General features: G+C 41.4%; 12 protein-coding genes and 7 long non-coding RNA genes across 101 annotated transcripts; 7 read left to right on the plus strand and 12 right to left on the minus strand.

Moving 5' to 3' along the window:
- Window positions 1–10,650: 10,650 nt before the first annotated feature.
- LOC107318262 (uncharacterized) lies at window positions 10,651–108,139 on the minus strand. Of its 2 annotated transcripts, none has more exons than XR_014933324.1 (3): window positions 105,702–105,799; window positions 88,839–88,943; window positions 10,651–10,770 (listed from the first exon to the last, which is right to left on the minus strand). It is a non-coding gene; the product is annotated as an uncharacterized LOC107318262 (long non-coding RNA). The 2 variants fall into 2 exon arrangements; XR_001557243.3 differs by lacking the exon at window positions 10,651–10,770 and adding an exon at window positions 105,997–108,139 and having other exon boundaries at window positions 86,174–88,943; window positions 105,702–105,822.
- PEX5L (peroxisomal biogenesis factor 5 like) lies at window positions 46,422–135,667 on the plus strand. Of its 4 annotated transcripts, XM_015871884.3 has the most exons (15): window positions 46,472–46,926; window positions 95,142–95,207; window positions 96,902–97,006; window positions 110,563–110,674; window positions 113,016–113,225; window positions 114,363–114,492; window positions 114,928–115,024; window positions 120,056–120,151; window positions 124,912–125,028; window positions 125,875–126,018; window positions 126,836–126,906; window positions 127,268–127,465; window positions 128,708–128,873; window positions 129,242–129,399; window positions 129,713–135,667. In XM_015871884.3, exons 1-15 carry the CDS (start codon window positions 46,906–46,908, stop codon window positions 129,915–129,917), a joined length of 1,896 nt encoding a protein of 631 aa, XP_015727370.2. In that variant the 5' UTR covers window positions 46,472–46,905; the 3' UTR covers window positions 129,918–135,667. The 4 variants fall into 4 exon arrangements, with proteins under 4 accessions (XP_085369368.1, XP_015727373.2, XP_015727370.2 ...); XM_015871887.3 differs by lacking the exon at window positions 113,016–113,225 and having other exon boundaries at window positions 46,457–46,926; XM_015871885.3 differs by lacking the exon at window positions 95,142–95,207.
- On the minus strand, window positions 135,116–136,617 carry LOC146758867 (uncharacterized). Its single transcript, XR_014933326.1, has 2 exons — window positions 136,511–136,617; window positions 135,116–135,980 (listed from the first exon to the last, which is right to left on the minus strand). It is a non-coding gene; the product is annotated as an uncharacterized LOC146758867 (long non-coding RNA).
- A 998-nt stretch (window positions 136,618–137,615) lies between these two features.
- Window positions 137,616–177,315, minus strand: USP13 (ubiquitin specific peptidase 13). Of its 2 annotated transcripts, none has more exons than XM_015871517.3 (21): window positions 176,570–177,315; window positions 170,405–170,530; window positions 166,377–166,437; window positions 159,280–159,401; window positions 159,019–159,161; window positions 158,634–158,818; window positions 154,728–154,822; window positions 153,766–153,953; window positions 152,975–153,046; window positions 152,608–152,701; window positions 149,328–149,453; window positions 148,831–148,984; window positions 148,466–148,640; window positions 146,815–146,903; window positions 146,380–146,502; window positions 145,837–145,863; window positions 144,898–145,041; window positions 144,387–144,553; window positions 143,844–144,009; window positions 142,209–142,293; window positions 137,616–141,544 (listed from the first exon to the last, which is right to left on the minus strand). In XM_015871517.3, the coding sequence occupies exons 1-21, from the start codon at window positions 176,720–176,722 to the stop codon at window positions 141,451–141,453; spliced, it is 2,589 nt and encodes an 862-aa protein (XP_015727003.2). In that variant the 5' UTR covers window positions 176,723–177,315; the 3' UTR covers window positions 137,616–141,450. The 2 variants fall into 2 exon arrangements, with proteins under 2 accessions (XP_015727003.2, XP_015727004.2); XM_015871518.3 differs by lacking the exon at window positions 176,570–177,315 and adding an exon at window positions 175,974–176,377.
- Window positions 177,316–177,724: 409 nt separating this feature from the next.
- On the minus strand, window positions 177,725–180,621 carry NDUFB5 (NADH:ubiquinone oxidoreductase subunit B5). The gene is made up of 6 exons (XM_015871529.2): window positions 180,494–180,621; window positions 180,208–180,296; window positions 179,298–179,364; window positions 178,994–179,055; window positions 178,343–178,449; window positions 177,725–177,957 (listed from the first exon to the last, which is right to left on the minus strand). Exons 1-6 carry the CDS (start codon window positions 180,606–180,608, stop codon window positions 177,837–177,839), a joined length of 561 nt encoding a protein of 186 aa, XP_015727015.2. The 5' UTR covers window positions 180,609–180,621; the 3' UTR covers window positions 177,725–177,836.
- Window positions 180,622–180,706: 85 nt separating this feature from the next.
- On the plus strand, window positions 180,707–183,272 carry MRPL47 (mitochondrial ribosomal protein L47). Its single transcript, XM_015871527.2, has 7 exons — window positions 180,707–180,815; window positions 180,892–181,037; window positions 181,392–181,452; window positions 181,699–181,795; window positions 182,085–182,215; window positions 182,498–182,593; window positions 182,995–183,272. The coding sequence occupies exons 1-7, from the start codon at window positions 180,715–180,717 to the stop codon at window positions 183,110–183,112; spliced, it is 750 nt and encodes a 249-aa protein (XP_015727013.2). The 5' UTR covers window positions 180,707–180,714; the 3' UTR covers window positions 183,113–183,272.
- Window positions 183,273–184,119: 847 nt separating this feature from the next.
- Window positions 184,120–193,216, minus strand: ACTL6A (actin like 6A). Its single transcript, XM_015871523.3, has 14 exons — window positions 193,075–193,216; window positions 192,024–192,100; window positions 191,629–191,803; window positions 190,924–191,024; window positions 189,694–189,791; window positions 189,176–189,270; window positions 188,840–188,946; window positions 188,665–188,754; window positions 188,415–188,476; window positions 187,995–188,109; window positions 187,577–187,657; window positions 186,458–186,553; window positions 186,070–186,156; window positions 184,120–185,473 (listed from the first exon to the last, which is right to left on the minus strand). The coding sequence occupies exons 1-14, from the start codon at window positions 193,097–193,099 to the stop codon at window positions 185,393–185,395; spliced, it is 1,290 nt and encodes a 429-aa protein (XP_015727009.1). The 5' UTR covers window positions 193,100–193,216; the 3' UTR covers window positions 184,120–185,392.
- A 187-nt stretch (window positions 193,217–193,403) lies between these two features.
- Window positions 193,404–248,842, plus strand: GNB4 (G protein subunit beta 4). 8 transcript variants are annotated; one of them, XM_085513269.1, is made up of 11 exons: window positions 193,404–193,467; window positions 194,245–194,415; window positions 237,027–237,125; window positions 238,485–238,523; window positions 239,254–239,360; window positions 240,187–240,250; window positions 240,939–241,101; window positions 241,312–241,378; window positions 241,465–241,666; window positions 242,847–243,063; window positions 243,970–248,842. In XM_085513269.1, the coding sequence occupies exons 3-11, from the start codon at window positions 237,069–237,071 to the stop codon at window positions 244,074–244,076; spliced, it is 1,023 nt and encodes a 340-aa protein (XP_085369395.1). In that variant the 5' UTR covers window positions 193,404–193,467; window positions 194,245–194,415; window positions 237,027–237,068; the 3' UTR covers window positions 244,077–248,842. The 8 variants fall into 8 exon arrangements, 7 of the variants coding, with proteins under 7 accessions (XP_085369395.1, XP_032302559.1, XP_085369394.1 ...); XR_014933319.1 differs by lacking the exons at window positions 193,404–193,467; window positions 194,245–194,415 and adding an exon at window positions 224,469–224,555 and having other exon boundaries at window positions 243,970–244,172; window positions 248,476–248,842; XM_085513267.1 differs by lacking the exons at window positions 193,404–193,467; window positions 194,245–194,415 and adding exons at window positions 224,469–224,555; window positions 231,597–231,633.
- LOC146758868 (uncharacterized) lies at window positions 218,859–225,569 on the minus strand. Its single transcript, XR_014933325.1, has 2 exons — window positions 225,446–225,569; window positions 218,859–220,061 (listed from the first exon to the last, which is right to left on the minus strand). It is a non-coding gene; the product is annotated as an uncharacterized LOC146758868 (long non-coding RNA).
- Window positions 248,843–249,004: 162 nt separating the features above from the next.
- On the minus strand, window positions 249,005–266,355 carry MFN1 (mitofusin 1). Of its 2 annotated transcripts, none has more exons than XM_015871520.3 (18): window positions 266,169–266,355; window positions 265,037–265,158; window positions 264,011–264,146; window positions 261,846–262,008; window positions 261,135–261,259; window positions 260,180–260,288; window positions 259,588–259,695; window positions 258,739–258,892; window positions 258,550–258,617; window positions 255,934–256,055; window positions 254,349–254,475; window positions 253,933–254,037; window positions 253,728–253,830; window positions 252,847–253,076; window positions 252,214–252,369; window positions 251,526–251,722; window positions 251,030–251,164; window positions 249,005–250,479 (listed from the first exon to the last, which is right to left on the minus strand). In XM_015871520.3, exons 2-18 carry the CDS (start codon window positions 265,149–265,151, stop codon window positions 250,410–250,412), a joined length of 2,223 nt encoding a protein of 740 aa, XP_015727006.1. In that variant the 5' UTR covers window positions 265,152–265,158; window positions 266,169–266,355; the 3' UTR covers window positions 249,005–250,409. The 2 variants fall into 2 exon arrangements, with proteins under 2 accessions (XP_015727006.1, XP_015727005.1); XM_015871519.3 differs by lacking the exon at window positions 266,169–266,355 and adding an exon at window positions 265,334–265,404.
- A 1,608-nt stretch (window positions 266,356–267,963) lies between these two features.
- ZNF639 (zinc finger protein 639) lies at window positions 267,964–271,548 on the minus strand. Of its 16 annotated transcripts, none has more exons than XM_085513259.1 (6): window positions 271,505–271,548; window positions 270,633–270,729; window positions 270,455–270,522; window positions 269,776–269,883; window positions 269,440–269,574; window positions 267,964–269,186 (listed from the first exon to the last, which is right to left on the minus strand). In XM_085513259.1, exons 3-6 carry the CDS (start codon window positions 270,510–270,512, stop codon window positions 268,039–268,041), a joined length of 1,449 nt encoding a protein of 482 aa, XP_085369385.1. In that variant the 5' UTR covers window positions 270,513–270,522; window positions 270,633–270,729; window positions 271,505–271,548; the 3' UTR covers window positions 267,964–268,038. The 16 variants fall into 16 exon arrangements, with proteins under 16 accessions (XP_085369385.1, XP_032302554.1, XP_015727008.1 ...); XM_032446663.2 differs by having other exon boundaries at window positions 270,455–270,527; XM_015871522.3 differs by having other exon boundaries at window positions 270,633–270,761.
- A 3,443-nt stretch (window positions 271,549–274,991) lies between these two features.
- PIK3CA (phosphatidylinositol-4,5-bisphosphate 3-kinase catalytic subunit alpha) lies at window positions 274,992–308,375 on the minus strand. Of its 6 annotated transcripts, none has more exons than XM_085513239.1 (24): window positions 308,207–308,366; window positions 299,321–299,463; window positions 299,015–299,223; window positions 298,136–298,240; window positions 294,319–294,733; window positions 292,593–292,802; window positions 291,735–291,985; window positions 290,402–290,647; window positions 290,149–290,234; window positions 287,812–287,917; window positions 286,640–286,792; window positions 286,397–286,531; window positions 285,658–285,782; window positions 285,499–285,580; window positions 284,862–285,026; window positions 284,187–284,290; window positions 282,756–282,927; window positions 282,384–282,490; window positions 281,924–282,045; window positions 281,595–281,673; window positions 280,932–281,102; window positions 280,351–280,468; window positions 280,040–280,191; window positions 274,992–279,477 (listed from the first exon to the last, which is right to left on the minus strand). In XM_085513239.1, the coding sequence occupies exons 5-24, from the start codon at window positions 294,668–294,670 to the stop codon at window positions 279,207–279,209; spliced, it is 3,207 nt and encodes a 1,068-aa protein (XP_085369365.1). In that variant the 5' UTR covers window positions 294,671–294,733; window positions 298,136–298,240; window positions 299,015–299,223; window positions 299,321–299,463; window positions 308,207–308,366; the 3' UTR covers window positions 274,992–279,206. The 6 variants fall into 6 exon arrangements, with proteins under 6 accessions (XP_085369365.1, XP_032302551.1, XP_085369363.1 ...); XM_032446660.2 differs by having other exon boundaries at window positions 298,136–298,285; XM_085513237.1 differs by having other exon boundaries at window positions 298,136–298,285; window positions 299,015–299,463; window positions 308,188–308,221.
- Window positions 308,376–308,587: 212 nt separating this feature from the next.
- ZMAT3 (zinc finger matrin-type 3) lies at window positions 308,588–320,583 on the plus strand. 4 transcript variants are annotated; one of them, XR_014933320.1, is made up of 6 exons: window positions 308,588–308,654; window positions 311,202–311,527; window positions 312,637–312,756; window positions 314,479–314,649; window positions 314,758–314,858; window positions 315,709–320,583. XR_014933320.1 is itself a non-coding variant. In XM_015871525.2 (6 exons), exons 2-6 carry the CDS (start codon window positions 311,258–311,260, stop codon window positions 315,918–315,920), a joined length of 870 nt encoding a protein of 289 aa, XP_015727011.1. In that variant the 5' UTR covers window positions 308,588–308,654; window positions 311,202–311,257; the 3' UTR covers window positions 315,921–320,583. The 4 variants fall into 4 exon arrangements, 2 of the variants coding, with proteins under 2 accessions (XP_015727011.1, XP_015727012.1); XM_015871525.2 differs by having other exon boundaries at window positions 314,479–314,645; XM_015871526.2 differs by lacking the exon at window positions 308,588–308,654 and adding an exon at window positions 309,872–310,008 and having other exon boundaries at window positions 314,479–314,645.
- Window positions 320,584–341,583: 21,000 nt separating this feature from the next.
- LOC107318146 (calcium-activated potassium channel subunit beta-2) lies at window positions 341,584–449,549 on the minus strand. 15 transcript variants are annotated; one of them, XM_085513271.1, is made up of 6 exons: window positions 449,529–449,549; window positions 448,997–449,094; window positions 355,058–355,168; window positions 350,272–350,442; window positions 348,619–348,814; window positions 341,584–343,789 (listed from the first exon to the last, which is right to left on the minus strand). In XM_085513271.1, exons 2-6 carry the CDS (start codon window positions 449,032–449,034, stop codon window positions 343,505–343,507), a joined length of 801 nt encoding a protein of 266 aa, XP_085369397.1. In that variant the 5' UTR covers window positions 449,035–449,094; window positions 449,529–449,549; the 3' UTR covers window positions 341,584–343,504. The 15 variants fall into 15 exon arrangements, with proteins under 15 accessions (XP_085369397.1, XP_015727085.1, XP_085369398.1 ...); XM_015871599.3 differs by lacking the exon at window positions 449,529–449,549 and adding an exon at window positions 449,224–449,361; XM_085513272.1 differs by lacking the exons at window positions 355,058–355,168; window positions 449,529–449,549 and adding an exon at window positions 449,224–449,361.
- TBL1XR1 (TBL1X/Y related 1) lies at window positions 351,351–726,561 on the plus strand. 19 transcript variants are annotated; one of them, XM_015871583.2, is made up of 25 exons: window positions 351,351–351,483; window positions 362,700–362,987; window positions 366,344–366,491; window positions 455,123–455,229; window positions 456,275–456,415; window positions 477,612–477,751; window positions 582,656–582,833; window positions 612,329–612,457; window positions 614,657–614,736; window positions 678,494–678,558; window positions 695,810–695,877; window positions 708,892–708,994; window positions 711,431–711,576; window positions 713,065–713,284; window positions 715,269–715,401; window positions 715,602–715,743; window positions 716,022–716,085; window positions 716,187–716,284; window positions 718,047–718,107; window positions 719,261–719,382; window positions 719,806–719,880; window positions 720,993–721,120; window positions 721,314–721,479; window positions 722,279–722,380; window positions 723,454–725,871. In XM_015871583.2, the coding sequence occupies exons 12-25, from the start codon at window positions 708,937–708,939 to the stop codon at window positions 723,478–723,480; spliced, it is 1,542 nt and encodes a 513-aa protein (XP_015727069.1). In that variant the 5' UTR covers window positions 351,351–351,483; window positions 362,700–362,987; window positions 366,344–366,491; window positions 455,123–455,229; window positions 456,275–456,415; window positions 477,612–477,751; window positions 582,656–582,833; window positions 612,329–612,457; window positions 614,657–614,736; window positions 678,494–678,558; window positions 695,810–695,877; window positions 708,892–708,936; the 3' UTR covers window positions 723,481–725,871. The 19 variants fall into 19 exon arrangements, with proteins under 19 accessions (XP_015727069.1, XP_085369375.1, XP_085369376.1 ...); XM_085513249.1 differs by lacking the exon at window positions 695,810–695,877; XM_085513250.1 differs by lacking the exons at window positions 351,351–351,483; window positions 695,810–695,877 and adding an exon at window positions 360,624–360,737.
- A 990-nt stretch (window positions 726,562–727,551) lies between these two features.
- On the plus strand, window positions 727,552–731,471 carry LOC146758869 (uncharacterized). 2 transcript variants are annotated; one of them, XR_014933322.1, is made up of 4 exons: window positions 727,552–729,896; window positions 730,068–730,189; window positions 730,602–730,722; window positions 731,264–731,471. It is a non-coding gene; the product is annotated as an uncharacterized LOC146758869 (long non-coding RNA). The 2 variants fall into 2 exon arrangements; XR_014933323.1 differs by having other exon boundaries at window positions 729,760–729,896; window positions 730,073–730,189.
- A 10,880-nt stretch (window positions 731,472–742,351) lies between these two features.
- Window positions 742,352–892,972, plus strand: LOC107318268 (uncharacterized). Of its 14 annotated transcripts, none has more exons than XR_014933331.1 (11): window positions 742,352–742,608; window positions 776,594–776,725; window positions 828,202–828,298; window positions 840,408–840,495; window positions 841,600–841,689; window positions 846,748–846,863; window positions 852,570–852,629; window positions 855,299–855,352; window positions 857,440–857,575; window positions 858,747–859,095; window positions 860,692–862,658. It is a non-coding gene; the product is annotated as an uncharacterized LOC107318268 (long non-coding RNA). The 14 variants fall into 14 exon arrangements; XR_014933334.1 differs by having other exon boundaries at window positions 860,695–862,658; XR_014933330.1 differs by lacking the exons at window positions 852,570–852,629; window positions 855,299–855,352 and adding an exon at window positions 835,099–835,204.
- On the minus strand, window positions 850,633–866,572 carry LOC107318266 (uncharacterized). Its single transcript, XR_014933346.1, has 4 exons — window positions 866,462–866,572; window positions 860,341–860,403; window positions 856,042–856,250; window positions 850,633–852,344 (listed from the first exon to the last, which is right to left on the minus strand). It is a non-coding gene; the product is annotated as an uncharacterized LOC107318266 (long non-coding RNA).
- LOC146758870 (uncharacterized) lies at window positions 869,881–873,386 on the minus strand. Its single transcript, XR_014933345.1, has 2 exons — window positions 873,249–873,386; window positions 869,881–872,781 (listed from the first exon to the last, which is right to left on the minus strand). It is a non-coding gene; the product is annotated as an uncharacterized LOC146758870 (long non-coding RNA).
- Window positions 892,973–965,977: the final 73,005 nt, after the last annotated feature.

Consider the following 965,977-nt stretch of genomic DNA (forward strand, 5'->3'; position numbering starts at 1 on the left):
ATCAATGCCACCCATTCTTTGGCAGTGGTATGAAGCTGTGGATTAGTTTTCATTTGGTAGAAAACTGCCTGCGTATAACTTCCACCCAATCTGCATGGTTGCATGTGTTATTATTTGCTATCTTGATTTGAGAGGAAGAACACAGGTAGAGGTGCTGGCTGATAAAGTTCCAAGCATCCTCTCTTCCCACAACTGTGAATGGCACGGAGCCTGAGTGTGGATGGGTCCCTTTGTCGGCAGCCCCACATTTGCAGGGTGGAACGAGCCCACGGCTCAGCCAGGCCTTCTCACACATCTGCTGAAAGAAGTACAGACACACAATCTGCAGCATACATAATTCAGGCTGTTTGCAGCTGAGTTTTCACTGACTTCATCGGGGAAGGAAGACAGTGTGTTCCGATGAGTGTATTAAAAGTCTGAAAAGTCTAGAGAAGAGCATAACAAAGGAAGAATCCCACTGAATCTGACAAGCATTCATCCCTTTGCTGACCCTCTGCTGTCTCCACGTGTCAAGGACACTCAGCAAAGGGAGCTGAATTAAACAAAAGGTGTCAATTTAAGGCAAATTAGGTAGATAAGCTCTGCTAACCAGATGGATTTTCATTCAGAAATAAAGGTGGCATAACTTGGTTTCATTAATTCATTTCAAAGTGAATTAAACTAAAGCAAATTGAGGCCATTTAAATTCTGACTGAGTATATGGTTTCACTAATGCATTTCAATTCTAAATTCATTTGGTTAATTTTATTGAACATCCCTGAGTAGATGAGCCAAGGTATAATCCAGCATTAAACATCTGCCTCTGGATTTTTGGATTTATGCATCCTATTCTTTTTCATATTCTTTCTTTTACATATCTACTGTTGCTATTTGAATTTCAAGGGAAGTATCCTATAGAGTACTGTGAGATTTTTTTTTCCTGTTAGAAAGAACCATCTGGAGAGAAACAGCAATATTGCCAACCACTAGCATTAAAATTGTGAGTCAGGCCTGAAAAAAATCATAAGATTTATTTAAAAGTGTGAATTTTTCCCCCACAAATGTGTTTACATTTTTAGTGTGTCTCTGGTATTTTAGATGTACTCCAGCCACATTTGCAAACTGCAGCTAAAGAAAAGTTGGCCTGCCTACATAACCACTGGGCTGCAAAAGCCACCGGATGAATAAAACCAGAAAATATCAGGAATTCCATAATGGAATCCAGAGAATTTAAATTGTGTAAGTCAGGAGCACTGTAACTGTTCATAACAGGGATCAATTAGAATGAGATCAGTGCTGCAAAGGCAGGAAAGTTTGAGTCCTGAACTAGTTTAGTTCCAAATCCAGTGCAGAAATGGACTCTTTTCTCTTTGGAGCTTGTATAAAGCCAAAATCCTGCTTGCTGGAAGAGGATGTCAATGAAATGTAATCTTTGGTTGTTTTATTAAACTCTGGTCACATAACTTTGACCTGCTCCTCAGATGTGTCAAATTTGTCTGTTTGGTGACTCGATGTTCTTCAGAACAGAGAAAATTACTCTCCTAGAATAGAAGTGGTTTTATCAAGTATTTAATTGGAAGTTTTATTTCCAAAACTCGGTTTAGAAACATTATGTTCCTCTTTTAAGTTAGAGGTTATATGAGAGGTGGTGGGTTTATCTTCACTTCATAATAGAAATTTCACAGCATTGGGCATTTTGCAGCCAAACCATCCAAACCAGAGACTCCCTTGAGAGACTTGTGAAAAATACAACAGCTGCTTTGGGCTTGGGGAGTTTCCTCAGAAGAAAACTCTAAAATAAATCAATACAAAGAAGGAATATTTTAACTTTCTGTGGATGTCAATCTCCAAATGCAAAGAGTGGACTATTTCATCAAAGCATGAGTAAGACAGCAGGAACAGCAGCTAAGCTTGGAGTTAGAGCGCACAAAGCTTGTATGGTTTGGATGAAGAAAAGATTCCTGGGATCTCCAGTCTGTAAAGTCTGGGCCTAGTTCCTTAGAAGTGAAGCAGCTCAAATAGAGTTCCACATGCCAGCAGTGAGGATGGATCCAAACCTCCAGAGGAGCCTTCCCATCTTGGGCATTGCAGGGGCGGACAAGTGGAGGGAAGAAATCCTTTCCACTAAGTCTACAGCTTCTGCAAGTATGACAGCATCAAGCCTCAAGCCCACTCATCAGTACAGATGGGTCTGAGAGCAAAGAGATTTTTCTCTCCATCCCTTTTTTTTTGAAATAATATATATATTTTCTAACTTGTGCTCACTGAATGTAGTAGCGGCCCTTTAGTGTTTGGCACAGCATGAGAGCTTTATACTACATACAATACAAGTTGCGTAAGAATAATTATTGGCCTACATGCTGAGATACTTGATGAAGGATGTCTACTTTTTTTCCTTTTTTTTTTTTTTTTTTTTCCAGACATAAATATACCATAAGCAGAGACCATCAATTATAAAGCTGCTCTGTGGAGGAACAGAAATTATTTGAGAAGTAAGAATGATCACTCCATGCAGACCATGTCCCACCAAGTGGCAATTACTTTCCTTTTACGTCATTTAAATCTGTTTCCCCTTTCTGCCAAACCTGAATTTTACTGACTTTTCATAGCAAGCCTCAGTACAGAAGCCTCAGTGAGCTACATATCTGCTCTTCAATGGATGCATATAAAATGAAGAAAAAATTTTTGTGTTGTGTATTTAAAGAAATTATCATAGCCCAGGGTTACGAATGTGCTTTTCTGAATATAAAGGCCAGATCAGAATTTTAAATTAACAAATATATAAACTTTCTTTCCTCCCACTGATCAAGTATCTGTAGACACAGTAGCATTCTTATGCTTCCACCAGACTGTTCTTGATCATTTAGTTCTCTAAGAAACCTTTTAATAAATTACGTGAAGGTAGATGAATTGAAAATTGTACTGAATCAGGATTTACCCAGAGCATTTCAAAGATAGCGTAGATGGGTGTTATTAACAAAAGTGCTGGGCTCTGGCAGATAGCTGTTTACATTTCTCTTTCAGTCATTCCTGGGATATGTCCCCCGAGTCCAGAGGCGCTACTGAAACTTCCTATCTATATGAAAATATTGCCATCTGGGAAAGCATTGAAAAATCCAACCAAACATAAAAGCCAGCAGTGATAATGGCCACTCACACATCAGACTTTGTGATCTCAAAAGGCAAAGTACCTGTGTCCTGACCAAGGCACCATATAGTACCTCTGTAGCTTTTCCTTCTAGTTTTGGACATATAATTGCGTGGTTCCCTGCCATAAGCTGCCAAATGGTGGCACAGGGTGCACTTCAGCAATTGCCATGTTCTGCTGCAGCAAAGAATGAAATAATCCCAGATGGTATTCAAGGATATACCTGCTTATAATGTGACAGTCTTAAATCCATTAAAAAATGTATTGGTTTGTTGGTTCTTTTGGTTGATTTTTTTGGTGTGGTACATCAAACAATTGTGGAGCAAATTCTGCACTCCCTCTTATGTGGGTCGCAGAAGTAGCACCAAACTGAGGAAGTCACCACCACCACTAAAACAGATCAATGGGAAGGAGAAACCTGAGCAGGCAGTTCTCTCAGCAGCCCTGCTCTGTGCAATGTGCTGAAATGGGGAATTGAGAAGTCCATCCCATAAATGCTGTGCCAAAACACAGAATAAATACTAGACCCAAGTTTTGGTTTCTACTTTACTTAGAACACAGCCACAGATTGGTTTAGCAGTTCTCTGAAGAAAAAAGTAAATTATCCATGATGCAATTAAATTGTATCTAGTTTATCATTTTAGATCAAATATTAAGGAATAGCTATTAATTATTATGCGTGTGAGGGAACTGAAGGTGAATGATGCTCCAGAGCTAATTGAAAAGCTTCCTCTAAAGGAAAGGAGACCTGTTTTGATACTTTATTTTGCTAATGAGAAGCAACGTAAAATGACTTCCTAGTTATTATGGTGAAATATGTCATGCATATTCAAAAACTATCTCTGAGGAACTGAAACAATTTAGACGAGATGAGTTACTGAATGCATGAAAGGAATTGAATTCATGATCCAGCTAACGATTAGATAGGCTCAACTGTTAAAAATAATGAGTGAACCGAAAAAAAGTACATTCACATTAACTGCAAACACTGAAAGTTACTGTGAGATTGGAGGCTGAGTGGCAATTTAATTCTATTTCAACTGTTTGCTCTTCATTTGCCTAAAAAAACCTCCCAAAACAACAACAGCAACAACAAAAAGTGCCAATTTATGTCCTTTCTATGTGTAGAATCAGCATTGTTGTTGTACTTCTTCCCTGCTTTTTACTCCAAATGCATACATGTGCCATGAAAATGAGGTTGAGAACAACCTAATTTCCCCTTTTGACAGGGCATAATTGTATAGCCTCTTTCTTTGCTGTTTAACCAAAACTATACAGTACCCACACAGTCAAGAAGATGCAGCTGAACAGAGAGGAAGAGAGCAGGACCTTGCATGAGCATGCTGGGCCAGATGAGTCTGCTGATGGCAGAGGAAGCCATCCATCACTGAGAGAGCACAGTCCATTACGCTTTAGCTCAGGCCCCTGGTACTGGCTGAGGAAGGGTCTGTCCATAAGGAACCCCCAAGGTGGTCAGCAGAAGGCATGATGTACCTCTAGATGCACAAAGGGTGTCCAGCTGAGGATTTTTAACTTCTCTTGCTGATGGGTTTTGACCTTCAGAGCAAGACAGCGAGGACAAGGGTCAGGCAGTCTGACTCATCTTCAAGCTCTATATTAAATCTGTCTCACCCAGGATATCAAATGTCTCTCTGTTTACAGAATTAGTGTCTGGTTTATTATCTCCTAATACAATACTTATGTAATTGGAAGTCTGTATATTTTGATATGATCTCAAGGCAGCGACTAATGCGTGGCCCTGTCACCTCCTTGCTGGGAGTCACTGAGGCTGCAAGTAGGCACCAGTTTACTCCTACACACTCTCAGCTGTATGATTAGGGCCTTATATTCTATTTATCATACACATGCCAAGGAAACACAGGTCAGCAAGAAAAACCTTCACGAGAGAACTGCTGAAAATGTTCTGGCGCACTCAGTATGCTCCTTGTGTGCTTCCTTTGTGGAGGCAGAAGAGAGATGGCAGCACTGATCGAGTTGAAACAAGGAGAAATGGGTAGGAATGAAAGAAGTTTTAAGAAGAACTTAGAAAGGACATTTAGAAGCACCTAGCCCCCAGGTAAAGAACAGCAGAATGCCTTCACTCAAGCTCTCCTAATCAAATTAGACAGATTTGCAGTGTATAGAGTATTTCTTGCTCGTGGAACCAGATAATTGCCCAGTTTTCAACAGCAGTAACCTGCTACTGTGCTGACTATGGCAGTTTAAACATAGAAGTCGCCCACAGTAGCCTCAAGCTCCTAGAAAAGTGGAGAAATTCATTTAGATCCCAATTTACTTTTGTAAGGAAAGCTAAAAAAAAAAATCTCTGTTTTAAAATTAAGTTACCAAGCCAACACTCCATCTCTAAGCTGACACTTCACCTTGCTTGGGTGTCCTGTGAATTGCTATAGCTCAAGCTGATGCAGCTAAAAGAACTTAAAAGAGCCAAAAAAGACAGAAACAGCCATTAATGCAGTCCTTATTAACCATTCCTGACCATGGCAGCTGCCAGTCCTCATGTCTGCCTCTGCTACAATTATCTGCCTCAAGCAATCCGATCCAAATGGATTATTTGGATCCTTCTGTTGCTGTTATACAACAACAGCCTCACCTCTAAGGACAGAAAATATGCAAAGCACTATGACACAAAACAGGACAAACTCACTAAATTACGGATATAATTAATATTTTCTCTGAAATATGTTACATGATAATGTGTATTTTATTCTGTTGCACCAAAATGAACCAAAAGCAGCAAGAATCTAGGCTTACTCCCGAGTGTCAAACTGAACTCAACCCAAAGCCCACTGAATCCAATCCAATTTTGTACCTGAAAACGTACAAAATCTTTAAGTTTTGCTGATCCTTAAGACAATCTCCAGATGTCTTAGTTCCTTTCTTTGCTCAGAAGATTGAATAAACGCTAGGAATGTGTCTGTGAACCAAGTCTGAACTCTTACTGGGAGCACATCAGGAAGACTCAATTCCAGTCATGCTAAATGATTTAATGTTTCATAAATAATGCATAATCACAAAGTTGTAGGGGTTGGAAGGGACCTCTGGAGATCGTCTTGTCCGACCCAAAACAGGCTTATTCTGATTGTTACTGTGGTGAATGCAAACAAAACTATGAGGATTCTTTCCATTTGTGAAAGATGATGTAGTGAAGATGCATCAAGTCCAATCCCAAATGGAAAGCCTGTGCCAGGAACTCTTATGGCAAGATGGTGCAGGCAGAGCAGGTCTGAAGGCAATACAGCTGCTTCAGAAGACAAACTTGGCCTTAATAATTTGGATACCTTCATGTGACTGTACCCCAGGTCTGAACTGTGTCACACTGTACTGCAGTGTTCAGCTTTATCACGTGGAATTCACGCTAAATTCACACTGAGAAAAGATCTTTGATCACTGTCAGATAACACGGTATCTGAGAAAATAAAAGCACTGTCTACTAAAGCAAACTACAATGTAAACTACTATCTCATTAATTCAAATGACCTGGTAGTAATCCAGGTGGATCATTTCATGCTTAATCCTGGAGATCTGGAATAGAGCCCAGCTCATTCACCTGAAGATGCATCATCATCATTATTGCCTTATCAGGCAGGAAAAAAATACACGGGAATGTGTCTTTAGGACAGTACAATAGATATATCTGATTAACAGCCACAAATGGCTGATCTATTGACTGAAAAAGGGCCTTCATCTCCCCAGAGTCAGCTTGCTTTCTTTTTCTTTCCTTTTATTTCACTACTCTCCTTTATGTCTTTTTTTCTGACAGAAAGCTCTAGCCTTATTTCTATGAAGAGCCTCTGTAATCACAAAAAACAAGTAAACATTCAGGAAGAGATATGAGAATTTCAAAATATTAAACCTGCATTTCTCACATTTCTATATTCAGAAAGCTGGTTGTGCATTTTGAAGATTAAATGTTTTAATTGAAAATTTCCTGAGGTTTATAAACAGCTTGTTCGTTCAATCCACATTTCTCTTTTTACCAGCTTTTATTAATATTGGATGGAATAGAATATAACAAGTTTGGAAGTGATGGCCTTGCTAAAGCTCAATTCAGCAGAATGCTGATACTCTCTCGGCTGGTAGAGAAAGTGCAATAAAAATATAAAACCAGGGAGATTTCATTTTGACAGAGGAAGGAAACTGTTTATTAAAATATAGTGCTTTGGGGATCCATTTTTTTTTCCTGAAAGGTGCTCATAACTCAGACTAGTTCATATTACACCCCTAGTGCATAAAAGCTTGTTTGCTCCTGGTAACAAATATTGGAAATATTTTTCAAGAACAATTGCTGCAAGGCAGTCTCTGCATTTTCATCACAGCTGCCTGTGCAGCCTCTGAACTGAAACTGCTGCCCATAAAGTTACTCTGATCAGCACATCATTTTACTTGCAGCTCAGTACAATAGGTGTTAACAGGTTTGTGCAATACAATTTGAGCAGATTAAGAATCAAAATATGATCTCATTAATCTGAGCTATCTCCTACTTTTGGTGGAAAGCAGTTTTGGCTCCTTCCCTAGCAGCTTGCTTGCTTTCTTTTATTTCTTTTCATGTGTTTTTTCTTTTTTCTTTTTTTTTTCCCCCCTTGTGGCTCACTTGAACAAATAAACAGCAGCAAATAAATCTGCATAGGAGAATGAAAAACAACATCAAGACGCAGTATTTTTCACATGCTTTTTGCCCACCTCTTTCCTTCCTGCATAGCAGGAGAATAGCAATCTGGTATTGGCCCCTTTCCTATTTATGAAGATAAAGTAGCCCACATACAGGGAAGTAATGGGGCTCCCTACCGTTCCTTAGTCACTTACATGGAAGAGAAGTTAAAGGCTCATGGCTGAGTGCAGCTCTTACATGACAAAGCACTTTCTGTGTTCATTTGAGCCATTCCTTTCTACTCTCTTCCTAACCCTGCTTGTTTCTCAGCTACCTCAAAGCATAAACCCCATGTCAGTGAGCACTAAGCTCCACCACACCATCTAGAGAATGCCTTTACTGGTGACAACCCACCTTCAGATTCTCTAGTACAGAACATCAAATGTCAGCAGAGATGGATTTGAATTCAAAGTTCAAGACAGAAGCCTTAAAGATTTGTGTTTGGGAATGTGATCCTGAGTCCCCCAGTGCTTTTGAGACAGGTGGGGGAGAAAAAAAGAAGCAAAAAAAGAAAAAAAACCCAGAGGATTTTATCCCACATATAGTTTAGGTATTGTCTTTACAAAGCCATGAGTAAAGAGGTGAATTACTTCACCCTCAGCATTTTGGCATTCAGGTTTATCAGCAGTGGAGTCCTTTTAGTCCTGATAAACATGAAAGTGGTAACTTGAAAACAAAGATGTGGATATTTTGTCCATGGAGCTTCAATACTATGTGAAGTCTTTGCCACAGAAACTAAAAGAGAGGGTACACAGACAAACCATTCAGATGTATTTCATGTAGCCCATCTGGGAAATGAGGATGGGGGCTACTCTTGACTGAAATTCATTGTCTCAGAAGGCTGGTTTCCAATTTAAACTTAAAAAAGGTCACGAGATTCTACAACACAGCAGCAAGAGCCTTGGCCAGAATCCTCCACATCATCACTCCACCCACGTAACACTGGATTTGGCCCTGTGCACTGTCACAGTCAGATTGACTGAAACAACACGTGTTGCCGGAAGGGCTGCACTTGATAAGTTTTAGGGATGAAACTATCAAAATTCTGGAAAAAAAATGGTATGACTTCAGATTAAAAATAAAGATAACACACAGATTTCCTCCGCTTAAATTTCCATAGAGCCCCAAAGATGAATTAGTTTAGAATTTCAATAAACATATTAACAATAAATAATTATCTCTGTTTTAATCTTTCTAAACAGAAACCTACAGAGGTGGCTGTTACTGAACACACCGAACATGATCTGAAAACTCAGATTGGCTGAACTTTTCACAAATACAAACTGAGATACAGAAGCTTAGAGAGAATGAAAGATTTTCCTCCTCCAGATGGTAAGCTGCCTAGGCAGTAATTGATCTTAATCACAGAGTCCTGACATTACTCTCTGCATAGGAAGGGTTCAGCAGTTACTGATGTCTGCAGCTGAACCAATATGGTTCCTATTTTTGGTCATTTTATGGTCCAGTTCCCAGTGTTCCCAGTGAACTTTCAGCAGTGTAGTTATTATCCTCTCTTGTTCTATACTATACTGCTTCGCTTCAGTTGTAGTTGCACTTTGAACTGAACTTCCAAGAATACCATCTATCTTTTCCAAGCCACTGACTGAGCCATCAGTTGGTAGATGTTTATTACCTAATCCTCCAGGTTAGCAGGTTACAGTATCATATTTTCTATTCACTCACATATAGCTACAGCTCTTTGACTTCAAATTTTATGAAGTGGCTTCAGTATTCATGCCAGAAACTGTCCCCACAGTTCAACCCGGTGCATTTAATTCCAGTATCTCTTTAAAGTGAGTATTGATAAACACATTTCTCCCCACATCCCCATCTTTCATAATTGGTTCTCTGAGAGAACCTTTTCCAGTAATCTTAGAGTGACACCAGAAATTTTTTTCATTTTCATTTAAATAACAGCAGCCATACTGGACACACACTCAGACACTTCATAGTCAATAAAGGAGATTCTCCACATTTCTTTATATTCCTCTCCATGTTTCCATGTTACTGCAGCTCACAAAACTTTTAACCTTTGTGTATCTCTTTAATGCTGCAATAGGTCACCCCTAACTTCTGTTTGCTTCTCCCATATTACCTGTGAAAACGTTTACAGACTGAGGACTGTGGTCATGCAAATGCTTGTGTTCTGCATTTCAGACTGCTTCCCCAGCCATGAAATATTAAAGAGCATTCTCTGACAGTACCTTCAGAAATTACCCTTCACATATGAGTGAAAATGGCCCTTTTAACAAACTGCTGGAAGAGATTAAATAATCACAACCAAGTCATGGCACTGCCCATTTCTCACCAGACGAAAGAGATGAAAGTTCTCACACCACCTCAGCATCTCCAGTAAGATCATCTACACTTCAGAAAGAGGAGACTTAAAATATATTCACTTCTGGGGCTTTGTGGACGACTTAAACCAGCTCAAATTCAAGCTGATTATATTTAAAATTAATTCAAATATTCCCAAGGAAGAAATGCTCATATGTACACAGGTATCACAAATACGAAAAGTTCTCTGCCTTTCACAGAATAAATTCTCTAGTTTGAGTTTCACAGATGTTATGGCAAAAGGAAGAGTTAAGTGCATGATGTACTTGAAACATCCACATACTTTATTATATTAAGCATTAGGAAAAAGTATAACTGCACTTCAGGCATCTCTCAAATTAAATACCATGTACAGTCCCTTCATTTGGTTGATACACTCTAATGGCATATTGGGTATAGCCACAGATGTTCTTTGCTGAGTTGTGCTGAAATCAATCTAATTTTGTGAGTTAAATGAGGTATTCTGATTTAAGGTCTTAACTACACAGCAAAACGAAAACATTAAAAGAAGAGAAACCTCTTACCTCTCAGAGTTCTGAAGGATAAGTCAATTTCTCTGTCATGAGTACTGCCTTTTATATCTGTATTTCAAGAGGGCAAATATGAAGTTTACATCCATCAGCTATATGGAAGTTATCTGGAAAACAAGAAAAGATTACATAGACTTATAAGCAACAGTAACTTTAATAATAATTAAGCTCACAAAATATTACTTCAGTATCAGAGGCAAGATAGTAGAGGATCAGCATTAAAGAATGAATAAGGACCCTTAGACTAAGGTTACACTTAGACTTTTCTAAACTGAGTTTAAGTAGCTCAGAGACTTGTTAGGGTGAAATGTCACCACACTCGTGCAAGATCAATGATGTCCTGACTTGACAATGTGCCAAGTTACAAAGCTGTTTCATGGCATATGTGATGTGAGCTTATGGCTTCCATCCAGTTCTCAGTCAACTGATGTCCTCATCTTCCCCTCTGACACAATCCAGGAGCCTCAGATGAGAAATGAATATTAGAGGCAGCTACAACATCCTGTCCTTAAGTAGAGATCCTGGAAAATTTCAGGCAGAAAATTTTTACACTGTTGGAAAAAAAAAAGTTGGAACCTCTTTGGAGACCAAATCTGGTACCTTTAAGTATCAAGAAGTCTATTTTGTTACATGATGTGGAGAGATTCTGTGCCCACACACAATGCAATATTGATCTGAACAAATTTGCCCTAGCAGTGCAAGCATTACAGCTCCATTTGCAGAGTGCTCCCTTGACTCAGGGGAAGATTGGATGAATTCAAACCCCATGCAGCTCTCATGAAGCTGTACTGTTTGCAGGTGCTCACTTAAGCATGTAAGTAGTTTCACAAGCCCAATAAATAGGGGTGGTGGGCAGTTATCATACATGTAAGTCATGTAATATCACTCTTTTCTTCCTGCCTTAAGGACCACTCTATTTCCCAAATGGCCACAGCACCATGCTAAGACAAGTCACTGTTGGCATGAGCTGCATCCTTTTACACCTCAACTACCCAAAAACATCTTTGCTGTATCCTGCCCACTTCACTAGTCCTGCTGTGGGGGCATCTCTAACAGAGCATTTAAGGCCCAAGTAACCCCCTCTTTGAACATGCTGACAAGAGTCTGGTGAAAGTATGACCCTAGATCACATTGAATAGGAGCTGGTTTTCCTTATGAGTTACACAAGCTGATAATATTCTCTATAATTATTATAATAAGTAATTAAGGAAGCTTAACAGTAATGTAAACTAATATTCTTATTAAAACATATTAGTAAGACAGTGATTAAAAATCTCATGACTACAACAGCAGTACAGTCTGTGACTCTAATGGAGACTAAAGTATATTCTGCCCTAGTATGAGTAACAAAGCACTGAAATGCTCTTACCCTAAAGAGCAGAAAAAGCAGCTCAGATTTTAACCTAAGTATGTTTTTAGAAACACATGAGCCAGTAGTACTTGCAGGCAATTGTATCCAATTACAAAAAAGAAAAACTTTCTCAGATAAAGTAATGTCTTCTTACATTACAATTACAGAAGAGGGGTAAAGGTAAAACTTTACATCTGATATAATATTATACCTTATAGAAAGCTGAAGTACATCTTTGCTTACATCATACTATTCATGGCAGAGGCGGGAGACAAACCCAGCTCTTTCTAGAACCAACTCTAGCACGAAGACTGGAAAAAACACATTTTTGCTTTAAAAGGACACACTGCACTATGTTTGGAGGGGGAAAGAAAAGTGATTCTTTGAAGGACTGTTGTTCAATGGCTTGTCATGGGAGCAAAATAATCCAGTGCCTGATGCTGATGTTTTCTTAATGATCAGTGATGTATTCCAATCCCACATGCACCAGAGGTACCACATTATTGCACTGTCTCCCTGCAAGTTGTACAGAGCAGAGTTCAAACATCCTTCACCGCAGCTCTAGTGAAGCAATTTTATCTTTTGACAGAAGTTCTTCAGTGTTAGAGTTCTAAATTTTACATTCATATATACTCTGTATCTTGTCTGTTTGCATTAAAAGAAAATCCTTTTGATCAATGCTCTCACAATGAAACTGCACTCCCCAGCACTGCATTCTCAGTCAACCTGCAGTGTAAATGATATTTAACAGATAAAGAGGCATGCTGTCAAGATCAGCTATGCATGTGCTAGAGCTCAGTTGTCTCTAAGGCAGCAAGGCACAGAAGCCTTTCAGATAACACATTCCTGTCTAGCCTCATCAGTACTACATCCCAGTAAAAGCCACAAAGGCTTCTTTCCTCCTCTGCACTGTCCTGATTCCCTGTACATAAATACCTCATTAGGATAACAGTGATAACGTTGTCACTCACAAACTGGGCGACTGAGACAGAGGAAACCAAGGTTATCTGAGCAAGACTATGCTTTGCTTTAGAGTCACAGGTGGCACTACAAATCAGAAACCCGCTAATTCCAATCCATCACTGGGTAATCACTGCAGGCCCCTGCCATTGTCACCCAAAGGCATGGCAGGGCTTTGTTCGAAAGACGGGTTTACTGGAAATCTTAACAGGGTTTTACTCTGCCACATTAGAATTATTCAGTGAGGAATGGCTTCTTAGCACTTCTGGTCCATCCTCTGACAGGAAACAGAGATATCTGTAAAAGCAGCAGCTGAGGCCTGGGAGCCCTTTTCCAAACATGGGAGATACTTCCATGTTCCCCTTACCCAGGTTTCTGTGAGGACTGGTTATGTTACTGACACAGAAACTTGCCTGAAATTTCAACATTTTCAGATTTAAAATAAAATACGCACCTCTACCTTTGAATTTTCACATTTTCCACTCAGCTACAAAGCTTACTGAAATTGTTGGCAGCCACTATTTGCAATTCAAGTAAAAAGCAATCCAAGCCTGAATGCTGCAATGATGAGTAAACAGAAAATTGCCTTGGTAGACAGAAAGAAAATGTAACCCCACGTAAGAGCTGGAAGTCTCTGCCCTTTGCTCTGCGAGGGCACTACACCACAGGTACTTGTTTATAGATATCATACGATTGTGACTGTGAAGGTCTATGAAGAAAATCAAAAAGCAGAAATACAAATACAAGGAAACAAATTCACTGTGGCTGGCTAGAAAAGGAACATGGGGACAAGTGAGATTGTTACCATTTACTGATCTGACCAGCAAAAGAATAACATTTTTGACAGGACAAGAAATGCAAGGCAGTAACGCTGGCATTTAGCAGCAGAAGCATTCAGATTTACTGCAAACATTCCTGAAAGTTAGTGCACAAAGCACGTCAGCCTGTGAGATTTAATTTGTTTGGGAAGTTCTGCAGCTCCTGGCTTTGACTATAAAGAAATATTTCAAAGCACTGTCTTCTCTAACGCTGTTTCCAGCTGTGTTTAAACAAATCTGATCTCCTTTGTTATCAGCTGCAGCTGTATTTCCTATCTCCTCTGTTTTCTTTTGAAAGCAGTTCACTGTGATAAATTCAAAGAAAATGCTGCTTCATTCCAAAAGGGTTTTATTTCTTCCCCACTCAGATGATCACAGACACATGTCACAAAAAAGAAACAGACTGAAATTACACTTAAGGTGAATAAGTTTAATGCACACAAGTACTCCTGCCCTTAAAAGCACAGTATATCAATGTCAGAGCACTAATCGGCCCTAGTCCTCTCTGCTCATAACTATGATGTATTGGTCTAATGTTGCCTTCTGTAGCATGAAAACAGAGAATACAAGAAAATCCCTATATCAAAACAAGACAGTCCTCACACACAGAGACACCAAAGCCCCCACTGAACAAACAGAATTAGAGAATAAAGGGATGTTGTGATATATTAGGCTGTTTTGGAAAATAGGAGAGGAGAGGAGCAAGTGTATAATTATGTTATGCTCCTCTTGACATCATTCACTCACTTATACATGCTTAAAGAGCAGTTAGTGAAAAGGGTGGTGCAAGGGGGAAGAAAGGGAAAAAGAGGGGCTGTGTAAAAATCAAACCTAAAAATAAAAAGTCTCTGTGATCACAATAGCCTGTTTTTCCAAGATACATCAACAGCTTGGAGAAAAAAAGAGGTGAGATATTCACTCTCTGAACATGAGAACTTATAGCAGGGGACTGGAGTGACAGAGCCCCCAACTTCATTCATGGGTACCTCTGAAATCCTGAATTAAGCTGCTTATTGTCCTAGCACATAATGTGAGCAGCTTCTCAGAGATCAATGTCTTCTCTCCAGATTCCTTCTCACCAGCTGAGGAATCAATCAGCTAAGCTTCAGCAACTGCCAGAGGAGCAAGCAAGGGCACACAGCCCTAATACTAAATTTAAGCAGAGATTACAGCACCTATTCCCCCAACAAGGTGTTTCTGTATCAGATTGTAGAAACTCCCATTCAGAGCTAGAGTCACAAATGCTGCGAAAGAAGAAAAATGAGAGCTCAGCTTGTGTGAAGTGTCACATCTACATAGCACAAGGTTTTTCTCTCAGACCTGGGGAAGAGAGTAAGAAATTCCCCAGAAGCTGAGCTATAAACATGAGGCAGCTTTTGGTAAATACAGTAAAGCCAGAGCACAGCACTGGTCAGGGCTGCTGCTCAGTTATTCACTCCCTCTATCAGGGCTGGGGATCAGCTGCCGTTCTCATGGGCTCAACCTCAGCAGCTGCCATGCACTGACTGCAGTCAGCAATGAACGCAGCTCTGCTCAAGTCCTTCTGCGCTCTGACAGTTTAAGATTTAGATGACCATCTGCATGCTGCACTGCAGGAAGATGCACGCAGGGATGACACCCTTTTTTGTTCTAACACTTCAATCTGTTGTGAGAGTTACTTCTGATTAATTGAGTTAAACAATCTGGTGTGATTTTCTGTTTCTATAAGTTAATGAACATTTCGGTTATCTTACTCATGAACATGGAAATCTAAATGCAGTAGGATTTAGATAAGAAAGAAAAACAGGCAGTAAATTGGGTGCTGGGCTCTACCTACAGCAGTTTTGATCTTACAGCCTTGTCTTTGCAAAGCATGTTTGGATGCAATGTGAGAGGTGCTGCCACCAGCCAGGAGCCTGCCACGTGCAGGGCCACAGTGATGCAGGACCTCCCTCACTGTGCACACAGGGGCTGAGGGTGATGTAGCTCCCTCACCTCCAGGAGCAGCAGACAGCTTTGTGTTTCGCTGCCTATAAGCGAGGGTCAAGTCCGCTAGGGCACTCTTTGCTGCCATGTCAGCAGAGGCCTCCTAATGTCAAATAAGTTTGTGCCATGCATTTTTAACTTTTATTTTCCTTTTTTTTTTATTTAACCAAAGAGGTTTATGTTACGTCTTCCTCTGAATACCAGTGATAATCACATCAAAAGTTGCTGTCAGCTGTTTGAGTAAGACTGATGATACACCACTGACAGTGCTAGAGCCACTCAGTGCTGTTTTGCACAGTTAATATTTCCTCCCTGTGTTCAAAGGCCTCTCTGCATCTACATGTATTTGTTAGAACACAGAAAAACATCTTTCAGGATTGAAATGCATACCTGGAAAAATTAAGGCATGCAATTACACTTCAGCTCGTGTGTGCTGTATTTCATGTCCTATCTAAAATTTTGCCTTCCTACAGGAATCTTCCAATAAAAAGTAGAAGACAGACAGAGCCCTCCTGACAAAGAAAGATTAGAGGAGCCCTAGGGAAGGGAAACAGCTACTCAGAATGATCTGCTGCTTTGTTGTTTCAGTCCCTCCTGCATCACATCGTAGAGAGCAGCAGACAGCACCGGAGGAGGCTGGGTTAGTACACAGTGCTGCCAAACAGCATTCCCTGCCTTGAGTGGGGATTTTAATCAGCAGACAAAGCAAAATGGAGATAAGAACATTCTGGAGCCAAAAAGAAAAAGAAAAAAAAAAAAGAGGGAGAGAGAGAGAGAAAGAAAGGAGGAACAGCTATAGATTAGAAGAGGAGGCAGGAATGACTCGATTCCAGTGATACTGAAACAGTTGGGGATTTTGGTTGCCTGATTCTGCAGTTATAAGAAAAAAAGGTTTGGTGATGAAGGAAAGGACTCAGCTCAGACTGAGGATACTTTTTTTCCCCTGAATTTTAAACTATTTAGAAAAATAATCTATTAAAATTGAAATAAGATAATAAAATAATTCTTCAAATTCCATTCCTTTTGTTAGCTTTTCATCAGCAATGTATGCAAGACTGTAAGATAGCTAATGAAGTTTCAGCCAATTGCAAATTCAAAGCTAACCATAAAGAGGCTACTGTATTTTATATGCTGTATAATCTTTCACTAAGTTTAACATTTTATGGTGCACATTGTGCAGATATGTCTACAAGATAGATTTCAGTTAGAAAAAGAATAACTCTGCAGTCCCAGCATTCAAGGCATGATATCAGTGTACAAAGTTTAAAGAGGAGATAATGTTTACTGTGAACTACTTCTTCCATGTTTGAAGTGGAACATGAAATATTCTGCAGCTAAATGAGAAATGACTCATTTTCAGAACATAAATCAGCGTCTGAACCAAATCAAATTAATTGACAATTGGTATCTCAAGGGGTAGACTGTAATCTCTCAGTCTAAGTGCCTTGTTCATAAATGGAAGTTTGTAAAAGGTGAAAAAAAATAGCAGAACTCTTCCTTGATTGTTAATCTTGCAAAAGCTGCTTCCAGGAAACATATAGCTCCTATGCTAATGAATGCAATAATTCCCAGGGATGCTCAGGGGCTTAGAGCAACCCTACATGAACCTGAATTGCAAATAAATCCATCTCATATTCTGAAATAAAATTAAGTACTCTGTACTAAAATAAAGTCATTGATAGAATGAGAAATGATTTTTAATAAGTGAAGTGTGTTTTCTTTATCCTGAAATGGATTAAGTGTTTGGTTTTCATTTCCATACCATAAGGAAACTTGGATCATCTGGATATTTCCTACAGATCTACAGAATTAACATGGAAAGATCCTATTAAAAGTATTGGGAAAATTATCTGTAGTGGAGCAAGGGTTTTACCCAATATATCAACTATGTATATATATATATATTTGATGTACACACACATAAATTAAAAATATGCCTTTGCAAATACATACCTAAATTACTCCTTTGATTCCAGAAGGATGAGTTCAAAATTACAAAAGTAGAACTAAGATAAGAACATGATCTATTATGTGGATTGCAATTTCCAAAGCAGGAGAATAATATCTGTTGCATGGAGACAGAGCTAAGGAGTTACAGAGGAAACATTTTCTCTCAGTCTCTCTCCCAAGCAGCTGAAACCAGAATCCCATTCTACTGCTCTTTTACAACAGCCACAGCCTTTACCTCCAATGAAAGTTTTGCTGTAACAAAAAGAAAAGGCTGGGGATCGTATTTTATAATGACAGCTCAACAACATTGTCCTCTGGAATATTCTCCTGAAAACCTTTCACCTTTACAGTTAGTTCTACCAAACAATATTTGCTCTACCATCTGCAGTCTAAACAGTCTGAACATTGTCTGACCACACTGCATTTCTACGAGACCTGGTTCAGGAAGATACTTAGCCCTGCTTAAACGCAGGGGTAGTTCCCTTGTAATCATCAAGGTCCTCATATGGCATTGGCTCAAAAATCATAGGATTTTCTGAGGTGAGTATTCAGCCCAAATGGATGTACACTTTCAGGTGGTCCCTTTCCTATTCTGAATTTGACTATCTCCATAATTAACTGCATGTTCATTTTTTAACAATATCTTTATCAGACTAATTATTTCACAGGTTGCTTCAGTCTCAAACTGATACATCTTTAAAGAGGTAATGGTTCAAACCACGACATCCTTCATCTCTCATAAATACCATCTTCTATATTCATATCTACTTTTATAATAAATGCCTCTGGCAAGCAGCATGTCAGTGCCTCCAGGTAGCGATTAAAATATTCCCTGCTGAACCAAGGCACTGGCCTGGCCTCTCCTCAATCCCTTCTCAGCTTTCAGGAATTTAAACTGTTCAGCATCCCAGAGCTCAACACAAAATTAGGACAGTTTTGAGGCTGTTCCTGGTCTGTCCAATAGCTATTATTATGGGGACATTGCCCGAGAAGCTGCCCAAGGCTACAGGAAATACTTTACACAGCATGGCTGGAGTCATGGTAATGCCATACTCCGTATTACCTGGTGAGAGTATCTCAACTTAAATCATAACAGAATTTGGCTATTATTGTTAAGTTATTTCATTATCTCTCCTCTCCATAACTCATAAGACATATTTTCCTTATCCTTAACCCTGGATTTCTATCAAACCATACACAAATATTAAATGTACAGTTATGGCTTCATTGAATTCAATATATTTATTCTCCTTCATTTATGTACTCTATCTGTCTTTGTACCTCTAACTATTCCATCATTTCACTTAATTTGCAAAACACTCTGGGAAAGAACTTACAAGAAAAAGGCAGAGTGCGAGGAATTATATTCTTGTCTTTTACTTTTTTTTTTTTTTCCCCCCCACTGTTTTGGAAATTGGTTTGATATTAGTTCATTGGAAATGAAGCCAGTTTAATTCACTGATTGGCAATTCTCAAGAGAAAGCTTAGGATTTCTGTAGCCAGACCTATTAATCTGGAAGCACCTCCTGTTATTAATGACCACTATGCTAAAAGCAAAGGCAGTTATCAGGAACTGAAGACGTCATTTGGACATGTTTGAAAACATGACTTTCTCCTGAAGTTTCATCTGTTCATTTATTGTTTGCCTTGAAGCTCTCATCAAAGGTAGATGACAGAACTGTCTTTCCAGCTAACTGCCCTCAATCTTTCGGAGTGGTTTATTTATATCATTATTACAATAGCTGGTTGTATTGATATTAATAAGGTTTTCCTTTTGTCTGCATCCATTGTACCTCGTCTGACAGGAATTAAAAGCACACAACTATAGCTTTTCCTTAGTTCCATCATTGCCACTGAGGTCAGTTTTTCAGAAGTAAACAGCATTTAGCAAACACCCAATCTTTTAGACAAAACTGCATTAGACTCTTGGCACGCTAAGAATACAAGGTATTTTAGCTGGCTTTCTTTAACCGAAAATGTTTCTTGATGTTATATTTTACTTATGCTTTTGGGTATGAATCCTTTCAAGGACCGAAGACACACTCTGGGTTTTATTTTAGTATTTGTTAATACCAGATCTGTACATTGGTGATCCATTTCCCGTGGCAAAAGGTACTGAATGTACTTAGCAGCATAGAGGAGGACCTCACCATTTCTTTGTAAGATGGGGAGAAGTGGCTGATTATATATTTTGACAGGTTTTAAGTCTCCCCAGTTTTAGTGGATTTGTTCTGTGACATAGTGAGGCTTGAAAATATGACACAGCTTGAGGGAAGCCATCCACCATGCAGTAATTGCAGTTCTAGCCTTGCTTTATGTTTACACATTATTAACTGACTGCTCATGTAAGAGAAATAATTAGAACTTAGCTAACTATAAATAAGACAGATTTGTTCTTTCTGGAAAATTCCTTAATGCCACTGATTACCCTTGACAGGAAATCTACCATGGCGTGAACCTCTTAAATAAAACCTGCACAATGATCTTTCCATCTGCCTGACTACCATAATTAAAGGCACTGGCAATGCAGTGAATGAACAGCTTTAGGTTTGGTTTTCTCAAGTATCAGTGGCATCAATCATCAATTTGACTGACAGACTCACTTGCCTTCATTTCTCCATTTTCATCTGATTTCCTGCTGGTACAAGGAGGCCCATGGGGGACCTGCAGTTTTGACAGATGCACTCTGCTTTCAGCTGCATCAGCAGAACACTGAATGAGTCAGTAACATCAACACAGAACAGAAGGCAAAGTTTTACTCATTGGCTAAAGAAAAATCTACAGGTTTTTAGTGAAATATATGCCTGGGGAAGACATTTATGAGGACAGAAACCTTTTAATATGAAATGAAAGTATGAATTAGTTCTGGCAGTTTTCAGATGTTATGGCACCACTGTATCACTGGTTCCTAGAGGTGTCATGAATTTACTGTGTCCACTCAGAGGTTTCCTAATGCTCACTGCAGACAGTGGACCTTCACGTTTCATTTCACCCTTCTCACTGTAGTTTTCAAACTACTTCTATCTAGTTTCTATCATTGCTGGGAGAAATAAAAATGAAAATTAAGCACTAACAAGATGTTTTTGTTACAACATTAGTTTTTCCTAAATTCTGAATATCAGTGTTTGCCACTGATTATGTACACTGTATTGCCACCTGTGGTGTATTCCTAAAGACTGGTAGAACTATCCAGATGTAGTAACTGAATAGAAGGTAGAAACAATATATGAAATGTCAATATGAAAATACAGCTCTGGGAAAGGATGATTGCTTGGTTGCCAGCAGTGATGTATGAGGTTGAGACTACACAGATCACATACTGTCTAATAAAAGGCTAAATATAATTGTTTTGGAAAAATGCACTACATCAAGATATGGAATATGAAAGCAAAAATTCTGCAGATAAATTACTCATTTAGAAATGTTGCCGTTTTTACTCACATACAGTCAATATTACAGGGACTTAAGTAAACAACTTTGTCTAAAAATATGCTTGCTTTGACAACTGCAGAGACTAGTCTGTTAGATTAAATATCAGTTCATAATAAATATCTATGAAGCACACATCCTTCTGGAAAGAGAAGTAGTCCCAGGGGTTTAAGTTCTGTACCAGAGCATCATCTAGGAACGTAAGTAAAGGTCCAAAGGGAAGGCATTGCCTCCTGAGGTTGAGCTCGATGCAGAACAACCTTTCCCTGCTGGGACAAGCTGGCTGGAAGAAACCACATGCCAGTGTTGCCAACCCTCCTGCAGATGCCACCAGCTTCTGCTGTCAGTTATCACTGCCAACAGCGTCCCTCCCACAGCCACCAAACAGACAAGTGCAGGCGCTGTAAATGTTATGGGTTGCAAAAGATAGCAGTTCTGATCCTTCCCCAAAACATGCAGCTGAGAACTGGCAAACTGATCTCCAGCCTATAGAAAATCTCACACAGGGAACCTTTTCTATCTGGATGGGACCTCTCATTTACAGAGAGTTTTTAACCTAAATAATGTCATTCGGTGCATAAAACAGAAGGAAAGTGAATATTTAGGCATGCAATAGAGGTTTCATTTTTCTCTCCCCACTTGGCAGATAAGCAACAGCTGACTCAAAAAGATGCTATAGGTAATGGAGCAAGATATTTTTGTATAATGATGTGGAGGAAAATGATCGGTGCAGTTGCTCTCCAGTCTTAGTGCACTTGCTGTCAATTTTCTTTCTCTGCCAGCTGTATGTTCTTCTAGTGAATGAAACAGATAATCTCAAGCAAAGAGCCAATATTCAATTTGGAAACAATAATGAACAAGTTCATTAAGCACTCTCATTGATGTTGTGCTTTCCATCGTGTTTTTGTAGGGTTTCAGGCTGGGTAATGCAAAAGTCAGAATGCAACGGTGTCAGCTATGTCAGAAATTAAACACTGGTTTCCTCCGGGTCACCAAGCTATGTTACTTCTGCCCACAGAGCACCAGGTCCCTCACACGGATGCGGTTCCATAAACAGAAATTATACTTTCATCCTAATTTAGCACTTCAAAACTGATAAACTGCAAACCTGAGGAGAATGAGAAGGAGCGGGAAGCACATAGTAGAAAAAATTCCCAAACCTAGAGCTGAAAGATAAGATTAGAATACGCACATATAGCAGAAAACAGAAATCTTCAGATTTCATGGCAAATCCAAAGGAAACTGTGTGATCCTGCAAGCATCTCCATTTGGATATGTGTCAGAGCTTTCCCACACACGCCTTGTGCTCCTTTCTCAGTTCTGGGAACATCATTCCAAAACCTCCAAGATCTCCCTCCCTCTGCCACTTCCTCTGTTCCTCTGCCAAAGCTGAGATGTGTGCCATGCCCACCAGCCCTCCCTGCTTTCTCCATACAAAGAAGCTGCTCAGTGGGGCTGAGAAGAAGGGCACAGAGACCAGGCTACATGATCAGTTTCTGTTCTGACTTTCCATAGCAGTGTCTGGCCAGGTAGAGCCCGAGCTGCACTTGCTCCTGGAGCTGCAGTCAGCTGCCTGGGCACTGCTCGCTGCCACTGCCCCTGCTCAAGGGAATAATGTCCCCCAGCACCACCAGGAATACTTCCTGAAGGCTCCAGCTGCCACATGAGTTCTCCAGGCTTCTGTAACACCCACGGGAACAACCTGTCTGCAAACAGCCCACCACGTCCTCACGGTGTGCAGCTTTCTTCTTCATGTGCTCTGATCAGGGATTAAATGCTTCTCATGTGAAGTTTCATTGAGCCTCATTTCTGCATGTGAAATCCAGATAGAGTGGCCTGGCTGCCACTGTACCACCTTCTGCTTCCACACACAGACCCACAGAGTCAGTCCCTGCGTGGGGTCTGCAGTTATTGCAGAGTCTTTTCATGCTGCAGTGGGTCAGAAACCCTTTACCCCAATAAACTGAGTCACATCCCAAGAGCAGCAAGATAAAAATGACTGCTATAATTTGAATCAATTAACATGTGAGTTCTAAGCCTTCAGGTTACACCGTGTTCATACTGTCAGTGTTTTGAATGATACTATGCTGACTTGATAATTATTCAATTTATTTCCTTTTATAATGAAAAAGACCCGATAACTGTGCTCAGGGCTTCAACAAAACACTCAGGAGGATGTCAAGACACTTACGTTCTTTGCTGGTATCAGACTAAAACTGTGATCCTAGAGCAGGTTTCTCTACAAACAGAAAATAAAGGACTGTGCAATTAAACACAGTATTGCAGATGAGAGAGGTCTCAGGCTAACCGTGCAATGAAAGAGGTGCAGAGTCTACAGGTAATTTGTGTACTGGAAATCATAGTAGCAGAGATTATTTTACAAATATTAAAGGAAGGAAACTTACAAATTCCTTTTCCACTCTTCTACTTTTCTTCTAAAAGCTATTTTTCCTTGTAAGCAAGTCTGTCACAGATTCTTTTGAAATGAAACTTCACGAATTTCAAAATTAAATGAAGAGTAAAATATGTTACAACCCACACATTCTCCAGGAGCAATACACAAAGCCCAGACTAATTCAAGCAGCACCTACATCACAAATCTTGCAGCTGCCTACTATGTTCAATCAACAATCAAGTGTGGCACCAACCCATTTTCATACATGCGACTCACACCTTCAGAGCCTTCTTAGAAATTACTACTACCTGGTCTCAAGACAGGAGTTTCTCTGTATTAAACAGAGAAATGTTTATATATATATATATAAACCTCCAGGAAAAAAGTTATAAAGCAGTTCTGATTGGACAGTCAGAGAAAATTAAATACTGGAATTTCAGCTGGGAAGCAACAATATTTCACATGTAGCATATTGTGCTTTAGAGACTGGTTTCAGCATGTGGTATAAATTGCAGCTTTGCTACTCTTTGCTGCAGAGAACAAGCACAGGAAGGATTCTGGTTCTGCAGATAACAGTTCAGCCCCACTGTTAAATTCCCTTCACTCACTATTGTAACATCACCAGACTCTTGTATACTTTGGTGTTCTGGGCCTCCTCTGTTAAGCTGGTAATTCAGAACAAAGAATATGTAGGATATAGTTTCAATACCAGGAAATAGAGAAGTCAGTGTTGATGCACACATTTCCAAAGCTGAAAGGACTTCAGTCTAAAGCTATAAATTATTCATCGCATATTCTGACACACTGGGGAAGAGAACTGAATATTCATGAGCCACACTACTGGTGAAGTCCCGATAAATTTGGGAAATGATGAGATTGTGGAAACTTTCCTTACTTTCACTATACCTCCTGGGAAAAGCTGTGCCACGGTGGATCTCATAGACACAAGACATGCAATCAAAGCAGATGATGCTGTGGAAGACACTTGAGCCTTGAATCAGAGTTCCCTTGTTTTTTTTCTTAGAAACAACAAGGGATGCCACAAGTTTGACAACTGTATTGTTCAATCACAGTCACTCATAAATGACACTGCACTCATTAGCTAATCATTTCAGTAGCTGTTTCCACAGTGTATGCATATGCAATAACGTAAACATCTGACTTGTGATTCTCTGTTGCTAAATACCTTCTTCAGTGATTTGCAGCAAGACCGAATGAGTGCAAAGCCTAACTATTCAAACTCAGAGATTCCACCCATTGTGTGTTAATAAAAGTGACTGGCTAATGCCCTTGATGATAAAGAACAACCCCTTCTAAAGGGTCTGACAATTGTATTTCAGTAAGTCAAAGTAACAAGTTCTATAACATCAGTAACAAATTAAAGAGAAATCTGTATCAGTACTAGTCAGGCAGCAGGAAATCAAGCCTGCAATGTTCTTCTTACTTTTTAAAAATGATTTGCTTAAACCAGTTAGAGTTCTTGTCACAGATATGTTCTGGGTATACACACACTCATGCCCACAAGTCTAGTGTCTAAAACTAGAAGCTGTCTGCCTCTATCCCTGCCCTTTCTATATCCTGTCTATGCTGTCAGCAAAAGCTGTTTGATAGCTTTTAATCTGCCTGACACATACTCCTATGATCTGAACAGAAATATTCTGGGTGCACCCTGACTACAGACATGCTGAGCTCTTGTGCTCTTTATAGAGAGAAGATATGACCCCAAAAGGGTTTTGATGCTGCTGAAAGAAGAACAAAAATCAAAGCGGGTGTTGTGTTTAGAGTACCCAGTTGGCTCTTCATTCTTCAGAAATCCTGTTCTCCCAGCAGAGGAGCAGAAAAGCCTCACTGAATGCAACAGTGATAAGGTGTCCAGGTGGGATGGTGGTAACATGCTTCATAAGCCATAGAGGAAAAAATATGGTCTTCTCATTAAATACAGCATGGAGCCAGAGCACATGTGAATCCCACTTCTGACTCTCCTTTGAAGTTTCTGTGTCATCTCGGGCTTCTCCCCTAATTTTATTTTTTTTTTTCCCTTTCCCCTCATTTTGTCCATCTGCCTTGAATTAGAAACAATTCTAAGATGCAGAAAGTCACAACATCTTTCCATATATGTCCTGTTCTTGTCTGGGATATTTCAGAAGGACAACAGCTTTGTCCTCAAAGCTCAATACTTTGGCACTAAGAAATAGTATGAAGATTGCTCAGACTCTGCCTCCACATAACCTCTGTATTCTAACTTTCCCATTGCAATATTATTGCCTTTTTATTTCTCATGATGTGCAATGAGGTATATTTTAGCATTGACAGTTCAGTACCTTTTGGCATAGAGTGCCAAAAGAACACTAAGGATTATTGTGCAAAGCGGCTGATAGCAGGCACTCCTCTATAAATGATTTGGATAAAATTAAATGATGTGAAGAATAAAACTGATGTTAATTGATGGTCATTGCAAGGTTATTTTCAGGAGACTGTTCCCCATGATGTATTTCACTAATGCAAAACAACAGGAGAGCAAGTTAAAGTGACTAAGTGTTTGGATTAGGTTTATTGTGCAGACAATCATTGCTGCCCTAAAAGCCCAGACACCCAATTTCTATGAATGCAAATTGAAAGCAAGTGTTTAGAGCTCCCAAGCTGCCTTTAAAGAGCTCAGTCCCATAAAAGATAATTTCATCTAATGAAAAGATTTTTCAGAGCTCCTTCTCTTTTTTCTTCACTTACGCTCCCAACAACAGTTCCTGTTTTTTCAGAACTGCTGTAAGGCTGCAGTTACTCTCTGGGCAGCAGCAGTACCTCAGCAAGCTGAAACCACCTCTCCTGCCACGCTTCTGGGCACACTGCTACCCCTGTGCCACCTCTGCAATCTGCCGGCTACAGCTGAATATCAGAATCTTCACACACGTGGCTGCTTATTTAACTTTGAAGTTGCTGCTCACTCTATCACATGGAAAAAATGAAACAACAAACCAACAAACTATTAGCATTTTAAGTTGTGTCTTAAGTTAAGCAGTGTTCATTACTAAAGCCACAGATTCTGTTGGGATAAAAGAAAGAGCCACCACACATACACACAAAGCTGCTGAGCTGAACTGTAGCCATAAAGTGAATTACAGCGTATTTTTCACTTATGGCAATCATTTGGCCTTGGACAGCACCTTACAGTCTCTATTAATCAATTCAGTTGCTCACTGATATAACGAAGGAAAATCATCTCCATGTAAACTAGACAAAACATGGAACACAAATGTAAGCCTCGTCTATGAGTCTGGCTTTGGTGACTCAATGCCTTTGGCAGGAACAGCAGCAGGAAGGATTCCTGCCTCTCGTCAGTGCTGCTTTTTCCTCCCCATTGCAGCCTACCCACCTCCTTATTTGTGCCACTTAGTACTAAATCAAGTGCTGAGAGCAGAGCTAGATGTTTCCCAACAACATTTCTAAGATATTCATGAATATTATTAATAATTTGCAGCAGTTTTGCCAGGCAGCAGACAGACAGAGATACAAATACGGCAGATTCAGGATGTGTGAACACAGCAGATCAGCCTTTGCACTCCAACACTGATCATATATGTTGCACAAATAGGTTGTGTTAGAGGTGCAACTTCACATAGCTGTAACCACCTTTAGACTAGCTATGTTAAATTACCCTTTTGCTTCTGTGAGAAATACCCATGATTCAGACATCTTCTTTAGGATGAACTGGATTATGGCCTGAATTCTGCTGCCTGTATTGTCCAGTCATTTTTGGAGTTCATTGCCTCGGATGGATGCACTCACCTGCAGCCCACACTGAACACCCTCTCTGGGATGACACAGCACCACATCGGTGGCAGAGCTGGGAATAGAGCTCCAATTTCCTGACTCTCGCCCTGGTGCCTTTGGTGCTGAATATTGCTTCCTTGCCTTTGGAACTCAGGCAGAACAAATCTGAACTTAGCCCAGGAATACAAAATAAACCATGAGTTTAAAAAAAGTGCACACTGAAGACTTGTGTTTATAACACTGACTTGTGTTTATAACACTGACTTCTCATTAGCACATGCATAATTCTTGCTGACATGTACTGCGATGTGGCATTTCAGACTACTGCATAGGGTATTACATTGCTGAAGGTAGAACACAGAGCCCCATGAACCAGCCTCAGGTGGATTTAAATTACTCTCTGCTCTTTCAAAGTGACAGTTTCTGATCTCCAATTTCCATTGGTTACTAAGCTACTAGCAACAAGCATATTGTGCACAGGGAAACAGTTATTGTATATATCTGGGTCACTAGACAGAGTGTAATGCAACCTGCTTTCAGTGGTAATGCACACTGCACACCTCTACACATTTACTGGCTGCAGCAGCTTAGCTGTACTTACATATTCTGATATTTAGCTTCAGAAAGGCACAAGAGGATGTTGCTGTAGTGAAGTAAATCAGTCCTAAAAATCTGTGGGATTTCACCACATGGATAAGTTCTTGGAAAGCTTCGAGCTATTTGGCATCTCTTAATGTTCCCACTCTTTTTTTGGATATCTCTCTTTGCCTCAGGATACACGGTTCTGTATAAGGAAATGCAGGTGGGACAGTCCTCAGGAGGAAATTACAAATGACAAAAAGCCCCCCTGAGAAGAAAGGAAGTTGCATAAACTAGAGAAGGCTTTGACTGGTATTTTAATGCATGGAAACAAACCAGCTACAAGTATCCATGCCCATTTCACAGCCCTTAAGTCAAGAGAGCAAGAGCAGTACTTTTGCCTACATCTCCAAATGGCAGCACGCACTCATCCAAAGAGATCCTTTAATAGCATGAAAGCGTGAAAAATCAGCTCATACTGCAATTAGTTCTATATAGTTCCAGTAACAGAGGAAATACAGGAGGACGAACAGAGCAAAAACTACGAGCAGTTTTCTTTACATAACAGAACCTTTTCAGTACGACTGTATGGCAAAATAACCTGTTAATTGCTGCAAAGGCTGTGATGATAATCATAGCTTGTTTACAAAATAATGATCCCTCCTTAATCATTCTCTATTTCTCCCATGTTGTACTGCATATTAAAATGTTCTGGGGCTTTTTAAAATAGGATCTTACTTATATAACAGCAGACACATGTGAAGTAAACATGAAATCGGAGCCTTGGCTCTACAGCAATTTGCACAAAGAAATATCTGTATGATTTTTCTATGGCTGCAAGCAATACTGTCTTCACCAAGAAGTTTTTTTTCAATTGATTGTCAAAGTTCAGTAATTTTAATCTAAATAAAAGTCCATAATGCACTGCTCAGAAAGAGTCTCAGCCTTTAATACTGTTGGCTAATCAGTCCTTTCTTAAGAAGATCTGAACTACATGGCTGACTTCAGCTGATCCTTCATTTTAGGAGATAAAAATTCTTTTCATAAACAATTGCATACATTTGTGAGGCTTCTGGTACTGACCTGCAACTGGCTCTGCACTTAACAAGTGCTCCCTGAAAGCCTCTCTGGGCTGGGGCTCAGCTGTGACATCTCTGCATGCATCACATCAAGACAGGATCCTAAGTGATGCTGAAGAGGCCATGAGGGTCCCAGTCCTTACAGATGATAATTTTATAAGGAAGCGTAATAAGCTCAAATGGCAAAATTTAGGGGGTTAACCAGGAAACTGAATGGATTGGGGTGTTCCATCTTCTGGGGTGAGGTCATGGGAACACTGCATCTCTGAATGTGGCAGAGAAAGCACTCAATAAAAGTGTAAGAGAAAAATTCTAGGACTAGAATGCCTAACTTTATATGGAAAATTTGAGAAATTTGTAGAAGATAATTGGCAAGATACTGTAAACAGTAAAAGAAAAGCAAGTAGAAGGAAAAATGGTAAATAAAGCTCAAAGAGAAAGAAATCCTTGTCTTACTTGGGCAATCCAGACCTTGGGCTGAAATTTCAGGGTCAAGTGGGAAAAGAACATCACCAAGATTGTGTCACTGCTCACCTATCCACGGTGGTGATAGCAACCATGACAAGCTGAAAGGCCTCAGAGACTATGAGAGCAGGAAACACTGTCTAAACATAGAATGGGTGATAGACAGGATATCAAGACTGAATATCTAGACATCACTGACAATTGCTTCCTTGATTAGCTCCTCACGACTGACTGGAAGAAAAGCTATTCTTGGCTTGAGTCTGAGCACTGCGTAGCGCTGCCTTCTAATGTCCTTATTGGATCACAAAAATTAAAAAGACAAAATGCCCACCAAGAAAGAACAGCCATGCATCACTGCCCATGAAGTCAAGGAGTTCTCAGTCTGTCAAGTCTGTATCCAGGCCAGGTGAGGTTTCAAACTGAAGAGTAATTCAAAGAATTCTTGTATTTGGTAGCACTTCAGGTTATTTTATCCATACATAACTAGAGAAGCCACAGGAACAGAATCCAGATACTTAAGGTGGATGTGGATATTTCCTTCCATGATCTCAAGATTCATCACATCAAAAGCTTCTAAAATGACAGTTTAGCATAAAAGAAATAACAATCTGTGCTGCTGCACAACTGCTTTCTAGAAATGACAACAGAGAGCTATTACAGAGCTTAACTGACCGCCCAGCCAGCTCACCTTGCTGATCAAGATGTTACCTGTGCAACTGTACTCATTGAAAACATAATTTTCTCTAGAATCAAATATTCCTCTATACACACCGCATGCATAGACACAAAGGTACAAAAACAAGTACAGATTGCAATTCCACGGTGTGATGCAGCTAATTTGAACTTGGATCTTAGTGACTCTCAAAAACCTAATATGTTTTCAAACTACGCTCTTGAGGTTTGATCATCCTCTCATTAGAGGCATTAACGAAATTCTCAGTGATTTTACTGAGAGCTGGGATTTGGTCCTTAGGAAGATAAAAAAAAACTTAAAATTAAATGCTGCAATCTTTTTAAAAGATACTGTCACTATCCATTGATTTTCAGAAATAGCATCTCATAAGCAGTTAGATCATTTGTTATCATAAGAAGTTCTACTGATGCCTCAGGCTTCTATGAGTTTCTTTTTGCTTTATTTTCTTGTCTGGTAGAAAGATAAATGCATGAGGAACAAGGCAGTCTTCAAGTAATTTTCTTCCATTTTAATTTACAGGTTTTTTGTGAGATTGCAGTTGCTCTGTGCAATTTCCAAAACCATAATAATTGGCATACATTAAGAAGGTATGTGCGTACGGTATGTCATTACTACTGTCTCCTGCAAAACTTTTCTTTATATGAGAAGAGATTCAGATTCAGAATTATGGAAAATAATTCCTGTAATACTGTACAGAAATTAATAATACTCAGGACTTATTTTTTCTCTTGAAAACTAATAACTGGGGATTGTTCAGAACTTGTCTAAGTGAAGACCCACTGGAGCCAGACGTCATCCATTTTAACTGCTTTTAGCTATCAATTAGATTTGGTTTTGCACAAATCTCAGAGCAGGTTCTCCCCTTAATGACATTCCCTCTTCTGAAACTTTCTTAGTTTTGAACTGAACAACCATTCTAACTTTTAAGTTGTTTAACCAAACAAGTTCTAATTCAAATGCACAAATATCTTCAGGTATTGGCTTTTAGAAAGCACCTCTACACATTCGTACTTCTCAGAAGAACGTGTAGGAAGCCTTAAAGGTCTGAGATTTTGGAAATCTTGGAGACTCATGATTCCCCTTACCCTGTCTAACTTCATAAGAAAACCTCAAAGATCTGATGTTCTATGCAATGCAAAACTAGATCGACTGAAAGCATTTGGCTTTAATCTTCATTACTTTAGCATCTACTTCATATCTGATTTCCATGCTGCTGAAGTGTAAAAAAAAGAGGAATATAAGAACTTTAGTAAGTACCCATGTAATTAATTTTTGGTCTTTTGGCTAGAACTGTACCAAAGTCACGTATCAATTTTAATTAATTTGCTTTTTTCCTATCTTTTATTACTCATTTCCTCAGCAGGCCAATTATCACTCGACCATGGCAAGCTGGGGACATGGCCACTGAGCTGTGCACCCACCTGTACTCGCCCCTTGTAGAACAAAACCAGAGAAACAGAAGTAAGGCAGCCTCGCACCTCATCACCAAAATCAACTGTACTGTCAACTCTATCAGTTACCATCATATACCTATGAACAGTGTGATTGAGCACCATTCTGTCAAATGGCAACAGCACATTTGGGAGCTGAATGTCCCCAACTCCAGGTGGGAGACGGTGACATCTCAAGTTGTGTGACATAACCAAACATTTCAAGGGCAGTAAGAACAGAAGTAAAATTCTGCCCTGGAGTATTGAAGACAATCTGATGGAAAGATATCTGCCTCCACTCTAAAATGTGATGCCACTGAAGGAATGTGGAACAACCAATTTCTATTCCTCTATAGGTCGATGGCCTCCTTTATTGCTCTGCAAGCACTGCTCCATTAACCAGCTCTGCTCTTTCTCATTCTTATCCTCAGTGAAGAGTTCTGCAGACTCCTGCTAATTGTTGCAAAGATTTTACAGTGCTGAAAATTATTTCTGGATCAGTGCAATTGCCTGTCACTATGAGTAAAGCCATTACCTGGAAGCACTTTGAATGAAACAAAGCAGTTCTCTATCACTGGTGTGGTCTTCTAAGAGGAAAAATAACATAGTATGTGTATGTATTGGCAACATTGTTACAGCTTTTGTTCAGAAACTCGTATGGGAACCTATAGAAAAAAAGAGCATCACTCCTCTGTCAGAAGCTTTCAAAACCATCAGATGTTATGGGGTATCTGCAGCATGGATCACTTTGGGAGTACCAAACAATGATGGAAAATGCTGCTGACATATTCCCTGTCAAGATTTATAGAGTACATTTGCCTAAAAATAATGTGCCACAGTTTGACAGAAAAATGTAATTGTTTCCAATGCCAATCATTTTCTTTGTCTTCTTTCCTTCACCCTTTCTCTCCTCTTCTCTGTGCGTATATAGATGATAGATAGATTTACATCCAGAGATGTCATCCTGCTATACATGGAATGTATGTGTCACCAGCCCTTGAAGATAAATATATGAAGTGCTAGCTGGATGTAGCAGAACAATAAAATGTGCATTGCTAGAAATTTCCTTCTGTCGCAGAAAATGGTAAATAAAAGGATGCATGTGGAGAACACTTGAGATTACTAAGACAAATAGATTAGACGTTACTGATGTAGCAGGCAGCCAGATTCAAACCATTAAGAGCTGGTATGTTATTCTTCTAAAACACAAAAAAATAAGCAGAGAAGACATGGGAGTAACACAAGAAAGTTTACCATAACTGTGTCTGTGCAGCTCTGTGCTGCCTGGGACCACTCACAGGATGGAACTCAGGGCTGGACTGGGAAAAAGAAAGGCAGATTCACCACACTAAAGATATTATCTAAGTACCTTCTTTTTCTCCTGACAGCACTACAATGTGATCTTGAAGATATTTATTACCTACAGTATTATACAGCAGCGTGACAAGAACAAAGGGGTTGACTACTCAAAGAGTGGTGCACTTGGTATACAATGGCAGAATCAGGTCCATCCTTTGGTTATATGAAATATTCACAGGAAAAAAACTGAAAGCTTCAAAATAGGAGCCCCTGAATTTCATTTTGAAGTTGAAATAAAAGATTTCACTTCCATGGGGGAACTTTGATTCTTGTGATGTAAAAAAGAGAAATTTCTCAAAACACAAAAATGGTTTCATTTGGCAACTAAATTTCAGAGTTGCATGCTTTCATTATGAATACAGCTTTAACCTTCACAAATTTCTCATGATTCTACCTTAATTAAGAATGATCTGTTGGTGAAAATTCCACGAGCATTTCTTAGTTACTAAAATAATAGAAAACATAATTACAATACTACTTATCAAAACCATTTGAACTATTCATACGATTTTCTTCTCACCTGCATGCTACCTTAGGATCAACATACCCTAAAATCCTAATGGGAATGTTTATTACTGAGAGCTCTAAGCCAACTTCATGTTTACTGAATGCATTAAATCAGTGAAATGCATTTCATCAAAACAAGAGTAAAAAGAGAAATGCTTCATGACAGTTACATACCTTCATGCCTAAGATCACCATAGAACATATATACTCTTATATCCCTGAGAAATTAATTAATTTTGATGACAGACCGTAAGCAGGCAGAACTCTTAATTTTCTTCTTTCCTTCAAACTTCACTTTACGTTCCCCTCCCCCTTTTTCCCTATTCTCTTCTTTCTAAGTGTTTCTAGCTTTTGCCAGCTCTTACCATATTTCTACATTTTATTAAATCTAAGTTAGCAACAGCCCTTCCTTTAGATATTGAAATTGTAAAGTTGAATGACAAATAATGGATGACAGCTCTTGTTAGGTAATCCTCGTTCTACTGTTGATATTTCTCAATGCTTTTCTTGCTCTCTTTTTACAGCAGGGCTCCTCATGCTTTATTTTTATCATTTATTATTTACCAGGTGCCATGTGCTCCTCGTTCTTCACAAAACAGCAAATGTTCCAGGTCTCTTCCCAGAAAAGTTAATGATTTATAATCAAAAAGATGTGGAATTTTTTAGTTTGAAACCCTCCTGAATTTTAAATAATGGAACAATCAGTAGAAATGTTAACAAATCAACCCATTCCACTGCTGACCAGATAAACCTAGGACACCAAGGTCTCATTCGTTACTGTAAGCTCCCAAACTGTTGCCTTTCCACTATTTCCATTCCATTACTTCAAGACAGTGGAGCTGGTGCTTATAACATAATTTGCTATGCTTCTATGGTGTGCTCATGTGTTTCGACGTTGATCTGTCCTTACAGTAGTTCAGTGAAGCTTGGATATATAACTTCAGAAGTGACTGTGGCATGAAGCTCTGCTGCAAATCATAAAAAACTTTTTCCGTTCTTTTGGGTAAAATTCACTGCTGCATACTGGGTAGCTGGCTTAAAGGAACTATTGGTCTGTAAATAACTTCTAGGTCTATGAATACAACTCCTTTCAATCCACATCCTGCACCCAGAGATTCAACAAAGCCAGGCAACCTTTTCTGCTATTCCCTGATGTATAAATGAAATGCCTGAAAAAGACACAAAGATGCAGAATTTAACTGCTTTCTCATCATTTTTTTTACACCAGCTAACAACCAGTTCAGCCTGTGACAACAGAAGGTAAAACCATTACCAGGCTTCTCAATGCTCTTGTCACTTATGTAAGCATTTCAGGCCTGAGTTTTGTAACTTCCAATAGATGTTACACTACTGAGAAAACAGTAAATATGAAACAATTTTCAGAGTTTAGTACATGCTCAAATTTTTCAACACTAAAAACAGTAAAACAAGTGATTCTTGTTAAATACTGTCATAGCCACAATTACCTAAAATGATAAGCAGAGGTAGCTTGTTTTTCTCTTACCAAATCAACCAGAATAGCTGGGAAAGCACAAGCATTCAGGCATGTGAGTCTTTCTTCACATCTGAAATAGAAGTTAACCTTAAAGCTGAATAAAAGTTATAAGCAAGAAAATCCAGCACGCATTGGGCCTTCTGAGGCAGTCTGAGCCTGTTAATACAGGTGAAAGCTACGATGGTTATCTTCAGAAAGGCAGAGAGAGAAAGGGAATTTGTAAAACATGCTACTATGGCAAGAAGGAAGGAAAGCTACTAATCTCCTATAAACCATTAACTTCTAAGTATCATGCAGTTGTGCCCTTTTTCCTTCTAAAGAAAAATTCCTTCTAAAGCCACTGGTTGTGATCCTCACACTCTCTTCAGTTGTTAAGCTGCACTGATCTACATGCTGCTCCATCACCGACTTACAGAATCCCAATATTATATTTCCCTAATTATTCTCCAACAAAGACCACATGCTGCTCAGTGTCAGCCTTGCTCTGTGACTCTAGCAGTACACTGGAGCACTCTGTGGCAGAACCCCTTGACAATGGGAATTTTCTGCAGTATGCTAGTACAACAGATAAAGCTGAAATAAGGGGAAAAAATATATAGAGAGGGAGTAGTCCAGCTGTGAGAAGGAATTGTTTTGGCTTGTTCAAGACCATGCTCCAAGGCTGGAAGAAATGTCTTGCTTCTTGAAGACAGGATATAGGCTCCTCAATTGTCTTCTTTTTTAGCTAAGAGGTAACATGAGATCTATGACCAACATTGGATTAGTGTATTAACACAATGAGGAGGAACAAACAAACAAACTTGAGTCTGAAGCCTATCTCTGTTCAACTTCTGTTAGGTTCTTAATTGGACCGGGAGAAGTAACTTTGGTTTGAGGTGTGCTTCTTCTGGCAAGCTTTGTATTTAGGGGCATGACAAAACCGGAACCATTTCCCTCTAGCTCAGAAGACTTAGCTAGAGATTAGAAACCCATTATGCTAATCTAAGCACAAGAGATGAACAAAAAAAGGCCTCAGGAGGTAACAATCTAGATTCAACCTGTCTCTGTTCTTCTGTTTACAGTAACCAGGAAGCAGCTAATCATCTTTTATTTCTGGTAACAGCTCAATTCCTACAGGATGGCCAATTGAGAATTGGTGGTAATTACCGGTTGCAGGAAGTGATTGCTGACCTAAAGAAGGCATCAGCAGTACCTAAAATGTTTACTCATTTCTGTGCTACCATAAACACTTCTCTGACTTCCTCTGACAACTGTGGATCATATTTTGAGAACACTGCTTTACAGAAATGACAATGAACCCATCAAGTTTGGAGTTACCAGTACTTCAAAGTTTGACACATGTAACTCTCCTCTGACATTACACACATTCCACTGTCAAATGATGATGATGACCATAACCATCATGTTTGCAGTCTAATTTCATTAATATACACAATGTTTTGCAGTGCTTATAGGAACAAAAAGCAAAACAAACAAGCAAAAAAACAATCACAAACCAACACATTACAGAAATGGAAAGCTGTGCTAATTAGCTGAAATGGAACCTTTACAGAACTGCAGCTCACACTTTGCAAGGACTGTATATACTTTTCAGCTGTAGATTTTTTTATGTCAGAACACATTTGCTTTTATTTACAACCAAAACACATATAAAAGAATACTATGGCAACAGAACTCGCTAAAAAATTGGCTTTTCTTGCCTTAGTTCTTCACATCTGAAATTATACGGCCTCACTGGGGAAGAATAACTCCTATGTTACTTCTTGCCAGAAGGAAGTGCTGTGAAAATTAACATGTAGATTGCACATAGGAATCATGAGTACAGCTTCATAGCTTGACAGCTCACAGTAAAGGCCCAACAGGTTGAAATAGCAATAAAGGACAAGCAGGGGAATCCCTGGAAGTGCTGAGTGAATGGGAAGGAGCTGGAATTAAGGTGGGCAGAAAGCAATTATATAAATTGGAAGACAGCAGAGCTAACAAGTCAGTAATGCAAGAAGGGTGAGATGCAGGTACAGTAGATATTTTGGTTACTATTAACTCCCTTCACAGTTTTTGTAGGGTGATAGCACAATCTGTTATCACAAAAAGAACTGTGAAGTTTTAATTGTACATATTAACACCTCTTTATCCATCCCTGGAGCAAAGTCAATATCATAAAGTCTAAGTGTGTTTTCTGAATCCTTATCAGAAAAACCAGAAAGTGAAATCTAGCTTGACTCATTTTTTGCATGAGCAGTGCTTGAGCAGCAATTTGCTTGCTTTGATTTATGAAGAGGCTGGAACATCAGCATCCCTGAATCAGCTGTTGGAAGGATTTACAGCACATCAGAATGAGTTGCCTTGTGTGTCACAAGAAGCAGATACACACCAAGCAAGGTATGTATCCCTGGCAAACAGGAACAGCAGTCAAGCAGCAATGCAGATTTTGCTGCAAATCACTCCATACTTCAGAGAAGGAAAGCAATGGAGAGAAAGACGGGACCCAAACTTTTCTCCAAGGTGTCTCCATCTATGGGTTTGGTTACAGTGTAAAGCATGATGATAAACAACCCAAGCACAGTGAGTAAACATGAATGTATGACAAAATTAGGGGGTTCTCTAACTTGGGCTTAAAAGATTATTTTTTTGCCCAAATGTTCTACATGCCCTCCAGCTTCCAAAGCAAGCAATTCTTTTGCATCTCATCAGCCAGACATTCCCCAAATTTTGCTGTGACCTTGTCTAACCAAATCTTCCAGCATGTGCTACATATGTCTTGTGAAGCTCCCTATGTTCATCCTTATATCTAAGCAAATGCATATATCTACTACACGTGATATCTTAATCACTGCTTCTTTCTGGAGGAAAGTTTCAACATCTGCTGTGTCTTAATTACAGAATCTCAAGGGATATCAGCCGTCTTTCACATTAGTTAGCAAAGCCTTCCCTATTAGTAATCCTTCAGAGGCCAAATCATTCATCTTAACATTGCTGCAACACAGCAGGTGAAATACAGCACAGCAAAGCAGCACAAGACCTATTTTGCCATCCAAGTCCTTCACTCAGGATTTACTCCCTAAGCCTAAAACACAGGATGTAAATACCCCTCTGCAACAAGATGAATTCCACCTGAATTGGGTGGAGTTGTTCAGTAAGATCAGGCCTTTGGCAGGTATAAGTCATCACAACTTTGTTGTCATGGAGCTTTGAGAATTTATCCCTGCTGAGGATCTGCTTTGGGATTTGCAGCTATTATTGTTGTGTATGTACTGTAGCAGTGAAAGGTTGTCCATCATGATGAAAGTAAGCGTGGCGCAATGGTATGTTTGTATTTATAACACTCGGTGTATTTATATGTGATTGTTGTTCACTACTTTTTCTCTAAGCACATCTGCTCCTGAATCTGAAATCCCCCATTAAGCTGAATTGCCAGTAACAGACTGGATCAGCCAATGCTGGCCCTGTGGCATGTACAGCTAATAGCACACATGCCCTGCTGCCCCAGTGCGCAACAGAGAAAGCAGAACTAGGCAGACTGAGACAGTGACAATTTTAGAGGATCAATGCTACAGCCAGATTACAAGACATAAGTTCCTAAACCAGGTCCTGTGCTCATATGACCAGAGAACATTTTCTGACAAAGTGAGGAAGTGCTTCTTTCTGAAAATGATGCAAAGACATCATTACAGCAAATCAACAACTCACCTTAAGGTGAGCAGAAAGGGAATAATGAAAAATTGTAACGTAACAGGGGTTAGGAATAAAACCTTTTGAAGTATTCTCCTGTTAAAGCTTTCTTTTATTTTCGTTCTCTTGCACAACTTTACAACATAATTTTTATATGGTCTGAAAAAGTGAGTGGGCTTTTACATTTTCCAGATGAGATTTGCAAAAGCACCAAAAAGACCTCACAAAAAATCTCTCCACAACAAACTATGACTTTCTGCACTCTGCACCACTCATACTGACATTGAAAATTAACTCTTCAGAATCCAATGCTTTTATTCTGTTTCTGGCAATGGAGACAGAGTAAGTTACATCATCCCAAAGCCAAAGCCAACACATTTTTCTGAGGTTTTTTGTTCCTTTGTGCATTTGCTTCCCATTAAAACCCTACACTATCACATGGTGATGAAAGAGACTCTAAAATAAACTTGGTTTACCTGACACTGACAAAGTCAGCTTTCAGTCTATCCGTTTGTCAAAAGAGAGTTCAGAGCCCAGTCATGCTCTGTCATCACTCATTTTCACTGGTGTTAAAACCAAGATATTTCCCACATAAGCATAAAACATAATTCTTTTCCTATCTCAGCATGTTAAACACAATTGTTGCTGATAACTGAGAATGCAGAGGCGCTCAAGAAGTGTGGAGGTGTGGCACTGAGGGACATGGTCAGTGGCCATGGTGGGGATGCATTGGGATTGGACTTGGTGATCTTAGAGGTCTTTTCCAACCTAAACAATTCTGTGTTTCTATCTGCTTCCCTTCCTGTGGCATCAATTAACATTGTGTCGGCAACCTGTTCTTGATCTGTGCAATAAGGAATTTTTAACTGGCACAGATCTCTAAGGGCACTGAGGAAAGCACATTCTCCACTGGATACTGGAGGGGTGTGGGACAGGGAAATCTTACATTCAACCAATTATCTACTGTGATCTCCTAAATACATTTTTTGGCACTGTTTCTCCAGATACTGTATTGCTCATCCTGCAAAAGTAAGCCAAATTATTTTTTCATATATATGCTTTTTTGTTGGTTTTTGTTGTTGTTGTTTTACTAATGCATATGGCACTATGGATTCTTTCATAAGTTAGTTTTATTTCCAAACTAAAAACACTATGCCACCTATATATATTTGCCATCAGTATTTTTCAGCTCCTTGAAAGAAATGAGAAACAGAGCACGGCCCAACAATTCCTATGGGATCCCATTAGATAATGATTCCCACTTTCCATATTAAGACTAACAGAAAAGCAATTTTAAGCCCCTTTAATGTGTTGCCCATCTGATTTCTCATTTCTTAATCAAAGGTTGTGTGTAACCATGATAAATGTCCAAATAAATATATTACATCAGCACTACAACATTTATTGACCAAACATCATATGTCAAAAGAAAGTTATTGAGTTAGCCTGGCAAGCTATACTTTCCATAAACCAATGAGAACTGCCATAAATTACATTATTCCTGATTATTACTTCACTAATAATGTCCCATATCAATCTTCCATTATTTTGCCAGGGATTGGCACCAGGCTGAAAGGCCTGTAATTACTAAGCTATCCCATTTAAAATTCTGGCACAGTATTTGCTTCCCCAGTGCTGTAGCAATTAATGAAAAACAACATTAACAGTCCGCAGACATCCTTAAAGGGTTCCTTGAAATCTCCCTCATGATTCCTTCTGGAACCACTGATCACAAAACGTCACAATCTGTAGAGTCGCGGTTTAACAACCTCCAGAGTTAGAGAGGAGCTAGAAGTTATTTCCCAAACTCTAGTTCCACCTGGACCACATGCAGATAACAGCACTTATTCTCAAGATGCTTTTAAATCAATAGTTTAAAAGTAATTCATGAGTGATAAGTGTTTTAGTTTTGTAACTTCTCTGTATTTCAATATCTCTGCAGGGGTTAAGAATATTCATACTTCAACTGAAATCTCTCTACTCAGGTATGCCATTTCTTTCCTAATGAAGAAGATCTATGACACAAAGTATTCGAGTGTTATTTTCATGCAGACTGCACAGAATTTAGCAGCAACACTGAGTATTTCCCTGCCAGGAAACCCCTCATAGAACTGCATGGAGTCATTCCTTAATTGGATGCTTAACTGAGTCCAGTAAATTCTTAAGGTTTGCTGAGCGCAACAAATAGAGGAGTAGCCAATATACTAAGAAGAATATTTTGTCTATATTAGCAGTAACCACAAGTGGACATCACCTAATTAAAGAGCAAGAATTTTCACTTTGAGATCTGAAAAGCATTTTTTTTTTTCTCATGAAGGAATTATCAAAGAAAAACCCCACAAATCATTCTATCACTTAACATCTTGCATGCACTATATGTATGTAGCAGCGCTATATCAACATTTTTAGCAACATTAAACCATTTAAACTAGATTTTCATCAATTAGTTTAAGGCAAGAAAGAAAGCCTACCTCCAATAGCAGCAAGAATGCTAAAATAATTAATCAAACAATTTAAGTATAGTAGGAGGATGAGTCAGCAGCAGCTCAGATTATCCCTGTGCAGGGTAACAGGCACCACAAATAGGCTAAAAAGGTCAGGTATTTCCAATGAGAACTTTATGATATTGTCATAAGCAGTTGAGAAAACCATGATCTACATGAAGTCACTGTTAGATAGATGCATAATTCAACTCAGAAAACAGTTACTGATGATTCACTTCAAACTAGAGGGGTTTCCCAAGTGACATTCCATAGAATGATGCATAATTTGGTATTTTGATAAATGATAGCTAAATGAATAGAAAGCATATTTGTTAGATGCAGTGCAAAGCTAATAAAGCTTGTGAGAACAAGACAAGTATGTGATCAGAATTCATAAAAGACTTGATAAGTGGTTTTGAGAAAGGAGGTTGCAGGCTAGTAAGTACAATGGCAAAATTCCGGTTCAGCAGAGCTTAATCAACTAAAGTAATGAGAGAGATAACCAAGATACAGAAAAGCCAATCTATATGACAAAACCTGAGGATGCTTAGTGAAGAGAAAAATAAGTTGAGGAAGGTGCAATGTTTTTTACAGACATGTACAAAGCAGCTACAAGGAAAACATCTCCACATCTACTTGGCTAATACAAGAAGAGAAAAGGGCATAAATTTCAGTAATGCATATTTATGTGAAGTCAGTAGTGAAACCTTCCACACAGCAGGAGAGTTAAACACTACAGCTGGTTATCCTGGGGGCTGTGGACTTACACACTGAAACTCTGAGAATCCCATAATCAACCTGATACCCTCATGCTGCACTACAATCAAAGTCATTCCAGTGAAGATGCACGATTCCATAGCTCTCATAATTTTTTTTCTGCTTAATAATACAAGTTGATATATACCTGCAGTGCTTGCAGAGATGAGGCCTATATCCATGCATTCTATTTCAGGGGAGTCAAAAGGAAGTTTGGCTTCACTTCAGCAGAAGCACAACAGAGCCCAAACTCAGTAAAATTGAAAAGCTTTGGCTATTTGGCCATTGAAATGAAAAAGTTCTTTGGAATCTTAGAAAGTGCATCTTTCCACTTTCTTCTCATTTCATTATCTCTATAGCAGAAGCCCCTTAATGCATAAGGCATTTCCATGTGGAAAATAGTGTTACACATACACCAAAAGCAATCTCCCTGCAACCAAACAAAAGCTCCTCTGCTAGGAAACCAAATAGGTGTCCAGACAAATTCTTCATTCTGCTGACAGTCTCCAGGCTGGTACTTGCTGTCAGATTACAGGAGAACAGAAGTGGTGTGAGTGCAGCAGCACGAAGAATGGCCTGTTAGTATTCTGCTCAGGGTAGCTACAATCTCATTCTATTTGTTACTGTGACTTGTGGTTTCTACACTGAGTCTTGTTAATTAAATGCTTCATACGCATCATTAACAAAACTTTCAGCTTTTTAAAATTAATTTTGGGTTATGCGTTGCTCAAGTTTGTTATTCATTATAGTACACAAAGCACCTCAAACACCTCCTTTATGTGCCTTCCCTAAAGACGCCTAAATCACGGTAGCGTGTAAAAGCAAAGTGTAAATACACAAATAGAAATAATTAGCACTTCTATCAGTGTGTGGTTGTACCGCTCATACCTTACTGCAATTAGAAGAAAAAGTCTAAATACAGTGTAATTAGAATCTGCCACACCAACAATATTATAAATAAATAAATATATTATTTTTAATGCTATGTTACTAATGAGATTTGAGACTATTAGTGCATTAAATACTGAGCCCAATTTTCATGGGTTTTGCACTTCACTTGACTGTAAGAATAAAGCAGGTTTTTGGGGGGTCTATGTTTGCAGAAAATTAGGCCAATTATTTTCAGTTAGCAATAAAATGCTATTTATGAAAATATTCATTAGTATTAAGGTCAGCAAAGATCTATTTCTTAATAAAATTTGTAGATTAGGTCTCAATGAACCCAACGAGTTTCCACATATATAAATTACTTATCTCCATGGTTACATGAGCTCATAGACTGATGTTTTATTTAAGGTATATGCATCACAACATTAATCTCCTACTGAACAAAGCAGCAAATCTGTGTCTTTATGACCAAACATATGTTCCCATTGGGTGCTGGCAACAGAATCCATTGCCATACATGAGAAATACCAAACGGTTCAGAGAATCTCACAGTGCACAGCAGAGCAGTGGAGACAAAAACCGGTTGTGCACGCACAGAACTGAGTTCCCCAAAGTTCTCTCTTAAAGTTTTGCTTCTGGAGCTGCAGGAACGCAGCATATCACAGGAAACAGCTGCCTCCAATGGCACTGAAAATCACTCTCAATTTCACCCTCTTCCATTGAGCACTTTTCATTGCACACAGCTTATAGCTATGGGAACTTCTCCTTCAGATTAACTGTGTCCCACATTCCGAAAGGTGTCCCTGCTGGAGAAGAGCACTTCAGTAGATGTTTCACACTGAGTATACATTTGCTACATTTCCTACACTAGAACATTCAGGTCTGTGTATGGTTGCGTGGCTTCCCTAACAAAAATTGTGACTTGCCCTTGCTGTGTGGTATCTTGCCATAGAAAACACAGACTCATTCATGTTAGTTTGTTAATGACAAATACTGTGACACTAGTTATTAACCTGGAGCCTATGTGCTTCACCTTTTGTGGTTTCAGAGCTGATGAGATAAAACTATTTCTTAGATGTCCTGGATGAAATAAACATTAGTAAGGCCTAAAAGAATGAAATACCAGCAGCTATCGAAAATCAAAATGCCTCCCAGTGGGAGTTAAATGTCAGCTTCTTGATGGTAATGAGGTAACTACCAGAACCTCCAAAAACACCTTGGGCAGGTCTGTAAATGCTCTCACAATCCCACTGTCATCCCTAGGCTTCCTGATTACCCTCATTGCCCCACATAAGTACTTGAAAACAAATTCTGAGCATTTATTTGTGAAATAAAGGATTTTTATTTGACTTTTAGCAAATTTTCCCCCATCAGTTTAATATTAATTAAAGTCTGTTGAGCCATATGGTGACTCTTCTTTAACAAACATTATGACTTTCATATTTTTCACCATGGTTTTTCCCATTTTTGCCATAACAAACAACAAAGCTTAGAGAGCTCACAGCACACAGATATCACTGGTTCAAGTCTTATTGCAGGCACACAAACTGCTATTAAAGGAACACAACAGAAAAAATGCTTTTCACAGAAACAAATGTTTTTAAAGCATTTTATGCAAGCAAACCCTGCGTAATTAAACATGCCCTATAACAAAACAGACCTTTACGCAGAGCAGAGTCACAAACAGCATGGATGCTGGCATTCACCATTTTCAAAGCTGCAAAGCCCTTATATTACACACCAGAACTGCAAACTAATATTTTCTGCCCCACATCCTGTGGCACATTTTTTATATTTTTATTTATAACTAAGCATTAATTATTATGCATCAGTTTCAGATTAGGAAGAGACAGAGAGAAAAACATGCTTAAGCTTAAGCTTCCTCTGGTGAATATAGCTGGAGCAACAGCAGTTTACAACTGGGGAAGCACGGTGCAACATGTACGTGATTTGCACTGAAGGATATTTAAAGAACAGCTCTTGGAGCAGAAACTGCTGCCATTCAACCAGTGATGCACACCCCCCACTGCTTCCCCACTGCTCTGACTGCTGCTGTGTAACCTATTCCTTGAGTTCCCCGCTGAAAAGAAAGCCAGAAGCTGGATCCACCTGACATTCCTGGGTCCACCTGATCCTGAAAAATGCAGCATCAGTATGCCACTGTATCAACAAATGGAGCAACCAGTGCAGCCACTTCTGCTGAATAAAGAAAAAAAACCTACTTCAAAACACACTATGCTACAAAACCTCACATCTAGCACTGGGTCTTGCCAAATTTTACCAGTGTTTGCCTGGGAGGAAGGATGGAAGGGGGGCAAGAAGGAAAGGAGAAAGGAGGGAAGGAAGGAATCTTCAAAGAAAGCTTGTGAACCAGCTCAATGAGAGCAAAAAGAGTGCAGACACACGATGACTAAAAGCTTGAGAGCCTAACGCCTCTCTGTTTAACAAACAGCAGAGACACCAAGGCTCCAAGTTTATATAGAAGCAGCTAATTTTCATCAACACTTATCTTCTACACTGAGCACAGGGACTTCTCTTTGTAAAATCTATATTCTATATTTTATACCTTAAGTCAAACCACAATAATTCACATCCAATCTTTCCACTGATATGCAGTCAATTTCTGTATTACAAAGTAGCATTTCACAGTAAAATACATCTAATGCATACAGACAATCCCCAGAAACATATTTTAAGCGCATTTGCTCTTAATTGAGGTTTTCAAAGTAGCTTAAGGGATTTAGGTAGAAAAATATTCATTTTGCGTTTCTTTTTTATCATCAACACATGAATAAACTCTCAGGCTGCATGAAAACCTTGGCAAGCTGGATGCACATTCATTGGATGTAAGACAACTGCCTCCTTTGCTATATGAAGGATAAAATGATAAGGTTAAGCAAAAGAAAAGGCTAGATTTTGCTGGTGCCATTCCTGATGACTTTACAAATCCCACCCCTTCCACACACCTTTCCCCCCCTCCCCTCTCCCTTTTTTTTAGTTAAATAGGAACATTTCAGTAAAACTGTGACTATACAGATGTGACAGCTCCAGGAATGAGAAACCTACTTTACACTGCTCTAATGGCAGAAGATGCTTGGGGTTGGTTTGCTGTGGTCACTCTGACGCAATGTAAAAGTTCTGGGGAGTTTTATCAGCAAAACTAGAGAGCTCAGAGCCGAAAAATTACAGCATCCAGCAAATGTCAGGCACTGAATGTTTATTGTGCTACTGAATACAGGTACGTCTACACCCACGTTTTTTAGCACATTGGAAGTTAAAGGTCTGAGGAAAGGGAAAGGAAAAAAGGCTCGATCCAAGGCAAGGTGAGCAGCAGCTTCAGGACGCCGCAGGCCCGATGTGCCAGTTTACATACAAGGTCACCGCGCTGCTCCGGGACACCCAACTCTCCCCGCACCGCAGCAGCAGCGGCACGGGGGAGCGGGGCGGCCGGGAGGGGCGGGGCGCTCCGACTTTTGGTGCTGCTGTCACGCTTACGTTTTGACACGTACACGTATATTTAATTTCAATTTTTTAAAAAAATTTAATATTATTATTTTAAGCGTTATCGCTACTCTTTATATTCCTTGCTGCAGCGGAAGCCCGCAGGCCCCAGCGGGGCTGCAGCTCCCCGGGACCCGCTTCGCTCCGCGGGCTCCGCGCGTCCCCCGGAAGCCGCGCGCTCCCTCTGCGGCCAGAGGGAGGCAGGGAAGGAGGGAGGAAGAGTGAGAGGAGGAGAGGAGAAGAGGAGGAGGGCGGCGGAGGCCGGGGCCGGGCGGGGCGGCGGCAGCATCGGGCCGAGCCCAGGCCCGGCAGCGGGCGGCCCCTCTCCGCCCCGCGGCGCTCCCCGCCCGGCGGCCCCGCAGCCGCCGCCGCCGCGGCCCGGCCCGCCCTGCCCTCCCCCCAGCACCCCGCGAGGAACAGCTCCGTGCAGCTTGCGGCACCGCATTGAAGGGGGAGAGAGGGAGAAGAGACACGAGAGGGAAGGAGGGAAGGAAGCAGCCCGCCTGGTCGGGTTACCGAGAGCAATACGGGAGCTTCCAGGACAAACTGAATCTTTCCCAAAAATAGCTCTTCCAGGGTTAGGCTCTTTTTTCTTTCTTTTTTTTTTTTTTTCCTTTCAGCCGAGCGCACAGGAGAGGTGCCCCCTCCCAGCGTGCACCCGACCCGCCGGCCTGAGGGGCACCCGCAGCACAGCCGGCAGAATGTACCAGGGCCACATGCAGGTAAGAGGCTGCACGCAGCCGGACAGCAGCAGCAGCGCAGGCGGCTCCGCCGGAACGGGTCACTGCGAAGTTTCCGCGGGGTGAGCGGGGGGTGTGGATGGGGATGGCACAGGGCACCGTGCAACAAGTGAGACGGGGCCGAGCGAGGGGGACAGCGCGCCTGGGGGCAGCTCTGCTCAAAGGGGGAGGGCGGCAAAGGGGCGCGCTCAACTTTCTAACTAGATGAAGTTGTGTATTTATTGATGTATAGTGCCTGCTTGTTCACACAGATTCGAGGGAGCATTCCAGGGCAAACGCTGCTATGGCACGCTTTAAGTGACACATGGCTCTTGCCATCTTCTTGATGCATCTCTTCCTGTATGTCAAGTGAAGGACAAACAATAAGGGAAAAGACAGAGCACTTGCTTTGCAAAATCTGCAAAGATTTCATGTCACACTGAAGCTGTTGATTTGCACAATGTGTTGTGTTAAAAGGTGATGGATTTCTATTTCCTCCCTCCCAACGTGGGATGAGGATTGATTTTGCTAAGCCCTGGAATGACTTTGTAGAGTGAATTTCAAACACATGTCTAAGTGACTTAAACATTTGAGGCAGAAATCTTGCCTCCTGCTGCTATTGATCCACAGTGCCATAGCAGACAATGCCTCTCCCAAATAAAAACACACGGGTGCCTTGGACGTGATGACTTTAACCTTGGCTCCTGCTCTCCTTCACATGGCTCTTCCCTGGAAAGCCAAAGCTATTTTGAAGGAGAAGGACATGCCAAAGCAGAGCAAAGGTTTACACAGCTCTCCCAAATTTCTTTCTTTGCTTTCAGACCCAATCTGGGTCTGCACTCACTGTGAGGAATGACAAGATGCTTTTATCATGTACAGTGGCACCGGTGGCGTTTGTCAGTACTGAGGCTGTTTGCAGAGCGCTGCTCTGGTAGGTGTGAGCTGCCCCCTTCTCTTTGGTGCAAGTGCACAGCATTTAAAACCTGCCAGTGGTCATCAGGAACATTCAAGTCAATGTCAAACACAGGAGTGTGGACATAATATGTGTTAAACGAGGATTTGATTCGGCACTCTGACCCAAATGATACCAGTTACTCTTTCATGTTGGTGCTGCCTGATCTCAACAATGATAAATAATGTGTCACAAAGGAGCTTGCCATAGAAGAGCAAATATGTTTTAACAGGAGATGCAATCAATATACATTTTGCTATTTATGATAATAAGATTAAAGCATGCATTGTTTTATGGTAACACAAAAACAATCCTGTTGCAGAAGTTAATGAATTGGATACTGACAAATAAGTATTTATACCCAGAAGAAAGCAGTTCTTTGCTATGGCCAATACACCACAAGGTTTCAACATACAACACTTTTTAAAAGGAAGTGTAATGGAACACTGAGGTCCCTGGCAACCTTGTAAGCTGTCTCCATCATTAAAAGGCCAAATCAAATTTGCAATTAAAAAACAAACAAACAAACAAAAAACAACAGCTCAAAACACCCTTTCATTTTTGTTTTCTTTCAAAATACATTCATAGCTCAAATGTAATCCAACCCTATCCAAATTCACTTTACAACTTAGCTGATTTAAAATGCTATTCAGATCCACTGCACTTGTCTGCTAAAAAATAGGAACTCAGCTGAGCACATAAGCCAAGGTTTTTAATATATTTCTGCCCTAACAGGAAACATCAATCTTCTTCAAAAACCACCTAAAAAAAACTTAAAGCATTAGGAAAAATGTTTGTGTTTACTATATCCTTAATTAGAGCCTTTAAGTGAGTCACAGAAAAGACAATAAAGAGCTAATTAAATTGCAGTGAAATTATCTACTGTAACATTTATTAAACCTCATTAGAATGCAAACTGCCAGTTACCTACAAGCACAGTACCTAACCATTGCTAACCAAAACACAGACACGTCCCAGGCATGACAGGTCCCTTCTGAACACCTCCCAAAAGTTTCTGTAAGACCTTTACTAATGTAAGGAAAACTATTTGCAATTATCTGTCAATGTAAAATGAATGCGAACTATAAAACCATTCAGATTTGAGTGGATTAAGTTAGGCACCTAAGTCAATAATACCTGAACTCGTTAATAACAATAATCTGGGTTATCAAGGCTCTGAGCACTCACAGCTTCCGCTGCTTTTGAATGAAATCCTAACTGAGCACCTAAGCATCAAGTGTTACGTATCCTGTTGAAAAGCATGCAGATACATAAAGGTTGATCCCACACACTTTAAGGCGAAAGTTCTTCTGAATGTACAGTGATCAAATTTAGGATCTGATTTAGAATGCCAGCCGTCATTTCCCTTATTCCTTGTGTTTTGGTCTCAGAAGTAAGGTCTGCAGAAATTACTCCTCAATATAATTAGTTAAAAACTTTACAAAGCCAATATTTTATCAATGACCGGCTGTAACTCAGCTAATTCTTCCAGGTCTTCTAAAAACTGAAAACATTATCAACTATCACAACGTAATGAACATAATTTCCTCAGACTGCAAACCTGCCTCAAACAGGCATCAAGCATTGTGAGCTTCAGTGGAGCATTTCTGAGTTCAGTGAATTCTGCAGGTGTAGGTGAAATATACTTTGTGTACTGCTGAAGTCACCTGAAATGAAGACATTTGAAGCACTATACTGCATCTGGCCATAGTAAGTGCATCTCTTCTTAAATTTTAGTTTGCAGTACGTTGTTTTTTCTCAATCTCGGGAAGATACTTGGCTTATCCTGAGGACCTAGGCTTACATTTTCCACTTACTGTTTTATAAGTCAATCTTCACAATACAGAAACACTATTTCTAAGCTAAAATCCCAGACAGAGGGGGAAAAAAAAACAGAATAAGGCAATAACCTCACAAGAAGGTGTTACTGGCTCAGCCACTGACTCGATATTCCCCGGTACCGTTCTTAAGGGTTATTTTCTGATTCCTTCTGCACTGCATGCTTTCACATAAAAGACCAGGAGAAAAGCAACGGCCTTCCACAGAGGCAAGAAACAGAAACAGGATGCAAGGAAGAACACTGCCATGGGAGCTCCCTCACAGCTATTACTCTATCACAACCATTTCATTTTGGTGTACTGTTTACCAGCCTGTTTGTTTCATGTGGCTGAAGCTTGAGCCTTCATGGCAAGGCTTTTGCATGATAAGAACCCGAGATTAGCTGTGCATACCTCCAGTTACATAAGCAGCCCTACTGAATTCCAGGAAAGTCAGATGTTGACAGGACAAAGGCTGATGGCTACAGGGTCATACCTAAGTTACACTTCAGCAGTTCTAGGGGCCCTCCTGCCTTTTTTGGGATTACACAGATACGTGACTCCAAATCTGAACTGTACAGGTGAAGGAGAGAGTATTTCTTTACTAGGGCACGTTTACCATCTTCTTCAAGGGAACAATAGCAGGCCAGATGGAAGCAGAACATGAGCTGAGTTCATCCCACAGTCACTGCTCTAAAATGTCTATCATTTTAACAACCAACAATAATACATTTAAAATTTTTCACAGTGTATTTTATACTTGGTATCAATCCCTCCCATTGACTTTTATGATAGCTCTACAAATGGATGGAAAGTAAATGACAATCATAGAATTGGATTTTCAGCAGCTTTCAGCTTCTTAGGAAATACAGAAGAAATGCTTTCAAACCTCTTTGCCTTGATGCTGTACACAGTCAGCTTTCTCCAGCACAAATGCTTGAACAGAAGAGGTGCTTTGCCAAATGCTGGCATGGGATTTTATGTGTTATGTTTGGAAATGGCTTTATTTAGATAAAGCAGAAATCTTGACCACACATGGCTATCAGAGTGAGTTCCTTTGGCACGTTTTTGCAAGAACAGACTCAAAGTGATGATGTGTTGGCCAAGTTCCAGATCAGACAGTTAGTCTCCTCAACTTTTAATTGAATATGCAATCAACTTCATGCCCATAATTGTTGGGTTGCATTCTGCGCTGTTAAAGATACTTAATGTTCTACCATTGGCATTTCACATTTAGATGAAGCCAACCATAATGATCACTCACATTTCTGTAAAATCTCATTATTTAAGCCCAAACATGCAGGACTGCAGTAGGTCTATGAAAAAATCACCATGTATGCATGACAATTCTTGCATAATTAAACTTCAGGGGCTCAACACGTTTTATTGCACACAAAAAAGTGTTGATAAATATTTTAGAAGTTATAAAATACATTTTTGCTCTGATTTCCCAACACTTAAGACACAGTTTCCTCACTGGGAAAAGTGGAGCAGAATGTCACAGAATTAGTTGCTGATGCAAGTCCCATCTTTGCTTATTTGGTACCTATTAAAAATACTGTAGCAGCATTGGTTGCACTACTTAAAATAAGTAAAACTCAAGCTATTCATCAATTATGGTTACAAAAATGGAATTGCTCAGCTATGCACTTTGTACATGAATAAAGCAGCCCATAAAAATATGCACAATGTAGAATTGAATTCAATGCTAAATTGAATCTTTGTTCAGCTGTTAAGATCAACAGAAACTTAATGACTTTAAGCTACAAAATTCTACAAGTCTGAGCATGGAGCTGGAATGCCAACTGATCCCTAGCGATGTGGATGAATCATAACTCCCAGCCTTACTGAAATTCCATTATGATAAACTGATGATTTTTCATTATTCAAACGTTTTCTAAAAGTACTTACAATACTATGGCAGTGTTTATGGTGGCAGGTTTTCCATTTTGTTTTGATATTTTCCAATTACTCACTAGTAGCTTTTCAGTTTTTGAAGAGTGTATTATAAACTGCTTATAAATGAAGCAAGCTAAAAATAATGAGTTAGTTTTCATTGAAAGATATTCATACAAAGAGAGCAGGTGATAAACTGCTTTTGGCTAAGAGGCATACCGAAATTATACGAATGCAGAGTATTTGCAGTGCTGGTATGGAAAAGCATTCCTTGAAGCTGCTAGGCAGTCTTACAAGAACCCAGTAGAAAAGCTTACAAAAGGCACATAAGCTCATGGAATTCAGTGTATTTTTGCTGGAAGGGAATTAAGAGGGACTCTTGGAATCAAGAGAAATCCTAAATTGTAAGGGACCCACAAGGATCATTGAGTCCATCTCCTGGTTCCACACAGGACCACTCAAAATCCAAACCCTGTATCTGAGAGCATGTGTCCAGTCACTCCTTGAGCTCCATCAGGCTCAGTGTTGTGACCACATATGTGGGAAGCTTGTTCCACACCCACCATGCTCTCATCAAGAACCTTTTCCCAACGCTCAGCCTGACCCTCCTCTGACACAGCTCCAAGCTGTTCCTTTGAACCTTGCATATTTATCTAAATGATATTCTATTTCAAATATGTAGCTTTCACAAAAGAGGCACTGTTTGCTTTTCTAAAATCCATATTATTCATTTATTTATTTTACAATCTACCACTATTTTCACAATTCATAATAGCATGATGCAGAGGGCAGCTCTTTAGCCTTACAGAAGCCCAGATTTTATCTCTGCTTCCAAGATCTACCTTTGCTGAGACACCCTCCATATATCCATTACTTAGCATGTGTGTTAGGCTTGAATAGTGATTATCATTTATTTATTTACTTATTTTAAACCATGATTTTAAATATTCTAAAATGCACCGGCAGAACTATTATAGCCAAGGTTTGATCATCAGTAGAAAAACACTCCGCTGCATGGAGACTTACACTGGTTTTACTGGAAGAGTTCAGGCAAAATTACTCAAACACTTTAAATTTTTACAATGAAGCTTTAGGTTTCTAAAAACTAAACCACAATCCATTAATGCAGTTTCAATGTATATGCATAGATATTTTTATCTACATTGATATCAACAATTCATAAATCAATGCTGACTGCTGTTAGGCAACGGAAAATCAGCCTGCCCAAGGTTTGTGTTAGCATGTGTCTTAGTAAATATATTTGCTTTGCATACACTGTCTATTTCAGAGAGTCTATTTTGATTACTTTGCCCTATTATTATTTGAAAGCATAAGCTTACACATATTTGAAGGCTAATTAGTTTAATGGGCTCCACTGTTAATAGAGCAAGTAGAGAAAGGCAAGCCAGCAGCCTGAGAATGGAAGCATGTAGATACTGTGCAAGGGAAGAAGGCAAAAAGTTTGACTAGAAGCACACAAGTTAGATCAGAGTGAAATACCCAAATGGGACAAGGTGCATGAAAGCGTGGGAAAGACAAGGGAACTGCATACAGAAACTTACAGTACACTTTAGGAAATGCTGATTCAAATATTCATCATCCGAAAACAATTTGTATTTTTAAAAATATTTAGTTTCTAAGCAAGCTGAGCCTGCAGAAACCTTAAAGAAAAGTTTTCATGTTTAAAGCAGTTCTGCCTGAAGACACCTGACTACTATAATTAGCTACCATTTTTGCAATGGTTAGAAATAAAAATGGTGAAAATACTGGAATATTGTTTAGAATGAAGCTGACAAGTTTGTTTTTCTTACATATCCAGCACAGGAACTATCTCCTAGTTGTCTGCACCATGAAGTTTGCACAATCTATTTCAGAAATAGCTGATACTACAAAACACACAGAAGCAGTTGTCTTCCAAATCAGGTGTCATAACATGTAAACTAGGAGGTGACTTTCTGTAGTGATGCATTTTCATCAATGTCCAATATCATTACTAATAAAATGCCTAAGGACCATAAAGACTGTATTCAGCAAATTCTTCTAGCAGCTTAAAATGATTACAAGCAGTGTAATATCCCATTGCTTTCTTCTCAGGCTTTTGAAACTCTGCGTCACTGGTACATGAGTTTTACTTCCAATGTTTGGTTTTCTTTGTATGCGTAATAAGAAGCAAAGAAAAAATGTACAATATTAAGATTTGACACATATTATACTGGATGGGAAAAAAAAGAAGCCCCTGAATATGATTTTTCAAAAGATTCTACACTGAGTCAACATCTCAGTATTACCTCAGTTCCTCCCTAACAGATTTGATTAAACTTCTGTTGGGTCGGCATAACTGACTTGACAACTTTTTGTAATCATAACTGGGTTTCAAGGTAAAGGAAACTTGACTGACTGATTTCCATGGTCTTTGCATTTGCTATGGCGCATCAAAATAAATTATTAGTGAAGCTGGAGAAAATGAGAAATAGTGGAGAAAACACACATAAGGCAAGAAACCGTTCATGGGGAAATAAGAAATATAGTGCTAAAATCAGACTGAAGAAAGTTTATTAACAAGGTTATTTGTGGATGAGTTTTAGAACTGATGTCTTATAAGCTCATCCACTAACATACTAAAAACAGAAAGATCTTGACTACATTTGTTGATTACTGGAAACATCATCAGTACTGGTGAGCATCAGGTCACTATGCAGAAGGAAATGTAAACTTCAAGTTGGAACAACAGAAACACAGTGAAATTTAACAGCATGATATGCATCGATAACAAACAAACTAAAAATCTACTCTAAGCTGTAAAATACCATTTGGAAAATATTAGAACATACTTGCACATACAGGAGGACTATAAGCCATCAATATACCCATAAGAAAGCAGGTGCACTTCTGGTTTCAGAAGAGTTTTTCTAGAAGAGTCAGGAAAAAGTCAGTGCCAACTTACAATGCCACTAGCAAATTTTCAACTGAGTAAAGCTCTGGCTGAGAAGAGAGGCAGGGAAACATGTCCAAAGTAGAATGATCAAGGTGAAGGGTGTCTTATGAGAAGACACCATAAGATTTTGGCTTATTTTGTTGAGCAAAACGATGGCTCAGCAGGAGCATAATCACAGCATGTAAATGCATCAGGGAGATAAACACCAGACACAGAAAACCTAAATTAGCTAAGGATAAAACTGGCAGAAGAACAAATGGATATTAACCGCCTGTGAATAAATTTAGGTTGGAAATTAGGAGAAGGTTTCTGATCATTAGACCAATCAAGATTTCCAATAGCCTTCCAACTGGAATAGCAGAGGCAGAAGACCTAATTACTTTAAAGATCAAACAATCAATTTGTGAAAGACTTTTTATGACATGCTGCCTATGACAGCAGAAGACAAACTCAATAACCCAACAATATTCTCCTTGTTTTCTGAAAGTTCTCTAACTTCAGCAGAAACAGACCCTGATTCTTGGGTGTGGAGGAGAAGCCTCATTCCACACAAGTCATCAAGGCACAATCCTGAAGTCAGGAGTCAAGAGTTTTAAGGGAGGAGTTTATTGAACATGAAGTTTAGAGAGTCAGGAACTCTCTGAGATAGTAGAACAAATTGGCTTGTACCACTGTGTCCCAGTCTAATCCCAGTTACATCTGACTAATCAATTGTAACACAATCCATTCGATACATTACTTCATAAATGTTGTATGCTCAAAGTCTGTAATAAAAGATGATAATAGAATTACTATTAACAGGATAACACTGCAAGGCCAATGTTGATTTGCTTCACAGAGGCACATTAGCAGGTGATAACAACCTTCAGGAATAAGAGAACATTGCTTGCTTTGGTCAGAAAGTCTTGTACTGATAAATTTTCAAAGCAGCTTTTCAAGGTACAGCATTGTCAAAATGTACGAAGTGAACACAGCAGATCCAGTATGACTAATTCTGAGAGAAGGACAAGAAGCCACTCAGAGCAAAAGGCTTCCGGAGTAGTTAGCAGGTGTTTCACTGTAGCAGAGTCGAAAAAAAAAGCCATGAGAGCCTGCCAACCAGGTAGGAAAGCTGCCACCATTAGAGCGCTTCTACAGACGAAGGAAGGTGGCTAAGGTGTCTGAAATACCACTTTGTTACCAACTGCTTTAACTGTCTACAGAAAGAGAACAGCAGCTTCATAACCAGTACAAATACCAGTCTGACCCCTTAGGCAGAGAAGGGAGGATACGCACATTCACTTCACCCTGTTTCCTAAGCTATGCGAGGAGCCAGTCCCAATAAAGCCTACTGCTAAGTGCCATAGCTTTCACTTTAAATAGTTCTCAGTTTGAAATAAACTTCTTCGTGATTAGACTATGTGGGCTGTAGGCTATTGCTTGTAAAATCCCAGACCAGCTCTCTGGGGATCACCAACCACTCAGAAAAGTTAAGAAGGAAAGATACTCGGATCTCAATTCCCTTGTTTAGGATTCTTGCACATGAGGAGGAAGGAGTCCAATTCTCCCCATATACCACAATACATTTAGAGCTATTACCACTAATGATCATGCTAAAAAATTGCCTGTAGCAGATCTTAGAAATTTAAACAGAATAAAATCACACAGAGATCTTAAGATGAAAGGAACAGATCGGTGCCAGTCACTGAGCTACACCCCTCAGACATCTACAGAGACCCGTTTAGTTTAAGGGACGACACAGATGTAATTAGAAGGGAACCTGATGTGAGATACTAAAAGTATCGACTAAATAATATATACCATGGATTAATAGTGAGAAGCTATTTGGCAATAGAAGAAAGAATCCCTTTTCATCAAATGCTGAAATATAAAAAATGATAAAAACATCCAGAAACCATTAAACCCAATCATTTTCAGATAAAGTTGCATAGATTTTTAGGAAAAAGAGAAAGAACAGAGGGCACTACTGGCTAGGTATTTGTTAATTTTTCATGTGAATTTATTGCATATGTAAGTGATTGAATTAGTAGCACTGACAGGAACCCAGGCACAGTAAAAGCTTCCTGATCCTGACACAGCACTGCTCAAGCCGTACAGTCCTCACCATTAGCAATACGCTTCTGAAGCCCTGAGCCTTTCTCTCAAGCAGAGGCTGCAGAGCACATAGGAGCTGGACTGAGCAAGGTATTGTTTCTGCAGTGTGAATTTGCAGACATCCGTAACAAAGTCTAGGATGAGACCACTACCTTTTTTAGATTAATGACCTCGTTTGGACTCTGATGTCAGGCTCCAGGGAAGAAAGGCCAGTGCAAGCCAGTATCATGCTACCAAGATATTGCAAGGTAAGTTCTGGGGGAAAATGTTAAAAGGATTTTCTATTTTGTGATAGAGACTAAATGCAGACAGGCAGCTTGCATAAAATATATAACATGCAGAAAACAGATTGATTTCCAACCTTTGAGAAAGAAGAACAGTTCCAGACTTTCAGAGGCTGGAAATCCTTGAGTGAAATCCCAATCTTCTGGTCATCACTGAGGGAGATTGCTTCAGAACAGCGAGGCTTTGAGAGCAAAGTAGGGAAATGAAAACTGCGTATCTACTAATTCAAGCATGCAAGTCTACTGCCAGATATAACCATCTAAAAGGAACACAGGTATCACAGATGCTATGAAGTCCTTAGGGAGGCTCAAGATCTTTTGGGAACCCTTCCTTCCCTCCCTGCAATGTATTTCTCTCTTAACCACATCTGTGCTTGGTTCTACATAAAGAATTCATACAGGCAGACAATAAGAGTCAGGGAGTGGTGCAAACAAAACTGCACAAAACGTCAGGGACGGAATGTTATGTGAATTTGGTATGAAAATCTCATAGCCCAGAATAGATACAAATATTTTAAAAATGCATTTCAGATGTATTATGAATGTGCAGAGGGGCTTCCACAGCAAAACATTTCATGGCTGTCTTATAAACTTCATTTCTGTCGAGTCAGATTCTGAGAGCTTGTAAGAATGAAATATGACCTTTTTCTAAGAGTAATACAGCTGGAGATAATGGTGCTACTAATGGAGCAGGATTTTCTTTGGAGTAAGTGTGCCATTAAGCAGCCCTCAGTCACCATTTCCTGTTTATTTCTTATGGTTTCTTCTCTAGAACAAACACACTTGCTTCAATCTAAACTTTTGCTTGTTACACCATTCATCCCCACAAATTCTTTCACTTGGAAAGAGATGTAGAGGGGCAAAAGAACCACTGTTTTCTGATTAACAGTGCTTCATTTAACGTGTTCTTGATAAGTTGAGACAGTCTCTTCTTAGATTTCATCTAGATATTATTTATAATTCATTTGAACAATTTTATTCACTTAGTACAGATACTTCAATATTTTCATTTTTATTGAAAGTTATTGTACTGCTTTAAGCAAGGTATTTTGGTTTGCTGAGTTTCCACATGGTGTTTCCCAAGGGGGACAGAACCAAACACAAAAAAAGCCCAGAATAAATTCTGATCCAATTTAACAACTACTGCAAGAGAAATAAGGAAAAAAAATCAGTCTTGTGGTAGCATAAAATAATGATGTTTTAAAACTAGTTAAGTTTTCACTGGAAGACAAACGTTCTGTGAGCAACTACAGACAAAAGTAGGCAGAAGCTCTCACTGAATGATGAGCCTTGAGCCAATGATACATTTATGAATGGGAATTAAGCTACAAATTAAAAATAGAAATATGCCAAGGTGCACAATTAATAGTAAAACTAATCCATGTAAAGATTTTAAGACCAGATGGATCAACTTTTCTTCTTCTTTTTGACCTGTAACATGATACTGGCTGATGAACTTTACCAACTTACTCAATCTTCAAGATAACACTTTGAATAAGAGCATACACTCAAAAAGCATCTAGTTTAATGTTAAAGACTTAAAGTGATGAGAAATCTCTATCTTCTTGTTCCCAGCAGAGTATTTCAGTTCACTTACAGTGGACAAAATTGGCAGCTGGAATAGCTGGAGGAACAACCCTCCAGGTAGCAGCATTCTTGCTATATATGGCACAAAATGATCTTACAGTGTAAAAGTTTCCATTGCCTTTGGATGAACCAGAATTTCACCTCTGGTCTTGTTGAAGAAAATTATTACAAGCTTTTAAAAAAGGATAGGTCAAGAAACAGAAGGCTGTTTTGCTGAATGAACTTAAAATCAATTTGCTTATTCACCAGATGAAAAAAGAAAGGTAGGAATCATTTCTGCCCAGACTCAGAATGGAGGGGAAAAAAAATAAGAGTCCAAACTTGTCATTAAAGGAAATAGGTTAGCATAAGTCCCAATTTGGGAAGAAAGTTTAACTATAGTTAAAGAATACTAAGCAGACTATAGTTGGAGACAGTCCTTTCATTGAAGGAATTCTAAAAGTCAAAACTAAAGGGAAGCTGAAAAGAAAAAATGGTATTGTTTCTCATTGGACTTGATGATAGTTTATTTTATTTACAGGAACTACTCAATACTGTTAATTCAAAGCTAAATACATGTATCATATTTTTAATGCTGGATTAGGATTGAAGACAAGTAGAAGTCAACAGATCTCACTATAGGGACTAAGTAGCTGAATCAACTTGTTTATGAAACAAAGCCTACTTTTTCATTTAGCACAGTCTCAGTAGACCTGAGGTAGGGCAATTAATCTCTACCTGGATGCTGTCAGATTTACTTAGCTAAAAGAGCTCCTTACCTTGAATTTCTAACATTATGATGAAATTATTTTTCTCTCTCTAGTACTTCATTTATCCAGTAGCAAAGAAGTTGATGCTTCATAATTCACTGACAAGATAATGTTCCTGTACCTTTCCCTTGCAGTTTTATTAACTCAAAACAAAGCTTTAAAATAAGCCTTAATCAAGACATATCACATTACTGTGCTGTGTTTGTACAAATCTGCACATCCTCAGCTGGAAGCATCAACAAGGAAAACCTGGCCAGCAATGCCCAGTTTGTGGAGCTGGATCTGTGTCTGGGACTTTGTCTTACCCTGTGGTCATTGAAAGTTGGCGACTCCATCTGTAGGTTATGGCAAGCAGTTCCGTGGCAGTGCCAAGATGTTGTTAGGTGGAAAGCCATGGGAAAGGCATCTCTTTCTTTTCATAGTTTACTTTATGGGGTTAAATTACACTAAAACTGTTAGAAGTAGTTGCTAAAAGAATAATAATTAAAAGCTCTATCAATAACTACAGCATGCTAGGAATCTTGTTTAACTAAGGCCTATCTCATGAATATCATATATCAGTATTACTTAGATTACGTTTTGGCAGTTCAACAGATCGAGTTGAAATATTCGAGTTGAAAGATACTGAAGAGTTTCCCCAGTAACTAAATGTGATACGTTAATAGCACAGATAGCATCTGAGGTACTTGCAATTCCCCCGTATGTCAGACTTGTTGGATCGTGCCATGCTACCCAATATAACTCAATTAACACTGACTTCATATGTGTTAGCAAGCTGCAGTTGTATTTCAGAAAAAGGAGACCATTTTACTGAGCAATTATACACACTTTTAATTACAGTTAGTCCCCCTTCAGTCCTTCACCTCCCACAAAAAGTAGAATTTAAAGTGTTTTTTGCATGAAGCTATGAGCTGAGGATAATTTGGTACCTAAACTTAACCAATACATTAAGCAGTGGCAATACCATAAAACAACAGACTTCCAATGGCTCCAGGAAAATGGCCTGAACAATTCAACCATGAGACAGAACCTATCGACCCTCGAAATTGCAAATTCTTCATATTTTATTACCTAACACCAACAAAAATACCATGGGCAGGTGCCAAAAAAGACTATGAGTTTTAAAATCATTTAGCAGTAAACTCTGTGCTGCTCTTGCTGGGGGAACTTTCTGGTGCATCAATCTGCACATTAGCGCCCTGTCTATGAGTGGGCAAGGCACAAGAGGCCCAGCAGTTCTGCAGCTTCTTAAAATAAAGCTTTATATACTTTATAATTTCAACAAATTGAAGTACAAGCCTCTTAGATGATTTCCCACCTAATCTAAAATGTGAAATGTATTTAAAAAGAAGAGTTTCTCTGTAAAGCTAGCATTTATGGCCAAAATGAGAGGATAATGGAGCCTTGGGGAATGTAAAACTATTTGTGTAGGATTATGAGAGACTTTTTTTCAACCAATATGCTTCTGAAGAGATTCCGCTCTGTAGCTCTATTTACTTGAAAGTGCTGATTTGACCATGCAACTTCAATTCTCAAATGGTAGATTGAAGAGTAGACTATGCAAATCAACTACAGTCTGATTCCATGCAAGTTTTAGATCATTTATGTATACAAGATACAGGAAAAGAATGGATTTCTTATGCAGATAGTTTGTATAGCTGTTACCTCAGGCAGAAAAAAATGACGGGTCAGACAGTCATTTGAAAGGTCACAGAAAGAGAACGCAAAGCAATTTCCATTCTGACTTCTTATCAGACTTGTAATGAGAAAATATTTAGTGATACCATGAAAATTGGTAGAACTTTAACCTCTCTGTAATAAGAACAGTCTTGTCCCCAGAAAATCAATAGCTGCATCCTCATTACGACCAGTCACTAAGGCTAAAACTGTAAGTGACTTTTGGCAAAATAAAATTTGGGGGTTTTCTTCTATGCATATTTATATATATAAAATCACACACACACAAAAATAAAGGAGATGTGGCATTAATGCAAAGCTAACAGTAAATACCAGAATACCATCAGCAAAGGAACTCTAAAGATTCGCACTCCATTTTAACCGACTTCAATATTTTCTTCTAACCTGAATATGAACCATAGTGCCATGCTTTATATTTACAGGTGTGCTGTTGGCCCTGTAGGTACCAAAGGTCTTCTGTTAGAATTCCAAGATATTTGAAAAGCACCAGGGCTCCCAAGAGTATCACTGCACACATGGTTCACTGTGGCTGTAAATACAGCCTGTTTTCTGAGGTTCTCTATGGCTCAGTTCCTCTCTTTAGAAAAATTATTTAGGGACATTACCCAACCTGCCTTACAGAGATGTATCAAGCAGTTACATTTACTGATGCTTACCAAATGCCTCTAGGTTTTTAGATGAAAACCTCTAGGTTTTTAGATTAAAAGTGAAAGAGTGAAATGAGTCCTGAAATATTGAGAAGCGTTAACTATTACAAAACAGCAGGTTATTATTTTTGAGGCATAGGACAGGAAATCTTGCACCATTAAGAATTCTCCTGTATGTACACAGCATGAAACAAGTTGAGAAAGAACATATATGAATATACTAAGAAGTAATCTGTTTTCCAGCACATCCACAGGGATGTGTGAGTAGACAGCTCAACCTGTTAAGAAGCAGCTCACATCAGCACTTTCTGCTGTATAACCCAGCTACTCCATCTGATTGAGCTTCAGCATCTTTTGCTGGCTGACCGTAGTGAACAAAGAGAGACAGAATGAAAGTTGGGAGAAGACATTAGCTTGAGAAAGCTGTAAAAGGAATCAATCACTTTATCTATTTCTTCTAGATTTGCAGGCACCCACCCGCACAGTACAAAAACCTGCTCATTTTCCATTCATACATGCAAGAAAAATTAATTTGCATGAGACTGTCTTAAAAAATATACATGGGGAGTCTCAATCTAGATTCTGATAAGAAAATCATCATAAAACTTCACCATAGCCAACAGATAGAAAACCTGGATATACAAACATGTGATCACTCCCAAGTTTTTTGGGCACCTTGGATATTAATGAGAAAGATGTGCCCTGTGTATGTTATAAAGACATGCTTTCAGTGCCTTTAACTTCAGTTTCTACCAGCATCTCCATAATGTGTTTGCAAAAAAAAACCACCTAAATCAACACAACAATTTTCTGTTGTCTATGGGAAGTCTATGGCAGATTGGAAATTAAAGCAGAATTTGCATTCCTAAATTTCAGTATTTAAATTGCCTCCCCAGGTGCCTTTGAAATCAGCAGGCTCCCTCCAAGGGCAGTGCAGGCTGTTATATCACCTTCGCAGTTAAGACAAAGTGCTTAACTTAGGTTTACATGAATAGCAATCAGAATCCCACCCAGCAGTGGCACCTTTTTTCTGCATTCAGTTCCTTCCCTCTTGCAAGAGCCAGTGCCTGAAGGAAACATGGCATTTGCAATTCCACTAAGCCCACACCATATGTGTGTGGAGCTGATCTACAGAAAAAATTCCTCCTCCTGCAGTCCCCCACGAAGCAACAACAATTTGTCTGACAAATTCACGCTTTTAGAGAACAACTGGAACAAAGACCAATTTGCAGTCAGCAATTTTAATGAGACAAACAAGTTACATTTCCTACTGCAAATCTTAATACTGACGCCTCCTCCTGAAGCTCCAGAAAAACATAATTGTACCAAAAATCTTTATGAAACTTGTTGTGTCTGCTTTCAGTTTTGCTCACACAATTGAAAACAAATGAATAAATAAAAAATAAAAGACAGACATTGGGAATAATCCTGAGCTGTTTCATTTTGCAAAATCTGTACACTTTTAAAAATAGTACCTCGTGTACTGTTAACAACCTATAAGCAGCTGTCCCAAGCACAAAGTCCAAGTAAGCTAAAAGCTGTTACCTGCAGGTTATGTTCCTGGACACTGGACTGGGATCCTCTGTGCTTTAGTCTGCTGCAATGGTCTTTGCCATGTTTTTGGCTCATGCTAATGGCATTCTTGCAAATAAGTCCCTGACACGATACAGGAGGTTGCAAAGGACACTGAACATTTTCATTGCTGGTCTGGTTGCAGAAGTCCTGGGAGTATGGATGTCAGTTAGCCCCCAGAAAAGCAACAGTACTTGGGTGCCTCTGATTGCTTAGTACAAGTGTAAACACAGATACTAAGGAGCCCTCAACTTCTCCCACTGTACAACACTTGGACATTTATGCAATGTCCAAGCAACATGTACCTGAAAAGAATGACTTGCCTCCAAATAATCACTGCTTGCTCCTGCTTCAAACCACTGCTCTCAGCAGAAGCACGTGCTGGTTTTGTAAGCCCTGATTCCAGCAGGATGGCACTTGATGTGAAGAGAGCACCACAACCACCTAGCGTGATCTCTGGGGTAATACAAACCACGGAATTTGACAGCAATTCCTCATTTAAGTCAAGAGTGTGTTCAGAATACATCTGCTGGAAAGCCAAGCAATGATAAAGACAATAGACAGACAAGCTGCTGCACCCCTTGGTGCGCTCACAGTCAAGCAGGATGCAGCAGTTCACTTCGGATGCACACAGCACATTTTCCGCACTGTTACCTGCTTTGTCTAATTAGTGTTTTTCCTAATTTCATAACCAGCACTAACCATGTGGTAATAATTACTTAGGAAGAAGCTTGTCATAGCAAGGAGAGAGAGAAGGCATTTTGCTTTAAAATCTCCAAATTGGAGATTCGCTAATAGAAATTATATCTTGCACACTATGCAAAAATACACAGAATTATCTGAAAATGAGTAGTCAGCAAAGGGCAGGTAGACTATGCTGATGTCTCTGGGTGATATGTGTGTTTTGCTGCCTTCGCTATTCTCAGCACTTTCTTTTGTCAAAAAAAAATAAAAATGATGCTTTCTGAAAAGGCAATCTGATGCTTGTTGCAAACTTACAACTGAGAATTTGAGGTATTTTTTCTTCAGACTGGAATTCAGGCAGAGCTTAATCCTTGCACATTCCTTATCTGGGAAGAATCAGTATTATGTAAACATCTGAGATTTAAGACAAATTTTTACAAAAGCACATCTCTAATTGACAATAAAAACAGATGATATTTCTCTGTAATTACTTGCATAAATTGTAGCAGTAAGCTGAGGACGCCCGTTCTCCTTCCTTGTTTGCATTAGGTCATCCTTTCTGTGATAAAGCACTTTTCAAACATTTTGTAAGGGTCAACCAATTTTAGATGGTTTCCTGGCAAGACTGAATTTCACTTTTCTGTGATAGATAATCCTAACATCAAGCCAGCTTTCTTCTAAAACAAACAAGCAAGCAATCAGCTGTCCAAGGGTCCAATCTAATTTAACATTGCTGGGAGCATCCCTGCTCTCAATGCTACCCTGCCAAGCTTTCTTCCCTACTGATGGAAGGGGCCGAGCTCTTTAGGTGCCAGCAGCATGAAATAATAGAACTCTATAACTACTCCAGCGTGGATTATGACATCAGATCTATCATTGCAAGCCAGAAAATCCATCAAATCGTAACTTTGTTCCCTCAAACACTCATTTATTACACATCATTGAGCGGCTTATTTAATATTTATGAAAACTCATCATGATGTTTTGCTAGACCTAAGAAGCAATAAGGGCAAAAATGACTTATATCCAAGGAGGCTAAACAGAATCCTAAATACATAGAGGAACATTTGTTTCTACTTTGGACATAAGACCAACTTTAGCTTACAGCTCCTTTTCAGAGTCCCAAGGAGTGATACTTTTGAAAGTCTTCATAAACCTGTACTGACACACAGAGCTCCTAGAACTAGGAGTAATCTTTGCACAACAGAAAAGAACTGGTGAGGTACTGCAGGGAGCAGTGCCATGCAGCAGCTCAGCATGGGCACAAGCTGCTGGAAACAGTCTGAAACAGGTGGGTGCTGCTATCTCCCTTCAGAACATTTCCATTGATCAAAAGCATACAGAGCAGCTCAGATGTACTTGGGCTGTTCTACAGAAGACAAGAGAAAACAAAGGGAAGCCCTTTCCTTTTGTGTTCTGCCCAGTTCCCTTATGAAAGATTTTCTAGATGCAACCAAACACAATCACCTAACTGCAGTTTCTCAATTACAGGTTCCTCTCCAGCACCCTTCACTGGCAGGTTTCTAAATTAGAAGCACAGAACAAACCAAACTGCCTTCCAAATTGGTCTGCGTGGCACAACAATTAAACCCCTCAGATGCTCCACTGCGGCCCCTGCCACCCAGCCCTTACACTATAGGCTCCGCTCTTAGAAAAGTTACCAACACTGTTATTATTTCAGCTCAAACTATTTATCATGCCAGAGGACTGGATCAGAATCTGTGTTATTTGATCATTTGGTTTTGATCAGAATTCACTTTGGGGGAGGCAAAAGATAAAAGAACGGAAATCCACTTTGATCAGAAGTTATTTTGCATAATCTTGATTACAGGACTTCATCACTATTTGCAAACTACAGCAGTGGTATCTGGCTTACACTTTAACATCCTAATTGATACATAAAATAAGCATAAAAATAAAATCCCTTTAACTCTTGAAATTCTAGAGGAGTTTGAGATACTGATAATGTTTTACTAACAATTCCTCCCTTAGAATTATTAATTTTATTACTCCTGTCATGCTCTGTTTAATTGGATAATAACTGCAGAGACATTACTGCCTTGTAAATACATACAAGCACCTACCAGTGTTTATAGTGAGGACTCCACATGCCTTCCTGATTAAACAGGAACGCAATATTTTGAGTGTGCAGCAAAGGGTGACAAGTTGCTTCATAAGCACTAATCACAATGGAATGAGCAGAACAGAAAGTGAATAAATCCTGATATCTGACCATTGAGGATTAAAAGTTGACCACAAAATAGTACAGTGCTTGCTTTAATAGCATGAGGCCTCCTCCCAACTTCCCCTACTGCCACTAGCCACACTCTTTTTCTTTCTTTCCTTGTGTTTGCTAGATCAATGTAGTATTGAAAAAGAGGGATGAATTATCTGAGTACAAAGATCAATAACTTGAGCTTTCCCCTCCTCACACTGTGCTTATATTTATGCCATGACACAATAGGTTCCCAGGTTATGTGCCTGTCAAGAACAGCACACCTTGTTGCTTCCTAACCCGGCAGAATTCACACATGAACAGGAGGTGAAACACAGTGACCACAGCCTTCAGTCAAGCTGCTTATAGGCTTGAGTTGAGTACAGGCTCAACTTGAAGGCAGTTAAACTCTCCATAAAGGAACCACTGACAATTCATGATGCCATTTTGCATGGCTCTGCTCAATGTCTGTACATAAGTCCTTAATGCAAAATGGGAAAACTTACATTTTCCCCCAATAATTTAGTTGCTCATCTCTCAATATCCTTTCCCAGTGACATCATTCTTAGCAGTTGTCTTCCAGAAATATTGCTGCACAGTTCCATAGTCATCTTCTTAAGGTGTTGCACATGCTTGGGAATTTTCCATAAGAGCAGGTCAATGCATTTTTAGATTCCCTTAACTTTAGTTATTGATCTAGGAGGATATGAGGAATAGGCACAAGTGAAGAGAGCTTTATAGAAATGGTATTTTTTATTAGATCAGCTGATACAGCATGAAAAAACAAGCATGTTTTTGAGCATAGGCTGTCTTCTTCAGCAAAATCTAACTCAACACAAGCAATTTCAATTAAATCTTACTATATTGATGGCAATGCTATTAAAAAATGTCTGTGAAACAGGGGAGCTAAATAAAAAGAGATGTAAGGTGAAGGTTTCTTTACCTAATTTGGAAGTCCAACACTCCATGTGAAGCCAAATTAAATGTCTCAATTATAACTATGGGGAAAAAGAGCACAGGATTTCTTCTGACCCACTCTTCTTTCAACCATACATACATAGAGATACTATTGCCAGCATTATTCTGCTCTTACTAGACATGTAAAAGAAACAGTGAAATACCATCATTTTTATAGTCTTGTTCCTCTCCCACAAACGTGGGAGATATCCAAGTATGGATAGTTAGCATGACTGCAACAGCCTGAGAAAGAAAGTGCAGTGAATGAGAGGCTATCATGTAGCTTCCCTGTATCAAGATCTAATGGCAACAGGGCACCTGAAGAGGAGGAGTGGGAACCAAGCAAGGCCAGGGAGAAATTGCTGAGTAGGGAAAAGGCTGGGAAGCAATAAAGACCAACTTCCTCAGTGCTGAGATGACTAAGAAAAACTTAAAAATTGATGAGACTATAGAAAATACCAGCCTGCAATCCCATTAGCAAATAAAGACCGGCCTCCACAGTGATTCCTGGCAATGCTACCAACAGCTTACTATTAGATTTTTCCACACAGCAATACAAGAACTGCAAAAATAAGCAAAACCCTACTTTTTTTTTTTTCTTTTTAAATAAACAGAAGAAAAACAAGTCAGCAGTGTCAGTCAAAATTATCCTAATTAATTTACAGTTAATTAAATGCGAAACTCCTGAAGAACCAGGTGTTTGTTAGATGAACTGCAAACACGTTAAATGCAGCACTAGTTATTGCACCACTGCAATGCTTTTACTCATCTGTATCAAGTACAAGGCTCGGCTTTTTAAATTCTGAGTGTTCCTAAAAGCAGGACACAAAAGCAGCACTTACATGATGAAAGGCTGAAGGCCTTGCAATATCTCTCAAAAGGATCATCCTTAATCACACGAAGCTATGGAAAATACAAAGATGTGGTTGGTAGAAGCCAAGGTCCAACAGAGCATCAAAGCTGACGTTGCTTGAACAGCACGGGAGGAATGTAGAGAAAATGAGAATCAGACTGTTCTATTTTCTTCCCAGGTTTCAGCTTCCAATGTTCACTAATAGAAAATATTTCTATTCAGTATTCATTAAGCAGAAAATGAATGGGGAGAAATGGACTAGCTGATTTTATTCCTATCTCTGGTATTAGTTTGCAAAATCCACAGGCAAGTTATTCATCATCTTGTAATAAGGCACTGCCCTAAAACACAGAAGAAGAAGGTAGCGTATTTCATGTGCCTCTAGAGGCTACTAAGGAAAGAATATCAATATTGCCTCTGGACTCTAAGAAAGAGACTCACTGAGCTCAAACAGGTCTAGTTCTATCTGTGATTACCATGAGACGGTACCAGCAATGGCCACTGTTCCTGGCTCTGCTCTGCACTCAGTGTCATGCATGTACTGCAATTAATGGCACAAGGATTAAAGTTCACTGGCAAGGTAAAAAAAAAAAAAAAAAAAAAAAAGTACTTCTGCATCTTCTCTGCTTTTTTGCTTTTGCTTCCTTTGGCTTTGAATGAGCCCATCTGGAAAACAGGACCAAAATAGTTTTTTATTGTACCTGCAAGTGTTACCGTGGCTCTGCAGCTCAAGCACCCAAGGTCAAATAAAGTGCTACTTAACAGGGAAGGCAGAAGTCATAACTCTATTCACCGCCTTTCATCCTACAGCACCGTGCTATGCTAGTCTAGCTGGCAGGATCTTTAGTAAGTCGATCCAATTGTGTTTTGACATATGCTTTTCAAATCACATAATTAGAAACACGGCTTGTCTCTTCCACGTATCATTTATTTTATTATTACTTTTTTTTCAAATGAAGACAGTTAATATTTTGGCAAGGTTTATCACCATGCGTTAACTTTGCAACAAACATCCAGTCAGGGGAGCAGCAGCACAGAGGTACGGCAGTGCTGAGCAGGGCATTGCCTAATGCAGAAGTATGCTGCTGCCCCCCAGAATCTATAGCTCAAGCTGGGCCACATGCACCTGAGGGAAGAGTGCCTGAAATAGGCCTTCACAGTCATTACAAATAGGAGCCATTTACAAAATCCAGTGCTCAGGGAAGTCTGATGTGTCTTAATTGCCTATTTCTAGGCTAAGGAAACCCTCCATGAGAGTGCTTCTGAAGAATCAGATAGCCAACACTTTGGTTACAAATAGAGGGTTTAAGTCTTAAGTGCTGAGGGTATTTTGGCACCGACAGAGTCTAAGTCCCCCCTTGCCTCAAAACAAAGAAAAATGCATTCCAGCATGTAGCACTCAAGCTCCAGAAGAGAGATAATTCTGTTCTACAGTATCTGAGGAATCTAAACCAAAATTTGCCATCTTCAAGGTGTCCCTAAACCAAGAGATGTAGGACAATCTACTATATTAAGGGCATCTCCATTCCTTCCTGCTGAATTTGCTCCACTGTGCATGGAATTGATTAAATATTCATAGCAACAGTCAGAAAAGCGATAAAAGCAAACTTGGATATAGCCCAGCAGCCATAGCTGTCACGTTGGAAGGGAACAATCACCTGATTTTTAGGCTTTCTTTTGCTACTCATTTGAAAAGAAATAATGAAAAGGTTAGCAAAGCAGGAGTCTGGAAATGAGGGCATTCCCTCTCAATAGCTCTTGGTGTGCAAGTATTGCAGTGGGGTGAGGAAGCTTAAATAACTTAGGAAAGGAGAGATAACATGACAGAAGAATTATTCTAACTGTGGCTTTACTAGGTCCAAAGATTCACCTACCTAGGGAAAGTCATCATGACAAGAGAAAGGCAATGTGTAAAAGAGGACAAATACCATATATAGTATTAAGGAAATCTGGAAAATAACCTGACCTGTGGACTCAATTTTGGGGACTATGTAAAGTGGTCAGGAACAAGGACCACCTGCTGCAAAGCCATGCAACAGGGAGAAGGTCTCACAAACATTCAGAGTCCTCCTGGGTCTGTTCCATGCTTCAAGGAAGGCAAAGCTCTTTCTTCAGTTAACAAGAAAAGAGTTCGGAGCTTTCTAGCACAAACAGCATATGTCACACAACATATGACACACACAATACATATGGGAAAGTACAGAAACAAAGAAAACATGGTAGCATATATAGTCTTGGGCTCTAGACTGAAATGGCAAGAGGTGGGCACTAAAGCTTGGGATTGAAATACAGCGGTGCCAGGGAGAAGAAAAGAATATCCTGCTATACAATGTACTCTAAGTTGTACATTGAACTTTACTACACTATTAATTGCCCCTATCTGTCAGTGTTTTACATTGAAACTGTGGAGTAAAAATCACTTTGGCAATTCAGTCTGCGTAATTAGCTATTTTACATCCTTTCTATTGTAAAATGATCTAGTCTCATTTTATGTCTTGGAAAACCATGTGCTATCAATTTAATGATGTTAATAATTGTGCAATGTTCCAACCACTGTCAATAGATTATGTCATGTACACAGAGCAGCTTATTATCAAGAGAACAGATCTTAGATGCAAATCAGTGAGAATTTAATTATGCTAAAATGGATGCTCTACCATTCACCGAACTATCTATTGGCAACATTCAATAAAACAAATTGAACACAAGTTGTTAGCACATAACTGTCACTTCCTTGGTTGTATAATTTGCATAAGTTATCCCTTCCACGTATACACAGTCCTGCTTCAATAAACAGAATAACAAAATCCCAATTCTTACTGTGGAAAGCATCTTAGAGTAAGCAGCCCTTCTGTATTTAAAAGTAGCCAGATGTGAATCACTCTTCTGGGCTTTGCTGTAGCTTCTACGTCCCAGCAGCATTTAGCTTATAAAGATATCTCAATGTGCATTAAGCTAGGGAAACACCTAGGGATTGCTTATTATTAAAACCCTGTAGATGTTTATTTCCCTATTCATCCTGTTTAGTTTATCTTCATAACCTGAAGACAGTGGTATAAAAGATGAGCTACGTAAATAAGCTGCAACTGAAACTGCATTCTGAAGAAGGATTTGCTTCTTAATGAAAGCTGCAAGAAGCTTCAGGTTCTCTGAACATGCCAGTTTATACCACGCTTTAACCTAGAAAATTAAAACTTTTAAGTTGTCATCTCTTTCTCATGACAGATACAGAAAGTGAGGCACCCCTTGTTGAAGGTGATGGGAGAACTGATAAGCACAAATTACCACACTGTGAAAAGCTGGACCAGATTTTTTATAACAAGCGTGAATGGTCAGGTTTGTGTTAAATATGGAGAACAAATTCATTTCCATATCTTCATGCAGACCATTTCTATTTGCCCCTCCAGTGTTAATGAGTCAGTGCGGCTTCTGCATATTTCTTTTAAAACCTTTCTCTGCCATTCAAGAGTGTCCTAACAGCAGCAAATGTGTGCATGCACACAGCAGACAGCTCTTATAGGTTTGCCTTTTTCTTTCTTCCCTACTATTTTGCTGAAATCAATAGCAAGTATTAAAGTGTATGGAGAAGGCAATTATCTGAGTCAAATCTCCAATGTCAATTGGAGAAAGTCAATAGACAGCATTAACTGGGATTGGATATATGCACATTTTCTCTTTTGTAGCCTAATTATTTTCTCAGCTTCAGTGGAATAACTCTGTCAACTTAAGTCCTCATGGACAACCCTGGATGACCAAAGCTCACCCTGTGTACATTAATAGAATTAATGCAGCAACCTCTGAACTGAAAGCTAATGATGAATTAGAAGGTTGGTGCAGTTTGGTTGTTGTTTTTTGTTTATCAGAATGGATGTATTTCACTGCATTGAATTCAGCTGGCATAGGAGAATGGGCTGCAACAGTGGAAATGTATGTTCTACTGTTTTCTCCAATAAAATGATGTGTAGTCTCAGCAGTTTCTCATCCTCTGGGGAAAACTGCAAAGATTCAGGATATTGTAATCTGCTGTGAATTCAGCATCTGCTCACAATATCCTCAGTAGGAAAAGTTGTTCCTTCATCATTTGCAGACAATTATAACAGAAAGACCTGAAAAACATTCAGAGATCAGGTGTTCAAGAGGAAAACACTTAGAATGAAACGCCGTTCTATTCAGGACCCTTCAGGTTGAACAAAACCATCATGTAAACATAATACTTCATACTTTCATTTCACTTTCACCTGTGCCTCTTCAATTCACTTTGCGAACCACTGAATTAAGTATCAGAACAGTTAGAGAGAAACGTTCTGCAGATTGCAGAAAGGAGACAACCGCAGAGGTCATCACTGAGCACACCGAGCTCTGCATGTCTATCACTGACTACACACAAATATTCCTGCTTTGCACATACAAAGTAAAATTTAAACTTTTGAATACTAACATACTAATTTTCAAAATTAATAAAGACGAGCATATGTGAATGTATTGACCTGCCAGACACAGTAAGATCCAAGGGTGAGTGGAAGTTTCTGTGCACATCTCAGAGAAGATCCAGATCTCCACTCTCCACAGATACAGATAAGCAGCTCCATGTTGAAAGACTAATTAAACTTGCCAAAAGAACCTATAAAATTAAGGACACTACGGGCTTAGATGCATAGACACAGCCACCAGCTTCCTAGCCCAACAGAGAACACGATTCACTCTGTTGCCTGCCCCAAATAGAAAACAACTCAAGTTACTTAAGCTGCCTTCATCTATTGCAGAGAATTTGAGAATTGATGTTAGCAGGGATCTCTAGAGATCATCCTGTGCAATTCCTGTCCAGAGAAGCAGAGCAAATTGTAGGGGTTCGCTTCCACTGGAGTTTCGAGTGTCTCCTAGGATGGAAAGTCCCTAGTACCTCTAGGCAACGTGTTCTAGTATTCAATTAAAGGACAAGTTGGTTTTTGGTTGATACATACTGCACCTTAGAGCATTCCCTTGCTGCTAATTTTCTCCATCTCTGCCCTTCTGCTTCATGTTTTACATACCAGCACTCATGTCTGGTTCACAAGTCTACTACAAGCAAGAGTAGGAGGCTGACAGAAGGAGCAGTCAGAAGAAAGTGGGTAGTGAAGCAGGGGACATTTGTCTTGTTTTTCACTTGCTTGGTGCTGAGCACACACCATTTAAAAAGTCCAGACCAAACACAACATATGAGACACTACAGAGTCAAGTGACTGTAGGATAGGTTTTATAGCAGGGATTAGGTAGAAATTCTTGCGTGGCAGACATGCTGCTATTGCACCTCCAACTTTTGCAGTTTACGTAGATCCTACCATATTTTTAATGTCACTAATTAAAATTAGCCTAACTTCTGTTGTCCGTTTTCAGTGTGATGAATGTGTAAGTATGAATGAGTGTAAAGTTACAGGAAACTGGTTTCTGCTCAACTTTCAGCTAGCTAAATATAAAAGATTTAACAGAGAAGACCTGGTCCCATTTTTGTGTCACACAGTAGCGGTCAAATTTAGATGATAAACTGCATAATCACATAAAATTCCATTGTAAGGGAGGTAAAAACAAGGTTTTAGCTTAAATAACACAAAGGAGCAAATGATTTGGGTACAAAATCTGGTCTAGAATGTCCAGATGATTCAAGAGCCACCCAGACAGCAGGACTACAAAGACAAACATTTTCCTATTGCAAACTGCTAATTTATCCAGTCAACCTTAACTCACACCAGTGCTTTTCCACCTGTGGGCCACAGGCAGGAAAAACTCACTGTTAAGGAAAACTCATGGATCATGTTGAGGAAGACTGAGAAATGTCATTCACAGAAGCAAACTCACAGTGCAGAGGTTCACGCCTCCACTGGAGGTATGCAAGAGACCAATTCAAAACCAGTAACCATGCTTCCCAACTAATAAAACAAGGGCGATTAACTGATTAGAAAGCATGCTCATGCAGTGGAGTGAAATACCCAAATCCTTGCTTATCCATGGAATTGTGTGATTCTCAGTAAATCACTCTGTTCCTGAGAGTCTGCCTGCAAAACAGGGCACACAGATCCTTACCTCTTGAGACCCGTGTGGGAATAGCTACACTGAAGAAGCATGCTTCAAATGGATTACTGTCACTAGAGGGAGGAACAGCTGCTGACTGAATTATTTCAGAAACATTCATAAAAGAAGCTACCTCTAATTATGAGCGGATTATCTGGCTTTACCACACCACAGAAGAAGGAATATTAGAAACAGCATCAGCTGTGTAGGCATTTATGAGACAGCCATGAATAAATGAAAGATTTTTGTGGAAAAAAAATCAGAAAAAAAAAACACAAAAACTGAAAGTATCTCTCAACTGTCATGGATGAGATTAATCATGGGATAGTAATCAGCCTCTATATTTCCCTACATAAACTTTTCTACTAAACCAAATAGCCTACAGGATGCTAGAGAAAAATCAATCAGAAGCTTAAAATGATTTGGGATATGATCAGCCACAGCATAGAAGAGATTTCATATGGTACTTGAAAGGAAGAACGAACTTATGAAGGAATTGTTTCACATACTACATTACATTTACTGCATCCTACAGAACAACATTAAAATGCATCCTGTATCTTTCAACAAATTCAGACACAATAAAAGCTTCTAGCATTTTAAACAGCCAGTATTCCACCACCAATTCTGGGATAGCACGTAGAGGAAAGGTGATGACAACAACTGCAGAAATGGAGACATGTGGGCCTCCTCTTGTGAAGGCTTCCCAAGGTTTAGCCTTGCAAACTGCATGCCCTATCTCTCAAAAATCTCTCTGCATCTTGGGCTGTTTCAGATCACATAATATGGGCTGTTTTTTATAAGTCTTGGAATAACATGACTTTCTCAGATAAAAAATAGGAAGAATATATCTAGATAGATAGATAGATAGATAGATAGACAGATAAACCTACAAAACCAAGAGACTATAAAGAATTTTAAATGAAATATCTGCAAGCTCCCAAGGCTTTTACAGACAATTCTATCACTTCAAAGGGGATGGCAATTTTAATCATTCAGACAGCTCTTACTTTTCCTATGAGTGATTTCTCTTAACATTAGATACGCAAATGAAAATAAGTATCCAGAAGCTGGACATGTGGTCAATCAAAACTCTCAATGAAATCCACAGAAACACTTGATAACACATTTGCTCAAAAATTTTGAAATTCTTATGCATCTCTAACTTATAATGTACTATGAAGATTGAAAAGTTTGCTATCGAGTTGTAACAAATTGCTTCAATCTGATCTACCCAAAAATGTTATTCTTCTGCAGTAGATTGTAAGCTTCACTTTACATTTTAATGTCTACTTTTACACATTAAGTCTCTCTAGAATTTATATTGCCTTTCAGAACTCAAGTCTATCACAAGAAATTGTAATTGATCTAGCGCATTTTCTGTGTGCAATACAGTGCTATTCTAATGTTTCTCGAGCTGCTGAGATAATATCCTTTCAATTTTTATATTAGCAATAAATACCTCCTATAAAATTCAGGCTTACTCTGTGCTGTCCTACACTCCTGTATAACTCGCAACTAAAAGGCAAGCTGCTTTGCTGTATTTCATTAGTAAATACAGCAAATCCTTTGCAATAGATAAGCAGTTTTGCTTGGGATAAAAAGTGCAAAAAATTCCCTTTAAAGGACATGCACTAACTGGTTATACACCTCTTTTTCAAAGGCTGTATCTAGACAAAATTCTGCACAAGCAGACTAGGGCCACTCTAATAGTTGCGTCTTGAAGATAAGAGTGTTCAAAATACATGACTGCCAAAATTTCAGTCTCTTTGAGGTTGGACAACGACAGATGGTAAAGAACATTACAAGAAAGTAAAAGGAAGACCCTTGGAAAGAGGTCATCTCTTACTTATAGCAAGATCATCACCTATAGCAACATCAGATCCTTCTAACATGTCCTTTATCCTAAGATAAAATCAGGTAAATATCCCTATACAAAGTTTCTGGTCTTAGACAGCACAAAAACACCACCAGTATCTCTTATACAATAATAAAGAGATCTGCGGAGTTAAATTTGTTTGGCACAATCTTTCCTCCTAAATGTATTAGCACCATTAGCTTACAAAATTTAGTGATGATTAACACAGCTCTGGAGAGGCCAACACTTAAATGATTTAAGATAAAGGCTTGAACAGATTCTCACAATGCCTGAGGCTTAAATCCTGACACAGAAATACATACGTATGCTTAATGTTTCACCACATCAAATACTATGCAAGATATTTTTCCCTCATAACAGTGCCTCTAGTAAGGTTCAGCTCAAGAAACCCAGAATAGAATATGTAAAGATCCCTTACTCAGCCATCTTCTCCTATCAGCTGTTAAAAAATGGTTTTAGCTCTGATTATATTTCTGAAGTCTTTGCCAGAACCATATTCATCCAACCAAGAAATAGAGTGCCAATGCCACATCCTTACAGGCAGCACACTGCACAGAAGCAGAGTTTTCAAAACACATCTGTAACCCTTCAGTAGGCTGAAACATGTTTACATGAGAACTTGTTCAATAACTGAAGAAAAAGCCTGTAATTGAAAATCAAGGTCTGTTCACACATGATTTCTCAGCAGGAAGAAGGGAGTGAATGCTCAACACATCCCTCATGTCATTTATAATGCAGAGATTCATTATTTACATCAAATACTCACTAGAGAAAAAGGCTTACACTCCAATTCTTATTGTTTTAAGTACATTTTCTTTTCATTTTCTTTTCTTTCTTTTGAAGACTTATTTTAGCTTAATGGCTATGTGAGTGACACTGCTTGGCAAAAAGATTACTCATGATTTGCAGTCTAGCACCAGAAACTGGTTAGTATTAGATCACAGTTAATCATGAGTTTCTAGCAAGGATGCAAATAGAGACCAGTGTCTATATCACAATTAAGATGATGGAAAAGAACATGATGTTCAGCAGAGAAGGCAGAGCCTGCCTGTAGCAGGTACACAAGCAGTGATTAGTTTTATATAATAGCAGTAAGATGCACTGAGCATGGATCTGTCAGAGCATTTGTGATTGCTTATGCCAAACGATGTGCACTGTCACAAACAGTTTATAGCCAAAATGAACCACAATGCAATGAAAACAAAGCGGGAGCAAGTGGCTGGTTTTCTGTTAGAATTTTACATGTTAAAACAAACAAACAAACTGATGTAGATACATCAACACACTGAAATTGTCAGAAAGCACAATCTAAAATTATTCCTCATTTGTGGCCTTCTGACATAATGTAGTTGAAGCACATATTTCTTCAGAACCCTTATTTCTATAGCCAGATTCCATGGTTTAGTCTTCAAAGCCATCCTCTCTAATTCCAACACAAATCATGTAAGAATTTCTCTTCTCAAAACAAAGGCAAACATTCACAACTCCAACAGAAATCTAAAGGTCAGGCATTTACATTTCCCCTAGTTAGTACCTTTTCCAGCTTAAAAAAAAAAGTAATGCAGCCATGCATCTATTCAGCACATTTCTCATTATTATAACATCTTTTACTCTTTAGAAAATAGAGAGTGACATATTCTCTTTTAATGAGAATACTGGTAGAAACTAGTTATTAAACAGATTAAATTTACTCTTAATATCTTAATATAGAAGTAGATTACTTATAATTTTGAAGTGATTGTCTTGCATAACGCTGAGTGTAACATTCCTTTCTGTGAATACACACTAACGAGCCACTGTCCCCTCCACACAAGAGCACTGCTCATACATATCAGTCTCAAAACTTGTCACAGATCAGGCCATCCATTCCTCCATGTGAAAACAAATCAAAGCAGATTAAAAGTAGAGATTAGTATCAGATTATAACACTGCGGTGAAGTGCAATTAGTTTCTGCCATTTTTGCCTACAAACCCCAACTGTTACACCATCAGCAATATTCATAAAATCGATCATGAACAGTTTCAGAGGGAATCCTGCGGGAAGCTCCATCTTGACAGAGCTGTTTTGGCCACTTCCTCAGCCACATGCTCTGCAGCCACATGCTGCATTTTGGAAGTTCACAAGGACCAAATTTCACTCACTCTCTGGCAAAGGAAATTTAATAACTTCTTTGACAAAGGAAACTCTTGAGAAAGTTGGAGGATACATTGGTGTCTTGTAGGAAGAACTTCCAATGGCTTAATTCCAGCCCCATGCTGTGGTGTTCTTTACTTCCTCCACAGAACTAACACAAAGGCTGAATTACAGTATTTGCTGGCAAATAACAGCTAAGTGAACCAGAGTTAGACAGAATGATGGTAAAGAAGTAGCTGCTTTATGCTCCTCTTGCTTGCACACAGGAATGGCCAGCAGAAGGCAAGTCGCCTGCTGGACCAAAGCTTATACCAGCCCACTGGTAACAGAGCAGCGAGATCAATGAGACTGTCTGGCAACAGCACAGATCTCAGCTGGACTCACCAATAGAGGAGCTATATCCAATTCCACTTTCAATGCTTCTATCATCAATTAGACCCAAATCCTGCCTCTGCGTGGATGCAGAAGTCCACCCACAATTGCCTAAGGGAGGATGTAGAATTGTATGTACTTTAAGCTGATTTAAAACATTCCGCAACACAACTACTTTTTCTTTTCTTTTTTTTCTTTTTCTGTCAAAGATGCATTGAGCGTTTGGGAGATAGGAGCTCAAAGGAAGGCAGACTGAAAGTTATGAAGACAGAATTAGGAGGCACGATGCACCTGGCCTTCCTCAGGAAGCAGCAGATTCCCAGGAGAGGCCCCATAACACCTGAGTGCTTTGAAAAGAGCTTGCTGAATTCACAACATGGGTGAAGCCAAGCGGCTTTGCAATGTGATGCGCCAAGAGACCCAATTAGCTTCAGAAGGTCCATAGACACAGACAGGAGGAAAATAAATCTCTTTACATTACTGAACCCTGCTCCAAAATTAACTTTAAGCTTTGTCAATAAACTGTTCTCTTGGAAGGAAAAAAACCCCATTCCTACAGTAGATTTTCAGCTTCAGGATATTTTCAGCTGCTTGATATTGTGATAAACAGCTGCTCCCTGTCACAGCACACATACCACAGCCATGCTGTGCACTGAGAACTCAAAGTCCATTCTAAGAAGAGGACTGTACAGCATAAAACCAAACAGGCTACTACCACAGCTGATTAGTGCTCTGGACATTAGTAATTTAATTCCAGTTTTACTCTTCAGTGTTTGATCATGCGATATACCTTTGTCCTCAGAAAGAACTATTGTGTGCTCTCATCACTCTACCTGACACTTTACAAATGCACTGGGTAAAACAATATTTCCAAATTTTGGAAACAATGCAACTTTTCAGCTGGATCTTCAAATAGATTTACGCCCCAGTGTATGTTTAGAAAAGCATTATGTATAACCTGACTAATTGCAAGTGAGTGCATGTCATTGAAATACAATCGTACAAAAGCTCTAGAACTCCCACATTCATGTTTCTGCAGCTTCTGAATCTTTTTCACGGCTTCTTGAAAATAAGATTCCACTCTGAATTTCACTCACTGCTCTGAGTCTTTTTACTAATTTGAGCTAGAAAAGAAGCTCATTATGCAAGGTAGATCACACATGTTTAAAAGCTTAATTCTCTAGATTACAACTTAACAGAGAATGTGTAAAGTTCAGCTAAAATATCCCTCCAAAACAAGCAAATGAGAAAAAACACCACTGTGCCTCAGAACACAAGAATGCCTATTGGCAGACAGCAACTGGGGCATTTTCTAAGTGCACTGCATGAAGACGCAAAGCTATAGGATCACACAGGTCACACGTGTACAATATATTTCTGGGGCTAAGACAAAACCTTCACTGTTTATTACCAATTTTAACTTTATACCTCAATAGGAAGTCCAATCTCACTTCTACAAACAGCTGAAGTCTGGATGCAGGACAGCTCAGAGCTTTATCAAGTCACAGCAAAGCTTCAGTTGAAAATCAGCTTATGCTACAATGTGCAAAGATTTCACCAATCATTAATATTTTTGGATGACCCTGAACAGATGCCATCCATCCTTTATAATCCCCCTTATTGTGAAAAGCTCTAGGGAACTGGATCACGATCTACCACTACTACACCTAGTTGCATGTGTCTTGTGAGACTATTAAAAGTAACAAGAAGACACACCTTGCTGGATGCCCAACAACACAATTAATCACTGCAAGAAGTAACACAAAGACTGGGTTTTAAAATATGGGTTGTACTAATATATGTTGATAATCTGCATGCTGTCATAACATTATTAAAAACATTATCATGAAACAGATCTATTTTACCTGCCCTCAAACCACATGCATTGCACAAGTAGCAGGCGTATGCTTGTACCACAAGAGCAATGTGCCTGCTGCTATTCAAAGTGGCTGTGAGACAGCTCTGACTTGAGCAGAAGTTTTCCAAAATCCACAAATCTTAATCATTATGCATAAATACTGAAAGCGAACCATGATGAGTTATTATTATGAAGGCACAGCTCCCGAGCTCCACTTGCTGTAGCTATTGATTGCTGCCATGCATTTTAAGCTATGCCACAATTGCTGTGGCAAACTCCTCAGAAAGCTGAGGCTGTCAAATCCAAGGGAGAGAACTGATTCTTACTCCCTCTGAACCTTTAACCACAATAACACAGTAGAAATTCAGAAATAAATCTGCACGATGCACATGAGCACAGAAGCAGAGGAACTTTCCGTGCTGAGTACATGCTTATAGTCTCACTTCATCATGTCTAACACATTTCCCTCCTATAAACCCTTGGCTGAGCTCATCCCACAGCACACTTTGTGAGGGCTGATAATCTCATCAGTCTTTTCTTTCACTTCTGACATATCTCGTTATTTGTGTTCTCCCTTCTCCTGTCTGACCTCAGCAGTTCTCACCTCAACACCTGTCTCCATTCTCTAGAAACAAGTATTTATAAGGCAACTTCATCCCTGATTCGGAACAGCAAGTTGCTGTGAAACTGAAAACAGGACTGTGACTTCTGTCAATATCTATTAAATACATATGCAATGTAAAACTGATACAGAGTACTTACAACCCCGGTTTCCCATGGCTTGCCTGCAGCTGTGCACACTAATGAGGGATGACTTCAGGCTCTTGCATTTCTAAATATTCATGACACGTTTGATTATAATTCCTGATCATTCATACAATATATTCATGAGCTTCAATCGCTGCTTGGAACTACAGTTAGGTCACACTAGAAATTTCAGTTCATACATTATTTTGTACTGGATGAACAGGAATTGTATGCCAATTTTTAATGTTTATTTTTAAAGGATTCTTAATGTTTTTTACTGATTCAGGAATACAACTGATTACAACAAGAGAAGGACAACTTATTTTGGTAAATATAATTCCTGCTTACCGGATTTGCTGAGCACCCCTTATAGCTGGAGAGGGCAATGAGATTGTGAGCATTTACCATCTTACAGGGTCAGACCATCACTACTGCCTCAGTTCCACCAGGTTAATGCTCTAAGGGCAGATAACAAATGCTGGCCTGTGCCGCATCCCCAGCTATTAATAGAGCAATATATTTAGTATATAGATGTGTGAGATTTGGGTTTTATACATGTTGATGGATATACTTAGATGTTAGACAAGCTTTCATCTTTTACATGTACCTATAACTAGAACATCGAATATAGCTTCTGTATTTATAATTGCATTACTCAGACCTTGATGAAAGCAGAGGGGATATGCAAAACTGTCTATTCCTGCTATGAACTACCAACAGGTCAGCTTGAGGAAATAGTTGTAGAACACACCATATTTAGGTTCTCACAGACCTGCAACATAGCAACACCAACAAAGATAGGCAGCAGTGTAAAACCCCGCAATAGGAGTATTTGTTGCATTTTAACCTGGCTTGCTAATTGCTAGCTCTACACTACAAAAGCTATTAACTGTTGGGATTTCCATAATACATATATATTATATAACATATATATACACACATATATAGTCTATAAGTCAATTTTAATTTTTCAATACTTTGTTTCACAGCTTAGATTTCCAGCAACACAGAAGGAAAACAGAGTGTGTTTTTGTTGCCCTTCATTTTCTTCAATCACTTTATGAACAAAGGAAGTAAAATTTTGACTTCTTGTAGTACTAATGGCTGCAGTTTATGTATAGTTTCATCCTTTATTTCACATTACTAACCAAAACGTTTTCCCTCGCAAGTGGTGAGGGACAGCTATTCTTACTATTTACCCTTTGTGCCACATTCCCTTTTCTCTTTCAACCCACCTATCACATGGATGCACTCTTCACCAGTATGCTCCTATATGGCCTCTGGCTTTTGTTCACAATTTTGAACCACTTTTAATTGAATTTTCTACTGCAGAAGAGTTTCCTCGCATCCATCCACCCAGCAGGATGCCAGGAAAAAAAACAAAACATCAAGCACTCAGGGGCTGCTCTGCTCTACTGCAGAGCCAACAGGCACCTTGCAAAGATCTCCTGCTGACTGCTAAGCCTTGCCATCAAATTCAGAGATTCCTTTACATCTCTCTGCTCCTGCTGCTTGTTATTCCACTTGCTGCTGACATCAGGTAGTTCTTACAAAATGCACAATCAAGAAAAGAGAAGCTTTGAAAACTTGTTTTTCTCTTCAGCACTTCATCCCTGAAAACAGTGAAACTAGCCCCAAAAATAAGAAGTGTTAAAGTTGAAAGCTCTGAAACAAAAAAACAAACACTTCTGATTGAATGTATGTCCATCGACTTTAAATGCCCATGTTTCTTTTTCACTGAAAAGGATTGATTGATATGACTGACAGCTGCATGTAATTTCTACAAATGTTGAAACGAACACAGATTTGTGCAGACATGTAACAGCTACAGATCAGCAGCACACATCAAGTGAATGTGCCTTCAAGGTGTAAGTTTGGACAGGGGCAAGTCTCCATTGCCATTTCATTTTAAGACACCCCTATTTATTCATACTATGAATTAAGGTATAAAGCTCAACACAGAACACAAAATTTCATAGCTTACATCACTGAACCACTGTCTGGGACCAAGAAAATAAGATAGTGTCTGTTTTCTGAATAAAATCTTCTCTCCCAAGGAGACTAACACAGCTTGGTACTTCTCTGTTCAAACTGTATAAAGGAGAGAAAGCATTAGAAATACCAGCACTGCGTTCAAGTCATAGGTAATCTTTCAGGGTGCATTTACGTGCTCCCTAGTGAGCATCACTGTGACAGATATAATAACCCCATGACAGCTGCTATATGAGTTTGTCAACAAAAGCTTTGTCACCAAAAGCTTTGTCACATGATTCATGTGCCACAAAACACACTTCCATACTTGTTTTAACATCAAAACCGTGTCACGGAAACATTTAGAAGATGAATCAGTAAGAGAATCTTTTTATAGATCCCTAACGGTGGGGAGCCTGCTGGTTCTAAAGCGCAATTGCCCTGCTGGGAGAGAACAAAAATGTGATCGAGTCAAGACAAAGTTTCTTAGTTGATGCATCATTTAGGGTAAGAAGAATTAACTATGCAAAGACAAGGTGTATTTACCTAGCAAGAAAGAAATAAGCCTCTTAATTTGAGAATTTTTTAACAGTTTTTGACCTTTGTTTTGAAGTGATTTTCTGTGCAAAACTGTCACACACTTACTTTAAGAATAAAACTAAAAATGAAGGAACACCGATTCACGTGAATGCCCAGTCCCCTACAGTAACATGCCACCATTTTCTCTGTAGGCAGATAAACACCTTAAAAGTAATTTTTCCCCATTGCTGAGTACAGGGCCAATAGTTCTGCTTGGGCATGGCTTTATTAAGAGCATTTTATAAGGTATCCCATCTTTCAGTCCAGACAAATGTCTTTGTTCTAAAATAATATTAAATCAAATTAAAAGTCAGGAGAAATGCCAACATGGTACAATAGCTGCTGCACTCTAATCTGTGTTCAGAAGAAGCCTCAGCTGTGCTCTGCTGGCCTGCAGCATAATTCTAACCTGCCAGTATCATTAAAGAGTATTTCACGGGCTGACTGTTTCAAGGTATGATATTCAGTATAACAGGATAGTGGGCAACATATATCAGGCCAAGCCTCAAAAAGTGCAGCAGAAATTCCTTATGTTAGTTCTGATACAATTTCTGACTCATTGAACACGCAGTTCTCAGAGGACAAATTTCAAAGTGTCGATATATTTACAGAGTATATTTTAGAAGAGTAAAGATGAAGGTCAGAGACTCAGCTTACATTACTATTCTGCAGTAGAATATCAATATATGTTTTACTAGGAGAATGTATACAAGTCATAACTTGAAACAGATAGCAAGTGATAATTTGAAACAGAACACTGGTATGACAAAAGGCGCTCTGATACCATTTGGGCTCTACTACAGAGAATTTTAAGGCCAACAGACACAGAAATGTACATTCATAAAATCCTCTCTGCTCAACATCACACCTAACTTGAAGCGTGAACCTGGGAAAGGTAATACTGCAGAATTCCCCAGCAGGTCTAGCAGTGACGCTTGAGCAGGTCATTGAAGTCACGGGGTGTAACAGCATCCTGAACCACTAAAGTGAAGAGGTGACAAAGCAAACAGCAAAATGGCTTCTGTGGGTGCACGGCATGAGCAGCAGCAATTCAGTCTATCAGCTTCATTTTTCTCTGAACTACAGGGACACCTGGACAGTAAACCTTCCCTCAGTCAGGGTCAGCATCAGAGAGCTGAGAACTACACCATGCACTGATATTTTTTCATTATAAATGAATGTATATTTGAGGATAATCCCTGTGAGCTACAAGTGATGTACAAAACAAAGCTTTTTGGTAACTGTTATATATGTGGTTAACTAGGATGAGCACAGACAGTCTTATAGCTTTAAAAGCCAGGAATTACTAGGCATTACTGCATCACATGACTCATGCAACCCCCAAATGTAAAGGTACTTGCTTAATGCTACAGAAAAATCCTACTGAAAACCCTTGCCAAGTTCTCCTTTTCTTAGTTTCTACAGTAATTGTAAAAACTGAAAAGCATCCATCACTTACTGAAGCCTGTAATACTTGTTGTTAGATTAAAATAACTGGCTTGAAGTTGTGAAGGCTGGTCTAAAGAAGTCAGGCGTGGTAATAACAGCACCAGTGTGGGCAGATATGAGACAAACAAAACTGTGTTTTGTTCTTGACCTTTCTCTTGTGCACAGAAAGCCAGTTGTGCATGTAGCCTTTGCTTTACAAGTCAGTAAAGAAACTTCATACTGGCCTTTCACATCACAGCACAAAACACATGTACTGCTCATATTTGCTGTCTGTATTTTGGATCCAAACTTATCCTCAAAAAGCTCACTTCTGCACACAGTTTATGCCTTGTGTCTATTAACAACTCATTTCAGGTTTCCTATGTGTATTCATCTACTTGTGAGAGAAAAGAGGAGTGAAAGAAACAGTTGGTTTTTTTCCAGGATAACACAGGAAATGGTCATTTTTGTAACACAAAATAAGAACAAGTTCTTGGTCTACCTTAACTAAACTTTCTTCAATAACTGGCACTGTTACTGACCCAACAAATTTACTCTATTAATGAAATGAGACAAAATGTGTGAAAAACCGAAGTGTGGTTGATGAGAGGATATTTCAGTTTGGAAAGGAGAGTGCGAAAATAGCTCCAAGCTCTCCTTTTCACTTCACTGATCACGGATCAGCTGCTTGAGTTTATTGGCTGCTAATGATTCCAAGGGCACTTTATGTTAAGGTGTGAAAAGGAAGGGGAACAGAAAATCCTGTCCATGATGTGTACACTCAGCTCAGCCTTTACAGCTCAGCCACGGCTTGGCGGGGTTTCAAATAAGGCAGCTCCTTTGTGGAGCCAGGTAACACCTCCCTGCACAGGGAAACACTGCTGTGTTCTCATTCTGCCAGGAATTCTGCAGGAGGACACAGCACTTGTCCTTCCTCTGACAACACGGAGCTGCACCACGCCAACTCCACAGGCTGCCTCACTCCTGGAAGTCCTCATTCCCTCATCTATGCCTGATGCTCTCTGGCACAGGACCCTCGGGTCCATCACACACATTTCTCAGTCTTCTTTTCTGCTCATGGACATCCAGGGGAAGCAAGGATTTGATTCACATTACACAAATATGCAAGTTTAGTTTCTTAGAGCTTCAGATTTTGGCACTTGTTTGGTATGTTATCCTACCTCCCTCAGTTACTCCACTGGAGCAAACTCTGGGTTGAAGCACACGCCATTGAGCCTCTCACTGCTATCACCATCTGTGACAGCTTCTTTTTTTCCTCAATTATGCTCATTCTATCTGGGCTAAAAAAAAAATCTTCCACTCCTTGCCAGTCTAAGCATATGCCTATATGTTTGTTGCTGATCCAAGTCCACAATACCATCTTTCATACTATTTCACCAGCGTCTTGTTAACATGATATGATGTAAACTTAATGGCAAGAGTCACATTTGGATCAAGTCTTCCTTATTTACAAGGCTTTCAAAGTGAAATAAAGCATTTCAGTGAACACAAAGTTGATAGTATTGCCTGACAGACTGACATTAGCGCTGCCAATAGAAAAGCTATATTCTGCCTAAACCCTCCAGGAGACCAGTGACTTAATGCTGGACAGCACATCAACAGTTTCTTTTCCCCTGCTGGCTCAGCTGCACCCTTCTGAGCAGAACACAAAGCCAAGAAACACAGAGATACCTCCTATTGGAAACATCCTATCTTATCATCCCCACCCCACCTCCTCATCTTGGAAGGGGCTAGATGTCCCCAGACCACCTCCCATGTGTTTGTCAGCTACGCCCTGGCTATAGCACAAATAGCAAACACAAGCAAGATGCTTTCTCTTATTACCTCTCATAACACGGACATTTATTGAGGTGGCCTGCAAGCACTTCATGGCCTTCACTCATCATCACTCTTTAACGTGATCAAGATTTATTTTGATGTTCTGAACTGCTCATTCTAAACGACTGTGTTCTTGTGGAAGGGCATACAAGCAGCGTATAGCACTGGACTACAAGAATAATACAGATTTATTTATTTATTTTTCTTAATAGAACCTCTCAAGAGAAATAACTCTGACAATAGCTGTCACGCTGCTGTCAGACAACTTAACCTCTGCAGCCAGCAGGGATCATGCCCTGAGCTATGGGGAAGATTTAGTTTAGCTTTAACCACATAGGACACACTGGTCCTGCATCTGACGCCCAGCTGAAGAGGCGCAATCCTCTAATTAGTCCTACAACTCATCCAAGGGATTTTCGATGTGCCAGAAGCCAATTCTGAAATACAAGCAGTACCATTTCTACCCCAAAAAAAGCGTTTAAGTGTCACAACAAGCATAACTGATGATTTAACAATTTTCACACCTGCAATCCTAATGAGGAATTTTTGAGCATCCAGAACCTCGCTGTTGAGAAATTTACCATTACCAGCTTCTTCTTACTGCCAGCTTACAGAAAAACAGATGTAAACACCAAGAAACTGCTTTTTTCCTTAATAGATGATTGTTACTATGCAGAAATAAATAAAAGAAGTAACATTTATGACGAATATTACTTCTAACTGCATTACATTAACTTGATACAGGAGAAAATGAGCGCCTGTTTAAGCAGAGAACAAAGCATATCTGGTACTAGTGATGTGTAAGCAGTAAGAAATACAGATATTGCCTTTGGGTCCTTGCAGCACAGACCCAACATTAACCACTGTTGTTGGAGTCAAATGAACTTAAATCCACAGAAGCCAACAAGAAGAATAATACAAAAGATAAATGCCATGGATGTGGCTTATTATGCTAAAAATGATATAGATAGGTGAATGAGCCTTTTACTGCGCAAGAAACAGCTGAACTTCTGATTAGGTCCTAATTACTTTCTTGTTCCTCCATTTATTTATTTTTTTTTCATTTTCATAATTAAATTTCTGCTGCATTAGCAAAGTTCCTTCCCCACAGTAATAGTACACACCAAAGAATTAAGAATATCTTAAGACTATGCTCATAATACCTCAACATTAAGAACTTGTTTCCTGAAGGTTTCTAGACTGTGTGATAAACGAAGAGCTAAATGAAGGGATAGTAGACTAATCCCCTCCAAATGGGCTTACACGATGCTGTTAAGGCTGCTTTTGCAGCATTAACATACTTCAGATGAGATCATTCCAGGGCAGAAACTGTGCACAGAGGCCATCACCAGGTCAGGGACATTAAGTTATCCTGCATTCACACCATTATTCCACTGCCTCTTCTACTACTGCTATTGTCTGATAAATGGCAAATGGCTATTTTTAGGGAAGAAAAATAAAGGGGTAAACATATCCTACTACACTGTATTAAAAATAGAGCTTTATTCTCAACAGTAAGTACACTAAGACTCAGAAGCCTTTGTTACCAAGAACACACAGCACAAGAGAGACAGAATAAAGAATTTGGGGTCAAGGATATAGCCCAAGGCCTCTTTATCACCAAAGTGCTGTAACAGCTCTACTTTAGTTTCCATTTGTTGTAGAAAGGACTCAAATCTTTAAGTACTGGCAGAAAAGTGACATCATAAATTCAAGGGTACCAAATGTTTCTGTTATGGAGGAAATCAAATGTTTATTTTAAAGAAAATGTTAAATGAATCCTGGCAGCATTCAGAACGTTGGCTGGTGAGAACACGGTTATTTCAAGAAATTAAACCTTAGAAAAATAAATTCAATCATAATCACCCTGACCTGTTGATTTCAAACACATCACTCAGTAAGTTCTGTTCTTATTAGTTCATATATACAGGACAAACCATAGGTCTGTTGGAAAGCAACTGCAATCTGCTTCAGAGGAAATCCAGATCATACCCTTATGCCTATTTAACAAAGAGCCAAAGATAAAGCAGAAATGCTAAGCAGAATTAAATCTTCTCGTGTAACACACAAGTCACTATATAGAAGTTAAATGAATGCATGGATTTTGATCACACAACACTTACCCCGGCTTTACAGAACTCAAATCCTGCGATTTTCATCCTCATCTTCAACAAGAGTTAATGCTGATAAGAATAGACTACAAACCGTCTTCTGTGTCCAAGCTTTCTCTGTAAACAAAATCAGAATCAAAATAACAGTTATTTTAGAAGTAGCGCTTGTTCAAAACAGTTCTGAAATGAGGCACCTAGTAAGAGACATCTGCCAAGTCATTCATTTGAATATCTTAATATTCAAAACAGAGTGCGGAATTTTATCTGAATCTCAAAGCAATGGGGCATCAGACCAGTTGTCCTCAATCAACATCAATTTTACCTTTCCTAAATAATAATACCTTTGTTCAAGGTTTTCAGAGGAAAATCATCCCTACAGCAGCATTAAGTAACAGCCTTTTTGTCTTTTCTTCCCCCATCTGATAATATAAAACCCAGAGGAAACAACAGAAAAGCCTCACATCCAGCAGTTTTGATTAAAATTTGTTATACTCTCTACAGTTTTGCCAGCTTCGTTCTTTGCAGAAAACCTCAGTTTCAGGATTTAAACGATCTTAAGTCTCTCACAGAATTGTAACTACCAGATATGATCAGATTAGTATGCATGCAGAGCCTTCTTTTAGCTCTGTAAGAGAGACTTTTTTCTTTTAATTTGCACTGCTTTGCCTCTTTCTCTCATTCTAAATGTCTGCCGAGCCTCTGTCCAAGCTACAGAAATCATACACAAAAATAAGAGTGGGCAAGTGGGACCCAGTTCCGTTCTCAATTATGCAGGTGTACAGTTACAGAATGAATGGATTCATAATGATACCCAACTGGAGGAAGAGTGAAGTGCTTCAGCTTGCAAACACTGGGAAAAATATACATTTATTCTATTTTCCAGGAAGACTGAGCAAAGATTATATCATTTTAACATTAGAGCCCATATCATTAAAAAAAAACAAAAAACAAAAAAAAAAAAAAGAAAAAACACTAAAACCAACCCACACAAAAAATATGACAAACTTGCATCATATTCTAGGCACAGTTCTAGTTATGTATAGTTATGTCTATACACTTTTTGGAGACAGGAGCAGCCTACAGACTTATCTCTCCTCAGTGATCATCCTCTTTATATTCCACAAAAGCTAATTTGAGATTGAAGACAGAAAGCTACAGGGTACTTAGAGATAACACTTTATGCTTTTGCTTTATTAATTGCTAAACTTCAGCTTCTCAGAACATCCCACAAGAGGAACCCTTCCCAACAACAACAGAATTTTGCAGAACTACAAAAACATCTCCAAGCAAAATCTGTTCTAATTGAGAGTCCTAACATCTCTATACATTTGTGAAGCAAAAAAATTAGTGTCCATCTCAAGTTTTGGAGCTCAAGCCATTGTCTGAGGCTAAATGAAAACAGCCATCAGTTTCATTGAGGGCTACCCTACCACTGCACCAAACTTGTTTTTAACCTATAAAGCAATTCACAAAAAACAGGCTCAGGAACAGCTGTCTTGTAATCAGCAATTTGTTCTGACTCATGTTCTATATTCTGAATTTCCTGTGAAGACTATTTTTCACTCCTGGTCTTTGATAAACCTCCAATTTTTCCAACTGAAAATTATCAGGTCTCATATTTAAAATAAATAAATAAATAAATAAAATAAAAAGCACACGTTATTGTTTTTTGAACTACCACTGTTACTCAGTCATTTCGTCAGCTCTGTGTTCTGTCTAGCTGTGGCATTACATTGTGAAGAGCATTAACAGTAACACAGAAGTTCTCCATCAACAGATCACTTCTTGTAGCCCAAGCTCATTTCAGATGAATTAAACAGATGAGCTGTTATTCTGAATTAACATCCTCAGTGTTGGAGGCAGACTGTAAAAGAACTGATATAATTCTGATTTCTACTCCCTAAAACTCAACAAAGTGATTCTTATAGAAAAAAATATGTAAAAGTCAGGTAACTCTGATAGTTTTCAAATCAAATACCAACATATTTACTGGCTGTTTCAAGGCAAAACTTTAACATTTTTTAACTCATGATCCAACTTCTAGCCCTGTAGTTACTCAGAAAGTAAACTGCTTCAGCAGTAGTATTTTCTGTCTCAGGGGAAGAACGTACAGACTGACAGTACAGCCTTTAATCTGACTTCATTGCTGTAGGCTGATAGCCCATGTTCACTGATCACTGTAGGAGATAATGCCATCAAACCCAGGTAGCAGCTTTCAGGGACAAGGAACCCCTAACACATTAGGGACACAGCGACACATTATGTGCTGGAGCAAATTGGTTCACGCATCTTGCATGCAGTATGTGTGTGTTTAAACACTGGTGATGAATACACCTCCCAGTCTGTTTAGCTTGCAAATGATCTGAGCACCTTGAATTCTAGTACTAGAGGGATGCTTGATTCTAACTTAGTACATGCATTAGAGTAACAAAGTAATCCTGTTACTATTCATATGCTATGACTGGGACTAGTGACAAGGAATTCAACCAAGTGAACCCCAATTTAAAATGATTAAATATTTTGCTTTTAAGTCTTTCTGTTGAAGACGACCAAATACATTTAAAATAGCCAGTTAATAAACACAACAATTTCACATTGTTCCTTGATGCAAACTAAGCAGAGAAAAAATAAGTTCTCTAGCTAGCCCCAGAAATTTTTCAAGTTGAACATAATTTTGCAGGCAAAAGACTCATTACTGTAAAATGCAGTTCCAAATCATCAAGAAATCAATCAAATAAACACTAAAGAAAAATGTTTCTACATATTCAAAATGGCCTTAATAAAAGATGATGCTTACAAAGAAAGAAAGAGATGAGAAGCACCTCATGCAGGCCTGCAATCACAAGCAGCTACGTTACATAACCACTTCATAAAAGCACCAGAACCTTAAACAACCTCAGAATATTTAGCTTTGTTCCAGACTTTGCTCTGAATTACAGGGTTTTTGTTTTGTTTTTTTTTTAAACTATTTACAGCTAGACCTACATTGTTCAAATATTAAAAATTGTAATCCTACTGAATAGGTATGTTCCTTATGTATACTTTGAATAAAACTTTTTAACTTAAGTGGAAAAAAAATCCAATCAAGTTCCCTTTTTTTCATTGTATTTTCATCATACTGGCCTGAAGGAATCAGACTAGTTGCGACAAAATGAGTTAATTTGACAGATGTTTGATCAGTTTACAGTCACAGTATCTTTCCGACACATTAAGGACAATAATTAAAGGTTTCTTTAGAGCAAAATGGGTTCTGTGGAACTCCCACTGGAGATGCTTTGGGAGCAGTCCCACCAGGCTTTCAAAATGAGTCTGTAGGCATCAAAATGAAATAACCACTAAAGGAAGCACATGTAATGCAACAGTTACTGATGGACAAAATAAACCAACCAGAAAACCTAACAGTACTATTTTCAATGCAAATGTTTCTAAACCTACAATGCAATTTAACCAGCATTTCCATTTAAATGTCAATAAGGCACAATCCAGTATGGGTAAATGTGAATGTTTGTGCCAATTCCTTTTTATCAGGCATTATCTTTCTTTGTCAATTTTCTTTATATGTAACAATTATATACATACACACATATATATATCCATATAAATATTGAAATCTAAATCATTCCACCAAAATGAGAATGAAAGAAGAGAGGAATCAAAGATAAATCAGTACATATAGAACTCAGCCATCATTAATTTAGCCGCTTTACTGTAAATTATTTGTTGGGTAAGCACTACTATATATTCTTATTATAAAAATGAACAACTTGGTCACGAGTCAGAACAGCTTAGACCACCATGAACAGAAAAGCTGATGCGAGGTTCTAAAGGATGCAAGTACAATATTGGAAGTAGTAGCTCAGGACTTAAGGCTGGTCTGCCCTGATGACAATACTTCCATTTCAGGACATGTATCTCATCCATAAATACACCTGTCAGCTTCACTTTACCTAAAGAAATGATGTCCCCTTTATGTTAGGTGTACCACACTTTGTTAAGAATGTACCAACAGCTTCAATTAAAGGGAGTTTTTTGTTTAAAAATCCATCTTGTAGTGGGTCATAGAATTGCCTCACCATATGGCTTCTCATTATTTTTAATGATGTCTAAGAAGCAGTACATGCTACTAAAAGAAACTCGAGAAAAGCATAGATAATGGCAAGAAAGGCATATGGAGAAAACACGAGCAGATAATCTTGAGAAAATAAAAATAAAAATCTCAAATCACAACACATTCCTAAGTAAAATCAAAAGAACCTTGTGGGCACTATAAGTCTCACGGTACCACTGTCTAGTTGTGCATGCTCATTTTGAGAGGTAAAACTGTTCACACGGCATAATGTTGAAGACATACATGTCCCTTCATTTTTAAATTGCACAAAACACGAGGATTTACAGTGCATAAAACCCATTACAAATAGGCTGCTAAATTGGTACTAAAAGTCAAATATATCAGCTGCCTGGGGAGCTGGACAGCAGCCAAGCATTCCAAATTCAACATATACAGGATCCATATTTGTTCTTCCTCATAAAATAAATGACTACAGCTACTGTAACTTAAAGATACTATTAAGGCATCTTCCATAACGTTTGCTGTTAAAATCTCCCCCCAACATTTTAAGTGGATTCTCATCTTAGCAAATGGGGATAATATTCAGAAGAACATATCAGTACACCAAAATATTCAGGACTGAAAAGTAGAAGGTACAAAATATTCAATTTACTCTCAAGGCAAAAGGCACAGTAAGTCCCAGGACCACTAAAATACCTGTTACAAACCTCTGCAGAAATCTGACTGGATTTCTGAGTGTTCATAGCAAGAATATCACACAGATTCCCAGTCTTCACTTTTTCTAGTCAACTGGGAGTGCTGTGAAGTTCGATCCTTGCTGTGGCCACCTCAGCATCAGACCACGTGAAAACAAAGCTCAAGCAAAATTACTTGAAAGAGTAATTTACGTTCATCAATTATTACATGTTTAAGTCACATTTCTGGAAGACGAACCACTCATTTTATGCCAACATCACCACTGAATTCTACCTTTGTTCCCCAGCCTCTTATTTAAGATAGACTTATCTTTGCATTTTCCAAGCATGGCACCTCTACTATATAAATACGAAACATTTGGCTATTACAGAAGTTTGAAGGAAAAAAAATAAATAAATAAAGCCTACTACATAGAATATTCCCAACATGTCTTTGGTTTCTATAATGTTTCTACACTATGTTGGTCAAAATGGCAATTTGGATGTGGCTTTCCAGAAGGTGAAGAGTATTATGAAGAGTTGCCATGGCCTATATCACAATTGTTTCCATCAACACATTGCAGACAAATAGAAAATGATGAGATTCATTCATTAAGCCATAGCTTAGACAAGAAAATAACTTTACTTGCAAGTCTGCCTTATCAACTGCTTATTTAAAGACCTGGCAAATCTCAAATTGGCTGTTACAGAATTACAGGGTAAGATCTACTATAAACTGCTCTAACAGATAAGTATGTTCAACAAGCCAAAATACTAAAAACAAAAACAAAACAAAAAAGCCTCCACAAAACTGAAAAAGCCCTAATAAATAAGCAATCACAATCACATTTTCTTTTAAAAACAAACAAAAACCTTGCAGTGGTTATTGCTAAAGTTTTGAGTGCTTTGAACATGGTAATAAACATGCTGAAGATCATCATTTCAGCTGGAATTCTAAACAGTAAAAAGGTTGTCCTGGTCACAGATTAACTATCCTTATTCTTTTCCAGTTCTTCTGTCTAATCACCTTATAGGTAAGGACGGAATACAGAAGTATTCACTACAGCAAAGACACCAAACAAAATCTTAGACATCTTACAGCTAAATCCGTCTTTAATTACTAAAATAAACAACTGGACTTAGAAATAGATTGGTCACTTGCTTTATCATAAAAATCTGATAATCTAAGCTACTCTGTAGTCTCTCCCTTTGGTTCCCAGGAAACTGCCTATTAACTTCTACTTTCAGAGCAATGTTTTCCATATCGTAGGCTGAGGAGCCAGAAACACATCAACCAAATTTTGCTCAGTTGTAGTCTTTTTGGAAGGCTAAAGAGATTCAATAAAAAAGCAGTATTAAACCATTTGCTTTAACTTGCTAACATACCACATTCACTCCTAAAAACAGCACAAACATAAGTATTCATCAGGTTATTATTGCACGTTGAGCTATATCCACACTAAATTAATTAAACGGGTCATATATGCTACCAACCATTCCCAAGGTTTTGCAGAGTTATGTTTATGAAAGGTTAACAGCAGGCACTAATACAAGTATCATGACTCTTTTCAGGCAGTAGGTGAAACCTTGAAGAAAAAGTGGCTCTGTCTTCAAAAAAGTGACCTGACCTTTGCTTTGGTGGGTTTTTTACTCTGCAAGAAATAAAAAGCACTGCATGCTTTCCAATGCATCCTTTCTACCTGATAACTGTTTTGGTCTATCACTCCGCACAAAAGGACTAAGTGTTATAAAAATCAAGTAGCATGGTAATAGCGCTAAAGATAGCTCCACATGTCATTCAATAAAGGAGCTTCATGAAATGCATCATATGAGTCATGTACAGAGTAAATACATAACTGGCCAAGAACCTTTGATATGCTTAGTAATTAGAAGCAATTTTCATTGAATTAAATGTATTTAAATTAAATTTAACATGACCTTGCAGTTCTTTGGATATCAAAGGCACCACAACTCCAGCATGCTTTAACTTACTACACTTCTGCTCTGTGAATTTCTTGCAGCATGCAAAGAACTCTCTTTGGGGTAACAGGTTGCGTTGCACAAGCAAGCAAACCTATTAAGGATACGTCAATTAATAAGAACTCTTCTAAAAAACACAACAGTATGTAAAGTTTCTACATGCAATAGATGAAATGTTTCTGAAACACCATATAGTTCAGTATAAGGAAGTTGTTGTGTTTGTGTTTTTTTTCTTTTATACTGGACACTGAATACTTTGCTAGATGAAGTAGTTCGGTTATATGTTATGATAGTAAAGAACCCCTTATGTTAATAGAGATAAGCATTTAAATACATTCAAGTATAGTAGAAAACGCTACTTTTATGGAGTCAGATCCTGCAGTCTTCTCACAGCTAAAACTTCTACTGAAATCAATGGGAGCTTTATAAGTACAACAGTAAGGATGTGCCCGGGGTCACCAGCATAGCACAGTGCTGCTGCTATGCTCAATGCATGATCAGGCATCCTCTGCCACTTCAAGAGTAAGAGAAATAAGAACACAGACACCCATGCAAATTCAAGAAGATAAATACCCTTTTAAAGCAAACAGTACCTCTATAAAGTGTGTGGCAGATAACATTAAGACATTTTATGCTTGGTTAAAATATTAAATTAGATGTGAATATATGTTTTTGACTCTTTGGAATATTTACAGTAGCCAAAGTGCATTTTAAGAAAAGTGTCTAACAAATTACATTAAGTTCAATAATATTTTGGAAGACGTACAGCATCACCTATGACAGCAGAATTTGGCTCCATATATCGTTAGCAAAAACAGACTTTATATTATGAAACTGCTCTTTAAAAACATTATGTTATAATAGCTTTGGGCCCAGCCCTGTAGGTTATTTCCAAATTTAAGAGTTTGCCTCAGTGAAACACAAAGATCTGTGGCTTATTTGCAACATCAGCCTGATCCAACGTTTTAGTGGCAAATAGGTGTTCTGGGGTAACCAAAATTAAATCCAGGAGCTGATCATACAGCTCTTAGTCATTCGAACACCCTACCCTGCAAAACATCCCAATCCTTCAGATTGGCCTGGATTACTCTGGCCAGCCTTGCTGCAGCAAGGCAGCAGGAAATACTTCTGCTGACTTCAGTGGGGCAACTCTAACAAATAACGAGACAATGGCTAGACAACACAGCACTAACTTAGAGGCTCACTGCTGATTTATTGTTCTTTTTGAACAGTGTTTGTGCGTTCCACGTCGACCCAGACCTTGCCTCCTGCAGTGCGCGCCGTCTCGTGTTGCGTTGCGCGGGTGCGCTCGGGCCACTGCTGACTCGCCCTTGTTGGTTTCCCTGTTGTAGGGAAAAGGCTCTAGGGCGGCAGATAAGGCTGTTGCCATGGTGATGAAGGAGATTCCGAGGGATGAGGCTGCAGAGGAAAAGCCCCTCCTCACTATGGCGTCACAGGTGGGCGCAGCGCGGGGCTCAGAGCACACAGCCCTGGCCGGCAGAGCAGGGCTGCGTGTTGCTGTAGCGTGGGGGAGCTGCTTGGGGTCAATAGCTTGGGGTTGAGATGTTCTCACGTTAAAGTTAAACAAAAACATTTTTTTCCCCATTATCTAAACAGATTCTTAGAAAGTTCAGCCACGTACCAGCAAGTTGCCTAAACCCGATTCAAAAATATCAATTTACAAAGCCAGCATTCATGCAACCTCTACTTTTTCATATTCATATTCAGCATATTTATAGAGGAAGAATCACACTACAGTAGTATTTGAAATATCTCAGATGTCATCCCCAGGCTCCCAGTGGCCCAAGGCAGACTATTCCACTCTGTACATCCTGCTTCAATTCCCACTAGTCACTGGGAAGACGTAACTTCAGTGCTCAGAGCACCACACGCTAAGGTGCCAGCAAGCACCAGCTGGGCTCCATACCTGATGGAAGTCAGTGGCTGCAGCACTGCCACACAGCACAGCACTTCCATTTCACTCCAGCAGTAGATTCCATGCCCGTCATGGTGTTCACATCCATGAATGTGTTGAACACCCTGCTCTACTTCTGGCTAACTCTGATGTCTATGAACTGACAGCCCAAAGGAAAAGGATGCTCTCTTTAAGGAGTCATTTCTAATTTTGCCCTTAATTGTTGATGAACAATTAGAAACTAACACAAAATGCTGCCCCTCCTTTCCGAAGTGCAAAGTTTTCATTTCCTTCAACAATGTTTAATGTTGAATGTTTATGCACCATTTGTACTGGTTGTCTGTCAGTCTACTCAGCAATTGTGTGATACGTTTACGAGTGAAATGTATGTCTGTTAGTGTAATTTCTTCCACTAAATGCAAATACCTACTTCCCTGCTATGCACCGAAGGGGTGCAGAAGCCAAAAGGAAGCAGAATCCAGTGAAAAAGTGAGTATTTTCCATAGCCATCTCTGCATCACGTACATGTGATGTACAGCTCCATGACCATGTCGCATACATCATTTATACCCTAACTGTCTGGATGTCATGTTGTTTTGAGATGCTGTCTCCTTAGTATGCCTGTGTAAACCTCTTGTTCAGACCATTCATTCAGAATTACACACTGGTATATTGTGGAATAATTTAACTATCACCATCAGTGTTCATCTGGGCACTTCACGTGATGAAACAGATACGGTTGCCACATACAGTGGGAAATGTGCAAGTTCCAAATTGGCATGTATGTTTGTGTGTGTGTGTGTGTGTGTGTGTGTGTTTCTCCCCTCCGGAATTTCATTACATATTGTCCTGCTTCATCTGTCAGAGTACAGCTAGCTAAGCAACAAAATCTGTAAGCAAAATGCTATGACTGAGCCCAGGTAGAAGAGTATGTGCTTTTAGAAAAGTAGATTCCCCAGAATCTTTGATGAATGGAGAACTGATCATGTCTGACTACAAAATCAGACTGACGAAGAAGCAGAGGGGGATCTCAGACACAAAGAGGAGATGCCAAATCCTTGTTTGAACTGCAAAATAGCGATAACATAGAGAAGTCCCTGAAATCTTATGTTTTCCTCTCTTCCTCTAAAAAAGTTTAAAACCATATCCAACAGAGAACAATTCAGGTACACACATTTCATTAGCTCCCACCTAAACCCCATTTGTAAAATAACCTTATTTGTTGATGAATACTCAGCATGAATTAAATTTTGACAAAGTTCCCAACTTGCAATTTATTTAATATCAGATCTCAAGGCAAATCTTCAGATAAACTGAGAAAGCACCACAAATTCCTGCGGGGTTGTTCTGATATATGGCAACAGGGAATCTGAACAATCATTCCAGCATTAATGAATCTACTACAGTAAGCAGAGGGGCATTCTTGGTAATTGAATAGGCCTTTCAGCACCTATTTTCTGCGATTCTATCTCAATTATTTTCAGTGAAAGTTACTTTATTGCTAAGAAAAGGCATTCAGTAGTTGCCAGAGTTAATACTTTCAAGCATCAAGAGAGAGCTTTCTATACTAATGAGATTTTGTAGAATATAACTCTATACTAAGTTGCTGTCTCTCTTTATCTTTTAAAGATAATTCAGAAGAGACTGGAACAAATGAAAGGAGGCATTTTTGGTATGAATAAATCTAGACAAATGTGAAGCACATTTGTTAAAAGTTCAAAAACTAATGGAAAGTTACGCTGTGAACAAACGTACCGCTAAGCAAAAATAGGATATTAAATTATCTTATGCATAATTTTCTCATTTATAAGACATACACAAGAAAACTGCGCATAGAAGTTTGATTTCAATTCTCAAATGTTTTTGTTAAACCTCTCCATAACTTCTTAGTCAGGAGGAAGAAAAAAAAAGCACACTTCCTAACAACTTTCTAATGACAAATTTAAACCTTAATAGTCCCTGGCAACAAAGTTTGATGGTACAGTCTACCACGAATTCCTAATTTGCTACAGGTCGGTGAACTTCAAAGGAGCTGATTCAATAAAGTACTTTGATCCACATTTAAACTTCAAAATACGATAAGCTGCTTTATTGAGAAGTAAAAAGTGCATGATATAATGCACTGCCAGCCTGATTTTAAACAAATAAACCTCAAAGTGTCATGAGTTATTTGTTACATATTCATCACACCTAATTTAGATTCCTCAACAGAACTCAAATCAGAAAGCTACTGGAAGTGAGAGCCCTTTTAAGGTGATAGAAGTAAATAAGACCTGCAAAAGGGGATTCACATCCAAGATGATACTGGGGCAGATATGCTGTTATTACAAAGTAGACTGGACGTCCATGAAAAACTCTCCAACAGGAAAAAGAAATGCAAATGCTGTACTGAAAGTTATCCCAACTTCTGTTTATAGCTGAAAAATAGGAAGAATCCTACAGTCACCAAGGTTGGAGAAGACCTCCAAGACCATCCAGTCCAGCTGCCTACCTACCAGCAATCCACTAAACACATCTCTTAGTACAACATCTAAATGTTTCTTGAAGACCTCCAGGAATGGTGACCCCACCACCTCCCTGGGCAGCCCATGACAGTGCCTAACAGCTCCTTCATAGTATAAACTTAAAGGAGAGGAGAAGAGCTGTCTGCTTACTGCAAACATTGCTCAGAATAAAACCTTGGTATTGACTACTTACAATTTAGAAAGTTAACCTACAGAATGCTCATTTTAGAATTTGAACTGGAAAGCCGAAGTTGAAAGAGCTGAAATTGCATTATTAGAATAAAACATGCTGAAGTTCAGCTTATCCCATAAAAAGTATAGGCTACGACACAAGCATTCCATACAGAGATGTTTCATCACTATACCTCTATTAATTACATCAGAACCTAAAGATACTCAAATATTTCCAGTACCAACATTCCAGTTGTTCAGGTGCGTTTCCTTCTTGTGTTTGGCCGCTTTCTTATTTGTTTTCCTTAAATCTAATACATAAACTGACAAATTTTTATAGAGGATACAGAATAGAGATACATAAATCACTCTGTTATTAGTAAATTGAGGCATGTATCGAGAGGTCGCTATATGAAATTGCATAACAGCTCTCAATACAGAAGTTAACAGACATATCTGTTCAGAATCAATCACATTTATTCTAAGCCTCTTGGCATTAGACTTGCACTGACTGACACTAAACACTTACTAAATAACATCAGAACAGAAGGGCAAGGAGTTGAAGTGAACGTAATGACTTTCTTTTCTACCTATCGAGCAGAAGTAACTTCATTTTAAGTAATTCGTATACATCAGTGCAAAAAAAATCATCCCAATTTTAGGAAATTTCAGTAGTTAACTCAGGACAACAACAATCACTACATTCCTATCTGCCATCTGAGAACAGTGGCAATTGCTTCAGTGATTTCTGGGGGACTTGATCTGTGATCAAGTTTTTGTATTCCTTTTATGGATTAAAGATATACTAATTAGCAGTGTTTTCTATATATTTCAAACCAGTCTAGATTGATCTATTATTAATAATAATACAAGCACAATAAAGTACAAAACATGTAAATGCATGCTTAGCAGTACAAATATTAATTAAATCTTTACCTCCATGTTAAACATTAGTTAACACTTTGCTTTTAGGGCAGTATGTATAATTTCAGTGGAAATATTCTAATGAGTATAGTAAAGAAAGTTGCCTTCACAGTATGCTTAAGAGTCATAAATTGGCTGCTTGCCTGAAGTTACCCAAGTTTCTCTGTCACAAATTAAATAACATTTTTCCATGAAATAAGTTTTACCACGGGAATTTATAGCGTAATTTCTTTTCATAAAACAAAGTTTATTATGCTGTGTAACATTTTAAAGTGTGCTACAACTCCATAAGCAGAGAAAACTGGACAAAATTGTTTGTAAATAGTGCATTATGCTCACTTAACCTTGCTTTTTCATATCAGTTTTATGAATAGGAATTAATTTCCATAAATTTGTTGATTCTTCATAAATAGTAGGAATAAAAATATAGCATCCTTTAAAGAATTGCAAACCATGTATTTACAAGTGTTCTGTATGCAATTCATTTGTTATTTGGGCAATGAAATTGTTATACTGCTCCAAAAGTTCAAAGAAGTCATAAGATCTTTCAAGCTGCAGCCATTTCAATTTGCAAATAAAACCATTTCAAAGCAAATACATTCCATGACATATGGACAGCCATGGCATAACATACATGTGGACAACCAGGATAACTTAAGAGGAAATGAGGATTTGATTCCTATGCCTGCTCATGGTAAGGCATACAAAAACACGGATTCCATATATGCTACAGAATGACACATGAAAGAAAAAGAAACTTGGCGTGGTTTTAAAATAACTATAGTCTGTATTCAAGGATAAAGCGTAGGTACAGTAACTGATTTGTTTTACACACAGGTCAAGTACCAAAGCAGACACAGGTCATTCTCAACACAGTTGTAGATCAGTAAGAATAGCATGATCTACATCAAAGTGACGCATGATAAGCCATGGTATTTTCGATCCTGCTAACTCTCTGAGTTGCTAATATTATGAAAATCTAGTCTTAAAAAAGCAGGTGTACATGTTTCACCTAACCTGACATTTGATAATGCTTCCTGCTCAGAACAGTGCACAAAGCTGAATGTAATGCACAAAAATTCACAAATTTATCTGTGGATCGCTCGTGATTCACAAAGAATTAGCACACACAGCTCAGTTCAATATACTAGCAGATGTCTTTCCTTTCAGCTAAGGAAAAAACATTACATAATTTCCTACTATTTTGTAAGCAATCATTGTCCCAAGGATACTGTGAGGCTACTAAATACCTGCATTATGAATGAAGCAGGACTTCTCTAGTTTGTCATTTCTTTAAAAGCACTCACAAAGTCAGACTGCTTCTCTAGCTGGAGTTGTCACACAAAGAAATCCCAATGAGTGACACAGGACGAGGCAGCTCACGCTGATAGATCCTATTTGCCCCTTATGGTTACTGTAATGGCACTTCTGTGCCTCCTGCAGAAGAGGTTTCTCTGGGGTTTTCTCAACAGAACACTTCGGGACTCCATAGCCTGCTCATTCTGGACCAACCTGCATTTACTCAGTTGAAGTGTCCAATCTGTTAATCCCTCACTTAACCAGCAGGTCATTTTAGGAGTACAGACTAGACATTACCATAAACTAACATCAACTGAAAACATTTTAAAGGAATATTTTGCAATTTGTTTTCTTTAGGATCTATGTTTAGAGTCTCTAAGCATCTGTGCAAATTAGTTAGTTTTGTCTTCGACCACACCTGTAGAGTGGCTCTCCACTGGGAAGAACTGGAGTATTGGAAAGGGGTGAGGCCAAAATATAAATCACATGGTGACACCACAAAGACATTGCATAAGAGAGGGTACACAGGAACACTAACACTCAGGAAAAGGAAACAGCAAACAGCTTCCCTTACCTTTAAAGTGCACATAGCATGTCAAAATTAATGCAACAGACTTATAGTAACTAACATTTTTATACGAGTAGGAAAGGCCAAACTGTCAGTCACAATCAAAACATGAATACAGCATCTTTTATCCCTTTCCCTCGTGGCTCTAATCCAGCAAGGCAGTAAAGTGCATGCTTAACCTTGAGTTTGGTAGGACACGTGTAAGTGGCTTGATGGACAGAGGCCAAAAAAACAGGAGCCAGATACTATTCCCAAATTTGGCAAGTGCTCCCTGTTAGATTTTTTATCCAAAGACCAGAGGGAAATAGATGGGGAACTGTGAGATATTTAGTCCCACACTGCAGCTACACACCATCATCTCTCTAGGTCAGAACTAAAAAACACAGACAGAATGCTACTGTGACACAGCAAACATGGCAATAGTTTTCACCAGTCAGCACCATTGCTGTGTATGAAGATGCAACAAACGTTATCATTTATCGATTTAGATATCAACCACGATCTTTAAACAACACTGCTTTCATGTGAATTTAAATATCCAATATGGTGTCTATAGTAAACTTCCCACAGCTTCTCAGCCTTCACACAAGCTCTGGGTCATTCTGGGGCATTATGCCCCAGGGAATCGCTGGGCTTCTGTGATTTCAGGTAAGATACTGTCACCTCTGATTCATAGGCCAGCACACACACTTCCTACTACTTAGCAACGGAGTAGCAGTTATCACCTGCCAAGCAAGACTAGTCTTCAGAGAGGCAGCAACACCAAAGTGCTATTTGCAGGAGGGCAAAACAAGCTTGTTTCCATTTTAGAGCTACCCACAATTCATGTTAGGTAGAAGTCAGTTACCCTGTATGCCATGTATATTGATCTGTTCCTGTGAAAACCAAATATGTGGCTGCAATGTCAGTTTTGCTGGGACATAAATTCACACTAGAGTGACATAGAAAAAATTAGTATGACCCTGGCACAAGGATAATGCAAGAAGTCAAGTAGTTATCACACTTACTGTCTGATTGTGAATAAAACTGTGGCTGCTGGTGGTGTAATTTTTCCCTGTGAAATACTTATAGACATGCTAGAAAAGCGGGGGAAGAAAAATCCAGTTTGTGCAATTTCAACTTCTAGCATGAAACTACTGGTTTTGTCAGGATGTCTTTTTCAAGCTTCCCTCTGAGAAAAAGGGGAGGGATCCCATTACTTTTCCTGCCAAGATTGCGATCCGTAGATACAGAACTTCAATTTGTGCTTCACTAAACAACCACCTCAAATTCTAGATCTGGCTCCAGCTTACCAATATTTAGAAATAACTAGTTAATGGAAGAGAATCCACAGAAATTGCTTGTTTCCCCTTAACATTGTGATCACCACTAAAGACTGTGGTGTGCTAAATACATGAAGAGAACTTTCAAGGGCACTATCAAGAAATTGTTGCTACATGTATAAATATATAATAGAAATTATTAGCAATTGAAGTTAACCTCTGGTTAGGTTAAAATCTAAAAGAGCAGTATAGCACTGAAACTATTACATCTAGTTCACTAGTCAACCTAGCCTCACTCAAGTAACAGACAAGTTTCTCTCACATGGAAGTTCCCAAACGCTACTTTTCCTATAGAAATTCCAAACTAAAAGATTCCTGTTTTCTCATATACTGACCATTCATTACTATCCCCTGAGATTTCTAAGACAGATCATTCAAGTTCACAGCCCAATCACACTCCCCAGGACACTGAGAGGGCAAAATCCATCGATACCCACTATCTGCTGCTGAGCTGCGCAGGGAGTTATCCAGTTGCAGTTTGGGGCTTCCTAAATTTATTTGTTGAGCAATAAAAGTGACAAAATTGGTAAAAATCCCATTCAAGTAAACCTGTACAGCTAATTAGAGCTGAGTTTTTAGGTGCCTGTTGAACCAGTCCTACTAAATTAAGCTCTATACAGAATGGGTGAAAAAGCCAAGAGCCCTCAAGAGCCCCCTGAGGGAGGGCCTAAATTAGGCAGACTGCACTCCCTCTGGAGTTGCTTTTCCAGTCATCTCTCTCTCCCTGTTGAACATGGAGGGAAAGCAGGCATTCAATTTAAGAGAACTAGTTCACTATGTGCTCAAAACAAAGGTGCTAATTAGTTGCCTCTGCCTGGCTGGAACCCCACATTTTAGCTCCTAAATCATTTATCTTAAAGACTTGCATTACGTTACGCTCTGTTAATATTAAAGGGGAAAAAAAAAATAAAAAGAAACAAAACATTTATGGTGTACTGCAAACAGGTAAACATCAGAAACATAGAAAAAGAGGATCTAAAAACAGCTGCAGCTGACCCACTGAGCACCAGGTGTGCTCAGCTCCCCTGTGTAAACCTTTCACAGCCCCTTTTCATGCCACAGACCCACTTCCTCCCAGCACAACTTTATTTTTTCCTTTTGCAAAATCAGGCTATTGTCTAGGCATGTCATAAACCTGTTTTCACAACATAAACTGCAAATTGAGAGCAAAGTAAAACCAAAGCCTTCATGGCTGCTGTACTATAGACCACACCTTTTCTCCTGTTTTCTCCATATTTTCTCACCTTTTCTCCATATATCCTGCAGAATATGTTACAATATCACCACCATTAGCACCATCAGAGGCACTTGCATTAAGGCCACACACCAGAGGACCCAGGGATGGGAAATAAGTTTTCACATGAGAGCAGACTGTCACCATAGCAGCAGCTGGGTGCTGGCTGTGCCCACACAGGCCCACAAGGCAGTGCCTCTGAGAATAAAACTTACCAAGCATGGTGCTCCTTTGCAAGGGGAAAAAACACAGCACAGGATGATTGAGGGATGAATGTAGGGCAGAGGAGGAGCTGGACAAGTGACTGGTGGAAGCTGAGACCAGGCCGCATATTTGCTAGAGAGAAGAAGAAAGTCCCCTCATAGTTACATGCCTTTTCAGTGGGGCCACCACTCCCCCTCTTCTAGAGCAATGCCTTCCCTCCAGCTCCTGCACACGTGTATTCTAACGCACCCATGACTTTATAGAGCTTTTTGACCCCAAATCCCTGCCCGTCAGACCAATACATACCTCTCACCGCTGTGGAGCACCCAGAGATGGCCCACCACAAACCGCCACCTCCTTTCCTCACAGCCGCTCCGGGGACAGCACAAAGAGCACAAACCACACCTGAGTACAGAGGAAGGCAAAATCCATCAGTGCACACAGCTGTGAGAAATAAACTGTCCTGGTGGGGGAATGCAGCTGGGGATGAGGTGGCAGGGCACAGAAAATGGAGGTGTGGGGATTCCCATCAGTGCTGCGGTGGAATGTTGCATCTGCAGCCTCTGGTGCAGCGCTAACTGCCTTCTGAGAAGGCCTCTGTGTCTCAGCTCAGTTCTGTACAAAATAGCCCACGCTCTGAATGCATGTGAGGAATGAGGCTGATATTAGCCAGCAAATGATGCTTCTGGCTCCCCTCATGTCCCTCTCAAAGCACCAGAGTTCACAGATATGCTTTTTGGAGCGGGAGAAAAGGCGGGTTTTTCTGTGGTGCTGCTCAGAGCCAGAAGTCGGTCATGTAAAACTATCTGAATTTAGGTGCAGCACTGAGATCCTTCACATTGTCATCGGTTGGAAATGTCATCCTTCACAAATTTTAGACACGCTTCAGCTAAAGGCATGTTTTTAATTAAAATAGATTTTTTGTAAAGAAAAATTAAGTTCTCCGAGACAAGATGAGAATTTATGGTACTCACTGGGCTAAATGAGTGCTCAGAAATCAATAATTTCACAGGCTGAGTCTACCCAGCTTGGCACCTGTACAAACAGCACACAGCTCAGTGCTGTGCAGCACCAGCAGCCTGCTCCTGCTCCCAGCACCATGGGATGCTGGTCGGCTTCCTTCACTGCCTTTGCTTCTCTTGTCTGCAATGTAGAGATAACTCTTCTCAGCTCCATGGCGCTGCCAGGTTTGATTCATGAATGTTTTAAAGCATTCTGAGATACTCACCCTGAAAGGTGCTTGAGAACCATAAATTATTACTTTAATATAGATAATAATTTTCATCTCATGAATGTTTTATAGCACTACTCCAAATTCATGCCTGATATAACTCTAATAGTTGAGCTGAGTGAAAACAGGGATAAATTTGGTACGAGATATGAGGCAGCAAAATGAAATCCAGTGTGTGAGACTGAGGACTTACCAAGGGGCATTGCATACACAGTAATGTCAGAAACCTGATTCTCTGCCCACTTACATACAGCAAAAACATCAGCTCGTGACAGTATTCAACCTTCTGAGGTCTGTTTCATCACAGAACACCTGTTTCACATCAGAAACAGTTTTCTAAAATGTTGCATTGCCATAGATATGTAATTTGTATACACCAAGAATTAGCATACTTGACCCTGTATTTGCTTTCATGTTTCAACCTCAATACTTCAGTTGAAAGCACACTGTTTTTCACAGGAACAATCTTTTTAATAAGGCACTCCTACAACTTTCAGTCCTTAGTCATGAGAGCATAAGAGACAAGACTGGAAGGGATCCTCTGGGTCATGCTCAATGTCTCAAAAGCAATCACATCATAAGCAGCCATGTATATAAAACTTGCTGGAAAAGCTAGGTTTTTTGTCTCACCCTCTAAAACAATACTGTTTATACACATCACTGCTGTGATACTTAGATTCTTTTAATTTCCAGACCAAATCTCTTCATGGCCAGCTTAGATCTCTTCATTCTTGTGCCAGCCTTTTTATAGCTGAAATAGATTTCCTCCGCCAAGGTCATCCAGCCCCTATTCTTTATGTATACAAGAAGAAAAATCATATTCCTACACAGTCCTCATTTTGTTAAGGCTAAACAAGTCAGCTGCTTTTAGTCTCATTGTAAAATACTTTCTTTATCCCTCTGATAATCTGTGGCCCATCTCTGATGAATTTAGTGTACACATTCATGTAGTGAGAGAGTCAGAGAACCTTTTTTTTTTTCCAAATTAAATAAAAACACTGCAAATACATCACAAAGAAGACACAACTAAAATTAAATCTCAGTGTCTGCTTGCAAAGCTGATTATGAAGAAGTAGATGTCACCCTAAATCCTTCAATTCGATGGAAAAAATTTATCAAGGGACTTTGAACAATAATTCTGGTGTTGTACTAATGAGGTCCTGTGGCTGAGCTGGTCTCTTATATATAAACAACATAATAAAGAAATGTGCAAACCAGCTTTGAAAAGGAAAAAACAATAAAAATAAATGGTAGACATCTGCTATTTCACACATCAGTCAAAGCAATGAGAACATGAGATTGGTTTTATTTCATTCTCCTTTTCCTTCACGATTGTGATTCTCAGAATTACTGCTGTTCCTCCCACAGTTTATTCTCAGCTCTGCCAACATGTTTGGGCAGTGAATTGCCTCTGAAGTTGAACTTCAGATTTTCACCAGTGTTGCCAGTGAGTGATCTTGGCTGATCTCTATGATATATGATCCCTATTCATTTCTTCCTTTCCTCATTCTTTCCTACTAAAGAAAATCTGCATGCAACTTAATGGGAAAGATAAGCATTTAAATTGTACACGATGATACGCCCTACTGATATACCTGCATAGATATGGAAAGAGTACTTCACATGAAGTTATTACATATACAGTTATCACTAGTAGCATACAGTCACTCTTCTGTATTCCTTCCTGCCCCCCCCCCCCCCCCACTCCAAGCAATGTCAGACTTTTCCTTACGTTGGTAGCTTATCACAAAATAAAGGCACAGATGACTCAGATGCTTTGACAATCCTCCTGCTGGACGTTATGCTCCCCAGAATATACTGTAAAAGTGCAGCAGCCGTTACTGATGCTTCATCCTAGAATGAAAATACAGAAGTATTTGAACAAATTTTACTTATATCTGGAATTGATCATAAACCTTTAAAATACTGAAATTAGTTTGGTCAAATATTAACCAGGCATCCACCCTTGTCTTTTTCCACCAACAGATCAACAAAGGACAGACAGAAAAATGCATCTATAGAGATGTCCTAAGTCCTCTTAAGTCTTAAATACCATTAGTAGGTAAAAGTATACAGCTAGAGATAACATGGACAAAGCAGAGCCACCTTTAATAGAAATCAAAGTTGTTTAGCTGGTATAAAAGCAATTTCCAATCAAGCTTAAGATTTAGCAAACTTGAGACAGTAACATGATTGTTCAATGCAGATAGTTATAAAAGAGCTGATTAATTTCCCTTATAAGGTTTAGCATGCAGAATTAGAGTTTGAGACAGTATCACTGCCAGATTTCTTAAGTAAGTGCCCACATTTCCACATTCTGCTACACACAGTTGGGCAAGCAATCATTCATCTGTGTCTCATGTTAATCATATAAATAGATATTTCAGTACTAAACCGTAAGATTCTGGGCAAATAGATGAGTGCACAAATTATGCAGCCAGCCAGCCTCAGGTACCAGCTTAAATGTTTGATCTATTAAAATTATGAACTTTTTATTTCAAAAGCCCCAGTATTTCCTCGCTACATCGGAATACAAAAATCAAGTAACTAACAATAGTGAACCTAAGCTGTTTTGCCATAGTAACTTCAGTGGCAGTACCACTACGGTAGCTAAATACTAGTAATTAATAAACATCAAATGAGGATAAAGGAATGCCTTTTTCTTTCAGTTTTTCTCCATAATGGCATCCTCAATTTAAAAGTTCAAATATACATAAGAGAACATTTGGATAACTCAACAACAGGAAAAGAGCAAACAGAAAGGACTGGAGGAGAGGAGAGAGGATTACAGTAAGGCTGAAAGAGCTCCAGATGAAAGTAACAGAGACAGAGAAAACGTATTCATATTATTACAATGAAATCAATGCGGGGCACACCATCAGTTGTCCATCCAGCTCACCTTTGGGCTTGATCTTTCAGAGCATAACTGTAGAGAAGAGATCTTTATTTATGAGACTATTTTACTGCTAATCTTTTAAAATACTTAACACATGGAAAGCCTGTAATATGGAGATTTCTTTTATGTAGTGGTAAACCAATGCGCCCCTTCAATTCCAATACAAAAAGGAAAACTACTCATAAATGCAAACTGTATTATGAGTCTTCACACAGTCAGAACTCATGCAGGAAGTTAATAAATTCACCAGGGACCGTCCACCATCATTCATATGTCCTTGTATTGCAGAGAAGTGTTTTCTGTCTCAGCAAGTTACTGTTTAATGGGCTAATGCATATTGTCTGGATGGAATGTTGTTGAGGAAGTTCTGTGGGGAGGCATGATACCAGTGGGAAAAAACAGACTGCTTCCAAATACTAAAGAGCCCTGCTTAGTCTCCTAGTGATAGAGAAGGCAACTTCACTGACTGGTTTGAAGGAAGCTACATCACACCTTGAATACTTCAGCCCCATAAGCAAGAGTATGCAATAATTGCCGTGGAATCTAATAAAACAGAAATATATATGTATATATATATATATATAATATGTATTTTTAAGTTTGGAGCTATTTGTGCATCTCCTCATTTCAATCTCTTACTCACTAACAATCCAACATATAGCACAGTATTGTACAAAAACGTTTCATTTCTTTAACCACGCAACCCAACACAACGCTCTGTGACCCTGTGTTTTTTTGTTGCTAGCTAGTGAATGAGCAACAAGAAAGCAGACCCCTCCTGAGTCCCTCCATTGATGACTTTCTCTGTGAAACTAAACCAGAAGCTGTTGCAAGGCCTGTAACTTCAAATACTGCAGGTAAACTAATTTCTGTACTATCCCTCAATTGAGATGAAAAAATTGTTTTCATTATTGTGCATTTTGTCAAGTGATTTCATTAAGTCACTTTAAAAGATATGCTATTATTTGCACACAGTTATATACTGGAATTAAAATTGATTGATCTATTATGTGAAAAAACACCAATCATCACTTTTGAGGTCAAATCTGGTGTGATCCAGACAATAAAGTGTGAATCCTGAAAGACTTAAGAGAAATGTAGTGCCCTGCAGAAGTGCTTCTAGAAGTTGGTCATCTTCTATTCAAAGTATTTAAGCTGACTGACTGACAGCATAAAATCAATAGAATTACTGTGTTCTATTGCTATCTTATACAGCGACTCGCCTTGTTAGAAACCATTTAATTAAAATCTATATACGTTCAAATTGTTAAAATGTCTAAATGACTAATTAACAGATGCATGATTATCTCCATATCTAATTGTTATAAGTCTAAAACAGTATATGAGTTCTAATAACAAAATTGGAACACTGAATTAAATGAGCGCTTGTAAATGCTATTTCCTTTTAGGTAGCTAAAGATATTACAGAGATGAAAATAAATGTTTCAGTTTGTTTAAGACTGTTGTTTGTTGTAAAACAAAATATCCTATTTCTGTATTGAGTCCTCTACCTGCCATGAGTATCAGATGTATTTAATAACAAAATCAAAGTTCTTTATTCTATGAAGACTAATGAAATTTGGTGATTTCCTAAGAACAAGCACTACAAGAGACAACACTAATTCGCATGCCAAAAACACCTCCCCTATGAATGATAATGAAGAGGAGCTATTCCTGTCCTTTACATGCTAAAGAATTTCAACTGTTACTCTTCAAATAACTTACAAATGAAAATCTGGCTTACATACAGATATAATCTTCATAAGCTAAAGCAATATATTTTATAATTACATGCAATATTTATCCTGAAAAGGACACACAGCAATGACTGTAGATACAGTTAATAACCATGAACTTACTCTTTTCTGACAAGAGATGCTGGCCAAATTTGAGGCAACAGAGATTGTTTCCAGGAGGAAAAGATTACATTACAGTCTTCTATACAGCCTTTTGCACCTTGTTTCTTTCAGTACAGCAAAACCCTTAACTTTTAGAATCTCAGATCCTTTGCCAGTCATGATTTAGATCCACAGCTCTCTTTTTGTTACGATCATATTCTCCATGCTAGAGCTAGCTCTGTTTGTAGCTTTTCTAGCATAACTTCTTCTTTCTCAACTTTTATATGTATTTTGCATCTCTAACATACACAGCCTTTGGAAAATAGGGTGTCTACTGCCAAATTTTAACACACGGACAAATCAAACATAGCTCTTGTTTTCTCTGGTTCCTTTCCTACCTTAAAAAGATTTGTTATCTTCACAAACTTCACATTTGTTATGACCAGCAACATATTCTAATATTTGTGATAGAATCTGATTGCAATCCCTTTAAATTAATTACAGAAAAACACAGTTTATGCTGTGATTTTTTGAAGAATCTTAAAAAAAGCCAGACTGAACTAACATGAACTTGCCTCTCTAGTTATTAAGCTTTGTCCAGAATCGCTGAGGGTAAAAGGTTAGAACATATTTAACCTTAGAGAATCAAGCAATCATAGAATTATTTGGGTTGGAAAAGACTTTCAAGATCTCCAATTCCAACCATCAACCTTACCTACTGAGTTCCATTACCAAAACATATCCTTTAGTGCCACAAATCAATGGTTGAATTAATCATACATAGTACTAAAAAACTAAGGTGAGTTGTCTTCAAGAACAAAAAAAGTTGTGTTCAATTTTTTTTTTTCAGAAATATGCTTTTTAAGTTATTTTAAATAGTTGTTTAATGAAAATAAGCATAATTCAGCATCTCTGAAAAGGAAATCTCCCAATTAAACATTAGAGAAAGCAGTCCACTCTTCTCTTTTTCCTTACTGGCGTGTGGCACAACAGTAGTGCCCTAAGCAACTTTTATCAGTACATGATAAGTCATAGCATTAAATGAAATCTAATCTAAATGCTCAATTGTACAGGAAACCTTCAAAACAGAAGGAAGTGTAGACTAAGGCTACATTCTTAAGACTCTCAGAGTGAAATCCTTTCTTGCAAATCAGGTTTTTTTGATACTTGACACAGTTAAGCACTTGTAATCACTAGTTATATTTGAATTTGCTAGACAACAGCCTTAGCCTGGAAAGATACATCTGTGTCACATCTAATACATTAAATTATGTTCCGACCAAGAAAAAACAACAGCAACAAAACAAATGCGAGCTATTTGAATTAAAACAACACTGAATTCTAACATTTTGTCTCTAAGTATTATCAACAGGTCTGGATCTCTTGGATCTTAGTGAACCTGCCTTACAAACCCAAAACAAAGCAAAGAAATCAGAGAATCCATCAAGAGGTGAAGGCTTAAAAACTTCAACCCACAGAAAGAAGACAGACAATTCTGACCTTATCAATGTGGATACTGAACAGAAAGTTCAGACTGTCAGAGTTTCAGACAAGTCTTCACTAGATTTAGGTAAGAGTGTAGCTATTGTATCAGTATTACAGAGCCTTGCTTAGCACAAGTTTCACCTCATTAGAAGCACAAAATAGTGAGCAAGATTAGAATTTTTGTCACATTGCAACTGAGGAGGGAGCATCCACTTAACTTTGTGTCAACATTTTGCCGCTTTCAATACACCTGTTAAGCTGTCGGTAAATTTGCAAATCAAGATCTGAGTTTCCAAAAACGAATTTAGTCAGGATCAGTAAAAGGTAGAAAAATCTACAGGGATGTCATGAGAAACTGGTAAGGGACCCACATTAAAGACAGGCTGCACTGAGTGTCCTTTTCAGAACTGCAAGCGTTGCAAAAAAATACACAATATTTCTTTACTACTGTTTCACCATGCATTGTAGAGAAAAAAGTTCCATTCTTGATAAAAACCTTAAACACATTTAAACAAAAAACCCAAACACAATTCAATATCCTGCCAAGCGTGACCTATTGATGAGCTTTGGAAAAGGTGAACTTAATTTAGTTCCGTACAAACTAAATTACTTGCATCACAATTGAGAAATTTGCAAGGTAAATGTAATTTATACCAAGGCAAAAAAGTTTCCATTCATCAGCACAGAAATTCTCTTACAGAACTTTTATCATCAAACGGGAGTTAAACATTTCATTTTTGCAAACCAAGTCCAATGTATAACTGAATCCTATGGTTGCCTGCACAGTCACTTGTAAACGGCAGTCACCTGAAGTTCCATTTCTGCAATCTGAATGCAATACAAAGAAATTAAATATCCCTAACTAAATTTTCATCAGATGTGACACACAAATCATTGGTTTTACATCAAGATTTACACTGACGTTTTGACCGTGATTGCTGTAACACCATCCCAGACACTCTGAAGAAAACAATTCCATCTCAGCTGAAACACGGCTCTAAAAATCATTATTCAGGAAATGTTGCAAATTCCAAATAATTTTTCAGAATTTCTGCAAGAAAGGTGCACAGCATTTGTATACATTGGACCTCAAAATAAACCTTAAAATAATATTTGGTGGCACAATTGGCTTCACAATTTCTTCTGAACTTAACAGAGGATAATTAATTTAAGAAACAGCAGTTTCTCTGAAAGATTCATATCTTCCTTTCTTATCTTTCAGTTGATATTCAGACACAGATTGAGAAATGGGATGATGTCAATTTTCCTGGAGACAGGAGTTGCAAGGTCCATCCTTCTGCTGAACGGACGTCAACATCATCATCTAGAGCTCCATCAAAAGAGCTTTTATGGTACGCATTTTGATTTCCTTCATTTTCTAAGTAAGAATGTTACAATATGGCGCACACACACACACGCATAAAAGCACATAAGCCAGGCTGAAGACTTGTAAAGTCGTGGTTAATTGCTAAAAAGTGACTCATTTTGCTTTGCTATGAAGTGCTAGAGACACCATCTCCCTGCACTATACTATGTTCATACCCATATATGCTCAGTGCTTTACTGGTGAATCAGGCCTGATTCTCTTGCATTAACTATTGTCTGCATGGGACTGAACAACCGAGTAGCAAGAACACCCAGGAGGCTCCAAGCACTTTTGATATCAACCAAGTTCAACAACTCAGTTAACAGAAATAAACTAACTGGACAGCATGGGCTGTAAGCCTGAAACACAAAAGGCAGCGTATTAGTGTACAGTGATGAGTCTGTAAATGTGTTATTTCTAGGTCCACAGAAAATAGATCACAGTCTGAGCTGACTAATGTCAAGAACGCTTTCGACACTGATTCAACATCAGAACTAGAAGTAGCACCTGCAATACAGGTAAGAGAGATTTGGTAGATTTAGTAACATTAAAGAGGCAAGTAAGAATTGTCCCACAGGCTAACTACTCGCATGCTGGAAGAAATATTTAAGGGATATGTTCAGGATCATTAGTTAAAATCCTTATACAGCTGAATCTTCACACAGCTCCCAAATTAATGTTACAAAACCAGCCTAACTACTTCATCATCTCAAGCATTCAGTTTAATACTGCAGGGAACTGTGACCTTCCTTTACAAAAAGACCTCAAAGTACAATTTACAGCAGCATCTTCTTTCCCTTCTTCCAGTTCTGAAATTTGAACTCGTAATTGTCGCTTATCCCTGTAATATAATTTTTTTTCAAGGTCTCTTGGTCAATAAGAAATACAGAAAATTGGGAAATGACAAAGCAATACATGAGGCCAATATTGTTTAGTAGTTTATCTCTACAAGCAGGGGAACAATATGTTCAAAAGGCCTTTTTCCTGCTGGAAAATGAACTCCAACACAGAGGGCTGCAGGTTTGTAGATTTGCCCAGTTCCACCATCATAGGGTAATAATGAACAGGACTTTGTAGAAATTACTGAAAGTTGTATGGCATTATATGTGTATGTATGCATAAGTAGGTATAAACATACATTTATATATGCATCCATTTAGTTCACATTGCCTATTCACCTTCATTCCTACGTTTTATTTCTTAACCAAAAGTTTTTAAATTCAGCTCACGCTACAGGCAAGGGAAAGAGTTTTCATGGGATTCACTTCTAGTTAAAACAATTTTTCTTCTTCCACGGTTATTTTTATGCCTGCACTTGAGAAGCTTTCTGTCAGATGGAAAATCTAGAAATTGATGAAAGTTAATAGCTCCATTTGGAAATGAAAAAATGAGACACCAAATTGCCAAACGCCTTTCCTGAGATCATGCACCACTTTTTGCAGAAAACAGAAAGAGACTCATTTCTGTGTTTTTATTAGAGAAAAAGTCTTCTTTTCTTCCCTGCCATTTTTACATTACGAACAGGATTTCTCCCCCTTGTTAAGCCTAACATTAATTCCAATGCATGATGTCTTCTTTCCATATAATACAGATACACTTTAATGGAAAAGATCTGTTGCATAATATCATCTGTCTTAGATGGACAGCACGTTTTCACAAGCTTTTGCCTTCTCATCTTTAAGAACCCCTAAACACTTTTTCTTGTCTAGTAGATCTAAAGCCCAGGAAGTTTATGTTTAACTTAGGTGGGAGTAAATCAAGTAGATGATTCCAGAATCTAAGTGCTGCAGCTCTCTGAAAAAGCAATGGCAAATTCAGTATATAAAATCTCTGCTTTACACATCAATTTCCTGTTTATCTTCCACTAGAATAACTGCAAGAGCAAGAACTAGCATTTCTCACTTGGTTTAGATTCGATCATCTGCATCTCCATAGTATTTTGTAAAGTGAACAGTATTTTAAAATAAGAGAAGCGTTAAGTTGAACCAGCCAACTTGAAGGACAGGCAGAATATGAAATTCCTATCTGATGCTTCACTTTTCTTTTGCTTCATTATAAGCTGCTTTTTTTTTTTTTTTTTGAACTTGCAATCCCCTCAAGTCATGAAATGCTGACCCAGTAATTAATAATGTAAATAAGTAACCTGAAGTTCTTATTTTGGATACTTCACACAGACATTTAGTACTTTCATTCACTGTCTGCTTATATTTGGACTGCTGAAGTTGTCAGTTCCCAAAAACCAGGCTCATCTGTCTTGATAGAGTTCTTAATCTGCTTGCAAAAGAAATCACATTAGCTCTTTTATCAAAGCATATGTTTTCCATACTTTGTCCTCCATAGATCTTGTCAGTCTCATTTAAAGGGTAACCTTCACATATGCAACAGACGCTGCCTTACCCTAAAGATTTCATCCTGTCAAACTTACTGCCGTTAGCCATCAGCAGTTTCTGAGACAATCATTATCATCACTCATCTTTGACATGTTAGATTTAGTCCCTCAAAATGAAACACTAAGCAACTAGGTTACATTCTCATTAAAATTATACAATCTTCTTAACAAAATCCTGTGTTTACCAGCACTTATGTCATACAAAATCACAAAGGCAAACTTTGAATTAATAAGGAGGAAATGTGTTTGAAGGTTGGGCAGGGCAGCAGCATGGTAGCTGGCACTGGATGTGGGCAACTTCCTTCTTAATATTCTGTTCACAACACATGTTTCCTATTCTTAAACTGCATCGGACTAAGTAAATTTTTTCTTTCTTTTATCTGCCATAATGAAAAGTTCCTTGCTATGGTTCTACTGGTACAGGACACCTTACACTGATGGGTTTTCTGAAGGTTTGTTTTCTCTCTGACAATACCAAAAAGGAGAAGGAGATAAGAAGTTCAAATGTATATGCATGAATTCTGCTGATATTTTAACTCTCAAAATACAATTTAAATCTTGGTCCTCTCAAGGTATGTTAGATATTGTATTCGTCATTCAGAATGCATACACAAAAACCCTTGACACACTAAAAACTACACCTAATGCTACTACTTCAACACTCTTAGACTGAGATGTATCCCAAAGACTGCAGAGCATTAGAAATCTGCAGTTTTGGCTGCAATATTTAGAATGCATAATTTATTCCTCATTTCTTCCAAATAGCTGTGATAAGACTAATGAATGGCCTGGCTCTTTTAGGATATGCCAGTTACTCTAACAAAACTAAGTTACAAGGGACAGATTTAGTTCATTATTTGAAGACCTGCTCAAAAGTTAAGACTATAATTTAAGCCTCTCACCAACAGTTAAGGTCCAACAGCACATAAGCAGACTGCAAGCACAGGAAAGTGTGCACAAATGTACTGGAATGGAAGATTTTGTCCCTGAAGACAGCAGCCAGTGATCAACTACAGCACCTCCGCTGTAGAGTGGTGAGCATATCAAACCACAGTGTATGCAGACTGTCCATACCTCAGACATACCCATTCCACCTTGACCCATAATACACATTTGGCTCCCCTTAGGGATGTGGCTGCAGAGTCCTAGTCCATCACCAGCTGGAGAAGTGAAGTTCTCCAGTGCTGGCACTCCATTTCCATCCCTTCTCTTCCTGCACTAGTGAAAGGCAGCATGCTTGCTACATGCGGGTTTTTTCATTTCTGGATTATCACAAATCAGAACATGACTCTGTATTGTCTATAAGCAAACGCAGCTCACATGGATTTTTCTACTTACTTCTTTCCCCTCTGACTGAGAGCAGAAGGAACTTCTATGCTTCTTTCTTATCCTCTTTCCCTTACCTCTCTACTGCCTTAGCAAGCTCACTCTCCCATTCTACAGTACTAATCAGTCTAAGCATCATGATTTATGGCACTGTCTTTGACCTAAGGAAATTACAGCCACTGGAAAGAAAGGATTCTAAAGCTGATGCAGTCAAACATCTTGCAAGAGTCAACTCATAAATAGTGAAAAGGCGAGGAACATAATTAACGTCTATCAACAGAATTTTGTTCTTTGATCGGATTACAGGTAGCCCTGCTAGGAAGGGGGGTTGGAACTACATGATCCTTGAGGCCCCTTCCAACCCGGGTCATTCTGTGATTCTGTGATTTTGCTATCTGCACGGCTATGTGTTAATGCTATAACCAATTAAAGAGGGAAAGTAAAAGAAACCAAAAAAAGTTAAGATCTGGGGGGAAAAAAAAAGCCTCATAATGATCTGAGATCTTAATCTCTTTATACCATTTAAAAGACAATTAAAACCTAATTAAAGTAATGAGTATCTTTCCACAGAGAAAATAAGGAGTACTAAACAAGCTTTAAACTACTGGAGAAAGGATAAGAGGTAATAGCTGTAAAACTGAAATTAAAAGGAGTAAGAGAAACAAGGAGGTCAATTAAATTTCCAAACAGTGATAAGATTAAGGTCTCCTGATAACTTTAAATTAAATCCAAGCACCTTCCTCAAAGACACGTAATCCAGGCAACCTCCATTTATTCTCGGTAGAACATCACTTTCATCTTAAGGATGTTTAAGTGACAAATGCTGTTATATGACATAGAAACAGACTGAAACAGTTAAATCTTTTGTCTGAAGTTCCATGTATTGTTAAAGAGCACAGGAATTTACAGCTAGACTGCCACAGGTATGTCATCTTTTTCACTAAAAAGACATGAGAATACACAGAAAGTCATAGGTGTTTGACCATGCGTTGCACATCATGTGAACATACAAGGAATGCACTGCATGTTTCATTCCAGTAAGGCACATTCCAACGCTTGCAGACACAGCCCAGTGTGTCTGAAATGAGAAAAATCATTTTTTCCAGCAATGTGGCTTATTGCAAATAAATACTGTAAGCACAGTCATCAGTAATATCATCATGTAAATTAATGCAGTTAGGATCGTGGTCGGGCAAATGGCCGATATGTGTAACCTCTAACAAACACAAGGGAAAAGATTAACAGTCAGAGCTGTCTTTAGCAAGATTAAGCCACTTAGTTGTTTTCTAAGTCATCACTGAATGCTGCTTGTTTTTATACTGTGCCTTTAATGCAAAAAGAATGAATAAAATGTTCTTAATAAAGAAATAAGGGGGAAATGGTTATGCACTTCCAATAGGATTGACAGATATTAAAGCCCAGAACAGAGCACTACTGACTGTAAATTGGATTCATCCCTCCTGTTAAAGTCATAGCAAACCCAGCTCTCCAATGGGCGGAATGCATTGACACAGTCATAACACCGGAGTAGGAACAATTAAGATGAAAGTTAACAAAAGAGCCATCTATTCCTCTGTTAGCCCAGCTCTCTTTCATTGTCTTTTCTTGGCTCTCTTTTGTCTTTAAAGCATCTTGAGGAATAAGAAAACTCTAGGAAAGACAAGTCATTCTGCTTCCAATGAGGAATGATCTCTATACACCATAGGAAAATTCTTATAAGGACACAGCTAGTTTTGCCCAAGAAAAAGGATGTTTAGTGCTCCAAGCAGTTAAGGAAACAGCTCAGAAACTTGGCAGATAGTATCATCTCGTCCTGATTCTTTTGTTTTTTCAGGTGCGATCAACTAAGGAGCAGCGTTGGGGAGGGCCTCTTCTCTCAAGAAATCACTCACTGGAAGAGGAATTTGAAAGAGCAAAGGCAGCTGTAGAGGTATTACCTCATTTATTCTTCATTTTCAGTTAACATTCTACAGATTTCACATTCATTTTGCATCACAGGTAGAGAAGAAAATGTAGAAAGTACTACATTTTTCAAAGCAGAGAAAAGATATGGTTCCTGGAGTTACTCATATATCAGTTACTTTCTTAACAAAATATAAAATCTTAGTTATAAATAGAGATGATGAGAATGAACTTTTCAGAATTGATTCTGCCTTACTATAGCAAATAGGTCAAGAAAATTGCTCATAAATGTAAGCACTTCCAAACTGAAGGTATGAATGAAAGATATTCTTACCCCAGTAACTGAATGTGTGTAGTCACTCAGACACAAACCAACTCATTGTAATGGTGGAAACCAGACTTTAAGTAGGAAAAATAGATGTGTTTTGTGGCTAATAAAAGATCATAAAACATTACTGAATATTTTATAGAGTAAAATAACAGGGAGAATGTATTGTATTAAAAAACCTGCACATTAAAAGGTTATTCTAAGACACCAAAAATTATTAAAATGCTTTAACACAGTCTTGAAAACAGCTATTTCAAATGATCTAATTAAATGTTTAACTATGTAGCCGCTAGTCTGAGCGATTCTTTATACTTAAAATAGAAGCTTGGACCAGGTAGTTAAAATAAAAAGGGGAAGATTCTTCAAGACCTTTCAGTTATTTTCATTTGCATATGAAAAGAGTTGAATTTTCACCTAGGGATAATGAAGTGCTAAGAAATCTAAGGTGATTGAAATAAATTGCAGGCCAGCTCAGAACAATTAGTGCTTACTTGAGAAGAGAACAGATATACTGTTCAAAAATTCCTCTTTTAGGTTTTGGATGTTTCTGTAATACTCTTCAACTGGGAAAGCTCCAAGTGGTAAGATTAGCCAGAAAACGGATCAAGAAAAGGAAGGAAATCTCAGGTTCCTTGTGGTCCGCCTCAAAAAGAATTAATTAACAGTTCAGTAAATGAAGACACCAAACTTTATCCTCCACCCAATTTTCACTTTAGAGCTTTGGGAACGGCTTTAAGATGTCAAATTCTGACATAAATGAAAATCTGTAAGGCAATTCGTTCTTAAGTACATTTAAGGATATCTGTGTCATTGGGGATTCTTTAAAGAATAAAGATGTAAGTAAATTAGGTGGGGTTTTTTTCTTACCAGAGAGGGTCTAAATTCCCTTCTGCTGATCCGGTCCATTTAGACTTGGCTACCTTATCTGTCATTCTGGAAACGAGATTTAAGTTTTGTCACATTCCTTTGATACAAACTTGAGAGAACAAGGAGCCTCACGCCGTAATTTCCAAGCACCACACTGAATCCTTCCAGATAAATAAATGCCAGCATGGGAAATCAGATCCTTTTCATATCTATACATATTATATTTCTATCATAATTATGTTTATTTACATATTATGTTTATAAATTTGTTATATTTATTCTACACCATCCTATTGGAAATGAGTTAGAATTAAAATACACGAAAACAAGGAAGTGGAAAAACTTCCAACAGAGAAACATTTCAGATACAGAAAAAAGCAATTCTGATATTTTGTTATGCCTCATTTCTCCAGTGTAGAGATAAAGCTGCAGATGCCACAGCGTTGTGAGGTTACATAAAGGAAACGTTAAACTGTTCCTCTCCGTATCATTTTATTTACAAGCCAACATAACATGAGACCTTGCTGCATAATGTACTGCTATGAAGCATCAGGACATATTACAGCTAAACTTTGTGACAACAGTAGTTAGTAATAATTAGTATGTGCACAAATTTAATGTACTTTGTCATTCACACTGACGAACATATTGATGCAATAATTCAAAGGAAGAGCAACTGCAAACCTTTGGTTTTTTTATGCACCGGTCAAAAAGGAACACTGCAAATTGAGTACTGGCAATAGGGGAGAGTTCTAACAAAAAAAGATGAAAACATGGAAGTTCATAACTTAGCTGTTCGTATTCCTCCCTGCCATTCTATCATAGGAAGCAAAGAGCCTGGAAATATAATATTTTGCCTCTCATTTGTTTAACTGCTTCAGCATATTTTTAAACACCAAGAGTAAGAATAGCCCCTATGACAAAATGCAGAATATTCTCCATGAAAGGAAAAAGATGGCATGAAACACTTTCCCTACTTGTCATTTCACTCAAATGTTGCAAATTATTTGCAAATATGTTAAAATTGTTCAACTGCTCCAAAAACTTTTGATGTGACCGAAGTAATTTGCCGGCATTAAGGTAGGAAAAACACTGAAATGAAATAATTGGCACCAGTCACATAGCAAATGGAGTTAAAATTAGATCTGAGAGTTTTGAGTCGAAGCCAGATCTTCAGAAGCACTCAATATTAATTTAACCCCCCTGCCACTGAAGTCAATGGAAAACTGCTACTCATAACAGCTAAAATAGACTTAGGTCTTTAATGAGGACTGTGTAATATTTATGATCCTCTTCCTCAAGGACACTGAACTGCTCTGATACTGAAATTGGAGTTTGCCATGGTAATGTTATGGCATTTTATCAGGTGCCAAGATTGAGCACAATCCAGTTGCTCCATGTAACTTTGCCTCGTGTGCCTCAGAAACCACAAGTGCTGGATGCACTGCGGAAGCTGTAGCTGGTGCAAGACCCCTAAGACTGAGCCCTAAGCTCACAGGTCAGCTGCACACAAAGGAAGCGCCCATGCAGCCCAACCATGCAAATCCCTGGTTACAGCTGCTAAATACCAGATGGGTCCTGACCCATGTCCAAGTGGCACATGCCGAGATAAGTGATGTTATTGCATAACTTTCCTCTTACCTCATTTTTCCTCCACTTTGGATTTACTATAAACATCAAGCATGGATACTTAAACACATAGTAATTCATTGGCTTTTTAAGTGCACACAGTAAAATTCTGGGTGGGTAACAAATATCTAATTGAGCAACAGAATTTGAATTTAAGACCTAAAAACACTTCCATCTTTGCTTAAAACACTTAAAGGTGGCTTTATATATGCTGAAGAAATGTGATTTATATGCTTCCAAGTCAGTAGGTTGTGAAAGTGATACTTGTGGGAAGCATACAAGGAAGAAAAAACTATTATAAATATCATATATAGATACATATCATTAGATCTATAACTTAATCTGCTTTGAAAGGCATTAATAATTACTGTATCTATAGTGGTTATATTAACATTAATCTGCAGGAAAGGAAATTTCCACTACCTTACCTCATCTCAAAATTACCTCTAGTAAAAACATGGTCAAGTAATTTTCTTCTTCAGTGCAGTGCAGATCTGCACTGAATGCAAAACAGTTCATGGAGACATTTGTTGAACAGGATAGTTTAAGTGATTCAAGTGCTTCTGCTCATGGTTGATAAAAAAGGGAGCAATCTGAATCATTATCCCAGCCTTTTCAGTTCCTAAATGGACATTTCAGCACAATCTCACAACTATTTCAGTGACTGTATTTCATTCAAATTTGGGATGAAAGCAAATTTTGAAGCCTCAGAAGCTGTTGTGTAACAGAGTTGTCATCTTCTGTTTGCTTCTATTAAAAAGAATGTAATTTTCTCTTTGGGCATGAATGATTCACACTTGTTCCCTAGTCCGCAAAGCAACATAGCAGGTATCTTCACAGATCTGCTAATTGCATAATTCATACAAGTCTGAGCCTCCTGGAAGGAAGTACTGGATATCCAAGGGAGGCGATACAGCAAGAACCAAAAGGAAATGCCTGTTAGATCTGTAGGAAGGGCATGCACGCTGCTGTCGTAAACAGCATTGTGATTTATAGCAATTGCACCTACTGATACTGGCTGTGGGTCCTATTCTTTGCATCCAGACTCAAATATTCTGGCTGCTGACTCATTCTTGATCTGTTAACAGTCTGCATTTTCCTTTTCCTGCGCACCTAAGGAGTAGAGCTGTGGCAGGTCACGCATTCACAGATTAAGATTTTGCAAATCACGCCTGGCTGCAGAACTGTACCAAAGAGCAATCAATCTTACAATAGATTCAGACAAAACTTTGTGAGCAACTTCCTAATGTCTCTAAATAATTTCGCACCTTATCCCCAAATAGTTCTGTCTATACCTCAATAGAATTATTAATTCTCTCTGACATAAACGGAGAAACTGCACTCTGGGTATAGATGGGGCTTGGAACTCGATTATTTTAAATGTCCCTTCAAACTCAAACCCTTCTGTGATCCTAAAAATATTAGGATTTCTTTGCTGTCAAAAGACCCCATTTCTATTAAATATCTTGTCCCCACACTCCCTATGCTTGGTGATTACTCTTACGTAGTAAAAACTATGCTGAATCCATAAAAGTAGGACACTTGTGGGTGTTTTTTTTTAAAGCAACTTCTAACTGTTCTTATTCTTTAGCATGTATACTTAGGGTTTGTATTTCATTTTGGCTGGAAACTAGCACCATTCATTTCCTTCAGATTTTAAAGTAACCATTTACTGTTAGCATCAACAAGACATAGTGTAAATTGCTGCAAATCCTGCTTCAGACAGAACATATGCTGCCTCTGAGATAAAGAGTTTTCTGATGAAGAAATACATTCCAGTATAGGAGATGAAATTTAATTATATGGAATGCCATATTTGTACTGTAGTATTTCAGTCAGCACAATTATTAATAGAATGAATGCTGCTCAGCAAAATTGTCACTTGTTAAAAGAAGTGCAATAAAAGCCTTTCATTTTATTTTAGGATTCTGTTGTTCATTTTTTCTTTTGTCTTTTTTTTCTAGTCAGACACAGAGTTCTGGGATAAAATGCAAGCAGAATGGGAAGAAATGGCTCGCAGGAACTGGATTTCAGAGAACCAGGAAACACCAGGGCAGGTCACCATCTCTACAATTGAGAAGGTAACACCACGAAGTTATTTTCAAACACTGCCCATGAAATCTTTAAATGAGCTTCAGCTGTTCATGGGATCCCAAGGAAACTCTTCTGGGATGTGGAACCTTATTTTACTCAGAACAACTCATCCTCTTTAAATTGGCTGTAAGCAGGATAAGATTTGAGAGAGTACCATCTTGAGAATACATTTAGACTCAAACAGTGTGTGAATTCAGCCAAATGGACTGCAAAGCAAACTGCTGGAGCCTCGGTACTTTTGAAGAAGCCACTCAAGGAAGAGCACCAAATACTAAAAAATCCAGGCAGGCACACAGAAACACTCTTCTTCATCCCCTTCCCTGTATGATTCAATTTGGCATATATTATGTAGCTGATACCAGCATATAGTTTTTACACCGCAGTGGCAACAAGAGAAAAAAGCAAAACTTAAAGAAAAATCCCAAAACAAACAAACAGACAAAGACCCTAAATTCAACTCAGGCACCTGAAACACAATTATTTGTCTTGAAAATTAATTGAAGATGAACATTTCTTCCATAAATTGGCTGTACTGGGGTCATGCTAGGTTCGATTCTGCTGCTACTGCAATGTGAGCTGTTGCCATTATCTTTGACACCCAATGTAAGAACCATTAAGCATAACTTCAGCGATCAAGTAAATATACAGAGAGCACAAATAGAAGCAGTTTTTGTAATTTAAATTTTACAGGGTAGCTCATTTGTTTTTTCCTGGTTAATATATTCATATATTATATATGAAATATATTCATAGAATATACTGAATAATTCAATTTTGTAGTTGCTGTCACTTACTGCAGGGCTCAATGTGGGTCTCTTCATTCTCTTCTCCAGGGATATTATTTCCATACAGAAAATCCTTTCAAAGACTGGCCAGGTGCTTTTGAGGAAGGACTGAAAAAAATGAAAGAAGGTGACCTGCCTGTAACAATCCTGTACCTGGAGGCTGCTATTCTACAGGAGCCCAATGATGCAGAGGTATTCACTCTTGTGCCTCTTGTTGACAAAGGAAAGGGGACATAGCATACAAAGATGGAATGGTTTAATTATTCAAAGCTTTACTAGTCATGACTGACTGAAACAGCTTGAACAATTATGGTGGTTTTGGAATAATATCTGCTCTGAAATAGAGAATGGTGAGCTCTCCATAAGATGGGAATCTATTTTTGAAATTACAGAATTGCCAAATTGTCATTATAAGAGCACTGAAGAGAGGCAATACATGAAATGTTTCACTTCTTTTCCTGGTGTTTTCAACTTATTAAACACTAACATTAAAAACAACAACAACAAAAAATTGATTTAACAAGAATTTTAAGATTTTTCTTAAAAGTGTATAATTTTCCACAACATTAATGAAACCTTAAAACTATTTACAATGTAATTATACAGATCTCTTTGAATCTGTTGACACGGTAAAATAAGCAGCAGTGTTTCAAAAAGCAGAGAATTCCTGTGCCCAAAGAATCCCTTAAACATACAGAACTTAATCATGGTTGTTCAGTGTTTGCTATAGTAGTCTAGCAACACTAAAATGTACAGTAACTCACATTTGAGAAACCAGCATGTGTTTTTACACTGACTAAATACCTTCACATCAACTGATTATAAATATTATCATGCTCAAATGCATTCAGAACTGCACTGATTTGTACTATTGGTCTGTACACTGAAGCAAGAACTGTAATTTCTGCTGAACAGATCTATCTTTATTATTCTTTCGATTGGAAGTGATGCTAGTTGCAACTGTTTGCACTTGGGTCTATATAACAAACTAAGATAATCATTTTTGCAGGCCTGGCAGTTCCTGGGCATAACCCAGGCAGAGAATGAAAATGAGCAAGCAGCCATTGTCGCCCTCCAAAGGTAGATAACTGCTATTTCCTTATTTAAGGGGTGTAATGAGTATTGGGTAATGGAGACCTCAGTATATTTAACCTCATACTTGTCTTGTACCTTGAACTATTTATTTAACTAAGTAAAGCACTGACACAGATGTAGGAATCTTCCCAGTGACAACAGAGGGTTGATTAGATCTATTTTATGAAATAATTCATGAGATGATTCACAAGAAAGTGATTTTTGTCTTAAAAATATTTTTGGAGAGCTAAAAATCATATTAAACTGTTTTATATTTATTTAATATTTTGAAAGAACTCAAGAATTATGATTGCCTAAAAAATAATAAATAAAATAAAACCTCAACATATTTTTATTTTCTGCCTAGGTGCTTGGAACTGCAGCCAAATAACCTAAAAGCTCTGATGGCATTAGCTGTCAGTTATACTAACACAGGCCATCAACAGGAAGCCTACCAAGCTCTACGAAACTGGATAAAGCAAAATCCAAAGTACAAGTATATTGCGAAAAGCAAAAAAGGGTCCCCAGCACTCACCAGGAGAATGTCCAAGACCTCAGATGAAAGGTAAAAGTAGTTAAATCTTACTGGCTGAAATGTAATGACCACTGCAGACCATGGTTTATGCTGTGCCCCTAATGTGTAGAAGTACAGCCTGTTCCCTGTGGTGGAAACCCAGAAACTAAATGTCCATAGAGGCAGGGATAGGAAACAAACAGTACATTCAGACTGAGGACTACATTATTCCATCCATGGAAGTTAACATAAACTGCAAGCAAAAGACATGTTTTGCCTCAAGTCCCACCACTTTGTACTAACCCTATTTACCCTGTCTGCAGCTTCTTTATTCCCACATCCTTGTTCTACTGCTTCCAAATTCACACCAGGCTTGTATCACTCTACATGTGTGTTCTTCCCATTGTTCATCAAATTTCCTATATCCCAACCAAGCCACCAGAATCCAGGAACAGCAGCCATTTTGCCATGGGACATGGCTTCAGTTCACTAAATATATTTGGGAGGTAGCATCTGCTTGTTTAAAACTCATTCTGTTTTTAAACAAAGAAACAGTGCAGTCATTTTATCTGTCTGTAGCCCAGCATACTGTAAAGGGAGTTGGCAACCATTTTAAATTACAAAAGAAATCATGAGTTGGCAGCCTTTCATCATGCTTTCACGAGGCCAATAAATTAATCTCTCTGAAGTTTGAAATTCATAATAAATTCATTAAAGGCATAAACACCATTTATAGAGCCAAAACAATAGTCCTATCTCACTGCATATCATTTTGAAGTCAGGCCTTATGTTTTTCCCTTATCACTAACAAGCCTCAGGTTGACAAGATAAGCTAAAATGTAATGTGCAAGTTCAGCTTAATTTCTAAGTGTGTTGCTCTACTCTGGCCTCATCACCCAGAGCTGACAGTGTGGTTTTATGAAAGCCTACAGCAGATATAGGAGATGGAAATGTTGACATTCATCTTCAGGGGTCTTGGCCAGTCTTTTACAGAACCAAAAATGGCTACTCAATGTACAACTAGAAACCCACCTAATTTCATCTGCTTTAATAAACATCCATGTTTTCTTACTTGGATTCATAGCTTCACTTTGACTTCATTGTAATAGGTAAAACTGTTTGTTTCAGAATGAGTTTGCAGCAGGATCAGGAAGCATGTATCTGCTGTGATTGGGCTGAAGCAGCTTATTTCCAAGTCTACCATTTCTGAAACATCAAGTACAATAATTATGATTTCTAGCTATGCAAAGAACTATAAGATGCTACTTCATGTTATTTTTCACCCTTGTCTAGCTCATTACTTGAAGAAGTAAAGGATTTATACCTGGAGGCTGCTCACCAGAATGGTGACATGATAGACCCTGACTTGCAGACAGGACTTGGAGTTCTTTTCCACCTGAATGGAGAATTTAACAGAGCAATAGATGCATTTAGTGCTGCTTTAACTGTTCGGCCAGAGGTACATTTTATGCTTTTTCATTTTTAAGAATTTAGTTTCACAGTTTTCTCCCTCCCTTCTTGATCAGACCAATATTAATGAGATGCTGCTTCGGTCATTAAAATTTTAACACTTGAAAGAGAAGCGTTAATTATCAGACAGCCCCATTTAGAAGTAGACTTATGTACGTCTGATTTTTAGCTGCATAATGACTAATTGTACTGGTTATTTAAAGCTGCCTATAATCATGAGTCAGAACCTTCCATTCTGTATGAACGAAGAGAGAACATGGTATTGTTATTTCCTGCTGTCCTCCTTACTTTGCAATCAAAGAAGAGCTATTATGCCCCCTATTGACACCTACAGCAGAGAACTCATTTTCTCACCAGGACTACACGTTATGGAACCGTCTTGGAGCAACCCTGGCAAATGGGGATCGAAGCGAAGAAGCCGTTGAGGCCTACACACGTGCTTTAGAAATACAACCTGGCTTCATCAGGTCCAGATACAATTTAGGCATAAGCTGCATCAACTTAGGAGCGTACAGGTAAGTCACATAAAAAAGGATCATATCTACCAAGTGAAAATTCATTTCCTAGATGGAGCTGTTTAAGAAAGAAAAATTAGAATACAGTTTAACTATCTCAGCTTATATATATATATATAATATATACACACTATATTAAAAAGCACTAACAAATGAGTAATATTTTGTTTAAAGAAAACCAAACAAGACTAACACAAAAAGGCCCTTGTGCATTTTACAAAATACACTCAATACTAGAACGGTGTTTCCTAAAGGTTTGCGCTATTTCTTAAGCAAATTACATCACATCTTTCTTCTTTCTTCTTTCCTACAGAGAGGCCGTCAGCAATTTTCTCACTGCTCTCAGTTTGCAAAGGAAGAGCAGGAATCAACAGCAGGTTCCCCATCCTGCTCTATCAGGCAATATTTGGGCAGCACTTCGAATTGCTCTGTCTATGATGGACCAGCCAGAACTATTTCAAGCTGCCAATGTGGGCGATCTAGACATTCTATTAAGAGCTTTTAATCTGGAGCCGTAATACCAAGCATCCACACATTAAGTTACATTAGGAAGCAGAGAACTCTTTTATTACTCATCTCAAAACGACCACAATTTAGAAAAGATCACGGCTGTAGATCAGTAGGGGAATCCTCTCAGATGTTAATCAAAAAAGAAAAGTTCAAAAGCACAAAATATTCTAAATATGCTCAGACTCAAAGGATCCAAATGAGCAGCAGCTGATCTGACAAAGCCCTGAATTAGATGAAGATCTTCATCCCATGCAAGCTCTCTCTCTATATACACACACAGCTATACAAAGAAATACATGAAAAACAAACCTAGATAATTATTATCACACATTAAAATGGCAAACAACACATCCAAGGAACCTGCTTAATACCTCACCACACTATGCCGACATCACTTTGCCGTACAACATGAATTCTTCATCCTTTGCTTTCTCTGAAATATCTTCTCAAGGTCCATCTTTAACATAGCTCTGAAAACAGATGCATGCAAAATGGATGTATTTTGTTTTGAATGTATTTATGAGTCGGCATTCGAGAAAATCTTTGCTTCTGAAGGTACCCCGATTAATTTGGGCCAAGTTTGGTGTAAACCACGTGCGATATTAACAGGAAGACTGTACATGGAGGTCTATGAGATTAGACCATGTATATATTGAAAGGACAGCTGTTGCAAGCAGAAGCAGTAATTTGCACTAGAATTGTTGCTGTTTAAACCAGCTACTCCTGATCGTGGACAGAGAATGTCTGCTTCAAAGGAGCTCGCAGCAGGATCTGTCAGTGTGTACTTATGCACTTTAACCTTTCTTTTTGTAAAATTGTGCTATGAGTTATTTTTATTTTAATTACTAAATACAGAATATACAGGATAGCCTTGTTGGCATAGAGGACCAAATATCATTTCCTGAAATGTGATAAGAGGGTTTTCAAAATTCTTATGTTTAAATGATGCAAATACAATATAAACTGCAATATCTATTAGATTATTCTATAATGCATCAGGTACTACATATGCATGCATGTGCATGCACATATTATGTGTATTATATCATTCAGAACATATTAAGCCACAGAGCACTTTTTCAAATAAAGAGAAGTCTTCATAGGAGCTCATACCTGCAAAGCATGCTCAAGGGAAAGTTTTTGCTGAGAAGTATCCTCTATTTTATGCTTGTATGATCGGGACTGAGATCCAATCCTGCTGTTGTGGCAAACAGTAGTGAGAAGTTTCAGTGACATCTATCACAGCAGGATAAATGCTTAGATAACGTCAGTATTCCTAGCTACTTAAAAATATATACGCGTATCGTTTTAAGTTTTCCCTGCTTGGATGAATGGGGAACAGAATCGAGGGATGGGGCTGCAGTGTTACTCAACAAATGGATTGATTTTGGTACAATGCAAACAGGCTTAGATCAAGATAAACACATCAGTCAAATACAGGAACATAAATATTTCTAAGGGGAGTCATTTTCAGTTATTGGTATTTTTACTACTTCACCAGTATGAGCTGAAGTTTCTTGCAGCTGTCTGTTATTTTGAGAAGCCACTTAAAGGAAAATTCCATCTCAGTGCAATCACTGCACCTAATTACCAGCACAATTGGTTGAAATAATCATTTCTTATAAAAAATAAGAGGCTTACCTCTCATTCATGCCCACAGAATAGAGGTGCTGAAACAGCTACAAGAACTTACTCATAGTGCTCTGTTAATTCATTGTTTATATACATCCCTATTTATTTATCAAGCATATAATGACTTTATTTCTTCTATTTTCTCTAAGGACCAGTTATCAAAGACTGACTAGGAATGACATTTTAGCTAAGCATGCTGCTGTACGCATATCTGCTGACAACAGTTTGCTCTTTGCTTTGACAGCGATGTGTGATGACGGCCCCATACCGATAAGGCAGAGCAGAAGGTGCACTGCAATTGAATCTGGGAGGTGATAAGAGGGAAGGGAGGCAGCTTTGAGAAGAGATCGTAAACCAAAGGCATATGTGCTTAGATTTTGCTTGATGCCCTACCATTACATGAGTCCTTCTAGAAAATCCTCTGTGCTGAAGGATAACCAGGGATTACCCAGAGGAATGAGCTGCTCAAGAAATATATTTTAATACCTTTCAAATAAAAAAACCCTCAAGTCAGAATAACAAGGAACATTTGATATTGATGACAGTTTACTAAAACTCTATTTTTTTTCCTTAGCACATGTATGACTAACACAGAAATTTTGTTAGGAAAACCTGTTGGGCAGCCTCTGTGCCAGACTTCCCTGCGCTCAGCAGCTCTTAGTACTTCTAGGTTCAGTGCTGTATTCTGAGCCTTACTTTCCTCCTTTAAGCCCCCACCACCAAAACACTGTCAGCACAGGACAGGACTCCACGTGGCTCTGGTCTGACCTCCTCATGGTCAGGAGGCTGCAGACTCTGTAATTCCATCCAGCCATGAGGCAGGATAAATAAGGCTGCTGAACAGTAGCAGATTGAGTTTGAGAGTGAGAGACAGGAAATCTGGGTCTTCATCTCATTGCTCCCTGCGAGTTCTTCCAGTCAACATCTCCTCCTATCCCCTACTCATTCAGGTGTACAAGGAAGGAAGGGCAGACAGCCACTGTGCACTGTAGAACTGCATAAAGGCAGAGGAATGCTGTTGTCTCACAGACAGTGTATGTAGGGTCACCCACATAAACTCAGGAGGCAATACAAGAATATGGTTACTCAGATCCAAGTAAGGATGCAGTTTTACTTAAAGACTAGAAGTTGAGCAGAGATAAGAACCTGATACAATCCAGGGTGACAACAGCACAGCACCTCCAAGCTGATGCTAAATTAGTGCTGTGATAAGTTTATCATCACCTCCCACTCCTGCTTCCCCTTCTTGTTACTCCCCTCTTTCTCCAGAGGTAATGCATGACTGCCAGGTAATTGACTGCAAGCTTTTCAGTCATTCCTCTGTCTTATCTATTTCATGCAAGAAGCACTTTCCTAACACAAACTTTTGACTGTCCCTCCCCTCTGCCAAGATTTATGAGTATTCATAACAAGTCTGATCCATGAAGCTGACGAACACTCAAAGTCTGTGGTCTTTGCATGATTAGCTCAAACACAGTCAGCAGATGAGGGCTGCCTTCTGATAGCACTGTACGTGCTGAACAGTCACCAGAACCAAAGGGATTATTTACAGAGCGAGGCTTTACAATGAAAGCAACAGGCTCATTTCTTGCTGATCTTTTTAAACTGTAATGACTCTAAAACCCTTGTTGCAATAGACTGGTTTATGTTTGTTTAAAGTGTGGATTTGATCTCTAGGTAAATACAAACATATCTGTATGTAATGGTATTTTCTTAAGATCTGTTAAATCAGAGCACTTCTGCAACTATCCAAGGGAAGGTTCCAATACTCCTAAACCTCCTATGGCAATATTGCATGCAACTACACCAACAAATAACTGTATTGAAATACTAATATACAGCATGTGGTGCTGCTACCTGAGTATATGTTTAGAGAATGCATGCAGAGGGTGCACACATAGGGTATTTTTAATCTATTAATCAATATCTTCTGTGGGATACTTTAAAAGCGATTTATATCTGCCAAATTCAAGACTGAGTTCAGGTTATTTGGAACAGTTCAAACAAAACAGAGCCCTTTTAAAACCTCAACCTCAGAAATCACCGTAGTGTGGATTCATGTTTAATTGGTGACAGACATCCGCAGCAAGAGTGTCTGCAGACAAGTTCTGGTATCTTCTTCAAAATCAAAAAGTGAGCATGCACAGCCCTCACCTGTCAGCCTTCAGCCTTCACAATCAGCTGAGTGATTGGATTTACACATTTCCCTTATGAGTTTAAACTAGATAGCACTAAACCAGAGAAAGATTCCCACAATCACTGAAGCCACTGTTGTCTTGTGTGCACTTACCATGGCCAGGCTTCCCAAGCTTGTCCGCTAGCTCTGAAGGATGCCTGTCCCTCTGACTGTTCTGGTTTAAACATGTAGATGTAAAACTTCACCACGCTGACAATCTCCTGCATCCACCAATTCCAGCTGCGGATGCCTGACTTGGCTGAAAGCTCAACACAAGTAAATCAATGGGCCAATTTAGAAAACCTGGGCTTGTCCATCAGGTGGGCAGGAGGATCTCAGCAGCACCAACAGATCAGCCAGGTGATCCTACCAACATCTGTAGAGCACAGGCCTCCACGTCAGGAGTAATAACCAATGAATTACCTACAGCCAGAGCCTAAATCATTGCCTGTCAGAGCCCATGGGAATTGGGACTGTCACACAGATTGGCTGTAGGTCCCCCTTGTCTGAACGTGCGTCTGCAAAATGAGACACATTAGTTACTTCACATAATAATCTGCACAGTTAAAGAGATTTCTGGTCAGCAGTGTTGTCAATTTTGCAGTCTGTGCAGCGAATCTATGTTGTAAGTGCTTATAATACAGAGCATTTACAGATAGAAGTGGCAGGCAGAAAAATGCACTGCACATTGTGAAAATAACTGGTGGTTTAGGCCATACGCAATATGGTATTATCTATTATTCAAACCTCATCTAGGCTAGACATCAGATTACTTCAGTATAGTTCTATTTCTATTTCTGGACTACTGAAATGTATCAGAGACAAGAGTACCATGCATGAAGCGACCAGTGATGCTTTGAACAAACCTAAGCAAAAGGATAAACAAGCATGGCCCAGGACCCAGGAAGGTGTCAGAGCCTCAGCCCACAGGCAATAGGTGCTGTGCATGGAGAAAGACAGAAGGAATACTGAGCTGTAACTTTACAAGGAATACTGAGCTGTAACTTTACAAATGCCTGTACATGTGACAGCAAGCTTGCATGGTCAAGACTTAATGTGCTTTGATCTTTTTTTTCCCCTTCCACATCTACAGACTGTCACTCACATTGGCTAGAACTTTAATTTAAACTGCCTTTTTAATATCTGCAATTATTGTAAATTCAGAAAAATCAAAACATTTATAAATATATTTTATATATCAGAGTATAACATATCTAAAGTAAAATAAAACTATATAGTTTTGCATTCTGTGCAGCTGCTTCTATATGCTGTAAACTGTTTGAAAACCTTTGCAATCTTGCATTCTTTTTTTGGCTTTATTTTTAAGCCAACATACAAGAAAGAAGAGACTGTAGGGTTGGCAGATACTTTCACCTGGGCTACCTGAAGAGCTCTGCTGCCGTGCAGACTTGCGTGGTTCACTTCACATTTCCTATTGGTGGGCAAGTGTACGTGCAAGGCATGGCAGCGAGGTGGACGTGGAGGTGGGAGTTCAGCCCTACTCCTGAATGTTTACATTCCGTTACAAAGGTCCATACAGACTCAGACTGAGAATCCGAGTCTGAAAGAAAGTATAGAGTTTTAAAATGTTTCTTATGACAAATAATTCACCTCTCTATTCCCAGTGCATTATCAGCTGTGTACAACATCCAACACAGAACTGTAGTTTACTGATGCTTTAATTTGTTGTTCCCTTGCACTGCTCTTTAAAATAGTTGATTTTTGAAGAAATAAATAGATTATTACGTGCATACTGGATGTGTTAAATTTATTAAGCTCATAATTACTATTTGCAGAGCACCATTTAATGTAGTATTTTTGTACTGTAATGGAAGCATGCCTTCCTTGGGTTCTTTTCCACATAATAAATTGTATTTATTTATCTGTATTTATATCTGTGCAATTTTTAAATATGTTTTAAAAAAATAAAACTTTGTCCGTGGCTTCAAACATTTCCAAATCGCTTCTCAATTTGTGGTGGGTTTTGACTTCAATTACTTGAAACAAAACAAGGGACCTCTTCAAGGGAAACAAAGGATTTTTAATCCAAGGTTTCTTTCCTACTCTTTATGATGTAGCTGTGCTTCTCTGCATAAATGTTAAGCCTAGAAGATGGTTGTTTGTTTTTTTCCTTGCCAGAAGATTTTTAATTAACTCATCAAGTTGCTCTGGACAGTTACTTAATCTTTCAATATGTCAATTATACTTACAACTGGGATTCATAGCAGCCAAGGACTGGACCAACTGGTTTTACATGTATGCCCTGTATGGGGAAAATAGGAAGAAAAAAAGTGAGAAATCCTCCTGAGGATTATGCAACTACACACCTCAAAATAAAAGCAGAAGTAATGTTAAGGCACAGCCCTTCTGGAAGGGAAATAGAACAAACAAGAAGACACCAAAGCCAACTTTAAGTGATGGACAGACTTGCAGAGAAATGGCTTTTTGTGAATGGTTTCGCTTACATCAGAAGACATGTAAGCAAATGCCTCCTGTGGCCTAAGAAGCCTTTCGTTATAGAAGGGAACAGACACTAAAAACTCATCAACTCCTAGGCTGAAAGTAGTTGTGCTCCTGACAATGGTGTGTTTTGCCAGGTGATGTTAAAGTTAGTTTTTGTTGCTCAAATGCACTGACAAAGAGTAAGCAGCAGTGCCCATTAGTTGTGTGCTCTGTGGCACAGACTGGGGGCACAGCACTGCAGTCCTGAAGGCAAAGCAAGAGAGCGCCTGGGAGGAAATTCTGCTAAAAATTAGAAACACCTTTAAGGACACTGACAATACAATCACTTACTGCACACCAGCTGTTGGATACGCACTGTCTCTGGTATGGTTACAGCACTTATCTTTCATCACAGCAATCAGTGCTGTGCTTATCCATGTCAAGCTTGTGGCACACCTAAGAGACACAGAGGTGTTATTTCCCACTCTCATGAGGGGGAGTAGAGCACAGAGGTGGTATTCAGCTGTCAGTTACTCCATATTGCCTTCTCCAAGCAATCTGCAGAAGTCAGCAGGCACAGCGTCTGCATGGTAAGTTACCATGGGAAGTCTGAACAGGGCCCTGAATTCCCTCACCTTGTTCCAGTTGCTGCAAGTGGTAACAGTGTGGTGCAGAGCAGCCTGCCATGCTCACAATGGACATCTGTGAGAAAAGGAACCAACAGATCATTACATTTGGACTTCCAGGGTCAAACCGCCTTTACCTTTCTTGTCATCACTCAGTACTTAACGTGGCCCCGACTTCCACATCACAAAATGCCACTTAAGACCTCTCGCATCTCCTCTGGTCATGGCCCCGTGATCCTGTGAAAAGATGAAAGGGTCACCATCCATCAGTCTCCTTTTTTGGCCTATACCTCTATCTACCAAAGATCCCAGCAGTCACACTGCTATGCAAATTTCTTACGGAAAAGGAATAAAAGAAATTCTGCTTTGTTGATCAGAAGGTCAAATTCCAAAATGAATATGAGGAATTACAGACCAAGATAAGGGTATAATTGAACAGCAGAGACTAGGGTAAAATGATGGCAGAGATCTTGTGGAAGAGTGCTAACTCTTGTGTTCAAACAATGCCAACTGGCTTAAAACGTATAACAAATTAAATTTAGTTTAAATCTTATTTTCTAGTTTTGTCATGTCTCCTATTCACCCAGGACCTGGGGTTTTATTGCTTTTTTGTGTGTGCGCTTCTTTGGAGAAGATCCATTTATTTATCTGTTGCCATCCAGAGAACTGCCACAAGTCACAAGAGATCAACCCCCTAACAAACTCCTGTTCCCTATGCAGGTTTTTAACACACCAAACAGCGCCACAGAGAGAAAGAAAAGAGGCAGCATCTGGTCCACTGCTCTTGAGTTTGGACAGGAGAGAAAGAAAGAATCCACACAGCCACAAGATGTGAGAATATTTCTTTTTTAATTTAAAACAGTTGCAACAACATCATTCACAACCTTTCTCATCTCAAATACTCTCAGAAACATTAACAGTGCTTCAAGCAAACAACTCTGAATGGTGCAAAGTCAACCAGAACGGACACTTCCAGGATACAACAGTAAAACCTCTTAAGAGTGAATAGAAACCAGAAGCTGATCTCAGCCATTAAGGTAGGAAGGGATATAGGAAAAGACTAAAAAGTGACATCCAGTTACATATTTTGCATAGTCTTTCAATGCATGAAAACAGCAAAGATAAAAATGGCTGCTGCCAGGATTGAAAACAAAAGGAATGGAGAAGCTTCTAAAACCATCCAGTGAACTCCAGCTGCATCTGTATTCACAATATGCATGACTCAGTGGAAGCTGCCTGAGATAGAGACACTGCGCTGATTCTGGTTTCAGTTACACCACTGCCAGTCAGAAGCAACGCCACTGAACCCAACAGAATTATAAGTTCAAAATGTCCAGAGACATCTGGACTTGTTTTTAAACCATAGCATTGAATACATTAATTTTTATCTTAATTGTATATCGGCTAGGAAGATTAAAAAGGACTTAGTGTCTACATGTGTTTTGGACACTGGAGATTGTGACTCAGAGTAAGAGCTGTACTGGATCCTGCATGCTGCTAGGAATAAAACTGACTTTCTCTCCTTTCTACTGCCCCAACCTAAACATACCATACAAAAAGGTAAAAATCTATGAATAAATCAGCACTCCTTGCTGCCAAGTCCTGGTTTGCCATAAATCTCAGGTCAGATTGTCTCAAGCAGCTCACAGTGATTGTTCCTCCCCCACGCTTTCCTATGAAGAAGCTCAGCACACCCATCCCTGCAGCAGCCACTGCAGCACCCAGACACACACGGTTTCCACACCAGTCACCACCCAAGCTGTACACACAGACCTGGCCCACCACAATTAACTGCACAGGAATTCTAGCGTGCAAAGCAATCCTGGCCTCATAAATTAGTCTTCTATTCCTTACAGCCTGTTTTTGATTGTGGTTTCTGCATGCTGAGGTTAAAAATGAATACGTGCACCTCTCCCTTATAATACCAGTGATCCAGGTATTCACATCCTGCTCCTCCAAACCGTGATGTTCCTGATACCTATCCCACTACAGAATAGAAACTACTTAATTGTTCGCCTGGAAAAGGAAGGAATTTCCCACTACTTTGGGAAATGAGAGAATACCTCCAACAGCCGAATACCTGAACGTATTATCAAGTACTACATTTCAGCAGGACTGTGAGCCCTTCCCATAAGCTGCTCCCCATGCTTCTGCGCCACTCACTAGGTTAGGAAGGCAGCACACAGGAGTGCTCAAGCTGAAGAGAACTTCAGAAGCTGAGGTGCTACCATTCATCTGCCACAGCCAGATAACAGCTCTCCCCCTTCATCTACCAAATCATTTATCTCTTGCCAGCTTCCTAAAAAGCCCCAGCTTTCAGTGTGCCCCATGTTAACTGAAACCAGTATCAGTCCCACATCCACTTCTGAACCAGGATGCACCAGACAAATCGTTTGCAAGAGTCCAAGCTCCATCCTTAATCCTGTGAGATCAGCCATATTTCCAGTTTAATAATGAACATGGTAACAACTCTGCTGGCTTTTACTTACCCAGGGTCTCTAAATAAAAGGTAATGGCCACCAGCTCTTGGCAGTATAAAAATAGCCCTGTAAGATCTTAAGGCAAAAGGGAAGCTGTTGTGTTGAACATTTTGTGGGACATACCTTCTGTCCTTTTTCACTGCCAGAATGAAAAAGCACAAATATAGATACAAGCATGTTTTGTTCTTTCACTTTAAAAATAAGATGTTTCACTGTGTAATTTGCTGATCCCACTTTGAAACCTGGCATTTTGTGGTGACATACACAAATACAAAACCTTGAAGAAGGATAGAAAAATAATAATTACTGGTAGGTTTGATTTTGTCCAGAATTGGTGCCACAATAACTACAAAGCAGCAGAATCTCATAGGAGCCACTTACTAAGGTTCTTTTGTGTCAATAGGAGCACTTAATGGAGGAAGCTTCCCCAGCAATTAGGCACTAATTCCAACTTGCACAATTACTACACTGGGGTTTCTTTTATCACCTTTTAAGATCAGAAACCAACTCAACATACTTTGTTTCTGTTCTACATGAGGCCATACAACCTGAGGGACAATTCTTCTTCTTCCCCACAATCTAGAAAAAATATGCACAACCAGATTCTTAATTTGGATTCTGTTCTGCAGCTGTTTGAGTTTTGGTACTTACATCTGCAGGCACTACAAAGAAAACAATAGCAGCTCAACAGGTAAGTTGGTTGGTTGTTGTTTTTTCTTTTACCCTTCCCATTTATTATGAAAGCTCAAGTAAAGTGTGTGAGCCAACTCCATCAGTCATCTCTAAGTAGTGTTAATACACATATGAACCTTTGGTAGCCTTCTGGAATCACAAAAAGAATCACATTCACCACTGTATTTCTTTCTAGAATAAATGTTTTAAATTACAGTTTAAAAACCAACATATGTATTCTTGCCTGTGCTGCAAACTGAAAGAACAACAAAAACCAAAAGGGCAGGAAAGGCCAGCCCCTACCTGCCCACTCCTTCATCCCTGCCAGAGATTTAAAAAACCCTTTCTTTGAAGGTATCTGTATAGTAAAACAGATTACTGGCATGTTTGCAAGTTTCAAGACATCTCAAATTATGTATGTATTGCTTTTGTTTTGAAAAGGAGGAGGGAAGGAGAGAAAGGCAAATGAATAAAATCAGCAATTTTACTGAGTTCCCCCCAACTTGTGGATAGAAATCAATAATTAAGCAACCTTTAGCAGAAATAATTGCACTGCAAGTACTTTGTCAGGGAGTTGATTTCAGCTGGGATGTGAGTGATTGACATGCAGTTTTTTCCAGAAATAAGAATGGGACTTTAACTCCTTCATAAGAAAAACAAACACAAACTGATAGGATTACTTTTCCTGAGAATACGCTATTTGATTTTATGGTCAGAAAAACTGCCTCTTTTACCAACTGGTAATCTTAAATCTGATGGACGAACTTGCAAAACGAACAGTCTAGAGATGATGGAGAAACCTACCTCTGTAAAAATAAAATCCTCTCTTTGGCAGAAACGTACAGGGTGCTGACACCTCCATTGATTTCTTAGGCTTATGCATCAAAAAAACAAACCCAAACACTGTAAGACTGAATTCCAACAGTTACAACTGTAGCTGGCTTTTCTCACTGTAATGAAAATAACCTCCAATAAGACATTCTGCTTTGTAGAATACATCCCCTCCCTCCAACTTTTAATATGACGTGATTAATGATTTACTGTGACCTAAGTTGTCTGGAATATGGTTGGAAACAGTGACTCCTAGTTACCAAAGATGCAAATGTGTCTCCATGGTCTTCAACAGATGTGTGGACTGAAGATGCAGGAGTTGGGCTGAAATGGTTTGGTTTTGTCCCATTCTGAAACTTCTGTTTTCTCCAAATACGAGCTGCAAACTCCACCAGTAATCTGCATGGTCTTAAGGTATCCTTTAAAGGTATATAAATTTAAAACAAGGTACTATACATCACCTGATAGAAATTTTCCCTCTAACACTTCAGAAGGCATCAAATAATTGTTTTTAAATTAACTATAAACATCCCATGTTTTCCTTTGCTTTTTGGTAGTCCCAGGGCTAGGGGTCTTCTGTTTTTTGGTTGGTTTTTTTTTTTTCCTTTTTTTTCCTTGGATGCTTTTTTTGGCAGGTTAAAAAGGCTTATGGCTTCTTAAGGCCAGATAATACATTTGAGGCCTAACTTGGTATCCTGTGGTAAAAATAAATGTAGCCCAGGTCTTTGGGAGGTCGTTCTGAGGCACAGACTTTAAGGTCGTTGTAGATCACCCATCTGTAATAAAAACAAGAAGGATTACATTCAGTGTGAATAAAAATCATCGGAAGTTTATCAGGGACTTCTCAGATCCAAACTTGAACGAGCTTCAAACCTGGATTTGAGCACTGTAACAGAAACAAAAGACCAGATAAACAGCTAAGGCAGTTTTACTGGTGATATTAGGAACTTAAAAAGGAAGAAAGTTGTGCAGGGAAACCTGTATTTACAGTTTGAATGAAGGAAAAATAATGAATTTATTATATCAAAAAATAAGAGCCTAAGAAAACCAGAGCCAAGATCAGTACTGCAGTACTACTGGTACTAACACTGGTATCAGCCCATAGACTGACAGGTTTCTTTCAATAAGAAAAAAGAGGAAGTTGAGAGAAGTTCAGATGAATGAAGTCAGGTATAGAACTGATGCTCCAAATCAACAGAGATTTCAAAAACAAGGACAGGACAGACAATGGTACACTTCAACATAAATCTCAACTGTAACAGAAGTTGACTCATCACATCTACAGTCTGCAGCAAAACAGGAAATCTCTTTGGTAAGATTCATCTACATAAAAAAAAATAAATCATCCATGTCATGAATACACCTCCTGCTCTGAGCAGATACATATTTCAAAGAAAACATTTGCTCAGGTTTACATGTGCCCCTCCCAATTCCACTCACCTTCCTTCTTTTTTGAGATGACAAACGTAGTGACCACTCATTGTGGATGTTCCCATGTGGCTGATGAACCCAAGCAGCTCATACCCTGTTTAGCAAATACAAATGAGAGCGTAAGTCTTTTATTGCTAGCTCCGCAATAAGAATATGGGGGAAAAGTTTTTTCCTTTTAATCCCAGAGGAGCACCTGAGCACTCCTAACTCAGACACTGCATCTCTAAATACGGTTTCTGTTAAGACTGCAGCATATGCTTGGTTTAACTAGTGCTGAAATTCACTGTCAAACATCAAAACAATCCAAGCCGAACCCACATAAGTCTCTGCACATACACAGCAGGGCTGTGATCACAGCTCTGGAAAAACAGCAGATTTATTCCAAATTCCCAGAGCACCAGAGAAGTGCTAGATGAGTTAACTCTGCACACAGATGTATGAATGTGATCAAAGATCCCCTGTACATCAAACAAAAAACACAAGTCCCAAATTTCAGTAGCCCATAAAAGAGGACAGGAAAGAAACCTCTTCCTCTAATATAAAGGACTATTTTTGTACTTAGAACCTCTGGAGAACTCATCCCTGGCTCATGTTCCCCACCCATTCGTGCCATTCACCCATATTACCACCAAAAGTAAAAGAGGATTTATTTCAGGATACTGCATGAGGACAGAGGCCTGGATTTTGGTGGAGAGGGTTTTCTGGAGCCATTTTACAGTATCATGTTGTTTATCAGGATTTCTGGCACTTAGTCTATAAAGGCTGAGTACCACGAAAAATAGTTATCCCTATTTTTTTTTCTTTTTTAAAACCTAATGGTAAATGAATGGCTCCCATACCTCCATGAGACTTAAGGCTGGACTTCATAATATTAAAAACAAAGAAATGAATACTCATAACAATGACAACAGAAGAAACAAAATCAAATTGGTTTATAATTTTTCATAAGACCATTACAGTCAAGCTTAGAGGGACAAGTTTAGAACATACAACAGTTATTAGAGTAAGTCACTAAAGACCCTTCAAAAACGGTGTATCTTAGAATCACTGAGCTTTTGCACTCGGTGCTGTTACACTTAAAATCAGTTTTTAAAGCTGTTTCACAGCTTTGACAGCTGTACATTAGCTCCATCTTGTGGTTTATTTAGCAGTAGTATGACTGAGAATCTCAAAGAAAAAAACCACCCAAAATACGACAGTAAAGAAGTATGTGTAGGACACCAATTTTACCTGCCAGGTTAGTATAAGGAACATGGTTGAAAGCACTGTATCAATTCCTCTCTCCAGCAACAAGATTATAGAGCAGAACAGAGACTCAGGTCTGCATCAGCAACGTAATCTCTGGGATGTTCAGCTTTTGAATATCTAAACATTCCAGCCTGTCCGAGTGCAGGTCAGGAAAGACTTTTAGCAACAAGAAATCTGGACTCCAGTTATTCAGAGTCCAGAGAAGTTTACTGAGCAAACAACACCCATAGAACTTAGACCCACAAAAACAAACTCAGACCCAGAAGCAGGAGGAGAAATAAACTGTACAGACCATGTCCAAAAAACATAAGTACTTTCTAAACAGAAGAGCTATATGAATGGTAAAGGTGTGAAATAACAACAAAATAGCCACCTCTAAGATAAAGGAGAACTTACTTCCAGGCCCATCTTTGATCCTGGGTCCCTCTGATCTTGTCTCTGCAAGGATATTTGCATTCGTATGGTTCTCCAAATCCATCATGTTCAAAGCAGGCTCACCATCTTCCTCCTCTAATTCAGGGTGGCTGAAGATCCATTCCAGTGCACGCTCCAAGTTATTGTTCTGTGAGAGAAACAAGCAAAAGACCATCCCTCAATGCACTCTCTAGAATCATTCTACCACTCTCATACTGGTCCTTGAACTAAGTAAGGATCATGTGCAGCAGCACTGAAAACTTGATGATGCATGCATGGTCTTCAGACATTCTAATTGTTTCTCAGCAGATATTTGTCCACATTTAACATTATGTGAAACACCACAAAAGCCACCTTCCCCACTTTAACCCTATCAAGTCATCCTAGACTCCGCTCTAAGAGTGCTATGTGCATCATCCACTAGCTTAATTTTTATACGCATGTTTCACAGGTACCTGAATGCGCATATGTTCACGCAAAGAGCACAGTATCAAATAAAACCCAAATGCTACCAATGGGACTCACTGTTGCCTTCAGAGCTCGAATTGCAAGGCTCCTTTGGAAGCCCATGGAAATGATGATGGAGACCATCTCTTCAGGAGGTTGATTATCCAGTCCAACAGCCCCTAAGCCAGCCATACCACTGGAAGCAGCTCCCCCAAACACAGGTACAACCAATGGCTCAGCAAAGTCTGGAAGAAGCAAACGTTCATCAGTTCTTTATTTTTCCACCCCTGAATTGGAAAGTCAACAATACACATAAGCAGGACTTGAAAAGCAGCCCAGAAATGAACATACAGTTCATTTCACTTGCCTAGCTGGGTTATGGAAAGACTTAAAAACAAGCTGAACACACATATCACAAAATATCTAACTTGACAATGTCACACTGAGCAGGCTCAGTATGGGTCAGACCTCCAGGTTTCCTGGGGTGGGGAAGGGGCCACTGTTTCCCTGTTGCACATTTCAAAATTTCAACTGACTGCCAGAATACACAATCAGAATAGAACTTCACTTACACCTTCCAGTCACTGACCTGGCTCTTCCATATGTGCAATGATCCAGTTGAAAGCCACTTCAGCACCGAGGTTGCCTGTATAGTACACGGCTTTCCGACATGCTTCCAAAGGAAAACCCATCTCTGCCAGTTGCATAACCGAGGACTCATCAATATCTAGAGCTGCAAGAAAGGCTCTTCTAGTATACTAAGTCTAATTTAATCCATTTTGTAGTATTTCTTATTGCTATTCATGGTGCCACATACTGTAATGCATGCTGCCAGGACTGCAGTAAACCACATCCATTAGAAAACAGCCTTGTATAAAGCATTGTAGTATTCATTATGGACTTACTGGTAATCTTTTGTCTCTGCAATCTGCATAGGTCCTTAAATCTTGATGATTTCTTACAGGATTTTATTTGTAAATAAAATCACCACTGAATTTCACAGGATGGAAAAGTTAGATGCAGAGCTAAGCTAGAGGAGGCCTAGCATTCAGCATAGCCAATTATTAACTTAAGGCTAAAGAATCTGCATCTCATACATTTGTGAATATATTTCATGTTTAAAACTAAAATATTCCCTACTTTCTAAAAATAAAGGTATGGGTATAAAAGAGCAGCAACTTTCTTTCTGCAAACAGTTGTACATTTGAAGTTAAAATACCGTAAAACATTGCAGATGACTTAAGACCTTCCAATCTGACAATAATCGTATTTTATTACACACATGCACACCAGATTTCATAAACTAAATGGCTGCAGATAGAGCAGTAGCTCATCAGCTACACTGATGCTACTACAGACTCTGAGGAGTCCTGCACACATGCAAGTGCTGAACAAGTCCAGAAGCCAAACGTTAGTTAACAGAAGCACACAGGCCAAACCTCCAAGCTCCACTATATGTAGAGAAGCCATTCACTGAGCAAATTTATAAGCAATTGTAATATCAGCCTGACAAAAACAGGATACATACACTCCACAAAATGGTTCACCATACGATCTGAAAAAAAAAAAAAAGAAAAATAAAAGGGGGGAAGAAAAATGGAGAAGGAAATAAAATGAAGGATTATATGAAAGCTAAGTATGTTCATATGGGGGGAAAAAAGAAAATCTGTATTTTTTGTTTTCTTTAAATTTTCTTTATGTCACAGAACCATTATGATCATCCTTCTATCCTGGATATTTTGTCTTTAAGAAGACCTGGGACATTTCTCAAACAACTCAGAACAAAGAGCGTCTAGTACTATAAACCAGAAGGCAGCTGACCTAAACCAACTTAAGAAAGAATCTAATCTGTTAGAAAAAAAATTCTGTCATCCGAACACTAAAACTAAGACACTTTATTGAGCAAGAGGATAGATAAAAATGAATAGAACTTGGTAAAGAAGTTAAGGGTCAAAATTAAAACCTCTGGAGAGGTGAAGTGTGACAAAGCACGTATCTGACACAGTTTCAGGTGCTAGGGTGGTTTTTTTTTTTGCTTCATGGAGAACATCAGGAGAGCCAAAGTCAGTACCTTTTGGGTCTTCAGGAATGACAATGGGAGGAGCAATGTTGGGAAGTTCCTCTTCTCCTGGCTGGAGACCCGTGGCTCGAAGGTGGTTGATATCCAGGAAATCTGGCATGTCTATAGAAACATCTGCAGAAGCAGAGAAATGAGTTAAGCTTATGAACCCAGCAAAATTACCTCAGAGAGCAACCAACTCCTTCAGAGAACAGAGTCTGGGTATACAACCCACCAACACCCAATGTAACCCCACAAACACTGGCTTAATTTGACAAAAATAAAAACAAGCAAAACAACAATAAAAATAATTTGCTTAGGATCAATTAATCCTTCGGATACAACTTGGGATTGAAATCAGGTCCTTGTTGTAGAGGAAAGTGCGCATATACCTTATGGATTAACCTCTTTCTCATTCTATCCAAGGTAAGTACAAAAGGCACATACCAAGCTTTTTGGGTATCCAGTCAAGGCCAAAGGTGAACTTCTTTATCTGTACCACCAAGTACTGAGGAAATGAAGCAAAACGAGAAGTCCTAGGAAGCACAAGAAATTCACTCAGAGAAGCAAGGCAACAAAATCAAAAGCAGCACAGATTTCATTACCTCAAGAATACTGAGATAAACAACTCTAGCCTGACTGAAATTAATAATGACAGATTTTATCAGTGTAAGAACTTAAATTTCACAGAAGAGTTTTCAAGTAAAGAAGCAGAATAGCTTTATACATATCTGTATCTTGAATATTATATGTACTTGAATATTATATGTATTCTTCTCCATGTTCCCATGTTCCCCACACTTGCTACCCTTAACATTTGCCTTCCCTTGTATTCTGTTTACACATAACACTCTTTCCTCCACTTCACCTTACTCTGGGTAAAATACAGTCGATATATCATAAATAAGAGGTCTTCCTTCTGTATGATAAATAGTGACTTTCTAAATCCGTTAGCTCAACCTTGTAATTTTAGGAACTTTATAATCTGCATGAGGAAGAATCAAAGTTCCACACTAAACCTGGATCTGTTTAAAAAGACTGGAATCTTCTTCCACCATGGCCACCATTTTAAAAAATAAACCTCCATATATTTCTGCTGCAGTTTCTCTACCACATGTACTTGCCTCCCAGTTTTCAGTACAAGGATGCCAGTGAAACCATTCACTAAGAGAGCAATGAGGCACTGATATGTTAAGTGATCTAAAAATAGAGGGTACCCAGACACAGCAAATCAGTTGCAGAGCCTATTTTTCATCCACTCCTCACTGCTGACATATAAAAATGGAACCTGATAAGGGACAAATTTTTGTTCTCAACAAAAAAATTTGCCTTAAGAACTAGAGTCATCCAACTGCCTTCCTGTTTCATCTCAATGCTCTTTAAGCCCAAGTTCTTTGTTCCTTATTCCACCTAAACATAAACACACAATGTAAGTTTTTTTTGTTTGTTTGCTTTTTACAAGTCTGTCTTGTACCACGGCCCCATACAACTAGCAGCAATTGAAGATGATAGAACCAAGCAAACCCTGTATCATGCAGAGGTGGGTGAGTTGAAACCTGGACACATGCAAAAAAATTTAATAATCAAAACAAAGTTATGAACATAGCACCTCATAAATGCAAATACTTACATCCATGTAAAGAACCTTCACACACAGTAAATAAAACTTTCATTTGTTTTACCCAGTTTTGTCTCACACAATGTCCTCCAGCAATTTTAGTCAAGTGAAGACAAAAAGAGATTAAATGCAGATATGTGTCCAGAGTGTCTCCCAACACACAGTACAGAGCTCTATCACTAGCAAATACATGAAATTTGATTTTAAAATGTGGGTAAACAATTAAATCACAAGATTTTAAAGTTCAAGCTCTTAACTACTGTCTTGCACCATCATCTTTGTGGAGTTTGACAGTTCAGAGCAATTTATTTCTGCTCACTGGGTCAGTGGAACTCGTCAAGCTTGAGCTACACACTGTATTTACAGCCTCAACTAGTGTTATAACCCCAACATCCATTTTAACTTTGCCTTTTTCTCACTGCATCATGCCCAGGTAGATAATACAGAACACAGGTTTTTATTATGCAAGCAGACACTTACTTAACTCCTGCAGATTTTGCTTGAAGGGCACTGCTCCAGAAGTCCTCTACGTTGCTTGGTTCAGAGAAGGCCTGCAAACATGCACTGAATGGGATCTTGGCACGGACAAGTTCTGGTGGAGGTCTCCTTGCAGCTTCTGCTTCTCTCCTTTTCAGCTCATATGCAATTAATTCATCTGAGAAATACACACGACACTGAAAGCTAAATGAACATCATGGTTATGACGTTCCTCATTGTAGTAGTATTTTCAGATGTTTTAGTAATGCAAAAATCTACCAGTAAAGCTTTTGCATGGCTCAACTAGACATGATTCACAGTAAGAAACACACCAAAAGGTCAGTGAACTGACCTGTTGCTTTCTTTACCTTTGTTTGTTGCTGCCTCCATGGCAACAGGTAACTGCATGATATAGTCCACCCTCTCAGTGTAGCGGACTTTTCTGGACTGGCAGCACTGTGTGCGCTCCTCCACCAGGAAACGGAAAACATCACTGGGGTTTTCTGAACCTACAGGATTTCTCTGAAAAAAACATTAATATTCACTGTAACAATCATCCTTAGATAACCAAAGAACCCAAAGACTGCTGCTTGTCTAATGGCAAATGTAGAGACACTGATGCTGCACGTAGATCTGACAGTTCCATTTGTATTCTATTGCATGTAGAACTCTTGCACCCATAGTGAATCCCACTTAAGTAATAAGTCTGAAGTAATAAGAAGGAACAATGAAGGAAAAAATACTTCTAAAACTAAGTACTTCTAAATTGCCATAAAGAGAATATTAAAAAATGCTGAGCCACTCACAAAACAAGTTCAGTCTTAATGCCACTACAGAAAAGAAGCAGTCATGCGGAATTCCTCACCTCTACTAGATTTATAAGATGTAGGAAAAACTCCTGTGCATCTTGTTGTCTATTGGAGGAAAATTCTGCGTGGTCTTTACTTATAAAAGCTTTAAACATCTGTGGAGATATTCCATTTTGTTGAGGCTAGAAATAAACCAAAGAAAGAAAAAACTTTTAAAGAAGTATTTTTGTTCAGTCTTAGATCAAATACCCGCAAATCATTCCACCAGATCTACTTTTGGCTGACTTTGACTTTCATACACTCTATCACTTTTGGAAGCTTTTTTCTTTTCCCCTCCTGAAATTGCTTCAAGATAACACTAGCCACGATACCTTTCAAATAACACTCTCAAAAGAGTCAGAATATTTTGCTCATATTTGCTTTCACTCTCCATAAAATCAAGTAAATTTCAAGAGAGCCCAAGCAAAAGCAGAGCCCTTAGGATATGTTAAAGGTTATTAAATATTCAGTCAAACTCAGTCTTCACTGCAGTTGCTCTCTCAGTCTGGTATAGAGAAAGTAGCATGAAATGAAAGGTACACAAAGCACATGCTAAAACAGGAAAATGTTCATATTGATTTCAACAGGGAAAGGTAGGCAGACCCACTCAAATCAGAAGAACGTTCTCAGTTACATTTCTATCAAGTACTGGCAATTTACCAGCAATGTCATTAGGTGAAGATGCAAGTTAGAGGCTCCAGAGAGAACCTTACTACTGATTTGACAGAGTTGTTACAGCAATTTCTGAATCTTGGGTTATGCATCACTCTTGCAACCTCAATCACATTTCATTTCAGCCCAGATAGGCATAAAATAGCTCAAATTACTGAACAATAGGCTTTTTTTTTTTCAGTGATAAAAGTAAGAATACTGCAAGACGGCACATCTACCTTGAGGTGAAATGCACCATTTGGAATTAAACCTTGCTTCCATCTCTATACTTCTTACTCATCCACTTGAGCATGGAGAAGAGAAACAAGCCAACGTGCAACAGTCTCCAGAAAAGGATCTTGTTCTCTAAACCCTTCCCCCATGAAGGGCAAGAAAAGTAATGGCAGAGCTCTAAACAGAAAATCAAGTCCTAGTTGATGATCATTTAGGCTTTCAACCTGTTTTTAATATTAAAATAGGACCAAGAAAACTTCTGCTGTTCCCAGACAAAGCTCCTGTGGTGAAAAGAAGATTTTAACTCCCGAGAACAACAAATATTTATAGAATATCTGGCATACTTTCCCCATCAACAGTTGCAAAACAGCTCAGCTAAATATAGACTGTGCTGGACCACTGCAGACCTCACATGAATGCTTTCACAGGCAACAACTCCCCAAAACTCTGGATAAATTCCAGCAACCTAGAAAGCTAGAGAACGTCTTTGCAGGTAGGATGCAAAAAAAAAGAACAAAGATAAAACAAACAATTGTAGACACAAGACAGAGGTATTTTTAAATGCTGGGCACCTAAAAAACAGTGTAGTCATATTACGAATGTCAGTACAGCTTTCTAAATGACATATGTACATATGTCAGTATTTCAGGGGAAATATGTGAGGGAGGGAGGTGAGGGAACATCCCCAAATCCACAAGATCTCATTTTCTGTATGTCCAGAGCAATGGAGCAGAAAAAAAATAATATCTATACTTTATTTTTTTCAGCATTCTTCCAAAACATAAAGAACAAAAGGTGTGAAAGCTGCTCCTAAGCTTAGCATATGCTACAATTTGCTTGATAAAGAACTAATACGTGTAACTATAATTCTATTAAATCGAATTTATGAACAAAGCAAGCATTCTTAAATGCCAATAGATGGTTACTCCTACCTGACACAGGTCTGTACTATCTGTCATTAAAGATCAACATCTAATTGCTAAGATTAACCGTCGGGCAAAACAGAGTAATAGGTTTATGGCTGTAGATTTGTTCTAACAGTTCAAGTCCTGAACTTCTAGCACCTAACTTGTTCCTCATATCACAGACACATTTAACAAAGTCAGTCAACTATTATGCAGAATTTAAGTGAGATGTCTGTTAAAATCAGTAGATAAATATTCTACTATTTCTTAGTTACTGTGATTCATTGATAGATTTCAACTTTAAAGGAAATATAAACCACACTTTTTGGTTTCTTCCAAAACAGTATCTACTATGCAAAACAAGTGCTGAACAGACTTGGGGCACTCAAATTATACGAGCCACAGCGTACCAGATGCTCTGTCTGTGTCCAGAATCTTCCCAGCATTCTTATTTGGAAATAAATTCCTATATCAATAACTAATAGAGTCAAAGGTAAATACCTATTTCCACAGATACCACCACCATGGTTCTTTGACAAGCCCACATGACTTCTACTGTCCATAAAAATACAACTTTGTATGGAGCATTTTTCTCTGTAAAGAAAGCTCTACAATACAAGCAGTATCTTCACTATTGGTTATTAGCTGACCTTCTAAATAACCCAGTTGTGAAGACAAATTTAACTCCATATGTTGTTTGGAACCGCAGTGAGAGATGCTGGCAGGGACATTAACACAGTTCAGGCCCAATTTTCCCAGCATCACTCTAAACAAGATTTTTCAAAGTAGATTATTTGAACAGGAAAACAAATCTCAACTTTGATAGATCCACTTGGGTAGATTGCATGGACCAAATAATTAACATTTGGCTCAAGACAAATGCTAATCAAATTGCTGTAGGGAAAGCAGTGACAAATCCATAAGCAGAATCACAATACAAACTGATATCATTCTCACTCTTCAAACGCTGAGGGAAAATTATGCCAACTTGGAAAAATAGAATAAGCTGTTGCTGACATAAAAGCTGCTAACAGCTTTTCATTCACTGAACTGGGAAGAGATACAATGACAAAACAGAATCAAGCAGGACTTGTCTAAGATACGAAGAGCTTCCCCTGGAATCAGGCAGAATATTTCCAAACATCTCAGAAGCAATTTCTTTGGTCTATTACTTTCTGCAATTTAGACTGAGATAAGTAAGCCTTCTCACCCTTGGGACTCCCTAAAATAGCATTTTACCATCCCTCAGAGAAGATAAACGTAAGTCCTATGAATGTTTGCACTCATCACAGGAGCTGCTGAACACCTTAGCAGAACCACTGGTTACTTTAAAGCTTTGCACAAATAGTCCCTGACTAATATATTCCTGACTAGAATCCCGCTCATTCCACCTTGCTAAGCATCTCATGCTGGATCCACCCATGTTCTCCAATGCCCAGCACCTGTTCCCTTTTCTCAGGGTATCACTTGTACCTAGTTACCAGGCTGCACAAACTCAGTCAAATACCTTGTGTTCTTCTTTCATCACCTGTTCAATAAGCTCAGATTTCATGGGTGGTTTAGAATACTGGCCTGAAAGGAGGCCATGTCCCAATTTAGCCCTGTAGGGAAGAAAATGGGAGGGAGTGGGAAACCAACAAAAAAACACATGAGAAAACAAACAAAAAATAGAAGATTTTCTTTCAAGGAAAAATAAGTACATCATCTTCAAGCCCATAATGAAACATTATATAAAATTAATCTGGCAAGTCTTCACGTTCTACCCTGTGCCATGTTTCACTTTCAAGCCCACACAAACATACTTTTCTTCCTTGCCATTAAATTATTCACTCTATTTAAATTGACAAAGTAAGTCACTGAAAAGCGTCACTTACATCTGAGTGTTGAAATCTTGTGTTGGATCAATTGGGGAGTAGTCAAATATTCTCGGAAGGTTTCCCACATACCTGGGCAGCAAGAACAAAGCACAAACATTCAAATACCACATGCAGATAGATACACAGTCCTCAGCAGCAACACAGCCAGAAGCCCCTTCTGTGCCAGCAAGTCAGATTTTATAGCATGCAAATAACTTCATCTAGCCCTGGTGAACACTTCTACTGCTGAAAAAGAGTAGTAAAGAAATTAGGAAGAGGATATTTAAGTTATGGCTAGAAGTTTCTAGCTAAATAGAAAAGATACCACTTTGCTGTTTATCCAGAATTTACATTCTATTCCTTGATCCTGAAACAGCTGCTAGATGGCATTGCTTAAAACCACAGTGAAACAATGCACTTCCTACTCCAGACCAACAGAGCCAAATAAATTCCTAGAGTTTTTTGTTTGTTGACTTTTAATCAGGAACAAAACACATAAAATAATGCTTGTATTGAGTTTCCTCACAGGAACAAAGGCTAATTCCTAACAACAAATGCTGAAGTATGTATTGATGTAGCCGGTTTGTTGAAAACCAAAGCACTTAGTAACATAATATCTGAGTACTACTTCACTCAAACAAGGGTGAAATAATAGGCTACCTGGGTAGAACCACACTGAAAGAACACAAACACCTAAATTCTGCCAGGACCATGTTTTGTTAAAGACTCTAAAATACTGCTCTGCATAGAAAAACAAGACATAGGGGAACCAGGCAACTAGTAGTAAGTGCTAGCTTGGAGCTACTTACGCTCGCTGGAACTCTGGGATGCTGAAAATGGCCTGCATGACAGCATTGAGGTAGCAGCTATTTCCCAGGTTCTTCATGCCGGTATATCCTGGGCCATACATGGGCTTGAGTTTCACGCCAGCTTCCTGAATCACTTCCCATTCAGAGACTCTTGGTTTTATATCATTATCTCTTAGTCCGTTCTCTGTCTGAAGAGAAAAAGGGTTATTTTCTTTGCCTCTTAATTTCTGCAACTATTATACTTGTTGCTGTCATCATCACCAACTTTGTGAACTCTTCTACAAAAGAAGAGACAGATCAGTGGGAAAAGAGAGGTGAATCCCACATGCAGAGGAGGAGGTCAGGGTCAGAAGTGTAGCAGCGTGCTCATCCAATTCATTTCTCAGCTGTTTACTACAGACCATTGGCTCTTTGTATGATTCTCGCTGTGCCTTCAATCTCCACTTCTGTATGGGCTGTGTCCTCAAGACTAAGAATAAATACAACGCACGTTTTCAAGCTTAATTTTCCCATTTATATTGGTTGGGCAGAGCTGCTACTGTAGAACATAGTCCCAGCAAACAAATCAGATGCAAAAATGCAGCTTCAAGAACTCTCTTCTTCATGCAAAAGGAAAAAGCCAAAGTCTGAGATGTTGAAGTCCCAATACCCAGCTCAGCTTTCAATTTGTAGGCACTAATCATTACACCGTCATTTACAGCTAGCGCTACTCCTCCACTTCACAGATAATCTTACAGACTGGTCTGAATACAGTAGGGGAATCCTCCACAATAGCTGAAACTATACATAAGTTCTGCAGATTTTTAAGTAAAAACAGGTTTTTCAGAAGGACCACTGGATAAGAGAAACTTTTTATTCATATATTTGTTCAATATAAGCTACAGACATTGCTCTTCTCCTGTTTCTCTCTACCCCCAACTAGAAAAGTAAACAAGAAACTAAAAAGAAGCTTGATTTCCTACCACTTGCATCTGCAGCATATCAATCCCAAAGTGTGCCAGATGCTTTGCTATATGTGGATCTAAAACCGGCTCCTCTTCATCAAAGGAATAGACATCTACAAAAGCAAAGAGAAACAGATAACATGTTGTATCAAACATTACCCCTTCTCTTTGTTGACCAACATTACATTCTCAGTACAGAAGTGCCTACACAAAATACCTTATTCGTATTCTCCAGGTCTGGTTGAGACACATATAATAGCTAGACCCACACTGCTCGGTAAACATCTTAAATGTTTTCTACACGATCAACTCAACTATTCTCCTTTGAGTAAATTACACACCTTGATAGCATTAAAACATATGAAAATTTGGAGCAATTACAGTACTACACAACAACCCCCCACTGCTCTCCCCCAAAAAGTAAAGAAATATGTAGGAGAAAAGGAAGAACACAGTTGACAGGATTTGAAGGTACATATCTAATCCATGTTGTGAACAGAGCAATAATTTCTGAATTTTTTTGTGGAGCTAGAAGACAATGGCAAACACACCAAAACTATGAGCATGTAACTTGGATGGGACTTGGAAGATTAATCTTATCATGAGGGACAAAGTTTGATGTCATTATTGGGATGTCTTGCTTTACTGTATGAGAACTAAATTCTAGCGCTAAAACAGCTCCTCACGGTCCCTAAAGATTTGGAAGGGCAAAGTTCAAACTGAAGAGGGAAGCAGTATGCCTAATGATACTTTTGTTACGAAGCAAAGTTTAATAAATCCAACAAAGGGACAAAAAGGAGATAAAATCTCATTTTAATGCTTACCAAACAAGACTTTAATGAAGCAGTCTTCACCTACTTAAGCAAATAACAGTAAATCTACAGGCATGACGTAAGGATATGAGTTGTAAGACCCACTACAAAGTCTTGGACAGGTCTTGTCTTTTCTCTTCTCTGCTCTTTTCCCCCATAGTATATACTCCTCTGCTCCAGTCTCTACTCATATCAAAGCCCAGAAAGTCTCTGCCAGTACTCCTCTCAGACAAGTTTCCTTCACATCCTACAGAGTTTTCCAGTGATCTTGCCCCATGTGATCAGATCCAGGTTAAGAGAGAAATCTGAACCCTGAACCAGAAGAAATAAGAAAAATTTGGGAGGACGGAGCAAGAATCCAGACAAAGTCTGTTCACAGCACAGATACCACTTCTAAAGAGTCCTTCTGCTCTCCCCTGGCCTCAACCCATCACCTGCATAAAATTTTAACAAGATTCCTGCTTCCTTGAAGACTGCCAGTGGGAAAACCATGCTGAAATGATAGCTTGAGTGTCAGCCACTATTCTAAGATCTAAATGCAACCTATGGGTTTATCAGTCCTATGAAAAACATTAACTCTCAAACCAAGGAATGGTGTTTTTGAGTCACGCTGCTATCTGCCGTCAGCAGCCATCAGACCCTCTATTAACATTGGTTCTGATGACCCCTCTGGCATGCATGGAGCTGTAGCTGCTCATCTACTGGAATTCCACTGTGTAGTAGCAGGCATGCTCAGAGGACTTGACAGCTCATCCACATATAACATTCCATAGTCTTCTGGTGAGGTCACAGCACAGCCAAAAGATCCTGCAAAGCTCACACACCTATCAGTGAGATTACACATCGGCTAATCTTGGGTGACTGCCTCCAATGCGTTTGCTTTGATTTTGTTTTTCCTCATTTCTGGCAAATGAAGAAAGAGCAGCCATCTGGAATTACTGACCCAGAGCTGCAGGAATGAAACACACAACATTAATCTTCACTCAAGCCCAGCTTGTCTCACAAACATTATTACTTTCTGCTGTGTAGCCAACATAAATTAATGAGAGAGAAAGAGAATCCATTTCAAAGGCAGCAAAGAGCAGCAAATAAAAGAAAGAAGCTGAGAGCACCAAAACACTGGTCTGTAGTCCTTTCCTACATTCTGATCCTCAAGAGTCTGCATAGAAAGCAGCAAATTCTGTTTTTAAAGGAAGAAAAGGAAAGAAGAGGGGAAGACAATAATAAATGAAAAAACACGAAATACCTGAGATAGGTACCACAAAACATTATTAAACAGTGAGTAATCATCATTATTATTCATATTGTGTTAAGAAAAGTGACATTGCTATCTGTACTTCCTTTTCTCTTCCGGCTCAAGATTTATGCCTGTTACAGACATCACTCCTTCCTACATAAGGGATAACAGGCAACGGTCCATGAAGAAAGAAGTTGCACAGGATTCCCCTAAAGAAGTACCCGACAATACCGAGTGGCATCCACAAAGCAACTCATCCAAGTACCTGTTAAAAATAGAACCTCTCACTGCTAAATAACTATTCCAGTCCTCAGAGCATTTTCAAACATGTGACCTCAAGTACTTGAAATCAAACCTAATTGCATTGTGAAGAGAAGTAGTTGTTAGCACAGCTTGCCAAGAAACATTCAACCTAGAGAAGAAAATTTTTGACTTGTGTAACCTGTGCAAGGTCCAATGATGGTGGACAGAATTTTGATTCAATTTCTGACCCGAACCCAGGTCTGCTTGTTGTCAAAACACTATAAACTGAGGGTTATGCCCCATAAATCCCTTCCAGTCTATGCAACACAGATTTCTCAAGAAAAGACAAGGAGCTCTCCTCTGCTCTGTGAATAAGCAGGGTAGGGATAAGCAGAGAACTGGCACCTCCTCTTTTTCATCCTTAGCAGTGTGAAAAAGGATAAAGTTATGTCAGCGGAGGGACCAACACTTATTACTCCTCTACTATTACCTCTTCTCCTCCAGCCCAAGAAAGCAGAAACCAGACAAATTTTTTGTCACAATCAGCTACAGGGCCTCTCTTTCCTGAAGCTCATCTGCCATCCAGCCCTATAGAGAAGTTATGATTACCAATGCAATATAGATCAGAGAGATTAATTGCTGAAAATGAAAAAAAAGAAGGCTGAGGGAGGGAAGTCTTCCCTACAGGGACATTAAGTTAACAGTATCCAAAAGAACGAATATCTGTGTAGAACAGCTGCTGCCCCTCACTCAGAGTGAAAGATGACAGTGTGTCCTTTGTTATCTCAAAGGCCACATGAGAGCAAAAACAGCTGATGGGTGGGAGGCAGAAGTACAACAGCTGTAGGAAACAAATACTAGCGGTAAAGATGCCAAAAAAAGCATTGAAACAAACACTGAAGAGTATTACTTGTTTTGTAGATGCAGGTTGAAACTTACATCCAAGAAAATCCGAACCATCTTCAACCTAAAAACCACGTTCACCCAAGGAAACAGAATCTGGGAGAAAATCAACTTTCCTCAGTGTTTCTGTGGCACATCTGGGTGAATGCGATTAGTCTCCTTACCCTGAAACTGAACAGGACTTAAAGATGAAAAATTCTCAACTGATGTGTATAAATAAATAAATGGAAGGTTGCTATTCCAGTCATTTTTCATCCATATGGTCATCAACACTAGAAAACAAATGCAATCATGCTACCTGATCTTTTTTCCCCTCCTTACAGCTGCAGAAAAAGATCTTCGCTTAACACTTTCCAGCTTCTCATGCTTATACTCCATCTAGTTATCACACACAGCAACACTGCAGAATGTCACACAGAATACGCAAGCAAGATTTATATCCTATATCTATATTTATTTATATCCTACATTATATATTTAAATCCTATAGACTTTTCATTCTCAATGATCTTCAGGCTTTTTACTAATGACCATCACAGCAGCCCCATGAACAAAAACATTAAGTTTGTCATTCTCCTCAAACTGAACAAGATTCACAGACTCACAGTGTTTTCTTTCCATATCAGTCTGTTGAATATTTGCACTGGAGAAAAAAGCCCACATGATAATAGGTTTACACTATTAGCTTCATGCACAAAAGATATCCCATCTAAGAACCCGGGGGCTGACCTGCTCCATCAGGAGTGATGGTTCCCAACTTCACCGCCAGGGGATAACCCGTCTCCTTGTAGTGCTCCAGTGCGTGGCCATTCCCTCCTCTACCATCAAAGAACCACTTCCCACACAACACTGAACCATCTGTCAGGTTTAGCCACAGATTCTCCCGAAGATCACATTTTGAGCACTTCCAACCACTGCAAGAAAAAAAGGAAGAAATTGTAGAAATAAATAAGGCAGGAAGCAGTTCTGCATTCCCAGTTATGGTAGGTCAAACCAGGCACACACATCCAGCTAAGAGTCATGTAAGATAAATGCTGGCTGAGTTACTGCCTTTAGTTTTTTATTCTGGACTTCAATAGATAACCTAGAATGAAGAAAACCTTGCTTCTTTTACCTGGGGGGAATTCTAACGCCGTTGTCTAACTGCACAAGAGATTTGGCATGCTTAGATGCCTGTAGCTCTTCTTCCCAGGAGTCAGGTTCCTGCTTCCTATAGGGTGATTTTGCACTGAGGAGTGCGTCAGAAGCTATTGTCACCTGGAAGACAAAGGAAGATTAAATTCAAAAACCCAACAAGCATCCGACAACAAAAGAGCATCTTGATAGAAACTGAATGAGGGAAAAACTCCTCCCATGCGTGCACATATTCACTAACCAGTGCTGGTAACTCTTCTATGTTTGGTAATGAAATTTCATAGTGATCAGGAAATATAACGAGTTTTGCTTCATCTTCATATTCAAAGTCATCACCGCTCAGATCACCATTTGCCTCTAGATCTGGAAAACAAGACAGGTATCGTTAGACTGTGCCAGGACCATGGTTTCTAAACTGCAGCAGTGGTACCAGTAGAAAGCATTGCCAGCCAGCAGCCTAAAAGCTGGCACTGTCAGTAGTTTCTTCTGGCTAAAAACATCTGTGAAATCCTGTTCTAAGCCAAAATCTGACCTCCAGCAAGAAGATGAGCTGAGGACCAATTCCCATCTCAGTCTGAGCTCCAGCCACATTCATAGTTGACCCGGCCTCTCCCCAAGCAGTGTGTTGTTGTAGACATCTCATTCTGGAAGCAGCTAACAAAATTCTACTCATTTTGGACAAAAGCAGCAGGCAATACTGTTGAGTATTTCACCCAGGATCTTGAAGCACTACACAATGTGAGGTTAGGTCACACTAGCTATGCCTAAATTGCAAAGTAACAACCCATGCTTTTTCTAAATCACAGACCTGGATGAAACATTCTGTGGCTCCTAAAAACAAAACTACTGACTACCTCCTAAATGTGTCAGATTCCAATCCGTGCAGTTTCCTCAGAGAAAATAAAAGCTTTGTCTATGTTCAGACAAGTTAATGAAGCAGCAAAAGCTTCTTGCAGGGTTTGCAGTCACATGCTTCACTCTGCCACCAGAGGGAACCTGAGGATAGATCACATCAGCCAATAGCTGTCATCTCTAGATGCATGTAAAGCCCGATGGTATTTTCTTTTTTACACCAACATTAGAAGTTTTAGCCTTTACCATCCACTGCATAGAAACAGCAATTACATGGCTGCCTCGGCTCAAAATGCAGAACACCTCAGCTCATCTCACAGCTCACATTTGAACTAGGGATCCAGAGAAAAAAAGACTGAGTGTTCTATTAGCAATCATCCTCTGACAGCTAACGATAACACTTACTTAGCCACATCATCCTTTTGTGTGTAAGGGGAAGAAAAAAGTTCCTTTTTGCCTTTTCAGGATTCATACCATTCGCATTACTAGAAAAGTAAACCATGAAGCCTTGTGAGCACAGTATTCTGGGTGTCTGACACACAGGGCAGCATCGCACTTCTTGAAGGATACACACAGCATTATAACAAATTCAGGGGAAAATATTTAACTTGCAATTCTACTTTAAACAGTGATCATGTAAGGCTGGCACAACATATCTACTAACCAAGTACTACAATGATGTTTGGCAACTGTGGCACTGAAGACAGTTTATCAGTGTTCACGTGGGCAGTATCACAAGGGTGGAAATTAATTCCATGGCCACAGACTCAGAACTCTTGAAACAGCAGAGGACCTCAAGCTAATCCCTTATGGTGACAGTTAGGCCCCTTAATGATGTCAAGTTGAAAACTCCCAAATCCATACTCACATTTTCAAATTTTAGATTATAAGCAGAGCCACATTTGCTAAGCTTGGTAAGAAGTTGCAACTTCATCATATTTTCTATATCTACACAAGGGCAAATTTAGCTAAGAAAGCATGTGTTTCTGTATAATAAAACGACTATTGCATTAAAAGACAGTGGGAACCCACACGAAGTGAGGATTACTCCATAGCCACTGGGCATCCCATACAGTTTGCAGGATGTTTCAGATGTAGATTTTAAAACTAGGGCAGAATTTGACAAAGGAACAAGTGTAGCCATGGGAAAGAGAGGCGAGATAAGCCTATTTGCAAAATGAGCATATTTGACCTAAAGTTACCATAATACTAAAGGGACTTAACAGGCTGAACTTTCAGATGCTGTATTTCTCCAGTTCTAAGGCTGCTGCACAACAACCAACCTGTACACCATCTTTTTAAAGTGCTGCTGACTTGGTGGACAACCGCATGACAATGTCCCCCTTCTACCAGGCTAACAGCCTTACCACACTAAGACAGAGCTCCAGTTAAACACTGTGGTCATCAAATCAAAGTGCCCATAGGTCACAACTGTTGTGCTGGGAGGCCAGGACAACAGGGAAAGCAAAATAACAGGTACGCTAAAACAGAAGTGCAACTGACGTTATTTTGAGCAAGCAGCCAGGAGAGTACATTTACTGCAGCTCGCAGGCATCACACTTCAGTGACAGTGAGAAATGCACTGCTGCTGGATTGACTGAAAACAGCAGGTGGAGGTAGAAGACGGTACTGTAAACCAACCTACGGGAGGAGAAGGAGTGGACGTGGCCAGATCAGATTTAGAAGAGTTACCAACTGAATGCACTAATAATAGGGGCGTAAGGACACTCCATGCAGGATCACTAAACAGGATATCCCGTGCATATGGATGTGTGAGTATGAAAGGGGACACAAATGTGAAAATTGAATGAGGATGTTGACTAATGAAGCTGCAACAAAAACAAGCAAAGTGAAACCATCAAAATTTATGTTCTGAACATTTAGCTAGTAGTATTAGCTTCTGTTAATTTAGCCTCACTTCTTCATTTCCGCCTAAAATGGCAGACTATTAAGATTTGAATAGGGCAAGGTATTTGCTCACCATTCTATAGCCAACTCAAGCAACAGGTTCACTCCTGATGTCATCAGCTTCACTTTTACTGATGGTGCAATTTTAAGATTTAAAAACACAATCAGGACATACTGAAATCCTCTTAAATTCCTTTTTTTCTTCCCATTTCATAAGTCTGCATGTAGTCTATAAGTGTTTTCTTACACAAACTTAAACCACTAATGGTTCAAGTCCTCTTCAGAAGCTTTCTAAAATAAAAACATCCAGGGCAGCTGCTATGGGAATAGGGAGAGCTAAGTGGACCTGTGGTTAAACCTAACATAGCCTCTCTTATGAATGGCCTTTACACTTGTAAATCCTACCTGTAAGTATTACCACTGCCATTTGTAGGTGGGTGCCAGGGAGGAGAAGGTCAGCATGTCTGAACATCCTCCCAGACTTCTTAAGTGAAAGTTTTCCTTTCTGATGCTTTCTCTGAGACCAGCTGTATTTCATGGACCCTCCTTCCCACTGAGGCTCCTCTTATCTGCAATTACTGTTCTCACAGACCTGCTGACAGAGCTGTTCATTCGAGTACTTCAAAATGGTTTTAACTGATGGTCTAAGTTATCCCTGACTTTGCTCAAAACAGAGCTCTCGCAAATTGCTGCACTGACAGATACTGTTATGTTAACTGATCTGGAAGAGGACATCTGTCTACAGACAAATTTTATGACAGCCACTCTGCCAGCTCTGTTTAGACTACAGCCCAGTGTCTGACGAGGGCCCAAAGGCACCCAGGAAGAATGCACAGCAAGGCAGAAATGCAGTGATTCCTACCTCAGGGTATGCCTCTTATCTTCTAGATATCTGCCTGGTTTCCCTGCTCATAGCAGAGGCTCACTTCTGATTTATAATCCAAAAGACAATGGAAAACCAAACATAAACTGTTGCTATTCTCATTTCCCACTTGATAACTGAGCTAATATTTGCAGTGAACCATCGTAATGCTGTAACATGTACAGCAATAACCGCAGAGTGGCAACGTCTTTGGCATCAGCAAATGAGGACAAGCCCAAACACAGCAGCCGTGGATGAAGAAATGAAGAAAAAGAGCTTCTTGCCTTCAGAAGACCTCAGATACACAGGGATCTCCAGTGAGATCCCCTCACCTCCACTGCCAACCCTTAAATGAGGTCTGGGAAGGGGGACATTCTGGCTCCAGCCCTCCTGGTCACTCAGAGGTACATTGTCTGCATCTGAGCTGCCCTGAGTTGCCCTGTCTTCCCATCAGATGCTCAATCACTGCTTCAAGCTGTGACTCAGCATTTCTTCTGTACAGTTAAACCACTTTTCATCTTCATATTATTCAACATTTCCTTCTTCTATTGTTTAGTTTTCCAGAGTAACAAACCTAAAAATTAATTGTAATGTGATCTACTGCACAATTTTAAATCAATTACAACATCATTTCCTCATCTTTCAGTCCCATTCCAGACCTCTTATGCTTAAATTAGTTCTTCATAATTAAAACATTATTAAAGGTTTTGCTGATTATTTTTTGCTGTGAGAGTTGGCCCTCCAATACAAGGATCTCCTCTCTTACTCCATTCATCCTTCTGACAAAGATCTTCTACAGAAGACCACAGCACATTTTTGTTAATCAGAATGTTATAATTAATGTGGTGACTGACTCTCCCCAACTACTTTGGCAGACCCATAAGCATTACTTGACTTTACAAAACCAGTGTTTGTTGGTTGGGTTTTTTTGGTCACATTTATATGACTTCCTATTAATTCTGATCCTTTCTTCTTCTAGATGCACTACTTTGAAAACACAACCTAGCAATGATACTTTTCCTAGTCCCACCCTGCTGTCATCTCCCCCCTGCCCCATCTTCAAAACTGATATCATGCTGACCACATTGTGGCCAAATTCCAAATGTAATGAGGTTATACACCAGAGACAACAGTCCAGCAGTTTCTTATCTGAAAGGCTTCTGAAATAATGGAGAGCAGCCATCTCATCCCTTCAATTAATTTTTCCATTTTACAGACTGGGTCTAAAACTTCTTCGTAATAGCCACATATACTGACAGACAGAAAGCATCATCGAACTTGCTACCCTAGATACCAATACAGCAAGGACACTACTTTATGTTCTATGATGTAGACAGTCTGCTTTAAAAATCACCCCAAATCCCCAGACAGCTTGCACTATCTGAGCAAGCAAAGTTACAATATCTGTGGTGCTTAACAATATTTAAACACACTAGATTCAAGGCAGCTCACGTCTTTATGCATAATATCATTATGCCTCCTGAATAAAACAGAGCTCTCACTACTGAGGCCCTCTAGCCTTTTTGAAAAGGAGAAAAAAAACACCAAAAAAACCCCAGTGTGTGGGCACCCACACTTTGCAGTGCATCTTTCCATGCTCAGGGGAAGGTAAAGCCTTCAGTGGACTAACCCAGCCTGTCCATGTTTCTGTGGTATTTGCTGGATAGCAGAGTGAAAATAGAAAGTAATCAATGAGCAACCAAAACATGTTTTCCTAATACTAAGGAGATTGAAAAGGGTTTAATATCTTTAATAGCCTTACATCAAAGAGGCTTTTTAGAAGCAACGCAATAAATGCCAAAACTGGATTGACTTTATCCAGACAGCTTAATTCTTTTTGCTTTCAGGGCATTATTCAGGTAGTTACACCTAGAAACACAGTGATGTTAGAGCTACCATTGAGCACTGCCTACAGCTGCTTCACAGCATAAGCCCTAAACGGCAGCCTATATGTACAGGCTGATAATCGCTTCTTTGGTGCAAGCTTCTGTCAGAGGTGCCCAAGTTCACAACAAGAAAAACAAAGCATGTGTTTAAGATGAGAAGACCGGCAGGTCCAAACAAGTCAGGTAGATGATGAGTTAAAAGAAAAGATATCAAATTTGGTAACCACCTCTACTTACTGTCATGTGCAAAATGTCACTTGCTGACCTCTCTGTGCTTTCATTTTCTAAATGCCCTATGAACAAGTGCAGGGGTAATTCTTTGCTCTTTTAAGTATGGCAATACATATATAAGATCCACTAAACCAAGCAAACAAATACAAAGAATCTGGCTGCATGGAAATAATATCTCAAGGATGACAGCACAGCACAGAGTTGATAACAGTTTAAACCCAAGAAACAGGGCCTGCCAAGAAGACTGTAGAAAAATAGACAAGCCAAGACACAATTTCACAACTACATTATTTCCAGAAGAAGAAAAAAAGTGGCATCTCATGGGCTAAATTCACCTCCAGTGAAAGCACATTGGCCTTCGGAAGTTCACTGGGATTGAGGCAGCTGGAACTGCCGCCCCAGATCTACTCACTGAGAACAAAAAGCTTATGCTCAAGGACAGAATTGAAGGACTCCTCCAACATGGCATACCAGAGACATGATGCCACAAACTGTGTGCCAGCAAACCACAATGACAGGAGCCTGACAAAGTTATACAGAGTATCAGTAAGAATAATGTTTGACTGTGGTTTTACACCTCTTGTTTATGCTTACAGTGCACCACCATTACTGCACTGCAGCTGTTTTTTTGCTAATCATTTTATAACCATCCAGTAATAAACATTATTTGCAAGGTAAAACGTCTGTAGAAGGGAATTAAACTACCATCTACAACTTAAGAGTCCCTTCCTACAAAAGAAGTTTCATTTGTTTATGAATTATATTAAGGCTTTCTTGTTCTTTAAGACCTCCTTTCAAAACTTACTCCAGACATTAACAATAGTAATTTAATCAATCACAACCTGAAAAGGCCTCTTAGGGGCACATTCCACAGATCAAAGCAATTCTAGTGAGGGACCATGCTATTTGTTCCCACTTGGCCATAAGAGCTGGAAACGGTAAGGAAAATGTTTAACCTCTTCATTATCTGAAGGGGGAAACATAGCAATCAGTATTTCCTACTAGTACAAAGAGAATAAATAGAAGAAACAAAAATATCTCACAAGTAGCGGGAGGAAAAAGAATACAGACACTGGATCAAATTCCCCTCATCCGTATTTATGGAGCCCTCAGGTTTTCTGGGTAATATGAATTAATATCAAAGATGAGATGCTTTTGATGAAAGGGATGTGGTAAGAAAATTGTTTATCATGAAGAAATGGGATATATTATTGGACATAATGGAACGAGAATTGGTAAAATATCCTCACAATGTATGAACTGCTGCATTTATTACAGGAGACAACACAACAGTCACTTAAGAGTACCTGTGTAACAACCCCCTAGAAATGTAAATAATCCTTCTCACAAAGTTACAGAGTGGAAAAATGCCACACTGGGGCCAAAACTGCTAAGAATTGCTTATCCAGACCACTTCTAAAAAATTAGAGCCAAAAGAAAGAAAAGAAAACAAAAGAAAGAAAAAGAAAACCACAGCAACAACAGCAACAACAACTTGTCTCAAGAAGCCTCAAAGCCAAAGTCAATGGCAGACAGAACCCAAGTACACATGCAGAGAGGGTCAGGAAAGGACTGTGTGAAAGCAGCTGTTCACAATACCTAAAAATAGCTTAGCATTCCTCCTTTTTGGTAAAGCTCCACCAGATGCCCCTGGTACCTTCTGGAAAGAGAAAGAGACAATTAAAAATCCATCAAGTGAAATAACAGTAAATCAGCAACAACTGCACACCGCTATCATTTCTGGCATGTATGTATTTGTTCATGGTCCTTCTATTAAGCAATGGCCTCATTCAGCAAGAATGTGAGTTTTCTTCACTCACCTCTGACAACAGGACAACCCAGCACTGATACCACCCCTGAGAAAACTGCCATCTAAATCCTTTCTATTTTGAACTGTCAGCAACTAAGCATGTCTCACAGTCATCACAGGTGACTGCTGTTCTATCAACAAGACCAGCTCTTCCAGCACCACCCAGATCTTTCAATGCTAGTTCCTCTCCAGAATGTCTTAAGGAGTAAATCATAGAATCATAAGCTGAATTAGAGAGGGAAAGAAAAAATACATTACCTCTACAAAAGACTAAGCCTTTCAGAACAAATTCTACTGTGATTACTCAACCTTCATAGTAGGGAACAGCAATTTTCTAATGACATCCAGTTTTAAGCACTACTTTCTCAGTTAAAAAATAAAAATAAAAAAATATTCCTTAGACTTCTGGGGACAACTTCTGAGTGGCTAAGGAAACATGTAAGTTAATACTTTTGCATCTTAAGCTGTTTATTAACAGGCACCAGTAAATCAAATCAAACCAGCCTCTGTGGCAATAACGCGAACATGCTGTGTTATGTGGTGCACAATGTTAGTGTAACCAGTGAGGTTGTTAGGTTACTTTTTTTTTTTCCACCATTTACTTTTTAAATAATATAGGGACACAACAGGTGGAAAGAAACCAGCCAAGAACCTGTCAGCTTAGGGAAAGCTCGTGTTTGCCTTCTGTGCCTTGGAAGGTGAAAGGGTCGCATATTTTGGGTGGTTCCCTTCACCATGTAAATAAAAGCTTTGACCAAAGCAAAAGCTTGAGTCATCAACTAGGTCTTATGTATCAAAAGAAATTTTCCCGTTCTTCGAAAGAGAAAGTCCTTGGGTACACTTAAGAACAAAACCTATTATCTATATGCGAGCATTAGGGAAAAGGAATCTGTGATGCAACTCCAGTATTTCAATAAATAAATAAATGAAAAGTAAAAATAAAAGAGAATTTGCTTAATGAAGTTAAAACAAAAGCAGAGCATTTCTTCCTTCAAACTACTGGCATTCAGCAAGAGGAAATAGTCAAGAACCTAAACCTACTTAATAAAAGCAAGATACCGTGTAACCTGGTTACGAAGGTGTAATGAATATATTACACATGTTGTCAGGATCATAGCTTCGGAACTAAGAAAAGCTGTTTCCAATACCAAAAGGCTCAGTTTGAATTCTAATGTCTCTAAGTGGGATGTTGTGAAAAATCACTAAGAATAGAGATTTCAAAGAGGAAGAACTCATGCGGGGTGTTTCAATCACTACCAGTCTAACATGTAATATAGCTTCATTTTTCCAAACTGAAAAAGCTGATTACATCTCAACTGGAATTGCAGATGTTCAATAGTCCTGAAAACCTCAGAACCTGATGGTATCTGAATTTGCTTCCCTACTTGTCTGAAATTATTGGGAATGCTCCCCACTCACAAAGCAATTTGCCTTCTAACAGATGTGATCCCAGCAGGCAGGAATAGCGGTCTCTCAAAAAGAATCTTTAGGTAGTATAACCAATACCTTGAGCTTTAATGTATCACACACCATCAAAAGCCTGGATTAAAAACCAAAACCACAATGCAGCATATGTCAGACACTTCAGGCCTTCACCGGAACAGTTTTATGATGTTCCACATTGCTCAAAGGAAAACACGCATAGCATGTAAGTATCAAACTGTCATGGTAAACAAAATCCATAGCTAACTAAAGAGGAATTCTACTTAAGAGCCAAGTTAGATGACAGTCTTCACCAGTACAAAGTAATCAAATATTGTTTCTGACTACATGACCCAGTGTGCCATCACCTTCACACCGACTCCTCTGCTACGTTATGATTCACAAGGAAAATAACTAGAAACCTCTCAGCTCATTCAACTGAAGGTGTACTTCACACCAGAAGGCTGAGCTGCCATTCAGCAAGACCTGGACAAGCTGGAGAGTTCAGTGGAGGGAAAGGTTATGAGGTTTGACAAGGTCAAGTGTAGAGCCCTACACCTGGGGAGGAATAACTGCATGCATCAGTACAGGTTAGGGGCTGAACTGCTGGAAAGGAGCTCTGTGGAGAAGAGTAGGGCATCTTGGCAGAGAACAGGTTAACCATAAGTCAACAGCATGCCCCTGGGGCCAAGAAGTCCAATGGTATCCCAGGGTGCGTTAAAAAGAGCATGGCCAGTAGATCAAGAGAGGTGACTTTCCCCCTCTGGAGTACCAGGTCCAGTTTCAGGCTCCTCAATTAACGAAACACAAAGAACTTCAATAAAGAGTCCAGCAGAGGACCACAAAGATTATGAGGAGCCTGGGGCATCTTTCACATGAGGAAAGGCTGAGAAACCTGGGACTGCACTGCCTGTAGGAGATTAGGGGGAACCTTACTGACAAATACCTGAAGAGTGGGAGTCGGATGGATGGAGCCAGGTTCTTTTCAGTAGTGCCCAGAAACAGAACGAGGGGAAACAGGTACAAACTGGAACACGAGAAGTTCTACCTGAACGTGAGGAAGAGCTGCTTTACTTTGAGGGGTTACAGAGCACTGGATCAAGATATCCAGAGAGGATGGCTGTCCTTTACAAGTTGTGGAGTCTCCTTCTCTTGAGATATTCAAAACCCACCTGGATGCTCTCCTGCGCAACCTATTCTGAGGAACCTGATTTAGCAGCAGTGTAAAACTAAATGACCTCCAGAGGTCCCTTCCAACTTCTATTATCTGTACGCAATACTGAACAACAGTTATTTATCTCTCCCTTTTGAAGTTCTTCAGCCAAATCTTCACCCAGGAAAGGAATTTTTGAGCCCTTATTTTAATTCCAGTTTGCCTTAACGTAGAAAATTCACAGGTCACATACTAGAAGAAAGTTAAATAGAAGAAATGCTGACAGAGCATCTGCCTACTTGTCTCCAGTCACAGATATCTTAAGAGTGAAAATTTAACTCAGAAGAACTGTTGCTAGAACTAGACTAGGTTTTCAAAAGTTCTGTTAATGCTGCAGAGGAAAATGCAGCTTTCAGCCTCACAAAGTAGGACAGTTCTAAAATATAACAATCATTAATAGTCTTCACATGAAAGACATAGGGCCTCTATGTGTTCAAGAGAGACAGAGTTCACAGGAGAGTGAGCTATAAACAAACCCAGTGCCTTGAATACAGTTCAGGCAGAAGGCATAAGCAGCCCTTTAAAGACAAACCACACAAGAACAGATGTTTTAATGCACTGCTTATCAATTATTATTGATATGTAACGATAGTATAGAAGAACAGCAAGCAGGAAATTTGTGTGCATACATCTACATGTGTGTGGGTGTAGAACTGAACAAGGGCAATGTGTGAGCTCTAGGAACTAGTGTAAATTTAAGATTTACTTCACTGGTCAGATCACGATTAAGGTTCATGATTTAATAGCATAGGAATCTTAAAAGAACTCATGTCATCCTAAGCCAAAACCTCATTAAAAAAAAATCTCAGAAACGTTCAGCCAAACCAATAATTCTACACTTCAAAGGCAGATCTCTAAAAAGCACTTAACACACAACATACATGTAACACATGGAAGAGTACAGTGAAAGAGATCAGTAGAAGTCAGGCAACTACATGCATCTTTGGGCAACAAGCTGCCTTTAAGGGGAGCTTAAACCCAATTTGGGGCTTGTGATTCATCTTAGAACTGGAACTGTATGTTAGTTTGTGATCCAAGCACCTGAATTTAATATCCAGCTCCGCATCTGAACATGTGCATTTCTGTCATCCAAAATTTGGTCTATGTCAAAAATACATTATTGAAACAAGCAAGAGACAGAAGATCTGCCACACTAGTTAGTAGGGAAGCCACAAGTCTCACCTCTATCACACGTCGTTTCAGATGCAAATATACACACTGTCCTGTTTTCCGGTAATGCCTCTCAATGTGTTCCCTTCCAAATCCCAGAAACGTGTTCATGCACACATAGAGACCTCCTTCTGAATCCTAGAAGGAATGACACAAACAGTTACAGCACAGAAGGAACTGGACAGAAAGGACTCAGCAAGCAGAAAAAAGCAAAGAAATGCAAACCCTTCCCACAAGCACTTAAAATGTGATTTTTGTATCACATCACAACTGATTTACATTATGAGCCCCCTAAGAACCTTCCAAGCCATATCACAATCTATAGAAACCCACTGAAACTGGTTATGTTTCAACTACAGATTAGTGATCACCCAAGTTGAAGGTTTGAAAGACCTAAAAAACCTTAATTTGAGTGCTCAATCCATGAAGATTTGTAGGCATAGAAATGTGTAAGGCGTAGAAATAACATAGCACAGACATTTGGTCGAATTCTCGGGTGGGAGGGGGAACATTAGCTTACAAGAATGATATTCCCAAACAGAAGCGTGGCAGGTCTAAACCCCTGGATTCAGAAAACAACTGTTAATCACAATCTTGTCTGAGACAAAACAGATCTCAGGTGATCTTCTAATTCTTAGAAGTGGTTAACAAAGAAGTGGGTAAACGTTTGTGAACATCGTTTTGTATCTGAAAGAGATCCTCTCCATCCATGCAAATAGAGTGCTTGAAGATGAAGGCACTACAAGGGGACTGCAGAGATGTATTCCCAGCACCAATTATAAATGCCAACGTTTCAGTAGCAGCCTGGCAGGAGTCCCACTACCTCTTACCCTCCCAAAAGCTGGGAATTGATGCTGGCTGGTGTCAGGGACTTGTTCCATTGTATAACTGCTGCCAGATCTCTCCTACATCACTCCCACTGCCAGGAGGACTTTCAGTCATCCAGCTCGTTGGCTTCGGGTCAGTTTTTCAAGCCCTCTCTAGCACATATTGTTTTAAATAGGCAGTGCATAACAAAGATTGAACCGTTCCCAAGCACTGTGACCTTCCCTCTATTGTGATCATGTCTGTGCTACTGGATGGTACAGAACATCTCCTGTTAAATTCCTCACGAATAGCATGAACTGAATTAACCCACAGGCATCTTGGAGGGGAAAAAAAAAATAGAAAACAAAAATCAGTATCTCTAGAAGAAAGTTACAGATCACTCCTAAAAATGACACTCGGCTCACACATGCAATTCTGTATGGATGAGAACTGAAACAGCAACACCTGTATCAACAGGACACCACCTGTGAGCACCACACCTGAAGCACTCGGTGCAGCAAACCAAGATGCTCCCTGCTGGCAGCTGCACCTCTCAGCATCCCAGCAGGCAGAACCACCACAGGGGAGCACAAAGCTGCCTGTCCTGCCACATCAGCTGCAGCACAAGTTGCACAGCTCCAGTTCTGTCGAGTGTAACAAGCAGCAGAGAGCCAGTCCGGCAGATCACAGCTGATCCCCAGCACTTTCCCAACCAGCAGCAGGTAAGTACACCTTGTTCTCTTCCAGAAAAGGAAACTGAAAGGCTAATAGTGTAGAACAGTTCTTGCTAATTTAATGCCTGGCACAGAGCTGCTGGGCCCTCATAACCACTGCCGCAAAATTCAGTTTGAATGCATCACTGAACTCTTATCAGTTTCCCACAACCCATTTCCAAGTCCAGTACCTACCACTTCCATAAGGCTTAGAGGAATTTAGACTTCCAGCTGATCCTCACCCACACCTGCACACTATTCATTCCAACATGTCCATTTATATCAAGGCTATTACAGCCTGAAGAACAGCCACCAGTAAATCCCAGTACATCCACAGCGGTGCAGAGAAGCCACAGAGTTGAGGAACAGAACACGAACCAGCAAAGCTAAGACTGCAGGATGGGAGGAAAGATCAGAGAAAGATGAAAGATACTTTGTACCAAGACTTTAGAAAATATCCGTCTCCTCTTAATGTGAAGCTGAACATACAAGCTTTGGCTTTTCAGATTTAGCTTAAGGAAGAACACACAATGAGATCCATTGCTTTGGCTTTACCTACGTCAGCAGCACAAGAAGATGAATTGAGCATTCTAGGACTCAGATCTGTGAGGTGACGCAAGAGTTTGAACAGTAGAGAGTCGAATCTTAACACGTGCCATAAAGTCGTGCATTTAGCAACTTAGATATCCCAGTGATGGTCTCTCTGCACAGCCCTGGGTTACCCCTTCAGCCATCTCAGGTCTGATCTGCATAAACACTACCAGAGATTTTATTTAAAAGCAAACAAAAACCACCATGCAATTTGGAAACCTTGACAGCCAAAACCAACACCTATGTTGGCTGAGTAAAGGAAACAGGTGAAAAAGAAAATCCCACATCTAGTTTTCAAAATATTCATAAAATACAATTATAGTTAAAATGCAATACATTGATTTTAAATTCCACATCCTCAGCTCTCAGGTTTATCTACCTTAAGGCTGTTATAGCTTGGCTGTCTGGTTTTACAGCCTGTGTTCCAAATCCTTTTGAATTATCACCTGTGAAAAAGCCAAGGACGTGCTCTCAGGAAGAAAATCCCATATGTAAGCCAGCCTAAACAAAAATATAAGCTGTTGTCACTCCACAGTTTCAGGAACTTTGTTTACAATTTTGTTTTCTTGGAGACCATTCTCTCTTCTCCTGGAGGGAATCTATGAGACCATGGAACCTGCGCTGACAAGCAGCCTATGACAACAATCTGACACTTGCAGCACATGAGCTAAATGTAGAGCCCGATTAAGTTGGTTGTGGTTACTAACAAAACAGCTATTTCTCCCAGAGAACACAGGCAGACTATTTCCTCTTGGAAAGAAATGGACAGAGTGTTCGAAAGCTGAAAAGGTCACAGCAAAACAGAGGCACCAATGCATAGTGCTGCACAAAGGATGAGATCCTGCTTGGTGCTCAAAGCACTCTCAGCTGATGTAAGAGAAGTTCAGGGCTGGTGAATTTAACCCTACTGAAAACACAACCAGTTCTGGAAGGATCAACATTTTACATAGCTGCAGCACGTAACTCTTTGTAACTGACATATAAAGCTCAGGACCAAGTGATGCATAGACATGGTCTTCCCTTCCCAGCCCAGTCTGAGTACTGCGGCTTGTACTTGCTGCCACTCAGACCTTGATCTCTGCACCCAGGAGGCAATTCAAGAGCAGAGCAGAGTTCTTACCCTGAACAAAAGGGAAAGCAATTGCTCTTATTCTTCCTGTTCTTTGCTGCTAAGCCGGTCAGTCACAGTACACCAGATGCTTCACTAATAGAGAAGGAGATATGCTGTCCACAACAGGGAGAAAAGCACTTAAAAACATTCATTTCTCTTGTTTAAATAACACTTCATGGTTTACACAGATAGGATGAGGAATGAAAGGGTAAGGAATCCACAGCAAAAGAGCTCGAATGTGGCAGCAAGTCCCTTCTTAAGCCTGAAAAACAGCAGGAATGGTGAATTTGGGGTCTGGAAAACACAAATACCAATCCATGAGGAGACAGAGACCAGCACCTCACTCCAAACACACTCACGGCACAGACACCAAGTGCTTTCAAACACTACTGACTCGATCACGTTTTGAACTACTGACCTGCATCCTATTACCCAACTCCGAGCCGCTTCGTTCCCTCACCGAAGTCCAGGGTTTAGCAATTTCAGCTCAGACTGAGATGGCTCAGACAATAACAAACTCATAGAAATGGAATTGGTGTGGTAGATCTACTAACATGGCAAACCTTACAGACTTGGGCACAATGACTGCTGTGCGGCTGTTCACTTTAGACCCACCAGAAGAAGATACTTGCTAATAAGGGGATCAGAGAAGAGAGTAAAATTGCAGCTTAAGTCCCACTGAGTCTCCGTATCTCAAACACAAGGAGTGGAGAGTTTGTTCATTCTTTAGCCTATAAAGTCCGATTCAGGACAGATTGCTCATTCTGCCTCATACACAAAAAAACGGGACCATAAAGAACTATTACAGGCTCTATGCAAAGTGTCTGTTCATCAGTAATCATCACAATTAATCTGGCTGCATCCACAAGGCTCCTGATGTACAATGACAGCTCAATCTGTAATATATTTGGAACAGTGACAGTAACATTCCTAGCATACACATATTGCATCAAGTTCCACAACAGTGTAACTAAATGACAGACCTTTTGTTTCAGGACAGGCTTAAAATGAATAACAGAATTTCAGTACTTAATATTCATCTAAGCGATGTTTAATACCTCATAATGAGGCCGTCTCTCTGCCATGCATCAGTACTACTGACAAGGAAACACGACAAAAACAAACTGCCAACCAACTGAATACAACAGCACATAGAGATGCTGCCAGCAAAACAGCAAGTCCACTTTCAAGTTTGATCTAAAAACATATACTTCACTTTTAGAAGTGAGGAGGACTTCTTACTCCTGGAACTGGAATCTGTCTGCAGAAATCAGTTTGTCTCAGTATATTCAGTCCTCTTATTCATTTCCTCAGTGCCACTCGCAGCACATCAATATAAACACAACATCTGTCCACTTCTCTCAGCCAGCAACCTCAGAGACTTTCTGATTTTCTTCAAGGAATATTGACTACAGGAACACCCAGAAAGGCAGGATTTATTTCTAGGGAGCTACATGAAGCAGTCATTGATATCCATGCGTACTGTAAGCTCTCAAGGACTGCAGTCTCAGTTGTACTGTTGAATAAACAGCAATTGGCTCAGTTTAGTCTTTGGGAATTGTCCTAACACAGCCATTACAGAGTTTGCAAGTCACAGTCATGAAGTCAGCAAGATGCACAAAGGAAGCTGCTGTCAGCAGCAAGGTTTTCCAACAGAGCAGAGCCAAGTTTTCAGTTGCACAAGCGTACACAATCCTGTATCCACACGTACAGGACACAAGCCACCTACTGAACCAGACAGCTTGCTTCTTGTAGCAGCAACCTGTGCCCTTTGCGGGGAATGCTTCAGAGCACCTCCATTTACAACGTGCACAGTCTGCACATACACCTTTCTTACACTCCAGTTTGTGTCTCTTCTCCATCACTCATCTCTCCTTCTGATGTCACTGGTCTAAAACGATCAGAAGTCTCTGAGATGAGAATCCCACTGGAGGGAACCCGAAATCTTACCTTAGATAATAAAAAACAGACGGATGTGTTTTTAACATGGACTGTTTGTGTTAACACCGAAACAAGAATAAACACCTGTGTATCTTCTTTCACAAAGGGCAGACAGCTCCACAGGAGGTGGCTCATCGTGGTTATACAGAGCTGACCTAAGAAAAGAAGTCACTAAGCCACTGCAATACAAAGCACAGCAGGATCAACACCTCCCTTCAGCCAAGGCAACAAGCTGAGCCTTTCCTACACTTTCCTTCTGAATTAAAGAGTTAATTAAAGTTAAAAACAAATGCTAGAAACTTTCAAATCTGCGCTGAAAGACTTAGAAAGCCCCCATTGACCCCTTAGAACTGTCATCCCAACTTCTATAAACCGTAACAAAAGCCAGAAAGTTATTAAGCACATCAACCCTGCTTACCTGAGCAGAAACCCGAAGATAAAGCTACACTACGCTGGTTCACCCCTCCAAAAGGAACCAACAAGACTCGTTAAGCATAGAACGCAATTAGGTCTGATGGGGCAGCTTTAATCAGCCCGCCTGCAGCCAGGGCTGCTGGATGACACTTGAGAGCTGAAGAGCACGGTAAAAATAACCTCCCTACAACGAGGGCTGATGAGCACCAGACAGCTGAGTCACCTTTACAGCCAGTTTCTGATTTTCTGCATTAGAAGGAATTACTGAACAGAGGTGGGGAAAAGAGACGGCAATCTCTGAGGCGCCTTTGGTTGGATATTCCGTACAGTGACCCCAGACCGACGCCATTTGGACATCAACGCCAAGTGCTCGATCACCGCCGGGAAACCTCAGCTTCACGTGGAGCTGAACACAAACCCCGACTCCGTTTATAAAGCAATTCCCGAGCACCTGCTCCTCAAACACATCCCGGCCTCCGCGAGGAGGTCAGGGGGAGCAGGGCCCGGCGCGACCCCCGCGAGGGGCGGCTGAGGGGAGGAGGGGGCGGCAGCAGGTGGAGGAGCAGAGGAGCGGAGGGGCGCGGGCCCCGCTGCACTCACGGGAGAGTCGTAGGAGAAGGCGCACTCCGTCTTGTAGACCCGGTCCCCGGACTTGGGCACGCGGATGGTGGGCATGTAGGGGACCAGCAGCTCGCCCAGGTCCCCGGCCGCCATCTGAGCGTCGCCGCCGCCGAACAGCGCGGCCCGCTGCATGACTCCGGACGGCGGGAGGGACGGAGAGGGCAATGCGGGCGGCGGGGCCGGGGCAGGGCGAGGCGGCGGCGGCGGGAGCCGGGCCCGGGGGAGGAGAGGAGAGGGGGGAGGGAAGAGGCTATTTATAATCCAATGGCAGCGGCACCAGCTGCGGCGGCACCGGGGGGTCCCGGCGGGGGCGGAAGGAGGGGCACAGCGGCACAGCGGTGTCCGCCCGCCCTCAGCCGCCGGGAGGTGCCCGCAGGGGATCGCGCCGCTCGGTGTCACAACGATGGGGCTCCGCTCTGCTGCCCGGAACGCCTCGTGCTCTTCATCGGTCTCTGCCGTGATTGACAAAGCGCAAGCAGCGCTGCGCTAAGAACAGGAGCTAATGTGGGAGATCGATGCGGGCGAAAAGGAGTAGAGGAAGCGCTGACACAAAGTCGATCCCAGTGTCTGTTTGGCGGCGCTCCGAAGCAGGTAACGAGGCGGGCTCCGCTGAACACAGACTGCATAACGCTGCTTCACGTTATTTGCTACGAGTTTTAGCAGTTGGAAACCACGGGATCCGGGGATTGCTGCAGAATTTGGGCTTCTCCGCTTTAAAAAGTGGAAGCGGACAATCCTGGGTCTGACCCTGCAGGACACGCTGCCCTCACCCTCCTGTGGGATTCCCAGCCTCAGGGCTGGCCGTTAGAACCGAAGGGAACACATCCCTCTAGCGGCAGGAGGCTGACAGCTAACAGTAACATCCTCACTACCTCAATGCTTCCCAAAGGCGGCAGAGAGAAATAGGGGGAAAACAACCCCACAAACAGAGCGGTGTAATAGATTCCAGAGGGACCTCGTGTGTAATCTACAGTGAGAACGGCCTGGTTGGAAACAATGCACACAAGTCGTTCATCTCTGTGTTTCTATCTTTAAGAGACATCAGGCATTTCATCTGATTAATACCTTTAGCAGCGATACAAGTTGAACTTCCACACAACTCCTTCCAAGATATCAGAATGGACAAACACTTACTTGTGTTTTTTTAAGTCTTTTATTTCCATCATTAAACAGCAGGATGTGTGCTCCACAGATAAGCCACAATTTGTTGGTATGCATCAGAAACTGCACACTACCTTAAACATGCTCAGTTGTCAGGTGTTGCTTTCATAGAATTATCAACAAGATTTTTATCAGGTGTTTCGTACTGATACCACGGTCCATCTCCCCTCTGTCTCATCAGTCTGCGTGCCTCCTGCTCCATCAGCCTGAAAGGAAGAGATCAGAATTCACACTGATCGTGCCATCTATTGGTTTTGATCAGACTTGTATCAACGTTTAACATCTGGGCAATACTGAGAGCAGCAACGAGTTTAGCATCTACTGTTCATAAATTTTAATGAAACACAGGTAATAAGAAAATACAAAGAGAATGTTATTTTACAAGACTGCCCTTGGATTATTCCAGTGCTGGTACTCAATACCAAGAAGGCAGGTATTACACACACTAACTTCCACTGTGGCATCAGCCAGTGCAGCAAGCAGGCAAGGTCAAGTGATGTATAAGCAAGCAGGTACTCCATGCCAGCATCCAACTAAGAAAATATAAACTATACTGTGTAGCAGCATTTCAAAAAACCTTCACTAACGTACCTCATTTCAGCCTTCTGTGCTTCAACGTGGATGAAAGCCATCTCTTTCTCGTAGTTCTTTTCAGGTGGGTCAAGGAGGTAACGAGCAATCCAGCGACTTATAGGGTGCTGGAAAATAGAAAAGCAGAAATGATTAATGTGATTTCCAAATAGAAATACCATTATATGGCGCGTTCCCAATCCCGAAGACGTGATCAACCTTACGGATGCTGTCATTCAAGCAGTAACAGGAAAGTCAAAAACATGCTCAACTATTTGTAAGATCAGAACATTAAAACAGGAGACACTCAGTTTATTTTCTTTCTTTGAAATAAATTCCTTTAAGCTGCCTCTGTCATCACAGGACAGGACTCCAAGCCTCTAAATGTAGCCAGTAACATTTTCAAGTATTGCTTGCATGCAAAGTCATTTCACTGGGAATAAAAGTCTGAATGAGTTGAAACAGCCATAGTATTACTGCTGAGTTCAGCTGCCTTCTACCAAAACCAAAGTGCTTATAGCAAGAACTCCGAGCTCTCTGACAGTCTGAGCTCTGCTACACCTAGTGGCAGGGATGCATCCATTCTCATTACCAGTCTCCACACGTTTTACTCCTATGACAAGTACTAAGAGGAAAGCTGTTCCTAACACTTTTTTTATGTGCTACACTCACTTTGTAGTATTCCCAGTGCTCTGGAATATAACCTTCAGGAATCTCTGCAAGTTCAGCTTCACCTGATAAAGAAAACAGGGAAGGATCATGTCATATGGTTATTTATTCAAGTACTTCATATTCAGCCTTTCGCATTAAAAACCATAAATCACTAATTCATATGGATGATACCTAATCTCTCAACCTGAGCTACTGAGAAAAACTGGACTTGCATTTCTCAGTGCTTACACAGTACTACCATAGATCCATTTACACATCTGCTAACATGACCATATACTGAGCTTAGTAATGAGAGAACACGCACCGATGAAGATGTTGACGTATGTTATGAATAGTGCCACTGGTATTCCTGTCAGAAATAGATAGAATCTCTGTAAAGGGAACAAAAAGAAGAAAATTCAGCATGAAAAACTCAGATACTTGACAAAAGTTAGTTGCAGTTAGTTTGAAAGCTACATAATACCGACAGTAATTCTTATATTCACACTCATACTTCAGAAAAAAACATAATGCCATTTTGCTGATTGAAACGAGTTAATTAACAAATGAAAATACAAGGACAGTGATGCTGTATCAGTTCATAGGCCCGTTTACATCAGTATTCAACCTCGCAGGGAGGTCAGTGTCTGCAGAAGCAGACAGCAATGCTTCCCCCAGATGATGCCGCAGAACCTGGTGCGGACTGACTTCAGCATTTAGCTGTAATAAGGCACTAATACCAGTGTAATATCATCCAACACAAGTATGGCACTGCTTGCTTTGGTAACACTAACAGAGCAATATCAGGTTGGCTGCTACCCATTATCATGGGCCAAAACCTTGCTTCTCAAGGGCTGAACTCAGGTCATGCTTCCTTAGTCTCAATCTCTCATGTTATTGATAACTGGAGACAAATCCTGCAGGAAAGTAATCTAAAATGCTTTGAAAAGAAGGTCAAACTAAAAAGCAGCTGCCAATAATGCATATACAAGCAAAGACACATGATTTAAGAATGTTAACACAGCATCACCTCAACCACCCATTGCAACCTCTGCCACACGATCCACCGTGGCTCTTTTTACTTGGCCAGGCCCTGGTTTTACAGCACGGGACAATGCACTTTTAGGACTGAAAATTCTTAATGTGTGAACAGCAGCAGCAGAAGTTGTATTGTAGTCACTCTCCAACACACAAAGGGCTGTTATACCGAATAGGTTCAGTCTGCATTTACTCACCAACATATTCAGGAACCGAGTGTCGTAAAAACTCGTTGCCTTGATGATGAACATTCTCTTCCCATGGCCGTGGCTGTATCGCACCGGAGCTGAAGGCAGAACCAAAGCATTGCACGTTAATCCCATCAGCTCTCCTTACGGCCCCGTTCTCCACCCCAGCCGGAGGCCCCGAGCCCACCCGATACACCCCAGCGCCCCGCGGCCTCCCATTCCCGGGTCACCTCCCCAAGGTCACCCCGCACCCAGGTCTCCCCACCCCACATCCCCACATCCACCAAGGCCCTACCGACGGTGCAGGGTAGTCGGCCGGCCCCAACGAGGCAGGGGAGGCGAGCGCTGCCCGCCGCCCGTCGAGCTCCCCAGGCAGCGGCCGCCCGCAGCAGCAGGCTCATGGCCGCCATGGCCGGGACTGGCACGGGGGCGGGGCCGGGGATGGGATTGAAGCTGGGCAGGCGCCATCTTGGCAATCCGGCGCTCTCGTGACGTTATCCGCGGCGCCGGGGGAAGATGGCGGCCGTCACAGTGATGGCCGCCCTGGGTCGGCGCCTCGCGGGCGCAATGCGGCTGTCAGGAGCGCGGCAGGGCCTGGGGGCAGCCGGCCTGCCCGGGTATGTACGGGGAGAGGGAAGGAATTGGGCTGTATGAACCGAACGCTATTTTTTTTTTCCCTATGGAATGTTGCAGCTTCACGCTGAACCTGTGCCGAGAGAACCTGGCACGAGCTGAGCCCCTCCGTCATGTGAGGTCAGTGCAAACCACGCTGCCTCGGAAGGGGCTGGAGGAGTTCTTCGATGACCCGAAAAACTGGGGGGAGAAAACGGTGAAGTCTGGTGAGTTCCGTTCAGTGCTTCAGAACGTCTGTGTGTGTGTGTGTGTGTGTGTGCTCTGTTGTGCTCTGAGGTGTCAGTGTATAACAGAGAGTTACATCACACTGTAAGAGCTTGGCATAGAGCTTCCCCATGTCCCAGCCTTGAACAAACACAAACACACAGTGCATTTTCTATGTACTGACAGATCCCAAACACAGCTGGACACCCACCAGGGTGGCTTTCCAAGATATGGTGTTATTTTAATAAGACAACACTTGTTCTGTAGTCAGCTGAGGCTTCAAAGAGAAGCTGATCTTTTCAGAGTAAGAAAAGTTCATTCTACTCAATTAGTGGTTATTTACGTTTGTTTTTCAGGGGATGCATGGGACATAAAGCAGCTGAGGGCCAAGAGCAGCCAAGACTTGCACAAACTTTGGTAAGTTTTATCAAAGAAGCTTTTATTTAAAAACAGCTCTTTTATGATGTGGCGTTAACCCTTCCAGCCACACACACACACCTTCTTTAAGTGAACCCATCTCCCTCAGCCTCTCCCTGTAGATTGGATGCACCAACCATCTGCTGGCTGGCTCCAGTTGGTCAGTGTGTGCTCCGTCCGGCAGGGCAGCGAGTAACTGCTGATGTATCCAAAAATTATTGTAAAGTACTATATCTTCTGACCTAGGTATGTCCTACTGAAGGAAAAGAACATGCTTTTAACTTTAGAACAAGAATCGAAACGGCAGCAGAAGCCCATGCCAAGTCCAGAACGGTTAGAAAAGGTAACTCTCTACTTCCAGCATCAGTATTAGAGCAGCCAGCTATTCCCTAATAATCACACTTACTTTTTTTCCCCATCTGTTTCTAAAGTACCCATTCTTTCAATGCTAGCACATAAACCCAATCGAGCTGTTTCACTTAGGCCACGATTGTGAAAATACTCGCAATGGAGTTCTTAGTTGATTTTACCTATGCTTTCCTTTGCATTTTGTCAGAGATAACCACTTGAGATTGTTAAGTCATAAGCACTGTATTTTGTTGGTCCATCCTAAAACCATTTCTTATTTCCAGGTAGAAAAGTCTATGAAAAATATTGACCTGGTTGTCAGAGAACGAGAAATTGCTTTGAGACTTCTACAAACTGGCCATGAAAAGCCAGTACCTGGAGAGTGGAGAAATGACTTCCTGGGACGCACCTACTGGTATGGAAAAAAAAGTTTCTCTTTCATACATTTGAAGTTTTCTCACAGTGTCTTTCTTGATGAAAAGATGCACACTATATAGAAAGAAGCCTGTTTGCTGGGTAGCATTCAGGTGCTTCTTAATTTACTTTTCATATGACTGTAACTGTTGCTAAATGATTCCATAGCTAAACTCAACCATTAATTATAACAAGTTCTGTGCTGTACAGAGAATTATCTATCATCATCTCTGAATTCTACTATACTGTACGTTCTACAATCACTTCCATGTGTCTTTAACAGGTATTCGTACAAGGAATGGCCGATACCATGGTACCTGAACAAGAAACACAAAAGAAGGAAATTCTATTACTTACCTCACGTGAACCGCTTCATCAGGTAAAGATTTTCTTTCAGTTGAAAATAACTTTCTGCTCTGTGCCTTATTCCTCCTCCTTCCACTTTGCAAGGAATTTTTCCTTTCAAACAGCTAGTAGGCTGAAAACAGGGCTTTTGTAAATGGCAGTTTGTTCTTCTCATCTTAGTTAAGAGATTTATGTGCCTATGGAGTTGGAATATAAGTCATTTTATATACAGAACAGGCAAGATTCCCCTCTAAGACTGTAATTGCTGTAGAATTCAAAAGCAGAAGACAATAAGGAGTCTGCCTTGCAGGCATATCTGCTTATCTAAAGCAAATTAAACTAAGACTGAAGTCATAGTCAATGGGAGCCTCTATTTGATTAGTGAATTTATGAGGATGTTGCACAGTCTGTTTCTAACCACACTACTTATTTCAGGCTTAGACTTGAAAAATACTTACGTCTAAGGAACAGAAGGCAGAACTTAGCCAAGAAGAAGCAGAAACTCTTAGAAAAAAAGTTTCCTCACCTTGCTGTAAAATCTCAGAGCCTGTAACATCCGGGAGAGCGCTGGAAGCAATTGTCTGAGTGTCTTTGTGACCAGAGCATGGAAGCAAGTTCTGAAACCAGTGAACAACTTGACTGAGCATTCCTCATGGCCTCCATCTTTATTTGATCTCACAATTAGCCTACATTAAATTTGTGATTTGAAATGAGAGCTGCTTCGGTATTTGGTATGTAAATATTGATACTATAAGATACTATAATTGATACTATAAGATACTAAAGGCTACTATAAGAGTGAATCATACATTACTAAGAGTAAAAAGCAGCCAGAGTAGGGGTATTTAGCTGCTTTAGTTTAACAAATGTGTGCTGAAAACAAAGTTTTAGAAGCAGAGCTGAAGCTCACATCCCATTCCTTGTTCCCTGATCTTTACATACGCTCTACGTAACCACATGGGGACAATACACTGTTCATAACTGAGCTCTTCCAATGAGCTTTGAGTCTGGCTCATTAGCAAAACTTAAATATTTTATACAAGCTTTTAAAAATGCAGTCCTTCATACCTACATTTCTAGATACCTCTGACCAATTCAAACATTCAAACCAGAAGGCTGATAGTAGTCTTCTCTGCAATTTAAGTGGAAAGGTAAGGAATCTCTTCCTTACCACTACCATGGTACTGTAGTTTTGTAAAGATACAAAGCAGATAATCACTGAAACTTAAGCGCATGTCACAGAAGGAAAACTTGAAACTTATAATTGATTCATGAAGAAGCAAACAAAGCATCTACTTTTCCTCATTTCAATCAACAAACTGTCAGATCAATTTTAGTATTTCAGTGATGCTACAGTAACTTCTAACACAGTTCTGATCTGCTAAAATCCAAGTCCAGCTGGCATTTCACATTCTACTTGAACACTAACTCAATCAAGTGTTCTCCTTCCAGCATGACAACAGCAGGCGATTTGTCATGCAGTGTAGATGACTTAAGTTTGCCTCATTTTCTGACAGAAATATAGTTTGTCAAATACTTTGAAAATGTAAAGCAAGCAACTTTATCCAAGAGTCAAATGATGTTTATTATGGTATGACAAAAACAGGCTGTTTTGATAAATTATTTTATTGCTCGGAGGTAACGTGAAACTTTTCAACTAGAGTCCCCATCCCTATTTACCCTTGAGGTCTTCTAGGATACTGAAAAGGTAGCAGTACTGTTCACTTAGTTTTACATCAGTTAAATGCTATTTGGTTTTCCACAGCCTCTAAAATAAGGAACAAAATTCCACTGTGCCACAATACAGAACATCATGATGTTGTGAAATAGAGTGAGCTAAACAGCAACACAGAGCTGCAGCTTGATAGCAGATCCTGCTGAAAAAAAAAACAATAAATCCCCCCTACTTTCTCTGCCCAAGCACACACGCCCCATGCTAAATGCAGGCACTTACTGACGATGCCAAGAGTCAGCTAAGGGAGCTAACCCAGCAAAAAACAAATTGTAACTGCTCCTCTAAGTTACAGTTCACTGTAAAATGTAAAGCCACATCCTGAGGTCTATGACTATTCTGCTAGTCTTGGAAAGAATTTGCTGCCTTACATTCCCCGTCTCTAAAAAGCTCTGCTTCTCATCTACATCACTAAGGCATTCTGCAGATTATATACATTCTTAAAAACTAGCTGGAAAACAATAAAGGTTTACTGAAATTGCTCCATAATGGAAAATTAGCAGACCAGTGTCTAATATAACATTCACTAAATGGAATGTAGCACTTTCATCAGAGGGTAGACATTTACACTGAACTGAGTCACCTACAGTAGATTAGTAAATACGAACTCTGACTTTTAAAACAGAAGCGTAACTTTCTCTGCAAGTACTCACAAGGTTGCTCAAATACAGAAGAGCAAGTTTTATTTTTAAGAGAGAAGTAAGAGCAATTTAAGGCCAAAGTACCAGCAAAGGAAGACTAAGATGTGAAAGTAGACAAGAATTTCTTAATAAAATTGTGCAGACATCTGCAAGGTTACGCCTCTCTTAGCTAACCTGTAAAGCTGTTCCCAGGAGAAGATACTAGAGAAAATAGACATTTATACAAAATTATAAAATACTTGTTATATGAATTATTGCTTTACAAAGGACACCAACATCCTTTTTCTATTAGGTACCAATTAGGTCTCTTAAAACTTGTAAGGTCTGTTAAAAATGGAACTTGAATTACGCAAAAAATCCAATATAAACTTTCTACAAAAAAGTCCATCCCATTCCTGAGTATGCTAAAGCTCTAAGTCAGAAGAAGCGCTGAGAAGCAGCAGTTTTCACATTAAAAGATTTAAGGACATTTTCTTTCTACGCATTGTTTCCCTCCTTCTTCATATTCTTGTTTAGAAATCCACATTTGTTGGAAAGTACCCTACAAAAACAAAACAACAAGGCAGAAACATGGAGGTTAGGTGAAACACGCTTCACTTCTCATTAAAGGAAAAACAAGAAAATCTTCAAGTAAAGAAAAAGGATTTGACTCCACATGTTTCATTAGCTTTTTCCTTTGATTTTTTTCTTACTGGTGATTAAAACTCAGATTGAAAGTTGCGGGACCAAAAGCTGATTTCAGTCTGACACTGCTAATGGAATTCCCACAAACCGCTCCAATGCTCAGTAACCTGGACAATCGAGTTCATGCACATGATAAAGAAACATTATCTACACCCTTCACAGTGCACTATCTACACTGTATTTTTAGACACCGCATTTCAAGCCTGCACATTCCCATTTAATATAGAATCACAGAATCACAGAACTGTAGGGGTTGGAAGGGACCTCTAGAGATCATCAAGTCCAACCCCCCTGCCAAAGCAGGTTCCCTACACCAAAGAAGAAGATGGCAAATTACATTCAGATTGATTGGAAAGGTTCAGATAATTATTGCTCCATTAGCATGAACTCTTCAATGCATACTTATATGACATTAAATTCTGCTGCAAAATGTAGTAATGTGGGTTTACTAACCAAAGAAGCCAAAATTGAACCACCAATCCATGAGCTGAACCTCCGCTCCACTGTGGTGTTGTTTGCTATCAATTTCAGACGCATGCTCTGCATAGAAAACGAGGTGAAACAAAAGAAAAACACTCAGATACAAATTGCAGGAGACTGGTCCCCTTTAGTAACACGAGGACAACACAAAGAACTCTGTGTACGTGCTATCATGCTGCTGGAAAAGATCAATCTTATTCAACTTACAACAAAGCTCATCTGCCCTGTATTTAGAATCCAAGAAAAGCTATGCTGCAACAGAAGTATATGATGTTTTTATCTTGTCTCTCAACAGAGACCATTAGTAAATGCAGCAGAAAAGCAAAATGATAAGTAACAGAAATGTGAAGTGTCGTCTTACCGGTGGAGTTTTCTGAGACAGCTCCCTGTTCAATCTGTCTGTGAAACTCTGTATTAGTGTGTTCCCTCCCGCTACAATCACACTGCCATAGAGGCCCTGAAATGAGAATCAGCAACTTATGTTAATTCTGAAATCATTCTGAAAACAACTCACAGAGTAGAAAGGAATGACACACGATTATAGAATCAATAACAACAATAATGTATCACATCATATAAACAATACTGCATCTCACAATAAAATTTATTAATTGTATGAAAAACATCTAATGGGAGCTCAATAATGTACTACATAATGAAAATAGGAGCTGAGATTAACAATCCTAAATGATTTCACAGAATATTTTCTTCAATTAGAAGGTCACCCACATAAACATCCTATATTGAAACTAATGGTTTCCTTTCAGCTCAATCACAGAATCAATTTGGGAACGTCCCATAAAGATCATTGACTCCAGCTCCTGGCTCCAACTGGATGTTCCCATTGCAAAGGAAAAAACTCAGAGCACTCTAAGTTTTCCAACTCACTAATGCTGCACACTGATGTTGAACACAAATTGTGCTCTAGTTCACACAGCCTGACACCCTTGTTAAGGGGAAGTTTTTCAAACAACCCCTCCCCAATGTATTGCATATCAAACTTGAGCCCTTTCAAATTGACACCTGAGAACATAAGAACATTGTTTAAACCAAAAGGCCTTCCTGTAAAACCTCTTGCCTTCCTTTTACTCACACCTACAAGTTCCATTCAATTGGTTATGTTTAAGAAGAATATTTGCCAGGCCCAGAAACCTGAAGATAACACTCAAAGTTATGAAAAGAAAATGGCAATCCAATGCATAATCTGAAACCAACCCAATGTACACGATCCAAGGACAGTCAGAAACAGACATTAACTACTTAGACAGACTGAAACACTGAGTACGAGTCTAATATCCTGATTTAGCATTTTATACAACAAAACAGTAAGCCTATATGTTCCCAGATACATAAAACTTAAGAGCATTATTATGCATTATCATTACCCTAGGAAGTTCATATTCCTTTATCAACCACACTCAAGTAAAAAAATCTAACAGAAATAAATCTATGCCTTCTCCAGGACACATCTGACACTTACCGGCCTGATGTCTATATCACACATCCCAACGCTTGTCGTGACAACGTGACTCACACCCAGCATTGTGTTACCAGATAAACCCTAAAATTAAAATTAGGAATTCACATCGTCACTGCAAACAAAAGAACCCAAAGTACATAAAAGGATATAAAACTCTGAATTAACCTGATTTACTAATGAGAGCAAAACATTCTCACGGAAAGTAAGAAGTACTCTTGTTTTCCCAAGAAAACATGCAGCACTTCTCAGCTCATTCTTGAACGATGTTTCTTCTGTTACTACCCCAACCCTAACAAATCAGTGCAGACCAATGTAACTCATAAGAGAACCACATGATATAAGCACCACACAAAGGGAAGCCAGGTGATAAATCAGTAATTTAAGGCCTCCTAATTATTACATATTATAGTTGTTTTACCTTTACATTAGAAGGGTCAAATAATCCCTCAGGAATTTTGAGACGCTCAGCACCAAAGTCACAGTTATAACCATTGGGGAACTCGTAATGAACCGTTGGCATCTGTGCAGCTACCCTACACGGCATTCAGAAAGCAACACATTAAGGTACAACATAAACAAGATGTTACCCCGGTATAAACCAAAGTTTCAATGGGAATACTGTGATTTATTTAAATGATGCTTTTGATAATATTATGATCTTATGGAACATTACATAAGCCACCACCTAGACATATACTGTTTCTCTACTTAAAGAAATGAACAGATGTTATTTATCTTTGCTTCATCTCTCAATAAAACAAGCCAACAGCAATGAACAGGCAAAGCATTCCATGCACAACTGTTAACTAATTTCACAAGGAGGAAAACAGTGACATACTGTTCATCATAGGTTGAATCTGATACTTGGAGGACAGAAGCTTGGAAGTCCTGAATGACACACTGTGGAGATAAGAATTATATGGTTACAAGAATGTCAGTCAGTAATTCAATAGAACTTACAGAACTGAATTGTTTTGTTTTGTTTTAAATATTTTCTAGTTCTTGAAGAGGAAAACATCGCATGCTTGCAAACAAGACTTTGTTACAAGATGCCCAGGGAGGCTGAGTTGGAGAAGTGACACACTTACATTACACATGTAGTTGTGCCAAGACCTAGTGACCTGGGGTAACTTCTCTTTTCTCTTCCAATTTGCTGGTGACCCCTCACGAACTGCCTCCTGAGGTTGCAGAGGACATAACTGTCAGTTCACCATTTAAGCTCCTTCCCTTCTTTCCCCCCCCTAAGGGAAGTTACTTTCCCACCTTTGAAGCAATCATATATGGAGGAATTATCTCTATATTCATTTCCTGAAACAGTTCTCTGCACTGCATAGTAATGAAGTCTCCTGCTAGTGGTGATTTTACAATACCTAAAAGACAAAAGCAACAACAACCCACCCCACCAAACTTGTAAAGCACTGAAATCAGAATGAACTCTCCCAACACTTACTTATAGAGACATGGTTGGGTGTTTGGTTTTGTTTTGTTTTTCATATTTAAAAGAATAGATATATTTAAAAGCAGTAGTTAAACTATAAAAGCAGAAAGCAAGTTAACTTGACTTTGATACTGCTGTGCTATTACCCATGCAAACTTTACCTTGCTGAAGTACATATCCATCATGCACTGGGATAGCTGTGGTATGTGTTGCTCCGCTATCCAAGATGAGACCTGTAGATCTCCCATTAGCAAAACTAGTCAAAACTATTAAAGAAAATAGTGTAATTTTCCCCTTAAAAAAGTACCATACAATTTAAGCACAATTAGGAACAAGAATGCCAGTGCTTAATTCCTTGGCTCTACAGTCAGGTTTGCTGTTTGCCCAAGCACATCACCTTCCCACAAAGTGTGCAATCCCATCAACAGAACTCTTAGCTTTGGAGAAAGATGACAGTCGAAGTCAATAAATCCAAGACAATACTATCAGTAACCTCAATACGCATCCAACTCATTTAGATTCTAAAGGTGAAAACATGTTAGCACTTGAATAAGGCTACAAATATTCATCTTAAGGCTATAGGAACATCAATGTCTAGTTACAGTATTCAGTAGTTTGGATGACAGCATTTCGGTCCTATAAAAACCACAAAAACCCAGCACAATATTGCAAAGGATACGCTGTTAGAACAGCAGTTTTACACAAGAAAAAAGCAGGGATGTTGTAGTGTTCAAACATCAATTCCGTCAGCTTCTCACGCTTTGCTCTGGTATTCCACTAGAAAAAGAAAATACAAGCAAGTAAATAAGAAGATACACCTATCTTGAGGATTGTTTGAGCATAATAAAAGAAAGCAAACAAAGCAAGGAAGTAATTGGAATTATTTAAGTTGTAATTTCAAATTAAATCAAAATTCTATAGAGAAACAGATTCCTAATAATTTATTTCCTTAGAAACTGTATTGTTCTAATACTACTTCAAAACATTAATATATATCTTCAATATAAGTGCACAGACAGTAAATTTACAGAAAGTAGGCAAAAATCTTGGATTACAGGTCTACTTTAATGCCTTCAGATTTTATGCCCCTCAAGCATAACACTCTAATGTGATAGATAGCAATAACAACAGAGTGGCAAAGCCTGCAGCTACAAATGAGAACCAGCCCAAATAGAGCAGCCATAGACACAGACATGAAGGAAAAAAAAACTACTTATCATTAGAAGCTTCAGGTAAAAGGGATCCCCAACAAAAGACTCTCACTGCCAACCCTTAAATGAGGTCTAGGAAGGGGTTGGTACATTGAATGCATCCCTGGGTTGGCCCTGCCCAGTGACTGAGGTGCTCAATCACTGCTTCAAGCTGTGACTCAGCACTTCCACAACTAAATGACAGAAACTTTGTTCACGTTTTTCTCCAGAAATCTGTGTTCATGCACCTCATTTATGTTACAGGAGCATTTGCTGAAACGAAATTAAAACTCCACTACACGTGTTATTCCCTGTCACGTTAGATGGCAGGCTGATTGCATGCAAAGATGGATTAAGTGTAATATATGAAGACATTCAGACAACTTTTTGCTTTTATTCTGTGCTGTCAAGTGAGGTTATTTTTGATTTTATACTACTTTTTTTTTTTTTTTTTAAATACATGAAATACAGTAACACATAGTAAGTGTGTTCTAATGAAACGCATAGAAATTCTTTCAAATTTGGGCTTTTTTTTGACATTTTTCCTATTGAGAATACTTTCCAGAACCTGCATGATATTTTTAAATGTTACTTCTGTAGTTCAGTTTTAACACTCATAACCTACAAGCCAGTGCTGGGTTTCTCCAAGACTAATGTCTATAGATTCAGCAAGAAGATACTGATAAGTCTCCTCACAATGCAAAGCTCCTTTTACTCACTGGTGCTTCAGACATAAGGACAGGATGCAAACTCGCTTCAGATTTAATATGCATCTTGTAAGTGTGATCCAAAATTGCCTGGAAACTATCCCAGTCTTCAACTGCAACGACATCGAAGCAAGCAGATTAGTTACTTCTAACTTTTGATCTACTTCATAAATCCACATAAAGTTTTCCTGATGTTTTTTTTTTTCCTAAGAGCTCTTCAGACAAAAGCCGTCCTCAGCAGCCCTATACCCCTCCTGCTTTGCCAAATTCTCATCTATATTTTTTTAAGCATCATGACAGCAAATAAGAATTGTTATTATAAATAATAATAAATAAATAAGTTACAATAAAAGTCCACTGACATTTTGTAAATTGAGCCATTCTTATGGCTGATAGCCTCTGTCCATACACGTTACAGGAACAATATTAGGAACTATTTCCAAAAACTTGTTTCTTAATTGTTTTATCAAAGGAGACAGCTAAATTAAAGCCATCAAATAAACAAGAATCTACAAGTCTCCCATTAAGACATAAAAATGCTCATTATCGTATTAAAATATCTTAAGTGAAAGCAGAACCGTTTCTTTACGAGCCTGCTTTCTAAGTCCAAAGGAAAAAACAGTTGACATGGATAGCATCTGTTTACATGAAAGCTATGACTTGTTGCAGCCTAACAATGGTATCTTAAAGACAGCTAAAAAAGACAGAGCACCATACTCATTCCATTTTTTAAAGGTGAAATGGCCTCCATATTTTCCCTTGGGACTCTCAGGGCATTGGTGTCTATGTAGTACGTTGGGCCCCCTTGTTTGCCTTTGTCACCATCTATCTCCATCAGAGTGCTGCCATTGTCTCTTTCTAGCACCACGCCTATAGCTGTTGGAAAATCAACCTGTAAAGCAAAAGGTAAAATACTGATGAAGGTTATTCATTTTGGATGTGGGTTGTTTTGTTGGTTTTTGGTTTTGTTTTTCATTGGTTTGTTTTTTAGGGGGCTAATAAAATTCAGAGTTTTCCTTAAATAATAATAAACAGTATATTCTGGAAGCTTATGACTAATAAACAAGTTCAAGCTCCAATTGTAATCCCACTGAGTTCATAAAGATTCTTACCTTTGGACAGTCTTCGCCTGCATAGCCTGCTCTCACTGTATACGAGCCAATGTCAAAAACAAGAGCCCCAACTTCATCTGCAAAGATTGTTAACAAAGAAGTAGTGAATGGTTATTGTGCTCTACTGCAATCCTGACCTGAACTTATCTCTTGTCTGCTTTGCTTGCCAGAAAACAAACAAACAAACAAAAAAAAGCCCAATATGATAAAGCATCTTTCCTGAGACACAGAGCAATTTCTCTATTCAGAATTCAAGCTAACTGAGAGCCACCAGGAGGTTACAGATAGGCTGTAACCAGGACACTGCAATACCTTTCATTGGCAAAAGAAAAAGGGTAATTTTAACAGACGAGAGCTGCATCTAAACACAGGCTTGCGAAGCGAGTCCACATGAACTTCATGACATTCAACAAGGCCACGTACAAGGTGTTGCACAGGACTTGAGACTCAGACAGCTGGACATGAGCCAGCAGTGTGTGCTTTCAGCCTAGAAAGCCAACAGCATCCTGAGCTGCATCAGGGGAGGGGTGGCCAGCAGAGCAAGGAAGGTGACCATCCCCTTGTGCCCTGCCCTCGCCAAGTCCCATCTGTTGTACCACATTCAGGCCTGTGGCCCCCAGCATAAGAATGAGATGTTGGAGTGAGTCCAGAGGAGGGTCAAGACAATCAAAGGGCTGAAGTACCTCTCCTATGGAGAAAGGGAGCTGGCTTTGCTTAGCTTGGAGAAGGTGCCAGTGACAGTTTGTTGCAGCCTTACAGGGAGCTTATAAACAAGAGGGAAACTGACTTTCTACATGGTTTGACAGTGACAGGACGATGGGGAGTGGTTCCACACTAAAGGAAGAGATTTAGGTCGCATGTTAGGGGGCAATTTTTCAGAGAGGGCAGTGAGGCCCCTAGCACTGCTGTGGGTGCCCCATCCCTGCAGGTGACCCAGACGGGTCGGATGGACCCTGGGCCCGCGGCGGCCTCCTCTCCTCACACACAGAGCGCTGCGGCGGGAGGGAGCCGGGCCTGAGGGAGCTCAACAGTGTCGTTATATCAGACTCACCTCCGCCGTACACACCGCCGCTCATGGCTGCCCGCTGCTCAGCGCTGTACTAACAATAGCACTCGGTCTCTCGCCCCGCCGCCCGGCTCAGCGCAGCTCGCAGGCCCGCGCCTTCCCGCCAATGGCAGCGCCGCCGCCGTCCGCCCACCCGCCCGCACTGCAGAGCGTTACCCAACAGAACGGCTGAGCGGGCACAGCGGCCAATCAGAGAAGGGAGGGAGGAGGGGCTTGCTTATGAGTAGCCAATCATGAGGCGGGAAGTGAGGAGGTTGGTAGAGGAGAGTGAGAGCAAGCAAGTGTGGGTGCAGTGCGCGGGAAGGGCGGTGTGAGGAGAGAGGGGCGGGAGGAGCTGAAGGAGGAGCTGAGGGAGGAGCTGAGGGAGGAGCTCTTGAGGTGGGTGTGCCACAGGATCACAGAATGACCCGGGTTGGAAGGGACCTCAAGGATCATGTAGTTCCAACCCCCTGCCTGGCAGGGCCACCAAACACACACCTTTACTAGATCAGGTTGCCCAGGGCCCCGTCCAACCTGGCCTTGAACACCTCCAAGGACGGGGCATCCACAACCTCCCTGTGCAGCCTGTTCCAGGGCTTCACCACTCTCCTAGTGAAGAACTTCCCCCTAACATCCAACCTAAATCTTCCCTCTTTTAACTTAAAACCATTTCCCCATGTCCTGCTATTATCAGCCCTTTCAAAGAGTTTTATAGGTGTTTGCGTGAGGAAGATCAGCACAAATCTTTCTTTGCCACTAGTTGTACTGTGTAATGTTGGTGTGCTTTGATTTATTTTATGGTGCCCTTTAATGTGTTATAGTGATTTCTAGCACGTGGCAGTAATACCCAAGGTAGAGTTGGTGGAGGAGGATGAATTAATTGCAGTTGGGGAAGGCTGTAAAGCAAAATGGGTGTTAAAACACTGGGGGACGTTTCTTCAGCTTGTGCCTGTACTTGGGCTTTGTTTTCATAGTGGTTCATAACATCCCTGTGGTAACTGATGCTTTGGGGCAGACCCTGCTCTCCCCAAGAGTGGCTTATGATAGCTTTGTGGGTGAGACAGGGGGCCCAGGGGGGTTGGAACTTCATGATCCTTGAGGTCCCTTCCAACCCGGGTCATTCTGTGAGACACCAAGACAGCCGTCTGCTGCTTCATTTATCTGTAACTTTTGCAGCACTTGAGATCTCCCAGTGGTGCCAGCAGAAGAGGCGTGTGGCTGTGCAGCATGGGGAGAGGGCGTTCCTGTGCACGACCAATCTTTCCTGCTCAGCAATTGCCTGGTGCCGATAGTGAGAACTGAATGTATGCTGCAAGTCCTGCTGTTGTCTGGAAGCCTCAGGATTTGGTGAGTGCAAAGATAAGAGACCAAATCTGTGCAAAGAAGCCTGGAGGATCTGGGGAGGGAAGTTCAGGCTGTTAGCTGTCTTAGCCTTGTTTTTTTTTCCCACTGTTTTGCACTTGTGTTGGTAGTTACATCATGCAGCATCGCCACTGTGTTAATAGTATTATACAGTGACTTTGCATTTACTTTACAACAGTGTGGTTGGCCTCTCAAAATTCAATGCAGAGGAGAAATGGAGTCCAGGAATCTTTTTTTTCAGCTTAAAGAGATGTAAATCTAAGATTATTTCATCGAATTTTTGTAGGCTATCCTATCTAGAGTTCTGCCACCACTGTGCATAATGTAACTGAATACCTTTGTTTTATTTCATTATTTTTTGCATGTTTTCCACAGAAACAAGGGTTATAAAGTCAAAGTAAATAGAAGCATTGAATGTATTTTATCTGCCATAGCAGTGCTAGGATGCACTGGAGAGTGGAAGGGAAAAAAGAAAAGAAAAATAACCTATACTAACTATAACCTATACTATATAATAAAAAATAACCTATACTATATGCTATACTATATGCTACTATATGTTACTGAACCTGAAGTGGTTTCTGTGAATCCGAACTAGAAGACTTTGGACCATTTTCCTTGTTCTCAATGTAGTGTTTATTTGCTGAGCCAGCTTAGGTGTGAAGCAGAGTTTGCCTGGAGCTGGTACTGAGATAAGTTTACTGGGCTAAGCCAGCTCTGGCCAGAACCAACTTAAGTGAGCCTGTATGGCTTTTCTGAGATGAGTCCCTTGTGTACCGATATCTCATCGGGCTCAGAGCTGGCAGCACTTACTGTTTCAGGCTTAGAGCTTGGTCTGAAGTTACTTTGGATTCTTGCAGGGTTTATTAGCTTGGCAGCAGGACCAAACCTGTGCTGGCTTAGTACGTCTCATCTGCACAAACAAAGCTACTTTCAGTTGGGTAGTTGGCTCGGTCTGGTAAACAGAAGATCTTTGTATCAGCTGAACCTTACCATTGTGCTGGAGTGTTTTGATTCCTTATGCTTCTTCTCACTGCCAGAATAAAGATTTGACCACAATAGAATGGGGAGAAAGGAGCACAGGTCTCCCATTTCTTGGGCAGGTAATCTGTCTTTAACCTCCGAAGGCTCAAATTACTGTTCCCAGAGTCCCAGGAGGGTGCTGTGTTGCCTCAGTAGTAGATTTAAACTGTGATACCACACAGCTTAGAATAATGGCTTTGTGCAGCCAGAGGTAAGGAATCCAAAAGTCAAAACTTCTTTGTTGTTTTTTTTAAATCAAGAATGCTCAAGAAAGAAAACAGTCTAGCAAGATGGGATGTTGAGTAGAACTAATGTGGGCAAGTCTCAGATGCTTTTAAACTAGTGCATTTAAAAAACTGGATTTGTGCTGCCATTTGACTGCTTCTGCAGGTGATAAGGTTGTAGCATACATTATTTTATAGTATGTGACAATACATAACCCACCTAGAACTGACTGCGCGAATATCTCTATCCTAGTTAGCATCTGATCAGATTTTGCTTTTTGAGGTGCAGACAAGAATAAAAAAACATGAAATGCACAGCTGGAGCAGGTGAGGCCTTTTAAATTGTATCGCTTGGAAGCTGTTTTCAATTGCATTTTTACATATACCTTAAATATGCCCCACACTGTGTACCTAGTGCTTTCACACTCAATAGTAGATGTGCAGACCTAGGTGCTGAAGACACATTTAGCTATTCAAGTCTTGAGGTTGTGTCATATATCCTAAGTGTGGCTGGACTGACTTGGTAGTTGATGGCTTGTCTGAACTACTGGCTCTCAAAGGAAGCCTCCAGTGACTGCAGGTGCAACCACAGTTGGTGGCCTAAATGACTTTCCCTGTCCTGTGTCAAAATGATTGGACTTGCCCCTGTCCAACCTTGTTGGAAAAACTTGTTATCCATTACTCAGGTTTCTCCAGTTAGGGTGGAAATCACCCATTGGACAATTTGGCTGTGTGAACTTGTCTCTCATGAAGCTGTGATCTGAGTTGCAAAGTGTTAGACTGCCATGGTGGAATTGGAATAAAGGTGGAGCAAGAATAAGGAATCACTAGTTTTGAATGCATCTGTGCTAAAGGACAGACTGTGTCCGTCAGTTTCATTGCAACATGGCTGACGCACAATGTCTTGAAATGTTTGCAAGAGTCTGTGATAGCACCTCCTCCTAAGACTCATTGGGAAGCCATGTGCTCTGTCTGCAGCTCTGCACCAGTGTCATCTCCTTCCCTTTCACCATCTGGATTTGCCCTGTTGTGCTGCCCAGTGCGTTCATGTGAGTCAGTCTCATGTGCTGAGTCAAATCAAGTTGATGTGGTTGGGAATGATTAACGAAGATTCGCAACGCTTTATTTAATACTTAAAAGTATTTTATTGGCTTTTAGTTTGTAACTTTTTATGTGAAATATGCCCAGGACACGCTACATTTGTTCTAAAAAAGGTAAGTTTAGTAATACCAAGGAGAAGATTTTTGTGCAGTCTGTGATAATAAATGGAAGGTAGATGAAATATGCCTAGAAATTTAGGCTCAACAGCAAAATGCAATTGTAGAAAAGAATTAGAAGCTTGGATTTGGATGAAGAAGAGGTTTATGGCAATCACAGAGCACGCAGTGGCCATCTATGCAGTGTTGAACTTTGCCTTCTGTGGTTTCTAAACATGCAGTGGTGCTTTCTGTCCTTGTCAGGCAAAAAGTAATAGCAAAGGCAGTGTTGTACCAGGGCTTCACTTTGCTCAAATAAAGATATTTCTGTAAATTTTAACACAGTAGGACATTTGCTAACATGACGTCAGTATTTTTAGTAATTAAAATTTCATTGTTTTCAGCAGGTAAATAAGGTAGATGTAAAAGAGCATTATCATCTTTGGAATATCCTTCCTGTTGATTATTTGTTTTGTGATAAAGTTAACTTTATGATACAATTTCAATGGCTCACTTGGCTGTTTTTTGAAAATCATCATGGTACCAGTAGATTTTTGAAAATAGTAAAAATGAAACCCTTCCTTATGTGAAGCGTTTCACTGATAGCACTGAAAGTACTTTTTAAAGAAGTTAACGTGTTCACTCACCTTGGGGAAAATACTCTGTAACAGCTCATCCAACAAGCTAGTAGTACAGCTGAAGATATGAGTTTCCTTAGATTTTAGCTCATGCCCTGGAATCATGTAAAAATCATTTTAAAGCCATTCTGCGCTCTTCTTCAAGGACCCCTAGACATGCATCTGTCTAAATTTCACTCCAGAAAGTTCTAACTAATTAGACAGAAATATCCTAGCTGCAACTGCTTGCTGCTTAAGTTTGTTTCATTTCAGACTTGAGTTGGTGCCAAGTTTAAATATATCTAATGTGCTTTCTTCAGGTCATCAGAAAATTCAGTTGTCATAGTAAAGCCATTCCCATCCAACCTGTGCATAGTAGCTGAGTGCTTAGAGCAGCTACATCAGTTTGCTCACAGCTTCAGCAATTTGTATTTCATCTCAGAGGAGAATACCCTTTCCTTCAGGTTGCAAGTTGATCTGAGTGCTGAGGCTTTCTGGTGTGCTCTTTGAAAATTGTCTTACGTACATTTAGAAATCAGAGGTTTTGGAATCTAAAGAGGGGTGAGTAAAAGTGTGTCTGATCCTACAGTGTAGTTGGGACTGTACACATAGTGGTGTGGAAGATGCTTTTCTCCAATTTGTTATCCAAAATCCCTTTGTTTTTATTTAATAGTGCAAAGAGAACTGGTGTAGATGTTAGAATATCTCAAAGCAGATTACTTCTTATTACCTTACTTGACATTTTTTCATCTGAGAAAGAATTAGCCACACCTGAATTTCTTTGACTTAAACATCACGGTGTGGTCAAATACTGTGATCATTCTGTGCAAAAATAACATTGTTTTAAATAATTTCATTTATCTGATGTATGTCTGGAGTCAGAAGCTTGTCTGTAGGGGGATTATAGTTATAGATACCACCAAATAAGCCAGCTAATATGTTTATTTCTAATGGCATAAGCATGAGATGTCCTGTATTGTTTGTACAAATGCATTGTTAGGAGAAAATGAGGGTGGGGAGCTAATGTGAGTAATGTCACACAGCAATAAAAAGTGAAAAGAAATTCTGGAAAATACGTCCACTCTTGTCTGACTTCTCCTGTGAGCTGTCTGAGTAGCTAATTTTGACAGAACTGAAAAATAAAAAACACTGCTTGCATTATTAAAATCATCAGCAACCAATTTGCTTCAATTAAAGACTTGAAGATGCTTCCAGTGTTTTGATTAAGAAAAAAAATGAGAAAGTTTCTTATTCATCTCGACAGGCATCTTTGTAAAATGGAAGGTCCCCTGCGCTCCTCTGGAGCAGTGTAATACATCCATGAGCATGGATTCTCAGAACTATCTATAATGCATATAGTGCTTTCTGCTCTCCGTGGCTTTTTTCCCACTCTCTTTACGTCATTTGCCATTTGTGAGGGTTGCCAGGGTAATGACCAATCATCCCTGGAGAGATGCCTGCTAGTAAAGACAACATAGGCTTTCTCTTTTTTGGTATTCTGCAGTATGTATTTGAGAGCTATTCTAACATCAAGATTGCAGAACTTTTATTTAGTTAGTAGGGAGTAAAAGTTGACAGAGCATGAAATAGCAGCTTGCAGCCATTAAGGTAAGTGAGAATTTTTCTTCTCTTTTCTGTTTTATTAACATACTGAATGTCTGAATGCCCTCAAAACACTGAGCATCATTACAGGCTTATTTTAATTTTTTTACTATAGGTGAAACCAACCTTGAAATTATTTATAGCAGAGAGATTTTACCTAATTTGAACATTAAAATCTTAGTAGCGCTGTGTGTACAACAGGTCCAGATTCTATTCTCTTTTTCAACTGTGAATCCAAGCTACTTTCCCACCTATTCATTCACCAAATACATCCAGTCATCCCAAAAATACGTTCAGAAGAATCAATGAAAAAGAAACAAAACCGGTGTGTTGTAATGCAGATTAGACAGCACTACCTTGGTTGCCTCTAAGGCAGCTGGTAATTTGAGTTGTACTGAATACGTGTGTGTGTATGTATACGTTTATTTAAGGAGAGCAGGAAAACTGAAAATTCAGAGCTGAGCCTTATCCTGTAAGATGCTGAGTATGTTCATCTCCAATAAATTTTGCTAATTAAGTAGGCACTTGCAGATTTACAAGGTAACTCTTTGCTTACCTATGGACAGTAAATAATAGAGCCTCCAAATCACAGATTCTTTTTCTAGTCTCATTGCTACCAGTGGAATGTGGTGCTCATAAATGCTTTGCAGGCTGGGATTGAGTTTTGCAATTTTATATTTAAGGGCACATTAAAACAAATTCTCACTGACTTCCAAAGCTTCTACAAAGTATTTGTGTAATCTGAGCTATGACGCACATGAATGAAGGGATTGTGGTGGTGGTTTTTGTTATAAATGAAGCATGTTGAAATGATCTCGAGTCAAATGCATGTGTATTGGTGCAGACACCTGTTTGCTTGCTGCCTTCCTGGGTGTAAGGGACAGTTGAAGGAGTGGTTGTATTTTTCTGTAAAATGGCTAAGGTAAGAGAATTTGGAACAGTAACTCCTCAGAATCTCTGCTTGCTACTTAATGTATTCATACCTACACAGAGCTTCACGTGCTTTATGTCCGGGCAATCTTAGTGTCACAGCGAGCACAACTTAAGACTAACAAGAGAAAGCATGTATGTTTATTTCATTCTGTTTCATGCTTATTACAAAAACATGCAGTGTGAGCTTGACTCATACGGTCCCCAAGTGAAAAATGCATTTAGGGCATTTCATTTAGCACGTAAGTTCAAGCTAGTGAATTCTAGCTGTTACAAAGTGTTCAGATGTGTTTCTGATAGCTTTGTATTATCAAAACAAGTGGAGCACAGCAGTAAGTCTGGATGTGTGTATATGAAGGAGAAGAAAATTGAGAGTAACAATTTTCGTCTGAGATGAAAATGATCTTTTCATCAGGCTGTAAAGAAAACATGTTTATTCAGAATGTAGACCTAGTTGCTCCTTCTTAAAATTGTTACTGGTTGTTTGACATCTCTTTTCTGGATATCACTTTTAAGCAGTTTAAGATGCCTAATACTTACGTGGTTGTAATGGAAGGAAAAATGATCAGTAAGTTGACAGACAGCTTAATATTATCTGTTTATCAGCTTTCCACATGATTCTGCCATATTTTTTTTAGCAATCTTGGGGGGGGAACACGATCTATTTTTGTATTATTCTATGTGGTGGTTTACAACAGAAAAGTAATATGATTACAATTATGTTTTGTGATGAGATTCGGGGGTAAACCTTTCTGGGGAAGATGGTGGGCAGCAGGCCTCAGTGTTTGTCTTTTTTGTGTCTATTTGTTTCTGTTCTCTGTTTCCCTCTCTCTAACTTGGAAATGCACTATGTGCAGAGAATAGCACTTTGAGGCAGTGGGAATGACAGAAGGTGAAAGGAGTAACATCTGTGATGTAAATTACTAACAGTGTGTCTTTCAACAATTGGGGCAAGGTACTTGTGATGCTGAGGAGCTGAGTGATGCAAGAAACAGGCAGTTCTGCAGCAGCAAGTCTAGGAAAGCATGAGGCAAACAGGTTGGGTGTCATGAAGGAAAGCCACGAGAGGAGGTGTAAGTATGTGGTTTTTAGCTGTGCTGGGATTGGAAATGTGGTAAGCTCTGCAAGTGGTAGAGACTCCAGGGAGCAGGATAGGAGGAGATGGTTTCTAGAGCATGTTGATAGAGCTGATGTGCAGGGCTTGGGGAGAAAAGCTGTGGGAAGTAGGCTGGGCACTGAAGCTTGGGATGTGGGGTTTACCCACTGTAGGTGCTGTTGGGTGGTTTGAGCCTTTTAATGCCTTGTCTGTTGCTGGAAACAGCAGAGTGGTGAATTCTAGTCGCTTCTTTCACTTCTGCGTTGTGAAAAAAGAGGAGGAAGAATTAACAGCGCAAATCAATCCACTTTTGAAAAGTCAGGCTTCAAAACAAAAGGGGAAAATATGGGAAATGCTAGGAAGGAGCTGTTTAGAGGAATAGGAAAATAAATTAAGATAGCAAAAGAAAGCAATGCTTATCCTAGAAAAGTTGAGACATACTGAATAAGTGGAAGAACATCTGAAAACATCCAGTAGCCTGAATATCTCATCCCTTGAGAAACAGAAAGCAGGAAAATATATGAAGGTGAACAAATGAGTTTCCAAGCATGGTGTACAGTAATGCAAGCCATTATTCATAATATACTATCACTGCACTGGACAGCTCAGCCTAAATTGTAGCCTTTGCTGCTAGAGGTTTAATTATCCCGAGCTCTGATGGATTCTTTTTTCTTATGGGCATTGACTGTAAATTATGTCATTACTGTTTTTTGGTGTTTTTTTTTTCCTTATGATCAGTCTCTCTTAAAGAAATACTGTGAGGGTTAATTCATGGCTGTAATCATTAATGAGACCATCTGATGGAATGTGTACTCATTTTTTTGTCTAATCCAAGTCCTGCGGTTCTTGTATTTGTTGCTGTTGTTGCATTACCTGGCCCTAATTATCCATTGCTACGAACAAGCTCAGTTCTGTTACTTCTGGGATCTGGCTTCTGGATCGTAGGTCCAAAATTCCGATGTGAAATGTGTGTGTTTCTGGTGTTGGAGAACTAATTGAATTGCATAGACTTATAGTGGCACCAGAAGGCACAGGAAGAATTGCAGTAGAAATTTCTAATTTTTAAATTGCCACTTACTGACGTTTTTGGAGGGAAGTGATGAAATTGTGCTTTATCATCCAAAGCTGCAATCTAGAAACATGCTCTTTGCATAGGCACAATAAAGGCACGCAGGAGGGAGGCTGCTGTTATTTGACTAGGAGTACGCACGGCCAGGAAATCTTTAAATTTAGCGTGTATATATTGGTACTTTCTAAAGTTGCCTTTAAATTGAACCTTAAGGTTTATTTTTGAAGAAGAAATTAGTGAGTGTCTTGTGGCTTAAAACAGAACTGGTTGTCAAATAATGGGCATTTTAATGTGTTTTACTAAAAGATTTCAATTTGTAATTCTAGGCCTGTTTTCAGATGATTTGCTAGAGTTTCATTGCTGGTCAGTAGGCTTTAAGGTTCAGATAGACACGTGCTTTCAAACATAGGATCGCTTATTCCATATATTTACTGTGTAATGGTGGACAAATTCATTTAACAGTTTAGGAGTTGCTTCTTATATATATCCTTACATATAAACAGCTGAGACCTTGGGTCAGTGTGGCCAGAGAGATTATATTACTGCGCTGATGATGATGATGGTTGAGCTGTGAGTGTGCACATAGGATTGAATCTTTGCAAGATTTTATTTACAATTTTATGTAACTTTTGAGTTAAATTCAGGCTCACCATTGCATGATTGGCTTTACTGTGTCAAGCCAGTAAGTCCAAGTGGCCTTAGAACTTCATCCTGCCTTAACGTGCTGCTGATGGATGGCTGCAGCTCAGCTCTGCTGCAGCTGAACAGCTGAACTGAATATGGGTGCTGCAGTCGTGTTGGCTTTTACAGAGCCTTGCATCTGGCAGGTGTTGCCTTATACAAATAGATCTACTCATAGTCAGTATGTAGTAATGTTATGTGAAATGCTATAGAGCCGAGATGCAGCATGATCGAGTGCAGTCCCTGTTGACTTCAGTGGGTGTGTTAGTCAATTAGGGACTGCGGAGTTTAGATCATTGCTTTTGGCTTACATCATTGCAAATATTATTGATGGTTATAATGCTTTCAGGGCTCTTTCAGGCTTTTAGTCCACAAATTGACTGTAACGTTAAAGACTTGCCTGGGGGTAAAAGGAGTACTTACATCCATCTCATCTTTCATTTACTTATTCCTGAGTCTTTCTGCGCTATTCCTTTGGGAGTGCTCATAGGAAATATACAATTTAATGAAGGGGGGGAAGGAAAGTTGTCTCAATATAGCTGTACTCAATGTTTGTTTTTGTGCATTAGACTTATGCCTTCCCTGTTTATTTATTTATTTTTCCAAATATGTAGAATTGCAGATTTTCTTTATCATAGAGAAAATTAAGGCACAGTAAATTTAGAATGAATATTGAAGAAAATTAAGTTTCCCAGCGGCAGGGATGGATACAGTGCTTGAATATTAAAACTAGGCTGTGTGGAGTCATAGGAATCTTATTATAAGGAATGAACTCGTGTCAGCAAGAGGAGGGACTGGGTGGCTTATTTTCTTTTACCTTTCCAATCTGCATGCAGTGTACAACTACTGCACATGCTGTTGCTCAAGCCAGCTCCTGAGTTGCTTCATGTGAGTGAGTAGCACAGACAGGCTTTCCATCACATAATTCTGACAGTTCAGCCTCTGTTCACAGTAGGAATATGGATAGGATAGAAATCTTTTTGCTGGTTCTGTGTTAGCCACTGAAATAGAATACTGTTTCTACCCTTTTCCATTCATGCTTTGAGGAAAAGCAGTGAATGAGCCTCTCCATGTATAGTACATGTAATTGCATATGGTGATTTTTTAATTCAAGAATTGACAATGAAATGTCTAAAAGCCACATATATACTTAAGCAATTGAAAATAAAAGAGGTTAGTAGGGATGGGCAGAAACACTTTTAGGAGATCTGCCATAGAAATCTGTTTGCATTTCAGGTAATATATTCTCATTATAGATCTTCCCAAAGGCATCTGCAGATAGAGATGGGATAAGTCTCACTCATACACGTGTGTATTTTTAGGTCTAATTAGTAAAAGGTGAGAAATGCATCTGCGGGAAAATTGATTCATGTACTGTGACTCCTTATTTAGCTGCGTCTTAGGTGAAGTGAAATTGCACTAAAATAGTCTTCCTATATGAGGCATTTTCTTGCAGTAGAAGGCACAATACATGTTATCTGTCAGGGAAAGAAATGGGCTGTTTAAATTCAGGTAGTGTAGCATCTTCAGGCAGAAGAGCTATTTTTAACTTCAGATGTAGCTTAATTTAGAAGCTGAGCAGTTGAAGTCCCTTTTTTTCCCCTCACTCCTCCAACTGGAGATTTTTTTGATAACGACTGTAGATATCCTTGTGTGAAGATAGTGAATAGAATAAAAAATCCATTATCCTCAGCTTCAAGGTCATGGAAGTACACAGCTAAACAAGGCAGCATTATGGCAATGTTGTCATATGTGTACACACAAGATTAGATTAGATAGATACACTAGTTTGTAAGTGGAAGGACCACTCTGGCTCCTTTTATATCCCTTTATGCAGGATTTTGCCAAGTCTGTATTTTTTGTAGGAAGTGCTACATAGGAAGTGCTACTATAATTGCACATAGTGATGTACAGCACATGGTGAAGAGAGATGGTTTCAGTGGTTTCTAGGGGAGAAATATTTATGAGAAAAGTCAGCACTGTTTGCCCGCACTGAGTTTTTTCTGAACCATCTTCTGTTTACTTTGTAATTTAATCACAAGAACTGAGAAGCTCATCTATTTAAAGGCAGTCAGAATGCAGAATTGAAGACTTGACTTTATGAACTGATTACGGGCTTTTTAATGCATTCACATTCAGAATGTTGGGGGGGGGGAAAGCGCTCTCAATTGGAAGTCCTTTCAAGATGGCTTATTGCAAACAGTCTGTTGCACAGAATTGCACACGATTGCAGGGGTTGTAAGGGGGCTTTAAGACACTGTGGAGTCCAACCCCCTGCTATAGCAGGTACCCTGCAATGCAGTGTGCACAGGTAGGCATCCAGACAGGAATTGGTTCTTGCATTATTGCGTACTCCGTGTCACTCAACAGTCATCTATTGAATTTCAGTAGTGTTTCAGCACAGAATTTATTTCTTGTGGAGTTCTACAGTTTACATCTCCAAGCTCAGCTGAAGGTGATTCTGAAAGCTATTCTGGTTGGATAACAATAACAAAAAGCAAAGAGATGTGTGCCATTATCACAGAAATAATTGGGTTATTAATGAGCTGAGTCTGACATGGAATGGTTGGCTCCATTTCTAAGCGTAGTGACACCTTCACCATTAACTCTTAAATACCCACCTGCTCACACAGCTTCTTAGAGACCCTGAAATTTTGCTTGAATGTTTGACCAATTGTTCACTTACAGAGTAAGTAATGTAGGATTTTTAGGTAGCTACCAAAAAACACAATTATAAGTGAAAGCTTTTGCTGCCATTTCTTCCTTAACTTATGACAGCTAAAATTAGAGGGTTTCATTCTATTGTTTTTATACTCAGAGTGGCATGATGTAAAGTAGTAAGAACATCATAAAACGAGGTAAAAATGCAGACATCTAATCATGGATGTTCAGTGGAGTTGAAAAAGAAATGTCCTCTAAAGCTTGACAATTCCTTAAGTGCCTACGTTGTATAAGTATTCTTTCAATTGAGGTATTTTTTTCTGAGGAATGCTCCTTTCCTTGGCTGCTTCTACATGGAGGGGAATAAGGGAGTAACCATTGAGGTTGTTAGAGCCGCTAAGCTTTGTTAAGGGCTTTTCCTAGTTCTCTACTGGCCAAACAAATCAGAAGAAATGCTAAATTTAGTCTCTGGGAGGTATTTTAGTAGTGCTGTCAGAAAGTCGGACTATGACGCACAGTTTGGATTGGGGATTTGAATTCTTAAAGTCTTCCCTTTAAAAGGATTTTCTTTATAATGAAACAAATGAATTGCAGCAATATTTGCTGAAATGCTTTTGTCTTTGTAGAGAAGATCTGCTTTTATCACATCAAAGGCTTAATCTGAAGGTTGTAGGAAAAAGTAACATTCAGAACAGATTATGCTTTCTTGTTTTGGGTATTTTGGTGTGTTGTCAGGAGACAGGATTCAGTTTGCCTATTAAAGAGGTTTAAAAAAGACTAAAAAACATCTAAAAGGAGTATTGCAGTTGTCAAGAAACAGTTGAAATCTTATGGAATATAGAGTGATATTTTTGTTCTTAAAGAAACACAGGCTATGCTCTAAATTTTCTGAGTCGCTTCATAAAATTTGATCAGCTTGAAGTTATCAGTGTTCATTTGTATCTGCTTTGTTTTCATTCAGTTTTTAGTGAAGAGGAAAGCAACTGTTTGGAGAGCAAATGAGATTTCTGTCTACTTTGTGATTTCTTGCAGAAGTTCCATTTAAATGTCCAGACAGGTTTGTGTCCCAGAAGGGTGAGTGACCAGAGCAGGCATTCAGGTACCACTGTGCAGGGAATGGCAGCAATTCTTATGCAGGAAGATAGCTGGAGAGGATGGCCCCAAAGCCTCATGACTTTTACAGTCTGTGTTTTCACTGACAGGTTTTCATGTGCTTAATGTAGTGGCCGTTCCCTAAGAATTTTATGATAATCTTCATGCTTTAAAAAGTTTAAGCCTTCTATTTCATATTATTTGTTGCTGAGCTTTGTCACTCAGCAAGGAAATGTATTAGTGTTTTCCATGCCTGCAAATCACAGGGTGACACGCAATAGATGAGCTTTTATTAATCACTGTGCTGTCTTCTCAGAAATGGAAATTGATTTTTATCAAAGTGTGACAAATTACAAGAGTTAAATGAATTGATATTAAGGTGAAATGCAGGAGAGTGTAGCAGTCATACCATGTATCTGATTAATTATATAAATGCTGTGCTCTTATGGGGATTTTCGCACATCATTATTCCATGCTACCTGAAGGACATCTTTTATCTTGGAAGAGACTGTCACAGATGAGCTACTAAAAACAGTTGATGTAAAAGCTCCTGCTCACCAAAGGGGGTGAAAGACTGAGTGCTGTTTAGATGTGTAAACAACTAAAAGTCATAGAGCAGGAAAGAGTGTGGTTGAAGCATTTAGTGCACTGATAAAATCTGCTGCTTCTAGCTTCAGCAAAACTTGAGAATGAAACAGAAATAAAGTGTAGAAACACAGGGGAGATGCACAAAGGTAGTTCCTATTGCATAACCTCGCATGCCTGACTTAGGTGCCTAGTTGAGGAAAACTATTTTCCTGGGCTCTTGAGAGGTTTAATGGAGAGGAAGTTCTTCCAGAAAGTAATTCTGAATCCAGATGTATTGCTCCACCTACAGGGGAACCCAGTGCTCTTCAATGACTACATAGAGACCTTTTTGGTTAACTACCTGTCTCCCTTGACCTCCTGAGATATGTATGGAATGTGCGGAGGTAGTAGTGCAGTTCTTATAGGGTCTCTGTGAAGACAGGTTTGTAGGTAGGGATACCAACCTGATATTGACAGTGTTCTTTTCTCATGTGCCATCACCTTGGGAAAATTCAGTTTTCCCTTCAGTTTTCTCTCTGTTTTTTAAGTGACATTCAGATCCCACGTGTAAAGGCTGAACAGTTTGTGTGAAAGAAAAATGTCAGTGGAGGAGAGACCTGTGCAATGGGTTTGTAGTCTGGAGTCAGATAGGTTCGAGGACCATTCTCTTCTAAGTTCTTTCCAAGAAATGGAAGCAGTGAAAAAGCAGTATTGAAAAGAACATACATAAAGTCTGGCTATTCATTCAAATGAATGAAAATTTTAACTGAAAGAGGCTTCAAAAGCATTAAGATTGGAAGTAGATTTCTTCAAGTGTTGATACCAAAAACTTTGCATCCAAGGCCGAGCTTCCAAGGATCTGTTGAATTCTCAGTCCCTCACATCTGACTTGCAGCACTGTTAGCACTTTTATGTTTCTCTGTTGCACTTGTTGTGTTTAATACAAGACACGAAGGCACACTGGTGACAGCTCTATACCAACAGAACTTTGCAGACAGATGCTAAGATTTGATCCTGTTACTCACTGTGTGTTTTACTCACTGCTGTAGCTGGGACTTTAAAATGCAAGCAACACACTTTTTTTTTTCCCCGTATATATTTCCAAATCGTTCTGATTTAATCTCTAATTAATAGAAAATAGTTTATAACCTAACTAGAGATTTTAACATACCTAGGTGAACTTTACATTAACATGTTTTGTCATGAAAAAGAAAGGTTTTCCTCCTTTTGGCTGACATTCCTCACTGATTCTTGCATGAACGTTCATCATACCTACATTAAGTTTATTTTTAAAAGAAACTTCTTCTTCTTATAAGGTGGCCCTTATACATAAAAGTTAAAATTCATCTGATAATATCATCAGGAAGTATGAGTGATACTTAAAATCAAGTTGACATTTTAATTACTGTTGCAGGAAAAAAAAAAACAACACGGTAGTTTACTCAGAAATGATGTTGAGAATTTTACATCAGTCCTATGACAGAATTGAAGGCAAATTCACTGATTCCTTTTTACCACTGTATGATCAGTATTAGGCTTAGGAGCTCTGGAAGAGCGTCTGGATAGGGAGCGAGGAGATAATGGTTTAGGGGTTTTCTGTAGGTATGGTAAAGGGAGAACTAGATGATCTTATAGGTCCTTTCCAACCTTGTGATTCTATGATTCTATGATAAGGGGATCTGAAGGAAAAAAATGTTTGCTGGATGCCAAAAACCATTCTGAAATGCTGTTTCCAGACCAGCTCTCTGATTTTAGTTAGTAAAAAGCAAGTTACATGACTTTGGTATACCGGGACAGAAAATAGTACATAAGGAGCAAAATCAAGGAGCAATTTCATTTTAGCAGGTGGGTTAAATAGGTGTATGTTAATTCTTACCTGTAATTTTGTTTCATTTGTTTGATTTCACATTTTGTTTTAGTGTGAACAGATGCTTTTTCACTGGCAGATTTGGTTACAAGGTTCAGTTGGTTGACCAGGACTTCTCTGGTCTTACAGAGCTCCATAATACAGAGGAGAGAGAAAAAAATTCAGCTAAATATTAGAAAGTGTGAGCAGAGGTACTTCCCAGCAGAAAATTAGGAAATGAAAATCCTCGTGCTTGGCATGGAGTAGCAAAATTACAATGTGTATATTCCCCAGAACCTGAGAAATTAGGAATTGAGAATATAAACATGTTTGTGTGGTATTACAGTTCAGTCTTGGAGATAACAAAAGGAGGAAGCCCAGTTTTTATTTTGGAGTTATTATTTTCTGACACATATAAATAAGGGCAAATGTGTGTTTAAAAACAAACAAACAAAAAAAAAAAAAAAAAAGAGCTACAAGAAAATCAGCGGGGCAAAATCCCAAGGCCAGCTAAAGAAGTGGTTTAAATGTATGAAACAAGACTTGTGCAGCAAACACTGAAACATCTGTAAAAAGCTTCAAAGTAGTAGCAAATACAGCTAAAGGGAAATGCATTTTATAATCCAAGCAAGAAGACTTCTATAGTACTACACTTAACTACCTTTCCAATGTCATTAGTGTATACGGAGGCATAAAGTATCCTCAGTCTTGTGGTCTATAAATGTCATCAATTCAAGGGGAAAATATCCTTGCATTGTTCATGGATGCTTTAGGGTGAAACAAAGTTGTTAGCCCAAGGCCTGAAAATGCATGTTGGTGCTGAGTTCTTCTAATGATAACAGAAATACATGCACATATAAATCTCAATGCACCATGATTATGCTTTTGTATTCTTTCTAGTATTTTCTCAATGTACTTTTTGAAAGAGTAAATAACGAAGCTTAGTTACAAATGTGTTCTTCTCCAGGCATAGCCCTTGGTGAGAAGCATGCAGCCTCATCCCTGGGCCTGCTGCTCTCATTGTGTTGTTTCTGGCCCAAGCATCCCTGTATTCATCTGATGTGGGTGCTCCTGTACCACAGCTTGCAGTAAGGACTTACTTGAGTAAGGCTGCCCTTAGGCAAACCCTTTAAATGCCTTCTTTGATGTCACCTCAGCCTTGGGGACTGTTTGGTATTTCTCATGTGACCCATAAGAGGACGTTCCCTGATAAACACACTGAAATGCATGGACAAGGGAAACACAGCGTGATTCCCCAGGGGATATCAGCTCTGATAGTTGTAAGGGACTTTTTCATCTGGGACTTGAAATGGTCAGACCGTGCTCCCAACCACTAAGGCATGGGTGTGCAACCTTTTGGCTTGTCTGAGCCACGTTGAGGGAAAAGGAATAGTCTTGGACTGCTTATAAAACACACAGTATAGTTAACAAATTACATAGTTAATGCATAGAAGTTGCAAAACTTTTTTATGTTTCAGTAAAAAATATTTATATAAAAGTTAAGAAAAGCTGAAACTAGGAGGTTGGGCACATGTCCCACTTAGATTCAAAGTAATAACCCACAGTAAATTGTTCGTGAATTTGCAGATGCTGGTGGTGAGCCCAGCAGTAGTGAGCAGGATAAAGGGCTGACTGAAGGGGATGCTCAAAAGAAAGTGACTAGACTGGAGAATGACCAGATGGGGCTGGGCTTGGGAGTTGTGTTTGATGTATTTTGCTTAACAGAGAGAAAGAACTATAAACACCTTCATACAATGAGCACCAACTCCTTTTGGGTCTTCTGTATTCAGATGAGCGAACTGTGGCAGGTACAAAGAAGAGCTATCAGGATGAGCGAGGGAATGAAACTCCATCTTGTGAAGGGAAATGAGAAATGCCTCCTACCCAACCAAATGGAGGTTGCTAGGCAGAAGGATCATTAAATATAATGAGAGCAAATATTGATACATGGGTAGGTTTGGTTTCCATGCTCACAGAGCCCTTAGCCTCCCTACTGAGATCACTAACAGAGCGGCCCACTGCTGCCTGCTGGGGTGAGTGGTTGCTGATGGGAGTGAATGGCTGACTGATAGGAAGGCCAGCAGACCTCAGAGCTTTTGCATGTGATGCTCACGAGAGAGTTGCCAGTAAAACCATATTTCCGTCAGAACTGCAAAAAGTGCTTAGCAGTCTTTTAAAAAAAAGACATTAAAAAAAATGTTGCTTGCAGTATCGCTTACAAAAGGAGGAAAAAATCTTTCCTTTGGGATCTGGCTGGAACTCCTGTTTGGCCTTTTGAACTCCGCCCTGGTGGTGTCACAGCCTCCTCTTGCCTGAGCAGATCACTGGGTTCAGCTGCCGTACCCAGCCAGGCCTTGATAGCTCTGTAAGTGTGAGTGCTGGTGACATCATGCTCCCTAGGGTGTCAGCTATTAGCTGCTAAAAATAGCTCCAGGCACACACAGTAGAAAAATCAAATGTCTGTTTCAACCAGGAGTGAATGGGAAGGTAAAGAGCGCTCAGCAGAGGGGCTTTTTGCTTAAATACGAGGGCAGCGGTGTTGTACCACGACCCTGGCAACTGCTGTGGGTGATGCTTCAGGACTGAGAGCTGGGGAAGCCCACAGGGACAAGTTCATCCCTGATGTAATTCCAGCACTGTGATGGTAAGTGAGCTTTTGTGTTTATTTCCCACTGGCTCAGTTATCTTGCATTTTGCAGCTCTTAATGAAAATTAGGCTATGGGATTCACAGCACTAGAGTGATGTCAGTGTTACTGCCAATATAATCACTGCTCTATGCAAGAATGAAACACAAAGCAGTATTAATAGAGTAAAATGAAGCATTCTGAGAAATAACATACAGTGCAAACTATTTACAGGCATAAATGGTGCATCTAGATTCCAAGATGTCTTGCTCAGTATGTGTTTGGAGGCTCTTTGGTGTGAAATTTCTGAGAGTGCCTGTAACATTCAGGCCTTGGTTTTACGGATCTAGGAGCTAAGATGGAGAATTCTGCTCAGTGTTTCTGTGATATTAGCCAGGTGGTTCAGATAAATTGAGCTGCTCCAAGTTAAAATTGATTCTGGTGAAGCACATATAAATGCAGAGGTGACATAACATGAAAGTTAAGATGAAAGTAGGTCTGGGTGTCTCGTGATCTTTGAAAATCACATCCTGGAGTGTTTATACTAATTAGGCCATGATCAGACACGTTTGTCCAGGCTTATCAGTGCTTCTAGCCTGAGCTACTCATAGCAGCCTTTGCTATGCTTCTTACCTTGTCTAAGGTCTGGCTTGATCAGAAACATGAGGGCTGGGGCTCATCTAGCCAAAATGAGCAATTTTCATTCTGAGTTACAAACACATGGGCCTGAAACTCCCTTGGCTAAAGTGTCATCCTTTTCTCACCTGTTTGGAGTCATCTACCTGTGTTGAGTCACAGCCGCCAGAATCTGCTTGTAACTTCAAGTGATCAGGAGAACACCTTGCTCTCCTTCCAGCTATTGTGCCCTGGCCCCCAAAACTGCCTGGTCTGTTTGCAACCAGGACTCAGGCTGAGAACAGAGATCTGCTGAACCTGCAGAGCCCAGCAGTCTCTGCCAACTGCAGCCTTTCCAAGAGGGAACACAGAGCTGGATATGGATGTGGGTTATCAGAGTGGATGCAAGTAAAGCAATGGATCCATTACAGCAACAGATAACAGACTCATAAAGCAACAGATGCATTACTTACCCATTTTGCAAGATTCAATTATGTGAACTTTGTGAAGTATATAATTGTTTATTTATTTTTTTTACTCTGTGTTCATCCCTTAAATGATGATGCCTCTAAAACATATTCCCATCCTTCCATTATTTCATCGTGCTGATTCATCTGTGTTCAAAGTTGTTCAGAGCTGGGATCTGGTTCTGCCATAGTTCTGATGGCAGAATGTTTTTTTTATAGATCTGCTCGGTAACTGTCATGGATAAAAGTGAAGGATCCCTGGGTCCTTTGCTTGCTCAGCGTGACATGCAAAGTAGAAGTTCCTTGCCATTACAAATAGGAGGACAGGGGACCAAAGTATGAATGGTTCTGTAAAATTACATTGTCTCTGTTTTTCATAGGGATTCCAGTGATTGTGACAGTCCCTTTTGTCCTCTAAAAATGAGAATTTACAGCTTTAATGATGTTCCTCTGTCAGATACAGAGTTTTCAATTGTAGTGAATTGGATTTTTAAGGGCATAGATTTTAGTTGCAGCTGTGGTGTTTTGAGTGCAAGCAGACTTGCAGTCTGTTTCTCCAGTCTGCAAAGCAGACAAAGAAAAGAGGATGGAAGAGATTCTCTCTTCAGTAGTGGTGGCAGAAGGGTCAAAATAAAATCATAATAAACTCATAGTGAACTCTTGTGTGCTAGTGTGTTGATTTCTTTTTTAATTGAGGACTAATTTAGGTAGCTACTTAAAAGTAACTGCAGGAGTACTGTCTGAAAGAAACTGAGAATAAGGAGTGGAAGTACAGAGGAGTTTTTACAACATAAAATACATTATTTTCAGCAGACAGTGGACTTCTTGCTTAGCGAGCTTTCCTATCACGTACATTTTCCTTGCTGTATCCCCCAGAAGGCTGAATGCTGCTCTCTCCTGCAGACAATGCAGCAACGCCCTTATTTTGTACTAGCGAAATGCTTCTTCATTCACAAGCTATTTCAGTATTGCAGAGCATCTCGCTGCTCTAGCATGCATTTGGCTGAATGTAAAGTAATTTTATTCATAAAAAGATTGTTTTCTCTTGGCTTGGGTTTGCTATCAGGGATGAAGGCACATGTGATAGCACAAACCACTGTGATCTTCAGGCAGACTTTTTCTCTGCTTAAGGCTTTCACTGATGGCCTCAGTGCTAATAATAATGTCCGTAGAATTAAATATTCTCTGCAAAATAAAATTTCCTTCTGAAATGCTGGCAAAACAGTGCTTGTGTAGCATATGCATTGTGGATCATCTGTGGATGATGGCGCTGTATCCTGCATGTTGTGCTCTCAGGGTTAACCAAAGGTGCTTGCTTATGAAATATTCTGGGCAAGGGAAAGAACTACCTGGGCCTTAGGTCTGACTTTAGCTGAGTATTCAGACCTTTTTGTGTACGAATGGATCTGATGTGTATGGAGAGTGTTTCAGTAGAAACAGGATAGAAAGCTAAGCTGTGTAAATGGCTGGGAATGGATTTAGCACGTTTGTTAGAAAGCCTTGGGAGAGGGGACTTTAAATCATCATAAAAATAGGGGTAAAATTCTTATTAATGTGCCCATGGAAGTATGGAACTTTCAGTTTCACATATCTCAAACTGGACCACACTGCCAACTCAACAGGACATGGGTCAGGAATGTATTTAGATCCAACAGCAGGAGGCTGAGTTTGGGCAGATTCTAACTGGAAATGAGGCAAGTGTATCTGTTACTATGGGTCATTAAGTACTGGCACAACTACAGAACAAATGTGGTATATTCCACATGCATAGTAAATTGATGGCTTTGCTACACAAGTCTCACACGTAATCCAAGTTAACTGATGTTGACAAGGTGAAGGTAGAAACTGCTTAGGGAATAATGTTGACTCTCATGCTGTAAAATGTCAGACTGAAAATTAGTATACTGTCTCTGGCTGGAAAATATGAGCCTACAGCTATGGCTCTGCCCTATCTGTGCACAGCAGGCAGAATAAGAGAAGGGTTTTCTTCTGTTGCATGAGGAGATGTTAATGGCACTGTTTAACTAGAGATTTTCATGCAGTTAGGTAGCATCTCATCTGTGCTCATCACTGAGAATATCTGCCACAAGATTTCTGACTTCAGAAGAAGGGCATCCGCATTAAAAAGAAATCTGAAGATTGTCTAACGTGTGAGTTTGAGAGAATCCTTATCCAGGAAACAGTGTTGTCAGCAGCACTGTTTGAATTAAAGCTGCAGATTGGATCTACTCCTTCATGCTGATCTCAACTTTTATGTAGGGCATAAATTGAATACATTACATTTTCTAACACGCCAGGCCAGCACTCTCTGACGCAGATACTAAAGCTGAAGTAAATAGGAGCTGGCAGTGTTTTCCAGCCTGAAGTGTCAGAGCGCTTGAAATTTCAGGTGCTGAATGTAAATGTAGTAGAGATGTTCTAGTTGAAAGATGTCTAAAAAATACACCCAAAGATATATGTTGAACTGAGAATTCCCTCTGGAATCGGCAATTACTGCTAGCATTGTGCCAACCCAGCAAAGGAACCTTTTGATGTATTTCAAGAAACATGCAAGTTCAGTGTCCTGTAGCAGTGTCTGTAAGCACCAGGCTCTCAGGCAGGAAAAAGAATTAAGGTGTTTTTTTGTTGTCGTTGCTAATCGTTAACTTTGCACTCTTGTGCCTTCCTTCCTCTCTAAGCTTCCTTTTTGTGAAGATGGAACCCAGCAATGCAGTGTTTGCCTATGGGCGTCCTTTTTCCTGTGAACACAGAGAGCCCTGGAGAACAAATAAACTTTTTTAAGTTGCTGATCCTGCACGTTTGCAAATGCAGTGGGAGATTTGGCTCCCATGTAAGGACAGAAGGATCCGGCTCCTAGGGAATAAACTTCAAAGAACATTAAAAGAAAAGCCTTAGCAGGCACTGGGGCTATAAGAACAAAAAGTGCTTCCAAACAGCAGTAAGTGAAAACCACTGGGAGATGTGGAATAGTCTGACAGGAGCAGTAAGAATGATGGTTCTGAGTCAGGCACTGAATCAGGAAAAAAGAAAAGGAAAAAAAAAGAAAGACAATCCAAGTGAATTAAAGCCTCTTATATTCCTGGAAATGAATTATTTCCTTTTTATCAAAAAGGGAAGAAAGACAAAGAGGTTAAGAATGTAATTATACATTGCGGAAAGAGTTATATGGCAATTTCTGTCTCCCAGGCTTGCAGTCAATGTACTAACCAAGCTCTGCCGCGCTGGCTGCCTTTTTGTAGTGAGTCTCAGCAGCTCTGCTTGCGCTGCCTATTTGCTTTTCAGTACTTCCTCTTGGAGGCTTTCTTTTACTTCATGCTCTCAGCAGGCTTTTAGAGGAAGCTCTGGGTATTATTTTGCGTCCAGAATAAACAGCACAGCAGCGTAAGCTTCTATGCATAGGCTCTCTACTTCCCCTGTGAATTTACAAATATTGAAGAGAAACAAAATGATCACAGAAACAGTGTTTTGAGGCAAAACCACTAAAAAACTAGTGCTGAGGACTCCCTTTGCCTGTGAGTTCAAGTGTATCAGTTGCTTAATTTACTATGAGGGCCTTCAGTGCAATACAAAGCCTATGACCCGTCTTCTCCCCTTTCCTATCTCAGACTGAAGATATTTTCATTCTATTCATCTCTGCTTAGATGCAGGGTGTCTGGAGGCTGCTGCAGAGTATCTGTTTTCAATGCACGCCAACGTTTTGCCAGTCATATGTCACGAGGGAACGTCCTCCCATCGGTATGAACTATATGGCCATGAAAGGAGGCGAACAATAACTGCATTGTGTCCTTCAGGAGATGGATGGAAGCTGAGGGAAATATGTTTTTGTGCACTGTACTTTAGGGTCTTGTGTATCAGTTGCACAGTGCTGTTAGATGTGTTTCCTAGTGTTTGTGAATGAAATTAAGTCAAGAGTGTAAGCAAGAAAATGGTATTTATGTGCTTTTTGATGACAGACGTATCGTAAAATGCTACAAAAAGAGCAGCTGAAATTATTCTGTAAGGAACCTGATCACCAATATGGATTTATCAACCAGGATGTTACACAGTTAACTTGATTCTGTCTGATGGACTTACTAAGAACATCCTTTTTGTGGTTTTTCTTGATGGATGGAAGTTGGTTGGAAATAATTATTCTGAGATTCAGTTATTCGTAAAGCTCTATCATTTAGTAATAACAATCTCTGCCTTTAAATGCATTTGGGTTGCTGCACTTAACATTGGCATACCCAGACTCCTGTCCTCTGGTCACAGAAGAGGATCTGTCATTCCTAATTGCCTGGAGAGCAGAAAAGGGCATTTCCTGCAGATTTTCTAGCTCTTGTGGTGTGGTGCCCTGATGTAGATGAGCCCCTGCTACATCGCACAAATCAGTGGGTAAAATTAACCAGAGCCCAGTTAAGATTTCAAAAACAATCCCAGAGGTTTTATGGGGTTGCAAGCTGCTTTATCCTTCATTATACAAAATAAACAATTTATTTCTTGCTACTTCTCTGGAGAGAAGAGTTAGAAGTTGTCCCGTTAGACATGAGAGCTGCCCAGGAGATAGCTAGAAAAAGCAATGTACAAGTGGTGTGGCCAGCTGGAGCTGTGTGTGGCTGTGACTGGTGGTCCCCTGGAACAGAGAGGACAAGGAAGGCAGGGACAGCATGGCCCAGGACAAGCTGCCCAAGACAAAACAAGGTGAAAGAAAGCAAAACAGGAAGGGGAACAGTGGGAAGAATTAGCCTTTATTTTGTGTGCTGGAAAGATCAAACTGCACTGCACTGTTCACATGTTTAGAAATACATTTTGTTTTGGGATCTGTCTCTCCTTATGCCATCAGTTTAACAGACAGTGATGCAAATGGAAGCGTCAACCACTTTGCTGTCTTCTTGTACAGACAAACATTAATGTTGGATGGTTGCTTTTTAGCACAGGAGCGATCCAACAGTGCTAAAATGGCATTTGTTACACTGTGTCGAGGGAACCAGCTATCACTGTAGCCGCATCATCAAATTGCATTACAGCCCTTGGTCTAATGACGTTTGTATAGATCTTCAGCTCTCCACTGTTTCTTGTTCATCACTGTAGTCTGAAGATAATCATGCAGGGACACTATCCCATTTGATGTTCTTTCCATCTACCTTAGCTAATCATCTCTACAATACACACAAGCCAGCATAATCTGACTTCTTTAGTTGATTTTTTTTGTCTTCATTTTCCTTTCTTTTAGCAGAAATGCTTGAGAGATCAATGAGGTTATTGTGCCTGGTGTATTGCTTAATTCCCCAGCTTCCTGTTGTGGTGGGATCTAGCAGGAAACTTGAAGAAATCCAAAGAACGGCCAAATCTCTGCTCATACTCCAGAGTCCTACCCTGCCTGTGGAACAGGGAAGGTTGAACAATGTGTTGCCTTAAAAGATTAAGTATCTTTTAATTACTGTATGTTTTTGTTCCAATGGACGTAATGCTGGGATTCACATTAGCATCGCTGGGTGCTCTTGTTTTCCTTTTCTACTTCAGCAATGCCAAGTAAAAAAAAAGGGAAAAAGAAAAAAAGAAAAAAAAAGATAAATACTCATTAAGAAGGAAATTGGATTGTTTATGATTTTAATCATTGTAACTGCACAATTTGACCAGCTCGCCTAAATTCGGTGTGTTTATTCTTAAGATTCAAAATGTTACATTGATAATTTAAACAATTGCAGGGGATGCACTGTTGTATTGACCTTGCAAGTGTTATTAAACATAGTAAATGCAGTATTTGCTTGCTAAAATTGAAAGGTTAGCGGCTCAGTCTCTTGGTGCTTCATATGGTAATCATTGGGAAAGCAGCTCTTCTTTAATGTAGCTGTCAGGCTGATGGGTTACAGAAGAAACAGATTCCCAGCTATGCAACGGCTAGGAATCAGTAAAAGATCAAATGACCCAGTTTCATCAGACCATCAAAGAGTGAGACTTGAATTCCCCGAATTCAATTCGTTCTTTTTTCTGTTTGCTCACTTAGGCTGGTCCTAACCACAGGTTCATCATAAATTTGTAATTAACTCTTGAGCTATTACTCATTCCAGGATGGCACTGAACATCAAGTAGCTGTCACTTATAAGGCAGCAGAGACTTGAATAGAAATGCAACTGCTTTTTTTTGAGAAATGCTTTGGGTTTATTAAGAACACTTTGACAGGAGATACAATTCTCTGTAAGTGAAGATAGCAACTGATTCTGGCATTTTCCCAATGGGAGCTTTTCCAGGGGTATTTGATGTAAGCAAATATCTCTGAAAATTGGAAGTGGATGCAGTTGGATCTTGTCCGAAGCCTTGTCTGAAAAAGACACTTGCGTGTGTGCCACAGTTTAGATCAGACTGTACAACTTCATTGATTCCTGACCCTGTGGCCTTGTCTGTAACAGCCTCCACTGCTCTGACCCATCTGCGTTTTCAGCATGCTGAGATACCAGGGATCCCCTGCAGAGATGCCCCCGCTCTGCTGCCTGGTATGGGCAGGCACATTGGCCAGGGGGAGAAGCAAGAACCCCAGGAGGAGCAAGGCCTTTCAGTTTTTGAGTTCTTATTCCAAAAGTCTTTTGAGTCAGCAGCTGTGGGCCCTTCTCAGCTCTGGAAGGAATGCCAGATCAGTGCAGTGAGCGAACAAGGTGTGTGTGGGGGTGGCTGCTTCTCTGTCACTTGTGAGAAGCTTTATTCTAAAAAATGCCTCTCTCTGCTGTCATCGTTACCAGTGTAACAGAGATCTGAATGCTCCAGTGAAGCTGGTAATGGTTACGGAGGCTTCCTTGTCCACAGCCTCTGGTCCAGCTAAACCAGCCGAGGTCATTGGTGCCTAGAAGCTGTAAGCCTGTTAGCATAGCCTGATGGATGGTGTGAATGTGCCTGAGCCTCGTTGCTAGCAAAAAACTGTCATGCATAGAAGTTTGGACCAAAGCCCTGTGTATATGGGGAAAATCATTAACACACAATGAGCAGCTATGCAGTTATAATGTGAATTACTTCTTCATTGTAATCTCCAATTTATTTTACAGTGTTTTTACTATTTCTTTTTTACATTCTCTCTTTTTTTATATATATATATTTTTTGGAGTCTCATACTGGCCATTTTCACTTCACTTATATTTAATTCCACCCCTTTGCTCATTAGTTCTGCAGTCTACAAAGTGTTGGCGGTGGTCAGTTTGCTCAGCAGGTGGGCAGGCAACCTGGCTCCTGATCTTGGCTTTGCCCCTTGGCAAACAGGTTCCTCCACTCCATGCCTTTCTTCCCCACAGAATGAAACTCAGAGGTGAAGAACAACTTACTGCATTCAGCTGCATCTACCAGTGCCACTTGCTGAAGGAAAACACAAACAAAAACAAGTATTGTATTCCATATGATCCTTGAAGTATGCACAAGGTAATTAAATTCAGTAAGCCTCTTCGTTTTGCTTTCCTGAATTAGACCTAAACGTTGAGTCATCACTGATGTACACATCCAAACTGCTATAGACATCTTAGCCTTTGAGTTTTAAAGAGTCTGAAATGATCTCGATTCTTCATTTAACAGCTGTGATATGCAAGCAGCGAGTCCTGGTAACTTGCAGAACAGATCTGAGCAAGCACTGTAGACGGTGTCCTTCTCCCTCTCTACCTTTCAGCATTCTTGTATCCTCTACTCTCCTTGCCCAATTTAATTTGTTTAACAGGGTGCAGTACTTTGTTAAGAGCGTAGTCGTATCATTTGATATTATTACATTTGTCTTTTAAAGCTTCTGCAGTTGACAATAGAAGTACTGTAGATTCTCTGACTAGAGCACAGTGCCATGCGTATACATGTGTGTGTGTGTGACATCTGAAGGCTCGCTGCTCTGCAGCCTGTAATTACCAACTGTGTTCAATGGCACAGTACTGCAGTTATGTACAGTAGGGTTCGGCTGTGTCAATGCACTCATTTATTGGTGGTATTGTGTGAGTATGTCTGCTGATAAATATCACACCTGTTATTTTCCAAGGTGCTGGATGATGGGGAATGCAAGAATCTTTCATTATAAATGTGAAAATGAGTTTGATTTGGTTGTGATTGGAAACTAGCTGCTATTTGTAAGAATTTCTGGAGCTCATTAATGAACATGATTGTGCTCCTTCAGCTTCCTGTCTGCTTCTGCAGAAAGGCCAAACAATCTCTGACCAGCCTGAACAAATTAATACTTTAAAACTTCTTACTTCCACACGCCTTTACTCCCCATGTCAGTTACTCAGTGTTGTATTAAAGCTACGTTTCACGGCTGTTCTCCTTTTCTGTTTCCATTCATTCCACTTTACACCTGGACACATTAGTAACATACATTGCACTCTCTGCTTTTTGTAGTAACTGTAAACTCACAAAAAAAGTGACCACCTGTTGCCTGTGTGCAGCAAACTGGGCCTGGTTTGTTCCCTGTAGCACACACTGTATAATCCTTGAGGTATTATGCTGAGTATATGGTCATTTCCAGAGCAGGTCTAGGAAATGCCATTTATAACAGCCACAAGAAGAACTTTTTGGCTGTAAAAAGTAGGAGATATTTCAATCTGAGACTTAAAAAGGGATCTTCATTGTTTCTGCCCCTCCCATCTGTTGTTCTCTGCAGCTGAAAATGGGGCAGAAAGCCAACACCGTGACATTTGAGCAGACAGCAGTTTATGGAAGCGTCTATTACAATTCCACACCCACAGCCTTGGTCGATTGGAGCCTTTTCCCCGGCCATTTCAAGTGAAGTTGCTGCCAGAGCTACAGCTGACTGGGACTTCATCTCGAGGCTGGGATTTGTCGTTCATACTGAGACTTGTTTGTGTATGTTTCTCATGCACATTGTCCTTCCCCTGCTTGCCTGCTCCTCTCCCCATCCAGGAAGAAAACAAAAGTATTTCCAGAATTGGCTGTAAAGTTTTCTCAGCCCTCGTGTGCCGTTGTTACAAGTGGGCTGGACTGTGGGCTCAGAGAAGAGGCAGAAGCATGGGGATTAATGTGAGCTCTGCTTTCTGCCCCTCTCGGTGATCTCAAGCATTTGTGAGATACCTCAGAAATTCCAGGAAACACATGAAACCTGCTGGTGCTCTCACAACTGGTCTTCAAAGGGAACAGTAGCATCTGAGCGGCTTTTCCAGCCCATTTGGTGTATTCTTATGTTTTGGTGTTCTTTTATACTGTGCACTTTCAGTAGTTGAACAATTATCCTGCATCACTGTGTAATCCTGCCTAATAGAGCAATTAAACATTATCAGCAAAACAAGTGAGCTTTCAGGCCCTTGGCTCCCCATAAGGTTTTAAGGAAAAATGAATTGAGCTGGATGAACGGAGTGAATGACTGGATGGGGTTGATCACCATTCTAGTTCCTAGATCTGAAGGGGAAGATGGAAATGCGAGGGGAAAAAAGAGGTGGGTTTGCATATCTCATCTGCATGAATGTGGATTGCAGAAGTGCTGCCCATGATAAACAAAGAACGAGGACAAAACAAAAGACAAGAAGCATTCCTCCTGTGGGAGGGTTCTGATTGAGCCAATGCAAAGAACTCTGATGAAAGGAAAACAATGTTGCTACTGTGGAGGTGTCAAAGTGAATTGCTATGTGAGTACATTAATGTTGAAGTCTAGCAACTTAGTTTTTCTTTAGTTTACTGAAGGCTCCTGTGATTCATTCATGCCAATGAGGGGATTCCCTCCGGATCTTTTTGTCTCTGGGCTACCTGCATTTTTTACCTTGCCTTCTGAAGTATGATTACTTATTGTATGGGATTACTTCTTGTATGTCCTGAAGTGGTTTGGGAAGGAATTAGATAATGGGCTGATGAAAGGTGGGGACTTTCTGGAACATGGAAAGTACCACAATAATAATGAACTCTGCCTTCTTCTGGAACTGAGAAAAGCGTGCATAGACTTTGGTTGTACTTTCAGCCATTTAGATTGTGTACGTGCCTGCCTGCCTTTACATCTTTTGGGCTCAGGCCCTGCCAAGACTGGGGTGTTTTTGAGAAAATACCTCATTGCTTCCTAATAGCAGATCACTGCTCTAGCTCACAGTGTTCATAACAAATCCATGCAGAGGGTGGTGAGGGTGTGCTGGAGCTGCCTGGGCAGAGGTTTTCAGTTAGAGCTGAGTCAGCACAGCATTCAGCAGGTTCCCTTCCTCTGCCTTCCCATCTGGGATGGCTCCAACTCACCAGGCAGGAATCCCAGCAGTGGGGACCTCCAGAAGGATTTAATCTATCAGAAAACGAATTGCTGTGCTGGCTGCATTTACTCATAATTCAAAGAGAGCACGATAGAGAAACTGATCTGGAGATTGATTTTGAGAACTCATCTGGCGCTGTAGCTCAGTATTTCTTGATCACTGCAGAAAAAAACGGATTCTAAAATAATATAAAGTACATTGCTGAACTGGCATAAGAAAATCTCCATTAAGGTATCACTGATTTTGCAGAGTAGGATTCAGCATCTGAAAGCAATGATTAGAAACAAATACGGTCAAAAACTAGTTGTAAAATATTGCCACTAGCAGGACCCACAGCTTCCTTCTGCAAAGACAGAATGGGTGAGAATTTGACAGAAAGAGATAATTCCTTTTATTTGTCTGAGAAAGGAGATTCCTTTTTGCACAGAGCTTTGCTATAAGCCATGGACCATCACAGCTGCAGCAGTGCTGCTCCTGCGAGACGGAGTTCCCTGCTGAGAGCCGTGTCCTGTGTGCTTCGTTTTCCCATCTGCTAAGAAACTTCCCTGTCTCCCAAATGAGTCATGAGGATAAATTATGTAATTTTTTTTTATATATAAAATGTTTTAATTTGCTCCACTGGAAGGGCACAGACTGCTAATTTCATAATATGCCACTACCTAAATACCAGCTGAACGTTTCTGGGGCTTTGTTTATTGCCTGTGATTTTCCAGAGCTGCTCCAAAAGAGAAGATGAGAAACGATATGTCCATTCAGGGACCATATCTTGTCAGCAATCACTGCTCAGAGAGACAGAGATTGAATTAAGAAGAATGTAAGGGAACAAGCTCAGATTAAGGAGGACTGTCTTTGTGCCCATATGCTCCTTTTATGAGGAGATGAGCTACTTCTACAGCATTACAGCGACTGAAACAAGATGATTTTTCCTCCTTGGCTATAGCACAACAAACCCAAACCTGCCCCGTGTTGAATTTTTCCACGTTATCACTCATTAAATGTAAAGTAAACGTATTGCTGAGCGACAGCTGTCCTTTGGTACGTGGGACACAGGTGTGTGGCAGCGGAGGGAAGCAGAACATGGACCTTGTGTCCAAGGCAAAGCTGAGATGTTTGAGTCAGCTCAGGGATGTGCATAATGGCTTTAAACATCAGGGCAGCCTGATGTCACATCAATGGCCACAGGTGTATGAGGGATACGGGGTTTGAATATCCACTTGTACGCATCACAACCACCCTTCTTAGGACCAGGCCCTTCACCAGAGGGTGGTGGGCATGGAACAGGCACAGGGGCAGCGGAGCTCAAGGAGCCTTTGGACACTGCTCCTGGGCGCAGGGTTGGGGTGGTGCAGCGTGGAGCCGGGAGCTGCAGTGCCTTCAACTCGGCATGCTGTGTGTTCTGTGACATGATAGTCCACATCCACAGCCCTGAGCTCCGCCTGGGCCCCCCGCCCCTCTAGGCCACCTCCGGGGTGGCGCTGTGTCTTTAAGCGCTCTGACGTCAGCGAGGCGCCGCCATGGTAACGGCCCGTCACGTTGCCCGTGTCCATGCGGGAGGGGGAGGAGCTCCTCCCGCCGCGACCCAGCGCCATGGAGGCGGCTCGGTGACACCCTGGCGGATCCGCCGCCCGGCCACCAGGTACCGGCCGGCTGAGCACGGCCCGGGGCGGCGGGAGGCCGAGCCCCGGGGATGGGCGGACGGAGCGCGGCCGGTGGGGCGGCGTCGCGCGTCCCTCGGGGCCGTGAGGGCGGCGGCGGGGCGGCCTGAGGGGAGCCCTGAGGGGAGACGCTTGGCCGAGCGGGGTACGGGACGGCGGCGGCCGCAGGGCGCTCTCCGCTTCGGGCGGCGCCGCCCGGGTTCGGCTCGGCCTGCTGTGCCCGCGGGGATGGGCCCCCTCGAGGAAGGGCCGGGGGAAGCCCCTCGGCCGCCCCGGGAGCTGCCCTCGGCCGCCGCGCCCCGCCCCTACCGGGCGGCCCCAAACCGAGGGCGGGGGGAGGATGGGCGGCACCACCCGCCGCAGCGCTGGGGGGAGGAGGCGGCGATCGGCGGGGAGAGCGCAGCCGGGAGGAGCGGGGACACCGAGCTGAGGCGGGCGGCGCCGCCACTGCGGCCCCAACCCGGCCCGCAGCGCCGCGGGCACAAGGTACCGGGCGGAAGGGCCGGGGGTGGGAGCCGAGCCTGGATCCGCAGCGCCGTCACACCCCGCTGGCGGGGCAGGGCGGGGTCCCTGTGCGGAGCGGCGCTCGGAGCGGCTCGGTGTGGGGCGGGGAGGAAAAGCCGTGTCTAACACTTGGTGTCTGGAGCCGCCCGCTCCGCATCGGGGCCCCCAGGGGCTGCGTGGGGGCGGCGGGGAGGCGCCTGATGTCCGGGAGCCGTCCCGGGCTGCCGGCACTACGGGGCACTACGGCTCCATCACCGCCGGCACCAGCTGCGCTCAGGGAATGCGGCACCGCAGCAACAGGCAGCTCCGGGCTGATTATCTACTGCGGGAACAAGGGCACAGTTCTCTCTCTCTCTCCTTTACTTACATTCCCGTTCTGCTGTCTGCCACTTGTTTGGGTTTTTTTCCTACCGGCGCTCTGTGCAATCATCGTGGGATAACGGGGCTGAGGTTGGCGTGCAGTGGCGGAGCCCTGTCTGGAGGTGCTTCGTCTGTAAGAAAAATGCACCGTCATGAGGTGCTGTGGTGACACTCGCGAGGCAGCAGTGCTGCTTTCTACCGTCAGATTTTACTTCTTTTTGCACTATGTGCTTTTTCTGAACGCACTTAGCACTGAGCTGATCTATGCAGCAGCAAAGCTAAAAAGGAGTTGAGGAGAAAACAGCTTGGAGTTCAATCTGTTTATATGTAGTGCACAGGGCTTCCTCTCCTCACCTGCAGTGTTACCACGGGAGGTTTTGGAGTGTCTGCCACAATGCCCCGTGCTTCCCTGATGTGGATATTGCACCTGGGTGTATCTGTAGCTCAAGTAGCTGCTGGGGGGTGTGGTGGGGATATGGGGGTGTGGATGTGCAGTGGAAACCTCACCCAGCGCTCTGACTGTTGGTAGGAATAGGGGGAGGGATGTGGAAGGTGGTCACTGATCCGATAATCACTTGGCAGGTACAGCAGGTAGAACTGTTAGTTACAACCAGGGGAGCTCTGAGGTAATGTTAAGAATAACTTGAAAATGCCACAGAATTTATGAATATAAGATCTTGAAGATAAAATAAGAAATAAAAACAGGAAAAAAAAACCCCAATGCAGTGTGTTGTAAATCTTTCTCAGTTACTGTTTTCTCTGCCTCAGTCATAAATTAAGGCTGTGTTGCTAAGGGCAGCTTTGTTTGATGTATTGTTTCTAATCTCAGGAGTCACGTTAGAAAATCTCATCAGACCGGTAAGAAATTCAGAATCCCTGAGCCTTGTCAGGCAGCTCTTGCTTGTGGTATGTAAGTGCTTATGGGCAGTGATGGTGCTGGGATCCTTCATTGTATTTAATCCTGTCAGAAAATATAAATCCATGGGTTAATGCCTTAGAAGATATGGGCAGTATTGCTAACCCAAATTATTCTCCCCTTTAATTGGATGCAGAGCTGTCACTTCGTCTTCTGGAGTGTGAAGTTAAGTTTGTTGTTGTTGTGTCCTTGTATAAAACTTCTGTGTTTTGTAATCCAGTCTTTTGTAATAGAATTTGTGTGGAAGATACTGAACAGAGCTGAAGCAGACAGTCATGGAAAGCACGAACATACGCTGCTCTCATAAGGTTGTGGTTTGATTATCTGAAGGAGCTCACAGAGCTTTCTAGATAACAAGAGGCACTGCCAGACAAAGCTGCAGCTTCTCAAATTAAAACATCTACTCTTGAGGATTGCTCTGCTGTGCTCGGCAGTGTGCAGACAGTGACGTGTTCCATATTTGAAGAGAGCCTGAAATGAAAGACCAAGAGCTGAACCTCTCAATGTTTGAATGGATCTCAGCTTGGATGCTGTCTGCGATACCCAATGCTCTGATTCGTCTGAATTGCTGTGGTTAGTCTGGAGAACACTATGAAGATGAGCAAGAGTTGACCTGAAGGTTTAATTAAATATATATATGTAGTTGGCCATAGTTATGTCAGTGAAGACAGTCTCACTTCCTTTAAGATGTCTCAGCTTCCCAGTGTGCCAAACGCTGACGTACAGCAAATCCAGTTCTGATTCAGTTACTCTTATGTCTTGCAGTGTTACCATATGAAGGGACTTCATCTGGGAAGGAGAGGGAGAAGTACCCAACAGCAACATTAGTTGGTTTGAAGATAGAATAGGTTTGCCAGTTTCTGGAATCTGTGGTTTTCCCCTCCTCATTATTTACGTTGGATCTTAGACAAATATTAATCATGTGGACCTTCAGTATAAGCCAAGTCTTTGAGTCATGCTGAATGCTGCTGTTCAGAAACACTGTTAAAAGAGCTGAGTAATGGTAGGATTTAAATGATATCTGTATGATTCTCATCTTTACATGAGGAGGGAAACAGCATCCTCAGCCCTGATATTTATTGGATGTGTTTCTCATATGGGGTTGAAGGTGTTGGAGTTGCTTTGTGACTGGTGTGGTATCTTTGGGAAGAGCAGCTGACCTCATTGCTCACTGCTCTGTGCACGAGGGTTCTGCCAGTGAGACTGCATTCCCTGCACTGCTGCCCTGAAGAGCCAGAATTGTGTACATTGGAGGTTGTACCCTGAGGCACTTTGTGCTGGGATGTTCATTTTGAAACCAAGGGATGAAAAAATCACAGAATTTGCTCCTTTGGGGAAGTACTGTGAGTGTTACAGCCAGACGTGTGGAGGCCTCTTGGCACTTGGATGTCGTGATGCCCTGAAGTGAGAGCTGTGCTCCCCTGCCCCATCAGTACTGCTTTTGAGCTCGGGCAGAGCAGGTTGAGGGTAACCTCATGGATAAAGAACCTTTGAATAGCTTTTCTGCTGCCCTCTATTTTTCTTTTCTACCGCACTAATTGCTTCTAATGTAAATGATATGTGTCAATTTCTGTTTGGATCAGAATTGAAATGCAGTTTTTGATGGAGTTGCCCTCATCTGAAGTCATGCATTAAAACTGAAGATGCTTATTCAAAACATTCCAGAATCATAGAATCACAAGGTTAGAAAGGACCTACAAGATCATCCAGTCCAACTGCCTCCCATCACCATTACTACCCACTAAGCTACTAAACCATATCTCCTATATAGTTATAACCATATAATACTGTTAAAACACATTTAGTATTTAAAGTCAATCTAACTGAAATATATTTGATGTGAGTCTCTTAAATGCATTTAAGTACCTCTTGTGGCTGATGCTTGTGGGGCAGGAATCTTCTTTGCAGTTACTCTTTTTAGATTCTTTTAGTACATAGTGCCTGAATGAAGGAAAACAAACCCTACCAATCTAAATCACGCAGAATGAGGTGGTCCGGAAGTAAAGCTCCTGTTTCAGGCACTACAAACACGATTTCAGTCTCCAAGGTACGCAACAGAGAAGGGGAAACTCTTTCATCTAAGAAGCAGCTTAAAAGAGGGAGCTGAATTATTTTTAGTACGGTACAAGACCAATAAAAGCACTTTAAATGACTGAATAACTGTGTGAGCTCTTCAGTGCTGCTCCCCAGATGTTGATAAGCACCTACTTGGGTAGGGCAGGTCGCTGGGACAGGAAGTCATTTGGAACTTCTTTTTTCCTGTCGTCTGTTACGTTTTGTTACAAATGTTGGTAGGCATCAAAAGTAAAATGTATTTAAAGATGCAAGAAAGAAAGGAAAAATGACTTCTGCCAGTGGTGGTAATTCAGAAGCTTGAGCAATTTGCAGCTCGGTCTGTGCAGTAACAGTGCAGCCCTGGTTTGCAGACTTTCCTGGTGACTATGTCAAAAGGATGAACAAAGTGCTGAGATCCTCAGCAAACAGTTGAGTTGTTTGGGGGTTGCAGTGGCGTTGCTAACGTTTGCTTTTTCATCAAGTCTGATAACGTTTTGCATTGTGCTCAGCTTCTGGAGCTGGCAACTTCAGGACATTGAGCTATTTCTACTCATCTTTCAACCACAAATGCTGAAGAAAACTCTAAAATGGTGTGTGTGTGTGTGTGTGTGTGTGTGTGTCCTGAACTTGGAAACAAAGATCTGGAGGAATGATGTCTGCTTCTTGGTGAGGGCTGGAAACAGACAGTGTACTTGACTGGGTGGGTTGTTGTTGACCCAGCTCGCTTTGAGATACGCTGGGAGTGTTGATGAGAGCAGGAGTTTCAGTGGGGTGGGCTGATAACGTCCGGTGGCTGCGTGCTTGGCAAATACATCTTGTCTGTAGCTGTGGGCTTTGTCTCCGCAGGGGAATCCTGCTATTTATAGCCTAATGAATGTCATGCCTTCATAGAAAAAGTCTTACTCTCTCTTATAATTAAAAAGAAAAAAGAAAATCTAACGAAGCCAACTGTAAAAGTGTGTCACTTTTGTAATGATTGTTTTCTGATGGGAATGTTGTGCTTCCTTTTTCTCCTTCCATCCTCTCCTTCTGAAAGCTCCATCCAGGACTGCTTTCCTTCCAACACCCAGTGAGGTAATTTCTAACTTTTGGCAACTGAACTCTATATGTTAACGTTACTTAAATATATTTGTTCTTTTTTTCCTTGCATTTTGAGATAAGATCTCTAAAAATACATCTGGATTTTAAGGCATCATAACAGCATGAAGTGGAATGAGTTGCAAGCTCAATTTACAACTTCCTGTTAGCATAATGCCAGCTTTATGTGGATGGGTTTTTATCTCGTCTGAAAGCTTTCTGCTAGATACAATCAGTGCGTTAAAAATATTCTTTCTAGAAAGACAGACATTACTTTGAGAACTTGGTGATGGTGAAGATAGTAGAGCGGCAGTGATACCCACTGCTTTAGCAGAGCATCTTCCTGAAGCGTTCAGTGTGGTTTGTTTGAAAAGAGGCAGCGCTACATGAGGGACATCAAAAGCAGTTCCCAGCAGGATGAATATCTGAAACTCCATCTTGTCACAAGTGGTGCCTGAGGTGGCTGCGTGATCTCTGCACTCTTAATCCCTTACATGCGTTAGTAAGGAGGAAAACTGGTGCTTGAACAGTTTTCATTTTCCAATATGGTATTTGTAGTCATTCAGTGGTTCTCCAAAACTGAGCTTTTGGTAGATTTTAAGGCCTATGAGAATAAGTGTCTCTTAAAAATACGTATATATATATATATATATATATATATATATGTATATTCATGTATATATATATATTCATGTATATTAAAACCACTGAAGTAGCCTGAACTCTAGACTGGGAGACAACTTATTTTTTGTGGCTTATAATCGCAAGTAATTGCCCAGAAAATGTATTGTGAACCATAAACGAAATTCAAATCAGATTTGAGGGCAACAGCTTTATCTGATATTTGGGTAATCAGTATAAAAAACAAATGCTTATATTCCCTTGTTTTCTTATGAAGTAGTACAGCTGTATGCTGAATGTTACAGCTGCATAATTGTGTGAGCTGCATAATGCCTCGCTGTAGCTGTGGTACCAAGGGAGCGTGTGTGTAGGGCTGAATGGTGAGGAGGAGGGAAGGGTGCAGAAGACTATGTATAGATAAATGCAGATTTCTTTTTTCCAAGCTGATGGATACGTCTGAAAGGAAACAATGTGTTTGTGTAGCTGGTAGTGCTGGGTTTTCTGCTCCTGCAGTGTGTGAGAACACTCTACTCTTGAGATCTGTCAGCCAGAAATTATTTCAGTCAAGCGTACAGTCATCTGTGTGGATCAAGGCTCTTCCCTGCAGACACTATTAGTTTCTCTAAATGTCTGTCTTCACCAACTTTAAGCCTAACGTTTGCTGTGTGCTTAGAGCCTGTTATGTGTACTGTGCCGTCTGCATATGCTTAGAAAACAGGAGGCTGCTGGAGTGGTGCTTTGTGCCTATAGGAACCAGAGCAGACCTTACATCACTTATCGTTATGGCTCTACAGAACCAAAGGGACTGTGCCACTTCAGTCAGCCTCAGTGCGATATCTCTTAAACACATCTCAAATCAGGCTTGTAGAGGTTGGCTTTAGTACAAGTCGCTTCAAAATTACTTTGGATTGTCCTCTTTGCTATGAAAAGTGTGCTGGGCAAGTTGGTAGAACAGCTTCTGGGGATCAGTGAGTGTTTGAGGAGGCAGCTAAAGCAATATCTTGGCTCGCTGATCTGTGTGTGCCCACCTGTTTTCAAGGAGAATATTGGACTGGAACCATCCGTGTCTCGTTACTTTGGTTTACAAGTTTTCACCTCGCTAAGGTCTTTCTTGCCACCACATACACGTTTTGAACTGCAAAACAGTGGCAGCTCATTCAGCAGGGGAAAGTGCTGTGGTCACTGAGCAAAGTTTTCAGTGGCAATCGTGTTGTCCTTTGTGACAACAATAACCTGAATTTCACATGAAGTTCTGGTTACAAGGAATGTGATTTAAAAAAGAAAAAACAACAAGAGAAAGGAAGAAAAATCTTTGCTCATATACTGGAACATTTTGACCTGGAACTGAGCAAAATTAACATAAGATGCAGGAATGTTTCTTGTAGAAGAATCCCTCTTTTGGACTGTGAAATATTCATGACATTTAAAAATTCCTTCTTCCTGTGTTCTTTCAGTCTTTTGCTTAACACTGAATTTCTTGTTTTTCTAGAATCCAGTGTGTTGGCAAAGACGAGCGAGGGGTTTCGGTATGTTTTACAGATGTACTTGGCTTGGACTTTAAAGATGGATTTTAGGAATGAACTCATGCCTCTGAGCTTACCACGCTGATCTAATGATTTCTAATTATTGTGTGTAACACTACTGGCCTACAGTCACTGGGAACTTATTTCACTGCGACGTCTAACCTGTAACTTCCTTTGCCTGTTTTGTGACTGCTGTTAACAACCTCAGTGTTTGTCAGTCTGTTTGTCTTCCATAGAGACCACAATCAACCCAGAAATCAAATGCAGAGACGAATGCAGCGAGCTGCTAGAACCCATCACTGCACGCGTTTGCTTTCTCACGTGCAGGCTGTGCACGCACAGTGTTGGCCGTGCTGATAAAATGGCACTGCTTTACATCCAGCAGCACTTTGTGGTGCTCTCTCACTGCTGCTTCCTCTGCCCTCCCCACGTTCATGACAAACACTGAGGGCTGGTGCTTACTGTGCTGAAGCCTGAAGGTGAGATTTCATGCACATCTTTGATGCTCTGCTAATACATCCAAACAGTTATTGCAGTAAATAGAAGCTCTTTTTTTCATGGCAGGCTTTATTTCAAAGCTCTATTACAATCCCAAGCTATCTGGGTGTGTGCAATAGCAGATCCTTCTGTTCTTTATGATGGGTAGGAGGGCAGGGTGTTTCAGCAGAGGAAGGAAAGCACTGGCCTGGCCCTGTTTGTGCCACACGGCTGCGTGCTGCAGTTGGCACTATGAGAGCTGAGGCTGTCCTGGTGTCCCACTGAGAGCTTGTTTGCTCCTGGGTCTCTTTTGCCACACGTGCCTTCCAGCTGTACGTGAAATGTTGAGCACATATATTCAGCAGTCCCTTAAAATTCAGTATGTTATCTGTTAGAGAAATGGGTATTTAACAAAGTTCTGCTGGTGCCATTCCTCTTAGAGGCGTTGGTTGATTATTTCCTGTTTTTGTACCGAAGCTCTAATGGAGACGTATCGCTTTAAAACACTTCCAAAATGTGCAGAAGTGCAACAATAGTGGTGACCTCAGAGAACAAGGTCACACCCAGGCTCATTTCCTGTTTTGTTCTTGGGGAAACTGGGGCCTGTGAAATGCTGGAGAGCCCAGGGTTACGTGTGTGTGTGCTCTGAAACCCTTCAGGGCAGCTGTTTGCCCCCGGTACAGAACAAAATGGTGAAAACAGAGTCGTACACAACAATTCAGTTACAGTTTCTAAGTTATTTTTTAAATGCTAATGGTATTTTTCTTTAAATTAATCGTTATTCTGCTCCTTTCTGAAAAGCCTGTGGTGTTTCTCCCCAACCAGCGTAAAGTGGCACCTTTCAGAAGTGTGAGTTAAAGCTACAAAAGGGAAGGAGGTGCACAGGGGAGGTTTGGGAGAGAGAAAAAGGAAGAGAAAGATACGAACTGACAGGTTTGAACGGCTTCTGTAGTGTTATTTCAAATGATGCCTGCTTGGATTTAAGTGTCTTTAGTTTATTGATGCAAAAACTCTTTGGAACATTGAGTATCGGGTAGGTGGAAAGCATGTATGGTCTTCTCCATTCATAGCTTCGAGGAGACATGAATGAGCTGAGCTGCGTAGGTCTCCAGTATTGTCACTAGATGAGGAAATATTCTATAGAATGCTTCTTTTGCGCATCCCAGATACAGAAACTATTGCTCTGTGTGCGCTACCAGAGCTCAGCTTTGGAAAGAGAATCCTGCTGTCTGTCACTGCTGTGCATGGGCTGTCAGCAGCGATGGGGGCAGGCAGGCAGGTCGCTGGAGCTGTACAAGTGACTGCAGTGTGTGGAAGCTCAATGAAGCCTGGATTTGTGCGTTACCAGTTTAGCTCACTTGAGAGAGAGCTGCAGTATTTCTTGGTGCCGTTTTCCTATATTTAGCAAAGCGTTATAGTTAGCATTCCTTATGTTTAGCCACCTGTGTGATCGCTAGCAGGGATGATTGCATGGGAGTGAATGGTGAAGCCTTCTGCCTTGCTTTCTGCTGCTGTATGTTTACTGTGTGTGAGATTCTCAGCATATGCACTGATGAAATGGAGAACTGATATGTCTAGTTGAGCGCTTCAGTTCTGAAGGGCTGTTTTTTTGGTACCGAGTACAGTTACTGCTCGAGTGATCCTTTAGTTGGTGCTTTTTAGGCTCCAGGCGGTCAGACTGTTCTTTTTTTGAGTCTCCTTAGTCGACTTATATCTGTTATAAAAATAGCAGTGCTTTGTTGTGGGGAGGATTGCATTTACACTCCTCTGCTCTTTTTTTTCTTTCCCTGTGTATATGGTAATTTTACATGGGAACAAGATAAATGAAGATATTTTTTAAAGAAACCAAATAACTTACGATCCTCATTTGTAAAATGTAATCTCTGGATAGTAATAGCTCTGCTTTGCAGCACCGAAGGCTCCTATCACTCTGTGCCTGACTGTTCAGCCACCTCCCCAGTGTCAGCCACTTCCAGAGCTGCATCGTTCTCTACTCCTGAGTCAGCAGCATTCGGGGCTCCCCCTGGCACGTGGAGCTTCCCTGCTCCCACTCAGGCTGTGCTCACCTGCTGCTCCAGGCGGCTCCTGGCCATGGTACATCATGTCCTTGGGTGCGTTTGGAAAGAGTTTTCGCAGAGAAAAAGCCAACATTTGAGTCAGCGTGCGACAGAGAAAGTACTTTCAAGATGAGAACTTGGGGTAATTTGCCTCTACCTGCCAATAGAACGAAGAATGAAGCCATTAGCAAATGACACGGCTGCTGAGTCAGGATCAGGATGAGGGATAATTTGTCTCTGGAGCACTCAGGCTTGCTGGTGGCTCTTGTGACACGGGGTGTGCTGTGTAATCGTAGTTAATTATTTTGCCTCGGGAGGTGGCAGTTTATTTTGGTATCGCTCAATTCGCTGATCCATATTCTCCGAGGAAACCTGCAGGGAGCAAAGCTGAGCCCGCAGGGACGGAGCTTTTGGGAGGGCAGAGCTGTGCCACGGGGCTGAGCAATAGCAGCTCCTCACTGCTCGCTCCCGTTACTGCTGGCCCTTATGGGAAGCTTGTGATGTCCTTGACCCCATTTCCTGACTGCTCAGCTCTGTTGCAGTGATTTACCCCCTGGCCAGCAGCATTATTAAAAAGTTCCTGCACTTCCTGTTGCTTTTCCCCCCCAGGCCTCTTTGCTGCAGGTACTGCTCACAGACAGTGTGCACGTTGGCAATTGCATTGGAAACAAAGCATCTGGCTTCATCTGATTCGGGTAATGGTCTGCACAAGCAGCTGCATATTAACTATGGCTACTTCTCTTTCTCTCACTTTTGCCATACCACTGTAGTGTCAGAAGCTTCAGAGATACCTGCACACAAATTCTTGCTGTGCTGATTCTGGCACTGGCCGTGTGTTCATGTGGTGGTTTGCCAGCAGCTGCTGTTAGTGCACATCTGGGAAAGGATCCGTGAGAGCTTCCTCCTCGCCCACTCCATTTCCCCCATTTCCTGTGGGCATCTCAAAATAGCGTTAAAAAAAATCCCAAGAGGAAGCATCTTTCTCACAGTTCTGCTAAATACTTTATGGTGAATGGCCGTTCGAGCGTGCGTGCTGTCACGGTGTCATCTGCAGGCAGCCAGCCCAGCAAAGAGGTTGGGATGCACTTCAGTGTGATGGTTACGCTGTGCACTGTGGTGTTTATTTGCTGTAGGACCCCTGTGCTTATCTATAGCTTCACCTCAGAATTAGATGTTCATCTGCTGTGAACTGCAAAAAGAACTTCAAACTGGTTTATCTGAGCTTTCAGTTAATCTGGGTTTTGTAGCCGAGCTGACTTGGAGGCTGTTGTGTTTGGTGAGGTATAGATTGACCTCAAACCACTGCAGCATCCCTGCAGAGCAGTAACGCCAATAACAGCCTTGCGCACTTCAGGACGTACTGATATTGCTAGAGCTTCTCAGCTAAAAGGAATGGGATTTCTTTGTTTGTTAAAGGAAAGGTAGGAAAAGGCATTGTCCTTTCATTGGGATTGATCAGTTAGGATTGATTCCAGAGATGGGTGAACAGGAGGGTCTCTGAAGTTGGGTTGTGTCCATGCATTGCCATGGTACAGCTGTAATGCTGTTTAAGCTGCTGCAGTATCATATAGAAGTGGCATTCGCAATGAGCAGTGCTGATAGTAATGGCATTATAAAGTCCTTAACACCGACTTCATGGCTGAAGTGCACAGTGATCATCAGTGGTCTGTGTGCACCTGTTTTCCCATACACTCACAGTGTTAGCTGTCATTAAAAAGGTGCCCTGACTTCACCTAGATGTGGCTGTTGTTCTGGATGAGGTACTTTTCTGTGGGCTCTAGGGCAAAAAAGGGAAAGCGTTTTAAAGAGGAAAATATGATGCTGTTGGAACTGACGGTGGGACCATATTTCATAGTGGTACAGTTTAGAGGTTCAGTCGAAAAACTGAAGTTAAGGAAAGGAATAGACTAACAAAGAAATACTTCTATTTTACTGCAGCAGGAAGTGTCATACCTCTCAAACGTGTGAACTGTTAAGAAGTCCAGGGGTGGTTGTTGTTCCAGGGGTGGTTGTTGTATTGGTAAGTTACCTGGAAGGAAAATCTTTTGCTGAAGGAGATGGTTGAAGTCTGTGCATGTGAATGGACTCCTGTGTCACTTGGTTGTGTAGCTGTAATGGGGATAAGGGGGAGAGCTGATCTGAGGAAGCTGTTACACAGGCTGAAAAATGTTACGTACAAAGTCTGTATGTTTTTTAAAAATATATCTACAAACTACCCTGAAAGTGTGCTTACATGTGGTCTCACTGCCTTTGCGAACAGTTGCTTTGTGTCCTTGTTGAGGTGAGAACTGCTCTGGGTTGCTGTGGGCTGTACCGGTGTGATGTTTTTACAGATGTCTCTTTGTAGTCTCTTCCTACCATGTAGGTGCTTTTTAAATGAAAACAACATGGCCAAGAAAAAAATACAGAAAACCTCTTTAAGCCATTGTCAATGTTTTAAGGTTTTCGTCATTAATTAAATGAAAACTGCTTTGTGTATTGTATATAAAGATGCTCGATCACAACACTGTTGAGCTTAAAGGCTTTTAAGTAACCACTTCAGTCTCTGCTCTCTGTTGCCATCTTGGGGTGAGGACTGACATTCTGGGAGGTTGTAGGGTGGATGAGAAGAGCAATGCTACAAATACATTCAGTAACGTTTTTTACAGTACTACTGGGTTTTTTATTTGTTTGTTTTCATATTCGAGATTTACTCCATTTAACTGCATTTTTCATTACAGTTGAGGAGTAGAAATAACTTTGGTTTTGTCAGGGTAATTATGCAGTGTACTAAAGGAGTACCTATTTGGAGCTTCCTTAGAAGCAGAACAAATATAGATGCATAGTGATACTGAAACTTATTTCTCCTCCTCCTATTGGCAGGTTTTCTTCACCCGTGGAGTGTGAAATAGAAACTGAAGCAAGATGAGTGAGCTGGAACAGTTACGGCAGGAGGCAGAGCAGCTGCGAAATCAGATCAGAGTAAGAATTGCTAATTCCTTATTTTTCTCTCTTTCAGATAAGTTGCTTTGTTTAGTTCAGATCACGTTCAGAAACCATTTTATGTTGAACACCTTAAAGTGTTTCAGCTAAACAAAACAATTAAACTTGTTTAAAGTCCAGCGTGTTTCTTCCTGTGGATGAAGTCAGTCCTGTGCTAGGGGATTTGCTGCTCTGGTATTTTAAACCCCTCCTGATTCCAGACGTCGACATTTCATAAATATTTCTACAGTTCAGACACTTTAAAACATAAGTTGAGATGACTTAATCCACTCTGAAGCTTGTTTTCTGGGAGGAAGGCTGTGAAGGGTGGTTATAGTAAACACACTCTGAAAATTGTTGAAGTTGTATATCAAACAACTCTTGAGCAAGATCCTTAAGAATTTTAAGATCCCAGTTTGAATGTATTAATTCAGTTCCAAAATGTGTAAGTAAAGGCTTCTGTTCCTTCTCTCAAAGATGATGTTGTCAATAGCACGTAGATGGAACACTTCCTTAGGCAGAGGGGCACACAAATTAACGTTAAACGAGGGCCATCTACCTGTGTTGGATGCCTACCTCTGTAGTTGCAGAACTTGAGCCTTATTTGTAGAAATTACTGGGAACTGGGAAGGCTCTTGTAGTGGAAATGCTGAGTCACAGCCTGAAGCAGTGATTGATCACCTGGTGGGTAGACAGGGCCAACCCAGGGCAGCTCAGGTGTGTGCAGTGCAGCTTCATGACCAGAAGGAGTAGATTCAGGATCCATCCCTTCCCAGACCTCATTTAAAGGTTGGCAGTGGAGACAAAGGTATCTTACTTGAGAACCTCGTCTACCTGAGGCTTTCCAAAGGTTAACAGCTCCTTTCCTTCGTTTCTGTGTCAATGGCTGCCACATTTGGGCTTGTTGTCATTTACTGCAGCCAAAGACTTTGCCACTCTGCTGTTATCACTGTACTTTTAATCACATTAGAGTGTTACAGCTCTTGTGGTTGATCCTTCAATGTTGCTAGAAACCCTACAGCACAAATTGAAGATAAAACTATTTAAATTTAAGACGGTTATTTTAAACCATGTTGTCACACCTGCTGTGGCAAGGGAAGTGAATGCAAGACTTGCTGTTTATGTATAGCATGTGGTTGGTATTTCAGCTGTATATTTCCTTTCCTGGCTGCTCGTTGCCCACCAAGTGAGCACAGGGAAAGGGGCTGGCTTCAAATGCTTATTAAGCACTTACTTTGTAGAAAGAGAGACTCAAAGGTTGCTAGGACATAACTCTCCTTAAGTCCCACATCTCCTGCTCCTCAGCTTGGTGCTCAGTGTTGCATTTTGGATTCAAATTGTTCTGTTCTTTTGTTTCAGGATGCAAGGAAAGCATGTAGTGACACAACACTTGCTCAGGTATGTTCCAAATCTCTGCGTAGGCTGTTTTTTCATATTCAAATAACCCTTGTAGTTTATGGCTGTAACATGCTTTTCTGTTCAGTAACAGGAAGAATAGCAAAACAAGCATTTGGAAATGTACCACATGTTTATATAGTTACTTTGGAATTGTAGGTGAATGAAGTGAAGCAGTTAGAAAGACAATTGTTTATTTTTACCTTCATGCCTGACCAAACAAACAGCCACACAAAAAAAAATCCCAACCAACCAAACCAACAGTCCACTATCTTAGTATGTCCTGATTCCAACTTACCCTCTCAATAGAATGGGTCAGCTGTACTTGCTCTATTTAGGATCTGGGTAAGTGTCTTTTAGCTGTGCTTTGGGAACAAAAATACTTGGCATTTAGACTTTGCCGTGCTTGAAAAAGTAACAACGCAGTAAATATTAGAGGATTTTCTTCCCATTGTTTCAATAGAGAACTTCCAGATTTGGTAATCTGAAGTAGTCTCAGTATTACATAGTGATACCTTCAGAAGCTTATTAAAGCTCCAGTTGTAGTGATTATGATGTTATTCTCTCATAAAACTTCTTTTCCCCAGTGTTGCATGGTTTCAACGCTGATAATCCTTTTGTTCTTATCTGTTGCATGCCAAGATAGCTTTTTTTAAGCAAAGTTTGAGTGTATTTAATTATCATGTATATAAAAATAGTCCTCAGTATCTCAAGGGTTTGTATTTATTTTTAGATCACAACAAGTCTGGACTCAGTGGGTCGAATTCAAATGCGAACGAGGCGTACGCTTAGAGGTCACTTAGCCAAAATTTATGCTATGCACTGGGGATCTGACTCAAGGTTTGTATGATTGGTCTTTTAAACCTGCAACTTGAGGTTTAGAAATAAGACTGTCGACAGCATCGAGCTTTGTGAGAGATGTGGTACAGACTTTGTGCCTTCAGAGGGAGGCCATGAACCATGAATAGGATTTTCTTATTTTGTTTTAGTCATAGTTTGTTTTTGTAAACCCAGTGAGGGCTGCACAGTACTGAGAGAGAAGCACTGAGTGAATGAGGAGGTGCTTTTTACTGCCACAGTCATTTTGCTTTTTTCTTCCATTAGTTTTAACAAAGTTCTTAGACTGTTTAAGCAGAAGGGTTTATGGGCAGGTCTGTTCCTGGAGTGATGGATGTTATGTTTTCCAGGATACTGAGTAATGATGTAACTTGGTGATAACAGAGGTTTTAAGACTTTAAGTGCAAACTTCATTGAAAAAAGGATCTTCATGGGTACAGCAAAGAGAAGTTATAAGGCTTCTAGGAGAGAGCTCTGTCACTCTGCCTTAGAGCAAACAATGTTCACAAAGCTGTTCTGTTCCTCTTTGTGTGCATTTCTTATTCTCTGAGTTATTTTATTTAGTTTATATAGTTGTTTTTTTTTTAAAGGCATGAAACGAGTTTTGTTTTTTGTCCGTTGTAATCATGAGCCCTTTTGGATGCAGGTTTGTTCTCTGGGGTGACATACAGTTCTTTGCAGATTTTCCAACAAACGTCGCACTTAATTAAAGAAGAATGGCAATAGTGAAAGTCTTTCTGATTCACTTGGTAATCATGCATGATGTGTGTCTATTTTGAGATATTGCTTTGTTTTATATTAACTTATTTTACTCTGTGCTTGTATTTAGGCTACTAGTCAGTGCTTCACAAGATGGAAAATTAATTATCTGGGATAGTTATACAACAAATAAGGTATTTATAATCCACGGCAATAATTAATGCATAATTTGTGTGTTTGCAAGTCAAAAATGAAATGTTCAAAAATGAACAGCCTAGCTGTTCATGGGGATACACTGTAGGCTGTGTTTCAAATTAATAGTCCTTGGTGATACAGAATGTCTTTAGCTTTTAGCTGTTTTTATCTGCCTCTGTTTACTTAACTGATTTGGCTTTAGATTGTAGAAATAGACGACGTCAGAATTTAATGCTTTGGCTGTGAGGTTGGATGGGGTGCAGGTGGAGAAGAAGCTGTTACAAGAGGGAAACTTAGGCAGAGTGTGGGGCAGTGATTTGTGGCTGTAAACTGTCCATGGGTCCCATTTTGTAACCTGTCATTCAGAAACAGAACTGCACAAAGAAATCTCACCTGAACAAACAAATCTTGTAGATGTTTAAGTTCAGAATAGCGTTACTATGAAATAATGTTGCACAGGAGTTCTGTATCAAGAACTCAAGAGACATGGTGGTGTTTTTCATCCTGATATGTATGTGAGCATAGGTTGCAGTAAGTTCAAGAAAAAGAAAAAAGATACAAAATTTATGCTGAACAGTCTATTTGACGTGTTTCATCTGCTGTAATCCAAGAATTGTTACGAGTGACTGCAGTAAAGCTTGAAAGCAAAGGTGTGATGTGGCACTGATGAGCTCTGTCTTTCTGAAGATGCACGCCATTCCTCTGAGATCCTCCTGGGTGATGACTTGTGCATATGCACCGTCTGGCAACTACGTGGCCTGTGGTGGATTGGACAACATCTGCTCCATATACAATTTAAAAACCAGAGAGGGCAACGTGAGAGTGAGCCGAGAGCTGCCAGGGCACACAGGTCAGCCATACACTTGTGTCAGCTTCATTTCCTGCTTTTATGTTTTATTGCATCAAGTGAAACGGTCTGGCTTTGAGGTGTATTGTGAACGGTGAAATAGTTTTGTTGGCTTACAAAGTAGCTGTGAGAGAAGTTTAGTGGCTGCTCTTGGATGGTAACCTTCTGCTTAAACTCTCACATCTGACATTTTCATAACTGTTTTGTTTTTAGGGTATTTGTCCTGTTGTCGCTTTTTAGATGACAACCAAATTGTCACGAGCTCAGGAGACACCACCTGGTAAGTTGTTTTTTCCTCTATATTACTTGTTTTTTTTTCTGCCCATAATGAAATGCAGTGTGTTAATGCTGTCACTTTGTCTGCAGTGCTCTGTGGGATATTGAAACTGGTCAGCAGACCACCACATTCACTGGGCATACTGGCGACGTAATGAGTCTCTCTCTAAGTCCAGATATGAGGACTTTTGTTTCGGGTGCCTGCGATGCCTCCTCCAAGCTCTGGGACATCCGGGATGGGATGTGCAGGCAGTCGTTCACAGGGCACGTGTCAGATATCAACGCTGTTTGTGTAAGTGAACATTTGTATTTCTACATGGGAAAGAAGAAGGAGAATAACAGCAATAGGTGCATGGATTTAGCTCGTGATCTATTGTTACCTTCATTTAAAATCAATGACTTAAGGTGGAGACTGTTGAATTATGCATAATGAAGATTGTCTAATAACCTGTGATGCAGCTTGTAACTGAATTACTACTGTTATCTGCGATGCATCGAAGTGGTTTTGGAATAGTTTCAGCAGTGTTTTGTTCAGCCACTGGGACTGTACTTTTTTAAGAAGCAAAGAACTGAGGATGGGAACTTTCTGCAGTGTGACAGAGTGTTAAAACTGAAACAGTAGATAAATACGATGTGCTGAGAGGGAGCAGAATAGCCAGGCATCCTCATCTTAAGCCTTTTCGTTACGTAAAAGCATATGTGGTGTTTTCTATTGGAAATGTGCTGGAAGGCAAAGTTACAAATCAGTGCTTACGTTGGATGTTCATCCTCGGAATAATTTTGTAGTATTTATAAACTGGATTATATTTCCTCTCTGTCATAACACTATGTTCTGATCTGCAAGATACAAGCCCTGATAAATAGGGAATGAAATCTAAGCTGTATCTGTTTTTGATAAACAAGAAAAATTATTAAGGCTGAGAAAATACCAAAGGCATGACCTGTAGAAAAATGCAGCTCCTATACTTAGACCTGAATCCTGAGATGTGTTGAGCTCTTTTCATTCCAATTTCAATCATTATGGCTGTTGTGAGACGGACTTTGATTTGGAGTAGATTTTGGCAATTGAATTGCTTGTTTGCAATCTTCTGTCTTGGCTGAGCCAACCTGGCTGACCATCTTAAGAGGGAACACAGCGTACACATCACATAGGTCCTCCTGGCCCCCAGCCAGGGCACAAGTACATTTTGCTTCATTTCATGGCAGTTAGTTACATCCCTTTTGATGCCTTTTGAGCTGCATGCTGGAGCCTGTCTGTGTAAAAGCGCAGTCATTCAGGTGATACCTGAACTATTCTAGAAGTGTTTAATTGCACAGCTGCACAGGTAGCATGGTTTGCTAACAAGCTGTTTTTGTTCAGTACGTCATTCTGTCTTTGCCTGGTCACCCTGCTAATAATGTTTTTGAAATAATGCATGAGAAATGTTTTTTTTTCTGATGTCAAACACCCGTCTCTCAATTATAACTTCCAGTTTTTCCCCAATGGACATGCATTTGCCACTGGATCGGATGATGCCACTTGCCGACTCTTTGACCTGCGTGCGGATCAGGAATTAATGATGTACTCGCATGACAATATCATCTGTGGAATCACTTCTGTAGCCTTCTCAAAAAGTGGCCGCCTCTTGCTAGCAGGTTACGATGATTTCAACTGCAATGTGTGGGATACTCTGAAAGGAGAGAGAGCAGGTAAGTGCGTGTGACTGCAGCGAGCAGTGGTGGGTATTGGAAATCTGTGCAGGGCTGGTTCACTGTCAGTGCTGCTGCTGATGTAATGAACTCTGCTTGCTTCCTGCCAGCACTGCTTTCTCTTGGAATGATACCTTTCCATTTCGTTGCATTTGGTTGCATCTTCCAGTTGTTTAAGTGCACTGGCCATATTCTGTCTCTGTAAGATGGGTAGTTCTAAAGGTTAAGGAACCACCACCAAAGTTGCATTACGTGTGTGGGAAGTTTATTTTGCTGAAATGTACAGAACGGGGCAATACAAAATGATGCGCTTGCATTGATTCTGGCACCTGTCACAAGTAGTAATGCTTCTGGTGACAGGAAAGTTGTGCTCAGACAGAAGTAGTTTACAGTAGACCTTCTGATTTGAGGACTTTACTTGGCTGCTGTTTGGAGAGAGGGGAGGTGGACTTTCTCACTTGGTATAATAGCTTAAACAGTGAAGCAGTTCTGAACCTTGGCTCTGCAATTCAAAATGACAGTGTATCCTTCTCCCTAAGGGATGCGGGCAGGCTAAATTTTAATGGACACGGATGCGATACTTTGAGAGAGGAGATGAGTGCAAGAAGTGCTACAAGAAAGCAAAAACGATGTGAAGAGGCAGAGTAGTAGTGCTGTAGGAGCGACTGTTAGTCTGACGTGATACATGATGGATTTTACACATTGTTAGTAACCTCGCTGTACTGTTTCCCCATATGGCTGTTGTTGTGATATACAGCTCCTAAAGCTAATGAAAAGGGAGGATGCTTAGACCTCTTGTTAACATATTGAATCAGCCTGATTGAAGACTTAGTCTGGGAGGGCAGAGCAGCAGCTGAAGTCCTTGATGCATCCTGTAAATATTAACGTTCAGTTGTTCTTTTCCAGGTGTCCTTGCTGGCCATGACAACCGTGTCAGCTGTTTAGGTGTTACTGATGATGGCATGGCTGTAGCTACAGGGTCTTGGGACAGTTTTCTCAGAATCTGGAATTAACTGGGAGCCAAACATGTACATTCTCCACTTGAGACCTGGAGAGATCAATGCTGCAGCCTATAGCTGTGAAATAACATTTCTACCTTGTATTTGCAGGTGAAGTTTTTCTATTCACTGATTATTACACAAAAAGGCTTTCTGTAAACTAGAAAAAAAAAATCAAGTGAAGAAACAGGGGAGGGGGGAAGAAATCACTGACTTTTTAAAAGGGGCCAGCACACATCATCATGGTGACCGACAAACTAAGAGCCAGTCTTTTTGTTACGGATGGTTTGGTTAGATCGTCTTTGAAGGGTTTTTGCTTGTGCTCAGTCTGCTAATCCTGTACTTTTTTTTTTGTACATAACAGAATATACACATTATAGCAGCCAATCATGTAACATTTGTCTGTATGTAAAGAAATATGTTTGCATTTTTTAAGGAACTACATTTATAGTTTTGCTTTAACCTGAGGTGTCACTTCTGAGTTTTGTAGTGGATGAACTATAATTGCTGTTTTAAATGTTTTTGTGAATTTACTGTAGATAAAGTGAAGCCGATGGTATGTATGTGTTTTTATAATGGAAGGCATTTGAATTTCTTCTTTTCTTTTAGAGGCCCTGGAGACTCCCAGTTAATACCTACTGCCTTACTCACTCACTTCTTGACCTGCTTGCCTATTTTTAATCGTGGGGGTTCTTCCTTAAGCCAGTGGTTCCTGGTTCATCCTTTGGCAGTGACGCCATCCAAACACCAAGGAGTTAATGCCAGGCAGATTTGCAACAACAGAGGGAAAAAGCAAAATTCCACTTCCAGAAGTATTAGCCTCCTTACTGCGGCTTTCCGCATCTGCTATTCCACCCGGCCCTCGGGTATGGAAACCAAGTGACCTGCACTGCTGATGTTAAGTGGCCGAGTGCTTTTCTTTTTGACAGTTCAGCTCTAGATGGGGTAGTTTGGCCTGTCACAAACTCTAACAGAGTGATTTGGCGCGATAGTCGGTGTGCAGAAAGCAGGGTGTTTGTGGAGCTCGCTCAGTCACCCCAACAAACAGAAATTCCAGGGAACTTTGCTTAGAATCTTAAATATTTAAATGTGCAGTTAATCAACTATAATTCCCCTCCAAACTGGGGGTTTGCCAAAGCATACCACAACCAAAAGTGCTTGTTGTCAGTTATGTGCAGTGTGAATTATAAAAGGAAACGTGTAACTTACAGTGAACCAAATAACCTTACTTACTTGTGTGGCCCTTTAAAACTTTGTGCTATAAAGTTAGTGACTTGCTTGTTCTCCTGTGGTCATGGGTCTGTGCCGTAGTGGCTCATTAGATGCTAATTGTTCTGCAGTTCTCACACTGTAAATAGCCATCTCCTCTTCCTGATTTATTCAGATGTTGGTGTCAGCAGCTTATAAATGACAAGTTCTGGCCAAGTATGGTTGAGTGTAGATAGAAGCAAATCAAGTGAGTGATGCCAACTTGAAACTACCCAGGAGGACTGCTTAACTTCTTGGTGCCTGGCAGCGTGTCTGTGCCTGCAATGGATGTTCCCTTGGGAATCTCAAAGCCTGTGGCATTTGGTGAAAGGGGAAATCGAGTCTATTGGCTTTTCTGATGCGACTTGTCTTAAAAACATATGGATTTTAAACTACCAGGTCGGAAGATAAATGTTCATCTGCCCTCAGCTGAAGTTATGGGGAGTCTGGGTATCCGTGGGTCAGGTACCAAATCTAAGTGCCCAATCTTTTGTAGTACATCAAAACAGAGACGACTCTGTCATGTTTATGACGTTTGTAATCCTAAATTTCAGAACTTCCAAGCTGTGCCTGTGAACTCGCCATGTCTGAATGGCGAAGGTGCCAATAAATGTACCCATCACAGTAAATTCCCTTAAAATTAAAGCAAAGCAGCAGATCTTGTGCTGCACAAGGGTACATTTCCCAGCAGCAGATTGCGGTGTAGGACCAAAACCACACGATATCGTATGTCACAGGAATTCCTCAGCATTTTGCTTTTCCATCTACCTGCAGTAACAGAACTATGATGGAAGACTTGTTGCTCTTTTAAGTGAGCGAGTTGAGATCTCTCGGATTTGGTTCAGTTTTTAGTGGTGCACTTAACTTTTGTTTGTTTTTAACTCACAGCTGCCTTGAGCGAATGCTTCTGGAAATTTGTTACTACAGAATTTTACAAAAATATTGTTTTTCTAAACAGTTTTTTGCCATAGAAGTGCGTTTTGAACCAATTTCCTACCCAACGCTGTTGCGAAGACAGGTGCCATTTTTACATTCTGTTGTTTAAGCTGGTTTCTACTTGTGAAACTCCAGGAACAATTTTACAGATGTATATAACTTTTCTTAGAAGTTTGGGTAGACTGTCAGCGTTGTAATGGCTCTGATGCAGGTATTGCTGCAAACAGCTTCACTGGCATTGGCTGATGAGCCTGTTGCGTTCAGCTGCCAGTAAGGAATGCCAGCTGCTTGCCTGGGAGGTTTCCCAAAGCATCGTTAAAGTCTCTGCCTGTTTGTGCTGTTTGGTAACTGGTTCTTCCAGTGCTGCAGGTCCCACCGTGGCTCCTTTTGTGTTGGTGCACAAGGAAACGTGGAAGGAGCCTCAGCACAACTGTGGAAACAGTATCTGATGCTTCTTGGGGACCTGTAGAAAGCTTTGATAGATCCTGCCAAGGTGACATTCGCTGTTTAATCACTGTCCTGTAGTATCTAAGGCTGAAGGAGAAAACCCAAAGCCTACAGACTTGATGTGATGTGCTGTTGCCATTGTATGAGGGCAAACAAGGAACTTGCACAAGATTGCTCTTCTTATTTTCATGGCTATCGCTGGTGAGCTCTCAATAGAATGGACGTGATTTAATGGTTAAATGCTCAAACTCCCTCTAATATGAGGAAGTTAAGAAAATGAGCCTTTGTACGTTTTACTTAAAAGACGTAATTCCCGGCTTTGCATCTCAAATAAGATTCTGTCTATGGTGCGGTGTAGGCGCAGAAACGCAGCTCGTGCCATTTCCAACTGCTCCACAGCAGCCAACAGTGCAGCAGATTGGGCAGCCCCAGCGGGTACATCTTAAGCTGTCAAAGTTGCCAAACTGCATCGTGGTCTGAGCTTCAGATCCCTTGTGCTATTACAGAAGTGCAGTAGCTAAGATTGTTGAGGCAAAGTTACTCATTCCCAGCCTCTCTTCTCAAATCCTATTGGTTATAGCTTGGAAAGTGGAACTCTGTGCTTTGCGGGGCAAGATTGATTTCATTCAGGTAGTTTTGTTTTTTATGTCAGCATTTTCCAGCGTTGATTCAATGTTGCAATACAGGATACTAATCAGGCCAGGCGAGCACCTAACCTGGGCTTGTTCTGGTGTAGATTCAGACATTATTCATTGGTGGGGATGATGATTGAGATTCTGGAAACCACAAAAGCTTCTAAACGTAAACTTACAGAGTGCTGCAGCGTTGGCCTGTTTTCATCTGTCTGCAGACCCTTTTTTCTTCCAACCATCAGCACCACCTGCCTTGCAAACTGCAGCTGCTCGGCAGTGCCTGGCAGAACGGATGGGTTGAAGCATTGACACCCATCTGTGTATGGAAGCAGAACGTGGATTCGTGGGCTGTCCCCCAGTCTCTGAGAGGGCCTGACCTGGACTTTCCAAAGCTGGATGGATGTAGCAGCTGGTCCTGGCGTGCTTACTTTGTGCATGGGTCGGAAATAGTAACTCTTCAGTTCGTGTCCCACAATGAAGTTGGCGTTACTTTAAGGTAGAATGAAACCATTGTGAAAACATTCCAAGCGTGCTTAGTCGTTCCTCTCTGAGGACACCGTCACCTCCACTAGGTTTAGTGCTGTGCTTTAAGATGTTGGTGAGAATAAGTATTGGCTAATTCAAATAGTTGGTATCAATGGTTGTGTAGCAGAATGACTGATTTTTGAGATAGCGTTTCCTGTAAAAGTAATTAAGCATGGGTTGATGGTGCACTTTGTATACAGTAACCTGGCATGCATGCTGGTAAACTACTTCCTACACTTCAGAGGCACCACAAGCCTTTTTATCCAATTGCTGGTTATGTAAAATACATGCAGAATGTTAATGCAGTGTTGTTATGGTAAATGTGTGAACAGTGTTACTAATTGATATAACTGATAACAGATTACATGTGCCTGACATCCTTATACCACACAGTATGTTTAGGTTTTAACTAATATGGACTTCGGTGGAATAGTCTTAGATATTTCAAGCCTTTGTTTTACTTACACGATGGTGCTCTTCTATTTGTGTTTTTTCTCCTTTTCCTTTGTTTCTTTTTTTTTTTAAAGAAAAAAATAAAAGCATCTGAACACTTGTAGTACATATGACATCCAAAGGAGTCCAAAACTAAAACGCTTCTAACCATTTCCGTTTTAATTTGCCTTCAGTTTCTGGCATTTCTCATCAGCTCGGTTCCTTCTGTCACTTGTTGCTGACTACTTTGGATACCTGCGGTCATGTTACCAATTATGAAGTGATTCTGCACTGCCTTTGGATCGTGTATGTATACAGAAACAGTCTTAAAGCTTTTATTTAAGCTATTGAAGAAACCAGGGACTTGTGCCATTTGTTCTTTAACAGTGCTGTTGTAAAAAGACCTCCCTGTGAAATCACTTGCTATGAACTCTGTTTATAGCTTTTTCTTTTTTTTTTCCCCCCCACAATGGATCTTTTCTTTGTATTTGTACAGTGGCTCAGTGAAAGATGTTGCCATGAGTTGATATTGTAACCAATAAACAAGTGCTTTTAACCAGACGGTGCCACCTGTGGGTGCTCCTTTACAGCTCCACCCCGTGGCCCCTGTCACAGAATGGCTGGGGTTGGAAGGCACCTCAATGATCATCCATCTCCAACCACTGTCCTACAGTGGAAGCAAAGGGTGACTTTTCCTTGTGAAGTAACATTACCACAGGAGAAGAGAGTTATAATTTTTTAATAAATAACTGCAGAACACATGCATGTGAAGTTCCCACCTGGGTACAATCACTGTAGCAGTGCTTCAGATGCACCAACACACCCTGTCACCTCAAACAACACCTGGGCTGTGGCTCATTTCAATATTCACAGTTGTCCTCAGACACCCCCCAGTGCTGCTGCCAGCTCAGAGCTGCACAGTCACAAACCAATACTGTACACAACAGTGCAAACAAACAGCGCTGGTTATTAACAGCACTGCGCTACTATTAGCTTTTAATCTCTCTCCTTTTAGGATAGCCCTTATTTACTGGAATATAAGTAAATCCTTAACTCTGAAGTTTTGAGTATTTCATTAATCTTGTTCATACAGAGCCATAAAAATATATAAATACTCTGAAAAGGTTTTCTCTTCTAAAATAAGTTATTCTTAAAAAGTCTGGTTAGAAAAACGAAGGTGCTCAGTGATTGCAGGTGGCAGCAGCCACGCTGAGGGGCTCTGCAATGCTGGAGGTGAGCAGAGGGGAACCTGTCACAGCTCATAGGGATGGGTGCTACAGCAGAACCGAGGAGCAGGTCAGGATGTTACATGAGGAGATCCCATCAGGCAGCCTCCACCTCTCAGTGCTGGAGCCCGACACCCAAATCTTTCCCTCCAACATGCAGAAATGGGATCCAGACTGACTCAGCCACTCATTTGCTGCCCTTCACCTGAATGAGGCTTCCCGCTGTGCTCACAGAGACAAGTGTCCAGCTTACCAACTATTTATTGTTACTTAAGGCCATCTTGGCTGGAGACGCAGGAGCCAGTGGGGAAACTACAGCCAACCACATCCCAGGAGCGACTGCTCTACAGTTACCACCTTTTGTTTCCTTATCCAAGAACAGGAACATCTTCCCAACCCGATTCCACTTGCTTTCAGAACGCTCAGCACCTCTTGTCCACAATGCTGGGGTTCATCATTCCCTTCCTTAAAACCCCCAAACAAGCACAAATGAAAGGCAGCATCCTCCTCCCCTGGCTCTTCCTGGTCAACTGAGAACGGTACAGACAGCGGTGCTAAGCACCCTCCCTGCATAAACTCCTGGATGCCAGGAAGCCAGACCTGCCCCTCCTAAGCACTAACGAAAATCAAAAGGGATTTGGGTTTTTATTCTCAAGTGCCCAATGAAATTTAGTGTTAAAGACTTTAAACCCCCAATCTGCAAAACAAACATCACACGTCTAAGCGTCCCACAGCAATTCAGTTTGGTTCACTGTCAGAGTCCAAATTAAGCTTTACAATAATTCAATGTAATCAAAATAAGGTTAAAAATATAAATCATTTTATGTGACCCCCCAGGGAGGCGTCAGCTGTAAAATGTGCTGTGTCCTACAAGGGATCACCGGGAAGCGAAGGCTGATGCTTTATTTACTCTTCTGAAGGAAATGCTTTGTAAAGCGATCTAGTTCGTTCTCAAGGTGAATGGCTTTAGTTCTGCAAAACAAACAAAAGCAGAGTATTCACTTCAGTGCAGCACCAGAAGCAAAACTTGTGTTTGGTTTCTACTCCTGAAACCCAAAGCACTGAGAAAACCAGAACTTCTGCTCCGGTCGGAGCCTGGACCTGAGTCCCTCAGCCACCCACTGCTGTGAGTTTCTGTTCCACAAACACCAGCTGCTGCTGGTGGCAAAACCAAAATGGGACTGAAGCGAACGACAAGCTGACAGCTGCTCTAACACTCTCCTGCTCCTTGGGAAGGTGTCACCCCCCACTTTACCTGCGGGAGACAAACGCTCTTACAAAAGCCACCACTCCAACAGAGTGAGGTACAGATTGTCTAAGCATTTCAGGAGCTTTCCTCATTCTCGTGGAAGAAGCCTGCATTTAACTCTTAACCAAGGAGCTGTTTGCTTCTGAGTAAAGGAAAGAGGTGTCAGTGTCTGCCCTGTGTATACCTTGCTTTTAGGCTGCAGGTGACAGCACGCATCCACTCAGGGGTCAGCAGTGCCAGCAATTGGCTGTTGGCAGCCACATGCAGACTCACCTTAGATGCTTGGAGTGGCTCTGTATGTCCTCCAGCTGATCGATTTCTTTGGAAAGACGGGCAATTTCTTCCTCCAGGTTTTTCTGGGTAACATCCACCTGCTGACAGAGCCGGGCAAAGGTAGTGGCCATTTCCCTATAGGAAAAACAAGTCTGTAACCGGAGCTTACAGAATCCCACCACAAAAACAAGACAGGATCAATCTCACGGTGTCACACTGCAACCAAAGCCTCCAGCTGCCAGGGGATCACAGAACACGACTGTTAAAGAGTCCCGAGTCCACAACTCCAGACTCACCCCTGCAGAGGAGATGTCTTACCCTCCCTAAGTACCAGCTTCACACCTACAGTCCACCAACACCAACTGTTGGTACTGAAACACCTTCTCCCTGTAACAACACTACAAACATCCCTCACAACAAACACGGCCTGCAAGAACATTCTGCTGCCTTTCCACACCCACACTGACAAAGGTTCCTTATCTTGTGTGACACTTACTGCTGCACCTGGTGGCTGCAGTTTGCGCTCGTAAGGCTGACGATCATCTGCAGCTTTTCGGTCGCGTAGTTCACAAACTGCTGCTTGAAGGCTCTCTCTTTTGCTTTAGTGGTCCAAGTGAGTCTCTCATAGAGATATAACAACCCGTACATACTTAAGGAGACAGAGATGAGTTTCCAGCCAACCGTTTTCCAAATCTGAAAAGGAAAACTCCTTAGTTTAAATGAGAGTTGTCCTACAGAATGCAATTAGACTATAAGGAAATCTATTTTTTTCCACCTTTTGTTGCTGTTTTTGTCTTCAAGGCCCTTTTACTAGATTAGATTAACAAATATATTATTATAGAGCAACAGAGCTCTATCCAAATGAGCTGGTACCCCAATGGCTTGGAGAACATCCAGGCTACAGGAGGAGGAAGGAAAAAGCAAAGCTCCCACCAGTCCAACAACATGTAGGGCACAATCAAGTCACCCCATAGTTGAGAAACTGAACACAGAACACACCCAGCTACACGCAGCATCATCACAGCAATTTTCTCACTACAATCCGATAACTTGTGCCCAGTGTACCACAAGTGCTCATCCATCCCAGCCATGCTAAGAAGTTACTACATGCTTCACAGTACGGAACCCCAGAAAGGAAAAACAGCCCATCTCTGCCCTCGGTGAGTGCTGCTAATGCTACTTGCCACTCCGCCAACAACGATGATGCTCATAGAGGTCCGTGATGTCAGTGAAGCTAAACTCATTATCAAAGGAACCATGAAATCATCGGGTGATGTGTTCTCTGGAGTTGCAGCAGGAAGGCTGGCAGCAGACGGGGTGGTAGCTAAGGGACGAGGGATCTAGAAGAGTGGAATACAGCAGCCTGAGTCAAAAGCATTACGGAACTACACAGAGATTAGTTTTATTGTCAGCTATTCAGGGTTCCATTCATTTGAAGGGAACTGTTCAGCACAGACATCTGAACAACGTTCCTGGTAAGCAGTGGAGGTTCTGACAGTTCCCTGCCACACAGGGACTAAGTCAGAACGAAGGCTCTGCTCAAAGATCCAAAGGTGACAAATAAAGAACAGAACTTAGGCAACATCTGCAGAAAGCATGGGAAGGATGCTCAGTTCCCTTTTAACCCTGAATAGAATCCAATAAAACAACCCTTACCAAAAATATTTCACAGAGGGACCAGGAGCAAGCGGAGAAACAGCAGAAGCAAATAGGATTTAAAATAAAAACAACTGTAATTAAAAATAAATTAAAAAATTGAATATATTTTCATTAAGGCAAAACAAGGCACTTAAAAGCTCAGCCTCTGAAGCACTCACTTGTAAACTGGGATCTGCCAGTCCCAGAAGGACTCTCTGAGCATGTTTAGGACCCAAGAACCGGTTTACGAGTGAAGTCCATCCCAAGGAGAAGTGGAACACAATGTCCTCCTGAAAATCCGCACAGAGACTGTGACAGTTCAGGTCGTAGCTGAGGTCAAACTTCCTGCATGGGATCAGCAGGTGGAGCTGGTTCTGAGCACCAGAAGGCAACAATGGTTTCAGGTTTTCTAGAAACAGAACCCAATAGTGAGGATGAGTTAACACTGAAAGCCTGGCAGCACATTCCCAAGCAGAATCCTTGCAGTGCTGACCAGCTTTGAGAACTACAAGAACACAAACTGACTTTAAACAAACCCATAGAACAAGAAACCCTCGAGCATTTTAGCAGCCTGGATCCTAACAGAGCAGCCCCTTCACTGCGCTGATAAAACAGCCGCACAAAAGTGACTTGTAGATAAAGCATCACTGCCCAAAAAAGGACACATTAACTTAAAGACCTCCAGCAATAGTAGAAGATAAGGATGACTACAAATCTGTTTTTCCAGCCATTTGGTGGTGCCATACAGAAAAGGCAAGATTACTGAATAAGATAACAAGGCTTCATGTAATTCAATCATCTTGCTCCAAATCTTTTATTACCAGAAACAGAGCAGAGCAGAAGAAATGGATAAGAATTAACATTGCATAGGAAACACTGCTACCAAAAATAAAACCCCTGGCTACTACCAGACTCAGTCCTGAGCCAGGACGGTTCACCCTTACTGCTGTATCATGTAAAAATTACAACACATTCAGAAAGAAAATGATTCCAAAAGCAAATTATCCCAAACTGCCTTCTCTAAACACAAAAAGTCAACATCCTGCCCGTCCCGCATTACCAATGATCTCCTGCTGCGACTGATGCATCGACTCATTGACTTCACTGGAGCAACGATCAGCCAGGTTCTTCCCCAAACCATCTTCTATGTGTTTGTTGAGTTCCTGAAGGTTTATAAAGAAAATCAAAGTTCTGTAATGCTTAAACAAAGCGTCATACGAAACAATAAGTACATCATGAAAATGTAGAAGTTAAAGAAAACTTACTGTCTTATAGAGCTTCAGTACTTGAGGAGAAGGGTGAAAGTCCAAACAAAATTCATCAACTAGAACTGAAAGTCGGCAAATCTCATCAGTCATGGCAGAGGAGACCTGTAAGACAAAGCACAGTGATGCTCCTATCTTCTCCAGACAGAGTGGAAACAGGCTTCTGAACTAACCCAGTTACAACAAATAATTCAGTTACGTGACACTCAGCAAGGAATCTGCTCAAGCTGAAGATTTGCTTTGTCCATCTTCGCAGAGTTTCAGCTCAAACTTTGGTCAGCCCCAGCTTTAACGCTGAGGGTGAAGTCATCTGTAAGAAGTCCATCTATTGCACAACACCCATGTGCTGACAGATTCACTTATTCATCTGCCAAGCTGTGTCACGCACACACTCCTCCCCTCCCTGTGTTACTTACTTTATTTTCTACTTCCTCAGTAACGCGTTTGATTTTTTCCTTAGTATCTTCTGTCAAAATGTTCAGCTGATTTCGAACGAAGTCCAACCTGTCCTTCTGATCTTCTCGCTCTTCTATTGAGAGCACTCTAATGGAGCAGAAAGGAAATCACCATTACCAGCAGGTATTCTCCCATATACGAAGCAAGCTTGTACCATCAGGCATGACCCACTGAGCTTACAGCGTACTGAGCAGCTTAAAAGGCTCCAAAGTGACAGTAGTGGAACAAAGCAGAAGCACTGACTGCCTCAGAACGACTGCAAAGTAGATATAAATTTACAAGTGCACTTAAAGGCTGCATTGATTGCGCACAACTCTAATGACTGGGCTTTGATATATCTTAAGAATGAGCGTTTGGAGTTGGAACTACATAAAGAGGGAGCTGGAATGAGAGGCCTTTAATACTTGGTCTTTCCTGACTATAAAAGAAGAAAAGATAAATCCAATCACTCTGTCCTACTGCTGCTCACCAGCACCATTCAACTGCTCCTTACCAATGACATCAGCCCAATGACCCTGCAGAGCAAATGGGAGGCAGCAGAAACTAACCTTGTCACAACCAGCTCTCTTCAAAGGCATTAGGCCTATCGTTTAAGTAAAACACTTAAAATGCAGAACAGCTGTATCTTGAAGGATCAGCAGTTACATTAAAAGACAATTCAGACTAAGAGGGGTCACTGCACAGGTTTGGGTTGGTCAACAGACAGAAATAAAGAGGTATCAAAATATTTTCCAACAGTTTCACAGCAAGTTTTCATGGCATCTGACAAAGTGAGACAGGTTAATATGTGAACAGGCAGCTTGGCAATGCCGATATGTTTGGGAAGATGAATGTTTGACAGGCATAGCAGAGTCTGTTGGGACATAAAGACACTTCATTAACAGACACAGAGAGGAGGTGGATGCAAGTTCACAATGTACGAGAAAGAAAAGTGGCAGCAGCAAAAGTGGGGAGAAAACATATCCAAATGTCCAAAAACATAGAACTATGAGAGAAGAAATGTGAGTTATTATCACATGCACTAAAAGATATTTTTGTGAGCAAAGAGAGAGTACAGACACTTCAGGATACAACATGAAAAGAACCAGTGGCCCAGACCAAAGAGCTCACATGGGCTTTTCCCACCCCTTGCAGCACTCTTAAGCACTCAAATCAGAGCACTGCAGCCTCCCATAGAGTTGCTCAATGTTACTGTAAACAAACATCTACAGGTACAGCATCAGGCCCAAATGTAACTGCCGAGGTGCTGGATACAATGAGAAAAAACTTTAAAAACAACTGGAAAACCCACAGATTATCTTTGTGACCATAAATCAGTAAGAAGGAAAACAAAATAAACCAAGATCCCTTTGCAGGAGTCACAGAACAAGGGCAAGACTGAGCAGTGCCAGAGAACAGTCGGACTGACACACCAGAGAAATCCTCCATTTCTTACCAATGGAAACAAAAAATGTGCATTTTATGACCCAAGAACCCACCAGCATGGAAACGGCTCCTTAGATGAGCTGGAGAAACCAACACCAACCAGCCCTCCAACACACCTACCTTTTCTCTGCTGCAGCTACGTTTATGGCGTCCATAATGTTTTTCACAGTATCTATTATCTGTTTAGCTCTGATAGTGTGCTGTTCAAACTTGGTTTTCACGGCTGACTGCGAGATACACTCCTGCGAGGAGCCCAAGCCACAACACATTACTGCAATTCCATACCAACACTGTCTGGAATTTCACTGTCAGAAAGCACTTGCTGCTATTAGCATGAACTTAAAGGCATGGGAAACAAAAAGAGAAAATACACAGAAATCAAAAGACAACAGAACTGAAATCTCAAATGAATCTGTAGCAGCAGATCTCTACCTTCGTGTTCACTCACAGTAATGTGCAGAGGTTTGTTGTCTAAAACAAGGAATGGAAACCAAAACCAAACTTGGAGTCTATGTTCGATACATCCAGCTCTTCAGAAAACCCTCCTGACTGTCTATTGGGAGCAGAGACTGTCTAATGGGACCCCTGGCAATACTGCTTCTCTGCTGTCAATATTGACAGTCCAGGCACAAACCAGATAATCAGGAATTAGAAACAAAATTTGCCCAGTGGTCTTTAACATATTGCTGAAGTGTCACATCTATGAGTGCAGAACAAACATTTCTAATCCATCTGCAGTCTTGAATCTTGTACAGCAATTCAGGGTTTACAGACAATTAACTGAAAGATGTATAACTGTTTTAAATGTGGGTAAAAGCAAATCAGTTGTTATTGGTCATAAATTAAGACTTAAGTAACTGTGCACCATGAGGCACGTGGCCGATAAAAGGTGCTGGGGCTCAGTCTGCACTGTGACCACTGTGATCTGCTGTACTCAGGGGGAAGAAAGGAAACAGCTGGATTCCTTAGATCGGATCTGTTTGGTGGTGGTGGTGTTTTGTGGAGGTATTTTTTTTCTTTAATGATTCTGAACAAAGTTTATGTTGCTTTTTAAAAGACCCGTCTACAACCTCAGCATACACTACAAAAACAAATCGCACCTATCCAAAAATAATAGATCAAAACAAAAGGAACAAAATGAATAAAATATATTCCCTGTTCCTCGATGAAGCAGATCTAGAAATCAGCAATGAAAGGCCAGAGTTTCAGAAATATCAGCACATTGTTAGAGCTAGACTAGACACAGAGGAAAGAGTCTTCCCAGCATTAGTATGTGGTAGGTAAAAGGACGACAGTCACTCACAACACAACCAGACAATCCAAGTTAGAGCACTAGGAAAAACACAAAGGTTAATTATACGGCTGGAAAAGGTAAGAGGAGGACAGGAGCATTTTTGCTGTTAGTCTGTAAATTAACATTAGATAATGCTGTTATCTATTGAAACAAAGATAAAAGCTTTCAATGTTCCAGTAACATAACCAAACCTACTGTAAGCCTTCCAGCATAGCCAGACAGTCTTTTGGTGTTAGGGAAGGAAGCAGCTGCAGGGCACTAATTCAGGCTGTGTTATTCATTCTAAATTACAGCCAGAATTATTAGTTTCCAGCTTGAGAATCTCAAACCTGATTCACAGATGTGCCGAGTGTTTGTAACACCAACTAATTTAATAAGTCGCATGTCTGCCAATATGAAAATATCCTACGTTGAATGCCTAACTGTGACTATGAGAGATTTTATAGAAAAAGAAGTGCTTTGGGTACAGCGTGTAGCAAAAATACATGGCAGTAATTGATTTAAAAACTGAATTTCCACTTGTTCCCTACTAGTTGAAGGTTCCCTACTATAAGTCTAAGGACAAAAATGACAAACAAAAATGTGTGTTTGGCTACAAGCAGCAACTCCAGCAAGAAATTTCAAGTTTCACGGACAGATGTGCTGTCTGTATTCTGAACTAATGATTTCAACATCTTGGTCATCTTCCATAACAGTGCAGATAAAGCCTGAACAATCAAAGGCATATCCAAAACCCCAACTGAAGATAACAAATAACAGCTTTAGAGTTATCAAATTCCACAAGATAAATGGATCCTATCACACAGGAACCAACTGATTATTTAGCCAGACCTACTGCTGAAGAACATGTGAACTCAGCTGTGACTACAGCTGGACTGAGGGTGAAGGATGGTTTCAGCAAAGCACCAAGGATGCAAGAAAACTGTTAGTGTTCAAAGCATCGGAACTAAGAGGCAGGTAATGATGATAATTTCAAAACTCTGGCTTTAAAAATGCAAATATTTACATTAGTGAAACACACTGCCTTACTGTTTGAGTGCTGGATTGCAATAATGAATGACAAAGCTACGTGTGCAGAACAAAGTAAGTCTTAAAGTACAGCAGGCATTTTAGCAGCTAATGGTTATTACATGATACAATCATTTCTAAGAGCAGTCTCTTATCATCTATACTACACCAGCATTGAGATCTGAAAACACGAGCTCAGAGCCCAGCTTTGACCCTTTCTTTCACTGAACAACATTCTGTTCTAACAACCTGTTGTTCTAAGAGGCAACTGACGGACAGAGCCAGTAGATAAAGCACAGCTGTCACATGGTTGGAATACCTGACACTCCTCTACTTGTTCACCAAGGTCATGCTCAGTAAAATGAAGCTACACATAAACAAAAGTTACCTTCACATCAGTAAAAGAGGCAGTTAAAAAAGTCCGTCATAAATACCTCAAATATCTGCTCAAAATTTTGGAATTCTTGGAATCTTGTTTGAAACCCTTCAGCAAGTGCTCCGCCTGTGGAACATAACAGGCCATAAGGGAGAGAACAGCAAAACATGACGACTGTCCATATCACTTTTATCAGGTTTTATGATATTTTTTCTGCATTTGAGGGAAGAAAAGAGTTCCTACACACCACTCTCTGGCATTCCTTGGGCCTTCTGTCTCCTGGCACTCAGAACTTCTTTTGCTGAGACAAAAAAGATGCGATTCCTCGCTTCCACAGGATCAATAACTTTGAGCTCATCAACGAGAAAAGTCAGACAGCGCTCCATGTGCTGCCTGCGCACCTGAGGGAAAGGTGGGAAGCTCATGAGAAAAAGGCAGAAACAACTGAGTGCTGCCATCAAATCAAAACATCCGAGCACAAAACAAACCATGCCTGACCATCCTTAGACATCAGATGCCTTCTAATCCTACTGATGCAGCAGCTGCTTTTAAATCACTTAATCAGTCCTAGAAGCGAACATATTTCCTTCTAGAACTGTCTTTATTGTATGTTACCAATCTCAGTCAGGTAGTGAGGTAACTGATCCATTCCCCATATGCAGAGTACTGAGCATTCCAGCAAGCCAGATGCCCTCAGACAAATATGAAGAGCACACTGACAGCTACTCCAACATATTTTAATATGCATAATCTGTGCCCTTGAGCAGCAGAATCACGACAAAACTGAAGTCAAAGAACATTTGAAACATGCTTATTGTGGAAGATAAAAGTTCTAATAAAGCCTTCCACTGCATTACCTGACTGCATATGCTGCAGTAAGAATTGAAGCAGCAAGTTGTTTCCATGCTTGGATCAAACAATCTATCCTTTAACCAGTAAGACAAAGCAGCTGTTTTCATTCTAATAAGTACATCACCTTGGCAATCGACATAGATATACACCTCCATGTGCATAAAAGCAGGCACACACAAATATATCATCATCTCTTTGCATATACAAATACATCTAGCCAAGCAAGAGCCACCAAGTCACTTACATCTTCCATATATTCTGGCTCTGATGCAGAGGCATCCCATCTATTGTTCAAGATGAAGATATTTGGCTTCGAGAGTCGCTCGTTCACTTTATGGAAGAAATGTTTTTCCTAAGAATTAAAACACAAACAGAAAACTTTCCATGCATCTGAAACTGTCCTGCATTCTTCTGTAAGAGATCTGACCATGAACAGGGTTGTTTAAAGATTCATATTCAAAATAATTCATTAGCACAGAAAACCATTAACATCCAGCAAAAAATAATAAATGGCTTCTGATAGTTCCAAAGTCTTAAAACTGATGGCAATGATACATGCCAACAGGGCTGCCTAAAAAGGGGCAGAAGTACAACTAATAAAGCTTCCAAACAGATACTTTAGAAAACATTGCAACAAAAAAATCAGCTCTTCTGTACATCTGTCACGTCATTTACTGCCTTCCTTTTTTGTTACAAAACTGAATCTTACCTGAATTGTTACATTTCCTGCTTGAGTTTCTATGGCTTGAGCACAGGAAAAAAAAAAAAGCCACTGCTGAACGTTCCCATTTTAAACACTAAACAAAGAACTCACAAGAAATCACTGCACGCCATACCGTGTTCATGAGAGTTGATTCAGAATTGGCAACCAAGACAAACACATCAGCATCCAAGCAGAATTTGTCAATCCAGCTGTCCAGCTCTGTAGTCACATCTGTGCCAGGACTGTTGATAACAGAAAACAAATTTATTTATCCAGCTATGGAGTACCCAATTTCTATAAAGTGATGAAAATAGATTGGGATCAATCCTGGCAGAATTGCTCTTCCTCCCCATATCCCAAGTTTTAGATTGTAATCAGAAAGAAGTTATTCATTATGTGTTTTTCCACTAGTAACGGCCTATTTGAAGTTATAAACCTATGCACAGTTTGCATAACGTAACGATTAAAATGAAGCTGGGACTGTAAAGCTGTCAGTTTTTAAAATTAAGTGGGATATAAGCATTAGCTCATGTTTGCAAAACCTCACTTATTTCTGGTACAGACCAGGGGAAGTGTCAGCTCAACACAGAGGCCACATTAATCCACAGTGACAGTTACATTTTCATGGCACTCACTAGTGTGACATGTATGTCCTGCAGCCCTTAAAATAAGCTTTTAGATACAAAGTCCAGGCCGCTCACTCTTCCCTCACGTGATCAGTCTGGAGCATTTAAGGACAAGGAATGAGCAAAGGGTTTCCAGCTGCATTGACCTTGGTCACACTTCCATGCTGTTTGTTTTAAAGGTGTCAAAATGATCAGACAAAATCAAGTCCCTCCTGCAGGACTCACAGGACACCTTTTTGTTCCAACCCCTGCAATGCCAGAATCGGCAGAGCAATGGCAGGCAGCACTATGCACCAAAGAACAAGCTCTGTGCTCTTAGGAGAGAAGGGGGGAAAAAAAAGCACCACTCCATAACTTTGATTGCTTGTGCTTTGATTATCAGGTTGCAGTCAGCAAGTCTCTTTTTTAAACACTGCGGTGGCATATTTACTTGAGGAAGTGTTTATTGCAACAGAAACATACCTGTCCACTAAGACCAAATCGTCCCTCAGCAGTGCACACTTGGACTTGGGCCAGAAGACGTGGACCAGACAACCAGCCTTCAGGTCTTTATCCATGTGAAGAGCATGAGCAAGCTGATTGACGGTCTATCAGAGACATGAAAAGAGGAGACAAACTGCAGCGTGTGCCACAAATGAGTCCACAAAGCAGCCTAATTCAGCTCTTGTGCAGATTGTCAAGAGAGTAACGTTCACTTCTGATGAATATCTGTGCCTTTCTTTTAAAAAGATTTTTTCCCCCATCTTCTTAATACTTGCTACTACTTAAAGAACAAGTTGTGCTTCAAAAACCACACAGGAGCCACAACGTGGTATTCCTCACAGGGCTACATGTGATACTGAGAGCTGTCATGAGTTTGCCTCAAGCTTTAAGGCATCACTCTGAGCAGTTCAAGAAGGTAATTGCCCTAAGGCCAACGAGAGAAATGCTGTTAATCTTTAGCAAGTAACAGAGCTTACTGACAGTCCTACATAACAGATCACTCAACATACTCTATGCTATGCTATGTATGCAATGACACACACCTCAATCATTTTCAGTTTCACCTTCTAGCTTATAAATGATAAATGAGTTATCCTTATACTTTCATTAGACTTCAAACTGTTGTTAAAAGACAGAACCTTTGAGAAAAAGTTGCTGTGAAAAAAGGCTTTGTCCATTCAGGAGCTCTACCTTGACACTCTTCTTCTCATCCGACCCCTCCGTCATGAGGTAGGCCTTATCTCCATCAGTCCCTTCCACGCTGAGAAAGCAGTTAGTTGTATGGCCAATCCCACTAGGAAGTACCTTATCCCACAGCATCGCATTAATGACTGAACTTTTTCCACTGCTTGTTCTAAAGAAAAAGAAAATGAGAGCACTCTGAGCACAGTGTAGCAGCATCAAGCACACCTTCCTTCTGAACTGAATGCACTCCCCTTTAATCATATTAGGCGCACACTATTTTGGGGTGTGAGAGAGCATCAACCTAAAACAAGGCCTCAAATTAATGCAAAGCAATTGCTAAATGCCACCACTCTGTCCCACAGAAAGGGCAGCCTGCTCTCTGCCTTGTGCCAGTGCTGGAATTCCCGGAGAAAAGAACTGATGGAAAAGCTGTGTAATATTTTGGATAGAATTAAGTTTTGATCAGGTAACAACTCAACATTCCTCCCCGCAGCAAAGCTAAGGGACTAATTCCAGGGATGCTGGGGAAGGACACGAGGAAAAGGCTGCATGACAAAGGCAGAAGAGGACAAAATAGTTTCTATGATTGCATTAACAGCGGCTCCTTAAAATGCTTGTGAAATTACCACCTCTGTAACTTAATGCACTGCCTTCAGAAAACATTGGTCTGTAGTCAGGAAGGAAGCAGTGCCCCTGACACAGCCCTCTACAGCACCAGATGTGCTAAAAAGGAGCACTGTACCAATGCTCTGAGATACGCCTGAGTATCGCTGGCTGGGGATTCTCATTACAGCCAACTCCAAATAATTTAATCGACAATAAACTCAATCAATATCTCCAAAGGAAGATGTGAAGCAACATGCAGAAAGACAATCAAATTTATTTCTTGCATGCAATCCTTTTAAAGCAAACGTTGTCTTCAATCATGGCACTTAGACTTGTCCTTATTTTGGACAGAAAAAGCAGCTCAATTAAGCCAGTCTTCTCTCAACTCAATGCAACTGTTCACCACCTCAGCACCTCTACAAGGATGTGAAGTTCTCTGCAATGCCCCATTCTGCAGTAACCCTCACCCGTACAGATTTAACTCTTACACCATAGTGTGAAGCAAGCACGGGCTGTCATTTGTTAACGGAGCTACTTCCTCTAGTAGAAAGTTCAGTATTCATCGTACAGTACTTTACAGATTTATTCAAAATGTCAGAGGGAGAATTCAGGTTAAGGTTTAATTAATCCTCTCCTGCAAAAGCAACATTCACCATGTAGGTGTAGCACAGCTTGTAAATGCATTCGGCTTTTATCATATGAAATGCCAAGGTCCAGATACAAGCAGTTTACTTATCCCAGCACCTTTCATCGTTTCTCTTTAAATAATGGAGCTACTGCTAACAGAGTGAGAATGCAACCACACACAAACACCCAATGCTGTACGTACTTGTTTCAATACCAGTGCATCTTTTTTCCAATTAAAAGACTGATATTCCAGAAAATACATGTCACCATTTAAATAATCCATAACTTTGAAAATGCCATCTAAATATGCAAAATATTTGATACTCAATCTGTAAAAATATCAAACACAGTGAATTGGGATTTTTCCTTGTTAGTGATTCCAAGGCAGCAGAGATTCATATTACATTCAGATTTATCAGCAAGCCATGTAACTTGTTACTGTTTTCCCTAATAAGCACCACACAGACCTATCAAACTAATGGCACAACCAGCACAACGACAGCCTCTAACATTGCCTATTTTTCTTCAGTTGCATATATGTGGAAAGGAACAGCTCTGATTTTGTTTTTCAGTACTTATAGGACACACCAAGAGCAGTTCTTAAAACAGTTCAGTACAACAAACACACCGAACAAACAAAACCATCACGTTAAACAAACAGAACAGCCAGGAGAAAGCAACTAACTGATCTTCCCAAGTCAAACAATGGACCTACACAAAAGAATTATTTGATGTAACCTATCAATAAAAATATGTAACAAGACATACATAATTAACTACACAAATGAAACATGATGGTGTCACAGAAATATTCTGCAGCCATTAGGGTAGGAGTGAACACGTTCAAAGAATAATCACATAACAAAGAACTGATTCTGGTACATATAATTGACAAACATGGATGTTAAGTTCTCAAAGAGATCAAATTCATTCATTACCTGCCAAAAAATGCCACTTTCATGTGTCTCCGTGAAAGCACCTCACCGATGACTGCTAACTTCTTTTTATATGCCTGTATTTCTGCTAATTCATCTTCTGTCGCTACATGTTCAAGCTCCGGGTTCCTGTATGTTGCTACATGTAGAAAAAAATATAGTTATCACATCCAGAATGCACACTGTGGGATACAATATCTACATTATCAATACTTTGTGTGCCAAAGATATGTCTACATTTTAATTATGCAGCAGTAAGAAAGCAAAAATAACTCCCTGATGTCAGCCCATCGTTTGGCAGCTCTACACAGCACTTGGGAAATCACATCACATCACTACAGATGAATCAACAGGCTCACTGCTACAGTTAAAACCTATCTACATCTAAAGAGAATGCACAGATCTCAGAACATGAACCACCCTCCTCAGCACAGCAGGCTGTGCCCAAAGGCTCAATGCCTGGCCCCATTCTTTTTGATACTGCCTCCTTCAGAAACCCAAACGAGGACTGCCATGGATGTGAGAGCTGGGCTGCGCTGCCCTCTGAGCACAGAGCTCAGCAGAGTGATGAGCAACCAACCCGTGTGGCAACGTGCACCTCCATGCTGCTGAAAGCTGTGGTGTCGTAACCATGGGTTCTTTGCATTGCATCTTTATGATCTACTTTCCTATTAGGCAAACAAACCTACTTAACAGGTAGCAGAGCCTGTCTGTGCTTTTTCTCTATGTGTAAGGAACTGAAACTGGGCTGTAAGTGGCTCCAAATCACATGAGGTAGCTCAGCTTCCACCATCACAGAAAGCAGCCAATGCCACACGATGCAGTCAGCTGTTATTAGGCACAATGACCCTAGGTATGGCTGCACAGGATTTCACTTTCCTCAAGCAAAAACACAGTGATGTCTGAAGGCACATTCACACAAGCAGCACAACGATGCTGTATACGATGTATACCATAACACTGCACAATACCACTAACATATTCAGTTCAAAGCAATGGACCAGGCCTCATGTGAAGCCCAAAACTGACCTTCCACGAAAGCAGCCCCCTCAGTGACGTAGTCCAGCAGCTGCTCGAAGATGGCCGTGATGGTCTTTTTCGCCAGCACGAAGTGCTTCAGCGGGGACACGGTGGCTTCAGCCATTATGGAACTATGGGGAAAGTCGCATAAAGTGACCAAAACACGCAGGGAACCCACGTCCGCGGACGAACAGAACGAGGCCAGGCCGCAGCTCCCCGCGGAGCCCTGAAGGACAACGGGACGGACAGAGGGACGGACAGCGCTACAGGCCGCGGACCCCCCTTCCCCCCCGGCCCCGCCGTTACCAGGCAACCGCCGGCGGAGCCTCCGCGCCGCCACCTTGCCGTGCCCCGGCTCCAGGCCGCGGGCTGACATCACATCCGCTTCCTCCTCCTCCCACTGTGACCCCCGGCTCCTCCCGCGGTACCAGAGCGGCGGGCGCCATGTTTAGTGAGGGTCCGCAGGGAGGGGGGGAGCGGCTGCCGCCATCTGCAAGTGGGTCAGAGGGGAAGGAAGGCTGTGAAATGGAGACTGAGGGGAAGTAGGCTCTCTGTGCCCTTCACAACTGTCAGGGTTATGATTTCCTTCCCCAGTCAGCAGGTTATGTGCAGCCACGTCCCAGCGGGGACATTTGTAGGTGAAAGCTGCCTCCAGCTCAGCCCCTCTGTAACCCTGACCTCAGAGCTGGGAGCCCCAAGGAAAGCAGAGGAAGCAGGGCTGGGTGCCCAGCACCGCCTGTAAGCACACACAGCAGCACCCAGCGTCTGAACGTCTGCATGGAACAGCAGGAGAAAAGCACTAAAAAGAACAGTGAAAATCAACCACACTCGGTAAGCATTGGGGAGATAGTAGAGAAGTGGTAGGTCTCTGTGCTGCAGGTTCCTGCAATAAGGAATGGGATTTTAATCTTGTTTTCAAGTCCACAGCTCTTCCATATAAAGGAATTCTCTCATCCAGTAGCCAACCCAGAAGCTGTGGTACTCAATGCGGATCTATAAGCTTTAGGCTTAAATGCCCGAACACAAAGAACCAAAATCCACTTCCCAAAGTGACCCTGCGATTGCGGAGAGCTGCTCGTCACTGCAGCACAGAAACCCTGCAGGTATCAGTGTAATAAAGAGCCAAAATGGAAAGGCTTACCAGCAATCTCCTGCTCACTGCAGCTGATGGCTTGAACCCAGGGCTGATGAAGCACTGCTAAGGTCGGCTTCAGTGTCCTGCAGCACTGGCATGGCCTTTCACCCAGCCCTGCATTCACAGCGACTGCACAGTGCCCTCCCTGGGAACAAGAGGCTGTCCCCACCTTTACGGTCACTCCTTCCAGCACTCCAACTTCTAAACAGCCTCCACTCATGACCTATTTTCCACTACATACCTTGCTTGTTTAGGCACGCTGGTCATGCAGAAATAACCAACTTATTTCTGCTCCCTCTGAGGTGAGATGAGACCAACTGGTCATGAACATTTCCATGTGTAAAATCCTACCTAAGTAAAACCTGAATGTATTTCTTTACTAGGCACAGTGGTGTGTGTTTTAGTTTGGAGTCTGCTTTCATGCCGCTCCTATGGCATATTCTTTTAATCCCCATTTTAGAGATTAGAAATTGATGTAAGTCAATAGGAAGTCAACCTGGAGTCCTGAGTCACCATGAGGAGGGTGGAAGAGAAGCTCCAGCATCTCCTCCTCACTGTTAAGCCCATATGAGCAAGATCAGACTTCCATATACAAAACAATTCTTATTAGTACTCCATAGACTACATTATTGCTCCCATATTAAGCCAGGCAATATGAAATTAGTGATACGACTGCAGACATTGCCATTCCCTATAGAACAAACTAAGAAATATACAGTTAGGATACGAAAGCCCATAAACCCACTATATTCAGCCAACATTTATAGCTATAAAACTTCAGACTAAGTCCCTTGGGAGCTGATAACACCAAGTCTCACCAATCAAGAAATGTTTTATACATTAATTATAGCCTTACAAACTTACAATCAGTACAGAAACTTAAACTCCACCATTTTATGGGTTATTTCATCCTGATAGCTAAGACAGTCTAAATGACCTCCCTTAATTATCCGTTCAGCTATCAGTCACTGAGAAATACATCTATGGCCTGAAGCTTAAAAATTCACTTGGTAGGACTGTAATGCCCAAAGAACACCATCTATCTAATCACAACAGTTGGACTAAATCACTTCTAATTGTTTGGTTTTTTTTGGACTATACCAGTGTTTTGAACCAGGACACAGAAGTTTAACACGTACAGATTTAAAATGACTTTCCTCAAATGATTAGTCCCGGAAAGCTCATTATAAATCTATGGAATTCTGAACTAGGTTCCTTACAGAGGCTTTCTCCAAATGAGGTTGGAGGCATATTTCAGGGCTAAGCTAAGGCTTAGATATGAAAATTACATTGTATATTCTCAGCTGGGTCACTTCACACATCCCCTTAGAACTGCTCCTCAAAACACCACCCAGTCTGCACACAAGCTGTATGTCTCCTTTGTGCTTCAAAACAAAGACAGCAAGTGAAGGTAAATTAAGGAAATAAAAGGGATGTCGGCGGTCCCTGCTAAACGTGTGGATGAAAGCGGTGAGCAGCGCCCTGCTGCTGCGGAGGGTGACACCAGCAGGAGATGCAGCTGAGGTCAGCATAGCATCACTTCAGCATGGAGGGAGAAGCTGGCTTTCTCTTTGTCATTTCAAACTCCCAAGAGCTGCTGTTGGACCTTTCATGTGAAAGTGCAGGATAACCATTGGAATTATCATGACATGCAACTACTCCCACTGTGTCCCCCCCCCAGAATGTGATCCATCACACTGTATGTGTGATTAGACCTACTGAAACTCCGAGGAAAGGAAATTCATAACACCAAGTCATTATACATGCTTTGTTGATGTAAAAAACATTAGAACTGTACAAGTGCTGTTAAAACTGTATTTAATATTGTACTTTTAATTCCAATTCTAACAAGCTTATTGCAAGGGAAAGAAAGTAATCAAGCTGTCTCATGTATCTGAAGATGACTTAGAAGATCTTTTTCGTTTCCAAATCTCATTAAACAATCGGTACATTTATGTGGCAAGTCTGTTGAATGCCTGAAATCCAAATGGGTTTTAAGGTCTTCAATCTGTCCTGTTGAATATTCACAGTATTGACACAAATAAATCCCTTCAGATAAATGAGAGCTTAAATGCTTGCAATACTCCAACATACCTGAAAAGCCCTTTCCACAGTCATCACAAACATGGGGGAATATTTTGGTGTGTTCAATAGCTACGTGCCTGTTGACGTTTGTGTGCAGCCTGCTCCTAAAGCCACACACTTGGCATACGAAGAAGTTCTTGCATTTGTCAAAACTGATCTTGTTGATGAGGCTGTACTGCCCGCGCTCCTTGCTGTGATAGCTGTCGCTCAGCTCTATCAGTCGACACGCGTGTTCGTTCACCACGTGGCTGTGCAGATCTTCTGGATCATTAGTTTCATGCTCACAGAACTGACACAAATACTGCTCGTCACAGCTGTGTTCCTGGAAGTGCAGGTACAACTCGCTGCTGGAGGAGAACTGCATATCACACTGCTCGCACCAATACAGGTGGTCATTGAAGTGAGTGTCCGCTATGTGCTGACTCAGGTTCTCAAATATCACCGTTTTGTAATCGCAGTATTTACAGATGTACGGGTCCTCCTCGTGCAGTTTCACGTGTTCAATGAGCTGCACTTTGCTGGAGAAACTTTCTTTGCAAACTTTACAGACGTGAGTGTCCGCACACGTCTTATGCTTCAGGATCATGTGCTGTTTTAAATCAGAGAAGTACTTGCTGTTAAACTCACAGAGCTCGCATTTGTACAGGCCGCTGCTGTTGGCTCTCAGCAGAGGCCATTTCTGCTGAGCTGTGATATTCAAAGCCTGGTTCTTCTCAAAGATTTTACAGCTTTCAAGAGGGATCTCCTCCAGGTCCTCAGCTTCCAGCTTCTCAGGTGACACAGTCTGTGTTTCTATATCATGGACTTCTACAGCATTAACTTCTGTTGTAGAAATTTCTACAGTTTGAATATCCAGAGGTTTTTCTTCTTCTGTCGGGCTGTCACCGAACAGAGGCGAGTCACACGTGTCTTTGCACACTCCATTATTAGCTGCTTTATCTGTAGGAGCACGTAGATAATAAAGGTCAGTTAAAAAAAGCCCCACAAACAACCCCGCAAAGCAGCTGGGTCCATATTTAGTTGGTTGTAGAAGCTCCTAAGTGCAGAAAGCAGATGCTGTCACCCAGGTACTGGGACTAACACATAAATGATGTAAGCTAAAAAGCCTTGATTTCTTCTGTCAAACCAAGAAAGTAAAATATCTGTTACATTAAACACCAGTATTTGTGGCTTCCAGCAAACTCACACTTACCTTTATCCTTCTTTTTAGGGTCTGTATAGTGCAACCCTGTGTTTGGATGTGACCCACCCCACTGAGAAGTCCCGGCATGCACTGGACTCCCATCATCATCCGTGTCTACACTCTGCACCGGACTGTAGTATCTACCTGCAAAGACAGAAGGATTATTTTTACTTCGTTTGAGGACTTTTTTACTTATTATAATTGAAACATGATTTTCAGTCTGAGGCAAACCAGATCAGAATGATGCTCAGAAGACAACCACTACGTATTCTGTACTATATTTACTTTAACAAATGGGAGCACAATACGAGCATTACACAGCAAGACCCCAGAACTGACTCTTACCTCTGTTTTCAGAATACTTTATGTCTGGTTGTTTCATAGAACAGACGCTGTAGCAGTGGTCAGAAAAAATCCCACTGTTGTCTATGTATTTAGGTGCACCTGAAGAATCTATGTCAGAAAAAAAAAAGAAGAGAGATTGACGCTAACAAACTGCTGTAGCTACATATGATTTAGTATTCACCAAAATTATCACTGGCTACGTCTTCACTTCTTGCTTTGTGAGAGTTCTACCCTGATCTGGTAACATTCCTGTTCTGATCTACAGCTTTCAGCTGCTGCCCTTGTGTTCAGAGCATCACATACTGTTGCTGTCAAACCGCTGCCACAGAAGACAGTGAAAGGAGCACAGCTAATGCAGTGCTGAATGCGTATGGACTGGAATGCCTACAGACCCTTTAATCCCAACATCCAGGGAACTCCTCCCCTTGTGTGTTAGTCGAATCATCTGCACTTCATGGTTTGCCCCAACGTTCCAACATGCAGGAAGTCCAGAACAAACCTGCTCAGATGCATGGACTGAAAGTGGCCTAAGAACAGAAGATGCAGGTGGGTGACCTGCACATTCAGTAGAAGCCATCTGAACCCACCCCTTGTATGTTACTTATTTTCCAGGTGCAAACATTGCAGAGCCATTATTCTGAGACAAATTAAATGAACATAACTGGAGCTCTGTGCTGACCTGAATATCGAGAAGGGTGTAGTGTCTTCCGTTTCCTCTTCTTCGGATGCTCATTCATTTTGAACAGTCTGTGCTAATCATAAAGTGAAAACATTCAATAGGATGAGATACGCTGGGACAGAGGCCTTCAAACAACACTATCGTGCCAGAAATGGAAACAGGAGCGATGGCATCTTACCAGAATCCCACACTGTTCAGCATCAGCACACACAGCAGCTCGGAGGCTGACAGCCGCACAGCTAAACGCAGCAAAGGCAGCAGCACGAGGCCTTCATCTGTGGAGGGACACGTTTAATAGACTTTAATCCTACGATAAAGACAAAACGATCCACCAAACGACCATGTCAGAAACAAACGCATTGTTATTACTGAAGCTACAACACACAACGGGGAGCTGACAGCAGCGCTCGGTTCCGAGTCTCAGCCCGGGCTGCCCTTTGTCTGCTGCTCCCGAAGGGAAACGGAGATGACACCAAATTCACCCGGCCGATGTGTCGGCCCGAATAACGAGCACCGCAAACCGACCCCGGGGCGTTCTACATTATTAGCACACTCACAGGCCCAGATTCGGATTCGAGAGGAGAATCCGCATCTCCACTATCACGTTACCGACGCTGTGGTGAGATGATGAAACAATCGGCACGGAGCACCGCTTTATCGTAACGGGCCGATCTCCGGGCCCTCCCCGAGCCGCGGCCTGGCGGGGCCGGACGGCGGGGACACAGCGGGGACACAGCGGGGACACAGCGGGACACAGCGGGGCAGGAGAGCGGGCCCGGCCAGCAGCCGACACCGGGAGCGTGTGCGGAGCGAGCGTGAGTCACGGCTACGGCCGGAGGGACGCGGCCCGGTGAGGGGGGAGGCGCTGAGCCGCGGCTTCGCGCTTCAAATGGCGCCGGGGAGAGGGATTAAGATGGGGGCGGGCGGGAGAGGAGAGAGGAGAGGCCCCGCGGGACGAACCGGCTGCAGGGAGCAGGGCGACGGCGGGAGTCACGCGGATCCACGGTCTTTCTCTCCCCACCCCGAGCCTCGCCGCCGGGACTCACCCACCTCCTGCTCATTGCCCAGCACGCACCGCAGCCGCCTCCGGACGCGGCGGTCCCCGCGGGGGAAGGGGCGGGGAGAGCGGCCGCCAGCACGGCGCCCTCTGGCGGCACATAGAGGATGGCGCATCCCGGCCCCGCTGCGGGATGTGGGGGCTGCAGGGAGGACCCGCATCCGCCCCGTTATTACACAAGGAGCTGGTTGGGGCGCGGCGCTCAGGGGCGTTTCTTCCGCACTGTGAGGCTGCCGTTATTGTGCCAGGCTTAATGTATAAAATCATACCTTCAGCCGGTGTCTGGTGAGAAAACAGCGCTTTAGGGGCAGCTGGCTCGGTTACAGCCACGCAGGCAGAGCTGTCACCCTATGGTCGTGCACTTTGAGGCAAGCAGCACAACTACAAGCCCATGTGGAAGCAGCCTCCTGGTTTAAACGAGCAGTGCAGGTGATGTTCTATTCAATCTGCTGAAACAAGGATGGGATAAAGCATTCAGTTAACCACACGGCACATGTAAGTTCTACAGAGGCTTCTCTGGGATGGGAGGCAGTTCAGCTTTGACCTCACAAGGTGCAGAGCTGGAATATCTCGTTGTGCAGCCCAGGGGTGACAAATCCAGGTATCAGAACTCCTTGCAGAAGGACTCGTGCTTTCCTTTCTGGAAGGCCCCAACCTGACCCGCGTTTGACAGAGGAAGCAATGGAGCTGCGGGGCATCCCGTTTCAGGGCATCCCATAAGGTTGCACCCAGAGGGCAACAAAAAAACACTGATCAGAGAAAGACTGTGCGTCATTGTACTCTGCCACCTCAGTCAGTTATTGGAGATGTGAGGAGTACAAGAACAGATACAAGTCCAGGTGAAGATCCTCCTCATTCAACATCAGGTTTTGCTGAGAATAGGGTGAAATCTGGGAGTCTCTTTGGAGAGGCTTTGCAGCCATTCTGCTTAAACACCTCCATGCTGCACGCTCTCCTCTCACAGCTTTGAGAACATCTGGACTCAGTTGCTCATTCTGAGTGTCAGTGTGCACAAGAGTGAACTCCACGTGCAATTATGACCTCTCACATAACTATACCCATAAATAAGGCCCATTCCAGTATTTGTCCCCACCTAAATGAACACATATAAGCATTTTCTACCTCCTTTCTTCAAGCCTTTCCAATAAGACCCCCAAATAACCAAATCACCCCTCCGCAACTCGAGCTGCTGTAAATTCTCATTTCAGAACAAGCGTACCAACCATTTTACTTTAATTTAGTTTTTAGTATATACAGGAACACTCAAAAGTGTGATAAAAACCCCAAGTGGTATTTTTTCTTTAATTAACAGCATATGATACAGACGACGGAGATAAATAAAAAGACTTTTTACAGTTCCCCATGAACATGAACTACAATTAAGTGTCACAGGCCAAAGAAGTTTGCTTGTTACTTCAGTAGCACAGCAGAAGGGATTCTTTTCCTTTTAATGTACTGCACGACTTTCTCAGTACAACAACACATGCATCTTACTGCGGATCTTCAACTTGTTTTGGCCCATTATTACTAAAAAATTATTGTTCTCTAGCTATTATACCACAGGACCTGTATTACAGAATGACATACACATCCCGACATCCCCCCACCCCCCATAGTGGTTATTTCAAAGATAACTGTCTTGTTTTAAAAAGGTATTCAGCACTGGTGGGTGTTTTACTCTTTTTTGATGCAGACAGACTGCCACTAGCTTCCATAAAGCAGCATAAGCATCAAGAGAATACATGCTCCTGGGCTCTGTCTATGCAAAATGCCAGCAGAATCCTGGTCAACGGAAGTGACCCCTGATCTCTGCTCAGCACCGGGGTGACCAAACCAGCAGCACTGGGCTCCCCAGTACAAGAGACATGGACATACTGGAGCTGGTCCAGTAAAGAGCCATAAAGACACAGGATACCTAGAGTGAGACTGAGAACTGGGATTGTTTTAGACCAGTGAAGAGAAAGCTCACCGTCACCTTGTCAGTATATACACAGACCTGACAGAGGGGGGTAAAGAAGGAAGGCAAGGCTCTTTTTGGTGCTCTACACAAGGACATTAGGCAATGAAATAGAGGGAATTTCATTCAGACATCAAGAAAAAGCTTTTAGTGTGAATCCTCCTCCGGGGCAGCCTGCTATAGCTGACCCTGCACCAAACAGCACAGTCAGACTGGATGATCTCCAAAGCTCCCTGACAACCTCAGTTCTGTGACAACTCTTGCTATCACGGTGCTGGTAGCAGAGATAGCAATACCTTCAAAACTTCAAGCACAGGAACCTGGGACATTAAGGCTGCAGCCATATGTTGTTCTATTTCAGCATCCTTTTCTCCAGCAGACAAAGGGATTTTGGTAGTGTATGTGGCTATTCAGTTAAAACTTGCAGAGGTGGAATGGGGAAAGGAGAGAAAAGATGATACTCCCAGATGATGAAATTATACATTTACATTCACACACACGAAAGGTGATAAATGTAGACCACAGTGGCTATAAAACAAGAAGAATTAATCTCCTTCCTCCCTCCCTCTCACTCTTGCCCCAAATGAAATAGACAACTTAGGCCAGCCTGGTACAGCTGATAATTTAGACTTTAGAACACTATTACTAAATGCTGGATATGGAGCAAATGCATACAGACCAATGAAACAAAGCAGAATTAGACCACAGCTGTAAACATACATAACTTGGACTTCATGGATGGAACTACAGCAGATGTAAGAGCCTTGGGAGATGGAGCTTCAGCAACACAGTTGTCAAGTTTAACTGGAAGTAATTCTAATACTGGAACAGGCTCCTCATTAAACTGACAGTGTTACACTGAACTAAACTATTTGATAGCTACTGGGGCATTGGCACCAGAACTTCAGGAGTCAAGGTATGTATTTTTTGGCCTTCCTCATGCTGAAAAAAATTTGTGTCGCATACAGAAATGACAGCAAGGACACTTAAGACATTAATGCAAATCAATGGGAAAGCTAACAGAGCACTGCTTAGTCTCTTGCAAATAGTTTAAGTTGTTGTTAGACTGTGGGTATGCCCATCTGAGGGGAGAGGAGTGTTGGAGAAGGAAGGGATGTGGACAGAGGGGCCCCACCTCTGTGCTGCGGTCAGGAAAGCTAACACAGCACATCTTGTACTTTTGAATTCTATCTCGTAAAGCTCAGAAGTTAAGAATGCCGTGCTCTAAATACTGCATTAAGAACAATTGTATTTCTAATGAAATCCGTGTTATATCTGCACATAGTGAAACCAGAATTTCCCAAAGATTAGGGCACCTAAACCTGGTACTATCTGCAAACAGAAAACTCCTATATGCAGTTTGCAGTTGGCTTCCTTCAAGAACACAGATGAAAAACCATCCCACACACCATCAGCTGCAGGGCTGGGTGGTGAGCCACCCACCCATCGTGTCGGACAGAGAGAACCTTACCCTAAACTGAGACAGCTTTTAGCACACACAAAAAGAAACAGATAAAGATTCATTATTTGTACGAAACATATATTACAAAATTAAAATGGAGATTCAACAAACTGCAATGATATCTACAGCTACGTAGTATTGAACAACAAATGAAAGCCAAATAAAACCAACAACAAAAGCGTGGTTCTTCTTTCAAGTAAAACTGAAACAAAAGCAAGAAACCATGGGAACTGAAAAGGGATCTGAGGAAGCAGCAGATGACAGTTCTCTCTGTAACACCACACCGATCCCATTAACTTGTAGTATGTTAAAAATCTGACATCAAAAGAAAAGTCATTTCAGTGGCTTCGTTTTTGTTTTTCAAATGGGCCCAGCCCACATCTGCAACCTGTGCAGACATGCAAAACAGGAGGAACTCACAATTATTGTGTAGAACGGGTGCTGGAACGTGCCAGTTATTAAATGACAAGGAACATGCCAGTTGTTGAATGACAAAGAAAATGCCTTTGAGTTGTCAACCAAGACACGTTACTGACTGCTAAAGGGCTTTCAACATTTTACATGGAAAGGAAAGCTGACAAACCAAACTAACCCTCCAGAAGACCAGCACAGGGTCAGCACGTACAGAGTTCTCTACGAGCTTGGTAATTTCTATATTGCCTTTAATACGCAGGCTTACCTTCTCCGCAAGATACCAAAGCACTGACAATTGTGGTTTTATTTAAATGCCTTCCCTTCCTTCCTCTCCCCTCGTTTATACTGAAGGTATGTCTGAAAAACCTCCACATGCACTCCTTCTGAGCAGGAACTGTGCATAAGTCAAAGGTGCTTTTTGAGCTACCTCCAGGGAAGCAAAGAATGTATATTAAGAAAACCTAATCAGCGGCAACCGGCTTCATTTGTCATTAAATCAAACACAACTCGCTTCACAGTTGATGAGGTTAAAGTGATATTTCACTGATTTCTTCCTAATGCTTTGCAGTAACACGTACAGCCCGGTCTTGGGCTCCTTGCTCCAGCAGCTCTCCTACAAAGTTTTGCAGGAACAAGGTGTTCGGATTTAACTCAAGCCCAAAACAAGCTGCGTAGTGCTTTGTGCATCTGATACTCAGAATGAAGGGAACGCTTTCCAATGTCCATGAAGTGGGAATAGTAAAAGAAAACAAAAACCCCAATTCCAAGCAATCCAAAACAATGTAGAGCTCAGTTACAGGTGCTTTCACAGTCCATAAGCGGATCTTATTTCTGATATTGAGAATAGATGACATCATCCTATTTACATCAACCTAAGTCAATAGAAACTCCATTATCTTTAGTGAATTTATATCAGAGAAACGCGGCATAACAAGGTAAGGTAATTAGTATTAAATGCTTTGAAGCTCAAACCCCTTTTTTTCCCCCCTGAAACACCAGCAGAATGTTTTCCAAATGCCCATCTTGGTTACAGTAGGAACAATAGCTTAACATCCATGATCTTCCCTTTTCTGTTTTAAAACAACTCTAATTTATCCCACATCACAGTACGTCTATCACTACGTTTCCTTTCTTTTATTATTCGATGTCCATATGAACATGCACAGCATATAGATGCAGTAAGTTTTGGAAACAGAGCCTGATTCCTCATACCTTCCTGTTTGTGCAAAAAGGGTGCAAAACACTGTATGCTTGAACTGAAAGACATTTATATCCGTATTTACACAAGTATATGGTTAAGAAGGGGTAAAGTACAAAAGAAGGCGGGCTCATAGGATGCAAGAAATTTGAGTTTATCTTTCCATCCTGGTTGGAAAAGTCCAACCATCCTCATATAAAAAAAGAAGTTAAACATTGTTTCATTAATAGATAAATAATGATAATATAGCACCTAATGTGGCATTTGTGCAACGATTTTACTCTGTTAAATTAAGAGTTATAGCCAACAGGGTTTCAGATTTCGCAAACAAAACTATTTAAACTCATTGGAAAAAAAAAGTCATGTTTTCAAAGAGCTACACCATTAGTGTTGACTGCAAAGTAATCTGTACAAAAGTCATTTTGCTTTAGGAAGTATGACCAAGGTTAGCAGGAGTAAAAATATGAACATGGAAAAATAAAAAGGAATATGTAACAGTCGATAAAGAATAATGGGAAGTCTGTTGCACTACTCCAAAGGGTTTCTTAGAACTAAGGAAATGAAACTTCACATTTCCCACACACTATTCTTGGAACTCCCATAGCTTTCACTAAGTCAGCTTTCCCCCCCACAACATTGTCAAGTATCTACGTGTACAGTAATCAACTGCAAGAGCTTGACTATGAAAGGATCTCCAAAAACCAAAATCCTGGCTTTCCAATCCCCAAAGTCTTTCATAACGTAATTGATTGCACATTTTTAATATATTACAATTTGCTAAATTAAGCCAACCACTCATTACCTCATCAGTACGGCCTGCACAAAGTACAGTTTATTTATATACTTATATTCTAATCTAACACCAGCTGTCAGCATATTTTATATTACATGTGGTATTGCACTTTTTGAGTGGCACCTCGGTGTGTGTTTAGAAGTGAATGAGTTGAAACCCTGAAAGCTCCAGACCTTTGGAATTCACTTCAATTGCTGCCAATCGAGCAAGCTTAAAATGTTAGGGTGAACATCACCCTCAGAATCACGGGTTTCACTGATTAAAAAACAAAAGAAAACAAACAGCCTTTTTAGTAGTTAGAAAAACAGTCCTACCTGAAGTTGTGCATGAGGGCAATCTGACATCCTTTGTACTCTGAACTGCCTCAAAAAAGTGGTGCCAATTTAATTGATTGCACACATCGTAACTGTGTTGGAGGACAACAACTAGATTTACAAATATATATATATATATATATATTACACGCACACAAAACAGACAAAGCTATAAAATGTTTGGTAACTCCACATGCTTTGAGCTAGCCAACATATCTGCTGCATGTTGAACTGCTTATTACTGATCATAATGAAAACCTAAACAGCTATTTCTGATGCATTGGTTACTGGATTAAACAACCACTTCCAGAGCGGAAGAAGAAAGAGGAGAAATGATGGACCCGAAAGTTGAGGGTTTAAACGTACGTTCCTTGAATAGCCAGCAAATCACTTCAGTAATGTGAAGAGTTTTGTCCCAATTTTTATTTATTTTTTAAAGAGTCTTAGGCCAAGTTCACCTCTGGCATTAGTGGGTGTGCCTCCCACCGCTTCAATGGCACTTGTGTCCTCTTTCACCAGGGTTGAATTTGGTCCTATAACTGGTCACCTTCAGTGACATTAAGAGAAATGGGAGCCTTGGACAGATAGAACTGGGCTGCAAAATTAAAAGAGTGAATATTGGATAAATCATGTAAATAAAGAATATATATTAATAATAGTTCCTATTATATAAATAGCCTTTATAAAAAAATAATCTTTCAATAATTTTAATAACGCACCTTTTTTTAGGTTCTTGGAAAAGATGTATGAAAAAAATCTATTCAGTTCAAGTTAGATTAAAGCAAACCTAAGATGAACACTACGACTCTTTGTTGCACTAAACCCAATTCTGACCATTCAGTTTCCAGGTTAGTCAGTTTTGGGGGATGATAAGAAAGTTTTCTTTGTGAAGGTATGAATTGCACCCCTAGAAATACTGAGCAGAAGAAACACCACACTGAATGGGCCTATTTCCTACGGCTTTCCGAAACTGTGCAGATGACAGACTCAGAAATCAAAGGATCATCTAAACCCCATGTATGTTAATGCCTCTGAGCACATTTAAAAGGCACTGTCCTCTCACTATTTTTAGATCTTCGAGCTTAAACTCATTCCCTTCAAACTACACTGCATTTAAATATTAACTACTGCTTGAACTTTCTTTCAATGCTTCTCAGTCCAGCATAGTCTCTGCCTGCTGTACCAGACCTAAGGTAAAATGTGATGGACTCTGTATTCATGCTGGCACTATTTTCTTTTTCCTTTTAATTTATCCTATCAAATGAAAAAAGGAAACATTCTTCCAAAGTTTACCTTTTTGGGCTTAAGGCATAACATGAAGTCACACATCATACTAAAGCTTAATTTTTGAAGTGTACAATTTTAGTGCTATCTGAAACCCTGTTTTACATCGTTTTTCAACAGTTGTCAGAACAGTTTGTCTTTTTTCTTGCCATAAGTTCTAATATCATTCATGGTTTGTGCAATTCCTATGCAACCAGTCTTTGCTGCTAACAGGTATTAACAGTGTAGTACCCATAAAGTGGGTTATTAGTTCTCATTTTCTTCACTTTCATTTCAGTTCAAAGCATGTTGCTTTATTGTGTGGAAGATCCAGTCCATTTTTGTTGTCCAGCCACCATGGTGAGCATCATTCATTTGCTTCATGAAGTACTCAAGAGCTTCCTGCTCAGTTTTGTCCAATGCAAGGGTCTTTCGAATGTATGCAATATCATCAAAGGACTGCAGTTCTGGCATTCCTGAGCCAAGCATCATGGAGAAGAGATTTATGAACAGATTGGCATGCTGCCGAATTGCTAGATAAGCCTTATAACACATCTCTTGAAACCTAGAGGAGATAGAGAAGAAAAACCACAACCACAAAAAACAACACTCAGTATATTGCCTTTTTGGATGCATTTCTTTTTCACCTCTATAAAAAGGTTTTCAAGCAACTATATACAGATAAAAGGTAGACATTTATAGCTTAGCAAAGCCCAACAAATGTTAAGAAAAACATCTTCCTACCCAGATTAGGAGTATGGCTGTAAGACTTAGTAATGGTCTAGCCTCAATTCTCAACTTATGCAAACGTTCAACAACTCTGAGAGTACACAGAGCCATTTTACTATTTGTGCTGACATTTCAGATCATAAAGCAAATTTCCTGATCAACTGCTGCAAGCAGCGCTAGCCTGTTGATCATCAGCAAGAGATTCACTGTCCCACACCTTTAAGAAGTTACTGTTCAGCCTTAGCTACTCTGAATACAGGAGCATTTCCTCTGTTGAGGAAATAGAGTTGAGTGAGAAACATCTTTTTATAAGAAACAATAGTTCTCTTCAGTTAAAAAAAACCGCAGTTTGTGTATTTAATGCTCTGTAATTTAAGTGGTTTCAGAAAGGTACTTACCTTTCAAACTCCCTCGTTTTGGTACATTCTTGGGCTCCTTTACTAATCACTATTAAGAAGTCCTGTGTTAAGACAAAGGGCACACGCTCTCTTTTGTAACCAAATTTCTTCTTCTTGTGGTCAAGGAAGTGGCCAAAGTCAATATGAAACAGCTTTGAAAGACAAAATGTATTTTAAGATTAGTAACTTCTTGCTTAAAGGACGAAATTGTAAAATTGCTCATTCCTCATATTTCAGACTATTTTTTTAAAAAAACACACATCAAATAGAACAGTTCTATTAGACTATGTGCTTGCAAAAATAGATCTTACTTGTCCATCATCTTTCACCATGATGTTACTGTTGTGGCGATCACCAATGCCCAGTATAAAGGTAGCGACACAGTAGCCAGCACAAGAACGTGTAAACAAGTCAATAGCTGCATCATACCTATTGAAAGCAAAGAAAACATATTGCTACAGATACTCTAATAATACAAAATTGTCAATTTATTTATTTAAAAGGTGTAAACCAATTTTACTATTTTCACTCAATGAAATAGTTTCTAGACTTTACTGAAGGAAAAATTTCTGCATACACTGGAAGTATTAGTAGTTACAGTTAAGCACATGGAACAGTAAAAAAGCTATTAAAATGACAGTCTGTGTTCTAAAGACAGGCACAGGCTTTCACTTGGAAGAGCTACAGTTAAGCCATGTCGGCTCAATTCTTCTGCCCTCAACTTGCTTTACTGTTGGGAAGTCACCTAACTATTAAATACAAAGAAAATACAAACAGGACTATTGGGCAAATGAGAGCAGACTATTTCCCACTAAGATGCATTTTAGTTCTCTTGAAGATTCCATCAGAAAGAGGAAGTGAACAAGGAAAACACAGCAACAAGAAATCTCACATTTCTCCTTTGTTCTTGTCCTTGAGCCACTGATGCAACGTATGGCTGTTGAACTGCAGTGCTCCCTTTAAGCCTCCTTTACACTGAATCTGCATGATTGTATGAGAACTTCTCACTACCTCAATGAGTCCCACACAGTCACCAATAGACAAACAACCATAAGGCAACATCCTGCAAGAGAAAGGATTTTAAATAATTTTAAAACATTTTAAGACAGCAAGCAAAAGGCATTGTTTTTATGATCTTTACAAGTGTTGTGTTACTGACTTTAGGACATGAAAGTCTGATTTAATGTTTTACAGGTGTATTGTACGTTGTCATTGGTTTTGTGAACAAAGCATACCAGATGTTAGTAAATGCTACAGATACCATCAGCAGACTACAGGGTGGCTGGTTTGCATGATGTCTGGTAGCCATTCCTGGGATGTAGATCCCTCACAGCAACTTGAATAAGATAAACATTTTTCAAACAGGACTGTTAACTTCACAAAATCTAGTTTAGCTAAGTGAAGGTTATAAAATATCCTCTTAAGTACATACAAGCATTCCTACTTATTGCATTTTACTTACTACCTTTGGGTAGTAGAGGAGTAATCTCTAATAATAAACCAACGCATTAACCATTAGGAACAGATTTGCTTAAGAATAACCTCTAATACTTACCGAAGATCAAGACCTTGATTTTGCCAGATGTTTTCCATAATTCTAATTATCTGAAGTGTCAGCATGTCTTGACGCAAGTCTAGAATAATCAAATAGATAAGACAGCAAGTTCAATTACACAGAATACTGTCGCATCTTATTTCTTTTAGAAATACTTTTGAGTAGTAAAGTCAAATAAGGTTTGTATAGATTCATGCAGGGTTTGTTCTCTAAAGAAAAGAATGGCTTGTAAGGAAGGTGAGAATGAGTATAAACTTGTGGTGGTAATTTTCAAGCTGTTTAAAAATATATGTTAAAACATAACAATGGAATTGTCACATGAACCTTACCATCTCCATTTTTAAAGATTATCTCATTGTTCTGAAATAGCAATTCAGACATAATATCTGGGTTTTCCCAGTTCAACCACAGTGGCCTTTTGGCAGATGACATTATTCTGCACTCCTCAAGCCTATAAACAAAAAAAGAAGATAGATATGAAATAGGGATACTTAGATTCTCATACCTTGTTTCCATAACACTATTATAATTTCCATTCTCTTCAAAATATTTGAACTGTTATCAAATTAATTATGCATAACACAGGTAGCTGAAAATCAACCACTGTTTTCATCTTGAAATGTACGTTAGTAACTGCAGTGCTAATCATTGGCTAACCACAAGTGAAGAGTTAGCTATGCTAATTTTTCCTTTGGCAGTGCATGTTCCTTAGGCTTGGAAAAAGGTCTGCAGTTCCTGCCACCTAACAGGGATGGCAAACTATCATGTTGTTCTCTATTAAATAATTACCGAAGATTTCCCAGTTGATGAGCAGGATTAAGAGGAGAGATAAAGCCTTGTAAAGCATCCATAAAATCTGGACGTCTCATTTGCTCAACAAGAAACTTCATCTGCACCTAAAAAATAATTACATTCAGGTTGTAAGAACACTGACTAAATGTAAATGAAGATTGGTGACTGTTTTGCCACAGGTTACACAATTCAAAGCTATCAACTATGGTTCCATTAGCTTAAGATACAGACAATAGCAGTATGCACACAAAATACTACAGCTTCCAAGATACTACTTATGAATACATTTCTAGTTAATCCAGTAAAATAGTTGTAGTGATTCCTATGACTAAATAGCAAAAGTTTTGATGTGTGGACAGCTTAAAATACCTTCTGGGTCTCATCTTTCTTTTCCTGCTTGAGAATATCTGTGAGGTTAATCAACTTCTCCATCGCCTCCACCTGCCTGCTCAGATGCTTTAGGTACATCCCGCACGCTCGACAATAGGACTCCAGAAGTAAACCAAACCTCTGACTTACAGTTTTATTGTGCATTTCAGACCTACACAGACAGGAAGAACAATTATAGCTTTAAGACAAGACCAATTACAGATGCCAAAAATGAAACTATACCTATAAAATTTCCCTGAAGGCTGCCTATGATTCCTTCCCAGTTAAGTAACTTGCGTTGACCTCCCACAACTCATCTCATTTTGACTTAACTGATCAGCAGGTCTCTTTACCTTTTACAACGAATCCAGCAGTTTTCAGGCTTTTCCTTTTCTCTTGACCCCAGTCCCCTTATTGCTACATCCTGTCCTTCTATAGCCCCTAACTTTGATCAAAATCCATGCTTGCCAAAAAAAAAACAACCACAAACACCCCCAAACAACCAAACTAAACCTCCAGCTTCAAGTTCCAGCTTTCTAAGCAGTTTAGTCTTCTTCTGTCATCTAGCTAATTCCGGGCTAGTTATCTTGTTCTTACCTACTCTCAAACTTTGCATTATTCTAAAATACATCCCCTCAAATAAATTAATCAGCCAAGTTATTCCATTATCCTTGGTCATTATCAAAACAAGGAAAAAACAATAAAGAATCCTTATTTCTATTTCTGCGCCTTATCTTTGGTGTGTCATCTTAAAACAGAATTATTAGATGAGATCTGGATACAACTCAGAATGCCTGAGTTATATTCAGCCTTCTCAACAACAGGAGTTAAAAGAACCCATGTTATACTTAATAAAGAAGAACAGGGGTATTTTGGTAATAAATGTAGCCTTTACTAAAGATTTATGAACCATAATTTTTCAAAGCTTTATCTGGTCTAGTTGCATGGCTTGCTTTAGGCCTCAGCTATTTGTAAACGCATAAACATGCTACAGCCTTCTAAAGACAAGTCTGCAGAGATGGGGAGTTTCATGGATCATTTTCCCATAGATTTCTGGCTTAGTATCAGAAGTAGCTCAGTGTTGGGAAAAAAAATTGCTAGGAAACACTGGTGGGAAGATCTAGAATAGAAATGTATCAAAAGTTGTAAGCAGCGAACAATATAAGAAACTTCCAGCAATATTAGACTCCCCTGTGATTAGAGTAATCACTATTAGAGGAAAAAGTCAAAATGAAGCGGATGATACAGATATTCATCATCAACTAATTTGCTTTTAAAACTGCAAGAAGTTCATTTTATTAGCAAACTACACATTCAAACTCTTAAAATAAAGTTTGCTTTCTGTTTGTCAAGTGCTAATATTGTCCAAAAAAAGAGTATGTTGCTTGTAGGAATCTCATCACTTGCTATTCATTATATTATTATGCTTACTTCAAATGCCAAAAGAAGAAGTGTCCTATCCGTTGATTGGTCAGTGCTTTCTTGAGTAAAAATCTCACGAGGTGATTATCTAAATACTGCTCATATTTCAGAACCTGGTTAAGGACAAGGAGAAAATTTGGAAAAAAAATCAGCTGCTGTTATTATTTCAGTGAACAGCAAATAGATTAAGACAGTTAAACAGAACACAATTCAAGTTTGCTATAAAAATGTTGTTAAAATACTGAGGTCAGGCAGTGCACATGTTAACATTTAAAGACTATCAGCTAACAGAGCACATAGACTGCTTTTATTTCAGAAACTTACCATCTGATGCTTCCCATACTGTTAGCAAACATTTCAGCTTCAGCATGCTTAACATTTAAAAAACGCTTCCGTTTGTGCGTTACCATATGCAAGGCAGCTGAAACAGTTGCTTGTTCCACTTGGTGGAACAGTTCTGCGTCTCAGCAGGATTTTGGCGTTTCATACCAACACCAGAAACCAGAGAACTACAGAAAAGTAACTACATTTAATCTTTCAGAGATCCTCCTAATGTAATTTGCAGTGAAAACAATTCTTGTTACCTTTTCCACCGTGTCTTCACTTTCTTTGTATTTTAAACTTGCATAATTATAAAATAATCAAATGTACATAAGGCATCAAGAATACCAAAATGTTACATACCTGTACTAGCTGGATTAAGTACTGAGACAGTTTGTCATCTGTTAAGTACTTCTCTAGACACCGGACTGCAAAATTTCGCACCATTGGATCTGGATAATTACAATCCAAAAGCTCCATTGCTTGTTCTGGCTTGATTGGAGGCCAGTCTTTTACCAAGCAGTACATCTGTGGACGATAAAGTTCAAGTACATTACACATTCACATTGAAGAGGAAGAGGTTGTAATATACACCCAGTAGAAAGTATAACCACAGGAACTGCTACCGAATATAAACTGTTTACTTGCCATTCCCTTCTGAAAAATAATTTGGTATTAGAGCCAGTTAACTTATTTTATCCACTTTAAAAGAATAACAACAAAATCTCTCATTGAAATAATAATCAGCAACATAACAAGGATTCAAGTAATGCCACCAGAAAAAAGCTAAGACTCAGACTGAGCTCAAGAATGAGAGCTCAAGACATTTCCTGGAACAGGCAAACAGACTGCATACAACAAATACAGAATGATCAACAGCAGCAACTCAAATTATCTGTTTTCAATCAACACGTCGTCAGAACAACTCATGTTATTTTACGAGAAAATATCCAGATTTGAACGCTTCTTCAAAGCTTAAAACTTCATTGACATTTGTTACCTGAGCCACTTCATCTCTAGAATTCCATTTAACAGACAGAAGTAATTTGGGCAGAATTTCTGGGGTATTTACACAGTAGTGTCTGAAAAAGAGAATGAAGGTTGTTTATACAAGATGTCATTTTTGTTTTGTGCATTTGTTTTTGTTTTTTCTCAGTACCTGTGGCTCCAGAGGAAGTCCTTCTCTTGCTCAGTGATTTCAGACAAAGGATCTCGTGTGCATATGGCTCTCAGTTGCTCCTTGTCGCTTTCTCTTAATTCATTGTCTCTAGCTATTCTGGTACTCTGCAGAGAGAAAACGGTCCATTAACCCTCCACACGTCTCATTCTACTGTCATACAATGTAGAAGTATTTTTATACACAGGAACATTTATAAGACACATAATACAGCTTTGTTGCTTCCTCCTATTATAAACGAGGACTTACAAGTTTAAAATAGAGAAATTGAAGACTATGTCTTTGATTTCTATAACTGCTTTTATTCACTGCTGGGACTAAAAGTACATTTGACCAGTCAGCTTTGTAGAGAAATAGTAGTAGTTGGCATGTGACAAACAACAGTGTCCTAGCATGACACAAAATGAAACAGGTCACTTCTATCTCCAGTTTTAAGATTTCTAAGAACTGTTTAAAGGTTTGAAAGAATCAGAATTGAAAACACAAAGTACAGGATGATAAAGCTAGGATAAGTAAAGGTAAAATACTGTAGTAAAGCTTACATAACAAAAATGAGATGAATACATTAAAAACATGCTTACAGTTTGCATGATAAGAGTTTCTCATCTAGGTGTTGGCCAGGAATAGATTAAGATGATCTATCACGAGCATACTGAGAAAAAAAACATGGCAGCAAATAGTTTGATATTTTAGTAGCTATTCTTGGAAAGCAAGTTCTTACCAGTCCCGCATAGCTGTAGTTAAAGCCCAGTTCACGTGAGATAGTCCAATTGGCATGTTCTTCAATCACTGTCATATCTGGAAACTTAACAGGATTGCTAAACCAATCAAATTCCAGCTCTAAACATGGAGTTTCCTACGTAAAGGGAATTTAGATTACTTCTTCTGTTGAATTATACTGATTAGAATATAGCATGTTTTGAATATACATTCCTGAGGAGGCAGTTCACATGCACATACTTACCTTATTTGGATTTGATCCGGTAACACCAATAGGATTCAACAAATCCTCCAGCCCATGGGGTACTGCCCAAAGATTTAAAGCCATTTTCCCAGATACAAGAGTGTCCGTGTAGTCAAACATGTTTATATTTCCCCAAGCCAATGGACAGTGCTCCTTAAAGAGGTTAAAAGGCAATTTTTCAGTTTCAACTTTAAATCATCATGTATATATTTCCAAAAAAGAAACATTAAAAAAAATAATAGGGATTCACCGCAGCTTTAAGTACTTACTAGGTCCCCCTTAACCAAACATTTATAATTTTCACATGTGTAGTAGAGAGATGTTATCAAAACCAAGTAATTCTGATCTATCATAAAATAAACAGCAGGCTGCTTTCGCTACTTTTGAACTCCAGCTAATAGTAAATCTGCAGGTCAAGTAAAAAAAAGATAAAAATTAGGTTAATATCATAGTTTGGTGGTGTTGCTGTCAATATCCCACATCATAACACCACCAAACCATGACAGTTAACAGTGAAAGGAATGCTTACAGTGGACTCCTTTGCTACTTCAAGCAGTTCAGGAAGGGGAAAGACAGAAAATGGACTTCAGGAAACAGTGAAGTACATAACCTTGCTATTACGAATGCCACTTCACTTGGGCAATTGAAGCTGGCAGTGAGCAAACAATTAGAGAAGTATCATTATATCAGAAATTGCTTTGTGTTTCTTTTGGCAACACTTGTTCAGGTCCACTTCTCTTATAAGTCACATATCTAGCACACCACTTCACTGCTGTGGAACCACTGAAATTGATCTGACATCAAATCTCTGATTGTGAGTCACGAGAAAAAACATTTTTATCTAAGAGCAACATGTTACACTTCCAGATTAGCAGAATGAAAGTTATTGAAGTTACTTTTTTCTTATGTACTCAGACCTCAAAACACTACACTGATCTTTCTGACCAGCATCATAGTACTGATATGATGTAGCATTGAATGGGCAAGCTTCTTTATGTGGTTTAAAATAACACTGACAAATGAGTTATACATAAGAAACATCCTTATTTAAATCAGATTCAAATCAAACATTACATTGACTAATTACCAGAACAGCAACAACCAAGTATCTTCCCAAACTTTACTTGAGTAACCTCTGCTTGTTCGTTTACTAAAGCTACGAAGCATTTTACCTCTTTAGCACCCTTCCGGCCTTTAACAGAACAGATAGAAAGGCAGAGCCGAGCAGCACGTGGAAGATCAGTAATGAACATGTCATACGACAGCCATTCATTCCATCTGTAATGTTTAAAAAGCAGATTAAAATCAGGTTAAAAGAGACTGTGCAAGACAACTGCATGCAATCAACTGCTATACTAAAAACAATGTTATAACCCTAAAAATAATAATGTTAATTCCTAAAAGAACAAATTAGAAGATGAAAATGTAACATAGAAATCCAATATTTCTAAAGTCTGGCCACATTTTTTGTGCACGATAATCACTATACAGAAGAGCAATTTTATTTTTGCTAATATACTATGCTTGGTATAATTAGAACTCGATTGCAGAAAAATGCTTTATAACTGCAATTTACAGGGCTAAGCAAGAAAATGATATAGCACAAACCCTTTTCCTAAATTTGAGGGGAATTGTTGAATATATGGATTAGATTCCTCAGCAACAGTGATACAAAATAACACTGTTATAACTGCGTAAAGAAAGGAAAACCAAAATTGCTAGCAGCGATTGGACACTTTCCAAATGCTTGCTTAATTCTACTTGACTCTATTAACTGTGCTGCTTATACACAGTAAGTAAACGCAACAGGAAGCAATTAACAGCTGAAATGCAAGGAACTGCAAAATCACAGCAAACTGAAACATGTTACATTTAAATTACATTTAAATGACTGTGCATTGTATCACTAATTAGAATATAGCCTCATTTAGTTGTGAAAGTAAAGGTTTCCTCAAATCCTTTCTACAGGATGACAGGTTTGCTATCCCACAAGGTTGTAACACATTAGCAAAACAGCACTCCATGGAAGGAAATGAGATTTTTTCCCACTTCAGTTATTCCTTAAGCAACCCAGAGCCTTGTGCACTGTCACTGTTTTTCCTATTTCATTACCTTCTGGTCTCTCCATCATTATGAAGCAGTTTGAACCACAAAAAATAAGTGTTTTCATTCTGCTCTCAGTTCTGTAGTTCTATGATAAGACCACTGAAATAACTCTGCTATCGCTCTATTTACCATAGTAATAAGAGCAGAGATTAGTTCTAGAGGAATATATGTTCAAGAATTCTTTAAGGAGGACTTCTCTCTCAACACGCACAACTGTGCTTTTGAGCTCTTAAATAGTTATTTTCTCAGTTCAAAGCAGCAGCAGCCTCCAAGGACACCGTTAATTTTGTCACGTTTCTGTAGCTATTAAAAGCAGCATTTTACATTAAAATAACTACCCCAAGCCCTTCCCTAAAAATAAAGGAATTGGCAAATAAAACCTAGTTCACTTCTCTTATGAGTTAGTTTTATATAATATGTATCTGTGTGTGATAACATCCATGTTTTCCAGTCATGTCCTTCACCATCTTTCCCACAAGATTTTCCCTCAAAAACAGCTAAGCCTGAATGACAAGTTAAACCATCTGCAGGATGAGCAGGAGGAATAAGCTATTTTTTCTGAAAACTGCATATATAATAACGCCCTCTAATGTTAATATCGAATCATACTTAGTGAAAACACTCAGATACCTCCAAAGACGTGAAGGCAGACAGAAAATGCAAGTCAGGACTTATTTTTGAACACAGATCACACCTAATCCTACCGGATGCTCCTTACTCAGGGTCACAGGCAAAAACTCAATTTCTTTTCAATATTTGTCCTCAGTATGCTTTCATACGCTCATATAAAGCTTCTTTTTGCACATTAATAGCACTTTCAGTTCACGTGATTTATTTTCTTTGACAACATTCACAGCAGGTCAGATCTCCTGAAAACAATCAGCCCAGACCTGGCAGCCCTTTGTACGTTACCAAATGATTCCCATCAGTGCTTCTGCTTTAGCACACGTTCTGCAACCGCACTGGAACAAATCTGTGGATTGCATTACATCACATTGCCTCTTACTGATGTTGGAATCTGAACCTGCAACTGGAACACCAGCTATAGATCCAGAGTAAAAAGCAGAGCTCAACTGCCCAGAGCTATGCTGATTTCATAGCACTAAAGAGCATTTACATAGGAGTTTCAGAGGCAGTCGTGAATGTGTATGTAGAACAGACCTGGTCAATACAGGGACTTTATCAATATACATAACATCACAGGACACAATACTTGTATTTGATGGAATTGAATTAATTTTATTTATAAATACAGGGATATGCAAAAATGTTCTTCAACTGAAGTATTGCCAGAAATTAGATAGATATGCCTGAATAATGCTAAGCAGTACCTTCACTTCTTCAATACTATAATTCATGATCCCCAAAAGTCAGGATCTCCATAGTTTTTCTAGTTATCTTACCTGGGATTAGAGCAAGGTACCCTCTGAGTATTCACATTGTCACATAAAGGTTCTCCTCCATGGTAGATACCTGTTCTAACGTAGATCTGAAAATAACATTAATATTAGTGCTATTCTGGAAACACCACTATAAACAAAGTTTTCATTCCTAACAACATACAGCACGTTTACAAAATATTGCCTTCTCATTTGCATTAAAGAGGGAAGCCATGTGTTGAAAACTACGTATAATGCCATGCAGCATTTGCCTTACTTTGTCAATGTCTCTAATGTTCACATTCACATAGGTTGCACAGAGGATTCTTATTCTAAGAGCACTGTTTATCGTCCAGAGGGATTTGGCTGTAGCTTCTCCATTCATGTAGGGTGTAGCTGTAGAGATACGCCTGGAGTAAGAAGGCATCGTAAAGGTATCCAGTGGCAGCTGGGTATATAGGCTTTCTTTAGCCATCAGCATCAGATTGGGCATGCGACCAAGTATTATACAACTTCTTATGTACTGTAAGAAAACAAAACTGAAACTCAGTATATTTTCTAAGTCTGTGCTCTTGGTAAATCAGTACCTAAAAGTATTCAGAAAATCATAAAAATAAAAACATACTTCAAGAGCTCACATCTGTTCCTTTACGTAAATCCTTCAGTGTTTTTTGTTGCAACATTCAGCAGTTTAAATACATTACTGGGTAGAATGGTATTAGGGATGCTCCTGGAAGCAGGTTAACTATATTTTGCCTTGCTTATTGCTGTTATAATCTACTGTACCAAACTAGTACATGTGCCTCTAATATTCCTAGCCACAGTTAGAAAAAACACAAGGCAACATACAAAACCATTCATTTTCTGTTCAGACACACTTATCAGCTTCACCTCAACACTGATCCTACCAGACTCAAGCCTGTATTCTGTCTGCTCAGGAGTGACTGCTGACAGTATTTTGTCTGGCAACAGTACTACAAAGCATTAGGATGGGTTCAGCTCTGGACTGTAATTAGTAAGCTCTTCTGCGGCACAGAAAGGCATACCAGATACTTCTGAAGAAACCACACTAGATCAAATAGGTTTAGTGTTTGATCTCATGACTGTACAAAATTATTCACATATGCCTGCACTTCTTTCTCAGTTTGCATAATACTAAGTTCCTTCTCCCAATATTCACAATCTCCCACTCCCTGTTCACAAGAAGTTTACTGATGTAATTAACAGTAAGCCAAGAGAGCTTGCTTTTTTTTTTTTTTTTTTTTTTTTTCCCAGCCCTTAATGCAGGAAGGGTGAATATTCACAGAATTAATGGTTGCCTCATAACTAATAACCAATCTAATTTCTTTTTGCATTCCATCAGCTCCATTCAAATGTTACTCATCTCTTGCCATCAGAAATGTAGAACAGTTCTCAGAGAACCTACCACCAATTAATCACTCATGTTAGAGAGGAACTTCTACTGCATTTTTAGAAAGTTTAATGGGTGACGTAAATTCTACTGTAAATTACCTTCCCTGGCCACATATTGAAGCACACACAGCAACAACTACACGCTTGAGTTAGGATTTTTTCAGAGTACTTCAAAATAAATTCACTTTGTTACTCACCTTATACTGGCTCAGTGGATATTTTTCTAGCAAGTATTCATCACAGCCGCACACTTTTAAAATATACTTGCCCTGGTACTCCAACACACAAAGCTTCAGTTGTTCAGATGACAGCAACATACTTCGTGTTTTCTTCCTAATTGCTTCAGCAATAACTTGCTCAGGCACACAGTCGTGATTGATTTTTAAGGTGTACTTCTGCTTATCATTGTTAGGTGAAACTATTACCCATATCACCACTATTATTTGCCCTATAATAGATATGAAATAATGTTAGGTTTACCATTTTCAATGCAAGCAAACCATCACCCCTTCACACCCTAAAGAAATAAAACCACATAGAATTACTACTACACTAGTAGACAAGATTCACAGCCCAATTCAACAGAGCATTGATAACTTCTGCAAGGAACTGGGTTCCCTCAGCTCATTCATAATTCAAGTGTGAATTCAACTTTACTCCTTGAAGTTAAGAATATTATGCATCAAATACTACTGACTATCCACAGACTCATAGAATGACTGGGGTTGGAAGGGACCTTAAGGATCACCAAGCTCCAAACCCACTGCTGCAGAAAGGGCAGTCAACTTCCACATCTAATATTCAGCCTTCAAGAAAACAGCAGTAACTTTTCCATGAAATTACTAGAATAGCAAAAAAAGGAATTTTGAAGTTTTGCTGCTTGCCTTTTGAACCTACATTCTATTAATCAAATTATTCCAAATAACTCAGGGTTATTATATTGCTGCAGTGTATCAAATATACAACACAAATCAGTGATTTGCTTAAGTCACCAGTTGTGCTTTTTTATTTCAATCGCTGAAAAATATTATGCCTACAGTAAATATTTATCTTACCTTTATCTAGTTTATTGTATATATGTTTGGGTAGCTCAGGTGAAGACTCTACATTTGGAGGACAGACGTATAACGCTCTACTGTGTGGAGCATTGGCATCTCGTAGATCTACTGCTTCTTTACAAACATTAAGAATATTTCTTCTGAAATCTTGTACTTCAGGATCCTTAACCATGTCAAACTCACAGATGGGCATGCCAATAGCAAAACCTACAGTGTTGCAGAAGCATGGAAATATAATTACAACTGATAACCAAATTAAACTTAAGATTCCTTCTACCACTGCCAGGAAAAAAAAAAAAAAAAAAGTACATTTAAAGCAAAATATAACCTAAAATATTTGTGTTAAGCCAATGGCTTCCACTTCATATACAAACTGTTTTTTATGTCATCCAAGAACAACACATTAATCACAAAAAAAGTTAGAAACCAGATACATTTTCAGTGAAAATCCTTCAAACCTTAAATTACCACTTTCATTGCTAATAACCCTCAGGGAGAAAAAGAATCAGTAATAAACTTCTTTAAAGTCAGCAAATAAAGTTTTCTGAGTGGATCACAGTAGCTGCGGTGCCTGACTTTCTCTACAACTCTGATAGGATCTCTGATAACTGTTAAAGCCATAATCAGCTTTGCTTTCAACTCAGCATCAGGTCTTCACATTTTTTGTGAACTCCTGTAGCCCCTCAAGAAATAATGAGCTTAACTCTTTGGCAAAGATTTGCATATTCCTCTCAAGGCTTCGGTCTCATATCTAACTCCATTTATTTTCATTAGATTACATTTGTAATTAATGATTCGTGCATGAATGCTCAAATCTGAAAACTTCCCATTTTACCTCCATGCATAGTTAGGTAACCACTGCTCTTCCCAAGTCCCAAACAGGCTATATTTCACAAAAACAAAATAAGTTTACCCATGATGCATTCACAACAATTAGATAATTTAACAATTAGGAGCACCCTAGAACAAGTATTTCCAGTTGACGAGTCCCTACCACTGCAACATCCATCTGTTAGAAACTAAGAGGAAGGCAGTATGCTGCACTAACTGCATTTAGATACTTAACCTAGATACCAAAACACATGCTAGTCTTCCTGTGCCTCCCCAATGGATAATGAAAGTTATGGGCTTCCCCAGAGATAATTCAAAACAATATACTCAGGTGTTTTTATCATGATCCTTCCCACACCTACTATTGCACTGTCTGAAAGGGAGGGGAGGGAGAAAAACACCTTCTTTCTCAGATTTTGCACTGTAAGCAAAACAAAGCAGTACTAAAAACTGTACTACTGCAAATGTAGTTAAATATTTGCAATTAAGTCCTCTTGTACCTTCCCTAAAATATCACTGTTCTGTAAATTTCAAAACAAATCAAGATTTGCTGCTCAAATAAAACAGGTTCAATAAGGTGTTGCTCTGCACTATTATGAAATCCTGCTAACTGGCGACTGCCAAAAACATGCACTACTAATCCATATACAACTGCATGTATGTGCAAATTCACGTGTGAATGAAATCAAGAATAAAATACAAATATAGGCTTATAAATAAACAAATCTAGGCTTAACTATGATCAACATGTTGGGACATTTGATGCAACAATTGACAACTCTGTCAGATACAGCAAAAGGTAACGAATACAACACTTTGATTCTTGTTTTCAGTTTTGAAGAGGAGAAACCAGTTAAGCAGATTAGCAATGTTTAAATACAAGTAATCTCACCTATTTCTCTGTTCAGGATCTTTTCTTCTCTGTTACCTACTGGTTCGATGACTTTTAGGAAAGGTTGAAATAGCCGCAGGTCACAAAGTCTCCGTGTTTCATCAAAAAACTCTTCTCTTTCTGCTTCTTGCGTAACACTTACAAAAATGTAAGAAGATTCATCTTGAAGGAGCTGATAGAGAGGGTATTTCCTTGCTTCTTTAAAGAGTTCATGTTTGATAGTTAGTAATGTGGCCTCACGGAGGCATTCTAGAGTCACTATCATTCCATTTGGGAGAAGACACTCCACAAGGATCCTCGGGGGCATCAAGTGGATGCCCCATAGTTCACCAGATGATGGTCGGGGTGGCATTTTTAAGTCTTTTGATAATTTCGCACTTGAAGTTTTTCAAGCCGTGATTCGAATGAGTTAAACCTATGTAAAAATCAGAGATATAAACATCAGTATTTTAAGCACAAGCATCAGAACAAATTTCAAATAAAAAATTTTCAAACATTCTTACAGGTACAGATATACATCCATGGCTAGAACAGCATTTTGGATTATCTACTGGTTGCTCTTCTGACTGCTCCTGTGCATCAAGACATTTTCACTCAACTACACATCATCTGCAGAGTAGTGAATTACCTCCAAGGTCATCATATATTATGCAGTTCTCAAACAGTGCTTTACTTATGCTTAGCACATAATCTCATTAAATTCAGCATTTCCATTATGAGAAAATTCCTTATGTGAAAAGGCAATATCAGACTTCTAAGGAACAGTCCATTATGCTCCCACCATTATCCAAGTGTCCTGAAAGCATAGGGTTAGGAAACCACTAGGCTACTATTTCAAAAGCCACATACTACGTATGTATACACATGTGTACATAAAATACAATTACGACCCTCCTGTTTTTCAGTACTTCTTTCCTGAAATGATTTCTTCTGAATTATGACCACTATGTGCATTTACTACACTCCAGTCCATAAGTTGCATAAGAACAAGAAGATTTCCCCAAATCCACTGCTTCCTAAGTAACACTCAGCAGGAATAGGGTTTCTTTTTCCTTCCTTCTCCTCCTTTGTAGCTGCAGTTTGGACTTTTGAAATTATCAGCAAAGAATACTAGGGGGACACTGAAGGTTTAGAAAAATGCTTTTCCACTAACACTTCATACATATTTAGAAGGGCTGTACTACTGACTTCTTTTTGAAAAGCAGCTTAAAGAAGCCTATTTTCCTTATCAGTGTAATGGTCTCAGCAAGCAGATACTGAAATGGAAAGTTCTAAGCATGCTCACAGTGTATCCGAAGAGTCAAACTAGGAAAGCTTTCCAATGAAAAGCACTACAAATGAACCCTGACAGAACCATTCAGAGCAACTTGAAAAACCATGAATTACTGCTAACTCAGCCTACAGATCAAAAGAAATATAAAGTTAAGTGTCATCTTATTTATTTCTTTAAATCAAGTAGAGCATAACACCCCCCTTATATAGAATAACATGTAGATAAAAATATTTCTTAATTACAAAGTGAAAACACATCACTGTTAAGGTATATACCATCATTAAAATACCAAGCAAGAATATGCAGCCGTAAGTACTTTTCTGTCCACATAAACAACAACGTAGGTGGACCACAATCAAGTTAAGTGTTGACAACACAGGCTGAGTTTCTACCAGCAGTCTTTTAAGTTTGGTGCCACAACCCTGGTTTGGCCTTTCTGAAGGACTCTGAAGACCATCTTCTCACTGCCCAAGGCAGATGTTCTTCTGCATCATGTTGGCACCCACACTCCCTGAGCCAGCTCCTCGCAGGCTCAGCTGGATTTAAATGGCAAAGAACTACTCACTCTACCTCTCTTGGTTTAGTTTCTGCTATTTGAGCTGCCTTATTGAGAGACCGAGGTGAACACTGGGGTCTATGCTGGGCAGAAAGCATTACTGCAGCAATGCTGAACTAATTCTGCTTCAAAAGCGATGGCTTCATTAGAAGGGAGGGAGGGAAGGTTGGCAATAATTGCCAACAAAGAAATGGAGGCAAAACTGTGAAACACACATATTGAATCCTTCTGTAGATTATATTTTCTAAAGAAATACAAACCCTTGGCTTTTGAAAAGATTCCAACGTGAAGTGCCAACTCATTATCGTTTCTTTTAAAGACTTGAAAATGGGCCAAAAAGGACAGCCCAAAAAAAACCCTACACTGCCTTTAAGAGCAACTGCACCAGAACAGCAGCTTTTGTTTTAAATTGGGCAACAGATGCGCTGGGTCTGTGTGTGTAGTTGCTCTGTGTGCACATTCAGTTGTGCATGTAAGCACGCCTACAGGGTTTGGATATGGAAAGCAAAAACATAAACAGTTTTGAAGTACAGTTGGCAGCTTGCATTGCTGTGTACACTTCCAAATCTGGAAGGCTGCCTGGAATAAAAGGAATCAATTATGTTCTTCGACAGTCAAAGTATAATTTTCATAGAATTCTGGAGAGGTGTTATTTAGATCCAACTAAGGCTACATGCAAGCACTTCAAATGAGCACCACATCACACATGCAATCCAAAAATACCTGAAACCTTGCTCCTGAGCCAAAAGCTTTGTCAGAAAAGAAAAACTTGGTCTGATCTGCAGATGCCTTCGTGGCCTTTTGAACTCATTACCGCCTTCCTGATCTGTTAAGCATGTTCTCTATCGCTAACCTTGCTAAGCTACTAACCTGGCAGATCAAATCTTAAAACTCAATTCAAAAAATAATCAATATACACAGAGGAAGAAAGAAAAATCTCACCAACAGATTTCCCAAGGTACTGATTTCTACTCACTTCAACAGATACACCTATCACACCAATGCTAACTTATATAATCTATTTTCTTATAGGATACAGTCAAGCTATAAAATTTAGTTGAAGGAATTCTAAGACATGAGTCTTCAAAATATGTTTTTGATGAACTCTGGTATGGTAAGGTTTTACCACCTCACAGTACTGAATCACACAGAATCGAGGCAGAACAGTTAAGTGAATTTCATTCTGTTGAATAGTTTACTACGAGTTGCAGGCTACAGTTAGCTTTCTAATGCCTTCTTCATGCCATAAAAGTATGTTAACTCTGAAAACATTCACCAGACTCTGAAGTTTGCTGCTACTACTTCTGAGAATTCCTTCCCCCTGGGGAATGGAGATCAGTGGAGGAAAAAATCAGTAAGAGCTGTACCACACCCCAGTTAACAGAGGCTCCTATCCATAACATGTTCTGTGTTCATAATATATACAACCTTAGCTTGAGACAAATTAACTCCAGTCAAAAACCCCCATATATCTTCCCTGAGCCTACTGCAGCTGTTATAGCCATCCTATCAAATAAAAACCTTGCGCATCTATAGCCCTGTAAGGACACCCTGGCAGTGCTTTTTCCACTGCAAGCATTTTTTCACATAAAACGTTGTCAGAAGACTCTCAAAGAATCTTCTGCTGGTCTCAGTTCTAAGCATTTTGCTAAAAAAGGCTGTTATCCTTCAGTACAAATGGAATTCACATCACAAAAAACTGCAAGTGAGAATAGAGAAGTGACCTCGCATGAACTGCTCTATTAAAAAATCTAGACAACCTTCTTGCTAGGAAGAGAACATTATTTTACATATTAGATGAATTTTCACTGCAGACACTGTCCACAAATATTCCTCTAACTTCACATGGATGACAATATTTGGCTACTAAGTAACATGGTTAACACTATTTTCTTGTCCATTTTGTAAATGTTCTGTGGAATGGTTCTCCAAGGAAAGGAACACCATCTAACATTAACACGTGTTTTGAAAAGCAGATATAAACTCACCATGCAAGTCTGAGGGCCAGTCCAGGGAAACAAATCTAGATCATTTTATTCATTTCAGGAGACTCAATTTGTCATCCACAAGCACCTTCTACTACTCTTCAGACTCTGCAAGGAGGAAATTCTTCAATTACGTACCACCTAACAAAAAAGCTAACAAACACAGAGGGAAGTGAGAAACAAAAATGAACTGTACAGAAACACCACATCAAAGGCATAAAAAATGTGAGGCTTATGCAAAAAGGTACATATTCCACTAGCTGAAAGAGGACTGAATAATTCCGCATTGCTGTGAACATCAGCTAGTGTTTCAAAATCAATTCAGAAGGGCAGACTGAACACTCAGTACCATTTTATAAGTCCATAGCTGAAACTGAATTAATCATTCTGACTTCTACACCTCAAGTGAAGACCACTGGCTTCTCCAATTGCAAGACAAATCTCATTACATGGCTGTCATAAACAGAATGTAGTAATGTTTTATAATAATTTGTAGTATCTTTAGTATCAAAGAGTTGGTTAAAAAGATTGGTATGTAAATTTGATTTCTTTGCCAGTTGGAAGCATCTTCGAGACTTTTATCACTGTCATCTAAGGAAAAAAAGGAATCTGCTCATTAAACAATCCAACCATGTTTATAGGTTCCAATTTACTGCACACTTGTGAGTTTGGTTTAGTTTTTTTCCCCCCTTTGGTTATCTGGCCCCAAAAGCTGGTTTTGGTGGTTGTTTGTTTGTTTGTTTTTCTTAAAGAAAAGCAAGTTGTGTGGCAAAAATAACAGAACATCAAAAACCTACGTTCCATTTCATCCCCCACATTTCAAACTTTCAAGACCAAAATATTTTATTCTCATCTTTTGAGAGCTGCAACTCCAGTGCTTACCATGAAGAAAACTGGGCTGGGCTGCCTAATTTTGCTGCTGTCCCAACCTGCTGCGTGGTGACGGTGTGACTGTGGCTGCCTCCGACGAGATATTTTCAGTGCTGTCCTTTTGTTCTTCCTGCTTGCCAAGCTGGCACTTCTCCAAAATCCAGGAAGACAAAGATGTCTGAAACTCCTCTATGACAACACTGTTACACACAGTAGCAGTGCTGCTTTGTTTATAACAGATAGCAGGAGAAGACTCATGTAATGCAAGTTAATGAGTGCGAATTTCTTACGTATTATTTACGTATGTGAATTTCTTACGTATTATTTTTCTCTTTATCCTTCCACAGAAGAGGCGCAAATACGCAGAATTCCTTATCTGATCACAAACAGCAGCTCAAGGGAAACAACATGCAGAGGGATCTAACAGCCAGAAACACATCTTCCCAGCGTTTTGTTTCCTTCTGAAACAGAGAAACAACAATATCAATGTTAGATGCAGTCACCTACTTCTCTTCCCTCACCCCCAAGCAGTACCACTGCATTGTTCTACACCAAGCTAGAAAAATTAACATTACTGCTACTACCTGTAGAATTACAGTGCAGAAGAAACACAAGATCTTTCTCTCCTGTGAAGAGGAAATCTAAGACTCTGTTTTAGTTTAGTTACGTATGAGAAGAAAGGCTTTATCAGATGTTTCTTTAAAGTTCCCCTGCATGCAGCTATTTTTTCATTTCAGAATCTAAAATCCTTTGGTTCTGGTTGTGGTGACACTGACACTGTGACTATCACCAGTGATGAGATCATCCAGGAAAAAAAGGGAACTCACTACAAAACACTGCTGGGTCATTCTGAGAAATTACTCAGGAATGATAAAGTATCAGATACCAGAAGAAAAAACCCAAAGATGAACAGTTGTTTTTCATTTGTCTGCTTTATAACAAAACCTGCAAGTATTACTCTTTTCTTTTTCCTGTAAGAAAAACAAAACACCTTCATAAATCCTCGGGTTCTGACATCACTTTATTTCCATACCCCCTTGAGCAGCCACGTTGTTTACAGCCTCGCTATCTGGGAGCCATGAAAACAAGATGACGGGAAAGAAGCATTTGCAAGTTGCTGGTGACCTCTGTAACTCCCACCACGATTGTGCTTTCTCCCCAGGGAGCCCGCGACATACCAAAAGCACAGCATTTGTCCTAGAACATTTTCTTCCAGTTTAAGGAAGATTTCTTTCCCTTTGTGAATGAAAGGAAAGCCTGGAATTAAGCCTCTTTTTAGTTCCAAGTCATTCAAGAATTCCATTTCTAGCTTCACCTCAAAGGATCTTGTATTTATAGAGGACTTGCAGTCACACAGCACAGGAAAGAACTACTAAGGCAACGCATCTTCTCTCTACACTTCCTTCATATACTTATTACTCCCTGCTTCAGGGCTGGGGGAGCAGTGGGATGGGAAGGACTCTCCCATCTGAATGCTGGGATCAGGGCTGTGCAGCCAGGGCCAGCTGTGTGCTGGAGCCCAGGGAGCAGTGCTTCTTCTGAGCCATTTAAGTCAAAAGCTGTGAAGTTAGAAAGTAAAAATCACAGCAACAATTCATTTTGTACTAGTAGAAATAAGGTTTTCCTTTATTTACTTGTTCTTTAATAATCTATTTTGTATGGGAGACAAGCACTCCTTACAAGAACTTCAGAGGTGTGCTTTTATTTTGCATTCTCTCTAGCTCTGCTCCTTGCTACAAACACCAAGAGCTTCAATTTCAGTTTCTGCATGCAGAAGTCTTCTCTTTTGGAAATTAGTACAGAACAACATCAAGAGAAGAAGAGAGATTCTTCCATGTAACTAGGCTACATAGTAACAAATGCTAGCACACAGATATATACAAAACTCCACCTTAAGTAACGCTGTTTACTTTCCTTTCTGCTTCTTCCCATCCTCCCACCTTCCCAGGCTATTTGGAACCCAGACAGTAAACAGGATCCGTACAAACAGGAAGTGCTGGCACACAGACAAGGACAAGGATCAGCAGAGTGAGTCCAGGTGCTCCACGCTCCCTCCAGCCCAGCCCTCACCTAACGCCTGCCTGTTAGAAGCAATTCCCTTCGCTGCAGAGAGATGAACCTCCAGTTCTGTTGAAAACGAGCTGCCCATGCCTAGAAGAGCAGGGAAAGTAATACAGTGACAATGGAGGGATTGCAGCCTTCAGACTGCTACACTCGCCCCTCTGCTACAAGCAAAAGCCCAACTCGACAGATTTTGACTTATGACACGTCATATATTATTCACATAACATTTCTCAGAGCCAAGGTTGAAAGCAACTGTAAATAGAGATAAAAGGTTTCTGCTACACTGACAGAATTGCTCCAGACCCTGAATGCAGCTCATGTGTAAAATAAAGAAGTTCTGAGGTGGCAGTCGCACTGTTTCTGCAACTGTGCAGATTTTTGAAGTTAAACATAGGGGAATGAACAGGAGCACAGAAGCTTCTGTTTCATAATCCAAACATAAGATGAGTTTCCTCTTCTACCTTCATTGCTGCAGCCAAGCATTTGCAGAAGCACAGCTTTGGTTTCTATAGACTTCGTAGCTTCCTTTAACAACAAGCACTGTTTGCCAGTAACAAATCAACAGAAGATGGGATGAAGCTTCACTTCTGACAGAGCTTTAACAAAGAACTGTGTGCCTCAGCAAAAGCTGTGGAAGTAGAGGGTTTTTTTGTTGTTGTTTTAAGCTTCTATACTAGAAACAAAACCTCCACACATTTTCCATTGAGGTATTTCCTAACTCTCCTTTTTCAGATTATTTATGGAAAGTTTGTGATGGAGTTCACACAAAAGCACAGCTCCCTGTGTGAGACATCTCAATCCTGCAGCTTAACTTTCTTGCTCTACAAAAGGCAGACAGTAATGTGGTCCTCAGCAAATTGTCCACTACAGACACAGAGCTGTAGTATAACAGCAGGCAAACACATGCAGACTTCTGAGAACCCTGCCCTGCAGAAACTGCTGCCTGTTTGTTCACCAGCTACAAGCACCCCAGGAGAGTACAATGGCTTTTTGAGAATCAGTTAAAAACAGTAAACACTATTGACCAGTTTTGTGTCACAAACAAGTTCATTGGAGAGCAACTAAAATATTTAGCCATAAACCATAGCTCTGCTGATAGGAAAGGAGCAGGAACTTTCTGTAGGGGATTCCTGATGGATCTCTGCTCACCATGTCTGCAAATGGGGACTAGTGGTAGTTACCCACACACCGAGTGGCACAGCAGGACACTGTTTGGCTGCGTAACATTTAACACCAATCCATACTCCTGTAGGGCTTCACCTCTGTCCCTAAAGCTCATAGGTTGCTTAGGTGCATTGCACCTACATGTGTCAGAAGATGGAGGGGGGAGCCTCTATTTGAGGCAACTCTTTCAACAGAATCACTGATTTTGTAAGTACATTTGCTTGCTTTATTTAAGTTGGAAATAAAGCAAAAGTTTCTGTCAAGCCTGAAGGAGCGTGGGTTTATCCTTGTTCCAACTGACAATGATGGCTGAATAGGACTTCTCTCTGCACTTCCAGGTTGAGCTCCAAGGTAACAATTATGATTCCTCAGACAGTAACATATTTGCATTTGTTTGTTTGCTCTTCCTGAACATATGACTCATGTTGACTATGTATGTCATTAGGCCTTGCCTGCTTCACCCTGAATTATAAGAACAGCTATGGTTAACTCCAAACAAAGGGGTCTTCAGCCTGTTTTGATCAAATGTTCATCATTTCCGTACGCATCTGTAAGAAGCATCTGCTTTGCAAACCTTGTGTTCTGCAAATAAGCAAGCACTATTTCAAGCGTGTGCTGCTGAGACACTGTGCTTGTTGTTAGTGCATCTCCTTTTCCTATGCTCCAAGCTGCTACCCACGTTGTTTCTCTAATGAGGTCAGGATACCACCCGTTCATGTTTACTACATCTGAAAGAAACCACTAAAATTTGCCTCAATAGATATGTACAAATAACAGGAACTTTCCTAAGTAGTGACATGAGCTCAGAGGCATTTGAACAGTAAATACCACCAACTTGTCCACAACAATTTCAAGACTTCTCAGCTCTCCTGCTTGGAAGGTCACTTTCATATCCATAACAGATTAAGTGCTTCAAGACTACAGCAAATGTTGCCTATCAGTACAATCGGAACTCTGTTAGAAGGGATACATTACAGAGACAGAACTTCCTCTTAGGAAAAAAAAAAAAGAAAAGCCCAGCAAAGAGTAAACTTGTGTGATGTCCTGTTCTGTCCCAAGGTTTAGTATTCTACATTTAATTCCAGCCCATAAAAAAACACAACAAACCAACAATTAGAGAAGAGGAACCATACTGTAGATGACTTAAATCACGGCTCACACACCAGGACATCCAGGCATTTGAAGCTGTTGTAATGATGGTTACACATCTCAAATCACCTTGCAGTTGCTTGTGATATCATCCTGTCTGCTCATATACAATAAAGCTTCTGGAAAAAAAGGTGGTGAAAGAAGAGTTGAAGAGCTGGATTGCAAAATAATTTGACAACACGCTTAAGCAGAACCTCCAAAGTCAGGAATAGGTTTTGCTCTCCTTCTCATCAGGTAATTTTCTTGCCTCCCAGTTCACATTTACATCCTTTATCCGTCCGTAGCAGTTATGCCATCTTCCTCAACATGTCAAGACATTCCAAGCTGGAGATATCAAAGATCAAGGGAGTTCTGCTGAGCAGTGATAACTACGAGTGCTTCATCCTCCATTTCAGAGCAAGATGAAGAATATAACTTAATTGAATCTTACTAAAAAGCAAACTAATTAAATTTCACCTACTCAATTAAAATGATGATGTCTGCTTTAAATGCTTCATTTTAGCTAATACTGTGTAAAAACAAAACACAAATGGTTAAGGGTATCCTCTACAGCAGCAGCACCTCAACTAGACGCCAAAGGCTTTCCTGGGAAGACCATCCTGGTTTTACAAGTGCTCCTCAGCAGTACCTGACATTGAAATGGAAGACTGCACAGAACTGACAGCAAGAAACACCAGAACAAAATGCAACAGATTAATTGCTTTCTTTCCACCAGTGAAGACTATCTTCACAAGCTGGTAAGCAGAACTGGATGATCAGCATCCACATAAACTTCCCAGAACCCGGTGGAAGCTTTTAGTTCTACTAGAAGCATTTCTACTATTAAAATCCAGCAGTAGGATTTGCTGATTACTATGTTCAGACTGGGAACATAAACACAAAAATGAAGAATAAGTGGCGTGTTTTATACTCTAAGCATTTTAATGACCACAACGTGCTTATTTCAGAGTACTCTTTGGAATGGAAGTATTTACTTCCTTCCCCAAAGGGAGGTTTATCTAGAAACTTCTTAACATAATCAACGTTATTTTATTTTTTTTAAGCCATGCCTGTAGTCAAGAGTCCAGTTAATGCTTTCCAGACTTAATAGAAAGTTGCTTAATGCCACAAGCACCAAAGTTACCCAACAAATCTCCCCACAAAAAGTATTTTTGTAAAATCTGAGAAACAATTTATTATCACTTTGTGCGGTAAAGCAGCTTTCACTCTTTGCTCATTCCTCCTTTCCTTGTGCCTGTACCTGCAGATGTCTTGTGCTTATAGCTTGCCCACAGCTCTGCAGATATCAGCATCATTCTTCTTCTAGAAAGTCAGACTTAATCTTCCAGTTCCTTTTTCTTTCTTTTCTGCTTGAACTTGTAGAGAAACACGTCGTATGTGTTTTATTTTTCACCTCTTTGCCTTAGAAAAGGGTCATAATGTACAGCCAATAATGTGACTCAGCCGTCTCGGTTTCAGAGAACTTTACCGTAAGTCTTGGCCAATTCAGTAAACCCCTTGTATCCAACAAACATGCTTCAGGGTTCGCAATCCTCAAAAGCTCAATTTGTCAGCAGTTATTTAATTGGAAGGTACAAGTAAAATAACTGCCAAATGCATCCTATGTAAAATCCATAAAGATAAAGTTAATGTAAGGAAACCTGTCAAAAAGCAGACTAAAGATTTCTTTGACATACGCCTAACTGGTGAAAAAGCAACAGGGCACAAAAGCAAAGTACATCCAGCCTTAAGTTCTACACTTGACTCAACTGCTCTTAAACTACACTTCAGCAGTTCTAATTTACTGCTGAGTTTGCAACATCCCGGAGAGGTGAAGGCTACACAAGACCTTCATCATCCCCTCTTCAATTTTGTAAAGGTAAGTTGGTTTCTTTGAACTTTGTTTCCACTTTTCTAGAGTTCAGGTACTCAGATGTAACCTCTCTCAAGCAGACCATAAACATTCCCAGAGAGTGTACTTGCTCAGTCATGCCTGCCAAGCGCTTTTATTCCCGGCTTTATTAGCTCTGAGAAAAGTACACTGTTACTAGAGAACAAGTGATTATTTCCACTGTCTCTCACACTTCTTGTTTGAAGTACACAGGGCTTCTACGCTGCCTTTCACAAAGTGAGATCCAAAATTAACTAGGAAAACACCTTCCACGTGTTCTATATAAAATAAAGACACTTGGTTGCAAAACCATTGCTTAGAGATTATAGATTCAACCTCACATAGACCGTACCCTGTCTGCAGCGTTTCCATTTGCGCACAGGTAGAAACACAACATGGAAAACAAACAGTTAGCCCTTCAGAATATTACTTCTGGTTCATATAATATTCCATTTACCATTCAAAAGTATGCTCACAGAATAACTTAAGTTGGAAGGGAGCTCTGGAGGCTATCGGAGCTCATCCAGAACTCAGAACAACTCGCATACGACTGGCGTATGAACAAACACCAAGAGAAACAAATCTGTTCTCTCTGCACCGTTCCCACTTGGATGAGGGTAACAGAAATTTGTAACAATTATTTGCCAGGACACATTCAACTTAGAGTAAAAGAAAAATCCACCCTGTTATACCACAAATACTTTTGTTGCCTCTTGTACTTCTAGTTACAATTTAAGACAAGCATCATCAATTGGAGGAACCTGAGGTCCTAAAACTAATAAAAGCAAAGAACGGGAGACAGGAAAAGACTTAAAAAACAACTCCTACCTTAACTTACACTTCATGCCATCAGCCTGTTCCTTCAGCTGGTGGATGAACAAACACTTCCTCTCTCTAATGCTCCTCCTCTACCTCACTTACACACACAGAACACACGTGGCCCATTTTTCCTCATCAGGGAGATTTATTAAATCTCACATGTTTTCCAATAGTTACAAAATTGTAAGTGATAAAACAAAAGTCAGTTTTATAATGTTTGAAATAATGCAAAGAGGGTTTTAAATTAATATTCCTGCTCTGGTTATAAACCACAAGAGGAAAAAAAAGAACGTTTCCTCTTCAGTATCAAAAATAAATGGAAAGCCTTACTTCCCCATCATCCAGAGCTAACAGATCACGCATCTCTTTCTGAGTGTAATGTTATGGCTATTGATGTTTAAAACTTTATGACATGTGAGCAAGCACAGTATGTATTTAAACACAAGGAACAACTGCAGCTTCAGAAAGAAGTTTGTTCTACACATGATAACACCTTTCAAAGGTATTCATTTCTTCCAGTACCTGGAAAGCTCCTACAGCCTACTTGGTTTTGTGAAGCAACATGATGGTGAAAGTATGAAACTCTTTGCTTTTGCATAAATCCTGTTCCAAATCTTCCATCAACTTCTTACAACAGCTGTCCAGAAGCAACTATTCCCCACTTGTTTCCAGAGAGCAGTTCATTCTGACTGGCACAGAAGCAGTTAACTAGGCATTGAGCTGCTTTATGACTTCCAATAAAGCACAACTGCTTTGTAAACAGCTCGGCTACACCACCTTTTCCAAAGAATACTCCAGAAAAGAAAACAAAGTGAAACCAAAACACTCGGTTTCATTATCAGTGGAAGCAAGCTGTAACAAAAAGCAATACATCGCTGCCATTCAAATGGAATGAGAATTGGAAGCAGCAGAACAGCTAAAACATCTGGGCGTGGGGCTGTGGGCTGGGCTTAGTGCTCTGAAAAACAAGAAACGTTGTCTCCAAGTTGCTAAGAATGGCATCAAGTTCACACCCCTGAAATTCAGGGCACCTGCAAAACTCCAACTGAGCTCCCGAAGCTGCAACGTTTCCTGTCTTAATGACAAAGACAATACATCCCAGATCACAGGCAGACTCGTGTGGTTTCACCAACTCCCCTGCAAACACTGTGAGCTTTGTTGATGTGAGGTTTCACAGTGACATTGTTATAATATGCTTCCAAATCGCTGCTCTGGAAGAGCTTGTTGCTGGAGAACAATGTTACTTATTGTGAATTTTTATGTTCACACCGAGTATTATTTCAGAACAAATTATCCAATGAGTTCCTTACAGTGTGGGAAGCATTAAATCCCATCATCCAGAGGACTGGAATATTCCTGGGCACTCATGTTGTTTATGCATAGTGAGAGCTGGACTTTGATTACTGCACTGCATTATAGCATAGAAGGAACTGAAGCAAAAGCTACGAGAACATCCCTATGAGTTAATCGTGAGAGGAGTTAGTTGTGAGAAGAATAAAGAACAACTCATTTAACGTTGACAAAAGTGATGACAGCACGATGAATTTGGAAACTCACTACAGCTTCAAGCTAAGGATGTACGGGTACAGATAGGTGACAGTCCAGAATTCAGCATTGTCTATTAAAACACTGAGGAATTCAGAGCCCAGAATCAGTCTATCAGCCAGGTTCCCTGCAGTGAGGCCTCAAGCAAAGCCCCGCAGCCCACACTGCCCGCTCCTAAACACGCCCCACGCTGCTCATTGCGGACACGTGGTGTTTACGGGGCGATCGCTGTGCAGCCAAATACTTCAAGCCATCAAAAGGAAAAACAAACCGACTGATGGAAAACACTCCGATCAGCACCAGCAGCTCTTATACTGTAGCAATGCAAGGAACACCCAGAAGAGCAACAAAGCCCCTCATAGCAAACAAGCGCGCTGTTTGCGTTAGGCCACTCAAACTTCCACCAACAGCCTATAAATACCCGATGTCTGCTCAGAAGCCGCCTTCATCATCAGCGACAAACAGACCTCGGGATGGGCACGCACAGCAAAGCCACCACCCAGCAACACAACGCGCTCGGCTCCTCCGCTTCCCGAGCCCCGCAGCCGCATCGTATCGCATCGCATCGCCTCACCCTCGGTCTCCTCCCTCACCTCACACACGCTCGTTCCCCCGCCGGGCCGGGTTCCCACCGCTCCTCGCAGCCCCCGGGCGCCGCCCCGCGGGACCTGGAGCGGCCGGACCGCCTCCTCCCGGCCGACAGCGGAAGCGGCGCCGCAGTGCGAGCACCACCCCCGGGAGAGCGGCAATAACAGGAAGCGGCGGGGCCTGACCCCGGACGGGGAAGTGGAACCGAGGGGGAGAGAAAGGCGGGGGAGGCGAGCAGCGCTCATGCGCCGATGGGAGAAACCGAGAGGGAGGGTCGCGGCGCCATGATGTCACCCAGTGCTGTGCCGCCACCTAGTGTAGGGCCACCGCCGTGTCACGGGACACCGAGCGCTGCGTAGTGCCCGCCCCATCCCGCATCACTTCCTGCAGCTGGGCTCCGCTGTGCCCGGTGCCGGCTTCCTGCGGGCCGGCCTGTGTGTGGTGGCGGCTCCGGTACGTGCGGGCCGCGGGTGGCGGTGCGGGGATGGGGCGGCTCCACACGCTGCGCGGTGCCTTTGTTCTGTGCGTCCTTGCCTGGGTTAAATCATAGATTCCTAACGTAGAGGGCCCCGTCCCTCGGTGCGGGTTGTTTGGACGTTGTTCTGTGCGCTGTGCTCAGTCCTGCAGCGTGACACAGTGCGTTCCGGGTGAAGCTCTGTAGGCTGCGGCCGAAGGGGCTCTGAGGGAAGGATGGAAGAGCTGGGAAACCGACCGGCTGAGGAGGAAACCTCTGCTGTTCTGGGAAGGCAACCCACGGCTTTTTCATCCTTTATATAAATCGGCGTCGCTGTGCTTAATTGCCCCCGTGCGCTTCAAAACTGATTCCTGCCAGAGCGCTGCTTGTCATGTAGACATCTTGCTGTGAGCTGACAATAGCAGGACACGGGGAAATGGTTTTAAGTTGAAAGAGGGAAGATTTAGGTTGGATGTCAGGGGGAAGTTCTTCACTAGGAGAGTGGTGAGGCCCTGGAACAGGCTGCCCAGGGAGGCTGTGGATGCCCCGTCCTTGGAGGTGTTCAAGACCAGGTTGGACGGGGCCCTGGGCAACCTGATGTAGTAAAGGTGTATGTTTGGTGGCCCTGCCAGGCAGGGGGTTGGAACTATGTGATCCTTGAGGTCCCATCCAACCCGGATCATTCTGTGATTCTGTGAGCTCTGTCTGTGGCTGAGGAAGGTCGCAGGGTGTCCCTGCCCACAGTTAAGGCCAAGGCACAGCTCTCTCACGAGAGGTTCTTTACTCATTTACTGTTTTGTGAGCATAATGAATTTTGCAGCTTATTGCGTGAATGGAAATGAGAAGTCTCAGTGTCTGTGAACTTCTGGACAAGTATCTGTAGCGATCAGCAGTGGGATGTTAAAAGGGCACGTAAATAAGATGAAACTCAGTGGTTTTATTTCTTTGGAATGGTGTCTGGAAGGATGAAAACAGTGTAATTAGAGCAGTTGTAGTGATAGATCACCTTTAGAAGAACATCAGAATTATATGTGCAAAGCCAAGAAGTTCTGTTTTTAAATTGCCCATGCAGCTTTAACTTTATCTTCAGAGTACAGTTTACTTTGAGGAACAGCAAATGACCTTATAAATAATGATTTCTCTAGGAGTATTGCTTTATGCTTTTTCCCCCGTGGATGCTGATCCTTTAAGCAGTGTCCTGCCTTGTGCTTGATATCCTAGCCTTGCATATGGAAGATGTGATGCAACGAGCACTCATGCAAAATTAAGCAGATGGGTCCCGATTGCCATTTACTGTAGGTTGCTTTATATTGCTCTCTGAAGTATTCATCTATAATTGACTCTCTTTTTAAGGTAAGAGGCCCATTATGATGCTGAAGTAAAACTCTAAAGTTTAATGTTGTGTTTAGCTACTTGCATAGCTGATGTAAGGTGACTTCAGAGGTCGTTGGTGTGATGTGTGTAACTTGTGGATACAAACTGGTTCCATCATCAACACAACTGAAATTAATTATGCTATCTACAAAGTATTAGTAGCAGAAACTTCTTCCACAGTTCCATTGATGTAGCATAACCCATGTCAGAAGTTGGAGAGAAGCTGGGTGGCAGTGCAGAAGTTGGCCAGCTGATGGCTGGTTTAGCCTTAGCTAAAAGTGATCCACAGACACCCCAGGTAATGCAGCCGTCTACTGCAGTGTAACAGTGAATGGGATTTGTTATGATAAGAAGCTAATAAGATGTTAAAAAAAAGTAGCTGTGCCTCAATACATAATATCACTGCTCTGCATTATTCTGGGAATGTTCATCCCGGGCTTTAGATGTGATTTATAAACTTTAATTAAATAAGCCTCTCAGAACCCATTGTTGGAAATGTAACATTAGTTCTAAGAGCTCAAATTAACTGAGAAATAATAGAATAAAGGTTAATATGGGATAAGCGCTCCATTTTTGTAGAAGGAGAAGGTACGGCAGCTGCATAGGTTATACACAGAAAAGGAACATGGAGAAGTAGCTCAAGGTCATTCCACAAGACTGTGGAGAAGCTTGAGAAATGATTGTGTATGAGATCTACTCATGTAGCATTATGTAGTTATGAACTGTAGTATTTGTTTATGTTTTAGATAGTGATCTTCTTAGGCTTTCAGAAGGGGATGTGGCTAATGGTCATGTCTATCTCATTCCTATTAGCACAGCTTTATTTGCTGTGTATATTGGAGGTCACATCTTCTAGCAGTCATGGAGCAGTGGGGTGTGTATGCTGTGGCAGGGTCTGCTTCTGAGTCAGGTTCTATGAGGAATCTTCATGTGTCGGGAAAGGTGCCCTGGGTTACTAACAGCTGTGTTTCAAGTTACAGTCTGTTTCTTATACCCATATTTCTTTTTATGTCTTGCCATGGCTATCTACCATGCTGCTGTTCTTAAAAGTTGACTTTATACCTGCTTGGAATTGTAAAAAGGCATAAAGCAGAGGCAATAAAGTTGCAGAAGTTGTCCCCTCGGTTGTTAGTGTGACTTGTTTCAGCGTTTCTGTCTTTGTTTTTGTCTAGATTGGAAGAGGACTCCTCATACTTCAGAAATAGTATGCACACAGTCTTCTTGGCCAATGATTCTTCTACAGCAAGCAGGACTTCTTCCTCATCCTGAGAAACCTTCATCTCTTCCTATGTCAGTGGCTACAAGGCCCAGAGCCACCTCACCACTCTCCCCACCAAAATCTCTTGGACTGGGGCCTTCCTTTTATCACGCACAAGACGAAGAGCTTGCAAAGGTGGTGGAGCAGGACCCTATGCTGGAGGAACTATGTAAGCCTCTGTGCTGTAAGCTCTGCAATGTCACTCTGAATTCAGCCCAGCAAGCCCAGGCTCATTACCAGGTAAGCAGAGCAGCAGGGTCTCAGATTCCAGGGCTGCTGCACCTGCATTGGGTTTTGAGTTCTGTGTTGAGGTGGCTACATGCATCGTTTAAGTTAACTCATCTAAAGGTACCTTTGTGACATCTGGTGGACTGGAAGCTGTGTCTAGAACTACTATACACACATGGTTGAATTTTCTGGTCGCTCAGATAAGCTGCAGAGCTTTCTTTTAATGTATTATGACAGGATCAAATGACAAAAATTTTATCATTGCGGGCAGAGAAATCCTACTAAAATGACATGAGTAGAAAGGTAGATGTACATACATTTTCTTTGTTTTATGCGACCTGTTTTCTACTTCTACATTTTTCCCAGTGAAATTCAACTTATGATTCCACAAACATGATTTTTGTAAGGCCCGGACAGGTGTTTTTGCTGGAACTAGCTGTGCCCTTAGGAAAGAAGTCTGCTACCATGTGCTTATCACTGCCTCCTTTCTGAGGCTATACACACCACTGCTTTGCTGGAGGCCATATTTATGCAAACTCTCTGATGTGCTTTGGACAGAATACGGGAACTGTTGAGTCATAGCCTGAACCACTGCTTGAGCACCTGTAGAAAGGACTCAGTCAGCCCTGGGAACATGGGTGAAGTCAATTCAGCTGCATGACCAGAAATGGTGGAGCCTGGCTGCACCTCTCTTAGACCTCATTTAAGGGCTGACTGCCACTGGGGAAGGCTCTCTCTTTGGTTTCTTGCATTATCTCATACTCCCAGCCCTGTGAAAATAAACGTGTGTGCTCAGGCTTATCAAAAAACAGTTAACATTTTATGTTTAAAACACAAAATGCTGTTCTTAAGTGAAATGGAAACAGATTGAAGAACTAATTGTAACCTTACTTGTGTCAGAAAGTTGTTTGAAAATTAGGCTTAATGTACTAACTGGTGAGAATCTGGGAGAGAAGGGGGGTATGCCTGCATCTCTCAAGGCTGGGGTTGCTGTTTTCTGAGTGATGGTTCCTTTACCTGAGTTGCCATCTTCCTGGCCATTTCTTTCTTTTTATCTCTGTCTTGTTTTGCATTCGCTGTAAGATACTGTTACTGGGACAGTGATTGAGTTCTCTTTGCAGGGTAAAAACCATAGTAAGAAACTCCGAAATTACTATGCTGCCAATAGCTGTCCGGCACCCGCCAGGATGAATAATGCAGTTGAGCCTGTGCCACCTCAGGTTGTCTCCCTTCCAGCTCAGGTAAGGCATGGGGTGGTGACTGAGATTGTGATGTTTGCCTACAGCCTAACATCCAATTAGAGTAACTAGGTCTCATGCTTTGAGGATTACTGCAGGAGTTTGGAAAGAATTTTCCTGATGATGACACGGGAAGGTGGTTATGGCCTGTTGTGAGCTGTTTGCTTTCCTTTGAAGAAACAGATAGCAATCTGCTGTTGCAGCAGAATTTTGAAATTGAAATAGTCTATTTCTGCATGGCAAATACTTTGTTTCCTATGTAAGTCTGATGTGCTGCTGATTACGATTATTTAAAGGCAGGTATAAAACAAAATAGCTGTATTTGGATTTAAGCATGAGGGTGTGGATCTGCCCTGCAAAATCACGCCTCCGTTGTGTGAGTGAAGCCTATGTGGAAAAAATGCGTAGGTGCTTCTGCACCCATTGTCCAGGGTTATTATGTAATTCCTCTTGCTCCTTCTGCATTGGTTATTCCTGGGTACAGGGTGAGTGTAGGGATGTGTCACTGTGATTCAAATCCCTTTGTTCTCAGACGTGTTAGAGGCAAAAGAGATAATGTTTGCTTTGTTCTTCTAGACTTCTGATTGTCGTGGGGCTTAGCAGCTAACCTGTGTCTTGTATGTGAAAGTGTGGAGAGCCATAGCTGGGCAGCAGGGATGAAAGTTATGCTTCTCACCTCCAAAAGTTGTAAGCCTCTATCAGTATGAAAGTGGGAAGCATTTGCTCTAAACAGATTGTTACATGTGCTGTCAGAGCCACCAGAGGGAGACTTAACCCTGTGTAAAATGGCTTGTGGCACACAGAACTGAATCAGAGTCTTAAGAGGGCACCGAGTCCTGTCCTTGGTGGTACATAGGTGCTGTACTTGGTGGGGTGTCTGCTGCTTCTTTTGGCAGAGAGAATGGTCCGTGGCAATAAAAAGGCCATTCTGGTGCCATGTGAGGATTTATGTTCTAACTCATGAGTCAAAATTGTGTGTAAGCCTGTAAACTTGCAATTTCCACGGAGACATGAAAGAAACTTTACTTTGCAAGTGCCGCAGTGACATGGCTGTATCAGCCACTGCACAGTTTACAGAGCACTCTTGTCTGGATGATGCACAAACACTGAGGGATCCTCATTGCTGCCCCAGTCAGCATGTTTGTCTGATGATTGTTTCCAATGCTAAAAGCCCGTCATGTGGGGCTGCATCTTTCCTCTGAAATCATGGTCCGGGTTTCCTTGCACCTGAAGGGCAAGTCTAAGAAATTTGGCAGCTGCTGTTATTGCTATTATCTTTCAGTATCATCGGGATACTGTGGAGAGATTGGCTACACTGGAAACATGAGCGAGGAGTGCTGTTACATTTCAGTGAATCTTCCTCAGTGTGAAAGTCATTGGTTGGCTCCCAGGTGTCAGGAATAGAGGTGTTAAATCACTGCTGTGAAGTAATCGAGCCTCTGTGGCTGTTGAGGAAATGCAGAGTGTTTATTCAAATTGTTTTCCATCTGAAGCATGGAATTTATATAGACCTCAAGGAATTGGAAGTGCTTGTGAAAAGCCGAGGCCAAGAAAACTGAGTTTTCCTTGTAAGAGTAGTTGGGGAGGTACTGGAATGTTGTAACCCAGTGTTTTTGTTCCAGTGCTCTTGTCTGACAGAGGTGATACTGGTCTCAGACACTGTGATTCAAGTATTGCAACAATTTAACTTTCTGTTTCGCATTATGTTTCTCCCTTTGCTGCTAGATGGGATCCAGTAAACCAGGTGGCCGAGTGATCTTGGCCACAGAGAATGATTACTGCAAGCTTTGTGATGCCTCATTTAGTTCTCCAGCTGTGGCACAGGCTCACTACCAGGGGAAAAATCATGCCAAACGGCTGCGTCTTGCAGAAGCACAGAATAACTCATTCTCGTAGGTATTGTTCAACTTCACACTCAGGCTGAAAGCATGTGGCAGTATCTCTGGCAGTCTCTTTTGTGAGAAAACTCTGAATTGCAGCTGTTTGTATTTGTTTAATCTTCAGGGATGGATCAGAACAAGGCAAACGGAGGACAAGGAAAGAAGGGAATGAATATAAGATGATGCAGAACAGAAGAAATATGTACGCAGTTCAAAACAGCACAGGTAATCAGAAGTTTGCATCTGTTATCTTGTATTTTTAGAATAGTAATGAATGTTGAGCAGACTTGTTTTTCTTTTGTTTCTGAGCTCTGTTCTAGCAGGGACAGGTTGTTAAAGGAGCTGGTTCCAGCTCTGTTGATTCTTCTTGTCTGCCTATATTTTCCCAGCTGCTAAAGTTACTTTGTTTTGTCAGCCTGCTTGTTATTCTGTTTTCTCAGTTTGTAACTTAATTTACCATCTGCCCTGCCAGTCTGTAAGGCTGCACTAAATGGTGACAATTTTCCTGCTTTATTTTCTTGGCAAGAGACCAGATGCTTTGACACCTACTGTAGCACAGCAACCTGTATGTACACTCCTCTGTCCAGAATGAGAACGTGTGTTAGCCTCCCTCTAAGACCATCTGTTCATAGAACCCTCTCTCAGGTGTTAGATGCTAACTTTTTCTCTTTAACAGGAGAGTGTTTTAGAGCATCCAGTCCTGCATCTGTTTCTCTTTTTCACTTTAAGTTGCATTATGAGCACATATTGGCTGAAGCCCTGCTTCCTGGTGAAGCTTAGTTTAATTTTATCATTTTAGTTGTTACCATTTGGAAAAATCAATGTTTTAAAATTCTATCAATGTCATTTTGGGATGATTTTAAACTGGGTTAGACAGCTTATTGTAATCAAAAGACTGCTCTAATTCTTGAGTTGGGTGATTAAAAAAAAAAAAAGAATTGATTAATCACTTAAATGATCAATTAAAGAAGTTAATCTGTGGCTTCCCTTTGTGCATTTGTTGGACTTGAAGTTGTCAATGAGGTGCCTCAAGCTTTTTAAAATAGATAAATGGACTTTTCTGTTGTTTCCTCAGGTCCCTACTTCAATCCCCGATCTCGTCAGAGGATTCCTCGGGATCTGGCCATGTGTGTCACCCCCAGTGGCCAGTTCTACTGCTCCATGTGCAACGCTGGGGCCAGCGAGGAGATGGAGTTCAGGCAGCATTTAGAAAGCAAGCAACATAAAAGCAAGGTGTCTGAACAGCGGTACAGAAATGAGATGGAGAACTTAGGCTACGTACAATGACGCACCGCCCTTGGTAGTAGTTTGCAAATAGAGCAGCTTGTCTCTCGCCTGCTGTTTGCCACATGCCCTGCTTTGTGCTCCATTTGATAGGAGTATGCTCTTGAGCTATACATGTAACACCTGCAAACTCAATGGTATGGTTAAATTTTTGTTCTATCGTAGTTGGCAGGATGACACTGTGCAGGACATGAAGTGTTTTTGATGTTTGTTTGCTAGTTATCTAAGGCTCTTCATTGTGTTGAGTGGCTGAGGGGACTTCTCCTCAGCCTTCTGCATGAATATGCAAAGCCCAAGAAGTGCTGGAAACTTCTGTGGTTCTACCACGTGGGTGAACCACATGCAAAGCCTGTTCCCCTCTTTGCACGCCACAGAGTAGTGCTCCAGAATGTATCCCTCCAGCAGAGTCAATCTCTGAACAGCTTGTAAAAGAGGGGCAGGAATGGGACCTGTAAATGTGTGAGTTAGGGGTGTACTTGTCCACAAATTGCTAATTGTGGCTCTTGTTACAGCCTACAGTAAATTCTTTTCGTGTGCCTGTAGAAAGGCTGTGCACACCTCTCTACCTTGGAGGGTCTTGCCTCTTACTTCTTTCTCTGTGATGCAGATTTCTCTCTGAGCATCTAACATTAGATATCAGCTGATTAGTCACGTGCAGAAATATTCTTCTACCAAACAGTTAACAATGAAAAAGGGTTCTTGGCATTGTGACCAAGTACTTTTAATGCACTGTGGGTCTAGCTCATCCCTCTGTGTAAGTCTCTGTGGCTTAATGAAGTGAATTGGAAAGCAAACTTGATTCGGTGGGATGTGCTGTGCTCTGATTCCGTGTTAGATAGGGTAGGGTTAAGGATAGGTTGGAAGGAACTGTCAGCTGTAACTTCTTTGCATACTGATGTAGAAGAGAGTGATAGTGCCTGGCCTGCAGCTTTGTTGCTTAGGGAGAGCAGGGCTTACTGGGCCTTGGGAAGTACAAGTTTGTGTATTCCACCTCCACACCATTCCCTGGAAAAAGCCGAAGGGATGTTATGAGAAGAGGTGAAATGAATATTAGATGAACTTTTTTCACCCTCTTTCTTTTCCCATCTCAAACTGGGTTTTATTTGCATTCCTTGATGTGGATTTCACCAATTAGGGACCATAGAAATCTAAGGTTAGGTAGGGTGTAAATGTCAACAGTGATGATTGAGTACAACATTTTGGCCATGCAGAAGTATTCACAAAACTTTCCAAGCATCTTTTTAAATGTCAGCAAAGAGTTTGTGTCTGTTTTAATTTTCCTAAGCAAAAGTGGAAAGGGGATAAAGAGCAGAAGTAGGGCTGGCACTCTTCTACCCATTTAGGTAGATGTGAAGAGCTGTGATTGGAATCTGGCTCACAATGTTTCTGTAACATTAGCTTCAGTGGCAAGTGCAGCATTTAGCTAAGCCCTGTTGGACCTTATTCACCACAACACTGCTACAGCTGTACAGTGGTGGCAGATGCAGAGAGAGGGTATAGGAGGGACTGTGCCTTCTCTCTTACTCCTCTGTAGGTAGACTGAATTAGGTGCAGCTCTGTGAGTTTCAGTAGCATTTTACCAGGGATAAATTTTACCAATGCATGATATTGAAGGTAACCAACCCTGCCTTTTTTCTTTTTGCCATTCTGATCCTGCCTCTTGCATTCCAGAAGGATTATCTGCTTGCCTTAAAAAATGAAAAATGACTAAACAAAAAATCTAGGTAGTTTTTATTGATCTTTTTAGTCCACTTTGGAAAGGCTTGTCTCACTTGGCTGCTCATAAGGGAATGCTTCTTCTCAGAAACTGTGTGTTGTTGTCTCTAGGTATCTGAGCACCAGTTAGCTGTGCAATCTTAGCACTGCTTTCCTGTATCTTGGCAAGTTGAGCTCTTGCAAAGTAGTTGAAAGCATCATTCCAGGCTGATCCTTGCTATGCAGATACAGGCAGGGCAGTGGACATCCTCTTGAATGGGATTCCTCCTTTCTACAAAGCCCTATTAAATATGTCTTGTGCACAGGAATGTATTAGGAGGTATAATGGGCCCAGACTGAAGAGCACTAACTAGGCAGTTCTGACAGGCTGTTTGTTTCTCCTGTGCTATCCAACCAACAGTTCACCTTTGCAACCCTGAAGAGCATTCCCCTTGCAAATATCTCCTGTCAACCTTCTCCCCTCATCCTTCGCTATTAAAGGGCTGGTTTCCTTTTTGCCCATCTTTTGTTTTCCTAGTCTGACACCACTTTGCAGGGCCAGAAGGAGCTGGATCAGCCTTAACCTAAGTATTTCACCAGTATGGTCCATGCTTTGTAGTTAAACATCCTCTTGCTGTAAATTAAAGCACGATATTTCTCACAAGCTGCAATTAGTAGCAGAAAATCAATGCTTTTTAAAGTAACAGCTGGGGGGAGCTGTAGGTACTTATCATGAGGACCAAGAAGGCTTTTTTTGGTCTGCTTCCACATAGCTTACAATCAGCTCTTCACCTCTTTGCTTGGGTTTCTGCTCCCAGCCCAGCAACCTGCTCCTCATTTGGCATTTCCAGTGACTGTTTATGTCCTGTGACTGAGTGACTGCTGGAAGTGTCGAGACTCATTTTGCTCCATGTGACATTACCTCCTGGTACAAATGTGCTATGTCCTGCTCTCCCTTTAGTGCAGGAAACTTGATTACAAATGCCTCGCTATCATCACTAGGGTTCAAGCCAATCCAAACTCATGCTTTCCAGAATGAGAAGCAGGGTGGACTGTGGTTTTATTCTTTTTGTGAAAGCTGTTCTCGAGATTATTGTTCAGAACACGTGCTGTGGGATAGGAAGGATACCATGCAGCTGCAGTAGTATTTTCCATACCCAGCAAATCATTTTCTCCAGTTAATCAAAGCATCAAAATCAAGAAGTAGTACTTCTGTGAAACTGTCACATTGGCCAGTAGGTTAATGATCTTTGCTGCTACAAACAGAATATAAATCAATGTCTTCATATTTATTTTACTGTGCTGACCACTAATTGACTTGTTAGTATTTAAGGCATTACATAGGTTGTTTTTGTTTAAGTAGTAAACTCTACATCGCACTTTGCTTTTGGATCAGAAATGATATTTAATATATTTGTGAAAATGTTTTGCCTCTCACGGATGTGTTGTTTTCTTTCCCTTAATGCAAAAAGCTCCACCCCCCCTAAAAAAACACACACACAAAAAGCCAGCAGTGCAGCCAATGTATTTCTTTGTTTATGACAAGCAAAACTAGGATTTCCTTTCAGCTCTTGCTAAAATGTCCTTATTAGGTTTTCTGGTTTGGTTGTTTTATTTTTCTCTCCAATGATTCCTTTGGTAACTTGAGATTATATTTGCAGGGAATTTTTAAGCATTTCTTTTAAGATGGGGAAGCAAACTGTGGAATCCATGTACTTGCGAGAAGTATGGGAGTGATACTGTTTTGTTTGTGTTTAAGCATTAGTTGTTATTTTGCGTTCTGCACTGATGGGTAAATGCTTTGTAATCTTGCCTACCATTGGTCTATTTTTGACATTTTGCTTTTTTTGGTATTTCTCAAAAGGAATCTGGAAAACTTCTGTGGAGTTGCTTAAGATGTTCATGAGTGCAACAAAATGAGTTTTTTCTATAAAGCTTTTTGTCCTTTTTCCTTTTCTAGATGCTCATTACAGGGTATTAGAAGGGAAAGCTATTACCATGGCATGGATTCATATTTTGGCTTACTAATGCATGAGGTCCTTTTGCTTCATTATTTAAGTAATACTCTCACTGTAACCAACTGAAATTGTGGCCAAGCCTGGAGTAAATGAAATATTCCAGCTAAATATATTGCATTGATTAGGGCCAGGGGAATTATATTGCTAACATTTATGTCTTTTACTTCTATGTTTGGGTTTCAACACTCTTCAGGTTATGAGAGCTTTTTTTGTTGTTGTTGAGGAATGTGTGTCTTACTCCATAAAGATTTGCTCCTGCTCCAGCTAAAGTAGTTTGAAATCCTTGGACTTCAATTGAATAGGAGCAGGCCTTGAAACCTTTCAGGAATTTCATACTGCTGATATTTTCTCATAGATGTGCTTTTTATTTTTAATTTTTTCAGCTGTGTGTGTACAAGGATGCTCTGGATGAGAAAGACATTTATTGCCAATTATGGAAAAACAAACACCAGAGTTTTTAAGGAATTAACAGAGAATGAAAAAGTATCGACTTGATCGACTTGATTTCTTTGAAGTTAGTAGCCAAGCTTCTATTTTCATGAGCTTTTCCTTTACCATCTGCACGAAGTCAGAAGTGAAGATAAAATATACTTTCAAATAAATGTGGTCAAATAGTAGTTCTGGGAATTTTTCCTTTAAACAAAAAGACAACAAAAAACAAGTATTGCAGTTAAAACGTATATCTTTTTATCTGAAATATCTGCATTTTTCTTTTAATAAAATCAGTTTTTCAGTCTGTATTTTGCAGGGGAAGAATGATTTAATTTCCTTCTGCATCTGTCCAGCAGGATCATTTGCAAGTGCTTTGAATGTGTTTCATCTAGAGCCTTCTTGTCAGGTTGGTTTTGTACATTTGTCCTTCTTTCCTTTATGTTCCACTGATCCCCCTGAGGGAATAGTTGATGAAAATGATTTTTTTTTTCTTCAGTCTATAATAAATCATCTTCCTCTTATCATTGTGCAGCCTTAATGTTTGGTTTACTGCTTCTTTTGTTATGATGCCAGACTGTGTATCACTGAATTGACTTTAGCATTGAGTGGGGCTGTATGAGTAATATGTTTTAATACAGTGATAAAGGAGTAGAGCCATTGTAGGGTTTGATACTCTGGGTGATCAGAGCAATTTGAACTGTTACTGAAAGCCAGTAGGGGGCTGAGTTCTCCCTCTGAGCTGTATTGGCTTCAGGAGGAGTTGAGATGGGAACCAAGAAGTATGGGAAGAGCTCTTTTTCGTGCTGTACATGTCCCTGGAGTAGACACCATAAGCTCTGGAACAGCCCCAGGCTGAACCATAGACTTGCAATTCTAACCCCAGAAATGTTGGGATGAGCTGAGCCTGATACATATATTTGCTTTTTTTTTTTTTTTTTTTGCCAGTGTGCTCTTTTGCCCTTTTGTTACTTGAGAGCTCTAGAAGAGCATATGCTTATGCAGCAGAAATGACTTTCCAAACTAAGAACATCCTGAACTAGAGCGTTAACACCAAGAAAATCTGAGGCTTTCCAGGCTGAATTCAGGTGAGAGGAAAAACCTTAGTTATCCTTGGAGCTGTGGTGGTGTGACAATTCTTGTGGCACAGTTCTGAGTCTAGATGCAATTGTCTGAACAGGAATGTGTATGGAAATGTTAAGTCAGCCTGAAACAGAGATTGAGCACCTAGTGGGAAGGCAGGGCCAGCCCAAGGGAGCTCAGGTGCCTGCAGTGTACCTGAGTGATTGGAAGTGGTGAAGCTAGGATGCACCCCTTCCTAGACCTCATTAAAGGATTGGCAGTGGAGGCAAGGCCATCTTGCTGAAGTTCCCTACATAACTGAGGCCTTCCAAAGGTAAGCAGTTTTTTTTCTTTTGTTTCTACATCTGTGACTGCTGCATTTGGACTTGTTATCATTTGCTGCAACCTAGGATTGTGTCACTCTGCTATTATTGCTGTTCTTTCCATCATGCTGTAACATTGCAGCGAGTATCCCTGCGCTCCTATGCCCTCTGTGATTCAGGGCGTGGGGGCACTGCAGTGAGTAGTGACACCATGGTGGGATTATTCTGAGGTTCTGTTTTGTGGGGGTAGGAGCTGCCTGAGTGTTTAGGTGCCTTCTCCTGTTGTAAGAATCAAATACAGGGTGTTTAATGTGTTCTTGTTTATAATTAATAGGGTCATTAAAAAAAAGAAAAAGCTTTATGTTAAATCTGACCTCAGCTCCTCATTGTTTTTTGTTGGACTGTGTTCCTTACAGTTGTAGGAGTGGATGAGCAAACCTCTACAGAGCAGCATGTTCTTGCTATGGGGTGTTTAAGTGCTGCCTGACATAAGATGCTTTTTAATACTTACAACTGATAATTGCATTCTGTGTTAATTCCATGGCAGTTTAGTACAGTTAAACCTTAGTGACACACAGAGACACCTGAGCAACCTAATTTAAGTTTGCAGGCATTTGTTAAATTATGCAGCAAATGAAATAATACAGAAGGAAAATCTTAGACTAATTGTGTAATTTAAAAGCATAAATAGCCTTCCTTCTGTTTCTCCAATTAACCTGGTGTGTGGAGAGCTTTTTTTAGTTGTCTTGTGACATTTTACAGCTGAGGAAGTGAAGGAAAAAATAAGTGATCCATCCAGAAAGGCAGTGGCTGAAAAGGAGTATTGAACCTGAGGCCTTTAAATACCAGAGTTCTGACCCTGCCCCTTTTCTATGCATCCTCCTTGCTCACTGCCTGACAAAAATTATAGGATTTTAAAAACAGTTTGCTTAATAGCTCTTAGATTTTCATTTTTTTTCTATAAGATGACTTTACCTTGTGTGAGAAAATGGTCTTTAGGAAATGGCTTAATAAAAATAATGAAGCTTGAGAGAGAGTTCTCCACAAAGATTTTGTGGCAGAAACAATATGAAGTGATGGGAGAAAAAAAGACCAACACAACAGCTTTTAAAAGGGTTGTAGATGCTCTATGCATGTGAAGTACAGGTTAGGAATGCTTTTCTGTGTTCATTTATATCCGCTTCATATGAATTCTCTCCATTCCAATTGCTAGTTCTCTCAAAGTGTTTGAATGGGATGCTGCTTGTCCTTTTAGGAATTGTAATAAACTGTTGTAACAGGTAATACCTACAATTCAGTTGGGCTAATCCCTTCCTGAATGGCACTCATTCTCTTGGCCTTATTCTGCTGGGCTTGCTTCACTTCTCTACCTGCATAAGACAAGAGCAGATCTATTTGAAGTCAGTGGAATTACACAAGTGTAAAGAGACAGGAAGATTATCCACTGTATATTAGCTGAGACTAGAGCCTCCCTTTGGGAGTGCTTGCTTTACACATTAAGATGTTAAAAAGTATGAACTGAAGTGTTGTGTCCTGCTACCAAGGCCTTTCTTTCTTTCTTTCTTTTTTTTAAACAAGGACATAATGTGAATTAAAGAGTGAGGTGTAAAGTTGTAAGAAGAGTAGAAAGTAGTTGCATATAGAGCTAAACATGCCGCATTCAGTGCATCTGTAGAATTTTGTACATGAGTGCAGCATTTACCTGTGGAGGCCTGGCTATTTACTTTGCTAAATGCAATGTGAAAAACAGCACGTTAGCCTGCCTATTGCCCTGGGTATTAAAAGATGAAATATAGGTATGAAAAACCTGTGGAAAATCAAACTGCAAAACTCCCACGCACCAGAAGATGAAGACATATGGGCTAGCACCTGCTATTCTGGGGAGGCTATAAAGAGTATTTCAGACTCAAGAGACTTGTAAAAACAATAACACGATGACAAAAATCTTTGCAGCTGGCTAGAGAGTTTGGGAGCTGACTGAGTTGTCATTTGTGGCAATGACTCATTATTGCTCTGTGAACTTGTGCAGATGGGATTAATCCAGTAGAGGCTGGAAGCTGTTGTGCAAGGCAGGGCTGGTTGAGCTCAGTAGCTATGGGACTCATCCTTCTCTGCTTTGACCTGCTGTACATGTGTGCCCAAGTGAAATAAACCTTGTAAGGAATCTTCCACCTTGGTATTATCATGGGAGGAGAATGTAAATAAAAATAAGGCATGTTTCAAGGTTGCAGTGACCCTGGGTTGAATGCAACAATGCACAAAACTGAGGAGGTAGAAATTAGGGGTAGCAGTGGACAGCACCAATTTATCTTCTACTATTCCCACTGTCAGAAGACACATGCTGGGCATTCATCTTTCATGTTTGCAGTTATACTCTTGAAATAGTATCTGGTAAGATCTGGGTAATACCTTCTAACCATTTGTATTAGCTTCCTTTGAGGCTGATCCACTAATGTCCAGGGCAAAAACCAAGACGCAGGATGCTCGGGTGTCATTATGCTTGGCCAAACACACTGAGCTTCCTTCTTTTCTCTTTTCCCACCAGGCAAAATGCAGCAGGGCTGGGCTGAGTGTTAGACCGATATCAGCAAGCACAGAAGACGTGACAGTTTTTAAAACATAAGATGTAACCACATACCTGAGTCTCTGGAGGTAATATTGGAGGTTGCAGGTGAACCAAATATGAAGAGGCACCAAAAGTTTAGGCTGGGTGTGGATACTTGGAGTGGTATCTCAGCTCTAAACAGGTTTCTCAGTGTGGAGAGTTGCATCAGCCTAGAGACCTTCCACGCATTACTTACTGTCTGGTACGTGAAACAGATTTCTGAAGACACAATGTTAATCAAGATTAGCATTGATCTTCATACAGCTGCTCACAGCTGCTGAGAAATTCAGGGATGGATCAGAAGTATAGCTTGAATTATATCTGTGCTGGATGTATATTAGAAGGTAATGAGCTTCCAGGGGAGTTGTTCCTAATTTGGGTGCAGACTAAAAATACTAATTATATGACAATGGTCTTAACAATAAGCATTCACGCTTCTAGTTTGCATTTCTGATTGAGATAATGAAGCTGCCATTGCTTTTTTCCTCTCACTAACTTCAAAGGCACTGACTTGATATAGAAAATAGTGTCCTAAAGCCATTCAGAGAAAGTGAAGCTGTATTTCTGTATCTGTCAGGCTGCCCACATAACAAACTGCATGGTAAATGGATGAGCAGCCAAACTGGGATTGCTGGTGCTGCCTACATGAAAATAAAGGACAGCCTTGCTCTGTGCCCATGAGGATGTGGCACTGTTTACCAGTCTCAAGGTAGATGTTCTGTATAGAAACCCATCATCTCAGTGCTGCAGTGCCACAGTCCACTTAAAAATATCTGAGCATTTTCATGGACACTGGTCAGGGTCACCCTGTGCTCATCTGGACCTTCTGAAGATGAGCTTGGTTTATTCCTGAAGGAAATGAAGTTGTGTCACATCACGCAGGAGCATCGCTTATATTTGGCATTTGTGATAGAACCATGCTCTGCAATTAGAGCATCAGATGGCTGGCAGCAGTTTTGCCAGATGAATACTGCACATCTTTCCCAGAAGGATTCAATCTTTAATATTGTTTTGATGCTGGAGGCTTTTCCAATTTCTGTTTATTAGAAATGATTTATTTTTGTTGGAAGTGGTAGTGTGCCATCTACAGCACTGTAGATGAATTGTGGCTACAGTGCTTTGCTTCCTTAGAGGGCTGTGTGACTGAGGCAATGGTCACCTTTACAAAATACAGCCTCTGTGGGCTGCTTAAGGCCAGGTTGAATGTAGCTTGGGTAACCTGATGTAGTGTCTGATTTAATGGTCAGCAGCCCTGCCTGCAGCCCAGGGGTTGGAACTGGATGATCTTCGAGGTTCCTTCCAACCCAAGCCAATCTATGCTAAGAACCAAGGGGTCTACCGTAGCCATCAGGCCACCATGTCCTGGGTGCTCAGGGTCACCTGCAGGTGTGCTCCAGTTTTTATGAGAGAAGAGAAAACACCTGTAAAGTCAGGTTTTTATTAGTTAACTATTTGTGTAGTGAGAGGGACAGAAAGTGCACACTAAGTCGGTACTTGGAAAGAAAGGATTTTGCTAGTTGAAAAGGTTGTGACTGTGTGAATCAAGTTTGCTAATGTAACACAGCCCTCAGCGTTCCTTCCCAGAACATTAATCCTCATTGCTCCCTCTGTGTTGTTAATAAAGCCTGTGAAAGTCAGTTACTGATCAGGTGGAGCAGAGAATTGGGAATGGCTGCTCGCTCAGTCTTAACCAATTCCAGTCACTGCATTTTCATTGATGTGACCTTGGGGAAGCAATGACATTTCTCTGTTTCAAGGGAACCTTTCCTATCCCTCTGGAGAAAGAGTAAATGTGAGGTGAGGGGATTCATAGATATTTCATAAGAGTATAAATAATGGACAAGGTGTAATACATGAGAGAGAACTCTGGCTGTGCTGAATATTCATGGCAGTGCAGTGATGCGCTTGATCCTTCTTCTGAGTGCTTTCTCTGAACAACTCAGGCATTTTCCTGACATGTTGGAGGAGGAGATGGCAGGTGAACAACCATGTGGTGAGATCAGAACTCACCTCCTAAGATGCTCTAACCAGTGCTTGATTCTTCTTCCCTGGAGGAACGGCTGTAGTAACTGGAAAGTCAAAAATAGCACAGAACTGTGGCCAGTTTTGGAAGAAATGGGTCACAGTAATTCATAACTCCAGAAGAAACCCTATCACCTCCGCAGCCTCTGTTATTCACTGCTGGTCCTACAGGCGGTGTGCTGTTTGGTAAGCACCGGCCCAGGTCAGACACACTGCAGGTACAGGAAGAGGTTTCCTACTGGGTGACTAAAATCAAGGCAAATGGAGTATGATTTCCAGCAGTCTTGTAGCTTCTTGGAAACATACGTTTTCTGTACCTGGTGCAGGAGTCCCATCTGCTTGATTGAGGAGCTGGAGCCGTGGCTACAGTGGCTCTGATGGGTGCCTGGAGCAGTGCAACACATGCAGGATGCCTGTCCCCAAGTCTGTGCATCAGTGCCAGCCTGAGGCTCAGCTCTCACACACTGTGCTCACTCCTCCTGATGGCAGTGCAGACGTGCTTTTAGAAAGGACCGTTACCTCTTTACACACATATTTCAGGTTTTTATTCAACGTTGCCCTGTTTTTAGAGAGGTGATGGAGCATTATGGATGCTGTATCGTTGTTTTGAAGCAGGCGAGGGGAAGGTATTTTATTTTGATTTCAACAGCACACCCAACAGGATTTTGGCAGTGGTAATATCCCCTGGAAACAGAAGAGGGCAGCTGAATTTTGAGAAACGAAGAGCTCTCTGACAGTTTTTGAGAATGAAATAGCAGCCACTCCAATCTCAGCAAAAGGGCTTTTTTTTTTCCCTATGAATGAATAAAAATAGCGCAGTATTCCAGGGCCTGTGGTAGTGTAATTAGTGTATGAAATAACGAGACCCCATCACCTTCTGCTCAGTCCCTGGGCTTCATCTGGCAAAATTAGATTTTTTTGCAATTTTATTGCGATGTAATTAAAATGTAACCAAGGGAATACAGAACTCAGTCTGCAGAGATGTTCATCATCGGGCTGAAAAGAATTGGAACGAAAAGGATTCAGCAACTTCGCTGGTTTTGCAGCTGATTTATTTGCTTACTGCTCAAACTGAAGAAACTGGAAAAAAAAAACCAAAAGCTGTGAATTGTACATATGGAAAAATGTGGGGGGAAAAAAAATCAGATATAAGAAGTTGTTATTCAAACCTTTAAATGGATATTTTTAATTGATGGTTGTTTTCAATTTGTATTTAACAACAAATGCATGAATTCCAAAACAAAACATCCTTCTTGCTTCAAATCCAAATGAAGCATCTGGTGACTTTTTACTTTTCAAAGCTTTGATTTCAACTGAAAATAGTTACATAAGTTCAGTGTGAATTTGCCACTGGGTTAAGTCCACCTGAACCTCTATGCCCTGGGGCAGGGCTTAGATCCAGTGTTATGAACCTGTTTATATGCCTAAAGCCAAAGCAGGCAACCAAGGCAGATAGTGCTGGAGCACTGAAGGCTGAATACTTACATGAGACTTCCACCTCCCAGTACCGTTGTTGTTCTCGATAGGAAATACTTCTCTGAAAGAGTGGTCAGGCAGTGGAATGGGCTGAGTTGCTGGAGTCACCAACCCTGGAGGTGTTCAAGGAACATTTGGACATTGTGTTGAGGGACATGGTTTAGAGAGAACTATTGGTGATGGGTGGATGGTTGGACTGGGTGATCCTGTGGGTCTTTTCCAGCCTTGGTGATTCTATGATTCTGTCCAGTAGGAAAACTGGAAAATTCAGCAGAGATCCCTTCCAGTGCCTTCCCACTGTCTCTGTGCCCTTCTGGCTCTGAACGCATTTGCGTTTTTGTATTTGGCTCCAATGAGGAGCGTGTGAAAAGCGAGCTGTCTTTCTTTTTAAATAGCTCTGAGGCAGAAACAATTAGAGACCCACAGTAATGAAACAGTACTGACTGAAAAGGCTAACCCAGAAAGACTGCTCTTCTGATGCAGAAAATAATGAGGACTGCCCTAAACTTTTAATCAGGATCTCAACTTTTATTTGCAGCTCCTGACAAGGGCTGCATCCCTTAATAACATTTCTGTCAGTTCCAAACTCCTGAAATTAATATGAGAGCAATGAGGATTTAGTGGAAGTGCTAATTACAAATGCTGGAATTATTCTGCTGCAATTCAAAACCTCTGGTGTAGAGAAATTCTTAGCACGGATGGGCTGCCATCTAATTTCTATGAAGTTGTGCTGTGGAAGGTGACCCTGGCTTTATGCACTTTCATTCTGCAAAACATGGGCATCCTGCCTCCCTGTTGACTTCCACACCTTGTGAAGAATGTGGACAATAAATTCCACTTGCTTTGGAGACTAGGATCATACTCCTATCGCATGCCATTCCCTTTATTTTCCCCTATCATGATTTGTCTTTATGTCCTGGACAAATGCATACCGACACTCTGGGGCAACTTCCTATGGTTATTCGTGCTGTGAGCCTGGTGCCGGCCCAATGAGATGCTCAAGGTGCCCAGGAGAACCCTGCCAGCATCCCTGGAAGGGTTTTATCATTCTTATGGAAGCGGGGCGCACAGCAGAAAGCCCGTAGTGCCCTCATTGCAAATCCTGAATGCGCTCTGCCATTGGGTAGCTCAGCAATTAGGGAATGAAGAATTAAGTCTGAAGGCTTTAAAGACACCTCCAGGGATGGGGCGCTCACAGCTCTCTGGGCAGCTAGAGTAAGTTGCAGACCTGGGCTCCGACTATGGATCTTTCCTCAAAAGGCAACAACTTTTGTGCGATTCTTCTCTGCCTGTTTTGCAGCCAGCTCTGAAGCTTGAACCGTAATTTTAGTTCCATTCCATCTGTTGAATACCATTAGATGATTCATCTCTTCTATTAACACAAAAAGTAATACTGCTTTCTGCTTTGCGCGTAATGCCTTTTGAGAAATAGATGAAGACGTAAGGGACGTCAAAGAATTATTTAATCTAAGCCTTTTTCTCCAGCCCTGCATTTTCTCTCTTTATTGAATGATTATGTGCTGGTCCCTGCCCTTGCCCTGTTGTACTGGAGATGATGCATACTGACAATGGCCATCTCTTGTGAGGGAGGGCCGTGATGAGAGTTGCACAAAGGCACAAATGCCCCTGGGTGGAACAAAATGAAGAGAGGGAAGAGAAAAGCTGCATTCTCTGTGCTCTGTTAGGAAGCTGAACTTGCCATCAGAAAAATGCCAGCCCAAACTTTGAAAGTTGAAGTGAAGTCTGAATGATTGGGCTTAAAACCTCCTTCAGCTGAAGAGGCAGCATGGAGATTTTCTGTACTGGTCAGTGTTTGCAGAGTCATACATGCTCATGATCCCAGCAAACATTGTGAGGAGTCAGTGTGCTCCATGGCGATGTAGATGGAGAGGTTTTTGTTGTTGGGCTGATGGTTGACAAGTGAGATGGGTTTTGCAGCTGGAAAGTGGAGACCTGTTGTATGGATTTTGAGCTCTCATTACACGATGAGGGCCTGGACAGAAGGGACACTGCACACTCCCTCCCTTTCTCTCCCTCTCCGCTATTAAGAAAGGGGAAAATAGATCAAATAGGAAATGTTAGAAGTAAAAATGAGAGTCAAGAGAAATGTTGTGGCATTAGCTTTTGGGGAAGGATATTTGTAAACCCAATGCTCAGTTTCAAATATAAATATTCCCTCTTTCAGAGAGTTTCTTGCTGTTGTCAAAGGCAGCAGCTCTACCAAAACAAAGCTGCATTTTCTCAGCACATATTATGGTTATTTCCCCAGCACTGACAGCATTCTCACTGCTTTCTCATTATTTTAAAGATGTGTGAGAACCTGGTCCATCTCCCATTGAAGTCAATACCTATCTTTCTTAATTAGCACTCAAATCATTACCAGTCTCTTAACATAGAGGTGCAGCTCCCACTCTGTTCTTGGAGCTCTCTATGGCTGAACTCAATGACCATCAGAGTCTCTCTGAGATGGCGCTGGAGGAGGAAGAGGATTCCGAAATGGCAGACCCAGCAGTGGACCAAGGGATGTGGCGGCTGAACCTGCAGAGGGACAGCTTTGCTGCCCTGTTCCACTCCAGTAAATCGCCTGTGAGTGTCAGAACTGCCATTTTATTCACAGGAAAAGGAGTATTTCCTCCTTTTCCCTCTGAGCTGTATCCCTGAGGACTGCAGTGACCTTGGCACTCCCACCAAGAACTGGGCTGGGGCCCAGGAATTAAGACATGCAGGTTTCTAAGGCCAATTACAGCACCTGGGAATGAATGATAACTGGCTCGGGCTCTGCAGCCTGGAAAGCTGCTGCATACCAGTGCCAAGTTCACTGCAGCAGGCACAGTGCAATTGATGTAGGTACTGAGGAGATGCAAAGGGAGTTGGACCCTTCAGCGTTGGGTGCTGAGATTACAGGGTGTGTTTGCTATGTGAGGTTCTTTACTCAGATTGTGATCTGAAGTGTTTGCAGTACTTCAGTCAAAAGGAGAGAGAAAAAAAAAAAGGCAAGAAAGAATGTGCTTTGATGAACTTAAAGAGTAGAGCAAACCTGGCTCCCTGCTGACTGTACCAACGTTTGCTGAAATTTAGCTTATCAGCACATGGTGATATTTGCTAGCAAAACAGACTAAATGATCTAAACCAAAGCACCTGGGGCCATTATATACCTCCAATGCCTTAGAATAGAAAATTGTCTTGTATGGGGGCTCTCAGGCTTCTCTCATATCAACCCTCCCAGAGGCATCTGGAGACATCTATCCTCATCTAGGATTGTAAGGGCTGCCACCTATTTTCCTCTCACTGCAAAGCCTATTTTACACTTGCACTACTTGCACTCTTGGCTGCTGATTTTTCACACCTACTGGGTAGATTTAATTAATTCTGTATATGGGATACGGAAGCAGAAATATGTGCTTTGCCTTAGGTTCCATAGGAGATTAATGTTAGAGATTTGACCACTTTTACTTCAATCCCAGACCCACATACTTTGCCCCCTCCTTCCTCTTTGTTCATTTGAGTTGGTAACAAGACCCTTCTGACAAGGGCAGCAGCACCTAAAGTGAGCCCTATTAATGTACACTGCTAGTTTGGGTGCAGGAGCAGACATCAGTAAACAAATATCAAGAAATATCAAGAAATACTGGGCAAATATCAAGAAATACTGATGGAAAAGATGAGGTGCATGGGGAGCAGGGCCCCTTGCTGGCACCACAGGCTGCCCCAGCTCCAACATATTTTTTGTCCACTCACATCTCACAGCAAGGTTTCATTTACCTATATGTGCTAGCTCAACAAAACATCCAGTTCTTAACTGCTATGATAGTCTCACCTCTGCTGCCTTTTGAAAATAGAAAAATCCATGCAGCCAAAATGGAGTTTTGATGAGTATCTTTATGCTTTTTCAGTTCTTTCTTTGCTTCACATCATAGCAAACTTCAGAACCTCACCTCGGCACCTGCAGGACTGCCTTCAATTTACATTAATTTCAGACACCACAAAGTGAATCCCTAATAATTCCCTCAGCAATGTTAACTCCTTTTTTTTTAATAGAGAGAATGAAGAAAAAAGTCTGAAAGAAATCCATATATTGTACATAATAACAATTTGCAGTGAAGCAAATACCTTTAATGCCCCAATGAAAGCTCCTGCAATAAAATATATGCAGTTCTCTCTCTTTGGCTGTTGATTCCAATTTCATGATGTTATCCCAAGCCTTTCATTTTTTTTGGAGCAAAAAGAAAATGCAATCTCAGTTCTTCATGCTCAGGAACAATACAGCCTCATGGAAGAGTGAGGTTTCCTCCTGGAGCTGGGGTGATTCCTGGACTTGCCTAGGTATGGTGTGAGATAGGAAAATCCCCCTTCTCCTGATGCTTTCCAGTCTGGAAGGAGAACTTTAAAGAACAGTCACTTAAAATTATGATATATATTCCATCAAAAAGGGTCCTGGCTTATTTCTAAAGCACAGAAGACTGAAAAATGGCTTTGTTTAAGCAATATACTTAACTCCATTGGAATGTGAATGAAGATTAATCCTTGGTCATGCTGGAAAAGACTTAGCTTTGAAATCACAGTTCCAGTGATTTAAAATTAATGTATACAGCAGAATGAGCTCTTTTCCTCTGAGTTTGTCCACTATGGACAACTTTTACCTCAATTTAATTGACTGCCAATTAATGTTAAGCAGTCATACGCTTTTAAGTCTGGAGTAGATGCCTTCTCGTATTAATCTCCATGTTATCTGAGATACCTGCCCCCACCAGACCCAGAGACAGTTTTGTCTAATAGATGTATGGTATACAAGAACAATATATGATATGTGACATTGAAAAGAACAACTGTATCTTCATTTAAGACAGCTGGGTTTTGCACCTTCCTACAGCCCTTCACAAGGAGCCAGGCTACATAATGTGGTACGTGCAAGAGTATAAGCACCTTTCCATAAATGCCAGAACTGTGCATCTCATCTCATCTTGTTCTGAGAGCAAGCACAACCACCTGCTGATGGCTGCTAATGATGAGAATGGAGCTGCATGCAGTTAGGGATGAACTAAACCAATACTCGAGAGGGGAAATTGCTGGCAGAACCATTTGCTTTCTGGTGGTGAGGACCATGTCCCAAAGTGTAAGTGACTCATTCTTAGATCTCAACAAATGCGTTGCCCGGTGTTATCATGACAAATACAGCAGAAACCATCAGGGACTCTTTTCTTTGCCTAATGAAAGCAAAGTATTTAATCAAGAGAGACCAAATGGATTATTAGAACTTTGCTGTTCTGCTCCTGGGACCCGCTGAACAACTTTAATTGGGACTTGCTCCAGCATTTCAATGGCTGGATCTGCTGAGCCCACAAAGTTCCCAAACCACAGCAAACACCTCAAAACTGGAGTGTTATGGGCAGCAACACCACAGGCTGGGCAGTTTTCCTAATTCAACCATACCAAACATAGATTGGCCATACCAATCACATCATGGTGAACTGGTGCCTTGATAGAGGCAACAATAGTTTCCCTCTTCCACATGAAGAGACAACAAGAAGCCTTGGTTTCCAAGATGAGCTTTTTCCTTACGATTCAGCAGATCTGCAGATAACCCTGTAGCCTGAGGAACAGGAACTTCTGCAAATGTGACTGAAGGAATGTGAATGAAGGATGTGAAGGAAGCCCCTATACAAACACTGAACGTGTCTTAACCAAGGTCAGTAACAGTGCCACAGTGGTGAACTGAGCTTTAAGGGAAAACAATGCCATTTATTTTTAATTATTATTTAAAGAAAGGTGGATATTTCCTATTGATTTTCTTTACTCGGGATTTTTGCAGTGATTCCATGAAGCAACTTTCACTGCAGCGTTCCTGAAAATAAATGGACCACATATTACGTTCATTCATTTAAACCCACCAGATCTATTTAAAAAGAATAGGAGCTGATTGTGTTAGCTTTCTGTAATTGAAAAGGGGCTGGCTGCACCACTCTTCTCACAAAGTAATTTGTCTGCTTGGGAGCTGGATCATCAGCTGCAGTTAAAACTGCTGCTGCTTTCAGGATTTTTGTTTTATGTCTTACTCTGTTGTGTTGTTTTTTTTTGTCCCCAAGCCATACTGAGCTTGGCTTTGTAACCTACACAAACTGTAGTGAATTAAACCAAGGCCTGTCTAAAAACTTGAGCTGTAGGATCCCATATTGTGATCTCAGAGAAGAGCTGCTGCATGGCTGTGCTGCCAGGGCCTGACAGCTTTCCTCCTGATTTGTGGCCCTGTGGGATGAAAAGCAGTCAGAAATCAATGTTAGTGGATTTTAAATGAAGTCCTAAATTATTTCACCTTTGGCCATAGTAGATTAACTCCAGAATGATTCCTAAAAATTATATTGGTTTTAAATGCATGGTGGGTCCAGCTTTATATATCCCACTGCCAGAGGGTGGAAAAATAATAAAGGAAAATACTAGAAAAAGCAATAACATTTTTTCCTGTTAGATTCCACATAAAGACCTCTAGATTTACCACCCAGAGAGCTACTGATGAAAATACTACAATGCAATAACATTTGTGGAGTAAGAATCCCTGCACTGCTGATGCACATAGCATAGAGACCATAAAGATAGTATATATCAAATAAAGAGGGTTTTTTTAAGTATACAAATAGAGGGTCATCTGCAAGTTGTTTTTCTTACTGGCTTTGGAACCAGGTGTCAGTAGGTTTAATCAATGTGCACTTATAGGTTGGTGTGATACAAGTGAATCTTTATTGTAGTGGGAGAGAAACACCTGTGACAGAAAAAAAAAATAAAAGCACTATAAGTACTTCATCATTTCAGCCACAGCTGCTCCGCGGCACTTGTGCTGAATTGTAAGAGATAGTAAAACCCATAATCATTTCCTTCTTCTGCAGCTTCCAGCCAAAACACAATTAGAGCGAAATGCTGAGCTTTGCGGGAAGGAAGAGGTGAAACCATGACCCCCAGCGCCATCCCCAGGGTGGGGTGGGGGTGAGATTGAGAATGGCAGCCCCCTGAGCAAGGAAGGAGGAGGATAACACCGGGCCCAGGAGCACACACACAGGTGGGAGAACAGAGCTCCAGCACAGCTGCTGGGTCAGGGGGTGTGGGGGCCACAGGTGGGCCTGATTGGGATGGTTAAGGTTTGGGGCTTCAGTTCAGGCCTTTAAAAGTGCTTAAGGCAGCAGTTGCAGAGTTATTTGGAAGGTTTTAAGGTCGGATGCAGCACATGGCTTGTTTTCTGGCTCTTCGCAGTGCTCCCCCAGGTATGTATCATGTACGGGAATGCCAACGGGTAACCGCATGGAAGAGGTCTGTGACTTGTTTCTAAAATCTGGCTGTGAGTTGGGTCCTGTCAGTACTGGAAAGAAGTGACACCAGCAAATGCTGCAGTGAGTGTTGGGCTACGGGCAGCTTCTGATGGTCCCATCAGGACTGGCCCCATCCTGCCTTGCCCCATGCTCAGCCCCTTGGGGAGCTCTCTGGCATCCTCTCCCCTTTCTGTGAAGCAAATGGCTTCCCCTAATGAATGTCAGAAACTTTTGGTCAAAAGAAGTCATATCCAATGTACTTTTTTCCTTAAAGAATCTTTAAAAAGAAAAAAAAGAGAAATGAAACTCCATACCCTGATGCATGTATTTTATCTACTAATTAAAGGCTCTTATCGCACCAAGCTCTACTTTAAAAATAGTTCATAGTTCCCCCTATGGACAATGGAGGAAAAAGATATTAAGCAACATGTGGTAGAGAAACATATGCACTTCTGCCTCTAGAGAGGCAAAGTTGGGGAGGGGAGAGGGAGTCAAAGCAATGAAATATTTATCCCTTTGTTAAGTGAAAAGGCCCAGTTCTAAACAGAGGCCAAAGAACAGAAATAGGGATGTAATATTCTCCTCTCCTTTCAGTCTGATGTTGTGACAAGGACAAAGTGGCCCCACACTCTGGTGGTGTTGGGGTGATGTGTGGCTGGGCGATACTGGGCCTGCACTCAGCTTGGAGCCCCCTCCTCCTTGCTGTCACATCACCCGATTTACATGCACAGCTGTTCCAGCACCAATTAGTCATGTGGTATTTGAAACATCAAATATCCTTTCCCTGCTTATCAACACTGTAATTATGGCCTGTCAGGGCTTTATGCTCTTCTTAAAATAAACACCCAAATGCTGGTGTTAACCCTTCAGCACTGTGCCTTGGCCAACTTGTGCATTGATTTAAATCTCCAGGATAAATTGAGTTGGAGAGTTGGTGTCTGTCTCAAATGCACAGAGCAGGCTCGCTTGGCAGGATGGGCTGTACAAGCCTGGATTTAATTATTTGCTGCCAAAGCATGTGTGAAAAGGCTGCAGCACACTGAGCCCTCCACAGCACCCAGCCATGAACTACAGGAGAGTGGTGGCTGTTTGGTGAGTGTTGTAGGATTTGGCCCAAACCAGGGATGCATTAAACTCAGCACGATTCATTGCTCGTTTTTTCAATACCTTGCAAAAGGAGCATTTTTCAACTGCATCCTGACTAACTGCAAACCTCTTCTGCTGGCCAAGACCTGTGTTTTGCTGATTTGAGCCACTCCAGAGCTAGTAGTCCCTAGAATTGTGTGAGGACAGTGCACTCACAGGTACCAATGGGTACAGTTATGGGTTATACTTCTGCAAGCAAACACAATGATTTTTAAGGCTGTCCTTGTGCCAGCACATCTACCCAGAGGCCATCTAAATGCACAGCTGTGGAGCTACAGCTCTGGAGCACTGCTTTGAACTCTGCTGGTCCCTATTCTTTGCACTTGCTGCCAGTGTGGAAGTGTAGTCAGAGGAGTGCTCTGAGTGCTCACTGCTTTGGACTGGACATAGCCCTGGAGACTACAGAGATTAGCATGGCAGATGCAGGCATATAGGGCTACTCCTTACCCTTCTTGCAGCCTCGGTGTCTCTTGGGCCTGCAACAGTCCTGTAAGCTGTGAACCTGCTATCAGAATCTGCACTCTTGAGGCACCCCAAAGCTAATGGCAATTACTCATGGGCAGTGACGTTCAGGTCTGGACTGAAACACACAGTTCTGAGGGTACATCCAAGTCTTAATGTCTGCATTGTCTTTGTCTCAGTTCACTGCCTTATCTGCCGTGGAACCCTGACATGCTGAGTTGGTAGATGTAATTATTATTTTTTTTCTTTCTGTTTATAATGCTTGATGTTTCACAATGTGCATATGCTTATTTGCTTCCTGAGGATCAGGAGATGCTACATGGTGCAAGCGTGCTATGCATTGAGATTGTGTTAATTCTTTACATTTCCTATGCTGGAGATAACTTGGAGTCAGTGAGCATGAGTTCTGACACATTCAGACTAAAGGCATAATAATAAAAAGCTGGAGACATTAAGAACAAACACGAGTGAGATAGACTCTGACACAGTCTCTGCTGTCTGCGAAGCACTAGTCACCATGGGGAAAAACATTTAGGGAAAAAAAAATCCAGGTAAATCAATTAGTTTTACTTCAGTTCTTCCTCATTTCTTTCACTGCCTTATCATGTTTCACCACATTTTGCTGTGACGCGGTGATGTGCACTGTGGCTGAGAACTGATTGTGCATCGTGGTAGGGACAGTCACGGCTCATGGAGAGCCCTCGATCTGTCTGCAGTGCTGATGGCTGTGGTTGACCAGTTCCCATCTTTCCAAGCTCACATCCATCCTCCTCTCTGACCTGGCCTATAAACAATGCCCAGATGAACTAGGAGAATGTGGTCTCTGGTAGCTGTTGAGTCTGTGTGTTGGTAGATTTGCATTGTACTGAGGAATAGACAGACCTAGGAGATTCAGAGCAAGTCTGTGTTCTGGTGTTGTTCTCTTCAATCTGCTCTGGCAGACTTCTATGGGAGAGGTGGCAGGAGCTGGTGGATGGGACTAGTGTTGCACCAGACTGGCCATTGGTAGAGTTAAGCAGTAAAAGGATCTATAGGATTCTGGGGACAGAAAGGCTCTCCATCAGCCTCTCTTAACTTCATCCTCACCATGTCCTCTGCTGAAGGACATCAGATGTCTCCTCCTGACCCTGCCCTGGGTACAGGGGCTGTCTATACATGTTGTTTCTACCTCTGAGCTGGGCTGCTCAGGGCTGGCATGGACATCTTTGGAGAAGGAGACATAGGATTCTGCTGGACAAGCAGCAATTGACAGCAGCTCGATCAGGCACTGAGGGCACACACAGATCAACAAGGGGTAAAAAGAAGTGGAGCAATGACTTATTAACTCAATTTCTTGGGGCAGGGCTAGGGGTCCTCCCGTGGAGAGGTGGTATATCACTGTAGAGGTGGAGTCTCTATATAAATCGTATATACAAACAGTGCCGTGTGAAGGCTGTTCAGGCAGCTCCATTTCTGACATTTTGAAACTTTAGTGCTTGCTTTTGCAATCTGAATAATGTTCTTTTAAGTGTATGGTTTGGGGTTTTTTTTAGTATGTAATTATAATCTTGTTCTACATAATTTAACAGCATCAGGGCAGGAGATTTTTATCCAAGGCTGGAAGTAATTGTCGCCCAAGCTTATTGCTCAGCTGAGATGACACGAAGAAAGGTCTAAGTGCCACTGTCAGCCACACAACAGAGCACAGAATGAGCCCACCCCTGGGTGTGCACGCACAGAGGGATGATTCTGGGTCTGGAGCAGTGATTAAATCTTTGCCATGCTCTGGATCCTTCCGGTGGTGGTAGTGAATCCATAGCAAGCTGCTGGGGGGACAGCCAGCTCCCAAGCTGGAGGGCTGGTGATACCAAGGTTTCCTTGGCCAGGAATCTGGGTTTTGATTAGTGCTGACTCCAGCTACACAGTGCTCTGATGGGAAGCAGATGGCTCCCAGGCTTTGCTTCTCCTGCTGTTCTATGCGTGTTGACCAGAATGGCCACGTCATCACAGAGAGAGAGGCCAGAAGGGGTGGGATGGGATTCAGAAAGGATACAAGGGAGCAACACATTTCCCAGATCATTAATCTGCTATTTGCGGCCAGGATGATATTGGCTTGAGATGAAGGACTGCCAGAGATGGCAGCAGAAATCTGGGACTGCAGATGTTCTCCCTCCTTCAGGTGACTGCTCAGCATCACAGAGCTAATGGTGGAGAACAGGGACATCAGAAGCTGTGTGTGTCTCCTGAATTCCTGCTAGCTGACCGTACTATTGTGCACAGGTGTCGAGCAAGGCACTGATGGCTTAACTCTGGTTGAATTTCCTTAACTTCAGGAAGAACATCAGGCTTTGAGTGAGGTCGATCAAATTGCTCACTTGCATCCAAGTCTGTCACAGCCCCAAACATGGTTCCTTCTCGCTGGTTGTATCCTTTGCTGTTGGGCCTGGCAGCTCTCCCATTCTGCGTCTGGTTTAGCAGTGCTTGTGTTCCCTCCTTGCCCAGCGCCCAGCTCTGCAGTTCGTTGTGGTTCTTCCTGTGATCCCCTATGGCCGTGCCGTGTGGGGATCTGAGCGCTTCAGTGTTTGGCCTCCAGGTAGCAAAACACCTTGGTTTTAGCAACCTGAAAGCAAACCTGGCAGCATTTCCAATTAAAGTGGACTTCTCCAGGTTGCTGGGGACATTGGCAATGGGAGCTGCTACCAACCACACCACTGATGCCCTGGTGATGGTGGTTAAATGCTGCTTTTCTCCTTCCCCTCCTGGTGCTGTGGTGCTGTAGGCTCTGATGCTTTGCTTTACTCATGGCTACAACCAGTGATGTTTCTGGGGTTTGATGGGGGGGCTGCTGGTGACTGCATCCCTGTGACCGATCCCTTGCTCCTCTGATGGTTGAGGAGAATGGAGGAGAAGAAACATGTCACCAGTCAGCCTCTAAAAATAAATTCTTCAGAACGTTCACTGAACCGAGCAATTGCCGATAGCTTTGTTTCACATCAGAGGAACTGTTATATTTATTTTTCAAGTGCCCCTAGTAGGAAAGCTGCTCCTCTCCTGGATTTCAGCAGGCAGCGGTGGGTCAAACTGAGAAATGGAAACATCGTGTTTTCAAAACATTTCAAACTAAATAGTTTATACTTTTTCCCCAGATAACCCAAACCACTCAGCAGAGTCTGTATGCAGTTGTGAAATGTTTGGGTACACCACAAACAGCGATTTCCTTATGGACTCTGAATGCTGGGAAGTGACAATCTCAGGGCGCTCAGTGAAGCAGGAAAGTGCTCTTTTCCCTGGGTCTATGATAAATGATGAGCAGTGCAGCAGCTAATGGAGAGCTGATGGTATCGTGCTCAGGTTCTGAGGCTGCAAGGTTGCATTGCTGCCGAGATCCACTTGAAAAGCTGCAGCTCTATTAGTAAGGGCATTATTGGATGAGAAGGGGAACTAGCTGTCCAGATCTTAAGGTGCTGTCGCACTGAAATAACTGTTTCCCCTAGAGATTTCACTGCATTGCTGTAGGGCTGCAGTTTCTGTAACACAGGTGCTGGAGCCTGCCTGGCCAGGCCAACAGTAGATGCAGCTTTGAGCCACCTTCACCAAGCTGTGCTGTGCCTTGTGCCACGCGAGCAGCCTCTGCTGGGCACCACTTTTGGGATGCATGCTTCAATGTGAACAAATGCTGCTGTGCTGCCTGAGGATCCCCTACTGCACTTGAGAGGTTTGTGTTTGGCTAGCAGTGGTCGCTCTGTGATGTGGCCGTGATGAAAGAGCAGTGAGTCCCCGAGGTGGGGACAGTGGCCATGTCCCCAGCCTTACCTTGGGAATTTGTACCAGGCCTGTGATTGAGGTACTGTGTCTTCTCAAGGTGTGCAGCTCTCTCATTTCCTGAGCCCTCTTTCTACCTTTCTGTATTCACCTCCAACTTGCACTGATTGTGCTCTGGATACATTTTATGAGATAAGAGATGTCTGCTCAAATAGAAGAGCTAAACCCAGCTGTGCTCTCTGTTGTCCTAGCTGGTGACGTTTAGTAGGTCTGCAGCAAGGTGCCAAGTTTCAGAGGATTGCAGCAGGGTTGGTCACACTTCTTGTTCTCAGCTGTTCCAGAGTAGAAATAAGACCTGAAGTAAATCTTCCAATTAAGAAAATACCTCTTAAAAGGCTGTGTGAGTGTGGAACCTGTAATATTACGTGTGCCCTAAATCCCATGAGTGGGTGCCATGTGTCCAAGCACTGTGCTGGCATTTTCCTGTGGCACTTACTAGTCACTCACTCCTGGAGCTGTGTGTGGATAGGGGATGTTTCTGTTTCATTTGTGCTGCCTACAAGAATATCAGTTTTGTGGGGGCTCAAAATGGTATTGAAGTGGTGGTAGAGAAGAACAGCAGCACATCCCCACCAAAGCACTTCTCTTTGGGGCAGCAGGAGCTGTCAGTGTTGTGTTTGCAGTGCTGACACTTCAGTGGGAGGTTAACTGTGCCAGGCAGGTAATTCACTTTAAAATTACTGTTTTACCTCGCTCCATCCAATTACTCAAGTTATTTTGCTATCGCGTGGATTTCTCTGTTAATGTCAACAAAATGATTATGGTAAGCAGCAGCATCAAGGTGTGTCACCCACAGGGAGCGCTGACAGCAAGAGGAGTGTTTCAGGAGCTCCATCAGCACTAAACGACACTATATATGGGCAGACTAGTTGTCATGTATGGCCCTGGGGTGATGCTGGATTTGTGAGCTGAGATTGGCAGCACAGCCCTCGCTTTGGTATAAATGGCAGCCGGGGGGCAGACAGGGGACACAGGGGACACATGAGCACCGGCACAGGGCAAGACCCTCTGCTTGAAGGGAAAGAAGTGTTGTAAAGGAAGAAAACTGGGAGCCATGTGGCTGTACTGGTCCTAAATATGTCCCAGAAGGGGCAGCTTTGGCTGAGGACAGTGCAGAACTTTTTGCCCAACAAAGACTTTGCCACACTGGTCCCACTAATGGTGGGAGTGCCCAGATCTGCTGTGATCCATATGAATCACACAAATTGATCCAGAAAATATCCTACACAGAAACTTTTGTAAATTCCCTGTTGCGTCAGCACTCCTGATTTCTTAGCAGCAGGAGCTATAAAGAAAAGTCTAATGAAACAAGCCAGGTCAGAATGCAGAAGATATTGAAATCTGGAGGATTTAATTCAATATTTTTATTACATACCTTTGGAACCCTGATTATCCCCACACCCTTCAGGCATTTATTTCACTAAGGAAAATTATACTGCTGATTACAAGATTGCAGCTCCATTTTTACTGCTTAGAACTGTTTTTGTTTTTTTTTTAACAGCTCCTGTTACACTTGCATGACTTTAAAGTTTCAAAACATCTTGAAATTTTTAATTCTGTGTTGCAGAAAGGTACTTATATAGAGATGAAGGAGGCAGAAGATTTGCTTTGCAGTCTTTTTGACGGGAAAAATGTTAGTTTCTTGGTTTGGACAGGCCTATAAATGATTCCTTTGAGTCACTGGGCAGTGAATTCACAGCCTGCTGTTGTCCTTCAGACTAAGTGCAAAATGAGAAACTATGAGAGATGCCTTTAAACAGCATTAAAAGCAACGTTTTCTATGTGGGGAATAAGAATAAATTATGCAGAAATCATGGCTATAGTGTGTGTGTAATCAGACCTGCAATATCCCTCTGGTAAATAAATGACAGATAGAATCAACATATTAGAAATAAACAAGAGTTTTTCCAATAAATCCTTGTACCTGGGCATTTTAAATCAGAATTCACTTTATCCAGATCTGCACACTGAGTTGAGGTCAGGAGAGATTTCCAGAAGTATTAGGATTATTATCCAACAGTTCAGTTAATAAGAGCTGTAGAATTGGATTAGATTTTTGTCATTTCGGATGTTACAGCAATAGGGACCTTTGCCTGACACAACATCATGAATATTGGATGGAATCCTGCAGTGCCTCCACGTTATGATATTATCCAAGGCTGAAGGTTATGAATACATAAGTTACGTTGTTCACTTCTCAGTTGGTAAAAACAATAAAGCCACCACCCCATAATCAAGTTCCGATACACAACTAGATATAATATAGCTTTTCTTTATATATATATATATATATATATATATATATCTGTATATATATCAAGTAAAAAATCTAAAATAGTTGGAGGTAAAAAATGAAAAAATAGCTGATTGTGTTACTTTTTCTTTACAGTGATATGGTAGCAAATACATGGCAAATGAGTAATAAACCTTTACATAAGGAGTTCTGGTCCCATCTCCATCTGCAGGGGCTCAGACTGAAGTAGAAAATGGAACAAGGTGATTTTTGTTGTGTTGTGGGTTTTTTTGTGTGTGTTTTTGTTGTTGTTGTTTTTTGGCTACAGCTTCTGCAGATGACAAAGATGCTGTTGGTAAGACAGAAGGAAAAGACAGCGTTAAATAAATAGAACTCCAAAGTGTTTTGCAAAAGACTGTACATACCACAGGGTAAAATTTACTTCTGAACTGGGGGAGTTACCACATAGCATCACCAAGTTTTACTTAGGCAGAAAATGCTCATGCTTACCCTGGCCTCGCAGTAGTCCACGTGGTGCCACCTGCTCTTAGAAAAACCCCTGTCTTATTTCCCTGCTTTTTATCCCCTGCAGCCAATAACAAAAAGGCAAAACCAGAAATCCATTGGCAGGGCTGAGCCAGAGGTGAGACCTCAGTGATGCACAAATCATTCACTGCCCTTTGTCCAGGTGTGAATTTCCCCAGAATCCTTTACATTGAAAAAGTCCATTGACTGAGCTTGGCAAATGGTCACACTAAGCCCAATTCTGGCTGTAGAAAAGAAAGAAGTACAAGTCTCAGCGTCAAACAACATGATCAACACAAACAGTAATTTTTTCGGTTGTCTGCATAATAATAACATCATGTTTGCATATAGAACAGCTTTTGCATTATTGCTCTACTCATAAGAATATAGTAAGGAACTTATAACAGACTTGCACGTTACAAACTTAAGGTTCTTTGGTGAAGAATGAGAGAACAGTATTTTAGTTGTAATTAACTCCTGGAGGAGTTTTCATTCTTATCTGTTGATCCTTTGGATTCTCTCACAGAGGAGAGAAAGGTATTGAGTCAGCTTGACCATCGCAACGATGGCAACGCCACCGATCATCATGCATGTGGGCCAGAAGAGTGAGTGGAACAGCACGTTGGAGCTGTACAGTTTGGTCAATATCACATTCTTCTGGGTGCCCTCAGGGTCGTAGAAGCAGGAGAAGCGTTGATACTTTCGGAAGTTTTCCATCACAACGTTCACCGTTGACATGGATTCCTCGTAATTCTTACCACACTTGGGTATGTACGAACACTGGGGAGAAATCAGAGGGAGAAAAATGGAGCTCCAAACCAGATACAGTGTCTGTTTTCAGGTGGCAAGCAGGAAAATCTCAAGATGATTATGCTTTTCATAATAAGAGCGCAGTACTATTAAGCTAATAATAAATTTATCCCAGACAAAACTCAATATTTTGTACATCTACAGAATTTCCCATTGGAGAGCCTACAAGTGCTGTACAAATATTAATGCTTTAATCTGCACAGCGGCCTCATGAGATAGGTGAATACATTATTATTGCAAATTTACACATTCAAAAATGAAACTGATGAAGCACCTCTTCATCTTAAGTGGCATGCATACCCGTGCAGAGAGATGGGTAATTGACTCGCTGTAAATACAAATCTGGCAGCTCAGATCTGGCTTGTACGGGATCAAAATGATCTCAGTAGTCATGGGAGTTCGCTCACAGAAGGAAAGGCCAACAAGAAACCTTAATACAAATCTTCCATTGGGGTAGTGCCTCAATTAAGGACAAATAGAAAACCAAAGAGGCTTCACCTATTGCTGGAGCTCAGCCCTGGCTCTTGGGCTGTTGTTTAACTTGTTCTTGGGTCCTGCCATGCTCCCCGGCCTGCACTGCTGATCTTACTTGTACGGGGTGATAGTTAAATTTAGGTAACTTAGTGATGGCAAGATAGCTTTTCAGAGGAAAAGAGACGTCTTTATTAAATTAATGTAACACATGGGTTTTTATTACTATTGTTTTAAGTTATAAACTTTATAAATGTCCCTCTGTTCTTTTTCATGACTGCACTGTGACTTTTCATAGTGTACTGAGACAGATCTCTAGTCCTAATAATATTCAAGGATTAACCTCATAACAGGATTTGATTGATTCATTGGCAAGTTTATTAGCCCAGAATGTGATTTGAAGCACGGCAGGAAGATTGTCTGGAGTTAGCCGAGTGCAGCATTAAGGGTAGAGCATGTCAGCCTGCCTTAATGAATATTTCATAGAGCCCTAGAAATTAAAGATGGAAAATATCAGGGCAGTAGTATCTCATCCATCTTCTTGCTGGTGTGGGGCTGCTCCCCCCAGGATATTCTCTTGCACTCTGCCCAGCTTTGTCTTAAATGTCCAAAGCCGCAAGCCCTCTTCCACCATCTGTGACTCTTTAATAGATCATAATCTAGTCAGTAGGGGAAAATTGTCAGTGAATCTGTACCTGATTTTCTTTCAGTGAATCATGCTATCATGGCCCTAGTAGCAATATTTCCAGCTCTGATGCTTTGTTGACTTTTTTTTTTTTTTTTTATTGCAAGTTTGGTGTGAGATATTTTTGTTCCTTGAAGTCACAGCTGCTACTGTCCTGAGAGAGGAGACTGAATGAGGACTTGGCTGCTGTTGCATAGCCCTCTCCTCTTGACAGAAAACAGCAGACATGTAAAAGCCCCAGTGATGACAGATTCCTGGAATCGGAGGCTACAGAAATGTCCCCAGAGCACAGTGGGGAGGTTCTGCAGATCTTGGCTTCCTGCAGGCTTGAGTATTCCGCAAACACTTTTGAGGCAGACCTGGTGCAGAAGCAGAACTCGAGCTGTTGCCTCCTACGCAGAGCCACGGGCCGTGTCGGGCTGGTTGGGCTGCCTGAGCCAACCAGGTTTGAAGTGATGAAGCCATGGAAGGCAGTCATGCAGGGGAGCTTGATGTGCTTTGCATCACAGCCAGGCTCCTTGTGCCAAAATCATCTCTCCTCCTGCTTCAAGATAACGGGTGCCCTTCGCTCCATGTGCTAATGTCCTTGTTTCAGTTCTGCGCATTGTGTAGGTGATGGGCAGGCAGGGAGGCAGACACTGATAATGGGATGCTTGCAGTGTTTTCTTTGGTTTGATTGTCATTTAGTTTTCTACAGTGCTTGGCAGGGAATTTTATATCTGCCATTCTTATGCTGTGTCTGTGAATGTAAACTACTAAAGCTATGCTGCTGTATTACAGTTCTGCATTGCCAAACACCTGGAGGTCTGCAAATACAGAAGTAAACTTTGTCTGGACCTCTGTCTCAAGTAAGAATTCTGTGATAAAACATGGGAGAAGTGGCTTTTGTGTTGCTAGAGATCTGATCACAAAGAGCACGTGGTAGGTAGTTATAAAGAGAACTTGCTACATTTCCAACCCTACTTTTCTAATTTAAAGGACTGGGCAGTTTGTACAGGCTATCTGCCTCTCAACATGTCCAACCCAAAGCCCTGCTCAGTGAGGAGTCGCTTGGCCAGTCAAGCTGTGAGTATCTCCGTTGAAGGAGACTGCACAACAACTCTGGCCACGCATGTCACTGGTTCTGATGATCAGACCTGCTTGCTTACCTCACTTATGAAGCATGGATATAAACCAGTGGTGACATGAAAGGAATCAAGATGGTGTAGTATGGAATGGAACCAGGGCTTTTGGAACTCTTATAAGCTGCTCAGCCCTTTCTTGGCATGGCAGATGGCTCTGGGTGTAGGACACACTGCCCAGTGTACCTCCCCTGTCAACTCTTACAGTGTATGGCAGCCAAGTAAGGAAAGTATAGCTGTGAGAGCATTTAAGCTGCCATGATTCTTCTATTGGCAAGGGGCTGGTCTTGCCTTGAGGCTAGAGATAAAGTACAGACAGTGAGCACAATGACAAGCCATGAAAAACTGTGGATGCTTTTCTGGGATAGGCTTGAGCAGCTCAGCTGGCATCCATTTACTTCCCATTGAGACTGGCAGCAACATGCCGTATGTCTCAATATAAATGGCACCTGTTCCTCACCACACCATGTGGGACAGCAGCTCCGTTAGGTAGCAAGTCTCCTAGATTAATCATTATTTAAAATCAAAGTGCATTCTGCTCATTTTGCTGCTGGCAAGAGGGGAGAGATGGGCTGCAGGTGCTGCTTGGCATGCGTGGTGGTGCTCAGCAAGGCAGGGGGACCTCTTGGAGGTTGTATGTGCTGGTGTATAACATCTCTGTGCATCCTCATCTGTTCCAGGGCTCAGTGAGCCAGGGCAGGTTTCTCTCTGGCTTGTTTAGAAGGAGGAAGATGGGGAATGTAGACCTGCAAGATAGGGGTGGGTAGAGGGGGAAATAGTGAAAATGGTCCAGTGGCTGCTTAGGGTGAAGAGTTTGCTGGGACATGGATGCAGGGGGTGGGGGTGAGTCTACTGGGAAGGTGCGATGAAGCAGGAGGAGGGTGCTGAATACTGAGCACGGGTTGAGCAGGTGTGGGGTTTTTGCCATTTCCTCTGTCTTTTGGGAAAATACTATCTAATCTGTAGCCATGTGTTGTGCTACAGCTGCGATGATCTTTGGGACTGAAATGGGACATCCTCCTAATCCCCCAAGATCTGCACTAGGGATTGTCTCAGTGCCTCTGCCACCTAATGCAGATCTTAGAAAAGGTTTGGGAGGAGGGGGTCCCTGCAGAAATGGGCTGTGCTGGCCTGAAGCCTGGAGGCTCTGCTGATCCCAGGCAAGTATTTCCAGACACGGCAAGCATCCACTGAAAACTGTGTTTGAATTCAGGTCACATAGCCAGCAGCACATGAGGAAAACCTAGGAATCCTCTTGAGAGCAGAGCTTAACCTGTAAAACAACCTTGGGTTGGAGGAGCATTAACTGTGCCCACATGAAATTAAGAGGTGGAGGTGTTTGGGAGAATTTCAAAACCTGTTTTCATCAAACACAAATCAGTAGCAGAATGTGGAGATTTATGCTAAACCTCCTGATTTACTTGAATCCAGTAGAGTGCAGATTGATCTGATCTGTTTTAATCAAATCACTGGATATTTACTTCTGTCCCAACAGAGTCTCAGATCTACCCTAGCTTGTAGGTGCTGAGAAACAGGCTGTGGGTGCCTCTTTTCTGCACTGTTGGGGTGGAATGGGGACACTGCTGCATTTCACACCTCAACTCCAAAGGACTTAGTTTCTCAGCCACAGGAGCTAATTATCCAGTAGAATAACCAGCCCTGTGCAACCACTCGGTGCTTTGACTCATTTTAATATCGCTTCATCTTAATATACAGAAGTAATTTGGTCTCCTGAACTGCTGCCATAAATAGAAATACAATAGGTTACGCTGTCAGCTGCTTGAACATGGGCTCTGCCTTTGCGGACTGCAGCACGCCTGTAGTTTGGGGTTCAGTGTCCTTGGATAACTAAGAAGTTAAAGCCTCATGACTGAGCTGCATCATGTCTTGCGGTCTGTGGTCTTTGGTACCCAGTGCTGGGGATGTTTGGGAGGAGAGATGGGAGCCCCATACACAGCATCACAGAGGCAGCTCACAGCCACCTGTGATCAGGCACTTCTCAGAACCCACTGCCTGCATCACAGCCTCCAGGCAGGAGCTGTCTCTGTCCCACCTGGACTGAGTCGTACTGGGTATCATACATGCTGAAACAGAAGAGTTCTGTTAAAAGTATTTCTGGTTTCAAAGTCTGGATTTGAGGAAATGACGTGAGAAAATGGGCTGGCATCTTAGTCTGCTTTTATTTTTTTTTGGCCCCATCTTTTATCTTGACAGTCTCTTTTCTATAAACCTTCAGCATCTTTGCACCATCTGTGACCCCAGCACTGGTGGGGGGATGAGAGAAGGAGGCTCCAGCCACAGGACTGTGACACTGTGCAGGATGTTCTGTCTGCATGGGGTGGAGGAGGAGAATATCCCCCTTCAGAGATGGAAGCTCTGCCTGGGTACTGCTCTCTGCTCTGCTTTTACCAGGGAAGTAGGTGCTGCAAGCCTTCTATCACTTTTAAACAGGGAATGGCTATAACACAGTGAGCAGCCCTTCAGAAATCCATTTAGGAAGAAATTTCATTCCGTGCTCCTACCTCAGAATTAATTTTCATTGTTTCTTCGGTGTGGTAGAGCAGAAGCTTCTGGCCAGAAGAAGTGAGATTGACGTACACCTGCAGGCAGGGGTACTGAGAGATTTTCCAGCAGTCTGGGCCGCAGCTAAATGAGCAGTTGAAGGTTTCGGTGATGGATGCGTTGAGAAGCGAGCACTGAGCTTCTTCTGTCCAGACACTAAGGCAGAAAAAAAGGAGATGTCAGAGCATGGCTAGAAGGGGTGAAAAGCACTGACCGCAGCTCAGAATTTCCACTGGGGGTGTATGTGTGGCATCTTGAAGGGCTTTCACAAGCAAAAACCTGCAGAAGCCCTTTTTTTTCTCACTTTTACCTTTGACTGCTGTTTTATTCACATGTGGGGGTAATAATGTAACACCTACCCACAGGAGACTTGTGAAGTGGGAATATTTGATACTTCCTACTTGCTTCAGGCATTTTTTTTCACATAGTTTGTTATATAAGTCAGCTTTCCACATGAGCAATTTTGACCTTAGCAGCCTCTGCAATTGATCCTGATGCTGCTGAAAGGTCTGGGAGGGTAGTTTGGAAATGCAAATACTTTGAGATGCTTAAAAGGCCTCGATCCCTGTCTCCAAAAATCTAAACTTTGCTTGGATTTAAGAAGTGGCAAATACTTTTATTGCACAAATAAGATGCTGGATGGCATTCAGTTCACCCTCAAGTGTCATGGTTCTTTTTTCCTTATCATGGCAGAGTCAAGGGGGGATGGTTTTCAGTGGTTGGAGTGATATAATTGAGGATATTCATACCAGTTTACTTCAGACACTTGCAGTAGATAACTTAGCACAGACCCTGTGGTGGATAAGCCAACGTGTGCCAAGTTTCGGGCAGTGCTTCAGTTGGGGCACGCAGACTCCCTTTTTGATCCACAATTACACAATTTTCGTTCCCCTAACTTTGCTGATTGTGGTGGAAAAAGCATTGCTGACAGTCTTATTACTGTTCGGGATGGATTTTAAATAGGGCTGATGCTTGAAATCTGTTTTCAAATTCTGTATATGTATTACAGGCCAAAATTTCTTCTCTGTAGCAGAGAAGGAACCCAGAGAAGGCCTTGGAAAAAATTAAGTACTATGCAATAAAGATGAAAGACGATACTTCACTTTCACAAACTGCTGTGTTCTGGGAGGATTTCACTTGTTAAACATGAAAGCAATAACCCACATGGAAAACAACATGCTCCAAAGCAGCTGGATTTCTTTCCAAATTAATTCTCCATTTTTCATTGTTTCTCGAGGACGCTGAATACTTTTGCTCTCTCTAGAGTTTGCCCGGGCTTTGTAGCAAAGCGCTGGGGGGGCTGTTAGGGTTCAGCAGGCAGCAGAACAGCTGATGTGGATATTATGGTTGTGCTAAACTGCAGCAAGGCTAAAGCCTATGGATCAGATTTTGTCAAACAGGGATCTAAATTTTCCATCACTTATGCCTGCTTTGCTCAGCTTGCTTTCGCTGTTGTTATGCCTAATTTGTTTTAGGGTGAGGAAATGCAGAATGTGATCTGTGTTGACCAAAGGAAAAGTTATGCAACTTGAATAAAATCAGTCATAAGAACAAGCCATGGTAAGTCAGCTGGAGCAGTTTGTGTGAGGTCAGGGTAGCTGAACCAAAATTACCTTTGCATGTAGGACCGCAGCAGGGTGATTCCCAGGAGAAAGTACATCATGATAGAGCACACCATCATGGCCAGCCCGAGGAGTATGGCCCGGTCTTCTCCAGCTTTTAGGGCTGTGACTGTTTTCCTTTTGTCCAGTAGATCGTGATCCCTGATTTTTTGGTAAATATTTCTGAGGTTGAAAATAATACATTTTTATGTGAAGTTCATATTTAGTCAATGAACCCTCCTTAGGGTGGGCAGTTCCACCTCCATACCCATCTTGTGGGAGAGAAAGGCTTAAGAATCCTCAGGTGTCCTTATTCAATGGATTCACTCTGACCTGGTGGAAATTAATTCATCTCCAAAACAAATGACAGCCATTTCTGAAAGGGTAAAAAACTCTTATTGCAAAGATAAAGATTAGACACTTGTGCCAGCTCAGTAAGTCCTTCTTTGGTGCAGCTTCATTAGCTCCCAGTATTTATTCTATAGATGAATTTGATTTCTTAGTGCCAATTCAGGGTACTGTAACATATTTTGGTACGTAAGGTGTCTTGTCTTCAGTCAAATATGGTAACAAGTCTGGTGTTACTGTATGCGGGATATAACTTGAAGAAAGTAGTCACTGACATTTTGTGAAGGGACAGCGTTCTGTCCTGATTCCCTGCAGGTTTGTGGCCAGGGAAATGTTTGGCCCTGAGTGAGGCTCAAGGCTCATGAAACACTTTGGGGATTTTGCAATTGATTTCTGTGTGTTTATTTGATTGGGAGCTTATTTGCTTTATTTAAAAAATATCTTTCTGGAAGCTCCGTTGCTCATTACAATGAAAGCTCTGGCAGAAAATTATTCACTAAAGCTATTTGTTCTGGGATTAAAAAAAGCAGATACAACAAACCGTTCCCCCTTCAGCAGAGTCCTTTCCATTTTCTACCCGTAAGTCCTCCTTTCATCTCTGAGCCTTTGATGATTCAATGGGTCATGAGGACACAATGGTGAAGAAGGAAATATTTGAGTACATTTCAAACACACTCAAACTTTGTGGGTTTAAAATGTACTTACAGACCTGAGGCTGGTCAAAATCTCCTGTGTTTTCTGTTACAGTTCTTTACAATCATCCAGGCAGCACCCGAAGCGTGAGAACCGCACACCTCTGAGCCCTGGCACCACCATAACATGGACATGGTAGTACACGCGGAAGGGATTCCTCTTCTACTGTCTGCAAAATGGCAGGTGAGCAACATCAACATCACTGCAAACCCTCATCCTTTAAGATGAGCCACCAAATCTCACTTAACCTTGGAAAAAGGCACAGTGTGATGAAAGACCAGCCATATCGCTTATATCCACCAAATGGGACAAAAGAACACAGTAGAAACAGATGGAAAATAGTACATGAGCACAGTAAAAACAAGAAAAACCATGTTTAATCATAAACTCCTTAAAAGTGCAATTGAATTTGTGTTTAGGTGATGAGTCATAGTCAAGCAAAGCACAGGTGGTGTGGGGTGTTACAGCAAGAATCGTGCTTAGATGCTACTGCCGTCAGTCCCCCATAACTAAGACCTCTTGAGGTTTCTTCATCCTTCTGTAATTTACTCCTTTGGCTGTCTGTGGTTTCTCTTCCAAATCATCCTTTAAAGCTTGTCAGTGTTTTTCTAGTTGGGAATGAAATGGTAATTCTGCCTGTCAAAATTTTCCCTGGTGCTGGGGAGAAAAATAAATTGTCAAGTGGTGGATGCCATTGCCTTCAAATAAGTGACGTAGAGTAATAATCTGATGCTACTTTTTTATGATTATTTGTCAATCTGTGTTTAACTCTGAGAGCTGCTATTATGATTTGCATTGCTCTCAAATGGAAGCAGGCAGGAAGGCAGAAATTGTCATGCAGTTCCAGAACATTACCCCATCACACAGCATAACTTATGTCAGTGCATAGACATAAAACACAGAGCCATCGCTCACCAGTGTCACCAGAGCAGCTAGGACATAAAAGGGATACAAATGGACAATTTAAAAACAAATAGCTAATTGAGAACGGTTGCAAACGCTTCCTATGTGGCCTTGAGCTAAGAGTGTGTTAGAAAAAGATGGACTAAAGGGCCGGTAGAATATTTTGCTGCAGCAAGGCAGCCTGAGCATTGCCTTAACAGCTATTTTACCCTGCCTGTGTGTTTGCTGCTTTGCAGAATGGGTTTTGAGCATGTGTGAACTTTTGGTACATATGAACTTTTGGCACAGCCCAGGGACTGGGTGAGCTGGAGGGGTGCTGTGTTCAGCCAGATGCTGCTGCCCCCCAAGGCTGTTACCACATGGGTCACTGCTCATCTCACAGCTTCCATCTAATAACTGTGGCAACTCCCCACATATGATAGTGGTGTGGAATTGGGTGTATTTTGTTTTTAAAGATGTCACAGCCATCAAAACACAAGCCTGAATGCTATAGCCAAGGAGAAATACAGTGCCTAATCACCTTCATAAAAGAAGTTCCATATCTTATGCAGAGCTGCTCACACTTGTTGCAGCTAAGACTTTTCTCTGCCATCACTGGGGACAGACATTTTAGCAGTAGCTGAAGAGAAAGATGAGGTTTGCCACTTGCTTCCCACTTGCTCTGTGGGCTGCAGGGTTGTTGAGATTCCTGTCTGCTGGGAATATTCAGAGTGACTTTGAACCTACGTTTTCTTCTCTGATATCACAGTTATTATGCAGAAGTCATACTTCTGATAGCTACCGATAGTAGAAGTCCTTGAAGAAAAAGGTCAAAAACCTCTCATATTTTAACCACAGAATTTCTAGTGCTCAGGGGCTTTTCTACTCAGAATCCAATTTATTTACATTTTTCCTCACTGGGAATGCTTAATTGCATCAATTCTTATTATCTGAAGTACTGCAAGAGGATATCTCCCTGGAACTCATACATGAAACTCTGTGGTGGTTCCCATCTCTAAGAATGGACTTCATTCAGTTCCCTACCTTGTTACCTCCAAAAGACACCAAACTGAACTGCACACAACCAGTGCTTTGGTTTTCCAAGCTTATAGCAGTGTGGAAAATATAATGAACTGAGAAGTAATGAGGTCTTGGCTAGGTTTCCAAAGCCTAAGAAGTAGCAGTTGGGGAGCAGCAGTTTTCTCAAACATAGCAATGAATGCACTTCTTGGCCTTGGTCATACCAAAGCAGATGCCCAGGAGACATTCTCCACTCTGGAGGAGGCAATTATCCCTCAGTAAGAGACCCGCTGCTGCAGCAGACTGTTGTTTGCTGCCATAAGTTTGCTGCTCCATCCGACAGCCTTTCTGTCTGAAGCTTAATGAGCACAGAATTCCTAGGAAAGGGTCATGTAGGGGATGTTATCTGTCTGAAATGTACTGACTGTATGATGTGGTGCTGCTGCCAGTGACCTTACACGTGTTAAAATTGCCATCAGACAGCAACGGGTGAGTTCCTCCCGTTGTGTGAGCACTTGCTCTGTGTTCACACCTCTCTTCTGCAGTTCTGAGGCTGCAGTCAGCACTCTCCTGTTCTCATTTTCTCTACCTTCAGTCCCTTCTGATGGCTTGAAAAAGTACCTGGAATTACCACAGCTGGTGTATAGGGGTAGAGGAACATAAGCCTGGGGAAAACTGAATTACAGAAGAGGTCTGCAGAAGTACAGGAGGCAGTTAGATGTCCAGCTCCAACTGAATGCCCTTGGAAACCTGCTGCCAAACTCAGGTCCTCAAAATACTGATTTGGGATTGGGTTATCCAAAGAGCTGAGCACCTCTGTGGCGTTTGCAGCAGACTTCAGTGAATTAGGCTGTGTCCTCCAAAGAAACCCAACATCCTGTGGGCATCTCTGGTACCTGGACTCAAACCCCATTTTCCTGGGCAGATGCCAGCAGTAATGCCTCATTAGAATAACTAATGAGTGTGCTTTACTAATTGGCACTGTAGCTGCACTGACCTCTGGTTTTGTTTCAGTTGAGACTGATGTTTTGTGATTGTAGTTAGTAGTGACTGCAAGGAGAGCTGAAGGAGAGGAGGCAAGGGAGAAGGGGGAAAGAAAGGAAGGGGAAATGTGTTTGGTGGTGACAAGATGAACTGCCCAGCAAATCCCATTACAAAGCAGAGAGATTTTGGAAGGATGAGCCTGAGCGTTACTGACAATTGTTCTCTCGGCAATGATATTTAACTTCTCTCATTCCCAACTGAGCGCTGCCTTTGTCTGTAGACTTAAAACCTCCCCTTTCCTTTTCTTCTGTGCAATTCCCTGCCTGTTTGAGACTCAGTATTCCCATGTCCATCAGCCTATTTCCTGCAGCAGCACTGCTGAACTGGGCTGGACCAGAAGCCAGTCACTTTTCCAGCTGTTTGCCATCACCCAGCTGCAGTGCAGTGCCATGCACGTATGCTCCCCACGTGTGCATGCATAGAAACAGAAAGCACCTCTGGCAGCTGGATGCATCACATAGATGTGAAAAAGGTACAGGTGGCTGGAGGGGAGGTAAAGGTGGAGGAGAGGAGGCTGTGAGCTGTGCCTGGAGCAGGGTGTGTGTGTGTGTGCTTTGGGCAGGGAGCAGGACACCTGTGAAGGGCTTGGAGCCATGGCTGCAAATCTGTGCTGGGGATTAGTGTGCATTAAAGTGTGCTGTGTGCTGCAATAACCTCAGAGTGGGCCTTCAGAGAGCACCTGGGGGGAGCGAGGGGCAAGGGGCTTTGTATCTCTCCTCCCTCCCCCAGTGTCACCGCTGTATAGCAGTGACAGGTCATGGTCCCAGAGATTCCAAACCCATCAGAGACAATCATCGTTGATGCCATTTACCTTTTCTCATCGTGTCTGTAAGATGTAGAGCTCCGGCCACTGGTCCAAATAAACATTTTAGAGGGTCGCCCAGTGTTGGCTTTGCTTGCTGCAGTGGGACGATGGAAGGACCTAGGGAAGAGTGATAGCTTTTGTCACTGCCCACCCAGAGCAGCAGACTAAATAACACCCAGATCCGCCATGGCTGTGCCCAGGAGGGATTATTGGATAAACTTGAGCTGAGATGTAAAGTAATGAAAATGACAAATTGGTGGTGGGAATAAAGGATAAATCATGTTTGCCCCCCTGGTAAAATATGCTCCACAGTGCATAGGCTTTGCACCAGGAACAAGAAATCATCGTCGATTTAAGAAAAGGTAATAGCTGCATCCAATGTTATGGCGGTATTTTGTTGGAAGAAAGTGGCTGTTGTTTAAGCAAATGCATGCTTATTGCAATTTATTGGCTGCACAATGGCCCTCAGTGAGATGAAGCTCTCAGGCAAGGTGTCGGAATGAGGCAGAAGTATGAGACATAAATGCAGTGTTTTATGGAAATATGTCTGATGTGACAAAGATGTCTTTTCCCACAGAAGAATTACTGTCCCGAAACCATTTGGCCAGATCAGGCAGAGCTTTCTCTGAAGCTAATAAAGTACGGTTTGCTTGATGTTTCAACCTGGGCTTCAGGGATTTTCCTTCCAATATCACTTTTCAAGAGATTTCTCTAAAATCCCGCAGCATAAGTTCCTGCCTGGGGCTTCTTTGTTTCACAGGGGTGTGAGACAGGTGGTGCTTTCTCTAGTTTGGCCTTCTGTGTCTTCTGAAGAGGGGAATGTCTCGGGGGTTTCATTTTAACTTCAACCAAATAGATCTCATGAGTGTGAAATACTGCATTGAATGGACCTCAAGAAGTGCTTCTCTTTTGTCTGGACCTGAAGAACTGCCCTGATTTAAGGCATATTTGCTATATCTACTCCTAGAAGATTATGGACACCCTGGATTAATTGAATATGAACAACTGTCCTTCCAGATTGCAGTTTCATTGCCAGGCTTTAAGCATAAATAGTATGGATATGGCTGGTGGGGTTTCCACTCCCCTCACAACTTCTCCTAATCTGCCCCTGAGTGCAGTGTAGTTTGCTATAATCTCCATCTCTGGAAATGGAGCCATACAGATTCACTGTATTTCACGTTACTTCTTTGCTCAGCACTTTGTGCTTTCAGTTCTTACTGAGAAAAGTTTAAGAAAAAACATGAAATATGCTGGATATTGAATGCTTTAATGCAGGTGTTCAAACACTGGAGCTCACTGAAAGATATACCCAGCTGTTGATGCTGCCATCAGAGAAGGCACTTGAACTCCTCAGTGCTCCTTTCCTGGAAAAGTCTGTAATGCCACTATCTGCGTAAACACACTAATTTCAATATTTGTGTAGTGATGAACCTGGGAGAATACTGAAATCCAGCTGAGGTGGCTGCAGGGAAAGACAGGCATGGCTGGGAGCCAAAATCAATGTGTACACAGATGGGCTGCTGGGTGACATAGCTGAGTGCTATCAGGCATGGCACACACAGTAAACAGGTCATGAAAGTGGCTTCAAAGAAGGAAGGCAGTGGAAAGGGACTGTCCTCTGGTCTTTTCCCCATGTCCATGGTCATCTCTGCAGGTCTGTGTGTCAGTAAACCTCTTTTATTTCTTATAACAACAATAGGTAAGCATTGGGGAATCAACAATAAGAATAAATCCTTCCTTCCTGTAATAATTGTAGTTTAGAAGGCAAAATAACATCTATCAGCCACCAGCTAAGAATGATCACAGAAATTTGTATTATGAGACCTTAGGTCTAACTCTATTCCGGTGTTTCTGCACTTAGCATTTCAGGAGAGTGCAGAGCAGCTACCTGAGAGGCCATGATGGGTGTTGGACTGAGACCTCAGCCAGGCTCAGCCTGGATGCTCCCTAGTGCTGGAAAATAAAACGATGTTTGTATTTACCACTGCTGCCTTGAGGGTAAAGGATGGAAAGCCTGGCTGGCTGGGCTGCTATGGCCTGATTGCTCCCAGAGATGGTGGTGAATGCTACCAGAGAGTCTGTTCCTAATTAGGAAAACCCTGGGCACTCGTTAGAGGTGATCAGCAGCTTCTGCTGCCTGCTTGAGTTGGCAGAGCTTCCTGGGTGAGGAGCAGACCCACAAGCTCCAGAGCACATAAGAGACATAGGGTGACAGCTGGGCAGTGAGGGGCTGCCCCACGGCGGGGATGCCAGGGGGGAAGAGAGGTGTCCTTCCTCATCTAACATCAAGGGATTTCAGAGTCCCTTGTGGTGCTGGTGTCTAGAAATGGGCCATATGTGATGGCATTAATGCTGCCTGCTTCATTAGCTGGGCAATCTGAGCTAACGGTCACTGTTTAACACACAATTGCACGCTTAATCTTGTGTAAAATCTTAAGTCTGATGACATCATGGAAGCTACACCAGAAGTCAGGTGGAAGTGACTAAATTTGTATCTCCTTTAGGCAGGGATTATCTTTAAGGTGTGACATCTGCTGTTTCCTACTCACAGTTATGCAGTTAAATGCCAACCTAAGATTCTCCTGCCTGTATCCAGAGATGACTGTGGGGAGTTTGCTAGTCCTGGTATGGAAGTAATGTAAGAGCCAGAATCAGGACAAAAACAGAGCCTGAAACATCCAGCTTCCAGGTATGGCCCATTGCAACATGGAGGGGTAGATGGAAGTGGGGTTGCACCAGCGAGAGGTTGAGGTGAGGTGGTTAAAACTGAGCAGGTCGGTACCAAACTGGCAATTCCTGTGTTGTGACACTATTCACAGGGCAATGTTTCCTCGAATTGCCCTTTTTTCCCTGCAGGGCTCCATGTGAGCCCAGTGCCTGCTTCCTTGAATTCTACTTGTCTGTGGCCAGAACAGAAGAACAGCCAGCATGGACTAAGAGGAAAAGCAATAAGTTAACTTATAGAAGAAATGCATTCGCATTAGTGGAAGACAGTTACCATTTAGGGAACATTTAACGCCCTGCCAGCAGCAACACTAAATTGTGAGGCAGTATCAAAGGGTATATTTCTGCCTTGTGACCAGACCTTGCTATACTGTGAGCTAATGGGCACAGTGTGGGACAGAGCGACATAAATAACTGTGCTTGTTGGAGTATCCCAGGAGCTCTGGCTGCACTCAGTGACTAATCCAGCCAGCAAATGACCTTGAATTTGGGGTTCCTCATTACAGCAAGGGAAAAGTGGGCAATGGGGAGCTGGTGCTTATGTACTAATGAGTTCAGGAAGACTGGTTGCTAATGATGCTGCATTAATGGTTTCACCTCTATTTCTGGCCTTTCTCCTAAATCTTTCTTGAGCTGAGGGCTGAGTGTTCCACCTGGCTTTTGAGTTGAAGGAGGGTGATGCCTGGGATTGATCTCGCTGCGCTCCACTGGCACAGAAATGGCTGAGATGCTCTATGTCCCAAGGAGAAGGATGAGGCTGCTAGGTACGACTGAAGCTATCCCATGGGGATGTAACTTAGCTATGTGCAGAATACAGGGACATGTGGTTTTGTTTTCAAAGACAAAACTTTTAACTTCAGGTCATCCCTTATAATTATTAAATCCATCTGCCCATTATTATACAGGAGTCAAAGGGATGTTCAGAAAATTGAGTCATGCTTCTTTACTACGTGTTGGCATCCAGTATGTACTTCACAAATAAATATTCCAAGGCAACCTCTAAATCATCCAGATTTTCATGTCAGGATCTTTTTTTCTCGAGTACTGATTTATTTGTGTAAAACCTTCAAGCCTTATTATTCAGTTATTCTTTTAAGCCCTCGGCTTCTTTCCTACCTGGCTCCAAGAGCTGCCTGCCTGGTAGGCAGTCCACACAGCACAGATGCAGACTTTATAGTCTATACTCCTCCTGATCTTTTTGACTCCTCTTCCCTCTTTTTTTTCCCCAAAGCCTCTTCCTGTCCATTGCTATCTCCCTGATAACTTGTTTCTCTCATCCTGGCTACAGTGAATTCTGACTTAGCTGATCAAAAAGACCACTTTCTGAAGAAATTCTTGCATACACAGGTCAGCTACAAGAGAGAGAGCTGCTGCTTGTTATTGCAAACAAGAGAGTCACATTCTCTCTTCTTTGATGACCTTCTGGGCTACTTCCAAGAGCCCTGAGAATGTGGTTCAGATCCCTTATTCACCTAAGGGCTGTGTTGGTCCTCCTGCTCTACCTGGCAGAGGACACCACCAGGCCACCTTCAGCTGGCAGAGTAAAGAACCAGCCCCACTACTCCCATGTTTTGGTGCTACTGAGTTTGTAATCTAAGCACGCGGCGATGCTTCTCTTGGCACTTTGCAGTTGCTGTGGATAATTGTCCCCTTTGCCCGCCAGGACTCTGCAGACATTTTTAGCTTTCTGTGCTTTGTCAGTTGTAAATTAATTTGAATCAACGTAGAAAGTGACATGTTGGACAAGCACTGTATTTATCATCTCTGCTGCTCCTGGGGTTCAGAGATCACCTATAACATGGGCTGGTTTTGGGGGGGGTGTGCAGCAAGGTCAAGCACTGTGTCACAAACCCCATGTTGAAGAGCAAAGGCAGTGCCAGGTCCCATCAGCATTCCCTCCAGCTCTGTGCAGCTATGCCTCAGTGTCACACTCTTCCAGAAAAAAATCTGATCTGAGAAGTGCATGGTTTTTAAACATCCCTGAAGAGATGTTTCATTTGAGAAAGACAGCACTAAAACCCTGTTAAAACCCTTCCTGTGTGGAAACACAAAGGGGGTGACAGGGAGAGCGTCAGCTGCCCTAAGGAAATTGCAAAGGAGGAATAAGTTGTAGAGTGCTGTGGTTTGGGAGAGGGGTGAAGGCAGGGAGAGATGAACAGCCACAAGGCAGCACCCAAAGGGAAAGCAGAAACAGCTGGAGCAGATAGGGCAAGAGTGGCTTTTCTCCCACCTAAATCCTTGAGCAGCTCAATCATTTTTATCTCCTTTGAGTCCGACCCTGTGCCATCGAGAGCACCAGTCAGAACAAAGAGAAGGCAGAGGCAATGCTGAAAGGACAGCCCAGTGGGAGCTGAATGCTCTGGCACTATTTATTTTTGAGTCCACATTTGGATTAGCTGTAAAGAGCTGTGTGGATAAGCAAGCAAGCAATTACAGCTGGGACGTGCTGCTCATGAATGGAAATGGCTCCAATCTGCTTGGGACATATTGAAATTCTAATTCAGTTAGATTCCTTTAGTTACAGCGTGCATCACAAGCACTAAAAGCGATCGGATTAAAAAATAAATACAAGTCGTATGCTGTCTTTGCTCTGCCTTCACTGTTCTCCTTTCTCTCCCTTCCCTCCCCTATGTTAGCTGTTGTTTGACTTTATTTTCTGTGGCAAAATAGAGTGGTCTGCATTGAATAGCTTGTTAATTTTTATGAGAGTCTGGCAGTCTGCAGGTGGCTGAACGTGCTCACTGCTAACGGGTAGACTAATCTGGAGAATAACTGAGGTTTCACATGTCATGTCTTGCTAAAGGCCATTACTCAGTGGTGTTTGTATTGCTGCAAATGTGCAGGTGCAAAACTGAGGTACAGAGCAAGGAGACTGTTTGCACAACTAAGGAATGGCCTTGATGGGGACAGGCAGCTTTAATAATTCCATGCTACAGACGTAACTGAGGCACTGAGCTGTGAGGTAAGCATCTCTGTGGCAAAGCCAGAAACCCAGTTCTGATCTCACAAGCATCCTTCCTAATTTTCTTAGTACAAAAGGGTAAATTTTGCAGGATAAATATTCTGTGGTAATTTCTCATCTTTTCGGAACACCTCCCTCACTACCTGTAGCCTTTTGTTACTTGAATATGATGAACTGTTGCAGTCAGCTTCACCAAATAGAATTTTGCATGCAAATGCCATAGAATAATACTGGAAATAAGTTTTCATTCATTAATTTCATATAATTTCCACTTTACGTGTCTTTATTTTTTTTAATGCAATTCTATAGAGGAATTTGACCAAGTCCGATTGACTTTGGAGCCTAAGTCATGGACAGAACGGCTTCATCGCTATGGACTGCTGAGCTTCTTTTCTGTTTGCTTTATCCACTGGTAGGGGTCTCCAGGCCCCTTGTCACAGACAGAAACCTCCTGTCTAAGTGGAAAAAGACACTGCAGAATCCTAAATTTTACAGGAAAGGTGCACGATCCAGAGAACAATTTCCAGAATAAGAAAAGTGAAGCATTTCTGATGGATTCATTTTCACAGACCAAATCCAGCCTGGGGAAAAAGACTGAGAGAAAGTTAGAAATGAAATGGGGTACAAAAAGGCAGAGGATTAGAAAGACGGGGAATGTAACCTATAAGGTAATAACAATGTGCTCACAAAAGAGAGAGTAGAAATGTCTAAGTATTCCTCAAAAATAGTCATGAAATCTACAGAAGTATTGGAACAAAGTGGACAGGAAATCTGGTGAAGTGAGTCAAATGACTACTGAGATGAGGCTGATGAGCTGTGTTTGGTATAATGCTGCTACAATCTACTGGGTAAAAATCACTGTAGAAACCAAATCATCTGCTTTGTGGGTGAGTTCAGAGCATGTTATGCTGGATGCTACAGATGCAGACATAGCCTCCTTGAAACACCAATAGCTTGAGAGCTTATGAATCTCTGTATAGATGTGTTCTTGTAATATACTTTTTAGCATAAAACCAATTTTTCTTGAGAGTCAGGAAAAAAAGATGATGAGAAAGAACAAAAGCAAAGTCTATATAGGAGGGAACAATGTGTCTGCACCCTCTATGCAGTCTTTAAACAACAAAGAGAACAAAATCTCTGCAGTCCTCTGAGGCCAGCAGTGCTCTGAACAGTGAAAGGGCCACATCCCCAAAACATAAGCCCAATGTATTTTGGTCTAGAAGTGAAAACAGTGGCAAGAACAGGTACAGATGCTTCCATTCCTCATATGGCAATAATCTATATTAATTACAGCAAGCGTCCAGCTTCGAGCAATGTCACTGCAGTGCTATTAATGTTGAAGAGTATTGAGTTTCTAAGGAGGTGAATGTCTTTTTCTCTCCCTAATCATGATTACTTGGTTTAGTACTTGAGCTAAGCTTTTATTTAACCAAGATAAATGGGTATTTCCAAAACCAGCCACTTAACACTATGCATCACATTATTACTCTCTTCTAAAATTTCTTGTCTCGTTTGCTATTTTACATAGCTGCTAAACACAAATAACAATAAGGAGGAGCTGTGCAGAATTCCTTAATGATTAAAGATAAAAAAAAATTAATAAATCTGATTTTGACTCATTACTTCCATCTATAGTGATAATATTTCCACTCAACCACTCTAACATAAGGTTATACCTTCTATCATTTCCCTGTCTTGAAACATGAGTGTTCACATCACATTTCTGCAGACACTGCCAGCCTCACTGACTAATATTTGTTGCTTTCCATTTGGAATCTCTCTTTGTCATTTAAGCTTATGTGCCAACACTGTAGGTTAACATTCAGAAGAGCAGATGGGGAATTACAGGCAAAACTTCTGTCACTGATAATGGGGCTTCTGTGCTTTGTTTCCCTCAGGGCATGGGGAATCTTTCCCTTTTCAGTAGCTCCTTAGTACAGGGCTTTTCTTTCTTCTCCACAGACCAAGAAGGTGATTGTCTGCTGTAGGCACACATTGCTCACAGTCAAGAGATGGCACATAGATGAGCACATCTGTCCTGGGAGATGCTTCCAAGCTGAAGAACATTTCTTTGGGTCTGATCATCTCCATGCTCTGTGGGCTTTGCTCTGGGCTTCGCCACCAACACCATTCAGCAGACACCCAACAGCTGCTGAGTGACAGGAGCTATCAGGATCAAGAGGAATTCACTGTCGTAACGGTCCAAATGTCACACCATTTTTGGAACTCATGACCAAGAATGCAGCTAAAGTAAGTTTAATCCAAAATGTTTCTCATAAATGGGTTCTCTACAGATTCTGCTTGTTTCTAAAAGCTGGTATTTGAATTCCTCAAACTATGTAGGTCAGTTTACAGAAAGATACCTGTGGGAAAGGTCACTAAGCTATCAGCTATCAGCCTGCAGCCGGCCCTGCTGCAACACTGCTGTGCCTCACTGTAATACAGCATAGGAAGCAAATAGCAGCTGATCATCTCCCTCCTAATGTTCAGAGGGCTTTTCTCCTGTATTACTTTGATAGTAGTAATCCAATTACAGCAAATGTCTTCAGAGGCTGTTGTAATGTGGACTGCAGTTTTACTTCATAAGATGTAACTCTCACTCCTAACTGCTCCTCTCTTATATTGGAAATACTGTTGTGAATTTCCCATCTCAATGCTTTTATTTTTTCGAAAGCTGGTGTACAATCTTAATGAAGTCTATCATTTCAGTGCTCTTTGGTATGTACTTCAGAAGAGGCTGGGTACTTGATTCTCTTCCTATTTACATCAGTGAGGCCAGGAGCTGAATTCAGAAGGAATCAAGGAGTAGGGCAATGGCACCGAACTTGTCAGCACCAGAGCAAATGTTTCTTCAGTTTGTTTTGCTGTTTCAGGACCACAGCCTTGGTCCAATCACCAGCTGGACTAACACTGGAGGTTGCTGTGGAATAACTCCTTAAACGGGAAGGAGGTTCCAGAATCTAAATAGAATCTTTAAAGAATTCTCAAAAAGTCAGTTTTGACCTTCATGCAAGCCAAAAAAGAGATTCTCAGTGTCTGTAAGGATTCAAAAATTGATGTGGAACATTTTGTCCTGTAGTAAGTTTGTGATGCCTTAGTGTTTGTATTTCCACCTTTTGCCACAGTGGAAATTCAGGTCATATGTTCAATCAAAGTCAAGTGTTTTATCACCCTTTTGCTCAAATATCTGCTTAAAAGGTAACACCAGCAGCTCTGTAAGTAGTAGATGTATTAAGACAAGGAAAGTCAGCCTTTTGCTCTGTATATAAGAAAATATTTTTTAATTTTATATATATATATATATATTTAATATCCTGGTGGAGCCATGTGCTATGAGAACATGTCACCATCAAAAGTGGTCTGCCACTGACACCTCATAGCTGTAGGAAAACACCGTTACTTGAGTACTTTGGCTTCCAGAGTGCTCCCCAGTGAGATCTGTCTGCTGGTGGGAGGTTCTGAGCTCACAGCATCTTTGCTATCAAACCCATTTGCCAAGTGGGAACTGGCAATTCAGTTCCTCTCCCTTGGGTGCAGAGAAAAGCAGTATCTATTTAATCTGGAGTTCAGAAAGCTGGAGCAGAATTGGAGAGATCATTGCCCAGAACCTTTCCATCTTCCATTTATACCCCAAGGCATGTTTTTCTTCACCATTCAAAGCTCTCACTTCACTCACTGCTGTTAGAGCAATGTGTTTTTGGTAGCCAGCTCCTTCTGGAGTTTTCTGGTTCCAGGCTGGCCCTGCTCTGAAGATACCATAAGATACACCACCAGTGTTAAGATGCAGGAATATACCTGGTTCTGGTTCTGCAGGTTTTGATGCTCAGAATTAATTCCCTGAGTTATGCAAGCACTGAGCAGTAGCCACTGAGCCTTAGTTAGAATGAACTTTGTCCTAACTAATAATATATATAAGAGTATTTCTTGTGGCATCTACTCTGCCACCTCCATGAAAAACACAGAGCTGATCTCGGAGTAGTTAATTTGGCTGTTGTAATACAATCAAGGTGAAAAGCAGCACTGGAAGACCGCCTGTGGATTTCAGAGTCCCCATAGTTAAACTAAATGTCATCGTACTACATGTGGCTGCTGATTTCAGGTTTGCTAATTTGTAAAACAATGTGAAGAACATGCTGCAATTGAGAGCGGAGCAGCTGAATTATAGGTACTTATGCAGCACAGTAGGGACATGAATTCTCTTTATTGCACAAACCTGTCTCTAATTAATAGAAATAGTAGCATATTCTTGCTCTGCTTTCATTAATTCAGACCGATAGCTTTGGAAGGCTGGGTTGTGTTAGGAATTGTTTTGGGGTTTTTTGGAAGAACAGGACAGAACCACAAGACTTTCTTGACTTTTCAGCATGAGTCCTGATCTCCTTCAATGTGCAAGGAGCAAAATTACTAGCAGTGCCCTGCTGTGTGTAACAAACCATCTGTCACCATAATTGTAGCTTTATTTTTTTCCCCCCATACTTCTGGGAGAAAAGACCTATACTTCCCCAGCTGCCTGTCTGAACAGAGCGTTATAAAATGTATTTTAGAACCTTGAGAAACAGCCACAGTGTGTCCAAAGCCTGCTTAAACCCCAGCAGTTCTCCACTGACGCTGGCACCTGCTGATAAAAACTGGCTTCGGGCTTTACCTAACAAGCTGCAAACGATCTGAACAGCTATGACTCCTTCAAAGAGAGTTTTATAGGCCTTTCCTCTTCTCTGAGGAGGCATAAACATATCAAGCCCTTGAATTTTGCTTTATTTATCTCAGTGGAATGGCATGAGATTGTTCCCACAGAAGCACTGGTGATATTTCACCAAAGCAGACAGGAGGGAATGGCATTAGGAGTAGCTGAGGCATGAGTTGGTTTAGCCATTGGTGGTGAACACCACAATAATAGCATAGGCTTCAGCCTGGGCATATTTTATTATTTTTGGTGTTTCAAGGACTAAGAGGAAGAGCTGTCTAGAAGGGTGATGGAAAAGTATGAAAGCTGAATGGCTACATGAGAGGCAGAGGGCTTCACTTTGCTTGGCAGAATGCTTTGCCCCATTGGGGACAACGGCTACTTCCCTCTCAGGGTCAGAGGCATGGGAATAGATATGGCAGACAGGACTTTCTTCCCAATGGTTCACTGAAAAACTATTAATCTTCATAGCTTTCTTACATGAAGTACATACTGACCATTGAACAGCTCTAAGAAGGGCCTTTTATTGATATGACTCCTTAGCCAAGCGTAATGCAATTAAACGATTGGATTTCATTAAGCATATTGACAGGGTGTCAGTGACGATTTCCATTCCTCCCATTATTTCTATAAATAAAGTCATCTGACATAATCAGAAAATATGAACGTGCTAGACCTCCATTAATTCTTCCCCATACTAATCTAAGAGCTGGGCAGATGTTTATTAATACCTTGTTACACCGCATTCATCAGCTGTTTCCAAAAATAGAAAGGCTGAGACCTGATCTCTTGCTGAAGGTTAAATGAGAACAGATCTGCCTAAATCTAGACTTCTGATTAACTTTTTGACAATATTTTTGTTTTTTATCAAAATATTTCTTAAAATTTTACCCTTTCTTTCCCTCTCTCTCCCCCTTTTTAGTGTGTTTTGGACCATGCATGAAGCTCAATGGTGCTCCAATCCCTCCAGCATGGAATTCCTTTAGCTGAGGTCCTGAAGTCTCTCTGGATTTCTGTGGACCTGAACAACATAAGCCTATGACCTTCCCTCTGCTTCTCCCTCCTGGAAGGTATTTAAATAAGTGTCCTGGTCCACTCCATTCGGTGGTGGGTCTTTGCTGGTAACTGCTGGTGGGCTCTTGGGGATGGGTGTGAGAAACAGAAGGTAAGGGTGGATGTGTACAAACAGTGCTGATTCACATCAGCTGTTCGTTGAAACAGAACATAAGATCTATGTCTATCTTACTACATTGAGATTGCAGTGGGGCCATTTTCATTATTTTTTGGAATGCTAAATCTTGCTGTCAGATCTTTGTAAATTTCTCCTGAGGGACCCAGCCTCTTAGGTTAAAATGGAGTTGCTTTTTTCCCTCCCTCTGAATACTGGGCTGTTTCAGTTCCATATTTAAATCAAGATGATTCGTGGTTCTTCTCATGACTGAAATTTACTTTCAAGGGTAATGTGTAATGCTCTGAAATGGGTTAGGTAGTTCTTGGTCTGAACTTGTCTTGGTGTGTTTTGGCTGGGCCACACTTGAAACACAAAACTAGAGCATGTTGAGAGTTGCTCAGGTTTGGGGCTGGTCACTTCTTGCTGCTACATCCAGCACCAACACCTGGGGGGGCTCTTGGTCTTCATCAGGCCTTAAAGAATAATTTGAATAATAATATTTTTGAGAGAAGTCACCACACTACAGTGGGAGATAGGCATGACCCAAAGCCATCAGGTGGCCATTAGTCCAAATCTTAGATTGATGAACTGACTGGTGGGAACTTTGAAGTGGTGGTGGCCAGCCCAACCTACTGCTTTTCGTGCTGGGATACCTCATCCCTTGCCATCCCAGTGTCAGAGATAACAAGGCAGATGTAAAATGGCTCATCAAACCAACCAACGGAGTCTATGTCAAAACTTTTCTGAACCTCAGGAAAACGTGTGTGGATACTCTTGCTGCTGCTGTTCTCCCTCCTGACTTGATTTCAATAGTATTCAGACCTTTAATTTTGAGAATTCGCTTGAAAGTTCTGTAAGAATAATCAAATAGAAAATCTTATTCTGCTTCCACTGCTTTGTAGCTCCTGCTCTCCTCCTTAGAGCTGGATGCTGCTTATCTTGTCTGTCATCTCTGAAATTATCCACTTCTAGCACTCTTTCCCTTTCCTGGTACTCCATTTGCAGAAATGCACATAAGCACCTATTCTTTGGGTCAGCATTTCAATTAGTTTTAAATTACACATTTCTATTTCCTAGGTCTTTACTTATTTATTATTATTTATATTGAGTCTTTTTTCTGAGTGTTTGCATTGATTCTGATAAATCTGGTGGGTGCTTATCTCTATAAACAGATCAATAGCTTTTGGACTGCGCTTTCTGAAGCAATAGATTGAGAGGCTTGCTTCAAACTTGAAAGCCTCTGTATGGAATGTATTAATATACCCATCCATTACAAGTGTATGATTCATAAAATGACTTCAACCCCACTAAAAAGTAAGTGGACCTTGTACCATTTCTTCATGGACAGTTCTATTTGGCAGTTGCCAGTCTTACACCTTTTTACTTTACAGATTCCCTCAGTGCATGAAGGGAACTGAAACTACCTGTGTCATGATGAAGTTCTTTCCAGAGCTGATGGTAAAAATGGGATAATTACAGGCCTTGTTAATTATGAGTCCCAGCAGACAAGGAGCATCATGGATACCTCCAAGGGACTCAGCTAATCCCTTGGGATCTAAAATGAATGATCTGACAGGAACCAATCTCCCATCTCAAATTCTCCCTTCTCCTAAACTACAGGAGAACAACCCTACATCCTTTAAACTGTTACTGAATTGAAACTAGGCACAAAACAAGAGTTTCATTTTTATTTTTAGCTTGCTCAAAAAAGACCTGTATGCACTGTCTTTCCCTAAGCCTATTTTGGGCTAAATAAGAAAACACAGTTCCACAAAATCTCTGTGTGAAGCCAGCAGAAACACAGTAAGATAATAGTGCTGCAAGATAAGGGGGATTAAGATTACCTCTGGGCTTTTTTAAGAAATAAAGGGTGAAAAAGTTAATGGAATGCTCAAATGGGAGATGTTGCTGGGGCCTGCAAAAAGTGATAGACTGAGATAGCTTGGTTCACAGCGGGCACTTAGTGTGGAAGATCGTTGCATGGACAGCCTTTTCCATGTGGATTGAATTCTACACAGGTTATGGCATAGCACTTCTAGGAGCTATGGGTAATGAAGGTGATAATTTCCAGCTGATGTACCCAGAAAAGAAGTAGCTGAAGCACAATGATTTGTCCATTAGCATAATGAGAAATACAAGGGCTGGTAATGCAATGGCATAATCATTGCAAGGTGGGCAGTATGTCTCCTGTTGGCTGGAGGATCCCTTGGAGGATGAGCTATTTGTTACCACAGTGGAAGGGGCTGTCTATTGATTATGCCTCATTTAGGAAAGTGTAATGGTTGCTTCCCATCCACTTATGATTTTTCTGTGCCAATTTGTGTCTTGCTTAATGCAAGAAAAGGCAAGCACAGCAGTGCCTCCTGCATTCTGCTTTCAAGAGCAGCACAAACTGAGACTTTATATTGTTGTGGAAATTAGAAGTTGCTTTAATCACTGTGGTGAGTCTGAGTGGAATATTCTGCGGAGACAATAACAGCCACCGACAATCCAAATGCAATGGAGGTCTGGTCTGGCTTGTATTGAAGCTGAAGTAATATTTCTATTGTATTTAATGGACATCAGCCTCAGAAGAGCGCGCTTCAGATTGAACTTCTCTGCTTCTGCAGAGATCCTATTAGATTTGCAGAGTTGATATTAGATTTGCTGTGTGGTATGAGAACATGATTATTCAGTTAAATTACTTTTTCATTTAATAATACATTCTTTTCTACAAGGTGTTTTTTTTTTTTTCTTAAGTCTTTTCTACCTGTTTGCATTCAGCTGGTTAGGGAACTCACACTGACTTTCTGTCTTGAATTATTGCACAGTGTTGCTCTGCAGAATTAAACAGCTCTCGCCCACTTCTCAAATGAGTGTCTCTGTGCTAAACTTCTGGTCTCCTGAGCAGAGTGTTCCTGTTTTACTGCTGAGATCAAACCAGGGAGACCCTCTTGAGTTACCGGGATACTTAAATCAAAAGAAGTTCTTGACCTTAAGTATTTCTTCATACTTGAGCCTTTTCTATTGCAGCATACAGGGAGGCTTTGTGGGCCCTTTTCCAATGAAACAGATCTCTAAGCTCCAAACTGTATTATATTATTTGTAGTATTTACATTTGTAATGCTGGCAGTGTACTAAGTGCTTTGTAGAGACACTGGAAGACAAAGTCCCTGCCCAAAGAGCTTAATATTCATATTTTATTCAAAATGAAAAGTATCCCTATTTTGAGTCTGTAAGACACGGGATTAAGAAGGCTTTTCTCCGTATGCCTGTATATAGAAATACAGCCCCAAGGGGAGAAAAGGAGGTGGCTGTGGAGGGAAGGGAGCCAGCACTGCAGTACACACAGCAACCTGGAGGTGTGCTCCCAGCCTGGGGTCCTCATGGACCCTATGTCCCTGCGAGCCCAGCTGGGATCAGAAATAAGGAGGATATAAAGCGCAGTTCCCTATCCCTGACTGCACAGACTGCACTATTCCTGATATTTTGTCACGTCATAATTAGCTGCTATTTCTATGTAAGTACGATAGTGATAAAATTATTTCTAAAAATACATTAATTCATTAACATTTGAAGAAATTTGAATAGTATTTGAAGAAATATTGGAGAAAAGCTATAATCCTCCAGGAGGTATACTTGAAGTTCAGTGGAAAAATCATAGAATCAGCAAGGCTGGAAAAGATCACTAAGGTCACCGAGTCCAACCACAAACACACCCCCACCAGTCCCACTGACCACAGCCCTCAGTCCCACCACCTTTCTGGGTAATCTGTTCCAACGAAGCGGAACTGGGATAACTTTGCCATAACAAACAACAGGGAGAGTGAAGTGGAGCACAGAGGAAACAGGGAATGCATCTAATACATTTCCAAGCAGAATGAAAATCCAACATTACACACAGGGAGAAGCAGAGCCAAGAGTTTTAGAAGCCTAAGTTCTCCAGTTAGCTGCAGAAGTTTAACGTGTTTCCACGAGTTACATTTGTAAAAACAAGACTGGAAAATTGGGATTAGCAAATGAGTAAATTAAATTGGAATTTGAGCAAAGAGATTTGAAAGTAGTTTTAATCACTCCAGTCATCGCTGGCTTTGCCTCCAACATATTTTTTTTTCCCTTTGAAAACAGTCAGTGAATTATTACTGGATCTGAAGTTGTTTCCACTATAGACACTAGAGATTTTGCAGGGAAATCTGCTGGTGTTGTGGAACAGCAACAAGAACAGCCCCTGAAGAGGCATTACGGTTCTGACTTAATGACCTCCCATTTGTGGAGCAATCATCGCAGATACAACTTCTGGGCTTTGCTCCTGGCCACAACACAAGGACAAACACACTCAATGCAAACCTGGAAATGTCTGTAACAGCCTATACCCAAATCTGTCCTTCCAGAGTTAATTACTTCTGAAATCTAAGCAAGATGCAAAGAAAACTGCAGGTACCGGCAGCACAAGTGACTCTGGCTATTGGCTGCACAGCAGGAATGTCACCCCATAGCAGCAGGCAGGGAAGAGCTGTGGGGAACCCTGAGGTGCATAATATGCCCAGCACCTGTGCTGAGCTCCCTGCCAAATTCACTAAGCTAAATCCACCCCCAATGTTACGTTGATTAACGCAGGAGCTGGGGTGCTGACACCGATATGAGCCAGAGAGCCCAAAGGTGGAGAAAGCAATAAGCGTTAGTAAAAGGAAACAGCAGGTCATGAATCACCCTGATGATTTTGTCAGTGTTTTGTCTGTTCCACGAAGACCCAGACCTGACATTTTATTGTACTGAGTCTCAAGGAACACTGCAAGGGTGTTAGAGGTAAGGAAACAGGTACAGAGCAGTCCGACTACTCACCGTGATCGTACCTACTGAGTCACAATTAGATCCAAGGCTTCCCTCTCCAATTTGCAAGGTTAGATCACACTGATTTCATCAACAAGGTCATTTGAGCACCCACACTTAATCCAAAATCTAGGTCGATACTTGTTTAGGCGATTTACCTAATCTCTTTAAGACAATTAACTAGTGTTGATGTCCTAAGGAAAAATCTCTCTGCCCTGTCTGGAGCACAAGGATTTGAGGTCAGAGTTAGGTGAAGGGTCTTTTCAAGGCACCCTGGAAATAAATCAAGTTCTCTTTAGAGACAGAGCACTCACAGAGAGGAGATTGCAAGTAATTTTGTGTTGCTTTTTGGATTCAGCCTTTTGGCTGCTCTGGAGGCAACCAGAACATGTGGCACTGGTGCTGGAGCACTGGTAAGTCAGGAGCTTTTGCTCCAATGAGTTTTCTTGTTTCCACAGTCACCTGCAGTCCTTGACCAAGCAGCATGTGAATGCTCTGATTCCCTTCCATCATTGCCACACGCTGCCTCTTGGCCTGTCAGACCACTAGCCCTGCGGCCATGTGATGGGACCAAATTTCTTGTTAAGGGAAAGGATGGGAAAGTTCACTCAAAGTCACTGATGCTTGAATGCCAAGCTGCTAATCTTCAGTAAGTCCTAATTCAGAAATCAGTCTTATTTTATTGGAAATACTTACAAAGATAATCTGTGGATAAAAGGTCAAATGATCATTTCAGGCTTTCAGGTTAAATTTTAGGAAGAGTTTCGAGGAATAGGCTTTGAATCCTTGCAGCCAAGGCTACTCTGTGTATCGTGGTTGCTGGATGGATCTGAAATAAACCATTTCTACTGCTTTTGGCTGAGAATATGTGGCTAACATCTCCTAAGATTAACCCTCATCTTGCTGACAGGCCATTCAGCCCAAGCTGGAGCAGGAAGGACCCTTGTTTTGAAGTTGTCTGCTGTATTTGTTGCAAGCCACTGCTAAATCTCATCCCTTTGTCCTAACTGTAGAGCTGGGCCAAGCACATGGCAAGACTTCTCAGGCCAGGGACATGCCTGTAACAGAGGCCTCTATCGTTATATACTTTCTTCTATTAATGCCAGACTAAAAATCTTAAAAACTGAAAGCATTATGGAAAGATGCTGAAGTCATGCAGAATTACACAAATTATTTAATGCTCATTTCTTGATCTAGCATTTGTTTCAGCTGAAACTTTATCAGCTCCATGGGATCCATTCCAGGTTTATTCCAGGGCAACACTGAACTAAGGGGCCTGTGAAGCTGCCAAAGGAAAACGCCAGGGTCAGTAACAGCAGCTGCTACAGCCCAGCTCCAAGGCCTGAATGGAATTTCAAGGAGCAGAACTGGTCCCCATTCAGAGTCTTGATTTCCAGTTCTGCTCATAATCAGTCAAAAGCCTTCCATAGACCATTATGTTCATAATGTTGGTAACATGAAAACACCTGGTCCTATATCATACTCATCACTATTTGCTAAAACAAAATAATCACTCAAAAAAAACTGTAACAAACCTAAAGAGATGGAACAAGAGCTACTTCTTTGGTGACTTCTTAGAGGCAAGATGCATGAGGATGTAGAGGATGTACATAATTGCCATATAGGTATCACACTTGTGCTGTTGTCTTTCCATCTGTAAGCACATATAGCTGGCCTGGTAGAGGCTAACAGCTGTTACCTCCTTCTTTTTCAGCCACCCTGGCTGCAGATCAAAGCCTGCTGTAATCAGTGGTACAATGCACCACTCTCCCAGGCAGCTCTTTCCAGCGGCACTCAGAAAGTTGGGGTGGTCTGGTTGCTCAGGGTGCAGCTGTATCATCAGAGGAAGCACTGATGTTCACTGTTGTGTCATCACACCATTTTTAACGTTACGTATCCTAATGCTGAAACTCAACATTGCTAGGAGCTGTCAGACCAAACTTTTAATCTTTGCTATGTTAATTTCAACAGATAGGTACAGTGAACTTAATGAAAGCATGGCAGGTGAGAGCAATCAGCCTTGGAGCTGCTGGTGGATGCTGGTCCAGGTGCCCACCATCAAGGTCAGTCTGGGAGCAGATAAATAGCTCACCCAGGAGTGTTGGGGGCTGGTTTGTAGAGTTTTCTGCTAAGGTGTTTGGGAGATGGCAGCTCTGGGATGTATTGGCTGGAGGAGTGAGGAGCACTTTGACATGGGGAAAGAAGTGATCACCCAAGGTACAGTGTCAAAAGCATTGAACTGGTCTCTGTCTATTACTTTCTTGTGTTTTGTGCCCTTTGTTATTGTAGCCTTCTGGGTGGAAAAGTGTGTTTTGTTGTGCTAAGGCACTGCTTTTTGTGTGTTTACCTTAAAGCTCAGCAAAGCTCATTGTATGTGCTTTCCTCTTTGTGTAGGAATGTGGCTATGGAAGTGGAGTGCAGAAAAGCATCTATTGATTTATATCATGGTGTTTGACAGGAGCAGATCAGGGGCTCAGTTCAGCTGTTGGGATGTACTAAATACAGTCTGGTTCTGCAATAATTATGTGTAAGTTATCTTTGATGCAGCCAAGCTGCTTTAGAAGTATTGTAGAAGGTGAAACAAAGCCAGCTTTATAGGCAATAAAAACAGAATGGTATTATTTAGGCTAAAACGAGTCAATATTTGGAAAATTCCACTGTTAGCAATAAGACCTTGCCTGAGGGAGACTGCTTGGTGCTGCCTGCAGTGAGCCTGCACCAGATGGGAGAGCAGCACAGCAGTGTGAAGCAGAGCAGCAGTGATCCTGTAGCTGCAGGGAGGCAGTGTTGGGGGCGCAGCTTGAGGGTGGTGAGGGCTTGACCAGGAGAAAAGGCAGGTGGGCTCTGAGGGTCTGAAACATGGGGAAGCACAGCTTTAGTTGCCTGGTGGCACAGGATGAGTAGTGGGGGCTGTATGAAGTGGAAATGAGCCTAGTTACTGAGGCATAGAGTGAGCAGAGCATAGCCATAGGCTTTAATTAATGGGTGGAGGAAAAAAACAGCTTGAGTATGGTGTGAAATAGGGATCTGAAATACCTGGAGGCTTGTCCCTGGTTGTGCTTGAAGCTGACTGTCTTATACTGATGCTTGTCCTACAAAACTGACAGCAATAATGAATGATAGTCTGTATTTCTGTAACCTCAGCACACCTAACAATGTGCCATTGACACCAATTTTGAGGGCTGGATTGCAGCCAGTTTTTTGAAGTGGTGATAGCTTGGCTGTGGTCCTACAGTGGGAAGCACTACTGTGTACTGCTTGTGATCATGGTGGGGTGTGGGGCTTGCCTTTCCCTTCTCCTCAATACCTCCCTCCCCAAGCAAACAAATCTTCATTACACCAATGCTGTGTGTCCAGGGTTGTCTAGAAGGCATTAAGGATGTCACTTGCTCAGCCTGAGCACCACCTAAGTAGTCTCAGTGGAAGGTTCAAACTAGAAAGCTCTACTTGTACAAGTTGTGTGTGTTAATCAGCTTTCTAATTGGAGCAGGTGTTTGTGGTACCAGACAGCAGGTGTAATGACATTGCTGGATGAGTTCTGGGGCAAACTATAGCAGTAATTTATTTAATGCAACTCCAAGGGAGCCAATTCTGCTTGTTTTGGAGAGGTACAAATCTGTGAAAAATAAATAAACCTCTTTCTATCATTGGTTCATTTTGGAGGTCAAAAGTTCTCAGGTTATTTGGAGGCTGAATCTGTTACTGACCATTGTTTTCTGAGTTGTGAATGGAAATCTCAGCCTTCAGGTTTGTGATCTTTCTCTGAGAAAGGAGCTGCCAAACATCTTTTGCATGCAGAGGAGAGCGATATGGTTGAGGGATGAACCACTTTAAAGGCTCCTTCAAATCCTGGAGTGTGGGTCTGCATAAACCATCTCACACAGAGTGCAGCTTGCACAGGCTGCATGCTTATGCAATTAGGGTGAAGCTGGACTGCATCTCGTGGGGCTTGAGGACTTGATGATGGCACAGAGCTGACCCCCCAGTGTCTGGTTACATCCTTGTAATGTATGGGAGGGATGTAATGAGTGGGAGGGAGCTGGCACCTGTTCTGCTTGGAGGAGTGGTGGGTCTGTGCTGGGCTGTAACTGCAGGCTCATTGCTGAGTGTGATTGCCGTATCAGCAGCACCTGTGTGCTTGTTTGCTGGGCTTAGTGCTTATTTTCATGGATCAGGAGGTTGCAATCAATTCCAAAAATATCAAGAGTACAGTTTTAGCCCATTAGTCAGATCAGGAGTGGATGCGTACTTTGAAGAAATTGCTTAAGGGGTAAAAAAATATTTTAAAGTATCAATCCTATAATCACTGTGAAGAATTGACATCAGCAAGGTTTTTCCTGCTCAGTGAAACAAAATGAGTCAAAATTTCCAGACTTCTGGCTTTTCCACTGATATCTGAAAGCAAGCAACAACCTTCCTGTGGGCTGAAAGGCAGAGCTGCCCTTAGAGCGGAGGTGTCCTGTGGCTTTAAGTCTGGGCAGTGATAGAGAGCTTTGGTGAATGCTATTGTATAGATATAGAATGATTAATGCAGGCATCTGAGAACACTTAACTTAGCTTTTGGTGTTTGTTATTTCACTTATGGGGCTGTTAATATCTCGTCAGGCCATATCTTAATGATTAATAGTCTGTTTTATCAGTAACACAGGAGAAATGTGATTATCTTTAAGTGGTGGAACTCCTGTGCTGACTGAATGAGTGGTATTAGATGGCTTTAATACCTCAACCTTCAGGCTGGCTGGGAGGTCCTGATGCTTTGGAGCTGGTGTAGGTATAATACAGGAGCAATGTGGTAGGGGTAGAGCTACGGGACACTGCGGCATAGGCATCAGTGGGAGAGAAAGGCTGGAGATCAGGAAAGAAAAAAATCTGGTCCTCCCACACTTAAGCCCCTCTGCTGATAACTAATTCTGTCCAGGAGCAACCTGTGTCTCCTGTTGGCCTGCAAATAGCAAGGGCCTGCAGACCTGTCAGCAGCAGTGGGATGGTTGTTCCATTCCTCTCCCTGCAGCTGAAACTTCCAGTGCTTGTCAACACCACACAGCATTGCTCAGAACTAATTAAGCTGAACATTTGCATAGATAGACCAGTTTCAAGCAGAATAAACCCAGCCATGCCCTACCCACATGCTCGTGACTGGGTTCATTCTATTTGAGGCTTTTATTCATTCTTCCATCATATAAGACATTTTCTCTCCCTATCAGCACTTCTACACCAGCAGTAGAGCTGAGAATAAGGAGCAGAGTGGGGGGGAAATAAGACAGTTTTAAAAGCTTGCCACATCTCCAGTGGGGAGGGCTGCTGTTCAATTCAAACAAGCCCAGTAAGGAAGCTAATTGCTGAGAACAGTGGGATCTTCCAAAGCCCTAATTAGAGGTGATTTTAGATCTTTGCAAGAGCAGGAAACCTCTCTTGCTTGCATACCAGTAAGACCACCTTACAGCTGGGAGTGCAGCTGGCCTCTTCTAGCAATGGGCATGGCTTTGCTGAGCAAATGAGGAGCTCAATGGACAGGAACTGGATGGAAACTTGGCCATGATTCCTCCTGCATCCCTGCTGTGTGGCTGGGATATTTGAGTACAAAGTGGCACAAAGCTTGAGCACAGTGCTGAGTAAAGTCAGCTGGATTGGGACCCAGCCCAGAACATCAGTGTGTGCTTGAAGCACCAGGGTTACAGCCTGGCTGCATTGGGGAATATCTGTAGTTCAGTACTAAGCATAAGCTTTATCTAAATAACAGTTTTTAACTCCATGCTTTCCATCTTGCTTCATTTCTTGTGAGTTGCCTACTGAAAGCAGCCAAATGCTACAACCCAGCAGCATTTACCTGTGAGTAGGCACAACCAAGTGTGTCTGTGGCCATGTGGGAGCCAGGGGGAGTTCTGCCACAGAGTTCAACTGGCACTAAAATAATTCCTGTAGGATTGCATTTGTGCTATTGCACTGTAATCTCTCTGCTGTAGACCTCTAGCTTAAATGCACATTAAAGTCTGGGGTCAGGCCAACTGGCAGTGAGTTAATGGTCCATAGAGTGGCTGCTGCTGTGCTGCCTCCCCTCCATTAAGAGGCAATGTTGCTGAAAGTGGTTGGTGTGCCCCAGTTAATGGGGTTCATGGCTCGCCCCTGCACAAGGGAGGATGCTTGTTGCATTTAAACAAGATATGAACCCAAGAGGCACTGCAGAGCTTCTATATCCAAAAAGAATACTGAATTGGGGTGGGAAATCCTGGTGTGGCCCCATAGGTAGCTTCTGGGGAATCATGGACCCCTGTCCCATTGCTGTATAGGGCACTGCTCCCGCCTTACCCCAGAGAATATTACAGACATCAATACTCACACCTGTAACCTCTGGATGAACATGCAAAACCCAGGAGGCTCCTTTTTTACCAACACGGTTTTGCTGGTGAACATGCATCATCTGGTTGTTGATAAAAATTATACACCAAACGATCTTTAATACAAAGGAGAGAAATGTTGAGTCTCTGAACACATGCACTTCTCCAGCCTGCACAGCTGCTTCAGGCTTTTGGTAGCAGCCTGCAAGGCTCGGTGCTATTCGGTAATCCTGATTCTTGGCATGCAAAGAGGCACAGAGAGAGTGATTTCTCTGGCTCACTGAGAAGAGTAAAAAGATGGAAATAAGAGACATTTACCAGCTGTGGTGGTGGGAAGGGTGCTGAGGCCTTCTGCTTTCCTTTCCCATCGTTGTGCTGCTTTTCTCTCTGGGGCCCCATGTTGCAAATCCTACACTCCCATCTGGAGAGCAGTGGCTGTAAGCTCCCTCCAGAGCCCGTTGACGCAATCTGGGTCATTCGGGGAAGGTTGTTGGGAAGGATCCTGCGCATCCCTGTGGTGCCGGTGCTGGGATTTGCTTTCCATGATGTGCAAGGGACTGGGCTGGCCCCATCCCAAGCCCAGCTCTCTCAGCCTGCTGCATCTCTGGACTCCAACAGTGCCCACTGGGAGGCCAGCTGAGAAGTGGATGTGATGATCCCACTCCAGGGACATAGGAGGTACCTCATGGGATCCACCTAAGTACTTTTTTTCTGGATGAAGTTGATGGCTGAAGCTATTGCAGTAGCACTGAGGAGTGTAACCTGGCTTCCCTGCCCAGGAGTGTCAGTGAATAAGGGGATTTCTAAAAGGCAGTGACACCCTTCTAGGGAAGGCAGGATTTCTTGAGGTGGGACTGAGTGGATTACTGTTACTGCTAGGAGCTAATCTGTACGGCTGCTTTGTGGGATTCCCTAGTGCCCCCATTTGGTACTTGGTATCAGAGGAGAAATGTGCAGAGAATTTGATTTTACAAAAGCCATGCAAAAGCATATGCATGCAATGGTGCAAAGCAAGAAGATATCAGGTTGTTGTTGTTTTTATATATATTTTTTAGCTGTATGTGTAACAATCTCTTCCATTCCAATACTGGTTTATTACTGTGGGACCAAACAAGTTAAGTATCACAGCTCAGTGGTACCTTACTCTAGGTTTTTACGCATAGTCTTAGTGTATCTAACATTGTTTGCAATATGTATTGTTTGCAACAAATCCAACTCCAGAGCTGTAGCTGAGATGAGAATGCACAACACCCGCATTCCCACACAGAGGCAGCTGCTCCTTGAGCCTCCTGCAGTCCCCAGTCCACATTCAGTCCCTGTTCTCTGACCAGCTTGAAGGTAAAGCAATGGTCACCATTGCTGGTGCTGCTCCACTATCCCATGTGTTGCCTTCAGCCTCACTGCATTAAGGAATGCTTTGCTTTCTATGTGAGAAGCCCCCAGTGATTTCTAGAAATAATGTTATGCATTGCAAAATATTGCCATAAACCTTTAACTACACCATGAATGCTACTACCAGAAACTTCCCATCTGAACAAGTGCAACTTGAATCTTGAAGCAGCTCTTGAACTACTTTGCACATACACATCCTGCAGTCCCTTGACTAGCCTGTCTGGTGTGTCTGCCTGGCAGACAAAAGTGCACCAGGAAATCCTTTTGGGAGCCTCACTTAGCAACCAAGCCTAAACTCAATCTAGCTTTAACCACCCCCATGTGGGTCTGCCCAGTAGCCTGCCTGGTATGGTCCCCACCTCTCATGCCCCACAGCAGTCACCCTGCTGTGCCCAGCTTTACCTTGCCAGCAGCAGTGCCTAAAATGCAGATCTCAATGTGGTTGGAGGGTTTTCCCCATCATCTGTGTGCTCCTGCAGTTTCCACCTCTGGTGAGCAAGAGTCTTCCATGGAGCTCTTGGTGTGTATCCAGTTACTTCTTTCTGCTCTTGCTGTTCCTGGTTTGTTTGAAGTACTTTGTATTTCAGTAGAGGTAATGCCAGCATTCAATGATTTCTCAGCATCAATCCATCAGAAGGAAGGAGGTGAGCAGACTGTCTGAATGAACCCAGCCTTGGGAAGCAGCGTTTCTTCTGCCTGTGCTTTACTTCCTGATGCTCCTCAGTACCCCTGTACTTACAGGTGTTCCTCTTTCCACCTGCTTTGCCTGGGCTCCTCATGTGCCCCCAGGGCATGGTGCTCTCTGCAGGTGATGCCTTTACTCTCACTTCTTCCTTGGAAGAAAACTGCAGAAATTGGGCAGAAAATCCAGTTTGCAGCAGAGTCTGGTGGTGGGGCAGCCCTTTTCCTGCCCTGATATCTTCTTGTGGTTCCACCTTTTCTCTCAGAAACGTCAGGGCTGTGATGAAGCTGCTGCGTGGCTCTCACTCCTGTGCTTGCTCAACCTTGTGTTTCCTTCCCTGTGCGACACTGGGGGCTTTCCAGCCCTCCCCTCCATCACCTCCATCCGGACCACTCTGCCCTTGGATGGTGTCTGCTCTTCTGAGCCAGGCGTGTGCTGGAGCAGCTCACTCACTTCACACTGCTCTCCCACTCGGTGCACTTGCTGTTTGCTCCTACAGCAGGAATAAAAGCTGCTTTTCCTGACAGAGGGAATGCACGGTCTGCGGTTGAGATAGGATCTTTTTCCCTCTGTTTGTTACGTGAGGTCTTATGAATTAAGAAGCTCCAACCCATCTAGACCTTATACCAGTCAGTCTGATTCATCAGCGGATCTCCTTGGAAACTCGCTGTTCCTCTCTGATTTGTTACAAACATCTCTCCCAATTTAAAGATGAAATACAGTGAGAGCAGAAAGAGGAGCTATACTATGTAGATACCTCATAAAGAACTGTGTGCCTTGTGTGCACAGTTGCACTGATACGTGTGGGAAGCAATGCTGTGGCGCAGGTGGGAAGGGGCTGCCCTGTCCTTGCTGGGAATCTTTCTCTCAGGATGGGGTGACTGTGCAGAAAGACAGTTGTAAATGTGTGCCAGCAAACTACCTCCAGTTCCTTTTACAGGGTAAATCTCCTATGTTTCTGACTCTCTTGTCTGGGCAGAAGTGCCCCAGAATCGTGTCCTCTGTTCCAGCCATGCTCAGATTTGTCTGAAATCTTTGCTATGAATGCACTGCCCCTACCAGCACAGCCTCAAGTGCTCAAAGCTCAGTTTGCTGAGTAATCTGGACTGCAGTGAATAGCTGCTGATAAATGAGGGTTCAGGCAATCAAGCTCATTTCCAATGCAATTAATCCATGTCAGGAACATGACCTCTTTCTGGCTAATTGAAGTTTTTGCAGATAGTTGAAGTGATGGTAATAAAGGGCTGACTCCCAGAGTGGGAGAGCCCCTGGGCTCTGGGTAATGCCCATTTGCCCTGCTCCTGTGTGGCTGAAGCGACACAGGAGGGTGGGCATCCCACTGTGTCTCTGGTTTGTCAGCTAGTCCAAAGTGAAATACAGGGGGAAGCCTCTCCTCCACCTCATTCCCATCTTTTTGCTTTCTTTGTGGAGCTTAAAGGAAAGAGCAAAGCTGTGATGCTGCCAGATCTCAGTGCTGGTGTCTGTTGGTGGGAGAAAGGAGAAATGGGATGGTATCAGCAGGGCACGCTCTGGTGGATGGCACCAGCATGGGAAATGTGGCTCCATTCTGCACAACCTCAGCAATGAGATAAAAGCCTTGTTACTGCAATGCAATGAGCTCTCCACACTCTCAGTGGTACAAACTGGCTTCATTTGTATTGGGAAGATACAGGCTTATTGTTTTTAGTCTGTTTCTGTAGCACCAGGAATTCTTAATGTGATAATCAGTCTGAGGAAATGCAAGTAGAGTGAGTTGCAGCGCTCTCAGCAGGCGGTGATGGTGACAAGCTGTAATGCTGCTGGAGGTCTGTGGGTTGTTCGCAGGTGATAACAGGAAGATGCAGGAGTGATACCTGCAGCCCTGGCCCAGCCCTTCCCTGTGCATTTCTCTGTGCTCAGCATTGCTCTGCCACAGTAGTAGCGGGCTTCTTTCTCACACAGCCTTGCACAAGTCGCTGCAGAGCACTTTGGCCATTAAATGAAGTTGCTTTGACATATGCAATCAATTGCACCACGACCTGTGTTTGTGTGCTGCAATCAAAGGGTTCTGTGCTCAGGGAGGGGGCTGAAGCCAGAGCTGGAGGTACGGCTGCAGTGATGTGTGCTCAGTGTGTTCACACTCATCAGGAAATTGCTTACATTATGAAGCAATTATCATGGTTTAAAATTCCAATAGCATTTTGGAGGTGTATGTGCCAGGGGGCTTCCATTTGCAAAGAGGTTTTTATTGCACCAACTTGCCTAATGACTTTACTGTTTGAACCACACTGAGGTGTTTTAGAAGCCAGTTTGTAATCTTTGTTGGAGAAACTCCACGTAGAACACTTGTTCCATTGCAGGCTGCTATACTGAAGTCCCTATATGCTCTGTGCAGGTTTAACTGGGTAGAGCCCCATACAACGTTTTCTACTCCCCTTCTTAATTGTTGGCAGCACAACACTCAGCTGATGCACAGCATGTCACTGCTCTATCACTGAGCCCAGCAGCCTCTCCAGGAGTAGCAGTCACTCCTGCAGGACGTTTTCACCCATTGGCTTCAGTGGGAAAAGGGTAAATGATGTCTGTAAGCTGCTAAACAGTAAATGTGCTGCTGGAGGTACTGGTGTAGGTTTTTAAATGTTGGATCAGTGCATCAATCGTTGTACCACACCCATGCATGTCCTAGCATAAAGCCCACACTCTTCTGGCAGCCAGTTTTGTTTCTAGATGTCACTGCTTGACTTATAAGCACTCACCAAACCTTGATTAATCCTGTAACGTTTCTTTGCCGTACATATGGTTCTGTGATGTCTTTAAGGTCACATGGAATTGTGTTTGCAATCCCTTTTATAAATAATACTACAAAACACTTGCTGCTAAATCTAGCTGTCAGCAAACAAATGCCAAGGAGTAAAATGATTATTACTGTTATTTGCTCTATTCCAAAATCCATTAATTTGCTTGTTGCAGTGTTAAGTAATGAACACTTCTGCAGCAAGGTCACTGTTCCATTTTCATCACAGCTATCTCATGTACAATATGCAGAGCCTATTCCTTGCTTTGGGCTATATATTAACATTATTTTCCTTTGTTTTCTTATGGATTGTCTATCACGGCTATAAAGATTGCCTGTGTGGCATCTCTTTTTAAATTCAGTGCATAATTATATGATTTTGGGTGTTTTTTTTAATATATTGCTACCTTAATACACCTCATTTCCTTTGAGCAGGAGGACATATTGCTGTTATTTACATGACAACACAGGCTTAGCTGAGCTCTGTGGAATTTTGCTGTCTCTGACACATATTGGGTACAGGCAGAGCAGTGATGGAAATAATGTGAAAGAAAATGATTCAGTTCAAGTCAAAAAGACTAATGGAAGTAGTAAAACCGAAAAGAGATGAAAGGAAGAATTACTGAAATAAATATCTGAGATGGGAACCTGCAGGAAAGGTTCACTGCAGCTGCACATTGCTGTGTGTCAGCTGGGTTAATTTGCAGGGTGGTCTGTGTCATAGGAACAGGTGGTGATGAAGGAAAGATCTGGTGTCCTTGGGCTGGGTCTGCCCATGAAGCTGAGCCCTCTCAGGTATCCTTGGAGCATCCCTGATTTACTGCAGCTTAAGGTGGTTATGCAAACCTGCCCCCCTCCCCACAAGTGCATGCACAAGTACGTCTTGGACTGAATAGCTATATGGTGCTTCATCTGCTTGAGCAGCTCTGGCCTCACCACTGGCACTTCCTCTGGGCCACTTTCTCCCTACATTGGCTGCTCCCACTTCTCTTGGTGGGCTTCTCAGCCCTCCTGCCCAGGGGCCAGGAGGTGAGTGCTGATCTTCCATGTAGATAGAAAACCTTCTGAGTGATGCGAAGTACTTGGCTCAAGGTCACCATGTGCAGCTTTGAAATTACTTGATAAACACTGCATTCCCAGCAAATAACGTGCTTTGGGCTGTGATCTTATCCTGTAAATGAATCTGGGATACATTCCTCCTCTTTCGTTCTAGTCCAGTAGAGTATTTTGCCCACACTAAATAAAAGAAGTGGAAAATCATTAACTTTCCCTTCTGATATATGTCTTTAATTTCTTCATTCATAATGAGTTCATTGCTGCAGCAGCAGGGGTGAAATATGTTGTACTACTGGAATTCCTTTGCAATTCAGCATTAATTAATGTCCACTTCTAACACAGTGTTAACAGTAATGAGCCTAATCTTTCAGAGACCACTGTGGGAAATTCTGCTTTTCTTTTTTTTTCCTAGCAAGTTGTCAGAAATACAGTGAAAATTGTGCCTTAACCTTTGTTTAAAGCTGCTGCTTTGGGATTTTGAAGGGTTGGAGGATAGTTCAGCATGGTGCCCTTGTTCTCTGACCCTGTGACATGTAATGGGGACTCTGGTCTACCTTGCCAGAATCAGCTCCATCCTGGTGCACCAGAAGGTGCTACTGAACTTGTGTGCAACCTCAAGTTTGGAGGTTTTCTTGGACTGCAGAATAAGCTGCTGTGGGAGCCCCATGGAACCAGCAGTTCGTGCTGTATTGCAGGGGCTGAGCCGGTCTCATGGCTTCAGGGGAGGACTGTGCATCCTCCCTGTTTCACTGACTTTCCATCAGTGAAGTTTCTTGCTTTTGTTTCTGTGTCCAACTTGGAACATGTGTAGAAATTTCAGTCAATTAAAACACAAACAATGAAAAATAGGAATTACTGCACCCTGGGGGCAATGACATAACCCTCTGTATACAGCATTGAACTAGTTAGGACTGAGGAGGACTAAATAAAAACCCAAATGGCAGCACAGGCGCTTGAGTTAATAGCACATCATAGCACTTTAAAATAGACTGTAGAAAGCTTGAAACCTTTCCTTGCTACACCTGCTGACAAATGTAGCCCTGACTAATATATATATATATATTTTTTTTAACTGAAGATCCCATTGCATCTGTCTGTGCTGAATTAATATGCAAAAGTTTATATGAAATGATTTGCTTAGAGGTCTTAATGAATTTGGTTATCAGAAAGGCCTTTCTAATAAAGATAATAGATGTCAGCAGAGCTGGCAGCACTTCTACTGAGGCAATTTTTCATTGAGTCTGGAGTAAATGTTCTCTGATAAATCTTGTCAGTGCTGTCACTCTCAGTCTAATGGCAGAAGCAGCCTTTTAGTGCACACAACAGCAGAGCTATTCAGTGGCTTGTGGGTTCTGGCACCACAGTTGAGTGTTCTCCAGCCTTTCCTATCTTGTTAATCCCTCTGCTACTAATTCGTCAACTTACTTAGAACATAAGAGAGGTTGCCTCTGTGGGAGTCTCAGCCTCTGTTGTTCAGACTCTTATGATAGATGCTGCCAGCTCTCCATGTAGGATGTGATGGGCATGCTGCACTTCACCTGGCTGCCTTGTCATAGAAGCATAGGCAGAATTCATGCTTTGTTCTTAAAGCACCTGTGCAGTCTGTTTTCTATTTCTTTCTTCTTCAAAAAACGTTTGAATCGGATTTCTTTTGGCCTTCACAGCCAGGTGTTGCCTGGAACCTCTCTGAGGTCTAAAAGAGAAAGCGTGCTTTGTATTTCTTGCAGATAGCTTCATACAGCAGGCTCATTCATCACCAGGGATGCTGAGCTGCCAGCCAGCTGTGTATCTCTTTAACATTGTGGTCTGTCTCACTGAGGCACCCACAGCCTAGGGCTGAGTCCACAGCTGTGAGCTTGTGTGTGCTATCAAGATGACAATGACCTTGTTTTCTCAGCTAGGTCTGAAGCTGCCACTACCTAATGTAGGTTGTGTACCTTGCACTCTGAGACAAATGAAGAGTTTGGTAAATGCCTTTGCCTGGTGCCAGGAGTGCCATGTTTTGGAGCCCCTCCAGGGATGGTGACTCCACCACTCCCTGGTTAGCCCATGTCAGTGCATTACCATTCTTTTGGAAAAGAAGTTTTTCCTAATCCCTGAACTGAAACCCCTCAATGAGTTGGTTAGCACTTGTGAAGATCTGAAAGAAACTGAAAACAGAATCGATGTTGTATAGCTGAGCTAGAGCTCTGTATCAACCAGATCTAAAGCTGGCTTTGGAGAAGTCCTTGGATGATGTGAACTGGCTTTTACTGTGAATGGAGAGAATAAAGCTGAAGCAGTTTATTCCAGCTGAATACCTGGTCGTTATATCTAATGTTGTAAAAGCTGTTGTGGAAGCACAGGCTAAAATGGCTATTCATCTTTGATCCTTCAGCAATACAGGAATATCAAGAAATCTCTGAGAGTGCAGGGTTAGAGACAGCTCAATTTTATCTACAGCCCCCTGAATACTGCAAAATGCTTCAGCTCAAAGGGGCTGGACAACCATGCATTGAAGTGTTCTTTGTGCAGACACCAGGGCCCCTTTGTTTCCCCAGACTGTTAGGAGAAAAAGCAAGATGGTGAATGCTGTGGTTTGCCTACCAAAGCAATGCTCTTTGAGAATCCACTCGTATTCAGATCTCATGTATGACATTGGAAAAGGATGGATTAGTGGAGGTTGGGGGTGCTTTTATGGTGGATGGAAAGCTATTTTCTTCTCAACTCATAGTAATAATTACATGTATTTTCAGAAGTTCTGTAGAAAAACTATTTGCCTCCCTCTGAACTACTTAGTGCACTGGTTATCTTGGAGACTGCAGGAAATGTTTGCTCTGTCTTGCTTGTCCTTTTCCCAACAATGCACACGCACAAAAGCCAATTTGGAAACGCTTATGCATTTTGATTGACAATAGAAATTTTTGCTTTGAATTTTGGCAAAGAGTTTATGCTCCCCAGAATGCTTTTCAGTTAACTCTCATTTCATTTGCATGACTAAACAGTGGTTCTGCATTGCTTCATTACAAAAGATTTGCAGAGCTCCAAATGCCTTTCAATGCTGGGGGAAAAAAAAAATACCAGCAAATCAAACTGCTGTGTATGGTTAAATTGCTCCAAAATAAAGAATTTCAATAGAAGCAGTTCCTTTTATCCCTTCAAATTTAGCCCTTGGCGATATGAAATGAGGAAGCTTCAAGCCCCAGAAGAATCTGGGTGTGGATGGTGAAAATGAGAGATGTTGTCTTTTAAGTAATAATCCTGGTTTCTGCCAGCACAATAATGCAAAATGCTGATGATTCACTGCTGGGATTCACTACTACATCAAATGTATTGCCATGAATTATTTAGCACATCTAATTGAATGTTAATTTTGCTATTGGAGATAAGTAGCCATTGAGCTTCGAGTGAGAAATCAATTTATATGTGTCATAGTTCTGATATCCCTTGAACTTGCTTGGGCATATCCACAGTGCTGCCTCTTTGTGTTACGCCTTTATGCTCCACAGGCATTGGTTTGGCTGGGGAAGTCCAGCAGCTCTAAGCCTCTGAAATTCTACATCCAGGAGGCTGTAAACCTCTCTGGCCTTGCAGGCTGGGGAATATCTCCACTATTTTTTGTCCCTTTTGGAGCACTCAATCACCTTTGGGCAGTGTGACAGGACCCTGGTTCCAGGAGGGTTGGGGTTTGCTGCTGAGCTGTGGCATAAAGGAGCCAGAACCCCCTGGGGCTGGAAATGCTCTGCAAATGCTTGGAAACAGCACAGAGAGGCTCTGCAAGCTAAAACACCTAGATTTGGACTATCAAGGTCAGCATTGCCCACTGGAGGATTAGGTAGGATCAAGTAATTAAGGAAAAGGATAATTTATACCAGATTTCCCTGCAGGCAGAGCAGATGACAGTTTTCTGTTGCTGACACTTCTATGTCTGTGTTTTTGTGCAGAAGCACAGGAAAGGGAAGGACAGGTAACAGGTTGTTCAAGCACAGTTAAAATTAAATTCTTGGACTACTCTGAAATGGTTTTCTGGTTTAAAAATGTGCCTAAGTTTTAAAAAGCTAGATTTTAATATTTTAATGACTTGAAATAAAGTGCTAATTTCATTGTTTACACGAAAATTGCCCTTTTCAGATCAACGTCAAGTGATTTCTTTCTCTCAGGTCTTCCCTGGCCATCAGACTGGAAATGTCAATATTTGTCAATCTCCACCAGAGATTCTAGATCCTTAACAAGTAGAAATATTGGTCTCCTAAATTAAGTGTGGCTGTTGCTGGAAGAGTTTGCACCAGGGAACCTTGCTGGGCTTTGGGGACAGAGTATCGTGCTTGAATGCACAACCACGCTGCCCTTCCTGACTCAGCAGCTCTGATGCAAAAGAAGTAGAGCCTGAGTACACTGATGCTTCTGGTTGCAACACAGATATCAAAGGATGATTCTCTCATTGTTCTTGCTTTTATTGCTGACACTGCAAGCTGCTCAACTGCAGCATCTGGAGCCATTTAGCTGTGTGCAAGAGAACATTTCTGGGTATATACTAAAGGGCTGTGTGTTGGTGTGCCTTCCTCCCTGCTCCCAATACTCACTTTTCACAACATGGGGTGTTTACCATCCTCCCATGGTGTATGTGTTATCTCTTAATTTTTTTCTGTATGTTCAAATTTGCCTTTCCCTCTTTTGGAAAGGCAGTGTGTACTCTCACACCCTTTGAAACCAGCACCTGAAAGACAGAAGCAGCATATCCAATTGCATTTGATTTGGCCTCCACTAAGCAGCTTGTAGGCCCTCTGCTGTGGCATCTTGCTCAGAAATAATGTTATCAGATTAGCATAATCAAAGTGGGAATGGCTCCTAAAGCCCAGGTGGAGATAAAGCAGTGTAATCAGATGCAGCATGCCTGTCTTCTGGCACATGGGATGGGCTGTGATAGATGGTGACCCCCGCACAGGCAGATAAGAAACACCTGAGGTAAGGGGAAGAAAATAGGAAGATATTTCCCACTGTCTGTTTGTAGTAGTTTGTATAGTGCTACAAATTAAACTATATTTTAGCCTGTGTTGTTGCTAGCCATAGCATTCAAGAGCAGTTATGACTTAGCACTGTTTTTGTGCACTCCCTTTCTTGTCTTTTATGCCACTTTACAGCTGTATGAGGCTATAAGGTTGCATCTGAGTGAGGAAGATGCCAGCAGGGCTGTGATGGGTGTGGGATATGCCATGGCATCTCTTCCATCCTAGCTGGATTTCCATTTTGAATGTTCTGTACTTGCAGACTTATGAATGGACAGCAAATAGCCCAATGTGCACCGTCACTGTTCAGTACTGGCTGCATGTCTGTCCTGCTCAGCAGTTTGTTCTGGAGCTCCTGTTTGTAGGTGTTCCCTCTGTTATGATAAATGACAGATGGCTGTGGTTTTCAATGTACCTTGGGCATGCTGGAATAAATTGGTCTGTGTTCATGTGTTCCATATGCAGGAAGGACCCCAAGAGACAATCTGATCCCAGTGCTGGCAGTTTACAGCTGGGTCCTGTGCCATCAGCCAGTGGGCACAGCACCTTCTGCCATCCTTGGGGAGAAGGGTTTTCTCCTGCCCACCCAGAAGGAGAGCGCTGCCTTGTGCTATTGCTTTCCTAGCACTGTACTTTCTCCCAGTAGCATGAATACTGGAGGCAGACTTTAACTGGACAAAAACTTATTGGCTATTGAGCTGAACACAGTGTCTTTGCACCCATTAATGGAATTGTTGCTGTAACACTGCTCAGCTCTCCTGTGATTACATCAGATTCAGCAAGATAGTGATGTTCCAACTGGCAAAGCAGCATTTTTGAGATGTTGTTCAAGATGTTATCAGTGGAACGAGGGGGAAATGCATCTATAAGTGAGGTTGCAGTTCTTTCCACCACCTGTTGGTGTGGCATGGTGAAGTAGAAATGCTAAATTGAGTGGGGAAGTAATTTTTTGCACACACAGAATGCAAGTTGCAGGGGAAAGACCAAGGGGAAAAGAACTGGGGAAGGAGAGGCAAAAAACTGGAGGCGGAGCCCCATTCCCAGATCCTGTAGATCCAGGTGATTAGCATGGAGCTGGAGCCCCAGGAAATCAATCCACAGGAGTTTGTGCATTGATCTGTTTGGAAGCATTAACCTGAGGAGTTTCTCCATCTACACTTGTTTTCATTTGGGTGCATGTTTGCAGGGATTGATTTTTCTTAAGATCTGAGCGTTGAATTAGATGTTTTTCTGGATGTACTGTTTCAAACTCTGCTTTTGTAAGAAGGAATCAGCTGGGATTTCACTTAATTTGACTTTGTTATTGAGATTCTCGGGCAGTAAGCAGGAGGTTTGTGACTGCACTTTTCCCTGTAGCCCTTGAAAGGGCAGAGAGCTCTACTATCTGTAAGGCTTAATCATGTTCTCACCCCTGTGCAAGGATGAGGGGCAGACTTGGATAATACTATGCAGTAGTAGGGTCATATAACTTGACATGGGGTGAATTCCTGCTGTGGTGAAATATGGTGATTTCTTAAATGGCGAAGGTGCATTTTGACTCATCTTTCCTTAAGAAAAATCACATAGATACATACAGTGTCTGTGTGTGTATATGCATATATGTTGTACCAAGACTGTATGCCTCCTTTGGCTGAGGAGAACAAAGCCTCAAGTAAAAGGGAAACTAAGTGGCTCTGTATTGTGCTATTTGGGTGAAAAACAAAACAACATTTTTTGGGGGGGAGAGAAGGAAGTCAAGGGCTTTTGCAAAGGACTACAGGAAGGCTTCCTGATTGTGTCTTTTTGGTGATGATGCAGCCCATTTCCCAGCTGGCCCTGTCTGGATGCAGCCCTGCCTGCTCCTTGTTGTGTCAAAAGCCCCTGAAATGAACAGAACGGGCACTCATAAAGCAGGCATTAATAGTGTTTTGCTTCTCTGCTGGATGCAGGGTCTGAGTTCAGGCACAGTGTGTCACCAAAAGCTGATAATAAATAGATATGCAACACCTTTGAAATGCTAACTTCCCCTGGAAAGTCTGTTTCGTGACTATTTCTAAGCAACACAAAGCTCCTTCCTAGACAGTCTGCTCCCTTCTCTCTTTTTTAATAAGCAAGAAGCATAGCATATGGCTGGAAAGAATGTGACAAATAGCTTCACATCCACACAGCTCAGGAAAGCAGGGACGTGGCAGAACTTCAAGGAAGCTCAGTTTCTAAGTGCAAAGATACTCGGAGAAGGGGAAGCTGGGAGCAGCTGGGTCTCAGGCAGGGGGCTGCCTCTCCCTCCTGCTCCCATCTTTTCCCCATGGGCTGGAAGTGGCTGTGCCTTTCCAGGGGAATGTTTTATTTTTGAAATGGTTGCGAGAGCAGCTGAAAGCCCAGGTTTCTGCTGTGCCAGGCTCTGTTTAACACAATGTGCACTTGCTTTCTCCAGCTGCATTTTCCCTGTGCTCTTCTGAAGTCGGGTTTGCTGCTGATCTCCTTGTGTGGGTACACTGTGACCCATTTCAGTTCAAATGAACTAGGTTAGATAAAGAGATGCAAAATGTAGGTCCTTGGCTGTTTTGCCTCACTTTGAGTGAAATCTATTGGCCACAGATGGACAGTCCCTCGGCTGATGCAAGTCAATGCACCTCCTTTGACTTTGGAGGTTTGTATCTTCGTTCCAGCTGCAGATCTTGCATGGCATCTGCTACGATTTATCCTGTGTGGTGTTTATTTTAATAGCTTGATAAAACTGTTATCCTCGAGGGGAGATGGAGGCTGGTAGCTGTGTGCTTAGTACAAATCTGCACCCGTGTAGATTCCATAAGTATTTGCTTCAAAGATGTAAACACCACATTACCCAATTAAAGGAGCGTCCTTAATAATTTATCAGGCAATTAAAGTATTCATTGCCCTTTATCCCAGGGAGCTCCACCAGTGATATACAATCTGAACTAGAGTTAAAATGCGATAATAAATGAACAGTGATGCAGTGTATCAACCATAATGAGAACATTAAGGCAATGAAGGGTGGTTTGTCAAAAATGGAGTACATAACACAGTTAGAGGAGCTAACTTAATTTCTGGAAATACCACTCATCTTGGATTGGGGCATGGGGGGAGATGACTGCAGAAGAAATCTCAGAAATACGTTCTAGGGAGAATTTACTCGTTGCAAAGTCAGATGGAAAAGGTCTGTCTTCCTAGTTGTTGTTAATAAGCCTCTTGAGACTGGGATGAGAAAGGGAAATGAGCTGCTGAATGAGAGACCGTAGCAGGAGCTGTGTTTCAGCTTAGCTCTGGCTGCTTGTCATAGCACTGTATTGTTTCGTCCTTCTGTAACAAAAAGCATGAAAGCAAAGGGGAAAGGAAAAGAAAGGGGGGAAAAAAAACCAAACACAAATGCTTTTGTGACTAATTCTGGCCTAACTGTTTGAAAATGACCCAAGAGGTTAGGAGTCCCACTCAGAGAGTTCTAATCAGATACAGACACTTCGCTGCTCTTCTGGAAGTCTTAGTCACTGTTATAGAAATCCCAGAACAGCCCCGAGGCTCCTGTTGGTGCTGTTAGTTCTGCTGCTGGTGGTACCTGGGGCTGTGAATGTACACCCAGAGGTGATGTTCATACCCAGTTGAGAAGAGTTGAACAGGGCATGAAGAAGGGGTGATATCTCAATCTTCCATGTTTGAATCATATCTTCAGGGGAGTGGGGTGACTATAGGTCATTATTATTACTTTTGAAGGATTGTTCTTGCACTGTCCAATTCTATGTATGAAGAAGGATGAGATGGAAGTGAATGCCGATAAGAATATATTGATTCCGCAGTTAGGCAGCCAAAAACAATTTGCTTTAATGGAAAATCCCAAGCAAGACTTGTGCTCCAAATTGAGATGGACTTCACAGATACAGTTATTTTGACTGTCTGCATGAATGTGACATACTTTGAAAATGAGTCCTGCAGTATCTCTTTTAGTGGGTGAATTCGTGATTCTTTTATGGTGACACAAATTGTGTCTTGGTTAAGAAGGAACTACAGTATATCAGGTAATGTTACACACTTTCTGATCTATTTGTTGTCCTTCATAGGCCTGTATAATACCTGTGGAAACTTCAGTCATTAATACTGAAGGTTTAGTATAGCCCATCACCTGAAAGCATGTATCTTACATCAAAAGGAGCCAAATGACCAAAGATATGTTTCAGAGTCATTTGCAAGGGCAAGAAGTACACGGGCTCTATTCCTGCGCTGTTACCAAAGTGCTCTGTCACATTGGACACTTTGTGCTATTATTGTTTTTTCCCTTGCTGATTCGGTCTCTTGTGAACTCTTTGGAGAATGAACAGCTGCTTGCAGCAGGATTGTGCGGTGCTTAGTGCTATATGGCAACTTGTAACAATAGTAGAGTGATTGGGTAGCGAGTATTATATTAACTAATTTGGAGTGGATTATATGGACTAGAACAGTGTACTTGAATGCAAGGCTCATCTTCTCACCACTACTTGCAGTACATTAATTCTGTTTATTTATATTGCTATGCTTTCCCCTTCATGTGATGTGAAGGAGAGTCGGTGCCCTGCCATGAACTCAGCAAAGGTTTTGGGGTGAAGATCTGCTCTCTAACAGATATGAGAAAGCTTTTATAGTTACTGATAGCCTCTGGAAGAAGTTTCTTCAGACCTACACGTGGCTCTGCCACCTTCACCTTCCCAGTAGCATTGGTGCCATTGTGCTGCACTCCCTTTCCTGCTGTAAAATGCTGGGGAGCTTCTTCACGAATTTTTATCCTTGTCTACAGAGTAAGCAGCCCTATAGGGATAAAATATCTTGGTTTTCCAGGTCACTTCAGAATCAAATTTTTCACTGAACAAATTTAATACACTACAAATAAGAGCATGAACCATTAAAATAATAGCAAAATATGCTTTTAATGTGATGCTTAATGATTTTTTTTGTTGTTGGTTTAACTCAGCTAGCTTTTAAGTTATTTGTTTTAAGCAGAAGCAGGAATCTCCCTCTTCTATACTGAGGAAGGTACAGAGAATATCCTTATTTCCTTCATTTGTAGCCTGCATGTCCTTGCTTTTCCCTCTTACCTTCTGCACTTGTTCCCTTCCTTTTGCAACTGAGCACTTGGATGCTATTCAGCCCACTGGGGGACTACAGCTGTTCTCTCACTCTTCATCATTCTGGTCATTTGGCTGACATTTCAATTGCATACTTAAACTTCCTCATTCCTGGATTCAGTCTGACTTCTTTGCAACCTTTTGTAGACAGAGCAGTACAGCCTTTTGTATTGTTATGAGACAAAAGCAAATGTCTGTGCTTCTTAGAACAGTCATAACTATTTTTTTTCTTGACCTATTAAGATAGTTAAATGAGAAACAGCTTGTGTGGTTTTCTGATACCCTGCTGCTGTAAAGGTTATGGGAACTGCTGAAGGTCCCTCTGCAGCTATATACTACCACTATTTTCTTTATATGAATGCTATTGCTCGGCATAAAATTTAGAAGAAGACCTGAAACAAAGCCAGAGACCCAATCTCCCACCCTCAGCAACTTAGTTGAGATGTGCAGTTTTAAATGTACTGTGAAAATACCTGACTTGTGACTAATTCCTAGGAAAAAGAAAAATTACTGCCTTGCAAAAAGTGCAAGATTTTCAGCATCGTGGAAGACACATTGCTTTTGGTGACCATTTGAATCCATCTCATGTCATATAATTTATGTTAATTAAATGCTGATAGTATCTGAAGAAGCATATTGATGGAAAATGTATTTGAGATACTATTATTAATTCATCACTCAGTAGCTGGTGCGTGAAGTAATACGTTCTGAGACTTTGATTTAGGACATTTCACTTTTGATATTACTGAGCTGTCTCTTTCCAGCAGAAATAACTCCTCGCTATTTTTTCCTAGAAAACAAAACAAAATCAAAGATCTCCTTGAAATCAGCTGAGTTGAATAAGAAACGTGCACTTCCAGGCCTATCATGCATATGCTGATCACAGTTGTCCAGGCAGATGGACAATAAATCATTGATTTTTAAAATAAGGACATTCAAGTATGGAGGAGAACTTTTAAACTCAACAGTATGTGCCATATTGCAGCCCTTGCTTAAGTCTCAGCAAGTATAAGGACATGATGGTATTCCTGGAAGTTCAGTATCCAAAACCTGCTCTTTTTCATTGAAGGTTTTCCCTGCCACTTGCAGCTGTAGCTGTTAGGTTTGCTGCCACCAAGAGGAAGGGCTGACACTGATAATTAATAATAAGTAATAAATAAGTTAAAGACGCCACTTTGCAACACCAGAGGCCCTGGGTTCGAATCCCCTGTGGTGCAAGTGGTAGAAGTGCCGCTCTGCTACACAGAGGCTTGAATCCCGGGGGGTTGGACTCGATGATCTCTAAGGTCCCTTCCAACCCGCACAAAACTATGAAACTATGAAATTCCTCAGCTGTGGGACAGGGGAGCTTGAATATCAGATGTGGGAAGAAGATGATGAGAGACTCTAATGTGCAATTCGTCACTGACCCCATAATGCCTCTAAAAGAAAGTGGGAATTTGTATAATTAGGTCCTGAATAGCCTGTGCAGGTTTAAAGGTGCTCACCCAAGGCTTACAGTTTCTTCCACTCTATAAGAGCATCACTGATTCAGGGGCTGGAGAAGCACTGCTGTTGACAAACCCAGTGTTAATGCATGGGGACTTCCATGCGTTCCCCTTCACTGCTTGGAGCCCCAGGGATGAGTTGGAAACAATGGAGAAACATAATGACGAGCTTCTGTCTGGCAATTACAAATGTAATGGGTAAGGGAGTGAGAGTAAGCAATGAAAACAGAGGTGAAATTTCACAGCTGACTGAAGCTGAGCTAACTGGGAACTTGCTGAAGCTGTCCCATCCTCTACTCCCAGATATGTGGCTTTTGTTCCACCAGTACCACCATGTAGGTGGCAAGCTGAAATATTCATAGGGCTACAGGGTTAGTTTTCAGGTGCAGCAGTGAGCTGAAGTTAGAAGGAGATGCTTTTGCTGAAGATGAATTGTAGCATTGCCAAACTGAGCTGTACAACTGAAGGTATAATGCGATGTGACAGCAGGATACGTGTACGCAGGTGCCAGCATGCCTCTTTGACAGGACTGATTCAAGCCCTGATGGATCACTTGTGATTTTCTTTCATCTGTTCAGATTTGTTAAAAATTGACCCATTAATGGAAAATTAGCAAGAAGGATCAGCTCTGTGCCAATACTAATGAATGCTGTGATAAGAAAATAAAGAAATGCCCTGCGAGCCAGACTGGGTTTTCAGCTTGGACCTGTTGTTTCCTAGTCTCCAGACCTGTAAAGAGTGGGTCTGCTCTGATTGCTACCAAAGGAGCTTGTTTTTAGCTCAGGTATGTAGTGCTCAGTGCTTCTTGGTGCTGCTGGTTCTTCACAGCTTGTAATGCTGTAGGTTGAGTAGATAGACCTATGTGACCATTAGGCTGCACTGGGGAATTGTTGGCTTTACAGTGCTCATAAGCAGCGAGAATTGAATATTTGGTCCTAGCCTCTAGGGACGCTTGTATTGCACCATCAAGAGAAATAAAGATCTGGGAAATGGTTTCTTAAAGCATCTGCGTGGAAAGGATGAAGATGTTCCAGATTGCAAACAGTCACTTTGCTCACCAAGACTAAATAACTCCAAAGTCATTCTGAGTTTGTTCATAAACATTCAGGCTGCTGGATTCTTTATTTAAATGTAATTCCTGCAGCTTCTCAAATGGAAGCTGGAAAGCTTTCTATGCATCTCCACCAGGTTGCTTAGAAATGGTACTTGCTGCAGTGTTAGGATGCTCTCATGAAGGTAGAAGGCTGTCAAATATCATTTTCTAGGACTAGTGTTTGCCTTTGCTCTTTGGATTTCTTACAAAACGGGCTTTCAGGACATGGTGCAATAGCAGGAGGTGCAGGGTCTGCAGTGCAAAGCACAAGAAACTTTTTGCTTCTGCATCACATGTACATCCTCTGTTCTTGCATTTCTGTTTATGTACATCTACCTGCCTGGGGATTTATCTTATTTGTAATCTATCATTTTAATTATTATTTGTGAAGGTGCTAAAGACATTGTGCCAGTGAGACAACCACATAATTTGTTAATCATTCATTATTGCTAACAACTTGGTAGTAGAGAGCTGCACTGAGTGAATCCTCTCTCATGGCAGCAAGGTAGCAGCTTTATTTGCTTAACTTGCCTTGGTTGGTGGTAAGGCTGCTAAAAGAACTGGGGGAAGATTTTCATGTAGGTGGTAACTTCTGATGTGAATCTCTAAAATCTGACATAAAACTCAACAGAAGGAATCTAGGTTTGCTAATCTACATTTGCACATTGCAACATACGGCTGACTTATACCCAGAGAGCTAGGAGAGGGCTTTCCAAGGTGGGTAAGAGAGCTTTCATTGCCCTCGCTCCCACTTAAGAGGTGTATCCTTCTTTTGAAGATCCACCCAGATGTGAAACTCCTCTGGGTTACCTCTAAAGTTCAATGCAAAAGCCATGATGATCTTCATTGCATTTAATTTTAAACACAAATGTTAAAAATAGAAATATCCCAGAGCTGAAATAATTTCCCCTTCCTAGCTGACTGTCTCACTCACCAGGGTCCACTTACATTTTGCCTGCAGTTGCCAGACTGGAGCTCCCCAATGCTAATCCCAGTGGTGGTTTTATCACAAAGATACTTGGTCTTAATTTGCCACGGACTTTTATTAATTTCTCATCCCATTGCAATCTGATTTTCACCATTTCCTGTACTGGCTATTATAAAAATAGTGGAATTACAGATGCCATTACTCCAGTTTTTGAGGTCAAAGCAGCATATTCCTGGCTCAAATCCAGTGCTTCCTTCAATCCACCTTGCTTCGTAACAGTACAGTTCATGTTGCTTGGTACTAGGGGCATATATGGTTGCAAAAGTGGCTTTTAGTGTAGGTAGAGGTCTGAGATCTGGTCCCACATGGATGTGCATAGCTATGGTTAAGCCAGGTGTCACCATGTGTGGCTCCTGGATGTCACTGCTGCTGGGTTACACCTTGCTTCCAAGCTGGCTACATGTAACTCTGAGCTCCAGATTTACACAAGGTTCTTTGAAACCTCAGGGAAGATTTAACAGGCTGAGTGTGACTTGTTTTGGGGTTAAGTTCTAACAATCACTTAACAGCTGATGTTTGGCTTGAGAGGAAAAGACCTTAATTAGTTATTTGATTGGTAATGAGTTAGGTTGAAACTCCTCAAGTGGATTCATCAGATCAGACATTTCCTAGGGATGGAAGAATGGGATTGGAGGTAGAAAGCTGTGCAATATCTATATATATTTTGTCCTCTTGAAAAATAACCTTTCAGAGAGAGCTCCAGTAGCCTGCATTGCTGTGTGCGCTTCTGGAAATAAAGTAAAATCGATGCAGGCTGCTGGGTGCTGTCATGGGGAGCAGATCCCGTGAGACTGTCAGGAGAATTTCTTAGTGTGTTGAGGGTGTTTCTGGGAGCTCTGAGACTGAGAGAAAAACTTTTCCAGCTTCATGGGCTCATCAAAAATCCTCCTGGGGCTCTCTGGTCACCGTGACTGCCTGCTCAAGAGATTTCTGCATCTGCTTGATTAGCATGTTGGATTGCTTTGGTAATCAAGGAAATTAAGTCTTTAGTGCTGTGGACAGATTTTCTGACAGTTCTAGATAGGGTTGAGAACGAGCTTGGGTGAAAACTCCTGGCACTGGAAGGGTAAATGTAGAGCTTGGCACTGTCATTATCTGTTTCATGGAAGACAGCTCAATCACCGGTGCGATCAATCCCTATAGATTGAGCTCATGGCTATTATCAACTTTTCCTACGCCCTTCCTGCTTGTAATTTTAACTCCAACTGTCAATTACTTTAAATGAAAGGCACAACAGTGCTGCAGAGAAAGAAAATGTAGTGCTTTCCCACCACATTTTGTTGTGTGCACCTTTCTCTGCATGAAGCTTAACGTCTGCCCATTGCCTACAAGGGCTGTGCTGTGCATTCAGCCCCTTAGTGCTCTGTGGCTGTTGTTGAGCAGTCACAGTGCAATACAGACAGATGTGCCTGTCTCTGTCCCTCGACAGTTACACACTCCTGTTGTAAACACTTAAAAGAAAAGGCTCTCAGGAGAGCACAGCCCATTACACTCAGTTGTAAGAGTCTCTAGCAGAGATGCATATATTAAATGGTTAGTATCTTATGTTTTGCAAGGCAGTTTTCCCTCTATTGCTCACTCCAGCTCTCCTGCTGCTCTTGGACTCAAATATTTTCACAGTCTTTTACTGATCTGCCTGGAGACGTTTAGAAGAAAAGGTGGGAAAACACTGGAGAAGTGACTGTCGGTGCTCCTGCACTCATGAGCAGCCTCAGGGCTGTGCTGCCGTCTGCTGCCTTCATTTCAGGCAGCCCCACAGCCCAACACTGAGAGCACCCCAGTGCTTGGCTGAGTGCTGCTGGCTCTATTTGGGAATGAGATGGCCTGGGGCTGGCATGAGGAGCAGCAGGAAAAGCCTTCTAATGTAAGCTCCCAATTTGGCCGCAGGCACACAGAGTAATTTTAGCTCTCACGCACTGCTCGACACCAAGGCGTTAATTTTGAGGCACCCCGATCTGTTTGCCTACAACTGTCTGTCTCACACAGACTGCTTCGTGTTGAGCCTGGGCATGAAGCCAATGGCTAGAGGCATTGGGTATGGCAGCAACAGGAGCATCCCATGCCAGAACCTCCGCCTAGGCTAATAGAAAACCGCTCGGATGCTTGCTCCATTTGAAAAAAGAAATGCCAACACGTCTTGGCTACCAAAGGCCTTTGTGTGTAATTGTGTAGAAAAAACTGCAGAAAGGGATGAAGTCTGTCTCATCACCTGAAGGAGTGAATACCCCATATATTTTCATCTGATATGCATATGGATTAATGGCTTTTCTATACCTACAATCCCCTATAACATTACTCCTGGCTGTGTAAGGAGCAGTGAAGATCCCAGCACTTTTCCCCGAACCTCATACAACAGCAGTGCAACATCATCTAGACAGATGCTCTGCTTGCTGCCCTGCTGCCTGGAGCACATCCAAAGCTATTCCTGCACCTGCGAGGAGAGCGGAGCACATCTGACACCGCATCTGCTTGCCCTGTCCCAGGCTCCTCATGAACACAGGGATGGCTCAGGCTGACGTCTGTAGGAGCCTTGGTTCCACCAGCCTTGCTGCCACAGAGATTTCAATCCTTGCTCAAATTAGAGAGAATTAGAAGTGAGGAATGTTGTTTTCACTATGACAACTTCTGTGCTAAGAGTGTGGCAAGGTAGAAGTTAGTCTTTAAAGCAAGTACATTGATTATAAGGAACTAATACAAGGGACATCTCCCCGTCCTTCCTGCCTTTTCTACAAGGTGTATGTGTATATACACCAGAGCTATCAAGCAGAAAGGCATCACCCATAAAGAATTCTGCAGTTTCAGAAAAGTATCACTCATAAAGAAGCCCTCTTTGCTGCCTGTTAAAATCTTCTAATGAGCAAAAAAGGTACATAAAGTCAACAGCTTCTTGCCAGCAGGTCAACTTCAAATGTGTAATTGGTATCACGTTGTGATTCCACCAGAGCTAGCAAAAATTGTAACTGATGATCAGAAAGTTGCATTTTCTGGACAGAGAGGTTTTTCTCCCTGGTTAAGTTAATTTAGCTGAACAAGTGTTACAGCAGCTTACAGCTCTCCTGCTCCTGGAGTGCCTGCAGCTATCCTCCATGGTCCCTTCCCATCACTGCCTAGGAGCTGCTTTCATCCCAGATGTATTCTTGGGTGTTGGGGCACATGGGTATGGGAAGAGAGCTGCAGAGATGCTGTGTGGAGTGTCTTGGGGGTCCTTTCAACAGAAAAACAAAGCAGCGTGTATCTTCAGGTCTCTTTCCATTATTAAGGCAGTTTTTGTTCAGTCTATTTGCCTCAATGTGCACTGTGAAGATTGGTCTGTGGAGGTGATGCATTGCCCTGCCATTCTCCCAGTAACCACCTCATTTCCAGGTTCCTTGATTTCGCTTCCTTTTACCTTGGGTGATCTCAGAGGAGGCGAAGGGGAGATGCTATGATTTGACCCATGTCCTGCTGAACTCAGTGCGCCTGACAGTATCTGGGGCTATTTAACAGGTAGAGACTAAACATGCTCATCCTCCCCTCCCTGCCCTGTCAGTCACCTCGCGGTTGCATGATTCAGTGGTGGGTTGTTATCTGAGGAAATGAAATTTAGCAAAAAAAAAATATTTTTTTATAAAGCCAATCTGCTCTTGGAGAGAGGATAGGGGAATATTACAGCTGCAGTATTTAATATAATTTAAAAGCTGATTACCCTGCATGTGGAATAACTACTTCTCATAAGGCTTTCAACTACGTATTGTACACACCCTAATTCATATTAACAGCTCCTTAGGAGCCATCATAGTTTATCAAGAAAGTAATATGCATTTTAAAAGCACTCAAATAGAGATTTACATTATAAACCTTAATGACTCCGGAATGCCTTATTAGTTATCCTACACTCCCAGCACCAGTCACTCACTTTGGGCAAACTGGATAATTCAAGAAGCCCATAGAAAACTTCCGCCCAGAGCGAAGCTGTTGCTCACCCACTTGCTAGGATTTATTTCCTGTGTGAAGGAATGCTTTTACCTTTCCCTTTGTATGGAAGGTGTTGATTTTTGTTGACAGGAACATCGCTATGATCTCTTCTAAAGAAAACACCCCGTTAAATGTTAAAGCTTGTTATTTATCTTATAATGGCCTTATATCTTTGGCAATATTTCCCCGCAATTGTCCTGTCAGCCAGATGCTAAGTTTGATATCAGTATAAACTGCTTTCACAGTATCTGTGAAATATTGCAGGAAGATAACAACATTACTGAGATGATGTTTTTAAATCATGCCAAGAGCAAGCCACTAAATTAAGCGATAGCTTCTGTAAAGCCAATGGAAAAATTATTACCGTGAAGGAGTGGGGTTAGCGGTTGCATTTCCCCCAGCAAGATGAGATCAAAGCAACTGTGAAAAAGAAAGCTCAATGAGTCTTAATTGTGCTGAAGACTGGGACCCCCACGATACGAAGACTTACACCAGGGAAACTACATCCAAAGGAATAACAACCTTCTCCAAGTGGAAGGATTCACTGACCTTTCTCTGCCCTTGTCTAGACAGTTTCACTTTAAACCTCCCTCTTAGTGAGACTAGTCACATCATTACAAGTGAATGGTGATTTACATTTCTTTCCAGTGTCTTCTGAGCTGACCCTTTCATGCTCTCATTTCTCTGTTTTTTGGCTACTCTGTATTTGCAGTTGTTTTTATGGAAAAATATCAGTGCATCACAGCCTGCTGGCATAACTGCCTCGTATCTGCCTCCATGTCGGTAAGGAAGTGTCAATGGCTTTGGCAAGAAGTACTCACTTTGTGCTGTGTCCAACCTTGTGCTCTATCTGAGCATGAGATGTTTCTTGGCCAAAAGGGAGGAGGGCTCCAGTGGCCCTGGCTCCTCAAGTGCTGCCCAACCCTGCCTCACTGCTCCTAGAAAAAATGGGTCCCTAGCTACATTAAAAATAATATATATATATTTTTTAAGTGGTTATTTTAAAAAATCATTATTTTCCTTCCCTGTTGCTCTTTGAAAACTTGTGAAAATACTGTTTTATTGGTTTGTTTTGCAAAGTAAGAAAAAATAACTTTGGGGTCTTGTGTATGTCCCTCCTGCCCAGGCTGCTTTGAGGCTCTGCATAAGTTCGTAGCAGTGGGAGCTGTGCCGAGCAGGAGGAAGGATCCTGGCTTACCCCCAGCTGACCCAAGCTCATTACCTGTTTATAAAAAGGCTCAATGTCCATGAATGCTCTGCAAATCTGGAAAACTGGGCTTCCTCCAAATGAGGTCTGCTTGTGTGAATGGCACACAGCTTAGTTTTGTGTTGGGGCTGGAAAGGAGGAGGTTTGGGAAGAGTTGTGCTGTCTGAAATCTGGGCAATGCGGCTGGGAGCTGAGTTTGCCTTTCCTTGCATGGGGCAGTGTCCTGCTCTCACCTAATGAGACTGTTTCCGATCCTGCTGGTCTGATAACTACTTTACACGTGTGCGTTTAAAAGTAATGTTGTTTCCCTGTAGACTTCTTTTCCTGTATCTCCTTCAGTTGCCTGATGCTGCTGATCCCACCTTGAGTGCTATGTGAGTTTCCGGCAGTTGGAAAACAAGCCTTGAGAAAGGGCTTTGTTTCTGTAGGAACACAATGAAGATTTCCTTCCCTTCTACCATGAATGCTGGTCTTTGCTTTTGGGGCTTGAATTGTAGGTACGTTAGGTATCTATTTATTCAAAATAGAGAGTTTAGTTGTGAAAAAGAGAAAAGCAAATCTGGCTTTATTGATTCTCTTCCTCGTTTAAGTGATCATAGTAGCAGCAGCCATAGCAAATGCTTGGACACGCTCATTTCTCCTTTGGCATTTGCTCTTGGTCGCCTAAGTCTGACTTTGAAGTGAATTTTCTGCAAATTTGTTTCTACATATGAAGTTTGGCACAAGGCAGATTTGAAACCTGGCACAGCAACAGTGAAAGGAAAACTGCTCTGAAACACAGGGAAACAATGCTGGCAGCATTTCAGTGCTATTTACCTTCCCCTGGAAACCTCCCTTGTAAACACTGGAGCCAGTCAAAGGCACTCCGTGCTCCCTTTGCAACTTGCATGCTCTCATTAACAGCCAGGCCCATTGGCTTGTGTGATCCCCAAACGCTTGTCTCAAAGTCTGTGCTAATTAAATAGGGAAGTGGCCTTCTCAGAGTGGGAGTGCAGCTCCTGAGTAGACGTTTGTGTGGATAACATGAGAGCTTTGAGTAATGGCATTTAGAGTTAATAAATGAGATTCAGAAGCAGCAATCTATGCTTCAGGGCTCAGTCTCTGTCACTGTAAGACCATCATTGGCATAGATGATCCTGTATTTATCAATGAAAGGTTGCTTAGTTTCTGACCAGGTTGTCCCCAGGCTGAGGTGGCAGCTCTTACATGAGGGGATAAGGCAAAAATAACAGTACCCTTAAAAAAATTTGGGAGTAAAAAATATTGAATGGGATTTAACCAATGTGCTGGGACCTGGGAAACCACTGACTTGGATTTAGCCTTCCTTCATGTTCTTGGACAATGCACACAATTTTTCGGAGGCTTTGCTCATCTGCTTTAAAATAAGAAAACAGCATTTTTCCCCTGCCTTTTTCAGTCCAAACACCAGCTATTGGATGGGTAGGAATCTGCTCTTTCTGTGGGCTCGTACAGTAAGTGCCAGCACTGTGCAATCATGGAGCCTTGATTGAATTTGAGGATTTTGATTTTTAGCTGTGATGCTGCCACTCCCGCCGATAAGGATGACAGCTGCAGCTCTGCATTTTCTGAAGTTTATTGGTTTCAGCATTTGTTTTTATGTTTCATTTTCTTGCGGTAAAAGCCACTTTTCACACATAACAGCCTGCTTATTCGATTTTTAAATTGTGTGGATGGATAGTAAAGGCAATCAGGAGTTAGCAGAAGGTGAAACAATTCCACAATATTACTAAGAAATCAGGTTTAATTTATGATAAAATGGTGTCTCTGTAACATATGTTTTGTCCTATTCATCTAGATTTAGTAAAAAAGATAGGACGGAGCAAGACACGTCTGAAATCTCTGGAGCTGGGAGATGCTGCCATATATAATTTGTTACTATTTTCTTGTGTCTCAGTATAAAATACTATAGATGAGAAAGATGAGTTAGGGAGGCAAAGGGACTCTCTTTGGATAAGCAGTGTTTCCTAGTTATGTTCAGGTGAAAGTCAGAAATATCACAGGCAGTATTATATGTGAAAGGGAATGGAAAAAATGCTGTCCTGGGAACTTTGTATCTAAGAATCCGAATGGCAGATACTGCTTGAGAGGGGAAGGCTTGTTTTTGTGATTACTATGAATCCTCATGAATGAAAATGTCATTTTTCTGGATTTATGATATAATACAGTCTGATTTAATGGCTGGCTACAAGCTCTCCGAGGGAAGAGCGGATGGCCCAGTTCCAACGATGCTGCAAATACAGCCTTTCTCCTCTGAAAAATGGCCATGCAGAAAGAGTCAGAAGAGAGCACGGTCATAGTCTGCCCTCCACCTCCCTCTTCCCCAGCTCATCACTGCTCTGCTCCCACCTGCCCAGCATCTTGGCTGTTGTGCAGCCTTGGAGAGCTGCAGAATGAACCTTCCGTACTCACACTGTGGCACTTCATTTCCAGCTGCTGCTATCCCAATCTTTCATCACTCTCTGCTGCCCACACTAAACAGTTCAGAAATATGAATGAGGTTCTTTAGTAAAGGAAAGCTGGGATCCTTCCTCATCCTTCCTGAGAAAGGTAGATTAAGCTCCATGCTCAGAAGTCTCCTGGGCTATGGGTAGTGCTGGGTGACTGACAGCTACAGGATGACCAACAGCCTGCCAGAGCAAGGGCCCGTGAGAAGTGGCCAGAGGTCATTGCTTTGATACCTTCATGCTATATTTTGTTCAGAGCCTGTGTGGATTCACATGTGACATACTGCTGGTTCTGCACAGTTAGTATTGCACATCTGGGAAGCACAGAGCAGCCAGCAGAATTATGCCAATGGTATGTCAAACACAGATAGCTAATTACCACCCTGTTCCACACTGTGCCCCTTTGAGATGCTGCAAAGAAACTTACATCCGGGTGCAAAACTTACATAGCAAATGCACATCCACTTGAGTTTTCATTTCTTCTTTACAAGCTATACCCAGAACTGTCCAGCTACTAGGACTTGCAATCTTGCTTCAGGGAGTAGGAAAAAGGAGACATCAAGCACTGGGTGGGATGGCTCTGTCTGCATCAGGGATGTCTGCACTGCTGAAATGCTCACAGGCTCAGCCCTGCAGGGTTCATTTCCTATCACGTTCCTCTTGATGCTCCCCAGGGTCTGTCCCTAAAACAACCTGTGTGCTCGCATGGGTGGCAGCAGTGTACTGTTTCCTCCCACTGTGGGGAATCCCAGTGGTATCTAATGCCTTATACAAGCATTGTGTTCGTGTGCCTCCTCTAACACATTTAATTTATCTTTATGGCCATGTGTTTGTCTACCACCTGGCACAACCTGAGGCTTTCAGCAGCCACCACGTCAGACACATTAATAATAAATATGCCAATTAGGTATAATTAGTCTGATAGCTACTTTGTGTTTTGCATCATGCATGAAGGTGCACAAAAATTGCCATGTGTTCTGTGCATTGTCTCACAAACCAAACACACGGGTACTCATCCAGATCCTGTACAAGGGACTTGTTCCCGAGTCTCAGCTTAAAGCAGTAACAGTCCTGTGCTTAATCACAAAAAAAAAAAGAAAAAAAAAGAAAAAGAGACTTCCAGTGTTATGTGAGTGATGCTGTTTCAGACTATTTCTAACCTGTAGAAAAGATGCAATGGCGGTGAGTTTTTTCATAGGGGCACACTGAAAACTGAAGACAAATGGCCTTGTTGTCCATTTTCTAGGGAAGTCTGGAGGAGCTCTTCATGCCAAGGGCTTTTGAAAATCCATTCTTTAATTTTGACAGGACCCTTTGGAGTGTGAGTGTTGTTATTGCTGGTGTTTGCAGCTTTTAGCAGATCCCACATTTGTGATAACGTATTTCTGTCTCTGACCAGCCGGCATAAAGCAATGCACAGTTACACTGTAATGAATAAAAGAAGGGCAAGTGGCTTTGTCAAGACCTCTGATGAAGTGTTCACATTTGATTTTCTCAACTTTAAGACAAGAATCAGGTTGATATTTTTTTTGTCCAAACCTGTTTGTTCATCTTTAGTTGTCAAACAGGAGTAAAATAGGTTTCTGGTTATCCCTGGCACTGTGCTGAATAATCCCTTCTGTTGGGTTATCAAGTGCCATCATCAACCCTCCATCAGGATCTTTTGCTGACATCTCTGAAGGACATTTCCATATTCTGATCCCTCCAGGGTAAAGCAGTTTGACACCTAATACAGTTCTCAAGGCAGAATGTGTTATGAAGGCAAGATTCTGCAATAACATTTATTCTCTGATTGCCTTTATAAACTCCCAACGCATCTTAGCCTTTTTATGTTTCTGACACATGCACAAGAGATGAAAGTTATCAGCGCGAAGAAAAGCAAAAATCATTAAGGATGCTGTCACAGGTGACTATGATATTTATTCATGCACATCTGGGGGACTTCTAACGCTTCCGGTATAGCCCAATAGAAATTATAGGGTTGGTGTTTTTTTAGCATTAACAGTTGTTAAATATGTCAATGCTACTGAAGGCAGAGGTGCTTTGCATAGAGAAATGTATGAGTAGCATGACAGTTGGTGAAATTCATTGATGAATGCTAGTAAGATTGATTGGAAAGAGTTATCTCAACTCCTCATGTGTTGGGGGATTTTAAATTAATTATGTTTTAACTGCGTTGGAGACAGACCTGAGAATGGAGCCCAAGTGGAAGCGACTGTTTGATAAGCAGGAGAGGAATAGAAAAGTAATCAACAATTTAGCTGTGTACGTAATGAAGAAGAAATAAACCACTGAAAATATTATTATAGAACCATTGACATAAATCAATTGCATGCTCTCCCCTCAGAATCCTTTTTCATTTCTAGTCATCCTATCTCATAAATTCTCTAATAGATGTAAAAAGAGTGCAGAGACTGACAGTGAAAATGATTAGAGATATGAGGAGATTTGTGCACAAGTGGAGGCAGTGAACTGAGACTGCTTGGAGAAGATTTTGCTTTCATTTGGGGTGTTCCTGAAAGCCAAACACTTTCTATCTTTTTCCTTGGTGAAAAGGAGAGAATAAAAAGAGTATTTCTGAGTGAGATGTAAATAATGTTCAATGAGAAGGTCTTGGGGTTGTAAAAGAACACGTGCACTTGTGCTTTAATAATTTTGGTGGTTGATTTTAAGTCAAATCTAGCTGGCTTCACTGAGGTAATTAGCCTGATTATTGCCAGAGGGATTCTCACACAATTAAGGTGAGCAACGTTTGATTCTTCTCACTGAAACAACTTGTCTGCACAGAACTGGCTGACAGAGGAGTGGTGTTAGGGCAGAACAATGGTGGGTGCTGACAGAAACCTTCAAACCCAGATGAAAGCCTGGCTTCTTCCAAAGAAGTTGGGCAGACATATGAGCTATCTGGAGGAAGCTAAAATCTAACAGCAAGAGGTGCATTCTCACATGGAACTGAACTGTTGCTGTTTCCACAGCTTCTCTAAAGGAAGAAACGTTTAATTAGCTCTACCATTGCTATTTATCTAAAAGAGCATCTGAAGTCTTCCAAAGATATTTTTTCCCCTCTCCCTGCTATTTCTAAGGCACCTTTCAATGTGGTACATAAGAACCATCTGGATATCTGGCTAGCAACCAGCAGGCTATGATACGGGAGGCTTTTTAAATACAGGCAAGCAGAACAGAAAGTAGAAAGAGTAGACAAACAGCAAACAGTTTAATGAAGACTGAAGAAGATATCGATGAAATCACTGAGAAAGAGGGTACAGAAATCCATTTGTTGTTCAAGGTTTGATGCTCAAAGAACAGGCTAAGTACTTCTATGAACCTCCAAAGGCATATTTAAGCTTCCTGGAAAGTGTACTTTGCAGGATAGAATAATTAAGGTATAATTAAACCACTAAGATCATTTTGTCCAACTGTTGATCCATCATCACCATGCTCACTAAACCATGTCTACTGGATTGACTCCTGAAATGAATATCCACAAAAGAAGGGAAGGTACAGCACTCAGCACAGATATGCTGGATTTCTATTAAGGAAGGGAACAGCTTTGAGATAAAGCGTACAAATTGCCAGACCTTCTCCATCACCCTAAGTTCTAGAAATTTAGTTTTTATCTGGTTCATAAGAAATGAAGACATTTTACAAAATGTGAATATGTCTTTTTTGATTGACATTAAGAGTTTCTGAAGGCACTACTGCAAGGTTTTAGTGTGAACAAACTGATGTTTACTTATTCAAACTCACTCAGGTCAGCGGACTTCACTGTGTATGGTAGTACTGTTCCCCATGTGGAACATGTCCATGCGTGTGTAGATGATGATGTTGCAGCCTGGCAGAGTAACACTCTAAAAAAGCTCCCGTTGTCAATTAATGGGAGTTTTCTTTCAACTCTGATAATTCCGGAGGTGAATCATGACTTGTGGAGTTACAACAGAATCTTGTAAGTTCTGTGATGGTTTTTGACAGCTTGATCCCAGCAGGGGAAGACTCCTTGCTTGAAATCTATCAACCTCTTCATCACATGGGAGAAATGAAAAAGAAACCTGCCTAGAAGCTCAAACCAAGTTTGAAAGGGAATCCTCTCCAACTGAGCTGAGTCACTGCAGACATCTTTACATGACAAGCATATTCATTGAGGGAACCATCTAAAGGCGGGTGCACCTAACAAAGACATCCTGTTCACGCTTAATGCACCAGATAAATTGTCTTAAAATGTGGAGTTATTTTATTAGTTCTTAGTGAATAAATGCACTCACATATGTATCTCTGAAGAGATTTTTAATTAATTGCTTTCAGTCTTACTCTTTTTGTAAAATTAGAACAATGAAGGCATAGACTGGCTATGGAGTTTGGCCGAGGAAAGATTATACTAATCCACTTAAAATATGACTAAAGCAGCAAGCAAGAAGAGATAAAAGCTTTTTTTTTTTTTTTTCAAAACTTGTTTACCTGTGACAAAATCCTTCCATATCAGCTGCATGCAAATTGGTGGATTGTCTTAATTAAGCTCTACTAAAAAAAGATTTTCCCGTGGACTTCTTGGACTTTACAACCAGAGGATAATTCCTGTGATGATCTTTGCTAGATGGAGAAATGCACGTTTCATGCAATTAATAGTTAGGAGGGCGGAAAAGCTCTCAAAGAACAGAGTTGTCATTGAGATCAATGTCTTATATGGAAGTAAATGAAGACTGAGAAGTTTTCAGAAGCTTACACTGTGTCCTGATGCTTGGGTTTTCAAAAGCCAGGATGCTCATCTTCCACAAGATCCTCTGGTTAATAAAACGCTATGGTTACAAATGAACTTCCTTTGTTCCCTGCCTGGATTAGTGCTCCTTGAAGTATATGTGCTTTGTTGGAGTCATTGAAAGCTGGCCTAGTTGCATTGATGTTTTCCACTCAAGCTCTCTACCTGAGACACTTATTTCCTGGATCAGTAAACTTGGCCTTACAACAGACATCCTTACACCGGCTCTACAAGGACTATTTTTCACAGCCATCGATTCTTGCACTATCACCACAACCAACAGCAGCTCTGGAATTCAACATACGAGCTCAAAAACTGCTTGTCAATAGATAGAAGGGCCTCAGCAATCAAAGAGCACAGGGAAATTCTTGGGGCCTTTTTGCTCTTCGGTTATTCTATAACTCCGGGTCTCTGCTTTATGTTGCTATGGTCAAAACATGGTTATCTGAAAACTGTTTCTGCAGCAGCCTCATTGAGTACTTAGGACAGAGGAGTTTGGGGGTGTTTAGCTGGAAAATGTGCTGTGCCAGGGCTGCTGCTGCTCCCCACATCTCACTCCTGGCTCTGCTTTCCTCCTGCTTTTATTGCACCAGCTCTGGTGCTTGCTGAGTCCCAGCTGGCATCCCAAAACCAAAGCACTGTTTTCTGGATCATTTGTGAGCTGATCTTATTTGCCAAGAGGAGTAGAGGGATGGGAAGGGGGAGGCAGCAGGAGAACAGGAGGTGACACAAGGGCAGCCTGGCTGCTGGGTCTCTGGGGCTGACATCCCAAAGCCGCAGCTTCTAAGGTCAGCGTCAGTCTGTCTGGCAGCTGCTCTGAAGAGTGTGCCTGCTCCCATGGATAGAGACGGGCACAGGTCTCCAACAGATTTTATATTCCTTTGTTTCCTCTGACTTTGATTTAACCACAGACTGTGATGCTTTAAGTACCAGATATTAATTAGAAGTGGTAGGCAGTGTGTCCCAGAGGGACCATACTAGTGGCCTTCTCACCATTCTGAGTTTGACTTATTTCAAGTTATTGCTCTGAAATATTATTTATTCACTCAGGAGCCTGACGTTTATAGGGCCCGTCTAAATTTGCAAATAACTAATGGCTGTCAGGAAGGAGTACCACTCTGTTGAGGTGGAAAAATTGCCTGCCTGCAAATAAAGTACAGCCAAATAAACTGAATGTTTTCTGCAACACTTCTTTAAGGCAGCAATTTTATCGCAGCCCTCCTCTGGTACTGGGACTCGGAGGCACAAAGGGCTGTGCCATGCATGGGCTTCTGCTGGGACAGTGACACTGGGAGATGGACCATATTGGGCTTACACAGAAACTTCAGCCTCACTCCGATCTCTGATCCAGACAGAGAAGTGGGGAAATGGGACAAATACTCTTTTGTCTCCTTTGGTCTTCAAAATACTTCTGGTGGTGGTTTATGTAGGGCAACTTAGTGGCATGCAGAGCCAGGAGGAATGCTGTATGTTCCTGAATGTCAAAATAGCCAGGTACCTGGGGGTGGCTGGGACTGGTCCGAGCTGCCACATGCCCATTGCATCCACTGCCTGGGCATCCAGTCATAACCCCTGTTAGTGCTTTAGGGTCATCTTTCATCTCCAGCTGTTTTCCCCCTTTCTCCCAAAGGACACCTTCTCTGCTGTTTTTGTATCTCTCAGTTCCTTGGGACATTTGCAGGCAGGCCACTGCCAAGGGGCCAGCAGGCAAGACTGCAGGTTTGGGTGAGGTTTTGGCCAGGCTCTGATGCAAACAGATACCTTAAGAATTTGTGTGTTTACTGAAACAGTTTTGAAAGACTGCTGAGTGCCTCCGAGCTGACAGGTTACTCCTGCAAAGCTACAGAAATGGATGATAAACAAACAGTGGGGAACTCCTGATCATTAACAGCCATGTCGCTGCTTCTAATCTTTCAGGGATCTTGGCAGAAGGTGCTACAACTCCAGGACTGTTGCTGGTTGTCCCTGCAGAACTTTTATCAGAGATACAAACATGGCACCCAGCAATGAGGGCCGAACAAGCTGTGATTTCTCTGTTTTATCTTTAAAAATGAACTACAGCTTTACAAATGGTCTGTACAAAATCCTGCCTTGAACAAGCACAGATATGGGCTAACCGTGGCCAATAGTTCAGCTTTATAATAAGAAAGCAAAAGCAGTATTTGAAGAAAGAGGCATAGCAGGAGTTTTAGCACTATCCACGGGGTGTTTTAAGTTGGGATTTCACCCCAGACTACATGAAATCAATTTTTTTCGTAGTGAAGATCCTCTGTGTTTGCTTTGTTTTTTGTTTCCCTAGTTCGTCTAGTTCTATTGCTCTTCCCAAGCAGCACTAATCCAGCACTGTGTGTGCCCTGACAACATAAATGCACAGGTACATCTCATGGTGACTGTTGGTGCGTGGCGTGGCTTCTTTGCTCTCTGCTGTTCAGGCTTGCTTCTACTTTTAAAATAAACAGGGATATGTAGGATTGTTATGGTTCAAAATCACTGAAAAGTTGGAAGAGTCGACAAAAAAGGGTGCCACACTGCTGGTCGGCTTAATGCTGGCACAGCAGTCCCATCCATTCAGCAGGCACCTGACTTGTTCTACATGCAGTGAAGTAGTTGGACTTGATAAGAGACCTGTGGCTTCCTATTTGACATAAGTACAGTACAAAATTAGTTCAAAAGGCAAACACATCCCTGTTCTATAACTTTCTCCTCCTCATTTGTTTCTGAGTCAAAAGCGCTTGGTATTTTGACAGCTGCTTTTTTTTTTCTGTCTGAGAAAAACCACTTGACAGAAACTCTTCACCCAACTGCTTTTCCCCGCTTTTCAGCCATACACCAGATGTTAGTTAGTTTCCTTTCTGTCTGCTGCTTCACTGCTCCTCCACATCTCCCTGGCATGCCGTCAGCGCCCTGCATGACTACACTGAGCCACGTCACCCCTGTCCCCGCAGCCGGCACCTGCAGGGGGGTACAGCTTCGGGTCCTGCCCTTGCCTGCGCTTGCTGGGATCAGGAACCTTGAGGTAATAACCTCCACTCACCAGCTTCATCACTAAAAACTGTGAGGGCATATTTACTTGTTCATGCTGTGCCAGACCCTGTCTCATAATGTTCGAACTCTGCAAGCACTGCGAGAGAGTGGCCCATGCCGTGCGCGGTGGATGATGCTGACTGTTCCTTTTAGCAAAGCTGTAAGAATTCAAACGTTTGCCATGAATATTCATATGAATCTGAAAGCTGTTAACCCGGCTCTCACATCTGCCTGGTGGGAGCCCTTCAGCGCTTATGTGTTGATCGTATGACTCCTCGCAAGACAGGAACTTTAAACCTGACTGCTCAGATAGTGACGGGAATCCAAGATGAAATTGTGCGCTTGGTTGTGAAATCTGCTACTCACTTGGTTAGTTAGTTAAACAAATCATCTACCCGAGGAACACTACATGACTAAAGGAAGCAATACAGTATGAATCTGCAAGTGTCTGCCATTCCCAAAAGGTCTGCCAGCCAAGTGTTATTTACTGATGAAATTCCCAAATAATATCAAATAAATAAATGAGAGAAATGCATGAGCTCCACAGGCGATTCATAAAGCAGGAGGACGAGCGAGATTCATAGCTTAAAGGAGTCGTTCAGCTTTTGAAGAAAGCGGCGAAATTGTTTCTCAGCACAGTGAATCAATCTGATGCAGCTTACTTCATTATCTGCTGTGCATTGGCGGAGCAAAGGGAGCATGAAGAGATTTGGAGTCACTTCTGACAGGCTCTCAGACAAATGGATATTTGCTACTGGCAGACGTTATTGTAAGTGGCAAATTTGTCTGGAATAGTTCTGAAAGCAGATTTAGTTTTGAATCATGGGATTTGCAATATGTCTTATTTACAGTCGAAAACACCTGAAATATGAACCTGCACCTGCAACAAAAGTTTGCTTTGCGTTTTCCCTTTTCTTGAACGCTACGTGCAGCCTCGTTCCCTAAGCACCACCGCCTACATGTTCACTGATACACTGTCCCACAGGTCTAGAACCGCTGCCTATGGTGATGCTGGGGATTGCCCAAGGCCCCAAAGGACGGAAAGTAAAAAAGGAGAAATTGCCAAAGCCTCTGGATAAAAAGGAGATGAAAAGATGGGTGTTTGGCTTCCGCGTGCTCGTTTCTGACACAGGTTTAATATCTCTGCATAACATCTCTTTAATCCATATTGCAAACTACTAGGAACATTTTCTTGAGATAATTTTTCCCCTATTATCATTTTGTACCACGTAGTAGTGTAGATAGCATGGGTTGAAATGATTTTTCCCCCAGCCTGCAATGCAAAGCAAAGCAATGCGCTTGACTGAAAAGTTGTTGTTCGGATGCTGAATATTTTTAGGTTGTATTTCTTAGGGGGAATTCTCACTGTTCCCAAGCCAGTATTGCCTCTCTTTGGCACAAACTGTATTTGCTGTGACTGAAGGCATGTGGCACCTTTGTTGTTGTCAGCAGTGTAGCATTATTAAGTGAATGACACCACAACCCACGTTTAATTTGTTATGATCACTGAAATTCTCCTTAAAGGGAACATTTGCTAGGATGAGTAAATTCAGATTCCTCTGTGAGTCCCTGATACACTGGGATCCTTTTTCTAATGAAGCTGTAATGAAAACACTCAATCTACCAGAATTCTCTAAGTTGTGAGCATTTAACAACAGCATAGTAAAGTATGCCTGTAGACACCCACACTGAAGTAGGTTTAAAATGATATCACAGCCTTCACTTTAATACTTAGCAGAGTAAGCGGTACTATATCCCTTGCTGCAAGACATGACTCTCAGCTCCTTTAAGTGTATTTTTAATAGCTCCTGTGAGAAGCATTTCCGCAAGCAGAGCATTTTGTTGTTGCTAAATACCTCTCACTCTGAAGTCTCTCTGTTGTTTGGGAATTTGAAACTTTAATGCGCAAATAGAAACAATTCATCAGCCCAGGGAACGTCACACTCACATCACACACCCCAAACAATACTGATGCTGCATATACACCTAGGTAAGGCTTTTGTTCATTAAGTTCCTGCTGCTTATCTTGGTGATACACACAGATGCAAATACAGAAACTTACAGCCCAGCACTGAGCAGGGTCACACACAGACCTCACTGTCCTGCTCTGTTGTGCAGATCCTGACTCTGCAGTTTGGACATTTTTAGGTCTAGCAAAGCCAAGGAGGCACATCACTAAAAAGTCCATGAATCTCCCAACTTGGCATATCTACTCCAGGACTTTGGTTGAGATGAAAGCAGCCTTGTTCAGAGGCTGTTCCTGTAACAATGCTAACCATTTCTCCAGTCCCCAGCCCTGGCTGCAGCCCTTTGGGTACCCAGCAGAGCCCCGATCACATATATTCCCCACACCGCTGTTTTATGGAGGGGGGGGGGAGGGTGGTAGGGGTTGGCAGCAGCACAGCAGGGAAGCCCTCCCTCCTTCTGGCTGAAACTACAGTTCTTATCCAGCAAAACAATGTCAACAGTGCAGAGGAAGCTTTGATCACGCAAAAAGGATGGACACGTTATGTTTTTGTTTTGTTCTTTCTTTTCTTTTTTTTTTTTTTTGCAATAAGTTATAACCCCAGGAGTTCCTCACCAGAAAATCCAGCCCTTTTCCATTTTCCCCTTCCCAAATGACAGCAGTGGCACATCAGACACATTTTCCATGTTAACAGCAGTCTCCTCCAGATGACAGATCTGTCGCTTTCCCCTTCCCCTTTTATTTTAGGGCATCCTCCCCTCTCCACCCCAAATGCAGCTCGGTAGCTGAGGGGCGAAGTGTTTCCCGCATGACCTCTATGCATTCCGCTCACGGGAGCGCACATGCAGTGGGGAGGACTCCGGAGCCGCTTTGTCCCCGAGACATTTCTGCTAGAAACCCCAGTGCTGTCGGCAGCGCTCCCCGCAGCCCGGCCCCCACCTGGCTGCACAACCCGGAGCACCCAGCAGCAACAGCTCCCTTTGTCTCGCATGCAAATCCTACCTCCGACAGCTGTCACATCTTCCTCCGAGGCGAAGCCTAATTGTTAATAAACAGAGCTCCAGCCGTATCCTCCAAAGTGCCACCAGTTGTTAAGCGCTGTCATCGTCCCCTCCCGGTGTTCCAACCCCTTTGGACCATCGGTGTCACAACCCCTACTAACTCATAGCTGGGTGCTCCCCGCTCAAAATGTCTGAGATAGTTTGGAAGGACAATGGGAATGACAGGCACACTAGACAGCCATGCTTGAAATTAGTTATCTCCGGCGCACTTAAGGCTGTTTGCAGCGCTTTAAGGCATTGCTCTCGGGAGGGTTTATTCACCCAGGCTGGGCGCACTGCTCCTGCCGCGATTCATTGCTGGGAGAGAGCGGCTGCTGGAAACGCAGAGATGGCTCTCACCCCACGCATCCCCCCGCGGCTTTTAAACCTCCCCGGGAGAGGAAATTGCTTCAGTCATCCTTAAACTCACTGAGGCTCCTGTGCCTGCAGAACTGGGCTTCACACATTGTTTGGAAACTAAGGGAAAAGCTGCTCCGGGAAAGGGAAGGAAGGGACTAGAGCTCCTGAAGCCGATGCAAGCAGCAAAATGAGGGCAGCAGCACCTGAAGGGCTGAGCTGGGTGGTGAGGAACTGAGAGCTCACGGAGCTCCGTGGGGTAGATGAGGCAGGAGGGGAGCAAGGGGTTGTAGGGAATGTGCCAGTGGCTGGAATTTATGGGACAGAAGCAGGCTGCACTTCCCAAAGGGTAAAATGCCGTTTGCAGAGAGGGTCTTGTAAACTAGATTTGCAAGCTGACAGAATGCAGGATAGTAATAAGTGGAAGAAACACAGACAGTGTGGTATTTGTGGTGTGTGGAGAGGGGTCGTAACTGAATGCTACCAGACTGCTGTTTTCAGTACACCTGTGTGCATCCTTAGATCTCAGATCAGAAATATTACTGCCCTGCTGAGCATTTTGCCCCTTGGCTGCTACTTCATCACCAGCCTGGTGAGGACAGATCAAAATTCGTTGGCTAACATTTGCTGTCAGTCCGGAGTTGCTGGTCCCAGTGTGGTCCCTAGTGGACAAAAGGAAAAGCCACCAGTGCAGCTGCACCTCCAGCAGCAGCGGCACAGAGGCAGCCTGAGGCATTTGGCACTCTGCTTCTCACCAGCACCTGCCTGAATTTTTGGTACCATTCAGTCCATGACCCTGGGATTAAAACGAACATACTGTGCACAGTGACAATCCCTGCTCTGTGGTCATTTAAAGAAATCTTTCTCTACCACCTCTCCAGCATCTTTCTAAGCACTAAACCTACCCTCAAGGGAGAAGGAGAAAAGGAAGGAAATAAAAGTTGTCCTTGTCCTGAGCAGTGTCTCACTTAAGGGCTCACTGTGCCATTGGTTTGTGAGCGGGATGGCACAGCAGCTCAAGAGGCATCAGACATTAATGCTGGAATCACACAGACCTGGGGGTTCTAACTTTGTTGGTGACTGCTTAAGAGCTTTCAGTGCTGAAGTGGAGACAACTGTGTTTACAGGCAGGCTGTAGCAGGGGATCATTGCCATCTATGAGCACTGTTCCTCACCCCTGTATGCAAGGTGGCTCATAAAGAATGGATGGCTCTAAGCTCCCCTCACATGGTCTGTAGAGAACCCCTGGACCTCCCTGCTACAGTGATCCCAAAGGAGACCTTTGGTGATAAGTTGAAAGTCACTCTGACAACAGGCACAACTGTCAGAGGGAGCTACACGTCAATGGCCATGATCTGCAGCAAACCCTCTGAGAAAGCCCATTGCTTGCAAAGGAATTGCAACAACTTAAAAAGGCTCTTGTCTACCTGACAGATATGTGTGTAGGAAACAACCAAGGAGGGGTGGAGAGGAAGAATTCAGGAGCTTTGTAGTTTGCATGCTGATTTTAAGTCAAACAATATAACGAATGGAGAAAATAATGCATAATTTCATTATGAGTCATCCTAATTATAACAAGAATTTGATAGAAACATAACTAGGAAGTGTAACTATCTGTTACACATTTCTAATTGCGCAAGGGAAGTACACAATATAATTAGAGCTGCAGGTTACACATACAATAACCTTTTCTCCTCCCGTGGTGATAAATCCTCTAGGAACATTATGAATTTGTTTTGAAACTGCATACCTATCAGACAGCACTCTTTCTACTCTCTTGCTGTGTGCTTTTCAAAACATGTCTGCATTTGAAACAGCAGCAGGGAGACTCGTTAATCCATAGGTACTTGGTGTGAGCCACGTGCTGAAGACATTGGAGTGGTGATAATGGCTCTTCCATGCTGCATCAGCTCAGCATTTGACTGGCAGGGCTGCAGATACAACATGCACAGCAGGTAACACTGTGCATTAAGAATGTATAATTAGAGCATAAATGAATCATAGAATCATTAAAATTGGAGAAGACCTCTAAGATCATCTAGTCCAATGGTTCATCACCACCAGTACTGCTACCTGACCACGTATCTCAGTGACACATCATCATGTTTCTTGAACACTTCCAGGGATGGTGACTCCACTGTTCCCTGGGTAGTCTGTGCCAATACCTCACAACTCTTTCAGGGAATAATTTTTTCCTAATATCTAACCTGAACTTTCTCTAGTGCAACTTAAAGCCATTACCCCTCACTCTATCATTAGTTACCTGGGAAAAGATGTTAACCTCTTTGCTATTTCCTCCTTTCAGGGAGTTTTAGACAACAAAGTTTTAGCCAGAATAACCCTTTAAAAGAGGCCAAATTCTGTCATGCACATCCAGATACTCTTGGGCTTTCTGGCGGCTGAAGTCAGAACAGGGCTTTATTTATTATTATATTCCATAGAAAGGGTGAGTCCAGCATGAGGGAAGACAAAATCCTCATGTTGAACCTGGCTACATGTTTTAATCCCACCCCTGGCTTTTTGATGAAAAAATTACTAAGAAAGTCAGTTGATGTCAGTGCCTCCATTTACAGCTCTAGCTGCCCTCCATTCTCTTTCCTGTGGTACAACAGTCAACACTGTCTCTGCTGCAGCTTTGGAGTGCTCACACTCAGCCAGGCTGCCAGGTGACCAGTCGTAATCTACAGCGCTAGCGCAAAGCCAGAAATCACTTGTTTCCTGATGGCGAATTGAAGACCTGTGTTTGGCCCCAGTCCTGCAGTCTCTGTTGTGCTGAGCACCACAAACAGCCAGGCGTCCTGCAGCTCTGTCCATTAACTGAGTTACCTTTCACAGACTGGTTAATCACTTCCACATGCTGCTTGATTGTCCCCTTTCCATGCCGACTGGCTCTTTCTCACATTGCTCTTTTTGAGCCACTCGCCTCGGAGAAAATGACTACATCTGGAGCACTGCTAAATGACCCAGAAGTCTCTGCCTTGCAGGCTGACACTATTTGATGCAAATAGATGGCTTCTTGCTGTGAAAATCTCCTTGGTTGACAATCCATTGGGTACTTCTGGCGATAGTTATCTGAGGAGTTAAAGCACGGGCTCCTCTCTCTGCATATTGACGCTCTCACCCTCACCCAACTGCAGGTATTAAATCCTTCCCGCGCTGTTTCGGAGGAGGCCTTCCTCCTCCCTGTTTGTTCGACAGCTGCTGGTACACGTTGCTGATTCTCTTTGCCTTCAGCTTTTGCCATCTGCCATCATTAAGTCGCCCAGGTGTCGGAAATCTTCTTGCTCTTCTCTTGTAAACATTATTCTGCCTTCTCCTTCAGTAATTCAGCCTTCATTTATGTAAAGGCTGATAGATCAGGCTAGCTGTTCGCAAACATCTGCTACATTTTGTACTTTACGGGGGTGGATGGGGAACAGAGGATGTATACTTGCTGGCAAAAATAAAGGCAGCTTAACCCTTCCATCACTTTCTGCCTCCAAGATCTTGCTGCCTTCATGTGCTTCTAGATTACTGTTTGCCAGTTGTATGTTACACTGATCAAATATACCATAAAGCACAGTTAATTTTCACAAACATCAAAGCTTCCACATGTTGTAATAATGTCTATAGCCCTCAATGGTACTGAGGAACAGCAGAGGTGGGAAATGTCTGAGACAGTTATCAACAAAGACATCAGACTAATCCTTTTCCCCTCTCCTGCTGGTGCAAACAGGGTCTTCACTATTTTTTTCTGCTTGGATAAGAGTCAGGCATCTTTTTGTGATTACCCGGAGGGGACATTCAGACTCGAACAGCATCTTTCACAATGGCGGGTAGTGTAAACTATTGAATTCTTTTGGCAGAGATGATGAAATAAAATGATTTCTGGTGTGCCCAATCCTCCTCAGTAAATCACTGAAGATTGACTGTGAGTTTGAGCAGCAACAAAACAGAATCCAACAAAACAGGCTGCTTGCACAATGCTGCTTGCTGGGCCCGATGGATGTTTACTGCTTAAAGGGCAGTAAAATATGTATCTGAGGATGCACACCCAGTTGCTGGGGCCAGTCTCCAAGATGCGTGGAGAGTAATTCCAGCAGAATTTCATGCTCTGGTGATTTTACTCTGCTCTGTTTGGGGCTCAGCAGCAGTGCTCTCAGAGCCTGATTTTGTGTGCAGCCATTGGGCAGGGATGCTTTCCTGCTCTGAACAGTTCTGCTGAGAAGCAATTGCTGCCTGCTGCTTTCCCATTTGTTAAGCAATGGATTACTGCTCAAACATTTGCAGCACATGTTGGTCTAAGCTCTGCATGCATTTCTCCCAATTTACTCCTCTCCTGGAATGCCATGATCAGAGGGGTTTCTTCTTTGTTCAGTTATTTCCAGAATCAGTGTCCCAGTCATCTCTGCTGTGATTTCCATGCTTTGTGATGGATAATTTGTTGCGTTAATTCATCTTCCACTGAAAAAAATAAAAAACAAACACATCCAAATAGGCCACTTAGATGCTCTCTGATTTTATATGGCATCTAGCTGTTTCTTTTCTACCTCGTGCTGGCTTTATCCACGTTGTCCTATTCCTATGGTAATTTTACTGCTCTGGCAACTTGATCAAGATACTGCTGGAGAATTGATCCCTCACCCTTTTTTTCCCCACCCTCTGCAAATCATTTGCTATGCAATGCTCTCCTTTCTTCAGGACTCAAGTATCTCCTTTAATCTCTTCTTGCTTTTATTCTTTATTCAGCTGCTGCTTTGCTTTGGTGGAATAGTCACTTCTCTGATGAAGCTCGTGCTTCTATTTTCATTCTCTCTCTTTTTCAAAGGTCTTTTGCATCAGCGAAATGTTTCTGTTTTAGTGCCTTTGATGACTTGGTGCTGTGTGCTCAGCTCTGCACTCCAGGTGCTAAGGATCAGGACGTGGAGAGGAGATGCAATGCAGGAGGGAAACTGACTGTTGTGTTGAATGAGGCCATTTTCACTGGAGCAATGATGTGGTGTGAGGGCAGAGAGGTAAATATACTGGGAGCTGTACTGTGGAGGGGCTGTTTTGTAGTGCTGTGCCTCGGCTTCCCCACCTGTAAGGCAGAAATAATGGCACTGCTCTGCTTTACAAAGTGCTTTTTGAGCTTTGGCTGAGAACTAAATCATATGTGTATATGTAGATACTAAAAATTCTCCAAGGGTCCAAATCTCTCAGTGGTCCTCTGTAAATCAGGAACGACTAGTGGGATTTCACTGTGCTTACTGCAGCAGAGTTATTAGAGATTTATGCCACGGTGGTCAATGTTTGGTCTGAAATGTATATCTCCAAAGATATATGGGCTGTATATGAAGTTATTTCCCACATGTGAAAGACTTACTGCGCCTGCACAATGCTGCCTCATATTCCCTGCCATCACAACTGCTGAGGACGTGGGATGAGCTTATGGATAAAGGACTCAGTCAAAAAAAAAAGGTGCTTGGAAACCAAACTGATGCTTTCTAAGAGAAAACATTGAATGGTAAAGCTTTGCCTTTATCACAGGCCAGAGGGGTACTCCTTTGGCATAAACACACTTTTTTCCATTGATAAAAGAAATCTTTGCTCTCCATCCTCCCTGATAGGTTTTTCAATCTTGCGTATAAAATATTAATGTATCATCAAAGGCTGCAGTGAAGAGGACTCCAGAGGAATTTAGCCAGTGAGCTATCTCAGTTTTTAATTACCTAACACTATTTATTTACATCTGCTTGAAATTATTTTACACTCATCATGTCTATTGAAGTAATGTTCCGTCATTTCTCTACTTAGGTAATATTAAAAACATAACAAAGTAAAAGGAACAACTTGTCCATCAGCTCACCTATAACCTGACCTTTCCTCTGCTCTGGGAAGTTTTGAGGTTCTCTAAATTCTTGTGCCTGTACTTGCTCTATTTTGAGACTCTTACAAATAACCTTGGTAGGCAAAGAAGACACTCTGCAAGCTGTGGGACACGTCCCTACTGTTGTGAGGGGCTAAATGCTTAAAATATACATTGCCTATGGATTTATCCTACAGGACCCAAGTCCTGTGCTTCTATTGCAGGGTTCCCAGCCTTACCCCACAGCCACTGGCTATGTCTTTGTGGGGAGACAATAGAAACAATCTGAAAAACAGTCCCCAAAAGACTTTACTCCCTGAAATAATGCTCAACTGCAGTGAGAGCAGCTGGACGTTGTAGGATTTCCTTTTATTTAGTTTTCATGCTTATATTTCTAATAACCCTTGGTGCAGCAAACCAATGAAAACAGTGTGGCCATGCCCAACCTGGGATAATGTGAGGATAATTGACCAGGTGCCAATAGGTGAAATGGCAGTAAGTGATGCTTTTCCCACACACCAAGATGGGGAACACAGCTTTGAGTCCCAACACTGAAGATATTCTTATTCTTCCTTCTTTCACAAATAAATCAACCACAGGTATTAATTGTTTTGGACAGCTCAGTCCTTTCAGGGTTTTCTGCCAGGGACCGCACTGTTGTGTCAAGAGCTGTGCAAACACTGAACAAAAAGACACTGTCCACAATTACTGGTGCACTTTACTTCAGTAGCCCCTGGGTATTTTGGCTACTGGAACACTCCTTGGCCCATATGAAAAGTCTGAGGTACTCTTCTGATATTTCATGTCATTAATTTTAACATAGCCATCTTTAATGAAATAAAGGAACAAGATTTGGCATCTAAATATTTGATATGATATGTGATATATTCTCTATTCTTAAAAACTTAAATCCTGAAGTGGGATTTTGCTCCAGAGATCTTTCATTCACTTAATGACCCTCAATAATGTTTGAGTACAATGGGAGAGCCACCTAAATGTACGCCTCAGCTCCTTTACTGTTGGGCAATGCCATTTTATAAAGGAATTCTTTAGCTTTCCTGAAGCCCTTCTGATTTCAGTGGGCTGAAAGGAATATAAACGAGAAGGAAATTTCCCCCTTTGCTGGCATCTGATTTCTAAATTGGATTAATTATGACAAGAGCTTCTTTTTATCCTGAATAATCAGGATAATTTGCTAAAATTTCCTTTCTAGGCTCATAAAAAATGTTTTGTCAAACATTTAAAATTAAGTGTGTTTTTTCTCTGCAGTTGGGTACAAATTTAGCTGAACTTTCAGCTGGACTCTGGTATTCTTTCAGGGTCTGTCTTTGTTAATAACCATATTTCAGTTTCATTACTTTCTCTAATTCCAGCCACTGACCATTCATTTCATTTTTGTAATAGGAGCAGGAGATTAATTGTCCATGCAAGGCTGTTTGAAACAATCCTGGTACAGCCCGAGTGAAATGCTCTCATTTTTCTTAATTTTCATTAACTCGTCAACTTTACTGCTTGCATGTAGCACAAACAAGTACTAAAATGCCATATTGCATTCCTGTACGACACAGCTTGGAGGTCTCCTCATGAGTGATTGAAATGGCCTGTGTGCTGAAAACAAGGATTTGAATAACTTGCTAACATAAACTCAGAACACAGGCACCTATCAGATCCCCAGATCTATGTCCTTTTCCAGGAGTGACCAAAGGTTATAGAGCTGCTTAAGAATTAGATCCCCAGCCAGAAGGCTATGGACACCTAACAACCTGTTAGCTGCACCACCCAGAAGCCTTTGGAGCAAACCCAAGCAAAAAACATTGAATGTTCTCCAATTAATTTTCATTTCTGATCACCTGCTTCTGGGTACTTAACAATTCTCTGATATGTTTAAGGGAACAGCTTCACTAATTGCTGTGGGAAGGTATATAGTATTTTGTTTCCACTGGTCGTGTGGAAATACAGCTCTTCCATTGCTTTTTTAGAACTCAGTCTGTTTCTTTCCCACACCCTGATTCTGTACTTTGGCACTGCAAAAGCCCAATTATAAACTGCTTTTGAAGTAACAAATGTAGAAAGCTCCAAACATTTTGGAAAAGAAAGCCAACAGCAAAGTAGGTAATAGAGGTTAGCTGCTATTTTGATCTGTCTTTGCTGGAGTCAATATGTAGGGAATCTATCTCCAGACAGGGCTTGGAACCCACCGCCTCTCTGTATAATACCTGCTTTGCATATTTGAAGAGAAATGTATATTCCATATGATTAAAGGCTTGCTCGTCCAACTTCAATGTTATAAAAACATTGACAAAAGAAAATGGCTGCTTTCTGATGGAAAGAATGCAACAGAATTTTAGCAAAGGCATACTGGGTCGCATGAATTTGATTCTTTTGTTCGATAATTTATTTTCTTGGTAGAAGCAGTGCAGTAGATCTAATCTCTCTGGACTTCAGTAGTTGACATGGTGAAAAGACTGGTCAAACTGGAGGGAACAGAGATTAGTTGAATTGTGCTGAAAGTCACCGATGGCTCAGGGAAAATATATAATGGACTGGGGGAAGTTTGGGATGCAGTGGCTGCACCTGGACTCCCTTTAGGATTGCTGTGAGAGGTTGATGGCATTTATGATTCTCACGGGAGTTTATATTCCTCATGGGAATCACATCATGCATTACTGATGTGAAATCCAGCATTGAGCATCACTGAACCAGGGCTAAAGAGACCCCACCTGGAGTAGCAGGCAGTCCTGGCACACCCATTCAGAGAAGGTGTGCTAAAATAGGATCATCTGCAGAGAAATGCAGCAGGCGCAGCCTTTATTTGGCATGGAGTGATGTGATGGCTGCCTATAAATGTAGAGTTAACATTGGAGAGCGAGGAGAGAGATTTAAACTCAAGGCTAGTGTTGGCACAGGAACAAATAGGTATAAATGGGTCATGGATATACTTAGGCTGGAAATTCTGAGGTTTCCAGCCATTGGAAGAATGAGGCAGCAGATTGGTCCTTTTGAAAAAGAAGTGGGGGTAAAAACAAACTAGCTTCAAGACAGAGCTTCACTGCTGGTTGAAAGAGATCTTGTGACATGGTGACTTGTGACTGGGCTTGGTGACGCAGAACCTGCTCCCAGTCCAATGCTTTTCTCATCCTGCCATGAAGGCTTTTGATTCATAGCAATTCTGTGAAACTCTGCAGGGCAGGGGCTGAGGAGAACTCAAAGGAGGGCTCAGAGGAGAAAATTTTCCCCTGTCTGTGGTGCAAAAAATACCAACTGAAGGCCAGCTCTCTGAGTCCACGTGTGAATATCCCCAGTGTGCAAGTTTGTGAGTGTCAGCATCTTTCTGGCCCCTGGATAAAGGCTTGCTCAATGCTGGGTGCTCCAGCCAGGCAGCTTGGCTGCACTCCTCTTCCTGCCCCACAGGAAAAAAAAAAGCAGTCAGGCTTCCTTGCAGCTGAAAGATTCATGATCAGTGCCCTGAATTTTTATCTAAATCCTGAAAATAGAACTGGTCTGAGCTTCAACTCCCAGGCAAACAGCAGCAGCAGAAGGTGGAGCAGTGGCAGTCCTTCCCCCTTCTTGTTCCTTGGGCTCTTGCTAAGTGAACTCCAGCTGCTGCTGCTCCTGCTGTTGTTGTTTGGGAGCAGCACTGAGGTGGGCAGCATCACAGGGCTCTGGCACCTGCAGAAAATACACACACTACTGCAGATGGCTGCTGCTCTGCTGCAGTGCTGCTTGCAGTGATCTCAAGGTATGTAGGCACAGCCTTCTGTGCACCCAACCCTGCATGACAGCGGCTTGCCTGGCTGCAGCCTCCTGCTGATCACACCACCATGGCACAGGGATGCAAAGAGCATTCATGGCAGTGCTGATGCTCTGCACATCTCAGGGCTTGGCTTCAACCAGGCTTGCTCATGTCTGCTGTTAAAGGTCTTAGCTCCCTGTCACAATCATGCATCCCAAAGAGCAGCGGGGCTACAGCAGAGTAACAGAAGCCTTATGGAGCACAGTAAAAAGTTCTCTTTCTGCTGGCACAAAGTAGGTGTCTCCTTAGTTCATGTAAGAAAGGCAAGCTGAGCAACAGCACGGTTGAGACGTCATGTACCCATGAAAGTACCTCTTGACACATTTTCTTAAGAGTGACTGAAGCCACAAGGATGCCACTCAAATACTTGTTCTTATCTAAGCAAGCCTGTTTTCAGCTCATCTCCCAGCAGGTCCTGTCTTTGGGGCATAAAGGTACTCACAGAGCCCAACAAATTGCTGTCATAATTAAGTCAGGAAGCAAAGGGGACTGACTGTTCCTAGAAGCATCTGTTTCCTTGCTTTTAGGAAGTTCAGGCCTTGCAGTGCACTGCACAGTTCAGACAGCACTGTCTGAAACGGAAATAAAAGTGGGTAAGTTGGAGTCCAGGTACTATCAGTGCTTAAGAAGTACGTGGCATTTTAGGAGAGCAAGGACTTGATTTTGGGAACATTCTGTGTGTCACAGGTTAAAGATGGGAAAATGAGCCTAGGTTTCTGATCATTGCAGAAAATACAGTTTCTGAGAGGTGAAGAGCTTGTGTCAAATATCCCTTTCATAGGTGCTGGGTGACAACTTTTTTCCTAGTGTTTCAGTTTGCTCACTTGTAAAGCAAATATTTTTCTGTTGCTGATGATATTTGTAAAGGCAGGTGGTGTCTGTGGAGTGCCTTGAGATCCCCAGCAGTCCAGAATTGCCCTAATCCACTGGAGTGGGCAGGGGGTGCTGCTCAAACCCAAGGTCATGCTGACCTTGGCTGCTGGACACAACTGAGCTGCCTTTTTTGTTGCTGTTAAGAGTAGATGCTGTGAAAACGGTTCACTCCCTTTTGCTGTTTTGGCAGATTCTCTTTTACTGTGAGAGCCTGCTTCAAGTCAAACAGTCACATTGTAAAAGGTTTCTGCCCATCTGGTAGATGCCTCAGAATGAGAGGAAGCCAGCAAAGATGACACCACGGCATATATCAGCTGCCTGAACTCAGCTATTACAGAAGACTTTTCCCCATCACCTCATCTGAGTATTAAATAGCTGAGGAGTAATTATGTCTAATGTTTCCTGATCGCTTCCCTCTTTGCACATGGTAGGCTGTCCTGTTCCTGAAACACTCACCTCATGCTCACGGCATTTGGCCTGCAGCAGTGAGGTTGAGTCCAGCCCCAGAATATCTAAAACATTTTCTTCTAATAGATTGCTCACCATAAGCTAGAAATGCGTCACACACCAGCCAGTTATTTCCACATCATAAACTCCTAATGCTTCTTCAGACTGATGGGGTTTCGTATTTGCTAAGACATGGAAATATGCCAAATATTCTTCCATGCATGATCCTTCTTTTATTTTAGCCACTGCTGAGCTAATCGTTGGGTATTTCTGGTGCTCGAAAGCCCCTCCATTTGTTTCTGAGAATTAGCTTAAAGCACCAACCACTCTGCAGCTTAGCAGCACCCAGCATAGCAGGGACAGGAAACAGTTGTGCTGCGATGTCACATCACAGCAAGGCCAGCAGGTTTGCATTGCAAGCATTCTCAGGGCTTCAGGGAATTCCTGGGGTTGGGAGCTGAGCTGTCCTTATGTCCAGGATCCTACTTGGTGCACTTCCAAACGTTGTCTTGGAGCTCTGTGTGCTGCGATTTCTCTTCTCCCACATCTCTTCCTTATTTCCTCCTCTGTTTGCCTTTCTCACCTAAAACCAAGTTAAGCAGCCTGGCTGTCATTAGTGTTTACTGAAAGAAGAGGTGCTTCCTCTTGGTGCTTGAGAGGGTGGTTAGGAAGTGTGGGCTTTGAGTACAGATTTATTTCAGTGATGGCTTGACTTCCTCACATCTCTGATGTTCCAGCTAGGATGCTATTGATTTCTGGTCCCAATGACCAAAATCTAACTCTAGTTCATTAATCACTTTGCATCCTGGTTTCTGATGGTCTTACCCACGTGCTTTGCCTTCCACAAGCAGTCCCACCTTCGAAGCACTTCCATCTCACTTCTCCCTTTGAATATGTTCAGTTTATGGCAAGACTTCGGTACCTGTTTGCAGAATTTCCTTTTTCCCCACTGACTCCAAGCCTGGTGTGCTTTCCTGAGTCTCCTGCTACTCAACACTAGTTAAGGCTGTGCCAACTTGCCAGCAACAAACCCTTCTTTATTTTTTTTCCTGTGTGTACAAAGCTTCAAGCATAACAATCTGCCTCAGTCCTGAAGCTTGGCAGACAGCGTTTCAGGCTGAGAGCAAATATCTTTGCCAGCTTAAAAATGAAGATGATACATTTGGCCATTTATCAGTAATGAAAAGTAATCATTGGTGTGATGCAAGAGTTTATGAGTTTATTTAACTAAAAATGAGTTTGATTTAGCGTAAGAATTTTGCAAGGGACTCATGCTCAGCATAGCTTTATTGCAGTGCTTTAAATCCCTCCTCCTTCCTTTTTTAAGGTTAATGCAGTTGTGTTCACACAAAGGTAAGAATCTATGTATTCTGCAACAGTGTACTTTGTTCTCCAGATTTCTCCAGAAAGCTAGGTGTTAATTACATCCACAGACTTGCTTGCATATGCACATGCATGCAAATACACACGGGCACATACACGCCTGGTTTGTTTTCTCTTTGCCCTTTCTAAAAGCTCTGACCTTGTAACAACTCTTCTCCTGGTGCTACAGGAATTGTTCCTTGCAGCTCTGCAGAGCTGCTCTCCATAAACAAAAGATCTCCCTCCTGAGTCTGTGGCACAAAGTACCTGAAAGCCTCCACTCCTGCATCCTGGCTGCCCCAGCTGCCAACAGCCCTCAGAGTATACAGAGAACCCTTCATGTGTCAGCTCCCCTGGGGACTACATATCAAAAGATGGTAATAATAGTAATACATTCCACTTCGGCCACACTTCTCATCAAAGGACACCAAAGCATTTGATCAGTGCTGGGTCCTGACTACAGGCTTGGAATAACTGAAGAAGAAGGGTGTGCTGGCATCTTCAAGCCTAGAAAAAAATATATCTTGACTTGAGTGCAAACATCACCCTAGTGCATGCTGTGTCCAGGGCCAGAGGCAGGATGGGAGCTCTGAACATGGCAGGCAGGCAGGCATGAGAACATGGAAGGATGGAAGGAGGGAAGGGAGGAAGAAAGAACAAGGCAGCTGCAGTGATGAGATCCTGCTTTTACTGCGCTCTGGCTGTGTGAGTCGAACTGGTTCAGCCGAAAGCATTCGTAACTCACAGCAAGCAGTGTAAATCACTGTAAACAAAAGCCAGCAAATCCCCTCCATGCTACCTGTGTGCTCTTACAGCCATCCCTACTTACACGGCAGTGTAAAGATGGACCAAATCTCACACTTTAAGATAGATGAAACCTCTAAACATTTTATGGTGTCTAGAAAATAGATTAAACAATGCAGTTAAGTTTACCATGACTCATAATGCACAACAATTAATAACAGGAGCACAGTTACTGCCCAAATCCCTATAAGCACAAAACAAAAGCCTTCCTGTAATAAACACAGCATCGTGCTATACTGCTTAATTCCACCCCAAAACAATTCAAATCCCCTCTGCCACCGGAGGGCTTTGCAGTTATCAGAAATCCAATAGATGAAACCAAAAAGGCATGGCAGAGCTGAGGCTGTCCAAATTAAATCCCGAGTTTCTCTGTAAATCCATAAACAGAACATAAAAATCATTAATTTATCTCCTGCCTCCTGACAACATTGTATCCTAATGTATTGCTGGCGTCTCTTCCCAGCAGCTGGTGACAGTCAGAAGAAAATCAGGAAAGAAAGGGCTCATGGCTACCAGCACACACCTGGGCGTCACACACCCTGTACCCTCATGGTCAAGATGCTTAACCTTTTCATGCCCCATCTCCCTCTCTGTCCTGGATAACAACTGCTGATTTACTTCACAGGGCTTTTGTGAAGCTCCATTTGTCAGTGCCTGTGATGTATTATTTATTGTCAAAGCCATAAACAGTCGCATCCTGAAAATGCTGAGCACATCAGCTGCATTTTGATTTCTGCCAAAACCTGTTTCACTTAGGACAAACCCTTTCTTCTCCTTCACTGCTGTAATAGTATTCTATTAAATGATGATCAAATTTAATAGACTAATCTGTATGTTTGGAGCCATGAAGTCAGCTTCCAATTAGAGACCTGATCTAATGGGGGAAGCTCCAGGGAAAGCCTTTGGATCTGTGATGCAGTGGTGGCAAAAAGCTTTCCCAGTTTGGAGGACTCTTAGGAAGATGCTTGTAATGGCCATCCTGCAGCAAGGTGTTACCTGTGCCTGAAGGACAGCTTTTAGGGTATGTCCTGCATAGATGCTTAAAGAGCAGCAGGATAAACGTGATGAAGGAGCTGAGCAGAGCTCAAAAGAAGCATGTATCTCTCAGTTAATTCTACAAGGGGTAAATGTGTAGAAAATGTGAGAGGACATTTTCTATGAATCTTGGTGAAAATACTGGTTTGGTTTTAATAATGATTTCTTTCTTCTGGAGATTCTGGTCTATCAGACTCCCTTGTTCCTGTTACAAAACCTGATGACAAACTAGGCAGCAGCTAGATTTAACATCCTGACTGACCTTATCTAACTGACCTTGCACCAAAGCAGCACAGCGTGCTGCCAAATTTCCCAGTTCTGTTCAGTATCTGAAATCTCAGGGGCGACATTTCTTACACAGTTTTGCATCTGCTGACCTTATCACACCGGCCAGAAACAAACCTGGGCAGTCAGGGGGCATGTGAGCACACTGCAAAGAGGGAGCTCTGGGTGCAAAGCTTTTCTCTAATCATGCCAAAGCATGGGCTGGCCTGGATGATGCAAAGGGCTGAAGGCAACAAAGGCTCTTGATGACATTAATCTGGTCTCCAAATTTCCAGGGAGGTGATGGAGTCACCATGGAGGTTTTCAATTAAAGGGTAGATGTGGCACTGAGGGACATGGTCAATGGGCGTGGTGGGATTTATAGTTGGCCTGGGTGACCTTGGAGGTCTTTTCCAACCTCACTGATTCTATGATTCTATGAAATTCATCCAAATATCAGTATTTGACCCAAATCCTGTCACACTGTGGGTGTGTGAAGGAGGTTTCAATTTGCAAAGTGTTGTGTTCCCAAAGAGGCAGAGCTGTATCCAACAGGTACAAAAAAAAATAGAGAGAGAGAATGTCAGAAACCTCTGCCATGGCTCTTCAGAAGAGTTTTATCTTGTCACTTGTTATGCAAGCAAAAAGTGGGCTTAATGCAAAATGCCACTGGCTTTTCAATCATTAATGGCACAATCAACTAAAACACATAATCTGTCACGGTGAATACAGTGTTTGTAAACACGTGCAATTAAAGTGGAATAAGATTCAATTATAATGGGTTATGTGTGCATAATAATGCAGATCATGCAATTCTTATTAGTCGGGCTGTAGTCTGAGCTCAGTTTGGGAGGAAATTATATTGAAATGTACTATAATGAAGAAGAAATTTTAATGAGAAGACAAGGTTGAAAAAATATTACTCAAAGCATGAGAAATGAAAGCATCCGGAGGCAGAATGCAAATGAGTGCACGGAGCCATCTGACTACATCTCCGGCTCTGTGCCAAGATCACACATTTACACTTAGCTGCTGCCAGGACCTGGGCAGAAGTGGGCACTGCACAAGAGCAGGATCCACCCTACCTTCCTCTGCCTTCTTCTGGTCAGCTGCTTTTTGGGTGGGAGCAAACAGGACACCCAAAGATGCTTAGCTTCATTTTTTTCCCCCATGTTTTCTTCAGATTAGCACATGGTTAAAATCCAAGGTAGATTTTATACACTTCCTCATCTTTCCCTTTGTTTAATCACTCGTGGAAGTTGGTTTACTTCACATGAATTGCTTTAATTAACTGTCGTGAGGAGGGGAGCAGGACCAGACTACTCAGAAATGCACAGAAAATCACTGGTAAGCAGCACGTAGCTGGTACTGAGCGCAGGAGAGCTGATCTCAGCTAAAACATGCAGACCTTGTCTAATTCTGGAACAGGCAGCTCACCAACTACTTGATAAAAACCAGTTATAATGGGTACACGTGTATAACAATGCAAACGGTGCTGCTCTGATTAGAACAAGGCGCTGAATTGACTTAGTCAATATCTGAGAAGTGAAAGCAATACAGTGTATGAAGTTAAACAAAATAGATGAGAACAACAAAGCACTGTGTTGCATTACTTACACAGTTCTTAGGAGATTGAAATCCTGAGGAATAACTTGTATCAGCTAGAGCATGGCATTAAACACATCTGCCCTGAGATCGCTACTGTCAGCTAGGGCAGCTTTGCTGAAGAACATGAAGAGGAATTTCTGCATAGTAGCAACAAGTGACTGCAAGTGTGGGAAATTAAATGGGAAATACAGATGCAAACCAGAGGAAACCCATGTGCATGCATCTGCATCTGCTCCCAATGTACTGCAAACCGAAAATGCACTCAGTCAAGGAAAAAAACATTCCAGAGACCAGAATCCCAGCTCTTCATTCTGAACAAAAGCTCATGAGAGGAAATTTGAAGTTATGGGAAGGAAATGATGCTGTCGCTACTGCTCGCAGTGAGCGGTAGCCTCATACAGACAAGGCTGTGTGGCCTCCCTTGTCAGGAAATGTTTATGGCTCATCAGTCTGTATTTCCTCTTTCTCACTTCGTATTCCTCGTACTTTCATTTACACCCTTCCATGCTGCTGAATTTTTCCCTCAGTTTGGTGTTTCTGCACTGGGCTATAATGTCTCTCCACAGCCATTTCTCTGAGTGACAGTGTATTACAAATTCAGCTCTTCCAGTACTGATTTAGCTCCTTTAATCTTTCCTTATAAATGAGTCTCTCCATCCCCTTGATAATTTTTGTTGCTCTTCTCTGAACCACTACAATTTTTCAATATCTCCTTGCTAATAAGTTCCCCAGAAATGAGCACAGCATTCCAGGTACTGAAGCAGCAGAGCAGCATCCAGGTAGGCAGGAGCAGGGCTGCCCCAAATGAGTTGCCCTCCCCAGTGCCCTGTCTCATTCCCAACTTGTCTCCACAGGTTTTGAATCTCCTTTTCTCCTGCCAATGAAAACTGATTGGTTTCTTCTGTTCCAGTGCAGAGAAAGCTGGTCAAATTCTCCCGTGCTGTAACAAACACTGAGTTCATTTTGTAGTGCTCTTATCCAGCTGCTTCTGCCTATGGATCTTTTGTGGAGGCTTTTAGTCCCTTCTAATGTCATCTCACCTGTATATCTTGTTAACATGTTGCTTTCTCCTCTATTTCTGCATAAACAGGCAAGACCTTAAATAAAACTTCTAAAACTGTGCTTTGTGGTTCTTCCAAGGATTCCTCATCTTCTACTCTTTGCTCTGTTAACCCCTCTTTATAGCCTGCTAGCCTGTTTTCAATCAAGAAGGCAATGTTCATCTCCAAGCTGATTTAAATTATTTTATTCTACAAAGATTTCATGAGGCACAGTATCAAACGCTCCACTCAGATGCAAATATATTACAGCTCCAGCATTCCCTTCATCCGTTAATTTTCTGTTTCTATCAAAAAAGCAATCAGGTTTGTCTGCTGAGATTTATTCCCACTAGACCAACGCAGTCTGAGACTTTGTGCTGCTGAGGCTGCTGAACACTCATGGCCAGAATTGCCTCCATGGCAGCTGGGTGTGTAAGTACCTCCAAACATGAGTGTTGGGGTCACTGTTATGCTCATCCTACACTGGGGTTCTGCTAATTGGAATTAGTGCCAAGACTGTGATGGGGCACAGCATCCCTGTAGGGCTGTCCCGGGGTTGTTGTCCCTGCACCTGCTAGGAGCACAACCCGTGTCCTGCAGCAAGGTCACTCCACACAGCTCGGGAAGCCCTGCAGCAGCACGCCTTGCTCAACACCATCTGCAAAGTGCCTGCTTCCCTGCCAGGGCTCTCAGCAGTGGCATGGTGCCTGGCCAGGATGGGGACCTCCTGCCTGCAGTCTCTTGACAGATTGAGGAGCAATGAGCTCCTGGCAGCGGTGGCCTTTGTCATGAGGGACTGCAGCCACCTGGGGACAATTGTGGGACCTTTGGATGGGCCAGGTTTTATCTGGCTGCATTTCAAAGCAATACGGATTTCTTTCAGAAAGGTAGTTTTCAGCTAGACGTGTTTTGGGATCATTTATTTCTCCTTCTAAGTGTCTGCAAGCACTTTTATTTAGTCACCTCCCAGTCTTCTGTTTACAATTCAGGAGGGATGACCACAGGCAGTATGGTATTCTGCCACTTCCCCCCGTATCCTGGGCTCATCTCTATCAGCTGATTTGCATGTAGGATTATTTTCCCTTGAGTATTTTCTCATATGTTGACTAGGAAGAGATCTTTTATTGGCTTTTCCTCATTTCTAAATTGCTCACATCTCTTTCATCTGTATCATTAAAGACAGATTCTAGCAATCATTAGCTTCATGACCATCCTAATTTACTAATTAATGGACATTCTCTCTCATTCCCCTGAAACTCATGCAATAAGTGTCTTCCATATTCCCTTTAAATCCTTTGGCAGCATTAATTTACTCTGAATTTTTTTGCTGTCCTTATCCATCCCCCGCTGAGCATTAAATGAATCTGTATTCTTGTTTGATTCCTTCCTCACCATTTCCTATTTTCAGTACAGGTTTTTTTAACCTCCCATTTCTGAGCATTCCTTGTGGAGTCTCTGTAATTGCAGCATGTAGCAATACTTTCATGCACACTTATTAGTCATGCAGATTTGTGAACACTCATCTGCCATAGAAATTGGATGGGGTAAATGTGGAAATGGCCCTTTGTGAAGAATGGGTGTGGGACTGGTCAGGATGGGGACCACTGCCATCGGTCCTCCAAAGCTGATTGCCTTCCCATGGGTGTTCATGCTCAGAAAGAGCAATAAACATCTTTCCCTCAGTAATTAGTTCCTTAAATAACTAGTTAATATCTGTATAGTGCTCTGAAGATGCTAAGTGCTCAATAAGTGCACATTATTTTTGGCATTTCGGAGCCCTTTCAGACTGTGCTGGCAGCATGTAGTTCTCGGCATTAATGAGTTACATGACTTTGCTTAGGGGGAGATGTGTTTAGCAGGATTAGTTGCCATCTCTTTGCTGTTTTGTGGGAGAAGGAACATCTTGCTCCACTGGCCCTTAGGGCAGCTGAGAGCCTCAGCCTGGGCTCCTCAACCTGCTGCAAAGGGTTTCTTCTGGGTGGGAATCACAGCCTGACACTGTCCAAGGCTGTTCCCAACACAATCCAGTGGAGAATCCTTCCTCATATGAGGATCTGGTGGGATGAGGGGAAAAAGGTAAATCATCTCCTTCTCGGCCAGGTAAATCGTTGCTGTTTTGATTTCATCATGGACATTGGTGATGTTAGCCTTAGTGCTGAGCTATGTAGTTACTTAATAGGGTATGTCAAATGCAAATGGAAGTGTTGCTGTTGTGTGTTATATTCTTACAAACATACTTAAAGCTCCTAACTAAGCTGTTATTCTGGGAACCTAATGCAAGGCAGCAGGTACTACAGTTCCCCCGCCGAGTCTATTTTCAATATTAATTATCTTGCTGTGCATTAAGTAGTTTTTGTTTTTGCATTAAAGGGTTTATGAAGATTAGATGATTAAAATGATAAAGACTAATTTTCTCAAGCGTAGCCCCTTGGCAGCAGCCAATTGCAAAGAGAAAAATGTGTGTACTTAGTTGTTGTGGAAGGCTGGTACAATGAGTAAGTTATTGTACAGAGGGGAGGGACCAGTGGGAAAGGCTGTTCCACCACAAACATTGCTGCTGTCCTGCTGGCCATACACTTATGCTGTGTTGATGTGGTAGTTGTTCATTTTAATTCCCAATAAAGCAGATTTTTGTCCGAGAAATCAATTTCTCCATATGAAAACCAGTGACAGGAATGGCTATTGCTTGCAGATGTATGACATCTGCTGCAAAGCTAAGCTCAGTGTGTCAGCAGAGTATGCATTGCTTGCTCTTTGAGGAGGAGGGGAGCTCTGCAGTTGGGTCTGATTTCAGGGCACTAAGCTGGGCTGCCAGGTGAGTGCATCTCACAGGGGCAGCTGTCACTGGAAGGAGATCTTATGTCTGAAGGAATCCCTTGTGTAATAGCCAGGTTTGTACCTTAGCTCCCTCACTGCCTGCTGATGAGGGAATTCTGAAGGAGAAGTCACAGCTCTGCCCTCTGGGAGACTCTGTACAGAGTATGTATTTCCTTTTCTTTCCCCTGGTTATAAACACGGTGACATATAGGCAGCATAAATTGTTTTGCCGTAACAGTCTTTCCTTCCTGTCAGGTAGAGGAGCACACATAGTACTTGCTAATGCTAAAGCCATAGGCATTAGAATCACTGTTATCATTAACATAGTCATCCCCCATTGCACAAATGAAAGTGAAAAGCAAAAGGTGCTCTGTGGAGTACAGTGCCAAGAAGCTGAGGACATGTAGGAGAATTGCACTGATTATTTTCTATATTGCATAAAACATTTTATATAGTCCTGTTATGATTTCTGCATTTTGGAACACTTCCCTTCATTGACTTGCATTCTGAATAGGTGGTTTCTGTATGAGTTTGCTGTCATTAGTATTATGAGCTGTTATTTGTTAGTATCATGAAGTCTTTTCAATGCCTTAGAATTTATTACGGGTTTCAGAAATGCCAACATTTATCCATTTTACACCTTCATTATCTGATCTAGCCTCATCATTACACCAAATATATACAATGGTATTATCACTGCTGTCTCATTTCATTGTATTTTCCATTTCTTAGAAATAAAAGCACTACACATTTTGTAAGAAAACATGCCTGAGCATAATCAGCCCCAGTATTATATACATCTGAATCTTGGGTATTGACAGAACACGTCCATTGCTCAGGGGTGGCACAGTGTGTGTTTTAGGCCAATTCTGGTAGACTGGGACAACAAGAATCTCCATGCAGGATCTCAAAAAGCCTCTGAAAAGCCTGACATACCCGTAGTGATCCCTAAGCTTTCTCAACATCCGCAGTGAAGGTTCCTAACATTGCTAAATATAACACCTGTCCTCGGAAGATGAATTTGTCTTACTTATAACATCTGATGTGATTGTTTGTTCTAGTTCCTCTAAACTAAACTTCATGCTATGTGAGGCTCCAGAGCCAGCTGTAATGTGTGGAAAAAAGGGAGAAGGCACAGATTAAATGAAGGTACAGCTGTCTTGAAGATGAACATAAACATCACCCTCTGATGGAGGCAACTGTTGTTCAGTTCTTACATTGAGAAGGATTTTTAAGGATCAACTAAATAGAAAGTAAATCCAAGATGAGAGGAACAGAAATCCAAGATGAGGGGACAGAAAGACAGCTGCTAAGTGTGTGACACGAGGTGACTTTTGATTAAGAAAACAGCCTGCCCACAGTGGGGAGAGAAAGTGCACTTGGAGACCAGATCAGCTCACTGAATATCCCTCCTGAGAGAAAGCATTGTAAAAGCTGACCTGAATCCATTTTTAGCAGTGACTGTTCTTCCAGCTGGAAGTGTTTTCCAGCTACAGTGAACTCACAGTCGACTGTAGGCAGGATCTGCTTTGCTGGACTCTGCAGTGCTGGTTCTCAGCCACAGACACTTGGAGGAGGACAGCATCGTCCTCTGGCAGTATGAGGTGGCTCATGGCACTTTTTGACCACAAGCAATACAAAGTTACAGGAAGTCTTGCAAACTGCTGCAATAAAAGCAGATAATTATCCCTGTATTTTAGGGAAGCTTACAACAAGTCTGTGTTAGTAGTCCCAAAGGCAGCACATCAGCCACGTTAAAGGCTGGAGGGAAAAGCTCTAGTTTCTCAGTCTGCAAAGTGGTGTTAATAAATCAACCTACTGAGAAAATATTATAAGTATTTTGGAACAAATAATGTGATTGAAAAAGGCATATTTCATCCAACAAGTCAATTACTACACCCACTGATATTTGTTAAGATTCAATTTGGTGAAAAAAGAAATCTGTGTTCTGCCACAAATTCTGGCCCACTTCCCATAGATACTAATCCTCAATTTTTAGCCAAAATTTGCTGATGCATTGTCTGACACAGAAAAGGGCCTCTGAGCTCTGACATAAAACCTAATTACAGGAGGTACAGTAAAACAGGGCAAGAGACGATGAGAGGGAATGGTTTTAAGCTCCAGGAGGGAAGGTTTAGTTTGGATGTCAGGGAGAAGATCTTCACAGAGAGAGTGCTAAAGTGCAGGAAAAGGATGCCCAGAGAGAATGTGGATGTGCCCCATTCCTGGAGGTGTTCAAGGCCAGGCTGGATGGGGCCCTAGGCAACCTGGTCTAGTACCAAATCTGGAGGTTGGTGGCAGGGGGTTGGAACCTGATGGTCCTTGGGGCCCCCTCCAACCCAAACCATTCTATGATTCTTGTAGTGCTGAAGACATGCGTGATGCTCACTCTTTTCCAGCAGTAAAATACCCAACATTAGTATCACTACATTAGATTCAGAACATGCACACAGACACATGCATATGCCTGTACTGAAAAGCATAAACTGCCTCCTCTTTGCTCAAAGTCCAACCGCCTGCAGCAATATCAACAAATGCCATAGAAATGAGAAACAATGCTCCAATTCCCAGTGCAAGAAAGCTGTGGTGTTTGCATGTCCACAGAGGGGAAATGTGAGGATTTGGCTAATAGGTGAGATGTCAAAATTGATTACCCACAAAAGTGTCTTACGAAAGCTTGTCTATTCATAGGGACCTGCCTTGTGTATGTGCAATGGTGGCAGCTGGGTGATTTCCCACAATAAGCTGGGGCTTGCATCTCTGTAGGCACCGGTGCCTCCAGCATCAGGATGGATTCCCCAGGTGCCTTTCTGTTTTCAGCACTTGGGAAGCTGTGCTTTGCTGACACTTCTGCCTAGAGGCTGTGTATCAACACAGACAGGAAGAGTTTGCTCTACAAAGCAGCAGAGGAATGACAGTGGCTGGCAAAAGACAGGTTAACAGCGTAGCTGCAGAAAAGTATTTTCCATCTGCTCCCATTTCTGCACCCCACCATTGCTCTTCTCTGCCATCCATCTCATTCTCACCACATATCTGAGACCTTGTTCTGAGCAGCATGGTGTAATCCTAACACATCAGCATGCCACGCAGCAGCTGCCAGAGCTCACGTATAGGCCTCAAATGCATTTGTTTAGAGCAGGGTTCCCAGATGGGCACAATTAAACAGTCATTCTCTGAGATGTGACTGACCATGCGCCATCCCTTGGCTAAAAGAGGATTAATATTTTGGAGGATGTGCAGTCTCTATGACCACTTCCTTTAAATAACAGCCTCGAGTGTTTCTGCTCTCCTTCCCTGGGACAAATCATGGAATCCCAGAATCACAAAGGCTGGAAAAGAGCACTAAGATCATCTGGTCCAACCACTGACACAACCCCACCATGCCTACTAAAACATGTCTCTTGGTGCCACATCTACGCGTTCCTTGAACACCTCCAGGGATGGTTAAATCACCTGTGCCCCTGTTCTTAACCTAATGGGGTTAACTCCTATCATAATGATAGCGGGAACTCAGTTTAACCTCTTCTTTTTCCCTTGGTAGCGCAAGAAGCCAAACTACAGCTATAGATAAAAGACTCTGGAGACCGTGCTCTCGGGTCTTCCCTCTGCAATCCCCGCAGAAAGCAGTCGGCTATTGCTGGCCAGCCGGCTGCAGTGCTGGTGTACGCGATGGTGACCGAGATGCATCCAAAAAGCACTTTGTGGGGATGCGGATGCTGCAGCATCCCCCCGCCGCGCCTCCCCGCAGCTCCCAGCCCATTGATGGGGGAAGAGCAGCACCTAGAGGCCCCGGGCGGCCCTGCCTTGGGCTCCGCAGGCACAGGGGTCCCCAGGGCTCCGGGACTTAGGGGCACTATGCGCTTCTGGCGTCTGGGGGATTTAGGGATGAAACCAGAACGATCACAACCTCTCTGAATCCCATCCCTTTTCCTTCCACATTCAGCCCTTCCAGCCTCTCCATCGAGATCTGGCAGAGAGAAAGAGTCCTTCAGTGCTGTCACTTAAAGGTTGGTGGTTTGGAGGTTGGAGTGCAATGGCCTTTTGGGACCTATCTGTGCTGAGCCTTGTGCTCTATTTGCTGGACCGGACCCACATGGTCAGTGCTCTGTGAGAAGCTGCTGCAGACAAAATAATGGTCTTTGTATGTCCCTTCTCTGATCCCCAGCTTCTGCTTTAAAAATGGCACTGCAGTAATGGGTTTCTGTAGGTTTCTGTAGGATTACTGTAATTCAAAAGGTCACATAGGCAGTAATTATCCCATGTGTTTAGTTTAAGGATCTCAGAAATACAATGTCCATTCTAATTCTGTCATCCCAGATTGAATGTTTAATTTCTGCTTGCAGGTATGCTAAACTATAAACATTAGGCCTAAGTTTTGAGAGAGATTTCACCAAAAATGTAGATCTACACTTTCAATGTATACCAAGATTAATTCAGATGTTGAATATATTTCTAGCAACGCAAAGTTAATAGGATTATGTTTAAAATCTCTGAATAAGTATTTCACAAGCAGCAAGAGCATGGGATAAACTATAATTTGCTCTTCATTCAAGAGTCCAAAGGGCATATTTTGAAACCACCCCCTTGACTTCAGAAACCTGAAAATTAATAAAGGTGAACTTTGTCCAGTGTTTGGGTAGTGGAGCCCAAAAGTCACACTGCCCTCAATCTGTGCACAGCTTTTTGAGCTGTGTCTGTCAGTGGATTTTGACTAATTAAAATCTTTTATTCCTATGGGCTTGAAATGACAGTACGGCTGGATCCTTCATGCTGGAGTCTGCTCTGAGTTGTTACAGTCCAAAGATTTGCATCCTTTGCTGTCAGCATTTAGCCACGTTAAATGCACTGTCAGGAGTTTAGTGGTGAAACTTGAAGCCCTCATTCTCACCTACACACAGCTGAGTTAAATATTCCAGCTCCTAAAGTCTAGGTGAGCAGGCAAGTTTTAAACCCCCACTGGATGATGCTTGATGAAATATTGTGTTTGAATGTTATAGTCAGACAAACGTGGGTTTCTTTCAGGAGATCTTTTTTGGTTCAAATTAATACAGGTGAAGCCTTTAAATGAGGACTGAGGATGAAACCCTGCAGTGCAGGATGAAAATGAACACTAATACAACATTGTCCTTTCTTAAACAAGTTTTTAAATGAAAGGATTTTCATCAAGTAACAGGAAAACATTCATTCACTGAGTACTTCAAAGCTTTTCATAATTGCAGTTATTCCTTCCTATCCTTTATTAATAAACTGAATCCACACTAGAACTATGTAAGTAGCAACATGTTTGAAGACAGTAATAAGTACATTTTCTACCTCAAAAATAAGAATGATTCAATTTCTTGAGAGGAAAAGGTTGAGTTTCCCATAGCAGAAGAGGAGACTTGAAGCCCAGACCTTACCTAGGGTCTCTCATTACATGTATAAGTGCCAGGAAATAAAGTTAGACCTCATACTTCAGCTGCTCTGTAACTAGGGCTGTTCTCCAGTCCCTTATTTGTGCAAGTCATCACACTATAAACATGATGATTAGACTGGTAGAAGTGTTTAACAGTGAATATTTTTAGGATGTAATCATTCCAGGCTCAACTGGGAGTAAAAACACTGTTCTTAATGTCAAAGATAGGGAAATGGGACACATTACTTCATTCAAGCTTGTGTGACTGTTGTGATCAGAGTCCTCCAGCTCCAGACTATGGCCCTGGGTCAGTCCTATGAACTTTGTTGTCTGTCAGTGCTCGGTACTGCCAGTAAATTAAATAATTGCTTAGTGGAAGAGGAAAATGAGGCAGTACTGACAAGGGAGACAAGATATGCTTTCCAATGAGACCTGAAAATTGAGACAGAGCTGATTAGGCTCATATCACTGTGCAATCTGGAGATACTAAGCAACCAGCTCTCTGCATTTACTTCAGTGGGAACATTGACAAGGTGGAAATGTTCCTCCTGAAATGCAGAACCTATCAGGGCTGCATGGGGGAGGGAGGAGAGTTATTTTGGAATGGGAGAGCTAAAAACTTTCACTGACCCCCTTAGAGATTCCTGCATATAACAGCACGGTACCAAAATCCTCCTTGAGTTTATTTTGCAAAGATAGAAGAGTGATAGTCTGTAGGTAACTATCCCACTGTCACCAGTACAACAAGCACATCTATATGGTGAGGTCACATCTATGTTGGGATGGGATGAATAACAGGAAAGTGATGTCTGAGTGTGCTGAGCTTCAGGACAAGCGCTCCAGTTCCTGGCACAGGTTTTGCCTTGGCAGTGGTTTGGATACATTGGATGTAGGACAGACCAGTATGTGAAGCAAATGCCCTGCACTGCCTCTTTAGGCTTTGTGGATGAATGAAGCTGGGACAGATATTGGAGTGGGGGAGATGAGGGACTGTTTACAATCCAAGGTTTTGTAAAGTTTTTCAGTGAGTTTCTTTGGTTGCAGAAAGGTTTCTCTCAAAACACTCTGCCTTTCTGGGACTGCTCTGCCCTTAGTGCTATTGTAAACCTGTTTGCCTCATGATGATCGATCTATGGGTCACAGAAGGGCTCCCTGATCTGCCTGATGGCTGGCAGAGATGTTCCTGCTGACTGGGAGAGAAACATGCTCCAGGGCACCTGGCAATGGCTCTACTTGAGACCTTGCTTGGCCAAGGGGGGCATAGCGTGTGCAATTGGAGGCAGTCAGGGTACCCAAGGCTTTCTGGAAAATGAGCAGGATTTCTGGCTGGCTGATCACAGTGGTGAATTTACAGAGCTCTTTTGCCTCAAAAAGGAGCAGCAGAGGTGAGGAGGGATGGATCAGCATTGATTAAACTGCCAGTTCTGCTAATGTCAACGTGGACACAGTCACTTTTCTTTGCCAGCAGCAACTTAAATAATAAGATGCAGAGGGAAAAGGAGGGAGTGTCAGTGCTGAGCTACTCACAGTGCTGTTGGCAGTATTTAGATGAGGAACTGGTGGTGTGATGGATGGCCATGATGCAAAGATACATGGTGATCAGCTCTGGAAACAGGCTGTTTAAGGACGGCACCTGACTAGTCTGAAGGTGACTTCACCAAGAGCTGGTTGCTAGATACTAATCAATTATAATAATCCATACTAATCAAAACCTCGCGCCTTTCCTTTTTTTGGTTACTTTGGTATCCCACGGTCAGACATAATGAAATGTGTTTTGTGATATATATTTTTTTGAGCTTGACATGCATTATTCTGTGATTCTGTGACAACAAACCCTGATGAACATCTCTGAGAAGAACCTATTGTGTAAATACCCAGACATTGTTGTTTGGGTCCACATCTCCCTGGTCATTACAGAAAGGTGATCTTTTGATGTCTTTCAAAACAGTACATCAAGTTACTTCCAAGGAGGTTTCTCCTAAAAAGATGAGTATAATGCTTTAGTTCTAATTTTGTAGGAGTTAACTTGAATGTTAGTAACAACTCCAACATTTGATTTAATGTACAGAAATTAGGAGTATATATCTAGTGTTTCCAATTAACCAGGGACACGGCCTTTCCTGTCTGTTCAATCCAAGGACAAAAGTAATTTGTTAGGATAGCAAATTGCCTTCTACTCCTGCACATTAGCATTAGCGTATCACTGTGAAAATAATCCATACTATCTGGATTATGGCAGTGAAATTGCTACAGGTGAAAGCTGTTTTCTGAACTAAAATTTGGAGAAGATGAGAGAGAAAGAGAGACATGAGGGGCATCGTTAAATAGATTTTGGTATTTCTTGTTTTGAAAGGTTTCTACTGAAAAGGAGAGTACATCTATCTTGCAGAGGGGTTCCTTAGAGGGTTTAAATAAAGACTGAAGCTTTAAGAACAAAGTGAAAATGGAAGAAGAAATATACTGCCATGGGTAGCTCAGAAATGAGGCACTGGGGGTTTCACAGTTTTCATTAATCCTCTCCTGCCCTGAGGGTGTTCCTGTGTGACCATCAAAATGACACACGTGCAGCTGTCTGGTGCTTTGCTACATCTCTAGGTTTGATGTACTTTGCTCTGGGGATGGTTAAACCTCCAGCTGTTGAGAATGGCAGTTTGTTTCCTTCAACAAACATGCTCGGATGTTTATCTGAACTATTTAAGTCCACAGAATTAGATTATACATTGTTTCAAATAGTTTTTCAACATGTTTTCAGATGTTGATTACCAGGTTCTAGCAAGGAAAACCTGTCTTTCTCAAGCACTGCTTTACTGTTACATCAGGAGCTGGACTGGTGGCTTTGCCTGGGGTCTCCTAAAATCCTTGTAGTACTTAAGGCTTAACAAAACACATAGCAAGAACCACCTTACTAATACAGACGGGAGGAAACCAAGCTCTTGACTACCTGTCTTGGCAATAGGACTGCAAAGCTATACAGCATAGCAAAAAACAGTCACTAGGTGCTTCCCCATGGCAGTACAGCTCATACAGTTACATGGCAGTGTGTACTTGGGTAAAAGGAAGCAATGGGTGAGTCAGACACACTTGGCGGAGGAGAACTAGCTGGGGATGAGGGCAGGCAAGCAAGGACTCCTGGGAAGGCACTGTGCTTCTGCACACCCAGCTAAGCCAGCAGTGTTGGAAATGGTTTGGTTCTGATCACCTTATCAGCTTGGGCATTCTAGAGATTTAGAGCATTGAGAAACAGTTTAATAATAACTGACAAGACATTAGCATTGATTTTTAACAGGCTGCAAAGGTATGATAAAAGAGTAGGTATGTGATGGATAACAACTATGTGAACCATTTGTTTGGTTCAGCTCAGTTGGTGCTGACTGAAAAAGACAAGAGAGGGAAAAATGGATCTTCTCAGCCTGCCATGAATCTCAGCAGTGGGAAGTTCAGACCACCAAGGTTATAACAAACTTCAGAGCTTCTCTCAACACCCTATGGAACAATGTACTGATACAGAGATTGTTACTGAGACAATATCTGATGCTTAGAGACAACAGGTTTATTTGCTTTTATTAAGAAAAAGAAAGAAAGCAGGAAGTGTGGCTCAGGAGTGTGAACTGGGAAAGAGGACAGATATTTCCAAAGCTACTGCCAATCCCCTTAGATGGACATGATGAGGTATTGCGTGGTACTGGAAAAGGATCTGTGACTCAACATGTGAATCTGCACTGAACTGCATTCACAGGTTTAAATTTATTATGAGGCTTAAGGTCCAAAAATAGGAGCCTTTCAAAAAAGTGTATTTTAAAAAGGTATTAGAGGGTGATTAAAAACACCATTAAACCTCACCTCTGAAATAATGGGAGCGGTTATACATATTTCTCTGCAGTGGAAGAACTAAAATCCAGTCATTTTCTGACTCAGATAAATCTTAAGTTTCCCATGTGTGCTTTTGCAATTGTAAATTTGGAGAAAGAGTGCTGCAGGAAGATGAAAAGTTCTCTTGCCACAGGAAGACCTGGCCCTTCTTGCTCAAGTGAAGACATGCTTTTTAAGATAATTTGGTTTGTGATAAGTAGGCAGCTCTACATTCAGGTCTTTAAATCTCTTTACAATATTCCTGAAAGTATTAAATGAATGTGTAATATACAGGATCCAGGGAAACTAAAACCAGTTGTTTGGCCTCTTAACACACAGATGAAGTGTATTTCCCCACTTAAAAATCAGAACAACTGTATCAATACTGTGGAGGAAGACAGCATTCAGATGGTGTTGCGGACTGATATAGGCAGCTAGGTATGTTCTAAAAAGCTATGTTTGTATGCACAGCCTTTCTGCTCTTGGGAAGGGTTTTAGCTTTTCAGGTGTCTGGCAACACAAAGACCAGCTGTGTGCAAAGCCTGTTAGCTCTCCTGCAGAGCAGGAGGACTGTGCTCTTAAAGCAAAAGCAAACACACCAAGCTGGCTTCATTTGAACCATCCTGCATCGCTTCTGTTACTTGTCTACTAATGCAGGCCAGCTGTCTAGCCAGTGAAACAGAAGCATCAAATTACAGAAATAATAGGAAATGGAGAGTGAGAGGCCCTTTAAAGGTCATCTTGTCTGCCTGCTCCTTTGGCTGTGTTCAGCTTTACCTACAGCACTACTCCATGGTCTGTCAAACTGGTATTCAAAAGTCATCAGTGATGGAGATTCCAGCTTTACCCACAAACAAACAAGTGAAAAGTAAAAGCTATGTTAACAGCTGAGCAGCTAATCGGTTCTGTCTGTGATGCTGGTCAGATGAAGAAAATATCCGTTGCTGAAATATCTGTGTGCTTTACTAATGCTACAAGGAAACATGCTAATCCTCTGGGAACATGCACATCTTAGCACTGGGAAATGGGAAACGTGCGCTAATTTTGCCTGTAAGATGGTGAGCAGTAATCTGCATGGATGTCTTTTGGCAAGATGGGATTCTTTGGGACTATTGTACTTATGTGGTTGCCTTTTAGACTGTAATTGTAACAAATGTGATTATTCTACAGTCCTCCAAGAGAAGCTGTACTGTGACAGGGATGGAAGCATTCGCTTCCAGCCAATACAGGCCAGGCAGTGCTCATCCCAAGGATGAGCTGCATTTTTGTTTTCTTTTTTGGAACCTCGTCCAAAGCACTAAAATGTAATGAATTAAGACAATGCTGAATTGCTGGCTTAGAGCTGGCTATTTTTGATTCCCATGATTATTCTCCTGTTTGATAACAGTTATTGTTTGAGTAGATTTGGTTGAGCGCATCTTTTGCCTTGTTTTGTTGTTGCTTTTTTAATACAAGTTTTTAGAATGAAGACCCCATAGGAAGAGCCAGGGAAGCAGAAAGGAAGAGCAGAACTTTCTGGGGGCAGAGAAGTTGATGTAAAACCCCACTTTTAGAACCCAAACTTTCAGATGACTTTTAATGTCAGCAGACGTATCCAGAGGAATAAAATATATATTGGAGAGTTAATTTTGTAAATAGTTCTCAATAACTCACTAGAAGTTTTGGATATGTAATCGGATATTCCTTCCACTTCCTTAAACACATAGTACAATAAGGAATGAATAGATAACTGTTGGTTGCAACATAGCTTCATAATGCCCAGGGCATACAATTTTTTTACATAAAAAAGTAGAAATTTCATTAAGAAATGACATCTGAAACGCTCTTTGTTAAGTGTAATTTGCTGTTCAAAGTCACTTTTGGAAGTTGCTGCTTTGATTTCTGTCAGATGCAGAGGCATGATATGTGACATGGCACACATCAATCAACTCTCAACGTAAAAAGGTGTGGTGATTTGTCTCTAATTGAGGGGATGGGAAGGCAACTATTTCTTAATGTGAAATGATTTTAGATGGCTGTCAAACATCTGGAACCGATTAGTAGGCAAGTCAACTGAATGGAAGACTTTCATTTTCTGTTGTTGCCTGTTCCCAATGCTTTGTTTCTGTTGCTGTCCCTGTTTCTGTCTCAGTCCCACTTCTGTAAAGCAAACATCTGCAGCAGGAAGCCTATTGGAGGCCTTGGTGGAGGAGGATGTACTCTGAAAAAGCAAATGTTCCAATGAGCCATTGCTGCTGCTTTGGGCAGAGTGACTCAGCTCTCTGGGCATGGGTTTGCCAGCATAAGTGCAGTTTAACTCAGTTTTTCCCTGAAACCGATGAGTAAACTTAGTTTGAGGTCTGGTACTGCCATGTAAAACTTACTGAACTTTTTGCTATGGAAAGAGATGAATTAAGCCAGCATATTTTAGTTATCATCTGTGCTATGCTGCTATATATCTAATAGGCAGACACTTAGAAGCAGTGCATGAACACCTAATAAATGAAATTCCCCCAAGGAATCTGTGTCTGCGTGGGAGAGGAGACTGGGCAGGAAGGGAACAGGAGCAGCCAGAGGTGATGTGGCTGACAGGAAGATGATTCAGATGCTGCAAAATATTTCAGGGAAGTGTTCGTTCTGTTTGATATACGAACTAACTTTGTGCTGTCTGACCTGCACTGTTTTCTGTCAGAAGTCCTAAGCAGACGTAAAATTGAATGAAAAGAAAGCAGAAAATAACAGTGGATTCCTTTTCTTGGAGCTGGAAAGTAATGGTAATGCATTTGAAACAAACAAACAAAACCATACCATAGGTGCACGTGTAACACTTTGGGTGAGTTGGGGTTTGATACCAGAAACAGTCTGCAGAGAAGAAATGATTTTTTCAGAAGTATTTAAAGAGAAGTACAGGGGAAAAAAAAAGAGCCCTCTGCATCTCAGTAAGTTTCAAGATACTTGAAAGATATTGTAGAAAATGGAAAGATGTCTAGAATTTTTCAGTTTTTATTGCCTGCTCTTGACACACGTGAGCTGTGTTGTTTAGATACGTACCCCTTCCTCCCCACAAACCTTTTTTGTACAGTGCAATATACCAGACTATTTTCATCCCCCCACGTGCCAGATGTGACACCCTGTGGGTAGAAGATCTGCATGTCATCAAATCCTGTACTGAATGGTTTTCCTTTAAAGACACTATTTTCAATGTATCTCAAAGTCCAGCTTAGCTCTAAGTATCTCTTTTATGCTGGTACCACCAAACTGTATCAACATTATAGGATTACGAAGTGGGATCACTTGCCCTGTCAGCTCTGTGCTAGCATTATGGCTTCACACTGATACTTCCAGCAGGGCAAGTGCTGTATTTTATTAGTTACAGAGATTCATTGCGCATCCAGAAACTGCCCTCTGCACCCTGCTTTTATAACAGGATTCACTACAGCTGAGCAAATACAACCTCTGTAGTATATATGAAATACAAGAAGATAATAGTAGCAGGACAAACTCTGATTATCTATATAGTGTGTGCAGTGAATTGGGAATACAGAGATGCTTTGCACAATGGGGAGAAAAAAGGAGGAGGGAAAATGTATTTAAGGTCTGCCATGAAGGCCTAGCAGAACCTGCTTAAAGGATTCCTATCTTAACCAACTCTCCATAATCCCTAACAAAGGCCTGAATGCAATTACTTCTGCAATGTATTTCCAAGCCAGACTTTAGTTACATTCTTGAAATTGCAGTCAAACTGCAGGAGAAAACAAACCCAAATAAATCCAATGTACTGGTTGTTATCAGCCTCCAAACAATGAGCTGAAAGCAAACCCCCAACCCAAGCAGCTTGAGCCATTTGTTTCTACTTACCTCCATCTGTCTCTTGGATATTTGAAGCAAAGGCTCATTTTGTCCTGCAGATTCGGTGCTGCTGCTCAGTATTATCTCGCCTGATTGTAAAAAGGCTCCTGACCAAAAGGAACAGGAAAGCAGTACGTAAAACAAACACAGAAGCCCAAGAGGAAAGCTACACCCTAAAGACCAGCACTAATAGCAACTGAGAGACAGGGAAAGAGAGAACACTCCCAGTTACTAACTTTTTCCATTGATACATCTGTTACAAAACAATTTTGCTGCAAACTTCTCATCCTTCTTGCAGGCAATGCTTTGCTGTATGAGTAGACCTCAGATAAACCACACAGTGAGTGTGGGATTGGGCTTTTTTTCTCTTCTTTTTTTGGACCAAGTAATCAAATTAGTGAAATACAAGCTAGGAGCTCAGTTGACTATTCTAAAAGCATAGTTCTGGGCAGCACTTATCACAAGGTGCATTTGTCCATACTTCAGCTGTTGTTTTAATCCAAAAAGCTTCAATAGAAAGAGTGATATTTGAAGCGGTCACCTATGGGACTTCCTTGCCAGAGAGACTCGGTGCAGCAGAAGTGAATGTTTAGATGATTAATAACTTAATTTTCTAAGGGTGTGATGAGCAGGCGGAGAAAATACGCCGAACTGTCGTTGCCACAGAGGGGTTTTTCAGTGCCAAAAGAATAAAAATGGAGAAGGAGAGTTAATGATTTCACCTCTAAAGACTTCAGGATGAGGGGAATGTGCGGGGTACGAGTGGGATTTACTGCAGCGGCAGAAGGCACAGGGCCCAGCTGTGTGCACACAGTCCCTCAGTGGGTTTTGGCTTCTCCAGGGCTGTTCTTTAGTGTAGGTCAAAGAGTAGCAACGTGTGCCCGCAATGGCTGCACGGAAACTTTTCACACTGACATTTAATATGTGGCTTGGAACAAATAACAAACAATTTGGTTTAAATTAAAAAGTTTTGACAGTTCCATTTTGCCAAGCATTAGTCAGGGAGGAAAATTGATGGATGTGTCATGTTGGAAAATTCCCAGGGTGTAGTAAACTCATTTGTTTTTAGTTTGTTTTTAAAGTTAGGAGCAGATTCTCCTCTCATTTCAGCACAAATCTGGCCCTACTTCAGCAAGGCTGATCAAGCTGTGGTGACAGAAATTAAGGTCATGCTATTTACAAGATAAGGGAAATCTGCTTTGAGCCCATAGCTGGGAAATGCTGCGTAGAGCACTAGAGGTGGGAAAGAACCACTGCAGACATAAAGCTGATGCTGGGCCCCTGCAGTCAGCATCTCCTTTGAGCCTTGTTTTCTGAAGGAGTGTATGTGGTGGGGAGCCATGCACAGCTGAGGGTGCTCAGGATGATCAGGGCACCGACAGCCCCCGCTCTGCAGTCTGTCCATGCTGCTGGTGTGCTGGCAATATGGGCTTGTTTTCACGCCTGCTGGCCTTACTGCAGGGCAGCTCAGAGTAGCTGAGGACAGCTCTCAGCCATCAGTGCTCCAGTCAAGCTTTAATTCTTCAAGACAAGGTCATTACTGATTTGCTGCGCTTGCCTCACTGACATGTTTTGCTGATCAACTTATTCACTGCGTGTGGCCCTTTGCACAGCAGGGAGCTGCTACGCTGGGAAAGAGGGTTCTCTGTGAAGCTTTAAATAAGATTTGTTTTCTTTTTTTGTGCATTTGGAAGAAGCTCTGTGCTGACTTGTCAACATGATTTTCTTCCATCTGTATACATTTATCCTTGAATTAGAGCATCTCAGAAGCTGAAGAAGGGGAGAATCACTTTAGTCCATCTAATTTATCCGGGAGGTCAAATATACACTATTACACATTTTCCAGAGGTATTATACCAGTTGATATGTTGCTTCTATTACTTTGCATAGAGGAATTTTTTTATCTCAGTAGATCTCTTTCTCTCCAAAGACTTGCAGTGGCCTTTTTCTCTCTACCCTCCTGGTAGCTGCAGTGCCACTGTGCCACCCTCATTCATCTCTGCAGTATGGATGCTTTCTAAATCAGCTTTTATTAAGTGTTGACCAAATAAGACAAGTACTTTCTTCGTAGTTTTTCTGTGCTTCCTACTGTCATACCCTCTAATTGCATCATTTTCTTTGTTTTTTAATTGGGACGCAGCTTTGAAGCTGAACATGCCATAGGTCTGGCTGTTCAATACGACTCTGCAGTCCCCATATGTGCCTCTGTGGAGCACAAGTGGTTTGCAGTCTGCAGTTTGATGGCTAATCTCTGTTTCTGCACCATGCTTTTGTCAAACTTAAAGCATTAAGTACTTTTCTCTTTGACAAGTGTTGGAAGGCATTTCTACAATGGTGCTGTTTGATGGGTACGTCTCACTATCACCTCTCCTGGTGGTGCAGGAGGTACAGGGCAGGATTTCCAGTTCATAAGACAAAGCAAATCACTCTTAATAGTCAGATTTTCTAAAGAGCCCAACATGTTGAGCATCTGCACAACTTTGGGCTGAAGCAACTGGCTTGGAGTCATTAGTGAAGAAGCCTGGCTGTCAGTTGGAACCTGAGAACTTGAAAAGAGTACAACTCGTATGGTGCTACACAGAATTTATGCACCCAGATTTTGTCTCTCAGCTCTCAAAGTGCTTCACGGACACTAAACATGCTGATATGGTCAGTTGCTTTATGTAATACTAATATACATAGGGTGAGGAGATGTCCACTGCAATGAGGTACTAATGAACTCCGCAGGGCAGGGGAGGCGACTGCAGTCAGCTTTGTTTGGGAGCAGAAGTCGATGCAAATTAAGTTTGTTCTGCAAGAGCAGCTGGAGTGCTGGGAAAGCAGAGGAGCTGGAAAAGGGCATTTTGGGAAAGATGCTAAAAAGTGATTTACAGGACATTAAAGGGCGATGTAAAATGCTGGTAAATCATAAAAAGCCTGGAGGCTGCTCTGTAGTTCTTTGAAGCAGGGAAATCTAGTCTTGGGAAGCAAAAGAGGAAAGCAGAAACAGAGGAATCAAGCTGTACTTGGAGTACAAGCTGTAAACTCATTGCAATCAGCTCTATGGGTTGCAAGGAATCTCAGTGGTACACAAATGGTGGGTTGGGTCCGTGCTGCCCCTTTCTGACTGTGCTATTGACCTTTTAGAGGCGAGCAGCCGATCTCTCGAGGCTTCTATTTGCAGCAGCTGTTGCTGGGCTGCTGCTTGGGGCACCAAAGGGATAAAGGGATGCTGCAGAGATACCCGGCCACGCGCCGGAGCTCGCGGAGGATTCACACCCACGGGCCGAATTCGCCGCTGCGCCACAAGATGGAGCTGTCGTCACGGCAAAGCGATACTGCAAAGGTAGCGGCCTTTCGAGATGGTGCTGAGTACACCTCGAAAATAAACAAAAAATAACGTTAATTTCGTGGCCAGCAACGTGGTAAGGACTGTAAAAGAGGGGAAAAAAGGCTTTGGAGGAATAATCTGTAATCTCTGAGTCTGCAAAATTGGCCCCAAGCATGGAAAGCAAATGTAAGTGTGGAGACAACCTGGGCAGAACTGCAGCTCCAAAGAGAAGCAGGTGTGTTTGTAGAAAGGAAATGACAGAAAATGCCAGTGTCTGATGTGTAGGGCCGTACAGAGGGTCCTTATCAGTGCAGGACCAAGCTCATGTCCTGCTTCCAGCAAAGGACCCTGAGGGAAGAACTTCCATCCTTCACGGTGCTCATTTCTTAAAGGTTACTGTTCCTCCCTCATTATATTCCCAGTTAAACGCACCTGGATATTCTTATCAGCAGAAACAACTGAATCTTTCTTTGATTCATTTCTGTAAGACCAGCAAAAGCAGCCAGACAAGGAGTTTCAAGTAATAGTGCAGAAAAGGCAAATGGTCTCTCACATGGACGTTATTTTTAGAAGAGCTGAGATTAAAGAGGTTACTCTGACCCAGAGGCTATTCTGAGATATTGGAGGATTCCTCTTGCAGCCAAATTCCCTGGGAGGTTGTAAACAGGGCTTAGCAGGCAGAAGTTGTGGTATCATTTCCTCCAGAGAGAAACCTTGCTAAGATCCTTTCAGGTTACAGGTGTGCATATGGCAATGAAAAGGAAGGCATATTTCCAATCCCAATTACTACTTTGCCATAATTCCCTATGATGATACAAGCTCACCCTGCAATTTTATGTTCAAATGTGGATAACTGAAGTAGCATCTGTGCCCTTTCCAGCCTCATCTCCTTGTTTCAGTCATGTAAGTTGGCCTTAGGCAAAAAAAATCTCAGCTTCTCCTATGTCAGAGTGCCAGATCAGAGTATGAGCTCTGGTAATGAGCTCATATATATGGTGTTTATGCGATGGAAAGTAGAAGTATCCTGATAGCTTGTACTCACCTTGTTGGTGCAGTGAGCAGTGCTTATCCATGTAACTTTTATACTTTGTCTTGCAGTTTTGATTTTTGTTGCTGGGCAAAGATCTCTCTCCTTGCAGTTTTCACCCAAGAAGGGCTGCATCACTAGGACAAAACAGGCTTGAAGATCCTTTTCTTGCTACTAGCATAGAAAAACCTGAGCAGACTTGACCTAAATCCCTTTGAAATAACTATACATTATTTTTCAATTCCTTGTGGCTCCTTAGCATACATGCAACAGAGTAGGTGGCGGTTGCCAATGTAACAGTTTGGAGAGGAAATAAAAGACCCATTAATCCCTTGAAAAATCCACGTGTACTTTGCCTTGAGGGTTCTACACTCAGCATGACCTCAGTTTGCTGTGTTACTCACACACAAATTTGCTCGTCTTTAGTTCTGATGCCAAAAGTTCCTTTGTGTGCTGGGCTCTGCTGTGAGCCTTCAGCCAGCCCTTGCCAAGACTACTTTCATTCACTGTGCCTTATTTTGGCACCCTGTCTTGGGAACTGAGGATTTGCAGCATACTGAGGAGTAGGCATATCTTCCACAATGCAACTTTTTCCTTCCTATTTCTCTTAACTTTGTGTTACCTCAAAGCTTGATTAGTTTGATTCTATTCCCAATGTTGAATGCGATGCTCACCTTATGTTTTCCTGCCATGTGGTATTGCTGTTTAAAGATCTGAACTTCTGTTTCCAATTTGATTTTGCATCTTGCAGTGTTTAGTCCTGAGGTATTGCTTCTGCTGAGCCTGCTGCCTCTAAGCCTTGTTCTCATGGATGCTGCTCATTTGCTCCGAGGAAATTTTTTATGCAAAAGCTCTGTCTGTGGGTTAAGGCATCTGTGCAGTGCATGGATGTGTGAGGTGGCTCATGGAGGGCAACTGCACGGCTGCATTCAGTGGGGCAGCATCAATAAAGTTCACACTTGCAGTTTCTGCAGCCTTGGCCACTGCAGTGGCTCCCGCTGTGAGTGTCAGGATTGACCTTTTCTGGGATGGAAAATGATGCTGAGAGATTTCCTTATAGCTCCCATAAATGCCATGAATGCTTTAATATAACTAACACATTGAAAAGTCACAAATGTGTGATACATCCAAGATATGGGCACTTGGCCAAAATAGTAATTCTGTCAGTCCACTCACTTTTTTGGAGGGGTGATAATGAGGGATTTCCTTTAATATCTATAAAGGACACCTGGGCCTGCAATGTTCTCTTTAAAAAGGTTATTCCAGCAATAGGTAGGTGTTTTCTTGTCATTATATGTGGTACAGTACCTTCTCCCAGAGTCATTGCTTTACTACAGAGCCATTTTATTGAAGTATTACTCATGGATAATGGTCACATTCATGCCACGTATTGCCAAATGAACATAACAATAAATGAGCAAATATTACTGCATGTGCACATCTGAGAGCTTACAGCCATTGAGGATTACCAGTGCAGACAAACTATAAAATAGCCAGGCAAGGGCTTAATCCTGCCATGTGCCCCACTTGCTGCAAGGAGTCCTTGTCTCTGATGGTCCCAGCATGTATATTTGTCCACAGTCAGCTTTAAGCCTCCAAGACACAGTGCTATCTATAGAAGCCTCTGACTTGTTTGGTAAATAGCTGCCCTTGCAGTTAGGAGACACGTAAAGTACATTGTTCGTTTGTGTGTCACATCAGCCCAAGGGACTATTATAGACAATTATGATTTTTAATTTGTTAAACACACTTTGTATGGTAAAACACAGCACTACCTTGGTTTGTCTTCTATGAACAGGGCATTTAGGTTGAAAAGCTACATGAACCCTGCTGGTATTGCCATGGGAGGATCTGGATGCATAAGTCCCAACTACTGCCAGGCAAGAGATTCCTCAGGAAAAGCAGGTAAACCCTGGAGGAATTCTGCTTGTTTTAGTGACCGTGGTCAGTTGCGAGATGAATAAACTTTATGTGTAATTAGACTTCATGTCTAGTGTGCACCTAGTCAGCTATGCAGTTAGAGAGTCTTCCTTCTGCTATCACAAGTATAGATTCTTAATTTGTTTCAGATTTTATTCTTTGAAATGAGTCTGACTCATCTCTAAGTAAAGATTGTCCCCTAGTGACTCTCACAGTGAATGTGAACAGGGTCACCAGGCATTTAAGAAGGGTCATTAGCTTTTGGGACTCACTTGTGTTCTGTTGCCCTTGCCAAGATTTGCTGCTGATGTTATTGATACTGTGAGGTTCTTGAGGGCTCTGCTGAGCCCAGTCCTGGGGCTGCCCAGATCGATTGTGAAAGGCAGATCCTGCTCAGACAAGGCAGGATCACGTGTGGGCATTGATCAGGTTATAGATCTTCTATGCTTCAAATTAGCGGGGCATACAAAAGCATATTCTTCTTCAGCAGTATTTTCTCTCCTTCCTAAGTGTCTCCCAAGAGAAGTGTAATGTATCATTAATTCTGAAAAAGGGAATGTTGGAAAGATCAAAGCCTTTCAAATGGCAACATATTTTTCCCCCCAAGAAAGCATTAAAAACAACAAGAGTAGATTTAGGAAAATGTTATTAGTCTCCCACCTAAGGAAAAAAAAAAAAAAGTAATTATTTTGGCAATTAATTATTTCCAAAAGATTAGAAGGTATCAAAAAATAGCCTGTTCCAATTGTAATTTAAAGCAATTAGTAAAGCCCTATTTTGCAAAATTCTGAGCTCTGGTAAAGGACTTTGATATTAAGGGTCCCTCTGGGATTTACCCATTCTGGTGAGTTCCCTTCAGCAAAGCAGCGGGTTTGTGTTCACAGCTTAGCTTCTCTTCTGCTAATATCTATTAGTCTGTCACGCGGGTGGTTTTGGGGTGTTCCCATTGCCTGTCTGGATGTTGGTACAGATACTCAACAAGGAACTTGTGCACTGATCTGAGCTTTTTTCTTTTCTTTTTCCCCCTCAGCCTTCTGCTGACTGAAGAGGAAGAAGGAAAACACAAGCCTTGCAACGCCCTATCACTGCTGTGCAATCCAAATTCAGTCCTTTGGTGGCTCTGGGAAGGTGGCAGGAGCTCTGCTTGACACCATTAACCTTGACCGTCAGGGTAAGCCTGTGGGAGGAAGAGGCTCTACAACTTATTGCTTTGACCCTATAACATACGAGATTAGTCCTAGTTTAATTCCAGTAAATTCAGTAAGGTTCCATCAGGGATCAATTTGTTCTGAAGTTTTTATCAGTGCTTTCAAATATAGAAGTGTCAGGTATTATTAGCAACAGAAGTCTATCTTGTGAGATAGTTTTGAGAACCTGATACAAGCACGATTTTGTTTCATATTGGCAGAGAATATAGGAAATGCTGTTTGACTCCCTTCACAGCATGGATTAGCAAAATTAGACTTGTCTCCTTTGCACTAACAAGCCCCAGAACGGACTGTGAGCTATTAAATAAAGGAAACTCCTTTCAGACACACACACACACACACAAAAGCTGTGGGAAAATAAATCACATAGGCTTCTAGGTGGATAGATTATTAAAGAGTTCATATCTGTAGGGCATCTTCTCTGCAGGATTTTTCTGTGCACAGTGATATGGCTGTATAGTTTTATTTACATTTTCTTAACAGTTCACATGACTTGTTTCTGTGGGGAATGCTGCAGTTGCCTGGAATACCCTTTTATATTTACATCACACACATGCACATGATTCTGCCTACATACTGACTTGGTGCCGTGTGACTAATCAGCAAGTAACTATGATGGGCCTGTTAATTTAACAGTTCAAGTCAAGCTTTAATCTCATAAGAGGGTTGCTAGATCTTCATTTTATTTTACCATTTGCTTATTTTTCCTTTCTTTGATTTTTTTTCATGAGTAATACTTTTGGAACCCAGTTAAATCTGGAAGCAGGTAAATCCTGTTCTCTGAAGCTGCATGTAATATTACTTGCTCTAGGCAAGATTTGCAGAGAAGTTCATTTCTATTAAAACATCCAAAAAATTGACTGGAATCTACCTTGACCTTCAGGAACAGTCAGACCTGGATGCCTGTTATCTCCTAGTCGGGAGGTTCAGATATGGGGTAACATAGCCCTGAACAGGCATTATGAACACTTGAAATTTTCTCTGAATCTTATGAAAATCTGCCCTTGAGGTTAAGCCCTGAGCTGACTTTGTGGAACAGAACGACTTCACTCATTTTAGTCCCGTGGGCCTTGAATCTGGCTCCAGCTAGTTTCGCTTGCAAATAGAGCTCAGCTTTGAGTTGAGGTTTGGTGAGGACAATAAGTGTGAATTAAAATAAACCTCATCTATGTTTGCCTTTTCAAAGCATTTCTCTGTAGAGGTTTTGTGCACAGACTCTGTTCACACAATGAACAATAATGTTTCAAAGTATTCCTGGAAATTTCCTCCCATTTCTGCCACCTTAAGTGCATATCATCCTCTGCTTGGTTTTGCAGAGGATTGTGTTAGGAAAGTCTTGGGTTCAGAGCTCACACCTCAAGCAAAAAAGCCTCAGTGTGTAATGAGAAAAATGCAGTTTCTTCCTCAGCAGATTCTTCTGAGCAGCAAAGACGTGTGCCTTTCATGACATTTCCCCCTCTTCACTGCCTCTCCCCTCACACCCTCAGAATATCAGCACTCTTTTGAACTCTTCAGGGTACCAGACTGCCAAATGTCAGGCAGGAGCATAACACCACAAAGTGTTAGAGCTTCATAAGGTACCAGAGAGTTAGTCAGATGCCACAGAAACATTGCTCATGTTCAGATGACATTATTTCGGTTCTGAATGACTGCGCATTCTGACCACAACCACTTTGCTCCTTATTAACTAATCTTATTTGTTCACACTAGACTACTTCTGCTCACATGCGTGTTAAAGGAATGACTGTATTTTCAGAGGATTTGAATAATTGGACATTTGTTTCCATAAAGATCATTAAGTGCATGCCACGTATTACCCGTTATTTCATTAACTATTTATCACTTATATTGTCAATTTAAGAAGTTCTAGTTATCCAGTCATCTAAGAATGCTGTCATGCAACTTGTGACATAATTTCATAATCATTTTATGTTACAAAAGTCTGTCATTGCTTCTGAAGATGGTGTCACTTGCCCATTTTTTCCCCTCATCCTAAACAGTCCCATCTTTCATCACATGAATTCACTTGGTCTTTCACAGGAGGCCAAGAACCTGACCTAGGTTAAAAGTAACGCCATAAAGCGCAGACAAGAACTTGTGCTGATGCACAAAGGAACTGGCAGGACAGGGAGTACATATGAGTTTCTGGAGGAGAATTCATCTTCTGATGGCCTGTGTAAACTGGAACTGATTGAGAAACAACGCTGTAAAATGACTGTTACCCTTGCCTGAGGAAGAACTGGTGTGCAGCCAAAGCAACGAGTTTGTGACTGCCATAGATGGCGAACGTGTTTTAACTTCTCCTAGATGTGGGTGCCTCCCCTTGCAAGGGCGAAGGAATCTCCTAGGTGTCCTTGGGAGGCCTGTGGTCTCTACCACAGCACCATATGCTATACACACAGTTGGGAGTGACAGTGTGGTTTTGTATAAAGACATCAGGCAGTGGTTCTCTATCCCCACTGGAGAAACTCGCCTAGCTTTATCAAGAGAGAAAGATTTAAGTCAAACGACCACTTTGTATTATGTTAAGCTCTGTTCAGTTTAAGAAATTTCTGCCTGTATCCCTAGTGCTGTCACCATGCTGCATTTCCTTATGCATTTACAACCCGGTCTAATCACCTGGACTGGTGGCCAAGTCTGTGCCACTGCAGGAAGATTACTGCTTTTAAAATGCAAGTTATTGGCTAAATAGAATCGTGGTGTAGTTGCAAACCCGTCACATTTTGGGGCTCTTACATGTTGTAACAAAACTGAAATGCAATGTCCAATTGATTAACCTTTTTGTCTGAAAGAGTGCTTCTGCTGCTCAGCCAGTGTGTTCTTGAAACAGATAATTGCATCAGTGCTTTTCACTGGATAGTAAAAATGAAGATTAACCCTTGACCAGTGTATTTGTTCTATGCAGGAATTTTCCTTCAACTCTGGCCCAGACTGGCTCATTTTACAGGCAGAGCTCAGCAGCTAGAAGAGCTGGGCTCCTCTTCTTGGCGTGCCTTATTCTTCCACTCTCCCTTTTGCTTTTCATACTGTCATGTGGATTGTTGACTGTTGGTTAATATATTTCTCCTCTGGCCCTGGATAATGTGTCTGTTCTTCTGTTTCTCTTGACTCTGGAACTGAGAAACAAAGCAGAACATCTCAGCAATGCACGTTGGTTTTTTTTGACCTCGAAAAATTGTTTTAGAGTTTGATTTTTCTCTTTCCTCCTTCAGTGTCTCCAGTAATCTCCAGTCTCTTGAGCTCCTCTCATCTTCTCTTCAAGGTCTCTTCCTACTGTGTGTTCCCAGAATTGTCATGCAGATAAAGAGCAGCATCAGTTTGCTAGGAAGGGAATTGTATGTTTAAACATCACCAGTCTAACACATATTGACTTTTATTTTAGGATGTAACACATAGAACAAATAAAATATAAGTTTCTGGGGCTTTCTGCTTGGTCAGGCTGCAGCCCCTCCTTCACTGCTACCTAATAACAGACTGTGCAATCCACTTCCATACAGTGACCCACCTATAGATTTTCCCTGAGGATTTAATTTGTGCTGATTTATTTACATTACAGCCCTGTGTATTTGCACATTTAAACTCCAAAATGGTGCAGTGATAAATTTTTAGTCTTCTATTCTGTTTTGCATCTGCATCAGCCCCCTTTCAGTGGTTTTATAGAAAGCATATCATGTCACTGCTTAAGCTGTCTTTGAGCCCACGAGCTGAAGGTGACCCTATGCTCCAAGCACACCTGCCATACTCAGTTAATTATCCTGTACCACAGCTGCTTACCAGACCCCAGCCTGTAAGTGTGCCATGGCCTGGCCTGGCAATGGGAGACTGTCATGCTCATGTGTGAAAACACCCTGGCATTGCTGAGAGGTTCATACAGCATTATAAAACAAATGTCAAAGTAGACTGTAAGAGGGCTCAAAGAAGAGCCCCCTGCTTCGGGGGCGATGCACTGCTTCAGCTACCTGGGACCCTTAGGAAAATGATATGAAGTTTAAGGCCTTTCAGGTAGAGATATGCCACAGCTGCAGGGCTGATGAGCCATTTACTTCCACTACAAAGTCATTAGGATTAATTCAAAGCACCTGCAACCCTAGTGAAGCAGCTCAGAAATGTGTTTGCATCATCTCAGAGCTCAGTTTTCTCTGTAGCATAAGGGCTGTATTATCTTTAGTGGCCCAGTGAGATCTGTAAGGGACTGATGAATTGTGGTCCCACCAAGTTCTTTGTGATGAGCATGTGGTGGGTGTGAAGAATCATAGTCCTCTGACTGATCTGTCCTGCTTCTGAGGGTAGCCAAGCTGCCGGCAGCACTGCATGGAGGGGTAAGTACTTGTGTGTGCCTCCTCCAGGAGTGATTACAGTTATGTACTTAGTACTGTGCTTTTGTCTTTGTCTTGGCCTCTACACAGTGTAGGAGGGTCTCAGTTGAAACTTAGTGAGCACCTTCCAGACTTTTTGCTGTCTGCCATGTGCTTCCATCCACGTGTTTGTTATATTGGCTGCTCTGGGTAAAAGCAACCCCTTTTTGCAGAAGCCTGCTGTATCTTTCATTGTGTTAACTTTGTGCCCTGGGTTTTCATGCCACGTTGGTTGTCCCCCCTGCCACTTTGCTTGCCATTTACTCTCAGAAAACTCTTAATGCTGGCCTGTATTTATTGATGATTGAGCTTTTCATGGTTTTGTGAAGAAGTGCGTGCTGCTTTTGATCATAGAGGGAATTAATGCAGGAAACCACTTCAGGTTGCTGACCTTTTGAAATCATAAACGCGAAGCTTTCTTTTCTTTTGAGATCTTATTGGAGGTTATTTTCAAAATATAGATGGGCTTTTCATAGTGCAACGTACCACTCAAAAAGGCTTTTTAAGCATCAGTGTAATTTTTAGAGAGGACAGGTTGTGTACCAGAAAAAAAAGCACTTTAACACCATGTTTAAATTTACTGTAAGCTGTGCTAAAATAATACAGAAAACCAGGCAAATTACTGTCTCCCAGCCAGCTGAAGTCCACAGGTTTCACCTGTGACCATACCTATTGTTATAGATTGGCTTGGTTTCCCATGAGGGAAAGCATGAGCAGAAATAGCTAATGTACTTAAGAAGAAAGAATAGAACTTGTTAAATGGGATGAGCTACCACGTGCTGTTAAAGGTAATCACAGTGCAAAGCACAAAACCATCTTTGATTGCAAGACAGCTTTAAGGGCACAAAGAACTTTGTGCTTAATGTGCAAAATGAAAATGCATAGTACTTGGCTGGCAGTGTAATTCAGCTTGCTAATTCTGTTGGTAGCTCATGGAACTGACAGGTGTTGTCCATGTTGCTCTTGCAGGCTGTCTGGGTTCTGAGTGGGAGGATGCATCTGCTAGTGGGTCTGATACCTCGTAACATGTTGTGTATTTTTATTTCTTGACTATACATAACAGGCAGTCCAGTCAACGTGGTATAAAGCACTTTTCTAACGCTGTCATTCTAAGAATGAGGCTGTATTGTAGTAATTTACTGGTAAGAGGCTGTAGTGGCTTCCTGGAGAAGTCTAGGTGATGTTATAAGGCTTTTTCTTGAGCTGAGTCTTCTGGTGGTGTGCTGTTGAAACCTTGAAGTTCTCATGAACATCACGCTTGTTTTTAGGAAGCATTTTTACTAATGTCTCAGCAGTGCTGAGACGAAGAAAAACAGATAATAAAGGAAACATATTAAAGAAAACTATGAACATAAGTTGCAAGCTTTCATGTAAACAGTGTGAAACAGGACATGTAACTGAGATCTTAAAGTACTCCAGGTTACTTTGAAAAATGGAAATGAGAACAAATAGTAGATTTCTATGTGAAGTGTTGTCAGTCTGCATGAGCAACAGTATGCGCTCCAAATTTTCTGGTCTTCACAGTGTAAACTGGTCATTAAAGAACACAGTGTTGCATGATGGTTTTGTGAGACTCTTGGGACTGCTTGTGGAGGTCATGGTGTGGCCAGACCTTCATTGCACTCTATCAGTTGCCCAGGTCCAGCTCAGCCTTGAGGGCTCTGTGCTGCCCCAGAGCCTTGCTCTCAGCACAGCCCCTGAGTGTGGGCAGCTTATAGTTGTCATCGTCTGATTTTCTGCTTCTCTCACTCATTCAGATTTATCAGGTGTGCAGCGCTTCTTACTCTAGAGGTCAGTATAATGTTAAGAATGGAAACGGTGCAAACTTGCTTCTTGTTCCCTGATGAGATGTTCCAGAGTGAACTCTAAATTATATTCCTTCCAATTTAAGATGGAAGAAAAATTTAATACTAGGGAAATGTACTTGTAAAAGCACAACAGCCAATATGGGAAGCTCAGAGGGCGTTAAAGAAAACAATCATTGAGCCTCTTTGTTGAATGGAAGTTATGAATACGCTAGTAGTAATTTTCTGAAGCCATAGACAATAACATAATGTGAGTGGGTGATGGACGAAATTACATAGGGTGAAATTTAGAGAGCTGACAGCAGCCTATGCATCGCTTAAGACCTATTTCTGATGGCTTAATTGCAGCTTAAATAGCACACAGGACTTGTTCTCATCTTCTGCATAGAAACTAATTCCATCTAGAAAGAGCACCGTGAGCAGAACGTGGAAATTGTAATCTGATCAGCTGTAAAACTGCTTTGGGGAAAGGGTGTTCTGTACTGGGAACAGATGTTGGCAGTGTGGATTTATGTTGTAGTGCCTACACTATAAAGGTCTAGCGCTATGTTTCACCATAGGATGCAGTGATGTTAGTCCAAAGAGATGCCAAGAGAATATCAATCTTTAAACAAATGGGAAAACCGAGTAATGAGCACACTCCAGGACGTGGTGATTATCTACTTCACTCGTGAGCTATGTGGCTGATAACACTAAAAGCAGTCTCACTTACGAGTGCTTTGGAGGCATTTATATTACTTTTGGGCTGGCTGTCCACAAATATTCATTCTTAGTGGTTTGAGGGCTTATAAAAAGTAATTTTTCAGTTTTGTTGTTTGGCTGTGCAAGAGAAATCAGAACTGGGGAGTTGTGTATTTGCTACAAAATGGTTGTGAGCTACTTCAGTAAAAGAAGATCCAGAGAAATATCGAGGTGGAAAACCACTTTGCACAGTGAATATTAAATGCTTAGGTTTTCAGTCAGTTCCCAGGATGTTTAGAAGAAGGTACGGTGGTAAAGCCAAACCTGCTGAACTTGTCCTTATCTTTACATGCTTGGATTTCTTGTAATATTTAACTTTTTCTTTGCATTTCCTGGACTTAGGATTCTTAGTTCTGTGACAATCAATATTCCCTTGCAATGTATTTTGATATATGTTCCCGATAAGCGTTTACCACTTAAAGTCCTAACAAAGGTTATTTTGGTCAGAAAAGAAAAAGTAAATGCAAGTAGCCTCCCACTGGCTCTTCTGAAAGCAGAAAGAGACAAAATATTAGTTCTATACTAACAGCACTTTTCAAAGCATGAAGCTCTATGGGTTTGTTTTCCTTTTAATTGAGAAGCAACCTGCAAATCATTGCTGTTCTCTGAAGAGATCTGTTATTCAGATGTCTGTTAAATAGTTTGCATGCATTCTATTCCGGTTCAGGGTTTGTTCACAAACCGTTCACAAATTGTCTACTTTTATGATTCACAGTGTGTGATTGGGCATGTGGTATATTTTCTGCTCTCTGATTTAATGACTGAAACATTTTGACAGGGAATAACAAATGGTGAATGGCAACTAGTAAACAACATACAACTTGGGGCATTTGCAAGCACTTTCAAGAGTATTAGCAATAGGAAGAACACTGCTGAAGCCTGGGCAGCCTGACCCTTATGAATGACAGTGATTCATATCTCAGCCATTTAGCTACAGTTGTATTTAAGTCAGTTTGCCATTGTTTACCCAGCTCTACAAAGCCTGCAAGGTAAATCATTTACTACGTATGATGCATTTTTCTCTCAGTTCAAGCCTTACGCTACTTGTAAGTAGTCTAATTGTGAAACTTGCCCACAAAGGAGCAAATTCTCTGTTAAGTGCATGTATAATTAATGAAAATAGCACACCTTCCTCTAGAAGGACTGCTGACATGGATGAGTGCCATATTCTTGTGTGAGATATAAGCACGGTGCTACACCCAGTGTATCTGACTTTGGAAATGCTGCATCTCCAAGATAAAAAAACTAACGCGTTCATTTAATGGTACCCTGTTACTTTTCTCCAGGTATAAAAATCAGCCCAGTTCTAGATGAGAAATTTAAGCCTCACTTTCCACACATTTCTTCACTTCTTTGGCTTGGCAATTAAAAAACAACCCTGTTCCAATCCAGAAGGCTTTGAAATGGTGTATGATGTGATTCTTACATGGAATATTTTTAATTTTTTTTTTAAATTTTTTTTTTTTTAGTTGCTATGTTCTAAGATCCTTGAACTGTATAAATGATTAAGGTTTCATAACACTGCAGGCAAAATTCTTTCCCTTGATCTGAGCTGCAGATATCCTTTGCATTTTCTGCACACATGGTACTTTCATTTCCATCAATGGGAATTCCACGCGCTGAATAAGGAAGAAATATTTGCATTCTGGATAAGTGCCTTATTTGGGCACTTTTTCTTGCTTACTTGTGCAAAGCTCCTACAGACACTGATCTTGTTGGCAAGCTGCCTGTTGGATGAGAATCCCTGGTTTGAGGAGTTGGTAAATGGCATTTTAATGGCAAGGGTCAGTAATGATTGCCGTACCATTTTTCTTGCTTTCCCCACCACAAAGCTATCATCTGAAGTAAGGCACTGCAGTTCTTTTCAGAAGATTAATAGTTCTCTGCTAGTAACAGATTTTCCACTAGCCAGAAAGCTGTACACCCACTGATGAGTTTATCATTTGAACTTTGAATCCAGTCGGGAAGTTGAGACGTAAACTCTTCCATGATGGTGATTTGTGGTATATTTCCAGTTTTCAGGGTCAGGTTATTAACCAGTGTAACAGTGATATAAGCACATGTCGTTGAGAACATGAATCAGAGGAAGCATCTGACAAAGACCTCACTGTGCAGGCAGCTTTCCTTGGAGGCTGTGCAAGCCTGATGTGTGTCACGAGGCTCCAGGTGTCAGGCTTGAATGTACCACAAGTATTAACAACCTGTGTGTGTATATAAAACCGTTCTTGGCTGCATTTTTTGGTGCTTAGTATTTTACACAGTGGCCTAAGGAAGGATTGTCATTTTGTTCAGACTTCTCAGTTTTTCTTTGCTTTTCCCTATTGATATTGCATAGTTTTTAACGTCTTGGGAACGTGTTATAAGAATTGCAGTTTAGGTGTCCCTTGCCTCCGTTTGGCTGCAGGGATTAGATGTTCTTGCAGTGTGGTCTGTCCTATGACACACTCTGTTTTATGGCTTCCACAAAATACTAAACACAGAAGAAACCAGGAAGTACTTCCTGTGCCACGTTTTTCATCTTGCAATATCTGGTTTTGGTGTATTATTTTCCCCCCATTACAAATTGCTTTGAAGAAAACCTTCCAACTAGTTTTGAATAATAAGTTCAGGTTCTTATTCAATACATATACTCTGTTATGCTATGGCAACTTCTCTTTTCTGAGCTGGTTGGTCTAAACAAATCTTTACAGCATTCCTGTCCTTTAACAGCATTTGAAATAATGCTGCATCCCTCTTCTGTACTGACTCCTACTCAAAGAACTCAATGCAAGCTGCAGATTTGGGTGTGATTTAAATGCAATGAAGTCACGCAAGTTTTGTGGTCTAGGCAAGCAGCATGTGAGATTTAGTAGTACGTGGGTTGGACTTCAGAGAAGAAACACTTTTGTTCCATTGCAGTGGCTTAAACCATGTCCAGAGTCCAAGCTTGTTACTTGTAGCTCTACTGATGGCCTGTCTCTCTGCTTCTGCACAGGGATTTCTCTGCTTTCCCTGGGGAGAGAAGGCAGTCCCCATTCAGCAGCTGTTGTTACAGATTTACGTATCACTGACATGCAAACACTAGTTCTCAAAGTAAAATATGCATAATAATAATTTAAAAAAAGCATATTGCATGCACTTAATTCTGCATATTGAAAATGTGAGAGGCTGAAATGCTGGGAGAAGGAGCCCATCCTCACGGCTTCCTGCCTCCTGTGAACACTTTGCTGTTGCCGTGAGGTGGTGCAGCAGCCTCTGCTTGTGTCACATGAAGTCCTGCTGCCTGTGTGGACAGAGAAGCTCAAAGGCTGGCATATAAATTAAGAATGAGTAATTGGAGAAGATCCCCACTTTTCTAGAAGCAATACACAGACTAGATAATAGGCCTTAGGATAATAGGAAAGCTAACTAGATGATAGGGTTTCTAACTTCACATTTTCTAATTGCTTCAAATGAAACCCTATTAGAAACAGCTGGTCTGATTCTCAACTGATTAAAAACTGTCATGTATTTTTCAGATTTAAATAGCACTTGGCTGGCCTCGCCCAGTTGTAAACTTTGGCCTGGATTATGCGATAGCTATTGGCTTTGAATGGAAACTTTAGTGTTACTTTTATAGGCAAATTTATTTTAATTTATAATCAGGAAAATCTAGCGCATATCCAGGTATCGTGTGTCTGAAAAAGCAGTCAACAATGCCAGTCTGCTAAGAAGGCAGAATAAAAGCAATGCATGTATCCACATCATTGCTGTTCAGGGCAGCAAGCTGAAACAAGAATCCATGCTGTGTGCTGGGGGCTGGTGATCGAGGGCAGGGTGCACTGAGCCAAGGGCATCCTCAGCTTCCTGGCTCCAGCAAAAGAGAAAGGCATTGCACTTCAGTGGTGCCAAGATCCTTGTAGAATTGCCAATACATTAAGAGAAATGAAAGTAGCTTTCTAGCAAAAGTAAAATGATTGATTTAAACAGATTTATCTCATGCGATACGGTGATTCTTCTTTAAAGTAAAATGAACAAATGTTTTCTTTTTCATTCTAGGATAGGTTCTCATCCACTTAACATTCAGAAGAAATCACAAATCTGGCCCTTTACATTTTCTTTATTGGGATTTGGATTAGTGTTGAGCAGTCCCTTGCTATAGCCTTTTTCAGCAGAGTTGTTCTTCAGATTTTTTTTTTCTGACCCACATTGAAAGAATTCTTCCTCGTGGATCTAAGGCCTAAGGGAATTGGGTTGTGGTATCTGAAGTTAACAGTGATGCAAAATTACAAGAAGGATGAAGGAGTCCAATTTCCTTCTCCTTTTCCATTGTGCATTCATTTCATAAAGTGTGTGGTGGCGGGGGGAAGAATTAGAACAGGATTAAAGTAGGAAATCTGTATAATTTTTTTTTCCAATAACCATAAGCTAACTACTTCACTATTGAAGACCTATTGCCTATAAAAATGATTTCTATTTCTGACCTAATTTAAACTAATTTCAGAGTAGTCAATGCCACTATACATTGCTTTAAAAAGATTTCGAATGAGCTCACTCAAGGAATGAAACATCACTGAAGTTTGTAGATATTTGCAGCTGTGGGACTCATTTTAGTGAATAAATTGTATGAAAGAATTGAATTCCAAATTACTTCCTAAATTAATGACAGTTTTCCTGCATGTCTCTAGTTTTACACAATTCCATAATCAAGCAATATGGAGTCACGTGAGTAATTAAGGTTATAAACCTAAAGCCCTACAGTACAGACATCAATATAAATATACTCAGCAGCAAAGGATTGTTATGTTAATGTGTGTATTGATCAGTTACAAAATTATTAAAAGGCCTCTGCTGAAAAGCACAAGGTTTATAATAGGATGTTAGTCGGTTAAAATTCTTACATTGCAGACAGCAAATCTTTTCTCTGATAAAACAGCAAGTTAACAAAAGGAAGCAGATTGTAAAACTACGATGAACTTGTTCTTTTCATTTTTCCCAGTATAGAAGATGTAAATAACTATTTGTGTTACTACTATTTATATATTATACCAAATCATCTGTTTCATGTTAGCCTTGCAATAGTTGATCACAGCTGCTCCCACTTGGAATTAAAGGATATCGGATAAATATAAAATTGATCTTAGAATTTTAAATGACTTTTTCTACCAAAATGTCAACTTGAAAATGCTTTTTTTTTTTTTTTTTTTTTCCCCTGAAAAAATGGACTCAGTACATTGGGAGTAAAGCTTAAGTAGAAGAATACAAACTGAATGACTGGCTTAGAGATTATATGAATGGAAAGGCATCTGTGAACATTAGACTCTGTATTTCAGTATCTTACTTATCTTCAGTGTCTCATGCTTTTCTGTTCAGTCTTCATGACTAAGATTTACTGGAGGTTACTGCCCCCCTTTCTGGACAATCCTCAGTGGGCTTTTCTTCACCTGCAGCTTATTTTATTCTGTTGATGGCCATATTTATGAATGTGAATACATTTAAGTTCAGAAATGATTTGTCATGTTCACCTTTCTTCCCTACGATCTCTTCCTCCATTTTATTTTATTTTTTTCTTTTTCACCAATGAACATTGCAGCTTTTTAGATGTTTCATCAGATGAGTGCTGCTATGGGTAAAATGTTTCTTCATGTGCCAAAAAGCTGATGTTCATGTTCATTGGATTAGAACTCTTTAGCTTATAGTAACTGATCCTCACTGGGCTGAAAGCTTAAGGTGTTCTGCTGATACACACAAGAGTCTGTGGGGCTGGAGATCCTCTAGATAGATATCACTGTTTTTGTGTGAAAGCAGGGAATGGGTAGAGGAAGGAAAATCAAATGCATTGCAAAACATTCTCTTCTTCACGTTTTGTTTCCTTCTGCTGTTCTCAGTAGACCGTCATCTTCCCTGTCATGGATGAAAAAGACAAACACTGTTTGCACCAGAATCTGGCAGTAAATCTTCTGTTTGCTCACACGGTTGCTTCCATCTCTCTTTCTGGGTAAATTTGCAGAGTAGATGCCTGAGCCATTTATCAGTGAGTAGGTCTGAGGAGGGAGCATTTGAATGAGACACCTGCTTAGACACAAACATGGAGCCTTTTAAATCCCAGATATTGTGCTGCTCTTTATTTTAGGACTAAAAGAGAAATACGCATCTCAGTATTTACTGTCTTTTTATTAGAAGAAGCTGTTTGCTATTGCTTACAGATTTTACTCATTTTAATAAGGCCACATCTTAATCATCTGGGCTGAAATTAGGAAACGTGCTTAAGATGTTACCCACTGAAAGCAAATGGAAAGACTGGATTTGCTCCTCAGATAGCTGAGAGCATCAAGCTGACAGAGACTTGCACAAATAAGCAATCCAAGTAACAGTGCAAAGACAACATAGCCTGACTTGTCTTCCCAAGCAGAAGAAGAGTGTTTCTCACTTTGGGAACACCAAATGTCTGTGACTGAACCTTTCATTCATCCATCTGTTTATGTCCTTTGTGCTGAGTGAAGGCCACGGGGCATCTCCTGGGGATGTTTTCCCAGTCTGTCCAGTACCCGAAGTGAGACTATGCCAGGACCTCCCACATGCACTTAAACTCACCCACAGGGGCTGGTCCCTTCCCCTATGCATCTGGTGTTCAGCCTTGCTGATGTGTTGGAGGTTTTGGCAGGACTTGAGCTACTAAGGTCAAAGGCTGTTAAGATGCTGGGGCTTGTGCTGTTAGGCACCAAAAAGCTCAGCTTTCAAGGCCCTGTCACAATTTTATGTGTGAAAAGTAATTATCTTAAAAATGTGGAGGAACAAAGGGAATTTTCCCCCCCTTTTAATCCCTTTACATCTCAGTTTTGCATCTGTGAAACGAGAACAATATAGCTTCACTTTTATGAGCAGCAGTATGTGTTGTATTCCTCATGAATCATGCAAATACTGTGTGATGTCCCACATTCTCGTAAAGTGTACGAGGAAACAAACAATGCTATTGTCAGAGCATGGCAGCAACAGAGGTGGGAGGGAAAAGGCTGAGAGTTTTTTCCAAGAGAGGAAATAAAAGTAAAGCACCAAGTAGTTGCTCTTCCTGCAAATGTCTTCCCGTTTTCACTGAATGAAGCACCTTTCCTGAAGAAAGGTGACATGAGATGTGCAAAATATAGATTTCCACGTATAGAAGGATGGAATTAAGCAGTGATATTTCTGGTGTTTCTGTGCTTTCATTACTTAAAGTGAGGTCTTTTCAGCTGACTGCAAGCCCCATGACAAGCCTTGGTAAAACAGTACGCTGGAGTAAATGTTAGTGTTTGGGGATCCCCTGACTAATGGAGCTGATCTATCATAGATTTCCCCTTTTTTGTGATGAGCCACTTGTGGTGGGGTCTGCGCTTGCAGGCTGTTCACTTGGGATCCTGGTCCTGGCTAGTGATGGAGGACAGCACTTCTCTATAACTGTTTTACCCCTCCAATGAGCTCAATTACAGGTCACAGTGCAAGAAATGTTGCTCTGCCTGTCCGTATTGGTCCTACGCTCTCCTACACTTACAAATCACATCATCAGCTTTATAAATTCAGAGTGCTCAGTGCGTGAGTTGCCAGACACATCACTTGTCTGATGCTGAAATATTTTAATTCCATCTCCCTCTCGAATATTTTCACACATAATGGAACATTTTGGCAGTGTAGATATCCTTGAGCCTTCTCAAGTGTGGATGTTCCCGTTCTGCTGCTATGAAGGCCGCAGATGAGAAGAGGTGGTATGACTCAGTCTTATTAGAAGGTATTAAACTACTTCATCTTTTATCCCTACAAGCAAAACCCGAGAAAGGCTGTGGGTGGCTATAATGCCAGTGTCTCAATTTTTTTTCCTTTGTATTTCTGTTGCTCAATAAGCATTAATGCACTGTAGGAGAGTTAGAGATTTTATTTAGCTGGAGCTGTAAAAGTGCTTGTTCCTCTCTAATTTCATCTTATTTTTTCCCTTTTACTGCTGACGACTGGCATCATCTGTTTGTCTCCTGGAGGGTTCTGAACTCAATTATGATGATTGTCTCTTGCTACCCTTGTTTTCTGTGCACAACTTCTATATTCCTATTGTCTTAGATTAAATTTGCCCATATTCAATCTCTATCCTTAGCAAATTTAAGCCTCAATATGGGAAAGAATGATCCTAATTTTTAATATGGGAATTCTCGCAGACTTGGGAACGTTGTGAGCTTTCAAAAGCAACAATGTTTTCCTTAAGACCTCTATAGATGTTCTTGTGCTTTCTGCTCTTCTCGCTGCCTCCTCAGCCCAAGATACATAGTTCATGGTTTGGCACCTTGGTTTCACGGCTCATTAAAAAATTGCCCTGTCCCTGGTGTTTTCACTCAAGAAAATTCTATTTAATTTAAATACACACCTAAACTAGGACCAGGTCTTAAAACATTGGGGTCTTATGACTGTATAACAGAGCTACTTTTTCCGAAGTATGCAGCTCCTTTCCATACAACCCTCCAAAATTAATATTGCTCAAAATTAAACTTCTGTCCAAAATGCGGGAGAGGAGGATATTTTTTAATGAAGATTTGCTGTTAGAATATCTTCCTATGCCAAATGTAAATGAAATAATTTTTAAACAAACCAGAAATATCAGGCATGTTGTTTCAAGCTGTGAGATTAAAATATGTACAGAGGTGGTTTTTTTTTAAGCTTGTGTTCCCTTCTTTTATTAAACCTCTGAGGCAATTCAATGATTTGATCTGGATTTACAAATAATTGCAGTTGAGAAAGATCTTTCACAGAGGAAAAAAAATTATTCACAAAAATACTTGTTTGGCTCCAGCCAAGTAGCATATGGGGCTGTATAATTCCTCTCTGCAGGATGCGTTTAACCCCAGGTGACAAGCATACTGTCAGTGCTTAATAATTCTCAGTGGAGAATATGTCAGGAATGATGTTGTTCCTGGGACCTCAGCTTATTTTATGCATTACCTGTAATGAACCCTTACCTGAGGATGCTGGGCTGCCTTTCACCAGTTCCTTTTTGTGCTCTTCAGTCGATGGCCCATGAAACATACTGGCCAAGGAGAACTGTGCAGCAGAAATGATCTTCAAACCTCAGGCTACCATAAACTGAGCAATAAGTATGTTCTTTGTTACTGAACCAGGCTTCTTTTTAAAATTACTTACTGCTTCCTTATTGCTTATTGCCCTCCCATAGAGATTGAGGGCAGGGGAATGATATAATGTTTGGTAGTAAATTGGAGAAATTATGACCACAGGGTTCCACACTCCCTAAAAACATTTCTGCTGTGCTGTGTTGGAAGAAACTTTAAACTATAAGTCCATCCTTACTTCAGAGTATGCTAATATTCCTCATTTCTCCAGTCATTATAATGAATATACTTGGGTAGCTGAAGTTCTGATACAATATGTATGATTGAATGAAAAATAAATTAATTTAAAATGGTTTGCAGACGTACAAAAGGTTTATTCACTGCATGTAACATGCTCAGTAAAATAATATCCTTTAATATGCTGAACTCTCCATAGCTTTTCATGAAGCTACATCTAATTGTACTGCTCGGAGTTGACTAATTCTGCCATTGCTTTCCTTTGAGAGAAATAGCATTTCAAGATATGACTAACACTCTAAGTAGTCATTAATTCTTAATTCAGAATGAAAATGAAACTTTTATACCATATATATCAAACTGAATACCATACAGATACATGCAGTCAGGTCATTTATTTTGACGTTAATATCGGTTAATATTAAATGTTAAGGGGAGGATGGAAAATAAACCCTTAAAAAAATAATAGCAACAGCCAAATAACTTACTAATATAAACATTGGTTTTATTGACATCTACATGTTAATGAATTATAACAAGGCTTTGTTTGTATTGCATGATATAACCCACTGTCTGGGAATATTTTACATTTTGAACATGAAGAATGAGCTTACAATCATACCAGTGTGAGTGATCCAATACTACTTATATTTATGTCACGAATATTGAATCTGACAGCTCTTGTTTTCAGTTTGCCTTGGTGAAAGAAGGTAGAGATGTCTGTATGTCATTTTCCAAGTAGACTTTTCTCTTGACAATTCCAGTGAAGCTCACACGTAGCCAAGAATTCTATTTTATGGGTCTTGTGGGCTCTGCGTGGGAGAACCCATCAGAAAGTATGGTACTATAGTTGTGTTTTGTTACTGCTGTGGTTATGGAAGATGCCATAATAACATGAGCAAGCAGAGAGCTAGCTATTTAAAACAGGTCAGATTGACACTGTGTGCTCCTGACCAAGCTGGATACAGCTGTGTCAGGGATGTGGTGGATGACAGCATCCCAGAGTCCTAAGGAGAAGAGGTTCAGTAACTAGTGTTTCTGTTACCCCTGGGTTGCTTATCTAGAACATGAGAATAAAGAAATCATTCAGAGAATAGGTTAATAGAAGTTCAGAGACGCTCTGAAGACATGCTTAAAAATATTCCTTCTGAGGATCTGGAACTGAACCCAAAGACTACTGGAACATTTTAATGTGTGGGAGACTGTATTCATCATAAAACCATCTCTTTGCAGCCCCTGAGCATCAGACTGAGCAGCTTTTTTTTTCCTCTTTTAGTCCTCTGTATTGCAGGACCTGGCATTATAAACCTCTTGGGCAGCAGTCATAGGAAATAGGCTTACCTGATCCCTTGTGATAACTGGAGATGAGCAGCGTCCTAGAATTAAACCCTCTAATGAAGAGCTCAGGATGGGAATTTTGCCTGTTCAAAGACACTTGTACCTTTCTATTTCTTAGAAACGGTGCTACACAGAAATCACCAGCTGTCTGGCTGCCAGCCTGGTGACAATACAATTCTTTCCAAGCCCCTGACCAATTGTTTTTTTTCATCTCCAGGATTGGTTGTTCCCTGCCTCTTGCATTCAGTCTGTTAGAATAAAGGTAATGAACTTCAAACAATAATTTCAATGCAGCTCTAGCTTCTGTGCTGATAATCAAGACACAATATACTGCTGAGGATGTGCTCTGTATTATACAACTCATTCACCCTGTAATTATCCCTGAGTCCTCCCCCCACCCCATTGTAGCTCAACAGCTACAGATGCTGATGTGACCGTTCTGTGTAGCTCCCGCTGTTTGTTAACTGCTGAGATCACAACCAAATTGGTGGTGGTGAGCTGGGGTCTGTAGAGATGTAGAAATCTGAGTTCATCTGTTGTCAGGGTTCTTGTGAATATGTCCAATAAATGAAGCTTTAAGCTCAGATGCAGGTTTTGTGTGGTCAGGATCTGATAATATTTCCTGGCCAAAGTGCTATCAGAGATGCTAGGCAATGACCTTTGTCCTTCTTCCTGTTTGCTGGTATGTTTATCCTACTCTCTGATGCCCTTCTGTATTTCACACTGTAAATGTGCCAATTTCACCAGCCTGTTTCTTTGGAAATAACTCCTTCTTTCAACCCCTCTGTGGGTGCTGGTGTCAGTGGAAGCCTTGTGCTCCTTAAGGGACTTTGGGTCAGTTCACTGATGTTGGATGTTGAATGTTGAATGTGGGGCTTGCTGGAACTCATTAAATAAGTAAAATTGCTGCAGACTTTCAGAGGAGAATGGGGAAAAGGTACCAATATGGATAAATGCACCCCTGTGTAATGTAGTCTCCATTAAATGCAGCATGTTTTTTTCAGGATTCTGAAATATTCACCATTATTGATTTCCATTTTCTCCTGCTGCATTTCCAAATTATAAAACAGAAGCCATCCCAAATTCTGCTGCTTCAGTCAGTGCTGCTGAAGGGGTTTGTTCTTGTGCTTTTGCTGGGCAGTGTTGCCCCTCCTCCAGATGCTGTTTCTCAGGCAGCAGCACCTTTGCCTATGAGCCAGGAGGTCAGTTATACTTGGACGAGTTTGCCCACTGACACTGGATGATGATATTCTTCTGTACATTCTTCTCACCAGGGGAGTGGTGAGCTGGACAAGTGCTTTATTTTTTCTTTCTGTATGGGCTAAACAAAATATAAGGCAACTTGAGCGTTTGCAGCACGATCTTATAGATCACAGAACTTGTAACCTTGGGTTAGATTCTTTCTTTCTTTCTTGTAATTGAAGTAATATGATCCAGGATGCTATCAAGGAGCCCTTTACTTTTATTTTTATTTTTTAGATTATTATTATTATTATTTTAAATACCTGATACTTAACTGTTTTTGCATTGTGAATATCATGAACACTGGCTGGCACTATTATAAATCACGACAAAGACCAATAACGTACAGCTTTAAAATGAAATGACAGGAAGAAACAACAATATGAAATAGCGCAAGAGGCATTTTGGGAATATTTTGGATCAGGCTTTGAGTGGAATTGTTGGTCTTCAAAGGTGAGAGAAAATCTCTTACCTGCTTTTGTTTCTCTAGTACAACCCATGCCTTTGGGTTTATGGCATTAAAATTATGTGCGCAAATACAACCTTATCCAAAATTTCACAAATTCCCTGAAACAGTTTCATTGATTTCCAACAATTTCTTGACTTGAGTTCAGTTCAAGTATGGTTGTTGAACTGTAACCAGCAATATCTGACTGCTGATGGGGAAGGTGAATTTCTCCTTTCGACGTTATAACCTTGAGTCTCCGTGAGATTATTATCAAAGTGTACTATTAGAGGGTTTACTAAAATAAATGAGGCAAAAGCTGACAACCTAGACTTAGTTGCATTGCTTTGAAGATTTACAATGTCAAAAAAGGGTAAAGTAAGTTTGAATGACAGAAGCATTGCTGTATAGAAACCAAAGCTGCAAGGAGTGTATATCTATGAACCCTGTATGGGCTCCCATTCATCCAGTCCTCCTGTGGGTATAATTATGGTATTTGACTTTTAAATCTCTGCATGCGCCACCATGGTGAAGAATAGGATAATAATAATTGAAAAGTCTGGTGTTACCTAGCAATGATGCAGTTTATGCATTACCACTGTGTTTTAATCCTATGTTTCATAAAAGACAAGAAGACTTGCTTTAAGTTTTAATCTGTCACTAACACTGTAATCTAGTCGGGTAAGCTGTACTTTCCTTCTTGCACAGATAAAACAGCACAAAAAGTGAATAATTCAGAGAAACTTGGAAGTAAACTTCAGGGAACAATTACTCTGTATGCCAGTTGCTTTTGTCCTCTATACCTGGCCTAGCTTCAAAAATGCTTCTTCACTGAGGAATTTCAGGTTGTCAAAACTAGGAAGGTTTTTTGTTTGAAGAGGGAAGTCGCCTTTTCCTCTCTGTGCTGAGAGGGAAGTTCATGCTGGGGACCAGCTGTGGCTTCCATTGACATGTTTGATCTCTATGTGGGCACTTTGGCAGGGATGAGATGCCGAATGTGCTTCTTTATCCCTGTTCCTTGCTTTTTAGACAGTAAACCCTTCTAGGCAAGGGTCGCTCTCTCCTGTGTGAAAAACACCAGCAGCCAGGACTTTGTGCATGATGATTTCTTAAAGACATGGGCACTGTCTTCACTGCCTGGTCACTGTAGAGTTCCAGCTTCTGCTACTGCTTCCTACAACTGAAGATTTAATTTCAGAGATGCATATAAAAGGTGTATTAATTTTCCCAAATGTTAAGCCTGAAATATTTGTTTGTTTGACCTTCCAGCTCAGTCAGGACTGGCATGAATTCAACCTCCTGCTAAATGAATACTGCCTATTGATTTCAGACAGTCTTACACCAGTTTGAATATGTTTAAAAGGCATTCCTTCAGCTTTCCAAGGATTATAAATCAAAGTATTGTGAAGCTGTTGGGGATGGGCTACCTGGACAAGATACTCTAAACAGACATCCTTTGTGTGGGTGTTTCTTAACAGATCATATTTTTCATGTGGTTTTATTTTTAGTCTTTCCTTTAATGATTCACTTGTAAGTTAGAACAAGGCATTTGTGTGTTTATTTTGTGCCTTTGGTAAATTTGGAAGCCTCAAGAAGAATTAAATTTTGTGCTTCTGATGATTAAGGAATATTTTCATCTTATTTTTAATTCATTATTGTATGTTCAGTCATTCTTTACAGCTGTTACTACAACCCTTTCTCATCAATTTGTCCTGAACACAAGGTGGCTTATTTGGTTATTCCTCTAGCAATTTAAGTTTTCTCATCCACGTAATCGAGACAAGCTGATCAGCAGGTGGGGAAATAGCTACCTTTGTGACTTCTACACAGACTTTTCTCTTTGACTGTTCAGTACCTGGAAAGCTGTAAATAAAGGAGTGTGAAATCCTCAAAAAACAAAAAAACTGTCCTGTCTCTAACTGATAAAAGCTTTGTTTAATCTTTGTCATTTTCAGGTATTTACGTTCTCCTCTGGCAACACAGATGAGCTGGTCATGAAACACCTACAGATGACAGCCTGAAACTGTCTAGCCTTGAAAATGGCTGTAAACTCCACACCTTGACAATTTTCATTGCCATTTTCCAGAAGATTCAGGTAGGTCTGCTTGACTTTTTAATGTTTCTGGTACCTTCTAATCATTTATTCTACTTGCCGTCTTTCAAACTTGATATTAAAAAGTGTGCTTGTCCTTAGAATTACAGATCTCAAAGAAATGCTGAAGTTGCATTTAATAAGGCATTCATTGAAAAGTATGTTTTCCAAATTCTACAAGACTGTTTAAAAAGCATCGTGATGTTTGTTGGCCAAGTAATTAGTAGATTATACTGTAGGAGATCTGTAAAATTTGTAGTCCATGTCATTTAGTGTATGACAACCAAGAACTGTTGTTACCGAACTGCTGGGATTTGTACTGCTTGTAGGCAAGCAGAGACTGTGAGACAGGAAATGTGGCATTCATGGTTTAATGCATGTAATGAGCTACTGGAAATGTTTAGAGATGTCACTGAACACTTTTCTAAAATGCAGTAGTAGACTGGTGAGCTTCGAGAGGTGTGAATTTGTTCCAGAGTAAGACTTTGTGCAAAAGATACTGTGAAGTTAATACTCTCTTATTTTAGTTGAATATGGTTGGATGCTCTAGAAAGAGTCATGTAATAGTGAGAATGTTCTGGGAGCTGTTTGTCAGCTGTCTCATTTTGAAAGAGAATGATTTTAGGACATGAGCAAAAGATTAGATCATCTAATTAAGTAGTAGACCGATAACAGTAGAAATGTTTTGCTCCGTTGTGAGTTAGTGGGATGCTGTGAGCTTTGAAAGTTACGATCTGAACACTTACATTGAATGTGTTTAAGTTTGAACTGTGGCATGGCAGAATGAACAGGAGGATGTGACTGGTATGGCTTTGGTATGGCCTTGTGTTTGGGTTCAAAGTGGTGCTCTCTAAAGCATACTCAGCACCCTTGATCTCTGTATAAGATTATTTAAGGCTGTGATCTCTAAGTATACTGACTTCTAAATGAAGCCTTCAAGCACTTAGAAATCAGGCCAGCTTTGCAAAGGAATTCAGATGCTGGTTTTAAGTTCAGGTATACGTCATTGATCACATTGACTATTTTCTGTGGATTTCATATGCTTTCTAAATTATTTTTGCTATTCTCCTTATATTTTATACTGTGTAGTAGAAAATTTTACCATTTTGGCTAAATTTCTTTCCGGAGTAAGTCACCTTCTTGGTATGAGTTGTACTCAAGAAAGATTTGGTATTTGCTCTCTGTTTCTAGAAAAGAAAAATCAGTCATCCTTGTTTGGACATCCTTACCTTTTTAATCCATGCATTTTAAGAGGCACAGAGAGTAACAGATACTTTAAAGTCCTCATTATTCTGTGTTCAACAGCTTTGGACAATGTTTGCTACTAGCTTCCAAATAACCTGTCTTTCTATAACTGACAGGAACCTTCCTCATTCACTGTTCACAATTAGTTTGTATGCACTTCTCAATTTGCTTCCTGTTCTAATGCTTTCTGTGTACTTGGATGACTTTCTCCCTCTTTTCTGCTCCCTGCAATATTGCAAATATTTACTAAAGACCTTGAATTAGTGTGGTATTTTTATTTAAAACAACCTAATTTTCAATTGAGAATTTGCACAATCTTCATGGTCTTGTTGTATAAATAAGTGATACGTGGCTGCTCCATCCTCTGTTCCATGGGCTTGCAATGAAGTGAAGGGCTGGAGGTAACTAGAGATTGTGACAGGAGGGATAGTGGAAGTGCTGAGGATAGTGAAGCCAAACGGCAGGACTGACAGCTTTTCAGCTGCTTTCAGCTGCTTAATTAACAGGATGGCAGTGATTTGTACCTATTATAGCAGAATACTTTCTATGTTTTCTCTTATTTCTTTTAGTGTAAGTTCTTCTGAAAGAGCTAACCATGGCTTTCCAAATGCAGGGCACCCTGCATGGTGGTATTTATTGTAATGTCTGATTATTTAGTATGAGGTTTTTACTTGTAAAATTGCACAGCAAAAACTACAGCAAAACCAAAAATCAGTCTTTTACTTTTAAACAAAGTTTAAAAGAAGAAAGTGGCATGCAATTATTTCTCTAATAGCCTCCAGAACAACTCATCTGCTGGAAAGATGTAAATGGTATGCCAAGCTGTGAGCTGTGGCACTCTCCACTAATTCTTAAGTGAACGCAGTTTCTTGACAACCTTCTGATTGAACTTTCCTCCTCTTCCCCTCTTAGACCAATTTAATTCAAAGTATCAACAGAAACAATTTCTGTGAGGAAAATGGAGAAGTTCATAGGGTAGCTGAAGTTGCATACCCTTTCCCGGTAATGCCACTGAGTGTTCATTCTCTTCATCTATTATTTATCTTGCCCCGAGGTGTAACATGAATAACATTTCTAAGGCATTACCACTAGACTTCTTGCATATGGTGAAATGGTATTCAAAACAGGGCCAAGTTTTACACAGCAGTTTACCATAAGACATTCGCTATTATAATTGTACACAAAGAAAAACTGTTAAAATAGGCATGTGTTCCTCTTGTGGAGGTGTTGTTCAGAGGATAAATCCATTTTTTCCAGCTCTAACAAAGAGTTTTTCTTTGACCTTGGGCTTTAGCAATCTCTGCTTCCATTTTCACTCTCATACTTTTCTCCTTTAATATTTTGGCTAAACATATGGCTTGTGCTTATACCCATACAGTGATCCTATTCCCTTCAGCCTTTGCTGTGACCTCATGTCACGGTGCTAATGGGAGCAGCAAACACGCCTTTCCTCTCAGTGGGGAATAAACTGCATCTGCTATCATGTCAGCATCTCAGTGAGATCAAGTCATCATCTAAGGTGCGAAGCAGCGTGCCTCCACCCCTGCTATCACCTCCAGGACTGGGTGTGTAAGACAAGCTGTAGTAGTTTCATGGGAATTAAACCCCACACTTGTCAAAGAGAAGTCCGTGCAGATTGACTCTCCAGGGCCATCACTAAGCACCGACCCTCTTTCCCCCCACTTTTTTTTTGTTGTTGCTGGTAATGATAGATATGGCACAATCCCTGGGCTGAATAGCACTCGCAGTCATGCCAAGTATCTCCATCAGAAGGAGCAAGGTTACTTCAGATTTATGCCAGTGCTCCCAGGAGATGACTGATTTTCAATCAACTTTGAGAACTGCCGCTGCAATGCCACTGAGCTCATAAAAAGGATAAAATGTAAATATTATTGAAGCCTAACATAGCAGACATTAGGTGTGATATGAAAGGAGTTTTTATCAGTAGCCTCTCCAAAGATTTATATCTGTTGATCAATGCCTTTGCTAAATTAAATACATAAAATCTTTACTTGAGACATAACAAAAAGTCATGAACAATATCAGTATTCAGGAAGTATTAGTGACATTCAGCATGACAAACTGTGTAGGAAGCTAGTTATCATAGCCCTGTGATAGTGCAAATGGCTCTGTTCACAGCACAGTTATTACTTATCTTTCTTAAGGCTGAAAGGCTGCTTAAAAAAAAATAAAATCCCTTATATATTTTATATTTACATTAGAGTCATCAGCATACCAGCTAAGCACTGGATGCTTTATTTCTGTTTCTGCTCTGGTTGGGTTATATGGGAGCAGCTTGACCATTTCCCAAGCAGAAACCTGAGCAACTGCAACCGTTCTGTGGTTTGTTTGTTTGCTTTGGTTTTTGTTTGTTTTGTTTCCTACCACAGTGCCAAACACAAATGAGAATTAAGTGTTTTCTGAGATAAATTCAGAATCTATCTTAAAATAAACCATTTGTGATGAATCTAATGCATGGAAGTATACTCAGTCCAGATACTCAGACCTGAATGTGTGCATCTCTTCTATCCTAATCTAGCTGAGGAGAAGCGGAAAGCCTCAGCGTTTTGAGATGATATATAATAGAATCAATAGACACAAAAAACATATATATATTTAAATTTTCTTTGGAATATTTGAAAATTACTAAGTTTCTAAAGCACAGGAACCAATTAATATAATGAGTTATTTTAAGGACGTAGGTGTGTTAGTCTTACATACATCAGCCATACATCAGGACTGTGGTGCTGCAAGATGCCCATCTTGGCAAACAAGTGCTGTAGACGTGCAGGGTAGGTATGTTCCTGAGATGAGGCATCCCATGGTGCCGGGAGAAGTAAGGGATGTAATCAACAGCATCTGGCACACCTCTGGTAGGACCTGCACTTTATCAGGACGTGAGCTCTGCTGTAGAGGTGTCATCAGCTTGGCCCCAAGGTCAGTTGGGGTTAAGCCTGAGCATAGCAAGCAGTGGGGCATGATTTCCATGTGAACTTGGAAGCTATCTGCGTACCAAGGTTAATGCAGGAGAAGATACAATACAGCCATTATTCTGAGATGTGATTCAGGAGTGTGACACAAAGCTGCAATGTGGAACATGCCTGGAACCAGATTCCTCCCCCAGTCCCTCTGGGTTGTTAGCGTCATCATGGCTTTTACTTCATGTTTATCTAGTGTTGTTGCTCAAGGTCTGTGGAACATGCCCATTGAATAAGAAGAGAATAACAGGAGAAAGAGCACTATGTGCTCTGCCAACCTGCAGCTGTGACCTTCCTGTTTACTATATATTTTTTTTAAGCATTTGTTAGAGGAATGAAGCAGCAAATCACCAACAATAACAGAAAAATCAATACCCGCCTCTGCTTCTTTTGTGAGATCTGGAACATGGCCTCAATCTGTCAGACTGAATTACAGAGACTGTGGGTGTCAGCAAGGGCTCAAACAAATAGACCTGCCAGTGCTCATTGATAAAAGGCTTAGGTCTATATGAGTGCCACTCCTGCTGCCTCCACCAGGCATGGAGGAAACACCAACCTTTCAGCTGAAAGGCCAGTTATGGAGCACTGGGTCTGTTCACTTTTACTTTGCATGTAAGATTGCACTAATCTCTGGAATAAAAAAGGTAAACAAACAATTTGACAAATACAAGACTCTGGGGCATTACCTTGCTAATGAGTGTTAAATTAGGTGGTTATAATTGAATGGAAGGTGATATATGAGCACAGAAACATCATTCTAAAATACGCCATTGATCCACTAGCTAAGAATCCAGTGTTTGACAAAGGTCAATACATCAGAGAGAGGAACAGTCTCCTACCAAACTCATCATTTTCCAAGGCAACAGTAAAGGCTGCATCAGTATAAAGAGGAAAGCTGCTTCATGACTCCAGACGGTAATTAGTTTATATCCTGGAGCATGAAGATTAACATTCTTTATCACTTTTAATTTTGCTAGTGGACCATAGGCTACTGCAAGGAGCTTTTGAGTAATAAACCCTGTCATTTTTGTCTGGCAAAAAGGACCTGGTTTGGAAGTCCAGCATGGTCTCTGTGTTGTCCCACTGCCATTTCTGTAAAGAGACAAGGTAGGACAGCTGCCTAATCCAGCCAGATAACTCAGGGCTTTGTACAGGCCAGCAACTCCTGCTCCACCTTTTAACAAAAATATTCCCTTACGTCTTTATTTCAACATGTGCTTTGAAGACATGAATTTTGCTAGATTCACATATTTTAAAAAATATATAAATAATAAATAAAAGATGCAAAATACAATTCCATTCTCCTCAACTCTGAGCAGGCAGCAGTTAATTTCACAGGCTGGTTAGAATCTATGTTCAGCAGAAGAGTCTTTCCTTTAATCCATATCAGCCTTTGCAGCCTTTCTAATTTCAAGCAACGTCTCCCTATTCTTGTCCTGTACTGTGGGTAGAATAGGAAAATCCAAAGGGGTTTTCATTGCCTTGTTCATTATTTTGTGTGTCTTTGTCATTCCACATCTACCTATGCATCAATGAAATACTGTTAATAAGGGATCAGAAGCCTTTTGTTGAGAAGATATGGCTGATCATAAAAGACGTGTAACTGATAACGTGGTTAAGGCAGATCATACATTGGACCTAGGCTAACACCTGAGAAAGCAGTGAGGAGCATATTGCTTTTCTTCATAAAAAGAGTCAATACTATAAAGGGAGCAAAATAAATGTGAAAAGGGAAAAAAATAAAAATCCCTCTATTTGAGACTGTATTCACTTCTATTCCCAGTATCCCTTTTTTTTGTTGAGTTTCTTGTTTTGATTCCCAGTATAGCAGCAGTGCTCCGTGAAGGATTGTTCTTGCAGTATCTCCACTTTGCAGACTGTTACAGTAACATTTGCTCTAGTAAAGTGCAAAAATCTTGATGATCTAGACAAGGCTATGAACTCTTGTGTGACTGAACCAGACCTAAATTTGCAACCTTCATTAGGAACCTGATTCAGCTTCCTGTGAAGTCAGCTGGACTCTTTCCATGGAAGTCAGAATGACCACTTAGAGGCTAATAGGCTTGAAAAGGTTTGTTCTAACTTGCTTTTTGTAGCAACAGTAGAATCATTTATACACAGTCCCAAGAGAGGCTATGACAAGCAATGGATATTTAAAGTGATACATGACAATAATGACCATGCAGCCTGCAGCTATTTTAATTTTCACAGGAAAACAAACAAACAAAAAAACCACAAGCACTGTATTGAAAGAAAGATGAATGTGTAATATCTAACCCAAGGTCCCCAAATCATGACCTAGCTGGGGCTGACTGCAAGTCAGATTATCTTGCTCTCTGAAACACCATGTGGTGTGCCTTCGGTCAGATGTTAACCTTGTCTCCTCTAGAGACAGGAGCATCTACAACAAAGATCTGGCTGTTGTTCTCAAACCCCATGCAGGCTGAAATTCCTATCTAAAGCCTTCATTTTGAAAAAGTCAGAAGGCAGCTTGCTATGAAGTGCTGGGGAAACTCCTGCATAACCAGCTATGGCCTGGTTTGAGGGGAAAGAAAAAAGTGAAAGAAAATGGGATTTTGTAAGGTGGATAGTCAACAAGGCAGGTGGATTGCTGACACCCAGTACACAAATTACTCAGTATGTTTCTGCTATATATTTTCTTGATTTCTCTTGTAATCTTTCTGCAAAACAGTTTAGTTTCATTGAGCCAGTACTCTGTTGGTTCAGCAATCTTCCCAACTCTGTTTCAGAGATTGCTGCAGTGCAGATTTTAGGCAGTGAAGTTTTCTGGTAAGGTTATGTGAAATACAACTGGACGTTTATTTCAGGCTACTAAGAATGCTTCGTGGAAACAAAAGCTGTTCTACTTGATCATTCTCTGCTACTCATTTGCAGAAGTCTTATCAACCATTATAATGCCAGCAGACAGCCAGGCATGTACACAGCCTGTCATCTCAGAGATGCACTAAGGATCAGCTTTGGAAAGGGATTATGCTGAATTTTCTTTTCATCTGTATTTATGAGTTTTTTGGCTTGGTTATGCACTGTGCCAATCTTGTGTTTGCCCAGAGGGAATATGAGCCACAGCGTTCTTCTTGCCAGCTATTTCCTGAATACCTGTGGTAACAATTTCCAAAGGGCTGTGCAACTTATTATTTTTTTTTCATCTAAATGGAAAAGTATTGCAGCACTGCTCACAGCAAACAGTAGGGAACTGAAAGAGAGTGAAGTTGCTGCAAATTGAAGAACAAGGACAAAATGACTTACCCTTGCTTAGAAAACCAGCCACAAAGCACAGATGACCTTTTAAAATGAAACAAACAAATATGCAAATGGCAATGTGGCTGCATGCCTTTTGGAATTGTTTTGTGAGCACAGCTTCTGTTGGCAAAGACATGGCATGAACCACGATTAATCAATCAGCTTTAGAGGTGCGAGCAGTTCTGCAGTGCTGGCAAGGCATACTTATTCAGTAGGCGTGCATCCATTGCTGTTTCCTACACAGCAACCATGTAGCGTCTCAGTAGTTTAAGAATAGTAAACAAAATTCATATTCACCACATACAGCACTGAATAATTCGCAATCTGAAGTATTTGTCCTGCACATCAGGTAGGGTGGTAAACAGAAACAGAAGGATCCTTTGCAGGAAAGCCTGCTAGGTGACAAGGATGTGAGAGAGAACACCAAGCAGGACTACCTTGCATAGCAAAAATGAATTAAAAGGAGTTGCTCCTGTCATTCACCCCCACAGGCTTTTGAAGTCAAGTGACTGTTTAGTGCTGTGGTTGGTGGCTCCAAGAATAAATCTGTAGCACAGAGCTTGGGAGAGCTGTGGTTTTACTCATGCTTCTGCTTCATTTTAAAGATGTCATTTAGTCTGATTTGTTTCCACCTTCTGTAGTTCTAATCGGAAACCTTTATATACTTAATACTGACCTAGGGCTCATCTGTACCATGTTGTGTCTCCTTGGAAGGCTGGCTTAGTGCCTTTAGGCAAACCCAATTTGGGCTTGCCTGGCAAGGAGAAGTCTGCCACTGAGAACCAGAGCTGGGCCCAGTGCAAGAGCTGAGCTGCCTGCTGCAGGAAACTTGGGGGTGGGGGAAGGGGATGCTGGTGAGAAGGCTCAGAGGATGCCTGAGGAAAAGGGATTGTGGCTATGGAAAGGACCTGCACTGTGTTGATGTGAGCTGGATGATGCTATCTCTGTAGCCTCCTGCTGTGTGCAGCTCTAGGGAAGCCTATGTTACCTGTGTTGGGCCGATTTGAGGGCAGTGGGCTCTTATCTCATTGCACTTCCGCTTGTATGGAAATGGATTACCTGCAGTATCAACCCAGTGCTGGAAACTTGTAGTTCATGGAGATATAGAAACATATGTTCTCGTTGGTCCTGACAAAAATGAAAATATGAGTGCAAATATTGAGTTTTTGCCAGCAACTGATCACTTTGACTTTTCATGGGTTTCTGCCCTACCCTGAGCTGCCCATAGTTATAGTGCTTTTAGTGGCTCTGTACCAGAAATTCAGCTCCTGCAGAATGATCACACGCAGCAATGTTCTTTTCCCTTTCCTTCTAGTGACTATTTTAAAAGCAGCAAATGGCTTTTCTCTTGGCTCAGCTTAATGAAATCCCAGTCACCCAGCAACCGGCCTCTTAGCAGGTGTAGCCCTGGACACAACAAAAGCAAAACAAGAAAACCTCCAGGCAAGCACCAAAGTTTTCTGTGCAATAGGTGAGAGATTTGGGCTAGCTGTGCCCTTCTGCTTGCTGCAGTGTTTGTCTGACAGCAGGTAGTTAGACTGGATGCAAGCAAATGCGTGCATGAAAACCTTAGGAAGATGTTTTAGCAATTAGTTTGCTCTCTCTGGGAGACTTGTTCAGAGGCTTGGTGCAGCTGTAAGTGGTTTGAGGTGGTGGAGGGAGACAACCACTTCCTCACGCTGACTCAGACCTCCCCACCCAGCATGTGAAAGCCATGTTCGTTCTTTAATATTCTTTGGAAAAAACTCTTCTTTTTTTTTTTTCTTTTTTCTCTCTCTTTTTTTTTTTTTTTCTTTTTCTTTCCCTTCCCCAGAGGCTCCATGGGCACAATTGTCTTTTATAGTTGCTTTAACAAGTTGAGTCAAATTTAGAGGATGAATTCCCACAAACTGATTACATGGCTAAAACAGAGCTCTTCAGGAGGGTGTCTCCTGAAATGGTTGCCAGCGGTATGGCGATGCAGAAACCCAGAGCCGCTCCTCAGTGACAGTGTTGTGCTGGGAAGGAACCTCAAACTCATCTCAGAAAGCATGGCCTGTACCATGCCTAGCAGAACGTGCCTACAGTATGCTACCAGAGCTTGGGTGCGTTGGTCTTAGCTGTTTAGGCTGTGAGATGTAAATGATGGGGAGACTGCTGATGTGTGGAATTGACAAATAAAAGCAGAGCATGTCAGCTGCTCTAAGAGGAGCCTGTGGTGGGGCTGTGCCTCTGAAAACAGGCTTAGCTCATGTGCAGCATGGGCTCTGCCTTGGTGAATTCTCAAATCCTCCAACTAAAACCAGATGTTGGTTAGACATAGGATTTTACACGAGTAATGCTTATTTTTTTCTCCTCCGTTTTGCAAGAAGGATATGGTTTCTTGTGCCAATTCTGGTGGTGTTTGGTCGAAGCCTTGGGAAGATCACAAAGAGCTGAGGACTTCCTACCAAGGTGAACTCACATTTGCGGTGCTTGCTTCAGTCTGGTCTCATTTAGAGAACTGAAGTGCATGTTTCTCATCTGTTTTTTATGTTGAACCAAGATTTCCAGATGGGGCTGGTTATCTTCCTGAGTGCTATCCCAGCTGTAATGGCAAGGCAGCCTCGTGGCTCCTGCTATTGCCATGCGAGAGGCCTTCTAGGAGTTCAAAGCACACAAAGAACATGTGATATGAAAAAGGCCTTTGTAGTACAGATTTACTCTACAATAGTTCTGTGCTCAACAACAGGTTGTGGTTTGAAGAAATATTGCTTCTGTCAGCCTTGCATAATGGAAACAGTAATCAGCATCCATTAGGTCAGAATGTATTGTCAATCCACAGTGAAGCAGAAAGGACTACATCTCAGAAAACCTTTTCATTAAGCAAAGAAAATTGATACCAGTGCTTGGCTCAGCCTAACACTTTGTTCATGGAGTTGAGTGAGGATAATGGCTGCGTTTGTTTTCTTTTCATTTGTTTCTCTGTGCACAGTTATTTTGATTAGGAAATGTCCACCTTTCATTCTAGATGAACAATTCTAAGAACTTTCTCCCATCATTTATCATCTTACGTACACAATCAGTGCTTATGTAAAAAAAACAAAGTTAGAACGTGTAGTTGGGACAAAATATTTTGGCTTACGTGATTAAAGTTATGGAATCTCATTTTAGTTGAAAATAATCATTATTATTTTATCTGCGTAGTTAACTACAATCTCTTTTTTTTTTCCCTTTGTGGATTGTCTCAGAATAGCACAAATGATGCTGGTGAGTAATAATGTGCTTAAGAGCAGATCATCATATATGTGTATTAACAACATTGTTATGCAGGCTATGTGGGGCTCTGTAGCTGCATAGCCAGTGTATGGAGGGACTGAGGGTTGAAGGGAGTAGGACGGTGTTTTGACAGAAGGGATAACAGAAATTCTTTGTAGCAACATTGTGTGAAGATAACAATAATTAATGCTCAGTCTGACTCGTTAAATAGAAATCATTTCAGTACTCTAGCCTTGCAAATACCACCACTATCACATTACCGTGACGAACTGATGATGATGAAAAAGAGTTGATGGATGAGTGGTCTCTTGCATGCTGTTATCAAACGTAGTAACTGCAAAATGAATTGCTGCTTCTTGCTCCTATTGCTACAGGATTTTCTCTCTCTACACTTGTCCTGTTGCCATTAAGCTGCCCTTAGCAGAGAGGAGGATGCTACCCAAGCGTTCATGCTCCTACATTGCTGCAAAAATTGCTGTGCATTGGATCAAGCTTGAATCAATGCATATAAATACAGGGAGTGAGTATGAATGTGAAGAATATGTGTTGGAAGGATTTGTACTGATATCAGGTATAATACGATATATCCTTAACCCCAAATTAAGTGTTGTTGTAAATGGAGAAAGTCTCCCCAACCTTTTAAGTGAACAAACTCTTGGAAATCCTGATTTTTGGCTTCTTTCTCTTGCCCTGTAGTTCCCCGTTGTTTGTTGCTCTACTTACTTGTCTGTCTCTGGATACAAATGGCTCTTTTCACCACAGTAACTGAACATAATGAATAAAATGAGATTGTAAATTCCTTTAGGGGACATCTAGCCCACGTGTGAGTGCTATATAAATAATGATCCATCTAGAAGGAAGGTGCTATACAAACATGAGGCTGTTATCATGGTTACTTCCATAGCATGTGGGCCTGATACTGGGTGTAACTGCCACAAAGCATTTAACAAGTCCCTTATTGCAGAGTCTAGAATAATTCCTCCCCAGACTAGCTTTCTTCTGTGCTTGAATGTTTATCTCCCAGACTTTTGAACCACAATTGTACATTAAAATGTCAGCTTTATAGTTGTTTTCCACTACCACACGTAAGAAACGTTAAGCTCAATCATAAAATTGCAGCTAAGGAGAAAAAACAATTGTATCTAGCATTATTAGGCTAGCTTCTTAATGCCAGCACCTATCTGTTCAGTATTTTCTTTGATTTCATATATGTCTTATCACAAATCTGGGTTGCTGAGAAAGGATTTTTCTGGCAGATTTTCATCCTTATCTGATGTATTTGGGAGGAAAGATCTATTCTCTACGTTATTTCCTTCTTTTTTTTTTTCTTTTTCTTTTTCTTTTTTCTTCCCCCCCCCCCCCCCCCCCCCCCCCCCATACAAAGCATAAATCTGACTGTGATGCAGCAGTTTTGAGTAGAAAACTTTACAATGGATTTGGCCCTGGGCTGTGGTGCAGGAAATTAAGGTCAATGAGGTCTTGTGTGAAGGAAAGGGCTGCAGTAAGCCAAAGCACCAGGCACAGTGTAACAGCTGTGGTAGGTGTGCATCTCTGATAGGCTAACAGCATCAAAAGACTGAAAGTTTTCCTATAAATTTAAGACTTCTATCTCAAGAGAAACAATCCAGACTGATTTACAGCATCTTGCTTTGGCTTTAAGTTCTTTTAAAGTTATTTGGCTTTTTGCTGTTAAAAAACACACTAAACAACATCCCAACAACAGATAAAAAAGAAACAGAACTTACAGGTTTCAGTGATGTTGATTCTCAACTAATATTCTCAGAACAATTTCTCCATTAATTTTCTGAAATTTATCTTTCTGGAAATGTTTCTTTTGTCACTTTGGTTTAAATGTGACGTAGACTAATGACCTTATTAATTTTTCTGTCAGTTTCTCTCATTTCAATATTTTAATTGTGATTTTATCTGAAAATGATGATCTCAAAGCTTATTTCAATTATCATTTTAGAAGATCTTAAAGCAGCGTGTAGAATTGCTGCTTTTGTGGCTGATGTTTAGCTCAGAAATTCTGCTGGAGACTAAGCAGGTTTTTCTAAGGTTGACTCAAAAAAAACAACCAAACAACAACCAACCAAAACAAAACAAAAAACTAACCAATGAAACAGAGGAATGGGAAGAAAGATGTAAGTACGTAGCAAATGTGGTATTTGCTGACCACCTCAGTCTTGAAGAATGCAACTCTCCTGTTGTGATTTGGCAGTTATATCATCTGGCATGTTTTCCGCTGCCTGAAGGGATAACAAATACCAACAAGTCCATACCTGGAGGCCTGAACCTTGCTTTAACTATTTAATGTTGTGCAATGATTAGACCGTGTCTCTAGGCCCATTTACTCCATCAGATTAATACATCAGGCAAGAACACGTACTATAGAGAGAAGTATATCCTGACAGATATAATCAAACAGCGTTTAAATCAAGGGAGACGACCGTGACATTAATCTACCCTGGTATAACAGCCCATTTAAATGAGTAGGAGGAGGGAGGTGGTACAAGTGAGGATAGATGGTGTGTTTAAGTAGAGAAATGAAATCTGTAGAATGACTTCAGTGAAGATAGTTTTGATTGAAGTAGTAAAATGAACAAGTGAGAGAGATAAATTTCTTTAAGCTGGAGACACTTCAGGAAAAAGGATGCATGCATATCAGGGATCTGTAAACTGCTCAGACCCATGCAGATCAATGGTGTTGATGCAGATAATATAAGCTAAATTGTTCTGTGTTGTTAATTTCCTTGTGGAGGTCTAGAAGTTGTTTTCTGCCTTTTACAGAACAAACCACTTGCTGTGAGCTTGAGTTAGTAGGTTAAGGCCAATCAGATCATAAACAAAAGAATTTTTCCAGCCCGGTATAAAATGGAGTTGTGAAGCAGGAGAAATAAGGTAAGACAAGCTCATAGATGAGAGAAAATTACTGAGGATGTGTGCTGAAGGTGATACTGAAAACTAGTGGTGTCACTAATTAACTGGAGCAGCAATTAATGCAATCAGGAAATCCAGACATGCAGTGGCATCAGTACCTGGCTTTGTGCAGTCTGGTGTATGTAGCTCATGAAAGGGAATTTCTGGGGTATCAAACAAAATCCTGGCTTGCTGTTAGTGCTCTGAAGGTGCTGCTGGATGCTGAGGGAGCACGTGGGCTATTTCTGAGACCAGCCTGGCAGGGAATTGATGCAAAACACTCACTTGCAGGTATATCTATAGGCACATGCCTCAGCTTGGATTTCTGCAGTGTCTCATTTAGATCTTACTTTTGGTGTGAAGGTGGTTTTGTCTCACTGGATGACTTAAGTGGGAGAGTAACCTGTAAACAAGAGAACAAATTAAGCGTGTTTTTGTCCTTTCCCCATGGCTAATGCCCACCAGCTTCCCTGAAATTATGCTAGGCTTTTACATCTGACATACAGCCATGCTTACTCAAGAGGCCTGAAGTGGTGTCTGACCTTCTCTTGATTCCAGGAAAATCAGGTTATTAAGAGACAAACACAACATGAAGTGTGAGTAGCCTTCAGAGTTGCATAGAAAGCTTGGAGAGCTCTGTTCTAACAAAATGCCATTATCAGCTACTATGGATTATGCAGAAGGAGATTAGGATTAGAAGGGACTTGCTGTGCTGTTCTGGAATGGCTAATTAGATGATTCACATTCCATCCAAAGGGATACAGAGGAAACCAGACCAAGGAGGTAAGGTATGTATGCCTATTGCATAAGTCTATCCAGGAAGAACACTAAGACTAGATCAGACTTGCTAGACAGAAATGCTAGGAATTTTTGTCAACATCATAATGAATAATCCTGAGGCGACATCCTTTCTGTAAAGACTTTTTGAGTTCAGAAATATGCCATGAAGGTCTACCTCCATACAGTGGTTACACCTCAAAAATAATTCCTTGGATCAGACAAAAATCAACAAAGGAGAGGCGTTTTTAGGAAAGCACTTTATAAGCACAGACTTTCTTTCTTTTTTTTTTCTTTGTCTGAGTCTTTTATTTTTTTTTTTTCTTTAAAGGGTGGTGTTAACCACCACTTCCTTTGGCCCATAAAGAAGTTGGGGTATGGAGTGCACAGAGCGAATGGCAAAGCGTTAATGAGCAGCAGATGAACCACATGTCTGGTCGCTGTCATCTCACCCCATTCAACAGGATTGCTTAAAGCTGGACTCATCTGGGTCTTTTCTTCCTGTTCTGTTCTTTTGTTTCTCTTGCCTGTATTTTAGGACAAGGGGACTGTATTAAGAAAAAAAAAATTATCTCAGTAGGTCTAGTCTCTTTATTAGGATTTTTTTTTGGTAAGGTTTTCACTTAGATTCATACTACACTATTTCTTATTCAGCATGACAAAACAGTCATTGTATTAAGTTTTCCTACTCTTCATCATCCATTTGGGATTGTGGGCTAAAGCGTAGAACAAAAGATATGATAAAAGACAGGCATAGCGCCTTCATTAAGAGGACAGGGAGCTTTTGAAGTATGCTCCTGAAGTCAGCAAACAAAAACTAGGCAGCAGAGACCTGCCTGTTACAAATGTGCTGCAGAGATGAGACTAAGCCCAAATGAAATATTATGCTTTTTAGTCACTGGTCCTGCTCAAGAGTGATGAAAGGGATCTGTTGACTTTCTCCTTAGTCAGAGCTTTCATTGCCCCTGAGGAAGGGATACATTGGTTATATAAATGACAATTAATTGAAGTACCCCAGAGCCTGGGAAACTCCAGAGCAGAGAAACATAAGCCTTTGTAGGTGGCATGCAGAAACTATCAATCAGAAAAAGTGTAACTTTTTTTTTTTCTTCTAAGCTACAATTGTTCCTGCTAATATATTTATTTCTGAAATCCTACATTCACCCCCTGAGGCTCAAAAATAATGTGCAACATCATTACAAAACCAAACTCTCACATTTGAAATGCACAGAACATAATGAGGAAACCCTCATCAAACTAGAGCAACCACTCTTGCTATTTTGCCTGAAACTGTCTCTACATCCCAGATGAGAGCTCGTCCCCACGCACATCTTCTAAAGATGTAAGACCTACTTTAGAGAATGACATTTCCTAGTATGGAGGGCAGAGCTATGAGAAGCCCTCGGGATATTGGAGTGACTTCAGATTCCTCTCTCCACCGAGTTTATTCAGCTGTGCTCTATCTACAGTCTATACGATTAATTAATGTGTGATAGATTAGTAACTCCCTAATAGGAAATCAAGCTTTAGCTGCAGGCAGTAGCAGAAGTGCACGGGGTCTTACTCTGACATTACTTGTGCTGACAAAACCTGAGAGCAAAGCTGCTGAGTCTAGCAGGCTGGCAAAGTCAACCCAAGGAAGATGTGGGGCAGAGCAGCCAGTAAAGCCCCCCTGTGCCCCACTATCTGAGGCAGTCACTGCAAGCGTACAGATGCTCACATGCAAATGCTTAGTTTATTCTCAATCCTTTTTCTTAATGGGATGAAAAGTGTCCAATTGGTAGAAAATCATCAGCTCCTGGTGGTTACCTCTGAAAGGTTTTCTGTCTGGGTTGTTAAATAAAACAAGTTCTTCTGAGGATCAAATCAAAAGAGGGAGTTGTCTTTGTTGCATATAAATATTCCTGTTTTGCCTAAGATCTTAGGAAAATGAAATCCTAATTGCAAACCCACTCACTATTAGCATTCCGTAAAGTAATTGTGGATGAACAATTGTTTGAGCCACATCTGCAAACACTATATTTAACCCACTTGCTCCTAACAAAACAGGTTTCTTTGTACCAAATCTGAAAATTGCAGTGAAGAAAAGTGTGGTTTTTTTTTCAGGTGGGAGTTTTCAGTAGAATGTTGCTTCAGTAGAATGTCAGTCAACATCAATATTGGGGCTGTGGCCTGTAGCACAGGCAGCCCGTGTTTTGGTTCCTTTACACCCAGTCTTGGAGTTATATCTCTAGCAGAGGGTAAAAACCTTGATCCCAGTGGTGTACCACCAGGCTTGTCTGTGCATATATGGTTTTGTTAGATTCCCCTTTGTATCGGCATACAATCCTCAGAATTTATAGGAGTGCTTTATCAGCAAAAGCCCCATGCATTCCTATGTCATTTTTTCCCTCTCTGTCCAGATCTCGCCTCGTTAATCTGTGTGTTGCAATGATTTCATCTGGTTGCAGTACATTACTGAAGTCAAAGTGACTTCAGCTGATGTTTTGCTAACAGACCACCCAGCTATGCTCGCTATCATCTGCCATACTGAGAGCGAATGCTCTGGGAGGAAGAGTGACGTAGCCAATCCACCAGTCTGTGCTCGCGGTATCTCATGTTGCTGCATTTCATTTTGCTTGGATCATATGTTCTTCTCTTCCATTTCCTTTTGTCAGTTTTCCTCTCTGTGATGTTCTAAAGTCAGCTGCAGATGATCTCTCACCATCCAACACCTGAACATGAAAGGGCTCTTCAGTGCACAGCACGTATTTAAGGTTCCCTTTCCATAAATGTTCCTCAGGATTCTTTGGCAACCTCTGCAGTCTAAAAACAATTATGCCAGCAAACCTGTTTTGAGAATAGCTGTAGAAATTTGCATTCTGTCCCAGTTTCTGTCATAGACTTCCTTTCTAAGGATGGAAAATTGCTCAGTTCTTATCTGTCTCAATTCTCCAGCTCTAAGGCAGGAATAATAACATTTCCTTTCCCCAGTGCTTTCTCTGTATATTTAGATTAGAAGCACAAAAGGCACAATGGCTGTTTGTGTTCTGGGATAGCTGCTAATACACAGGATCGCTTGTCCTGGCTATTACTAATACGCATTAAAATAATGCTGTCAAATACAGAGAAAAGCTGGTTTAAAATTCGAACCACTATTGATTTTCAATATTTCCCAAAGTCTAATGAGTAATAAACGAGGAGCGTTGTTCCTTGGCTGTGCTGTCTCACATTAGTGCTGCTGCTGTCACTGAGCGCATCCTGCAGTCCCCAGCAGCTCTCCCAAGCTGCACCTGACACGCTGCAATGCTCTTACAGCCCTCGGGCCTGAAAATGATCGCGGCCCTTCTGCAGTGACCACACATCTTTTAAATCTTTCCCTTTGGCTATTTAGAAAGAAGGTTTTAGTGTAACTTACAGTTATAGCTGCAGACTGGACCGCTAAGTAGTCTGCTGTTCCTCGAGAGTATTTGCAAACTGCTCATGTTTCTCTTTTGCTGTTATATTTATGTATTCGGAGTGGTGAGAACAGCTGGTTGGGAGGCTGAATTTCCTCCTGGCGGGTAAAAAATAAATAAATCTACAAACCTGTTGCTTTAAAAATATCTTCATCAGAGTGTTCTCTGAGCATTTTTTCAATTTTTGCATTCAGAAAAGGTATTGGTCATGGGAAACTGAATGCTTTCTGACTTAAACGTTATTTTTCTGGGAAAATCCTTTTCACTAAAAGAGTCATTTTCCTTCAGAAAGACGACATGACCATTTCTGTAATAGTTAACATGTCTATAATTGGTTTTGTCACACCACCATAGTGGTGTTAGTGCAGACAGAGCTCTGGGCTGCTTAGAATTGCTTTGTTGCCAAATACCAGGCGTTGAGTGCAGGGCTGTGGGAACATCCATTTCTCAGGGAGTTTTGAAATACCTTCTTGTCTCTGGCAATAAGTGAAGTGTTGGTAATTTGAAAAGTGGTCAGGAAGCCTCTTAGCCCAAGATTCATGCAGTTAGTTTCTATATTAACAGGTGGAGTGTTTAGTTTCTGATGCAGTTCAGAGAAGTGCTAAATTCTCTTCTGGTTTTTCTAAGCGTGACTAGTGGCCATTTAATCTCCTGTGTTACTGTTAAGCATCTGCAGTATATCTAATTTGCTGGGGTTTCCATGATACTTGCTTTGTTTTTAGCAAGCTTAGGGGTTTAGGTTAACTGATGTCTTTATAGAGTATCTGACTACAATTGGCAGAGCTAAAATTTGTAGCTCGCTCATGTCTTTTCTCTTCATACTATAAGCAATTCACCATTTTTATGATTTTACCCCTACCCTGACCCTGGGGGAAAAAAAGCTCATAGATCACCTCGTAGCCTGAGCCCTGTCCTTTGCACAAGACTCCTTGTACTGTTAGGTTTGACAGTTGAGAGATAGTGGCTATAAAAGTCCATTTCCTACCAGTGGAGGGAAAAGTTAAGGGCAGGATCATAAAATAATGAAAAGCAATTTCAAAAGCATTTCCTACTCTTCTCACTGCAAGATGGCACGATTTCACCAGTGTTCTGTGTCTGAATAAGGGATCAGCTCCTATTTACAGAGATCCCTGAAGGGTAGGCAGGTGAGGGGCTGGCAGCTGTTTGGGCAGGTTGCTTGCTGAGATATTGCTTCAGAAACACCGCATAACGACTTATGTTGGATGTGTGGTTACAAGCCAGCAATTCCTCGTAGAGAATTATGTGGTAATCCTGCATTGGGCTACCTATGTGCCAGCCATTCAGTTCTAGGCTCAGCTGAAATACATCTGGCCCTGCAGAATGCCCAACAGAAATGTGGATACCATCTCAGTATCCACATATACTGTAGTATTTTGTGCTAGGAGTCAGTGGAATTGCTCTGGTCTCTGTTATTGTGCTCTGAGCCCCTTACCTTTTTGTGGTTTCTGAATCTAGTATCATTATGTGTAATTCACAGGAAGAGGCACAGCGAGGTTATAGAAGTAGAACTGTTCATCTGTGTGTCATAAGCATCAATCCATTAAAGAAAAAAAAAAGGTGTAAATGCATTCTTAGCTCATAAAGGTTTTGAAAGAGGTGAAGAAGTTTGTAACCAGAATTGGCATAAAGTACTGAGTCTCTGTCATTAGAGGATTCTAAGAATACTGATAGCAGTTTCTACTCTTGTTTTATAAGAAAGTGGCAAAGCATTATCATGAAGATAAGCATGTTCCCACAAGTGATCTGCATGGGGAAGCAGTTGGATTTTTGACCTACGGAGATGTGGCATGGCTTTGGATGTGCTATGCCAAGTCTAACCATACCGCTGGTTTCCCAGTTCTGCAAGACAGTGGTTACTTCCTTCTGTGTTAAACATTTTAATGTTTACAAATGTGGCTGCCACAGTTCAGCTCCCAGGTCTACACAGGTATGCATCAAAGTCTCTCTGATTATGTTTAGATTTTTTGAAAACAAATTACTTCTTTCACTGCCCCTCAAGCACACCAGTCTTTGAAGTCAAATGTCCTCTCAAGCACAATTAGGGAGTTAGCTTCAAGCGTAGAGCTGATCTGGCTCTTGATCATCAAAAAGCCTTTGAAATGCTTCATTTGGCCTTCCTTAAGGAATCTGGACATCTTCAAATACTTAAAAGTATCTTAAGTATTTATTTGGTTTTGGTGTTTTGTTTTTCTTTCTGACAGAAGAACTGGAGATGGAACGTATTTTTGGAAGCTGTTGGTTTGAGTACTCAATTAGGAAGACTGGAACATTTTGTCAGGGTTTGCTCCCACTTTTCTGGGTAGCTGCTCTCTCCACAGGTTATTGTCTGCAGAAAACTTGCTGTGCTCTGGATCTGTTTGCTTAAATTTCAACAGATAGCATATTGTTTGTGGAGCTGAGAGATACAAAAAGATAATCTTGCAAATGCTGTCAGTAGGGCTGGAGCCTGTTTTTTTCAACTTCAGATTTCTCCGAACTGGAGTTTACCATATGTTTATGGAAGAAAAATTCCCTGTCTTGTTTCATTATTTTTGTTTGTATAAAACTGGATGGGATTGTTATGGAAAAACATAGGCTCTGACCTTCAAAATAGGAATTTCACATGAAAACATTTCCTTGTGAAAGTGCTTTCCAAAATACATATTTTTTCATTTTTCAGTTTCCTTTTGCATCCACAGTCAGCCCCTGCTCTGGTGGATCTACACGACCATCACTGACTGTGGCAGCTCTTTGCTCTGCTTCTTCCTCACTTAATGTATCTTGTTTAATTCCAGGAGTTAGTTCTCTGGGGGAGGGAATGTCACTTGATCTTCAAAGCAGTCTCCTCTGAGACTTGAAGGAGTTATTATAACTGAAAATAGTTCTGTTGTGTGGATTTTCTCAGATCTGCAAGGGTTCTTTGCTTTGCCCAAAAAAGAGAATGATAAGCTTGATATTTTTTCCCCCAGTGATATTCCACTTTGAACACATATTTATCTGAATAGTAATTCAAAAGCAGAGCATGAGATCTCCAAACCAAGCTATTCCAAACAGCAAGGCTCCTGTGAACCACTTGGAGCTAAACCCTTGGTGTTTTTCTCAGCCTTGTAGGAGAGGATGAGGAGAGCTGGGAACCTTGTTACAGTCCTGCTGCTGCCTCTGGGTATAGTGGTGGTTTGCCTCAGCTGTCGGCTTATCTTAGTGGAACAAAGATACTACAGATATTTTCTTTCTTTCTTTCTTTCTTTCTTTTTTTAAATTAAAGCTGCTCATTTATTTAAGTCTTCTATCTCCTTGCTGATAACTGGGATAACAAAGCCTGCCAATGTTGTCTCTCTCAATATATATTTTAATACATCTGACCTGCTTGTCATATTCTTGGCAACACAGCCTGTGTGCTTTAACAAGACTGCTTTGGAAAGGAGCTAATGACACATACAGGGGATTTGCCTGAATACCAGTGGACTTATACAGCTGCATGGCATGAGAGCTTTAGGAACGCAGAGAGTAGCTCTGTGCTCTATTGCTTTAAATGTACATCCCAGCAGGGCTGGACCTATTTAAAAATCCCCAGAAGTCTTGCTAGTTAACTTCCCTTTCATGTAATAGAAAAAAAGGTTGAATGAGTCATGTGAAGCCAGCCATGAGATTAATATAGACAAAGATGTCATATCCTCATGCATGCAGCTGTGAATGGCATATCTACTTTGCCATCTGCAGATTAAATGGACATAGTGTCTCAGTGGCTGCTGCAGGGCTTGGTATAACTCAGTTATCATCAGGCAGATTTCCTGTTGCCTAATACCCAAACACAATAGTTGTTTAGCGTTAGACTTTGGTTTCTGGAGTAGTTTCAAAACCCGCCAGCCACAGTATGTAGTTTTATAACAACACCACCGTTAACTAATTGCACACACTCACAGAATTATGAAACCCAAGAGGATAATTTGGTGCATCATTGAGTATATCTTTGTGAATTTTTCATAGGCAGTTTAGATTTTAGCTGATACTTAAAATGAGAATATTTTCCTGCAGATCTGTTTGCACTAATTTCTTTCCTCCTGGTAATCTGGGGCTTTCTTTTCTGACAATTACAAAAACAGCATTCTGTTTAATTACAATATTTACAGAAACAGCTTTTTTCCATATTGCAAGTTTTAACTCCATGTGTTCCCGAGATGTTAATTAATGTCTATATTTGCACATCTGTCTTGACCTTTAGGTACCATCCGTTCCATTTGTAAATTGGCAGTTGAATGTGAGTGCTGGATTTATAAAAAGCATTTGAGGACATAAATTATTTTAAGCACGCAGTCTTGGTAGAGAAATATCAGAGCTCACATCTTTGTGGTATTCTTGTTATGGAGGATATCACTGAGAAAGTTTATCTAGATTCTTCATCAGAACTAATTTGTGAGTTTGCTCTAAGAGGCCAAAGCCAGGAGAAAATCTGTGCTCTTCAGCACTGAAATGTTCGATGCAGTCACGCAGTTCCCATTTACTTCTGTGAGTCACCCATGTGCACAGAGATGAGAAGTCTCCCTTGTTAGGGCTTTAAATGTTTCCATGGGAGTTTGCTTCTTTGAATATTTTATTTTCAGCTTTGTTATGGTAAGATGATTTTTCTGACATTTTGCTGATCACAAAGCAGCTGGCCCCATAAAAAATAAAGCACACACACAAAGAAACAAATGACTGGGTGTCTGGGGAAAAATGTGAGTTCTCTGTCTGAGCTGCAACAGATTGTCATCACTAAAAGAAAACATCAGCAAATGCTGGAATGACGGGCATTAAGAGTTGAAACATTTCTCAGGTTGGAAGACAAAAGAAAGGTGGTACTTTAGTTGGGCCGTTGTTCATTTTGGTTGCATCGTCTGGGTCTGATCATTTTTAAAAGTATAAAACAATAGTGTTGAATACAAAAGAGAAATTTACCTGAAGAAACCCTATAAGGTACACATGGTTTAATTGTAAACATCACACTGTAACACTCAGTGAAAAGTCCTGCAGCTGGGGAGGAAAACCTTCAAGCAGCAGCACAGTCTGAGGTCACTCACTTGGGAAGCAGCTTTCCAAGAAATGACCTGGGGGTCCTGGTGGGCAGCATGCTGAATGTGAGTCAGCACTGTACCCTTGCTGCTAAGGCAAAGCATCACCAACAGGTCAGGAGAGGTGGTGATCTTTCTGCTAAGAGAGGCTCTGGCGTCTCTTCTCTGGAGATCTTCAAAAGCCACCAGGACATGTTTCCTGGGCACCCTGCTCTGGGTGGCCCTGTTTGAGCACAGGTGGGACCTGATTGACCTAAAGGTCCTTTTCGACCTTAACTGTTCTGTGGCTGCAGATCTAAATATAAAGCTGAACACATCTGCCAAGATTGGAACACCATAAAATACAAAAATGCAGATGCTTGTCTATGTCGGAAGAACTTTGGCAGAGAAAAGCTGAAATGCAAACTGCAACCAGGAAAAAATAGACAAACACACAAACACACAAATACAAAAAAAAGACCAAAAAGCACAAAATAAAATAAACAAACCCAAACAAACTGTCCTAGGAAAAGCCAGTTTCTACTATGATCTCTCTTTTATCTTTATAATCTAATCACAATGGCAGATATTCTTGCGCCTTGTTCTGCGTCCCCATAGTATCTCTTTGGCCAAATCCTCCCAAAGACTTCTCTTCTAAGAGGCCATGCAGTTGGATAATGGAGTGGTCTTGGAATAGTTGGACGGAGATGTGAGCAGGACTTGTGGTTCTTGTTGCACCACCTCCATCACTGGTGCAGGAGTGGGAGCTCCACCAGTTCTAAGGAACAAACATCTGTGACTTTTCTTGTCAAAGAATTATCTATAGTAAAAGAAGTGGTCCATGAAGGGCAAAAAACAAAACAAAACTCTAATGGTATTTAGTGGGGATGTAGTTCTTTCCCTCTAACCTTCTTTTAAGATTTTAATAAGTACTTTGTCTTCTGAGTTTTCCATTTGTTTCTGTATCTATTTATTTTCCTGATTTATTTGTTTCTGCTTATCTATATTGCATGAGTCATCATCCTGTTCAAGTCCCTTATTAAGGAAAGTAAATAATCTTCTTCAAGTAACTTGTGTGTCTCTGCTTCCTCCACTTATAGTTGTTTTCTCCCTCATTATTGGAAATTAAAGGCCAGAAAATGGACTTGGCCCAGAATTTTCATAGGATTTTTTAAATTTTTTTTTATGTTTTTGAGGTTTTCTCGTAAAAGCTTCTTAATCAAAAGCTGGAACTGAAGCCCAAATCACTTCTACAATTTGAAAAGGAATAGGTCAGCGCTTGGGGTTGATATGAAATGTTACATGTTCAGAAACAAAGAATTGTAACCTCAAGTTGAATAAAAATGTTCTTAGGCAGACAGCATACTGGCTGCTGGCCCAGGCAGCTTTATTGTTTCTCCCCAGGCTGGGTTTTTGGTCAGTCAGAAGTGATGCAAAATATGGAATCCAAGACTTCAAGCGATGGAACTGAAAGTGCTGTTGTACACTGATGATTTACCTCGTTCTTTTGCAAGTTTTCCTGTAGCTGCTTTCATTACACACTCCTTTTTCCCATTTGCTTTTCTTTCTTTATCTGTTCTTCCCTTCTCTCTCATACTCACTTCCCTGACCCCTTCTCACCTTGTTTCTGTCACCATTCTGATGCCACTGTCCTTGCAGTGATGCACCCACGTGACCCAACAATGGAAAAATTATGTAGGAGTGCATGTCCTGCAGAAGGCCAAGATGGATTTCAAGGCAGGCTGAAAGCATCATTTATTCTGCACAGCCAGAGTTGGGTCCATACTGCAAAGCACTCTTCCTCATTCATCATATTCTGTCTTATCTGGTATCTCACAAATCTAATATAGATATTTATTGCAAATTGCTGACATAAGCCTTTCAGGTCTTGGAGTGGTCTTGTGATCTTCCAGTTTGCCTCCTTTTCTAGCCAGTTTTAGCTTTTCTTTTACATTTTTGGTGGCTACTCAGTGTTTGTCTTATCATTTGAAAGAAAGAAATGTGAAGAAGCGTCTGTCTGATGAAATATTTAGGCTTTTAAGACTAGCAGCCCATAGGCATTATAAACCATAATTTATACCTGTTCATAGCACTTTTGCTGAAAGTATCCTGCTAATCCCAGTTAGGTCCTGTATTGTGCATCATTGAATGAAACGTCCGTGGCTGATGCCCTCACAGAAGCTGTTGGGTTGAGCACAACGGGATGGATGTAGTTGCCTTGTGCTAGTGAAGGGGTCGTATTCACCAGTCTGCTTTTCTCTCAGATGTTATATCCAAAGGAGCACATTGTCAGATATGTGCCTGAGGACTACATTTTCAAATTCCCTTAGGGTTAAATATTCAAGGTGTCTTAAATGTTGTGGCTTCATAACACTTTTTCCCTGTGTTGGACATAAAGTTGGGCCGCTTATACAAGAATAAGCTTTCCCAGCTCCTCTCCTCCTCTGCTCAAATGGTCTGTAAACCTAGAGAAATGGTTTTGTAGTTATATTTAGCTGTGTTTTCTGTCACTCTGAATCTTGAACAAAGGATTTATGAGCCTAAAATTCATCAATGTATTTCCTAAATGCAACTCCTGATTTGATAAAAAAACTTCTTCATGCAACGCTACTTTTTTCTCTAGAAGTGTTTCTTCCTACTTGTTATCTTTAGGTGGATGTGGTTTAGACCTGCCTCTTCCTGTAATGCTTTCACATATGTTGTTAAAGTGCCGTTAGCATAGCAAATTTTCATGCTCAAACTCTATTCATAGTAGACATGAATCTTCACAGGAGAAAACCTTATAAAGAGATCTAGCTTAATTTTTCCTGCTGAATGCTACCCTGATCACCTATTTGTGACCTGTTGTAGGAGGAACAAGAATTAAGTCTGTGCTAACAAGGTTTCCATCCTTGATCTCCAAGGAATTATCTTTATATGGCAAGGCAAATTCTGTCTCTAAAAACTAATTTTTGCCATTGAATATTGTCATCACGTGTGGCAAAATTTAATATTTGTGATTGTTTGTGGCAAGAAGGAATTCTATCAAAAGCTAAATCCCAAGATCTTCAGATGGTGGTGACTTTATTTTATGTGCTACAATAGAAATGTAATTCAGGTCAGTATGCAGCGCACAGGAGTGAGTGACTGAAAAGACTGCTGCTGTACTGGAGTTCCTCTGTCACCTGAGGGAGAAACAAAAATATCTTAGAGACAGTAAAAACTCATTTCTTTGTCTGCAGGAATTTCATGGAGTGTGATGCTCGTCACATCCAATCTTGGTAGATGGCTTGGTGGTACAGAAAGCAAAGAACTGAACTGACTCAGGGACCTGGAAGTAATTACTCTAGTCAGGCTTCTGGATCATGTCTGCACAAACTCACACGGGTACCAGATGCACTTAGGGTAAAGGCATTAAGTTTTCTTCCTTGGCTCAAGCCTGCAATATGTTTTTAAGTTAACTGCATGCCCCACACTTGGCTTTGGCATCCAAGATCAAAAAATAAATCCTATTAATACTTTCATTTAAAGTAGATATTCAGATTGGAGTAAACTGAGAAGTCATAAGCACCCAGGTTTGCCCAGGATTACCCCTAGCATAAAGTATATACACGTAACAGAAGTACGAGAATATCAAGTGAGTTCATTTAAATTAATGTTATTAAAACAAATGGAAAATTGATTTGTGGTAATAGAGGGCTTGATTTACCCTAGCTTAACTCCATTTACTTTGGTGGATTTGTTCCTGCTTCACTTTGGTATAAGTCAAAGGAATTCCAAGCCCAGGAAGCATAAATGCTAAGACTAAAGGAAATGTTTATTATCTTATGCCTTATTGCATTCAAGGCAGCAGGAAATGTGTTTCTTCTGATTTATTCTACTATAATGCAGACAGTGGCCAGGAACAACAGAAATAATGATTAGCTGTTTATTGTAGCTAGTAGCCCTAGTAACTTAATATTGTGTTAATACAAACATCATTATGGATTCAAATTGAGCTTGTACTTAAGGTATTCCTAAAGCAATGAGCAGAACTCAGGCTTTGATGGTTCATAGACAGAGCTGGTTTCAAATCCTTTGACTCTACAGGGTATCATGCTGTAAACTGCCCATGTACCCAGCTGCGGTCCTTCCTCTCACCTTTTTAAAGTGCCTTCTTACTGTTCCACAAGTGAAAAATTAATGGACCTTCCCTCATTTGCTTTTGTGACGAGAAGGAAGCACTTCCATTAATGACACTAAGAATAGGATTTACTGTAACTTGGGCTCAGATGGTATTTGTGGTTCCCACACATCCTGTAACAATATGCTTTCTAAACTTAAACGGATATTGCCACACCGACTGTTACAGAAAAGCAGAAGGAAGATGATGAAGCAGCTCCTACAGGCTCTTTTTTTTTTTTCAGAGACAAATTTATTGGCCTTGTGTTCAACACCTCAGCAAGGTAAAAAAAAACAAACAAACCCTGACATGAAAGCAAGACAGGTTGTGAGTGTGTTTTGCCAGTGTGTCTGCCACGTGATTTCCTGCCATTAATTACTGATGCGAGAGGTAAAGCAGAAAAACAAACTCTTAGAGCTGGTTTTTCACTCTTGTGTGGTAGAATTAGGGCACAGATACTAAGCTCAAGCTCACTTTTCCCATTCCTTAGCTCACCTCTCCTCCACCTTTCCAGCAGTTCTTCCAGCAGCTCCTGCCCAGTCCTTTTGCACACACACCCATCTGTACCCCTTGGGCAGCTCTCTCGCTGCTGCCAAATTCAGCTCTGGCTCATTGCCACTGCCCCTGACCTCTTGCCTGAGGCTGCATGTAGACCTGTCAATCATAGGGATAATTTTTGTGAAGTCAACTCTTCAAGCAATTCAGGATCTATATGTAGGCAGCCAGAGCATCTTGCACAGTGCTTGGACCAGCTAAAACTTCTCTTCCCCGTTACCAGGCTCTGAGTAAGCCAGTCCTGCATAGCATAGATAAATACCAACCATCTATCATCCCCCATATGCCTTAGGAGTGTAATTTCACGAGCTGCCTGTGTGGGAGAGAAGTGTGAGAAGATGCTGCGTCAGTGTGTGGGCTGCACAGGGGACAAAGAGGTTACTTAAAATTTATACTGGAAATAGAGAGTGAGTAATAACGTGCCCACCACGGACCTTTCTTCAGGAGAGACATGCAAATGAAAGATGAGTTGAATGATTGATGTAACGACCAACTGAGGAGGAAGCTGGGAAGTGGAGGTGTGAGCCAGCCCTCAGACAGGATAGAGCAGCACACAGGCATGTGTGCAGTGAGGGTGCATGTACATGTGTGCATGCATGTGTGTGTGATTTGGAGCTCAGAAAGAGAAAGTTCGTACGTACCTGCATGCTGTTGATCTTTTTGTCTTTCTTTTCCCGATATGGTTTTCCTATAATTAATGCAACTGCGAGGGGACTACTGATGTGATGTTTCATGCCTAAGATCAGAGTCCTGGGGGATTTCTAAGGTGAATGCAGATCAGCATATCATATCCACAGGGAAAAGAGATGGAGTTTGTGCCTTGGATGGGTGTATGTGAACTGGACCACCAGATCAGTCCCTTCAGATTGAGGGCATTGTAAATAGGGCTCATAACCAGTCATTGCCACATTCCATTTACTCTAGCAGAAAAGGCTTAATATGCATACATGAAACAGACAATAAACTGCTGGGAGAGCACACAGACTATATTTATGTCAATAGAATGATCTGTCCTGATGTGGTGTTTGTCAGCTGTGTTCTCCTAAATCCTCCTGTGCAAGTCTCAGGCATTCATGCATCACACCGAAGCAGGTTTTTGTTTGTTTGTTTTTAAGCAATAAGGAACCTTCAAGGAGAGTCCCTCCTTGTGAAAATAAGATGGAGGGAGCATTCTTTTATTGTTCTTGCTGCCATTGGTGTGAATTGGATAAAATATTTTCTCTCCTCTCTATTCTTATGTATCTTCCTGCTTGAGATCATTACAACTGCAAAGCCAGTTTGGTGAAAAACATCACTTTCCCATCCCCTTCCTTCATTTCCTAAGAAAATAGATACTTTGAAAGGCATGAAATATAATACCGACTGCTGCCTTCCTAAAGAATGTCTAAAATTCCTGCGAGACAATGCATTGTTTCAAAACAAAGCTATTTCAGGCAATTCTATCCTTGTATGTACAAAGCTATTCATCGGAGAGACTTTCTTCCAGCACAAATATTCTTGCTCTGGGGCTTTATCTTTTAAAAGAAAAAAGAAAGTGTTTTAGAAGATCAGTTTCACATTGTTACAATTTAAAACAAACCAAACAAAAACAGATTCTGCAGAAGTTCAACCAACTGACATTCTGCCTGTCCGTGTCTAGCTAAAGCCAGCACAATCCCTCTGGAACTTCTTTGACAAACTTTATTTATTTAACAGTCAGCCTCTGGTGTTCTTTTGTACCATGAATGTTATATCACGCTTCACATTTAAAGGAAGAGTACGGTGGATTTTGTGCATTTTATAGTCTTATATGAGCCTCAGCGTTGTGGGAACTGTAAGCCAGTGTGTCCCTGTTTCAGTGCTGCTGACACAGAGAACTTGCACTGCAGCTGGCAGGGGAGAGAACCAGAGGCCTGGCCTGCTGCAAGACATTTTCTTCCAGTGAGGATGTGACTGATAGATTTTCATGCACTTTGGTTCACAAAATCACAGAGCTGAAAAGTTATGAGCTCTGTAAAGGCATTGCTGTTTCCAAAGGAAATATTTTCTACAAGGCAGGTAGGTTTTGGCCAAGTAGAACAGCTCAGCTGGTGCTTTATGTACTCTCCCCATGCATGAATTCATTGAGGGCTTGACCAAGAAAGCCTGGCTAATGCTGCCACAGTAAAAGACAAAATGAGCTCAGAAGTATGGATAGAGGGATGATGTTCTCATTTCTTTCAATTATTTTGCAGAAAACACAGCCTCAGACCATTAGCGTTGCTTCTGTTCTCAGCACCAGCCCTGCTGGCTGAAATTAGAGCTCAAAACCTATCCCTCTAACCTTTGCGTTTTGACTCCACTCCAAGGCATTGGTTTTGTTATTACAGCAGGAAACAGATATTCACAGAGCAAGGGCAGAACACTGCAAAGTAAATTGTATGTGTCCAAGTAGATAAAGATCTGAAGGTGTCCCTTTTCATTTCAGTGCTGATGCTAATGGGGAGGAAGCTGGTTTTAGCACCCATTGGTAAATAGCCACTTCGCAGAAGCATATGCTTTTTTGCAGCAGTAACAAAAACACATCAAGAACAAAGAAACCAAACCAGAAACATCCGTTCTTTAGAAATATCTGTTAAACAAAACCAAAAAGTGGAAAAAGAAAATTAGCAGCTGCTCTTGCACTAAACTTTAATGTATGGATTCTGTTTTCAGAGAACTATCATTATAGCCAAATTAAAATATAGCTGAAATTTTTCTAAATAAAGCTGTCAATGAAGATAAAAAGTTTTTATGTTGACAGTAAAGCAAATGATTTTTTCCACTCTGTTGAAGTTTTGTAATGGTGCAGTATATCTGGTTGACTTATGGCGTGCTAATGACAGATTAACAGCTGCAGGAGAGACGACTGCACTGAGAATCGTTCTCAGTGAGTGAAGCTGAGTGTGGGCAGGAGCTGGATTAGGAGGCAGAAATGGGTGGAGGGTTTATGCAAGGCTGCACATTGGTGACACGGAGAGCGGATTTAGGATGGGAGAAGCAGGGATTTCTGGTTTTGGGGAAGCCTCGTGTAAGAGGTCGCATCTCAGCACTGCAGGAACTGAGCTGGAGTGTTGATGTAGGAGAGGGTCAGTTTGCACCAGGAGAAGATGCTAAGTGGGTTAAAGAATAATTATCCAGGATGGTGCTGAGGGCACTTCTTTGTAGCACGGTACTTGGGAACAGGGCTGTAAAATTGCCTTCCATGAGGCAGGATTTGGCTTCTCATGCCCCCATGCTGCAGTGTTTTAATGAGTTGCTAGCATGTTCCGCCACCACAGGCATCCCAGGAACCAGCCTGAAATAGTTATTTCCTTGGGTTTTTCCCCAAAAAATTCACATGGGAAGAAAAGGTCACACTAGAGAAATTTGTCCTATTTCACCACACAAAACCAGGAAAGCAGCAAACGCTGTCCTGTCCCACTGCTCTCAGGGTTGCCACACTTCCAGCTGGGGGGATGTGAAATGGGGGCAAGGCTTTGGGAATTTGCTTTCTTGGTGCAAACAGCGGTTGGGTTAAAAATTCACCTCTGTAGATTGCCCACTTAGAAGTTGCCCAGAGGTCAAGGACTGTTGGCTGCTTTGCTGGGTCTGTTCCCCCCCTTGATTCCTGACTCCTGAATTTTACCACTTTTAGCACAGAATGTGCATTTAGCTCTTTATAACTACTGTGACTTGGAGATCTTTGGATGCCTTCAAACCCACTGGCTGCAGTAACCCAAATTCACTTGGAGATACCTTCACCATTTAATTAGTCTGCTTATTTTGGCATGGAGAAGAAAGAGGGGGAAAAATGCAGAGTATTTACAAAAGCTCAGCTTTTGCCTGGAATGTGACATCTGAATAATTTAAAGAGGTTTTAAGAACAATGCTTTATTTTAATTAGTTTCTGAACCATTTTCTTTGCCTATTCCCACCCCCTCCCAATGTTCTCCCCCCCAGTACTGTTTATTTTTGATGACATCTGCAATCCTAAAAAAAAAAAAAGGGAAAAGGAAGCAAATTAACTTGGTTCAAGCCACATCAGCACATCCCTTGGAAGATCACAGCAGTCAGCTGTAAAAAATGGGTTTATGCTGGAAGAAAATGAGGAGCTCAGAGGGCTGAAAATGTACTTACCTATTTATTAACTACATCTATCTCTATTATTTTTGTATGACACCAAAAAGTGTTCTTGGCAGCTCACAGATGTGCACAAAGGATGTGAGATGGACTGCTATGGCACTGTTTTACTAAAGGCAACTCTGCATTTACTTCTGCCAAATCTGAACAAAGTACATCCTTTGAGAAACTCGTCTGTATCTGAACAGGCGCAGTCCATGAGAACACCAGGGGAGGAAATGAGCTGTGTGGCTGTGATTGGCACTGTGATTAAAGAGCACCACATTAGTCTCACAAAATCCTTTTTGCTCCTTGCAGTTCCCTGCCCTGTGGTGCTTTGTGTTTTGCCAAGTCCTTCTGATGTCCTGTTCCTGCCAGGCAGCAGGTGAAGGATGTTTTGGAGCCAGACTGCCCACGTGGCCCACCTGAAAGGTGAAGGCATGTGAAAGCAGGCAGGGCAAAAAGGATGACTGTAGAATTACAGAATCATAGAATGGCTTGGGTTGGAAGGGACTTCAAAGATCACCAACCTCTTCCATAGGCAGGGTTGCCAACCATTCAGTCAAGTGGATCATGTTGCCCAGGGCCTCATCCAACCTGGCCTTGAACGGGTTGGGGATCAGGCATCACAAAGACCTTCTGCAGACATATGAGAAGGAAGAGATCTGGTAACCAAAAGCTCAAGGAAAGAGATCTGATAGACTGATTGCTCCTAACTACAGTTTCATCTAACTATGGCTGTTTTCAAGTGGGACTGGTTGACCCTTTTAGACCTAAGTTGCCCATACAATGAGCTGCTCTCCTTGGGTGCAACAGAGGGAGATGTGGCTCCCTTCTAGACCTGGGGGCTACAGAAGCTGGCAGAAAGATATACAGATCTTTCACCCGTCATTGTCAATCCATTTTCAACATCAATACTCCTGTGTATTTCCTGGAAATATAGGATTCTATAAAGTAAAAGAACATGAAATATCACGGTAATTTTTAGATGACTTTGGATGAAAAATGAAAAATTGCCTTAACTGCTATATCTTGCAAATTAATATAAGGCTCAGCTAATATTTCAGGTAAGAAAGAAAAGCATGAAGCAACCTGTCACAAAAAGACAATGTCTGAGATGTTTCCTTTCAGTATTTGTCAAACAATAAGTTTTGAATTTTTTTATTCATTTCAAATGAACATTTTGGATTGTAAAATGTACGCCCTCCCTCATTTTTTTTCCACCAAGCTGAAAGTGAATCATACAGTTTTCCATCCCCAAGCCATGTTTATTTTCAACCTTTTATAAATGCCAACAGGATGAAAAAAAGAGAAAAAAAAAGTTTTTAGTGCAACTGTGTGAGACGTGGTTTCTGAAGGGGCCGTGTTGTGACGAGGTGCTGTACACTGACTCACTGCTTCTGATCTGAGTTCAATAAACCAAGCTTGTAAGGCAGGTTGCAGAGGTAATTCTGTTACCGTGTCATTCTTGTCTTGCCAATCCTCTCCTAAGCATTATAAACTAATGTCTGACAGTTATAAAGTGGATTATAGGCCGGTCTGTCTGATGTGACTAAGCTGCATCCATCGAACATATATCACTCAGAATCTCAAATTGGGCTTGAACCTTGCTCTGTGAAGTTGCAGATAAGTGATTTGTCACGTTTTGCTAACACCTTTCTTCTGTTTGGTGTGTCCCTCGTGGTCCCATATTGCAATTCAGTATGCTCATTTCAGCTATGTTTTCAGGATGTAATATGAAAATTACTAGGCATTATGAAAAGGTCAGCTCTGTTAGACTGGCAGAGTAAGTAGGAGGAATGCAGTTGCTCTTAAGATATTCATCATCTGTCATTATGTCTTATTAATCATCCCAAGCAGATCTCAAACGACGGTTCATTAGAGAGTGCATATCCTGCAGCTGGCAGCAATAGGTGTATCTTCTGTATCTACTGGACCTTCTCCTCTTGACTTTTTTGTGTTACTGATTGAGATTCTCATTGTGGCATTTTGATTAGTGCAAGTATGAAAGTCATACCAACATTTTACCTCTGCTGAAAGACCTTTGTTGGAGGCAGATAGATATTCCCTGGCAGGTACGTGGCCTTGGTGAGCAGAAGGACTGTGTGGGCAGGGATTAACCTACATGCACAGTTTCCCTGCTGAAAGCAGACCCATAGGCTTGACAGAATTCAGGAGATGCAAAGCATTGTCTGTATGAGAGAAATACACAATGTCAAAAAACGTTTGATATGCTTGGTGTAAAGGAAACATTAGACAGCATAATAATTCAACTCAGCACAGCCCAGTCCATTGTTAACAATGGAGATGCAGCTGTTGTTGGAATGTTCTCTGAAAGGTCTGTGCATGTCAGAATGGGCTCTGGAGCACACAGACTGGATGGGGTGTGTCCTTGCAAGGCTTTCAGTTATGTTCTTTGTTTCTGGATTTCAAAAGCAAGTCCGAAATTAACAGTGCAGAGTATATGCAACTGAAATGTTGATCTGCTCAGCTTGTTCCTGTAGAGCTTAAGAGCAGACACACACTTCAGCACTTCAGAATACCCCATCAGAAGGAACAGACATATCTGTCACATCAGAACGGCATTAGATCTGAAATGGGCCAGAGTAAGTGGAAGCACACTATAAAACTGAGTAATCAGAGATTATCCTCTGAGTTGTATATTAGAAAAAATTCTTGGTGTCTTCTCAATATTTGTCTTCAGACCTCTGATGTAAAGGTCTAAGGGTTTCTTTTTGTTATATGTCTTTTGACGGAGTGAGTAGAAGGGAATAAAGGGGCAAGCCACACTGGGAGGGCATCTTTCCTTTGCTCCCCCTGTAAGCAAGATAAATGTGCCAAGTGGTTTGTTGGTGGAAGCAGCCGTAGAGATCTTGAATTTTAGGTGTTGCTATCAAGGGGTGATCCAGGGAAAGTGAGGTCTGGAGCTGTGTTACATTATTTCTGCTGCAGCAGTTTCAGAGAAGGTGTGAACCTGGTTTGCAGCAGTGTTCTGACCTGACTCATCAGAATGATGAAAATGAAGCAGATACAGACTGCTTTGTTTTCCAAACCATAGGACCAGACTCCTATCTTGTGTAAACAGGCACAGAGAGGTGTGTGAGATAGCTGGTGTTACACAATTCTACTCAGCTCCAAGCACCGTTTGCATGGCTGTCTTCTAGCAGAGGAAAGCCTGTGATGAAATACCAGGAGAGACAAGGAGATGGGACAGCTTAGCCTTTGACCAGCAGGATTTGAACTGGCCTGTGGGGACAGAAGCTCTGGGCAGTGCAGGGTCTGTCCATTTCACCTGTAGATTTACTTTGATTTCTTGGGATTCTTGCATTAGGACTAAAAGACACCAAATATGGGCATCTTTGGCTTTGTATAAGTTCTTCCTCTAGATTATGTGCAAGAAATAGGAGAAAAACATCAGATTGATGTGAACTGAGGCGGCCTTGCAGTAGGCAGGAGAACTGTTCTGCGCTGAGCAGAGTCACAGTCTTTAGCTCAGCAGTGGGGCCAGCGCACGTCTTTTCCTTCTGTGTTTGTAGGCCTCCTGGCACAGAGGAGCGTGCTTTCAGAAACCACAGCAGTACAAGTAAGAAATGGATAAAAGAGGATTTTGTTTCTTTCTCCTGGAGAGTTTGGTCTATTTTTAGTGTTGTATGTAAGATGAGCTGCACTGATAAATTTTCAGCACTGTCTCTGTGCGCAGTACTCTGGTGGACTGCTATATAGCCAAAAATAAAATAAAATAAAACAAATAATAATAATAATAATTGTAATTTGGCCACCTTTCTCCCATTCCCAGTATTTTTTTTTACAGAGATTAAATCTATCATCACAGATTAGTAGGCAACAACCAAATGGTTTTATGGTAGCCATTGGAGCTCAGTTGTTTACGTGGTAAAAGTTTGGGTTTGCACTATTGCATTCATTTATGGATAACCCCTAAATAAACCTATAGTTGTAGAGAGGGAATTTGTTTCATGGAAGTTTCAAGAACAGCATGTTTCAAGTTGCTCAAGTATTTGATGTGTGATGTATGTGAAAAATATGATGCCCTGTGATGATGCAGATGGTGGGACCAGGAGACTGAAACTGTCCCTCTGGTCCTATCCTGGGAGCTAAGGGCATGCTGTTGGGCTGGGGGCAGCAGCTGGTGGGCTTTGTCAGTTCTTTCTGATCAGTTCTTTTGCCAGCCTCCTCTAGAGGGTGACAAATGGCCATGAGGAAGGTTGTCAACATGAGTTTGAGATACTCATGTCGTAACAATGAGATGTACTCTGTCGTAAGTCTTTGTTATAAAATTGTTATGGCAAAGGTGCCATAGGACTACCTGTTATCCGAGCTCTTCTGGCACTCCCTTGTAGACAGACTCGTAGTGAGGAAGCTGTGGGGCAGAATGAAGAAAATGAACAGCAAGAAATCAATTGCTCTGTTGTGAGCATCAAATGAAGTAGATGCTCTCTATGAACAGAGCATAGAACCTTGTACAGGGTACTGTTGAGACTGACACTTCATAAATAACCTTCAGAAAATCCTCACAGTGCAGGCTTTGGAAAGTGAGGAATGATCTGATGAGGCAACTGGGCTTTCCCCATACTTTCTCCTGGGCTGAAGTGAGACACTGGGTTCTGAGATGGAATGACCTTTGGTCTGACATGGTATGATGATTATAATGTTGGGATGCATTGTAATAGCACAAAACATAACATTCTGCTAAAATAAAGTGATATTGTTTGGTATGATTGACATAGACTTGGAAGTAACATAAGGTCTTTGCAGCAGAGTAACCATATGCAATGCTGCTCTTTGAGGCATAAAAAGGAGGTGATGTCTACTAGCAGGTATGGAAATGCAACATGAAACCAACTCTGTTGCTTAGGTTATCGGCTAACCTTTTAAATAAGCAGAGAACAAGATATAACTGCTTTTTATTTTCCCAAAATAAACACAAAAGCTGTAAGCAAGGTATCTTTCTATGCACATCACATTAAGAATTGTAGCAAAAGCTACAAAAACCCCCTCAGAAGAGGGTTTGTATCCACCAGACCAGTGAACTCAGTAGCAGCAACAGCACAGGGTGTTTAAGAGTATGGAGGGGATGATATGATGCAAGGACTTGTGAGAGCAAGGGAAAAGACTTGCATTGATGTATCAGCCATGAATCCACTCCCACCATAAAAATATTTAAAAGCTTTTTTTAAAGATTGATATATTAGGTAACAAAAATTGAAAGAGAAGCTTTTCTATGTAAAAGTGAAGGTAAGATTTGGAGTTTGATGGCAGGAATTGTTAAGCAAAATGCTACTCAGACACATCCACTTTGTCAGCAACATCCACACATCTCTTGCTTTTGTGAGGGACTGCAGAGACGGTTATGATACAATTATATATTATGGTGCTATTGTTGCATACAGAATGTGAGCAGGGAAAATGTTTGGAAGGAGGCACAGAAATATAAAAAAAAAGAAAAAGAAAACCACCAGGACAGCCAAGCTGAATAATACCAGCTGGGGACCTGACTCATCTTGTAATGTCTGTGGCACACCAGATGCGTGCACAAGTATTGTGCTTACTGCCCTGTGGGAGTAGCTGAAAGGAAGAAAAAAGACGTTTCTAGAACAATACTGGCATAAGGCATGTATTTTAATACTAACCCCCCTGATGTGTTATGGTTTTAGATTAATTGTGTGGGCGTTTGGTGTTCGAAGGAGAAAGGAGAGATACTGCAATGAATCACCTCATCTTCCCCTCTTGGCATTTGCACCATGGGCAAGGCCAGCGGGACATCAAAGCCGTTTCTTGCTGAAACACAAAGGCACACATTGACCTTTTACTGTCTTTTAAGGTCACGTGGGACCATTTTGCTTCACTTAGTAGTGTAACCAGCTCAGCAAACACTGCCCCTGGACAGGGCTGTCCCACTTGCCTACCCCTTCCTGCTCATACCGGGTACAGCAGTGATCTTTCTTCTCTCTAATGTGTCCTCCACCCATTTTCCCATTGTTTCTGATGTTCTTTTTCTTCAGTCTTTTCCGGCTTCTAACTTCTGCTTCTGCACTGTTAGCCTCAGTGTTGGGAGAGTTCAGTCCATGCTGTGCATCTCTGCCAGGCGGTGGGCCACAGGTGCATGGGACTTTTCCTTAAGTGCTGTCTCCTTGGAGGTGTGCTCTGCAGCAGAAAACTTGGCCACGAGTAAATCAAGGGAAGGTTTCCATTAAGTCTAATAGGAATAAAGCCTTAGCTGGTGAGGCAAACACATAGATGATGTATTCTATTTCTACTCTACATGATTAATATGGGGAACCAAATGTCTGTATCAAATTCAGTGTCTGTTGTGGTTATGCCAAGTTTCAGGGCTCAGACAGCTGGCAACCACTAAGGAATTTCTTTGGAAACGCAAACCATTTGCAAACAGCCCTAATTCTTTTACTACCTTTTTCCTTTTCTTAGCTATTTTTACTCCTCCTTTTCATTCCTATTATGTTTGCAATGGATTTTTTCACAGTCATTTTGAGACACATTGGTTTATACTGCAGAGAAGACAAAGCCCCGTTTGGCTGAGCCAGCCAAGGAGCTCCCGCTGCATCTCGCTGCTGTGCTCTTCAAAGGGAAGCTCTGATGCAACGTTCCTGTGGCCAGAGAGCAAAACAAGTCCCATGGGAACAGCTTCATTTCCTTTGATGTTTGGTGGATTTGGCTGTTCAGAATCACTTGATTCACCAGCCTGGCAGAGAGCTGGGATGCCTGCAAAGCAGGTCACGGCTGTCGTAATTTCACTGTGGAACAAACCCATTTTCAGATGCTGTTTTGTAACAGCAGCCACACATTCCCCTGTTCTGCAGAAAGGTTGGGCAAGGGGTGAAACTCTGGCTCAGCATTTGCTGCTCCTGGGCCCCATTGCGGCTCCTGCACACTGCAAAGCCAAGCCTGAGTCCTTGCTGAAGCTGCAGCAGTGGAAAAATACACAGAGCTCTGTGCTGCTGCTGGAATAGCTTACTTTGATGTGCAGTGTGCCCAGATATTGTGCTCATGGTACACACCAATGTATGTGCATACATATATATGTATGTGTATATGTTTATGTGTATGTATATATATATGTGTTATTATGGGAGCTTCATAGTTCTGTGTGGAAAATCTCTGAGACTGTGTCAGCCTTTAACCTTTAAAAAGCACTGATATTTCCTAAATCTACTCTGACTTTGTATTCCCAGCTCTCCCAACAATATCAATGATGAGAACCAACCAAATGCTGAGTTGTGTGTTCTGCTAAGCTTAGGTGGAACATGGTTATGCTTGCTTAATTCCCCAGTACCATTCATTGCCACAGGGCTTGTGTAGGGCTGAAGTAACCTAAATAGGCAGTGTTGCTTGTCAGAAGTGGGGATTTTAGGGTTCCCATGGACGTTGCATAAGTGGCAGTGTTTGGTGCTCAGCAGGGATGGCTGTGATGGTTCCTGAGCCTGTAGGGAGATGCTGTATCAATGTCAGACTTACAGCCATTGGTGGGGCAGTGCTGATCCCCCAGATCAACCCAAGTGTCCCTGCCTCCTGCTGCTCAAGTGTAATTCTGTAATGACAGCTCTTGTTCCCACTTCCTTCCCTGTCATACATGGTTAATTGGACTGAGTTACAGGCCTGAGGATGTAATGATATAGGAACAAAACATAAGTGTGCCATACATGGAAACTAGCAGTAAAAAGAGTTAATTATCTTTAGCACTAGGAGGTGTCAGCAGTGAATGAAATCAGATAGCAGCTTGGGGTGCCTGTCTGCACGTGTGGGAGGAAGGTGTGGAGGCTGTTTGTTTACAATTCTTGCCTTTCCAGAGAGTTGGTACAGACCTGTGCTCCCTGACCCTGTTCAAAAATCAATGAAAATCCTCCTTGGCTTTGATTTTTTTTGCTGTTTCACTTAACCTTTAAACTTTATCTGTTGGGCAAGCCAGGAATCAGCAAACCAGAACAGTGAATGAAAGCCCAAACCTCACTGTGACATGCACTGTGCTGGGGCTTGGGCTGGGATTGGAGCTGGGAGGTCTGCAGCGCACAACCACTGCTCTCTACCTGCTGAGGTGCATGGTTGCTGCAGGATCCGCTGATGATTTGCATGAGCATTTACTCCTAAGTCACATCTGGTTTTGCTATGTTCTTCTCAGGTGGCAGGAAGGGCAGAAACAAGCTGTGATCTTGTTTTGTTTTGTTTTCCATTTTGGCTGTGGGTCCTGAAAGAGAAGCACATGTCATTTGGTCACCTTCTAGACACCCCACAGGACCTCCCCTACAGAGACCATTTTTTGGTCATCCTCCCCACTGTGCTAAAAGTGCATCAGCCCCCCAGAGTCATTTTGCTGCTCCTGCCCATCTCCCACCAAAACTGGTTTGTCTGTGATCTCTCTGTGTTGTTTGTTTGGTGTTTTTTTTACCAGCAGCATCATTTAAATGTTTTCACAGGACTTTCTGTGACCAGGAGGTTGCAGAAGCACCTAAACAAGCACTACATATAGAATTAGGTGCAGAGACTGTGACTCTACATGACAGCTTTAATTGCCTAGAGCCAACTGTGAGCCTGCTCTAAGGCCTCAGCAATTGGCTTGGCGTAGTAATGCCCAATTTAAAGATTTTGTGTGTGTGGAGGGACTTAAGCAAGCTGTAAAAATCTGTGACTTCAGCCTTTGATGTGAGATAGGTAATTCCCTCTGAATGAAGTTTTGGGACTGGATTGCTGTTTCTGAAAGCTGGGGTTGATCTGAATGTCTCTGAGCATCCATGCTGCTGCAGTGTATGTCAGACTTCTTGTCCTCTGGGGTTCTCTGGATGGCATATGCCAAAGGGGACGTGATGGGGTCAGTGAGCATCAAACAGACAGATTTATTTGTTTATTTGTCTGCTTGTTTATTTTTGCTAAGAAAAATACATTTGTAGGCAATTAAACATTAGGCCAGGATTCCTTCCTGCTGCTTGATGCACCAAGCAGTTCATCTGAAGAGAATGAGGACAAACAGAGAGAAAAGAAAGGAAGAAGACTGAATTCATCACAGAGCCATAGGAAAAAAAACAGAGGCAGCAGCGTGACAGAGCTCCCTGGGTACATCTGGTGCCCACAGCTACAAGTGAAAAGGTGCTCTGTTAGAAGAGAAATCTGTAGCCTTTTTTTTTTTTCCCTAGTAATTTATCCACTTTTCACTTCTCTTTAAGCTGTAAGCTTTACTGTATACATTTTCAAGGGTAAGGACTGTGCTCACAGCTTCTGTGCTGCGAAACTCCAAAATGGTGGTGTCAAGTTTAAAAATGTTTCTCTGGGGAAAGAAAAAACCCACAGAAAAAAAAGCGTCAGCAACACCTATATCTGCATAATTAGGTGTTTAACTGAAGAGCAACCTATAGTGGCTCGCTCAGGGTGAAGCCAAATGCTGAGTGCTACCAGCTTTAATAATTTGCTGAGGTTTTATAATAGAGATATGGGTGCAGTACGTTTCTTTGCATAGAACACAGTAAAAAAAGGCTATTTTGGCTTGCACCACAATGCTGCATAATAACAGTGTTAAGCTGCGTGCCAGCTATTCAACGGGCTGCTCCTTTCTTTGGATCACATATCTGTTATCTCTCCAGACAATGAATATCTGATACAAAATAAAAGTGATGGATGCCAAGTGAACCAGTGAGTGGGGAGAAGTTACTGTGGTTCATTGACTAACCAAATTACTTTGGGGGTATTTAAATGTATCTCTAGCTTTTTATTCTGCATGGACTATTATGGATGAATTCTGTGATGATTCAGCCTTGGAAAAATTAACCTGTGGTGTTCCTTATGGGACACTGGCGAAGGCAGGGCTATGATGCTGTGGTGAGGGTCTGTAATGCAACCTTGAGGACATGAAGGGGCTGAGTCTGGACACCAAAAGAAAATATTTCAACATTTATTGATGTTTCATTTAATTTCAGAAGAGCAGTGTAGCTGCTGGTATTTACAAACTGTGCTGAAACTGAATGTAGATTAGAAATGATGGTCTGTGTAGCTTTAGGCAGCAAAGCGAGCACTGCATTAATGCATTTGCTTGACTTTATCCTCCATTTCACTGCTGGGCTTTCCATTCCACCATGACAGAAACTGAGGTGGATTGATGAGTTTACAGCAGAAAAAAAGAAACACCTGTTAACTGAAGCGGGGAAAATCCCTCAGCAAGTTATCTGCAAAGAAGTAAACAGATCCCTGGATTGGCTTTGCTGGTGGTTGCACCCATCTCTTTGTTCCGAGGGGATCATAACATGAGAGTTTGTTTGCAAGGATGTTTGCATAAGTGGCAAAGAATGTATGTAGAGAGATATTTGGGATTTAAAACATAAATAGATGCAATAAGAGTGGCCAAAATAACATGTTCCCATCCATGTATCTTGTCCAAATTAATGAACAAAGCGTGCTTTTCCAGTATCAGATACCGCATTCCTTATGAACAGCCCCAATTGTCACGAAAAATATTCAGACAGATGGTTAAGTCACTTTGGAAAATGTGATGCTGCTTTTGGACAATTCATACCCAGAAGAAATCCTATCCTACCCAACCAATCCGCTCAACTTTTAATTCAAGCTTATATAGAATTATAAGCTGTCCAGTTACTGGGAAAATGCTGCAATTCACCAGTATGGAAGAATACCTGAACAAAAGCATATTCTAAAATAAATGCTTATATTGGTCTGCAAAGCATGCAGAGCAGCACAGGGATACTCCTGTGGGTATTCCAGTGGGCATTTGCAGTTGGATTTTGCTGCAGACAGGAAGTTGCCATGCAGAAATGCAGATTCAGTGCACGTGCTGTCATCTCGGGTGGATTTATGGCTGACCGTAAATACATCACAATGTTCTGCTAAAAGCCATAAACTGGTTAACTGGAAGTTGCTGTGTCTTTCTCTGCAGCTGTTGAATTAAGATGATGGCAAAGTAACGTTGGACTTAAAGACATCTGGGAGGCTGGGGAACTGAAAACCATCAACGTGGAGGATTATTTTTGCAGATAAGCATATATAAGCTGACAAGTAAAGCCTTCAAGTTGAATATGTGCTGCCAGTGAAGTGCAGTCAGATATTTATTGAAATCCAGGGAGTGGGAGAATTTATAAGGAAATAGGAATATTGGTTAGTGGGAAACTAAAGGGGACAATCAGAGATTTCCCTGCCTGTGGTCATAACCTTCCAACAGCCTCTACCATTAGCTCAAATTGTTATCTGCTAGGCTGTAAAGTGTTACACATCCCATTTAATTAACACGTTAAAATTGATCTTGACGGTGTGAGAACTCCCAGATAAAATGAAATAAATTCATGACTGATGTCAACAAAGACACTGTTGGCAAGTGAAAAGAAACCAGCCCAATTGCCCGAGAAATGTCCAGCTACCTCCTTGGTGTGGGTGTGGAGCTGGGTGAGGACATCAGCTCGACATATGTTGCTGTCAGCCACAGCTCCAAGCAGCCCATGAGGACAGGCAGCAGTGATGCAGGCGTCCCCCAGTGCCCACCACTATGTGACATTGAGAATTATGTAATCAGAGGTTAGAAAAGACCACTAAGATCACCAAGTCCAACTGCTGACCCATCCCTACCATACGCACTAAACCATGGCCCTAAGTGCCACGTTTCTTGAACACCTCCAGGGATGTTCAAGAAACCCAACCCAACCTGGGCTGCTGGTTCCACTGAATTACCACTCTTTCGAAGCAGAAATTTTCCCTTATGTCCAAACTAAACCTCCCCTGGTGCAACTTAAACCCATCACCTCTCATCCTATTATTGCTAACTGGCAAAGAGGCTAACTCCCACCTTATTACAACCTCCTTTCTGGGAGATGGAGTGAGCAATAAGGTCTCCCCTGAGCCCCCTGATCTCCAAACTGAACAATCCCAGTTCCCTCAGCCACTTCCCATGAGACTTGTGTTCCTGATCCTTCATAGCTTTCTTGCCCTTCTTTGGACGTGCTCCAGGGCCTCCATGTCTTTCTCGTAGTAGCCCAAAACTGAATGTAGTATTTGAGGTGTGGCTTCACCAGCACAGAGTACAGGGGATTGATCACTTCCATTAGGGCTTAGTGTGTTATAAGTAGGAGGACTTCTGTGTGCAATTACAGTTTGGTGATCAGTGTGTGACAAAAGCCTTTCAAAACTTGATTTTGAAATAGGAATAGAACAGATCTTCTTGTGGGCTATTTAGTGGATCGATTGCTGGTTGCAAGTGGGGCCGTATGACAAGAAGCACATACCTAGGGTTGGGTTTCTTTAGGTAATTTCTTGAATTTCTTTCCAGTCCCATTGCTGATATTGCTGTTACTCTTGCCAAAGATACCCAGAAAAATCAAAACTCCAGATTATTTTTATATAAACTGTTAGTCCCTCTTCTTTTGTAGGGAAATAATAATGTCTTAAGTACTTCTATGTGCAAAATATGTTCCATATGGGCACATACCAACTTTAGGAGCAGGGAGTTCAGCCCTGCCATATTGGGAGAAATCTTTCACATAGAACTCAAAAGCTGCAGCATGAGCCAGCAGCAAATTGCTCAGCCTCAACTTAGGCTTCGGCTTGTATTTCATAACAGAGCCTATCTTGGTGTCAATCAACAAGATTCCTGCTCTGCTGGCATTTCTCACGTGATGGAATTTGCTTGCCCCCTGGATTGCTTGATCCATGCTGCAACCCACAGTGCCAGGTCAGACTGCAGCCATTCATTACCCTGAATGCACCAGAGGGGTCAGCTCCTGGGTGCCAGCTGCTGGCTTGCAGATGGTGCATCATGGGCTGCGAGGGGACTCTGCTGCACACTTAACATATCAGCCGAGTCACCCTCGCTTCTTGCATCACGTGCACAGCTCGGCAGAAAATCCTTGCTGTAACCATGGGAACACAATTCTGCTTAAGCAGTGTTGGCTTGTCAGGATGTTGTTTGAAACGAGCAGCAGTGATTGGGGCAGGTGTGCAGGGGAGAGAGCGGGAGTGTTCAGCTCTGCTTTCCTCTGCCACTGCTTTAATCAAATGCAAGAAAATTGCATCAGTGAAGGTTTGTAATTTCCTTTCAGCTCCCCACCTTTTCCCAGGTGTTCTGTCACTGGATATTGCTTCTGCGTTAAACACAGCCCCACAAGTCTTGTTTTCAAAATCAGGTGTTATGATGGACACAGCAATGTGATGCTCTTGCACCCTGGAAGCCCTGCAAAGCCCTCAGAAGCCAGAGTCCTGGAGGTCTCAGTTTCTTTGGAGAGCTGGTGTCAGAAATATGGACATCACAGTGTGTGTATTCCCACAGATGGGTGAATCTCTTTTGAAGCCCCAAATTGAGTGAGAGCCAGGTGAATAGTTGCTCCCATCCACCACGCTCTCCAGCTTCTGGCCATGGAACTGTTTTCAGGTTGCAGCCACTGCCACTGTGTGCCTGGTTGTATTCAGAGGGGACAAAAGGCTCCTTGTTCCAGGGGCAGCCCACATTTTCTTCAGGTTTTCTCTAAGAAATCACCATCTGATGGAGCTCAGCTGCACATGGAATCATCTCAAGTTTCCACTCCCCTCCACATAATACCCCCACCCACAGCAGTAGGGTCTAAAGTGCTCTAAGTATTCTGTCCCTAATTAAAGGAACCATTTAAGACATGTTTAATTGCAACTGAACTAACACACTCCAGTGTCTCCCTGAGGAAGGATTTCCTCAAGCCAGCTCTCCCTGCCCTGGTTTAATGGGAGCTGCAGGAGAAATGTTTTTTCCAAAATGTTAATGCAAGAAAATCAATCCCCTTCCCCCCTCACTTCCCCCCAATGCTTTTTACTCCTTTTCTTTTGTGTGAATCCATTATTTTTTAAAAAATTCCAGTCATCTACATGCATTACTTAAAGCTGAACCAAACCCACATGAGTTGGGATATCAGTTCGCACAGACTTAGAGGAGCTCTGGGTCATCTTCCAGTGCACAGGGCACTGGAGCTGTGCTGAGAGGGTTCAGGCTTTGCTCAGATGTGAGCATTCTGGGTATCGAATGGCAGAGGATATTGGATCGATATCTTGCTGTCGTCCCCTCCAGAACAATTGCTATTCTATTTTCTCTATTTCATCCTTTTATCTGTTCTGTATTATTGTTTTCTGCAAATAGAGGGGGAAAAAAAAACACCAAAAAAAAAAAATCCAAGGAAAGAGTATGCACCAGCTATTGCCTGCCCCCTCAGGAGAAACCATTTGGGAGCACTGTAATATATATGTAGGGAGAAATTGCTATAGCTATTAAGCAGTGAACAGAGACAAAGCTGAACTTGCATCCTTGCTTAGCTGCTCAACACAGCAGTGCGATAACTGCAAAAATACATTTCTTGGTGTGAAAAGATGGGAGGATTTAGGAAGTAAGATCCATTGTTTTTCACATGCCAGATTACTACATTTGCTGTGATGTTCTGTTAGGTTGCCGTGGGCAGGAAAAGTAGCTTGTTTCTACCAGGGGATGTGCAAGACAGGCACGAATCTGGAGGCAATTTGTGTAAGAAGTACAAAGCCACCTCCAAAATTCACCTCACTTCCATGTCATGGGGCAGGGCCAAAGAACAGATCTATTAAACCAGCCTGCTAATTCCTCTGCTAAAACTGAGTCTGGGCAGCATTCCCAGGCACTAAAAACCTCACCAACAAATCTATGGGCTGTGCACTGCTGAGGCAGAATGGAAATTCTCCCCAGCTTTTCACTTACCCAGCCCTGCCTTCCATAAATAACATTTATGGAGAAAGCCTGATCATGCTCACTTGAGGGAACATTGTTTTGCTTTCACAGCTACACCCAACATGGGACGGGTACCAAAACCTCAGAGCCGCAGACTTCTCATCCTGCAGGGGAGGGCTGGGTGTGCGTTCTGCTGGGGCTGGGGCTTCCCACCCGTTCTGCAGCCCACATAGGCACTGTGGAGTTGGGATATGAGGGTGCTCGCTGCTCTTTGTGGGTATGTGCTATGGGGCATGGAGTGCTGCATGCTGCCCTGCAGAGCTGGCACTGAGTTCAGGCAGGGTGTATGGAAGGCAGTTGGGGACCAGGGAAGGCCTGGAGAAGGGCTCTTTTGAGACCCTGGGGCTTGGGGCACTGACCTCAGAGGAGCTGGGAGCGTTCAGGTGCTGTGTGCTTTGGCTCTGTAAGTAAACAAAGGGATGGAAATGTGATGGATGATGATGATAATTCTTTCTTTGCTTCGACCTAAGGATCTCAAGGAGAGTACATTGAGACCAGCCTCAGCCTGTTATTTTTGCCTTACTTTTGTTTTTTCAACTGTCATTGACAACAGCAGAAAGTGCAGTTCAGCTTCTTTCCCCTCCTCCACCAGCAGCAGTCTCGGCTCTCATGAGCCCTTCAGTAGCAACAAAAACATTAGCAAATTGAGCTAAGTGTGAAAGGAAGCTTCCAAGATGTGGTTTGGTTGTTTAGCAACCTCTTTGCTAACAACAGTGTCCTCAGAGGGTAACAAGCTGGACACCTTCAGTGGGTATGTTTGCACTTCTGGGGACAAATTGCACACCAACACCCTTCTGGAAAGGGGAGAGGAGACAGAAAAGAGTGCATGATTTCACCTGCCCTGCTGGCTGTAACTCTCCTTTCCTCCCTTCCCACCCATAGGACAAGAGGGAAGAACCAGGGAGTGGTCTGGTTTGCATTCACATTGGTTGTCAACCTCCAGGACGGTGCTTTCCTCCCTTTGTGACTGAGCATATCTGTCTGACAACCCCAGGTTGCCTATTGGAGAGCTGCAATTGCTGCAGAGTGCTGGCAATTGCAAATGAAAAAGTCATGGCATGTTCCCACGCTGAAGGCGGTGGGAGAAATGGTCGTGTCCTAATGGGGCTGGCTCACTCATACTTTCCAAGAAGGATCTTTTTCCCTCTTCTAAGGAGTCACATTGATGCTTGTGAAAAGTGATGTGCTCTCGTGAAGTTCACTGCTGTGGCAGTGAGGTGTGGATCTTCTTGAGTGCCAGGAGATCAGTGTGACACCACAAAGAATCCAGGTGGAGAAGTCAGGGAGCTATGATGAATAATCTGCAAAGGAACACCCCTAGGTATGGCAGTAGTGGGGAGTGCCACTGGCATTGGAACCAGCCTGTGTGCTGAGCTGTCACTCCTTTGCTCCAAGGTGTGTGGTGTTCTTGTGGAAGAGATGCTACAGCCCATGTGGGACCACTCGGAAGTGTGTGGCTGTGGGATGAGGCTACCAGCTAATTGCTGTGGTCCGTGATTCCTCCCTTAGGTGCAAACCTGGAACGTGTCGGCTGTCGACCTCCAGAGCCATTTTACTAGGGGGCAATAAACCAGTATGCATTTTCCAATTAATGACGCAGGCAGCATTATTTCATTTTTCATTGTCTGTGTGATGTAACAGTGTTCAGGTCATTGTGGGGTTTCTTAAGAGGGAGGAAGAAATGGATAGGACTTCTGTGAGATGTCTCTGCTGGCAGCCTTCCTTTTTAATAGAGGACATCAAAAGGGATCACAGAGAGCTGACAGGAGGGGCTGAATGTGTAGCACCAGGATAAATAAGGCTCACAGTCTCTTGGATTTAGAGGACATCCCTTCATTTTTGCTCAGTAAAGTTCACTCTCTCCTTTTTTCCACTTTTCGTGACAGATCTGACAAAGACAATTTTCTCTTGTAAGGCTGAGCACTGCCAGATGCTCGGTTCTGTAAGAGAATGCAGTTTTGATCAAACCAAACCAATTACCCTATCAAAGTAGGTAGTTTGCCATTCAGAGCTTGTCCGTCTTACAAGACACTGCTAAAATCTTTTGTTTGTTTGTTTGTTTTATGTGCTTACGTATTTTTTAGATCTACACCATTATTTGCTTAGACTACTCTGCTACAGAGCAAATGACACACTGCCAAGGAGGTAACGTGCCTTCAGCTAAATAAAGACTTAATTGTGGCACAAGTAATTCAGCACACAGAATAGCAGATAAGTACATTCAGTCTGGAAGATCAATGATGTTGACAGCTTCTGAAAATTGTAAAATAGGACTGTTATTACAGCAGGGTGGTGGGTGAGGAGTGGCAGGGTCCAAAGTAGGTCGTGTTGGCAAGGCAAATATATTCTCTGGGGCTCTGAGCATGGTTTGGTTTCTCCTTAATTCCTGGTGATGGGATGGAGCCAGGTGAAACTACTTCCCCTGTGCCCAAGGCTGTTAGTGACAGCACCCAGCAGCAGCGCTTCCAACTCAGGGTAGGAGGGCACTGTGGTAAAAATAATCCTGGCTGCTATGCAGGTCATTTGAAAAGGGTAGGTGATTTTTCAGAGCCTGCTGGAAAGTGTTCATCAATGGGTTTTTTTTAAAGGTCATGTATTTCCAGAAAGGGAATTACTCCTTGTTTTGAGAAGCTCAAGTTCATGGTCACTCGATCAGTTTCCTAATGTGTGGCTCTCTCAAAGGCTCCAGCTTCTCAGTCCCCTTCAGTGGCATTGCCATTTTTTTCACCCTGCACCTTGTTGCTTTCCTCCAGCCTTCTCCCATTCCTCTACCACTGCTGGCCTCCATGAGCTGCTTCTGCAACCCTTCCCCAGTGCTCCTGTATGAACTCTCTCACCCTTTTATGCCCTGGATCTGTTGATGGTGCCTTCAAGATGTGCCACTCTATCTCTCCCATAAGAGCCCACCTCAGCTCTCCCTTTCCAGTTTCTCCCATTCAAGATGCAGAATGCCAAGCGATGCTTTACCTATGAGCCGACAGGAGCTGGTCTGGGACTGACATTTTTTGAAATGCCCATCTCAAAATATTATTGTGCCAGATGATGTGGTCTTTTCCTTCATTGTGGTTTTACTTAATTAGTTTTTGACTTGCTGCTGTAAAAATTGAGAAGTAAGGATTTACTAATCTCCAAATTGATTTCCACACATGCTATAGAGAGCACAGTGGAAATTACACTGGAAATTGAACATCATACAGAGTGATAAATAGTAATTTGGAGGTATATTAACCTGCTTCCTTTAGGTAAAGAAATGTCTCATACAATAACTGTCCTCATTCAGGAGCTGACTTTTCTTCCTGATGAGGTATTTATCTTATGGCTTGATTATCTCCCCATGAAAACACTTCACCTCTGCCCTTTCCAGATGCTGTACATAGTGTGCTTCCATGCAGACTGGCAGCTTGCAGTGGCACAAGGGCAACTGGGAATATGAGGTGTTTTGCCTACCCTAAATCACCAAGATGGTGACAACTTGTTGAAAAGCCCCATGATGAAACCTAGTTCCTTTTCTTTCACTGAAAGATGCCTTATCTTGCAAAGAAAAATGGGACAATATAGCAAGGTCGTGTGGAAGTGCAGACAGTTGTGTGCCAAGGCAAGAGTCGGCACTGCTCTGCATGTTGATCTGCCCCATGGCATGGGGATATTTGGATACAGAGCGAAAAAGGGCTGAAACAAAGCAAAGTGCTGCTAACTCACAGAGTCAGACCTCCTCCAGTGCTCCCTTTGCTTAAACTGACCTAGGACATTGCTTATTTCTTTATGTTCTTCTATTTCCTTATATTTCTATATTCCTATTCCCCAGAACAACCTAGAGCTCAGTACACCATCCCCTCCTCACCAGCCTCCTGCTGCAGTGCTGGATGAGACTGCAGCTCCTGTGGGACTGAATTCAGAGGGAGAGCAGAATTGTGGTAATACAAAGCTTCCTCTGTACGGAGCAAGGTAGGGCAGTGGTGAACATTTTAATGGTGGTCTCATTAAAAGGAGCCCCAACAAAGCCACAGGAATGACAGGGACAGCTGCATTCCTTCTGAATTTCCCCCCTTGAGTTTTTGCTGTGAAATGAATTTCTCTGTTGGGTCTCTCACCATACTCCCTTCCTCTGTGTGGCCCCAGCAGCATCCAGGCACCTTCTGCACCAGTATGCCTCCAGGGCACCTTAGGAGAGGGAGTGCTCAGTAATGCCTTGTGTGGGAACAGTTTAGGTGTTGTTGTCTATGCTTATCTACACAGCAATAGCTAATTCTGGAAGATACGCCATGTGCCAGAAGTGTCACGTTCCTTGTTTCTTGCATCTATTTATCCCACTGCTTTGGACAGATGTGGTGTTGCAGAGGCAGCCTGTGAGGAAAGCCCTGCTGAGCCAAACAGTGGCAGTGTGGGACACATCTCGTGCCTGAGGACTGTCAGTTCGCAGTTGATTTAGTTGAAAATAATTTGGGAGTTCTGGACTTGAAATAAGCTCCCATGGCCCAACCAAGTGCACGCAGCTGTGAGGCACCCAGGTGGGAGATTGGACTTCTTGTACTCATCCCCTCCCTGTACCTGGTGTCTGAGCACTCTTCATTGGAGATCTCATCACTTTGGTGGCAGATGTGAAGTCAAGGTCCTGACTGAGTGTGGTCATTGGAGAACCCACAATGTTCCTAGCAGTGGTGCTCTGGCCAGCTTCCAATCTGGGTAATTACATTGTACTTCCCCAGATTCCCCCTGTAGTTTCCACTGGATACAATTTTCTTTTTCACATCCTGCCTCAGTCCATACTGTAGCCCTGTAACTAATTAATTTATGAGCTCTGGAAGTATAAAATGCTATGTAAGTGCTGCAAGTACTTTTATTACCAGCATCCCAGTGTGATGCTGTGCAGCTGTTGTGGGCCAGCCCCAGAGGTGGGGATCCTGCAGAAGAGCTCTGAGGCTCCTTGCAAGGTCATTGCAGATCTGTACCAAAGCAATATCCCTGGAAGAAGGAATAAGGGGTAGATTGCGTTTATTAAACTTAAAAAAGTTTAATACCGGTATAATCTTCTTCTCTTAATCTCCTTGAATGAAACAGTTTAACTAATACATTCTTGTGATGTTGATTTACTCTCATTTATATTATAGTTAGCCACACAGAGATTAGCACCTCCTTATGCTAAGAGCTGTAAAAACTGTAGTAAGGATTGGATCTCATAATACAAATAAATCAGGCAAGGAGATGAAAGTAGAACTGGGCACTGGAACATAGAAGCCACGGCTGCACACACTGGACTTTAAATTCCGCTCTGTAACCCAGTCTTTATTTCCACCTATTGTGACTACCTCATCCCTGGAGGTGATTAAGGCCAGGTAGGATGGGGCCTTGATCTGGTGGGTTGCAACCTTGTCTGTGGTAAGGATTGGAACTAGATGGTCTTTAAGGTCTTTTCCAGCCTAAGCCATTCTATAATAACTTAGGGTACCCAGCCTGAAAGATACGCACACGCAGCATTTGGTGCTCAGGGCTTCTCAAGGAAAAGGAGTGGTCTTTTCATGGAGTTATTGCTCCCTGGGAGCTGCTCCTGGAAAGGAAGGGGACAGATGCCAACACACAGAACTCTCTGAGTCTCACCACAGCAGTGCTGGGCAGACTGAGGGCTCTCATCCCATGGGATGAGAAGTAAAGTAGTTATTTAAGGTTATTTGGAAGCAATGCTAACATGAGCTCTTGTATGGAGGACAAAACAACCAGCTTGTGACAGAGCAGGCCATTGGAGCGATGGATGGCTTCATTTTAAACAGTAAACTTTTAAGCTTAAGGAGCTCAGAAATGAAATGATGTTTTTAAAACTAAGACAAAGCACAGGCTGTGTCACTTCAGCTCACAGGAGAGCACTCCTTATGGTGGCTGCTTTTCCACCCTGCCTGCTGCTAGCTCTGCTGACAGGCTGTAATGGGAGATCCATCAAACCTGGCTGCTCAAAGTGAGGCTCTCTGGGAACCAAGAGGAGCGATGTGTGCTTTCATCTCTGCCCACGCAGCTTTTGCAGTAACACAACTTCAGCATCTGGAGTGGAACTGATCTCAGTTTGTGCTGATGAAAGCTTGAGAAAAATCAGACTGACTTGTCTTTTTTGTTGGTTTATGACCTAGTCCTCCAGCCCTGAGGCACCCTTACACAGAAGGCAGGATACACATCAGAACCTTCATGCTGCAGTAATTGTCTGTGGCTGAGGCTCCGGCAGCCCCTCCATCCCTGCAGCCTGTGCTTTGGATTCTTTATGGCTTTCCTTCAGCTCCTCTTTTCGTATGGGCAGACAAGAGGTTTATCTCCACACATGGGAGAGTGTGCTTGAAATGATCAAAGAGGGAAAGTATTGATTTCAGCCGAGCTTTCTGTGGCTCTGAATTTGGAGAGCCTCAGACTGGAGATAGTTAGCTGTGTCCAGGGGAGGCCCTTGCACCATGCTGACTTGAGAAGAAGAAGATAGAGAAACGTAATTCCCAGAGAGGGGTTTGGACAGTCTGAGTAGCCCAAGGAAGTTACACCACATAATTCAGAGGGAGTTTGGGTCTGAATGCTATTTATTTTAAACTCAGAGATGCACAGTAGTTTAGTCTTCTTCTGAAGTACCAGCCCAAACCCAAAGGCACCTGGGGTCCTACTCACTTTTTTTTCTCAGTTTTCTTTGTGTTCCTTGCTGTTGTGAAGCTCAAGTTAAGATTATGAATTCTGGTGGGAGCAGAGCATGAGGGCTGTGCCAACCAAAAGAAGAACATGGATAGTAGAAGCACCCTGAAACAGCTGTGCCTCTGTTATGTGTCTACATTATGTACAGCCAGAGCATCCTGCTTCAGCCTGGGATTTGCTAGCATCTCTGATGCTGAGCCAGGAACAGGGGAAACAGAGCTGTGTGTGGTACAGCAGGGTCTTGCTCATGGCAAGGCACTGATGCAAACCGGTATTTGGCACCAGTTCATGTGAAATGCTGGATTGGAATTAGGACAGGGGATGGGGACTTTTCTGTGTGCTAAGGTGAGCTGGTGACATTCTGCAGCTGGATTAATGTGCCTGTCTCAGAACTGGTGGCTTCCATGGTCAGCCCTAGGGGCTGGTACCCTTCATGCTCTCTACCAAAATGCATAAGCCAGCGGAAAACCAGCAAACTTCTCCCCAGCCCGATTACCTGCTCCTGCACTTATTTGTTTTCCTCATTCAGTGACCAAGAGAATTGTTCTGTAATCTTGGTAATTATTATATTTCATGTTTTAGTACAAGGGAACGTGCTCACTTCAGGGGTGCTGTTATTTTAAAGGGACAGAACTGAACCCAAGGACGCTGCAGGGGTGCAGTGTACCATCTGTTTAGCTGCTTTGTTTATGGTAAGCTTTATGAAACCCATTTTGCTCAGGAGGATGAACTGGATGTGAATGGTTGACAATGACATTTAGAAGAGACAGTCTGGCAAATAAGAAAGTGTAAGAGTCTCCTGTGGACTGTTAACTACTGAATAAAATATGAATAGCGCTGCGTTATTACTAAAGTGAGCTATTTTTAATGATTCCGCTTATAACCTGCCAACCCTCTGACGTAACAGAGGCAGCACTCAAAAGACATGAATAATAAAGAAAGCTGTTTAAAAGTTGCCCTATATATTAACATATATTCTGACATGGGTCTCAGGTGTCTCTAATGAAGAAAAATGTTTGCACAAAGAGCTAAGAGGAAAATCATGGATTTCTCCTTCCCACCTGAAAGTTATTGATTTAATTTAGTGTAATGAAGCAGAAAAAAAACTCAACACGTTTGATTAAAATTTTCTGTGTTGTTTTTGGACAGGAGCAGGGAGCTTTACTCTTACTAGATGAGGAAGTTAACAAGATTTAGTAGAGTTGCCTTTTTCTGATTTAGTAGTCTGGAATAATTTGCACCCAAGAACTTTGAAAGTCTGGATGAGATTAACATCTCTGGTTAGCAGATGTTCATTTTGAATAAATCCTGGACTACCAATAAAGAGTAATAGCCCACAACAAGTCTGAGAATACAGTGTTCTAGTTCAGATAGAGAACTGAAAGAAGGGGAGGTCTTCTGGCCAAAATCCAGCTTCCAACATAGGTCCCTACCTGAGCTTGTTCCAACTTCCCGCTGTGGCCACACTCCCCTTTTGCTACGGTATCACAGCGCAGTGCTGCCTTGGCAAGTGCTGCTGTCCCCTTCAGCAGGTGCAAAGTGCCAGGTTAGGATGTTCCCAAGCCCTGAATGAGGAAAGCAAAGGTTACCTGGGCCAGGAAGCAGACTGGGAATTTGTTGGTGCCTGGAGCATCCTTAAGGAAATCTGCCACCACCGAGAGATAAAGAGCCAGGCTGACACATGGCAGGAGGAATAGCACTCTGCTGGAGGTGCTCCCTCTTGCTGTAAAAGATTATGTTGTTCAGGTGAGGAAATGACAACTGGAGCTGAAATAACAGAAAAGGGGCAAACCAGCCCCAGCCCTCCAGGCTAGGTGAGTTCACCAGAGAACTGCAGTTGTTCCAGATCCTTATGGCTTCTGCCTCCTGTCATTGCTGGTGAACCGGTGATTTATGCACACGCTTGTGTTTCTCCAGGGCTTTGACCAAGACTTTGTCTTCATCCAGCAAAATTAGTATGGATGACTTCCAAACCAGACATTCATGAGTATAACCCTAATTTATGTGGGAACTTCCACAACTTGAGCTCTCTGCTCCATGGCACTCGTAGTGCCTGTAGTGGTTGTGGGTGCCCAGCGGACAGATCTTCCAAAGAACAGCATCATCAGTCAAACACAGTAATCCTTTTCCAAGCAGAAGTTGAAGAATTTACCAGGACCTTGTGACATGTATACCTGAAAACCTCTGAATTTGATTTAAAGGTGCTCACAGAGTAGTAATTAACTCAGAACCACCAAGCGCAAATGCAGTTCAAGGAAGTAATATTTCAGCTTTTCAGCACTTAAATGGAAAAAGGAATTAATCATTGGCAATTACTGAGTTAAAAGACTAAACTCACAACTCAAAATGCTCCCACGCAATCTCATTTCCAAAGCCTTCATTAACCAAGCTAATAATTACTACTGCAGTTATTTTAAAAAATTTACCAGTCAGTTTTGCAATAAGTAAGAAATTCATGTTGTCCATCTATGGAAATGTCCCGTTTGATCATAAATCCTTGATTTATTGGATGGTAAAAGTGTCTCGTGTGCTGGCAGAAACCTCCTGGAGTCACTCCTAAACCAAGGGTCTACTCAGGCTGTTCATGGACTCTGTGGTCCCCATCACGGCTCTAAATGTGCGGAGTAGTATTTTTCCTCAGAGAATGAAGCTGAAATGTCTGATGGTTTCTCATCAGCTCCCATTTCAGCAAGGAAAAACTTTCACTTGGTTCCCTGTTTTTGTTCTAATATAAAGGTGATTCAGTGTCAGTAACTGAAGGAATGATATCAAATACTTAACAAGGCCAATGCTGGAATAGCAAACAATTGTGTCTTATTGCAAGCATCTCTCCCCAAAGTGGTAGGTTCTCAGCCAAAAGGAAAGCTTGGAAATGAGAAGAGGTAGACAGGAAAGGAGGTCATGGATAGGGGCAGCTGGCGGTGTAGAGGAGGAGCTTGGATAGTGGAGAAGGGAAAGACAACAGGGAAGAATGGGCCCATTTTGTTTTCATTCTTAAAGCAGTATCCTCATATATGGAGTAGTCCAGCTTTATCAATCGGAAATTTAACAAACAGACTGATTAATCAGATGTTAAGCATAGGTTTTTTTGTTTTGTTTTTCTTTCTGGCTTATTTTTATTTCAAGAAAACAGGGGAAAAAAATACTGCTTTGTGTTAATGCTCAGTGATTTTTTTTCCCCTTACTCTTGGATTAGCCACTAAACAGAAGAACCTGTTCTCTGCAGAGCTGTGGGTGCCTGGGGCATTCCCTAGCTTTGGGGTTGCCAACACAAAGCAGGACGTGCTGGTTGCAGAGGTGAGCCCTTGCTCTGAGTCCCTGCAGCGCTGGTTGTGTTTGTGGAGCTTCCCTGGGTGAATAATTTAAGGCTTTTGCCATAGTGTTGTACAATCCCTTTTGGGTAGGGAATTGTAAAACACTGATCTTGGGTCTGTTTAGTGAATAGCAGGATGGTGAAGGACTAGTAAGAAGAGTTCTGGAGAACAGAATGAATCAAATGTGTTATTTGGAAGCTGTTCCGCAGCTCATTTTTGCTTCACCTTTGCACAGTCACTGTGTTCATGTGCATATCAGCGTATGTACAATTTAGCAGACCTTGGCAGAGGATCTGGGAACTGCAAAAGCTGCACTGAAAGGCGGGGAGTTAGGAGGGGAGGCAAATGCATCTTGATGCCCTGCTCCCTTCAGTCACTCACTCTTCCTATGTACTGATGGACGTTCAGGGGTGAAGCTTTGCTTTACTGCAGACTTGACACAAAATCTTATCTTTTTGGCTTATCCGTGATGGGCTGAACTTCAGAAAATTCTCACTGATCTGGTCTTCACTCTGCAAAACACCCCAGCCGTTGGGCAAGTGTTTAGCATAGAGCTGCACAGCTTCTGGAAACAACAGGAAGGAGGGGTGGACTGAGAGCAAAATCAGAACATGTCTAGGCATTGAAATCCCCTGGCCTTGTTTTTGTTGGACACGGCAGCATGTCTTTGTGGTATCAGTCATTAGGCAAAACATTTGCAATAATTTATTTGGTGCATCTTGCCCATTTTTATTCTTGCTAATTATACTAAAGCAGAGTTTGATGTCTGTGTTTTATTTTATTTTTTGGTATCCAAATCAGATCCAAAGCATTGTGCCAGCTTATTCCTGCCTGTTGGGCCTATGGAGAAACTATGAGGAACTATTCACTTGGAGTATTTACCATTTAATATTTATTCTTCCAACTCCACAACTGGGCAACCGTGTGATCTAATACTAATTTTGGAACTTGGCTGAACCTCTGAAAAACCTACAGAGAGAATAAGATTCCAACTTCTCCTACCAGCCTGATTCAGTAGGAGTTGTTCTATGAGCTTACTAACCTCAACTATGCTGTGTTGTATGGTACCTCTAAAAACTTTTCAACCAACATTTTAATGAACATAGATCTTTTCAAATATAGTTGAGGAAAAACAATAAAAAGGGCTACAAACTGAAGCAGATCCATGGGCTTTGCACACATCGCTGAACATTGCTATGTGTTTTCCAAGCTGCGATGTTGATGGCTTTTCATCTGATTTCCATATAATAAGAAATAGAATCGTTTTTCCCTAACTGTAGGCAATTGGATGAGCCATAAGTCAGAATTAAAATATGATTATCTGTTGCAAAGATCACATATTCCTTTCAAAGTTTCATTATTTACAATCCTTTCCTTGGTGACATTTCAATTCTTAGGAAATTATGCTCTAAATTGTACCTAACATGCTCACCACCCACACGTAACACATGCAATAAGCTTATGAGATAGGAAGGGCGAATGCTTCCATTTTAATTTTGTTTTTTAATGAGATTTTGGAGTGGAGGATGAGTATTTTACTAAAATATACAGCAGAGATTTCACAGCAAAAGAGTCTAACGGGGCTTTCAGCGGCACTTATCTGCAATATTATTTTCCTGTCATCTGGGCAGCATTCATCCCATTCTCTCAGAAGCACTCCGTGCAGGAGATGCACACAGAGTTTGTTGAGCTTCATAGTGTGGATGGAACCCATGGGAGCATGGCAGTGTATAGAAAGATGCATCCCCAGGGGATACATCATTCATTGGCCACATGTAGGTGCTATGGCAGATGGACATGATGTGTGGTGCCTTCGGCCTCACTCCCTCCTCCGGGAGCTCCAGTATTTCCCTGCTTGTTTATTGACACCAGTGTTTGGCTCCTTGCACACTTCATCATGGGTTTCCTCCAAAAACACGTCCTTTATTGTTGTTATTGTTTTAAGAAAATGTGGTAGAACACACTTGGAGGGGAAAATTAATTACAAGCTGTAACTGGGTCAAAATCTGATCTCTCATAATCTGCCATGACCCTGAAGAAAGTCTGTGGGACTGAAGCCAGGACTGCAGTTATTCTGCCCTTCCTTAGTGCAGGAGCACAGAATCTGTTCCATTGTCTACTGGGAAATACAGTTGGAGGTGATTTTGTCTTCTCTTTCCGGAGCTTAATTGGCTTCTTTGCTCAGAGCAAGAGTGGAATACTGAAATCTATAGAAGATATACCCATAATCATAAAAGATTTATTTAAGGGTATTCCTTTCTCATTTCATTACAGCAGCAGCGTAGCATAAAACCTACCTATTTCCAAAGGCTTACAAAACTCTCCTCTCAAACCAGTATCTAATGCACTGTTCAGTGCTAAAGTCCTTGTGGGAGCTGGCAATATTAGAATTACAGGATTCCCATATAGCAGCTGCAGGATTTCCAGCAGGCTGAGACTGCCTGTAAAGACCATACGGATTTCGCTTGTCTTCACGTTAGGAAAGTATTCTTGTTTTATACACCAGTGTCCAGATTCTCAGCAAGCCTCCAGTGTTTACAGCCACAAAATTTGTCAGCTCGTATGTCTGAATGCTGCGATATTGTAACAGCGGATGCACCAGCAATTCCCTGTGCAGCTCTGTAGTTACAACTCCCATGTCCAAAAGACAGCTGCAAAATGTGCTCATTATTGCCGAGTTGTAGCCAAAGAACTACTGCACCCCAAATATCACAGATGGTGCTGCAAAGACATGGGGTTGGTGTTTGCTGACAAAAACAGCCTGGGAGATGGGGCTTGTGCAGGGGAGGGTCATTGCTGGCTGGAGACTGCACTCGGTGCCGTGTTGGGACAGCACCAATGGACAATGTTAGATGAGACAATCCTTTATTGCTGCAAAATTTTAGAGCACCCTGATCTAGATTTTCTTCAAGCCTCTCTCTGATCCACACTCTAGAAATAGTCTTTGCATTCAGCAGCTTAGATGGAATAAAAAAAGGAAGGGGTGTACTCTTTGCTGTAAAGCTTGCGAAGCCCGCACAGCTTGCCTTTTGAAAGCACTCTGCTTAGTATGAAGGGGAGGAAGTAATGGGTGTTTGACTAAGCTAATGCACTCGGTGAACCAGCGGAGAGCTGCAAACTCACATTTTTAAATAAATGTCAGGATTAATTTTTAAAGTTTAAATGCATATTTTGCATTCTTGCTCTTTGCTTTCTCTGTTGCTTTCCAAAATGCGGAGACCACTGTGACCGGGCTGTCAGGTGATCCCTGGAGACAGCAAGGAAGGATGTGGGAAGGTTTCAGGGAGGGATGCAGTAGGGATTCTGCGAGCATCATGGCTCCCATGGTGTTTGCAGCATGGGCATAATTCCTTCCTTGCAGAGAAGCCCTTAACCCACTGCTTAGCTCACTTTGACAAAAATCAAAGAGCATTTTACCTTTCCATAGTGCTGTTTATTTCCTTTGGGTGATACCAAATTGAAGCCGAGTGAAACACATGTGTTACAGCTCATCAGTGCAACAGTATCTCCTGTAAACAGGGTCACTGGTGTTAAGTCAGAGCTCTACTGAGCGCAGATTTAATTTAATCATGGTATTTTCTAGTGTCAAGGCCCATCTGTTTAAAATTAGCACTATGATCTCTATAGGCCCTTTTAAAAAAGTTGACGGTCTAGAATCTGTATCCCATAAAGGTTTTACTGAGCAAACGACATCCAGAGTGCTAAAAGAAAGGTTATTTTCTAAAGATGAGACTGACTTTGGAAAGCTTGTTGATGAACAGTAAAAACAAATACATGAGCAGGGAGCTGTGCCACTCGCTGACGACCACATGGAGGAATCTGACACGAGGAAAGGCTATAGGGGTAACACAGGCAAGGTGTAAGCAAGCTGTTCCTTGGCAAAGGAGTGGGAGGAGAGAACCTTCCAGGCAGCAGACCAGCTGCAGAGAGGAGCAGGGGGCAGCCAAGGGTTCCTGCAGCCCTAACAGCTGAGCAGGACCAAGGGAGGATGATGCTTATGTGTGGGAGTAGTAGGGTGTTCTCCAAGGAGAACTCACAGAGCCAGGGCATTAAGCAGGCTGGTACTTGTCTTCTTCTCTCCTATTTTGCTGTATGTTTCAGGTAAAATCCCCAGAAGGGTCCCCTAACTGCCAGCTCTAACAACCTGAGTCTCTGCAGTCATTCACCAAGGGGGACAGTTGGGAGTCACTGGGGACTGATTTATCCTTCGTAACACAGCAAGGTGTGAGCCTACCAGAAGCTGGTGACAGCATAGATTTGCTAAGTATTTTTTGGATTAAATGAGCCTATAACACAACCAGGGAACACTCAGTGTGTGAGTTTTCCTTTCCATGAAATGAAAACACTATGGGCTTCTCCCCCACATCCACCTCCCTGGCCACTGCATTCCTTTTCCCAAGTAGAAGTGATCTCTGTGCTTGCATCCAGGCAACCCAGCCTGCCCCCTGTTCTCCTTCTGAGCCTGTCCTTTTCCAAATATCAGCAGAATTTAAAGGCAGAGCTTGCAGTAAAAAAGAGCTGTGTCTTAGAAAAAGAGCCCCTTTAATCACAGTTTGCAATGGCAGCTTGCGCAGTAAATAATATCTTCTTAAAATTATGTTGTTGCTGTTCAGCAAACTCTTTTCCATGAACAGAAATGTCACAGTGATCCCACCCCAGCTACTGTCCCTTAGGAAGCCCTTTTCCCACCCCATGTCTGAGTCCCTTCTCTCAGCTGCCAGAGCTGAGCCTCTGCCTTGATGGAGTCACCCTGGTGATTCAGGTCTGCAGTTGTTTTCCATTTCTCTTTTCAAAACTGCTCTTTAATAATAACCAAAGTCATTATTAATTCCTTTTTTAGCCTAAAACAAAGATTATCACGACTGTCTCTCAAGTACGCACTAACACTCTTTAAAAGCAAGTATTTTATATAGCACCTTCAGATTAATATGTATGCAAATAACATTTTACAGATTAATTAGTATGCAAATTAAGCCGTGTGTTATTTGTCTATGCATATATCTTCTTGAGCCTGCTGCCTGGACAGGATGGAGGCATTGGTGTTCATTGATCTCTCCCTGGAAGTTGTGTGCACTTTATTTTGTCTGTCCCTGCCCATAGGGGCCACACAGACATGTGAGGTGTAGCTGCAGATATTGAAATGAAGGAATGTAGCTACAGAGCCACACCAAGGCTTGCAGAGCTCTCGTGGTGCTTCCTGCATCCTTTTCTTCCTCTTTTCCCAACCAGCCAAGCGTGGCTGATCTCTCAGAGCATCTGGAGTAGCAGTCAGTTCTCCAAAGCCAGCTTTCCCTGCATAGCATCACTCAGCACACAAACAGTGTGGGACCAGTTTGGTGGGAGGCTTTTAGTATGGCCAAGTGAGATGATGAGCCGTGGGGTGGAGCAGCCTTCTGTTTAATTTAAGAATCTTTTCCCTATGTTTCGAGCCCAGCAGTGAAATCCCTGCATCCAGCTGCATTTCACTGCCTCATTACTTCATAGATCATCTCAATAATCTGATTCCAGAGCTCCCACACTGTATTCCCACTTCTCCAGCCATCAGCCAAGTGAGCTGGGTTAAATTTCTCGCAGCGCAGAGGGAACTAGAACAGACTACGCAAGAGCCTAATTAGCAGTCTTTTCCTTTTACAGCATATTGAAGTTTTCTAGGCATTGAGCCATGTTCTTTCATAGCCTTTCTCCTTCCCTCTTTCTCTCTTTTTTTGGTAGCTTCTAATTTTTTATTAAAGGATAACAGCATTATTGGCAGTACAAGATACCTTCTTGCATACCACTAGGCAGTAAAAAGAGAGGTGTCAAATATACAAGATAAAAATAGAGTTAAAGCAGTGAGGCACATTGCAGGAGCTGCACATACAGCCATAAGAAAGCCTGTATTAGTAATTTGCTTTTAGTCAGTTCATATCTTGGAGCTTTCTTCCAAAGATGACCAGTTTTACCTTCAAGGGAAAAAGAAAATAAAACCTTAATTGGGCTGTTTTTCTGGAGTGGGTCCCTGTGGCCCAGGTTACCTGCAAGGGTTGTTCCCCTGGTGAGTGGCAATGTGTCTTTCTGTCCATGTGTCCCTACGCCAATAGCAATGAAAGCTGCTGACCAGCCAAGCAGGTGGTATGTGTTCAACAGCAGCGCAACCACTGCGAGTTTCCTAGAAGACAAAGGACAAGCACGTGTCCAGGATCACCAGACTTACAAGGACCTGTGTTATGGTCTTGAGAGTTTCTCCGCTACCATCCACAGTCCCTGTGCACAGTAAGGAGCTATTGAAATGATGGATGCAGCATGCAAACACATTCAGTAGTCGGTTCATTGCCATTGAAGATTTCCCTTTTCCCTGAGTGTGCTAAACAAAGCAGAGCTGGGGAGTAACTGTGGGAGGTCCAAGTCCATGTCCTTCAGCTGCCTCCTGCGAGGCTTTAATTTCTTCTCCTGCAGCCTTAATGAGTGCCCTGGGCAGCCAAGTTAGATGTTTTTCCTCTGTCCCAATCAATGTTTAACAGCTCACACCACAATAACAGAGAAGGACTCACCTTGAAAAGTCAGTGGTTTGCTGGACCACTTCCAGTTGGCCCCTGTAAAACTGGACCTGCTTCTCAGGGATTTGATTAAGTTCCTGCTGAATTCAATAGTGTAACTGCTATTAAAATCTACTGTAGCAAGTCATATGGTAACAAACGTTGGATTTTAATTTATTATAATAACATGAAATCTAACACTGGCTTTGCACAGTGATCCCCTGGAAGGATGGAATGTGGAAAAGATGAAAGAGAGCAGGAAAAAGCAAAAAGATGCTGTTAATTCAGAGACAGATGTATTTATTTCAAGTAGATTATTCTTAGAAACACTCATAGCATTATTTACAAGAATCTTTAAAAAATTGCAGCGCTACGAATCTGAGATTCATCACTGAGGTAAAACATTTCATTATTATTTCTCGAATCAATTCCCCAAGCAGACTATGAATTACAGGATTTCAGCCAGCCTTTTCAAGAAACCTCTTTTAAAAATTTACATAGCTTATAACAGATTGCCAGAAATATTGCAGGCAGCCATTAATTTACTCCTAACCAATTAAAGACTATGCTAACACATGCACTGATATGCACACACTTGTTCCTAATTTTTCTCCTGCAGTTAAACATGAACAAAAAGACATGCCTTAGAACTGAAAAGAATTTGAAGGCACTCTCATGCTTTCTTTTTTTGGACTCAAGGACAAATGTGCCTTTGATAAATATCATCCTGTTTTGCTTTTCTGAAGCAGAAACCTCTTTACAAATCACTACAATTTCTCTGCTGATGGTTGGCAGGTAGATCTGCAACAGCAGCGTGCAATCAGAAACAAGACCTCCTTTAGCTTTTGGGATTAACTTGCTAGGGTTGGTGATTTAATGAATTTATTGGAGACAATGAATTGAAGAAAGACATGGAACAGTGGCATTTGGGATTTTTTTTATTTTTTAATGTTTTTTAATTTCTAAATTGACAAGGAGATTTACAGAAATCACAATGATTACAAACATCTTGGGAGCCCTGTGTGTGAACCCATTTACTCTCTCTTTTTGTTAGCAGGGGTGGTACTACTTGAGTTAAATATCATTGCTTAGTCAACTATGTACCTTCTACCTCGAAAAACCCTGCATATTGCTGGGTTGCCTTCTAACAGGGGGATCCCCTTCATTCTCTGCTGTGGAAACAGCTGGGATTACAACCCCCATTGCCATTGTTGATTGTTTGAGCCTGGAGAAGGAATTAAGGGGGAAGTAAAACAGCAAAGGAAACTGGCTAGAAATAGGAGAGTGGGAAAGCAATTAATCTGGCCATCAGTGACGTGCTCCCCCAGTGTTTCAAAGCAGAGGGTGTGGTTTGTACACTGAGCTCATACTTGGTGGAACAGAGGTAGAAGACGACTCTTAGCTGTAGCCAGGCCTTCTATTTTGCCTTTGCAAGTGAAAATCTGATTTATATCCCATCACAAGAAAGTTTGTGTAATTAGTGGAATATTCAGGCTAATTCGCAGGGAAGCTTGGGGCTGAGATGATCAAAAAAATGGCAGGTCCACCTGCAGTCAGCCTGCAGGAGCTTTGGTTTGCCCTGAGGTTCACCTGAGGGTTTGGTTCGTGTCACTGGGTTGGTGCAGTCACACCAGGGCTGTAGGAGTGCATGAAGGCTGGCATGGCCATCAGGGGATCGTGCTTCAGACTCTTTCTCCTTGCCAAGTAAAAGCCGGTATGAAAATTGCTCTGCAAAGCTGTGGTCACCCTTGAGAGTCATCCATCTGAGCTGCTGGCTGTGCTCCACAGGGCAAGAACATTCCTCTGCAGCTAAGCATTTTCCAAATTATAATAAAACCCAAGTAAGACAAATGAGGTTGAAAACATTGTGATCCCTGCTGTGAACTTTCCACTCTGTTTCAGCTAAATCTGTAATACTATGAGCACTGTAAAAAGGCTTGAAACGCTGGGTTTACAGTACAAGTACTGCCTTATGCATGTGATGGTACCTGGAGTTGGCAATATGCTTATGTACTCGTGTAGCTACAAGGCACCACAAGCACTTCTTTAGGAAGGCACCATGGTTATTCTTCCTCTGGCAATGGCAATGCTTGCCACCTTCAGCAAATTATTACAAATTTCAATAGGGAAAAGAAAATCAGCTGCACTCGAATGAAATTTTTGATGGTTGCTCTAACTCTTCTGATGGGCCCAAACAAAAGACTTGAGTTTAATATGTGTGTATTTTGAGCTGTGCCCCTTGCTGACCCTCCAGTTTAATTTCCGTCCTTCAGATGAGATGAATGGAGCGTGAAGCAGGTCATATCTCAAACACTGACACATGGGTTACAGACAGAACTCACGGGCAGGAGAGGCAGCCAGTTTGTAGATTAAATCAAAGCAGTTCTGAATAGATGGGAGGTCAGAAAGGGCCAGCTTTGACATTTGATAGGACCTTGTGATCAATCAGCTCTTTCTTGGGTCTTCCAGGTTTCTTGATGACAATGCTTCTTTAAATAAATAAATAAAGAAATCCAGATGGGACATGTTGAAAACTGCCAAAACAGCCCTGGATTGTGTAAAACGAGAGGGATTAATTATTATCAAAGATGATAATAGCAGGAGTTGTTTAAAGCAGCCAGCATGGAAGTTAGTGCTCTTTAATTGGAAGCATTTCATCTGCATGCAGCTGTAATCAATTTTTTGCATAGTGTGTATTATGTCACTAAGATTTTGGTAACAATCCAAAAACATGATAGCAAATGTTGGTTGTTTATGGCACTCGGGAGTAATCAACAGTCCCTGATTAAAATCCTGCTGTTGAGTTGAAAGAAAGCTGAGGTGATATCCTGGCCTCTAATGAAATGTGCCCCCTGCTAAGTCATCCCTGCCAGCATGATTTATCTAGGGGGAGTGTAGGAACATCTCAGAGAAGGAAATGTTTGGCTTCAGACGTGGACTGGGTCTTGTGAATAACTAATTTATGTGAAATTCTCCATGGGAGGAACCCTCACCTACTTTTGCCCCAATCTCTGCCACATAAACACACTCAGGTAAAAGCTTAAAACCCTCCCCCCTCCCCCCCTTTGATATATTGACGTACATTGTTTTCAATGGCAGTGTTAAGCTCTTCTGGGAGAGTATGCATCCTAGGAGGGTCTGTTGTGTCCAAATAGAGCAGTGCACTCAGAAGATTATGAGAGGATTTTTTTTTTCTTTGGCTGTTTTTTCACCCCTAGAAAAATAAATGATGTGGTTTCTTGCTCCTCTTCCTTGCTTCATGCAAGAATGGGAAATACAGCATTTACTTGGGGGTTTGGGTGTGGAATCTATTCAGAGATCATTCTGAAAATATTGTTTTTCAGGAAAATATTAAATTTAAGAAAAGCTGCCAAAAGTTTCTTTTGGAGCATAAAAGAAAAATAGATGCAAAAACCTCATTTGATGGCAAGGGAAGTGCTGTAATGACATGGAGAAGAGCTGATGAGGAAAGCAGGGTTTGGAAGCTGGTTTAGAGAACAGTGAATTTCCCCAATGAGCCACAAACTTCTCTATGTGGTCTTAGCCTCTTGCTCATGGTTCACAGGCTAGGGCTAACATTTCCTTACCTTGGGGGATAAACTCCTTTCATCTACAGCAATATAAAGACAGTAGGTCCTGCAGTGATGGAGAACCATATAAGTAACTTGACAGGCAGAGTAATGGGCTTGTGTTTCAATGCTCTGCTAAATAAGGCTCCGCTGGGCATCCCTGGACACATGCTTTCAGGAGAAATGAAAATGTCAGGTAGTCTCGTTGCTGCCATAGGAATTCAGTCTGGCTGTGTGATCTCACAGATCTGATCAGTCAATGCAATGCAAGGGCAGGATTTGGCCCCTGAGACGGGTTGTGGCCCTCAAAAGATATTAGCTTTCATGAACCCATTGGCAACGAGAAGATGGGAGTGGGGAGTCTGCTAATTATAGCTGGAGAGATGGAGCCAGAAACTCCCAGCTTCTCTTTCTCCTTTCCATTTGGTGTCTTCTTGCAAGGGCTGCAGGCTCTGGGCTGCTGTAATTCTCTGTAATATAGGAACTCCTGTAAATAGTCTATTGGAAGTAAGGTCCATCTGCATGCCTGCCCATTCTACGCCAGTCAAATCTCACTTACCTCCAAAGGTCTAGAATTCAACAGTAGGCTACTGGATATGGAATGTTGAAGTATTATAGGTGTCTGCCTATATGTGATGAGGAATTAGTTTAAATGATACCATAACTTAATCATAAATATTTCAACCCCCTCTTCTGTACATCCATTTCATCTATCAGAATCCCTCAGTCTACTCCCCTCCACCCCCACCCACCAAGTGCTGTTTCTCCAGTGCTTAACCATCTTCTCTGTGCTGTCTTTGCCTCAAATCTTTCAACATAGAGGTTTTTATATGTGGCCATGCTCTCATCAAGACACTCCAAATCTCACTTGGATGGGAGGGGAAGGTACTGAAAGCCAAATGCATATTCCATGCTAAGAATACAGCAGATCTGGTCTTTATGAGAAACTCTAAGTAAACGCTGTTTGTGTAGTAAAAGATGCATTCAGGGAATATCTCTTCTGATTAGCAGTTTGGAGAATGTTGAAGCCTGTTTTAAGCTGAAGGGGGGAGTTACACAGCAGCACCCTGACTGAGGCTGAGCATCCAGCCTGGGCTGCAGCTCAGCTGAGGCTCCTTAACAGCTCAGAAAGTGCCTGGCTAAATAAAATGCATAACTAAACTGTGTTATTTCATTTCTGCTCTCAATTATTTTTAAATATCTTAACCCTTTTCTTCACTGAAATAATAGGAAACTGGGGATCGTTTCTTGCAAAGCTCAAAGCATTTGTTTGGGGCTGGTAAAGGTCAAGTGTCAGGAGCTGGAGGGCAGCTTTTGCCAGCGGGCAGTGTTACAATCTCTCTGGAGAAGTGGGCATGTGCAAAGACATTCCTCAGCTCTGGGCAGTCCCCTCCTATTGCTGTTTGCTTCTTCTTGGACAACCCACAGAGGTACTCTGACTGCTCGCAGGTCTTGGTCTTTACACCTGAACGCTCAGAGCATTTAACACTTTGCTGTCTTCAGGCTTCAGAAGATGAACCCTGGCACTAAGAGCAGGCTGCAGGCTCCTCAGCTGCCTTCTTCCATAAAATCTTCAGTCTATCTCATCTTCAGGGACTATTACTAAAACTCTATTTTTAGGGATCTGTGAAAAGCAAGTTTTTTTTCTAAAACCATTACATATATTGTTCCTATTCCAAGTGCTGGCTTTGACAGGAAAGGGCAGCAACCAGAAAATTGTTTAAATTCCTTCCAGTGGAGCAGATGCAGACCCGGTGTAACAAAAAGCTGCATGCTTTGCATGCATACGCCTGCACTGAATGCCAGCAGTGGGTAGGAAGGCAGCTCTCTGAGACGTTTAGGACACCCAGTAAATGGGTGCCTGGTGCAAGATGCATTGCTTGCCTGCCTCTTAAGGAGCCATAAATGCATGCAGTCCCTTGCTTAGGTGTAGTCTGATACTGACAGACACAGAGAGACATGAGGCAGAAGAAACTTTGTTATAGTGAATCTTTATTGCTACAGTTTAGCAAAACATGTCTGAGGGAAGCAAGAATGGCCCTTCTGAATCATTTCTTGCATTCATTATACAGCCTGTGGGAGGGAGGAATGCTTTAGGCAAGCTTGCCGCACAGTTTCTTGTAACAGCTCCTGCTCTGTCTATATGTGCTGAAGAGTGTGCTCGTGTAGGAGAGCCCAATGTGATTAATGCTATTTCTTTCCTCCCTGAGATCTGCCCTTCTGAAAGCATCTTTTCACTTGAGCACCTGGTTTGAGATAAACCAATTTGTCACCACCATGTTTGATCATCCACTGTGAAGAAGGACAGCTTAGGTACAAGGAGCTTGTTCAGGTAGCAGAATAAGTATTTATGAATATGACTTAACTCTTGAGGCACTGAATTTTGTTTTTCCTGTGTACTAAGCAAGAACTGAAAACATTTTGGAGCCATGGATTTCCAGGTGCAGGCTCCAATCTCAGTTTTGCTGACTGTATGATCATGAAAATTAAAAGAGAATGGAAGTGCTTTAGAAGCAAGAAAAAAATAGGATCACTTCATTTTTAATCATACCATAATTTATTTGGGAAGCGTCTGCCCTTTTTTGTTTCAAATAATCTTGCTCTATCCTGATTCAAACACATTGCAGGATCTACAGAACATATTTCCCCACTTGTATTCACAGTCTGAGAAACGAGTGCTATTGCAAGCTGCCATGTTTTTCATGCTTCATTATTGTACATTTTCTAGCACGTAATGAACTATCCCCATGAAAATTTGCTGTGAATTGTCTTGTAATTGCCTAGATATGGAGGAAAATGTGGTTAGAATAAAATAACATTAATGTTAAAAATAGGAAAATTGCAGTTAATCCATGTGAAAAGAAATACTCCATCTCAGAAAGAAGAAAGGGTGCTGGAAGAGAGCTGGTAGAAATAGGGAGCCTAGCAAACCCCTGGGACCTGGCCCAGTGGGGGAAGGAGATGGCAGCTCTGGCTCTGGTTAGGGAAGGGTCACTGAGGTCCTGGTGGCCATGGTTAGCCTGCTGAGGATGCCACCTGCCTTGCATAACCATAGTATTGCTAGAGCACTGCAGTTCTGGGGATCTGGATGGGTTAATGTTGAAAATTATGTAGCAAGGCAAAAAAAAATAAATAATAAAAAAGAGGAAAAGAGTGGAGGAAGGACTCGATGAGAGGGAATCCTATAAGTGCAGCTTGAAAAAAAATAAGTGTGATTTTAAGATAGAGAAAACACAAATAAAAATATACATATGAAGAAAAATGTGCAGTTCACAGGGAGGTGGTTCTCATGCAGCAGGATTTTGCAAAGCGGGCTGGGAAAAGCTCTGGGGGCTGTAGCTGAGCAGCAAATCATTTGCCTAACAGTGAGCAGGACCGAGTGATCTAATAAAGCTTTTCCGTTCCTCGTGTCTGGAACTGGGAAATTAATGCTGGATGCGGTGCCAAACTACGTAGGTGAGATGTGTCTCTGTCAGCATCGGGGACAAGTTAATTTTGTATGTTGATGATCGCATAATCCATAGCATTCTGTACCAAAGGAAAAGCAGGCAGTTAACCTGGGAGCAGAGAATGTTTATTTCATGCTTGCCTTGGGGTAAGAAGTAATGGCAAATGTTGTAGAAACAGCATGCTAGATACCATCTTGTCTTTTATTTAAGTGTACTGATTTATCTCCTACGGGAGGTGGTGGGGTCCCTATCAGCTCCTGAGTCATTTAAAACTCGACTGAACAAAGCACTCATGAATAGACTCTTGGGAGCAATCACAAACTGCTTGGGGATGGACAAGATTAAATAGGAGATTTTTAGCCAACTATCATTCTGTGGTTATAGAGCACTAATTAGGCTCTGAAGTGCACAGAGGCTGCCATCCCCCGCATGGCATTTCGTCCCATCTCTGGTGACCACCGTTTTGGAGAAGGGCTGCACAGAAAGGGCCTGATTGTCACGTGTCTCCGGGGTGCGACGATCCCCAGCTACACGTGCCTGCCAGCGTGACAAGATAATTACTTTATTGGTGGGTTTTCAAGCAAAATATGGACCCAAACTTCCTTGTTCTACTCATCAGAGAAACTTCACTGAATTTAAAATTACCATTCTTCCAAATGAAACAGATTTGGCCCTAAATCATAATCAGCTGCTGGCACCCTGCAATTTAAATCTTTTCCACAACAAGGAAATAAATCTTTTTAAAATGTATATCAAAATCAGTATTGATTATTCCAAGCAGGAGTGCTGCATTCAGAGCAGTAAATCTTTTTTTTTTTAGGATCCCGAGATAAAATATTGCAGCAAAACTACTGTATAAAAATCACTAAGATATAATCATGTGGTAAATTACCAGTATTTTTGTTTGTGGAATTTATAGGGCACCATTTCTTTTAGACTGAAAGGGAACATTCCTGATTTAGCTCTGATTACTCATCTACAGATGGGGTTAATGTGATGTGTCTCTTTGGGGATGTATCTTCTTTAGTAACGACGTCCTTATTGTGTGCTCTACGGATCCATTGTCAGGATGCCTTTAAATATATCTTTGATGCCCCATGGAGGTACCAGCAAATTAGATGTTGAATTAACAGGTAATTCAATCCACCTTGGTGTTAATCTTATTGCAGAATAACAAGCTACATAAAAGCCATTTAAGTGCGATTTAAAAAAAAAAAAAAAAGAAAGAAAGAAAGAAACGTTCAGCAAGATATAATCTCTTTAATCAGAAGCAGATTTTACTCAATTGCCTTCAGTCTCCTCTGTAAAAACAGCATGACTAGAGCTGCTGCACTCCCAACAGGGCAGCCTGGATGGGATCAGGGCTGGCAGGGCGTCCCCTGGGCTGTCCCCTCCTTCCCAGTCACTGTCTCAGGCATTTAGGATGGGTTTGGAAGAGCAGCTCTTCCTCTGCTCCTCTGCTCACCTCTCTCACTCCCAAATTCCTGGCACTGATGCTCTGTACAGGCTGAGACAACCCACACTCTATTCCTGATGCTTTTTCTTCCCATTCATTGTATTTGTTGGCTAACTGGCCCTGTGGGGAGATGAAGGATGTTGATGATGGCCATGATGGTGATGCGCTGATAGTCAGACTAGATGTTCTTACATACCTTTCCAGACTTTTTTTCTATGATTCTATGATCGGTGTGAAAACATTCCTTGGAACCTAAGAAATGTCTTTGGGTGTCTTTCCTGCTGCCCCTTGGGCTCTGTGGTCAGAGGGATATAAGCAAGTCTCTTTGCAAGGACCTGCACTGGCACTGAGCAAATAACAACATGCAGAACAAGATTCCCCTCTGCTTGTTCTTTTGTAATTTTCGGGTTCATTAGCAATGCAAAACTGTTTGCTTATCCACTACCAAATGTCTTTCCATTGTATGAATAATTGCTTGGTTTGTAGAGAAAAGTGCACTCTTTTCATTAGTTTTCACATTGCCTTGTTTGTTTCTGCTTGTCTCCTGTGCTTCTACTGTCTATGCCCAAGCTTAGAAGAAAATTGCAGACTTCAGATCTTCCAGTCAAATGTGGAATTTAAAAGCCTGTGTTCTTTCTCATGAGAGCTGGGCTTCCTGTTTGTATGTGCCTCACGGCAGCTTAATATAAAATGGTCAAAACCTAAAACTCTTTCCTGGAAGACAAGCCATATTCTTGGAAATGCTCTCTGCTATGCACTCCTCCCTTGGAACTAATTTGAGACCATCCTGTACCAAACCAACAGCCAGCAGATGGGAAATTCAGAGTCCAATAATCCCTTCCATTCATTCCACTGCTTTTCTGTACAAGGCCAATGTGAGCCCCGAGTTTTTTGAATAGGGATGTGGACTCTGAGCAACGGCCTAAACACACCTCAGTGTGAGTCTACAGCTGATCTGTATGTGCAGAGGTATCTGAATCTGAAAGAATGAGCCTTGATCTCCTACAAACTCATGTCTGGTCAAATCTTGTTAAAGCCATTTGTTCATTGGGCTGTCATCCCTTGCCCTAGGCATCCGTTTCACCATATGAGATGGACAACCACGTTAGCTTACATATGTGTGGGGGTCCAAGCAAAACCACCACACTCTGTGGGACACTGAATGACACAGATGTGATGGATTTGAACAGGAAGGGATGAGGAAAGATTTTCCTGTGCAGTCAGGACTGCAGAAATCCTCCAAGAATAAGTCTGTGTTCACATTTCTTCCCGCATCAGCAGTCACCTTACAGGCCGGTATGCAAAACAAAATACTGAAGGAAGAACTGAAGCAGAGAAGCATCACTAGTCCCTAATCTGTTCTTCCCAACCACTGCACTGCAACAAGCTAAATCTTGCCTTTGTATCCCACTCTATGCTATATTCCCCAGGACTGCCTGCACTGGCTGTGTCCCCGCACCAGGGGGACAGGGGGACCTTGCCTCGTGTCCTTGGGTTGTCCTGCAGAGCATGCACACACCACTAGAACATGCAGGCAGAGCATGAGTGAGGCAAGAATGAGCTTTACTCTTCCCAGTAGAAAATCCTTACAGTGAATAGGGCTCTGCACACTAAGGCTTCTCAGATGAAAATATGCTTCCCCTTCCTGGCAGTCTAAAATTTCTTCTGATGGTGATGATGCCTTGAACAATGACAACTTTCATTCATCTCGTCTGGCCGTGAGATTGCTGAGAGTTCATGTTTTAAGCTCTTTCACTTTCCTGAAGGCACATAAAAGCCTCTCATCACTGCTCAAGCACAGTCCTCCATTAGGAGTTATTTAAACAGGAACAGCTTTCACTGCTCCAAACGTCTTTGTATGAAATCCTTCTAGCACTGTGTGTGGCATCAGCCAGGGGCTGATCTGGCACACACTGTGCTGGACATACTGGTAATGGATAGCTAATTAACCTGATTTATCAGCCATTCCCTTTCCAAGACGCTATTGATAATTTTAAAGCTAAAATGTCATATAGTCTTTCCATTCTCCCAAATCCCTAAAGCTTTTTGTCATTGTCAGATGTTAAAAAAATAAATAAATGAGAGCACTTTCAATTGCTAAGGTTTTTCTTCACATTCTTCATTTGCTGGGCCATTTGTATCAGCCAAGTTATCTTTATTTGCTGAACTGTGTCAGGACTCTGGGATTTGCCCTTCTGGCAAAATGCAGTTTGATCCCCAATTTGTTCGCAGCTTTTGTCTTCCTAACTGTGTGGCTTTCCCAACAAGCAATAGTAAAATGAAACTATTCCACTCATACCCACAAAGAAGATATTTTCTTTTCTGTTGGAGCTAACACAGGAAAAAGAATGGTCTTGTAGTTAAGGTAATTTGGAACTAAGTTTATTCCATGCCTGGCTTGTCTCAGCCTTCTTCTGTGACCTTGAAGATGTCCCCTAACTCATGACAATTCTCCTCGCTGGTAATCAGGATCTGTAAAGGTAGTGTGGGTTTAAAGGTCAGGCTTTCAAAAGTGATGAGTGGTTTTGTTTCTCTGATTTCAGCTATGGAGGCTGAGTACTCCAGCACCTCTGAAAATGAAGCCCTGTTGCAGAAATAGACGTGAGGAGAGGCATCCAGCAAGGCAGGCACCTAGAATCAGTAGTGGCTTTGGAAAATCTTGGCCTAAGCCCATGACTTCTTCTGAAGTACTTTAACATCCAAATGTTTGAGAAGAGAGAGTGAATTAAATGGTTTTGAACTTATTCCCAGGACTAAAAGTTTGCAAGACTGTGTCATGGTAAATATATATATAAATCCATAGCAGATGTAACAAGGAAATTTTCACAAGTTCATGCGGAAGAGGATATTTTCCCCAAATGTTGCTGATTGGCTTTAGTCTGGTCTTGTCATCTTCTTTCAAGCCTGACATAAATCTTCTGAGCAAAGACACTTTGGGGAGCCAAGCAGATGTCTGCCGAATGGCTGCGTTTCACTGCTCAGCAGCCCGCAAGGCAGTGCCCCGTGACCTCACAGGGCACACCTCTGAGGACGATGTGCTGATTTACACCCCAGCAGCATCTGCCCTGTAATATTTCCATCTGTTTGCCTTCTTACTTGTTGTCTTTTTGCCCTAAGAGGGGACGGCCGGCAGACAAGAGTCCAGCCCCCGCAATGGGAACAGTCCCCCCTCATCCTTCCAAGGCTGCCACAGTGGGGCTCAACAAGGGTGGCTGCCACCCCACAGGTGAGCAGTAGCTGTGGGTCAGAACTGGAGGAAAAGGACTTGGAAGAGAATCTCAGCCATGACCAAAAATAACCCCGTTGCTTAAGAGGGAGGGAAGGCACGTGATAGGTGGGACCCCTTCTGAGGAATTTCGTGCTTGAAAGGTGAGGCAAGTCTCGTGAAAAGGTTATTATCTTGAGCAGACAAATCCTTCAGCAGGTTGGGCCTTTTTCTGTGTACCTCAGACAAAGAGCCAGCACAATCAAAGAGCTGGAAGATCTTTTTTTTTTTTTTTTTTCCTCCTCTGTGCTATTCCCTTTCATTTCTGCTGCCCACAGAAACTACGGCACCTCTCTCTCTTCTGCTGAATATACATCAAATAGAAGGTGAGGCACTAGCAGCCTTCACAGGAGAAGCCAGGCGGTGACAGGGAGTCTGTCTTGCATTTGGGACTAATTCCTTAATTTCTTTTTCCTCCAGTTCAGGAAAATAAATAAATAAACATAAGTAGCCCAGAGCAGAATGAAAAAGGAGCCTGTGAGGTGTATGATGAGCACAGGAGGCACAGTTCAGTTCAACCCAGATCTATCTGTACTCCTTTAGGAGGAAGCCTTTCCTTGAGCACCCCCCAAAAGAACAGATTGGTCCAAACCTCAGACCAGTGCAGATTAATGTTTCTCCATTTCAGAATGCTTCCCTTTCTTCCCTTAGTCTCACCTAAAGCAAGGATAATTTTTCTATTCAGACCACAGCCATGTGTTGTTCCCTTCTGCAGATGCATCAGATACAATAATGGCAACAAGCATTGCTCTGTCCCGGAGGAAAGGATTGCTATCAACTTGGTTTAATGTGCAATTTATTCAGCTTGAATTAACCTTGGAAATGCTATTGCTGAGGCTACTGCCGTTCTTGTGGCGCACACAGGCTTTGCAGAGCCTTTGCTCAAGGGGCTGTTTCTAACACTTGGCTAGTTCTCTTCAAGGGGTGTTTTGCTGATTATCTCGCTTGCAAGCAGGATTCCTGGCTACCTGACGTAGATACCACATTTCTTTTTAGGAAAAGCAGCTGCATAGACAGAATAGTACAAGGTGACTGAATTGTGCTTTCTCTGTTCACTGGTCAGACAGCAAAACAGCAGCCACACAACGCCTGGGACTATCACAGTAACACCCCCAAGGCTCAGAGAAGCCGGCAGCAAAACTATCTTTGTGCCTCAGCTTGTTGTGCTGGGAACGAGCCTTGAAAGTTCACCTTTCTGAAACCAAGCCTTTATACATGTGGGCACCATCCAAGTATTTCTCTGGATCTTACACTGGAAGGTGAACTGAGAGTACGTTTTGGCTCAGGTGCTGTAATGTGCTTTTATTGCTGTGCTTTGAAATACATCTTTTCATTTCTCCCTGGAGCACTCGGCCTTTCTGGCAAATTGAACTCTGTCTCCCATAGTGTTCAGGGCATGACAGTGCTTTATATTTGTCTGGCTTTCGTACTGCTTTGCTGAATGCCTTTGAGGACCACCCTGCCAGGGCTCTGACTAGTGATGCTTGTGTGAGTGACACATACGAGTGATTTCAGGCTGGGTTTTCAGCCCACCCAGACCTCCCTCCTTGCTCAGTGACTGGCCAGAGTTTCCATGCTCAGCCCTCCCAGGGTGCTCCCAGCTCCCAACCCTCTCTGGCCCCAAGTCGTGTCCCAGCCCAGCACAACATGCCCACTCTGCGTGCCCACGAGCCTCCAACAGCCCAGCAACAGGGGAACGCAGCCATTATGTAATGGCTTCTCCCAGCCAAGAAAAAAAAAATCCCTTTTATCGATCTCCTGTCTGAAAACCTCAGTAACGCCGTGTAATTGATGAGCAGCTGTTCAGAAAAGCTGTTTGGAGGAAGAACATTTATAATTAAAGAACAGGCACTTCAAATTCAGCTCTCCCTCCATTTTCTCACTGCATTTCTCGGTGCTGTCTCAGGGCTCAGCCACCCTGGCTGGGCTGTTAAGCTCCCAGCATCATACCAAGGCATGCCTTTCCCAGAGAGCAGCCTTGCATTCTCCAGTTTCACTCTCTGTGCCACGGAGGGGAACTATTCATGGAGCTGTGTGAGAGAAGGAGATTAAGGAAATAGCAAGACTAACAGATGGGGAGCAGGCAGTGAATGACGTGTAGGCAGGGCTGATGTTACAGCAAGTCTTATCTTGTTAGAAAAAATATGTTGCAATAAGCAGAGTTCTGGAGAGAGACTGCTTTTTAGCATGCAATAGAAACCTTCATGTTGATGTGGAGCCTCTCTGCAGATAAAAATGTCTTATTACTTGATGCCCCAACACCTCTGAATATTTAGATCTGAACCCTCTGTTTCCACATTTCTTGTGATCTTGGGGGTGAAAAGGTTTTCTGTGTTTTAATGCTGAAAGTGTGACTGTCTCTGTGCATGTGAGGGAAACCTCAATGCAGGTTGCTCATCCTGGAAGTGTTGCCCAGACCAATGCACGTATACAAGTCCAGGTACAACCTCCCTCTCCTCCCCCTCCGAGGAGCTCTGAGAAAGGACTACACTGGAAACAGATAATTTAGCGTGAGGATTATATTGTGCATTTATATGTAAATTGCCAGGGAATTGACAATTGCTTTGTTTGAATTGTAATGATCTGATTATGTTTTTGTTTTTTGGATATTTTTTTTTTCTTAGAGTGCATTTTAACTAGTATTTACATCCTTTTGCATTCATCTCAAACAGCAGTGCTCACGTGTCCTGAGGCTTTCAGCTGTAAATCCTTGAGCTGTCACATTCCCATTAGGAAACCCATTTCTTTGACCTCTCCAGCTAATGTAGACAGGCACTTTTTTCTTCATTATTGGAAGACTGCTTATTTTAATGTGAAGAGAAGAAAATCTCACATCCAGATGCTTGGGTCCCACTTACTTAGAAGAGCTTTGTGCTGCTTATTCTGCCCCATGCCTCTCTACTCAGTGCCTTATTTTTCTTATAGGAGGGAAGAGAAAAAACAGATCTACATGGCCCTGCCCGCAGCCAAGGCCTGTTGTTAACCCTAGGTGCTGCTGTCCTGATTGCCAGCCCTCAGCGTTGGTAACAGGGTAAGGGGGTGACTGTTACCCAAGTCTGTTCCAAGTTTGTGCCCAGAAATGACTTTTCATCTTTAAGGGAGTTGGTAAAGCGAGGAAAACCAGGGGTTAATCACCTCCTCTCAGTCCATCAAGTCTCAGCTCTGCTTGCAAGGTAGGGACCAGCACATGGCATCATCCAGAGTCATTCTGAGATGCAGTCAGCTCTCAGAAATGCCGCATCTCATCCAAACCAAACCTGAGTGTTTCTCCTTGGCCTGGCCCCACTTCTTGAGTCTGTTTCATCAGTTGATACAGGAGATAAACAAAAATTAGAAAAACACAGGCCTGGAAATATAAACAGAACACTCGCACCAGAGAGAGGGAGGATTGCAACATCAGCAACTCGTGGGGCTTGGATGCAGCCATCTGGGGCTTGGAGCCAAATTGTTAGGAAAATAAATAAATAACAAACATAAGGCCAACTGCAATAATCCCCTGACCTTAATTGTAGGAATACACCTATGCAAAAGCTGGAATCAAACCTTTCCCTTCTAGCCCTCGTGCTAATTCCTTTGGCTTCAGAGATGCAAATGCTGGGGACTCTCAGCCAGTCCCTCCCCATCCTGTCTGGGCAGTCCTGGGGTAGATCTGTCCTTGTGCCTTGGGAGGAGACCACCAGGTTCTGGGCCCTCCTGCCAGCCTTCAACAATGCGTGAAGCAGTCACCGTTTACCTCCTGACCTTAATACAGCTGTTGGTGATGATCACATATTGCTGGTGATGAGTTTTCCCTTGTTAGGACCTATAGCCTTTACTGATGTGGAATGGCCATAGGGAAGCTGGGGAGGCTGGGTGCAGTTTGCTCCATGCTACAAGGGCGTATTCAGAATTGATTTGGTGCAGTTGTTTTTAAGATCTGTTCCATTAGAAAAATTGCTCCTGTTGCTGTGGTCCCAGCACGCCCTGGGAGCTTCTCCTCAGGCTCTCCACCACCCAAGGGTGCATCCTGAGTACAACCCTGAGGCTTTCTCAGCCTCATCCTTTCTGTCTGACCCAGCTGTGTGTTCCCGAGCAGCTCTCATCCAGGTGGGAAATCTCCCCGGGCTGTGTTGTTATTCGGTTTAAATGTCTCAGATCTTCAAGTTCTCTTTTTCAAGGCTCAGACAAAAACATGACAGCTACCTCACAAATCAGCCGTCTGAGGGGAAAAAAAAGTCACATTTAATTACTCCTAAAGGGGAACTTAAAAATGAGGAACACTTATTAGTGCAATATATTTTTTCTCCTGTAGCTTTGAACTGATCTCTAATAGCGCCAGCAAAGTCCCGACGTAACCTTGGAGTGTGTTTCATTATCATTCAGATGGAAACTGCTGTCTTATGACCCGCAGTTTTAAAATATGGTACATTTTTATAATTTCTAAGTAGGCAATCAAGTGGATGTAACACACGAAATGATATCCAGTCCTGGCACCAAACCCTGCCCTTCGCTTGCCCATGTTGTGCAGAACACATTATGCCTGGGTGCAGCTGAGGGCTGGATTTCTGCAAGGTGATCCTGCAGTTCTTGCCTCTCTTCTGACATAGACATGCAGGCATTTATCAATTCAGGAATTTCCATTTTAAAATCAATCCAGCGCTGCCTCCCTCCCTCTTTGGCTGTAGCAAGGACTGACCTGTCTTCTGAGCTTCTCTGTGCGTGATATTCTTACTTCTAGCTCTCTCCTGCATTTCTTGTGGCACTGCTGCCCATGACACAGCCCTGCCAACAGCCTTTGGGGACAGCGGGCACACCATGTGCCAAGGATGGCTGGAGAACGTGGAGTGGCAGACGGCTCGAGACACTCCTTCCCCAACCAGAGGGGATTTCGGTGAGGCTCAGGAGCATCTGCCAAAGCCACATTTAGCTCAGATTGCGACACGCACACTGCTCACTGTGGGCTCATAAATAAAACCAGCCCAAGCTAAGTCTCTCCTGACACTGAATGAAGGATGCAAGGCAAGGCTCTGCTATACTGTCCTGCTAAGTTCTGTCAAGCTTTTGTCTCCAGTCCTCCCTTAACATGTGGGTGAAGATTCCTAAAACAGCAAGGAGTTCCTTTCCCTGGCTGCCCAAAGCAGGAGCGTTTCCGTGCTGTTTTTTTTCCTTTGCTTGACTACACTGAAATTAAAGCTGAATGTTTGCTCCTTTGGTGCTGGACCACGTTCAGGAGACGCAGCTGAGATCCACCAGCTCACACCAACCCATGTCTGACCACAGGCATGTGTCTGGAGCAGAGCCCTTCAGATCTCTTAGTCCTTACCGTGGAAAACAACACTTGAAACTTGCTTCCTTGAATGCCTACTGAGCAGAAATTAATATTAATCAAGGGAAGCTCTTTCCCCTTAATAACAAGCTGGTGCTGTGACATTGAAGCATCTGACGCAGCGGTGATCTATAGCAGCAAGGGTATGGCTTGCTCCTGTGCCAGGCAGAAGCAGGGCTTGCAGAGCATGCAGGTATTTTCCCCTCCAGAACTTGATTTATGTCAGCAGCTGCTCACAGGCTCACCACTGGAGGAGTGGGGATTTTTCTCCTTAAATTTAAAGGCAATTCTGGGTTCTGAATTTTATCGATTCTAGACATGAATTTCCAGCGGAGCTGCAGCAATTGAGGCCATCTGAAAGCAGGATTTCTTTGTCAGTTATCTTTTACAAATCTCCTAGGAGCAGCTGATGGACCCAAGGGGTTACAGGCTGTAGTCTGCCCTGGCTGAGAGTGATCCATGGTCCTTGCAGGTACTGTGCCCTTCCCAACCATCACAGGCATCTCCTGGTGTATCATCCCCCCCAAGATATCTGAACCACTGTGGGATGAATGAGAACACTTGAGAAAAAAGGAAAGAAAGCTTCTCTCTCAGATACGTATACCTCTTCTTAATGCCTAATGGAGAAAGGCACCTAATGGAGAAAGGTACCTAATGGTTTCCAGAGCTCAGTGGCTTGATGAAAACAGAGCACAGAGGTGCTGGAGTGACAATATCTGTTAATGAAAACACAAAATATAGGGTTTGGGCTGCTGGGCACTGGGCCCACAGCTCGGCCAGAGCATGTTGGCTTCACTGTGCTGTGATCGGCACAAGTGATGTTCAATTCCTCCCCTTGTCAAAGGCTGTAAATTAAAAACAGAATAAAAAGCTTTTAGGGGATGCACTCCTTGACAGTTTAATGTAAGTGGCTATGGGATCATTTTCTACAGAGTGGTTTATAACAGGAAAGAAATTACAGCTCACTTCGTAGCAGGTATTTTACTGTTATTGCAGAGCTTCCCAGTGAATTTGACTTTCCAAACAAGTATCACACCAAGCAAGTAGGACATTGGGTCCCAGTAGGGTGCCAGGTGTCCCTCCTTGGCCTCCTCTGGGCCTCCTGACCTGCTGACCAGCTCTGCTGGTGGGGTATTGGGGCACACAGCCCTTGTCCAGGTCTCCCGCTGTGCATAAACCCCCTGACTGGTGTAGGAGTGGATGGGAGGAGGATAAGTCCCCAGAGGACACGATTTGAGTCAACAGAAGGTGTGGATAAAACGTAGTGTGTAAAGTAGAAATCATGAGTTTATGTTTTCCAAAACGAACATTGTAGTCTATTTTTCTTCGGTATATTAATTCATTTTCATATTTCCATTTTTAATTCCTTCAAAAGGTTCATCTTAAAGTAGGATGAAATGGGCACATCAGTCAACCCTAGATTAACTTCTAAAGCTTTGGGAGGTTTAAAAAAAAATATAACAACCCCACATATTTTTTTCTTCAGTTTTCCAATTTTTGCACTGTCATGGCTCAATTCTCTGAATAATAACAGTGCATCTTCTTGGCCGTTGATTTCCGAGCCGACAGCACAAACCACCAGCAGTCGGCCTGGCTGTGGTGGAGTAATTTGTGGTTGCTCTGTGGAACCTGTTCCTTTCATTGTGCTTTCACTCAGAATGTGGATAATAGACTCTTACCATTCCGGTCACTGTGCTCCTGCTGTTTTTTTTTCCCCTCATTTCAGCCAGTTTTATGGCTAAATAGTAAGTACCATCTGGATCAAAGTTTCAGGAATATTTGGGTCATTCTGTATTTAATAGTAAGATCTGTGGATTTATAACAAAGGCAACATTACTCTTAATGTTTTTTTATTATCACTGTCTAAGAAGTTTCATTAATAGTATGGACTTGGCTTAGTGCTGGTAGATGTGAGTGGAAACCCTTCTTTTGGCTCCAGTCAGCTTTGTATCAAATCCTACTTGCATTTGAAAATGCAAATCAACTAAATGCAGTATATCAGCTAAATACAATCTAGGATAGGAAAACGTTGGCTTTGGAAGGGAAAGGTTGCTAAGGTACACCCTTGTTTTTCTGCTTTTTTATGCATAATTTTAATATGCTCATCATAAATAATCCTCTTTACAGATTTGACCATTTATTTTCTGCCTGAAAAGCATCTCAGAACATTTAGTGCTAGGGAAGAATACTTAGGGATGTTTGTTTCAGCAGTTTTGAGTCGGATGTCAGGAATAAGAGTTTACGTTTGCTAATCACTGGGTTATCCTCTAGCAAGGACATGCTCTTAGTGCAAAATCAAAAGATGTCAAATAAATGTATGAGAGAGAACTAGTTGTAGAAGGAAGAGTGGAATCGGTGCCTCCCCCAGTGTGTTAATGCAATTATTGTTTTTAGCAACATCTTAACTCTTCTGAATGGGATAATAGATATTTTCTGGTGGTTTGGGAATAGTAAAAGCAGAATGTGCGGCTCTTTCCCATTAGGTGAACAGTTCAACATCAGCATTCTTCTATCAGCTGCAGCCCATGCAGGACGGGGCTGCTGCAGCTCTGGTCTCCTCACTCACGCAGACCACTGCTGCTCAGGAGCTGTGCTGTGCAATGACCATTCAAGGCAGAGATGCCTTTGTTTCCACTGTATATCCTTAGATTAATGCTATCCATATTTGTTCTGCATTAATCATTTTTATAGTCAGCTCTGTGGGATTCCTTCTATAAATAACAGTCTCAAGTCTCTCTCTTACCATGTTTGCCATAGCTAATTCTTTACATTGGGTGTCTCCAGCAGAGCTGTAGCCTAAATGAGTGCAGATAACATCATAACTTAGGCTTGGTTGGAGTGAACCAGGATTTTCTTGGTTCTGCTGCAGATCAGGCCTTTCCAGTAAACCCTTCTGTCCTGTTTCTACAAATACTGTACAGTGGTGATAAAAGGCAGGTTCTGGTTTGGGGCTTAAAGCTGTCATGTTAGCAACCGGCATTAAATACACAATTCCTGCTATGCCTGCGTTGTCCATAGGCAAAAGTCTTCTGAAGGAGAGGTCTCCAGAGAGGGAACCGAGCTGTGAACTCGGCTGCAGAGGGTGCCTTGGAATTGCAAAGTTAGCAGGGGAAGCTGAAAATGTGAGATGTCTTTTTCATTTTGACCTCACCCTCTAATAGAGTTTGGCAAGTCTGCCTGGCAGATAAATTGGTTCATATTAGAAAAAGGGCTTGATTTATTATGAAATTGATTGCTGCCCTGTCCTGTGCTGAAGGCATTAGCAATAACAGCATAGGGTGCCTCAGCACTTAACTAATGGGCTTCCCCAGCCTATGCACTACTGCTGGGTGGTTATGGGCAGCCAAAACCAGCTCCTGAACCACACATCTCTTCCAGTACAGACAGAGTCCTCCCCAGTCAGAGTGCTTCGGGGAGTTGGGCTTTCTGAATGGGCTGATGAGAGCATGCAGCCATCTCCTGCTCTGTCGCCTGCAGGCAGAGTGGCTGGAGATGCCCCTTGAGCATCTCAGGCACAATTTATAATGATGTTGGCATTTTCCAGCATGTAGAGACTGCAGGAAAGGGGCCGGTACGACCTTTACAACCAGCACCTTGAAATATCAAAACATTTTTCTTCTGACTGTTTTCAGAAAATGGAGAGGGTTACAGGAAATATGGGAAAGCATTCATCAGGCATCTGTCTTTTCTTTTTCTTTGGTGATACTGGAAAGACTTTTACCACCACCAGCTCCCCCCTAAGGAGAAAGTTTCACTATTTTTTGCAAACAAAACCATATTTGCCCACTAAGACCACAATCTGCAGTGCAGTTCTCTCAAATCCCTCGACAAAGCAGGGAATGGCCCTCCGTCTGGGCTATTAAAATGAAAATGAAACCAAACATGGTGGTCACTTGGACCCTGTAGTTTATTGGGGTGTGTTTCTTTAAAGGGAAACTTTAATCTACTGTGGACATTATGTATACAGTTGTAATAAACACACAGAAAATAGAGTAAGCTCAGTGTCCAACGCCGACCTCTCTGTTAAAGCTTTTCTCCTTGGACATTCATCCTGGGGCCTACCCTAAAAAGCAAATAATTCTCCCTGTTTACTTTCTGTAGTGGTTGGGAGGAATCGTCCTACAGCTGTGCTTAGAAATCACTGAGTTGCAGACACTGAACCATTTAGTGGTTGGTTTAAGTAATATTATTTTGGTATTTCTGAAGAAAAAGGGTTGCCAGTGATTGAAGTGTGCCTTTAGATATTTTCCAAATGAAAAATTTCACTATGAAAGAACCGTATGGCTTGAAAGGAAAACTCATTACAACAGAGCTTGCAATTGGACAGAACAGAAAGCAAACTTTTCAAAGTAACTGAAAACAAATTGGTTTGGGTGATGAAAGAAGGTTAAATTCTTAGAAATGTTTTGCAACTACTGCCTGCCAGACAATCACATTTTTGCTCTCTTTTGGACATAACTACTTTTTGCAGTTGGCTCCTGCACCCCCCCATATCCTTTTATGCCAGCATCATCTGTGTCCTCCTGTCATCCTCACCTGTAGCCCTAGGTCTGGTGTTTCCTATTGCTGCTGAACCCCAGGTGTGTTCTTCTCCAGTGAGGATGCTCTTGAGCTGAAGAAAGTCCTGTAGCACCCACATAAGCAGCTCCAAGAAGGATTCATCACAGATAGGCAAAATAGGTTTGGGGTTGGTTATTAGGAAAAATTTATTCTCAGAAAGAGTGGTAATGCACTGGCACAGCTGCCCAGGGAGCGGTGGAGTCACCATCCCTGGAGATATTCAAGAACTGTGGAGATGTGGAACAGAGGGATGTGGTCAGTGGGCATGTGGGGAGTGCATTGACATTTGGACTAGATGATCTTAGAGAACTTTTCTAACCTTAATGATCCTGTGATTCTATGAAAATACTATTTTTCCCATTATACAACTTGCAGTAGTACCAAGGAAATAATGAGAATGATGGCTGGGAGATCCGTATATTTTCGTGCTTAATTTTTATAGCATAGCACATTGGCCTGAGAAACAATTCTGAATATTGTGCATAATTGTGCAACATATCCCTTTTTCTGGCTTGTGCTTTAATCGTTAACACGTCCGATTAGCAAAAGCTCAGAGTCTGAGATGTTCCTTTGATTTAAGGGGTTATAAATTTTGGATGCAATGTCATAGAGTGAATTTTACAACACAGCTGAGCTGTGGGCTAATTAAAAGACTACCCTAGTACTCTTCTCACCCAATACATCTCAGATTTGTGACAGCCTTCAAGAAAACTTATGAATTATGCCATGTGCACCATATGCAATCTATTGATCTCTCTGAGTGTACATATGCTCTGTGCGTGTGTGCGTGTGTGTGCTAAAGCCCATCTTTGTGGTGGTTTCTTCACTATTGTGTATGTAGATGAAGATTTCTTATGTCAGTGATTTTATAGCAGGGCAGATCACAGTTGGTATGGCTTCATTTGCAGAGTTACTACTGCTCTTTGACTTCAAATGTTTTAGATGCCAGAATTGGACATCATGCCTCAGAGGAAGAGAGTTCACCTACTTACCTTGCCTCAAGGAACAGAGGTGGGGTTTATTTCTCTTTGTTGTTCCTTAGGTTCTGGTCCAGGTACCTGATACACATCTTTTCCTAAGGAAATATCTACAAAGGAGAAGCTTCTTTAAGTCATTAGCAGGGAGAAAACATAAAGAGGAAAAGAACATATGTTTGAGAAACAAGATCTGGGGTGACCGGGAGAATGTGGGAACCAGGCTTTGCCTAGTGAAACCCAAGGGTGAAAACTTGTGTTTACGAGGACCAGTCTTCCATCTTTATCTGTCATTCTTGTCCTGACGGCGGTGGATTTGGCAATAGATCAACGGGGAAACAGAGGGACAGTTTCCTCCCTACCTACATGTGCAGAATAATGATTCACATCAAGATAGATGAGTGAGGTTTAGATGAAAGGGAGTTTCTGGCTGAGAGTGCTCATGTAAAAAGTATTATTCAGTATGAGGCTTTTGTGAGCTCCCAGTGTAATAAAGGAGAATTGTGTAAGCCTCAGCAGAAATGTATCACTAGGTCTTTGTTTTGATGAAAAAAGCTGGAAACTTACACTTAGCTTTCCAACCTATTGTAATTATCTGGTGGTACTGAATATAGTGTTAAGGTTATCTGATGGGTAAAGTATGAGCAAGGATCAGGTTTAGTCCATAAATTAAAGCTGCAGGGTGTCAGCTCTAATTTAAACGCATACAATTTAAAAATTGTCCTGATGCAACAGCAGAGCTCCCTGGGACTGACACAGATAGGCAGCATATGGAGCCTGTGCAGCAGGAGCGGAGACACCCGGCACTTGGCACTGCTGCTCTGCATTATGCAAATATCTGGGTTATGCAAGAAGGAAACAAGGGCAGAATAAATGGAGGGGATCTGGTCTCTCTTTAGGCACACACAGAGGCCTTGGTGGCATTAATGAAATTTTCAGATGTGTGGGAAAGAGGGCAGGCTGCTCAGCTCTGATTTCAGACCCACGAGTGTGCAATACCTTTTGCTGCAGGAGTGGTGGTTACTGCTGTGAGCGTGTGAGGTTTTGCACAGCAAGGGCAGCCTGCAGCCTGCACAGCAAGGCACACTGTTCCACGTTCTCCCATACCACAGTGCAAGCCCAAATACAGCAACCAGCATTTCCAGTATGCAAGGCTCTCATTAGTGTACCCTGTAGAGCTTTATTCTCTCTGGAGACAAGCTGCCTCTTCTGCTGCTGAGGTATTGGACAGGGAGGAGGCAGGAGGAAAAGTAGAAGATGATAGCCCTCATGGTTATGTTGTGTATTCCTTAAGGTACTGCTGGACCGCATAAACAAAGTGCAGAGAATACTCACCCTCATCCCCTTCTCACTGGTAGAGCTGCTCTGCTCCTCCCCTAAACATTATTCCAAGGGTTTTCCTTAGGATTCCATTAGGAATCTGCTGAGAGAGCCTCGGTAAAGGCTCTCTTTACTGGAGCAGCAACAAAGCAGACCTGAAATCCCACCCCACTCCACTGCTGTGGTTTGACTTTCACCATGACTGTTGTGAAGGTGCCTGCCCATTTGCAGGCATTTGCTGTGGGCTTATTTCAGTATGTCTTGGCATTCCAGAGGTGTCCACCTGATAAAACTTTTAACTAGCTAATTACATCTAGTTCTAGCTTCTGCAGAGCCTGACATGTAAACATATGGCTCAACAGCATAACACACTTTCTCCAGGCAAATAGCATGGTCACTGCTGCAAAAGAAACAACATAAGACAAAGTCTCTGGTTAATGCTTTAAGCTCCAGGGATCCCATACTTGAAGATGAACTCATGCCAAAAGAAATTTAAAAAACCCACATCATTATTCATTCCCAAAATGGCAACGCCAGATTTTCTTATCACCTCTGCTATCTTGGGAAAGCAGTGCTTTCAGAAATGAATTCCTTTTGTTGAGTCCTTGAAATTCAGCGCCAGTCATTTTGGATTTGAGATCTCTTTATAAAGGTTTAGAGATGGAAATTTCAATCCGCAGACCCCAGTGGAGGTGCAGAAGGAGTATTTTATTGTATTCATTCAGAAAGCAGCCATACTCTCCTGTCCATCAAAATCAGGGAATGCTGTTGTCTAGTATTTAAATTCAGTACACTAAGCAAAAGCTGTAAACAGTATTTGCAAGACTTCCAACATCTTTCCGTAGCAAATTCTTTATGGCACAAATCTTTTCTCTCAGAATTTACATTTCATACCTATTTTCCTGAATCTTCAAAGTTAGAGGAGCAAATCCTTTAGCAATACTACAGTGAAAGCTACTGACTCAGGAATAGCCAGCGTGGGGGATCTGGCTTAACTTCTTGGCTTGATGTAACATTTCATAGATCTTTTTTAGGTATTTCCCATTGTCATGGCAACTCTGATCAAAAACCCTCCCATGAATAGCCCTGTCGATTGCAATCTAAGCTCCTGGCTGACTACAGCCCGCAGTTCTGCTCCAGTGTGATTTCACAAGCTTCTCTTGCCTGACCTTTCATCTCCTCTCTTTCCCCAGCTCCCTTATTGCTCAAGCTAGAAATATCTCTCTTGTTTTGCAAGAAAGCTTTAAAAAACTTTATAAGTGATAACTAACAGCCAGATCTTGCAGCTGACTTCAAGACAGAGCTGCCCTCAGAGAGATTACAGGCTGTAATAAGCTCTTCTGCACAACAGAGCACAATAAATCCTTACGACCACAGACTCGCAGATCCTTGATCCCTGTGCCTCCCTAAAACCACCCTGATAGCTGAGGAATGGGCTGAGCTCCATAGAGGAGTAGGCTTGGGAAAAGGGGACCCCAAAATCGCAAGTCCTGATGTCCCTGCAGTGCCAGCACTGCTGGTACCCATGGGAGCTAAGTGGGATTCTAAGTGTCACATTTTGGTTTCCTCTGTGCTCGGTAGCTGCAGTGGGGCAGAAGGGACATGTGCAGGAGGCAGTTCCCTTCCTCCAACGGCCCCATCTCGGCCATACCCATGTGTCTCTTGCTTCTGAAAGGAGGGCAGGGGTGTGTTCTGACCACACTTTCCTTCTGAACATTTGCTTGCTCAGCTCTGGGGCAGCAGGGTGGAGAATCCATACCCGTCAATGCTGCTAGATCTGGCTTTTTCTATCTGATTTTTCTAAGCTATTGGAACAGGCACATGGGAAATTGCAGCACTATGGAAATCAATAAGAGATTTGCCCTTGGCCTTCTACAGGGCCAGGATTTCACCCGCCGTCTCAAAGGTATCGTGCTTACCAGCAGCTGAAATAGCTTAGTGAAAATAATATACATTTTGCATAGACATCTCCAGTCAGTATTGTTATCGTCAGGCAGGGAAAATGAGGCAGGGAGAGGTGAAAACTCATGCCCAAGGTCAGCCCAACAAGACCCAGGAAACAGAATAGAGTCTCTGGAGTTTCCCCTCCCACACAGGAACCAATGCTACCATTCATCATTATAAGTGCTTGTGAAAAGAGGTAGGAAGGAAGGAGGAATAGAAATTGCAGAGATAACATTCATCCTTCACATATACATCTATATTATAAAAGTGCTATGTATGTACACATCGTGGTGTCTTGTCTTGTATCTCCAACTCTGCTTTAAGTAAAAAACTCACAGACTTGTTGGTTTTCATCAGGCAAAATTATTATTCGGCTTTAGAAAGAACATCTTGCCAAGTGTTGCAGTTCAAAAATAAGGAAAACAGCTCTGCCAAAATGCAGCAAATGTGATTACACAAAGCCAAGAAGACCATAATTAGATCATTACCATGGAAACAACCTAATTACATGTGTAATGCAGCAAGGTCTGAGTTGCGTATCCGAATGTGTTTTGCTATTGTCTAGCAGGGCCGTAGCACTGTCGTTGCCTCATGTTTTTAAGCCACCTTGATCACTTTGGTTGGGTTTTCTTGGAACGAGTCCCCCTCCCCATTGCAGAAAGAATTAAGCTGTGCATGAAATGACTCCACAGGGCTGCCTGAGGCTTGGCACCATATGCAGGAAAGGGATCCTGCCTTGAGAAATGCTTTTATTGCACTGTGACATAGAGTTCCCTAAATAACTGCCTGCAGTCCCACTGCCACGTCTAGGAATTGCCATTTTGTCCAAGTGAAATCCTGGAGGAGAAAGCTGAATTTGCCTGAGACTTGATGAAGGTTGCCACCTTCCTCTGCCTCGTGTTGAGTTCTCTGTAGCGGCAGTCATTCACCACCAGGACAGTGCTAAATGGGGATGGCCAGGTGGATATACCCAGGGTCCCCGTGTGAGGATGTGCATGAATAGAGCTGGGTTACGCTGCTGGAAACAGAAACACTTCCAAAGGACAGAGACACAATTCTCATTTTCAAGCAGGGAAAATAAGGCACAGTGAAAAGAAATGTTAATCAGCTTGGAGGATGAGGCAGAGCTGTGAATAAACGACACAGAGTCCAAAATAATTTCAGGGAATGAAAATGCCAGGGTAGTACATAAATGGCTGCACACCTTGCAGCATGGAATTAAGAATGCAGGAAGAGACAGGGGAGTCAGTGATGAACTTCTGCTGTTATCTCCACATGCCCACAGCCCACTGCTGCTGAGTCATGAGATTGCAGTAAATATGACCCATTGATATGTACATGAAATCATGGTAAAACACAGTCGTCCCTTTTGATGCACGCTGGATTTCTGTGCCTGTTCTGTGGTCAAATGGGCTATACCTCACCCAGCAGGAAGGGCAGGGGACGGCTCATTAGCTAAGGGGTACAGTAATAAGGCAAAAGCCGACGGGACTGTCTGGCAAGCGTACTGCTCCTGCTAATTAATGAGGAGAGATGGTCGCTGGGCCAACTGCAGATGTTGCTGCAAATTATGCCGTTGCGATCCTTGCCAGAGAACTCTCTCTGCAGCTAGCACATCTCCAGGTGTTCTTGCCACAACAATAGTCCCCGCTGTTCGTTTTGTCTCCTTCCAGGGAAAATAAAACGCTTCCTTTTGGTGGGCAGAAATGCTGATACAGAAGAGTTTTTCAAGCCCAGACTCTACTCCTTTAATTTCTCCTCCTCTTGTACTGGTCCTATTTTCCTTCTCTGATTTTTCCTCAAACTCTCATTTTCCATTCAAATTGCTTTCCAAACCACAGAATAAGGCTAAAGAGAAGCACCTCAAGCAATGTTGATTTCCTGCTTGGTTTCTGAGACATGAACATGCAGAAGACATCTCAAGAGAACTGCCAAGCCCTCTTCCCATCCAGATCCTTCTGTCCTACAATGGGGCACTGTCCCTGACACTGCAGGCAGTGGCACAGACACGTGTGGCACTGATGGCTCTCTCCAGTTCCTAGCAGGTTATTTTTCTCTCACGCATCTACTGTGCAAATTCATGCAAGCTCACTGGGTAAATCCAGATTTTCAACTTTTGTGCAAAGTCAGCGGAAGAAAAGGAAGAAAAATCCCAACCCCCTGCTCTCCAGTTTTGCTCTGTATGCAAAACCTGTCTGCACAGCGCTACCGAGCGCCGCTGCCCTACTTCTTTCCCTCACATAGCTCAACTAAAAATACACCCGGATTTCAAGCAAGGCCCTGCTGTGACCCGTCTGAGCATGCAGGCGTTGCTGCAGCCTGCCCAAGTGTGGCTGTGCCCATGCTCTGCTGGGCTCCTGGGGCAATGTGTAACTGCCCTTGGTGCTAACAGGGTGAGAAAATGCCCACAGTCTTCTGAAAATCGATTGCTCTTCTCCCCATCGGGTCAGCTGAAACATCCTGGTGTGGGTTTGCAAGAACAGTGTTGGAGAAAGATGTGAGAAAACTTCAGAGCTGTGTTCTGCTATGGCTTCTATTAATGCTATTTCCAATAATGTTAATGCTGGATGCAGAGGGCAGCTTTAGGCAGTAGCACCTGGGGTTTTCGTACAGCTATGGAAATAGGTGACTGCCTCCCCAAAGGCAAGAAATCTGGAGCCTCTGCAAGCTCTATGCCACCAGGGTTGTATTCAGACCCCAGTGCTGCTCCTCCGGGACTGAGCTGTGCTAGGCGCCGTGTAAAACATGAGCAAAAGCCAATCCCTACCTTCAAGAGCTGCCAGATTAAGGGTTTTTCAATTTGACCACAAAGAGGACTTCATATTTCCAAAATTGCTCCCAGTGGCTCCCATGGGCCAGGTGTGAGATGGCATGAAAAATGGAGAAGTCCATTTAAAACCGTGGCTGAAATTCTTAGTGCTAGACGTTGCATGCATTTTTATGTGCTTAAATAGAAAGGCAACTACCACGCATATTTTGTTTAATTTGTGTGGTCCCAAGAAAGCATGATAAATAAAGGCTAGCAGAACCCAATTTTAAAAGCAGGAGAAGCTAATAGAGATGATTTGTGTTGAAGAGAGGGTCTATAAATTCTTCCACCCTGGAAAAAGTGACGAAACGTTACCAGCTGGCTTCTCACGTTACCCTGCTCTGCATTCTTCACAACCACATGTCCTGCTACAAGACTTCAGCCTGACGCTCACTTCAGTTTGCTTCTCCTTAACTTGCCTTTGCATAGGGAGGGAATTATCTGATGAGACATGGATTATTTGCAAATGAGGATGTACGTATGCAGGACTAATTTATGTGATGAATGGCCATTCCTGCTGCAAGTTGGTTCTTTGCACCTGCAGGTGCACCGGCAGCACAGGGTCTTTGCATAAAGCTGTTCCCTGCTCAGGACCAGCATTTGCAGTGGCTGGGAGCTAACCCCAAACGGTCCTACAAGTCTCAGGTGTGGGTGGGCTGCTGGTTCCATAACTGTGTGGCTGCTTGCTGACTGGCACCACCTCCTCCTTCCTCCAGAAGCCTGTCTGCAAGGGGCAAACAGATATTATTCCCAAAGCATTATGACAGTTCCATGTCTAAGAGCGGAATGGGGCTCTGTAGAAAAGCTTGATGTATGGTTGTGCTTCCCAGGGCACCCCCTGTTGCAGAAACCCCTGTGATGCTATTCTCTGTCAGCCTCAATGATGAATAAAGTGCTAGCAAGAACCATAAAGGTATATACATTTAATTAAGGCTTCAGAGAGCTACTGCATTTTTTCCTATTAAATATTAATTTCCTTTTTAAAACTTTTGAGCTACTTTGACAGCACAACTGGTCCTTTAATACCTTCTAATTAATTAAAAATTTCGTACAAATATGTATTAACAGCCTGCTGTGATTGCTGAGGACATTTCAGTAGTATTTGAGTGCACTGAACCAAAACAGATTGCATGAACTGTGCCAGACCATACAGCCCATGGAAAAGCTCACCCAGCAGTGAGGTTTGGCTCCCTGACCTCAGCATCCTGACAGTGCTCCAGACAGGATTTCACCCCAGGAATTGGGACATGGCAAGGAAATGGCTGTGTCTATCCCCTAATATATAGGGTGGGAAGGAGCAGGAGCATGCTTTGTGAGGCCACTGGTGACAAATGCAATCTTATCCATTGCAGTTGGCAATTGCTGACATCCTTATTAGCGGCACCGTGTTTATCTGCTGAGCTGTCCTTTCTCACCTGTCTTGTTGATTCTTGTGATGTGTTGTTTTATTGGAGATGTTAACAGGAGCTCTGTGACACCCAGAGTCAGCACGAGGACAGAGCTGGTGGCTGGGGACATGGCCAGAACTCGTGTCAGGGTCTCCATCACTAGGTCCATGTTGCACGTGGGGTGTTCCCATCTTCTGATGGCCCCAAGGCTGTGTTGAAAATAGGGGAAAGGCAGAGGGAAGGAAGGAGAAGTGGGGTTTTAGCCACAGGAGATGGATGTATCAGTAGGATGTGCTTTCGTTTATGAATTACCTCAGTCGTTTCCATTTTCAGGACGAGTTCCCAGCACTTACGCATTACCCTTCGCCTTGTCTAATGTGGTTCACATTGATTTTTCCCCTTGCTCTCTGCTGACTGTACAGTCTGGAAAACCAGAGAGCTTAAAGTCAAGGTCAAGTTTTTATTCCCTCAGTAAACAAGCTGGGGAGGAGTGAGGGAGTGAGCACTTAGGGCAAATATACATTGAGAAAGCTATGAAACAAATATATTCCTTTTAAAAAACCCTCAGAGGAAGAAACCATATGAAATATGAATCCTTTCAGTTTGCAAATTCTGCATTAAATAAAATCCCTACTCTTGAGGAACAAATGTTAAGAGGAGACCACTTTGTGTGTGACCAAAACAAAGCCATCCTGCAGTGTTTAACATCGAACACAGCATTAAATGCTGTGTAGCCAGGAAACAGAGAAGCATTGAAAATTTTATTTATTTTTTTGGCTAAGGAGCTTAAATTTTGTCCAGGCACCGAATGCTTTTATTTCTCGTTGTCATTTAGAATCATAGAATCATTAAGTTTGGGATAGACCTCTAAGATCATGGAGTCCAACCATCAGCCCATCCCCACCATGCTTGATGGCCATGTCCCTCAGTGCCACATCTCCACAGTTCTTGAACACCTCCAGGGATGGCAACACCTCCACCTCCCTGGGCCATCTGTCCCAATGCCTGACCATTTTTTCCTAATATCCAACCTATCAAAATATCCAAGCAATACCTAAGCATTGATTCCACTACATCATATTCTTGCTGTTATTTTTACCAACTGATGACTGCATATATTATGTTTGACCATTTGTAATTAGAAGCAAAATTAAGGAGAAAAAGCCTGGCTGCTTATCTATAATTCATGTGTTCTCCTGAGTCTGTGCACTTGGCTGGGAACGTGGTAAGAAATGAGTTTGGCTAAAAATTTTGAATGCTTCTAGCTTCACGCTGAACTGGAAGACAAGGAGCTCAAGTGCTTTGGGGCTTCTGCTTTGAGATTATTCCAGACAGGGAAATGGGTCACCATGCAAACAATGCTGGAGATAGGTGGAGATGCAGAAGCTGGTTCCTTGGAGCAGACCTGGCATCCTCGGGCACTGACAAGGGCAGCCCCACGGGTGCTGGTAGCCACAGCCTTCTGAGCATTGGCCTTGTCTCTCCTTGGCAAAGCTCCCTTCAAAACCCAAAGTCTGATGATTTGTGCTTTTTCCATTATTTTTCATCAGATTTGTTAATATGTGTGCAGTAATAACCGTGACCTGATGTCCTCGCTCTCTGAGAGCAGTTTGGAAGCAGAAAGCTCCAGTTGGAGGCAGCACCGCAGTTTGGGGACAAAACAAATTATCTTAGGCAATTTGGTTCACCTGTTTTTAACACTAATATAATTAAATGAGACAAAGTCTGCAGGGAGAGGTAATGCCTTTTATTATAACAAACTGATATTTGCTGAGAAAAAGCAGGTGCGTTTTCAGGCACACAAGCTCTTTTTCAGGTTTATTTGCCAGAAAGCCTATCGGTGCATCATTTGGTCCAACCAATGGTATTGCTTCTCTGTATAAATCTTGCCTCAGTCATATCCTTCGACTGTAACAGCTACAATAACACTGCTAATATAATTAAAAGCAGTTGAGGATGACAGAATGCTATTTCATAGCAGAATTGGCCAAGAATAGCAGGGTGGGGCTGTGCTGCAGACACATGGATATTTGTGGTTTTTCCCTTATCTTCACTCTGTAATTCTGAATTGACCTATACTGGTATTAATGGAAGTCATGGGGTTGCCATTGGCGCAGCTCTAAAACACACTTTGGGTTTTGCATACATATTCAAAACACACTTCCCACCTTGTGAAATGTATCTCTAATGCAGAGGATAAAAGTAGGTCATCCATTTTCTCCAGCATCCTGCTATCTCAGTAACATTAACCGAAGGGAACAGTGTGTGCAGATTTTAGCCAGCATCACCGTCACTGTATTCCATCAAATTATGACCTTTTAGTTCCACTGTTGGAGTGTTTCCCAAGAAAAAAAAGAAAAGAAAAGAAAAGAAAAAACCCACAAAAAGCCAAAAAGCAATAATCTAAATGATGCACAGATAAGAGAGAAAAAAAATAAAGGGGAGAGAAAGAAAGAAAAAAATAAAACCTCCCAAGGTGGAAAATGCATTGACAATAAGCCAGCTTAGCTTTCCCTGATGGAGAATGCAATGTTGTTTATTTTCATATGATATTTTTAAAGCTAATTTTCCCAAGGCACCTCACAACCAACTTCACATGCAGATACAAATAGAAACAATTTGTACACTGCAGTAATTCTTAGGAGTAGCAAATCAAGACTTGTAAGAAGGGAGTCAAGACAGGAAAGATAAGAAGTAGAGAATGATTAAACGAGGTAATTCAGGAAATTTAGATATTAGAATTTGTTCTCTGGGTGAGAGCAAAACATGCCATCAAAGAAAAGAAGATTAAGGAGTTTTTACATATAGGATTAGGCAGAGTGTGCAAAAAAAATGTCTTGTAGTGATGGAAGCGGTTGCTGCGGGTGTTGCATGCAGAGCTTTAGTTTCTTCTTCTTTCTTTTTTTAATTGGGTTTCCAAGGCTGCACTGTTCAGTCCCCAGACAGAATTGCAGGCTGCCTCAGTCTGAGAGATAGCATGCTGCTGACATGCTCAGAAATGCTCCAAAAACTCTCTAAATAAGCACTGCCAATATTTATTTCTAAACATCAGAGAAGCGGGGAAATAGAGTAGCACTTTGACTGGTTGCATTTGGAAACATTTGTGCAGCTCCAACACTTGTCTGCAGCACCCTTCTGGGATGGAGCCACAGAGGTACAGCCACTGCCAGAAGTGCAGGCAGAGCACTTGGAGGGAGAATTCCAAAACTCAATGTAATTTTGAAGGAAAGCCACTTAAAAGATAAGACAGAAATGTTGTGTTTCAGACCACGCACTGCCCCAGAGCTGTGACTCTCCCAGGAACCTCATGTGTCTGCTATGTAAAAATCTGGTAAAAGCACCGTGTTTAAAACTTCACAATATCTTTGAGTTAGCCACGCTTTAGTCATTACCTACTAAAAGACACTGCATGCCCTAAAAGTGATGTTATATGACTGGTTGTGTGCATGTGGGTGAGGGTTTAAGGTTACCTGTGTGCACGCTGAGATGCTGCAAACCAGAGGCAATTCCACTCCTTTTTAAAGCATTTAATGTTAAGGCAGATTTGCCCGGCACTGAAATCCTTAAAACCCAATCTAAAGAGTTTAGAAATAGCCATCATTATTAACGCAGCCACCACAAACACATCAGCACCGACAGATCTGATGACAGACATACTTTGTCTGTTCATAAAGCCCCAACTGTGTTAAAAAACAAACAATAAAAACTGGTGGCGTTTGGTTGTGTTTTTTTCCACCAGGTTTTTGTCCTCTTCTAGCACTGCAGAGGAATTTGGGACTGCTTGTTTCCTAACATAGCAGAGCAGCGAGGGGTCACTCCTGGATGCTGCTCATTGCTTACTGCCATGACTGCAGCAGAAACCTCACACTCACTCTTTTCCCAGGGTACATAATCCAGTGGAATATTATTCTAATGCATTTTTTTTCTTCTTTTTTTAATCTATGATGGATAAATTTGTGTTTCACATGAAAGAGGCTGGGATTTAATAATGCAGACAGGGCCTCATTATCGGAATGAAATCTCTGCCTATATTTGGCCACACAAATTTAATTTTTGTTAACCTTAAACTGGAAAGAAAGCTGAGTGCATTGAGCAGCAGTGACTGGCAGGGCTGGCTGCACCAGAGACTGTAGTACGATTGCCCTGGGCTGAGACTAATAATAGAGCTGGAAATGGCTTTTGAATTGGGCGGTCCTGGAGAAGGACTTTGTAGAGCAGCAGTGCGTGCCCTGGGTCTCTGCAGAGGTGGCACTGCTCCAGCTGCCAGGGGTTGTTAGGGGAGGGGGCTGGGATGAAAAGGGCGTGGGCTGAAATAGCTGCTAAAGGCACGAGTGAATGAAACAGAAGACACTGCTAACCACAGCTCTGGGCAGAACGCTGAGATAAGCGTTGATTTTGGGCCCACTGGTCTAACTGCAGAGCCTAGGAATAGGTGGCTGAAGGTTCCTGTGTCACACCGGGCATGAGAACAACCCTTAGGAAACTGATGGTTCTTAGAAATTTCTCACAGTCTGGAATCTTACAGCAAACTACCAAAGGGATGCAGAGATCAAGGAAAAAAATGCTGGGTGTTCTTCTGTGGTGGGGGGGCTGTAGGAATGACAACACAGCAGTGGCTGGTGTCCAGCTAGACCTTGAGCAGAAGGACTTTAAATCAAATTAGATGAGGAAGACAAGATCCAAAAAGGCATTCTGAATGAATACTGGGAGTGTCAATAGATACTGATGAAGAATGGGCTGAACACAAGAATGGGGGCAAAAAGCAGGCTGCCCACTAGCAGAGCCAGCCCCATGGTGCTATTTTAAGAGCTGAAAGTCACAGGTGGGAAGGGAAGCAGAAAGCAGATTAAGTTGCCATTGGAAAGCAGTGTGGCCACATGGCTGAGCCTTATCATGCATTTCAGGTAGTGAGCAATAGGACACGACAAATTCGGCTTTGTTCTGCTGCTCCCTTGCCGCGCGATCAGGAGATAAGCGCCAGTGAGGGCTCTCATTTTGCTGGCAGAGCACAGAGCTGTTCATTAACTTGTGCTGTTAAATAACAGCCTGATAAGGGCAGAGCCTGGCGGGGACAAGCCCAGGTGCAGTCAGGCATGGGGGGCGGCTGTGGGGCATGTCTGTGTCCTGCACCAAGGCCACCAGGTCACCCGTTCCTGCACGTTGATGTTGAGTAACAGAAGGGATGCATCACCAGGTGGAAATGACGCTTTTCTTTAGCAGCAGGAGATGCTACATGAATGCTAACAGGGAAGGAGAGAATTGGATATGGATTGTTCTGTTTGGTTGTCACGTCCGAAAAAACCCCCAACCAACTGAAATAATGGGGAGAATGAGTAAAACTAAGCATTTTCCTTAACAGGAAAATAAATGCTCTTTGTTCTCTTAAAACTTCTCCAAAATATAGGTCAGTTTTTAAACCACAAAGCTTGTTTCAAAACAAAAAGTCAAAATATTTTATTTTGATGCTGTTGAAACAAAACGTCTCTGCTCCTCCAAACCATTTCTTTTGACATGTTCCAATGAAACATTTGTACACTTTCTAATCTTTTTTTTCACCAATGCTGTTGGTTCCTGCATTTTTCATTGAACTCATCCATTTGAGAAATGTCACTCAGCTCTAAAAATTACCATACATATAGAGCTACCTCTGTTACCACATTATGTCTCATGTAAGCGTGCCAAATACGAATTCCTCACAAGGGAGCTGGTTGGGCTTCAAGGCTGACCAGTAAAGCCTGGGAAGATGTGTTGCCAATTAAAAGGGTCGAAGTGTTGATAAACTTCCCTTTGACCCACACTGAATGGGTCAATGCCAGCGAGGCTGCCAGGTGTTGCTGTGCTCCCTGTGACCCCCAGTGCTCCAGCACAGCACTGCTGTGTTCTCTGAAGTCACTGTCAGCACACACTGCAGTTTCATGAGTTCACACTGATTTAAATATAAATCCCCTCTTTGTCTTTAATTCGGGGCTGTAAAGTCCACAGAGCCCCAAATATACCCAGTTAGTCAGCATGTTTGTGAATATTTTGAGCTGCTGGAGGTCAGAAGGCAGTTTGTTGGCATTATCTTAATTACGTTGTGGAAGTCATTATTCTAAAATAGTCTCTAAAATACAAGTTTGCAAAGCTTGGAACCATCGGAAAACAGACCAAACTAAACTCACATGAGGGCAGTTGCTGTATAACGGGCAGATACTTTTAACTATCCTTAATGTCTTGGAGCCTACTCACATCCAGGAATAGTATTATAGGTGAGATTTTAGAATAAAAATAACTGCCTAAAAACAGGATGCTGAATTTTAGTTTTCATATTCAGGTCTATTGACTGCACGTGTAAACCTAGGGTTTTTTAAAGAAACAAATTACAGATGGCAGCTATCTGCAGGGGACACTGTTGCCCCAGAACAGCTGGGCACCTGCAGTGATTTTTGGGGGACCCCTTTCCTGAGGGCTTTCTCTCAGTCATCCCTAGCAACTGGGGGTCCAGCAGATCCCTGGACACACTGTGCTGTGTGTCTGATGGCAGTGGATAAGCAAAGGATCCCCCAACATTCCTGTTCCGCCAGCACACACACATTCATTTATACACTTCTTCCCCACTCGCTGTGCTCTGCTGCAGTGATTTATGTGTTGTCTGTCATCTGGAGCACCAGGGACGCAAGAGAATGAAGAGCAATAAACAAATAACAATCAGCAGACATAAAACAGGAATGAGTCCACAACTGTGCCCCTGAAAGGGCCTTGAGGGCTCTCAGGTCTCTGGGGGAAACGGGGGCTCTGCAAAGCAGTTACATGCTGCAGAGGATTGGCCCAGGCTACGAGCCTTGGGGATACAGGATACCAAGACAGGTTGTATTTCTGCATGGATGCCAAAACAGCACAAAAGGTGACAGGAGCTTTGGCTGTGTTATAGTGCACCACCAAACTCAGGGCCTGCAGGGCTGGCATGAAGGAGCCTGGTGCGGCTCTGACAGAAGTGGGCCCCTTTCAGAGGTAAATTATTCCCTCCATTTGTTATTTGTGATGAATAATGAATTATTCTCATAACATTTACTGTGCTGTTCATTTATTATACAGGACGGGGGTATGTTTAAAAGCTAATTATTGCTAGGAAGGCTCTACCCTTGCAAAATACATGACTTCTGCATATTTGTTTATCAGTGCTTTCAGGGGGGCTGTTTACTGCCATAGCTGGACAATGCCTGGCCCAGGGTGATGCTAGAGATGCTGCACAACCACAGGCTGGCAGCCCCCAGCCCACCAAGGACACGCTTTCTTACCTTAGAAGCATTATATTAGGAGACTTGTGGTGAGTAATGGCCTTAAGAGTGGTCTACAAGCAGCTGTAAATAATCAGAGAGAGTTATAAAGACTCGCTGTGCCGTGCTGCTGCTTACCAACAAATTTATCCAGGCAATTATTTTGAGCAATGTTTCTGAGGAGGTTTGAGTGCAGAGGACACAGTGGGAGGCTCCCAGGGCCCTGCTACAAGGGGCTGCACCATGAGAGCTGCTGTGTGCACCGCTCTCATTTTGCTCCCTCCGTGGAAAGGGAGCTCTGTGGAACCTCGTGGGTTTCTCATGAGGTGCAGAGCCATGGGGCAGCTCCACAGCTGACCTTGTGGGACTAAGGGGCACCTAGAGTGGGGGCTGAGCTCATTCTTTGCTTTCTAATGCCTCTCGTATTTACATGATGAGTCCGGTATCGGTGTCCTCCTGTGGCCTGCTGACCTCTGGGTAGCCCTTACCACTGCTGAGCCAGTGAGAAGCTCACAGACCTATGGGGAGGGATAGTTCAGCTCCAGCTCCCTGAATAATTGAATATCACTTGCTTTGATATAAACCCGATCTTCAGCGATACCCTTTTGGCTGTGGCCTGCTGTGCCTTTGTTTTCCGTTTTGAATCCCCAGCAGAAATATCTCTCCACCTACTGCCTTTGTAACCCGATAAGAGCACTATGAGCTGCCAGTAAATGATCTTTTATTTTATTCTTCATCCTTGTAAGGGTAAATTATTGTGTCAGCATAGAGACGATGCAGGTGACTAACCTCATAAAATGCAGTAAATGATTAATAAAATCTCAGATAACAATAGCTCATTGGGCAGATCATAACTCGCCCCTCCAAGCAGCTGCATGCCTTTGAAGGGCATGGGGAGAGGTTTTCAGCTGGGAGTCAGCGGCAAAACGCCAGCTCAGTGCCAGGTCAGGGCTGTGCTGAAAGGCATATAGGGCTCAGTGGAGGAGCATAGCCACTGCCCCAAGTGGCTTCAGCCCATGTTAGGGGGGCTGTGGCACTGCTGGGGGCTGGGATCCCACCCAGGAGTCTCAGAGTGTCTGCTCCTGCAAATACTGTGTTTCTTTTTAATACCACCCTTCATAAGGCATGGCAGACATACATGCAAAGATGCTCTTTGTGCTCACTGGATTTCATAGGGTCTGCAGAACCCAGTGCCAAGTGCACTATCCTCAGCAGTGTCCCTGATGGTTTGGCTCTGACCTGCACAGGCGTGGTGATCCCACAGCACACAAAGATCCCTTTCATACAGCATCAGTTCCCTGATGGTGTCACCCAGGACTGGAGCCTCAGATGCAGGGAAGTGAGCTGTGCTCATCCATGCGTCTGCCTTTATTAATATTCCAGCATTGGCCAAGCCCTTGTAGAGCTGTAATGAGAACATCCTCTTACGCACTGTTTCCAGAATTTATGCACAAGCAATACATAAATATCAATTAATGAAGCAACTATGCAAAAATTAATTAAAACATAAGAGGATAGGAGCCTCCGTTCAACTCCCTAAAAAGGAAAGATGTGTTCAGAAAGCCCTCCCTCCTGCTCAGAAGAAAGCTCTCCATGCCAAGGGAAGGAAAACATTATTTTCTTTTAATTGCACAATATTTCAAAATTAATTTCCATAAGAAGTAAATGGAAGAGAGAAAATCATGGATTTTGTAAGGAAATCGGAGGGCTGCAGTGCAGGCTCTTTGCAGCCCTGTGGGCAGCCACAGCCCGGCCCCACTCCTCCACCACGTCTGTGACCCCACAGCAATGCTGGTGGCACTAAACCTATACATCTGCAACTAGAGCCGTGAACGTGTTAATTAACCTGAATTAAATGTAAGAGCTACAGAAGAATACAACTGGAGCTGAAACCCAGACGTGTGGAGAGATTCCACTTTTCGCCAGGTGTTTCAGCCCCACTCTGCTCATGGTTTTCCCACAGAAGATTGCAGGTAGAGGTCCCACTGGTTGTCAGTGCTTGTTCTGCCTGCAGTACCACATGGGAATGCCAGTTCATGGACACTGCTTATCTTCTGCGTAATAAAACTATCAGCTCTAACACTCTGCACTTACAGCCTTTTATCTGAAGGGCTGGGTGCTCATTAACAACTCTCATTGTGACACTGCATCTATTTATTTATTTATTGGACATCCAGAATATCATCTACTAACTGCAATGGGTAAAAATCATAGTATTTTGCTTGTACCTGGGGTTTCCTGCCTATAGCTCACTACAAACAGTGACACCAAGTCTCCGTGTGAGCTGGGCAGCTCAGTGCCTATATCAGTGTGTACACTTGCATGCAGGGCTTCACCAGAGTGCTCTGCTCCCACTGTCTCCCCAGGCAGGAGAGGCAGGGGCTGCTCCACTCTGCTGGTCTCAAAAGAAGGACAATCGTGATATGATTTCCTCTCTTTTCTCTGCTTGGCTTAGAAACACAAGCACAGGTGTGAGGAGGGCTTGGGTCAAGCAGCAGGCTGGCAGATGGACTGGGCATCGGCACTGTGAGGAACTGATGCTTGTCCATGTCCTCTTTTCCCTTCGGGCTCCATCTCATTCAGGACATACAGAAACTGCTCCTTAACACGTTGCTGCAGCATTTTCACCTACTGCCCTCAAAACCTGATTTTCCACCCCCTTAAAGCTCAATCTCAGAGACATTTTGTGCTGGGTGCCAGGCTGTTAGCAAAGCTGCATCCTACGGTGGTGTCATATTATGAGATAATGCTGTAGTAGTCTCCAGTGAAGCCCACTCAGCCCCAGGGAAGGACAGACAAAATGTCACTATGCATTTGTGGCTTTGCTGATTATTGTTTCGGTTTTGTTTTGTTTTTTAATCAGAAAAATAATGCAAAATAATAAAACATCAGAAGCTTATTTCGATATGGGATTACAAACAGCTTTAGCAGAAACACGTGTGGTTTCTCACTTATCTGCCTCTGAGTGCAGAGGACACATCAGTGTCTCCAGACAGGCTGGGATGGAATCGTAACGTAATGTGATTGTGAAACACTCAGGACTGAGTGCACAGGCTGTTCTGAATCGAGGTTATGGCACTTTTGTCACAGTGACTGGACTATGTCCATGGAGGAATTACTCTGCCCAGCACTGTCAATAGCCTTGGGTTCTTTGAAGAACACCACTGAAGGGTCAAGTGCATATTTCATACCATTACTCTCTAGGATCAAGATTTTGATCCACTGCTTACTGTCACTATTGTTACCACTTTTATTGCTGTCACCCATTTCCTTGTGTACTTGAGGAGCTCCAGGGCCATCAGTTCTGAAGAAAACTGGGACACAGCCCATTGTAAGGAAGGTTGGTGGTAGGGCAATGGTGCCACTGTAAACACACTTTTCCTGCTCATGCCGTGCATTTGTTTCCAATTAACTTGTTCCTGGAATTTGGCATACAACATCTCATGTGCAAAGTCTGTGGAAAGTTTTATTAGAAGGGGAAAAGCTGTGAATGAGAGTCGCCAGTCCTGGATTTGGTTCCTGGCTCAGGACTTCCCTGTGCAAACAGCCACTTGGTTGTTTGGCTTCGTGCAGTGCTGCTGTGGTGCAGGGCCTTGGTGAGACATTTCTCCGTCCTTCCCTTTGCCCAGGTATAAAATCATTCTAAGAATACTCCTCTCTCAAGGTTGAGTTGACATTTATGGGTTCACTTGGAAATCTTGGAGGGGAAGTGCTATTAAAGCACAGAGAATGATTATTAACGGATGGAAAGGTATTTTAATGAAATATGCTGGCAAGCTTCCTGTTACTGCACGGTGCCAGCATTAAACAGGCTGTTTGAAGAGCTGCCTACCTTCCCTTTCTGAGTGATGGCTGAGAAATAACTGGAGCTGCTTCCCTTGAGCATTATTGCTCGGTCGCTCATGCCTCTTGCCATCTCTCCTTCATTTCCTCCCCAATAAATTCACTGTCAGCTCAGATGCTGAAGGAATCCACTGCTGTAATATGTCAACCTCCCCAGATTTTCTCGCCATTTGGCTGTGTTTCTCCTGGTGGTCCAGGTGGCAGGAGCATGTATTATTATGTATCCCCTTACATGATAAGCCCCTGAATTAGGTACCGGGTTTAGAGGGCATGGTGGAGATGGGTTGACAGTTGGACTAGATCTCAGTGGTCTTTTTCAACCTTAACAATTATGTGGTTTTATAAATGCCACCAGTTCTGCCTCTGCAAAGCTTCCACTTGCCCCAGACACTGCTTGGTGCAGCCCACACAGGTGAAGCAGGGGGGGGATACAGTGCGAACTGAGTTGTCTTGGGCTAAGTTTCATGTGAAGAGAAACCAGTGGCACAGTTGACATGGGTGGCGTGAAGACATGGTGGTCATCCATGGAAGCTGTAGGCAGCTGAGCTGATGAGCAGACCCACAGCCATCAAGCTGTGCCTGGCCCTTGGGGCAGCTGTGCTCAAACATGGAAACTGCTGCAAGTTCTCCCTGTGGGCACATTCCCAGATTTCCTCGTGAATGAGCTTTTCTGCTGGAATTGGACCTAAGTATGCAGGGCCAGGAGGGCTGTTCCCTTGAACTGCTCCCACCCAGAAGCAATACTGGACTGAGGAGGACCCACACAACCTGCTCAGATATTGCTGCTTCCAGAATATAGCCACATCCTGTGCATCAGCAGGGCTAGCAGAAGTTTTTCTTTAGCCATTTACTTTTTCTTTCTTTCTTTTCTTTGCAGAAAGAGGTAGCTTTGGAAGAATCTCCAAAGAAAGCTTCAGGATAGCCAACAAGTCCGGGTACAAACTTGGTATCTACTTCGCTCACACCAGTCCTCCTGAACGTCAGAGTATCAAGAGCCAGAACTTTGTTTCCTGGCCATCTCCAGCTGTTATTGCACCTCCTGGCACAGGAAACAGGTCAGTAATTCCTCACGTGTTCATTCAGCCTCTGCAGTGTGAAATATGAATGGGAAACCAAAACAAACCCACAAACCCCTACAAACAGAAATTGTTGTAGAAAGATTGATGTCTGCAACCCAGTGCTACCTTCGAGGAACGCAGCGAGAGGCAGCCAAAGGCACCATCTGTTTATGGTGGAATGTGTAAATTTATATCTATTTCTGAATTCTTGAGTTATGAAACTGCAAACGTTTCAGCTGTAGTGTGCACAGCACATGGAGCAGCATGGGGAGCCGCTGTGCGTTTGATCCCAGGACACGTGGAGCACCTGCTCACATCAGAGCAAAATGAGGCAGGTCCATAGCAGCCAGCAGGAACCATTGCAAAACTTCTGTGTCTCCTGGGGCACTTGCAAAGGTTTTTTAGTGAATTCATAAGAGCTCAGCATGCAAAAGTAACCACCACTTGATGAGCCAGTTTCCCACACTATCAGGCATTTTCAGCGCTTTTGCCCCCTAAATTAGCTGGCTTTCTTACTACGAATGACTCCTACTTGCATCAGGTGGAAGCCTGACTGTAGAGTCCTATTTTCCAGCTCTTCTATTCTCTTTCAGTTGTTTTCCTGTTCTGCTCCTTCTCTTGATCACTGTGTCTATTTAGAGCAATCACTCTTCAGGGCAGAGGTTACCTGTGTGTTTGTTTGTAGCCCAGTGCAGCCCAAACCCTCACTGAATTTTCCCCATGCTCCTATACCACAGACAATGATAAAGATGGGAAAGAAAGGGAACAGCCACTGGAGCGTGGAGTATTTCCATAAGCTGCTGCAGAAATGCTAAATGTCATTGGCACACAATGACTGTGACGCTTTCCGCAAGCATGAATATCCTCAGTCTTCAGTGGTCAAGGTGAACGTTTTCGTAGCCGTGTTCCAGCCTATTAGTCAGGCTGTGTATTGAGGGCTCACTCCTTCTAATGGAGCTGCCCTGCTTGTTTGTCTCATGAATACATTGCAGCCCCCTTGATTAAAGTTGCATGGAGCCTTCAGCTGTGTCAGTGATGTAATTTGCATTCTACTTGGCTTACAAGCCTTGGGGCTTTGTCTTATGTTATATAGAATATGCTATACAACAATTAGCCTGGAACCAAAACAACATGCGTTTGCACGGTAATGAGCATTTGCTTCATGCAAAGGCTGACTCTCATTGAAGGGTGTGTATTCCAATCATGTTCCAATCATTTAATGTGATGCTATCCTGCATTTTTCAGAATTCTTGGCTGGGCACACTGCCTTGGGACGCTATGAACACAGCTGCTGGGGCTGTTTGCTACCAGTTCCTGAGTGCTAGGACTGGCTGCAAACAATGCAGATCAGGCAAAGAACTGATTTGGTCCTTTAACTTTTGTTCTATGTTTGCCTCTGATTAGGCTTTGAAGTTTTATCAATTTTTTGAAATCAATGATTTTATAGTTCTGAAGCATTAGTTGGATGCCATGAAAAGCTTTCCCCACCCTTAACATATTCTTGCCGTCTTCTCATTTCTCCGGGTCTACCCTATTTATTAAGTCTGCCCATGGATAATTACAGCTCTCCTCCTCTGTGACCTCCTCTGATCATATTATAATTTCCTCTAATCTTCATATAAAATTTCCTTAGATTCAGGATCCAGTATCAATTTGAGTGTTATTGATCACAATAATGTGCCACATCTTAAAAGAGCCCTTAGCACATGATGCATCTCCTTGCAGCTCATCACAGCAGAATCACTTTGAAACGCAGCCTTGTCCCTTTCCCTGTAATGGGAAGAAATGATCTTGTCTTGATTATACCATTGTTCCCCCCCTCTTGATGTAGGATTAACATCAATCAGCTGGACAGCGTGATTGATTTTCTAATTAATAAGGCATTTGTATCAGCTTGCATAACCACACAAAGCTTAATGGGTTCCCTACTGTATCTGAAAAGCTGGTTGTATATATGTGGATTTGCTCCTGCACCTGGAAGCCCTGTAGCCAGCCTGCCTTGGCTGTCCCTCACACAAGGAGGTGACCACATTAAGGAGTGTTTCACCAGCCTGTCCAGAGAGACAAAATGTCTCTCTCCTCTGGATGATGAGTTCAGTCCCAAGGCTGAGTTCTTCCAGGGTTCAAACATGCTGGAGCAAAAAGAAGCAGTGCCCTGGGTTGGGAGGGGAAATAAATCGAGGTGTGGGAAGAGGAGAATGAATGTCAATCTGCAAGTGTGTAGAAAAGTGTAATTCCCATTTGGTAGCTCCGTGCTGTTCTGTCAGAAGACAAAGGCACAAAGCTTTGCTCCACTGCATCTCCCCTTGGCCACATTGGCTGCTAGGAGCAAAAGATGAACCAAAGACTGAATCTTGCAGGAAAGCCAAACTGTATGAGGGCAGATGTGTTCTGTGATTTCCAGCTCTCTTGTAAATTAAACACAGCACAGGCAGAAGCATGGTCCAGCTCCTTCTCAGTCTTCTATCCTGACTTATGCTTTTGCTATATTATAAATCTGAGGGTGAGAGCTATACATCAGTGCAGATTTTGGCACTTCACCCTTACATACTGTCTGGACAAGGAACAAACTCTACAGTGTTAAAATAAATAGACCCACATACCGGCCTGGGATGATTTACATCACTGGCCACCCAGCTCGTAGCTGCCACAGGTGGGGCAGGGATGGTTGCCGGCTGTGGGCTCCCACAGCAACCAATCCTCAGGCCATCAAGCCTTTTGTATAGCAGCATCTCAATGCTCTACAGCACCTAGTGAAGGAGGAAAAAAAGCTCACTCACAATGCATAGGAGACTTTCCATCAACAAGTAGATGAAGCTCAAACAAGAGACAAAGAAGGTGAGCATTTGCTTTGTACCTGCACTGGGAGCACCTCCCACCCAATACCCTCCATTTCACGACATGTACCACAGAGTACATGCGTCCATCTTACAAGTGCTCAGATTGTTTCTATAACCTTTGGCTGAAGTCCCATGGGACGCTGCAGCACTAAGTCCTACCAGCTCTTCTCACCAGTTGTTAGCTTGATTCTCGCTTAGGCTTTATAATTTTCCTATGTTTTATCCTTTTGGGGAATTTGTCATCCCTAATTAATCGCGGATCTTGTAATATTTTGTGTAATTGCCTTATTGATTGATCTAAATGTGCACTCATTTATTGTTTCACTTACTCCATTGGCTGAGTGGCATTTTCTTTCTTGAGACGTTCATTCTTTGCTCATTGGTTTGAAGTCACTGGAGTTATGCTACAGATTCACAGATTGCTTGTAAAACCAATTAAAGACGTCTTTTACAAATTGTATTTTTTCATTTGGTTTCCCCAGTATGTTAGAAAGTAGGCAAAATATTAACTGGGCTTTCCTAAATAAGATCATCTTCATTTTTTGTCCTTTTTGGCCCTGTGGCAGGAGAAGGCAGTCAGAAGTCCACACGTGGATTTGGTTTTAGCCTGCTCCATGCAAACACAATACTTGTTAGGAAATTTTCCCCTGGGTGTTCTCTCTTGGAGAAGCCTTCTCTCTGCTTGGCTGGGATGTGCTGGACCAGTGGCCTACGTACAGACCCGGTGCTTGCACTGAGATCAGGATGGGCCATGAGCATTGGTCAGAGCCAGGTTTGAGGCCATCTATTATTCCATCACTGCAGCAGCCAGGGATGCAGCCAGGGATGCAGCCAGGCTGCACTGGCAGCCCAACTCACCCTCTCACCAGCACCAGAGAAATGATTTGTAGACTCAGCCATATAATTTGGATGCTGGCCCTCAGCCACCCTGAACATGGTGTAAGAATAGAGGATTGAACCCATTGGGCTCTAAATGAGTACTGTTATTTTCAGCATTCATGGATGTCACCTTAACAGTGCAGGGAAGCTGGCAGGGTTCCCCTGACCTGTAAACAGACAGTAAATGCATTCAGGTGTGCCAACCCCCAAGGCTGTGTGGGAGCACCCAGGGGCACAGCACTGCACTGCTTTGGGGTTGCTCCCACCACTGGGCCCCAAAATATTTCCAAGGAAGGCTTGTCTTTCTGTAATAGCAGGAGATTGTGCCATGTCCCCATGATATTAAAATCTCTCTGTATTTTCTGTGGGTATTCTGTTAATTAGGAGGTTTCTCCTCCCAGCTACGCTGTAAATGGAAAGGGTTCATGCTAAACCGATTGCCCTACTTACGTAGCTACTCGGAGGAATGCTAAGATGGATTAATATGCATAGCAGAAGGCTTATGACCCTGGGAGACACAAGAACCTGAAATAACCTTAATATGCTGTCAACTCGCATTACTGAACCTCAGTGAGCAAGAAGAGCCTATTTAGCAGTCTGTCTTGGAAGAAAAGTGTGTATCTTTTATCTGGCTTTTTCCTCCCTCTTTTCAAATGGAAGTGTTGCTTTTCTCTCTCCGGGCTCTGTTTTCACAAGGCACAATAAAGCCCCACCAGTCCCCCCTGCTCATCCCAAACCAACCCACACACACTCACACTCGCAGCACCCGAGGTGCCCACGCAGCCCATGGGGATTTCCCACATCTGTTGGAAGAAACGAGTGTGGAAATAAGTCAGAGATGCAGTATTGCATTTTCCATGCTTATGTATAGGAACCACCACATACTGCGTTTCAACATGACAGCCATTGGGCTTGGAAGCCCTAGTAGCAAATACATAACAAGGGAAAACAACAAATACTTGTATTTTACTATGTAAAGGAAATTGGAGAATATACTGAGGAGAAAACCTCACCTGTGATGCACATGGTGCAGTTCAGGCCAGTAGACCCACAGTGAGGTCTGGAAAGTCCAATTCTGGTCTTGGAAAATGGCTGTGGCTGGAGAATTTGGAAACAGCCAGAGACCTTTGTGGGTCTTATCCCCCCCTTTTTTTTTTTTTTAATATTTACATATTTCTTTATGTATTTATTTCTTTATTTTGCCAGAAGGGGATGTGCAAAGCAGAAACACTGGGAAATGGTGAAAGGAGGAAAACCAAGCCACGAGGTGGGGGAAAGGAGGATGCAGCCCTGTCCTGGCGTGCTGGTGGGGAGCTAAGTAATTGGAGCTGCTTGCTGTCATGTGCCCATGTTCTCACAGTGTCCCTTATGGAACACACTGCACGCTGTGCTGCTATAAATCCTTATTATCTGTGTCTTCACAACCAGAAGATTCCCATTACCCAAAAGAAGGGCAAATCTCCGGGGACATGTTAATGGCATAGAAAACTCCTTCTGTTATCTTAAACCTTGATTAATCAACCTTATTTAGAACATGATAGCGGGATAATTGAAGCTGTCCCCATGTTTAAAAAAATGCAGTAAGTACTTTAGCATCTGCAGCTCCATTTCCTTATTACATCAATATTGATGCTTCCTGGAGAACACTGTGAAATCCCACATTTAGGGACACTTCCAGAGCTCTGTATTTTCAGGATGCATTAGCTGGGGGTTCCCAGTGGCAGCAGAGTGGGGGGTTGCTGCTTCTCTAAATCCATTCTCATTGCTCATCCACGACCTGCAGCCTCCTGTCATCTGCCCATCATCTGGGAAAATAATGACTGTGCGATGACAATGTAATGGATTGCTCATTAGCGTGGTTCTGTATGTGAAAAGTGCAACTTGGGGGAGGGGGGAGAGGCTGCTTCTGAAAATGGCAAATTATTTTTATGCATTGAACACAATAATGAGCACATCAGGCAGCTGTTATTTTGGAGATTCTAGAAGCAGGCTTTGAATGAAATGCTTAGAGAATACTTAGAGAGGAATTAAGCTTTGAAAACATAAACCAGAAGGAAAGTGTCCTGTTTCCATCCCATTGCTCTTTGTTTCCACTGTAGAATTAAAAGAAAACCAATACGCTTTCCTCTTTTTTCTCGTTATCCCTAAGGTCCCTGTCTGAATTGGAGTTGCTGAGGCATTTTCTAATGTTTTCCAATTAACATCCCTTGATAGCGTCTTCAGAGGCTTGAGGAAATGCAATGACAGCACAAGTGTGACCCCATCGTCACAGCTGCTGAACTCTGGCAGGTGATTTTAAGTAGAAAATGCTGATTTGGGGCCCAAACTGAGGGATCCCCTCCATCTGAGGCAGCTGTAACTGGGTCCAGGAGCACAGCCCAGCAGCCCTAAAGGAAGTGCTTATTGGGTATCTCCAATCTGGGGCTTAATCTGGGGAAAGAAAGCTTAATTTGGGGATAGAGCAGCCTTTTCTGGCAACAAACATCAGCCCTTAATAAACATATTGCTTTTGGCTCTGTGTGTGGGTGCTGGGGTAGGAAGCAGCCAGAGCAGGATGCTGACAGCTCACTCTGCCTCAGGACTTCAAGCTGAGGACAGAAAAGAGCTGCATCACCGCTGCTCACTGCTGCATGATAACTTGAGCCAATTATATGTGCCTCATTTATCTTTTAGATAAGAAGCAGAGAAAAATGGTTTTTCTATTTCCATAATCATGCCACTAACTAGACAAAACGTGGTAATCCATAATGAGCCAGGGAGGGAATTAAGCAGAGAACAGGGCCTTTTGATGACTTGCCAGTTTTCTCAAGCATCATTCATGCAGGTTATTGACATAGGACCAATTTTTCATCCTCACTTTAACAGGACTTCCACTGCTAGAGCTGAAAAATGACAGGCACAAATGTTTGCAGGCACAGCTTTGTCCCTTAATTTAAGACTTCCTCAGATTTACAAGTCCTTAATTGTACCTACAAGTCAGGTACCTGGGAAATAATGCTGTGTACAGACAGGTGCAGATATTGCTTCTGCGTGGTGGGAAGCAAGGCTCTGTCTCTGGCCCTGGCTATCCACAGAGCAGATTTTCCTCCTCTCCAGGCACTTCCTCACCAGCAATGACCTGGCAATAAATCTCTGGGCCCCAGCCCCAGGGCAACAGAGGACCATGCTGATGGTCCCTATGTGATGCTGGGAGTGGGGATTATAGAAGAGAAACAATGGTGCTGTAGGGTACAAATGCATTCCCCCCAGCATTCCCCCTGCAGAGAAATGTGTGAGCATCCTTGTCAAAGCTGATCATTTTTCTTCCTTCTTCTCTTTTTCTTCAGCCTAAGTGAAGGCTGGGATGCACAGTGCAGTAAATAAGACAACACAGAAAGGGAAGGTTTTTCTGAAGCTGCAGATTGCCTTACAGAACACACAGGGAGAGCAGAATCAGTTCTTTGCAATTCTTTGCTCGCTGGTCCCATCTCATCCTCGTCAAGAGCCCATGTCTTTAAAAATAATGATATTTCTCTCTTAATTCACTTAGCGTCACTCAAACACTAAAGGAGCAGTATCTGGAGATTACAAGAAAGGGATGGAAAAATGGAAAAAGCCTTCTGGGTATGATTTTGTTCTCCAAAACCTGATCTCCATACGTACTTTTTGCTTCGTGGGATAAAATCGCTGCTATTTGGGTGTGCCAATCAACCTGCTGTGGGGCCAGCAGAGATTTACCGCCATCATTTAGCACACCGCTTGTAGATTAAAGGGGCTTGTCCTTTTCACTTCGCTTTATTTACGATTTCCAAATACTAAAGCATTCGGGCAGAAATTATGGCTCTGTGAGGCCATAGATATGTCCATATTCATCCATCTAAGGGCTGGAAGTTCATCAGTTTGACTTTGGGAGTGAAGCTGAACTTAGGCCAAGCCCACACTGGACTCAGAGCCGGGTTGGTACCAGCCTTACACCAAACCCTTGGCTTACAGCCTGAGCCCAGTCCCACCTGTACTTTGATCTCAGCTCCACAAAACCCTGAAGTTTCATTTTACACAACAGAAATTGCAAGGAAGCTGCCAGGAACAGGGTGAAGTTCACCCAGTGAGGTTGTGGGTGTATTCCCATAGCTAGAAACCCATTTCCTTAGACACGGTGTAGCTGTCACAATAAAAGAAAGCATAGCGATAATAATAAATAATAAAATAGAATGAATAAAATAGTATACAATGAAATATAAAATAATATAATTAATGCCACAGGTTAAAAGGGATTAGTTGGATGGAGTCATCTCATTACTCACACAAACACAACAGCAGGAGCTGTAGCCTGAATATGCAAACAGCGCAGAGCCCTAAATATCCTAATGTATTTTAGAGTGGTCATTTCTAATTAGCACTTGAATCCAGCACTCCACTTAGCCTAATTAGAGGCACAACAGAAAGCTGTTTGAGCTCACATGCATATCGGAGATGTGGGATCTCTGGCATCTTGCTGCCCTTCTCCCCTACCAAGGGCACGCACAGCATGTCAGCACCCAGCCCCAGTGCGGGCTGATCCCACAAAGCCAACGTGCTAAAACACGCATCGTGTGCTCCGTGAAGATGCTTTAGACATGGAGCCGGAGGTGGGCGTTGTGTTACTGGGAGCAGTCAGGGCAGACCCACATATGGGCGACGTTGCAGTGCTGGGGACAGGAGGGTTAAAGCGTGATGCTGCCAGGCGAGACAAAGCAGGCATCGTTCCTGAATTTCGCTTTTTAAAGGTTTTTTTTTAATGGCTTTTTCAAGGCGAGGCGGGCACACCCCCGCGCATCCCGCAGGCTCCGTGGTACCCGCCTCGCTGGGAGATGGATTTAGCAAAGCACTGCAAGATCTTGCTGTGAATGAGCAGAGCCAACGCTCCCAGCTCCATGGAAACCCGCACCCCGCTCACAGCTACCACCGAAAGCACAAGCCCTGTTAATATCCAACACTGCGCAGGGACGTGGCAAAACCTAGCAACCCCGCGGCAGCTGTTATGCAATTCTCCATTAATAGCTCAGAGGGATTCAGCATCCTCTTAACATTTGCTCCCCCCTCTGCATTTCTAGATGGGAGTTTTTTGCTTCCCTGCTGCTAAATCTTGAAGTGGGAGGGAACAAAGGGATCGCTGTTGCATAATGCAGCCTCACAGCCATGCCCTGCTCCCACTGCTTTGGAAACCCAAGCAGAAGCCATGTGATAGGATCTAATTTATTTATTTTTTCTTCTCCTTTCTTGTATTTTCTAAGCTGTCAGCTAAAGGAACTCATTCTCTCCATAGAACCATAGAATCATTACAGTTGGACAAGACCACTAAGATCACCAAGTCCAACCCCAACCCACTCTCACCGTGCCCATTGCCCACATCCCTCAGTGCCACATCCCCACAGGAACATCTCCAGGGGTGGTGACCCCATCGCTCCCTGGGCAGCTGTGCCACTGCCTGAACACTCTTTCTGAGAAGGAATGTTTCCTAATATCCAATCTGAACATCTGTTGGTCATTGAGTGTTACAGAGCCATTGAGCACAGTGCGTCTTTGGGATGACAGTCACATCACATGGATCCAAGGAGCCGGAATGAGCAAGATGACACATTGTTGTGGTCACCCCATTCCTTAAGGCTGCATGGGGTTTGCTGGAGGCAGGCAGGCTGGGAATGATGCTCTTCAGTCACCCAGTGTGATCTTTACTCAACCAGGTAACTCGTAAGCATTTCGTTTTTCTCTAACAGTCAAAGCATTGCATGAGCAGTGAAGAAAAAATGTCATTTTCAACAGTCGTATCCTCAGTGAGGCAAACATGCATCAAATTGAGAGTTGTTTTCAGGGTTAGAACTTGTCTCAAAAGCCCCAAAATCGAGAGAAATAGGGAAAGAGTGTCAGGGCTGTGACCACAAAACAATAGAAGAAGGTGACCGAAGACTCACTAACAGCTCACAGTCCTTGATGGGTGACTAAGAAAGCTTGCTGCAAAGAGATGCTGGCATTGCTTCAGCACTCCTAACTGCTTAATCAGGGATCCCAAGCCCTCATAAATCAAGATCAGATCTCTGTGGGATTCCTGTTCTCAGTGAAAGCAGCTGGAAAGACAGCCTAAGCCAGCAAGTTTCCCAGCCTAATGCTGGGAGCCTGAGGGCAGTGATCAGGAGCTGCCCCTTCCATTGCTCAGAAATAAGAAGCACCCCTCCTGCCCTCACCTGCCTTACAACAAACCCTTGCTCATCCAGGAAAGTGATCCATGGTTTGAATATCTATTTTGCACTTGGGCCTAGAGCAAACTATGTCATCAGTGGCGACATAAGGAATAGAAGCAGGGGGAAAATGAAGGGGAAATTAAGCTCTTTAGCACACGGGCAGGAGACGTGTTTGGGTAGAGGCAAGGAATTAAAAAAAAAATAATAATTACAAACCAGAGAAAAGCACCTTGCCTCCAGCAGAATAAATGCCAAGAAGCTCCATCCAATCAGTTAATGGAGAAGGTTATTTGGTCTGCTCTGCTGCAGGTCTGACGTACAGAGAAAGGCGTGTGGCAAAGCGATTGTGATTTCAGTTACTGTGGTTAATGTTTGGAAATAATCTTTAACTCCTTGTACAAATGGCTCTTACCCCGTCCTTTCCTGTGAATTTCTCAACCTGGTGTAATTTATCCTCCAATGACTGGCCCATGACTTGTCACTCACATCTCTGCTTTTTGCACCCTGTTTATGATGGGAGGTGGAAGCTCTGTGTGGTTGGTGAGGCTGGAGATGGGCACTATGTGCTTTAGGATGAAATAGAAGACTTGGGGCAAAACAAAAGTGTCCAGGCAGCACCTTCCCAGCTGCAGTAATCAGCAACATTAGATTTTAATACTCCTCAGTGACCCTTTTTTCACCCAGGAATTGAGAAGCTTTTTTGAGCTTATTTATACTTCTCTAACATCTTGTGGCAATCACAGACAGATTACAAAGATTTAATGCATGTGAATAGAGATATGGGCCATTATGTTTGGGAAACACTGAGCAAGATTTTATGCATACTTTTCCACCTTAACAGGAGAGCAGGCATCAGATGGAATCTGGCTGAACTCCAAAGCAAATTAATGATGCTGATGTTCAGAAAGGAAACACTGCTGTCCTTAAATAGTCAAGCATTGTTCTCAGACTTCCTGCAATAATCTGTGTCTTTTTACCCAAAAAGATCCCTGTCTGTGCGGGTCCAAATTCACTGTCAGTTCCTGAGCCTTCCCTGATGTCTGCCTGCTGTGTGTATCTGCACTGTCTGTGGTTTTTGTTCCTTTTTCTGCTTTGAAGCATTCTCTGCTGCAGCACTGCCTGTGGCACTGGTGGCACTGGGAGAGCACAGAGGATATGTGCCTCCTGGGCAGCCAGTCTGCTTGATGTTAGGGCAGTGCATGTACTAGAGAAGCTCCTTCTGTGATGGTTGGGAAATCATTAAAATAAGTTACCCAGCCCTTGTCCATTTCCACATCTCACTAGGATGGAGGGAATTCAGAACCAAACTTGAATGAGCAACCAGTGCCGTGGCCAAAAGTCATTGCCTGATGCTGGGTGTGAGGAGTGGAAGCCCTTAGTCCTGACCTGGCATCAGTTTTATCTACTGAATGGTTTTTTTCCACCTCTAATCATCAAAATACATTGCAGAATTTGGAGTTCAGTCTGACATTTCTTATGGGTTTCCCAATCCACATATCTTATTTAAGTTCTGCTTACAAATATGCAGTGACCTACAAACACTTCAGTAATGGGTTTGAGCCAGGAAGGGGCTGTGCTTTGCTGCAGTGATTATTTATTCATTTAGCAGGGACTGATGGCTCTGCTCAGCTGGGAGCTGTGCATAATTAAAACCACAGTCCCTGCCCCAAGAGGCTTCCAGTCCAAAAGATGAAGCAAAGGCTGTGCCAGAAGAAGTTGTGGGAATCCCACGTGCCTGGATCATACGCTTAAAAAATGTAAATTTCTGAACAGCGAGCTCATGTGTGCACCTAGGAGAGCCAGGCTGCTTGGGGCTGGCAGGTACTGAACAGAGTTTTGTTCATGGGGCTGCAATAGGGCAGGGTCCTCCCAGGAGCCATGGACACCACATCCTGACCCCCAGCCCTGGGTGGGCTCTGGTGGCTGCAGCAATGCCTGCAGTGTGTGCACTGCCCGGCAGCAGAACTGCATTTCCCTGCACACAGAGAAGGGATCGCGTGCCTGAAAGCTCCACTGTTGGTTTTGCGTTGGTTGTTTTTTTTTTTTCCCCTTTCCTAATTATATAATTTGCCGTAATAAAAACTATTGCCTCCCCATACAAATCTTATGTCTCTTGAATAGGTTGGCACATTTCCAAATAGAACCAGAAAGTGCTTCTTAAACAGAAGTTTGACCATTATTGTTATTAAAATAGAAAAGGAAATGGAGGCTCGTTCACAACAAAGTGATATTTATTGCTCAGTTTAATTGCTTAATGTAAAGCGCCTGACTGGGGATTGGAGGGGGCTGATTTGCAGGCTGGTCACCCTTCCCAGAGCCACGTGTTGTGAAATCACATGTTAAAACTCAAGGTTTGAAATGGCCCTGGCAGATGGGAGCAGAATAAGAGCTGTGCAGCAAAGCCTGAAGTGAGTCCAAGTCATTCTGCTGGGAAACCATCCCTCCTGGAAGCCGCCTGGCATGCTGGAACAGCAGCCCATGGCCATGCTGGTGGCCAGCAAAGACCCTAAAATGCGAGCCCACCTTCCTCAAGCCAACACTCATTCCCTGTGAAGGTGAGGATTTTCCTTGAGGACACCCACATGGTGCTTTGTTGCCATGCTCGCATTGCAGGCTGTGCCTGGAGCATGCTGGTTTTTCCTGCTGTAACCACACAGCTCTGAGCTATTCCCATAGTACTGCCGGCAATCAGCCCTGGTATGCTGAGGGGCATATTTGTCATGTCTCGGCTGGTCTCTCCGAGAAGCAGCCACAGGTCAGGTTAGTTACTGAATTTATGTGTCAAAGGCTGCAGGGATGAACCGACGGCATTTGTTGTATTGTTCCAGACAGCAGCTGGATATTCCCGACATGCTGAGCCTTAGGAGTTCCCCTGCTTTCTGTGGCTGTTTGCAGTCCCTCTTTATTTGGCTGATGTTGCAGCAATTCAAGCAGAAAAAAGGTGCTACCAGCATAGGGAGAGCTGATGTCTCCCTGTAGGTGACAGCTTCCCTGGGGTGCAGGGAGCTGCAGCAGCACGTGGCAGGGGGCAGCCAACAGCTCCAGCTGTGAGGTTGGACCCTGCTTTGGTGACCTGCCCTAAGGGTCGGGCAGCAGCATCCCATCCCCATGCAGGTAGAGATAAGGGCATCGGGTCCCTCTTCCAGTAATAGGAGAGTGGGCATTGCTGTGGACAGGAAGCCATTCCTGATGAAAGCAATATCTGAAGCACAAAGCTGTGCAGTGCCTTAAACTCAACAGGATCCCATGGCCCCCATGAGCTGTGGGTGTAGAAAGAAAATAAATCCCAACAGGTATAGGCTGCTATCACAGTGAAACACCGAGGAACAAACTATTAACTTTGGTGGGTTTCTTTGTTTTTTGGTGTTTTTTTTTTTGTTTTTGGGGTTTTTTTTGTTTTTTGCAAGATGAAATATGGGCCATTAGCTGCTGCTGGAAAATGCCTTAATGTCTCCCATGCCCTTTGTGCAGCCATGCCCTGCAGAAGGGCTCTCCCTGCACCCAGAGGGGAACGCCCCGTGGCCGGGCTGGGGAAGTTTGAACCTGAACTCGTCTGTTTAGGTTTGACTTTTCCTGCTGGAGTCCTTGGCCTCAGCCCAAACCTCAAAAGTAATCTACAGCCAAATACTTTTGAAGTTGGTAATGAGGCACTGAAGCGTTACTGACAAAAGTGAGCCTGGTCAGTCTGCAGTGCCCCAGCAGTGTGTGGGTCTGCAATGGGGCTGCAATGTCCTTCTGGGCACGGCCAGGAATGAGCAAAGTTCTTGCTTGTTTCACAGCAAAGCAAACACAGCAGGCTTTCTATTGCATGCCTGTTGCTTGGGGTTAATTGCAAGTGATCACATCCTTCCACACCCTACATTCCTGCTTGCCAGCATTCTGCAACATGGGACCTTTTTAAGCCCTTCCAAGAGGGTGTGAGCCCCATGGGCTGCTTGTTGCTGGGCTCCAAGGGGACCTGCTCAGTCTAAACCAGACCTATTCCCTGTGACCCACTTGCTCTTGGATCAGGAGCTGCCCCTGAACTGCTTTCCCTCCATTATGACATTAGTGTTGTGTTGACCTTCTCTGCAGGTTTGGTTTTTTGCACAGTCTTTTAATGGAAAAGAGTGACCCTGTGAAAGTGTGGCTAAATATCTGGAGATCCTTAGGCTTATAAAATGTCACTGTCTGAGCAATCAGCTGGTGATGTATCTGACACAGTCAGGGAAAGGGTGAACTGTTTTGGTTCCCCCAGTATTGATGGCTAACGCCAATCCAATCTGGAATGAAAGGAATAAAATCTGTCTGCAACCTCTGGCTCTTCCAAAAGAGAGTATGTTTTAATTAAATGGAGACCTAGGCGGTTAATCAGAACAAGTACTGATGGTGTGATTAGCAGGAAGCGCAGGATGGAAAACAGGGAGCAGGGCTGGGGACTCAGGGGCTGTGCCAAGGGCAGGGGGCACTCAGGGAGCCTCCATAATTCCAGGCAGCCCTGGGGGTCTCTGTCTGGGATGCTGGTGAGGCCCTCCCCCCCAGAAAACAGGGCATTTATCACAGTTACCTTTGTGAGGAGTAGTGTGAGGGGTTGCAAAATCAATTTGAAATGCATTGTGTTGAAGGGGGGGAAAATAAAGCCACCACAGAAATAAGCTTTTAAAATTGAAAGATCAATGAAGAAACAGCCGCCTGGCCACCCCCTCCCCGCACAAAGCACACACTTTCTTCTGATGACAGCTCAGCCTGCAGCGGTTTCGATGGCAGGAGGCCAGCAGAGAGCTCACAGAGCTTCAGCTTAAGGTGGAGCTGCTCACAGTTCCCTGCCTAGCAGTACCCAGCCCCACAGAGCCAGCAGGACCCCTGCTGCAGCTGGGGAGCTGGGAAGGTGTGGTGGGATGTTCCCGTTGGAGGATGCCCACATGTAGGGGTTTGCTGGCAGCCCCATGATCTGGGAAGCCCTATGGAAGTTCTGTTTCTAGGGGCCTCCTGCAGCTCTACTGGCAAACACCCACCATGCTTCTGCTGCTTCCTGGAGGTATGGCCATGCTGAGGCACCAACACCCCAAGAAATGCTTGGATTGGAAATGTTCACAGCTTTACCATGAAGGGTTTGCTCTGAAAACCAAGAGTAATGTGGGCAGCCCATGTAGAGAACCATCCTCCAATGTACTCACTTGTTATAAATCCAAACCTGCCTGGTACAGGTATTTGGTCAGCAAACTTTTACTCCTTGTGAGCCCATAGCTCAGCTGGTGCAATGTGTGTGCCTTTTGTAGTCCTTTTGCTCACAAAGTGGAAAGGGCTGTTTGTGTGTTTCTTCCAAAACCAAACACGTGTGTGCAACAAACATGGGATGGGTGCAGCACTGGGTCTGCGAAGGCCCTGCCTTCCAGAGGAGCACTTTGTTAGGATGGTGTTTGCCTTGGCTTTGATGTTATGGGACAATCAGTATGCCTGTGATTATTTTCATCTCATTGTCCATAATGGCTTGGATGAGAAAGCTGTGCCCAGCATGCAAACAGCAGCCTCCTCAGCCATCAGCCCTCCAAAGCATGAACCAGTCTCCCATTTCTTCCAAATTTCAGAGCCATCCACCCCAGTTAAATGCTACTTGCCATGCATGCAGAGAACACTTGTCTTACCCTTAATCTCAGTACAAGTAATTCTGTATCTCATTGGTTTATAAGGTGGTATGTGCATTTCAAACCACACCTTTTGCAGAGCCTGCTCTGCAGAGATGCTCTGTGTGCTTTGTCCCAAAGCTCTGCATGGCACCAGGTGAGCACAACCAGGCAGCTTCACAATGCCCAAGTGCCTCTGCACAGCACCATTACTGAGAATGGAGAGCGGCCAGCACAGAACCTATAAATCCCTAATGGTGCCCCATTCCTGGTCCTGACTCACAATTGTAATATAAAGAAAGAAAACATATTGGGTCTTTTAATTTGCCTTTTGGAGTCTGTGCCTTCGGGCACATATTCCAGCTTTTCTAAAACATGCGGGCTAGGAGCTTCCTTTCATTTCTCAGTGAAAGCTGAGAGCCTCACTTATTACTCGCATCCAAGAGCAGAGCTTTATGAAAAATTCCAAATATCAGAAGATGGGTAATAAAATCACAGGGGCTGGCAATGCAGAGACTCCATCTAGATACATAATATCCCTTTTATAATCCTCCAAGAAAAGCACGCGCCGCTGGGATGCTGCTCTGCCACGAGAGAAACGAATGCAATGAGTGTGGGTGAACCGCAGCAGACACAGAGCTCAGATGGCTGCTCCTTGGCCAGGGCTCAGCTTGCAGGGCTGTGGGCTGAGGCAGTAACCACATAAGCAGAAACACACACAGGAGTGGAACTGGGAGAAAGAGGGGTAAAGGTGACTGGCACCCACACAAGGATTTTGGCAATCACAGTGCCAACACCTGGCAAAGGAGAGCTGGGAGGTGCTGGGAAGGTGGCGGTTCATCAAACCCTGCAGATGTGGAGGCTCAGCCAGACTGCCAGAGAGGCAGCCTGCTGAAATTACGGGGTGTCTGAGAGCATTTCTTGTTCAGTTCCAATTTATGCTGCTATTAAAGCAGCTCTGCTGACCCACGCCAGGCCCCATGATCAGCATCCCACCCACCCTTAGCATTATTCCCTGGATGCTCCATGCAAGGGAGCCCAATGGGGCCACAGGGAATGAATGCCCCTCACCTCCCTATTGCCCACCCCCTGCATAGGCACAGCAATGGCTGCCCTCACCTTCATGGGGAACATCTCTTGTCACTGCGCATGGAAATGGCAAGATAACAACCTCAACTCTTGGTTCCTTTAATGTAATTGGAAATGGAGTTAAGCTGCGACTCTAAAAAGGAAGTCTAAATTAGGTTGCAAAAGAGAAAAGGATATTTGACAGCAGGAGCAGGCTCTGGAAATGCAGTCATTGTTTCTACTTATGGGTTTTGAAATGTAAATAATTTAACACCCAGCTAAGCAGAGGAAAATCTGCTATTTTTGGTTTATTCTGAACAAAGACATCTGTGTATTCTAAAACATACAGTTCAGCATTAAAAAAGAACCACAACAATGCAGCAATAATGCCTGCGGGAATGCCCTTAGGTATTTAAGACTCAGTGCTGGGGTCTGGCTGGCTGTGCCCCACATTACACCCATACCCTCACAGCAACCTCTAGCCTCACCAGGTCATCTCAATAAACCCATAAATAAATGATTTCTATTGGTGAATCCTGAGGATTCCTTACAGATTTCAGCCAGAGGATGAAAACACAGGGAGGGGTTGGGAAGGCAGCACTTGAGTCTGAGCTGACCCAAGCCAGGGTGCTTGGAGAACAGCTCTGGGTTGGGTGGGATGTAGGGATGTGTGGCTGCCACCAGGCATCAGCTGCTTGAGATCCCAAGCAGTGCTAAGAACGAGACTGAGATTCAGACTCTAGTGCCCTTTAGAAATGAGGGCTACTGCATGCACACAGGTGTTGCTCGGAGGCAGGATGCAACCTCCCCCTTTAGAGACCTTAAGTCAGTTGCTGTGCTTTGGGTAATTAGCACAATTAAGCCTGATTTGGTTTGCTGCTCTCTCAGCTCTATCAAACACACTTTTTCTTAATAACTTATTTAGAGAAAGGGTTAAATACCTCCAAGCTGTATAAAACTACCCTCAGGTGCTTGTGCCTTCACAGCTGTGCTGATAGACCTGCTGGCATACGGAGGTATCTGGGGCAAATAGATAGGATCTTGGAAGGATGAGAGGAAATGGTCTGAATTTGCACCGGGGGAAGTTTAGGTTGGATATTAGGAAAAATTTCTCCTCAGAAAGAGTGGTGGTGCACTGGCACAGGCTGCCAAGGGAGTGAGTGATGAAGTCACCGTCCCTGGAGGTATTCTAGACCTGTGGAGATGTGGCAGTGGGCATGGAGGTACTGTGGGCTGATGGCTGGACTTGGTGATCTTAGAGGTTTTTTCCAACTATAACGATTCTATGATTCCCCTTGATTTGGGGCTCCATTTGGGTGCCTACAGGTGTTTCTCAGTTGCATACCAAAATATAAGGACCTTAAGGAAATCCAGGGAACCCTAAGCACTTTGTGTAACTGAGTGGCAACTCCCTGTTTGCAGATAGAAATGGGACTTGCTGGCACACAGCAGAGTTGAGAACACAGCTCATGTCCCTCACTGCTGCTCCTTTCTCCATCCTAGGGCCAACTTCTCCCCTGGTCACCAGCACTGTTCAGCTAGCGTGCGTGCTGAGGAACCACAGAGCCCTGCAATGGCCTTCATGTGAAGTGGTTCAGAGTAACAGGTGAGCTCAGAACGCTGGCTGTGTTTTCCCCCACCGAGCACAGCTCCATCTCCCATCCCTCCCTGCCTGTGAGCACAAAAGAGGGTGAGTCACCGCAGGGAACACCGTGTGCTCCCATAGCGCAGCAGATGGGATCAGGGAGTCTGGTACAAATTGTCCTTTTTTCATTCATTGAAAACTCTCTTAACCCTCCTGAGGCTGTTCTCTGTATTGTTCATGAGCTGGAAATGAAGCAGCTCCTTCACAACTCGGGGTTTGCTGTGCCAGCTCTAGGTGTGACTTTGCCTCTTACTGTTATTAAAAAATGGTGGATGTTGCTGAAGGTTTCTTATGAGTGTGTGCGTTGGCACTGGCATTAGTTCACTGGGTGAACTGCCTCCTTTCTTCATTCTCTACCTTTCTCTGAATGCTCACAGGGTGCATCGAGCTGGAATTGATGTTTGCAGCACGTTGACTTTTGTAGCAGGAAGAAAATCAATGGAAGGCTTCAATTTCTCTCTTCAGACTGAATCAGATAAACATTTTGAGCCAAAGCAACAGAATTTGTCATGGGCTGAGGAGAAACAGTCAATCAAAATTATCCCAAACCCATGTTTTGCATTTCCATCGCAGTGACACGGTCAGGCTTTGCTCAATCCTGTTTCCTGTAACAATGAGTCACAACACAAGTTTTCATTTTCAGTTCCTTCTGTATTTAATGGATGTGCATAGGGTACTACAAGGCCTTTGGGGATGTTGGCAGCTGGCTGCATTCCTTCCCCTTTTCCCTGCAGGATAACTTTTTTCCTACTTTTGGTGATATTCATTCATAAGACTTGCATAACCGCAGGCTCTTGTCTGAGATCTGTGAGATTTGCTCTGGGTAGAACTTAGTTTTTGCAATTACTATTTTTTTTTCCCTGCATAAATGTATTTTAATGGAAGTTTCCCAAGCTACTTTTACATTGAGGTGTTTGCAGAAACACAGCTCAGTGTTGGGGAAAAGCTATTCTGGTGTTTACTTATTTCAGCCCTATTTTGACGTCTGAGCCAGGAAACAAAACCCTACATCCTGAGATCAATGCCAGGTGAGCACCCAGCTCAGGAAAAGTGATAGTGAAAAGCCAGAATCCACTGCCATGAACAGAATGAGTTAAAATCACTCCAAGCGATGCCTGGCTCCTGTGAAGTCACAACCTGCTGGCAGGGACTCTGTAAGGAGAAAAACATCTAAATCCATTGGATAAATTATCTGTTGCAAATTATTTCTCCAGCTGCAATTAGTAATCTTCATTTTACACAGTAGGCCTCTAATGACCTGCTTGACAACTATGATGCCTGATAGACAGTAGGGATTTGCATGAAAATGAGTGTTGTTTCCTCCCTTCGAAGCCATAAAACAGCAGCAGCAAGAATGCTCTGCTTTCCTGTGCAGGAGTGGGATAACCATGCAGCGAGCTCTGGGTGAAAGGAGATAATTCAGCTGTATGTGAGGAAACAGAGAAAGAAGGAAGCACTAGTCTGAACCAGAAATAATAGCACCCAGTGCACAAACAAGCCTAATCAGATCGGTTGCTAAGTGGAGTCATGTGAATAGCAGGTGATGGAGTAGAAGCACAAGATAGAGCTCAATGAAAACATGGGGGCTTGGCACTGGAGAGGTCTTGCTGTGTTTTTTGTGGTTGAATTAACTTTTGCCTTTTTATAGGGAGGGTCTTTAAATTTTTTGTTTTGTTTCAGGAGCGTTATCGTGTCCTGTCTGCTCATGATTGACAGGGTTTGGTTCTTTGTCTGCCTTGTATTTCCTGGATTCATACAGATGGTGCTATTGTCAGTCGCTAGAGCTCAGATAAGGTTAAAAAGAGCAAGAGAAAATCAGGAAAAGACCAGAAGTCTGTCCCCCTGCAGCTCCAAGGGCTTCTTCCCTTCCCTGGGAGCTGCAGTATTTTTGGTGATTTCAGCAGTGTTATTCCCAGCCCAGCGCAGCACTTCTTGTGTTCTGACAGCTCAGTGCACCTGGAATTTATTACTTGACAAAAACTGGCAACTTCTCTCGACTGGGAAGGTGTCTGGAGGCAGGGATTTATCCTTCCTTGCCTTCTGGATAACGTGCTGCAGTGAATCCAGGAGTGATCAGGGAAGCTGGGATCAGGGCCTGAGTAACATCGCATCAGTTCATGAATTAAAATGCAGGTTTTAGTTGCTGGTTGTTGTCTTCACTTTGATTTTTCATTTAGCAATTTGGTGAATATCTCCCAGCACAAAAGATACAAGGTGGAAGAACCCATCTCCAGCTGCTTCCCTACAGGTTGATCCCACTCCTCTGTCGTGTGTTGTTGATCTGAGTTCTTGCTAAATGGATGCACTGAGTACATAGTATGTGTCATCTAGGTCGGCCTCTGCTCCCTTCCCCCCCTCCCCAGACTGCTGGCAGGGCTCATTGCTGGGTGTGCACCATCCCAAACAAGCAGTGCAGCAGCAGTGGCCGTGGGTTTATGACCTTATAGACTTCCTATCAAAACACATAGGCTACTTTGCAGACCAATGCATTTGGCATCAGGATGTACCCAGTGGGCTGCATGGAGGGTGGAGGAAGATCCACTGCAAAACAAGGCGCCCCTGCTCAGATCATGTGCGTTAGAACTGGCCTCCCTGTTGCATTGGAAGTGTTTTGATTTTTGCTTCCTCTGTGGAGCACAAACAGATTTTGAAACCTCAGAAGTTGTCATGAAACAAACTCGCTGTTTGCCAGCCAGTTCTCCTTACGGGTCACAGCGAGCCCTTGCTCAAGCCTTTTGAAGTTAGAAATTGCACAGAAGCAGCATCTGTCTCTGCATGGATTTCTATGGAGAAATGTGACTTGTGACCATCTTCTGAAACAAACTTAACTCTTAGGTTTATGACTTTCCATGTTCTGTCCCTCCTTACTCCCAGCAAATATCTGCAAGAAACACCACACCTCACATGTGGGAAGCGAGCTGCTGCCATGTGGCATGCAATGCGAGCACGGCAGTGCCCTCTGCTTCTCACCCCCAGGAGCAGGGGATGCCATCTGCCAGTTTTTATTACCAGGCTCAGGGTTTCATCTAGGAGAGGATCGTAATTTCAATGTTTGATGCAGAATGCACTGATGCTGCCAAATATAAGTAAAGGACATTTTTTTTTCCAATTAATCAGTGCTGCTCTTAACCTGAATTCAGGTGGTTGGGGTTTTTCATTCCCTCTCATCATGATTTCATTTTCTCATCCCCGTTACCACATGGATTGTTCTGCAGTGACTAATTCTGAGGTGTGTAAGCTTGCTGCTGAAAAGCAGCGTCAGAAATGTATGGTTATCCAGGATAATGGGTGCCAACGGCACAAATCCTACAGCTGTGTGTGGGGGGGAAGATGACAGTCCTCTGAATGCAAAATTGTTTGTGTCCCTTCGTCACTCAAGAGCTTCTGCAAAAGAAGAGCAATGCTTTTAAAGTGTCTGAGAAATAACATCGCACGGCAAACACTTCCAAGTCACTGTTAAGGTTCCTTTGTGGTGATTGCAGCAATCCCTCAGAAGGGTTTGCTCTGAGGATTTCTTAATTTTGTGAGGATAACTCAGGAAGCAGCTGCGACTGCGCTGGGTTAGCACACAGCTTTGTTTTCTCAGTGAGCTTTTCTCAGGCAGCCTGAACTCTGTCTGGTTTCCATTTTTACATCCGCATTTTGGTGCTCTATGACAAATATTTCTGGTAGGTGCAAGGAAGCAATGCGTATTTTCCTTCAGAACTGAGGTTTTGAGTAATTTCTAAGTTCTTTGAAGTAGTCTTAATGATGAGGGTCATCCTTTGAGGAGGAGAATTGCCTCCTTCGTTCCATATTTTCCCAATCTAATATTTTAAGTATGGCATCTCTGCAGCGTTTGGAGGTTCACAAGTGTTTGCAGCCTTGCAGTACTTCTCTGCTGCACTTCTCAGGAAGGAGAAATGCGATGTGATTGTATTGGGTGCATCGTGGTTCATCTCGGGTATCTGAAAGAATCTGAACAATCATTGCAGATTCCTTTATGGCAAGAAAAATACTCCATTCTTCTTGTAGAGAAAATAAATAAAGCTCTCATGTTTTGCCCACAAAAAATCTTCAAGCTGAGAAAGAGGAGCTCACATTCCTTTGATAGCTTCCCTCTGTGTTCTTAATTGCTACAATAATCCCATAGCCAAATCCTTTGCTATCTATAAACCATTTCAGTTGTGCAGTGGGGTTCATGTCTCCTGAACCCTTGCTACGTGCACTGACGGGCTTTGCTTCTGCACGTCTGTGGGACGGGAGGAGTTTCCAACTCCGTTCACTCATCTCAGGGCAGATGCTTCCAAAACGCAGAGCACTGGGCACACGTGTTTCCAATTAGAGTAAGAAAAAATAATAATACGTTTTTAGAGGTTTCCAGATTTAGGCCAAAGTGTTTATAAAACTGGTTGCAGCTTTTAAGAATGTATTTCCTGGCTTTGGAACTAAGAGGAGCCCCTTGACTCCATGGGACTTTGAATGGGATCCCTGAGCGTTCCTGGAGCTCAAGGGAGCGGAGCAGAGGCTGCTCCCAGCTGCGGGCAGCTCTGCTTGGGAGATACGCTTATACTGAGATCTAGGAGCTAAAAAAACCAAAGTTCCCCCAGAATGACAGAATAGGGAAGTGGGGCAGAGGATGGGGCCTGTCTCCTGGGCTGCTCCATGATCTCCTCCACATTTCTTCCAGTCTCATTGAAAATTACATACAAAAGCACTGGCCCGTTCTTTGGTCCAAATGGAATGGCTTTTAGTGTCCATGTTTCAAGTATATACCGTCTCCTTTTTCTCCTCTTTGTTGTTATTTTTGTGTCTGATGTGAGCAGTGAGAACCCATTTTGTGTTTTATTTTCCTTCGTTTCAGCACTATCTCCATCCCCTGAAAGCTGCGGTTATTCCATAAAGCCAGTCACTCAAGTAAATAATAGCGATCTTCCCCCATAAAGCTGCTGAAACTGTTGAAATACATTAAAATATTGGAGTGATCATTATTAACATAAATTACAAGAAAACAGAACATTAGCTGAATCCGTTATAAAAGCAGGGAGTCTTTTCCGAGTCGGTTTTAATTTCAAATAAATAACAGAAATAATTTTTCCCAGGAATGTGAAGGATGGCTCCATAACATCAGCCCAGCAAAAATAATGCCCTGTCAGCCCTGTTCCCTGCCTGCAAAGCGCCGCCGTCTCTTTTTCAGATACAGGGGAAAGTCCTGATAATAAACATTCCATAAAAGCACAGAGACCTTTATCAAAGGAAGAGATGCATAATGCGTCTCCAGAGTTGTTACAGCATTTGCCTTTACACAGTTGTTGTTTGATGTTTAGGTTTGCTTGAGAGGAACATCTGAAAAAGATCCGCTAAGTCAGAGCCAGCACTTTTAAAAGGCACTTAATGAATTTTTCTTGCTGTGTTGATATTGAGAGGTGATTTATTTGTAGATCGTCCCTCTTTTTGTTTCTTCTTTTTCTTTGTGTGCAAAGCGTTTTCAGAATTCTATTAGTAAAATTACTTTTTCTGATGGAGGCGATCCTGTATAGGAGCTTCGTGTGTGTTAATTTAGTGCTGGTGAATGAGGCTCATCTGCCCTCCCTGCAGAGTTTTTTTGCAGTCAGCAGTGAATCAGCACTGTGACATCAGGGCTTGGAGACACCCTATGGGAACCTAGAGCTCAGCTTCCCTGTCCTTAGCACCCTTTGAGATGAATCCTTTGCAATTCCCAGAGTGCACCTTCTCTGAGCTGTGGGGAGACACGTGGTGCTGTTTTGAAGCAATCTTAAAGTTTAGGAACCAAATCTTTTAGTTCATCCCTAATCATGACACTTTCCAAACATTCATTTGCTGTGGAACTCCTGAAAAATCACATGTGGGGAGAAGGGAATCACTCCAGTCGGGGAGAGCTTCCCCCACCCTGCCCAGACCCATGTGGGGTGGCTGCAGCAGCGCTGTGGTGACGGGTGATCGCTGCATCCCTCCAGCAGTTCAATTTAATTGATGTAACATTAAGAGGTGTCACATCACTATTAAAAATAAATGGCATGGAGCAGACATCAGGTAATCAGATAGGAAAAAGGTTTATTTCTGATTTTCCAGGCAGCACAGGGAATGTCACTGACCCATGATGGCTGCTCTGCCCGGCACATCCCTGCCCTCGTTAGTGGCCAGGAGGTAATAATGCTGTTGGGTAAGCTGACAGCTCTGCCCCCAAATTTTACAGATCTCCTTTAGCAGCTCAGCTTGTCAGACATTTTGGGTAGAAAGAACAGAAATGTGTAATAGAGGTGTCTGATTAGAGCTGTAAAATTCATCCAAACCTGAAAGGACGCAGAGTTGCTCTGGAAACCCCACACAGATATGTGAGGGTGTTATCAGGCACCAGGGTTGATTAGGTTGTTGCCAGCAGTAATAAACCCGCGTGTCTCTATCCCAGCTGCCTCCAGAAATGAAGCACATTTATTTCATGGTGCTGGCACAGTCTGTGGGTGCCCCATCACTGGAGATGCTGAAGTCCATGCTGATGGGACCCCGATATGGGGGATGGCAACCAGCCCACAGCAGGGGCTGGAACCAGATGGGCTTTAAGGTCTCTTCCAAGCCATTCTATGGGCTTCTTGCTAATGTTTGGTGACTTCCTAAGGGAACAGGAATGCTGTGGGTAGAGCACCCCATCTACCAAGTGCCCAGCCAGTGTGGGGCTGCTGCTTCTTAAGGCCCCCACCTCTCTAGTCCCATCTTGACAACATCTGTGTTCAGCCCTGAGACTGACACTGATGTCACCACAGCCCAAGTAAGCCACAGAAATCGGGTTAGCTTCTTTTGGTGTAAAGCAGCACACCTTTGCTGAAGCCTGTGGAGTTAAAAGAGCACAAGAAAGACCAGAATTAGGTCAATCAGATGCACGGCTTCTTCTATGCAGCAGTGTGACCCTCTTCTTCCTTCCCGTACTCAAGTAGGTCAGGAGTACCTCTGCCAGGCAGCCGGGCCCACCCAGGTCACTCTGAGATACTTCCCAGAACTGCAGAAAATCAGTCCCTTCCTGATGTGCATCAGTGTGCACCTGGAGCACCAGCACCTGCTGAGAAAGGAGCATCACTGGAACAAGGTCCAGCTTTGTATTCACAGCGCCCAGGGGCTGGGCTGGGGTCAGCAGAGCAGTGTGGTTGCAGAAAGGCCTCTGCAGTTATTTACCACTCGCAGTTGAATTAGTCATCTCCTCGCCATACCTGAGAAAGCAGATGCCACAAAATACCTTCAGTGCCATCTAGCTACTAATTCACAGTGAGATGCACATTGCAGGAGTGCTGGCTGCCATCAGACCCTGGGCAGCACCCCACTCCAGCTGATGCTCTGCCCTCGGGGCTCTCATCAGAATGGTGATGAAAGCCACAAGGATAATTTGCAGCTGCAGACAGCTCTGCTTCAAATGGATGCTTATCTGAAGTGCTGCAGAGAGAATTCCTTGGAAGGAAGGGAAAATAAATAATAAAAGAGGCACACACCCCATGCCCATGGGATTTATCCTGCAGCTCATGAAGGCGCTTCGGTGCAGCGTGCATCTCTGAATGCTGCCAATAAGGAAGACCAGCACTTCTTGGCTTTGGCTTTTGTTTCATGAGGGTGAAACAAAAATGCAAGAAAAGCAAAATATAATTAATTTCAGCAAGGTGTTGTTCTTATGGTGGGCTGTATTTTGGTGAGATTATTCCATTTGCAGTGTAATTTGTCCAGATAAAACTTGTCTAGGAATGACCTTATGGCCTGGGTATGAGGAGCTACAGAACATACATCCACGCTCACTCCGTGTCCCACAGCAGTGTTTGGTTATGGCTCAATGGATGGGGTGCAACCTCCCCACTCTGACAGTGCTGGCTCAAAACCAGAGCGGGTTCCTGGCAGCTGGAGCTATTCCCCATATGACAAAGTGGATGCTGGACCTCAGCGCTGTGAGGTTGGTCACAGTGGGAACATCCATGTGCAACCCATAAGGAGACTCCTAGAGGATACATAAAGCTTTCATCATGGAAGTTTCTACCCTGGCAAAACGTGACAGCTCCAGCAAGCAAAGGCCGCAGCTCTCAGCTGTCCTCTGAGCCAGAATTACCGTGCAGACACTTAAATAAAAATGAGAGTAGTGCTCAGACCTGACACCACATCTCAATCCTGCCTGGTTTACACCTGCTGAGCACAGAGCTGACCCCGGGGCCAGATCTGGCCCACAGCTCCATTCTGGCAGCCACAGTGATTTAAAGGCATGTCTGTGTCAGTCAACCAGCGGTCCCTCTGAACACCAGATTTATCTTGCAGTCTGCACTGGGATCTGGGAACGGCTCCTTCTGCTCCTGCATGGGATAAATCAGCCACACGCGGCCCTGCAATTTATTGGGCACAGCATCAGCACGGGGACCTGCAGCCTGTGAGTGTGTACAGATGTTGATGCCCACACTACAAAAGGAGTTCAGCTTTTGGGATCATAGCAGCAAAACCAACCCATAAGGTGGCTGCTGTGCCCATCCCTCCAAAACATAATGCTGGCAGAAGCCACAGTGGGTCCTGTGCTGCTCCTGGTGGGAGCAGTCAAGTCAAGGCATTTTTCCACAGCTGAATGACTGGCTTGTCAAGCGTGTAAAGCGCAGTCGCTGAAATTGATTGTGGCCCTACATGGATAATTTCTACCAGTATCCTGTTATTGTGTTGAAACAGTAATGCATAATGTATGGCCGTGTGTCCCTGCAATAAACATTTTACGTCTAATTTAGAAATATCTGAGTCATTAAAAAAGTTCTCTCATTAGGTGGCACAAACCTTTGTGGAGTCAGCAATAGCAAAGTCTTCGGAAAAGAAGAAAGCTAATGATGAAGAGAGTTGGAGCAGTGCAAAATGCCTGTGCTGGGAAGGGGAGCAGGGCCGTGCTGGGCCCAGCTTGAGGGGTGCCCATGCACTGACTGCAGCTCCCCAAAATGAGACCTCCCTGTGACAGGACTTCAGAAAGCAGCCTACAGCTTTGAGCTTTGTTATTGTTTTTTCCCCAAGTTTTGCACCCTTAAATACTACTTAGTGACCGTTCTCCAAGGGAGGTGTTGGAAGATTTAAGGAAATAAAAGCACTAGGGAAAAGTAAAGCGTTGGGATTCCAGTTGGCACACAGAGCAGCACCATGGAACCTTGGGCACCCAGTGCCATTCCCTGCCCTGTCCCCACCCTGGGTGTGTGCAGTGCCTCAGGCACCACCTCCCATCTCATGTTATTTATTCCATGAAGTATAAAATCACACGGAAGATATTTGAGGTTATCTGGATGTTGACATAAGTTAATCTCTCCTAAACTACTTCTGATTCATTTCTAAGAAACTTGTGCTCCTATGACCACATTTCCTTTACAGTCATCAGTGAATTTAGAATTACAGCGAGGACATCATTTGCTTTGCAGGGAAGGATGCCAACTGTGAGTTTTATCCAAGGATTTGACTCAGCTGCAAGAAGACTGTGCTGACATACATTAGTCCATAACAATTAATGACTGTATTTGGGGGTTTATCGCTTTATTGCAGATCCCACCGTGGGTCCGCATTGTTTTTTGGCAGAGCTAACAAAGGCTGAGGTTGTGTATCTTTATACCCAGTAATTGCCTCCCCGTCCGCACTAACTTTACAGAGATGCACTGTTTTTCAGCATCCACGTAAGGCCTTGACCTGTACAATTCAATTTCAAACGGTAAAAATCCCCTGGTCACCATAGATGCTGGTGACAAACTAATGTGTTATGTTCCATAACCGTCTGCTCTGAGCACTGGCTTGACCTGTAAGTGTTCAGGATATAGCCTGACTAAAACGGGTTTTATTATTTTCCATTAGTGCCTGCCACAACAAAATCAACTGGCAGTCCACAGAGGAAATAAAAGTATTTTCCTCCTCTAGATAGCATCTGCTGCAAATGTAAACGGGCCTTTCCCAGCCCTCTCTTTTCTTCCATCACACCGAGGATCCTTCATAAGGTTCACAGATTAAAGGTTTGCCCAGTGCTCTCTCCCTCCCCAGCAGCAGCACCCCAGCTTTTTGTGCCTCCCAAATGCCTTCCAACCTGCCCTTGTTTGAGCTCCTCTCCTTTCCAAAAACTTCTTTCTTAAGGCAAATTATTCAGGTAAAAAAAAAATAAAAATGAAAATCCCCAGCATTAAAACCTTTCTCACGTTGTCTTGTCTCAGTAAAACAATGACATTTTCCCCTCTTTGATGCTCAGATCTAGCTCTGCAGGAAATTTTACTACCACGACTCTTTCATCTCTCTCCTGGTTTGAAGATAAATGATCCTTGGACTCTTCTGGACCTGCATAAATCACAAAAGCAATCTACTAAGAGAGCTGCCTGTGGCACTGACTTCAGCTAGAATTGAAAAGGACAGCCAAAAATATCCACAGAGCTTACACAGGGAGGAACCCAAACAATCCTTTGGGAGGAAGTAGGATGGCCTGGGGTTATCTTACACCCCTGCACTCCAAGTGATCTGGGAGGTGAAAATGTCCCATGCACCATTCTCTGCCACCAAGTGCAGAGGGCATCCCTGTCCCAGGGAGCCTGCAGGCTGCAGCTGCAGCCAATGCCTCCCCATGAGCTGTGATGCAAAGAGCTGCAGCGTGCAGCCTCTCCCGGGTGCCTCGTGCTTTCCCGTGGGTGGGACTGTGGGTTGTGAGCTATTTTTGCATCTCCCCTCGCTTTCACCTGATTGCAACCGGATACCACAAGCCCCATCAGCCACAAGCGGGGCGCGCTGCCTTGCTAATGTAACACACCATATGCTGACGGGCGAGAAGACAGAATTTTGGGCTGCCAGGCCAGCATTTGTTTTTTCCTTAAGAAATTTTTTAAAGCCGTCCTTGTGTTACTCAGAGCTCCTCATAATTTGGGGACATCTGCAGAGATCATTCACAGTGTCATTCTTCATTAACAAAGGTGTTATCTTGAAACTGGAGTTAACGCAGCTCCCTGTGATGCTCAGCTCCTTCCAGTCTGATGCCTCGCTTCACATCCCATTTCCAGTCATACGATGATGATCCATAGCAAAATCATTTCAGTGCATACACATACCCAGATACTTGAAACAGTTATTTGCAACACCGTTTCATCACCAATTCAGTGGCCACTCTACAGACGAGTTAAATAAGTATCCATGATGCAGAGTGTATGTGCCTGCTGACTCCCAGGGACAAAGCAGGGTCAGAGATATGCATGCAGATTTTTTTTTCACAAACCAAGTGTGTTTACGTCATGGAAATATCTTCTCTCATCAGGTGATTTTCAGTGAAAGAAAAAAACGCCAATGAGCTTCAAGGCCCATCCAATTGCACATGGGAAAAACAAATAGTCATGACCAACCCAGGAGGCTCAGCCAGCAGCCAGGACCAGTTTCTGTGACTCAGGTAGGTACAGTCCTCTAGCACCGTCAACCTGATTGAGCTGTAGATGTCCCTGTTCATTGCAGGGGAGTTGGACTAGATGACCTTTAAAGGTCCCTTCCTACTCAAACGATTCTATGACTGTACGATGGTCTTGCATCCAGCTGCATGCTGGAGATTAACCCAATGCATCGCTATGGGCTCCAGAGTGAGGTTCTATGACTATCTCCTTTGTTCTGAACTCAAGAGGGTGGTTGCAAAACATAATGGAGTGCACTGTTTTTCACCCTTTAGTGCTTCCAGAACTTTGTGCTCATCTATCTTATGTTATTTTTCTTTCTATTTGTGGTTTTGAGGTCATGGCTCCAGAAATGTTAACCCTTCAAGTGAAGTTCAGAGCCAAAACCAGATTCTTCTCAGAGGAAATGACAATATTTCTGCTATTGACTCAGAGCTGGAAAACATGGAAATGAGAGCACAGTAATTGATTTATCTCACTGATCAAAAGGTGCCTCAGTGAAGTTATGTACTCATGGAAAATGCTGTGTGATAGCATTGGGTGGATAGTGCAAACAAACACATACTTTCCCACAAATATTTGCTTGTCTTATATTAATCTTCTTGGCTCTGCTCAGGGCTCTCCAGAGTTTATTTTCCAACAAATATTCTTACAACAGCTCATTGGCAGGAATACCCATAGAATACACTCAAGGTAATATCTGAGGAAGCTGTTTTTGAAGGTCCTTCTTCAGGCCAGAAGCCCTGAACCGGCTCTCCTTCCTTTCCCCTCCTCTCTCCCTTCCCTTTCTTTCCCTCCCTTTTCCCACTTAGGAGACCAAGACCCCACTGTAGCAGGCTGTAACGTGAATTCTCCTGGCAGTTTATGTATAGCTGCAGAGAAGGGAACAGCGTAACTTTGTGTTCATGACTTAGTCTTCATATTCCTTGCAGCAGCCACAAGGCAGTTTGGGCTAGACTTGTGCATACAGGGCTGGGAACATCTCTCTTCCCCATGGTGCAGTGAACCTTGCACTGAAGAGCCTGAGACCTGGAGGTCTGGCTTCATCTCAATGCAGAATAAAACCTATGAAATTCTCTTCCAAGCCAAAGAAGGCTCTGGATATATCAAAGCACTTCATTTTTATTAAAACTCCTTTGTTTTCTATTATTATAATAGATAAGAAAGAAACTGGAAAACCATTCCAGAATAGGTAAAAAAAAAAAAACAAAAAAAAAAACCAACACATTTCACAATGTTTTCTTTGTTTCCTTCTTCATTTTCTTTTTTAATTTTTAAAGAAAAAACTTGCTTAGCCTTTAGGAAACACGCGTGGTTTTGAAAGCAGTTTGATGGAAGTATGCATTTCTCTGGGAAAGTGTTTTGAACTTCTCCCATCAGCGCTATTAATAGTACTTAGCACTTATTTGGGTATCTTAAGCAGCATCTCTCGAAGCACATTATGAAAGTATATCATTAGCTCTGCTCCAAATCGATCTGTCTAAAGCTGAGCTGGAATGTTTTTAATTTGGCTTCTAAATCACCATTGCCGATATGCCTCTGTGAGTTACACTTGTACAGGCAGGAAATGAAACAATTTCTCATGATGTATGTCAAATTCAGCCAGCACGACATGGCTGCAGCCCCCGGGACAGGACAGCCACCACACTGGGGATCAGGATATTCTCTGTCACCCCATTCCTGTGAGGCCATATGCAACTCTCTGCATTGCACTTCTTTCTTTCTCCTTTTTCAGTCCTCTGGAAAAGCACCGTGTCCTCCCGCTGTATTGAATGGAGAAGGCAGAACGGTGTGTTTGTAAAGAACCTGTTTTTCATAGGTAGCTCCTTCCCTGGTGGCAGACCACAGACTGAGAAGAGCTGACTGCCCTTCCGGCAGCAGTAATGCAATGACGTTATTCATAGCAAGAGAGAAAAACACCGGCTGATTTCTTTGTGTCATGATCTGCTGACCTCAGAGTTAACCTTGCTGGACACAGATCTGTTAACTTCTACCATGCTCCCCCCAATTAATCTACTGAAGGCTGGGACAGAAATAGCTCTCTCCACAGCTGTTATAAATTGATGTGTTCCCTGACAACTCTTGGCATTGCTGTCAGAAAAAAAAACCCAAACCAAAAAACAAAAAAGCCCTTATTTTATTCTTTGCTATGAAATTAACTTTCTTATTTTATTTTTACTATTTTTAATGCTCTTTCTTTGCAGTCTGATGACATTCGGCTGCTCTTTGTTTGGCTCTGCTTGGAAAGGAAGGCAGACTTGCTACTTGAGGATGCGCCATAGTGGTAACTTTATCACTGTTATTTTGGTTATAGAAAAAGGAAGGGTGGGGGGAGCTTGTGGGGCACGTGGCTCAGAGGGCACTGGGTTACACCGAGTCCTCACTGCATTTCCTGCTCTAGCACAGAGCAGCAGGCACTTCAATGCCCTCTGCCCTGCTACAGTGCCTGAATGGAGCAGTGGGATCTGGCTGGGGCAGCACCCCACGAACCTGCCCACATGCAGCACCAGCTGTATCAGTGCAAACACAGAACAGAAATCCCCAAATGTGCAAACTGTGGAAATCAGCAGAATCCCCAGATCTGCAGAGCCACCTCTGAGAAGCAAAGCTGTGTGCGAGTACCAAGCTAACACAGATCTTCAGAATCACATTCAGTCACACGTCTCCCATCCTCCCCACTCCCCTTTCAGGCTTCCATTCCTGACAGCCAACTGTTGGGCTGTAGGACATTTAATCACATGTAGAATGTCACATCCATGGGGTAAAGATTTCATTGATCTTTGTGAAGTTGGTTAAAATATCAACTTAATTATGAAGAATTAGGTGGTGATTTTGGGGTTTATGAGCACTCTTTCTGACTGTGTGAAACCAGAGGAAGGGGAGGAGGTGGCTGAGTCTTCATAACAACTGGTTATGACTTTTATAAAGGGGTTGAAGTGTTTGGTTATGAGTGATGTAAACCATAGTTACAGAAAACAAAGCACAGAAAGGTGTTTAAAGTGACAGCTGTGGCAGCAGAGCTCACGCATGGTTGCACAAGGGATGCCCATGGTAGGATGCTTCAGGCACAGCTGCCGTGCCAACCTGACAGCAGCAGCTCCATTCCTCCTCCAACAACGTAATGCTGATGGCTTTGGTTTTCCTCTCCATAATTTCCAGCACTGCCTTCATTCAGAACAAATGAAAGCACTGTGCCTCCCCAGGCTCCAAACAACTCATGTTTTCTCATCTCTGCCCCCTGCTCCGCACATTACTCTTCTGCTTGTCTTCCCTCGCCCTGCATCCAGGGGAGAGATTACAAGTTGCACCATCAGCAGCCAAGCAAGGTCTAAGCCACAAGGAAAGATCTGAGTCATCTCCCCGAGAGAGTATTTTAGCCATACATCATTGTTTGTTTTCAGGCAAACCAGTACAATTATGCAACATAAATTCCTTTAAAGCATTTGGGACTTCAGTTCAATTTAAAATCCTGTAGGTTTTATGGCCAGAATGAGTGATTACAAAGTGTGTGCATACAAATGAAGGCTGGGGGAGAAGCACATGGGGATGGAAGGGTGCACACAGCCCTGTGCACACTGCAGCAAAGATGGGAGAGCTGAGGAGCTTGTGCTGAAGGCTCTTGTGGTATTTAGGGCTACAGAGCACTGTTTTGCTCTCTGAGTGCTGTGAGTATATTCTGTGACTGAGATCTCCTGCAAACACTGTTCCTTTGGCTTCACAGATGCGGGTGATTGCCTGGATTACCTCCTGATTTATGCTGGCTTAAATGGGGATGAGAATCTGATCTATTTAAAAACAAGACTCTATCATGGCAGGAATAGAGGGAGACATTAAGACGTCTCCAATCTGAGTAATTTATCACCCCAGGAACGTGCTGAGCAGGGGCTCGAGGCTCAGATGCAGCCCTTGGGCAGGAAGGACAGGCTGAGAGGATGTGGCCACTGTGTCACCAGGTTCCCATGGGGAAATCAGAGCCACCACTGAGCTGCCTTCAGCACCGCCCTCTGCCTCCTCTCCCTCTGGAGGTAGGACCACACCACCATCAGAGACCACTGTGCTGTGGGTGAGGTCCCAAAGCAACAAGCAGAAAGCAAAGTGCCCAAAGCTCTGCTTCGTATGCTTTTTCAAAACAAATAATACAGAGTTTACAATGCCAGTACCTATTTGGGTTTTTTTCTCCCTCCATATAGAGGAGTCTACAGTATTTGTTTTTCTCATTTAAGGGAGTATACAGATAGGTTTGTGTCTCCTTGTTTCATTTTTACTCACATAGATGTAAATTCCACAGCAGCAGGGGGAATTATTGACAGCAGATACTGGGATGATCCAAGGCCAGACTCTGACCTATTGATTTTACCAAGATTGCACAGGATGTATGTAGCTTGCTGCAAAATACAGTCTTTGTTTGTTTTGTTTATTGCTCAATATATAACAATGTGGACTAAAGAACAATGCCAGACTGCAGAAATGCCAGAGGATTTCTCTTTAATTGAAATCAGGACTGGGAACATCCTTGTAAATCACGAGCAGTCAGCCTTTGAGAAAATGCTCTGCTTTTCCAAAGTTTACATTCAAGTGGGATTTAGCTTTAACTCTTCACCTCTCGCAGCTCAGCTAAATAATCTTTAATGATTTCTCTGGAGCCTCCATAGTTTGAAAACTCCCATGCACAACAGATGCTGGGCAGGATTCTTATTCCTACTGTGAACAGCGACAGAGAAAAATCAAATCCAGGTAAAAAATGATACTCTTGGCATCAGTATAGATCTACATTCTTGAAAACCTGGATGCTCTTCCAAATCAGGATTTTGGTTCAGTCCATTAAAAACCTGCTGGCTCACCTTGTAAAATTATGACCTACATCTGCATTTTACTGGAGTGTGATGGCACTTCAGATGAACTTTTAATCCAGAACTCTGCAGCTGTGGTGCCGTAAGAGCATCCAACCCCAAATTCCACCATGGGTTGGCCCCAGCCTTGCTCAGTGCCTCAGCCCCAGGAGAAGGAGAAGGGAGCATCAGCAGAGCAATTCTGCAGCTCTCGTGTCCCCACTGGAGCCCCTTCCTTCCCACTCTGGAGCTCCCCGTATGTCATGAAACACGCAAACACTGCTCTGCTCAGCTGAAGATTTCACAATGGGACTTTACTTCTTCATCTTTATTTTTCCAAGCCCACATATTCAGAGACTCTTGTTTCAGAGTGTTTATTGGATTGAGATGTCTCCTAATTATTTATAACAAAAGAGCTCATCCTTCCAGCTCATTGTAAATGGGCAGCGCACTAAATGCTAAGTTAGCAGCAGCGGGCTGCAAGAGGATGAAGCTATTAAGATTAATGCAACAAATTTGAATTCTTCCATCCCCACCCTCCAGTAACCCATCAGCGTGTGTGGCTGGGAAGGAAAAGAAAGGGCTCCTCTGCTCCAGAATAATAGCAAGCGCTAGTGGAGAGGAAAAAGGAAAGCCCTGTTTATCCCTAGCAGGAAGATAATTGATCTCCAGCCTGCACACAACCGGTCTCAGAGCAGCCGGGAGCTGCACAGAAGAGCCTGTAGCTAACCAGAGCCCAACCAGCCTGTCAGACAAAAGCTTTATAAGGACACCAGGGAGAACAAAAGTAGCACATTTCGTTCCTTCGCCATAAATCTCCCATCTTTATTGTGCGGAGACGCCGGCTTCGAGCACTCTGCGTTGCAGTGTGGGGTTACCCCGGCTGCTCTCGGGGTGCTCAGACGGCTCCTGGGCTTCGGCTCCATCACTCTCCCTTTTATGTGTGCTGGAGGTAATAAAATAACCATTTCTAAATTTAACTAGCATTGCATAATGCAGCTATTTATTATGTAAAGCTGCTGTTTACAATGCCCGGAATATTGATCACTCTAAAAAATGCAATGCAGCGAGAGCTCGTATAAATTACCGTTACTGTTTTCCTTTCTTTTTGTTTAAAGGATCAATCAAAGGTCTAATTTGTTCTCATGAATTCACCCCTGCGTAGCATGCAAAGCACCAGGCAGCGCGTTGTTTACTGTCATTCAGGCTGGCGTACAGCACTCAGCTCAGAGCCTGGCAGAGGATATGTAAAGATGACAATTTGTTCATTATCCGAACCATTGGAAAAGGCAAATAAAGCACACTAACCTGCTTTATTTCAAATCAGGTCATTTTTTTATTTTTTTTTTCCTTCTTTCCCCTCAGCTATAAAGCAGCAGTGGCAAGCACTTAAAAATTCCAGCTTTATGGCTGTATATCATCATTATCACCTCCAGTACATTATGAATAGGTGTTTTCTTACAATAGCACTGAGAAAATGAAAGATGCTCTCCTATTCTTCAGGCCTTTTGGGGGTAGAAAGAAGGATGGAAAAAGAGAATTAAATATTAACAGAGCGAACAGATCACTAAACAAAAAACAATTAAATAGCACAGCATCCATCCAACAATAACACCAAATCATGATGCAACTGCTGAGCGTGGCGTGACATACTAATCATGGATTAAAGGGACTGATTTGTGTCTCATGAGTATTCATAGGCAAAACCTGATACGTGGAAACTGAACTCGGGGAAATGTGTTTTGTGGGAAACACGAGGTTGTAGTGGTGTCTGTGCAAAATGGTGATGGCTTTTCTTGACTGTGCCTTAGGGAGAGAGGAAACGTTTATCATTTTTTCACTCATTTTCTTTTTCCATGGGGTTGTTTTCCTCCTCTCTATGCGACCTTTTTCCTTTCCGTTACTTCAGCTCAGACTGTAGGAAAAGAAAAAGTGTTAGTGGACCAAATTATGGCCCAGAGCAACAAAGCCACCAATGACTTCAGCAGCACTGAGGAGGCCACCGCTGCTGTCTGACGTGCGAGTCTCACAGAGCAGTCTGACACAGCAAACTGGTTTCTTTTCCCCATTTTACAGTTTGGAAAGCCCCTGATTCCCCCAGCCATATCCCTATCTGACATTAAGCAGCAATGTCACTGCAGGACTGCTTGCTAACATGGAGATCAGTCTTCTCCATCAGCCTCTGAGCTGCATCTTCCATTTGGCACGGTGAAAAACCCAGTGCTAAAGCAGCACGTTGCTATGATTTTGATGAAGCTTGTGTTTTAAAGTTCAAAGGAGCTAAAAACAGTGGGAAAGCCCCTGTGGAAAATCCTGTGTTTTCATGTGCGAGTCAGGTTTTCAGTCATGTATCAGTTGTTGTTATTTTCAGTGGCTGGTGTTTCATTCCTGCACAGAAGCAAATGTAAAAAAGCAAGCGAGCAATTTATAATGGACTAATCGATGCTGGTGGTGGATTCGCTGGTGCCTGTGCACTTAGCCTTGCCGATGATCAGAAATTTCTCTTGAGGGCAGCATTTCTTACAGAGATGGATGGCTTTATTTTCCATCTTCCAAATGTTTACCGGCACAGCCAGACCTGCTCCAGCCCTATTGCTGGCAGAGCAGGGGCATCGTGAGCAGGGGGAGCAGCCCAGAACCCAGCCACCATCGCCTTCCCACTGGGACCAGGACATGCACCTAAACCAGGTGACAAGCACAGCTGGGGACGGCTGATTATCTGCACGGCCATTAGTGAATCATGAGGATTTAACTATCCTGTGACCTGAACACGTGAAGAATATAGCTGAGGTTAGAAAGAAAGTGATAGTGAGCAGAGGACTGAAGAAATGAAGCTGTGTGAACAAGGCCAGAGCAGGAGAAGAGGGAGTTCCTGCAGGGAACAGTCCCAGAAACCTGGATATTACACAGGATAAGCTGAGGAGCTTTGCATCAAGGAAAGCTCACAGAACTCCATGCCAGGCGGGGTGCCAGGAGCTCAGTGTTTATCAACAAAGCCGTGGAGACAGTTGTGTGTAGAGCTGGCCTAACACACGAGCTCCAAAATAGGCGCTTCTGAAAGCACGCTGAGATAAACCCGGGCCATTTTTGGAAGATGGCCTCTTCTTTTTCCCCTCTGGTTAGCTCCAGACAGTCTGGAAACTGATTTTCATTTTCCTTATGTGATTGTAAATCAGAAACAAAGTTAGCAAAGGCAAGAAGGAGGCATGGAATTGGGCTGGGATGCTTGAGAGCTGTCCTTTCGGTTATTATTGAGGGACCTAAAGGAGAGGCAGGTCTACTCAGGGATATGATTTAGTGTAGGGTTTTTAGAGTTAGCATTCTGGTTAGGCTACGGTTGGACTTGATGATCTTCAAGGTCTTTTCCAACCTGGGTAATTCTATGATTCTATGATCATGCAGCCTCTGTGTGCTCTGTAACACAGAATCCAGGCCTCATGGCCTCTCAAGGGCCTCCTTCACCTGTTTCTCCTATGCCAGGGCTCTGCTCCCAGCTGCAGTGCTCTGTACTCTCCTGGGGGAAGCGAGATACGTCCTTATTTCCAGGATGACAAAAAAAAAAAAAAAAGAGCTGCAGAAAACATCTTAAAGTCTGCCCCCTCCTCCTCTGATCTGCAAGTAAACACCCTCACTCAGGTGTGCCTTCACCATATCAAAAGCTGCTTTCTTTTTGGTAATCACCAGCTTGTTGCTAAAGAAACTGCAGCACTGCTAATGGCCAGTGACCCATAAATGCTGTACAGCACCAAAGGTCACCAAGTTATCTCATGCAGCGAACTCCCTTTTGATGAATTGGTACCATTCCCTGGAATATTCTTACAGTGATTTTAAGAGTCATAACATCTTACCACGTGCTGCACCAGTTCTCTGACATGCAGCTAAAAATAGCAAGTGCTGCAAAGCCTGGGAGAGCAGCTTCCAGCTCAGCCTCAAGCTGAATATCCCTGCTGCTCTCATCACTGTTTTGATTTCAGCACACCTTGAACACAAGGTTAAACCAAGAGGGTTGGGTATGAGTCCGGAGCAAGCAGGGGATGGGTACAAGGGTGTTGAGGGTGAGATGCTCTGAGTTTTTTGTTTGATTCCTAAGGAAACTGAGATGCCTGGGCCATTTTTGTGTGCTTCAGTGACTTCCCTCAGGCCCAGCCCTGGGTTTGGCCAGGATCTCCTCTCCGAGCCGCTCTCTGTCCTTGTGGCTCACTTAGACTAAAATGATTTCATTGCCACACATCCTTTGTGTGACGGTCCTGGTACCATTTGTTTTTCCTCAAGCCAGTCTCTCAGATGGGGGAAGTTTTGCTCACAGCACCCACTTTGGATCTCAGTGTACCATTTGAAATGCAGATGGGATGGTTGACTTGTTGTGAGGAGCTCATGGAGTCACCAACACCAGCTCCACGATGGTGAAAGCAAACGTGAGAAGGGGACCCAGCCCTCATGGCCTGTCCCTTCCACTTGATGGCCTTTGTTTCTCTCCATGCAGACTAATTAGTCCCACCCACTCTGCAGAGCTGCACATGGCCACGTGATCCCTGTGCCATGAATTATAGATGGCCGACATATCACACCCGGCTATGATGATGATTTTTTTCCACGAGCAAGGCATGAATTATGAAGAGGACGCTTTGCATGTGCAACACTGAATCACAGAATCACAGAATTATCAAGGTTGGAAAAGACCTAGAAGATCATCTAGTCCAACTATTATCAATACTTCCCAGCTAAATCATATTCATCAACACAACGTCCAAACGTTTCTTGAACACTCCCATGGTCGGTGACTCCACCACCTCTCTGGGCAGTGCATTCCAATGCCTGACTACCCTTTCCAAGAAGTAATACTTCCTAATGTCCAGCCTGAATCTCCCCTGGCGCAGCTTAAAACCATTCCCTCTAGTTCTGTCATCTATTACATGAGAGAAGAGACCCCATCTCACTACAACCTCCCTTCAGGAAGTTATAGAGAGCTAGAAGGACTCCCCTGAGCCTCCTCTTTTCCAGGCTGAACAATCCCAGCTCCCTCAGCCTCTCCTCATATGGCCCCATTGTGCTCCAGACCCCTCACCAGCTTTGTAGCCCTTCTCTGAACACGTTCCAGGGCTGCAATGTCTTTCTTATAGTGAGGGGCCCAAAACTGAACACAGAGGGGCCCAAAACAGAACACTGCTCATCTTGGGCACAGGGCTGTGGCAGCACCACCACACCATGCCTTTGAGTGGCTTTGGGCAGAGTGGACAATACAAATATCGACCTGGGCTCTGTGCTTTAGGGGGATAATGACACACTTTGCGTGTGCACAGCCTGCAGACGCTCAGCAGCAGCCCCCCAATCCAGCACCAGCAACCCCGCCCCCTCCTGTTGTTTTTAATATGCGCCTCTATTCGGAGCTGGCGGTATTGCTGCGCTTCTCTTCTAGAACGGCGGTACCGCCGCCAGCAGCCGGGCAATGCCCGAGCTGACGTCACCGTGTTATTGACTTTCCAAGTCTGAATGACTGAGCACCGGGAGGGGGCGGGGAGGCCGCGACGAGCGGCGCCCGGACAGGCAGAAATGGGAGAGAGAGAAAGAGACATGGAGCGGGGGAAGGGCGAGAGGAGCCTCAGGAGGGGGATGGGAGGGGGCGGAGTGTGGGGGCGGCGCCGCATCCCCCCCTCAGCCCGGCCCAGGCGGGAGGCGCCGTGAAATGGCGGCCGGGAGCGGCCTGGGGTTGGGGTGGTTGGTGTGTGTTCATATCGTTCTGAGTGTCCCCATGTTCTGCTCAACTCCAGGCTGCACACAGGCCCAGGAGCCTCCTGAGGGGCCCGGCTTAACGGGATGAGGTTCAACAAGACCAAATGCCGGGTTCTGCACTTTGGCCACAACAATCCCGGGCAGCGCTATGGGCTTGGGGCAGGGTGGGTAGAGACTGTGTTGAGGAAACGGACCTGGGGGTATTGATTGATGCTGGGCTGAACATGAGCCGACAGTGTGCCCGGGTGGCCAAGAAGGCCAACGGTATATTGGCTTGTATCAAAAACAGTGTTACTAGCAGGAACAGGGAGGTAATTGTCCCCCTGTGTCCCCCTGTACTAGGCATTGGTGCGGCCACACCTTGAGTACTGTGTTCAGTTTTGGGCCCTTCACTGCAAGAAAGACATTGCGGCCCTGGAACACATTCAGAGGAGGGCTACGAAGCTGGTGAGGGGTCTGGAGCACAGGCCTTATGAGGAGAGGCTGAGGGAGCTGGGATTGTTCAGCCTGGAGAAGCGGAGGCTCAGGGGAGACCTTCTAGCTCTCTATAACTTCCTGAAGGGGGGTTGTGGTGAGCTGGGGGTTGGCCTCTTCTCTCGTGTAATCAGTGATAGAACTAGAGGGAATGGTTTTAAGCTGTGTCAGGGGAGATTCAGGCTGGACATTAGGAAGTATTACTTCTTGGAAAGGGTAGTCAGGCATTGGAATGCACTGCCCAGGGAGGTGGTGGAGTCACTGACCATGGGAGTATTCAAGAAACGTTTGGATGTTGTGTTGAGGAATATGATTTAGCTGGGAAGTATTGATAATGGTTGGACTAGATGATCTTCTAGGTCTTTTCCAACCTTGATAATTCTGTGATTCTGTGATTTGATCTCAGAATGAGTGTTGATTCATTGGCACAGGCTGCCCAGGGAGGTGGTGGAACCAGTGTCCCTGGGAGTGTTGAAGAAATGTGGAGATGTGGCACTGGGCAGTGGTGTGGTTGAATGGCTTGGGGTTGGGCTTGGTGATCTCAGAGGTGTTTCCCAACTGTAATGATAGCCTGATTCATTTCTAGGTGAGCGTGGTGCTGTCATTGTGATCAGCAGGCGTCCAGTGTGATCATTCAGTGCAGCTATCTGCAGAGAGGTTCGAATTGCAGCATACAGAAGCACCTAGGAGCAAAAACACCAGTATTCATTTCAATGTACGCATAGAGAGTTTAGAGCCCAGGCCATCACCTACCACAGGACAGTGCATAGGGAGAAATGGCAGCATTGTGGCTGAGCCCTCCTGTCCCTGACCAACAAGGCATTGGGATGAGACAGACACTTGTATGATACACGCACTCACGAGTGCAGCAGAAGGAAAGGAAGACTTCTGTCAACGATCAGAAAGCGAGCTGCAAAAACAGCATTTGCAGTAGCTCTCTTGGGCCTTGAGAGTGCTTTGTGAGGCGTGCTGAGATGGATAGGATTTATAAACCATGGATGGGTATTTCCTACAGCGCAGCGCTCTCGGCAGCACTATTCTGCAAGGCTCTCCGTAGAAGACATATATGTTCATGAAAACATTTTATAGCCCTGTTGTGCTGGGATTAATATCAGATAAGAAAGTTCAGACCGCGTGTATTTTGTTCTTCCCAGCACATTTCTAAGTCCGCAAATAGAAAGGAGCCCACGGGAGCTTATGACTATTAAGTAACTAATATACTTCCCAGTTGATGCAATTTTGGCATTTCATACAGTTTTCACAATAATTTACAGACAGTGCATTTCTTCAGAAGCAGACAGCATCTGTGTGCGCTTTGAAAGATGGTGTCTCAATCTAGAGATACACAGCTGTGAGTGATGTGCCTTGGTATATACAAGCTGCAAGTCAGCACTGTATGTGCTGTTATGCTGAATGTCACTGACTGAGCTGGGTGGCACTCAGTCACCCAAATGTGCTTTGCTTTCCCTTCACTCTGCCGTAGGGGTGTACCTGATAAAGCACCACATCTCCTTACAGCAGTGATTTGTACTGGACAAGAGCAGCTCACGCTGCATTACGCATTGTGTTGCCACAGCCGGCAGTGCACACACGGAGCCTTTCTGTCTGCATTGGGGAACTTTTGGTAACTTTAGGCCACGTCCTGCTTTGATGGAGTCAGTGTCTGAGCCAACCAAAACCACATGAGCTGTGCTCCCAGGAAGGGCTATGGTAAGCCGAGCGAGTTGCGGGGAAGCTCTTAAAAGGGGAACTGAACTCGTTGTGCTGAACATGTTTTGTTTTATATTAGGCTAATAATTTTAGGCCTAATGTTTGGTTTGGAAGCTCAAAGCCGTGCTTGAGCCCTCAGCTGCCAGCTCAAGAAGAAGCTGTGGTGTAATAGTCATTTAATTCCACCGTGCTGTAATCTGATGGTGGGATGTGCTCCCAAGCTGCTTTTAGGTCTGACTGGGGAACAAAATCAATCACAGAATGCACGTTACAAGAAAAGTGCTGTTGGTGTCAATTACCTAAGCTCTGTGAACGTAACTCTTCTAATTTCCTGTTAAATCAGTAATGTTACCAATCTTAGTCTATTATTTTAATTAGGACTGTGACTGCAGTTGCTAGGAGCCGAGCAAGTGCAGACAAATGTGAATGTGTAATTAGTCCTGCAAATGAGTGGCAAGTGGAACGTGTCAACAGCACGGGTGGTTACAGCACAGGGTGCAGCAGGGGGCTGAGTGCTTTGGGCCAGGTTCTGATCCTGTCAGCCTCAGTACCAGCCCAGCATGACCCTGCCGAGCTCAGAATCACCCCAGACATGAGCGGGGGGGTTGGAGAGTCTGGGGCTGTCCCACAGTCATCGTGGTTCCTTGGTGCTGCACCGTGGGCTATTTTTAAAGCACCAATGTGACCAATCTGGTCAGATATTTTTGCTGGGATGTTAACTGTACACCAAATGCTGCAGGCTGCTTGGAGGACGGGGGTGATCCCAGCACCAGCAGGCATCAAATTGCAGCCCTCCAGCAGAACTGCAGCTCCCAGAGCAGGCAGGGGATGCCTTGGCTCCCTGCTCTACCTTTAGAGCTGAGGAAGAAACCTCCCAGCTTCTGTCCCATCTGACTGCCTTGTGCACCCCTGCGTGTTGACAAGGGTGACAGTGCACAGGCAGCAGTCACTACCGGCCTTGCTCAAGAAACAAGCTGAGGACAGAATCCCCAGCTAAATATAAAGCTGAGCTGGGGGAGAAAACAATGTGGCAACACAGCTCAATCAAAATAAAGAATGAAAATCTTAAGTTGCTGATGGTGTATGACCGTGGGCTGCTTGCAGCAAGCACCATATGCCTGGAAGTCCAGCCTGCCTCCAGTATGAAGCGCAGAGTGGCACAGGAGGGAGAATGCTGCTTTTATTAGCACTTGGCTATCAGTCAGCAGTCCATGCTCCACAAATAAATGAACGGGCTGGGTGCATGTCATCCCAGTTCATATGTAACAGAAATAACACTGGACTGGAACCAGAGTTAACACAGCTGAGGTTTGGGATGCTGCTGATTTGGAGAACAGAGGATGGCAGAACCGTGTTGGGTGCTACCTGCTTTTGGAGGCAGACCTGATCTCTGCGGCCCAACCTGTCATCTGCAGTCTGATTTCCATGTGTTAGTGTATCATTCTCTTCACTTAATAAGGTACTTCTTTTGGAACAGAAAATGTCAGAGGTTAAATGAATATTAGATCTAGTCACCTTTCTAAGACAAAAATGTTACAAAAATGGTTGATAGAGAGCAAATACTGTGAGGTTTTCATGTGAAGGTTGTTCACAGGAGACCAGGCACACGACTACTGGGCAGTAGGTGCAGGATGGTACAGTGTGGGGCACATGTACTGGTGTCCTTTTGCTCCTGTTTGCCATGGGAAGGTTCAAAGCAGCTGCCCTGTGCTGGCTGGGTGAGCTCCTTTTAGTTGGAAACTGGTACCTCGGGATTGAGGTCCATGTGACATCATGTATATAGAGAGTCATCCATAGCCGTAAGATTGCACAGCTCGCTTGTAATGTGCATGTTAATAAGGCTATTAAGGTTTACAAATATTCTGTTCTTCCTTACAGTTTATAATTTAATTAATTGTCAGTTAATTGTCTTATTCTCCCCCTGTGATTGATGTCACTGAGTGGGATTAGGCAGCATCAGATTATAGAGAAGACAGCAATGAATGCAGCGTCCTGTGATGGTGTGAAAGGAGATGTTTTTATGGACAAATCCTTTCCGACATGGATGAATACCTCAATGAGATATCACAGGGTATCAGCTCCATACATATTGTAATGGGATCATTAGTGGAGGTACCAGCTGTGTGAGGTTTGTATTCACGAGCCACAAGTCAGTATCAGAGAAATATTCTCTCCTTGGAAATGTTTGCCAAATGTAAATCTTTCCCTTTTTACAGAGCCAATGCTCAGTTTATATAAAGTGGGAAAATACTCTATTAGGCCCATGGGACTTCTCCAGCTACCCCTGAAGACAGAAACGTCAGGGGAGCCTTTGGCTTCTGTGGTGGAGGAAGGAAACCTAAATGCAGTCCTTTTCAGTAATATTATTCCCGGGGGGAAAAGTAGAGAGGAGGGTTTTTCATCAAAAGGCAGGTGATATGTGCATGAACCGGGCAGCCCTTGTATGAGAAGCGCCTTCATTCCTAGGCAGGAAAGGTGTGAAGGCTTCCATCCTCACAGAGCACAATTTGCAGGCTCTCACCAGGTTTGTTCTCACCTCCAGATGCACATTTGCACCAGAGATGTCCAAACGGGCTGCCGGCAACACTCCTATGGATGCTGTTCTGCATGCAGGCTGGTGCAAGTCTTAATCACGGCAGTCCAATGGGTCACTGAGCTCCAGGTTGGCTTTTAACCTGCCCTCTGTGGAGCACCAAAGTGGAGGTGCTGTAGAAATTGCTTCAGGCATTTTGCCTTCCCGCAGGCATTGTGGATGAGCAAGGGCAGTGCGCTCCGGTTGGAAGGGCACACCAACAGCTCCAGGGCTGGCTGTGGTGCCAAAGAAGAGGATCCAGGGTAAATGAAAACCTGGTCCTGTGTGACTTTTGACCAGACTTTGATGTCATTTCAGCAAAATAAACCTGGAGTGATGCCAGCGACTTTGATGTGAGTAAAATCAGACTCTGAAACTCTGCCGAACAGAAAATAACCCGTATGTTCCCGTCTGGGTGGGTGTGCAATGAGTTAGAACCCCTGCATAAATCAGCACAAGCTAAATAGGTTATTTCTGAAGCTGTAATCAGAACAAGGAGTCAGCCAAACCACATCTGTCTCTTTTAATTCATTCCTTCCATTTTGGGGACTTAGCCTTTAGAAACAGCTATCAGTGATTACATAAAAGAGATTAGCTAACATTTCTGCATAAATCAAGGCCAGCTCAAGATGTTTCCTGCAGGCATTGCGAAACTCGCGGCTGGTGGAGGACAGCGGTGTGAGGGCTGGGTAGGGCCAGGCAGAGCTTCATTATTGCTCCGAGCTGCCTTGCACAAAGCAGGCTCGAAGAACACGTGTGTGGGATGGGGGACGGTCTGCCCCAGGTTTGCAGGGTGGGTTTTTTAAATGCGAGCAGGTTTTGTAGCCAAGATACATGACAGAAACAATGAAAGGAAGAGAGGGGCAGGAGAGCCTTATTGTAAACCAGATTTCCATGTGCGAATGCAAATCAATCTTGCTGTTAAAGGAAGAGCCAAGCCAGAACGTGTTGCAGCTACTCTCCCAGCACAGTTGCTAACAAAGTGTCTTGATGTGAACAGTGTTGTGTGACTCAACAAATCTTTTGGTTTGCTTCTTTATTGTTGTTTTGTTTTGTTCATTTCAATGCGATTTCATCATTTTTGCTCTGCTAACACGAAGGGTGAGGCTTAGGGTCATGGAGTTGGAATTTCCCTTTCAGTGCTGTCTTACTGCTCGTCTCCTATTCTTCTTTCTGTTTTTATTGCGGGTCAGAGCAGATCTATGCTGAGGTTGGTGGGGAAGGTTCAGCCTTTCCCATTTGATCTACCCTGGACTGGAGAGCATCTACCTCTGTGCTGTCCTTCCACTCACCATCAAAATGTCCGCATTTGAGCTTTCCTCCAAGACTTTAAGCCAAAAACACCAGAAGTATTTTGGGTTTTTCATTCTTTCATTTCTGAGGAACTGAATTTGAGACTCTGCTGCTGAGTTTCAGTGCTGTCAAATAGCAGTAGGTCTGTTAGCTGCTGAGTGCTCACTGCTTCTCAATCGTGGTATTTGTCACTTAGAGTTCTGCAGAAAGCCCTAGGAAGACTTGGGAAATACTGAAAAGAGAATGTATCACTTAGAAAGGAGCATGAATCTAAGTACAATATAAGGTCAGCTCCTTAAGCATGGTGAAACCAGCTACCCAAAAGCATTTTGTGCTTTAAAAAAAATAAATAAATAAAAGCAAAAAGGTCCCCATACCCTATTGAAATGCAGAGGAAATACATGCCCAGGAATATATCTGAAAATGAAGCTGGTTATCTTTCTTCATCCTTTGATCTCAAGTGTCTTTTGAAATCTGGCCTCCAAGTGATATGCCCAAGGATGCATGAAATCAAGCACTGAATCTTTATCTCCTCCACTTGTGCATCTCTGCGCTGTGATTCACAACACAGATCCATTCCTCTCCAGGCCTATTTCTGACTCACAGTTATCAACAAGACAAGTCCCAGAAATAAGGATGCTGGGCAGCATCACGGAGCGGCGGAATCACCCCATGGCAGACACCCTCATCTCCTTCTGTCCAGGCTGCAGCTGCATTTGGCTCTGGATCCTCCCCAGAAGTCTGAAGAATATGAAGATCTGCCCCTGGTCCTTGGCCTGCATTGCGGACTGCGGATCCAGTCATTTCTGAACTAGCACCCGTAGAGTCTGAGAGCTTCTCATGTTGGCAGTGCAGGAGGGAGGAGGGTGCCCAGAGAGAGACAACTGCTGATGTAGTGAAGGGAAATCTGAAGTTTCCCCTCTGCTTTTTCATGCATAACAGCATCTTTATGCCTCATTTCCATCTTCACAGCTCCTGCAATTTACATAATGAACATTTGCAAAGCCTGAGATCTAGGTTCACTTTGTATCACATTGACTGTAGATGACCTTCAACATATCATCAGAAAAGTTTTCCAAGTGCTGTTCCCAAAGGGAATGGCTATGAAACAAAACCATCAGGAAAGGAGAAAAGGAGAATAAAATCAGATTTTGGAGATATCTGCCTTTCAAAGATGTGTTTTCTACAGCAGGGGGAAAAAATAGAATTTAAAAAAGGAATTTGGGACTTAACAAGTAGCTTCTTTAAAGCCAGTATTGGTAGAGGGCCCATCAATGAAGTAATTTAATTAGGGTTGCTTTTCCAGATCTGCAGAAAGAATATTTCCATAACAGAATGCGTTTGAAGAAGTGTTAAATTCATAAAAATCTAAAAGCAAATAGAAAGTTTTATTTGCATTCCTTCATAAACAATAGCTGTAAATGAGTGTATCCATTTTGACAGCCTGATCAGGTCCTACATCAGGAAAAATCTGATGGCACATATGGGGCAGTGGAGGCAGAGATACAAAAGAGGAATCCCAGCCTCAAAAATCAGAGCAGGACATCAGGGTATGAGCAGCACCTGCAGCCTGTTACACCTTTGTGAAGGTGTCAGGTGCAGCTGTGATTCCTCCTGCTAGCAGTGGGCAGTGAGCAGGGGGTGATAAAGCAGGAGCTGGGGAATCAAGCCCTTTTTCTCTGACTCCCCTCTACACAGCACTGCTCTCATCAACCCCTGTCTGGCGGTCCTTGCAAGTTGTATGGCAGCTGTTACACAGCACAGTGTGTTACACCAATATGGAACAGTAGCAGAGCAACTTCTTCAGTTGTCATTTGGATGCTGGGTAAGCACAACTCAGGGATAATCTCTCATCTAATGAGTGCTTGTGAGTTTTGTTCTGTTGTCTAGGCTATCAAGATGGTTGTTGTTCAGTGCAGTAATGGAAGGTACTTTGAAAGAAGAGATTTCAAAGCATTGCTGCAGATGTGTGGTTGCTGTTAGCTTGTATTTTTTGTCGTCTTATGTATTGCAAGAAGTTTATCAGTGTATCCTGTGTGGCTTGATGCTACTCTTAGAGGGTCAGCTGCAGCCTGGTGTTCCTTCCCAGCTTCTTTCCTTGGGTGTGGTCTGACTTACTCCAATTCTTAACAGAAGAGAAGTTCAGAAGTTGCATGTTGCAGAATTTCAACCATGGGACCAAATGGGAAATGGAGCTGGTAGGGAGGGACACCCAGCTGTCCCTGTGACAGCCCCCATCCCCTATGTGGGAGGGATGCTTTTTCCTTCCATCTTCTTATTTTTTAATACCATATTTAATAATTCAATATATACATAATCCAAAATAAGCACACTAATTAACCTTTGTTTTGATAAATGTAATTAATGCTTAGTCTCTGTTCAGACTCTAAACAGTTTGAAGTGGGAAAAGGTGCCACAGGGAAAGCATGGCAGAATATGCTCATGAAGCTGGAGATCTGGATGGGAGAGTAAGGAACCCCAGCTCAGTTACTGGCAGTGTTGCCCACTGGCTGGGTAAAGCTGGGCTCTGCATTCTGCTCCGTGTCCCATAGAGATGGTGTATTTTCTGAAAGGTCAGCTGCTGTGCTGTGACTCACTAGCACTAGTCCTCTGCAGCCCAAATGCCTTCAAAATACATCACTGTATGATAATAATTTTCTCCAAATGCTCAAGCTTTAATATTCTTCCCCAGCTGAACTGTAAATAAAATTATTTCCTAAGAGCACTTATTTGAGCTTGATTATTAAATACATTGCCAAAATCTGGTCGGTTAATATACTGCCTGCTACTTGAGCTGAAGTATCTAGAAGACAAAGAAAGAAGTAAACGAAAAGGAAATCAACATTTTGCTAAATTGCATGTTTTTAAAAATCCCGTAATTGAGGCTGCTACTTCATTTCCATTTGTAAAACAGATTGAGTTCCCTTTCCATCTACTAATGCATTTGGTTTATCTCTGATACTAATTGCAGCATTTGCGTGGCTCGCACAAGCTGATTGCGACAGGACATTGAGTAAGGAAAGTCAAAGTGCTGCGGCTGTGCTGTGGGGAGTCATTTGGGAGCAGTGCTCAGCACTGAGCTCTGCTGAACTTCAGTCCCTTGGTCTTTTTTCTGTGGCTCCAAAGTCTGGGTCAATCAACCAAGATAAACTTGTTAATTTGCTGTCAGGATTATGTGCCTCAGGTCTCACTTGAGAAGCAGTGGGAAGGTTCAGGTGATAATAAGGCGATACCAGACAGTCTGGATGTTTAATTAAACTTGGCCGTGCCCTCTTTGACCTAGTGATGGGCTGGAAATGTCACCAGAACAAAGGTTGCTCGTGAGGTTTGCACGTGTGCTTTGCAGGGTTGGTACAAGCTGTGTGTATTGCTGGGGTGGGAGGGCAAGCAGCTTTCTGTAGCACTGTCCCCAGGAACGTGAGCAGTACCAGCACCCTCAGCAGCAAGCAAACCCAAGATTCACATTTTGGCTTCCATTGTTTCATTCTACATTTACAAACAGAGGCTTTATTATTATTTTTAAGTCGCTCTTGAAAGCAATCCATCAGATTCCCATGGAGTTCAGCCTGGCAAAGTAAGCCCCAGCTACAGAGTCGCCTTTGTGGAGCAGGTCTGTGGGCGCTCTGCCATCCGCGCGGCAGGAGAGCGTTGTAATAATGACACCAACATCTACCAGATGTCTTCTGGAGGATTTTGTTTCAAGATGCATGGCTGCTAGTTCACGGGAGTGTGTGGGGGGCTTTCTGCCCTAATATACATGATTTGTTTAAAAACTTTGCAGGTGTTAGAATTTTTATTGAAGTCAGAGAGCTGAGAAATTATATACAGTCGGTGAGGTAATGCTTTCTCCTCTCAGATGGGAGCAGCGAGTGTACACAATCTGTATTGAATAAGGGGCAGCTGTGTTGCCAGCACAATTTTATACATCTGAAAACTAATCCCAGCCATACCAAGCCAGCTCTCTGTTCCTGCAAATCCTTGCAGACAGCATGAAAATCCACCGATCGCTTGCTGCTTTCCTCCAGAAGCTTGCAGGGCAGACCCTCCCCATGGCTAGTGGTGGTGGGGCACCTCTTGGTGCGGCTCTGTTTGGGCCAACACCACATCTGGCCAGCTGCAAGGTGCTCCAAACCCCACAGCCCTTCCCACAACCCTCAGCCGTGCCCCGACAGCTGTAGGGAAGAGCTGGGGGGATTAGGGCTCGCAGTGGCTTTGGGGAGCAGGACAGCTGCTTCCTCTGTCATCACATCGTGCAAGGATTTTGTTTCTTTTCCTCTTTCTCCGGGCTTGATTCAGCCACTAACTGAAGTTGTAGCCTGTAGAGATTTGAGATTTTTTTTTTATGATGATGATTTTTATATAGGTAGGTTGTAATGTCAGGATATGAGGTTGAAAGGGCAAGTCTGAGTCAACCCTCTGATGAATTCTAAGTATTTCCTTTCTACGTGGATGAGATCCAAAAATTTATCTCGGTTCAATAAGTCCCACTTATTTCTGACGCTCGTTCACATGGACTTTGAATCCTTTGTGTCTGCAGAAGAGGGCTGGTCATTTGGGTTCAGCACAGCTCTTCACTAACAGCCTGGGATGTGCAGAGTCAGCAGAGGAAATGTCTTGGGGTGGCAACTGAAATGGGCCATATTTCTTTATATTTTAGTATGTTATGTATAAATAGTGTATGTGTAGAAGATTGGGGCTTGTCTGTCAGGGCCCTCTGCACCCAGTCATGCTGTTCCTTCACCTTCTGTGTCCCTGGGCCTGGGCTGGGCATGTCCAATAGGGTCTCTCAGCTGCCTGAAGTAAATATTCTATTATTTCATTCCAGGCTGTCTTTCCTCCTATTGCTGAGTTTTGCTCAGCGTAATGATTTGAGGGCACCATTTTCAACACAGCCAAAATTAATACTATGTTATGCCGTAGTGCAGCAGAGCAAGGCTTGAAGCATCCACCAACAGTATGTGTATTTCAAAATAACCTAATGGTTTCTAAAACCCTATACTGCTTATAACCACTGCTGTAGTCCACTGTAAATATCTTTGGAGCCTGCTATGGCTCGTTGGGACCAAGCAGCACCAAACAGACTCAAAATGGTGACAGATGGATAGATAGAGGTCAGCTGGCCATCTTGGTTTATAAGAGCTCTTGCTTGCTGTGTCCCAGAGCTGCTCAGGCTTTTCATTCATTTAGAAGCCAGAGAGCTGTGCTTAAGTGCTGGCGTGGGCTGCTTGTAGGAGCAGGAAACCGCTCCCTTTATCCTCACTTGATCTTTGGGAGTTAAATATGTGCCCTTGTTGACTATAAGAGCATCACAAGGGATGGGGAGGGGAGGGGGGAGGAGAAGGGTTAACACGGATGTTTACCTTAACTTCTTGCTTTGTGTGGACTAGGGAAACTGGGGAAGAGAGGAGCTAAGGGCCGCAGGTCTGCAGAGCAGGAAAAAAAGCTCTCTGAAAGCCTGCAGAGGTTGTGTTGGATTAAATCTGTAATTCCCTTGATTTTTGCAGTGGCTTTTCTTTGTCCTAGCATTTATTTTTTATTTTTTTATTGTTATTTAAACTCACCATTCTATTAAAAGAGAAAGATAATTGCTTTTTCCTTTCTTCTGCCGGAGCTTCTCAACATGATTAAGATATGGAAAACAAATGACTGGATGTAAGGATGATGTAATGGGTAGAGACAAGCCAAAGTCACTGTGGCCCAGTTTAAAAACCATGGCACTTCTCCAGGATCTATTTGTTTCTCTTAATACGGTGATTTGTTTTTATATATTGCTCTCTATAATTACCATCATGCTATCTACTCGCTGGCTCTATGTTCAATGTAATATCCAGAATTAGTCTGTTGAAGTCAATGTCAGATACGTTTGCTTTAACAAGTATGCTAGATCCTAGTCTCCTTTACCTTACTGTTGCTCCAAAATAACTCCACCAAAGTAAATACAGCTCCTCTCTCAACAGGGTTTTCTGAAAAGCCCTCATTGTGCTTCTTGGCTACCCCTCCCACCCTTGTGCTGCACTGCATGCTGCAATGCCGCTCAGTTGTGCCTCTTGCTATGGCTTCAGACTCAGTTTTGCTTTAAGCCCATCTATGTTTGCCAAGGCTGGAGAAGCAAGGATGTCTTGGTTGGAGCCATCTCCTCCCGCTGTGCCATTGGTGATGTAGATCAGCGTTTGAGCACAGCCTAGACTAAGGCAGACCTTAGATCAGACTGAAAAGTAGTATTCTTGAACTTAGAAGGTTTGAGCACCAGATTTATTTGTAATACTGGGTCTAGAAGCAGCTTTTAAAGGGCCGTGAGATCTCTTGGTTTCTTTACTGGGCTGCTCTGGTGAGCCACACAAGGCTGTGGTTCTTGGGAGCAGATGAAGGAGCTGACTGCCTCTGATCATCACCAGCCAAGCTTGATCTTTAACTCGTGTTTGTGATCTCCAGCCACTAAAGCCAGAAACAGGGCGGTTGTTTGTGCTGATCCCTGACAGTGTTCCGGGGTCTCAGCTGTCATCCAGAGCTCTGAGTGCTGAATTTGAGGGCGAAGGCGGAGAGGCTCAAAAGAGTATGGCTGAGTCTGGGAAAAGCCACAACAGCTCTGTGAAAAGTACAAAAGGAAAGTAAGAGGGCTGTGAATATGGGAGGCGATGCTGAGGGCTGGGGAGGCAGAGGGCGTGCAGCCAAGCTGAGGTTGAGAAAACCTCTGCAGGCTGGAGTACAGCCACACAGCTGGAAGCCATCAGGGCCGTGGTGCTGGGAGCAGGAGGGCAGGCACATGCTGTGGTGTGCTGCTGGGTGCTGTGTCGGTGCTGGCAATGCGAGGGCTTGGCCGTGCTCAGGTTTGCTGCCTGCATGAGTGGGTGGTCGTGGCACTGAGCTGTGGTGAGCTCTGGGAGTCACTTCTATCCCAAAGGGGAGAAAATAACTTTCCAATCTCTTCGGGTGTTTGTTTCTGATCATTTGGTGGAATTTTTATGTCATTGAGGGCAAACAACAGCTTTCTTCTTTTCCTTTATCAGACAAAGACAATGCACATGTAGGGGTGCCCCAAATGCTCCTCACACTTCGCTGCATTTCCCACAAACTTTCTATTTGGTAGATGTGCAATAATTGCACTTCACAGCTCTATGCTGTTACTTGATAAGACAGCTGCAAAAAAAGCTATTTTCTGATTTTCAAGATACAGCAGTTTATCTCTAATGTGAGTTTTCACTGGCAGTTAAAAAAGTTCCTAGAAAACTGTTCCAACTTCCCCCTCGGTACTAAGATGGCAGGAGGCAGATAAAACTTATCACCCACTAATAACCAGCAAAAAGCTTAGAAATTTTTTTTTAGCTGTAAACTGGGGGCCATTCATTTATATTTGAGATGACACCCAGATCACCCCTACCCCAAGCAGGGGATGCTCAGCTCTGCCAAACCCAGCTTGGAGGATATACTGCTTGGGGCTGAAAATTTGCAACCTAAAGATATGGGGCAAAAGACTTTCAACCCAAAGTTCATAGTTTTGATTTGGAAATGTCATCAAGAGGGGATAAAGGAAAGTGCCGGAGGACTTCAGCCTGGCCATGTGTCACATACTATCCTGTCTCGCTCTCTCAGCTGGGAATTAAATGTTCCATTGTCGCATGAGGGATGAGGTAGGGCCTGGGAGCATTTATTGTTACACAGACACTGATTTTCCATTGGAAAACAACCTTTTTCTCCTAAGATTTTAGCTAGAAGGAAAAAAAAAAAAAAAGCTGCCATAAAACCTTGCATGTGCTGGCTGCGTGCATCGCTTCTCAACCCAGAGAGCTCCTGCTCCCTCCCTGAGTGCCCCAAACCAGCAATATCCTACTGGCTTCTTCTCCCCATTAAAATTCAAAACACAGCCTTTCTCTCCATTCCTGTTCTCAGATGACATTTAAACCTGTCAGCAGTTACAACTGGTGTCATGTAATCTCTGTAACCAATGCAAAAATTGCTCTCTTGCTTCACGATGGCCTCTAAAAAAAGAAAAAGCAATGGGAAGAGGATGGCTGAGTCTTCCACAAGCACTCCAAAGCGTCCATCTGCTGCTTTCTGTGTTTTCTTGGTCTGAAAGCATTTCCACCACTCCTTCCCTCGGACAGCAAAATAAACCTGCTTCATAGTTAGCAATCTGCAGTCGCAGCCTGCAGAGAGAGAGCTTGGTTTTGCTGGATCCCATTTGGCCGTGAGGACAGACAGCCGTTCCCTTTAAGCCTCAGGTGAGATTTCTTCCACACGTAGTTCAGCATATTAGAGTGTGTTTCTGGATAAATATCCTTCAGACAGAAACAGTTATGTGTCTGCACACACAGCAGGAGCCAGCGAGCGCACAGGCATGTGCTAATGCTGCCTTGAGCTCTGAGTGAGTGCACAACCACTTCACTTGCTTTCTTTACTCTGGGCCTAAGTTTGGCCACCGGTAAACAGTAACGTTGTGTTGTTCATAGAAAGTTCTGTGGGTGATGGACGGTCCTGCCTTCCTGATTCAAGTATTCAAGCCTATTTGTTTTTATGAACTTCACAAACAAAAACTCGATGTTTTGGTACCAAGCTCAAATATGGGAACAATTTTATTCTCGATGCCAGTGTTTGTGATGCGAGAACTGAAAGCCATCCAGAAATGCTGTGTTTTCATGGAATATTCTTCGGTCCCAAGATATAGCATTGTTCAAACGTTACAGAAGCAAAAACAATCCCAGTGCCTTGAAAGCTTTTCGTTCTGCCTCTGCTTCACGGAAACACTGACTCAGGGCCAAATGGCTGATTGTATCGTATGATGTAACAAGGAGTTAGAGAGCTTAGCAGGGAATTAGAATAATGCATTCTGTGTGTGCCTGTGTGAAGGGAAGGGGGGGCACAGCGTTTATTGGAAAGCTCTTAAGTGTTTTTTTGCAGCTATATGTTATTCACTTACAAACCTATCCCTTGTTAAAACCGAATGGATCTGCTGTGTGCCAAGCTCCTAGCTGCCCAGCTGAACCCAAGGTCAAGATTATTTCAGCTCAGTTAAAGGCTGCAACATCCTCCTTGCTGGGGTGTGGAGGAAGCAAGCTGGGTAGGAAGGAAAGGATGAGTGGTGAAACCCCTCAGGGAGTGGAAGGAAGGATCTGGCCTGGCCTGTCATCATAGCAAGCTACACATTTAGAGATGTTCAGGGCTTTCTGCTGTGGTGGGTGTTGTGTTGCCAGGAAGTGGCTGCTGGTGAGGTGTGAGGCTGCCTGAGCCACTGGCGGATTTTGTTTTGCTTTCTGTCTTGGTCCTGCCAGTAAGAAAAGGCATTAATTGTGTGAACTCTGAGGCGAGTAAAAATCAAAGATGACCCAAGTGCCTGGAGGCATAAAAACAGCTGTGGAATTGTTCAGCTTGTTTAATGAAATGGAGCAGCACAAAGACAGTTCATGTATGGATTTATATATACAAATACAACAACACTGGCACTCAGCTTGCTGAGAATTCTAAAATGGGGGAGCCTGTCTTCTGTTGGTTATTAGAAGGAGATTTGGGATAAAAGGTCCCCTTAGAAAACCTGCCTTTGTTGTGGTGCTGTGCTGGCAGTGTGGGAAGGAGCCTCAGGCACGCTGCTCAGAGCACGGGGCTGGTCCCATCAGAACCCCTGTGCCCCTGGGGTACCTGGGGTCTCATAACATCATTCATAACTTATCGTAACATTGAAGGAGAAATCCCCATCCCCTGATGTACCTGCAGGACAGACTGGGCTATGAACTGGGTCTGCTGCCATTTGCTCCCACTGCCTGTGTTCACTTATCACCATGCATTGTGTGTTTCCACGCATGTATATCAGCTATGGAAGACTGTGCCATCCCTCCCTGTGCTGGAAGCACACTGGTGTTCCCTTTCAGCTGGTTATCTGCTTGCATGGTGAGCAAGGCTGTCTCACCATGTCTCTTTCTGTCTCCAGTGATTCGTAGGAAAAATGAAATGCCTGTACTGAACTATATTCAATGCTCATATCTGAAACACTGGGTTTGAATGCTGGTGCAGGTCATTAGGCCCTTAATTTTCTCTTTAATGGATTTTCTAATGCATTTGATGAGTAAATAGATGCTCAATAGCAAATAGAAAATTCCATTTGCAATCTTGGACTTGAAATGGCCGCAATGTTGCCATTATTTATGTTTACAGAAGTCCTGCAGACTTCCCGGGAGGTGCAATACGTGCAAATGTTAGGATTGCTGGGGCCCAAACACGTGCAGCCTCAGCCCAGGCCAGTGTCAAAGAAACGAGTCGAGTATGTGCTCCGTTTTAGGAGCATGAATGATCCCATTGACTTCAGATTGGCTACGGCTAGACCTGAATGTATGTTGTGTTTGCACAGAAAGATGATCCAGAAGGAACTGACTGCGCAGGAGCGGCGGGGGCTGGGATTCATGTAGGTTTGCAGGAAAGGGCCAGCAGAAGGGCCACCCCATGCAATGTGTGCTGCCCAGTGCTCTGTGTGCTTCCGCCTTGTGCAGGTGCTGCAATCCCTGGGCAGCTTCCTTCTGCCAGAGCTGCCTGCCCAAACAATCTGAGCCTCTCAGTTTGCAAGTCCCATGTTTGTGCAGAGTAATGCGATTACACGCTCACATCAATTTGTGTAAAGCTGGCAGCATCCTCGGTGAATATTTTTGTACCTCCAGCTTCTAAATGGTATTGCTCTTAACAGCAATGTATCATCATTAGTAGCAAGGCTTTAGTGGATGCACGAGCATAGTGTGATATTACTTCAACCTCTGAGAATACTGTGTGATAATTAATCAGGCATAGGTTCACCGTGATTCCACATTACTTGGTAGAGGCTAATGCAATGCCACGAGCAAGCTTTTGGTTACAGGGCAGCTGGTTCCCTGTAAGCTCTTTTTGGTGCAGCACCAGGTATTGACACATCAGCGCCTGAGGTGGGAAGCCAGCAAGATGAACCAAAGGTTCAATCCAATGGTGTGGACCCTCAGCCCAAACCTTTATTGATTTCTGGGTCTCATCCTGTATCTGCCTTGAGGAGAAGCAGTGCTGGCTGTGGTGCTCCCTCCAGTAGCGCAGTTATGTATTAATAGAGGATGGCACTGGCAGCAGGGAAGGGTAGCAAAAGAACGCATTTGTCTTGCTGTCCAGCAAGGCACGTAACAAATAGCAATGCCAAGTGTAATCCTGCTTCGGTTAGAACTGTTACTTTGGTTTGTCATCATTCATTGTTCAGAATACAGCTGCTTAATGACAGGATGTGGGAAATGAAGTTTTTTATGTCCTCGTGGACTTTTTACAATCAAAAATCCCGAACAATGGAGGGGAAGGATGCGATCGCACAGAGCAGTCTGACTGTGCTGAGATGCTGCAGAGACGGAGCTTTTGCCCTTCACTTTAAAAATAACCTGCTGTGTAAACCAGGGCAGCATCCACACCGCAGCTTTGCTTACATTGCACAGCTGTTGCAGCTGCCCCTGCTCAGCTCCTGGGTTTGAGACGAAGAAGTGAGAAATGAAAGAGAAATGCCATGGAGCTGCGTGGGGCTGCTGCTTCTTTACAGGTGCCCTTGGTCCAATTCAGTTAGCGAGTATTGTGTTTCTATCAGAAATGGGGGAGTGAAGGGAACTGGCCGTGCAGTCTGAGGGCACGTGGAGACATGAGTGGGACCAGCTGGAGCAGGGGCTGTTCCAGTGCTGTTCTCGTTTTTGTGTTCATTTTAATAATGATCTTCATTTTTATACAGGCTGTGATGTGGGTCCCCCCCTTTGCATGCTCGTTGCTTATTCCTGGCGGTGCAGAACGACAAGCGGGCGCATGATCCCTGCTCCCAGTGGGAATTCTTTTATCTGGGTGCGCGGTGCGTTATGTAAGCAAATGGGGAAGCTGATGGGTTTGGTGGGAGACGCTTTTCATCCAAGCATTAGACTAATTTTTGGCCTCAAATAGCAGGCACAGCCCTTGAAGAACCACCAAGGGCTGGGATACAGCCAACAAATCTACATAATTGCCAGCCCATCCCCTGCTTTGCTGTGCCTCTAGAAACGTTCTCCCTCCTCCTCTACATACATTTGTTAAGCCTTGTCCTAAACTGTGTGAAATCAGTGAGGAATTCGCCTGAGGTTCCTCTCTGCCAGCTCTGGCCCAGGGCTTCTCAGCAACATAAGCAAAATTAAAGGTGGTTCTGGGGCTGGGATGAAACTACCCTGGCTTGTGTACAAGGGCACACAAGGGAGAAGAGAGGAATGGTGATGCTGAACTTTCTGCCCTTAGTGCAGTAAGAAGGGCGGGGAGCTGCTGAACTTCCAGGCTGTGGACTTCCTACATCCCTAGGATTTACCCTGTCTTACAATCTCAGCTAAACACCATCTTTTTAGGACTGTTTGTTACAGACATTTATTAACAACAAATCACTGCCCTGCTCATCGCCACTCTCTTAGTTATAATCTTGTTCTCTTTTTCCCTTTTTGTACCCCCTTGCAAATTTCTACTTCCAACAAGCCGACTCTTATCTCACTTCTGCTGCTTTAAGTTCTGTGGCACAAAAACGCTGACTCACAGAAAGCCGTGTTGTAGGAAATATTGGCTCAGCTGAGGAAATAATTCTCTGTTCATTCTTCCACCATGCGCTTTGGTTTTGTTTCTGTCCTTTTTTCCCCCCTGTCTGTTGATCTCATGTTTTGCCACACATCTAGCGCTGTGAAAGATGGAGAGCTATTTCTAATACACACAGCACTGGTCAAATGTCTTTCTGTATATATACCCCGGAGTGTTTTATGTACCTGCTAGAAATGTTACAAAGAATGCTCACATAGCTCATAAAATTTGGTCTTGTATTGGAAATGTTTTGTGGAAATACGCTGCTTAATCTACTGCAGCGGCTCACAGTTAATGTTGTCAGTGTGCATCAGAGGTTGTGAAGATTACGACTGGTTCAGAGGAGGATGATACATTATCACAGGTCCTCAAGAATGAAGCTGAAAGAAAGGAACGTTTCACAAAATGTAGATACTTGACAAAAAAGGGGAAATTCAGGAGGCTCAGGCAGCGTAATCCTTATCGCTGGACTCGTGTTGATGCCATGCATCACACTGAGACAAGTACCTGCAAGCACTGTTTCAAAGCTAAGGGGCTGTATAAAACAAAGCCTGAACCACACTAGGGTGTGCTTTGGGTGTTAAGCACGTGGGTGAAGGGCAGTGAAGGTCCAGGATGAGATTCCAGCTTGCGGGGTGGGAGGGGAGGAAGGGGGAAAGAAGACAACCTACATCCTATTGACTTCGCAGTGGCTTTAATCATTGGAGCAAGCCGCCGAATAACATACTGCAGGGCGTGCTTTGGCCGTACCACATAGTTCACTTTATGTTTAATATACCAGAAAATAATGCTTAAGGTCTTCTATATGTGGATATAGCTATCTAGAAGAAAGCATCTGATGTCTATAACGTGAGAAATTGAAAAGTCAAGGACTTCTGAAAGTACCGATTGATATTTTTGGCGTTATCATTAGCAAAACCTAATTAGAAGGTAGTTTTCCACAATTGCTGTCCTCTGTACGTAAAGTATAGCCCTCCTATAAATAATATCACCATCTTTAGAATACTTTATAATAAACACTAATTTACCCTCCCAATTTTCTTGTGAGATAGATAATTATGTGTTAACAATATCATCATCATAGTAGCTGTGTTAGTCCTCTCTTTTTATAGATGGAAGCCCATGCACTGATAATAAACAGCTTGCTGAAGGCCACATGAGGAGCCTTTCAGGACTCTGATTAGAGAGCAAACAGTCCTGGCTCCCAGTCCTCTGCTCGTGTGGAGATGGAGAACAACGTAGGTATAATGAGAGAAAAGCAGGGGCTTAAGGATTGGCAAGAAAAAGGAATCCTCTTCAAATTGGCTGCGTTCCTGTGCTGCCAGGAAATGTTAAAATACGATGTGATATTGATAGAGGTAAGTATCTAGTAGATTTTGCGCCTTTAGTGCTTGTACTTTTATTTAGTAATTATACCACGTAATGTAGACTGTTTTATGAATCACGATGACACTTAAAACACTGAATTTTTGCAACCACATCCTGGTGCCGTGAGATAATCCGTTTTGATCTCAAGCTGCAGCCAGGTATGTCTCGCTTGAAACTTCAGAGGTGTGTGATAGCTGCCAGTACCGCACCCTTTTTCGTAATGTTGTTAAAATAAAACAAGTTTGGATTTGCTCGGCCATTGCAGGATGCGAGATGGGAGTTAGAACTCTGCCATGAATGCAGCAATGCTGTGACCATGTGGCTAATGGCCGCTCCATGCATCTCAAAGTGGTGAGCTTCCATTTCCATCAATAGGCACCGTCCCCCCCGTGCCGGCAAAGCCACAGCCAGGTGCGGTGGGAGCAGCTCATTTCTTCTGTTAAAGCCAACAAGATTTCAGCCCCACTTGTTTAAATATCAGGTTTAACTGGCACTCGCCTGCATATCAAAGGCAGTATGGTAATTTTTAGGAGGGAAAGTTTGCCCCAGTATTGGCCAGACTTGTCCCTGGTCTCCCCATTGCACAATGCGCTGCTGAGTCACTGTCATTTCTCACCCAGTAAGAGCATATCACTGGTGCTGTGTTCGTGCAGCACAGGGTAATACAATGCATGCTGTAACCGGGAGAGTCTTTGCATAAACAAGAGCTAAAAATGAACGAAGAACATTCCTGGGTTGCTCGTATTTATTTATGCACTGCCATACATGGGAAGTTTCGTTCTGGCACCTAAGCTGCGTGGTGGACTGGGCTCCAGCTTGCTTTTCTGAACTCGGTAATCTAATTCCTGCTGATGTTCTGGCATCTCACTCGGCCTTTAGCTTCGTCCCAGTCTGTAGAAGATTTATGGTTAAGTACTATACAGATTTAACACAATACCATGGATTTTATTATTTGCTGCAAAATGTTAATAATAAAAAAAAAACCCCGTAGTATTACAGACACATTTTAATCCCTGAAGTGATTTTCAAGTAGAATGCATGAATTATTAATTGTTGTTATTGTTATTACTGCAACACATACCTATCTCACAGGACACTGCGAGGATTAATTAATTCTTGTAAAGATGTAAAAGGCCATATAGGTGTCAAGGGTTATGACTAAAGTGCTTTGAAAATGGAAACCCCTCTGTGAGTGCCAAGTATTATTATTTATGGAGTCCAGGCGGTGTGCTCGGTGCTGTGCAAACACCGGTCCAGTTATTGCAAATATTTGCTTGTATGCGCTCAGTAGGCCGAGCTCTCACTGTTACGAGTCATTTCAGCTATTTTAAGGATATGCCTTACAAGTATGGCTGTGAGAGGACTTCCCAGAAGTTGAGCTGGTAAGACCGTGGAAAGCAGCAGCAAAACGAAGTAATGCCCTGTGAGGGCTCGTGAGGTGTTCACTGAGCTGGGACTGCAGTAAATTAAGGTAAAATGGAACAAAATGGAAGGGGTGAAATTATTGCAGCGTACATCTGCCAGAATGCGCTTCACAGATCCTGCAGGGCAGAACATGCACGCAGGTAATCACCAGTTCAGTGCGTGGTAATCGAAAGTGAAAGCCTGGCACAGCGGAGTTGTGACTGAACATTTGGTGAACAGGAGACCACAGAAACCTTCAGCCAGATGACTTCAGCTCAGCATGTTGTCGCTGCTCGGCAGATGGATGGGAAGGCAATGTTTGCAGTTTCTGTGGGCCAAACAAGGCACACTTGAGGGGTTTTCCCTCCTTGGTTTCTGGGCTTACATCTCCTATTGCTATCTTGTGGATGTTTTGCAGCTCCTGCCACGTCCTCCTTCAGGGCAGTCCTCTACATCAAGTCCCTTATCTTCTCTCCTTCTGCCTCAGGCTACGTGCATGCTCCCATTCCCCCCTCCTCCACCCACTGTTACTCCTTATCTGCTCTTAACTAGGAAGTAAGTCCTTCCGAGTACCGGGAGGTTAAACTCCTTTAGAAGCAGGGACACATCTGAGATGATAACGCAGGAAGGTGCGAGTGAGTCTCTCACCACTTCTTCTTCCCCTTCTTACGTTTCTCAACCTTCAGCAAACAACTCACGTCTTGCCTTCGGGTGACAACAACCTCTGAAATTCTGGTGTTGGACTTCATAAACTTACTGCATCCTTACAGCCTGTGCACCAGCACTGTGAAGAGAAAGTTGTCTGCTTTGCCATCAAAGTTATTACAGAAATAAAGGTTGAGTGGTTTGCAATTACAAACACGCTGCCCAGCTTCCTACAGACCTCAGTTCCCTCTTGCAATTTAGTCTTCTTTAAGCAAACGGATTGAAGGCCCGCTCAGAATTAAACCATTTTGTGATGCAAACAACCTGCCTTCTGCAAAATCTCAATCTTACTCTTCTAAAACAAGAAGCCCGTGGACGTGACCCTAAACAACGAGCACCGTGAGGTGATGCTGCACCTGGAAACCCACCCCGTGTGCTTTCATCACTATTTTATGGAGCAGAAGAGTCCCATCTGCTTGGGAGTTGAAGCTCAGGTAGTGAAATCTGCCTGTGTTTGGATGTGAGCACAACACACCCTTAGCTCTGGAGTTAGGATGAGTGTGATTCTCCAGTAATTTTGAGATATTCAACAAAAAGAAGCTACGTTTGTGGCCTGTGTGATCACAGTCCTATTGTGCCAGGCCTGGTTGAAGCACATTCTGCAGCAGGGCGGTGATGTGGAGGTGTTTCGGCCCAGTGTTGGTGGGATACCATACAGAACCTGGTGCCGCAGTGGGACCCGTGGTGGTTTGCGGTCATTGCGGTGCCCATGAGCGCTGGACCAATGCCCGAGAGCACGAAATGCTGTTGCAAAAGCACTGCGTGATGGAAAGGGCTGCCCAGTGATAAACGTGGGTTTGATCAACAAAACAACAAACAAACCCGCAACAGAAATGACAAACAGCTCCGTGTTCTGAATACGAGCATCACGCAGGTAGGGGATGATATTACTGCGAGTATTATTTTTATCAAACAAAACGAAAACGGGCGCAGGCGTCGAGAGGTGCGGATCCTCGGTGCCACAGGAGCCGAGCACGCCGTGATCTCTGCAGTTGCACGGCGCCATTAAGGCCTTTGGTCGAATAACGCGGATACCCGTCCGGCCGCAGTGCCCGAGCTGCTGACCCCGCGGGCGGCCTCCCCGCCCCGCTCCCCTTCCCACCGTGGCCCCAACGCGGCCGCCCCGCAGCCCTCCTCCCCTTGTGCGCCTGCCTGGAGAGCGGGAGGAGGGGAAGGGAGGAAGAAGAAGAAGGAGGAGGAGGAGGAGGAGGGAAGGAGGGGGGTCCGGCCGCCGCCCCCCGCCCCACGCAGGTTTGTTGTGCCGGGCCGCAGCAGGCCGGCCCCGTTCCGCCGCTCCCTCCCGTTCTCCCGTCCCTCCCGGCGGCCCCGCTCCCCCCGCTCCCATTTCCGTGCGGCTGGGCACCCTCTCCCGGCGCGGAGTGTCTGAGAGCCGTTGGCTGCTCCGAGCCGTTTGGCTCCTTCCCTTAGTAACAGCTTTCACATTCTGCCTCAATTCCTCCTCAATCTAAATCACACGCGCACACACACACACACACATACACAGATATTACTTTTTTTCCTCCTTCCTCGGGACTTAATCTCTAATCCCCCCTCTTTCCCCACCCTCCCCTCCCCCGCTCTGGCTCGGGATATAATTGAATATCACAGCGCTGTTTGGTGGCTGCGTGGTGGTGGTTTTTTTTTTTTTTTTTTTCTTCCTCCTCCTCCCGTGTGTGGTGTTTTTTTTTTTTTCTTTTTTTCTTTTTTTTTCTCCCCTGTTCCCCCATTTTTTTTTTTTATTTTTTATTTTTTTAAATTTTTATTTTTTAACCTCTCGCCGTGGACTTAAAACAACAACAACAATAATAATAATAAAGCGATTATACCCTCTCTGGTGTGTGTGTGTGTACACACACAGACATGTGCCCGTCTGTCTCTATGGCCGTATAAAAACAACCGAGGAGGAGAGGCGGACGCGGGCGGATTCCTCTCTCGCCTCCGCTCCCGGGGACGGGGAGCGCCGCCGCCGCCCAGGTAAGAGCCGGGGGATGGGCGCCGCTTTGGGGTCTATTCGTGGGGTTTTGGGGGCGGCGTGGGGTTGGGGTTCGCGTGGTTACGGGGTGCGGGCTGCTCCCCGCGTCCCTTCCCCCAATCCCCGCGCTGTTGGCCGCCCCTCCCCCACCGGGCCTCGTTTTGGGGGTTTTTAGGGTCTAAACGCAGCGTTGAGGCTTTGGGGGGGTGAATTAAATAAAGGAGCCGTGGCGAGGCGGGTGTCGGATCGCCTATTTTTAGCTCGATTTGTGTAAAGAGGAGCGCTCCCCTCCCCCCCTCCCCTCCTTCCCCGTTCCCCTCCGTACATATTTACTTCTGGCGGAGGGGGAGGGGAAAGGGAGAAGAGAGAGAGAGGAGAAAAAAAAAATACATTAAAAAGGGGGAAAAAAGGCATCGAGCGGAGCTGCGGAGGTACGGGGACGGGAGGGCGGCGGGGGGGGGTCCGCAGGGCCCGGCCCGGGGTGGTGGGTAATGGGGGGGGGGAGGGGGCGGCGGTCCGGCCTTGGGGCTGCGGGGTCTCGGGAGGAAAGTTTGTGTGTGCGGGATCCGCACGTGAGCGGTGCGGGAAGTTGGGAGCGGAGGTCGCGGAGAAGAAGTTTGTGAGGGAAGTTGTGAGCGCTGCCCGCTGTGCTCGGCCGCCTCGTGCTCCGCTCGGTGTGGATCATATTGGGGTGATCTATGGGGTGACCACGCGACGTGATCCCGTGTGCTCAGCCAGGTGCGATCGGGGGGAGTGGACATGGGGGAGCTCTGGGCTGAGTGTCCCGTGGCACTGAGTGTGGATGGAGCCCTTGGTTGTACCCCCAGGGCTCTGCTGTGCTGCTGGACGCTACTCCTGCTTGGGGGTGGGGAGGGTGCAGTGCTTTGGGGCCTTGGCTTGTGCCAGCTTCAAGGCCCAGCACCGTGAGGTTGGTTTGGGGCCTTCCTTTGGGTGTGTTTGTGTGAGCGGTTCTTTCAGAACTTGTTTTGTTAAGGCTTGATCCCACAAACCCTTTTGTGTGTCTTTGAACTTTGGTGTGATCATCTGTGGAGGAGAGAGCGAGAGGCTCTTGCTGGCCAGAGGAAGAGGAGCTGCTGGTGTGTTGGTTGTCCATAGGATGCGAGTGGACTCACTGTGTATCAAAGTAGCAAACTTCTTGTGGTTTCTTGTAGCCATTTATTTGCTGTTGATTAAGGCCTGGTGGAACAGCAGTGTGCTCTATTATCTTCTTAAAGTCACCTGAGACCTCGTACTGTCACCATTGTTGGGTTCTTTGGGAAGCATGGAGTTGACTCCATAAAAACAAAGGCTGATACGGTGCTGTGCCTTGGGAACGTGGTGTTACAGAGCACCTGGCAATGTTCGCTCCACCCTCCATGGGATGGAAGTGCAATACAAGCGTATGGAAGGAGCTGGGGTTGCCTTTCTTCCAGCACTGTGCAGAAGTTCATCATTTTGTGTTCATATGAATATGCACAGCCATAGCACGTGTTGATAGCATAAAGAATGTCGTAATTACAGTTAGGTTCTCTTGCTTAAGCTTTTATCCCCTTCAAACAGGTAGTTACGTTTATTTTTTTTCCCCCATTTTTTTTTAATGTAGGTACTTTCAGTTCTACTCTCCATGGTAATTATTGATGTTTGTGCAGCGCTTTGAAGTTGTAAGGCATCATGGAAGTGCTAAGTACCCAGGAACAGCACTTCAGAGTTCTGTCCCTATCATGAAAGAGTTTGATGCTAGAAAGTGCTACAGCCCTATACATAAAGAGGCTCTGGATGGATTAGGGGATATGGTCAAAATTGCTTATAATGTTGTTTTCAGGTAATATTTTTTAGTTAGGAAGAACAGACCCAAATAATGCAACGCAAACTGAGTTATTTTACCTAACTTGATTTTTGGATGCGGAATTTAATTTAACATGGACTTCACGTTCGAGTCAGAATGTGTTTGCTGTTAGAAATTTAGTAGTGGCAATAAAGACCCACATCCTACAAGGATATAATTGTGCAGAAGTCAGGAAGTCCTGTAAAGAAACACACACAACTTCATGCACATCAGCAGCCGAGCTGGGCTGAATGAGCTCCACAGATGTCTGCTGAGTCGCACACAGATGAGTGTGTTTTGCATTAGTGACAGGCGCTGTGGGGTGTGCCTCTTTCTTGATGCTGATCTGGTGTTTTTTTTTAATATCAAAGTGCTATTCAGTGTTCTGGGGAGGCCAAAGCATGGCCAATGAAGCACCTTTCAGTACATGTGGAGCCCCAGTTCATGCCTGCTTAGCCAGCTCTCCCATCAGCTCCATGGCCCTTGGCCATTTGGGTTTGTGGTGCCGTGAGGAGGGGACTTGTGCTGCTGAGTGAGATGTGGAGGCTGTGGAGGTGCTGAAGCGTGTTGTATGGAAGTACCGCTAAGTTCTAACAACGTTCATTTTTGTTTATGTTGAGAGTTGTGATTAATACCCCGTGTAGTGACCACCCTTAAAGCGTGTTTATGTGTGTGCATGTAGCATAGTCCTCAATAACGTGCGTACTTAAAGCTGTAGCCATCTGCTCATGCAAGTAGTTGTGGGTTGGGAGAGAAGTGAAAGCGTGTGCACACAGTGCGCCCATGTAGGGCCTCCTGCAAGAAGGGATGAACAGGAGAAGAGCTTTTCTGCGTGCTCATTTTCTTAATATAAGTTTAAATACTTGTGTTAGGTGAAGAGATATCTATAGCTTCCTGTTAGCAAAGATGATTGACAGCTCTTCTCAGTGTATTCATGTTGCGTTGCAGCATTAATATCGTACCTTCAAGTTAACAAGTGTTGAAGAAACTGTTCTTATGTTCCTGCTGTTGATTCAGGTATTCCTGTCCCCACTATGTGCAGCTTTCCAAGCACTGTGGTCTGAAATTAGATGGTCTTAATTTCTGTGAAGTAGCTTAATGAGAAGAGTGACTTTACTAGGAAGAAGTTCATCTAGTGATACCAAACAGAGTGGATGGAGACCGCCTTATTCATCTCATAATTGGTTTCCTCTGAGATAAAGTATGACAATGAAATAAGGAATAAGAATTATCTTTTGCAGATGAAACTGTAGGGGAATATATTGGCTCCATTTCCCCTCCCCCCTTTTAATTTAGCGAAATTGAATTAGCTGGATTGAGGTAAGAAGCAGTGAGATCGCAGCAGCGTGGCTGTCATTGCAGGAGAGGGGGTGGGTTGGGTATAAAATGTGGAATTCTGGTCTGGAAATCACTGCTGGTTTGTGTGGGAACTCCAAGCTGTGTTCTCGTTAGGGTTCTGCCTTGTGCCATAACAGGAAGGCCCTTTCCATTCTTCTCACGAAGGCTGAAATGGCATATACAAAATGCCATGGAATTCTAATGGCCGTGTTTGAACTGGGACTTGAGTTTTCCTCTGTTCCTGAAAGACCTGGAGAACTGTATTTTGACATATCCTCTGAAACCTTGATGTTGGAATCGAGCATGACGTTGGTTCCATTACATCCTTTGGTCTTTCCTTTTTATACCACAAAGGAGCCTTAAAAACTTCTTCCTTGATAACAAACAAGTGGTCATCCCAGCTGGGAGCTTGTGTGGCTGAATGGGAAAACATGTCCAGCTGCTGGCTCAGCTGAGACTTCTGAGGTATGTTCTTATCTTAGAAGTAGTGATAGAAGTGCCTGGTGAATTGGCATTACTTTGTTTCAGAAGCAGTGCTGTGTGCCTGCCTGCTTCAGCGCCTGCGAGGGGCCCTTCCACATCTGTGCAGCAGGGCTCTGATACGCTTGTGTGTTCAGTGATGCTGAGTCCCCACAGTTGCGTTTCGAGTTGGCAGTCACCACGTGCGCTCAGAATCTCGAAACATCGAGTCTCATGCATGGCTTGCTGGCTTTTGCAAAATCCCAACAGGGTGTAGTTTCTGTTTCTGGGAGTTGTATTAGTAAAGGCCGTGTTGGGTGCTCTGCCTTCTGTTTCTTGCTGTAATTCTTGAGACTCCGTGTTGCAAAGAAGCAGTCATGTTTGTTCATATCATCTGGCATTAAAAAATTTAGAATCACCTGAAGAAAAAACATTTTTCTCCTTTTTATGTTCTTGAAGATACATCTCAGTCTCTTTTTCAGCGTAGACATGCGTAACAGACTCTCCACATCCCATGCTCTGTGCAGAGCCACACACACAGTTATTTTGGCTGTTTGGAGGTGTGGAGGCGCTGCTCTGGTCATTGGAGCGGTGCAGTCCGTGGCTGGGCAGCGGGCAGCTGTCTGCAGCTTGTGCTGGGACTCCTTTAACACGTTGTTGGGCTGGGAGGAGGACTGAATCACTTCCCTGCCTTTGTTCCCTTCCACGTGTCTGCCATGGAACCAGCTGGTGACCTACTCCAGGTTGCGTGAGTTGGGACTGTGTGACGTGTTTTGTTGTAGAAGCGCTCAGGAGAGTCATGGAGCGTTTTCCCAAGGTTATGAGTTACAGGTCAGATATTTACTACATATGTAAATAAATACGTGGTGCCTGAACCACCGAAATTGTCAGGGTTTGGAGCCGTAGATATATAAGCTGTCCCTGAAGTTGCCTCCCTTTGACATTAACGGTGTTAAAAGTTCAGGCCCATGGATAGCCTCTCACCAGGCTCAGAGCTGGAAACTCTGACGGCAGGAACACGTGGGGTAGATTCCTGTCCCCTGGTGGTTCCCTGTGAGCACCAGGCAAGGACAGGGCGCTTGGATTCCTAGAAGTCTTCTAGGCTGGCCCAGGGGAAGTGCAGTGAGCTGTGGGTGTTTTGGGATGGACTGATGGGTGCTTGAGTGTCAGCGTGACTTCTGAAAATACATTTTAGCCTCGAAGAAGAGTAATAAAAATATTAAATATCCTCTCATTTATCATTGGGAATGGTCTAACCTGCAGTTGTGTTGGGACAGATGAGAATTGTTGCTGTTAGTTTCAGTGGTTGGCAGCGTTAAGTGCGGCTGAAAATGTTACGTTAAAATACCGATTGATTTTATCTAAACTGAGTCTTTTTGCTGGGCCCCTCCCCCCTTTGTGGGTCTGCTGAGCTCACAGAAACGATGACAACTTTTACCTCTTTTAGATGAAGTCTAAATTTGTAGGAAAAAATAGTTTTGCTATTGCGTAGACCTATGGGGGAAATAACAAGAGATCTGGGTCAAAAAAGTAGGGCATGCAAGATATAGAAGCTGTTGGAGTGCATTTATTTGTCCTGTGCTAGGTTAAAGGAAGTGTTGGTGCTTTCGGTTTGGCAGCGTGTCCTTCGCTGCCATGTGCTGCAAAGGGAACATGGCTGTTAAATGAGGAATCGCAGCTAATTTTTGTATGGATGTCAACATTCTTCTCCAGTGCAGGATTTTTTTGCCTGGATGTTAACACAAACACATTCCTAAAACACAAACTATCAGCGATAGATTTTAATTAGGAAGTGTGCTGTGAAAATGTGGAATTTTGCCACGGCGACTTTTTGTGCATCTGTAACATATTTACTCTGGAGTTGTGTTTGTTCAGGTTTTTAATGCTTTGTAACATACTTTCAAAGCAAAGTTAGCACAGATGCGGATGGAGGAAAACGAAGAACAGTGTTGTCAAACCATCTATTAATGTTGACATGAAATGAATTGCGCTACAAACACACGTTGTGTAGCAACAGGTAAATTGCTTCCCATGGCTGATGCAGCAGACCTGAGGTGTCTGGGTGCAGGGCCTGTGCTCCCTTTAGAATGGGAGTATTTGCTGCTGGAGATGTGGAACCTGATTTTACACCATGTTTCAAACACGCAACTTGAATGACTTCAATCTGGCGTATCTTGGTTAGGCCGTAAATTTCCAGCACTGTGTGAGATGAGAAAATGTAGCAATACAAAACCTCCGTATGTTAAATTACAATTAGAAAAGAAAGCCGGAGTGAAACAGCCTACTAAGCAGTTCTGGTAAGCTCAATCTGATAGCAGGAACGGATATCTAAATGTAGCTGATTAATGTAAACCAACTTTTTTTTTTAACAGCTTTCATCATTATAGTAAATACTTGTCTCAAGTGGTTGAGTTGTAAGAAAAATGCCTTGTATGTCTGTTACCATCTTCCACGGCAAGTTCTGAATGGCCTTTGATTACATTAGAAATATCAATGTGTTTATTGTACTGTTGGCAAAGGCTGTGGTAGTCGGTTCCTCTGCTGTCTGCACATGCAAGGTTATTTCGATATGGGTTATTTGTTTCTATTTCATCAAGGGCTTCTATAAGCTTCTTCCGTACAGTACGTACAGTACAAGATGCATTGGAAACAGTTGCAGGAGTGTTTTGTCAGATCCCTCCGTGGCTGTTTGTTGGGTGCCTGTGCACCCAGGTGTGTTGTTTTCTGGCAGAACAGATGAGTGTTGCTTATCTCTTAGAATTGAACCCTCTGTTTTCTGCAGGTGCCGGGCTGGGGGTTCCCATCACCTTATCACCACATTGAGCCAACCACGGTGTTCTGCTTGGAGCAGAGCTGGGATGGGTGTACTGGGGGGCACAGCTGCCCTTGTAACCATCCTGTTTGCATGGGTGGAAACACTAAACAGAGTTTTAAATGGAGGGAGGGCGCAAAGGAGTTTTGAAATAGCCCAAGGGTGTTCCAGCTAATTCTTTGGTGCTGTTGGTGACTTGCTATTAGAGGTTTGGCAGGTATGGGAAGTGTCAGCCTTTACCCAGGAGTGCTTCCATCACTCAGACTGTTGCTTTCTGTTCTGCTAAACAACCAGCCAGCATCAGAGCTTGTGTACGTTGGACCTTGATAAATACAGCTTTCTGCTGCTCCTCAGCGTGTTAAATACGCAGAACCTTGTTGGTGTGTACATCTGTTCACGTGCTCCCTGCTTTCCTTGCTGCCGTGTGTAACTGCTCCTGGGATGGAGCTTTCCAAGTGAAAGGAAAGAAATGTTTTCAAAAACACGTTTTCAGTGATCAAATTAATCAGATTTCATTTGCATCATATTACTATAAATGGTGAAAGTTTGGAACTGTAATGTACATCTGTGTGCCCATGGCTGTCTGGTTTTATCTGTTAGCTCAGAAGAATAGGAGAGCACTGTTGGTGCTACTGTGGTCGTGTATCATTAAAGGAATCCTATGAGGCCCCGCTAATTGACACGAGTAGTGCAGGGCTGTGCTGCTCTCTTCTCATGAAGATGCCCCCCATCCTGCAGGCTCCTGCCCTCTGCTCTGCCTGCTTCCACTTCCCTGTGTGCTGTTGCAGGTTTTGCTGCTGTACACAGGGTTCTGTCTCAGTCACTGCACTTTGCGTCGTTTCATTGTAATCCCTTCCTAAGTCTTTATTTGTTTTTCTAATCTCCCCCTTTTTGTTTTGATTTCCTTCTTTTCTTTCTCTGCTCCTGTGGTTTTGGACTATTCTTTCACCTTCTCCCGTCCGTTCCTCAGTCAGTGCTTTGCTCCAGACTTGTGCCTTTCCCTTGTAAGCTTTTTGTGTCTCCCACTTTGCTTCTTCTGCTCTTTTCTCCCACCTTCAGCTGAGCATGTACAGAGGAGCAGCCCCTCCTGTGCAGCCCTTGGTGCCACGAGGAGCTCTGACTGCTGCTGGCAGAGGAGATGGGGCCGACAGGGTTTGGCAGGGCCTTTAATTGATAAAAATAATCCTGGCTTCCCACGTAAAGCATCGATCCAAGGCTTGCTCAAGTCAAAGGGAGGCTTTAGAGGAGGTTGGCATGGGTGTTTAGCGAGAGCACAAGGAGCTGAAGAAGTTTGAATGGAAAGCTCAGTGCGCTGCGAGGTGAGCTTTGTGAAATAAAGGATTTCATGCCATGAATTTTACTGGCATTGTGACTTGAAATGAACAAAAACAAAGTCGTGATGAAATCAGTCACGGCCTTATCTTATTGTGTTTATTGTGGGGAGTGCTGACAAGTCACATGCCCCATTGTTCGAGGTGAACAAATATAGCTTTGATACTGCAAGCTGATACGTGCGGACAGCCGCCTTTGTCCTGCACTGCACAGATGAGTTTGCAGAACTGTGACTTCAGAGCTGAATGCTTGTCTTTGGAGAATTCATGTTTTAAGTTAATCCAGAAACAGCCTAATATATGCAATGCTCCGTTGCTTGATTTTTAAAGTGCTTTTTTTATTCATTAACTTCTTTTTGCAGAACATAAAATAAGAGGTTAATGGGTCATAAACTTTGTTGTGCTTGTTGCCCCATGCAGCCTATGGATGACGAGCTCATACTGTCCCTCTGGCACATACGTGCTTGGGCTGAAAGAATGCGAGGTGTGCGTTGAGTGTGTCAGTAACAGATTTCCTCTTGGAACTCTTCCACATCCACGTCCCTTAACTCTTGGTCATAGTGAGCCTCATCTACTGAAGCCAACGGGTCATGGACCATCTCTGAATTGCTCTTACTGCTGGTGAATTCCTATAATTGGGATATATGTAGTCTAGCTAGGATATATGCAATAGGGACTTGCTGCAGGAGCAAACGTAGCTGTGGATATAATCATCCAGTGGTATCTGGGGTGAATCCCATTGAAATTGCCTAGGGATGACCAGAAAGATTAGTCTGTCTACAATAGTTTCTTTGTAGCACATCCTAATAATGCCAATGTAGTTGGTTGTCCTGTGTTTTTAATACTTAAAATATGTTTCTTTGGTTTTTCTTGTTGTTAGTTTGTGGCCTTGCTTGAGATAATCTCAAGTATCTCAAGAGATAATCAATCTCTTCTGAAACTGATCCTTGCAGTGTATTTGGTACAGACAGCATTCACCAGATCAGAATTGCAGGTAGGTGTTACTGAGATGCATGAAGAGTGGTGCTGGTGGCTGTGGCTGCTGCTTTGCCTGCCTGTGACAGCATCAGCTGTGTGTCTGCCTACCCCAGCAATAGAAGGCTCCTCCCGTTGTGATGGCTTACAGTCTGTGAAATACTACCCCAATTCCAATACAGAATGAATGGCAAGATTTTGGTGCACTGATGCGGGTGCTGTATGATAGTGGAATGCTTATTGTGGGTCACTGTGTAAAGTTTTCAGGCCTCTTTTGAGCTCTGCTGCAGTTTGCCCATACAGTCCCATTGCGGGGACCTCCTGGTTATACACTGTAAAAGGCTTTGGTGGTCCATGCATGGTGCAGAGCTGTGTTATGTCAGGCTGCGTGGTTCATGAAGTTAGGTGTGTTTGTGTCCTTAGTGGGGGGGCAATGGGGTGTCATATGAAGTGTTCATAGACACTGGTGTGTGCTCTTCATGGCCTTTCTGTATGTAGTGCTCCTCCTTGCTGCTTGCATTTGTGTGTATGTAGAATGGGCGTAAGTAGTGATGTGTACTTCATCATGTGGTTACTGTCCCACTTGACCTGCTCTTTCTTAATAACTTCCCAAATAACTGAATTTGGGAGATCTCCTCAGTTTGGGAATAGCACACAAAGTTGTCTACAAGTGCCTTTTGCTATTGTAAAACATACTTCTGTACCATGGCTTCTTTCTTATTCTCACCGTACTCCACACTGAGAAGTATCTTTTGGTTAATTTAAAAAGAAAATCCCGCTAGCACTGAAATAAATCCCTTAAACATTGTGGAAAAGCATTTATACTCGCTGGGTAGCGTAGCTTGAAGTTAAAAGAATGAATTTACAGTGCGCTCACATCTTTTGGAATGACTCCAGAATGGAAGTGTCGTATTCCTGTTTAGCGTAATCCATTTGTAGCAGATAGAACAGTTGCCGTGGTCCTAATTGATAAAAATTAAAGGAAAATAAATGCTTTTAAGTGCGATCCTTGGGTATCTTTGCAAGAGCTGAGTGAACTCCTTTCCTTGGTGAACCATTTTCTGGTGTTCTGAGGCAGTCCACGTGTCCTTTGTAAGACGTATATTATCACTTTATTTAAGTCGATTCAGGTTCTCTGGAAGTGATCCAACCTCCAGGAAAGAAAAATATTAGTGTGTGTGGTGAGGGAAAGGGTTTCCCTTTAGTTCTGAATTAGCTTGTCATGTTTAGCATGTAAGCCATTTGCAGATGCATTAAGGCTCCATAGAGCTTGTTTTGGGGGCTGACAGTTTTCCAGTCTTGGTTTGAGTGGAAAGATTTACATTTAATGTTTCAGATGTTTTTTGTTTTAAGTAGCCAGCCATAGGTACGTTTGCGAAGTTGTAATTTGGGTGCCACATGTTTTGGGGAATAAAAAACAAACTGTTTAAAATGATGACAACAGTGGGTAGCATTCTTTAAATTTTCCTATAACCAAATATTTGTCTCCATGTCTGAAGTGCTTCATTGTGTCCTTAAAATCAGTGAAGTTTTAAGTAAAGTAGCCTTTGCTTGGGAGACTTAAGTATTTGCAGTGCGGTGTTTGTTTGGCTTATGCAGTTCTGCACTCTTTAAACACCGCTTTTTATTTTAGCTCTGAATTCCAACAAAGCACCATTCTAGGACGTGAAGCTGCTCCGAGGGAAGCTGGGGAGCACTGCTGCTGTACCTGCAGCTGTGTGTGTGCATGGCATGGAGCAGTGCTCTGCGGGGACCTCCAGCACACTGTGCTCACATTGAAGTTCCTCTGCCTTCCAGGAGGAAGACAGCAGCCATCTAAGCCTGTTAATGACTTCAAGGCTTTATTCTGGGGGTTGGGTTGCAGCTTTCTAGGCTTGGCTTATGTCTGAACACCAGTGCTGCACACACACACTTGGCTCAGTCAGGTGCCTGGTGACCAAAGCAAGTCCTGGGATTTTTATTTAAGGACAGCTGGACTTTGGCAGAAGGCTGCCATTGGGTGCGTGTGCGCCCTTCAGTGCTGGACAAGCTGCAGCATCTAGCAGCACGGCTTTGAAGTCAGCAGCCCAGCTGCCAAGGACTGAGGCAGAGGTACAGTGAGGAGAAGCCCCAGGGTGGAGCAGCCCCCTCTGTACACTGCTTGTAGGGCTGAGGAGCTGAGTGCTGCAGGTTGAGGCCTTCCTTCCTGGTTCTCTTCCTGCCACATCTGCCAAACAGCATGAAGAACCATCGTACCTTTCCAAAGCACTTCTCACAGCGTTGGTTGGGAACCAAATGCCATCTCTGCTCCCAGTCACTGTAATCATCAAGCTGTGGTTTAGGAATTTTTTTTTTTATATCAATGCGCATTTTGGATTATTTTCCAACAATACTTTATTTAGATTTCTGGTAAAGGAATGACTGAAAATCTCAGCTGGTTTTGTTTGGAACTCTTTATTCCTCCGGCAGAAATCAGACCCACAAATATATTCCTCTGAAGTTGGTGAGGGAAAAGCTCTCTGGTAGCGTTGCTGAGTTGTTGAGATCAGCTCTGAATTGCCAGATAGTGTAATTTTCTTCTAAGAAGAGCCTTCCCCCCACCCTCCACAGCAAACCCTAAAGTGTTCTTTGTGTGAGTGTACTATAGGATCTCTAATTACATGATCACATACCATTCTGCAAATAGTGCAGTGCAATAGCATAGAATTATTTCCAGGATCTTGTAGAGGACTATTCAGCAGTCTGCCTTAAGCCCTTGTCTTGCAGGCTGGTTTGTGTAAATCAACTCCTTCTCCTCCCAGAAGCAGTGTTTACTGGAGCTCTGTGTCAAAGCTGGGTTCAGAGCTCGTTACAGAATCCGGGCTTGGGATGTCATTTCTGAAAGTTGCCATTTAACTGCTCTTATACAACATATGCATATTAAGTAGGATAGCAGAATAACAGTGAAATTGCTCACCTAGGTCTGCAGATGAATTACCATAATTAACTGCTTCTTCCCATGAATTGCACCTAACGAGGGCTGTGCTGTTGGCTGAAAATAAATTGCATAATGCATTACTGTTGACTAAATTATTTACATACCTTAGAGAGGAGATGGTATAAGAAGCCTGCAAAATAACTGCTGTACCATTATGAAAATGAAATGGGGAATAAAAAGAAGAATCAGAGAGAGAACATGGTGCAGTCTGCATTCTCCTGGATGAATGAGGAGTATTGTATTTAGTTGGGAATATAGTGTGTGATTTCTTACCTATGTGTTTGTTACACGGCACTGTGTAATGTATACATGCAGGAAGCAGAGTTAGATCTGTGCATACAACATTGGGCCTAGTTCTAGGAGTGTGTCTGCATGGTTACAACTTGCATCTATTTAGTTTTTGTTGCTTCATTGTGGTCGCAAAATAAGCCAAGTCAAAAGCAAAAGTGGGTGAATAAATTAAAAGCAAGTCATACAACTCAGTAAATGCTTGCTGTTCTGTGCTTCATATGAAGTATCCTTTGTGTTACTGTTCTGTGTTGTATGGCATGCAGGGATTTCTAGTCTATGTGCATGGCCTGGTTTTTATAATGTCATCCTTGGCCAGGAGTAACTTTAAAAGCACAGTGTTTGCGTATGGAGATAATGCAGAATCTTTTAAGGACCTGTTTATGGGTATGTGTTGTAAAAGGTGGATCCTGCAGAAGTGTCCTTGTCTGGATGGACACATTCAATTCAGTTTCTCTTAATATGTGAAATGTTGTTGAGCACTTTGTTGTACAATGTGCTTCACAGCGATACGTGATTCTCACTGCTGCAAATACACTGTGTGTAGAGGACAAAAATGATCCATTTTTCTCATTTTAGTTCACCTTTCTTCTTTCCTCTCATCCCAGGTCTCTGGTGTGAGTGCTGAGTTCTGTAGGTGAACACAGAGAGATGGAAGTGTGCATGGGGTGCTGATAGTGTCCTGGCTGGGATGAGTAGAGCTTGTTCCAGTGACCTGTAGCTGTTCACATCAGTTTGGATTTTTGTTTGAGTGGAGTTTTGTGTGCATCACCAAAGAGAAATGCTTTGAAATAAAGTGGGGGAAAAAAAAAAAGAATGCTTACAGGAGACTTGACGCTGTGCGAAACTATAAGGAAGCATGAGTAGAAGGGCAAGGCTTTCTGTTTGGGCTATAATTACAGGTATGGAATAATTGTGAAGTTGCAGGTGAGGGAATGTTCAGTTTTGCATCATAGGCTGCCGAGTCCCAGCTGAGCAAGGATGAAATTCATCCTGGCTGACATCTGCTTCTTTCTTGAATTCATTTAGAGAAAGGCATGAAGTCTGAATGAAGTCTACCTCAGTCCCTTTCTTTGTGTTTAAAAACAAATCTATTTTATTTTCTTAGATTGAAAAATGTAAGGGTACCTGTGCAAGCTGCTGGCTCCTTACGTCATGAATCATATGATAAATACAGTGAAATTGAAATCACTTCCATAGGAAGCTGGCTGGCTGCCCAGCCATCTGACATCATCTACGAAGCACATGCTCAGGTTGGACAAATGGTTTTGGTGCAATGCTGGAGTGGTCACCATGGTTGGGTTCTTCATGTGTGTGTGGAAGCAAATTGCAGAGCGTCTCCACCTAGTTTCCTCCATGGCATCTCACTTTACTTGGTTACCTGTCTTTGTGTGTTTGAGGAGCCCTGCTGCCCACAGGTGTGAGGAGGTGAAGGCCAACCCGCAGTCATTGAGGTGTTCCTTCATACGTAATGAGAAGTTTCCATTGAGATAAGGACTTGGTTATGGCCAAAATAACTCCTGGTAAAATGATATGAGGAATGATGTCTCATTAAAAAGAATGTATTGTGTCAATACAAAAATCATGTTTATTTCCAGTTCTAGAGTTGTGTAAATATAGATGCTAGACATATGCTGAGTGTTGCTTCAGTGGAAATACTGAAATTGCTTTTAGTCAAGTTAATAAATCCCAGCGTTAGGAAGGAAAGTAGTGGAGCGATGGGTGGAAGCAAGACAAATGAAATGAGCAGCAGAAATCAAACGATGGGAGAGTTGCCTGAATATATTTTCACAAGAAGGCAATTGCATAATATTGCTCAATAAATTAGGCTTTTATCTTCTTACGCTTGTTTTAAGGGCATGACAGAGTAAACACAACTGCTGAAATCCTTGCATCAAGCAACTAATTATGCTTTTCCTTTTCTTTAAGTGAATGTAGGAGTGGTGGATGTGTATTGGATTGGCAGTAGTGAGAGCTGTGTCTGCAGAATAAATGCTGTGTGGAATGCAGAACTTGCTGTACCATTGGGCCAGTTGGAGGGGTAATCCAAATTATAAAAGGCTTTTTTCTGTCTTCAGTTTCTTACACCTCTGCAGAATTTGTTCTTGGAAGACAGTTACTGCTTATGATACAGTGTCTTTTTTTACTGTTATTTTTTGAAACAGTAAATCCATCTCAGTAAAGTTCTCCAAAGCCAAACAACACCAAACCCATAAAATAATGCTGCACAGTTTTCACTTCAAACTCCTCCTTGCTGCTTGAGCACGTTATTATCGATTACAACAGCGGTAATGTTTGCTCAACACCTGTAGCTTCTTGCTGACGTTGAACTTTCTCAATAAAAAACCATTCTTCATTCACTGCCAGTAGAATGGCCAGCTCCTCCAGCCCATTCCCAACTGTTTCAGCTCTATCCGGGTCCGATACCAAAACCAGGTTCTTGTGGCACATCCACCTGGTTCTACATTCTGATGCCTAGAATAGATAGGATTTATTTGATTATTTTTTAAAGGAACTGTTGTTAGAAGTGTTACAATAAACTACAATAAACTTCTGTGGTGGGTAGCTTAAGCAAGAGGGGCAGGGAAGGACTTTTTAACATTCTAGCTTAATTATATATATTATATATAGTGCGTGTGTGTGTGTATTTCCCTTTTTCTTAAGGCATATTTGCTATGTGTATACTGAGGTGGAAAAACTGCAATGCTTTGAATGCTGTCCAGAGCCATCAGAAAATTCATTGACTTTCTGTGGTTGGAATATCTGTTTTGATGCTCTTGGAACACAGATGCTGTTTTATTAATTTATTTATGTATGTGTGAATGAAACAGTTTGGTTCCATTTACTTGGAGTTCTGGTATTTGTTGGCCTGGTACGGTTACTGGAATGGGATAGCATGGAAAGGCTGATGGACTTCAGTATTTATGGGCCAAATTTTATTTTGTGGTCCATTATATTGATGTAACTAATTCACAGTGAGATTCCTGTGAAATTGCATTTTTGTGATATATTTATTATATGTTTTATAGAACGTCTCAGCTGTTCTGATAGGCATGCAAAATAATTGAAACAAATGATATGCAAACAATGATTTAAATACTGTGGAAGCAGGGATGTGCTGCAGTTAGCATGGCAGGATGCCATCAGCCTGATGGGGTGAGTTCCCAGCCCATGGATGTGACTCTGTAGCCAGGGCTCTGCCTCCTCAAGTGTCTGTAGGCCCAGTTTCCTTGTATTGCCATGACTGCTGAGGCTCGGGCTGATGTCTTGTCCCCAGCTGATCTTAATCACTCTACATGTATTGCAGTGTAGATCTGTCTGTGGCTCAGAATAATTTATCTTTTAAAATCAGACTTCACTGATGAAAATGTGGCTTGCAGAGGAGAAGGGACTTCTTTCATTTATCACTCGTGGTGATGAGATGTGCTTCATAGCTTGAAAGGTCCCATCTTGAATTGACTTCCTTTGAGCCTAAGTTCATTCTGTTAGCAAGGTTAACTTTGATCCCAGCCTTTACTGGGAGAAAGTCGTGTAATGGTAGGGGCGGCCTGTGGACAGATCTGATAAGAGGCAGTTTCTTATGTTTTGTGAACAGGTCAGGCTGGAATTGACAGAAATACAAGTTGACATAGGTTTTGAGCAGGGAGAGGCTAGGTATCACTGAAGGTAAAAACACACAGGAAGAGTTGGATTGGTGTTGGGAAAGGCTGTGGTGTGAGAAGTTACTGAAGAAAGACTGTGAAGGTAGATCTTAAGGAGTTACTGCTGGGAGATATGTGAAGTGCTTTAGTGTCGTACCAAGCTGTATTTGAGTGTCTTCTGTGTCTTATCACTACGTTGCAATTAAAGGAAATTACTTTGTCTGCTTTTGGACTGCAGCGGGTATGGATGTTATTAACCAGATTCAGGTTTTTTGGTTGAGGATGGTGAAGGCCTTGGACGGTCCAAGGGCGAAGTCACATACACTGTTTGTGGTTTTGTTGTAGGAAGGGATGGGCTCACTTGAGAAGAACACTTGCTGGTTTAATGGAAGATTGTGAAGAGCTTGGGATGGACTTGTTTAAGCTGGTTCACCACATTAATTTCTGGATTACCTTGGGTAACGTGGATTTACAGTACATACAGTAGTTTCACTACTAGTTGTAGACTAGTAGATTTTTAAGGCTTGATCATCGGAGAGCTAGTTTGGACAGTTGGTTGCCTGTTTATTGGTCTTAGTCTTTGAGACAAAGTTGTTCTTGCAGTGCTATCTGTGTCTGGAGTATGGTATTTTGGAGGCTTTTTAGGTGTCCCCATACTTACTGAGCTGGATGAAATAGTCAAATTTTGAGGCAAGAAATGGAACCTCATTAGGGAATAATGTGTTGCATTATTCAGCAGCAGCCTCTAACCAATTAAGTGGTAGTATTGATGGCTGCAGTACCGTGCTTCAATTTGTTTGAAATTAAATAAGTGTATGCATTTGTGGGAGAGAATTTCTGGAGCCTTGTGATTGATACACATATTTATCACAGTATATTTTTCATTTGGTTTCAGACCGAGGCACTTCACAGTTGTGATCCTTCACCAGAGAGTCGTGCTGAGCTGAGGCATGTTGCTTTTGGTAGCGTTCACCTAAAACGTGAGGAACAAGTTGCGTGCAACTCAGTGCAGCCTGCAACAAAACCTGGGTAGGTCTGGTTACCTGCCAAGGCACCTGGAACTCCCCCTTCATTGGAGCTTCCTTCTGTTTTTTACTTCCTTTAGGAAATGCATTTTCCATAGTGTTAGTGAAGGTGAGATCTCAGGAGGCCGTGCTGGATGGTCGTGGTTATTTGTGCAAAATTCAGACCGAAATTTCTCAGTTGGCAAGAACAAATGAGTTCAATACTGATCGAAGCCATGAAGCTTTGTGGTTGTGTAGAGGGCACTGAACGGGTTGTATGTGCTCATAACTTCTGGTCTGTTCTGTGCAGCATTGCGTAGCTGGATGTTAGGCAGGACCTGTTCTTCATCAGTGATGATTTCCTGCAGCATTTTTTGGAGCTGTTTGTTCCTGGAAATGATAAGCTTTGAGTGGCAATAGGATATTTTGCTATTTTTGTAGTTACTCTGAGTAACAAGTGTAAACAGCTGTGCAGTTTCAGAGAGCAGATACTGAAGAACCCAAAATCTGCGTGCTACAGTTGAAGCTGCCTGTGATACATGGCCAGATGGAAAATCACAGTAAGATTGGAGGGGTCCTATGGGCAAGGACATAACGTGACTGAGTTGCAGCCTTTGGGAGGAGAGGTGCTGTGTGATGAAACACGAGGTGTGCTGCATCACAACCGTGTCTCTTCCACTGCTTTATACCAAGTTAATGCAGCTCCTTAATTTCTTCCCAGCTCCTTGCTTTGTCTTATATGGTGGCCTTGTGGTGCTCTGCCAAGGAGCCCTTGGCGTGGTTCAGCTGGAGTCCTCCGAGTGGGGGCAGGAGCAAGCAAACTTTCAGCTGTTTTCTGGAAGTGAATTTCTGACAGGAGCACTCAGTTCAGGTAACTGAAGAAATGGAAGTTGCTTTGGGCAAATGGTGGACTTTTACACCTCCGTGTGAGCTCTTTGGATCCCCCTTATTACAGTTCTCAGTCTGTCCTTCAGGCTTGCACCTACTGGGTATGTGTTCACTGAATATTCTCCCTCATAACAACCAAAACGCTTGTTTGCTGGTGTGTGGCTGATAGCAATGTTAGGTATGGCTCTGCAGTGAGGAAAGGTGTAGTCATTAAACTAGAGGAAACTTGAATGCAGCTCAATCCAGGCAGCTTATTGCAAGGTTGTTTAATTATTATTATGTTTTTTTTTTTCCCCTTAACAGCAGAAGAAAGCTAGAGCAGTACAGTTTTTAAGTTCTTTTCCTTGCTGTGATTTCTTGCCTCTTTTTCCTTGTTCCTTTTGCTGTGTTACACAATTTCGGGACTATTAGCTTGCCAGACATTCTGCTTTAGCAAAGATGAAAATAGTAACCTGAGTAATACCAGACGCCAAGGATGGCACGGACACTTACCTCCTCTGGGTCAGAATGTGAAGCTTCCAGCCTGCAGTTTAGCAGGGGCTGGGTGATGTGCCTGTCCCTGCTGCTCTGGTTCTGGCAGGTGGGAAGGAACAAAGGGCTGGGGGTGGAAGCCAGGGATGTGGGGGTGACTGTGGCCCTGGAAGAGAGCAGGAGGGTATTGGGCAGGATTTGAGGCCTGGGGGAAAAGATGGCTGGAAGGTGTTGAGGCAGTAGACAGAGGTGGTAGAGGACGAGTAGTTGGCACTGTAAAAGCTCCTTTCAAAATGACTGGGACCATTTGGTTTATGTTAACACATTTTTCTTCACAGTTGGGGAGGAGTGCAAATAAACTGGGTCACCTCATGCAAGCCTTGTTAAGAGAAACAGGAAAAAATGGCTAAGAGTTGTAGGAGAAACTATGGGAGGCATCAAGGATAAAATTGTATGATCGGGTTTGCGATTTCTGAAGTGATTATTTTTATTGGATATGCGGTGTTAACTTAGCGAGGCACCATGGATTTTATTTTCCCTGATGCTGTAGTTAATGATTATCTTGTTTCTGTTGGAGGGTGAAAAATAACAGTGATTGACTGTGGCTGGTAGCTTGGAAATATCTGTGGCTCTGTGAGAAGCACTGAGACATCTCTGCAAAGACCAGAAAAATCTTTAGTGCAGGAGAACCATAAAACCTTCCAGTGCATTTACTGAAGTTCTTGCAGGTTGACACTGAAGGAAAAGCAAAAGCAATGCTAGAGAACCTCCTTTGTTTGTGCCTTCAGATCTGTACCAAAAACGGATTTCCTGACTTAAAAATATGAATATATTAGGACAGTGCTGCTGTGCTGTGGGTATGGTGGGGAAGCTGCTCACATAGTGTGTTAATGGAGGCATGAGCGTTGAACTTCCTTTTCTTCCATTCCTTTTTGCTTCTTAGAGCAGGAATAGGAATTGGATCACTTCTTTTTTTTCCCCTACTGTTGCAGGATGAGGAATGGGAAGTGGAGACAGGCCAGGCTCTGAGAGCGCTGGTACGAGGGCTGCCACTGGGGTGCACAGGAACCAGGGTTGTGACTTCCCTGCAAGTTTCTGGTTCTTCACAGTTATCACTTGATCCTCTGTAAAGTTCAGCCCTAATTCTTTTCTCATGGCAGGAAGACAAGGTGTGGAGATGAAATAACTGTAATAGCCAAGGGAAGATTTGGCACACTTCAGCTTACTGTACTGTACTTTCCCTTCTGTTGGCATGGGTGATCCTTGCAGCAGAAGTTTATAAGTGTTGGCACATTTCCTTGTATACTTGGTGCTGGACTCAGCATTTCATGTCCTTGAGGCAGAACAGTTTCAGAAGCTCATCCTGCTGAAGGGAAAACAAGCTCATCTCTTGTTGTGTCTTCAGTAAGACCTTAGTGAAGCATCCTGCTGAGGGGAAAGCAACGTCATCCCTACAGTCAGAATCGGCAGCGGAAGTTTTATTACGCAGACTCATTGTCTTCAGTTTGTGGGTGGGAGGAACCCAGCAGAGCTGAGTGTAGTCATGGGAGAGGTTTGTAGGATGGGGAGTGTTACAGTGAGGGTGGTCAGGAGGTGTTTGTTTCCGCAGTGCTAAAGGCATCAAACAAAACTAGAAGGTGATGTCCAAAAAAAGGAGAAAATCTTATTTTTTAGAGTATTCCTGCAGAGTTCTTTGTGTCAGAACATGGTAATGCTAAAAAGTTTGTGAATTCAAAAAGCTATTAACGGAAGAGATGTTTACCTGGGGCTACTGAGCACACAGTTTTTATAGCCAACATGGCAAAGGAGACTTTTGAAGAGGGTTTCAAAGGAGACTTGTGAGTTTGGGAGCACCTCCTAATGAGCACGGTGTGAGAAAGCGTGCTGATGCCCATTTGAAAACATGTCAAGTATGTTGTTAGCCACTTGGCAGTAGCCGGAGTCTGCTCTTCTGTACCGAGTCAGCGATAAGCAAAGTGCAAAGGCCTTCCTTCCTTATTAGAAGGGAACCTGGAAAGCGTGTTATATTTGAGGGAATGGGAAGTGAATTTGGCAGAGGAATACAAGGAGGTGAGGCAAGATGAAAGATAAGAAACATTTCAGAAGGGTTCTGAGAAAATCTGAGACAAGTTTGCTTTTATAAGGACCAGAATAAGCTTGGGCAGATTATGGTGGAAGTCTGGGCAAGGACGTCTCTCTCGTGGATGGCAGTTCTTTAGAAGCACTGTGCAGAAAGATCTGCAAAATGTGGATGTAATCTAGTTCATCTGAAGTCCATAGAAATAAGGAGGGGCGTAGACCTGTAAAAGAAGTGTGTTTTTAATGAATGACATGAATGTTTTGCGTCTTGTGTATGCGTGTAGTTGAGCATGCTGAAGATATGCAGTCATAGTCTAAGCATATGGAAAGCATTTCAAATAATGTTTAAGGAGCCTTTAGATATTGTCTGAGACTTCCAGGAGTGTCTAGGCTCACTTTTCTTGATTATTTAAAGGGTGGATGTTCTGATTGCATAGTCTTAGTTCATAAGGTTTTTACTGGAGAAAACAAATTGAGTGATGGAATATGTCAGGTATGAAAGGGACCGTCTATAAACCACTATTCTAAGTACTTTTTAAAGTAATTTAATTAATTTAATGATCACTTTAGGTGATTGCTGTATAGAGTATGCTACAATCTGCTAAGTATTGCTCTGGTGCATGCTGTAGGTTCGCAATTTTGGCTTATTTTTTGTGGTTGTTAATTGTTTTGCTGTGGGAAGAAGTTTTGCACTAGGCTGCTATTCAGTTGAAGAGAAGAGAAAGGAATTTTGCAGGTATTTCAACAATCTGGGAGCACTGTAAATAGCACCCTGCCACATTAACCCTGCATTGACCTCAGGTGAAGGTGGTATAAAACAGAACATTTTCAAGAGGATTCTGTTTAGCAACGTGAAACTTAATTTGTGTCTGTGGAAACGTTAGAAACCGTGTAAAAACCAGAATTTTGCAATGTATTTATATTATGAATGCTACAACAAATCTTGGTGTGTTTGCAGGATGGGATAATTTGAAAGCAGAGACTCCTGTCAGTTCCTTTCTGCTTTGCTCCCACCCAGTGCTTGTATTTTAAACCTGTATTTTTGCATCTGTTGCTCTGTTTCTCACCAGCAGACAGCTCTGTGTGTGTTGTGTTGGTGACCGTGGTTGCACACAATGTAGCTCTCCTTGCAGGAGAGGAAGTGCAGCAGTGTTTGTGGTGCCCTCAGCATGCTCTCCTTCATGCTTTCAAAGCTGCTCCTATATAAAATACTTGAAAATGTGTGTGCATACATACATGGATACAATGACGTGTTTATGAATGCGTTTCTTGGCTAGATTTACTTTGGTTTGGTTTGGATTAGAAATAGTGTTTCTCTGTGCAGAAGCTGCCTATTACATATGCCCAGTATAATATATATACATAATTTGTAACAGTTCTAAGTATGCGTGAGCACGTGTTGTCTCCCCAATACATTCCAATTGTTACACTATGAAATAAACAAATGTGGCTTTTGTTTGTGGGTGTGACTTAGTGAATTGATAAGGAATCCAAGTGAAATAGAAATTCAAGGATTCATTCAGCTTCTGGTGAATGAGCATAAGCACTCACTGCAGTCACCGTTAGCCTTGCTCAGCTTGGGTTAAAGCCCACAACTCTTCCCTTTCTCCATAAATCCATTCCTTTATGTCAGAGAAGGCCCCTGGGCTCAGCGGTATCTACCCCTTGTCCACCAGTGCTGTGTGTTGGAATCACATCTGTCCTGACTTATGTACCAGCACATATTAAACCATCCATGAATAGCACATGGGTGCACTTTATTCATGGCAGGAGAGCATCTCGTGCCTACTGAGAGCAGAGTTGTGCCATAAGCTCAGTGCAGTGTTCATTTGTATGGCCTGCTGCACTTGGAGTTTCTCGAACGCATAATGTGGTGGCCATGATAATGTGTTTACAGAGTGTAAAATTTCAGCTTGAATTATGATTGCTAAAATAATTGATCATCAGCATTTGTGTGTTGTGTAAGAGTTGAAGAAAGCTGAATATTAAATAAACAGCTCGTCGGGTGAGCAGCGTTTCTCTTTCCTCACAACTCATCAATGAAACAAAAACTAAGAGCAGAGCGTGTAGTCTTATTGCCAATTACTGCCCAAGGAGGATAATGATGCAATCTTAATAACCTGCTAGAACTGTATGGTTAAAACAAATTTCCCATTACATTCCTCTCAGTGTTTGAGCTCAGTCTTTGTACCTACGGAGATGCTGTGCTAAAAATAAAGCTGGAAAGGTCTCTCATACATAGTTTCTGGTTATTAAATAACATGCTCGTTCTCCATCTGTACCCAGTGGGCTCTTCTGCTCTTTCTAAAGGCTTTGGAAATTGCTTTATGGAGTTAGTAGTTGCAAGGGATGAATGAACAAAATTCAATCCCCCTTCTTGGAACCTCTTACTGGTTTTGATCATCTTACTAACAAGTGCAAATCTATAGGACTTCTGTTTAGTTCTGAATTATTGCTTATAGTATATCTCAGATACACGGTATAGGAGTTTGGCATAAAGCAGGATCCTCCTCCTATGATAGTTTTAGGATCTGCAAATGAATTACTATGCAAGCTTTTAGATACAAAGGTCGGTCAGAGGAGGCTTTTTAGAAGTTGATAGTGCACCACTGAGTACATTTAACCAGCCCACAAGTGTGAGCACGTTGGAAGGTGACCAAAGTGCTCTGCAGCACACGTGGGTCTGGGGAACAAGTTGTTTTCTTAGCTTTCCCAAGTGGTTTCCCAGCCGTAGAAACAGCCCAGTAAGTGACTTGTGGTGTGGATGCACATCAGGGATTGGCAGGTTCATACTGCCTTGTTTGGAAGCATCTCAGGCACTGAACTGAAGGAAAGTGAATCTGACAGCAAGTTGATGGAGCCAGAGTGGCAATTAGATGCCAATCCCATCTTGCTGGATCCTTTTATTCACTTTGTGCTTAGGCACTCCAGCATTTGAGCTTGATTACTTCCCAGAAGGAATGACTTGGCAGAATGTTAATCCCTAATATCTCCAGACCAGGAGTAATCTGAAATGAGACTTTGGTGCAACGATCCAAAGATCTTTAAAGTTACCGTATGTAAAACCCTTCCAAAACTAGCAGAGGCCTCCTATCTGCTGATCAAAGAGTGCTTTGGCTTCCCTACTGGATTCTTAATGAAAAGTGACTTTTCACATAGTTCTTTAAAAATAGGGGGGGAAAAAAACAGATAAATCCTTAGAGATTGCATTCAATTAATGAATGTTTTCGCTTGAAGTGAGAGAAGCCCAAATGCCCTCTAGAAAACCATTGCTCAGGTTTGTGTTCTTTTTACAGCATGCAGTATTTGGGGTGCAGGCAGGAGGTGTACAGATGCTGATCGTTACCTGGGAAGGAACAATCCTCGGGATGTGGCTGTGTCCTTCTGAATCAGTTCCTACTGCATCCAGAAATAGAGATATACCTGTGTCTGCTGCTGCCTGCCTTTCCTACCTGCTTCGAATCTTGGCCTTTTGCGATCATTGGGCTGCTCTCTGAATGCTGGGGTTGATCACTGCTGTTGCTCTGTCTTTCAAGCCTTCATTTACACCTTTAAGTGCTTAATAACAGGAGGAATTTCTGTGAAGGGGCGGATCAAAGTGAAAACGGTTCACATCAGCATGTCCTTGTTTCAGAGAACTGATGGTATTTTTGTTTTGGATTTAGAGGAGTCTTTTCCAGGGGATGACTGTGCTGGAATCTGTTAAAACACTGATCTGCTGTTGGTGTTGAGCTTTTTTTGTAGTGCAATTGGTGACACTTTTCCACCTATTTATTTATTTATTTGCAGATTTACTGCTGTACTTTGGTTAGACCACGTAACTACATAACATAGCCTTTGCTTATGCCGATTCTGTCAGTTTTTGTGACTTAGAAACTTGCAAATTGACAAAGAGCACGTTTCTTATTTGCAGTGTCAAGCTGTAGTTAGATAAATGAGGTTATCTGGTGCATCCCATCTTTGGTTTAGTTGTTGCTGTGTGTTGGGAGTCAGGAAGAAGTGCTGTTTTCTGAGTAGTGGAACAAATTGATAGCGTTCAGAATTAGAGAGGTTTGGTTTTTGGAAGTGGCTGTGAGGATATGGCAGATGGCTTTATTTCTGGATGAAGGTAGCATAAAAATAATTGCAATGTGTTAAATGGGGCAGGCCTGGTAGTATTGGAGATGGCTTTGTAGTGTAAAGGTTCGCTTGTTCCTTAGGCAGTGAAAAGAATAAGATGCAAAAAACCAACTCCAAACCTCTGATAAGTGATTGCAGCTGTACAATTTCATGCAACTGAGTATACAGACACTGGACTGTGCTTTATCTCGTTTGGTAAATACACTCTTTTGTGGTGCAACAACGTTTAAACCTGGATTGCTACTACTCCTGAGCCAGTGTAGGATACATCATTATTCTGCCATCAAGTTTTGTCCATTTATTACATAACAACATAAGTTCTGTGTGGCTCTTAGTGCTAAATACCTCATACTGTTCTATTAAAAAAACAAAAGACAGGAAAAAAAGCAACACCCTTGACTAGGTGTGACTACAATAATATCTGCAGTGTGCTCTGCTTGCTCTGTTTGGAGATGAACCAGAGCCCAGTATTTGACATGTCTGACACGAGTGGAAATAGTTGTGCAAGGTGGAGTATTTTGACAAATGTGGTGATTTGATATTCCTGGCTCAAGAATTTATTGGTTGTTGCCTCGGTTAATGAACCTGTTTTAGCACTATCACAAAAGAAAGTAGCAAAATGCACAGCCCTCCATTATTGTCTATCAGTAATAAATATATCTAAAAACTGAAAATAAAGGTTGTTTTTGTTTGTTTGTTTAATTTTATATATGTTTTTAAGCTTGTAGATATTGCATTTTTGTTTTAAAACAGTGTGTTTGAAAGCTGACCCTTGTGGGCAAGTCTGTGGATGCCTTAGGAAATCAGTATCAGCAGCCAAAAGCACGCAGGGAACAAGCAATTTCAGTGATGGTAGCCATCCAGTGTGTCCTAAAAATAGTTCGGATAAGCTTTCTATCTTTCGCATGTTGGAAGATTAAGTAGATAAGTTTATTTTAATTGAGAGTAAAGGGTTGACGTTGTTCTTTTTTTTCTTCCAAGACCAGTACTGGAGGACTTCCAGTCTTTGCTGCTTGCTTTGATCAGCATAGCAGATCACGTTGATAATTGTGAGTTGACTTGGAGAAGGAGAAAGCCAAGAAAACAGGACCTTTTTCATGAAGACCAGACAGCAGTTGGAGAGGAATTCTGCAGGCAGTCACAGAGGCAGAATTCTGCAAATGAAGTTCCCAAATGGTAAAATCCTATCTTCAGCCTAATCTGGTCTGAACGGCAAACCCTGCCGGATGTGCAGCTCAGCCAGTTTCAAATTCCTGGTGTGAAACAATTGAGATAAGAATCAAAAAGTAAAGAAAGGGAAAAGTCTTAGATCAAACACTGTGCTAGATGTGTCCTGAGGCAGAATTACTCCTTTCCCAGTCTTTCCTACTCTTTCTTAAAATAACAGAAGTCCCATAGCACAGGCTATTTCCTATAGCGATTTTCCAGTTGCGTAGTTTTATTTTGAGGAAGTTTTCCCTGATTATTCAACACGTGTTTCCAGTTGCAGCATCTTCAGTAGGTCTATCTAAAGGCTGGATCTTTTCTTGCCCTTGACTTTTGCTCCTATGAAATTGCCACATCTGTTCTCCTGGCTGGGTAAGCTGGGTTACCTACCTGAGCTCACATCCATTAGTGGCTCCCTGAGTTATCAGCTAGAAACGATTACATGTTGTGTTGAGGGACATGGTTTAGTGGGAGCTGTTGGTAATAGGTGAACGGTTGGACTGGATGATCTTTTAGGTCTTTTCATCCTTGGTGATTCTATGATTTTAGGCTTTCATCAAGCTGAACAATCTGCTCAGTGTGCAGAGTAGGAAACAGTTCCATTTTGGTACTGATTTTGGAACTGATAAATAACACACTGGACAAAACCTTTTTTTTTCTCCCCTGGAAATGGTGTCAGTTCTTCAAAAAAAAGCTTAAAGCTTAAATTCAAGTAATTCCCAATGGCACTGACACATCCTCTACCGCTGTCTGTTAGGACAGACGTTACAGGGAAAACAAATGCTATTAACCCTCTGTACGGGAAGCTTTACTGAAGAGCAGAATTGAAAATAAGAGTGGAAAGGTGAGACGCTGAGAAGAGTATTAGTCAGATTACGGTGGAGATAAGATTTAGAAGTTGATCGCTTCCTCAATAAAAACTGTCAAGAAACAGAATTCTTGTAGGTGTGAGCTGACGATGGGCGCACGTTGGCTGATACTCCTTCAAGGATAGTCTTGAAATGTAATAGTATTTTTTAAATAACATCTTAGAATGATCCACTCCTCGTTTCTAATTCCTGGATCAACACCTTTCTAGATGAGCACTTCCAGTGTGCTAAGGGCTGTGTTTTGGTGGTGTACGAGCGGCTGTTCTTCCTCCTTACTGCCCTGACAAAGCGGTAACACAGGAAGGATGGGAAGTGAAGGAGAGTTGGAAATGCAGTGGGAGACTTCAGTTAACGGCACTCCAAGTGTAAGGTTGGATTAAAATGTACCACAGGGACCAGGTGTCCCTTTCATGCAGCTCCTTGGTATGGAAAAGTCGTGGCATGAGTTTGCAGCTGTAGTTCAGTCTGCAAAGCCTTGGAAACCATGGAGAGGATGAATAGGGATCTGAGGTTCCTGTTCTCTTGCAGTGATGTCGGAGTACTCTGGCAAGAGGCAGATGTGTAAATGAGCAAAGGAACAGCCTGCGTCTTTCATTGCACAGCAGGGAGCAGATTTGTAAAGTTGCTTATGAGGAAAGGTATGTGCTCGGTGTTTGTGGGAATGAACAAGTTAATGGAAGGTAATTCTGTTGACATTACTAAATACTAAATTACTACAACTAAGCAAATTGTGCTTAGAGAATTCATCTGAGTTGAAAATAGCTGGAAGCTAGGAGATAATTTAGGGGACTGGATCCTGTGCTCGTGCTGTCTTGACTCTTCCTTTAGGCATCTGCTTTTACATCCCTTCTGGAGGGAGGTGAGGGCTGGGGATTCCTTGGGTGGCAGTCCTGAACTTCTCGCCTGGGGATTTCTATTGGATGAAATCTTTTGCCTTGTGCAATGGAAGGTACAAGGTGCTGGGCAGCTCGCCCATGCTCGTCACATCCTTGCAGTGTCACTGGTGTTTCAAATACACTTGTTTTCCTTGATTGTGCTTAGATCCTGTTGTTCAAAAAGCTCGGTGAAGCTGTGGTATGATTAGATTAGTTTAATGCTGCTGTTGATTAGTGGCTTCAATCATTTTATTTAATAAATGCTATTCTCCTTGACCACACCGGTAATGTAGATATTTGCTATGTTTTTCTGTAGGCTGCTTATTCTATGGAACAAGTTTCAGTGTCTTTTACCGCATATATAATAAGTATAATACTAATGCAAATATTTCCCATGTTCCATCAGCATGGCGGACACACGTAGGAGTCTAAAACAGGCAGTATGTTTTTAATGCTGGTTTTGTCTCTTTCTGTTTCTGCTGTGATCCTGGTTACTGATACTGAGAGATGCGCAGCTGCAGCCCAAATGCTGGTTACCATCTGTAGGATTGGAAATTACCACAATGTTACGTCCTCTAGTTACTTTGAGGGAATTCCTTATTTGAACGTATCAGCAGCGCTTCCAAACGTGATCTCTATTTATGACACACATCCCACCTCCCAAAGCATGGCACGCTTGACACAGCATTCTGATGAATTCATTGAATTAGTTTCTTTTAGACAAAATGAGATGAAGAAGCATTCAGAGTGGTACCCCTGCCCTCCTGTAACAATTTCTGGTGCTTTCTACATAGGCTGTTTCTTCTGCAGCACCACGTTTAGTCCCAAAGCAGAGGAACATCTTGTCCTCCATATCTAAAAACAGGCAGGGCAGGCACCAGGAGCAGAAATCTCAGCGAGGAAGGATTTTACCCAAGGCTGTGGTTCGAGCTTTGTTCCATACCATGATTCAGGCCTGTTTAGAAGCCCTGGTAACCTTGTAGCTATCGGTTCATAGGAACAGGTTTCCCTGCTGGCAGAGGGAGGGATCTGTGCCATTTGGTTGTGATGCTGTGCTGGAATGCACTGGTGGTTGTTGCTTCTGAGGCTGTTTGGGAAGCAGCACAAATAAAATGTACCTGGGGTGTACACAGATGCATGGTGCTCATGTATGTGTCAGTGTAGGGTGGGATTTATGACACATCAGGCTCAGCATTTGGAGCAAGAGCTACTGGAGCAACAACCATTCATGCTCTTCCCAACCTCGGCTGGGTTATACTTTGTTCTCTAGGATTTTTAACTTCCAGTTTGTGAATTGGGTTACTTACTAATGAATTTCATTTAAATGACTTGCAAGTGAAATTGTGCTGCAGCAGGGCTCTTCCCCCGCCTTCCCTGGTGGTACAAACTAATTGGTATTGACAAGATTACTCTGGTGCTTTATGTGTTTTTAATGGGGCTGGCCAGTACGGTTTCCTCTCCAGCAATTGAGCCTCCTTTCCTTTAGTATGTTATAAGCTGTCTTCAGTGATTACCTCAGTTTTTGGCTTTTAAAGAAATTTCTGTTAAACGTGGAGGCAGCTGCTACTGTGCTGCGATATTCTCTTGCTTTAGTCCTGCTTTTCTGTGCTTATCATAGCACAGTGAGCGCTGCATTATGCACTTTGAATGGTGTTTGTATATCCAGATTCTGTTTTCCCCTTATTAGCCCTGAGCTGTCTAGGTGTGATGCTGGGCTGGCTCATGCTTGGCAGCACCAACCCAGCTGCAATCAGCCAAATGCAGGAGATGACCATTTTTAATGCTGTCTTGTGTTCGGTCCTCATTTATTTTTTACCTTTTTCCCTCACTTGCCCATATTTGTTTCTTCTTGAGCTGTAATTCTCGACTCAAGTTGGTTGAGTCTTTGTGAACTGCGATGAATCCGATTTCAGTTTCTCTATTAGATCCAAAAGCTGATGTTATTGCAGAAGTACTGAGCTGGTTTCTTTAAAAACCCCATAGACTGCAGTGAAAGTGTGATTACAAGAAGTAACTTTTGATTTTCTCTGTTTACATTCCAAGCGTGGCAGTGGCAGAATCACGCTGGTTTTGTATATGCCTATTAACCAAGTGAAAGGAAGGATTCAATGCAGTGATTAGTTTTCAATTTAGGCTTTTAAAGCTATTGTCTGATGCTTTTTGCAGCCTAGTTACTGAGGGGAATATCCAGGATTTAGTTATTTTTAATTCTGTTTTGATTGGGACACTCTGTAGATACTGAAGCCAGATGAAGGTGGGTCACTCGAGGAGAACTGAGGAGAAAAGATCTGTGTCCTTGGAAGGCCTTTGTAATTCACAGAGCACAGCGTTTAATGAGCAAATTTGTTATTAAAGCTCAAAGAGCACAAAAGTCTCCGAAAGCAGCATAAACACTGCTGTCCTAAGAGGATTAGAAGAAAAATCCGAGCATGCAAGTGGAAACGGGGAGTGGGAGCGGCTCAGCTCGTGCAGAAGATGAATGATTCCAGCCCCAGTGCTGCTTTGTCTTCGTATCACACCATTATGACTTGGTGTTGACAACAGGCCTGCATGCTGATAGCAGGAATGGCCATTTTGGTTTAGTTTTCAGGGCTTACAGGTGTGGGGCGAATGTTGGCCTTGCTGGCCAGAACTCACTGCCAGCCCCAGGGTCTGACAGGATGCACTTCTTGGTTGTATTTCTTAGTTTGAGAGGAGTAGTCCGGTCAAACTGAAGGTGTTTAAAAGAAAACACCAACAAGACCCACAAAACCCTGCTCTCTCCGAGATGAAGGATCTAAATGCAGCAGCTGATACTCTCTGCACAGGTGTGTCTTATCAGCCTCAAGGGCATTTAGTGGGTTATTTTTAAGCACCTGGTAGCGTGGCTGTTACTACACCTGGTCACCTGGTTAAATCACTGTAATAGGTCAGCCTATAAAGAGAGCGAGTCTAAAATCAATACATTACAGCTGTCACCTGCTTTATTTCAAGGTACGTGCCAAATAACAAACTCCAATAGGATAAATTGGGAAGGAAAAACCTGCTGACAAGGCAGTCAGTGCTCAGTGCTGGGCTCTGAAGAAGGACGTCCCAGTGTTTTCTGAAAGTCTGTGTCATTTCAAGTGCTCTTCTTTAAAACCAGAGCCGCAGCAGACACAAGGGGAATGAAGCAGAGTCAGGGAGCTCTTGATGTACTTGCATTTCTGCTTCCAGCTTTTTCCCATGTCCTTGCTCAGTTCAGCTGTAAGGCACAGGTGAGGAGGCCAAGTGCCCAGCATGGCCATGAGGTGTATGGGCAGTTTGGGTGGTGGGCACTGAAGAAGGCCCCACAGCCCTTGCTGCAGGGAAGAATAGTCATTGTGACCAGCCCCGTGTGGGACAATGTGCCCCTTGGCAAGGGGCAGCTCTCCCCATGTACATAGCTTCTGCCCTGCTAGCACAGCCGAGCAAAGGAAAACGAGAATGTGTGCAGATTCTTTCAATTCCCAGCATACTCACATTCTTCAGCATCCTCTGCAGCAGCTCCTTGTACTGTTAGGTTCTGCCCACCCCAACAGTGGGTTCACACATGGGTTTGTAATCAGCCGTTTCCTACTGATTGAGTTTGGGAATGGCACTTGAGAACTGCATTAGTCATGAGCCCTGCAGGTTCTTTACTTGCTGTTAAGGTTTTTGAATAGCTTAGAGATGTTTTATTTGATCTAAAACCAGACGGATAATGCTTTATTAGTCACCCATGTCCTTCTGTCCCTCTTTCTGCTCTTTGAGTGGGCGATTAAATTATTTCCTAACAAGAAAGGTAGTGTGCTAGTACTTGCATGGTGAGCAGCCAACATAAATGTTGGTGTGAGTAAGAACAGTTTACTGGTGCTACGTGGAAATGGTTACAGCTGTACATGGAGTCCACGCACTGACTTGGACGTGTTTGCCTGTACTTGTGTAGGATGCATGAAATAATTACCAGGAGTATTGAAAGAAAACAACGATAATGTTATGAGAGCATGGAATGTTTTGGATTAGATTCTTCTGTTTTGGAAGACGGGAAAGATTTCTTGCAAGATTTCCGTTCTGTGTGTGTTTCCAGCTTTGGGCAGCCAGCAGTGTGAGCTGCAGAGCTCTGGGCCATTTGGTGCCTGGGCACACCTGTGGCCATAAACCTAGCCATAAACTCTGCAGGCTCAGGCTGAGCATGAGCTTGGTGCTAGGAGCAGTGAGGTAGGCTGTGCTGATGTTGTATTGTGTTAACACCGCTGTTTTCAGAATAATAAATACTAATTTTTCCTATTTTTGTCTCCTTGTTTCCTTCAGCATCACCCCTTTGTGGCAAGAGACACCTGAAAGGAAAACTTCTGCATATCAATGCACTGCCAATGGTAAGTACCTTTTTAACTGAGTTAGTGGTGTGGTTTCATCCTGCAGATACACCGTAGGCCCTTTCCTGCTCCAGACAGTATTTTTAGAGTGATGGTGTTTTTTTTCCAGTACACGAATGGATTATTTTTTTTTTCTCCTAAGAAACATCTAGAGCGTTATTCTGCTTGACAGGATCTTGAAGTTGTTTCTCCTTTACCCTGTGGAAAGTAGGGCAGCGTGTTAGTCTTGAAGCATAGAGTGTGACTTGACAATGCCATAGCTCATCCTGCTGGTAGCTGGTTTTGCTTCCTCTTTTGGCTAAAAGCCTGTTCTGGGCAAGTTGTAGGTGAGCCGAGTGCTCTGTTGACCCCTTTGTGCAGGGCTCTCTTGCTTCTTATTTCAATGCTAACAGCTTCTCCTATTACAAACGTACACAGTGCCAGGTGTATTTTGCTTCAATGCATTTGATAGAGGAAGATCAGTGAAGTTAAAAGTCCTTCTAGAAATAGTCTTGGTTGGGTGCGATCTTACTCCCCTCTCTGGAATATTACTGAATGGTTTGGATGACTGGAAGGTGATGTTGCCAGCTGTCATAATGGTATATTTCTGCTGTGCAAGTGGAAGGCAGAGGTGAGCTCCAAAGAAGTCTGGAACTTAATCTGTGACTTTGATTAGATTCATAGTCTCCTTTCAGCAGTTCTGTGTCTTGTGTTATCACATTGAGCTGTGTTATGGAAGCGTCAAATGCAGCACTGGACTTGAAAACTTAAATGCAGGAAGTGTCAGCCTGCATCTCAGGCATCTCTAGATCACTGTGTTCGGTGCTAAAAAGATGGTGTTTCTAATCAGGAGCTGTGAAACTCAATTTGGGATCTGAGAGCTGAGTTGATTTGCGTGGGTCTAAAGAATATGTAGATCAGTTGTAGTCTCACTAACACCTTTACAACTTTGCTTTGTCCTGTGAAAAAAGTGACACTTTGAGAGAGTTTGGGTGTAAGTGGTTACTGGGAAATGCAGTTGATGAGCCTGTTGACTCTCAGACGTCACAGGGTGAATGGTAATGCAGCATGTGTTTGCCATCGAGCAAAGACAACTCAGAAATCAGATGATCTGCACAAGAGTTTATGCCCATTTAATACCCTGATGTTTAAGCTCAAACTTTGCACGTGTAAACTGCACTTTATCTTTTCTTGGGATGAATTTCAGCTTTAGGGAACAGAGCTGTGGAGTGAGAAGGTGCCAGATGTACCTGGTCACGTAGCCTGGCATTTTAATTGACTGAAAGTGAAACCAGTGGTGCCCTCGGCCTCTTGTGTTACTGCTGAGTTCTCACTGTTGTTGTTGACCTTTTCCCAACAGAAGGCTTCTCCGATTTCTTTTTATTTTCTATTAGGTGAGCGTGGTTTTAGTTATGACTTGAAATTCAGGTCTGTGTTACTGCTTCTCTTAAAAACGTGACTCATTCCGTATTAACCTAGTCCTTATAGTTCATAAAATTTTAAAGGACTGAGAGACTGTATGTGAAATGTTGCTGCATTTTACCCTAATTTTCCCTCTACAAATTATGTTAGAAATTCAGAATTGTGCTCTCTCAAGGGCATGCTCGTTGTTACAGGCATCGTAAAACATACTCAACTGTAATGTGTAGCAAAGTGAAATAGTTTCCACTTTGGTGTTGGTTTTTTTTTCCTGTTTTAAAGGCTGCTTTTACTATAAAGTGGCATATTTCGTTATTCCAGAGATTTCTAAACAATTACTCATCTCTTGATCAACTTCAAAACAGGTTGAATGTAGATGTAAGAGCTGAGCTGGGCATGTTCATCACCATCCCAGGAGTAACCGTAACTTACTCCAGATCATAGTAAAATATAACTTTCATGGGTTTTTATTTTGTTATTATTCTCTTTGATGTGTGTAGACAAAGAGTGGGACAGGGGCTGACCTGCAGAAAGCAGTTTATGCTCTTCTCACAGCAGTGGTTTCATTTGACTACCCCTGTTCAATATGTGTTTTTCAATCAGAAATACGTCTTGGATTCCCATGAGAAATGATATGAGCACTTTGGTCAGTCTGCTAAATCGTGACTGTTAGTTCCATTTCTTGCTGGTCAAAAAAACCCAAACCAGCACTGAAATGCAGAAGTTGTACATCCTCTTCTGTTTTCTCTTTGTTTCATTTTAAAGGTGAATGAAGGTGATGTTAATTTTTTTTGCATCAAATATGTTGTGTTAAGACATAAATAAAGTACAGTATTAGTTAATCCTTAAAAGCAGACTGGAATTGTTGGCAATTTTTGTGAAATCACCTATTTGTGTTGTGTTCAAGCCTTTTAAAATGGAGCATGGCTGTGGTTAGTTGATGTGGGTTGGCCTCTCGAAGGAAAGATATGAAAACTTCACAAAAAAAGGCTTTGTAAGGAAGGCAGATTGGTGCCTAATGCAGCCTTTTGTAGGATTTCAAAGGTTAATTTAGAGACTGCTAATGTGCGCCTCAGGTCGCAAGGGTTAAGGAATGTGTTGGAAATAAAAATGAAAGTCCTGGTCCTTGGGCCTAAAGGCAGGATGGCATCAGATTTTCCATAAAGGCTTTAGCAAATTATTATTATTATTTCTTTTTGCTGTGTGGTAGAAAAGCTAGCTTACCTAAGAGGTATTTTCCATCCTACTGTACAGTGAGTTCTGGAGGCAGGGCAGTTTGCCTTGCTTTCTTTTTCTTTTTTCCTTTTGCATATACGTGGGTATGTGTACATATAAATACATAGAGCTATATGTAACTATTTTTGTTTATGTTCATATGTATGTATTTATATATATATATATATGTATGTCTATTTAATTTGAATAGGATGGCTCAGTTGGAAGGGGATCGTCAAAGCTCATCTAGTCCAGCAGCCTAAAGGTCTGCATAGAAACTAGAAAGTTACTGAGAACTGGCAAGCAGTGGGTTTTTACTATTGTACGGCAGCTTGCTGTGATGGGTTTAATTCCATAGAAATTAGAGGGGCTATGAAGGCCTCTAACAGGAATGCCAGTCTGGAGGCCTGATCAGAGGCATCTTGAAAACTGCTGTGTGTGGATTGCTTGACTGCAAGGGTGGTTTAACCAAGGCAAAGATCACTGGGTCAGCCGCAGGTCTCCCTGTGGAAGAAAACAGCGGACATTATTATCTATTACGTGCTGTCCTGGATGGTCTCAGGGATATGCAGTGAGCTTTGTTGTTGCAGCAAGACATGGCTCTGTGGGCTCTTGAGAGGAGCACAAACTTTGGATGTGCTAAAAGTGGTGGGTGTTGTAAATAATTTTTTCAGTTGTTTGCTTTCAGGTGAAGGATTTACTGTTAGTAGCCTTGGGCCGCTATGGCAGGTTTGGATCGAGTCGTAGGAGTGGTAATGGCGTGAGTACTGTTCTGATTGGAGCTGCGTGTTGTGTCAAAATCACAAACAAACGGTGCAGCTGAAGTTTGGTTTCTCTTACGTTAAAAACAGGGGCCTTTGCTTTCAGGAGGATTTGAAACTTGGAAGTACTGAAGGTATTGGTAACAAGATGTGAATAGTTGCTTTAAAATAAATAGCTCTACAAGACTAAGGCTCTTATCCTTCAAATGCATGTGTATATGCGTGCATGTAACTTCAGGTGTAGGAATGGTTCTTTTCAGATGTAAGTGAGAAATACTTATGTGCGTAAAACTAACCAAGCTTGAAAGTGTTTTCGGTGGTAGAGCCTACAAATGCTCCTGAAATTTACTGCTGAAGGTTTTGGCTCTGCAGCTGATGGAGTGCACTTTTAAAGGGAAATAATCTGTGTATGTGTTTGTAGCAGTTTTTGAACTACTCTAAACTGAGTGATGACATGAAATTTTGGACTGCTCTGCTCCTTCTAAAATCAATGGGCGCTGTTATCAACAAAGAAAGGTGGAGCGCGGTGGTTTTCTTGTCTGATAATTGATTACAGCTGAAAAAAGATATTTCAGAGTGTTCATCCATAAATTCTCTTTATTGGATCAGCATGAATAAGCTGACATAGTGGTATATGTGTTGAAGAGGAAGTGTTGGTAATATGATATAGAGGAAATATTGACTGCAGTCCGAGAGTGTGCATGCTGTGATAAGAATTAAAAGTTTATATACTGCTGCATTCTGAAGTATTTGTGGAGGGGTTTTTAATTTCATATATATTCATATATATATTTACGAAGAACAAATAAAAGCCACTAGCAATATCTCTCTCTGTTTCAGAGGGAAAGCACCGCTTGCCTTTATTCTCCCAGTTAAAGTTTACTTACTGAATGATTCAGCTGAAGAAACACCGTCCTTAAAAATTACAAGTGGTGGTGGCTCTTCCTTTGTTGGAGAACTTTCTCTGCTGGTCCTGTAGGCATTTTACAGTTCAGAAATAAGCTTTGACTAAGAATTCTCGGCAGAATCATAAATATGTAATTATGTAAGCAGGCAGGATATGTAGCCCCTGGCAGGTGCCCAGTGCAGTGAATCACAAGAGCAGAGGGAACCGGGCCAGCATCAGGCCAGAGGACCGTCCTCTGTAATCGGATGAGGGCTGCTGCAGTTTCTTTCCTATTGCCATTCCTGGTTGTTAAATCGTAGATGTACCCAAACTGCCTGCACTGCTGTCGGTTGTCTCCTGTTAATGTTTTTGATTATTCTTCCTTGTTGTCCTCTCGCTCTGCCTCCCCTGCATTGGGTTATTGTTTGTTGGTACTGCTTTCCACTGCTTTTGGTTCCTGGTTTAATAGCAGTAGTAGTGTAGGTAGCATCGGATTATATCTGACTTGATCGGCGTGCCATCTGTTTGAGAGGGGAGGAAGATCTTGTGTTTCTGCTGTGGGTTTGCTGCCATATGCCAGCGGTGAAGTTGTGCAGCCTAAAGTGACCCTTTTTCCACTTTGTGAATGACTGTAGGAAAGAACTGGAAATGTAGTGTTAAACATTCCTGACGGCGATTGCGTTTGTTGCACATCTGAAAAGCAGGATGGCTGTGAGCTGCGTGTGTAGTGGGATGAGCAGAGCAAACATAAGGATGGGCACTGCTGTATGAACATGAGAGTGTTGCCTTCTGGACAGGAGAAGCACTTGTGGCACAAGTGTTTTAGTGCGTCACATGTGCAGTCAGGTTCCTATCCCGGTTTCGTTGTTGTCATCAGAAGGTTGATATTGGTTCGACTCAACAAAAGTAAAAGCTCCCATTAGTTTCAGTGGTGTAGATGCTGGGAGATAATGCGTGCTGCTGCAGAACAACAGGAAATCTGTAGGCTGGGGGGAATGGCATTGGGTATATGTGCTTCTGTTTGCTCAGGGTGAGACCTGCAGTCTGCCAAAGACCAAGTGCCCTATGGTCTGCATGACTATCAAAGTGGATGCCAGACCAAGAAGTCCACGCTTATACATGAAGACTCCATAGAGCTCCATAAAAACAGAATGAAAGATCTTAGCAACTGGAGGCTCCTTGTATTCTTATCGTGATTTTAATGAACATATCCGGACAAGGGGTCTGAATCCTAACACCCCCCCACCCCGGTTAGTATTGATGTAGGATCCTCATCCGTGGATCATGCATAAATGGATGTCAAACGTGAGCTGTTCTTTGGATTACTTGTCCATGGGATTTTCCCCAGGCAAATGGAATTTCATTATGATCAGAGTAGCCTTTGCGCTGCTTTTTTTGAGGTGGTTTTCTTGTGAAACCATCTGTGCTGGTGAAGGAGAACCCAGTAATGCAGAGGGAATGTAAGGTGGGCTGTAAAGAACCAATTTTAAGTGCGTGCTTATTAATGAATATCTGGGAAAAAAAGTCAGCAAAGGTTAAAATGAATAGAGGGCGGCAGATTCTTTCTTCATGAATAAAAGAAACAAATTTAAAACTATCAGGTACATAGCACACAAATTAAGGGGAAAAGATACACGGTCAAAGGTTAAAGAGGGAATGAAAACACAAGTTTTATGGTCACAAGATCAAATGAGGCATTAGTTAATTTTCCTTTTTTGGTGCAGTTCATCGAGAGTTCAAGTAATTCAGCAGAGTGATTGAACTGGAACAGAAAAGAGTGCCAGAAAACTGATTACTAATAACATAAACAGCAAAATAATCAAATGAACTTAAGACTTGATGTCAGCATTTCACATTAAAATAGTTATGAAAAGGCTGGAATTCCATTTTTGTTGCACAAAGTCTGATTTGCATAGAAAACAACTGTCTAACAGCAACAGTTGATGAATAATTCTACTGATGAGCCATCAGCTTGGATTTAAGCAAGAAGAGGCTGAGGCGCAGAAGATGCCTTGTGGAGATTGACCATCTGGAATGTGGGAAGTAACCTGAGGAGTAGGTAAGGGTGTGAGAACCTAAGGAAACACAATGAAGAGATCAATGTGAATTATACATTGCAAATGGAAGCGGTGCTAGGGATGCTTGCTGTAAATAGAAAATAGCGATAAGTTGCTGTTTGCTACCGTCAGTACCCTGAGGCCATCAACTGCTCTGTAGGTGAGATCACTGCTGCCTTTGCTCTTATAGATTTGGTGCTTTTTACAATAAGCAAATAACTCATTTACTTATGAATATACGAGTGCAAATACTGCAAAGAATAGATTGCTGGCATACCTTTTTCTTTGCTTCATTTCCCAGTTTCTCTTATAATTAACTTCTAAAAAAAAAAGAAATCGCTTTGCGCTCAATTGTTCAGCCTCAGTCATTGCCAAGGTATTGTCTGTGCTGTTGCAGCTTACCAGGTAGCTGGTTGAAATTCCGCCCCCCAGGCAGGCTCTGGGGGTTCACGTGTCCTTAGCACAGCCTGAATGGGCTGCATAGAAGTGAAGTTGCCGTCACTGACCCATCCGGTTTTGCTTCACTGCCCTGTTTACCTGGGCTGCCTGCCCTTCCTCACCATACCGACCTCCCCTTAGCTGAAAGGAGCTATTGCTCCCTGTGATATTTTTTTAAATCATTTTTGTTCCACAATCTTCTCTGTGGTGACCCCGGGTATTTCAATTGAGTTTCCTTCTTCTCCTAACCTGATCTAACCAAGCTGCTGACTCTGCCTTGCATTTGTCGGACTTTATCTGTAGTTGGACCGTATACTGGAAGAACAATGGATATTTTATCACAGAATCGTAGGATGGTCAAGGATTTGGGATAATGCAACTGCAGCCTCCTGGGATGCCTTAGTATGTCTTGACATTCTGGCTTCTGGAGCCATTGGCTTTGCTTCAAGAGGGAGCTGGGCAAGGTTTGCTGCCTTTGTCGGGATATGTGTATAGATGTATGTCTGTATAGGTCAACATAAGTAGGGTTGTGCACATAGGTATATAAATATAATATATGCATGTAATCACAGTAGATTGAACTTAAGCATGTTAGTTTCACAGACACATACAGTGGGATCCATGTTATCTTTCCTTTCTGAAGTTGTTGTAGTTGGGTTTTAGAGAAGAAAAAAAATAACAGAGCTAATCTGCCTATCCTGTTACAACACTTGCTCCAGCAGTACATAGGACATGGTAAGAGACTGATGAGATGTAGAAGAGTTGTTAGGGTAAGGAGGTCGCCTGCAAAAGAGGAGGTCACATTATTATGTGATCAGAGGAGGGCTGTGGAGCCTAAAGGAAGTGAGTTGTGTTAAGAACTGGGCTGACTTTAATGCATTTGCTAATTAACTTCAAAAGTAGGATGTGCAATAAAATTTGCTGATGACGTTAGGCTGGGGTGTGCTGTCAAAGCTGATGAGGAACAGAGGACCGAGCAGGAGGAGCCAGATGGCCTTTAGGACTTGAGTGGAAAAAGTGGGCTGAAATTTCATAGCACAGAATGGCATGATTGTGCACTTCTGGATAGATGTGAATAGTGCTGTGACCTGGCTGCTGGTCTCTTGAGTATGACAGAAGAACAGAAAGTCTGTCAATCAGTTGAGTAATTAGCCTGTAAAATCAAGGATAACTCTTCACTAGTACCCTGTTGTTCTGAAAAACATGGATTTAAGGTCTGTAAGGTGTGGGCCGACCCACAGTAGAAATCAGGATGTGTTATTGCTACTCATGTGCTAGGCAGCACTGCTGGCACCCTGTGTGTGACACTGAATGGATGAGGCAGGCCGTGTTCAAGGACAACTCTAATATAGAGCAGATGCAGAAGGAGATGACCAAAATGGTGCGGGATGAGCAGAGGCTTCCCTGCAGTAGGACACTGAGAGCTTGGTTAGTTTGTTTATCTCAATAAAACAGAGGCTGAGAGGGCTTACAGTTGCTTTCTCTAAATATATGAGGGCTTGCCAAAGCTTGAGTGAGTACAAGTATTTTTTTGTTGCATTGAAGGCAGCACCAGGAAAAAATGCATATATCTTGGCAAGGAGCGTATTCAGGCTGGAAATTGAAAAACAGACCTCATCCATTAGGGGAGTAAGATTTTGGGATAATCCACCAGTAATGAAATGGGAGGCAAAGAGGCCTCCCTGGCGTTGAGGTGGGCGCTTGTTATTGCAGGCTGGGCTCAAGGGGCAGCCCAGCCGTATTCCCAGCAAGCACCATTTATTTCAGGAGCAGCAGGATTTCTGTGAGAGCTTCATTTTTGTACCGTGCATCAGCTGTCTGTCAGCGATGAGGAAATTTAACACACAGGGAGGTAAATGATGTCCTCCTGTTCGGGTATGAGGCAAAACCTGCTGCCGGGAGAAGGCTATTTAATGAATGCTGGCACCGTAGGTCAGCAAATGCAGAGACGTGTAGCAGATCTTGGACTCTTTGCCTTTTTGATGTGGAATTCACATTAATCAGTTATGCGAATATCTTTAAAATTACACTTTACAAAGAAGCATTCCCTCACCATTCTGAAGCTTTACACAGCGCACCAGTGGAAAAAAAATACTTGTCTGGGGCTCTTAAGCTTCCATCGTTATCCCAAGATTAATCTGGGACTTTTTGCATAATGCATGGGAGGAGAAATGTCAGCGAAGGCAAAGCTCGAAGAGAGCATTTCTGGAAGTGCCAAGTTACAGCTGTGGGTGACATCTACTTAAAAAGATCTCAAGTATGCGAAAGTCATGAGTTAGGAACCCCAGTGTTTTGCTTTTGAAGAAAAACGCACTGCAGCTGAAGCCAAATGAATTGTTCCACATACTTTTGTGACTTGTAACTCATCCGGTGGAAAGGCTGCGATGGTGTGTAGGCAGTATTCTGCTCTGTTATTTTCTTGCCCTGGCAGCATGCTCGTTTGCAGTCTGAACAGTGCTGCCTCCCTGGGAATCTTCCATTGGAAAATGGATGCCTGTCGGAGCATATCTACCCCTGCACGTGCATCTTTGCTGACTTCTGCCCTGCAAGCTGCCTGGATGTCGGTTATAAGGACCTGTTGGGAACAAAGTGGGAGAGACGTGACTGCCTGCTGCTTGCAGCCTGCCCTGGAGCAGTGTATGTGAGCCTGGTGTGCTCAGTGAGCTGCAGGGTACCCGTGGAAGTGAGAGGTGATGCAGCACAGACGCCGCACGTGCTTTGGTGTGTGTGAAGAGAGATTTTGTGGCTCACTCTGCTTCAGATTCACACTGTATTTACGCGGTGCCTCTGCTGTCATACAGCAAAAGGGGGAGAGCACCTATAGGAGGCTGTGCTGGGGCAGGTGCAAAAGAAGCAGAAATCTTGTGTTGCCACTATTACTTGTACACAGGTTGTTTTTTCTAAGCACTGAATAGTATTGTTATGCAGCTGCTTATCTGGTTTTGCTGCACACGAGCCAAGGACTCATGTGCTTCAGTACTGAAAATATTTAATTTCACTGACTAGAGAAGAAATGACCGAACATCTGAGGAAGATATCAGTGTTCAGTGGAGTATTTATCCTAATAAAGAGACAGCAAGCACTTCAGGAATAGCTGGAAATGCTGTGCTGCATCTCAGTGCTTTTGTGATCTTTGAAAACTACTTGATTTTTAACTCTCACGGGGAAGGATTTAAAAAGAATAATAATCATTAAGGAAATTTGAATGGAGATGGGACATGTGGGCCCAACCAGCAGCAGTGGAGTGCAGACTGGGTGCAGGACCTTGATCAGTAAGAAAGTGTAACAGATGGTCTGAGTAAAATAGATTGATACAACAAAAGTTGCATGTGAGAGATATTTTTGTTCTTCTGTCCATTTCACTTCATCCACCTTGTCTGGTTGGATTATAGTCTGTTCAGCACAGGAACCAACTCTTATGTGTTTCTGTGATGTGAGCGTAGTGTGGCCCTAATACTGGAAAAGGATCTTCTGCGTGCTGCTGTTGTTCAAATAAATAGTGGTGTTAATAATGGTCATACTTTCTGGTTTTAATTGCTGTGAAGGTTCCTTGACCAAAAGAGAGCTGCCTGAAATAGAATAGGATGTTGTCAGTGAAATGAGTGAAATCCCTGTGGTATGTTGCATGTGTTGCTTTTCAATTGCACATGGTTCTTGGTACACCCTTAGTGTAATTATAACACCACGTATAACCACCTCACAGTTCAGGGTTTGTATCAATGCATGTTGTACTCTGGTAGCAGAGATGACAACCGGAGGGGTTGTGGGATCAGGAGGATGCCTGACTTGCAGCCCAGCAGCAGATGGGCAGGATGGGGCAGAGCTCGTAGTGGTGGAGGTGGGAATGCAGCGCTGTGCTGCCGTGTGTATGCTGCTCATTTGGGTCTGGAAATTGGGTCAGTTCTTAATTGCGTTGCTGGGGGTAGCTCAGGCTTAATAGTTTGCTTCTCTAAATAAGCAGGAACGAAAGTGGGTCTGCTATTACCTTTTTCTCACATTTAAAAATATGATATATACCTGTAACTATAATATGCAGCGGGTCAGGAAAGCCCAGTGAACTCTTTCCTGCTTGCAAAGGCTGTTTCCTTCTTGGCACAAGAAGGTGTTTCGCAGTAAGTAGTGCTGTGGCTGTGTGGTCTGGTCTGCCTCCTGCTCACCTGCTGCTGCTGTTCTGTACAGACAGGCGAGGATGCTTCACCTGAGGCAGAAAATAACATTTTTGATCTATTCTTGAAGAACATTTTGAAAAGATCCGCAGATTTAGGGGCTCAGGTCAAGTTCCAAACTGATTTGGAGGAGAAGCAGCTAAACTGAAACAAACCGGGCCGTGATTTGGTGCCATTGTGTTTTCCATGAGTCCTCATGAGGTTGGTTGCAGCCAGGGGGCTGAGCTGGCTCATGGAGCCTGGGCCCTGCTGTTGCTTGCTGGCTATGGGATGCATTGATCCCCACAGTGGTGGCTTCAATGAAATTCACTGATAATGGAAAATTTCACTTATTTGGTCGAGCCCGTCCTAATCCTGAAATGTTTAGAATGATCTACTTAGGGTTTAAAGATGTTTCAGCGTATGAAAGGAAAAGCCCAGCAAGGTGTATGGATGGGACCGCATTCGCCTTTTCTTACTTATCTCCTTTAGAAGTACCCTGCAGCTTTCCTGCTTACATGTGTGACGGTTATTAGAAAAAATAAATGAGTGAGTGTACAATGGATATAAAAATATCCCATGTGATGAAAGCGGCTCCGGATCCCGGCTGCTTTCTGTGCTTTTTCTTCTTGTGGCTCTTGTTTCCTCTTTTCTGATTCCTCCAGGTTTTAATAACTGTAGCCTTGAAGTGAATTTGTTGAGGTAAAAAGGAAATTTAGGAAGAGAAAGACTGCAGACTGTCCTGTTGTCCAATAGCAAGTGGTGATCTTAGTAATCCAGAATTCCCATCATTCTCTGTGAGCTTCAAGGTGAGCCAGCAATGTGCAAAGCTGCTTGATGCTGCAGTTTTTTTCCTTGCATCGATGGTTTGGAATTGATAAATGCATGAGGAATTAAGCGTTTGGCAATGGGGCCTTGGTTTGGGGTCCATTTTAAGGCTGAAAGGAGGATTGTTGGCTTTTTTTCCTTTCTCCTCTGGGGATGGTGTCCAGTATCTGGAGAGAGAAGGGGAGGGGGGCTGTTCTCAAGGCAAATCACAGACCTGCAGAGCATGGAGTGGAACAGGCCATCTTCTTAAATACCTCTCTCACCAGTGGCCCTTCTGACCTATGCTTTGCTAGAGAGATCCATGCAGGGTATCTGTGGGTGGCTGCACCTTTCCCATACTTACTGACAAGAAGTATCACTGGAAATGTCATTTCTCTTCTATTGGTAACTTTGTGATATGAATACCGTCTAAAGATACAGCAGTTTTACATCTGTAACACACTGCTTGCAGCAGTCAAAGCTCATCGCCAAATGGGAAATAATAAAATGGGATTCAAGGGTTTATTATTAACATCTTCTGGTCAGCCACTCCTCCCACCTCATTGCTACACAGGAACAGATACAGCCATATCAGTGTCCTATACAGCTTCATACAGATTACTTCACACTACTTTTTTTTCCACCCCCTCTCTGAATAGACTTCTGTATGGAAGAATGTCTGTACCAGCTCATGTGATGTAAGAAAGACTGTAAAAATACAATATGACTTTTGTACGTATAGTTGCCTGTAATGAGAGTTAGGTGTAAAGGATTAATTCAGGAGGCACACAAAAGGAGCATTGTAGTTAGCAGCGGCTGACACGTCTTTCAGAGCTCCAAGTAGGTTGTACTATAAATACAGCCTCTTGTTTTGCAATTGACATTTTGCTGGTGGGTGGCTAATTGCTAATTTGAAGGGAAATAGACCAGAGATCTAATATTAATAACTAATTAATAGTTATGTGGATATTTTAAGTATTTTTTTTTTCCTGCTTGTTTCAGGCATGTTTTATTCATGTGCTGTGCGAATCCTTCTTTGCATGTACATGTTTTACACTGAAAATTGTGCTTTGGTAACGTTCAGGCCTATGTGTCCATGCAAACTGAGGCAGGTTGGTCATCTTTCTCAAACCCACTGCTGCTGAATGATGATTTGAAAGAAGGCAAATGGCACTTGAGGAAGCTATTTTAAGAAAGAAAACCTTCCTCTTGAACCAAGGCCTGAGAGGAAAGCCAGCATTGTGCTGCCTGCCTCGTATCACCTTATGTCTGTAATTATTGAATCAGTGTCAGCACTGGGTGTTCTCCTGAGTGTAAGGTGAACTTCAGGGGTGCATATGGGCCAGTTTGCTCCAGGAGGGGCACGTGGCCCCATAGCTCTGTTGCTCTCATACTGCTGCTCTCTGCCCATAGCATTGCTCTGGAGATCAGTGTGCAGTGCTTTTGCCCTTGGAATGAAATCCCAGTTTGTGGGAAGAGGGGAAGGTTGTGAGAGGCGCCTTAACATTGCACGTGCCTGATATTTTCACATCTGTTGTATCACACTGTTAAATGTGTTCCTGTGAACTTGGTGGGCAGTTGCTGTGTCTGTGCCGTATCTGTGTCTGTTCCATGGTGCAGGTAACTGCTGAGATCACTCACGTGAATAACTCAGGAGGAGCAAAAGCTCCTTCCCTGCTATCTGTGGAGTGCTTGCTATTCATTTTACTGGCTGTCCTGAGGGATTTAAGCTGTGTCCTAGAAAGCATTTGCTCTTGCTGGATTAAAACCTTACTGGCTGCTGTCTGTGAGGCTCACGTGTCGGAGCAGCAGCGGAGGGGCTGTGGGCAGCACACTGCACCTCTGCACTGAGGTGTTCCCAGCACTTAGAGCAGCTATGAGCACAAACCATCAGTGCCAGCCTGGTAGTACTGCCTGGGTGGGCGATTCTGTGCTGCTCTGCCTCCTTCAGGTCCTGACTGCTGGGCCAAATACTGAAGGTTCAGTTGTCCTCCACTTGTTCAGGGCTGCTGGTGGCCCTTTATCTGTGGCCCTTTACCCTTCCACTGGGCTTTGAAAGTGCCATCTATTCCAGTAATATCCAGCTTCTTAAAGTGCAGAACTGATGGATTATGGAAGCTGTGGATTTGTAGCAAAATAGCAGCGAGCGCAGTTGTGCTGAAGGACATTTGCTTATGTTTTGTGGAGCAGTTATAGGAGACCGATGTTTTTCAACCCAGGAGCTTGATTTTCTTAAACCACCACTCCTGTTAGATTTTTTTGTTCTTATTTTCTCCATTGTGGCCAAAGGGAATCTATAATGCAGTTTGCAGGGACAAAATGGAACAGTCTCATTGTTACAGGTGAACCTGCCCTTATTTTGTTAATGCATTACTTGAATTTCACTGGCGACATTTGTTGGTTGGATGGTCTCTGAAACGGAGGGATTAGAGGGAATAAGTGGCAGCGAGCAGATCAGATCTCACTGTGATAACATTTGTTTTTATGCAAACGGAGGGAAATCAGACCAGGAGTTACGCTGCTGTCATAGGACAGAGTGAAAATAAGGGCTCATTTGTGCACTGAGCGTTCTGAATATCCAAAATACATCCATTGCTCTAAGTTCAAGATAGAGTTTTGTATACTGTGTTCCTTTTCTGTACACACGCGTTTCATTGCCTTAGCAGCGTTCCTGGTTACAGCCGTACTCATCACGCAGTAAGAAAACAACAGCAAATACTATTAACAGGCGCTCCAGTGGGGAAGAAAGCAGTAAACAATACTTCCTTAAAGTGGATAATTTCTCTCTCCCTCATGGGCCATGTTCAATTTACACATCGGTGCTTTTTATGAGCACATGATTTACTTCTTTTTTTTCTTTCCAAGTATACACGATTTAATATCAAAACAAGCGAAACCCCAGGCAATTTTTCAGAAATTGTTTGTTAAAAACCCATTTCGTTTTTGATTATTAAAAACAAAATGGCATCAACTGAAGAAAACCCCAAATGTTAGTAAGGATTTTGGTTATAATTCGTGCACTATGAACTTGAGTTTATCATTTGTCACATCTGTAGCTGTCCTTTGCCAAGACAGTGCCTTGTATGTTCACACTGGGCATCATGGGAGGCGGGAGTAGTTTGATAAAATACCCACTCTATCATTAATAGTGAAATGTGGAAACAATGTGAATTCTTATAGACAGTTTAGAAGTACACAGGCATTTTAAACTGCAGGAAGGAATACCTTTAGCTCACAAGACTCAAATTCTTACACAGTGAGTGTTTCTGTAACAGATTCTGTCGTTATGGTTGTCAGAGTCATGTGAAGTGCTGGGTTTTCAGATCATCCACATCTTCGCATTATTTTCTGTCGTTGTCCTTTCCCCGAGGCTGATTGTTTTTTTCCTTGCCATATGATTAGTTGTTCCCCTCCTCCCGAGCGTTTTTGTTGTTGTTTTAAACAAGGCTGTAGATTTGCGGTTTAGTTTATTTATGATGTGTTTCCTCCAGCTTCCCTGAGATATTTCTAGCAAGGCATCTCCTAGCAAAGAGAAATAAAAGACAGCATGTGCAACTACAAACCAACCCCAGCATTGCTGCAGAATGAAGCTCTGAAGGTTAAATCTAGGAGGGGAAGTTCCACCCTGTGATGTGCTCCATTTCAGCGTGTCACTTGGTAGGAATGCAATTAAAAGTGGAGTCACAGAAGCATTAAGGTTGGGAAAGACCTCTGGGATCAGGCAGTCTGACCATTCAGCATCAGTGCAATGTCTCCAAAGATGCTGAACTCCTCCAGGTTCGGTGACCACCACTCCCTGGGCAACCTGTGCCAATGCCCCACATCTGTTCTATGACATATATGAGGCTTTGCAGGACATGCCATAAATTTTACCATAGTCATTAATTTGAAACCTGCTACAACTGTTTCCAGGGTGACTGTGGCTCGGGGGTTCCCGTGTGATGCAAATGAATGCAGCAATGAGATGCTCGGTCTCTCTGAAGCTGGTGCTTAGTCACCCGATGGGCCGGGTGGGCTGGGCCCTGTGCTTAATTCTCACCGTGTGCCCTCTCAACCCTCTCCATCCCATGGCAAATTAGTTAACTGTAAACAGATTTCCTGTTGTTGTTGTAGGGGAGGCTAATAGAGCCGTGAGCTTCTGGTGTTCAGTGTGTTGTGCTTTTATGTGTGCTCTGTGGGGAATTGAGGAGAGGAAAGGAATTCCTCTTGAACTGGCTTCTGTTCAGGATGTGGTAGTGCACTGCTTTCCTTCAGGGCCTCCTTGTTCTTTCTCCTATTTGGCATCATTTTGGGGGTAATATCAATTAGTTCCTTCAAACAGCGTGTGCTCTGAGTGAATGATAAACGCTTAATGCAGAATGCAAGAAGTTCAAAGCATGTAAATATTGAAACATACCGTTCCCTCCTGCCAGCTCAGGCAGCGGGGCAGCAGCCCTGTGTGATGATCATAGAACCGTGGGATCCTTTCAATTGAAGGGACCCTTAAAGGTCACCTAGTCCTACTCTCCTGCAGTGAACGGGGAAACAATCTTTTTGCACCATCACTCATCTTACAGTTGCAGTGTTCTAAGGAGATATTTGGGAGGTTTGGGTATTGGCTGTAGGTAATGCATTTGTCAGCTTTTATGGCAGGAGTTGTGTATTTAGGAAAAAAAATATATTGCTACTTTCCTCATCTTCATCCATCTGGGAGAGGTTTTCTGTTCCACAAACTACATTCCACTTCAGACAGCGTTTTTTTTGATAGGTGACTCTTCTGTTGCTGTGCCCAGGCAGTGTTCCTGCTCTTTTACCTTCGAGCCTTTCTCCTTAATCCCTTAGTTTATGTCAGATTTCTCTCCAGTGATTTCATCTGTAATGAATATCCGTGGTAGGAACCTCTGTGTTACATAAAGGTATGATCAGTAATTGTTCTGATCACAGGTGTATAATGTACTTAAGTCCTAGGGAGCGGTTAAGCTTTGAAGTCGCTTGTGGAAATTAACTCTGTGAGGGTATCCTAAGGATTCTACCATAGAACTGCTCTTCTTAATTGGCTGATATTAAACTTTGTTCTGCAGTAGTCAGTTATGAGAAGCACTGGATGGGTTGGCCGTGGCCTTGTGTTTCTTATAGTCATCTTATTGCTGAAATATTTGAGCTATATACTTGGGCTAAGACTGAATGAAGCCACCACATCAGTACTGTGCTATTCGTAAGCTGGATCCTCTCAAAGTTCCCATTTGTCTGTATGAACAGGCAGAAAGAAGAGAAATTCTATTGAAGTAAATGCCCTTTTCTGTGCCAGGGTTTTGTTATCAACTAAGAGTGAGATGAGAGTAAAATTGTAATTTTTTTTTAAAGCACATTCCATGTAAGTGATGAAAAGATGGTCTTTAATTTTTGTTTGTTTTTCTTCCATAAAAATATACTATAATCCACAGGAAACTGAATGTTGTTTTAATGCTTTCTCTAAAAAGATTGGTAGAAAAATAGCTTTTATCCTTTTATCGTCTGTTAAAATAAGTATTGATAGAAACTATCATAATATGGTTTGTGTTACAGGTGGTGTAATACCAGGGGCTGTACTGCTGCCACATCACAGTTTTGTGGGGTTTCAGAGAGTAGTTCTGGTAAGGACACTCAATGATTTATCTCTTTTACTTCTCATGAAAGCCGACAAAAGATTTGGTGTGATTCAGAATTAGTAATTACAGTTACATGCATTTACAGTATTTGTGAGGTATCTGCCTTTGCTGTCCACCGAATCTCTATATTAAGTGTTCGTTCATTCAGTGGTATTTTAACAGCTCCTTTTGGAGCTGTTACTGTCTAATGTGTAAATCCATATTCACTTTGAGAGCTGTTATTTTATAACGCATCAGTTCACAGCAAGAATGTATTAATAACTGGACCTTTTGACAGAGCATCTTGGATGCATACGTGATACATGGATCCTCAGTGTGCATCAACTTCAGAAAGGGATGGGAGAGGCACAAAAGTTTCTGTGTTGTTGCTACAGTGTGGGGTTTTTTGTTTTGTTTTCAAGTACCAAAGTCTTTGCTTCCTAGAGGAAAATATGAGTACGGCATTCAGAGGGCAGACACCCAGACCGTGTGCTGTTATCACACTTCTTAGGCTTAACAGTCGTGATTTTGCAATTGTTTGCTTTAAATGTATGTAACTGCAATCCCTCCGTCATTGCTCTTGACTTGGCATACTTCTCTTAAACACACTTTCTTATCTTTAGTCTCTTCTGCGTGGCTGGAGTTAAAAAGGAGGGCAGATTACCTTACTTTTTCTAATAAAGGGAAAATTCATTCTGAACCGGTCTAGCAACAGCAGTGCTTACGTATTGTGCAAGAGCACAATTGAGTATTTGTTATTGCAGCAGTGGATAACTGATACTGCATTGGTATCTGTAGAATTGTTAATATATGCTGTAATTCAACAAATGTCTTGTGGGTGGAGCAGATGTCTTTTTTTTTCCTTAAATCACAGTCTCTTAAATTTTTTTTTGCTATCCTTCCTCGTGTGCTGTCCTAAATCCATTGAGGGCACTCAAAGACAGAAGGAGTTTGGTTTTGAAAACTCACCCTGCAAGCAGACCCCCACTGAAGGAAACTGCTGACTGTTCTTGATGGCCTTGAGCTTGCAAGGCATTGTTGTACTGGCTGTGCTCCAACAAATCACTTAAGGAATTGAAGTCAATGGGACTATAATATGCTTAAATATTCTTCTGGATTGATCCCTTGCTCTCTATACTTTCACAGGCTACTTTCCATCTTCTAAAAGCAAGGTGGGGTACACATGAGTTTCTTAATGGGGTTCTCTAGTCATCCTGAGAAATAGTAGTAAGCCCATTTGTGTTGGAGATGTGTTCTTCATTGGGTTTTATTGTCTGTTTGGTTTCTTTTGCTTTCCCCTCACCTTTTTTTTGTGTCTTTCAAAGTTCTACCCGGTGGTAAATTAGGAAAGTCAAAGGATGCAAGAGAATGGGTGTAAAGATTGAGGTAGTTTTGTCTGTTGTCATTGAGTTAGATTGGTACATAGATATTTGTGTGTAGTAGCGTTTGTGCTGTATATTTTCTGGCCCTGTAAACAGGTAATACCTTCAGCACACACAAATAACACATGTAGACTTACTTTAGTTTCTAAATCGTGGAGTAGGAGAATAAATGCTGCCTGTTTTATATGTGAGGAATGGCATCATGAAGTTTGGAGTAGCATTACTCAAGAACATTAAAAGGTGATTCTGCAAAGTAAAGCCATTGCAGCTTTATAAATACTGTAAGAAATGAAAGATGATGGGAAGGAGCTCTTTGGAGGCTGAAAAATATTGAGGATTCTTCAAAATGTTGTGGGCAATTTGTGCAGTTGTTACTGAAGTGTGATATGATGTAGCAGAGACGTGGCCTTCTTCCCCTCCATCATCTCTTTATTTTCAAATAGCACTGCCGTTACTGGAAACAGGTGAGCAGAATTATCCACACGTGAAAACATGGGACTCCAGTGTTGGAGATGAGGTAAAAATAACCCAGCACGCTGCATTTCTTTTCCCAAAAGCTGTCCTCTCTAATTTCTTTAAACTGAGCTAGTGGTAGTTAATGTGACAGCTTAACTCCACAAAAGGTAGCACAGAGGCTGTGTGTGGGACAATCTGAAACTGATTTCTACTCAGCTGTATATATATTAGTAGCCTGCAGTTGTTATCCGTGGTGTGTTTCCATCACTGCTGATGTTTAGCTATTCTGAATGAAAGTGTTCTCTGTATGTGAAACACAAAACCACGATCGTGTTTCTAACAGCACCAGCAGATGAGGCTGTTTGCCTTTTAACTGCGGGGGAATCCATATCGGACATATGATGCATCTTCAGAGGTGAATTGGTTGCTTCAAAGGGGATTAATTGAAAAACTTATGGGTCTAGATATCTGCTGTTGGCCTAAGCAGCCACAAGTGTCCTGGTTTTGAACTTCTTGTCTGAATCGGATCCTTTGTGACTTCAATCAATTTTACAGTCGTTTCTTCAGTAGACTCCTGTCTCTGCTGAACAAAACCATTGGTTTTAAATTTTAACATTTTTTGTGTGCGTAGGCACTCGTTGTGAGCACTTGTGTATGGCTTTCAAGGATGCTTCCCTCCAAACAAACCTCATCCACAACAGGCTGCTCTGTAACGGCTTTTATATGCGATATGCAAAAAGAGACCTCCTTAAAAACTTAAAATCTTATAATATTGTGTAGAAATTCCTTTGTGCCTCTGCCATTGTGATCAGATTCTTCTAATCAGAGACACTCTGTACAGTGCCAAATGAGCAAGAACATTTGGTACATGCCTTTAATCTTCAGATAACACCAGCAGGATTGCTTCTAGAGATGCAGGTGACTTTGCAACTTGTAGGAGCCATCTGGGGCTGTGTCACGGCAGGCATGTTCATAGGATCTCTGTGAAGGGTTCCTTTACATAAGCATGCCTCAGGACTTCACAAAAAACAACAAACAAAACCAGTGAAGTATTGGCACTTGGCACTCATTCAGCACTGCCAGTAGTTTTAGGCTAATTGTTAGGTAAATGATTCCATTTTCAGAGGACAAGGAAAGAAGCTTGTTTTTATTTTTCAGGGTGTTTAGTGAAAGAAAAGACTCTTCTTGATGATTCAGATATTGGAACGGCTCCCAGTGAAGAAAGGATGCATTGCAGGGTATGGAAAATCTTATCAAGGACGGTGACTGTAGTGTATGTCTTTTCTGTGTGTTACAGGCACGTCAGCTCACAATATCTGCTTTTCTTAACGTTTTGCTAGAAGGCCTTTGGTTCACCTTCATTTAGAGGGGGAAAAAAAGGAAGCAAGTGCTGAAGATAGGAAGGGGGGATTAGTTTTGGAGGTGTAAGTTTTTCATTGAATGGGAATACAGGTAGAGCTAATACAAATTAAGATATTCCATGCAAAAAGATGGCAGTAAGGCCTATATAATGTTTTTTTGCTCATGACCAATTACACAGTGATAGGATGTGGTGCAGAGTAGAATGTGGAGATGCGGGGACTGAAGGTGTGCATTGTTGGGTGCACAGAGCCTGAAAATAGTGTAGATTGAGTAGGAGCACAGTCAGGCTTTGAGTGCACGGCTCCCAGGGCCGAGGTGTTTATGTTGGACGTGTATCCCAGTGAGGGTGTGGTGTGTGCAGCTCTGCCCGTATGTGCAGCATGCTGTCCCGCAGCGGAGCGGGGCCATCTGCTCCGCCAGTCAGTTCCTTGCCTCCCATTCTAGAGTGCGTGGTAGAGAAGCTGACAGCAGCGAGAGAGAGATGATGAGAGAACGGTGGCCCGGCAGTGCCCGAGCTTTCATGTCAGTCTCTTACCATATGGTGCTTGTGCTGTCACAAGGCTTTTAGTTGCGCTGTGCTCTGTCTGAGCAGTGGTTATGGAGCTGCTGAGCAATCCCCACCTCCCCCAGCTCCAACGCTGCTGTTGCTGCTTTCGATTCTAAGGGGCCAGCACATCCAAAAGCAGTTCTGTGCCCTTGCGCCTACATCTGCATGACCTACAGCTGCAGCCCTTTGTCTGCTTCTGTGTGAGGATGCTACTTCTTTATATTTACAACCTAGATAAAAAAAGAAAGGATGGTTTCATTGATGACAGTGAGGTACAGCATAGACAAGTCACCATGTGCTTCATTTTGCTTGTGGCTGCAGTTGGTCTCACTCATGCGCTGGTATCTGGTCTGTTACTGCAGCTCAGTGCAGTCCAACTGATCAGAAATGTGCTAACTGTGAGAGTGCTTTCAAGACCCGGCAGCAGTTTGCACCTTATTTAATACTGTTATTGCATTTGGTTTCATTAAACTTCCGTTTGGGAATGAAAATAAGGTGGTTTAGGTGGTATTTGTGGAGTGATTGTGAGGAAAGTACGCCTTGCTTTGTGGATTAGTGCTCTAATAATGCTGGGGTAATTGGAGATGTGCAGGAATGAACGTATCTAATGTCGATTCACAAGTTGTTTTTATATATATGTAATGTTCACCATTAGTTGCAGAAATGTATTTTTTCTGCTTTGGCAAAAGGTTTTTTTCCTTTTTCTTTTCCTTAACTTCTGAGCTCCTGATGGTGATTTACCATGTATCCCCACTGGCTCATTTAAGGCTGTTTTAGTGACTGGGCTGGATGTGGAAATGTTTGAGTCAAGGAAGTAGAGTTTTTAATCTGAGGGTAAACTTTCTTAAGCCTTCCTTAAAACTCTTCATTCAGGCGTAATGCTACAGTCAGTCATGGGTTATATATCTTTAAGTCTCATAAGTGAACATCTTGGGGCTAGAAAGAACTTGTCAACGTGCATTTAATTTATTCCAGGCTTTAGGATATGTTTTGTGGCTGCTGAAAACTTTGAACGCTAAATATGATCAGTGTTGGCACATATTTTCAATACCAAATTCCACTGTTTGACTGCAGTTACGTTCTCAGCATGTTTAATATCTGGGTTAATGCAGGAAAAGTGTGTCTAAAGCACATTGTATTTCTGCTCTTGACGTTCATAAGTACCAATCTACCTGTTTGCCATCAGTCTGTGACTCATGAGTAATAATGGCCTCGTCCCAAGCAGTTAGAAGGTGTTATAAAAGCACACTGCCATCCTCATGTCATTGATGCATTGGTTTTCCTATATGAAAGGCACTTATTGCTTTTTCTTCGTCCCAAGCAGAAAAAAAAAATAAACAGAAATCATGCTTTCTCGCTTCCCCTCCAGAAAGTAGCAGCTGCTCTTTATCACTGGAACTGAGAGGTGATGCTTTCTCTTGTTAGACTTGAAATTGTACTAAGATGTAATTGAAGGACCTTGGATTCCTGTGAGGTTGCTGTTTTTGTTTTCATTCCCCACCACGTTATTACTGTTTCTCACAGGGGTTTTCCATCTCAGCTGGAGCAGTGGGCTCAGAGCTGTTGGTGCTCAACAGAACATCCACCTCCAGAAAAGATTGGCAGCTTTCAGGCACTTGCTGGTTGTTCTCCACAAGTTCTGCTGCCAGAGTACACAACTCTGAAACTTCTTTTCTCATGGGAAAGGCATGTAAGACTTAGGCTTAATAACCAGGGAAGCAAGTCAGCTTTATTTTGCATTTGGAATAGGTCAGCCCCTCTTCACAAGCTTTGAGAGCAGAACACCTAGTTAATTGTTTTTCCACCTTAATCAAATTGCACATTTATGTATCCCTGCTGCAGTAGTTATGTGCTATGCCTGATAAAACCAGAGCTTTTGTGGGGTTGTGTAGTGGGGGGAAGGCACTCATCCAGCATTGTGAATCCTTTACTCCAGTCAGATTCACAGGGCTGCCCTTCTCTGCCCTGTGCTACACGTGCTGCTTTTGCACCAGGATACAGCTGAGGACACAAGGCTGAATGGCCAAGGGCAAGTAAAATGAACAGAGTTTAGGGGGAATGAGTATCACTGGGGTTAAGGATGAATTGAATTTTATTCAACTACCAGATTGCATTGTGAGAAGTGTTAGGAACTCATCTGTTGTAACAGAAAAGCAGTAAAAGAACGAGGAGTGAGAGGTTTCAGAAGGAAGTGATGATAAAGTCAGTGCTCTTGAAAGTGGTCGAGGAGATGAGTACGGGAGAGCAGTTAGTGTAGGCTATGCATGGTGAGGAGGTGAAAGCCGGGGCAAATACATCACCACAGGCTCAAGATTGTGTGTCAAATCAGGAGATGAAAGCCAGAAGATGGATCACCAGCTTGAAAAAGATTGCAAGTGCAGTAGATAGGAGCTGTGATGGTATTGGGAAATGGAGTCCATACACCTTTGTGAATAAATCTCTAGTCAAACAGGAAAGCTCCTGTAGGTGTGCAGAGATCCTCTCTGCCCATGCTGTTGAGTTACCATCAGTAAACAATGAAAACATATTACTCACAACAGATGGAATCAGTGGCAGGCTGCACAGCCCCTGTAAGTTTTCCAGAGCAACAGTAAGTTGAAAATCAACTAATTACAGAGGTGTGCTAAAAAAGCCCTGCAGTGGTTGGCACTGAGAAGTAAGGAACTTTAGCTCATGCTCAGGGTGAACCTTTGTAACCCATCGGTATGCAGGTCAGCTGCAGCAGCGTGGTGAAAAACTGTGTGGCTGTTAGTGCACCAATATCCATCAGCTCAAGCAATTGATGTAGATGTAATCACTGTCTCTAATAGAAATGAAGTCAGGGTAATGGAACATTGTCACAGGATCAATGTCTCCTGTTTTGAAAATAAACCCCCTCAGCTTTGCCTTTGCATTTATGTACCAGCAGGCGACCATATCATTCAGTTCAATTGACACAGTCTCTTAGAGCTCTGAATGATCTATTGTGGGAACATCAGGAACAACACACTGGAAAAAATGGAATGTTCTTGATCAGACTTGCAGACCATGGGATTCATTGGGTTTTCCAGCAGCGACAATGAGAATAAATCAGCTGTGAGCACAAACTTAGCGCAGTACGGAGGTCGTTAACTCCATTTTTAGCGCCAGTTGTTCAGTTTTTCCATATTCTTGATCAAAAAGGTTTGACCGTAGCACTTGTGCTTATTTTCAATGATGAGCAGTCACAAATAGAAGATGTTTTTGGCTGTAGCCCCTCCCTTCCCTTAGTCTCAGCAGAAGCTCTTGATAAGGCTTATTTTGACTGATTCAAGAGCTCTTCTCATTCAGTTATTTTCTCTGAAATTTTTACACAGCTTGATCCAAGTGAGGATTAATGGGTGTGTTCCCACATTCATCCATAATTAATTTTTTGCTAGGGCTTTAATGCAGAGCAGGACGTAAGTAGTCATGTATTTGCACTCTTAGAACTGGGTGTACGGTTAAGAGTTATATTGCATTGGATTTTCAACAACACAGCAGGTAATGCTTATTCCAGTTTTCATTTTTTTTCTTGCACTTGGTTCCAGAAATCTGATGTTAGATCCAGGGAATGCCAGCAGGCTGTTATTTCAGCACGGGCTCATTAAAGCCATTTAATAATTTGACAGAGCCTCCTCGGGAGTGGGTCTGTGCGGTTGATTGCGAGAGTCTTTATTTAAATCAGATGTTCCTAAAGAACTGTAACTTTGTCTAGAGGGACCTGGCCTAAGAAGTTGAACCCAAACAGCATGTATTCAGATATCAAGCATAAGTAGCAGAACCATCCTAAGTCAGTGAAGGGAATTACAAAATATAGCTGCCACAAAGCACCATAAGATGCTGTACAGCTGTGTGGGAAGCTGGGTGTGACTATAGAGCGTGGAAGCTTTGGAACCTGGGCATGAGAAGTGTGGCATTGAATACACCGTCACTGGTCTCTGCTTTCACAGCCAGGATCCCAGCCCCCTGGGTCACGTAGCATATGACTTTGGGGAGGAGATTCATAGTTCAGTAATTAAATACTACTTTGCTCTAGGCAAAAGCAGCAAATAGGTTTCATCTGCAGCTTATTTTGTAATAGCGCTCAGGACTGTGCTTGGTGTTCCTGGGGACTGAGCGCTCAGATAAGTAGACAGTAACTGTTATTTTTAGTGAAGGTTTTGGGTGGTTTTTATTGTTGGTGTTTTTTTTTCCTTTCAGGGTTGCAGTTCTTTTTCTTCAGAAAATTGCAGACTGGCTTTGTCATCTTGTATGCTTCATACTCTCAAATTGGCACAGAAAGACAGAGACTGTTGCCATAAATTAGGTCACTAAAGCTGAAGCACAGAATACAAATATTTATTGCCTGAGCTAAGGAAAACAATTCAGATGAGGGAAGGAAAATGTATTTATTTATGTTAGTATTTGGCAATGAAGCCCTATTCCTGAGATGGTAAGTAAAAACAAAGCGGTAGGTTTGTAAGATAAACCTGAGAAGCATCTCTTAAATTGCTGCAAGGAAAACCAGCAAAGCTTGACCTTACAGTAAATCACTATGAAGGTTCATGAGGTAGAATTACAGTTAGTTTTTCGTGGAGGTTCACATTTGACATAGAATGAGCCTTAACAGCTCAAACCCAAAGGCACGGAAAGATAGCAGTATAAAAACACAGGTAAAAATATGCAGAAAATAAGATAGCATTCATTTTAGGATATAATAATTAAAAAATAAAAAGTGAATGTGTGTAATTTTAGAAATATTTAAATAAAAATGTTGGTAAGAATTCCTAATTGCTGATTTCTCAGATAGATGGAGGATCTCAGTAAGGCGTGATTTGTGTTGTGCCCAGCAGTGGGCCCTGTTCCTCGAAGGAAGGCATGAAGGAATGACTGGGATTCCTTAAAGCAATTGAGTTAAAATAGTTGAAAAGTTGGGATTTTGTCCTTCTTTTTAAGCATTAGAAAGCATTAATTTTGAGTGAAATGAAATGAATTTGATCAGTTGATACCCTGAAGGGCGTACAGCATTGGCTGTGTACTGTGTACTGTATGTTTGAAATGCAGGATTTGCCAGTTTGTTAGTACAAGTTGTCCATTACAGACAGTTTCTAAACAGTTCTATCTATAAAACTCCTTGGAACACTTCTTGCTCAGTTTGGAAACGGTGTGGAGCAGCCACGTCTTGGGGAAGAGCCTTGGAAGACCCTTTTCAGAGCTGCCTAGAGCATTAGCTGTTCCCTTTGGTAAATACCTTTGTATTGGTATCAAGCTAGTGGTTGGTATGTTTGGGGAATTGCTGTTCAGAGCAGCTTGCCGGACGGTTATCCTACCTAATGAGGACGTGTTATAGCCCACCTCACGTTGCAGGATTCCTTCTTAAGCTGTTGCTGGATGAAGGAGTAAATCTGAACTGTAGTAAATCTTCTATATATTATAAAACGGTAATGAAGAGTCACAGAGTGCTAATCTGATGTATAAACTTCCTCTGCCAGTTCAAGTTTTTTTTGTGCTGTTTCTTTTTTTCTTAAAGCACAGAAAAGCTATTAGGCAAGGAGCCATATCAAGCAGCATCTGTTCTCTAGCGTTTGGCGTGAACCTGGAATAAGAGTACAAAGCTAGCATAAACATGTATGGTAGAATAATAATTTGTCAGAAATGCAATCATTTGGGTGCCCATCAGGCTGTAGATCCAGTTTTTTTGTTAGTGGAACTTGATTTCTCTAGGATGGGTTCTACTTGCAAGTGCCACACCAAGTATGAAAGAACATGGATGGTCCTTGAGGACAGGAGATGGCACTAACTGCTGCATGCTGCTGTTGTGGAGTCACAGTTGTCATGTTGTAAAGTACAGGCACGTTTTTGCTGAGCAGAAGCTGAGATGCAGTTGGTGTGCGGGCTCTGAGATGAGAAACCTAATTTCCTTTGAAAGAACAGTTTCTGAATGACTTCGACTCCAGCCATCGATTCATCGCTTGTTTGAGTCAGGTGAATTTGTCAAAAGCACAGGAGTGCATCTTTTCAGGTTCTTACTGCTATGTGACACACTGGGCTTGTGCCTGGATCTTGAGGCCGCCGTAAGTATAGGCAGTTGGCTTTTATTTTGTGTCTGGTGTGTTATACGCCCACTAAATTGATGATGTCCTGAGATACTTCAGTATTGTATTGATTGATCATCCTGCCAGTGTCTGCGGCCCAGTGGTTTGAGGTGCCATAGGGAAAGAGAACAGTTCTCTACCATTGCAACGCTGGCATTGCTGAGCATGGCTGTGGTGTGTGTGGGTTAAAACAGAGCCTGAGCAGCATGCTGAGGTGGACATAGGGCCACCAGGAGCTGATGGGGAGGCCGTTGTGTCTGTGGCTGGACTGCACTGCAGAGGATGTGGGTGAGGGCTTGGGCCTTGTGGCTGCTGTGCTTTCCCCAAAGCTGCCACGGAAAAACTCAGTCCGTGGGGGATGGGATGGAGGTCAGACCAGATCCTGCAGGCGCCTTGCTAAGGTTGGCACCAGCTGGAAGTGTGGCAGTGGGAAAGAATGATGGAATCCCTTCCTATCTGTATTGCTGCTGCATTTTCCCTTCGGGGGTGGCAGGGAGAGTTGTTTGGTTCTGTGTGTTCCTTACACAGCTCCTGGCTTCCCCCAGGTGTGCAGCGGGTGAGCCATGCTGAGAAGGGAGCACCACAAAAGCCTCTCAGATTGAGACAAGCACTGGGAAAAAAAAGGGGTAAAGCAGTATCTTTATATTTATTTATTTATTTATTTCAAGGAAACTTTCGCAGCCTTTTCGTTTTCGTGCCCTCACCAGGAAAGCTGTGTATTTATTCAACACATTTCTGCATTTCTTTTGGAGTTGTTACCATTGCAAAGCCAGTGCTGCACTGCCACCTCTTGGCAGCCGGGAGCTGTGCATTTCCAAGCTCGTCCTTACCTTGCCACAGCTTGCTTAGAAACACTTTGAGCCAGCCTTGAAAAATTACACTCATTTGACTCGGTCAGGGTGAGTAGCACTTCTGACAGCCAAGCAAAACGTTGGGTTTTTTTCTTTGGTTATCCAGCTGCGTAACGTGTGGCAGGTAAATCTGTGACATTTCAGCAGCTCTGCTTTCAGTGGGGAGTCTGTTTTGTATTAATAATACACATCTTCCCTATGTAGCAAATAGCGCTTATATCCAGTTCTTGTATTTTGATCCATCTTTTTGGATGATGCAGTGAGGTGTTAAAAATCAGTAGCAGACTCATGAAACAAACCCTGCCATTTGCGTGTATGATGTGAAAAGGCATCTTGACAAGACTCTTTAAATCAAATTACTGCTTTTTCTGAAGGATGTTGTTCCTTCTCTTTAGAACTTTCCTGCAATGAGCAGACGTTGAGGATGATTTGTTCCAGGTTTGACCACAAATACAGCTGATTGAATCAGTGTTCGGTGCTGCATGTGTTGTAGCTGGTTGTCGATGCATGAAATGGCTGAAAATGATGCTCATTTTGCACACTTAATGAGCCATTCCTCAATGTATGTTGTTATTTGTTAGGTGCATGTTGTACATCCAGCGGCTGTGGATGGGTAGTGCAAGGACAGTGTTGATGTACTTTTGGAAGCTGAGCTGCGTTAACAAGAGGCTGTACTGGAACCATTATTTTTTCCTTAAATTGAGATGAGAAGGTTTTTATGTAGCTCTTCATTTTTATTTATTGTCTGAAGAAACTGAAAGCATTTTCTTCTGTCCCCCACCATGACCTCTGTAAGAGCAGGAATGCCCATATCCTGGGTTTCTGTGGCCATATCCAGCATCGTTCACAGCTCCCTGCCTCCCATGCACAACAACCCCAGCCCTCCCACCTGGGTCCCACTGACCCCTTTGCTGTCTGGGTTCATCATGTAGCCCCTGTTTCTGGGGAGTTTAATTGGGTCATTTCGCTCTGTTCAGCTGCCAACACTACGGGACTTGTTGAAAAGTCACATTTGTGAAAGCTTTTCACATTGCCCTATTTGTTTGAATTTGGTTGATGAAATTCAGAAGTTATATGGCCAGAGAGACACCGTGGTTATTTTTTCTTGTCTTTTTAGGAAGTCTTGCTAGGAAAAAGTGCCTAGAAAGAATATGTGAAACCTTTTTCTACTTGGCAGACTTGTAATGCACATCATCTTTTACTTGCTGCTTACTGCTGTGTTCATAGCTTTACCACCTAGAGAGCAGAGGTGAATCCACGTAGCTGGAAGTAGTTAACTTGATGCTCTGAACCACACAAGAAAACCTGCACTCCAGTCCTTCTGTGTCCTGATTTGTTTAAATACCGGATTCAGGTCAAGCCTTGTCCAGTATCTGTAGGATACCTTCTCTGACATGAGTTCCAAAGATGTAAATAATGGGGGCATCTGGTCAAAGCGCTTGAAGGTCTGCACTTATTATGAGCAGGAGGTGGATGTTATTTCATGCTCTGTTCTGGAAGCTCATGTTTCTTATTTACGTGATGTTATAGAAAACAAGACGTTCATTTTTGAGCATTCAGAAGTCATGGGAATGTTCTCAAGGGTGAGGCTTAAGGAAGAAGAAATACTGTATTCTGTCTTGACTTGATGTTTTAAATCCTGCTCTTGCTTTATATTTAAAATCTGTCATCCAAAGTATAAATATTTTGATGCCTTATTTGCCTTGCTAAATATTTACTCTTAATAAAACCTGGGGGAAAAAAATGTTATATATATACATATACATATATATGTGTGTTTGTATCCCTGAATATTTGTAATCAGTGATGAAAGCCGCACAGTAACATTATTGACATGCTCTGTTTAAACTTCACCTGTAATTTTAAAGATTACTTTTGCAGAGCGTAAGTACACGGCTGAGATGTTCTCTGATTTTTGGTGGAAGTAGTTGGGTTTGGTTTGAATGTACACAGTGCTGTAGTCTGTATCTCCAACTGGAGCAGAAATACCTGAACATTGAAGTGAGATGCAGCGTGAATCCCAAAGTCATCCTTATGCAGATGTTGAAAAAAGTGTGTTTTATAGCAGTAATGTTGATTAGGTGAAACTCACTTGATTGTTGAATACTTCCCCAGTCCATTTCAATTTACATCATCTGCGAGTGTGGCCCTTCAGTATTTAATTTACTGACCTTAACGTTGCTAAGAGAGAAATGACATTTTAATGACTGTGGTAGACTTACATTATCAAACAAAATCATTGACTGTGCTGCCAGGGAGCTACTTCATTTGTAGATATACAGCATTTGCTGAGAAATATGTTATAATTCCTAAAAAATGTGTAATTGACCTACTTTTCTTATTTTTAGGGTTGTGTCCTTTGTTGTGACCTCATGGTTTAACTGGGAATAAAGATGAGTATAAGCAGTGATGAGGTTAACTTCCTGGTTTATAGATACTTACAAGAGTCAGGTGAGTTTTTTCAATTATGGTTGTTTTAACACAGTTTAATTTATTTCGTTTTCATCTGCAAATGACTTGAGCAAATGCAAACTCAGATAATTGTTTTGCCAGTAGGCATGTGCTTCTGTCTGAACTGTTTCGTGGTGTTTCTTCTCAACAAGAGGATGAATTCCTGCCAAGTTACCTTCTGTAACTTAATCAGATTTAGTCATTTGGAGATTTCAGATGGCAGTCAACCAAGGACTCACTCGATTACTAGAAATGCATTTTCCTGAAGATCTTATTCAGCTACAGGATCACAGCAACACTTCACACTATATTCTTTGGGGCTCCTTGATAAGGAAGTGGGGGAGGAAGAAGGATGGCATCCACAAACAGTTATTTTCTGCTCTGCCTTGAAGTTCTCATGCTGGTGCTCCTGTGAGCTGAAGTTGCATGGCCACGTTCCTTGCCTGAGTGTGGCTGTGGGTAGGGAAGATGCTGCTGTATTTCAAAGGAAAAACTAGTTTCATCCTTCAGTGTATGGCTAAGCCAAAGTCTCCTCCTTCTCAGGGGTAACAGCTAAACAAGGGTGAATATTGTCAAACACATCTAGAAACTTTTGCTGTACTAATCCAAACTGACTGCAGACATCTGTACAAGACCAGTAGGAATAACGTAGCCATCCCTTAGCATACTTTTAAAAGCTTCCAAAAGAGCAGCAGTTTGGGTTGCAGGTTAGAGTTTCTAGATGTGATGATATGGCTGCAGGGCATTTTGTAGTGGTGTTTGCTCTTGAAACTAAGAGTAGAAACAACATTAGCTTTTACTCACAGCTGTGATATTGATTGCTTAAAGCAGTCTGCATTTAGAGCACACATTTAACTGGAAATCAGGGCATGCCCCAGTGTATGAACCAATGATGATTGTCAGCTGGCAGGGCGGTATATGGTCTTAACAACACATAAAAGAAGTCTGCCCTTAGGCCTTATGGTGACAATGCAAGGAATGTTCGTATGTTACCTTGCTGTTCCAACATTTAATGGTAATTCTTTTTCATTACTGTTTGTTGATGGGGGGGCTTCAGGCTTCTTGAAGACTTGTCTTGTGGTTATGCATCATCAAATCAGGTAGATGATAAAATTAAATTTGGTGAAGTCAGACTCCTTTAGGTGAGTTTTTCCTGGGTAACTGTTGAGACTGATTAGGTTTGTGTGAAGAAAAGGATTCACGAACAGTAGTAGGAAGAAAAAAAACTGGCTGGGTGGAATCCTTTGCTCCAGTTTTACACGTGTAGTTTAACGGGCTTTATTGTCAGCTTCTCAGATTCCTTGTATTTTATCAAATCTTATCTTAGCACGTTCCCACTGGCCCTGACCTGATAATGAGAGGGGCTCAACCTCTTACAAAAATGGCATAGAATAGATGATTGGCTTTGGAAAATAATGTCATAGATAATTCCAAGGGTTAGAAGTATTTCTCTCTTCTTATATTCCCATTCGGGTGTCAGTAACCAGTTATGTTCTTCTTGTAGGTGTGTGTTTGTGGGGTTTTTTGTTTACTTGTTTCTTCTTTGCTTTGGTTGAGTTCTTACCTGCAGCTGTGGTACTTCTTTTTCTACCCAAGAGCCTTTGTGTCTTTAACGTGTACAGCTTTCCTTCCAAGCTGGTGGACTCTGATGCAACATCTGTCCACTGCTTATCAACTTCTCAAACTGAGACGAGGAAGCACCAGAAACTGTGATGGATGGCAATGCGTTTCAGTCTCTGCTTGTCATAAGATAGAAGGAACTCATTGTTTCACCTGAGTGTGCAGAGAGCCATCACACATTCTCATTCCAGTTGCTTTAGTCACAGAAGCCAAATTTTAAAATTGCTTTATCTTCATTTGAAAGTTTGCAGGCAGCTTCTTAGTTATCTGACAGCAAAAGGCAGAAGGAGTAGCTTAAGAATAAGTGTGAGTGATTGCTGAAGCAAATACTTTTCTCTAGGTTAAGTTCACTTTTCAGGACTAGTAAACAACAAACGGCTCCCAGTGTCTGCACCACATCATGCCTGTCACTTCTTAATCAGGGCCCAAACGGTCACAGTTGTGACAGCATCATACCGTGCAGTTAATTCTGTTCTAGATACGGGTTCATTTTATTTTCATGGATAACAAATCAGTGAGATTACTAACTTAGCAATCTGTTTAAATGCTGTTGCCTATTCTATATTTTATCTTTTTATATATTTTCACACACAAGTGTTTTACTAGTGATAAAATCAATTGCTTTGCTTTTATATAAACTTAAGTTTGTCCTTCTGTACATTTTAAATAGGAAACGTGAGAAACAGAAATGTTGTGTTTTTCGTTTTTTTAAATGTGCTCTAAGTTTCTATAACTTAGATTTGTATACAGATCTTGCACTACTCTGGCAAATAGTATTATCTCTAAGTAAATGTTCATGGTTTTGCTTTTATTTAGGGTTTTCCCATTCAGCATTTACCTTTGGTATAGAGAGCCATATCAGCCAGTCCAATATAAATGGTGCTCTGGTGCCACCAGCTGCTTTGATTTCCATCATCCAGAAAGGTCTGCAGTATGTAGAGGCAGAAGTCAGTATTAATGAGGTAAGTAAGAATTCCCTACAGGAGCATTACTTCCTTGCTTGGATTAAGTTTGAATGCTCAGTGTTTTTTCTTAACTTTTTTTGTATCCTATTTATTTACTTTTACTTCAGATTCCTCACTGCTGGTGTTCACCACGACTCCAGTGGTGGAACCAGAATGGAGTGGCATAACTGGGTAGGGGTTCTTCCCCGTGCAGCCACACAACACCAGGCATGGTGTTCTGGCTCACTGCTTAAAGGTCCGTTGTCTGTAGAGTTTTTACCCTAATATAATGTTGCAGTAAATCCAGAAAAGTGTAATAAAATAATTATAGAGACGAGTAACCTTTTACTTGTTTTTGTAGACTTTAGATGTGCTGCAACTTTCCTGTGGGTGACATGTTGTTGTGTTGATGTAATGAAAGCCAACGGGAAGATTTCCAAATAGAGGAAAGGTTTCAGTTTGTGGCAGGGAGGATGGAGGTTTATGACAGTTTGCTTTCTTGCCTCCGCTGCCTGATTCATCTTGAGCAGGATCCATTGAATTTAACGTTCAGATGGTTATTCCAGCAGTACAGAAAACTGTGCATCTTCCTGCCTGATAGTGCAGATATTCACTCTTGATTTCCATTCTCATTTATGCCTGAGAGGTTAACAGCCTGTCTGTCTGTGTCACTTGTGTTGGATAAGGAACAATTTTTCACTAATTCTGCTATCTTTCCAGTCTCCCTTACATCTTTTCCTAACGTATTATTTTCATAGTCCCAGTGAGGCAAATCTTTTCGCTTAGGATACCTCGGAAAAATAAACCAAGTGACTGGAATAGAAGAAGGAGACCCTATATTTATCACAAGGAATCCTTCTAGGTCTTAAAAATAGATCCTTACAAAGCCCTAGCACATGTATAAGTGTATTTTTAACTAGGTCGTGTCCATTTCAGGATAAAATTCTTCCTTGTTGTTTGAAAGTATGCCAGGACTGTTTAAAAAAAAAAAGAAAGAAAGAAAGGGAAAAAAAAAAAGGCAGAAAACTGGTGAACTCTGGATAAAGTGTTTATGGAAAGTCTTAGTCAAATGAGATAGAATAACTGCACCAGCCAGTGACCTGACTTGAAATGTTTGCAGCTTTTCAAACAGATCATTAGATTTTGTTGCGGCTGCTCGTGTTTGAAATGGTATTTATAGATAGATACAGATATTTCTTCCTCCAGCAGACAACTTAGCAAACTTGGAGCGTGTAACTTGTAATTCCAGAACCTCTGCCAGAGGGGCCTGCAGTGGCTTTTTTGCATACTTATGGTGGCCACCTCACTTCAGAGTAAAGTTCCAAATCTAACCACAAAAATGCTGAGAAATTAATTCTTTCACCATTTGTAAACTGTTGCTTTTTTATTGTATTACATTAGAACTTTTACTTGTGTTCTTCTCGGAGTTTTTGCCAATGATGCTAATCCGTATTTGGTGTTGTTTTGTGTTTTTTTTTGTGTGCTCTTTCCCTCTGCTGTAATTAGGATGGTACCTTGTTTGATGGTAGGCCGATAGAGTCTCTCTCACTGATAGATGCAGTGATGCCTGATGTGGTACAGACAAGACAGCAGGCCTACAGAGATAAACTTGCACAACAGCAGGCAGCAGCTGCTGCAGCTGCAGCTGCAACAAACCAACAGGGATCAGCAAAAAATGGTGAGAATACTGCAAACGGGGAAGAGAATGGAGCACATACTATAGCAAGTAAGTTGAGACAGAAGTGAACTTAATGTGTGATATCATTTCCTTGTTGTTTATCATATAATGTGTTTGTGTGCCTTAATATTAGCTAGCAGAGAATGAGATAAGTGTGTAAAGATGTTAGTGACCCTTCATCTTGCAGACAGTGTTTGCTTTTAAGTGCGTCACATTTGACTGTCCGTGCTTTGGTGTTAGGAGTTGCAGGAGATATGAACTTAGGAATTCATTCACTCCAAACATACCTTTGATAGTTTCACATCTAGTTCTGCTCCTATCAGCTGAAAATTTTTCACAAAGCCCTGAGTAAAAAGCAGACAGTTCTTTAAACATTGCACCTCCTCAACCTCGAGGCCTGTGCAAGGAGCAGGGACAGGATTCTGCTTGCCCTTTGCTGGTCAAAAGAGTATTTACTGCTTGCAGTGCTGCAGCGAGCACTGCTTTCGGCAGGTGCTGCTAACCCAGGGAGTCAGGGATCTGGGGCTCATTTTGTGCTGGACTGATCCCTTGCCATGCTCAGATGGCAGTTGCCAAGATAAATCCCATGTTCTTCGTCTCCTTTATCAGTACCAGTTTCCATGGTTCATTGTGCAGGATTGTTTGATGCAGCTGCTTGCCAGTTTTGTTTGTGCATCAGTTTATTAAATTTCACAGTTTGACTGGGGAAACAGTTGAGTTTGATTTATCATCACCATCCAAAGGAGCATAGTTTGCAGTCGGTCTGTTACACACAAGTTTGGGTAGGACATTAAAGTGATATTTTAGAAATGAGCTTTCCCAAAGTCTGCTTTTGCTATAGCAGCTCCTGAGGAAAAGGCCACGTGCGAGCTTTGCATTTTACAGCTGGATTTTACTGTTTTATTCGTTATTACGTATGATAAATAAACTTGGAAATAGAATCTTTGGCTTAAATAAGCTCTCCACTTTGATACTTTCGTTTACAAATCTCATAAGAGCATTTGCTCGTTAGCTGTGAACTGGAATGAGTGCACTTATAGATCTCAGCTACTGTAAATGTGGTGTACCAGCAACCCCTGCTGGCTGCACACCGAACTAGACTGGCATCATTTCTCTTGAATGGAAGTGTTTTGTATGGGATGCCAATTGAGAAATACTCGTGTTCTAAATGGCTTTTTCTGTTTTCTCACACGTGCAAACAGGCACAGAAACCCTTAATGTTAAATTAAGCCATAAATGTGAAATAGTTTGTTTAATCACGGTGAATAAATACGGAGCAGGTGAACTGCTCAGCATTTTTTGTATTCGGCATTCGTCCTCGGTGTGAATTTATTTTAATAATAGAAAATGATTGATGGTGGCTGGCAAGAAAACTGTTTTGTCAGTTGAATTACCCCCAGTGCGATTTGCAGAACAAAATGAATTCAGCATCACTTCCACACAAAAAGCTGCACATTGCCACAATTTCGCAGTAATTGCCAACGCAGTTGAAGAAGCTGCGTTATCAGTTTACCGTATCACCAAATGTTATTATATTAATCAAAGCCATTTGGGAAGTGAGGCGTCTGAAGCGTAGATTGAAAACCTGTTTGAGTTCAATTCAGAGAAGAGAGATTGTTTGGAGACTAACCTGTCATAGACATCTTTTTAAAGCAGGAGATGGACTTGTAGCTTGTCATATCAAGCAATGTAGTGCATGAGAAACTTTGAGTTTATTTTTCAGCATGGTATATCAGGCCAAAAATTATTTTGTAGAGTTTCAGAATGAAGTCTTTTTGGATCCTGAGGTTTGCAAGTGCAATTTCTTTCTTGTTTGGTTTTTGTTGTTTTTTAAAACCCCTTTCTGTTCACTGTACTTCATGAATTGGTGCTTGAAAAATAAAGGAACCTAACAGCTGTGTCAGATTTTGGTCGGTGTACACTGAGCTAATTGTGCTCATTCCAAAAGAGTCTTAATTACACAGCAGTTAAAATGCGTAAGTCCAAAATATTGAAGTCTGCCTCCTCTCTACTGTTGTTTCCTGTAATGCAGATAATCACACAGATATGATGGAAGTAGATGGCGATGTTGAAATCCCTCCTAACAAAGCAGTGGTGCTGCGTGGCCATGAATCTGAAGTATTCATCTGTGCCTGGAATCCCGTTAGTGACCTTTTGGCCTCAGGGTATGTGCATTAACCACAATTTTACAGGACATTGATGGTCATTGGTGTACTTTTTGTTTGTTTATGGGAGCAAGTTGAAAGAATAGCAGTCTCTACACTCTCTGTTTCAAATATCACAACATTCACTGCTTAGAAAGGAAAGTGCTTTGAAATGAAGTGAACTGAGAGAAAGGGGTTACATCCTCCTAACTGCTTTGCAGATCTGGAGATTCAACAGCACGGATATGGAACCTCAGTGAGAACAGCACAAGCGGCTCTACGCAGCTGGTACTTCGACACTGTATACGAGAAGGAGGGCAGGACGTACCAAGCAACAAAGATGTGACATCCCTAGATTGGAACGTGAGTAGAAATGACTGCACAAACACTACACTGGGAAAACCATGCCTGTAATTTTACATAGTCAAAGTCTTAACTGTGCATCTTCCCTTACCGCTCCAGAGGCATATCTCATTTTGAGTTGCCTTGTGATTATACTTTGGGTACTTCTTTTTGATAGTTGTCATCTGTGTAATAAACGTCATCAATTTTACACAGATGTCTTCCACTTGAACTTTGCGTTCTGCTCCTTAGCCTTGAATTGTGCAGTAAAATTAAATAAATAACCTTTTTGCTGGCAGAGTGAAGGTACACTTCTAGCAACTGGGTCTTACGATGGCTTTGCAAGGATATGGACTAAAGATGGTAAGCGATATATTTCATAATTTTCAGTATATTTCCTGTATTGTGGCTCACAACACAGCTTTTTATTTTTTTAATGTATTTATATCAATATAAATTTTCAGGTAATCTTGCCAGCACCTTAGGGCAACATAAAGGTCCTATATTTGCGTTAAAATGGAACAAGAAAGGAAACTTCATTTTAAGTGCAGGAGTGGACAAGGTGAGATAATCTTTGGTAAAATTAAAATTCTTTACTTTGCTGTTATAATCTAATTGTAAACATAGCAACAAAGCCATAGAAGTAAATAACTAAATTTAAACTTAAGGCACGGGATGTAAATATGTACTTGCAAAGAACTTGTGCTAGCTGTGTTTCATTGTGTTTTATAATAGCCTATTGAAATACTCAAACTCATTAGATTTTAATGCCCCTGGATCTCTTCCCAATTAGGTTAGCCTAAGCTGGAAAGTGAGTGCATTGAACCTTGATCCTTTGTAAAAGCAAATAATCTAAAATTTACTGAGTGACCTGATGCAAAGCCTCAGAAAAAAACATACTGGAGGAACAGATCAGCGCTGACTTGGATATCAGTCAAGCCTGAGCATGATTTAAAGGTTTAAGCTAGAGCATAGGGAAAGTCAATATATCTGACTGGGGAGGTGCCAGCAGTGTAATGCCATGAAGCCCATCGTTTGACTGTGTTTGATTTCGTGCCTCGGAACAAACGTAAAAGCTCATGAGGTCTTTAAGCTGAGAATTGTTGTTAGCGCAAGAGTTTTTATGAATGGTAGGAAGGATGCAGTAGTGATGAAGAATAGACCTAAAGCGAGTTCAAAGAGTTGTAGATGTTGTTTAGTTCTTCCTGTTTTAACTGATTCCGATTGCAGAAGTAAAACCACAGTTCTGCAACACTTAAAGCTGGCAGTGCCATGCTAGGGTAGCAGTAAAACCCTGAGAGTTTTTCCTCTCTTTATTACATGGCTTTTCTTTCCTAAATTGACTTAACCTGCTTTGCTTTAGTGTCCAGCTTTCTAAGCTCTTGTGCTGACACAAAGGAAGGAAAAGAGTAAATATTTCAAAGCATGGAAAGGATGGATTTCCTTCTTTGGCAGCTTGGATGGCTTATGCCAGTTTTAACATCTTTGTGGAACTTCAGCTTTAATTTGCAGAAAAACGTGCTGTAGGAGATACAGCCTCATTGTTTCAGTCAATAAAATTCATTTGCAAAGGAACTGAAATTACAATTTGAGAAATATTCTTTGTTAGTGGAAAGATCAACTCAACCTTTTGTTTTGTTTTTTTGTAAATAATTTGTGATCTGTTCAAATTTGCTTTAAATTCAGAGTTTTTGTTGATGAAAATTTGCATTGCTAAGGTAGATCAGGAACACAAGCATGTAATGCAGTGATTAAAATCATACTGATGTTGTCATGAAGATCTCTTCCATGAGAAAGACAGCAGGGTGCAGAGGACAGCTCAGATCAAAGTTACACCCATACTTAAAAATGAAGGAATCTAAAAGACTCGATTTCTGAGGCAGTGTTTGAGTGTTTGTATAAAGGATTCCACAGGGGCAGACAAGTATTTGGAATTACAATTTGAATATACGTGTACTTGAAATTGAATTAGGTGTGCAGTGTGCATTAGGAGAATATAAATAGAACTGAGGAGATGCATTTGATTAATTAAAAAAAAAACAACAAACCAACAAAACCAGAACTCCCCCCTTTTTTCCCCATCCAGACTCCAATACGTTACTATAAACACCATTTTAGTGTTAGAGCATGTTAAGGTTCTCTTGTGTTGTCTGTACTCTACCAGTAGTTCCTTTAGCACTAGGGAAAGCACTTGAAATATCACGCCATGTGAAGATGTGGGCAATGGGGAGTAGGCTTGGTAATTTGGTACGTGTGAATGGCATCAGCTGTGGGGAGCAAGCAGTTGGTGCAAGTGTGTTTATTAATCTATCTGTTTAATACAGACCACAATTATTTGGGATGCCCACACTGGTGAAGCCAAGCAGCAGTTTCCATTTCATTCTGGTGAGTGCTGATTTTGCTCATTCACAATTACTGTCTGGAAAACCTGCAGATGTGTCATTTATTTGAAAAATAACATGCTTGAAGTTTATGGAGTCCATTCACACCTTTTTGGACTCTTACAGGCAGTCTTCAAATACTGACTCCCATATTTGTAGTTTCATGTAGTTTTAAAACATTATAACTCACAACTTTATTGCAGTTGCATGGAAGATCATAAGAGATGGTCCATTATCAACTCGCTGTAGTGCAGGGGCAGACATAATGTGGTGGGCTGCACGAGATTTATATATATCAGCTAAGGACTGCATTTGTCATTGTCCTGCTACAGTAATCCCATCTCCACATCCTGTTGTTCCTTACTTCCTGCTGTGCTGTCCTCAATTTGTTTGGCCACAAAGCAGTTAAAGGTCCTGTTTGCTGACTAGCTGGGATGAGAGAGTGAGCCACCTCCTGGGAGGGCAGACAAATGGCTCTGCAGGGTGTGTGCTGAGAAGGCTCACCAGGATCAGCTGGAAAACAGCAGAGGGGGGATGATGTACAAATCGTCAAAGGGCCTTGAAGAAATGTCTCATTTCCACATTTTAATTTACTTGCCCAGTGTTTTTGGTGGCATGACAGCAATCAAAAATATCAGTTCTTGATTTACTCTTGGCAATTTTGTGTGCTCTTGGCCATAAATAACTCATCCTGGCCAAACTGAAAATGAGGACCGTGATTAAGCCTCAAGTTACCATACCCTAAAATGCTGAAATTAAAATAAATGAATAGAGTAAATCACAATCCTTTCACCGGCTGACATCAGTGAGCACAAACATGCGCTGTAAGCTGTGAGAATCTGTGACTTGAGAATCTGGCTCTTGAGATTTACTTTAAGGTGACTTAATGATACTTTGCTTTCTTGTTGGCTCTGTTCTGTATAGCTTTCATTTCAGATATATCCCATGTTTTAGTGACTATGACGTTTTATACCATATTTTTGGTAAGACTATTCAGCTGCCTTTCTCATTGTTTTAAGTGTTTGATCATCTTTAGAACTTCTGTAAAATTAATAGCTGCTTCCTGTTGGCATCTATTTGAAGGTGGAGAACGGTAAATTTGTAAATCAAATTTCTGCAGGATATGTATCACAGTGTTAAATATTTTGTTCTTTTAGCACCAGCATTAGATGTTGACTGGCAGAGCAACAACACATTTGCCTCTTGCAGCACAGACATGTGCATTCATGTCTGTAAACTAGGACAAGATAGGCCCATCAAAACCTTCCAGGGTCACACAGTAAGTACTGGAAAATAACAAATTTTATGACGTTTTTATTAATGATGGGCTGATGGGTTGGGCAGGGATTGTCACTAACCTTGCCAGTATACACAGCTTGCGTAAGAGTTGGTCTTTGGCAACAGGCATTAGATATGTACCCAGGTAGATGTAGTTGAGATCATATGTAAGTTCAGTCTCTCTGATGAGAACAAAACTTGCTCTTGTATGCAGCTATTTTTACCAGGATGGCTTTAGAAGAAGAAACAGATTAATTTGATTTTCCTATGTATCATGCTGTGTTAAGGTCATGTATGGAATGAAAATTAAACGTTAAAATAGTGGTAATTATGCAAATAACTTGCAACTGCGACTTCATCTTTTGTATGCTGTCATTTGTAATGGAAGTGAAAATTCTAATCTATTCTCACTGCTCAATTTTAGAATGAAGTAAACGCAATCAAATGGGATCCAACTGGTAATCTTCTGGCATCCTGTTCAGACGATATGACTCTAAAGGTAATTGGAGTGATGGCTGTTGTCTTTGTAGGACTTTGGAAAACACACCATTAGTTTGAGCGATGGAGCCATATCGCTGCTGGTTCCGTGTCGTCTTAATGTTTGTTCTTTTTTGATGGAACAAGATTAGGCAATCCCAGCAATCCCTTTGCTAATCAGAGCCAAGCTTTGGTCCAGAGAGCTTGTTACAGGCTGCCACCTCGAGACTTGGAGCATGATGTATTAGGTGCTTTTAGCTGTTTACAAAATTAAGTCATTAATCATTAAGCTGTCACATTTGTTGGTTGCTTTTGGTTAAAAGGGATAGTTGGAATGCATGTAATGTCCTAACACGTACAAGAATCTGTGCCTAGATCCTTTCATGGTTTCTTCTGTTTTTCCATGCTTTCTAGTTAAAACCTTTAGCACGTTATTTCTTGTAAGACTGTGTGTGTGCCTTTGTTTTTTTCACTTCAGCCAGACTCTTTCTACAGTTTTAATTGTACCAGCATGTTTCTCCTGGATAATTCTTGTATAACCATTATAACTCTTAATAGAATAAGTTTATTGTTTTTGTTGTAGGATATCATGGCTGAGTTGGAGCCCTGTGGAGCTCCTCCTCTGTGCAAAATATTGCACAAGCACCTGGCAATGCCAGTCACAATAAGCCAAGAAAATGTCATCATGGCTTTTGCACTACGCTTCTATTGCTTTGCATGAGAACAGCACATTTTCCTACTAACTCTGTTTCACTCAATCTGTGTAGCAAGAAGGAAGTTCGTTTAAAAATAGGACTGTGATATTTTGTCAACTCAGACATGAACATACACATATTGCTCTTCTCATTTCAGCATCTGTTATCTTCTATACATTTTTCAAGTGACACATAGTTAGCACATGTAGATTGGTTTCTGTAGACAATATCTTGATTGCTTATTATGCCATCAGGTACTTAGTGCCCTCCTTTATTGAGTTCTGAAATAATTTTTACAGTAATTACTTTGGAAACACAGCAGTCACAGAAAATGCTTTGTGAGTAGCTTAAAAGTCAGGCTGCAGAAATAAAGGTACAAAAAGTATCTTAATGCAATATTGTGCTGAATGTCTTTTTTTTGTCTTCTATTTTATCACAGATCTGGAGTATGAAGCAAGACAGTTGTGTCCATGACTTACAAGCACACAACAAAGAAATTTATACTATCAAATGGAGTCCTACGGGACCAGGAACAAATAATCCAAATGCCAATCTTATGTTAGCAAGGTACTTCTTAATCCTGTTTTAGAGGTTTTGTGTTTTATTTTAAGAAATAGAGCACTATGTTTACTTTGCTTTTTCACTTATTTATATGTGCAAAATGTTTCAAATGATGTAGGATGCTTAATCAGTTGTATTAAAAACAAAATTGTGCAAAACTGAGAAGTAATTAATCTCTTTTTTTTTTCTCCCTTGACAGTGCATCTTTTGATTCTACTGTTCGGTTATGGGATGTAGACAGAGGAATCTGTATTCATACTCTGACAAAACATCAAGAACCTGTGTACAGTGTAGCTTTCAGTCCTGATGGCAGGTACCTGGCCAGCGGCTCCTTTGATAAATGCGTACACATCTGGAACACACAGGTATTGCTCTTTTGTCTGCTTAGGAAGTTTTCTCAGTCTTTTCCATCAGTGCTTTTCCAACCTTAATTTCACCATCTTTTTTTGGACACAGAGAACTTTGTCCTTACTAACGTGATGATTTACCTTCTCCTTGTCCCAAGGTTTCTTCTGTTAATGGATGTATGTTAAATTTTTCTTTCTGTGTGAAATGTACCTGCAGGTGGTGAAGGCGCCCCAAAAGAGCCCAAAACCACACCCGAGACACATTCAGCAGTCTCTGCAGTAGCTTGTTGCATCCAAAAACTGTTACCTCTGACATATAAACTCCTGATAAATTAGCTCTGCTGTGAAAAAAATGTTAAGTGAACGTAGGCGTACAAGCCTGATACTTGATAGCTATTTCATTGAATGTCACTGGAAAGCAAAAGAATGTAAAGTGAGAGAAGATGGTGACAGATATTTTTGCAAAACTTTCTGAGAAAGAGCACTATTACTTTGCTTTTCTGTCAGAGGAGAGCTGATGGAAGATGAAAGTGTAAAATCTGCGTTGTTAGGCAAGGTGTGATCTGGTTACCAGGAATTGGATGTATTATAATTTGATCAAGGCCAACTGTGGTTTCACCTTTCAAACAGAGAAAATTAAGATGCTGTAATTGTTTGTCAAATCCTTTCACACAGTTCTTAGATGGTTGTGATTCACGGACTATTTCCCCCTGAGAATTTCAGCTGTTAAAAACATGAGGGAAGTTTTACATGCAGTAGAAATGTACTTGATCCCATGTATTTTGTTATATTAATTACATGTTTTGTCCCTTTTTAGACAGGTGCCCTAGTTCACAGTTATAGGGGAACAGGAGGGATTTTTGAGGTTTGCTGGAATGCAGCAGGAGACAAAGTTGGAGCAAGTGCTTCAGATGGTTCAGTAAGTGTAGCTTGACTTGTTTAACACTCTGACATGTTTTGACTAACAGTGGAGATGGTATTTCCTTGTGTACCTGATGTTTAAATACATGCAGCTTTCACGTATATGTTTTTCATATAAGGTTTATACAATTTGGAAGTAGGATGTCTTGATTCCAGCTTGATATGTTACTGTTCTAAACCCACCAGAGTCAGAAGATGCGTTTAATTTAAATTCCCTGTCCTTTCTGGTGCTTAATTTGGAAAATCTGTTCAGGGTGGCTGGTTGTTTTTCATATCATTTTTATCATGTGATTGCAGAAACTACCGTGAAAAGAACAAAAATCTCAAGGCATATCCTGACTGGAAGTTAATTGCCATTCCACTCAAGGTTGCTCTTACATACAGGCAACGTAACCTTTCCAGTCTTCTAGTTAATTTGACTCAGGAGGCTAATTGTACTTGCAACAGATGTGTTTGTGGTTTTCATTTAATTTTGATTCTTCTAAGGTGTGTCCTTGCTATGATTTGTTGGTAAAAGACCACCCTCATCTCCTCTGTTTTGAATACATTTTTAGCTGGCGATAGCTAAGCAAACAGGAGCGCTTTGGAACCACTCGATGACTAAAAGCAGATCTTGTCTGTGGTTGGTTTACTGTGTCTGACAGAACTAGGAGCACTGCTTAGTGAAGGCTTTAGAAAATTGAACTGTGTGTTTATACAATGTTAATTATTATTATTTTTTAGAGTATTCTGATCAGTTCTTGTATTTTCTGAGAATGTATTTTTAATTCAGTTTTACTATATTTTTATAAATAAGAGAAGTTCCTGACCTTCTAATGTGAAGTAACAGGCAAACAACTCACGTAAGAGATTTTGAACAGCTCTGATGATAATAATTCAGGGCAGCAGTACCGTTAGCAGGGCTGGCTGTGTGCTGATAACCCAGGAGCTCACGTACTGATTTTTACCCCCAGGTCATTTAGAAATTCAAGGTTACACAGTCTGTTCCAGCTGTTTCATGCAGAGTTGTGTAAATGCATAATATCATGCAGTGTGCATTTCCTGTATGTGTATTTTTCTTTTTTCTTACAGGTTTGTGTATTAGACCTACGGAAATAGCGCTACTAGTTGGAAGCCATGGACCGACTATGAATGTGTACATAGCCAAAATGACTGTCCCTGACCCATGTACTGCTATAGTCCCAATTGAACCATGGCCAGTCCACTACAGCCAAACGTAAAAGAAATATATACATATACTGTATATAAAAATAAAGTTACACCCTGAAGAGGATGACAGAGTTTTGTCACAGCTTGTGAATCCCATTCACCAAGTGCTGAAATCTGCTGTGCCCCAAAATAACATTTTAATGTTTTGGATATGAAAAACAGAAGAGAGAGCGAGAGAGAGAGAAATATACCGTATACAAGAGCAGACCCATATACATACCAAATTCAGAAGATATAATGGCAGCCTTCATTACCCCTTTTCCCCTCTTAATCCGCTATGACAATGGATTGTGGGGTATCTTTTTTTTTTTCTTCATTCTCCTTCTCAGTAGCTGAGCAGTTTGTGTGTACAGAGAAAACGGACTTACAGAAATCTGCAGCAGTAGTTTTTTCTTTGCTTTTAACCATTGGGTTTTCTGTTTTGTTTTGGTTAAGTTTACGGATGCATGAAGTAAGGGAGTGAATTAGTTTCTTGTTTATGTTCTTTTTTATCACCTTGGGAAAAAAAAAACAAAAAAACACAAAAAAAAACAAAAAAAGATGTTTCTTTGAAACATATTTGAATGCATTCTTTGAGGAGGTAGATTGAACCTGACGGTGTTTGGTACATTTTGTGACTCCCAGAGCACAGTTTTGTGAACAGAAGGAGGGTGGAAAAGGGTTGTGGAGAGAGAAGAAAAAAATCCTTCTTTGAGGCTTTATTTTACGTCCCGCTCATCTACGAAGTGTGACAGCGATGGGTATGATGCGGTGTTTTATTTTCTGGTGACATGGCTGGAATGCAGCAGTGTCTTATTTGGGACGTAATTCTGCCAAACCTAAGAATAGAAAGGCACAAAAGTACAGAAGTGAAACATACAGGGATGCAAGAAAAAGAAAAAAAAAAAAAAGGAAAAAAACAAAACTACAAAAAAGAGGAAAATGAAATTGCATCTTCTGTTGCTTTAAGACCATAGCTAAAATATGGTTAAATATGGTTAAATTGTGCACTATTATGACAAGGAGCAAACTATAGCTGGGGGATTTGTTAAGATCTTTCTGGACAAGGGTTCATGCCACAGCTTCTCTGGGAGTTGCCCATCGTTATTTGTAGGAGCTTAGATGTATAATTGTAACCAAACTCCAGTATTAAAAGTGTCTCATGTAATTTTTCTTTATTAAAATAAAATCTTTGGCATATATTTGATAACACTGCCATTAAGAGGCAAAATGTTTACTACCTTAGATTTAAAAGAAAATATCTTAAACAGAGGACTTGCTTCAAGTTTATTTTAATAGCAGTGATTCAGCTTATTTAAAAGATGAATACTTGCACTAATTCCCCTGCTGCTCCAGTCCTGCAGTTTGTTGTATCACGTGACTACAATTTTTTTTTTCCAAATATAGGGTAGATGTAAGCTGCTATTTTTTTAATAATCACTACTATATAGTGTCTTTTACTCTGTTTACAATATCGAGTATTTTTCTTACAATGACAGATGTATATGGCAAACCTTTTTCTGCTCATGTGATTAAAAATATACTGATAGTGGTTTTATTTGTAAATGATAGCATGAGTTTGTGTTTACGCGTACGTGTAGTTGAGGAGGTTGCATCACGTCCTGCATACAAGTCCAAGAGTGTAAATTTATACAGAGGAGAGGTTGTCAAATTTGTGTCCCAGGCATTTTACTTAAGGAATGGTTTATATTACAGAGAGAGCTTTGTGAAGTTATCAGTTTTATAACACTATTTCAATCACAAATAATTTTGTGGCTCATGATTGCTATATTTTTTTTTTCCTTCTGTTTTTCCCCTCTGAGTTATGTAGAAATTGATTAAATCCAGATAGTGCAGCTTTCACGTTTTACCAGTGGTCCTTTAGGCATTGATTTCTGCTATTTCCATGGAATAAACATGACTTGAAGCAAGTCTGAGTTTGACTAAGGTAGGGGAGCAATTTGCCAGCGGTAAAGAGAAGTCAACAATGCATTCTTTATATATACCCCAGGAATGTAATATTATCATATACAGCATTTAAAAACAAGAAAAAAATCGTATCCATAAAGGCAGTCATCCGTGATGGTTCAGTGCCAGCTGTTTTTAGGGTTTGGGAACATATTACAAATGTTTAGAGCAATTACTCGGTGAGTTAAGAGTACGTAGGAAGCCTAATATATTGAGTGTCTGGCACTTGAAATGTTGCTTTTATTGCTGGAGGTCCATGACTGTGGCTGACCTCTGTCATTAATGAAAAAAAAAAATAATAAAAAAATAAAAATTCTGTGCAATAATTTTAAACTGTGCTCCCAGGAATAGACACAAATGTTTTGAGTATGTTTAAGCTGCATTTTTCGTTTAGCATTGCGTTTGTCAATTGCACTGAATTTAAACCTGAAAGTCAGAGGTGATTCTTGATAGTACTTTTGTATTTTAATATGGACGGTTTTATTCATTTTCATAAAAGTCATTGGATGATTCTTTCAGCCAATCCAAACAGTCGTGGTGGAATTCTGTGACATAGCTGCAAAATCACACAGCCATTTTTAGGGTATTGCCATTTTTCCTCTTTCTCAGTCATCAGCTGTTTTGGTTGTAATTCTAGTTGCTTAAGCATAGTATCACATATTCATAAATAGATACAACAGAGCTTCGGTCTCGGAGGTCCAGGGTTTTCAGGTGCTCGAAGCATAGTCCAGCAATGCCAGATGTGTTGACTTGAGAGCTCTGGACACGCAGGCTAACGCTCCAACCCAGTGTTAATGCGCTGTGCCCACCACAGCGGAGTCATGCCAGGCCCCACAGCAGTGGGTCTGGTTGTAGGTGTTTTATTGTTGTCCTTTACTAGCATGCCACAGTGCTGCTCCTGCTCACACCTCTTTTTGCCTCTTGTTTTATACACTGTTAAATGCATGCATGCCAGGTGTGCTAGGTTCTGTGATTCTGTGAAGTAAAAAGAAAAAAAAATCACAAAAAAAAAAAAGAAGAAAACCATAAATTTATTGCATTTTATAGCACAAAGACCTCGTATTCAATAGTGAGGTAGACTATCCAAATTTTTCCTTTAAATTGAGTATGCCAAATGTCGGTAAGAGCCTAATTTTGTATCAGTGTATGCACATGCTTAGTCTTACGTAGAGATTAATTCTGTTGCTCCTGTTTTCAGAGTCTGAAGGCAAATGTGTGCATAGGCCTTTGCCTGCGTGGAAGTCACAGTCTTTTCCATTCAGCCTGTCAATGGGCAGACGTCCAAGTAGAGGATAAAAGGAAGGGGAAAAACTGGGCTCAAGAGTGAATGCTGGAATAAGGAAGGAACTGCTCTTCAGTTTGCTGTTTTTCTATGCATCGACGTCAGAATCCCGTTGCTCGTTTCTGCATAGTTAGGTCCAGGTTTCCGTAGAGTTCCTCTTTTTCTATTTTGCTTTATCTTTTCCTGCGTTTTTAAATCGATATAAAGATTCCCAACCAGTGGACTTCTTAGTGTAGTTAAGAGAATATCTAGGTCCTCGTAAAAAAAAAGCTTTTTTTAGACTCTTTATAATGTTGATAAACTCAGTTTATTCTGGGACTACAATTGTGCAGGGTTATTTAGCGTGTCTACTAGATGATTGGAAATCTTATATGAAACACTAAAAGTGCCTCTTTTTCTGGGTTGGGTGGAGGGAGGTAATAGTTACCAGAGTCAGAATGACATGGCATTTTGAAGCATGTTTCTTCATTTCATGACACTTTAATGCATCTTGAGAGAAAGGCCAAAGATTTCTACCAATTTTAATTAATTTTCCTTTTAAAAGCACTCCTTTTTCCTTACACTGCTTACCTCATGCTAGGGCGTGTTTAATGGGACATTGTACCTTTGAGATGTTCTTTGTGTTCAGGAAGAAGGGTTGGCAGATCCGGGTGGCTGTGCCATTTTGCCCACAGAGCAATCTTGCAGCTGAGGCCTTCGGTTCTGCCGAATGAAAGAATCTCCTTAAAACCGCAAACTGGGTTTTTCAGCTTGTAAATAAAAGGTTGTATGTTTTTGTCCGTTCGGCAAAGAGGAGCCTTGGGACCCAATTTTCCAATCTCGACTTGATCAGAAATCCCTTTGTCTTTTCACTTCATGAGAAAACTTTGCCAGAATAAGCGTTGGAAGATATGTGGGTCTGTGTCACAGCACGCCGTGTAGGCCAGGCGAGCGCCTCGCTGGTGCCAGAGCAGGGCTGTGCTGGAGCAGGGCTACTGCACTTAGCCCATGTTCCTTTCCAATGAGGAGCCTTGTCTTCTAACCTCACAAAGCCCTGTAGAGCCATTCCCTGGGGGGATCATTTCGCACTCTCCAGAAGTCTGAAGAAAGCAGAAGCAACATTGTGGCATGTTAGAAGCAAATAAGGCTTCCGGAGACAGCAGTAAATCTCCATCAAAGATCCCTGACATTTTCCTTAGGGAGAGAGCCAAGGAGCAGTCTTCACATCTCCCTCTAGAGAAAGCTCTGAAATCCAACGTTCTGTGAAAGCGTGGCTGTCTTCGCTGTCGGTCTGGAGGCAGACAAGGCAGGAAGATGTGCCACGTCTTAACAGAAGGCGGATTTAGTGTTAATAGTGCTTCAGATCAGTAGTTTTGAGTACATGCTCTTTTTCTCTGCCTTTAAGTTTGCAGCTTGACAGTAACTTAAGGCACGTTTTGTTTCGTTTCCCTTTTTTTTTAATTAATCATTCATTTTTACTTCATGATGTTTTTGTCATTTGTGGGTAAATACAAGAAAACAGTCTGCATGTTGTTGCTAGTCCAGTGTACTTTGCAATCTTGTCCTCAACAGACTGCAGTGTGCAGAACAGTAATTCTAGAATACAGAAGTAATTTTCTCTCTCTCCTGACATTGACATTGTAGTTGTAATGGTTTCATTTGGAGTTACAAATCCTTTGGGTCTAATTCTGTGAGCCTACCTATAGCACTGGATTAAAATGTCTGCATCATTTCTTCAGTTATCCAGTTAAACTACAGCTGTTGTAAAAGTGTAAACCAGCCCATGACAGTTTTTTGTACTTGTTTAAAGGACTTTTATTGTTCAGTTTTCATGATTATTGTCTAAAGAAGACTGATATAGATGTTCTATACTGTCCTGGACCATGTTAATTACACTTTATGATGTATTTTGGTTCTACATCACAATGATTTGTCCCCAAGGCCCTTATATCCCTTCTAGGCACATTTTCTGTTGCAGTTTCCCTTTGCATTGTATTGCTTTGACAACTGTAATTTGAATCAGATCTGAAAGAGGTCCAGAATAAAATATATTTTGATATTACCTTGGCTGAATCTTCTATCACGGTAATTTTTAATGCTTGGTACAGAAGATTTGCAGATGATTGAGTTGGGAAAGTGATAGATTTGAACGATATTCGTTTTGGCATGCTTTCATTTAAGACCATATACAAGAAGCAACTCATTGTGAACAAACAGCAGACCATCTAAAAACTGAGGTTGTCCTCGGTGTTCCTTTACCACTGTGCATTTGGTGTAGTAGAGCTTCTTTTTTGTGTGTTTCAAAGCCTTTGTCCTTTTTCTTGCCCATATGCTTGTGGAAGAGAGGCCGAGACGTTCCCAGCTATGTGGTGCTGCTTCAAGGATTTGGGTGAGCTGTGGGCAGGCTGCTGCCCAGTAACATGGTCTCATTTCATCTGTTCTTACAGAGTAATTCAATTGTGCAAAGGGTTGTGTTGTCACCTTATTTCACCTATTTGAAGCTGTTCATAGTTAGACATGAAAAAGCATCTATGCGGCTATTCATAAAGAGGCTTGAACTCCTCTAGAACTGTGAGTCTTGTAATGCAGCAGGGAACCCAAACTGCTGGTTTTCAGTGTCACTGGAAATGTGTGGTGGAATTAGTTCTTTGTCATATGGTGATTTTATCCACTACAGTATGTTCAAAAGTAATAGCTTTCAATCTCGTTTAACTGCTAATGCAAGTACTTTATCAAAATCAGTTTATTTTGGCGAGTTGAAACTTGTTGAAAAGCATAATTAATGGGTTAAAAATGGGGGAGGAATTGTATTTTTGAAGTGTAAAAACAGACTGGGATTTCACTCACCTGGAGTTTGGTTTGCTTGAGGATATCTCTGTCATTACTTGAACACTGAGAAAGCAAAGCTGAATCAATCTCATGTTTTTCAGACTCTGTGCTTGTGTTACAATACAGAAAGCTTGTGCATCTTCATATGGTGTCAGTGCAGATGCCCCACACTGGAGTACAGCCACCCTGCACTACTATGAGAGGTTCAGCGCTCCATAGCATGGTAGCAGTGCTGCTTACCGCCTGTGAGGAGGGGATGCTGCTCCAGGTAGGTTGGTTGCGCCAATGCTGGCTGAATTTTCCTTTTGAAATGTCCTCCTTTTATAATAATCTGCTGTTTGTTTTTCTGTAGGAACTCATGATATTATGTACTCTTTAAAATCCATAGAGAATTGATTTAATGGAAATTGAAGCAACGCTTTTGTTTCTGTGATGGCAGAGCAGCAGTAACAGAACTAGGAGGAGTTTGATGATGACTGTGGAGAGTGATGATGCCCGAGATAGGAATGTTGACCTTAAGGAAGCCTGGCCAGATTCACAGTGCAGATCCTATCTCTATCAGTAAGTGAAAATAATACCACAAGGGGCAGTTTGAAGGATTAAAACAAAAATTCAAGTGCAATGCTGATTAGGTGCAGAGCCAATTCCCTAAGCAAGGAAGCAGAAGTATGTGCAGCTTGTTGCCATTGTGTTGTTTACAAATTCCTGCTCAGGTCTGTGAATTTTGCAGCATGTGCTGAATTAAATGTTCTATTATTTTTATTCCATTAAATATTCTATTTCACAAGGAAAGGTTCCGTTTCTGCGACAAACTTTACAGGAAATGATTCAAGATAGTTTCTACAGAAAACAGGTAGTAACTGCAGCCTGTGCTTGTAGAGCCAGGAAGTTTCATGGCCCATAAGGAATATCAGTTAAACAGAGGGGCTTCTTGTTTCCAGGACACGAGTCTGTGTTTGGCTTTATGTTTCAGGTGTAGGGTTGCTGATTTGAGTGCTGAGCTGTGAAGTATTTGTTGACCCATTCATTTATCTCTGTCCTGGTCTATTACTGGATCTACTCAGTATTTCCATCAAATGCTTTTCTCTTTGCAGGTAAGTAGCACCTTTGAACTGAACAAAGAAATCTGTGCTGGTAGTTTGAACATCAGCCCATTGCACGGCCGTGTTGCTTGTAATCTGGTCACGTTTCACATGCATGTGTGGGTGCAGGCATTGGGAGAGCTCTGCCCAGTTTTTCAGTTATTTTATTCCTCTTGGTTTAGGAGGGGTTTTAATAAGCGCAGTCTTAAGTGAATGCTGCTGCTTTAGGGGGTTCTGTTTGAAAGTGCTGGGAAGGCGGTGGGAAATGACTGCGATCAGAAGCCTGGAAGAGTGCTCAACAGTCGGGCAGGCTGTTTGTGCCTATGTCTGACAGCTGCTAATTTGGTCTCTAAGGCTTTCCTGAACAAGATCCCAATATTGTGATAGCATTCATGACAAAGTACATTTGTCTAATCTGTATCTTCCTTGTAGCAATTAAAAACTTACTGTTTTGTCCACCCTGAATGGGGATTGGGAGGAGAAGAGGTTTCTTTATTATTTGTAGCAGCCTTTTATGTATTTGAAATCTGTTATTGTGTCTTTTCTTCTTTAGGCTGAGCCGTCCCCAGTGCATCTTAATCAATGCATCAACAACAGCTGCTCTTCTTGACAAACAATCTAATGAACACTGAAATAAGAATCTTATTTGTAAGAAATACCATCTCTGTCACTACTGAGAAGGCGAGGGGGGACTGTGAAAATGAAATAAGACTCTCAGTTTTGAAATTCTGCTCTAATAAATATGTACAACGGCTCGGTAATTTATGGGTTTGTATTACTGATGTTCCAGCAAAGATGGGCCCCGATGTTGTATGCAAGTTTTATGCATACAACTTTTGCTCTTCTGTAAAGGTTGGTGCTGTTACCCCTCCTGGTTTTCAGGCCCAGCAGGTCCTCGGTGAGCTGGGAATAACACTCAGAATCTCCCTTTCTGAACATATCTAGCATAAAGCAGGATGGAAGACCTGGTTGAGGGTTGTGGTTACCTGCAGCTTCCACATGGGCCACACTCCCTAGCCAGGCTGCCAGGGGTGGAAACAGCAGCAGGAATGGGGCAGGATCCTTGGGAACTGGAGGTGTGTTTGTGATGCTGCATTTAGACAGAACAGAGAACTGAATTCATGAAATGCCCCAGCGAGGTGCTAATATATTTGATGAGAGTGCTAAGGAAGAGAACTTCTTTATTTTATTAAAACTGCTTTCAGGCAGTAAATGTTTTCTAATGTGATAAAAAGTTCTTTCATTCCAAGCTTCTTCTATCTCATAGTGCTTTAGAAGGGAGACCTGCCTATTCCTGACGTCTGCCCACACAGCTGTCTTGTCTCTTATAGTGCTTTTAAGTACACCAATGTCACAAGGAATCAAAAATAACCAAATCTATTGCAAATGCAGAACTTTAAAAGCATAACGCTTCTTAAACTGGAGAACCTCAGCTACCTTCTGACTAACTAAGATGTCATTTGTCAACTGAGGTCACATACAAGTAATCTTAATTTGAATGGGGATTCTGAGGCAAAAGCAGTGAACTGTAAAAACTAAATCTCTGAAGCTTCTCCCAAGCATTCCATGTAGTGGTTGCATCCAGCTGAAGCCCTGACCACTGTGAAACGACCCCTGACAGGCCACAGAGCAGGCAGTATCAGTCCTAGCGAAGGCAGCATCTGGCACTGTATGTCTTTGGGTAGAGAAGCAGCTTCCATAAGAAGAGGTATGATAGTTCTCTGTGGGCTCACTGACCCTGACTGCTTTTATTTTACTTTTTTCCTTCCCAGCATGGAGCAGTAGAGGTGGCGGGATGCCCAGCAGCAGGCAGGCTGTTGAACCAATGCAGCAGCCACATCTGGCTGCACCCGTCGCAAAAGCCAGAACCAGTCCCTGCCCCAAAGCAAGCAGGATAGACTGCAGAGTCCCTACCTGATATGTATGCACCAGGACTGGAGCAGTGTGAGTGTCCTCTCCCTTCTATAGAGCTGCTCTGCAGCGTGCACAGATGTGCTCAGGTATATATGCCTTTGTACACATATATGGACAAAGATGCTATTTCTGAGCTAAAGCACAGTGAGATTTCTGGAGGTGTTCTCCAACAAATGGGCACCTGAGGGTGCTCTTGTGTCTTTCAGCATGAGGAATGACCAAAAAAGCATGAAGATGCATGTGCTGTCCTTCCTGTATGCAGATTGCTTCCAGCTCTGGGTTGCCGCCTGCTCTTCCCTTGCCTGCACTGGGTGAGCAACCTGAGGCATCTGCTGCTGCCGCAGGGGATAGATCATAAGAAAGGAAAGTCTTTTCTGTCAGCCCTAATTGAGAGAGATGTTAAGGATCCAGGAGTCCCGGTGGAGGCAGAGGGGTAGGTGTGTGCTGTGTTCTCTGCTGCTTCCATATCCCCAAGGAGAACTTGAAAGCAGCAAAGGAGATTTTATTAATACTATTTTATCACTGCTGCTGTGTGAGGATTTGTTGATTTCCCATTAGATTTCTACATCTCCACCGTTTTCCTAAACTTGTTTCTCCAGCTGGGATTGGTGCAGCAACACTGTATGTTACAGCAAAGCTCCTGCATTGTTCATGGCAAACTGCAAGAGTTTGTTCTCCTTTCTCCAGATGCCCCCTCATATCGAAGGGCAATGGCAGAAACTCAGGTAACAACTTGGGCTTGACTAATAGGGCTGGTGGGTGATTCACTGAGGTTTCCTATGACCCCTCCTGAATACAGCACAGCGATGCAGCATCAAGCTTTTAAGTGTGAAGAGAAGTTAACATCACAGTGCTGCAATATGATCTGAACAAAACTGGGACTAGGAAGCAGTCACCTTGGAATGGGGACAATCATAGTCAGCTTCGGAACATACATAAGTGGTGTTATTATTTCCCGTTTCTTGTGAGCCAATTTGCTGTACTTCCAGCCTGCCTTCTTTTCTATACAAAACAGCAGCCGGAGGAGTCATTAAAAAAGAAAAAAGTTTGGATCCCAAGATTGCCTGTAATTCAGACACTTCGGTGATAGAAAAATGTGTATTTTCAAAAGAAAGTACGTGCAAGTACCAAATCTCACCAAACTGCAGAGATGTTAGTTTGTTCAAACCAACCCCTTTGTGCCGTAGAGGAAACAATTTACTACTTTGGTAAATAAATACAACTGTTAAGAAGTTAAGATCAGCCTGTCAGCTCAGTTGTCTGCTGAGTAAATGATAGTGCACAGGTCTGTGAGCTGCAGAGGTGGAGATGCTGGAGTATGCTGCAAATACAGAAAGATTGAGATTGGAAGGTGAATGTGACAGTGTGGACTGGGACCGCAGTCCTCCAGCTGCTGGGAAGACAGAGGTGGTGTGAAATAGGAAAACCACATAAACAGGTGGGCCAGAAAGGAGAAAGAAGTTTACAGGGATTATATTGCAGCAGGAGGCTGTCATCTGGCGAACACTGAAATAAGATGCTGATGTCCTCCAGGAAAGGTTTATTGTTGAATCTCCCAGTATCAGCAGCCACACACTAACTAATGCAGGCAGTCAGTTTTGTATCATCTATTTTTCATCAGCTCAGGAGACTCTGCAGGTGCCAAGAGCCACCCGCGAGCCCTGCTCCTTTCCTCCTCCCTGGCTAAAGCTCCACTGGTTGTTCTGTTTTTCGTCTGTCCCTGTGCCCTTCAGCAGTAATTAAAGTAATAAAATGTTCCCTGGTTCATCTCTCTGGCAGGCCCTTCCTGCATCTCTGCCACCTCTAGACAGCTGCTGAGTCTCCCTTTCTCCTTTCCAGCTGCTGTAAGAGATGACATTTCCGTACAGCGGCCTGTGTCTACGACCATCCAAATTCTTAATCTTATTAACTGAAATATTGATGCACTGCCACCATGGAGGAGGCTGAAATCTGAAAGCAGATGTCACAGCAGCTTCCTCCAAGTTAGAAATGCAGGAGTGAGCTGCACAGAGCCCTGTACTTACAGCAAGCTGCCTGTTGTGGGTACAGCTCCCAGATAAGAGGGAGCAACACACCTAACAGTGAGTGTCTGGGGTTGGGGCTGTGCTATGGGAGGTGCTGCAAGCTCCAGGCTTGATGTGGTTAGGAGAAAGAAAGCAGGTGTTGGGAGATGTTCAGGCATTCACTAAGCTGGCTGAGCTGGGTAAGCCACTCAGTGATGTGCCTCTGTGTGTTCATGTGCAGTAGTGCTACTGTCAGGCTTGGTGATGTGTTGTTTCACTCAGATACACAACTCAGCATGTCTAGTTCACTGTAAATTATGAATGGAATCAAGCCCTGTCTTTTTTTGATCCCTTCACTGTTGATTGAGGAAAACCTCTGTCTGAAAATAGCACTTGTTTAGGAAGTCAGCTCAGAGAAAACCAAAGAACTAACCAATGTTTTGCATCAAAACAAGCAGTAGTGGAGAAGGTAAGAGTGATACATTTTGCTTCATAATCATTTGCTATATTTTTCACTGGAATGAAGACTCCAGAATTTTGAGTTCTGGGGAGGTTGTGAAGGGCTCTGTGCTTAATCATGCCTCGCTGCTCATTCTGAAATCATAAATAGCAGTATAAAAGCACACAGGAAAAACATCAGTGATTAATAGCAATTTAAAAAGCCAGATGCATCGGATGATGTATCTGTGTAATACATCTTGAGGTTTTTTTCTGAGATACAAGTAGAAGATCTGAGCAAACAAAGTTGTTCTATTCCACTAGCAAATGTAATGGTTACTTATTGGGCTTGATTATTCCATATGTTAATACGTTGCTGCTCCTGCAGCTGTTGGCAGCAAAGGGCTCTGTTCAGGAAGTTGCTTGCATGCTAATGAAGCTACTGCTCCAGCTGTTTGTGGCCCTGGGTAACAACAGCAGAGGATCCCTTATTTAGCACAAACAAAACCCACAGATGACAAATGAGTTTCCTAGTGGAGGTTGTAAGGATTGATGCAAATTCAGCGTGGGCTGTGGAGACAACCACGGCGACTTGTTAGAGAGATAAGACGTGCTTTTAAAAAAGATGGGAGAAATGATTCAGGCAGTGAACTGAACTTTTTCAGCTGTTGTCATTCAAAATGACTCTGAGATAAAGCTCTGCTCCCTTTCTACCTCACAGCTCCAGGAAACTCAGACACCAGTTCTGCCCATGACATCTTTTGTGAATCCACACTGATGCTTGTGAAATGCCTGCATTTCATAACCCACTTCTTTCACTTAGAGGCACAAGCTTTGACTACAAAGTTTTGCTCGGTTCTTAGCTTCTGTCACACTTATGGCCCCATTGCTGTGCCTAATATCTGCTTAAGAGACTTCTTGCTTTATTTCCGTGCAGCTGTGTTATCTGAAGTAGAGCAGCCCACGCATTCATTGCCCCCACTTGAACATATATTTCTGTGTTAACATACATATACAAATATATATGTACATATGTTTTATGTACATATTTCAGGTGTCAGATGCTGAGCCTATGGGCTTCTGCACAGCCTCTGGGAGCCCAGCTTTGTGCTGTGTCCTTACCCACCCCAGCTCACCTCGTCTGGGTGGGATGTTTGTGCCTCACTGCCTTGCTTCATTGCTGCTTGCCTTTAAAAGCAAATACAGAGGAACTAAAAACAACAGGCCAGGCTCTGGTGCTGCTTCTATCTGAATGCTATTCAGACCTTACGCATCTTAACTCTTCAGAGGTATGTAACTATCTGGCAGTGCCACATACTTTGGTGTCCCCCTCTCTGTGCTGAGACAAAGCAACAGAGCTTATGTTCTGGAAAATAAAAGTAATTGATAAAAGACTTTAAAGGCAAAGCTGCTGTAGCCATGCAGAGTGCGCTTGTTTGGGCAGTGTGATGTCCTATTTTTATTATAAATGTGATTGAATTTCCAATAGTTACACACAAACAACTGTCGTCTGGGAATAAAAAGAAGTAGATGTATGCTAATTGAAAGCTCTGATAATTACACAATCTTCAAATTAATTAACGAGCCAAAGGCAGCCAAACATTAGCATTTAGAACGTGCTTTGCTGCATTAACCGCTAATGAGTTCATTTAAATCTATCATGCAACCCTTTTGGAAAGTATGAGCCATATTTAATCATATTCTATCAGACTTAATAATGAAACCTTTAACACTGGGCATTGTTGGTTGTGAAATTACCGAAGAATTTTAGTTATTAAGTACGGGGGATGGGATATTAGTATTTATTGTTAGTTGAAATGTACATTGAGAGAGTTAGAGAAGTAAAAGATGTACATGTGCAGGAAAGTGTCTTCTGAAAATAAGTGAGAACTGCCAAAGGATTTGGTACATTCACTTGTTTTTAGTAAATGGAGATCAAGAATACAGGTTACTAACAAGCAATTAATTTCTACAGTATACTGGGGAATTCCATGATCAAGTGAAAATAGTTCTATTTCCTATTTTCAGCCCAAGCAATGATGGCGCTGCTATTTGTTGGCACTGTTCTTAGAGCTGAAATAACCCAGAAGTCATCACAGGAGCTTCTCTGCATTTTAAACAGAGTAACTGAGGTGGAACCTCCATCTTTCCATTGCATTTCACAGAAAGCCTAATTTCTGGTCCCACTGAAAGCACCATGTACTTTATTGTGGGACTTAATAGAGCAGATAAATCACCATCAGCTCACAAAGTAGACTTCTTCCACCCATGTCAGTGAAGTTACAAAACTCGCAAGGTTCCTTTGGATAAAATATCTTTCTCTTCAACATGCTTTGCTGAATATTTCAGTCACGTCGAGCTGTTTGGATGAAAATTTAATGCCAGCAGTTTCTTGCATTCAGTCCTTACACCCAGCAGCCTTCAGTTGCACTGCACACATGGGCTGTGGCAGGATACAGAGAGAGGATCCCAGCCGAAGGCTCTGCTGGTGTCAGAGTTACCTTGGCAGGGGATTCTTTCCATTTCACATAAAGTGGTTCACACAGGGCTCAGTTTTGTTCCCATATCTTGAATTTTCATAGTGTGAATATTTGGTGCCTGGGGCAAGCTGGGATATTAGAGATCAGCATTGGACCATTGTGGGATAGTGCAGTCCTGTTACAGTAGCCAGGCAATCAAGTTAGAATAAAAGTAACAAGGACTGTCATCCTAAAATGATGCGACCCCGAGGGATTCATTCACGTCCTTTTCCTTGAGAAGTTTATTAAGAAACAGAAGAGAAAGAGGTTGAAAGTGGAACAAAATCAGAGCTGTCTGACTAGTTCTCTGTGGGGCTGCAAGAGGAAGCTTGATAATCCCTGCAGCTCTGTTCTGCAGTATGGACTGAGCACCATCCCCTGAGGTCTCTTTTGACTTTAGTGTAATGCTTGTTCAGGTGATCTCCAATGCTCATCTGCCCTGAATCTTCAAGTGCAGGGAACAGAAGATCTAGTATGTAGAAAGTCAGGTTGCTATTTTTTTTCTTAATTGAAAAAATCAGGTCTGGAATATCATTAGAAATGGGGGTGGGGATTGGAGTGGGCATGGAGGTTGTTTCATTTTCTTTCTAAGAAGTTGGTTAGTACCAGAGAAATGAAATCCTTTCCCCAAATTAAAAGGGTTCATCTGAAATCGCTTTTATTAGCAACTCAATTTATCTTAAATTTCCACATAAATGTCTGTGTTACAACTCTTGTCCAATGTTGTTAGCTCACATCCAGCTTCTCATTTTTGTGAGGCAGGTCAGGGCGAGAGCAATTAATTCACAGAGCACCAATTGACACACAAAAATCCTCACTCTTTAACAGGGCATTTCAACTGTGAACCTCAAAGAACCTTAGGGCAGTGCAATGCCATAGGGACAGCAGGCAGGTGAGGGGATAAAGTGCCAAAAAGTCATACTGAGCACTTGTTGATGCACTTGACAACAGTTTCTCAGCAATATCAGGTGTTTGGTGGGTGAGGGGATTGGTGCCTCACTTGGGGCACAGTACATTGTGCCTGTCCTGCTGCTCCAAAGAAACCAAGGAATCTCCTTTCCTGATCTCTCAGTGTGACTACAAAACCTTCCTTAGTGAAACAGTAGTTGTAGGATTTGCTCCTTTGCATCCTGATGCATAAATATCCACCAGTTGTAACAGCATAATAGAATAAATTTGCTGGATCTCATGAAAATACACCGACTACAACACTTGATTAGGACTAGATTAAGACGTAAGAGGATGTTTTTAACTGCCAGTAGAGATAAAAGTAATCATAAAAACTAAATGATTCTCAGTTTGAAGCTAGATTCTTAAGCTTTTAAATGCTTTAACACTGGATTTCTATATTGATGCCGACATGTTCCCTCTCATTAGCAAGTACTGGTTGTTACAGCACACTTCACAAGCAACAGAACAAAGTTTCAGGGCAGTGTTTCAGCAAGTTGTAAACCATTAACATTGTAGAACTTCTTTATGGTGGGGAAATTGCGCTGGTGTAAGGAGTGATTTTGTATGTGTAGTTTAATCTGTAGCAGCCAGTCTGCGGGTGTTCATTTTTCATTTAAGAACTGTTTCTTTTCCCTTCATTTAAATCAATTTAGAATTCATTCTGGTTGAACTAAATACAGTCCTTGGATTCTGAAATGTCTATATAGCTCTTTGTCCTGCCCAAGCTCGGTTGTTTCTGAGGCTGAAATAAACTAAAGCAATGCAGCCACCCAGAGCAGGAATGCCACGTTCTCCTCCGACTACTCAAACATCAGCGATCTAATAATGTGTTGCCCAGAGGAGAATATGAGCACGAGCCATCCCTGAAGCAGAGGTGCTGTTACAAGCTCTTCCTTGTCCTAGAAACAGTGCTACAGCAGCTCCCCTGAGAGCTGTGCAATGAATGCAAAGGGAAGATGCCACGAGTTTAATTATATGGCACCGTGTGGAATGCTTGCATATTTTCAGGGAGGTTTGTTTTAAGTGATGTGTGAGACAACCTCACGAGGTGCTCATATAGCTGGCAGTGCGTATCCAGATGTGCTCTGGAAATATCCTACTCACTGGAAATTGCATTTAAGAGCATGATTATGAAATCAGACAGGCCCATTAGACATTTGGTCCTTTCTCTCTTGCTTTTTCTTCTGAAGGGAAGATGGGAAATTCATAGGCCTGCTAAGCTGAAATGTATGAGCTAACCTTCCTTTCTTTCTAAAACCAAAGCGGTTTTCCCCTATGGAGAAATAAACTACAGAACAAGGGGATGTGACGTGCTGAAGTTGGATGCAGCTTGCAATATCAGGCCGCAGGTATTAACCCTGCTGCCAGAGTCCATGCAGAAATAGTACTGCAGAATCTTGCAATACATGAGTGCTGACTCCTATGCCACAATATTATGATCACACGTGAAATAGGAGAGTTGAAACCCCTCTGAAATAAAGAACCTGTGCGTCTCCAAATGGCAGAACTTCAGAGGTGCTTGAAATCTAAATCAGAGTTTAGTAGCTTAAGCCTCATCCCTAATTGAAATAACTGAGAGTGCCTAAACTCTTTACCAGTGTTGGTGTCATAAATATCTCCATTAAGTAGCAATTAAGATGCTGGGATTTGGGCTGTATGCCATTATAAGAGGTAATTATAAAAGAATTGGATTAATTAGTTCCTGAATTATTTATGTAGACATAAATATTGCACATGAGATCAGTGTTAAACAGGATGCGGGCACGGAAAGAGGAAGGGAACGATACTTTGATTTATGCTGTTTCTTTAGTTCTTCCTCAGCAAAATTCACAAGAAGTTGAAGTTTGCTAAAAATGAACGATTCCCTTTCTTAACGTGCACAACTTATCAGCCCCCATTGGAAACAGACTCCCCTGATAAAGCCATTGGATGTGCTTTTTGTAATCTCTCCCAGCCACCGCAAATAATAAGCACTGAGAGTTCTCTCTTGTCAATACAATGAAGTCAATCTTCTGTCTGTTGCGGTATAATTTAGACCGAGGGGAAATGACTGATTTCACAGATATTAACTTTATCGGATACACAAACAACAGATGTATTATAGGGGAAAGAAATTTGGTGTGAGCAGCACAAAGGAACTCCAGCAATCAGCAAATTCAATCTGCTTTTGACGCTGCTGTGTTCCCGGAGTATAAAAGCAGTTGTCAGCTGTAAAAGTAAAATAATATGAAGATGGGCAAAGTGAAAACAGCGCAGGGCATTTAGTATGCAAACATCCTGGAGCCTTAAACAGGACCATATGATGCCTAGAAAGCCATGGGTACTAATGGGGCTGGAGTCAGTCTGGTTGGTGTATGAAGAGCTGGTCTAAGACACGGGCTGGAAGAAGTACCTTCATGGAAAGGCAGTTTTGTTAGTGCTGAAATCTCAGGTTTCTGCTGATTTGCCAATTTAGAAAGGAAAAAGTCAAAACAAATCATCCTGACTTCCTTCTGTAGATTAATTTTGTGTTGGTTTCAAAGCGGAAATTGTTTACTGTCTTGCATACAAATGTTTTAGGATGTTTTGACATGATAAAACGAAGTGGTTCAACATTATGGAAACAACAGTTACACACTTCTGTCTTAGGAAATAATTTGCTTTTCTCTTGACAGTAAGAAAAATAACAATTTGAGTGTTTGCCCTGAGGTTTAGAAGTTCAGCTTCCTGGAAAGCTTTAATTTTCCATTAAAGATGGAGACTCTCCTGTACCATGGAACCCTGTGATGCCTCCTGGGGGGTGGTTTCAACATATAAGTCACCTTAGTTGGCAGAAAGCAGCTGGAATAAAAGTAATAGAGCTCGAGAGTTGCTGGGTGCAACTGTTGGTGCTGAGTTTGCTGATGGGACACATTCAGTGGAATTTGGGCAAGTGAGTCCATTTGTCTGCACCTCAGTTACACACCTGCTCACCACGTAGTGCAGAACCCCATTACCTGTTATTTAGCCCCAGATCATGCTGAGTATCCCAGCCCTGCACCAGCTGTGATCTCTATAGGTCTGCAAGCTTGGAGCATTTGTGGTATCATTAGTGTGTGGTCTGGGTTCTCCTTAGCCCTCATCTACAGTGAAAAGGCTTAAATACGCAGACAAAAATGAATGGGGTCTGCAGAGGATTGTAAATGTTTGTACAGCACATCTGTAAAGGCCAGTCGATATTGTCCCAACTGCCAACCAGCTCTTGCTTCTAAGCAAATTCTGCACCTTCTCTCTTCTCCCCTGGCTGGCAATGAGGTGCTGTGGTGACTGATTTCCCCCTCCATTTTTTAGCCACTTCGGGGAATGAACTTTGCACCTGGTTTGAATTAATGTATCAGAGAGCTCCACTCAAGCACCTGTGGCAACTATATGCATTCCCATGGCACCGTTTGGAAACTGAACACACCCGAAATGGCAGATGCCTCCATGATGGACCAGCTGGTCTGAATGGCTGGGCTGCATTGCCAGGAGAGACTCTGGGATCAGATTGTGGGAGCTTTGGAGAATGGTGGAGAACTAAAGCCAAATTTCTACATTCCTGCTCTTCTCAGCAGCCCACAGTTCTGTGTGGTCACCAGTTTAGGACCTTACATACCTCCCTACATGCCTTGGCCTGTGGAATTGAATGGTATGTGAGTGGTTTAAGCAGTATATTTCACGGCCTTTACTGTTGTGACTTAATCACTGACACAGTACAACGCATCTCAGATGGTGGGATTGCTCAAGCCGTGCATAATTGTTTTTGTACTGGTGAAGTGGGGAGGTATCAGATGGCAGCAGCCATTCAGCCACCACACAGAATTAATCCCAAACACAACCAGAGGAGTCTTGGCTGCCCCGGATGGTAAGTTCAAAGGATGTTAAGTTCAAGCAGTGAAATGCTGCTTGCCAAAGCCATCCTCACGTGCAGTACTTGCCCCGTGCTGTTGCCACGTGGCACAGGTGCTGGATGGAGGAACATCAGCGCCTGCAGGAAGGGGAAATCAGAGCACTCGGGCTCTGGCAGCTGAGCACCCCTTCGGAGCGAGAGCTGCTGCTGCAGGACGTGGAAGCAGGTCAGAGGATTTGGTAATTTGCTGCTATTTTTCTGCTTCTCTCGCCCCGTGTTGCGGGGTGTTGGGGTTTGTGGGCACGGTGTGAGGGCTGCAGGCTGCGCTGCGGGTATGAAAATGGTTTTATGGGGTTTTTCTTTCTGCTTGTCCCCACGTGAAGCTGGTAGTGAAGGAGGGTTGGAGCAGGGTGCGGGTCCTCGTGCTGCAGCCGCCGCCAGGTGGTGCTCGGTCCCCGTCTGCTGCTCCGCGTGGCGTTAAGGCCGGTTCGCCCCTTGTTAATGCGCTCGAGTGTTACTCGGCTGAGCTGGAGCCGAAGGATTCATCTCTGCATCTCAGGTTTGGCCCCAGCTTTCTGTGGGGGAATCCTGGGGAGGGGAGCCTGAATTGCAGTGATTTTAAGTGAAGCTGCGGTTTTATTTTGCTCGCGAGTAGGAGGTGCTGCCTCTGTGCATTAACCCTGCAGCTGAAGCCGTCGGTCACTCATTACAGCTGTGTTAATCTGCTCATGCCAAATGGGAGCTCAAGAGAAAGCACACAAAGTTCTAGAATGGCCAGCTAAGGGCTGGGAGCACCCCAGCACCAAAAGCAGTGTCCCCACAGAACCTGCCTCGCCAGCTGGTGCACGGTGCCCTGTGGCCATTCAGTCTCTGTAACATGCAAGAATGTGTCCCTGCCATCAGCCCTATAGAGCAAAGGTGTTTAGCTCTTCAGAAAATAAGATTGCTAGATCATGTAAAAGCGGGAGCCCAGCTCTGTATTCCAAAAGCCTCAGAGAAAAGATATGCCTCGCTGCCTCTAAATTAGATCACAAATTTTCTGGCTGATCTCACATCTCGGTGTTCACCCCGAAGGCAAAGATCTGAACAAATTACATTTGACTATCACAGGTTCATGTATCCCTGCTGCATTCCCACAGAAGGCTGAGGGAGGAACTGGTGTGAACTGTGGTGGCTTTGGGGAACCCAGGGGAACTGCTGTTGGGAAGGCACAGTGATGAGTAGCAAGAGAAACATTGGCTCTAAATTCTTCCTTTGATCCTCTCATTGATTGTTTTCTGCTGATATTAATGCTTTCTGCAGTTAGGACGTTTCCTGAGCAGGGGGCAGTGATGCTTGTACCTTTGTTCTCAACTCAATAAACTGCAGAGTCTGGAGAGGGAATCAAACTGGGGTTGCAGATCCAGACTTCAGGGCAAGTGTTCTTCAGCTCCACTTCCCATAGATCTCTGTAGAATTCAGATACATTCGATTTTGAAGACATGTCATATTCCTGAGGAGCGAATGCAAGAAGTTAAGGAGATGGATGCATGTCTCTATTAGAAGTTTATTAGTGCAAGCTTGTTCTTGAGCTGATGCAAGAGGAGAACCTTAATGAGAGCAGCTGTGTTTGTGAGCTGGTAAGGAATGGTGCAACCTGTCCTTTAAAGTAGGGAGAATCTGTATTAACTTTGTCCTTCTGCTCTGCCCAAGTAGATGTGTGCACAGGGAATGGATGTCTTGCTTTTCTTATAGATGCAAACTTTTTGCAGTGCTTTGAGAGAAACACACATAATACCTTCTTGAGCCTCCCTGAGTAACTCTATGTGGTGTTGCTGAGTTTTTGTTTAATGTGGGAGGGAGAGGGATTTTTACAACCGAACTTCAAAACGGGCACAGTCAGCAGGAAAGCACGTGGGTTTAACCTTTGGCTGGATAAACAGCTTCATTGCATGAAGTTTGTGCTGGAATGACAGAAGGTTTGTATTTTCTGCTTGTCAGAAGGACATAAACTCTGAGTGTGGGGAGGAAGAGCAGAACTGCTCGGTAAGGGCTTCTTTAAAGGTCGCTTGTGAGTGTGCTGGCTGCGAGTTCATTTCATGGTGAGTTCATTTCAAGCCGTTTGCAGGACTCCCTCTCATGTCGGGTTCTGCTCCCATCTCCTTGTGTGCAAGGAGCTGCTGGCAGGGTGGCATGAGAAGTGGGAAAGTCCTTGGCTCTGTGCAAGCGCTGCTCTGCAACAACTAAAACATTGGCCTGTTGTCACCACTGTTTTATAAAAAATCCAAAATGTGGCATAAAATGTGAAGAAAAATAACATTATCCATGGCAAAACCCTGATGGTCAGCTGCGGGGTGCTGTGGTTGCTTTAGTGCACATAGGCTATAATGCAGTTGTTGATTGTATTGCAATGGTAGTAAATTTAACAGGTGACACTGTAGTGGCTGCACTGCTCTGCTGCAGCCATCCCACCAGCCCAGTGACTAGGAGAAACCCCACCAGCAAAACAGGTCTGGCTGCTGTAACCTCGTTACTTTAGGCAAATCTCAGCTTTCATTAAAAAAAAGCAAAGAAAAGGTTAAGATTATCACTTTCCTCATCCAGAGAAAAGTTTAAAATGTTAACCAAATATGACCCTGCATTTCAAAGATCAGGAGTCAGTTCCTCCCGAGGAAAGCAAACACCATCCGCAAACTTAATTAACGCTGTTATTATTTATGGGATTTTTATTAACTTGATGGTTTTGGAGGCAGTGCTGTGATGCTGGGAAAACCACAGTCAAGATTTTGATCGCTGAAGCTTGGCAGAGCTTTGTACGCTGTTGTGCAGTTGATGAAGATGCTTCACGGCAGCTGGGAATATCAAGAGAGATCTTGAGTTAACCTTGCTTAATTAGTGCTAAATACGAAAAACACATGCATGGAACACCTTGCTTAATTTTCATATCTAGATGGGGGAAAGCATGCAGGTATTTCTATTTCCTTCTGTTCTGCTCGCTGCCTCTGTGCTACCAAAGATAATCAAAGGTATCTGTTATACAGATTCTTGTGGTGTACTTGTCTTATGCAAATGATTGTATTGTGCTGGCTGCCTGAGTTTGTATTAATAGGGATGGAAAATCCTCTACCAACTCTAAGTTCCTAGAAAGGCTCTTTGAGAGATGGGTGAGAATAAGGTTGCATAGGTGTGTCTGGGACTATGTTTAATTGTTAGGATTTATACATCCAGCGTGCTGTCTGGGGATGGTTTAGCCATGTGAGTGTAATCACTGCATTCATTGAATAGCAAATGGATGAGATGTGACACAAGCCACCTTTGCTGCTGTGTGTGCTGCCCTGTGCATGTGGCTGCAGATGGAGCAGCCCTGGCTCCGGGCACTGCTGGCACAGCCACCTGGCTGAGCTCTTGTTGTTGGGAAGCAGCAGCTCTGGGGAAGCTGGGGATGAAATTCTGCCATCAAATCGCTGACACGGAGCTGAGGTGAATGTTGTCTGGGCTGCTGGAGGCACTGGAGGGTGATGGATATCTTTAGAGGGCATTTGTTTTGCCAAATAGGTGCTGTTAAGAGTCTCAGTCAAGTGTCTGCAATCAGATAGGGTGGGCTCAGGCTGAAGTGCCAAAAATACCCTTAAAAACAGGCATTTCTTTGTCTACACTGTTATTTCTCCCTATAATGAAAGCAATGCAGACGTACCTGCCAGGCTGTAGAGTGGGGAAGTTAAATCCATTCATATTTAAGAGTCTCATTCTCACTGCACGTTTGGGCACCTAATGTCTTTCAGCGTCTCTTCTCCTGAATTGCCTCATTCATAATTCAGAGGTGTTTTCAGGTTCAGGTGTTCCACTGTCCTGTACAGCTTCTGCATAGCGCCTTTGGTGAGGAGCCTGTGAGCAAACGTTGTTTTGTGCCACGGCGCTTAGAAAAATGAACCTGCACCCCGACCACGAGACAAATTGGTTGTAACAATAATTTCACCAATGTAACGACAGGCTCAGCTTCTGCTGGCATCTGCACTAGCGTAACTAATAGTAGAGCTTGCTCTTCTCTTGGCTGTAACCATTCAGCTATATTGCTGTAGGGAAGGGAAGCAATTCAGGATGGCTGGCTCATACAAGGACAATAATGATAGCTGTAATATTTTACGTGTCTTCTGCTAACAGTGCTTGTTGGCAGGAGGGAAGAGGAAGGTTGATTTCTTTAAGTGATACCTTTTTAAGTGGAGAAGTATAACTAAAAAGCGAGTGAGGCTTACCAAGAGCAAGTCAGAGTTGATTATTAGTGTTGATTAGTTTTGTTCTTTCAGGTTTTAGAGTGTGTGGCTGAGTGATAAGGGATGTGCATGAACATTTATTTGATTAGAGCCAGCAACTAAGTCCAGAGGGTGGTTGCTTTTGCTCAGTGTTTTTAATAACCAGATAATTTCTTTGGTATGGTTTCACAGACTGCCAATATGAGACGCATCATTTAAGGCTATCATCCACCTCCTGGGGTCATGTCCAATGATGTGATGATTTTTTTCCTGGCTTAATTGCTCGTTTTTCTTCATGATGAGAAGTGGACTCTTGCCCTCTGACTGGAAAGCGTCTCTGAAATATCTGGCTTCAGCTTCTCTAGGAGATATGTAGTAATTAAAAGCTGGCCAACCCAGTTAGGCAACAGTATGGACGTGTTTTACTTTGCTTTCTACATGAAATATAGCAGATTACTTTGTGGATGAATTGAACATGAGATGCTGAAATTTATGCTGCTTCTGAGGTAGCCAGTAGATCCTGTTCTGCAGACACTTAGTGTCTGGCTGTGCAAAGAAAGCTGCCCCTCAAAAAAAGGGGTTTTGAAACAAAAGCATGACAAGACTTGACTCACTGCAGCCGCATGCAGAGATCCGTGCTGCTGGAGGGAAGGTGCCCATGGACTTCAAGATGGGCTCTCACTCAAAAGAATTTGTCATGTGCTTGTTTCACTCCCCCCCTTTCCAAAATATATACACTAGCCTTTCTAAGATATATTGTAAGTCTACTGCTGTATGCGTGTCAGTAATCACGTTATCTTCCGCAGAACTCATTGGCTGGATGACATTACTTCTGTATGCATGTGCAGGCTTTGGACCATTGGTAGATGCTGTATTGTCTCTACAGGAGATCTGTTCTCTCTTCTAGGAATGGAGTTGATTGTGTCCAGGTCTGGGCTGTGTCTCTGCACTCATACGTGGTCTTTGCGCCTTCAGAGGTTTGTGTGTTTCAGTTTCTCAGGATGCTTGCACAGGTTGTCTTGTCAGCTAGAGGCAGAAAAGGCACTTTGCAGTTGCAGAGAAAGGCAGAGGGATCAAAGTAAATTAGAAGGAGAATGAATGTACCTGGCTCTTGAAAAGATAGCTGACATTTGTTGGGTCCTGCTTTGTCATGAGTCTCTGTTCATTTTGTTCAGGGTCTCTATGATTGTTCTGATTTCATCTTCATTCGGGATAACCAAGGATAGAAAAATGGTGATAACCTAAATAGGGTTTCCCCATCATAGATATTCCTCTGTACAGATATTTCTGAGGTATAAAAGAGTCATTCTCATATGGTTTTGAGTAAAAACAAGTTGTGGTTCAGTGTCTGCTGGGGTTTTCTCTTGGGGGAAAAAGCCACTGCTTCTTATTCACTCTTCAGTAAGAAGCACCAGCTTCTTGAAGGTAAACACTTCTGCATTTCCTTTTTATTTCCATCTTTTGGGAAAACAACAACTCTCTCAATTCAGTGTCCTCCCATGGTCACCTTTAGCCATGGGGTTACTGTGTGCCATTCTCTAAGCATGGAGTGCCCACTGCCATGATTTTATCTTCTGGGTGCTGCAGGCACTGCAAAGATCTCTGATCTCAAGCTGACCTCTGCTGTAGCTTTGGCACTTGCATCATTTCATGGGCAGATCTGCAGACTGTCATCATTATGTTAGCTCATATAAAGTGCTTTATACTTTAGGAACAATTTGGCTGAGAGAGCAGGGATACTTATGTGTAAATATGTCAGGATTTCAAGCATTTTAATGTTCATAAAAAGACAAGATGTCAATTTCAAGTCTCATCTGCCCCATGTAAGTTAGATGTGCTGATTTATGAAGTACTGTAAATTGCAATCATATAAGTCTGTAACACTCTGGCAGCTCTTGAAATAGCAAAACTTTCTTCCAAAAAACATGATATATAGAAGACATAAAAGTTTTAAAGAAGGTGTCTGGCTTAATAGGAAAAGAGCATTAGCATTCATTTGCTGACAGGAAAGCTGATTATCTTTACAAGAAATGCTCATTCCGTAACCACACGATAGCTTTTCTGCTATTGAAACCCTGGCTAAAATTCTGCTTCTGAGAGAGCTGGAAAAGGTTAATGTTCTCTGCATGTCTCCTACAGAGTGACCAGCACAAGCTGTGAACTTCTCATCCCTGGCAAAACCCAAGGGCAAATGCTCATTTTATTGGTGAAACCAAACAAGTGCTCACAAGAAGGAGCAGAGCAGAATGGCAAAATGAATCAAGCTGGAAACTTCAAGGGCCAAAAATCAACCTTCATAAGGGTGTTGTGCTGAACCCCGTCTGCTGCTGGCTGTTGTTCCAGGCGCTTCCCAAGGGAGCAGGATGCCAGCAGGCAGCATTTCAGGCTCCTGCCAGGTCTAGGTGCATTAGATTGGCACTTCTGAGATGATAAAAGACACACGATTCTCATGAGATGGGAATAGGGGATTCGAGCAGTCTGGCTAACTTGCTCAAGTTGGCACAGAACCCTTTGTTTGTGAGTAAGCCGAAGTCTTCAGCATTTAAAATAGCTCTTATCTTGAAGGCCGCAATGACAAGGAAATGACTGTTTATGGGCAGCCTGCGCCAGAAGGCAATGAGCAGTAGTGGAGCACAGGGCAGGAGTGTGCACTGATGTGATCTTAACATCAGATGATAATTGCAGCTCAGAATAAGAAAGGGAGTGTAACGATTTTCTATATAACAAATTTCATAGATAGTAAAGATATTTATGGAGAGAAAAGCATAACTAAAAGGTAATTCCTGCTTCTTAATGCTTCACTATAATTGGTCCCCAATCAATGTTGAAAATGAAATTATTCTACTTGACTGGATCTTGCTTGGTTCACTACATCAGCTCATAATTTTGAGTACCTTTAGATGGAAAGGGTATAATTCTTTTTATTTTATAGATGAGCTGTGTGTGCTCATCATCCAAAATGACTGACCCCAAACCGCACAAGACATCTGTGGCGGGGAGAGGACAGAAAACACACCTTTCAATATAGAGAGCAACGTTCTGTGGTTGTGGGGTCATTCTGGTCTAAATGAGGCCAATTTGTTAATGAGGGTGGCTCCAACTTGTTATGGTGCTGTGAGCACCCTGTGGTATCTTTTCTCCTTGGGGAGTTCAGGAGGATTCTTGCTTTCAGCGCTGAAAAAAGCTTGGAAGGAAGAAGTGAAAAATTTGATACTGAATTTAAGCCCAGTACTAAACGCCAGACTGAGCTGTGTCATAATGGATAAACTGGGCTGCTGGAACCTCTGAAGTAATTGTTTGCTAACAGTGCTAAGAGCAGTGTGCATCATATCAAACAAAAAGCCTGTCTCTTTTATATACATAAGACTTGCATTTAATTTCCTTTAAGCCAAAGTCCCTACTAAAGCACTGACTTTATAACAAGAGATAACATGCTGATTTTAAGACTTGGAAAGGCTACCAAGAGGCCTCTTGAAATCATGCTTTGAAGGAGAAGGAAATGTCTAATGCAGGGTGGGATCACTCTTACCAGCTCAGCGTTTTGTATGGGGAGGCGTCATCAAATTCATTAAGCCTCTTGCTTACTCTGTTTTCTTGTGCTGATGTGGTGTTCCTGGGACCTAAGTGGTGCTTGTTTGAACTGCAGGTTGACTGCTGGGCTGCAGGCAGGTGCTGTCCCAAGATCCACACACACACTGCGCCTTATTTAATTCTTATTTTAAAGTTAGGTCAGAGACTCCTGAAAAGAAGTTGTAACACATGAGGCTGAACATACGGTGCTCTCTACAGAGACTGATTATCTCTACATCTCATGGCCAGATTTTCAGTGAATATTAATTTCTGTACGCCATCTTAACTTACAGATGTAGGAATTTGATTCATAAGTTTAAAGTTCTGTTCCAGCATAGGAGTTCTGTGTCAGCACAAACCTTCAGCGTTACTGGCTTACAAAAGTTGACTGTGTTTCCCTTAGATTCCTTAGGAATGGGAATACTGCTTTGGTGAAATGACTTTCTTATAAGGCTGTAGGACTACTTCTAGTGTTTCTTTTCTCTCTGAGGATTTATGTTGTGGGCTCTTCCAAATCTGTATGAAGGTCTTCCCATCAAAGTGAATGGGCTGAATGTGGAATAGAATCTGAGGTGCTGTTTTCTTCCTTTCGAGCAGGTCTTCCATTTGGCAACAGAAGGCAGCACAATAGTGTTTTAACTTCACTGTCGTGAGCAATAGCATCTCCTAAAAGCCTGTTTTCACAGCCAAATTCCCAAGTTAGAGACTTGGATAAAATATGAGACTCCTACATTGGAAGCCAAGTACAGTGCCACTGTTTGCAAATACATTTTAGTTACTAATGTATTGTTTGTGCATGAGAATGTATAGATTAGACTATAAAGGCAAATCAGAGTGCTTACGCTTGGGTAGAATTACAGCTTTGCACAGGAAGTCATAAAGTTATCACATAATTTTACTGCCGTTGGTCATATTGTTGGCTCCCTGACATTCTGAGTTTTTGCTGTGGCAGCAAGTGAAGTTTTGTGCTCTGGATCTTCAAGCTTTTAACACTAAATCAAGGAGCACCTCTGGTAGCTGAGACAGCAAAGGTTTGTGATGCACAGCTGCACCTTGTGGCTTGATTTTGCAGAGATAGTGTCTGTGAAAAAGAAATCCCTCAATTCTGGGCAGTGTCAAGCTGTGTTACACACACAGCCATTCTGTTCTGGGAGTTGGACTCAGTGATCTTTATGGGTCACTTCTAACGATAGGCATTCTATGATTCAACTCTCTTTGCGTGTAACATTGGTTTCAATTGGTATACACAGTTAAAATGTAAGTTTTCTGCGGCTCTGAGCAATAGGTGGGAATGCCAGTGTGGGGAGAATGCTCAGCTGGTGCAGCATGATTTGTATATATGCAAATGCTTACTCAGGTGGTAAACAGTGTGCGCTGTATTTGAGTTAGGTGTGGTAGAACTGCAGCAGTTACAAATGTGTCTAGATATTTTTCATTCCTAGGTAGAGCCAAAAAAAAAGCTTAATTTGAAACTTGGATATTGCACGGTTGTACTCGAGATGCTGAAAATCTCTTAGTAACCATAGAGATATCTCAACTTGGAAGGGATTCACTGTTTAAGCTTAATCATTATTATGCAAAATTTGGACCCACAGAGATGCTGCTGTGCTTCTCTCCACCTCAAAGCTTATGTTGCTTTGGGTGCATTCTAAAAATGTTGTTTTACAGGTACAATGTTTCCCTCATTGGCACAAACCGCAGCCAGGATAGCACCACTGTGGTACTGCTTACAGACAGCAAAGCCTAAATTCTTAGAGGAAAAAGAAAGGGGAGAAAAGTGGTATCACCACTTGATCCATGTGAGAAAGTGTGTTCTTTAAGAAGGGAGCCTGATGTCTCCAGCAAGGACAAGGCTGTTCGTGATGCTTGACCCCTTAGCTTATGATTACACTATCAGACAGCACGTATCCCTGTGATAAATCTATGCCATTGACTTTGCTTTCAGGTTGTTCTGTGTTCATCCAGAAGGGAGGATTAGTATGCTGCTGTACTGCTCTAGTGATTTACACCGGACTTGGGATAATCAGAGGAAGGTGTTAGGCAGTTCTTAGTCGCTTCCAAACCTGACAGAACTGAGTAGTTTGCCCCATGGGTGCTTTACACATCAGAAGTTCAGGTTGCATGCTGGGTTTGTGCTTCTTCTAAACGTGAGTATTGCTTTGTGTATTTGGCATTATCAAATTCTCTGAAAGACAATTCTTGATAATCTTCTGCTGTTTTCCAATAATACTTTGCATGCATTCGTTTCCAGCCAGCTCATTCATTTTCTGTCAATTTGGAGTAAACAACAAACACGTCTCCTAGAAGACGAGATGTCCTTGAGCTGTAGCAATCTCCTGAGAGTTAGTGGGGACTGTTGCAAATGAGTGGTCTGGAGACCATAGCACCAAGATGTGTGGAGCGGCTATTGGTACTGGAGCAGAGTGAGACAAGTGAGACAGAGCAATGATGCCCTCACAGGTCAATACTGGTTTATGCTTTACCCATGCTAAAAACAAAGATTGAAAATTTGCTGTTTTGTTTTGTTTATTTATTTATTTTTTTTAGTATTTTTACAGCCTTTCAGTGTGATGAGGGACTGTTATCTGCAGAGTCTGAATGGGACATGAAATGAATATTGTGCTATCAGTGTTGAGGGGTTTTTTCTGCTTGGTTAGTGGGCCTGATACCCAGACATCCTTAATGACTACACATAGACTCTCTAGATAATACCAGTTCAGAGGATGGAAGCGTTGGCTCTGATTTCTCCTTCTCATTGTGCACATGTGTTTAAACAGAAAATCTGCTGGATGAGGAGTTTGTGACAAGTGTATCTGCCGAATGGCTCAGAAGGTTACTTAGAATGTACTAAGGCCGATCGGTTCCGCTGGTGCTACTTAGAGTTTGTCTAACAGCCTTAGAGATATGCAGTGAAAATATTACAGTTCTCCTAGCAGTCTATTTCAGTGTTTTATTTTTCCCATCAGAGAGCTGCTTAACATTCAACATGAATCTGCTTTGCTGTGATTTAAATCTATTACCTCCAGATCTATTCACTGCAACAGAGACTCTTTTTCAATGGAAAGCTCACATAACTCATTCTGTATGAAGTATTTTTCTAAGACCCTTGGTCGTTCTGGCCTTCTTTTGACCTTTTATCTGTTGTTACCCATGCTGTGAAATTCTGGGCACACTGCTCCAGTTGAGACCTTATTAATGCTGAGCGAAGTATTGAGTGGAAGGATTACATGGAATACAGTTTGTAGTATACTCTCTTGTTAAACCCTTCTGGTAAGGAGATTGCCTTTTCCAAGGCCATCTTCAGCTGATAGTCTGCAGCTCTCAGGTGCGCTTTATTTCCTTCAAGAACTTTAAAAAGGAATTCAGCAACTGATTATTCCCACCTAAGCTGAGAAGCAGCTCACTTCTCTTGGTTGAATGCAGAATGTCCAGACTGTTTCCTCCATTTCTTAAAACTGTTTTGAATTCTGCACGTGTCATTTGGTATCACTGCAGTCCTTCCGGAGTTCAACTCACTTGAAAATTTAATAGCATAGTCCCCATTCCATCACCTTGATAATTAATGGAAATGCTGAACAAGACATGCAACAGACCCAGCAGAATCCATCAGTACGTCCTTACGTGCTGAGATCATACTGTGCTGAATGCTGTTTGGACGCAATCCCTCCATGACAGTCTGCTTCCCTACCCCATGGAAAGAAGTTTGATAAAACTTATTTGATAAAATGTTTTTTTTCCCCCTTATTTTGCTTCTGAGACTGGTGAGTAAAGCAGCGTTGAAAGCCTTCCTTTGTCTGAGATCAGTGGTGTCTGCTGCTTCTCACCTCCAGAAAGTTTGTTACATGTGGTAGAAATAAAATATATGTCTTTGGCATGCTTTCCTTTTAACAAATGTACCCCCAGCCGCATCTTTCCTCCTCGTTATCTTTGTGATTCTGACAAATGGTTTGATTTGTTTCTGCAGGATCTGCAGTCAATCTGATGGATTTATAAATCTCCCAGCTACCCTCTATTTAAAGAGCTACACTACGCTGATCTTTCTTTAGTTTTCCCAGAACAGACTCTTCCTCTGTAGAATCACAGAGATGAATGCTAGTAATTCTGCATCTGATGGAGGCAGCTTCTTCAGCACCCTCCCCTCATGTTCATCCTCTTCTATCTGTTTGATAGTTTGCTCTTGAGAGCACTGATCATGCTGAACATGTCCTCACAAGGTGGCATTTTAAGAGTCTCTCCTTCCCCTTCTCTGGGACTCAGGAGGTTCAAATCACAGGCAGCTGCCAAACTGGGTGACACCTGACTGTTAAATTCTATATGTTAGTACTTGAGTGTTTCTATAAATGTCTCTCTGCTTTTAATTTGGCGGGATCAATTCCCTGAGCTAGATGTGAATTTATGAGTAGCTCTGTAGCCCTGAAGCCATGCTTTCTAATGCTTTTACCCAGGCCTAATTGCATTATTGGAAATGGTTGGAGCACCGTAATACATGGGAAAAGTTTTTGTGGTCCTTGAGAAGTCCTTTATTCATAAAGAGCAAAAAAGTCCAGCTAATGCTTTCAGGAAGGAAACTTTGAAGAGATTTTTCTGCTTTAGGAGAGTGGGAGTCATGAATACTTAACTCTAGGTGCATTCAAGAGAGAGTTGTAGGCTGTGGGGGTGGGAATTGTGCTTGTTCTGAGGCAAACGATAATTAAAGGTCAAGAAATAATTTGTAGTTCAACAGGAAAATCTCTTGAATACTCTTCATTCCTAGTGTTATTACCCTCTGTGAAGCAGGCATTAACACTCTGTGTTGCCCTGATTAGTTTACTAGGCCATGTATTCCAGGTAAACTCTACTTGCAGTTGACCCAGTGTGATTATTGTGGCATTCAGATGAACAACTGAACATCATGTAAATGCTGCTGCCGGTCAGTGAATGTCAGGAAGCAAAGACAGGTTGGGAGCAACAGCCAAAAATAAGGAATAGAAGTATGAGCTGTGTGTGAGAATTTGTAGAATTTCTGGCCCAAATGAAATGGGTATGGAAGCAGAGTCTAGTCAGGAAGTGTAACTTAAAATATTAATAGTGACAAAGAAGAGGAGAACAACTCCACTTACTTTATCTCAAGCCATTAGCTTTGATTTAGTGCAGCCATGGAAGCCTTTTGGTACTTTCCTTAGTATCTTCACACTCTGCTTTAATAGCATTTGTTTAAATGAGGAGTGGACCCTCAAGCCATATTTCTTTTTAACAGGCAAGTTCCAGCACAGGGTAATAAGTAAACTGGGAACAATATATTTTAAAAGAAGAAATAGATTCTGCCAGCTCAATTTAAGGAAATATTTATTACACATAATTCCTCCACTGTTTTCTGAGTAGGCAATAGAAAATGATCCTTATGAACAGCAAAATGGAAGGAAGGAAAGAGTCTGCATCATTATGGAGACTTTAATCTTCTGTGTGATTGCTTGTCATTGTAAGTGATGTCTTTACTTACCTGGACTGAGGGAATCAGAAATCTTAGTCACCAAAAGACCTCTTTTAACACTGGCATGCACCCACATCTTCCCCTTGTGCATTAATTGTGGGCCACAGGCTCTGCAGATGTAAGAAAAGGAAAACACTGTTGCTGCAAGGATATTTCAACAAATATTTGAACATAGGTGTAGGGAAAAAAAGGGGAAAAAATGGTGTAAAACACTCAGAAAAAATGTAGCTTCATAATGTACACATAAGAGTGTGATGAAAGGACTGGTCCAGAAACTAATCAATGAAGGAAGAAAATACAGGCGTAAATTTGAAGCTAACTTTGATTTTCATGGCCTCACAAGTTGTTTCTTGCGGTGCTTTTCTTGATTCTCTTTCCTCTTTTCCTGCATTTTCTTTTCCTTTTTACTTTTCCTGCAGATCAACTGATTGTTTGTATAAAAATGCGCCTTCTAAGTTTTGAAGCCCTCTTAATATTTTCTTCATACTGCTTGTTTTAGGGGAAATAATACAGAGCTTCTGGCAGAAATGGGTGCCCCATTAGGAATGGTCGTAATTATTAAATAGTCATAGTGCTTCCTTTCTCTTCCCTTCGTAGAATTACGATAGCGTGCTCTATGTCTTGTTCCTTTCTGTATTACTTTTATTAGTCACAAGAACTTGAATGAATTGATAGTGACCATTTCTAAGAAATCAATAACAGTATTTATTTTTTAATTTTTTAATCCTGTTACCTGTGGCCTTAAGCTTCATTCTTTCTGTTAATCTGATCAAGCATCCCGTTTGCTTTATTTTGCTTATTGGAAGAGTAGTTGCTAACCCCAGAGTTGATGGCTTCAGTGTTATTATACTTGCCTGTTTTATTTCCTTGCATTGCTCATGTTTTTTTCATCTCTTTCTTTTATGGGAGGACTTTCCAATGAGCACATCTTTCTTAGCTTAGTTCTTTGCCGGAGAACTTGAACAAGTTGTGTGAGCGTGGACAAAGTCTGGCCCAAGGTCTAACAATGGACTTCACTCACCTTTATTTTACACAGAGTACTTTTCCAGTAGAAAACAGCACTGGGCTATTTAATTAATAGAATTGTGCATAGAAGGAAGTGTTCTTCTGGGGTGTATTGCATTTTGCATAATAATCTATTAAACAACCAGCAGAAGCTCCAGAAATGCTGGGTTCTCAGGCGAATGTAAGAGCACAGTGCTTGAGCTACTGATGGCATGGGTGAGAGAGGAACACAAGGCTAAAATGAGGATGAAGAATGTCCTTGTATTGCAGAAATGCGAGAGAAGAACAGAAACTGAGAATGAAAAACTGGGGACTGGGTAGTGTGGTTTCCAGCTGAAGGTCCTGGGACTGGATAAGAGTCTTGCTAGAATTTGGTTGGTGTGATGGAACTTATTCCCTTCTGAGTGATCCTATGAAAAGGCTGTATCCAATGCATAGTAGGTAGGAGATTAGAAGAGAGCAGATCAATAGTTTTATAACCAGTTTAGGGTTATAAGCAAGTTGGAGACATCTTCGGTAAACTTTTGCAGATAAAAATGGTGAAGGCACGTAAGAAGCAAAGCCATCTAGTGCTGTTATGTGACTGCTTTAGGGTATGTGATTGCTGTAAGGCTTGATGAAAGTCTCTGCTCTAATTGGTATTCAGCACAGAAGTTGAAAAAGTACTTGGAGTGCAAGCAGTCTGACCTGTGGAGGAAACCATGTGTCATGACTTGCTGAAGGTTCCCTTGTGTGAAACGCAGGAAGAAGCAGGGTGCATCCAGTATGTCACTGTCACATCATCTTCCTGCCCTGCTAATGTAACCAAGAATCAGCTGCAGAATTTCTTTTATGTGCAGTTGAAGCTTTATTGACCGTGGCCTAAGCATTTTTTTTCTGAAGAAGTATCATGGGTCGAAATGTTGGCATTGAAGGTTTGAATTCCTATGCAGAGTAGGAAGTGCTTCCAAATGGCTCCTGATGAATTCAGCCCTATGTTTTTGTTGTTAATAAAAATCAACATTTTCCCTGACAGATCTCAATTTCAGACAAATCATCTCCATAGAAATTGATGATACCCCAGCAGCACAATTTCCCTGTCATGCAAAATGCAGTGTGTGTACTCTCAGGTTGTTTGTTTCAGTCTGCTCAATTGAAATAACTTTCTAATTCTAAAGTAAAAAGCATTTTTAAGTTTGAAAAGTTAAATGTTCAGATGAGAAATCTCAGAACCGAGGATGCATATCAAACTTCAACTCCTACTTGTGTGCACAGTCTTTGGTCTTCAGAGTTGAATTATCACTTCCCTTTCCATTTACTTAGATGTCATGGCATTCTCTGGTGACTTACTCAGAGTTTCTTCTTGCTCCCCACATATTGTGCATGTCATTGCTAGCTGACTCTTTGCTGGCTATCCAAATGCTGCACTGAATGAAACTTGACTTACCTGTGGCATTTCTCAAGTGCTTTCAACATTATTTTTTCTAAATCTTTTATGGATATAAATGAACTGATCTTCAATGTAGCATTTTTTTTGGAGTAACGGGTGACATTGCTACTTTATGTCAGTGGAACTGAAGCCCAGAAAGGTAAAATCTAAATTTGTAGAAAATGTCACCAAGTCTGGGCTGACATGGAGATTTTATTTTAAAGACATCTTAGCATTTAAAACGCAGCTCTAATTGATCTCAGCTGCAGCTGATGGCACTCAGCAAGTCCTTCCAATCTGCCTGCAAGTGCCCAAATGCAGGCAGCTGGGAAGGAGAAGTGATCCCACTTGAGGTGATTGCTTGCAGAGAAGTCCTGGGTCAGGAGACAAGCAGAATTCCATTCCTGAGGGGGTGGCACTTAGGGAGTGAATTGTGAGATAACCAACCGTGTTTCCTGTGTCATCCTCCCCCTCATTCAGTGTGTCCTACAGTTAGGCACAGTGCAGATTCTCTATGTGGGAGGAAGGTTTTGTCAAATTTATTTGTATTTAATAACTATTAATTACAGGGGGTTGTTCTTAAATATGTGGGTTTTTTTTTTTTCCTTTATTGGTCTCCAAACACTTTTTCTGAATTCAAAATGTAAATGTAGGTGCAAAGCATTTCCCATTTTCTCTTTGTACCAGACAAATGAGATGACATTGGCTCACTGCATTATGTACTGGAGTAAAAGTGTCTTTGGGAGTACCACTCTATTCATTTTCTTCATTCAGTTAATCAACAAAAGTTATTCCAGATACGCTTATTTCTTTCAGTTTCCCAGGAGCTTTCTTGTTTGTTCCTCCGTGCTGGCTGACATGAGTCACACAAAAAAAATCAAAAACAAAGCCCAAAGCAATCGTGAAGCTGCAAGTCACAAAGGTAGAACAACAATTAAAATCAGTCTCATTGCAAATGACAAAAAAGACAAACACAGCCATGAAGAAAAGCAATGCTTTATACGCACCTGAAATAGCACCAGAGGCAAATCTTTAAATTATGTTTCTAGAAGATAACTTTAAAAGGATATGTTTCAAGTCTTTCTGAATGCAGTCATCCAAACCTGCTTGATGGTGGTGTAATTGAAGGTCCTCCATAAAACCTTTCCTGTTGATAGGTGAAGGTACTGGGACTGGGGCCAGCCGCATCTCTCACTTGCATGGTAATGGGTGTGCTTGTGTGAGTATGCACATCTATTTGCTGTTATTGATTTTATTTATCTAAATGTGGGAAAGAATTGGATGAAAACTGCTATTACAGGAGTTAAACTGTACTGAAAATGTTAAATCTTCATTAGCAGACAGAATTCTGGAACATCGCTTTCCCCAATGGCAGTGGGGAGGTACAGTGGTAATTAATCGAGGGACGAAGTGGCACCGAGTGCTTGCTTGGCCTTGGTCCACTGATTGTCTGAGGAAAGAATGGTCTCAGTATGTGACACGATTACAAAACACAGGATTCTTTTGGAGCTGAGGAACACAAGCTTTTTGGTGTTGGGTTTTGTTGTTTGTTTGTTTTTTTAAGATGCTAAAGCTCTCCAGATTTTTTTTTTCTAATTGGCAGTAAAGCAATAAGGCACTTAAAATGCAAACTATAACCATAAACAGAGCTTTGTTTTATATTTATGGCTTGTGAATAAAGATTGTACGAAGTGGTAACTTTTAATTTTGCATTTCCCCAGCCTCGTTCTGCACTAAGGGCGGCTCTGTGGTTGTGTGATGGCTCAGTGAGGCTCACGTGCAGGGAGAAATGAATCCATTACTGCCTGTGCCTTGCAGTGCGTTGTCCCAAGTGAAATAACCCAGGCCTGTCAGATGGCGACAGCTTCCTCTACCTGCACAAATAACACCATTTTAAGAAATCGGGGACTACTGATAGTGCTGTAATAGATCTTAAAGTTCATACTGATGTGATCTCCCATTTCCTGCAAGACGGCATTTCGAGCTGCCAGTTTGCTGAATATTTCTGCTGCATTGGCTGTCATCTAAGAAATGTGGATCTGATTTATTTTTTTTTTTGAAAGAGCTCAGCATTGAACAGATCTTGTCTAGCTCTAATACTTCAGTTCCTTGTACGAGAAAACCTGTAAAAATCCTTCCATACTTTCAGAGCCACAGCAGGCTTAAACAACTGCCTGGAGAACATCTTGCATATCCCAGTCCTATGTTGTACTGAAATGCTATGTTCTTGTACTCTGTTACAGCATGTATGAGTCTATTGGAACACTTCTCACCTTTCAGTCCTGAGAGGTTCCCAGAGCGCTCAGCCATATCCTTTGTCTTTGAATGGAGCTTTGGAAATCTTTCTTTTTATGGGAGGAGGACCAAATGAAAACAGAAGGGGGAAAAAAATCACTTTTGGAACTTCAGTGGTTGCCTTGACTCCATGACATTAGCCAGTGTTTTTTTTAGTGTTCATTTTCTTGCTTAGAAGTACAGCTGACCGTGCTATTGCAGTGGTCTTGGTAGGAAAGGCTGGTTGGACTTTATGATCTTGGTGGTCTTTTCCAACCACAGTGGCAGAGGATGCAGTGTTGGCTGACACAGGATGTGAAGGCAGTCAGGAAAGCTAACACTGCATTGTATTGAGTGTTCTGATAAATGTGGAGAAGTATTGCTAAAGTGAATGATCTGCAAAATTGAGGTGAAGAGTGAGGATAAGCAAATCTCAAGGAAATACATGTTGGGACACTGCAGCCTGCCTCTTGAAATGCTGCATTTTTACCACACTGTGTGTTGCGTGATATGGGGTGAAAGGCTCTTGAAGAATTTATAGTCTCCAATGACAACGGGCGGAGCTAACGCAGTATTTGTCTTCTCATCTGACATGGAGTTTATAACAAAGGAGAGAACAATGTGCCCAGAGCACGAATGAGGCAGAGATGGAAAATGGCCAGATCTGTTGAGATTCAGTTCATTGCTTTTTATGACACGAGGTCATTTGTCTTCGTGTTTGACTTATGCTGTGCTTTTAATCAGATGCTGAGTGAATATCTTACTTTGAAAACCTGAACTAATAATGGGCATAAAAATCCTGGTAAATAATAAGATGCAATAAGACAAGTCATATCTTCCTTAATGACAGCATAATGAACCGAATTTAAAGTGAAATCCTATCATGAGGAGTCACGGCCCATTAGACAATGAAATTTTGTGTTAAACTGACTTTTTAAAAGCATTTTGTGAAAACTGAAAGTGAAACAAAATTACATGATATTGCTGGAAATCCCTTACAGCCAGATCCCAGTGATCTTCCAGGCTAAAAAAGAGTTTCAGTATTTCGCTTGAGCAAGGATATAACCTCTAAAAGTGTCAGCTGTGAATTACATGTCATCCAAATCATCTCTACAAGATTTAACAGCGAATATCATCATTTATTGTTTATAATAGTATACCCAGCAAGAAAAGACAGAAAAGGAAATAAAGAGACAGGGAGAAGTTCTTTGCCTGTGGTGATTGCTGTTCTCCATCAATCACATGGAACAGGGAGAAAAGTGAGGTTTTTGGTTATTAAATATTACAGATTTTGAAGAAAGCATTTCAAAAGCAGCAAGTGGGAAGATTTCCCAAAGGCAACCACAAGGAGTTGCTGGGAATGGAAATGAGTGGGGAGGGGCTTGTTTTACTTGGTAAGTGTTCCAAAACAACCCTGTCCTGGATCCTTGTGCTGTTGTATTGATCTTCAAAGTGACTCAGCTTTCTAATCAGCAACAATTATTGCAAACTAGACTTGGTATGAAAATTTAAATAGTAGGAAACTAATAACTGTGAAGGTCCAAATTTTATGGAAGACAAGAATGTAGGTTCCTATGTGGGTTCCTATCCTGACTCCCTTTGGAATCATCTATATGAAGGTGATTTGTAAATGGAATCATAAACTCATTAGTCCCCCAAGCATTTGAAAAATGTTGTTACACTTTGTATTTATTTAAAGTTTAAATGTTCTGTATTGACTTCTTGCATTGAAGGTATAACTGATATTTTAGTTATGAAAGAAGTACGTTTCAGTACCTTTTTAAAGGAGTTTCATTGCTTTCTTTGACGCAAGAGATGCATTTCTAATGAAAGATTGTTATCTAGCAGTTTTTACAAAGATAAGGTATACAAAGAAAGCATATTGCATTATAGTACGATGTGTTTTGTTGTTTCCCTCCCTCCTCACCCCCTTTTCTCTTTAAGAAGAAGCATCTGTTCAATGGTTATTTCAGTGCTTGGGTAATTCATCTAATGATTACATAGATGTTGACTGGAAAGCAACGCAGTACATTGTAGAGGAAGATGTAGAGAGACTAGTAAACACAGGCTTAGGTAGTTTTAAGGGTGGCAAAACAACAACAAAATATACACTGTTCTGAATGATATACAATGTTGGTTATCAGAAGAGCTGCACATTCAGTTGCTGTCATTGTTCCCAGCAGGGGCTCTCACTCTGAGTTCTTTTGAAATCTGACCATTTGAGATTATTTTGATCCATCCTTGAGTGAGAATACAAAAGCTAAAGTAAATTGTTTCATCAATACAAGTTTATAATTTTAGTCTAAAGATGTCTAGGGCACTTGAACACAGAGAAGAGCTCTGAATGAAAGATAATTGTGCATCTTATTCAGTGTACCTATCTGGCATGTGCTGCTAGAATTGATTGGTTTGGGGAAGTAAAATTGAGATGGAGAGGATGTTGTCTGGAAAACGCATGTGGTTATAAAAATTGGTTAAATTTTAACCAGTATTATTTGGACTAACGTGAAATGGGACAGATGGGCTTTTTCTCATTTAACTGTGATGAAAGTAGACCTTGATTCAGATGTTCTTTTTATGCTAATCTGTTTACTTTACTGGTGTTGCTCCTGGTTTACTGCAAAGGAATGAGAATTGGTGTCAGCTGGTACCATGGGCTTGTAGACAGAAAGCATTTTCCCGGTCAGCCATAGAATTTATCAGTAAATTATCAAATCCTTAGTTCTTTGGACCTTGAAGATAGTTATTCAATTTCTATAGTGAGAGCTGTTGAGCAATGAAAGATCAGATTGTCCCTTCATTTTGCTATCAGTGGAAGTTTAAAATAAATTAAAAAAAAAACCAAAAAACAACAGTCAAACCTTCAGCAGATGATAGGAAATAGTGAGCTGGTACTGAAAGAAAGCTCCCCAGCAGGGCTAAGGACACAGTATCAATGTGGTAATAAAAACATGCTAAGCATGTTAAACAAAAGCAAGCTCTGCTTTGGCAGGAGTCCTAGAGGTAGTGAACTGCTCTAGGTCAGCCTTGGCTAAAAGACCAAATAGAGTCAGCAGTATTCCCTGTAAATAATAATCCTTGCTGTAGTTCCTGTGGTAGCCTTGGAGCTTTTAAAACCCTGTTTGTCCTGCAAGCATCTTTCTGCTCACAAGACAGATTTCACTGAGAAAGACTAAGCTTTTAAAACAAAGAACAACAAGGCAAATAATAAGCACTCCATAAAAGCTTATTTATTCAGTGAATTTTTGGTTGCATATTACAGGTTAAGTGGAGGGAAATGAAAGAAGGAATATGTGAGCATTTGCAAATGACAAGGTTCTGCATGGAAGGAAAATAAGTCACAATTAGGAGACTATCTTCATTGTATTTCTACAAGTACTCCATTGCATAATGATGTGCATAAGGGGCTGAAGCTCAGGCTGGCATTTTTGGGACAAGCTATTTGGATTGTTAAAATCCCAGTGCTACTTCAGTGTGCTTCATTTGTTAAAGCACAAAAAAGCAATCAAGGTATTGGTCTGTGTGGCTGTGTGTATGCTTTGAGTATGAGCCTTAATGACTGCAGAGCAGTACTGAAGGAAGCAGGCAATAAAAGATTTTGCAGTAGCATATTATCTGACATACCAGGTAACATGGCAGAGTCATTTTGAAGCAGATGCTGGGAAGTTTCCATCACTTATCTGCAGCCACTGATGATGAGTAAGGAAACCCCAGATCAACAGCGTGTTGTGATTTTCTTCTCTAGCAGTTGTGCCCCTGACAGGGGTGAAGGGGCAAGGTTTGTTAGTGGGAAGAGATGACTTTTTCCGAGGGACGTATGAATGGGTTGTCAAGACTGGCAGGCTTTGAAGGGAAGCACCATGAATGTCTGATTACGCTTGGCAGGATGGGAGTGGGGAACTGGAGTTCACGAAAGAGAAATTGGAAAATTTCTTTTGATACATTGAATTGAGTAGAGACTTGATTGAAGAGGAGTAACAGATTTCTGAGAGAATGATTTGGAAGTAATGGGGGTTGTGTGTAGAGCTAAATAACTAGTAATATGTATCCGAAAGCATGTACAGTCGGCTTTCAGAAATGGAAAAGAAATGTCAGTGAAGTCAAAGCTGCTACTCAGACTGCAATAGCTGTAGGGTGACATGGGGTCCAATAGGGGGGGTAAGTCAAGAAGGAATTAGCAGACCAGCCGGAAATCATTTAGGCAGCTGCTTCATCCCTTCACCTGCAGTAATTCGTGCAGGGAGTTCTGCTGCCCTTATTTCCCACTGCAGAAATCTCAGGAGGCAGCAAAATTTCAATGAAGAAGTGATGACAGCTCTGGGAATGGAATTCATAATGGAAGCAACAAAGCAACATCATCTTCAGCACGTATTTGTGCTCCTGTAATATAGATCTCCTATTTCATTTTATCTGTGTTACTGGAAAACAGTGTCTGACATTTATTTTTAAACTAGTTCCTGAAAGAAACAATACGTGTGTGATTGCTGAGGTTTTTTTCCTCTCCAGTTAGCAGCTGGCAACTTTTGAAATAAAGATAGAAAGATGATTATGCTCCCACAAGCTAATTGTAAACACTGGCATCAGATGGGGAAGGAGAGACCCAGATTAGTCCTGGAGGAAAAGCTCTGGCACCGTACGCTTTGGTTTAGCATGGCTGCAGGGAAGTCATTTGCTGGGGAGCATGTTTGTCTGCAGGCTGGTTGCAACAGAGATTGGTTTTTACCTGCTGAGTTAATTCCTGGGGCAAGAGGAATGGGCGATGAAAAATGGTGCTGTTGCTAACAGGGAGTGTCATAGGAGAAGAGACGCTAATCTGTAGGGAACCAGGATTATGGGTTCTGCTGCTTGGGTTTGTATTATTTACCTGTGGGATAACACCTCAGAGTAAATGTTTGTTTTCTTGATGTGAAAATAGAATTCACTCCTTTTGATTTCTCCTGAGCCTGACATAATGTTGCTGAACCAACTCTTTATACCCACCAAAGGGGTTTTTATCAGGTTAATATCCTGTGGCCAAAATGATTATAGCTCGGGGCCTTGAGTTAGCCTCAATTTAAGACTTACCTTCTAGTTTGGCACATAATGAACTGATTTTTTTGAGTCTGTGAACGTTCAAATTCCATCTGAGTCAGTGGAGATGATTGGCATATTTGAAGTTTGTATCACGTTTATATCAAAACACAGCTTTGATAGTCAAGCTTGATGGCAACACAATTTAAAGATATGCACTTTGGGCCTCTGGCTGGTATTTTTTGTTTCCCGTAGCTGTGCCTTTCAGCTCTACTCAAAAGTACATCGGTTCCTATTTTAGCTTTTACTATGAAGCTGAGCTAAGGCTGATCCTGCAGAGGTGTGGAGTGGTGAAGATGGAGCTCCTCATGGCCTTCACACTGTAGCCCTTGCTGGTCCTGCTTTGTGTTCCCAGCAAGCCATGAGAAGCATGACATCCTGTTTCATCAAAACACAGTGTCCAGTTCACCCCCATCTCCTTAGATGAGCATTTTCTGCTTTCATTACTATTTTATGTGGATCCAGCAAGAGTAGCAGCCCTGCAAAGCACCCGCAGTGTGCTTGGTTCTCTGCTAGCGGGGAGGGAGGGTCTGAAAGGAGGTAAGGAGAGAATTTGGCTGCGAGCACAGGGAAACAGAAAAATAGCGCACACAGAGTGATTGCAGTATGTTGCCTATTTATTCTGCTCTCTGACTTTTGTTTGTCCTGGAGGTTTTGGAAAATACTGAACTGCTTAAAACATGATTGGTAACTTTGGGATTAAATTCCTTTTTATCTAGTCTAACATTCTTATGGTATTTATCTTGTTGCATGTCGCTCCATCTAGTAAGTTGAGGTTTACAAGGCACTTTCACAAGGCTGCTGCATAGCCCAATGTCTGAGATAGAAACTGTGCTTTTTGATGCCTCTCAGCTGAAATTTGACCAAAATATTCTCCTCAGTCCTTCCCGTTATTCTGTGTTTACATTAAGCTGCACATCTGATTAATTCAGTGCTGAAAAATTTCTCTTGCTTGGGAAAATTTAAATGTTTCTTTCTCCTAATCATTCCTTACACATATACTTTGTTTCCAAGAAAATGCATGTAAGTTTTGCTGAAACAGGTCTATTGCTATTATTTAGCTGGAACTTCTGAAGAAAGGGAGGTATCTCACATAAACACTTTGCTACTAACTGTAGAGTGAATTTTTAACATCAGGATGATGATAATAGATTCCTGCTAAGAAAGAATCCCTCCATCCCCAGCCCCCAAACGGCTAGTAACTAAAATGTTTACATGCCTGTTATTGCCATTGCTTATACAATCTAATTCTTCAGTGCTGGTCCCATCACTCTGTAAATTTCAATTATGTTATTAGCAATAGCTCTTCAGTGCAGTAATTGGTACACTCACTTTATCTAATGGAGTATTTTTCATCTAATTGACTTCAAATTTATCATATAAATGTCAAAGCCAAATTTTCCTATAATAACCTATTATCTCTGCTGTTCTAGCTCACTGCACCCGCAAGAAACAGAGCAATAATAATCTTTTGGAATAATGAAGGACAGCAGTTTAATTCACAAGGTGCTGAGCAGAATGACAGCTACTTCTTACCTGTCAAAACCAGAAACTTTTAATATATTCATTTAATTAGACTGCAGGTCCTATTCAGGTGGTATTTTTCATCTCGCTTCAGATGAATCTGGCTTTTGCTAGAAAATGAGAATATCTATTGTTTAGATGATGGACTTACTGTGAACATGTTTTTAGACCTGTTTTCCCATTATCAGAAGCTTGCAACTTTCTCTTTTTCTGTAGTGTAATCAATTTTAGCAGAAGAAATAGGCTATTATACCATGACACAGAAGCAGTAGAGATACAAAGAAAGAAGCTTTTTAATGTGTAAATGACTTTTTGAGAACAAATTTGTGGGGGAGAAATGGTGCAGGTATAACCATCAATCCCATAGATTTTACATAGGTTCAGCTAGAACTGAATTACCACATCAAGTTCCAGAACTGAGATTTATTGTTAATTAATTCTGGAAGTCGAGGCAGCTTTATGGAAAGCCGTAATGGTGAACCTGAGTCACAAAATGGTAAACCTGGACTTAGAACTGTGTCTCTTCTTTAATTTCATATCTTTTTTTAAGACTTTTAAGGACATTTTCTCTAAGGTATGTGGCTCTGATACTTTTCAATCTAGCATAACGCAGGAGGAATACAATAGCAGAGGTTGTGATTATAAAATAGCACCAGAATATTGGCTGAAAAAAAAACCACATTAAAAATTTTAAGGGAAATGTTCATCCGTACAATTCCTTTGCATTATAAAGAAAAAGAAACTGAAGTGCACGTGGGTTTTGTTTTAATAGTAAATGTTGAGAATATTTTTCAAAGCACTTGAAAATATATAAAGAACACTTTCTGTGTATTCAGTGCATAAATGTCTAAAAGTTCAAAGGTTTTGTTTAATGTGAGGTGTCCAGATATATTAGGTTGTGGATGGAAGGCTTACATGATCTTTTGAGGTCTCCTCATCCACTTGCCCTTTTCAGTCTTGGCTCTCTTGGGATTTCATTGTTTCATATTCTTTATAAAACCAAGAATGGGGCAAGGGGAGCTCCTAGCAACCTTCTCTTGAAATGTAAATGAGTGGTGGAATTATTGAGGAGTTGGTATGTGGTGTTCAGAGGAAGAGTTTTTGAGGGAAAGTTGGTGTGTGAGATGAAAAACTTTAGAGAAAATATAGGAAAAAAGAAAGACAAGGAATGAGGCATCCCTATGAAAGGTCTCATAGTCATTACTGAGGACTAGTAACAGAAAAAACATCTGGCCTTTTGGATGTGTTGATTCATGGAGTTCCCTTTTGGATTCTGACCAAAATATGATAATAGTTTAACTGTATAAAATGTATAGAAAGCATCCATCAATTTTCCTTTCAAGGAAGAGAAATGAAGTTATCTAAGAGCTATCTGGTGTTTCTCAAAAGGTAAATGTTTTGATGTTGTTATATAATTTAAACTTCTGCCCAGAGCAATGTATTTACAGCAAAACTCGACTGATCATTATTACAGATATCTATGTTTTAGTATAGAGTCCGCTTACAGCTTAAGGATATGCTATAGGTTTGCTGTAGGTTTTTACTTATTCACCTGTCTGTAGCTTCAGATAAATTAAAATGGAAACTGTATACTTAAATGGTTCATGCAGCTTTAGAAATATCAGTTGTTTTTTATTCTTCCTTTGCCGGAGGGCCAAATGTCAGTAGAAAAATGACAGTTTCTCAGTGTGGGTTGGAAAGACAATTTGAATTGACATCTTCTTTAAAGCTTCAGCTCCTTAAAATAACTGTCCTTTTACAGAAGGAGCCCTGTCTCAAACAAGTCAGAAATGAGAATTCCAACTTCCCATCTTTAAAACTAAAAAAAAAACCCCACAAAATCAAACCAAAACAAACAGCCCTATAGAGAATTAATTAGAGAATTGCTGCAGCTGAGCCATTATGATTTTAGGTTATTTTATTGTTTGTGGTGGAGTGAAAGATGTTGCTGCTCCAAAGTGATGTAACATCATCTGCCTTTTCAGACTAGTTCAAATAACTTTGGTCTGCTACGTCTGCTTGTGCTAGTACTACAATGAGCATATGATGTAAGGTAGCCAAATTTAATACATCAATCTTTAGGGAAATGTACGTGAGCACAGCTTTGGGAAGTGTCAGACAGTTCAGATTATTTGGAAGATTTTACCAACTTTTGGGAGAGAAGCAAGAAGGGATACATGAATCCTGATAGACCCTGCGACTGTATGGCACAACTGGGCTTTAGCTGCTGCTTGTTTTCTTTGTTCATGCACAGGTGTTTCAGCAGCTCAGTTAGGAGATGCTCTTGGTGATCCATTTGGGTCTCTTCCATCTCAAGATATCCTATGATTCTGTGGCCACCAGAAGTGCTTGATCCAATTCTCTGGTTCACTGTAAAGTAGCAGTGTCGGGCTGGTGTTGTTGTTCCTGGTTCTTGAAATTCCTGGGTAGTTTTGTTTCCAGCTCTGGCAGTGCTGGTCTCTTTATGGCTTCTATTTTGGTGAGGCTGCATTCCCTCTTGTGTCCCATACTCTCAAATCTTGTGCCTATGAGTATGTTTACATAAGTATTTTTCTTTAGCAGCATGAAGAAAATTACTCTTGTGTAAGTATTTGCCAGATTGAGCCTTAAATCTGCAGTGTAGTGTTTCCCTTTACTGTTAAATATTCATCATGCTTTACTCTAGAGATGGCTGTATTTTAGTGAAGAGCTGAGTTGATATATCAAGACTTCGAATCTTGCCAGAATTTCACTATGCATAGTCTTACTGAATATAACTGGCCCACAGCAAGCCCAGGTTTGCTCACCTGGGTAACAACTCATGGATCAATTCCTATTTCTACAGATTTTCAGTGAAGGGTATATTCGATTTTAAAGAGAGATTTTATACTGAAAATAACTCACCGATCACCTATAAATAGTTGTAAAAATTATTTCCCAGATGAATGATAAAGCAGTATCTGAAATGGTTGGAGTTTCCCACCGTGTGTGGATGTAATGGTGCACTGGACCTATGTGGTTCCTCAGTCAGCTGGTATCAGAGCCAGGGTGCAAGATGGACCTTTGCTTTTATTCTCTACTTGAAGTCCTTTGATGCTTTTTCTGAATGTAAGTAAATGCCAAAATAGCAATATAGAAATTCTATAGCTCCTTGTTGGTTCTCATCTTCCTAATCAAAATGCTTTGAGGAGAGAGCTGTTGAACTCAGGGAATCAGTGGAAGACACACGCTGACATTAGCAGTGTTGAATCAAGTCTCAAATGGTTCTATCAGTGATAGCGTGTGTAGGAAAAGGAAACTGTTCTGTGCTGAGTTGTTAACTGCCCATAGTAGTAAAAATACTCAGTATTTTTCTCTTCCATTGATACTCTGAGTTGTTTATGGGCAATTCCAGTTAATGATAAGCAGGCTTTAGATATGTATTTGAGATGTGTATGCTTCCAAGTATTTATTTAAAGTTTTATACTGATTGCACAGAACTCTAGAGCAGAGTCTCCAGATGTTGAATATGCTGCACAATGCAATGAAGTACTCGTGTCTATTAGTGTCGTTGTCAATTGTTATGAGCACAAACAAATTCATTCTTTCATTGCCCATTGTGCTCGAGTACTTTGACTTAATGAACCCCATCCTAGAGAGAACTCTATTAGTGCTTGCAGATGTCGCTATAAATGTAGGGGTGAAAAAAAGCTTTAGGATGTGAAATAATCAGGCTGTATACTGCCAGTCTCTTGCTGTTAGTGGAGTATTTGAAATTCTCAAATTGTTTTTCCTTTGAATGAATACTGAATTTTAAACTCCTGCTTGCAATTCTTTGTCACTTAGTTAATAAGACATGCTTGAGGGTGACTAAATTCCATCTCCGAGGAACTTAGCGCTTTTAGAGATTCTAATCTACATCGCATAATTAGAGTATCACAAGGACTCTGAAAGGGTGATAAACCTCTTAGAATGCTTGATCAATAACGTTGCATCCTAACTGTTGTGGAGGAAGGACTGCTCTTTGTTAGCCCAGGTATTTTATGAACAGTTGCCTCTTTTTAGGATCTGTGCTAGGCACTATTTTTTTTCCTTCCCTCTTTGGATACAAAAATCTGTTGTAAATTTTCATTGACCTCATAACTATCTCTCTGTTCCACTGAATGGACTGAATTAATGAAACTATGATGCTCAAGGACGAAATGCTGTAAATAGTAATTCAGTGCTTTACAGAGTCCCCCATCATGTCTGTGTGCAGTAAGGCGCAAGGAAGCTCAAATGATGACATTTTGCCCAAACAATCTGCTCAATTCTACTGCTTTTGATGTCTCTGCAATGTCATCTAAAGTTTCCTGCACTGTTTTAGAGGGACTTTCGTGCACTTCAATTATAGCTTTTATTCAGCAATATCATTTAATTTCTGACACTTACTTCAGTTTGACAGTCTCTGATTTAGCTGCTGTTTTTCTGCAATGTCAGGAGTGGCATGATAAAGTGGGCTACTTTGATTGACTATAAACAGGATCTGGACAGTTCAACAAAAGTTCCTTGCATGTTTAATTCCTTGCTGTCATGGCATCAGCAAAAAGCACATAAGAAGATTGAAGGTGATCTTAGTTCACTTCCTTTAGCTCACCTAAACACGGCCCATTAATGGGTTTATGCTCCCTGCATATTAATTGCAATGCATTCTATTTTTGTGTGGCAAGACAAATTAGAATTCAACTGAAAATTTCAGCCATGCTTTTGCATTATAAGGTAATTCTCACTATACAGAAGGCCCAGATGATCTCTGCATGTACCTGAAATTATAACTGAGCTCTTCAAAACCAAGTCAGTTTTCTGAGGTTGTCATATAAGCAGTTGTTTCGTGTGGATGATGAGGATGCAAAATGAACTTGTTCCCTGTATAGACAATTTATATATATAGACAGTTTATATATATAGCCTATATATAATAGGAATAGTGAGAATATATAATAGAATAGTGAGAATTTATAATAGAATAGTGAGAAATGTTGGGCTTGGTTAAAAAACAAAGTATTGAAATGAAAGTATTAGCTTGGTAGCAGTGAGAAAGAAGATAGTCAGAAGGTAAGAAGACATCCTTTTTTTTTCCTTTTTCTTTCTTTTTTTCTTTTTTTTTTAATCCTTCTTCAAGATGAAGGCAATTCTACAATATTCAGGAAGGTAGAGAATGTGAGGAAGTAGTTAAAACCAAGTGCTACTAAAGGATGAATAAGGCTGCATGATTTCTTAAAGACTGTTACGAAGAAATTCTCCATCTGCAGCTCACAAACCACCTGTGAGATGTAGGAGGTTTCAGCAGAGTTACAGCCAGCAGCTCTTGTATGCTGAATATGATGTACAATACTCCCACTCCTAAAACTGTCTCAAACTCGGTGTCAAAAAATTCATGGAAAATAGAAAAGCAGTGAAGACTCTGTGGCTGCGTGACAGAATGTAGTCTAAATGGGATTCCTCTTCACAGCAAACCTCCTTCCAAACCACAGTTCAGGCAGCATGGGAAGGGGTCATCTCACTGAGATCCAAGGGGATGGGGCATGGGTTGAATTTAGGGATAGCAATTGGGTTGTGAAGAGAGTTAGAGGATGAACTGAGATAATGAACAACTGGAGGTAGAAATTAATCTTTTTTGATAATAGTGTTTGAGTTATGGTTGAAAATCCTAAGGAGGGGAAATGAGGAGCAGGAAAATGCACCAGAGAGGGGCAGGGACATGAAGGCAGCTCAAGAGAATTGAGTTAATCGCTTCTTTTGTCTACAAGTATCTGTGAAACCTGAAAGAAACAGTTCTCATGCAGTTTTAACAACGGCTCCTGAAGAGGACAGCAGGCTGCCACTGTTATAACTGTACTGCTTTCTCTATGGGAAGGCTTTGCATAGTGGGATGAGGCAGCAGTCCATAGGTAAGCCTCTGCTGGTTGTCCCTTCATAGTCCAATTTCAATTTGCTTTAAAAAAATAATCCCAGGGAACAGTATCAGAAAGAAGTCATTGAACCATAAGAAATGTTAGACAGTGACAAATTCGTGTCCATCTTCACATAGCTATTATGGTACAATTAAGAACAAAGTGGTTATGGTTTCTTCATTATTTTGTGCATGTTGCTCACTGACATTCTGTAAGACTCGCAGTTGACAGGGAATGTCTTTCCTAAGGCCTCAAACTCAATTTCTGCTGAAATGTAGCAGAAGGTGCTCATTACACGCCTCTGTCTTCTAGCCCCAGTGGAAGTCCTTACATATGGATGCAGTTGTATGAAGAGAGAACATCCTATCTGCTGAAATTCGTACAGATTATATCTGCAGTTGGAAATGATCTTCCAATAACGTTTAACAACTAGAGGTACAGGAGAGAAGCTGTTGCATTTTCATGTCTTATGCTCGTGTCACATGCTTGCTCTAACAAATGCAGATGATTTTCCTTGTGCTGTCAGCTCCTAGTTATGTGCATTTAATAAGATAAGTTACTCTCAGTCTCCCCACCAATCTGCTTACTGTGGCATACGCAAAACATTAGATGGAGAAATGCACAGAGTAGCTGAAACTCCCAAGCCTTTTAAAATGGATGCCTGTCTCTGTTGCTTTTTTGTTTGATTTTCTATGACAGTCTTTTGCTATACCGTATTTACTATGAACTAATGAAGGAGGTGTTTGTGGCTGGGGAAGGGATGTCATGACAGTGCAGTCGCAGGAGTCTGTCTGGATGACAGCTCCATCTATTTGCTTCTCTGAGAGTGTCCCATGAGCTCTAATGAGGGAAAATGCCCATCGAACTCCACGGCTTCAATTAGACTCGGGGAAGGAAATGAACATAGGTTCACAGTGGAAAAATATCAAATTTGTTCAGTCATTCTACAAATTTTATTAATGTTTTTTACTGAGTGTATTAATGTTTGTTTGTTTTTTTTCTTTCTTTTTTTTCTGCTCTTTGATGCAATCTTCTTATGATGAGATGCGACTGAAGAGATTTATGTGTACTTTGGGAGGAAAAAGACCAAAACAGATACATCTGATAGCTGACTTGGGATGAGTCATTCACAGTTTATTTGCAATGAAAAACTGCTTTAATGATTTTAACATTTACCCATTAAATTTTTTCTCCTTGATCTATAATTCAAAATCCTATACCAAATCCTTGAAGGTTAGGACACATTTATTTTAATGTGGAAGTGGATCACCAGGTTGTTCCATCACTGTGCTAATCTCAGCACTGTGTGGAAGGTTTTAGTCAGGACCTTCTGTGGGGAAAAAAGCTCCTGCCAAGGTAGTTCTGGTGGAAGATATTTAAAATAATGATTTCTGGTGCTGAGTCACAGTGTTGTCATAGCTCTATTAATAATAAACTGGGAGAGCATTTGTCTTGCCATATGGGATGGAGTCTAAATAGTCCAACGTCTGCCTCTGGAACTGGATGGCATTATATAACGTTATGGCATGAAGCACATACATTGCCACTTTCTTTTGCACTGCCCGAATGCATAAGACAGACTTCAACTATATGAAGAAATGGAGCGTTGTTAGAGAAAGCTGTCTTGATTTCATTTGAAGGCTGTGGCAATGCCTTCTCTGCCTCAGTCACTGGTAAGGAAATCTGGTTAAATTGTGTTAAATTCTGTGTACATGCTCATATTCAGAAATAAAATGTCTTTAATTCGATTTTAACTTAAATTGCTTTGGAAGTCAGATAAAGAAATTGAATCAAGGCAATTTTAATTCCAAATACAAATATCTGAATAATGACTTAATGCAATTTAACTAAACCACTTCAGAACCTCATTCAGATTAACCCCTTTTCTCCCATGCTAAAAAAACCTAGGGCACACTCTGTAGACTATCTATGTGGCATTTTAACAAGGTGATAACTGGGCATTTGGCAGCGATTTGGGATTAAAGTTGAATCCAGTCTACGTGAACTTAGACATCTTTTCCAATGAATTTCTATGAATTTGTGATCCTGTGTGTAAGGGAAACTGTTGATCACAGGCTGAACCTCTGATTAACCATCTGAGGCAAGCAACAAGTCAGCTGCGGGTGCACAGGTGAAGGTAATTCAGCTGTGCTCCAGGAAGGGGGTGGAGCTTGTCTCCACCTCTCCTAGATCCCATTTGAGGGCTGACCACCACTAAGGTAGTATCTCTTTCTGGAGATTGCTCCTTCATGGAGTTTTTGTGGCGAGCCTTAACATTGGTGAGCATCCATCTCGACTGAAAGCCTCAGCACTGGTGAGTCTTGTCTTAGATACCTTCTGGCTATTTACTCTGTAATTACAACTATACACTTGTATTATTTCACCTATACACAGTGATATTCACAGGATAATGTTTACCTGCATGCTGGTATGTAAGAAATGCTCAGGGTTTAGCACTGGCTAAATTTAAATGCTGTCAGCTGTAGTGCACTGAGCACTGTAGGGATAACAGGCAGCTCTTTGACTTTAGACAATCTCTCAAACCTCCTGTTAGGACAGAGAAGAGCACAAAGTTATCCTCCAAGAACGGGCAGTGTGTGACAGATAGAAAAAAGTCCTATTTTTTAGTGAGACCCTCACCAGCTGTGCCAGCACTGAGCTAATTGCTGCACAACCAGTTCTTGACAACTTGGATCACACACCTGTTTGGGTTTAAATTAGGCTTTAGTCCCCTTGCAAAGCTCAAGGGTGCTTAAACGTGGTCAGCTGGGTTCTCTTTCCAGCCAAATGCCTCAGCAGTAAATCTTTTTGAGTTTATTATCTCCAGCAATGTTTTGCATATGGGAAAGCAGAATTTCTGTGTTGTTTTATGCCATCTGATTTTGTTATTCTCACCTGTCAGCAGGTACGATTACCTTGCTACTCATCTTACACATCTCTGTCCTTGTCATCTTCATTGTGTCACCTTTCACTGGAGGAAGTCTTGGACTTCTCCTTTGTCTGCTATACTTTTTTAAATTGCCCTTCTCAGTAACGTGTCAACGCCAAATATATTTCATAGCCTTCCTGTCCCAAGTCATTTAAATGCTATCTCAAAAATGAGATTGTATAAGGAGCCAGAGAGTCAACTATTGATAAGTATTTTCATCTCCTTAACTAATGGGGAAGATACAAAGCGATGCAGTGACTAAAGCAATTATTTAATATAGAAGAGCAGCGGAGTAGAGTTGCTTTCTTACTGCTATCTCAGTCAAATAAAACTGTTGAACAGCCATCCCAGTGAATGGAAAAAAACAACAACACAGTGTATTTGTATTCTTGTGCTAAGATAAGATTTGAGAGGAGATTTTAAGCTGAGGAATTTGGTCTTGTAGCTTAAGCCATGACATCCTCCTTCTTTTGGCTAATGTTGTTGGTGTCTGTGTTTAGTTGAGGACCAGAGCATCACCGCTGTTGCCAGATGTGAATAAAGCTAGCTTCCATGTCTGCCTGAAAACTAGGGGGAAAAAACATTAAAATAATGAAAACTGAATTAGGATTTTATGATGTCTGAGAAAGCTGCAAACCAGAGATAACAAATTAACATTTTTTTTTATGAACAGCCAGAACATGCATCTCAGGACAAGCCTCTACATTCGCTTCATTGAAATGTGTTCTAAATGTGTGGAAGGGAAATGGAAAAATATCTCCATTTCTAATCATGCTACTGTCTCATTAAGGGTAGACAACATCCTGATCCTAATTGAGAGACTATTATTTTTCTGTTACAGAAGTAAGAACCTCAGGCTGCCTGAATGAAGTTTTCCTTATAAGAATACTCCAGTGCTAATGATGACAACAGTGAAGGAACCAGCAATTCAATAATGGAGGATGCTGCTGAGGGAACACTGACATAAGGGCAGGTAATTAGTGCTGCTGTTTCTAGTAAAATTAGAGGAAAGAAAAAAAAAGAAATAGTCACTAGAGCAAAGGGATTTTTAAATTGCAAAGAAATCTTATTTGCTGTGTGAGTCCAGCTGAACTGAGAAAGCTAATCAATATGATGGACAAATTTTATTAACAGTATAAAAATACCAGCTGAATAATTAAATTGTTGCAAGGAATAGTAAATACTTTGAGGAAAAGGGCAAAATGGAAGAGCCTCAGTAGGTCGGTGGAGTGAGTCCTCTTCAGATGTTTTCTGCCTCTCTAAAATAATCAGACGTAACAATGCGTATTGGCTCTGTGTAGAACCTTTACTGTTGGAGATGGGAAGAGAGAAATGAATCTGTCTGAATACCAAAAGGAATTTGATTCAGCAGAAGTTGGAAGAAAGTTTCAGGTCAGGTTTTCAGATCCTTGATGATAACTCCAAAATGGAACTCGGTGGGATCAGGTTTTGGTTTTGACATAGCAACAGTGGAACCCAGTGAGTTAGAACAGAGATGAATTTGGTACAGACTCCTCAATAAAAATGTGGAATTAGACAAATGGTAAGATTTGGGTGATAGGGTTTGTTGGGTTTTATTTTTTTTAATTTGCAAATTCCAAGCAGTTTTTTGTTTTTTTTTCTGAAAGAATGACTGGTAGGGGACAGGCTGTTGGCTTTTTTTATGTAGTGCCTAGAATAATGACTCTTGATCTTGATTAGAACCTTTCACAGCTTCAAATAAATTGAACTATTTTTCTTGCTTATACCTCTGTGGGGATTTGGGAGTTAGGACTGGTTTTGGCAGTGACCTGCATGCTGGGCAGTGTAGGAATGAATAAATGAGAGTTAATATGGTCGGTGAAGCATAGGGATTTCTCTTACAACATTACCAGTTGCGGAAAAAAAATCTATTAAGTTTAATCTGCTTTTTGTTGTTTTTTTTTTTTTTCCATACTGCAATCAAATAAATGGAGGGGTTTAGTTTTGTGTCAATATGAAAATTAATTAGTGTAAATTGTAAACCCACTCTCTTTCTGAGAGCGTTAGGTTTTCTTGTTACTCCCTTTTAAATGGAATCCTAAAGGAGAAAAAATCAGATACCGTGGCATAAATATTGCATTATACTTAACTGATTTATATTTATGAAGCTAATTCCACTTCTTAATGCAATTCAAACAGGAAAAATGCTTCTCTGGTAAGGCTGTTATAAAAGTTGAGTCAAGTATGCCAATGCAATCAAAATGAACTGGGACTTCTGGCCTGATTGTCTCATTTTTTAGGTGGCCTCTTCCCATTCTCTCACATTATTTTTCTCAGTTTAGCAACCTACTCTAGTGAATTTCTTCTTGACTCAGAAAATCACTGTGCAGAATACACATCAGAGGTGACAGCTGCGTCTGACCTTCATGTAAACTATATAAAAGAGAGCTGGTCAACTTGGAGCTGTAGCATATTGGAAATTTAGCCCTTGACATTGTCGCTGTTGAGATGAGGATGCCTGGAAACTGTGGGGCTTTTTGCAGGATAACAGAAATGGCCCCCTTCATAGTCACTTCAATATTGAATAATATCATAGGAGATCAGGTGTATTTCCTGATGTAATGTGAAAGTGCATCAAGTTACAGCGGGGATTAATGAGGACCTCTAGGAGTTCACTTTTCCATGGTCTCTTCTATTGTGAAAGGGATTTGGTTGTTTGCTGTCAGAGATGAAATTATGAACATCTTTGATATCTGGTATTTGCAGCAGTTGTTGAGTATGAGTGAGCTATAACCACGCGTTTGAAACTTGTCATTTCAGACTGCACTACATGGGGTCTTGTTCTAGCCTGTTCTTACCATCTGTAGTCTAATGTTTGCATTCTCTCCCCACTATCCCATGCTGCTGGCTGGTTCTTCTGTAACAGGGCAGCTGCTTATTTACTTGTGATAAGGCAGAACCAGGTGGAACTGTTGAATATCCAAACTCAGCCCATATGAGAGTTAATTTTCATTGTTTTTATCCAGTTGTAATGTCTCTGTGTGGGTGTAAATCTGAAGTCTTAACCATTGTAGTGTAGAGCCTTGTTCCTTGTTACAGCAGTATTCTGGGAGGTCTGTCTGGATGAACTTTTATTCCGAGGAGAGCTGTTTACACGTGGTCATGTTGTTAGAGAAGGCAGAGAATAAAGGAAAGTTGAGCACAGACTGCCTCAGCTTAAAGCTGCTAAAGATGTCATAAGGCAGGCAGGGACCATCTGTTACAGAGCAGGTTCTGTTCCCCACAGGCACTGAGAGAAAGGTTTCCTTTGGCTCACTGCTTTTAGGCTCCCTGGGGTTTCTGTTTAGGGCTGCCCTTTCACTCCTCGACTGAGGCTGTCTTCAAATGCAAGAAGAGCAATCATGTTTCAAGTATATGGTTGTTTTTTTTTTCTTTCTAATTAGCCATTGTCTCTTTTTAAAAGTGCAGGTAGATACTACCTGGACCCTATTCTTTTTTCAATCCCTTCTTATATTTGACAGTTCTGTGGTATGGCTAACACAATACCTCATGTTAGGTAATTTATTTTCTCTTCAGCATACAAAGCCATTCGCTTTAATTATTTATTCAACGTTTTTGTTCCATTTAATGATAACTAGTCCATCTCTAGGATTAACAGTATGAAAGCTGACCAAACTTCTGCAAGGTTTTCCTAAAAGACCTACCCCATAAGCTCTAGTAGAAGTTCAAATTTTATGTAAGTGGTAAAATATAATGTATTTTACAATTGTAATGTGGAGTTATTCATTGCTTGTTTAAGAACAAGCCTTAATTACTGTAATTTAATGTATTCCAGCCTACCTGCCCAAGTGTATATTAAATCATTGCCATCAGCCTCAAAAGAATAAGTACCATTAGTGAGGAGCTTAGTGTATCCATCAGAAGATATTAGAGACATTGCTGGTGAAGCCAGATTCTGGTAAAAAGCAAGCAGCTTTGCTTACCTGAGCTGGGTAGAGCTGTTGATGGGTTCTTAGTGCTTAGGACCTTGCACTTTTGGAAGGCTGCATCAGATAAATCCAGCTCACCAAACCAACAGGGAGACTGGAGCCTTCCTGCCTGAGGTGTTCGTAGCTGCCAGGGGGTGAAGGCCATGTGGCATAGAGGGCAGGCTGGCAGCAGAAGCTGTGCACACAAGGTTCGGCCTCATTTTTCAGGACATCAGGATGTGCCCTCCCCCCTCCTAGCTAATAAATTATTATTATTTTGGAAAGAGCATCGCCTTGCCAAGATGAAGAATTCTGCCCCTGCTGAATCCTGTGAATGCCATGACTGAGGCTGGTAGATTGACTTCCCTGCTAGCCACTTCATTCTTTTTGCCTTAGTAGTAACAAAAAAAATAACGTGGACAAAGCTGCTCTGGTGACAAATCTCATCACTGTTGCAGCTCCTCGTAGTCCACACTGCAGAGGGATATTCAACAACCTGTCTGTCAATTCTTGGTCATAGCAGAGAGGATTTTTTTTACTGCCTTGCTCTCTGGAGCCTATAGTGTTTTTCCAGCTGCTTGCAACAGAAGAGTGAGCTGGGGCAAAATAAGTGGCAGGATAATGTATGAATTTGTGCCCTCAACATCTTCAGCATTGTTACAAATGCTGCCTTTTCACAGCTGAGCTCCTGACTTCGAGTATTAACTGCCATCAGCTCAATCTGGAGTCTCTTTACAATCTTGATATCTTAATGCTGACAGCCCCCTGCTAGCAGCTTTACTGCTATGTCTAAGTATGGGAGACTGCTAGCTTTCAAATTGGAATAAATCAGCTTATTTGTCTCAACTAGATCTGTATGATGCTGTCAGAAGAAAATCTTGAAACTAGAATGCTCCTCTGCATGCAGCAGAATTGCACCTACCCCATTCTGCTTCAGAACAGTGGACTGAGGGTGCTGAAATAGAGTTGTGAACACAATTGATTTTTCTTGTTTAACCACTGAAGTGAAAAATGAAAATATGTTCAGTTTGGGTCAATGGGATCATTTCTTTATTTCTTTTTGTTTTTGGCAACTGCCTCGTGGCTTCTTTTTCCCTTAAGTATAAATTGAGAAGGCAAAATCCATCTAGTGGTTACCAGGGACTAGAGAGCCACTGTAATTCAAGTCTGTAACTTTTCTGCATGCATAGTAAGCTTTCATCTCAAATTTGAGGTCTGTTGTATGTTTTATTGCTCCTGATTCTTTTCCCTTCTGATTTACTTTTTTATTTGATTCTCAAAAATGAAAATGTCTTGCAGCATGCACTCTTCCATGAGTTAAAGTCAATAAGCACTTTTTTTTTGACATCAAAGATCACACTTTCAATCAGATTATTCCATTCAAGTTGCCTCTTACGACCTCTCCGGCATTTCCCCAGTTCTTATTGATCACTGCTTAATTCTGTTTTTCTTCCTTGTCACGCTAAGAGAGATCTCAGTGAAGCTGCTGTAATTCAGGGCTCTTTGATAACATATCACCTATATTTGTGGTGTTTCTCGGGGCACTTTTTCACTTAGCATAGCATTTGAGTGCTGAAAACATTTTCATTAACAGAAGGCTAAATTTTGTGAAACCAGTTTCATAGTTAACACGGTAAGACCAACATCTCTAAATAAAATGCTGCCATCTTGAAAAACACTGTTATTTTTTAAAAAGGAAATAAAAGTTAAATAACTTGGTTAAACTTAAGCTGTTGCCTGAAATAAAACTCTTCCTATGCGCTTTTTCTCTTTGGATGGTGTATTTAGTTCCTGCAGAGGAATATATATAGTGTGTCTTGATGAATAGCAATCCATTCTGCATAAGGAATTTTCAAAGCTGAGAAGACAGATTGCAGAATCATGGAATGATTTAAGTTGGAAGGGAGGGATCTTAAAGATAATCTAGTTTGAAGACCCTGCTGCAGGGGATTCTCAGCGTCTTTCTCTGATGTTGAGAATAACTTTTCTGAATCATCTGAACAATATAAATTTATATTTTATTGTATAAAAATGCAACTTATGCCAATTTCTGCTGAGTAACTAAATCAGAAGCCCCTTGTACTTAATTGTTTCTTTTTATCCTAATGAATAATTCATCTAGATTAAAGGAAATCCCATGGCTTTAGAACTTGCTAGGCAGTAGTAGCTCATTTAATATATTACTTTTGTTGGTGAGCCATACTATTACTGGATAATTTGTAAAATAGCAGTTTGTCACGCTGATCAAACAAGGCTAATTTTGGACACTTACATTTTCAACTTCAGTGGTTTATAACCCTTGATTGTGAAATTAGTCTTAAAGCAATGCAGAGCTTCTGTGCTGTGAGTCCTGTAGATGGCAATGTTACACCAGTATAAAAATGAGTGGAAGCCACGTACCAGCAGCTTTGCTCTGTTTATTGGTGAAGAAAGGCATTAGGAGCAATTCAAGATACAGTCTCTGATACTGCTGTAGAGGTAGATATCTATAAACGCGTAATTAGTAGTAAAATGTAAGTCTAATTGGATCACATTGTTCCTTTTTCTTATACAGACCTAGTGAGGAATCATGCTAAGTTTTATTTCCAGCAGCTGATTTGCCTAAATTCTTACCTGGTTTAATTCCATCCTGCTTAACCATCTCTAACCTTCTCTTGGCAATAATCACAGAAAAAGGTGTTTTCTTTACTTCATGGACATCTTATATTTCATTTACTTGCTGCTTCTCAGTGTTCTGTCAAGTCTCATTTTGCTTGGTAGATGGTTTCATTGGTTCCTATGTATATAGTGATGCTTTTTTGAAGATGTTCTCTGGTTTGGGAAAATATTAACTTGCATGTACACATACACACAAAAAACTGAGTTAGGAATCCAGTCACAGATCCTGCATAGCAAATATTTGAAGCACCATCCAGGACAGAGTTTATGAGCAATCATTAGGCAGAAATATATGTGAACAAACCATCTGTTCTGTAAATTCAAATAATGAACAAAATGGCCAAAGAAGGCAACACAAAGGAATTTTGTAAACCAGTAGCAGCCCTAAATTAATCAAATAAATTATTCACTGTGAAATGCTCATCCAGCTCAACGAGCATGGAACTGAATAAACATTTCTGGAGGCCAGCTCTCAAAAAATATAAACAGGCCGCTACTGTTCAGTAAGCCTCATCATGTTGCTGCTTTATTTGCCATCATAAGCAATACAGTTGTGGAACAGAGTGTTTTATTTGGAGGCCTGAGTAACAGTCTGCAAATCACATCATTGGATGCGGCTGTTTCATTTACTGGGTGTACGGATGATTGTGCAGAGAAAATTATAAGCATCAATTTTGACTCTGAATTAAAGCTTTTCTCTGACAAGGTAGTCTACAGAATATATGCACTGTGGTGTAACCTGTGCTTCAGCTGGGAATCCCTTTTGTCTTAAGTGACCTTTTGCAAGTATCCCTAGGGTTTTCACTGCAATTTTGTTTGACCTTTTGTTAAAAACCAAGCTCTTCTAGACAACTGATATTTGGCAGAGTGATTACTTAAGAGGGATTCATTGCAAAATATTTTCAAAGGCACCAACAGGAGAAGGCAGCTGGATAACCCTCTGTCGCACAGGGCTGCACTGTGTTGTAACTCAACACGCATGCTGTAAATCACCAAGCTTTTCTCTTGACAGATAAAAATAAGTCAGTTTAATGATCAGGAAAAGAAACCCAGACACCAGCTGAAGTGGATGGAGTAGAAAAAGGCATATTTCCAGTTGCCCCACTCCATGTGCCCCAAGGAACTTATCAAGAATACAGGAAAAAAGGGATGTGCTCCTTGTCTTCCTTCTGGGCTGCGCTTGGTATGTTCTGATGGATGAAAAAATAAAACTCTTCTACAGGTTCTTATTATCAGGGCTGATTTAGTCTAGTGTATCCAATAGGCCCAGAAATTGAAATGGAATGGCAAACCCATTCAGTGCTTTCAGCAGATGAGGTTCAGAAATAGTGAAACGATGGCAGAGTCATTGTAGATGTGGCACTTAGGGACATGGCTAGTGGGTGCAGTGTGGATAGGCTGATGTTTGGACTTGTTAAGGTTGGAAAAGGGCTCTAACAATTCTATGATTCTGTGAAATCTGAAGTAAAACCAGCAGCTTTTTGGAGGTAGCTGGTCAGAGCTTGGATGCACTTAGCATGGAGAGCGCAAAGGTACAGGTGAACGCTTGGGTGCTGAAGTAACATGAGAGGAGAATTTTGTGTATGGATGCATATGGATGAGCAGTTTGAGGGGAAAGCTGTGAGATGCCCATCACTGTGTTAGTGGTGCTTACTTTGGAGACCAATATTTTAGATGTTTTTGTCTTCACAGTGAATCCCCATTCAAAGGTAGATACAGCAGAGGCTTTTGACAAAGGCTGTTAATTCCATAGCAAAAAAAAACTGCACACCTGACACAGCTAAACTTCTTTTTATTTTCTTGTCACCCTGCACTTTCTCAAAGCACGTAGCAATCATCCAGTGTTTCTTTAAGCTTGTCAGCTTCAAGACCAATTCTCCTATCTCACTGTCCAGTTTTTAGTTTTATGACTTCATGGCTTTACTTGAACAACAACATAAGAATAATCAGTTCCTTCCTTTTGCTTTATTTCTGAATGCTTTATTGTGATTGTGGAAATGAGCTATTGTTGGACACATGAGAGAACTCTTAATGAGATTCTTCTGCTCAGGAACATTCTAGTTTCCCTCTCATCCTTGGCTGCATTCCGTTTTATCCCAACCGCCCTTAAAGCAACTGGTTAAAAAATAAGCTCCCCGACAAAGTGAATTTTTCTCTAGAGCAATTTCTTTGCTACCGTCTGACTGTCTGTCTGCAGGAGCAATGCTCTGCTGGAGGCAGAGCCTACCACACTGACACGAGAAGATAGAGCACCACAAGAAAGGCAGAGGGTTGTTCTCCAATGAGGGGATGATTTAAGATGTTTTCTTTCAAGCTCAGTGAACGTGGAGAGTAGCTGCGTTCTGAAATAAAAATCAAACTTAAAAAGAAGTGTTTACATATTATGTTTTTCCTAAAATCTTTCAGTTTCCTCTTAAGTGCTATAGCACTTTACATAGGTAGGGAAATATCTGTTTCTCCCTTTGGTATCAGATGCCTGACTTGGCTGTGAGCCTCAAACACAGCACAGCCATGGTCTCCCAGGGCTCAGTATCATTTCACTGAACACTGTTTTTGTACTATTTTAACATATGTACTTTACTGCCATACAAAGATATAATAGGTCTGGGTTAAACATTTGTTTTTTGTGTGCTTCTAATATGTTTTAGTGCTGATTTAAATAAGAGAAGGTCTTTCTATTGTCTTGTGTTGTTTTTAACTCTGGGAAATATTGTGAAACCAGGTAAAGATGAAAAGCCCGTAACTAACAGTCTTTTGAATGCCCATCTGCATTTTGAAATGAATTTTCTTATTTTCTTTATGGAATAATTTGATTAATTTATCTCCTGGAGCTGAGCCATGAATGCAGGGAATGAGTGACGAATTTAGTCTTCTGTTCATGGATGCTCCTTTGAGATGAGATAATGCTTTCAAACAGCTTATCAGTTGTTTTTTGAGTTGAGTTTTTCTTTGCTTGTTTCACTCCTTTACTGGGAATGGCTTGTTGTGATTATTTGGCAGTCAATATTTAACATGCAAGTCTTGTGGGCTCATTGTGATAAGTCACACAATGCCGCGACTGTTTCTGTAGTGAATAAACATAACGCAGAAGAGTCTGAAGCTGTCCCTGGGACTATGGAAGAGTCAAGGAGAAACAGCGATTTAAAAAAGAGAAAGGGACATTTATGGAATGTTTGAATTACTTTGTTGGCTTCACCAGACAAACCCTGCCCAAAACAAAATTCCTGAAAACTTAATACTGTGAGGCTTATTAGGAGGGATTCAGAGTTCATGTGTAATACGCACTTGTCGCATTCTACACAGTAATTGCTCTAGGTGTGAGATACTAATGAATGTACAGCGGTCAGGTCTTAATCTGGATCGTTTAATTCCTGGTGTGTTTCTGGCATGGGAGTTGTTGAACAACACACCCACATGCTTTGCTGTAGCTGTACCTTAGTGCAGGTCATGCCTGCAGTCTATGTCCAAGTCTGTGTATATATATCTACGTTTTCTTGTGACAGTTACTGCTTGCTGTCTTCATCCAGATGTATATGTAATTATCTGTTGTTTTGCTTTTTTGCAAATGGGTGTAAATCACAGCCTCTGAAGTGTACACCTGAGGCAAGCAAAATCTAAACATCTGTGACAAAGATGAGTCTCACTTTCTCATAGGAATGAAATTTCCTAGAAGCTTTCATATGAAGAAAGAAATATTTTACAGTGCCTAAAATTGTATCCTTTTGTAATGCTTATAGATTATTTAGGTGGTACCAAAGCTCTGGTAAAGCATTCCCATGATAAACAGAGTCTCATTTGCTGACTGTTGTTAGCAGGCACCCCATGGAAGAGCCACCTATATCTGCAAAACACATACTTTTGCAACGTTTGTTTTATTTTTGCTAGTTTAGCTGCAAAGATGTTTAACGTATATTTTTAACATCTTTAGCTGCAGTTATCATGTGAAAAACAGTAGCCTAATTGCAGTACCTTCGTTAGAAGTGGGGAACCTTCAACTGTGGTAGAGTGCCTTACATCTGTAAGGACAAGGGTTATTTTCCTTTTAGGAATCTCAAGCGTGTTACATGGAGAAAAGAGGAAAGGAGATATCTGTGCTGAATCATCTACTCATTTCAGATATTCTTGAATTACCTTTTCAAACATGTCAGCACCCTACAGGGGCAGACTTCTTTTCACTCAACAGAACAAAGGAAAAATAAATTGCCATATTTTAAGATGCACTGCCATGCCACCCATCACGTGATGTGTTTGAGGGTTTTTTGGTACTGGAGTAAAGGAATGATTATTTTATTTTTATCAAAACCAAAACCAACCCACAGCCCTTAGTAAATACACTGAGTTAAGCAGAGCAACAATGTGTTTCTTTTAAGTCAGCTCTTTGTGTTTGCATGTTATGTAGAAGTACAGCGGCAAGTGAGATGATAACACTGTGACAGACCCTAGTTTCTTATATGATAAAATTGACTCAGCACTCATTGAAATACACGTGCATTTAGCCTGATGTTAAGCACTGGCATTGCTTGAAAGAAGCACTATTTTTCTTAAGCATATGACATGATTTCTTGAATACTACCATAAAAAAATCTATTTAACATACTTCTAAATGCTTCTTCTTATACTTCTCACTGCTCTACAGTTTGTGCAGCAACTTTTTCCCTTTTAAAATGTCTCTAAGGCTCGTTTTTATCCTGTGAGTAAAAGCAAGTAACATAAACCTCCTTCACTTCAGGACTTTTAGATATCTCTGAAATAATTTCTGTGGATCTGGACAAAACCAGTGTAATTAATATGCTTTTCTCCCAATAATCTGGTTGTTGGCAGAGCCCACTTTGTGTGAGACTGATGAGGATTCAGGATCACTTCTCATGTGTTCCATCCTTCATTCAGAAGTTGTGTGAATAATTAATGTGCTGTAGACTAGAGGTCAGAAGATGGTTTGCAACACATAATTCATGCAGGAAACTTAGACTTTTCTATTCCTGCAAAGGAATGGCTGTTTACTTACCTAGATATCCATTGTTTCTTGTGTCCCTTCTTTTGGTTCATTGTGGATGCTATTGGCATAATATCTAGCGGACATAGTAGGCAAATTGTGGATGTAATACTGGTATGTTACATAGTTTCTTTACTGATTGACACAATGACGGAATCATTGACTGCAAACAAAAGCTGATTTTAGTAGCTCACTGACAGTAGTTTTGATCATTTACTTATAATTTGTGACACTTGAATATGCAGAATACTTTGGTGTTCTTAATAACTGTACAGTACATTTCATAGTGGCTATTGCTTTATGTATTGCCAACTTTGACTTGTATCTACTCTGTCTTCATCCTGAAATAAAGTACTTTATTTATTTCCAACACCTGGAGAGCTGCGAAAAGGATATTTGAAAAGCCCATCTGGGCAACTGAGCACTAGAAATATAAATTACAGTGCTGAAAGGCCATATGCATGAAGTAAAACTGGAGGAGCTTTTAGGTATTCAGTCGTATATATTGTAAAAATATCCTTTTGTCTGCCTTGAAACAATAATGTTGCTAGATTGGTTATAAATGGTATGTGGCTCAGAAGGGTGCCTCCTGAAATTTTTCATTGGCCTTCTCACTCAGATGTTTTGTCTGCAGATAGTTTGAGCCTGCTGTTAGAAGAGGTAAGCAGTAGTTCTTAAATTGTTATTGCTTACTTTGAATATAATGGATAGAAATCTACATATCCCATAAACAATTAGTTAATATTTCTTCAGTCTCCTGGTCCTCGTATTGTAAGACCAGTTCCATATGAGGGTGATGAAGAGCAGCTGCTTCATATAGGTTTTGGTGCCGGCAGTGTATCCTATTGCCTCAGTTCTTCACTTGTTTAGGTATTGAACTCAAGAAGTTCAACAAGGCCAGGTCCAAGGTCCTGCACCTCGATCAGGGCAATCCCAAGCACAGATATAGGTTGGGCAGGGAATAATCATCCGTATATACAGCATAGCACTTAAAAGTATGGGATTAAGAAATTCTAGAAAAAAAATAATTGTCAAAGAAACTTACAGTGAGCAAGAAAGGGAAGAAAAAGTTCTTTAAATGCCAAAAAAATCCTATCTAAATCCTGAGATATTCTGAATTTCATGCCTTCAACTACAGCTGAGTCTTCCTGCTACAGAGAAGAGAGGGTAAATTATTTTATCAGGAAAAATACTTCAAATCTCCCACACAAGCTTTATGATTTTTTTATAATCTGCCTTAGAATATCTTGCTTCCTCCTGTAATTTTTCAGCTGATTAGAAGAGAGCCCATGTGTTCTTAACAGCATACACAGGATTTGTGTTAATAAAAATAACAGCGGATCCTGCTGGAGTTAAGGAATAGCACAGGTGCAGAATTCTTATTGGGACATCTAATTGCTTGGAGAATTTGATTTATTTTCTTATATATACACATACATTTCAAATGCATTTGCAGCCAAGTCCCAACACCACAAAATTAACACCGCCATAAAATCTTGCCTTAACGCATTGAGTTTCTTTAGTTACATAACGTTCCAAACTTCTGTGTTAAAGTAAAAACTGTCTTCTCATTTCTCTTCCCAAAAAAGTCCCATTTTCAGTGCTCTGTTCTTGTCAATGCTCAAACTGATGCTGAATGTGCATCTGCTGTTTTGGGCATGTTTAAATCGGAATAAGCCTCAACTATCACTTTCAATATATTTCAGATATACTGAAGAAACATTGAGTTCATTATTCCTTCTTGTATATTTCTTCTGTTCTTTCAGAGCTACCTGTTCTTTGTTGACTGTGATTTGCTATTTCTTGGTGAGAGTGGTATAGCTTTTCTCTCAGTAGACAGCAAGCAGGTACCCATTCCTTATGCCTATATGGAAGGATGTATTAAGGTGATTGTGTCTCTTGCAGTTTCCCTGGCACCTGCAGGTTAACAAATTAATATTTCTTATTAATTATTCTGTTGTTTAAAGAATGATTGCTACGAATCAGAGCCAGGTTGGCGACTTGGACTGGTCTCCTCTTGGAGGCCTTTTGAACCAGAGCATATGGGCAGCTTAAGACTGGAATTAATGATTTTAGAAACTGTGTTCTTGATGTGTCCTAAACAAGGAATCTCTTTTGGTGTATCACCTGGGGCCCTCACTCAGAATGTATGCAGCATCTCAGATAGTTCTTGAACATTCAGACAGGTCATCATGAAAGAAAGCAGCTGAAGTTTTGTGAGATATAATGTGTGACTCGTGAGAGCCTTCTTTAAGACCCTGAACTTATGAGAATATGTAACTTCTGTTAGCTTTGGGCTTTCTATTTTTACACAACTAGCTGCTTGGTTAGATTTCTAAGAGCTTTAACAGGAAAGAAAAACCTCTTTACTATGTCTATATTTGGTGCCATTATAAAGGTAAGGTTCTGCAGTTTCCTTGCTATGCTGGCTGCATATATCTTCACCCAGCAAATTGGCACAGAATTCTTTACGTTTTTTTATGCCTTTTTCTGATTGAGTGAGCTCTGCAGACTCTACATGTGTAGGTATTTAAAGACCAATGGTATGTGAACACTTCATTGCTGAGAGCTTTTAGTGTGTAATGACATTACGAGTTGGCTTGGGCACTCCTAGCCACTGCAGCACTGATTTCAGTGCAAGGCAGGAATCTAAATATTTGTTCTGCTTTTCAGAAGGATTTTGCAGCCCAGGTGAACTCTTTTTCTTGCAGCTATACTGCTCTCAGCTACTTAGCTGCAGGTTTAGCCAGGCTTCAGCCTCTGCAGCCGCAGTGTAAGCAAGGCTTTCAAAATGCTGTTTGTGAATCTGCGGTCATGTAACTTGACTATCTTTAGGATTAGGAGCACACCAGTCACTTAAATTGACTAAAATCCAAGTATTAAAAAAAATAAGTTTTTTTTGCGGACTTCTTGGAGGTGTTTGGATAGTTTTTCCACTCCTAAGTAATACTTGTTTTGAAAGGTCTTTTCAGTAGACCTTTGAACAATAACAAACAAGATGACACTCATCATCCTAGCTTTTCTTTGAGTATGTGCCTGTTTGGTTTTTGACTGCAATCTCTTTGAACTCAGTACATTGCTCTGCTGCTCTCTGCATAGCTGGGAAACAGTGAGTGTGCAGCCACAGGGCAGCGAGTGATGTGATTGTTTTGCTGGTGCTTGCCATCAACATTACAAGAAATTGAGCAGAGACTGTTACACATGCAAAGTAGACTCACCAGCAAAACACAAACATTTGGAGAAGAGGAGAGAAGGGAATGACCAAGGCCAAAGAAACTTTATTATTTCTGTTGGCTCTGGGTTTATCCTACGTAATCAAAATTTAGTTAAATTTCAAGTTGACAGATTCCCTTTAATATCCCTTAAAACGCCTTGTAAATCACTGAATGGCATTTTGTCTTTTTTTTTTTTTTTTTTTATTTTAAGAAAAATATCTATTAATAGATCTCTATGACGGCTGCTTACTGGTTTATGCTTATGGCTAAGCACAAACTGTTCCAGAGGATTTGCAGTAAAAGCTATGAAGTTTATGTAATTGCAACTCGAAGCAAAGCTTTTCTTCAGGGCCTGCTACACTATCTAAATCCAAACAGAGCAAAAAAAAAAAAAGACACAACTCTAAACGTTTGTTCTGGGGACTGGATGATCTTTAACCCAACAAGACACTTGCTTTAGCAAGCAGGACAGCATGAAATCAGAGCACCTTGAGACAGTGCTGTCACTGGCCTGTACTGCCAAGTTCCTTTGATCTTATTCACTTTTTTCAGGGGGATGTGATGATTACATTAAAATGATATATTTGTGGTGTAATCTGGAGTTATATTTGCATAATATTTCCAATGTAATATCACAGAAAATGACTACAGTGGGAAAGCAGCAAGCATCCAGAGTTATTAGCTTGTGCTGTGAGACTTCAAGTAATGTAGAACTCTTTGCTCTTTAGGAGAGCTGCCAGTCCCCCTAAAATTACCATTTTAATTGGATTGATCGTAAACAGTTTGCTCAGGCTGTAATACTAGACTGAGGAGATGCAAACTATTTAGCTGTAGTGTGGGCAAAGGGTTATCTTTCAGCCAGTTCATTATAACTGAAAGGTTACTCATTTTTCTGACTGCAGCTTGATGCATGGAAATACATTGTGAAGTCGTAGTGTTAGAAATGATACTTCTATCTAAATGTATAAATTCAGTTGAGATATATTCACTTAGCTATTGTTCTTACTTTGATTAGCAACTAATTAATATGTAATTATTATAATTTACAATTATCAATTCTGATTTTTTATTGTTTTTTTCCAATTAGGGAAAACAAAAATGGCACACAAAAATAATCTGACTTCTAAAGGAATGAAGAGCTGTGTCTTACAATACATCTTCTGGCCTCAACATTTCCCGAGCCAGTTCTCTTTTCTCTGAACTTTGCTGTTTTAGAATTGCCAGCAGCCCAAACATTATATAAGACCTTTTTGTCCTGCCAGCATGCCCGTCTCCTTTTGCTGTGCTCTCTGCTGCCTGTGGTCTTCAGCTCAAGCACAATGCAGAGCCCAAGCTGCTTCCCTCGGCCTAATTAACCCCAGACCAGCCTAATTAACCCCAGTCCGTTACAGGCATTTTTGTTGTTACAGGCATTTTTGGTGTTAGACGTGCAACCTTTTCATCTTCTGTTATTTAAATGAGAAACCTAAATGAGAAGCCTTTCCTTCCTATCAGCTCTGAGAAGGTTGTGGTTCTAGTCATTGCAAAAACTTGCATTCACATCTCTTCCCTTTTGTGGCTGACCTACGCTGAGAAAAATTCTGTGCTTTTTGCCTATCTTTTAATAATTTCAGTCTTTCTTTTATGTGAGTGGAAAGAGTCGTAGTTAAAATGCAGGATGTGATTTGGACATCTCTTTCAGAATCCGTGTAAATACAGGCTGGGTAGAAACATTAGCAGTGGATGATCTTAACGAGGCAAAAAGTAATGCCTCATTCAACAGCTTGTGTGTGTTGGTTTATCAGGATGTCTGCAAACAGAAGATGGGACATTTTGACAGCATTTCTCTTTGTTCCCATAAATGACAATTTGATATTTTGTGTTTTATTTTTTCACTTAAAAAAAAATAATACAATTTTGATGAATGATTTTGAAGATTTCTGGTATTGACAGATGTGTTTAAGAGAAAAAAACAAACAAACTCACAAAAATATTTAGGCTCTTCAAATTCAAGTATTGAACTCTTCTTTAAAATGTGCTTGCTTTCTTCTAAAATACAATGAGAGTCAACAATACGTTATTGACGTTGAAGCCTAGACTATAGCTTGGCCTGTGTGGACTCCATAATTGTGATTGATCGTGTACTGCAGCAAGCTTTCTTCTTGGACTGGAGTTCAGATGTACAAAGATTAAACACAATGCTTTTTACTTTATTTACTGAACAACACATAGTGTGGAACTGAGGGAAAGAATTGAGAATATCAGGCAAATATTTCTGCCCTTATGTGCCAGCAAGAGTTCTCAAAACTGTGTGGTGATTCCATGAAGGAGCACAGGGGAGATGCTGTTTCTGGGTACAAAGCTGTCACCATGGATTGTTATCATAGCTTCAAAAAGTATTATATACTACATGTGCAACAAGCAGACTGTAGTGCAGTGTTAATTGTGTCTTCCAAAAAGTTATACAATGTCTGGAAAATTTCTTGGATGAATTCCCTCCCATTGCTAATTGCATACACTATTAAGCCATAATTTTCTTAACTTTCTCATTTGCTTTATGCTTCAAGGTAATAGATGGAACATGGGACTGTGACAAATTCTCTTTTGGGATCTATGTAGTGGGGCTTGACTTTGATCTCTCTTTTTTCTTGTCCTTTGAGACCAAGACCATTTTTGCATATGGCAAATGAACAAAATGTTGGTGCTTAGAACTGCTGCGCTGATCAGAGAGAAGTTCTCTGAAGGGTCTTGTTTCCATATTACAGAAATGCTAAAAAGTGCAGTGAAGGCTCTTTCAGGCTTGTAGTGGATGTGGCTTCATGTCCTTGCCTAGAGGCTCTGAGTCTGACGCGGGATGGAAGTCCAGAAGGACATGTTCCAATGTGACCTGTGCAGTTGTGTCCTACCTGCTTGTAGACTCAGCTGCAAGACTGCAGTCCTTGAATTCATTGAAACCTGTGGCTGCTGTCATTGTGGAAATAAAAGGTGTAGTCTCCTTTGTAACAGCCAATCTGATGGTTTTTCAGATGGCTTCTCAAGGAGGCCCAATAATCGCATATGGCTTATTGTATATAAGGCACTAACTGGTGCCTCTTTTAATCATATGTATTTTTATTTATTTATTTTTTAATTTTCCACCTTTTTCTCTCTACAACTTTCTTATTTTCATTTTCTTCTGTAACTTTTCTCTTGGTTTTTGGACTGGAAATGTGTTCCAAGAGGAATGGCTCTTATAATCATGGTTAGCACCTCTGATGCACTTCAGAAAGGCTATCAGACATAAAACCTTTTTCATAAGCATTAGTGGAAAGGACAAGTTGTTAAAAATAGATTGTATTTTGTCTTAAAAAGGACATGAATGCGTGAATTATCCCACCTCCCCAGAATAAAACACATTCCTATTAATATACAAAGAAAATTGTTAGGTCCAGCAGAGATGTATTTTGCTTTTCGAGGCATATGTCACTCCCTGATCCAATTATTGCTGAAAGTTTCAGAGGCAAAATTAATTAGCAGTCTGGCATAGTTCTCCAGATTCCTGGAGCTCCAGTAATGACTTGGTTTTGGTAGAACTGTCCTTATTACATGCAATAGACAAGTCTGGACATAGCAACTTACTCTGTGAAGCTCCTTAAAACTTATTGCTGTTATCAGCAGCCTCTGTGCTACTGTAGAGGTGCCAGATATTGGGGCTGTAAGCACAGAATGCAGAATTTAAGTTACACCTTGTTTTGAAAAAGGTCTTAATGATTTTCACCCATCTCCAGCCATTATTGTATCATAAAAAAAAAATAAATAAGGTTTTTCAGGTTAAAGAAAAATTAGCTATGAGGGTAAATCCACTGGAAGCACGGGATAGTACTGGAAATCAGTTTTCAGTTTTGGCTGCTTAACTCTGCAGAGGACTGTTCAATTTCCTCATATGCTAAGGAAAACTATGTTAGGAATTTTTATGGTTGGATACACAGCTGTTCTGGACATCCTAGGTCAGATCTGCAGATCCCATAGTTCTTAGCAATGTAAAACTGTTCCATGCTTGCTGAGGTTCTAACTCAAAAAAAAAAAGAGAAACCAACAAAAAACCCTAAGAAAACAAAAATAATAAGCATTTCAATTTATCCTAAGCCCTCAGAGTCAAAATGTAGCATGTTTTTAAGTGCTTTCGAGAAGTTTTTAAGGCTCTGTGCAGTAACCCTGGATTACAATCTGTTATTTTTACTGTTGCTTGGTGAGAAATAGCAATGCTTTACAGAAATATGATGATAGCTATATATTATTGCTTTCTTTGTGTTAATTAAGTTAGTCAAGAGCATCTATGAGTGTGTCCACTGCCTAATATGCTCAGTTGCATGAATTTGAAATAGCAAATAGATCTGAGATGAAAATGTGTTTTTGAGCGGAGGTTTACAAGTTCACTCAGTATCTGTATATGCTAGGAAAACCCAATCTGTTGTGTTGCATTTCATGCAAACTGCTGTATACTTTGTGTTTGGCATAAACTCAGAATGCAGTTACCTGAAACATAGTATTTCATTTTCATATCACTGCAGATGTGTATGAGCACGCTTCAGTTAAAGCAGGGCGACATATGGCTGTGTTGTATAGGTGTGGATTAAAATCTTCTGCATGATAATGCTTTGAACTTTTGCTCTCTTAGTACTTTTATTGGTGATAAACATAGAGATGCTTGTATGCAGCGCAGTTGCTTTAACGTAGGCACCTAATGACTTTGTATGCTGCACTGTATCCCATTTGAGCTTTTACTAATGGTCCAGAAGGATGGATGGAACAAAATGTATGAGGCTGTTCTCATGATATTTGCTGCCACATCATAGGACCGTGCTCTGTCTGTGTTACTGGTATTTTGGGTAGAAGTGTATTCAAATAGGCTATTTAGTATTAAAGCAGATATTAATCGATATTTTGCAAGTAGCTAGTATTTGTAAGGTATCCTGATAGACAAATATGGTGATGCTAAATCTACAATGGGACTTAGTCTTGTACAATCCTCGTCCTGGAGACAGTGCCTCATATAAACATCAACTTCCGTTGACACGTCCCTGATAATACTAGACCATGTTGTTTGTTTTTTCATACCTTATACTTTCACCTGTCTTTTCTCTTATGCTTGACAGGATTTCACATTAGCTACACGTTCTACAGCTTCATTCCTCATTTATTCTCATCTTACACTGGAAAGTTTGTTCTTTTTTTTTCCAAGGAGACCTTGACTACTGAACTTTTCAGTTCTGTGATAAAAAATAGATTACTGGGATGATCAGATATATCTAATATAAAACCTTTTTTTTTTTTTTTTTTTTTTTTTTATTTAAAAGAACCTGGGAAGTTTGACATGACCAAAAAGAAATTAGGAACTTTCTGGATGATAATTTGAAGCCATTAGGTAGGGGCTGCTTAATCCTTTTTTTGGTGGGGAGGCTGTTGGAGGCAGAGCAAATTACCATAATTGTGAAAAGCCAATGGTAGAGAAACTTGTTTATATCTTGGAAGCAGACTGTCTACACATGATGTAGCTATGTCAGCACACATCAGAAGTAACATCCATCGCTCTTCTTATTCTGGAATGAGTCAGTCATCTGAAGTTTCTGTCGTAACGGCTTGCTTCCAGCTGAGGCGTGGAGAGGCTGTTTGTCGCGGCGCGGTGACATGATATGCCTTTGTTAAAATAGATACTGAACTTTCCTGTTCACTGTCTCTTTTACATCCTGTCATCTTCTTGATCCCTCCTAATTTTCAAAACATGAGATGAGCACAGACCAACCAAAGCTGATAGTTGGAGCCAGACGGGGAAGGATTGAAGCTTGCTTGGGAGCTGTGAAGTGGGTCATCAGTGGGTGCGACAGCACTGGAAATGTGCAGGAGAGATCAAATAGCAAACATTGAGGCCCCTTGCTCCAAAAATACACAAACCACAAGTGCTGATATGCTACATGGAGTAAAAGCCAAGTCGACAATAAAGACATAAAGTAAGTAATAAGCAGAGAAGTTGAGGGATACAGCAATAGCTCATTCTTCATTTATATTTAATGCCAGTTGAAAGTGTGCATGGGATCTAATGAATTGCAGGCAAATGTATGATGTGTGCCCAGTAAAACTGAAAGGTTTAAATTATGCAGGGCATGTCATCCTGTTGCCAAATATTTAACACCATTCCTGCAGAGGAGAGACAGCTCAGGGATCCTTGTTTAAACATTAGTAATCAAATCCTTTTCTCATCATGGGAACCGCTTTTGCATAATTTGTGCCTGCCACATCCAGAACTCACATAATAACTAATTTGCAAAGAGACAGCCCAGTGTTGGTTGACAAAACTTAGTGCTTCCGTAACAATTTGTGCTGTACCGTAACCGTGTGAGTAAAAATAGGTCTGTCTGGATCACCATTTGCTGATTATAATTGTTGCCTATGCCTGTATATTTTACAGTGACTTATGATTATTTCCTGTCCTGGGATTGAGAAAGAAAATCTCCGCTACATAAAACTATCCATTTTCATTCAAAAAGAAAAATGTTAGAAACTGAATTATTTTTTTTCCATGAGATGCACTGCACCCAGTGCTCCCCATAGCTCTTCTGAAAGCAATGCTGGCATCAACTGGCTGATCTGTCTAATGAGTATAAATTGTTCCTGCCTGAAATGAATTTTATTTCAAATTCAGTATCTTTGAAAATTTATGGAGTAATCTGTTGGGTTGTTTTTCTGATGCAGAATGCACAAAAGAGCCAATCCAGCACAATGTGCCCGTATAAGAATTATTCATTATATTAGTCTTATTCCAGCCCCATTTTGATGACCTAAAAAGTGGTACACTGTGACCTCTTCTGTGTTTTGCCCAACTGAGTATCTTTGGGTCTTGATGGCTTAATAATGACAGGAAATTAAAGGATAAAGATCTGCAGTGAAAACGTAGGCAGTCAGTAGCTGTGCTGGTAGTAGGTGAAGTTTCAATGGGAATTACAAGTGAGGAGATAAGAGCAGAATTTGTAATAAAGATCTACTATGCAGAGCAAGGAACTGAACTCACGCCCACATATTTCAAGCTTGCTTCAGCAGTGCATGGAATCCCATAATGCTAATGTTGACCTTTACTATGGGGGAAACATAAAGGGGAGGAGAATGTGTCTTGCTGTGTTGTGAGGGTGAAGCATTTTCAAGCATGATCAGAAGCTTTAGGAACCAACAGAGACTAATTAGTCTTCTCTGTAAAGTCTATTATGTGTAATGGTTTTCCAGAATTAAACCATCACAGAGTTTTTTTGTTTTTTTTTGACATGTTATTTTGCTTTTTTGATAAAATTTAGAATGGAACTAACTGATTATAATAGGAACCTGCAGATAAAAATTATTACAGGAGTTTTATGTCTCTTTCAGCTCTGGGGGGGAGATAAGTAATTTATATATATATATTTATATAATGTGGATTCAAGTTATGAAAATGTTGTTTGAGGAAATTGTGCATCTGAAGGAATAACATTTAGATTCATTTCTGCTCCTTTTTGTCTGGTAAAGCATACCTCATGTTGGTTGCTGTATGAGAATTGTTAGATCAGGGCCTGAACCAGTGATTGAGCACCTGGAAAAAGAGTACAAACCAATCTCCTGAGCACAGGTGGGAGCAATTCACTTGTGGGACTGGAAAGGGTAGAATCAGGTTCTACCTCTCCCTAACCTCATATAGGGGCTGGCAGCTGCAAGGGAAGCACTTCGACCTGGAAACTGCCTCTTTTGGAATGTTGAGCAAGCCTTGATCATCAGAAGGGAGGTGAGCGATTCCTTTATTACTAGATTGTGACATATGCCTTCCTTAGGCAATCTGAAACTGGTTTAAAGCCACTTTATCTGATATGCTATCAGTCTATCCTTAAAGTTGCTAATACAGAGCACTGTAGAGGAAGTTGTGCTGTATCTTGTATAAAGCATTTTACAATGTTTAGAGAATATAACATTAAAATAGATGTAGATTAGTCATTTCCTGGGACATAGTCTGCTGACTTCTGATAGTTCTGCTTTAGGCATTACTTAAGCTCATGGCAGCAGCAGCTGTAACCTAGTGCCCACTGTGTCTGTGCTCTGTTTAATTGTGTAAACCTTATATTTTTCTAATCTATTTATCATTTTGACCTTCTAATCATTAAATACCTTTAGAAAATTTAAAGTTGAGGTGTTAGTCTCATTCCCTTTTCCATTATTAATTTCAATGTTAGTACTCCATTGTTTTCAATCCCTAGGATTTCTCTGTCTTGTTTGATTCTTTGCTTGTTTTCTTTCCTGAAGGGCAAATGTATATAAATGCAGTGTTCTCTTTCAGCTTTGAAGAAATTGCCTTTGGGTCACTGACTAGATCTCCTTTCCTTTCTACCATCTTGCCCTTTGCACGCTCTGCCTGACATATTTCCTCTCATCTGCTTTCTGCACCTCATTTCTTACAGTTGTTTTTCAGTGCTGTCATTATTTCCCATTCATTGCTTTGGTCTTTCCATTTTTCTTTTTCATCCTGTTCATTTTGACAACTTTCCTCTTGTCCTGCCGTAATTCCACACTTAGTTGGTTCACTTTGTGTTTGATAAAGAGGAATCAAGCCTGCTAAATCTTATTTGCCAATACATTGGCTCTAATTTGCTATGGAAGCAGTGACTGCTGTGGTTTTTCTCAAAACTTTCCTCTTTAGTCCACCTCCTTGGCATTATATTCAGCCCTACATGTTAATGGCATTTGCACAAATGCCTTGTGAATGAAGTGGAAGCTTCTCACCCAGCTGAGGGATGGATCCCTGGATAACTAATTTGCTGGATTCTCAGCTGTGTGCAAACCTGAAAAACTGAGGTCTGAGAAACAGCCTTTCCCAACTGTGTGTTCAATTGTATTATATCCACATTTTTTGTGTGTGTGTGTGTTCTAATGTTCAGAAATTGAGTCATGACTGAACAGGTATTTCTACATTTTGGGCTAAAAAATATCCATTCCTCAACATGTCAGACTTAGTTCTGAAATTGCATAGTGTTGTTTCTTTGCCTGGGAGTGTGAGCAGCAGAAAATATTAAACTCTATTTAATTATGTGCATATATGCATACTGCACATTTCACCTCAAACCCAAGCATGTATCAGCCATCAGAGAAGGCAGGAATATCAGTTTACCATAGGCAGCTCTGAGGCGAAAGTGCCTTTTAGTTTCAGTGAGTCACTTGCTTTTGACTTTAAAGGGCCTTCTGTGGCCCTGCATTTCTTTGACCTTGGCTATTTTTGTTACTATGGCCGCACTGCCTCATTATGGATGTGCTCTCAATTATTTTTTCTTTCTGAGCGCTGTTTAATGCAGTGAGATTTCTGGGACCATAACTTGTGTGCAGCAATTGCCTGTCACCAGAAAGATAAAGAAACCTTGAAACAGTTGGCAGAGTTTCTTTAGATCAAGTACTGCACATTCAGCTAATAAACCAATTATTCTGTGTTTAAAAAATAATCCCCCAAATCCCACTTATAAAGTACTGTTAAGTAGAAAGGTCCTGGCTGCCTGATTGCCCATGTGCTTCCATACTAGCATGCTAATGTGCCAAGCACATATTAACCATCCCTGGAGGTTTTCAAGTAAAGGGTAGATTTTGCACTAAGTGACGTGGTTTAGCAGTCGTGGTGGTGGTGGGTTTACTGTTGGACTAGATGACCTTAGTGGTGTTTTCCAACCTTAATGATTCTGTAATATGAAGGACACATGGAGGGAAGGATGTGTTGGGATACGATGCTGAGGAAATGTGCTGGGAGCAGCTGGATTTGGACAGTTTGTCTCTTTCCCCCTAGCTCTAGCAAAAGGGGAGCAGAAGCCCTAAGTAACTGGTTTAAATTTTTTGCAGAACCATACATTGCTTTCTATAAACAAAGGTATAAAACAGAAAGCTTCTATAAGAAGAACTGAAAAGGGGATGAGGGGAAGTATCTCAGTTTTGAGAGGACTGTGTATCAGGGACATCAGGTGCCTGAGGAGAAGCTGTGCGTGTTTGCAGGAGGTTTTGCTCTTTTGGTGGCTGGACCTTTAGCTTATAGGCTTGCTTCATCTGTGAAAAATCTCTTTTGAGTTTACTCAGAATGAGGAGAAATGCTAGTTTTGACATAAAAATGCTTTAAGGATTAAATCTGATCTGCTTAGCTCAAGATTAAATATTTGTCTTAGTCTTAATTTGTTGAGAATATTGCCCTCAGCTGTTGGTTTTTGGTTTTTTTTTTGCTCATGCTGAGAATGCTGCTTGCAACGTGTGAATGCTTAAATGGCAAAATATAGCTGAAGCTCAATGACTTCGAATATGGTTTTTCAGGCAGAGTAAGTGTAGATTAGAAATATAAAGGATCTTCTGAATATTCTGCAAGGTCTCCAAAGACCACAAATAGAAGAGGTGCAAAATGAATGTCTTAAGGCAAAGTAACCTCAACAACACTTAGTCTCATAGCTCTCATCACTCATGTCATGGCTTATGCTTCACAGCTGAAGTCTTGGCCAGCATCATTGGGGTTGAAATTATTCCAATAGAGTTAGGTTTGTAAGGTAGAAAATGAATTGTGTTTGAGGTGCAGCACTTCCATCCTTTCTATGTTGTAAAAACAGTATGGTTTTAGAGACAGCATAATCTCAAATCACAAGGAAGACATTTTATTATTGTAGATCTGTGAACAGGGTGTTTAATGTTAGATGTGTTTATTAAAAAAAGTGAACACAGCACATTATCCATCTGCTATGATTACTATGTAGGTAGGCAGCTGGGACTTTGAATGTGAAAATCTTTGGGCTTTTGTGCAATCTATCGCTGCAGCCTCCAAAAACTTCCTCAGTAATATATCTGCACAGCGAGGCTTCTATGGTACTTCAAGGTGTTGGCTCTTCCCTCCTTCCTAATTAAATGAAACCATTTGACATCTCGGCCTGACCCTGTTTGATAAAGTCTCTTGTGTCTGTCAAATTTGCTATGTGCTTTGGAATATCAATTATTGTGAAGATCTGTAGCTGGTGAGCTCATTTATGCAGGAAAGCTGTAACTGGCTTTCTGGATTAGCTTTGGGATGATGACAGTCTTGGCTCCTGGTTCAGCCAAGTCTATTTCTGCTGATGATCTTTGGGGTTCAACTCCTTTAATTTCTGGAAGTATTAAATTTCAGATTAAAAATTAGTTATCTTAGCCTGCTCAGTGTCATTCCCAAAGAATGTGGTAAAGAGCTGAATTCCATCACTGGTGGAATTCACTTTTTCCTGCATTATTCTCCCATACCTAATGCTTTCTCTTGATTCTCTGTCCTTAGAATTATACCGTAGAGCAGAGCACAGGAAATGTTTCATCTCAAAGATATATCTATCTATTTTTCTACATTGCTTTATTTGTAGCCTTTTACTATACCCACTTGTTGAAATACTAGAGCTACCACTGCACGACACATATGTAATTGTCTTACTCCCATTTGCATCCAGCTAGTGCTAGGCGATATCAAAGACTCGTGTCAAAACATCCAAAATTCTAAGGTTTTAGTTAGATAAAACAGAAGTAAGAGGTAAAATCTGCAAAAAGATTAATGAGATTACTTATTTAGTAGCCCAGAATGCAAAGACTATTCCTCAGACTATCATCCATCATTTCTATAGCCTCAGGCGATGAGGATGCTTCAAGCTTGCTTCTAATTTTACTGAGTGTCTTCAGTTTCCTGTGTAGCTTAAGATCATTACTTGTTTCATTAATTCATTGTGACTGAAAAGTAAAAGTCATGAAAAATTCAAACTCTGTTTTCAGCTGCGGGGCTGCATCTTGTAGCAGCTGAGCTGTCACTCAAAAAATTTTGCTGGGCTTTTCTAGTCTTGTTCACATGCAACTGTGAAGAAAGAAGTCCGTATTTTCTCTTAACTTTTTTTCTGCAACTTTTCGTAATTTTCAAGTGCTGTTACATTTTCTTCCATTTTTCTGATGACTTGTTGACAAATATTTATCTTTCTTACTTCTTTTTCTTGTATTTAGATGCTGTAATAGGTTAAAGTGTTGAGAATGAAGTTAACTTACAGTATCCCCGTGCTGAAGTCCTGTAGCAGCCTTACCTTCATATTTCTCTTGGTTACACAACAGTAAATTAGATAGAAGCTCTTTGTTGCAACAGTATTGCAGGAGGTATCCCAAGAAGAGTCACCTCTGTGTTGAGAACCAAGTGGAGAATGGTGTGTGATTCAGACTTTGGTTTTCACTTCAAATTTAAGCTGCAGCTCTTTATAACTTTATAATCAAACAGTGAAGCACTTAGTCCATTTTATTTTTATTACACAAAACGAGTTCTGCTTATAGACGTGGTCAGGGTTTAGTGATTTTTCTCCCTCAGTTGCTACAGTTCTAGGTTTTTATTAAAATACTTCATCACCTTTCATAAAGCAAAAGCTTAATTGTTCAGGATTCCTTAATGAACTGTCTGTCTTCCTTCTGAAAACGTGGAAAACATTATGCAGCTCCAGGCTAGAGCAGGTCCAAAGGACTTGGAGATTTTGCCCTATGGGGAGCGACTGAAGGAGCTGGGGCTGTTTAGTCTGGTGGAAAGGAATCTGAGGGGAGAAGTTATTGCTTTCTTCCAGTATGAGAAAGATGCTTACTGTGAGAGTGGGGCTGGTATCTCCTCACTTGGGACAGGACAAGGGGAAATGGCCTCAAGTTGGGCCAGAGTGAATTTAGGTTGGATATCAGGAAAAACTTCTTTACGGCACTGGAATAGGCTCACCGGGGAAGTGGTTGAATCACCATCCTTGAATGTGTTCAAGGATGTGTTCATTTGGATGTGGTGCTCAGGGACATGATTTAGTGTAGGTCTGGTAGGGTAGGATGGTTAGGTTGTGGTTGGACTCGATGGTCTGTAATATCTTTTCTAACCTGAGCAATTGTATGATTCTATGTAAAACGCAGAGTATATATAAGATAATTTGGTGTGATTTATTCAGATGGGAATAAACAATGTTTTTACTCAAATGATTCAACTGCTGATTCTAACATGATCATATGTAATGTATTTCTCTTTGCGTAAGTGTTAAGAAGTCCATCTAATGCTCTTGATATGTTTTAATAACATTTATAATGCGATGATTTCCTAGTAGGGTGGGTATCTTCCTGCAAGTCTGCCTTTCTACTCCTTCATGATACGGAATGAAACAATTTTAGCTAACGTTATTGGCTCCATAGAGAGAACGTAGACTAAGTTCAAAATTTGTTTCAATCTCATATATTTGAAAAGCTGCCTGGACTATTTGTGAAATAATTTTGTGTCGTATGTAAAATGATTTGGTGACACAGCATGCACTAAGACTGGCTAGCTTCAGAAAAGACCCACTTCTAATTGGTGTGTTCACAAATAATTTGCGTCTCTTGTATTTTAAAAATACCCCATGCTGTGGTATATAAATTAGTGTATTTGTTTGTGCATGCTTGTATAGGTATAGGAATATGATTACATTTTGAAAGGCTGTTGTTCACCATGCTGATGGAAAAGAAGCAGTTACTAATGGAGTAGCCTGATATCACCAAAAGCGAATGCCTTAGCTGGGGGAGGATGCATTCGTAACTAAACTAATGGAGACACTGCATAGGTGGCTTACTATTAATATTCTCAGGTACAACTTATCTTCTCCTTGAACAATGACAAATTTTTCAGTGTTTTAATAGCTCCGTATAATCATCATCATTTTTAGACATAACCTTTATTTGTCCAGAATTATTTACATTATCTCATGCATGTATGTGCCTTGGGCCTGTTTCTCCTGTCAGATACGCTTTTACTGAAGATAGTGGAATTATTTCCAAACTGTTATGGTATGGAAGGAGATGTAGGACTTCTATCTGTATTTTTCTTTAAGTATGCCATATTAATACCTCTATAACCTACACCATTACGTGAACTGAAGCAGTGAAGGAGAGACCATCTGACTGCTGGAAATAAGAAAGTTGTCTCTGATTATTATTTCGCTTCTGTGGCTGATGAATTGTCTTACTCTAAGAAATATATCGTCTGGAAATCATTCTGCTGAGTATTTTCTTTTATTAGCAAGGCATTGTAAAAGGGCTGGATCTTTACTCCAGATCAGACCATATGTTTCTGGTTGCAACATATTAGATAGCGAGGATCAGATGATGCTGCAGTAAACAAGCTTGCTACCTTGTGCAGGGTAGTAATGAGTTACTGAAATTGTTATACTGTTAGTATATTTACTCTGTATTTTTAGTACTTTACAGCAAGTCATTTCCCTTCAAATGTTCGCCCTCTAGTTTGATTAAAGCATGCAGAAATCGCTGTGTGAAGAATGCTGGCATATTCTTCTACCAGCAGCAAAAAATGATATTGTTTTTTGCTTATGAGAGTATTACCCTTTCATGACATCTCTTAGAATCCCATTTTCACATTATGTGAATATCAGACTCTTCATTCCATTCCTTTCCTGAATACCGGTGGTAAGATGCACTGGAATGGGAAAGCCACAATCCATTTTTGTGCTATGGCTAAAATAATTGTTAATGCCTACCATGGGTTTGGCAATGTGCTTTATGAAAGAGAACAAATAACACATTTGCAAAACAAACTATCTCCTTTTTAAATCATGTTTTATATAGAGCTTGAGGTGCTATCGGTCAGAACAAAACTGGGCTTAAAACAGAATCTTCAAAATTCTGCAGACTTTCTGCAATCTCTAGCAAAAAAACCCTATGTTTTTCAGCTCCTTCCTTATATACGCACAGATTCTGAAGCTAAACGTGTGTGACCAATGTAATTAAAAGCATATATTCACATCAATGTGAGATTAAAATCTGACATTAAATTGTTTGATGTTACATACTCTTCACGCTGCTCTAGGTATTCCGTTCCTGTTCTGAAGCTCTCTTCAGTATCTGTCCTACATACTATTACTTGTAGTTCCATCAATTGTTGCAGTAAACAAGGTCTCTCTGGCTGAATTTTTGCTGAAACAGTTCAAGCTTTGTCTTTGTTTGTTTGTATCTCTTTTTCTGTCCAAATCAAATCCCCCTATAAAAATCTATGTAGGGGACACAGTAAAGTTGGTTTCCTATGTTGTATTTACCAGCTATGTGGGAAAGATAAGAGAAAGCTTTCAAATCTGCTGTGCTGACAGTTGCTTTCAGCGGAGGTCAGAGCCTTCCAGTGATCTGCCAGTCTCCAATAGCTGCTCAAAGTGCTGCTAAGAATGCCAGCTGAGTGTCCATTTAACAGTAAATGCTAGTCTTATTCTTGCTCCACTGAACTCAGTAAAAAAAAAAACACACACATTCTTTAATGGAACGGGGACAGGCTGTGACCTCAATATCCAAATCAAAATTGATCTTTCTGAGATTCTTTTTATGCAGACTGTTGCATTAGATCATATCTATATATAACGCTTAATAAATTCACTGTCCTAGTGTATAATCCAGCTTTGACTGAAGACCTGAATAAGAACAGGAACCTGGTTTGCTTTAAGGTTCTGGTGGTTTGGCGTATTTCTTGTGTGTGTGCTTCCACAGCACATTTCTGTAGTAAGAAAATGTAAGTGCATTACTCTTTTCGTGTATTTGCCCCTCCGGTCTGCATTATTTCATGCAGTAAGACATAGCGTGACACATTTCAGTGCAGTATAGAGGCATAAAGCAATCATATCCTGCATTTCAGGCCAGGGAGTCCCATGGGTATTTATAGCAGATGTTAACCCCTACCTGCTGGCCTTTTCACCCGGGAGCTGCATGAGATTTGATTTGCTCTCTGGAGCTCTTGATGCCTACTGAGGTAGCTGGCTCTCCAGACAAAGGGCTGGGACAAAAGGAGTGATACTCAGAGTGCAGATCTTCACTGCGGATGTTATTGTATTTCCTAACTGCATTCAGAAGTGGAAAGGCAGAAAGAGATACCAGGCATCTTGGTGAGGACAATGCAACAGATTAGCTGTCTTTAACACCTTTGATGCAGCTTTGGTAGTTTGGCCTTTAAATCTTAATTGTGCGGAGGTGCCAAATCTAGATAAATCCAGGCAGTAAGTTATAGTTTTAAAAAGACTTGCTTTATCATAACTTGTATTGCAGCATAGTCCAAAATGCAGCACTGTTTCACTCTGTTCTAATGACAGATGCTGACTTTATCCAGCCTTATAATTACAATTTTTCCTCTGGACTTAAGAGGAAAAGCTAGTGACCTTTAGTTCTATGTTCCAAATTTATATAATGAACTGCCTATGTTTCTGTGTGATTTCTCTGTATGCAAATAATTGCATTCAGTGCCTGTTTCATTGCATTTAGTAACTTATGACTGATAACCATTACGTATATTTAACGGCCTTTCTTGCTGCCATTACATGAACTGCCTCAGCACTTCTTTCTGCTACCACTCCTTTTTGACTGCTTTCTTTTTAAGCACTGCTGAGTGCAATTCCTCAAGGAGTAAGTATTCTACATGCCCTGGCAGTGACTGGACCTCACAATGGCAAACTGATATGATTCTTCTTAAATTGTACCAGCTGAATATTTGTCATTTTTAGTGTAGTAAGATCGTTTCAGAGCACTGTTCTCATGTGAGTCTCTTGTACTGTTGAAGAGGGGTGGGAAGTGGATAATTTTTGAGGTTCCTTCCAACCCGAGACATTCTATAATTCTATGTAACAAACTCAAATCACAATTAAGTCCAGTAATTACCTGGTCTTTACACTACTGCTTGTCCACAGGTTTCCTCTAGAGAAGGTTTTCAGGGCCAGGTTGGATGGGGCCCTGGGCAACCTGATCTAGTAAATGGGGAAGTTTGGTGGCCCTGCTAGGCAGAGGGGTTGGAACTTCATGATCCTTGAGGTCCCTTCCAACCCAGGTAATTCTATGATTCATTCTATAAGGGTAAAACCAAGCTGTTTGGATTCTTACAAGCTGGGAGCAATTAGCAGTTGATGTTCAGAAGGGCTACACCTAAAAAAAAAAAATAAAAGTGACGTTTGATTAAATTAAATTATGTACATTCAGAACATTTGAGGATCATTGCTATTTAAAAAAAAGGAACATTTCTGCAGTATGGACTCAAATCCTGCGCTGTAAAGTGAAATACATTTTGGGAGGAATTTCATGGAAATATAGTCAGTTTTATGCCATCCTGTTCCCTTTGAACACTCATACATGCCATTGCTCATATGTTTTGTTCTGTTCTTCTTATACCAACTGGGCTTTTTGGTTGTCTTTAAGATATAAGCCAAAATTCTACAGATTTCAGTGGAAAAAAAAATAGGAAAGGAAAAAAAACATTGAAAGACTTCAGCTTTCTTTAGAAACAAATGCTTTCTCTGTACGAAGTGCTGACATCCTGAAATTCTGGTTCTTTGAAAGGAAATGAAAAGTTTCTATATATGAAAAAGACATTAAGAAACCAAATTTCAATGTCAGTAAGTTTCTTATTTGAGGCTAACATAGAACTATAGAATGGCTTAGGGTGAAAGGGACCTTTAAGATAATACAGTTCCAACCCTCTTGCTCTCAGCTGGTTGCCCCACACTGGATCAGGCTGCTCATAGCCCCATCAAACCTGGTTTTGAATGCCTCCGAGGGTGGGGCATCCACTGCTCCTGTGGGCAGACTGTGCCAGTGTCTCTACACCCTGCACTCATCTACTTTGAATTAGTCTTTTAAAACAATTGCTTTTGTATTGACTGCATTTTTTATAAGCATTGCTTGCATTTTGTAGGCTTAGTTTTGTGCAGAAGATTTTCATACAAAGCATTTCCAGATGCTTTGCTGGAGACTAAAAAACAACAGGTTGCAACAATAAGTTCCATTCCAATATAAGACTGAGTGTCTGAGTGTGTATTCTTTTAGCCATAAAAATAGACATGTGCAGGTAGATGCCAGGTTCGAGCATGCCTTTATCTCCCCGCTGTGGAGGATGTACAGTTTTGGATGCCAGGAATCTTTATCCACAGGAGATCATCTACTTAACTGAAACTCATTTTTCTTTAGGTTAAATTCTAATGAACGAGGCTGGAATGTGTGTAATTTGTCTTCCACACACAAGTCAGGCGGGTTCTAGGAGAAAAAATCATTGGAATAGATTATTGTAATAAGGTAATGTCTTGGCTTATGAATAATTGTTTTTTAAAAGGAAACATGTAAAACATAATTGTCTGATAGCTTATTCCTGTGGGAAGGAGTCTAATAAAACCAGGCAGTTACACTGATGCATCATATCTTTACAATAATATTTATATAGGGGTCACATCAGGGGTCCTTTGACGTCAAGCACTAACACTTTGTGCTTAATTCCAGTGGAAGTTGACAAGAATTACCTTCCACATTGCAAGTTCAAGGGTTTCCATAGATCATTGGTTCAATTTCAAAATGGCTAACAGCATCCTCATCCTCTGCTTTTCTTTTGGTCGTTGTAAACCCTTAGGAAGTAACAGATCTGTGATTTACTTTTTGTAACTGAAGGGAATCCAGGCAACAAATTCCCATTTAATAGTGGATATTATTGCAAGCAGAGAAGTAATAATTATTTTCAGGATTTCTTGATCTATCTAATCAAGTCTCTGCCATTAGGGAGAAGGTCTCATTCTTGAATTGCACATTTCTCTTTATTTATCTCTTATTCTCTAACAGGTGATTAATGTTAAATATGCAGCTTATCTCTCTTTAGAAAAGAGCAATATGGATTTTGTTCTCAGGATAATTCAATTTCCATCAGTATTTTAACTTGAAAAGATTCAAGTTTTTTTCCTGAGGAATAGAAAGATGTGGCTTAAAGGAAAGGAAGTCTTGCTGATGGTGAATGAGGAAATACCATGCATTTCACTTTGATGGCAGAATTAACTGTAGTCTCATGATTAATATGTTTCACAATTTAATTTCATGCTTCTGTTTATAAGAAACTCCCAAAATTCATGTATTACAACTAGATGTTTTAACCATTTTTTCGTGGATGAATGGGGAAACACTTCAGCTCACGTATCTTAAGATGGAAGAGGAAGTATACAGGTTGTGGAGAAATAGTGTGTTAAACCCCACAGTTACTTGTCATAAAGAACTGCTAGTGGTTTAAGATTTCAGTAGTAGACATTTAAGAAATTAAACAGTAATGTTAACAGAAGATGAGTTTTATGTGGAAAGATGTAGATGGCTAAGCAGGGTATGATAAACAGGTGAGCTCAACATGGGCTGGACAGGAGATGGCATTAATCTTTTACTTACAATAGTAAGCAGAACTGGTGTCATGTAGTCACAGTTCACAATGCTTTGTAAGAAACTTGTACACAGAACTTTGTAAGAAATAAAAATGTTGGGAGAACTCAATTTGAGAAGTTATACAGTCTTGGAAGAAGGAAGAAAACCTCTTGTTCTATTAAAACACACACACACAAAAAAAAAAAACTATCAAAAATGTCTGGTGTTTTGTTCTGAGAAATATTACTCTTTCTGCAGGAATAAGGAAAGGGAACCAGCTTTTACTTCTGTACTCCAAAGATTCTGTGCTTGTAGATTAAAATGTGATTGATTTCTTAATATTTCATTTGCCAGAGTGTTTGACGGACGTGGCCAGATTCACATCATGTCTCCTTGAGCGCTTTATTCTATGAGCACTTATCAGCAGTTGCTGTCTGTAAAATGTATTAGGTGTGTCTGTTAATGCTCTGACAGGTAATAAGTTCTCGGCTGGTTCAGGAGCTAGAAGTATTTGTTCATATTTGAAGATTAATAATAGCTTTAAGTTTGTCATTTAAAGGAAAAAGGAATCTTCCCCTCAGCTTGTTCCAGCCTCCAAACATCTCTTTGGCGTGTTATAGTTCTAAACCTCTGTGTTAAAGTACAGTTTTAAAGCGTATTTGAACTAGAGACTCCTGATCTTGGAAACTTGCAGCTACTGCTGAAAACATTAATAACTAAATCAGCTGAACTTGAATTTAGCAGCTGATTATGATGCAGGTGGTGTTTGCATGTGCTCCTGCTGTACAGTGTTTAGAGCCAGCCTATCTGCATCCCTCTGGCCTGAGTCATGGACGTGCTGGTGCAGCCAGCTTTGGCTACAACACGGCATACCTATGACACTTACTGATGACTGCAAATTGCACTAGGGAAGGATCAAGTGGGACTTTAGGACAAATTTCTTCTCAGAATTAAGTGTTGAGGCATTGGTGCAGGCTGCCAAAGGCGGTGGTGGAGTCACCATCCCTGGAGGTATTTGAGAACTGTGGAGATAGGTGTTGTAGGTGACTCCCTTCTGAAGGAACTGAAGGCCCTATATGCCGGCCTGACCCTACCCGCAGAGAAGTGTGCTGCCTTCCTGGGGCACGGGTCAGGGACATTTCAAAGAAAATTTCTAGATTGATTCATCCTTCAGACTATTACCCGCTTTTAATAATTCAGGCTGGCAGTGAGGAAGTTGGCAAGGAAAGCCTGAGGTCCATCAAGAAAGACTTCAGGGGAATGGGGCGAATACTTGAAGGAGCTGGGGTGCAGGTGATCTTTTCTTCTATGCCCGTGGTGTCAGGAAAAGGTACAGGGAGGATCCAAAAAACCCAGCTCTTAAACAGATGGCTTAAGAGCTGGTGCAGACACAAGAATTTCGGCTATTTTGACCATGGGGCAATCTACACTGCACCTGGAATGATGGCTGCTGATGCAAGCAGCCTGTCCCTGAGGGGTAAGAGGGTATTAGCTGAAGAATTAGCGGACTCATTGATAGGTCTTTAAACTAGGAACGAAGGGGGAAGGGGGCAAAATAAGGGCTACTGGGGTTGAACGGTGCATTCAAGGGATTGTACCAAACTCCATGGGCAATGATTGCAGAGTGCAAAAGGAGGGAGTAGGGCAGGGGGATGCTGGGGATGCCGCTGTTCTAGCGGATCCTGGATCGCTTATGAAGGTGGTGAGACGGACAGCCCGGCTGAAGTGCCTTTATACTAATGCACGGAGCCTGTGTAACAAGCAGGAGGAACTGGAAACTGTGATGCACTCTGAAAATTATGACATTGTTGCTATCACAGAAACATGGTGGGATGACTCCCACAATTGGGATACTACCATCGATGGCTATAGGCTCTTTAGGAGAGATAGGCGAGGTAGGAAGGGTGGGGGAGTTGCTCTTTATGTCAGAGATTGGATAAACTGTGAGGAGCTCCCCATGAGAAACAGTCAAGAACAGGTTGAGAGCCTGTGGGTTAGGATTAGAGATGGGACTAATAAAGGACAGCTGGTATTAGGGGTATACTACAGGCCACCTGATCAAGGGGAGGCTGCTGATGAGGCTTTCTTGCTCCAGATGCGTGAGGCATCTAGCTCACAGGCTCTTGTCCTGGTGGGGGACTTCAACCATCCGGACATCTGTTGGGAAAACCACACGGCGAGCTGCAAGAGCTCCAGAAGGCTCTTGGAATCCATTGATGATAGCTTTCTGGTTCAGGTATTGGACAGACCGACCAGAGGTCAAGCGTTGCTGGACCTGCTGCTCACCAACGCTGAGGAGATCATCAAAGGCATCAAGGTTGGAGGATGCCTGGGCTCCAGCGATCATGCCCTGGTTGAGTTTGTGATCTCAAGCAATGTGGGCCTGGCAAAGAGCAGGACCAGGATGCTGAACTTTAGAAGAGCAGACTTCAAGCTTCTCAATGGAATGCTGGCCAAGATCCCCTGGCGCGCTGCCCTCAAAGATAAGGACGTTGAGGAGAGCTGGCTACTGTTCAAGGATGCCCTCCTGGCAGCACAAGAGGTCTCCATTCCCCTGATTAAGAAAGTGGGCAGGAGAGGTAGAAAACCGGCATGGCTCAGCAAGGACCTGCTAAGAGAACTGAGGGTGAAGAAAGGGGTGTACAAGCTCTGGAAACAAGGCTGTGTCACCCGGGAAGAATACAGGGATGCCGTCCGAACTTGCAGACGTGGGATCAGGAAAGCCAAGGCGCAGGCAGAACTGAACTTGGCGAGGGACGTGAAAAACAATAAGAAAACCTTCTACAGGTACATTGGCCAGAAGAGACAGGCCAAAATGGGCGTACCTACTCTGGTAAATTTAAAAGGAGAAATGGCTTCAACAGATGAAGAGAAAGCTGAGGTGCTGAATGAGTTCTTCACCTCGGTCTTCACTGGTGGCCAGGATTCTAGTCTTTTTCACGTCCCTAAGTCTTGCACCCCCATACCTCCATGTGGGGACCAAGGAGGTAAATTCCTCCCCACTGTAGGGGTAGAGCAAGTCCGAGAGTGCCTCCTTAGACTGAATGAGTATAAGTCTATGGGGCCAGATGGCGTGCATCCCAGGGTCCTGAAGGAGCTGGCTGAGGTGGTTGCTGAGCCGCTCTCCATCATATTTGAGAAGTCATGGCTGTCAGGTGAGGTCCCGGATGATTGGAGGAAGGGTCACATCACTCCCATTTACAAGAAGGGGAGCAGGGAGGACCCGGGGAACTACAGGCCGGTGAGTCTCACCTCTGTGCCTGGGAAGATTATGGAACAGATCCTCCTGGACAACATGCTTGATCACATAAAGAACGAGCATGTGATCCGAGACAGCCAGCATGGCTTCACCAGGGGAAGGTCATGCTTAACTAATCTTGTGGCCTTCTATGATGGAGTGACGGCGTTGGTGGATGAAGGGAAGGCGACCGATGTCATTTACCTGGACCTGAGCAAGGCCTTTGACATGGTCCCCCATCACATCCTCATCTCCAAATTGGAGGGAGGTGGATTTGATGGGTGGACAACTAGATGGATAAGCAATTGGTTGAAAGGCCGCAGACAGAGGGTGGTGGTCAATGGCTCTATGTCCAGGTGGAGGCCGGTAACGAGCGGCGTCCCTCAAGGGTCTGTCTTGGGACCGGTGCTCTTTAACATCTTTATTAATGACATCGATGAGGGAATGGAGTGCACCCTCAGCAAGTTTGCTGATGACACCAAGCTGAGTGGTGCAGTCGATACGGTGGAGGGAACGGATGCCATTCAGAGGGACCTTGACAGGCTGGAAAGCTGGGCTCGGGTGAACCTAATGAGGTTCAACACGGCAAAGTGCAAGGTTTTGCACTTGGGCCGGAAGAACCCCAGGCACCTGTACAGGCTGGGAGGAGTTGTCCTTGAGAGCAGCTCGGCAGAAAAAGACCTAGGGGTCCTGATAGATGACAAACTTAACATGAGCCAGCAGTGCGCTCTGGCAGCCCGGAAAGCAAATGGGATCCTGGGCTCCATCAGGAGAGGGGTGGTCAGCAGGGATAGGGAGGTGATCGTCCCTCTCTACTCTGCTCTTGTGAGGCCCCATCTGGAGTACTGTGTCCAGGTGTGGAGCCCTCAGTACAAAAAAGATATGGAGATTTTGGAAAGGGTCCAGAGGAGGGCCACAAAGATGATCAGGGGGCTGGAGCACCTCCCCTATGAGGACAGGCTGAGGGAGTTGGGTTTGTTCAGCCTGGAGAAGAGAAGGTTGCGGGGTGACCTCATTGCAGCCTTTCAGTACCTGAAGGGAACTTACTCCCAGGAGGGGAGTAAACTCTTCGAAAGGGCTGATAATAGCAGGACTAGGGGAAATGGTTTTAAGTTGAAGGAGGGAAGATTTAGGTTGGATGTTAGGGGAAAGTTCTTTACTAGAAGAGTGGTTAGGTCCTGGAACAGGCTGCCCAGTGAGGTTGTGGATGCCCCGTCCTTGGAGGTGTTCAAGGCCAGGTTGGACGGGGCCCTGGGCAACCTGATCTAGTAAAGGTGTATGTTTGGTGGCCCTGCTAGGCAGGGGGGTTGGAACTATATGATCCTTGAGGTCCCTTCCAACCTGGGTAATTCTGTGATTCTGTGATATGGCACTGAGGAACGTGGTCAGTGGCCGTGGTGGGGATGGGTTGGGGTGTGCCCAATACAAGGTAAACCAATTGGCAAGCCTATTGCTCCCTAGGACCAGACCTTTTTAATATTTAATTTCCATCTCCAACACACAACTCAAACATCTCCATACACTTCCAAGGGTGGAGACTGTGAGCTGTTTCCCTTGAGCTATCTCTGACTAGAGGAGATGGAGCAGCTTTGGAAATGTGATGAAAGCTTTTGACTATTTGCAGACCACAATCAAATGGAGGATCATGAGTTTAATGAAGTGTTTGATTTGAATGTAAATTAGGTAGATTCTTTCTACCAGCCATCTAATCCTCTTCAAAAACTTTTCAGTTAATTTCTGCTGTCATCTGCTTGCTTTCCCACTCTCCTGTATGAGACGGCTCAACAGATGCACATCCTTTCTAAACATGCATCTCCTGATTCCTGCCCTTTTATGTCCTGTTCTGTTGTGGTGTTTTTTTTCTTCTTCTCTGCTCTTTTCATCTCTTTGTGCTGTCTTAGTCTTCAAAACTGCTGTCATGTCTCTCTTCTTTATCAACTACTGCTCCCATCTTCTGTCAGAATTCTTGAACAAAACTAGTGGAAGTGGCTTAATTCACCTCTGTTAACTGAATTGGCTTTAAAGTTGTGTTTACTCCACATTTGTTGACAGGAGTACATTATTCAACACAGCTAGATAAAATTGCAATCCAGGATGTCTTTTAATCAGAAACCTGCAATCTTCTGACGTCTAATAGTATACTTGTGTATTAAATTACATTTCATCCTTAATTTCTTTCCCCAGATCAATTTTATTTATGGTTGTAAGCCACTTATTTCATTGTCTTTTGTTCATTTACCTTGGGTTCCTCATATCAGGAATCTGCTGTACCCGAACAAACAATAACAACAACAACAAAAATCTGCTCCCAGTGTTTTAACATTGTCTGTTGCCTTGGTAATCCCATTGCATGGGTACTTCATGGTTATGTGTTTGAGACTTACCTTGTTCATACTGTATTGCCTCTGCTATGTTTGATAGCAACTAGGGAATTCTCTTTTGTTCTGTGCTTTGCCATTTACTTCAGAAGAGTTTTTGAGGTCAGAGATAGCTACAAAAATAACAAAGTTCTGTGTTGGGATTGTCCTACTTCTCAGTCCATTTTTCCCAAACTAAATGACACAGAAAGAGAAACACTGCAAAAGAAAGCAGGGCTAAATTTAAAGTTTGAAATTAAACGTAATAGAATGTGGACAAATAGAAAACAATCACTTGACGTAATGCCTGTGTCCATAACCTCATTCCCATGCAGAGTATTGGATTGTGGCTATGGTGTAGGTCCAGCCTGTTGTTTCTAGGTGGTTCTGTATTCTGCATTTTACCATTGTTTCTTTGTCGGGAATGACGCTAAACTTGGTTGGCATAATTAACCATTCCATCTCTAGTAGCATGAAAAATAGAGGATCCTGAGAGATGCCTGTTTTGAAACTTGCATTTTCTTGTCTTTCTGTCATATTTTCTGGAAGTTGATTCATTCTTCCTTATATGACTCCAGGGAAACAATATCAGTTTGATTGGTAGCATGGAGAAACGATCTTTGTTGTTTAATAGTTGTGTCACATTGTGCATGACACCGCTTGATGCTTTTTGGAATTAGAATTACCATCAGCAGACTTCTTGGGTTCTCCAGTGAGCTTATGTCCTGAATGAATTATACTAACTACATGAGTTCACTATAAGCCAAAGTAGTCATTGAACTTAAACCTGTAGGAGAAAAAGAAGGATATGAGTAAGATTCTTAATTTGTACAGTAATACAGACGATGGAAGAAGCCTAGTGTGACTCATAACAAAATGAGTTATGATTTCGGGAATTGACTATAAGCTGTGGCTCAGTCCCAGAGGTTTCAGTTTTCCTGTCTCTTCATACCTTCACTTCAAGCCATTTTTAATCTTCTAGTATTAGTGATGGAAGACTAAATTGTTCTATTTCGTGGCTGCAGAATGCAGTGTATTTAATGATACCTTTACATGTGATCTTTGGGAAGAAAAATGAATTTATGTACCATTTCATGAAAAGGAACAAAACCCACATCTCTAAGTTGTTTGGTTTCTTGTTGGCAATACAGTCAAATTAAAGAAATAAGTAATCTGATATGTTTTCAAGTTCTGGTCAAATTAAATGGTAATGTGGATTGGTTTTGACTTATAAAGTGTTGTGACACGTGAAGGCATGAAGTCATCTGGGTTAGTAGGTTATGGTTTTTATCTCTCCTTCACTTTAGCATGAGCACAATATCAGAGAACTGGGGTTTGTGTTTGGGAATTCTGGATAGCTCTTTTTCTCCAAGGTCAGGGCTTTACCCTTTGCATTGAGCTTAGAACAAAACCTGTTCCATGGATATCTGTGCCTCTTACCAATTTAATACCTGGTTTTTACATGTTTTAATTCCTCTCTGAGCCAGATTTCACCTGTAATGATGTTTATTTCTTATTTAATTAGGAAATACACTGGGGGCAGGAAAACTTAGCCCTGTGATAGTTATCTCTCCCAGAGGTTAACACTTAACTTCAATGGCAAGGCATATACCCTCCAGAGATGAGAGCTGTTCGGGCTGCAGTTTTGGCACCTAATGGAATTATTTAAACTGAACAGATCAAAGGGTAGAAACTGAGCAAAGGGATTCTGCTATTAAACAACTGATGGATTGCCTCATTCGCCTACAAAAAAAGCAGGCCTTCAGTGAGCACCACAGGAAAGTCATTCCAGTACAGTGTGAAAATCCGACAGAATTACTGAATGAATGGCCCTTTTACAGTCATGGGATCTAAAATAAAGCCTACAGCTGTGCAGCCAGGAACTCCTCTGTATAGCAGCAAAAAACACAGGACAATTCAGGGCATGGTTCCATGCCAAGCTTAATCCAGTCTAACAGTGGACTGGCACCCATATATCTTGCCTCCAAATAAATTAGTTTCCCGTCAGATTGGTGAGTCGCATTCCGCAGACGTGATGAATGATTAAATCTAATATGGGGAAAGGGTGAGGGACGTGTCAATGGAGTTAAGAGGGGAAAGGAAACAGAATTAAACCATCACTTTTAGCAGCTACATGCAGTTTGATGAAATTAAGCACAACATGAAACAGTGCCTTCAGAGAGCTTGGGTAAACTGGAGATAAATTAGAAAAAAATAATTGGAAGTTCCTTGCTGAGAGGAGTAAGTAGTACAGTGCACTTTTGAGGTATCTGTGCTAAGGAGAGCAACATTTGAGTGTTTTCTTGTGAAGAATTAATTCTCTCAAAAATGAGAACTTACCTGTATCAGACTTGGTTATTTCCAGTTGGATTTTTTGCAAATAGCTGAACCTTTTGGGCAGTTTACTTTTCATTTCCTATCTGCTTAGTCTGACCTTGTTGTACATCTGCAACAGCTGCTTCTGAATTTTCTCAGTTTGATTTTACAGATATTGAACGTTAACCCATTCCAGTAGTAAACAAGCTGAAGCACCAGCTCATACAATCTTTTAATGTCCTGTCTGCAGTTCTTTTCTTCATCTCCATTCGTTCCTTTTCCCGACCATTCTTACTTTCCGAAAGCCCATCGCTGTACATTTTCTGTGCCATCTTTTCCTCTTGGCACTCTGGGATAGCAGAGTTCTTTATAATTCTGCTTTTTTTTCGTGCAGAGGGACAGTGCAACCCATTTGAGCCCTCCATCCATCTGGTGCAGCACACACGGAATTTGACATTGGGGCAGGTTTGTAAGTAGAGCGCTGAGAGCAATTAACATTTGAATTAAAGCTACCTGCGGATAACAACAGGTGATTACCCTATTTAACAGCTGTTAAGTGGTGTTATTTGCCAGCTACAGACCACAGACAGAGTGAAGTGTATGCATACAAATAGGAGTTACTGTGCATACAAATGGACGACATTAATTAAATATTGTATTTTTCTAAATTGCACTTGTGATAGGTAGTTGTTGGGTCAAAGCAGGTGGCAAAATGAAGGTTTTACAATGCAGGGCTCAACATCATTAAGGTTAAAAAGCAATGTATGTTTTTGCAGCCTTTTATTTCCAGAAGTAAAAGAAAAAAGCAACCAACAAACCTTGCTATTTACACTGATTGAGCCTGTGGCAAACAGAAAATAGTAAGAGACGAAAGCAAGTAAGATTCTATTCTCCTCTTTTATTCTGTTTCCAACAAGGCTTAATCAACCTCTGTGCTCTGGAAAGTACAAGGCGCTCCCATGGTACGTGCCCACTTTCTCCTCACATATGTGGAAAAACTCTCTGCAAACTCGCTCCCTTCTGCGCTGGGATGGATGAATGTGTTTTTGGAACATTTGCTTAGCAGATGGCTGTGCAACAACCTCTTAAATCCATGTGGGGTCTGTCCCATGGTTGTGCTTCTTGTATTGTTGCAGAATATCTGACTGAGGCTGCCCTCACCTTTTTCAGCATTCTCATTCTCTGAAAAGCTTTTCCTGCTATCGTCTTCTCCAAGGGCAAGGATTTTCAGTGCCTTTTTAATACCTCCCAAGGCATCTGAAGGGAATCTGTCCTCTGAGAAAGGCTGATTAGATTTCTGCCTTAAGTATTAGCTTGCACTCTTGAAACTAAATGATTTTATCGGTGCTGATGGTTGTCATTGCTACTCCAGAGCTGTCTAAATTTTGTGTAAGTGCAACTGGTACAAATTACAGGATGAATTTAAATTTTTCCCTATGGCATAATTATCTATTCAGTTAAAAGCTCCCATGATTTGCACGTTTGTGCATTCACATTTAGTTTCTGTGAATAGAGATATCCAATTCGTATACATAGAGGCATAGGCATTCCATACTCGCTTCCACAATGCTGCAGTGTGATATCAGTTCTACTGCTTAGAATGTGTGGCTGTAGATTTTCTACTAATGAGAGGTGCCCAATTAAGTCATTTACAGGACTACATATTTGAACTGAAATTAAATGCTTGTTAACCCTCTGACTTTAGCCAACTGTGGGCTACATGCAGCCAGGAAATTATTATGCTGTCAATCATATTTAACTGGAATTTCATGTGGGTTGGAAACGAATCCATTTCTTTTAAGATGCTGCTAATGACTCAAAGAAGTTTCAGTTAAAGGACTGTAGCCCTCAGTCGTGGTTTCAGTGCATAAGACCTGGGCTGATCACAAATAAGCAGTCTGCTATTGAAATGGTTTGCTGAATAAACATCAGCAAGGGGTGGATCAGTAAAACCTTCAAGTGCGTCTTCTCTCAAGTGCTATCTTGGGTTCATTGTTCTTCTTTTCTACCCGGAGGCCAGAGACCGACTCAATTAACTTGTGGGCAGGCTAACTTAATACACCACCCTATATACTGCACATCTTTTCTTCACTCAAGCAGGCAATTATATACTTTTTTTGTAGTTAGTTTCCTGCCACAAGTACCTTGAGAAGCAACTTCTTCCAAACAGCAGTTTGCTGCCAGTAAGTGTTTATTTAAGTATTCTTAAGTCGCCAGCCCTGAAGTAATGCCAAATCCTACACTGGTACAGGCTATCACTGGTACTGGTTCAGTTAGTGCTGAGCATGTGCCCTGGCCAAGCTCAGATAGCTTTCTTTTAAACCAGAAGATACTGCACTGTGTGTGTATCCACAGCTGGACAATGCTTCTTAATTTGTCTCAAGATCAATATGAAAAGCAATGTGCGTGCTTTTCCCTTTGCTTCCATGGTGGGCGATCACTATCTTAGATGAACAGATTTAGGATGAGCAGCAGCATAAGGGGTAGAAGTGGGCATACAGCACAGGGGCTAGCTCAGTGAGGGAGCCTCAAATCCCAAATCTGAAAGGGGAAAGCCCCAGGAAAGCTTTGCTGAAGCAGCTCTCTGCAGAGAGCATATGGCACGTGGCCCCATATCGTGCTGCGGAAAGGGGAGGTCGGCTGAATTCTGCCCTTCTGCTTCCTTCCTCCTCTTAATCTGTATCCAGTGGGATTATTTCACACAACACAAATCCAAATGTGTCTGTGTAAGGATAACCAACTGAAGTATAGAGAGAGAGCTATATTTATTTATTTTTTTAATTAAAAAGAATAAAGCACGGAGAGGATAATGTAGAGATAGCAGCATGTTCTTGACCACCAGCAGGCTTTATCTTGGATATCTGCTGAATCACAATGCTTGAAGTGAGAATTTGGTGTTCTTTATTCAGTGGGGAAAGACATTTGTATCTTAGTTGTGAGACAAAGCAACTTTCAAATCCAGTGTGTTATACAGCAAAGTTAGTTGAAGTCTATATTTAGAGTGTAGGATTGTAACAGTGACTAATAACTCTCGTGAAAATTGTAGTTTAAATAAACCACAAGTCCACATGACCTACAAACATACAAAACTAATTCATAAGCGTTGCTGTTACTTAATTATGGCATTAAGCTGTACAGGAAATTATAGTACGTTGTAAATATTTTGATTTGCTCTCTGTTTTTGCGTTTTGCAGTGACACACCAATCTATCAGGACTAAAATATAGAAAAATGCAAATGCACATTAACAGATTACTAATATATGAAAGAAATATGGAAATTGTGGTACTTTATTAGAGCTGCAAATCTTTTTTTCATTTGTGTGGCCTGAAAAATCTAATAAATAAAGGGTGAAAGAAACTTCATTTAATTAAGCTACTGCATTGTAGTGCTAGCACTATTGATAGAATAGCTATTTAACAACACTGTAATGAATGTTCAGTTGTCACAGCTTGGGAAGGTGTAATGCAGTGGTTGTTTTCCACGTTATTTCTTTGCTTTCCTCATTGTTATTTTTAAATACTGTTCAGTATCAGTCATGTTTTTGTTGAGTTATTTCCAATCTATTACAGAAAAGAACAATGCCGTGTATTTCTTGTTACTTAAGAAGTACCATCCTGATCAGTTTAAAAGACAAGAAAATAAACCATATTTAGCCATTATCATTTACTGAACAATGTTGAGGGTAATATCAAATTAGCTGACTAAGTCACAAATCATGCAGACTTTTCTTTGTCATCACAAAATCTCCGATGCCTACTAATATCAGTTTACAGTTGTTTATTCAGAAAGCCATTGTAAATGGTGATGAATGAGGAAGGGCTCAGGTGGGATTTTTATGTTCATGTGCCACTGGTCTGTGTTCTCAGGGCTTGCCAGGCATGTTGTCTAAACTGACCAAGGAGTTCTAGATGTGCATCAGAGCTCTAATCCCATCTACATCTATCTAATCCCATCCATTCTACATCTCCTTCCTTCCAGCTCTTTGCTTGTTCTGCTTCTGATGCACTGCACTTGCTCTGCCCAGCTGTCCCCAGCAGTGAAATATTTGCTATTGATACTCATGCTAGATATCAGTGCAGGTCTTTGCTAAAAGAGAACAAATGGTGAAATTCAACAGCTATGAAACAGCCATAACTTGGACATTCAGCATATTTCTGACATGCAACTGTATTGCATATTTCTGTAATGCAACTGACTGTATTAATGTCATTGGTATTATAATTATCCTTTGAGTAGTGTAAGCTAGTCATGATATGTAGCTGTTAATTCTTGTTGCAATAGGTTTCTATGGGAATAAGCTAGATAGAAAGAGAGGATTGTTCTTGTGTTGCTTTTACATTTCTAAACTCCATAGAGACCACTGTTTAAATAAAATCTAAGCCAGGCTGGGCAAAGTGCTCTGGTGTTCCCTGTTGAAACCTCCCCGAATCCTTAAACCATCAGCTTTTGTGGTTCACTGACTACCTGAATGAATTATTTTCAACTGATTTGGCACATCTTCAAAAGAACAGATGGTCCCATCTTTACTGCAAAAACAATAACTGCAGCAACAACAAAATAATCTGTAATTCTGCCTGGAAACTCCTTAACTACAAGGGAGAGTTTGATGACCATCTTACATTTCTGACAATTATCTCACGGAAGAAATATATTTAACAAGAAAATCACATTATAATTTACAAGGCAAAGGATCACATCTGTGGAACAGTTGTTTGAGGTTGCAGGGAGACCAAACTGCTATGCGTGAGTTTCTAATAGGACCTCCCCTACAATACAGCAGCTGGGAAGAGAGAAATTATGAAAACATGTTGTTGAGAGACTAAAAATAAACGTACGTGCATTACGAAGAAAAGGATAGAAGAAGAAAATGGGAACTAAAGATAGGGAAGCACAGTGTTGTGATAGAGAATATGCAGCAGAAGAACAAGGGATTTCAAATAGCACAAGTTGTCTGCATCACCCTGGTGTGTCGACAGAATAGCTTTCAATGGCTGTGATCCAGGAGTTCTTGTTAGAAAGAAGTAATCCAGTACCCCTTAGGAATGGGATTCTCTTGAATTTGCTTCTTAATTTCTGTTATTTCAGTAAAGGAAAAGCAATAGAATTGACAAAGTAATTTTCTTCAATTACTGAAAAGAAGGTAATTGGGTATATGGGAAAGACTGAAAATAGGGAGAAATAGCGCTTGCTGAATTAAATACACACTTTCTTTGGTAGTTTTTCAGGAAAATATTATGAAGCTGACATTTATTAAAAAGAAAACCTTTCCCTGTGCAATCTGCTTGTCAAATATTAATATGAAATCTGAGTTTTTTTATTGTTAGTATTTTAAAATTGCAGGCATGATTTCCAAGATACTAACGTATATAGGAGAAGAGATATGCTTCTTCATGAAGGCCTGTGCCAGTGTTACTTCTTTGCCTTTCGTAGGGAGATGTAATTGTTGGGGGCATGGCATGGAATAAATATCCGGGGAGCTGCTTTAACCACTGAGTTGCTGTACTTTTGCCTTTTCAGCTGCTCTCAGATGAGTTTGTCCTCTCTGAAATCACTGTTCAATAAGGTGGGAAAAGTATCTTTCTTAAATACAGCGTGCTGCAAACTTAGGCCCTGAACATCTGTTGTAGTGGGTGAACAGCTGGAATCCAGCTGCAGCCACTGTTGTTCTTATACTTCATGGATCATATGAAATCCTATGGGATGCTCCTGATGGAAAGCACTTTAGTTGTAGGTTAATATATTGCCCTCAGCCTGCAGCCCGGGTCCCTGCTCAGTGAGGGTTACGTTTGCTGTTTACACAGTGGCAGCAATAACCAGGACACATGGAAGCGTGCTGAGGTTCTAAATAATGATATTTGCTAAGTACACATTCAGTGGCACCCTGCCATTGAACTGACTGATTTCTGATGGCCACTTTGCCCCGATCCATCGAGATCATTGTTGACACTTGCTTATAGGACTGTTGTTTCTTCCTACGTGGGGAAAAAAACAAAGAGAGCAATGGCAACAATTAGCAATCAGCAAACAGCCTATAGCTTGATTACAGACGCAGGTATGTTGTTGAAATAATTTGTGTGCTGAACAGAGTAATTTTATTTTGCTCAAGTGCTGCTTAAATATACCTTACATTCAAATGTTCCTTGGGGGAAAAAGCCATTACATGAGAAAGAGATTCCATTTGTTCTCAGAGAGATCGATACAACTCATCTGCTTACATGGCTCTAAGTGGGGTAATGTACATTGGGGAAAAGTCCTCTTTGTGAATACTGCATGAGCGGACTTATTTTTTCTTAATTACTTCATACTTAATTACTGTGCTATGAGGCCAATGTTTAATCTTAGTTTGAGAATCTGTTTTTCCGTGGTTTGCTTAGGAAAGATTAAGGTAGGTATTTAACTGTGGGACTTGAGCAGAAAGGTTTTTCCAGCACATCATAAAAAATGGTGATGCAAAATAAAATGTCTTTTATCTGCTTATGCTCAGCGGCTGACAGTTCTTAGGTCTTTAATTTGTATATTCTCTTTTCTGACATCTTTCTCATACTTCATTTAGAAGTGTAACTCTCAACCATTTTGTTGTCCGTCAATTGGAAAACAGAAATTTCACCAATTGCCAACTTGGTTTCAGTGCTGCCTGTTCTGTCACTCTCAGCTCAGCTTCAGATTTAGAATCTCTAAGTGGGAGATGTACCTTTGGTGAATGCTGACTTTGTCACTGTCATACAGCATTTTATTGTGGGCCTTAGGTTTTATGGGCTTTGATGTTTCATTTTTATTTAGTGTGGAACAAGTAGAAAATTCAAAACAAGTTGCAATCAGAGCTGTGGAGTGGCTTTGTTGTGGACTTTTGTGCATTTCAAAGCCTTTTCATTAGCTGAACCTTTTTTCTTTATATATATATGTGTGTGTGTATATATATATATATATATATATGCATTAAAAAAGCCAGCTGTGCACGTGCAAGGATTTTTCCATTGTGCTTTGCCTGCAGTCTGTCCTCTCTCCAAAACTGTCAGGCTCTGGATGTTTGTTCCTTGCAAATGAGAACTGGAGGAAAGGATTTTGGCTGGGAAGGATTTGCATCAGCAGCCAAGCCAGGGCAATGGGATGTGTGCTGTTTTATGTCCTGTGGCTGGATAAGCTTATCTGTGCAGATGCGCTATGTCCTGCTGTGCCTTCAGATGATGCTGATACACACATCAGTGTGATGACATGGCTGTTTGCTGCTCAGTCCAGAGGGCTGCTCCCAAAGAGGCAGCAGAAGCTCAGGCTGCTGTCGCCAGTACCTGTGGGCTTGTAACGCTTTCTAAAGTGATCTTCAAAACATTTGGTTTTTTTCCTGTCTGAAAGTGAGGAGTGCTTACCACAGTTCTGATCAGTTATATTTCATATGAAAAGGAAGGTCTAATAACTTGCTTCTTGCCCATTCCATAACTCATTGCTTGAGCTGTATGGGCTTTTCAGTTATTGCAGGTGTTTTCATGTCTCAAGCTAATTTCTGTTATAATGTGGGGTCATATTTAGAATTCTGTTAGATTTTAGTGAATTGGGTCAGCTGGATGTGTTGTGTGATATTTTGTGCAGATACAAAATGGGGCAAGGACTTAGCAGAAGAATAGCAGATATATTTTAAAGAGGTAACATGTATGTGCAGGAATCTTCAGGAACTTCACATGAAGATTATATATAACTTACCATATTACAGCTTCCTTGCTGAAGGGAACCAGAGGGTAACAAGGCAAGGACTTCCTTTGATGGATACCGTTGCTTTACCCAGGTCTGCCTTATTTGTGTCTTGCTTAATTAGTTTGTATTTAAATCTCTTGGAGCAAAATGTTCTTGGCTGCACATTGAGATCTCGCTGGAGGACTGTGGGCCCTTTATGGCTCCAGCAGTGATAACTGGTTTTGGTGTGACTTCTTTTTATTTTGAGTGAAAGTGAGCAGATTAAAGACCACAGCTGAGATGTTTACAATTGCAACATGGTGAACAAACATAAGGTAATTTTCCTCCTTCTGCTAGTTAACAAAGCAACACTATAAAGATACTTTTAATTTAGTTTAGTGTTGTGAAGATTAAAGCTTAATTAAAAAGCTGATATTAAAAAATATATATATATAAAAGCACTGGAACAGCATAGGAAAAATAGAGAGACATAATTATGGTCCAGCAAACACTAATCACTTATTATGAAGTTTTGGAGCAGTGGTATTTTTTTTTTCACTCAATCGGGAGTAATTTTATTCTGATCATAAATTGGAATGACCAGAACATCCAGATCATGGCTGTTTATAAATTAATAAGGACAGTTGGAAAGAATGTGTTATGCTCTCCATAAAATACAGAACAGTGAGACATTCTTTGCTGGCCCATTTCTTTAAAAATCTCTTGCACAGCAGTCAGGGTGACAGGCTTTGTGAGGACAGAGAAAAAGCTGTCTTCCCGTATTTCACATGGCTTGCATAGAAATTCAGTTATAGAATATTGAAAGATGTGTTATTTTCAAATTCGTTTTCAAACTTTATGAATTGGAAGTGGTCAGATGTTCAAGTGGGGACAGTTTTTTTGTTCAACAGAGCTACGTCTATGTGTATCAGGTTAAAAGATAACTGGGGGTCTGGGAGTGCCGTATTCATCCTATTGAGTTTAACATCATTGTGTAAAGATCCTGTTTGCCCAGCATAAGGCAAAGAAAGACATGAGATGATACTTTTTCACTGCAAGATTCCGGTAAGTAATCTCTGTCCATGACAAAGCAAGAGTGCATGCAAAATAGCTTCAGTTTATTATCTTTGTTGAGAGCTATGTTACTGGTTTCTCCAAGAACTTGCTCATAAAGTACGATCTATTATCCTAGAGAAGCAACTCTAAAAGCCACTCAGCTTAAGCTGCCCTTTCACTGACTTCCTCTGTTCATCTTGTTCGAGCATTTTAAACCCACCTTCGACTGTACTTAGCATATTATTTCTGCGCAGTCGTTAGTTGAATTAGTCATTTAGCCTTTCATCAAAGCAGTATTACATGTATTACAATATTGTAATAACTACTACAGAGGCTCAGTCCTGTGACTTCTTGCCCCAGGATGCTGAGAAAGCTGAAAGGTTATTGTGTTCAAGGACAAGCTTATGGAAATAAATCTAGTGAGGTTGCCGAGCAGAGTAGAAACTGCCTGCCCAGGATGTCTGTGAAGTGCAAATGTCTGGAGGCTGGGGAGAACCTGGCTGGAGTATTTCATCCCTGTCTGCCCTGTTCCAAGACTCCTTCATGGTTGTCTTGTTTTGTCCATTGCTGGAGACAAGATATTGCATTACCTGGAGCTTTGGTCAGGCCCAGTAAGGGCACCTGTATGTTATCAGGCACTTCTGACATTATATGTATATGTATATGTGTATATATATGTATATGTGTTCAAATTCTAGAATACTGTTTTCTTTCTTTTTTCTTTTCTTTCCTTTTCTTTTTTTTCCCCCTAATCAGTACACAAATGAATTTTCTGGTTTCCAGGTTAGCATATATGTATGAGCTCCACCAGGCAGGCCTACAACTGATGCTTTTTTCAAGCTAAATTTCTGCTTGTGTTATCTAAGCTGTTAATACTCTTCATGGTGTAAATATCTCTGTAATGTTCCTGCAAAACTTAAGAAAAATCTCAAAAGTTTTATCAGAAGCATCGCTTCAGGAAACTCTCCCACACATCCCAGCTTGGATTATTCTTTCAGGAACCACAGATTATGACAAATTGAAGGTTATGTAATTTAATGTCAGCCAGGAGCACATGAAGTTCAAAATGACAGTCGCTATTTAGAAACATTTCTTCACAAAGACTTATTAGTGTCTAATATCTGCTTACAGAAAAAAAAACCCCAACTGTGTGAATGCATTCCAGTCTACCACTGTATAATTTACCCTGCCAGAGACTCAGCCTGTTTATGTGTGTGACTGCATTGTCTTCCCTAGACTTTAAAAAAATATATAAGAATTTCCATGGTAACCACTGCATCACACAACAAAGATGTGTATACACCACTTAGATCTTTAACGAGGCAAAGCCTTGGATGAAATGTAGCCTGCATTTGTTTTCATATTTTGTTTTTCTAGCATAATATTCTTCTTAGTAAAATCTTGATTTGTTGTGGGTATTTTTTTGAGAAATTCTAATTTTACATTAAAAAGCAGCTTACAACCAGTGTGTCTAAAATAGATGAGTTCTGATATAAAGCTGTTAAGTTTGTGAGCCATTCATGCAGATGTGAGCACTGAGCTGTGAGAGAAGAGAGGGAATGGGTGTGAGGTGACAGCAGTCTCTAGTTCTTTGTGTTATTTCTGCTAGACGTTATTTTGCTATATTTCATTTCTTATCACAGTAGAGTGATAAAGTCATGGTAAGGTCACAGAGTTTGGTTCTGAAGAAAAATATATGGGTACGTATAGTTACACTTTCCAACTGAACATGTGAAAAAAAGGGGAAGCTGTTATATTTGTCTCTAACTCTTTTAATGAAACTTTCCCTATTCACACAAGAGCTTCTGTCACTTTAACAATACTCCTTGCTTTTCTTCTTTCTGTTACAGGCAGCATTCAGCTCCCAGACCTGCACTGTAATCCATCTGTCCTGCAGAGAACTGGCTCTGCTTCTTACATGTGCCGTTTAACACCTGGAGGGCTATGGTGAGTAGCATCAGTGGGATATACATATTTTTTTTTTGGTTCAAAATCTAAGGCAAAAAGAAAATATCCTATCTGATATCCTACCTGAAATTTGATCTTTTGATTGCTTCTGGACTGAGGAGCTGTGAGCTGTGCCTGAAACTGCAGCATGTGGCTGTGGGCCTTCTGGCACATCATGCAGAGGTTCTGGTAGAGGCTGCCTGTTGGTATAGAACTGATGATGTTAGAGTTGCTTTCCCAGTGAAATAAGCAGAGGTGGAGACTCTTGCCCTCCCTCCACATTGTGGAAATACTTCATTTTTTTTGGCAAGCGGAGCTGCTTGCCAATATTTAGCCCTCAGCAACTTTTTATGATTGAGTTATAAAACCTGGAAATATGAGTTTATAATGAAAATGCCAACACCACATTAAAAAGAGCAGGAGCAGTGAGCACTGCTGTAATGATATTCTTTTCTTTGGTTTTAATTCTTTCTCCAAACCAGCTTCCTTCGGTGCTGGAGGTGAGAGCTGTTCTCAGTACCTGCTGCTCTGAGCATGCTGTGCGTAGGTGTGTAGGATCCAGACTCCCAGAGGGGCTGTCCCAGCACACAGACAGTTTTTGCGTTGCATCATTCTAAGAGGGAGAGCGACAATTCAAGGGATGGGATGCAGTTATCATGGGGAAAAAATGCTTCCTTTCTTTATTTGGTCTGATACCTAGAAGTTCCAGTAAGTTGACTTGAATTGCTTCTTGTTTGCACCCATATAAATGAGTACCAGACACCCCTGATTTCACAGGAAAAGGAAAGAGGTTTCCCTCTCCTTCTGGTGACAAGAGTTAGTGGTGCATTGGGGGGAAGGCTTTGAAAATGCTGAGAGCTTCACCTAACAGTTTGTTCTCCTTCTGCACCTCCTGTTTGTCTCCTTTCATCTGTGTGTATCTTCCTTCTGTCACAAGCTAACTTGACAGAATGCTGGAGTGGAAGATTAGGTAATTAGTAAATTAATGCTACTTGACTATCTATTCTAATAGAGTGTCATGCATCCAAGCAAAGAGCTGGGAGTTCATCATGCTAGCTATCGATTCTCAATGTGCAGCAGATCTCCATGTCCACCCAGGCAATCCTGTGCAGTCGTTGTTGTCCAAAAGTTGTAATGAGTCAGGTTTTGAAAGTCATCCTGGTTATGGGGGGGCTGTGAAATGTAATGGAAGACTGTACCATAATGAAGCCTAGCAACTGTTTTGGTAAAGTTTTGTTGCTGCTTTCACTGATTTCATTCATATGCAGTGAAAATCTTTGTGAATATGTGCCTAACTTCACTGTGCACCCTAACTTCATTTCTGCACTTAAATATGAGATGTAAGTTCTTAACGAAGTCCATAAATGTGGAACATGAGTGTATGTGTTTCTCCTGGGCTCAGTTGGAGAAACCCTGTTCTTGAGACAGCTCTCTCAATTGCAGAGTTCTGAAACTGGAATAGTGGAGTCAGGGGAAATAAAATATCCGTGGATTAAGTTGGATGACAAGTGGTAATAAAAGTAAAATGAAGGCAGATTGCAAATTCAAAGAAGTGTTGAAAGTTGAGATGTACATAAAGGCTGTATGCTGAGGGAAAGAAAGCGGTAATATTTCTTCAGCAGAACTTAAAACTTTCAAAAAGTGGGAATGGGAGGATCTATTTGTGCAATATATTATTGCTTTGTGCCTTGGCTGTACAATTTTCCCCAGCATTAGACCTGTATTTTAAATAACTGTTTATATTGCTATGACAACCATGTTGACTGGCCATTTCTTTGCTGTTTTCACAAACTAAAAGAGCATAAAATCCCAGAACGTTTTTGCAGCACCGTGTAGTCCTATAACCCATCTGTGATCTAGTTCACAATGGTCACAATGAAGAGAGAGTCTCATTTGCTCTTGCCATTTGTCTGTTCTACTCTTGTTTCTTTTCACCTAAAATGTGTCCTTCAGAGGCAGGATCTCATTAATCACTGTCTTTTCCCAGCAGTATAACTCTAGTGATTTTCAGAGATTACCTGTAACATGTAAGCAACGCATTGATGAACGATCCTTTGAAATTTCATGTTCAATCTCTCCACTATAAGTCTATTTCTTTTAATATTGCAGCTTCTTCTTTATAGATAATTGCACCTTTCTCGATTGTCAGATGCTCAGAGTAATAAGTGGGAAGAGAAGAACGCTGTAACTGAATCGGTTGTGAAATGACATCTTTTATCTCTTCCTCCTCCTCAGTTCCACCATCATTTAGGCACAACCTAGAGAAGAGGGTGCTCTGCTATTCAGCAGAGATGACCAAGTTGTTTGGCATGGGGTTGGCACTAGCAGATTCAGTATCTTAATCCGGAACATGCAAACTACCACAAGCCCCAGTCCCTGCCTGGATAGCCCTGTATGCATTTTCAAACTCAAGGAAATACTGAATGTATCCTTTGAATATGTATTAACAAGTAGCGGCTTTAGAGTTGGCCAGGATTTGTTTTTTGCTTAGGACCATGTGTGGGTGGTGAGCCAGTGCCCACAAGAGTAACTGCTGCAGGTGGAATGAAACTTTTTGATTAATGCTGTAACTGCAGAGCAGCATTGCGTGTCCATTCCTTTTTAAAAAGATGGACACCTTTCCATGAATTCCATGTTTACATTCACACAGCTGCTGAATCTTTTATATGCAATTTCAGTGAAATAACATCTCCTGCAGTGTTAGTCTGTCAGCTCCTATTCTATTCAATTAAAAAGGGCAGTGAATACAAGCAAAAGCACTCTGTTTTTCTTGAGGTCTAATCTTTGTAAGAAAAGAAAAAGGAATTTGAGATGCGAGCAGCAGTGCATTGTGGTACAGCAGTGCATAAACAGTATTTTTTTTGTTCTTTTCCTGATTAGGTGTTTTTCAGTGGTGAGGTAACAATTTAAAAGAAGTAACTCATTATATGGAATGACTTTGTCTGCTGTGATACTTAAAATCATCTTGCGACACTCCGGAGCTCAATGCATAAAATATTAGGTTGGTAAGTAACTCTCCTGCTGGATAGAGCCTTTTTCTTTCAGAAGTTAACCTAAGGATATGAGAAATCCGTCCCTGCATATAGTGTCTGATCTTGTGCCAGTGCCTAAGGATGTCCTTGGAAAGATTCCCATCTTTAAACATTGGATCAGGGTCCACGATGCAGTAGCTGAAGTGCTGAGGCTTGGATTGGCTGCATAAAAATGTGGCGTTGCTGTTTTTAGAGTAGAAAAATGGCTGGGAGAACATAGGTTGACTGTAGAAATACTGACAGGAAAAAGGGAGAGTTGTGTGAAGGCAGAATAAGGTAATTTGTAGAGGGAAAAACTTGGGAACAAGAAAGGAGTACAATAGGTGTTTTTTTTCCAGTTCACATCTCCTGTGACACATACGGGAGAGTAAAACTCTAGCCATTTTCCTCCACACAAATGGGTAAATATTATCCTTTTCTTCAACAATACGAAGGGTAGGACACAGAATTACATCACACAGTGAAGTCAGGGCTGACTATTGTGGAATGGCTGAGGTACAAGTGTGGAGATGTCCTGCTCCCCAGGAAGGCATTATTAGCTGGCTGCAAGATCAGTTGTCTTATGCCCAGAATTATGGGACTAACAAGTCTGCACATGATCTTGAGAACACATTCAGCAGGGAAGGAGACAATCCCTGCAGGGAGCTGCTGTAGGTTTTTATGGGCTTTTGTCCTCATATTTGTAAGCCTGAAGACAGACTACCTTAGAATGGCAGAATGGTAAGCACAACATGGAGCAGAGGTTTTGGTGATAAGCCCAGGATCGTGTGTGTTGTTTTCTTAATACATTATGTTTAATGACTGTTTTGTTTTTTTTTTGTTTTTTTTTTTTTTTTTCGTGTATATGTGCACTACAGTTTGTGCAATTAGTTTTTGGTCTGTGTATCCTCGTATCTCTGTAACTGTAACTGAACAACAGCACATTATTAAAGCTGACATCAGGATTGATGAGGCCCTGGTGCCCAGCCATGTGCTTTGAAGAATAAAGCATGCACGGGCAAATCCACAAAACCAGTAACCTCTCTGGACAAGTAGGAACAGTGATATTTTGCAGTGTGTGGTAGCAATACTAGGAGCCAACAAAGAGGCTGGTTTCTCTCCCAGAGCTATAGTGAATTCGATGGCACTGCACAGAGTTGGACATATATTAAACAGAGCCATGTTTACTTGTGCTGCATAAGAATCACAAGGGAAAGCAAAATCAATGTTTTCCAAATGGAATAGAAAGAAGCCGTTAGGGAAAGAAATGGTATTTTCAAGCTTCTTTGAAAGGCAGCACAAACAATGCATAGAGTAAAATAAAATAAAAAAAAATCCTCCAAGAAAAGTCATTTACAAATGTCTTCTTCACTATATATTTAACTTTCCTTGGAGGTTAAGACACAGTTGGTCCTTGGTATTACTTTAAAAATGGAGTGTGTGTGAAGAAATAGGCTTTGGAATTGATATTTTGAATTGCAAGCTGCACAATGCATTTGTAGAACCTGACAGCAACAGAAGACACTCAGATTTTAGAGTGGCACTCAGATGACACTGAGAGTGCATGATGCAGTGGTATAATGAAATGGAGATCAATGTTAAAATGAATGTAACACCACTGAGGAGTACACACAGATCAATACCCTTGTAAGCCATGGAGTATAATCCTGCTATATAGGGTCTTGTTAGATAGTACAGTCAATTCTGTTTTTCTGCATTTCTCAAATGTACCTTTGACTTATCTGTCCCAAAGACTGTATTAAAATGTCCTCCTTTTGGAAAGTAAAGGCTTGAATCTTTGTCTTCCCCTCCATGCACGTTAAAGAAAATATGTGGTGCATAATAGTAAACTCCCAATCCTCAAAAATGTGAAATAGAAAGATAAGGTGAATAGTCAGCACTGATCTGAGTGTTTCAGTAAGACTTTGAAATACTATTTTATCTTCATTGCCTGCCTCACTGCCCCCTCCGCTTCCTTCCAAAAGATATTTTAAGCGCAATTACTGAAAATGCAGTCTCAAGGGAAAGGGGGAGGTCAGTCTTGCAGCCCTTACATTGTGCAAAGAACACGCTTACGGTTATTTTCCACCTTCTGATTTTTAGAGCTTAAAACCATTAAAAAAAGATCAGAGAGTTTCTCTCCTTTCCTGATGCATAGATAGCCTTGGAAATGGAATGTGATTATTAGTGTAGACTGAAGTGTTCACTGTCTCATATATGTGTGTGTGTGTATAATATATCAGCACGTATAATCCCTAAAGAGCTGGGGATATCCACGTTTCTTCTCACACTGCAGCAAATGTAGTGACTCTCGGAATCCCCATGCTTTACCTTTTATGGTTGGGTGATTTGTAGGAACTGATGCCAGTCAAGCTGCTGTTAATGACTCTAGCATGTCAAGTCAAACTGCTTCCTGAAAGGAAGTAGCCAACATAAATATAAGAGAGTAGTCAAAGTTTATTTCCTTCTTGACAGGAAATTTAGTACTGGAAGCAGTGAAAATGATACTCAAATCTGCCTTCAGTTGATCCCCTTTAACTGATTACAACATGTGCCGATAGCAGGCAAACATTATTTATCAGTGTATGTGCTGTCATGTAAGCAGAGATCAGGAAGTACGTGAACCAGCACCAGCAGCAATTAACTGCAACACTCATTACTCCTATACTACATGAACTTTCATTTTTCGAGTCCTGAGTTTGCCAGCCCTTAATAGCAGTATCCAGAATGCACACTCTTGCCTGGTTGGATATTGTAAAATAGTTTTTCTTTGGTGTTGATGGATGAGTGAATGGCTCCGTGGACATAACAAATTAAGTTTGGGGTATTAGACTGTAATTCTATGAAACCTCACCACTCATCACAGGTGAGGTGGTGAGAATCGCATTTTCCATTTATTGCTATTGTGTTTTAGTCTTGGGTTTCCTTAAGGCATGTGTACTCCTCTCAGCCCCTTAGAATGAGCAAATTGTTGCTTCCAGTTGCAGTTGTATGAAGTATAATACATCTCAGTTTCTAGTTTATATTCATCTTATCTTTCTTCACAGTTATGGGCATTTGTATTCTTCCCTGCCATTTTCAAAAGATGCTGTTGATTCTACCTATTCATTATTAGAGCTCAGGTTTTGTACTTGTTTGCTCATCGAGACGATTTTATTATTTTCACTGGAAAACACATGTATTTATAAAGAGTGGGGAACAGCTAAAGCAAATAAAAATAAATTAATAAATACATAATTAAAGTGGTACTTTGGGGAGAAGTTTCTAGGCACAATCTAATAGCAATGACTGTGGATGCCATTAGCGCTGTGTGTTGATTCCACATCCCCTGGGACAGTCTGATAATTTAGCTTGTACTTTCTAGTTCCTTTTGGCCCTAATAGCTATTAGGATCATTAAGTGTAATCTGCTAGGGACTTGGGATTGTAGTGCCTTTGTGAGTCCAAGACTGAGTCCTCTTATAAGGGTACAAAGCTGATGAGAAAATAGAGCACTCTCCTTAGTCTGTCAAGACCCTTTTCTCTCCCATTCCGAGCTCTTCTTTTTCCTCCAGTTGTCTACACCCTGCCACTTGTCACAGCTGTTTATGAGCTTCAGTTAATCTTCACTCTTTCTGACATTGGCAGCTCTAAATTACCTCTGCCCTCTCCCACATCTATCATCCTTGTGTTCAGGTTGGCAGCTGACCTCATCTACTGCAATGTTGGGTGTGTAGCTGGTGTGTGGAAGGAAGAAGACCAGATTGATGTCACTGCAAAGACCGCTCTGAATTAGACACTCTTCTTTCAGGTTGCAGATAAGGAAACATTCCTTCTCAGAAAGACTATTGAGGCAATGGCACAGCTGCACAGGGAGGTGATGGGTCATCATCCCTGGAGGTGTTCAGGAACCACAGGTATGTAGCACTGAGGGATGTGATCAGTGGCTATAATGGGGATAGGTAGACCTTTGGACTTGGTGATCTGAGACGGCTTTTCCAACCTTTGTGACTCACAGTACATCCTTGGCTTCAAGAAGTTCAGTGCTGTTCTATAGGAAAAAGCAAACGCTTGTTAAAGGGGTTATCCAATGTCATATTAATTGGCAGTACTGACAGTATGTATGTAGCTGCAAATAAAGGATATCACTTTGTTGCAGAGAGAAGCACTGCAGTATAAAGCACAGGCATTTGACTAATCTGTCACTCCTTGCTTGAATTTGTCTGAAATTTATTGCCAGTTAGATATCATTTCTCTCTGTTTACTGATTTGATAGAAAGGATGATTTACCAAGGCTTAACATCACATTGAAAACTGACCTCTGCTCCAAGGGGTAATGAGTTGTAGACACATCCCCTTCTCTTTGCTCCTGTGCCTGTGAGTGATTGCACTGCAAGGGCAGGACCTATTGCTGCTGGTTGGGCAGAGCAGCACTTCTGGCAGGTTGTCAGACTGACTTTGGGGTCAGCCTGCTCCCAGCCACTCTCAGCTAGGAAGGAGATATTCTTTATATGAGTACATTTATATATATATATATATATATATATATATATATATATACGTGTATATGCATACACAGTTTCAGTTAGCAGCAGAAAGACAAAAGGGAGCATAGATGAGAGGGAAAGAACTGAATAGGGAATAGCAGTGGGTAGAACAATGAAAACAGCAAGAAGATAAAAGGATTAAAAATACCAGCACATGAAATGACAGATTATCATTATCCCTACTGTCGCTTCATGATGTGGTTTGGCGTTGTTTGACATTGTCTTGGCTGACTACCACAGCTCAGTCCCATATTTGTTGCTCATCAAAAATGTACTGGAAACTAATGCCTTCTTTCAGAGTGTGTATCTGTTCTGGTTATGGGTTTTTTTTCTTAAACAGCCCTGATATTTGTTTCAATCTCAACAATACCCATCGTCTCACCTTAATTTACAGAGTCATAACTAGCGGTATTTCTTTCCAGCATAAAGAGTGCATTGGAACAAATGCCACTATTTATCAGCTGTAATGCAGTCCTTTGTAAAGGTCTTATGTGAGCGAAGAATAAAAATGCAATGAAAGTCTCACAATAAATACCCTAAATCCTTTATTGCCTATTTATGGTGTAATCTCTCTACAGTTGTACAATATATGGCTGTTTAGAAAAAGCTTCAGAATACAGTTATATGTTTTATTTACCAGGAGATGGCAATGGTGATCTACTGCAGTATTAACTTATATACATGGGGTCCATGTAACTCTTTTGCAACGCAACAAACTTCAGTATGAATGAAGCCAAAGCATCCCAATACTTCCTCATTTCTGACTTACTGCAGTGGCTGTTATTCACTGTATTAAAAAAATAAGTATTTTTTTCTTCTCATTTTTGATTGAAATTGCTGTCGCCAGGTTGTTTTAAAGATGTCTAAATACAGTCATAATTGTATCTGGAAAACAGAATATTATTTAAAAACAGGGGAGCCAATGTCATTGAATTAGATGTGCCACATGTCAGAACAAATCTGATGACTGATGAAAGTAAAAGCTGAAAAGAATGTATCAAAATTCAACTTGAGTAGTTAATGAAATATAAATTATAGGTTATGCTATTAAAAATAGCTTTATAATTTTCTATTAAGCTGCTTGAAGTGTGGTCTTAAACTATGCATATGGAAACCATTTTACAGCCCCTGAAGTTATCCGTGGTCTGTAACATTGTCTGAGTTGTCACAGTTCTTCAATGTATCATAAAGTATGCATTGATTTTAACTGAATTGATGCAGCAGAAATGTTCGTGTGTAGATGTCAACTGCCATAAGCAGTCATCATATTCACTGTGTTGTCTGCTGTTGTCCATTTGTTACTTTTTCCCCCAGAAAACCTGTGCAAGCTGACAAGGTTTGTGTGTTCACTGGGTATTTGCCAACTTTCCAACAGAAGCAGCAGCAGGTGGTTCCTTTTTGTGTTCGCATTGGGGGCGTGTGTATGGTCCCTCTGCTCTCCCATGTGTAAGTGGTCTGGGGACAGTGCTGCTCACTGACACTACTCTGGAGACCTGGCATCATGCAGAGCATTACTGTCTTTCACCAGGGAACTGCTACCACAGTTTTTCCTTCGGTATTCTGAGATAACACAGTCCATGCCTTATGACTGTCAGTATGTGACTCTCAGTTGAGAGGTTTATCCACCCTCGAGTTAAAATATAAATGCTTAAACTGCATCTGCTCCTTGTTATCGTGTCATACACAGTACGACCAGTTCAGATGTACGGTTTTACAAGAGACTGTGCAGCCTTGTCATTGCCAGTCCCACAGTGCTTGATATCTGAGGATCCCTTTTGACTGCCACCATATACTTAAGCTGCCTTCATTCTAGCTTGCTCACATGCTGCTGACAGTGACTCTGCCCCAGCATGGAGTGCGGTGAAGAATTACCCCATGTTTTACACAGCTTCTCATGTGAATGTTGCAGCTCCAGTGAGTTTTATCTTGACTGTACCCAAGCTAGTGCCTTGAACCTAGCTTATGTGTGTGTGCTGGTGCTGTGTAGTCACAGTGGTGACTGTCATAGAAATATAATGACAAAAGGCAGGTTTCTCTGTGCACTTGCTTGTCCCAGGGATGAGGGGCACACATCCTGGAGAGGATCTGCAGTGACCATGTGGTTATTTCTGCTTCTTCCTGCCCCAAGAGCGGTATTGAGCTGTCAGTCCTTCCCAAAGTAAGACCATTTATGTACTTACTGCTCTACTGCAAGTAGTGGCTCAGCAAATTTGAGTAACTGCAAATTTAAATGCCAGCATTGTCATTTCTCTGCTGTTATTACTGCAGCATTCCCAGGGGGACGTGGCCAGAACTGTGAGTGTGTGAGTGTAGAGTTGGCAAGGAGTGTTTACCTGTAGCAATAGATGGTATAAGGGGAAATAATTGTGTGAAAGTATTAATTTTATACTATTTCAAACATGTTTTTTAAAGCTCTTTGTCCTCACAGTAACTACGAATCAACACAACATTTTTACCTTTCTTCCTCTGTTCTGCATTAGGTGGTATTCACTCAAAACCCATCTGGTAAAGGAAGAAACAGCAAACTTAGGGCATGCACAGTGTATTCTCCTTAATGCTGCTTTCTCTATGCCTTTATGTCAGACCACGTCCGTACCTGGGTCTGCCAGCTCAGTACTCATTATCTACATATATATATATTTTCTTTTTGAATAAGAAAAGTGTTTTATGGAGCAATCCGAACTGACCAAGTAAAAGCTGCAGAAGAAACAGAGCAGTGTTCAGTGTTTGCTGGCTGCTAGAACATTGTTTCATCAGCTAGACAAATTTCCCTTTCAAATGTCTTATCTCTTTCTATTTTGCTAGAAAACAGCGCAAAGCCAATCAGTGCCGCTGCCTTCCCTGGGCACCAGGGCAGCCACATGTTCTGCCTTATGGCAACATTCTCTAGCAGCTTCCACATCCAGCAGGGCTGGGAATCGCTCTCTGGTGGTCCTGTCTCTTTGAAGAAGGATTTCTCAGGAAGGGCAGAATGATGTTCAGACTGACAGCTTCTCGCACTCGATGCCTTGTCTTCTCTGCTGGATATCTTGTTGTGAATACCATGTTCACGTCAGCTGTGTGGAAGGAGGAATTATGAGTTTCCCTTTTCCTATCACTTATTTAGTACCCGTTCTGCTCTCCCTTGTCTTACCTACTTAGGTTGTGCTTACATTTCAGTGCAGAGCAGGGATATGAATGTTAGCTTGAGATGAATTAGCTCAACTGTCCTTTTATTCCATTGAAATCTGTACTGTAAACATAGAGGACTGTGGGCTCTGGGAGAGGGGGAATTATTTACGGCCTTGTTTTCACGTTGTTTAGTAGAGCAGGGCCCAAACAGAGAGGCTCTGGATGTGACTGTCATGCAGATCGTTTCACGGTGACCCAGCGGGAGAACCAAGGCCAGACTCCGAGGTTAGCAGTTCATAACGGGTAAAGAGAAGTTTAAATTTCTGAATTATAAAGTTGTAAAAAAGATTCAAAGGGAAGTAAGGGCATCCTCAGCCCACTCTTTGATAGTACAATACATAAAAACCAGATTTTGTAGGAGTATAATAAAAGATTGTATAGGAGTATAATAAAACCCAGACACAAGTCTGAAAAATTCATTAGTTTCTGCCATGACTAAAATAAGCACTGTCTATGAAAACTACTTTGCAATGGTAATGAAAAGCAAGTGGAAAAGCAAGTGCTAGCACCAGTGCTGTGACGTGAAATAATTTCTGTATGCTCAGATCTGTCATTGTGAACAATGTTGTTGATTATAAACTACATCAAATTCTCAGTCTCCCCCAAAACATGTATTTTATTTTGCAGTTTTTCTGGTAATTATGAAATCAGCAGAATACTATCTAGTTTTACCACAATTAAGCTAAATGCATGCTTTAAATGATGTAAAAAGTACTTGGTAATGGTAACATCTCTGTAGCACTAACAAGTGATGATGTTTCTTATACATTTTTAGGAGTGGCTTTTAATGATAATGGTGATTCTCAGCTTTCCCAAGAATTTTATAATTTAGAAAGCACTTGGATGCAATTTATAATCAAGATTTGGCCTGCGGAGCTTCATTTATTGTTATTTGATAATAGAAGCCTCCAAGATTTGAATGAATCTCTTGGCCTTTTCAGCGTATGTGAGTTTGATGGAAGGGATGATGACACAGACTTATGGCGCTGCAAGCAGCCCTCTGAAAACAGGTTTATATCCCCTCACTTGTGAGATAGTGTTTGCTCGTAAAGCTGTTACCATGTCATTGTGGAGAAGACCTTTGGGCTCAAGGAAATTGAGAATCTTGTCCTAGGCACTCTGTGCAAGAGTGGCCACGTGGTATTTTGGTTCAACCACTGCTGCTTGCTCAGGACCAAAAGTCTGGGCAGGGTGTTGTGTCCGTGGTGGGCCTGGGGGCAACAGCTGTATTGTCAGCACTGTTGTAGTTTTAGTTGGTGATTGGTTACTGCTGGTCTGGCTACCACAACTGAGTGAATGCTCCAAAATTACGTTTAGAGATATTTATATAAAGACCCTGTCTGTTTGGAAGAAAAGGCAGGACAAGCTTTAACCACTAACATTTATTTTTATGTTTGTTCAGAAAAATAAAAAACAATTAGGAAAAAGAAATACTGCAGTTGAATAGAACCAGTGACACCAACAAAATGTGGACTCAAGTGATCTCTAAGGTAATGATAGAATTGCTTCAAAAATAATTCACTGTTTAGAGCATCTTACAGAGTGAGATTGTATCCCTTTGTTATGCAATATCAAATCAAATGAGCACTTGCTGTAACAAAAATAATTTACAGTCACATAATTTTGAACAACAAGCACATGAATTTTGAAATCAGATTGGTTTAAGTTTTTCCATGCTGTTTAGGCTTTGACTAGCTTGAGTCAGTGGGAGATTCCCTTCAACTTCAGTGGGGCTGTTAAAAATCTTACCCTTCACTGATTGTGTAGATAGGGCTGGTGCTTTCTATCTCTTCTTAAATATGCTGTTTCAATTCTGTTTAACCTTCCTTACCTGTATGATACCATTTGACTGAGTAGTTTACTATCTTATTGAATACTCACTTTATCATTTGCTTCAATAATTGCTTTTTTATTGGTTAGATATAGGCACAGATCAGACAAAAAAGAGACAGATCCCATCTACTTTAAATACTGTCTGGCTAGCCATAGACATAAGCTATGTTCAGTTAGTATTCAGAATACTACCGACATCTTTCCTATACCTTCATAAAAAAGTATGTCGTAAGGAAATTATGATGATCATATTTAAAATTGCTTTTCTATATTGAAATAGAGTTGACAAGTAAAGGCATTTATACTGAAGAATTTAGGGGTTTTGGTTTTATAAATGTAATGGCACCATATTTTTTAATGTTAAGCTATATTTGTTATATAAGCTATTAAGGTTGATATATTTTGGAGCAAGTGAAAACGTTCAAATTCCTTGCAGAACGTAAAAGTGTCACCAGAGTTTTCAAAGCAGCTCTTTGCAGGCCCGTAACCTGGAAAATAAAACTTTGGGAAAAGTAAAGGGAAAGGAACATCAGTCTTTCCTTAAAGACGTTTAAGCTACAGTAAAGAAAAGCAAAAACATGTAGACTTCCACTTTTTAAATGCAGTCTCAAAGGACAACAACGTTCTACTCTGTGGATTTACATTCATCTGTTGCCTTTTCCTGCTACGATCAGCACAGTTTGATAGTATGTGAAATCCCTTGGGCGTGGTGTGGTGAATATAACCCTCAGAAACCTTTTATTTTCTCTTCTCTTCACAAGACAGTGCATTCTCTATTCTCAAGATCATCTTCATGAAAATATCCATGGGATGACTGCTAAAGAAACAAGAGGAACTAACAGAGAGAAAAGGTAATTATAAGTTAATTGCTATATGTATGTAGATGCGAATTTATCATACTGGATGTGTATTTTTCACTCTTTACCATGTGGTAGTTTCCTCAGCTTAACTACAGAGAAAACATGGAAGGGGTTGATTTTGTCTGTTAGAAGATTACGGCTTTCATTGGACTCTGAGATTAGTCTGTTGCTTTCCCTGGGTGGCTTCTTAACTATTGCCCTTCTAGACTGAGAGCTCTTTTGTCATATCCTGTGCAATGTTCAGACACCTCCATTGATCGAGGGTTGGCAGCCTGTTTTTTAAGCCTTTTTTTTTTCTTTTTTCCAATTACTTGCATGTTCAACAAGTGCTGAGGCTCATTTGTTTTGTTTGTTTCTACCATTTTGACCCTTCAGTGTAAATATGGGTAAGGTTTTAAACCAACTAGAACAGCACTGAGTGCAGCATAAGTTAATCTCCTTGATTTTTTCGACATTCTGAATGGATTTTGTAGCTTGAACTATGCTCTGTGCTTCTGAAGACAGACTGCTATCGTTGCTGGATGTGACTGCTTTACACAGTGTTTGCCTACGGCCCCATTACACAGCACTCACAAACTGTTATACTGACACAGGTTAAGAAATGGTTTACCATGAGTACAGATATCCATGGTTAGGGTTAACGGCCTTTTTGATGATGTGCTGACCATTTCTGGTGAACACTTCTCATGGATCTGCCTAAAATGAGTTTTGTGATAGAATGAAAAAATAATAATCCAGAATCTCAAATATATAGCACAGCGTCCTGTCTGCTTATCTTCCTTTCCATTGGCGTGAAGGTAAAGCAGAAACCCAGGCTCTATGTCTGACAGCTTAATACATTTAATAAAAGATATTGTTGAAGAAAAATCTTAACTTACTGCATCTTAAAGATGATTGACAATTTAGGAAGTCAAAATTTCAGCCTTTTAAGTCAGTGAACATAATGAAACATAAACCAATTTTGCTAGAGCAACATAGTTCTTATAGGCTGCTTTAAAGCCCTGGTTTCTCTGCCAGGACATACGCTAGACAAAACTGCACTTAGATTTGTATGAAGAACCCAGGTACCACAAGCCAAGACTCCTTTGATGACTTTGTGCTGTTCCTTACATGGCAACATTTCTCTTGTGAACCAAATTGACTCCACTTTTTCATCCCCTTACTTTACAATGGAGGTTGCTCTCTGCCAGTAAGCAAACTGAGCTGCTTCCTTCCCTGTCCTGCACTATGTACAGCTACCAGTGCATGTGCAGACTTTGAAATGATATCACCAGGTTAGGCAGAATTCTTTGAGGGATGACAATTTTATGGGCACAGCGACAGATAACTTACTTACAATTTCTGGTTGATTTATTTCCAGCTTTGGAAATGGCAAGCAAACCAGAATGTGCTCATAAGCACTGACCTGCTCACAAAGATAAGGAATATTTGCCTGTTGCTTTCTGTATTAAGATACAAACTTTAACTACAAGAGCCTCTTTCTGCTCTGCCTCTATCTAAGCAGGATTTTTTCTGTCCTAAGAGTCCTCATTGAGACAGAGGAGAAACCTGGCCTGCCATATCCAACACCGTACCCATCCCATGTACGCTGTTTCCATCCTCACAAGTGCCTTTTAGAAACAGCAAAGTGAAAGAGGAAAGAAAAAAACACAAGAACAGAGCCTTGGTGGGAATAGTCCATCTGCTGAAGTTTTGTCCAACATCTTAAACTTAGTGTAAAGGTCAGTACGAGGGGTCAACTAGTGAGAAATCAGGCAGCATGTGCACTTAGTTACTGAGAGTAGTAGGGCAGGTCTTGACTTTAAAAGAATACAACCATAAGAACATGATGGGTCCAACACATTTGTACTTAGTGTGACCACGTAACTGTAAAATAAAGGAAATTCCTAAAGGAAATGTTTTTGTCACATAAACACTGAGCCACGGCAAACACATCTGGCAAAGCTGAGGATCCAGCTCCCTAGACTGAGTGTCAGAATACCATAAATAACGTCAAGAGGCAGAAATGGGGCTGTCAGATACTGCTACTGTCATTATCCTATTACACTGAATTACCATGAGCTTCACTTGTTTATGGAAACTGTCAATTGATATTTTAATCTGTAAGTGAAGAAAACATTACTACTTTACTATATAATCATTGAGGCTAATCTGTTTTCAGCAAGGTCATTATTTACACTACTTCCTTTGTAATCTGTCACATACACATACTGAGAAAGGCTCTGAAGCTTAACCTTTCCAGTGCTGAAAATGAGACTTCTATGCAAACTGATAAAAGTTCTTTGTTTGATTTATTTGTAAACTAAAATAGTCTGGTAGTTTGCCTTGAAGTTAAAAGAAAAAACAACCACACTCTGTCAAATCCCGTGTATTCCTTTTTATGTATTTTGTCATTTCCCCTATATTAACTCTGTCCTAAGGTAGAAGAGTCCACTCTAGCTTGTATTTGCATGCTGTACTTTAGCTTTGCCTTTTATTTAGGTTGCAGCCTGTTAAATTTATTGACTATAAGCCCCTTGAGCTATTGAGGAGAATGCAGCTTACATTGTATATCTTTTGAAAGACGATTCTGGTAGCCCGTTATCTCTCCAGATACGATTTGTCTTACATATTCATGGTTTTTTAGTGCCAGGACCAGTTCCTTCTTTGTAGCTATTGTTTGGAATTCTTGCACGGATATTAAGGCTTAGTAATTTTTCAATGCTGCTCAAGGGATCCAAGTGTCAAATAGAATAACGAGTGGGAATTTGGGCAGTGAAAACCCCTATGCAGCCAGCTTTGGAGATCTTGGTAAAACAATAAAGGAAAATAATCTGAGATGGCATGAAAGAAACTTGGAGCTGTCTAGGATATTTTGTACGTACAAAAATAGCTGGCCAGCAAGTAATATTTTCCATTCATTAGCAATTGCATTTCATTTTAATTTCAAGATTTTATGCCTGAGCGTCAGAGAAAATTTCATTTGAGAAGCATCAGCACAGGGACCTGGGAAAACAAAATATGTTCCCCTGCCTGCTACAGCTGTTTTTCTTAGCAGTAGAGCTGACCAGAATATTGATTTCATTAGGAAAGGGCTTAAGGTGGAAGGATCTGTATTCAGGTTAAAGTCAGGGATTTCAAGTCCTCAGTTGCATAGGTGATGCCCAGGGCCATGGTTGCCCTCTGGCACTTTGAGGCCTCTCGCTCCCAGGGCTCACCTCCAGTGCAGGAATATGAAATTGCAGATGCTGTGATTCTGGCTTCCCAGTCCTTCCCCATGCCCTGACAGAGTACGATGATTCAGAGCCTGAGTAGCTGTTGTTCTGCAAGGCAGACATTGGTGATTGTGTTGCTCAATGCAGGCACATTCTGCCTGGTTTTGGAGCTGACAAGGCTTGATACTGTGAGCAGGACAGATTTAAAAGTACAGAAGACTGGGGGCTGGGAATTCTACCCAAGGACCTCCAGCTATAGGTATCCCACGTGGTTAGCTTGAAAGTTAGCCAGAATATATCTACATCCGGAGTTATCATGGAAAAATCTGTTGTGCATCTTTGGCAGAACTTGGGCTTCTATTCATATCTTCTGCATTCTGCTCCAGATGTGATTGCTCATCATTTGATCCTGAGATAAAAAATACGCAGTGGTGTACTTTCATCTCCAGCAAGTGCATACCAAAAGTCAAATTCTCTCTCTGGCAAAGCCATGAGAACAGCCTTGAAGCTGCAAGACACGAACTTTGCCTGAAGTGAGGCATAGGTCAGGTCCATGTTCCATGCCACACTGCAGGACTGGTGTCTGACTTCCAGGTATTCTGCCCAGATGTTTGTCTCTTCAGAATCAGGTTTTGCTAGGAGTATCCACGGCTTCAACAAGTACAGGGGGAAAAAAAAGTTAATGTTTCATTATGAGAAACACTACTAATTTTATCTTTACTTTTCTGTGGAAAAACACAGGGATGTGTTTCCAAGTTTGAATCTTTTATGGCACCACCATCAACATGAGGGAGATCTTCTCTTACAAGCAAGCTAGGATTGCCCAAAACATTTGTAATGGCCTAAAATGTGAACACAGAAAGCTTCATACGAACACATGGAAGAACTTCTTTACAATAAGGGTGATGGAGCACTGGAACAGGCTGTGCAGACAGGTGGTAGAGTCTCATTCTATGGAGCTTTCTATTCAAGACCTGTCTGGATGCCTACCTGTGTGATGTATAGCAGGGCACATGCAGGGGGTTGGACTTGATAACCTCTTGCGGTCCCTTCCATTCCCTGCAATCCTGTGATTTCCAAGGCATTGGCTCAAGTACATATCACCTTACAACTTTCATAAGCAGAGAAGTGGCAGATCTTAACAAGGTTTAAATTACATTTACTCTCCATAGAGAGAATGTGTAGCAGAAGAAGGGTTTATTTCTGACTTACAGTGTACATGTCAAACAAATACAATTATCTGAGTCATTATAGCCCACCATCGTCATAATTAGCTGAAGTGAAGCTGTTTTTAGCTTTCATATAGCCTCAATTTGCTGCAAAGCAAATCACCAAAATAAATCAATATTTTACAACCTAGCAAACATTGTAGATTTTTACAAGCAAAAATTAACAACAACAATAAAGCGCAAAAAGCTGCATGCAAAAATTCAAACTCAACACACTGTGCCTCGGCATTTATGAATGCAGCACAACTCCTTGCCTGGTTTCCCTGAGCTCACTGTGACAATTTCCAACACCAGACACTTTCATTTAAGCAAACGGGAAACATGTAAAAGCAAATAAATAATGACACGAAATGAAGCTTTGATTAAGAGTCTGCGAGTAACGATCCTTTTCAACCAGTCAGTGTCTGGGATGTTTAACATGCTTTACATTTGGAATGTATCAAGCAACTTCCGCCGATTAGATTTTTATATTGAGAGAAACACATTTTATTAGAGAGGAAGCTTGTCAGGGCTTGGCGCCAATCAGCTTCAACTGGTTGTGCTGCAGACACATCCAGCACCCTCATCCTGAGGAATGCAAGAGGGAACATGTTTCATATTTTCCTCTTTTCTGTTCTGCTTTACAGATTCATAAGAGGCAAGCGCCAGTTCTCCCTTGGGTCCTATAGAAAAGAGAAAAAAAGCCAAAAAAGCTTTTCTGCGTCATGAGGAATTCATCCTTCTGCAAAACTGAAAATTGATAGTAAGTTCAGATGCATTTGAACAAAAATTATTGCAATGAAGAACATATTAATTAGCTGCATTTCTCAAGTGATTGTAGTATTAAGTGCACTCAACAAGTGGGTAAGTTCAATTAGATTGTGATTTTTGTTGCCAGCAGTATGACAGGGTTTAAAAACACAGCAAAAGCCTGAAACCTGGGGCTGCTATGAATAAAGAGAAAATCTGCAGTTGAATATTTTAGAATGAGTTTTGGGGCAGGGGATATTAATTCCAGTTTCAGAAAGGGATAAAGCTTCCTCATGGTTCACAACATGAGCCAAATATTTTTTTAATGAATACTGGAAAGGCATTTAAACTACAGCTACTTCATTCCATGCTTACCATATGGATTTCACATTTTCTCTATAACATCTGGCTCTGGCTAGTGCCGGAGATTGGTAACTGGGTGAGATGAACACTACCCTAGCCTGTCCCTTCTGTGGAGGAGGAACATTATCATGTTTTCTGCATATTATCCATTGGCATCCTCTGCATAAATAGTGAAGTATTTGCTGTGAGAAACTTCTTAGAATAAGCCTAGGATATTCTTAGGTTTATGCTGAAGTCACATGTGGTATCACTGTAATCACTGTGCTTTTAGCATGTAATTATTTCACAGACTAGCAGGGCGAGCTATATTGGTATGTCTGTGCATACAGCAATAAAAAGCGATACTTCAGAATAAGGCACATCGTTTAATTATCTTATGCACTAAATGCTAATATCCAGAGAAACAGTAGGTGCGTGCTACCTTCTTCAGCCTGAAGTTGGGATGTAACCATATATCAGAAAATGAAAATTCCACACTTAATTACACTTCCTCATTAGAAATGTTTATATTTCATTCTTTTAAAATGTTTTTCAAGTTTCTCTACACTGAAGAGAATAAATAAATATTGTGTTTGGTTTGGAATGAATGAATGAATATAATCTCAAATCTTTGTTTGCATCTCGGTGCAACGTACCATTTTCTCAAATGAAAGCTCAGAGTATTTGCAGAGCAGATGGCAGAAGTGTGTGTGATTACCTCACTGCTTCTTTGTACTGAGCAGAGATGCAGGCGAATTAGGGCCCATCAGCAGGAAGGGTGCTTGTTTTCTTCCCCAACAAACCATCAAAGAATCCCAGAGCATGTCTTAACTATTGAGACTGAAATTTGGGTAAATGTTGTCTGCCTGATTCTAGTAAAGACTTGTGTATCACTTATAGGGAAATTCTTTCAGAAAAGATGCTGGAAAATCGGAACGCTCATGTAGGAGTTAATAGATACCAATCTTGGGCCTTTCATGCACAGGGAAGCTTTACTGAGTAGAAAAAACGCTGTGTTGACAAAAGCCCAGGTACAGATGAAATTATACAAGCAAAAAAAAATCTATTTGCCAATACTTTCTTTGTTTTCTGCTGTGAGATCTGTATGATGTTTTTGCCAATACAGCCATTTTCCACGCCAAATTCCCAGCGCCTGCTAATGCTGTTCTACCTGCAGCCAAACATTCTGAATGCAAACAGGGCTAGAGATGGCTAATTCATTATATTTCATGTCTTGAGGTATGAAAGCTTCGGGTTCCTTCCCATTCCTGTTCTAGGAGTTAAGCTGTACTGCAGGAGTTAGTTCCTGATTCTGCAGTTTTGTGTTGGGTCTGTGATGTTAAGGCACAGCACCGTCTTCTGTCAGGTTGTACAGTCTGAAGCTGAGCGAAGCAACAGCGAGCATGAGGAAAGATGCAGCCAATCATATGCAGAGCTATAGCTGCTGTGAATGCTCAGTGAAGCCAGATTTGGTGTGTGATATCCAGCTCTGTGCTCCTTGTGATCCGAGGCCTGGAGCCCTGCAGAGGGATTTCTGGCACAGGAGGTGACATAAAATGGTGCCGGCAGCCATTCTTTGTGTCTACCGAAGGTTATGGGCAGCTCAGCATTTTCCAGCATTAAATGCCAGATATCTGTTCACTGGAAAAAAAATTAGGCAGTGCTAATTAAAAAGTGATTGCTTAATGCTTCCCAAGACCCTGTTTTGAATTGTGGAGGTATTATCTGGCCTGTAGCAACAGCTCAGTTGTCTGTCACAGTTCATTGACACAGTCGTTTCCAGTGGAAGCACATTGGTTTAGAGAAAACTTTGCCAGAAATGCAATTTGAAGGGAGAGACAGGGAGGTGAAAATAAAGAAGAACTCAGTGGTAATAGCTGCTCTTTTAGGAAGCTGAGCACTGGTACAGGTCTTTAGTGGGACTTGTGTGGAGCAGGGAGGTTTGCCTGCAGCCATGCATTCTGAGCTTATTCCTTCCTACTGGGCACTTTGTGGTTTTAGGATGGTCCGTATTTCTCTCTCCAGCTGGTTTGTTTTGGTTTGGTTGAGTTTGGGTTTGATTTGTGAAATTTATTGGCAAATTCCTGATAGGCTACAAGAGTATTTTGAGTCTTTAGCAACTACTTGTGCAGGAAATGCTGCCTTTGCACAGGGACAGTCTCATTCACGTGCTTTATCAAACATTTGCCTATTCTCCTTCACTTCTGTGCTGTAATGGATAATTTGGCATGATATGCAACAAAATTTGTTATTGTGTTTTGTGTGTGTGTGTCAAGCTGGAAGCTTCTGTTTGACATCCATTTCTGTGCAATTAGCCAAGTGGGGCAGCAAACAGATTTGGTATTTCTGCTCAGTGTAGCATAGAAGGCAAAGGTTATCACCACCATAGGACACAAGGAGGGGCGGGCACTCCTCTGGGCTGCCTCTGGAGCTGTGCTGATGGTGTCTGGTGAAGCAAATCTGCTGCAAATTACAGCATGTGGTTATGGATCAATTTACGCTCCTGCCTGTTGCCAACAACGTGCTGTGCACGAATGGAGCTAACTTGGTAAATATGCTCTCTAGTAACTGAAAATAACCAAGTGCTGTTGAAAGGAATAATTAATCAATGTTTGCAAAGCATTTAGAAACTGAAAACCACGGTATTAGTGCTAAGTGTTCAGGGCTTTAGCTTTCCCATCAGAAGTCTAAGTTTTTCTCTTTGCTAGTCTTTAACCAAACAAAACATTAAGAGCTCAAAGTCTTTTTGTCTAATGTCCCCAGTCAGGTGGTTTTGTACCTGGCTGTTGTTAAAATGCAGTAAGCAGACAAAAAGAAACAATAAATGGGGTGAATCAGCCCATTTCTACTGATACTGGCACAAATGAGTTGAGTTACATTAGCTGGAGATCAACAGCGGGCACTGTAGCACACTTCCTCCACTTGGGCTCAGCCAGCCATAACCAGTAACTGGCTCATTCCCTGCAGCTCCCACCTCTCTGAACCCAGGTGCCAGGGATGGATGCAAAACAGTGTTAGGGCACAGGCTTCCCTGCACAGTGAAGCAGACAAATTGTATGGCTCAGAGCTGCTATCTGAGGCAGCCAGCATGCTAGATGAACAGCCCAGTGATACCCGTGAGCAGAAATCCCATTTATCAGCTGTGCTGTGCAGAGAGGTGGCACTGATGTCCAGCTCCTGGCTTGAGAACTCAGGGGGACAAGGAAGCATCTGTGTCTTTCCTTCCAAAGTGCCTTGGCTCCGACACAAACAAGCCTTCATGCAGCTGGAGTCCCCAGCAGAAGTGTGGTTTTACCTGGGAAACCAAAAGGGCTGTAAGCCACTCAGCAGGGACTGTTTGGGGTGAGGTGAAGGAAGAGGTTATGCACTTAGACGGCCCCAGACAGTCCCCCATGCCTGTATCTCTGTGTGTGCAACTGCTTCCTTCTCTTTTCTAAAGGCTAATCTGTAACTCCAGACGTTTGCAGTCAATATTCTTATCTGCCTAGCAGGGTGTTAATCTGTATTTCAGAAAGGGATGAGTGTAAAGACAGGCTTGTTGAAAACAGGGCACTGTGCAGAAGGCAGTTTAAGGGTAATTGGCTGGAAAAAGCATTGCACTGGTCCTTCAAAGCATCTCTTTTTAGGGTTATTGTATGACTTTCCAACACAAGCTCCCTTTCTCTAGCCAGGAACTTTGTCAGACTAAATTTGATGATGTTGAGCATCTGTTCCATGCTCATGAGTATCCAGCAGCTCACGCTGAGCTTCCAGATTAATGGAAATCTAGATGATGTGCCCACTTCAGCTGTGCAGCGCGTGAGCACTGTGCCCAAGTATACATCACATGTATGCTGGCAGCAGCACCGGGAGGCTGAATCCAGTCTTTGATCCTACAACTGTTACTAAGAATGCTGTTGGTGTAAAAATTACTGATTGTTCTTTAAAAGCTAGTGGAATTTTCAAGACAAACATGAAGGCCCATGTGCATGTTAAGTACTTCCCAAGTGAAACAATAGTTCAGCAGAGGTATGGAAGAATACAGGATTACATATTTAGATTTAGGTATCTCACTGTATTTCTTGGATTTTGCCTTTTTGGATCTGCTCAGTGTCGGTCTGACTTGTCTCTTAGGTGTTTTTTCTCACAGGAGATCAGTGACTTGATCTTCTGCTGGATTGACTGGCAGAGTAAGGAAGGTTACCTGCCTAGCAAATACAGTTATTCAGCCCTTGCTGGTCCTGAATAGAGCTCTGTGGTTCAGAAAGGGTCGCAGTCAGGAAGAAATAAAATAAGCCATCAAAACAGCAGACATGCTGGTTTTCCAGTCTCTGTACCAGCCCAGGGCAGAGTGTGTTCAGCTCACTTCAGCTGTAGTGCTGGAACACAGTGCCAGAAAATCACTTCATGACATTTTTGACAGAGCTAAGTGTTACCAAGATTTTTTAATAGTTATCTTTGTGGTTGGCCATTTTAAATTCATGTTCTGATTATGAGAGGGGCTGGAATCCTCATGTGTCTTCCTTGCTCCTATCTTCACTTGGATTCACCATAGAGAGCTTAGTGCAAAATCCATAAAGAACCAAAATATTTGATAGAGTAATTCAAACATGTAGAATGTTCCTGGCTACATGTAATTGCAGGCAAGTACTGACATTTCTGCTGTTCTGGAAAAATCTAGTTATTTATTACTTTATTGACCCACCTATTCTCTTCAATATTCTCATAATCTCATTTCCTAATATTTCCCGACTATTATTTACCTGATTTGCAGAACATACATATGACAACTGCTTAGATAGATCAAATCAATGACACCACAGTGTTATAAAGAACTAGACGGGGTGTTATAGTGCTGTTTTGGAAGGGCAGAATTTTCCTTTCTTACTGGTAGCACTTCCTCAAGTCAGCAGTGCTACGAGAACTGTACTCCTCCATTCCATAGCCAACACTGATATTCTGAGACAAATACTCAGCATTCTTTGCTGCTCTGAGTATTCTTTCACTCCACAAAGGAATGGTTTTGCTACTTTACATTGGAAGAAATATGTATAAAAATGACCCAAAGTCTGATATATACCTGTTGGTATTGACTATGTCCTTACCCGGTGAGGGCAGTGTCAAGGCACCTATTGATTGTTTCTGAGTAAACATCTTGTTGAAGTGGCACTGTCTGTGAAATGGAATTACATAAATTTTAATGCTTACAATAAAAGTTCATCAAAACAGTACAGAAACTTCTCTACTTAACTGGAGGTTGACTCAGTTTATGAAAAGGAGCCATTTATCTCCATGGATCATGATACAGGTATCCAAATGAACCATCAGTAATAAATACGGTATTTCCTCTCTAGTGATCTGAACAGTGAATAAAGAATTAATTTGCATGTACTTTCAGAAACTGGGAGAAAACACGTTGAGATCCCAAGGGTGCAAGTGGACCTGTTTGTATTTATAAGTAAGTCAACATCAAGCTGATGTGATTAAACAGTTACTCTGTCAGTGACTTGGCCCTGTTCTTTTCTCCATCTGGTAGGCAGGCAGGCAGATTAAATTTATGCTGTGTGTTTATTTTCTTGAAATAAAATGAGTTTTGTTTATATGTCTGGGCAGTACGATGTGGTAACAAACATACCAAATAGATTAACTTACTTAAAAGCAATAAATGAGGATTTAGACCAAAGAAGAAGAGCAGCCTCCCAAGCCACAATATTTAAAAGACATGGAAATACACCATTGTTATTATTATTATTATTTTTAAATGCTCGTATACAGACTTTAAAGAAAATCAGATTTATAGTTTAGCCTCTGAGTTCTGGAACAACCAGTTGTTTCCTGAAAGTGACTTTGTAATGAGTTTTGGGAAATCATTTTAGTATTGACTTGGGTCATAATGGTTGGCTGCAGCTTTTTTGAATAAGATTAATTAAATTACTCTGAACGAGCTCCAAGCCCATGTCCTTCTCCGAGGCCAATTGTGAATATGACCGTAATAAACAACTCCCTACAAAATAGTTCAGAAAGTAAATAATCTCCAGACTTGGAAGTATGTCATTGTGCTCTTGTAAGAATAATGAACTGTATTTGATTCCTTGTTTCAACATACATCACTTTGTTTTGTACCTTGCACTTTCCTCAGTTGTAAGAAGCCAGGATTATTTGTTTGGTTAATTTTTTGTGCAACAACAGGAGATAATTTTGACTATGTCTTAAAGAAAGAACCAGATAAGAAGTAAGTGCATAGGCACAAATAAGGGCTTGCAGTTGTACTTCTGACTTCCACTCTGAATTATAGGACTCCTCTAGTTATTTCTTCATACTTTGGTAAGCTCAAATAAAAAAAAGGCTGCATTATATCAAGCTCTATAAAAACGTATGGAAATGAATGCTCTTAATTTATAGAAATTTTGAAAATCAATGCCAAATTTGCAAAGATTCCATAAACAGAGAAGTGAAAGGACTTATTCAAAGCTGCTTCATGTAAGGAAGGATTTCTATTTCCTTGGTGTTAGTTTCCTTGCTAGGAAGTCTTGCTCTCATTCTTTAGGCCATAAGATCTGGGCAAGGCTGGTTTGATGGACAGATGAGGATGGCTTGAAAAGGCTGTGAATTTTTCTTCTTCCTTGTTCTTAATTGTCCTTAACCCCTGCTGACAAGAGTAATATAGAGACTTGGAGGTCTTAAATAAACAGGAATCTTGCAGGGTACAGGTTAAACTAATGCTAAAAGAGCCAGCAGCAGCAACATTCTGTAATGATTTCCATGATCCCAGTGCTCTCTTGTTCAAGGCAAAAAGATTTGGGTACCAGCTTCTGGAGAGAAGAAGCACTTCTTACACCTTTAAGAATGGGAAACAAAGCAGTCACTTGAGCTCTTAGTTTATCAGCCAGTATCTCACTACATGTAATTTGACTGGTTTTTTAGCAAAGCAAGTAGGATAGCACTTTAGCTGAAAAGTCCTAAATGACTGATGTAGAAGCAGGTAAGCATAAAAGAATACTGGACACAGGACCCCAAACCTCCAGTAGATCAAGAGAAGGAAGTTAAAACTCTTGTAAATACTGGGCCAAATACAGCCATAGCACAGGCTAAGTCAAGTCAACACATACTAAGAATAAAATGAGCTTCAGCCACTGTGCCTTTCTTCCATTCTCTGAAAGGGCAGAGGTTCTGGCAGACAGAACTTAGCAGTTTCAAGAGGACAAGTTTGACAACAATTCACAGTGAGTAGACACGCATTAAAGCAAAAAAAATCTGTTTGCTTTAGGTAAAGAATGGACAGTTTCACTGCTAGTGCTGAGGACAAATTGTATTCAGCAAATAGCCTTGTTTTCTTTGCCTTGTGTCTTGTGCAGAGGCTGTTGCTGTACATGGACTGTGAAGTTTATGGCTATGGGGATTTTAGAACTATAAGCATCTCTGACAACCCAGCTGCATTGTTGTTTTCTCTATTTTAACAGCAGATCTTTTTCAGTAGGTGGTGTGAAAATAATTGTTTTCAGTTATTCTTGGCAACATTTTTTCCCACAGATTCTGACTTAATTAGACTCATTAACAAGACCAAGCAACATATTGTCTGTGGGAAAAGATTTCAGATGAGAGAAGACTGTTATACCATTTTATTCAAATCCTTCTGCCAGGAGAAAGAAACTTGACCAAAACAGGGAGGCTTCCAAGAAGTGGCTGCATTGCTATTAAAGCTCTTTTTGGAGAGAATGAGGTTTATTTTTGCCAAAAAAATGTAATTGTTTTTGTTAAAAATATCCGCTTTGCTTTCTAAAACGCATTTTGTCCACAAATATTCCTCTTGGTAGGTCTACTCACAGTGATCTCACTAGAAAAGACAGATGCTTCAAGATAATTCTTCAGATGTATTTTTCTGGGCTATTGGGGATCCATACGTATGTAGAGACAGAGCACCAGGCAGTATCCTTTCCTCAGCGCCTGTGCCTGCTATGGGAGACCACCCAGCTCTGTCACAGTGGGGAGAAAACAGAAAAGCAAAAGAAACAGAGGAGCGGAAAAAAGATGGATGTAGAAAAGTAATGCTCGGGAGAGGGATTTCTAATTCTGTGATTAAGAACATTATATGGAATTCAGCACCTAAATCTCTCTATTGTGTTTCAGATGCATGGGAAAGGATGGCTGGAGAGAACTGGGTGGAGTTCAGCATTGTAGGAGGTAGTATCTTACATAATTCTTATGTCTTGTCCTCAGCAGTAATGAGAGTGGCTTTGTAGGCTGAATCTTGAAAAAGAAAGAAACAACAGGCTTTGTTTGATTGCTATGGCAAGTGTAAAACCTTGTGAATAATGTAGATAATTTGTGGACACTTCAAGTAAAGAATAATATATGATGTTCCACTCGTTAGCTTCCTTATTGCTCTATACAAGTTCCATGGCATTTTTTTTCAGCAGCAAACATTTGTAAAGATCTATGTCCTGAGAAAGAACTGGATTACAGTTTTTATCTTGCATTTGTTGTGCTTTAAGTGCCTTTCTAAGTACCTTCTAAGCAAAATAAAGAGATTATAATCTTCATTCTTCTAGGGCTGAGCCTAAGCAGAGATCTGTCCTCCGTTGCATCTTTAGATGCTTAATGCAGTACAGCATAAATACATCCACATACTCTCAGTATCTCAAAAGTGTTACTGATCCTAAGAAACGTTTTGCTGGCTTTACTTCAGCATGATTATATTCCTCATTTTCACTGTAGGTGATGGGTTGCAGGGTATGCTTTAATCTTGCATGTGATCACAGAATAATCTAAAAGGGTGTCAAGAATAAAGTTAATCTTATCATTTTATACTGAGAAAGGACTTGCTTTACTCTGAATAACCTTGACTAATGTCTGTTTAACCTTGTGTTTACCTCAAATTTAAGAAACTGTGTTCAGTATGTATTTTCTTGGTGAGCAGTGAGGATGTCACATCTTGAAGCACTGATACCTCTGCTTCTTCCTCTCATCTGCTGGAAGGAGGGGCCTGCTTCATCTCCCCTGCTGGCTCACTTTGGAAGTGCTGGAGGTCATGGGAGGTGGAAGGGCCAAAACCTTTTCCCTCAGCTCTGCTTGTTCCTGTCTGTAAATATACAAAAGTTGATTATGGATTGGGTCCTTCTCTGGTCTGGACACTTGGTGGCTGCCCCATCACTGCCACGTGCCCTTCCTGCACAGGGGAGCCCTCCAGCCCTTCAGTCACAATATTTTGTCTGTCCCTTTATTCAATAACCAAAGAAAGCTAAGTTAAATTTCTTGGATACTTTCAGAATTGAAAATGTTTGTGTGAATTTTCAAATTCAGACTTTATGAAAATCAGTGCTGTTTCCTTTCTGTTGATAGCAGTGAAAAGTTGAGGACAGGAGCAACATTTTTCTATGGGCGGTAACTGTTCGTGCCTGTCCAATTCTTTGGATGTATCACATACTAAATTGCTGTTAATATATAGGCAGGTGAAATTTCTGCTTCTGTCCACTTTTTCGCATGTCATCTCACTGAATTCTGACCAGCTTTTTAATTTATCAGAACCATTCTGAATCTTAATTCTGGCTTCATGAATGCTGCTACACTTCATAGTTCAACGTGCACTGCAATTCATGCATGAGTACAGTCTTACATGGTTTAAGTTAATGAAAGAACTGACAGACCTCTGTCAGAAAGACCATCCTACCTTTAGAGCTGAGTCTTCAGTTTCTTAGGGAAGTGTATTTGCAGCCACCTTGGTAATAGTGTTGATTAGTGCCAGTACATATTTCCTCAGCTTGCTTGTATGATTTCTATGCAGCTCTACCAGGGCAAACGTAGATGCCCCCTTCTGCTTCACTTATTCACTAGGCAATTATTCTGCCAAGAACGTATCAAATTGTTTAACTTTTCCTCCAGGTGCTCAAGAGAAAAGCACGTTAACAAAATCAGACTGTATTTTATTTCCAAAGTTTTCTATCTAATTTCTGTGCCATGGCTGCAGCCAAGGCTTGAGGATTTTACTGTTGTGCCAGTGTGATTGTAGATATGAACAAGACAATTTTTCAAAGCAGGTATAATCAGCCACAGAACAGGTTTAAGGCAGACTTCATTCAAGCTGGTTTTCTGAGAATTAATTTATATTTTGTACATTTGAATGTCTTGCTTGAAAAGGTATTTTTATTATGGTTTTTAATATAGTAATTTGATGCGATCATAAGGATTCACTTTGGAAGGAATTATTTTCACATATAGGTGAGGTATCATTCTACAAGCCTAAAATTTCTCCTTCATAACTTTTCATGCAGGAGAGCTAAAAATAATGTGAATTCACACAGCAACGAGGTCTTTGGGTCTCTTCACTCTCTGCCTCATGACTGCTAATAAAAAATTTTCAGTGGAAAATCTATGAAGAAGGGAGAAGAGCATGGGCCTGTTTAAGAAGTAAGAATTTCATTGCGAAACAAATTCTGGATTCCATTCACCCTCTTGAAGCGCCTTTTGTCCTTTCCATGTTAATTTATATTCCACTCTGTCCTAGATACTATATAGTTCTTACCCTAAAACGGCTTTCAAAAATACAGAACATTGTTTGGGGGAAGATTTTTATTCTTCTTTTCTGCTGAATGTACAATGAGTAACTTGAATAACCCCTTAAGGAAATGCATTTAAAGGGAACTGTTTTTAGGGTGGGGAGGACAAGCACTGGAGCAGCTGCTGAGTCATCTCCTCCTACCAGGAAGGCATCTTCAGTAACCCAGAAAGCATGTCAAAGTCAAACCAATGCTTCATTGGCATAGCACATCTATCTGGGATATCATCAGATGGCTTCCTGACAAATCTTTGGGGGGAAGACAAGGTAATTAAGGAACTGATTGTGGAATGTGAGCTGTTAACTTGTGTACTGAGCTCAGTGGAGCAGGAAACTTGTGAATGTCACCGTCAAACCAGATATTTATTGGTTTGAACTGACACACTCTTAACTTCTCCATAAGTAGTGAGAAAATATTCCCCATCACTTGAGACATTTTAAACTGCAGCAAATTGAACACAGCCAGAAAGAAATGTTCTCTTGCGCTGATTGCTCTTATGGCAGCTAGGGGAGTGATGAGATGATGTGCTTTGTTTCGTCTTCCTTCCCTCTTCCTTTCAGCTTTTGTCCTGCACTTTCCTGCCACTACCTCCAAGCTGCTGTTATTTTTTTCTACAATTAAATTTGTTTCCTTAGCACTGTAGGGAAAGTGGGTAACTTTTATATAATATCATGTACATGGAGAATAGGATAACATAGTGGCCAGAGTACAAAACATTCTGAACATTTTTAAAAGCAAATATTGACTTTTTCTTCCTCCTTGCTTACCAGCTACAGAGTATACTGTGAGAGAAACCAATCAGAGATTCATTCCCAAACTGTCCAGATGAAAAAGTCTCATAGGCTACTTAGCTTATTGCCATAACTCCCTGGAATTGCTCCGTACCATATATTTAAGTACTATATTCAGGCTAATTTGCTATAACTTTTCACCAGAAAGCTATCCTATACCATGATAAATCTTCCCACCAATCCTGTCCTTGAAAACTCATTCCACGTTTTCATTTGTTCACTTTCATTCAGAGACAGAGATGCTGCCTGAAATATTCAGAAGTTGAGGACCTCAAGCAGGCACCAGGGAATGCTGTCCAGACTTTCCCTTTCTGTTCCTTTGTTCTGTGGAGGATCTGGAACTGTAATAAGAACTCCAGACAGGCAAGCAAAACCGATCTGTATGACAGGACTATCTCCCGCTTTCATATCCTGGAGATAAAGACAGACTTTCTTACCTCTAACTTAGGAAAGGATTTTTTAAGAAGCATGAAAGGAGAAATGTCTTGGAACACTGCTGGTTCTACCATAGTGAATTAAAGAAAAGCCTTCATAGAATGCACAGAAGAAACAGAATTTAACAGAAATAATCATTTCACAGGTATGGTCCATTCAGGTGAGTAGGTTTGTTCAAAAGGACCCTGAAATAATTCAGCACAGAACCCAGCAGTCTCGTTTACCCCATCTCCCTCTTAGATGTGCCTGCAAAGTGTCATTACACAGGGCACAATGACTTTATGAACTGTGAATATGTTCATATCTTGATTCTGCAAATGCTCAGCCACTTGTATGACCTTGTCCATAACACATCACTTGGCCCGTTAAAAATAATGGGAAGTTTTCTGTCATTTACAAAGGAGCAGATGCAGATGTAAGATAAAATGAAATTCAGATTCAAAGTTATTAAGAATAGAAGGTTGAAAGTTCTAGGTTGGAAGCTGTTTTGGAACAACTTATTTCAGTTTGGCTTTAGCTCTGGATTGAAATTACAATTCTTTGCCTTTCTTGTCTAGATATTTGAGATAGCTTTAATGTGGTTTGTCAGATAATTTTCAAATAATGCTGCCTCGATACAGGAACTGAGTTCCTGCCCTTACAACTTTTAGTCAGAACCCTTGTAAATGTCACTAAAAATGTTACAAAGCACTGCTGTTTCCATAAGTGATTATGAAGTTGCGCTGAATTGAAAAAACAGCACTTTTTCAGCTGCGTGCATTATCAGTTTTGAGCTCTGCAAAGTAAATTCTTGGTTATCTCTCCTTATTCCACACAAGCATGGTATTAACAGCCTGGAGCAATCTCTGTGTGCCTTTTCAATCAGAAAAATGTCCTGATTTGTATACTTACTTATGGAGCATAGGCCAAGCTGAAGTGCAAATTTGTTTCCTAAGGAAAAGAGATTTAATGTAAAAGGTGATCTGCAAAAGTTTTGGTTTTAGTTACCTTGGATAAGCACCAAGAAATGTAGCTGCTTATTCAAGCAGGTCTTAACTGAGAGCTGCAAAGTCAAGGATGTCAGGGGCGTAAGCAGACAATATTCTGTTCTCAGACTGCTTTCCTTAAGGTCAGGGTGTATACTAGGATTACAGTAGGATTACCACGATAACCATCGAGCCCACACTACCAGAACCCCACTTTACAGTGCCCAGCTCAGAGCCCTCACTTCCTGTTCCCCAGTAGTTCTGCACCTCCTACATTGAAATTCACCTTGCAGTCCTCCCTTTCTGATACCACAATCCCTCCAAGTTAAAAAACCTCAGTTCCTCCTGCACTTCAGCTGCTCGCTTCACTGCTTGTCTAGAAAAACAACACAAAAACACATGAAAATGTTAAGAAATATACTTACTGCTTTGTTTGAGATCATGGCATTCCCAATCTTAACTAGGGTAATTCCTGAGCCTTGAAATGACTGCAAAAAATACAGAGAGGACACAGTGAGTAAACAGTCATCAGCTACTTGTTCAGAGTAGAGAGAGCTGCCCATAAAGTATTCTGTGCTGAGAATACTTTCAAAGATGAAAAAGAGGCCCACAGAAAAACAGCTACTATCTGAAGTAATCTTCAGCCCAGGGATGTGTCTGTGAAATAACTTGTGGAGACCTTTGGTAATTCAGCACCATAGCCTCTGGTCACAGAGGTACTAGATCAGAAAGGAGATGTTCATAAGCCCTTTTGAAGTTATGTTCTTCCATCACAGCAGGGCACTACAATGCATGGTATATGGCAAACAAAGGATGGATTAGTATGTGATGACCTAATGATTACCAGAAGAAAAGAGAGAAAAAAAGAACACAACACTGCACCATCTCTCTGTAAGTTTCATTTATCCATGAAGTAACAATTGCTTCCATATTTGCATTTCCATTATACAGAATAGCCTACCTTCTGACATACCAGCATAATGGTACTGTTTTATTTATTTAGGCTGGGTGGTTTGCTTTTCACATTATGACCAGCTGGTAGAAAAATAGGATTCAATAATGTGAACATTTCACAGTAAATAAATTGCATTAATACAACAATATAAAAGCTGTGCTCAGCAGTTTTGGTAGGTCTGCTCTAGAACAATCTTTCCTAACAGTCACTTTGAGAGCTATGAAATTACATTTTTTTTAATACAAAATATTAGAAGAAGATTTCTGTAGGATTTCCTTTTCTGTAGTTTGCTGATTGCTTCCATAGCAAACGCTTTGCTCCCACATCCTAAGCAGAACCTATACATGGAATGTATTCTAAATCTCCATTCAGCACTGTCACCTTTGATACTGATGCACTGTTTACAGAGGAGATAGATAAATATTTGACAATAAATGAGACACTCGGTGTCATGACTTTGTGCCTTATGTTGTGTGATATAAATTGGCTCTGATTTTGTTCTAATAGAGTCAATGCTGTGTCCTGTGGCAAGGGAGACCTTCCACAATACAGTCTTTGACTTTGTACCTACTTTCTCTGTCTCTTGTGGTGTCTTCATGGAGTACTTTGGATGTATGGCCCAGCACAGTGCTGCCAGTCACTTCTTGTATTTTGCTGACAATCATCTGTGCAGAACTCATGCTGTTTAGTAATGATCCATCAGAGAGGGACAGTGCATTATTTTGCTGGCACAGAAACTTGTTTGGCCACCATAAGACGATATTTTATATATTGCTTAAAGAATCATTTTAGCGTTCTGTTTGAGCCTGATAGAAACACTGGACTCTTTTGGTATGAATGGAATATTGTTGTTGAGGGAAAGAACACAGTGAGGTTACATCCTTTTGAGTTTGAAGAGAAACAAAACAAAAAAGGAAAAACACTTGCCAGCTTTTAATGCTCCCAGTTGTCCTCTTTCTCCTCAATTCCTTTACAACAACTGCAATCTAATTTTTCTGATCCAGCACAGAAGGAAAAGAAGAGCAGAGAAAAGAATATGGTTGTTTTCCTTCAGAAATTACTCGACTATTTTGTAAAGGTACCTTACAAACACGCATTAACAAGAAAAAATAAAAGTGATCACATCTTTAATTCTTTGTATCTGCCAGTACTGCAGTTTAGCACTTGCTATTCTTCTTTCTGAACACGTCTCACCAGTGTTACTGCAACCTGTGGGTCTGTGAGTAGTAAAATTACACAAGGAGGTGAGGTGAGATTTTAAGCCTTTATGGTCTTTGATAGGAAATACCATCTACATATATGTACATATACGTGTTTTCCCATTTGTCACTACTTTAGTGTCAGTGTTTTAGCTATAATGGATATGCCCTGTCCCAAAAGAAGGTATAGGTGTTAATATCTCATGTATAAGTATGTATTGCAGTATTTCATTTTAGGGTTTGTGCTGAAGTCTTTTTTCTAAGTAATACTTGACACAATGTAACCAAAAAAATACTGTTTCAGTCAAACTACCTATTTCTCCTTTTTTAAGAAGACATTTCTTCATGCTTACATAAGCACATGAAGCACAGAGCACAAAACCATAGCCAAAATCCATATTGAAAGTGATGCAAGGCGTTTTTCAATTTTATCCCTCAATAAAAATAATGTGCATACTTACTTACTTTCTAAATGCACTCTTTTCTGCAGTGCACAGACACTGACAAGCTCCCATTGTTCTTTCTTTACAGATACGATTTACACAAGTTAGATCCAGAGCAAAATAAATAAATAAAAACACTGTTGCTATCTTTGTATTTATCATTTACAAGACAACTGCAGCCTACATTCTATCTTGATTATAATTAATAAGAAATGGTAGGAATTATAACAAACAAAAATTTTCTTGCACATTATGCATGAGATTTGAATTGATTTCATTCTAATCCTCTATGACATCCACACAATAGTCAGAAAGCTTGAAGCAATTAAGTATAATAGAGATCTAAATATGTTACTTTCTCAGCCACTGCTAAATTATAACCTTAAAACTGATGGGATTTCACCAGTGTCGGAATCTGTTGTTCGTGAAGGAATCGGGGAATGTATGTATCCAGTTTTAATTATACATGAGCTGTTAGTCTATTTTTATGCATATCTGTTGCCTCTTCTGCATAAGGGCAAAATGCAGAATTTCCTCACAAAACAGACTCTAAAGACCAGTTATGCCAAAGCAGAAGGGCGTGCTTGACTAAACCCTTCATCCAGGACCAGAGCTCCCCAGCTTGGCTTGGCTCTCCTTCCATTAAAACTGTTGGAAGTATGATAAGCATCCTCAGGTGAGGACCTGGCCTGTAGTTTCTGAGCAAGAACTTCCTCCAACACAGTAAAACTTCAAAGCATTCACTTTGAAAGTCTGAGGCCTTCTGCAACAAACACTTTTTTCCCCCATCACACCATCCTCATGCCTAACGACTCTTCTTCTGACAGTAAACTAAATATTGAACACCCCTTCAAGGAATTTGCCTTTTCACTTCTGAGCTTTTGAAAGAAAGTGATAAAATGTCTAATTATTTGAATAATCAAGGGAATGAATATTTGATCACTGACATCAAAGATGCAGACAAAATTCCAGAGCTGAGGTATGTGTTTAATATTGCATTACTCATAACACAAAAATTTATAATTTCCTTGAAAATGTGTTTGTTAAAGGTGCTTTTCCTCTACCTCTTGGAACTGTGGAATTGAGAAACATGGGGAATTTAGCCATATATATTTAATCACCCCCAAATTCTAACCGTGCCACTTGACAAGCTGTTCTATTCAAGAAATCAGTGAATAATTAGGGAAAATAACCCGAAATTTGGACACAGTTTAGTAATGGACTGAAGCCCAACTAGGCGTGGAGGCTAATATTAATTGCTAAACAGGCATGGAGGATCGTCCTTTGTGAATGGATTTGAGTGAGAAATTATCATTTTCCCAACCTGGGAGTTGCTGTTTGTCTTTCTCTCCCTGACAACTAGAAGATGTGCCAGTTTAGTCCTAATCCCTCATTCCTGTCTCATTCCTCAGGGCCTGGCATCACATCTAGCTCTGATTGTGAACAAATACTTCATGACTTTGATGTGACCTAATACTCAAACTAGCACTAGGTGAAAAAGAGCAGTTTTTTCATGAGTTTCAAACACACCTTAAGCAGCTCTGGGACCTTCCATCAAGATAACTTTATAAACCTTGTGCATTTACCTACCTTGACAGTTGTTCAGATGCCATGCTATTATTTTGATTTTAGATTATTTAAATTAATGACTGCGTTCCCACAAGATACAGGTGATTGCAAAGGCAGAAAGGTCACCTAATGAAGCCTGAACGGACCCAGGGATATGGGCTTGACTCCATTCCCTGCAGTAAAACTTCAGTATAGAAGATGAAACCTGAGATTCACCCACCTCCAAGCACAGACCTGTTTCAGGACAAAGTTTGACATGCAGGCCCCTCTACTCTAGCAGAACAGTACACGACAAATGTATCACTGCACAGTGACATTCAAGCAGCACACCACAAAGTCAGAGCCTGGTTCATAATTCACCCTATTATCTGTTTAATCCATTCCTTATTCCTTATTCATTTTACTACATGTATTTCCTTCTGATTATATATCTTGTCATGCTACTCCAACTAACTTTTAGGCTATAATTTAATCTCCACTACGGAATCACTGGGTATGACCAAGTTTTACTTATTAGCAAAAACATTATGTATTTTTTAGTGGTCCATTTGGAATTTTTCCAATCTGAATATTCTCACTGTGGTGTCTCAGGTATCTGCATCACCTCCAGTACTCTAAAGGACTGCAGACAGTTAGTTAACCTAGCTGCCAATTAAAAGACTGAAATATTGTAGGTTTTGCATCTCTGTGATTATATCTGTAGCAAATAAATAAATGATCCAAGTGCAAGGACAAAGAGATTTAAAGGAAGATTATTTACTCAAAGAGCTCTCCAGTTTCCTGATGGTAGTATTAACTGGGAAAAAAAAAACAACACAACTTACATCTGAGGAACTTTAGGTGAAACTGCAGATAGCCACAGGGGAGAGAAAAAGCTTCTTTAAAAACCAGTAACACCACTATTATTGCAATTCTGGCTGTGAAGAAATAATTGCAAATTGTTCTTGTGCCTGGACCTCTGCTTGCAGATCACAGACTGACTATAATAAGAAATTATCCCTTAAAAAGAAGGAGCCCCAGAGGAGTAGCAAAAAATAGCATAAAATAGGCCACAAAAATTCTAACCACAGAATTTGAAGCACTAACATACAAAAAAAGAAAGAAATTCAAGATCACTCAGATATAAGCTGGCCAAAACCTGAAGCAGGGAAAGCAGCCAGCAGACATTTGAAAGATGTGTTTGCATAGGAAATTTTTAGGGCTGAAGTACACAGAAAAGAACTATTAAGGTGTGGGTAAGTAGGACTGATAAAATCAAAGGAAAATAAAAGAAAATGATTTGACAGCAAATGCGTGCTGTGTGGTTGCTGTGCTGTATTTTCCCATGGGAAACAGTCAAATGTGTTTCAATGGAAGCATTAAAAACAATGCAGGCTGGACAGAAGCACAGAGGCAGAGGGAGTGCAGAAAACACTCATCTGTGTGACAGGAAGCATTTAACCCATGTTGGTAAAAGGATGTTCATGTTATTTAGCTAACAGTACTGCAGATGGAATTACAGTATGGATTAATTACAGGTACACTTGTATGTGTGATGCAACGTTTGGTCTAACACTGGTCAACTAAGGGGAAGAATAAGACCTAAGCCCTAATTGAGAAGTGGCGTCCTGGCATGGAGGTCTCAGGAACCTCTGATCTGAACCTCTAGCTGGGTGTCCGTTTGCGATCCTCTTTACCTCTGAGCTTGGAAAATTGGATGTGGAACAGAATCTCCTGCTGTTTTGATTATCTCATAATGAAATGGGAAGCAGATCCTGCTTAACATCATAAACAATATTTTGTGACCTACAAATTTACCTGATATTTACGCACTATTGCTTCCAGGACTGATTCCAGGTGACCTCGGCAATCTTTCTTTCTGTTGAGAGTATAAGTAATGTTTCTGCTTAGTTGCCATTTTGCTTAAGACCTTCATTTTTGCAAAAAACAACTGGGCAGTTTCGTGTTGCACCATTCCCACATGGATGGAGAAATGCATGAATTTTTCTTAACACGACTTGACAGTGAATTTATTTCATTGTGTTGGTTTTGACCTGAGTAACTATTTTTATTTCCTGTCCAGCTGAGTTACTACTTGATTTGCTGAAAGCAAAAGAACCGGAGCTGTGAGATTAAGATTTAAAAAACAAACAAAAACATGCTTTTGGAGAAGCTGTTTGGCTCAAATAAATGCACTACTTTGGTCTATCAGAGCCACATCTCCTGTATCTCTCAGCTATGCTGTATTGGAAGTCAAGACAGTCATTGCTAAATGCTGTTTCTTTGAAAGTACAAATATTTCATAAGTACCCAAGTATTTTAAATGGAATTTCTAATACTCTGTATCCGAGTTAATGAAAAACTTCTTAAAAGTTTTGTTTTCTTTTTTTTTTTTTCTTACCTCTAAGCTTTTCCTTTCCTTCAGCAGTTTGTTAAAATGATATAGTAGTTCCTCAGAGCTTGACTGACTTCCGTGGGTTCCTGGCAATGGAATCACTTGAGCTTCTAGACTTGTAATTTAGAGCATGAGAAGAGCCACATCAGGGCTGGTCAACACCATTAGCCACTCTCCAGTAGTGACAAATAGTGTATCCCTGGGGGAGAATGAAAGAATGAGATGTGGAGACTGAGGCAGAGATGATATTTTCAAAGTCCACGATGGAGCATTTTTTCCTCCTACCAGTTCAGCTCCTGGCCTTTTTACTTCAAAGGCATTTCTAGCTCATATCTATGAATTTGATTAGCTGTCTAACTGATGAGTTTACTTAAACCTATAATTTAATTGGATGTCAGAGAATTATCTGCTGATTGTTTTGGATCATTTTTGTCCCCTATTTTTTGTGGCATAAGAAATAAAGAACAATTTTTCTCTATTAAAGCCTTCATTTATGATTGCACACACCTCTGCCTTAGCAACTTCAGGTATCTCTTTTCCAGTACATTGTTCTGTTTCTTTCTCAGTGAGGAAGTTATCGAGAGTGTTTGCTCATCCTTCTCCCGACTTGTGTTCTTTTGTGTCCCAAGACAAATACAGATCTAAAGAAGCAGTACCCAGGGATCCCTTAGGTACTTTGAAATGCAGTGATTTTCTTAGTAGCGCCGTGTAAAAATGACATATGTGAAATACAATGAAATGTGCAGGAAGCTTCCAGTGCTGAAGATTAAGTAAATATGATTTTACTCTATATACAAAATCTACTGATGAGGAAGTTAAGTTCTCATCACCAGCAGTTACAGTAACTAACTTGTCTGATTTTCTCATGCTGGGGATAATTCTGCCTTGGAGATTTTACTTGTTGGTATTTTTTTTCTTTCCTATGGCAGATGTTTAAGCTGACAGTTCCTCATATAATGAGTGAAAACAGATTTCAGTTACCCTTGATGGAAACTCCATAACATCATCAGAAGTGGAAAAGACCACAAGACCTTTGTCTTACCTTTCAGACAGGGATCTGGCAGCATTATATATGATAATGTAAGAATAATTGCTTATTACATTTCTGCTGTAACATACAAACATTGTGTAGTACAGCATTAATGTCTGACAACCCAGCTGTCATCTTTCAAAAAATACTTGCTGTCTAACTACTGTAGCTGTAACTGCTTCAGCTTCAAACCAAAGGAAGAGATACTGCTCCAGGGCATTCTGACAGGGTGTTATCTTTTGAATAGACAGATGTTTGCGCTGGAGCTGTCGGATGGTTTTAAGGCTCACGCATGTTTCAGTAAATAAGTGCTAAATCACTTGCCAGGTCCTGAGTTAAAGTCCAGGCTAGAAGGTCTCCTAGAGAAATATGTCAGTGACACATAAAACTAAGAGCAGCATGTTCTCAGCAGAAGTTTCAAATCACCTTTTAAACAACAGGAAAAGCCAAGAAGCTGTAGCTTTAGGGCATATGAATGTGAGAGGACATTGAGAATGTACGAAATAGATGGAGTTGCCACTCTCTGCCCTTCTCTGTTTCACTTGCCAAGAGAAATACTTTAGGGAGAGGGCAAATTTTCTGTTCCCTGAAGGCTCCCTCTTCCCTGAATTCTGGGAGGTAAAGATTAAGCTGACAGATGGTATCAGCAGAGGAATGATTACGAGCTTTAAAAAGCTTGGTATTTAGGCTGAGCACAACATTTTTCATTCAAATATAGACATGGATATTAGCATCCAATGAAGAAAGTATAAAAGTATGCCATTCTGAAAGGGATAAAAAGTAATGGTATACATGATGAAGGACGGAGAGAGGGAAAGAAGGAGGGAAGGAAGGAGAGAGGAAGGAAGGAGTAACAAACACGACCTCTAAGACATTTTCCTTCAAGTGGCACTTTGGCATCAAGTCATAGAGAAACACACAAAATGAAAATGGGGATGAAATCACACGTCAGATGTAAATCAAAGCGAAATACTGCAATGTGCCAACAGCTGATCTGAGTAGCCTACAGAATTACCGTAATGAGCATATGTTCAAGTTCAGAGATAACAGACACTCTGATATCCCCCACTCAAGTTAGTTGTTCTCTGATTTACATATTTAGACGTACTCTTTCTGAATGACTTAAATCAGGGTCACCTTGATCATTTGCACAGAAATACATACACTGCTTTCATTTTTATCAAATGTTTAACTACAAATATTGCACCTCAATTTTTACACAGTATATCCGTATGAAATTGCTCATTTTCTTATACAGTAATTTCTGTAATGTATAATTATATTTTCTTCCCTGAATACATGTCAAAACTCTGTCTGCATAAATAATACTTGTATTTTAATTCCTCTACATCCTAAGTTCAGTAATTGTTGGATCTCTTTTCTCTCTCCTCCACAGTCTTTTCTTTTAAACTCTTCAGGCTAAGTCCAGTCTGGAGTTCCTTCACCTTAAATCAAGCTGCTTTACAGCTTTTATTGGAACTCACGTATTTCCAAGAACAATTCAAAAATGCTGTAATTCTTCTAGCACAAGACACTGCTGTTAAACATTTGTGACTAGCTCAAGTATTGGTCATGACCAAAGACCATTTGGTCTGAATAGATCAACAGGAAAATCTAATTTTATCATTCGTGCCCTTACTTAACTAAGTCTCTGAGTTCATTTGTCGGCATAATGAAGCATCTGCCTTGAGGGCAGCAGCCGTACCACTGGGCGGGCTGAGCACAAGGGGTACCTGCCTTTCGGAAGGGCTTGGGGTGGTGGATGAGCTCATTATGACTGTAGATTAGATGAGCTATTTGAGTCTGAGCTCGTTGCTGTCATACCCAGCCCTCAGTGCTGGATCAGGTTGCCATAGTCATTTCCATACTGCCAGGAGTGAAGGGGGATCAATCTGCTTCTTTCTCACTGTTAACACTATAAAATATACCACAGTAAATGCAAGAACCGTGTATGAACCTGCAGAGTTTTTAGGAGGAATAAAGCAACCCCTCAATTCTTACATCTAAAGTTGCTCAGGAGTTAGTAATCAATTCAATCCCCACACTCACTCCACTCTCAGGACTTCCTTCCTTGTCCTTGACACCACATTCTCTTTTACTCAATTCTGTTCCCCAGAAATGCAGAACCTGTGCATTTTTGCTAGCAAGGAGGGCAAAGGAGCCCTGCAGAGGACAGCAGCACTGCACCGCTTTCCCAGTGATGCTTCACCATGGCAATACTGTGTTAGTTGCAAGAAGATTGAGAGGCATACATGGAATTCACATATATTCATTTTTGAGCCCTTACAAAAGGAACCAACAGTTCTATTTCCATGTGTCCATGTTCATTTGTACGTGGAAACCTACTGACTTATCATTCATCAAAACATGTTCTGATGGGAGGCTGGGTTAGTATCAGTCAGTTTTTTTTTCTCCCAGAAAAGTTGACCAGGTTACTGAACTTGCCTCTGTAGTAAGAACCTGAAATGCTTCCTTGGCACTGCAGTTTTCACAAGGCATTCACAAACTGCACTGCTCTGCTTTCCTTGGTTATCAAAATCTGCTTACTAGAAAGCCTTGAATAGAAAAGTGAATTTCAGGTAAAATCTAATAATCTTTTCTACACAGTTAATTATATATTGGCTTAACTAGGATTTTTTTTACCACTGATTTATCTACCAGTCTTAATTTATCAAAAAGAATACATCATACTCTATTTATCACCTACAAATCAGACATTCTGGCATTTGCCTATGGCCACCTCATGTTCAAAATGCTTTCATTTCATGATGAAATGTGTTTTGCAGATGTAAAATCTCCCAGGTTACTTTCAGCTAAATAAAATATTTAATTGCAAAGGTTATTGCGATGAAACTCATAATGATACCATACACAGACAAATATGTGGTAGATGGAAAAGGAATGCACTGCACTTCAGTTACATTAACCTCAACTAGCAAAAAAGGTTAAGTCTGGATTCAACAGATTTAGCGCAGCAAGCTGATGATGAACAGGCAGCTACTTCCTTGACACTCCAGTTCCTCTATAAACAATATCAGTTGGATTCACTTCAAAGTTGGCGTTTTTTAAGCCTTAAATATATGTTTATGTAAAACAGCCACCATTCCCTGCACTAGGTGGGAAGTACTGCAAATGTTAGTGAAAAAAAAATAGTGAAAGCTCTTGCAGTTGCCCCAGCAACAAAGATTCTTTCCAGCAGGCATTTGCTGTAGTTTTCACGTCTCATTGTTGCTGTACTTCTATGTTTGAGGTTTCAGCAAAGTGATCAAAATATGTGTAATTCTTCACTTAAAAACAAAACAAGAAAGAAAAAAAGAGACTGGGGATATTGAATACTTTATATTTATAGCAAATTGAGATTCATGATATCCCTTGCTTCATTTTGTCCTTTATCTGGAGAACCAGGCATGCTGCTGCCTAAGTAATGTTTACAGTGCATGTAAAGCTGATTTCTCTATGACCAAACTCCTTCCTTGATCTGCTTGCTTGTTTTAAAGAAGAATATGGTTTTTTAGCTAGGCTGCATCATAAAAGTATGTTTAATGTCAGCAGCTTCTTGACTGTCTTCCTTATAACCCTGATATTTAGAAGATGAAGTTAAAATAGCTTAATTGTTTCACAAACTGTTTTCAATAAAAGCAGATTCCAGTTCCATTCCCAAATGTTATTTCTATAGCTCTGTTGTTGTGTTTTTCTTATAAAACAGAAGTGTTTTATAAGGGTTAGTTACAGATAGATTACGTTAGAAAATTAAACACCTTGAAAGTAACTACCACTTGGAAAAAATGATTATTGCTATTAATGTCTAGCGATTCTGTTGATGAAGAAGAAATGGAAGCTGCAGGGTCTGAGTGTACACTAATTGACAGGTGGTTTATTTACACATGTACACATCAGATAAACAACTATGGGCAACTGTTACAATCAGATGGCCCTTAAAGCATGTTGTTCTTTAAAGATCCCCTCTCTGCCAGGGTGCTTGGAATGACAGAGAGAACTATTCCTCCAATAACTGTTTCTGATATGAATCCTAACCAAGTGCAAACGCTTGAGCCTTTCAATGAAGAGTTTTGCATGACGAAACTGAATAACGGACTGTTTAAAAGTGATCATTTCTTGAAACACAGCCTGAGTATTTTCTTTATCTGTAAAACAGGCAGTATCAATAGCTAATTGCCTTTTGAGGCAATGGGAGAATTGCCTATCAGTGCTGTGTAAAGGGCTAATGATGAGACAGAGATCAAACTACTCCTACTTAAGATGTGTCAATGCCTCAATATGAAAGTAAGGCTTGTGCAACCAAGCATACCAGACACCTCCCTTGGGCAATGCAAGCAGTGGTTAAAAAGTGACACTTCGGTTTGCCCTTGCACAACCTCAAGAAAGGTGTAAAGCATGAAACAAAGCACATGGTATTAACCCACGCACTATAGTCAGCACTATAGGATCATTGTCACCATCACATGGCCTGCTGTGCAACCCAGCCTGCTGCCCTTTGTTCTGCTGCTAGGATTCACCTTTAAGAGACTTTCTGGAATCATTCTGGCTGTATCACAGTGTAATGCACACCATCACTAGAAAGAAAGCATTAACTGAATTACATGGTTCACGTGCTACTTTATGCCTACAAACAAAATGAATAATTCCTATCTGCTAAAAAATATCAGACATTCGCTATGATATATATATATATAGCAGCATAAGACATTGTTTGAAAAAAGGAAAGTGTGAACTTCTGAAATATCAAAATATTTTTATATATCATATTCATATACATTTTGAATTTCTTTTCTCTTCCTTCTTTGAAATTGTGTTATATTTGCAGTTGAATCATATGCTAAATTCTCCTTGGCAGAGAACTCGTATCTTTTTACAAGACAGTTGGCTGCTTTATAGTGCGTCTCTGTATTTGGAAAACCACAGCTGGTGAGAACTGGCACTTCATGGAAAAACACAGAGCACATCAGGTATTTTAAGTACAAAAGTGGGCACCCAGGAAAGACGGCGGAGAGCCAATGTCAAGCAAAGTGTGTATACACAGAAATTACTGTGTGCCAGGGAACTGCGGGTGCCTACTTTTAACTGCCCCTCAGAAACGAATCAGAAACACAGTGACTTATGTGACAAGACTCACCTTGTCATGCAGGGATCGTACTTCTGTGCTTTGTTGAACAAAACTCACCATAAAAGCCTCTGGGCACTTCCAAGGTGCTCAGCACCTTTTGAGCGCATTCCAGGTGCACATGCAGGCAATATCTTTCAGAGTAGTACACAAGGGATATTGTAGCAGCAGCACCTAAAAGAGGGTAATGATAGAGTTATTAGTGCACTGAGCACCTGAAAAAAGCGTACAAGCAAAATTCAAGTAGAAGCCCAATCAAAAGCTTAAAAACTGAAATAAATTGCATGTTACTACAAGTATTACTACAGTGCCACTCATCCAGCAGAATCAGTATTCTCTAATGCTACACCTAGTTGCAATTAGCTGGCCTTGAGAAGAGGTCTAAAAACAGAAAGACAGTGAAGAAAAGACCACTAGATTTTTAATTTGGTATAAAGACAGCAGACAACTAGACCATATGTACACGCTTACAGTACATTCTTTATCCTAAAGGATCAAAACTTTTCAAATACAGTCAAGGGCATTTCATGAACATCCACAGGTAACAGATAAAAACCCCACTGGTTTTACTTAACAGCACACTTTACTTCACAAGTCAGGTGCGTTAGTTGTAAGTAATGGCTTCCAGAGAAAAAACATACCTAAGTGCCTCTGACGGAGTTTGTACCACCATCTTACAGATACAAGGGTAAGAACACTGGACTGGATGCTTAGGCACAATCATGCTGTTTCCTGCTGTGTTTTTATACAGAAAGGCATTTCTTCAATGGAAAAGACCCTGAAACAGAGGTGTTCATTCATTTTTAGAACATTAATCATAATTGATCCTTATGCAATGAATACTAAATAAGAGTTATTAATAATGAATAATAAGAATGAATGATAATGGTTTGCTCATTGGGCTATCAATAATTAACAGGGATTTGCCGTTTACTGTAAGTACTGTTGCTGTTTCTGTTGCAGATTTGGATGGCACAATTTATATGGTAATTTTATATGAAACAGAGCCAATTACATCATGGCTATTACAAAAGAGTAGAGGCAAATGATGACTTTATCTGTTTTGTTAACTTTTTCATTTTATTCATTGTTAGCATAGCTTGTAATGTAAACACGATGTACTGAAAGGAAGAAAGAAGTTTTGTGTGAATCTAATAATTTTGCCTAGGAAAATAACTTCACCAGGCAGAAATAAATACAGTGAGGTAGGAAAAAGAGGTCATCATTAAGATGGAGCGGAAAGAAGAGCATCAGTGTTTCATAGCTAACGACACCTGCTGAAAGTACAATGGAAGGATGGAGAGGCACAATAACATCACCGGGGAGAACACTACCAGACAGGTATTGGAATTATATACTTGTAATTAAAATGACGATAAATGATGGAGATGAGCAGGTAGATTACATGCAGATTAAAAAAAAAAAAAAAAAAAGAAGGGTGGATTTTCAATCATTTTGTTGCACAGAGAATTGCAGTTAATCTGTCCACAGCATCTAACAGACTAAATAATTTTAGAAAGCAAAGCCCATCTTTTAAAATATTTTAAACAATTCTACAATCTTGTCAGAACCTCCAGCTTTGATACTAATTAACAGAGTTTTCAGAACTGCCTTAGATGAACCTGTTTGGCACACAGATGGCAAGTCATTTACATGAGAAAAATAAGAACTGGCCCATCTATGGATCCCTAGAGGGTGCCATGACCCATTAGACGAGGAAAGAAGACCTTTACTGAATAATAATTGAGAACTATTACTAAGATAATTACAAAACCAATTGACTGCCAGAAGGCCTAGACCTCGGATCCTCAATTTATATAGCAACTGCTCTTGATCCACACAGAAAAAAAAGATGTGCTTAGGGTTCACAAACACCATAACCTCAACATCTGCCTGCCATCTAAAGATAATGATCTGGTATTAATTTACACAGCACAGTCATTGCAGAGGTAGACTGCATCACAAATCAGATACTTAACATAACTGGAAGACATCGCGTTTTTGTCCAGCCTGTATTAACAGGCAGAATAGTATAAGGTAAATTAAAATATTACAGGTCACAACATGGAAATGAATTAACTTAACGCTCTTTAACAAGGAACATAATTGCAACTCCGTGCTAGCTGTTCTCCTGGTAAAGATGATAAAATCTGTTCTTAGAACTGCTTTGCAAAATTCTCCTATCACATTTTCTAAAGCATAAATCTTAAACAACTTTGTTAGATTCCTTTCTCTAGAGGAGTTCCTGGTGTTTGAACTACATCTTTTTTTTACTTCCTTTCTCAAGCAAGAGTTGCTGGAAACACAGCTAATAATGGATGCATCTTCTTTTTAATGAGATACCAATAGTTCTCTGTGGGGGAAATCTTGGACAACACCAGATTCCGTGAAATACTCCCCTGAATTTCTCCTATGTCTTCGATAGGGATATCACAAATAAGAAGAATTACAGCTGGTACACCATATGCGAATCTGATTGGATTTCCAAAATTTCCTTATGTGTGAAGGGTATTTTAAAGAGTATTTGAAAAGCAGAATTATCTAACCACTTAGTGATAGGTTTCAGATTTGAGAACTGATATTTAGGAACATAGACTATTAGAAACGGTCAGCGCTCTGAAAAATCCTAGCTGGCCTTCCTCCTTAGGGAGGAAATGGCTGAAATTACTGTAACAAAAAATGTCATATAAAATGCTCTTTCACCAAAAATCTGCTCCTTGATTTTTAACTTCACTACTGAACCCTGCAGTTGGGATTCTTTGAGGACTTACTCACTAAAACAATATTAAAGGTGGTCATTCTTCAGGGAAGACAATTTAAGACGCAGCATGAAATTTATACAGAATTCAATTCAGACTTGAGACCTGTAGTAATAAGAGCTGCCAACAGTGACAGAATGCTTGTTCTGCATGACAGAAATGCTAACAGAGACGATTTCTAACACTTGAAGTACCTATATAAAGGACGAGGGAGAAAGAAGAGACAACACATTCAATTTAAAACAAGCTAACATTAAGATTTATGAAGAATATGAAAAAATGAACTGCACTCTCAGGTGAACTATCTGCCTACTCATGCAGATTCCCCTCAGGGAAAGCCAGTTGGGATCTGAGGACATGGAGACACTTGTATGGAATCTCTGGTATCCCACCAGTGGGCAGGTCGACCCCAAGGAAAGGGCTGGGTTGGGCCCAACGGGTCACATCACTCAAAACTGATGGGTTGGTTCATCTTTCACACAAAACAAGGAAACTCTAGATCAAAATCCACTGTCCTTGGAACCAAGGAAGCACCTCATACCTGTACAGAAGGTGCCTGGTGGCATCTTCTACCCAGTGCAGATTTACACTAAAAACAGTATAACAACATCTTTTCTCTGAGGATTGTATATTTATGCTGGAAACGCAACCTATGAAGGTTTTCTTTTTCATGTTTTCTAGCAATCCCCCTATTTTCATCAATAATCTCTGTGACGTAACACATTTTCACATCATCATCCCTCAAGAAATTTAGGTTGCATAATTGGCACCTTTGCTGGTTTTGGCTGTTGTAAATGTAGCAGACATCAGCAAAATGGGATGTTTCTCATTCATCCTTGAAGAAGCTGCTAGTGCTAATCAGGAACTGGAAATTAAACATTTAGATTGATTTAGAGACATACATTGTGCAAGAATTCAGCAAGTGCTGAAGAACACCGTTCTGAATCCTTAAATATTAGTGATGGAAGTTGCAGTGACTAAAATATGTTGAGCACTGAAAAAAAACCCCAAACAATTAGGTATAGAAAATAAAAAGATTGCAGTAATGGAATCTATATTTTCATACAGTTAAGGCCAAGAGAAGGGATTAGTTCATCTTTGCTCAGTTTTTGTTTCATAAACACTTAAATTCCATCCAATTACTTCTGCTATTGAGTTCCCATAACGTGCATCCCACCAGAAAAATAACACACAAAAAACCCTTTCAGAAAGTAGATTATATCTCAAAGTCTCCAGAGACGTCATCCAACCATTTCCTATTGCAATGTAGAATGTACTTGGAAGTTTATTCACCATCTCTGAGAAACAGAGAGAGGAAAAAAATAAAATAAATAAAATAAAATAAAATAAAATAAAATACAAGGCGTGCTTTATTTCTAATTTGAAACTGCCTTGCTTTTGCTCTCGGATACTGATTCTTACTATATGCTTCTTTGGTAGATTAAAGAACCCTGGAGTATTTCATATTTTCTTCACAGAGAAGCGTTTATACAGGCTTAACTTACTTTTTGACAATCTCAACCGAAGTGTCCCACTGTAATGCATTTTATCTGCCCTCCAAGACCTTCTTGTACCTATCCTTTGTGCATACATTTTTGTCTGAAGCATAAACAGCATGGACACATAACATAAACATTCCTAATATTCTACTACCCACCTGTAACGTTTAGAGACTTCAAAACCACAATACTGTTCAAAACCACAAAACTCTATCCAGAATCTGCAGATTATAATAGTGAAATTTTAGCCATAATGTTATCTAAGCCACTTTTGTCACTGGAATCACAAGGGAGAGTTGAAGCTTTGAATGCATGGGAATGTACTGAAGAAGCTGAAAAGAATAGGTCAGAATTAGAGCACGGTAGGTCTGACAACATATAAAAATAGGAGGGTGAGCTGTACATGCAACCCGCATGCTATTTTTTTATCCAGAGCCCTGGAATAAAGCATTTACTTTGTACATAGAAAGCATGATTTCCATCAAACAATATTTTAGGGAGATCTAGCAAGGGAGGAGGAAAAGGACAACTCAGTCTTACTGCAGTTATGGTAGAACTCTGGTTTTGGTGTTTTCTAGTACAGCAATGGTATCTTTCTAATATCCCAAGTGTTGAATGTCACGTGGTCACATAACTGTACCATTCCCCATCAGCCTGATACATACTTCAAAGGCAACCAACAACACTATCAATGAATCTTCTACAAATACCGATAAAAAGACGAACAGTTCAGGTTTTCTTCCTCACAGTCCCCATAAATGGTTAAATGTAAAACTATTGTGAGGAACAATCAGGAAATTACAGAAGTGGAACTGATTCAGAAGCTTATGAAATCAGTGCTTAATTGTAATGGAATAAAGCCAATTGAATAAACAACACATAAACACACAACAAAAAAAAAAAACAATGCAGGTTACTAGGAATATGCTTACATATCTGCTAAGATGACTTTGGTCTGCATGCCACGGGCTGGGCACCAGATGGAGAGCAGGCTGAGGGAATTGTTTTTTCTGCCAAAGTTCCAATATTCAAGTTCATTTATACGCTTATACTCTCTTGTTCTGCTTCTTATGAATTTATACTCACACAATTTTTCCTTTGCTTCTCATGGCCACCTTCTCCTTTCATCATCCATATGCTTATTGGTTTGCTGTACTTCTCTCTATCTGAGCAATAATCTGTGTTTCTGTGGATTTATTATTCTTATAAAAATCAGCTTTAGTTCCGCAACTTTTGTGTTTCAGTTCTGCTGGAAATCTTAACTATCTACATTTATTTCTTATGGATTATCAGTCACAGAACACAATTCTAATTTTGAGCTTATCAAAAATAGCAGTATGTCTGAAATGAAAATGTTCAATTCATAAAATATGTTTTAAAGATCCTTTGTCTATTTTATAATCTATAACTGCAATCGCAGCTAAGCACAGCTGTCAAAGACTTAAATGCTTGTTTTTATTCCTAGCACGGAAAAAAATACAACGGTTTAGGTGAAAGCAAACTGGACCACATCCACCATCTATCTACCAACACCCAAATATCTGGCTTGGCTTAAAAAAAAGAAAAAAAAAAAAAAAAAGAGAGAAGAACTTCAGTCTGTATTCAGAACATAGTCAACATTCAAACAACATCTCCTCACAGCTACAGCCTGCTGCAGTGAGATGCTTTGTTGGGCAAACATCGTTTTCTGCACATCCCAGTACACTGGGCCTACATTGCTGTAGATAAAAAGTACCTTTTATAAGCTAGTAACAAGTGAAGGTTGTTAACTAAAGGTGAGGAAAGGAAACTGCTAGCAATGGCAGAGATATGGTATAAAATACAGGCTTTCATTTAAGATAATAAAATCATGTTCAGAAAGAAAAGCATACTAAAAAGAGAAAGCTAAAAAGCAACAAAAGCTCTACCAGTGTCAAGTAGCGTGCAAATTTAATTTGTTCATTTGTTCAGTCATACAGTAAAAGAAAGGATCATCACCATGCCAACCTTAGGGCAACTGCCTCATCTCAAAGCACTTTGGAAACTTGTTTCCAAGAAGAAACAACAACTCACTGTTTTTTATGCCTTTTTTATGCCTTTGCTGTATAAAAATACAGACTCCACTGATCATTCACATGACAGCCTGAGCTCTTCAAAATCAATCTTTTCTTATGAATCCAGTAACACCTCTCCCCAGTGGGCATATTTAATTTCACCAAATCCTTCATCAGCTGTAGATTATTCCTGTCCACACACAAAGCCTAATAAAGACAAATTTCTTATTTTGTGTTCTGATTTGTGTATTGAAGCCACGTCTCTACTTTGAAAAAAGAAGTAAAAGCAGAAGTAGGATATATCAGCAAATCCTTTTTTTCCCTGCTTTCTTCATGAAATTGACTTCATATTGTCCAAGTGCTATAAAAGCTTAATTGTAGAGATTTGGTCAATAGAACCTAAACTAAGTGGTTAATTTGTATGATATACAGACAATAACATATCTGTTTCAAAAGCAGCAAGACAACGCCTCTCCTGTGCCCTTCATGTTTGCCTGCACATCTGCAGAGTTTACTCAGGTGCTGAGATGTACTTCAATTCTTGCCCAGGGAAGACCACTCCTGGATGAACTCATATTCCCAGGGAATGAAGCACACACTGATAGTGCTGAGTAAGCTGAATTAAACAACTGAAAGGCCATGACTGAACTGTAAGGACGGAGAAATTGTTGGCAATTCCCCTTCCCCTATGTTCAGCATCACTGAACAGCTCTGAGTGCTATCTGCCCATGGGGGACCTTGCTTTGTGCTTAGCAAAACCTAATGTAGAAATGAAAATGTATATGGCAGGAAAAAAAAAAAATAATAAATATTTGGTCACAATACCTCTATTAATTATAAAAAGTGTTAATTAGATGCTTTCTTTTGCCTTTCAAATTGAATGCATTGGATCAATGCTATAGTATTAGTTACTATTGAGCTTCAGTAGGAAAGCAGTTGGAAGGTAGTTAATATTGACTGTTTTTCTTTCAGTTAAGATCTCATTTCACAGTTTCTGAGCATGAAATCAAGCTGTTACACAAAAGAAAGGATCTGATAATTAAAACAAAAAAAATAAAAAAAAACCAAAACAACAACTTAAAACAGCCTTCTATCTTATAAATACATTGTTGAAATTAATTGAACTAAACCCACCCAACTTTTGACAGAACAAGTAGGCAGCCTCTCAAATTCTGGCTCTGGCATGCACCACCAGAATGAGATCTGAGCCCTGCTCTGCTGCCTGGATGCAGTCAGCCTCCAGCACCAACGTGAGCAGAAGGCACCAGGCTTGACACTGTTATGATGGGATTTAATACTAAAGGAAAGCTCTCAGGTACTTCTGGTTGCTATGAAACCATTGACATTTACTGTTGGAAAGTAATTTGTCCTTAGCATAGTACTGAATTAGAAAGTAAGTAAATGGTGCGACTGCAATATCGAGGACGCTAATTACTTTCGAATGGAAGATAACACTACCTGAGCAGATCATTTCATGCTGGTCATGACTGGAAAAGCTTAATGTCACATCCACTGTACCCTAACAGCAGCTCTGGCACTGAGGTGGCCTCTCTAGGGCAGGAGCTCCAGGTGAAGCAAAGCTGCCTACCTTGTCTCCGTGCTGTTTTTCTCAAAACGAGAATCTGATCTGCAAATGTTACTAAGCACCAGCATGCAAATTATACAGCGGTGAAACACAGACTTCAATTAACTTCCAGGCACGCAGATAGATGAGATCGAAAGGCTTCTGGGATAAACTCTGCATTCACTACTGCTGACTGCTTCACCAGTAGGAATGGAGCACGTAACAGGTAAATGAGGGCAGGAAACAAGCAGGGCCTTACTTTGGGTGGGAGCACTTCTGGGGCTGAGCACAGGTCACTTCATCCCAAGCTCTCTTAAGCTCAATACTATCAGCACCAAAACAGCTTTCAGTAAGCATCTATGGAACCTAACAGGGCTATACTCATTCTTTTGTACAAGTACTACTTTACTTTCACTTTACTCTACAATAAATTAACGATTTTCATTACAACTAGCAGTCTAAGTGATAGAGGTAATTCAGATAAGCAATTAGATACTAAGATTTCTTAAAGTCATGGGGCAGTGGGATGCATTGGACACTCAGAACCACGCAGCTGAAAAATATTATTGGGTCATAAATATAACGGGACAGCATGAGTTTGAATGCTTTCTTGTTTTTGTATGAATAATAATATAGTAAATTCCTTTGTATTTCTTCCCTTTGTGGATTGAATTTGGTGTATATACTTTCACATGAATAATGCAATATAGCAGAATTGATGGCACAGTTCTTTTGTTAAAGCAGTTACGAAATGAGAAAACAAAATCTACAAGGAAAAGTTATGAAAAAAACAACATTTCACTAACAATAAAAAGACGAAGTTGCCCGGCCGTTTACATTTGTCTCCCGTGTCATGAATATTAGATCAGATTCTTTTTATTAATCCATTGATAGTTCCATAAGGCAACTCATTTTTGATAAGCTCTGTCACAACTGCTGTAAATACAAAAAAGATTTATGAATTAATTTTCATACGTAAATGACAAAATCCTCTGGCACTTTTGATATATCTGCCTGCAGTTAAAATAGAGATATATGTGCACGCAGGCACACGTATCAATTTAAAATTTAGATCGACCTGTTCTTTTAGAACAGAGCTTCATCTCAGCTGGCTTTTTTGTTGTTGTACGAATGAGCAGTGAGCTATGAGGATAATCAGTACTGAGGGCATATAACTAATGAAAAAAAAAATACAGAAGCGTGTTGGACTAAAGTCGTCAAGTGGATATTATTCCAAAAGCATTTTTTTTTTGTTTCAGGCATTCAAAGGGTCTCATACATGCCAACATGCTGCAGAAATAGAGATACAGAATCATAGAATTGCTCAGTTTCGAACCTTAAACCTTAAAGAAAGATTATCAAGTCCAACCACGAGCCGAACATATTACCTTAACTGTAACAACTCTCTGCTAAATCATGTCCCTAAGCATCACATCCAAACAGTTTTTAAACACATTCATGGGGTGGTGACTCAACCACCTTTCTGGGGAGCCTATTCCAGTGCTTAACAAAACATCTTCAACTCATAACCGTCATTACTTGAATTGTGTTTATGGCTACAGGATTGCCACTTGGTAGGATTACTGCTGCCATGCAGCCAGCACACACCAAAAAGGCATTGGGCTGCAATGTATTTTTGTGCATTTCCCTCCTACCAGTGCACCCATGCTAACACCTGCAAGGACAGCATCTCCTTCTTGCTCTGCATCTTATAGACATTTTACAAAGGAACTTGGTATCATTCATTTTATATTACAAATGGGAAAATCAAGGTACAAATACATGTAGTGACTTGCTCCAGAAAGATAAGTGTCTACTCTTTTTAACAGATCATTAGCAAGTTTAACACAAGTTTTCATAGTCCCCTGACATGTACCTTAATAGGCTCTGCAAGAGAAAGACAAAATTAACCAGTTTATTGCTAGACAAAAAATGAGGGACAAGGTTTAGTTCTGGATTGTATTTCAAACAGTTCATTTATCCATACAGTACACAGCTATGTTCTCAGTTTATGGTGTTCTATTTGATGCAGTGTGTAACCTCTCTAGAGTGGGGTCAATGAAACGTGATAACCATACACAGGTATCTAATGGGAGATGATTTAAACAGACCTGGTCTGCACTAAATTTGGGGTTACATGGAATGGACGGATACTCTTGTAAATAACAGCATAAAACTGCACAACAAATTTCTTTTACACTGTTCCACTGAAGTTCAGAAGTGTTCTTGTTCATGAAGGGAAAGCAAGAGATACATTTAATAAAGAATTTTCTTAATTAAGCAAGCCAACATAAAAGCTAATAGTTCATGTAAACATTTTCCCATTCAGGTACACAGTTCCATCACACTATTTAAATTATGGTATGTTTCTTTTCTGTATGAACCTGGTGGTTTTATATCATCCTGACTGTATCCTAGAGCCAGACTAGAAATCTATCAATAAATGCATTTGTCATCTGCTTACAAAATACACACCTCAAGCTTGTTTAGATTCCACTAATACACTATTAAGGTTATATAGAAATCTATCATATATGAAGGCAGAGGCACATTGACAATCTGTGCCTGGGATAATTAAAAATAAATAAGAAAAAGGAGAAAAAAAGTACAGAGAAGGATTTTTGTTTGTCCAAGTTCATGCAGCATTTCAGGGAGCTGATCTACCCTCTGCTGTCCTTTACAGAAAGCCATACATTATCCCTTACCACTAACAACACAAACAAGTATATCATTATGACTTCTCATTACAGTCACAGAGAATCTTTCTGTCAACTATGATCTCACATCCTTTGATCTGAAATATATTAACTTACTTTATTTTAGCTGTAAAGCTTGCTTTACTGACATTGGAGGCTTTCTAGTTTTTATTTACCTCATTATTCATTTATCTGTTACTATATCTCATGTTAATTTGACTGCTGATTAACAACTTTACTGTAAAAATTTCAAACTCATCGCACCAAACCCTTCTTGTTAAGACTTACTCTTGCAGTTGGTTTTGAAAACCAGAGAAGTAAATGCTCATTCATTTCAAAACACTCCATAATGCAAAAGGTGTAAAAAAAAAAAAACAAAAAAAAACCACTGGTAAATATATACATTAATTTTCAGGTCAAGATAACAAGGCTGGCAAAAACAACCTCTGAACAGACATCAGTAATGAAAAAGACAAAGATGTGCAACAAATAATGAAATATACATTAGCAGGTAGTTAACTTTGTTTTTATCAGAAAAATGTTAATGGTTTCCAAATAAAAAATCGACATTAAAGGGGGATTAAAAATCACTTAAGTAAATCTCAGTTTCTTTCTGTCATGTCATTGAAATATTTGGGTTAGTAGATGATCAGAATTCTACAAATGAGAGATGAAAGGCGATGGGGAAAAGAAGAGAAAAGGAAATAATACAACAATGAACACCAAGAAACTGGACACATATTTTGTTCCTGTCAGTGAAACTTCTTGGGCTCCCTTATGGTTTAGTTAACCTCAGAACATGGCCCACCATCAGCTTCAGCAGGACATTGTGACAATGTATTTTACAGGTGATTAAACACAACACGTGCTATATCATTAGGGCATTGTATTATTCGCAAGCAATGTCTAAGGGATTGAAGAGGAAAACGTAAATAGAGTTGGGCAGAGTGGGCATTTGCTGTATCTCATTTATGTAAAGAAAGTAGTTTCATTATGTGTTCTATGACAACATTTCGAAATATGCAAAAAAAGCACATGGATGAGTCACAAGATGTTATGGATCCTCCGTTCAATATATTACTTAGGTTGGTGCTGAAGGAGCTCTAAGAGAAGCACAGACATGGAAGGGGCTGAGAGTGCCAGAGCGCTTCTCAACCTATTAACTCACAGCCCCAGGGGCCTTGTTCATCATGGTGCCTATCAAAGTGTCAGTCTTTTCTATTACCTCTTCCTTCAGAAGAGGTCTGTCTATCATTGTCATGCTCTTCTACCAGGACTATCCATCATTTTGGGTGAAGCCAAATCATTCACTTTCATGGCTGTCTCTGTTAGCAAGTCAGGAAGAAAAACAGTGTTTTATTCAACAAAAGAAAAATGATGGAATTGCCCTCTTAATCATTTTCTTTTACTGCTTAATCCAAAAGGTTGGGAGGAGGCTCTGCAGTTTATTATACCAGCAGACACTGACACCATTATATTTCAGGGTGTAGCAATATGTCCTGCTTTTCAACAGCTTATAAAACTACCCATAAACATAAACTCCAGGCAAGAGTTTGTCATACTGTATCCATGGCTCTCGCTCAGAGTGATTGATTTGATTTATTCTTAATTAAAATTAATTCTGAGCACTAGCTGACTCTTACAATTAGTGCTGTGTTAGTAGTCCAGGCTTCTTGTTCACACTTGTTGGCTGAGATAACTAGAAATCATGGCAGATACATCCAAACTGCAGCCTGGCCATCCTGGAAAGCTGTGTGCTGCTGCACCAACTGTGCACAGAGCTGCTGTAAATTTTGCTAGAGGTTTTACAAACAGCATTTTGTGTGTATTCAAGTTGATGCTCTAATCCCAGCAAACTTAGACCATGCTGCCATTACTCCTTACCTAATCAGTGCATTGTTCCTCCTCATCTGCACCACAGCTGCCTATTTCTACGAATGCTTTAGCAACATAACCTTCAGATCACCTCTCTCATGTCAGGTTTGGTTCAGAAACAGTATATGGTGTCAGATTTGGTTCACTAGGCATTCAGAATTTATCAGCCATAGGAGGTTAAAACAGAATGAAAATAGTCATAGCTGAAATACTAAAATGAAGTGATAATGCAGTGGCTGCAATTGCAGAGGAAAAGATAATGCATTATAACACAGAAGAAAATACCAGAACAGCACGATACAGATATACCCATCCTGAACTCAACCTGGGGGCAGCGTACACTAATTCTGGGGCGAATGCACTCTTCTATCATGGTCTGATCCAAGGACTACTGAAACACATAGGAATCATTCTTTTGATTCCACTGGGACTTGTGTTAGGCTTTTGGGGAGAGAAAGAGATACTGGGTAAGTCTACATTTAACGTGAGGTAAACTCTCACCACACTCCCTGCCAGCTGGGCACAAGTCTGCTCCAGAGCAGAGCTGTGGTTAGCGTGGCACTGAGCCCAAACTAATAAGGCCTGCTGAAAGCAGAGTATATTATCTCCAGCTCAGCACTGCACTGCTGCAGCCATAGGGCTGCAGGCCAGCTTGGCACTTGAACAGAATAAACATCACATCTGCCTGGCAAAGTGCTCTAACATCTGCCTGAAAAATCCCATAGAAATACAGCCATTGCTCAGCAGTAGCAGCCATGGCATATTCATTACAAGCTGAAATTTGACTGTAGTACAAAAGTCCCTAAATATTTATATACAACTGAAGCTCAAGAAATGATTGCCTGGCTAATTCCTAACACTCTGGAGATGGTCTTATTACTCTACAGCGTCAATTGCTCAAGTACTTCTGAAGAAGACTCTTGAGAAACACAGATTGTCTTCTCAAAATCACACTTCCAAGAGCTGTATTTGTCAGTGATGTCTCTAAGTGCTTTCAGGATAATTGTGGTAACCTAATAAAGCGATACATCAAATTCCACAGAATCCTTGAAAATCAACCAATAAAATGAAAAATTAGGATCTCTGGACCAATTCTTGCACTTCCACCTTCACAAGTTCCTCTCTATGCTCAGGAATATGTATAATTCAATGCGATGAATATTCTTTCTAAGGTATCTGTAATGATTCTCATTCGGAAGGAGTTGATTACACAGGCTGGGACCTGAGAGTCTTGGTCCCCCCCAACAGATATTTAGAAGGAGCCTTTCCAATGGCACATGAAGGTTTTCATCCTGTTTTTGAACCTTGATGAATCTCCTGCAGTCTATCACCACCCCTCTGCCTTCCTTCTGGAGTTGGATTTTGTTTTCTGCAACTCTATAAATTGCAAATTTTTATCTTGGTAATTGGATATTTGAACAACCCTGTACCAGGCCAGGTCTTAATTTTTCTCTCCAACACATAATAACAACATTTGATACAAATTCATTTGAATCATTATGAAATAATCCCTAAATGTCCAGAATTCTACTGTGGAGCTTGTTCTTCACAAATTTCCCTTTGCTAAAAGCTATTTTATTTCTTTTGCATAGATTGCTGGAACATTTTTAATGCTTCCTCTAAGCCTGTCAAAATTCCTTATGCTCTCCTTACTTACTCCTTATCCACACAGACCTCAGTAATACCTACACAGTAAAATGTTCACCAAATTAATTATCCACTTTTCATAGTAGAATGATCTCAGAATTTGTGCTGATTTTGTCTTCCAAATACAATTTATCACCATGGTCTGTAAACATTCAATAAATAAACCCCGAACAAATAAAATACTAACCTATTATCCAAACTACTTGTCTTCTTTTTGTAGCTCTGTATTAAACGTAAAAGGGATTGAACCACATAAAGGATCAGATCAAGGACACTGAGACAAAACAGTACAGAACTTCAACGTAACTGTGTTCATTCAACATGCAGGTCACGCTCCTGAGAACAGCAGAAAAACTCCCCTAAATTTTCCATAATTGTTGCTAATGTAGCCTAAAAAAGTGCAATTCTCAGCTCCAACTCTAGGCTGACATTCTTAGAAACAGGATTTTTCCACGTGGTATTACGATCTGGTCTATTCTTGGATAACTTAATTAACAAAAGTCAAAACAGTACCAATTTACACTCGTACCAATATCAGAAACACGGTGGGACAGATGCTAGGTGAACTGTCAGAGCCCACAGGCAACTCAGCCTCCATCCAGTCAATTCTGGTGTATGCGCATTGGATTTTCCCATGCTTTGCTTCAAGTTTTGACATCTGCACACTCAGGGACAGCCCAGGTCTATCCACAATTACCCTACGTGTATAGCGTGTACAACAAAATCCATTTTGCTCTTGACCTCCAGCCTCACATAAAGAAGACACCAGCTCTTTTAGGAATACTAGATTCAATTTTTTCTCACCAATAAAGTATTAGATGTTGGACTGCAGCTGGGATAAATGTTAACAAATTCATCCTGGACGTTTTAAGATTCACTTCTCTTTAAAAGAAGAAAAAATCACCTTTAGAAAAGCTGCTTTGAGCCAGAGGCATGTATTAACCCTCACGTTTGGAGGACACCAATCCACGCTGCAGTACTACGACAGTACAGCACCTCAACAAAAATCAGCTGCTCATCAGAAAAAGTTTTTAAGAAGTGCTATGTAAAGATTTTCCAGCCTCATACCTCCATGTAAAATCTCAGTTCCATCCACATACACTTCTGGTGTTCCAGGTGCTTTCTGCTACAGTGAAAAACAGTAGACTCCAACAAAACCAGCAACAGATGCAGACTCCAATTTTCTGGATTAATTCAGTGGTTTCCATAATGCACAGGGAAAAAAAGCTACGCTTCAGGAACAGCCTTAAAAGTCAGTCTCTCTAAAAGGAAATTGGTGGTTTTGTTCTTAAACTACAGGTTATAGAGACAAGGATATATTCATTTGTTTATCATATGAAGACACTGCTTAGAGTGAGAGCAGGGATAAGTAGAACCAGAGGGGTCTGCCTGCTTTAAATCACAGTTGAAAGAAACCAAAACTTTCTTCCCTGTGTAGAAGAGAAGCCTTTTCTCAGTGATGCCTCCTTCTTCTAACCACAGATTCAGTCAAGTTCATGAACAACAGGCAGCTGAACAAGCAAACTTTGATTTTCAGTAAGAACTCAGTGTTATAGTGCCCAAAAATTCATAGCAATGAAAGGCACCAAACATCAGTGAAGCATCATTATTTTGTCTTTGCTTTTCTTAACAGGCATAATACAGACAACAAGTTCAACAAAACCAGTTTGCCTCCTGGGCCTGACCCAGCAATTGGGAGATTCGATCCCCCTCTCACCATCATTTCACCCCAAACCTCAGAAGAGCTACATTAAAAATGGAAATCGAGGAAGCGCTGCTCTGACCCATAAGCCTCCCTCTTTTATATCTTGCCTCAGGTGATGCAAGGCTTTGTATATGCTCCATTTTCAGGTCTAATAAACATACAGCCCCTGTAGAAACTGATGTAGAAGCTGATGTCCTCATGAACGTGTCTCAGGGGGAGAAGGGAATGTTTTTGTCTGGCCTTCAATTCATCAAACTGAGAAGCTGCAATCAGGAAACAGTTCCAGCACAAGTTAGTTCTAATGCCTCTGTAAACATGGGTGATGTTTACAGGTTGGCTGTAAAGTTTATAACAGCACAATCAGAACAATTAGATAACTGTCACACAGGGTGCAGCATCAGTACACACTGACTGCCACACCTGAGCCACCACGCTCCCATCTTCAAAAAATTACCCCCCCCTACACAGAAAGAGCAGCTGAGTCAGTCATGCTGACAGTGATGTTGGAGAAGCAGGCCCAGGGGAGCATCGCTTTGAGTAGACTGTGAAAAACCCCTATAAAAATTAAGAGAGGGAGAAGACCTCTGTGGGAACCGTGTCCCTACAGCTGCTTCAAAGGAAATCAAAGCTCTTGCTGCCTTCAAGGGAAATTTGCTCTTCTGTTTCAAAGTTCCTCTGTGTTAGTCTCAGATGCTCACAGTTCTTTGCAGAAGGCTCTAAAACACCGTCCTTTCCACAGTGAAAACACAAGGTTCTGTATTACATTATTTTCATCCAGAACTCCATCTTTGCATGATATTTTCCTCCTTGCTGTCACATTCTATTTTCTTCTTAGTAGCATCTGTTTTCTTTTCTTCTACCCTCCTTTAAATTACTTTATTTCTATGTTGTTTCTATACAGTAATCCTAGTTATATTTTACTGTCATCCACTTTTACTGCATCATATAACATCCCATGAAATCATTTTATACAACACTTGGGGATATCTACACATAATACTTCGATTACATTTTCTCTCACCTTGTGTTCTGCCTTCAACACTGTGCAATGCATAGCGATCACCAATGGGAGGATTTCCAGTGTCTTAATTGGAATTAGATAACACCATATACTGCTGAACGTGTGGTTAACTTTGGAATTTTACCCAACTCTACAGAATTTCATTAAAAATAACCAACTAACCAACCCTGGGTTCACCAAATAAGATGTAATTTTTCTTATTAGAAAGAGATTTACTTTGATTCTTGTTAATGTTGCACTAAAAAGCACCAGAAGATTAAAAACAAATAGCATCCCACCACTCTCATAGTTATCTCATAGATAGGTATGCATGTGCACTGATCTATTTATATGCACACCCATTTATGTAGTTTGAGTCTAGTCTCACACAGAGTTCAACTGTTTCCATTGTGCTATTTAATTCTTTTCACTTGTTCAGCAAAGCAGTAGGAAAAAAGTTGACACTAGTTTACTGTAAGAGGAGAAGTTGCAATAACTACAGCAATCAGTTATTTGGGAACTAGCTTGTTAGCAAATAAAAGGTAGGCTTTTTTCAGACTTCTCCACTGCTACTAGTATGACTTACAGCTCAGGGCATTTCATAGCTACCAGACTTCAACCTGTTATTTTTTACTGCATGGAATCTTTACTGTCAGCCTCCCAGCATGCTTTTCAGTGTGCTGCTAAAGGTAGTTGCACTGGGAGGTAGGACAGACTCTCATCTCTGCAAAATAAGTTATTTTTCATAGTTCTGAATAGAAGAATAACCTTCATGGCTTTCACCTCAAGTGTAGTTAAAATTAAATGGGTTTGTGTCAGCAATACCCTAAAATTGTGAGGTTCTTGAGAGAACCACATTTGTGGATGAGATGTGCAAAGACTCACAAAAATCTTAGTATTTAAACTGTGATTCTGGCTGTGACAAACCAGCTCTGACAAAGCGGTGAGTAAAGATGGATTCACTTCATCTGATCAGAAGAAGCCAATATCAGAGCCAGTAAGAAAAAAGTAGGAACTATAGTCTTAGTGCAGATTTCCACACTGTAGTGTAAAAAGAGTATGTATTCCTATGTAAGAATTATATCCGACCTAGCAGTGATGTGAGGAAAAAAGCACCAGGATCTGACAACTTACAAAGCATGGCAGGAAGAAAGGGATCAGTGCTAGCAGAAAGGCCTTTGCACTGCTGAGCTGGTGATGGGAGCAGTGTCTCAGATTTTTTATACAGGCACTGTTCACAGATAGAACAATCCCTATTTGATGGTTTTGGTCTTCTCTCTTCCTTCTAATCAGCCTCACACCACTCACACACTTAACCGCATCACATTCTTCAGTTATAACTCAAGTCATCTGAAAAATCAATTCCTGCACAACCTAATAAACAGAGGCATATAGGGGAGTCACATTACTACAACTAGATTACTGTGCAATAAACAAGTACAGAACAACACAGAATGAGGGCACAGGAAGATTGGCATCTATCACAACACTTTGCTCTGGGAGGCAAGAGGCAGCTATGCAGACAGAGATCTGCAAGTACTTAGAGATTTGTTTGTTTCTTACTTGAAGTAGAGCCCTCGGCAGCCATAAAACAGATCACTTTCTGCCTTGTAATCATGCAAGGTCAGTACCATTAGCACCCTCTCCTTCAAGGGCTGCCAGTGACAAGAGCCAGACCGCAGCAAAAGCAGGACAATGAAGCGGGCCCTGTACATCCACTGTGATTTAGCCTACAAACTGAATACCAAGCACTGTGAAGGCAATAACTAAAATCAGAACCTCATACTTAGAGAAAACCTTTCAGATAAGAAGCAGACAACTTTATTTCAAATAATAAATAACACTCTTCCTTCATTAACCTTTAGTCATTTTTTTATTGGGAGCCTTAGCATCATGACTCTGAGCTGAGCCCAGCAGGCTGCCCATGCAATGACATTTCAGAGATTGGCAAGGCAGCACAGTTGATGTCAGCTTAACACTATCTTGAGGTTTTGTCATTCACAGTGGGAAGAAAGCTAGCCAGCTCCTTTTGTATTTCTGAGAAGCTGAACAAAAAAATAGGCCAGGAAGACAGAGAACTTGGTTATAAAGAGAAAACAGATGGAAAATATTCAATTGACATTTCAATAATCTGGGAAGTAGACATTGCATCTTCATCAGAACATCAGCTTAGGGCTGCTCTGAAAGTAATTGCTCCCGTTTTAATACAGTGGTCCACAAGATGTTAGTACAGCAGTAGCAGCAGAACCTTCCCACCAATATTCTGTTGTGCTTTGTTGCCATAGAACAGACCGCAGCAGAGGGGCGGTCTGACAAAAGGGAATCTAACACAAATATGCATGAAGTAAAGGTAGGGAATCAAATTCCTCCTTGCAGAAAGAATTGCATATGCTGACATTCATTGACACCTACTGAACATTCATTGAGAACAAGCAGTGGCTGTGAGCACAGTGAGGTGGTGGGTGGCATCAGCAACGTGAAGATAAGCCACATTCTTGACAATCATGCAGATTTTTGTGATCCATGCCATGCAATTTATCATTAGTGAAGATGCTCAGCTAATGATGGTGTAACTACGCTGAAAAATAACAGTTTGTAACCGAGAATTTGCTATCAAAAAGCATTATTTTCCTCATTGTATCTGTTGTAGCTTCCATGGAAATAAATAGAACACATTATTTTTGCAGTAACTTACATATTAGATTAATAGTTGATTCACCCCAGTGAACCTCCCATGGAGGAAACCCAACTGTCCTTAAGGAGCATATGTCAAGATCTTTGTATTCGACAGGAGATGAATGCTCTATGAGAAGTCTTCAAGAAGATAAAATAAATAACCTTTAGTTTGATGTTTTGACTGTTCTCTGACAGAAGTAACCCATATTAATATTACATTTGTGTTTCAGAAGCAAGAACTCTAATAAGCACCACATACTGCAGACAGGAGACAGTCCCCGGTGCTTGCAGTTTACAGCCAGGACTAGAAGAGCAAAGACTGACTGGAAAACACTATCATTCATCAAAGGACTCCTCTCAAGCACAGAAAACCAGCATCTTCACATAGACAAGAAAACTGGCAAAATCAAGAATTCAATCCAGATCTCATCAAGATCCAAGACAGGGGCTTCATTAACAGTAATTTATAAATGAAGAGCAGGAAGGCCCTATAAATGTGCAGGGATGTTTTGTATGAGGAACAAATCAGTGGTATTATGGTTGGAAACACAAACCAAGCTAAGCTATGTTGCCTGTTATGAAAATATGAAAAACGTGAAGTATATTTCAAAGTATTAAGAATATTGTCAATTCAGAATTCCAATATGTTCTGTAATCTCACCATAGTGAAAAGAAGGAAAAACAACCATGATTTTTCAGCCAAATCCAGCAATACAGTAAACGTTTTTTCTACCTGAGAGCTCTATTCCAAGTTCACCAGGCTTTGCCATTCATATGTGGAATATGAAAACCATTCATATGTGGAATATGAAAACCATGCCATAACGATGTCAAGGTGGAAGATACTGTCAAAAGCAACATTAAAATGACAAAGACTGGTGAAAATATATCAATTATTTATATTCTTTAGATCAAAAATTTTAATATCAGACATTTTAAAGGTTGAATTTAAGAAGTCATTCATTCAATAACAGAACTGCTTAAGCAGACACAAGTTAAGCTTAGTTCTTTTGATTAGCAAAAGACTTTGCTTCCACAGTGTTAACTAATTGCTTTCTTGTAATAATGAGAAGTAAGCTTAACTTTGTGTGCAAGTGTTCGAAGCTTAACTTAATTAATGCTCTCAGTGAATTTTCAGGATGCTTTCAGAAAATGCTATGGAAATCAAGTATTATCTATCTACAGAATGTAAACATATTTGATATATTACGGAGGGATTGGACCTCACAGGTTTCTGCAACACTGCTGACACAGAACACAATAAATTTATGAAAAGTTTTCCTGCATGAGGCCAGACTCAAATAAATACAATCCACAAATAATGGCCCAAACTTCTAAAAAGGAGCCTCAGTGAAATGCTAAATTTATAAGCCTGCTACATAGGTCCTATTTTCCAAAGATTTTCAGCAACTGGTGAATGATAGCTATGACAGACCTATTAGTAAGATAAACAGATATGCCCTTAACTGTTCTGGCATTGAGTACAATTAACTGTCTTCAGAAAAGGGAAGAAAATCATTGCTTTGATAACACTGTTTACTAAGCCTTGGTTGATGCAGCCTTGGAAATCCCTGACTGCTATGATGACCAGACAAGAAGGATTCAGTCTGCATTTAACATGCTGGGGACAGAGAAGGGTAACATTAAATTATTTTCATTTCTCCTGTATTTTCCACTGCACTTCGACAGGAATCTTGTGCTGTGTTAAAAATAATATCATCTAGGGTTGCGTATGAATTGGTGGTTCTGCTAGCAAAAGTACCACCAGCTGCAGAGTCTCAAAATGGACAACGGCTACAGTTTAAAATCCAATACTGCATCACTCTCCGCTGCATTTCAATTTATTTTGAGAGGGACACGTTCTGCGTGTGAAGCACAAATGTGTTTAAACAGACAGATCCCAATTATGGTCCTGGTGCTGGGCTTGTTCATAATGTGTGTTGCAGCCAACACCTATATAAGCTGGATGTAAATTTATTCTGAGTGTAGAGAATATCCTGTCAGATCCGCTGAATCTCCAGCAGGATATATTTAGCCAGTGGGCAGAGTCAGCCATAAGATTTTTTTCTACTGTTTTTTCCATACGTAAGAAAGAAAGAAAAAAGTTACCTCATTGGTTAAAACACTTTATGCCAGTATTAGATAGAATTGGTTTTTCAGTGATTTTAATCTGCTTGAAGAGAAAAGCACTTGCTCATTCCAGGCTCTTTAAGCTTCCTATTTTCTCTTGATCTTCAAAGGACATTTCTTGTTAAGGTTTATTTCTAGCTCACCAATAATGTTTCCTCACACCAGAAAGGATAACTGAACTTCTATAGAGGGAGAAAAATTATTCTCAGGAAGATAATGGACTTCATCCCATATCACCTTCAGAATTCAGAGATGGAAATACAGAAGCTCTTTTCCTGAGGGACACTTGATGGTACAGTGAGAACATGAAGAGCCACGTCTCTCAGTTGTCCTGAACATGCCAGCTACTACTCCATTTTCCAATCCAACACTCGAATTATGGCCTTTCAGAAGCCACTACCTCCCTACCTGTGGGAAAAGCAAGATTCACCATATACCAGCAAACTGCTACAACAGTGCTTCAGACAGAACCAGAAGTCTACCACGTGACACTTTATCTTATTAAGCTGTTGCTATGCTGATAACAACAACTATCAAGGTGACCATAATTACCTTATACTAAAGTAATTTGTCTTTATTGTGTTTTTCTGCTAGTACTGGATCCAAGATGAACATTGCCTGCTTGCTCTGTCTCAGCAGAACAGAAACTGGTCCCCAGTGAAGACTGCAGGCTATGAAGCCTCAGGAAGCTACATATTTCTAGAGACAAGTGCTTTAGGAAAGGGAGCAGTTTCAGTACAAATGAATTGACAGCTGATACAGGAAGAAAAGCTTGTAAAAATAGATGGAACTTGAGAGGAATTCAAATGAAGACACAGAACCAGCACACAGACCCTGACCCAAACTCATATGGCATTGACAAGAACAACTCCTGACATGTGCTGGCTGTGGACAAAGAGTGTGGAAGGTGTCGATGGATTAAATAAGGCCACAGAGCCTCTTAGAAATACTCCTTACAGCAAGAAAAAAATAAAATCAACTTCATTAACAATTGGTTTTGGGGTTTATACAGAAAGCTGACAAAATAGTGTATTTTTACTTCTGGTCTTTGACACTTTGTACCTCGACGCTTTCATACAATAAACCCCCCCTACATACATATAAAAATCGCTGAAATTATTATAAGAATCTTTAAATAGACTGAAATCTCTGCTGAGATCTTAAGGCAGAAATAATGTCAGAAGTTCTTTTGCTAGACAAAGCAGACTGTTTGCAGGAGAAGGGACTTTCATTTTGTAAGGAAAGGATGAGAGGAAAGAGCAAATGCAATACGGCAGAGGATACAGAGTATTTGCACAGGGTTAGCCCCATATGAACCCAAAACACTGCAGTACAGAGGGCCTTTTCCAAGAAAAAGCTACAGGACAAACAGGCTGAACAGAAAGAGTTCACAGTGACAATATGCATTGACCTGCAAAACAGAACAAATAGATGGAACAAATATTCCAACCTCCAAAACAAGCCAAATGCAGTCTGGAAAAATACATTTTCCCTTTCTCTCAAAGTGATTTTTAACCAAATTGCCTAACTCATTGCCTTGAACACTTTTTCTTCCCAACTTCACACCTTCAAGGAATGGGAAGAAAAAAAAATATTTGTGCTGAAATTCAGGAACTGGGTTGTGGGTTGCAGCCCAAGTTCTGCAAATTCTTCCCCAACAGATGTGCTGCTGTTTTCGGGAAATACTGAAAACTTGCATATTTCAAGGAGAAAGAGAAATGTACTTGGTCTCTCCACCTAACTGAAATGTGGAGGCCAGTTGTGGCAAGTTTAAAATGACATCTGCTTATCCTTCTCTGGGGATCTGCTGAGGGTCTGCCTTGTCAAAGCACACTGCCTATTCACCTCTCACTGCCCATGTTTGCATTTCAGGTATTAAGTCTAAGAAGTGTTGTTTTGCCATTTACGTGCAGTCTGCAGGAGGAGGACAGCTTTACCTGTCTTGATCTTGTGTGGGATAGTCTCCAAGCAGACAGACGGTGCTGTCTCATCCATCTGGTCTATCAGCAGTTCCTGGGAGGACAGCATGTGGATGGAGCACTTCGGCCTATTAAGTAGCCAGAAAAAAAGCTGCACCAATTTATTTATTGCTTTAAGCGCATAAAAACATTGAGATGGAATCAAGGTTTTTCTAAATGCTTCCCTGTGAAAATAATGGAAGAGTACAGTCAGTGGGAAATCTTGGGGGAGCTCTTAATGTGCTGCTGTCTGACCCAGCAATCACTGACAATCCATGCATATCTACAGTGAGAACAACATCCTTATGATGCGTGAAAGAGTCTCCTCCAGTGCATCTACAGACTAGGCTACAGCCCACCTCTGTATTTTCCAGAGACACATGAGGCACCAATAATAGATTCAGCACATAGAGTATCACCTGAGTACCAAAGTTCTGTTTCTAGAAAGGTTTCTGGGGACAAAATCCTGCTTATAAAAACCTACTACAGAAAACATGTTCTGTGGAAACATTCCTTGTATATGCTCAAACATTGAGTACTTCAGCATGTGGAAACAATACTGCAGTTCTTGTATATGTTAGTATGTACCAAGGAGTGGTATCCTAAAGCCCCTGAAAAAATAAGAAACAACCAAAACCAAAGCACATTGATGACATTTAGTGTAAGGGTGGCTTCTTCCTGCCTTATAAAAGTGCTCTGGTAAATGCAGTTGCCAAAAATAGGGTGTAAGAAATCGATGCAGGTTTTGGACATCTCAAAATCAAAAGACAATGTCTGTGCTACCCAGATCACCACTGAAAGATCTGGAAAACCAACAGCAAGTACTCAATTAGAACAAAAGGAGAAGAGAAAGGTACTGCTTTTGACTCAGAAACAAAAAATAGTTATTTACATGAATTTGCATCGCAGTTACTTTTTTAAAAAAATATATATTATCATACACTTGTCCCATATTTACAGCTTCTTCTTTCCTTTAGAGATTTCAGTAATTGAGTTTTTCCTGTAAAAATATACCTCTAATTCTTTCCCTAGCTCTTAAAGTAAGTGACTGAATGACAGAGGAATATGCTTATGTTGGTAGAACACACTGTCGCTCATTTTCCCAGTGCAACTATTTATAGTGCTAACAGAGACTAAATAATTGAGATGGAAGAATGGAGAGTGCTTACACCTGTTCTAACTGATTTCCAAGCGCGCTCCATTTCAGAAGTTAGGCTTCCAGGGAAATGAGCATCCTACCACAGCATCAGGTCACTTTTCTTGTTCCAACAGGAACGTTTACAAAACATTACATATACAATTGTTAAGTTAAAGATAAATAGAAATGCATTTTGTGCATGTTACTGTAGGATCCAGTGAAATTCAGCAGCTCAGATTATACCCAGCACAGAGTCAGAAAACATTCCAGGAAATAAATACAGCTTTCAGGATACAAAATCCATCTCATCTCAAAACCATCCACTCCATACAAGAGTCCGTGCAATACCACGATGAGTCACGTCTCATTCATGTTAAGCATGTGTCAAATACTCTTGCAAAGACACATTTTAAAACAGTAGTAGTAATAATTCCATATCTTTCAGGCACACGCAGCCTCACGTGGTCCCCCTCACAGACTCATTTCCCTTACTGTCACAAAGGACCATATCAGATGCAATCCACCTACAGCTATCTTCTACACAGAATGAAAAGACAGCCTTAGCCCACCAGTGACTGACACATTATGATCTTTGGAGAAGAGGAACAAGACAAGAGTAAATAAAAGCAGAGATACCATCACTGGTAAGAAAACCCTCATCCCATGACTACTAGGAACAGAAAACAACATGATTGGAGATAACTAATAGAACCTCAACTGTGCAAATTCAGACTGAATTTTTACAGATGTTTTACTAAGACCATAATTATTTAAAAACAAACAAACAAAAAACAACTATCTGAATATGTGTGCCGCCATCTGGAGTTTGTGAAAAGTTTCTGGAAGGGACAGGTGATTCAATGAATGATGTTAGAAGCTCAAGATCCCTCTTTAGCCTTGTGAATGAAGTGAGAACTTTAAGGAGTAAAAAAGGAAGGTGATCTGAGGGCAGATGAGAGGACACAAAAAAAGAAAGAGCTCTTTTAAGCCAACCCCAACTTCCCTTCTAATTGATATCAGACACCACAGACTGAAAGCAGGACAAGGCCATGCGACCTCCAGCACTCAAGTCCAACTTACCTGTCCTATCAGTTTTCTGGCTCTAACAACTGCATATGCCTGAATTTACTAATTTATCAGTAGCAATAACTCACCTTTAAAAAGTCTCAGTGAACATTTTAATTAGTTTGGTCTCACAGCTTGTCTAAAATTCTTCCAATAGCACAGAGTACACTACAGCTACATTATGAATACCTAAAAATATAAAATCTAATTATGATAGCCATGCAACTGGACTAATGAGAAGCAAGTGTGACTGATAAGAAGAGAGACAGCAGGCTAACAAGCGGAATTGCTGTAGTTCAATGGACTGACCAGGGTCTAAATGAAACACCTCTGCTATTGCTTGGAGGAAGATACTTGGACTGAGAAATAGGAACTTAGAGCCTTAAAAGAGATATGAAATGAACACAACGATACTAATTATTAGAGCAGGTGTTTAGCATATGGCTAAAATAAATAACCAGTGAGAACATGAAGAACTGAAGATGACTGCTAAGAGAAATACACCTGATGTAGCGAATAAGAAATCACCCTCTGCAAATAATAGAAAGCAGTAACTTCTGTTCTTTGGGCTCCTGGATAGGCTTAACTCACTGAATGCTGCCTGTGACTACTATGCAGCATTCATTGTCTTGGAGCAGTTATTCTACAGGAGCAACTGCAATGCCCTAAGTGGCCTGAGAGACAAAGGCCATGAGTGTGAAAAGATGGGAAAAGAGAAACAAAAGCAGAAAACCTCTGTCATAAATGGGAAAGCAACAAGGGGACACAACTGATGATTTTGTCTTCCTTTACTTACATATACTCTCAAACCAAATCAGCTACAGCATCCCCAGCTGCAACATTCTCCCCTCTGGACCTGGTCAGTATCCACCCAGCTCTTTTGCTTAAGCACCACTCAGAAGTTCTTGCCACCATTTCCTAGTGAAACACCATTACATTTTCTATATTCCACTGGGATTTCCCAAGATCATTAATTACTGAGCAAGTTACACCATGAGAAAGAAGAAAATCCTATTGATATTTGTCTCCTTATCTATTTCTCAAAAGTTAGGAAATCTTTAACAAACAGTCCATACGTGTCTGTATATGTATATATTTAGTTTCAGGTGGGAATGCTATAGAACCTATCCTTACCGAGTACCAAAGCTGAAAACCAAGTCCCACTTAAAGACACTCAGAAACTTACTTTCTTACCCTGCTGCCTCCACACTGTTATTTTTAGCTCAGTGATGATTTTCCAATCTGTGTAAGCTGTCACACCAGACATGGGGAATACCAGACATTGTACATTTGGATTTGACAGTACTACAGACTTTTTTTTTTATCTAATCAAGAAAAAGTTCTAATAACCTTGCTTGGAGACACAAAACTTCCAGAGGTCAAGAGGTGCTTCTCATCTGCAATTTATTTGCTAACAAGTTTCATGGGTTTTATGAGACTATTCACCTTCCTGGTTAATAGGAAATCTGTACTTGCCTTAGCAACCCTTATATCTGATGGCTGTACAGTAAGTAACGCTCTAGAAACATACCATAAATTTATTCAATCTTCTTAATCAGCATGGCCATAAATGTCACAGTAACTTGTCATTATCCTTCTCCCCCTAGCAACTCTAGCAGCCGTCTCATCCTTCCTGCATCTCTGCCAAACCGCTCCCTGTACACAGTGGCAGAGCTCTGTATTTTGGCCCTGCATGCAGTCTTTTCTCACATCTGTCACCTGCTGGGTGTATAAATCATCGGTAATGCAACATATGAAATGGGTGATCTGAAGATACCAAGAAGCTTCAAAACACCCACTGGTAAAGCAGCAGTGATCACTTTAAGAGAATGATGACAACTAAGTGGAAGTCGGGACAGAAGAGAAGGGAAATCATGAAGCTTAACAGGAGGCTAAACTATTTGCCTGTGTTCCTCATACAACGCTGAATTTCATTTCACTTTTGCAAAGGATAGAGAGAGATACCACCCCTGTGAACACGACAGCTCCCTCCCATCCCAACCATATGAGTGTAACAACCTTAGCAAAGGGAGTTAGCCAGATGCACTCGAGTCCTGGTTTCAGAAACTCCTGTCATGCGACTCACAGAACACTGCAGAACCAGTTCGTACCACCTTGCATCTCACCTCAGTCACCTGCATCTGTACAACATCAATCTAAAGCGCTTCCACATAAAAAAGGAAAGATCCAACAGAATGGGACTCACATTGGGCCACTGGAACTAAGCATTTCAAGCACGTTTATTATAAGCTAGAAAAAGCAATGCATTCAGCTGGAGGTCATATTTCTCTAAGGTTTTTCTAATTTAAAACAAGCAAGGGTGACAAAGCTTTGAAAATGATCTGAACTTTGAGGAGCTCAGTGAGGAATTTATGAAATTCATACAAGAAAAAAAAATCTAAGGTAGTGACACTGCAGTAAAACACACACGTTGAATATATTCCAAGAGCAAATGCTGCAAAATACTGACTAAAATCAGAAGGTGATGGGAGGAAGCACCATAAAACCCTCCAAACAGAAGGCAGCAGAAGGAAAACCTCATGTGTGAATCCAGGGTTATGAGTAACTGTCTAGACTACTACACATGTAAGCTATCAGAAAACTCTCATCCAATACATTAGATTCATCACATCTGACTTGCTTCTACATTACTTTAAATCCACAGCAGTGTGACGTAATTGACTGCATGCAGCACACTTACAGTGGAGCCAAGATGCGATAATTCAGGAGAGAAACAGAATCACTGTTCACCAAGTAACCTTCCTATAGAAGTTTCTTACAGCTTATCTAGTGCATGATGTCCTTATACATGTTTTAAATAGTAGAAATATAATCAAATATGCACAAATTTTAATTCCTTTTACTATATTTAGACTCTCAGTAGTGAAACTGCTCCAGGTTGACAACATTTAGGATAAAGACACTGTTAATGACAAGAAAGAACAAAGTTCACAGCTGTAAAGCTCTGCCTTTGTTTGGATCTTATAATTTAAGGAATCATTTTCTAAAATTGCCTCTTGTACAGTAAAATGACAATGATTAGGCTCGCTATCTCCCAATCTCCTGCTGTGCAAGACAGTCACTCAGTGGGCCCGGGATACAAAAGTAGCTGCTTTACAAATAATAACACAGTTTAACTATCATTTAATAGCTTCAAAAACATCATAGTAGTTACGAATCCTTTGGAACGAGGACAACTAATTTCAGCATCTCAGTTGCTGTTGCGTTTAATCACTTCACAATGCTGGTGGCTGTTTTGGTTGGTTTCTTTGTTTTTAATTGCTGGAAATTTTTAATTCCTGGTTCAAACAACTTAATTTCACAGACTTTTAGATTAATCAGTGATCACTTGGGGGAAAAAATAAAGATTGAAGTTCATCAGGATGTAGTGTGGAGAATTGGTGCAATATTGCAGGAAAACATTTTGATTCTACCTTCCAGGACAAGGCAGCTTCCAACTTCACACCCTAAGCTGGCTCTGGGAGAGCTATATAGATACATGACTTTCAGGGATTCCTCATTTAATCTCTAGAGCTAACCTTCACTGCCTGAACTAAGTGCATGTCAGCTCCAGGGTTGCTATGCTTAAAGGGGTGGGAAAATGAGTCCCTCACTACAACAAAAGGCATCTGTTGGCTTGAAGATTTCACTCACATAGTGCAAAATTTGCCTGCTCATCTGTTCTGGGTACCTAAAGCTGTAATGCCTTTTCAAAATATAAGCTATGATTAAATTGTTTTAGTACAGAAATGCTGAAAAACTTGTTAGCGAGAATTCAAACTCAGAACAAGAATGGGAACTACTTCACAAAAAAAGGAAACTTCCATCCCATTGATTTTCCACCCAGACCTTCCACTCACACGCAAAGCTGAACTTGATGGCAGTGCTGAGACGGCTGATGCTGTCAGATGCATTTGGGATCTGTGAGTTGTCCCCCAGCAGCAGAATGGCCAAGGCTGCAGATCTTTTTACACTAAAGCAAAAGGGAACACACTGCACAGTGCCACCATCAGCACACACAGGCTGTTCAGATTGATGAGAGCAACGCTGAGAGCTCGGGAAACTTTCATAAATAAAACCCTAGGCTTCAATAAGTCAGGCTGTCAAACCAATGGGGTTTCTTTCACCCCTATTTGAATGCAAATCAAGTATTTGACCCAAGAAGTATTCATCATTTCTCATTTCCTACATGCTGAGGAATCAAGTGCTTTCTACCCACTAACTGTCTAGCAACCACCATTTATCCAACAACTAAAAGAGTGAGGACCATTCATTCACCTCTTTGTCATTTCTTCAATCATAGCACTTTACCACTGCATTTTATTTTACTGCCTCTAAGTATCATGGATCCACATTCACACTAAACCCCTTCCCATACAGGTAGATGGTTCCAACTCCTGTAATCAAAAGATACACAAGGCTCACTTGTCTTCTGAAATCCTTAGTGTGTGTATCATCACAGCCATCAACTGCAGTGCTTTTTCAATATTTTAATACCACTATTAAGCAAGATCAGCTATGCAAATGCAGCTTTTGTTCAGAACTCAACATTGCTACAGCAACTCTACAATGCATATGAAGCACAGACACAGAAAAGAGCTTAATATGAAAGATAACTTAGTTTAGAACTCTGAGTGGGCCCTTCTCCAAACAAAATTCATCACTGAAACACATGTGGGGATGCTGAAGCTCACAAATAAAGCATTACATAAAACAAAAGCATTTACTGGCTTAGTTGGTCCAAATCAAGCTTGTTCAGATGCAGCTACATTGACCTCTTTGATTCTTAACTCTCGTTATAAAGTGGTTCATTTCTATCAATTTACTCTGATTTGAAATTCATTTGATCCAGGTCAGAATCTGACCTGGTAGGATCCTAAGGTAAAGTAAAGCAGCGCTGAATTTGGATCAGTCTAGTAACTCTCTTACATTAAACACGTATATGGCTAGACAATATACTTTATATTCCTGTAACTGTAATTCATATCCTTAGAGTTCATTCTTGTCACCTCTAGTCATGTCTCCTCCAAAATAGCTGAGCTGTTTTGTCTGTTAGGCTCCTCTTGACACATTCTTGCATATTATGCTACAGGCTTGATAAAACATGAGGTAAATTGCTGTGACTTGATACTGAGAAAAACACCAAAACATGCAAAGAATCAACTCTATCATGGCAAAAAAAAAAAAAAAAAGCCATCATCCACTATTCCAGAATCACTTGATTCTCTGAACTAGAAAAATCCAGCATATGAAGTGTGGGGGCAGGGAAGAAAAATCCAGGGTGCAAAGCAGAATGTTGCATCTCCAGAAAGGTTCCGGTTCATTTCTGAGCTTACATGCACTCAGGGGAGCGTTTCCAACTCAAAACATAGCTCAGTAAACGCCCAGGAGATGAAAGAACCTGAAAGAACATTTCACAGAGTATTTTCTCAAGGAAAAATCTGTTTTCAAAGGTCTCTTTTTAAGCCTTCTTTCAACTTTTTGTCCCATGCATTGTGCTTTTCCATATATTCCCCCCATTTGACTTTCATTCTGCTTTTACACAATGTGATATCTCTTGAGCATTTTAGATCTGCCTCCTTCACTCTTTTTAACCCACAGGCTGTAAAAGTCCAGAAAAGAAACAAAACAAAAACAGATCTGGAGACAGAGGAAGAAAAGAGGCCACAGGGCACCTCAAGGGATGTGAAGAAAAAAAGAGGATTATAGAAGGAAGGCAAAAACTCCAAACTGTTCTCAGTTACTATCTTCATCCAGACAAATAAAATACTTTGGGGTAAAATTCATATCAACTGAAAGTCTGAAATTCTTTGGATAACGAAATATTTTTAAAGTCCCTTCTTTCTTGTGTTCCAACTGCTTTTCCTCTAAACAAGTATCTATTTCAGCTGTAAACAAATATTTAATCCTTTGTCACTCAATTCCAAACTGAACTGTGGCAGTTTTAACTTTTCCTACTTACGTTGCTTTTGCTTCCACTTACATACACAGTAAGGCAATTGATTACAATAAAAGTGAGTTCAAAACAAGTCAGAAGCACTTCTCATACAGATGGATAATGATGCAACAATAGCCAAATCCAGCTACCTGTGTAGGACTGGGTCCCACAGCCCCATTTTCAGTATCTGCCTCTCTGGGACTCTACCCAGGTGTTAGATTTTGGCTCTCCATTACAGGCAGGTACCTTGTGGACCCGGAGATCTTTGCTACAAACAAATAGAAGGTTATGAATTGCAGCCTTGGTGCTGAGTACCAAAAGCAGGTCTTGAAGGTACATGGCCCTTTGCTTAGGCCGAGGCTGTTGGTTATTAAGGATTCCCTTTCCTCCAAGAGTCAAGTGTTACTCTTTTATGTTGAACTATTTAATAAAAACAAACAAATAACCCCATCTCCCCATAGGAAGAAACAGGGGAAATGTAGTATTTCATTATTTACAATTTTTGTTCCTGAACACTTTTTTGAAATATCAGCCCTTCTTATAAAAAGAGAATTCTACGCTCTGAAATACTTCAGTTAAAATTAAATAAGATTTAAGAACTTCAAGGTTCAAAATGATTTGTTACACAGACATCAACTCTCCCCTCTCCTCAGTGATCGCTCTCACAGCAGGCTACAGATACACTGCCTTGATTAAGCTAATGATGAAATGCAGATAGTTTCTTTTTCTGCCTGTACAATGAACTGTAGGAGGGACATGTGATACCTGTAAATTATTTATTATTTGTAGGGAAAGAGGATGGCAATCAGTAATTGCACTTTGTACAGATTACCCTCCTCTGTTTTAAGGTCTGATGTGAGGAAGCTTTGATTACCTTGAAGTGACAGATGCTTTTCAGACCCGCTCATGCAAAATCTAGGTGAGAAGTTCTGCTTGAAGCAAACCACAAGATCTAATAAATCAGTGCTTGGACCACACCGTAAGTAAATTCACATAGATCTCTCCTCCTAACTATAAAACAGACTTTAAAAATATGAACATCCTGCAGTGATAAACTGAGAGCTTAGTACAATTCTCTTCTCATGAAGAGCTTTGTGTAAAGCAGGATTCCCAGTAAATAGTTAATGGACACAAAAGGCACCTTACGAATTTGGTTAGGAAAGCTGAACATTCTGATTCTACACGCTTGGTCATAGTGGTTTAAAATGTTAGCTTTGAACTGACCCTGAAAGCTTAACAGATCCTTGAAACACTGCTTGCTGCAGCTGAGATGAGCAGTGCAAATACACCCATCATATCCCATACCTCAGTCAGCATTTGCCTCTGACATATCTGAAGAAGAGGTTTGGGGCTGCTCCGTTATAGCAGCTTCTCCTTAGGAAATGGTTATTCCCAAGACAATCAAATGATGTCTTGAAAAAAAAAAAAAATTCCTAGTTGAATTAATTATTACAGGCTTGGTACAAGAAACATTTATTAAATTCCACTAGTTTACACTAAACAAGTTCTCATATCAGACTATATACGATTGGAGTGTACCAAAACTACTGCGTTCACAACACACACTGCACAAACTTCACTGAAACCTTCTCATAATGCTACATGGACTCTACACAACACACACTGCAATGCAGTGTTTGACAATATAAACCCAACAAGAGGTTGACCTCGGGCTTTCATTTTGTCAATGTCATGTAATAAGTAAGAATTCTGAATGTAAAATTGAGAGATGCCCCTCTCTGCCTCTCTCACAGCTCAGCTGAATGTAGTTACCCTGAGACTTTTTAGGTAATCTTAGTAGAGAGCACAAAAATGTCTCAAAAAATATTCAGAAAAGATTTATAAATCCCTGGGGCCCTTTGGTTTACAAGTGCTTTCATATTTTAGAATTTACACACATTTATTTGCAAAAAGTTCACATTAAAGCTCACATACAGTTTGGGTCAAGCTGCTTTGGAAGAGTTTTAGCATCAAGTGAACCAGATTTCTGGTCTGCCAAAGATGAAGATATTCAGTGCTGTCATTTCCCTGTGAGTCTGGGATCTGCACTGTGTGGAGAATCAGGACCATTCCCATCTTGCCATCTTTCAGCAACTAACAAAAGTGACTCAGCAGCTGAGAATTTCAGGTGCTAGGAAAGCTCACTAAAGCCCAGACATCTTTTTCTGCATAAATATTTGCAGTAGCATGACAGAGAACATGAGATAAAAAGCAACCACACAGAAACAGCTCACAGGTTCCACAATGGAACTTTCTGTTGCAAATTATCTGATTATAGCTTCACTATTAATCTTGGAACAGTGCACAGTGTTTCTGATAAATACACCTGGAAACAGTCAGAAGCAAGCGGTACAGCGCCTTACATCAACTTTTGCTATCAGTGATTAAAAACAGATGTCATTCTGACAACAAGCTGGCTGAAGCTGAGATACATTAGTTCATTATCTTGTGGAAGTCTCCTGACTTACCTTCAAGATATGCATAAATGTCATGAAGCATGTTGACAGTGATTTATGCCACTGTCACATGGCATGTTTTATGAGGGACAGATCAAGTTAAATGCCAGTAAGAGCTTGATTTGATATGTTGTCTGTTTAAATGACATTAAGAACGCATACAGATTATGAAAGTACAATTATCCTATTGGGACTACACTGAGAGAAGACACGTTATTAGATTCTTGCTATGCTTATGGAACCTTCCAATTTAGGTCTGATTATCTGATGATTAACAAAACGTCATGTTTCATTTCTGAGCTTCTTCCATATTTCACAAGACTGCAGAAGAACCTCACCTCTTCCTGCGTAGCAGCAATCACTCAACAGGAGTAAAAAAGATCCCTTGAAGTCCAGACTGAAAGCACCACCACAAAAAACTGTCAAAACCATAATCACTTTGCTCATGACCTCTCCTTAGTTTGCAAAAGGGCTGAACTACTCGCACTAAAATATGTTTCTAATATTCTGTTACTGGATATCTCTGAGCACTACAGGGCTGCTCAGAAGATTACCTTCCCTCATAGGCTCTTCCCCTCATTCCACCCTGTAACATGAATGTTTATTTAAGAGCAATGCAGCTACAGACCTGTATCCAGATGAGTCATTGACTCTGGGGAATGAGACTCCAAGCAACAACCTTCAGAACACCCTTACATGTGCCACACTGGGAGAGCGATAAACAAGCCCAAAAGCAGACAGTTGAAAAATCAGCTTAAGATAAGTTATGACACAAACCACTAGACAACTCTCATTAAATTCACAGTCAAGGCTGGCTAGAGAGCACCAAAGGATTTAATGTACAGCAAAGGACACAGTCCAATCCATAAATATATAAGACAAATGAGAAAGAAAGTCCAGTTAAGGTAGAACGTGCAAAGTGCTAAAGAGAAGATGGTAAGAAAAACTAAGTAAGTTTGCAGTTGAATTTAAAAGAGAAAATAATAGGGAGAAATACTGGGAGACAGTGATTAGTATCAAGGCATCAAGAGAGTTAGAAATGTTCAAGGGAGCATAAGATGCAAGTAAGTGAAATGATGCTTACAAGATTCCATTCACGCTGTGAATGCAGCGTGGGTGTGACTTTCACAGGAAAGAACGATATGCTCACTTTGCCAGCTGTCAACGTGTTTGCAGCGAAACACCCATGAACATAAGCATCCAGCAATGCCTCTGAAACCCTCTACACTTGGAACTGCAGTGTAGCATGATTTGAAAAACAAAACCACAAAGACACAAAAGACAAACCCTCCTCCAGCACGTTGTCTCTTTCAGAAGACTGGTACTCATTAAATTGTGCCTTCTGTGCTCAATAATAGAACGTGAAACAGCTATTTACACCATAAAGAAACAAAAAGGGACAAAGTTTTCAGCTTAAAGTTCTGAATTCAGTATTTGCTGTTAGAAGATTCCAGTGAGGTTTGGATGATCCAAAAAGAAAAGTATATAATAATCAGTAATTCTGAAGATGTGGACAAGATGCACAGCTCAAATACATAAATGCAGAGGGGTTGAAACTTGATGATCCTTGGGGTCCCATCCAACCCAAGCCATTTTATGATTCTCTAATTCTATGAAACTGAATAATTTTCCATCCTCTGACACAGTGAGATCACCACTAACTACGATTTCTTCAAGCTATAAACAGTGCTTGTGTTGTACGTTTAACCATCACCTAATTATGCCGCATTCAAAACTGAATCCTACAAATGATGTAATTAGATCAGTCATCTGAGAAAGGACAGCTCTATGCCTAGTAGCACAAAGTTAATGATTTTAAAATGGTGAAATAAAACTATTATCCAAATAAACAAACTCCCTTGACCCAACAAAAAGGAGAGAGGCAAAACTTGAATGTCATTATAGATCTATACACAAATTATTTTTGCATTCAGTTTTTGCATGGCAGGCAACCAGACGACTCAGAAGTAAATAGTGGATGTCAAGCCATGATATCATGAAAACATATATATATATATATGTCCCACTGCTCCTCCCTTATTTCCACATGATCAAGTGGAATTTTTTTTAACAGGGGAATGAGGTGGTGAGGGGTTAACAATTTACATATCCATATTTCTTTCATACTGCAAGTATGTTCCATTTGTTCTGAAAAATGTGTAATGATCTAAAATGGGGACAATTTTAATGAATTGGGTTCATAATATTTCATATCTTGCTGCCAGACTCTTAGTCAATCAAGTTAATGTTATAAAGGAACAGCCAACAGCCAATTTTGACATCCTTTAAGCAGGTCAGTTATAAGCCAATTAGCTCTACCTACTTGGTCTCCAAGGTCTGAATAAAATATAGCCCATTTTGATTAGAAGCACTACTTTCAGTGTGCACATCTTAAAATAGTCTGCAAAAACTTAAAAAAGCTCAACGGAATTGCTGAAGAAAGTCTCGATCGTGCTGAAGTTAATTACTATAATACAATTTCTCTTTACTTCTCACAGATCACAAAGAGCTCCCAGTTTCAGCGTCATTCCAGCACTGCAGTCTTTAGAGCCTTTCTATCTATTAAATACAAATTATCTGCCACATAAGACAAATTAAAAGCGTCAGTCAAGAATTCCAGCAAAATTCCTGATGAACTAACTTCAGCAAGAGGAAATCATTCACTTTTATATTTACACACATCAAGCATTAATTACTTCTCTTGACTGAATCTGAAACAGAAGTTACAAATTAGTTAACAACTTTCAGTTTCTCCTTGCATTTGGACTTTTCAAAAGTAGGCTTTAAATTTGGTAAAATAAGTTTGAAATAATGGCAAGAACAAATTTCCACTACTGCCAAAGCTTGCACAGCACAGAAAGCCATAACAAGTGGCAAGGAAGTAATACTGTTTGTCTAGAGATAACTGTAACTCAAGACAGTTCATACCATGCTCTTCATTTAACTAAATGGAGAACCAGAAATGGCAATATCCAGATCACACAATAGGGTGAATTTGACCAACGGCTGAATTGGACCTAAAGTAATCTGCGTGCTGGTGCAAGCACCTTGTGCACTAGGCTGCATGAGTTAAAAGTATGCTGTCAGCCTCCTAGATACAGGCAGAATTAAAAGCTGACCAAATGGAACTGTGCTTTGAGGACTTACCAAGAAGGAAAATTTTATTAGGGAGCTAATTCAGATGTAGAACCCCATCAAAAACACCTCATCAGCTCATGAATTAAAAACAGTGAACTTTTCTAAAACACATCATGTATTTTAGATCTTCACGCACTTGGCCCAGTGGGAAGAATCAAAACAAGCCCAGGATTCTGAGCCATCAAGGACTACCACAACTGTGCATTTAAGACTTACCATAAGACAGAGAGCCAGCATGACAGCTGCTGTGAATGGCAAAACTTACATGAAGCAAGACATTCTCCACTCAGGTGGGACATCCCTGCCAATGGACAAAGCACTAACAAGATGCTGAGCCCACCTGAGAGAATTCCATTGGTGGAAAATGGAACTAAGATCATATAAAACAGCATGAATGTAATATTGACTGTTGTATAATTTACTCAGGCTTGGAGGTATAAATAAGCTTTTCCAGAGTAATTTAAAACAAAGAGATAACCGTTTCATCTCATGAATACAGAAATATTGCCACCTCTTTGCAGAGAAACAAGAGTACAGCTCCCTTGACTTAATGGTTAATTATACTTCAGCTAATTATTAAAAATCCTAATAACTGCAGCAACAGAAGCAACCATATCTGCCTTCTGAAAAATGCAAATGTCCCATAAATATTTTCTATAATGTACTTTTCCAATTTTCAGATGATTGCCTGTCCTACATTCACAACCCTTCTGCATTTCTGCTGAGCCTTAATTCAAGTTGAAGTATGTCTTGATTTGCTGATTAACCATCATAAGGAATTTAAAGAAAAGGGGGGGGTCATCATTTTAAATATGCAGGGAACCATATTTAACTTACTTCAGAAAACAGAGCATTAAATCAAGTCATGTATTTTTTAAAAGAAGAATTCTGATCATTTCAAAGAATAAATCTTTACTTAAGCCCAGAAAATTTTAAACTACTATTGAAAGTAAAACAAAGGAGCAAAGAGGATGTAAACTACAGGAGTGCACATATGTAATTTGCAGCATATCTGTAGCATATATCTGCATACACTGCAGGAGAAGAAAAGTAGTGGATGGAATTGATGGAAGCTGTAAATACAGGGAAGTGCAGTATTTTTATCCCAGAGATACTTGCTCCAAAAACATACCCTGCCTGTCAGCCCCCACACTGTTTATCAATAGTACTTACACTGAGGGTAACATCAAAACCACTTGCAAGATTACATATATATAGATAGATACAGAGGCATACGTTATCCACACATGCTGCCCTCTCATCTCCTTATGGAAGCATAACTGCCCACTGTGTTTTTTACCCTTACCCTGAAGAATAACTTTTAGACATCCCTCAAAAGGTTTTTTGCTTCAAATTAGGTACTCAGTTCCACTTCTTACTAAAAATTATTCAAATGTTTCAGTGAACTGCACCAATCAGTGTAAAATTAAGCATCCTTAGCTCTTGCAGAACCGGTGTTGTGCTTCACAGTCACAGAATTACATAAACGACTTGCTTTTCCACAGTCTTCAACTCACTTATTCAAGTATGTGAATGTAGCTACAGGCACATAAATTTGAAAGTGTGGTAATAGGTTTCCTAAGGCCAGACAGTGAATCAATGTCTAAGCTAGAAGAAGAAACCTGGAATCCCAAGTACCTATTGAAAAACAAGGTGACACTGCTCAGGGTGGAAAAACATATTCAACTTGCAAATAAGTCTATTACACTTCCCAAACTGTGATTCTCTCCTGAAATAATCTTAAATACAGTGTGTATTTGTCTAATTTTCATTCCTAAAGAGGAGGGACTATAAGCACAGAAGAGTAAAACCTAAAACTCAAAAGATCCTTCAGAAGGATTAAATTGTTAATTGCTCATTTTCTTCTTGTAGTTGTCCTAATTACATTGTAAATAAAACGATGTACATTATCAACTGAATTACTTGAACTGTTTAATTACCCTGAGAAATGCTTATAAATAAAAAGTTTATGGAAAGATAATGAAGTCGCTTCTTCGACTAATTAACAAAGTGAAAAGGATGGGAAGTTGGGGAAGAGTTATCCCCCAAAGAAGAATACATTATTTTCTGCTCCTGAATAACCCAGAAGTTTCTACCTTGCTTCAGGTCTGAAATTGTTCGGTAATCAGACCCCTGTTCCCACCTTTTGGCATGTGTGACTCTCGACTCTTCCTTACTTGACTGTTATTAGTAAATATTTACTGATGCAGAAATACACAGCACTTTCATATGATGTCAAAGGACCATTTCTGGCATTCAGAGAACATCTCAAAGTAAACGGAACAACAGTGACTTTTACATAATGCTGAAACATCATTTCTTTATTGCACGTTACATTATTTATTTTCACTGTTATCTGATAATAGCAGAAGACTGGAAAGCAAACTAAATACCAATGCTTTAAAGAATTCAGTAGGCTTTCTATACATCCCAGGAGAGATGTGGAAAATAATGCTTCACCTTCTAGAAAACTTAATGCAATCTGTAAGGCAGGACACTTTAAGTACAATCTCTGCATTACAAAATAGCACATTTGCACATTAGGCATCACCACTGATACAGCAAGTAGCCTCAAGGTTAAACAACCTGCTGATGCTAAGAGCTGAAGCAATGGTTATGAATTACAGCTGGAGATAAGCCGTGCTTCCATGGAAGTGAACTGATGACATGCACCAACACATAGAGCACAGAAATAAATCAATTACTGATTAATGCATCTGCAATTTCTAACATTGATCAGATCTTTAGTGGATGAACGTTCATCTCATGAAATCAACGAACAAGACGGCACCTCGTAGGTTTTCTTAGAAGTTACGTCTCTTACCACCTTTGAAAAATCTATGCAGACTAATTAACATCACTGCACAATGTTAATCAGTGCCAAACCAGGATCAAAGAGATCACCACCCTTCTTTGGTGGAAATAAAACCCTGAAAGCCTAATGTAGCAGAAATGTAAATGCTCAACAGAAACTTCAGTGTGCCTTGTGTGTTAAAGTGTTAGAACTAAGTGGAAGCTGCATTAAAGTAGGTACATAACCATATGTAAGAAAAGCCATCCTAAGATCACTAGCTTCAGTGGGGTCAATATTCCTCCAACCTACCCTTCCAGTTCTCAGTAATTTTTTACCCCTAATTTAATGCCAACTATGACATTTACTGCAGTGCTATCTTTCCAGCCTATCAACAAAGCAGTACTAACTTCAGAGGTAAGTAAAAAAGTAAAAACCACACTCCTTATTCTCAGGTGCCTATACAAGTGATCTGTCTTCTCACTGAAGCTGATCTTTTAATGTAAGCATTATGGGAACATCAGTAACAAAATGCATGCATATCAAATACTAGAATCCTTACCAGTAGCCTGAGACATTTAAATGCACACTAAGTTTATTTGTTCCGTGTGTACTAATTTCCAATTTAAAGCCATGCCAAACAAAATGGATGGATCATTTCTGAACACTGTTCCTCTGAAGAGATTTGTCAGGACATAATCTGCCCTAAGAAACTGCTGGGAGTTCTACATATGTAAGCTGAATGTGCAAACTGCAAGTAACTCATGGTCCTTTGAGATTGCTCTTTTATATCCTGCAGCTTATAACCTTTTCTTTTGGTTTTTAGGCTTATTGGAATTCACAACTGTGCTGTTCATAATTAGCTGGATACTTACAACACATAAATAGTATATAAGTCTTATTTAAATGATTCTATTTTAATAACAGGAGACCTTCCTGACCACAGATGTCACATGTTGCAGCTGAAGGCACAAAGACACTTAGCAGATAGTTCAGGAAGCCTGAGGGAAAGAGAGCTTTAGGTGATGACACTGCTCTCTAGAAGAACATGGAATTCCAGGCAGAGCAGGGCCTTCCCTCCCCCACTAAAAAGGGGGAGAGAATCAATGCCAATGACATGATATAGCTGTCAATAGAGGACTGTGCTAGATGCAGTCATTCAGGTAACTCTGCAGGAGCACACCCACATGACTGGATTAAGGGAGACAAGAAGACAAGAGTACATCTTTCGCCCTATTAATTATGGTAGATATCCATTAAAAATCCATGGCTAAAACTGGTAATAATATGAAAGCTACCTTCTCTACACTTGACAAAACCTGAGGTCATAGCGCTTTTTTTCTTTTAAACAGCCTCATGCGGACTCATGAGAATACAGAATTTAAAGTGGTACATTTAGCTTTACAACCACAAGTCAGAGCAGGTCATGCCTATAGAGTCCAGTTCACAGAAAAAGGTATTTGGCATTTTCAGTAAACAAGGCGTCATTGAAAACATCAGCTTCCAGCAGTCAGTAGCCACAGGAGATGTGGGTCTAAATACTCTTCTAGGTACCCATGAGTTTGTTCCATTATGATTCAGTATCTGTTGCCCTTCCCCACCCAGCATGCGGAGCACTCAAAATCTGACTCAAGTCTGCTAAGTTAAAAATGATTCAGAATCTGAGGAGAAAAGTTTCAGCTGCTGAGATTTTTGTTGTCAGCCAATCTTAAAATTTTATCTTTAATGCAGATCTCCGAGTCAAATCCAAAGGCGGTCATAGAAGAGGCTTCAACTGAGTTGGCTATGACCTATACATGTCTTAAGTACCAGATACCTTAAAAGTACAACCTGATTTCCTGAGCAGTAAGAATCCAGATAAATTTACATTAACTTCAGATAAAATCCTTTTGTAGACCAAACACCAGCACCTGTGGGATTTCTTCATCACCACTGTCAGTGTCCTGTAACATGCACCCCGATTCTGGCTGTGCAAGCTAAATTTGCTGTGATTAGTAGGGCTGAAAGAAAAACGACTACACTAATATTCAAGCTGTTTGAAGAGAGGTTTACTGCCCCCAGAAGAACCATTTAATTATAACACACCACTTTCTCTAGATCTACATATAAAAGAGTTAATTTGCCTAAGCATGCACCAATGGGGCTAATGGATAAAGCTTCAATAGTTATTTGAATACTGCAGAGACATCTCAAACATGTATCTATGGTGCACAAAAATTCTGTTCAATTAATGGGTTTATTTCCTTCACAGATATTCTTTTAGAAGCGCTCCATCACCCATGCAGTGCTGTTCAGAGACATGCTGTACATATACTTTCTCTTCACTAGCAAACACTAAGAACACAATACTGTTTTTGACACAGGAAGAAACCTGCAGAGAAATACACAGAAAATGCTGTACCAAATTCTCCTTGGATCCAAGTTAATTGGAGATAATCTTTTTGTTGCAAACAGCAGAGTCACAACAGCTTTAAAAACAAAACACAAATACCTTCTAGCACTCTTTTCCCTATTTCTTCATGGAGCTCTATCAGGCTGAGGTTGGCACACTCCCTCGAATTGCTTGCTACAGCCAGCCATTAACATGCTTCTAGATCCCTGCATTTACTGTACCTGTGTATTGAAAATGCATACCTCCACAGACCTATCGTATGGAAGTTTTAATAACTGAAAGTAATGGAGAGAATGAAAAAAAGCAGTAAAGAGCCTTGACTTGTACCACAAAAGCTGCTCCCAAGAGGACCGTGTCTAAGGAAGCTAATACAAGCATGTCACTGGACATTAATTTAACCTGAAAAAAAATCATTTTCATTCAATACAGTTTTCTTGATTTATTGGCAAGATTTTAAGATACTGTTACACAACTAACCTTTTGGTGCAGCTACGTTCACACTGGGATGAGTTTTTAATGGAGTACTATCTCAACAGAATTTGAAATCAAGCTTGATACAGACATTGCTTTTACCAATAATGAGGACATAACCAACTCAGAGTATTGCTGACACTAAGTTGAGATAGCAATTCAATTAATAAGAATATTTGAGTTTCTGTAACTCTCTTCACCCATCACTACCAGCACACTTAGCAATACTGACAAAAATCCACACCCCCCGCAAAACTCATCTGCAGGAGTTCAAAGGATCTAACACAGGAAAACTGAATGAAGGTGAAGTCATGAGCAGTAGCTCATCTCTTCCAAAGCCACAGCATAATTAAAAAACAGAAAAGAGTAAGGGGAGTAAGCTTGTTAATGGGATGAAAATGTGTAATGGGTGTAGGAGGTATGCATTTAAATAGGATAGAAATTGGAGTCAGATTTCTCTTTTATAACCTTCACATTTGTTTCTCCCCCTGAAGTTTCTGGATTAATTTATGTTACCAGTTCGATGTTACTCAGGTCTTCAGAGTAAATCTTTTCTTCAAAAAAAGCTCAACTTTATGTTTTGATGTTTTGAAAGCTGATCTAGAAAACCAGGATGAGAATCTGACTCTCTTGCTAGTTTCAATTCTAACGTGGTTGTCCCAGTCTGATCAGTTTCTTTAACTCTGTTTCTTCAAGTTCCTATTAAAATAACAGAATCTTCTCCAACGTCAACCAAACAGCAAGAGACTGCTTTCATAAACCCATTTAATCTCATTGAAAATGTAGAAGCTTATACAAACACAAAAGGGAAAACAAAACGGCGGAGATTCAACCACAGATGGGAAAAGAAAAGCTATTCAGCAATTTCCATGATTACTTTAGTGGTCTCAAGGTACATATATGCCTTTGCAAGCCAAAAGAAGGCAAGACTGCAAAAATGAATACCCAAAAGTATCAATTTCAAGATACCTAAAAGCAAACAAGTATGTTTTGATCCCATGTGTAAATTAGCTATGTTCAACAGCCCTTAAAAGGACTTTTAGAGAATATTATTCAATTATTTGCATACTTTCAAGACAATATGATTACCCTGTGATTTAAGGCCTCCCAGAGACTTTTCCTGCAGTCCTGATGAGCCACAGGATGATACTCTCAACTGCTGCTGAAAATCCTGCCTGTTAATCTCAATTACTCTTTCAAAGGAGACACAATTCACTTTTAAGCACAGAAGCATTTCTAGCACAAAAACGACGACCCTTCCTTCTCATAACCCCAAACGAGGGTCCTGTCCAAAAAATTTTCCTGACCTGCACGTGTCCCAGGAGCAGGGAACATGAGAATCACCCGCTGCGAGTTTAACATAGCTGTTTGCTAATGATTCTTACTTTTTAATAAATAGAACTACAAGTAAATACGTGAAATATGAATAGCCTAATATACATGAAGAACTGGATAAGGAAGTCTGAGGTTCCTTCTAAGAGAATTGTTCTTGCACATGAATCATGTGCGCTGTGACTCAGCTCTTACTACAAAAAGATGAAAGTAAAACTTAAATATATCTAAACTTAAGATCTACGCAGTCCACTATCTACTACACACCTGTACCTTTCGCTGTCCTTTTGATTTTTGTCCATATGATTGTCTAGCCAGCAAGCATCTCACTCGCATCAATGTACTGCAGCTACTGTCACAGATACAATTATACCCAATGGCACTCCACTTACAGGGAAAGAACCCTCCATTGGCATGAAAGTTCCACTCTGACATTTCTCCTAGATGTAGTGGTAGCATTTTCTGTACAATATTGTGAAGCACACTTGTTATATTCCTCAACAACAACGTAAAGTAGATAATGCACACGCCTCGAACTAGAAAACATCAGTGCACCCATTATTTCCTCCCTTCTGAGTGTTTTCAGTTTTTGTTTTCATTTTTAAACTTCGTTAGAAGGACAGAAGTCACGATTACAGAAGACCATTAAAATCACAGCATTTACATGGTGACATTTTTACAGCATCTAATGACATTTTGAGAGCTTCCAGAGGTTAGACCCATCTGGAGCATTCTCCTCTCCATGGCTACCCAGGGTAGAAAAGGTTCACAAGAGAGACACCTTGCTCTTTCTCTGGTAATGAACTTAGCAGCTTGAGAGAGGGAGAGAGGGACACAAACTCCTGGGACAAAAACAGTCATCAGTGGTTGATACTTCTCTCATTATTTCACTAAATATTGTGAAGAGGAGACACAGGTATGACCTGTTTACTCTTCCCGATATAGAGCTCTTACTTCCTAAATAACAAGGACATCATATTTAAACACAAGAACTCTTTCAACAGTTGGAACTGAATATCATTGAATACATTGACCTTTAAAAGGATTTAAAAATAACCTTGAACGTTGTCTTGCATTAGCTTTCATTATTATACAATTGCATCTGATGAGCTGGCAGTAATTTCCACTCCTGGTTGCTATTGTTTCTTCTGGAATAAACACCTTATAACTGCCAGGCAAGTTATATATGGAAAAGATATTAAAAGCTCCCTGCTAAAAGTCAGAAAACATGTCAGTACAGTAGGTGTCTAGGGCATTAGTCAAACCAATGGCTTACACCTCCACCCACAATGCAATCCACACAAATCTCCATTCACTTCTCCTATTTTTCCTCACGCCACCAAACATTTGAGAATATTCATTTAATCAGGGATAGATTTTCTACATTTAAACAAAATTCAGAGACATTTCTGAAAGAAAGCAGCTGAAAACCTTTTACAAACTCTTTTGGATGTGTTCATTTTTAAAGAGGCAAACAAAGCAACCTATCAATATTTCTATGAGTAAGTCCTTTCTTAGCATTCTACTTCAACTTGCATGTCAAAGTAAGTTTGTTCTGACATTGCTCTGACCTGTTAGCCACTTAAATACCTTCAAACATCAAGGATGGAGCAAACTTACTGTACTCAAAAAGAAAAAAAAACACCAACCACTGCACCACAACAAAGCTTAAGAATGTCAAGAGGATCCCTTTCCATTATTATCAGTCCAGCAGTACTCAGTTATGATTTACAATGCCTAACGTGTCACTCAAACTTCCCTTCTGTGGCAATTCCTGAGCACCAATCCCATGTCTCTCAACAAATGTTCAAGTACATAAGTGACTGGAAGTCAGCAAAACCTGGTCTAATCAATACAAATGTGATTCACTATAAGCTGGCTCAAAGCCTCTCTTGGAGTCCTCTCCAGTGGTCACCCACATGCACAGTGAAGCAGGAGCAGGGCAGTGAAGCTCCAGCACTTCACTATTTACAAGCCTGGCAAAATTAAAAGCTGCAGGCTTTTAATTAGGTTTGGAGCTGTTACAACTTCTATGAGGCAAAACCATCCTTGAGTCAGCTGGACTGTTCGTGAAGAAATACATAATAGCAGAACACAGTTTTCTGAATGCAAATCCATTCACAGTCTGTTTGAAAACCTTTGTAAAAGGAGTGATAAATATATATATGCATTACAGAGGGAATAAATGCAGAAAATGCTGGTTTTCCATACCTTGTTTTTTGCTTCTAACACTTTGGTGCAAAAAGGAGAAAGCAGCATTTTTACTCAATCTAAAAACACACTGAAAGGATAAAGGGAGAAAAGCAATGATGGTTTCAAAGTCATATTTACTTCCCTGGTGTAAACATAAAATAAGGAACATAGGCTCTCCTATACCAAGAGGGGCCCAGTACCGTGTTCTGACTTCTGTAAGACTCTTGCAAACAACCCTAATAGTCTGTACTAAGACCTTAATACATCCCTCAGGCATTGATTAGCCTTGAATCAGCAAAGCTTCTAGTTTACTCACATTCTCTAAGAGTAGAGCCTCAAATAAAACTAAACATTAATTTTCATAAACTACTCTGTATTAATAATTCATTTCACTGCTGTCAGTGGCCTAATAATTCTTTTCAAACTCACATTGTTAAGATGCGCAGCTAGTAATAAAAACCTTTATTCCTGCCAACAGCACTCAGAGAAATAATTTTCCCTCTCAGATCTCCTTTCTGGATAGTACCCAGATACTTGCTTTAATATTCTAAGTGGGGAGAATTCCACATCTTTCTCCTAATATCTAGGCTGGAAAGGAACACGACCAGCTATGAGAATGCCGTTCCACTAATCCTTTTTTAATATATACACTGGAATACATGGTCCCACCAGTTTTACGACTACAATATTTGTAGAGATGTCCACATTTCTCCTGTACTTCTCAAATCTCACTGTCAAGACTGGTAACAACCAGCAACAGAGCAGACAACCATCATTTCAGTGCTTTGCCAGACATACTACTTCATTTTTCAGTTCTCTCAGCAATTCAAGCCCAACAAATTCCAAACTGCTATTTGGTTCTTCTGCAAATATAATACTCAGCTTTTCTCAGAAATAAGCATTAATAACTTCATATATGTTTAATTTCAAGAGATTTTTCTCACTAAGGTTTTCCAAGCAATACCCTGGCACTTGGTTGCTGTTATGCTGATCCATGTTCTCTCTGAGTATGCAGAAGTCAGGCAACCATGGACACCTGCAGATCTAGCAAAGTTCTCAACATTAGCATTGTACTCAGCTTCCAGAAGCAGATAAGTACTGTACCATGAGGCAAGGAAAGCAAAGATCACAGACCTGTTTCAGCAGGAAGGTACTTTGTACGATGACAACCTGCATACGTGCCAGTTTCTGCTTTGATAAGGAACAAGGAACACAGAAATGCAGGGACAGGTGAATATCTTCTCTTGGGTGTGTACCTACATTTTTCTTACTTTCTATACATCACCTCAGAAACGTGAGTGTAGGGCTCTATTCACAAAGCTGTGTTGTGACAGATACAACTTACAGAGCGGAAGAACACTAGAAAACTCACCAAGGCTGTGCCACATACATAGCTCTGAGGAGCATTCAATAACACTCCACAGATACTAATAAAGAATAATAAAGTGGTACTATGGTATCAGGAAGTGCCTGTTTTTATACTGCTTACTGAACCATTTATCACTGAAATGCCATTATTTGCATCTGTGAGAAAATGGTTTCAGGTACCCTTCGGTTGCTTTACAGAACAAGACTGATACAGTTAGAACTTTCTTTAGACTGTTCAAAGTTGGTCGAACAAAGTCCTATATCTTAGCAGAAAATTCCAGAGTCAAACAGAATGCAGAAATATTAAAGCACAGACTATAAATAGGAGAATACCAACAAAAACTCTAAGGACTGTCCGTGGGAGAGAACATTTTCTCTTTTTCCTGTAAGCCCCCTCTTATATCAAAGTTGAATTCAACTCTGCATTTGAGAAGATGATGACAGAGTTAGCAAAAGCAGAAGCACTGCATCTTCACAGGAATCTCGCGGTGCAGGCAACATGAAGCTAGTAGACACATTAAAATGAAAAATAGATCTCAGCTTCAAAGGAAAAAAGAATCAATCTCAGATTTACAACAATACAGACCTGAAACATCCATATTTAAAGAGGACAATATAAAAGAAATCAAAATAAGGTTCTTCAAGTATAATAGTCTTTTATCCTTGTATATGGAGAGAAGAAAAAACACCAAAAAAAAAAAAAAAAAAGAGGCTAATGGCGTGAAGCTTTCACTAACTTGGGGAAGGTGGTCCACCAGTTTTAAAAACTTCTCTCTGGCTGAGAATATTTAAGTTACGCATTTATCAAAGTAACTCTGAACATAGCCTAGAGTCTGTGGACTTTGCTTCAAACAGAATGGACACTTTTAAGCTGCCAGTTGACTGTGTTGCTTATCTACATGAAGACTCGCTACAAAGCCCAGGAGAGAGCTGCTGTTACCTCCTACCTGAGTGCAGCGGATTAAGCACGTCCTTGGCAAAAACTGTGCCAAGTGACTTTTAGCTATCAGGAACTTAGCCAAACTGAGAAGCTATCCTACAGGATACACGGTAGGACAAATACATGATAGCTCTTTGAATTTGCTTCAGATCTAAAGAGATTTGAAGAGAGATTTGATAACCCCAGGGAAGAAAAATAAAAAGTCAACTGATTGTACATTCCTGCATTCCTCATCTACACTGCCCTTCTCATCTTCACTCTGCAGTCACAAGTTGAGCATATCTGAAAGACAGGAAGCATGCAGGAGTTTACATAGTTTATCCTTTCCTTCTCTTCAGTAAGCACGTCACAAAGAATGTTGGGACATACTTCTGGATATAGGATCAAGGTTTCCATTCCTCCATCCCACTCCTTGTCGACACCCAAATTAATCTTGAACAACTGCTTATGTAGAAGTGAACCATCTCTAACTACGAGGGCATCACTGCTCTTGCTGTCCAATTAAAATACTGTAGCACCAACACTAAAGCACAAAATGAAGTGAGCGGGCTCATACAATGGCAGCACACTCACCTGCCACCACTTAGGTAAAAAACACTACTGAATTCAGTTCTAAAGTCTTCAGCTGGAACTTACTCCAGAAATCATGTTGAACCATACTCGCTGATTAAGAAAAGATAGACAGTTTTAATTATGAACAACATTTGCAACATGAAGTTGTAACGTGATAAAGATGTGGGCTCTTTCATTGTTGGAAGAGAAAAACAAGAAATGCAGTAATTTTTTTTGCCTTTGAGGTAATTTGTCAAATACATTAAATTAGAACAACACTTTCTTTATCAGCGCTTGTTTTCAGTGTACTGGAGATTTATTATATTCAAATCTTTTGAGTCAGACAGATTAGAGATAAATACTTATAATGGAATTATGTGAACATATTATCTCAAGAACAAATACACATTTATTTTCATTTTCCTTTTGAATCCGCTATGTTTCTTCTCTAATCCAGTAAAGCAACTGAAGATGCCTGCTTTCTTAAATATCTTATTTCTCTATCCCCAGTAGATTTATTGAAACAAGAGCTACTGCTGGTAAGAATCAAAATGACTAACAAATTACAAACAGAATAAAACGATGTAGTTCCAAATAGCATATTATATGATGTATGTTACTTGGTTCTCACGGGATTTTCTCTAAAAACAAAAAAATTGCTTGTTTCGCAACCAAATAAGGACAAATAATACGGAGCTACACGCTCAGTAGCTAAAATTAACAAGTGAACACTGAGGATTTAAAATTTTCATAAAATAATACACACAAGAAAGTTGATGACTAGCAAATAAATGCACGTATCAATAATGACAGACTGGATGTGATGCATCCTCTACATCATTCCAAAACCACAAAAAATGAGATATTTTTTTTTTCTTATGAAGCGTTACGGCCTCTATCACGCAACACTTTGATCTGCATGTGATTAGAGACCAAGATCAACTCAATTAGGTGTGCTTAGAACTCCTTTCAAGCACAGAGGAGCAGTGAAGTCTGTCTCCTGTATCACAGAACAAAACAACAGCACAAGGTAATTTTTTTCTCTCCTCTTTTTGGTACTCTGCATGCATGTTAAAGCGCCCACAGTTTGTCTTTAGATTCTGTTTCTTCTCCTTACAGCCACATCTCCCCTGTGCAAAGTTCTTGCTGTTCATTTCAGAAAATGCAGGCAGAGTTCACAATTTGCTTCTGAGCATGGCAGTGCTCAAGCTGCTCTTCATCTTGGTGTGAAACCATTTTGCAGAGCAGCCTGAGCTGCAGCATTGCTGTGAGCACCAAAGATCAGTTAGTCCACCTGCCTTTCTGCTCCTCTTTTTGCAGCTTGTGTCAACTTACTGCCTCCTGAAACAATGTAGACACATGGGAAATTCGGGTTTGATTTACATCAAATAGTATTCAAGAGGAAAGGCCTTTTACACATAGATCAAACTTACAGACCACACAAAGTGCAATGAACACCTGTCTAGATAAATCTTGGGTTGAGTAAACAAGCAGACAAAAAACTATCAAAGATCAGCAGAGAAGCAAACCTGAAGCCATGAGCCTGATAACTTCTCTCAGCTGTAGGGGGAGCAAAACATATAATTCTTACAGATAAAAAGATCTATACATCTACTTTTTGTTTTTCTTCCAAGATGAGAATTGAAGAAAATCAAGGGTTTATATATTTATATATCAATGCATGTGCATGAAAAAGCATGTACAGTCATTCATATGCAAACTTGTGTATTTCTTCAGTTAAAAAGGAGTATTTTCTTACTGCATTCCAGAAAACAGTGATGTTTTCATGGAGAATGCAGTGTTTCTTCAATGCAACTGATTGCTGGAACTGAAGTTATGGGAGTGGCAAGTTTGACACCACAACAGAAAACACAACAGCACTCAGCAGCTTCACAGTGCTTGTTTTTCAATGCCTGGTTTAAGTCTGAATATTCAAGTTGGAAGTAAGAGTGTCTATTATTGCAACTGTGATGCTGCTAATCACCAAGAAAAATGTGCTGCTTCTTCCATATGCAAAGAACCTCTGCCAGCAGAGGTCAATAATTAGCACACCGATCTATTATTAATTGTAATTAATTTCCACAAATAATATTTGTGAATATTAGCATTCACAATTTATAAACCAGTATTTAAAAATCTGTGAAGCTGCCCATTTGACATACATCATCTAGTTCATGACTGGAAGAGCACATCTTAGAATAGATTGTGTGAAATGCCATAAACTCTGGTTGGAAATTCACTTTTATTAATACTCCCTAATTATCTAAAACTTGCTGCATTTGAATTTTTCTGCCAGCAACGTCATGGAAGAAATGAAGAAAACAAAAACAAAAGTGATGGTTGTTTCAAAGCAGAATTCAGCTACCTTATAGATGAAGACAATGTTCACATGCAAGGATCTGTTCAAAAAAAAATCATTTGCAAATGTATGCCTATGCCACCTGCAGATGTAATGCAAAGTATGGGGTTATTGTTATATTCTTACAGATAAGTACAATGGTTCACAATGTTACCCATTTATTTATTGATTTAAAGTTTAAACTACTCAAATCATGCTTAGAAAATACTGGCATCCATTTGTTGCTTTCTAGGGGGCATGTAATAATTCGTCTGAAGCACAACAGTCTCTTAATTGTTCCTCCATTTATCTAGACAGTAACTTCCTCTCCACTGTAGTCAATAGTACTGTCACAGAGACCTGGCTTAATTGAGTAGGTATTGATGGTCTTTTTGTTTGAGCTGAGTCGCATGGAATCATTTCCAAAGTACAGTTGATGGCATCTGGGAGATTAAAAACTGCATGGTCTTCAAAATTCCATCATTATTTGTGCTAGCCATAGTCTGACAGACATGACTGGGCTGAAATCAGGATACTTGAGCTCTACCTGCAGTTCCGCTCTTCCTTTGTTCCATCATCTCCTCAGGCACACTGATCCTTTATTTCTTAAGTACAAAGACGCTCCAATTGCCTCAATAGTTTTGTGGCATCACTCCAGGTAACACCACCTTGTTAGTACAGATTTGCGATCTCAGGCACATAACCTAATCTCTAATTTACCAGACAAACTTTGAGAGGTTGTACTATCAAACGCATCCTCTCCAAACTGCTGCATATCACAAAATTAGAGGCGTTGGAAGGGACCTCAAGATGTCATCAAGCCCAATCCCAATCATTTTCTACTCTTGGGTAGCCCCAAACAAGAGATGGAGTGGGGAGTGTCAGTGAATGCCAGACTCAAGACACCAATTGTTATTCAAATGGGTGAAGCTCTCTGAATTCCCCAGTTTCACAGTCAGCATCCTACAGTGGATAAGCTCTGCCTGAGATACAATTCTATTGACCACAGGGTTCCTGTGGATTTACCCTAGGGATGTATTTTGCTCAAAGGGATTAACTTTCCCTTAAACAAGCAAAACAAAAGAAATAGTGACCTGGAAATCCTATTTGTGTTTCCTGGCACTACTGATTAACAGGCTTAATGCAGCTTCTTTCTAATAATCTGTTTACTAAAATATAGCGATTGCTTCTTTTCTAGTGTACATAGGTGCTGATACCTGTGACGAGGGAGCAAGCACATAAATCATCCCCAGGAGCAAGAGCTGCTCCTAATTGCTTTTCAGTCAGTAGATTCCAGATAGACAAGATCAAAACTCCTAGAGAGTTCCAGGACGTGGGATGTAATTCATGGTACCAAATAGGAATTAAAAGTGAGCAACGGAAGCACAGAATCAGCAGCAATGATTCAGAGCAATAACCTGCTAAGAGACCATCCCATACATAGGACCAACTGATACTGTAATTTTGAGGAGTGAAATAGCTCAGTTTTCATTAACATATGCAGTATTATTTTGAAGTGGCATTTAGATGACAAAGCCACATCAGTAAAATTTGCATAACTACAACCTTTAATGAAAAAGGGTGCACTGCCTTTTCAAAATGTCACAGGATAACCCTCTAAAAAAACTAAGTAAAATTACAGTAAGCTTTGTTTATCATGCAGAAAATTACCCTACAAATACTTAAAACATCCACTTTCACAAACTGAATTTATTTTGTGAACAGATTCAGGACTCAAGAAGTTTCTTAAAGATTTTCTGGAATAGAGAATAAGAAAAAGTCCAGTATGGTATATGCTGTAAAGTCTGCATTTTCAAACAGATCTTGGAAGGCTTTACATTGTTGATACTACTCAAAAATGAATACAAATGAAAATGTCACTATTAATAGAGGATTTTTGGCAGCCACCATTAATACATAAAAACAATGAGTGTGGTTTTATTAAGTCAAATAAGAAGTCATTTTTAAAACATCATTTATGGAAATTAAGTATTTCCTTGCTAGTGAAGATACTTTTCCTTTTTCCTCTTCAATTGTCCAATTTAAAAGAAAAAGAGAGAGAGAAAGAAAGAAAGAAGTGGGGGGCCAGAGGGCAGACAGATTTCATGCAGCCAAATTCTAATAGACCTTCCAGATATATAGCATCTTGTTAAAAATTCATGCAGGCCAGAATACTAGAAGGTCAGAAAATGTCTTTGAAATTCTGCCAGAACTCTTTTTGATAATTCATTCAGGTTTAAAAGGGAAAAATCCTCATTAAAAAGGAACTAATGCTTATTAATTTATACTCCTAAGGCAGAGGCTGAATATTAAGCAGTGGACTCTGTTAATCCATTTATTAAATATCAAAGGACCATATGTTTTCACCCCTTGTCCTTGGTTATTGATTAATTGCCTTAGACCTATATGGGTAAAAGCAGAAAAGTCCCTTTAAAGGTAACCCTCTATATACTTCATTAACATGGTGAAAGCTGTATCACTCTTGTGTGTGCTATATATCTTAAAGAGCTGAATCTTCTCTGCCTTCAGGTAGAAGTCTATAATCTACTGGATCTGGCTAAACAAAAACTCCCTTGGATGAAATTTATCATTTTTTGACAAAGATTCTGGTTTCCTGGTGAACACATTATTGGATATTAAGTACAGCCAAGGTTTCCCTGTGCCCCAAAAGCAAACAAGACCTTCTCTGCTCTGTGCTGGAATACAACCATGAACCAAGCATTTTCCCTATTCATATGCACAGTCACAAGTACTGTTCAGACGAAGCTGCAGTTTACAACCAGTTCCCAATTTATGCTATAAACCACATGAATGACATGTTTCTCACAGCTACAAATCGGTCCCTGTTAGACCCAGAATACATTTATTACCAAGGCAGTAAGCAACACACAGCAACAGAGTCGATGGAGGTTTCAGCAAATCAGAGTTTTACCGTGTTTTGCACAAAAAAAGGTTTGGTTTCTACACATCTTTCATACGACAAACAATTTAAGATGCTACTGGTCTGAGATGAATACAGCCCAACCTGTGTATCTTTAAGTCCTGAATTCTAAGATTTACTGAACATCACAGTCTCGTGCCTGTTTCACTTCTTAGGAATGAGGTTTCCCTCTCCCCAGAACTGAAGATGATAACTCGCTAAGTGGGATGTCAGGTAAATTAAGATTAGATCAAGAATGACCGCAGAAGTAGAAAAGGGTGACACTGAAAAGCAAAACAGCCTTTCAAACGATTGAACCTCTCCTCGTGAAAGAAGTTAAAAAAAATATGATGTGGCAAACAGTTAAAAAAAAAAAACAAAAAAAAAACCACTAAGAGTAATCATAATTAATACCTTCAGGATCATCATACAATATGCTGATGCACACAGTCTTGCAGATAAAGTCCCATGATGGAAAATGTGAAAGCAGCAAACACTGGAAAGGCTTGCTTGGCAAACTCTACCTTCTCAGAGTGCAAAGAGGGAAAAGGCCCCAGAGGAGTGGGTGCTGTTAACTCTGCTGTTAATGAGTGGCTGAGTCAGCAAGCAAGCTTCCCAGCCAGAATTCCTTAGTCAGGAAAGAGATAATTCTCTTTGCCTTTTTGAAACCAGGTGATGCTCACCCTAGTGTTAATTTTCAGTTCTCTGCTAGAAGTCTACACCAACTCATTCTCCTTTGTTTTTTCCTTAAGAGCTGCAGTAGCAAGCAGACAACTAATGAGATGGCAGATGAGTACTGGCAGAGTTGAAACAACATGTTGTATGGAGGAAAAAAGCATGTAGCAACAAAGCAAGAAAAATCCACAACAACAAAAAGCCTGTAAGAGAGAATGAGGGCACTTCACTTGACACAGTTATAGAGGACTTTAAGGTGTTTCTCTTTCAGAACAAGGGTTGCTGTGTGCAGCCAGCACTCCCTCTGCTAATTCCTGCTGCTCCCTCAGTTGTACAAAGCACAAGCTTTGTGTGACTGTGAGCTGAATCAGATCAAAGCATTGATCCAAGGAAAAAAAACAACACGAAAAACAAACAGGAAAGACAGAAAGAAAGACAACCACAAAGCAGCTGCCACTGCTGTCAAAAGGGATGTCAGGCAAGTCACAGCCTTGCCAGGCCTCTGTGAGCCTGTGGTTGCAGAGCAGACACGTGGGACATGGTGCCTTGAGACCTGCAGCCAGGACAGACAGCAACAACACACTGGCCTGCCCTACCACAGTCTGCACCAGAATTCAATCTCTAAATCTAAGATACAAGTAGCAGGGCTTATAACTACGAAACACGGACACAACGTGCTAAATCATAAGCTGAGATGGATTGAATATGAGTGCAATCCCCCTCATTGCTGCAACACCTCAACTGTTTGGTGTTGAGGTGCACGTTTGTATTTCACACTGGACTTTCAGCTGTTTCTGAACCACCACCTCCTCACAGAGCTCTTCCCAGAAGAAGAACCTTCAGAAACAGAAACCCCAACACCGTCTCCCTTATGCACCTTGATAGACAAACAGAATTGCCTGCATCACAAAATATCTAATAAGCACTCAGAAACTCCAGTAGAGAAGGATGTGCTACAGGCAGAATATTCATCATCAGAGACAAAGTAAAAATGAAACACTGATTCAGATTCAATAAATGTTTTCCTATATTCAGAATGGCTCCATTTCTTATCAAGTGAAAGCCTCCTTTCCATGTCAGCAACAAATTTCAGCAAAGCACCTGTCCACCACAGCACAAACTGTGCAATTTATTACATGCTTGCTTAGCTCTGCAGACAAACACTTCTCTACTATACAGTGTCAGATATAAATATCCAAACCAATGCTGGCTCTGTAACTACTGGGCAACAGATTTCCTTGTCTATGAAAACAATTTATTAGGAGAGTATTATATAAAATCTATTTTGGTGTCTGTCTCTCTGGTTTAGACAACAGTTCCTTATAATAATAAGCGCAGCCCTAAATGCGCACATGCCATGATCATGCTGTGTGAGTTTAAAAATGCTACTTGTCTGCCTGCCTGCTTTGCGTGCAGTTTTACCCACCAGGAGCACAAATGATTTAAAACCCAGATGCTGAGCAATCTGAGATGCATGAGCACCCCACAGCGAAGCAATTATTGCCTTGGAGGGTCTTATTATCTTCATCATGCCATATACTCTACAAAAAGTAAACATGCCTTCATTATTATATATTTCCCAAGCTACTGTATTGTAAAAGAGAAGTTTTGAAAGAAGTTTCTCATCCATAAATGTAAATCTCATTGTCTTTGTCCTTGCTTAAAGAGGCAGCAGATTCCCACTATTTTCCTGTTGTATTGAATTCCTTACACTCCACCCTTTAAAAACCTTGACTAGCACTGGGGGCAGCTGACCAAAGAACATAAATATCAGGCTGCTTGCAGGCACAATCACCCCTATCTTTCACCCTGGCACACGCTGCTTACCCTTGATAGTCACAAGCAAAAACTGTGGCACGCTTGGTCAGATACACATGAGCCACAGAACTGTGCAGGAAAGGCACTACCACTCTGGTTTAAGATGAATGGGCTTTTAAGTCATTTTAAATCAATAGTGTTCATATCAGCTATCTAAAGGAATAGATTTCAGAATAAAGTAGAAAAATTGTCATCGTAGGACAATGAACTTGTATAACATTATCTTGCTGCATTTTCCCAATATTAATTAAAATGCACTGAGACAACTGACCTGTTGACTTAACTGCACATCATCAGTTGTAGAGCTGGACCATATCTTTGGTTTCTTCCAATCACATAAAGATCATCTACAAATAACTCAGAAATGCAGCTTTCACGTATCAACAGCACAGCAAGGAAGAGGACCAACAAAACACAGGATTAGGCAGAAACACACAGACATTAACAAAAAGTGCAGCTCCCCATATTATTACTTGGATTTCATGAGGTTTTTCTTCTTGAACAACACTCAAAAGGTTTGTTGAATCATCCATCTAAGCAGTTCCAGACAATGATTGACATTGTTTCATCCTTATAGTGATTGCTGTGTCTTTCTATGCAGTGAGTAATAGTGCAGATCAGACAAAAATATGTTATTTGCCTATCAGCTATTCTACAAAAATATGTACTTAGTGATACCTAAAAATTGGCCTCTACTGGTTTCAAAGCATTGCAGAAGACAGTGGCCCACACATTGTAGCACACTGCCCCATTCCCACAGCCTAGCCTCCTTGTGCAAGTAACTTTAAAGGAAGAGCTCCTGTGCACTATGAAATCCTGACTGAAAAGAAAAATCAGTGAGTTTGTACGTTTAAATTCAGGTACAGTATTTTATAATGAAGAACAGCAATAAATTGAAGATCATACATTTTAACCAAAATAACTGAATATACAAGGCTGAATGTAGCTCACAGTCACTTCCAAGTTTCAGCTATCTCCAGTATCACATTAGCTGACTCCCAAGGCTAGTCAAAGCCCACTTGCTTGGAATCAACAAGCTGACTAAAAAGAAATTGCAGAGAACATTTCATTACTTGAGTGAAGCAAATGATCTAATCTCTTCATGGTGCACAATCATCAGCACCAGGGAAGGAAGATAGATGCTAGAAGCACTATCCAGAACACTCTGGCTGTTGAGTTACAGCATGTTCTGCTTTATCAAACTATTTAGCCCTGAGTAAATGCCTAATAAGGGATCAAATCAGTCCTGTAATTAATATTTTTGTTGGTGTTAGCCATGCCAATGCAAAGCAGAAATATTATTGTAATTTCATTTTGAACTGAAATTAATGCTGGCTGCTTTGCAGCAATCACAAGAGTACTATATCCTTCATCCCAATATGCCCTATACCATACATGGTACACTGTGCTAAATAATACATACTAACGAATATACAAACTAGTGATAAAGTAAGAACAGTACAAGTTATTTATTATCTTAATAATAACAAGTCTGGTATATTTAGTTATGATATACTGGAAAAATGAATAAAAAAGACCTCGTGACGAACCTTTGAACAAGAACAGCCAACAAAATATTTAAGTTGTTGCCCAGGAATCGAGAAGGCAGTGATGTATTTGTTTTCGAATACATAGCACAGAAAACCCCAACATCCACCCTCGTGATAAAGCAGTTTGAAGCACAGAATTACCCAGTAACATCTACTTCTCACATCACAAATGACATCACCTGGCAGCCATGGTATTGAGACCTCACTTTTTCCTCCACATTACTTTCCACACTCGCACACCCATCTGTCAAACTCACTTCGGGCATGTGCACCATCCATCTGTGCTCAGCACAAGAGTGAAGGAAGACTCAAAAGTGGCTGGGAGTTGTATAAAAACAATGCAGGGATAGACCCTGATACTTCCAAGGTTAGAGCCGTGTGATTTCTGCTTCTTCCTGCTCCTGTAATCATCAGATCTTCCAACAGAGGCAGGATGAATATGTTAAATTCCTTTATTGTTGCTCTACTCTTTTCATATCATTACTCCATTCATAGTCAACCATGAGTTCATTTAGCAGCTGTGAAACCTTTTTTAAACCTATTTGTTCACACCTAACTTTCAACAGTTTGCATCCATGATTTATTTGTTCCAATGCAACTTGCTGCTGATTTATTGTCAGCTCAGGCTTATAGATATAGCAATTGATTTCTCTTAGCTCTTCTCTGTCTTACATGCCCTAATTTCTAATTAATCCCTATTTGTTAGTGCCTTATTTCCATTAAAATTCCACAGCCTTTGTTTAGTGGTGACTTACCACTGCAATAAAGAAGGATCTGACACATCAGGTCTGATTTTGCACTACATCTAACAGCAGTAACTGAGCATGTGATGCTGCCTTTGTACTAGAGATGGATGTCATATTGCACATGCAGGAGGAAGAAAGAAAGATGAAAGTTAAACTGAGGGAGAAAGGGAGGTACTCTGCTTCATACCTACACAAAAGAAAAAAATACAATTTAACAAGAGGAATGGATGTCTGACCTACCAAACACTACACCTGGAAGAGGTTTTATTCTAAATTTGCCAATTTCTTCCAGCTCCCACTTGTGTTTAACTGTATTCCTAGATTACATGCTGCACATTTACCTCAATACTATCTGAGCAACGAGAGAGAGATGAGGCAGCAGAGGAAAAAACTGAACAATGGGGGAAAAAAGCACCCATTAAGGAAAAAAGGAAATGAAAGAAATGCTTAAATGTCTCAGCCTCATAGACAAACTGCTGTACATTACATACACGTCAGCACTTATTACTCATTGCAGCAAACATAAGGTAACATGACATTTTTGTTTTCTAACTCTGACCTTAGGGACAGTTAAATGGCAAGATTCTGCAAGGCTAAGAGCACCTCTGTGGGACAGTGGCTATGGCTAAGCTGTTGTACATTCTGAATGACAGTAGTGTTATTTGGAGTCTGACTCATTAAATTTATTCAGAAAAAAAAAAAAGTTAAATGCACATTCTGTGCAGAAAAAATTCATTGCTGGATCTTGAACGGAAAGTGGTCTAAGAGCTCTTGTGACAGGTCACCAGATAGAATGGAGACTCTCAGTCCTAGGACAGTGCTGCACTCTCAACACAGTAACTGAAAGGGATCTCCAATGATAGATGCCTTGACTAATGAGCTTTTCTCTCAGAAGATCAGAGAATATCAGGCATTCTCCATTAGCAGAAGGTACACGATCAAAACGCAGTTTAAGATGTTAATCAGAAAATGGAACAATAAACTAAAGCACAGCAGTTCCTTTCAGTCTTGTTGCCACTGCAACCTATAAGGGTTTTCCACTGATTTCAACAAGAGAAAAATCAGGTATTTATAAAGCCTGTGGCTTGTATAGCCCTCTGCTTTGACTAACAAAGCTCCTCAAAATGAAGCACTTCAGGGATCTCTCTGCAGCCTCTTTCTACAAAGAATGTATTTTATAGTTAAGGTACATCTTTGATTAAAAAAACCACATAAAAATGAAAGAGCTGAAAATAAACATTTCAAGGACCTTAAATATTTTTTGCACTGGTGCATAAAGATTTTTCACAGTAGCCACGGAGAAGTTGCCTACATTAAATTATAGCATTATAACCATCTTACATGTAGTCCTATATTAATAGAATAGGAAACTGAAAAGCCTTTATGTTATTTTTGTCTTAACTTTTACTCTACAAATGACCTTATTAAAACAGTGCTGAAGTACAAAAGGTTCTTAGGGTTAAGAATAGGTCTCACTGATAGAAACTAGAGATTCCTAAAAGCTGTGAACTCAAGCACCCTCTTAATTCTTCACGTTATGAAGCGCTGTTTGTTTAATGGCTTTCTTACATGAATGCTTCTACCAGTATGTACACAGACACTGCACATACGCTACTCATAACAGGGTTGGGGAGATTCTAAAGCATTTAAAATTAGGGTAACACTGGTATTACTTACATGAGAACATTAAATAAAGCGAGGGGTAAATAAATGCTATTGGTGGTACAACAGCATCGCTGTGCTTTTGCGTGATAACTGTGCCCAAAAATGGGATTTCCAACAAAGGGAAAAGCCAAATGTTTAAGATAAATACATGAAGAAGCAAATGTTTTTCTTTTCAATTTAAGTCATCTATATGAACATTTTGTTATAAGGAGACTTCGGGTGAGTCCACTATTTGAGAGTGCCAACTACAGGACTTTAATGACACAGCCATTCCTCACAAGGAGGCCATTTCATTGCTGAAAGTGACCCTAAATATCAAACACTTTGAAAGCTTATATTGTTCTGGGGCACTTCTCATTAGGACTTGCATTTTCTATTCCTTTTTGCTCATACTTATCATGAAATAACTTTACATTCATATTTAAAAAAAAGAAACAACATATCTGGGCTGCAGAACATGTGGGGACACCACATCTTAGTAGTGAGCATACCCAGAAGATGAAAACACTTCAAAATGAAGACACTTCAGCAAAGCTGATTGTAGGACTGAATTTACAGGGACTTCAGTGAACATCAGAGAACTGTTTCCAGGTTCAGTGCCACCATGTGTGTGCATAAACCCCAAATCCTCCCATAGCCATAAAAATAAGTCTCAGAATAACTGATATAAAATTATGGCTATACTAGAAAGGGGATGAACTGTGATCTTAAATTAAAGATAGAAATGAAAACAAAAATTGCAAATTTTCATTTGACACATTCTGGATTTACAAAAGCTCTTGGAAAGACTACAAGGTCATTACCCTTCAGTATTTGTTTAAATTAACATAGCAACTTCTACATCTACATCTTTATATTTGCAAGTTACTATAAAATTCCTAAGTTTCTCATTACTACAGGTATGAGTGTGAAAATTAATACTAATATCCCCTAACGTGTTTCAGACCTGATGTGATCATTTCTGTAGAGCCATTAAGTTTCATCACTCCCATAAATTCAGTCTCCATGCAATGAGTTCTTTATAAAACGGCGTTTAATTGCCTGATAGGCTATAATGGCTCCTCTCCATCGATAATAAAGTCAATAATCTGCATTTTTTTAATCCTCTCTAAATATCCACTGACACTATAGGTTATAGCAGTCCTAAGTCCTTCAGGCCCACTGGATCTCTAAAATAAAAGGTTTGAGACTATTAAATGCACATTTAACATGACAAAATGTTATGAGCTTATTGGAGGTCAATGCTGTAAAATTGTGTCTCTAAAATGCCTTCTCAGAAAGTAATTTATGGCATAGACTATGTTTATTAAAAGCCCCTGACTACAGATTTATATGATTTTATTTGAAGACTGATACTGAATGTGCTCAGGGATCAGTCCTGCAAAACCTTTCCTTGAAGTTCAGAGCTTATTACCCTACATAATCCCTCTCAGATTCAACTGAAATACTCCCAAGAGTAAGTTTACCCCCAGTAAGCATTTGTAGTTTCATGCCCTTAAACTTGTTTCCGCAGTGATTCCTCAGATTCACTGCATGATGTAGCAAGTTATTTGATTAGGTGTGCTTATCTGAGAAAGGAAATCACTTCCTTGGTAAGCAGGGAGATAAACAGTGCGTATGTAGATGCACAAAGCTAACGGTGCTAATCGTTATTACTTCCACAACTCTGCTTTTACTAACCAGCTACGTCAGCGGTGACCAATTAAAGAAAGAAAAATGTTCTCAGATGAAAGAAGTTTCTAAAAATCCTTTTAGGACATATCTCAAATAAAAATTAATAGTTCCTCCTACCCAGTGCCCCCAAACCCTCCCTGAGCTTCAAAACCAAATCAGCCACACAAGGCTATTTACAGATCATTTGCAGTGCAATGCATATTTATGAATAAGCACTGCTTTTCTCCTGAAAATGTTTGTGAAACATCATCAAAAAATTATTTCTCTTCCTCCTCACTTAATTCTTGGAAGTATTTCCCCAAAGTCACTCCCCCCCATGCGGCTGGAGTGGTGGGTTACCACTACATCATAAAGAACAAGAGCTATTAATGAACTGCATAATACTGTTTTCATTTCTGTGCTTGGATAAACCGTGGGAGGGATAATATTTACACTAATTTCTGATGTAGCTTTCAGTGTATACTAAAGAAATAACACATTCTCCCCAGCCTGGAATAAGAGAAAGATTATTTTACATGCTCATGCAGAGCTTCAGGTCAGCTAATCTTACAAGCTGGTCAGCAGGTACTGCCTACCTCCTAGCAGAGAATGGTTCCATTTAGTCATGTCTGAAGGACCAGACTGTTCAGAATTTCAGAAGTACCATCAATACAAATTCATGGAGGGATGTCAGTCTCCCTTCAATTCCTAACATAGCAAAACTCTTTAAGGGTGAGACGCTGGAGAGAAAAGAACACTTAATACAGGTGCATCTCCCTGTGTGAACAGCAAACAATTTACATATACCACGTTCATCAGCTGTATGGGATTTGCTCCCTGTACTGAGGCTCATCAACACACCTGTGCTGCTGTGTTTGGAGGTTAAGGGCAGGGATTTGGGAGCCAACCTAAAGCATACACCAACATACATGATTTATTTCTGCACAGTGCTTTTTCAAACCTAGTAATGTGGTTTGAAAAGTGTAGTAATTTTTTTAATAAAAATTGATACATGTCCAAAATAAAATAAAAAGACAAAAAAGCAATAGAAGGCCAGACACTATATTTTAGTAGCAAGACTTTTGCTACTGGAGAAAAGAAGCATAAAACCTCATTCATTCTTGACTCCTTGCTGCATCTTTTGACATTCTACTTTCTTTGGTGCATGCTGCCAGCCATGAGATAACTAAACACACCCAGCCAGGTGAGGCTGAGCTGAGTCTCGGTTTAACCACAACATGCTTTTGCTAGCTTGGTCTGCTTACAAACATTCTAAACAACTATTAGGAATAGAGTTTTCCTTTCTAAATGAACACAAAATTTCCCCATTAGTAACTCGCTGATAGCAAATAGGTGATTTTTCACCAATCACACTGTGTACCTTAAAAGTAGACTTTCTTGTGTGGACAAAAATCCGAGACAAAGTACACTGATAGCTCCACTGAGCACAGCTGATTTATAATACTCTCTGAACTGTCCCAAGCTGCACTGCTGCAGAACTGGGATAAATATTATCACTGAAAGAAGTGCAGTCATGCAGTCCACCCTGTGCAAAACAACTTTACCTCCCAGCCCTTCACCAAGTCTGTTCTACACTGAATTTTATTGAAGGCCCATCTAATCCGTGTCCCCCCAAAATCTCTGCTCTTTCTATATTCATAGTTTGTCTTCTGCCTCCAAGCTGTTAGCAAAGCCCTGAGTATATTCACAACAAAAAGTAACATATTACCATAAGCTAGGAAGGGATTTTCAAAGAATTGTGCTACCAGCTGATAAAGGATTTGGGCAACTGTAAATCTTGCATTACTTATGTAATACACTGTACACAAGAAGCTGGGCTAACGTGGGTATATACCATTATGAAATCTTAGCCTTTAGGTAAATCCAACAACTAAGAAAAACTCGGCTACTGAATTGCTCCAGCCACCAGCCATGGTTTGCTAGGAGCAGCAGCAGCACAACACCCACAGCAGACTTTAGTAACCCCTAAGTGAAAAAGAGAAACTAAACACTTAATCCTGCAGTTAAATCCCTACAGGAAGAGCCTTGGATCCACATGCAAATCTTCAGTGCCATTAACATTACAGCTTGTAGCAACCGGACAGTTCAATACAATGGCAAAGGCATTATAACAGAGGTGTGATGACAGAAGGACCAGCACAGTAAAACAATGCTATAAAGGAAGGGAAGAAGATTGCTCACCTGTATCAGAAAATTGCGGACTCACAGTGGAAAGCTTCTCTAAAGAGGGATCTCCAACAAGAAAGCCTATAATGGTGGCAGTCAGCCCTTAAATGAGGTCTAAGGGAGGTGCAGCCAGGCTCCACCCCTTCTGGTCACACAACTGAATTGACTTCACCTGTGTTCCCAGGGCTGACCGGGTCCTTTCCCCAGGTGCTCAATCAGTGGTTCAGGCCATGACTCAACAGTTCGCATACACAGGTGGACAGAAGGGACAATGCCTATGTATTTTATTTTATTTTTCAGAGGGAACACAGAGGTGTTTGTCCTGCAGTGCAATCAGCCTATCCATTCTGGAGGGAGGATGCTCTCCTACAGGAATGGAAACTTCTATTAACAGCATAACAGGAGAAAGAAGCAAATGCTTGATAGGAAGAGGACATGATCAGCCTTTTATATTGACAAGAAACAATTCCAAACAGAGGCTTTCCTTAATCATCAGCTGCAGGTACAATATACAAAAGGAAATATTTCTTACCAAACTTATTATCCTTGATCCTGATCTAAAGCAACACATACTGGAAAATAAGTACTAAAACAAAGCACAAGGATCTCCCCTGCCCTCAAACCTGGAAGTTAAAGGGGATATATCTTTGGGAAACTGAAAATGGGAGCGGCTAGCAGCTTCTTTAATATGAGCCTGTTGAAATTCAAAGAAATTCATTGCAGAGAACAGAAATCCCCTTTAGGAAAAAAAGGATTTATGCCTGCACTAGTTAGGAGAAACTAAGAGCACCACTGAACAACAGAAGAGGAAAAAACAACTCACAGCACCACAGGGGCTTCTGAAATTTCTGAACTTTCATGTATTTTTGGCGGCAGAAATTGTTTGTCTGAGAAAATAGGGCACAGCAAATAACACAGCACAACACCAATTGCTTGGCACTGTTTCCACGCTCCCTGGGTAGAGTTCTCTCATACCCTTCTGGAGTCCTTTACTAATTTCATATATATGCTAAGCCACAAAGAAACTCAGGAAGAAATCCATATTTTTTCTGCTGTTTTGTATGTGAGAAATATTGGAGTGTGGATTTTCTCGTTATGGTATTTACAGCATCTGGAAATTCCCTGAAAGCTAAGCGAAGCAAAGAGAAAAACAAACATGGGCTTTGATTCTCCTTTTTACTTGCAGTGATAAAACAAGTAATGTAATTTCTTTGACTCAGACAAGTTATTCCTTATTTACATTGGCATAGAATGAAATTCTATAAACTGTGAAACTACGGAAGTGTACTACAATTCCAGTCATCAGAAGAATCTGTATTGACAAGTATCATATGAAAGAATTCAACAGCCCAGGACAATCGTATCTTCAAAAAATGAGAAGAAATGCAGAACTTGGGACAGTGTTAAGTTTTGCTTCTTTCTTTTGTAGCCAAAATACTCAAAGTCCAACAAACCCATGCAGCAACACCAGTGGTTTAACAGGGGCAGAGTCAGCCCCAGCACTTCCCTGCTCTGGACACAGCTTCTCTCTCCCCTAAGAACAAAGATACTGTACAGACACAGTCTGGTGTGATGTAAACTACAATGCGTACCAATTTAGTATCCAACACTTTATTATCCAGAACGTATAGTTTCATGAAAAGCAGAACTAGGCTGGAAAACCTTCTCAACAGAGATTTGTTTCAGGAAACACCATCCACTAAACCCACAACATCTTGCCCCAAGTTTCTCTCCCTGAGATTCACACATTTCTGACTGAATTCCTGACAGACTGCTGGAGAGCCCGGTTCTTCCACACGGAGTCACGCCTGGGAAAGAGCTAAACATGTGCTCACACGTTCACTGCAATAGAGCTGACAGATTCAGGCCATCTGCACCACGGTGCCAAACTTCACGTCAGGGATTTGTCAAGAAGGCCTTGGACTTTTAGCCTTTTAGCCTTACAATAGAGTCAGTTCAACGATAGATATTCACACGTAGGTAAATTATTAAAAAAACATTTATTTTAGATCTTCTGAGAGCTTAGAAATAAACCTGCGTAACACATTTTTATGTTACGGTGCACATGTGCTAAGTTATTTATATAAGAAAATCCTGAAGTAAGACACAGCAGAAGTGAGAGAAAAGCTGAGAGGTCTCACAAACTGTAAAATATGCAAATAACAAAAACCTATTTTAAGATCAGCAGTAAGGTGAGGAATTCTTTCTTTCCACACACATTCAGTTCAGATGATCCAGGGCCTGAGTTTCAGTTGCACCAAGAAACCTAGAAAACTATGGCCATGGCCAAAGCCTTAGAGTCCAGATTTAAAGACACAAACCCAGATGTCCCACGCTTAAAAGTGCCCTGTAAGAAGTGCAGTAAACCCAAGGATTGTGAAACCTGAGTGTCAATGACATATTAGAAGAGTCTTCTAGATGCATCATATTACAACAGGTAAATCAAGTATGACCTAGGCCATATTACTGGACTTTCAAAAACTCTTAATTGTGTGGGGAGGGCAGCTTGATTTGTGCAGCTCTGTTTTCGCCCTGGGGAACCTGCTCTAGCACCTGATTTAGTGGTTGGCAACCCTAATCACAGCAGGGTGCTTGGAACCAGGTGATCTCTGAGGTCTCTCCCATGTCAAGCCACTCTGCCATTTTCTATGTGTATATTTACCTGTACTACACAAATGATTATCCTTTTTAAATAACAGGGAGCAATTACAGAGAAAGAAAATTGAACCCCACCAAGCTGTCCATGCAGGGAACTTCAGTGACTTTCAAAGAATGCTCACTGATTTTATTGGAAAGCTTCGGAATAAATCATCCCTAGCATGGAGCTGTAAGCTCAGCTGTGCCGCCAGCAGCCACACATGCCTTCTCCCAGCAGGAGGTGGTAGTGACACTGCAGCACCTGCAAAGCATTCCCAGACTTCAGCCACCCCCATTTAACTCTAAGGTTTGCAGATAACACCAAGTACAAAATGTCTTGTTTCAGTAGTGAGTACAGTTGTCTTTCTGTAACTGCGGCCTCTTCATTAACAGTAGTTAGCATCATGATATTGCCTTCATCTTAATTTGATACAGTTGGGAGAACTGGGCACTTCTGTCAACTCACCTTCTTGCTAAATTTACAGGTTTACAAGTAGTTTCTTCCTCTGTATGGTTCGTACTTTTTGATATACTCTGTTCTTCTAATTCTATTTGCTACTCTATTGAAAAACATTTGGGACTACAAATAACTGAAGGTATTATCTTTTGTAAGAGCACACTTTAGTCGCCAGTGGATAAAAAAAATAATAATCTTATTTAGCGACTAGCTACTCTTCTTTACTTCCATTTTCTTAGAGCTATTCCTAAAAGAAAGCTTTTTAATATGCCATTTCCATTACAGGCTGAAAATATGATTGTTCCTGTTCCAAAATGTAAAGTGTTCTCACACAAGAGGAAATCCAAAAAAAGATCTTCACTGAACCAATTTTTAGAGAATAACTACTTAGATGAAAACTTCCAGCATTTAAATTATACAGACAGATGTCAGGGTGCAGCATCCAGATTATACTGTTAGCTGTAGTACATCAGTTCTCATTTTACGCACAGCTACATCACTGGGCTCTTACTGCATCAGCACAGCAGCATGGGACCCTCCAGCTTTATAAGATAAATTGTTAAAAATGAATGATAATTTTGCTTTCTGTTCTCCACAGCCATGACAAAGATTTAAATATATAATTTCGTGCATGAAAAGGTGGGATAGTAGATCTTTACATTCCCTTTGACCAAATACTGCAGGAATCCAACAACCATAGCAAATTCATCGAAATCACCCTTCTCATCATTATCAATTTCTCATAGGTGTCACTGATTTGGCCGAGCACTCAAACTCCTTGATTTTCCATGCGAGCTGACAGACCAGATGGCCCCAGATTTATCCTGTGCTTTAGATCTGCCCTTGCCTGAAGCCATCTCTAACGCTCATCCTTTGTGCTTATTCTCTGTAAACAAACAAGCAACTGACTCAGAAGAAAGCAAATTTCCAGTACGACTCCTATGACTGCATGCCAAGTCATACATACAGCAATGCTTGACTTCCACACATACATATCAGTACACAATCAGTGATACCTACTGTGACATGAAAACATGCTGCTTTAAGTGCATAGCACAGATGAAAAGCATTGCTGTGTTTTGCAGAAGGTGCCTTGTCTGCACAGCTCTTTATGGGAACAAAAATTAGACATCTGCCAATTCACTTTACAACAGTTGGGTAACAATGGTTACTCCCTACAACAACCAGTGCTAGGAGGCAATGAAGCTTTGCCTGTGGGCAAGTGTGTCTAGGAAGAAAGATACAGGAGTAACCATAGTCCTCTCCTTCTTTCACCCTCAGAGTTTCTTACACCCAGCCCATTTTGCAAGGATGCTAGAGCAGTGTATACTACACAGGTACAGTTTTAAACTACTTTTAACAGTGGTTAGTAGCTCACCGACTGAGAAAAGAACCTTAGAGAAATCACCACAATATCTGAAATACTCTTTATAACATCCTCAGCTGCTACGATAATTCCAGCACTTGTAAATATATCTTTTCCTAGTAAACCTTTGTGAATCATTTGAGAAAGAGAGCTCTACATCTCATTAGTAACTCCTATTTATGCAATAAACATTTTGAAATCAAGAATGATAGTTCTTAACAGATAAGGACAGAAATCTACTAGATCAGTATGACACTGGGTATTCAAAAGTTACTCTAAAACATTAATAATCCAACTTCCACTTCAGCACAGTAGGAACACTGACAGAAAATGTTAAGATGTGTTTGCTCCTGAACTTTACCAAATTACTTAATTCCAAGAACTGGAATTAAGAATTTATCATCACCTATGATGGAAATTATACACAACTCAATATTTCTGCCTTCTATTTGTATCACACATTAGTGGCTGTAATTGATTTGGTTTTAGCACTGTGCACTTGACTTTGTTTAACAGGTTGTTCTGAGTGAGCTATGAGCATCCACTTGTAGAATGCATAGGTAGACAGCTACTTGTCCTTTAAAATGCTGTCTCGAGCTGGCTCTGAATGAGATAATTCTGCTATAACTCTTTACTATGTTTCCTTGGAACATCTGAGGTGTGCGCATGTACTAGTTCCAGTATTCACAAAGAGTTAACACTCTTTTCCCAATGAATTTTACTTAGAGATGTTCTTTTATTCCTACTCACGATGAAGATACAGAACCCAGCAAGCCTTCCTCTGATAATACAGCTTAGCGTGAGGAAGAAATGATTGGCTCAAGCAAAACATGGCTAACAAGCCCTCACAAAGCCAGTGCAAAAACAAACTTTAAGGATGAAATTTATCTCTTCAGACAAGACAATACTTGAGGCAAAACTGGATATAACAGCAGAGGTTCCTCTCAAAAGCACCTCTCTTGCAATACTAATGTTTGCCATCAAGGTGTTACAGTGGAAGTGAGAGTTGGGGGAATCAATAGACTGATTTGAGAGGTATAATTTGTACCTCAACACAAACATGAGAAGTACTCAGTATCCATGGCTACAACATTTAGGACACCCCAGTAGATGCCATCTATGGCCAGTTTTACTTGCATCCTAAAAAGAAAGCTAATTCTTCTCCAAGTTAGGGAACCTCCCTCACTTTGCTCCAAGTACTGTCTTTTGTAGGACAACAGAAACTATTACCAAGATCACCTATATTTCTATTGTACTTCTATTTAGATTTAAATTATAAAAAAATATATTAAATAATGACTTAAAAAATGCATGTCATGCCAATCAAGAATAGAAAATTATGAAGGAAATATAAAAACTACGTAACAGAAAGATGAGCTGACAAGCCTAGAAGTCAAAACCAGCTGTGAATAAAGTTCTCAGAGCAAGGAAATGAAACCAATAAAGTCTCCTTCGGGTGTATAAAGTGGAATGAAGCTGACAAGAGAAGACATTAGACCACGGCAGTATATTTGAAGAAACAATAAAGAAGGAAGATAATATAGCCTCAGAATTAAATGAGGTCCCTGTAGTGTTTGCAAGAGGAACCAGAGTTGGAAAGCAAGCAATAAACAGCACACTTGAATTTTTCAGAAAGTATTATGCCTAAAGGCCAGCAGGTTAATGTTCAGATTTTATGAAAAAAATGTACATACACCAGAGGGTTGGAGCACACATCAGACCTCTTCACACTGACTGAAGTCTGCTTGCAGCATGGGGAGGCGCTCATTGGCTTAAAACTCATTCAAATCCTGCATAGCAAGAGAATAAGAAAGTATAAACTATTTCCTCTCCTAATTTAATTTACATTTTTGTTATTTTCTTTGGCAAGAAAATCCTTTGTTTTCAGGAAGTTCTGCTACATGAAGATGTTTTTCATGGGGCTTTCCCATCTGTGGCTGCAGGGCCAGGGCAAGCCGGACAGGTCAACTGGAAGGAGGATTTCTTTTGTATGCAAAGGTTAATTAGCAGCACACTACTGCAAAACATTTAGAATCACATGATTTTCTGGGTTTTATCTGCAAAGGAAATGCTACCTGAATATTTCTGCTTGGCTTCAATAGGCAGTCCAATTTCCTTCTATCTCACTCCTACTAAAATTACTAAGCATACACTGCATATTGTGGAATAAATAGAGATCCACTGTCCCCGAAATCAGTGGATGTTTTCCATTGACAACTGTGAGCTTTAGATATGGCCCCTTAAGAAGGCGTTATCTATTTCAAACGACCTCTTATTATGCAGCTGAAAGCAATTGGAGATAAGACGTTTTTGGAGCTGATAAAAAGCCTCCAGAGCAGTGGTTCTTAAAATTAGAGTTGCAGCCCCAGGGTGGGGTGGGAAGAGGTTTTCTGCAGGGTCACAATGTTTTCTACAAACTTCAGATCTCATTGTAAAGAAAATTAGTTCTAGCTCTTCTGGCAACAAAGATAACCTTCAGAGCATAAATATCTGAAGCAGTTTGGTTTATTGAATATACAATAGCAGGGAATACCCGGTTTGTGATGCTTTCTTACAAAAAGGGTGAATTTATTCTTTTCTGTGTCAATAAATACAAAATAATAAATTTGTGACTGTAGAATATAGGTGCTGTACAGTCAATGAGGATGTAGGAGTAAACCATTTCAACTGGATTTCTGTTGTTGAAACAATACCAAAGTTTCTGCTGCAACTCAGAATGTGGATAAACTATGAACAGTTATGGGGGGGGGGGGGGGTTGCTTGAATTTAGAGTTGCTTAAAGGTTACAGAGTCAGTTTCAAACACCCTGGTTGACTAGAAAAAATTATGAAGTATGAAACCAGAAACTGCTACTGTTTGTTAAAAAGTTGTAATGCAGAGAAGCACTGAAATAGTCACGGAGTACTTTCAAAGGAAATGGAGGGTTCAATGAAAATAGAAGGGAAAAAACAGCCACAAAACCCAATCCAGATAACATACTACTTCACCAAAATCAGGCATGTATTCATCCACAAATATCTCATTACCAAAGATCACATTTCACTACTCATAGGTATTCTTTACAATAACCAGCAATACGCTTCAAAGGCTGAACTGCATAATCACTTACCAGTCTATATGGCTAAAATTGAAGGGCTGTATTTTAAATCAGAAGCACAGGACATACACATACATTGCTTCAAAAGTAATGCCTCCTATTAATTTCCATGGAAACTACAATAGAAACAAAGAGCACAGTAACACTATTTGATAGAGCAAATTCTCAGCTACAGAACACAAAGCTATTATATAGGGGAAGGACAAAATATATATGAAGGAACAAGCAGACTTAATCAGTGCTAATGCGCCGAATAACATGCTCTGATTCCAGTAATTTACATTAGACAAGCATTTGGTCCAGTATCAGGAAATTGAGCTGCTGCCATAGAACACATAAATGAATTTAGGAGAACACTAGCGTGACTTTAAAGAAACAAGAGAAAAAAAAAATAGTAATTCCAAGAAAAGGAAAAGGGAACAAACCTGAAAACAATTCGTCATTCCCTGCTTTGTAGATTTTCCAAGAATAAACCTATTTAAGGAATAAAATTATTGCAAATCTGTCCCCCCGGTTACTGTAGTGATAATGAAAGCCATTAAAATGAATATTTGATAAATGAATAAATGAATAAAAATGAAGGGAATAAATGAATGGTAAATGAATATAAATACTAAAATGGTGAAAATTAAATGAATAATTCTCTTAAATGAATAAATCCACTACGCTTTAGTTTGTTAGGGCTCTGTACAGATTAAATCCCTCTTCATTGGCATCTCGAAAGGAATTTACACTGTGTCACAAGTATACATATGCATACATATATGTATATGTATGTATGCACTGGGGGTTGCCAGCATAATGGAAAGTAAACAACTTTGTGTGCTGTTGCTCAGTTTCTTCCCCACTTGCTAAAAATGAAAACTATTTAACTAACTTCAGAATTAGTGCAGTTAGTGGCTGTTGCAGAAGCAGCAGTATCTCAGTTTTTACCTGAGCTGCTTAATTCTCTTATGGATGGATATGCATTCCCTTTACTATTATTTATTAAACATTGCTATTTTTAGACAGCACACAGTCAAGAAATCAAAACAAAAGACAAGACTTGAAGAGAAGGAGATAGAAAGGTTTCTGCAACACCTTTAAGTGTGAAGAAGAAAAACTAATCAAGTTGGCAATTATTCAGCGTACAAGGGAAGAAATATTTCAAGCTGGACGTCACAGCTATATACACTGCACATAGGAGGAAGAACCAGCATGCAGGGCTGGATAAGTTGTTGGAAGACAGAATTATGCAACCAAAGGAAATAAATATTTTTCAGAAATGAACATTATCAAACTAGAAAAGAGAACTGACTGAGAAAGTCAGCCTCTGCAAGACTCAACCTGTAGTCATTACCTAACCCCAGCCCCAATCAATGTAATTGGAATAGTCAACCAGAAACATGCACCCCACCCCCTTTCATTCCATTGTTAGTAGCACCTGTGTGCAACTGCTTCCTTAGTTCCTTAAGTACCGACTTCATGTATTTCCAGTGCAACCTCTTGCTAAGAGCTGAAAATAGAAGTTTGACCACAAATGCTGCAGGATATTCTGAGAGAAGTTTGTCTGATGTTACTTAGAGAGAAAAAAGGATGGGAGTTGTTATCAAGTTTAGCTGCAGAAAATTAAGCTGTCCTTCTGCTGTGCAATATGTTGTCTTTCTTCTGCTGTTACATTCTGAGTGCCCTGTAGAAGCCCAGGTTCCAGTAATTGAGCAGCATAACAGTCAATACAAACACAGCTCCACAGTATAATCAGTAAATACCCCCTGAAATTCCTTAACAAATAAAATACAGAATTCCTTCAATTCCTTTGACTTAAGCATCATGTTTAGTCTATTAACAATCCAACACTCTCTCTCACTCTGTAAACCAAACTTAATTTGAGTTCTGCTCCTGAGTCATTTAAGTCTCAAAATAGCAATGCATACCTTGAAGCCTGAAAGAATGTTAAGAAAAAATAAATAAGTCAGTCCCATTTTGAACTATTGCTGCATATTTTACTTCACTTCAATTCTCCTCTCATCATCCATTGGCGGAGATGCAGTAAACATCCCAGATACCTGGAAAAGAGCCAAAGCCCTCATGTGCTTCTAATATAGCTGCACCTTGCTTTCCGGATTAGCTCCGCACAGCTGCTGTTGTTTGGGCACTAATGTCATTGATTCTTAAGCAGGTCTCGTTGGGGAATTAAGCTTCTCTTTTTGGTAGCTACTAGGTTAAAACTGAAAGCATAAGTCAACAAAAAAATTCGTAATGAAGTTGCAGTAATTTGAACTGGAGCTTCTTATTTCAGAAAGGTTTTGGTTTGTTTTTTTTAAGTTCCTCTTTCTTTAACAGATCTTAAACTTTGTCATCTAACAGAAGCATTCTGCTTGTCAATTGGTAATACCCACTAATTTGATACCTTGTATAGTTTCTGTACCCTAGTGCTGAAAAGAATGACTATAACACCTATATTTTTACATCATAACAAAGACAAGTGCAACTAAGAAAAATATCTATAAAAGTGACCAAGCATCGTAAGATGGGTTCTCATTTCCCACTGGCCACAGAAAGAACCAAGACCTGCATCACAGTATCTCCTGGATGTCATATTTAAGATGAAATTAATAGATTAAAATAAGCAGACACCAATGAAGCTAGAACACGTAGCCCACCCACAGTCCACTAAGATTAGAAGGCTTTGCCATTTCCTTATTCTGATTTTGAAATCAGGACCAAGTCAGTCAGTATTTGGTATTCAGCTGTCTGTTTCTCCTTCCCTCTACTTACCTATCCATCTATTGTCTTAATATCTACTGTCTTAATGTATTTCCAGAACTGAAATCACACCGCAACAATGTCTGTTAGTGTAATATCCTCAGTTTTATTTGACTGGCTAACTCGCTATTGTACCAATAGCTGAGAAGGGCATTTTAATATCTTTGTTATGATTCTATCCTCTGCCATTCCCCAAACTTGTTGATATCCATCAAACATTCAACCGGGTAAGTTAAAACAAGATTGATTTGCAAAAAATACTGGAATACAAAGCACTTTGTGATCTTATTTACTCATTCAATGCCAAGAAGCCATTTTATGCTCCTCATTCCCTTTTATAGCTATTGACTGAAATGTTGCATCAGTACCAATTACAGGGATTTGCAATGGTGAGAATGGTGGAGAAGCGGGGAATGAGATTTCATGATCACATCAAAGCCATAAATATTGTCATCCTTGCTGTTGTAATGTCCCTTAAGCTTTATTTAATGGTTAATTGATTGCTAAGAAATCTTTCAGATTCACTTAATTTTTAAGCACGGGACCTTGTTGGATTTTTGCAAGGCCTTTCTTTTTAACAACAAAGTTATATATTATGTGGCATGAATTATAAAGCAGTTGTCATGGAGACAATGTTAATGCAGGAGACTATACGCTGTGTGCTTTGAAAACCATGGAGCATCTCTGTCTGCAAGCACTTTTTCTGAGAGCCTGGCAACTGGTGGTTAGGATAGTACCTGTGTAGTTCATTGGACCATGCTTGAGTACTATGCTCCAGCAATGATATATTCAGGTAGCTCTCATTTTACACCTTCACAGGCAGAACTGGAGTTTTTGTAGCATTCTGAGACAGAAAATAGTGAATTGAAATATACTGAATTGCTCTGGTGCTTATGGCTTATCAAAGGAAAGTAGAAACTACGCAGAACTGAAATGGGTAATATTAAAATCTCAGGAACAAGGATTGTTTTGTCCTTTTGATAGATCAGTGTTAATGAATTTACTTAAAAAATAGCTAAAGAAGACATACAAAGAAGATCTTAATGAACCAGTGCTTGCAATCTGGTGCCTCAAGATTTGCTTACCTCTGTAAGATTTTGGTAAATAGGTTACAGAACTGTTTCCCTCTGTTTGCACAGCTGTGAAATGGGGACATTTATGCCTAATTATCTTTATAAACTGCTTTAGAGCTCTAAAATTGAAAACGCCATTTAGATGCTAGAAGAAACACCTTTATCCCAAAAGTTTTGCAAAAGCTACTATTTGCCCATCGTTCTTAATAGCTGTACTTTACTGTCTATGTATATAGATATATACGTATCTATCTATCTATATACACTAATTTACAGTGATATTAGTCTTAAGTAACTGGTATTCTTGGAGCCTAATATTCTATCCCTAGCAGTCACTTTGATAATGCTTGTGTTTACATGTTACGAAACAGAACCAAAGGATATCTATAGAATTGCTTTGTAAGACAAATGGTTTTGAAGTAAGTTTTACATTATTACAGAATCTCCTGACAGCAAAATATCATTACTTTTTTTCTTTTCTGGTAGCGCCTATAAGAGATACTGGGTTTTCTGCCAGAGAAAACGTGAAGATACAGCCTTACCAAAAATTGCTAAGTAGTTCTTGCATTAAGCATCAAGTTCACTATTTCATATTTTCATAAATATGCAGAAAATCATGATGCCTTGCAAAATGAAACTTAAGAGACCAGTTCATGAAAAAATTATATGCTCCATTTACTCTGGCCTCCTATGTACTTTATTTTTTAGTAACTCACTTATCCTTTATATGCAGGAGACCATCTCTCTAATATGCGACCCAGAAGGATGGGCAGCAGAATGGGGAGGGAGTAAGCATAAACGGATGTTACATTTTCAGCACAGAAAGTGCATTCAGAAATTCACCCCACATTAGAAAAGAAATGAACCACACAGGGTTCTGTTGCTGTTCTGAATGGCCTTTTTTAGTCTAGATAAATGAACAAAGTGAGGGCAGGGACACAAATCTACACACTGCAACCCATCTGCTTTATTGCAGAATAGATGATGTACTTCCCCAATACTTTTCCTTCTCTTAGCACAACTACTCCATGGTTTTTGCTCCACTTTTCCTCTTGAGGACAACTTCTGCCCAAATTTTACCAGCAAGTAATTATGGCCTCATTGCGTTGACTGCTTACAATCACCTGAAAAAATATCTGCTAAAAACACATACTGGTGTGCTTGAGGAGAACAGCCATGCATTTCTCAGCAAGTAAGGAAAAGTTGTCAGTCTGGCACAGACTGCATTTTCTTTGCCTCAAGACCACTGTATACCATAGTTCATTTCTTTTTTCCTCACTGCTGTCATGTTGTATTCTGTGGTTTTGTTGTTAACTTAAATGGACTGAGAACTCAACATATTACTACAGCTTCTCATGCAGATCGACAGATAAAGGTCTCACTCATCTGCTGAAATATTCTACTCTTTAATGTGTCCTTACAGAGAAGTCAACAAATACCGTGACAAAGTAGATATTTTATCTCTTATCTGTTCACACTACAAAGCGTTACTTGGAAGTCATTGATCTTTCTGTATCATTTACAGCAAGATGATCAACTAATTCTCACAGAAACCCATGATGATGTCCTGTTATCCATGTTTAGGTGTGCTCTTCGGGGCGTTGTTTGATTTCTGTCCTGAAGTGAGCCAGGTCTTGAATTAGACAGCAGGACTACATGTTATGATGTTTGAGTTTTATCTTAACCATGGGATGTGGATTATTTCAATTGTCTTAACTGAAGTTTAATGTCGCTGGTTTGGGATTGCTGTTCACTGATTTCAGCCATAGAGACTCCAAAGGTCACAATAAGAAGGATTTAGTATCTCTCAGTCCTTCTCCCTTCTGTACCCTGCTCCTCATGACGGACAACAGATCATGGATCAAATTGATCAGCAAGTTTGGTAGGGACCTTATATGCTCTACAAAATGTGATCACAGAACAGCAAAGCACATCTTTAGCATCCAATAACATACTTCAGTTTAAAACTTCATTACGATCTTTGCGTTATTCATTCCATTAAAACATGGCTTATGATTTCATTGCACAGCTCTAAGAGAAACTTTGTTCTTTAGATGTTAGAACAAGAGCTGTACAAAGTAGTATGCAGAGAAAGATACCAGATATGCTGTTACTACAGTTTTAAGCATTGGACAGCAGTAGACCTTACTAGTAGCAGTAGGAAGAATTACATTAATTTTAACAAGTTTCATTATATTAGTAACACCTCATGCAGATCAAGACACAACGCTCTGGAAACAGCAGTTAAAAACCACAGTAAAGTATTAGGCAAAGTTTACCACTGAGGATGAGTCCTTGTCTAAGTCCTTTATGGTATAGTTGGTTCCCCATCTGTCACTTCAAAGAAAACATACAGAATTGGAAAGGCAATAAAGTCATTCCTACCACGTGATGGCAAGGAGTGAATCATGATAGTTGTTTCTATTGTGGAGAAGAAAATGGGAATGTGTGAGTCTGTGGAGACATTAATCATTAAACCTTCTCTACATGTCAATCAAAAATGTTGTACTCTGGGGGTAAGACTATGTTTGACTGAAAACAAGCTTTTAGTAAAATAGATTTGGCAGATGCATATTTGCAGATGCTCATGAAGGATGAATCATGACATTTTCTGACAACAAACACACCAAAATGTCTGTTTTGCTACTCTGTTTCCCTTTGGATATTGCATCAGCTATATATACACCGTATACATGCGTATTTGTGTATAAATCAATCAAGTTTTAATGAAGAAAATTATTTGCTGTCTATACTAAAACCACAACAATAAATAACCCAGTCACAAGAAAAACAGTGAAAAACATTTAAAACACTTGAATAGATTATTCAGCAAGGCTACAAATTGTGTTCAATACAACAGCACAGAGAAATTCTTTATCTATCATTGTTAGATTTTCATAGAAGGCTTTAGGATGCCTTTGAAGTTGAATGGTGCTACATATGCAAGGTTCTATCTTGCAGGGGTTCATCAAGCCTGACCTGGTGCAAATCCACACCATCAAATCAGTATTAGTGAAAATCACACAGACCTTCCAAACGCAAAGGCCTCTAATATAAGTAAGTTACAAATAAATTTGACATCAAAGGATTCACTCTGTTGTACTAAGCTTTAGAATTCCTTTGTACATTCTTAATGATTTTCCCTAAAACTAAATTTAGAAGCAGCAATTAGTCCTTTAAGATGGATTTAGAAGCAAGTAACAGTAATTAATCACAGTACATTTTTATTAGCATCCATTCTGCTTGAGCACAGTAGTTACATTTGGCCAAACAATATCTCCCGGACAGTATTCAGCCTTGTCATGGAGAAATGCACAAAGGCTATTTCTCTTGACTGCATCCTCCAATGACTGATTAGTTTTTTGAAGATATTTTACCTTATTTTTACTTTGAAATGTTCATTTTCCAGAGGAAACTGCCACAAATTCCCCTCTCCCCCTCCCCACCCCCCCCTTCCCCCCCAACTACTGGGAAAATCAGGGATAATTACTACAATTAATAGGAAGCACACTCTACCTTGGGAATGGGGTTTTATACCACCATGAGAGACTATGTTTGCAGACCATCATTCATTGTTTTTATTTCAGATAGTCTGGGCAATCATTGTTCTTTGCAGATGTAATCAAGTTGCAGTTCAGGATCCTGATCCTTGCAAAGGATGTTTATTTGTTATTAAGTATAATATATTGAAAGCTGTAGCATTGCTGATGGGTCAGACCAGATGCCTTCCATCATGAGTTACTGAGATGCATTTCTTCAAAAAAAGCTCATAGATAAAATGATTTCAGCTGGCTGAGATTAATAAAGATAGCTCCCTCATCATCTCAAGGAATGGAGCCAATAATGAGTAACAGAAATAATATCATAAATCATTTTTTATAAGTTAGAATTGTCTACTATTTGCTAAAATGCCTTTCATGGTGGATTTGCATGCTCTTACTTGTTGAATGACAATAAGGAAGCAAACAAGGTCACTGGGGACACAAAAAGGCAAAATGATGCTATGTACTACTGCACTGGACAGCTGGGATTGATTTACAGTGTCCAGCAATCTCCTCACTGAGTTCAAGACAGTATGGAAGTCTATTCATATAGAGAATCAATATGAATTCCTGGGATTTAAAAAAAAAAAAAAAAAAAAAAAAAAAAGTCAGAAAAACCTATACAGTCTTAAAATAAACCAGCATACATATGTACATTATTGCTGCTGCCTATATTAATATGTAGGGGTAGGTTTTGCTCACAAGATGGCAGTGTTGGTTACTACACACCACTTCACTGTGCCTTCCTCCAGAGAAAGTTCTCTATTTTACTACCCAGGGTGGAATTCCCTGAAGGGCTGCATCTCTGCACCTGCTTATCCACAAAGTAGATCTGACCCATCACACTACTTGTAAGCTGCCATTAACCTTTACAATTAAATATACAACACTTGCCTAAATCTGTGAATATCCAAACTTCCAAACAAGGTGGATTCCTATTTTCCATCTTTCATTAAATTCCGTGTCAACAGAAAACATTTTTATTGTTTTTTAACTTTATTGTAATGCTATAATGTGATTGAAAGTACAGCAATAATAGCAGAGTGGCAAAGTCTTCTGCTGCAACAAATGAGGACAATGCCAAATGCAGCAGCCATGGACACAGAAATGAAGGTAAAGAGCTTGCTTATCTTTAGAAGGCCTCAGAGATGCAGGGATCTCCAGTGAGATACCCTCACCTCCACTGCCAACCCTTAAATGAGGTCTGGGAAGAGGTGCATCCTGACTCCCCACATTCTGGTCACTCCAGTAACACTGCATGCACCTGAGCTCCCCTGGGTTGGCCCTGCCTTCCCACCAGGTGCTCAGTCACTGCTTCAGGCTGTGACTCAGCACTTCTGCTACACTTACAGATGGCTGTTTTCCTGTAGTGAGCAGGGAAGATCTCAAAACTGGTTGGATTTTGTAAGATTTCCCTTAATGACCAGAAGTTCTACTTGATTCACACAAGAGATTAACAGTGGCCACATACAATGCAGATGTGATCAAGTAGTTTTCAAAGTCCTATACAAAAATATTCATATCCTATATGACTTTTATACTGAATCCAAGAGGTTACGGTCTCCCTTTATAGACTCACAACAGGTGAGAAATGAAGCATTTTCTGTACAACCTCAGCAATGCTTCTTTATCTACCAAAAGAGTCATGATATTCAGTCTAAGAAGACATCTAACGAGATCTTCTTCAGAGGCAAAGAAGCTCATCATTGCCACTGCATGCCACCTTTTGGAGAATTTCTTAAGATGAAGAAATGTCTAGACTTGAATAGTTGAGAATAAGAGATGAGGATTTTTTTTAATGCAGATTTCAACCAAGACAAAATAAAGCAATGGGGAAAAGGGAATTACACATTTTTCAATAGTGAGTTGTGCCTAAGTGAACTGCAAAGCAGTAAAAGAAAGAACAGGTAAGTCAAGAAGCAGGCAGAGATACAAACCTGAGCTGCCAACACAATATAACAGAACCAGCTGCAGGTGTTATTCTGACCAGCTACAGCAGCAGAGCATCAAAAGCACCCAACACTGACTGAGGAAAACTGACAGATCCCCATAATGTAAAAAATGAACTGCAGGAGCAGCGTTCCCTTCAAAACAAGAGCATTAAAGATTCTTTTATTTACCTGCTGTAAAGTAGAAAAATGCTTACTTGTGCATTCCCAGTGATCTGTCTCCAATAATGAAAGTGATTTTTAAGTAAATTAAATTTGCAGTGTTTACTCTTGAGCACCACTTGCAAGATGAAGCTTTTCTTAAAGGGCTGTTGTGTATCCAACGAAATAACACTTGCTCTGGACACTGTAACAAAAACACTTAATGTTACAGTGATAGTAAGGCTTCCACTTCAGAACCAGCAGCAAGAAAATACAAAGTCACTGTTGAAGCAGCTGCACTTAAAATGCAATCAGTTCTGATTGCACCTGGAGCTTTAGGTCACCTATGTTTGGTGTAATAAAACACAAAACGCAAAAAACAGAGTTATAATCCTAAACCTGCAATTCCAGGCCTTGCATGGGTAGTGAAATATTTACTGATAACTTCAGTGATGTGCTTCTATTAAATTAATTTCTCACCTACATGATACATATTTTGGAGACATGATAGATGGATTTTTGAAGGGTGAGCAAGTTGTTTGAAAGCTAAGGCTTCTCACTGTGGTGATCAGAAGGCTGAAAAGAAGGCATTCATGTTATCCTTTTAACTGGCAATGGGGACCTCAGGGAACAGAAATCATTTGTTTTTTACGGACTCAAGACCATGCACGCCCAGTTTCCATGGCACTCTCTCCTCTCCCTTAGCCCTTGTGTAGTTTTTTTCTTGTACATTTCCTCTCCAGAAATGATTTTCAACAGGAGCAATGCACTCAGAATCTAACTCAATGTCTCTGACTTGGTTTTTGTCTCCGTTTTCCTACCACCTTTCTTATCATCAAGGCTGCCAGAACATCTGCTACACCCTCTCCTTATGAGAATGCCAATGGATTCTGAACTTGCTTTCCCTTTCCTTCTTTCCACTCACAGCATCTACACACTGCTTTAGAAACTGATTTTTCAACTCCTAAACAATCTCACCTGGCTGTACGAAGACATCAGGTGATGAGAAGGTGATTCTCCTCTCCTAATTAATAATGTTAAGCACTAGAGCTAATAAATGCCACCATAACAGAACACAGATCTGGCGCTGTACTGTGCTAGAAAACTAGAAAAGCCTAACCTCTCTTTAAGAACTTGCTACCATCTTGGTTTTATTGTTGTTATTTCCCACTCCACAGTCACTTAATTTCCTTCCCGGCACAGTCTATACCTACAGCACAGCCTAAGTTCCTACTGACATCAATTAAGAGTGCTAAGACACTGCAATGGAGATCTGCAGAGTGCATTGGTAGGGGAAACCTGCCCTTGGCTGCTGCATGCATGAGTCACTGCAACTGATATTTCAGATGCCCCAGATTATGACCTACTTTGCTGTGTATTTCTCAGAGTGAGTGAGTAAGGCATTTCAGAGGCTGATAGAAAATTACAAAAGCAGTATTTTCTGTGGTAGCAAGGAAGAAATGTTTTCTTAAACATTAGATCAATTTTACAATTCTTGTATCAATGACAAAAATTCCCTAGGGTCACTGTTGAAAGTCTACTGAAGATCTGAATTGATTTTCATAGGCTATAAGTCAGACCCTTAGTCTTCAACTGAAATTTGAGATGCCTGTTGCCATACACAGCAGTTCATGTAACTGAGGAGAGCTCAAATAGGCCTCCATAAATTGCTTTAATGGTTGGCAAAATTATAGGAATTGTGGGTAATTCATTCATTATTGGCACCAGAATTACTGCTTTCATCCCGTTCTGCTGCCCCAGTGAGGAACAGGCCTTACAGATCCTTTAAGGAAGACTCTAAGTGCTTTGCTGATACATTATAAGTCCACTGAAGTCACTGGTAGCCTTTCAATGACTTTTATAGGCTTTTCATCAATATTTTCTGCGATTCAATTTTCCACATATAAAATATGTCATTTTCTCTCCTAGTCTCCAGATCTTTTATATGGAGGTCCCATGTGCAGAACAATCATTCCCTACTTGTGTCCAGGTCAAACTGGCCCTAATTTATGAAAGCTGAGGGGGCTGTGCCATGCACAGGGTGCCAGGCTAAAAGACCAAAATGGTTCCTCTCAACACTTGTAAATTTAACATGAGTAACTGGGATTACTGATAGTGACATACAGGGTCAGCTCTATTTTTCTACCATTACTGGAATTTCTTTGATCATATGTATGTGTGAGGATATACCCACTTAATTATCCATTTAGATTGAACCTGCCACTTAATAATCAATTCCTGAAAGAGCTGGGGCTCAGAATTTGCAGAAATCTTAAAAAAAAAAATGAAGCAAGCACTTACATTGAAATCAATGTGAAGGCATCAGCTCTTACAGGAACTGCAAGGAAAGTTTGTGGCTCGAATCCGCTTCAGATATTTCTTAACCACTGCATGAACCTTGAAAAATATCAGTGAGAGCTTAAAGAAATACCTTTTTATTGCCTTTAACAATGTAGCACACCTGTGCTGGCCTCTCTTAAAACCATGCCTTGTAATACAGTAAGAATATCCATATGGGGATATTCATTAAATGCTAGCACTTGGATCTATAATTCTCTTAAAAAGACAATCAAAGCCAAACCACAAAATACCACAATAGTTTCTATAGGAAAAGGAATCCCATACTCAGCTTCCTGCTTATTCTGCAAATGAAAGGCTGAGATAAGACACTGCAGAAGGAAAACACCAACCAAGAATGTTTACCATGCAAATGAGCTTCATTAATACAGAAGATACTGATCTAGACCACTCAAAAGATTCCACATGGAAGCATTCTTCTACTGTGAGAAATAACATTTTTCATTTGCAATCAGCATTATACAAAGCAATTGGCAGCTCTGGGATTGTTTGCCAATATAAATGTGAGATGACAATGAGACACAAGAATTTTAAAAATTAGCCTATTTTCATCATGCTGAAATTTAAAATGTATTTAAAAAGAATATTTTCCAGCTCCATCATCAACATGAAATACAGGTTAGGCTTCTAAGTATGTATGTTTTCAATTTTTAGCATTGATTAAATGGCCTTCAGCAAAGTCTATTTTATATCCATTACTACATCTCAACCGATGGTAAGAATATAATATTTTAATTGGATAATAAAAACTCAAACGTGTTGGAATAATCAATTAAAGCAAGATGGCCTGAGTAGAAAACAGAAATCTCCTTTTAAAAGCCACTACCAAATACTTTCATGTAAAAATTGTTCACTTTTATCCTAAAAGTCCATCTTTCAAGAACCTCAGAGAGCAATGCTGGTCATTCTGCTAAGCTATTTTAAGTGTATTTAGGAGCTTGTTTAATTTGGTTGCAAATCTTTACTCTGGATCAATATGAGAAATTTAAGCACATAAATTTCACAATGATTATGGACTGACAACGCGCTGCAGTGATTACTTAGTGCTTCAATATTTTTGCAGAATGTTGGCAGCAGCCTTGCCAAGAGTTGTTGCATGGGAAGGTAAACCTCAAAAAAGGCGTGAAACAAGAGGTTTGTTTGGAATGCAGTAAAGCTGTGGAACATCTGAGAGTGATGGTTAAATGGAGAAATATCGGTGGTAGGTGGACGGCTGGACTGGATGACCTTGGGGGTCATTTCAATCATTAGTGATTCTATGACTCTATGATTTTAATGAACTTTGCAGCAGATAAAAAAATACATACTATCCTAGATTCAGGGTTTGTTATGGAGAACATTCACCTGGCATACCATATCTTTCTCTGTTCTTATTTCTGCTATATCTGGAACAGAATTTTCAGAGCATGAGTACACAGAAATGGCTTATCAGTTACATAATCAGAATTAGGAAGAGTTTGAGACAGAAATCAGCCCCCTGGGACTGCACAACCACTCCTGCCATTGCTGCTGCTTCTAAGGAAGGAAGACCTGATATCTACACTTTTAGTGCTATTTCAGTAACTATCCAGCTAAGCAGCTCTCAGACATAATGCACATTTGAAAAGCAGAAAAATGCCTGATGCTTATGCTCAGATTCTGAAAATCCCATGACATTTTCACATTGAAAAGGCATTGGAAAATGGGCACTTTCAGTAAACGAAGCCTGAAGAACTGATCTACATACACATAAAGCAAGCACAGAGAATCACCTGATCACCAGTAGTGTGGCTGCAGCTCTCAGCCTCACTATCTTTCTTCCTCAATATCAGCACAGAAAGTAGTATTGAACATACAATGAACTCTTTACAAATAACCTCATTAAATACATATACAGGAATGATACGTTCCTACACAGATTCCTTGCAGTCTAATTTATAGAGATTTCAAAATAGTACAAATATTAACAAGGTTCTGCACTCAAACTTTTCTTTCTCCTTGTTACTTGTCTCCTTTTTCTGTGTACAGATACTTACAAATGAGGCAACAAAGAAAGTCAATTTGACATTTAATGTTCCACACAGAAATCACCGACACGCTGCCAAGGAATTAATTAAGATTACAGCCACATAACAATGACATCAAGAATAAATACTCATATACAGGTAACAAATTAACTTATTAATTCAACTAGTACACAGTATTAAATAACTATATGGAAATAACAAACATTTTATATCTGCTTTAAATGTGAGCTCTGTTTTTAATACAGCGTTCCCTTTCTCAGTTGTTCAAAATAATTACATTTTAATGGGTTGTTAAATTTAAATTTATTGAAGAATGTGAAATAAATTGGTTGGAAACTTCCTAAAAGCACTTCAAAAAGATCCACGCACATTTTGAAGTCCTGCCATATTCATGAAAACATAAATCATGGAATAAAAGCACTGAAAGCAATGGATGTATGTATTTTCATACATGCATGTAAACATATATATATGATGTGGACACACACACACACACATATGTTTTATATATATATATATATGAACTGCTTTAATTCTGATTAGCAGGAAGCATTCCTCTTTCAGCTGCCAACATGAGGCCTTCTGTTGCAGTACTATATAAAATCAGTAAACCCTCACAAAGAAGCAGCAGCTCACCCTGAGAGCATCTGCTGTCCTTTTGGCTGCTGTGTGCGTCTGTGTCGGAAAGAAAGCTCATCAATCCATCCGAGCACTCGGGAAGGCCATGCACATCTACCCTCTACTCAGTACCACACATAAATATCTCTTTTTGTCTCTCTTACAGCTACTTCTGAGACATAATTTCAAGGAACAGAAATGTTCTCGCTGCAGAACCTTGGCCATGTACATGCAGCTGCTGCAGGTACGTGCTGCTAACAGCCCACTGGTGATAAAACATGATGCCAAAATAAGGAGAACCCTCATAACAGTTTTGGTCTTATTAATCCATAAGTTGGCTAGGCTATGCTTTCCCCATAATAAAATGTATTTTAAACAAGTTAGCTATCTTAAAGTTGGGGGAAAAAAAAGTATAAATTATCTTGCTATTCCTATTGCAAGCACAGAAATTAGTTTGGTTCTTATCAGTTCAGCAGAAGGGGTTCATCACAAGAATAGGAAACTACACAAACAGCAGCAACGTACCATTTATCCCATGTTTTGTTTGTTTTTGTCAAAACATCCTACTGTAAGATCACAAAACATAACCAGGGTATTTGAAGGCAAATAAAATTAGGTTCTGCTTTAAAATTGCAGTTTCTTTGGCTGCCTCAACTCTTGTCTTTATATATTAAAATATATCTCAGCCTACATAATACTGATACCATAATAACTTTTTAATACTAAGATCACCATTTTATTTGCATTAATGAGAAGTATGTCCCTGCAGCTCTCTTACACATATATGTCGTGCCCAAGAATGGCTACACACTTTAAAAGTGCAAAGACTTTAAAGTTAGCCATTAGGGAGGAAATGGCATATAGGTTTTTAAATTACTATTGTTTTCCTGACCATCTTTGTCCATAGCTACTTTGTCAGCTAAAGCATAAATCTTTTCCACCTAATATGCCATTTTATTATACACACCTTCAATTGTGTTTGTTTGTGCAACATAAATGCATAAGTTATAGTTCCAGGCATGATTTTTTGCTGCTTGCCTGAAAAAAATATGCTAGAAGGGGAGAAAAAAAAAACCTAAAGCTTCCATCAAAGAGGATGAATAACAATTTGCAAACTATGGACAAATTTTCAGTTGATCAATAAGGCTAAAACCATTTGTAAGTTGACGAGATTGCCAGTAAATCTTCTTTAAGTGTTCTTCATGGAGATGACATAAGGGGAACTTTAAGAACAACAAAGGTGCTCTTCTTCCATAGCAAGGGGCAAGAACCAGTGAGCCAAGACAGGCTGATAGAGTTCAGCATAATTTGCTGTTTCAGGTGAAGGAAACCAATGAGCTGGGATAGGCCTTGACATAGTCCTGTGCAATAGCAGAAAGGGGCCATTAAAGCCAAGATGGGCCTTGGTATCATTCCTGCTAACCCTGCGGAAATACATTTGGCATTACTGGTGGTGAGACAAGAGCTCACCACATTGCTGAGTTCGCATAACTATAGGGCCTGAGAGTATCTATAAACTGCAGCGGAACTGCTGAACTAACAAATGGCTGATTTAACACAATAAATAGCACACAGGAAAAATAATGCAGTTACAGCATCGTTAAGACAGCTGCAGAATGAGGAGAAAAGGAACTACTCAAAAGCAGCACTGCTTTTGGAACACAGAAATGAGAATTATAGATGGGATGTTGAAAAGGAGAGAGACACGAGAGTCACTTTCAGAAGAGTTTTCCCAGGGAAACACCTGCAGGACAAGAGCACAGAGACCACAGGTGAAGCACCCAGCAGCAGCACTGTCTGACCAGTGGGAAACAGAGAAAGCAAAGGGCATGAAAGGGATAAAAGACAACTCAGAAAGCCAACAAGGTAAAAAACAGCAGTGTTAAAAGCCCCAGTGGGTAGGAACCAACTGCTGTGGAAATAAACACCTTCCCCAGGGATGAAGAGGGGTGGGAGGCCCAGTGTTGGGGAGCACCACCATGGCTCTGGGCTCTGCTGCCAGCACTGCAATGTCTGCAGTGGGCGGCTGGTTGCATCCACTGCTGCCATTACTGCCCAGCATTAACAGCTATTGAGCATCCACTGCCAGTCTGGTAATTACCTCAGCATCCTAACTGTCTATTGTTATTGATTATTTAAGGCTATCCATCTCACAGTTAAATACTGCTAAACCACAGTTGCACTTCAGACCACCGTTAAATTTCTATAAGCTATTAATAAGAGTTTTAAAGAGCCGTCCTATACATTCCATGTAGTTAGAGACTCTTTATTCACTTCATAATACATCACCCAATCCCCTCCTTCTCTCCTAAAGTGCCAAATTAAGCACAACGACTTGGCACTGCATACAGAAAGTGCGTCCTTCAGATGTAATGCGAATAAAATAGAAACAAGTTGTGATCAAGTTTAGAGCTCACATGGAACGCACAAACACAGAGGAAGAGTGCAAGACACGAACTGTGACAATGCAAAAGACCGAGAACATAAATACTGCAAAAAATCAGACTTGATCTTTCCAGAAAACCGACCTGCACGTCACACTGCGAAGCCGGACCGTCCCCCCGCTCCCTCCTCAGCTCACGCACCAAAAGCAAAGCGCCGCGTGCTGCTGCCCTGCAAGGTGAGGCTTAGCACGGCCGGCTGCTGCGCCACGTGGCGCACCGGAGCATTGCAGCCATTTTGTGTTTTCTGCCCCAAAATAAGTGGCCGTTGCTATCTTTCCCCCTAATGAAGTCCGTTTTGCCTGGTCTCTTTTATTAAACCCGCTTACAGTCCCTGTCGCTAGGAAGTAACAGGGAAAAAAAGCGTGGAAGAAAACGAGTGTTTTGTCTCTTTCCTTTTTTTCCCTCTCCTTTGTTTATTGTATACTTACATTGTTGCACAACCCAGTTCCGAAATCCTGCCTCAAAGCTGCTCGTTTATGACCAGGTGTTCTCCCATTGAGCTGTATCAACTCTCTGACAGCATTCAGCAGTTGGCCCAGTCCCTTCTTACGGCTACAGTAACACAGGGCGTTAGGTGATGCTTCCAGTGAACAAGCAACTTAGTCTATGTTTAACTATTGTTTTTGCTTCCCCGAACGCTATTGGTCAGAGGCCACAGACGAGGCATGAGCCAGGTGTTGTTTAACAGCATAAGCACCAGCATCAGAGCCACTGGAATCAGCTCACTGATTTTCTCCCTGCAGAGCACGAAGTGAGAACCTGAAGTTCATTAAAACTGCAGCCTTGACTAGCTTGGCTGGAAATTACTATACGGAGCTTATTACATAATGTATTCCTCTGATGTATATTTTACTTATCATAGATTATGAATGAATAGAAGCATGATTTTAGATAAAGAGGTGGAAGGTAAATGTCAGTTGATGATAATAGTCTCTGTATCAACATAACTTCTCATACTGACTCTATAGAACTGCCCCTTGAGGCTAGACCTGGCAGGCTGTGTTTTATGGAACAGTTTAGGTGTATATTTGATAACTAACTATCCTAATTAGTTCAGACAATATCAGTCTTCTTGATCATTTTGGTTCCATTCCAATCTCTGTTGATGTCTTTGAGAAAAGCTTTGTTACTGTCAAGGGTAAGTAGATCATATTTCAGCCTCTCTGTCTGATATCTTACAGAAAGGGAAAAGTTCTCAGTTTTAGAAAAAAAAAAAAAAATTATTTTGGCCATCCATTTTTATTATTTTTTTATTTTTTTTTTTTTCCCCAGGGTTTTAAAAACTGGCACAAGTAACAGCCTTTCTGGCCATCTGACACTGATCTGTGGATAGTAATAGGATAGATCTGAATTCAGGTTGCTAATATGTTTCCTCTACCTTGCAATTTTATTCCAGTTCCTTTAAATAAAGCAAACAAATTCCATATTTCTTCATTTAGTTTATAATTACTGTTATGCTTCTTCATGCCTCTTACAGCATTTTTTTCTTTTAAATTGCATCTTTCAAAGTCTTTTTTTCAGTTCTGATATTAATAATTTGTTCTCCCACCAGATGCAAACTATTTGCTAAGCTCATACACCGCCATTATTATTGTTATCGGTATTAGTAATGGAATCATTATCATTCTCATCACTAAAAGCTCATTATCTGATAAGTCAAAATTTCCTCCCAAAGATTTTGAGGTATTTGATTTTCCTCATTTGTATTCTCAGAAGTCATTTCTTCTTCAATTGCTGAAGATGAAAATGCACCTTCCATAAGTAAGCTGCCATTCAGTTCATTATGCAGCTTTGATTATTAATTTTTCTTTTCTCCTTCGCAGCACAGGAAGCCAAGAATAATAGTGTTTTCAACTGGTTTGTGGCACCCGAGAGAGTTCCTTTCAAAAACAGCTACTAGGGGTTAAGTTGTGATTATGTGGACTCAAGACAACTATTGATTAAATCCGTGGGAGCTGATAAGACTGATAGTTGAACCATACAGTTTTCTGGTGAGCAGGTTCTTGGGGAATAAACTTTGGGAAGAATTTCAGATAATATCAGTGACAAGTTGGCCTTTCATGAGTGCAAAAGATGAAGTAACATCTTTTTTCTTTCTCAGCCCATTTCCTCACCCATATTGACATAGCCAAAACATAGCCTGACCATGAGCTAAAAGAGCTGCACCGTCTCAGATAAGGCTGTCAAGGTGGACATCTCCACTTCATGTTCTAAAATTTCTCTCTTCTTAGAGAGGCAGCTCGGTGACTATTCTTGACCATCACCACTCAACAGCTCTACTGTGATGAGATTATGCTTCCTTATATAAGTGTGGTCAGGGATAAAATTATACAATGAGAAATGCCAAGCATATTGAGTCCACAGGACAGTGAGAAAGAAAATGTAATCAGTTTAAGGTAGGAGGAATGTTGTTGTTATTATTATTTTGCAGAGATATTTCTGATGATGTGATACAGAAAACCACCTGATGTGTGAGTTGTAAGCAGCCTTTTAAAATTCAATTAACTTTATTTAATTAGATTCATGCATTTGTAATATCAAGGAGTCGCATTACTGAAAATTAGCTTTGGTGATGCTCTTCTAATATTACTGCACAGTTATTTGTTGCCAAATGTAAAGAAAGCTAATTACTGGACTTGGTCTTCCACACAGCTGATGCTGCTTCAACCACCTTCCATCACATGACACAAAATTATGCATGCATGCTACTAAATTGTGTTTTAAATCTGAGGTATCCAATCCCTTTAGAAAACTGAGCAATTCTACTTGTTTAGCCTGGGACAGAAAGAACTCAGAAATCTGATCTCCATTTATTTCACAGAGAGACTGTATCTGTCTGTACACAAACACAAATTATGCCAAAAGAAAGGCCTGTGCACATGCTGTCTCAGCATCAGACAACTAGTCATGCCACAGCATCAGGCAGATCTCTCTCACTTAACTTTATAAATAGAAATCACCATATTTATCCAATGCACTGAGCAAAGACTAGTTAGTATTCCATTCAGTTAGCCTTTCAGAGGAGAAATCCAGATCAGTACTATGCTTGGAAGTCTCTCCCAGGAAACTAACACACATTTTGAAGATACAAATAGTTTTACAAATATCATAGCTGATTTCTCCAAGTAGGAAAAAATGTGGCTTCAAAATATCACGCAGTATTTCACCTACCACTGAAATGCTGATGTTATAACATAAATGTGTTAAAAGCAAATTTAGTGTATGGAAATGAAGTTTTAATCAGTTTCAGTGCCATGGAACTATGGCCTGAGCAGAAAGATTGCGACCAAGTCATGACAGCTCTTAAAGATTCGGGAAAACATGTTTCATTATCCTTATCTTGACTGTACCCAACCTGAAAATGACACTGAATTTTCCTAATGGGGGTTGATATTTTCTTTGCATTTTGCTCTAAGCTGTAGCTTGGTCAGGATTGAAATGCAACACGAAGAATGGCCCAAACTGTGGCAATTTAAGTGCAAATTTATACCTGCTTTAGGAAGATGCAAGACAGACTGCATAGAAAATGTTATGCATTTTTGTTCAGTTCCAGCAGAGCTGTAATAGATTACTGTTTTTTCATGAAAAAACACATACTTAATATGTAACTTCTGTATCTTTCAATGCTGACCGACCTGCAGAGTATGCTATTCCGTCTGAATTATATGCTTGCATGAAAACAATTGAGAAACAGAAAAACAATGGAAACAGGTAGGCAGGTAGAGAAAATCAATGCTAGATAGAAACAAACAAGTGAAAACAACAACCAACAAACAAACAAAAAAAGTCACACTTACATTCTATGAATCCTGAAAAACTCTACCTGAACTTTGTACGTATTTGCTGAGGGAAGCAACTACTATTATAAAGTCCACACTGACTTCACAATGTGCAATATATCTGAAAGAAGGCCAAACCACACCCAAATCTAACTGAAATCGGTTATGTTAAAAAAGGCTTTCCCTGATATTTGCAGTGAGGAAGATGATTTCGTAGCCAACTAGCAAAACCGTATATATATATATATATATATATACACACACATGCATATGTATACACACTTCATTTA

The sequence above is a fragment of the Coturnix japonica genome, chromosome 12, assembly GCF_054131305.1.
Source record: "Coturnix japonica strain WE chromosome 12, WE-NBRP24, whole genome shotgun sequence".
Taxonomy (NCBI): Eukaryota; Metazoa; Chordata; class Aves; order Galliformes; family Phasianidae; genus Coturnix; species Coturnix japonica.

Bases quoted from the DNA above. Each gene is read 5' to 3' on its own strand.
- PEX5L (XM_015871884.3), top strand. From the start codon at position 46,906: ATGTACCAGGGCCACATGCAG. The intron at 95,208-96,901 runs GTGGGTTTTTTA...TCCCTGTTGTAG, and splicing joins GTGACCTGACCTTTGCTTTG to GGAAAAGGCTCTAGGGCGGC. The intron at 113,226-114,362 runs GTAAGAGTGTAG...CTTATCTTTCAG, and splicing joins CAAGTCTTCACTAGATTTAG to TTGATATTCAGACACAGATT.
- USP13 (XM_015871517.3), bottom strand. From the start codon at position 176,722: ATGCAGCGGGCCGCGCTGTTCGGCGGCGGCGACGCTCAGATGGCGGCC. The intron at 146,904-148,465 runs GTAAGTGTCTGC...TGTGCTTCCTAG, and splicing joins GCAAAATCTGCAGGAGTTAA to GACTTCTCGTTTTGCTTCAT. The intron at 145,864-146,379 runs GTACTGACTTTG...TTTTTTTTTCAG, and splicing joins CATTCCTGAAGACCCAAAAG to ATCGTATGGTGAACCATTTT.
- NDUFB5 (XM_015871529.2), bottom strand. From the start codon at position 180,608: ATGGCGGCCATGAGCCTGCTGCTGCGGGCGGCCGCTGCCTGGGGAGCT. The intron at 180,297-180,493 runs GTAGGGCCTTGG...TTCTGCCTTCAG, and splicing joins CCGACTACCCTGCACCGTCG to CTCCGGTGCGATACAGCCAC. The intron at 179,056-179,297 runs GTGCGTGTTCTC...TTTCTTTATCAG, and splicing joins ATACGTCAACATCTTCATCG to GTGAAGCTGAACTTGCAGAG.
- MRPL47 (XM_015871527.2), top strand. From the start codon at position 180,715: ATGGCGGCCGTCACAGTGATGGCCGCCCTGGGTCGGCGCCTCGCGGGC. The intron at 181,453-181,698 runs GTAAGTTTTATC...CTTCTGACCTAG, and splicing joins CAAGACTTGCACAAACTTTG to GTATGTCCTACTGAAGGAAA. The intron at 181,796-182,084 runs GTAACTCTCTAC...TCTTATTTCCAG, and splicing joins GTCCAGAACGGTTAGAAAAG to GTAGAAAAGTCTATGAAAAA.
- ACTL6A (XM_015871523.3), bottom strand. From the start codon at position 193,099: ATGAGCGGCGGTGTGTACGGCGGAG. The intron at 191,804-192,023 runs GTAAGAATCTTT...TTTGCTTTACAG, and splicing joins CAGGCGAAGACTGTCCAAAG to GTTGATTTTCCAACAGCTAT. The intron at 187,658-187,994 runs GTAAAACAACTA...TTTTAATTTTAG, and splicing joins TTGACCCTTCTAATGTAAAG to GGTTTATCTGGTAACACAAT.
- GNB4 (XM_085513269.1), top strand. From the start codon at position 237,069: ATGAGTGAGCTGGAACAGTTACGGCAGGAGGCAGAGCAGCTGCGAAAT. The intron at 240,251-240,938 runs GTATTTATAATC...GTCTTTCTGAAG, and splicing joins ATAGTTATACAACAAATAAG to ATGCACGCCATTCCTCTGAG. The intron at 241,379-241,464 runs GTAAGTTGTTTT...CTTTGTCTGCAG, and splicing joins AGCTCAGGAGACACCACCTG to TGCTCTGTGGGATATTGAAA.
- MFN1 (XM_015871520.3), bottom strand. From the start codon at position 265,151: ATGGCTGAAGCCACCGTGTCCCCGCTGAAGCACTTCGTGCTGGCGAAA. The intron at 254,038-254,348 runs GTAAGTAACACA...TTTGTCTTACAG, and splicing joins CTGAGGAAGTAGAAAATAAA to GTCTCCTCTGCCATGACTGA. The intron at 251,723-252,213 runs GCAAGTAGCATT...TTTCCTTTTCAG, and splicing joins TCATCGTTGTTGGCGGAGTG to ATTTGGAAAACGGTTGGCTG.
- ZNF639 (XM_085513259.1), bottom strand. From the start codon at position 270,512: ATGAATGAGCATCCGAAGAAGAGGAAACGGAAGACACTACACCCTTCT. The intron at 269,884-270,454 runs GTCAGCACAGAG...TTTCTGACATAG, and splicing joins ACACCCTTCTCGATATTCAG to ATTCTTCAGGTGCACCTAAA. The intron at 269,187-269,439 runs GTAAGTGTGAGT...GTGCTCCTACAG, and splicing joins CCCTAAAAAGAAGGATAAAG to ATAAAGCAGCTAATAATGGA.
- PIK3CA (XM_085513239.1), bottom strand. From the start codon at position 294,670: ATGCCACCCCGACCATCATCTGGTGAACTATGGGGCATCCACTTGATG. The intron at 291,986-292,592 runs GTAAGATAAATA...TATCTATTATAG, and splicing joins ATACAATAAACTAGATAAAG to GGCAAATAATAGTGGTGATA. The intron at 286,793-287,811 runs GTAAAATGCTTC...AACCTCTTTAAG, and splicing joins GCCGGAAGGGTGCTAAAGAG to GAGCACTGTCCATTGGCTTG.
- ZMAT3 (XM_015871525.2), top strand. From the start codon at position 311,258: ATGATTCTTCTACAGCAAGCAGGACTTCTTCCTCATCCTGAGAAACCT. The intron at 311,528-312,636 runs GTAAGCAGAGCA...TTCTCTTTGCAG, and splicing joins AAGCCCAGGCTCATTACCAG to GGTAAAAACCATAGTAAGAA. The intron at 314,646-314,757 runs GTAGGTATTGTT...TTTAATCTTCAG, and splicing joins GCACAGAATAACTCATTCTC to GGATGGATCAGAACAAGGCA.
- LOC107318146 (XM_015871597.3), bottom strand. From the start codon at position 378,104: ATGGGAAAGGAAAGCAGAAGGCCTCAGCACCCTTCCCACCACCACAGC. The intron at 355,169-378,054 runs GTAAATGTCTCT...ACTCTTCCCTAG, and splicing joins CCTTCCCACCACCACAGCTG to GTCCTTCCATCGTCCCACTG. The intron at 343,790-348,618 runs GTAGGAGCACGG...ATTTCTCCCCAG, and splicing joins CAATGAAAATTAATTCTGAG to TGTTCGTACATACCCAAGTG.
- TBL1XR1 (XM_085513243.1), top strand. From the start codon at position 678,375: ATGAGCTTGGTGCTAGGAGCAGTGAG. The intron at 719,881-720,992 runs GTAATTGGAGTG...ATTTTATCACAG, and splicing joins CAGACGATATGACTCTAAAG to ATCTGGAGTATGAAGCAAGA. The intron at 721,121-721,313 runs GTACTTCTTAAT...CTCCCTTGACAG, and splicing joins GCCAATCTTATGTTAGCAAG to TGCATCTTTTGATTCTACTG.